At 43.2% G+C, this 1,153,433-nt stretch overlaps 8 protein-coding genes, 1 long non-coding RNA gene and 2 other non-coding genes across 22 annotated transcripts; 4 read left to right on the top strand and 7 right to left on the bottom strand.

The window, feature by feature from the left end:
* Positions 1–213,943: 213,943 nt before the first annotated feature.
* Positions 213,944–260,844, bottom strand: MN1 (MN1 proto-oncogene, transcriptional regulator). The gene is made up of 2 exons (XM_059894826.1): positions 255,904–260,844; positions 213,944–216,867 (listed from the first exon to the last, which is right to left on the bottom strand). Exons 1-2 carry the CDS (start codon positions 259,661–259,663, stop codon positions 216,686–216,688), a joined length of 3,942 nt encoding a protein of 1,313 aa, XP_059750809.1. The 5' UTR covers positions 259,664–260,844; the 3' UTR covers positions 213,944–216,685.
* A 44,140-nt stretch (positions 260,845–304,984) lies between these two features.
* On the bottom strand, positions 304,985–366,614 carry PITPNB (phosphatidylinositol transfer protein beta). Of its 2 annotated transcripts, XM_059894479.1 has the most exons (12): positions 366,510–366,614; positions 361,809–361,839; positions 358,870–359,015; positions 348,692–348,783; positions 348,017–348,024; positions 347,417–347,491; positions 345,744–345,827; positions 326,766–326,843; positions 313,544–313,654; positions 311,615–311,737; positions 308,143–308,228; positions 304,985–306,961 (listed from the first exon to the last, which is right to left on the bottom strand). In XM_059894479.1, the coding sequence occupies exons 1-11, from the start codon at positions 366,527–366,529 to the stop codon at positions 308,181–308,183; spliced, it is 816 nt and encodes a 271-aa protein (XP_059750462.1). In that variant the 5' UTR covers positions 366,530–366,614; the 3' UTR covers positions 304,985–306,961; positions 308,143–308,180. The 2 variants fall into 2 exon arrangements, with proteins under 2 accessions (XP_059750462.1, XP_059750461.1); XM_059894478.1 differs by lacking the exon at positions 308,143–308,228.
* Positions 355,378–355,499, bottom strand: LOC132348279 (small nucleolar RNA U109). The gene has a single exon (XR_009497407.1). It is a non-coding gene; the product is annotated as a small nucleolar RNA U109 (small nucleolar RNA).
* Positions 366,615–366,718: 104 nt separating the features above from the next.
* On the top strand, positions 366,719–423,457 carry LOC132347988 (uncharacterized). 2 transcript variants are annotated; one of them, XR_009497326.1, is made up of 3 exons: positions 366,719–366,860; positions 416,728–416,851; positions 419,808–423,457. It is a non-coding gene; the product is annotated as an uncharacterized LOC132347988 (long non-coding RNA). The 2 variants fall into 2 exon arrangements; XR_009497327.1 differs by lacking the exon at positions 419,808–423,457 and adding an exon at positions 417,973–418,132.
* On the bottom strand, positions 416,352–819,179 carry TTC28 (tetratricopeptide repeat domain 28). The gene is made up of 22 exons (XM_059895062.1): positions 818,391–819,179; positions 706,307–706,454; positions 699,024–699,296; positions 697,984–698,114; positions 585,462–585,969; positions 522,328–523,669; positions 520,540–521,063; positions 516,836–516,945; positions 514,982–515,111; positions 512,633–512,851; positions 510,500–510,665; positions 457,873–458,013; positions 446,720–446,864; positions 436,596–436,775; positions 434,212–434,932; positions 431,741–431,865; positions 429,220–429,451; positions 428,539–428,615; positions 426,993–427,016; positions 426,288–426,417; positions 423,040–423,147; positions 416,352–421,802 (listed from the first exon to the last, which is right to left on the bottom strand). The coding sequence occupies exons 1-22, from the start codon at positions 818,415–818,417 to the stop codon at positions 420,175–420,177; spliced, it is 7,089 nt and encodes a 2,362-aa protein (XP_059751045.1). The 5' UTR covers positions 818,418–819,179; the 3' UTR covers positions 416,352–420,174.
* A 115,988-nt stretch (positions 819,180–935,167) lies between these two features.
* On the top strand, positions 935,168–935,239 carry TRNAQ-CUG (transfer RNA glutamine (anticodon CUG)). The gene has a single exon. It is a non-coding gene; the product is annotated as a tRNA-Gln (tRNA).
* Positions 935,240–1,002,217: 66,978 nt separating this feature from the next.
* Positions 1,002,218–1,043,788, bottom strand: CHEK2 (checkpoint kinase 2). 4 transcript variants are annotated; one of them, XM_059894791.1, is made up of 18 exons: positions 1,043,733–1,043,788; positions 1,042,700–1,042,884; positions 1,042,424–1,042,463; positions 1,041,409–1,041,736; positions 1,032,002–1,032,126; positions 1,031,736–1,031,883; positions 1,029,216–1,029,306; positions 1,026,466–1,026,574; positions 1,023,811–1,023,864; positions 1,019,545–1,019,577; positions 1,017,840–1,017,901; positions 1,016,211–1,016,310; positions 1,014,345–1,014,431; positions 1,013,397–1,013,560; positions 1,013,055–1,013,170; positions 1,011,940–1,012,025; positions 1,005,387–1,005,467; positions 1,002,218–1,004,563 (listed from the first exon to the last, which is right to left on the bottom strand). In XM_059894791.1, the coding sequence occupies exons 4-18, from the start codon at positions 1,041,728–1,041,730 to the stop codon at positions 1,004,474–1,004,476; spliced, it is 1,668 nt and encodes a 555-aa protein (XP_059750774.1). In that variant the 5' UTR covers positions 1,041,731–1,041,736; positions 1,042,424–1,042,463; positions 1,042,700–1,042,884; positions 1,043,733–1,043,788; the 3' UTR covers positions 1,002,218–1,004,473. The 4 variants fall into 4 exon arrangements, with proteins under 4 accessions (XP_059750774.1, XP_059750773.1, XP_059750775.1 ...); XM_059894790.1 differs by lacking the exon at positions 1,042,424–1,042,463; XM_059894792.1 differs by lacking the exons at positions 1,019,545–1,019,577; positions 1,042,424–1,042,463.
* Positions 1,043,789–1,043,981: 193 nt separating this feature from the next.
* HSCB (HscB mitochondrial iron-sulfur cluster cochaperone) lies at positions 1,043,982–1,079,888 on the top strand. 6 transcript variants are annotated; one of them, XM_059895271.1, is made up of 7 exons: positions 1,043,982–1,044,288; positions 1,045,392–1,045,488; positions 1,045,839–1,045,928; positions 1,046,562–1,046,706; positions 1,049,836–1,049,883; positions 1,077,718–1,077,760; positions 1,079,852–1,079,888. In XM_059895271.1, the coding sequence occupies exons 1-7, from the start codon at positions 1,044,053–1,044,055 to the stop codon at positions 1,079,853–1,079,855; spliced, it is 663 nt and encodes a 220-aa protein (XP_059751254.1). In that variant the 5' UTR covers positions 1,043,982–1,044,052; the 3' UTR covers positions 1,079,856–1,079,888. The 6 variants fall into 6 exon arrangements, with proteins under 6 accessions (XP_059751254.1, XP_059751251.1, XP_059751253.1 ...); XM_059895268.1 differs by lacking the exon at positions 1,079,852–1,079,888 and adding an exon at positions 1,077,848–1,077,929; XM_059895270.1 differs by lacking the exons at positions 1,077,718–1,077,760; positions 1,079,852–1,079,888 and adding an exon at positions 1,072,117–1,073,389.
* CCDC117 (coiled-coil domain containing 117) lies at positions 1,079,859–1,094,420 on the top strand. 2 transcript variants are annotated; one of them, XM_059895266.1, is made up of 5 exons: positions 1,079,859–1,079,914; positions 1,082,296–1,082,346; positions 1,088,418–1,088,642; positions 1,089,113–1,089,250; positions 1,091,529–1,094,420. In XM_059895266.1, exons 1-5 carry the CDS (start codon positions 1,079,859–1,079,861, stop codon positions 1,091,764–1,091,766), a joined length of 708 nt encoding a protein of 235 aa, XP_059751249.1. In that variant the 3' UTR covers positions 1,091,767–1,094,420. The 2 variants fall into 2 exon arrangements, with proteins under 2 accessions (XP_059751249.1, XP_059751247.1); XM_059895264.1 differs by lacking the exon at positions 1,079,859–1,079,914 and adding an exon at positions 1,081,304–1,081,616.
* A 2,325-nt stretch (positions 1,094,421–1,096,745) lies between these two features.
* On the bottom strand, positions 1,096,746–1,101,583 carry XBP1 (X-box binding protein 1). The gene is given in 6 exon segments (XM_059895263.1): positions 1,096,746–1,097,891; positions 1,098,198–1,098,305; positions 1,098,308–1,098,343; positions 1,099,174–1,099,302; positions 1,100,107–1,100,203; positions 1,101,287–1,101,583. Coding segments are annotated over 6 exon segments (1,182 nt in total). The 5' UTR covers positions 1,101,541–1,101,583; the 3' UTR covers positions 1,096,746–1,097,333.
* Positions 1,101,584–1,106,257: 4,674 nt separating this feature from the next.
* On the bottom strand, positions 1,106,258–1,106,703 carry LOC132347889 (thioredoxin domain-containing protein 17-like). The gene has a single exon (XM_059894812.1). The coding sequence runs from the start codon at positions 1,106,701–1,106,703 to the stop codon at positions 1,106,332–1,106,334; it is 372 nt and encodes a 123-aa protein (XP_059750795.1). The 3' UTR covers positions 1,106,258–1,106,331.
* Between the last annotated feature and the right edge of the window lie 46,730 nt (positions 1,106,704–1,153,433).

The raw sequence follows: 1,153,433 nt of genomic DNA, 5'->3' as shown, positions 1-1,153,433 counted from the left end.
GGCATCCTGGAACGTGGGCAGTTCTGACAGTCTAAGGCTCTCCTCAGACCCAGCAGGGCACAGTGGGGACCCAGAGCATCGGAGAGAGTCCACACTGGGGTCTGCAGGGTCCATCCCCTCGGCGTGGGGACGCAGAGAGGCCAGCGGCAGAGAAAGTTTCTTCCAGATGAGTGGGGAGGTTGATGCAGAGACAGGAGGGGAGAGGAGACAGAAACACGGAAGGAAAGATACCCAGGGACAGACATAGGATGGGGAGAGAGACAGAGATAGTGAGGAAGACAGAGACACAGGGGAAGAGAGAAGTGTTGAGGGAAAGAGAGAGAGACAGAGGCAGGGACAGAGAGGGAGAGATGCCGGTAGAAACCTGCAGACGGGAGAGAGAGGAGAGACAGAAAGAGGAGAGGGCAGAAGAGGTGGGAGAGAGGGAATGGCATGGAGGGGGATGGATGGGGAGGGACACATATCATGTGGGACAAAGGACAGCAAGAGGGAGGCAGAGACACCAAGGCACGGAGACAAAGGAGGAAGACAAGGACACCCAGGGATGGAAAAACAGGGAGACAGAGACCCCGAAACCGAGAGAGACCAGGGAGAAGCCAGTGTGACTCAGAGGCAGGCGAGGATCCACAGGTCACCGGGCGAGAGGGGAGACGGCAAGAAGAGGCTGTGGGGTGGGGGCTTGCGGACACCCCATCCCTGCCGTCACCCTCACTGCTCCTTCCTGCACAAACACCCACTTGGTTAGCCAAACAAACCTGGGCGGAGTCTCAGCTGCATCTCTTTCGTGCGGCAACTGTTGCCATGTGGAGAGAGAGACACCCCCATCTAAATATCCCACATCCCCCTCCTCCCCTGGATCCTGCACTCGGCACCCTCAGTTGGAGAGGGGATGGAGGCCGGGACGGGGTGCAGAACACCTGCCTCCCCCAAGTCTAGAAAAATAAGTGTGCCTCTGCCTCTTTCTTTTTTTGTTCTTCCCTTTTCCCCTCCTCCTATCACGGCCAACCCCACCACACGTCCCAGGCAATTTTTAATTTTTCTTTTAAAGAAAACAAGTCTTTCAAGACAGAGGTGACCCCGGCGGTGATAAGTGGGAAGGTTCACCTGGGAGAGTGTTATCAGCTCTCCGTGGCTTCCCGGGCCTCAGATTTCTCATTTCGATGAGGAGCCCGGGGAAATTGGATGCAACACAAGAGTTCCTCCTCTGATGAGCTTCTTGGAGCCAGGCCTGCAAGGGCAACGCTGAGCCTCTCTCAGAGGTTGGGGGATGCGGGGAAGCGGGGTGGGCTGGAGGGGCCCTGGGGCTAGTGCGGAAGGGCTTTCTGGAGTGACTTTCTCTTCCGGCTCCCTCTCTTTCTATACCATTCTGCCTGGCCTCCCTCTTCCCTGCTGTTTCAGCCAAGGGGACCTTCCTGGGTCAGTCAGGAGGAGATGCCCACGAGGCCAGCTCGGCAGCCAGAACAATCCCCATGGTGGATGCAGAGGGGACGCCCCCAACACACCTCCTCTGTCCTTCTTTCGACAGCTCATCTGCGTGTCGGCAAACCTGGGCTGTGAAGGGTCCGAGAGTAAACACTTTCAGCTTTGCCACCCACAGGGCCTCCATCACCGCTCTCAACCCCGTCCTTGTAGCAGCCGTAGACAATACATAAATGAATATGTGACTGTGTCCCTAAAAAACTTTATTTACAAAAGCAGGCAGCGGGCGGGATTTGGCCACTGGACCATAGTCTGCCAACCCCTGATCTAAGCTAAAGCCTCGCTACTCAAAGTGCCCGTCCCCGGACCTGCAACTTAGGCGTCCCCTTGTTAGAAATGCAGAAGCTCAGGCACCACCCCAGACCTGCTGCATTTAATAAATACCCCGGCAAAGTCTGGGAAGCACTGGTCTGCATACATACAGGGACAACTTGCTCTCTTGCATTTGAGGCCCCCATGCCTTGTGACAGGCGAGGAAACCGAGGTTCAAAGCCAGGTCAGTTGCCCAAGGACATGGCCTAAGGGCAGCAGAGTCAGGATTTGCACCCAAGTTCAGAGCCTACACTCTTGACCTCCAAGGACAGAAGGGACCCAGGTGTGGCTTCTCCCATCTGCCTGAGGGACAGTGCAGCGACCCCGCTGCTTGTCCTGCTCTCCATCTGTCAGCAGCTTCTCTGCTTGGAGAGGCTGGTCAGCCTGTTGTCCACTGGTCTGGTTTCCTGGAAGGCAAGGCCACCCGGGGAGGCGGGGGGAGGCCCGGGGCATCTGGCCCAGCACTCTCTGGCCAGGCACCGTGGCTCCCACACCTGTCCTGCCCTCTCTCCAGCCCCCGCACTTCCCCACTCCCCAGTTCTCCATGCCCCTTCCCTTCTTTTCCACCCTCAGGTCCCCTCTCTGAGAAGGTACAGATGTGCATTGACTCAGTGCTTGGAGAACGAACGTGTGGTTCAAGCTGCTGACAAGGGACCCACTCCGTGTCATGCCATGTCCTCCGTCTAGTTGGATACGGGACTCTTGACCCATTATCGGACCTCCCCGAGCACCCACTGTGTGCCAGGCTCTAGGCTGGAAGTAGACATGAACAAGAGCTTCTGTCCACCCCCAAGGAGCGGAGAGCCTGGTGGGAGAGGCAGATGTGCATCCAAGTGGCCGTGATGGGGGGCAGAGAGGGGTCAGTGCTAAATCAGAAAGCTGTGGACCTGGGACTGGCTGCTGGGAGACTGGCCCAACATCATCGACCCACTGTGAGCCAGGCAAAGGACCCACTGTGGGGTCAGTGTGACAGGCTGGGAAAACATCAGCATATGAAGGGCCTTGAATGAAAGACTGCAGGTCTTGGCATTGACCAGGCACCATGTGGTCTTGAATCTGGGCCCTGCCTCTGTACAATCTTGGGTCATATTAAGTGCTTCAATAAACAATACTGCTGTTATTGTCATTATTATTATTACAATATTGTCATTGTTGTTGACAGTATTTTTCTGCAAGACTGTTCACTTCAAGATAAGTAGACTTTCCCATGTTTCTGCCAATGATGAGCAGCCCATATCCCCTTATCCTAGAAGAGAAAACCAGATAAGAGAAATTACCTTTTCCCTATTTTATCCATTAGGATTAAGACTGACTGAGAGAGAAGTCAAATAACAGTGGCTTCAACAAGATAGAAGGTTATTTCTCACTGACATAACAGAAGTCCAGAGGGAGACTCCCCCGTATATGGAACTTTTTCCTCACAGTCCAATATGGCTGCATGAGTGTCAGCCATCATGTCAACCTTCCAGTCAGCAGTAAGTTGGCAAGGAGGAAGAAGAGGCAAAGGGGTGCCCACTCACTGTGTTTTTTAAAGTTTTCCTTGAAACTCTTTCCACATCACTCTGCTTATATCTCATTCACCAAAATTTAGTCACAAGTGAGGTTGAGAAATATAGTCTTTATTTTGGGAGGCCACACACCCAGCCAAAAATTACAAGTTCCTTTAGTAAGAGGGAGCAAACTCATTCAGTGTAGGTGACTCATAGCTTCTGCTGCCCTTGTTATTGGTGGGGGGGGGGGTCTCTCAAGGCAGCCTGGAACCCACCTACTGGAGGATTATCTTTGGAGGGTCCCAGACCTGGTAAAAAGGGACATGTCCATTCGGGTGGCATTTTGCAGCATGCCAGGCATCCTCGTGTTGTGAAGTAGAATATGAGAAAGTCCAGGGTCGGAGGGGAGAACCTCCCCAAGGTCACCCAGCTGGCCACGGACAGGGCTAGGTTGGGGATTCTTGGACGCCAACCTCTGACCACTTTCCAATAAAGCTCACACTGAGCTGTTGTGAATATGTTCATTCCCTTTCTGTCTTGGCTCTGAGAGGCAGAGATGGAAAGAGAGAGATACACACACATACACATACATAGAGAAAGACAGATACCGTCTCTGTCTCTGTCTCTCTCTTTCTCCTTTCCCCCTCCCTTCCTGAAAAACAATTCAGAACTTCCATTTACCAAAGCTCCCCCTTCCCAACCAAGATGCTCCCGATAAGCCCGGGCACCCCTGCCTCCTGGCTCCCCAAATAGGAACCTCCCAAGTCTGCAGATCCCCTCCGGGGGCAGCCGTGTAGTTAAAGAGGGAGCTGGGCACAGGGCTAGGGCTCTGCTGGGAGGAGCTGGAGCTCGGTGTCTCTGGGCTTTGCGGAGCCTGTCCGCGCCTGCCCTGAACACCTGGTGTCACACTGCCCTTCCCGCAGCCATCAGGGCCTGCAGAGGCAGATGTGTTGAGGACTCCAGCCTGGGGAGAGGGGCGGGTGGTTCCTGCAGACAGACATCACTGAACCTTGGCCATGGCCCGGCAAGTGTGCCCTGACTGTGTCCCATCTCGCTGGTGGGGAACTGGGGTTTAGGGGCTACCGTGCTCGAAACAAAGCCTCCCTGAGAGAAAGAGGCAAAGACAGGATTCAAACCGGGTGGCTCCAGAGTTCCAGCCCTTAACTGTGCCCTCACGGCCCCATCCAAGCCCCATCCCAGGGAGGTTCTGGGTCCTCAAATCCATACTGACCTCAGGTCCCAGCAAAGGCCCAGGTGATCCAGACACAAGTTGTAGAGGGAAGGAGTTTTCACACGCGAATCCACAGGTACGCACACAGACGCATGCACATGGACACAACGAAGCATGGGCGTGCACAGACGCACGCACATACACAGGCACGAGCATGCACACACGTGCATGCACACACATGCTCGCACATGCACACATGGGCACAGGCCCCATGTTCCAAGCAGGGACACCGTCTCTCTGACCCCAGTATGGGGGAGGGGACAGTCTCCAGACACTCCTTTCTGTGGCCTCACACTGGAGACTCAGCCAAGGGTGGAGAAAGCAAAGAGCCCAGAGCTGAGGTCAGTCCCCAAGATCTCAATCCCTGATCCAACCCCAACGCTTCAGGCCCCCACGTGGGGTCTCTGGGAGTACTTGGAGTCATCCAGCTCAGCCTCCTCCTTGCAGAAACTTCTCCCAAGTCCAGCCTATGAGCTTGAATGCCCCCAGGGGCAGGGAGCTCATGACATTCCTGGGCACCCACCCCAGTGCCAGGCAGCTCATGACAAGGGAAGGATCCTTGCTTGCCAGCCACGTGACTCGAAGAGAGCCCCTTTATCTCTCTGTGTCTCAGTTTACAAACACGAATGGGGTCTCAGTGCCCACCACCAACCTGGTCTCTGCCACCACGAGGCTTAAACGCCATCAGGCACGTATAGCTCTTCCCCAAGGAGGCGGGGGAAGTAAGAGAGAGAGTAATTATTCTTCATTGCAGCCAGCAGGTCCTTCCCCGTCTGGAGCACGGTGTCCCCACCGTGGAGAGGGGAGATGCAGAGGACCCATGGAGCTCCGGGGGCCTCTCCGCTTGGAGGGAGCGTGCCGTGTCCTGGGAGCCACCCTGTTTCCACCCACAAGGGTCTCCAGCTCTCACAAGGCCCAGCCAGACTCCTGCAGGTGAATGGTCATTGGTCAGGGGCCCGCGGGACCTTGACTTCTCAGGGAGAGTTGGGATGGGTGGTCACTGGGGCCTCACCTCTATGGGCTGGCTGCCAGCACGCATGAGCAAGGGCACCCAGGAATGTGGCAGAGACAAGACTGGGGCAGGAACACAAGCATTGCCGTTGGCTCCTGTGTTATGGCCGGCAAGACTCCATTCTGCCCTGGGCCTCAGTTTCCCCAATTCTCATCCAATGGAGAGGAGCACGCCTACCCCAGCAGGCTGCTGTGAGGGTTCAATCCACAAGTAGGTGCCTATCCTCAAAACAATAGGTATTCAACTGTGTGATTATTAGTCGCAACCAAACTATTCTACAGACAGGAAAGCGGAGGCCCAGAGAGGGCAGGTCATTGGCACAAGGTCACACAGCATGCAAGACCTAGCCCATGTCATCCATCTCAACCCCCATTCGAGGAAAGGAAAGAACCTGCTCCATGGGCATGGAGAGCCTTAGCATGGGAACACCCCATTTCTGTCCTTCAACAACAGACGCCAAGCCCACCGGGCATTGAATTAACTCCTCCTTTTGCAAATGATCCCCGACAGAAAACTCCTCCAGAGACAAGGGAAAATATTTCCCTCAAACCTATTTACTTTTCAAATTTCAGTTGCCATAACAACTCGGCACAACTATTTATGTGAAATCTTCGCCTTCCAAGTCTTGTCGAGCACCACGCTCTGCAGAGAGTTCAACTCGGCCCTTTCAATAACAACACATTTTTTCAATCAATTTGGGTCTGGGATTTTTTTTCTCTATAAACACATAAAGTATGTTGTGCAAAACTTTTAAAAGCTAACAGGGAAATGCCGCGTTTTATAGATCCATTCTTCTCTGATCGCCCCCAATAGATCCTTTCTGAAGCATGATACTGACAGAAAGGACAGACCAGCTTGGGTTTTTTTTTAGAAAACGTCTTTGAATTGTTTCCACTCCTGGTCATCCGCAGAGCACCTGGAGTCGGCGGGGATTCTGGTGAAGATCCCTGAGCCCCGGCTACAGCCCAGGCCCTGCCCCTAATAGACTGTATGTCCTTGGAAAAGTCAGCGCAGGTCTCTGGCCTGGAAAGGGGCACATTTGGTCGAGCTGGGCCCCTGCCCAAAACCGGGGGTGGAGGATCTCCCTGGCAGGCACCCTGTGTCTGAGGCATCCTGCAAATGTCCTGAGATGATGACAGCCACAGGTTTGCATTTTCCGAAACAATCCCAGCTTCAGATTTTCTGTTCCAGGCTCCTTGTGAGCCTTTGTACAAGCTGTTCCTTTTGCCTGGAATTTCCCCTTTGTCAACCTGTCAAGTTGACATGAAGGGGCCCGCGCTTTGGTGTAATGCTCTGCTGTGGCTGTCTTGAAATTCTTAAGTATTTTTGAACAAGAGGCCCGGCATTTTCATTTTGCAACTGGCCCCTTGGATTCCATAGCAATTCCATTCGGTCTTTATTCTAGTACATTGTGGGTATCAAATCATTTAATCCTGGACAACTCTTTAAAGCAGTCATTGCTGTGATGCCTGTTTTACAGATGAGGAAACTGAGTCCCAAGAGGTCAGAGGTCTAAGATCATCATCATCCCCCCAGGTCCCAATACGAGCTATTATGCATTAGGCGCTATTCCAAGCACTTTTCCTGTGTTACCTCACCTAATCCTCGTGACAGCTCTGTGAGATGGAAACTATTATGATCCCCATTTTCCAGAGGCACAGAGAGGTTAGGTAACGTGCTCAACATCACACAGCAAGCAAGTGGAAAAGCCATGCTTTCCTATGAGGCCCATTGGATCTCTCCCCTACACGCCAGCAGCAACTTCCTTAACAGGTCCTGGGCCCTGGGCTTACCCCTTCCAGCCCATCCTCAGGATAGTAACCAGAGCCATCCATCTCCCATAACCTGACCTTCCATCATGCCACTTTTTGGTTGCAAATCTTCCCATGCTCCGAGGGATCTCAAGAAACATCTAACCTCCTTAGCCTGACCATTGAGACCCTCAGTGATATGACCTCTGCTGACCTCCACAGCCTCAGTGTCCCCTGCAGCTCTTGTGCTCCTGCCCTCCAGATTGTCTGCAGTTAGACCTCTGCACACATCAGGCTGCTTCTTGAATTATCAAGTTAGGGACCACTGGTTTCCTACACAGAGCCTGACACACAGGCACTCTAGAAAATTTTGCTGGACTGAAGCGACCTGTCTAGGTGGAGCCCATCAGGATAGAGCCCAGACCATGTAGGGCCTCATACTTGACACTCCCAGAGCCAGGGATGGCTTCACCCGCGGAGCTCTTCACCCACAGAGCCAGGAAGCTAACTCCTCAATGCCCCCCAATCCAGCTCCCTCTCTCTGTCCCCTGCCAGCCCTCCGGCAAGGGCCACCATTATCGCTTACACAGATGCCTGCCCCCCTTGCCCCCCATTTCTCTGCCTCCAGGCATGCCCCTTCTAGTCAGTTCTCCAAACTCCAGCTGGAGAAACATTTTTAAATCACAGGTAGAACCATTTCATTCTCTGCTTTACACCCAGCATTCTCAAAATGAAATCTGAAAAGCTAACGGGGCTGAGAGACTTCCGTACCTGCCCCTGCTGACCTCACAGGCCACGTGTCCACACCCCCAGCCACCCCAGGCCACACGCAGCCACTTCAGGCCTCTGGCTTCATAAGCCATTCCTCCTGGCTTGGCTGCCCCAACCCTGGTTTCTCCGTTTTGCCGCAGCTGAACGGTTTTTCTTCTGGAAGCTTTCCCTAACCATTCCTCCTCCCTTCAAAGCAAAGTCAGGCTCCTCCCGGGCTCCTGCCGCCCTCTGTCCTTCCCCATCAAGATATGTGTCACATTATTACAAGCACTGGTCTGCATGTCTGTCCCCTGTCCCCACATTGAAGGTGAGCTTCCTGAGAGCAGAGGCCATATTTTGTTCCTCAATGTACCTTCCACGCTTGGAACATAGAATGTGCTCAATAAATAGATGGATAGATGATGGATGGGTAGATGGGCGGATGAATGGATGGATAGAATGGTGGTTAGATGGATGAGTGGGTGGATGGTTGGATGGATGGTATGATGAATGGAATGATGGGTGAGTGAATAGATGCATGGATGGAAGGATGAATGGAATGGTGGATGGGTGGCTGGATGGATGGGAGGGTGGATGAATGGATGGATGGCATGGTGGTGGATGAGTGGATGGATGGAATGGTAGATAGATGGATGGGTAGATGAATGGATAAATGGAATGATGGATGAATGGAAGGACGGGATGGTGAATAGATGGGTGGACAAATGTGCAGACAGATGAAAGAAAACCCCAGAAACCATCTTTTAATAGTTAATACTTGGATGGTAAGGTACTCAAAGTTCTGAGCACATAGTAGGCCGGCAATAAATGTTTGGTAAGGTACTCAAAGTTCTGAGCACATAGTAGGCCGGCAATAAATGTTTATTGAATTGATGGTTAAATGAATGTCCGAGGGCAGCTGGTCATCATCCCGCCATAAGCACCTGTTTTTCCTCTTATTTATTCCATTCTCTCCTACCTCCATCCTCAACCTCCCAGCCTCCCGTTGCTTCCAGCAGTTGTCACATGACCCACAGTGGCCAAGCTCCCCAGATCCATGCCTGCACATTAATTATTGAGTGATATAATCCAAATTTATCTAATGAATTAATAATAGGCCATAGGGGTATTTTAATAATGAAATATTTGGAGTAATGTTTTGATAATTGCAGCAGGCTTTCATAATTACAGCACGACCATGGAAATAAAATCAAAATCAATTAGGTGGTATGAAATGACACCCCAGGAGCACCGCCTCAGAGCTTTAATGGGTAGACCTACCAGGATGAGGAAGATCAGTTTATCTCTGAGCCAGCTGAGGCCTGGGGTCAAGGCCTTTGCAGGGTGCTTGAGCTGGGGAGGGATTCCAGGAAGGACAAGGGAAGAAACATCATTGAAATACATCAGATGTTTGAGTCACAAAGTGCCTTAAAGGCCAACAGAACAAGCATCTGCTTTTACAGATGAAAAGACCAACGCTCAGAGAGGAACCCTGACTCACCAAGGCAGCCTCAAAATAGAGAGCCTGGACTGCATCTCCAGACTCCTAGTCCAGTGCTCTCTTGGCCCTGGACCACACGCCCTCCCTCTTCTGCCATGACACAGCCCTCAGTGGTTTGTCTGAGCCCTGGCCATGCCTCCAGTCTCAACCCCTGTGACTCCCCAAACCACGTAATGTTCATGAACTTCAGCTTCTTCACACCTCTCTGCCTTTGCCTGTGCTGTGCCCTCTGGCCAGGGTGCCTTCCCTTCCCACACCCAACGTCTACGTGTGCCTGGCAAAGTGCTCCCGGCAGGGGTGACTCCCTTCCTCCTGCCCTCAAGAGCCCCCACTACATGGTGATTGCTCATCTGTTTCCTCTGAAAAGACTGGGAGCTCCTTTAAGCCAAGGGCAAGTTCATTGTGTCTCCCTGGGATGTTAACACAGGGGCCTAACAAAGAGTAAATGCATAATATAGGTTTATTCAAAGCCAGATGGTGGCCAGGAAGGGGGAAGAGAGACACGAAAGAAGGGAAATAAACAAGGAAAGTTTGTTCTGCAGTTATTTCCAGAATGTGTTTAGCCAAGGCCACCAAAAGGACATTTGGGCTTAAAAGCGCTAGTTTAAGGACATCTCACTGGATATTTAAGCAACAATAAAATTAGATACATGAGAGCAAGAGAAATCTTTTCAGGAGGACAAAGAATGCTAATGATGGCAGATTGGTATTCTAAACCACCACCCTCCCCCTCAATCCTCCCCCCCCACCACACACACAGTCAAGAAGCCTGGGCTATTGACCCTGAGGTCCTTCTCTAAGATGTGTCCTCAAGAAGCCACTTGAACTTGCTGCAGACACTGCCCAAAGCGGGTCTCCGGGCAGAGCTGACAAGCGGCAGCTGGGGCTGGAACGGGTGTGACTATGATCTGTTTCTTCAGATGCCCTGCTGATCCCACCGCCGGTAACCATGGAGCCCAGTTTGAACTGCAGGTGCCAGCCAGGTTTGACCATCTTTGTCATTTATGAACCAACAGTCAGGTCTGGGGGAGGAGGAGTTCGGCAACATTAAAGCACCACCACCTCCCACCCCCTTCCCTGCCCCATTTCCAAGCAGGATCTATTGACTCAAGCTCTGAGCTTTATTCTGAGAGGCACCATAGCACTGCCATTAAAAACACAGTCTCTGGAGCCAGACTTTTAGGGTTCAAACTTCAGCACGGCCACTTATGAGCTGTGTGACCTTGGGTGAGTCTCTTAGCCTCTCTGTTGCTTAGGGTCACTATGGGGAGTAATGAGCTGATTTACCTAAATGCTAGATTAGGGGAAGTCTCTGTTCTTACCTTCTCTGTTAAAAGCACCTTGATCTGCAATACCCTCCCTGACTCTCAATGTGGATTGGATGGTACTGGCCCCACCCACCAGTGCAAGGACTTGGGCACATCCCCCATAACTAGCCAATCAGCAGAGTCCATTCCTCTGGCTACAAGGATTGGTCTGGATCAAGCCCTTGACTCAAGCCCACCAATAAGAACTAAGGAGGCTCTTCATCAGGGAATATTAGCTAGTATGGCTGTTATGGAATTGTGACAAAAGTTGACTCTCCAAGTTGAGCCTCTCTAGAGGACGGGAAAGGCAAGGGAACTAAGAAGTTTGGGACACCAGTGCCCTTCACCCCTGTTCTCCCCAGCAGGGCCGGGTTAGGAGCCCCCTCTCCTGGCCCTACAGGCCCTCGCTAGCTCCAGTTCTAACATGAAGTAAAACAAGTGATTCTGAGCACGGGCCTTGAGCCTGGCAGGCCTGGTTCAAATGCTGATCCCAACCCTCCTTTCCTAGATGTGGGACCCTCATCTCTCACCCCTCAGTTTCTTCACCTGGAAAATGGAGATGACCAAGAACCCTGACCCTGGGAAGGTCCTGGGATTTCAGTGAAGTCAGGTGTTGTCCAGGGCCCGGCACAAAGGAGGGTCTCGGGCAGCGATGCTGGTCGTTACTAACATGCGCATCCTGCCTTCTCTTGCAACTGGCTGTTACACATCTGTCTGCTGCCAGACTGGGCTCCTAAGGCAGGGCCAGTGTGGACGATCACTGCACCCTCAGCATCCCGTGTGAGGCCAGGGATGGAGGGGAAAGGGATGAGTGAAGGGACAGAGGGAGGGAAGGAGGAAGGGAGGGAGAAAGAGGAAAAGCACATGTGTCTTTATGACACTGAAAGCCCAGCTGCTCCAGAATCAAAGAGTATCTAGAATGGGAGACAGAAGACCAGTCTAAAGCCCTTTACTCTGCAGAGACAGAGCCCAGAGAGAGGTGGTGACTTCCCCAGGGTCACACAGCAGAGCCTGGCTGAATAGGCCCCAGCCAAGAGCGGCCCCCCCACAACTCCTGCAGCCAGCCTCCAGCTCCCCGACATCCCGCCTCCTGTTTCCCCCAGCCCCCTCCCCCTCCCCTCTCCCCATCAGGCCAATCCCAACACGCAGCGCCTCTTCCTGTCTGGAGAAGACACCGCCCCCAAGCCAGGTGCTGCCCTCAGGTGCCTCGTTCCCCAAATGGACTGGGCCCCAGAAAATATCCTGGGGCCTCCAGGCTCGAAGGAGCAAGGTGACTCAGAGCCAGGTAGGGGGAAGCTCAGGGAGAAAGAGGCCGGAGGCGCTGGGGGAGAGAGTTCTTTGTAAGTGAGTCAGGCAAACAAGCTTCTCTCCAGATAATATCAAGAATCTCTTGGCCTGAACTCAAGTATGCAGGACACAAATGTTAGTTTCCTGTAATTGAACTTGCAGGACCGAAGCCACACTAGCTAGGTTCTGATCGCACCTGCCATGTAACTCACATCATGGGGTGACTATGGCACACAGCCTCCGGCTTCACTTCTTTTCTGGCTGCCCTACCTGGGAAGCCTCTGTCTAGTTTGGGGTGGGGTGGGGGGCAGGTCACGGGTCACCAGTTCTTCCCAAACCAATTGCTTGTATCTGAGGTTCTGACTTTTGAAGTTATCATTCCCTCCTCCAGGTGATAAACGCAGAATGCTTCCCTCCCATGATGGCCTGATGCAGGGAAAGAGAGGGGTTACAGGAATGCTAGAGGAAAAGCTTTGGGTCTTGTTTCAAAGGAGCATCCCCCTTTCCTGCCTGTCTAGTGTGTGCTGCCCCAGAAGCACACCTCCGACAAGCACAGCAGTGCAAAGGATGTAAGAGGGTCGGGAGTGAAGCGAGGAAGGGAAAGTTTCATTATCTAGCAAGATTCTGCTGTGAGCGACTGGGGCTCCATCCCGCTGGGAACCTCTGGGAGACCTGTGGACTGTGCCTGGGAGTGTCTCACCCAAGGAGGGATGGAGCTGGGGTATATATCCTCCATCTCCCATGGGGCCTGCCATTGGCCAAAGGGTACTCCCCTGGTACATTAATCCCTGTCACTTCATCAGGGAAGGATTGGCATTTGGAAAATGTGGGGTGGGCCTGCATGGGGATGGTGAGAGCCAAGGGTAATGGGTGAGAACCGATGGTGTCTGCTACACTCACACAACTAAGAATAATAGCCCCTGGCCTGTCCACAGAGCTTTATCATTTGCACAGTACTCACCTGTAAATCCCAGCATCACCTGCAGACATCGGTACCACCGCCATGTTACAAATGAGGGAGTTGAGGCCTGGACCAGGGAAATGCCTCACTGATAAGAGGCCAAAAGGGGGCCACAAATCTAGGTATTTGGCCTCTAACCCCAAGAGAACCAGCTCTAGAGTTGGCCCAGGCCCTGGGTTCAAACCCTGGTCCACCTCTCTTGGCTTCATGATGCTGAGCTGAGCTGTAGACTTCACTTCCCTTTCACCTCCGTTTCATCATCTGCGAAGTGGGGACAAGATCAGCCCCCCTCACAAAGCCAGTGTGAAGATCCACCAAGGGAACGTGTGCAGAAGGCCTGTGGACCGGACCCAGCACACAGTAGGTGCTCGGTAGTCATTTCTCTCAGGGCCCCTTTTTGGCCTCATCTGCTTCCCGCCGAGTCACTCAGGGGTTGTGGGCCAGGCCACGGTTAGTTCAGCGAACACTTACAGAGCCCCTGAGGTTGTGTTGTTCTCCTGAGGCCGCTTGTGAACAAGACAGCCTGGGACTCCGCCCGCGAGGGAGGCAGGCGGGTAAAGAGAGAATTCAGTAACACGCGGAAGGCTACACCCGCTGTATGGGAGGCTGGGGAAGGCCCAGGGAGGGTCAGGAAGCGTGGAGCGGGCTGGGGAGGAGTGAGCTCACAGCAAAGGCCAGGCCGCCGGGTCTGGAGGTAGGCTGGGGTGGGAGCAGCGTGGAAGTCTGAAAGCTAGAGGTGGCAGGATCAGATTTTTAAACCCCCTCCGCTGCTACATGGATGCTGATCGGAGCTGACCAAGGAGGACCAGCTCTTAACAGAGATGAGCAAACATGGCGGCCCGGCCTGGGTAGGTGGTGGGCAGGTGGGCAGAGGGGCTGTAGTGCCAGGGCTGGGTGGGTCCTTGGGGAGGCAGGGAGGGCAGTCAAGAGGCTTCAAAGACAGCCTTCATTTGGGAGCCTGAGCCCAGCTCGTCGCAGGACCTCGGCTGACCCTGCCTGGGCTGTCCCAAGACCCAAAGCACCACCCCCGTGGGACCCCCACCCCTGCCTGCCCCTCAGGGCTGTGACTGTGGCCCACGGGCCCGTCCACCTCCCTCAGCTCCATAGTCACTAACTTGCTTGGGTCCCACGCATTTCTCCCGTCATCAGACCTGCAGACAACCCCCTCCAGGATGAGCTCTGAGACCCAGCTCCTGATGAGAGAAATCAGAGTCCAGCAGAGTAAACAGAGCCAGGCAATGAACCCCTGCCTGGTAAAAATGTAGATAAGTGATGGTGGGGAGGACCTTTTTTTGGAGATGCACCCACTCAGCCCCCAGGCTCTCTAGCAGGCGCCTAGATCGATTTATCCATTGTCTGATTGTCAGAGGGATCTCCCCACTGGCTGTGCCTTCTCTCTCTCTCGAAATCCATAAAAGAGGGGATATAGGTATACGCATAGCTGATGCACTTCGCTGTACAGTAGAAACTATACGCATAGCTGATGCACTTCACTGTACAGTAGAAACTAACACAAAATTGTAAAGCAACTATACTCCAATAAAAATTTATTTAAAAATAAAGGAGCAAAAAAATAAAAATAAAAAAACAAGGAACTTTGAATTCCTAACCAGTTTGGAGGCTTCTCAGCAGACCAACAGGAGACCCATTGAGTGTGCAGGGATCCTTAAGTCAGAAAGTGGCTCCAGCAAAGAAAAACACATTGAGAGGTTGTTCCAAAAAGCACATCCTCACAGCAGGAGCATTCAAATTAACCTTAGCTGCTATTCTTGCTTGCGTTGCGTTGTTTTGCTTTGCTTTGGTTTTTTGCAGCTTGAACAAGGGGTCCAGAATGGAAGGCAAGGGGGGTTCCTTCACTTGCAGAACTTTTCCTGGGATGAGTGGATCTTCCAGGGATGAGATTCCTCCCCTGCCAGACACCACGTGGAGGCAAGGGCATTGCTGGGAGGCCGGATGTCCTGCTGACCCGTGACCTGATCCTGATATGAGTATGATGGAGGCACCTGTCATGTGCCTGGAGCAAAGTCCAGGAAGGCGGGCTGGAGGGTCAGAGCCTGGAATGAACCACCAAGCTCCTGGAGCGATGGAGAAGGAGGAGAGGAGGGAAAAAGCTGGTGCAGGGCATAAACTGAGGCCCAAGGAGGTTGGGTGACAGCCAGGAATTCAGGTTACCCGATTCTCACCTTTTCCCTCCCATTCCTTCTTTCTTGTTGTACTCATTCATTCATTTATTTTGTAGTAGTCGATACACTATCATGGTCCATAATTCAAAAGGTACAAAAGGATATACACTGAAGAGTCTGTCAGTACAGTTATCCCTCAGTATTTGCAGGGCATTGATTGGTTCCAGACTCCCATGGGTACCAAAATCCACAGACGCTCGAGTTCCTTATATAAAATGGCGGCAGTATTTGCCTATAACATATGCACATTGTAGTCACCTCTAGATTTCTTATGATACCTAACACCATGTCAGTGCTATGGAAATAGCTGTAAAGACAATGTAAATGCTGCATGAATAGTTGCCTTCGAACGGCAAATTCAAGTTTTGCTTTTTGGAGCTTGCTGGAATTTTTTTCCTGAATATTTTCCATCCTAGGTTACTTGAACCTGCAGGCGGATGCAGACCCCGCGTACACGTCAGGGGAATTGTATGGGAAGTGAGTTATATCTCAATAAAGCCGCTGAAAAAAGAAAAAGTCTCCCTCCTCTTATGCCCTGGATGCTGGTACCACTCTGTTTTCCTGGAGGCAAGCCCATGACCTATTCTTTCCTGCTCCGTCCATTCCTTCTTTAGACTTTGGGTGGATCTGGGGTAAAAGAAAATTGATGCTGCCGAAATAAAAGCAATGAATCTCTCTCTCTCGCTCTCTCTCTCTCTCCTCCCTCTCCCCCCATCCTGACATGTAACAAGCACCTACTATGTGCAACCGTTCTAACATCCATCATCTGTTTCAAACTTCACCACCATTTACTGAAGCAGCGATATTTAGTTCCACTTGCCAGGTGAGGAGGGAAGTTGAGCAGAGATTTCCCTATTCTGGACATTACATATAAAGAGAATAATAGAATATGTGGTCTTTTGTGTCTGGCTTCTTTCACTTAGCACCATGTTTTCAAGGTTCATCCATGTTGTAGCATGTGTCAGTGCTGTGTTCCTTTTCATGGCTGAATAATATTCCGTTGGTGTGGCTGGACCCCCATTTGGGTTATCTATTTCTCTGTTGATGGGCATAGGGGTTGTTTCTACCTTTTGGCTGTGCTGTTGTGAATAATGCTGCTATGAGCATTCATTTGCAATTTTCCGTGTGGACATATGTTTTCATCTCTCTTGGGTGGGTGCCTGGGAATGGAATTGCTGGATCATATGGTAACTCCAGGTGTCATTGTTTGAGAAACTGCTGAACTCTTTTCCTAAGCAGCTGCACCTTTTTTGCATTCCCCAAACTTTCAGAGGTACCATTTCTTGAGGCAGGGGCTCACACAAATCATCTCACTGAATCTCCACCACAAACTGTGGAGGAGGTGGACAGGACTTTCGCCCCATCTTCCAGATGAGGAAACTGAGGCTTGGAGAGGTGGATCCACTGGCCCAGGTCACCCCGCCTGTGTCCAGGATTCCAGCTAACTGGCTGGCCCTAACCAAGCCACCAAGGAGTAATGTTTTGGAGGCTGACTTGAGAAATGGGGGTGGAGGAGATTCCAACTCCGAGGGGACCCTCCCCCAGGTCTGCCAGGTGATCCTGGAGAGCATTTACCCTGGGGCTCAGCCGGCTAAGAGGGAAAGCCCTCGGGGGCTGTAACTGAAGAGGCCAGTCTTGGGGCTCTGCTGGGGCAGGTGGAAAAGCACAAAGGGTTCTTTGTCCTGCCCCATTGTTCAGACTCCCAGCCGGCCTCGCTGCTCCCCTCGGACCACCAAGGGACGCACTGGGTCTGCAGAGCAGCTGGGGTGTCTCAAGTTCTCCAGGGGGCCCCCTGGGATGGGCCCGAAGATTCATTAGGGGCTTGGGATATATTGGAGGATTAGTAGATACTCAGTGTATGGGAAACCACCGCCCTGATTTTTTTCAGTTGTCTTCTGCCCTTGATGTAAAGTTCCCAGACACACACTAACACAGAAAACGAAATAGCCCCAAGGACGTGGATACTCGGCCTCCCACCCTGAGCCCACAGCCATGTCCATACCTCTTGTGTATCTTTCCAGAAAGTTGTCCTTGCTTGTAGACAAAAGCATATGCGTGTGTGTGCGTGTGTGTGTACATGCTGGGTTTTTTTTCATATCCACCTCATTTTTTTTCCGCTGCACTTTGCACTGGGAGATCATTCCATCCCCCCAAGAACAGCGTCTTCCTTCTTCTCAGTGACTGTGGTACTCCATCTACAGAAGCAGTATCCTTTATTCATTGAGTCTGCATTTAAGTTTTCCCAATCTTTCCGCTACTCCAGCTGACCTGAATGTCTTACACACGGACATTTGCACACAAGTGTGAGAACGTCCTGTGCACCTGTGAGATGGGCCATTGTTTTGCTCCCCCGTGGGGTGGCCCCATCACACCCTCCCCAGCATGGCGTGGGAGCGCCTGTGTGCCCAGCAGCCTGCCAGCACAGGACAGCGTCAGCCCTTTTGTTCTTCTTCACTTTTTCCGTATAAAAGAGCACACCCATCATCAGAGTCTGGCTCAGTGGATTTTCACAAAGTCAACACCGCTTATAACCAATGCCCAGACCAAGACCTAGAACATTCCCAGCCCCGTAAGCCTGTTTATTGTGCCCCTCTCAATATCACCCTGATCCTTGGTCAGCCCTTTCTGCTCGTTAAAATCCCCCTCCCCTATCCAACCTGCTTCGTCCACACTGGCCATGCCAGTGTCACCCCAAGCATAATCCAGAAAACTTAAAAACAAAAGAGGCTTTTTTTTTTTAAGGAAAAGTAAATTGGTAAGAACAAAGGTCAGCCAAATCCAGTTCACAGCCCTTTTTCGCATGGTCCACAGGCTTAAAATTATAACCATTGTTAACCATTTTTAAATGGTTGTAAAAAACTAACAGAAGAATAATTCGTGGCACATAAACATTTTAGCAAATTCGAACTCCAGCATCCATACATAAAACTTTATTGGAAGGGAGGCATGTCCTTCATGTGTGGATTGTCCCTGATCGCTTTCTGGTTACAACAGCTGAGTAGAGGAGTTGCTACAGGGACCTGTGCTCTCAAGGCTGAAACTATTTGCTGTCTGGTCCTTTGCAGAAAATGTTTGCCAATCCCTAACCAAAGCATCAACACTCGTTAGGTAAGGAAGGGACCTAGACACTGTCCCGTTCAGGGGCTGGAACTGCAATGGGATCCCAAGTCATATGCCTCCAAGGCCCCCTGGGGGAGGTGCGGGGGCTGCAGCAGGAGCCCAGGTAGAAGATGCTGCAGCCTGGACTCGGGCAAGGCAGCAAGGATGGAGAAGAGAAAATGAACTTGAACAAGTCTGGGGGTTACACCAGCAGCCGTGATGGCTGAGGGATGTGCAGGCAGAAGGAGGGGAGGAGAGGAAGATACAGGAACTATATGGGAGAAGCACTTACTAGCCTCCAGCACCCCACTAATCATGTGATCCTGTGCATGGTGCAAGTGTCCAGAATGCATATAACCAAGGGAAGGAATTGAGGGAAAAGAAGCAATATTGTTGATTGCAGGAGGTGTGTATGAGGGGAGAGAAGACCCCGCATGACTGACAGGGGTGGTTATTTCTGTTTGGCCCTACAGGAGAAGCACCCAGGACATTTGAGAATCACCTGGCCCAGCTGTCTATCCAACTGAACAGAGAGTTGTTGCGTTAACATTGAACAGTGGCAATGGGATGTTTCCAGAGGTTTCTCCTGGCTTGGGGGTGGAGAGGGTGCACACAGGCTCCAGACTCAAAAGCCTGCAGGAGACTTCTGGCTGCACGACTCAGGAACCTTGGGTGAGTCTCTTCATCCCTCACAGCCTCAGTTTTCCCTTCTGTAAAATGGGACCATAATCTTGACCTTGTAGAAGTACCACGAAGATTAAAGGAGATGTTTGTGTGTGAGATGCCCACCAATAGGAGCCACGGCCCAAATGCCAGCCCCTCTGTGGGCTTCTGAAAAGTCTCTCTAGATCGGCAGCCAGGAGTTCTACTATTTTGTTGATTTGAAGAACTTTTCCCCAGAGGGTGATTCTGTGGGAACAGAGGGAGGCATTCCAGGGTTGGGGAGACACCACTTGTGACTCTGAGTGATGCCACCTCCAAGTCTTATTGTCATAAAGAAAGTTATTCAAACACAATCAATTAGGCACCCATATTAGCATATTTTTCATTGTAATACAGCCGCAAAGAGGAGATTCTAGAGGCTGTTTATTGCTGTTCTGAGCTAATATTTGTTAAAGTGATTAATATGTTTTTCAAACATCTGTGACAGGCGTGGCAGGCGTTATTTATCTCCACTGGCTGGAGCCTGAAAGGGTGCAGGGTGGGAGTCCTCAGAGAGGGGCACCAGGTAGGGGTCTCGGGGGGCCGCTGAGGACAATGTCCACCTCTCCTTCCCTGCTCGGGCCTCACCCCTTCCATTGTCCCCTGCCCCCACCCCCCAACCCCGCCTTGAACTTCCTGGTCTACTGACCATTCCCATCAGCATTCAAGGGCATCTCTCACTGTAACAAGTAAAGACCCTGGAACGCCTTCTCCACCAGCTCCTCTGACCTTCCCCCCCAACTCTTTTGCCATCTTCCTCCTTCTCTCCAAAGCCAAACACTTCCGAAGAACCCTTCACCCTCCCTACTTCCTTTATTAAACTTCCAGTCCCTGCTTTTAAAAAAATCATTCTGAAATACGAAAAGCATACAGAACCTTCTAGAACAGCACCATCCGAAAGAACTTTCTGCAGTAATGAAAATGTTCTCTATCTGCACCGTCCATATGGGAACCACTAGCCACATCTGGCTATCAAGCACTTGAAATGTGGCTAGTGCGACGGAGCAATTTATTTAAAATGAAATTTTAAATTTTATTTACTTTTAATAAACATATTTACATTGAAGTCCCCATATTTGGCGAGAGGCAACCGCATGGAACCACTCAGCTCTAGAGAGTCACATAATGAAAGCTACATACCCATCGCCCATCAGCTTTATCAAATATCTACATTTGGTCATATCTGCTTCCGATTTTTTTTAAGTAATTAGATGTTATGGATTTGTTTCCCCCTTTTCTCTAGTGAGTTAATCAACTGTCTTGAATATTTATGTCTCAGTATTTATCCTTCCCGTTCATGTTCTTATGCTTTTACTATATATGGATCCACTACATTGCAATAGTTTTCACATTTTAATACTTTATATACACAGTAACCTATTCTATGCATCATTCTGCAACTTGCTTGTTTTGTTTTCCAAATCGGCATAGCAATGGTTTTCACCAATGTATAGTATCCCACTGTACAAGCATCCTGCTATTTGGTTCTCATCTTAAGGGGCATGTTGCTAACAACGCTGTAATGAACATTTTGGGACACATCCCTTCGGGCAACAGGCTAATGTTTCTAGAGAATATTCACCAAGAAGCAATAGTTCGGTCAAGTTACAAAGGTTTAACTTGACTAGATACTCCCAGATAGCCCTCCAACCTGCTTGTGCCAACTCACACTCCCACCAGCAGCAGAGGAGAGGCCCTGCTTCCCTGCAGGCTCATTGACACTTGGCATTCTCAAGTTTTAAAATTTCTGTTAAGCAGATGGGTGGTATCTTGTGGTTCTTTCCATTTGTATTTCCTGATTACTGCTGAGGTGAAACATCTTTCATGACTCAGTCACTTGGGTTTTCTCATTTGAGAACTGTCTGATTGTACCCATTGCCTATTTTTCTACTGGGTGGTTGGTGTAATTCTTGTTGATTTGCAAGAGCTCTTTACATATTATGGATTCAATCCTCTCTCAGTTATATGTGCTCAGATACCTTTTTCTAGTTTTTGTCTTCTCTGTTAACTTATTTATGAAGACTCTGATTGAAAAGAAGTTTTTAATTTTAAGATAGTCAAATGTATCCATCTCTTTCTTTGGGGCGTAAGTTTTTTGTGCTATGATTAAGAAATCTCCCCCTACCCCAGGGTTTTACAGATGGTTTGTATTTCCATCTGGAATTTAATTTTTTTTTTTCCTTTTTGTATTTAGATCTTTACTGCATCTTGAATTCATTTGTTTGTGTGTATGTGTGCTATGTAGTTTGGAATCCAAAGTAATTCTGTTTATATTAATTGTCTACACTGCATAATAAAGTTACATACAAAATTGATTGTTTAAAAAAACACACATTTATTATCTCACAGTTTCTGTGGGTCAGCAGTCTGGGCACAGCTTAGCAAGAGCTTCTACTTAGAGTCTGTCCCAATGTTATAGTCAAGGAGTTGGCTGGGGCTGAGTTCTCATCAGAGGCTTAACTGGGGAAGGATCCACTTTCAAACTCCTCAGGTTATTGACAGAGTTCATTTCTTTGCAGCTGTAGGATTCATGGCAGCTTGTCTCTTCAAAGCCAGCAATGGAAAGAAAGAGAGAGGGTGGGAGAGAGAGAGAAGAGTTTAGGAGAGAGAGAGGGGGACTGCCAGCAAGACAGTCTTATATAATGTAAGGTGATCAAGAGAATGACATCCCATCCCCTTTGCCATATTCTATTGGTTAGAAGTAAGTTGCTGGTCCTGCCCACACTCAAGAGGAGCGGGCTGCACAAAGGCCTGAAAATCAGGAGGTGGGATCAAGGCACCACCTGAAAGACTGTCTGCATATTTTGCATATTGGCCATCATTTTCCAGTATTCTTTTTTAAAGACTTTATATCTTTAGAGCAATTTAGTTTCAAGCAAAACTTAGAGGAAAGTACAGAGATTTCTCATAAGTATCGCCCCCACATGCATAGCCTCCCCCATTATCAACATCCCCCACCAGAGTGGGACATTTGTTACAATTGATGAAACTACATTGACACATCATTATCTACCAAGGTCCATAGTTTACACTCTAGCTCACTCTTGGTGTTGTACATTCTATTTGTTTGGACAAATGTGTAATGATATGTATCCATCATTATGGTATCATACAGAGTACTTCCACTGCCCTGAAAATCCTCTGTGCTCTGCCTGTTCATCCCTCCCTCCTCCAATTCCTGGCAACCGCTGATCTTTTTACTGTCTCCATAGTTTTGCTTTTTCCAGAATGTCATATAGTTGGAATCATACAGTATGTAGCTTTTTCAGATTGGCTTCTTTCACTTAGTCATATGCATTTAAGGTTCCTCCATGTCTTTTCGTGGTTTGATAGCTCATTTCTTTTTAGTGCTGGATAATATCCACCAGTATTCTTTTGTAGATGGCCCAACCTCTTCTCCACTGACCGGTAATGCTTTCTCCATCACGGATGAATTTTCCGTAGGTGCAGAAGTCCGTTTCTGGTCTCTTTTTATTATTGTTGTTGCTTTAGTGGGCTTCCTGCTCCTACCATCCCTCTGAATATGCTCTAGTTTGGGGTCACCAATGTTGTTGAATTGTACTGGGTCTTTCCAGACCTCACCCCACTAGACCCCTCAGAGGTATTGGGTACCATGGACATTTCTTTCCCTCTTGAATCATTCTTCCCAGGCTTAAGGTGCCTTGTCATGGGTCTCCTATGCCAGCTGTCCCTCCTACCTGACACGGGGGTCCTGGAGTCATTCACCCTTTGTTCACTCTCTCAGTAATCTCATCTGCTCGTGGAATTAAATGCCATCTTCGTGCTAAGGGGCTCAGTCCCAGGCTGGTGCTTCCTGGAACTCCACGTCTGTGTAGCCAGTGGCCTGTTAAACTCCACCTGGCAGATTCGTGGCCATCTCAGACAACATACCGCCCAGGATTGGGGCTTGATTCCACCACCCCCGACTTCCCTGGTGGTCCAGTGGTTAAGACTCGGAGCTTCCACTGCAGGGGGCACGGGTTCGATCCCTGGTCGGGGAACAAAGATCCCACATGCCTTGCAGTGCAGCCAAAAAAAAGAAAAAGACATATTGATTCCACCGCCCCCCACAAAAGGCCCCCATCCCTCATCTGCCTCTAGCAAGAGGTGGGTCCTCCATCCCCTCCTGCGGTCATCTCATCCTGGGTCTGACCACCTCCCTCCATCTTCCCAGCTGCCAGCCTGCCCGAGCCACTGTCACCTCCCTCGTGAGTGCCTTCAGTAGCCTCTCAGCTTCCACGCCTGCCCTCTGCAGTCAATTCTCCACACGGCGGTCAGAGCAATATTTTCAAAAACATAAATCATCTCACATCATCTCCCCACTTAAAATCCTTTCCAGAGCTTCCCACTGCTCTTGGAATGGGATCCAGATTCCTCAACATGCCCTCAATCAATAGTGGGCTGTCACCTCCTCTCCGACCCCATCCATCACCACCTGCCCCCACCCCAATCTCATCCCCCCTCACCCCACCCCTGCTGGACAATGGAGGTGATCTGATTATTTCTCTAAGGGGGAGATTTTGGGGGTGGTCCAAGGGGTCTGGAGGGAGAGGTGTCAAATTTCCCCTCTGAGTGGCAGGACCTGGGCAGGGCCACGTACCCCAAGGAGGTCAGGTTAAGCGGCACTATTTACTTTAGCCCTCTCCAAAGTATGTTTTGGTGGTGGGAGAGAGTTATGAATAAGCTCTTAATTCCAGGGAGGGCGTGGGTCAGCTCTCCGACAGCGGCGTTTATTGACGTTCAAGTCTGCTCCTTTGCCCAGCGCCCCAAGACTGAGGGGTCTGTCTGTGGCAGGGCTGGTGGCCCCAGCTCACCTGGACAGGGGCAGGCCTACCTGTCAGCTCTCTCCATAGTGGCACCAGGGTCTCAGTTTTTCTACCAGGACTAAGCATCTGGGGTCCCAGGGAGTAAGCATCTGGGAAAACTGTCATGAGCAAGGAGTGACCCACAACCCCTGCCCAGGAGGGAGAGCCCAAAACCCAGTGCCACCCGAAGAACCAGGTGGGTGGGAGGTCAATGGGGCTGTTTGAAGATCTGTCACCTGGTCAGACTGTTTGTGTTTTCACTGGGCTGATGGAATCCTCGGGGCCAGAGAGGGAGCGAGTCAGGCTCGTAGGCCCGCTGGCTGTGTGGCTTGAGGCCAGTAGGTTTCCCTGCTGGTCCTCAGTTTCCCCATCTGTTTCATTGCCTTTCTGTTCTCTGGACAGGGATGCAAGCACGGTTGACGGCATCCTGCAGCCCCATGGAGGATGGTGGCACTTTCTAAGAGGAATATTTGGGAATGCAAATCAAAAGTTCAGAGAGAACAATTTATATGGCATTCTTAAAATGAGGAAACTACAGCGTTGGAGGACAGATGAGTGGTTGCCTGGGGACGGGGAGAAGGTCAGGATGGGCCCGACCCTAAAGAGGTCACACAAAGGAGCTTCCCCACGGGTGGAGCAGTGCTTCATCTTGACCATGGGGGGTGGGGGTGGGGGGCTGGGTATCCATACGTGACAGCAAGTTGCATAGAACTCCACGCACAGGTTCACGTACAAACTGATGAAAACACAGTAAGGTCCTGTGGTCTAGTTAAAAGCTTGTACCAAGGTCAATTTCCTGATTTTGATTTCGTGCTCCAGCTCTGTAAGATGTCCCCACTGGGGGAAGCTGGGGGAAGGGCCCACAGGACTCTCTGTATTATTTTCACAACTTCTCATTTCAAAATTAAGAGTTTCAAGAAAAAGTTCAGAGAGGTCACGGATGTGCCCAGGGCCACACAGCAAATTGAGAAAGAAGCTAGAGTTAATACCCAGGTGTCCTGATAGTCAGGTTCTTAATCATCTTCCCTAGAACAACAGGCATTCAGCAAAATAAAAATAGGTGAGTCATAGTGACGGCAGCATGAGAGGGGAACTAGAGGAAGTGGTGATGATCGTAGTAGTGACCACGGTAGCAGCTTCCATTTATCGAGGCCTGACCCCAGGCCAGGCATCTTGCAGGCAGCCTTACATACATGACTCCTGCTCTCACCATGGCCGTCCAAGGTCACGCTAACCAGGCTGAAACTTGAACCCAGTGCCCAGCATCAGCCCCTCGGGCCCGTCCACTCTCCAAGTGAGGTCCTGGCTGACATAAAGGACAGCGGGAAGACCGATGACCCTGTCTGGGATCCTGAGCTGTCCAGGGGCGGCTTTGGCACTGAGTGGTCCCGCCCACCTCACCTTCACCCACGAGCCATCCTGATGGAGGTCAAGGGCCAGGACAAGGAGGCGTCCAAATAAATAAACGAGCCAGTAGCCATGTGATGTTGCTGCTACGAGGCTGTGGATGCAGGAGGACTCGCTGGCTGGGGAGCCCCGGGTCCTAGTCAGCCATGTGCCACCATGGGCTGGGCGCCTGGGATGAGCACAGCCCTCTCTGGCCTCAGTTTTCATCTCAGGAAGTTCTGGAGGAACTTCCCGCTCAGATCCCACATCTTCTCCGGGTGGGGATGTTTCCAGCTCCCCAGACGGCCTGACCCATCCACGTGGGTGTGGCTAGGATGACCCCCTCCTGCCGGGCGGGGCCCTGTATTCGTGTCTTGTAGCTGCTGTAACAAACTGCGTGGCTTACGATAACAAGAACTTATTCCCTCACAGTTCTGGAGGCCGGAAATCTGAAATCAAGGGGTTGTCAGGGCAGCGATCCCCTCACAGCCTCTAGGGGACCATGCCTCCTGGCCTCTTCCAGCTTCTGGTGGCTCCAGGCATTCCTTGGCTCCAACCTCTGCCTCCGTCTCCACGTGGCCTCCTCTTCTCGGTCTCTCCTCCAGTGTCCTTTATAAGGACATTTGTCATTGGATTTAGGGACCAGCCAGGTAATCCAGGATGATCTCATCTCAAGATCCTTAATTTAATTGCATCTGCAAAGACTCCTTTTCCAGATAAGGACACGTTCACAGGTTCCGTAGGTTAGGCTGTGGACATATCTTTTGGGAGATTCTTCAACCCACTATAGACACTCTGCATCAATCATGCCTGAGCCTAGGAGAGACCATGAGACCCTCCTGCTTCAACCCCAGAGGCCTCCCCACCCTGACCTGGCCTCCTGTGCCCCCTTGTGCCCTCAGCTCCTCCCACAGGGCCTTTGCACAGGCTGTTTCTTCAGCCTGGGACTCTCCCTCCCCCACTTGTCACAGATTCCTGCCTGATCTCCTCTCTGCTCAGATGCAGCTTCCTTGGAGATGCTCCTCCAAGCTCCCATGTTGGGCCAAACTCCAGCTACAAATCCTTATAAGACCCAGAACTTCTCCCTTGTAGACTCATCACGGTTGTAATTTTAGCTTCACTCGTGGGATTCTTTGATTTGTGTCTGGCAGGTGGGCTGACGTCTCCATCAGGTGCAGGAGGCACAGTGCCTAGGGCCACAACTACATTTACAGGCCCATAAACATGCTCTCTTTTAAAATCAGAAGAAAAATATGAAGATAATCCAGCCTGGAAAACAACACAGTTGGAAAGTGTACTTTTTTTCTGCTTGTTACTGGGGAAGCGGCCCATGAAGGCAAAGCCCCCCGGGCCCACAAAAGTCATCCTGCAGCTCTGTGAGCGAGGCCCATACTCCCATTGTTGGCACATCCCATGCACATAGTAGGTGCTCATTAAGTGTCCAAAAGGAGACGGGAGCACGAGAGGGTCCCGACACATCGGAGAGGGTGGGCTCAGAGACCTGGTTTCAAAACCCTATTTTCGTCCTCAGTTGCTCTTGGCCTGGGACAGGTCGCCTCCCTTGTGGACTGGTTTCCCATCTCTAAAATGAGAATAACCACACTTACCCCTCGACTTCTCACGCTCATTCGCTAGGCTCAAGAGAGACGTGCGTTTGTGTCAGAGCCTGGCGTGGCGGCTGGCTGCATGAGCCTGGGTCATCGCTGGGATTTATCGAGTGCTGACAATGTACCCGGTGCCGTGTTCGGCTGTCACCACATCCTCTCCTGTAATGGATGCTCTGTGCCCCCTTTTTACAATGAGAGACCGAGGCTCAGAGAAGGGAAGTACCCATGAGCAGCCGCTCGGCTGGACAGCGGTCACGCACCCGGGCACAGGTCACTCCGCTGGCGAGCGCACACTGAGTCAGATCCAGCAAGCGCTGGGCTGGGACTCGGAGGTCTGGTCTCACTGCAGAGAATGGGCTCCAGCAGCAGCATGGAGAACGAGACGGGCTTCCTTGGGGCCTGGCTGGCGGTAGGTCCCCTGGAAACCACAAACATCCATTCCCCACTTCTGAAGGGCAGTAGATGGTGGGGGGTGGGGGGGGGATGAGTGTACTTGCCCTCTTCAAAAAACATCCATTTTGAAATATGTATCTAGATCTTGGCTTTTGCTATAAGCAGTGGTAACATGTGTGTAATACAGTCTACAGAAAAACGGGAAACTTGAATTGGCTTTGGAGAGAGGAGAGGGGAAAACAGCTCTCTCCAGCAAAAAAGCAGCACGGGGAAGGTCTAGTAGAGGCAGGTATGCAGCTCAAGGAAAGAGAGAGGAGGCCGAGTTGACGTCACCCCAAAATGCGCCCAAAGCCCTGATTCATTCTCTGCACTGGGCTGGCCACACAGTGGTCAGGGGAGGCAGCGAGGAAACCAGGCAGTGTTACCACAAACCCAGACTCATCCCAGCTCTGCTCCTTACTTGCTGTGTGGCCTCAGGCAAGCCACTTCTCTCTCTGAGCCTTGGTTTCCTCATCTTTGAAGTGGGGTCAGTGTTGGACCTCCCTTTCTATGTCACTGGGAAGAGTGAATGAGGCCCTAGATGGACACGTGCTCAGTCAGAGGCCCAGCGTATGCCAAGGGACCAGTAAGAGGCAGGTTGTTGATCTGTTTTAATGAAAAGGCAAAGCTCTTTACCACCTGTCTTCACCCAGCTCTGTGGACAGTTAGACATTCTGGTCTATGATGGGAATGGACATATCAGAAGGGGCTCAGGAGGGTAATGTAGGAGTTTATAAAAAGGATGTCCAGTACTATGAGGAAAATAAGAGGGAGATTGGAGTGACTCGGGCATTGAGGACAGGAGGAACCGTAGCTGGGGTGTCAGGAAAGCCTTGAACTGAGATCTGAGTGATGAGAAGGAGCCCGCCTAAGGGCAGCATGATCCAGCAGAGAGAACAGCTGGGTCAAAGGCCCCAAGGTAAGAAGGAGCTGGGTGTTTCCAAGGAATAGAAGGGAAGCCAGTGTGGCTGCAGCACAGTGGACAGGACCGGTGAGGACTGAGGTTAGAGAGTCATCCAGAGGCTGGGTCATGAGGGCCTTACAGGTTGGCGTAGGGTGGGTTCTGTTCCACGTCAAGGGGGGTTATTGGAGAGATCAGGCAGCCTGAGATCTATATTAAAAGCTTTTTGGTCCTAATGGTTTGGAAGGTAGCAGAGTGGAAGCTGGGAGACCAGTGAGAAGGCTGATGCCATAATGAAGGTGACAAATGAAGGTGTCTGGAAGTTGGGGGAAGAGCAGATTCCAGAGACTTGATGGAGGGACCTGGGATAGGATGTGCTGGTGGGCGGTGGTCCACTTGCCTACCATGTATAACAAACCACTCAAACCTTAGGGGCTTAAAACAGCAACCCTTTTATTGTTCATGACTGTGGGTCAGAAGTCCAGGCAGGCTCAGTGGGGACAGCTCGTCTCTGCTCCACGTGGTGTCTCAGGGGCCCACTTGTACAGCTGCATTCAGCCGGGAGCTGGGCTGGGCTGGAAGGTCGGTCCCCCAAAACTCCACCCACACGTCTGAGGCTTTGGGGCTGGTTGTTGGCTGGAGCATCTCGGTCCCCACTAGGTGGTATGTCTCTCCAGCAGGATAGCCTGGGCTACCTTCCATGGCAGCTCAGGGCAGCACAAGAGTGAAGGTGGAAACTGCTAGGCCTCTTGAGGCCCAAGCCAGAACCCACACAGAGCCACTTCCACCACATTCTATTGGCCAAAGGGAGTCACAGGGCTGAATCCAACATCCAGGGTAGGGAAACAGATCCCACCTACTAATGGGAGGAACAGCATGCATGGACAGGCAGGGAGGAATCTGTGGCGGCCCTACGTGCCAAAGACTAGCAAGATGGGATGTGGATGGATGGGAGAACTCAGGACAACTCCTAGGAGTTCGGCTGAGCTGCTGGGAAGACGGTAGTGCCATTAATCAAGATAAGGAAGATTGAGGGAGAAGAAGACTAATGGCAGGGAAGAGAGTCAAGAGTTCTGCTTGGGCTCTGCTGATACTGAGCTGCCAGGTGGCCACCTGGCCATCCAACCTAACAAACAGGGCTGCATGTAGAAGGGGAGGGAGCGCCTTCTGTTAGCTCCTTCTATGTGCAATGATGCTGAGAGTTAGGGATGATTAGCCCCATTTTAGAGATGAAAGAGTCTGAGGTTCAGAGAGGTGAAGTGTTTTGCTCACGGTCACCCAGCAATTTGGTCTCAGATTTGGAATTCGAATCTTGGTTAAGAAACAGGAAGCATTTTATCTTACTCCCGTTGCTCCCCATGGACCCAAGGGGCTGGATGGGAGAGCTGCCCTTCTATTACAGATGAAAACAATAACCTAGTCTTTGTTTAGGTCTTGCCATGCACCAGGCATTGCTAAGTTGTCATCCCAACAGCCAACCCTATAGAGTGGGTACTCTTATTGTCTGCGTTTTACAAAGGAGGGAACTAGGGTTCAGAGAGGGGAAGTGACTGCCCAAGGTCACACAGCAGTCATGCCTCAGAGATAGAACTAGAACCCAGGCTTGCCTGATCCCAAAGCCCAACTTTCAACTATTCACCTTGGCCTTCTACCATCTTTGACACAATCATACTCTCATTCTGGACTCATAATGTAGCCACTCCAAGGACCTTGACCCAAGAATCTACACCAGGGGTTGGCACACCACAGCCCACCATGGGCCAAAAACAGCCCGCCACCAGTTTTTGAAAATAAAGTTTTATTGGAACACAGCCACCCTCATTCTATTACATATTGTCTGTGACTCCTTCTGTGTTGTAGTGGCAGAGTTGAGTAGTATAGAGACTGCAAAACCTAACATTACAGATAAAAGTCTGCTGAGCCCTGATCTGGAGTTAAGGATGGTTGGATCCTGGCTTCTCATTATTGAAATTAGGAGAATGATGCCCAAAGGAGGGGATCCCCTTTGCTGAGGCCACACAGTGGCAGAGCAGAGATAAGATCAGAGGCCTCATGACTCAGCCCCTTACTTATTTACCCCAAGAAACAGTGCTGAGATGTGGGCCCAGGACAGGTGTGAACTGGTGGGAAGGCAAGGGCAGCTGATGCAGACTCCTTTCCTGTTGAAGAAACGTCTCATCTAGTCAAGGGGAAAAACCCAGCCATCTCGGCTGCTCTGACTTTTCAATCCAGCTGGTTTCAGGCAACTCTCCCACCCTGTTCCTTCCTCTCCAGCTCCAAGCCTCCTTCCAAGGCTTCCGCACATTCTAGAAAATGTAGCCCCTGACCTTCTAAGTCACCAGGCCCCTCCAGCCCCCAAGGGAGCGCCAACTCGGCAGACAATGAAAAGTCGATGAGAAACCCAATCTGGGCTATCAGGTGGGCAGCTCGGCCAAGGGAGGGCCTCTCTCTCCCCCAGATGGGCCGGATCCCTTTCCCTCTCCCAGACAGCGCATTCCGAGCACCAGTTGGATCCTCCCAGCCGAAAAGAAGAGTCCTTCAAACGTTGCAGGGGTTCCGAAGACTTTTTTTTTTAAAGTAACCCCCCAAACAGTGGCTTTTCAAGCCACACACAGACTGAATCAAGCTCCATTTGTTTCCAGAAGGCCGAGGGGCAGTGGTTTGGAAAAAAGAACCTTCTCTGAAACTCACGGGGAGGCGAAGCCGGGGTCAGAGGGCACATTCCGATTGCTAAGATGCATTGACAAGGGCCCAGGCCCCCCTCGGCCCTGCCCAGAGACCTGAGGAAGGGGAGGGGGCTGCTGCGGGGGTGAGGGGAGGGCTCAGGGGCCTCAGAAACGTTCCCCCGAGTGGGCCACAAAGAGTCGAAGGGTGAGCCCTCCTCCCTTGCTGGCCCCCCACCTCCTGCAGATATGCCGAAAAAGAATCCCCAGGTCTGGAGGGAGCAGAGCAGGGAAGTTTAGCCATGAAATTTTTTTTTTTTCTTAATGGTTGGTTTAGTGAGTTGAGTTTTGCCCCCAAATTTTCAGCTCGGAGAAGTGATGAACCAGGGTAAAAGCTGGAAATTTTTCTTGCCATTTGCAACAGGGGAGCAGATGTGGACTGGGAGGTCTTGGTATGAGTCCAGGCTTGGCCATTGAGGGCTGGGTGACCTTGGACAGCTGTCTATACCTCTCTGGGCCTATTTCCTCGGTGTCAACTCAGATCTGGTCCCTGGGTGTGGACCATCCACTAAGATGGTGACAAAGGGTGAGGACACAATTGTGTGGTGACTGGCACACACAGAGCAGGTGCTCTGAGATGGTGAAGGTGGAGATGGGGCGACCGAGGGGCCAGGGGTGGGCAGAGGAGGCCACAGTGGAGGCAGGGAAGCACCCAGGCCTGGAAGGAAGGGTTCACCTTGCGCCATGGAATGGCTCCAATGGAAAGAAACTCAGAGAGCGGTTTGTTGAACTACCCTTCCCAGAGGGGAAACTGAGGTCTGGGGCACACATGGCACATCGGTGAATGAACCCCTGGCATCACCTTATACCCAAGCTGCGGTGTTCTGGACTCACCTTGTCCAGGTGGCACTTTGGCCACATGCCTTGTTCCAGCCCTTTAAATCCTTTCACTACAGAAAAAAAGAGGGGGGTGCCTAAAAAATTAAGAAATGAGGAAAGAAAGGTTGCCTTTCTCCCTACAGAGGATAAGCATTCACAGCCCATGGGTTCTGGCCTCAGCTGGGGCTAGCGGGATGCGTGGGAAGTATCGCAGAAGATGGTAGCCCACGATGCAAGGTGAATTCGCAGGGGTGCAACTGCAGGGTCACGCCAGGTGGGGGCGGCCAGCGAAGCCTCAGCCCCTCATACTCCATAGGCAGCAAATCCCGACAAGCGAGTGTGCAGGGGGCCAAGGGGACAGAACACTGGGGAGAGGATGTGAGAGGCACTTCCTGTGTGTTGGGTCGTCTACCTGCTTGGGGCAATTTCATCATCCTAATAACCCTCCAGAAAGGCTATTGATGCCGTGCCTTCCAGACCCAGGCTCTCGAACACTCTGCGATGGAGGCCACTTTCACCTTGATGAGTCATTTTCCCCATCAGCCTGTCCCAGGGGTCTACTGACAGTGCCAATTCCCCAGGAACAGCGCTGAGCTGGCAAAAGCAACTACAATTTTCTCCCCCCCCCCCCCCGTTTGGGAGACACCTGTGTCCAGGTCTCCTCCTGCTTCCTGCCTCACATAGAACCAGGTGACGCAGGACTGTCCCCAACAATTAGATGTTTGAAACTCATCTCTACTGACAAATACTCAAGAAGCAAGCTCATGTGCTTGAGGGGAAAATAGGACAGTGGCTTCTCCCAGGACTTGAGACCCCACAGGACAAATGTACCATCTTATTTCCTCCAGCGAAATTCTCAAGGTTGGAAATGATGGAAAGACCCGCAGAGGTCAGCCCTGGCCTGTGGCTCTTTCCTCGTATCATGGCACGTGTGTTATCTCTGCCCCTGCACAGCGCCCGGGGCCTGGCCTGGCTCACTAACCATGGGTGCCCCCTTCCAGTGCTTTTAGGGGAAGGCTGTACCGCCAGCCACCCCTCAGGGTCCTTGGACTCACTGCCCCTCCCTGACCCCCAGTGAACTTGTGTTCCTGATCAAGCCAACCCACCTACTCCTGGACCGATGCAACTGCCTCAGTTCCTACCTGTGTGTCCACCATCCCACCTGGAGCTCCTCCCACCAGGAGTTGTTGCTTTGCCAATGCTCTGGACTGCTCCTTCCTTGGCAGTTTCCCCACCAGCCACTTCTGGGACTCTGTCAGTGGGAACCATCACAGTTCCACACGTTGGGCTGGTGGGAGGATCCCAGGGCTGTGAAGTGGACCCTGCTCCTGGGTGGCTCTGGGGATCAGCACTGTGGAAAGGGTCCCCAGGACATTCTAATGCTGGCAGAGCACCACGGGGAGAGTGGAGGTAATACGCTGAAAAACAGTCTCGTGCACGTGCAAATGAGCGGCAAAGCCCATCGTAGCCTGATCCACAGCCTTTCATGGTTTGCAACATGCTTTCCCTTCCTTCATGAGAGCTCCCTGGCTCTACCAAGCAGCCTCCCAAGGCAGGGAAGACAGGGATTCTTATCCCCACTCAGCAGATGAGGATCCTGAGGTCAGAGAGGACCAGGACTCAGCTGAGAAGGGCGCTGGGCAGGAGGCAGAGGCAGCTGGTGGAAGCCCTGACTCAGGGGAGCAAGTCCTGGATCTGCTACAGATTAGCTGTGGGACATTCAGCAAGTGGCTTAACTTCTCTGTGCCTCGGTTTCCTCATCTGTCAAATGGGGATAATAAGTTCCTACCTCCTGCCGCTATTGTAAGGATTAAATGAGTCGATAAACATAAAGCACTTAGGGTCTGGCACATGGAAAGCAGGACTACTATTTCCTATCATCATCAACATCATCATCATCACCATCATCATCATCACCATCCCAGCCACCCACCCAACCAGCAATGGGACCTCGGGTAAGTCCCCTTTCCTCTCTGGGCCTCAGTTTCCCCACTGGCACAATGATCCTTGATGTTCTCTAGCAGCTCTGTGTGTCTACTGTTTCTGCTTCCATACCCAAAGCACAGACCAGAAAGGGAGTACAAAGTGGAGTTCACAGAATCCCACAGAAGCCCACGTCTTCTTTTCTGGGCCTTGGTTTCCCCACCTGCCAGGTGAGGAGTTGGGACAAGTAACTGCTGGAGAAGCACAGAGCCCAGGCCTTGCACTACAACCTCACCAGGGTCCCAGACACTTTGTGGAGCTCTGGGGGAAACTGAGTCACTGGCCTCGACTGCCCCTCTGTGGCGTCCCGGTCCCAAGGCCAGGGCGGGGTGCAAGAGGTTAACCGCCCACAGGCCAGGTGAAGGGAGCCCCGTGTGCCGCCTCCAGACCCCAGTTTCAACCGCCAGAGCCCCGAGGAGAAGAGCTCCCGTGTTTGCATTGACGGCTGGGCCAGACAGTGGGAGGAACCGATGCTCGGCAGGACCTGGAAAAGTCGGCTCATCCCGCAGCCGGGCCAGGCTAGCCTCCTCGCTGGGGTCCCTGCTCCGCCACCCGCCGCCCCATTACCTAAGACCCACACAGGGCGTGATCGCATGGCCCGGAGTGAGGGGCGCAGCCGCAGCCAGCCCAGACACGGTGGCCATTCATGGAGCCGCCCCCATCCCGGCTCCGATGCAGCCCTGTGCACTCAGAGGCATGGGTGCCGGGCTCGGAGGACACCTGATGAGGGTGAGGGGCAGGGCAAACCCTGCCAGTGCCCCCCAGAGCTCCTGGCCCAGGAGGAAATGTGCTGTCATAGTGGGTGTGAGGAACAGGGTGAGTTAGGAGCAGGGAGAGCTGCCCCCCCCTCACCTGAGCCCCTGGAAAGGGGGCTTCACCGAGGGCCCGGGGGTGGGGGGCAGGAGGCTGAGCCCATTCGGGAGCTTATCCAGCTTTGGGGAGCATCACGGTTGGCTGCAGAGCCAAAGGGACATGTGACCTGGCTGTTGAAGGACAGAGAGGAGCTGATCCATCAGACAAAGAGGAAGGTCCTCCAGGTGGAGGGAACCACGTGCGCAAAGGCATGGCCATGGGAGGCCTTACCTGGGGCATCACTTTTTTTGAGTGGGAGGAAGGTGGGGTGGGGGGAGTTTTCCTGCAGGGTACTGGGATCTGAGCAGCAGACTTGGGGTCAGGCCTGCTGGAGGTGAACCTCTGCTCCCCCCTCGCCGTCCGTGAGACCTCAGGCAAGCCAGTCAGCCTTGCCTCAGTTTCTGCATCTGTAAAATGGGCACAATCAGCAGGTTGCAGAAAAGATGGACTGTTCCTGACTCACAGTGAGCCCTCATGAACGCTCAGGCCTCCCTCCTGTGAAATTCTGGGTCTCCATCCTGGCACCGAGTGGGGGTTAGGAGACCGGGCTCTAGTCCTGCCCCATGGAGCCACACCTGAGGCCTCTCTGGCCCTCGGTTTCTCATCTCTGAGATGGGATTGTTCCCTCGCCCTTTATCATCCTCACTGATAAGCCTGGGATGGGAAATCAGAAGATGCTTTGCCAGTAAATGAATTTCTATTATGACTGGGGCCCAAACTGGGGCTCTGGGTTGGAACCAGCCTGGGTTCAAGTCCTCACAGCAAGTAGCTTTGCCTCTCTGTGCCCCAGTTTTCTCATCTGTAAGATCAAAGCCATTGCAGCATCTGTCCCACCAGGTTGTGTTGTGGGTTAAATGAACTGGACCAGAACTGGCCTACAGGTCTCCTCAGCCCATAGACCACTGGGCCCCAACCCCGGAGGGTTGTTCAGTGATACTGATGTGGCTGGTCCAGGACCCACACTTTGAAAACCACCAGTCTTATGCATGTAAAGGCCAAACATAATGCTGAGGACATGGTACATTTCTCTCCAAATTATAGCTCTGGTCATGCTACTAAAAAATAATAATAGTAATAATCGTCCTTTTTCAGTTATAACTTCTGGCCATGCAGACCCTGGAATTTGACCCAAACCCTTGTGCCCAGGCCGAGGCCCCCAGGTCAGCAGGGGCAGCCCCTGACCTTCCCAGAACTCCCCCGACCTGGCCTGCTATCACTCCAGCTCTGACCTCTCAGGCAAGAAGGAGGTAAAACAATTAGCTGCTGGGGAGATGTGAGCTGGTCTCAGGCCCCATCCCCTCCCACCCGCCTGCCCTCAACTCCCCCTCAACCCCCTATCACCCCACAGCCCAAAGACCTCTGAAAAGAAATCCTTTTTATCTCTCTTTCCCTTTGTCCTGCCCAGGGTGGGGCTGTCCCTGGAGCCATCTTCTATCCCCGGACAGGCTCAGAGCCCATCCCTCCTTTCCCTAGGAAATGTGCCAACCAATTAGGAGATTCAGACATTCATACTCCACTCCAGGGTGAAGACCAGCTTGCTGGCTGCACGTGACATCCTGGGCCACAGGTAACAAACTCAGAAAGCTTAGGGCCAAACAAGGAAGGGAAATGCATAAAGAGAACAGAATGCAAGACAGTAGGGAGTAGTGGTGACTACGGTCAACTGTAGAGTACCAGCCCTGCCTGTCGGGAGCTATTGCCATGCGGGTATGTGCACTCAGAATGCTCACTTCTTCTTAGTCCTTTGAGAGAAGTTGGAATTGCAGAATTTTTTTTAAAAAAAGTAAGAGCTGCTGACCTTCCAAACCCTACATGAGCCAAATGAAAAATATCTGAGGGCTGGATCTGGCCAGAAAGGCCATAGTTCATGACCCTATTCCAAGCTAGTGTTTCCTGCAGACCAGGAATCCACAAAATGATCCCTGATTAAAGGGTTCCCTGGTTCCCTGGTCAATATTGCTGGGCAACAAGTCATTCTTAATCCCCTCTGGGAGTCCCAGTGTGCATTAGCATATTAAAGGCTCTGAAAAGGTCTGCAGGAAATAGACCTGATTAACTTTGTGAGGCCCAGGAGAGCATTAACGCTCCACAGGGCCTGTCCTGAGACATAGCCCCTCCTAGAGCTGGGGCTTCTGCAATGTGCTCACCATTTCAAAGGTTCATGGGCCCCTGGGGTCCATCTGAGCCCTGAGTTAGGAAACTTCTTCTTTCATCTGCTGGCCCAACAATAGTTATGGAGACTGTTCTGGACCAGGCGTGGTGTGACCTCCAGGGACACAATGGTGACGTGATAGACGTGTGTCCCTGCCCTGCCTCGTGAGCCCACACCTAATGGCCCCTTTGTCCAGGTTTGCTCCTGCCAGCAACTCCAGCCTTCCCATCACACAGCATTCATGCACATATAAAGCCTTTGTCAGCCAAAAAGCAGGGGCTGATGGAAAAGCCATCAAGACCTTGTTCTAGCCTAGGGCTGCTGTGGACACACTATGATACATCTGGACAACATTTAATCAACAGTACTGACTGAGCACCTACTAAGTCCAGGCAGTGAGCTCAGTGCCAGGGGCACAGCTGCAAATAAGAGAGACCTCAAGACTTGGCCCCTGCCGTCATAAGGCCTGCAGTACAGAGAAGGAGATAGAGAGGAAAAAACAAAGGAAGATGGGGAGACAGTGGGGAGGGAAAAAATAAAATAATTCCAAGAAAATGTTTCAAGTTTCACAAAAGATATAAACGAGACTGAAAGAGAGAATGTAATGAGCTGGGAAACCTAATTTGATGGGGTGGTCAAGGGAAGTCTCTCTAAGGAGTTGGTATTTATACTGAGACTTAAAGGGTGGGAACAAGAGAACCACAAGAAAGTTTTCCAGGTGGAGGGCACTGCCTGGGCAAAGCCTCTGAGGCAGGGCAGAGCAATAATCACAGAGAGGAATGGCATAAGATGAGATTGGGAGGTCAGAAGGGCTCAAATCCTGTAGTGGCTGTGGGCTGTATCAGCTAGCTATGGCTGCATAACACACAAGCCCCTAACTTGGTGCTGTATAAGAAGTACCATCTATTATTATAGCTCACACTCTGGGGGTCAGCTGGGGACTGGGAGGTGCTCTGCTCTACATTGAACTTGGTTGAGTCGCTCGAGCTGGAAAAACCTTGCTCCTCATGCCCCTAATCCTCCTCCTTAGACCTGGAGGGCTAGCCTGGCTATGACCTTCTCACAGTGATGGCGGGAGCATAAGAGAGCAAGTGGCAGCTGCAACGCTTCTTGGGGCTTGGACTTGGAACTGACATGCTGTTACTTCTGCTTCATTCTATTGACCAAAGCAAGTCACCTTTCACGGCCACCTTTGTGGAGGGGAGGGGGGGGGAATGACATCTCACCAATAGTGGGAAGACACAGCATGAGAGAAAGGTGGTGGCTGGGATGAGGATGGTGACCACCATGAGATGGAGAAAAGTAGACGAAGTCCAGAGCCATTTAAGGGCAGAATCAATAGGAATGTTGCTGATGGATTGGATGTAAGGAGTAAGGAAAAGGGTAGAATCAAGTTTGGCTTCTGAATTTCTCCCACAGCGATGGGGTAGATGGGGTAGACTATGGGAGGCAGGAAAGGCTAGTCACGGGGCCTCACCCCAGCCTGCTCTGGTCCCCGGCTTCCTCGTCTGCACCAGGAGAGGTCAGCGGAGCCCGCCAGCCAGCCCCACCCCAGCCAGAGCCCAAGCTTCCCGCGCCCGTGTACAGTGAAGATCAGACGGCCCCGCTGTGATATACGACCCCCATAGCTCACAGCCAGGCTGCCGCTGGGATGATGTGTCGTTACCATCCATCACCTCCTGACGGGCACCCAGCGCCAGAATTCGGCAGCTGCCCTTCACCAGGACACTTAATTATAAAGGCCTGAATTTTTCCCCTGCCGGCCGAGGGAAATAAAGGCTTTGTTTACCAACTGCAAGTTGGGAGGCTCCCAGGGGAGAGCCGATATATCAGAGCGGCCTGGCAGAGGCAGTGCGAATCCTGCGACCCGGTGGGAGGGCCGGAGGCTTCTGGGGAGCTGTCACCTCGACCCCCACTGCCCCCCCAGCCCTGCTCTCCGGTTCTTCATGGGAATATTGATCCCAGAATTTCTATGTCCTCTCACCTGTGCTGCGTGTGAATTTGCTCAAAACCAACACAGTGCAATGTTCTGGGCCCCACTTCTGGGCTTGCCAGCCTCTCCAAAAGCCCTCGAAATCTTGGGGGTAGGGAGAGGGTACAGCAGGACATCGAAGACAACATTCAACGTCACTGCTCACAAGGATGTGAGTGCATCTGGCCTACTTCCCAAAGTGTGGTCCCCGGACCAGAAGCCTCAGCCTCTAAATGCACATTGTCAGGCTTCATCCCTGACCTAATGAAGCAGCAATTCATTCCGGGGGGCTGATCCAGCAGTCTGTGTTTTAACAAGCTCTCCAGGGGATTCCGATACACACCCGTTTGAGGACCACTGACTAGGTCACTCCCACCCTTCCTTTTTGCCTCTGGGCTGTCAAGTTTCTAGAGAAGGGGGCTTGGCTTGCCCCATATGACCCTGAAAGTGGGGACAGTGGGGACACTGGAGCTAGGCTTCCACACACCCCAGATCCCTGTGTGCAGCCCCAGGCTAATGGTTGAGCCTTTCTGAGGCTCTGTTTTCTCTTCTGTAAAATGGAGGTAAGGATGCTAAACTTGTCATCTGTAGTCAAGGTTAAATGAGGAAAACCCCTGCCAACCCGGAGATGCTGGGTGAAGGTAAGCCCCTCCCTGGATCTTCCCACACCCGGGGCATGGCCACTCCCTCGCACACTCACAGAGGGGGCCTCCCCAGTGTTCCTGGAACCCACCTGCTGCAGGAAGGTGATCAGTCCTCCAGGGGACAGCGTCTGGAGCCCTAGCCTTCTTGCCTCCCAGCCCTCCACACACACAGGGTCTTTGCAGCCTTTCTTCACATCAACACCAGAGCCAGGACTTGAACCCAGGTCCTTCTGGCTCCCTGACCTCTGGGGTTCTTTCTACCAAAGGGTTGAAGCTGGAGAAGAATAGATCTCCTCCAGGGAGAAGGAAGGTTGTTCCCCATCCTGTCAGACCCTGGAACAGGTGCAGCGGGAGAAAGATGCAGGGGAAAGCTGAATTTGGTCCTTGCCAGGTGATCAGCCCAAGAAATGTCTTCCTCCAGATCTGATCTCCTCAGTGGAGACATCTTGTCAGAGCGGATCAGGGAGGACTCTGCAAGCACCCAGGCCCAACCCAGCAGGGCTGAGCTTTTTGCACTGACATGGACCCCCTAACACACACACAAACACACACACACACACACACACACACACCCTCCTGACTGTCCCCCGCCTCATTCAGTCCCCGCCTCAGGGGACTGTGGGGCCTGCCCCGAGGGAAGGAGGTGGTTTGTGGCTGAGGGACAGAGGGTGTTCATCAGCCCACGGGGTTGCCAGCCACTCCACAGCACCGTAAAGTAACATGTGGAGAAACCAAGTCACGGGGCCTGAAAGACATCCAGCAAGATGGGTGTGGATCACGGCCTCCTGGCCTCCAGTCTGCACTCCACAACCCACTGGCTGTGTGTTTCTGAGCGAGTCATTTTACTCCTCTAAGCAGTGGAGTCTTTGTCTGCAACATGAGAATGATGACATTCCCCCACCGGGTTGATCCAAACCAGACCAGAATGGGGATGACCAACAACGACAGATTCCAACCCTAATATTTGATGTGGGTCCCTGGTCGCATTTCAGGAATGTGGCTTGTTAGCGATCCATATGTCTCTCTGTTCTCCTTTCAAAGAAATTTTCTTTTGGCCACACCACGCAGCTTGAGGGATTTTAATTCCCCGACCAGAGATTGAACCTGGGCCACCGCAGTGAAAGCGCAGAGTCCTAACCACTGGACCACCAGGGAATTCCCTAAAAGAAAAATTTAACTAACTATTCCATTGTCTTTGGATTCTCCCAGAGGCAGGCCTCGAGATGAGTAGTTTACTTGGTACATGCACGGTAACCCTTGCTGACGAGCAGAAGAATGAGTGAGAGAAGAAGGCAGCTCTAAAGGATGTGTTATCACAGGCAGGCACCACCATGGGCTCCATCCCACTGGGGAGCATTGGAGATTCTATAGACACACACCTCAGCGGTATCTTACCTAAAAAGGGAGGGAGCTGGGGTATTGATACACCAGCTCCTATCTGTTAGTGGTTGAGGGCTTCCCAGGAAGGGGGGTTATTAATTGCCAGCCCCTTCTTGCTTGTCCCTTGAGAGGGCAGAGCAAACTCTGGTGGCCAGACAAACCCTCAGACAAAGAGCTTTTGGTGCTGGACATTGGATGTGGCTGGTGTGCCCAGAAACACTTAGTGCCAAGGGATACAGGTGGGGCCCCAACAATACAAGTCACACACTCCTTCCTTCTCCACGTGGACAAACGCTTTATCTATTTCAAGACCCAGCTCAGAGTACAGCTTCCTCTGGGAAACCTTCTCCAAATACCCAAGGAGAACTGGAATGCGCCTTCTTGCAGCAACTTTGTCTTTCTACCATGAGCCTTGCTTTCATTCATTTGCTAGGTGTTTCTTCAAATGCATCTGGGTACCAGGCACTGCTCGGGCCTCTGATCACACTGCACTATAACCCTCCTAGACTTGCCTCTGAGCACTAGACCATGAGTTCTCTGTAGGCGGGGCTGGGTCAGATTCATGTCGGCATCCCCAGCAACGAGCACGTAGTAAACACTCAGTAAGTGTTGGCCGATCTGAACTTCAAGGGAAAAGCAAATCTGATGCTACATGAAAAGCACCTGGCTTGGTACAAAACCTGCTGAAAGAAAAGTTCTGAAGGAATAGCAATTAATGTGTGGGTACAAGCTGCGTGAGTCCCTCTGCAACACATCACCACCCCAATCTGTACCCGCCTCGCCCCAGGCGCTCCAAATGACAGAGTCTGGATCCCCTTGGGAGCCCCCAGCACAGGAGCCATCTAAAATTAGACCTGCCCTGTGGGCGCTTAAAATTAGAAGGACTTTGCATTCCAAGATGCCAACAGGTGCCAAGCAACAGTTCATGGACCAAAATAAATCAGTGGCGCACTGGGACTTAAAATTAGATGAAGCCTCTGGGTTCAAACTGCTGTCAGCATCGGGCAAGTTGTCTTCAATAAAGGATTGAGAGGAGGTAGTCCAAACCCCTCAGTGTCTGAACTCTGGAGTCTAAGGGAATCCACATGTACTGAAAATCTACTTGTTGCCAAGTCTGTGCCAACAGCCTGGCTTGAATTTTGCAGCTGATATACACAGTGGTGCTGGGAAACAGCACTATCCTTGTTACTATGCCACCTGGCAAATGACACCACAGAGCTTCATTCCAGGGACTTGTTCAAAGGCACCCAGATGACAGAGCAGGGCTTGAGCCTCTGCTTCTCCCTGGCTGCTCCTCGTTTGTTTCAGGGAGCCAGATCACCCTCACCCATTTCTGGGAGGATCCCCACCTGCCAACCCTATACTACTCCCTAAGTAGCCTTTGTTTGGGTCATGTGACCTGCCCCTGGCCACACTGATTGGGTAAATCGATGGCATCCACCCTAGAGTGAACCACTCATTGGCTGCTCAGGGACTTATGGGGTCTGGCTGGGAAGGATGAACTGGACCCTTCAGGTGTCTCCTAGGAGAATGTGCACTGAGCAAGTTTCCTAAGAGGAAAGGATGCAATAGACCCTACTGAGATGAGAGAGGAATGGGCAGCACGCAATGACTTCGGCTGATGTTAGGGACCAGTGGGACATGTCGCACTGCATCCTTAACTCATCCCTAGGAATTTCACCCCCTTTCACAGACGAAAGTAATTGCGTTTGGAGAGGTCACCAGGTGACCCCAGAGATAAAGACGAGGTCTGGGTTCCAAAGTCTTCCAGCTTAGGGGGTGCCCATTCGCATGTGAGCGTGTGTCAAGAGTGGGTGTGTGTGTGCACAAGGATGTGAGTGTCAGCCAGGGGGGAGGCCACGGGGAGGACTGGGGATTCAGAGCAGGTGTGGCCCTCAATGCAGCTGCAGTGGGCACCCCACCCCTCTGGGAACCTCTACACGTTTCTTCTGTTTTCCAACAACAGGGCCAACTGGGCTCAACAGGAAATGCTGTTTGCTGCCTGGGCACCCTGGCCTGGCAGCTCTGCCCTCACCAGCTACTGGCCTGCCCTACTGAACAAAATAATCAGTTTTTGGAAACAGCCCCCTCGACTCTCAAATCCTGGATCATCCACAGAATGACCCTGAGCCAACTCTAACCTCCTTGAACCTCAGTTTCTCCATCAATAAAGTCAGAGAAATCATGGCTCCTTTTTTTATAGATTGTTCCTAAGAAATAAACATGTGAAGTCATTGTTCAGTAATTGTTGGTTTCTTTGAATATCCTAAGATAAACTTTGTACGAGGGATCCAGTAAGGCTGGGTTCCACTTTTTCACTCAGCCACAGACCCTCTGCATGACTTCTGGAAAGTCCCTTGTCCTCTGCGGACCATAGTTGTTCCCAGTTCTATAATAGAAGGGTAGCCCCAGTTCAGTCATTCATTCCTACTATATACTATTGGGTCCTGCGCTCAACATGGTAGGTGCATGGAAGAAGAGGCATGTGGCTGACTCCTTTCTTTCTTGGGAGGTTGCAAGAATCTAAAGAGAAAAGGGGTCTACCTCGAGTGTTCCTGAGGTCTGTTTGTCAACTGGCTCATTGAATCCAGAGCACACAAGTGTGTGCACATCTGCACGGGCCTGTGTAGACACGCAGGACACACACCCACCAGAAGACAGGGTTTGACAGGCCCAGAGACGATGTCTTGCGGAAAAGGATTAATTTGAGAGAAAGCAGGAAGCAACCCCGAATGTTCAAGCCTCCCTCAACAGCCCCATTCTTTTTCCACACTCTATGAAAATGAGATCGGACGGCGGAGGGCAGGGAGGCGTGTAATGCTCTGGCTATTTCCTGCCGTCCTTCCCAGTGCCCCAGAGGCCCAGACCGAGTGTAGTTATCTCCTCCCTGGCTGGGAGGGGGCTAGTTCAGAGCCAAAACCACCAAGATATGGGGAAGAAGCATGAAGAACGATACAAACAAGCCAGGCTCATGACTCCAGGCCAACAGGAACAGAGCCAGAAGCTCTCCCCAGCCCCAGCCCTGATCCAAATGCTGACTGGTCCCCCAGCTATTGGCCTCAGAGGTGATGGGGGTCCAGCTTTGGGATCTGAGCCCTGCTTCTTGAGTGAGACTGATGGGGGAGCTTGTGTGGGAACCTGAGGAGAAGCAGGAGACGGGTGCATTGTTCTCTCTCTATCTCTATCTCTCTCTCTCTTCTCTTGGGTGTCTCCAGCTCCGCCATGTAAGAGTCTCAGAATCTACATTTATACCTGTGTCTCAGCATCTCTCATTACCTCCATCATGTCTGTCTCACTTCCCTGTCCGTGTGTGTGTGTGTGTGTGTGTGTGTGTGTGTGCGTCCCCAGAATCTATCTTTGGGAGTCAGAATTTCTCTCTCCCAAACAAGTAGGGGTAAACTGCCAGGATAGCTGGAAAATCCAACCCTACAAAAAAAAACTTGCTATGAAACACAAATTCAGATGAGACCCCCTCTTCTACCACATTGACAAAAATAAAAAGATCAACAATATCCTTCATTCAGGATATTATAGTAAGGGGAGAGCAAACAAGCACTCTCAGAAACTGTTGATGAGAGTAAAAACCGGTATTATTTTTTTGGTGGGTCATTTGGCAATATCTATAGAAATGTTAAATGCACACACCCACTGACCCAGCAAGCAATGTGCACAAAGATGTATGAGGATGTACAAGGCTACGATAGCATTGTTTAAGTACCATTGTTTGTAATATAAAAAATTGGAAATAATCGACAAATTATTTAATGAGGACTGGTCAAATAAGCCAAGGTGTAGCCATGCTGTGGAAGTTGTGGAATATTATGCAGATATTAAAAAGAGTGAGCTCTATTTATGAGTCAGGGCAGGGAAAGATGTCCATAAAACAAACAAAGCTACATGATATATTAGTTGGCATAGGTCAGGCTATGCTGCAATAACAAATATGCCCCAGAACTTCAGGGGCTTAATACAAAAAAGGTTCATTTCTTGCTCATACAAAGTCTGATGTAAGTTCAGTCCTTCTCCAGGGTAGCCACCCTCCATGCAGTGACTCAGGGATCCAGGCTGAGTCCACCGTGGGGCTCTACTCTCTCAATATTGGCCCCGTGATCACTACAGCAGGAATGGGCATAAAGGGCTCACACCCCCTGTAGCACACATCGCCCATTGGCTGCAGGTCACATGCTCTGCCTAACTGCAAGGAAATTGGGGGAGTATGTAGATATTAGGTGAATATTAAAGGCTCTGTCAAATATAATGATTACACGTAAAGTACAGTCTCATGTATGTGAAAAAGCTAAACCATGCTGGGGAGTGTGGGCGATAGATGAAAACACTTTTAAAAAGATCTGGGGACACATAGTTTTTCAGGGCAGGAGCCCGCTGTGTCCCCCTTTGCCTGGCAAAGCAATAAAGCTATTCTTTTCTACTTAAAAAAAAAAAAAAAGATCTGGAAGGACATATCAAGGTATTGAATGAATTGATCTCTTGAGAGGGGAATAGAATTGGAATTAATGGGCTGGGGCATGATGGTCCCAATTTTACTCCATGTTCATTCATATTGATTGATGCCAAAACAGCAGAAGCCTGGAGAGGCAGAGAAATGGAGCCCTTGTGACCCCATTTGAACATCTGGATCAATCCATTCCTGAAGCTTATGCCAATTACTGCTGCCAGTATTTTTTTATTCCCCACTCCCCGTTCTTTTGTTTTTTTAATTTTTAAAATTTGTTTTGGTTTGTTTTGCTTGAGCCTCTTAGAGGATGGGTTTTTCATCTGGACTGCTAGATTCCAATGCTCACCCTCTTAACCTACCTATAAGGTACCCTGTCCTGGGCACTGGAGTCAGAAGGGAACTTAGGTATTGTTTGATCCAAACCTTTTCATTTCACAAATGAGGAGACCAAGATCTGAGGAAGTCAGGTGACTCATCTGAGGTCACAGAGAAGCCCACCTTGCATTGCTGTCTATACACCCCAGATATTTCCACAAAGCCCCCCACGTTTACCTAACCTTGGTCCCTTGCGTGGCTCTGGGGCCCTGCAGATGTCAGCGTCACTTCTGATTTTTAGCACGTGATGACTAAGGCCCACCCTGGTACCCTTGGCTGTGAACTATGTCCTGAACCATTTGTTGTCAATAGCAGTCCAAGCGCTGACACCGAAGCCTGACTTAGTTCGTGTTTCTTTTTATTGAGTGTGGAGTCTAATATCATCCTCCCTCCCTGGCCTTCCAGTGGATTTGTTCCAGTGGGAGAGAAAGGCAGAGAGTTGCCACTGACCCACTGCAAGAATTAGAGGCGCCCCACAACCCAAGTGTCCCGTCACTCAAGGCCTCCAAGCCTCAGGTCCCGCCCCCGTAAAACGGCAGTAATCATAGCACCCGCCTCATAGGGTGTTGTCAGAATTAGAAGAAGTTTCACGTGTGAGAGTTAAGTGTGCAGTGGTATGAATGCCACTGGGTAAACGCCAATGAGCATCTTCCTCATCCTCACTCGATGGGGCCCAGCCTGCTGGGGAGTAAGACTTTGCGACTGAGATGTAGGAGACATGCATGTTGGTCCCGGCTGTTTCACTCATTCCTCTGAGCCCTAGAAAAGTCCCCTCCATGCTGAGCCCCAGTTTCCCCAATCACAAAGTAAACCAACATTCTCTAAGGACCTTCCTGCCCTAATAACTGGATTGTCAGCTGGAGGAACAGCATTTAGCCGATTGCTCTGAGTCCCTGCACACCTGCTGGGTACCAGGTCTGCGCCAAGGTCCCTCCATCCATTAGCTCACCAGCTCTAGTGGGGTGGGTACTGTCGCCCCAATTTTCAGAGAAGGAAAGTGAGGCCAAAGAGACCCAGGAAGTCTCGCTTTGCCATCCTGCCCCAAGGTTCCTTGACACGTTCCTAAGCGAGCGTATTAGACTCTATTCCAAGTTGCAGTAGGCTCTTCAAGATGCCTTCTGTTTCCTTGGATTGAGAGTCGCCCCCCACTTCCTGGTGGGGAACCCCCAAGTCCAGAGATCTTGATGGCCTTGCCCAAAGCCATAGGTGAGGAGCACAGAACGGGAGTCCAGGGCGCCTGACTCCCGAGAAAAGATCCTTTCCCCCAGACCACGTCGTTTCTTTTGGATTAAGAGAGCCCTTCTTGGCTCTCTCCAGCAGCAAAGCCGTCAGAGCTGTTTTCAGAGGCAAGGAAAACTTTATGATTTTTGAGATCAGGAGGTGGGAAGAACTTGACTATGAAATCCAGTCTCTCTTGAGCTTCGATAACTACCAGTGGTGACCTTGAGAATCACCCAAACTGAAGAAGAAAAGGAGTCTGGAGTTGCCCTTCAGCCAGAGGCCCTTCTGTGTGATGACTCAGTCAACAAACTTTGACTCCACCCAACCCCTCGAAGAGCTGCTAAGAGGTCCCAGGGGCACCAGGAAGAACCCAAAATGGGTGGTGCAGCTGTAGGAGTTACTAACCATCTAGCCCATCCCAGGCTCAAGCTCTTGGCTTGGCCACAAGATAGTGGGGCTGAACGGCAGCAACTTTCTGGGCCTCTGCTTGCTCATCCGTGAAATGGGGATGACAGGACCTAGCACATAACAGCCACTCAGTAAATATTAGCTCTTGGCATTACAGCCCTGGGGCCTCGGTCACCTCCTTTCAGTCTATTAATAAAAAAATAAAATGTAAAATGTGGATAGAAACAAAATGACAGCCTTTGAAGGGTCTCCCAAGGAAGACATCTGAGAGGTGGCTGCTGGGGTCGCCCTCTCTCTTAGGGTGTCCAGGGGTGGAGGGTCCCCCTTCCTGCACTCCTCCAAGCCCTTAGAGTCTGTGTTGCAATTTTTCTAGCTCAAAAGATTCACTGCAGAGGATGAACTCTGGCCAAGTGTGGACAAAAGACACTTGTGAGTGGTGGCTCAACCCCAACAGAAGGGAGACGGGAGATGGGGGTGAGGACCCATCCCCTCTGGGCCTCCAGCTGGACCCACGGCCACACCCCGGACTGGAGAAGGGGGTGGATTTTTTAAACCAGCCCCTGATGCCCAAGAGACATGAGTGTGAATTCTGGCTCAGCCACTTACGGAGTGACCGAGGGCAAGTCCCTGCCACTCTCCAAGCCTCAGTTTCCCCATCCCGTGGAGGGCGTGGTGCAGGCTAGGGGAGGAAACGAGTGTGACTATGTGTCGGTGAGTGTGCACAGCACGGGCAGAGAGCTGAGTGGGTGTGACGATCTGAGCAGGCGTGAGGGCCAGAGCAGGACCGGGGTGAGGCCGGCGAGGTGCCCAGGGCACAAGGTTTAAGGAGGCGCCTAGTCCCAGCCCTGGCGGGGGTCCTTGTTGCCATCATACCAACACCCCTTGGATTACCAGGTATGAAAAATGAGCCGGAGCCTCCCGGCCTGGCCACCACCTGCCAGCAGCCAGCCCTCTCCATCTCCATCCAGCCTTGGGCGCCCCCCCAGGCAGGAAGGAGTTAACTGGAGGCCCTTCCAAAGCAAACAGGGCTCAGAGCTGCAGCCAGCCCCGAACTCAAAACACATGGGGACCCCGCGCCCCTCCTCCCTCCCTCCCCTCCCCCAAAGCTGCCTTTGTGTAGCTTCCCTTCCCCTGCCCCTTCACCCTTGCCCCTGGCCATCAAGTCCTAGGGACTCTGCCTCCTCTGTTCCCCCTTCCCTCCCCCCATCCTGGTCGTCCCCAGTCTGTTCCCGCTGAGGGTGGCGGTACCAGGGCCACCAGCTGACCTGCTCCCTGTGCTTCCTGGACACTCTCAGCCTCCCCAGGCCCAGGCCCCCACCTGCCGGGGGCGCACTCACCATGGACTCTGCTCCACCCCTCTGCTGTCGGAGCATCTCTCTCTGCGGTCATCTTTGCAGCCTCCGTTGACTCTGAGAGTGGAGGTGCCTTAAAATGCACACATCAAACTATCCATGTACCCCCCCCCCTCCCCCGCCCAGGGGGAATCTGGCAAGAGCTGGGCTGACAGCAGCTGAGACGGGGTCTGCACCTCCTCGCTGGGCAACTGCAGCCCCTTCCTGGGACTGCGGTCCTCCTGGAAAGTGGAGTCTTGAATGCCCGGCCTTCCTAGGGGTCTCTGTGAGGATGGAGGGAGACCTGGGGTGGGCAGGGACGGCCTGCAGGGGTCTTAGCATCTTGGTGTCTCTATTTTCAAGGTTTTTTGCTCAGGTGACACTCTCCAAGAGGGAGACTCTAGCTCTTAGAATCCCTGCCCCTCTAAAACAAGGTACTGATGATGATCTTTTAGTAACAGTGATCATATGAATATTTTATTGATCCACACTTGCACTCCAGTCCTTGGCTGAGCCCTTCCTAATCATTATTTTATTAATCTACATGACAACTCTGAAAGGCGGGTAATACTCTCCCCCATTTTACAGATGAGGAAACTGAGGTTCGGAGAAGTTTATAAATGTGCCCAATTGCGTTTCTCTTTAAAGAAGAGAAAGAGGACTCAAAAGTCCAGCTTTCTCTCTACTACCCTCATCAGTTATTAGTTGCCAAAAACAAACCAACAAAATCCTTTTCTAGGGGTTAGAGAAGCTTCCAGTGTGCACCAAGGAGAGGGTGACCTGCAGGTACCGAGGTCAGGGCTGACAGCCCACACAGGTAACCACGGGGGTCAGAGTCATTCATTTCCTTATTCATAAAAGTGTTTTAATAACTGATCTGTGCCTGGGTTGCTTTAGACTGACTGTGCACAAGGCAACGTGTCACCCTCACAGCCACCGGTAAGGTAGATCGACCTGCCCATTTTACAGATGAGGAAGCTGAGGCCTAGATCAGGGAAGGAACTTGCTTGAGGTCGCAAGGTGGTTATCTGAACCCAGAAGGAGCCCTCAGTTCCCTGACTCCCAGGCTGGGATCCCATAGTTCAGCAGAGACTGTCAACGTCTATATCCCCTGCAAAGTCTCGTTACAACACGGACTGCTGGGTCCGCCCTCAGAGTTTCTGAGTCAGAAGGTCTAAGTGAACCCAAGAAATGGCATTTCTAACAAGTTCCCAGGTGAAGCTGATGTTGCTGTCTCAGGGACCCTGCTCTGAGAGTAAGTGACTGGAATGACAGCCTGTCAGGCATTTTGAGGAGTTCAAAAGGAGAGATTTGGGGTAGGGATGGCGGTACCCCCCAAATCATTCCACATAAGTCATTCCACATAGCCAGTTGCAAACAGGTCCTCCCATTTTGCAGCTGGGAACACTGAAGTTCAGAGAGGGAATGAATGTGCCAGGCCCAAGGTGACATGGCTGAGGCTATGACTAGGCCCCCAGGAAAAGATGGCTGCCTGATTGCTGGGCTCAGTGCAAAATGCAAATGCAGGACTCCTTGTTTGAAAATGTATTAAGAATTTCAAGACAGCAACAGCAGAGCATGAAACAAAGTGTGGGGCCCTTCGGAGCATGGGGTTCTGGGTAAGAGCAGAGGTCCGATGCCATGGACTGGCCTGTCCCCAGGTCTCCTGGCTGCACCCTATACTGAGTCCCCAGCTGAGAGTCTGCAGACACAATGGGGGTCACAGGATGCACCCCAGATCCTGGCCGCAGCTGCCTTCCCAGGGAGCAGCCCGCGCCATCCATCCACCAGGTGAAAAGACCCCAAGGTAGCCGCCTGGACTGGATTTCAGTTTGTTTTCTTTAGGTGGAGAGACACCGCGGGAAGCCGACCTGGAGGAAATCCAACCCCTGAAGAATTTGGCCTGTCCCGCCCCGGCTCCCATGGGCCCCCCAGGCTCCTCCCCTTCCGCCCTCCCCCAAGTCTGCATCTTATTCTTGAGCATTTTAAGAAAGCTTTGTGAGCCGGGGGTTGGGGGGGGTTGGGTGGTGGAAGGGCCAGCTAGGCAAAAAAGGGGAGAAAATTATTTTATAAGTCACTGACCAAGGAGATGTAGCCCTGAGGAATCACTGAAGAATGGAGCGGTTTTTATAGAAAGAAAGGAGGGTTGAGCGATGCTTTCCTAATCCCCAGCACGGCACAGTCTGGCTTGGCATCATTCAAAGTCATGGGGGGAGGGAGGAAAGGAGCAAAGGCCTCCCAGGAGAGGAGACCCTCCCCACTGCCTTCCTGGCCCCCACCTGGTCCCCAGCTGCCACCAGGCCTCCTCCCCGCACAGGAGACACCTTTGCAGCCCAGATTCGGGTGACAGGGAGAATGTTCCAGGCTATGTATGGGCTGGGGCCTTGAATGAAGCCGCCACATCTCAGATTTCCAGGGGAGGGTGTATAGAGATGCCACCTTCTTTCCAGGGACTGCGAAGGGATGGGACAAAAGCCAGCTACAAGACAAGACCCCCAGCAGCATCTCCTTTGTGTCACCAGGCCACGTGTGTGTGTGTCTGATGTGTGTGTAGGTTCATGACGACGGTCCATTGACCATGGTTATCTGGGGAAGGGGTGGGAGAGAGGGTGATTTTTGTTTTTGGCACTAAACCCTCCCAACAGCTTGAATTTGTCTAAAGATACGTATGTTCTGGACCTTTATGTTAAATTGTTAAAATATTGTCCATTAACCGATGAATGGATAAACGGAGTGCCATACATTCATTCAGTGGAACATTATTCAGCCATAAAAAGGAGCAAAGTGCTGACACATGCTACAACACGGAGAAACCTGCAAAACATGATGCTGAGTGAAAGAAGCCAGAAGCAAAAGGCCGCATGTTGTACGATTCCACTGATATGAAATAACAAAAATAGGTAAATCCATAGAGACAGAAAGCAGACTGGTGGTTGCCAGGGGCTGGGTGGGGAGGGAGAATGAGGAGTTTAATCTCCAGACTGTTTCATGGGTGCAGGGTTTATTTTTAGGGTGATAACAATGTTTTGGAACTAGATAGAGGTGGTGGCTGTACAACACTGTGAATGTACTAAATGCCACCGAAGTGTTCACTTTAAAATGGTGAGTTTTATGGTATGTAAATTTCACTTCAACTTAAAAAAAAATTGAACATGAAAGCGGATCCTTGGTGCACCCCTTGGGGGGCTGCTCGGCGGGATCTAATGAAGCTGGACAGAAAGCGGCACGTGGGCCCCAGAGACCCACAGGAGGTTGCTGGCAGCGGGCTCTTCTTAATAACCCCAAACCAGAAACTACCCAGACGCCCATCAGTAATGGATGGAGCACAGACTCTGCAAGATTCGCAGAATGGAAAACTCCCCAGCCGTGAAATGAACAAACTACCAATAACCACAACCACAGGGGTGAATCTCAAAGATGCAGTGTGAGCAAAAGAAACCAAGGCATAAACAACACGCACGACTCCGCTCCGGTGAAGTCCAAGAACAAGGAACCTTAGAAGTCAAGATACCGGTTGCACCTGCTGAAGGCGGGGAGCGACTAGGAAGGGAGAAAAGTTCTCACAGGTGGAGGGGTTTTGAGTGTCCCCTGCAGCCAGGCAACATGGCAAGCACTCTCTGTGCATTGAATCTGCAAATGTTTTTATACCCGTTTCACGGATGAGGAAACTGGGGCTCAGAGGGCTGAAGTCTTGTGCTCGAGGTCAAGCAAGGAGCTAAGTGGCAGGTTGAGGTTTGGATGCAGTTGTGCTCGGTTCTGGGGACTTAAACACTACAGGGACTGGAAGATTTATAACAGCCTTCAGATGGGACTCGGACCCTGGGTCTTTCTGAAACCAAAGCTCCGTGCTCTTAACCCCCAACTTCTAAGTTCAGGTGTATATAATAGTTAGCACATAGCAGGAGTTCAATCCATGTTGGTTATTCCTATCAATAACAGTGGTAGGACTTCTGTAGCAAGAGGTATAGGCAAAGGACAGCCCAGTCTCATGATCAGTGGTGGGTTCAGCAGCGTACAGTCAGTCTAGGGACAGAGGCCCATGGCCTGAGAGATGGCAGGCCAAGGTGGGTTCCATACACCAGAGCCCAGACCCCTGGCGCCTGTCTTCCCAGAGCCCCCAGTCTCTCTTTTCTTAGGTCTTCTTGACCAACTGGACCAACATGCACAGGCCACTCCAGGCCTGGGTCAGAAGGAGGCAGAGCGTGCATTTAGAGAGCCCTGCACGGAGCAGCTGTGGGGCTGGGACCAGTGCAGTGTGCTCTGAGCTACTCCACCATGAAATGTGCATTGAAAATACCTCCCGATCAATCAGAGGCCAGAGGTCAGTCTTCAGGGACAATGTGCATTCCCTGGATGCTCAGACGTCCCTAGCAATTTCACAAATGAAAATTGAGAACGCCTTGATTACCTCTCCTGGGACAGACAGGAAAGGGCTGCCCTGTGTGCCCTTCCAAGGCAAGTTTCTCAGGCTGATGCTGGCAATCTCAGGCATGAAAGAGCTGGAGATTGCCTCAATCTCCAATGCCCCCATTCTACAGGTGGGGACCCTGAGGCCCAGAGGGGGAAATGGACTTACCCAAGGTCAAAGGGTGAGAATTGGAGGCAGAGTCAGGATTCAAAACGATGTTCCTTGACTCCCAGGCTAGTTCTCTCTTGGCCAAAGTTCTCACTGTCCTACCTAGAGGGTCTTTGAGTCATTCATTTCACATTCACTGAATACCAACTATATACCAGGCTCCATGCTAGAAGCCAGGAAGACAGCAGTGAGCAAGCCCAGGCATGGTCCCTGCCTTCGGGGAGCTAATAGTCCAGGGTGATGGAGTTTCCAGCTGGTCACCTCAGTAAGCACACTCTCAGTCTTGGAAATTCAGTCACCTCAGCTTCATACACATTTATGGGGCCCTTCCTACATGCCCAGCACAGTCCCCAAAGTGGGGAATGCAAAGATGAAGAAGACACAGTTCAGGATCCTAGAAAATCCAATCCATTGGATACTGCCTGTACATCAATAATTATGAATTGATGAAAATGAGTAATGGCTGTTAAAACAGAGTCAGTGCGCCAGAGCCTGGGGAGGTTAACAAGGGTGTCTTGGAAAATGTGGCCTTTGATGTGGGTCTTGAGACCATGAGGATTTGGGTAGGGAGGTGATGTGGGGGAGAAGGCATTCTAAGTGGGAGAACTGGTTATAAGCAGAGGTGCAGAGGTGGGACCATTAACATTCTGTTAAAGAAATAGCAAATGGCCTCTCTGGTTGGAGCTATAGATAGTAGCTGGGGTAGTAACTTGGGGTCATGTCATAGGAGTTCAAATGAGAAGATTATTCTTTATTGTTTGGTACAAGGGGAAAATGGTTGAAATTTGGGTTCCTCACCCTTACTCCAGACTTGTGAAGTCAAAATGCTTGTTCCCCCAAAGATAAAACTTGGAGTTACCATGTGATGCAGCAATTCTGCTCCTAGGTATATACCCAAAAGAACTGAAAGTAGGGACTCGAGCAGATACTTGTACACCATTGTTCACAGCAGCACTATTCATGATAACCAAAAAGTGGAAACAACCCAAATACTCATCCACAGATGAATTGATAAACAATATGTGGTCTATCCGTACAATGGAATATTATTCAGCCACGAAAAGGAATGAAGCACTGATATAACGGATAAACTTTGAAAACATTATGCTAAGTGAAAGAAGCTAAACACAGGGAATTCTGGGGCGGTCCAGTGGTTAGGACTCAGCGCTTTCACTACCGTGGACCGGGGTTCAATCCCTGGTCGGAGAACTAAGATCCCACAAGCTGCGTGGCACAGCAAAAAAAAGAAAGAAAGAAAGAAAAAAGCTAGACACAAAAGGTCACTTATTGCATGATTCCATTTCTAGGAAATGTCCAAAATGGGCAAATCCATAGAGACAGAGAGTAGATTAGTGGTTGCCAGCGGCTGGCGTGGAGGCAGGGGATTGGGGCTGATGGTTAAAGGGCGCAGGGTATCTCTGGAGGTACTTCAATAAAGCTGTTACAGGAAATGCCTAGGACTTAGAGCCCGGACATCTGCATTTGAAAAAGCAGCCTAGGTGATCCTTTAGAGATGATGGGCACCACTGAGGGTACAGGGCCAGGGGAATGACACCATGTAAGACATGTTTCCAGAAGGTGGATCTGGCAGAAGGAAGAAAACCAATGAGCATCTCAGAGCAACTGGATTGCCAGCACAAAGGAATCTGACCTATACACTCACAAAGTTTCTCTTTGGCCTGCTCTTAGGGAAATGGCTTCCAATGCCTTCGTGATCCACCCTGATTATCTAAGCCCCTTTTGGAGGACCCCTATATCCTTTGCTCTCCTGTCAAAGCCCCCACTTTCCACATTCTTCCGGCAAGCACTGGGGAAGCCCCTCCTTGCTAACACGGCCACAGGGACAGGAACACCCATAGTCATCTCTGCTGGACAGGACGTGTCATGTCAACCTCACCCAAAGGGTCTCATTTCAACCCCCCTCTTCTGGTTAAAACCTCCAGTCTTAGGTTCCCCCCAAATCTGACCTCATTGGCTCCCCGGCTAAATCCACACTGCATTCTGGCTGATCTCTCAATTCCCCACCCCTAAATTCCTTCCTCTCTTGGGGGTTGGGTTGGCAGGAGCACACATCAGGGGCCACCCAGAGCCTCTCCTGAAATTGCAAGGCTGAGTCAGGTTGGGGCGACCCTGGGCACCCCACTCCCCGAGCCTGCCCTGCTCCCACATGACTATCCAAGTTAGGGCCTCTCTGCTAAGAAGTGATAGTGGTCCCCACCTCTGCGGGTCAGGAAGACCTTGTATGGCCCCATTGCATCACTTCCCAGGAATCAGCCTTCCTGAGTTGTTCTAGAATGTGCTTGCAGGAAGGGTCCCACTTCTGAGCACATCCTTACACAGGCACAGAACCTTACAATTTGCACACCACTCATGACCTCACCTCTCTTGGCCTCAGTTTTCCTCTTCTATAAAATGGGGGCAATCATAGTACTTACCTCATAAAACACTTAGTGCACGAACAGGCGCCGTTCTAGTGGGGGGCGGGGGGAATGCAAACAATACAAATGATAAATAAATATCAGAGTTTGGCAGGAAGGGGGCGTGAAGGGGCATCTGGGGATGGTTACAGGGATGTGTTTGGTTTGCCAAAGTGCGCCAAGCTATGTTGAAGGTGGGGACACTTTTCTAAATGCAGATGACAATTACACTCCAATAAGTTTGAAAAAAATACATTAGAGGTTAGGAACTGATAGGTGATATATTTTAAAAACAAAGAGCTAAGGGACAGCGAGTGCCAGGGTGGGTGGTGCAGGCTGCGATTTTAAATGGGGGTGGTGGAGAGGTCTCCAGGATAAGGTGACATGCCAGCAAAGACGTGAGGCAGGTGTGGGAACTAGCCTTTTGATTACCTGGGGGAGAGCGTTCCAGGCTGAGGGCAGGGCCAGTGCAGAGGCCAGCAGGCAGAAGGCAGCGAGGGGAAGCTATTGATTTATTGATAGCGCGGTTTCTTCGTTTTCCTCTTTGCTTTTCACATCAACAGCATGAAGGAGCAGAAAGATATGCCCCCTTTTTATAAGCAGGAGACTGAGGCCCAAAGAGGGGAGGGCCTTGCAGTGATGTCACTCAGCAACTGATGGGCAGAGGCTGGACTCGGGGGCGGGTCATCTTACTCCATTCCTTCCAGCTGGTGAGGTGGGCAGGGAGCAGCTAGCAGCACCCCCAATCTCAGGGCACAGCAAAGGAGGGCTCCCCTGTCGCCCCCACCACCACCTGCCCCAGGTGTTCTTCCTGGAGCCTCCCAGGAGAGTGCCCGTCTCCACAAGCCCCGCCCCCACCGCAGGCCCCGCCCCCACCCCCAGGCCGCACCCCCCAGACCAGCCTGTGATCTCACTGCTGCTCTTGCCAAAGCAGCTGAAATCTTTCAGGTCTTGGCTCGGGTCTGCTGGGGAGGCTGGAGGTGGGGGCGGCGCTGGGGAAGGGGATGGGGAGAAACAAAGCCTTCCTCCTTAGAGACAGTTTGTTCTCCCAATGGCTTGTTGAAAATGTGAGGCTTTCACGCTTCGGGCTCAGAAAGGAAAGAGGGGAGACAGCGGAAACGTTACTCTTGGACATCTGCGTCCCCAGAAGGAGGTGGTGCGGCAGGACGCGCACCTCCTGCGCCCTGCGGAGTCTGTGGGCAGCAGCGGCGGGAGCTGGGCGTCAGAGGGGACCCCAATCGTGTTGCATTCATGGCTACACCATGAACTTCCCGCAGGCGACTCTGCCACTCTGAGCCTCAGTTTCCTCATCTGTAAAATGGACATGATAATAGTTCCTTCGTGGTGGGATAACCAGGACAGTTAGTGAAATCACTCAAGCACTTAGCACAGAGCCAGGAACAAGTCCGTGCTCCATATATGCAACTTATAGTAATTATTTATGTACATGAGGTTATCGTTGTTGCAGTGATGCTTTGAGTTTAGGATGATCCAAATCAGGAGTTAGTCCCAGGGGGTTATATGGCTTGTCCAAGGTCTCACAGGGCCAGCTACATGATTTGGGGGACTCAGTGCAAAATGAAATGCAAGGCCCTGCGTTCAAAAATGATCAAGAATAGCAAGATGGCAACAGTGGAGCATTAAACCACGTGTAAGGCCCTCCTGCACGTGGGGCCTCATGTGGTTCTACAGGTATGAATACACCGGCATGTGGAGACATTTGCGTCCAAGATCAAGGTCTCAAAGAGCTGGAGTCTGGCCCCAGAGCGGGTCTCCACCACAATCACCTCTCTTCCTAACTCCTTCTCGGCCCACCTCTTCTCTATGCACCCAGGGCACCCAAAAGTCACTCCTTTGACTCTTTCCAGAGCCCAGTGGCAAACATATTCTCGTGGGTGGCAGAAGGGGGCTGCAGCTGAGAGCAGGCTCACAGTTCCTGGACGCTGGCTGTGGCGAGGGTAAGTTGGGACACCACAGCTAATGTGTGGCAGATCACATCCGCTCAATAGATGCTCACGGTGATGACCAGGCTCGTGTCACCTCTGAGTCAGGGAGGGCTCTGTGGCATGCATTCCACTGGACAGAGGGGACAGAGGGGCCAGGGGAAGCCCAGGAGGGTTGAGGTCAAGTCAGAACACTCACAGCAGGGTCAGAGCTGAGTCTGCCCTCCCCCAACCCCGCCCCCGGGATCCTGAGTCACCCACTGGCCCATCCTTCCCTCTCTCCATACCTTTCCAAGGTCAGGGACTTGATCCGTCTTGCTCAATGTTTTAGCCTCCATGCCTGGTAGAGTGCAAGCCATCAGTAGGAACTAGTTGAATGAATGAATAAATGAATGAATGAATGAATGAATGAGCCACTGTGGCAACAGACTCTAGGGTGCCCCCCCCCAGGATCCTCACCTTCTGATATTTATGCTCCTGCATAGTCCCCTCCCCTGGAGTGTGAGTGGGACCCATAATTTGCTTCTCACTCATAAAATACAGCAAAGTTGATGGGATGTATAGGGTTACCTACGTAAAATATAGCACCCGTCTTGCCGGAATCTCCAGGTCACAGACTGGCTTTGGATAAGCAAGCTGCCGTGGTGTAGGCTACCTATGTTGGGAGGCCCACAGGGCAAGGGACTGTGGATGGTGTCTAGGAGCTGAAGGTGACCTCTGACCAACAACAAAAAGCTGAAGCCCTCAGTCCCACAGCCAGGAGGAAATGTATTCTGCCCCCAGCCTGAGTGATCTTGGAGGCAGATCTCTCCCCAGTCGATCCTCAGATGAGACCACAGCCAAAGTCTGACACTTTGGTGGCAGCTTTCTGAGACCCTTAGCCGAGGACTCAACTAAGCCATGTCGGGACTCCTGACTCACAGGAACCGTGAAACACACAGAGGAGCTGTGACTTGCCCAGTGTCTCACAGCTGGAAAGGGGCCGAGCCAGGATTGGAACCAAGTCCTCTTGCCTCCAGAGTCTTTTCTCTGAAATGCTACACCCAGGAGACTGGCTACCTAATTTGTGGGGCCCAGTGCCAAGTGAAAAGGCAGAGGCCCTTGTTCAAAATTTGTGTATTTCAAGTCAGTGACAGTAGAGTATTAAACTGAACACAGGGCGCTCTGTGATAGCATAAGTCACATACCCATGAAGCTGGCCCTGGCTACACAGGTGATGTTAGCTGCCATTACTCTTATTACAATTTCCTGCTCCTATGTGCCTGGAAACTTCAAGTCAGGGAACAACAAAACAACTGAATTCTGGAGTTGCAAGAAACTTGGTGATGCCGTAATTACAGAACAGTCCCCATGCCCTCAGATCCTTGCTAGATCAGGACCCAGAGGATCGGAAAGAATACAAAATAGGTTGGCAAATACAGAGTGTTGGAGCTGGAAAAGGTCATTAAAGCAACCCATTTTACAGATGTGGAAGCTGAGCCTCAGAAAGTGGGAGTAGCTTTCCTGGTACCCGGGACCCCTGGGTCCCCCTTCACTCCTGAAGACAGTTCTCTGGGTCCCAGGCTCTTCCCGTTCAGCTGACAGGCCTCCCGACTTCCTCTGCCTCTAGTTCCCTGGGGCGATTCTTCATTCCGTTGTCCTCCTCGAGGGCCCCTCTTCTCCCAAGCTGTGCGCCTCTCTTAGCTCGGTGCCCCAGGAGAACGGTACCAGCAGCTGCTTAACTCCAATGATAGCTTCTTTAGAAAGAACAAAAGGGGAGAGGAGATGGAGGCAAACGTTGCCACTCTAAGGAGGCCCTCATCAGCCTGTTAAGAGTGAGGAGTTTGGTTTTTGTTAATATTTTTTTCTGCATGGCGTGCTGCAAATAAGAACATTCAGAGAGCAAATTGGTGGTGTATTTATTGCTGTTGGCTCTTCAGCAGCACTAAGCCAGTCATAACAGAGAGGCCACTTGACGTACAAGCTCAATTCCGCCTGGTTAAAGAGATCAGGGCTCCGCTCGGGGGCTGGGTTTCGTCAAGTCAGCGCAGAACGCAACCCCAGAACACCCAAGCTAGTGGCATAACAGGATTGAGCCTTCCGTACGCTCCCCACATCCCTGTGGGATGCTCGGGGCAGGCACTGAGCCCCATAGCTTCCATTGCCCACCAGGCACCGACCCAGGCCCAGCAAGCTCTCGTGCCTCCCCTGCCCAGCCAAGCTGTGCTCTCAGTGCTGCCACATGCTGCCAGCTACCTGACTGGGGCCGCATGAAGGCTCAGAGAGGGGCTGTAACTTGCTGAGAGTCCCCAGATGAGAAGGGCCCGAGCGAGGGATCTGAACCAAGTCCAGAGTCCTTCCTCTTAATTGCTACACCCAAGGCTGCCTTCCTAATTGCGAAGCCCAGTGCAGGGTCCCTTGTAAGTCAGGCACCAGAAGGATAGGGGTGCATCTTTGAGCAGAAGATTGGACAGACAAGATATCAAGGGGGCCACCTGGGTTCAAATCCCAGCGCTGTCGTTCCTGGCTGGGTGGTCTTGGGCAAGTGGCTTATCCTCTCCATCCATACCTCTATTTCTTCATCTATCAAATGCGTAAAATAATGAGTACCTACCTCGTAGGATTATTATGAGAATTAAACTGAGTTAATACACAGGAAGCCCTTAAGATGGTCCCCGATCCATAGTAAGAGCTAAACGAGCATGGACCGTATCATGATCGGGAAGGTCACAGGTCTGGAACCTGCAGCCTGGACTCCGCATCTCGAGTGAACTCGGGTGGGTCGCTTCAGCCCTGTATTCCGTATCTGTACTCAAATGTGGGGAACCCCTCATGCCTATGTTCAGGGGGCTGCAAGGGTTCCCCAGAGTGGGGAACGTGAATGGGTTTTGGAAGCAGCTCTGCACAGATGCTGTTACTGTGACCCCGACTTGGGGCCTCTTCGGAAACAGTGTCATACACTGCTGGTGAGAGTGTGAACTGTCTTCACCATTTGGAAAACAATTTGGCGATATGGCAGCAAGGGAAAGATGCACATACCCTCTGACCCAGCAATTCCACTCCTAGAAATACACCCGAGAAGTATCCTGGCCCTTGTGCTCCAGGAGAAGCACACACACATGCTCAGAGCAACGCTGGTCAAGAGAGCTCCAAACACCCAACTCAGAAAAAGAGATCAGAGTTGTGGTTACCAGAGGCGGGCGTGAGGGGAGGAGGAATCAGAGGACGGTGTAAACTTCCGGTTGTAAGATAAATAAGTACTAGGGATGTAATGTACAACAGGATGGCTAGAGTTACCACTACTGTGTGGTAAGTAAGAAAGTTAAGAGAGTAAGTAACTCCTAAGAGTTCTCATTTTAAGAAGGATTATTTTTTCTTTTTATTGTATTTATATGATGATGGATGTTAACAAAACCTCTTGTGGTAATCATTCACAATAGTTGTAAATCAGACCATCCTGCTGTGCACCTTAAACTTATACAGTGATGGGTGTCAGTTATTTCTCAATAAAAAATGAAAAAAAAATTTTAATAAAATTTTCCTTTTTAAAATTTTTATTGGAGTATAGTTGATTTACAATGTTGTGTTAGTTTCAGGGGTACAGCAAAGTGAATCAATTATACATATACATATATCTACTCTTTTTTAGATTCTTTTCCCATATAGGTCATAACAGAGTATTGAGTAGAGTTCCCTGTGCTATACAGTAGGTCCTTATTAGTTATCTATTGTATATACAGTAGTGTGTATATGTCAATCCCAATCTCCCAATTTATCCCTCCCCCCTTCCCTGCTCTGGTAGCCATAAGTTTGTTTTCTACATCTGTTACTCTATTTCTGTTTTGTAAATAAATTCATTCGTACCATTTTTTAGATTCCACATATAAGTGATATCATAAATTATTTTTTTTTAAAAAAAGAGACCTTGAAGTCAGAAGCCACCCCGACTTGGACGCCCATGGACAGGAGAACAGACGAACCAATCGTGAGATAGTGGAGGGAGAGACTGCACCCAGCACTAAAAAGGAACGCATCACATTATTAAGGGGTAACGCCACAGAGTTCTTTGGTGGCGACAGAGCAGTCTTATACCCCTGGTTGTTATGGTGATCATTCAGATCTACACAAAATTTCACAGAACCATACACAAGAGGGGAAAAAATAAAAAAGCACTTATAAAAACTGGCGACCTGGGGATAAGGCCTGTCCCTGAGTTAGGAGTATCGTAGCAACGTCAGTTTCCTGGTTTTGATCATTGTACTGAATATGAACTGACCACTGGGGGAAGCTGGAGGAAGGGTACACGGGGACTCTCTGTATTATTTTTCCTCCTTCTTGTGAGTGTTCAACTATTTCGAAATAAAACCTTAAAATGATTAATGAATGAATCACAGCACAGGCAACGGCATGAAGGACTCTCAAAAACAGAATGAGGAAAGAAGAAAGTACTCAGTACGATTCCATTTACATTGAGTTTTAAAAGGGCCACCCCTACCATATATTATTTCAGAATCTTCCACGTGTTGTAAGTCACTAGCTAAGCAAAGAGTCACACCTGAATGCAGAAGAGGGGCTCACCTGGGCAGCAGGTAGGGGACGTGAATGGGGACGGGTCCACAGGCCCTGGCAGCACGGGTAGCATTCCATTTCTCAAGCTCAGTGGTTAGGAGGCTGTGTGTTTTGCTTTATATTGTCGTAGGCCGACGTTATACATTTTATGTGCGTTAAAATATCTCGGTAAAAATAAATTTTTTAAAAAGAGTTTGATTATTGGGGTCAGGAAGGCCTGGGTCCAGTGCTAGCTTTGACCCTCAGCAGCCCAGAGTGACCTTGGCCAAGTCACCTCACCTCCTGGAGCCTCCTGAAACCCCATAGTGTTCGGGGGAAGCTTAAAATCAGATATGTGTCTGCTGGCTTAGCACGGCCCTGGAGCGTAGTAAGGCATTAAATGGCCACTCAAGTACAGCTCCGGCAACTCCAATTCGATTCCAAACCCCCAGGTCTCCAAGGGGTCTTCCACGTGGAGCCTGATGGGCAGAAAGACAGATAACCCTGGGTGCCTTTCCTGGGGAAATGCCCTCCTGGTGATCCCGGTGTCTGGGCCTCTCTTTTCCATGGGGACTGGGCAAGGCCTGCGGTGACCATTTCATCCAATTACATGGCCCTGTGATGACCCCACCCGTGTCTCTGAAGTTTTATGCTGGGAGAGGGGACGTGCATGCTCTCTCAATACCACCCTTCCCCAGCTTGTCTCTTCCACCCAGAAGGAGGAGGCACCCTGAGTTGCTTAGATTTGGAGCAGAGGCTGAGCCAGGTTTGCTAGTGGGCAGGGTCACTGGGACCCTCTTCTCTATTTCCCTTCCTCATGGAAGGGTCGGGGTCTCGTCCTGAATGGAAACAGCCAAGCTGCCTTGTTTTCTCTCTCTTCCCTAATTTACCCACGTAGATGCAGACCTTGTTGGCTTTCTCTCGTGTGCCTTCCTCCTTCACAGCAAACTAGAGCAAGGCCAGCTTCAGCATTTGACTTGGTCGGGCAATGAGCCCCTTAGACCCTACACGCAGATCCTGTGCCCCAGCCTAGTTGGATCAAACCTCACTAACAACCGTATGAAATTCACCTTCCAGTCTCCCTCTTCCCATCCATCTCTCCTTTAAAAATCTTGTCATATTTATTGCATTGTACAATTTAATTCTACTCCTCAGAAGGGCAGACTTGGTTCTGTGTTGACTGAAAGCCCAAACACCAACTAAGGCAAGCTCGACCACTGTTCACCTCTCTTCACCTGCTCTTACCACATGGTCAGAGGCTCAGTTATGAAACATTACTTCCATTTAGAATAATCCTCCATCTTTTTTTCCCCTCCTGCTTCCAGCTCTCTAAATATGTGTGAATAGAAAATGTAAATACATGTAAATATAATTCTGTGGTCATTTGTGTTCAAGATTTAGAATTTCCTCCTAGAGGGAAAAGGCCGGAAAGGAAAGGCTTGTAAGCACAGGCTGTGCTTCATTAAGAAGCGTGTTTGGGGTGGCGATCACTTTTCTCTAACCTAGACGAGCCGGCTGGAAGCTGACCTCGGTACATCCTGAAATTTCATCAACTCCTTTTCCCCCCCAGAGAGACCCCTCCCCCACCAAAACATAGCCCCTTCCTTCCTGCTTCCCCAAGGACCTCCAGGGGTCACAGGGACTGAGTGAAATACGCTCCTCTGCTCCCATCCGCGGGGCTCCGAGCTTCCAGACGGCTTTAGATGCCTGGCAGTCCGCCCGCCCGGTACGTGATGGGGCCCTAGGTCACAAACAGCGGGGCTGAGGCCTGATGCTGAGCCACTGCCTGAATGGACAGAAAGGAATCCTTGTCCTCATTTCAGCAACAGACACACTCTGCATCGTGAGCAAAACTGTTTCAGAATGTTAACAAACAGGATATCAATAATAACGCTGATCAGCGTACCAGCTCTATATGCCTGCTCACTATCTCCAATAAAGCTGGAAACCATGACAACTATTATTGGGTGTTTATTAGATGCTAACATTTTATAAACATTTGGGTATCCAATTCTCACAGCTGTCCTATTGAAGGAGGGTGGATTACTGCCCCATTTTATGGATGAGGAAACTGAGGCTCGGAAGAGATGGGCTCCCTCATCCGAGGACACCCACATGGTACAGGGTGGTGCCTGGCATCGTACCTGGGGCTACACCTTTCTCTCTATTCCGAACATTCACCGCAGCGTGATGTCAAAATGATGTTTCTTCCTGGATTTAGCTCAACAAGAAGGCACCCCCAGAGCTGGAGCCTGTGGTGGGTGACCCAGGGACTCCCACCTGCCCTCCCAGCCCCCGGCGTCCTCATAAAATTCCAAGATTCCCAGTCAAGGTTCATCCCAGCAGAGCCCTGTTACAAAGCCGTTGACTGCCAAACCCCCAGCATATGGGTCAGCCCAGCCCTTATAATATCAGAAATATGGAAACTAACTTGCAGATTCTCCCCTCTGCAGTGCCCCCCCGTCACTGACCTTGGGGCTGGCAGGGTACCCCCAACACCCGGCTTTGTGCAGACATTCAGGGCCGCCATGATGGTTTCTATTCTGGGCGGGCCCTGCAGGAGGCAGAACCTTCTGATGCTCTCGACTTAACCTCTCGGCCAGAGTCGGCCAGCCTTCAGGGCACTGGGCTGCTGGTGGAGGGTCCGTTCAACCTGAGCGGCAAAGCCCCCTTCAGCTGGCGGGACATCAAAACCCACACAAAATGCTTCCATGTGGTGCCAGCCCTCGGCCTGTGTCCTTCACGTCGGATTAATCCCCGGGCTGCTCGGACAGACATGTCCTCCCAACTCCGCTTTCATGTTTGCCCACAATTTCAATGTCATCACACAAAATCAAGGCTAATTGTGAACAGACATCCCCCACCCCCCTGCCCTGCCTCCCCTCCCCCCTTCGCCTTCCCCGTCCACATCTGGATCCCACAACCTCTCCGGGGGCCTCGGAGACCTGCTTAGGCTGCGAACTCTTAGAATCTAACTTGATCCCCCCTCCTTCCCTTCTTCAACCTCCTAAATATAGATATTGGAAAGTTCTTTTCTTTCCTTTGCCATTGACTTGGTCATTTTCTGAGACTACCCTATGAATTCTCCACTTCTCTCTAAGTGAACAGCCATGCTCTGGCAAAGCCAAGGGAAACCCATCTTCAGCTCAACCAGAAAAATCTACCCCCTCTGCCTGCCGGTCACATCCCACTCCCCTGACCCCCAATGCATTTTGCATGTGCGGGAGCCCGTCATGATGCACTAATACACTCCCCCGCCCTTACCCCTCCCTGTGCCCATGCATAAGTGACACGTTGCCCACAGCAAAGGGGCATTTCCGGCTTGACAGGGCTCCCCAGGCCGAGGGAAGGAATTTGGCATAGAAGAAACAAAGGTGTTTGCCATCCTTGGAGAATCCCAGAGGAAGGAAATGTCTTTGATGTTTGCAGGTGACTTCTTTGGATGGGGATCTAGGGCGAGAGAATCTCCAGATTCTGAGAGCAACTCAGAGGTGGGGGGAGGTGCCCCCAAGCACCCAGGGTTCCATGGGGTGGAAAGATCCCTGGGGACAGAAAGGTGGGGGGAAGGGGGTTCCAAGCACTGGTCAGGGTCAGCTGTGTGTGGCCAGGACCCCCAGGGCAATCCAAAGAGGAGATCCATGGTTGTAGTGACATCTATCCTCTCTACTCAAAAAAATCAGAGTTTCAGAGTCTGAAGTGGGCTCCGAGACCACCTGGGTGTCCATTGTGCAGAGGAGAAAGCTGAGGCCCAGAGAGAAGAGAAGGGCTTGCCCAAGGTTGGAGAACGGGGTGGTCCTTCGGACCCAGGAGGGTCTTTGCTTGATGTTGCTTTTGGGAAAAGATGGCGATGAGCACCACTGGTGGCTGGTACTGGATACTGGGGCTCCCAGAGAAGGCAGCCCACCCTGGACAAGTCCAAGAGGAGACACAAAGAATCTGAGTTTGGATCTGTGCTCGGCAAACACCATTCAAGCACGGGGCTGATGGCCCAGAGCTGGGTCTGCAGGCCCAGGCAACACGTGCACTAAGATTTAGCAGAAGAGCAGGGCAAAGGGAAGGAACGCAGGCTCCAGAACCAGATCCCCTGGGCTCAACCCCACCTGCTTGACACGCTCGCCCACCGTGTGGCTGTGAGCAGCAACCTAACCTCTGTGGGACAGAGTACGTTTCCACCACCATCACAGCACCAGCCCCATCCTGCAAACCAAGTGTCTAACTCAAAGTAACCCATTTAGCTCTAGTGCAATCCTGGGCTATCATCGTCCCATTTCCCAGATGCAGAAACTGAGGCTCTGGTGTACATAAGGACACACAAGAAGTCAGGATTCCAACGAAAAACCCAAAGTGTAGCTTATTTTATACAACAGTTTGTACCTCTTACTCCCCTACCCCTATACTGCCCCTCCCCCCCCTTCCCTCTCCCCACTGGTAACCACTAGTTTGTTCTCTATATTTGTGAGTCTGCTTCTTTTTTGCTATATTCAGTACTTTGTATTTTTTAGTTTCCACAATAACTATAACTGGAGTATAAGCTTTAAAAATTGTGAATCACTATATTGTACACCTGTAACTTATATAATATTGTACATCAACTATACTTCAATAAAAAAACGTAGTTATAAACCAAAAAAACCCAAAGTGATAATGTAAATGAATAGGATGACGTGAATCATTTAATAAACCAATGGATTAATAAACAGGGGGGTGCATGATTGGATGGATGGATGATGAATATACATTTGCCCTTCTCCCAGGCTGTAAGGCACATTTTGCTTTTTCCTCTTTGGGTGAAACTCGGTGCTCATGGTGGAGAAGTATTTCCACTTCTTTTTCAAGGACCGCAGAAGGGAATTTAAACTCACACTCTCCCCTGTCGCCCGCATCTGCCAAGAATAAGGCTGAAGCTGCTCGGACAAATGAAATTCTGACAAAGTATGTCACAGGCTTGATGCCTCTGTCACTGACGGGAAGAGACGCACATTTGAATGCGGGAGAAGTGCCCCAAGCTTTCAAATGACAATTGTGCAGTTCCCTCCAACTGTCCCTCTGACCTTCTGCCGGCACCGGCACCGAAAGGCTCTCTCCTGTAAACATCTCCCAAATAGTTTATCTTAATAAAAGCGCCTGTAACGGAGACAGAGTTCACTTGAAATGGTTTCCTCGCCGTTTGTCTTGTCGGCCAATTGCTGGGCAATGGCTAGAGTCAATACTGCCTGTGCCTGGTGGGGTCCTGCAGGATTCACGTCCCCGGGACAAGGTAGCATGACGCTGTGTAATGAAGCTCTGAGGAGCCCAGCTGGATGATTTCAGCTGGTGCTGGACTTGACCTCAGCGCCCACACCCTAACTTCTTTTCCCTGGGGTTCAACAGCAGAAGGGGGCCAACTAGATGACCACTTTACAGATGCAGAAGCTGAGGCACAGAAAGAGGAAACAGGAGACTGTGCTCACCTAGCAAATTGTCTGGAGGCCCGGAAACTGTGTTTTCCTTTCCTGAGCACGCATGCCATCGCAAGCTGGTGGCTTGGCGCTGCAGATGCAAAGTTCAATAAACTGCAGCAAGAACCCCCCAGGGCTCCCTACAACCAGTAAGCAGAAAGAGTAAGGGCTTTGGGGACAGAAAGATCTGGGTTCAAATTCCATATTGGCTGCCTCCTGGTTGGAGGGCATTGCTTAACTGTTCTGAGTCTCAATAAGAAAAGTCATAGTATTTCACAGGAAAGTTTTGAGGGTCAGATGGCTTTGCATGGGGATATAAAGGCCTCGCACAGTGCCTGCGCAGAGGAGGCCCCACCAAGTGTAAATTCCCTCCCCCGATTCCTAATCCGGCGTCTTTTCACCCAAACCCCTCTGCCTCCCTGTTTTGTCCAGGCCTGAGCCTGCCTGCTGCCCGACCCCGAACCTTGCAGATGTGGCAAACGAGGAAAGCATTAGGATCACTGGCGATTGTCTGCGCGGCCGTGTTTATGTTTGCAATAAAAGCAAGCAGGTGCTGGCAATTTAACTAATCAGGTACCATCCTGGCCCCAGACGCCCGCCGTCGCTCCTCACTGTGGGCTAATCTCTGCTTGGCCTTCCCCGAGCCTGCAATTAGCCTGGCCCCCCGGCCCTGCACATGGCTCAGATTACCGCCACAGGATGGATGAATGGACAAACGGACAGACCCTCAGTAGTCCAAGACCGGCAGCGTGGAGCTGAGACCTTCTCAGACCCACGTCAACAGTGACATCAAAACAGGCCTCTTTCTTTCTCTGGATCCGTCTTTTGGGCTCAAGCCTGCTAAAGAGATGGGCTCTGTCTGGGGTTTGCACGGGGGCAGATGAGCAAATTCTAGAAGCTGTACAGTCCCCAGGTCCTCAGACAAAACCAACTCTGGGTGAGGCTATGTCCCCAGAATTCAGCTTGATCAGCTTGGGCCTACAGAATCTGACAGAATGATCTTGAAACCCACAGCCCTTAGCACAGTACCAGGCACACCATCCAGGGACAGAAGTTCATCGTCCTGCTTGCCCGACCCTGCATATATTCCCTGTATGACCCCAGACACACCTTATCAGCCAGTCTGGGCCTCAGTTTCCTTATCTGTCTAATGGGTGGATTCGACTAGAGGAGGATTTCTTAACCTCAGCGCTATGGACCTTTGGGGCTGGATCTTTCTTTGTGGTGCGGCCAACCTGGGCATCACAGAATGTTTAGCAGCATCCCAGGCCTCTACCTACGAGATGCCAGTGGCAAGAACCGCAAATGTCTCCAGACATCGCCAAATGTCCCCTGGGTGGTGGTCGACATCCCCCCAGTTAAGACCACTGCAATAGAGCAGGGTCTGTTCTCCACCCTGGCTGCATCTCAGAATATCTGGGGGACTTGGACAGGGAATGATGCCTTGCTTCCCTCCTCCAAGGGATGCAGCTGATTTGGGGTGGCCCTGGGCATCTGGGCTGTATTTTTTCAAGTTCCCAGGGTGGTTCTAATGATCGGGTAGGTTTGAGACCAGCACGTAGGGCTAAAAGAGCATGAAACTCCCCCTTTTCTGGGCAGAGTGTTCCTCACAGAAGCTCAGCCAGGCCTTCTGCGGCCCCCGAGTCCAGCCCCACATCGCTCTCTGCATTGCAGGCCTCTTGGGACCACCCAGAACTACCCATCCCACCTCATGTGTGGCTCTTTTATGTTTCTTAGCAGACATTATTTAACCAATTCCGAGTTGACCAGAATCCAATAAAATGCAGGCCCTACAACACTTTCACAGCTAATTGGTTTGACTGGTACATTGTAAACGTGTGAAGCGACTTCAGTGAGGGACAGCAGGGACCTCGTTAACCTTTCCATGGGACTCAGCTCATTTGTGTGTCTCTCACAAGGTCCATCCCGCCCCTGGGGGGCATTTCTCCTTGGCCATAAAGGGGACTCCAGAGCTGCCGGCTCCCCTCCTGCATAGGGCGCCCCAGGACCACGGCCTCCTGGGTTCCGATCTTGTCCTCCTGAGGTGACGTCCCACAGGCCTTCCTGACCCGGCCCCACGCCCCTCCCTCTGCCTCCTCGCTGCTCCCCCTCCTGCCATCTGTCCAGCTCCTCCGGGGTCCAGGCTGTCCCTTGAACAGTCAGCTTCTCTCCCTTCTTGTAACCTCACCCATGTTGTTCACTTGGCTTAGAAATCTGTTCCCAGCACCTCTGCCAGCCTAATGGCCCTCCATCCCTCAGACTGCAGCTCAAACACCAGTTCCCTGGGAAAGCTGTCCCTGTCACTGACTCAGTGCCAGCAATCCCCTGCAGAGGCTTGTCACCATCCGTAATTAGGGAAGTTGATCTGGGTAACTCTGTCTCTCTGAATTCACCCAGGGGCCCCTGGAGGGCAGGCAAAGGTCTGCCTGGTCAACCTGCCGTGGAGGAAGGTCACTGCGCCAGGCCAGGGGCTGGGCACCGGGGCAGAGAGCCAGGGAGCTCCAGCCTGTGAGCTCAGGGACTCCCATCGCATGCGGGGTCGAATGAGCCCACGGTTGGCGCCAGGGAGCATCGTGGCTGAAAGTCCACTTTGCATGCGGGTCCCAACCTGGCTGCTTCCTGAAAACGTGTGGAAGCAACCCACACCGTGTCTACTAGCAGTGGATTCATTCTGGGAGTCAAAATGCTGCAGTGATGGTGGAGGCCATGTGAGCGTTAAAACCAAGAGGCGAACCCCTGTGGGCCGCTGTGGGATACTGGCTGGCTTGGGCCTGCTTCCACCTAAGGACCTGGAAGACGATTTGAAAAGTGTAGGCAGTTGTCCTTTTGAATATTAATCTTTTATTTTCTGCAAAAGGAATTCAGGCACATAGGTTTAAAAAAATCTAATGGCACTAAAAGGCTTTTTAGCCAAAACAGTGATCCCTGCCCCGGATCTGCTCACTCCCCACACTGCTCCCTGGAGGCAGCTACTCTCAACATTTTTTGCTGTTTCTTATCTCAGTATTTCTGAATACTGTGTATATTACACGTCTTGCTATTTCAATTTTAACTGTATAAAAATATTATATATACCTATTTTTTTCTTTTTAAGGAGAGGCTTTACAGTCCAACAAACATTGTGTTCGATGCCCCACTCCAATGCTTCCTTGCTGTGTGGTCCTGGGCTGGTTTCTTGAGCTCTCTGAGCCTCAGTTTCCTCAGCTGTAAAATGGGGAGAAGAACGCCTATCTGGTTCGGTGGCTGGGATTTAAAACAGGATGATGGTGTAAACCTGGCACTCCAGGAGTGTATGATAAACTGCAGCAGCAGTTCACATTCACGTCTCAGATCCCACATGAGTCATGGGGCCTGCTTCCTGCACTCACCCCTTAGAAAACTAGGAGCTCCATGTCTGGCACATTGAAGGCCTGAAAATGACAGTTCCCTTTCCCGATGCTCTCAAAGTACCAGAGAGGAGAGGGAGGCAGAAAGGTCTCCTCCCCAGACCCCAATTCACTTGACAAATGTCTGCCTTTGACCTTGTCCTGAGCTTGCCCGAGCCCAGTTCAGAGGGCCCCTCCTCCAGGAAGATGCCCATGATCCCCAGACGTCTTCCACCTCCACAGCCTTGAGGACCCTCCAGCGAGGGCATCGATCACCCTTGTCAGATGCAAGTTGTCCCATCCAGATCTGGTTTCACCCCAGAATCATAAGTCCTTAAATACAGAGACCTCTACTATTCCCTCCTACTCGGGTCCCTTCAACAGAGCAAGCACACAGTAGGGCAGCAGCCAGAGGATGAACGTCCCATGTGGGATCCATGTGGGGCCAAATGCCTCTTCTGATATAGCCGGTCAGAACTCTGGCCACTTCTTTTTTCTATGTCTGCATTCCCTCTTTGGCCAGCCAAGTGTTTATTGAGCACCTACTATGTGCCTGGTCCTCTCCTGGGGGCTGGGGACAAAGCAGTCATTTATTCGTTCATTCAGACACAAACATTTATTAAGCACCTACTATGTGCCGGACAGCATGGTTGCAATTGTTGCAGTGCAGACAAGGTTCCTGCCTTCTCAAAGATGCCTTCAATCACATCTATGAAAGAAGGTCATGTGCTGGCACCAGGCACAGAGTGGGAGCTCGGGATACAATTGCTGAATTGAATAGAAAGTCCTATTTCTACCTTGTGCAAATTATATCCACATGAACTGCTCATGAGTTTTCATTGAGAGCCAACTGGTGCACGGGCCCTGGACACGTATGATCCATGAGATAGGTACCCGCCTCCCCATTTTACAGGGAGGAAACCGAGCCTCAAGAAGCTGAATTATCCAAGGTGACCCAGGTAGAAATGAGACACAAAGTCAAGTCACTCTGAGTCTAGGTTCCTCCCTGCACGTCAGTTGTGACTCTTTTCTTTCTCTAGATTTTACTTTCTGTTTTGGGAAGTTGCTATCAACTTCCTGGTTGCCCAGGGGAGTAAAACTCCTAGGTGATTGGGTGGATTCTTGGGTGAAGAGGATTTGGAGTTTTTGCCAGAAAAGTGAATCAGAGACTATGACAAGGCAACACCTAGGTCTCCCCACAATTACAGGGACCATCCTGGAAAAGGAGACCAAGCATGTGGGATGGAAGTGAGTTCGAATAGAACAGACTGCTCTGTGTGGAAGTGAGTACCCTGTCATGAGAGGTATCCAAGCATTTGTTGAGGACTGCAGAGTGGAATTCCAGCAATATGAATTGAACTAACAGAAACAACTACATTTATTAATTATAATAAATTATATTGATTATATAACATCTAGCCAAGAAGGCATTATTATCTATCATTGACAAACAGGGAAACTGAGGCTCAGAGAGGCCGAGTTTCTTAGCAAATTGCCAAGCTCCCAGCCCTGCTTGTCTGTCTCTAAAACCATGCTCTAAACATTCAGTGTAACGTGACCCATGAAGTCTCTACCTGCCCTTAATGTTTGTGGTTACCTGCTTACTGTGGTGTGGGGGAAGGGAGACTCAAGTTCAAGGTGGGTTGAATGGAAGGCATCTAAGAGGTCTATCTGGCTGGACCACAGGGCCTTTGCAGAACCATGGCAGGAACTGGAAATCGTAGACCCCAAGGGGCCATGAACCACAGAAAAAAATCAGTTCAATTCAGGCCCTGAAGGTTTCCCCTGCCCCTAGCTGAGTTCCTAGGGAGGGATGCGGTGATCGAGCTCCCCATCCAGACAGGAGGGGCCTCTTGGGGGCATTGGCCTCCCTGTTCAGCTGGCCTAACGTTTTCTATTTAAATGCAAATTTTGACTTTTCACTTGGCAGCTAGCAAAAGTTTTTTGCACTGGAATGAGGGTCACGATAATAATTTATCCACTGGCCTTTTTCTAACAATTATTATTTGTTCAAGGGAGAGGGCGGAGGCCTGGGCGACTGGGGGAAGGGGCTCATTGCCAGCACACCGGGTGGCCTGCAGGTGTCAGGGGCAGAGGCTGAAGCTCTCTCCCTGGGGCACCAGAGGGAAGATGCAAGCAGAAGCAGCCCGCCCTGGGGACCCCAGCCCCTGGGGCATGCAGAAAGGGAACTGGTATTTACTCAGCCCTGAGCCCTGGGTTGAGGCCTGAGTAAGCCTGAGGACTTCTTGATAAGCAAAGGTTGGTTTCAGGGAGCTCCCAGTCTGATGATGGGGACAGAAAAGGAAATAGACCATTGCAATACAGGGTGCCACAAACTTGGCACTGAGGCTGGGGCCCAGTTGAGGCTAATGAGCCAGCTGGAAGGTCTGGGAAGGCTTCCTGGAGGAGGTGACAGCTGTTCATAGTGTTAAGATGATGAGGGGTCAGCCAGACTATTTTCATATTCTGCTGGGGAGAGTGTCCGTTGGTATCCTCTATGGGGGATAATTAGATCAAATCTATCAATATCATAAACTGGCACTTTCAGATCTAAGAATTTATGCTGGACAGTTTCTCCTACATGCACACATAGATGTATACGGTTATTCAAAGAAGTATTTAGGTAACAGCAAAATAGTGGAAACAACCTAGATGCCCATCAGTAGGGGACTAGATACATAGATGATGATGATGATGCAGTCACACTGTGGAATACTATGCAGCTGTATAAAACGAACACAGACGCTCTTTGTTTACTAACATGGAAGATCTCCAAGTTATGGGGAGTGAAGAAAGACTCATTGAGTATAGCAGATTTTGTGGAAAAGGCAGCAGGTAGATAAGCTTTTTAAGTATTTTCTTACATTTGCATAAAATGTCTCTGAAAGGACTTGTGCAAATTGAACACAAGGTTTGCCTTGGAGGAGGGGCCTTGGAGGCACGAGGACCGCAGTGGGAGGGAGATTTACAGCATGTGCCTTTCTGTACCTTGATGAATTTTGATCCATCTGAATGTGACACTGATTCAAAAATGGAATGTTAAAAAAGGAGGAGACTGACCAGGCTGTCAGAAAGACAGCAAGAGTCCCGGGGGAAAGGATAACAAGTGCAAAGGCTGTGCTTGCTCTCTGGGGTGACGGAGGACATGCTGTGGCCCGGAAGGCAGCTGGGGAGGGCAGGGGTGAGGCAGGAGAGGGAGGTGGGCTCACTGGGGTGAGTGCTGATCAGCCATGCTCTGGAGTCTATCCTTGTCCTGAAAACAATAAAGGGCCACTGGAGGGTTTTACACCCAGAAGGGACAGCCGGGTTTGCGGTTTGGAAAGCTCACTTTGGAGAAAGGATTTGGAGGGGGCAGGAGGAGGCAGGGAGGCCAGTGTGGAGGCTGCTATAGGCAGGAACACACTCACTGCATTTAAACCCTTATCATACACACCCATTTTATAGATGAGGAAATTGAGGCAAGAGAAGGTAAGTGAGTTGCCCAAGGTCACATAGCCTGTCTGGGGCAGAGCCAGGATCAGAAACCAGTCTGTCCCATACCACACCCGGTGGTCTTGCACTCGCTCAGGAGTAAGCCCTTTGCTGGGAGGTGGCAGTGACCTTGGCTCTGGGCATTTCTCTGTGGGTCCCTGAGCACCCCCTGCCCTCATCTCTGGATGGAGAGAACTGTGCCTTCTTGGCTGATGTCACCGAGTTGTTGTGACCAGCAAAGGACCAATGGCAGGGAAAGGGCTTTATAAACTGTAAAGTGCTGTGCCCTAGGGTCAGCCTCCTCTCTTTTGAATGTACCCTTCTTCCTCCAGTGATTTCAGAACAGGAGCCACATTAGGGAGGGTGTCGCATCCACCCTGAGTCAGTGGCTCTCCCCAGCCCTCGACCAGACACCCCCTGCAGCTTCCAGATGACGCCCTTCAGGGTGCCCCAGCCAAGCCCACACCTAGTCCAGCAGAGGCTGAGGCCGGCATGTTCGGTCTTTGTTCAGGTTCCCAAGAAAGCAGTCCCTGAGACAAGGATTGAGGGCAGGGAGTTATTGGGAAGGGGTCCCAGAAAAGAGTGACGAGGGAGCAGAGAGTGAGACAGGGATGGAGGGACAGCCAGGAAAGGAGGTGATGTTGGGGATCACTGTGTGGGTGCCTGGGGCTCCGTCTCACTGGGGACCTTCCAGGAACCACATAAAACATGCCTCAGGACTGTCCCTCCAAAGCACGGGAGCCTGGGACACTTATCCACCATCCCTGTTCCCTACTGATGGCATCCCGCAGTGTCAGGCAGACAAGGCAGCAATGCCGGAGCTCAGGTGAGGTGCCAGCATCATGCAAGGAACTGTCCACACAGCTGTCCTGAAACCAGAGGTGGGCCAAGGGCATGTGACACCAAGCACATGTGACCCCGCCCACCTGCTTCACTGGGCAGTCCTTCCTCCTGTTACAACCTTCCCTTGTATGCCCCATGGCATGCCAACCCCCTTCTCCCAGTTACCTGGACTCAACTGCAAGGTGGGGGACAACGAGGAGAAATCACCCGATGAAGGAAAAACTTAAACATATGCCAGAAACAACTATTCCCAGTGTAGAAAAGCAATGGGCTAAAAGGCGGACCCTCCTCCACAATGGGGGTGGGGTTTGGAGCGGGTTAATCAAGGTGGGTCTGGCCCTTTACCACCAGCCTCTGGGGTGGGCTATACATGTTCGTCTCCTTGTTCTTCCACCGTCCACTCCTCTTCAAACACCAGGAGCATCTACTGTGTCCAATGTGATTAAGTCCCTGCCCATCTCTCACCTACATCCCATTCCACCTTCTTTTTTTGCCTTCACATTGCCCACCTCAGAGCCTTTGTACTTGCTGTTCCCTCTTCCTGGAATTCTCTTCCCGCAGCTTTTCTCACCACTGCTACTTTCTCATATTTTGGGTCTCAGATGAAATGTTACTCAGAGGGACCTTTTGCATCAGTTAGCTACTGCTGCATAACAAAACATCTCAAAACGTCATGGCTTCAAACAGCAAACGTTTGTTTAGCTCACAAATCTGCAGGTTGCATGGGCAGTTCTACTGATCTGAGCAATGATCACTGCATTTGAGGTCAGTTGGCAGATCAGCTGGGTTCTGCCTGGTCTAGGTTGACCTTGACTGAGATGGCTCGTCTCTGTTCCACCTGACTTTCATCTTCCAGCAGGAGAGGCTGGGATCATTCTCAAGGTGGTGGCAGGGTTCCAAGAGAGGAAGCAAAAATGTGCAATTTCCCTGGAGGTCTCAGGTTGGATCGCTTACACCACATCCTTCTGGCCAAATCAAGTCCCATGGTCAAGCCCAGATTCCAGGGGTAAGAAATAGATGCCTCTCTTAAAGGAGTGAGCTGCAAAGGTGCATTGCAAGGGGGAATGGCTACAGGGAGCAGTGAAAGGCTGGGCACATTTTTGCAATCAACCTTCCCCACCCCCTTCTCCACTGTATCTAGGGAAACACCCTCAAAGAGTGTCACTTCACCTATGTGGTTTCCCATGCCACACTTATTCCAATGTACTATTATCTTATTTATTTAGTTGTTAATTTGTTCTTGTCTGTGTCCCCCATGAGAATGTAAACTCCTGAGGGTCAGGCACAGTGATTGACACATAGTGGGAATTGGAAAAACACTGCCCTGACCCCATTTCACCCAGCACCCACACCTCTCCCCACCCTGGGCTGAACAAAATAAGCCAGATCCATACAAGCTTGGGGTGAGGGAGGGGGTGCTGTACCAGCCCAGACAGTCTCTCTAGAAAGCAGGGGTACAGGGCTTAGCCCAGCCTGGACCACTCCGCCCAGAGCCCCCGACGCCCGAGAGTGTAGCAAATCCTCCCCCCATTCTTGAGGGCCCCTCTGAGGAGCCTGTGTCTCGCCTCATAATTGCATCTGAATGCAAATAGCTCTGCCAGTGTGAATGTATTAAAATACAGGTCGTCAGCTATCACCGCGGAGGGAAGGGGAGGGGATGGGGTGGTGTGGAACCCGAAACACAAATGACTGTCTGGATGATCACTCCATCCCTAGGAGGCCGGGGGTGGGCACCTCACTGTGTACCAGGAGGGTTTCTTGCTTAGCTCCCCGAAGACGATCACCCCTGGGGCTGAGCTCATCCTGGCTGTGAAGCTGAGGCCCCAGGAAAAGGCAGCACCTACCTTCAAAATGATGAAGGCGGTACCTTTCAAAGGGGGTTACCTGCCAGGTGGGGCTGATTGGGGGGGTAGATAAAAGAAGGCAGGACACTGAATCCCAATGGGCCACGATGTGGGGGTGCTTGCTCACCAACTCAAACAGCTCATTGATTCTTTCATCCATTTGACATTCCCTGGGCACCTACTCAAACTTATCACTGTGGTTAAGTCCTTCCTTAAAAAGTTTCTTTACCATCTGGCTCCTGCTTCCCTTGCCTCATCAGTGCCCTCGCCTGTCTCCTGACAGCACAGCGTTTCATTTAGGCCTTCACTATTGTTGCCTCCTCCAGGAAGTCCTCCCTGACTGCTCCCTTGACAATAGCACCACCCATAACTCCTCCCCCTGCTCTGTATTTCTTCATTGACCCTGACATCACCATTTAAATTAAGTTGCTTTTTGTTTCCTCTATCTCTCCATTAAAAATGTCAGCTCCATGCCCGTCATTTTCTTAGCTGAGTCCCATACGTTTGTACATGGCCTGGCACATGACAATAGGTGTTTGTCGAGTGACTGAATGAGTGATCAAGATGAGCAGTGGCTGTTACTTGTCATCACTGCCCAGCACATGCTGGTTTTCAGAAAAGAGGGGGAAAGGATGCAATAACCCTGTGGTTCTGAATCAGGAGGTTGGTGGATGCAAGTCCTGGGATGACGTCCCCACTGCCAGTGGGAGGCCACCTGGGAGTCCATCTGGGGACACCATGACAACCAGGTGGACACCATCCCTGCACTCTGGGCCAGCATGGGAAGCAGATGATGATGGAGTGAACAAATATATGATATAACATGAAGTGGTGACACCTGCTGAGGAGAAAAGTAAAGCTGGAGAAGGGGTTAGACAGTGTTGCAGGCACCGGCAGTGTCAGGGAAGGAGGGGGTGTTTCGGCAGGAGCCCGGATGGAGAGAGGGGCCGCCCTGTGGGGACCAGAGGGACCGGTGTCCCAGGCAGAGGGAACAGCCCACCCAGAGGGAACACGGTTGGCATGTCCGAGAAGCAGCAAGAGTTCCGGGGTGGCAGAATGGAGCAAACGGTACGGGGGCAGGCAGGAGATGCTATCACAGGGGCTGGCTTATGATGGGGTCTCCATGGTGGAAGCCATTGGAAAGTGCAGAGCAGACCCAGGGGATCCGACAAACAGATTCAAGGCTGCGCTCTGCTCTGTGAAGAGGAAAAGCTGAAGGGTCCCGGGGGAAAGCAGAGACCTCGGCGAACGGGCCACCGCAGGAGCCGGATGAGAGGGGTGATGGCGGAGAGCAGGCGGGCTCGGATATTTTAAAGGCAGAGTTGTCGGGACTCGTCGAAGAACTGGGTGTGGGGTGGAGGGAAGGAGAGGATTCCAGGGTGACCCCAGGGTGTGGGGCCTGAGTGCTGGGTGTGGCACGTGGGGGACAAAACAGGCCTGGCCGGTGTACACCTGGTTTTCAGTCTGGGCAAGTAGGCTGGCCGGTGGGCAGGTACAGGTCCCTTGAACCCATGTGGCCCACCCCTACATCACCATAACATCCTCACCAAGTTGTCACCTGGCTTCCTCTTGCAGCCCTGCAGTGGGGGAGCTCACCACCCAGCCAGGGAGCAGGTTTCCTTGTCACAAACGTATCCCTTCTTAAACTCCTCTCTGTTTTCCTGAGCACCACCCGCCCCGCAACCTTCATCTAGCACAGCACCCCCTTGGAATTCTAGAATCCATGAAAGAAAACAAGAAAGGAAAAGAGAGAGGGAGGCAGGAGGCATGGGGACAGGCCAGGGACATGGTTTGCAAAACCTCACTTTCTCCTGTCTTTGTCTGCTCAGGCTGCCCTAACAAAATACCATAGACCAGGAGGTTTAAACAACAGGATTTTATTTTCTTCCAGTTCTGGAGGCTGGAAGTCCGAGATCAGGGTGCCAACATGGTCGGGTTCTGGTGAGGGCTCTCTTCCTGGTTTGCACACGGCCACCTTCTCATTGTGTCCTGGTGTGGTGGAGGAACGGGTGGCGGTGAGGGAGGCAGGGAAGAGCGCTTTCTGGGGCCTCTTTTAAGGGCACTAATCCCATCAGACCACAGCCCTGCCCTCCTGACTTAATCACCTCTCAAAGGCCCCAAATAACACCACACTGGAGCTTAAGTCTTCAGCATATGAATTTGGGAGGGGTGGGGGACATGAACATTCAATCTATAACATCCTGCCAGCAGCTCCACTACAACAATGTCACCACCCCCAAGGGACAGTCTAGGCGACAGTGGCTCAGAGAAGTGAACAGACTTGCCCAGAGCCTGCAGGAAGTGCATGGAAGAATCAAGATTCAAAACCAGGTCGGGGCCCCACCTTTAGCCCAGTCTTAGCATCCCACGTGGCCTCTGAACAGAACCGACTAGGGAAATTCCTCTGTCCAGCCTCCTGCATCCCAGCAGGCACGATGATGGCAAAACCCAGTCCATTGGTGTGAAGATGGGACTGGATGGTTCTCAGGCTCCTCTGCCTTGGGAGCACCTGGAAAAAACAATTTGGGGCAAACGGTCTCCCCAGAGTCAGCAGGGTCCACCCTGACCTTTTCTGACACCTGACCCAGCTCAGGCAAAATCCCTGGTTTGCCAATCTCTGTTCCAGCTGGGATCTCCCTGCCTGGGGACGTTGTTTGCCTTGTCCATGCCAGACTCCAGCACCCATCACAGCCCTCGGCACTCAGCAGATGCTCAATTAATGTTTCGGTGCATGTCTGAATCCCAGGGTCAAGTCATGACCTGGTCTGTTGCCTCCTCCCTAGTAAGGAGAAAAGATCATCAAGCTCCCATTTTTTTAAAAATAATAATAAAAATCCATCCATCTATCCCAGGGTTTCGGTAGCAGGGGCCGAGAGACCGGGCAGGTGAGCCAAGTTGTGGCGGGACAGGCCGCCCGCATCAGCCCCACTGTGAGCCACTGATAAGAGGGGCTCAGCGGCCCAATCCAGACGGCTTGTCCATCAGCCTATTAAACACCATTCTTACAAGTTTTTTTTCCTTCTCCCTTTTCATTAATACGCAGGGTGAATAGAACATTGAATAAAAATCAGCCCTTTCCGCACAATTGCAGGATTGAAAGGTAACTGTCAACAGAAGGATTTGGGTGACAAAGGGACCGGTTTCGGCGCTTAGCAAATGATTTTCGGCTTGTCATTTCAATGGTCTGTGTTTTTCAGAGATTGTGGGGTGGGTTTTTCTCTTTTTTTCTTTTTTCTTTCTTTTTTTTTGAATAGTATTTATTACCATGCTTTAAAAAAAATGTTGTGTTCTCTTTGCAGCCGCCTTGCCTTCACAGATGCTGTTTCCCCGCTTCACAGGTCTTCTGGATGCTACTTTCTCCAAAACTAAAATAAGACACACAACGGATCTGGGAGACCAAGGATAGGAGAAGGCGTTTTGTGGGGAGCGGCTAGTGTGCAGGTGGGGAACAGAGGACAAGGGGCCGGGCGGAGGGAGGAGGGTACCGTCGGGGACTTCAATGCTGATCTGGGGCTCGGCCCGGCCAGCTCTGGCCTCAGACCTCACTGGTGGCCACCTTTCTCTCTCAGGGTGGAGATTAGTGACTCGCCCTTAGTCCTCTGTTCCTCTGGGGAGTCAATGTCCAGCAGCCCCCTTGCTGGCCAGACCCCACCATCGTACTCAGAGCAGCTTACAAGGGCTCCAGTGCTGTAAAGATTATGAGTCACATGCTGTGGTCCGACGGCCATCCAGCAAAGTTCTGCTATGACAACTCATCCCTTTAGACACCTTGACCTCAGCTCTCCAAATAGGTAAAAATACAGACAGGATATATCACTGAAAGCACACACCATCAGGTAGAATATCAGAATAGTGCCTTCCACACCTCCCAGTAAAAGTAAGCATCCTTTTAAAGCACTTCTTTAAGAGGATGTGACCAGGAATCAGGATGAAGCCTGAGGGGTCCAGCTGTAGCTGGGCAAGTCTGTTTCAATCCCTGGGCCTCCGTTTTTCTCATCTGTGAAATGGGCCAGTGGGACCCAATAGAGGCTCAAAACTTTTTTTTAAACCCCAGAGCAAGAGATCATTAGCCATTAGGAAAATGCAAATTCAAACCACAATGAGATATCACCACTCACCTCTCTGAATGGCTAAAATAAAAAACAGCAACACCACCAAATAACAGTGAGGACGAGGAGAAACTGGATCTCTCATACGTGGCTGGTGGAAAAGTCAAATGGGGAAAACAGACTGGCAGTTTCTTCCAAAAGTAAAGACTACGCCATACAACCCAGCAGTAGCTCCCCTGGGCATTGATTCCAGAGAAATGAAGACTCAATTCTCACCAACAACCTACATGAATGTTTATAGCAGCTTCATTCCTGATAGTCCCAAACTGGAAACAACCCAGATGTCCTTCTACAGGTGAAAGAATCAACAAATTGTGGTACGTCCACACCGTGGAATACTACACAGCAGTGATAAGGAAAGAACTATGGAGACACACAACCTGGATGAATCTCTAGAGGGGTCTGTCAAGTCAAAAAAGCAAATCCCCGGGACTTCCCTGGTGGTGCAGTGGTAAAGAATCCGCCTTCCAATGCAGGGGACATGGGTTCAATCCTTGGTTGGGGAACTAAGATCCCACATGCCGCAGGGCGACTAACCCTGCGTGTCACAACTACTGAGCTCATGTGCCTCAACTAGAGAGGAGCCCGCGTGCCTCAACGAAGATCCTGCATGCCACAACGAAGACCCAACGCAGCCATAAAAAAAATTAATTAAAAAAAATAAATAAAATACACAGCAATTAAAAAAAGAAAAAAGCAAATCCCAAAAAGTTACATCCTGTAGGATTCCTTTCAGATGCCATGGTTAAGCTGGTAAAATTATAGAAATGGAGAAGAGATGAGTGCCTGCCAGGGGCTAAGGAGGAAGTGGGGGCGGGAGGGAAGTGGGTGTGGCCATAAAGGGGCGACAGGAAGTATCCTCTGGGTGACGGAAATGTTCTGTATCCTGACCGTCAATGTCAGTATCTGAGTTGTGACGTTGCCCTAGAGCTTTGCAGGATGTCACCATCGGGGGAAAATGGATAAAGGGGACATGGTATCTCTCTGCATTATTTCATACAACTACATGTGAATCTTCAGTGACCTCCAAATAAAAAGTTTAATTAAAAAATAAAGATTAAAAGTCACAGAGCCCATTTTACAAATAGGATGTTCTGCAGCCCAAGATGTATGTCGGGTGGACGTGGAGATGCTCTGGTTGGATCGGGGTCCTGGCCTGCAGCCTCCCTTCTGTCTTCCAGGGCATCCACAGTTTGAAAACCCATCAGTCGTAGGACCCCCCCAAGGTATCCCCAGCTCTGGAATCCGCAGGTCATAGGAGGTGTCATTGATGGGCATGCCAGCCTCGGGTTCTTATACCTCACCAGTTTTGGCCCCGGAAGCCCCTTCGTCCCTTTGGCTGTTGTGGCGACTCACCTTCTGGGCCCTGCAAGGGCTCCAGGCTGGAAGGGAGTGGACGAGACATGCGAGGCCCAGGCAGGGGTCACAGCACGGTCCTGGAGCGCTGGGCTCCCTGCCGCTCCCCCACCGCCCACCTCACGAGGGGGCTGTGCTGAGCCCGGCAGAGTGTGGGACCTCCCAGAACAGGGGCAGGAGGAGTGCCCACCGCGCTGGGAGTCAGTACCTGTCTCCTCCCCTGGCTCACTGCACGACTGGATAAGGGTGCGTCCCTTCTCTTGGGCCTCCTGCATCATCGTCTATACCTGAGAACACGCTGAGTCCCATCACCAGTGTTTACTGAGCACTGCTTCTGTGTGGGCGCTGTTCCAGGTGCCGGCAGGGCCGCGTGAACATGACAGGCTCAGCTCACTCTCCAGTGGAGAAGTTGGGTGTTAAACCAATAAACAAGTAAAGGAGCAAATCTCACAATAAAACAAGGTGATGGAGGTAGAGGGAGTGATTGTCAGTGGGGGGGTCAGGGGCGGGTGTTCTCTGTGGAGGGGAGGTTTGAGCAGGAGACAGTCATAGGAAGGTCCAGGGTAAGGACTTTCCAGGGGCCAGGAGAGCACATGCAAAGGCCCTGAGATCCATGCAAGCTCTGCATGTTTCTGGAACAGAGACAAGGAGAGTGTCTCTGGGACGGTGGAGGTGAGGGCAGCATTGCAGGACCTGAGGGGTCTGGGGGCCAAGGGTGGGGAGGAATCCAGTTTTCCTTCTCAGGGCAGGGGGTAGGCATTGGAGGGGCTGAGCTCATGAATGCTTTGAAAGGATCATTGTCTGCAATGCAAAGACTCTAAGAAGGCATGGACAGGATGAGACGTCCCAGGCGAGGTTGAGCAGATCCCATGACATGTGAGGTGTTGTTAACACACACGACCTCTCACCAGACCCTGCCCAGCTCAGGCTTGCCAGCCCATTGGTTCAGCCCAGCTGATGCCAATGGCCTGGACCCTCCAGGTGTCCTGAGGACAGTCATGACAGCAGCCCCTCGGGGGTATCCCCAGTGGTCATGGCCCAGCCTCTGAGTAGAGTTAGGGCTCATCTTCCTGGATTTGGGGTCCCTCCCCCATGGAGGGCTCAGAGCCTCCTGACATGCTGCCAGCTCCCGGTAGGGCCACCTCTGCCATCCCCCTACACTTCCCCGCCATGCTCTGCACCATACAGACTGGCACTACGACTGCAATCCCAGGTCATCTCTGAGACAGGCTGCATATTATTAGTACCAGAAAGTCAAGTGCTGTGATTCATGGGCCTCAGGAAGAACTGGCTCCACGTCCCACGCGTGTTGACAGGTAGAATGGAACCACAGGCTGGCGAAGAGTTTGCCTGTTGGTTTCTGGGGTGGAAGAGAACTTCTGCCAGCCTCTCCCCACCCCACTCCTCACACATCCCGTCTTCCAGACGGAGCTTCTGCTGCCCAGCCCCGGCCCCCATGCTGGGTGGGAGACACCCCCTTGCCTCCTGCCTCTTGCTGGCAAGCTTAGACTAGAGCCCCCAGTGTGGTCCAGTCGTGGTGACTGATGGTCAGACCTGGGATGCTGTGGGCCTGGGAACATCCCTAAGTTCCCTTCTGTTCCCCGGGACATCACTCCTAATGATTAGAATGGTTATTGCCTGCCACGTGCGTTAATTAACATTGGAGGAATAGAAGGATGGATGGATGGATGGGAAGAAGAGAGGGAGGGATGGAGGAAGGGAAGAAGGAAGGGAGGACAAGTAGATGGATAAATGAATGACTAGATAAGGGGATGGATGGATGGATTCTTTCAGAGCCAAACAAACTCAGATTGAAATTCTTATTCCTCCACGAACTTATCCGTGTGATTTGCTCAAGTTACTTTCTGGCTTTGAGCCTCAGTTTCCTCAGCTGTAACCTGGGGGTGGTGATGCTTAGCTTGCTGTGAGTCCTAAGAAAATCATGCATATAAAGGGACTGGTCCAGCTTTCATCACGCTGTTCTCAGAGTCTCCTGGAGGTGGCTCATCTCACACATAGTAGGTCCTCAGGAAGCTTTGGGAAGGGGGGTTCACTTTTAGGCCTAAGATCCCCTGGCTCTCTTTGGGGCTCTGAAAGCACTTTCCTCAGTGGACTCGGGGGAATTTCTGATGTTGACTCCCACTGGGGGGGTGAGGGAAGCCGGGCTAAGGCACGGCCCCTGCTCACCTGAGGGTAAGGCAGACACCTGCCCCAAGTCTTGTCCTTCTCAGGAGTCCAAAGGCCTGGGGGGTCCCAGCCCAGCACACATCTACTAGCGGACATCCCCGCAGATGGGACCCAAGGAAGGAAGAGAAGCAGCAGCCCTCTTCCTCCATCCTCCACTCCAGGAATTAGAGAAGGGAAACTGCAGGAGCAGAAATAGATCCATGCACTGACCTCTAGGGGACCAGGCACAAGCCCCCAGCCACCCCAACCACAGTGAAGGGGATATTTGGGAATCTGGGGAATTTTCCAAGCAATTTTCAAACCCACTCTGCTTGGGTAAAATTTAGGAAATTTTCCAGGGCTGGATATCACCTAGAGAGGGGCCCTGCTTGGATAAGACCATGCTAGTGGTCATGTGAGTGAGCTGGGTAGATGAAAAGAAAGGCATGGAATCATTGTTCTCAGCTTTTCACCTGCTCTTAGCAGGCTGTCAGGGGCTCTGCTAGAGAGACTGCCACATTCCAGGCTGAAGCTGCCCCATTCCAAACTCCCCAAAGGTTGCTCTATGAATGGTCCCAGCTCCTCCTAGCCACCCCTTCCTTCCTTCCAGAATAAAGCAGCAGAGGATTCTCTTCTCCCCACAGATGCATCCTCTAACAGGGGCCCTGGAAAAAGCTCTCAGAGTAATTGAATAATCCCGACAAGTGTGAACAGCAGTGAAGGAGGCATATGGAGGAGGAACCCAAGGTGAAATTTATTTCTGTCAACTGGTGGTCTATTTCCCTGATACTATTTCCTTGTATACAGATAAGGAGTTATCTTAAATGACCATGTCTTTTTCAATTTGTACTTAACAGTCAATCCCATTTTCCTTATATGATACTATCTCAGCTGGATGAAAAATGCATTCAATAATCCCTAAGGATCTTCATATATCAATATCAAATGGTCTGAAATTGACCTGTTATAAAATCCAGTCCTTCAAGCTAGCTAGAGACTAAATCAAAAAGAAGCAAATTTTAGCGCTCACAGTGTTTTGCGTAAGCCAACTGCTCCAGCACGGAAGCTCACGTTTCCCAAGGCTTTAATGAGAACAAATTCTCAACATCCATTAAAAACCAAAAAACCACCTGAAAGAAGTATCTGGATTTTTGATACAACTGCCTGATGAACGGGGCTTCTCAGACAGATGGGCCTGGCAGGAATACTAAGGAGCAGAGAGGGGTTAACAAGATCCATCCAACAAAAGTTCTTAGGAACCTGAGGTTTGTGGCCCAAGAATGTCATGGACTCCACAGGGGAGGAGCTTGGGCTCAGGAGAGAAGGGTCAGACACACACCTCACGAAATTGTCTGTTCATGTGCCTTGATCCCTTCTCAGCACTAAATATGTGATAGGCATCCTTGCAAAGTTCCTCTGATGCCTAAATAAGAGTCACTGCTCACAGCTCTTCACCTGCTCTTAGCAAGTCATCAGGAGCTCTGCTAGGGAAAGCAAGTTTCCTCCTGGCTTCTAAAGTCTCCCAGATTCAGCCCATTAGTAGTTGAAATAAAAGAAATTTTTATATTCTATCTTATGGAATACTCAGAATACTCAGATGGAAAAAGTGAGGCTCAGGGCAGAAAAGGGACTTGTCCAGGGCCACATACGTAGTAGCAGAGATAGGGTTCAAGCTCAGATGCTCCTAACCCAGAGATTATACCCTTAACCATTGTACATTTTACCCCAGTAGGTGCTTAATTCACATTTGCCACTTAGAGGAGGGGGAGGGAAGGAAAAGAGGAGAAGGATGGTGATACAAATGATGCTACAAAGGGTCTGGGCTCTTTGGAGTCAGAGAGAGGAAGGTGAGGTCCCTGTGATTGCGGCAATCAGGGCAGGCTTCCTGGGAGAGGTGGGTTAACCAGTGCACAAAAGGGGGAAGATGGCGGAGTGGATTCTGTTTGACAGCCTTATGAGATACCTTTGCTACCAACTAGGAAATATGTGGGATCTGTAGGAAACCAGGATGGAGAAGACACAGGTTCTGTCTTCAAGGAGGTCCAGGTCAGGACTGAGGTCACTACAGAGGGAGGAGAATGACAACCTCCAATTTAGATTATCCCTTCTATGAAAGGGGGGCGGGCAGGAGAATCCGACAAGCCTGGTCCAAATTCCAGTGTAATCAAGTCGGTGACCTTCGGCAACAGACTTTACTTCTCCGAACCTCTCATGCTGGTATTTAGAAAGTGGGACAATAAAACCAACCCTGGGTGGTTACAAGCATGAAAACTGTGTCAAGAATTCCCCCCTACCCAGCAATCTCACTACTGGGCATATACGCAGAGAAAAACATAATTCAAAAAGACGCATGCACCCCAATGTTCTTTGCAGCACTATTTACAATAGCCAGGTCATGGAAGCAACCTAAATGCCCATTGACAGACAAATGGATAAAGAAGATGTGGTATGTATATACAATGGAATATTACTCAGCTGTAAAAAGGAACGAAATTGGGTCATTTGTAGAGACGTGGATGGACCTAGAGACTGTCATACAGAGTGAAGTAAGTCAGAAAGAGAAAAACAAATATCATATATTAACGCATATATGTGGAATCTAGAACCAGTTTGCAAGGCAGAAATAGAGACACAGATGTAGAGAACAAACATATGGACACCAAGGGGGGAAAGCAGGGCGGGGGCGTGGGGGGAGTGTTGGGATGAACTGAGAAATTGGGATTGACATATATACACTAATATGTATAAAATAGATAACTAATAAGAACCTGCTGTATAAAAATTAATTAATTAAATTTTAAAAAAAAAGAATTCCCAGCACATCATAGGTGCTCACAAAATATTGGCTCCTTTTCCATCCTGGGTGGAAAGTCAGCTCTGTGAGGTCAGGGATGGCATCTGCATTGTTCACTGTTGGGTCCTCAGTGCCAGAGACAATAGTGCTCAGTAAATATTTGTCTAATGGATAGATAGATGACGGACAGATGGATATAGAGAGTACCAAGCTCTGGACATCAGGTCAGGGACTAAATGTTCTGCAGCCCTGTCCCCTTCCCAGGGGAAACATCATCCTGCTCTTTCAACCAGGGAATCAAGAGCCAGGAGTCATTGCTCCCCAGCCCCAGACCCTCTCCCTGCTCCTTCTGGATCTTTGACCATAAAGGGACCAGGATGCCATAAATCCCCACGTGGATCCCCAAAGTGTATGAGTGTATGTATGGGTGGATCCCGCTAACATTAAATCTGAGAAATTAAAAGAACAGCCAGATAGCAAATCTAAACACAACCCTAGCCAATCCCGGAGAGTTTGATAAGCCAAACTCCTGTCAGGGGTGGGGTGGTATGTGCAGTGGGGGCCACCCCCAAAAAACCTTCATTCAATAAATATCCTCTGAGTTAATAAGAAGTGCGGCCAACCTAGTAGCGTCACTGTGTACCCAGCACTTGGTGAGCACTTTGTAGGCATCCACTTACCCAGGCACCACAGCAACCCACGCTGGCAGAGGCTGCTCTTCCTTACCACCCATTAGGGGAAACAGAGGCACAGGGGGTTAAGGAGCCTTCTGAGGAGACGTAGATGTAAGACAAAATTCAGCCCCCACGGAGTCTGCCATCCAGCTAAATGGGCATTGGCTACAATTCCACAAATGTTGGTGTATTGTGGTATATTCCTGTATCCATCACAGATGCTTTGGTGGAGATGCCTATGAAGTTGCTGGAGCACAAGCAAGGAAGGCATCCTGGAGGAGGTGGCATCTAAGGTCTAGTCGTATTCAATAGTAATGGCCACATTTCCTGGAAATTTCCCAGGAAATGGGTAAAATGATACTACTTTACCTGTGAATATATTTGAGCCAAAGGATAATTGAGCTCTTTAACCTCTAACCATAACACCCTCCAGAAGCTTCCCATCAGACTCAGAATACAATCCAAACTCTGTAGCCTGTGTGTGGTCAGGCCCCTGATCATCCCATGCTCTCTGCCCTTCACCCACTCCACTCCAGCCACACTGACCTTCTGCCCATGCCTTGAATACTCTTAGATCTTGTCTGACCCAGGATCTTTGTACGTGCTGTTCTCCCGGCTTGGAATGGCTTTTCTCCACTTTTCACGTAACCAGCCTTCTCTCTTCTTTGGATCTTAAACTGAAAGTCCTGTCCTCAGAGAGTTCTTCCCTGACCAGCCCTCCAACATAAAGTAGCTGTCCCCTCACTCTCCATCTCAGCCCCTTGTTTTTTCCCTCAGGGACACTTATAACTTGCAGATATTTTACTCATTTGTCTCCTGGCTTGTTTGATCCGTCTCCCCCACTGGACTGTGGATTCCGTGGGAGCAGGTATAACCTCTGTCTCAGCCACGTGCTGTATCCCCAGCCACCATCATACAGCAGGTGCTCAATACGATTTGTCAAATGAATGAATGGATGAGTGAAACAATGGCTTCCAAATTTGAAAGACTGGTATCAGGCAGAGGAATCAAACATCAGACATCCCTTGTGTGGCTCTAAAAGACTGAGCCAGAAAAAATGAGGGGGGTAGACACAGTATTGTTACAAGGGTGATCTAGCCTATGAGAGAGTCAGAGATGGCTTCCTGGAGACCAGGAGTGTGCTGGGTCAAGGAAATAGCAGGCACGGAGTCTTTTCTCCACACCATGTGTTTATCAGAGTGGCCCTGGAAACACCCACATCAGTATCTCTGGGAAGTGGAAACATATTAAAAATACAGATACCTGGGCCACCCTCCCAGCAGGCTGAATCAGAATCTCTGGGGCTGGGGCCTGGGCATCTGTATTCTCACCAGCTATTATAGGAGATTCTGAGCACATCAGAGTTTTCGGAATGCTACATGTCTCAAAGTCAGCCAGAAATTCAGAGCCAAACTGAGCCAAGAAGCAAGTCACTTCCAACAACCTGGTGTTCTGGCATCTCTCGCTCCCAGGTCTCTCTACTCTTGAGCATCAGTGCATCTCAGGACAGCCCTTCCTCCCTCAGGCCAGTAACTCCCCACTTCCTGAGGAGACCCTGACAACCCTGACCTGTTTGGTTCAAACAGACTTGGGCTGCTCCCAGGTCTCCACACGCTGAGCCCCAGGAACTTGCTAGATCAGGGAGAAAGATCTGCAAACACGATACAAACATCACTCATCCTGTTTGGTGGCGGGAGAGCTTTTCTTTTTAAAGAGGGTGAAAAAAATCTATGATGATTGACTGCATTTTTGCATCTTCCAGCCATTTGTTGCCATGAGATATAGACATTTGCCTGTCAACAAAAACGCCATCAGTTTTACAAACACACTTATTCCACTGGCTTCGGGGAGGGGGGAGTGTTTTGATTGGCTTCACTTGTTGAGCGTCTGTGCACTGTTCTGCCCCGACCAGATGCAAGATAGAATCAGGCTGCCCCAAGTTTTCTCTTCCCAGCAAATCTCCATCCCTTCAGACCAGCAGAATCTGACCAACCTAGGTAGTGGGTCCATGAGAAATGGGTGGGATCAGTAAACCAGGCCCAGAATTGTACTGGATCATCTCCAAGCCTTGCATGAGTCACTTTCCTTCTCTAAGCCTCAATTTCCTCCTCTGTAAAATGGGAATCAGCCCCCAACATTCACTGTGAAGATTAAATGAGATCATTTATGTAAAGGAGGTAGTGCTGTGTGGTAGCCAGCCTCCAAGAAGGCCCCCAATAATCCTTGGCTTCTGCTACCATGCCTTTGTGTAGTTCCTTCCCACATGGAAGCGAGCTAGCCGGTGTGACCAAGAGAACATGGTGGGCACGATGATGTGTGGCTTCTGAGGCTAGGTCATAAAAGCCATCATAGTTCTTGCATCACTCCTGGGGGAAGCCAACCACCATATTGTAAGGATGTTCAAGCGGCCCTGAGGATAGACCCATGTGGAGACCAGAGGTACTGAAGCCCCTGCCCACCGGCCAGCCACGAGTGAGCCACCTTGGAGTTAGACTTTCCAGTCCCAGTCAAGACCTGAGAGATGACAGCCTCAAACGTCTGACTGCAACAGCAAGAGAAATCCTGAGCCAGAAACACCTAACTCAGCAGCTCCCACATTCCTGATCCACAGAAACTATGAAAGATAATAAATAATTATTATGGTTTTAAGTTACTGAATCTTGGGGGTGATTTATTACACAGCAATAGGTAACTGATACACACAGTAACTGGCATGCATATATTATATATATACGGAAAGATAAATATTGCCAATACTTATTGCTTCCTGTACACCAGACATGCTGCTTAGTAATTTACATATATTTACATATCTCATTCCATCCTCACCCCACACCTGTGAGGTAGACTCCAGCATGAAGCTTGTTTTAGAGACAAGGCTCAGAGAGACAGAACAGCTTGCCCAAGATCACACAGCCTGAAAGTGGCAGAGCCAGGGTTTGAACCCAGGCGTCTCTGACTCTAGAACAAAATTCTTAATCAAATCTTCATCATCATCTCACATTCCAGAGAGCAATACGAATTGTCATTATGATCACTATTATTGACTTTTGAAGAGGTGTTTTTTCCCCGTTGGGAAACTAAGAGAAAAAACAAATTATCTTTGAGCCCCCCCCATCCCAGTCCTCCATGGCAAATGGGACAAATCCCAGACTCCCCTGTCCTCAGAACATAAAGTCAGGTGGCCTCAGGTGACCGTTTGGAGGAGGCACAGAGATGGGTGGAGAGTCCCAGGGCCCTCCCCCGGCCCCCCAGTAGGGACAGTCCAGTCTGCTGCCGGCACGGCCTGCCTGCCAGGGCTGCAGGGGTTAAAGAGAACCGCGCGGCTGCAAGAAAATCTCTCCAATGGTGTTAGAGCAGGGGAAAAAGGCAAAATGATTGTAAATTCCGCCAGGGGAATTCTGCCATGAATCCGGCTCACCTTTCGTGGACCCCCCTGCCGCCCCCCGCCCCGCCTGAGAGGATAACTGACCTTTGGAGGGAAATAATGAAAAGAAGAAATTCCTTGGAGAAAATAATGTGTCCGGGCCCCAGTAATGAGATCGGCTCCTTTTATGTTGCCATGGTGACGGCAGTCCTTTTATAATACAAAATACATGAATGGGTGCGGACAGGGGCAGCCTCGCCAACCGAGGGGGGGCCCCTGGGCGGTGGGGGTGTTGGGTTAGCCTCTTGCAGGCTGTGGTCTGGGGGTCGGGCCACGGCTGGGGTCAGGGGCCACCGTGCCTCATTTCCCTGGAGAAGCAGGCCTGGCTCCGGGGGTCTTCTCAGGCTGGGGGCCTGGGGGGCGACATCAGCCTCCAGGGCTGCAGGAAGTGATGAGGGGGTAGCCAAGGCTCTGGCATATTAATAATATTGACAATAAGCCCCCTTTCCTCTGCGTGTGTTTCTCTAGGACAAGGTTTCTCTGTCCCTGCCTATGAGGGAGGAGACTGTAGCTCCATTGTACGGATCAGGAAACTGAGGCTCGGACAGGTGAAGCAGCTTGCTCAAAGTGACGCAATAGGGATTCCAGCCCAGGTATGGCCAGGGCCACAGTTCGGGGTTAAGACTGTGGACTCTGGGTGTCGGCTGTGAGGGGGCACAAGGGAACTTTCCAGGGTGTTGGGGATGTGCTATGTTTTGTCACGGGCAGCGTATGGATGTAAAAATGCATCAAGCTCTTGCTTAAAGTTTGCGCATTTGATAGTTTGTAAGTTAAACCTTAATTTTTAAAACGTGTTTGTTGGGGGCAGGGGGGCATGCACATCTCACACAACACGAAGGTGAAGTGTGGGCTCTCTGCTGTCAGCTAGACGGAAACTCAGACCCCAGCCGTAGCCCCACCTTCCTCCTCTGGTGCCCCATCCTTACCTGTAAAATGAGGCAATAACGTGCCCACCTCCTATGGTGTCGAAAGATGTTACACACAGGATGGACTTAGCTCATGACCTGGGATATAAGGAAAGCCTGAAAGTGCTGCTAAGTGTTTTCACTCTTCTGCTGTGTTTTCCATGTTATGATGACAATCACGACAGGAAGAACAGGTGGGGTCAGGAGACTTCCAGAGAAAGAACAGGAAGAGAGGAGGAAAGGGGAAAGGGAAAGGATAGGGAAGAAGAGAAAGAAAAAAAATGCAGGAAGGGGAAGAGGAAAAAGTTAGGTAAGAGGAGAAGAGGCAGTGGGGCAGGGGGTGCAGAGCTGGGAGTCTAGAAGAACTGTTCACTCTTGTGCTGTGTGGTCTTGGGAAAAGTGCTGTCCCTCTCTGAGCTGTGGCTTCCTCGTCTGTGAAAGGATTATCAGGGAGGCCCAGGGTACACAGAGTAGGTGTGCAGGCTGCTGAAGGAGGAGGGAGGGAGAAGAGGAAGAGCCAGGGGGCCACACTCCTCAGAGTGTAAGTTTACCCCCTGCCCCACTGCCCCAACCCTGGCCACAGCTGCCACTGTCTGTCTATACCTCATCCTTGAAAACCGGGTCTGAGCTGTCACCAGCCATGGGAACCAGAGTTCAATTCCAGCAGGGACCCTCTGAGGGAAACACAGTGACAGCCCTTAAAATAACAGCCTGGTCAGCTTTTTATAGGTCTGTCTGAGCCTGAGCGAGTTGTACAGGGAACAATTACCGGGATCCTTGTCTGAGAAGAGATATTAGGAGAGGCAAGTGTGGTGTCTGCGGAGGACCTGAGGTCTGTTGTAGAGGGAAGGCCTGGAGGACAGCATCACACATCACCCAGTGGGCTGGCCTTCAGTCAGAGCCAAGTTGTGGGGCAGCCCGCCCCAGGCTCTGACCTGGCTGCTTGCCTCTGAATGAAGCTGGGCTACCTTAGTGCATCCCTTTGTCTCTCTGGAACACGGCCTTAACATCCAAGAGCCAAGAGCTTCCTGTGCCAGAGTCTCTGAGCACCGCACATCTGTTATTTCTATTGTCTTGTGAAATGTGGTCATCCCCACCTTACAGATGAGAAAACCAAGGATCAGAGAGATCAGGTGATGTGCCCCAGGTCACCCAGCCGGTGAGAGGCTTGACAGGGATTTGGGCTCACCTCTGCCTCACTCAGGAGCCCACAGTCCCGAGACTGTGATATTCTGCCTCCCAGGTGCCTCCTTGTGAGGAGGGGGCCAGTCTCGCACACGGCACACAGTCCTGTCTGTACGCAGCTCTGTGGCCTTTGTGTCCTTGCCCTTGAAATCCCCACACTGGATGGGAGAGCCTAGGGTGAAATGGGGAGAAGCAGATGTTATATCAAGGGTGTTAATATTGGGGCCAATTGAACGTTTCTGGGAGAAATTCCATCTTGCTGGTAAGTAATCCCTGAGAAAAATATCTTGGGGCAGAAAGGAAATGTCAGAAGAAGCCTGCTAGTGAGAAGACAGAACAATCTTTTCATTCCTGTATTCTATTACATGTTGCCGCTGCAGGAGCTGGTTACTTTAAATATAAAAAGTTATCCAGCCGAGATTTGCAGGACCCGGTTTCTGAGCCCAATCTTGCCACTTGCCTGGCAGCACGATCACGGGCCTCACTTTTGCCATCTGCAAATTGGGAACTAGGAGATCTTTGGGATTCCTTTCCTTTCTAAGTGTCAACAGTCCCCATAACACCCTTGTGTGGCCAAGCTGGCCGTGCTGTCCCCATTGCACGAATGTGGAAACTGAGGCTCAGAGAAAGCAGAGGGTCAGCCCCAAGTCCCACAGCGGCTTCAAGCTGGACTCAGCCTTAGGGATCCTACCTGGAGAACAAAGCTTAGTCCCCTGGTCTTTGGTCCCTGCATGGTGAGAGCCTGGTGACCTTGCAGGGCAATGGGTCCCTTGTGGGTGCCTGGGTCCTCTAAACCTGGGGCTGGATGTGGTGTCACAGAGACATATGGGGGTCGTCTGGCAGCCCCCTCAGCCTCTGGGTCTCTGAGACATCCTGGGGCGTTGTGCACATCTGGCTGGCTGGCGGGAGCCACAGCAAACATCTGGGGGAGAGAAGGAGGAAGGGGCGGAAGGAAGCTGACGCTCCCAGGGTCTGAGGGACAGAGTCCTGGCCCTGATCCAGTGAGTCAGGTGAGCACTTTGGTTTCAGGTCTCGGAATGTGTGTATGAGTTAGTGCAAGTGTGAACATGTGTGCACATGTGTGCATGTGTCTGTGTACGTGCATGTACTGTGTCCGTGTGATTTTGTGTGTGTACAAGTGGGTGCGTGTGTGTCCAGGTGTGCATAATGGTGACTTAGAGGTAAAGACCGGGCTCAAAAACCAGCTCCACCGCTTCCTGGCTGTGTGACCCCAGGCCAGTTGCTACACCTCTCTGAGCCTCTACATCTGAGATGGTGGGCAACTGATGTAAACAACTACCTCCTCCAGCTCGTGACATTTGTTGAGTTAATGCACAAAGACCGATTAACACCAGCCCACTGCAAAAGCTGCATAACTGGCCACAATTATTCCTCTTTTTTTCCTGCCTGCTGTGTCTCCCGGTTGCTCGTGGGCTTGCCTGCCGCCCCCCTGTAAATTCAGGAACCGCCTGCCACAGGAATGCCGTATTTCTATCATCTCCCAGACAGCATTAGCCTTTTCAGAGCAGTTTCCCTTTGGCTCGCGGCCAGGTTTAAGAGTTTTACGAAAATTCCCAAGACCTTTTGCCGTCTCGACTTGAGAAGACAGGGCTGCTGGGGCCAGGGAGAAAACGCGAGGCTACCGAAGGCAGGAAACAAGCCACATTCCTGGTCCCAAGGAGGTACGGCTAGGCTGGCGGGAGGCTCCGAAAGGCCGAGACATTCTTCTCCGAGTTAAAAATATGCAGCACGTCAGCCGAGGCACAGGCCTCTGTGAACTAAATCCATTCCGGAAAGCAGCAAGGTACAGCAGCATCTACGCTTCAGCCTGAGAAGCGAAGGAGGTGGGTCGGCTCCAAACCCCCAGCTGGCCTGTGTCCACAGTATCAGCACCCCAGGCAGCAGCAGCCCTTCTACTGGGTCCACGTATCCTCAGCCACTCTCTCTGCAGCACGACACCCATATCTGGGGTTCAAATCCCAGCTCCACTCCTTCCTTGCTGTGTGTCCTCTGAAGAGTTGCTTTACCTCTCTGAGCTCCAGTTCCCTTAAATTTATTATTATTGTTTGTTTAAAGTTCTTCTTTTTTGGCTGTACCACATGGCTTGCAGCATCTTAGTTCCCCAACCAGGGATCGAACCTGTCCTCGGCATTGAAAGCGCGGAGTCCTAACCACTGGACCGCCAGGGACGTCCCTCCCTTAACTTTAAAATGGGACCGATAGATAATCAACAAGGACCTACTGTATAGCACAGGGAACTCTGCTCAATATTCTGTAATAACCTAAATGGGAAAAGAATTTGAAAAAGAATAGATACATGTATATGTATAACTGAATCTCTTTGCTGTACACCTGAAACTAACACAGTATTGTAAATCAACTATAATCCAATATAAAATAAAAAAACTTTTTTTAAATGGGACCAAGAATGCACGCCTCCGAGGATGAACAGGGATGGTGTCTGTGAAGCTTGGCCCGCTCTCATTTCAGAGTTAGTCAGGGCCCACCCCTGGGGGAGCTTTGCCGCTCCTGATGCACACCTGTTTGAGTAGGGGATGCCCCCGGACCCGGGAGGCAGGAGGCCTGAGCTGTGCTGGCTGTGTGGCTTTGGGCAAATCACTGACCTTCTCTGTGCCTCTCTCCATGCAATAAGATAGTTGAACTGGATCAGCAAGTCCCAAAATGAGCTTTAAACATTGCAGTGTCCAAGACATGGTGGTAGGTGACACATAGGCAAAAAACAAAAACAAAAACAAAACCTTTTACTTTTATTTTTTGGTAATTCTCAAATATTTGTTTTAATATGTCTTAAAAATATCACCACTTTTGTCCTGGGAAGTCATGGAACTTGCTGCTAAGGCTGAGGCTAACATCTTCTTTAAGTGACTTAATGTGAAGTTGATTTGAAACATGACATCGGATAAACAGTGGAGCAAGAAAACATCAGGGTGGTCCAGGAAGGACCAAGGTTGGGGGTCACACTCCCCAGATAGCCCGCAGAGGAGCTCAGTTCAAATCCTGGCTTCTTCCTTTCCCAGCTTCAAATTCAGGAGCGAGTCACGGTGCCTCTGAGCCTCAGTTTGCCCCGCAGTGTGGGCCCCAGTGGGCACCAGGCGTGGGTGTGCCCCCATGTGTACTGGGTGTGTGCTCAAGAGCTCACATGCCTGTGTGCTGCAGCGGGTACCACGCATGCGTGTACCCAAGTGGGTACCGCACACGAGTGGGCCCCAGGGTGGATAGTGTGTGTGAGCCTGAACGTGTACCGTGCACATGTGTGAACGGGGGGGGTTACTTGGGTGGGTGTGGAGGTCTTTGAACAATCTCTGATAAGGTTTTATGCTCACCACCCCCGAGAGCTCCCATCACATGTAGAAGAAAATCTGAACTCCACACCTGAGCCGCAGGACCCACTCTGTCCTACCACCTCCCCTCTCCTCACGACCTGTGTCCTCGAGGTCCTCTCTTCTGGAACATTCTGTCCCCCACCCCCCAATCTTCCCATGACCAGCTCCTTCTCATCCTTCACGATTTTAATAAGGCCTTGTATTGGGGGGAGTGTGTCTCCCTGATCTACTCCCCATCTAATGATAACCCCTCCCCCCCCACACTGTCACAGACCTTCACCACCACACCCCTGGTTATTTCCACCATGGCCCTTCCCCCATATGAACGATTTTGTTCCGTGTGCTTTGTTTTAGATCCTTTGAAGGGTTTGCCTCCCCGCCTTAGACTGGACGTTCCAGGAGGCCCTCATCTGCCTTTCTCAGAGATGAGAAGAGGCGCATAGCATGACCTGCTCAAAATACAGTCACTGGGCTGAACTGGATTGAGAGTGTGGGTGTGTGTGGGTGTGTGTGTTTAGGGCAGATCGCGTGCTCCCGTGCTGGTGTCTATGTCCTGTGTCTGTGTCCATCTCGACCCAGAGATAGCCCGTGTATCTGAGAGAGTGAGTGTGTGTATCAGGGAAGGATGCCCCGGAACTAAATCCACTGGCCGGAGTCCAGGAGGTGCCTCCTCGCCCCCACCCCGTGCAGGTTCCCTGGTTCCATCAGGGAACTGTGTGCAGAACCCCCAGGTGCAGGGGGAGAAAGGCACCCACCATGGCTGGGCCCCCATACCCTGGCCTGGACTCATTTTCCCTTCCGTGCTCCCTCCCAGGTGGGTCTCACGAGTCATCCCCAACTTACAGAGGAGAACCCAGGGCTCCCTAGGGGAAGCCGTGCCCCCAGGGACTCACAGCTAGCAAGTGGGAGTCAGGATCCAAAACTAGGCCCTGGGGTCTGAGCCCCCAGGGTCCTACTGCCCAGGCCAGAGTCTTCCAAGGAGATGAGGGGAGGTCCAGGGAGAGAACTTCCCCCTCTCCAGCCCCCACCCGGCGCTTGGCGGCCCATCCCCACTCGTGACCACAGCACCGACACAGAGACAGGAGCAACAGCTGGTTGCTCAGCAACACCCCGATCCAGATGTAGGAGAGGCGGTCTCTCCCAAAATACCCACCCTGTGAAGTCAGAAACCCTCCCAGCATAAACAGAACGCGCTGCTCGCTGCTGGGAAGGGGCTCACTCGACTCCGCCCGCGGTCCACCTGCCCCTCTGAGCTCGCGAAGCCATTCACCTGCGTAGAAACCATTACTCCTGTGGCTCTAAGCAGAGGACAGGAGCCCGAGGAAAGGGGACCAGGGAGAGGCAAGTTCTGATAGGATGCGGGCCTGGCGAGATGATTCTGAATCCTGCCTGCTCAGCCTCTTTCCTAGCCAGCCCCGACCCCTGCCTTTGCCTCCATGGAAGAATTTTCTAGATCCCCGCCTGTGTCCAGTCTGCCCCATTCCGGTTCATGCTGCCCACCTGAGATTTCATCTTCCCTAAAATCACTGATCTGATGGGAAACCGAGGCCCAGAGAAGGGATGTGACCTATCTAAAGCTAAACAGTGAATTTTTAGTAAAGTTGGGAGGTGTTCGGGCCTCGTAAATCTCTCTGTCTCACTGAAGGTGGGAGAGGGGATGCAGGGTCCAGGAGGAAGAGGGGCTTTAGAAGGACAAGGCCTCTGGGAGGCCAGCCCCACTTCAGACACAGGGTAACGTGATGGACGGCAGAGGAATGACAGGGATCTGAGGGATCTCAGGGAATAAGTGTGCCCATCAGTCACTATAGATGCCCAGCCTTCTGCCAGGAATCAAAAAGGAAACCTCTAGAGTGGGAGTGTCAGGGCAGGCACGGTGGGCTCTGTCCCCTCATCAGAGGGGACTTCCTTATCACCCAGGCCAGTCCAGTTTCCCTCAGAGAGGCAAAAGCTTTGTCATATTCAGGTTGACACAGAGAGGGTCCAGACACTCTGGGGCGGAGCATCTCCACGGGGAGGATTAAGGCACAGCTGATGGGGAGAGCCTGGGTTTTTACTCCACCCTACACAGCCAGGAGGAAGATCTCCGGCTGGTACTAGAGGGAAAACCCCAGAGCTCTGGTGGGCTCAGGGGTCTTGCAAACACCCACATTAATGGGTTTCCACCCAAGAGACCCGCCCAGACAGCAGACAGAAGCAGCTGCTGGGTCCAAAGAGCGTGGAAAGGGCCAAAAGTCGGTGGGCTCAGAGTGGGGCCCAGATCCAGCGTTGCCCCAGCAACCCCAGACAATAGCCTCATAAACAGGACAGGCCCAGGAGGAAGCAGGCCGGGAGGGGGCCCTGCTGGGGGGGGGCCGGGGGGGGCCCTGGCAGAACCTGACAAGTTTGAGGAGCCAGAAGCCAGTGTGACGCTGAGAGTGAGGAAGCCTGAACACAAATGGGCTCAGAGCCATCAGGCTTGGGGCAATTCCGTGGGAGGGGATCCTGGCCAGGGTCCAGTCAGCAATGCCAGACACCCAGAGCTGGGAGGGGCCTTAAAAGTCCCTTGGTCAAACCCTTTCACTGGTGCCAGGAGCCATGTCAATGCTTTGTCTAGAATCTCCTTGCATGCCTCCAATGACAGGGACCTCACTCCCCATTTCAGGTGCAGACAAATCTGTTGAATATTGAGCTTCATCAGCTCCATCCATCCATCCCTTGGACCACACTGAACAAAGGCTAAAAAATGTTCAGGTCCCCTTTTCTTAAAAATAAATTTATTTATTTTATTTATTTATTTTTGGTTGCATTGAGTCTTTGTTGCTGCGCACAGGCTTTTCTCTAGTTGCGGTGAGCGGGGGCTACTCTTCGTTACGGTGCGCGGGCTTCTTATTGCGGTGGCTTCTCTTGTTGCAGAGCACGGGCTCTAGGCGCACAGTCTTCAGTAGTTGTGGCATGCAGGCTCAGTAGTTGTGGCTCGCGGGCTCAGTAGTTGTGGCTCGCGGGCTCTAGAGTGCAGACTCAGTAGTTGTGGCTCATGGGCTCAGTTGCTCCGTGGCATGTGGGATCTTCCCAGACCAGGGCTTGAACCCGTGTCCCCTGCACTGGCAGGCGGATTCTTAACCACTGCGCCACCAGGGACGCCCTCAGGTTCCATCTTGAATGGAGCTGAGGTGAAATACAGGAGAGCGTTCCTGCCTCAGTGTGTAAGCCCAAGTTCCCAGGCTGGGCTGGTTCAGGAAAGAGTATTTACGCAGGGCAGCCAATAGCAGTCAGAGAAGCAATGCTTGGGTGTCGAGACCAAGGTAAGACCAGGAGAAAAGCACAAAAGCAAGAGATAAGGTCAGAGGTCAGAATGATGGGAGCAGGTAGAGGCAAGGATGGGTGAGTGCATGGTCCAGGAGAAAGGCAAGGAGTAGAGTGGGGTGTCGTGGTCTTATTGTTATGTCCTGTAGGACCTTAGTAGGGGTGACTCTGAGGGCTTCACAGAGCCAGATTCGAAACCCTGCAGGGTGGGTGACAATGGCCCTCCGTGGGTTAGGTCAGGGATAACAATATTTCGCAGTCCCCCACAGCATCCTTGCAAGGGCAGATACAAACCCAGTTTGCAGATGGGGACAATGAGGCTAGGAAGTATCCGAGGCAAAAGTAGAACATGGGTCTTCTCATTCCACAGCCACCCTCCCCCCATTACATACCTCTAGAGGGCAGAGGAGATAGGAAGAGGCTGGAGCTTCCTGGCCCTTTGGGGACCATCTCTTGGGGCTGCTAAATAGGTGGGCTGAGCCAGAATGTGAAGGGTAGGAGTCCAAACTTACTCCTGCAGAGGTGGGACTCCACTGGGGGCAGGTCTTAGGAAGGTAGCAAAGAGCAGTGGAGAAAAGCAGTGGCTGAGGCTTGCTCAGCTCCTCACTTCCTCACTGTGTGACCTCAGAGCAGTGACCCAACCTCTCTGAGCCCCCGTCTCCTCATCTGTGACACAGCAGTAATGAGTAGCTGCCCGTGGGGTTGTTGTGGATGTGATGAGATGTGTGTAAGTGTTTGCACACAGTAAGTGCTCAATAAATAAATGTAGGTTATCACATCTTGAGAAGAGGCATCTCTCCAGCCTCTCATTCTGCAGCTGGGTCCTCCACCAGGAGCCTCATCTCTGACCCTCAGCAGCCCTCCCTCTGCCATGGGCACAGGGGTCCAGTGAATCTCAAGCCAGCACCAGCAGGGCAAGGTGAACCAAATCCCTCTGGCCATAACCGCTATGACTGCTCACCAGTTCTCTTCTCAGGGACACATTTTCCCAGCTCCCTGCCAGCAGCCTGTCCTGCTGCCATTTCCTCAGTGTGAGGAGAGGAGCTGATAATTTACTAATTTTTTAAATTTGTTCACACTCAGGGCTGAAGAAAGATGGAAGCCCCAGAAATCATGGCTTGCTCTCATTCATCCATCCATCCATCCATCCGTCTATCCATCGTTCCACCCATCCTCCCATCTACTCACCTTTCCATTCACCCTCCTATCCACTTATCTCTCACCCTTTCACCCACCCACCCATCCACCTCCCCATCTACCCACCATCCACCCACCCCTCCTTTCTTAACCAGTGTTCATTGAGCACCTCTTCTGTGTGTCCCACTACTGAAAGATCCACAGCTGAACAAGACAGACCAGGCTCTACCCTCATGGAGTTCACAATCTGGCAGATATCAATCAAATAATCAATTGAATCAGTGTATCTCGCCTCTAACCCATTCCCCCCTCTAAATCCAGAGAGAACCTGGGAAAACCCAAATCCCTGCCCCCCCCCCCACTAGACTGGGGAGAAAATACCCTCTCAGTCATCCCTGCCAAAAATGTAAAGTGTTACAGCCTTTTAGAAAAGCAATCGTGCTACATTCCTGAAAATGTAAAAACTACCTTAGGGCCCAGCAAATCCCCCTCCTGGGAGTCTGTCCCACGGAAGCAAATGCACAGCACTTAAGGCCGTGTGCTTGAGAATGTCTCCTGCAGCATAGTTTGTGGTGGCAAAAAATCAGACAGGCAAAACCAAACAAATGCCCTTCAGTCAGGGAATGGTGAGGGCACGAGGGTGCGTCTGTGCCACAGAATATTACACAGCCCTCGGCAAGAGGGAGCAAAGCCAACTCCAGAGATGACCAGGAGACTTTTTGAGCGAGCAAAGCGAGGTGGAGAAAAGTGTTTGCAATACGATCCTGTTGCTGTAAAAGGAAATCAATCACAAAACCTCACATGTGTATTTGCACGTGTCCGATTATGATGGTGGGAGCACTGGGGACAGGTATGACAGTTGAGGGGGAGGGATTAAGACTAGGTTGTTAACTTGGGTGACCTGGTTGGGAGGAGGAGAGGGGGAAGCCAAAGAAAAATAAAAAATGAAATAAAACTGTCAGCGCTAAAGAAACGCCTACACGACAGGACATTCATGCAGGTATATAAAATTACACACGTGGGTAACGTATAAAGGAATTAAACACAAAGATTGAAGAGACAGAAAACTCTAATCTGATGGTGACCCCCCCCCTCCTCTGGCCTCCTCACCGCCTGCAATGTGATGGTTTCTTGACCACGCCCAGATTCTGCCGAACTCCAGGCCTTCCTCGTGCTGTTCTCTCTGCCCGGGATGCCCTTTCCTGCAGCTACACCACAACGTGGCCTCTTTTCGAGGATCCTCAAGAGATGCTTCTCGAGCCTTGTCAAGGCCACGCTAGTGAGCGCCTACGGTTGACCAGCCATAGGGTGGGCTTTGAGAGGGGACTTGCAGGCTTGGTCCCCACACGGCCCCGGCTCTGCTTTTCTCTGCTCCACTGAGCGTTGTTTTCGCCAAGTGTCATCACCTCCATCCAAGTCTGAGTCCCCTTCTAGACTCTCAGCCGCGTTTGATTCATACCATTTTACCGAAACAGAAACTGAGGTTCAGAGTGGCAGGATAACAGGCCCAGGATCACACGGATGGGGAGGCAGGATTTGAATCCAAGACCCTGACCCTTAGGCCTGGCCTCCTTCCTGGGGAGCCGCTCTGGCTTCTCCTTGGAGGAAGAGGACAAGTTGTGAATTTGGTTTATGCAAAGCCGTCTGAGGGTTGGTGTTGCCCATCTCAGGTGGTTCCTTGCTCAGACACATGCTCTGGAGTTTGGGGCTGGGGGTTGAAGCAGCCATCAGAGGCCCCAGACATGGTCGGGACCCCTCCCTCGTGCTTCCCAGCCAGGAGATGCCCTCCCCCCGCCCCCAGCCTGTGGCCATCACTCGCTCACCTAATATTTACCTGCCTCATTAAACACTCTCTTTCCAGCACCCTCCTGGCCTCCCTGCCTCCCAAGCTGAAAAAGTGCAAACATCGTTGCCTTCAGGGCAGGTCCATAAATCACCCGGGTTTGGCAGGAACACTACTGTGTCCGTGTCACCTCTGGCTGGGAGGCAGAGGGCAGGCCCTGCCAGGTTTCAACCATATGCTCCTGTGCCTGGGCTCTGCCTGGCTATTGACACCAGAAGTTTCCCGCGAGCTTGGGGATAGAGGTTGCCTCAACAAAGCCTTATCATTAGGAACCTCGGCAAAACGGGCAGGCTCAGGGGCTGTAAGCCACTGTAGGGTATCGTGGTCCACCAAGATCTCCAAGTGGGTGAGTCCCAGCCCAGAGAGGGGGAGAGCCTTGCCTGAGGCCACACAGCAACCTGACCAAAGCAATTCCCCAGTAACGCAGCAGATGGCCACCTCAAAAACAAAAATCATCACCACCATCATCATCATCATCACCATCATCACAACCACAGACCATCCTGGGGCCCTTGCTAAGCCCCCACGTGGTGCTATTACACGAGCTTCCTTAGAACCTAACACACTTGGGCTATCTTCCCATTTCTGCCTCCCCCAAGTACCCCTCCTAACTATTTATTTTATTCATCTTTTTAAAAAAATTACCTTGTTTTTTTCAACTTCAGCCTCATCTGAAGCAACAACATCCATGAAACCACTGGTAAGATGTGCTCATTAGATTTGTGTCCAATATATATGAAAACGAATACATAAATATGAAAAATAGAAACTTCACTCATCTCCTGTCCTGCTTGCCGGTGAAATGCAGACCATCCTCTGGCAAACGCTGCATCCTTTTGTTTAATCTTCACAATGACACTTTGTGGTTGGTAGACTGCCCATTTCACAGATGAGGCAAACTGAGGCTTGGAGGTAAACAAGGGCTTGGTTAACTGGCCCAGGAGAGGCAGAGCCAGGATTCAGATTAGGGCTTGTGTGAATCCAAGGGTAGGCTCAAAGCCCATCCCTCGGCTGCTTCTAGAAGTCAAACATGCCAGGAGGCTTTTAAATCTACTCAGTAACCATGGATTATTGGAGGTGAAAGCAATCACCCCATCAGCCTTGCTCCCATTTTACAGATACAGAAACTGAGGCCTTGGTGGGCAGATCACCCATCCACAGGCAGGCCCTGCCTCTCAGCCTCCTCCCCAACCCCCCACAACCCCATGGGGTCTTCCCCAGGCTGTTTCTCCTCCTTGCACCATGCCTGATGCCTACCTTTTGCTTCCTGTGCTATCTGTTTTGCTTCCTGAGACATTTGTCATATTCTGAGATATGACAGGGGGACAGAATTCCTGGAACAGTCATGTCACCCCTTTGGAGTCTTACAGTCCCAGCCTCGGCACGGGCTGCCCCTCCTCCTGGGGTGCTCCTCACCCCAAACTCACCCATGGCCGCTCAACCTAAACGCCCTTGCTCTGCAAGCTCCCCTGACCACCCCCTCCAGGTGGGACGCCCCGTTTTTCTCTTTCGTCCCAGCGTTTCTCTTTATGTTTTCACTTTATCGCCATCTAGCACAATTTGGAATCAGGATTGCACTGGTGAGTTGATCTGATTAATGTCTCCCCCAGAACCAGGAGCTCCAGGAGGATAAGAGCCCTGTCTGCCCCATGCCCTGCTGTTTGCCAGCTCCAGGCACCGTCAGCCCTGAATAAATATTTGTTGCATGAATGAATGTATGAATATATTGCCTCGAGGACTAGGACCCTTGTAAGTCTTACTGTACTCAGCACCCAACAGTGTATGACGCATAGGAATTCCATGAGGGTCTGTAGAGAAAGTGGAAAAGAGAGAGGGAAGGAGGGGAAGGGAGGGGAGAAAAAAAAGAGAGAGAGAATGAACCCTCATATTTTAAAATAGGCTGAAGCCCAGAGAGGGAAAGAGATTTGCCCCAGGTCACACAGCAAGGCAGCAACCAAGTCGCCAGGTATCAGTCTCTCAACACAGTCCCATCTGTCCGCCCGCTCTCCCATCTTCTGCGCACACATCAGGACAGCCTGCACCAGCCTTGCACTGGGAGATGGGGAGACACCGTGGCCGGCAGCCGGCCAGAAGCCAGATAATGCAAGCCCAGGCCTTCCAAGTCTCCCTCCCCTGAGCGACGCAGTCCCAGTTGGAAAGCCGTCTGGGAAATCGGCCCTCTTGTCACAGACAATTGAATTTCAACCAATTTATCTGTCAGGACAGCACTCACAGACCCAAATCCTGGAGCTTGTGACTGTAGTCAAAATACACCCCTGACGCCCTCCCCATATGAATTATGGGCCAATGTCACAGGCAAGAGGCTCCCGCTGACCTGCTTCCCTCTCTTTGCAGATAGGGAGGCTGCAGGCCGTGGCCAAGAGGGTCTTAACTCACTGTGGACGATCCCTGTCCAGCAGCTGGAGGGCTGGTCACTGGGGTGACACCTGGCTGGTCCCTGCTCAGGGGGCAAACATGCCTGCCAGGGCTCAGATCCAGAGTGCCCCCCCCAAAAGGTGCCATGGCCCCAGGACCCCTAGCATCTAGACAGATTGAAGGGAGCTGGGGGTTGGGTGTGGATGGAACCTGTCAGGAAATGAAGGCTACCCAGGGCCCCTGTGGCCAGCTGGCTGGGGAGGGGGCCGCAGCGTCTGCCTCAGGGTTGGTGCATTTGAAGGGGCTTGTGGCGGGTCAACCGGTGTGTGGCTGAGGAGGTGAAGCAGCCATTGGTTTCTGTGTCTGCCTTTCTTCACTTCATGCATTCATTCACTCAGTCATTTATCTCTTCCCCCACCCCCCACCCCTGAGGGATGCAGCAAAGACTCAAACACTGGAGTCCAGCAGGCTCAGCTCCCTGCTGTCAGGTGACCTCGGTCCTATCACCTCACCTCTCCGTGCCTCGACTTGCTTATCTGTAAAATGGGATAATAGATTTTTCTGGAGTTGGTGGGGACCTTTAATGAGTCAGTGAAGGCATTGAGTTTAGCACAAGGCCCGGCATGAAGCAGCTGTGTCAGCCATTATTGTTATCATTAATTCTATAATTCAGTGCTGGAAAAAGAGCACAGTCCTGAGAGTAAGAAATACATCACTAATCCCTTATTAAGTGTTTAACTGGGTAAGTCATTACTGCACACCAGGCACTGGAGACTGATGGGGAGAGACAGGCAAATAAACGGGTGCCTGTAGGCATGCATAGAGGGGGGGGATGTATTCATGGAGGAGCTTCTTGAGGAGAGGACTCCTAGGCTGGGTTTTGCAGAGTGAGTAGGAGTTTTCCAGAGAGATGTAAGGGAAAGGCATTTGAGACAGTGGGAACAGCATGGTTAAAACCCTGGAGGCCTGAAAGGGAACGATGAATAGTTCCAGATAGCTGGAGTGCAGTGCGGTACATATGGGGCCAGAGAGGAAGGAACTGATCAGGCCTAAAGAACAAAGCTGAGAAGCAGTGACACCAGCCAGACTCACGGCTCCTGGCGATCCAGCCACTGGTCCTAAGAGCCACCATTTCCTCAGCCCTATCATGTGCCAGGGTCTTTATCGATGCTACCTTCCTCCACCACTCTGAGAGCTGGCTCTCATGTCACCCTTCAGACAGATGGGAACACTGAGGCCCAGAGAGTTCCATATCTACCCAAAGCCACATAGCTAGGATGGGAAAGAGCCAGGATTCGAACATAGTTCCCTGTATTTTCTCATTCAGCTTCCTCTGCACCTGCAGGCCTGGGCTGGGGCAGTGTACGTGGCATCAAATTGTGCATGTGTGTGAGTGTGTACACGTAGTAGAGGAGCATGTGTGTGTGCAAATATATGCATGTGCCCCCATGAGTGTGTGTGAGCAGCCTGCAATGTGGACACGTGTGTGAGGGGTCCTGGTGCATGTGTGTGTACATGTCAGTGTGCCTGCTGTGTACATTTGCGGGTGTTTGTACAAACGTCACGTGGACTAAGGCTGGTGGTGCACGGTCATAAACGGATGACTGGGTGCATCCCTGTGTATGTGTGTGGGGGCGTGTGTGCACACGTAGGCATGACCGTGACGGGTGCACGTGTGTGTGCACCATAGCTGGGTATGAGCATGAGCTCACGTGTATGTGACAGTGCATCCCTCCACGTGTGTCCACATGCGGGCACGCCTGCGGTGTGTGCACGTGTGTGCAGTCATGAACGTGTGCTGTGGAGGGGACCTGCCCATGTGCGCATCGCCATCCCGGGGCAGCCTCGGCCGCAATCCCCAGAGGCCAAAAACCTGGGCCTCCCCTTTCCTTTCAACGCCTCTCAAGCAAAGGGCCGGGCTCCATCAATACTAGGAGGACTGGACTATGTTCAGGTAGTGATTTTCATATAAAAAAACGACAGCCTCATCAATCAGGCCGAAGCCGAGGTCATCACAGCCTCAGGATTAAACACACACAGGGGCTTGTTTTGGCATCAATCACACGCGTTTGATTTGGGCCAGGCTGGGTGAGGGCAGGTTATGTAAGAGCAGCCCAAGCTGGTCACTCTCATCACCGCCCATGTCAGGCCTGGGGCAGGAGTCCTGCTCGGCAGGTCCCTGAGGGGCATGTGCTGGGGGGCTAGTGAAGCGGGGGTCAACAGTTGACCAGAGGCCCGAGGAAGGCAGAAACTAAGGGAGGGAGAGACTCACCCCCCAGCCCTGCTGCTCCCTGCTGCGTGTCTTTGGGCGGGTCATTTGACTTCTCTGAGCCTTAGTCTGTGGGGATACTGGTCTCACTTCACTGGGATGTTAATGAGATTAGATGAGATCACGCAGCAAGGGCCTGACTCTGCACAGGGCACAGAGTAGGAGCGCAGCCCATGTTCCCTGTTCTTGTTGCTCTGGAAACCAGCTCAGATCTGGGGGGGAGAGCCCCACCCTGGGGAGGGGACCTGCCTGGCCCAGCTCACTTTGTCTGAACCAACACTGCATCCCTGGAAGCCACAGCTTCATAAACGTACTGCCTCCTAAGGCTTTTGTCTGGATTCAGTAAGATCATCCATGAGAAGCACTTGCCACGCGCACAGCGCCCAGAGAGTGCCCAGCTGCTATTGTTTCATCATCATCATCATCATCATCCTATCTGTTGCTTATGGATGTAATTCCATTTGCTCTTCCTGTGAATTTAGTGCCAGCCTTTCCCACCCTTTTCCCCTCTTCCCTCTGTCTCCGCCTCTCTCCCCATCTTATTGGTGGCTTGCACCTTCTGGAGCCCCACTAGGCAAGACGCAGGGTCTGGGAGCAAATGTTGACTGAGGTCCCTTGGAGGCGCTGGCCACAGTGGCATTCATACTCTCAGACCTCAAGCTGCACTTGGAGTGGGGACCCACAAAGGACAGGGGTTGGCGGGGGCAGTGGGAAGGGGGTTCCTTCTGAACCAACCAAACAACACCCATCATCATGGGAAACCGGGAGCTGGAGCTCTCAGGCCCTGGAGGAAGCAAGAGGGCAGCTCGAAAGGCTGCCCCACATTCAGATTCCAACCTGCCCTCTCTGAGACTCAGTTTCCTCATCTGTAAAATGGGGCTGGCACTAGTACTCGGTCACAGCACTGGTTGTAAGTCACCTTGCGTGTTTGTGCCCATTGGGGAAGGGGTGGTCTATTGATCATCTGCCACACACACCCCACCTCCCAAGCCCACAGGGCCTCAAATGCCAACTTGCAGATTTGGACAGTGCCTCCTGGTGAGCTTGGAGCTCCGTCATGGAGACATGTGGCCAGAGCTAAAGGCAGAATGTGTTTGGCTTTGCCTGGTACCCAGACCACACTGCCCATGGTGCCCTGCAAGTTCATTGTTTTTTTTTTAATGTAGTAATTTTTCCCCGACAACCCCATATCCCTGCCTCACAGCCTCTCTGCATTAGAAGCTGCACTTTGGTGAAGGTGAACATGTGAAAGGCACCTGGGCGCTTGTAACTCTGCAGCCCCCTCTGGTTGATAATACAGACCAGGAGGCTCAAATGGCCGAGGCAGCCAGGACTGGGCCTCCACCTCTTCTTGTCAAGCCCCATGCCCTCCGCCCCCTCCCAGGCTGGGGTCCTCAGGGAGCTGCAGCTCACTGCTCCCCATCTCTCACCCGCAGTGGGTTCCTCACTCCCCTTTCTCCTAACACAGAGCCCCCGTATGTTCCCTCTCCAGCTTCTATCTTTCCCTTTTGCTTTGGACCTGGAGCCTCAAGGCCGTTTGGCAAACGGTTTTGCTGCTGCTTCTCGAACTCTCTCAACTGGGGTTGCCATGCCACGACTCCGTTTCTCTCTCCTCCTCTTCCTCTCTCCTCACCTCTGCGTGTCATCGCTCCCTTTCCCTCACTCTTCCCCTCTCCCAGATTCCCAGCCAGGCCTCCCCAAATCCAAGGCGGTCCCATCCCAGACAGCCCTGGGTTCGAATCCCACCTACTCCTCTTCCCGGGGATAGACCTTACTTAGGCAAATGACTTCATCTCTCTGGGCCTCCTTCTCTCTAAACTCAGGATATTAAAAGTCTCTACCTTTTCCAATTGTTGAGAGAATTTCAAGAGAAAGTGTGCATGAGCCATTTAGCTGTGTACCTGCGCACAGCAGGTGTGCAATACATATTTATGGCTGTGGTTGTGGCTGCTGGTTCTCCTGCCTTTATTATTGTTACTATTATTATTACTATTAATCTCAGGCAAGTATTATTATTACTATTACCCTCAGGCAAGTATTATTATTACTATTACCCTTAGGCAAGAAAAAGCTGGGAAGGGTGATCTGGGAAGGTGGAACAGTGAGGGTAAAAGCCCCAAAAGGTAATATAACATGGCTCATATGGTGGATTTGGGGGAAGAGACCATTTAGGCCCCTCAAAACTTGTAAGAATTATCAAAGTCCACAATGTGATGGGGAAAGATTGGTTTCTCCTGGGAAGCCGGGCAACATCCCTGTAAATCACCCCTGGCCAAATGGAACCAGCGGAGTTGGGAATTCCTTCTCAATTTCCACCAAGCAGCCTCCCAGGCCTCCCTCTTCAAAATAGAGCCCAGATTCCAGGGCTGGGAATGGTGAGGCCCAGCCAGCTCTGGAATGCAGGAAGTGGGGACCTGGGACCCCTCCTTGCCTCCTGCTTCAGACAGAAGGACAAGAAGTCTGGGGCACAGGCACCCGGGAGGACCAATTTCCCTTCCATAGGCTGCCCCATTCCCAGCCACCGGCCCCCAGTGGGCCCTGCTTCTCTCCTGCTCAGGAACGTACCACGGCCTGCCAACCACAGTCCAACTCTTCATGCTGACACTCGAGGCCCTTCCCAGGGGGCTTCCCTTTGCTTTTCCACCTCAGTCCCTCAAGCCTCCTCCCTCTCACAAATCTCCTACTTTAGCCACATCAGATTCTCCAGTCTTCCCCAAATGCCTTCCCGTCTTTACACCTCCAGGCCACCTGCATGGGCTGTTCCTTCTGCCTAGAATCCCATTCTTCCCCCTACCCTCTGGAGAACTCTTACTAATCCTTCAAGATCCACTCCAAATGGTGCCTTCTCAGTGAAGTTGACGCAGGGTCAGCCTCCTTCCTCTGCATGTGCCCTCACCTAATTCATTCACCTCTGGACACACACCTATGGTATCACCCATGGAGACACAGGATATCGCAGCTAAAAGGGCCCTTAGTAGTTAGCTAGTCCTAGTTCTGCTTTTTAGCAGTAGAATCCTTCATTCAAACAAAATTTTTAAATGGAATTCCAAAGTATAAAATGGATAAACATAGCTCGGCCCCAGTCGAAGTGGGATGAGAGACCACATTAGTTGGGACTCTTTGGGTAGTAAGTTACAGAAGCTCAACTCAAAACTGCTGAAGCAAAAACAAGAAATGTATACGCTCATATAACTGAAAAGTCCCAAGACATCAGGTATGGCTGGATCCAGGAGTTGAAAGGATTACACTGGGAATCTGTTTTGTATTTTGGTTCTACTTTCCTTTGCATTGGCTTCATTCTCAGACAGGCTTTTCCTCAAATCATGACCAAGATGGCCCCCAAAGCTCTAGTCTCCCATCCCCCTGGTTCAGCCACCCCAAAGGAAAAAGAGTCTCATTCTGAAGTTCCAGCAAACGTACCAGGAAAAAAGTTCATTGTCTCTGATTGGCGAGATTTGAGCCATGTGGTTGCTCCAAACCAATCACTGTAGCCAGGTCAGTATGCTGCTCTCACTGGCCAATCCTGGGTCACTGGCTGCCCTCTCAAGCCAGGTGTTCGTTAACCTCTTCAGAACTGTATGAACTGATGACAAAGAGGGAAGAGAGATTGTCCAAGGTAAAATCAGGGTGCTAGCATCCCCAAAAGGAATATGGACAGGCTCTCCCAAAATGACACCCACTCCACTGAAACAGCATCCTTTCTCATCCATCTGCCTTTTTTATAGCTCCCAAGACATGTTCTGAAGCCCTAGGGCTTCTGCAGGACATGATTTGAAAACCACATATCTAATATCATTTTATAGAAAAAAAACATTGTAGGCCCAGAGAGGGAAAGTGGCTTCCCAAAAGTCACACAGCACTCTCCATCATGACATTCCCAATTCCTTGAAAGTGCCTATGCTTCCTTGATGAGTCTCTTCCCCACTGGGTCTGTAGCATCTCCATTACCAAGTTTGGCTGAAAGGATTTGTCAGTTGTCGGCTTGCTTGTCTAACTAAATTAATGCTTTACATTTCTCCTCCAGTTTGCAAACTTTTAAAAAATTAATCCCATCATTTCAACAAGTGTAACAACTAAATTATCATCTTTACATGATTAAGGAGCCTGCCGCGTCTTCTCTTGGCAAACACTGCATGCACATAATTTCACTAAATGTAATAAACCAACCATAGAACTATTAATTTTGCCATGGTATTCATAACAATTAGAAACGCATGAACCTTAAAATGATAAAAACTGAATGGAATACTGAAATTGCAGGAAATCCCCAATCCTCCCTCTGCAGGCTGAAGACGATGTCACGAGATGCAGATTAGGGTCGAGAGACAGAAATTGAATGTCATTTGCCTCTTAGCTCCATTACAACACATCCAGAATGAGACAGGCCAGGGTGGGAGCATCTGGCTAAATCGATGAAGCATTCCTCATAATCTAGACATCTATGAGGAACAACATATCAGGAAAAGTCCCTGCTTTTTCAGAGCTTTAATAATCTCTAAGAGTGTCCAGTCCTGGAATAGCTAATACATGGCAAAGGTACCATCACCTCACTTCCCACACCCCTGGCAGACATTATTCATTGATCACAGCACTCTTTCCTGCCAAGTCTAGACAGCTGGTAATCTCAACACAGCACTCCAAGGCAGGCATTACCAATCAATCACAAGATGATCTTAATTTAGTCCAATCTCAAGAGTTTACAGGAAGAGAAACTAGGCTGCAGAAAGGGAAATGACTTGGTCAAAGTCAAATAGAGATTCAGGGTAGAGTCTAAGATAGAAGCTGAGATGCTGTGGCTTTATTGCTATAGGTCAGGAGGCTGAGCCCTCACTGACAAACTGCTCCTCTTTCAACCTCCTAAAGAGAAAGTTCTCCCTATAGACCACTAGTGGATCAAATATCCCATCATCCCCTCTCCTCCCACAATTTTATCAAATTTACACTAACCCTTTTCTTTCCTGCATTATTGGTGGAACTTTCCTAGAGAACAATTTGGCAGCTGGTGTTTCAAAAGGTTCAAACATCAAATAAGCTCTTGCTTGAAATTCCTAGAATTTATCCCAAGAACTTAGACAAATGCCCCAAAAGCATGTTCACCATGGTATTGTTTTAAATGGAATAAAATTGAAAATAACCTAATAATTTAAATTACTATTTTAAAAACATTTAAAATGAGATATTTGTTAACACTAAAGATAATCACAGTATGTTTGTAGTGAGAAATGCAGCTTTTCAAACAGCATATATCGGTTGGTGTCATTTCTATAAAGAATGAACAGCAACAGACGTATACATATCCAGGGTTGCCTTACACAGTTGCCCAGATTGTACACTGGACAATTACAGTCACTCAGAACACAATATTAATGTTGCCCGCTGGAGTTGGGCAATGCCACATCCCTGCACATAGCTTAAAAAATATGACAGGTTACTTACCAAAATGGTAATAGTGGCTATTGGGGAGGGGAGATATTTAATCTTTGTTGTGGTTTTCTAGTATTTCTATAATGAACATGGCTCACTTGTGTAAAATGTATAAAATAATAACCCTTTCATAGCACTTTCTGGCTTGTGATCCACTTATGAATTATCCTGGCTTGTTTCATTACATATCCTGGCTTACTTTGGGGGGTGTGTGGATGTGTGTTTATTTTGCAATATTAAATAAGCATTGATGGAGGACCCATGAGGCCCAGGCATTGTGCTAAGGATGCAATCTCAGCTTTCTTGAATTTCAAATCTGATGGGAGGGGCAGACATCAAGCAAATGCCTGCAAATCACTGTAGGCCAGAGCCAGGGTGGTGGGGTGGGGTAGAGCTCCCTGCCCTGGTGTGCAGGGCCAAAGGCATCCTTGGAGGGGAGTGTTCTGTAAGGTATATCACAGGGCCTCCTTGCCTCCCCACTAGACCAAGCACCTGAGGGCACACACTGTGCCTTGTCAACATTCTTAGACCACAGAACCCAGAAGCCCAGACACACTCCAGTAGAAGCTGGGGCCAGCCAGCTTCTAACATGAACCCGCAGGTGGAACACTGAGCCCAGGGCCTGGGACTCTCCATAACTCTCAGTTTCATACCACAGAGCTTTGAAACCAGCAGACCTGCCTGGGTGCGAATCCAGACAACAACTGAATCTCAGTTTCCTCATCTGTGAATTGGGGAGAATCACAGGTTCCTAACTCCTGAGGATTCAATGAAGTGAAACAGGCAATGTGTAGTGAATGCAGGGCCTGGAGGAACTGTTCCATGGATGGTAGCTTTTATTATTGATTGTTACTATTATTATATCAGGGCCTCAGCTCATGAAAGGACCAGACACCAGCCCCACCCCACCCTTCGGGACAGGACTAGAAGGGGGTGAGAAGGAAAGCGCTTTCGCAACCTGTCTGTGGACAGAGGGCGGGGCAGCTGCTGGCAGGAGATGTGACCTAGATATTTCCAAGGTTCACCTCCCTTTGCATCCCCTTCCTACCCATCCAGTTTCCAAGTGTTTGGCCCCAGACATTTTTCCCCGTACACAGCAGCTCGTTTCCTCTGAGGAAATTGCCGTCTGTGCATCTGTGACCCCCACCCTTCAAGTAAAATTGAGGTGATCTGAACAGGTCTGCGAATTGGCGCTTCCCTCCCTGGCCCCAGATGCTTCTTTGTCAGCCAAGAACCTCCCGTTTCCCTACTCAGAATGTATGGCAAGGCCGGTCCCAAATGAAAGGAGCTGGACTCAGAGTCGGGAGTCCGGCTTTCCACCCAGCTCTGCTGTAAGACCACGGCAGGTCCTCCCATCTCTGAGTCTGCCTTTCTGATACTGCACTGGTCTTGGCTTCAGACAACCTCAGTGTTGGATACCTCCCTCCTCCCGGCCTGGAGCAATTTCCTTTTCAGGCCCCCATGCCTTTGCACAGGCTGCCACACCTTCCAAAGAATGCCTTCCCCAGGCAAGTTTCCCTGCCCTGTCCCCCAAACAAGATTATGCCCACCTTTGCCTGAGAATCTCCCCTGAACAATACACTCCCAGAGGATGAGCCCCACTTTATCCCTGGCCCCTAAGACCGTCCTTGCACAGGTGGGCCCCGCCACACCCCAGCCTGGATCTCCAGACCCCTGGGAACTACCACGTGCCTGGGCAAGCCCCCCCGTGCCTGAGACCGCCTCTTCTGAGGATTTGGTTGACCAGCAGGCTGGAGTCATTCCATCCTTCAGTGAACACGCACCCAGTCCGAGTGTTGGGCTAAAGTGTGTGGTAGGTACCAGGGGTGCAGAATCGAGTAAAGCCCAGCCTAGTCTCCAAGGAGCTCCCAGCCTGGGGCAGGAGGACAGGAAAGCAGATCTTTCCAATATATCATGGCTTCCAGGCAGAAAGGGCAGCGTGGTCAGGTAGAGGTACAAGAAAGAAGAGTGGGAGATTGAAGGAGGTTTGGTCATGAGGGTGGGACTCAGGTGAGTGACGGGGGCTGTGGAAGAGAGACGGGGCCAGTGGGTGGGCGAGGTCCACACCCCAGAGCTCCTGAGAAACCAGCGGAAGGATGTGAAGCAGGGAGTGAGCTGCATTTTGGAGAGACACCTCGGGCTGTCGTGCGGAAGACGGACCGGGGAGGCCAGTGCAGCCGTCACAGAGAGAGAAGAGGGGGGCCTCGAGGGGCTGGTGGCCTTGGGGTGTGGAGACGCAGATGGATTCGAGAGACTCGGAAGGTAGATGCTCCAGGCCTCGGGGATAGCTGTTAGAGTCTGGGGGGGAGGGGAAGGAAGGAGTCCAGGGGGACTCCAGGACCCTCTATTCATGAGACAAACAGCGACCACAGAGATGAAGGAGGGAAGGGGAGGGCACGGTGGGTTCAGTATGGAATGTGTTGAATTCAAGACATCAACTGTCTACAGCTAAACACATCAGATGCTCCAGAACAAACACGAAGAAGCTGACAGTCATGTTGATCAGATGACTCAGTACATGAAGGCCCGCAGAACGGGCATATGCAGCAGGAAAGTGGAACAGGGTTACATGCAGATTCTGGAATCCGGTGCCTCTAAACCCCCAAGATTGGCCAGGATGCCCTCTCAACCAGAGACCTCTGCTAACCAGAAGACCACATTCTGGGCACAGGGGCCTGGGAACCAGGAGACCTGGGCCTGTGTTGGGCTGATTGTGTCACCTTGAGCAAGTCCCTTTAGCTCTCTGAGCTTCCTGGGGTTGCTATGAGGATCAGAAATAAAACGGTGTGTGTGTGAGAGGGAAAAAAAGGAAACTTTCTCAGGGGGATCATGGAAAATGCCGGGCGACTCATGCTTGGTATTCTCATCAGTTTTATCAATGACCCCCTAGGTGCCAGGGCTGTGCCCACCCAGCCGGGGTTGCAGCCCTGCCGCCCCCGGTGCCCCAGCATCCTTGGCTCCGCTCCACGAAGAACCTTCTCCAGCCTCCCCAATGACGACGCTCCCCAGAGATGCCCGAGCCTCCATTTCTGAGGAATTGGAGGAAAATCAGTGCGAACAATGTAGTCAAAACAGTGTCGGCAGGCGTCAAGCCGGCCAGAGTGAACATTACCGGGGACTCAATCGTGCTCCTTATCTGGCAGTTTGTTCTCAAAAGGGAGCTCTAGCCTCGCTGCGAACCCAATAAGTCTTTCAGTTTGACTCGAAACCTCACATTTTTCCTCTTTAGAAAATGTCACCAACATTCCTCTGTTTCATTACTCTTGGTTGCCGAGGCTCTGGCCGCAGGGAAATTGCTAGCGGAGGGAGGGTGTCTGCACCCACTGTCATGGCTGGATCTGGCCCCAGCTGGCAGGCCTGCCTCTGCTGGACATGGCCTTCTTTACCCTGACTGTGACCCTTCCCGGGCTGGCACCCCCTACCCAGCTGTAGAGCCCTAGAGCCCGGAATCTGTCCTACTCCCATCTCCCCATGGTAAGCCCAGCCAAAGCCCCCCAGAGTCCTCTGCCTTCAGGCCAGTGGACATCAGCTGCCCCTCTGCCAGGCGCTGACCATGTCTTGCCAAATCTATCTGTCTCTCTCCATCTTTGCCTTTTATGTCTCCATCTCTGCCTCTTTTTTCATTCATCGCCCCACTTGTGTGTTCAACAAATATACGTTGAGCACCTACTATTTGCCAGACATTTTCCAGAAGCTGAGGATACCACAGTAAGTCAAGGTCCCTGTGCTCTTGAGACAGGTAGTAAGCAAGGAAGCAAATACATATATGCAGTAGATTATATTTTCCAAAGGTGGCCACACAATCTCTCCTGTCTACTCAAGAGGTGGAGCCATCATCCCTTCTCCTTGAAACTGGGCAGGGCTTTGTGACAGCCTGACCAACAGAGCAGGGCTGAAGTGTCGCTCTGTTACTTCCAAGGCTGGGTCGTAGCAACATCATGCACTTCCACCGAGCTCTTTGGGGATACTCATCTTGGAGCCCAGCCTCCATGCTATAAGGAAGCCCAAGCAGTTCGTGGAGGCGCCCACATGGAGGGGAAGAGAAGTCCCCAGACAACGGCCATCTGGTCAGCCAGATGAGAGAGCTATCTTGGACGTGAATTTCCCAGTCTCCTATCCAACTGTTGTAGCCCACACCACACAGAGCAGAGAGGAGTCGTTTCTGCTGAGTCCTTCCCAATTGACAGACTCCTGAGTCAAATAAATGATTGCTGCTGTTTTAAACTACTAAGTTATGGGGTAGTTTGTTACACAGCTACAGATAACTAAAACGGCCTATGAAATAATAAGGAGTGAGGGGTAATGATGAGTGCTAGAAAGAAAAATCAAGCCAAGTGAGGAGAAAAGGAGAGTCAACGTGAGGAGCAGGGGGAGGTGAAGCATGGCAGAGATGAGCCTCCCACCCAGCCCCGCCTGGTCCCAGTGGCCAAGATGTGTCCACCAACCCCATGGACATGCCGGGGACATGTCTGCTAAGGAAGGAGGAGCCTTACAAATAGTCTCACTCCCAGAATGCAAATTCCAACCACAGGCCCCCAGCCTCTGCTTGCATACTTCCAGAGATGGAGAGATCACTCCCTAGCCAGGCAGCCCTGCTGGGACAGGCTGTGAGGACGAGCTTCCTTCCACTGAGGAAGGCCTGCCTCCCTGCACCGCCCTCTGGGGACTTGGGAACACAAGACAGGGCCATGGGTCCCCCTGACCACCTCTAGCTCCGGCCACATCCATGGTGGTCCCTAGAGAAAAAGACCACTGGGACCCTATGAGCGTGTTCAGGAAGGGATCAAGTCACAGCCAGGGAGGACGTCTGTCATCACACGGGGGTGGAGGTAACGGAGGACACGTGGCAGGAGTGTATGCAGAATAGGACTCCTGAGCCTCAATCACCACACCCCTGAAACTGTAGCAAAATCATGCCCACATGGTCACAAGCTCTTCTGAAGGAACAGTCCACCAAGGGGGTCCTGACCTCCACCCCACCCCCAAATGTGAACAACCCCCGAAATAAAAGTTTTGGGATCACAAAGACCTGAGTTTGAGTCCCTTCTAAGTGACACACATTTACTGTGTGACCTCAGGCAAGTCACTGCCCCTCTCTGAGCAGTCAATGTCAAATCAAGGAGCATGTATTTGTGGCCTCCAGCAGCTTTTCCAAACTCCAAACTGGTTTGTGTGCCTCCAGCATGATTTCTGCCCTCTCCATCCTTCCTCTCTGTGGTGATCTACTTAGTATTCTTCTCTAAATTGACCTCCTTCTTTTGCTGAAATAAACTTACTTTTAAAGAAACTTTTAATCACCACCTTAAATGGGAAATCAACATTAGATGCCATAAATAAAAAGGAACCCTAAAAATGAAGAAAAAACAATGCCACTATGTTAGAGACAAACACTCTTGCCCTCCCGGCCCCCCAAGACTTTTCAATTAGCAAACCTTAGAAAGAAGTGTTAAAGACACATTAGCACCCAGGAGAGATGATCCCTGGTATTACCGGAAGGTTGAAGGGAGCCACTTTCTCACGGCTGGTTTGGGAAGCAGCTGCATCCCTCCTGGCCCCGGGCAGGTGGTCCAGCCCTCAGGAAGCTCTGAGGTCCTGACCTACAGTGACCGAGGCAGGGAGAAGGTTATCTAAGGGGTCCCAATAATGGCTTTTTGTCCAAGCCCCCCACTGAACGGTCAGGGCAGGGGCAGGAGGTCCCCAAACTGCAGAAATCAAGAATGGCTTTTTGGGGACAGTGGCAATGTGTCACCCTATGACCGCCATAGGCCTCAGAGGCACTGCCCACCAGCCAGCATGGCTGCAGCCCAGCCCCAGGAGAGCATGTGGGCAGTGGAGGTTTGGGGGAGGGGCAAGCCTCTGGGACCCAGTGGGGCTGCTGCATCCTTTGCTGCGTGAACCTGGCAAGCACCACCCCTCGCCCACCCTCCACACAGGCACACCCTGGGCCTTGGTTTTTCTAGCTCCTTTGTTAACAGGTTGTGTGTCCCTTATCCTTCTTTGAGTCTCAGGTTTTTCCCTCCATTTCCCTTCTGTACAGAACCAACTTATCCACCAGGCATGGTAGTCACAGAATCTAGGGCCCATGACAGTTTTAGGGGCTTTGAAAATGTTTTCATTTCTTTTAAAATCTCAAGGGAAAAAAAAAAGAACTTTCTGAAGATCATGTTTTAATGTCTAAAATTAATATTTTCATCTTTATACCAACTGTCATAAAATATAATGTTTAATATTTTTTAATGGAGAAAGAGGCCCACAGAAGCCATAATGTGGCCTCCGTAGAATGGGGAAGAACAAAAGCACCTGTGTGAAAAGACTTTGGGCCGAGACCTGGCACCTGGTATGTATCCAACAAACCCTTTTATTGTTCTTCTCGTCGGTGTGGTTCTTAGAGGGATGAGCACTGGTATAGAAGACAGGAAGCGGGAACTGTTCTGGGCTCTGTCCCCTTCTGTGTGACCTTTGGAAGCCGTCCCCTGGCTGGCCTCAGTTTCCCCAGCTGTTCAGTGAGGGTCCTGGAGTCAGGCATCCTCTTCCGACTCATTCTCTGCCTTTCTGCCTGGGGAAGCAAGAAGCCCCACCCACGGGAGACAGACCAGCTGGCAGCAGCGGGACAGCCCACTCTTCAAAATCATCTCGTCCCCTAGTCGAGTAAATATTACAGTTTCAGACAATAATTGTGGCTTCTCTTTTTTTTGTTTATTTTTTTAATTCCTGGATATTTGACTTGGCCGGGGCCTGGCTCCCTGTGTTTTCACTTGGCCATCTCTGATTCACTCTCTCAGCACCAGAGTTCCCTGTAGGGATGGGCCAAACGTCTTCCAGGGGGCTGGCAGGCACAGTGTGGGCCCCAGCAAAACTCCTGATGGAGTTTGCAGAGTGTAACCACGGTACCGCTTCGTGAGCACCCACTCTGTGCCTGATGCTGTTCCAGGCCCTGGGACTCTGCTGCAAAGATCAGAGGCATCTCTGGGGAGCTTCCTCCGCTCGCTCACGGGGCAGAGGGTAAGGCAGATACAGAACAAGGAAAGCACGTGGGGTGGGGGTGGGGATCATGAGGACAGGCCAGGGGAAGGGGAGGGGGAGGAAATTCCTAAGAAGACAAGTTCAGATGAGTCAGCAAAGGTCCCCACTAAAAGTAAGTGATGTTTAAACATCATGGACACATGGATAGCTGTCAACTAGGAGGAGAGGGAGGGAAGGGCACCCTAGGCAGGTACAACAGAATGTGCGAATATTAAGGTGCTTTCCAGCCCAGTGAGGGAGGTCATCCCCATTCTCCAGGTGAGGAAACTGAGGCTCAGAGAGGTCACATAGCTGGTAATTGGCAGAGGCACCACTTGAACCCAGGGCTGCCTGTTTCCAAAGCTGGTCTGTAACCACTAGGGTATACTATTCCCCTCCCCCCAACAGCCTCCATCCTTCCAACATCCCCATCCTCTGCTGGCCTCGCTGGAGGAAAAGGTCAGAACCCACATCACCTACTGGGATTAGTTTTGGGGTCTCCAGAGAGGCCATTACCTCTGTGTAAAAGTAACTGCCAGTTCCTCAAATGCCACCATCAGAGCCATGAGGCCCATCGCCTACAAAATGTGACGCCCCCTGCCCAAGGGGTCCAGTGGCCTAGTGCTTTCCAGGTGGGAAAACTGAGGCTCAGTCCACTGAAGGCTTTGCCCAAGGTCAGCCAGTGCCAGGGGGACAGAGACATGCGGTTCCCAGGCTAGGCCCCTGAGCCCCAGCCCTGGTCGTGGGCAGAACACCCCTTCCCCAGTTCCTCAGCTCGGGCCCCAGCCCCCTCCCTTCCCCCAGGACAATAGAGCCTTTCACAACCAGACAAAGGGAAAAAGTTTAAAAGGCGAGAATTTCGTTTCCACCAAGGCGAAGGGGGTGGGGCAGGGGAAGCGAGGAGCCGGGCCTGGGGAGGAGCTGCGGCCGCCTCAGAAACAGACCGGTGTGTATTTATTCATGTCTGACACAACACAATTTGATTTTCCACATAAAAGATCAAATAATATTTCAGTTACAGTTAATTACACACCCCAAAAGCACATCAAAGGACGGTCCGCGTCAGCCCAGCCCTTGCTTCACCGCGCCGCGTGCGCCCAGATTTCACGCCCGGCTTCGAGGCGTCTGCAGCACTTCGAGGCGTCTGCAGCACGGAAGCTCCGCGGTTCACGGCCACATGGGCCTTTGAGGCTTGGCTGGGGTCGCCAAGGTGCCTCCTGGGCCCTCAGGCCCCTCGCTGGGCTCTCCGGACTGTCCCATTCCCAATTGATGCCTGGTCTCCCCACCAAAATAGTAGCCCTGGTGGCAGTGTTTCACAGGGCCAACTTTCCTGCAGAAGAGAATCACCCACGGTGACACCACCTCTCCCCCTGCAGGCGGGGAAGGGAGCAAGGTGGGCACCATTATCCCCATGGTGAGAGCTTGCTGGGAGCAGTGCCTGGGGGGTGGGGTGCAGAGACCAGGGCTGGGAGCCCCAAGAGGAGGGGGACCTAGATCTGCTCAGATGGCAGCTCTGCCAGAAGAAGGGAAGACCCCCAAATGCAGGGCCTTCTCCCCCGACCCCAGACCCTGAAAGAGCCCTGGGCCTGGAGCTGGAAGCAGGGTCTCGCCGGGCCAGCCACTTCCCCTCTGTCAGCCTGTTTCCCTTCTGCGGGCTCAGGACCACTACAGGAGGCTCAGAGGACACAGCCTCGCGGGGGAAGTTTCCCAGCTGTGGGCACTGGGGGGACAGGGGTGAGAACGGCTGGCAGGGGCAGAGGGAAGGCAGGAACTATTCTGGGCCCCTCTCCCCCCGCACCCATGCACCCAGGCTCAGACGGCAAACGACCATCCTGTTTGCCAGGCAAAGATGTTTCCTGTGCTGGCTGCAGCCAGGCTGAACCTGCCCGGTGCCCACCGCAAGCTCTTCCCAGAAGCCTCTGCTTTTTGGCCACCTTGGAACGAGCCCCGGACACCCCACCTGGCTCCCACTGCACCCCTCAACCACCCCATCCCACCAGCCTCAGTTCCCTAGTGCCCAAACAAGAGTCAGAATACCCAGACCTCACAAGGCTGAGACGATCAATAAATTAGATCAACCAAGTAAGGCCAGGCACGTGGTAGGTTCATGCTTCAGATCAGTGGCTTGACTGTAAGATACTTCTTACATTTTCTGGCACACAGCAAGCCTCAGACAAAAGGGTGTATTAGAGCAATTGTGGATGACGATAGCCCCATTGCTGTATTTACCCTCCCATCCTCAGCACTCAGCAAGCTATTCTGTGAACAGAGGGTGCCTTAGGGGGTGTGTGCTGACCTTTTACCTTGTCACAATTTGTTTGTTTCCTTGAGGGCAGGGCTGTGTTTCATTTACCTTTGTGCCTTGCATATATGCAAATATTCACAAATATTTATTGAATGGATGGTGGATGGAAGGATGGATGGATGGATGGATGGATGGATGGATGGATAGGAGAGTAGATGGATAGGTAGTTGGAGAGAAGAATGGGTGGATGAGTGAATGGATGAGTGGATAAATAAAAAGAAACCAAGGGTGAAAAAATACTTTTTGGCTGTAGGACTCAGGAGTCCTACATTCACATTTGCCACCTCAACTTCATCTACTGTGTAGCCTTAGTCAGTGAGGTCATCCTCTCTGAGCCTGTTTCCTCATTCGTCAAATGAGCCTGGTGACTCTGCCCTGACAGTTCCCTGGGAGGTCTGGAAGATTTCTCATGAGGCTGGTGGAAATTACTTCCTAAACTGTAAAGTGCTCTGCCCTGGGCAGGTGGTGGCCAATCCTGAGTCTCTTAGGGTGGCAGGCAGAGAGGATGAGCCCTGAGGTGGGGCAGCCTGGCAGGTGATGGAGGCATTGAGGGCTGATACGCTGGCGGGCTCTAATACCCCGTGGCTGCCCTGATGGGCCGAAGCTCTTGCTCTAGTAAAATTTTATGGCCTCTGAGAGCAGGCAGAGAGTTGCCAGCAGCAGTTCGCTGGAAATTTATGGCTGGCCTCCTCCCTCCTAGCCTGCCCTTCCTCAGCCCAACTCTCACCAAAACTCAGGTCCCACAGAGACCTGAGCCCTTCAGTGGGGCAGGGGAAGAGGGGCTGAATTAAGAGAGGCTAAAACATTGTGGTTAAAGGCAGGGTGGATGTGAGCTGAAAGACCTGGATCTGAGAAGCATTTACTTGGCAAGATTGTGCAAAAGAGCATCACGCTTTACATGAGGTTACAAACTGCCTGTTATCTAAGGTCCCTTTGGGGAAAACAGGAATGTGGCCACAGCAGCTGCAATTGTCTCTTGTAGCCCCCAAACACATCTTTTCCCTCCCACCACAGGGCCTTTGCACGTGCTGTTTCCTCTGCGGGGTGGGGGGGGGGGGGGGAGGAACCTTCTCCCCAAACGATTTGCATAGTTAGCCAGGATGCACATGTAGAGCTGACACATGTAGCCACGTGTGCACGATGCATACGTGAATGAGTGGATTCCTGAAGCCTGTGTCCATGGCACACATGTGGGCATGTCTCATGTACAGGAAAATCTGGGAGCCTGGGGCTGGGGTGGTGGCAATGCATACATGTGTTGCAAGGGCTGGGTATGGCCCCAGGTGGGATGGGAAAAGGGGAAGATCTTCCATTTCTGGGGGCTGACAGGTCCCCAGCACTGCATAGTTTATTTGTGCATTAGCCCGTTAACCCGACATGGCGGCGGGGGTGGGGGTGGGGGGGCGGGTACTTGTATTATCTACATTTCATAGAGGCAGAAACCTAGGCATCCAAGATCTCGCCGGGGAATTTGAACCCTGACCCTAGAGGGGCTATAAGAATCCCCATCCAAAGCTGGGCTGGCGAGGGGCGAGTCCTGCAGGGGCTCCAACCCCCCACCCCCACCCCAGGCACTGCAAGTGCGGAGGATGCACCTCGAGCAAGCAGGGAGTGGAGGGACCCCCGGGGACCAGGCTGACAGTCGGGTGGGGAGCCGGGGAGAGAGAAGGACCAGCGAACTAAGAGAGCTCGGGAGGGCGGCGGGCCGGACTGGAGGGCGGCCCTGCCCCGGGCCTGCCCCACCGCCCAGCGCCCCGTTGGCTTCCGAGGGTGGCGCTCTGGTGGCGCGAGGCCGGCATGGTCAGCAGCCGTCAGGCTGATTTACTGGCGCTCCCCGCCCGCCGCGCGCCGGCAATCAGCCGCTGCCGCCAGATCTATTATTGATGAACTTTCCGAGCCCCGCTAATTAACTGCGCGCACCCACGGCGTGGCGGCTGAAATACGGGCCTGGATGCTCCAGCCAATGTCACGGGCGCCGTGCCCCCTGGATGCGTCCAAGAGCGGAGGGTGGACAGGGGGCCGCCCAGAGGAATCTCAGCTGGCTCAGACCCAGCCCCTCCCTGCCCCAGAGGCCCGCCAGGCTCGAGCCAGGACCGCCCCCCCCTCCCCAACCCCAGCAACCTGCTGTGTGACCTGGGGCATGACGCTTAATCTCTCTGATCCTCAGGCTCAGATCACCTACAACATGCAGCAGGGGACTGGACCTGAGAGCTCTTCAAATGGAAGGGGTATTATTATTCCTGTTAGTCGTGTGAAAAAAAAAAAAAAAGACTGAAAGCACAGTACAGTAGTTAAGGTCACGAATTTGGAGCCACAGAGACCTGGGTTCAAATCCTGACTCTGCTGCTTCCCAGCTGTGTGACCTTGAGCAAGTTCCTTCCTTCTCTGAGTCTCAGTTTCTGCATCTGTAAAATGGGTGGCAGCAGTCCCTGCCTGTGGTTTTTGAAGGTGTTAATAAGTTAAGGATTGTGTGGCAGCTAGTACACAGATGAGTAGACAGTAGGTGCTCAGTCATGCTGCCATGCTCCCTTCCCTCTGTCTTGAAAAACAGGCACATCTGGCCTCCTGCCAATGACAGCCGCTCCGGGGCTCCCAGCTCCCCCTCCTCCCTCTTGAAAACACCTGTGCAGACCCCCTTTCTGGCCTCGTGGAATGAAAATTATGTAAAGAGGCCCACACTTCTCCCTTGCAGACAAAGACTGAAAAATAAAAATTCCAAACTGTCCCAGGAGGCAGCTGGAGGTTCAGGAAAGACCCTAGCCAAGACTCCTCCCCCAGGGCATGAGGGCTGGTCCTCCGGGATCCCAGTTCATCCTCACAGTTGGTGGAGATTCAGGCAGAGGTCCCAGGTAGGTATCCCCATTTGCCAGAAGAGAACACTGAGACTCTGAGGAGCCAGTCTGGCCCCCTAGACCCAGAATTGCCCCCTAGAGTGTGATGTAAGGATGCCGAGGGGTCACAGGAGTGACCAGAAGGGACCAGAAACGTGCTTAGCTCCTTCCTGGAGACCAGAAGGTTGTGGCCAGGAAAGCAGATGCCACAGAGTGGGCTGGGGGCTGTTCACAGACATCGAGACAAACGCCATTGAACGTCGGGGTGCCACAAGCCTCGTGGTTCTCTTCCGAGTCTCCTGATATGGCACGGAAAGCCCCACCTGGGGGCTGCTGAGTCTTAAACATCCAACAGAGGAAGTTGTCAACCTGGGCCCTCAGAACAAGCCACCACTGCCAGCTAGCCTGAAATGCACTTGCATTTCTAAGTCAGTAGTTAGTTTTCCTTTATGGCGAATTGTCAATTCAAAATAGTGATCGAAAGTTTCGAATTGAAATGAAAAGGATATCCCTTTAAATACATAGTAAGTAAGAAACAGTCCAGATGAGGTGCAGAGAAGGGCAATGTTGGGAAGGAGGGATGGCAGTTGGGAAGCGTGTTTTTTCTCAGCTCAACAGATGGGTAGCTTTGGGGCCTCCCCTTCCCCCAGGAGGGCGCCCACACGGGCCATTCACCAGCCTTCAGCTAACATTTAGTAGGTACCCACCACGTGCCCGGTGCTGGGCTGGTGGCTTGCAATACAGACATGGCCCTGCCCTCTGGAGCTTATGGTCCATCAGGGAAACCAGTACATCAGATCCTCATGGATGGTAATGAATGTCCTGAGGACCCAAAGTTGTGCTAGAGAAATCAAAGGATGGGTGGGGGATGGATGGGGGGATGGACAGGAAGCCTTGCCATACTTAAGCGGGACCCAAGGGACGAGACGGTGCAGGCTTCGTTGAGAGCAAAGGGCACAGCAGATACAAAGGCCCTGAGGCAGGAAAAGGCCATCCCTGCCCCTTGGAAGAATTGAAGAGGGAAAGGGGTGGGGCAGTGGGAGATGAGGTTAGGCAGACCTTGAAGGTTCTGGGGAAGATTTGGGGTTTTGTTCTGGGTACAATGGGGAGCCACTGGGTTGTTTTTATTTTGTTTTGTTTTTCTTAATCAGGAGAGTGACTTGCTCCAGTTTGAATTTTAAGCAGACCCCCCACCTCCAGCCACTGTTTGGATGGTGGACGGAAGCGGTCACCATGGAGGAGGGGAGATCAAGATGAGGGGGCTTCAACTGGGCTGGTGAAAGCAGGTACAGGAAAGGGGTCAGATCTGAGGGTTATACTGGAAGAAGGAGCAGCGGGACCGAGTGATTTGTGTGCCGTTAACAGATATTTATGAAGCACCTACTATGTGCCAGACCCCAGGCTGGGCACCAGGGAAACACTGAATGACACTGAGAAGGAATCCTGTCCTCGTGGGGCTGACTGTCCAGGGGGGGCCCACGTCACAGATACACCCACATCTGTGAGTGCCACATGCACGCACTTGCACACACCTACACAACTCACTCTCGCCCTCTCCCGGGCCCACGTGCACACACACATACACATGCCTCAGGCACCCGCATGCACACGCCTGGCCCCGATCACATTTGCACACGCGCACACACGCACATATTCATCAGCTTCGCTTATAAAAATAGCCTCGGTGATTACACTTCATCGGGCTGACGTTGCCAGGGAATAATTGAGATCCCCTCGCTCCTGCTTTACCAGGTGATTCATTGAGAATGCACTTCGCCCTCGCCTCAGCCCCGCTGAACGCTGCGAGCACTAAGAATACTTTCTTTTATTGTAACGAGTGACATTTGAATTCATTTTCCTGCCCATTATGTGCCGAGACGGCGGAGACTGAGCGGTTATTACCTGCCCGCCATTATGTAACGTGACAGAAATCCTCCACGGCTCACTGCTGTCGGATGCCTCTGGGGCCCCCGACCCGCGGGTCTCCTGGATAAGAGGCGACAGCATCGTTATGTGAGCTAGGTCCCCACGCGGCCACGGAATCGCCACATGGCTTTGGGCGAGTCACTTTGTTGCTCAGGGTCTCAGTTTCCTCATCTGCTCAAAGAGGGTGAAAGGGATGAGCTAGATGACCTTTGAAGGACTTTTCAACCCTCCTGCATGTGATCTAGGGTTCGGACGAGGAGCTTGGTCTCCTCCTAAGCGTCCTGTCTTTAGGGGGTGAGGGTTGTCTTTGCCAAGGTTGAGAGAGTAAATCCTCCCCCATGAGACTCCCCTCAGTCCCTGGGGGTTCCCTGGAGCCCCTCCAGCGCCCCTGGGGTGTGTGGATGGGAGGAAGCAGAGAGGGTTTTCAGGCTCCCTCCCCTCCCCAGACAGGGCAGCCCTGCGTGTCTGATCTCTGGGATCCCGGAAGATTTTGCTTGAACCACAGTATCAATGCTAAATAGAAAATATCAGAATAACAACCAAGCCAGGCAGAATAGAAGGAGAGGGGAGAGCAGGAAAGGAGACCAGTGTTTCTCCAAGGAAGCGCAGTGCAGTCACAGCTGGTGTTTCAATGCATCAGGGATGAACTTCCCGGTTCCTGAAGAGAAATCAGTAGTTTTCTTCCATCATACAGGCGTCACTCCAAGAATACAGGCTCTGGCACTGCGGAAACTTGACAGGCAGGTTGGGGGGCTGCCTCTTTCCCCATCCCTGGGGGTCAGAAGGGGGCCCAGCGCTGGGAGGGAAGGGTAAAGGGGGCCACTTGAACCCTGGCTGGAGGGGTGGGCGTCATCCGGAGCACACTGGCTGAGCCCGGGACCTACGGCCCCACTGTGGGCCCAGAACTCCGGGGACCGCTGGGCGATGCCTGCGGGGTACCCAGGTATCCCTCCCGCGGCCTATGGCTACGTGGGCACATCTCTCCGCGGTTCTTCCTGAGGGCAGCCGGGCATTCTGGGCCCGGCCACACGCACAGAGGTGACCTTCAGGCTTCCTCAAGTGCATCCCCAGCCCCAAATCACGCTCTTCCCGTTCCATCACCGCGCTTGGGCCTCAACGCAAATTGTCACACTGTAGTAATAAATGAGTTCGTCCTCTGTGACCCTGTCACCGAGGACCCACAGGCTCATTGAGGGTCGTCATGAAGCCACGGTATGGGCACTGGAAGGCCTGGGAGGTTTTCCGGGGCCCCGTCCCGTTAGAAACAGGTGCTGGTTTCTAACATTGTTGTGAATCGTCCAAATGGCTGTCAAGGATTTCCTACGAAGGCCCGGTGATGGGACCCACAGGCAGTCCAGTGAAACCTGAGTTTGACAAGACACCACTGCAATTTCGACCTTAGTATATTCAAATCCCACGATGGGAGAGAAATGTACAGAAAAAGAAAAGAATAAAAAGGCAATGACAGGGATTTTTCCTACTTCTTAACAATTTCTAGTGTGTCTGGTGTAGTTGATTTTACCCACAAATGGAGAAAGCCGCCTTCATCTGGGATGGGGTCAGGGTGTACTTCCCTCTCTCCCTCACCCCCTACCCCCCCCCCCCCCCCGCCTACAAAGACTTCCCCCCTCCCCTCCCCTTTGTGCCCTGATGTCTGAAAATCCTTTAACCAATATTGTTTGTTTGTTTACAAAGCGCCATAGGTCATTATCAGGTCTAACGCCCCCAGCCCCACCCCACTCCCCATCCCTCCTACCCCCTGAGCATCTTCTCCTGTGGGTCCTGGGGGGGCCCCTGAGGACATCAGGGGACTTTGCCCCAGTCCCAGCCTTTGGGGAAGCAGGGTTTGGCAGCAGAGAGAAGCTGTGCAGGCCAGGACCACGTGGATCCTGAATGCTCCATCCACATGGGGGTGGCCGGGCTCCTTAATACTCAGGGTCCAGAATTTCCACAGTGAAACAGGAGAAGATCTCCTGCTATGTCATGGATTAAAATTCCAGATTTGACATCTTGGTCATGGAGCTTTGAATTGACGGTTAAAGCATAACCCAGAGCTGGATGGTAAGAACCTGGGGCTCCTGGCACTTGAAACCACATGTTCTCAAGGAGTTGTGATCTCTGAGTTTTGGAAGATGTGAGCTCTTCAAATTGGAGAACTTTGAATCTAGGCAGTAGAGACCCTTCATCAAAAGGGTTGGAGGGCTGCCTCGTCATCATCCTATATGTGATTTCATAGTTTCACCAAGAAATAACGTGTGTTATTTCTTCTATCAGATGTAATACATTTATTGAATAAATTTTAGAAAATACTTATAACTGTAAAGTCATGAAGGAAAACCACCTAAAATCAGCAAGTCTGGAAATCACCAAGCTTATCATTTTATTACCTTTAAACTTTTTCTCCATACACACATTATGCATCTTTACACAAAATGGGATAACATGGATAATTTGACAACAGTAAAATGATCTTTCCATGTTGTTAAGCATTCATTCATGCACTCTCCTCTGACAAATTATTGAGCATTTACTGTATATCAGGCACTGTCCTAGATCCTGGAGATATAACAGTTTAAAAACGAATGGATGAACTAAAGCCTTTCCCCCATGCAGTTGACATTCTTCTGTTACATCCTGTTAACCAGTGGGCTGGTCATATGATATTCCATTGTGGGGATGTAGCATTATTCATTTAACCAATCCCCCGTGGTTGGGGATGTAGCATTATTCATTTAACCAATCCCCTGTGGTTGGGCAGTTAGGTTGCTTCTTCTCAACGTTTGCTGAGATGAACATGCTTTTATAGCTGAATCTTTATGAAACACTGTGATCATTAATTTCTTAAAGATGGAGCCCTAAAAGTGGAAGGGCTGAGCAGAGAGATAAATAGATAGATATTTATATACAATGCTTTGGATGTCTACTTCCAAATTGCCCTCCAAAATAAATTGTATCAATGTGGACTTTCCCTAACAAAGGAGGAGGGGACATGGTGGGACTGGGAGGAGAAAGTTAAGGAATTTCTTAGTCTTAAGAAGCAAAAGTATGTGATTGTTCCCAAGACGTTGAAAGCATGGGTTAAAGGCCGTTTTCTATGAGACAGGAGGCAGGGAGACAAGTGAAGGATGAGGAAACCCCGTCAATGCAACAGGGACAATTTCTTTCTCGCAGACGCCTTTGGAGATCCAAAGTCACTTGTGTGTTTCCAGAACACAACCCCATGCTCTCCAAAATGTGCTCAGCTCAGAAGGATATCTATATATATCTTCCACGTCATATATAGTCAGGGATACCAAGTCTCAGAAAGATAAATTATGCGAAAAGAGATTTTTCATCCCAATTTTTGAAACGTCTTTGACAGTTCCCTCTCTGACTTCCTGACCTGTATCACATGGGATGCGGACCCAGAGGCCCACCCATCGCAGGACAGGGACAGGTCCTGGGGAAGATGCCAGGGAGTGCTTCCTTCCTCCGTGATGCTGTTTTCTTCAAGGCAATGTGATTTCAAAGTACATTTGGTAGGAGCCTCATACATGGGAAATTGGTATCGGTTGTCAAAAAATAAAAGTAACCATAAAAATGAGCCCAGTAGCAACGTGTGACTAAGTTCCAGCCAGCTGCCTCTGCCTGCCACCTCTGGACTGCCGCCTGGTCCCTCTTGGTTCAAAAGGAAGATGAGCAAGTGTCAGGGAGGTGTGAAAGCTACCGCAGAACCCAATTCAGATGCTTGCTTCCACAGCAAGTCAGGACCAAACAGGAATTTCCAAAGGGAATACATTTCTTACTGGGGTTTGATGTTCCTCATTGCCATGTCCAATGTGCCATTTAACAGCCAACCTTGTCTCACCGGCAGCATATGTCCCTTGCCCTGAAATAAATACAGGCAGACCTCGTTTTATTGCGCTTTGCAGACAATGGTGTTTTTTTGGGCGGTGGGGGGGGGGGCGGGGAAGGTTATTTTTAAATTTTTTTTTGCAAACTGAAGGCTTGTGGCAACCCTGGGTCGAGTGACACCGTATTTCCAACAGTATTTGTTCACGTTGTGTCTCTGTGTCACATTCTGGTAATTTCCACAATATTTCAAACTTTTTCATGATCATTATATTTGTTATGTGATTGGCGATCTTTGCTGTGACTGTCGCAAAAGGATTGCAACTCACTGAAGGCTCAGGTGACGGTTGGCATTTTTTAGCAATAAAGTATTTTTTTAAATTAAGGTATGTACATTTTTTTAGACATAATGCTGTTGCACACTTAATAGACAATAGTATAGTGTAAACATAACTTTTATATGCTCTGGGAAACCAAAAATTTCATGTGACATGCTCTATTGCAATATTTGCTTTTTTGTGATGGTCTAGAACTGAACCCGCGATATCTCCAAGGTAAGCTTATGTGAGGGTATCAGTGCTTCAAGGGGAGTTTCTTCTATGTCCCACCCTGTTCCAAGCACTTCACTTCTATTAGCTTAATTCCCCATTTTGCAGATGACAAAACTGAGGCTCAGAGAGATTAGATGATTTGCCTGAGGTCACACTGTGTGCAAAGCAGGAATGAGATTTGAACCCACCCAGGCAGTGTGGTGTCAGAGTCCTCACTTATGATCACTAGATCATTCTTCCTTCCTGGTGAGTGGGGAGCAGGGGGTTTGGGGTCCATCCAGAAGTCCTGGGTCCCATTCCCTCCCCAACACCTTCTAGCTGAGTGGCCCTGAGTAAGTCCCTTTCCTGCTCCTAGCCTTAGTTTTTCCGTCTGGGAACCAGGGTAACACCTGCCACGGGTGCATGGTGGGTGGAAGGCCTCTGGGCTCTGCAGCCCTGAGAGGGTTAGGGAGGGAGGGCTCTCATCAAACCCATCAGGGAGGGGAGAGAGAGGCCGGCCTGGAAGGAAGGGGTCTAGGCCTGCAGGTCTAGAACATGGCTGGCTTGTTTTCTGCCTCTGAGTGGCTCTCAAAGAGGAACACTGGGCATGAGATGAGCACAGCTGCCCCTCATCAGAGTGAGAGCCCCACCCCCTGGGACCACCTGGCAGGGTCCACAGTCACCTGATGCCCACATACAGGTCATTAGGTACATCCCAGAGCTGTGCCCTTCGGTCTAATATAGGAGGTCCTCTTCTTTTTTGATCCTGACAACCTTGCACCCTAGAGGTTTCGCATACCCTCTGAGCTCTCCCCTCCCGCCCCCGACCAACAGCAAAAGGGAGCATTGGGTCTACGAGAACAGACGGGGCTGATCAGGAGGCCCAGGGTCCAGTCCAGGGCCTGGCAACCTCACACTGTGCCACCTTCAGCAAATCCTCTCGGAGCTCAGTTTCCTCATCTGTGAAATGGGAACAACCCAGGGTCGATTGCCTACTGGGTGCCTCCCACCTTTGGGCCTGTGATTGCATTCGATTTTATCCTCAGAAGGGCCCTGGGAGGTGGAGGTGTCCCACAGAAGGTGACTCAGTTACTCAAGGTCACACAGCCGGGAAATGGCAGAGTTAGGGGTCCCTCAAGACCCCAGTACCCATGCTTTTCGGAGGTGCTCTGAGTTAGGGCCCAGCTCATTCCCCAGCGAGGCAGGTCTGCTACCTTGCTCCCTCCCAGCATCTGAAGATGCTTCCGGCTTGGGCTGAGCAAGGTGCTGGGGAAGGAGGTTGTGGCTGGGTCCTCAGAACCCACTGAGGTTTTACAATAAAACAGCCCAGGGAGACATCTGGCTGCTCTGCCCTGGATAAACCTCACATCAACCCCCTGTGGAAAGGAGGACCATCTCCATTCCACAGATGAGAAAACAGAGGCCCAGAGATTTTAAGCAACTCACCCAAGACCACTGTATTGTTTCCTGTTGCTGCTGTAACATAGCACCACCCATTTAGGCTGAGAAAAACGCAAATGTATTATCTTACCGTTCTAGAGGTCAGCATCCCAAAATGAGCTTCATGATGCTAAAATCAAGGTGCCAGCAGGGCTGCATTCTTCCTGGACATTTTAGGAGAGGACTGGTTTCCTTACCTTGTCCAGCTTCTACAGGTCTCCTGTATTCCTTGGCTCATGGTTCATTCCTGCATCTGCAAAGCTCATCACTCTGACCTCTGCTGCTCTCATGATATCCCCTTCTCTGTCTGACCCTCCCCCCTTCCTCTGGTAAGGACCCTCGTGATGACATTGGGCCCACCCAGATAATCCAGGATAATCTCCCGTCTCAAGATCCTTAACTTCACGGCCTCTTTTGCCATGTAAGGTAGCATGTTACAGTTTCCAGGGATTAAGACATGGATGTCTGTGGCGGGAGGGGGTGGGGGGGTGGGGCGGGGGGGGGCACTATTCTGCCTTCCACAGCCACACAGGAAGAAAGTACCCAAACCAGTCTGAACCCAAGCCTGACTGGCTCCAAAGTTTGTTTCCGCTCCTCCCAGACTCCACAAGTCCCTTAAGAATGGTAGACAGTGCTGTCAGATAAAATACAAAATAAATACATTTTGTAGTATAAGTATATCCCCAACATTGTACGGGATATACTTATACTACGTTTTATTTCCTGTTTATCTGAAATTCAAATTTCACTGGGCATCCAGTGTGTTTTTATTTACTAAATCTGACAACCCTAAAAGCCAAAAACTATCTCAGGAAGAAAAGAAGCACCTGTATGGGAAGATCTGGGTCTAAGTCTTAGTTCCAGCCAGAGACTCCTTCATTTCCCTTCTCTGAGCCTCAGTTTGTCCATCTGTAAAGTGGGGATGTAATGGTAACTCCCCCACCCCCACAAACAGATGGCATGGATAGCACAAAGGAGAGAGTGTTTGCACACTGCAGAGACCTGTGCCCACCCGAGGAGCCTGCTCTACCACCAGCCCCCCCACCACCAATCCACTGGGCAGGGAGAAGAGGTTATTCCCAAGGCCCAGCCCAGATGGGGCTTAAACTCCAGTCAGACAGGAGCCAATTTCCCCAGCTCATTATCCCAAACCAAATTAGGAGCAGCCTGGGCTGCGCCACTCCTGGCTTAATTGGGGCTCACAGACGCCCTTGCCCCCTGCCTTCTTTCTTTTCCCACTCCCCTGTCCCCAGCCGGGCCGTGCCTTGAGGGAGCCAGAGGTGCCCAGGCCCTGCCACCTGGGCCCTCGCAGACACCCCGGTGTAATCAATTAGAGCCAGGCCAGGCCGAGCGCATAATGGGGCACCGCTGGGCAGCTGGGCCCCGCATTGATCCCAGCCCCTGGTGACCCCCAGGGAGGCAACGCAGCCCAGACAGCCCCGCAGATGGCGGTCTCCAGGGTCCTCTGCCCTCAGCCCAACCCAGGGCTGGCTGGTGGATGGATAGACAGGCCTCTGCTCCTGGTGGACCCCGGATGAGCCTGGGAGGCTGGACTTTGGTGTTTGATCCCCCAAAAGAATCAGAAATATTCAGGAAATACTGTCCTGCTGCGGTCCAAGTATCCCCCCAACTGGAGCATCTTTCATCCCTCCAAGCCCCCGGATGCCCCCTGTGGCCCCTATTCTGACCAGGCCCGGCCCCCCCAGGGGAGCCACGGCAGAGGCTCTGAATGCAGCCGGGCAGAGGCAGCCGGGAGCTTTCTTTGAAGAATCCTCTCCCGGGGCCTCCCCGGCTCCCTTCCCATCACAAAGATTGGTCAGACTGGCAGGGGGCATGGGGGAGGGGGCCGGCGGTGGCCACCGGACTCCCATCTGGGGACCATGAGGAGGCCTGGGTGGGGGGGGGGCCTCTGCCTCGGTTGCCACCATGGATGCTGCCTGAGTCCCCACCCAACTCCCGTTGCCCCAGGAAGGAGGGATGGAAGCTTTGGAACCGGAGAGGGGTGTGGAGACTCAGGGAGGTGACAGGGGCCTCCTGCATATGTGGGGACTGGGGGTAAGGCCGTGGGCGGAGATTGCATGGGGTTCAGGGTTACGCTGCCTGAACTTCTTATACTACGTTTTATTTCCTGTTTATCTGCAATTCAAATTTCTCTGCATCTGGATTACACTGTTATCCCCCATGAGGACACATAGTAGGTATTAAGAACTATTTGCAGAATGGGGGTCATGTGGGGTGTGTGTTGCTGAGCCCCTGTGAATGGGCCTGTAAGGGAGTGTGTGTGTGTGTGTGTGTGTGTATGTGTGAGAGAGAGAGAGGGTATGTATGCGAGTGTAGTGACTATGTATGAGAGTATGTGATTGTGTGTGTGTGTATTTGCGTGTCCATGTGGCATTGTTTTCTTCCTCTGGGCGACCGTGTGTATCTAAGAAAAGACCTGAGGGCTTTGCTTCCTGCCTGGGAGACTCCAGGCCCTGGAACACCCCAGCCGCCCGCTGTGGGAGCTTCCCTGCCCAAGTGCGGGTGAAATACAAATTTGGAAAGACAAAGTGATATAAAAAGAATAAAATAAAAATCACCTCTAGTGACACCACTTAGAAATGTGCCTGAGCGGAAGTGCTCACCTCACAGCCCTATGGGGCAGTTACTGACAAGAGCCCATTTTACAAATGAGCAGCGTGAGGCTGGGAGAAGCCAGGGGTCAGGGCTGAGGTGCCAAGTGGGGGTGCCGAGACCAGATAAAAGCAGGCATTGAGGAGAACGCTGCCCTGCAAACAGAAAGGAACTTAGGTTTCCCTTTGGGGCTGAATTTTTTAAGTCACATGACCAGTGCAACAATGTTTGTGGAATTGAATTGAACCCAACCCAAGAAACTCTAGCAGGCTTTAAGTCTCACACCTGCCACCAACCAGCTGTGTGACCTTGGGCAAGCTCCTCACCCTCTCTGGTCTGTTTCCCCTCAGCACCAATTCTTCCAAAAGCTTAGATCTCAGGGAGGATCCATTCCATTCTCCTTCCTGATACAGGACTCACCCCCTTTCCCCTAATAACCAGTGAGAGATCTGCCCAACTGCTGCTTACACTCCTCCCCAGATGGGGAGCTCACTCCCTCCAAAAGCACCATGTTGCACGGTTGGTCAGTTGAGCCACACAGGAAGGGCATATGGACTCAGAAGCCAGACTGCCTGGGTTCTAGACTTGCCTCACATCATAGCAGCTGTGCCTTACTAACCTAGCAGTGCCTCAGTTTTCCCATCTGTAAGATGGGGATATTTAATTCACAGGACTTTAGATTACAAGAGGTCCACTCTGCCTCAGTAGCTGCCTTTAATGCTACGTGAAATGCTGTGCAGCCTTCCTGCACCGACGCCCCCAAAAAAGGAAGCATTGGAACCAAAGAAGGATGGCATGGGGATGAATAGTGCCGGGCACAGAGCGAGTGTCATCAAAGTGCTCATTACTATTATCACTCATAGAACCCTTCCCGGTGTTCAGATGCATCCTCCTCCTTGTCACTTCCACTTACTAGTCCTCAAGCAGGAATGATCTCACCCACTTGACAGATGAGGAAATTGAGGCCAGAGGGAGAAAGCTACTGGCCCAGGTCACCCCTTGGCATCCTGAGCAGCAGGGTTGCCGCCCCTCTAGGGGCTGGTCCTGCACCGTGTCCATCCGTCCTTGCCTGTCTGAGGCTGAGCAGGTGTGGGCTGGGAAGCCAGAGGTGGGGGGGCGGGGGCCGAAGCCCCACTCCCCGGCCAGGGACACGGTGCCGGGCGAGTGGGTTACAGTCCAGCCACCGGGCGCAGGCTGGCTAATTGCCGACGCGCGGCCGCTGCCCTGGACCATGACACAGGCCCCTGACAGACGTGATTTATGAGGGTCCTCGGCAAAGCGGAACCCACTCAATTGCCTATTACCTCACTTAGCAGACACCTTGTCACCGCCAGAGAGCCGGGTGTTAAAAATACAAACCAGGCGGCCGGCAGGCCCTGCGCACCGGCCCTCCACCTGCTCTGAGTCAGATAACCGCCCCCCCACCAACCCCCACTGGCCATGAGGCCTGCTGATCTCCAGCCAGGCTGCGGTTTGGGAGAAGATGATGAGGCCGGATTCGAGATGTGGATGTCATCGGGCATCAGCGTCTGGGTGGGGAGCAGGACAGCCAGAGCAGGGACAGAGCTTGAATTTAGCGTCTGTGGGCCCAGCCTCCTCATTGCAGGGACCGTGGCTGACCCAGACACCTGTGTTGTTGTCAGGGACAGAGAGGCCCTGAGTCAGAACCTGCCTCTACCTCCTACTGGCTCTCTGACCTCAAGAGACTCCCTTAGCCTCTCTGGGCCTCAGTTGCCTCATCTGTAAAATGGGTTATCCAGAGGATTAAATGAGTTAATACACAAAGTGCAATTAGGAGAGTGTCTGGCACATTGCAGACGCCCAGGAGTATGGTCACTGTAATATTCTTTTTCTCCTCCTCCCAAGCACTCAGCAATGGGCCGGGCACTCGTGGGTTCTAATCAATCAATATACCATCATCATCGTCATTATCATCATCATCATCATCATCACCACCATCAGCAGCAGCAGCAGCAGCACCACCAACATCACTCAGGAAGATGGGTCAGGCCGTTCCTGGTAGTGGGAGCTGCTCATCTTGACGATGACATTAACCCCTGACATTCACACGGGTTTGTAAAGCTACCAAGAGCTCACCCTGATGCTGTCCCTCTTCCTCCTCCTGGTCCTGAGGGGACATGGAAGCCCAGAATTCTCTCCAGCATGGCTTTGAGGCCGTACTCAGCAAACTCGCCCACTGCTTCTCCACCCCTTGCTGTGTGACTTCTGCCAGTTTGGTCCCTCTCTGAGCTCTGGGAGGGGTCAGCTCGGCTTCTGGGGGTGTCAGTGCAGCCCCAAGTCAAGGAACCACTGCTCAGTGGACAAATGGCCTGAGGTCCTGGGCTGGTGGCCGGCATTCCCAGACCTGACAGGACCTATCAAAGTCCCTGCCCCAGAGCCACACCTGCTTCCGTCATGACTCACCTACCTCCCTGGGGCCCCAGCCCAGGTCCCTCAGCCACACTGGGGTTTAGAACCAACATAAAAAGAAGCCACAGTTGAGGTTTTTCAACAAGGTCATATTTTCATTCAGCAAATATTCCAGCTGAGATAGAGGCAACAAGTGTTCTGCCTCAAGGAGCTCACACATCAAGCAGGAAGATAGTGGCTTCAATTGGAACGGGGGGCTTTGCAGGGACAGACAGGGATACTCACAGCAGAGGCACTAAAGCCATGATGTGAAGGAGGAGAAGGAAAAAGGGGAATTAGCTAGGGGAAGGGGGTCTCAGGTAGGAGAAACAGCACATACAAAGGCTTGGGGGCTGGAGAAAGTGCCAAGAACTCAGGGCAACAAGACTGGAGCAAATCGAAAGAAGGGGAAGGTGGCAAGAGAGGGCAGCATTTTCCAAAACTTCCCACATTAGAAGGCAAAGCCAGGGAAGGATTCAGTCATGTGGGTCCTTCATTCATTCACCTTCTTGGTCATCCAACAGTTACTGCTTACCTACTCCCTGCCAGGCCTTTTTGGGAGCTGGGGAGAGGGAGACAAACAAGGGATCACATGAGACAGGTGAGGGAAGCCCAGAGGTCATGGGCAGAGCCAGTGTGGAAGGCATCAGGGAAGACTGCCCGGAGGAGGGGGCCCCAAGCTATCTAGAAAACGCCTCCTCGTGCCTCTAAACTGAGCTCAGGTGTCAAGGGCAATATCGGTCCCAAAGTTCTCCCTGCTGTCAAGGGCAAGGAAAGTCCAGAATTCTCTGGTAAGCTGGATGTTCACTCATTCATTCTTTCTCCCAAGCAGAATGACAGGCAGAGGAAACTCAGACCCAGCCCTGTGCTCAGAAGCCCCCAGTGCCGCTGGGAGGGAGACAGGTGAGAATAAACAAATGCAAATCGGTGTCAAGGGTGATAGAAGGTGGACACCCAATACTAACTGGCAGAAGAATCACTTGGGAGCCTTGAAGCAAAAAGACTGCCAGGCCCGGCCTCAAGCCGCTGACTCTGCGTCTTGGGATCAGGGCAGGGAATCTGGATCCTAAAAACCCACACTGGTTGGAGAGGGCTCAGCCTGGCACCAGCCTGCCGACTGTCATTTCAGAATCCGGCCGTGCCAGCAGCACTGAGCCCCTGAGTGGCTGGGCTGATCGGGTGGCAGCCAGGACTGGCTCCTGCTGACTTCAGGTCTTATTTTAGCCTCTGGTGTGTCCCCGGGAGGCCCGATGGGAGGAGACTGAGTATTTTATAAGGGGGATTTGCACGGGTATTTTCAGTTCCAATGGAGGGTCAGGTTGGCCCTAGCCAGCCGGCCCTGCAAGAGGAGAAGCCAGGTGCTGAAATAGAATATGACCCACCGCCCTTCACCCACCCTGGAGAAGCTGGTTCCCCTGGGCCCTGGGCTGGGGGTTTGCAGTGAGAGATGGGCCGGAGAAGCCCATGTGGGCTGCGTCAGACCTGTCACCTGGTGGTTCCAAATAGCTTGCGACTCCATGGTCGCAAAAGAATGGCCAGGCAGGTGGCATCGTCCCCTTTGCACAGGTGCAGAAACTGAGGCTTGGAGAGGCCAAGGCCAGTGTCATAGGCCAACTCAACCCCAAGTCCTTGTGACAATGAACTAGACTTTTGCTTAAAAGGCAGCCTCAGTGTCTAACAAACACCATGCCCAGCTGGTGATTAATAATACTTGTGACAGCCAGCACTTACATGGCCTTGTACTAAGCACTGAATACATTTTATTACTACCTCATTTTCATCCTCATGACCACCTACAAAGCAGATACTAATAGGGTGCCCATTTCATAGCTGAAATAAAGCCGCCACCCAACTTGGGAGTCAGGCGGAGGGTCTGTGGAGCCCTGAGTTCCCAATGACCCTTTCCCTCCCCAGACCACCTCCCCAAACCCTCCCAGCCCTAATTCCTGCTCTGACGGGCCCCTGAGGCAGAGGGCAGCAAGGGGGTTAACAAGATACAAGAGGCACAGCGTCCTCCAGGCTTGGTTATACCTGCCAGGTGGAAGCCGGCAGTCTAGGGTTGATAGGCAAAGCCGGAAGCCTGGGTTCAAATTCTAGCTCTGCCCTAGCCTAGCTGTGGTTCCTTAGAAAGGTCTCCGGCCTTTCTGAGCCTCAGTTTCCCCTTCTGAGAAGTGGGAGCATGTCTTCCCACCCAGTCTACCTCCCAGCATGGAGCATTGGGTCAAGTGAGCAGGAAAATGTTTCCCTGCCTACAGACCAGGAGGGGCTGGGAGATGCCCGAGGCCCCCCTGCTGGGCAGGGACCAAATGGGCCTTTACGAATCATACACCACTGTCAGAGTGACCATTAAGCGGGAGCCAAGGACCAGTGAGGGGCAAGTTAGCAGTGCCGAGAGGCAGTAGGCAAGAGCTTTTCTGACCCCCGGGCTGGCTGTTCTCAACAACAGAAGTGGGGGAAGCACAGGCGCTGGAGTTTAATCCAGGCTCCTGCTAACCAGCTGGGTGACCCTGGGCTCATTACTAAAGCTTTCTGAACTCTCTTTTCTCCTCCTGGAAATGCAGACAATCATAGCAGGCTTGTCATGAGTACCCAGTGAGGCAGGGAGTGTGGAGTTGCCTTTTTACAGGGGAGGCACCAGAAACTCTGGTGGAGTTAAGGGACTTGCCCGAGATCACAGTGAGTTCCCGATGCCCCTACCCGGCCCACGGGTCTGAGGAGGGAGGGTCAGGGAACATGGGGATCCGGGAAGGGCCCCCAGGAGCCTGGGCATTGGAAATTGCAGGATTGGCATTTGCAGGAATAGCCCAGAAATGCACTCCGGGTGGAGGAGGCAGGCAAAGCGAAGGCCCGGAGGCTGGGCAGCAGGGAGCACGCGTGGAGAACAGCAAGGCATTTGGATGGCTGGAGCTCAGGATGAGCGAAGGTCTGCAAATAGGTGTGTGGAAGGTGGCTTTTCATCCGTGCACGTGTGTGTGTGTGCACGTGAGCGTGAGCGTGTTTTTTCTGCCGTGGATCCCCCGTTAACGTGCCCGGTATTTGTTTGCTCAGTTCCGGCTCTCCCGAGCCCCCTGCTGCTTCCTTGCTCCCCGTTTGCCAGTCCGCTCTCTCTCCCTCTCACGGGGGCTCCATGGGTCACTGAAACTGAAACAAGCCCCTGCTCTGATCGTTAAACCAGATGCCCAGGCCCCACCCCGCCTGGGCCCCATCCCAGGTCAGAAGGAGCGATGGAGCTGCTGGCGAGGCCTCGCCCCAGCAGCATCGGACCATGGGGGGCCTCGGTTCCCAGAGGGACAGGGCCAGACGAGGGGAAACCCAATCCCTGACACATGGAGATCATTTGCAGAAGGAACAAAGTCCACGACCAGCTCCAAACGGACGCAGTGGGGAGGGAAGGGGGGACTGGCTGGGGAGCACGGGGGCCAATGGGAGAGGAGCCGAGGCAAGCTCTGGCTGGTGCCAGACCAGGCTCCAAGGCTGGGAGACCCGGGCCAGGCTCCCACCCTCTCTGGGCCTGCAGGTCCCCCTCTCAGATATGGTGAGGACCAAGAGAGACATCACAGCCATACCCGACCCTGTGCCCAGCACACAGCCAGCCTCAGCAAACGGAGTTGATATGTAGATGAGGCAACTGAGGCCCAGAGAGGCTGTGTGACTTGCCAAAGGAGTCAGCGACACAGTGAGTCGGCGTAGGACCAGGACTGGAATCTCTCAGAAGGCTCTGGGGAAATGATATCTCCACAAGGAGGGGTCAGAGGCGGGTGGCCACCATTTGCCAGACTGGACACGGAGTGGCCTTTGTCTCCCCAAGGGCAGCTTCCCCTTCTACTCATTTCACTCGGAGCCTGAGGACCCCCAGAGTGGCTCCCACCCATTTTGTTTTGTTTTTAATTCGCATATGACACAATTTACCCATTTGAAGCGTAAACTCAAAGGGTTTTGGTATATTATATAATGCAACTTTTTAAATTGTGGTAAAATATATATAACATAAAGTTTGCCATTTTAAACAGTTTTAAGTGGACAATTCAGTAGCATTAAGTACATTCATAATGTCATAATCTTGTGCAACCATCCCCACTATTTTCAAAAATTTTTCATCACCCCAAACAGAAACTCTGTACCCATCAAGCAATGACCCCCCCCCCACCATTCCCTCATCCCCGCAACCCCTGTTAACCTCTTTTCTACTTTCTGTCTCTATGAATGTGCCTATATAAGTGGAATCACACAATATTTGTCCTTTTGTGTCTGGCTTCTTTCACTTTGGGTTTTCAAAATTCATCCACATTGTAACACGTGTCAGTATTTCATTCCTTTTTAAGGCTGAATAATACTCCATTGGATGGATAGACCACATTTTGTTATTTTCATCTGCGATGGGCACTTGGGCTGTTTCCACCTTTTGGCTGCTATGAATAATGCTGCTGTGAACATGGGTGAGCAAGTATCTGCTGGAGTCCCTGCTTACAAGTCCTTCGGGTGAGTGAGTGCCTAGGAGTGGAATTGCTGGGTCACAGGGTGACTCTATGTTAGCTTTTTTGAGGACCCGCTGAGCTGCGGCTGCACCAGGAGCCTGTGGCCCCCTGGCTCGGAGCCCAGCCCGTGAGAAGATGTAGGGACCGTGTAGGGACCGTGTCCCAGCACTGGTCACCTCTCACCTGAACCTTCCCGGGAGACTCCTTGCCGCCCCGCCTCTGCCTCAGCTCCTCCAGCCTGGGGAGATCATCTCCAAACTCTCAGGCTCCAGGCTGAGCCCGACATGGCCCCCCATCGCTCTCTGGATAAAACTCTCAGGCATGGTGCCCTCCATGGCGCCCTCCTGACTCCAGGCTGGGTGGGGGTCCCCCCAAGGTCCCACTGCTGCTCTGTCCACCCACCACAGCACTTATCTCGTGCACTGGGCTTTCTACCAACTCACCTGTCCCCCTGATTGGTGGAGAGCTCCTCGAGGTTGGAGACCGTGCCTAATGTATGTCTCCTCGTGCTCCTGAATATAGGAGGTGCTCAGTAAATAAGTGTATTTCATAGATGAAGACATGGGGCTCAGAGAAGGAAATTAACCCCCCTGAGGACACAGAGCAGGGAAGCGAGGGTAACCTGAAACAGGTTACCTTCCAACTCAAGAAGACGGTGGGTGTCAAGTGCCCGGCACATAACTGGTGTTCAGAACGTATTAAGTGCCAGTTCCTTCCCGCCCCTTGCCTTGGGGAGCCTATACGAACCTGCGTCCAGCCCAAGCCCTACCTCTAACTCGCTATGTGACCTCGAGCAGGGCTGTTGCCCTCCCTAGGCCTCAGTTTCCCATCTGCGATCTGGGGGCTGGAATTTGAGGCTCCTCCAGCGAGCCACCACCCCCCACCTCTGAGCGGATTCCTAGCAGCTCAGCTGGACCCCTCAGCCGGCCCCTCCTGCCCACAGGTAATTAGAGGAACTCAGTGGGGGTCGAGGGCAGGGGGAAGCCCCAGCAGGCAGCTCCTTCCTCAGAAAAGGGCCCCTCAACGCTGCCCGCCCAGCCCCTGCTGTGAGAACAAAAGGCCTTGTGGACGTTCAAAGCAAGGCACCGGGCGGGAGGCCAGCGTGGGCGGCCGCAGAGATGGCCACGGGGCTCGTGGCGGGGATGGCCGGCAACTGGAAGCTGTCCCCATCCATCAGTCAGCGGTGACAGCTCCCGGGGCCCTGCGGCCCCCTGCAGCCCAGCCAGCTGACCATCCCGGCTACAGCGGGCCCTCCCTCTCCCGCCGGGTGGCTCCAGCCTGATGACCTGAATAATGGAGCTGCCTTGAGCATCCAGCCACAGTGACAGACACCTCTCTGATCCAGGCCTCTCACACTCTGCCACTGAGGGTTACTTTCTCTGCCACAGCCCTGGCCACTGGCCCCCAATGTGGAGAGAGAGATGTGACATTCTGATGGGGCCATGGAGCCTGGGGCAGTGTGCCCATGGGCCTGGGTGTCCAGGAGATGACCAGAGCTTGGCCTTGCTTGCTGCCAACCTTCTGTGTGACCCTGGGCAAGTCCTGGTGCCTCTCTGGGCCTCGGTTTCCCCTTTTGTGAAATGAAGGTGTCACATCCCCGCTCCAATGTCTGCATTCTGTGACGCTCAAGTGTCCGGGGAGACAAGTAAAGGCAAGGGTGACGTGAGCCAGGCGACCTGGTTTCAGATCTCGCCTCTGCTTGCCCTTGATGTGTGACCCCAGGCAAGTTACTCAATGCCTGTGAGCCACTTCTCCTTCTCACCTGTAAAATGAAGACTATCCCCTCACTTCAAGAGATAACTCTGAAGCTGAAATGAGATCATAGCCGTAAAGCACTCAGCACAGGGCCTGGCATGGAACTTACAGACACAGACCATCAACCACATGACTAGTTAATTATTGTGCCGTGAATGCTGGGAAGGAAAAAGAGTAAAGGGTCCAGGAAAGGTACTGAGAGGCAGGGTTGGAGATAAGGCTGGAAGAGCATTCTGGGCCGAAGGAACAGCTGGTGCAAATGCTCAGAGTTAGGACCAAGATGGGCAGTGTTTGAGGGATATGATGGAGGCTACTCTGGATGGAGGGGAGAGATAGAGGGAGGGGGACCAGGCAGTTTCGAGGGTCTGGGTTTGCTGGGTGGCCTTGGGGAAACTGCCTGACCTCTCTGGTCTCCACAGCTGTGTCTGTCACACAAGCTCCATGCTGGGATCTGCCTCATGGAGTACGAGGAGGAAAAGGAGGTGATGGGCTACAGTGCTTGGAACAGCCCTGAATGAACTAAGCACTCAGGACCTGGAAGCTATTTTGTATCATCGTCATCCTCGCCATTGTGCAGCACATTGAGTAGTTTGACAGATATTATTGGCTTTCTGTCACCAGGTGCTTATCTTTTAGAGAACACTGGAGGCCAGGGGTGTCGATGGGTACAAGATAGTTCCTACAGCTTGGGTGGTAAGAGAAAAAAAAAATTGGAAACAACCTAAATGTCCATCAGCAGGAGGACGACTCAATGAGTAATGACATATTCATACTGTGCACGAGTCTATCGCAGTGACAGCGTGTCAACTGGAGCGTCACGTATCAACAAGGATCAGTCTCAAACGAGGATGTCGAGCCAAAAAAGCAATCATGGAAAACACATATGGGATGCTTGCATGTATAGAAAGTTTTAAAACATGCCAAGCCGTGCCATAGACCATGTGTGGATACACACGTAGGTGGTGGAAATGAAGACCGGGTGGAGGGAGTGATAGAAACCAGCTCAGGAGAGTGGTTCTCCTGGGGGCACTGGCCACCCCAAGGCTCCCTTTCTGTTTCCTCTGCTTTAGTTTTATTATTATCTGACATATTATGTATTTTAACCTTTTTTGTTTATCATTAGTGTTCCTTACAGGAATGTAAGCTCCATGAGGTTAGGGATCTTGTCCTGATTAGGTCTGTGCTGTGTCCCCAGAGCCTAGAATGGTGCCTGGAATAGAGTAGGATCTCGGTAAATACGTATTGAATGGGAAGGAGGGAGGGAGGGGAAGAGGGAGGGAGGGAGGGAGGAAAGAAAAGATTCTTGAGAGGGAATAAATTAGCATTGCAGAGAGAAACACAAGGCCTCCCTTATGCAAAAGAAAACACCAGAACCCCAGGTGAAACCAGAGGGTGGCTTGAGAAAACGGAGAAAGACCACTCCCTCTATCACTTCTGCCCCGGAGGGTCCCCGCTGCCCCACCTCATGACTCAGGGACCACCAAGCACCTGACACCCTCCCTGGAGCTGGGACGGGACCCTGTGGTACGAGGGCAGCCCTTGCTCCCATCTATTGGAAAAGAAGGCAGGACACGGGGTCCATGAGGCCACGGGGAGTCCGCCTGCCTGGTATGAAAGAGGTTCGTCATCTCTGAGTCAGGGTAGCCCAAGAAATACAAACGCAGTGAGACTGGGCCCAGAACAACCGTGTTCTTTACCATCATGATCTCCCCCGGTGGCCTGAGGTCAAGGTCCCCCACCCAACGTAGACCCACCAAGTCAGACACCCTCTGCCCGCAAACCCAGGTCCTCTGGGTTCCCCCCTCCCACAATTTTTCCCAGGCACTTTTCTTCAACCCTAGTCCCCGTCTCTCCCGGACCCTGCAGCAGCCTCAGGGCTCATTCCCCTAGGACCACTCTGACCACTCCCAACCCTCTCTTACAGCTGATCAGGCCCCTCTCTTGGCCCTGCCTCCACAGCCCCCATGACCCTGGGGCTGCGGTCTGTGCCACAGCCTGAGGCCCTGCCTCCCACTTCCCATAGTCACCCCCCAGCACCCCCCCCCCCCGGCTGCTGCAGTTGCTTCCTCAGAGGTCCCTTCCCTCTTTGCACACACTGTTACCTTCACTCCTTTTCCCCTCCCCCTCCCCCTTTGCAACCCCCAGCCACCAACCCCGGACGTTTCCTCCTTCTCCTTCAATAACTCAGCTTATATGTAAGTCTTCACACCACCACCACCACCAGGAAGCCTTCCTAGACTTCCCGGGCTAGGTCAGGTTTCTCCTGGGGGCTCTCCCAACACCCTGGGTTTCCTGAGACAAAGCCTGTTGCACTCGGAAATGTGAGCTGCAGGGGGGCAGGAACCATGTTCTGTTCATAACTGTATCCCCAGTGCTGGGCCCAGGGCGGGCACTGGTTACATACCTGTTGAAGGAATGAATGAATGAAAACACCACACCCGTCACACCTGGATTTAAGTCCCAGGATCCTTTGGAAGGTCCAGACACAGGTATTCAAAGCCGTCTGAACTCAAGGCCTCCGGGGGTCTGCACGGCCCACAGCCCCTTCTTGCAGGGAATAAAGATGTAGGAATTTTATCGCCTATTCCGAGCACTTGTCGGTCCCCACCTGTAATTCCCCCGCCAAGTAAAGTGAGCATGATATAGCTGATAAAACTGCATTCAAATTCCCCTCAGCCCGATTTCCCTACAGGAAAATGGTGGAACCCTAAATCTTGATGGGCATGAAATATAGCCGGGGGTTGGGTGAGAGCTGCTGTGCTGGGAGGAACCAGGGAGGGGAGAGCTGCAGGCTCATAAATTGCCCGGAGCTGCTGCCCTAGAGGCTCAGCCCAGAGGAGGCTTCCTGAGCGGCTCCCACGGTGGCGGGGAGGTGGATCCTCCCCCAAGCAGCCTGGAACACTGTCCAGATCAGCCTGGAACATTCAGGGGGAGGAATTACTAACCCTTTTAAGCCTTCATCCCCCCTGAAGCACCTACTTGAATTAATCCCTACAACAGCCCCAGGAGGAAAGTGCGTTCAACATGCCCCTGTTTCCAGATGGGGAAACTGAGGCTCAGAGAGGTCCGATGACGTGCCCCATGTCACACAGCTAATTGGTGCAGAAGAGGCAGACTGAGGCCAGGCCTGAGGATTTCAGTGGTATGGGGAGGGGATGTTTAAATAATAGCTTTTTCTTTTTCACCCTCTTTATATCCTTACAACTTCCTGTCTTTGGCAGCTCTAACACATGCCCACCCCTCTTCACAGCAAAGGGAGTGCAGACCTTGTGAGATCTCAAAGAGGCAGGGAACACCATCAAGGCAGGTTTCTCATAACAGCGTTTTCTTTCCATTGTGTTTATTTTTGAAGACACCTTCTGCTGACGGCCACTGATACTGATTTTCTGTTATGTTCAGCAATATAAAGCTTCCTTTTAAAAATCTCTTTGTGTGCTTGAAGTGAGTGACTTAAAGAAAATATTAGGTAAATAATACAGGTGGTAATGAGTCATCCCCCAAATCCACAGACATTACCTCTTCTTCTATCATAGGTCAGTGTGATGTCATTGCCTCTGCCCTGAGGCAGAAGGCAGGAATTTTTGCCTGCTTAGTTCATAGATTTATCCCAAGTGGCCTAGAACAGTGCTTGGCACATAGTAGGTGCTCAATAAATATATGTGAAATGAAGACGGTGGAGATACAGGAGTGGGGTATTGAAAACTTGTGGAGCCAGCCCCTTTCTCTGCGATTCTAAAATCCTCCGATCCAGATATTCTATTGTTGTCCAAGATTCAACAGACCTTGATTCTGGAGTCCTAGGGTGCTGGGAACCCAGGATTTGACTCTGTGGTTCTCCAATGCCATCGTTCTCCATTCCTAAGGCCCTCTGCGGCTCAGATGTGTACATGGTTGCTCTAAGACCCTAAGAACGTGGCTGTAATCGTGTGATGCTTGCTATGAGGCAGCCAGGACCAAGACTGCAGAAGCAGGTCCTCTGGCTGATGCTGAGAGAGCGAGGGGGAGGGAGGGAGGGGGGGAGTAGGAGAGAGGAGAAGGAGGAGGAGGAGGAGGGAGGGGGAGGGGAAGAGGAGGGGGGCAGACACGCAGAGAGAAAGAGGAAGAGGAAAAAGCAGAGAGACAGAAAGACAGAGGATAGGAGTTGGAAAGACAGAGCAGAGAACTGAGGGAAGAGAGAGAGAGCAGAGAGAAGGGAGTGAGGGGGAGACAGAAAGGAGAAAAAGAGAGGTGGGGAGATCCAGAGAAAGAGAGAGAGGCCCCCACCTCCACACACACCTGGCCCCTCATGAACCCGCCCTTCCTGCCCTTCCCCAGGGCGAGGGCACAGGCTGCGCTAGCCCACCCCTCCCTGCCAGCTGTGGGTCCTCCCTCTCCTCCCGCAGGCGTGGTGATGTGTGACCTTGCCCTCTAGGAACGAGCTTGCTGAAGGAAGCAGCGGCGGAACCCCAACAAGCACACGCACTGGGGAAGGGGGATATTCCTGTTTTCCAAATGCAGGTGCTGCTGCCAGCGCTTCTGAGAGGGATGCTGCCTGAGCCCTTCCTCTGAGCCAGGCACGCCACGGGCACCACGCAGACATCAGCTCCTGTGACCCTCACAGCAGCCCCATAAGGTAGGTATGTCGGTTCCATTCTAAAGAAAAGAGAACTGAGGTGCAACAAGATTCTACATCTTGGTCAGGTCAGTAAACAGAGCTTACTAAGGATTGGATGAATGGATGAGTGGGTGGATGGTTGGATGGATGGATGGACAGGTAGATGGGTGGACGGATGGATAGAAGGATGGGTAGATGGATAAGTGAGTGGGTGGACGGAGGGGAGGGAAGGAGAGAGAGAGGGTCGTTTAATGGGTGACTACAGGACAAACAGCACATCCTCATGAAGGGTGCCTCTGCCCTTTTCCAGAATCTTCCAGTCATCTACCACCTTCTTCATCCCGATCCTGTCTAAGACACGTCCCTATAAAGTAATACCAAGATAATGACTGCAAGAAAGAACTGTAAGGAAATAAGAACAAAGCTTCAAATACTGGTGAGACCTGCCAGACAAGAGGAAACCAGCCCTGAGAACATAAAGAAGAATGAACAGCTTAAGCAAAGGCCTGAAGTGGGAGCCTAGTGGAACTGGGCGTATTTAAGGAGCAGAACTGAGACCCGTGAGGCTGAAGCCTTGCAAGTAAGGAGGAGAAGTCATCCCGGGTGGAGTTTGCACTGGGTTTGAAGCCACGGGTTTCGGACAGAGGAGTGACCTGACCACTGACACGGTGCCTGGCTCACCGTTGCTCCCAGGGGAGAAGGGGCAGGGATGGGAGTGAGAGACAGAGCAAGGCGAGAAAGGGCGGTGAGGCTGGGGGGGCGTGGGCAGAGGGTGGGCTTGGGCACATTTGGAGGTGGAATTGTCAGATCTTGGAGATGGGTGGCCTGTGGAGAGTGGGCCAGTGCAGGAAGCAAGGGTGACGCTCGGGCTTCTGGATTTCAGCTTTGAGATCACGGTGGGAACATAGATCGAGCTGGAGAAGCCTGTCTGAGATTTTAGGTGGGATGTCAAGTGCTCTCCTGTTTATCCATCCATAGAGACACGCTCATGGAGCACCTACTATGTGCCTGGCCATGCACTGGACTCACAAAGAATGTACCAACTTCCCCACCTCCCAGCCACCCAGCACAGCATGTACCCAACTGGGCTCCCACCAGCTCACCAAATCCCCTGGGAGTGACAGGGCCAAGTGTCCAGGGGTGTCAGATTCTCCCCCTCCTCCCCCCGAGACCAGCTGGCCCGATGTCCACGGCACTGGGCCTCCCAGGGAGCAGGCGGGCTCCTCGAGCGGCCAGTGCCTCTGGGTGCTAATCCCTCCCCCTCCTCCTCCTGGACAGGCACACAGGGCACTTACACAATGGTGGCCCAAGTCACCCCCAGGGTCCGTGCCCTCACAGTGGAGACAAGAGCTACCAGCTGGCCCTCACCAGCTGTGTGACCTTGGGCGGGCCACATTCCAGAAATTATCACCCCTAGAAGGTGTCATCTGTTGACCCCCATTCACACGGCACCTTCTGTGTGCCAAGCTCTGTGGGAACAAAAAAGACCCCTTTTTTTGGTCCCCCACCAACACCCTACCCAGCAACAGATTAATCAATGGAGATTTCTAGAGCTAGGGCTTCTGGAGAAACTCAAGAGAAGCTGTAGTTCATCACAGATCACAGACACCCTCTCCTCCATCTCACTTTTCACGCCATCCTCAGGACAACCAGGGAGACGTGGGGAAATGGAGGTCCATGGAGCTGAAATGTCCTTCCCAAGTTGCATAGGTATCATGCCAGCATCGTACAACTTCTAGCGAAGTGCCCATGTCTTGGCATCAGCTTTATCTGACCAAAAGAGAGGCAAGTGGCCACGTGGCCTGGAGGCTCTTGGACAGAGAGGAATGACTAAGAAATGGGATGTGTTCCAGGAGGTGTCCGACAGGCACTTGCGGGTCTCTTGCTCCTCTGACCCCCATCCTGACCATTCGAATCCTATCCCTTCCAAAAAGGTTCTGAGAGGTCCCCAGATCCCACACGGGAGCCAGGTTGGAAAGATGAATCTGTCAGAGTTACACAAGGCTTTGCCTGTTGCTAAATTTAAAACTGCAATGTGAACCTCAGGACAGAGTAAAAACACTTGGGGGAAAAACTGGGGCCTAATGGAGAGCTTCAGACACCTCCCCAGGCCCTCTGAGTACGGCAGAGGGAGGTAGTTCCCAGGTGGACCCAGAGAGAGGCTCCCAAAGCCAGCCTTGCAGATAGCAGGAGAGTTACCAGCCTGCTTTGCAAGCCTGCCCTGGTCGCGTGAGATGCTCTCTGTTCTCTGGTTCCTGCCTGGAGGGCATTGTTCCTGATTCCAATATGGAAGGAGAGAGAGAGAAAGACCCTCCATACTGGCCCTTGAGGCAAATATTAATACTTTTTGCAGAAGGAGCAAGTTATTTTTCCCTACAAACACCTCCACACAAATTAAGGTATTAAGTTCATGAATACGGATATGAAACGTTCGGAGCAAGCACACATCCATACCTTACAAATGTCTCTTGTCTACTGGGTTTGAACTACTCATCGTGAATGTGCATTTCACATGGGTGCACACAAGTACATAAAATATGAGCGTGTGTGTCTGCACATGTGTGTATAACACATGGCACGCCCACATGGCACGTGTGAACATGCAAGTGAGATGAGCACAACACATGTACTCGCATAAAATTCTGGACCCAATTTGCTGCACACGTGCGCACAGACACACACACTCCATCATCACCATAAGTAACTCATGTAGAGAGCTATGAGCCAAATACCATTCTCCATAGTTGTATATATGTTACTCATTCTATTCTCACAAGGTTAAGTACTATTATCATCCCCATTTTACAGAGGACACAACTGAGGCTCAGAGAAGGTAAGTGGCTTGCTAGAACTCACACATCTGGCGATTAGCGGAGTTGAGATTTGAACCCAGGCAAGCTGGCAGCAGAATCCATGTTTGTAACCACCATGGAGATACAAGGGCCCTTGCACATACATCAACACACACAGACATACACTGAGCATGTTTCTTCAGCTTGTGGGATAGACACACATACACACACACACACACACAAACACGCACACACACACACACGCACACACACACACACACACACTGAAATCAAATGTGTGAGAACAGGAGGGAGAAAGGCCCTAAGGTGTGCAGACCACAGGGCCTTTGCACCACATTCACTCATCCAGGAACCTGAAGGAGGAAGGAAATTTAGGGGTGTAGTGAGAAATGAGGGGCAGACAGTTTTAGAGGCAGGGTCAGGATCAGGGCTTGGGGGAATCACAAGGTCAGGGACAAACATTTGTGACCTTCCCCCACCCACAAGGCACTCAAACTTCTTGCCCACCGAGCCCCAGGCCTTCCCTGCCTAAACAAAGGCTCCTCTGGGCAAGGCCCCCCTTGCTGAGAGAGGGAAACCCCAGGCCCCTGTCCCTTGGCACTGCCAGGGTACAACCCACTCCCAGTAACGCACTGCAGGAGGGTCCAGTGGCTGCTCTGTGGGCAGGGAGGTGGCTGGGGTCCTTGCCTGTGAGGAGGGGAACGGGAGGGAAAATGGTAAAAGTCCTCTAGGAGATGAGAGCTTTGCCTGCAGAAAGCACAGGCTGAGGCCTTGGTTTGGACCTCCGTGTCCTTGTTTGTAAACTGGAGATCGTACTAAAACATGGACCACACCATGCTTAGGAGAATAAAGTGAGCAAACACCGGTACAAGGCTTGGCCCAGTGGTAAGTTCTCACCTATATACACTATTAACATTCATATTATTTTCATCACCACCATCATTACCATAATTGTCATCACTATATACCTTGCCTCTTGACCTAAAGGGAGCCAGCCCTTGGAGGGAGAAAACCAAGGTGCAGAGAGGGGAAGGGGCAAGGCAGAGGGGAGCGGGCAGCGGCCAGCCCCACAGCAGAGCCTCCTCAGCCCCTGCACTTCCTGGGTTCTGCAGCAGGAGAAAACGCAGGAGCAGGAGCTGGGGGGCTGTTACATGCCGGCAGAATCCACACGCTGGTGTGAGGCTGCCATTTCTCGGATGGGGAAACAGAGGCACGAGCCTCACAGTCACCTGCACAGGATGCCAGAGTCAAGTAAACAAGGAGGCTGGCAAGTCTAGCATCTCCTGCTCCAGCCAGTCGCCAGGCCCTGTGCCCCACTGCCTGCTGCCCCCTGGGTTCCAGCTCCAAACAGTGCCATTTTCTTCCTGCTACCCAGATGGTGCCCATCTCTTTGTCTTGAGGGGTTTTCTCCCTTTTCTTTTTTCTCAGCTTTCTTCCCCCCCCCCTCCCACAATTCGAAGGATGAAGGAACAACTCCCTGGATGGCATGTGAAAACAAAAGTGGCTGCTGTCAGCCAGCCCTGCGGCCGGCGGCTGCGCCACCCAGAGCTGGGGGATATGGAAATAAGCTGATGGGTATGCAAATGAGGCTCCTGGGTGTTTTGCATGGAAGCAGCCTGGGCGGGGCCAAGATGGAGCAGGTGGGAGTGGCTGCTGGGAAGCCCTCCTGGGGGCCCTTCCCCCAGGTACCAGGCTTCTGCAGACCAGCCTCCCCCAGGGAAGGTTTCCCTCACTGCCCCGGCCTCTGCAGCGCAAGATACCTGGACAGCTGTTGGGGTTTAATCATTTCTATTTGTGTAAATAGAATTAATTTTCTGTTTGTTATCTTATGGTGCAACACTCGGCTAGTTGGATTTTTTTTTTTAATCAAATTTGGAGTGTAAGTTTGGGATGACTTAACAAGATATTCCTGTGTGACAACTGAGTTAAGAGAGAGTACCATAGTAAGGTGCCGTGGATGAAAGATGTCAAGGTGTCCCATCCGAGCCCTGGGCTGAGTCCCAAGAGCAGGCTTTTTAATGCTGTGGTTCAGGGTGAGTGTGTCAGGGCTGAAGAACCCTCCCCAGCAGTGCCAGGGTGGGATGGAGGACAGGTGGGATGGAGGAGAGGTGGGTAGAAGGCAGGATGGGGCAGAAGGATGGGTGGATAGGTGGAGGGAAGAAGGAAAGGAAAAGTAGAAAGGAGGGAAAGAGGGAGGATAATAGATGTATGCATGGATAATGGACGGATGGGTGGATGGTTGGATGGATGGATGAGTGGATGGATAGATGGATGGAAGAATGAAATGATGGAAGGATGGGTGGGTGGAAGGAAAGAAGGAAAAGAGGAAAGAAGGAAGGGGAAAGGGGAATGGAAGGTGTACTAGTCAGCTTGGGCTGCCATGACAAAATACTATAGACTGGGAGGCTTAAACAACAGAAATGTATTTCCTCACCGTTCTGGAATCTAGAAGTCTAAGATCAAGGTTCCAACCAATTCAGTTTCTGGTGAGCCCTTCCTTCGTGGCTTGTAGATACCTGCCTCCTCACTGTGGCTTCACAGGACCTTTCCTCTGTGCATGCCTGGACAGAGAGAGAGAGAGAGAGCTCTCTGGGGTCTCATCTTATAAGGACACCAATCCTATTGAATCAGGGCTCCATCCTTAGGATCTCATTTAACCTTCCTTAGAGACCCCATCTGCAAACACAGCCATACTGGGGCTTAGATCTTCAATGTATGGATTTGGGAGGATACAAACATTCAGTCCACAGGTAGATGGGTGGATGGATTGGTGGATGGGGAAGCTTAACATCCTTCCCTTATTCCTCCATTTATCCAGCAAGCCCTCCTGAAGCGTCTGCACTGAGGGTCAGTCTGGGTACTGGGGTTATAAAGTGGAAGGAGGCAGGCATGGTCCCCACCTTCACAAATCTCACAGAATAGCTGGACTCTCCCTCAGCAGAGGGTCTAGCAGAGAAGAGCCAGGCTTCAGGATCTGACATGACTTGAGGCTGTCACCTTTACTGGCTGAGTGGCCTTGGGCTAGGACACCTTGTGGTTCACAGCGTTCAGAGGAAAGCATATATTATGGAGCTACCAATTTAGGAAGGTCACACTTCATCCCCACGTCTGGTCGCCACTGCAGACAGACCCACCGTGTGGTCCTGGACACAGTCCCTCTCTGGGCTTCTGTTTCCTCCTCTATTAAATGAGGAGCTGGACCATGTCTGGGTCCTTCCAGCTCCCTAAATTTCTCTTCCTCTTGCCATGTTCCCTTTACCTCGGGGGAACTCAGCAGAAAATCTAGAAATTTTATTAGCCCACTATTTGACGTAGCCCAGGATCATAGTACCATGCTTATGTCACAGCTGTCAGCCAACACCAAATCTGGCCACCATCGTGGCAGCCATTATCAAATATGGCCATCATCACTGAGACTACCATCACCATCATCCGAGGGTCCTTGTAGTAGGCTCAGAGGTCCTTGCTCCCTCCCCACACCTCCAGTGAGGGCTCCTGAGCTCACAGCCTGCTCACAATGCTTCACAAGTAAAATGTGAACACAAACTCACCCTGCCAGCACCATAGGCAGGGCGTCCTGGTTGTCACATTGCCAGGCCTCTGGTAACCCATTTGAAAATCAGTCTTCCCCAACTTTCTGCAAGGCGACCCATCCAAGAGAGCAAGGGAGCACTGGACAGGGAGTCAGGCACCCCGAGAGACAGGCCCAGCTCTGCGGCAGGGCTACACGCGATCCCCACCCCGTGCCCCAGTGCTCCCTCTAACCCCAGCTGTGCAGCCCGGGCACACCACACTAGACCCTGGGGTTCATTTTCATCATCGGTTCAAGGGCTACAGATCTTTTGAAGATCCACTGAGGCAACATCAAACAAGTTCCAGAGATTAACTGGGGGTGGGGTTAGAAGCCCCTAAGCTGAGCAGTGCCTCATCTCTGACTCGGAGATGCCAATCTTAATTCCGAGAGTGTAAGACTCTGGGGCCTAAATTTCCGTCCTCTCTGCTAAATTCTTACTTCATCCAAAACCGTTTCTCAGGAGTTGAAGCAGAGAGAAGGGCAGTTTCTGGTGAACCTCCTGGTCGTCTCAGCCCCCTTCAGCACCCCCCAGACCCCCAGAGGCCAAGCGGCACCCTGGCCCTCCTCCAATGGTTGAGGCAGGCAGTGAGGCTGCAAAGGCCCAGGAGGCACAGGGAGGTGAGGAAACAGGTGACAGATCATTAGTTAGGCCTGCAGTGGGCAGAGAAAGGAGGCCCGGTGGCTGATCCCTCTTACTGCCTCAGGCCGGGGGAGGGTGGGAACAGAATGGGGCTGGAGAGAAGCCTGTTCTGCCCACCTGTGTTTCTGCCCCTCAAGATTTGGCCGCACCAGGATCCCCACCCTGAGAAATCTCAGACACGCACCACCAAGGTGATGGGGACAGGGAGCCTGCCTAGTGATCAGAAGGTGAAGAAATCAATAATAATACCACTGTTATTATTATATTAGCTAATGTAATCATGGCCAAGATGTAGTAAGGCTCACTTTGGATTCAGACAGCTCTGGGTTCAAACACAGTCCTGCTATTTAATGACCTTGAGGGCCTCTTTGCCCCGTGAGCCTCAGTTTTCTCATCTGTGAAATGGGTATAGAGATCACTCCCAATGGTGAGATGTGTTGAGACATTCCCACAGGCCCAGCAGCAGCCTGGAGAACACTGCTTCATTTGCCTTTCAGAACAACCCAAGGAGGCTGGTTCCCACTTGGTTATTCCCACTTCAACACAAGGGGCCTGAGTGGTGAGACAGGAAATAACGTGCCCAGGATCACACAGGGCAAAGCTGGAATTCAAACTTGGGTCCGCCTGACTCTGAGTCCCAGCTGGTTACCACCACATCCCCACCCATCTACCAAGCACCCCACTGGGTCCCAAGCAGAGCATATAGCACAGACCTTGGAGACAGAGATCCAGGAGTCCCAGAACTGGGCTCCGCTGGGTGGCTTTGGGGAGGTTCCTCAGCATCTCTGGGTCTCCTCTGCCTCGTTCGTAAAATAGAAGAACGCGTTGTGCGTTGCAGGTTGGGTGCGAGGGTTAGGTAATTCACACGGAACCACCCCGTTCACACTTGGCAAAGAACTGGCTTTCCCTCCGGCTCCTCATCTCTGCCCGCAGGCCCACCTCCCTCTGCCCACCATCCCAGTCCCCACTCCCTGGACCACTCCATCAGCCCACAGCGAAAGCCGCTGCCAAAACAACAGAACCCCATTCTCCCAGCAGCGGGTACCTCTTATCTACGGAGCGCTCACGACGTGTGCAGCCCTCACCTCACGTTAACCTGGGATGGCCTCAGGACAACCAATCCCCACCTTACTGACAGGGACGGAAACGCCAGCTGGGTCCACAGGACTCGCCACATACCTGGCGATGTGACCCAGGCCTGCCACCCACACACGCCACGTGGCCTCCGTGACTGACAGCTGCTGACATTTTAGTGACCCTCCACATCAGGCAGAGGAAGATGGGAACTGGCCCTTAGAGAAAGTGCCACTGAGACCCCATTTTCTGGCATTGGGAACCGAGGCCTCCAGATGCTCAAAGACATTTGTTGAGCTCTGTTTCTGTGTCAGGCGCTGGGGATCAGTAAAACTGAAACACGGGAGGAGCCTTATTTTCAAGGTCACATGTGGGGGGAGTAGGGACAGTCCAGGCTGCCTTAGCCTCCAGCCAGGATGAACAAGGCGTGTAGGCAGCCAGAATGCAGCTGCTCCAATCTCACCTCCTCCCCTTCCCAGGAGTGGATGGACACATGTTTCTTCCTTTGTCTCCGTCTCTGCCCAACCTGTATGCCATCAATCCCCCTGCCAGCCACGGGACAGCCCAGCCACCTCCTGTCTCTGGATGTGCCCGGTGAAGACAGTTATACTTCTGGGTGTAATTACTGCCCAGCCGTCTCCACTGGCTTCTTCAAATGGATTTCCCAGTGATTTAAGATCTTGTTCCTATTCTATCAATAAATGAAGTTCTCAGGCCCACATTTCCACGCAAGCAGTCCTGAGCCTCTGGAAGGCGAAAAAATATCTCATCGCTAAAATGCAATGTCTCATCGAACAGGATTCTGTGACTTACAGTTCTCTCCTCTTCGCTGCACTTGAATATTAAATGTTGTATTAATAGCTCACTCTTAATTATCCATGAGTAATGTACTACGGCTCAGAAATTAATGAAGGGAAGGACCCAAACGAGAATATTTCCCATTCCTCTGGGTGCCGCAGGGCGGATGGGAGGGGAGATATTTGCATATGATTTGCATAAGCTGCAGTGGGTTTGGTGGTCCTGGCTGGGAGGGTGATAGGAAGACGTGGGCTCAAATGTTGGGGACTGTGCTGTGGACTCAGTCACTTTCCAGCACTTTCCAAAGAGAGAATTCACTTCTCTCACTCCCACCTCCCAACTTTTACCCATATCATCCCCCTGCCAGGAATGCCCCACCCACATACCTCAATCAATAGGACAGAAACTATCACAATAGCTACTATTTGAGGCCAATTCGTCTCTCAGACACATATACAAATGTATTTATATACCTAACACGCATGTACAAATGCAAATGTCCATGCACACATATTCACACACACACACACACACACACACACATTTGCTACCATTAAAAACAAAGTTCAGAAAACAAATCCGGCGGTTCCTCAAAAAGTTAAACCTAGATTTACCATATGACCCAGCAATTCCTCTCTTGGGCATCTACCCAAGAGAAATGAAAACACATGAACACAGAAAAATGTACACAAATGTTCATGGTAGCATTACTCATAATAGTCAAAAGGTGGAAACAATCCAAATGTCCATCAACAAATGAATAGTAAACAAAATGTGGTGTGTATTCATACAATGGAATATTATTCAGCCACAAAGAGGAATGACGTCCTGATGCATGCTACGATTTAGATGAACCAGGAAAACCTTATGCTGAGTAAAAGAAACCAGTCACAGAAGATCGTGTTGTATGGTTTCGTTTATATGAAATGTCCAGAATAGGCAAATCTATAGAGACAAAGTAGATTAGTGGTTGCCGGGGGCTGGGGGATGAAGGAATGGAGGGGGTGGGGAGAGCTAGGGGTACAGGGTTTCTTTCTGAGGTGATGAAAATGTTCTAAAATTCATTGTGGTAATAATTGTACAGTTCTTGAATATGCTAAAAACAACTGAATTGAGCACTTCAAATGGGTGAACTGTATGGTATGTGAATCATATCTCAACAAAGAAGTTACAATAAAAACACCCATATATTTATACCCTGTTCTATCTAGGACTTGGCATACGCTGTTCCCATTGGTGGGAACACCCTTCCCCATCTCCCTTCCTCTGACCAGTGGTGTCATCCCCCTGGGGGCTTAGAAGCAGAGCCTAGGGTGGGGCACGTGGGTCTGTGGAGACCTGTCAAGCAGGCCAGCTGCACCCCTGCTGGGCTGTGTGATCCTGGACAAGTGATTTCGTGGCCTCGCAGATCTGTTGAGTCTGAGCGTGTGGGGCAAGGGTGAGCTGGTGAGAGGAAGGCACTTGGTCCAGGCTCTGGCCTCAACTGGGTGCCCAGTGAGCAGTGGTCATCAGGCCTCCTCCTGCCCTGACACCGAGGTCAGAGGGTGACTGGGAGGCTGAGCAAAGCAGGGTACAGCCAGCCCGGCTCTGGGTGATGCCCGGAAGCGGGGGTGACACCGGGGCCTTGCAAAGCAGGCAGGCCTTTGGCCAGGCCGGGGAGGGGATTTGCTGTTCCCATCCCCCTGCAGTGGGGGGTAGGCGGTCCCCCACTCCCACAGGTGCAAGGGGCCCTTGGCCTGTGGCCCAGCTGATGGACCCACCCACTGTGGACTCCTCCCACGCCAGGGATGCCAGAGGTGTGGGAGTAGAGGAGCGGCCCTGCCCCGGGAGGCTAGACGGACAGGGCCATGGCGGACTGCCAGCCACGGCCCCACAGCAGTCAGTGACCTTTCAGAACTTGGATCCGGTCACATCCCTCCCCTGCTTAAACCCTCTGCTCACCTCTGACAGCGGCCTGTGTGTCCTGGCCCTGCCCGGCAATCTGACCCCGTCTCCTCCGCCCCAGCCCTTGCCCTCGCTCAGCCAAGCCATCCTCCAGGCCGTCTCCCTTGCTGGTCCCTCCGGCCTTCTCACTCCTCCCATCCCTTCTGCCCCAGCTCAGAGGTCGCCTCCCAGAGAGACCATCTCTCCCGCCACTCCGTCTTCTCCACCTCACTCTGTCTTCAGCTCCCATCCCTCCAATCGCAAACTGCAACTGTTCAATCCTTTGCCTGATAACCAGGATTTTGCAGCTGCCCTCGTGGAACGGAAGCTTCAGGAGAGCAGAGACTGAGTATGGTTCACTGCTGATCCCGCAAGACCCAGCCCAGTTCCTGGCATACAGATGGTGCCCACTAATGATTATCCAATGAACGTGCGAGGCAGGCAGCCTGGGTTCCAGCCCCGGGGCTGCTCCTGATTTGTTGGGAGACATTGAACAAGTCACACCTCCTTTCTAGATGACAGGTCTGGCCTTTTTGAAGTAGAGGAATTCTCTTTTATGATCAAAATTTTGGGTGACCCTGCAATATCTAAAGCAACCCAGACACAGTTGCTCAGAGGGGAGGGTCTGGGACCCCAGGTGCCCAGTCCCTCCTTTGCCATCCTTCCCTGCAAAACTGTGGGGCTCCTCGGACCCCAGGGACTGGTCATCTTCCATCAGGGATCCCCACACTTGGAACAGCCCAGTGCTGTGTTTATATCCACATGGACTTCTATCAACGTGACATAAAACTAGCAGGGTACCAGATTGCACCTCCAGGATGAGGCCAGCTGTGTAAAGAGAAATATGGGGGGTGCCAAACACACCCAAACGCCAACCTTGATTATTCTGATGGTAGAAATATGGGGGAGGGGTTCTTCTCCTTCATACTTTGATCAATTTTCAAATTTTCCACAATGAATAGTTCTTTGTTCATCAGAGATAAAAGATTATTTAAAGAAAAAACTCTAAAAATCATCTGAGAATGCAGGGCTAGATAATTTCTCAGGGTTCCTTCAGGTCTAGAAAAGGCAGTGAGGAGCTTGAACGAAAGAAGGCAGGAAGGACCCTGGTCTTTTTTTGAAACAGACGAAGCGCAGATGGGGAAATTTCAGGGAGTACAGCAGCCTGGTGGGGCAGACACCAATATGTGTTCCTTTATCATTTCTCATTCAAGGTCCACAGAACCCTCCCCTCATCTTGGCCACAGGCTTCTGGTTTCATTCATTCATTCATTCACTCATTCTCTCCCTTAACTCACATGCACTGAGCTCCTCCTGACCTTAATGTTACCATCTGAGAAATGGGTATAGTCCTAGAACCCATCTCTATGGTTCATTGTGAGAACTAAAGGAGTCTCCAGATGGATGCCAGGTACCTGGCACTGAAGAAACTCAAAATACACATGTTAATATGAAGAAGATGAAAAAGAGACACATAGCTTCACCATCAGGGACAAACCCAGACAACATTTTGGTTTAGTTCCTTCCAGATATGTTTTCTCTGCACAGGTTTATAGAGATAGAGATATACAATGAAGTTTTACAATTGGGATCATGTGATAGTTCTATTTTGTAATCTGATTCTTTCTTTCATTTAACAGCCTGGACATTGTAACGCCAAATTCTCTTTGAAACCTGATTTCCATGGCTGAACTGTATTTCAGCATATAGCCATATCCTAACATATTCAAGCAATATTAGTAAAAATTAATGAACAACAAGAAATAGTAAATAAACAGCAAATAAGCAACCATGGTGTCTTTTGTGTTGGTCTTTTAGTTTGTTTCTACTTGTTCAATATAAACAATGCTGCAGTGGGCATTCTTGTTGATAAATCTTTGTCCGCAAAAAAGCAATGTTTTAGGATCTCCAAAGAAACGAATCCCCAAAGCTGAGACCATAAATAAGCTTCCCTGAGTGTTGTTGTCCTCATGATATGCTAATAGAGAAGCCGACCAACACTTTAGGGGCATTTCTTGAGTGGCAAGTGTTATTTGACCCAGTCATTGAGTCTCCACAATAACCTGTGAGATGGGTATTCTTACCCCCATTTTCCAGATTAGGAAACTGAGGCCCCAAAATTATAATATCACCTTGCACTTGTAAAGCCTTTTCATGTTTAGTTACTTTAATGGATATGCAAAATGTTAGCTAACTGCTCCCCTGCCAGTTACATGTGATTACGCCTATTTACCCTCACGGTTACCCATCGCCAACATTGGGTATTATGATTTGTGTCAGTTAGCTATTTCCGTGTAACAAACCACCACAAAACTCAATGGCTCAAAACATAAGCATTTCTTATTGCTTCTGTGTGTACAGGTCAGTTAGGCAGTTCTACCAGGCTCGCTTCTGCACCACTGGTTGGCTTTATTGGCTTTGAAGGGGCGTTCTCATGTGTCTGGAGCTTGGCTCTGCACCACATCGTCCCTCATCCTCCAGCAGCCTCACCCAGGCTTGTTCACAGGGTGTCAGCAGGATTCCAAGAGAGCAAGCAGAAGCTGCAAGGCCTCTTGAGGCCTGGGCTCAGAACAGGCATAGCATCACATCTGCCACATTCTATTGACCAAAACAAGTCACATGACTGAGCCTGATACCAAGAGTGGGAAATAGACTCTATCTCTTGATGGGAAGAACTGCAAACCTCATTGCAAAGGGAATAGAAACAGGGAGGGCCAGAGAATTGAGAACATTTTTGTGACCAATTTATCGTATATTTTTTTAATCATTTAAATTGTTTTAAATTTTTACCAATTTTGTAACTTTAAAAAAATTTGTTTTAATGTGTATTTTTGGATCACCTATTACTGAAATCGCCCTTTTTTCCTCCCATCTGCTTATTGGCCATTGGTCACTTGATTCCTTGCACCCAAACACTAGTCTTTACATCCGCCCTGACCACGGTCCCCTTGGAAGTCCTGCTCGTGCCCCTTCTGGAAGCCGGCCGTCAACCCCACACATCAACTCCTCCTTCCCATAATGAATAGCCCAGGAGCCTGCAGGAGAGAGAGCCATGCCCAACCCCCGGCCGCACTCCCCACTGGGCAAGCCCCGTGATGACACCATCCATCACTGTCACCCTCGGTGGCTGGGCGCCCCAGGCCCAGCCAAGGAGGGGAGGAAATGCCGCCCACAGCTCAGTGGAGCCCTTAATGATTACGTCAAGTGGCAAGCCATTTATTAGTCTCCTTAGTGGCCAAAAAAAATAAGACCTGAGAAGCCAGCAAGAACATTGGGGGACTGTGGTTTAATTTTTTATGACCGCGTCAAGCCTCAAACACTGAGGGGGATACAGGCCTTGCTGGTGGGGGGTGGCGGGCAGGCGTTCTGGGCTCTAAGCCTGTCTCTGCCTATAGACTGTGGGCACAGAGAATTTGTGTATCCTGTCCAAGGTCACACAGCTCCTAGGCCAGGTCTGCGTCTGTGTTAACAGCCCCCGTGTTTTACAGTAAACTGCCTCAGACCCTTTTTTGGAGTTTGGCGGGTGGAAATCAGCTGAGTAGACACAGGTGGGGAGAAATATAGGGTGCTCTGGAATGGGTGACAATACCAGGCTGTAGTCCCCGCCATGTCATTCCCCGGAGCCTCACTTTTTCTCATTTGTGAAATGGGCTCGACCAGAGTTCGCTTTATGGACATGTGGTCTCTGCGGTCAGAAGGGCTCCACACCGGCTTCCACATTTTGCTGTTGCCTTCTCGATATTTGTAATAATTTTATCTTTGAACCTGTGTTTTGTAAATGAAGTCTGGTGGGATAATGGAGGGTGAACAGAGGACACAGGCAGAAAAAAGGGAAGGTTTTATATTTTAGTACCTTTATGGGGACGACTCCTGCTTTTTGAATAGGGAGCCCTGCATTTTTATTTTCCACTGGGCCCCGCAAATTGCAAATTACGTAGCCAGCCCTGGGTAAGACGACCCCTCCCAGGCTTCGCCTGGCACCTACAAAGCTCCCTGCTCCAGATCCTCCTTCCCGGCTTGGCTCTCCACCTCCATTGGGACCTGGGGGTGGCATCCCCGAAGATGCCCCTCTTCCTCCTGCCACATCCAGATGAGCACCAAGTCCTTCCCTTCCTCCACCTTCCCTTCCCTGCCGCTGCCTCTGCTCCAGCCCAGTCCCCCAGTATCGCCCCCCTGGATTGTTTCCACCTGACCTCCCCCAACCCCACACACTCGCCTGCCAGGGGCAAATCAAACAACAAGACCCCTTCCCCGGTTCCCCAGGCTTCCCGACTGGACCACCACCTCCCACTCTGGGCTCCAGACGTTCCCCACTAACCACTGGCTGGCAGTTCCCAAGTTCCCAAGTCTTGTATTCCCCACACCCTCTTAACAACTCGTGTTTATTGAGCATCTACTGTGTACCAGTTCTCATGGATTATCTAAGCACCTTACATGGATTATCTCATTGTCATCCCATGATATAAGCACCATGAATATCTTCAAATTACAGGTGAAGAAACAGAGGCACAGAGCAATTCATCCACTTGCTTTAGGTCACACAGCAAGTGGCAGAGCCAGGATTTGACCCCACAGATCAGCTCCAACACCCACACCCTTAACCATTATAGGACTTCTCCCCTGTACCTTAGTATAAGCCAAGCCTTCCTCCAGGAATGCCCTCCTGAAAGACTTAAGCTGCCCCCAAATATTTGCCAGATTGGTGAGTGAGTAAATGATTTTGCCCCTTTCTTGCTGTGTGGCTTTGGGTAAGTCACTGCTCGTCTCTGGGCTTCGATTTCCTCCCACATCCAAAGAGGGTGAGCTCAGACCCACTCACTGAGCAAAACTGAAGCTTCAGATTCACTGGGATTGGCCACAGCTGCTGGGAGGAAGCTAGACAGAGGTAGCTGCCCCTGGGGCCAAGGTTATATCTGGGCCATGACTAAGCGTGCTCAGCCCTGCCCCATCTGTCTGTCCACGTCCGTCACTGTGGGGAGGGGGTGGAGGGCCGTGTCCCTGAGCTCCAGCCCCACATGACACCTCCTCCCAAGAGGGTAGAGCTGGGCGGCTCACCCTGCCTGCTTCTCCATTCCACTGTCCCACTGCATGACTGCAGCCCCTCCAAGGCTCACATCCTTCCTTCCTGGGCAGGAAGAGCCAGGAGGAGCCCTGGGCTGATCCCAGCTCCCCCTCGGCCGTGACCTTGAGAAAATCCTCTGTGCAGCCAGCAAGCAGATATCCATTGTCCCGCTAATCCTGCTACCTGGTGCCAGGACTCTGTTCACATCATCTCCTTGAACTTTCCCCACAAGCCTGGGACGTGTGTCCTCATATTAGATCCATGTCACAGAGTGGGAAACTGAGACATGCTGAGGGGTTGGGACCAGCCGGAGGTCAGACAGAGGCTGTGGCTGGAACCACTGGGCTTTCCTGCCCACCTTGTGCAGGCACTGGGGGCAGTGGTGACCCAGGGCAGACGCAGCGCCCACCACCCTCATGAGGCTCCTAGGAGCCAGTGCACTCCGTGCAAGTGACACCTGTCACTCTTCCTCGCCAAGGCAAAGGGCCTGCCTCAGACCCAGCCCCTTGCAGATGGAGACAGACAGGTGCCCATCTCCCTGCCCGACCACCCATGGCAAACACCTGACTTCTTCCCCCTTTCAAGGTCAAGCTGTGTGACCTTGGGCAAGTCACTCTACTTCTCTGGGCTGCCCTTTTCGCCTTCATCAACAGGCCTTACAGATGCAATCAACCACATGGCTCATCTGGGTGGAGCCTCAAAACAATCCATAGAGGTTGGTGGGTGATTCCCATTATCCAGATGTGGAAACTGAGGCTCAGAGAAAAGGAAGCTACTTGCCCAAGGTCAGGAAGTACATTAAGGGCGCAGCAGAGGATGTGGGTGTCCACAGGGCATAGGTGCTTCCTGCCCAGAGCTGAGGCCAGGGCCAGCCAGAAGGGAGGGACAGTAACCCTTTCCTGGCCGTGCTCCTCCCTCCCACCATCCTCCCCCTCCCCCTTCCTGAGGCCTCCAAACAAAGCTGCCTTTATCCAGACTGTAGCTGCATTCCTCAGTGACACATGAGGACAAAGGCGGGGGCCACCGGCAGTGGCAGGAAAGCCCTACCGCCCCAAACCAGTTTGCAGCCTTCCCACGCCCTGCCCCCACCCGCAGGGCCTCCCCGGGGCCTCCAGCCCAGCCCAGGGGAGGTCTGGGAGGAAGCCTGTCCGGGCCTCGGGCCTTGCCTGCCCCCATTGGGGCTGGGCTGTTCATCCTGGTGAGGAGGTGGGCTCACGCAGCTGAGGCCTGGGTCCCTCCACAAGTCTCCTCCTCTCTGGGCCTCTGTTTCCTGGTCTGTAAAATGAGGGTGGATGTCTGGGAGGGCTCAGTGAGATAATGCATACAGGGAAGGTGATTATTGTTGTTATTACTGGTTTCCCATCTGCAGCCATTTCTGAGCTGGTTTCCGTCCACTCTCAGAGCTTTGCACATGCCGTTCCCTTCCACTCCTCCCCTGCTTAACTCCCACAGGTGTTTCCCTAAACAACCCCTCCTCCAGGCAGCCTGCCCTGACAGCCACCACCCCCAGCTGATCTAGGGGCCTCCTAGGGGCTCCCGCATGCCCTGTGTGTCCCCATCACAGCCCCCAACGCCCTAAATTATCTTATCTATGGACCTACTGTCACCCCCCACCAGGCTCAGAGTCCCTTAAGGGCAAAACCACAGCTGTTTTGCTCCCTGCTGCATCCCCCAGAGCCTGGCACGGGCCTGGCCTAGCCCTGCCAGTGCTTGGGAGGTAGATGGGTGTGTGTGGTGGATGGATGGGTTGACGGATGGATGGATGGATGAATAGGTAGATGAGTGCGTGGGTGGATGAGTGGATGGATACGTAGTTGAGTGGATGGACGGACGGGTGCGTGGATGGATGTGTGGGTGAAGTCACAGGTGAATGTGCAGGACCCTCTTTTCTGGAACGGAAGGAAGGAAGTAAAGTAGTGGGGTGAGGACCCTGGGTGGGAAGGAAGGGCAGGGATGGTTCTCTCTCCAGCCCACCAGAGGATTGTGGCAGGTGGGGGTGGGCGGGTTCTCTGAAGCCAGAGCTGGCCCCTTAATCCCACCCCATCTCCATTTTGCCCTGCCAGTAGCAGAGGCTGAGGCTGCAGGGTTTCCATGAAAATAAGAAGTGCAGCAACCCCTCCCATTCCACCCCCAACCCTGGTGCAGCTCTACCAGGAGAATGAGCTCCATTCTGCCAGACAGAGCCTTCCAACCAGATCTGTACAATTTGGGACCCAGACATTGCTAATGACCCACTCACCTCATCTCCTCATTCCTTCTTGGAGCACCTTCTATGTATCAGGCAAGATAGAAAGATAGAACTGAGTCCAGTTCCCCAAGGAACTCACAACCTGGGTGGGCCTTCGAGAACAAGCCTTTGAGATGATCCAGCCAGACCAGAGAGGGACAAATATTCACCCAAGGTCACACAGCAGGGTACTGCAAAGTGAGAATGAGGACCCAAGGTTCTAGACTCCTGGCCCGGTGCTCCTTTCTCTACAGCACAGGTCCAGGTGGGGAGAGAGGCTGGGTAATAGAGACCAAGAGAGATGGAGATGGAGCGGGACGAGAGAGGAAGAAATTCTGAGCTCCTACTGCGTGCCAGGCTGGTGCCAGGCATTTCTCTCCCATCCAGGGTGTTGGGACACCCCCCCCCCCCCAAACAGTCACCCCTGGAGGCTGGCTTTATCATCCGCATTTAGTAGACAAGGAAGCTGAGGCACTGCAGGAGGGGTGGGACTGGATTCAAGCCCAAGTCTGCTGGGTTTCAGAGCCTGGTCTTTTAACAACCAAAGGTTGCCCGTGGATTATTTCACATAGAAAACAAAGGCACTGGCGCTGCAAGCACCTGGCTCATAATAGGTGCTTAATACACAGTGGTTAAAAGAAGGGAGGAAGAAGGGAGGGAGAGAAGGCTGCCCAAGTGCTGCTCGCAGTGTAGGGTGGAGGGAAGCATCTCACACAGGACAAGTCCAGGGCTGCCTCGATGCAGGAGCACGGGGTGTCCTCCCTGGGCTCCCAGAGTGACCACCTTTGAGTGTGAGCAGCCCCACCTGGTCCACCACGCCCAGCCAGCCCCGGCCTTGGGGTCAAGGTCCCCCAGTCAGCAACCCCCAGCCCCGGGACAATCTTCAGCCTGGTTCCAGCTTGGATGGGCGGCTCCGGGGAAGCCGGTGGCCTTTTAGCTGGACATAAAGGCTGTGTCTAAAAACAAACAAACGACTTCCGGAGCAGAGGGCAGGGAAGCGGTTCCAGTGGGGTGTTTGGGCAGCACGTCGGCCATTCAGTCAGACCCGCTGGGCTGTGAGGGAAACGGCAGAGAATCAATCATGGGCCATGTGTGTTTGCTAAAGGACGTGTGTGGCTGTGACAGCAGCAGAAGCCCCCGGGGAGGCCCCCCGGGGACACGTGTCCACCACCTGGGCTCCCATGGCCGCTTAGCCCCAGAGGCTGAGGCTGCTGAAATACAGATTCCCAGGCCCTGGACCACAGCCCTGCTACCAAATTGCCCGAGTTGCAGCCTGGGACGCTGTAGTTTCTTTGAGGGTCTCCCAGACACTTCCGGTGAGCAGCCACACTTGGGAGCCCCTGGGTCCACCAGCAGTCGTTGGGACCACCCAATCTCCGGCCAGGTTTGGGTTGCTCTATGGGGTCAGAAAGGAATGCTGGGGCTGAGGAGAAAGCCTTTGTGCTGGAGAAGCTGCCCCCTCCCTGCCCCGACCCTGAAGCCGTAAGCACGTTGCCTGAACCCAGGATTCCATCTTGCGGAAGCGTGGCCTCTGTCTTCATTCCAGGCAATCCCTCCTCCCAGACCCGGCCATCACAGTCCTCTTCTGCAGCCCTGGAACCCACCCCTGTCCCGTGCCACAAAAAGAAACCCACGGGACCAAGCCACCCACTGCGCAGATGGGGAGATGGGTGGGAAACGGAACACTGGTCCAGAACCACCCAGAAAGTCTATGGCAGCCCTTACAACCTGGGTCGTGGGTGGTTTTATCTCGCAGAGGGCAGCTTAGAACCCCAGACTCTCAAAGTGGCAGAGGGCACCCATTTTATTCAAGTCCACGCCTCCCGCCATTTACAGATGAGGACACCGAGACCCAGAAAGACGTGACTTGCCTGGAATCACATTAAGACCACGATTCAGGTTTTTTGACACAACCTTGATGCTCCGGATGGTGTAGGGGGCATTGGAGTTAGAGGTGAAGAGGAGTCGGTTAATCAAGAGTTAAGTCCTTCATATGCTTGGCCTTGAATCATACGAAAATTGTTAAATTTAATTGTTAAATTGAATTAAGTTCTATTTGGTTAAGGTCAACCTAACTAAACACATTGGCTGCCCCCCTCCCAAGGGGGGAGGTTTATAGGATGAGGGATTCCCCACACCCCTGGCTTTGAGGTGTGTCTTCCCCAAGCCGAGACCTCACCTCCCCTCCCATCCCACACGTCCCTCTGGGTGTGAGCACCGACAGCTCTAGCTCCTGTGACAGTCACAAACTTCTACTTCATCTGGAGTCTGACAGGAGAAATCGTAATATCTCAACATGGAAGGAAACGCTGGCTGCACTGGATTTATCGGGAGATGGCAGTTGACTATACGTGAATTTCCCCTTACACGCCTGTCCTCCGCATAAGATGCGATCCCATTGGTTTACTGGCAATTAGAAAAGAAACAAGAGAACCGGCATTTTTTTATCTCTACCAAGGGATAGCCTATATGCATAGAAATGCACACGTCGTAAGTATACAGCTCAACAAAGGTTCACCAAGTGGACATACCCAGATAACCAGCCCCTGGAAGTCCCCCCACATCTTCTCCTAGTCACTTTCCCTCAAGGGTAAGCACTATCCTGACTTACCTCATCATAGATTACTTTCCCCTATTTCTGCACTTTTTGTAGAAATGGAATCATACAGTACACACTCTTCTTTGTTGAGCTTCTTTTGCTCTGCAAGGTATCTGAGATCCATCCATGTCCTGCGGAGCGGCAGTTCATTCATTCTCTATGCTGTATGTTATTCCATTGTGCAACTGTACCACAATGCATCCATTTTACTCTTGATGATCAATGAGCTATTGCTGTGTAACAAAGCATCCCAATGCTTAGTGCCTTAAAACAACAGCCATTTACTTAGCACATGCTTCTGCTAGTTGATTTGGATTGGGATCGGCTGGGTGGTTCTTCTGGGCTGGGCTGGGCTGGGCTGATCGCAGCTGGGCTTGCTCATGTGTCTGCCACCTGCAGCTGGGGCTGGAGGGTCTAGGATGATGTCAACTGGGAAAGCTTATCTCTGCTCCACCCGTCTCTCATCCTCCAGCCGGCTAGTCTGGACTTCTCACATGGTGACCACAGAGCAAGGAGAAGTGTGTAAGGGCTCTGGAAGTCTGGCCTTGGAAGAAGCACACATCATTTCTGCCACATTCTATTGGCCACAACAATAGATTCAAGGGGAGAAGAAATAGACTCTGCCTCTTAATGAGATGGGCTGTAAAGAATTGGAGCTCTTTTGCAATCTACCAAGATGGGCATTTGGTAATTTCCAGTTTTCAGCCAAAGTAAATAATTCTGTTGTGAACATTTTAGTGTATGTCATCTGATGACAATGAGATTCATTTCTATTGGGGATTTTCTTAGGGAGTGGAGTTGCTGGGTTATCGAGAATGCTTTCACTCAGCCTACATAACTATTTGCCAGGATGAACAGAAGCTGCTATGAGATTTATCTTAAGGAAATCCCCCAGAGGGGCATGTGCACATTCTGAAGCCCCTCCCACCTCCAGACAAGCCCCTCCTTCATGCAAGAACTGCCCTGTCACCCTCTGTACTCCATTGAATAGTGCCCCCCCTTCTCAAAATTCATGTCCACCCAGAACCTCAGAATGCAACTCTATTCGGACATAGGGTCTTTGCATAACCACGTTAAGATGAAGCTCTTATTTGGTGATCAGTGTCCTGAGAAGAGAAAGGCGGGGAGCATTTGGATACAGAGGCAGTGACACACCAGGAGAATGCATGTTGAAGAAGGAAGCAGAGATTGGAGTGATGGGTCTATAAGCCAAGGAACAGCAAGGTTGATGGAAACCACCGGAAGCTAAAAGAAACAAGGAAGCATTCTCCGCTAGAGCCTTCAGAGGGAGCACAGCCCAGTGGGCACCTTGATTTCAAACTTCTAGCCTCCAGAACTGTAAGAGAATAAATTTATGTTGTTTTATGGTACTTCGTTACAGCAGCCTTGGGAAACCATCTTCTTCCTGCTCTGTCTTCTGGTCCAGAGCAGGAGCAAAGGACAAGTTCCCTTTTGCCCCTTGTACTTGACCTTTTCATGCTGCTTGGTCCCCAGGGTCACACGTGTAAGCACGTTACTCAAGATTTATCCCAAAGCACGCCCAGGGCGCAGGCTCCATGCAAACACTTGCTGCTGGTTTGCTGTGATTTACTCACAGATTATGCTCTGATGGGGGGGGAGTGCAGCTGACGAGCCTCTCTCATATATCAAAAAGGAAATCCTGAAGACATCCCTATAAACGCAGCGGGGAGGAGAACCTGCCGACGCCATAAAGTTACACGATGTGGTGGAGTCAGATGGGCCATCTGCTTTGCTCCCCAATCCAGATGCTCGCAGCGGAGTGGCTTGCTTCCGAGACTCCGTGCACACCCCGGACACGCCGTTCTCCCGTCTTCTCTCTGCGCTATCGGCAGCAGGGCAGACCACAGGAGGAGCACATCAGGGCATGGAGTGGATCTGAATTATAAAGCAGAGCATGTTCAAACCTTGGCCACGCCACTGCTGTGCCATGAATCCTGGGCTTGTGTCATGCATTCTCTGAGTTTCAGCCATCCTGTCTACAAAATGAGAGTGCTCCCCAAGTTCACAGGGTTGAGGGGAAACTTGAATGAGAAAGTGTCCTGCCTGGCTCAGTACATGGCAACACCTCCCCCGCACTCCTTACTGCTAGATGGCATTACCAGGACTCCTGGTTGCAAGTAACAGAAACCCAACTCATTGTAGCTTAAGAAAAACGCAAATAAGAACAATAATTTGTTTTCTCACATGTATCTGAAAAATTCCTGAAACTACAACTTCAGGTATGGCTGGATCCAGGGTGTCAACAATGCCAACAAGAAATTTCCTGTCTCTCTTTTTTCATTTCTTTTTTCTTTATTTTCCAAGTTTATTGAGATATAATTGACATATAACATTGTGTAAGTTGCTGCCTGTCTCTTTCAAGTCAACTTTCCTCCTGATTGACTTTGTTCTCAAGCAGGCTCCCTTTGGGGTAGCTAAGCAAACCCAGCAGAAGAGAGAAGATCTCTCCAGTAGACCCTGGACTGACATGAGAAAATTCTGATTAGCAACAAGGATATTAGGAGGTGGGAACAAATGCCCAGACTCATGTAACAGGATATTTGTGAGATATTCACCACTGCTTTTTCACCCTAGTCAATCTTTGCATCCTCTCAAAAGAAAATGTGCTCATCTACAGGCCCATGCCTTCTGCTTACTAGATGAGGTTCCCATTGTCCTCCATGGGGTACTATCTCATGTCCCTCTGCCCCCAGCCCAGTTGCTGCCCTTTCTTCTGGGATGACAATAATCACCTTTGCCTGAACAATCTTCTACATTGTCTATTATAGTCAGAATTTTGTGCCCTGGGTCCTTTAAGACTTAGACTACTGAAGCTCAGAAGCCAGATTCTAGCAACTTAAGACAGACTTTTGAAATCAAAAAGCCACAAACTTAACTCTTTTTTATTCTTCTTTGTTGTTACATCCATCCCAGGGCATAAAATGTCCTGTGGCTGCCTGAAATGGAGGAAGGATGGGTGGGGAGCAAAGGAGACATTCGTTAATGTATTGAAGCATCACCCTGACACCCTCAGAGCACAGTTCCCACACAGAGCTGGGGCTCACTCTGAGCCAAACTGCCTGACCACAGTCTCCTCTCAGGGAGGAGACCCCACCCCATCCCAGCTCACCTGGGTCTCTCTCTCTGCCCTCCAGTCAGTGGAAATACCTTTTCCTCCACGATGCCCTCCTTGGTTTGCCCAAGTGAGAATGATTCCTCTATTTCCTTCCTTCTCCATGCTTTAAGCAACCTGGCATTTACAATGTAGTGTTATAGTATGATAATAATACGTCATACGAGATCTGAATATATCTCACTTCTCCTAAAGACCCTGAGCTACTTGCCAGCAAGGGCCTGTTTTATTCTCCTTTGTGTCCCTGACACCTGGAACCCAGTAGCCACCCTGCTCCCATAAGACAGAGGGAGTGACTTCCTTATTTACACCCAGAGCCACTGAGTGAAAGTGAAAGTCCCCAGGAAGCAACTTGAGGAAAGACTTTGAACCATCAGAACTGTGCAGAGATGCAGTGGCCTGCCTCGTTAAAGGGTGAGCTCGCTGTCACTGGAGACAGACAAGCAAAGGCAGCCTGGCAGAGACACTCGAGAAAGGATTCAAGTATCAGATGGTCAGTAGGTTACCTAGAGTCTGAGCAGGAGAATTGGACAGCCGAATGAATGAATGAAGGAAGGAAGGAAGGAAGGAAGGAATGAAGGAAGTGATCTTTCACGTATCTTCCAGTTTAAGATCTCTCATAAAATTCCAAGTCCTGCTGGTCCAGGGAATCTGTCTGTTCTGTTTCATCCATACTGCCGGAATGACAGAAGGCCAGGACTCCGGGCTGAAATGTGCAGCCCAAGGAACAGACAGACAGAGCTTCTGGGGCCTCCTGGCCCTAGGTCAAGGCAACCCCAAAGATCTGGGCTTTCCCAAGAGGTGCTTACAAGGAGCAGCTCTCTTCCCTGCAGAGCAAGGGAGAACTGAATCTATTTGCTGGGGATGACCCCATACTAGGCTCCACCTGGAATCCAGAAGGCCTGGGGATTTGGGGGGCAGCCCTGGGGGTCCCTCCAGGGCCCCCAAGGAGTTTAGCCCCAAAGGCATCAGGAAGCATTTGAAAGCCTTCCCTGTGCTAGTTACTTTCTGCAGGAGTCAGTCCAGGGAAGTGTTTGGAGGAGTGCCTGGTACACAGTAAGCGTTAAATAAATGTTTGCAGGCGTTACCTTTGTCACCTTTGTCACCCTTCACGGTGACTCCATGCATCTGCTCATCCCTCTAACATCTATTACACGCCACTGCCCTGCACGATAATGAACAAGAGAGAGCCACGTGGAGAGTTACAACAGACATCAACCTTGCCGGGTGGAGCTTCCAGTCTGGAGGGAGACCGACGTCACCCAGGAAAGGCACCAACAGAAGAAATAATGCCAAGTCGTATGTGCTACATAGAAGGTGCCAGAGCTACTAGAGAGAGCCCGGGGGCTTGATCTGGCCTGTGGAGGGGGAGAGTCCGGAAAACACCCTCTGCCTCTTTCTCTCTGATTTCTCAGTCTGCTCTGGGGTGCACTTTCAGGGCGGAGGTTCCCCTAGATGAACCCTTCATCCTGGTGAGTATCCAGGAGCAGACTGAAGCTGGCATTTCCAGCCTATTCCAGCGCCCACGGGCTGGTCCTCCCCTCCCCCGGGCTGCTGCAGCCACTCTGCAGTGGCGGGACTTGCTGAACTGGGAGAAGTCACCCCAGAGGGGTCCAGTGGCCGCAGGTCAGCGTGCAGAGTAGAAAGCAAGGCTGGTCTTGGCGCTTCCTGGACCTGTAGCCCAAGATGGAATTGCCCAGTCCCCGGGCCACCCGAGGAAGTGTCACGACCCCTGTGTGTGTCTCGCTGTGCACACCAGTAGCTGAATTTCTTCCTTGTGTACCTCTGTGTGCATATCACGTGGCTGTCTCAACTAGTTGGGGCCCTGGGTTCCCTAAAACCTCTCTCTCACTATTCACTGGTGCTCTGTGGATCTTTCTGCACAATTGGTTGACTATCACATTAACCTTGATTTTGTAAAGGCCTTAGAATGAATGAGGGGCAGGCATCTGGAAGGGTTGATCCGAGGGCTGAGAAGGGGGATCTCATAAACCTGGCATTTTTGAGACCCCCGAAGGAAACCCCATGGAATAGGCCAAAAGTGGCAAATCTCTCACCTCCATCGGCTGCTTATCGCATTGAAAGTCGTCTGGCTGTGTGCTCAATTGTTAGGGGATAGAACTAATGGAATTTTTCCATAAAATTCTGGAAAAAAGGCTATCAGTGACTTTGCCTAAACATGGTCTGCTCAGGGATTTAATAATACAGTTTAGCTCTCTGGCAATAAAATCCTCACCTTTATCTAACATACGAGCTTATTGCTCAATTTTCACACATTTGAATTTCATATCATGCACACACATCGGTAACATAAAACTGGGGTGTTGGAGGGAGCTGTGTCCTCAGCACAGGGCCTCCCCCAGGGCTTGCACAAGGGCTACCAAAAGCCCAGGGACCCTGGAAGTCTGGGAGGAGCTGGAATTGGGACCAGGGCCCAGCCACCAGCCCCCAGAAAAGTCTCCTCAGGGAGAAGACCACCGGATCTGGAGGCCCTGAGTCCACCCCCAGGAACACAGGCCAGCCAGCCTCTACCCGCTGTCTGCATCCAGCCCCAGGAGCAGGTGCCGGGGGCATCTGTCCCTCCATGAGCCCCCAGAGGAATGAGGGAAGGGGTGGAGTATGTAAGGAGCCTGTGCGTCTTCCTCGGGAGGCCAAGGGCACCCGGGACGTGGAAATTAAAAAGGGGGAGGGGAGGCCCAGCATATTAACCTCCTTAATCTTTCATTTCTGACACAGATTGTGGTCCCTCATTTCAAAGAATTTCAAGCTAATGTCTGGAGGGCAGAAAAATCTATTTCCCAATATGCGGCGGCAGCTTTTTCACCAATCGACTGCCCTTCCTGGTACAATCAGCCGAGCATTGATTTTTTTTTTTCTTTTTTTTTTTCCTTTCTCTCTCTCTCTCTCTCTCTCTCTCTCTCTCTCTCTTAATCCTAGAGTATCATCCAAAAATCTGTCAATACAAACAATATCTTTGGAGAAAATACCAGAAGTCCCAGGCTGCTTCTCCATTAACCCCAAAGATGCTGACCTGAGATCGTGACACCCAACTTCCAGGACACCCAACTCTGGGGACACATTTGTGTCCCTTCTCAGAATGTTAGTCTCTCTGAGGATGTGTGGATGTTGGAATCTTTAGTTTCCCTGGGTTGGACCCTTTAGCCCTGGAGCTGCAAGAGGAGATTTCAATGTAAATTAATTTGCATTAGATAAAAAAAATACAGTTTCTCAGTCAAATGAATTACATCTCAAGAGCTCAAAAGCCACATGTGGCTCGTGGCTACCATATTGGATAGCATGGGCCTAGAATATTCCTAGAAAGTTCTGCTTTAGAATGGGTTTCAACACACTTTTTCTCTACAGAATCAGATATTTTTGACTTTGTGGACCATACAGCCTCTATTGTAGCCACTCACCTCTGCAGTTGCAGCACAAAAGCAGCCGTGGACAATATGTAAACAGATGGTTGTGCCGCATTTCAATAAAACTTTATTTACGAAAACAGGCAGTGGGCCGCAGTCGGCCCACAGGCCAGACTTTGCTGATTCCTGCTTTAGCGGCTTCTTCAGAAAACTTAAGGATCTCAGAAAGTTAGAAAAATTTAGAACACTAGAAAGGGGCACGTAGGAGCTGTCAGGGGCTGGAAATATTTCTTATCTTGATTCGGGTGGTGGTTATACAGGGGAAACGTAATCTTTGTGCATTTTATCGTGCACAAATTGTGTCTCACTTTTAAAAAATCTTTAGAATGTTAGACTGTCTTAGGGAGATAGGATGCCTTGGGGATATGAGGCAGGACTTGGAGCCAGAACCCCTGGGGGTAGGTTTGTGTGTGGTGGGGGGTATGGGGCTGGGCACGGAGGTCTCTGGTACCCCAAGTCCCACTTTGGCCAGAGCGACTCCCATCTTCTGTATTTGCATATTGGGTTTCTGAGTAAGAATGTGGCTGTGGAAGGTCCAGCTGCTTTTCAAGAATTTGGTAACTTCTGCCTTTTGGTCTTGGAGTCAGAGTATTTTAGCTCAAAACAAGCAGCAGAGTAGAGGGCTAAAAGCACAGACTCTGGAGCCAGAAGAAGGGTTTGAATCCCAGCTCCAGCTGTGTGACTTTGGGGCAGTCACTTCCCCTCTCTGTGCCTCAGTTTCCTCCTCTGTAAAATGGTTTAGTGATAGGACCCGAATTGCATGTTGCTACAAGAATAAAATGCATTCATGTTTGAACAGCACTTTGAACTGTGCTAAACATCTCATGTTTGCTAAAGAAAAAGGATGTTGGAGTCTGTCTAGGACCACCTCCTCATTCCTCAAAGATTCCCTTAACAATCTTTACTCATGGAGATGCCAGACCTTGAGAAAGGGGAGTCCTGGGCAAGTCATAACAAACACCCCTCTCTCCTTACTCCCAGGTCCCACCCGTTTCTCACCTTCCACCTGCCCCACCACACAGGTCCCTGGAGCCAGTCCCGACAAAGATCAGCAGCTCAGCAGGACACTGAGCCCTCAGCAAGGCACTCAACCGGCCCTGCTCTAGGAGCTGCCAATGTCCGATGTCCCCTGGTTGAGCTGGAGAAAGGACAGGTCACCCTGTCCCTGACCTGGACCTGGCTGCCTTCAGCATCCCTGCACCTGCCCGACTCCCCCTCCCAGGACTGGATCCTGCTCCCTGTTCCCTCACAGCTGGAAGAGGCCCCACTCCAGGGCACGCAGGTGGCCTGAGGCTCTGTCCCTGCAGACGTTCACCTGCCTGTCCATCCTGGTGGCTTCTTGCCCCTGAGGATCCTTCACCCTCAGTCAGTCACTCACTTAATAACTATTTATAGAACACCTACTATGTGCCAATTTGGCTCCCCAAGCCCACAGGGAAGAAGAGAAACACAGTCTGCCCTCATGGAGCTCCCATCTAGTGGGGGAGACAAGAAATAAACAAGTAGAGATCATTTCACCTGGAGATCAGTTCAGAGAAGAAAATAATCTGGGCAGATTGGGAATGGATGTGGTCAGGGAAGGCTTCCTGGAGGAGGTGATAACGACACAGACACCCAATGTGAGGAGCATTCCAGGCAGAAGGAAAAGCACATGAGAACAGTCAGGGCCCTCAGCACGCTTCTTTCCTGCCTGCTCAGCTGAAACTCTGCTTTGATCTGCAAATGAGCTACTAGCTACCATTCATAGACAGAGCCTGGTGGTTACCCTCTGAGGGCTACAGCTGCAGCGTTCTGGGTTCAAATACTGCTTCAATCACCTCGCAGCTGAGTGATCTCAGACAAGGCCCCTCCCGGGCCAGGCCACAGTTTCCTCAGCGGAAAATGGAGAGGCTCCTGCATCAGCCAGGGGCTTATAGTGAGGGTCAGACTGAGGGTGGAAAGGGCTTAGCACAGTGCCTGCCACAGAGTGACTGCTCAGCCAACATGAGCCAAGACAGAAAATCCGTCACCCCTGACGCCAGGCAAGGCCTAATTATAAATGCCCAGAGGTCACTTTTCAGCCCCTTGTGAGTCAGGACCAGGGCCAAGGAAGCTTGGGCCACCCACCCAAGGGAGGTTCTCCCTCCGGTCACATGGTCTCTGCTCACAGGCTGGCCCACTCCCATTTGTTCCCAGCTCTGCAGGACCTGGACCACAAGAGGCAGCACCAGGCAGCTGACGGGGCAAGGGACAAGGAGCCCGGCAGGAGGGGAGTGACTCAGTTTCCCTGTCTGCTAAGTGGCACCGTCAACGGAGCCTACCTCCCAGAGCTAAATGAGGATTCAGGGGTCTAGCACCTAGGAAGGGCTCTGTCAACCTCCACAGCCCACAGCTATGCACACAAACATGAACGCCGTTGTCATTTGGATAAGTTTTCCCTTGAGGCTTTCTTTTCTTTAATTCAGCAAATAGATGCCGAGCCTCTTGGTGTGTGTCTGGCTCCGGGTTAAGTGCTGGATGGACAAAAATGCCCACGACAGCCACCCAGGGGTTTACAGAGCCGATGAAGAGGGTCAGCAGGGTTGCGGGGTCATGTTTAACCTGCTCAAAAAACAAACTAGAGGTTCCGGAATGAACAAGCTTTTTTCTTTGTTCTTCTGCTGGTTTGTTTGTTCAGCCTCATAGGAGCCAGGCCTTGTCCATCAAGCCTTGGTGTCTGAAATCTGCTGGGAGGTGGTGGAGAGTCCCCTTCCCCAGCCCCAAGTATGGGACCCTCTGCGTGACCCTGGCCTCCAAGATGACCGGATTCAACTCGAGATCTGAGTTCAAGTCCTGGGTCTTCCCCTGCCCCTCTGTGATACCCTGGGCAAGGCATGTAGCCATGCTGTGCCCCAGTTTTCTCGTCTGTGACATAGGTGATGGCACTAATAAAAATGATCCGTCGGGGCTATTTAGGGGGTAGTTGTGCTCAGTGTCCTGCAGGCTCCAGTGGGAATCAATGGTCTCATTACTGTCTGTCTAGGGGATGATGGTGATTCCAGCTCCAACATCATCCCGGCTCAAGGAGGGGAGACACACCCCTACACAGCCCCCAGTTCCAACCCACTGGATGACTTTGGGCAGGACTATCCCACTCTCAGGCCATTTCCAGGTCACTCTCTGGAAATGAGGGTGCTGGACTAAGTCGAGGTGACCACCAAGGAGTTTTGCTCTCTTTCCATACCATAGAGTTGTTGCTGGGAAGTGGCTGGTCAGGCTGGGACTACATTTCCCAGCACCCCTGGCATATAGGTAGGGTCATGTGACTAGCTCTGGCCAATAGACGGTGAGAGGAAGTGGCGTGCATCGCTTCAGGACTGATGTAGTTAACAAGTGGGTGTGTCTCCCCAACCTTTCTTCCCCATCTGCCAGCTGAATGGGGTGGACTCCAAGCCACATGCTGAAGATGGTAGAGCCACAAGATAGAAAGAGCCTGGGTGCCTGAATCACTGCATGCTGAGGGCCACCCACAGCAGTGGGCTGTGACATTAGCAAGAAATCAACTTTTATTGTGTTAAACTACGGAGGCATCGATTTTATCCCTTAATGAAGCCAGCATTGCCTTAACTATTACATATACATTACACGTATATTTTTTCAGCTGTATATGCATTGTCTGCTTTAATACTCAGCAAACTTTTAAACTTAATTTGTGCCAAGTCTGGAACAATCTGGGCTAAGTCCTTTGCACATATTTTCTTCTTTGTCTTAACCACAATTCTATAAGGTGGACTCACAGGGTTATTATTATTCCCACTTTATAGATGAGGAAACTGAGACTCAGAAACATTCAGAAGCCTGCCAGGGTCATCAGCTAATAAATAGAAGTATCTGGATTAGAACCCAGAATTTACATTCTTGGTTGCTACACTCCTCGCCCCCCCCCCCACCCCCAGAGAACACAATAAGGTAGCTATTACAAGCCCTGATTTACAGGTAAGGACACCGAGTCTCACAGGAGGTCCATAACTTGGCCATGGTCACAGAACTAGTAAGAAGCAGTGACTGGCTTAGAACCCAGAGTTGTCTGGCTCCCAACCTAGTGTGCTTGCCTTACCCACACTGCTGCCTCGGTTGCCCTCTCCAGCAGGCATTTAAGCCCTGACCCCATTTTCACTCACCAGCATTACCGTGCCATGGCTGAAGGTAAACTTGGCAACCACAGAGCCTGTTATGATGCTAAATAAATTTTTCTCTTGGCAGCCTTGGCACTTATTAAGCACCTGAGAGGCTGTTAGTGCCTCGTGCTGTCCAAAACATTCTTAATTATTGCCTAATGAAGATATCTTTCATTGTAGAAAAAAAATAAGACAGATGAGAAGGGGAAATGTTCGTGCATGCAACTTTCGGATCCTTCATTGTGCATTTCCCCTAAGTCATCACATCCCCTGGATCTCGGTCAGGGAAGTGGGTAAAGAAAAGAAGATGGAGGGAAACTGTCGCTGAAAGAGGCTTTGCTTTCCCCCAGCAATGCGACTTCCTGGACTTGATCTGGAGGTAAACCGGAATGAGTGAATGGTGAAGATGGACTTACATGGCTTCTGGTCACAGTAGTGTTGGTCATAACGAAAAACTGAAAACATCTGAATTGCCCACTGACAGGACATGGATTAAATAAACTCTGGTGCATCCATGCAAGGGAGTCCTATGCAGCTATTAAAAAGAATGACCTGGAGTGCTTTGGGCTGATATGGAACAATCTGCAGAAAAAGCAAGATGCAGAACAATAAACTTCTTATGTTCCCACTTGGGTAAAAACAAAAGGACATTTGTTATCATTCCTAGCATCGAGGGCTTAATATACCACATTTATTGCTTCACTTAACCCTTTCAGGAATCCTATGATGTAGGAACTTTTACCATCCACAGATTGGGGATGATGATATCGTGGCAAACCAGGCAGAATCAAATGCTAAACCTCCCCAGAGAGTACCAGACACACCCTCAGCCACAGCACCCAGGATTTCCGCAGATACAGCCATGCCAAAGATGAGCTCGCAATCCCAAATTATAAACCGTATGAGAAAGCAAACCACCCCACAAATGCCTGGCAAGACACAGGAGGAACTGACGGTAGTTGTTGCCTTTGAAGAGCAGTAATGAACGGATAAAGTGGAGCCAGGCTGTGGCTTTTCACTTAATACACACCTAAGGCAGGTTGAGTTTCTTAAAGTAATGAGTTTATACTGCTTTCCTCTTTCCATTTTAAAATAAGAGATACCTGAGTTGAAAAGAAAAAAAAGGAAGGAATGCAGGAGAGTGATGGGGAAAGAGGGAGGGAGAGCAGCTAGCTTTTTGTGCCCCCATCCCCCCTCCAAGACTGCTCCCCAACTCTACCCTTGCCAGCTGTGGCTGTGACCTCTGGTTTTAGTGATGCTTCATAGGATAGGGCCGGGAACCTTCCTATTTGCCAATGATGTTTTCATACACAGTGATCAACCACTTTATCTAAAATCCATACTTAGGGTCCATGCCCCCAGATTGCCTCCAACAAAAGGGAAGCCCTTTTTAACTCCTCTGCTGGCATCAATCCATCACCAAGCTCCTTCTTTCTACCTCTGAAATATTCCTCAAGCCCCACCACCTTTCTCCTTCCCTCCTCTGTCCAGAAACCATCTCAGGCCTTGCTGAGAACACGGTTCTCCCAGCTCTTCTGCTGACCCCACTAGCCCATCCTCCAACCAGCAGCCGGAGGGATCTTCCCAAGACACAAATCAGATTACCCCCTGCTTGAATTGTTCCATCGGTTTCCCTCTTGCTCAGAATAAACTACAAGTCCCTGGGTGACCTTGTCCCCACTGGCCAGTCCTATGTCATCACCTGCTCTGCCCCTTCTACCCACCTCCACTCTGCTCCATTTACCCTGGCCTCGTGTCAGGTCTACAATGACATCAGCTCAGGCCACATGAACAGAGGCACGTTCACTGCCCAGTCACCTTTCCCTACGAGGAATCTCCTTTTCATCTTCTAGATTCAGCCTAAATGCCCTTGCCCTTGGAAGGCCTCCCTGCACCCACCTACAGGTGCTATGGGTGCCTGTGATAAATAGAATAAAACGGCCCCCAGAGATGTCTGTGTTCTAATCCCCAGAGACTGGGAATATGTGACCTTACCTGGCAATAGGTTCTTTTTTATTTTATTTTATTTATTTATTTTTGGCTGCGTTGCGTCTTCATTGCTGCACGCAGGCTTTCTCTAGCTGCAGCGAGCGGGGGCTACTCTTCGTTGCAGTGCGCGGGCTTCTCATTGCGGTAGCTTCTCGTTGCGGAGCACGGGCTCTAGGCACACAGGCTTCAGTAGTTGTGGCACGCAGGCTCAGTAGTTGTGGCTTGCAGGCTCTAGAGCACAGAGCTCAGTAGTTGTGGCGCATGGGCTTATCTGCTCTGAGGCATGTGGGCTCTTCCCGGACCAGGGCTGGAACCCGTGTCCCCTGCATCGGCAGGCGGATTCTAAACCACTGAGCCACCAGGGAAGCCCTGGCAATAGGTTCTTTGCAGATGTGATTAAGACAAGGATCTTGAGATGGGAGGATAATCCTGGATTATCTGAGTGGTTCAACGTCATCACACGGTCCTTATTAGAGGAAGACAGGAGGGTCAGAATCAAAAAAGGTGATGTGATGACAGATGGAGGATGGGGCCATGAGCCAAGGAATGCAGGTAGCTTCTAAAGTAGAAAAGGCAAAGACATGGATTCTCTCCCTGGAGCTTCCAGGAGAAACCATCTCTATTGTTAAAAACAAGACACCAGACCCAAAATGAAATCTCTGATGCTAAGCCCCGTATCACCAAACCTAGATTAACGTGATTACAGTTTCAGCTCTACCAGAAATGGAATCTTAAACCAGTCAATCAGGAATCACCTGATCAGCACTAGTTAGGTTATCTGCCTGATAGACTCCATCCCCTGAAGGAAGGTAAGCTTGCAATAACCAACTTGCTTTTTTGTCCAGGACAACTTCTTTGTTCCTGCTCCTTTCTACCTAGAAACATCTTCTATTCACAGCTCTGCAAAGCTCCCAGAAGCTGCCCGATTCATGAATCACTGAATAAAGCCAATAAGATCTTTACAATTTTACTCAGTTGAACTTTGTTCCTTAACACTGCTGACATCTTGATTTTAGAACTTCTGACCTCCAGAACTATAAGGGGATAAATGAGTGTTATTTCAAGCCACTAAGTTCATGAGAATTTGTTACAGCAGCAACAGGAAACAAATACAGTGCCCCCCTGTATTCCTCAGACCTGACCCTCTCCGTATTCTCCAGGGACATCCAGCTGCCAATCCCAGCATCACTTATCTGAGGGTTTTCCAGACCTGCAGAAGGCACACCGGAAGTGCTGGGAAACTAACGTGTCTGGGAGCTGGTATATAAACACCCCAACTCCCTCTCCCTGAAGGGGGCACACCTCTGAGGGGCATGTTCTCCATGCCCCCCATGGGTCCCCCCGTGCTGGAGCTTCACTTGCCCATATGGTAACTGGCTCAACTCACCCACCTTATATGAGCTGCCTTCCCCTCCCTGCCTCACTGCCTCATTCCTCTTTATGTGCTCTCTAAAATCATCTCTCAAAGAAATCACTTGCCCAAACCAAACCAAGTCCCTTCCTGCCCCATTTTCTCTCTCATCACCCCCTCCTCTGCCCTCCCAGCGCCTAACACAACTGTAATCCCGTGTCTTCCGGCTGGGAACGTCAGCCCCATGGAGACAAGGCTGTGCCCCTCTCCTCTACCATGTGTCACTGGAGCCTGGCACAGGGCCTGGCGTGCTGGGAACCCTGGATAAATGTTTGTCGAGTGGCTGACAATAAATCAGCTTTTTAGATAAAGCAGAGCATCCTCCGGAAAGCACAAGGCACTCACACTGCCAACAGCCTCCCAACTAGTCCTTGGGGGCTGCTTTAATGGAGCCCAAGTCCCTGCTACAATTAGCGGCCTCCATTTGCATGCAAATAACGGAGAGGCCAAAATACTCCAGGGAGTTTGTTCTCCTAAATGGATTAAATGTGCCCCCTGCAACTAGTACCTGTTAGTACAGACCAGGCTTCCTGACCTCTGTGGCTAGCACTAAGCCACCCGCGCAGGGTCACCAACTCCTGATGAGGGGCTCCAAGGCTCCCAGAAAGATCTCTCCTCTCAGCCAAACTCCTTGGCCTGCCCTCCAGGGCTTTTCATGGCTTTGCACCTGCTGAGCTTGCATGCCTCGACTTCCATGTCCCAACTTCCCCTCCTCATTCCAGCCTCACCAGACCAGTCAACGGTTCCCCTTTATCCTCTGCACCTTTGCACATACTGATCCCTCTGCCTGCAACATCATTCCTCTCTTTCTGACCCTGGAAAATTTATGCTCAATACCTAGCTAAAATGTCTCCTCCTCCAGGCAGTCCCTCTGTCCTGAGTCTGTCTCTGGTTCCAGCCTGTCATTCTGGGTCCACCTCTCTCATTGGCCTGGGAGGTTCTTGAGGGTGGGGACTGTGTCTGACACCCTCATGGTCGGCCAGCACCCAGTACCGGGAAGTCCTTTGGAGCCTCACACTTTAAAGTCCTGAGCCTCAGTTTCCTCAACTGGAGAATGGGATCATCATGCAAACTTCTCAGCACCGTGGGGAGAAGGAAATGAACGATGCACGTGAAGCCCCCCATGGAAGATGCACAGGGCAGGAGAAGCCACTGGTTACCCCTCACCGCGGCCTGGGAGGCCGAGCAGGGCTAGACCCCACCTGGGGTAGGGGTGAAGGTGACACCTGTGTGTATCAGACTCCTGCTGGGAAAAAAGGCAGCAAGTACAAGTGCAGACCATTTACTCCTCCGGGACACCTTCCTCTTCCGTCCTCCCCATGACCCTGCCGAGCCGTCCCTGCCAGGTTAACACTCGCTGGCCTCATACCACACCGGTCAAGAGACCAAAAGGAGAACTTGTCCCCAACCCGGGGCCAGCTGTCCTCACAGACATCACAAGGCTGGGCACAGGTGAAAACTGAGCCCAAGAGTCACTGAGGCTCATGCCTCCTGCCCGAGGCCTGGCCAAGACCGAGACAGAAGCAGGGAGGGCACCCCCAGTTCCCGAGGGCCTCCTGGAGCCACGAGCTTCCCAAACGCCAGCCCAGTGAGGTGTGTACCCTTAGCATCCCCACTCTACAGATGGGGAAACCAAGGCTGAGTGTCGAGTGATGTGCCTAAGCTTTCACTGATAGCAAGTGAGGGAGTCAGAATGTGAGCCCGTGTCTGTAGGACATCCCAACCCTCCCTGCTTCCTGAACTTGGCAGTTTCTGCCGGTGGTGTTTTCAGCCAGGGAACACCCTCCCCCAACCCCACGTTCGCACTTTTGTTCTGTGTGTACAGCCAGGAGGCCTGGGAGGAATGGCAAATAAAGACGTGGGTTCTCACTCAAGGCCCCTGGGGAACGTCTGTCTCCACCAAGGGTCCGAGGGCTCCTCCTCTCAGGACCCCAGCTGAGCTGCCCCTGTAACTCACAAGCGGAGGGGACTTGTGCCAGAGGTTGAGCCCCACCTGACCCAGCTGCTGCCTGGGGAGGGTCAGGATGAGGCCCAAATCTACCCTCCCACCCATGACCTGCATTTATTGAGTACCTACTGCGGTTGCCGCCCAGGGCATGACTTTCTGTCACTTCCTTGTATGTGCCCTTCATGATCCCACCTCCCAGACTTTGCACTCACACATCCTCCCTCATCCTCTCAGCGCACATCCATTGATCCTTAGGACAGAACAGGGCAGAAGATGGACACAGTCCTTGCTCTATCATCACATGGAGGAGGCAGACAATACACAGGTAAGCGACCCAATCGCTAAATAAGTAAAGGTTGGGTGAGGCATGGGAGAAGTGACCTGGGCACCGTGTAGAGAGCACAGCTTGTGGGGAAGTCAGGGAGGGCTGCCTGGAGGAGGAGGCCCCCGCGTTGTGAGCTCAGAAATGAGAAGGAGCTGCCATGCAAAGGTCTGGGGGAGGAGCATGGGTGAGAGGAATAGAGTGAAAGAAGGATTTGCCCAGCCCCTGCTCCATCAAGGTCATTCTTGGTGTCTGCCTGGCTCTCCACTATGTGACCGTACCATCCTTCAGCTGCTGGTCTCATATTGCAAAGCCCTTCATAGTTTACAAGGCATGTTCCTACTCAGGACCTTTTTAGCTCCTCACATCTGCCCTGAGGAGCATAGATGAGGAAACTGATGCTCAGAGAGGAAAATGTCAGCCAAGGTCACACAGCCAGGTGTCCCCCTCCTGGTCCAAGCCCCTGCCCCTCTCCACCTGCCTCTCCACCTTCTCCAGAGGGCAATGGCTGGAGGACCCTTGCCCGCACCCCTCCCAAGCCCATCAGCCTCCCGGGAGGGAAGGCGGTTCTGCACCAGCCCATATATAACCCACTCCACGCGCCTTCTCTGCATTAATAAATGGGGAACCAAAGGGTTATAAATCCTGGGGCTGCCAATGTCCCTGGGACCAGCTCTTTCTCTGGCCACGCACTAGTACTTTTTACAACCCATTAATTAGTCCCTCTAATAAAGTTTGACAAAATGATAACTTGCCCATAAAAAGTGTTGTAATAAATACATTTTCCCTAACTTTCAGCCATTCGAGCATGGCCACCTCATAAACCCTCCGCCATGGTTCACTGCCTTATTGTCTCTCTATATTTCTCCATCACCATGGAAGTTCAGGACCTGGGGCCTCATGGACCCCGGATAGACCTGAGCCTGACTACGGGTCCCTGGCATCTCCAGGGAGACAGTCATGGGCAACCCCTCCCCTGCTCCCAGACCTGCAGTAGCTCCCACCGCCCAGGACAACGGTCCCCAAACTCCAGTCCTGCCTTCCTGAGTCCTGCCTCATCCACGGGGCACCTGAAGGAACAGTGTCTGGACATTATTTTTTCTTCAAATCGACTCCCTTATATAAATCTATTTTTCAAGAAAACTTTATATCATCATTAGAGAAAACTGGAAAAGCAGAATAACAGACCCTTAAGAGGAAATAAAGATAAATCCAATGAAACAAAAGGATGTCGCTAAGTCCCAGGCAACTAGTACTGCTGTTTGCTTCACATGCTGAGCCGGGGACCTGCCTGCTCTCTCTCTGAGGTAAGTGGGGGTCAGCCAGAGCTAGAGAGGAGCCGGGCACACATGGGTATCTCGTGGAGACGTTCTCCTTGGTGTAGACAGAGGGTCTGAAAGAGGATTTCAGGCACAACCACTTTCTCCCTCGGAAAACCTCTGTGGTTGAACCCTGTATGCCGCCCAAGAAGGGTTTCACAGCTGGGGTGGTACCCAGGTGGGCCTGGGGGTGGGAGGGGCTGGAGACCCATCTGGAATCCCCAGGTGTATCGCCAGCCCACCGTGTTTCAGATCAGTAACATGAGACAGGGTTCTTCACCTTTTACAGAAAGTGGAGAGAACAGTCATCATTCATATGACAGAGTAAGAACCCCAAGGTGTGGTTTGTGGGGTGCAGGCTGGAGGAGTATCAACGTTCACTCTCAACCCCCTGAAATCATTTGTCCCTTCCCTCCTTCCCATGGAGGAGAATTTAGAACTACTCCTAAGCTTGCCATCAGATCAGCACTGACCCCTGACCTGCCTGGGGTCCCCAGATTCCAGGCCCAGGATCTCTTAGACCTCCCACCCCCCACCCCACACCATCCTGGCAGCAGGACCGGGTCACCATCTGCCTCCGGGCACCTGGCAATTCTCGCTCCTGTCACCTAAGGTGAGGATTTGGATGTAGGGTTGCTATTCTTCATCTGTTCCGGCACCTGACGCTGCACGGAGGAGGGGCCCAGTCAGTGTTGCCTGAATGAGTGACTGAGGGACAATTGGGACGTCTGGTGATGGGTCATCCCCATTTCACAGATGAGCAAAGCAAGGCCCAAGAGGAGGAACGATGGGCCCAGGACCCCAGTGAGTCTGGAGCAGAGCAGATACTGAAGCTGCCCCTGCCCCTGCCCGGTGCTGCTTCTCCTGTGGCCACAAAAACCACCAGGACATTTTGGCTCCAATCACTGCCCACATCTTGGGACCCAGCCCCCTTGAGCCCACCTGGACAGGCAGAGGCTTCCTACTTCCGTGCAACCTCAGAAATTTGCAAATCCACCAAACCAGCACTGCTCATTTTTAAACTACACTTGCTGACACAGAGAGCCCAGGCTCAGGCCCAGGTCCTCACCCATCACAACAATGGCCTTGAGTTCTGTGAGCCACGTTGATGGCGGGCGCCCTGCCCATGCCTGCTCCAGTGCCCCAGGCGGGCACTGCCCATTTGTCACTGCTGAGCCTCTCAATAATCCTTCCCAGATGGGGTGACTCTGCCCATTTAACAGGTAGACAAACTAAGGATCCAAGAGGTGAAGGCACAGACCCAGCCCCAAGCACGTTTGTCCTCACCCCTAAAGGGTAATCATCGGGGTTGGCCCTGTTCTGAGGCTGTTGCACAAGAAGCATGATTTGTCTGCCACCCAGTGCCTAAAATCCCACCATTATTCTCACCCATTTGGTATAAAGCAACGTATTGCCTGAAAGCCTCCTTGGCATAGCAGCAAGGGAGTCTAGTACAGTAGAAAGAACCTTGGATTAGGAATTAAAAGAACCAGGTTCTAGTGGCAGTTTTTCTATCAACTCTGATCTCGGCTGAGTCTATCCCGCCACCTACCCTGACCTCAGTATTCCAGGAGTAGAAACAGGGGAGGGGGTTGGACGAGAGCATGGTTTCCCACTGAGATGATTTTAGGGAGCTGTGTGGACCCAGCATTAAGAATTACCTAATGAAAATATTGTCTCCTTTCTGATCACTTCCCAGATTTCTAACAAGAAGAAAGTTTCAGTTTGGTGCTAATGTGTCTTTAACACCTCCCCTTTGGCTACCTCTCTTTTTAACAAAAACCCAGCAGGGCTGAGCGCGCTCTGCGGACTGCAACGCCTGGCTGGATTCTCAGAGAATCGCTCTGCTCTGTTTTCATTGCATTTTGGTTTAAGGGTGCCCTCTATTTAGGGCAAGTGAAACACACTTCCCGTTTACTACAGCAGTATAAAATGTCTTTTGTAAATACACTCCTTTGAGTTGAAAGAATGAATTGACATAAAGAAAAGCATTGAATAAATGGGAGCGTTGGTGGATGTGAAATCGGGGAGACTAGCAAAATGGCAGATGAGTGTGGATGTGGGGGAGACCCCGGCCCAGGGGCTCTGTTTGGGGCACATGGGGGCAGCCGCTACCTGGCCAGCTAGTCATGAGCAAGCCCTCGCGTGACAGTTTATAGAAGCCCAAGCACGGCTGTGGTTGATGCCTCCCACGCCTAGTGACCCCACTTTATAGGCCCTCGTCCACAGCCACATCCTGTAAGCACCCAGCTGTCAACCACAGGCTGTGATGGGCATTTTGCAGCCATCATTGAACTGTGCCTTACTCCTAGCCTGGGAAGGGGGCAGGACATGAACCCCACCTGCCAGACGAGGAAACTGAGGCTCAGAGAGGCTGAGGGACTTGCCCAAAGTCATACTGCCATGTATTAGTGTCCTGTGGCTGCTCTAACAAGTGACCACAAACTTGGTGGCTGGAGACAGCAGACCTCACTTCCCGCACACTTCTGGAAGCCAGAAGTCTGAAATCAAGGTGTCAGCAGGCCCACAGGCTCTAGGGGGAAACTGTTTCTTGCCTCGTCTCGTTTCTGGTGGCTCCAGGGCTCCTTGGCTTGTGGCTGCATCACCCCAATCTCTGCTTCCATCTTCCCGTGGCCTCCTCCTCTGTGCTACTTCTTCTTCTGAGGACACTTGTCATTGGATTTAGGGCCCACCCGAATCCAAGTTGATCGCATCTGGAAATGCTTAACATAATTACATCTACGAAGACTCTTTTTCCAAATAGTGCCATTCACTGGTTCCAAGGGCATCTTCTGGAGGGACTGCCATTCGATCCACTATAAGTGGGATCAGGATTGATGCCTAGAATGAAGCCTCCTGGTTCCCTCCACTACACACACACACACACCCCCCAGAGTCTCCCTCCCCTGCCCATGCCATCACGGGCTGCCTGTCCCGCCACCCTCATGCCCAGGGACAGGGGGCTCCGGGGGCAGCGGGGCCCAGCTCTCAGGCCAGCCTGGCCCCGCACGGGCCCGTGTGCCTGTTTAATTAGGACAGAAGACTGAACTCTGCTCATTTGTACCGGCATCAGCCCACCCACCTGCCTGGGGACCCACCTCTTTGAGGAAATTTATGGCCATAATTTAGCGGGGAAATTCTGGCTACCGGCACCTGAGCTCTGACAATCACCCAGGCACATTAAACCCACCCGCCGATGCCCCTTGATGCCAGAGCCACCCTTACAGAGCCTGTAAAACAGGGGGTGGCAGAGAATGGGGGCCCTCGTGGGAGCCACTGAGCCCCCAGGACTGCAGAGGCCTGGGTTTCCTCCCAGTGCTGCCTAGCTGGGTGAGCTGTGGTGGGTCCTGTGCCCATGCTGGGTGCCAGTGGCCTGGTGGCACCGAGTGGTGGGGGGTGTTGCATGGAGTAGCAGCGGCAGCATCTCGGAGATGCTTAGAGATGCAGGAGCTCAGGGCCCCGCCCTGAAGGCAGGCCTGCGTGAGCACAGTCACGTTTGAGAAGCACCAGCAGAAAGCACAGGTCAGAGCACAGCCCACGCAAGCCCAAAGCACCCATGAATCCGGACACCTCCACGGCCCCCCCCAGCTCATAGCCCCGGCCACACGCGTGTGCCCTCCCCCGCACACAGAGACACACCACACTGCTCCCCACCTGGTGCACACATGCCCCATTTCACACATGCCCACCCATGTGCACTCCAGGCTGCCCACGCACAACACACACACACACATGCGCCTGTGCACAACCCGTGCCCCACGTCCAAATGTCTCCCTGATGATGGAATTTCAGGCAACCGAGGAAGACGGTCTGAAGCTCCATTCACATGCATTTGTTCATTCAGCAAATGTGTACTAGCCAATGACCAGATGCCAGGCACACACCGGGTGCCCGTGTGCGGAACTGAATGTGGAGATGAGGAAGGAGTCCCTGGCCTCACTCATGGTCCCAATGTGTCTGATTGACGCAATAACAGGTGGACATGCACAGTGATGGGGGGAGGGGAAAGGGAGGGGGAAGGAAGAGAAGAGGGGGGAGGGGAGAAGGAAGGGAGGGGGAGGGGGTAATCAACCCAGCCTGTGGGGAGAACGTGGACCAGAGAGACTTTCCAGAAAAAGACACCAGAGCCGGATCTCAATGAATAAGTAGGAATGTCCTTGGCAGACAAAGTGAGGAAGAGCATTCCTGGCAGAGGGAACAGCAGGAGTGAAGGCCTGGAGGCATAAGTAGATGGCTCAGTGTAGGCAAAGGTGCGGGCTGTGTGCCATGCCCTGATGGGAGTCAGCCTCCCAAATAAGACTCGAGCCCTCCCATCCTCTCCACCCTCTGCCACCACCCTAGCCACGTCACCCCCGCCTCTCCCTTGGACCCCAGCAGCAGCCCCTCTTGAGCTCTTTGCTGGACTCTAGTCTCACTCCCTCCAGACCCACTCATCTCCGTCGCAGAGGCAGGGAAATTCCTAACATGCAGATCTGATCATATCACCCTCTGCATAAGCTCTGCCTTGGTTGCCCAGTGCCCTCAGACTAAAGACCAAACTTTCCAGGCCCCTCAAGTTCTGGCCTGGTTTTGTATTCAGTTGCATCTGCCATGCTATTTCCACCTTCCACAGAGCACACCTTGTACGTGCTGTTCCTTCTGCTTGAGAGGCCCTCTCCCAACCCCTTTCTAGAGAGGTCGAACTCCTACTCATCCTGCAAAACCCATGCTGGCAAAGGTCTCCTCATCCACAACACCTTCCCTGACCTTTCAGCCTAAGAAATGCTTGGGAAAGGAGAAGTAATTAAGCCTTGGGGTCAGATCTTTAGTTGTTTCTCAGCAATTCAGACTCCAGGACAAGACAGGGATAGGAACGGGCAAGAGATTTAAGGTTCAAATACATGCACGAGGTGACTCCAAAACTTCTTGCAGTTTTTCTTTCTTCTTTATTTTTAAATTAGAGATTCATGTCTCAGAGGTTAAGAAGCTCAAAACATTTTCGGTGATAACCTTTCTCAGTGCCATTAAGACTGCCACACTGATTTGACTTTTTATTTCCTCAGACCTGAGCTTTTAAAAAGCTTAGGACAAATGAAATCCTATTTCACGAAGAAGATAAATATACAAAAGCCACTGCCCTGTGGCACTGACTAGATTGAGGACAGAGGTAAATAATAATAGGTAAATAACAGCAATAATGATAACACAGGCTACAGTCTCCTTGAAGGGGTGTTGTGGACAAGGTCTCTGACCACAAGAGAGGTTACTCAGATCCTCATAAAACAACCTCAAACCACTGAGGCAGGAGGCCACAAGCTGAACTGGGATGTGGGGAGATTCCAGAGGCTGCTGGAGGGGGCTGTGGCAATCTAGGAGGACTTCTTGGAGGAGGGAAGCCTCTCCTCCCCTACCTCAGTGACCTCCACTCCCTCCTATGACAACAGACAGGCCTTCTGTCTGCCCAGCTGGGGCCTGGGCCTGGGTTTGCTGGCTCCTGACCCACGTAAACCGCCCTCTGCAGCTAGTTCCAGTCTCCTGCGCTTGATCGAGGCAAAGATGAACTCAGAAGTGAAGTCCCAAATTAGGTTGTTTGGAATTCCTAACGAAGGCAATTAACGGATCCCAAACACTGTTAATTATGTTTCCCATGGCCAGTGTACACAGAGGCTGATTGATCTGCCCAACACTGCCAATTATGGAGGTATCAAGACTCCTGTGGGGGCTCCGAGCAAGGCTTCAAGCAGACCCACCAGCCTGCCTTTGGGGTGTGGCAACAGCAGGGTCAAGCTGGCCAGAGCTGGACACTCAGACCCAGAGAGCAGGAGACCGTGAGACCATGTCACTTGAGAGGGAGCAAATGTCCTGATTTCTGTGTGATCTACTGTGTGTGAGCATTAGAGTGTGCATGTGAGATGTGTGTGTGCAGGATACGTGACTGCAGGTTCACGTGTGCAAGTGTGTGCACGGGCATGACTGGAGGGATCTTTGAGGGCGTGAGTGTATGTGTCTGTGTCTGAGGACTAGACGTCACTGTGAGTGTGGGTGCGTGTAGGTGTGCAGACCAGGCTGAGCGTGGGAATGTGTGTGATATGTGTGCGTGTGAGTGTGAGGCCCAACCAGGGGCTCACAGACTACTGGGAGAGACAATGTTCGTGGAGTGTTTCAAAAGAGAGATGCATGGAGTGATGAGAGTGTGTATCTACTTTCTTAACTCTTCCTACTTAAAGAAAGTTCTTCCCACTTTCTTTATCTCCATAGCCCAGAGGCAAAGAACAAACTTCCCCCTGGAGAAACGAGCACAGAAAAGGGGACGTTTTTAAAATCAACTTATTGGATGAATGAATGGGCCTTGGACATCCAATCCATGGATATCACTCAGGCCCCAAACTGCCAATCCCATGCCCGTGGCAGACATCACTAATCAATCCCAGCATGCTTTGCCATGGAGCATTGATTTGGTTTCTGTATTCTCAAGTCAACACCCCAGGTAGCCACCTCCAATCAATATCGACACAGAAGAAGAAATGAGATTTAGTTGAACCTACCTATTTTGCAGATGAGGAAATAGAAACAAAAGAAAGTCCCGTGAGAAGTCCATATGGACCAGCTGGTGCCCTTTGGCTGCCTGATTCACCCAGCCTCTCCAGAAGCTCCAGAAAAGCCCTTGTCTAGCTGGACAGGCAGGGATGCCAGAGGGGAGCACAGCTGGGCAGCTGGTGTGAGCTCGTTGCAGCACTGCCCTGCCCGTCCACGCTGTGATCGCTGCTCTGGCGAAGTCCCTTCTGTTTTCCGTTGCCTGCTCCCCACAGCTGCTCTTTTGAAAGCCCTGCATGGGAAGCTGTTGATGTGTCTCTCTGTTCCCTTTTCAAACCATTGTCCTCTCATTGGCTCCAGCCGTGTTCTTCTCTTGGCCGCTTAATTAACAGTATTATTAATGCCAAGAGGAAAGAGTCACCCAGCTCCTTTCTCATAGCAACTCATGCCTGTGAGTACGAGCTGCAGGCAGACAGGAAACAGGGGCTGATGCCAAGAGATGCTCCCCTCCCTGCCTCTGGGGCCCTTCATTTGCCAATGCCCAGCTGGACCACTTGGCCCCACCTCCCAGGGGCAGCCATCGAGGGTCAGGGAGGAGATGGTTTGCAGCAAATCTGTCTAGAGGTGCCCAGCCTGGTTGATAAACCCTGCTCTGAGCAACGGGAGCAAGTTAAATCTTTGGGGAGAGGGGTTAGGGCCCCATCTCTGGGATGGGCTCAGAACCCAACAGTCATGCCTTCTACTTGTAGAGAAGAAGCAGAAGTAGATGGAAAACATGCACAGTAGTTGTGTGACCTTGGGCCAATCCACCACTGTCTCTGTGCTCAATTTCTCCCGCGTAAAAAGTGTTTCCTACGCACGTGGTCCTGAGCTAAGCCCCCTATGTGCATTATTATGTCACCTATTCCTTGTTCCAGTAATCTACTGCTACATAACAGATCACCCCAAAACTCAGTGTCTTAAAGCAATAACAATCATTTTCTTTGCTCATGAACCTGTAATTTGTGCAGGGCTCAACAGGTATAGTTCACCTCTGCTCCACACAGCATCAGCTGAGACAACTCAACTACGGGGTGGAGGATCAACTTCCAAAAGGGTTCACTCACATGGCTGGGAGGTTGGTCCTAGCTGTTGGCTGGAAGCTCAGCTGGGAGGTCTCCACTCTTCTCTCCAGGCTGCTTGGGCTTCCTCACAACATGGTGGATGGGTTCTAAGGATAAACATCCCAAAAAAAACAGGCACAAGTATCGATAAATGGCATTTTTATGGCCTAGCCTTGGAAATCATAGCATCACCTCCACTGTACTCCAGCCGTGTTCTGGAGGCTGAGGCAATCACAAATGCCCATCCAGGTCAAGGGCAGGGGACTTAGACTCCACCTCTTGCTGAGGGACTGGCGAGGTTCTCCAAGGACATGAGGGATGGGAAATAGTGTTGTGATCATCTCTGGAAGATACGGTCTGTCACATCCTTCCAAACAGTTGTGAGGTAGGTAGGATTCTTATTCCCATTTTACAGATGAGGAAAAATGAGGTTCAGAGAAGTTAAGTAATTTGCCCAAAGTCACACAGCTAAGTGAGCTAGCAAAGATTTGAACATATGCAGCCTGACTTGAAAACTTAGGTTTTCAATCATTTTATTTTTCTTTTTAGCTGCAAAATGTTTCTTTCTAATAAAATCTTCTGGGGAAAGATCTGTGAAAGGGGGAGGGGGGAGGCAGTGAGGGGGGAGAGCTGTGATCACATTTGGTCTTTAGGAGGAGTCCTCTGGCCATGGTGTGGGTGATGGATTTGGGGAGAGGGTGTGGCTGGACTGGAGGGGGTTTGGTCATCCTGGGGCTGAAAAGGACAGCACCATCAGCCCTTGGTGCTCAGTGGAGGCCAGGACTCCGGTTAGAGGATGGAGTGGAGGGTCCCTTGTCCTTAGGAAACTCCAACAAGACAGCCCCATGGATAGAAGAGATGTGAGGAAGAGCGGGTGACTCATCAGAGCCCCACTCCAGGCTGCCAGTCGGGCTGCTCTGACGTCAGCCTGAGGCCTCTGTCCGCCCGATCGTCACTTCCCAGGATGCCTGGGGTGCTCCTTACATGGTGGCTTTGACGTGAACACGTTTCAACTATAAAAAGAGGGGTTTAAAAATAGCCACCTTGTCACAAGGTGTAGGGAAGAGAGACACCCCCTCCCCACCCACAGGAGTGAGGTGGAAAGTCACCATCACGTGGCAGAGCTGTGCCCGTCACTGCCGCCCCCTCCTCGCCACCCAGAGCTGCATCGAGGCAACTTTGCGGAGATTTACTGAAGCCCTGAGCTTGGGAATCTTCCTGCTGCTTTAGGCAAGTCATCCTGGGGATCAGTGATATGACGCCTGCCAGCTTCTTTCTCTCTTCTCTCAGGACTCAGCGAGGCTGAAAAGAAATGCCTGCAGTCATCAAGGGGCCAGCTGGTATCCAGGGGAGCCTGGGGGGTGGGGGGTAGCGCTCATAGCCTGGCTCTGAACACCAGTGCACCTGGGTTCAAGTCCTCTCCCTCTCCCTGCCTTGCTAGGTGATCTTGCACAAGTGATTTGACCTCTCTGGGCCTTGGTTTTCACATCTGTAAAATGGGTCCCATAACACAAGGAGACCAGAGAGGCATTGGCAGAGGGGGGAGGGGAATGTGGAGGCATCTAGAAGGTTGGAACTGGAATTCCCCACATCCATCATGCGGGTCCAACCAGACCCTACTTCCCATCAAGATACTCGGCAAAAAGCATGACCCATGGGGACAGCCTGAGCACCTTCATGCTGCTTGATTAATATTCTATCTAGTGAAATAAACAATACAATTACTCAACTCCTGCAAACTCCACTCTGAGTGGGGTGGACAGGCAGGACAGGCCTTCTGAGTCAAACCTGCTATTAATTAAGGCACTTAAGCACAGCTCTAGAAACCTGTGTCATACCTTCTCAGCTGTTGAAAGGGTGGGTGTGTGAGAGGGGATGAAGATGGTGTCTCGTGATCCTTCATCATGGCGCCCACAAAGAAGGCACAGCCAGAGATGGCCTAAGAAAGATATTCTCCCCTTCTCCCCCACTGTTACTGCTTGTTCTCTTGGTCCCAATAAATCCATGTAACAAAAGAATGACAACCTCTGTGGCATCCAATGCTTGGCTGGGTTTCCTCTCTGGTCTGGAGCTCAGCTGGCTGTTGGCTGATCTAGTCTGGCCTCGGTGACTCAGTTCTGTTCCACGTGACTTTCATTCTGCAGAAGGCTAGCCCAGGCTTACTCTCATGGCAGCTGGGCAGGGGTGTGAGAAAGAGTAAAACCAGCAAACCCTCTTTAAACCCAGCTTGGAACTGGGTTTAAAATGGGCATAGTCCCATTTTTAGCACATTCTATTGGCTAACACAAGTCACACGGCCAAACCCAGATTCAAGGGATGGGAAGAGACTCCGCCTCTTGACGGAAGAAGATGCAAAGCCACATCAGAAAGAGGCATTGATAGAGGAAGGGGCCTGGATAAAGAATTAAGGTCTTTTTCAATCAATCTAACACCACCAGCCACCCCAGTATAGAATTTATGTGCACCATCTTGGAATAGCACAGGCATTCCGAGTCTGCCATTTTCACACCATGTGACATTTGGTAAGTTGCCAGCCTCACTAAGCCTCTTTTCCTCATCTGCAAAATGGGGATAAAAATGGGATCTACCTCAGGAGGTCATCATGAGAGCTAAAAGACATTGTATTTGAAGTGATGGCCACACAGTATGTGCTCAGTAAATCTCTGCTCACCGTCATCAACACCACCCTCACAGACCAGTAACAAGAGGGTTGAAAACTTGACCTGAGTTTGAATTCTGGCTCTGCCACTTGCCAGCTGTGTAAACTTGGGTGAGTCCCTTAACCCCTATGCATCTCTATTTCCTTATCTGTAAAGTGGAGATGTTAATAAATACTACCTCCAAGGGCAGGGTATAATGCAATAAAATATTCCAGCTAGAGGCTTAGTTCAGTGGCTGGTACAGCACTGAGCTCTTGGCAAATAGGAGTGATTATGATCATTAATATCTGTAAATAGGAATATTAATACTTATCTCAGAGAGCGGCTCTGTGGAACAATGAGGGTAATGAACCATGGAGACACCTTGGAAGCCAGGAAAAGCTTGCATTTATCAACACTGTTTTAGTTTTATGAGACAGAAACACAAGTCCAATTAGCTTAAGCAAGGCAAAAGATGTTCTTGGCTCTTGTCACCAAAAATTCTGTGAGGAGGACAGGTGTGAGGCAGGCCTCCAGGATGCCAACCTCACCTGGACATTTCCTTTGTCTTCATCTGCTTCTTTCTTCGCTGGTCACCTTCTTTCTTTCAGACCAAACTCTCCACAGAGCAGGGGACATCTCCCTCTATGGAGGGAAAGGAGTTGCCTTCACCCAGCCCAAGAGCAGAAATCCCAGGGAAGGCTCTGATTGGCCCAGTGTACGTCACATGCCCATCTTTAGACCAGTCACTGCAGTCAGAGAGTGGGATATTATGATTGGCAGCCCCCATCAAAAGCACGTGTTAAGAAGAGGGGGAACAGACGCCTGGAAGGAAAAGGAAGTTGGATAAAACCAGAATACTTGCTTTGGCTATGCTTGATACTCCCCAGTTCTGCCTGCCCCATTTCACAGAGAGAGTCCCTTAAGTTTAAACAAGGTCAAGGGACACACTCAGTTCACACAACTGGAAAAGAAAACCTCACTCCCGACACAATGTGATACTGTGTTTCCCAGAGGGAAGAGTCTCTCATGTCTGAGCAGCCCTGCTCAGCACCTCACCCAGCCTGGCTGAATTCCCCTGCCTCTTGGTCCCTGTCCATGTGTCCCTGGCACATTCACAGGATGAGCCGTGGCGTTTGGTTCCTCATGCCTGGACTGGTTGCCATAGCCCAGTGCTGCCGGCCATTCTGCTGAGTCTTGGAGTTGTCAAACATCTCAGAAGCAATTGCCCACATATTTTGGGTCCAGCCAAGGCCGCCTGCTTTTGTCCAGCATCATTTGCTGTATATTCCAAGAGAAATTGGATCCACATGGACCAAATTCCTCTACACTCATCTCACATGGGCAAGGTTTTGGCACAAAAGAACTAAGGACTATGGAAAGGCTTCTTCTCCTTCCCTGGGGACCAGAGCACAGGCTCCAAAGCCAAAAGGATGACAAGCTCCCAGCCAAAGGTGCAGTCAATGCCTTCAAAGCCTAAACTCATAGGGTCAGAGAAGGACAAAGGCCACAGATGAGGGAAACTTGTTATCTCGGTGCCCTGGGCTGGGGGAAGGCTAGGGCACAGCCTCTCCGACCTGCTGCCTGGAAGCAGGAGGCGTGGAGTCCAGAGCTCAGTGCTCACTTGTTAGGCCAGCCTGGCACCCCACCCCCACTCTGCCATTCTTTAGCTAGCTGGCCATGGGCAAGCCTCAGTTTCCTCATCTGAAAAATGGGGATAAAAATGATGTCAATCCCATACAATAGTGGTTTAATAATATCAATGAAATGAGGAATATAAAAGTCAATGTCAGTTGATAGTAGTGTTTATGCTATTAACACCACCATCATCACCACCATAACCAACACCATAATCACCACCATCAACATCATTACCATCATCACCATCATAATCATCATAATCACCAGCACCACCAGCCCTATCACCACCACATTATCATCACCATCTCATCATGACCATTATTGTCACCATATCATTACCATCATCAACACTATCTTCATCACCGTTACCACTAGGCAAAGCCTACTTGTCAGGCCAGCTCTGGTATCTTCTTCCCCAAAGCCACCATCCTCCTCCAAGTCAATATCATCGTTAGACTGCCTACCTACCTCCAGTCTCACTCTGTCCAAAACCCTTGCTCCTGCCCAAAGCCCTTCCCCAACTCCCATCACCCATAGAATAAATCCCAGACCCTTTTGTATACGGTACTGGGGCCCTTCCCCCTCGAGACCCTTCCCACTTTTGTCACATCAAATAGTACCCCTCTCTCCCAAATATGCCACACCTCCCCAGGCCTCCAGGTCTATACCCCAGGTGTTCCCTCCACCCAGAATGCTTCTCCCTGTTCCCTGGCAAACTCCCAGTGACCTTTCTGGGATCAGCTCAGATGGTTCCTTCTTAACCAAACTGCCACTAAATTCCAGCCAGACAGCACTGTCTGCAGAAGCCTCTGGGCTTCTTTGTTAAAAAGGGAGATGAGTAAGAGGTGGAGAGAGATGTTAAAGACACATTAGCACCCACAGGAGTCTTTCCCTCATGTCATGGAACTGGGAAGAAATAGCCGTCTCACTAGGGAATTCCAAATGCTTCATCACGTGTCCCACTGAGGGGACTGCACCCCACCCTTCAAGACACAGTGGCAGCTGTGACGTGCCCCACAGGTGCTTCATGCAGGACTCTATCTCCCCAACATCCTCTCTGAGCAGAGCCAGTCCCACACTTTTAGGAGTTTCGCCTTTTTTACGGCTGAAGTTACATCATTTACCCTTCTCTGAAGCAGACATTCCTAGTTTAAATCCCGACTCCGCCCTTTCCCGTCTATTTGAAGGACCTAGTTTCCTCAACTATACAAGGGTTGGTTGTAGCAAAGGACCTCAGGGAACCCTTCCTGTCCTGAGCAGGGAGATACAGGCTGTGAAGCTGGCAGACCTATTTTTCACCTGGCAGAGTTGCCCACCCTTAACATGAGAATAGGCGTTTCCCTGCCAGTTTGCTGGAAGCAGCACGCTTTGACCTGTGTGGACAGCGGCCTCCACCCTGTGCCCAGCTCTCGTGGAGACTGAACAGTGCTTTTTGAACACGGAGCGTGGCACGGGGGGAGCCTCCACAAACACTAGCTGTGCATGACTCACGCACGGCTCTTATCCCCTTCTGCTCCAAGAGTGCAGTTGCCTTGGGCAGGAGAAGGGATTGGAGAGCGAGCCCAGTAAGGCTAGACGCCCAGAGGGGCCACACCCGATGCCCACTAGCTCCCCTGATGCTCCTTTAAAGCTGTAGCCTTCGTGACAGAGCATTTGGCTGGAACCGTAAAAAATAAATGATTTCAGAGAAAATGCAAATGACACAGGAAAATGAGCTGCAGATGGTGCCTGCCTCCCAAAAGAGTGCCTCCCTGGCCCTCTCTCGGGTCCTACATCAGCACCCCTCATGCCCCCCCTCAATCCAGCTGACCCACTGTGCCCCTCAGGAGGTGCCCTGAGGGGGCAGCCAAGTGGGGAGGGCCCAGCTGCCTTCCTGAGCAGAAGAGAGGAGGGAGGGGGCAGAGCTGCCTATCACCTACCTGCTGGCCACCTCCTAGTGTCAGGCCCTGCTCTGGGGACACCAGGAGGATTTAATCTGATCGCTCTGCTCCAGGAGGGAAGCAGAGACCCCAAAACCTCAGTGCCTCAGGGGACGACTCTATGTGAGGCTTGCCCATCTCATGGGCTCATCTCCAACCACCGTTTCTTCTCTCCTTCCACTCTCACTGCACTGGCCTCCTTGCTGTTCTTGCACACATCAAGCACTTCCTGCCTCAGGGCCTTTGCACTTGCCAGTTCCTGGGCCTGAAAGGCACTTTCAAATCTCACCTCTTCAAAAGAACTTCTCTGATCACCTAGAGTAATCCCAACCTAACATTCTTTATTAAAGCACACAGTTTATGTCCTTCATACCTGTTTTCACAACTAGTAACAATGTATTGGTTTGTGCTTACTTCCTACTTGGCAGAACCAGGTGAGTTTATTCAACAGTGTTTCTCTAGGACCTGGCACCATGCCTGGAACATAGGGGAACTCAAATATTTGCGGGAGGGAGAAGTGGAATGTTCCCTGCTTGGGGGCTTAAAGACACAAAGAAAAGGCCATTTGAGCAGGGTTCTGAAGAATGAGTAGGAGTTCAACAGGTGGAGGGGAAAGAGGTAAGGAGGCAAAAAGGGCAGGGAGATGGGAGCACGCAGGCCTGTGACAGTGTGGCCTGGTGGTTCCAGGCCCACAGGGGAGCATCAAATGGCCTGGGCTTAAACCCAGTTCCCCCATTCACAATGACTTTGGGGGAGTCACTTCAGCTCTCTGAGCTCAGATTTCTCATCTCTAAGATGACGGGGTTCGGAGGATCTGGGGAGAAGACACACAGGCTTGGCCCAGCGCTTAACACACTGTCAGCTGGATAAGCAAAGTCACTGGTATTTTCGTGCAGGGACTCAGTGGAGGAACTTCTAGGCCCCAGGCCTGGGAAGGAAGGAAGGAAGAAAGGAAGAAAGGGAGGGAGGGAGGGAGGGAAGAGGGAAGGAAGGAAAAAAGGAAAGAAAGAGAGAGAAAGAGAGAAGAAAGAAAGAAAGGAAGAAAGAAAGAATGGGAAAAAAAGAGAGATCTGCCACATCTAGGCCATGAGCCAGGGCTGTCAGGGATCCTTCAGCTCTGTACAAAGAGCCAAGTTCCAAGGAGAAATCTTGGCTGGAGGCCTGGCCCAAGAATTGTCTGGGTGGGGGATGGGATTTAGAGTCACGTGACCCCTGAGGCTCTCCTTTGGGGTCTCTGGCTCAAACCTCTGTCTCTGCCTACACCTCTCCTCCTCAAGGTTCTAGGCTTTGGCAGTTTTCCCCTGAAACCCTTGCTAACCCCTAAGCCTTTGCCCGGGCCATGCCCTCTTCCTGAAATGCCCTTTCTTTAGCTGTTGAAACGCTCAGCAAATTCGCAGCAGGTCCCCGATGACACCTCAGTCAGATGCTGTCATTAATGTCCCAAGCTCTGGCCACTTATCAAGGGGTGATCAGAGTTGTGGCCTCTGGTTTCAGGGTCTGGACAGGGTCTGGACTACACAGTGTCTCCAGGCTTGGAAGAAGGGCCCTGTCCCCAAATGGGAAGCTCCTCAGGGCTAGGATCAGGTCAGTCTTGCCCGGCACATAGTAAATAGTCAGCCAACATAATGAATAAATAAGCAAGGGTTTGAACTGCAGAAGGCAGGAAGATTATTGTCCTCTGTAAACTCAGTCCCACTTCTGTTCCTCACCCGCACCCGTCCCCATGAGGCAAATCCAATCCAATCATGAGGATGCTGAGGTACAGAGAGGTCCTAGTTTGGCTATCTATGACCTCATCCGGGTCCCTTCCCCTCTCAGGGCCTCAGTTTCCCCATCTGCAAGGGAAGCAGTGCCCCTGGAACAGGGCCAGCTTCACAAGCATGTGACGTGTACAGTCTACACACCCCACGCTCATCAGGGCCCCACACTTGGTTTAATGTTTTGCTGTCGCCGTCTTAAAATTCTTAATAGTTTTATCTGCAAACGTGTTTTGTTAAGTGAAGTCCCATGGGACAAAGGAGCATGTGTGCAAGCAGATGAGATACATATAATGCATGTCCGCTGCTGTTTCTTGTTGCTCGGTACCCGTGTAGCTTTCACGATGCTCTGTGAGGACAGAACTTGGACAGACACCCCTTACATAATGGGAATTCAGTGAGAGGCAAATCAAGTACAAGGTAAGCAGTTTACATCTAAGATTGAGTAAGTGCAGGTGCTGCCAGCCCGGAGATACCTCCCTTTCCACCAAACTTACCTCAAATACAGAAGAAGGCACTAAGAAACACAGACAGCCAAGGAACACAGTGGTATCCTTTCCAATTTGTGTTTACTGATGCCAAAAATGATGGCAAAGGAAAGAGAGAGTAACCCACAATTCCTCTTCCTTTCAGTAAGCCTCTCTCCAAAGGGAGAGTCTTGGTAGAATGTGCGTGTATCAAGAAGTGAAATAAAAACAGTTGAGTTCCAAAAAAAAAAAAACAGTTGAGTTCGTTTTCAGCAGCATTTCCACAGTTCTGGTTAAAACAAAGTACACATGCATGTACCAACTACAAATACAAATTGTGTAATTTTGATGATTCCACACATGAACTAAATGCTCTTATATTTGTTCTTTGAACTGGCATTGCACAATATAAAGATGAGTGGTGAAATTCATGCTAATAATTCACAAGTTTAATTTTTCTTCACTTAGACCCACATTAAATAACAAATAAAAAACACTGGAAGTTGAGGGAGTCGCCACGGAAGAAAGGGAGAAGCTCTGTATGTTAGTGCCTTTTTTTGTGTTTTTTTTTCCTGCCTTTTGAACAAGGGGCCCACATTTTTATTCTGCACTGTGCCCCCCAAATTATGTAGCCAACCTATCCTGAATGGTCAAGAAGCCAGCCCAGCTGTGTCTGAGCTCATGGTCCACAGCCCTTGGTCCTCTATCCCCATCCCAAGCTGGCCTGGCCACCCACTCTCCTCCCCACTACAAAGGGTCAGCTGTCACCAGGACCGAGCAGCTGGGGGTGGGAGGTGCTCTCAACCTGAGGTTCACCACATGGCCCAGAAGTCAGCATTTCAGACCCCACAACCAGAGGATCAGGTCAGAGCATCTGGACGGGGACCCGGGCCTCTGTGGCCTCTTATATGTCCCTCTGCCCTCGGTCCAAGTGGTACAGCTGCTCACTGAAGGGGGAAACCCTGCTCCAAACCCCAGAGACAAAAGCCACTTTGTTTCAGAGTTTGAGCTGCTGCAGGCCTAAAGCATCCTGCTCAGTAATTCAGTTTTCTGGAAGCCCTTCAAAGGAATCATTGAGCCCATTTTACAGCTGAGAAAACTGAGGCCCCAGAGGCAGCCTCTCCTGCCTAAGGTCACACAGCCAGCAGGAGGTCCAACAGGACTCAAACCCAAGCCCATCCAACACCCCAACATCCACACAGCACTCCTCCAGCCCCAAGTGGGGCCGGACTCTGGGGGCCACAGACCACTCAGGCCCTGCCTTGCCTGCCATGAAGTCACTTCATGGCAGGCCTGTCCCCTCATCTTCAAGCTGACCATGACCATGGGGTCCACTTCAGAAGCCCATCACTATCCCATCCCCACGTCCACCTTTAACATGATACAAGGAAAAGATTCTAAGAAAATGTGAGTGTTCGGTGTGCATAACGCTGGCTTCCTCATCCGTAAACAAGGTGTGATGACCCCACAAACCTGCAGGTACCTGTAGACGCAGGCATAGCCATCACTCCCCCAGACCCCAGTGTGAGCTCCATGGGGCAGGGGTCTGCTCTGTTCCCTACTGGGTCCTCCAGACTTGAAGCAGTGTCTGGCACACAGCAGATGCTCAAATATTTGCAGAATGAATGAATAAATGAATGAGTGAATGAATTACAGCAATAAAAGATCACATTCCGTTATATGCAATCCTGAAATCCAAAAGGGCTCTAAAAACAGAAAGTTCTTGTCAAATTCTCATGCCTGGAGGTCCCACTAATCCCACTAATGAGACTATTCCGATGGTTTCTAACATTTGACTGCAGCTCCCCAGGCGTGTCACTGAGCATGTGATATAGGTCCTACTTTACCCAAATTTTCTAAGTTCTCCCAAATTCTAGATTTGGAAGCGTAGCTGGTGCCAGGAGTTCCACGCAAGATGGTAGGCTCAGTATCCATACCAACAATACTCAACCCCTTACATTATGAATATAACAGCTACAGGTAATAAGCAGCCACTGTGGGCTCTCAGCACCCCCCAGCCACCCCATCTCACAGATGGGTAAATCGATGCTCCCAGAGGCAAGGTCTTCAAGGTCCTGCAGAGTTTGTGTGGCAAAAGCAGCTTTGTCAGCGGCTCTGCCCTCCCCCTCCTCTCCCCCTCTGCCTGGCCTTGGTGCCTCAGTGAGCCCCTTGTCCTCGAGGGGCTCAGAACTCTTGAGGGTTCCTCCCTGGGACAAAGGCTGCTTGGGGCGGCTGGCGGGGCTCCGGAGGCACAGCCAGTAAGAATGTGCTCCCACGGGTGAGATTCCCGTGGGGTCAGGCTCCCCCAACATGGCAGGAGGGGCTGTGATGATGGGACCAAGGCTGCAGCCACAGTGCTTGGTGACACTGATCCGCAGTCCCTGCGGCACCCCAGCCCCCCACTCCAGCCCCCATCCCACCGGCCAGATCTGCAAGGCTCCAGCCCCAAGAGGAGGGAGTTCCCACCTCCCACAGGAAGGCAGGAGGGGAGGCTGCCAGAGCCAGAGCCAGAGCAAGGGGAGGCATGGAAATCAGGAGCCTCCTCCTCCCCAGCCTCTTCTCCTCACCTCCTTAGCCAACAGCAGCCAAAAGGATGGGAGATTTGACTAGGACCTGGCCTGGGCAGGGAATAGAGAGAGCACTGATCCAGTGATTACTGCATGCAGGGCACGGAGCAGGGCAGACAGAGCAAAAAAGACCTGACGCCTTAAACCTGAAAGACCCAGATTGGGCCTGTGCTCTGTCACTGGCAGGCTGTGTGCCCTCAGGTAAGTGGCTACACCTCTCCGAGCTTCGTTGTTATCACCCATTAGGGGCTGGCCAATCCTGGCCCTACGCTGAGCATGATTGGGCCCCAAGATGGGGAGCTTGGCCCAGGTGACCTTGGCCAAGTGGCTTCACCTCTCTGTGTCTCAGCTTCCTTCTCTGGAAAATGGGGCTCATAATAGAGCCGGCCTCCTATGCTGTTATTATAACTCATCAGTGGAAGTAAAATGCTTCGATCAAGCCCTTGCACATAGCATCACATGAGTGCTTCCTATTATTGTTCATTATCACTACCTCCATTTTGCAAAGGGAGAAACCAAGACACACAATGGTTAATTCCACCACCAAGAGCAGCTGACATGTACCGGATGCTTGCTCAGAGCAGCCCTGTGCAAAGCCCTCTTACTGCATTTAATCCTTGCATCTCTATGCAATAGGTGCTAAAATCAGCCCCATTTTGCAGATGAGGAAACTGAGGCTCAGAGAGCAGCCGTCAGCCAGGGAGCAAGATTTAGAGCTGATGGGCTGTCTGCCACCCAGCCCCTCCCTTCTCCTCGTTACCTCCCACATCATAGAATGAGGCTAACACCCCTATCTGAACAACTAAGGGGACAATGCCAGACCTGGGTTCCAGTTCCTCCTGGGTCCCCTAGAAAAACCCTCCCTAGAAAAACAAGGTAGTCATAGGACCTTGCAGGAAGGGGAAGGTTATTCCTGCTTGCTCAAATCCCTATAAAAAGTACAAATAGAAGAAGAGCCCCATCACCCCCACAGCCAGCCCCAAGCTCGGAGCTCTGAGCTTCCCAAATGTGCATCCAGCCAGCCACTCACCTCCTGGGCGACCTCAGCCTGCAGACTGCAGGTCCCTAAACTTCACTTTCCCCATCTGTAAACTAGGAAGGATTCCGAGACCACCTCTCATGGCTACCTGAGCATTGAATGTGCTGGGCGAGCACCTAGGCAGCACTTGGAATACCACGGACGATCAATAACCCTTGGCTGGACAGGTTCTGATAACGGACAAGGGTGTTCCCCCAACTCCCACTGGAGTTCACCATTTTCACCTTTCCCCCTTTCTCTTTTTCTCTCAGGGAAGCCTTGCTTTGGGAGGTTCTGAGGCAGGTACTTGCTTAAGCCTATTTTTCAGATGGGGAAACTAAGGCCCGGAGAGGGGAACCTTGGCTGGTTAGAGGGGAATTCAGCACAGGCTTCCTCGCACCATCTGTTCAAACCACACCTCGTGCACCCTGCTGGACCAGGGCCTTCTGACGGCTGCAGAGCAACAGGCAGAATTGTGGATGGGGAGTCAGGCAGGCCTGGGTTAGAATCCCAGAAAATGGGGACAAGAAGCCTGGGCTTATGGTTGATGCTTGGGAAGTCCCCGGGCATGTGCTCAGTGAACGGCAGTCAGTATCAGCAGCAGCGGCAGCATTATTCGCAATTCCCTCCCCATCCCTGCAAGCCAGAAATTGTACTGAAACCCCAAACCATCAATACCTAAAGCTGAGCTCCCGGCTCAAGTCAGGGAGCACCACAGCCATTCCCTGGAACCTCCGGGGGTCCCCTTCCCTGCATTCCCAGACCCTGGTGCTGTCCCCTTGGGCCTGGCAGCCTCTGCACACGCAGATCTCTGTATCACTTCCATCGGCAAAATAAAGTGTGTTGAACGGCTGATAACCAGTGAGGGTTGAGTGGAGCCAGAGACTCAAGAGACCCTGGGACACAGGTCAGGCCCAGGTAATAAGGTAGCAAGTGGGGTCAGAATCAAAACTCTGGAATCCCAGGAGAGAACGGTGAGAAAAAGAGGATGTTTATTTCAGTTATTGTCTTTTAATGCACCAGAGGAAGAGATTCAGAGGACGGGGACTAGTTTCTGAAAGCCCCTTGCTATTCTGCCTCTCTACAAACTCTCAGCCCATCAGAACATTACCATCCTGGCCACCTCACTCTTCCTCCAATGTGCCAGAGATACTCCCACCACAGGGCCTTTGCACGTGCTGTTCCCTCTGTCCTGATATCTACTTGGCTCGCTCCCCGACTTTCTTTGTCTCTTCCCCTGGCCTTCTTCAGGGAAGAAGCAATCCTAAGCAATCCCTTGTCACCCTCTATCTCCTTCTCCTTCCTCTATCTTCTCCTGCCTCATAACAGGATTCACTCATCACCTGTTGTGGGTTTTGTGAGCACAGCCGTGAGTGGCCCCAGGAGTGTACATCAGCCAGAGTCAGAGTCTGAACAATCAGCTCCCACCCCCAGACACAAGCCCCATTCTCCACCTATTAACCCAACAGCAGCCAAAGGCGAGGAGGGCTTCGAGCAAAAAAGAGGGAACCACCAACAGCGCCTTTCATTCGACCCATATCTAGTGTGGTTCTACTGTGTGCCAGGCCCTGTGCTGGCTGCTGCAGATACTGAGGTGAACAGAACAAACTTCCTCCTGTGTGGAGCTGCCCTGCCCTCCAGTTAGCTTGGGCCCAGGTCTTGGGACAAGGGACAGTTAGTGGCAGGAGGCAGGGAGGCAGGGTATTTGGTTCTGGCTCTGTTGTTGACCTGCTGCACGACCTTGAACTGGACATTCTGAGCCTCCGTTTCTTTGCGTATAAAATAGAGAGACTGAGCAATGTTTCTGGGAAGCCTGGGGCAGGATGGCACATGAGGTGCTCAAATGCAGCCTTGAGCAATCCCCAACCTCACAGTGATGAAGTCACTCCTTTCTCAACTCTCTCCAAGCCTTTCCATTGGTGCAAGGAGGATGTCTCCACTCATGGCTGCTCAGTCTCTAACATCTTTCTCAGATGAGTTGACCTCATTTTCAAAAAAAAAAACAAGTTCTCAGGCCAGGGGCCTTCATCAGGCAACAGTGACATTGTCATGTTTTCAAAGTGTTTAGTTTAGAATTATGGTAGGACACACTGATCCCTTTCTTCTAGACTCCCTCTCTTGTCCATTCTTCAGAGAAAGCTTACCAAAATTCCCATGTGACCCCAGCTTAACATTTATCCATGTGGCAAAAGAGGGGCAACTAAATCAATAGAACAGAGGGTCTAAAAATAACCCCCCACATATACAGTCAAATGATTTTCAGCAAGGGTGCCAAAACAGTCTAATGGAGGAATGGAAAATCTGTTCAACCAATGATGCTGGGACAATTGGATATTCTGGAAATACAGAACTCTTACCTTTGCCTCATGCCATATGCAAACCTCAATCAAAATGTATCATAGAGGGACTTCCCTAGTGGTCCAGTGGCTGGGGCTCCTCGCTGCCAATGCAGGGGGCTTGGGTTCAATCCCTGGTCGGGGAACTAGATCCTACATGCCGCAACTAGGAGTTCGCATGCAGCAGCTGAGAAGCCGGTATGCCACGACTAAAAATATCCCGCACCCAGCAGCAAAGATCCTGCATGCCGCAACTAAGACCCGGCGCAGCCAAATAAATAAATAAATATTTTTTAAAAAATGTATCATAGAAAGCTCAACGTGAAAGCTAAATGTAAAACCATAAAGCTACTAGAAGAAAGCAGGACCCCAGGGAAGACACAAATGGCTCTCACCATAAAAGAAACTTGATAAAATGGACTTTGTGGAACTTGGGAAATTTTAAAACGTTTGCACTTCAGAAGACACTACGAGAAAAACCACAGACTGGGAGAAAATATTTGCAACACACAGAGAAGGGGCTTGTATCCAGAATATATAAAGAACTTTTAGAATTCAATAACAAAAAGACAAGCCATGGAATAAATAATTGGGCAAAGGATTTAAACAGGCATCTCACCAAAAAAGATATACAGAGAGCAAATAAACACATGAAAGTACATGAAACATCATTAGGGAAATAAAAATTACAACCACAATGAGATATCACTACACACACACGCTAGACTGACTAAGTTAAAAAGATATAAAGTAGCAAGTGTCGGCAAGGATGTTACAAGGAACTGGAGCTCTCAGATGCTGCCAGTGGGAATGCAAAGTGGCACAACCACTTTGAAAAATGGTTTGACAGTTTCTTAAGAAGGAAAACATGCACCTCCTATATGACCCAGCCAAAAAGTTGTACACAAATCTTCATAGTAGTTTTATTCCTAGTAACCCAAAACTGAAACCACTGACATGCATATCAACAGGTGAATGAATAAACAGACTGTGTTATACCCATACAATTAAATATTACTCAGCAATAAAAAGGAATAAACTACTGACTCATGCAACCTCAAAAGCATTATACAGAGTGAAAGAAATCAGACCCCTAAGAGTGCAGGCTGTTTGATTCTATTTACAGGACATTCAAGATTAAAGAACAGGCAAAACGAAGCAACGGTGATAGAAATCCGATCCATTGTTACTTTAGGGGTAGGTTGGTGACTGGAAAGGAGCAGGAGGGAACTTTCTGGGAAGTGTGTCACAGTGTATAATATTGATAGAGCTTTGGGTTACACAGGTGTAGACACGTGAGAACACATCAGATTATACACTTAGGATCTGTGCATTTCTCTGTACATAAATTATGCCTCAATTTTTTTAAATGTGAAAAAGGGGGAGTGGGGAACTCTGGTTAAGTAAACAAACCGAAATCTCCTTCCAAGTTGTAAAATGGTGTAGCTGCTGTAGCCAACAGTGTGACAGGTCCTCAAAAAGTTAAACACAGAGTTTCTGTATGACCAGGTAATACTGCTCCTAGGGAGATACCCAAGAGAATTGAAAAAGTACATCCACACAAAAACTTGTATGTGAATGTTCATAGCAGCACTTCCTACAACAGCCAAAAAGTAAAGACAACCCTAATTACCGTCAACTGGTGAATGGATAAACAAAATGCGGTATATTCATACAATGGAATATTATTTAGCCATAGAAAGCTGTGAACCTTGAAAATATTATGCTAAGTAAAAGTAGTCTGATAAAAAGGCCACATACTGTATGATTCCACTTATACGAAATGTCCAGAATAGGCAAAGCCATAGAGACAGAAAGTAAATTAGTGGTTGCCAGGGGCTACCTAGGGTAATTGGGATTGACTGCAAATGGGTATGGGGCTTCTCTTTGGGGTGATAAGAATGTGCTAGAATTGGACAGCAATGATGGTTGCATGACATTGTGAATATACTAGAAGCTACTGAATTATACAGGTTAAAATCATTAAAATGGTGAGTTTTGTGTTATGCAAATTTTTATCTCAACAAAAAATTTTTTCCAAGGTTCCTGGGACACCTCATCAGACTATATTATAATTGCCATATTAGGGTCTTATCCCCATCCAATGATACTTTGTTATAAATGCAGAATTGGGTATTTGCTCCCAATCACTTCCGGGTCAGGTCAGCCCAGTCTGATGACAAAAGTTTGGCATCTCTCACACCTTCTTTCTCCTTTACAGTGCAATTGTGGTGTCCCAAGTGGGGTCCTTCCTACTAATTCCCTCGTCAGTTAGGGAAATCATGTTTTACTCTGGTCTTGGGATCCGTTTCCAATCTTTTTAAAAAGAAAGTGGAATGGGGTATCTTTTTTGTACCACCTCCCAGCTCTGGAAGGGCTGAGGGCCACCTTCCACCTGACTGCTCCTTCATCATCCCCTGTGAGACAGCCCCTCAGCCTTCTGGAATCGTCACCGCTTGGTGGAGGAGGCAACCATTCCTCCAACCTGCAAGATGCACCAGCCTGAAGGTGGAGTCCCACCCTGCCCTCCCCAGGGCCAACACACACCCCAGTGTTGCAGCCCCATGCATGTCACATGATTCCCCCCGCCAACAGTACACCAGTCCGTGGTCCTTTTGGTTCACGAACCCTCTGAGACATGAATCCCTTCACTCATTCATCCATTCATTTCACACCAACCTGAAGGTTCCCAAATGCCCACCCCCAGTGGTCATCATTCTGTCACTTTTCTTCCCTTACTTGGGTACTGAACACCGTCACATACCACTGTCACTTTGAGCGGAGACCTTTAAAGGTTGAAGAGATTTTTAAGCTCCTCCAAATTACAGTGAATATAGAGGCCATGTCCTTAAAACTTTACATTCTAACAAATAAGCTGTTGCATATACTGTTGACCCTTGAACAACGAGGGGTTTTGGGGTGCTGACCTGCCCTTAGCCGAAAATCCACATATAATTTACAGTCGGTTTTCCTTATATGTGGTTCCTCCATATCTGCGGCTCTGCATCCATGGATTCAACCAGTTCTGATCGTGTACTACTATAGTGTTTACTATTGAAAAAATCTGCATATAAGTGGACCCATGCACTTCAAACTCACATTGTTCCTGGGTCAACTGTATAAAGAAAACTTCAGGAACTTCCCTGGTGGTCCAGTGGCTAAGGCTCTGCGCTCCCAATGCAGGGGGCCCAGGTTCAATCCCTGGTCAGGGAACTAGATCCCACATGCTGTATCTAAGAGTTCGCATGGTGCAACTAAGAACCCATGTGCCACAACTAAGATCCGGCGAAGCCAAAATAAATAAATAATATTTTAGAAAAAGAAAACTTTAGAAACTGAAGGGAAGAAATTCAACAAAATTTCTGCCAAATTAGGGTCCATTGTATGTTCGGATGAATAAGGTGAACTCCTGTTCATCCTTCAAAATCCTACCTGGGCATGACCTGCTGGAGGAAGACTTACCTATGCCTCCTACATGGGGTTCATGGATCTCTCAGAGTGACATTCATCCCTTGTACCACCGTGGGTTACTGGGCATATAGCCCTCGCAGTTACCTGTCAATTTACTCGTCTTGTTTATCTCCTCCCCACCACAGTTCCCCCTCTGTAGACTAAGGCTCTGCAATGACCTCAAGTCTGAGTCTACAGTTGCCAGAGTGAAGCCGCTGCCCAAAGAGTGGCCCATAGGACAGCCAGAGCTTTTGCAGGGCCTGTGAGCTAGCGCTCATAGTAACCTTCAAGCTAGATGTGATTTGCTCCATTGTAGAGACAAGGAAACGGAGATGGGTTAAACCACTTGCCCATAGCCCACGGCTGTAAGCCGAGGAAGCAGCATCCGACACCGAACAACAGCCCACCTCCAAACCACTGTCAGCTGTGCCGTGAGCTGATCATGGCGTGATGTTAACAGTTTATGCATATGGAGCCCTCCCACGGGCTGTGTCCACACAAACCGTCTCCTATAATGACTCCATGAGTTACTCATTTCACAGATGAGGAAAAGCAGGAACTGAGAAGCTACGAAACTTGCAAGAGGTAACAAAGCTTACTGGGATCTGAATGCCGGGACCCAAAAGAATAACCATCACACAGCACAGCCACCTGGATGGCTTTCCACCCCCTGCCCCTCCCCTCCCTCCTGCACCAGTGGTTCTCAGCCCCAGGGGTCATGCCCCGCACAGGACATTGGGCAATGTCTGGAGACATTTGGGGTTGTCACAAGGGAGGGGGGAGGAGAAGAGATGTTACTGGCATCTAGTGGGTGGAGACCAGGGACGCTGCCAAACATCCTACAGTGTACGAGACAGCGGCCCCTCCCCCACCACAAAGAATTATGCAGCCCAAAGGTCAATAGTGCAAACTAGAGAAATTCTGAGATGACCCAATTTAGAACCGCATCAACACACACGTGCATACGCGCACGCACACACACACACACACACTACAGCACATCCAGACCCCCATGGAATTTGAAGAGACCCATGGAAAAAGGGGAGGGGGTGGAGAAAAAATGAAGCAAGCCCCGCCCACAAATGTACCACAGTCACCATTAACGTCATATTTATTGTTATTTAGCTGCTCAGGAAAACATATACAGGTATATACAATATGCATGAATACAGAAGACTGCACTTTACATATTTTTTTTAAAAAAGAAAGAAAAAAATAACACTCAATTTCATGAGCTATTGTCACAGTCTTCCAACCAAGCATTTCAGAAATGAATTTCTTTTAAGAGTCAAAAAGATTACAGGATTGCCTAACACACAGCAGAGTTAAGTTTTCATATTTTACATGTGCAATAACGTTTTCATATTCTTTCCCGAAGAGTTTTGCTATGCAGTACCGATTACCAGTGTTTGTGGAGTCTCGTGGGTTGGGTGTGTTTTTAATCTGCTTTTATTCTCTCCATTAAACCAAATTTAATGAAATAACATCCTTTTGCTTAAGGCTATTTTTAAAGCTGTTCAATTCTGGGGTCGTGGGGAGCGAGAAAGTTTAAAACTTCAGGGGTTTCCGAGGTTGCTAGGACCATGAGATGATGGCCATGAGCTGATGGACTCAACACAGGGAAAGTCAAAGACAGAAGTCAAGACACTTGGCTCCCCGGCCTTAAGCAATTAAGGAGAAATCATGCCTGTTTAAGAAATAAAAGGATGAAGCTCTCAAACAGCTGTACGTTGTGGAATCAGAGGGGGCGTGGAGTTTCGCTCAGACTATGGCTGGCTCTCCTGCAGCCCGTGGCGGGTCGGGGGGAGCTTTTCCTCCCCTTTTCTCTCCTTTGGTGGCAGAACCCGGGGCTGAGTCAGCTCCCACTTTCTTCTCACTGATCAGTTCACACCACCTGCTTCTGCCTGCCCTCTGCGGGGGCCGGGGCCAACCCTGGTCAGACTGCCCGTGCAAGAACCTCGGACAGCCCAGACTCAGACCCGAGCCAAAAAAGCCGGCCCAAGGAAAGACAGGAGGGGGGAATGGAAAGAGACAGATTTTTCTGTACGCTCTTCTCCCTTTGCTGAAAAGTTCTTTGAAATAAACAACGTGGGTGTTGTACGGTGAGCCCAAAGCCTTCAGGTCACTTGCTAAAAAAAGCCGGGTCTGCAAACTCTGGGGGCGTGGGGCGGGGGGAGGATGGAGGGGGCGCAAGGCTCAAAATGGCACATTTAGCAAGATGCTTGTTCACAGAAACTGAAATCGACTACAAGAGTTACTGATTTGGGTGAAGTGATATCAGTCACTTCTTGTCTGGCCCACCCTGGAATCTGGGTGCCTCCCACCACCCCCATGAGTCACACAAGCCCTTGGGAGTCATCAACAGCACCCAAAGGTGCCCACCCCTGCCAACACTGGGCCTCCACTGACCACCGCCCTGGGAGGACCAGGTGACAGGCCTCAGCTGGGTCCAGGAGCCCTGCTCTCTGCTGCCCTGCTCGCCCAGCTGCTCCCTCACCTCTGCTCAAAGAAGTTATCCCTTCATGAGATGCACGGGACGTGGCTCTGGTTTTGCAACAGGCTGAGATTAAATCAAAAGGGGGAGGGAGGATTCCTGGGTTTAAAAAAAGGCCCAAGAATCAAAGTCACTAGTTCCAGTGCCTTTCTCCCTCCTCTAGCCCTCAGGAGTCTGCAAACCTCTGCAGAGGATACACACAGGCTTGGAGGAAGGGGGCTTGGTAGGCAGAGCCTGGGGGCTCCTTCACTCAACAAGCCCCTCGAAAAGTGCTGGCGAAAGCCTGGTCCTTCCCAGGGATGGGGGGCTGCCCAGGTTGGAGATGGAACGGGAGAAGTGTGGGAGATAACCCAGTCCTGTTCCTTCTTCTTCCCCCAGTGCCTGGCTGGGAACAGATGTCAGGAAAGGTCAGGGCTAAGAATTGATCCTTCAACTCCAGCACCCAAGACCCAGCCGACATGGCCGTAGCAGAGCCGGGAGCCTGCAGCCTCTAGAGGCTCTGCAAGCTGGACAGGCACCATCCCCACGCGGACGAGGGCTGCTCGGCACAGCGTGAAAATTCAGAGCCTGGGCGTTCGTGCAGAGGCCCAGAAAAGGAGAGAAAACACCACTGTTGAACATTCCGACTCCTTCCCACAGAGCGGACTGGATACGTCATCACCTCCATGGCAGTGAAAGGCAGCTTCCAGCAGAAGAGAGAACGGAGCTGAAGGCTGAGGGTGTGTTTGTGGGAACGAAAATATATATCTCTATTTTCTTAGGGAACAGACAAAACAAAATCCCAGGCGGAATACCTAAGGGGGGCATTAATTGTTTGGCTCCTGCCTGACTGATGACAGTTGGGTGTCAATATATAATATTGTGATGACAATTTGACTCTCACCCGGCAATATTCCAGAACTACTATTCTCCAGGATTTCCATTTTAATAAGCAGTGAACAAAGCAAAAAGGAAAAAAAAAAAAAAAAAAAAAACAGGCAGTGGGGAGGGAGGTGGGGAGGAGCAAGATTAAAAGAGAATAAAAAAGGAAAGCAACTCTTGTCTTATTATGAAATAACAATACTTGGACATACAGCAGCACGAAAATAAAACAAGGAAAGAGGTCATCTAAAAAACGTATGCCAAGATTACAGAAAAATGGGAATTATCTAGCAGGAAAAAGGCTTCAGCAAAAGTTTGCTAACTGCAGAAGGGTTAACACTGGTAACATACCGTGGCAGACAAATTTCTTTTTTAAAAAAATTTTTTGAGGTTTTTTTTTTTCCCTTTAAATTAACCCTTTCCGGTCCATATGCCACTAAGCAGGTACCAACCTAGAAAAAAAATCATCCACTCAGCAATAGTGGCCCTTTCAAATTAACAGGGCGGGTAGGGGTGGGGTCAGGTGGAGGGGGGGGAGGAGAGAAAAGGGGGAGGGAAGGGCCTGGTTGGGGAGGGGGTATTTCTCGTCAATTCAAGTTAGGGCGGCCACGAATGTCCCGAATCTGTTGGAAATGTCGGAGTGCAGGGACCGCCAGGTGGGCACGGAGGCTCGGGCCTTGGCATCGCCCACGTCGTCTGTGCAGTGGACAGACAGGCACTGCAAGTGGCTGCCGGGCTGGGTTGCCGAGGCCTTGTTCGGAGGGAGGTCGTGGGCTGCAGAGAAAGGAGGAAGAGAGGACGTTAGCTGTGTGCTTGACTCTGCAGGAGGCCCTAATGGGGGTAAAGTGGCAGAAGCAGAAGAGAGGCCATGTCCAGGCCCTCTTTTCATGCCTAAAGATGGTCTAAGGAGATCTAAAGATGTTTGGTTTGAGTCCTCCTGCCGTCATCTCTGACTTGGGCTGTGAGACCTTAGCTAAGGGAAGACCTTCTGTTGGGTCTGTTTTTCCCCTCCCCCTTGGGAAATAGGAGAGTTAGGCCAGATAAACTCAGGGTTTGCCCATCTCTGATGGACTAGAGTTCCCAAAAGATTAACTGGACCTGAAGTAAGTTGGGAAGGCTTCCTGGAGGAGACACATCCAAACTGGGCACTGAAGGATGTGTAGGAGTTCATCAGATGCAGTGAAACGGAGGAGGGGAGGATTGTCCAGGTCTCGAATACAGCCCATTCTCTTGTCATCCTCCAGACAGACATTTGCTAAGGGCCTGCTATGTGCTGGTAACTTCCTTACACAGTGCCAAACTGCTCAGAGCCACAGAGACTAAGAGTGTGGACTCCCCAACCGCACCAGTGCCCTTTGCCCCTCCCCAGCTGCTGCATGAAAGGACTTTAGGTGATAAGGGTGAGGGGGTCTATTCCTCTCCTACACCCTCAATGAAAATCCCCTCAATTTCCTTCTCATTCAGTCACACAGCACCAGAAACAGCACAGACCATAGTAATGTTTGGATTAGACTCACTTGACAGGAAAGAAATTTGACAACCATTCACACCTTAGCACGAATTATATTAGAAGAGAACAAGGAATTGGGAGTCCTGAGGCAGGGAAGGAATGGAGCAGTCATTTCAGAGGACTTCTAATTTACTGCTGCCCAGTGACCAATAGTTCTGTTCTGAGGCCTACTGAATCATGATTATTCTCATTATTCCTTTTTCAGGGCCTGACTCTCAGAGAGGCAAGGTGACCTGCCCAAGTTCACACAGCCAGGATGGGACAGAGCTGGGTTTCAAGATGGGCTGATGGTGAACTTCTGACTCAGCAGAAGTGAGAAAAGCTGGACTTGGGGGTGGGGACCCAGCTCCAGCCGAGGGAGCACACCCAGATACTGAACTCCACGACCGGCCCGCCCTCCTCAGCACACTGTGCAGGCCCAGCCAGGGCCCGGTGCCAAGCAGGAGTCACCCCGCCCATCCCGCCCTCTGGGATCCGCCTTGAGGCTTCCCCCAAGAGCTGAGCCATGGCCTGCAGAGAAAATCCTCTCAGAGGGATGGGCCCAGGCAACCAAGGCCAGGCGTGACTAACTGGGTTTGGGGTCCCCACCCTGGAGCCCCAGAGACACCCAGCTTTGGGACCTGCATTCTTGGGAGGAGCTGGGGCTGGGAGGGAAGATTCTCTCCTTTGCCTCTTCCTTCCTTCATTCAATTAATAAGCTGAGTCCCTCCTGTGTGCCAGGCGTGGTGTAAGCCTGCAGATTCCAGCAGGAAACAAGGCACTGTCTTCCTCTCCTCCTGCATCTGACGGTGAAGCTGGGAGACAGTATCGTAGCACAGTCATCTTAGAGGCACAGACCGCGGCTTAAATCCGAGCCCCACCACTGTGTGGATGGGATCCAACACTTTCCCTCTCTGAGCCTCAGTTCTATTCACTGGCAAAGTGGGGGTGAGGCTGTCTCCCTTGGGGTCTTGTAACGGATGTCCTGGCATACAGAGACATCCCCAGACACGGCTGCTGGGACTGTCATTCATGTCTGAGGTAGGGGAGGGGAGTCAGGAGGTGAGGGGTCCTTGCAACCATCTAGAAGCCTCCAAGCCTTGTCCCTTCCTTGAGATTGGCCAGCTGGGCATGTTCCTGCCCATAAAACTGGAGTCTTTGTACCCACTTCATGGACGGGGAAGCTGAGGTTCTGAGCCTGAGGTTCCAAAGTTGGTTAGAGGTGGTGGAGCTGCGATGCTGTGACCCCAGCTAGCTAGAGATACCAGACTCAGGGTCCCCTCACCCACAGTGGGCCCTGGATTCCAGCCATGCTGATGCACAGCCCTCACACCTCTGCTCCTGAGCCCACGCTTGCCTTGCTCCCAGGAACACCCTGCTGCTCAATACCTGCAAAAGGAATTTTGTTCTGAACATTGTGAGATCTAGATTGGGGGAAGGGGTAGCATCTGTCAGAGAGAGAGAGAGAGAGACAGAGAAATTCTGAAAGGAGTTCCTTATTTCACTTTACACACATTATTTCAAGGAGCCAACGCAGCAATGCTTGTGCCCATTTTACAGGTAGGAAACCGAGGCCCCTTGCCAAAGTTTGCAACAGCTAAACAAAGACAAGACCCACACGTGAGCTCCTGACACCCGGCTCCCTTGCTCTGTGGCTGAAGCACCAAGAAGGTAGACACAGGAGGACTAGGGCTCTCATGGGAGCTGGGTTTGCTCAGCAGTGGTTGCAGACTGCTCCAAATGGCCAAATTTCCTAAAGATGTTTTATTCCCGAGTTACAGACGACTCAAACGCATGCCGTGCGCCAAAACCACAGACAGCTGCTCTTCTTACTCGGGGTGGATTTAATGAGGGCGTCGCAGGCACACAGTTGAACACTTCCGTGTATTATCTAATTCCCTCCCCCAGCAAGCCCGGCAGCTGGGTGACCCTTCTCCCCACTGCAGAGGGGGCACCTGGGGCTCAGAGAGGGTGAGGGCCTTGCCCCACATCACAGAGCATGGGCACAGGATTCCCCAGCCTCTGCCTGGAACAAACAAGCGAGTCTGGTATCCATGGGGAATGCTTTTAGGAGAGAATATGACTCTTCAGTTCTTGACAACCCAAGCATGACCAAACTCATCCTCCCGCAGGATTCATTCCAGCTGGGGGGACCCAACACACCCTAGGACTGCGGCTCCCCTGGGCTGCCGAGTGGCTGCCGATAAATCAGCCCCACGGGAGCCGCCTCAAGTCAGGGCCTGCCCCGGCCTGGCCCAGGAGAGGCCCTCCGTCCCCGCTCCTCAGGGCAGCAGGCATGCCGGCCCCCACACCGGGACCCAGAGATAAAACCGCCCCCTCGCCCAGCTCCCAGGGCTGGGGAGACCCTGGAGTTACTCAGCGCCCGGCACTGGCAGACACCGCAGAACCTGATGGGTGTTGTCCTGTTTTCCACTGTTGGCTGTCAGTCTCCCCTGTCAGACTGTGGCTGTGTGGGGGAGGGGCAGGTTTGGCCTGTTCAGCTCAGCTGGGGCCTGTGCATTGACTGTGAAGGGCCGCTCAGCCCTATTTGACAGATGGGAAGACTGAGACCCCAAGGGACAGGGAGCTGCCCAGGGGTCACCCGAGGCCAGGTCACCAGCTTTGGGACCGGCCCTCTCCTGTTAGCCCAGGATTCCCCACAGGTCAGGCCGAGATGGAATCCCGGGTCCCCCAACCTCGGCAGCTGGCCCCCATTTCCTCATCTGTAACTTAGGGATGGTGATTCCCATGGGCCTGGCTCAAGGCAGCTGGAGGAGACCATACAAGAGAAAGAGCCGATGATGCCCTGCCTGTGGGTGGTCAGTTCCTGAGGCAGGGGTGACATTGACTCAAAATGTATAACCATGAGGTGCCTCACCCCGGGCAGCACAGGGGCTGAGATGAGAGGCTTCCGGTTCACAGGACAGGGTGGCATGCCTGCACAGCAAGGAAGGACCATGGGGCGGTTTCTAAGGTCGTCCCCCTATTGGCCAGAACAGACCACCTGAGTCCCCACGCACAGGGGCGGGGCCTGGAGCTGGGATGCCTCGCTCTTCCTCCCCCCAAAGTCTCTCCCCGCCCTTTCTCCACGTGCACAAGGCCTGGCTGATCCATCCAGCCCCTTCCCAGAACCCCCTCGCTGATCGCTGCAGACCTGGTATCAAGCTATCCAGGTACCGGCTGCTTTGGGCTCACCCTGCCGCCAACATGAGACCACATCAGATTTTGTCTTCAGTGCTTCCCCATCCACAAAGGGGATAGTAAATTCCACAAAGGAAAGGAAAGAACCTTGAGCCAGTGCCCAAAAAGTGACTGCGTGAATGACGGATGGAATTCCACTCCTCCTACGGGTTCCACAATGATCATGCCTACCGTTTGGGGAGCACGGACTTTCGTGCATCACTTCAGCTCTCAGAACCTCAGTCCTAGGAAATGGGGGAAATAATAGGACTGGCCGTCATGGAGGCAGTTACGAGGATTAAGTGAAATGATCCATGTAAAGTGCTTCGCACACAGCGCACTCCCACCGGCACCGGGAGGACTGCCTTGTGCTGTTGTCGACCAGCCTGCACGGACCAGCGGGGCTGGGACGACTGGCTGGAGTGCTAACTGGGACGGCTGAGTGACCCTTTGGCTGGCCACGGCTGAGGTAAAGGGAGAAGGGAAAAGACATGCATGTCTTTACCTGGGGACATCTCATTGTTAATTTCACTTCTGGAGGTGCCATCCATGGAGGGGGCTGAGTTTTTTTTTTTAAAGTCAGCAAAACAGGCCTTGTCACTGCCTTGCTCTGCACTCAGTATCCCCGGGAATGGGTTCCAGTTTGGGTGGGCCACGTGCTCAGGCATCCTCAGCTCCAGGGGGGGAGGGGGTGGGGGTAGCTGCCCCACCCCCCGCCCCAGTAGCTGAAGTGCTGCCTTGACGGTACCCACAGCCACCACTCTGTCCTCAAACCCTCAGAAAGGGGGCTTCTGCCGGGCCACCTCCTGTCCCTCTGCCCCCCAGAGGGAAGGCCAGATTATGGGGGTCAAAGGTGGGCTCCAAGTTGCACCCAGGTCAGGGGCTCCCTGGGTGCTAATCCAGGGTATAACCTAAGCAAGGTGTTAACCTGGGCTGTAAAATGGGAACCTACTTCACAGGCTTGGAGGACGATGAAGTGAGATCACATGTGTGAAAACTTCAGCACATGATGAGCCCTCAGAAGAGGTTAGCTGCTCTTAGGATTATTATAGTTACTATACTTTAACAGCCCAGGGCTTCGGAGGCAGGCAGAGCTAATACTGCCGCGCACCCGCCTTGTGTGTGGGGCAGTTTCTTCGTTTCCTTGGGTGCCAGGGGCCTGCCCCACCCCCTGCCCTCCGAGGCTGGGGGGCCCCCCCGGGGTGCGATCCCAGGCAGAGAGGCAAATTAGAATTCCATGCGTATTTTTAACCTGAAGCTTATGTAAGGAGCAGTGTGGGCCCCAGAACACAATAGCGAATGACTCTCGCCGGCTCACCCTCGCCAGATTCCGACAAAGGGAAATGTATTTTGGTTTTTCCTTTATTTGGACCTGGCAGGGGGTGTGGGGGGGGAAGACGCTGGTGTCTGTGACAGCTGCCACTCAGCTGGGGGCTGGGCCACTGGGCCCGGAAGCAGAGGCAGGCCGGCCGGCCTGGAAGCCGCAGGACTGAGCCACCTGTTCTCGGCACCTGTGTCCTGCAGCCCGGGAGTCCCTTAGGGCCCCCAGACACATCCATGTCCCCCCAGACGCTCCCATCTCCAAGAAAGGCCGGGCCATCACACCCAGGCTAGCTCTGGGCATCACTCTTCCCCAAACCTAGAGTCAAGCACCAGGGAGGGAAGAGCCTGCCTCCAAAATTCATCCACTGCTCTCCCGCCCCGTTGCCCCTACCCTGGTCCAGGCCCCCACTCCTGCCTGCAGCGACAACCTTGCTGCTCTCTCTGCTTCTACGCTGACCCACACACCCATCTTCCCCTGTGAGCCGGGTGAGAAACTCTGAAGCACCAACCAGAGCAGGCCCCTCTCCTGCTTAAAACTTCCATGGCTCCCCAGTGCCCCCAAGATAAAGTCTCCAGCTTCCCATGACCTGGCCTGCTTCCATCTTGGGCCTCCAGCCTCACCTCTCAGCTGTACCGTCTCTCGAAGAAGTCCTGACCCTTCCCACCTCCACCCCTCTGCTCCTGATGTTTCTTCCGCCTAGCACACACTTCTCACCTCTGCCGACTCCTACCATCTACCTGGCTGTCAGCCTCATGGTGATGTTTCTCCAACACCCCCCGCTTGCAAATGGCACCCCACCACCAGCGACCGCCTCACTGGCTACAGGGAAGCGCTGACACATCTCCCCGGGCAGAGGGGGGAATCCTGAGTTCCGAGCCCCTTAGCAACAGGCCACCAAAGATGGAAAACATCATGGGGAGACTTTGGAGTCAGATGACCAAAGTCTGTAACTCGGTCCCTGGCACTTTTCCCAGCAGGGCGACCTTGGGCAAGTCACTTTTCCTCCTTGAGACTCAGCTTCTTTCTCTACGAAATAGGATAAGGTCAGCACCCGGGTCCTCACCGAGTTCTGGCAGGTTCTATCAGGTAAAGGCCACAAGCAATCAGAGCAGGAGTAGAGAGTCTCGTCGGTGGTTAACAAAGATCAAGGCTTTTTTAAGGCAACACAAAGGCCCATCTCCAAGAACCCGCCCCTGGGGATGTGGGGGACCCAAGCCTAGCGGAACTGGTCCCCATCCCCCAACTGGAATCCTTCTGCAGAGCCTCACAACCCCAAGGAGGACCCCGCCTTGGCTGCCTGTCCACGTTCAGTCCCTGGGTCGTGTCCCCTCCTTCGGAGAGCTAGACGGGGTCTGGGGGACTCAGCGACTCTAAGCCAGATGTCAGGTGGCACAAAGATGGTCTATAATGCCATCAACTGTGCAGGAAGACGGCACACCCAAATTCCCACCCCTCTCCTTCCCCATACCCGGCAGCTTTGGGATGTTCAGAAACCTGGATGTTCAGAAATCCTACCTCCTCCCTCTGAGTCTCAACTCTGCCCTTCACCAGCTCCATGACCTTGGGCAAGCTCAGCTTGCTGAGCCTCAGTTTCCCCACCTGTAGAAGGGGATAACATTCCCACCAGTAAAGATCAGACAAGCCTGGCCTGGATGGAGACCCTGAGAGCAGACACGCCCATGGGGCTCCCCGAGGTCTCTCTGGCCCTGGCATGCAGTAGGCACCTGATAGGATTTGTGAAATATGTGAACAAAGACTCACATTCTCATCCCAGCTCTCCACCGGCTTGCTGTGTGACCTTGGGTAAGTCACTCCCCCTCTCCAGGCCTATCTGGTCCTCTCAGAAATGAATGGTGGTGAGTAGATGTACAAGCCCCCTGAATCTTTCTATCCCTTTGGGGTGATCAGATTTTACATTCAAAGAAGGCAGGAGGCTAAGGCAGGTGCCGTCCCCAAACAAGGGACAGTAAGATACACTGACCTCAGGCTCCCTATGGGGCCGGGCCTCGGCCGATCTCACTGGACCAACCCAACACCCAGGGAAAGAGGGCATTTTACAGGGGAGGAAACCGAGGTTCAGAGAGGGGACGTCACTGGCTCACAGTCACACAGCCGGCCTGTGGCAGAGCCAGGGTCACTCCCAGGTCTGTCTGATGCCAAAGTCACAGGAAAAAGTAAAATGTCGCAGCCAGACGGCAGGTACACCCTGTCCCTCCTCCTCTCTCCGGCTCTCTCGTTCCCACCCCCCTCTCCTTCTTGCTCAGTCTCTCTTTCTCCTGTTCTCTCCCTCCCTCTTTATCTTTTTCTCTCTTCCTCCCCCTCCCCCTCCCTCCCTCCCACCCTCTCTCTCTGGATCAACACTCCTGCTTTTGGGGAAAGGGCCCTAAAGCACACAGATGGGATGAGAAGGACCCCGGGTGACACAGCAGCCAAGGACACAACCCGAGGCCCCATTCAGTGCTTTCTCCATGGACGCTGCCCGAGCATTTCCACATTGGCCCCATCAGATGGGGGGCAGCACACAGCACACATGGGGGCTCCTGAGGGGCTGGTAGGGCCCCCACCAACGATCGGGAGGCCCCATGAGGGTGAGGAAGGGGCCTCGCTCCAGCCGCTGGGGTAGCTCAGCCTGGGGAGAGGTTCAGCCAGGCCCCTGAAAGCCTTCGGAAATTAATTGGAGTTGACTTGGCTGAGGGCAGCTGTCATTTAGATTGAGAACTGGCTGAGGGCTCCACTGAGGCGAAGCAGCAAGGGCATCACCAGGACCAGGCTGCTGAGAGCTGGGGGCCGGCCCGGGACTGGGGCGGGGGCCTGAATTCCAGGGATCCTCCCCAGCCCCAAAGGAGGAGGCACTGGGGTGGTGTTTGAAGACCAGAGCCCAAGGATGGACGGGGCAGGTCCCTCTCCCTGGCCTGAGTGCCTCCATCAGGCTCCTTCTCCTGGCGCCTGCGGCCACGTGGCCAATGACCTGTGACAGATGCAGCCCTGTGCACCCCCCGGGCCACTCCCCGCCTGCCTGCTGCCGAGACATGACAGGCTGGGGGGCCGTGAGCCGACCCCTCAGCCTGCACCTTCCTTCTGACAGTGTCCACAGGGGTGCATCAAGGGTACTTGTGCAGGGGGAGCTCTGCACCACGCGTCCAGAGCACCAGGCTTCAGGATTGGCTTTGGGGATGTTAACTCCTCCCAGCCTCAGTTTTCTCACCCATGAAATAGGGCTGGAGACAGTATTATTCTCATAGGGCTGTTGGGAAGATTCCAGTGATAATGCAAGCAAAGCGCTAAACACACTGCCAGGCACCAAGGCTGCCCAAGAAATAGTAGCTGCTATTAGTATTTCTAGTATGATTATTATATTGCAGATTCTCTCCAGCCCAGTCTCCAGCAGAGCCCTTCCCACTCTGTTTTCTTGCCTTCTCACCCACAATTCACCCCCATGACATTGGGCCCAGTGCTGTGTGGCCCTGGGCAGGACACTGTCCCTCTCTGAGCCCCAGTATCCTACCTGTACACTGGGGGTAACTTTACACCAGGGCCAACCCCTCACCGAGCTCCCCACTCTGCCTGGTGTGCGGTAAGCCATTCAACCATTATCTTTATAAAACAAGACAAATATACACATGTATTTCTATAGGATTAGAACCGCATTCCTTTCATCCCATTGGAAAAAAAAAATAGATTCAGTGACAAGTCTGAATTTCAAAAAGTAAGTTTTCGAAGCACTGATGCTTTGGGTGGCGGTTCTTGGGGGCATCTGCCCTGGTCACCCATCCACTGGGCTGTGGAAGCTTTGTGCTCTTTCCATGGTAGGTCGGCAAGGAGGCAAGTGGCCTGTAGGCCCAGGTAACTTCCCATAGCGCCACTGCGTCTCGAGGAAGGGCTCTGCGTGGGGGTCAGTCATGGGATAGTCATGCACTTTGGAGACAGAAGCTTAGGTTCAAATGCCAACCCTGTCACTGCCGGGCTATGTGACCCATGATCAGCTGCTTTTGACTCCCCAAGTCTCCATTCCTTTACCTAAAAAGTGAGTTTGGTCATTGCTGCCTTGCAGAGAGGCGGATGAAATGCCTGGTGTCCAGGGGATGCTCAATATCCAGTTACCATAATCATTTCCCCAAACCCGGGCCTGGGGCAGCCTGTAAGAGGGAGTCCTCGAGACGGTGATAACAGCTAAAGCATCACAAGCAAACACGTGCTCCCAGCTGTGTGCTGGGCGCTGGGCTCAGAGAGCCCCCAGCCTGGTGGAGAGACGTTCTGATAAACACGGAACTGCAGAACAGAGACAATCCCTGTCGGAGCAAAGTGGACCCCGGGGACGGGTGGGGATCCGGGAAAACTTTGTAGAGGAGAGGACACGCGAGGGGGACTTAAGGATGAGTATAAAGCTCTGCATCAAGAGAAGCGAGAGGGGGCGCTCCAAGCCCTGCTGTGACTGTTTCAGAAGAGCAAGAGGCCAGCCCAGGGACCCTGATTTAGGGCCTGGGGGACCCAGAGGAAGAGGAGGCAGCAAAGCTCAAATGGAGTCAGTCATGGAGGACTGGAAGCGTTTGGCTTTGTTCCTGCAAAGAGGAGACAAGAAGGTTTTCGAGCAGGGGAGGGGCATCAGGAATCTGTCAGAATTAACAAGAGGCTTGCACCTTATCCATTCCGGCCCTGGCATAGGACACCCGACGTAGAAACACACCCCCTTATTGGGGACAAGGTCCCTTGCTCCCCAACTCTAAGCAAGTGGGAGGATTGGATTGCAGCCCCATGCGAATGGTACTCTGAGAGAGCTCTGGTCCAGCTGGACCTGCCATTCCTCCGTGGCAGCTTCTGAGTCAGACGCCTGTAACCCACGTCTCCAAGAAACCCAGGTTGGGTCCTAATCCCAGCCCTGCCACGTCTCAGCTGGTGGCCCAAAAGACTCCACCTCTCTGTGCCTCCACGTCCCCTCCGCACAACGGATGAGATCATCATGCCCTGTGCTTTTACATCAGTGAATCCTCTCTGAGGATACAGGTGGGGAAATTGGGGCACAGAGGGGGCAGAATTGCATCCCAGGTCATCTATTGATGAGCAGAAGGGTTGAGGGCAAGTCACTTGATCCCTCTCCGTCTCAGTTTCCCTACCTGTGAAATAAGACCATACACCAACTGGGCAGTGCTGCTGGGAGATCGACATTTGATAGAATTAACCAACAGACAAGAACTAATTAGCACCTATCACGTGTTTGTTCTTTTAAACTCACTCCTTCCTCACCATAACTCTGGAGGGCAGCTTCTGTTCTCTTGGCCCCATTTCACAGACGAAGAGCCAGCCAGGGTCAGCACACTACAGCCCACGGGGTATGTCCAGCCCACTGTCTGTCTTTATAAATAAAGTTTTATTGGAACACAGCTATGCTCAAATGTTTACATTTTGTCTATGGCTGCTTTCATGCTACAGTGGCAGAGCTGAGTCATTGTGACAGAGGTTGTATAACCCACAAACCTTAAATATTTACTATCAGGCCCTTTCCAGAGAAAGTTTGCCAACCCCTGAACCTGAGGCTTAGAGAGGTGATATCACTTGTCCAAGTTCACACAAGTAGGAAGGAGCAGCCAGGCACCCAGTAGGTGCTCAATACATGCTCCTGAGAAAGGTGTTTGTATGTAAACAACTCTGATCTGTGAGGACTTGCATGGTGACGCTTCGGGAATCAGAAATGTCCTCCCCGTTCATGTGGCCCTGGTCTTCCTTCTCTGGCTATAGTGGAAACCGTCCTGCCTTCCTACTTAAAAATTAATAAAACAGTAAAATGCTGCTTGTAGGGGAGAGGGGTTATTGTGAAAAAAAACATTTTTTTTTTAATCATTCTAAAGCACGTCCATAAATGCAATGAAAGAGGAGAAAGGTGAGCTCTCTGAGGAAATGCGAGTCGCCCACATCAGGCGGGAGGAGATGGGCAGCCAGCCAGCACTCACAGCCCCGGAGTATCCCCTCTCAGCTCAGCCTCGACTCAGGGAAGGACAGAGTGATGCGCAAAGTGGACGGTGAGAGGCCAGGCAGGCAGAGAGTCCACCCCGGGGCTGGGCCAGGACCTTCTCACTGGCTGATCTCATTTATCCCCTCAACAGCCCCATGAGGACCAAGGTCACACAGCTAGAAAGTGGAGAGCTGGAATCTAAACCCAGGTCTGTGTGAGTCCAGAGTCTGTATTCTTTTAACCACCCCATGGCATCTGCTTGGCCTGGGAAGGGAGACGGGTGGAGCAGTAGAAGCTGGTCTGGGCTTGGAAGAAGCTGGTTGGTCACTCCCATCCAAACAACAGGGACCAAAGTTCCTGGGGCGCCCGGCCTGGCACACCCACCCAGGGGTTCCAATAGGTCCGGACTTGGGCTTTCTGGGTTAGAGGTGTGTCTGCCAAAAACAAACCCCAACCTGCTTTCCCTCCACCCTAGGCTCTCCTCCCCTACTCCAGGAAGACAAGCACCAGCCCTACCTGAAGCTGGCTGTGTGACTTCAGGTGCATCGCTTGCCCTCTCTGGGCTGCCACTGTGTCAGGAGTCCCGGCTGCCAGGCCTGTAACTCTATGACCTAAAGAAGCCACCCAAGGGACTTCCCTGGTGGCACAGTGGTTAAGAATCCGCCTGCCAATGCAGGGGACACAGGTTCGATCCCTGGTCTGGGAAGATCCCACATGCCACAGAGCAACTAAGCCCGTGCACCACAACTACTGAGCCTGTGCTCTAGAGCCACAACTACTGAGCCCCCGTGTCACAACTACTGAAGACCGTGCGCCTAGAGCCCGTGCTCCGCAACAAGAGAAGCCACCGCAGTGAGAAGCCCGCGCACCACAACACAGAGTAGCCCCCGCTCCCTGCAACTAGAGAAAGCCCACACACAGCAATCAAGACCCAACGCAGCCAGAGATTAATTAATTAACTAATTAAAAAAAAAAAAAGAAGCCACCCAAGTATATGTTCCCCATCCTAAATTATGCTATAGACTGATGGGAAACGCTAGCTAACCTCTACCTTGGAACGGCGGAGGGGACTGGCTCGGCCCTGTGTGTTCCTACTGGGCGTGCAACGCACACAGTGTGTCTCTGGGGTCGACCTGGAAGGCAGGGGCCATGGCATTCCTTCCAGACAGGGAGTGTGGGAAGAGGCAGGCACAAGGGTGGGGGTCAGGTGACCAAGCCGACCCCAGTCTCGCCTTCTGTCACGTTTTCCCAGGGCCAGACACATTTTGCAACACCCGCACCCCACCTCTTGGAAGGATTTTCTGGATTTGGCCTATGTCTCAGGTATGGAGAAGCAGGATTAAGACTCAGTGCCTCTCCTCCCATGGCAGAGGTCACAGACCCTTGTCCCTGTGATCTTCTGAGGAAAGCAGAACTGGATCTTAGGAAGACTGGGCTGGCTGGCGCTGTACACTGGGGAAACTGAGGCCACAGAGGGTTAAGTTGGGGGAACAAGTGTGACCAAATCAGAGGATTCTGGCCTGCCTGCTGAAGCCAGCACTCAGTTGTCTCCTCATTCAGAAGGTTTCACAGTGGAGTTTGCAGTACGCTGTCACCAAGTGGTGGCAACACTACTCTTGCCAGCTCTCCCCTGTCCTGGACCACTACTGTCACTTCTTCCTTCACCTAGCTAACAATTCCACTTTCTCCTTACTCAGGGGGGTCTCTCCAAGCCCCTCAGTGGGCTCCAATGCCCACCAGGCTATAACATCTGGTGCTAACCCCAACTTCTCATAATTGTCCTGTTCTGTGCTACTGCCTCTAGAAGGTGAGTTCCGTGAAATCAGGAGGCTTGTCTCTCCTATTCACCACTGTGGCCCTGGCACCTGGCACATAGAAGTCTCTCAACCAATATGTGCTGACTGTACCAGTTCCTGGGGGCAGGAACAAACCCTAAAGAATCATTAAAATAAGGAAGATTCAAACCACACCACCTGGGCCTCCAGACAGACCTAAATAGGAGCTTTTCAAGGCTTCCTGGGTGCCAATGAAGCAAGACTTCATTAGGAGGTTTGCCCACTGCCCCTGCCCAAAATCTACTGAGGAGGGCCACCCCCTCCAGACTATCCAGAAATGGAGGAACTGCAGCCACTTACTCTCCAGATCCCCAACCCAGCCAACAGATTTCCTTCAAAGTCTGGAGGTTAGAATTCTCCCTTTTTATTTTAGACCCCACCAGTGTGCGAGGAAGGCACAAGAAGCAGGTGCCTTTAATGGAGAGAAAAAAGCGAAGGGTCGGCTGACAAATGGCAACAATTTCCTCCTGCTGGAGGACGATGACACAGGGAGTCCCGACCACCACCCTCGCGCGGCCACCCTTCCTGCCTATGGACCCTGAGCCTGGACCTGCTGGGATAACCTCTGAGATGAGCTTTAAGTTGACACCAGGCATGGGAATCAGTTAAATTACCCTCCAGGGAAAGGAACCACACCCCAGACACCATTTTACACGTTTCTTGCATATCACTGCATTGGATCCTCTTGTTAATCTTTGGAGGGCGGAGCTGTTATTCCTTTTTTTTTTTTCAGTGTTTGCCCTTGGGTTTTGTTTGGCTCATTGTGTGTACACACGTTATTCCTTTTTAAAGGATGTAGAAACAGGTTCAGAGAGGCAGGGTGACTTGCCCAACATCACACAGCTAGGGAGTGACCAAGGCAGGATGAAGCCAAGTCAGTTTCCAAAGGCTTTCTACTTTTGCCCCACACCAGAAAGAGAGGGAGAGGGAGGAAGGAAGAGAGAAGGGAAGGAAAGAGTAAAAAATGATTCTCCCTCTCCTAAAGGCCATCACCTGGCCTTCCCTCTTGGCCCATCCACTCTGTGTCTGGAAACACCTGCCTGTTTCCTGGGGTACCACAGGATGAGGAGATGCTGGCCTCCATGTCATGACCTGACGGGGGGATCTGATCCAGACCAGGCCTTGCTCACTGCAGGGTCTGAGTCCTGGGGAACCAGGCCCCCTGGGGAGGCGAGCGGAGCAGAAGGGAAAAGCATTTATCGTCCTGTGCAGAGCTCACCCACCTGAGCGACGCTCTTGCAGAGGTGGTTTCCAGCTGCCTGGGGGCAGGTGGCTGCTGCTCAGCAACAGGCTTTCACGCAGCGACCCATCCAGAGTCCATGGCACGCTGGGGGTGTAACAAGCTGATGATCTTGGGGGCCGCTACGAATTCAGGGGCTCTGGGAGTCAAGAAGCAGGCTGTCCAGTATGGTAGCCACTAGCCACATTAATTGTTTTCAATTTAAATAAAATTTAAACATCAATTCCTCATTCACAACTAACCACATTTCAAGTGTCTGACAGCTGTCTGTGGCTAGCGGTTACCGTACTGGGCAGTGCAGATATAGGACATCTCCGTCACTGCAGAAGGTTCTATTGGACAGCGCTGGTCCAGAATTATAATCTACAAAGTCTCTCCCAATCTGCGTCAGCGGCTGCCGTGACTACTAGTTTTCTTACAAAAGGAAAGCCCTATCATCTTTCAGATAGGAAGCTTCCATAGATTGAGGTAAATTGGGGCCGGAAGGAGTCACAAGGGTCATGTTTTCCAGGATCATCAACCACCTGGGACTCACACCGAAACTTATTTCCTCTTGAGCTCACGGCAGACATTGCTCATCAGCCTTGGCACTCCCTCCCATGTAACCCAGATACAGCCTCAGAGTCTTTCTCAACACAATGCTCTAGGCAGCCAGAACTAATCCATCCAGATTAGCACTTGACATTGAATCTGTAAATCTGACCTAGTCCAATCACAGAGAGGAAGAAAGTGAGGCCCAGTGAAATAAAGTGACTTCCCTGAGGTCAGACGATGGGTCAAGGTCAGGCTAGGATTAAAACCCACATCTCCTGCTTCTTGTTCTCCCCTTCACATCTCCCCCATGAAAGCTCTGGATAGTCCAAGTTCACAATCCTCAAAAAAGAGGCCAGGAAATGCAGTGACTAAAGACTAAGAAGAGTGATGGTAATATTAGCAACAATAGTGACGATGCCAGGTTCTTGATCATCTGCTCTGTGGCTGACCCCAAGCCTCACTTCTCAGCAGTACCTTCCATTATTCTCATGACAGCCTATAAGGTACACATCACTATTCCCGTTTTCCAGATGATGAGTAAAGGGAGATTGGAAGATCTACAGGGACCCGCCCAGGGTCACATCATCACTAATTGACAATCATAATCTGATATTGATAACTGACATTCAGAGCACTCAGCACTGATCAGGCACAGTTCCATAGTCCTCACTCCAACCCAAGACAATCACTGGTCTCATCTTACAAGACACTCCCCCAAGTCCTCTCTGGCCAGCACAGCAGATGAATCCCACAATCCCCCACATTAATTCATGGAATGATCAAAATTGCCCCCATTTTACAGATGAGAAAAACTGAGGTTCAGAGAAAGAAGGTGTTTTGGCCAAAGTCCCAGAGCTGGAAAGTGGTGTTGCTGGGCTTTGAACCCTGGGGAGCAAACACTAAACCTTGGATTCCGTTTCTGGAGGTCGACTATTGGGATCTTCCAGAGAGGTTTGCGGGACAGGACGCATGTAGGGCCATCTGCTGGAAAAACCAAGCCCGGTACTGCTTGCTGAGTCTCCTCAGATATAAAATATGGGGAAAGGGGCTGTTTGTGTCCTCCTGCTCAGGCCTTCCCAGCACTCTCTACCTTGGGGAGAAATCACCAGTGCGGGTTTAAGTCCTGGTGTCAAGGACCTTCGGGGGCAGCTCACACCCAGCCACCAACAAGCCCAGCACCTGGCCCAGCAGGCGCCAACTCAGCCTGTTCTCACCCCAATGCTTCACCACCTCTTGGTATAGAAATTGCCCAAGACGAATTGTAAGTAATATTTAATTTTATCAAGGATAATTACATGAAATTAATTCAGCTTTACCTGGAAGCACTTTGTTATCATTTGCTTTCCGAGGGAGCTGGGGTGAGTACTGAGGCCCCCCAGGAGCAACCACGGGAGGGGAGAAGGGAGAGGCTGCTGAGATTGGGACTGAACAAGCAACAGGCATCACAAAGTAATTGAGTGAAGATAACGGCTAGCACTTCAGTGAGTGCCAACTGTATGCTTGTGTGAAATGCTCCTCGTATGATGTCACTTTAACTCAGGGCAATCCTGTAGGTGGGCATGTTAGAACACACCCCCCATGCCCTCCATTTACAGAGGAGGCCACTGGATCCCAAAGGAATAGGAACAGACATCTATGTGCCACCAAGGAGAAAGCCTGGTTGAAGACTCTGGTTGAAGCCCTGCCTGGCCATTTCCTAGCGGTATGATCTTGGACAAGCCAGCTTGGGCCTCAGTTTCCTCATCTGTCAAATGGGAATAAGGACAGTAAACTGCCCCAGTGGTTTTGAAGAGTCAATAAGATAGTGCAGACGACACACTTAACACAAGGGGCGCTCAGCAAATGCTCAAAGGATGCGCACTTTCATCATCGTCATCATCCAGCAGCGCTGCATGCAGGCTGGGGCCTCCTGCCTCCACGGGCCCCCGTTTGAGGCTGGGTTGGGGGAGGATCAGGAGAAGAATCTGAAGAAAGCCTAGCTTTCTCAGCCTCCCCACGGAGGCCTCACACACAGAACCTCTGAGCCAAGAAGTACAAATGAGGCCCCGAACAGGCTGGGAAACCCAGGCCACCCCTCCCCAGGCTCCAGCCCCCAACCCGGCCCTCCAGGAGCCCCCATTTGGGGGCACAGGCTCCCCCCGGCACCAAGAAGAAAAGGGGGCCCCCTCTCCCACAGCTGCTATCGTTGCCAGCCTCCCCGAGGCCCAAGGGGGGTCTGGAGCTGCTCTGAAAGGGCGCCGGGCGCCGGGGGTTCATTCAGCTGTTTTCGGGTGGCTCCAATGAGTTCATTTTACCGCGGCGGAATATTAAACAGCTCCTGGGGAAACAGATGCTGGGCTTTGGCTTCAGAGGGAGGGAGGAAGGGAGGCCACAGGCCGGCAAGGAGAGAATTCAAGTTCCGCTTCAGGCGGCTCCAAAGACCTTTCCAGACTCAGCTCAGCCTGAGTCGTCACGCTGACCGGTGCCTGGGGACCAAGTGCAGGGCATCGTGTGGGAGGCCAGGCTGACACTTTGAATGCCTCACTTCACTTAGGCCTCACAACCACCCTAGGAAATAGGTGCTCTACTATGCCCACTTCACAGATGAGAAAACTGAGGCACAGGGTAGCAAAATGACTCATTCAAGGCCACACAACAAAAGAGGGCACCAAGATTCAAACTCAGGCCCCAAAACATCATCTTGGTCCTTTTATCTACATAACTATCACTCACCACCCTCAAGGTACCCTCTCAGGGGCACATACCGAGCAAACGGACCCCTGGACAGTTGTGGAGCTGCTGGGTGCTGTGCCTCCCCTTTGCTCAGATTTCCCTCCACTCTGCAGAGAACGATCCCACTTCCTATTATTCTAATAATCCCTGACATCTAAGCAGCTTTCTTGGAGGCTGCCGAACACGTCTGGGTGTATCACTTCCTCTAAGCTTCATAGCAGCTTCCCCATTCCAGACAGGGAAACTGAGGCCCAGCCAGCAGGGTGGATCACAAAGCCGCTGCCCAATTAAAGGCAAAGTGATGAAGCAACCCTCCTCTGCTCCCCCTGCAGACTCAAGGTCCAGATTCATCCCACTGCCCACCAAGGAAGTTGGCATTTCCTCCTCACCACGGGAGCACAGAGAGGTGAGGTGACTTGCCCAGAGCCACAGAGCTGGGTTCCAAGGTCAACCCCTAGAACTGGGCTGGGTCAGAGCCCCCCACTCCCAACTCTCACTGGCTCCTGGCTATCCAAAGAGGTGCTGATCATAACATGGGGCTTCTTCCCTTTGGGACTTCATCAGTGCCTACATTTTTTTCCCTCCATGATTAGGAATAAATAATGATAATAACAACAAGTAACATGTATTGAAGTTTACCAGGTACAAATCACTGATCATAAGGCTTAATGTGTATGAATGGGTATAGCCCCCCCTACAGAACCCCGCGAGGTCGACACTGCCATCATCCTCACTTCACAGATGAGGAACCGAGGCTCGGGGATCAACACCATATGGTCTCGCTGTTGCCCTTGGGCAACTCCATGGGTGATGGAGACCAAGTGGTCTCGAGGCACGAGCTCTGTACTGCTTTTCCTGTTTCCATGGACTGTCAGTGTCCCCATGCTTAGGGGCAGCCTGGCCCAATGGGCAGAAAGATGGGTGTTGGGGGGGGCAGATCCGGCTACACCACCTGCTGGCCACACCCACAAGCAGGTCCTTTTCCTCTCTGCACCTCACCCTTCTCATCTGTAAAATGGGTCAACAGAAGTAGCTGCTTCATGGTGGGGTGAGGATGCCATGGGTGGCTCAGAGGAGGCACTGGCACAAGCTTGGCTCTCAAACTGGCCCCCCTGCCCTTTCAATGGCTGCAGAGTGATTAAGGAGTCCAAACTCCATCCTTGAGTCAGGCTTCTCCTTTTACTGGACCCTCGAGGTTTGCGGGGGCGGGGGGGCCTCCAGTAAATAGGAATCAAAGGTTCAGAACAAGAAGAGCTGGGCCCCAATCCCAGCCCCACCTGTGATCAGCTGGGAGACTCAGTGTGTCACCACACCTCCTGGGCCTCAGTTTTCCCATCTGTGAAGTAGGATGCCTCCTGGGATGCTGACGGGGTTAGAGCAGTGAATGTGGGAGTCACACTGTGACTCCCCTTCCCCCCAACACCACGGGAGTAGTTTTCAGCCCGAAAAAGAAGTCTCGGTGACAAAGCCCCCTGACTCTAGCGAAAAGGAGTAGGAGGAAGTGCCCCGAACCCACAGGCGGCGGCTGGGCTCCAAAGGGTTAAGCTCGGCTCTGATTTCTCCCGAATGGCAAAGACAGCAGCTGAGGCTGCCCCCCTGCTCCCCGCTGCCTGAAGCCTGACCCCTGACATTTCCACTCCCAGCCGCACTTGTATTTAAAAAAGGGAAGGAAAAAAATTTAACCATCCACACAGACAAACAGTTTGGGTAGAAGGAGGGGGGTGGCAAGGAAGGAGGGGGAATGCTGCAGATTTCCTTTAACTGAGTTCAGTTCACCCAAAAAAAATTTTTTTAAAGAAAGACCTAGAAGGGAGGCAGAAGAGGGAACAGAAGAATGAAAAGGTGGCAGACAAGTTCTCTGGAATCACCGGGTACCACTACATTTTCTGATTAATTAACCCTGAAAGGGGCCTCTCTCCCAGCCCTTCCTGGGGGAGGTTCTGGCTGGAAGAGCCCCGTTTTCAGAGCGGGGCAGCCTCTCTGGGGGGGATTCACTTAGAGGTCCCGGGGGAGCTCAATCCCCTCTCGAGGCCACGCTGCAGTTAAAGCCAAGGATGATAAGGAATTTATCAAATGAGATTTACACAGGGAAACCCTAATTAAGAGGTTAGTCTCCAGTTTAATTGCCTTCAAACCTAGGCAGGCAGGCCCAGGCAGATGGATTTTCAGTCTGACCTCATTAAAAATTAATAATAACCAAACAGAATACAGAGGAAAATCTGAAGTCCACAATGTGGCTAACAAGTAGAGGGGGGCAGGGGGTATGAAGGGCTGGGGACTGGCCTGACCCAGAATCCGCTGGCGTGTGCCCCCTGGGCTGGCCTCAGACCCTGAGCTTGTGGTCCTTCTCTCTCCTCTCTTGAAATCTGGTAGTTCTGGGCTCTCCGCTCCTTGAAGCCTTTTCTCCCCCAGCCCCTGCTCCCCTTGAAGCTGGCACGCCGAATATAAATTGGAAGCATGCATCTAACCCCAACCCCAGGCGGACGCCACATACCAGACAAAACGACTACAGGCCTTGGTCATCTGGGGTTAAGAATGGTTTTTGTTTTGGGCAGGGAATGTGGAGAAGCCCAAAGGAACTGGCCCGGACAATTGTTCCAGGAATGAAAGGCAGAGAAGGAAAAAGAAGGAGGAGGGGGGAGACAGCAGAGAGGGAGATGGGGCAAACACCTGGGGAACCACAGCTGGAGATGTTTTTCTGTCCCTCGGGGAATGGCCTGCAAAGTTTTTGCACCAGTCTTTAAAACACAAGGGGAACATGGATGTACCCCACTCTGGGCAGATAGGATTTTGCTCCTTATATGTACCCTTTTCACTGCCCCCCGCCCCAGCTTTGTTTGATTAAACTATAAATTAACGCTTGAGGCAGAGAATCAGAAGAGATTTCTTTCCAAGAGCAAAATCTAGGAAAAAATCTCCAGCAAACGGACTTGCTCACTGTCACATGGATCTGGGGAGAAACACAAGCAAGAAGCAAAGTCCTACAGGGTACGGGTCACTTCTGTCCCACGTTGTTGACCCAGGCCAATGACAAAGTAGCAGGTCAGAGTCATGGGTGCTTCCTCCCAGCCAGGCACAGTTTTGAAGGGTGACTCATGGTTTGTCTCATAACTGCCCATGGAGAACACATCACCATCCACACACAGTGAGATTAAAATGCTTTACATGTTATTAGCATTGCTGCTGTGATTTTTCGAAGTTTCCTAACATTAGCAAGGGACTGATTTTCCAAACCTTACACAAACAGAGATGCTAAGAAGTGGGTATGCGGGGCCAGGGTATTGAAAACTCTAAGGGGCTTCAGAAAATGCACGATTTTTATCTCAAAGCTGTTTCTCACTGACTTGCATTCTAAAACATCTAGCCTGCTGTCTGGGGAATTTCTGCCAGCTGCAGTGGCCACCATTGCTACCATCCATGGCACCCAAGATCACCCTCCAAAACTCTGCAGGCAGATTTCCCAGGGCTCACAGGAAAGGAGCGACGGTGTCAAGGGGCCCCCGCTCCCCCACTTTCTGCAGTGTGCCACCTCTTCCCCTTGCAGGTTCTCAATTCCTCCTGCCCAGGAGGTGGAAAGCATCTTACTTACGCCAGGGTTTAGTGACCACTGTGATGTGCCAGACACTGGACTGCTTCTCACTATTTCCCCTGATCCTCACCAAGACCCTGTTTAACCCAAAAAACAGATGAGGAGACTGAGGCCCAGGGCGGGCAGTGAAGGGATCGATGCAGGGAGAGGCAGGGCTGCTACAGCTGCAGCACTGACTTCCTGCGCTGTCCTCCTCCCCAAGGCCTGGGATGCAAAAGCCAGTTCCAATGGCCAGTGGGCAGGTGACTAACGGAGGACATTCCGGCCCCCTCTCACAGCCCAGCAGGGTCAGTCAGGCCCTGATGTCTGTAACAAGCCTTGGCTGGGACAGGAGCTGTGTCCTGGGCCCCTGGGTCTCGGGCAAGCAGAGCCCATGGAAGGGAGGGGCTGGTGAGGACCAGTGTTGGGGATGGAGAGAGGGGGCAAGTGAAGTGGGGATGAGGAATTCCGATGCCCATGGCTCCCTCCCTTTCCTCCTCACCCCTGCAGAGACGGGGGCTGGGACCCTTGACCCTGGACCAGCTCCTCTGGAGGAAGCCCCCACCATCCCTGCTAGGTCTCAGGAGAATTCGGGTGGCACTGACCCCCAGCCCTGGGACCGCATAAGGATGCACCCCAACCGCTGACAAAGCCCCTTCCTTCATTCATCCAATCACTGGGCATCTACTGGCCATGGAGCCAATGCCAGGTCCTGGGGGAAAAATGCTGCTTCGTCTTCATTTTCCACACACACATCAGAGCCCCCTGACATCCTGGCTAACGGGCCCGCCCCAGACCCTCTCTCCTTACACTGGCCAATTTCCTGTGGATCATTAATGCAACTGTCCTTTTCCTCTATATATTTACTGGGTAATTCCCTCTCTCAACAGGCGTGGCGTCTGTTTTGTTCACAGCACCGATTCCAGCACGGTGCAGGGTGCAGAGAAAGAACGTGACAGATACACAGGCAGATGCTCCCTGCTCACGGGGCTCTGACTGCTGGGGATACCAGAACTGACCCGCTGGACAGGCACACTGAGGCTCAGCAAGGTTGCACAGCCTCGGCCCAATCACACCAAGCCACCTCCTGGCCCCCCGGCCTGGGGCTCTGACTGCTGCCCCGTCACCCACGGGGAACAGATGGTGAAGATTTGGATAATCAGTGACATGACTGACAGTTGTCAGGAGGAGGGTGTGCGAGACTGGGAGTTGGTCTTTGGTTTGGTTTTGGTGTTTTGTGGGTTTTTTTGCCAGTCTCTGTTTTTATTTTTTATTTATTTTTTTATTGAAGTATAGTTGATTTGCAATATTGTGTTAGTTTCAGGTGTGGAGCAAAGTGATTATTTCGAGCTTCTGTCGGTGAGAGATCAGCTTCTCAGCTCATCCTTAGTGGTTCTGAGCACGGGCTCCCAAGTCAGGCCCAGGTGTGAATCCGCCCTCTGTTCCCCACTTCCCAGTTGGGTGACCTCAGGCAGGTCACCTTCCCTCTCTGAGCCTCAGTTTTCTCAACTATAAAATGGGGCTTGGTGTGATTGGCACTCAGTGACTGCAGCCTGTTACGATTCCTTTGCAACTCAGAGAGCCAGGGAGGAAAGCAAACGAAAACCCTCCAGAAGGTGGACGCCAGGCCCGGGTCACCCGGAGGCTCAGTCCGGCGGGTCCTGTGCCTTCCTGTCCGGTGACCTCTGTCGGGCCTGGAGAACAATGCCTGGGAAAAGAAGGAAACAGTCTCCCTGCGCTAGGACATGAACCATGCCCTGCCCAGATCAGGGGGAGGACAGACATCCCGCACGACCCCCACCTGCGGCAGGCTGAGTGCTCCCCTGGGGCCTGAGTGCCCTGTCCTTGGGGAGGGTGGGGACATGCCCTACCCTAACCTGTGGCCCAGCCCGGGTGCTGCCAAACTACTGGAAGAGAGTTTCTGCCTCCTCAGAAGGGGCCAGGCAGGAAGGAAGAGAAGGGAAACACATTTCTGAGCTACTCTGGGCTCAGATGCAACCACCATTAATCACACATCTACTATGTGCCGTGAGGTTCCATCCCTCTTGTGCCCAAGGCCCTCCCCTGCCCCCCCCCATCATACTTAGAATCAAACCCACCCTCCTGACTTGAGTGTGATGACAAGCCCTGAGTGGTCCGGCCCCTCCTGCTTGGACAGGCTCTCCCCCCCCCACGCAACCCCTTCCTGTTCCTGGAACTTGCCAGCTCAGTCCTGCCTCAGGGCTCCTGCTCTCCCCTTGTCTGGAACACCCTTCCTGCAGAGCTGGACCAGACTGGCTCCAGGGTGTGGGAACCTATTGTTAAATATTCAGGAATTCTGCAAGCCGGCTGACAGCTGACATTACAGCTTGACATGGGCCATGGTGGGAGTATTTACACCACGGGAATCGGCAAATGCTCTAAGCCGAACTTTCCCCCTCCCTGGAGAGCCAGTTGTTGAACGGCTACCAGCACACCACTGGCTGAGTCCTCATCGTTCAGGGCTCAGCTTAACCATCACCACCTCACAGAGGCCTCCCTGGTGGCCCTGTTTAGAACCTCTCGTGCCCGTCTCCTTCTGATTCTCTGTTGGCAGCCCTGCCCACCCTGTGACATCTTCTTGTTTGTTGTTTGTCTGTCGGTCTGTCCCCTCCCCTAGAATGTAAGCTCCGTGAGGGCAGGAGCTTTTGTCTCTCTGGTTCCCCACTGCATCTCGGCACCTAGAACAGCATTGCCACACAGTAAGTGCTTGATACGCGTTTGTTGAATGAATAAATATGCCGGGCATTTTGCATTCAGACTTAGCATTACTACCATGCTTTCAGTATTATTTTGAGCCTCACCTCAATCTCTCACTGTAGTCCAGGGATTCTCAGCCTTAGGCACTTTTGGCATTTGGGGCTGGATAATTCTTTGTCGGGGAGGAGGTGGAGTGAGGACGGCCCCCGTGTGCTGTAGGATGTTTAGCAGCAACCCTGGACTCTCCCCTAATGCCAGCAGTGCCCTCCTTCCCTGCAGCTGTGGCGACCAAAAATGTCTCTAGACACTGGCAAGCATCCTCTGGGAGGTTACATCACCCCAGGGTAAGGACCACGGCCAGGGCCCTCAGGGAGCGGTGTTACTCTCCCCAGTTTGCCACTGAAGACACTGAGGCTGGGAGAGGTGCTGGGACATGGCCGAGGGTCCCCTGTGGGAACAAAGAATGACTCCCCTCCAGCTGATTCCAAAGCCCTTGCTCTCACCAACCTACCCTGCTGCTTGCTGCCCCTAGGGCACAGGGCTCAGCAACCCTCTGAGAGGGGCACAGGGATTACACCTGTGTTGTGGGTCCTGTAACCTGTGATTCACCTGCCCAAGGTCACACAGCACCCAAGTAGCAGAGCTGGGATTCGAACCCAGGCCCATGTGACAGCTAAGCCCTCCCACCCTCACCTGGAGCAGGGACCTCGCTCACTCACTCCCTGGCGCATTCTCTCTCTCTCTCCCTCTCTTTCTCTCGTGCTTGCTCTCTTCCTGTTTAGCCCGAGCCTGCCAGGTTCCTGAAGCCCCACCTGAGGTGCCAGACACGGGGGTCTAACTTCTTTATTGCCAGCTCCCAGATTGTTTATGGCTGGCACAGGCTCCTATCAAAGTGCTCGCGGGCCGTGGGTCAGCTCATTTCACAGATTCCTTCCACGAGAAGGCTGATCCTTCCTTACGTGTATCAGAAAACTGTTCCTTCAGAGCCTAGGAGAGCTGTCAAGTGAAAGAAAAATACCAGAGCATTGCCATCCCACCGCCAGAGACCCGGGCCTCACCATGGCTGCCCGCATCAGGCTGGGGCCAGCTGACCGAGGTCCGCACGCGGTCTGACTGCCCCCCACAAGGACAGGGTCTGACAGTGAGGCCTCAGACAGCTGCTGCAGGGGCAGCAGGTTCCAGCCCAGCCCTGCCCTAGGCCGTGTAACATGTACTGAGCATGGCCCCGGGCGCCGGGCCCCGTGCTAAGGGCCTGATGTACAGACTGGCGTGGTTCCCCTCCAGCCGGCACGACTCCATAGCCCAGGACAAGTCACATGGCCTCTCTGCTATTCATTTCCTCGCCCCTAAGACGGGACAAACACTAGCAGCGACACCATCTTGCACTTCGAAGGGTCATATGACACTACAAATGAAACACCGGGCATACAGCAGGAGGTTAATAAAAGCTGGTGCTGGCACAGTGCTTCCTCATTGTTGGGCAGTCTTCTGAGCATCTACTCAGGCATATATTAACTCACCGAATCCTCCCCCACCACCCCGCCACCCACGAGGTATGAACTATTATCCTCTTTCCCTGATGAGGAAATGGAAGCACAGAGAAGTTCAGTAGCCTACCCGAGGTCACACAGCTAGGAAGTGGAGTTGCTTGGGTTTGAACCCAAGTAATCTACCAGAGCCTGTGCTCTTAACTACATCATTATAATCATCCTATTTAGTCCTATTTAGCTAAAATCATCCCATTTAGTCTTCATAATACTTCCATGAGATATGCACTATTTTTTTTTTTTTTTTCCTTTTTTCAATTTTATGAGGAAACCAAGCTGGGAGCACTGAAGAGGTGATAGTCACATAGCTCAGAAGAGTCAAAGAGCCAGGCCTGAAATCTAGACCACCCATCTGGCAGGATCTGGTGCTACTGTGGCTTCCCCAAGGTCAAGAATCATCTCCTATACAACCTATACCTCCTGTAGCTCTGAAAGAGGAAGGGGAACAGTGCTGCTGTCATCAGGAATGTGTGTCCTACATTGGTGCTTCCTACAAAAGGTTTGGAAACTTCTGGTTTAAGAAGACCTGGACCCTGGTTTGCACAGGCTCAGCAAAATCAGATCCTAGCTCCCAGGTGAGGGGTCAAGAGGCAGTAAGGCAAGGTCAAGGCTGAAGTTCAGCTATAGTGCAATCCTTGCTGTGCAGCTGTGCTGTGTGACCTTGGCTGAGTTGCTTGCCCTCTCTGGGCCTTGGATCTCTCAGCTGGAAAACGTTGAGGAAAAGGGGCACAAAAATGAGAGAAGTTTTTTTCCCATTCTATAATTTTGCCTAAACGTTCACCTTCATGCTATTTCAATAGTGAAAATTACAAGCATATTTTCCAGGATATCCACCTACCGTGACACTGCAGCTTCACCCTCCGTCACGTATGGACATCTCAGTTGCCAACACAAATCTACCCAGTATCTCCACATACGCACACCCTGGCAGGAAAAATTGGGTCAGCAGACAGTGGCCCATGGCAGCCGGCAAAATAAGCTCTCAAAGACTTTCCACAGCAATGCTGCCGCAAAGATCTGCTGGAATGCACAAAGTAGGCCTTCTAAGAAGTTCTGAATTTCCACTCCTCCCAAAATGGCCACAGAGGCCCTGGCAGAGAGCTGACCCACAGAACTGCCCCTTGGTGGGTGCTCTGGGGCTAAAAGCATCCTCTTACACAGCTGTCACATAAAGGGGAGCAGTCAGTGAGCACGCAGGCTTCCTCTGAAGCAATGAAAAAGCAGGGGAGAAAGGGACGCACCAAGAGGATGATGGGGAATTCCCTGGGGCAAGAGAGGTGAGCCTCCTACGCAGGAAGATGAGGGGTTGAGGGGCACCAAACACAGACAGTTCAAATTTCAAGACCAGTTTCTCTATTTGTGGAAACCATCAAACCCTCCCAAACCCACCCCAGGAAGAAGGACGAGAAAAACCAAAATGTGGGCGAACCCAGCCCCTCTCCCTGTTCTCAGCCTTAACTTAACATGGACAGGGAAGAGACAGAATCACCATTCCATCCTTCTGCAGGATCTAACTTCAAAAATCTTGCGCACAGAGTAGGGAGGGAAGGGGCCTACTGAAAACCGGGACACTAGTTTTTGCAGGCTTAAAAACAGATCAATTTTACTCTAAAGTTTAAAATGAAACATGTTCCTGTTTGGGAAAAGAATTTCATTAGGAGGAAAATATAATATAAAAATACCCATTTAGAAAGAATATGCTATTAATTCTTAGCACTCTATGCAGAAGGGAAAATTGCATTTTTATCTAAATGGTTTTTCTGCATAAGCCATTTACAATATTCTTTGCCTCTCTATAATAGGCCCTACTACCATTAGTAGTGGGACGACCAGGCTGAGGGCTGAAATCACCCTCAGACACATTTAATACATAACCCCTGAAAATCTATTCCAACAGGGACCTCAGCAAACAGGCCCGGCATTCCTTTTTTTAAGGAAGAAATAAATATTGCTGAGGGGGTTGGGAGTGGTGTGCTGATGGGAGAGGAAGGGACGAGATGGTTTAAGTTAAAAGCAAGCGCTCTGGGTCCCTTTAGCCAGCTTTCAAATTGCAACCGATTTTTGGCTGCATGATTGCAACCATTTGACTGCCTGCGTGTGTATCCACCCCGAACACACACACACACACACACACACACACACACACACACACACTCACTCACGGGTTTCCATCAAACAAGCAAACAAGGAAAGGATGAAATTCAGGATATGAAAACAAACTATTTTTAAACACTAAAGCAAACACACCAAGATAGCAATACTGCTATTTTCCCATTAAACTAAGTTTCTCTCAATTTGAAAAGTGAGAATAATCTAAACAATACTCCCAAACAAACTGCAGGGAGCTTGGGTGTTGCGGCCTCCAACGGCTTTAACAATGGAAAAATCCCCTCCGTAGAGAAGCAAAAACACAGGCGGGGATGGGGCCGGGCGGTTTTGCCACGTCCTTGCCACGTCCCACCAAACGGGTTCCCCCAACAGTAGCACATGCCTGAATGCCCAGTGGTCTCCAACTTCAAAATGCAATACTTTTTCTTTTTTCCAAAAAGTTGTTTTTTGTTTTTGTTTTTTTAAAAAAAGTCTTCCAGCTCTTTCTCTCTTGGATTTCCAAAATAACTACTTACTTAATACCAAATGTCAGGGAGCTAAATTAATTCATTAAGGAAATGCAAGGGCTGTGATGGACACCGAGCGTGGGGCCCCTCGGTGTGATTTCGCTGCCATGAGCCAGAACGCCTTGGGCCACTCTCTTCCGGCAAAGCTCAGTCCATAAATTCTCCCTTTCAAACCAGGAGCCCAGAAATGTCATAATTATAGCTGATACAGGTAACAGGTGTGCCCCTCTGTTCCTCCCACCTCGCCACCTCCTTCCAGACAAGCTGCTGGAAGATTTAGTGGTCTAGCCAGGGGTGTCGTAATTACCGGAAACGATTCTGGTTTTAAGGGTTAGATAAAGACCCTCTCCAAATTTAAGGCCAGACCGATGTCCATTAGACTTTAACGGGCCCACATAAAAAAAGAAATTGTATCCTCATCTCTCCAAATGCCTGTTTTCCCAGCGCCTCAAGTTCATTTCAGGCTGGCTCAGCGCCGAAAATACTCCTGTCCAGCCCTCGCTCTGCAAAGGCAAGGACTCAGTAGAAACTGATGTTGAAGGAATTAAGCAACTGGGGAGGGGAGGGTGGCTCAGGAAACCCATTTGCTCTAGAATTGTTAAGCCAAAATCTGTCTTTTAAAAAATAATAATAAAAGTGGAATTTTAACCCTTCATCCAGAGACAGAGAGACAGGAAGGCTGTAGGGAGCCCAGGAAGAAAGGGAGGGGGTGTACCCAGAGATGCCTGGCTAAAGAGCTCACACCATCAAGAATGACACACTCTCCCCTTCTGAGACTCGGTGTTCGGAAAGGCCAAAGCTGCGGGCTGTTTTGCTCTGGTTTTCTTTTTCCCAGCTTTCGAGACTTACGCATACTTTTTCTTCCTTCTTTGGAAGTCAAACCACGCGTTTCTTTAAAAGTTACACACACACACACACACACACACACACACACACACACGCACAAACACCCAGCACCACTGTTTGTCAAGAAGCAGCATGGACGGTGCCCCAGAGAGGTTTAAGATTCTTTACTCTTCTCCACGTCTGTGCTCAGCTCCCAGTCAATTAAGAATTAATGCTTGAAAACTTTCCGGGGACCAAGACACCAGAAGGAAGCCGATGTTCTTTGGCCGTCTCCAAGGCTCTGGGGGGCTGAGTTTGTTGGATTGGGCTTTTCCTCCCTCCTCCCAGACAAGTGATGCTTGGAGGGGCCTCGCCCTCCCTTCCTGTCCTGAGGAAGTGGTGGGAACCTCAACTGGGGGCCTTTATTCCGTGACGGCCAAGGGGGCCCATTAGTGCACACGGTCACACACACACACATACACACACACACTTCTAATCCCGGCAAAATGCTTCACACACACTGAGCACAAAATAAATGCTTATTAACTAAACTGACCCCAAATAGTGAAATGTACAAGTAAATTAATCACGCCTCTCCTGGAGGCCTAACAGGATTACAAATTCGGCAAAAATTGACCACACGGAGATCAATAAGCTTCTACTTAAAACTGAACAGGGCCAAAACTTCGCATGAGCTGCTTCTTGGGGAAAAAATTAATTTATTTTTTCATTTCTTATTAAGACTTCTCAGGCCTGCGTGTGTTCATGTGTGTGTGCGCGCTCATGTGTATACTCGAGTAGGGGTGCGCATGCCTGCATGCACAAGCAGAAACCGGCAAAAGGCATCCAGAGCTTTATGCCCAGACAATTTAGAAATAGTCACGGCATAAGGATCGTGAAATTGCTCCTGTTTAAAAAAGCCAAATTTTGGTCCACAGCCTCCCTTCCCTCAAATACTAAACCACCACCAAAAGTTACATCGCAGGAGATGAAAATGGTCAATTTGCTTTGAGCCAATTAGGCCTGCTGATGGCTGGACCGTGGGTCCCCTGAAGGGGAGGAAAGTGAACCTCTAATTCATCCAGCTCCTTTCCACACTTGGCTTATCTCGAGTCAGGGAAATCTTCCTCTTGCTGAATTTGTCGTTTACTTGCCTTCCCTTTTTGCCCACCATTCAGAAAATGGAAAAAAATGTATGTATTGTGTGGGAGGGCACTGCTTGCATTTTAAGACAGTGGGACCTGCCTGCAAGGTCTGTAATAGGCAAGATTATCCCTAAAGAGGCTCAGTGCTGGGAGAGAAGCATCAGTGGTCACTTTATGGGGTCACCAGGGAAAAGGTCACTCCTTTTTCCCACCCCCATCGTCCCTCTTTTATGGAAAGATCTGGGTGCATCTGTGAAACTTGATGCTTCCGCAGCAGGCCTCGTGGGACCAGCTTCTCTGAAGGAGAAGTTAGCCACAGCCACATTATGAGGCTTGATCCACCCAGGGCCCATCTGGGTCTTCATCCCCGCGCCCCACACCCCAGCCCCACATGGCTAGCTTGGCCACTAACTACACAGAAAGGGGCTCTGACAGCTAAGAGACCCATGACGTGGTCATCAGCCCTAGGCTGGGTTCCCCACATCTATTTCCCCCATATATCTGCGGTCACGTGGAAGCCCCAGGCCCAGCAGGGAGAGTTGAGCCAAGAACTTTCTTTCCTTTATGATGGCCAACACCAGCCCCCAAGCAATTTCCTCACCCCCAGCCTCGCCCGGGAGGTGTTATTAAAAATGACTTCCACACTTACAAATTATTTTCCACTCCTAAACCCCGTGTCAGTAAATAACATTTCGACTCATAGGGACACACTTCTCCCCTCTCCAACCATCCCTTGATCACCTGCCCCCACCCCAGGAGAAAATAAACTGCACCCCCATCTCCATCCAGTCTTCCTAACTGGGGCTGTTTCTCTCTCTGCCTTTCGGCTCAGAGGAAAGGACAGAGTGTCCACATCAGGACTCAGGACCTTGAATTTCAAGGACTTTTCCAACAGCCCATGCGGTCAGGGTAGAACCCGCTTACTTCCCAGTGAACTCTCAACCAAGCCTGGCTTTCTCTGGAAGGCTGAGCTCTGGGGATTTCAAAGCAGGCTATGTTTTCTGCCGACTTCCCCAGCCCTTCTCTGATCATAAGATGGTCCCTCAGAAGTATTTTATTCCTGGTGGTCGTTGCCAATCACTCAACAATACTTGTGTTCCCAGATCCAAGGGCATCTGAAAAACACTGCTTCATGGTAACTTTAAAGGGTCATATCTTTTCCACATCTCACCCTGCCCTGGATGATTGGATGAACAGGGGGCAGGGTGTGTGTGTGTGTGTGTTGTGTACAAGTGCGTGTGCATGTGTGTGTGTGTGTGTGTGTCTCCTCTCATTGCAGGAGCTCCCAAATACGACCAGGAGCACCACCAATGGGGCTCTCAAATTGGGGGCAGACAGATTCCTCCAGTCATACCAGGCAAAGCCAGCTGTGCCAGAAAGGCGCAAGCCCACCCCATTCCAGTGAAAGTGTTGACCCAAGCTCTGAGAGCAAATGAAACCTTCGTGCCCAAACACTCTTTAAATTATCATCAGCAATTAGAAGGGAAAACTTATCTTAAGTCCTCAGATTGCATCTCCGGGCCACTTAGTTCTCAGAAGACGGTCTGCTGGAAGAGGGAGCAGGGTGGGGTAAGGCCCAGAAGGGTCTCAGCACCCAAGTTAGTCCGCATCTCCTCTGAAGGCATGACAATGTCATCTATTTCTGAGTCACCCTGGAGGGGGGGTTTGACACATGCAGGATAAAAACAAGAGCTGGTTCCCTCCAACTTTCCAAAGACCATCCGCGTCAGTGGGCCCCAAAGATGCCTTCACAGAAGGGTCTCCTTGTTTTCCTAAATCATTTTCCGACACACCTGATTCACTTAAACTGAACACTAGCAGAGGTAAGTCATACTGAGACCCAGAAAATCAGTGATCTCTCCTAAGAATCGGAATCCCAGGGCCAATCGTTCCATGAAGAGTCCAAGATCTTCCCCAGAGATGTCAAAGACAGGAAGAAGACAGAGCCTTTGGGTCACACAATCCATCCTACCAGCTACAGAGGAAGTGGGGCAAGCTGAGTTCGCTGGACCCCTGAGCTTTAATGATCAGAACATAAAAACCTGCTTTCCCCCTACCATGTGAGTTTGTGCTGGGATGTTTATTGGACGTTCCCCCTCTTTGGGGAAAAGTCTATCCCACATAAGATGTTCCTTCTGGGACATTCAGAGAGCCAATTTGTTATCATGAATGCGCTAAGACCTCCAAACTGTTAAATTCAATTGCCGTTATGTTTAAAGGGCATTTGGGTCCTTATGATGATGCATAAATCGTGAAAGGATCAGCACACGACCACTATAAAGTTCTCCCTCTGATCCTGCTTGGTGAGGATGCGGAGGTGATGAAAACCTACCAGCTTTCTCAGCCAAGAAGGAAAATGAGAATTTGGGATGCTGGGGCTATGACGGACCCCCCAGTAGTAGGTATCAGGGATGCCAGTTCGAAGTGGTCTTGCGGGGCCAAAACTTGAAGCTATCGGGCCCAGAAAGAGCCCCTTGGATTTCACGATGCTGGGAAGCCTCTCCGCCACTCCACACCCCGTGTCCTTTCTGGGCAAACACCATGTTGTGAGCAGACCCTCCACTTGCTTCCCAAACCTCAGAGGCCGCTGATTAAAATGCAAGCCAGCAAACAAAGCAGGCCTCGGAGTCCTGCAATAATTACCCCCCGTGAGAATGATGGCTCTCAAACGCCCCTCCTCGTTCAAGTATATTAAACTTAACTCTGCTTTTCCATCCCGATCACAAAATAAGCTGGGGGTTCTGGGCCCCTGAAGTGCACATCCATGGCGTAGCTTCTTACCCACACCCTAAAGTCACTGATGGCCCCGTGAGGCTGCGTGTGGATGTGTGTTGTCGTGTCACTGGAAGATGGCAGAAAATGATCAGGGCTGCCTCGGCACTGGGCGACCCAACCAGCAAAACGTGATGTGCCAGGGTCCCAGAGCCATCTCTTCCTTCCGGTCCCATTCATGAGTTGAGGAGACCATCGGCTGAGCTGCTGTGCACCAGGACACAGAGGGTCCCTGAAGGCAAAGCTGTGACTAATTCAGAAGCCCACCGTCCTCTCCGCCAAGTCGTTGGTACCAAATGATTACAATAAAGGAGAGGCATTTCCATAAATGAGAAGCAGCGCCCGCTTCCCACAACTGGGAGGGGGCGTGGGGGAGGGGTGGGTGGGCACCAATTCAAAGATTCCTCTCCCGGCTGGAGAGTGGTGTTAGCTGAACTCAGACAGAGAGACACCTCCACGCGCAAAACTCAGCAAGAGGCGACGTACGTCTGCTACCGAAATACTCCAGATCAAAGTCACCCCCAGCCCAGGAGGCCCGGGAGGCCGAGATTTCATAATTAGGATCTCCAAAATCCTCCTCTATTTTTAGGACTTGCGCTCATTCAGTCCTTTACAGAATCAGAACCTGTCAGCTAAGGCCAAAGAGACTGAAGGTTTAGTTTCTCTCCCTGCCACCGCGCGCCCCCCAACTCTGCTTTCAGAAAGCAGATTAACGGTAAACTAAAGGAGTAGCTGGATGATTTGATGGAAATACACTTGGCCATGCATATGTATATGTGCGTACGCTGGGGTGGGGTGAGGGGTTTGGGGGGGGGCTCCTTCCCACGCTGAATTGCATGGGCCCTGCTCTCCTCCTGTGGGCTGCAGATAGACCCAGACCGGACATCGCACCTCAACCACACTCTTTCAAGCCAGCCCCCAGACCACTTTGCTGGGCTCCAGGGTGTACCAGAAGGCAAGGAAACTTGAAAATTTTCCCCCAAATGTCTCTCTTCTCAATCATGCACTCACGTATGTATCAACATGTCTGCCACTAGCAATCAAAACCCACACTCAAATCTGTCCACCCAAGACACGCCTAAAAATAGACATCATCCTAAAACAAACACATCGCTGGGCAAGTCAAAATCTGACTTGAGTCAAAACGATGGAGCTGGGTTATTCCAGCCCTTCCAGACTGAAGACTTGGGTGGAACAAGCAGAGGGGCATCGAGGGAAGAATATAAGGTGCACCCACTAGTTACAGGGGACACCCCCCCAATAGATTCAGGTCCCCTCTGGCACAAGAGGTTTGGTGTTTTTATATTGCAGTGTGCTTGGGAGGCCTACTTGCCCTTACACACTCCCCGGACATTTGATCCTATTACATAAAGCTATAGACTTTTAATCTCTAAAATTAACCAAACCGAGGCAAATACAGTACTCCTAACTAGAAATATTTATCTCCTAAATGCTTTCGGCAAAGCAGATCATTCCCTGGGCAAAGAACACGACCCAAGGTTATTGTCACTCAAGTGGACAGAAAGGTGATTTTGCTAAAGCTTCCAGCATGGAGTGAGTTCAGGAGATCCTGTGAAATCCCAAGGATACACTCAAGTTTGCCCTTCCAGAGTGGGAAGAATTTCCCTCCTCTAGTTTCACCTGGTCCTCCTGGACTGTTTATTAAAGATGTATATTTTATATCAGCAGAGAGTATCAAGTAACTTCTTGGCAAGGGCAGCCGTATTTTCAGGACCTATTAAGATTTTTTTTGGAAATTTAAATACCTCTGTCAGGCAAACAAAATCATATCAGGAATCACAGAATTTCATTCTAGAAGGAGAAATTAGATTAACCAACCCTCACTCCTTTCCTAGAAATCTCAATAAGATAGAAGTACATTGCAACAGTCTCTTACTTCTGGTCTGAAGGGGCCTCACAAGAAATCTAAATGAATTTAGATTTAAATTAAGAAAGCTAAAGAAAGCTATCCTGAGAAAATGCCTTCAATCTACAAATATTGTATAGATATATATATAGGAGAATATATAAGTATATATTACATATTAGAAGGCAGAGGCTATTTAAAATCAAAACAGCCAGAAAAATCCAGTGGCAGAAACCATAAGTTCAACACCAATAAGCTTCAGGTCCTTAGAAATCCTTGTCCTTTATTAATATTTAGTAGAAATGTATAATTGCAAATGTGTGCTAGGTGGGGATTTTATGTCAGGATGCGGGCAAAGAAGACAGGTTTATTACAACCATGAAATATTGAACAAGCACCAAAGAAGAGTAGTAGTATGTCCCGGACTAGCCAGGGAGCAGGCAGGCCCAGACCGTCAGCTGCACAAAGGGGGCTCTTATGTGTTTACATTACCCCTGATTAACACCTGCGAAGTTTTGGGTTACATCTTCCGGATGCTGCAAAAGTCACATGAAGGCATGCAACCCGTGCTGGGTGATTTTTGGGGGAAACAGGAGTGAGAGGCTCCTTGCCTTCCCAAAACCACTTTGAGGGAGCCTTAAAAATTCTCTCCACGGTGTAAGGAGTGAGGGAAATGACTCAGAAAAACAGCACTAGGAGCCCTCCCGCTCTTACCCCAAGCCTGCCCCATGTCTAAGGAAATTCAATGTGCAAATCCTGTCTGACTAGTATTTCTTAGCACTGCTTACTGTGTTCCGACTGGAACACTGAGAGAAGCATGAAATTCCAAAAATTTCTCCCGCATCACTGTAAAAATATCATACCTCCAAAAACGGCAGAATTGCATGCAAAAGTGTATACGGAGACCTCTCCCGTTTCACTGTGTGTGAGAGCGTTTCTAGACATCTCCGGATTTCAAGATAGAGAACAACCAACGGAATAGAAGTTTGGCAATGGTAAACTTATTATGGGAATACAGTTAATTCAAGTTTTGAAAATTGTAAGGGGCCGGGGGTGGGGGCGGGGGACATACTTTTTTAGGCTTAATATCCTTTATCTACAAACTATCATTATTTCTCCTTCTCTGTTTTGAAATTCCTCCATAGCCACACAGCTATTACAAAGATAGGTGGATGATTTTGCAAACTAATTTCAAATTTATGTGATCCTCACTGATTTAATAGATGTCTGAATAGGCCCAAACTCAGGCTGGTTTTTTGGTTGTTGTGTTTTTTTTTCCCTTTGCACAACCTCACCCTTCCCCCACCCCAACTTTGTGCAAACAGAATCTCATGATGAGACGTAGAGCTTTATGATATAAGAGTTGTTTGGCGGGTTAAGAAGTCAGAGGAAGCATAATTTGGAAAGGCTTACTTTCCTGGTTAAAAAAAAATCATCATCACATGTGATTCTGGCCTAGACTTTGTGAGAAGTGTTACTTGCCAGTAGACTTCCCTCCCCTCCAAAGGACATCTAAACCCCATAAGACAATCCGGGCACGTCCCAGTGGCTACACAGCTTGTGCAGTTCTAAAGACTTATTCGTTCTCTCCAACCTGAGCACGATCATTTTGTTAAAGACCGACTAGTATTTTGTCATCGGAGCGAAGAATTTCAGAAACAGTGTTAATATTTAATCACATTAGTACTGGCGTGTTTTATGGCGTGACAAAATAAAATATCATTACAAAATTGGGCTTTGCCTGAAAGGCGGGGGCAGGCGGTCAAAGAAAGTGCTCGCTGGGGCTGGAACCTGGAAAAGGTATATTCAAAGCTGCTTCATGGCTGATGGGCCCCTGGGCATGTGTTTATGGAAAAGCAGGACGCTTTCCTTTCAATTCTTTTTTTCTCAATTCTATTTCAAAGTGGTGCACTTCACTCTGATTTTCAGCCAGGGCACTCGGGGGCCCGTTGAAGGCTCTGTGTACCTATTTATACAATATGTGCAGATGGAGCTGCAGGGTGTTATCATAATGAAAAGTTTAATCATCCTTATTTACTACCAGTAAGGGAGCAGGAATCATATGCAGATACCTTATAAAGCCTTAACTAGCAGCCCCAAGGCTGTAGAAGCTGCGAGTGACCTCAATTCGGGGCTTTATCTAGGAAACTGTCCTTCCCACATCACAGAGTGGAAAACAAAGGAGGTCAAGTGGGTGTCCCTGCCGAGGCTTCTAAGGCGGCCAGCCCCAAAGCGGGTCCCTGGAGGAAGTTTCCGTCTCCCGTATGCAGGGGAGGTCTGAGTTTAGTATACAGGGGAAATCAACCCCAAAGTGACTAGCATCTGTTTCCAAAAAAATATTTTCCTTCGTCTGACTGTGATAATGAAACAAACAAAACAAAACATTTCTTTAATGACATTTCTTCATTCACAGTCTGCATTTTTTTTCTGCAAAGGAACATTAGTCCGACTGGGAAGGGAACAGTGCAACACCTTAAAAAAAATCTCGTTAAAACCACCCAATTCCTCTGCACCTAAGGCCCTTCAAAAAACTTGCAGGCAAAGCGCTACTGGTTTTTCTTTATTAATTCTCTAAATCGTGGGGTTTTTTTTCTTTTTAACTCTTCTCACCCTATTTTGGCCAATGTGGTCTTAATTACTGTGGGGGCGGGGGGGGGGAGGGGGGAATGGGAGAAGGGGGAGGGGGAGGGGCAGCCAGACCAAGCCAGGTAGAAGTGACAGGGGCTGGGATTTGTGCTACCCAGTTATCGATTGGCAGGCCCGAGATGTTGTGTACAAGAAAATAAAAGAGAAGGGGGGCAGAGCAAACAGGATGCTGGGTCCAACTCCATTTTAAAAAGGAGGGAGGGGGGAAAAAAGGGAGAGGCAGCAGAGGGTCCCAAACTAACCAATTTATGGCCTTGCCTGGGAGAAGCCTGGAGAATGCTGATGCTGGCCGCAGCGTCTGCTGTGCATGCTAAACACCCAGCTTCAAATGAGAGAGCGGCGTCCCGGGCTGGGCAGTAGGCGAACAAAGAGAAAAGCAGCAAGGCCGCATTCATGAATTAGAAAACCCAAGCGGGAAAGCTACGCGGGACAGGCGGGCGTGAAAGCCCGGAGTTCTGAGCCACCCAACTCCTGCCGCACTTCCCCTCCCCCTCCTCCCACCCCCATCCCCTTCTCCTAAAACCTACTCACCTTAAACCCTGGGTCAAGAGATGGCAAGATGCAGGATGTGGACTAGGAAAACTAAGGCAGAGGAAAAGAACCTTAAGAGAAGGTGAGGATGGGGGGTGTATTTTTTTAAGACACGGTTAAATCGCCAGCTACTGACTCCATGGTAATACTCAGCCTGGTGAAACCAAGGAAATTCAGTGAGTATTTAAAAGAAAAAGGTAGGAATTGTGGGGGGGGGGGGCGGTGAGGTAGGAAATGATGTTACGTAAAAAGGCCCCATTAAAAAATAAAATGGATAACTACCGTAGCCCAGTCATCTTTAGGTTAAAAAAAAAAACTATTATTATTTTAACGGCAATGGTGGTCCATTTACTGACCCCCACCCCACCCACCTTAAAGGCCTCCAGGCCTGGTGGGGAAAGAGTGCTTAGAATGCAAAGGAGAACTGGGACCGGACATCTGTCACCAAAGCCAGGCGAGATACTGACAAACGCGGGTCCTTTGTGTCTTAAGAATATATATCCATATCCCCATACACAAATGATGCCCTAGCCGATTGGTCTGGTCTCTGCCAAGTAGACCCCACTCCAGCCCCGGCCCCCCCATCAAATGTCAAGGAGGTGCTCTCTGAAGACTGCCTGCCTCCTACCATCACAACAAGTCTCCAGTTTTTCAATGAAACTCTAACAGTTAAGAAGAGACAAAACAGTTATTCATTAGGAACAAAGGTCAAATTAGGCGTTGCCTCTGAATGATGCTGCAGACACCAGAACTGGTAACTTTTTTTCCCAAAGATGCTGGCACACAGAAGGGAACTCAAGCTGTAGGTTGGCTGACTAGGAAAAGATGGGGAGGCATTAACACAACTTCCCAGGTGTCCTACCAGGAAGTGGGGGGTGGGGGTGGGGGTGGGGGGGGGGTGGCACGCAACTCCTGAAAAGTGGAACGAGCCTGAATGTTGAAGGTGAGGAGGGGGTCTGAGTGTGAAAGGGAAGGGGCCTAGTGCTCTGGGCACCCAGCAACTCAGCTAAAACTTGAGGGGGTGGGACTCTACAATAATCCCCAAAGGGCTGCCACCTATGTTGTTACCACCCTCTGGAACCAGAATCTACCTGGCAGCACCTGGGGGGAGGGAAGGGGTCTGCCCACAGAGCCCTTGGTGTAACCAAAGGAAGGGTACCCAGCTCTGAGCTGGGCATTAGGAAGGCCCTGCGCCCTCCCGACCCCAAGGGACCCTCCCCTTTCATGGAGCCTTCAAGGCAGAAGCTAAGGCCTGCACTGGGGGTGGGGCGGGTATCCGCCAGGTGAGAAGGGAACAGGGAATGAGTGCATATACCTTCTTTGCTGTTGGGGTTCTGGGGTTTGGCCTTCTCCCAGGGTGCCAGCGTCTTGTCCTCGTCTGCGCCGTCCACCAAAGCCTTGTCGGCCGGCAGGTACCAGGTGGCGCTGTGCTCTGCCATCAGCGAGTCCAGATCGATGGTGCTCATGGCGCTCTTGACGGCCTCGGAGCAGCAGCTGCCCAGCTCGCTGTCACCATTCTGCGCACCAGAAGCCCCCACAGCACACTCACCCTTCTTGCCACCCTTGAGCCCCAGGGGCTGGTCCTCAGAGATGCTGAACTGCTGCCTCTGCAGCTGGATCTGTGCCTGGAGGATCTCCAGGGGGTGGATCTCGTCAGGCGGCGGTGCACCGCTGCTGCTCGTTGGGGTCCGGACCTGCTCCAGGCCCGGCGTGCCGGGATGGCCCGTGCCCCCGCCGCCGTAGCTATCGGGGGTGGAGGTAGAGGTAGACAAGATGCCCAGGCCAAGAGGGGCTGGGGGCGCCTTCGGTCCATGTTCCCCGGCGCCCAACCCGCGGGGAGGGAGTTTGGGCGAGCCTGTCACCAGAGGGCTCCTACTGGCTTTGGCCAGGGCTGGGGGGTTGTCGGAGCTGGATGACACCTCGTCCTCGTTGGCGTAGCTCGTGCTCACCTCGTCCGAGGCGAACTCGCCCGCGTGCGGGGAACTACCGTCCGACTTCGCCCCACCGTCCAGGGACGCCATGAGGTCCGGCTGGTCCCCCAGGAGCAACTCGGCCCCCTTCCCCCACGAAGGCGACGTGAGCGCCTTCTCATGAGGCGTAGGCGCCCCGCGTGCCTCGCCTGTGGAGCTTCCCCCGACGGCTGCGCCTGGCGCCTGCTGTTGCCCTGGGCTCACCCCAGGCGCGCCCCCGCTGTCCGGCGCTGCCGAGTACTTGTCGAAGAAGGTCCCGGGGCTCACGTGACCACTGTCCCTTTTTCTGCGACCCCGGCCCCGGCCACCGCCCCCGGGAACCGGCTTGCCGTCGTTCCCCGACGTTGATTCCAGGGTGTAGTTGGGGGAGAGGCTGGTGCCATCCCCCTGGGCGGGCGGATTGGGCGGCCCAGAGGCTTTGGAGCCGCTGCTACTGGTCCCCGACTGGCCTCCGGGCCCTGGGGCCCCAGGAGCAGTCCCTCCTGGGAAGTAATCCGAGCCCGGGTTGCTGGCCATGGCCGCGCCGTCGGTCTCGTTCTGGCTCAGTTTCCTCTTGCCCTCGGGCGGGTTCTTCTTGTTGAAGGTAACGTTGAGGTTGGGGGCCCCGAGGCTGGCGATCATGTTCTGGCAGGCGGTGGAGAGTGCAGCCAGGCAACTCTGGCCGAACAGGTTGTCCTTGGAGCTGGGCTTGTTGAAGGAGCCCAGCGAGAGCGCGCCCAGCTTACTGGCCGAGGTGCGCTGGCTGGGCTGGAAATCAGGCTGCGGCGGGTATGCGCCCCCGCCGCCGCCGCCGCCAGTGCTGCCGCCGCCCCCGCCCGCGCTCGGGGGCGAGTTCACGCCTGGGCCGCTGTGCGGCGTGGCCTGCCGGTTCGCTGCGCCGAACGGGAAGCCAGGCTGGCCCCCGAGCGCGGGCGCTGTGAAATCGGGCGGCTGGGGCCGGCGCTCGGAGGGAGCGCTGGGCAGCCCCACCCCAGCCCCGGGCGACTGCAGCTGCCCCAGGCTGGCCAGGCTGCCCCCGAACTGCAGGCCAGGGGAGGGCAGCGCGGGCACGTGGCCCTCTCCGGGCATCCTCAGCGGCTCCTGCAGAGAGCCCCGGAACAGCACCCCCGAGCCACCGGGCGGAGGGGGCGGCGCCAGTCCGGGGTCGTGCGGGCCGCAGTCAGCGGGCAGGCCTGAACCTCCCATCCTGCGGGGCAGCAAGTCACCCGGCGGCGGGTGCGGACCTGGGAACCACGCACTCTCCTGCGCCAAGTGCTGAGCCTGCTGCTCGAACGTGCCCAGGCGCCCGGCGCCCGCGCCGCCGCTTTCGCGCTCAAAGTTCGGCTGGGCCAAGCCGCCCACTGGGCCGCTGTGCACCAGGCCGCCCTGGCCCACGTCCCCGGGGTGGCCTAGCTGGGCCAGGTTGGGCTGGCGCAGCCGCTGCTGCTGGTTCCGCGACGCCATCTGCTTGATCATGAGGGCCGCGTTTTGGCGCTGCTGCTGCTGTTGCTGCTGCTGCTGCTGCTGCTGCTGCTGCTGTTGCTGCTGCTGCTGCTGCTGTTGCAGGGACTGGTGGTCCGGGGCCGGATGCTGCAGGGGTGGCCCCGAGGGGAAGCTGTCGGGCACAGGCGGCGTGAACTCGCCGGGTAGGCCGGAATAGGCGGAGGGCGAGAGGTGGTTGTCCAGAGCGCCGTTGTGCATGCTGCCGTTCCACGAAGCGCAGCGATCCACTCCCGCGCTGCCCGGGAAGTCAAAGCGCGGCCTCTTGGCCACATTCATGTACGGGGGTACGTCGAAATGCTGCAGCCGCTGGTTGGGCGTCTGCTGCGGAGGAGGGTGCTGCATGTTGAATACAGGCTCGGAATAAGGGTGCATGCTCCGGTTCTCCAGCCGGTGGATGGGGTACTCGAACTGCGCGTGTTGGCTGGGCAGCATGGGGCCCCCGTCCTGCAGGCCGCCGCTGGGCGTGCCCGCCTCGCCCTGCTGGGGACGCGGGAGCGCAGGCGGACACGAATTTTGCCGGACCAGAAGCCCAGGCGGCGGCGGCGGCGGCGGCGGCTGTTGCTGCTGCGGAGGCGGCGGCGGCGGCTGCTGCGGGGGCTGCTGCGGCGGCGGCGGCGGCGGGGCCTGCTGGGGAGGCTGCATTAACGGGTGTCTGGAGCCTACTGCAGGCTCCAGACCCACGGGCATCTTGCGGGTCCCGCCGAACCTCTCGAAGAACACTCCGTGCTGCTGCTGCTGCTGTTGCTGCTGCTGGGCGTGCATTTTGGACAAGCCCACCATGGCTGCAGCTCTAGGCATGGCCGAGGCACCCGGGAAAGAGCCCCCGGGAACCTGACGACCCGCTGCATAATGAGGCAGCTGCCCCTCAGAATCAGAGGGGGAAAACATGTCGAAATGTCCCGAGGGCGGCTCGCCCGGGTAATTGTATTCCAGCGAGTCGACGGCTCCTTGGTTCGCCACCCTCCGGGGCTCCAGACTGTGGGAATCGGAGCCACTGGAGGCGGGCAGGCCATGGAAGGAGGCGGCTCGGTTAGGGCTCTGGTCCAGCGGCAAGCATGGGGCAGGCACGGCGTGGCCTGAGGCGCCCGAACTGTGGAAGTCCGGGAGGTTCCCAGGTCGCTGCGGGCCGAAGCTCTCCGGCCCCTGGCTCTCCGCCAGGTGATCATAACCCTCGGCGAAGGGCGGCTGGCTGCCCAGGCCGCCGGCCGCGCCGCCGTAGCCGAGCAGACGACCCCCGTGCAGGCACGAGGCCCCAGGATCCGACCCGCCGAAGTTGCCCCCGAAGTGGGGGTGATGCTGGTGGGGGTGGTGGCCTCCCGGGTGGCCGTGGTGCGGCTGTTGGCCTCCAAAGAATCCGTGCACCGGCTGCGCCTGCAGCCCCCCCGCGTGCAACTCCGAGTGGCCACGCGCGTGAAAGCCGTAAGGCTCCATGTTCATGCCCAAGATCGGGGGTTCGCCCAGCCCGCTCATGGCAGGGTCCACGGGGCCAGGGGGTCCCCCCGCGTGGAAAGCCGGGGCCTTAAAGTGGGCGTTCATGCTTAGTCCGGCCTCGTTAAAGTTCCTCTCGCCCTGGCCAGCGTTCCTGCTGTTGATCTGGGGCTCGAATTGGTCCAGCCCAAACATACTTGGCGGGGGGCGGGGAGATCAATAGGGCATGACAGCCTGGTCTCCGCGGCGCGCCTCCGGCCAGCTAGCTACTCGTTCCGGCCCTGGGTTGGGCGCTCCGGGACGCTCAGCAGCGCGGGGGCGCAGCGCGCACCGCCACCTCGCCTGGCTTGTGAAGGCTGGGGGTTATCAGCTCCTCTCCCGAAGCTCTCGCTCTGCCCGACGCGGGCCTCTCACATCTTGCGGCGCCGCGGGGCCTCCAGGAGCCGTGTTGGGGGGCCCATGCCCCGGGACGTTAGCACAGCCGCGGGTGGGTTTGCGGGGAGGGGACGGAGCTGCGGGTGACTGAAGGCAAAAAGTTAAGTGGGGGGAAGGAGGCGGGAAGGAGGGAGGGAAAGCAGAGCAATCACCTTCTTAAGTCCGATCGGTTTGGGTGGGGAGCCCCTGGACGCTGCCTGAAGCCTCCCGGAGTCCGTGGCGGAGCTGCTAAGGGGCCAAGCAGGGAGACCCTTCAAAGCCGTGGCTGGCGCCGGGGCAAAGACCGAGCGGTCCCTCCCCCCTCCCCCCGGAGTCCCCGCGCTCCGCAGCCCGAGCCTCAGCCAAGCAGAATCCGCTCGCACAGTCCCCGTCGGCCCGAGCAAGCGGCTACTGCTTCTTCAGCGGGTCGGAGGACTGGAGGCTCCGCTCGGCATCACCGGTGCCGGTCCCAGAGCCGAGAGCTCAGCGGGGCTGAGGAGGCGGCGGGCGCCCGGGGTTGAAACCGAGGGTTGGTGGAAGGCGCGGCTCCCCTGTTCCGCGGCGGGTGCGCTGCACCCCGGCGCGCCGCTTCGCGGCCACGTCCGCCGCCTGACGCTTCTGTCCTCCGCTGTTAGGTCTCTGAGTTCGCAGGGATCTCCGCGCCCCGTTCCAGGCGCGGGCGGGCAGCAAGACGAGGGGTTGGGTCGCTCCAAGGCTAGGGTTCCCTGCCTCCGCGCCGAGGAGCTTCGCAAGTCGCCCTCGGACCCAGGGAGGGGGGCGTACGCGGGTTGGGGGCCACGCTGGGCTAGCAGGCTAAGGCTTTCCGGCTGCGCTCTTGGAGCCCGGAATGGGAGGGGGGCGGGGGCAGCTCTGGGGGGTCCGCGCACCCCTCTCCTGGCTGGCGGGGGGGGCTCTGCGTGGGGCGTTCCGAGGGTCTCGGCTCCCCTCTCTGTGTCTGCCTCTCGCCCAGAGCCTGGAGAAGCAGCAACAAGTTTTGCATTTCAGCAATCAATTTCAGCCATTACATTTGCACCAATCAGCGCAGCCCGAGCTCCGGGCCTGGGGCGGGGCTCGCTCTTAAGGTGGTCCTGGGTGCTGACTGCTGAGGCCCCCACCACGAACCCGCACTTCGCCAGCTCGGGGGTCCCCAGCGCCGGTCAGCCTCGAGGTCCGGTGCCAGTGCGCTGCGGGCGCACCCTGGCCTCCCCGCGCATCGGTCTGGAGAGGGCGCAGGCAGAGAATGGCGGGAGCTTGGCTTTGTTCACCCCCCTTCCCATTCACCACAGTTCCCAACTCCCCACCCCCAACTTAAGTGAGACCTGCGGTGTGAGTAGGGGGCGGGGAGGTGGGCGGTAAGCGGTGCGGGGCGCTCAGACAATGGGGTCGCCAGGCAAACATCCTGGACTCACCGCGGAAAGTCGCCAAGTGTCGACTGCGCTTCAGCTGGAGCGAACCCTCGGCTCTCCACCGCTTGTCTGATTACTTGTCGAACCCAAGTTAGCCGGCCCTCGGATTTTCCTGGAGGTGAAAGCAGACGGGGAACCCCGAAGTTAGGGATCGCCTCCCTCACTGGGGCGCGCACAATTGTTTCCTATCCCCACTGTCTAGGGTTCCCGGTTCTCAGTGGCCGGCTTCCGCCCGGAGGAACCATAACCACTGGGCCACTTTATGGGGGGCATATCGGAGGATCCCGGCGCCAGAGTGGCGAGATAGTTAGGAGCCCCGAGAAGACCAGCGCGCAGAGGGCCACACTGGCCGGCCGGAGCATCCTAGTTCAGGCACCCCGGTCAAGGCCCAGGCCCTCTTGGAGCGCGAGGTTGGCCTCCTTAAGAGATCAATTAAACTGAAGAGCCCAAAGAATGGAATTGGGTTGTGATACTAAAATCAATAGGAGTAATTTAATATCTGCCCTGCTCTTTATGAAATATTTATCCCAATAATCTTAGTTAAAATGTTTAGATCGTCCTGATCCCCACTGAGGCTGCAATCTATCTTGCAATTAGAAGTTGGGAGTTAAGAGGTGATGGAGAGTAGAGGAAGTATTTATTCTCTGTGCCTGCCTGTGTGTATTTTCCTCCCTAAAGCGTTTGTACGGGAGGAAGGGGGAGCAGGCTTTTAATTTTCCTTGCCATAAAATAGCACGAGGCGATTTTGCTAGCCGACCAGCATTCTTAGGAGAAGGGGAGAAAAAGGAACTTTCTTTGAAGTGCCCCTGATATCGCTATTAAATCTAAATAAAATTAAGCATGGTGTATAAAAATGCCTTTTCCCCCCAACAAAAGAAAGTGTTTATCGCCCAAGACTGTCTAGCGTTTGCTAAATTGCGCATGAAATCTGAAATGAAATAAACGTTATAATAAAACCAACCCCTGAGCCCTTTTTATTTAAAAACCTCAGATTGCACTTCACCGTCACGGGGCGGGGAGTTAAAAAGTTACCAAGACAAGCCTGCGGATTCATTGCTCCCCAGAGTTACCGCTGGGAAGGCAGACGCTGGGTGTTCCAGAACCGAAAATGCCAGGAAAATGGGCTCAATTTAGAGAGAGGGGAGGAAGAAGGAGGGTCTTCAGGGACTCCGGGAGAAAATAACACCCCCCCTCGATAAGAATAAAAATAAAAGCAAACAATAAAAACCTGCAACTTTAAAACTCAGAGAGCAGAAGCAAGCTCAGATGCAAGGCCCTTCGTGGGACCTCCCTGTTGTGGATGTCTACAGATATTTTTTTTCCTTTTTGAAATTAAAAATGAAAATTACCCCCACCAAAAATTAGGTCCATAAATAAGTATCCGGGAAGAAGTATTTGTACAGGGAGGTGGAGTTTTAAAAGGATTTTTCTGCAGGATCAGGTTGTTGGTCTGTGATTAAATATTGATTTTGTGTAATTAGTTTTCATGTGAACTATCCTCTTGCTGATAGCTTAGAGGTTTCAGAACTAGAAAAGAAATGGAATTGGACATGGAAATTATTACTTAGCAAAGTGACAGGGAAGTGAGAGCCGAAGAAAAGACTGAGGCTTGGCTGATTTCGGCACAAAGAAATAAAGGGCGTGGGTAAGCCTCCAATGACCTCCCCACCCCCACCCTGGGGCCCCAGGCCAGAGCAGGGGAGACCCAGAGCCTCCTGGGCAGAAAGGAGACCAGTAGAAGGAATGGCTGCCAGAAGGAGGACCCTGCATGGGCAAAGACCTATACAAAACCCATGACATCTGGTCACATACCTGGTCCAGAGTGGTGAGTTCTGGGTTCTGGGTGCCTCAGGAGGCACCGTTTAAGGGCTTTATGTCTCTGTGTGTCTGGAGAGAACAGGGACAGTTGGGGCCTGTCTGGAGCCCTGGGTGGGCCAGGGCGGTGGGAAGAATGACCCGCAGACCTGCAGGTCTGGGGAGACCCCGGTTGGGGTGTGCTCTTGGCTGAGGCATGACTTCACACGGGGCTGGGAGAGGGTCCCCTGAACACCTGGGCAGGTTTCCTGTGGAATAATTCTGTGCGTTCCAGGGAGGGGGTTGTGGGAGTACTTTTCTGGGGCTGTTTCCAAGAGTTAAGTCTACAAGGTGTGTGAGTGTCTGAAAGCAGAGTGTGTTTGGGCCCGGCTGTGTTTCTGTTCAGAATGTGTGTCTGGGTCACCTTTCCTTAACACTAAAGAATGTTGTGCGGGTGTGTGGCTTGTGCCTGCATTTGTGTCTTGGCCCGTGTGCCGGTGCAGGGCACCTGCGCGTGTTTGTGTCCATGCCTGTGTGTGCCCACATTCCTGTGTCTCTGGGTGCCTCCGTGAGCGTCCCTGTCTGCCCCCCAGCTCCATGCTCCTCTCTGTGGATGCCTCTGTGTTTGTACCTGTGTGTGCGTGGCTGCCTCACACCTTGCGTGCCTGCATCTCTGCTCACGTGTGTCTGTTTTCTCTGCGAGTGTGAGAGGCCGTGCCCCTGCCTGTGCCCATCTGTGCCTGTGGACGTGCTGGCGTGTGCGCCTCCATGGTGTGGGCGCCCCTGCGTGTGCCTGTGTGTGTATTCTGCCTGCACCGACCCGCAGCTTCTTTGAAACAGACACATTGCCCCCTAGCGCTCAGACACATTCAAAGTTCCCGCCCGCCGGTGCAGAGCCTGGAGCAACAGGAGCAGCAGGGGTTCCAACCCGGGGGCCTTTCCCTCCTCTTCCCCTTCCTTCAGCCTTTCCCTCGAGGGGCGCTGAGTGTGCTGGCACCAGTCAGAAGGGGCCTCCCGGGCAAGGAAAGGAGGAGACACAGCTGGACTGGGGCCCCAGAGCTGAAGAGGGATGCTCCCAGCTGGTGACAAGTGGGGAGCTGCCCGGAATGGCCCCAGGAGCTCCAGTCCCAAAGGGGACAGCAACTCGTGAGCCCCCAACTCCACAAAAAAACACAAAACAACACACACTCAACACCCTTTCCTCAGTAGGCACACAGCCTTCACACTTGCCCATCAGGCCCCCAAAACCAATACAGGCACACGCACTCACAAACACACCCACACCTCCATAGTGGACAGATCAGCGCACTGGCTGAAGCCTCCCTCTGTGTAGGGCCCGGTGCTTTACATCCAGGGTCCCATTTCATCCTCGTAGCAACCCTTCAAAGTTGGGACTCTGAACCCATTTTACAGATGAGGACATGGAACCTCAGACTGGTCAAATGGCTTTCCCAAAGTCAAAGAGTGGCAGAGCTGGGATTCCAAACCCATCTGCCGGACTCTGACCCCTGGCTCTTAACCACCACCTGTTCTACCTGAATGTACTAGTTCAGGTAAAGCGATTAGCACAGTACGGGGAACATGGTAAGTGCCAAGAAATGTTAGCTACTTTTGTCACTATTGCCATTATGATCATCATTAATATTATTGTGATGATGATTAGTACTATTCTCTGGGTGTCTCTCTACCACACCAATGTGAGAAATTAGTGCACGTGCGCGCGTGCGTGTGCGCGTACACACACACACACACACACACACACTTTTGTTCTCAGCCCTCTCCCCACTAACCCCCATCCCCTTTAGAGCTTGGAAACTCACAGGACTCACAGCAGACCTAGTCTCTCTTGCAGGCAGAGTCCCCAGGAGGCCTGGAAGGGAACCGGCTTCCGCTGACACCTCTCTCTCCTGAGTCAGTGGTGGAAAGCATGTGAGCTTTGGCATTGCACACCCAGATTCAGATCTTGGCTTCACCACTTCTGGATCTGTGTGACCTTGGACAAAATACTTTCCTCTTCTGAGCCTCAGTTTCCCCTGCTGGGAAGGGGAATCATAACCAGTTCATATGGAGCGTAAGGATTGGAGACAAGGTTTTAAATGTGGCACAGAGCGTGGCAGATGGCGGGCATTCATTAGATGGTAGCCTCTTATTACCATTAGTATCATTATTATTTCTTCTGTGTTTGGATCCAGGGAGGTGGAAAGCAGAACAAGGATGCCAGAGAAACTGGGTTTATTTAACAAATCAGCCTTGCCTCACCAGCCAGTCTTTGAGAGAAGGAATGACTCTCTTAGGTGGTCACCTCAAACTCTCCCACCCCCGACTGTGCTGGCGTAAATGGGTGCAGGCCCAGCATCTGTTCAGGGAGCATCCAGGGCTGAAGGCTTTGGGGAAGGTCCAGCTATGGCCAGGATAGAGGATATGGTAGCTGGCTAGAGGTGAGAAGGGATGAGACCTTCATGTAGCCGCAGGCTGCCCGTTGCTAAGCAACAGCATCCCCTCCCTCTCTCTATGCATGATGCCTGATATCTTTTGGGGTCTCTTCTCCATTGAATAAATATATATTGAATGCCTACTGAATGTCAGGGTTCAGCCTAGGAACTTGGGGAAAAAGTAGAAGATCCAGTCCCAGCCAGATCAAAGGAAACCTCGTATTCTATGCAAAAGAGACTACATTACACACTATAAGGTATAAAATAACTGTCCTAGGAGAGATGGATAATTGAGAAGTGTTCCCAGAGGTGGGTTTTGAAGGTAGAATAGGAGTTTAACAACCCAACCAGGGTCAAAGGACTTCCCAAGCAGAGGAATCAGATTAGAAGGAGTGTGGGAAGTTTCAGGCAGCACTTTGTTTAGAGTAGGACAAGGGAGGGGCAGGGTCTGAAGCTCAAGAGGTCAACAGGAACCAAGATCAGGAGGACCACAAAGGCACATGGGGCATTTTGGACATGGTTCTGGGGAGCCAGCTATGAAAGGGTTTTAAGCAAAGCCAAGTGACATAATCAGAGGTGAGTTTAAAAAGGATCTCAGGATCTCCCTTTTCTTTGCCTTTCAAGGTGACCCCAGAAGCCATCTTCACTGGTTTCCCGGAAAACAAGGCCTGGGAGAGGGAAAGTCCCAAGTTTGTCCCCAAGCAGCCAGCACAGATCAAGGCAATACCTGCTGGCTCTCCCACCCCAGGGCTGCTTGCACAGACAAGGGTCCCCTCCTGCCTCGGGGACGACAGATGCTGCTTCCTGCTGAGTAGGACTTCCCACCCTCAGCTGGGGGAGGCCAAGGGGCATTTCCAAGAGAGACATTCTAGGTTCAAAGCCCAGTTCTGCCACACCCTGACCACATGATCCTGGGCAAGCCCTGGACGGGAGCTCCATTTTCTGGATCTACAGTAATACCTGTGTCCCAGGGTGTCCGGAAGGCTAAAAGTGTGGGAAAGCACCCAGCCTACGCTCTATAACATGTATCATATACAATAGATATTCTCACAGTATATTATATAGTCTATTATTATATTATATAGCTACACTGTGAGGTGGGTTCTGTTAGTTTTCCCATTTTACAAAGGAGGAAGCTGAAGCACAGAGAGGTGAAGGGATTTGGCCCCGGTCATCCAGCAAGTGAAAGGCAGAGTGGGACTCACACCAGGCCCAGTGTGACCCCACCATCAGCCTGCAAACCAGTCCACAGTCTAAACAACTTGGGCCCAGGTCTGAGTCCCAGAGTCGGGGGCTAGGGAGGGGCATGGGAAGGGCCTAAGAAACGCCCCCTCCTCTGCCCCAGGAGATGCCCAACCTGGGGAGGGATACCCCTCCTCTGTTTCTTCCTGTACCTCCCTGCTTCCCAGAGGCCCCCGGGGCCTGACACAGAGTTTCAATACAAGGGAGCCACTGACCTTCCCCTTGAACAATAGCTGGACAAGAAGTGGCTGTTTCCCAGCTCACCTGGCCGGGTAGGGCCACCTGCACAGGACAAGAGCTCTGGCCACCATAAGGCATTTCGACTTCCCAGGGAACCAGACACACAGGGGCCTGCTTCCAGCATCAAGCCCTCCCTGACAACCTAGCCTTCCCTCAGACACACTCCCTTTCCAGGATCTAGCTCAGAGCCAGCATGGACATCCAAACTGCAGGGCAACATGCTTAGCTGTGACCTGGAGGATCAGAAACAGGACCACTGCCTGGAAGTATGAATAGCAACCGTGATAAGAGCTGCCCCTTATCTGAGCACAGAAGCTCTCCCAGACCTCGTTTAATCTTGAAAGCACTCCCAGGAGGACAGAGTCTCCGTTTTCCTTGGGAACTTGCTGGAGGCCACAGGGCTTGTCCATGGCAGGACCCAGTCTCAAACCCGGGTCCATAGGATCCTGAGGCGATTCAGCGGACCTCTCCATCTATGAGGATTTCTCTTCCCCAGATGGCATCCAGCTATGAGCTTCTATTTTCCATTCTCTAAGCGGAGTGCACTGAACCCAGGCCCCGGTCCCAAAATAACTCAAACCAGCCCCACGAGCTGGAACTGAGGCCCCTGGCGACTCCAGAGCCCAGTCCAGCCTCCCCTTGAAAAAGTTCCCATTCAGCAAAAAAAAAAAAAAAAAAACAACAGGCATCGTACATAAAGCATCACGCACCACACAATTAGTCAGAAAATGGGAAGTTCGGGAGGGTTCATAATTATTCAACAAATCTATTTAGCTTGATCCCCCCAACCCCTACGTTTTCTCTCCCTGCAGCAATCAGCAATGTGAGCTCATTACCACCGAGAATCTAGCTGGCAAACCAGCTTCATAAACGGAACCAAACAAGCATACATGATGGGAAAACTTTGGACCAGCCAGTCATTAGCCAAAGCTTTTCAAGTCACGTCTCTATTGCTCCCACATCCCCACCCCTCCCCTGCTGGGGAAGGCTGCTGCACGCGGTGTCTCCATGGGGCTGGGACGGGGTCTGGGAGAATCACCCCCAAGGCAAGGGGATGGTCACCCAGACTTGGTCCCGCAGCGCCCGGGGCCAAGGACTTGTCTCCCAGAAGGGACGCCCTCTGTGTATCAGCAGCAGCCGCAGCTGCAAGGGTGGCCAGGTAGGTCCCTGTTTGCTCAGCGCTGTCCCATCCCTCTTTGCTTTCCATCACAGAGGGGCAGGCTGGTGTGGCTCAGAGCATCACACAGATCTGAGATCTGTGACCTTAAACAGGTCATTCCCTTCCCTGTGCCTCAGTTTCCTCATCTGGAAAAGCAGTTGTCAAAGGGCACTTGTGAGGATAGATTAAGTGTCACAGTTTCGCATTTCCCCTAGGAGGTAAGTGGAGGGGTTATAAGGACGCGGAGGTGTCCTCTATAGGGCTTCCTGGAAGTGTGAACCCCCGTGTAGGAAATGCACCCCCTCCTCCAGTGACTCACAGTAAGAGGGAAGCGGTCTCCAGTCTTGACGGTGTGCTGGGCTCCATGCTGAGTCCTTGCCATAAGGTTATTTCTAATTCCCAGAGCAACCTTACAACAGGGTCCTATGCGTGTGCCCATTTTGCAGAAGGGAATGTAGAGGAATGCACACCGCTTTGGGAAAGAGCGTGGGGAGAGTTCCTCCGAAACCAAAGCCCACAGCTGTCGCCCAAAGGGCCCCGGCAGCAATCAAACAGGACTCCCCAGGGAAGCCTCAGACTCCCCCCACCCCAACCCCCGACCCTGGCACTGAGGCTGTGAAGCGGACCCGGGACCAGTGGGCTTTGAATGCCCTTCCCACTCTGATGAGGAAATAGAGCCCAGAGAGAGTAAGTAATGTGCTTATTTGAGTCAGATCCTTGGAAAGGTTCACAAATTCTCACTGTTTGGCCCTTGACAGTACGAACAGATCTTCTTCTGAACGTTGTTTTGCGTGTAACCAGGAGGACAGTACCGCCTAGGAGTGAATGGGGTCAACCTCAAGCTCAGCCGCTTATAGTGGCTTATACTGGCTTTCCCTCTCAGAGCCTCAGTTTCCCCATTTGTCCAATGGGGAGAATGATAGTTCCTAGGGTTGTCAGGGAGGGGGGACCCAGCAGAGAGAGCACTTAGCACACAGTTAACACTCAATAAACAGCAGTGCTACTGCACGGAGCGAGGCCCCTGCAGGGCGGGCCAGCTCCCACAGGGCGGCCCTGAGATGGATTGACGAGGTGCCTGTGTCACACTTTTGCTCCCTCTCAGACCCTGGCTGTGCGGTCCCGAGGCTCCCAGCTTGCATCCAGAGGCCTCGGAATGCCAACACGCTGCCAGCTCCGAGGAGGGGCAGCGCTCCGGCGACCCCACCCTGGGTTCTCCAGGCTAGGCCCCAGCTGTGCGAGGCCCAGCCTCCCCTGGCTGCCGCCTCCCCAGCTGAGGCCCAGCAGCCTCTGACATTTGCCACCGGGCCACCTGGTGAGCTCCGGGTGGGTTCCAGGCGCCAGCTGCCCCCCCACCCCCACCTCTGGCTCGGATGAGCTCATCTGGGTTTGGTAACTTCCAAAGCGGCCAGGAATGTTTGCTCAAATGTTCCAGGCCCAGCGAGCAGAAGAGCAAAACTCTGCCCTCCGCCCCCCTCGAACACGCAGAAAGCAATCTGCTATAACTCAGACAGGCTGGCTTCACCAGGCCCGGGAGATGAATGCGGCATTTTGGAATCTATATCACCCCAAAGGAAAATGCGTCTTAAATCACAGGGAGCCGGGAGAGTACAGGGGCGGGAGGTGCAGGGACCCAGTGATGTTCCAAATGTGGGGCCGTGAGGGAGAGATTGCTACCGGGCACCAGACCTCCTCCCACCATTGGTCACGGCCGCCCCTCCTTTAGAGGAGTCTCAGGTGGAGGGACGGGGGCCTGGAGGTGCTTGTCCAACGTGGACACTCACCGGGGGTGTGTGGACCCGCACACACATCCATACACACACACACTCACATGCACACGCATGGGCACACTAATCCTATCCCTCCGCAGGTCCTGTTGGAATCCCTCTGGGCTCCATCCCTGCTCTGGTCCTGGCCACTACCCTCCCCACCTGGACAAGAGCCAGGACCTAAATCTGATCAAATCCAGTCACACTTGTCCCTCCTCTGGCTCCACCTACATCGTTAAAACACGCCAGTGGATCCCATCATTTGGGAATAAAGATCAAATTCCTTGCCACAGTCTGCGAGGCCCTCCGTGCCCAGCCCTGGAGACCTCGCTGTGCCCACCCCAGTCTCCCCAGTGGAGTCACACTGGCCCTTACTCTGTCCTTCTTTCTTTCCCCCTTCACAGGACTTTGCAGGTGCTGTGCCCAAGGCTGGAGAGCTCCTTCCTGCCCACGCCCCCTTTGCCCAGGTAAGAAGGCACAGCCATCCCTCTGTTCAGCTGCCACGTCCTTCGGGAAATCTTCCCAGCCACTCCTGCCAATCAGCTGACTTTGGGATGCTTTCCCAGCCTGAGGAGCAGGGAGTGTGGCATCCACTAAGTGGCATTACCTCTTGGGATCCTTTAATGGATCTCTGTCCGCCCCACTCAAGAGCGGGCGCCCGGTTGGGCAGGGACTCTGCCTGTTTCTGGGTCCCTGCTGTTTGCTGGTACCATATAGGTACTCCATAGGCATTTGCTGAATGAATGAATGAATGAATGAATGAAATGAGACACTTTCTCTGGGCCAGACAGAGAAAGTGACAAGGTTAGGTCCAGAGCAGCATATCTAAGACTTATTAGGTCAAACCCAACAGATTTGCCGGCCAAGAAGGGCCCTTACATTCCAGTTTTCCCTGTTCAGCCCCATTCCCTCTGTGGCCTTTTTCTCTGGTCTCACTGTTATTTTCCCTTCCAGGTCCAATAAACTCCTATTCACCCTGCAAGGGCCCACTCAGTGCTTGTCAAACTGCAGGTTGTGACCAATCCATAGATTAAAAATCATTTAGGGAGTGTGGTATATACATACAATGGAATATTAACCATAAAAAGAAGTGAAATTCTGGTACATGCTACAACATGGAAATACCTTGAAAACATTATGCTAAGTGAAATAAGCCAGACACAAAAGGACAAATATTGTGTGATTCTGCTTACATGAGGTAATTAGAATCAGCAAACTTGTAGACAGAAAGCAGAACAGAGATTACCAGGGGCTGGAGGAAGGGGGCAATGGAGAGTTATTGTTTAATGGGGACAGAGTTTCTGTTTGGAACGATGAAAAATTTCTAGAAATGGACAGTGGTGATAGCTGCACAACATTGTTAATGTACTTAATGCCACTGAACTGCACGCTTGAAAATGGTTCAAATAGTAAATTTTATGTTATATATATTTTACCACAATAAAAAAACCCCATTAAGCTAGCCAAGTAAGTACACAAGTAAGAATTATCTGGTGAAACTTTTCTTTCGTGTGTGTGTTAGTGTGTTTGTGTAAAATATATTTCCGACGTAGGGTCAAGGTCAAATAATTTTGAAAAACATTGCACTCAGGGGTCACGGATCGTCAGAAGCCTGCCCTGACCTCGGGCAGAGTGACGTTCTGCCCCCTCTGTTCCCAGGCCCCTTTGTGCTGGCTCTCAGCACTCGGCAAGCTTCCCCTTGTGATCTAATCTCACGTTTATCTGTTGGTCACCAGAACTGGACCACAGGCTCATCAGGGCCAAAGACTGTGTCTCATTCCTCTCTGTGCCCTCGAGATACCAAGTTCAGTGCCTGGCACATAGTAGGTACTCAGCGTTTTTTAGAAATGATCAGGGAGTAGGTGAGTACAGCAGTCCCAGCTTCGGATTCACCGTGATGCTAAGTCCCAGCTCTGCCACTGATATGCTGTGTGAGCTCAGACGAGTCACTTCACCTCTCTGGGCCTCCATTTCCCATTAATAATAATAATAATAATAATAATATTACCTACTATATTTTATTGAGCACCTACTATATGCAAGGCTAAGTGTTTTATAAACATTGACTCATTCATTCAACAAATGCTTGAGCACCTACTACAGGCAGCCCTGGAGATTAAAAGGTGAGCAAGACAAGTAGGTCTTTGATCTTTATCTTTATGGAGCTTTATCTTAGCAAATCCTCCCAGCACCCATTATACAGACAAGAAAACTGAGGCCAGGAATTTTTGTCTGACTCTGAGCCCGGCCTCTTTGCTGCCTCCCATCGCCCTATCAGGGTCATGTGGTCACAGCCCCAGGACTAAAGAAGAATCAATTTCTTCCTCATCCCACAAAGGCTTCATGAGCCCTACTGTGTGTCAGACCAGCCCTGCGCTGGCTGGGGAGATAAACACATGAACGGTCACTGATGCCTTTATGGGGGAAGCTCTGGGCCTGCAGGCACACGGAGGAGACCCTGGAGGGGAAAGGGGGTCAGGGCAGGCCCCCTGGAGAAGGTGACACCCAAGCAGAGTGCTGTAGGAGAAGCAGGAAGGGCATTCCAGGCAGAGGAACAGCAAGCCAACCGGGAGGAGCCCCAGATAGTTCCCTGTTTCCTGCTTGGAGGGCTGGATGGCAAAGCTGGTCCTCGCTCTAGTTTGCGTGTGTGTGTGTGTGTGTGTGTGTGTGTGTGTGTGTGTGTGTCCTGGATGCACTGGCTGGTGGGGAGGCAGGAAGAAGCAGAGAAGAGGTAAGGGGAGGGATGGCGGCAGAGTGGAGGAGTGGAGGGAACTCAGCTGGAGGGGAGGCAGGGAGGCACCAGCCCCGCCTGGCCCCAGGGAACTCAGAATCTTCATTCAAGACACCCCCTGGCTGAATGAAAGAGCAGGAGAGATCCCTTCCATAGCCACGGCTTCTTTCCCTTGAGAGGGTCGGACAAAGTCTTAACACATAGAGACCACCCCTGAGCCAGACACCATGCAAACTGGGTTCTAGCAAGCCCCTGCTGTTGGGAAAACTGAGGCCAAGAGATGGGAGGAGACAAGGTTAGGACTCCTACAAAAGGCAGTTCACTTCAACGGACTTTAATTGAACACCTACTATGTGCCGGGCACAAGGAATACGATGAGTTCAAACAGGCGTGGTTCCAGCCTTCAAGGGGCCCACGGTCCAGAGGGAAACAGGTATTAATGTGACAATGAGAAGAACAGCAGAGCATTACAGCGAGGTCAGGGCCTTGAAGGCTCTGGAGGGAAACTGGACAATAAGAGCCCACAACAAAAGACACTGACTAAACCTGGGGCACAGGGTGAACAAATAAGAGTTAACCAGGTTAGAGAGAGACAGAGACAGAGAGAGAAAGGGAAACAGTGCTCCTGGCAGAGAAAATGGCATACGCAAAGGTCCTGAGGCAGGAAGCAGCATGCGAAGCTCAAGAAATGATCAGAGGGGCCAGAGATGATGACAGGGTCCAGGCCTGCAGGACTCATTGACCAAAGGCAGCCTTTGAAGATTAAGGGGCAGTGATATCTATTCATTTATTCATTCATTCATTCAACAAATCAATATGCATTCAGCATCTACTGTGGGCCCCTCTTTGCCCAGCTCAGTTCTAGGCTCTGGAGATACAATGCTGAATAAAATTGACAAGGACCCAGCACTCACAGAGCTGACCCTCTCGAGACAAGATTTGTGATATCACATAAGCCTTTCTTTCCCTCCTTCCTTCCCTTCCTTGCTCTTCTCTCCCTCCTTCCTCCCTCCCCCCCTTCCTTCCTTCCTTCCTTTCTCCCCTCCTTCCTTCCTTCCTCCCCTCCTTCCTTCCTTCCTCCCCTCCTTCCTTCCTTCCTTCCCTCCTTCCTTCCTTCCCTTTTCTTAACTTAAGCCATCCTTTCCCACCAATCTCAACGTTCTTATGTCATATCACCAGCTGGAGAAAAATCATCTTTAAGCAGCTGAACAAGATGGGTGGTGACCCCGTGTGTTAGTGTCCTAGACCTGCCATAACAGAGTACCATAAACTAGGTGGCTTCAAACAGCAGAAAGTTATTCTCTCACAGTTCTAGAGGAAAGCAGTCCAAAATCAAGGTGTTGGCAGGGCCATGCTCTCTCCGAAGGTTCTAGGGGAGGCCACTTCCCTGCCTTGTCCAGCTTCTGGTGGCTCCCAGAAACCCTTGACATTCCTGGGCTTGTAGACACGGCACTTCAGTCTCTGCCTCTATCTTCATGTGGCATTCTCCTTGTGTGTCTCTGTATTCAAATTTCCCTCTCCTTATAAGGACGCCACTCATATTGGCTGCAGGGCCCAGCCTAATCTAGTATGACTACATTTTAACTTGATGACATCTGCTAAGACCCTGTTTCCAAATAAGGTCACATTCACAGGCTCTGGGTGGACATGAATTTGGGGGGTACACTATTCGAATCAGTACACTCTGGTTCTTTTAAATAAACTAGAACGTTTTCCAGCGACACCAGCTTTTTTTCTGATACACACTGGAAAAAGCCCACAGATAAAAATTTCATGCAATTGTGTCCAGGTTCAGCATGTGTTATTCAATTAGGTGTTAAAATATCTTTTGTCGAGTAACATCACAAAGCATTTCATTTCAGTCACAGTCAATCTGCATTTCACCTCATACAACATTTAATAGGTTTGACCCCCAATTAATAAATTTTTTTTAAAAAAAATCTAACTGCAGACTGGTTAGGTTTGAGCAGCCTACACATTTATCATTCACTCAAGGCAGAGGTAAAGTTTGATCGTGATTCACCTCATTATGGGATACAGTTCCCAAAATATATAGTTACAAACTATTTCATAAATAGTTGTTTTATACTTATAATCTTATAGTATTATAGGAAATGTTTTATAATATTTACTATAATATGTATAATCCATTTGTTATTTTGATCAATTGTATGCTAATAATTACTAAAATAACTACAATGGTAACTCAAGACAGAAAAAAATACTGTAACTCTTAGAGCTTTACAGTCACAGAAAATGAGACAAATATTAAAACTTTAAAAAAAATCTGTGTGCAATACTTTGGCCTGGAGAGGACGAGGGCTGGGTCTGAGTGGTGACAATAATATTTCTATAGCACGTGGCATGGGCTAAAAGAGCCGGCTGAGACCCCACTCACCTTTCTGGATCCTTCTCATGCTTGGGCCAAGACATGGCACAGTGAGAAAGATGCAGGACTTCCAGGGATCACCAGCAACTCAGAAACCACTCCCCACCTGGGCAAGAACCAGATCTCCTGACCCCTGATTGTGAAATTCTTTAGACCCAGAAAATCAGAACCCCCTTCCTGCAACCCCCAGAAGGAGAAATGTCAGCACAACTCCTGCAACCAAAGACAACCGCCCAAGAAGTACTTGAAGTCCTGCAGAATCTAATTTTGACCTGGAGGTGACCAGAGCTCGGGGATTAGTTCTGCACACACGTGGAGAAGCCAGGGTTGGAAGAGTCAGAAGGGGCTGCTCTCCCTTGCACATCTCACTGCAGACGTGTCTCCACTGCACCCTGGACATCTGGAGAAACATGAATTCCCCAGGCACAGATGTTTGGGTATCTCCTGGCAGCCTGAGGCATAGTGAAGGCAGCTGATGAGTATGATTCACCTTGCCCCATGGAAATATATTTCAGTAACAGCAGACCCTTCACCTTGGTTTGATGGGCTCCCTCCAGACCTCTCTGGGGTCCTCATTGTTAAGACAGGTTCCTGACAGGACCCCACGCTCACCCTGACCTTGGACCATTGGGGGATCCATGTAGAGGGCTTGACACAAGCCCGGGGGGTGGGGAGGGGACACAATGCAAACCCCTTTCCAAGGCCACTGTAGGGGGCATGTGGAAGACAGGCCAGGACTGCCAGAAAACCACAGGCCAGCCCCTGTACATCCAGCAAGCCTGGAATCCTCCCAGGACCTCTACTTTCTCACCTGTAAAATGGAGCTGCAGAAATCCTATCCTTCCAGAGTCACTGTGAGAGTCACATTTTTAAAAATGGGGGTGAAATTCCCATAACATGAAATTAACCATTTTAAAGAAAACAATTCAGTAGCAATTAGTACATTCACAATGTTGTGCAACCACCACTTCTATCAAGTTCCAAATGTTTCCATCACCTCAAAAGGGAATCCTGTATCCATATTACTCCTTATTCCTTCTCCCCCCACCCTTCCCCAGCCTCTGGCAACCACTAGTCTTCATTCTATCTCTCTGAATTTGCCTATTCTGGGCGTTTCTTGTAAATGGAATCATTCAATATATGACCTTTGTGCCAGGCTTCTTTCCCTTCGTATAATGTTTTTGAGGTTCATCCATGTTGCAGCCTGGGTCAGTACTTCTTTCCTTTTCATGGCTGAATAGTAGTCCATTGCACAGATAGACCACGTTTGTATATCCATTCCTCCACTGATGGACACTTGGATTATTTCTACCTTTTGGTTATTGTGAAGGGTGCTGCTATGAACACAAATGTACATAAAGTTGCTGCTTTTTGAAGCAATCTGCTATGTGCCAGGCATGGTACTGGGCTCTGGAAAAGCAACAGGGAATAAGCTGGAAACATATCTGCTCCCTTGAGCTCTTTGCAACACAGCGTGGGATGAAGTGTGTGAATTATAAAGTGGATTACCTGCTGGGCAGTTCCTCTTTTGGTTCTCCAGCTCCTGGCACAAAGTAGGAGCTCAACAAATATTAGTTGAATGAATGAGTGAATGAATGAATGGATGGATGGATGAACCAATGTCTTTGTCTTGTTCATTACTGGATCGCCAGTGCCTGGAACCGGGGCTACGTGTAGTAGGTACTCAACATACAATTGCTAAATGATTGGACCTGAAACACGATGCCTGGTCCCACAGAGGCGCTCAGAGCTTTGTGCTCAGAACCAAACACAAATTCCAGCTGTGCCATTCACATGTTGGGTGACCTTGGCCAAGTCCTTCGCCAGCTCCTCATCTAGAAAGCAGGGATGAAGCTAGTGCTCCTTTCCCAGGCTGCTGATGGATCACCAAGGCCGGGACACACTAGGGAAGGGGGTTGTCAACCCCTGCAGGTTTAAGGCCCTGCCGTGTCACGTGGCTGGTTGCCCTTCTTACCCCAACAAAAGGCCCAATTTAATCCAGCCGCCATCACTGCTGTGGCAGCTGGGGCACAATGCAGCAGGTTTGTGGCCGGCATCTGCCGATCAGGTTTCGAGTAATATCCCCGCCAGGCTGCCCAGCCCAGCAGACAAAGGTCTCTTTGTTGCAAATATATTTTTTTAAATCCCTAAAGATATTAGCAGTGCTGGGGAGCTCACACTGCAAGCTGGTTCAGAAATTGTTTAAGGAACATGTTTCAAATTTGGGGGTGATTGTTTAAATGGAATCTGCCCTGTGCTTTCTTATCAGGAACAAGATTAGCTCAGGGCAGACTTGGCCCTTGGACCTGGGCTGGGAAATCTCAGTGGCGAACTAATCCTAACAGCCATCATAACAACAAAGCCAGCTGTGATTTACAGAGCCCTGGACAGGTGCCAGCCCGCCTACGCTTGTTACTTCCAATTCTCAGAAGTTCCTCAGTTACTTCCAATCTTCAGATTTAGACTTATGCTACCATTCTGTGGATGGGAAAACTGAGGTTTAGGGAAGTCTTGGCCCAAGTGACAGAGCCAGGCTTGAACTGGGTCTGTTGGATCTTCTAAACTGCTTCCCGTGTTCCCACTTCATGCTGTTGATGGTCACAGACATAAAGTACATCCCCACCTCTGAGCTTTGTCTCACTGGTCACCCAGGAGGACATCTGATGGCCACTTGACCCCATACGCACCTTATTCCTTCAAGTCCACACAGGAGCACCTCCCTCAAACCTCTCCTGCCAACTGGTCTCACCTCCTCTGAAGCAACTCCACTGGTTCCAGACCATGCCTACCCTTGAGTTTTTAATAAATGACAGTGACAGTTCTTCAGGGCTGTGTGGTAGGCTAAAGCATGCAGACGTTTCCATACACCTCAGCGTCGGGAGAGCACTTGGGTGAGGTACTTGGACCTGGATCAGAAACACCAGCTTTACCTAGATTTTCACAAGCTGTGTGACCGAGGGCAATTTAAAAGTGAATTCACTTCCTCTATAGTTAAACTTAGAATCACCTTATGACCCAGCAATTCCACTCTTAGGTAGACACCCAAGAGAATTGAAAACAAGTGTTTCAACAAAACTTGGACATGAATGTTCACAGCAGCATTATTCATAATAGCCAAAAGGTAGAAACAAAGTAATGCCCATCAGTAGAAGAATGGATAAGCAAAATGTGGTCCATTCATATAATGGAATATTATTAAGCAATAAAAAAGAATGAAATACTGTTACAAGCTACAATATAGATGAACTTTGAAAACATTATGCTAAGTGAAAAAGCCAGACACAAAACGTCACATATTATATGATTCCATCCATATGAAATGTTCAGAACAGGCAAATCCATAGAAACAGAAAACAGATTAATGATGGGCTCGTGCTCGGAGGAGAGGGGGATAGGGAGTGACTACTCATGGGTACAGGGTTCCCTTTTGGGATGATGAAGACATTCTGGAAATAAATAGAGGTGGTGTTTGTACACCATTGTGAATGTACTACATGCCACTGAATCATTCACTTTATAACAGTTTAAATGGTGAATTTTATGTTATGTGAATTTTACTATTTTTTAAAAATTTACTTACTGTCTCTGTGCCTGTTTCCCTTACTTTCACACACTATTGTGAGGATCCAGGAAGATCACATATTTAAAGAACTTGACGCCAAGCGAATGGCAGCAGGTCTTTTATTTTACTTTAATTCTCAAAACCGCTCTTTGGTTCCCTTTATAGAGCAGGGAGCCAATATTCAGGGGTGAGGTGGCTCAGCCAGTCACACGATTGGGCAGGGGCTGTGGCAGACCCCGAACGCTGCTCTGTCTGGACCTCAGCAGTGTCCACCCTGTCATGGTTGCATCTCTGGAAAAGAGGACGTTCCGATTAAAATTTGCCATCAACTCCCCACTCTTTGCTGGGGACGTTGCCACTGATTGATCTTTTTAGTGCGAAGTCAAACCAGGACTTGAGAACCTGTGTGCAGTCTGGCCCTCGCTTCTGACTTTCCTCATCGGATCAGGGCTCTGTGCATCGCAAGCATGTGAGAAGACTCTCCACGTTTATGTACTGAGAGCTCACTCTGTGCCTGTATCAGCTGGGGTCCAGCAGGAGCTGAGAGTGGTGGGGGGATGTGATAGGTTTAATAGGAGGCCATTTGTAGGAGCAAGGGCCAGGGAACAGGCCTGCAGAGGAAGTGTGTGCACCAAGCACTTCACACACACAGATGCATGCACACGCACGTGTGTACACACACACACACATACACACACACACACACGCTCGCCAGGAGGACCCAGGGGACAACACATGGAGGCCCCTCTCATTCTCTTAAAACTGGCGAGGATCCTCTCACTCAGACTACGAGCTGGTGTGGACACAGGCCATAATTTAAACTTTACCCATGATAAGCTTTGGACCAGTCCCTTCCCTTCTCAGAGCTTCGGTCTCTCCCTCTTTATAAAAGGAGGTGAGTTTGGGTGACATAGAAAGCTCTCTCCAGCTTACAGGTCATTGCAATGCTGTCCCCTCTGCCTGGAATTCTCCTGCCATTCCTCTCCCCTAGCTGATGCCTCTCCCTCACCTGTCCCAGCTCACCTGGATGCCACCTCCTAGTTGAAGGCCCAATATTACACAGCTCAGTGCTTCCTCAGGGGACGCATCATATTCACGTGCTTCCCAGATGGTTCATGAGGATGAAGGACCCATCTGCCTAGGGAGCTGCTGCAGCCTCAGCCCCAACCGCAGTGGCTGGAATTTAACCGACATCTGCAAACATTTATTGACCTTCAATGGTGCACCCAACCTCTGGTGGCTCAACTTGAACCTGTAGGTTTCTTGATAAGTTTAACATAGTTACCCATATGGCCCAGCAATTCCATGCCTAGGAATATACCCAAAAGAATTGAAAACAGGTGTTCCAACAAAAATGTGTACATGAATGTTCATAGCAGCATTATTCACAATTGCCAAAAGTGGAAACTACCAATGTCCATCAACAGATGAATGCATAAACAAAACATGGTCTATCCATCCAGTGGAATATTATTCAGCCATGAAAGGAATGGAATACTAGTACATGCATGCTACAACAAGGATGAACTTGAAATCATTATGCTATTGAAAGAAGTCAGTCACAAAGACCACATATTGTATGACTCCATTTATATGAAATGTCCAGAAGAGGCAAATCTATACAGAAAGTAGATTAGTGGTTGCCAGGAGCCGGGAGAAGGGGAATAAGGGAGTGGCTGTTAGTGGGTATAGGATTTCCTTTTGATGTGAAAATGTTCTAGAACTAGTTAGAGGTGATGGTTGCATAACATTGTAAATGTAATTAATGCCAATGAATCATTCACTTTAAAATGGTTAAAATGATTATTTTATGTTATGTGTATTTTACCACTCACACACACACACGTGCACACACACACACACACACACACCTGTATGTCAGTCTCCTTTCAGGCAAGAGGTGACCTGAGAGAACAAGGAAAAGAGCATCAGAAGACATAGGTCCCAGCTAAGCTCTGTCCAACCTGCTGGGCGCCCTTGGGCAAGTCAGTGCACTTCTCTGAGCATCTTTGTTCTCTTCTGTGCATCAGGCCTGTTGCCCTTGGCCCTGCAGATCTCACAGGCTCAGGGCAAGCTCATGCAGGAGACCATATTGTTCAAAAAATTCATATCATGACAATGAGAGCAAACAGGAATAGAACCCTTGGGCTCCACGCTAACATTGCTCAAGCTTCCCTCCTTTTTCCAAAGGGCCCTACTTCACTTTGTTCTCACAAAATCCCTGGAAAGAAGGCAGGCCAGGGCTGACGGGTGTTCTCCAAGCACAACATGCCAGCGCATCCACCCTGGCCAGCTTTCCAGAGCACACCCCATGGGTGTACCGAGGGGGGCCTTCAGATGCCTGCCTGTGCTGGTAGGTGCCCACCCGTCTCACTGGCACTGTGTCTTGGCAAGTAAGGGCATGAAGTAGCAGCAGGCACACCAGCCTCAGGCCCCCTGCTGGCTCTGCATGTTCTTTCCCACCCCCAGGCCTTTGCATATGCTGTTCCCTCTGCCTGGAGCTCTCTTCCACAGTATTAGTTTCCTGTTGCTGCTGTAATGAATTACTACAAACTTAACGGCTTAAACCAATACAAATGGTTTCAGTTATGGCGGTTAGAAGTCTTTCCAGTTCTGGAGGTTAGGGTCTCCCTGGGCTAAAATTAAGATGTATCTTTCTGGAGGCTCTAGGAGAGATTCTGGTTTACTACCTCTTTGAGCTTCTAGAAGCTGCTGCATTCCTTGGCTCATGGCCTTCTTCTTCCATCTTCAAAGCCAGCAGGACTGTACCTCTCCAAGCATTCTTCCATAGTAACATCTCCCTCTGAACAGAGTCGGGAAGGGTTCCCTGCTTTGAAGGGCTCATACGATTACATTGGCCCAGCTAATCCAGGATAATCCCCCCATCTACAGATCCCGAATCTTAATCCCATCTGCAAAGACCCTTTTGCCATGCAAGGAAATGCAGTCACAGGGTATAGGGATTAGGATGTGGACTTCTTGGGAGGCTGTTATTCTGTCTTCCACAAGCACCTCCTCTTACCTTAACTAACTCCTACTTATTCAGTGATTCAATGCATAGATTTTGTGTGCCTACAGTGTCCCAGGCACTGTGCTGGGGAAACAGCAGTGACTAGGACAAACGCAACCTCTGCTGTCATGGATCTCTTCGACTGGCAGGTCTCAGCATAGACAATCACCACCTCCAAGAAGCCTTCCCTGACTGTCCCGACTTCTCCTTTGGGCTCTCCTGGCCCCCTGTGTCACCCCCATCTCAATACCATCATCTTGTAAAGTGACTGGCCCATCTCCTCAACTAGGTTCCTTAAGGACAGGGAGTGTGTTTCATTCACCTGCATCTCATCAGGGCCCCCATCTAGCTCATAGTGAACACTCGGGAAACATTGGTTGAATGGGTGAACTTGGGTTCCATCCCAACTCCACTGCTTCTGGCCACCTGACCATGGGCAATCCCTTTCCTTCTCTGAGCCCAGTGTCACCAGCTCTAAAGTGGGTATATTCAGCAGCACCTGGCTTCAGAGTTTCTTGCAAGAATTAAGCCAGGCAAAGTCCATAATGCACATAGTAGGTGTTCAACCGAACAGCAGTTCTTTTATCTCTTTGACCTATTTCATGGAGGCAGATTCTGAGTTAAGCAACCCTTTGGGGTTGATTCCAGGCCTCAGATTTCTCCATCAAAGATGTAGGTTTTAGGAGCATTCTTCATAGGCCCAGCTGTCCAAACCACACAGTGTGGCTACAGGTGTCACCTTCCCGAACACAGCTTCCTCCTATGGAAACACCACATGCCCCCTTGGGAGGACTGGTTAGAAAACTGGAGCTGTCTTGGTTGGATATTCAGCAAGAAAGCAACATGAAAGATGAGAACGTATCTATTTGCACACAGTAGGTGCTTCCATCCAGGATCAGGCAGTGGTGAAAGTCTGGACTTTGGAGTCAGGTAGAACTGGATTCAAATCACTGCTCTCCAGTAATCAATATACTGACCTTGGATAAGTCCCTTCCACTTATCTGAACTTGATTTTTCTCCAGCAAGATGGGGATAAGAAGAGGACCTGTGTGTGAGGAAGAAATAAGATAAGGAACGGAAGCACGGGGCACACAGTAAGGACCAGATCATTGCGAGTACAATGGTCAGAGAAAAAACCCATCACCGTTGAGGAACCGGCCAGGAGACAGGGCCCCTGGAAATTACACAAGGTTGGTCTCTGATTTCCTGTAACTTGGAGACTCCTACTCAACTCCTAACTTTGGAAAATATTCTCTTAGCATTTGCAATTCTTGATCTGAGACCAACACTGAAATTATTGCAGCCCTTTTTTTTCTTCTTCTTCTTCTCTTCTCCTTTTGACAGCTTGAGCAAAAGGAGCTGTTTTCGTATTTCAGAGGGGAAAAACACACACACACACACACCCCAAACAGCATCATTTTGCAGGACAAAATATCCCCTGTGCTCCAGAGCAGGCAGCCCAGGCCCCTCTCCACTGGCCTCACAAACACTTACTGTCACTGGTGGTTATGTAAGCGCGGTTTGGGCCTGCGAGTTTGGACGTGGCCTTGGGTTTTAAAAGGAGGCAGAGGAGTTTGGGTGAGGAGACGTTTGGCTCAAGATAAGTCCAGGAACTCAACCCAGAAAAAAAAATCCCCAAGACTCTAATGGAGGGAATATTTAGATGTATAGTTTGGAGCATCAAGAACTCAGAAAAATTATGCCAGAGTTTGGCCAACGTGACTTTCTCAGCCCCATCATGCACGTGGGTGAGGCTCAGAGGCCAAGGGAATGAGGGGTTGGGGGAAGGTTATAATGTGGCCCCTTCAGGGGGATAAAGGGCAACATGCAGACCACATCACTCCTGGAAGGAAAACACCAATTCTTAATATTTTCAAAAACTGTGCTTTTGTTCACTGAGTTTCCAGCCCTTTCACTGGGGCCCCAGATTCAATGATTCCTACTGGCCAGTGGGACCAATGCAGGCAAGCAAGATATTTGATCTGGGGAGAAGAAAGCAAGAGATGTAGGGCGCCCAAATCCTCCCGATTTGCCCGAAACCTTCCCAGTTTTAAAACTAAAAGCCTCGGGCTTCCCTGGTGGCGCAGTGGTTGAGAGTCTGCCTGCCAATGCAGGGGACACGGGTTCGAGCCCTGGTCTGGGAAGATCCCACATGCCGCGGAGCAACCAAGCCCGTGAGCCACAACTGCTGAGCCTGAGCGTCTGGAGCCTGTGCCCCGCAACAAGTGAGGCCGCGATAGTGAGAGGCCCGTGCACCGCGATGAAGAGTGGCCCCCGCTTGCCGCAACTAGAGAAAGCCCTCGCACAGAAACGAAGACCCAACACAGCCAAAAATAAATAAATAAATAAATAAAAAATTCTCCTAGATCTTGTTCACCTCCCAGTTTAAAAAAAAAAAAACTAAAAGCCTCACATTCAAGGAAACCCCTCAGTCCAGGGTAGATGGGGGCAGTTGGTCACCCTACAAAAGAGAGTAATAATGACAACCATCGTAACCGTTATAGAGCATCTGCTAAGTGTCCCTTGTCATACTAGGGTTTATATAAATACTGTCACACTTCGTTTCCCCAGCTACATTTAAATGTCGATTATGCTCATTCTACAGACCAGGCAACCGGGAGTCAGAGGGGGAAGTCAAACAGCAGGGGAGCAGAAGACCACTGGGGGCCCCAACCCGGTAGTTGGGGACCTGCATTTATAACACACACTCCCAGTGATTCTATGAGCAAGTAATTTCAATGTGCAAAACTCAGCCAAGCTCTGCTGGGAATGGCCTCGGAACTGAGCGTGGAAAGGCAAGTTCAGTGGGGACAGGCATTTGAGCTGAGGGAATAGCACGCGGACGCGCACAGAGTTGCTGGCGGCTGGCGAGTGTGTAGCCGCATATAATCCCCTCGAGGGACAGAGCAGGAGAGGAGGCTGCTGTTGACAAAGCCAGGTCTGGGGGGCTGGAACGCCAGGCTACGGAACTTTTAATTCATCCTGAGGGCAACTGGGGAGCTGTGGGAGGGTTTAAAGAGTAATGACAAGGTCAAATTTGTACTTTTGTAACCCACCCTCCCAAGTGGGTCCCCAACAAGGGTCCTTCTGCCCAGTGTCGTTTGAGCCAATAGAATGTGGCGGAGTTCAGTTCAGAAGCAAAGGAAAGCTTTATTCTTTGATCAAAGAATGGAGAGATGTGAGCTTGAGCTCTACGCTCCAGGGTCTCCCCAGCAGGCTCCCCGCCCCAGTGGGCGGGGCTGCTTTATAGGGTCAGCGGCGAGGGGGCGGAGTTCTGCACAGCTGTGCTGCTCACGCTCCAGATCGCCGTGCCGGGTGCAGCGTCTCTGCACACAGCCCGCCACCGCCATCTTGAATTGAGTGTCGCGTGCAGCGCTTCGGCGCACTGCCTGCCGAGCTGACGTGTCCGCGCAGCCATTTTGCGCCAGGAATTCTGGTCTGAAGTGCCCGGTGTGAGGCCTCTGCACGCGGTCCCCTGTGAGCGAGCGAAACTAGACTGACCACAGAGAAAAAGGAGATAAAAGGTTAGACTTTATTATACCCAGATTCCATTTTTATTTCCCAGGAACTGTTGGTGGGCTTTGCCGGTGACTAGCCCCTCCTCTGCCTTTTTCCTGCTCCTCATTCTCCAGGGGCGCTGAGGGTGCAGGTCCGTCTTCTGTGACTGCTTCCTGCCGAGCGCGGGCCTCGTGGTGACCGGGTGGAGGAGCAGAACTGCTTCCCTGGCCGCCTTGAGATGTGTTTGGTGTTCACCCGTCCTCGGCCCTGACTGTCCGCATCCCTCAGCAACCCACGGTGGCTAGAGTGTTACTGAAAGAGATGAGCCCCAGTTCTGGGCCTGTGGGGTGGCACGTGCATCCCGGGAGTCTGTGTAAACATTTAAGATCTTCCGTGTCCTGAGCTGTGGGGAGGGCTGTCAGCTCAGCCTTTTTGGGCAGAAGTCCCTGGGGGAGGCTTCGTGCCTCTATGACTTGGGTCTGGGCGGTCACTGCGTGTCCCACCAGCCTTTTCCCTTCTCTCCGTCTGTGCATCGTTCCCCTTCTCTCTTGAATATAAAGGTCAAGGGGTTTAGCTAAATCTGGAAGGGTCAGGGTGGGGCCTGAAGTACAGTAATTGCTTTTTTGACTCTTGAAAGGCCCCTTTGCATTCTGAATTCATTCAAAAGGGTCATCATCCTTTCCTTTCAACGTTTCATTTGGAGGCCTAGGTATTAGATCGTAGTTAGGGATCCAGATGTGGCAATACCCAGCCATCCCCAGGAAACCCCTAAGCTGCAAATTACTTCTTTCCTGGGGTAGGCTTCTCTGACCTTCTGTGAGAATGAAACCTAGGTAGGTCACCCTAGTTTGTGACATTTGAGCCTTTTGCTTGGACACCTTATATCCTTTATCAGCTAGGTGGCTCAGGGTGGTTACAGTATTTTATCAGAGGCCTCCGTGGTGGGGCTGGTGATCAGAATGTTGTCTGCATGTTGGAGGAGGGTTCCCTCCTCCAGCTGTAGATCTTTTAGGTCTTTAGCTGAAATTTCCCCAAAGATAGTGGGGAAATTTCTGAGCCATTGGGGCAGGGCTGTCCAGCAGTATTGTTGTTCGTGCTGTGTGTTTGGGTCCTGCCACTCAAAAGCAAAAATGCCTTGTGACTCTGGGGCTAACAGAATACAGAAGAAGGCATCTTTTAAATCTAATACAGAACATCAGGTCCTGGAGGATGGTAGAGTGACTGGCAAGGTGTAGGGATTCGAGACCACCAGATGTGTATCATTGGTGGCTTCACTGGCTGCCCTGAGGTCCTGTGCCATCCAGTATTCCCCACTGGATTTTTTTTTTCTTTTGGTCGCACTGCATGTCATGCAGGACTTAGTTCACCGACCAGGGATCAAACCCACGCCCCCTGCAGTGGAAGCACGAGTCTTAACCACCAGACTGCCAGGGAAGTCCCCCCACTGGGTTTCTTTACGGGGAGAATGGGGGTAAAGGCTGATTCTCCTGGTCTAATAAGGCCCTGGTCTGTTAAGGTCTAATAAGGTCAATTAGGCCCTGTATGACGGGGCAATGCCCAAGAAGGCCACCTGACAGAGAGGGTACTGTTTTCTATTGGCTGTGTACGTTCCGGTTTTAGACGGACTATCACAGGACTGGCTCCTGCAACTCGTCCCACCCGTTCCTGAGCCCAGCCTTCGGGATTTACTCCACGGAGGTCGACTTGCTCTGTCCGGGGAGGTTTGTCCTCAGCTATTAACATTGTCATGTGTGCCCACTGTCTAGGGGACGCCAGTCTCCAGTTTGCCTCCCAGTAGGTGGACGGCAACTCCCTATTTGTGTAAGATATCCCTTCCTAGCAGGGGTATAGGGCATTCGGGGACGGATAGGGAGGAATGGAGTGCGTTCATCCAGTTTGTGTTCTAATGGCTCTGTGAATGCTTGTTCTTGGGCCTTCCCACATACCCCCATAATTTTACAACTCTTGTGACCGAGTTTGCCTGATCTGGTGTTCAGAACCAAGAATAGACCATGAAGGGAAGGAGCGAAGTAGCCCAGCCTTGGGCTGGAACCCACCGGATTATCATTCCCCTATGCCTGAAGTGGAAACAGAGAGGTGAAGTGACTGGCGAAAGGTCACACAGCAACCCAAGGTCTCCAGACTTTGTTCAGACAACTGTTAAGGCCAGCAGTCCACCTTGTGGGCCCTGCAGGGTAAGAGTTATGCACACTCCTTGAAAACAGCCTAGAGAAGCTGCCCATGGACTCTTAGAAGTTTAAGAAGTATTTCTAAAAGCTGCCCTCCTGCACACCCAGTCTCAATATCCAATCATTCTGCAGGCATATATTAAAAGGGCGGGAGCCTCAAGAAATCTCTGGTCTAGAGTCAGGATTGAACGGGTCCTGGAAGCCCCCAGGACAAATCACTTCCTGTGTGAGGCATGAAGAAAGGGCTGCAGGTCATGGAGCTGGGGTCCATGAAGCATGTGATACCACAGTGAACCGTCACCAGGGCACAATTCATTCCGACTTGCAGAGCTGTGTCTGCCTGGAGCGGCGGCTTCGCCGCATGAGCAGGGGAATAAATAGCCCTGAGCAACACAGCACAGCACATGCTGCGAGGTCTCTGTCCTTTACCTTTCTGTCTCCTTCCCAGGCTATGAGTTCCAGGAAGGCGGGGGTCATGTTGCCTTTGTCCTCAGCACCTAACACAGGCCTGGCACACTGTGAGGCCTGACAAATAGTTGTTAGATCAATGAATGGCTGCCTCAGTTGTCTTGCACACCCCAAGGCACTGGAGGCTCACTGCCACCAAGATGGTCTGTCCCTTTGTTGAACAGCCCTGCTGGAAATGCTGTCCTTGATACCACCCCACTCCAAATGGCAAAATGACAGAGCAAGACCCAGGGATCTCCCAGTTTGAAATTCATCCTCAGGAGAGAATTTAAAAGTGGCAAAAACAAATTTATCCATATGAAGATGTTCATTCTAGTGTTGTCTACCATGGTGGAAATCTAGGAGCAGTCTGAACACCTCACAGGTGGCAAAGATTGTAGGTATGTGTATATTTGTGTATACATTGTGTGGATGTGTATATGTGAGTGTTTGTGCTTTAGTTACTCCTGAGTCAACTATAATGGACAATTAAGCAACGATTAAAAATGCAAACCGCAAGAACCGTGTAGAAATGTGGGGAATTGTGATCTAACAGAAGGTTAGGAAAAGCAAAATGCATGCTATGCCTGCAGCCACATAAGCCAAGTGTGTGCAGACAGGACGGAGTGGGAACTTGCAAGGAAGGAAATAGCTGTGGGGTCAGAATGGCAGCACCTTGGGTTGTTTTTAAAGTTTCTTTCCAGTTTTATTCCCTCATCCTACAGATACTATTATTCCCATTTTAGGGATGAGGAAACTGAGGCTCAGGGAGGTGAAACCATTTGCATGTGGTGGCTGCTGGGACGAACCAGGGATTTGGCTCTGAGCCCCTTTGTGATCCTATCCGCTGTCCCCACCTGGCCTGCAACTTCCGCAGCCCTCCTGGGACCTGAAGACAAAACTCTTGCCTCCAGGGCCTTCTCTCCTCCTCCTAGACTGTTCCTGCGCCCTCACTGTCCCTGCTAAGACTTGGCCTCAAGTCCCCCATCGCAGACCAAGAGGGAGCAATGGCCGGAGAAGCCCCCATGACAGATAAGAATTGCCTGAAAAATATCCACATGGCCACAGCCTGACTTTTGTGTGAGTCTCGGAACAAAGGCCCCTGTGCCCACCGGGGCGGCACTGCCAGTCGGGCAAACAGAGCGATGTGTCACAGCCGCCCGGCGTGGCCATCTGCTCTTTAGAGCGCAATTAAATCTGACCCAGCAATTATGACTTCCCGGTAGGCGACGGCCTCATAACCACAGCGCGCGCATCCCCAGGCTTCAGGCTCCAGGCTCTGCAGAGAATTCTAGAGCGTCACACGCTGGGTGAAAAGCCCCTTCTTTTAAGGCAAGTGGAAGAAGTAACTTGTGTCTACAGACAGAGCTGGCTGTGCTAGACCAGGCTCTCATGTTAACTTATTTACTCTTCCTGAGATCTCATTAAGGTACATTTCTTTCTCCCTGTTTCACAGACAAGGAGCATGAAGGATGCTTGTCTGGCCCTGAATATGCCCCTGTCCTCCAGCCCAGGCAAGCAAACACAACTGTCTTCCCTCCCCTACCCCAGCCCCAAATTCTTTGCTTCTGAGTCACTCCTTCAGGAGTTTTCTTTAGACACAAGCCCTGTTTTCAGACATTCACTCAACAAACATTTATTGAGCGTTGACTATATGCCAGAATCTGTGCCTGGAGGAAGGGAAGGTGTCATGAGCAAAAAAGACACAGCGCCTGCCCTCATGGAGCTTATAGACCAAAGAGAGAGGCAACATTCAACAGCGCAGGAAGCTATATAGTCTGAACAATGAAAGGAGGGGTACACGATACCATGAGAATGTGGGGGTCATGAAGGGCTTCTCCAAGGAAGTGCCACACGGGCTAAGAGCTGAAGGCAGGTAACAAAGCAAAGAAGTTGGGGTGGGGGACAGTATTCCATGCGGCAGAAACAGCATGTGCAAAGGCCCTGTGGTGAGACCCAAAAAGGTCAATGTGACAGGAGCACAGATGTGTCCAGGGAATAAGATAAATGTTGATAAACTCCTGACGCAAGTGATTCCAGCTAACATTTGCCCTGTGGCCAACACACGCTGACTCTGAGCTGCTTGCACAAAATCTCTAAATCCTCCCAGTGCTTCCATGGTGAGGGTGTTTCCCTAAAACTGGTAGTTGACTGAGGGGGTGTCACACTGTGCCTGGCTCTGTGTGAAGCACTTTGCACACATTATTTCAATGAGTCTGTGATCTGTGAAACAGGGACCTTTACTACACCCATCGTAGAGATGACCAAAAGTGAGGCTCCGGCAGGGCGTGTGACCCTTCCAAGGTCACAGAGCTTGGAAGCTGCAGAGCTGGGGTCTGAATCCCGGTGGGCTTGGCTCCAAGTCCAGGGCGGTTTCTACAGTATCATAGTTGCACCAGCTTCAAAATGTTTGTTGGCTGAAGCCAGCCCCGCCCCTGTGCACAGACACGGGTGAGGGATTCATGTTTGGCTCCACGTCTGTTTGCTGCTGTGGCTTTATCTGCAGCTTCTGCAGATCCATGGGCTGAGCAACCTCCAGCTGATGAACTAGGTGCTCTCTCGGTGGCCAGTGCCATCTCGCTGTTGTTATCTCAGGGCCTGGCCCCCCCTCACATTATCACTTGATTTCTCCGACACCGCCCCTCCCCTCCCCCAACCTTAGCGGGCATCTAGGCACACTCATTCTGGGTTCCCCTAAAAGCAGGCCCCAAGGAAAGGACTTGGAGGCAAGCACTTTGATTGGCAGGTGATACAGGAAGTAGAATGGGGAGCAAGGAAGTGAGAGAGGGGAGAGCCATTGAGGATGCATTCAGGAGTGGGTTTCCACTGTGGGCAACTGGGGCACATTCCTGTTGGGACCTCTGGGAGAGTGTGTTGCCCCCACCCACCTGGGTTGCCCCACCCACCTGAGGGATGAGAGAGTTGGGGTATTTATCCCCCAAAGCCCATCCTGCTATGGCTGAAGGCTGTTTCTGGGGTGGGTGTTTACTCTCCAGGGCTTCTAGCCAGCCTGCCCACTCATCTGGCCAGAGAGCACAGAGGCTGTCTGCAGGTGACCTCCAGGGTGGGCCGGGAGACATGGCTGGGGCATCGATTACAGGAAGTTTGTCCATCCATGCAGTCTGGCAGGCAGCAAACCTTTCTTGAGGCCCCAGGTGCCTGGTGGTGCTAAGCTCTGAACAGAGACAGCCTGGAAGGGTAGAACAAATAAGCACCTACTGTGCATCAGCTGAAAACTTAAATCCATAATCTTTTTAAAAACCATGTCACCAGATTTTGCATCCTCTCCTCACTGGCTGTGGAACCTAGGGCATGGGAATCACCCTTGAAACCTCGGTCTTTCCATCCACAAAATGGGCGTGAAATCAGTGTTCGTTTCAGAAAGTTGTTGAGAGGATAAAACTGCAAAGTTCTTAGAAATGGTACCTGGCATGGAGTAAGCATTCTATAGACGGTAGTGATTCTTGTATTTTTCTCTTCTTATCACCATATGTCACAAATCTAAGACACCACATCCCAATTTTAGAGATATTAAAATGCGAGAGAGAAAAAAAGAACTTTTTAGAATTGATGGAATACGGCATAATTCCTGTTGCCCAGATTGAGGCGTGGAGGCTTGGGGCAGGGATGTAATTTGCCTGTTTTTCCCCCTGTGTTCCCTGCTTCTTGCCCGGGGACAGGGTCCTCACCAGGTCATTCTGGTGTCAGGTTCGGTCAGACTTTGCTGTTAATGCCATGTTGCAAGAGGAGACTCAGCCCTTTTTGAGCCATGGATTAACTTATTTTACTGCGTGTCAAAGAGAAGCAGAAGTCGGGAGCAATTATGCTGATGGAGGCCCCACCCACCCAACACCCTCCTCCCAGCCTCTGCCAAGATGACTCAGCCCAAATTATCCTGCTAATTGTATCAACCTGTGTGGACTCCCAGCTGAGGCCCTCCTTCCCCCAAACACACATTACTGGATCCTGGAGGGCTGCAGGCAGGTGGAGAGAGCCCCTCTCTCTGAAATGGACTTTGGACTTTCAGGCCCTTCCACCATTCCTCATAAACCCAGTTCCCACTGCCCTCCCTCCTCTGCATGCATGCCCTGTTGTTGATGACATTTTTGAAATTTCCTGCTTGGAATGGAGAATCTCTTTCTTTGGGCATCCCTGTTTCTCTACCCCTGGCCTTGCCCTATGCTTGTTGACCTGCCTGGGGAAGGAGAGGTATTGAATTTGAAGTCCCATGAGAAAAGGAACTATCTTGCTTTGACATCTGAATCCCACCCAGCCGAGTTTATGGCACAGAGAAGCTCTTTAAGACAAGTGGGTTGAATAAAAGAGAAGAAAGGAAAAAGAACCAAAGAAGAACTTTGGTCATGGAAGAGAAAAGAAATCTGCCAAGGAAGGGGATGCTATGGCTGAATCAAACTCCTGTAGTGAGAATAAGCAGACAGCAAAACAAAATGGGTACAACAGCAAGAACAAGCAGACATACCAATGTTCCATGCAAATCAAGGGATCAATAGAATCTCACAGGGAGAGAGGAGAATGCACTAAGTGGTGGATTTTCACGTTTAGGGTTCAATAAAGGATCTTTTGTTGGCTGAGAAAATGCTCCTAGTATATTGGTTTTATGAAGGCAGGAGTCCCATGCATTGAACAGATATTTATTAAAGACCCACTGAGAAGGCAGACTGAGGCTCCAGGGACCCAGGCCCAGGCTGTGCCACCATAGGCTGGGAGATGCTAGGAGCCTGATTTACTTATTTTTAATTGGCAGATGCACAGGGATGAACTGATTCCCTCAAGGACACTCATCTGTGAGCAGCTCAATATCATCAGTCTAGACAGACCCTCCCCCCCAGTCTGTTCCCCTCCTTGCTACCATAGACATGGGCATAACATATTTAATGTAATTTCAAACTTCCAGGATGCTTGCCACCCCTTTATGGACATTGCCTTGGGTAGGTGGTTTTAAAATGAACGTAAGTTATATCATCCTCTGTGGTTCATTTGCAATTTTCTTTGTCAATATAAATTTTCAAGGTTCATCCTTGCCCACTCCTTTTAGCTACTATATAATACTCCATTTTATGAACATCCCTTATTTTATCTGTGCATTCTCCCACAATGTAAGTTATTTCTAACCCTACCCTACCAGACACCTCATTTTCTTTTATGAAAATGAGGTGCCACAGATGACTTCCAAGTTTCCATAAACTGGCTGCCTAAAATGCAGAACTCACCCCCAGGAAGTTCACAGTTGGAAAAGTCATGATTTGTACATACAAACAAGGGATTTCACTACTTGGCTGAACTGGGCGCCAAATATATGTCTTAATTTTCATCTCTGTTTTTGGCCCCTCTCACCCTGAGGATGCTTTGCAGAGCGCCTGGCACTCCTGAGTGAGGCCAGTGAGTGATCTGGCATGCGGGGTGGGGGTGGCAGGGGAGGGGGGAGGGGGGAGTGGGGTGCAGCTCCACTGATTCCGTAAGGGGGCCCAGTCTCGTCCATCAATAGCAGCCCGGGCTGGGCAGCTTCCTGCCCCAGACCAGCAGGACGCACCTCACGTCACGCAGCAGGAATCCTCTCGCTCTTATTTATGTTGGCTGCAAAATCCAGGAAATCGCCACTGGATATATAGCCCAGTGTCTCAGGATTAAATCCTGTTAGCATGAATCTCATTCCCCAGTATTCCCCTGTGATCCAGACCGTGAGGCCCACCCGATGGTGCATCCAGGTTGTTGTTACGGGGAAAAAGAAAGAAACCAGAGCCCACGTCGGGGAAGCTCAGAATCAGATCTATGGCCTGGTGGAAACACTGCCATATGCTTAATTGTACTCCAATTACACAGAATCCTCCAGAATCGCTGCTCTGGGGTGGAGAGACGCTAATGGCCATCATTACATTTGGACAGCCCCGTTCAGTTATGCTGTGATCTTTGCATCTACCATGTGGTTCACTGAGAGTCACCCGCTTCTTCTAACATGGGAGAAACGCCAGAGTTACTCATTTGCAAATGCTTACTGAGCACCTAGTACAGACCACGCCAGCTTCCAGGCACGGAGGGCAGCACGAAATTGGCTCTCATGGAACTTCTAGTCCAGTGGGAAGAGACAAGCAGTGCACACACACAGCACACACCATGCGGGTAGTGATAAGTGCTATGAAGGATAGAGAGCCATGACAGATGGGGGGGAGGGCTGTTTTGTATAAGGTGGCCTGGGAAGGCCCTCCTGGACATTAGAGCATCTGAGTGAGGCAGGAGAGGGAACTGGGAGGGGCTCTGGTGGAAGTGTTCCAGACGGTGGGAGCAGCCAGTGCAAAGGCCCTGGAGGTGACTTGCCTGGTGTTTTGGAGAACTGGCCAGCAGGAGGCCAGTGTGGCTGGAGCGGAATGAGGGAGAGAAGGAGCAGGAGCCGGTAGGGACAGAGAGGGCTCTAGCGGGTCACTGTCGGTTACGCAGGGGCACTCTGAGCAGAGGGGGTACAACTTGTTTGATACTTAAAAGAACCACTCTGGCTTCTCTATGGGAAGAGAAAGGGCCAGTTAGGAAGGTCTTGAGCAACAATCCAGGGAGAGAAGATGGTGGCTGGGCTGGGTTACGGTCGTTGTGGGTGTGGTGGGAAGGGTCGGATTCTGGATGCGTGTTCAAGGTGGAGCCCATAGAAACCGATGCGGGGATGTGGGATGGGAGAGGCGCACTTGACCCGGTCGGCGGGGACGTGGGGGGCTGGGAGGGGGGAGATGGAGGGGGGTGTGGAGGCACATCTCCTGCTCAGCTGTGCCCCAGGCTCCCTCCACTGCAGCCTGTCACTGGGCTTTGCTTTATCCACTTGGACAAGCATGCTGACAGCCACCAAGTCCATGGGTTCAAGCCAGTGGGCGTGACCCATTAAGGTGATCCCTGGGCTCCCTTTTACCTTCGCAGACTCCACTCGTGTGCACTCCCTCTTACCAACGGGATTATCATGAACAGGGTTTGGGACTAGGACCCTGGGTCAACCTCAGTATTTTCACAGACACAAAACCCATACAAATAATCCTTTATCTTGCACCCACTTTAAAGCCATAACCAGAGAAGAGTCTTTCCATCTTTATTGAAAAGACAAGGAAACTAAATTAGGAAGCAGCAGGATCTGCTGCCCAAGGCAACAGGGCAACTCAGTTAAGCTGGGGGTTGCACTCAGGTGATGGGGAGACGGCCATCACCTGGCTGAGCCCTGTCCAGGCTGAGGGATGAAGGACTGTGATGCTGGGATCCTTCCAGGGCCAGACACTGGCTCCCACTCCTTCGCCTCAGCTCAGCCTGTTTTCCGGGCTCCCTGATCCCCACTGCCCAGCCTGGAGACCTCACACTTGAGTCCGTCTTCATGCACAGCTGTGATTATTTGAGGAGCTGCAGACTTTAAACATTTGAAAGCACTAAGGGATGCTAGGCTTTGATAATCAGGTACAAGGCATATGGCCTCTTGTTCTCTCTGCCTGCAGAAGCTCCCATGACAGTTAAGGAAGAAAACAATTCTGTCTTAGGACGTTCACGGTTCCAGTCCATTCCATTTTAGAATTTCTTAGATCTAATTGCTTATTTGTTCCATCTTGGAACGTTCAAGGTTTTCACTCCCTTAAAAAAATATCCTAGATCCAGTTCCTGCCCTACTAGAATTTCCTTGATCTAATTTCTAATCGAGTCCACCCTAGAACTTTGGAAAAGTACGTGGGAAACAGGTCTGGGTCACTTTCCCCAGCATGGATGTTTGCTTGTATCCAATTATTTCTTCCGTCGGTCTGTTCTGAGTGTCGACTGTGAGCCAGACACAGAGCTGGGAACTGAAGGCAAAAGCGAACTGGGCTGAACGCTTCCCTTGAGGATCTCACAGTGAGGGAATCAAACACTCTACCAAAGAAAGTGATGAGGGTATCGTGTGCTACATTCATGCAAAGTGAGAGAACATGGGCCCTGAGGGTACCTGTGGTTCCAAGCTCCTCAGAATCACCCATGGGAACTGATCAAAACTAGATCCCTAGGCCTGAGCCCTCAGAGGTTCTCATTCTGGGGTCTGGGGTAGGGCCCAAGTAGGGTGACCAACCGTCCTGGTTTGCCCAGATCTGGTGGGGTTTTCCAGGACACAGGACTTCCAGTGCTAAAACTAGGATAGTCCTGAGCAAACTGGGACAGTTTCTCTCCCTCAATCCAGGTGTGTGCATTTTTAACATCCTCTGGTAATTCAAATGTAGGTGGTTCCCAGGGACCTGGGCGGGTAGAGAGAGGAGGCTCTGAGTCCCAGTCTTCCCCAGGGTAGGTGGGGAAACATGGCTGGGCTGGGAAGTCCAGGGTGAGTTTGCAAGGGCAAGGTTGGCTGGGGCGGGGGGGGGGGGGGGGGGGTTGTGCGTAATCCCGGCAGATCAGGCAGTCAAGACTCCCGGGAGTGGAAACACAATTGAGATTTAAGCCCCCGAATCTGCTGACCTAGATCTCTTTCAGAGCATCCCATCCCCCGGTGTGGCAGGCCAGTGTGGGCAGAAATAAAAGTAAAAACGGATTGATTAACCCAACCGGGTGGAGATGTCCAAGCTTGTTGATAACCACTAGGCCAAACTTCCCGACAGCCCCCAGCTGGGCACAGCTGAGCTACGGCTTCCGTGAGCGGCAGGATATTTGGAATCAAGGCTCAACCTTGAAGAAGTATTAATGAAAATGTCACAGGCACTAAAGTCAAAGCAGATGTGAAGCCGGCTACATGGGCAGACGTAGCTGATAAGAAACAGCCCAGGAGAGAACAAAACCTCTTGAGATTAGGTCACGGGCAGACCAGAAAAAAAAAAAAAAAAATGACATCAGGGGTCCCCCATGAAAACTCAGAGGAACACTGTCGCTCCTGTGGACAAGCCGACATTTTTTGTGCTGCTGCGTTATATACTGACATCCCGACAGGGCAGCATTTGGAGGCTTCCACATCAGCAAATAAATATTACGTCTCCATCTTCAGCTAAGCAGAGCTGTGGTGCATTCCTATTACTTCATGTGGATTAACCATCTGGAAGTTGAATCAAGCCACAGAGTAAAGAATGGGATCCAATTTTGCATTCACCAAAATAAGCCGTACTAGTCTCAATTTATGGCAGATGGTTATGCAGTCTCAGCGGGCCAAAAAATCTCTCTGCAAAAGAATAAAGTTTATGCCAATTACTGTAATAGGAACCAGCACAACAACTGTGTGGGTTGACTAAGATCGCAGATATCGCTGTACAGCTCATAAACCGCAGGGGGCCACGGGAACGATGGGGACCCAGTTAATTCATTAAGATAACGCGAGAGAAATGAGGAGCAGAGTTTAGTCATAAAACAGAAATATTTCCTCGCAAGTGATGGGAGGGGAGCGAGGTGGGGTGGCTCTTACTGGGATGTGGCCTCGGCTGGGCTGCAGGCAAGGTCAGGGGAATGGTTAACAGGTAATGATGGAGAGAGACTGCCTGCTGCTTGGTGGGAAAGGCGTGGGAGGAGAGGGGTTAAATTTGGGGCTTCTCGGCTCCATTCATTCGAAACAGATCTGTGGAGTGTGGATGACTCCGTGGCAGGCCCTGAGTCTACGGTGGCGAGTGCCGCTAGTGCTCCTGGTACCCGCCTTTATGGCGCTCCCGGCTTGCCTGAGATGGCAGCACCCAGTAGGGACGCTGGCCTATTCGGGAGGTCAGGGGAGGCATCTTGGAGGATGGGGCCCCTGGGCTGAGGTTGAAGGATGGACAGCGGAGGGAAGGGGGCTCCAGGCCTAGAGGGCACCGTGGGCTTTGGTCTCAGAACCTGGAATGAGGCACATGTGGCTGAAGCCTGGAGGTGAGGGTGAGGATGGAGAGGGTTCCGGGCCAACACACAGTGAGGAGGTTGGTCTCTGTTCTGGAAGCAAAGATGGAATGACCTGACCCACCTGCTTTGGGAGAGAGGCCTTGGCTGCAGGAAGTGCAGCCTCTTTTTAGCTGAGGACAGCTTCTTGACCTATGGGAAGTGTGAGAACTTCCTGTTCCCCAGGAGGGTGTCAGGGTGAACCTGTGAGCTGGAGCAGAGGAGGCCTGGGTGGAGAAGGGATTTGCTCCGTCCTTGATGAGCCATCCCACCTGAGGAAAGCACTTCCAGGCCCTCCTGGCCAACACCTCCTCGGGCTGGAGAGAGGGAGGCAGTTGGTTTGGAGAACATCAGGCTACAAAACAAGTCTGTTTCCTATACAATTTGGGTTCAGTTTATTTGTTTTTAAATGAAAGCTGCTGGCTTCAAGAATCTTGACATTTGGGGCTAAAAATAAGGTGACCAATGGTCTTAATTTGTCCAGGACTGTCTTGGTTATAGCACCCAAGGTTCAGCCTCCCAGGAAACCCCTCCATCCTGGGCGAACCAGGATGGCTGGTCACCCTAGCTGATTAGTAGACCAACCCAGGGGCAAATCCAGTGCTGGAGAGATTTTCACACACTACTTACACATTTGTGTCTCCTGGCCACATTCCATGTTGGTATTATTACCCCAACCTTCACTGGCAGGACAGTGAGGCTCAAAGGGGCCAAGACTTATTTGCTGGCCCGTTGCTCAGTAAGTGGACGTGGCAGGCTTGGAATGCAGGCGGCGGATGGCAAAGCCCCCATGTCCAGCGGGGCCTCTCCGGGAGAGTCAGTGGCAGTGACCATTAGTAAACCCGATGGCAGTGGTTATGGTTGCCGACCTCCACATTCTCTGATGGGTTGACAAGGAAGGGATGGAGCTCTTTGCAAGCAACAGTAATCCCACTGTTCCTCTCCTGGCCAGAGGACTCTTCCATACTCACTCTCAGGCCTGAGCAAACACAGGGGCCGCATCTCAGCCTGGTGGCCCAGAGCCAGAGCTGGGCCAGGCTGTCCCCAGTCTCCGATGGAGCCTCCCCACCCCATGGGTGGCGAGCAGGATGGAGAGGGCCAACTAGGGGAGTGAATTCCGGGGCAAATGAGAGAAGCCCCTGCCTAAGGCCTGGCACTAGCATATGTGGGGAGCTCGCCAGCCGGAATGCAGGCACTGACCTCAGTCACACAAGTGGAAAATCTGAGCCTGTTGGGTTGGGAGGGGCCAGGAGGAATCGTGAAATCCCCCCCGACGGCTTTCTGGCACGCACCTAGGAAGAGGAGTGAGCTCATGGGCCACCAGATGCTGAACTGAAAATTCTTATCCCCAGTGATAGAAGGCACGACTGGGCATTCACATATGGGGAAGTGCTCTCAGGGTCTCGTGCGTTACAAAAATAGTTTCAAGGAAGAGTCTCTTGTAAAGTGAAATACTGAGGACAATTCTTGGAGGAAAAAACTACCCACAAGCCCGCAAAGCTAACAAAACAACCCTGGTGGCTCCCCTCCAGGTAGTCACAGGCCTCGAGATTTCCTGCAGCTGAAGAGTGATTGCAGTTCTTCTGATTTCTCACCTCAGTGGAACAGACGTTGTGTTTCTACATACATCAGAATCATCACTAAACCTTTCCCCCCAAGGAGTTTGAGGGGACTTACCTAGCAGTCGTGGACACAGGAGAACCACAAACCCTCAAATTTCATAGCACCGTCACAGAATTCAAGTATGAGGGGTGGCAAGGGGGACTGGGTGGGTGGGGGTGGAGTGATGCCAGGAAGCCTGCCTAAAGAGGTTGCCTCAGTTGCACATAAAATGCAACATGGGAGTTTCCTGACACCAAGACTGAGGGGGAAATTCAACACTGTTGAGGAACTTTTTTTGGCTCTGAGCTCTGGGAAGAATCGGTCATGGAATTTTGCTCCTAAGTGGTGTTTCAGAACAAGAGTGTCCTCAGAATTTTCATCGTGATGGCTGCTCCTTATGTTGGCCTTGGTATATGCCACAGGCATGGAAACTTGCAGCTCTCAAACACAGGGAGACGGGATGATGGGCAGTGGTTGTGCGTGACTCTGGAGTGGTCCCTGGATTATAACCCTGGCTCCACTGCTTTCTGTAATAATACCTAGCAAAACTACACTTACCTGCGGCTCAGTTTCCTCATCTGTAAAAAGGGGTGATAACAGCACCTACTTCATAGGGTGGTAGTGAAGATTAAAGGAGGCCATTTACATGTTGTGCTTATTAGAACAATGCCTGACATACACTACTAAGTGTTGGCTGCTTTGGCCGAAAGAATCTAAAGTAGAGCTCGGAAAACTAGGGCCCTGGGGCTAAATCCAGCCCACCACCTGTTTGTGTAAATAAAGTGTTATTGGAACACAACCCCACCCATTCATTTACACAACATCTGAGGCTGCTTTTTTTTTTTTTAATTAATTAATTTATTTATTTTTGGATGTGTTGGGTCTTCGTTTCTGTGCGAGGGCTTTCTCTAGTTGCGGCGAGCGGGGGCCACTCTTCATCAAGGTGCGCGGGCCTCACTATCGCGGCTTCTCTTGCCGCGGAGCACAGGCTCCAGACACGCAGGCTCAGTAATTGTGGTTCACAGGCCTAGTTGCTCCGCGGCATGTGGGATCTTCCCAGACCAGGGCTCGAACCTGTGTCCCCTGCAGTGGCAGGCAGACTCTCAACCACTGCGCCACCAGGGAAGCCCCTGAGGCTGCTTTTAAGCTACAAAGACAGAGTTGAGTAGCTGCAACAGAAACTGTATGGCCCACAAAGCCCCAAATATTTACTATATGGCCCTTTATAGAAAAAGTTTGCCACCCTCTGATCTAAATGAACGAATGGCTGTTCTGGGCTTGATCCTAAGCCTCCCTCCAGACTTACTTGAGAGAAGTCTCAGCCTACACAGTGTCTCTCTGGGAACATTTTTGGAGTGATGGCTACAGAACACCCTGGATGGGAAGCGCTCACAGCACCTCTTGGCAGGCTGCGTTGTTTCAGGCCTTCCCGGGCCATGGGAAAGTAGAGGCAGCTCTGAGAGAACATGCCATCAGTATTCCAGGCTGCAGGGAGCCGGCGTGCAACGGGATGCCCAGAGGCGAGGCTTTTGTTTAGCACATACATTAATAAACACCGTAAGCCACTCCTCCGTTCCACTTCATGAAGCTCCCTCAGTCTGGAGTGCAAGGCAATTCTGCTATCGGCTGATTAGCAGGTGGTGTCAGAATATATAAGGGATCAATGAGGCAGAGACATGTCACGGTGCTTTACTGCTTCTCAGAAATCCAAGGAGTAAACAGATTTGACCCAAAGTTGAGTGTCACTGACTCAGGGAAACTCCGGGCTGCTTTTCTAGGCAAAGGCCTAACCTCACCATGCCCAGTCAGGAGCGACAGAGCCGAGCTCAGGTTAACACGTTGGCAATGGTATCTAAGGAGCCAAATTTTTTTTTTTTTTTTAAAGAAAGCTGCGTTTTATAGCTACTTTATTTATTTATTTATTTATTTTTGGCTGTGTTGGGTCTTCGGTTCATGCAAGGGCTTTCTCTAGTTGAGGCAAGCGGGGGCCACTCTTCATCGCGGTGCGGGGACCGCTCTTCATCGCGGTGCGCGGGCCTTTCACTATCGCGGCCCCTCCCGTTGCGGGGCACAGGCTCCAGACGCGCAGGCTCAGTAGTTGTGGCTCACGGGCCCAGCCACTCCGTGGCATGTGGGATCTTCCCAGACCAGGGCTCGAACCCGTGTCCCCTGCATTAGCAGGCAGATTCTCAACCACTGCGCCACCAGGGAAGCCCAGGAGCCAAATTTTAATTGTGGAAAATGTATAGGGCATCTGTGAGCTTTCCCATGAGAATAGCATTTTAGTTTAACAGCCACAGATGGTATTTTCTGGACAACAGACATACAGCGATATAAAATATGCCAATCGAGAAGAGTTTGGCTAACCAGCCTTATCTTCATTGTATTTTATACATCAGCAGCTTTTGTTAGCACACCACAGCTCTACCCTTCAACCTCCGGCTGGTATTGGCTGGGAATCAGATGGAAACAGCAGCAACTGTCTTCCTAAGCTTAGAGCCTTTCTAGGGACAGCATCCATGCCGGGGCAGCAGAAATCTGCTCAGTCCCTTTCACCCATCCAACGGCCATGGGGTGGATGAACATCACTGGCTGCACTTTACAAACAGCAGAATGAGGCTCTCACTGGTCACTGGCCTTGACTGCACTGGTCTTTTGGGCCTCACGGAGCCATGCAGGGGTTCAAGCAGGGGTGTAGCACCATCAGGGGCGTTCCAGAAAGTCACCTCTGGCAGAGACTGATTACGGCTTTCCATGCTCTAGACCAGGTCTTGGCAACTACGGCCTCACCAGCCAAATCTGGCCCACTGCCTGTTTGTGTAAATAAAGTTTTATCGGAACAGACACACTTACTTTACATATTGTCTACGGCCGTTTTTGCATTGCAAGGGCAGAGTTGAATAGCTGTGACAGACCATGTGGTCTATAAAGCCTAACATATTTACTGTGTTTGCAGACCCCTGCCCTAGATAAGAGGACAACTCATCGGAGCATGGCTTGGACCAGGATATTCAAGAGGAGCAGGATTTCACAAGCGTTTGGGGGCACTTTTAAGTCTTGGTGACCAGCTAGGATTTCTAGCTTGGGTAGCACAGCCAGTGACACAGTTAACTGATGGGAGAAAGAAGTACATTTAGGGGAAAGAGGAAAGACTTTAGAGTTTGGTCTTAGACTCCTTCAGTTTGAAGAGTCTACCAAAGCTCCTGTTAATGTCTGGAAAGCGAGGAGGGAATGCGGACCTGGAGCTCCCTCGTCTGTTCTCTCAACGTACTTAGTACTCTGAGCTACCAGAACTGCTACCTCCTGCTGCAGCTGGCTGTCAGGATTTGATTCTCTGAGGGCAGAAATCTGATCTTACTGATTTTTTCGTCATACTCCCCTCCACTCTAACCCCAGGACTCAAAGGGGGTCTTGCACAGCATAGGCAGGAATCTGTTGTGGGCAAAAGGAGCAGTTTCAGAGTCAAACTTTCCATCGGGAGAGGTGATTCTGGGGTACAACTGTGTGACTCCTGCCCATGAGGAGTTCCTGAGCTCACTTGGGAAGCAAAACATACAGATGTATTAACCAAGGCAGCAGAGTCTGTAAGAGCCCAGTGAGGGGTGTAGACTGCTAGAGGTCACTCCAGGTTAAGGAAGGCTGCACTGGGCTTTGAAGAATGGGCAGGAGTCTGATTACTTGGAGAGAAGGTCTTCTCGATGATCTTCCAGGAGTAGGAATTCTCTAAGCTCTCTTCCTGGCCTTTGAAAACAGGGCACACTGAACCCAAGCCATAGAAAGGCAACTGGTGGGCAACGGATATTTTTAAAGGCTCCCCCCATGATTCTAAGTGGAGCCAAAGTTGAGAACCTCTGGTTGACACATGCTGAATTTTTTTCAAACCAGTAGCCCTAGCATAACAGAACACTCAAAATTTTCTACTTTCCCTAATCCAATCTGGTTTAAGAACTGGTTTTGAAGGGATCGCTGTTGTTTAGTATTTCCAAGTCAGAAAACATAACCCCAAGTGATGTTGGCAGGGTTCCTAGGAAGCACGCCCTATAGATGCTCCAGGATCAGCGGGACAATCTTTAACCTATCCCCCCGCACCTTCTCTCCCTCCCTCCCTCCAATCACGTGAAGTCCCAAACTCTAAAGCTGACAGTGAGGGCAACATTGAAAAACATCAAATTTTGGACTCACTGAACTCTACCTCCTAACATTCAGTGGCTCTCAATGGTATCAGGTGTGAGGGTCTAACAACAGTCAGAACATTCTCCTTCCAAATCGTCAGGAACAGGGAATTCTATGCCGACCTCTTGTCAACTTGACTGCTGAGGGGAAATGGACAAAACAACTGTTAATAAATGTCTCTTACTTCCTCAGAGACAAGATCTGAGGGGGAGGTTGGGCTGTGAAACTTTACAGCTTAGCGAGTTGAAAAGGGGAGAGAAAAGTGAGCTATTTAAAAGCCAGGTGTTAGGTCCACAGTGATTTTTAGATCAACCAGGAGGCAGTTTGGTAAATGGATAGAATGGGAGGGGAGAAATCACACTGAAGAGGACACAACATACGCTAGAGGATACAGTGCCTCAGCTGACCCTGAACACTATAGGGCCCCAGGGCCCCAGTGACAGAAAAGGAGTCCAAGACTCGGCAAGGGGCCAGGAGGGGGGCTCCAAGGGTCCCCACTACCAAGCTGCCTTTGGCCTGGACTTTTGCTTTCTCATCTGTACGATGTGGATGACGCCTTAAGATCTCTCCACCAATTCTCTACTGTCAAACGACTACTTATCAGACTGAGCTGTCATCTACCTATTAACACGTCTGTCTCCCACCCTGGACTCTGCACTGCTGCTCACTCTGGCACCTCCAGGGGACCTGAGTACTGGGTGTGGAAGAGCTCACACTGCTGAATGCACGAATGACAGACGGTCCATGTGAATGCAAACACTACCTCTGAAATAAAACACTAAGAAAATCACCTCAGAAAGCAAACACAAGAACACCGTGGAAATACAACATTTTATTAAATCCATCCAGATACCTGGCCATCTCTCTGAAGGTTGAACCGCTCTAGAATGTAAGTTGGCACCACAAGAAAATAGTTGTTACGTGTCCAAAACCGGAAGATTGGAAGTGACCAAGTCCTAAAAGAGGAGATGTAAAACATGGCCCCAAACCAAAAAGCCACGATCTTGAAATGAGCAGAATCTAACAGCAAAATGCTTACTGAGTACTTTAAAAAATACTATGGATTTTCCTTATTTTTCCCCTTTAAGAATAATTTTTTAGGGCTTCCCTGGTGGCGCAGTGGTTGAGAATCCGCCTGCTAATGCAGGGGACACGGGTTCGAGCCCTGGTCTGGGAAGATCCCACATGCCACGGAGCAGCTGGGCCCGTGAGCCACAACTACTGAGCCTGCGCGTCTGGAGCCTGTGCCCCGCGACGGGAGGGGCCGCGATAGTGAAAGGCCCGCGCACCGCGATGAAGAGCGGTCCCCGCACCGCGATGAAGAGTGGCCCCCACTTGCCTCAACTAGAGAAAGCCCTTGCATGAACCGAAGACCCAACACAGCCAAAAATAAAATAAAATAAATAAATAAAAAAAAAGTAGAAAAAAAAAAAGAATAATTTTTTAAAAACCCCTGAGACTAATATATAATCCTTCTTTACTGCTCAGATTTTAAAGACAAATTAAAAAAAATTTTTTTTCCCAGAGTGGGTAGTGCTGCAAATTAGAGAATTCTTGAAAAAACAGCAGAGAAGTGGTCCACAGTGTTCTAAACCAGACGTGGCATCAGGGAAACAACCACTCAAGCACACAAGTGGCATTTTGTGATCAAATTTATTTTTTGTTTAAATTTCATTTACTTTGTTTTACTGTAATTTACACAAGAGACTGCCAAGTAAACTAGATATTTTACATTCACCACACATTCCCTCAAATCTCCACAGTTGTTAGAAAAACATTAAAATCCATGCGCTGGGCTCTCATTTCCATGTGCGCCTAAGCTCCCAATGATGCTACAGACGCCAACGAGAGTTAAGTTCATTAAAAGGAGAAGGCTAGACTCTTTATTTCACAAAATTAGCAATAATCTTCCTGGCATCACTTTGCAGACAATGATTATGCTTTGACAAAACCTATCTTACAACAGTGCCCAGAGAGTAAACATCAGTCTTGATCCTGAGTACACAGAGGACATGTGCGACGTGGGGTCTGCAGCCGAGGATAAAGGGTATCGCAGCGCAGGAGTGATCCTAACATCCTTGTCTAAGTCACTGTGATCACTTCAGTGGGGACACAGGTCGTGGGAAAACAAGGAGCAGGGAAGGCAGGACTGTCAGCAAATCAGATGACTAATGTGACACGACCACGTAGGGGCTTGTGTGCTGTAGGAGGGACGGGAGGTTAAAGAAGATGGTTTGTGACTTGAAGCCTTCAACAATATCCCTCTATTCAAGCTCCCAGGACTGACAGGAGAGAAACTGGATTTGGACAGAGAAAGATGATAAAAATCTTACCTAGCTATTGTTCCTTTCTTTAAAAAAAAAAGGAAAAAAGAAAGAAAAAAGGGGCAGCAGCTTCTAACCGGCATTTTCATGATGCTTTTTCAGAATATGTTCTAATGACGTCCTACTTCAGAGCACATCCCAACGGGTGGAACCGCGCTGGCCCCTGGCAGGGCCTCCTAACCATGTGCAGACAAGCCTCATGCTGCCTCTGAACCTCTTCTTATCTCAAAGGCAGCATCTCCCCCTTAAAGTATATTTCAACATGAAAAGAGCAAAATGTCATCACTATCTATATTCTACCGTGTAAGCTGTGAGGAATCTAGATCCTTTGCATAGTTTCCAAGTTGTAATTTCAGAAAACAGTCATTTCAGAAACAAGACTCCATGGAAGTGCTGTACGTCCAATTTTTCTAAACAGCCTACAATCCTATTAATTTCTTCATCAATTTCTTTCTTTGCCTAACAGAAGCCTGAAAATTGTATAGTGTTTGTTATAAATCACAGACTGTCATTTCCATTTTTGCTAGACTTGATGTAGAAAAATACTTGAAATTCAACATACAAAAATCCAATAAAAAATGGAATTTTTTTTAAAAGGATCTTTTCCTTGGGGCAAACAAGTAAAAACTGGTCGGTAACTCTACTACTTACTAATAGATATTATCCAGTTTGGCTGTATGATAATGAAAATCCAGAAATAAATGATTATAAATACATTCAGAGTTACATTCCAGATTCCTTGGAATACCAAAAGATTTCTAATAAATTTTTCTGTGGGAGTCTGTTGATTATGGCACTAAAATTAAAATTTGTAAGAGACTGATTTAAAAGAACAGAAAAGTAATAAAAGGCTATATATATATTGGTCCACAACTTGCCATTTATGAAACATACCAGCTAGTATTACACTGCAGTCAATTCGTCCATTAATGGTATTACTCTGATAATTATTAAAATCTGTTCCAGGTATATATATTGAAAATATTTTCTTTTGCATTCTTGCTGAAGATAGGTACAGTACTTTGGAGAAATTGTACTAATCCCTTCAGTATGTTTGTATGTACATATATACACAAGTGTGTGTATTTTGATCTGCAGCTCTACATGCGTTTTATATACAGCTACAGATAGGACACACATATATACACACGTGGTTGGGACCTGTGCCTGTGGGCACATAACCACAAGCACACGTCTGGGAAACGTCAACACTGCAAGACATGGTCAGATTCTTCTTCACTCATCACTGGCTGCACTTGTTCCCCTTACTTGACCTTGATTACGTAACTGTAAGGAAAGCGAGACAGTGCAATGTGTTAAAATACAGAGACGCAAAAAATGTTAGACCGCAGCTTGTCACAAACATTCTCTAGGAAAAAAATCCTCAGTGTAGCAAAACTTCTGGCAGACAATGCACCCCAACTACTGCATTTTAAACATTTAATCTCTTGATTCTGGTCTTAACTAAGGGCATAATATTTTGTTTCATCAGAGGGAAAATAAATTAGAAGCAGAAATAAATCACAGAAACTCAGAAGACCTTAATGAAAGTAATAATAAATTTAAAAAAAATTGTAAATGAACACTAAATTTTAAGAAAAGGGCTTTGGAGGAATCCTGGCAGAGTTCATCCATTCTTATTTGGTATTTTTCTTCAGGAGTGAACATTTCGTTTCTCCGGTGTTCAATAATTAAAGAGCAGGTAGCACGTGTCAGGGGGCAGCCAAGAAACAGTGGGGTAAGAAGTGTGTTCTGTCTTCTCATTTTTCTCAATAAACATCATAGCTCAATATTAATGAATGACGACAGTGTACTGCCGATTTTTGTTTTTCATCCTGGTTTTAATATGTGGGGTAGATTTTGAGGCTCTTTTTTTCCCCTCTAGGAAAATCTCTTATCTAGGCATATAAATCTGTGTGAAAGAAATAAGACCATCGAAATATTTTACACTGTAAACAAAAAGCAGTGTATTTACACATATTAAAGCTAAATGTAAAGATAACTGAAAAGTCAACATGAAGGGAGACTTCCTGATATTCAAAAAAATGTCAACTAAAATGAATTACTGAGATTGGCCCTTATGGCATGGGATGAAGGATCTCTGACTTTAAATGCTTTCACATATTTCCTTACTAACCACAAACGGTCCTAGTGAGAAATAGGTCAATTAACTGGCTATCGATGAAAACTCAGCTGGTTTCTAGGACAGTGCTGCATGATGAGTAAGTATACTTGGCAGCTGGATTCTAACCCGTAACATTTAGGATTACTAAATTCAGCCTCTTCCACAGATAGAATTCTTACAGAATAATAACTCAGGTGTTCACTGTCAATGTCTGAAATATATACCTCTTACATTCTAAAAATTAAACCATACTTAATATGTTGTCTCCACTCAGCAAGTTAACTACCCATTACCAAAAAGGTATTGGTTTTTAAACATTCTTTTTACCCAGGTCTTCACTTACACAGTTTGATATTGTCTCTGACCCTACAGGGGACTCATCTAGACATCAGCAGCCGACGTGCCTCGGACGGAACCCTTCTTACGCATCTAAACGTAAAATAAAATCATGAGCTGCTGAAATCACAGACTCTAAATTGGGTTAGTAAGCAAGGGGAGAAAAAAGATCTAGAAGAGATTGTGAAGTGACCGCTGCCTATTTACAAGCATATCCACATTAAAAATGAAGTTCCGAGGCCCTTCTAGTTACCTTAATCTAAAGTAAATCTTGCAAAAGGCTTTTCTTACCACAGCACAAAAAATGTATCTATTCTCGAATCTAGGAAACAAAAGCCTGCAGACTGATGATGTGAAATTATCAAAGATAGCCAGGGTAAATGAACTGTTCACTAATACAGTGTGAGAAAATGCCCCGATGGTCTGGTTCACCTTTTCATAGTCCCTGGACTAGACAGGAAGCCATGAGATGTGGCCACCTCTGGCTTCTGAGACCAGTGTCCCTCAAAGGAGTTCTTTACAGGAAGTTTATTAAAAAGAGGGAGGACAAAAGGAAGAACAAGCGAGCACAGTAACAATGTATAAGAAACAACGGACACAAGGACAGGCATCAGAAAGGACAGGCATTCACAACAACGGCCTAGAGACAATTCAATGAGAAAATTAAAAGAATGGACAGAAAAGAAACACATGTAATAAACACATTTCTGAAGCTCAACCCTTCCCCCCTCCCCCGACCCCTCCTGAAGGTCCAGTTGAGAACAGGCATAACGTTGCCGTAAGTACTCCTTCAGTTGCTGGGCCTAACCCCAGTATTCCTCTGCAGGATTACAGGCAGGGGCATTCCTCTCATGCCTAACCTCTCGAGATGCTACGCCTTCTCTCCAGGGCCAAAACCCATTTGAAAGAAATCCAATTCTTCAGATATTTGCGAATTAAGAAGAGAATTATATAACACATCAAATTCTATCATCAGGTGTCAGGGAAACAGGACCTCAAGAAAAGGGGAAATTCCTCCGTGGTGAAGAGGACTTGAAAACGTTAAGCCTCTTCAGGAGGCAGGTGTTTTCTGGGTAGGCATTCTGGCCTGTGGGCATGAGGCTGCCCAGACCGAGATGCTCACAAACCAACTGTGAGGACCCAGAGCAGCAACAATGTGATGTGGAATAAAGCGCTCCCCAACGACCTAGAACGAAGTAAATGGGACTTAACATTAAGATGATCAGCATTTAACCCTGCAGTTTGACTTGAAGTATTTTTGAAATATTTAACAAAGAAACTGCCATGGATTCCCAACCCTGAACCAATGACAGATTTCTACCAACTTTATGAGGGAATTTGTCAGTTTAAGCCATGTGGATACAATAATGATGCTTTCTAATAAACTGGGCTTCTGTGTAACACTTCTTACACCTTCTTTTCAAGTGCGATTCCCAACTCACAAGTAACAGATGTGCACGGAGAAGCAGCTGAGCCTAGCCTGCAGGCCCTCTGCCACAGGTGGCAGCCAGAGTCACCACCTCCTGTCAGAGCTCTCCTGTTGGCGCTGTGTTCAGGCACCTTAAGACTAAAAACTTGTGAGGGAAGTAAGCACTCCCCTGGGGGAAGACAAGGCCTCGGCCAAGTTCGGTCCGAGGGGTCCAGAGCCCAAACCAGGGAGGGCTCCACTCGTTACCCTTCAGCCATCACCACTCTTCCTGGTGCTATGGACGGGCCTTCAGCATAGAAATCAAAACCAAATGAAAGCCTCCTTCCTGAGAGTTCGAATCAATAAATATAAGTCCATTTTCTCTTTCTTCTTGGTGTTGGCAAATCGTTTTCTGGAGATGCCAAGGCTGTACCATAAGCTTAGTGAGAACGAGTGTGTAATCCTGCTGCTTTCTTTTTAATGTTCAGCTGACACCGGCTGCTCAGAGGGGTTGGAGGCAGAGGTGGCAGCTATTACTGGAGCCTGGAGCACCTGGAAGGAGCAAAACCAGGCAAGGCAGGAGGAAAGGGACTAAGACTGGGTGGTGGTGAGGGGTGCTTCTCAGAGAAGGGAACCTGACTCTTGAGAAAGGGAAGACAAAAGTGGGAGAGAGGCATTGGAAGGAAGGTAGCAAGTACCCACGACTTACTCTTGTCCGTTTAAATATTTTGCCTGGGGCCAGCCTAAAAATAAGGGTGTAAGGGATGGTCTTCCATGCTTGCCATCCTATCACCTTACTCCCAAGATCTAGAACTCAGAGCCATACTATTAGTATGAGAAATTGAGGTCAGAGAGGCCTCTATTGTCTGGCCTGCAAACCAAATCCCAATTTATAATGTTGTCACTATGGGAAAACATGTTCCAAATCTCAAAAACTGAACTTAAAAACTTTTGGAACAAAATCCATTCATAAGTTGGAGGCTGCTTAAAGTTTACTTTATGTATAAGATAAGGTTAAAACATTTTATTGCCTTATAAAGAAAATATGTCCTAGTCCTCTCAGAAGGTTTGTATAAAGCTAATTAGAAGCAGATCTGCTGTAATCACCAAAAGTAAGCAATTTTAAACACAGATTCTTTACAATGCTATGTGCCAGACAAATAGATTTCCTTCTGTGCCAAAGAACCTGATTTGTTGCCATTCTCCTGTGATTAAATGGAGTTCCTGCCTCACACACAGGCGTTCGTCAAACACTCGCGCCCGCCCACGGGGCTTCCCAAACTGGGACTGCTGGCAGGACTCTGGATGCCTGCATGGAAACCACAGCCTACCCTGGACATTCCTCGGGTTCACTTCCCCCGTGGGGCCTTACTTCCAACTGAAAAGAAGCACAGCCCAGAGCAAAAGCAAAACCAGACGCATGCAAGAGTAAGTCGGGGAAGAACCCACTCTGGGAGAAAGGGGGTGCTCTTGAGCTGCAGGGCCGGCGCTCTGGTGCAGGAGGAGCTGGGGTGGGCTTAACTTTGAGAAATGGCACACAGACCTCCAGCCCAAGGATCACCTGAATTTCTGCCTAAAGCTTGTAAGAAATAAGGAGACACTGCTAGTTGTGGGATGGGAGGAGGCACTTCTGCAATCAATGACAATACTACTAGCCTTATCTTATCTACAGAATAGGGAACTAGGACTTACTGTGCTAGCATTAATAACTTACTGCGATAACAAAATGACAAAGGCAACTTGGCCTGATAAAGTGAATGCCTAAAAGGACTGCGAACCAGGCACCAGCATGGACAACCAATGCATGAAAAAGAATACAAGACTGCTGAACATTTTACACGTAACAAATTCTGGATCAACAAAGTTCTAGTTTACTTTCACGAAAGATGCTCAACAAGAGAGAAATCGGAATAAAAGGATATTAGTGTCTAAGAAACTGGATTTTGATGAGGATATAGAGATTAAGAAATGGCTTTCAATAACACTTTTCCTAATTGTAAGTCTATACTTATTAAGCACACAGTTTTAGAAAGGGGAAATTAGAGAATTTCCCCAGAATGGGAAGTCTTACTGTTTCTAGTTCTTTCTGAGTTTCATCTTCCATTCTCCTAATGTCTTCCATTGTCAGATCAATCCACTTGTCAATCCAACAAAAAAGCTGGCGATGAAAGTTTGTAAATATCCTTTTTTCTTGCTTTTAAAACAAAGAAGAAAATGATTATAAGACGGCAAAACTCTAACATTAATAACATATTAACTTTATATGCCCCAGATAACCCATGAAATCTACATATTCTTGGTTTGAAAAGACCACTATTTCAATTAGTGAAAATCTTAATTCCATCCTATTAACATTTTGTAAAACAAAGTAAAAAGAAAAATCTCCCTTTGAAATGTGAAACAATCCTCCTTGCAAAGGTAGAATGATTTACCAGAAACTGAAAACAAATGTGGTGGGCATTCTGATCCAACACAAACTCCTGCTGGACCCGACTTACTTTTACCTTTTTCTAATGTCAGTGACTAAAGGTCAACTTGATTTCTTCTGCTATAAAACCATACACTGTCATTCTTAACTTCTCTGCAATTCAAAGAAATATGGTGAGGTAGAATACAACATGTACTTAAAGAAGAGAGTCCCAGGTTCTTTAGAATAAAATGTTTTATTAAGAATTCTTATATACTCTCCATTAATTTTTCTGCTCTATTGTTACTAGGTGTGTGTGTGTGTGTGTGTGTATATATATATATATATACACACACACACACATATATATATATTTAGTGGCTTTAACATATATAATTAGTGGTTTTAATTGCTGGATTATTTAAGTTTTACTACACTTTCCCAAGAAGCGAGAAAAGTGCAATGAACAGTGAATAGTACATTTGGACAATCGACTTAAATTTTTTTTTCCATGAACAGGATGGACTTCATCAATTACATGTGTACCTTCTATTTATCAGAACTGGATTGTTAATCTATTACTCTGATCCAAGAGGAAGAAAAGAAGCCAATATTTACAGAGTGCCTACTGTGGCCAACGGCAAGCAGGCCCAAGAATAATGAAAGTTTCCAGCACTTTAAGATCCTTTTTTTTTTTTTTAAACATCTTTATTGGAGTATAATTGCTTTACAATGTTGTGTTAGTTTCTGCTGTATAACAAAGTGAATCAGCTATGTGTATAAGATCCTTTTTTTAAAAAAATGTTAGAGCAGTTACAGTTTAAAAGTAGAAAAGTTACAGTGAAACTCAGATGCAACTAGTTGTGGGACGTTCAGAGATATAACAGGGGCCTCTATATAATGATAATGGAATGACCTATTCACCCTATAGGAAAATTACATACCAAAGAAACTTTCCATGTTCCTCACATGTTTACAACCATGTGTTTCTATGCAACTGCAATTCTCCCCTCTTTCTACATCAAAATACTTGTGTTACTTTCAGTTGAATAAAGAAGACATAAAAAAGTAATTAGAATTTGGATCCTCAGATTATGTCACCCTAGGTTCAGCGTAACTATTCTCAGTGAGGATCTCTGAAGAAGACATCCCACCAGAAGGTGGAAAGTGCACAGTGCACAGAAGGTGTGTGTCAGGAGAGACCTGTGTGCAGGGGCTATCAGCCGAGCTGGGACAGAGGAGCCCCAACATCAAGGCGTGGCCTCTCCCTCCAGCCAGTGCCAGGACCCCAGGTCCCCTTGGAGACATGCTGGATGTGGAAAGGGCTCTCTACAGAAGAGCTGGGCAAACCATCAGGAAAGCACTTTGCACCAAAAACCACTATGCTTTTCTCCAAAGAAAGCCCCTTAAAACCTCTGCTGGCACCTGTTTTTGCTGTTTGTAGGCAGAAAAAGGAGGGCAGAGAGGAATTACAGAGGGGCAATAATTTCACCTAAACGAGAAGGAAAAAGTGGCAAAAGAGAAAATATACCATTAATAGCTACTTCAACTCTTAACCTAAATGTAAGTCACCACCCTCTGAACAGACTTTACCTTCTGAATGAAGTTTTCTACTTTGCTTTGCAGTCCCCACCACTTGAATTTGATGGTCACCAGCTTATAGGCACACATCTGAGGACAGTCAGGGTTGCTTGCCAGCTCCTTCTGCATGAGGAAAATTGAAAATGGGCAATCGTGACTTAAAATTGACTGTTGGGTAACATCATCACAGACGTACATGAAGAAAATTACAATCTCATATGTGTTTAATTCAGGTATTTGGAAATTTGAAATCATTTTAGCAAAAGCAGCAGTATTCCCCTGCTGCAAACCCTCCTTCCACAGACCAAGTTACTTCCTGGCTCTACAATTTAATAGGCGCAGTGCTCCGCCTCAAATTACACTATTCATATTTCACATTAAACACCAAATTCAATTCACATCATATCAATAGTGAGCCTTTAATACGTAAAGGTTCTCATAACACCATTATCGCAATCCCACCGTGGATGTGGTGAGGTCTCATCCATTTTATTGAGCCTCAATAAAAAAACCATGAGGAAGATTAGTCGTCTTCTTGTCTTCAAACACTGGCAAGTGGAGGGGCACTGTTTTTTGTTTTTTTTTTTTAATTTATTTATTTTATTTATTTTTTATTTTTGGCTGCGTTGGGTCTTCATTGCTGCGCGGGCTTTCTCTAGTTGCAGTGAGCAGGGGCTACTCTTCACTGCGGTGCACAGGCTTCTCACTGCAGTGGCTCCTCTTGTTGCAGAGCACGGGCTCTAGGTGCGTGGGCTTCAGGAGTTGTGGCTCGCGGGCTCTAGAGCACAGGCTCAGTAGTTGTGGCACACAGGCTTAGTTGCTCCACAGCATGTGGGATCTTCCCGGACCAGGGCTCGAACCCGTGTCCCCTGCATTGGCAGGCAGATTCTTAAACCACTGCACCACCAGGGAAGTCTGGGGCACTGTTTATTAACTGAGGTATTTTTCAACCAAAAGGGGGGACCATGTAAAGGGATGTAGCAGCAAAAGTGATCTATAATTATCAAGTATTTGAAGGCAAATCCCATACATCCAGACTTTAACTTCCATAAATGATTACACCTCATAGTTTAAATGTAGTAGGGAATCAAATCAAGAGTTAGGGTAAAAAAGGAAAACTATTTAAAAAAAAAAAGAGCAAGGGAGAGAGATGGGGGACTATGTGGACAGATAAAATAAAATGTTCGCAATTTACTTTCATAAAAACATGAAAAAGCAATTAGAATTTGGATCCTCAAAACATGTCACCCCAGGCTCAGAGTATAAAAACTTACTCTGGATTTCTAGGTTCAGAATGAATGAATGAATGAATGAATGAATGAATGAATAAATAAATAGGTAGAGAGAAGGAGAGGAGGCAGAAGAGGGAGAAGAGGAGGGCAAAAACAAATACGGCAAAGTGCTAACAACTGTCCAATCTAGATGGACGTGTTTACTGTTCAATTCTTTCGGTTTTTATGGCTGCTTCTGAAATTTTTCATTATAAAAACCGGGTTGGGGGGGGATTGCAAGCTATAGTATTGCTGATGATTTCTGTGAAACTTAGTGCAGGCTACTGTCCTAGTAAGCACAATATACTAACATGTTTACTTGGGGGAGAGGGGTGAGTGGCGGGGGAGGGGTGAACCAGGAGCTCATCGCACACATCAGTGTCTTCACCATGGTCCCACTCAGCACCACTGTTCTCCCAAGGTGGTATATGTGGGAGACCGATCCGCTCCCGAGCTGACCGAGGAGAGAGCCTGGGACGGGCCCAGAGCAAAGGCAGCCATCGACCTGCCTCTGGAGCTCCCAGTTTATCACGGAAGGCAGGTATGGTTCAAAGAATCCCAGGTGGCAGAGGCGGACTGCAGGTATGGTCTAGGGAAAGAGCCATCCAGTAAACTCTCAGCCCCAGTTCTGGTGTAATTCCAAGATGAAAGCTATGTCTCAGGACTGTTGTAAAGACTAAATAAGGCAGAGTATGCTCCGTGCTTAGTTGGTGGGACTCGGAGCTTAATACAGATGAGTTCTCCCTCCCTTATTCTTTCATAGAGTTGTACCTACCACCTTGAATTTGCAAAACAATTTTAAAATAAAGTTTCTCAAAAGAGTAGAAAGTTACAGGGACCCTTTTTATAAAAACTAAATTACAGAGTGAAAAGATTAAGCAGCCTTTTACAAGCGTTCTTCCTTTTCACCACTGTTCTTAGCTTCACACAGCACTCAAATTGCAGTGCTGGCGTCAGTCACACTGTGTGCCACTATCACTTCTTGTCAGCTTGCACTCATACACACCCCCCACTTTCAGTAAGTTCGTTGTGTGTGAACAAATATTACTTCCATTCAGCCACACGTACATAAAATTTTAAAATGATGAACTTCTAGGTCTTATTCTAAAACCTCAAGATTATTCTTCATTTACACAATCATAGCAACCAGACCACATGTTTCCCCCAAACCCTCAATAATGTTCCAATGTCAAGTGAATTCTATGATACAATATATGAAAAAATTCTATTTTGGTGTTATTAATAGGACTCAAAGTTCTGTAGAGTCCTGCATGACTGATCAACTTTTCTCAGAAAATGTCTTCTGTAATAACATTTCATCTTCTGAATAATGACCTGGTACATGGATTAAATCAGTGAGGCAACACCACAAGCATTTAAATACAAACATTACATACAGCAAACTGTCCTTTTGTAGGTGAGTTCTATGTCAACAGAAGGACTTGGCTAGCTCAGCTCTAGTTTTCCAATTTCCTTCCCATTAAACAGAGTACCAGTGTGAAAATTCAGCATGGATGTGTACGTGTGCACATGTGCGCACACACACATACCCATACTTTATGAACAAGTTTAATTCAGCAAGTATTAAGTGGGCACCATTTACAATCCAATTTGTGCTAGGTGGTATTAGAGGACACACATGTGGCTGGTAGAGAGGAGAGTGACTATGTATAAAAATAATGATGAAACCACTATCCTTGTACCAACAATCCCTATCAGAAGGGACACACCTCTGCTGTGGACACTGTGGCCCCAGACTAAAATCACACATTTGTAACTCCCCCTCCCGTCCCTGACCTGCAGACCCAGCACTTAAGCTGGGCTCTGGTGTCTGTAAGAGCAGTCCACAGCCTTCCCCAAGATGTAGCGAGCTTCTCAGTACCCAGCCTTGTTGAAATAATGACAAGGTTGGTCTTTTACAGATCATTTTTTCAATAAGCAGTGAGCCAGAGTGGAGGTACTCTCTAATCCAATGAGTGTCACTGACATGAAACTTTCACATGAAATACAATTTAGGTGTATGTAGAATAAGGCACTTAAAACTGGGGGGTACACCTGCCAAACGGTAGTGCTAGACTCGGAGTAAGGGGACTTGGGTTGCAGTTCCCATTATGCAAAGTAACTTCCCATGTAACGTGGGCAGGATCCTTTACCTCCCCAGGCCTTACTTCTCTGTCAGGAGAAGCAAAGGCTGGGCTCCACTAGAGCTTTTCATCTTCCACTGACGTGCCACTAAAAGCAGGGGTGAAGAAGCTGAGTGTAAGGGTCGGGGTTGGCCCAGGGCTGCAGCGGGTAAGCTCATGTCCCTGACATTCAATGGCTTGTCTTACAACTTCCTATAATTTTGCATTTTATTCTATAATATGCTTAGGCTTAACAAAATATCCTCCTGCCCACCTACTCAGGCTGAAATTTCCTCTTGACTGAGAACCTCTGATGCACCACTGATTAGTCGTAAGATACCTTCCAGATGGAACATTCCAAGGTCCTATTAATTACGGGCTACTGAGAGCTTCGTTCTCAAACTCCAAATCATTGGACACCTTGTGCTAAATGAAAACCCTGGGTGTTTCTAAAACACCAACTCTTCAGAATTTCCCCACCATTTTATAAAAACAGCAGGATGAAGCATGGTTCTAATTAAAGAGTAAGCTAAATTTAATACACACATGCCTATACCAAACTGGGGCTCCAAGAACAAAGCACACACACGTGACTTCAATAATTACCCAAGTTTGTTTCTCACATTCTTTCTAGTGACTTTGGCAGGCTGCTCAAACCAATTAAAGTACTACTGGTAATTTACAAAGTAACACTGGTCTATAGCATTTAGTTTAAAAACTAAATGATGGGACAAACAAGAACCAGTTCTCCGAGCTATCTTCCATGGATCTAAAATGTACATTAAGTCTCAATTTGCTTTTTGTTTTCCATCCAATTTACAATTATTAAAAAAAAAAAAAAGTGCAGGGAAGAATATGTAAACCAATTAAAAAAATAAACAAGGGAACAAACAGCCTGCTGCCTTTATTTCTTGGCCTAATTCTCCACAGTATCAATACCCTAGTGTGAGGTACAGAAGGTGACTTACAGAAACATAATCTCAAAGATCCCCGGGAGAAAGATGAGAACATAGAAGCTATGTATTTTCATCAGCTACTATTATTAATACGTATGTGATATTTAAGGTCTCACCCAATTCTAAAAATGACTTATGCAATTCACCTCTTAATCTGTGCTATGGTCTTAAAACTAGTGACTAAATTAAGAAAATAGCTTTAAAAGTCTCTTTTGGGACTTCCCTGGTGGTGCAGTGGTTGAGAGTCTGCCTGCCAGAGCAGGAGACGCCGGTTCGATCCCTGGTCCAGGAGGATCCCACATGCCGCAGAGCAACTGAGCCCGTGCGCCACAACTACTAGGCCTGTGCTCTAGGGCCCACGAGCCACAACTACTGAGCCCGTGTGCTACAACTACTGAGCCCGTGTGCCACAACTACTGAAGCCCACGCGCCTAGAGCCCATGCTCCGCAACAAGAGAAGCCATCGCACTGAGAAGCCCGCGCACCGCAACAAAGAGTAGCCCCCACTCGCCACAACTGGAGAAAGCCCACGCACAGAAATGAAGACCCGACACAGCCATAAATAAATAAATAAACAAACAAACAAATAAAAGTCTCTTTAATGATGACACAGAAAATAGTAAACTTGACTACATGTGGTAAATAAAAGGTAAAAGAATCCTTTCGGCATAGTCTTTCTGGGGTGGGGTCTGACACTACGTAATTAAAAAGTTTTAAAGCTGCTCGTATCCTATATATACCATATACCCTTTAACCTGATAATTCCACTTTCAGAAATGTATTCCAATTCATCAGGTAAGAAAATAACACTGTAGATTTTTTCAGAACAGCAAAACCTTGGACTTACTAAACTCAACACCCACTGAAAGAGAGTTGGTGAAATACCTCATAGTTCTTCCAAGCAATCGGCTACTATGCATACAGCCATTAAAAACCATCTTTCCAAAGAATGTGAAGAAAAAAAAATCATAATACGAATATAAATAGGTATCTATGTATAATATAAACATCTACAGCAAAATAAACTATGTGAATTAAGAAATATAACAAATAGCGGTAATTAAATGCTGAGACTACAACTGACTTTTATTTTCAAAACTACATAAATATGTATTATTTTATATTATAATCAGAAAAAAAATTAACACGCTTGAAGAACAGACTCTAAAAAAGTTTTTGCCTTCAGCTGAGTATTTTAAGACAAAGATTTACTTCGCCCTAAATTATCTGGGTACTATTTTAAATCTTCATTTTTGACTATAAACAATCTAAATATTTTCCTGCTTCTTTTCTTTTTGATGTTTCATAAATCAAAGCTAAACAAAATCAAGCTAAAAGCTGAATTAAGATCTTTAATACGTAACTTTAGTTCAGCCCACATTTAATTTTTCCTCATCTTAAACTTCTAAAGCAAAAACAAGGTATACATGTAAAGTATTATCAGCTTCAGAGTTATCAGAAGTATCCCTGTGAAAAAATGTGTAACCTTTAAAAAAATGTGAAAAATCTCAATGGGACAAATATTTGCGACCCCACATTCAGAGCAGTGTTTTAGAATCCAGAGAACCCAAAGGAGTTTCAGCTTGTCTGCCCAGCCTTCAGGGGGCTCGCTGCTGGCGCAAAGCAAAGTTTCCTCTTTGGCCTTAAACAATACAAATGTTTTCTGATTCTTTCCTCCTCCATCATTTGAAAAAATAACCCCAAAGCAAATAAAGGCAAAATCTGAATTCAGATCATTCACACCTAATTCCAATCCAGCCCAAACCTAACACTTCCTAACCTAATGTAGCAGTAAATAAAATTATTCTGCTAATGAAAATACAAGTTTTATACAGATTATAGCATGAAAATTTAAAAAAAAATTGAAAATAAAAGGTAAAGAATGGTTGGTCACCAAAAGATAAGAATCAGAAGTTCTATAAAAAATAAATTCCATGATGTCCGCCCTTGACCTCTCTGGCAACGCTGATGACAGCGCTGGTGACTGATGCACTGAGCTCATCTCCTCCCCCCACTCCAAGCGTCAGTTCCAGTGGAAATAACAGATAAAATGCTTTGCTTCTCCCTGAAGCACCTACATATTAAAAGAGCCCCTTCCCCCAACCCCCTTTCCCTCCATTCTCCAGGAAAAAAAAAGTCCCAAGTGTCTGAAACTCACCCAATACCCTTATTTAATCCGTACTCTGTTTTCAAGAGAAATAAAAAAAAAATTATCAGCAAAAAAAATTAAAAAATTTAAAAAATAAAGTCATGGGCTAACAGAAGAACCCAAAATGATCACCCATCTCTACACGATTTAAATTTCATCTGTAATACTAGCTCGCTGTGAAAAGTTTCCAAAATTGTATTTAAATAGTTTGTGTAGTCACTGAATTCCTTACATTTCACTTTTCTAACTATAAATGAAACCCCTAAGCTCAAATCATGTTTTTAATTTAATGACACATATTAGGTTACTCTGAGGTATGTGGATGAGGCCTAAGGGAGAGTAATGTATACTGAAGCCACACAACATAACTAAACAAAACGCAGGGTGTTTAACTGGAATGGTGAGCAATCAGCCCATGCTCTCCACAAGAACTAGTTCCTTGTATCTGTGACAAACAAATACATACAAATGCAAAAGAGGGGGAAAAAAACCACCCAAAGGCATTCTGCAAACTCATTTCCTAAAAATGTAGTCCTCTCACAGCTTCATCCTACATGTCAACTGCACATACACTTTTTCCTATTTAAAATGTGTTGGGATAAAGACAGAAAAGGTATAAGCTACATCTAACCAGCGTTAATATTTTGCAAGGACACAGCAGTTTTTATAAGGCTCATGCTCCCTTCATAATTCAATTTTTCAATTTTAGGCAATCTGAACGCTCAATTTCAGCTGCTGATTTCGTCATGTTAAGTTTCCAACCCAGATTTCACTAAGAAAGTTAAAAATAAATGCACTGCTGGGGCTACTGCCAGTGCACCCATCAGTAAATATCAACACAAGACTACAGAATGTATGTGGAGTATGCGTACTGAAATTTCAAGCAAAGCCTGATGCTACAATTCACAGCCATTCCCTCAATTTGGTTTAGATTTTGGTAGCCATTTGGACAGACCAACACTGGACATTATATCCTCTGTAAGTACATGGCAAGTCCAACACTGATTTTTATTTTGTTTAAGATAGTTAACTTGAATTCAGCGAATACTTACTAAGTATCTGTAAGTATCTACTATGAGCAAACTCCGTGCTCAGCACTGCACATACCAAGTGAGCCGGACACAGAGCCTACGGCTGAGAGTTCGGAGAGTGACGGGGGGACGAGGAGGTGGGGGAAGGAAGGGAGTATGAACCCGTGAACCGCCACCCTGACGCAGGACACACCAAGTTCCATGAGCAGGTCATCAACAAAGGACTTGGAAGGGTTCAGGGCAGGAGATTCCTAACTGGTTGGGCAAATGCTAACTGTTAAATGGAAGAAGTAAATGTGGGATAAAGTTCAAAAGATTAAACTAATTGTAGGTTAAACTAATTTCACAAAAATAGACAGTAAAGCTTACTGCCTGTGAGAGAATGATCAGTCACATTTTCCATGTCTCCAAACTTAGTATTTTTGTAGCTCACACCCATTTTACTAATCAGAACTTTGACATGTGCTTCATGCTTGTGTCCAATTACTCCAGGAGTGACACCAAGTACAAGTGAAATCACAAATTCACGCTTCAAGTGAAACTCATGAAGAAAATTTTATGGCCCTGACAGTGTCAGGAAGACACTCCGCAAGAGGCCCATCCTGTCAAATTACTCCTCGAACCTGAGTAAGACATCCCATCCATCCACGCCTAGTCCTTCGGCTCTGCCTGAGAACAGAGGCATTCGGTACCCGAGATAAAGCTAGAACTAATCATGTACCACTCCTGGGGCACTTAGCTTCTGGAAGACACAGAACGGCTTTTTTGGTGTCCTCTTAGGAGTTGCATAATTGATACATACTAAGGGCAAAATGCCTATTTTTTATACTGAATTAAAAACCTAGTTGCCAAACCAAGTACTCAAAAAAAATGAGCCACATTCTAAGGTCTGCTTTAGTATATACATAAGCCACAGTGTGGTCAACTAGAAACTAATTATTAGGCCTCTTTATACCACCCACTATGCGGTTTCAAATGTGAGATTACAGGGAGGGAGCACATTTAAAATGCCTTCACATCCCTCCTGGACTCAGAGCCAGGTCTAGATGAAGACACAGGAGAGTGCCCTCAGCCCTCCTCCTCAGGCAGCTCAGTAAGAGACAGTGCTCATTAGCCTCTGGAGGACGAGGATGGATGATCTGGGCTGCTTTCCTGCCAGTCTCTACCTCAAAGAGATTTCCACAGAGGGGTTTCAAATTCTCCCTCATCCCCTACTTCCATTCTTCCCATCCCCAGCCAACAGAACCTTGTGGTATCTTTACTTTAGGCCACAGACAACCAAAACTGCCTTCTTTTCACAGGTGTGGGGGGAGAAGAGAAAGTCTTGGTAGCACAGCAGGATACAAATCAGCATCCCCATAATCCAGAGATGGCTGCCCTCCACCGGCTTGGAGAATCCAGAACGGCCTCCGCGGTAAGTCCAAAAGGAATCTAAAGCGTGACCGCGCAGGTGAACTGCACAACAAACTGCTCTGCAAGGCCAAGCTCCAACTGCCGGAGCTTTTGCGTAGAATCGAATTAACTGACATAGAAGACAAACTGCACGTGTCTTTATGATTAGAAAGAGAATATTTATATAAAGATATATAAAAAGATAATATAAAAGCCACCACAATTTCTGCATCAACTTCTTTACTCAACCTGATCCCCTAATACCCCAATGTTCAGACACCACTGAGTCTTCTGAAACACGTCAAGCACTGTAAGGCTCGGCAGACGCTTCGGCAAAGCCTCTTACAAAGACCTTTATAGGCCTAATTATTAACTGTCATATATATGTAGACATAGAGGCCGAAGTCTTCATGAGGCATCTGGATTAAATGAAGAAAAAAATGAGACCTTGCCATAATCTTCAAAAGTGTTGATTCAGTTGGTTAAAATGACAACTCCTCACCTCATCAGAGAAGGCAAACTGGAGAGCTAAAGGAATCCACATGCAAATGGATAAACCATTGGTATTGGCAGTCATACCAACATCACAACCCCCGAAACATAAAATGAACCAAAACATGGACACGTGCACACACACACACATGTGTGGTGCTACACAGAAGACATTTACATCCATGAGAAATGCACAATTTTGCCTTGAAGCAAAAAGCCTTATAGGTTATAAATCACTCTCCTATTACTATGCAGAGTCACTTAATCAAGTGTTGAACCCTAAATAACAAAATATAATTCACGTGCTCAGATTTTAAAAATTCTTTTTTTAGAGGGAGAATGAATACGTATACAACTAAGGTCTGCACCTCTGGGTCTGTAGTTTTAAAAAAATAAAAAAAGTATGTATCATACCATAAACTAAAAAAAAGTCTGTACTCCTAACACATACAGGTAATATGAAAATCTATTCCCTGGCAATCCCGTGATCCCCTGCTAGCAAAGGCTCTCTAAACTGTGTGGCCTCTGCTATATGGCTGACCCGAGTCAAGCACTCATTAAGCACTCATAACCACGAGGGGTAAGGACAGGTGAACCAGGACATGTTCGACAATCCCCAGGCACCAGAACCAAGGGAACCCTAGACACTAGACAAAGAAAAGGAATAACTGTGTCGTCAATAGGGTAGCATATTCACTGACCTCATTAACCCCAGGAGATGGTAAGAGGATTTTTATTTGCAAATACAAAAGCATGACAACAATGATAAAAGCTACCATTTATTGTGCACTTCCTCTCTGCTGGGATTATAACATTCATTATTTAGTCCTCACACAAACCTTCTGAGGCAGTTACTAATATCATTTCCATTTCAGAGGTGTGGAAACCGAGGTTGAGAGTTAGGGTTAAGTTATTTAAGTCACAACTTGTGATAGATTCACGACGGGTTTTTAATGGATCTCCCTTAGTGCCACTGTCACCTAACAGATTCCCTGACCACTGGAAATGTATGACAGGTATTAAGAGAAGTATCAAATTCTGGAAAGTACCATGAATAAGAGAGCCACACAACTGCCATGATGCAGGAGGGCAAAACGGTGCAGATTGGTGAGCCGGGGTCTCTGGATTAAGAGCCAGAATCTGCTATGTCTCCATGCCTTACACATCTCTGTGACTAGCACTGAATCAGGTGCTACAGAAATGGCAGACGCTTCTCCTGTAACTATTATCCATGTTTCTCTGGCCAAGTTTCTAATCTATAAAGTGAAGCAGCTGTATTTACCCCACAGGAAGGTTGTGAAGATTAAATACAACATTGTATAATGCCTGGCACCAAAAAAAAGCTTCTTTTCCCTCATCCAGTCTGGTGCAGACAAGCAGTAAATACTGCAATGATTCAGAAGGAAAATATCACTGTGGGATAAGTAAGGGGAAGTTTCAAAGCGATCACGGGGTGTGCACTTAGCTGTGACTACCCTTTGGAATGTGTGCTGGTAAGGTGAGTCTCCGCTGAGGGGCATGGAAGGCCTCTGGAGCGGCAGAGAGACCACCAGGCAGCACTCAGACTGGAGCATTCTTCTATACGATCCTGGGCGACTGGGTCCAGAACAGGGTTTCTTCCTTTTTGCCTTAAGTACCATGTATTTCTTCCCTATTCTCGTATTTCAGAAGTATAGAAACCTTCAACTATTATCCTTCCCTGGTGCTCCCTTTGGTGCCAGGCAAATAGGGCCTGCTGAACAGCTGCAGGAGATGCTCATAAGAGCAAGTCAGTCCACAGGTTCCTGTTTTTCTGTATGTTGTATCATCAGCTAGTCAATCCTTCTTACTCTTTAGTTTCTATCTCAGCAGTAAGCGATGCTTTTAAGGCCCGTGTTAAATCTCAGAGAAAGACTTCTCCTCTGACTTACTCTTGACTACCTGAGTTATTTCTGAGATCACAGTAACTCACTGAAATTCAGTTAAACAGTAACCCAACTTATGAGAGTAGCTGCACCTACCATCTTTTGGCTCAAGTCAACAACCAACAGGCAAATAGGTAGAATGGTATCACTACCAGCCAGCACTCTCCCTGAGAAATAAGCTATTGTTTAACCCCCTCACCACACACACACACACACACACACAAAATGGGGCAATAATTTGCTATACTGCAACCTGAAAAAATGCAAAATTTCACAATTTCTAAAAACAAAACCTATTCTAGAATTTTAAGTAACCATTAATGGATAATAAAAAACAAAGCAATGTTAGTTAAAAAGGTAAAAATCATAAATAAAAAAGCAGTAAAAATCATATTCCAAGTTCCTAAAGGTTGGAAATCAGGTAAAAGTCATAGTGTCAAACTACCTTTGCTGCCTGTTATAAAACTGGTTAGGAGGTCCTACAGGAAAGATGTGCACCCAGACACAATAGCCCACTACATAATATAGCATCACCTTTTCAAGCTCATACCTGAAAAATTGACAATTTGAAGAAAATTCAATATTTAATCCACCTCCAAGTCTCAACTTCATGGCCCTCTATTCCCTGAAAAGTATCATCAGCTAAAGAGCTGGTACTTATTGGGGCCAGAAGGCCTTTGAGAAGATATGGCAACCTTAGAAGCAGACACCTGTCTGCTCTAGCACAGCACTCTCTTTTAAGGCCAGTGTTAAATCTCAGAGAAAGGCTTCTCCTCTGACTCAGGGTGAGTTCTAAAGTTCACAGTGAGAAATCTTGAAAGGGGTGGGGAATTTTTTTTTTTTAAAATCCATGAGAGTAAATTTAGAACATGCATACTGAATTCGTTCTTTAATTTTTTTTTTAAGTGACATATATCACTTTCCGGGTATTAAAAGTCTCTAGTCATGGCCATTAAACTGAGAGAATCTTGAACCAAACTCTATCCAGAGAGCAAATATGAAAATAATTATGAATCATTTCTTATAGAAGAAAGTCAGACTCATTCTTCATTTTAATTGATGTGCAAGACAGTCCAAAATAGTCCAACACCCATGGAGAACCACTCACTGGGTTCTTCTTGTGGGGCTGTTACAGTAATCCCCTATCTGCAAGCAAAAACTAGCACCTAGACATCATTTATCAATGACCTGTGACTGGCTTCAGCATAAACAGATTGGTTACCAAGTAAAACCCTGTTGGCAGAAAATCTGCTCTGGGCATGTTTAGGTTTTTATGCTCCTCTTCTCCTGTCAAATTAGCTGTAATAACTTGCCATCAACACATTAAGCCTTCTCTAAGGGGCTGTCATTTAGTTTAGCGGATGTCTTTAAAATCCATTATATTTCTATAGCAATTTAAATTATTACCTTAACATTGCTTTTCTTACTTCCATGAATAAAGTAAGGATGTGCTTTTTATTAGAAAACAACTACTTGCCATCAAAATTGTTCTCTGGTGCCCTGCTTTCCAAAATATAACTATTAAAAGGCCAGGAACATGAGACCAGGGAAGGGGAACTTGTTCAGTTTTTACTAAGACTAAATTTAAACTATCAACCTTCATTTAACATGGATTTTTGTACTGCTTCAAGTCTCAAAAGAGAACATTACAATCCCCAAAGACTAGATCACTTGTCTCTTTTAAGAGTTATCAGAATAGCATTATGCTGAAAGTGACAGCCTGGCTCTGTTCTGTTTGTTAATGCAGCGCAGACTTGCTGGCCAACTGCAACTGGCTGTGAGTCCTTATCGCAAATAAAACTATTTTTGTGCCATTTCTGTTTTTCACTTCAACGTCACCAGCTCTTCCAGACTCAGGACCTGTCAAGTGTTCTGTTGCCAAGACTCTGCCTGTCAGAAAGGTCAGCATCCAGTACCTTCCAGTTGGGTCCCAAAGGGCCTCTCTTGGTTTTGACTGACTGGAATAACGCTGGGTCTTCATCAGCTTTGTAGTCCTGCAAAGGAAAACAAAGTCAGAAGCAGAGAAGAAAACCAGAGAAAATTCTTTAACCTTGCCAGAACAGCCCTTTGCAGCTACTAAACACATGACAGAAACTGACGGGGCTTACTGTGCTTTGCATAAATGCAGGAAAATGCTTCTATATGATATTAAGTTCTCAGTTTGGTTCTCTTTGCTTTAAGCTTTTACCTTGTAGCAAAACAACTACATAATAAAAAGTAATAAAAGTCCTGACTAACAGTCCACCATGACTGGTTGCTGGATAGCTATCTCTTAAGAAATCTTCTGAAACTTTTCAACAGTTTCAGCATTTTGATATACATATAATCACACTCAAGAAATAAAGCCGACCCATACCAGTTTCCACAACACCCACAGATGAAGACACTGGACTCTAACGCCTGCTGGAGAGCAACTGCCATGCATGACGGGAAACACCGAGCAGAACCACGGACGCTGTGGCATCCCCTTGAGCTCTGCCACGGCTGGGTCTGCGGTGGGTGCCTCAGTTAGGAGGCCAGCCACTCCAAAGCCTTGTTCGTGGAGAGCCATGGGTACACAGGCAAACCTTAGGGACTACACTCATGTCAGCCCTGCACTGCCAAGTGAGGTGAGCGAGGGCTTTACGACTCCACATGGGACTCAGTTATAGCATGCCATAGGGAACAGCCCTAAAATCTAGGTTTTATAGGAGGTTTTGGTGTGTAAATTGTTTCCCTTAATATCCTCTTTCTGATAGAATGGAAAACATGACAGGAGTAAACCTTTTTAATCCTATCTGCTTTACAAAAGTTCTTTTGTCATTACACACATACATACACACAATCTACAGATAGAAATAAAAAACTACTTTTGAAGAGCTAACATCCAGATTTAAAAAAAGAAGTGAGTTGTAACAGTAACAGTGAACAGAAGTCAGTTGAAAATACTACAGAAGGAGAGCCCCTTTCTTCTTGAGCAGAATTTTTAAACCAGGGGTCCTTCACAGCATTTATGGAGGGACCACATACTTTGAGAAAAATGCCCAGACAAGTCAATATGAAAAAAATCATTGTTTTAGAGATAGGGGCAGTGCAAGCACTGAACACATGCCAAAGCATAATACAAACTTTCAAAATCAAAGAAAACACGCTGAGAAGCAGCCAATCAAGACTCAACAGTTATTCAGTAAATGCATATGACGTTAATAACTCCTAAAGAGAAAGTTATAATTAAATTACGTGAGGAAGGAGAAAAGTGAGGTTCCGGTAGACAACAAAACTTTAAAGAAAGATAATTGGGCAAATATGTGACCTTGAACTCCTAACCTCTGTCTTCTAAGAAGCTACAAAAAGGCCCCCCAGAGGGCTAAGACAATTACACAGGCAAACTTGGCTGGCCATGCTGGGCCTTACTGCTAAAACAAGCAACATGGCGCAGCTACAGGCACGAGGTCAGTCAGCACTGTCCAGGAATGACAAACTGGGATGAGCCAACTGCAGGGAGTCAGACAATGGGAGTTACTTGGTGTGTCCGGGCACATCAGCAGAAAGTTCAATTACTGTCAGCTAACATGAATTCTTAAATTCCAATTTAGAACCGCACCCTAAAAATTAACAACTTCACTGCTGACTGAGAAAAGAATCAACTGTACAGGTGGTCTCAAGACCTGGATTCACAGTGAGAAATCAGCTGTCCTACTAACAAATACTTGTAACCCCATAACACATTTTCTTCTAGGTCAGAGGCTTGGAAACCCAGAGATAAGCTCGGTTTCCTCCAAAACTGAAAATATTTAACATTATATCAAATAATCACTTTTGACATCATCTCCCTCGATTCCAGGTCTATTTATTGAACAGCCATCACAGAAAAGGTGCATTACATATGCACCATGCAGTGCACAGGATGCTAAGCTAAGAGGTAGTCTAAGGGATCTGAGGACACAAGGAGAGCCAACACCTGGTTCTGGCTCCTAGAAAATCAGTCTAGCTGGGAGCAAAGCAAGAGAGACAAAGAAAAGGTAATCGAAACCCCAGAGACTACATGTTGACTGCCAACAGAGAATGGAGAGGAGAATTACAGACAGAATTGAAACCAACTGACACCAGCCAAGGAAATGTATTTTTAAAATGAGTTTTAACATCATGTTTAAAAGTAGAAAAATCTTACTTCTAAAGAACACTGTGTTAAAATTTTTTATGATAAAATTTTAATTATCTGAATAATGCCCAGAGGTCTGACCACTGTTTAACATTTAACAGTTCATCTCATTTGAAGGAAAAATACTTCCTTTTTTCTTTTTTACTAACTGGGGTGTGACCTTACTGTGGGCATGATGCTCAAGTTTTTGTTTTTTACAAAATCGAAGATATTATGGAGCCTGGCATGAGGTGAATAGTAAACACCACATTTCCTGAATCTAAGAGGCTGCCAGTTACAGGATGCTCCATTATTTTATGTACCATTAAGAAGGAAAACACTAAGCCCATAAAACATGCCACAACTGGAAGACAAATCTGATGAAATAGAGACTGCAGAACTGTCTCTGAGGATGCTAAACTCACCAGCTCCAAGAGAAAGAAAAAACAAAATCCACAAAACGAAGTGTACACAAGTATCAGTAGGGCTGACAGTATACAATAAGGGTAGTACATAAACCAAGGCAGAACTTATTTAAGAAAAGCGAGCTTGGTCTAAAAATTGTATCAGCATAAATTATTTTCATGTAGAGGTAAACTAATTAAGGGGTGACTCACCCCAGGAGGTGGGTCTAAGCATGATTACAGCACCAGTGAATGTGAAAGTGTAAGCGGTTGGATTAGATGGACTTTTGGACAACACTCCTTTCTCCTTCCTAACCCCACCCAGCTCCATACCAGGGCGACACCTTAAGGGATTTTCAATACCTATCTGCCATAGATTAATTAACTGAAGAATGTGGAATAACACTTTAAAAGTTCTCCACTCTGGACCTAATATACCGATCCTGAAAGTTTATTTCCAAGCCTTCATTATTAGTGCTAGTCACTGGATAACTTTTCTGAACTATGGATTCACAAAATTATAGAGGTGAACTGTACCTTGAAGACCACCCAAGTCGCTTCAATTCACAAATGAGGAAACCACAGTCCAGCAAGAAGGTGGCATGGCTCACCTACCTGAGGACTTGAACACAAGCCTTCTTACCCTCTGTCCTGGGCTCATTCTAGTCCAGCACACAGGAGGACAGCAGAAGTGTGTCCACAAAAGCCAGATAAGCAAAACACATTTCAAAACCACCAAGAAGCAGCAGCACCAGAGGTACCAAAGTGGATTTTCCTATAAGGCATGCGTGTGTGCATATAAAATATCACACATACACATATATACATATATCTCCAAAGCTAAGTCTTCCCTCTCTGCTTTTTTCTCTTGAATACAAAGCAGCAAACATTAAGGAAACACTGAAAATGCAACAAAACCCAATTATTAACAATAGCACCTTAACCTTGACAGATGAGGATAATGCATCTTGTCAAAACCTAGGAATTTTTTTGTGCTTTTTAATGTTAGTTTGAATACGTAAATGTTTAATCAGTTGAATTAAGTAGCAAGATATTAAAAAGCAGGAAGCAGGTGTGGTTTTAACAACCTCAGTTTTGTATCTCTATAACAAACATTTAATTTTTTGAACAGTATCTTTTTTGCTACAATTTTATTGTTGGGTAGCTAGTTTGGTCTTTCTGTATATGAAAACCGGCCGATTTATATCCGTATCACAATGAACAAATATATTCCTTCATGTATGACAGTTTCAGCATACAGAATGCAACCTCCGCTACCAATTATAGCTGCAAATGAGCAATAGTGTGGAATGAGACAGCCTGCTGGCTTTGTTAGTATTCTGTCTCCTTTGGGATCCCGTGGGGAAAGGGGAGGCTCTGATGAAGAGAAGCCCTTGGCTCATGGTTTATTGTGCTTGCCACCAGCTGCAGACTTCTCATCTCATTAGTTCTTTTAGAATACTGTGGGTGAAGACAGCTGTAGCCTACTTGAGTCTTCAGCTCCTGGGTATTCTGAAGGCTGAATTTGCTATGCACTTTCTGTAATCCTTGGGAAAAAAAAGAAAGCAAATTCACTAGGCCAAGGAAATGTATTTTTAAAATGAGTTTTAAAATCATGTTTAAAAGTAGAAAAATCTTATTGCTAAGGTGCACTGTGTTTAAAAATTTTTATGATCAAATTTTAATTGTCTGTATAATGCCCAGAGGCCTGGCCAGGATAAGGAAGTGTTTAGTAAAACCATCATTATCAAGTTAGGTGTAATGTCCCCAGACACTGCTTGCTCCACCAATGCTAGCGCCTGAACAACAGAAAAACACAATGGTATCAGCATAAGGTAGATTCAGATAAGTGTTAATACAGCTCTATTTAATTGAAAACTCTTATTTAAGTAAAAAAGGCAAGTCAAGACACCCTTTGGAGAACAAATAAAATAAAATATGGTAAATAAATGGATTACTGAGCCTCCATGCTAGAGCCACAGAATACATTAATTAAATTCTTATAAATAACTGTTTTCTGTCACTGGAATACGAAAGTTGTGCTACCTCTTGGATACATCTGTTACTCACTACAGTTCTCAACAGAAACCAGATTCATTCTGAAGACAAAGGATATTAGTTTTATGAATCTTTTAGCATAGTGGCTGTCCCCCAAAATGCAAGTAAAAAATCTGTGCTGAGCCAACCCAATGTCCTCGAGCCAGACTGAACTCATGATTATAAATGGGGGAGTGAGCAGGTGATGGGGGCAGGCTGGTAAGAGCTTCTTAACAGCTTGTGGAAAAATCGAGATGAGCTCCAGATACCAGAAACTGCTTAAAGAACCATGCCTGGGTTACCACAGGTGAGGTTACAGTAAACTAAGGAAAGGAAAAGAGTGCCCAATCCACATGCATTAGCAACTCCTTGACACCTGCTCTCCCCAAAGAGAAACAATTCTACAGGGTAAACAAAAACTTGAGAGAGATATTAATGCCTTCCTTTAGCACAAGATGATTAATTAGGTGTCTATTCAAATAGCTCAAAGATAATCATTAAGTTTAAAATGCACAGGTATTGCAGCTCAACTTAGCAAAGCTCATTTCTTCTAATCACATCCTAAAAGTAAAGACCAGGATGGGGGAAAGAGCTGAATTAAATATGTAGCTAAACAACAAACATCATTTATTAGCACTGCCCTGTATTTTCCAGTACTGTGGCACTTAGAAAAAAGGAGTTCCCAGATCCTATCACCATTGACCCAGTGCATAGCTAACTGGAGCTGAGAAAACTCAGGTCAGACTCTAAAAGGGAAGCCCATTTAAAAAAAAAAAAAAAAAGTTTGCATTAAATTTTGCAAGTAACAGAGGTGTAAAGAGAAAACATTTACTAACTTGTTTAAGAAACTCATTTCAACAGTTATTTTCAAATAAGCAGTTTTCTTTCCTATTTTTAATCACATCTCCCCAGTGACTCCTCACCCTTTCAGGTTCCCATAGAGTACCATTAATGTAGTATAAGTAAATCTCATTAATTCAGGTCCTACCACCTTGGAATTCATAATAATTCGGAAGGGGCTAGACTGAAGTTTATCTTTGCATGATCTATGAAAAAAAGATTTGCTACACAAATTAATAGAGTAACAAGATCTCAGGAGGGCTGTTTAAACAGTTCAGAAGTGTTTTAGAGCAATTCAGAAGCATTCATTTGCATATAATTATTATGCTAATTACAAATCATTCTTATCTATTCATTAAAGCAGATTCCCAAAGGACCACTAATTGTCAATAACTTGTTGGCCTAGTTTCTGTTACTGAATGTACCTCAGAGGAACAAAACTGCATTAAAAAATATTCTCTAATTCAACCCTCTCATTAATCCTTACTGGCTTTCCACCAATGAATCCTTAAAGCTGAATTTTTAAACAACTGCCCTGAGAACTGAGAAATGCAGTCAAACCTACACACCCAAACAGAACACTTTCTTGTAATCTTTTCAATCTCATAGAGACGCTGCACAGAGACCTGGGGTGGGCGAGCTTGGTGGACAGGGGAGGGAGACAGACGCTGTCAACAGAGCTCTGTGCTGAAAGGTGGCCACAGCCTAGAGCACTGCTGGGCTAGAGCACAGCTAGAGTAATCGCCTCCTCCATTCTTTCTCATCTTGTCCGAATCAGAGCCAGAGCCTGCCAACACTGTCATGTTTATGAAGGCAGACCCCCAAAGCCTTTGGAAGGTTGCAAATTGACAGAGAAAGAGCAAAAAACTCAGAATTTTAGTTACGAAAAGAAGTTACAACCAAAAGCCTGATGTGACAGACTCCATCTCCTACAACCTGGCAGGGAAACTAAATAGTTGGGCTCCAGAGGCTGGCTGGGTTCCTGGAGACCCCAGGGCTGGCGGGTACTCCCCAGCCCTCCTCTCAGGGGTCAGTAGGCTACTGGTTTGGATAAGCCTGTGTTTCATACACAAATATACAATATATTTGTTACTGTTACATTATATTTATTATTATATGTTTATATAGTATAGCATTTAAAAATGAAGACATTTTAAACTCTTAAAACCAATGAAGTAAGTTTCAACATACCAACAAGTCAGTTTTATTAAAGATGATTGTTAAATATATATTTTAAAATTAAACCGCGTATGCCTAAAACATAAACAATATGTTTAGGAAAGTTTTGCTTAACATAAATGCATTTATTTCCTTAAATGACAGTAGATCACAGAACATATTACATCAAATTCCTTAAACTAAAATGGGAATGTCCTTTTGAAAATGCACAGGGTGAGCCCTCTCCAGTAAAATGTCCATTTTGGTTCATGATCTGGGCTTCAGGCACAGCTGCATCTAAATCCCAGGACCCCATTAATTCCATTAGCACCAATTTAACAAACACTAAATGGGAAATAATTGCAGAAAAAATTTTAACTTTTTTTTTTTTTTTTATAGCAAGAGCAAAATCTGATAAGCAGCATCATTCTTGCTACCATTTTAGGAAAACTTACTTACGTTCCAGGCACACACTTTCTCCTAGTTAACCCTCACAACCTTGGAACAAAGTTACTACCATTGCCACTGGGGGTGAGGAAGTGAAGTTCCTTGCCCAAGTTCACGGTGGCTGAGCAGAGCCGGGACTCAGATGCTGCTCTGTGGACACCCAGGCACCATGAAACGTTACTGCAAAAATGTGACGTGATTTACACTTCATCACTTGATAAGACTCAAGTACCCTAAGGGATGTTTACTCCCACTCAGTCTAGAGAACCTCTCCTTGAGGGCTTTACACTGCTGAAAAGGGCTTTTCAGCCCTTAAATAGACTTTAAAAACTTGATTTGGAGCTGTTTATGCTAATTTCTTTAAAAATATCTGCCTTTAGCTGCTCAAAAAAAACCCATTTTCTAACTCTTACCAGACAATTTCTCCCCCCTAGGAACTACTTCACACCTGACCACCTCCACCACCCTCCCTGCTTTTTTTTTACTTTGAAATCATGGAAGAGATTAGAAGTAAACACCAATAACAGGTTCTAGTGGAAAAAGTATTTTCTGCAACATAAGCTCGTACACACAGAGTTTTCAGAGAAATTTTAAAATTCTTGCTAAGATTTAAGCAAGCATGAAATAAGCAATGTGCTCTTTTCCCACAAGAGGGCACTGCCATCCAACTATGCCTTCAAATACACAGGACATTCTCTAAATCCACCACTGGATGCAAATCTAAGTGTTCCAGAGTACTTGACCATGTAAGGCAGCCGAATAAAGTGGGAAACATTTTCACATTTCTTTTTAATAAGAACCATGCTTACATTTATTTATATCTTCTTTGAGAATGGAGAAAAGAAAAAACCCTCTGTAACTCACTATAAAAAGGATCTTGACAATGATTTGCTTCACAGCACAGCGAAGGGAGATAAGATAAGCCTTTGACAAGTGACGTTTCTTAAGCAAAAGCAAAACCACCACTACCTCAAAACCTGTACTTGAGTTGTTCTGTTTTTTTTCCCAGAGGTCAAGGAGGCTCTACTACAAGTCAGGAGCTGGATCACAGCTCTCACCTCTTTATGATGCACACACTTTAATAAAGAGCTTTTGGAGCTCTTGCACATATATCGGGGATAAGTTACACCCTTTCAAGATAGAAATGAGTGTCTAGGTTCATTCTAGTGGCAGAAGGGAGAGGTACTCTACTGGGTTGAGTGTCTGCTCATGCCAAGGAGACCTGAAGCATCTGGCAACCACAGGCTCCTCGCACTTGCTGGAGCCCAGCTACAGACTTCCAATAAACAAAGGCTCTCTTCACGGCTGAAGAATGGGGCAGCCACAGCTCTGGGAGGCAGAAAGCCCTTCTTAGGAAGTGAGAGGCCAACAGCTGGAACAAAAGTAACATCTAAGATGCAGGCACTTTGTGAAAGCTGTGAGCAGGAATGAACTGGAGTGACGGTCAGCGCTGACCATTTAGGCTTATCAGCTACCAATGGTTAATTCCGAAGTCTATTAGATTGACCCCAAAAGTGTCACTTTTGTGGCTCAAAAGCTGACAAATATTAACAATTTCATATGGTCTGATCAAATATTTAACTTTTTCCAGCCGAATTTCATCATGTTTCTGATTTTAAAGAGAAAAAATTTTAATCTTATAAAGATTACTTAGAAAGCATATTTTATGATTCTTACATTTCTTTAAAATTATGAAGTTTTTTTTTTAAAGGCAGTGCAATAAAGCATATGTTGCCAAGACTATCTACTCAAATGTGTAACATCTGGGTACTGTCTCGCAGAATGTCTGATCAAAAGAAAAGATATGCCCGAATCCTTCCTAGAGCACAAGAAACAAGCACTGTTTAAAAGTGTGACCAAAACTTACATGCCTACATAAATTAAACCAAGTTTCATCAGCTTTCCATGGCTGACATTTAGGAAAAAGTATGTTTAAAATGAGCAGTAACTTTAAAACAATACATACTCATGGTTTAAGACAATTATAAAGTGCCAGATTGTTCAATACTCAAATAATGGAATGGTGTTCAAAGTGAAAACAGCTAAATGGGTGGAAAAGGCAAGTCTTACATGTTCATTTCCAAAGACAACCAAGATTTCAGAAAATCAGATACAGCTTAGCATACTTCTGCTCTCAACTAAAATGGGCCCACCAAAACATATCCACCAAACAAATGGATCATAACCGGAGAACAAATGGTCAGTGCTGGAAAGAACAAGCAAAAAGCACAAACTTTAAAAGCCAATTCATTTTCCTGGAGACCACCATCACCACGGGACTCCTACAAGCGGCTTGGATGAGCCCAACAATCCCATTACTGCCTTTGGATAGACAATTAAATGGTGGGGGCTCTTCAGTTAGTAAAGTACTAAACTCCAAATCTCCCATCTAGCCAGCCTTTGAACCCGGACTTTGCAGGCACCCTGGAGCCCAGCACTGGTCTCTATCAGTTGTGAGAACAAAAGCTCTTTGGTGGAGGGCATTTGACACCACCAGACTACACAATCAGAAAATAGGAACTCCAAGTCACTTAGAAACACTTCAACATGTTCACTGATTAAGAATCTTGCAGGCTCTTCCGACAGATACAATTATTACTTTATCTGGAAAAATATTTACCACGCCAACACAGAGCAAATAGCAAGTTCCAATAAATGTTTGCTAAATGAATATAAAAATATATGAGTGGTGCTCACTGTAAGTACCCACACCAAAAGACATCTTAGGGTCTCCAATCCTTTTATTCTGTTGTATGTATGCAAATTTCCAAATATGCCAGAGTTTAGCAGTTATGGATGGAGGTAACAAAGGCCACCGACGAAAGCTGCTATTTCAGGGGGCAAGAGAAGATGGATGGAAGAGCCAGCACTTGCTTGTTTTAACTAAATTGGGAATGCTCTTAATCAACATAATGCAAAGGAAGGAACAGCATACAGTGAGATATTCTAGAAAAATAAGTCAGCAGCCCTGCTTTTGAGTCCACTGGTAACATGGCTTGCGGGAAAGTTACAGCACTTCCCTGAGCTGAAACTCCTAAACAGTAAAATTAGCGACTGGTGTGAATGTTTTGGGACCATGGCCTCCAATTGAGATTCCTTCTGCTTCCAAAATCCTAGAAGGAGAGTGCCCCCTCTACAATGTTGACCAGTAACAGCGTACTAGAGCACTTCCCAAGGGTGAGCAGAAATCACCTAGAGAGCTGGACAGAGACAGCCCAGGGCCTGGAAGGTTCTGACCTGGGAGGAGGAGAATTTACATCTCTAACAAGCTGCCCAAGGGCAGACCTTGCTTAAAAGAAAAGCGTTTTGGCCAGAGTCCTAGCTAAGGTTCTGAGGGGCAAGCTTAGGAGTTAGCCACAACGTTCCCCAGAGGGCCTCAGGGGCCCTAAAAAGAAGCTTGTAACCTCTAAAGAACGGTCAGAGAACTGGACCAGTGGGCAGATCCAGCCACAACTGAGATCCACACATGTACGGCCTTCTGGCCGTGGTGGGGGTGTTCTCCAAAGGAGCCCAAACAAGTGGGGAAACTACGTAGGCTGGAATGGAGCAGAGGGGTTCCAGGCCCCGTGAGGGAGTGAACTTTATCAGCAGCCCTGGCCTCTCACCTGGGAGTTCCTGTGTCCCCTGGGGTAGCAAGGAAAGAAGCAGGACTAGTGAGTGGAACCACACTTTGCTCCAGGAGCTCCTGCTGAAAAAGCTGCTCAGGAGAAGTTTTCTACTGGAAGGAGATGGCACAGAGCCATCTGGAGTCCAACAGCGGCGACCCAAGGACCACAGCCCAGGGAGGGAAGTTTGGCTACTGGGGGCAGGCATCAGGGCTGAGGGCATAGAGCTCTGAGTCCAGAGTGTGAGACACCTCCTCGCCACCACTTCCCAGGGGGGACAATCGCAAATGTGGAGAAAAAAAAAAGGACTTGGGGTAAACACGACATGGCAACCAAGGCAATTATACTCATGAGCATGTAAGGATAACAACCTGAGAGTAACAAATGGGGCAGAGGGGGGTTAAAAAGGACAGAAGAAGGAAGAGATATGTATGAAATCTGAGCTTTATCTTAAGAGCACAAGCTTCCTGGGTCACTCACAATGAAAGTGCCCCTCTGAGCTCTTTGAGGAGTCTCCACTAAGGACCTGATCCATCAGACCACACCTTGCACATCCTTTCTGTGACCCAGAAACAATATGGCATGTGAGTTTCTAGCTTGTGTGTCTTCCTTTTAGGAATACCATCTTCAGTGAAACAACACTAAGGTTAAAAAACTGGGCAACTCTTGGCTTTGAAATGCCTCATTTGGGAAAAATCTTTCACCTTTAATTAATACACCCTAAGATGATGAAAAAGGGAAAAAATTATTCTTTCTTTAAACCTGCTGCATTTTAATTTGGCATAGATCTATATTTTTCAACTGTATCTCCCAAACTTTTATGCCATTAATATTTGCTTATTACTGACATCTAAAAAGCAGATGTTCAGCTTTATCAATTTTAGACCTGTGAGCCTTAAAATTTTGAATTGAACATTTATTTCCACGAAAAAAAATTATAAATTATAAAAATAAAGTCCCATAGCATGTACTTCAGAGGAAGCATAGACTACAGAGGAAGGGTGATACAATTCTTTCCTGGTTACACATAAATACCTAAAATGTGGTTCCAATTTCTTTTTCTTTTCTTTTCTTTTTTTAAAATTGTGCTCATTTTCTTTCAAATTACTTCCAAAAACGAAGGTCTCTCTGATGTTAATCGTGTGTACACTTCGGCTTACACTTTAAAGATTCTTCCTCTCCTGGGAAGTGACTTTTGTATACAAATCATGGAAAGCTACTTAGACAAAGTGCTGGAGATGATTAAAAGGGGCCAGATTCAAATTCATACCTTAAAAAAAAGCAGAAGCAGATGTCAACTGACTCATTTGTGTATATTTTGGAAATGAGTTGAAGATATGCATGTGCATTTCATCAGGACATTTAAAGAATTCTCAACTTTTTATTGTGGTTATGTATCAACAATGACTTTAGGAATTAAAAATACTTTAAAACTTGTATTCTGGTGTTTTACGCTGGACACCTTGACTCCTCCTTACAATCTGATCTAACTGAAACACTTTTTAATCTGACAGAAAGGCATCTGCTTATTCAGAAAGGACAGTTTTTAGAACTGAAGGCACGTCACATATACTTCATGATCCAGAATTAGTAAAGAAGGAGCTAAAGTAGCATTTGTCCATTTAATATTTGAACAATAAAAACTTCATTTCCTCCAAACTGTCTCCCCATTGCCCTGCTTTTTTTTCACACCACAGAGGAAAAAATCTGCAAATTCTCTTTGACTGATCAAACCTTTACTGAAGAGCTCTCTGCATGTCAGGCATTGAGCATCTTGTTAGGTCCTAGAAACAGAGATGATCAGTACAGTCCAGGCCCCCAAGGGGCACCCAATTTACTGAGGAAGGCTTTTCAAGAGTGATATCTGGGTTATATTTGAAATGGGGGAGGGGCAAGAAGCTGAGGGGATGGAGGAGATGTGGGGGCAGGGGGTGTGTTCTGATGGAACGTGATGTGCTCAGTGGCTGCTGCAATTACAAGCAGAAGGAGCCTTCCCTCTAAAAGGATTTAACATCTTAATACTTCACTCCAATGCCTCTTTCCACTAAAACAAGAAATCTGTTTTGCATGGTAGCCAAAAGAAATTGGGTGGGGACATTTAAGCAGAAATCTCAGACTGCTCAGCTTGTTTCATTAGGCAGTGCTGTTATCTTCTAGAAAATACCAGAGAATGGTGGCTATAGTAACAGTCCTATGCAGATTTCCCATAAGTCATCAAGGAAAAAACCAAATAACCCATAAATTTAAATGTATATATGATTTCTGTAGCAAATTACTCTGTGACTCTGCATCACACTGACAGTTTTTACAACTCCTTGTTCCTAGAGTTATTTTGACAATGTCATCCTTCGATTATGTAAATATGTCAAAGCATCCACCCAAGTATTCAGTTACACTGTGGGTCTAATCACATCCCTTCTATGCATGGTAAAGTACAGTGCATAAGCATGACCAAAACCCAGCAAGTCTACAAGGAGAGCAACCCAGCAGAGAGAGTTAAACGCTAGAAGCAGTCAACAGTTACTCTCAACTAGAATAACGTTCAGGGCTGTGTTTGTATTAAATCCAGCTGCAGTGACAGAAACCCCCCACCAGGTGGAGTAAAAAGATTCAAGCTTCACTTCCAACTTCCTGGTTTCTTAACTCCCAACCTTTTCACATTTGTCCTGATTTGGGAGAGCTGGCTACTTATCCTCTCAAAATTACTAACCGACTGTTTTTACTTCTTTTAAAGCAAGTAGTATGCAGGACAGAAATTCAACCATTTAAGACGTTTTAAGAAAATTTAGCTCATTCAAGTAAAACCAGAGTTCATTAAAAACAAAATAAAAACCAAGGAATTAAGTCAGACTGAGACTAAAACCTCCAGGAGTTAAGGTGCCAGGCTGAGCATGGAGAGATGACTACACCTTCAGGTCTCCCTACTGAAAATCCACCTTGTTGGCCCATGCACAGTTACCAAGCTCCCAATTCTAGTATCACTTTAATCCTTAAAGAGCAAGCTTTAGGTACTAAAGGTTGGCCACTGGTATGGCAGACGTATCCTAAGATGACCCTTTTCTGCCACTGAGTCACAATCTTGTGTAATCTCCTCCCCTGAGAACAGGTGGAAGCTGTGACTTGCTTCTAACCAAGAGACTGTGGCAAAGGTGATGGGCTGTCATTTCTTTGATTAGGTTACATTACACGGCAACTCAATTTGTGGTGATCTGTCATGTAGCAACAGAAAACTGAACACTGAGTGAGGACATCCCCTCACCCCAGTCCACTGGGCATGTCTCTGCCAGACCCTGACTCTTCTACTCCATCTAATCTAGCTGCTCCCATTTGCTGAAGAATCACTGTCACCACCATCTTATACACATTTCTTGACCTCTATACGTAAGCAAGCAAATACATGCATATAGATATTATCTTTTTCTCTCTACATTATCTTGGAAAGGATACCCTATCAGTACAAAAAGACTCACTCCCTTCTGGTGACTACACTGACCTCCACCATACGGGTGGAACCACGTTTTTCATCAGTTCCCCATCGATGGAGAAACATTTAAGACTTCAGACTGTTTCCTTATAAAAATCTTATGCTTATACATTTGGTACTTCACATTGAGTAGGACCAATTCCTAGAAGTGGAATTTTGCTGGGGCAAAAGGCACGTGCATTTGCAATTCTGCAACAGAGGTTGTGTGACTTACACGCCCACAGGGAATGTATGTGAGTGCCTGATTCCTTACCCCTGGCCAACCCAGGTGTTACAGGTTAGTTTCTTCATTGCCCTCAAGCTCATCAGGTTCATTTGACACCTATTCACAAGTCGCCACTCTGTGAAGAGTTCTGTGTTCCTGAACACAGAACAAGACAGCAAAGAAATGAACAAGAGCTGAAACTCAGCAGAGGGGAAGACTGATGCCAAGGAAAGTGAAATCCCCCAGAGGCAGATCCTGCAGGACACACAGGCTTTGGACAGAGAGGAAGGTTCCCAGAAGGGAGGCCAGAACAAGCAGTGTGACATGGCCAGTGGCAGACCAGCTTGAGGAGAGGAAGACAGTGCTCAAGTGGCAGCTTGAAAAGGGACAAAGCAGACAGGGCCTCTGCTCGGAAGGAGTCGAGCCAGTGGAAAGAATACTGGACTGAGTTAGAATTTCCACTTCAGGCATCAGCTCAATGACCTTGAGAAAAACGCAGTTTATCTGGCCTTAGTTTCCTTACTTGTACAACAGGACCTCCCTGTTTAGCCCTGAAACCAAACTATGTGTAGCTGCAGAACTGTGTTCAAAGTAAATCGTATGGTGAAGACTAGTGTGAGACATGCAGAACTGTGCTGGGAGAGGGGCAGAGGGAACTTCCCAGCCCCATGCTCTAGGCACTTGTCCTAACAACCAGAGTGGTTTCCAAGAAACTTAGGGTTCTGGAAAGCACAGTTTGAAAGCACTGAGGCCTAGGTAGCTAAGGTTCCCTTCAACTCTATTATTCCAACCTCTCCCTCAGTGTTGGATAACACACCTGTACCTCTGCTTCTATTCTGCTTGCCTGCAATTCACTCATTCATTCAACATGCATTCACCGAGTACCTATTACAACCCAGGCACTGTTCTAGGAGCTGGAGAGGCAAGGGTTAACAGTACAAAGATTCTTCCCCGTGGGGTTCAATTTCTATTTAGAAGGGAGAGAGAAAAACATGTACAATACATCAGAGCAACCCGGGTGAGAGGGAAAACTGTAATGAGAGTGGGGGTAGACCGCTCCACCCATCAAAACACTACTCGTCATCATATTATGACTCTTCCTCAGTCTTTTCAGACCTCTGTCCTCACAGATCATTTCTTTTCTCTGAAATCCTGATGCACTCTGGACCAAGCATACACCTCCACCATTTGTAACTATTTCACTGTACGGGGTTTGTCTCACCCAGAGTGTAAGCCTCTTGAGGGTACTGTACCAATCTTGAGGAGCTCCCAGGGGCTATGCCAGCAGCACAGGCTGAGCCCCACGATATGAGTTGACTGCTATGACAACTTGGCCATTTCAGAAATGCAAGTGCGTTCTTAAAGCCTCCTTTGACACCATGGGCTATAATTTCCAAGGAACATAAAAGTGCAGAATCAAAGGAACAAATTAATTCAACAGAAAACCACACTGGATCTGGCAAGAAGTAAGGAATGCCAGGTGGTCCAGGTGTTTGCAATAGAAGGTAATTCTGATGCAAACATTAACTAGTGGAGGCCAAGCAGATGGGGGGTGGAATCTGAAGGGAGAGTGTGGGGCAACCGTCTGTGCCAGCAGAGGGGACAGAGGAGGCTGTGCAGAAGGCAGAGGCAGAGCCCGAGCCCCATGACTCCCCCTGCTCCACCCACCTCAGCCTTCACAGGCCCCCAGGCAGCTCCGTGCTCTGCTCCTCACCCCAAGCCCCGAACTGTCAAGGGCACCCTCACCTCCCACCACACAGAGTTCCCCTCTCCCCTTTTATAGCAGAAAATATGCATGTCAAGGTTTTTTCTTTCTTTCTTTTTTTAATGTCAAAAGGTCTGAGAATCCCTACACGATATCATTTGTACTTGTAGTTTCCACAACTGAGAAAACACACAAAAAGCTGCTGTGACACACGTGTTCACAGTAGCACTATTTACAATCGCCAAAAGGTGGAAACAACCCAAATGTACACCAACAGAATAATGCATAAACAGAACATGGTGTTCATACACTGGACTATTCTTCATGCATAAAAAAGAATGACAAAATGACACATGCTACAAGGTGGATGAACCTTGAAAACATTATACCAAAGTAAAAGAAGCCACAAACAGAATGCCAGATATTGCTATGATTCCATCTATATAAAATATCCCAAACAGGTAAAACCATAGGGGCAGAAAACACTTAGTGGTAGCCAAAGGTTGGGAGGAGGGAGCAGTGAGGAGTGATGGGTACAGGGTGTCCTTTCGGGGAGGTGAGAATGTTCTAGAACTAGATGGTTGTGATGGTTGTACAACACTGCGAATGTATTAAACGCCACTGAGCTGCACATTTAAAATGTTTGAAGTGGTAAATTTAATGTGTATTTTATTACAATAAAGGTACTGTGAATTCAGTAAACTTTAAAATTAACTAATCTTTAAAGTGTAACTTGGAAAACAGGAGCTATGAACGGTGAAAAACAAAACCACACATACATATGTGAACACTTATTCACTCTCCAAACAATGCTTGGTGTACAGATTCTCAGAACTCCTGCTAAGAATAATGACAATAATGGCAAACATTTATTAAAGTAGGCACTGCTCTAAGTGCTCAAATTTAATCCTGTGAGATAATTAGCCCCATTTTTCACAAGATAAAACAGGGAGAGAGGTTAAGTAACTAAATAGCCAGTAGGAAGCAAGACCTCAGAATTTGAATCTGAAGCGCATCTAGTTTCAGAATGTATGTTCTCAGTGACAGCGCCATGGACTCAACAATGCAGGCCCCTCTGATCTGGGCCCAATCCATTCTCTCCCACTATCTATCCTCCCCAACATCCTTCCAAAAAGAGTGCCACCTGCTGAGCCTCTGCACTGTGGTGCCTTCCAGCCAGAGCCCCCGTGGCAATGCTGCTATCGTGCATCCCAGGCCAGCAGTGCCTTCCCTCCTCTCTGGAGGTGAGGCTGGGGTGGAAGGAAGAGAATGAGGGCCTCCAGGGCTCTTGCACAATTGGCCTGAACTGTTCTTTCCCCTTGCACTCTTGCCTGCAAACATTGTTTGGGAGCCCATTTTAGCCTGAGGACAGGAACAAAGAACTACTCTTGTACCCCCGGCAAAACCAAAGGTGCCTTGTGCTCTGCTGGAGAACAAGGTGGAATGCAAACCTCTGAGCCACAAGACTGGACCGTTTTGCTTGGCCAGCACAACTTAGTCAAACACCCGCAATACGATCCGAGTGCCTTCACCCAATCCTGGTGGGCAGCACTGATGTTCCAGGCATCTGAGCTACCCTGACCTAGCCGTTAGTGACCCACTCCCAGTGATGTCACCCTATCACCACTCTTTAACATACATGAACTCATGGCTGGAAGAGATACCAAGAGAGATAAAGGGGCCAAACAGACACCTGAATATTGTTTTTAAAACAGAATATACATTCATTTCTAAGGATAAAAAAGTCCAATATAACGTCAGAGGTGGAAATATCACTAAAACTGAAATAACTTCAAATCACAGCATGACTAAAATTTAAGAATTTCTATGACAAGAGTCCCTTATCAGTGCTCACACTTCTTATCGGGGAGGGGGCCCTAAACAGAACAGGACCTGGCCTAGCAGAGGGTCACTGCTGGCAGTCCCAACCCCAGTGATTTCTGAAAAAAGGTCGAACCTTTGTTTTTGAAAGCTTACCTTTCAATTTCAATGGCAAAACCAGACATTTATTATTTGGGTTATCTCTGTTCAGTTTACAACACTGCTCAAGTTCAGGGAATAAGCACAAAAATGAAATGGAAAGGGATCCTAACTGAATGTGCCGTGCTTTGCCATGACAAACCAAGGGGTGCCACTCTTACTGCAAAGCTTTAGTTCTCTAGACTAGCAGGAAGAGGGCCACTGGTTATTTTAGCACGTAAAAAATCCACAACTGTACCCCACACACTATAAGAACTGAGTTAACATTTATAAACTGGGGCAAAGTAATAACAAGGGTCTTAATTGCTGGGGTTGGGGGGAGGGGGGCAGTGATTGGTGAGGAGTAAGGGTCCTTACTTTTTGGGAAAACATTTTTTTTAAATTAAGTCAAAAGTCTAGAGTACAAATAATTACATCTAGTAAGACTCAAAAGAGAAAGCTACACAACTGTTAGACTGGGATATTCTACCATCAACCATTTCCCACAAATGACAACTTTAGCCCTGAATTACTGAAAATTTGTATGTAAATTAAATTTTTGCTTTCTTAATCAGACTTTAAACGTATAAGGGACCCATGGTATTTAAAGAAGCTCAAGAGAAAATTCTTTTGTAAAATAATGTTATTTTTTTCCCCCCCAATGAAAACAAACTCCTATGTATATCCTGGGTATACTGGGATTTCTCAGAGGGATCACCTGTGCAAAGGTGAAATCTGCACAAAAAAACAAATCACCTTCTCTCTTATTCTCTGATCTCTTTCGCTGCTCTGATCTCTTTTTGGACCCAGACCTAAGTTCCAGGCTTATGTCAGTGTAGAAAGGTAGGTCATAACAGAAAAAAAATAGAACAATTTTTAGATGTAAAAGGCAACAGGTTAAAACGTCATCGAGTTGTACATCATACTTACTGCTGGTTCAACTTGACTTCGATCAGCAATATCTATGTGGACAATTTCAACAGTTTTCCATGTGTTCGGATCTAAACCGTGTACCTATATATGACAAAGAGAAAGGAAACAAAGCAAACTGTTAGGCAAAACTACTACACTTACATACATAATCTTTTATCTTTAGACTCTCGGAGTACATTATGAGGAATAAAAAAAATCCAAATTGCTATTTCATTAAATTAGTTGTCTGAAGGCTGGAGGGATCTCAAAATCGTTTACCTCTGTAACCCCAAATAATAAGTGGGGACGGGGGAGGGGGAGAGGGAAGAGGATAATGCCAAATTAACAGAAATCTGTCACCATTATTTTCTGGTAGCCCTTAGAGATGATTTATACAAAAAATGTACCTGACCTATGTTTAACCCAAATGGTACATGACAAAGTCCTTGTAACCTCTAAGTCCTAGACAAACAGAAGGTGACACTATAATTACATTTTAAGAGGCTGCACTGTATGGTCTAAATCCTCTCCTGTATTTGATTATCCTAAAGCTATTCAGTTTCAGTAGGATGTCAATTCCTCTATACCTCATATGTTGTTCAATCATTTATTTCTGAAACTCCATCTACGAACCCATAAAGAACTGTTTAAAAACTGCCAAAGATACGCCCATGTGAAAACTAAAAATGGCAAATTAAATCATACAGGCTAAAGCATACCAAAATACCTCATTTCGACTCTAAATTTTAGAGCTACTGTTAAAAAAAAAAAACAAAACATGAAAAGTCAAGTGATCATCTCGAAGAAAAACTCAAGTCAAATACTACAAATTATCATTAAAGTTCTACTGATTGGCACCAGTAACATTAAAGCACAGGAAGAAAAGAATCTACCACAATTACCATAAACTTACTTTCCCATAACAGCCTATCGTAAGGTTGGAACGGTAGTTCTCAAACTGGAATGCCCACCAGAAAATAGACTGCTGGACCCCATTTCCCGAGATTCTGATTCAGTGGGTATGCAGTGAGGCCTGAGCACCTGCATTTCTAACAAGTTCCCAGATGCTGCTGCTGGTCCAGAGACCACACCTTTGAGAACCACTGGGCCAGGGCATCAACCTATACCAGATGCCCTCCCAAGTTCCCTGCTAAACCTTACCAAGTTAATGAGTCTTAACTGATTTTTTGGTAATTTACTTTAGGGATAAATGTGCACCAATTTGTAAAAGGCAGGAGCTTGTCAACATTTCTGTAAATCAGTCAGAGTACCTTCTCCCTCCCGCCTTTTGGCCATTTCTCTGAAATCAACCCATATTCCAGCAAAATGGAATGGAGGTGAAAATTAAAGCAATCAATTTTGCTACGAAGAGCAGCTCTGGCAAATACAGAGATGAAAAGATGGAAAAAATTATCTGTGAATTTTTATCTATGCTCTCCCTCTCCCAGGTAAAGAGAGTTGCTGATAAAAACAGCAACCTCACCAAAGTCCACTCACACACCAGGGCAAGGGACTGACAAGGAGGCCCATTTGTTTCTGGCTGCGTGCTTGCCTCACCGCAATCTGACACACCCCCGGGTGTGGCCAGGTGCCCATCTAAGGCAGGTGGCATCACTTTGGTGATGACAAAATGACTACAGTATTCCCATTTCCAGGGCCTTCTACACTGAAAGCCCAGAGTCAAAACTTACATTTTCTAATGTTCCCAAGTCTGGTTTGTGCCATGTTTCAATTTTAATGAAGAAATCATCTTTCATATATTCATTCTGCAGAAAACACAACAGCAAAATGATAGTGATCTTTCACTGGTTCTTGGGGCTCATGTCTGCAGGAGCTTTCCCCAGCACAAGTATCCATGCTTTGACTCTATAGGAAGACTGACATAGGAACACTGATCCTCAAGTGACAAAGAATCATGAGCTGCCTACTTTTACAGACTTGTCAGGCAAACCAATTGCTGCATGCTTTTAAATAATGTAAACAACCCTGCTTGTCATGCAGCACACAGGGCTAATATTAAAGAAGCTGTGAGGTTTGGCGAGTGAATCTGGCATTCAAAGGAAGTAGCAGAAGCAAAATAAAGTGAATAGGGAGATTTTTGAGGCAAGGCTGGAAAGAGCCCCTTAACAACGGAGCACGAGGTGGAGAGTGAGCTGGTGCCAGGAGCATCGAGGAGGAGCCGTGCAGCAGTGGGCAGTTTTAAGAAAAAAGCAAGAAACAGTTGAAAATATTACTATGTAAAGCAAAGTTTAAAGATGAAGAGTATGTGACACAAAAATAGTTTTACTCACCGTTACAACTGAGGCATAACGAACAGGTAGGCGACAAAAGGGAGAAAATGTCAGAATATTAATCGGAGCCAAAATAGTCTGTCACAATATTTAATGTCACAAAGATTAAACTACCTGCCAACACAGAACATTTGGTTTATATCTGCAAAACACAACTTCTAAACAGTGATACTATAGGATACTTTAGATTGTGGAATCAATAATCTAATTTTAAAACAATGGTAAAAGAATAATGTCACAAAAGCAAAACATCATTTATAAGGCGAGCTTAGCAAACAAGAGGAAACGTGCAAGGAGTCTGTGCGTCACAGCCCCCTCTACTGTGCGGCAATACAAGTAAAGTACTGCTGAAACCACAGCAAATGACACTGTGCATGAGAATGACCTTTCTTTAAGGTTTCTGTATTCCTTTTATTTGCTCCCCCGTGGAGCCTGCTTGGTCAATGGAGGACCTCAAGGTGCCTGTCATCTGGGAATGAACACGTGTCCCTCACTAGGGCCTGCGGGCGGGAGCCAGCGCAGCTGCTTCTCTGCCACAGTGAGTGCAGTGACTCCCCGAGAACCCAAAGAAGGCCTTGCTTCGTGTCACCCTTCTCTAAGGCACGGGCACCACAGTCCCTTTCCTCATTAGCCGCAGGGTAGAAGGGTGAAACGGTTTCTGGGAACCAGACTTACTTGTTCTACAGTAGGGGTATGCGTTCCAGGCTTTCTCGTGAAACACCAAGGAGCCCTCGGGAGCAATCATCCTCACGAATGCAGGGACTTTGCTTTGAGGAGAGAAATACTGGGTATATTTTCAACAGCACCATTAATTCTTTGTTGGCTGCTATCAGACTGCTTCAAAGAGTACTCAAATATAAAATTATTGTAAAAACAATGAAATGATTAAGAATGTGTTTAACCAAACAGAGGGTTGTTTTTTAAAATAGAAGCAATTCTTTCTTATGGCTTTTGCCCTACTCCCCTAATATGAGATCTAAGGGTTAACTGAAGCTATTCAACCTGCACATAATACAACACAGAAGTTCTCTCCTGCAGTTTAGACTACACCACATTGTTTCTTAATGCAGTATATAGTCGCCAAAGATGACGACTCTGAATAAAAGTCCTTTAATACATTTTACAGAATAAACTTAAAGAAAATGATAATGTGAAGGATCCATGTAGAGAGTAAGATATTCAAATATGTTCAAGTATAAAATTTTGTAGACTTGGGAAATGAATGTTAATTGCTGCCTCAAGTATGGTCAGAGTAGACTGGTTAAGTATGTAATTAATACATGATAAGTTTCTGCAAATTCATGAGATAATCAGGAAAGATTCCAACAGACAAATGGGCAAAGGACATCCACAGACATACCACAAACAGAAAACACAACTGGTTAACAAACAGGGAAAATCAGTTTTATCAGTCTTCAAAGCAGTGCAAATGAAATGACCATTTTACTGATTGGTACCTACGGTACAGAAAGCAGTTTTACATGCACAGGCTTTCCACAGGTTGGATTCAAATCCCAACATCACCACTTAGAAGCTGTGTGACCTGGGGCATATTACTTGGCGCTCTTCCTCCTGTGTTGAACGGAGTTCATACTATCTACTCTGCAGGGTTATTGAGAGGATTCCATCAGATAGTATCTGTAATGTGTTTAGCAATGGCGCAGTGCAATGAGAGCTCACTAAATGGTGGTTATTGCTTTTTAATTATAATTTGACATGCAGCTGGGTGCTTTCACATGCCTTTCTTCACTTTAATCCCTCAATAACACTATGAGTTAAGCATTAATTCATTATTTCATGTAACCATTTAAGTGGCTGAATAACTGTATGTCAAAATGATATCCTCCAACTTGAAGCCCTGCGTATATTTTTTCCATCAGAGCTGCTTTCTGACAACTTTCAAGCACAACTTAATTTCCTAAACTAAGAGAAAGAACAAACTAAAGATACATGAGACCCAGAGAGGACTGCTAGCCCCATAGTAAGATTGAGCAGTTGACCAAAGATATTCCTATGTTGAATTTTGGAGACTAAGCAAGGTAGATGGAATGAACCCCACACCAGCCAGAGAGCTGCGCAGCTACAGTAGTGTGGACAGTCCTTTCCTTGCCTCTGCTGTACCAAGAACGGTACAGTTTAGGAATTCCCTACAGTTTAACTCACCTGATTTAATATGCATCTTAAAAAAATGCCATAACTATTAAATGCCTTGTTTACAGACAGATGAAATAAATGTATTCCAACCAAAAAAAAAACAAACAAAAAAAGACAGGATACATGAAAATAATATCACATTAAAAGTCAAGGAATCTCTAAGCAGTCCAAATTATTTCTTCCATTGCTAAAAAACTGGAACCAAAACTCCTTTAAATGTAGGAGAGGTCTAATCAGGGTATAACATAATACATATGGGGAATTTTTTATAATACTAGCTACAAGATTACCTGTCATCTGAGAGAATGACAAACAGATTATATCAGTGGTTCACTTGGTCAACTTAGAAAAAGGCAGGAGAAAAATAGCTGTGTACCAGCTCAGAAACATACTCTTAACTATTCTATTTATTCCTATAGTGCCCAATATTCTAAAAACCTTAATATTCATCAAGTTTTAAAATTTGCTGACACAAACAAGAAAATTGGCAGTCAGTTACTGAAGGCCAGCATGAGCCAAATCTGTAAGGAAGTTTTAGTATTTCATCATCTTGCTTCCAAATGCCTATTGTCTTATTTCCAGCATGCTTTTTCTACCATGCGAATTCCAATTCATTTTATGTTTTGACTTAGTTAAAAACAACCAAACCTTTGAGCTAGTTTTGTTTCAAATTTACTGGTTTTTTACGTTTAACATGAGAACATTAACATACATCTCTCCTCAATGAATCTGACTAAATTTAGGGAAAATGTATAAATGGAGAAAATAAAACTGAATTTCACTTCTACTTTAAAGGAGAGGAATTTTCATTAATGGCAACTTTAATATATTCCTAACAAGGCAGGTCAAGTGTGCCATTCGTACACAACTGAAAGCATATACCTTGTTTTCCACCTCAGTATCACTTAGGAAGTCGCTTTAGTAACATGCAGGAAACTCTGTTTTGGAAGCTTAGAGTCTCAGAAAAGGGACAAATATTAACCAAATTAGCAAAATAGAGCTAGACCTTCAAAAACAAACAAATTAAAAAGGACATTCCTCCTCTTATTCCCCCAAACTAGTCACAAAATGTTGTCCTCTCATGATAAACCAACATTCATGATAGTGCTTACCTCAAGGTAAACACATCTCGGTTTCAGAGTTTAAGAGTTAGCCATACTATAATGTCCAGATGCACAAAGGTACTTTGCCAATACACAGCCCTTCCCCTACCCCATCTCTGAATACAAAATAAGAATATTTAACTTCAGGGTAAAATTCAACTGAAGTGTTTTATCAGTTGTGTTATCAATATTAAGATCTAACCTCAATATACCAATGGTTGTGAACCTGTCTGTTGTGCAGTAAGACAACTTCGTCATAGTTGCAGAAGAAAACAAAGGGCTTATATGATTTAAAAGATACATAATAAATGACCATTGTGTACACTGAACTTCTGATGTAGGAGCTTTTTTAAAAAATCTTGTTCCTGAGATAAATAATACTTGGGAAATCATTTCAAACTGCACTTTTTCCAATGAAATGTTTACATCTTCTTGTAGACAAAACGAACAAAACTGTTCAAAGTTCCATTTTTCCATCCTTCTCCATCCTACTGTGGATAAACATCAAAATGTAGAAAAACACAGGGAAGAATGTGAAGACTACATTAATTGCCATAAATAAAGTAATCTTTCATTTTATAATCAACTAAAATATACCTTAAAGACACTGGAGACCTCATTCATTCATTCACTCAAGTATTTACTGCCTGTCCATTTTGCCAGGGACCATGTACATAATGGTGTACAAATAGGGACAATTCTTACCCAGAGCTCACCTTTCAGGGAGGGAAACAGAAAACAGGCCAGCAAACAACAAACGACAATGAAAATTACCTTTCCTGAAGGCTATGAGTTTTAAGGAACATGGCAGGGGGCAAGTGAGTACCTGCGGCAAGGGTGCTCAGAAAGGCCTCCCTGAGGAAGTGACACTACAGTGGCGACTGGAGGGTGCAGAGGGCCAGCTACATGAAGAGACAGCGAACACCAGAGCAGGCAGAGGGACCAAAGGTCCTAAGATAGCAAAAGATCTGGTCTGCTTGGGCCACTCGGGAGGCCTCCAGCACGGCGAGACTGTAGTGAACAAAGAACAAAGGAATACAAGACAAGGATGATGAGGTGGCAGGGTGCACACAGATCACATGGGGCTCCTCTCACAGGCCTAAGAGTTTGGATTTTATTCTTTGTATGATGGGAAGCGACTGAAGGCTCTAAGGAGGGGAATGACACAACGTGATTTAAGTTTTAATATCATTCTGGCTTTGTGTGGAAAATTAAATGGAGTGGGCAAGAATGGACGGCAGCAAAAGTTAACTAAAAATGGATTAAAGAGCTAAATGAAAGAGCTGAACGTATAAAATTCTTAGAAAAAAACATAAATTGAATGTCAAAATTAGAAGCTTTTTAAGCCTCAAAGGATATAAGAAAATGAAAAGACAACTCACAAATGGGGGAAAAATACTGCAAATCATGTGTCTGATAGGAGACTAGTATCCGGAATATACGAAGAACTCTTACAATAAAAAACCAACCCAATTTAAAAATGGGTAAAAGATTTGAACAGATATTTCTCCAAAGATCTACAAATGATCAATAAGCATATGAGAAGATGCTCAACATCATTAATCAGCAGGGAAATGCAAATCAAAACTACAATGAGATACTACCTCATGCCCATTAGTATGGCTGCCATTAAAAAAAAAAATTCCAAAAATAACAAGTGTTGGCAGTGATGTGGAGAAAATGGAGCCTTCATACACTGTTGTTGGGAATGTAAGATGGTACAATCACTTTGGAAAACTGTCTGGCACTTCTTCAAAAAGTGAGGAGTTACCGTATGCAATTCCAATTGTAGGTACATGTACATGTGTATGTACATACCCAAGAGAAATGAAAACATATGTTCACAGAGAAACTTGTATACAAATGTTCATAGCAGCATTATTTATAACAGTCAAAAGAATGAACAGCAAGAGATGAATTCAGGGAGGCAACCGGAGAAATCTGAGAGACATGGAGCTTGCGTTAACGCAATGGTGCTAGAGATGGAAGAAAGGGAGAGATTGAAGGGGGAAAAAATTAAAAACTGACTTAAAATTCCCCAATTTGTGGGAAAGGAATAAAATAGCCAGACACAAATTGAATAACTTCTGGAAGGTATAACAAGACTCTAAAATTCAAGAGAATTATAAAAAACAAAAGGAGAAAGAAGTATTTTTCACAGAATAAAAGGAAAGTAGGAATGAGAAATGAAATATAACATAAAGAAGAAACTACATTGGAAAATGTCTGACATTCTTCTGAAATAGGATCACTCCTGATGTAGAAAACTTTGAACTATGCAAATCTTAAGACTCAGGCCTATATACAGAGAAAAAAAGTTATGTGTTGACAGCTAATTCTCGACTGAAGAACGAATTACTCTATTTGGCTGATATTTATTAATTTCTTACTTACTATACTTACTCAGTGATGCTCATATCTCTGTGAAACATCATATGTAATCAACCTTTGCATTCTCAGATGATTTAAACTTCTCATTTTTAAACACGAACATAACTTAAGTTCCTGGCAAATGACTCTTGTTGCTTACAAAAATGAGCTCTTAACTTGAACCACATGAAACTTTTAAACAATGATTTTCAATAAAACTTCTGCTTCAACCTTTGAGGAACGAGGCCATTTTGGAGCTGGTAAAGCTTTATGAATTCTCCATCATCCAGGACTGACTGAAGTTGGCTAGATTAGAATGCTTATGGGGAATAAAAAACAGTAATGCTGATTTTCCCCAAGAAGGAAGAGAAAACAATAGCAAAAGGATTGGTCAATGTGTCTGTATGATGTCTCAGCACAGCTGCAAGTTTTTCTCTGAAATACCATCTTAAAAGCTGCACCACATTTCCTTGACCAGCTTCAGAATTCTTCAACCAATAAATTCTGTCTCCCCTCCCCACCATCCACTATTAAGTGTATATTAAACAACCTTAGGAAACGTCCTCAAACTTTTTTGGCAAACAGGGTAAACAACAAGACAAATATGTATGCGTACAGAAATACCTGATTAGGTGTCAAATGGAGAAGTGACAAAAAGTGATGGTGTTTAGGGAAGAAAGATCAATATGAATGAAAGTAGTCAAGGAATGCACGGGACAGATCTGAGCTGCGCTCAGGACACCAAGCAGGTTATGAGCGACCTGACAGAGGCAGAACAGGTCACTTCTAGAGGACAATAAAGAGACGGGCTTGCTTAGAGCCAAGGGTTTTTACTTTGGACAGAGTTATAACAATTGGAGATACATGGGTAATCTTGAGTAAGTACCTTGTTAAGTTCAACTTTATTTTGGATAAAGACTGGAGACTTTAAAGACTTAGGAGAAAATGGGGTGCGGTGAAATCCATAGTCTTGGAAGAAATTTCTCTGTAAACTCGTTTGGAGTTCACTTTAGGAAATGGAAAATTTCCTCCCACAGGGCTCAGCAGTAAAGAGAGCGATAGAGGAGCCACAATGCCTCCTGGGTTCCTGGGCTATCTCTGCTACCAAACAGCAGTGACGTATCAGCCAGCTACTGAAATCTTAGTCACTGGACCTAGTTTCCTCACTAGCAAAGGCTGACATGGAGAATGAATGAGCTCCCACCTAGAGCACTTACAGTGACCAGTACACAGGAAGTACTAGATCCTCTGCTTGGAATCACAATGGGTTAACACTCACTATAAGTTATCAAAGGAAATGGAAAGAATATCATCCCATAAGAGGACTATTACCTGAGACTCAGGGAAACCAGACATTTGAAATGTCCCTTGTGATGATCACTAAATTTTGTATTTATTTTATTTATTTTTTTTTTAATAGGGAGCATTTTCTTTTTTCAAATTTTTTTTTTATTTATGGCTGTGTTGGGTCTTCGTTTCTGTGCGAGGGCTCTCTCCAGCTGCGGCAAGTGGGGGCCACTCTTCATCGCGGTGCACGGGCCTCTCACTATCGCCGGCCTCTCCCGTTGCGGAGCACAGGCTCCAGACGTGCAGGCTCAGCAATTGTGGCTCACGGGCCCAGTCGCTCCGCGGCACGTGGGATCCTCCCAGACCAGGACTCGAACCCGTGTGCCCTGCATTGGCAGGCAGATTCTCAACCACTGCGCCACCAGGGAAGCCCTATTTATTTTATTTTTATGCAGGAAAAATATACTACTCCTCAACCTCTACTGTAAGGCTGGTAGCCCTGAGAACTCCTTCTTTAATGTAGCATGTTATGGATGTGTTAAATTTTGAATTTTTTAATACTTCACCAAGATTGTTTCTCAATCTTCTGGCTGAGATTAAGTGTGTATATCTTACCATGAAGTGTTTTTTGCTGAAATGGGAAAGCATACTGACCAGGGAATTCAGAGACCTCGATAACACTGGGTAAAGCAGACCTCAGAATTCAAGTGTCCCAAATGTAAAGTAAGGTGCTGGCAGCCTCAGCCAACCAACTTACCCAACAAGGTTTGCCAAGTTTGCAAGCCTATCTATCGATGCTATACAGTGACAGTGCACAGAGCACTATAGGTTTCCCAATGGAATAAATCCTGGAAAAGGGAACATATATTTCTGGACACAAATTTAACTTCCTCAGGGAGAGAGTTCTAAAACTCTCTAGGGACTGTGGGTATGTCTTCAGCATGCTGAACGGACGCCCTTGCAGGACACTGAAGTCTGATGGGGCTGTACCGCCAGCCCTGGGCCATGACTGTGGTCTTTCCTCCACAGGAAGGCCTGAGCACTTGCTGCTAAATGATTCTTTACCCTTCCATAACAGTTATCCTGGGGCTACTGTGCTTTCAGTATGACACTGATAACTTGAGTGTGGACGTGTGATTGCCCTTGCTCCATGACCTCCCCCACAGGACCACAGTGACAGTGGGTCCCTGTTTTGTCTTTATTAACGGACAGCTTTTTATTGTTTTTCATTACCACCAGAGTGGCTATTATCTGCCACACTGTCTGAGATCCATTACTGCCACCTTTCCTTCTTCCCTTTCCTGTCTCATGCCTCTCCAGGCTTCCATCCAGAACTGCCATCTCGGTGTGACAAGGCCAGCCTTCTATGAGCATCAAATAGTCCTCACCATCTGATCAGACCCCATCTCACCCTTCTCATGGGGCACCTGTGCTCATCAGCCCAGGCCCTTGAGACTGTGACTTGTGACCAAAAGAGCATGGGATTAGAAATCAGAGAATCCAAGCTCAGTCTCCATCCCACCACTTACTAGCTGTGTGACTTCGAGTAAATATGAAACTTAGTGTCTTCTTATGTATAATGTGTATACTGCCCATGTCTCAGGACTGCAATGAGGACTAAAGGAGTGCATGAAAGGGTGAAACCAAAGGGTACTGTGGAATGATTTCAGCTCCTTCAAGGAATGAAGAAGCAGCTCCAGAAGCCATACTGTGCTGGGAGGCTGGCCTCCAGAGCCAAGGTTTTCCTTTATTTAATCGCCTGAAAGGAATTCCGAACCTCATCCCAATAATCCCTCCAGAATAATAATATCTCTTGCACTAACCATATTTATACAGCCCTCTTGAACTTAACAGATCCTTTATGTATGGCTGGAGTGTCACCTAAATCAGATATTTCAAAATTAATATTTATCATTCTTTACTTTCTCATTAAACAAAAATACAGAAGAGTAAAATAAATTTAAATCACCCATAACTCCACCACCAAGGGAAAAACATTCTTAACATTTTAATGCATCTCTTTCTAGGCGTTTTTCTGATTGATTTTTAAAATTATATACAACATATTATTTATGTCCAAATTTAGCAACTGGTCTTTTCCATGTAATAATATATCAAACATTTTCTCAATATTCCAACTCTTAGTTTTCAAAGAAAGGATATTTTGAATCTATTTCAAGTTTATATGGACATCATAGACCAAAAGAAAATTTTATATATCAAATTTTTTGGTTTATTTTAGATGCTCCAGAGAGTCAGAGAGTTGAATGTTTATAATAAAGGGAGTTTTTATATATTGGTAAAATTCAATTAATGAGTAAATGTAAAATGCTAGAAAAGTAAGCTGAGTAAGCTGAGTAAACATAAGTAAATTCAATACTACAAATATTATATAGGTTATACCATCTAGAATGCTAAAATTCTCTCAAATGGCACATTTTTAGATATGCTTAAGGTGCTAACAAATTAACAGAAACCATGAATAACACAGTCTTTATGGATAATTGATTAATCAAAGTTATTGCCTTCATTCAAACCTGCATCAGAAACAAAGAAATGCTGTGTTCTAAGCGAAAATAAAAGTAAAATTTAAGGTTCTACGAAGTGATGACCCACTTTATATTCATGTGTCATTATAAATGAAGCAATAGCCCCAAACTGAGAAAACATGAAAAATACTAATCATCACAGCTTATCTGCAACTTTAAAAAGCTCTATAAAACCCTGGCATTAATCAACATGAAGAGAAGAAAGCCAAGAGCAGAGCAGATTCCCTCTTCCTTTTATAAACTGGGGACACTACTGACAAAAAAAGACTCTTAAAAACCATTACTGATCTTTCGCCCTTGGATAAATATTGGTATGCATTTTCTATTTTAAAATATTTATGCCAAAGACAGAGATTAGACTACCAAACTTAGGAGAAGGTGCAAAAGAACTTCTGCAAACAAAAGAGATAAAAACAATGAACAAAGGATTTGAAGGGTCAAGTCACACAGGAAGTTCAAAAGGCCAAATTAATATGAAAAGACATTCAACTTCACTAATAAAGAAATGCAAATTTAAACAAGGGGCTATTTTTTGTGTATCAAATTGGCAAAAATTAAAAAGATAGAAAAATATGGGAAAACGAATGTTCTCAAACTCTTGGAAGGCAATCTGGCAATCATATCAAAATTTTAAAAGAGCATGGACTTCCAGCAATCCTACCGTAATGAATTTCTCCTAGAGAAATAGTAACCTAAGGCATAAAGACTTACAGAAATACTATCTGTAACAGACAAAAAGGAAAATACCTAAAACGCCTAAATCAACTTACCATTTAGAGAATGGTTAAGTAAACTATGCTTATGTCCACATCAAGAAATTTTACTCAGCTTTAAAAAGAATGGAAAGGGCATTAAATAATAACAACATGAAAGGATGCTCGTGATATATCACTGCATGAAAATTAATGCAAAGTGCATAGCCATATGTATGGTATGATCCCATTTGCTGTGGGAAACAATAAATGATACAAGTGACATATTTCTATGTTTTTTAAAAACTTATTTGAATATGTATACAAAATGATCTGTAAGCATAAACTCTAGGCTGTTTCTAGTTTCTCTCTGGAGTTATGGGTATGTGATGACGTGAGATGGGGACTAAGTTTTTAATTTATAATCTTCTGTTTGAATTTTTTAATAAGCAGACAGATCACTTTATAATTTAAAAATAACTAATAAAGGGGGAGAAACACTCTCAAAAAATTAAAATGCAACATATTAGCACGATGAAAAAAAAATTTTAGGGGGGGGTCACATTAAAATTTTTTTAAAGCACCTCATCACATCTACTAGTGAGTTAGGTAGTTAAATACTGAATAAGTAGGCTGGGTAGTTAAAGCGTGATTGTTTAATATGATGACTAAGCACCAAATGTGAACACCCTGCTTACCTCTTCAGGTGATAAATTTTGTGTGTATACTGTCCCTTTTCTCCATCTTTTTCATAAGGTTCATTCTTTAAGACTTCAATTCCTTCTCCACCGCCAGTCTCATTCTTACTGGCTTCTGCAACAGAGTAAAGCTGCCCAACCTGATACTGAAATATCAAAGAGTACAGAATTTCAATAAGTCAGCATAAATGCAGAAACTTCCTGTGCTAAAATCTTATTGTAGATATAGAAAAGCACATCCAAACCATTTAGCACATATGTTCTATATGAAAACATGACTCAAATCATAAATCAATATGTTTAGAGAGACAAACACCAGATGATCATACAGCTTCAAGAAACTGTAATATTTTACAAGATTTCCATTATTTAAGGAAACTGTTGGTTATAAATATTCTGGTGCTTTAACATATACTACCCACTTATCAAGACATCTTGACACTTGTTTCAGTTTTTTGAATAATAAATACACATTTCTATTTTCCAAAGCATTTTCATATCTATTATACCTCACTTAGTTTCACAAACTTCTAAAGAAGGTATGGAAGGAACATAATTGTTACTTCGCCAAATAAGAAAGCTGAGCAATCAGAATACCATTCTCAATAATGAGGAGGGATATAGAGTGTAACAATAAAAGCCTGCAAGTACAAAGAACCATTACAGTCTAAATTTTAGTAGACCTCTGGGGTGTTCTTTTCCATGCTTATGTATATGACATGGCTGATTTGGCCCTTGCCCACCTAAACAGAAACAGTACTGGGTATCCAGGGTGAGAACAGTTAATTGTGAAGTTCTCCAGTAAACAGAAACTGTTTTTAAAGTATTTATAAATATCTAAGTATTACCATAAAAGGCAAGAAATTGATGATAGTGGTTTCTATTTCATTTTAAAGTGAATGAGAATTCTCAGTGGCCTTCACCAATCCCTGTGGGTGGGCAGTATTGTTCTATGCCAATCTGGAGTTTCTAATAGTTCCAACAAATGATAAAAAGCAAAGTTCTTGTGTTCTAATTTGTTCTAGTGACTCAATCATGGCATTATCTCCAGTCTCTACAAATTTGGCTAAATTTCTTCCTTCCAATGAAGACAGCCTGAAGAAAGGTTTTTGTCTTTTTTAAGCATATTTTCAAAGAAAAGCTACGTCTCAAAAGTAATAATTCAAAACTAACATTTTATTTGAGGAATAAAAAAACAGGGGTGGTTGTAAGCTCAGTAAATATTCATATCTAAAAAGCCCATGGGAATATGGTGCTATCTTGCAAGTTAATTTACTTATACACACACACACACACACACACACACACACACACACACACACACTCAATTTGGAAAGGTTTCTTAAAGGTATCAAAAAAGTTTTTGTAGAGATTTTAGACTGCAGAAAGGGCTGTCTTTTTTCTTTTGGTTTTCACGATACAACACCAGGGTTAGTCCAGTAATGCTACAATCCTTATGTCCTTCAAAATATACTTCTCAACACTGTGATATTTTGAAAACATGATTAAAATGCCTCTAGGCCAGAGGGTAAATTTGATCTTGGTCAGGAACAGAGTAACAAAAACTTACACAGAAACAACAACAGTATCCAAAAATATGATATTAATGGACTGATATTTCGCCACATGCTACTAGGCTTTCATTCTCATTTTTAAGAATAACTTAAAGACAAGAGGCATGTTTATTAAGTCCAAATATAACAAAAAGCTGAGATTATTCTGGGTGACAATACCAAGACTCAGAAACTAGCTGAAACCAAAAGAAAAATTTAACAGAAACAAATGTCAATTTCCACATTCAAGTTCAAACAACTGTACAAGTAAAGAATAGGGGTGCCTGGCTTGTCTCGAGTGTTCTAATTCACTTTAATACAGAAACCTCAGGCGCTACTGAGGTACATGCGGCTATGTTCAAGTCTACATGAAACAGTGACAGACAGCTACTCCTTTTCAGTTCCTGCATTTTATTTTTGTTCTGTCTGCCTTCTGTCAGCTGTCACATCTTAGGTTATCAGTTTGTTTTGTCCCACTTCCAATTCACTGCTTCTAATCGAGTGTCAGCTCTAGGAAAACCAGATAACCTAGGAGTGCAAGCTGTGAGCAAGTTATAGAAGGACCCAAAGGCCTTTATGGGTTTTCCTACACGTATCTTGATTTCTCAGAAGCCATCTCTGCTTTTATCCTCATTCCTGGCTATACTACAGAGAGCTACAACTGCAGAACATGCAAGTTCTGAATAGGTGATGCATTTCTGTACCATGCAGATCAAGGGAGACAATGATCTCTCACGGATCTGTGGTCAGACTGTGTTGGGAACACTTGTTCAGTTGAGAGTAACAACTACAGCACGTGCAGTGAGCGGTGAGACGAGCTGGTGAGAAAGTCTGGAGATCACATTATATTAGGCCAAATGAATGTGCTGGGAATGTTTAACCTTGTGACCTCACGCAGAGAAGATGGAACAAAAGGGCCAGGAGGAGGAGAGAGAATTGCCAAAAAATACCCTGAAAGGTCACCATGTGCAAGACAGAACAGGCTTACTTCACTTTGCTCAAGTGGAAGGAACTGTAAACAGCAGGCAAACTTTATAGGAAAGCAGATTTTGGTTTAAAGTAACGACAAATGTTTAAAATATGCAACAGTAAAAGGCTGCTTCTCCAAGCAGCAAGTGACTTAACCCTAAAGTGCCTAAATTGAGGCTGGAACCTTCTTTCTCTGGAATACTGTAGACAGAATTCCTGCACCGGACAGGAAGTTAATCTACATTCTGAGACCCTTCCAAAACAAGGCAGTGTTAACAAAAATTCATTTACAATTAATTATCTCTAACACATCATAATTCACTCTGTCACATAAACTGCAAAGTAAAGGTAAATGAATACAATGAAAATATGTCTTTAGATTAGCGTATCAAAATAAACTATGCAAGCAAGACTTACCTCCTGAACCGAACATGGCAAAACCACACGGCTAAAAAGACAAAAGGATAGCAAATATGTTACACATGAAATAGCTGGCTTTAAAACACAGGTCTCCACGATTAAAGAGTTTTCACTTTAAATCCAATGATAGCTTAGTACAAGATGTTGTTTATGGAAGAGGGTCTTTGCAATGACTACAGCTCTAAATAAGAGTTTTTAAATGGGGGAAATAAAACTACCCATTCCTGGCTCGCAACAATCACTTGCATTTAGCATCCTCATTATACCAGGACCCCAAAAACGCAGTTGTAGAGATTCTTGTGAGGAGTAAAGGAACAAGAGAAAACTCATCACTGAACATTGCAGGGTACAGGATATATTATTTGTAGACTGCCTGGTCAGGTTGCCCTTGTGAAACTTTTAGTATGGTTTCATTCTCCATCTATATATTATGCATTTTGTTTTTATGATCTTTCTCCCAGAATGCATGTCTTGAATCTCACGAATGAATGCCTCCAAAAATTGTTCCCCACTACCCAATTATTCCTCAATTTTATTGAGAAAAACAAGTAAAAGGTCCTTTAGACTTAGTAAGAAAAAACTTTACCATGGAAAATACATTGAACTTTATAAATATAACCCCTTTTCAATATAAGGTTTCTGTGTTTGATCTTGTCCAAGAGTTTGTTACTGTACATACAAAAGGACCAGTATAGAGGCATAATGCTCCTAAAGATGAATTCGAAAAAAGAAGTCTATGATGAATTATTTTATATATCAGGATATTGCATTTTATCTCCAGATTTTTACAGGGAAGTACCCTCACACTTATTTCCACAATAAGCTCTGAAAACCAAGGCCATCCCTGAATATCAAATGTCTCATGATAATAGCTGGTGTCCAAGATAGCAACTTCTTTTTTTTGGCCTGGTCATTCTCAGACTTTTCCCTCCTAACCATCAAGCTACCATAGCAGTGCCATTTAAAATCTTATTTTAACTCTTCCTACTGTGAGGAGAGAAAAAAAAATATCATGGCATTCACTTCAATTTTCATTTTACAGAAAATTCCCAGTAGTTTTCCTCATTCCAACTTCTCTTCAGCTCACTTTTCACCTATTTCTCTCTCCTTAGTCTCCTCAAACAACGATGCTTGAAAGCCCACATCACCTTAATCTCCAACACGTGTAAAACACGTCTCCTGTTACTCCCTCCTCCTTGACTACTGGGGGTCACTCATCACTCTGTCTTTCTGATAATGGTCATCTAAAGACAACGAACATTCTCAAAGTCACAATGGTTACTAATTTTTATTCTCATCAAGAATAAACTTGTTATACAAAATCCTTCCATACCTAATCATTTTAGCTGTCTCCTCAGGGTACACACTAACTTGCTGTCTCAGTAACAGAAAATGAACTAGGGTGGAGGCAGGAGGAAGACTATGATACAGGCTGGGAGCATATTTTGGGAGGTACAGACAAAGATACAGTTTGGGAGCATATTTTCAGGGTCTGCAATACAATGGTAAGAAATCTATTAAATTTATTAGACAACAAGGAATCCTGGAAGGTTGTTCCAAAAGGTAAGTGACATAGCTACAGCTAACCTGAAGACGTCATCTGTAGGTGGTTAAAAACATTGAGAAGCAGGAAGGTGGGGAAAAACCATCTTTTGAGAGGCAGGGCAAGGATGTACAAAGGTCCAAATGAGGTTGCTGGGATGCAGAGGAAATGGAAGGAAAGAACAGAAAGGAAACAGTTAAAGACTTCCCTAAAGTTTCACAAAACCAAAGAATCACTGCTGAGTAATTTTAACAACTACTCACTAGTAGGAAGATCCCTATTTTTATATACTAACACTTTCAGGGAAACTTACTTCACAAAGTGAAAATGACTGATAAAGACATTGTGAATGAATGATGAGTCAAGTAACTTCTTCAAGATTTGCTTAAGAAAAAGTAAAAGAGAAAAGAAACAGGCTTTGATTTTGTATTATTATTCTAAAAGCAGTATTCAACTTTTAGAGCAATTTGAAATTTTTCAAACTTCTCTGAAAATCCTTCTAAAATAATTTTCCAGATCGAACTACAAATAGTTCTTTAAAACCAGGACTTCTACACTAATGGCAATTTCAGCTATTGCTTAAGCAACAACCTGAAGGGAACTCCCCAACCTGAGAAAGGTATTTCTAACCTTTTAATTCATGTCAAAAATAGATGGCATTTTTTAAGACAACAAACATCTGCCAAAGTATATTACAGTTTACCAACATCTTCACAAAGGAATGACCTATTCATTGCTCCTGACCAAAAACAATTTTAGAAAGTTGACGTGTGAGTAGGAAGAATCATTTTTTTTTTTAGACAACACTGAGTTCTTACAGTGTGCTAGACTAGATGCTGTGCGGGATACCGGTAATACTTAAATAAAGTAAGAAACAGCCTCTGACCTCAAAAAGTCTAGGAGGAAAATGGGAATTCCCTAGCGGCCCAGTGGTTAGGATTGCGTGCTTTTACTCCCAAGGGCCCAGGTTCAATCCCTGGTTGGGGAACTAAGATCCCACAAGCCACGCCTCAGCCAAAAAAAAAAAAAAAAAAGTCTAGGAGGAATAAAAAGTCTAGGGGAGACATACATGAAGAGTGAACATCAAGAAATGTAATTGTATAACTCCTCCAGAAAAAATATTACACCTTGAACACATTTCAACACTTGTTACCTTGGTACATTAAAATTTTTATAAAGAAAGTAATGATTCACAAAAAGCATAGCATGCAAATTCCCAATGAGAATTTCTTTCCATGATTTAGCCTGATACTACTCACATAACTGTCAAAGGGATCTACTGAACGCTTAATTCACATTTTAGGAGGGAGGAGATAACGAAGAAAAATGACTAGATCTATGACCTAAAATCAGTTCTGCAACACACTTGCTATGTGACTTGGGCCAAGTCAATTTCCTCCTGTCTTATTTCCTCCAGAAGTCTTAATACCTGCCACTTATCAGTTACAAAAACTTCAGAGTAATAAATGAGATAACACTTGCATGATACATTGTACAAACGACTTGGATGAAAAATTTTATAAAGCCAAAGTTCAATACTATAAGCTTTAACTGAAAATGTGTCTTTTCTCAGGATCCCTGTCACTGAATAAAGTTATAATTTTTCATTAATTTATTTAACAAATATTTATTGAACACTTACTATGTGCTGGAGACTATTCTAAGAGCTGAGGATGTGAGAGTGAGCAAAACAGATTCGTGGAGTTTACATGCAGTGAGAGAACACATCTAGTAAAATAGAAAAAATAATTATTGTGTTGCATGTTAGTGGTGATAACTGCTAATGGAGAACAATAAAGCAGGGAAGGCAAACACCAAATTGGGGGGGGGGAGCTGCAATTAGATCTTCAGAGAGGGATTCCCTAAGGTGATATTTAAGCAAAGACCTGAAAGGAGGTGAGTTAGTGAGATGAGGGAAGAGCTCTTCATGCAGAGGGAACAGCAAGCAGAAAGGCCCTGAACTGAACTTTCCCTGGAGTAGTGGAGGAACAGCAAGAAAACTCGTGAGCTTGGAATGGGCAAGGGAAGGGCAGTAACTGAAATCACAGCACAAAATAGTGTTAAGACCTCCTAGGCTATAGTAAAGGCATTGGCTTTTATTCTCAGTGAGATGTGAGATAAGGAGTCTAAAGGATTTTAAGCAGAGAAGCGACACGAGTGACTTTTTAAAAGAAGTTTGAGAACTAACACTAAAAATAAGCTGTCCGGAGTTAGCTAAATTAAGCCAAGAATTTTAAGAGTTTAAAATCAAAAGAGCATTTGAAAAACCCAAGAACGGGCCACACTCGAAATCCCTAGTTGCCCAAGAGATGCTGACAACACGAACCAGCTGTGACAGCTGAACATTCCCTACCAACCAGATTTCCTGTGATATTCACAATCCCTGCCGGTAGGAAATGCCGTAACTTTTCAACAAAACCACTTCGCCGGTCTGATGCACCTGGAAACCCTTTTATATGACCAACCACATGTTAACGCCTCATCTAAACCCTAGGAAGTACACGGAGGCCAGAGTGTCACCCCATCTTAAAGATGTAGAAACTGAGACTCAGAGCAGAAAGATGGCTCTCCCGTGAAGGGAGAGCTTCACTGCCCAGTGAAGGGCATGTTTTCCGGACTCCCGACTCCAGCATGATCTTCAGGGCACCTACGTCCCACCTCCAGCCCCGACACCAGGGCTACCTTTACCTGGCAAGCCCACCTCCCGCGGGTTACAGACAGGCTCCACTCCGGACGAAAAATCACAGACCCACCGCGTCTCCCCCACCCTCGGGCTTCGGCTGGGTCCCACCCGAGAGCCTGGGGATGGGCCCAGGTTCAGACTGGGGTGAGGGGGTTAGGGAGAGAAGGCGGGTCCCAGCGGAAACTCCCGGCCGCGCCTTCCTGAGCCACGCGCTGCGGCCGAGACCCTGCCGCCTCCGCCCCTGGGTGGGGAGAGAGCAGCACTGTTACCACGACAACGCCAGGGGGGCCTGGGGGCGCGCCGCGGAGGGGCCTCGAGCGGGCCGGGGGCGCGAGCCGGCGGAGGGGGCGCGCGCAGGGAGCGGCCGGCCCGAGGCTCGCTCCTTCTTAGGAATATTCCGCCACTTCTCAATCAATGAATCTCCCACCACCGCCGTCCCGGAACCTCGCTCACGCCCACCGATCCTACTCACAATTCTTTAATCAGCACCATCTTCCCGGAACCCCTTCACAGCTGCCGCCACTATCTCTACCACCGCCGCCGCCGCCGCTACCGCCTCTCACGGCGTCTGCGCGGCCCCGCCCCCTGCCTCCCGGGCCGCTGCGGCGCCTGCGCGTCCACACCCTTCCGCCACGACCCGTCACGTCAGCGCGCGAGAGTAGCTGGCCCCGCCCCAGTTCCGCGCCCCACCCTGGACTCGCGCGGCTTTCACTGCGGCTGTGCGGGCTCGGTGCCCGCTAAGCGCGCGCTCGGTCGAGTCGCGTCGGCGATTTCTCCGTTCAGTCAAGTTCTCTCGAGGCGGCTGTGCAGTCTACGCTCTCTGGTGAGTTTTCCAGTCGGTTCCCTCGAAGTCGTTTTCTGGTGACCAGAGCTAAACTTTCTCTCACAACTCTTGAGAAGGAGGCCCGCCTTCTTCACAGACCCCTCACTTCAGAAGTCCGTGTTAAAGACTCGAGACGGGTCGGAGAGGGGTTGGAGGGGTGGGCGGCTCGCGCGCCGGTTCCACGAGCCCAGAACCAAGCCGCGTACAGCTGTGACTGCACGAGTTCCCAACGCCCACACCCCCTGCCCCCGAATCCAGAATCCCCCCGTGGCTGTGACCCGACCGCAGGGGCGTCCGACCCTCCCGACTAGCCCCCCGGGGGGAAAGGGGGTGCGCGCCCTTAGGTCCCGGAAAGGGGGCCTGTTGTGGGGAGACGCTAGCGGGTCCCGGTGAAGGCCCCACACGACCCGGGCGCCAGCCTGAAAGCCAGGAGGTGGCCTTTAGGAGGAGTTGTAGCGCAGGGTCACTCGCTTGCTCTGTGCTAGTCTCAGGTCTAGGCCCTGGGATACACCTGGAAGCAAAATAGACACGGTCCGTGCCCTCACTTGGAAACAACTAAGAATTTGGCGTAGTGGTAAGTGCTCTTCCATGAATACGATAACACAGGGTAGAGGCGAAGGCAGAGTAATCAAGGAAAGGACTCTACGGAGGCCACGGTTGAGCCTGATGTTGTAAATAGCCCAGCCTGTGAAGATGGGGGAGGCATCCCAATTAGAGGAAAATAGACCGAGAGGCTGAAATACGCTTAGAGTAGTAGTTGAGGAGCAGGTGGAGGCCAGGTGTGGCTAGGACGTCTTAAGTGTGTGTGTGGGGGGGGGGGGCGGAATAAGCTGGGACTAAGCAACTAGGCCATAGTGAAGAGTTTGCGTTGTATGCTAAGAACCATGAGAAGTTGTTGAAAGGTTATTAAAGGAATTTTAAAAATCATTAGAACACTTCTACATAAATTTATATGGAATACACCCAGTGGAGTTAGGGCTGCCTCCAAAAAAAGTAATAGTAGTGAAATATTTGTCTAAAGCTGGAAACTTTTCCTAAGGCAGTCCCTGGGATCCTCTGAGTTTCTTTGTTGTGTGAAGCACTATGCTAGTTATTGTGATGGTGAAGATTCAAGGAAACATGTGCTCTTACTTTCAGGGAGCTTAGAAACTGGGAGTAGCTTCTGTTGATTGGGAATCTGTTGTATGCCAAGTACTGTGTTAGGTAATGGAGATGTTTTATCTCATTTCACCCTTAGAACAACATTATGAGATAAGTGTTTTAGCATGCTTTAGAAAGGGGGAAAAGTGTTCAGAGAGCCAAGTTAAGTGACATTTGCAGAAATCACTCAGCTAGCTTGTTTACAGAACCAGGTTTCAAACCTAGGTTTTAAAAACTTGAAAATCTGGTCTTTCCAGGACACTGACTTTTTTCTAGATAAAAATAAATAAAAAGTTGAGGCATGTAGACAGTATTTAGGACAAATAATTATTCTTAATTATGGGAAGAAGGAGGTTATGGTCAAAACATAGAAGATACTTAAAAGGTAAGAATAGACAATCTACAGATTTGAATACTATACCAATGAATATGAGCACTGGAAGATGGTTTTTTTAAGGTCCAAGGAGGTAATATTAGTTGCCAAACTTATAAGTAGTCATTTTAGTAGTTTCTCCCCAGGTGTTATGCAGGCTGAAGATATAAATAGCTTTAAAAACGTGAATAAAGTTGTGGTTGACATGCTTAATTAGTCATTAAGAAAAGTTAGAACGTTGCAGAACATTTCTGTAACTTTTGAAGTCTTCCCACAAGTGTTCACTAATTCCATTCTGTGCGTAGTACAGGTGCTGCTCATAGTAACACTCATACGTTTGTAAAGTAAATGAAGAGATAGTGTGCTGGGTGGAGCATAACTCTGAACTGGTATACAGCATGGACATTGTCTCCGTTCCCCATCTAAAGATTCATAGTAAAACACTCAATTGAAAACCACAAGATACGGACTTCCCTGGTGGCGCAGTGGTTAAGAACCCGCCTGCCGATGCAAGGGACAGGGGTTCGAGCACTGGTCCGGGAAGATCCCACATGCCGCGGAGCAACTAAGCCCGTGCACCGCAACTACTGAGCCTGTGCTCTAGAGCCCACGAGCCACAACTACTGAAGCCCACGCCTAGAGCATGTGCTCCACAACAAGAGAAGCCACTGCAATGCGAAGCCCAGGCACCACAACGAAGAGTAGCCCCCACTCGCCGCAACTAGAGAAAGCCCACGCGCAGCAACGAAGACCCGGTGCAGCCAAAAATAAATTAATTTTAAAAAAAAAAGGTAAAGAAATTAGCCAGTTTAGGTGTATATATTTGTGGGCAACAAAAGATACTAATTCAGAATTAACTAGGTTGATAGAAAGTATGAAATCTGTATACCTAAATACCTGTACATCTGCTTAAGAGATAAAAAAGGCAGAATGAGGGAATATTGAAGAAGACTAGAGAGTAGGAAAGACGAACCATCACCCCAAAATGACAAAGAAGGAAATATAAAGAAAAAGATTATGGCACATGAAAAAAAATAAGCTAATGGATTGTGTGGCATTTTCTTGTTTTAAAACTAAAGATGTTTGATCTTATGCATTTTTGCAAATACGGACATACGATGGGATATAACTTACTAGTAATTGTTTCCGGATGTGGAAAATATCCACCCTGTTTTTTAAGCCTGATGTCTGTTGTCCCTTGTTCTAACTTTCATCCTTCAGCAAAGGTAACCTTTACACACAAGATGTCCAATCGAATTTAATTCTACAAGCCTCATATAACCATCAGTCTCATTACTTCTCGTATACAGTTTGGAACAGAGCTCGTTAGAGTAAGAATGATGGTAGATTTTACTGAGGCAAACCAAAAGATTTCTGAACACAAGCAATGTTTGGAACATTTATGCACCAGTTGATAAAGTACAACTCTGGTCAAAGAAATTTGGATGGTCCTTCAAATACTATAAGTGAATATGGCCTGTTTTTTGCCCCTAAGGAGACATTCTTAACCTGGATCCAAAGACCTTTTCGTGGGTGTTCCCAGGGAATTTGTGAACCACTGAAATTATATACATAATTTCATGTCTATGCACATTTTTCTAGGGGAGATGTCTATAGCTTTTATTTGCCTTGCTTACTCTGCAATTTGCCATCCTGTTTTCTTTATCTTCTCCCCATTCCAGAATTATCTTGATTGAGATACTTTGATGAAAACCAGAAATATTTCCAAGAATGCATTAATACTGTCAAACATTAGGGCATAGGTCATAATATTGTACTGCTGTGGGAGAGACAGGATTGGACCTTGCAGTGGAAAGCCCTTGGCCTGAATCCTGGCTCTGCCACTAGCTGGCTCTGTACCTAAAGAGCTACTAATATCTACAACATAGATTTATTGTGAGGAATAAAAGTATGAAGCGTCTCTTACACGTTACCTGATATGTATTAGGTGTTCGGTGAATGGGTGAATGGGTATCATTTTAAAACTTACAGCTTTCAGAGAGCAGAACTGTGATTTAAATTAAGATATAATTAAGTTCCTCCCCTCTCCATCCCTAGGGGTAACTAATGCATGAATAGGAATGCGTATATTGATATATGTACATACATTCATATATATATTGATATATGGCTGTAATTTACTCTTTCACCTGCAGTGTATAGTGTAGATTTCTGTTCTTCTCTATTGCACCAACATTTGGTATTGTCAGAGTTTTTTGTTTTTACCACTTTATTGGTTTAAAAATGCTGTCTCACTCACTTTGTATTTTTCTACAGGGAGAGGATCTTTTCATGTTTACTGGCCATGTTCTTATTCTTTGCTCATTTTCCTGTTGGTTTTGATTTTTCTTTTTGATTTGTAGAAATATACTATAGTCACTTTGGACTCGAAGTTCCATGTTGATTGTGTGCACTTTATATATTTTCTTTCCATATGTGGATTGTTGTATCACTTTGTTTACAGCAAGATTTCTCAACCTCTGCAGTATTGACATTTTGGGTCAGATAATTCTTGGTTGTGAAGACTGTTGTGTACATTGTAGAATGTGCAGCAGCATCCCTGACCTCTATCCACTAGATGCCAGTAGCACCACTCCAGTCATGGTGATCCAAAATGTCTCCAGACATTGCCCATTGTCCCCTGGGAGCAAAATTGCCCCTGGTTGAGAACCACTGGTTTATAGTGACTCTTGTGCAGAGTTATTTATCTTTAAGAAAACTTTATTCCACTAACATTTTTTGGGTTTATATTATACGGCAGGTCCTAAGTGTTTCATTTGACCTAATGCTAACCTTAGCCCATTTACTAATCATAGCACATAGAAAATAGATACTACTATTATCCCTGTTTTATAAAGGAGAAATCTTGCTTATGTCTTCTAATGTAGAGGAGATGTTAATCAACTTTACTGAGCTATAATTTACAGACAATAAAATGTATCCATTTTAAGTGTACAGTTTGAAGTGTTTTGTCAAATATATATACTTCCGGTGATCCTTACCAAAAACAAGATATGTGACATTTCCATCGTTCTAAAAGGTTTCCCTGGGGACTTCCCTGGTGGTCCAGTGGTAAAGAATCCACCTTCCAATGCAGGGGACTTGGGTTTGATCCCTGGTCAGGGAAGTAAGATCCCACATGCCGCGGGGTAACTAAGCCCGCACGCCACAACTACTGAGCTCACATGCCTCAACTAGAGAGAGAAAACCTGCACACAACTAGAGAGAAGCCCATGCACTGCAATGAAGAGCCTGTGGGCCATAATGAAAGATCCCGTGTGCCAAAACTAAGACCTGACGCAGCCAAAAAATAAAAAATTAAGATAAAATAAAAGGTTTCCTTGTGCCCCTTTCCATTCGGTTCCCCCACACTCCCAGCCCCAGGCATGCGCATAACTGCTTTCCATGACTCTAAATTAGACTTGCCTTTTCTAGAGTTTCATATCATTGCATGATATACAATTGACCCTTGAACAACGCAAGTTTGATCTGCGCGGGTCCATTTATACACAGATTTCTTTCAGTAGTAAATACGGTATGATCCTTGGTTGGTTGAATACACAGATGCGGAAATTCAGATATGCCAACTGTGGGACTTGAGCAGCCTCAGATTTTGTTATTCGCAGCCAGTCCTGGAACCAGTTCCCCGTGGATACGGAGAAATGACTGTACTATGTCCTTTTTTGTTTCTGGCTTCTTACACTCAGCGTGTTTTTGAGATTCGTTAATGTTGTGTGAAGTTCATTCCTTTTTGTTGCTGAGTGATTCTCCTTTGTATGGATATATCAGATTTTGTTTATCCGTTTACTTGGTGATAGACTTTTGAGTTCTTCCCAGCATTTGGCCATTATAAGTAAAGCTACTATGAATGTTTGTGTGGAAGTCTTTCTGTAGATATGTTTTCATTTCTCTTGGGAAAATTTCTCTTGAATTATGAGGGAAGTAGACATTTAACTCTAGGAGAAACTGCCAAGTAGATTTCCAAAGTGGTTGTGCCATTTTACATTCCCACCAGCAATGTATGAGAGTCCAGTTGCTTCACATCCCCTTCAAAACATTTTAGCCATTCTAGTGGATATGTTGTAATATCTCACTGTAGTTTAATTTGCATTCTCCTGAAGACTAATGATGTTGAGCAGTTTTTCATGTGCTTATTGGTCGTTTGTACATCATTTGTGAAGTGTCTGTTCAAATCTTTTGACCATTTTAAAATTGGTTTTCTTTTTATTATTGAGTCATAACAGTTCTTTATATATTCTAGATATAAGTTCTTTCTCAGAGGTATTTGTTGTGAATATTCTCTCTCAGCAGCTTACCTTTTCACTTTCTTGATGGTATACTTCAAATAGCAGAAGTTTTAAATTCTAGGAAGTCTAAGTTATTTTTTCTTTTATGATTCATGCTTTTTGTGTCCTACCTAAGAAATCTCTGCTTACCCCAAAGTCACAAAAATTTTATTTTATAATGTTTTCTTCTAGAAGTTTTAAAGTTTTACCTTTTACATTTAGGTCTGCATTCTATTTCAAATAAGTTTTTTTTCCTCTTTTTTTATTGTAAAATATACATAATTTATCTTCTAAACCATCTTTAATTTTTAATTTCATAATGTTGTGAATCCATCTCCATAGCTCTTTTCACCTTGTAAAACTGAAACTCTCTGCCCATTAAACAATAACTCTCCATTCCCCCTCTCCCCAGCCCCTGGCAACCACCATTCTACTTTCTGTTTATATGATTTTGACTACTGTAAATATTATATAAGTGGACTCATTCAGTCTTATCTTTTTGTAACTGGCTTATTTCACTTAGCATAATATCCTGAAGGTTCATATTGTAGCATGTGTCAGAATTTCCTTCCGTTTTAAGGCTGAATGATATTCCATTATATGTATATACACGTTTTCCTTATTCATTCATTGATGGACACGTGGGTTGCTTTTACCTTTTGGCTATTGAGAATACAGGCATACCTCTGAGATAATGCAGCTTTGGTTCCCAACCACCGCAGTATAAAGCGAATATCACAATAAATCAAGCCAAATGAATTTTTTGGTTTCCCAGTGGATTTAAAAGTTAAACACTATACTATAGTCTATTAAGTGTACAATAACATTATGTCTAAAAACATGTACACACCTTAATTTAAAAATACTTTATTGATAAAAAATGCTAACCATCACCTGAACCTTGAGTTTTAATCTTTTTGCTGGTGGAGGGTCTTGCCTCGATGTTGACGGCTGCTGACTGATAAGGGTGGCGGTTGCTGAAGGCTGGGCTGGCTGTGGCGATTTCTTAAAACGACAGTGAAGTTTGCCACAATTGACTCCTTCTTTCACAAATGATTTGTCTGTAGCAGGCAATGCTATTTGGTAGCATTTTACCCACGTTAGAACTTCTTTTAAAATTGGAGTCATCTTCTCAAACCCTGCTGCTGTTTTATCAACTAAATTCACATAGTATTCTAAATCCTTTGCTGTCATTTCAATAATCTTCATAGCATCTTTGCTAGGTGTAGATTCTGTCTCAAGAAACCACTTTCTTTGCTCATCCATAAGAAGCAGCTCCTCATTCATTAAAGTTTTATCATGAGATTGCAGCAATTCAGTCACATCTTCAGGCTCCACTTCTATTTCTCTTGCTATTTCTACCACATCTGCAGTTACTTCCTCCAGTGAAGTCTTGAACCCCTCAAAACTCATCCATGAAGTTTAGAATCAACTTCTTCCAAACCCCTGTTAATACTGATATTTTGACCTCTTCCTCTGAATCACAAATATTCTTAGTGGCATCTAGAATGCTGAATCTTTTCCAGAGGTTTTCAGTTGACTTTGCCCAGATCCATCAGAAGAATCACTATCTATGGCACGTATAGCCTTAAGAAATGTATTTCTTAAATAGTAAGACTTGAAAATTGAAATGACTCCTTGATTCATGGGCTGCAGAGTGGATGTTGTGTTAGCAGGCATGATCGCAACATTAATCTCATTGTATATCTCCATCAGAGCTCCTGGGTGACCAGGTGCATTGTCAATGAGCAGTAATATTTTGAAAGGAATCTTTTTTTTTTCTGAGCAGTAGGTCTCAGTAAACCATGTTGTAAACAGATGTGCTGTCATCCAGGCTTTGTTGCTTTGTTTATAGAGCACAGGCAGAGTTGATTTAGCATAATTTTTAAGAGTCCTAGGATTTTTGGAAGGGTAAACGAGCATTGCCTTCAACTTCAAGTCACCAGTTGTGTTAGCCCATAACAAGGGAGTCAGCCTGTCTTTTGAAGCTTTGAAGTCAGGCATTGACTTCTGCTCTCTAGCTATGAAAGTCCTAGAGGTGATAAAGATATTCCAGAGTTTTAAAGTTTCACATTTTACATTTGGGGCTTTAATCTACCCGGGCTTAGTTTTTGTGTATGGTGTGAGGTGTTGAGATCCTGTTTTTTTTCTCCCCCCCCCCCCACCCCCGCCCCACACACATGGATAACAAATAATCTTAGCATCACTTATTGAAAGAAATGTTTGTTATTGTTGAAGTGGATGTTTGATTTTCCCCATTTCATACTTCATAGCAGAATGTGGCTATAGCAGAGTTTTCCCCAGTTTATTTCTTTGGAGGGAATATTTTATTTTATTTTTAAATTTATTTATTTATTTATTTTTTGGCTGTGTTGGGTCTTCGTTTCTGTGCGAGGGCTTTCTCTAGTTGTGGCAAGCGGGGGCCACTCTTCATCGCGGTGCGCGGGCCTCTCACTATCGCGGCCTCTCTTGTTGCGGAGCACAGGCTCCAGACGCAAAGGCTCAGTGGTGGCTCACGGCCTAGTTGCTCCGCAGCATGTGGGATCTTCCCAGACCAGGGCTCGAACCCGTGTCCCCTGCATTAGCAGGCAGAGTCTCAACCACTGCGCCACCAGGGAAGCCCCTTGGAGGGAATATTTTAAAGCAAATCAAAGACATATAATTTCTCCTACAAGTGTTATTGTTTCCCATGTCCTTTCAACCTTTATGTTTTAAGCGTGGCTCTTGTTAACAGATTGTATGTTTGTTTAACATTTTTTCTGATTTTTTAGAGTTCTGATATCTTGTCTTTTAATGTAAGTGTCCATTTCATTCATTGTGAATTTATTTCTACAATTTTAGGTTCATCTCACTGTTTGTATTCCTTTTATTCCTCCTTGTCATCTTTTGGGTTGAAGGAATTTTCTTATTCAGTTTTGCTCCTTTTCTCCATTTTGTTCATCTATTTTTGGGGAACTTATATGCTTTTGTCTATTTCAGTTATTATTCTAGCTTTTATAACATACATGTAAAGTATAAAAATAAGCAGTATTTTTACTCTCATTAATAGTACAAGGAGCTTAGAATAGTCTAACTTTGAATACAAGTTTGAACAATACACTGGATTTTATATTGGTCCCATTCTATTTTTCTCTTACAAATCAAACATTTTTTGTACCACTTTATACAATCAGTATTTTATTTAGATTTGCCCATATTTTAATCAGTATATCTGCTCATCATTCCCTTTCACATCTCAGCCCTTCCATCTTAGATAATTTTACTTTCGCCTGAAATTTGTCTTCTAAAATTTACCTTAATAAGGGTCTATCAGTGGCAAATGATATTTTCTTGGTCTGAAAATGTCTATATTTTGTCTTCATTCATAAAACACACTTTGATAGAGAATTCTAGGCTGAGATATGTTTTTTCTTGGCATATTTGAGATACTATTGCCCTGTCTTCTAGCTTTCATTGTTGAAGTAAAGAAATTAGTCATCTAATTCCTGGTCCTTTGTAGGTGATACATCTTTCCTTTCCAGCTTTTTAAGAAAAGGTTTATTGAAATATAACATGCATACAGAAAAGTGCAAAAAATCATAAATATATTGCTTGGTGGATTTTCAATAATAAAAACACTCACAAAACCACACCCAGGAATATAAAGACAGCATTACCAGAACCACAGAGGTCTCCCTTTGTAGCCCATTCCAGTATTTACTATCTAAAAATGATCACTGTCTCACCTTATATCATGATAGGTTAGTTTTTTCTTATTTTGAACTTTTACGTAAGTGGAATAATAGGCTTTCTTTTGTGTCTGGCTGCTTTTACTCAGCACTATGTGAAATTCTTCCACAACAGTTTGGTTCATTCTCATAGAATATTCCATGTTACTGTTACTAGTCATTTGAGTTCTTTCCAGTTGTTGACTGTTATGAATAGTGACACTAATCTTTTAGTGACATTTATACTAACTTCTATTGTGTATATACTTAGATGTGAAAATGCTTGTAGTAGGAAACTGCCTAATAGTTTTCAAAAGTGGTTATGTCATTTTATGTTCCCACCAGAAGTATATGAGGGTTCTGATTGTGCCATAAACTCATCAGCTTTGTTGTTCTCAATCTTGTGGCTTTAATTTGAATTTCTTTGATGCCTAATGTGCTTGTTGGCCATTCATATATCTTCATTTGTGAAATATCTGTTCAAATCTTTTACCCAGTTTTTAAATTGAGATGTAATTGACATATAACATTAAATTAGTTTCAGGTGTAAAATAATGACTCGATATATGTATATATTGCAAAATGATCACCACAATAAGTCTAGCTAACATCCATCACCGTAGTTACAAATTTTTTTCTTGTGGTGAGAACTTTTAAGATTTACTCTCTTAGCAACTTCCAAATATGCAATACAGTATTATTAACTATGGTCCCCATGCTGTACATTATATCCCCATGACTTATTTATTTTATAACTGGAAGTTTGTACCTTTTGACCCCCTTCACCCGTTTTGTGTAACCCTACACCCCCAACCCCCCAACCCCTGCCTCTGGCGATCACCAAACTCTTCTCTGTATTTATGAGCTCAGTTTGTTTGTTTATTTAAGATTCTACATATAAGTGAGATTATGCTGTATTTGGCTTTCTCTGTCTGACTTATTTTACTTAGCATAATGCCCTCAAGGTCCATCCATGTTGTCCCACGTGGCCAGATTTCTTTCTTTTTATGGCTGAATGATATTCCATTTTTAAAAATTTAAATATGTGTATGGCATTTTCTTTATCCATTCATCCATTGATGGACACTTAGGTTGCTGCCGTGTCTTGGCTGTTAGTCTAAACAATGCTACAGTGAACATGCGGGTGTATATATCTTTTCAAATTAGTGTTTTCATTTTCTTCAGATAAATACCCAGAAGTGGAATGGCTGGATGATATGGTAGTTCTATTTTTAATTTTTTGAGGAACTTCCATACTGTTTTCTACAGTGGCTGCACCGATTTATATTCCCATCAACAGTGCACTAGAGTTCCCTTTTCTTCACATCCTTACCAACACTTATTTCTTGTCTTTTTGATGGCAGCCATTCTAACAGGTGTGAGGTGATCTCTCATTGTGCTTTTGATTTGCATTTCCCTGATGATTAGTGATATTGAGCACCTTTTCATGGTATGTTGGCCATCTGTATATCTTCTTTGGAAAAATGTCTATTCAGATCCTCTGCCCATTTTTTAACTGGATTGCTTATGTTTTTTTGCTGTTGAGTTCATGAGTTCTTCATATATTTTGGATATTAACCCCTTACCAGATGTATGATTTGCAAATATTTTCTCCCATTTAGTAGATTGCCTTTTCAATTTGTTCATGGTTTCCATTGCTGTGCAGAAGCTATTAAGTTTGATGTAGTCCCCCTTGTTTATTTTTGTTCTTGATGCCTTTGCTTTTGGTGTCAGATTCAAAAAGATCATTGCCAAGACTCATGTCAAGGAGCTTACTGCCTGTGTTTTTCTTCTAGGAGTTTTAAGGTTTCAGGTCTTATGTTCAAGTTTTAATCCATTATTTTACCCATTTTTTAAATTGGATTATTTTTGTCTTGAGTTGTAAGTTGTTTTTTAAAAAATATATTCTGGATATGGGCTCTTTGATATATGTATAATTTACTTAATATATTGTTTACTAAATGGTGGGGTCTTTTTAAGGAACAGAATTTTAAGTTTTAAATTCAGTTTATCAGTTTTTTAAATCTTAGAGTTCCTGCTTTTAGAGTCCGATCTTAAGAAGTCTTTTCCTACCCCAAAGTTGCAAAGATTTTTCTCTTACATTTTCTTCTTAGAAGGTTTGGTCTTGCATCCTTTTCAAGTAAGTTTTTGTCTGTGGTGTGAAGTAAGGGTTGAGTAAGGGTTGACATTCATTTTTTTATACAGTCGCGTATTCAGGTGTTCCAGAATATATGTTACCCAATAACAGTTTTGATTTTTGTAAGTTTGTTGTAAATCTTGAAATCAATCTCCCATCTTTGTTCTTTTTTCAAATTATTTTGGCCATCAATTTCTATATAAATTTTAGAAAGAGCTTGCCAATTTCTGTGAACACAAACCTGCTGGGCTTTTGAGTGGGGTTGGATTGATTAATCAGTTTGGGGAGAACTGACATCTTAACAATACAGTTGATCCTTGAACAACACATGGGTTTGGGGCCCCAGTCCTCTGCACAGTTGAAAATCCACATACAACTCATAGTTGGCCCTCCAACTACATGGTTCCTTCAGCTGTGCAGTCCCTCTGTATTTGTGGTTCCACATCCACAGATTCAACCAACCAGGGTATTGTGTAGTAATGTAGTATTTACTGTTGGAAAAAATATACGTATAAGTGAACAGCACAGTTCAAATCCATGTTGTTTAACTGTATTGAGGTTTCCAATCCATGAACATAGTTTATCTCCAGTTTTTCTTAAGTCCTCTTTAATAATTCTCTGCAGTGTTTTATACTTTTCAGTGTAAAGGTTAGAAACATGTTTTATTAAATTTATCCTAAGTATTTTATGTTTTGGGATGCTGTCGTTATTTTTTAAATTTCAATTTCCAGTTATTAATATGTACATACATATTATGGTTGTTACATGTTCCTGGTGAATTGAACCTGTTATTGTTATGGAATGTTGCTCTATGTCTTTGGTAATATATTTTATCTTGAAGTCTACATTATTTGATATTCATGTAGACACTCCATTCATCTCTTTCACACTTTTTAATTTTTTAATGGTATGTCTTTTCTTCGATTTACATTCTACATATTTGTGTCTTTTATTTAAAGTGTATCCCTCACAGACAGCATCTAGCTGAGTCTTTTTAATCCATTTTGACAACCTCTGCCTTTTGGAATGTTTAATCCACTAAAAATTAATGTAATTTTTGATATGGTTGTTGTTTATTTCCTTATTTTTTGTTCTTCTGTTTCTGCTTAACTATTCTCCTTTGTATTTTTAAAAGTGGTTACTCTAGGAATTAAAATATATAACCTTATTTTTTTTATAATCTACTTAGAGTTAAAATTTATGTACCACAGCATATAAAGTATAAGAATCAGCCAGATAGGTTCATTTAATCCATTTCTTTGTAAAGGTCTGTTTCCATCTGGTATCCTTTGCCTTCTGCCTAATGACTTCCTTTAGCATTTCTTATAATGCAGATCTGCTGACAATGAAATTTCTTAGTTTTCTTTCATCTAAAATCCTCTATTTCACCTTAACTCTTTTTTTTTGGCTGCCTTGGGTCTTTGCTGCGCGCGGGCTTTCTCTAGTTGTGGTGAGTGGGGGCTACTCTTCGTTGCGGTGCACGGGGTTCTCATTACGATGGCTTCTCTTTGTTGCGGAGCAGGGTCTCTAGGTGCACGGGCTCAGTAGTTGTGGCTTACGGTAGTTGCTCCACGGCATGTGGGATCTTCCCGGACCAGCGCTTGAACCCATGTCCCCTGCATTGGCAGGTGGATTCTTAACCACTGCGCCACCAGGGAAGTCCCTCACCTTGAGATATTTTTACTGGATATAGAATTCTGGATTAATTATTTTTTATTCTTTTGGAACTTTAAAGATGTCGATCCATTGTTTCTTCTGGGCTTTATTGTTTCTGATGAGAAGTAAGCAGACATTTTGAATCATTCATTATTCCTTGCATGTAATGTGTTTTTTTCTTTTGGCTGCTTCAAGATTATTCTCATTAATTTTGATTCTCATCATTTTGATTATGGCTGTGCCTAGGCATATTTTTCTTTGTGTTTGTTGGGGTTTGCTGAGCTTGCAAGTTTATATCTTGCATATTTAGTCAGTTTATGGCCATTATTCATTCCTTCAGGTATTTTTTCTTTTGTATTTTCTCTCCTCCTAGGAATCCAGTTACATACATGTTATACTTTTTCATGTTGTCCCACAGGTCCCTGAGGCTCTGGGTTTTTTAAAATACTTTTTCTCTCTAAATATTGTCTAATCTCTGTTGATGTCTCTGCAAGTTTCATATATCCTCCTGTTATCTTCATCTGCCGTTCGCTCATCCAGTGAAGTTTTTTGTTTCAGGTATTGTAAATTTCAAATCTAAAAAGTCCAATTTATTCCTTTTATATAGTTCTTACTTCTCTGCTGAGTTTTTATCTTTCCATTCCTTACAAGCATATTCTCCTTGATGTCCTTGAACGTCGGTGTCATAGCTGCTTTAAATTCCTTGTATGTAAAGTTCACCGTATGGGGTCCTCTCAGGGTCAGTTTCCATTGAATCTCTCTGAGTATGGTTCACATTTTCCTGTTTCTGTTTATGTGGAGTACATTTGGATTGCATCCTAGACATTGTGAATGATATATTGTAACGACTTTGGATTCTGTTATGTTCCTCCTAAGAGTACTGATTTTTTCTTTTTAAAAAACCAGACCATTAGGTTGGCTGAACTGAAACAGGAAACTCATCTCCTCCACAGTGGGCAGCAGGTGAAATTTTTCTTTAGTTCTTTTAACCTTTTAGGGCCACTTGGAGTCTGCTTTTCACATATGTGCTTCAGGGGTTAGCTAGAGATTTGGGCACTGTTTATAAACACTTTGGGGATACGTGTTTTTTGCTCCCTCCTTTGTAGCATTTTCCTCCTTAGGAAATGGCATTTTCCATTTGCCCTGAAATCTTTCCTCTGAGACAAGAAAGTAAGACTATAGAGTTTTTTATCTGAGCCTCTTGGCATGGCATGGATTGGGTCCTGCCCAGCTAGAAAATGGAAAGCTCAACCCTCCACTACAGAATCTTTCTGCTTCTGATTGCTCTCCAGTGCTTTTAGGGAGTTGTTGGTGTTTTGTTTTGTTTCTGTCCAGAATTTATAGTTGTTATATGTAGAATTGTTATTCCAATAAGAGTTGCTCAGCCATGATTAGAAGCAAAGTCTCTGGGCTGTTTGTAATGCATGAGCCTTATAGATGCTCATCTGAGGAGAGCAGTAAGCCTTCATGAGTACCTATTTTAAGACATGAGTTACATGACAGGCAGACATAACATTAGCCGTGACTTTACTCCAGAGTTTGGCTGTTAGATTTGGGAGTAGTAACTGAACCAGGAACCCTTTATTAGAGTTAGTTAGATCAGGTCAAAGTATTCCTCCAAACTGTATGTATTGAGAACACTGCAAACTTACAGGGCAAGTAGTTTCAACAAGTGTCTAATTTCATATTCATATAGAGCCCAGTAAGGCAAAAGCTCATTTCATGTGGTCAGTAAATGTTAAATCACTCTGATAAACAGCTGCAGTCCTTATAAAATGATTCAAAAATAATATATAATATAGAGTTGTGATGGATTGGAGTGTGCCCAAGGAAAAGAAAATTACCTACAATATTAGTAAGTTCAAGAAACATAACCATCTGTGGCTTGATGGAGGGGGGGGTGTAACATAAAGATGCATGATGCCATTTGTAAAACTAATTTCTCTTTCCATTTAACCTCTTGTTGCCTAAGAAAATGCAGCTAGTAATTAAGATACCATTTTGGTCTTGCTTGTAAATGCTGTTGCCTTCATTAAATTTCACACTTGTGAAAAGGAGCTATTAAGAGACAGCCTAAGGTAACACTTTTTGAATAGCTAACTTTGTTAAAAATACTTTTCCAAATTTCTTACAATAAAATGTAATTGCATTTTCTGTTTTCACTCATGTGGAATCTTCTCACATGTTATCTGTTAGAGATAAGACTTGGTGATAGAGGGAATATTCTGTTAAGCCCAAGTAGTACAGTGACTTCGGAGTTCTCCTTTCCTTGCCATTTGTAATAAATAAAGTTTTCTGGTTTCTCTAATTTTTCTTAAAATTCACTTCTCATAAGGTTTAGCTGGTGGCAGGGGAGAGATTCCAGAATATATACTATTTTGAAAGTGTCAAATTTTAAAAGATTTGTTATTGAATTAAAGTGGTTAGGAAGCAATCAGTAAATAATCATTGAGTCTGTATTGAAATACTAGAGTACCTTGATAGCACACCTGTAAAGTTCAAAACAAACAAAACAGGGTGGGGGAAGAAGAAAAGAAGGAAAAAAATCTATATAGTCTTTTTATTGTTGATAGTAATACAATCATGGACAATGGAAACATGTTCTACCTTATAAAAATGGGTACATAGTAAAGTTGTTGCTGTTGTGTATATGAACAGTGAACTTCTTGTATGACATGTCTTTGTTGTTTCACGTGTTATGATTTTTTCCATTGGAATTCTTAAGTCTTCACCTCTGTGACTGGTCTATCATGAGTATAGTTTAATAGATGAAAATGTTTTTAGATTAAACATTAGTATAACCCTCCAGCATTCCTGTATCAGGTTACCTGAAGACAGATCTTAATTCAAATGTCTTTATTAGTATCTCTGTCACATAGGAGAAACAGAGAGTGCTTCTTTCTCTCCACTCATTTTAAGTACATGTCTTGTTTTTAAAAAGTGACCGTAGTAACATGCTCACTTCTGAAGTTCTTTCTCCAAACAGATACTGATATGAGCATTCTCCTCTGTTGGCATTAATTTTAACCTCAAAAGACCATCTTGAAGAAAAGATGTCTAGTTTTATCTTTTAGGTTTATTTTGTCCTGTACTTCTTTCTAGGATTATCAATAGAATGTGCTGTTAGTGTGGATGAATTTTGTGATGTGAATACTTGCTACAGAGAACAAGACCAAAACTCTAAACCTACTTTGAACTCAAATGTAACATGCTTTTGAATCCAACAATTTTTGATCTAGTTTGAAATCAAATTACTAGGTTGTACAGTTGAAAGTGTTTTCTTCAGGTTAATACACAAAAATCTATAACCTTTATGTATATACAGTAACCACCTAGAAGATACACTGGAATAGAAATTCCCATTTTCAGTAGCAACAAAAAGAAATACTTAAGAATGAAGTTAATGCAAAAGTTTAAAAGCTATATGAAGATAACTTTAAGACATTCCTAAAATATACAAATGTGGACTTGAACAAATTGAAAGATATTCTGTATTATTGAAAAGGATGTTTCAGTATCACAAAGTTGTCACTTTCTCCCCATGTTAAAAAATAAACACAGTCCCAATAAAAAACTCAAGTTTTCTTCGTCAGGACACAGATTAATTATAAAATTTATATGGAAAAATAAACAAACAGGCATAGTCAGGAAATCCCTGAAAGAGAAGAGCAATAAGTTGCGTGTGGCTAGCCCCACCAAATATTGAAACATACTATGACTATAAAGCCTCTACAATTAGAAGAGAGTGGTGTGGTAATACCATAGACAAATCAATGGAACAGAATAGAAACTCCAAAACTAGACTTTCATACTTAAGGAGATTTGGTGTGTGGATATCACCATCTCAAATCACTATGGAAAAGATGCATTTTTTAATAAGTAGTGTTGCGATCATCGGATAGCACTTTGGAAAAAAATAATATTTGATCTAAACCTCATACTGCACACCAAAATACATTCAGGTGGGTCAGAGATAAAACAGTTGAACATTGAACAACATTGGTTTGAATTGCAGTTGGTTGAATCCATAGATGGGTAACTGCCAATAGGGAGGGCCAGCTGTAAAGTTACATGCAGGTTTTCGACTGCAGAGAGGGCCAGCACCCTTAACCCCCTCCTCACTGCCCCCACCCCCCGCGCCACATTCAAGGGTCAACTGTAATGTAAGAAATGAAACCATACAAGAGCTAGAAGAAAAAAATGGATGAATTCCTTTATAACTTGGTAGTGTCAAAAGCCTTTCAGACTCTGACTCGATGACTACATAAAAATAGCATTTGCATACCAAAAATACTATCAAATCAATGGCAAACTGGGAAATAGTATTTGCAAACTCTGTCACAAGGGGCTAATCTTAATATACGAGGAGCTCTCAAAAAATGAGAGATCAGAAACCCAATAAAACACTAGGCAGAAACTTGAACGTTCCAGTTCATAGGAAGGAATGTCTGATGGCATTTGAACATATTTAAAGATGCTCAAACCCACTCATAATAAGTGAAGTTCAAATTAAAACCACTATGATATGATACAGTGAAGTACTACTCAGCAATAAAAAAGAACAGACTGTTGATACCAAAATTATGCTATGTGAAAGATGCCAGACACAAAGGCTTCATACAGTGATTTCATTTATATGACGTTCTGGAAAAGGCAAAACTGTAGGGACAGAAATGAGATATGTAGTGGTCAGGGGGGTAGGGGTGGTGGAATGGGACATGAGGGAACAGTTCAGAGTGATGAAAATGTCCTATACTTTGGTTGTAGTGTTACACGAATGTATGTTCGTCAAAACTCATCAGACTGTAACCTAACAAAGGTGGGTGTTATTTTGTGTAAATTATACCTCAACAAACCTGAATTTGAAAACAATCAAATAAAAACCACACTATGGTATCATTTCTTACCAGTTTATTAAAAAACTCTAAAAGTTTTACTGTTGGAGATGCTGTGGAGAAACAGGCATTCTCATGCCTAGCTGGTGGTAGTGCAAAATGGTACATCCTTTATGTAGGGGAGTTGGTAACATCTAACAAAATCACATGTGCTTATCCATTGGCCTGGCGGTTCCATTTCCAGGAGTCTACTTTCTTGCTGCATAGGTCCTATCTCATCAAATGATAAAGAGACTGCTGTTGTTAGTTGCTTGTGTATGCTATGGAGATTTTATTTAATGTATATATATGCAAGTAGACATTAACATTTTCCCCCTTGCACACAGATTTCTGCCTCATTTACACACTGTTCCATACTTTATTTTCTTCACCTAAGATATCTCAGAGATCTTTATATATTAGTACATAAAGGAGAGCCTATTTGTAGGGTTTGGGGGTTTTGTTTTAAAAAAAAGTTTATTAACAGCTTCAGAATATATTCCATTGGGTATGTAATTTATTATGTAACTACTCTCCTTCTGATAGACATTAAGGTGTCTTTTTTTTTTAATACTGTCTTGATATTACAATGCTGCAAGGCAAAACCATTTCACATGTTTGCAATATATTTGTAGGATAAATTCCAAGAATTAGAATTGCTAGGTAAAATGAAAGGTACATGTTTAATTTTGAAGAGTATTAACAAGTTGCCATCAGTAGGGATCATACCAATTTTCACTGTTATCACTGATGTATGAGAATGACTATTTCCCCTCAGCCATGCCAGCAGAATTTGCTCCCAAGTCTTTGGATTTATCGTATTTTAGTTTTAGCCTTTGGTTGGTTTTCTATTAAGTTGCCGATCTTATACATTAGAGAGATTAAATCTTTTGTGATATGAGTTACAGATATTTTCCCCACTTTGTCAGTTGTGCTTTGACTTTGCTTTTGGTGGGATTTTTTTTTTTTCATATATAGAAGTTTCTTATTTTTATGACGTTAAATTTCTTTCATAGTTTGTGGATTTTTTTTTTTTGAGACCACATGCTTTTTTTATTTTTTAAGGAGGGGAAATTGGGTAATTAAATTTATTTCTAGTTTGCTTTGATTTATTTTTTCCTTTTGGTTTTATTGAGTTGTAATTGACATACAGCACTGTATAACTTTACAGCATAATGACTTACATATATTGTAAAGTGATGACCACAGTAAGTTTAGCTAACTTCCATCGTGTATAGATACCAAAAAAAAAGAAAAAAAAATTTTTTTCTTGTAATGAAAACTTTTAGGATCTTCTCTTTTAGCAACTTGCAAATACATCATACAGCAATGTTAATTATATCATCATGTAATACTTTACATCCCCAGTAGTTAGTTATCTTATAACTGGAAGTTTGTACCTTTTGACCACCTTCATCCAGTACCCCTACCCGCTACCCTTCACTTCTGGTAACCACAAATCTGATCTCTTTTTCTATGGGTTTGGCATTTTTGTTCTGGGTTTTTGGGAGTTTGTTTTGTTTTTTAGATTCCATACGTAAGTGATATCATACAGTGCTTGTCTTTCTCTGACTTGTTTCACTTAGCTTAATGCCCTTGAGGTCCATCCATGTTGTCATAAATGGCAGGATTTCCCTATTTTTATGGCTGAATAATCCACTGTATATATCTATACCACATTTTCTTTATCCATTCATCTGTAGATGGACGCTTAGTTTGTTTCCGTGTCTTGGCTATTGTAAATAATGCTGCAGTGAACATGGAGGTGCAGATATCTCTTCAACATAGTGATTTCATTTCCTTTGGATACATACCCAGAAGTGGAATTGCTGGATCATGTGGCAGTTCTAGTTTTAATTTTTTGAGGAATCTCTATACTGTTTTCCGTAGTGGCTGCACCAATTTACATTCCCACCAGCAGTACACAAGGGTTCCTTTTTCCTATATTCTCACCAGGACTTGTTATCTCTCATCTTTTTGATGATAGTCATTCTAACAGCTGTGAAGTAATACCTCATTGTGGTTTTGACTTGTATTTCCCTAATTATTAGTGATGTTGAGCACCTTTTCATGTACGTGTTGGACATTTGAACATCATCTTTGGGAAAATGTCTATTCAAGTCCTTTGCCCCTGGGAATTCCCTGGCGGTCCAGTGGTTAGGACTAACTGCTAGGGCCTGGGTTTGATCCCTGGTCAGGGAACTAAGATCCCACAAGCCATGCAGCGTGGCCAGAAAAAGAAAAATCATTTGCCCACTTAAAAAAATCTGATTATTTGTTTTTCTGTTATTAAGTTGTATAAATTCTTTATATATTTTGGGTATTAACCCCTTATCAGATACATGGTTTGCAAATATTTTCTCCCATTCCGTAGGTTGTCTTTTCATTTTGTTCATCATTTCTTTTGCTGTGCAGAAGCTTTTTAGTCCCATGTATTTATTTTTTATTTTGTTCCTTGTGCTTTAGGTGTCATATCTAAAATACTGTTGCTCAGACCCACATCAAGCTTTTTTCCTATGATTTCTTCTGGGAGTTTTATGGTTTCAGGTCTTACATTTAATTAAGTCTTTCATCCATTTTGAATTAATTTTTGTGAGTGGTTTCAGATAGGGGTTTAGTTTCATTCTTTTACATGTAAATATCCATTTTTCCCAGCCCCATTTAGTGAAGAGACACTCTTTTCTCCATTGAGTTTTCTTGGCTCCCTTGTCAAACGTTAGCTGGCATTATATGCATGGGTTTCTTTCTAGTCTCTCGATTCTGCTCCACTGGTCTATGTCTGTTTTTATGTCAGTACTGTACTGTTTTGACTACTGTAGCTTTATAACATAGCTTAAAATCAGGAATTGTGATGCCTCCTGCCTTTTTCTTCTTTCTCAGGATTGCTTTGGCCCTTTGGGGTCTTTTGTGGTTTCATATAGATTTTAGGATTGCTTTTTCTACTCCTTTAAAAAATGCCATTGCAATCTTGATAGTGATTGGATTGAATCTAGATGGCTTTGGGTAGTATGGACATTTAAGAATATTAATTCTTCCAATCCATGAACACAGGATATCTTTCCATTTATTTTTGTCAGTTTGTGGATTTTGAGTTCAGTTAAAAAGGCCTTTCTTAGTCTAAAGTTATTAAAGAACTTTGCCATATTTCCTTCTAGTGTTGTTTTTCATTTTTTACATTTTACTATTTGATTCATATGGAATATACCCTGGTGTATAGTGTTCTTGTTTTTTTAAATAGTGAGTTATCCTAACAGTTTATTGAACAACCTATTTTCCTCCTAGTGATTTGAGATATCACCTTTACCACATATTAGCTTTTCAAGTGTTAGTCTATTTCTATTCTTTCTATTTTGCTTCATTGACCTTCCTGTTACATGCTAGAACCACACTTATTGAGGCTTTTACTATTTTGTATGGCTTGTCCTGTTATTCACTTATTTGTTTTAAAAAAAAAATATATATATATATATATATTTTTTTTTTCCCCCCCTTCAGAGATTTTCTACCTTTTATATTTCCAAATGAACTTTAAAGTCATCCTATCTAGTTGAACAGCAACAAAGCTCTCCAAAACAAAACTCAGTACTAACCAGAAGCTTATTTTTTTAGATGTATTTTCTTCCTAAACAACACATAGCATACCATACACTTTGAATACTGGAATTTTTGGCTTTACATTTGAAGGATTAAAATACTCAAAATAACATTAAATAAAGCAGCAGTAGCTATAATAAATTGCTACTGTATCATAGTGGTGTCTCACAGCATCTATAAAAGCATTCACAATTATATTCACTAAGTTGCTTTTAGCAATTAGCAATGTCTCTCTCCTTGAGTATAACTGTTTACTTCTCTGACTAGCCTGCATGTGTTCTCATGAAGCAAAGTTTCTTGTCATAAACATCCTTAAGTATTGGCTTGATACTGTGATACAACTTTTAATCTCCTATTCCTGTTTTGTTCCTCTATCCCTTGTCATACCACTTACTTAGATCAAACTGCATCCTTTAAAACACAGTTTATAGGTATTTTGAAAATCCAAAAGAATCAACTCAAAAAATACAGAAACATAGCCAGATATAAGCAGATTTTTTAAAACTTAGTAGTTTTTTCTGTATATCAGAACTAACAGTTTAGAAACTATAATGGGAGAAAGACCTCATTTGCAGTAGCAACAGAACTATAAACTATCTAGGATTAATAAGTTTAACAAGAAATATGCAGAGATCTATTTGAAGAAAATTGTAAAATTTTAATAAAGAAAATAAAAAACATTTGAATAGATGGAGAAACATACTTGAATGGGAAAACAGTATTGTAACACTTTCCTAAATAACATTTATACTTAATGCAATTCCAACAAAAATGACAACAGAATCATTTGGAAGTTGAAGAGTTTATTTTAAGAATAAAACAGGATTTTTTACTTTAATAAGTTTATTTTAAAGTTCATCTAGAAGAAGAGAGCATGGAAAATTTTGAAGAAGCATGAGAAAGATTTTCTCTATAAATATTAGAATGCACTATAGAGCTGCAGTACTTTAAATAGTGCGAATATCTGGCAGAAACAGATTGGATTTTTTTAAAAAGAAGAAACCACTAAAGTACCAGAAGCAAATGGGGGGTTTTTCCAACCATCTTATTATGAGAAATTTCAAAATTCAGAAAAGTTGGAAGATTTTTAAAGCAAACACTTATATACTCAGCACTTAGATTTTTAGTGTTTCTGCTGTGTCACTTACCTATCCATCTATTCATCCCTCAATCAATCTAATTTTTTTATTCATTTCAAAGTGAACTTCAGATATCAGTATTCCACCTAAATATTTCAGCACATACAGTTGACCCTTGAGCAACTTGGGGGTTAAGGGTGCAGACCCTCCAGGCAGTCCAAAGTCCACATATAACTTTTATAGCCTGCCCTCCTTGGTTCCTTATCTGCAGATTCAGCCAACCATGCATTGTATAGTACTGTATTTATCATTGTGAGAAATCCACATATAAATGGACCTGCACACTTCAAACCTGTGTTGTTCAAGGGTCACTGTATATTATTAACTACAGTTCAAGAAAATGTGGCTTGCACATTTATAATTTTGGAATTGGGTCTACCCTTGGAAGCATATCATAAAATTTAAAATTTTAAAGGAAAAAACCAGCTATATTAATAAAGAAATGGAAGTTAATAAAATGCAATCAGATTGCCAAAGATTAAGATTCAAAACATGGACAAAACCCAATCTGATCACAAGATGGGGAGCCAAGCAGCCTCAAGTGTTGTTTGTAAGAGTATGAATGAATTCAGCTTCTTTGAATAGCAGTTTGGTTACATATATCTACATATAAAATATGTAAAACCTTTGACCTAGTAATCTCACTTAAATTTATTTCAAAGAAACAAATACACTAGGTTTTCTTAGCATTAGTTATGAGTGAAAATTGGAAATCCAAATATAAAATAGGGAACTCATAAAGTTAGTTATGGTCACGTATACTGTAGGGTCTATGTATCCATTAATAATGATAATGGTGAGTCATAGAAAAAAAATAGAAAATTGGCAGATGTAAATCCAGCCATGTGTAATTACATTAAATATGAATGGAGGGACTTCCCTGGTGGTCCAGTGGTTAATACCCTGCGCTTCCAGTGCAGGGGGTGTGGGTTTGATCCCTGGTCGGGGAACTAAGATCCCACTTGCTGTGTGGCACGGCCAAAACTTTTTAAAAAATAAATAAATAAATGTGAATGGAGTAAATATTCCAACCTAAGACAAGGTTTGTCAAACTGCAAGATCCAAAATATATGCTATCTACAAGAGCCTTTAAATTCAAAAACACAAATATGTTGAATACAAAAGGATAGAAAAGGTTACACAATGCAAACAACTGTAAAAGAGCTGGAGGAATTGTATTAATATCAAGCAAAATGGACTTTTTAAAATACTACTAGAAACAAAAGTAACATTTCATAATGATAGAAGAGCCAAAAATTCAGAAAGATTTAAAAATTATAAATACACCTAACAACAGAGTCCTGAAATATATGAAGCAAAAACATAAAATTCAAAGGAAAAAGAGACAATTCAACAGAGTTGTAGCATTCAATACTCTTCTCTTAGTAATTGGTAGGGAAACTAGACAATGTCATCAAGGATGTAGAAAACTTGAGCAGCATTATCAACTAATTTGATCTAACTGAAATAGATCTCTCCACCCAACAATGGTAGAATACACATTCTTATATAGTGCATATGGAGCACTATTATTAACAAATTTTTCAGGATTGAAATTACTCAAATTATATACTTCAGTGCAAGAGAATTATATTTGAAATCAACAACAAATTATTATCTTCAATCACAACAGAATTAACAGTAGAAGGAAACTTGGGGAATCCCTGAATACTTGAATATCAATATACTTTTAAGTGATCCATGAGTCAAAGAAGAAATAACAAGGAATATTACAGATTACTTGAACTGAGTATGAATATACAACATTAAAAATGTATGGATGCAGCAAAAACTGCTTAGAAAGTTATCGCTTTAAACACCTTGGTAAAAAAGAAAGATCCATAAGTAATAACCTAAGCTTCCACCTGAAGTTAGGAACAGAGGATTAAATAAAGCTCATGTAAGGAAGGAAATAATTCAGAACAGAAGTCAGTGAAACAGAAAACAAAATCAAAAGAAGGGACTTCCCTGGTGGTCCAGTGGTTAAGAATCCGCCTTGCAATGCAGGGGACGCCAGTTCCATCCCTGGTCCGGGAACTAAGATCCCACATGCCGCGGGGCAACTAAGCCCGTGTGCACAACCAGAGAGCCCATGTGCCGCAACTACAGAGTCCACGTTCTCTGGAGCCCATGCGCCACAACTAGAGAGAATCCTGCACATGCACCACAATGAAGTGAAGAGCCCGTGCGCCACAATGAAAGATCCTGTGTGCTGCAACTAAGACCCGATGCAGCCAAAAAATAAATATTTTTTTAAAATAAAAGAAAATCAATGAAACCAAATAATAGTTCTCTGACAAGATTTTAAATATTGTCTTTTGCTATACTAACCAAGAAAAAAGAAGATACAAATTACCAAAATTGAGGCTGAAAAGGGGACATGATTATAAACCCACATAAACTGAAAGAATTGTAAGGGAATATTATGAACTTCTTTAAGTTCATAATAGACATTAGATAACTTAGATATCAGAAAAGACAACTTAGATGAAATAGACAAATTCGTAGGAAAACACAAATTACCAAAACTAAGAAGAAGTAGTAACTCTGAAAATATATATATATATTTAAGAAATTGAATTAGTACTTAAATATCTTTCAGCAAAGAAAAGCTCCAGTTCAGATGACATTACTGATGAATTCTACCAAACACTTAGAGAAGAATTAATACCAATTCTTCACAAACTTTTCCCCAAAAATAGAAGGGAACACTTCACAACTTATTCTTTGAGGCCATTGCTACCCTAATACCAAAACCAGACATACATTACCAAAAAAGAAAACTATAGACCAACATCTCAAATACAAATGCAAAAATCCTCAACAAAATGCTAGCAAACCAAAGCCTGCAATATATATGAAGTATTAAACACCAAAAACAAGTGAGATTTATCACAGGAATGCAAGGTTGGTTTTAACATCCCAAAATCAATTCTTATAGTACTCCATATTAATAGAATACAGGACAATAACACATGATCACTTCAGTAGATGCAGAAAAGGCATTGGACAAAAGTCAGCATAACTCGATGATAAAAAATCACTCAACAAACTAGGAATAGAAGGGAACTTCCTCTGTGGTAAAGGACATTTTAGAAAAACTAGCATCATACTTAATGAGAGAGAGACTGAATGATTTCTCCCTAAGATCATGAGCAAGACAAGAATGTCTGTTTCTCCCCACTTCTGTTCAATAGTGTACTGGAGATTGTAGCCAGGACAGTTAGCAAGAGAAGGAAATAAAAGACATCCAGATTGGACACGAAGGAGAAAACCATCTCTCTTTGCAGATGTCATGGTCTTGAATATAGAAAATCTTAAGGAATATACTAAAAAAACTATTAGAACTTAATAATCAAGTTCAACAAGACTACAGGATACAAGACCAGTATTCAGAAATCATTTGTATTTCTATTCACTTGCAGTGAACAAACCAGAAATGAAATTAAGAACATAATTCCATTTATAGTAGCATTGAAAAGAGTAAAATACTAAGGAATAATTTTTTAAAATTTTATTTATTTTTGGCTGCATTGGGTCTTTGTTGCTGCATGTGGGCTTTCTCTAGTTGCGGCGAGCAGGCTTCTCATTGCAGTGGCTTCTTGTTGCACAGCACAGGCTCTAGGTGCACAGGCTTCAGTAGTTGTGGCGCATGGCCTTCAGTAGTTGTAGCTCACAGGCTCTAGAGTGCAGGCTCAGTAGTTGTGGTGCGTGGGCTTAGTTGCTCCGCGGCTAGGAATAAATTTAACCAAAAAAGTGCAAATTATATTGTATTAACCTGCTAGGAGTACTGTAACAAAGTACCACAAACTGGGTGGATTAAAAAACAAAATTTATTGTCTTATAGTTCTGGTGGCTAGAAGTCCAAAATCAGGGTTTCAGCAGGGTTGGTTCCTTCTCAGGGCTGTGACGGAGAATGTATTCCGTGCCACTCTCCTAACTTGTGGTGGTTTGCTAGTAACCTTTGGCCTTCCTGGCTTCTGCTGCAGCACCCTGATCACATGGTGTTCTCCCTGTGAGTGTGTGTCTGTCTCTGTGTCCAAATTTTCTTTTTTTATAAAGACACCAGTCATACTGAATTAGTGCCCACCCTAATGATCTCATCTTAACTCATCTCCATTTCCAAATAAGATCATATTTCCAGGTACTGGGGGTTAGGATTTCAACATCCTTTGCAGGGGACACAATTCAACCCATAACACTTACACTCTGAAAGTACAAAACATAGAAGTTAAGGAAGATTTAGATATATGGGAAGACATTCCATGTTCATGGGTCAGAAGACTTAGTATTTTTGAGATGGCAATACTATGTAAATTGATCTACAAATTCAGTCAGTCCTTATCAAAATCTCAACTGGCTTCTACACAAAGATTGACAGACTGGTCCAAAATTCATATGGAAATACAAGGGACCCAAAATAGCCAAAACAATCTTGAAAAAGAACAGTGTTGAGGAGACTCGTATCCTGACTTCGAAACTTACTACAAAGCTATAGTAATCAAGCAGTGTATTACTAGCAAAAGGGTAGGCATGTTGACTGTGAGACGTATATATATATTGGTTTCTGCCCTCCGTTCCTGGCACAGAGCTCCCAAAATCCTTGTAATTTTCTATATGATAAGAGCCTAGGAACATCTTTTGTTGTAATATTTGGTCTTTGACCCCAGTTCCTGACAAAGGGCTTCTGAAACTCTTGGTTGATAGGAGTGTCTTTTGTTCTAATGAGGCAACTCTGGGTGGGCTCCTGGATGAGAGCTGGTTGCCAGAGAGACCAAGCCATCATTAGAAGCTTGGAATTTTCAGCTCCATTCACCATTCTCTTGAGAAAGGAGAAAGGCTAAAAATGGATTTAATGCTTACATGAGGAAGCTCCCATAAAATCCCAATAGTATGGGGTTCAGAGAGCTTCCAGGTTGTGAAACACAACCATCCAGAAGGGTGATGTGCCCCAACTCCACAGAGACAGAAGCTCCTACACTTGGGACCCTCTTATACCTGGCCCTATGTAGCTCTTCATCTGGCTGTTCATCCATATCATCTGTACTCTTTACCATGTTGTTTAATGAACTGGTAAACATGAGTAAGTGTTTCCCTGAGTTCTGTGAGCCCATCTAATGAATTAATCGAACCTGAGGAGGGGATTGTTGGAACCTCCCATCTGTAGTCTGTCTGTCAGAAGCCCAGGTGATAACCTGAGCTTGAGACTGGTGTCTGAAGTTGGGGTGGGAGGTGCAGCCTGGAGCCCTTACATGTGGGATCTGATGCTGTCTATGGGTAGATAGTGTCAGAACTGAATTAATTTGTGGAATACCCAGCTGGTGTTGGAGATTTGCTTGTTGTTTTGGAGGAAAAAACCCACACTTTTGGTGACCGGAAGTACCAGAAGTGAAGTGTTCTGTGTGAATAGTAAAGGAGACTCACAGGAGAGAAACACAGTAGGGAAGAACTGGGTTTTTCCCTACACAGGAAGGAAAAAACTGAGGTTTTCCATTATATAAACCAATGGAATATGATTGAGAGTCCGGAAGTAAACTCACACATATGTGGTCAACTGATTTTTGACAAGGTTGCCAAAACAAGGATGCAAAAGAATAGATTTGGACCCCCTATTATATACAAAAATTAACTGAAAATGGATTAAAGACCTAAATATTAGCTAAAACTATCAAACTCTTAGAAGAAAACATAGGCATCAAATCATTGTGACCTTGGATTAAGCAACAGTTTCTTAAGATATGGTACCAGAAGCACAGGTAACAAAAGAAAAAACGAATACAGCAGGTGCTTCCAAAGACACCATCAAGAAAGTGAACAGCAACCTACAGAATTGGAGAAACTACAGGCAGACCTCATTTCATTGCACGTTGCTTTATTGAGTTTCGCAGGTACTGCATTTTTTATAATTGAGGGTTTGTTGCAACCCTGTCAAGCAAGTCTGTCAGCACCATTTTGCCAACAGCATTTGCTCACTTCAATTCTCTGTGTCACGTTTTGTAATTCTTGAAATTTTTCAGACTTCTTCATCATTATATTTGTTATGACGATCTGTGATGTTTGATATTACTATTGCCAAAAGATTATGACACACTGAAGGCTCAGATGATGGTTGGCATTTTTTAGCAATAAAGTATTTTTAACTAGGGTATGAACATTGTTTTTAAAGACATAATGCTATTGCACACTTAACAGACTACAGTAAACATAACTTTCATATGCCCCGGGAAACCAAAACATTTGTGTGACTTGCTTTCTTGCAGTGTTTGCTTTATTTTGATGGTCTGGAACTGAACCTGCAATATCTCCAAGGTATACCTGTATTTGTAAATTATATTTGAAAACAGGTTTCTATCTAGAATATATAAAGCATTCCTACAACTCAATAATAAAAAGACAACCCACATAAAAAATGGGCAAAGGATCCCAATAGACATTTCTCCAAGGGATACACAAATGTCAATAAGCATATGAAAATATGCTCCACATCATCAGCCATCAGGGAAATGCAAATCAAAACCACAGTGCCACTTCATACCCACTAGGACGGCCACAATCAAAATGACAGATAATAGCAAGTGGTGGTGAAGATGTGGAGAAATGGGAAACCTCATATACTGCTGCTGGGAATGTAGAATGGTGCAGCCACTTTGCTGCTTCATGTGAACTATGGAAACTGGGCCAGTGAATCCAGAGTGCTTCTCAAGTTAAGAAATTTAGAATATCCTGGATGTTTCTGTAAGTCATACTGAATGTTCTTGTTGGCAAATTATTCTATGATATAATGCTCTGAGAAGGGAATTCTAAGCTTATTTGGAAAATAAAAGTCGGGAAATGTTTATCTGTTAACCATATTTTAATCCTGATTAATTAAAATGTTTACTTTCATGATATTATTTAAAGGTTCAGCTTAATTTTCAGAAAATGGGAAGTGGAGATACTATTCACTGACATTTGCCCTTTAAAAACACTTTTTAATATAAGATTAGCAAGATATTAGAGCTGTGGTAATTGGATGTCTTTCAGGGAAATAAACCATTAAAGTTTATGAGTCACGTTAACAGAAAGCCTTGTCAGTTCCACCGTTTCCCTTTATCAGTTCATTCTACAATAAACGTAAAATCCTCTGCCTAGAGTTCGGAGCACAGCAAGGGAGAGAGGAAAAAGCCAGAACAGAAAATCCAGAAAGTAGTAAGTAGTAAATGTTCAGTAACCTTATGATCCTCAAGCTCATGACAAGATGTCCAGTGCTTAGTGCACTGCTGGGACCAGCAGAATTTGGCTGTGGTGAGACTCCTTCTCAGTGGCTTAGTAACTCATCTGTGGTCTCAGAGATTCAGGGATTCCCCAGATATGTTTTCTGGAAGGCGTCTCAAAGCCTTTTTAGTCATTCAAAAAAAAAAAAAAAAGATGAAAGCAAGCAACAGCATCATTAAGGGCTTTGGCCCTTCGTGTGGAAGGAGTCACTTGATCGTTCCTAGGTTCCTGGGCAGCTGGTGGAAGCCTCAAGAAGGAGCACAGTGTGGGACTCAGGCCAAGTCTCTGAGCACAGAGATTGGATGCCACTTGTCGCTAACAGAGATTCAGAGAAGAGTGCCACCGCAGCAACATGGATGGACCTAGAGATTATCATACTAAGCGAGTAAGTCAGAAAGAGAAAGGCAAATACCATATGATATCATTTATATGTGGAATCTAAAATACGACACAAATGAACATATCTATGAAACAAACAGACTCACAAGAAACAGACTTGTGGTTGCCGTGGGGGAGGGTTGGATTGGGAATTTGGGATTAGCAGATGCAAACTAGTATATAGAGAATGGATAAACAGCAAGGTTCTACTGTATAGCACAGGGAACCATAGTCAGTATCCTGTGATAAACCATAATGGAAAAGAATATGAAAAAATATGTGTGTAACTGAATCACTTTGCTGCACAACAGAAATTAACACAACATTGTAAATCAACTACACTTCAATTAAAAAAAAAAAAAAAGAGTGCCATGCTGTGCTTGCTGCTCCGTACCATCCCTACTTGGAGGAGACCTTGGGAGGAGGCTGTGTGAATGATCACAGACAACAAAACCCTCGTGTGTGTGTAATTCACTTATTTTCTTCCTCTGCCCTCCTCATTACTTGACTCTTATTTTTGGTTTTATGGATTCTGTGCTTTTATTTAGAGCTTCTCAAAACCTTTTTGGAAGTTGAAGAATATGTATGTATTTCTTAACGCATTGTTGTAATAAGAATATACAAACTGATATACATAAAAACAGGTTCTTCATGATTTATGGAAAGCATTATGCAAATAGTATTGCATGTGGGTTTTCTTTCAAAAGAATTCTTTGATTACAGATTTTCAAAGAAAAAATGTCATTGTTTGCAACTTATTCTTCAAAAAGAATATGCTAAATGCCAGATGCTCTTTTGTGGCCAGGAAGATGTATCAAAAACATATCCTTCTGTAGAAACCTCAGCATCCTTCTGTGAATTCTAGAAGTTTGAAAAGTCACATACACAATTCTGTATATGTCAGGATCTGGGTAAGAATAGGGGACAGAGGGCTGGGAATTGGGATGATCTCAGAAAGCAATCTGGCATCTACTCAATCAGTTGTGAAGTCACTGGCATCTTTAGAATCCTGTACACAGAACCACTTTTACTGATTTTTAAAACAAATAAAATCAAAGTAACCATTCTTTGGCCTCCATAGCCAGCCTAAAGGAATTTTTCATTTCTCCAGCAGTTGTTTTTACTCAAAGACTAGGAAAAAAAACAGCTCTACCCTGTAACCTCTGATAGAAAACTTTATACGCCAAAATGTTCTCTTATCTTTTATACTCATCTGATGTGTGTGCATGACTCCTGAGTAAAAATACAATTCTTGGTTGGTAGGCTAATTTTTTTTATGAAGTTGGATATATACAGCTGTCTTACTAGTCGGTGCTGGATGGCCGTCCCACTCAGGCTTTCAAGATGTATTAGAGCTTTATCAGTTACTGAAATCTGGACTAATTATAAACTTGGTCAGGTTCTAGATGAAGTTGATGACCTTGCTACACTGTCAGAATCAGCTAAATTATCAGGAAATTATCATCTGATATCACCTGCACAGAACTTCTTTATGAGTACGTTTTTCAGAAAACTGGGGGTATGCTAAAATAAAACATATTTTGGTTTTTATTTTAACCACTTTGGATGAAAATTTTTCAACTTAAATTAGTAACATTTTTTAATATAAAAGTTTCAGACTTAAAGAATGGTAAATAGAATAACAATGAAAACCCATGTGTCTACCATCTGTCCTAGGAAATAAAACATTATAAATATAATTGAAACTGCTGGTATATTCCTCCCAGATTATATTGTCTCCATTATAATTCCCATGCATAGCTGTAATAGATTAATTTTACTCATTATTGTTGATGGGTTTTATCTCTGTTGGTGTGTGTAGCCCTAGTTCATTCTTTTTATTTATATATATATATATATATATATATAATTTATTTAGTTTATTTATTTTTGGCTGTGTTGGGTCTCCGTTGCTGTGCGGGCTTTTCTCTAGTTGTGGAGAGCGGGGGCTACTCTTCATTGCGTTGTGCAGGCTCCTTGAGGTGGCTTTTCTTGTTGGAGAGCACGGGCTCTAGGCGTGTGGGCTTCAGTAGTTGTGGCACACGGGCTCAGTAGTTGTGGGTCGCAGGCTCTAGAGTGCAGGCTCAGTAGTTGTGGTGCACGGGCTTGTTGCCCCGCAGCATGTCGGATCTTCCTGGACCAGGGCTCAAACCTGTGTCCCCTGCATTGGCAGGCGGATTCTTAACCACTGTGCCATCAGGGAAGTCCTAGTTCATTCTTTTTCATTGCTCTACTTCATCATTTTCTTCTTGGTGGGTATTTAAGTTGCTTTTAACATTTTACTATAATAACACCATGATGGACCTTCCAATAGGTCTATTCTTGTACACATGTATAAGTTTCTCTAGAATAGGTATTTAGGAGTTCAATTGCTGAGTCATAGAGTAGAAATATCTTTCATAGTTATCAAGTTACTTTCTAAAATGTTTATGCAGTTCACAAGCCAGTTGTAGAATGTCTTTCAGTTTGAGTTTCTCTGATGTTTCCTTATGATTAGATTCAGGCTGTACATCTTTGGCAGGAGTATCACAGAAGTAATGCTCTACATCCAATGAGGACCTTTATAAAATGGCACATGATTCCAAATTGTCCCATTTCTGATGATGTTTATTTTGTTCACTCCATTAAAATGATGTCTCCTAAGCTTCTTTATGTAAAGTCATTCTTTTTCCTCTTTGTAATTGGTAAATATTTTATGGAAAAGTATTTTGAAACAATGTAAAACATTCCGTTCTCCACATCCAGGTCAAGCCATGATGGAATAACAGCATCCAGACTTACCACTACAGCTTAATAACAAAAAATCTGACAGAATATGGGAAACAGTAGTTTCTTGACATTGGATCCTAGGCCATGTGGATGTTGATCCCTCAGATGAGGTGAGCCCCATGACTGCCCCAGCTTGGTGCCCGGAGAGAGTTTCCAGGCCTTATCACAGGGAAGGGGAACTTATATAAGCTCAAAGGTCTCGTGAGTGAGGCTGAGGATTTGGGGAGGTCGACATGGCTGGAATTCACAGGACAGAGTATCAGAGAGCAGAGAGCAGCAGGGAGAGAGCTCTGGAGATCTGCAAAGTATTCTCCTCGAGTCTTCAGCACCTTTGTGAGTCTGGGGATAGAACCACCATAATGAACAGAAAGGACAGTTTGTGGAGCTCACAGGGTTGGAAATACAGTGGTCCCCCCTTATCCGCGGTTTTGCTTTCTGTGGTTTCGTTTACCCACAGTCAACTGTAGTCTGAAAATATGAAATGAAAATTGTAGAAATAATAAGTTTTAAATTGCCTTGCTCTTCTGAGTAGTGTGATGAATCTCACTCCATCCTGACCAGGACGTGAGTCATCCCTTTGGCATATCCACACTGTATATGCTACCTGCCTATTAGTCACTTAGTAGCCCTCTTGGTTATTAGATCGACTATCGCAGTATCGCAGTGCTTGTGTTCAGGTAACCCCTATTTTACTTAGTAATGGCCCTATTGACCTTTAAAGAAATTATTGACAGGAGACCTAGGAAAAAACATAGTGTATGTAGGGTTCGGTACTTTCCTTGGTTTCAGGCATCCACTGGGGGTCTTGGAATGTATCCCCCTCAGATAAGGGAGGACTACTGGAGTTCATGTTCCCAATAGCCAGGATGGAGAAATCTCATAATACATGGCATTGGATTGTTCTCAGAAGGTGATCACCTCAGTGGTGGAACTGAATTTGAATTAGCCTTGGACTACAGGCTGCTCTGGTCCTAACCTAACAAAGCTCAAAAGCAACCCCCAAAGGATCAGACTGTTTCCAAGTAACTTAACCATGTCCCAGGACAAAGTGTAAAACATTTTAAAGGAATACCACCCCCCCACCAAAAAAATCCAACACCCAACAATGTAAATGTTTCAGCATCAAACCAATAATTAGGGGATGCAAGTAGGAAAATATGACCCTTAATGAGGAGAAAATGCATTCAAAACTGACAAGAAATGGCACAGGTGGTGGAATTAAAGAAACATGGACATTAAAACAGCACTTACAAGTGTACATCATATATTCCAGAAGGTAGAGGAGAGCATGATGCAGAGTGACGTGGAAAATCTTTAAAAAAAAAAATTCTACGGATGGAAACTGTCTCATGTCTCATCAAATTTTCAATTTATTCATTTATTTATATCAGTATGGACTCTTGGTTTCCTATTTTATTCAATGGATTATACATTGTTACTAGTACTATTTATTTTGATATTCAAGTTGAACCTGACTTGGCCAGTGGGAGCCCATTCAGGTTGTCATCTGTGTGCTTTTGACATGTCCCAAACATTTTTTGAGAGCTTTTTACCTTTCAGATGCACAAGGTGTTCCAGCCCTGGAATCAGGCATTTTCCAAAGAGCCCTGGTTCCTTTTAATGAAGAATGGTATTTAGAAGCCACAATCTGAGTGTTTGGTATTTTCATTCCTACTGGGGTGTTGCTGCTGCCAGGTCCCCCCAAGTTGGAGCTAGGGAATATATATATTTATCAATTGATGAATCAACAAATTGTAAACAGTTTACACCAGTACCTCCAATTCCAGTCCAACACCATGTAAGGTTCATTCTAGTTTTCTGTATTTGTAACTCCTTCTCCATCAGTGAGAAACCTGACTCCCATTATCCTTAATACATTTGTGTATTTGATCAGTCCCACTGCTACCACCGACCTGGGTGGATGCTCCCCTCACCCACTCAGGCCCCAGCACCCAACATGGGGCTGTCGTCACCACCACTCCTTCACGCGGGCATCTCCTCCCCAGCCTGTGCTCTGACACCCTGCGCTGCCTTCCGCATCCTGATGAGACTGTTATCCCTCCTCCCCCGCCCCGCCCCGCCCCGGGCCACCACGCTCCTCCTATGTGGATACCTACGTTGCTCAGAACCACCCCAGGATTTTGTTCTGAATGTGAGGGAAAAGAGGAGGGAGAGAGCTTAAGATGCTTTTTGATGCAGAGAAGTTAATTTCCCTTATGGTTTATGTTTTTTGTGAAGAAATCTTTTCTTCGAAATGATAATATTCTTCTATAAAGCTTTTATTAAAAAGTTATTTTTCACATTTAAGGCTTTAATTCACCTGGAATTGATTTTTGTGTATGTAAGTAGTAGGGATCCAGGTTTTTTTTTTTTTCTTTTGAAATAGGCATTTCTTATGAAATGGGTCCAAACAATCTTTAATGAATAGTTCATATTTTGATCTATAAGCTACTGTTGATCTATGAACTATCAATGAAACTGATCTGCAGTTTCATTTCTGTAAATGCCGAGTTTCAATATATGCATGAGTCTAATACTGAGCTTTCTCTTTCTTTAGTCTAAATGTTTATTTCTGTGCTAATCATTACCACTCTGTCTTATTTACCATAACTTTTCAATCAGCCAGGGTCCATTCAGGAGAACAGCCACTCCAAGTATTCAAGCAAGACCGGATTTAGTGTGGAGAATTGGGTGCTTAGTGAAACAGTGGCGGGACTGGAGGACTGAAGGTGCAGGAAGTGACTGACTGCTACCTCAGGTTCGCCACTAACTTTCAGGGAGTCAGGAAGGTGCAGAAACCACGGAAAATCTCTGGAAATAATCAGTTGTCACCAGTACTGGTGATTTACAAAAAACACCTGAAGGATGCTGCAAAATCTCACATCTGCTAAAGTTTATCACGCATCTGCCCATCCTTAACAAAGGAGCAAAAATATTCTTCTGCTTCTCTTTTGCCCTCAGGTTTTATGAGTGCCTTTCATTGGGAATCTAACCAGAAACCTGCTGGCAGGGCCCAGGGAAATGTAGCTTCTGGACATCCAGCCCTGTGAGTTGGAGGAGGGGCGTGAGGGTATGAATTGCCGCAGGTGTTCTGGCCTAGATTCTTGTTAGACTCACTACATCTAGAACAATCCTCCCTTCGCTGCACACACACACACCCTTTCGTTATCAGGACTTCTCTGAGTCCTTTGCATTGCTATATGAACTTTGAGATGATCTTGCTAAATGTTATGAAAAGCTCAGGATTTTAATTTGAACTTATACCTAATTTTCAGACTAATTTTGGGATAGTTGACTCTTTATGATATTTGGGCTTCCTGTCCATGAATATGATCCATCTTTCTTTTTAATGTCTTTAAAGCTTTATGTCCTTCTACGTGAAGGTCTTTTTTTTTTTTAATTAATTAATTTATTTTTGGCTGTGTTGGGGCTTCGTTTCTGTGTGAGGGCTTTCTCTAGTTGCGGCAAGCGGGGGCCACTCTTCATCGCGGTGCGCGGGCCTCTCACTATCGTGGCCTCTCTTGTTGCGGAGCACAGGCTCCAGACGTGCAGGCTCAGTAGTTGTGGCTCACGGGCCTAGTTGCTCCGCGGCATGTGGGATCTTCCCAGACCAGGGCTCGAACCCGTGTCCCCTGCATTAGCAGGCAGATTCTCAACCACTGCGCCACCAGGGAAGCCCCTATGTGAAAGTCTTTTGTCTCTTTCATTATATTTAGTAATTAAACACACTCAGTAAAAAAAATGTGTGCTATTTAGGTGGTGGCGGTATACGTAGCTGTAAACAAAACAAAAAGTACCTATCTTAATGGATCTTACACAAACTAACTATTAATATATTACATTTGATAGTAAGGACTGTGAATAAAACTAAAGTTGGAGTAATGGGGATAGAACATGATTGCAAATAAAATAATACAATAATACAGAGACTGCCTCTGAGGGGTGAGCGAGCAGGAAGCTGAACGGGGCCAGTGAGGAAGCCGTGTGGACATCAGAGAGAGCAGCACGTGTCAGGGCCTGAGGCACGAGCATGTTTGGCACATCCAGGCAGCAACAAGAAGGCCTCTGTGGCTGGAGTGAGCAGGGAGCACAGTGGTGGGGTCAGATCACGGAGGGCTTCACGGGCATTAGAAGAGCTTTGGCTTTGAAGGCTTTGGTGCAGACACGTAAGGTGAGCCAATGTATGTTTTAAAATGGTTGCTGTGGCTGCCGTATGGAGAACAGACTGAAGGGAAGAAGGGTGGGAGCAGGAGAGACCAGGGAGGAGACCTGACGGGCCAGTCAGCAGGTGGCAGAGGTGAGAGAGCCAACAAGTTTGCGATGGATTATATGAGGCGCTTGAGAGAAAGGAGGAAGGTGAGCATGGCTTCCCGAGTATTGTCCTGAACAGCTGGATAGAATTGCCATTCTACTGAGATGTGGAAGACTTCAGAGGAAAGAAGACTGGGGAGAAAAATTAGGTTGGTGGTTTTTTAACTTTATAGATATTGATGTATAACACACACACAGAAGAGTACACAGATTGTACTTGTACAGCATGATGGGTTTTTACCAAGTGAACCCATCCAGGTAAGCAAGTCCCAGTCTTCCACCACAGAGTAAACAATATCCTAACTTCTAACAGCATCAGTTTGTTTTGCTAGTTTTTGAACTTTATATAAATGGAAACATATGGTATATATTCTGTCTGGCTTCTTTTGCTCAACATTCTATTTGAAATATTCATGTTGTTACACATGGTTGCCATAGAGTTTTCCATTGTCTGATACACCATCATCAATTTATTCGTTCTATAGTTGATAGTCCAGTTTATCAACTTTTTATATCCTGTGTAAGAAACATTTGCCTACCTTAAGGTTATGGAGGTAAAGTCTTGTGTTTTATTCTAAATATTTTCCCTAGATTTTTGCCTTTTAGTTTTGTGTAGTCCACCAAAACTTGATTTTTGTGTATGGTATGTGGAGGTCAAGACTGATTTTTAAAAATATGTATATCCAATCGAACCAGCTCCATTTATTGAAATTTATTCTTTCTCCACTGTACTGTAGTGTCGTCTTTGTCATAAATCAGGTGTGTGTGTGTTTCTAGACTTTCTATTGTGTTTGATTCATCTGTTTGTCTAACCTTGCACCAATCCCATTCTGTCTTTATTGTAGCTTTATAATAGAGCTTAATTTCTGGCAGTGGAACTTCTCAAGCTTTGTTCTTTTTCTAGACTCCCTTGAATATTCTTGGCTCCTTTGCATTTCCATATAAAACTTAGAATCAGCTTATTTCTACCCACCGCCTCTTCAAAAAACCCTTCTGAAGCTTTTATGTAATTTACACATAATAAGATGTGTAAATTTTAAGGGTACAATTCGATGAGTTTTGACAAATGTATACACTCACATAATCGACACTCCAGTCAAGATATAGGACCAGTTCCATCACCCTAGGAAGTTCCATCATGTTTCTTTCCAGTTAATCCCCTTTTCTTCCCAGAGGCAACCTCTCTTTTGATTTCTATCACCATAAATTCGTTTTGACTGTTCTAGGACTTTATATAAATGGGATCATAAAGTATGAATTCGTTTGTATTTGACGTCTATTGCTCAACTCATTGTTTCTGATATTGGCTCCCGTTGCTGCCTGTATCCTTCATTCCTTCTTACTGTAGCACAGTGTCCATTGTATGACGATACCACAGTTCCTTATCCAGCCACCTGCTGACAGCCATTTGGGCTTCCCCATTTGGGGGCTCCTATGAATAAAGCAACTATGAACATTCTTGTATGAGTCTCTTTGTGGGCATCTGTTCTCATTTCTCACAGGCAAATACTTAGACATAGGATTGGGTGGCTGTATATTAAGTTTTATGAGAAATTGCTGAACAGTTTTCCAAAATAGTTGTATCATTTTACACTCCTACTAACAAGGTGTGAGAGTTCTAGTGGTTCTGTATATGCACCAACACTTGGTGTGGTCAGTCTCTAGCCATTCTAAAGGTGGGAATTATTTTTTTCATTGTGATTTTAATTTGCATTCCCAGATGACTAATGATTCTGAGCACATTTTCATGTGCTTATTGATCATTTGTATATTTTCCTTCGTGAAGTTTCTGTTCATATCTTTCATCTTTATTGTTTGATGTTTTATTGTTGGTTGCCGGTGATATAGATATCCAGATACAGGTCGTCTGTCAGGTAAAGTTACCATGAAAAATTATCATGAATATTTTCTTCTAGGCTGTGCTTGCCTTTTCATTTTCTTAGTGATATCTTATGAAGAGCAAAAGGTTTTAATTTTGATAGATTACAATTAATTTTTCTTTTGTAGTTGGTGCTTTTTGTGTCTTAAGAAATCTTTGCCTGACTTAGGGTCAAAGAGGTATTTTCCTATGAATGAAGCTTTATAACTTCACCTTTTATGTCTAGGTTTATGATCCATTTTGAATTACTTTTTGAGTATGATTTGAGGTAGTCCTTGAGGTTTTATTTTTCTAAATGAAATGTAGTTTTAATGCCATATGTTGAAAATACTGTTCTTTCCCCTACTAAATTACCTTGGCACCCTTTATTGAAAATCAGTTAGCCATCTACATCTGGGCCCTTTTCTCTCTATATATATTTCTGGACTCTCCTCTGTCTACTACTTGTTTATATGCCAAAACTACATAGTCTTATTTACTATAACTTCAAAGTAAATTTTGAAGGCAACTTCTTTTTCAAGTTTGTTTTGACTCTTCTAGATTCTTTGCATTTCCAAATAAATTTTAAATTTAACTTGTCAGTTTCTAATAAAAAGTCTGCTAAGGCTTTTTCCTGTTAATATTTTCATTACAATTGTGTTGTCTCTATAGATAAGTCTCGGGAGGATTGACATCTTAACAGTATTCAGTGTTCCATTCATCAACATCTGTCTCAACTTACGGCTTCTTTAATTTTTGTCAGCAGTGTTTTCTCGTTTTTAATATAGAAATCTTACTTGCCCTTTGTTAAATTTATCCCTAAGTATTTTTTTATCAGCTTTATTGAGGTGTAGTCTACATATTATGAACTATAACCATCTTGACTATAGAGATCAATGTGTTTTAATCAATTTGTGTTTATTGACCTAATGGTAAACAGAATGGGTTTTAATTTTGTTTTCTAGTGTTTGTTGCTAGTATATAGAAATACAATTGTATTTACATTTGGTTGTGATGTCACTTACTTAAAATTCTTTGTTCTTGAAGAGTTCATAGCCTCCTTTTTCTCTATATTATTGGCTTAAGAGACCAGTCCCGACCACTATATGTACAAATAAATTAAAATAAAAATTCATATCCTTGGTCACACTGACTGTGTTTTGGCTGCTCAGTAGCCACATGTGCCTAGTGGCTGCTGGATGGGACAGCCCAGCTCTTCATCATTGCAGAAAGTTGTATCAAAAAGCACTGTGTGGAGTGATGGGGTGGCCCCACCTTGGGAGTTACCTCACTGTTTACTGATGGTGTTGTATAACCCGTTCTAACAATCTCTGTATTTACAGTAAATTGAAAGTTACATACCTATATTTAAAAGCTTAATTAAATGCAGATTACACTTTTATTTCAGGTCTACCTCATATGTGATGCTATGTGGTTTGTACTGCATTGCAGAGAACTAAGAATTGACCACTAGATTTTGCAACATTTTGGATGTAGCTCCTGATCTTGTGTTGGGGACAAAAGCGTGATTTGAGGGGGTGGTTTAAGAGAGAAGAGGAAGAGTGGAAGTGGTGACACTGAGTATAGAGCAGTCGCTTTGTTCTGAAAGAAGCGGAGAAATGGCATGTTTGCAGGACAGGGATATGGGGCCACATGGGAGAGATCACAGCACGTTAATGTGCTGATAGGAATGATTCACCTGAGAGAAAAAATCATTGCGGGAGAGAGAGGGAGGATTATTGACACGCTGTCCTTCAGCGGACAACCAAGAGCGGGTCTAGCAAGTGGAGGTGTAGGCCGTGGAGAGGGGCCCAGGTGGCTCCACCTGCAGTGATGGGAGGGCAGGCTGAGCGTAAGCCACAGGAAGGGACGTGGGGCTTCCCTTCTGATTGATTCTATTTTTTTTTTTTTACATCCAAGCATCCAAGATCATAGAAGCCCCTCACTGGATGGCCTTAGACTTGCGTGTTCTTCCATTTCATGTGTGTTTCTTATTCCTTTGCTGTCGTTTCTGTCTTCAGTTTGCCTCCTCTACAGCCTTCCTTCCTGCTCTACTTCTGACTTGCTTCTTTTATACCATATGTTCAAACATCCACAACTCAGGCCATTAAATCGAAAAGAAAAAAAAGTCCCATTTAAGTTAACCCAAGTGGGAAGTAACTGAACATTGAAGTGGAGAGCAGCCTGGAACTTAGCTACTTCAGGGACTTTGTCTCCCTCAAGGTGCCTTTGCATCTGCTCTTTTTTCCTTTCTCCACTGCTGGCTTCCTCTGCTCACTCAGTTTTTGCACCTTTGCAACTCTGGCCTGCACATGGCCATGCTGGCCACTGACCTCAGTTTACATCACTACCTTTGGCTTTGGCTTCAGCTGCAGAGACCTGATCTAGACCTGGATTGAATTCATGAGGAAAGGAATCTGGTCGCAGGGGTTTTTCCTAAGGTTCTGACCTCACACGGGATTGGTGGCCCTGCTCAGGACTCATCAGCTGCAGCGGGAGAGTAGAGTCCTTCCACATAGAACACCTCTGCCTCCATATGCTGTCTCATCCCTCAGGCTGAGCCAAGGCAGTTCTTAGCAGGGGCACTGGGTGGGGAGGCACAGTGATTGGCATTTTCATTCATCAAGCTGTTTGGACTATTTGTAATACAGGAGAGAACAGAATCTAATTAAGTAAAGTGCACAAAGTTTATTTTATGGACTTTTTAACATCTGTTTTAACTTTCTGCTTGTTTATTTTTTATTGGCTACATTCTATTGATTTATCACAACAAACCCTCAGCAAATATTTGTAGAATGAATGACTTTCGAAATGTTAGGTAAGAACTGCCTCTTTTTTCTTAATTACATTGCAATTTTATTTTATATTTGCATTTTTGGTTCAAAAAGAAAATGGCTACAACTTCAGAAAGCTCTGGGGGCTTCCCTGGTGTCGCAGTGGTTAAGAATCCGCCTGGCAGTGCAGGGGACACGGGTTTGAGCCCTGGTCCCGGAAGATCCCACATGCTGCGGAGCAACTAAGCCCGTGCACCACAACTACTGAGTCTGTGCTCTACAGCCCACAAGCCACAACTACTGAGCCCGCATGCCACACCTACTGAAGCCTGCGCACCCAGAACCCATGCTCTGCAACAAGAGAAGCCACTGCAATGAGAAACCCACCCACCGCAACGAAGAGTAGCCCCTGCTCGACGCAACCAGATAAAGCCCGCGCACAGCAACGAAGACCCAATGCAGCCAAAGATAAATAAATAAAATAAATTTATTTAAATTAAAAAAAAAAGAAAGCTCTGTATATGGAAAAAAAAAGTCAGACTTTTGGCAGAATGCTGCCAGACAGATCAGAATTCAAACTCATTTACCTGTCCCAATTAACTAAAAGGGCAGACTTTGAGCCCTGCTATTGGGATTTAAAGTTATTTTAGAATTTTAGAACTTCTTATTTAATATAAATGTATTGAGAATGTTTATATATTTAAGAACACTATTGTTCCCTTAAGCCCAAATGCACAATTGCTACAAATCTAATAAATATCTTGAGATTGGATGCAAATTCATTTGGGAGGCAAAATGTTTCCTTAATGCCAACATGTCCCTTTAATGTATTTGGATCCGGATTTTTCGGCCTTATTTGCTGGAGTGGATGCAGCATTAGTCTGTTAGTTCCCTGTTTGCCATTATTTAGTATTAGAGGCTGTTAAGCATGCATACTCATTGGGAAAGTTGAAGAAAGGCTTTAAATTGAAAAAGGTACCAAGCTGTGGTCCTTGTCCAGACATCCTGAGGTTAAAAACAACAAAACAAAGTGACTATAAATAAAGCATGAGAATACTAATATTAAAAAGCATCACAGGGCTTCCCTCGTGGCGCAGTGGTTGAGAATCTGCCTGCCAATGCAGGGGACACGGGTTCGAGCCCTGGACCGGGAAGATCCCACATGCCGCGGAGCAACTGGGCCCGTGAGCCACACCTGCTGAGCCTGTGCGTCTGAAGCCTGTGCTCTGCAACGGGAGAGGCCGCAACAGTGAGGGGCCAGCGCACAGTGATGAAGAGTGGCCCCCGCTCGCCGCAACTAGAGAAAGCCCTCACACAGAAACGAAGACCCAACACAGCCAAAAATAAATAAATAAAATTAAAAAAAAAAATCATCACAGTAGCTAAGAACAGTCTTGGTAGTATCTGTCTTTCGTATTAGCTGTCAGTCAAGGTCCCCAGCACATAACTAGATCTTCACTAAGGGCCATTCTCTCCTTCAGGGAAGCATCTAACAAAGCATGTATTCCATAACTGAACATGCAAATTCTCGAACATTAACAGATAACATAAATTATATTTCCTAAGGTAATAAACACCACACGATTGTGCTCAAAAATCTTTACATGGTGCTGTGTTAATCTTGCGTCCTTAGATGTACGCTATAGATTATTGTATTAAAGTCAATTTCTACTTTAACATTAATAGCAGGGTATAGTTCTCAACGTTGTTTCTTAAGAAATGATAGAACTGCTTGGAATTTCCCTTACATTTGCATACATATTTCATTGTTCTTATACTAGGAGTGTAATAGATTTGCTTCTTGTCTAATTACAGTGTAAACTGTAGAATTCAGCACTCCAGTTCTCAGGGTGGTAATGTGCTCTGTAGTTTCATGTTGATTGGTTTTCGTTATATGAATGTATTTATAGATGCTCCTTAGGGCCGGAGCTCTGGCCCTTAAGAATACCATGTGCGTGTTCATCAGCAAAGACAAGCACCAGTGACTAATAGATAGATCCACTTTCAACCTATGTTTTCCTAGTTTTAAAAACACAAGGATTTAATTGCCAGTGTTTTATTTCGGATTTTTATGTCTAGATTCATAAATGAAACGGGCCTATCCTTTTCTTATACTATCTATTGATCTTAGAATTAAGAATACCATCATGGAGTGATTTTAGTATCTTTTATTTTTATATTTTCTTAAACAATTTGAAAATACAGAGTATCGCTGGTCCCTGAAAGTTTGGTGAAATCCATGTAAAACCATCTGGGCCTGTATTTTTTGGAGAGTTGGATAAAGGACAAGGAGTTAGGATTACCATTTTAATTTTATGGGCTTTGGTTTTTTTAAGTTTTCTTTTCCTTCTTGCACCAGAGCTTTAAATAGTTTTTCTAAAAGTTTATATAATCTAATTTATTGTTGTATAGTTGCTAATAACATTTTTCACTCATTCTTAAATTCCTTATGAAATAGTTTTGTATGTGTGAACAAGGAGTTGTATGCTACAGTTCTTTGCAGTTGAAGTCACTTGCTTACCACTCCTGATTCTAGTTCCATTGCTTCCCTCCCCCAGAGTGGCACCATGCCTGCATCTGAGGTCCATCATTCCCTGTATTTTGGGATTCCTCAACTACATATGTATGCCTAAAACATACTAGGTATTATTTTGCATTTTCACATATATTGGCATAAACGTATTCATAGTATTTTCTTATTAATTTTTGCTGCATCTTTAGCTGTAACCATTTAGCCTTTGCTCTTTGTCTCAAATACACACACGTGTGCACACACGCATACGATCAGCCTTCCCAGCAATTGGTGTATTTTTTTCTTTTTGGCAGACTTTACCCTTGATCTTCTGTACTATCTTTTTTTAAATTAATTTCTGACTCTTGTTATTCCCTCCCTTCTTTTCTCTCTGGGTTTTTCCTTCTCTCTGGGTTTCTCTCGTTATTCCTTTGCTAACTTCTTGGATCAGTCACCTAGCTCAGTGGCATCATTCTTTATGCACTTGTACCACAGCACTGGCTATTTAGGATGGCATCCCTCCTCATTGCTTGGGGCTTAAACAGTTACATGTTTAAAATTAACCTTGAAAGTAAACATTTAGGGCTATAATTTTTTTCTTTAAAATGCCACTTTAACTGCATCCCACTAATTTTTATGAAATTTTAAGTTAATTTTATTATTAAGCTATTATATAATTTATATATTTCCTGAAAGTGGCATGTAAGCAGAAATAAAAATATATATTTTTTACTTAATCAGGTGAAAATGAGATTGTTTGTAGTCTGTCGTGGAAACTTCTGGTCTTGAGTAGAACAAATAAGAAACACCTCTGTCATTAGTAAAAGTAAACCCCAGAAACTCCCTAGGTGGCACTGGAGGCATCTATCTGTTCAGATACATAGTATTTTCCAATTTCTATTATGAATTCCTCTATGGTTCATATGTTATTTAATGCATTTTAAAATATCTAAGTGGTTGGCAACTTTTCCATTATCTTCTTGTTATTGATGCCTAACTGAATTGTATTCTCATTAGGTTGGTGGCAATGATATTGATTGCTAGAGGCCAGAACATGGTCTGTTTTTCATAAAATATTTTGTGTGTGCTTATGAAAAATGTTGATTCACTATCAGAAACTAGGTTCTCTCCAAGTCATAAGCCTGTTTGCTGATTGTTTAAACCCACCATATATACTTTCTAAATGTCTACTTAATCCATCAGGTACTGAGAGTAAAGGGTAATATCTCCCGTTATAGTAGTGTAGTTTTCCAAACTTGTAGTTCTGCCAATTTTTACTTTATGAATTTTGAGGCTATAATGTTAGCTGCATACAAATTTAGAATTTTGCCTTTCTACTAAGTTTTTTTTAACATTAGAAAATGGAACTTCTCACATGAAAAGATGCTCAACATCACTAATAATTAGAGAAATGCAAATCAAAACTACAACGAGGTATCACCTCACACCAGTTAGAATGGGCATCATCAGAAAATCTACAAACAACAAATGCTGGAGAGGGTGTGGAGAAAAGGGAACCCTCTTGCACTGTTGGTGGGAATGTAAATGGATACAGCCACTATGGAGAACAATATGGAGGTTCCTTAAAAAACTAAAAATAGAATTACCATATGACCCAGCAATCCCACTACTGGGCATATACCCAGAGAAAACCGTAATTCAAAAAGACACATGCACCCGAATGTTCATTGCAACACTATTTACAATAGCCAGGTCATGGAAGCAACCTAAATGCCCATCAACAGACGAATGGATAGAGAAGTTGTGGTACATATATACAATGGAATATTACTCAGCCATAAAAAGGAACGAAATTGAGTCATTTGTTGAGACGTGGATGGATCTAGAGACTGTCATACAGAGTGAAGTAAGTCAGAAAGAGAAAAACAAATATTGTATATTAACGCATGTATGTGGAACCTAGAAAAATGGTACAGATGAGCCGGTTTGCAGGGCAGAAGTTGAGACACAGATGTAGAGAACAGACATACGGACACCAAGGGGGGAAAACTGCGGTAGGGTGGGGATGGTGGTGTGCTGAATTGGGCGATTGGGATTGACATGTATACACTGATGTGTATAAAATTGATGACTAATAAGAACCTGCAGTATAAAAAAACAAACAAACAAAACAACTAATACTAAACTTTCATTGGGTTATTTGTATGGAAATATGTTAATATAAATGTTTCAGACATTACATGAAATTTCTAAAAATCTTATATGTTCTAGTATAATGTTATAAGTCATAATCCTAGTTATTACTTTAAAATGTATATCTCAGAAATAACTAATTTTGTCAACTGCATTATTATGAACTTTCATCAAATCTTTAACCGTGGTCATTTTTAAGTCTTTTGTCATTTACAGACAGTTCTGGGTGTACTCTGATGCTTTTATAAATATGTTCCTATAAAAGGGTTTCATCTTCAGGAAATTCATGGAAAAGACTCTGACAAGTACAGGTTTTTGGTAACTGACTGTACTGCTGAACTGAATGAATAAGCATTTTCAGAACTCTAATGAAAAACTGATGAACTCATAAAAGTGCTAACAAAAGATCAAGATGAAAAAAAAAATTAATTACATGGGACTGAGTGAACTGATGAGGATGAGTATAATTTTTGTGACTTTCTGTTTGAATTAAAAAAAAAAAAATCCCACAAGGACTCAGAGGCAAAGAATATACAAATCAATTTTCATTGCAAAGTAAAGGAGCTGTTACAGTGGAGGATTACTGGACTGAATGTCAATATTATGACATAGCATGAGTGTGTTTCATGTTTGGTAATTGCAATCATTGTTGCTTTTGTTGTGGTCATCCATGTACAATGCTTGGTGTCAGTCTATTTATCTCTTGTAAAAATAAAATACAGTGTGTGTGTGAAAAAAAAAAGTTTAATGTCAACTTAAAATAGCTTTTTATGTTATATTCTTAGATATTAAAGTATTTTGGCCCTTTGTTTAAAAAAAAATTTTGCCACTTAATTACATAAATTTTTCACTGATAATAAACTCTTCTGAATGGTTAAAAAACATGTAAAAAAATTTAAAAATTAAAAAAAATAAGGGACACACTAAAAAAAAAAAAGAAAATGGATCTTCTTTGTTTTTATTAGTGCCTTTTACTTTAACATCTATTTTACTGATTCTTTACTGTCAGTCATTTGGGGCCCTTATGCTTTGGTAGTTGGGTTTTTTCTTTTCAAACAGCATTTTTTTTTTAAAGAACATGTGGCATGTTGCCATCATCTGTCAGCCTCCTTTTTGTTTTGTTTTGTTTTTTAATTTATTTATTTATTTTTGGCTGTGTTGGGTCTTCGTTTCTGTGTGAGGGCTTTCTCTAGTTGTGGCGAGTGGGGGCCGCTCTTCATCGCCGTGCGCGGGCCTCTCACTGTCGCGGCCTCTCTTGTTGTGGAGCACAGGCTCCAGACGTGCAGGCTCAGTAGTTGTGGCTCACGGGCCCAGCTGCTCCGCGGCATGTGGGATCTTCCCAGACCAGGGCTTGAACCCGTGTCCCCTGCATTGGCAGGCAGATTCTCAACCACTGCGCCACCAGGGAAGCCCAAGCCTCCTTTTTAATTGTTTAGTTCACTTACATTTTTAATGATTACTGATTATCACTGATTTTAAAAATTTATTTCATCTTTCTTTTCTCCTCCTTTTAAAATGGTTTTTGTTGTTCCCTCTTTTTTCTTTTCTTTTAAATCAACTAAGTTTTTTAAAATTTATTTCTCCTCCACTAGTTTGGTATAATCCTCTATTTCTATTTTTTGTGTGTGGTTATGCATACTTAACTTACTGTCTCTAAAAATCTACTTTTCTCTTCCCAAACAAATAACACTTTAACTTCCTTGTTTTACATATTATTGTCCAGTATTTTAATTTTTTATTGCTACCCAAATGAGACATTACTTTTTATATAATCAATACTTGTTTTGATTTTTTTTCACATTCACCTAATTCTGTGTTCATTATTTCTTCATGCATCTCAGACTTTCACAGGTAGGACTGTTTTCCTTTCTGAAATACAGTTGTCCTTTGAACAACGTCTGGGCTGGGGCACCAAGCCTTTGCACAGTAAAAATCTGCATATAATACATAGTCTGCGCTTCTTATACGTGTTTCCTCACAGCTCCTCCATATCCGTGGCTCCACATCTGCATTCAACCAACTGTGAATCGTTTAACATTGTAGTATTTACTACTGAAAAAAATCCACATATACGTGGACCCACACACTTCAAACCTGTGTTGTTTGAGGGTCAGCTGTACTTCCTTTGGAAGTTTCTTTTAGATACAGGGATCTAGTGGTAACGAACTCTGTTCGTCTACAACCGTAGAATTTTCTGTCCTGCAACACAGAAGATCAGAAGCATTTAGCCATCTAAACCACTACCACCAACCTGGTACCCAGGCCTTGGGGCCAGATGAGCTGCGTGCAGGTCCGCTCTGCTGTGCGCTTTCTCTGGCTCTGCTCCTGGCAAACGTGAGGCTACAGTGTGTTTATAAGGATAAACTCCAGACAGAAATACATGCTTATTAATGACACATGACCACTTTGTGTACTGCAAAGAAACCTAGGAAGTGTGGAACATGCATAGAAAGTGATTCAGATACAGCACTTAAAACCAAGGGAACTCATGCTTTAATAGACACTGAAATCACAAAGGAAGGCCAAGTGCCTTAGCAATCTCAATAAAAATATGAAGTTCTTTTTACATGGTAAATTTCATAATATAAAAAGTTTAATGCCATCTGGAAACTGTAATTTACAAAAAAAAAAGTTCACATAGGCCAAAGATGGCTAACACTGCATACAAGGGGCATGAGTGCCAAGTGGGGAAGGCATCTGAGGAGGGGAGATGTGACCACGTGTGTCCTTACATGGAACATCTTTGAAGGGTCTGGCACAGACAAGGGCCCAGTTCACAAAGCACATGTACAATTCTTTTAGGTAAAACAATAAAATATGTGATGAAAATTATACATTTGTCACATTCTGCCTACTTACTAAATGCAAACCAGATTATTGTGTGGCATTTTTTCCAGCCTGAACTGAAACTAACGAAGTGACTGTTCTCCTTGTGGTGGGGGTGGTGGCAGGACAGGCACTGAGCTGGGGACTTGCCGAGGTGACCGCGCACCGGGATTCACCGGGACAGACAAGCACAGTGAGGACAGCGTGTGCAGCAGCGCGTGGACCAGGGACTGTTTCAAGTGGATGGAGGTGAGAACTTCTTCATTTTACTATACACCAATACCAAAACGCATCAAAATGTAAGCTTGAGTAGCTAATTTTGTCTTGGTTTATTGACTTAGTTAAAGATCACTGAAGTAGTTGCGTGGTTCACTGGTGAGAAGATAGATTCGACTACCTTGCTTTGTGGTCATACCAAGGTTTCTAGGAGAGGGAGATTTTATTGCTTGTATTTGGTGTATTTGCATCTGATAGAGTAGAGTAGGGGCAGGGATTCCAGTTTCCTGAGCTGAAAAAGAAATAATATCCAATGCTGTCTGCATACAGTGAGGAAAAATATTTTTGTAAATTTCACCCACACCCATCGACTCCTTCCAAGTGGGGCAAAGAGCCGGAGGACTATGCAGGGGTCATTCGCGTCCATCCACATGGCTCAGGTTCCCACGCATTCCTATCAGTTTTATCCACAGCCTGACACTCACTTTCCCTAGATTGTAGAAACAAAACATTATGCTAATTGTTTTCTGTCATCTATAGCAGGAGCCAGCAAACTTTTTCTTAAAACACTAGATATTTTAGTTCTTGTGGACCAAGAGGTAAAATCAAAAATATTATGTAGGTACTTATTTATATAAATATTTTAAAATGTAAAATCCATTCCTAGCTCATGGCTGTAAAAATCCAGGCCTCTGACCAGATTTAGATTTAGCCTGTGGGTCATCATTTGCCAACCCCTGATCTGTACAAAGAATTTGCAAATTATACAATCTCACATAATTTTTAAGTGCATACTGTTTTCAAGGTAGACTGAAAAATTCACCTTGATTTTACATCCATTTCACTTGTATAGAAAACACCAAGACTGACTGTAAACATAAAGAAGTGGCGACTCTACAGTGATTTTTAGATTGGTCCTATTATTTCATCATCTTTGCTTTTCTTCATTGAAACTTATATCTAGGACCAAAAAAATATCATATATTCCATTTGGCTTTTCAACATGAAACCTACAACAACAAATGTATTTAGGACTAAAACCAGGTTAGGGTCCACGAGTCCTCCTCGCTGGCTTGGTAACCACGGGGAAGCGGTCTGGGTGGTGGAGGGTGTGCGCTAGAGGGAGGCCTACAGGGTTGTGCCCTTGTCCTCAGGGATGGAGCAGAGACCCGGCCTTTCCTCCAGGGCTACTTGGCACTTGGGAAAGAGGCTGAGAGTTGCTGAGAAAGGAACAGCCCAACTATCTATATGTGGATTCAGAAATTTACTTTGAGGTTTATTTCTTGTTGTTGAGGACCTGATTTTGCTATCTAAATGCACAGTGCTATAAACTTGGCTTTCATTTGCTACACTGGTACTGTTACTACCATTTATAAAAGATATAAAGACAACCTTATAGCTGCTTGCTTCTTTATAAAGTATTTCTCTTCCAGTGTTGGGATCAGGGTTAGAATGGGACATTCTTTCTTTTGCTTTTGTCAACATGGCTGTTGGGTTAAACACAAAAAGCTTCTATGACATAGCTCAGGAGAGTAAGACAAATTGAATAAATATCTCTTCCTCTTTTCAGAGTACAGTGAGGAACAGGGCAAGTGGTCAGTGTATGTTTATAAAGTGAGATCCTATCCAGGGTTAAAAACTCTCCCTGGAGGTCTTGATGTTAGTGTCCCTCCTGCCAGGCCCCTCCTGTCCACTCCTTGTGTGGCTCGTGTCCTGGGACAAGAGGCTGCCCACCGTTGTATGATGGACCCTCACAGTGAGGGTGGTAGGATTTCAATTTTAGAATTACCTAAAAGAGGCTTATGTCAATTCTCCAACTAAACAGTACTAACATGATTTTCAGCACTTCTTTTCTTTATTTAAATATGTTAATAGTTACCCCTACCTAGACTGTTCTTTTGTCTTGTCCCAGCTGGCAACAGTATCAGTGAACTGTCATAGCTATAGGAAAAGTCCCTCTTTTTTTTTTTTTTTTCTATGACAACACTTTTAGGAATATCTCTTTCCCTGTTCAGCAATAATTCAGATGTATACCCCAGCAGAAGGTCCCCTGCTTCTGAGGCTGTGGACATTAAAGTCTTCTGTGGGGGGGAGGGGATTTGTCCTTTGGACCACAGGAGCAAGGGGCGCTGGTCACACTAAGATGAGGGTCCAGATGCAGCTCACAGATGTGAGGTGCTGGGATTGTGGGAACCTGGTGACAGATTTAGACAGAAGGGGTTTTAGAAGCCTGGCGTTGGGAAAAGATAATAAAATTAAGCAGGTAATAAAGGGAATAAGAGCTGGAAGGCTAGATTCTGGTTAAATCTAGTTAGCCATGGAATTTTTCTTTTGCTTTTTTGTTTGTTTTTTGGTTTTGTTTTTTTTTTTTTTTTTTGCTTATAAGGAAACAATAATTTCAAACTCCCCCCTCCAAACTTGATAATTACTTATTGATGACTATTCAGATTTTGATATTTTAAAAAACTTTTTGAGCTTTTAAAAATAATAGCTATAAATGCAAAGTACTATTGATAATAAAACCAAGTTGTTTATCCACGTACAAAAAAGGTCAGTAATGTTTTAAAAGCACAAAGTTGCATTTTTAAAATCACAATTGCATAGTTCTAAAATGCCTGGATAAGAGTTACATAAATTTTTTTAAGAAAATTCAAGTTTGGTTGACAGTGGGGCCCCAGGGACATTTGTAGCCCTCAAAGAGCAGAGTTCAGGAAGTGAATTATTGCCTTGTTACTCTGATGTTACAATATCATGAGACCAAAACTGCTACAATTTAATTACAAATCATTGGCATTTTTAAAACCAGTATCCTGTTTTTTGGCTACTGTAACACTTTCATGTAGAACTCAACTTAGAGAGATTTTATATACCCTACCCCCAACCAGCACCTGAAAGCCTTAAAAAAGCTCTGTTTGTATTTCTTTGTATAAAAGGTACTGCATATATACCTCTTAGCAAAATATGTGCTCCCTTTCTCTCCCCACCCCAGAACCATGACCATTTTTGTACAAAAATCCTGTTGAAGAATCACATCAAAGATGAGAAGCAGGGAGTTCCAAGGTAAACATTTGGTGACGTGTAGAAAATTCCATGAGCCTCCTGTACCAACTCCACAGAAGTCCTGGCTTTTGGTGAATCTGGCCCAGAGTCCCAGAGGGGCTACCAGTGTGTGTGTGTGTGTGTGTGTGTGTGTGTGTGTGTGTGTGTGTGTGTGGCGTCTGGGAGTGGTGGCGCCCGCGCCGCGAGAGCACACCCATGCTGGGGTGGCCGCACTCGGGAGCAGGCCAAGTGAGTGCGGAGAGCTGGGCTGTGGGCCGCTGTGCTCCAAGTCGGTGTTGGTGGGTATAAAAGATGTTTTAGCATTTAGAGGAAGGAAAAAATCTTCCTGGGGACAGAAACTTGTAGCCGTTTCCAGAAGGAAGTCTCAAAGGGCGCGTGGGCACCGTGGCAGGAGGGCCGGCGGGCAGCGGCAGTGTGCTCAATGAGGTGGTCTCCGTATGCCAGTGTCCGTTGGGAGGGGCTTTTGGGGGCGTTTCTCCACATTGCTGCAAAGACAGCTCCTTAAGTTCTAGCTTGTCTGCTCCTTCCTCCTTCTTGTTGTGCCGAGGTGACAAGTTTAATAGACTGAGGACATCTCTCTTGGAAGTCATCGTTCCAGGGGTCCCCCGGAATATTTTCATTGGTCCCGTGGAATGCTGGGGTGTGCTCTGCCAAAACATCTTCAGGTTGTGTACAGCCTGCACCTTCTCGTCGATGGCTGCCATCTTCAGCTTGTCTATGTCAGGAGCGTCAGCTGGACTCGAGCGAGCGGAGCCAGCTGAGGAATAGGAGAGAGCTGGGGACGGTGCACTTCCAGCAGGAGACTGGTGGCCTGAGCTCGGGGACATGTTCCTTGGTGATTTGGAAATGTGAGCACTGTAAGGAGAGCTGGGATACTTCAGCTTAAAGAGAGGCTGGTCGGTCAGGGAAGTCTGGGAGTCGGAGCCGGGCGACGGCCGGCCACTGTGCTGGCTCGGGCTGTCTTTGATGGACGCCTCTGAGGTGGTGGGGCTGCTGTATCCTGAACTCACCTTGGGTAGGGAAGAGCTTCTGGCTGGGGGCTTTGGTTTGATAGTAACTGGCGACAGCTGGCTCTTCTGGTGGGAGAGGGCAGGCCTGCTGAACGCACTTGTTTCTGATGCTCTGAAGACAGCAGCGCTGTTGGGCACGGAAATGCCATCTTCAGGATTAGTGCCCTTACCTTGACCACCGCCCCTCTGAAGACGTTCCACCGCAATGAGATGGCTTTGTGTCTCCTCTAGAATCTTCTGGGCCAACTCTTGTGGATCAAGCTTTGGGTTGCTTTCTTCTTGGGATTTCACGGTACTATCTGTTTCTGTGCTAGACTGGTCTGATTCTCCCGTATCTGAACTTGCTAGTTTTCCAACCTTCTGGAAGGGTGAGTTTGGGCTGGGAATCAGAGTCATTTTAACTGGAGAGTTTGGAGTGCTTATGCTCCCCTTGGAGCTTACCGAAACTTTCACACCGCCAGCTGCCCCGACTCGGGACTGTTTGTGATCTGGTGAGAAGCGAGTCTTTCTGTTTTCTTGGTAGGCCGCCAAAGGCTCAGTGCTGATGATGGAAAACCCTTCATATTCTTCTTCGTCTTTGCTGTCTGCAGGGCGGGTCGGGGGGGACAGCTGGCTCCGAGGCAGGGTGGATCGCTGTGGGAAGGCGTTCTTGGACCGGTCATAGTCCTGCCTTCCTCGAGGACCTCCGCCCTCTGACCCACCCTCAGGCTTGGAGACAAAGCTCATTGAGGAGGCGATGGAGCTCAGACTGTACACAGAGATGGCGTCTGAGGCTATGCTCTCTGCACCGGTGGGAGAGAAAGGAGGGTGCTGGTAGCCCAAGGGCAGAGCATTGGAGACAGACTGGGCTGAGGCCAGAGACTCCAGGGAGGACGAGCTGTCAAGGCTGAGGCGCTTGGGCAGCTCAGTGGAATCTAAGACAAAACATAGGCGCCCAGAGGACAGTTAGAATTCTGTACGGTTTTGATTTTTCTTTCACAAGCATCCTTATATGCATAGAAGCTAGCAAAGCATTATGCAAGTGTTACTTATACACAACTTGAATTCATCTTATAAGCCTGAAAAACACAGTCCTGTTGGAAAAAGTAAATCTTACACTGGGGACAAAAACACCCCGAGAGCGCGCACAGCCCCGCACGCTGCGGACCCCACCATGCGCCCATCTCCACTCTGCTCCCTATCTCATGGGACTCCATGGCGGCCTCCTGCTCTGAATGGGGGGACGATCTGTGATGCCCCCTGTCCTAAACCCTCACCCGCCATCCCTTCCAGCTCCGGCCCCATCGCTCCACATCCCAGCGACCTCCTCGGAGTCACTTACACTCCTCTCCGCACGGCCTCTCCTCCCAGCTGCTCTTAACCCACTCCAGTCAGGCTTTCGTCCTCCCCAGTTCATGTAAAGGTTAACAGTGGCCACCAAATCTGGTAGTCTACACAGTCAATCACACCCGACCCTCGTGGACTGATCCTTCCCAGGCCCCTCCTTATCTCTGTGACCTTTGACCCCAGGAGTGCCCACAGGACACAGTCCTCTTCCCCTCGGACCTGTGTGCACATTTATGTCTCCACACTGGACTCGTCTAACCAGCTGCCTATGAAGGTGTCCAAGAGGGAACTCAGACCCATCCCATTCCTTCTGCCACTTTCAAGGTCTCAGCAAAGGCAGCCCCATTCTGGCAGCTGTTCCAAAGAACAGGATATCACCTCTGGCCCTCTCTCTCTGAGCACATTCATCAGCAGGCCCTGTTGGTTGCCTTCAAGCCTTGGCCACCATCCGAGCCAGCATTTAGCCTCACTTGGCCTCTTGAGAATGGCAGGCAGGCTTGCCCCAGGGTCTGAAAAGTGCCTCGCAGGCCCAGCTCTGGGCACCACTGCTCCCTCATCACCTCTGCTGCGATGCCACCCTCACTTCCTTAGTCCCTTAATTTGCACGTTTTCTGCAGAGCACATGGTGGCACCTCATCTAACATATACTACATGTATGCTCATCGTAAGTTGAGTTCCACGAGAGCAGGGAGTTTGTTTACTTGAACATTCCCTAACACACAAAAAAGGTTCGTTCCCTTAATTCTTCCTCTTCCCAAACCATAATCAGGGTCATGCCCGTGGCTCCTGGGGGCCACTTGGGGTGGCGCCACACGGAGCTCTTACCGAAGAGTGCGAGCAGGGCTTGGAGCGCAAAGTGCATGGTCCGTCGGTTGGCTTGTTTCCCGGTTTTCAGGATTACTTCCTCCTGACCAACCTCACAGAGATCAAAACCTATAGAAACAAAGAATATAAACACCTGCTTCCTTAGGGAAGATTCCATGTCCTAAAAAGGATTAGGGCTCCTCATACAGTCCCAGGGGAACCCCTGCAGACCCCTCAGGAAGCCCCGCCTGGGCCCCCCACCTGCACATCAATCAATCATGTGAACGTCAAGTCACGTGAACCAACGGGGGCCAGCTCTGCGACCATCACACCTGCTCAGCATGGCTCCCCCTTGCTGTGTGTGGACCTCTGTCCCTTCGTAGAGCGCTGAACTGCATTCTCCAGAGGGGAGGGTGGGAATTAGTAAGGCTCATTAACACTTGTCTTCATTCTTTTGCAGAAGAACAGTCCACTTAAAGAATACTGTCCAGGACAGACACTGGCCACTCCGTTCGGCATTGGGTCCAATATTTAAAGCTAGTGCAGGGGAAGGTAGAAGCTTCTCAAGGGCAAGGACAGTGTCTCCACGTGTGGTCAGTGTCTGCCACAAGGGCTCTGAGATGAGCTCTCTCTGATGCTACAGAATCTGCTGTATTGGCTGAACTGCCCTGCAGGAACTGCACTCCTCTCTGCCAGAGCCCGAGGGGCTGCTCCTGAGTCTAACGGTTCTAATGAGACACAGAGCTGGCACAACAAAGGGCAGGAGCCTCCTGAGCAGGAGGCTGCCTAACGAGCTGTTGCCACAGCACTTAGACTCATCAGGGGCCATTACAGAGGCAGCCAGCACGTCTCCCGGGAAGAGTGTAGGAGGAAGAAGCCAAACAAGACACCACAGCCAGTGCTGCGGCCATAGGCGGTGCCACCGAGCAAGGAGTTAGGGCCTGGGAGCCTCAGCATGGAACGTCTTCACTCACCTCCTCAGCGGATCACTGAGCTCCGCCTGAAACAGTGCAGACAGTCGGTGCCGGCAGGCAGGGGGCAGGCCCTGTGATCCCAGGCCCTTCCCCTCCTCTGACCTCACAGTGTTCCCACAGTAGGGACCCATGATACCTGATACATGACGGCAAGCATTCGCCAAAGGAGAAATCTGTCTCTGCCTTTTTTTATTCTTGTAACTCTGATATTGGTTCTGACACTATCATTCCTCTGGGAATTAGATTCAGTAGAGTAGCCACTCAGCATTTGGGTTGCTATGGGACATTTTCCTCTCTGAACTCAAAAATAAACAGTCCCTGAAAACAACAGGAAGGTCTCAGAGAACTCAGCACTTTGAAAACGAATATCTAATAATATAAATGTAACATTTTTAGTTAGAAAACTCTACTTTATCAAAGTAATTTGAACTGGTTGCTCTAATAGAACTGAGTCGTCTAAATAAACCACAGCTCTGTGATGGGTGTGACGGTGCCAAGGGCTGGAGGGGGCGCTTCTCCCCAGTCTCAGTCCAGAGGATTTAAAAATCAGAAGTATGTGCACCCAACTCACCCCTTGAGTGAGTATCACTGGGGTTTGCAAAGTACAGAGACGTAGAGGAGCATCAACGAAAGTCACCCAGGATCCCAACACCAGAGCGAGCCAGTGACACACCTGGCAAAGGGGCATCAGAAACAGCCTGTCCACAGGGGAGGAGGGCTGGCTCCGTCACACCCGCACTCGAAGGGGGACTGAGGCCCTGCTTGAGGACAAGAGCTTTTCCTTTATACAGAAGGGCCTTGGCTTCGTTCTTGCCTCACCCTGCAGCCTGTCACAAAGATGAAGAGACCCATCCTGGGTGTGGACCTGGCCTTTCTCACCCTTGCTCCATCTGCTCCTGATTTATCTATTCAGATATAAATTTACTATGTTTACACCAAGAAGCCTATGTTTTAAGTCCACAGAAAACAAGCGAATAGTACAAATCATAAAGGACATCAAAGCATCTACTCACAGGGGATTTGGAGCCCCTGCGGGGCTGTGTGGCTTTCCCCCTTTACCTTCAAAAACAAATGGAGCCCGCCCTAAGCTGAGTTGGGCAGGGAAAGGTCATCTACAAATGGGCTAGCAAAGATGGCCCAATACTGAATATCCAGGCCTCCCAAGCAGAAGAGAAGTTCCTTAAAAAGGAATCTCTGCCCTGCCATGTTTGATGGCTGGTCCCTGTACCAGTGAATCCAAGCCATGTCAACCTCCAAAGACACCCCACTCCATCAGGTTAAAAACCAAGGGCCTTCCACTGGCCTCAAATCCCCAGGATCTACCCCATCCTCTGTCTGTCTCATCCGCCCCCGTGTCCCCTGCACCTTGCCCAGGCTCATCGACCCTCTTCCCTCGGCCTGGATCTTTTCATCCACAGGCTCTGGGCCTGCCAGCCTCTCTGCCTCCACCCCTCCAGCACATTACTGTGACCCCGATGCTTTTGTCTGTCATGGTGCTTCCTCACCTTCTGAGGTGCTCCCCTTAGATTAGGTCTTTCTATGTCTGTCTGTCTCCCCCTCTAGCATGAAAACTCTGGTAAGAGGGCAGGGCTTTTTGTCCTTTGCTCACTGCTGCATCCCCAGTGCCTAGAACATTGCCCGACATAGAACAGGTGTTGAAAAACAAACAAAAAAACATGTGGAGTGAATGGCTCTCCTGCAAGTCACACAGGCACTTAAGTGGGGCAGGAGGAGAGCAGCTTAGCCTCTCAAGGTGTTTTATCAACAAATGTACCTGTGGTAAGAAAGTAGCGATATTGTTGGGAGCTGCCTCAGTTGCGTTACAATGATGTTTGTTGAAAAAGGAAGAGTGTTCTGGATTGAAAGAGGATCCTGGAATACACAGTTCTAGGTCCCCGTGGTCAATCAAAGGTGGTTTCAATTGTATTTTTTTCTGCCAAGTTCCAGTAGCCAGTGATAGGGACCAATATTGAAATCATTATTTTATGACTTGACTTTATTTTCTTTAATCATGGGCTGACTCCCAACAATACTTGAATCTAACAGATTAATCTTAATGCAATGACTACAAATGGGAGAGAGGAAATCATAATGTAGGGAGAGTGGCACAAAGCTGGAAGGCCATTTGGAAATTGTGCTAAAGCACTAGAGTCTTTGCGTTAGCTATTTTTAAGTAATAAACTAAGAAAACACTAAGACCCCTCAGAGTCTATTAACTTTACCCAATAGAAATGAGAAAAATAGGTTTTTAAAAAACAGAATGAAGCCAATGAAGTCAAGGATGCTCTGTCCTACCTAGAGCCGCCAGGAATTCGTGACATCCCGGGAGCCGCCACAGCTGGACACTGATGGAGACCTGAATGGGGGCTGATGCGAAGTCCTGTTCCTTCTCGCCGGCCTGCAGCTGGACCAGCACCTGGTGGAGCTGAGCGGGGAGAGCGTCAGCGTCCGCTGCATCTGGGCCCCAGGGATTTGTCCCCAAGTTTCTCTTGTGTCACCTGTCATTATCATCGCTAATGACCTTACACGTGGGTAGCATCTGAAATTCTCTTTACGGTGCCTCCATGCCTACTGTCCTGCTGTCCTCTCTGTGGGAGCTCGAGGGCCAGCCCCCAGGCAGGGTTTCTGCTTCCAGCCTCTTCCCTCGCACACTGGCCACGGGGCTATGAGTGCGGGAGGGGACTTGGGGCCTAGAGGAGGGGTGGGGTCTCCCAGACACAACCTGCTGAGTGTGTGAACTCCACCCGGGGCCTCGTGTGGTTTCACAGTGTGTTGTCCTGCCCCTGCTGTTCTGAGGGAACTTGAAAGGTCAAATCAAGAGCACAAGAAGGGTGGAGCAGGAAAGGGGAGCCAGAGCGGAGACGGGGCAGACCACCTGAGCCAGCGGCACTGCCCCCCCAGCCTGAGCGCGTGTTGGCGAGACAGCAGTGCCAGGGGGACCTCGGGGTGGGCGGGTTGAGGGGCTCACCTGACAACAGTGCTACTCAGAGTGGTACTCACCATTCCAACCATATTTTTAACAGCCTTCGGCCAGCAGATTATAAGAAGAAGAAAGAAAAAGAGAGAAAGAAGAGAATTTAGACTTAAGCACAGGTAGTTACGCAACACAAGCTGATCACTGCTGTAGGAAGCACCACACCGGGCCCGCGGCTCTGACCCGGAGGGGAGAGGAGTGAGAGTCAGCAGGGACACACAGGAGAACGCACAGCCACGCCCAGGCCAGACACGCTGGGGGTGGGGGTGGGGGGCCAGGGTCGGCCAGGCCCTGCCCTTCCTCGCCAGGAGATGGGGAGGGGCACACTGGGCACGGATAGGCCACTCTGTAGAGCAAAGTCCACTCTGGTTCCAGAGTGACTCAGAAATGCCTACCATCCCCCAGCCACTGGTGGCGGCCCAGGACGCTTCCCTGTGGAGGTCCCTGTGCTGCCACCAAAGGCTAGAAATTAAGCTATTGGCTGTTTGGATGCTCAGCCTGGCCCTGTAAATGTAACTCTAGCTTTTTCTTTTTGTAGAGCACAGGCTTGTAGCCCTCCTGGGTTCAGGATGTTTAAGTGTCTTCCTGATTCTATTCAACAAGCAGGTCTAACACACTTATTACAAAATGAGCAGAAACTCAGTGAAGGGGCCAGATCAGTGAGCTACATTCCAAATCTAGGCTGAAAACCACCCCAGGTAGGGGGAGGCTCCAGGAACCAATCAGATTTGCAGAGGTTAACCCTAGATGGAGCAGCTTTATTTCTACATAGAAACAGTTCTGCTAAAATGAAATCTGCTGATATCTAATAACGTGTATTTTTCAAATTATTACACTCTAAGGTGACCAGAGAAAACTGCTCTGTGCTCTTTCGGGGTTGCTACGCTGTCACCCCAGTGCTCGTTCCAGACCCTCACTGGCCAGTAGGAAGATCAGAAGCTCTTAGGCCAAGTTGGGAAGGGACTACATGATGCTAAGGGTTAGAATCCTCCAATTCTCTGAATTAGATCTACATTCTTCTAAAAGAAAGCACTTTTTGAAAACCTGCTAAGCAGTATCTTTCATGAGACTTGACTTCGTGTTCACCACTGTGCCTCAGTGGTGGTTTTGTTTCAGGCAAGGGTCATACTTTGATCTAAGAATAAGTACTGGAGCACCTGTAGCCACCCTGACGGGATGGCCCTACACCTGCTGGCTTGGGTAAGGTGGCTGCAACACTTGTCAATCAGCAGAAACAGTTGGTGGTTAGGGATGATAAGGTGCAGGAGACCACTGAATGGAGAGTTCAGGAAATGCCCTGAGACTACAGGTGACTGGGGCCCCTTAAGCATCCTCTGAGGCCCTTGGGACTCAGTGCCCAGGGAGGACACTGGGAGAACTTGCTCCTCTGTGCCTGCACCTGCCGGAGAGGGCAGTTCTACTCCCAGCCCTTGCCTTTTCCTTCTCATTACAAAAGCTGAAAAAAAGCAGTGAGGCTGCATCACGTGCAGGTTCCTATTTGGGGCCAAATCACTGTCTTTCCAACCCGGCACAGTCCTCAGACCTGGGCTCAGCTGCACTGGCTCAACTCACCCGGCTGATGAGCTGCTCGCCCGTCTCTGAGGCAGTGATGAGCTTGCAGAGGGCTTGGAGGGCAGGGTTGGGCAGACCTAAAGCAAGGAGGGGGCAGGCGTTATCCGGAGGGGCCTCTGCACCCGCAGTCCTGCACCTTCCGAGGGGAACGCACCCACAACACTCAGCTTTGGTGGCATTTTCAAAAGCTCGAGACAGCCAGACGTGTGTATCCGTGTCTGACTTGTCTGTGAGAAGGGCAGATGGAGGCAGGGCCAGTCCTGACCCTGCTGTGTCCTCCAGGCGTACGGTCACATGCCACGACCCCAACTAGTCGCTCAGGCAGCATCACCCCCTTCGAGTGAAGCACAAAGGGCAGCCCTGAGCATCTGTGCCCCGCGTCACCCTGGGGTCAGCCACACAGCTCTGTCAGATCCGAAGCTGCTGATTAAATGTTAATAGCAGCTACTGTTTGCGCAGCAAGACCTCATGTCATCCCAGGAAGGGGCAGAGCTGGGGCAGAGGATGTGTTGCCATCAGATGGAAACACCAGGTCAGGAGCGCTCCTTTCCCCCAGAGCAGGAGGAGTCTGTGTCTGGGACTCCTCAGCACTTCTCAGGAGACCCTCGCTCCTCCCCATCTGAGACCCGGCAGGGACCACGGCCACCCACTACCCTGCTCGAGCTGTCAGCCAAGGCTCACCCAGCAGGGACTGGATGGTGCTGCTGCACTGCTGGAGTCGGTCGCCTGGGTCGGAGGTTGGGAAGAAGACAGCTGCTGGCAGGCCGCTGGCGGGGGGGTCCAGCCGGAAGCCCACAGCGGTGAGGAGGGCCTGCCAGCCAGGGATGCCGCCCACTTTGTTCTCCACGCTCTGCTGGGAGGTGTACATGGCGTTGCGCTGCCCGTTCTGAATGCGCTGCAGGGACTTCTCCACCTGCAGGGGAGCGGGGAGTGAGGTGCCGCTCTGCGTGGGGTGGGCGGGGGGGGGGGGATACCCTGTTTTCTCTCCAAGTGGCTTTGGGGGAACACAAAGCCCGTGTGGGAAGCTCTGCAGGGCTGGCAGCTGCCACCAGGCACCCAGGCCTGAGGACCACACTCTGCAGCAGCGGCCAGTGTCTTGCAAGGGAGGGGCTGCTACCGTGAGAGCCGAGGGCTGGAGACGTGGAGGAGTCCTGTCCCTTCCCTAACCCAGCTCCGGGCTGTCCTCCACAGACACTCAAGTGACTTGTCTGAAAACCAATCTCTGGCCAGGGACCTGCCCCAAACCCTGCAATGGCTGCGCCCCATCACTAGGATGAACCCTCAGGCCTTCAGGACCCCCCCTCACTGCCCGTGCACCTCACACACACCAAGCAGTGCCCACCGTGGGGCCTTCGTCCCCCAGGCCTTCGACTCCTCCTCCATCCTTCAGCGCTGACCTCTGGAACCTGTGTCCACCTGCACACGGGCCCCTTCCACCTTCCAGGGCCTAAATCAGTGCTGCCAGGTAACTGCCACCTTAACTCTCCCAGGGAGCGTCCACAGCACCTGCAACAGCCGCAGGCCTTCCCTCGGCAGTTTTTCTAAGGGAAACCTCAGTCCATCTGAGATGTCACCTGCTCTGGGGCACGTGTGCCGTCACTGGAGGGGAAGGAGAGTTGTCCAGGATGTCACTTGAGACTTTTCTTAGAGTAAAACCCTGGGATGCCGGGGGCTGACATCAGAGGCAAGAGGAAACGCACGTTCCCGGGCAGGGCAGACAGGCAGCCAGCTGGCTGTCCCCTGGGCTAGAAGGGCCCTAGAGACACTGTCCAGTGGGTAGTTAGAAGGAGGAAAAGACTGGTGAACTTGACCCATGGCGCCTACACTCACCCCAGAAGATGAAGCCAAGAAAAAAGAGAAAACCCTTAGATGTACTCGAGGGGCCTCAAGGCCGAATGGGAGCGGAGAGGCCTGGCTCTTGCTCCACGGCCTGGCCTGGGAGGAGAAAGCAAATGGGCTACAGCAAGGAAGGAGGGCACCCCTCGGGGTGAGAGGGACCTGACAAGGGTCCTAGTGCTGAGCAACATAAAGGCTCCATGCAGCTTCCAGGCACAGGTTAAAATCAGTTGAGAAAGTCTTCCCCCAATTTCTCAAAGCACAAGAGCACGTCCACCCGGTGGCAGGCAGCGTGGGCTTCCTTGCATCTGGCCCAAGAGCTGTCAGAGGTTTCAGGCTCCAGCATTCTTGTTCATACACTGATTTCTGTCAGGCCTGAAAAAACCTCCTTCAGGCAGACCTGAGCTTAGGAAATGTCCGTGACTGATCCCTCACTGGAGTCCACACAGAGCTGATGCCCAGCCCCATGGGCTGTGTTTCCCTGGCCAAGGGAACATGCCCACCTAGAAGCCGGCCCCAGCCCACTGCCAGGACCCGTGGAGAAGCCTTCACTGGGTCCTTCCTCCTGAGCACAGGCAGGGCCTTGTGTGCACCTCTAAGCTGCGAGGTGGCCACGGGGTGGCTGTTTGCCTTGGGTTTGGAAAGAGCTCGGCTGCGGCGTGGGCTGTCCCCCACCTCCCCCCTGCCTCACGGGGTCTGGGCTGGGGCTGCACTGGTCTTTCTGGCACAGAACTCCAAGGAAGCTAAGAATTCTAAATTATTTGAAACTGCCTTCCAGGTTATCAAGGTGGAAGGGTGGAACAAGTTTTATGTCACTGTTTCCCAGCTTGATTTATAACCTTTCAATTCTGTAGAAAATGGCATGGGGCCTCTGTGTTCTCACCAGGGCCCCGCCAAGAGTAGGGTTGGGCTTGGACTCTTCCAATTGAGTTTAGGGAACGGCCAGTGTCCTTTGATTATAAAATACCAGTTCTCAGCTACTGGGACCCTATTGTGTGACAGCTACTCACCTTTTCTCTAACCCTCACGATAACCTTGAAAAGGTAAAGTTTTATCCCCCCTTCTACTCGAGGAAGTTGAGGCTCAGAGAGCAAGGTCACTTGCCCAAAGCCATGGGGCGGAAGCGGCTGTGGTCAGGCTCTGCTCCAGGGCCCCCCTTGGCCAACCCCCCCAGGGTCTGGGCGAGGATGGCTGCAGCCACCATCCGAGAATGGTGTGACACTGCACACTGTGCCCACCGCGCAGACGTCTGGGGACAATGTCCCCTCCACCTGCTCAAGCCCCCCGGTGCTGTGGGACCCCTCCAGCCTCGCCCTGCTCCTCCTGCATCTCCGGCCGCCTCCCGCGAGGGCCCTGCGCCCCTTACCAGGTGCAGCAGCACTCGCAGGGCATCCCGCGCCCGCTCTGGGTGCTGGAGGATCTCGGTGAGGGCCTGGCCGATGAGCGAGGAGGGACTGTTGAGCTTCACATCGCTCCCGATGAGCAAGAACCCTGTGGGGAGCCCAGAAAGCACCTCAGAACTGCCCTCACCCAGCCCAGCTGGTCTCTACAGCTCATTTGTGCCAGAGAGAGAGAGGCCTGCCAAGAACAGCTGCTCCATGGGCTGGACCGGGACGGCTAACTCACTGGGGCACTTTGATACTCTTTTGCTGGGTGAGCTGCTCAGGAAAGCTGCTGAGGTAACTGCGCAGTGAGCGAGGCAGGAAAAGGCTGTGTGGCCCCCAGGGCCCCTCCCTGGCTTGGCCACCATCCTGAGGAATGATCTGCCTTGTTTTCCCTGAAATTAACCTGTGTTGGTCTGGAATGTGCCCAGGGATGGAGGGCCGGGTGTGCCTGACTCCTTGGGGCCACCAGACAAGGGGACAGGAGGAGGTATCCCCCAGTTTTAAGATGAGCAAATGGAGCTTAGGCTGGGGAGGAAGGAGCCACACGTCTGCCTGGATCCCGTCCCCCTTCCTCTTCCCCAGCACCCACTTCCATAAGCAGGGCCTGGGGGAGGTACAGCGGAGCAGCCTCCCCCAGCAACTTTAGGACCAACCTGCCCCAAGTAATGGAGGGGAAGGGTTTTCTGAGAATGAATGTGCCAAGGCTGTTTTTAAGGGTAACAGGGCAGCATCATTAAACACCATTTCCCACAGAACAGAGTTGGCTTTTCTATTGTCTGTCACTGAAACTAAACAATGACAAAAATACCACGTCCGTAAGCACACTGGGAAGATGTGGGGTGGGGTTGGGAGGCCCTGTCAAGAATAAATGGCCAAGCACAGGGGCTGGGTCCCCACAAACCCTGCAGTACATTCTGCGGGACCACGTGGGGCTCAGAGCCCCTTCTGACTGCTGAGAACAGATATAAACAGACACCATGTGCTGAGAACAATCATGGAAACCACGGGCATGATCGCCTCTGATTTCCGCATCTCCTGGCAGAGGAAGTCTGGCAACATGGCCAGGCCCAAACCCGCAGGGCCTGTCTGCCCCCTGCCTTGCAGAGGGAGGGCCCAGCCGTGAGCTGAGGGCTGCCAGAGAGGAGGCCTGCTGGACCAACTGAATGTTTCTCTTCAGCCACGTGAGGAAACAGGATAGATTCTGCTTTGAATGTTGAATACCTTTTTGAACAAGACCACAGCTATGGTATGTTTGTGAAGTAAACACGTTCCACTCCTCAACAACATGGCTCACCCACCCGGCACCAGCCCTTGGCCGTGGGCAACTCAGCGCCACGCCCAGGGCGGCCCCCGCGGGCTCCTGTTTGCTGGCCACTGGGCCCGGGACACCACGGCCCCACTTCAGCGCTCACCCGCCTTTGGGGGACAACACCAGCAACCTCAGCTCACGTCAACTGGCTTTACTTTGAGGGGAAGAGTAAGGTGAAAGCCATTTTGTTCCCAACTTCTAAACATATAAATGAATGGTATATTTTTTTGCCATTAAAACAATAAAACGTACATGTTTGAAAATAGTATTTTTGGTGTTCCTCTGCTTCTCAAGGTTTAAGACACTCATTGTGGCATTGGTGGGATTGTCGTCTGCTCTGGAGGTCCTGGGGAGGTGTAGGGGCCAATTCAGAGAGACCACCACAAACTGAAGGATCATGAAGTGTGTCAGCAAAACAGCCCTGCCGCATGAGAGGCCTGGGTCTGGGTTTGGACTCTGTCTCAGCCTGTCGGGGAGGGTCTCCCGCATGGGAGGGTCCACAGCAGGTCGCAGGTCATTGCATAGAGCTGAGCGGCAGACCAGATGTCAAAGGGAACGTGCTCCCTCCACCCCCAGGCCCTCATGCCCCTCACAGGGCCCTGCGGTGGGACCACTGGGCACACACGCCGCCGGCCCCTCACGCATCACAAGACGTTCAACCCACTCCTCAGATTGTCTCAAATGTGGACAGGGAGATGCCAGCACTACCACCATCATCCCCTTGGTACCACTGAGGACACTGAGCTTCAGAGAGGGTAAGGAACCTGTCTCAGGTCACACAGCCTGATGTGGAGCTGGACCAAACCCAAGTCCTCCAATGACCAAATCTCAGGTCTCTCTAAACACACTGACTGCTCTTTCCTACAGTCTGGGATTTCACACGAGGGCCGTAAAATGGGTCACCCAGTGCACACGACATCAGGAGGGCTTGACACGCACCCTGACGGCAGAATGTTCTGACGCTCCTGCTCACAAGGCCACTCTAATGCCACAGTGAGGAGAGACTGACGTGGCTCGGCCAGCGAGGCCCCCTCCCTGAGCCTCTCTGCACTGTCCTTCCCCAGCACCCCCCCTGCCCCCGTCCTCACCCCCCACCGCCCTGACTGCGCCCCCAGGCCCTCTGACAGGCACCCGAGCCCCTACCTGCCCAGTTGGAGGGGTGTGAGAAGGCCTTGCTGCTCTGCACCACCTTCATGGCCTCGCCCAGGGCCGCGCTGGCCTTCAGGCCATTCAGCAGGGACGAGTACAAGGCGTGCAGGAACATCTTGGAAGCAGCCACGGGCACAGGCCACAGAGACACGAGGACACACTGTGCGCCGGCCGCCAGGAAGGCCCGCGTCAGCGCGATGACCCCGTCGGCTGTGACCTTGCTGTTGGACTCCTGGGAGGAGCCGAGGACCACCAGCTTCACAGGCAGCCGCAGGTCCAGGACGTCGGCGGCCGTGAGCAGCAGCTCCTGCAGCGGCGGGCAGTCTGAGATGCTCTCGCCATCGCTGGTGTCATCCTGCACCCGCAGGGACTCAGGGATGGTGTAGGGGTGGCCGAAGGAGCTCTTGCTGCCAGCGGGGGTGCCTTCCACACTGGGCGTGAGGACCAAGGCCGACAGTTTCCAAGAGATGTGGGTGGCAAAGTGGACGCACTCGGCCTGGGTCAGGGCGCTCATGACCCGCTCTTTGGTGGCCACGCTGCCCACCAGCGGCTGGCAGCCCAGCAGCTCGGACACCATGTAGGCCTCCTCCTCGGCTGACGGCATCGGGCCCCACAGCCACCTGTCCATCACCGCCGATGGGAGCTTGGGGTTGCCGACCACAGCCGCCATGGACGTGGAGCTGGAGTAGGCGGGAGGGTTCTTCCGCAGGTGAGACTGGAGGGGAGGGAAGACAGCGGGCCACCCATTAGGGCTTCTCTGGGGCAGGCAGATGCCAGCTCTCCAGCAGGGCTGCATCCAGCGTGGCTCCACCTGTTCTCCTGATAACCTTGTTCACTCTACTTTTCAAGACCTTTTTGACACAGGTGCATGTCTGACTGAGAATCACACCTGCTGGTGACAAGCTCTTGAAAACAATGAGACCAGATGGATGGCAGGAAGACCCCTTGCCGTTTGTCAAGCTGGAGGGGGGTGGGACAGGGCGTGCAGGAGGCGAGGGTGTGCAGGGCAGGATCACCGGCCCTACATCTCCCTCCCACAGGCTCCCCTGTGAGCCCCTCAATCAGGGGGAACCCACTGCTGATGCAACAGGGGCTCGGAGGGGTGATTTTGTTTAAACTTGCAAAAAGCAAGTCACAGGGGAGACAGGGCCAAATTAAGTCCTTTAGAGGCACTACAACTGAAAAGATGAAAAACATCACTGAATTATAAAATCATTATAAAGAAGCCCAACAAAGTTCTGATTTTCCCCCACGATGCCTTCTGATGTTTTTTGGGGAAAACATCATGCATCAAATTATTTCAAAATAATTTTTTGGTGTTTCCACCCGGTGATGCCTTAAACTGGGAAAGAGAAATATGCCTCTCGGGTGCCTGTCGGGAGACGGGACTCTTCCACTCTCTGGTTCATCTCTGCCTCCCAGGGTGCCCTGGCAGCCGGAGAGGTGAGTTGGCCCTCCGTGCCAGACGGCACACAGCTGGCTCACGGATGGGATTCACAGTCAACCATGGACATGACGAAAACTTGGAGAAAAATCATTTCTTTCACCTTGAACTGATTCTGTCCCATGAGAAGTACAATTCAGCAACAAAAACAGTCATAACTAAGATCTCCAAAACCCGTGAGGCAGAAACTGACCCACCTGGAACCATGCCAGTGACCAAGGTCAACAGAGGCTGAGGCAGGTCCCGTGGGGGCCACCCACGCCCAGGCCTGGGGCAGGAGTGTCGGGGCAGGAGGGAGCCCGGGTCTCAGGGTATCTGGGCGAGTTTAGAGAAGGGAAGAGGGCTCAGGGCTGGCTCCGAAGGCCCTCTAGGTAGGTGGGCAGGGCCAGGGGTGGCTGTGGGCTAAGCCCTGACCTGTAGTGGGCCACTGTCACCCGCTTGAGTCCACAGAGTTCATCCCACACTGATTTTTGCCAAATGAGACCCAAGTCCTGAAAGCCACCCATTTGTTTTCGGTTCTTTGTTGGCCTGTGGGGCCCTTGCCCACTTGACGCTAATCCCATCTGTCTGCCCTCCCTGCCTGCGGCCCTTCTGCTGGGCACACTCGGCGCCCACTCAGCGGTCAGCTTGGCGGGTGAGCGCGGCCCCCAGGGGGTGACCCGCTTCCTCAGACAGGCGGCACAGCCTCCAGCCTGACTCAGTGCTGGGAGTAGCTCCCAACACTGGTGTCACAGCAAAGCAACGCAGAGAGAAATGACACACATGGTGGCCTCCTGAGGTGGCAAAGGGTTCGGGAGGCTGTCCCCCTGCCTTCGGACGGATCTGCTCCAAAGTGACCCCACCAGCCGCAAACTAGAGAGTCCACACCTCCTCTTGCGGTCACCAGCCCAGCCAGAGGGACGGCGCCCCAAACACCCAGGCGGGCCTGACTTACCTTGGCCTGAGGACCGAGGGAGCGGATGGAAGGGACGGCGATGAGGGCGAAGCGCTCGTACAGGTACTCATTGGAGGAGCTTCCCTTCAGGAGGGCGAACGGGATGAGGTAGAGCTCCCCCTCCAGAACCAGGACCAGCTGCCGGTGCCGGCCCACAGGGCCGCTGGAGTGCATCAGGCCCTGTGGGGTGAGCGGAGCGGCTGACACACCCAGCGGGGGTACGCCTTGGGAGGACCAGGCACCCCCGCCCCCAGGGGGTCCGCTCAGGGAGTGGGGGTGATGGGGCGGGGCTCCCTCCCACCTGCCTCACAGGCGCCACCCGAGGAGGAGGGTAGAGGAGCAGGGCCAGGAGGGAGACTGTGGTCACCCGTCACGGAGGGTGTCCCACAAAGACAAGGATCAGCCCGGGTCATCCAGATGTTTCTACAGAAGGCAGGGGATTCATGCAAAGGGCAGCTGTCCCAGAAAGCACTCAGTGAGTCACGGTGCACCCGAAGGACCAGGGCAGGAGATGCTGCGTTGGCACAGGGACCCTACGGGCAGTGTAGGAATGACCCTGTCACACAGGCAGTGAGGTCTCAACCAAAGTGGGACGTGCTGTCCATTTCAGTGGACAGGAGGCGAGAGAACTGACGTGCAGACAGAAGCTTTGGGAACCAGGATGACATCCCCGGAGGAGAAGGGTTCCGGATTCCAGGACCTCAAGTCACCTCAGGCCTCTGTGTCCCTCCCCCCAGGACAGGGTGGCCCCATGGCCCCGGGCTCTGCAGGGGCTGTCCCCACTCGCTCCCCCGGTGCTGGCAGGGAATCTGACACTGATGGGACCCCCATCACTCCCGAAAGGCCCAGGCGGGGACCTGAGGGAAGGGTGAGTGCATGCGGACGCAGAGCAGACAGGCACCCCTCACGCTCCAGCAGAATTGCTCATGGAGACTAAGGCCAGATGAATCTGGATAACGCAAGTGGCAATGACTGTGAAAACCAGACTAGACACAGGCTAGGAGTGAATAAAGAGATGAAGCGGCCACAGGAGCCTGCGGGGAGAACGTGCAGGGCCCACAGACCGCGGGCACCAGGTGCCAGGTGCTGGGTGGCCCTGAGCCCTGGGGTGCTGGCTCGGGGGAGGGTCACAGCCGGGTCCCCCCCCCCATCCCTCTGTTGCCCAAGCCGCCACGCTCTGGAGGAGCGAGTGTCCATGGCCGCACTGCTGTGGGCTCTGGGCTGAGGGTGCAGAGGGCATTCAGCTAACCCAAAGGGACATGCGCCTGGTGGGACATTCTGTCTGTACAAACCCCCTGTGGCTTTTTTTCTTTTTTTAAAATTCTAGATGCATCTAAAGAAAGTGGAAGTAAAAATTATTAGGCCAAATGTTTCTTTTTTTCTTTAAGAGCTACTTTCCAAGAAAAGGTAAAAGTATCGCCGTACAACCCAGGAGAGAAGAAGTAGGGTGTGCCCAGTGACCACTCCAGGGGTCAACTCCTGGGCTCCGTGTCCCCACCGTGGGCCACACCGAGGTCCCTGCCTGGCCTGGCACAGGGAGGACGCTCTGGAAGGCCCTCTGGAGGGCAGATTGCTGGCTGCTGCAGTACACCCAGAGGACCTGGGGGCCGGGCCGGAGCAGCTGGGCTGTTGGTACCCTGACCTCGGGGATGGGTCAGCAGCCGTGACAGTGACAACTGCTCGCTGCCCAGCCAGAGCACTGCCGCCCGGCACATGGGCAATGGGGGGGGCTCAGGCCACCTGCCATGGGCAGGACCAGACCCATCCTCGCCTGATCCGGGGTCACCAGGCATCACTGGACGGGGTGGCAGCCCCACCCCTGCAGACCTTGCCTGGACTCCACCTGCCAGGGCCCCAACCCTGATAAGTCTCTGTCAGGTGTCATTCCACAGGTCACGGGCTTCACGGGGACACAGCACTCTCAGACAAGTCCCCAGTCACGACAGCACCTGTCACATGAAGTGAAGGTAGTTGAGGGGTGCTGGGCCAGGTAAGAGACTGGACCCTGCTTAGAGAAAAGGTCCACAGGCAGCGTGCCTTTGAAGGGACTCTGCTAACTCTGCCCACAAGGCCGTCTTGTCTGAGGCACAAGCCTCAAGAGGGTGATGCCACATCCTGGGAGGAGCTCGGGTGTCTTCTCCGACGACTGACTTCTGATCTCTCCACCAGCCACTAGTGTCTACGGTGGGTGACGGGGCGGCGGGGAGCCACGTCAGTTCAGGACTCAGTCCCTGCTCGAGAGCTCACGATGATGCAATGTCTCAGAAAATAAAATGTGCACAAGAAACCACTACTGAGTGAGACCACGGAAGTGTAAAACGCCAGCCCCAGAGGGTGGGACACGATGCTGGGCCCCCCCGGCTGCTGCTCTGCACGTGAGGGTGGGGAGGCCCCAACTGGCCAGACGAGGCCCATGGGGCACACGGAGGGCAAGGCTGGAGAGGGACTCGGGAGCCAGATGGTGGAGGCCTGAGGCTGAGCGGGAGTGTGGCTCTCGCAGACTGTGGGGACCTGCGTCCTCTGCTGCGGAACCTCTGATGAAGCCTTGAAAGGCAGCCTGCACCAACGAGACGGGCTGCACGTGGTAATTCAGACGAGGAAACGCAGCGGAGAGAAGGGGACAGGACTTGCCAGGACTTGGTGAAGAGTGGCCTTAGCAGCGAGGAGAGGGAAACGCCTCTGAAACTCTAGCCTGGGAGCTTGCGAGCCCGTCTCTGAACCGTGTACCCGCATTCATAGGTCCAGGTCCTCCCGGGACAGCACCTCGCGGCATGTACTGGCCTGGCATGCGCAGCCCTGGGCGAGGGCTCCAAATGGAACCCCTGTCCAGCAGAGGGGAAGGAGGTGGGTGGCGGCAGACGGGCAGCTCCGGTTAAAGGCAGCGGGAACGCTGACCGAACATGTTGGAACAGGGGCCCTGGAAGCTGTCCTCTGCATCCTGCCTCCAGGACACACGAGCGTCACCCTGGCACGGAAGGATCAGCCAAAAGCCAACGTGAACTTAAACACGGAGAGCACAGTGATGTCTCTATGCAAGCTACACCTCGTCTGTTAAGACGGAAAAGGAGAGAGGATTCAAGGAAGCGCTATTCTGCGCCTCTGTCTGTCAGTCTGGGAAGGGCTCGCTGGCTTCTGAAGCCCTGGGTTTGAAGGACAAAAGGGCTCTGTATCGGCCCCACACCCGCCACGAGCACAGTCCAGCAAATGTCAGCAACGACTCCGACTCTCTGACCCCTGCAGTTTCTAGAAATGTGTCTTCTGAAGTAGAAAACACCAGGCCAAGTGCCCTAAAATCTGGTTACTCCCCCAGGAAGGAAGCGTCCCTTCGCTCTCACCAGGGCCGTGACCCTGCCTGTCGCAGCAAACACAACTGGAGGGCTCGCGGCGCCAGGCCGGCCGGGCTGGAGGGGAGGCGGGCAGTGAGAGGACGAAAACAGGCGAAGCCCAGGCTTTGCAGAGGAGAGGGGGCTCCTCTCCACAGGGGGCTCTGGGCGGCTGTTATCAGCTCCCACCTCAGCTCCCAATGCCCTGTCCACACCTGCTCTTCACACGCTGCTTCCTGCAGCCAGTTCTCCCGAGCGAAACGTGCTGCCCTGAGGCGGGCGTGTGTGTGTGTGCGCGTGCGTGCGCACGTACTGAATGCAGCCCCGCTGTGGCCCCGCCGGCGGTGGCTCCTGGCCCCTCCCGCCCGCACTCGGGGGTGGCCCGGCTCTGGCCTGACCAGGGAACAGCCCGCTCCCGGGGAGTGGGTGGAGGGGGAACCACACCTCATCAGTGTCCGTCCTTCCTGGGTTTCGCTCCCTCAGCCCAGGAGAACCACACAGTCTCCTGTATCTCACAGTTACCCCTTCACCACAGGGAACAGTCTTGATACTAATCTCCCCTGGTTAACCTACCTGTGCTTTCTAGCTCCTGACGAGACCCAGACCCTCTGTTGAGCGGGGTTTGGAAGGTTGGAAAGCCTTGCCCAGTGACCAGGAAGGGAAGGCACATTCCGGGAGAGGCCTTCGCCACGGGGTCTGGGCCCGCGTGCTGGGTCGGGAGCTCTGGGGGACCCGGAACTGCTAGATGATGGGGTGTGTGGTTAGGGGAGAGGTGGAGGGGGTTCTGAGAACATCGACAAGACTCTCACCTCCCTGCCCCTCAGTTCCCGAACCCACAGGACAGCACTGACGCCACGACCTCACAGGCAGCGTGTGGGGCTCTAGGCGGGCCCTCAGCACACACTGGTCAAACGTGAATTCTCAACTGCCTTCAGGTGCTTTAAATAAGAGGAACACAGGTCCTATTATTCATACTATTCTTTCCTGCTGGGTCTCGATCATTTTTCTAGTACAACTCATTCCCTTTCCCTCCTGTGTTTGTAAGCACGGCCAAAACACATAAATGGCCTCTTTGGAGCGTCCAGCTCCACATGGAACCCGGGGACTCAGGGATACCGCCATCACCACGGTCCTCCTCACCTGCACGTCTCCACCACCATCATCCACAGCTCTTCACTGAGTATCCACCACACCTGACACCTGCGAAACCCACCGCCAAGCAGTTACCCTGACGTCCAATTTCCGAGTCGGCAGTTCCCCCAGGCAACCCCCACGGGTCCCAAGTGTTTGCCTGGGTGGTGAACTCTGATTCGATCACCATTTTGGTCAACGGGATCTCCCATATACACTCATGGTGACCGGGGGGTGCTGAACCGTTTGGAAAGCACCGATATCAAACGTGATGTTGCATGCGTCCTAACTTTGGCTTAAGCACTACGTGCTCTGTGCACAGCACCAGGGTTCAGAGGAGCAGCCTGTAGCCTCCATATGCGGGGAGTTCCGTTTTCACGGAAGGACAGGAGGCCTCTCAGAGCCTCACAGCATAACAGGCCAGAGAATGAACACCCCTGATCACCACAGGGGGGCGCAAGAAAATTCCTGGGTCCATGAACTTTCCGGCAGATTAGATTTGGGATGAAATGGACTTCACTGTGTACAACAAGGATTCCAGAAGCAAAGAACTGACTGCTAGGAATCTGGATACCCCAGAACCATGTACAGGGCTTAGGATTTTTTCCTGACTTATATATTTGATTGAGCGAATTGATCAAACAGAACTTTTTAAGGTAGAGAAACCTTTTATGTGACGCTTCTGAGAAATCTTGGTGTCATGGATGGTTGTATCAGTCTCAGTAAATATCAAAGCTGTTCAGAAAAAAACCCTGAAACCATGACTAAAAGCTACCAGGATTGTAGACACTGTATTCCAACCAGAAATGCAAAAGTCCAAATTCGACCCACTCAACTGTCCTCTCTGAACAACAAAAAACAAACCACTGGTTTGCCTGGAGATTCTGAGAAGGGGCAAACCAGAGGAATCTGGCTACAGGAGATGCATGACCAGTGGCCAACCAGAGCCAGAGGGGCCTGCCGGCCACCCAGGGTCCAGTCTCAGCCAAGTCAGCCCAGAGGTCTGCTCACGCACAGGGGCCTCTCTGTGGCCGAACTGGTGAAAACGAGCCCACACGCCCTCAGTGGAAGGTGTGCCTTGGCTCCCCCAGAACCTACTGGGGTCAGGCTGAGACGGGGGCAGTTGAACATCAGCTCGAATCGACCCAAGGGGCCCTGACCCAGGTGAGAACACCGCTTGCCTGGCAGGAGCTCGCTGATTGGTCTGGTGCTCTCACTACTGCTTCAGCAGTCCAGACAGCTTGTGAGTCGTTGCCTCCGTTTTTCCTTCTCCTAATCAGCTGTGGTGACACTTGCGGTCCTTGGGTGACATCTGTCCTCATGTGAATGTTACCACAGAGTCCCAATCAGAAATCAGACAGCCTGGCGGTGCCCATCTCGCGGGCCTTGTCCCCCCTCCACACTCCGGAGTCAAGGTCGGACTGTTGTGTGACAAGCCTTCGAAGACGACCTCCAAAGCCTCCAGTCTATTTACAAACCAGGCACCTGACCAGTCGGTCTCATCTCCCGGGTAAAGGATAAGCTAGGTTATCACATCGCTTTACAAGAGTCCCTTTCCCCCAGAGCAGACATCACAGTCACGACCCTGCCAAAGCCAAGCTCTTCTCCTGGCCAAGCCCCAGAGCCAGACCCTTACCTCGAGTTTCTCAGAGGAGAGGTCCTGGGCCATCCTGGAGCTCTGGTGTCTAGGAGGGCAGTTTACCAACCTAACCGATGTGAACGGCAAGTTTTAAGTCAGTTTCTGGGGTCCTGAACCAGATAACTCCGCTTAGCCTGGAGGCTTCTTTAGTCAAGAGCAGAGGTGGACGAGGGGGACTGCTCCTGACCAGAGTCGTTCACTCCTCCTACCTGTCTTATCATCTTGGCTTTGACGACTGTAAACTTAGGAAACAGGGAATTTAAATAAACGGAAATAACGATAAGGATGAGAGAGACTATAACTAGAACAAGCCCAGGGACTTGTTAAATCACATTTAAAGAGTGATCTGAGCAAACCCTAGGGAATTTTAGACTCTACATCTGGGTCCTTAATGCTAGCAGCTTCTGGCTCTGGACGAAGCCCCGTCCGCAAACTGAGGGGTAATTCGGGGTCTGTGCTTCACATGGAGCAGCCCTGGGGGCGCGTGAATCTGCGTGTCCCTGTGGCGAGTCTAGGCTCGGGCACGAGTGACTACCCTTCACTCGACGGTGATGAAGAACGAATGCCACGGACCCAAACCGGGTCCCGGTCCCTCTCACACTAGCACGTGCCACTTTTCTTTGGTGACATTTTCTCCTTTGGGTCTGAGACAGGATTTGACTTAATGTTTGATGATGGCTCATGTGCAGATGGAACGGGGCCTCCTCAGTGATAACTGGACATGCTCACCCGTCCTGACAGCAAAGGACAGCGTGCTTCCAGGAAAGAGCCACAGCAGTGTTTCCCTTCAGCTAAATTAAATCAAGTCCTGGTGCAAGCCTGCGGTAAAATATTATTCTGTTCCACTTTTCATACCGTCTGACCTAGTCCCTTAGCAACAGGACTGCGGCTAAACAAAGGCAGTTGTTCAAATAATTATACGTCCCATGTGAAGAGGCTAATCGTTTTAGTCTTGAAGTGTCAGTAATTCATAATCTTGGACTTTCGGTTTTGATTTGTATTTGCATTGAAAATGTGGAGAAGGCCTGGCTCTGTCTGGCAGCTGACAGCGGCGGGAGCGGCGGACGGTGCCGTGTCGCCCTCTAGTGGCCTCCGGAGCAGGGCGGGAACCAGCAGTCGTCCACCTCCTCCACCGGGCAGTGCGCTGAGCAGGAGCATGGTCCATGAGCGCCATACCCGGCAAACCGCCCCCGCCCCCACTCTCCTCCGTGCCTGGTGTGCGCCCGGCTGTGCCTGGCACGTGTCAAGAAACACGTGAATGAGGGGATGAAATGCGGAGGGAAGGAACTCCTGATTAGATCCCAGCTCTTCGGTGAAGTGGTTTTACTGAACCGCAGTGAGTCCCATTAGTCAGCCAAGGAAAAGCTCTTGCCCTGATCATTTACTTTAACGACCTCTGAAAGGTTTTACTCCACATCTCTTTTGAGGCAGCCTAACTCCTTCACTGTGTTCAAACTCCTCAGTCACAAAAGGACTAAATATCAGGAACTAAATGCTCTCAAACTAAATGCCTCACTTCAAGACGAGACGCACCCCTGAGGGTCACACCTGTTCACACGTGCCATTCCCGAGCACAGAGGGGCTGCCGCAGCCTCAGGACGCCGGCACGCACGTCGGGGGGCCGGGGTTTCCTTCCTTAGTCAACTGTATAAAGACATGACTTCGATCACTGTTCTAACTCGTTTGGGGCTCGAGTCCATAAATCTTCCCCTTCCCGGCACCCCTGGAGGAGCACAGATGTCCAGACACAAGCAACCACTAATCCCACTGGCATGTTTATATTCTTTAAGTCATAGGGGAAAGTCCTCAGAGAGAAAAACTGTCTAAAAAACACAGGGCAGAGTTTATAAACTCACGGGACCCCTTCAAGGATGACTCGGGGCTGTAGCAGCCTCTCCCCCCCGGTGGAAACGCTGCAATGGATGGAGGGAGGGGTTGCCTCTCTCCGCCCCCAGCCTCTTCCCGCTGCTCTCCACCCCGAGGATTTCTGTCTTTCATACAAGGGAAGAGCCCCTTCTCTGGCCAAAAGGGGAGGGGTCAACCAGCGAAACAAACAACGCTCAGGTGTGAGTCCCCTGCAGGCACGTCACTGGACTTGGGACCTACCCAGAAGTAAGCCAGAACCAGCACCGGGCTGGTTGACAGGGTCGGGGGCTCACAGACTCAAAGCTGCTCCAGGGCAGGCCCAGCCCCTTCCTTCTGCTCGATAACCTCTTGGAAAGCTCCCAGCGGCCACAGAAGACCCATTAGCTGACTTCTGCCTCGGGTCTTCTGCTTTGTATCCAGACTAGACCTAAATACCAAATGCAGCTTTGGACCACGTACCATCTATAAACTTTACTGAGTGCCAACATGCACCAGGCCCCGTGCCAGCTGCTAGGGACACAGAGATGGCTCTGCTCGGTGACATCGTCCTCAATTTCTAATGAGGACACAGGTACTCAAGGAGGGGTACCAGCTTGGCCAAGGTCACCTAGCCAGGAAAAGGCAGTGCTAGACACGAGTCCAGCCTTCCAGCTCCTAGAGGCTCTGTGCTTCCCTCCACCCCCGTGTCCCTGAGTGAGGGAAGTCCAGAGGGCACCACCAGGCAGTGCAGCCTCCTGAAAAATATCAGGCAAGTTGACACACATCCTGGGAAGGCCAGGCCAGGAGATGCACTGGCATTTCCTGAGGGTGAAGGGATCACTGTCAAGGTGAGGACACCTTGAGGATGCACCTCACCTCTGTCAGTTGGCAAAAGTGGAAGAGAGCTGCTGATGGGCCACTCCAACACCTGTGAGACGACTCTCCCACCTGGCTGTGGGGAGCTGCTAGGAGGGACACACAGGCTGGCTCCCTGAGGCCCCGTCAATCCCCACCCTCCCCAGCTGAGAGCTGGGCCCTCCAGGAGCACAGCCTCCACTTGCTGCAGGTACCTGGACTTTCCTAGGGGCCTGTAATGAACTGGATGTTTGTGTCCCCCCCAAATTTATATGTTCATGCCCTAGGCCCCCAGTGTGATGGTATTTGGAGGTGGGACCTTGGGGAGATAATTCAGTTTAGATGAGGTCATGAGGGCAGGACCTCCATGATGGGATTAGTGTCCTTAGAAGAAGAAGAAACCTGAGTGTGCTCGCTCTCCCTGTCTCTCTGTCTCTGTCTTTCTCTCCATCACGTGAGGACACGTGCGAAAGTAGCTGTTTTCAAGCCAGGAAGAGGTCTCCCACCAAGAATCTGGGACTTCCAGCCTCCAGAACTGTGAGAAATAAATGTCGGTTGTTTAAGCCCCAGTCGGCAGCATTTTGTTACAGCAGCCAGAGCTGACTAATACACAGTCGCGTACAAAAGCATCTGATGGGCTCACCATTCAGATTCACAAGATCCCTGAGCCCTTTGGCAGCCCTCCCCTCACACCCTCCCACCAGTTACATAGCCACATCTGGATTGAAAAGTGATGTGCAGAGACTAGGGCCACAGAAACCTGTCAGTAGCCGCGCTCAACCTTCTCGAGAAATCACAAGTGCAAGGGCGTCTCTGCCGCTGGACCCTGTGGTGGAGTGAGTCCTGACAAGGGCAGAGGCCAAGGGTCTGTTCTCACCAGGAAGCAGCCCTGGGCTTGAAGCTGCTCAGGCGAGACCCTCAGATGAGCAGTGGGCGGGGCAGCGCTGACTGCTGAGGAGATGGAGGAGATGCGTGCAGCCCTGCACCCCCAGGCCTCCCCAAGTCTGACGAGCAAGGTGGGAAGGAGCAGCGTCTCATCTGCACCTGAGGTCACGGAGGCCAAACTGACCAGCCGGCCAGTAAGGAGCCGGGCTGGGACCTGAACCCGGATCTGCCCACTTGGAGCTCAGGGCCTATCCACTAACCAGCAGCCAACCCAGCACACATGCCCACTTGGGCTTCCGGACGCTGACTGAGAAGTTGGTCGGAGAAGCCCCATGTCTGGAAAACCTCTTCTGTCTCAGGAGCCTGTTTTTTGTCTGGGGGGTGCAGAGGTGCTGAGCGGGAAGTGATGTGTCCTGACGCCAAGGAGCCGTGGGCCGGGCACTTACCCCTTCCATGGGTGCCACGAGCAGGTCGTACAGAGCGCGGAGCGGCGGCCTGGCGAACGAGCTCTGCCTCCTGGGAAGAGAGGAGGTCCCGTCCTTGACGGGCGACGTGGTGTTGCCGACCAGGCTGGTCGTGCTCTGGCAGCTCCTGGGGAGAGAAGGACGGGGGTGACGTCAGGCACAGGCTCCGTTCCTGTTCCTGGAGGAGGCAGCGGGGAGGCCACCCAGCAGGACGCGCCGGCCTCCCTCCCTGTGGCCTCGCCCCCTCCCCCTCAGGTACTGTTCACAGCACAGTGAGCACTGACAGACACCACAGGGCGGCCCAGCTGCGCACAACAGCTTACACGGCTGTGGAGTTCTTCTGCATAATCAAATGTCCTGAAGTGCTCTTCAAAGGATTTAATTACATCCTTGTGTGGAGCGACTGGGCAGGCAGACATGAGGACCATGAGAATCGGGGCAGCCACCAAACTGCTCGGAAGACGGTGCCCCAAGACCAACTAATGTCCAGGGTGCTGGCCTGGTTGGGGCCAACGAGGATCCTGTTGGCCCCAACCTGGGCTCAGGTCAGCCTCCGGCCCCCACCGGAGCCCCAGCACAGCCCGAGGCCCCTCATGGGGGGGTGGTCAGCTCAGGCGCAGCTGCAGGTATTGTTTTCCTTTTTAATTTATGTTCCAAAGTTTCCAGGCAAAATTTTATTAGTACAGGTGGTATTTTCAACCCCAAGGACCCCAAGTTTCACACTCCCAACACAGGCCGACAACATTCATTGAGTCACTGATGCATTGAGAAAATGTTTCCTGAGCACTGGCTACCTGCCAGGCACTGACGCAGGCCCTGGGGACCAACAGAGGACAAACGGCACAGGTGAGCAGAAGAGACGGCAGGTAGGGAAACAAACCCATCTCCACTGCAAGGACCAGGCTGCCCCACGAGTCTTTCTGAACCCGCCCCTCGGCGTGGCTAGCGTGGCCCCAGCACAGCCTCTGGTGGCGGCCCCCACATGACTACTGGACAGTCAGTGGGCTCTCAGCCTTGATCCAGACACCGTGCTCAGTTCTGGAGTTTCTGCTATGCACTCAAGGACCTTAAGGCAGAGACCAGGTCTCACACCAGACACGTGGCCAAGTAAGTACTCTGGGCGGCTGGCAGTGGCAGCTCTGTGGTTATTACCTAAGGAAAAGCAGAACACGGCTTTCCCTCCTGGGCCAGGCCAGGATCCATGACCATCTAGAGAAATGATCTGAAAGATGCGTTTGCGTTTTTGAGGCATGGCTTCTGTCCCTGGCCTTCCCCCACCCTTTGTGGTGTTCTCAGCAGTGTCCCACTTCTAAATCCTAGGGTCATGCCAAGCCAGGCTGTGAGCACCCTCAGCCCCTACCCTGCTCCTGCAAGAGAAGAAAGAGGAGAGGGCTCGGAGGGCCTGCGAGCCTGCTCACGGCCGCTCCTACATCACCCTCACTCAGAAAGCATGTAATTACAAGCGACTGGGGCTGTGGCATGTCTTTGCCATCAGAGCCAGTGAAGCACAGATAACCCTGCAGTGACACTCAGAGGCTCACTTAATTCCCTGGAATACACGGCAAAGAGCATTGCTCCCCTGAAGGAGCGAGCACCAAACTGCCCTCCAGAGATGTGCTGGAGTGACGCGCAGTGTCTGTCACGGCACCGTGTGCTCTTACACACGGCCTGTGTGCACTCGCAGCCTGGGGAGCCCGGGGTGCCAGCAGAACAGCACGGGGGGGTGGCAGGACTGCAGCACCCTGCCCCACACACCCCTCACTTCACTCTTTAGACATGTGTCTCCTGGACTGTGGGCTTGTTACCCCACTTGAGGCACCTGAGTCTGATTAATCTGGCCACAGACATCCAGGGAGTGCCATGTTCCCAGACAACGGTGTGGCCACAAGTCCTAACAGTGACCGATGGGGCGCTCCACAAACCCCAAGGCCCTAAACTAAATAGCTCCTACTGGAGAAAGAGACCCAGTTCCACATCCCGAGCTCCCCTGGTACAAGGAGACCAGCATGACCAAGCTGCACAGGGAAGGCAGGAGGGGGTGGGGAGCTGTGCGATGGACAGACCTGTGGGCACGGGTCCCAGCCTGGGGCAAGTCTCTCGCCCTCTGGGCCTCACTTTTTGCATCTGCAAAAAGGGAAAATGCTGCAGAGAGTGTCAGATAGGGGAGGATGACTGCAAAGCATCCAGAACCTGAAAGGTGTTGGGAGTCTCAGCTGATGGGACAATGAGTGAGAAGCCCTGGGCAGGAGGGTGGAAGTGGGCGGGGTTGCCTTTCTATTGAACCCATGAAGTGCCAGAGGCATCTAAAGGGGCCCAACAATGCTAACCCACTCCACACGCATCACTACCCCACGATGTGCCAGGCACGTGGGTCCACATAGGGGCTGACCCATGGGTCCCGGCACTAGGCTGTATGTAGAGAAGGGAAGAGCGCCAGCAGGGGTCCGGGGCATAAGACCCTGACTAGCTGCTGGTCAGGCAGAGCCAAGGGAGGGCTTTCTGGGAGAGGACCATTTGCTGTGGGCACAGGGGGCGATCTGGAGTTAGACTTCCTGTGGACAAGGAGGGGGAAGGCCATTCCAAGCCCAGGGACAGCGCAGAGGGAGGCACCAGTGTTGGGAATGGAGCACTGGGGTGCTTGGGGCAGAGTGTTGGGGGCAAATGTATGGAGGGTGGGGCTGCGGGCTGGAGAGGTGAGGCGGCAGGGCGGCTGGCCTCTGGGCTCGCGCTGCCGAGGCCGGCCCACCCCCTTCAGCACCAGGCCTGCCTGAACAGGAAGCTCCTCCCCCAGGCCGATTCCTTGCAGGGCTCATCAGAGGAAGGCTCTGCGGTCTTCACCCTTCCCTGAAGGCCTCCTGCTGGTCTCCAGGGCTGGGACCAGGCTGGGACTCAGCGCCCTCACTCCCGGCCAGTTCAGGTGGGAAGCCAGTCGATGTCCTTGGTCAGGGCTGGTAAACACACGGCCGGTCGCGGCACGTGTTGCTTGGCGGAGGTTTCCAGGGACACTCTCTCTGGGCATCTGTACGCTTCCGGGGGCTGGGGGCGGGGGCCGGGTCTCAGGCTAGGACCCACCAGGGTCACAGTAGCGAGCAGTGGTTTCCTCACCTCCACAGAGCTGCCTTGGACAGACTGCAATCAACAAGCTCCCTGTGTGTGTTGCTTCTGTTTTTGCTACAACATTCACAGTGACCTACAGCGGCTCTCACAGGGGTGCGCCTGCCCGGAGATCTGCACAAAGATGCACCATATTTCAGAGGAGCCGAGCGGTCAAGCTCCTTCCCTGGGCTGGGGGGACGTTCCCGGACAACAGAGCTGCCGCCGTGTGACTCTGCCAAGGCATGTCACTTCTCTGCTCCCCACTTTTCCTTGATTGTAAGACAAAAGGGTAGACTAAATGCCTTGCAGGTCTCTTCTAGTTTTAAAAAATTAAAAATCTACTCACTCTAGGAAGCCATCAAAACTGCGGTGTCTCTTTTAACCGCTCTGCTGGCCACAGCCCTAGAGCCCTCCCTGAGCTTGCCCGTGTCGGTGGCAGGGCGTGAGCACAGCCCTCCGGCGCTGCAATCTGTCTGGAAAGTCGGCGTCGCCAATGCACGTCCCTGTGGTCGGGATTCAGAGTCACAGCCAAGCGGCCGCGGTCCCCTGGGCTCTGAGCCCCGGGCCGGAGTGGTTGACAGGTGTGAGCGGATGTGTGGGATGGTCCGCTCCCTGCTGTCCTCCTTCCTGGCATTGTCGCCACGGCCCAGTGCATCCATCACACTGCGGAAGCACGGCCGCGGGGTGGGGCCTCGGTGATGGCACTGCTCTGATTTCTGCGGGCCCTTTCAGCCTGGCTGACTTCTCTCTGCCTGGGCAATCTGGAGGCAGATGAGAGGATGGTGCTTTGACAGGGTGGAAACGTTTCCCCGTGGCAAGAGGGTGAGCCGCAGGAAGGGCTGGGCCCCTATTCAGGCTCCTGCCAAGCCTGCCACACCCACATCTCGCTCTCAGGACCCTAGGAGGTGGGGAGGTTCCTCTTCTACAGATCAGAGAGGCCAAGAGCCTGGAAGAGGCTGCCGGCCAGGGCAGGGTCAGGCCTCCCAACTGCCTGGGAGGGAGGGGTTTTATTGTGTCCTCCCAGCCTTCAGGACACACTGAGCAACCTGCACTTGCCTCCGATCGCTGCCCTCCCCGCTGCTGGGTCCACAAAGGTAACGTTGACAGCGGGCAGCCTCTCCCAGATTTCGTGGGAGCAGGAAGGAGGGCCGGGCTCCCGGGACTCCCAGCTGCTCCACCACGCGGCTCCAGCAGGGGGCGCTGGCTCGCTTTCCTTGAGGCCTTCATTTATTGCCAGGGACCCCATCGGGCTAATTGACAGTCCAGCTCTCAGCAGAGAGGATTTTCTCACACCACATCGTGGTCTTTACCAGCTCATTCCTCAGATGATGTTTATTAATCTACTTCTGGAGAAATATTCGTTTTCTCTGCGGCTCAGCCATCTGTGTGGTAATGGGAAACGGAGGGACTGAGCACGCATCCAGGGGGACAGCAGGCAGGCAGGCAAGGGGGGAGCCGCCTGGTCTCTGCACCAGCAGGATGCAGAGCTACGAGGTGATATGTGGAACGCTCCCGGGCAGGGCAGAGGCATCGGGGTAGTTTATGTCTCCGGAATGATGACAAAAGCCAGGCGGTCTGGGTAGCACTTGCGGCTCATGAATCTCCCTGCAGGAATGAAGAGAGCTATTCCCCAGGCAGGGGGATTTATAACTGCCTGGGCCTGCAGAAGACCCTGTGCGCTGGGACTCGCTCGGGCTCACACACTGACGCACCCCACGCCACGGCCCCGACTGGGGCGGGCGTGCGCCTACCAGGCATCCGGGAGGCCGTGGGACACCTGGGGGATGTGCGCTTGGAAGGCTCGGCCCGAACTGCCACACTCAGCACAAGCTGGTTGCCCTGGCTTCCCGTCAGGGCTCTGCTGAAGAGGGGAGTGAGGTCACGTGCAGAGTTACTGTGGGGGGGGACCCACCCGGGGGGGACCCACCCCGGGGGGACCCACCCCCCACCCCAACACACACACTGGTTTCTCAGCTTTCACAGTCAAAGAAGGAGAGCGAGGTGAGCAGCGGAAATGGGGGAGCAGGGGCTCAGCACCCCTCAGGTGAGACTAAGGGAGGGGCCCCACCCAGGCTGAAGACCCCAGGGATGGTGGCAGCCAGCCTGGCCCAGAGATCCCACCCCTCCCGCCTGTCTCTCGGCGCAGAGGGAGGAGCCCAAACCTAAGCTTGGTGCATCCCAGAGATTCGCAAGGACTTCCCAGGGCTCCGCACGCACTTCCACCCAGAGGCGGGACTGGAACAGGCCTCCCTTGTCTGAGGAGGGGCAGGGACCGGGCAGAATACAGGGGAGCAGCGAGGAAAGGGGCGTTGCATGAAAGCATGACAGGCGAGCTGACCGAGGAGCCAGCTTTGCTCTTCCAGGTGCTGAGAAGCAGGGATGCCTGCCTCGCAGGCTTCCCCCCTGCGCCTTGGAGGGTCTTCTCCTTTCCCACCTTTCCCGTGTCCTCCCCTCTGTGCTCAATTCCCCGCCAGGCACTCGGGTCCTTCCCATCTGACAGGGCTGCAGAGTGAGCTGAGCCAGGAGCACTCACCCAGGGCACGTCTGGCATCTTTAGGGCAACTGGAGGGAGAGGACAGGAGAGAACCATGGGACAGGGGGCCTCTCCTGGGGTGGGCCAGGCCGGGCTGACCCGTGGCCATCACTGGAATCCTCCCACCAGGCAGGTCTCACCCGCACCCCCCGCACCTCCACTGTCACAGCTGAGTAAACAGAGACTCTAGGTTAAGCATCTCACCTAAGGCCCAGGTCATGGGCAGGGCCCCGTTGGCAATGCAGTCAGGCAACAGGAGGCTGGGGAGCCCAAGGCCCAGCGCTGCCACAGCCTCAGGCCCTGAACCCTCGTCTGGAGTGCCCCGTCACCCAGGATGGCAGACGCTGCACTGAGCACTGTACTCCAGGCCGTGTGTGCACAGGGCGCACCCAGGTCAGGCTGTCCGGGGCCAGGAGAAGGAGGAGGCCTCCTGCCACAGTGCTGAGCTCGTTCTAGGTGCGGCCGCTTTGCTCAGGCGCCTGGCTCCTCACCTTCTCTGAGGTCTTTATCACATGTTTTCACTTTCCAGTGGCCAGTTCAGGAGGCTTCCTGTCTGTGCTCACAGCAGCAGGGTCCTGGGCCTGGGGGGGTCCTGCCTCCACTCCTCCAGAGCCCCCCACCTTTCTCAGGGGGGCCTCCTGCCTCACAGCCGAGGAGCTGGGAGCAGCCCTGGCAGACAGAGCCGAGCTCCTGTTCCATGGGCACCTGCTGCCTGTGAAACCACTTGGGTTCCCTCCTCCCCACCCCCAGCCCTGACCTGGATGCTCCAAAATCCCCTCCGGGCCTCTGAAGTGCATCTTCTGAGGGAACAGGGGCTGGCTGGCCTGAGATTTGAACAAGTACCTGGGTTTTAAGGTACCAGTGGAAAGATAAATTGGCAAATCCATTATATTCAAGCAGCCAGAGATGCCTCAATTCAATTAAAAAAAAAGGACTCTGATAGCATTCAGTGACTCTCCGCCATGAACATCCTCACGTGAAGGGCTGTCTCCTCGGGGAGATGAAGGCTGTCAAGTGCTGCATTTTAAGTACTGATTCAATAAGCTGTCGGTGCTTTCTGCCTGCTCACCTACCTAATCACCAAGCACCTGGCTCACTGGTCTGGTCCCTCCTCGGGAGGTGGGCTCAGGCAGAGACCCCTGCTCTTCCAGCGACGCCAACTCCTCTCAAGCCCAGGGATGAATCTGGGCTGCACGAGGCTTCTCTTCTCTTGCTCTTGGGCTCTCCTGGGAATGGTGGTCAAGGGCTGTGACACACGTACCACCAAGGGGCCTGGGACTGCCCTCCTGCAGAAACCACAGCCGCTGCCCACTCTGCTCTTTGCTGCAATGTGCATGAGGCTCCATGGCCAAGCCTGGGGATGGTCGCCTTGGAAAAACCTGATGCCCAGGCCAGCCTTGCACAGGCTTTGCCTGCTGACCCCATTCAGGGCCCAAGCTGGGCAGTCATGGGGGGACGGGCTTATTATGTGCTCAGGGATGGAGAGAAGAGGACCCTGTGTGTGGTGGCCTGCCCAGCTGATGCTAACACAGAAACCCCCTTTCCAAAGGGCCTTGCACCCATGGGTGATTTGTGGGTCCAAGCCTGTCCCCCCCACAAACCTGTGAAGTCTCACTCACTCATTTATAAAGAACCCCAGAGCTGTATTAGTCAGTGCTGTCCAAAGACAGAATGCACCGCCTCAGGAGGTGGTGAGCTCCCTCTCACTGGAGGAGTTCAAGCAAAGGCTGAGTGATCATCTGGCAGGAGCATTAGATGGGTGGGGATCTGGGAGCTAGAGCACTGTCTTGGGAGATGGCCAGACACAGATCCTAATGCTAGCTCTGTCGCTGAGCCCATGTGACCCGCCCATTGGGAAGGCACGCCTCTGTGCCACACTAGGCGTGGGCACCCAGACCACACCAGGGTGGCCCCTCTCTTTGGTCTCTTCTCTCCTGCCCAGTCACGGGAGGCTGGTCCCACAGGATGGTGGTGCCTCCTTCTCTTCCTGCAGGACCCCCAGTCTTGGTCACTGACTCTCTTGGAGGACCCCGACCAGGCCAAGGAGGCTCACTTGCCGATCCGCCCACCCGGTCTTCTTTTGGGGGTGTGTGTGGCCGGGGTGCTAGCTGGAGGCTGCAAAGCTGAGGGAGGGCTCTGGCCCCCTCTCTAGAATGGGGAGCCCTGACACTTCGTTGCCCTCTGCTTTGGCTCTAGCCACTGATGTCTGGGCAACAGGAAAGCCCCTTTCTGCACCATATCACACATACTGCCATAAAGTGAAAAAGTAAAGACCTAGCACGCATGTTGCGCCAGTGGTGGCAACAGAAGTCAGAACATTTCTCTGGGATTCCGGTCCTAATGGATTCTGGCTGGGCGCACCTGCAATGCCAAGGCACAGCCCTAGGACCCAGAATCCGGGTGCAGCTGAAAGCCTGTCCTGTTCCTCTTCCTCTTTTCTGCAGCAAATGCGATCTGCTGACTGCCCCTAGGTTCAGACACACATACACACACACACACACCCATATACACGTACTGGCCTTCCAGCCCTCAGCATAACTTCCCAAGCCTTCTGCAGGATGAGGGGTAGAGCCCTCTCTGGGGGCTGCTGCTTTGCCCAGTGGGGGCCCCCAGGGTCAGGTGCTAAACGAGAGAAGACTGCTCATTTCCTCACTAGCAGTGCCTGCCCTGGGCTCGACATGCAACTGTGTTTTCTGCCAAAGTGCACAGGCAAGAAGAAAAATAGTGGTTGTGCAGACCTCAAGAACAAAGACCAAGCTAGCTGTGCAGTGGGGAGAGAGAGAGAGAGAGAAAGAGGGGGAGAGAGAGAATTCTAAGGCCAAGTCTCACTTGACTTGCCTCTGCTGCAGCAGCCTCATTGCCAAACCAGTCCAGCAAACTGCCTGGAACAAAAGAGCCAAGCAGCCCATGAATCACGGGGCTGGAGGGCCCTGCAGAGGGGAGCTGGTGCTGCTACACACACGGCTGCTTCCACTTCACCTCTGTGGGCTCCAGGGACAAGCGCTCTGCCGTCCCAGCCAGTGACAAACCAGCCCACCTCCTGGTCACGAAGGGGCAGCAAGAAAGGCCTGCCTGGGACCCCACGCAGGGCAGGGCAGCACACAGGCCGGCAGGGCAGCTGGGAGGTGGGACCTGAAACCCAGCTTTGCACCTGCTGTGGGGGCAGGTCTCCACCCTCCCAGCCCGTGCGTGCCCCTCAGCTGCGAGACTCGAGGATAGGCTGGAAGTTTGCAAGGGCCCACACCATCTTAACCGACAAGGATACCTTGGCCTCTGTGGGTCACTTGGAAGGATGGAGGCCAGAGACCCCTCTTCCTGGGCTTGTCGGGAAACAGCAGAGAGCACACAGCATGGCAACTGTCTTAGGCCTTTGGCTCCCTGCACTGAAGCTGAAAGAATGCAGCCTGTTTCCCCTCATCCGATCTGCCCTCAGAAGTCTCTAGAAGGTCAGGATTGGAAGGGTGTGCAGAGACCACTTCTAACCCTTTGTTTTCCTGAGGGCAGGCCTGAGGCTTCGAGCAGGTCAGGCCCTGATGAGGGAGCTGGGCACAGAGGAGCCAGGCAGCGAGCCCCAGGCTCCCGTGCTGCAGGCCTTGCTGCCCCCTCCCAGCCTCAGGGCTGGCCCAGTCCTCAGCCTGGCCCTGGGCACAGACCGCATTGTTTAAACGAACCAATGAACTAATCCATGGTACTGTGCTCACTGGACCTACCTCAGAGCTGCTCAGAAAGACAACAAACATTTTCCCAAAGCAAGCAACTCCATGATCCAAAATTCACACCACCTACCATCCAGGGGTGATAAGCTAGGATCCCAGGTACATCTGGTTTGACCCCTTTCTTGCCTTAGCACCGGAGGCCCTGGAGGAGGGGCTCCTGGCCACAGGCATGCCTGTGATCAGGCTGGCCATGGATGCCTGACGGCCTGCCGCTGGCTCTCTCTCTCTTGCGAGCAAAGGACATGAAGTGGGACAGGAAGAAAAAGGGCGGGTGAGGCTGCAACCCAAGGTGGTGAACACCTGTTCCACAGGTACATACAAATTTCACCCCTTCGAAAGTTTGTCCGCCCACATTATCATAAGAATCCAAGTTTAGCACTGTCCTTCACACCTAAAACAGTAGAAAGTCACCACGAGTACACGTGCATTAGGAAGCCTGTCATGTGTTGCTCATACATTAGCTCCTCAATTCTCATGTTAAGGGAACCCTGAAAAGTAGGAAGCTTGTTCCCACTTCAGCAACGAGGAAACAGGCTGACAGTGGTGAAGTCGCCTGCCTAGGGTCCCACAGCTGGCACGCGGCAAGGCCAGACCTGAGCCCCAAGCTCTTCGCGCCCTAGTTCACAACCATGGATCACAGCACCAGGCAGAGTCGAGAATCACCTGCCTCAGAGGCCGAGAAGCAGCAGCAGAGGGCGGAGCCGGGCCCGACCCGCCTCCTCGCGCCTGGCCCTGTCCCTCCACAAAATTAAAGCCATGAGGGACACCTGCAAAGGGGGCAGGGCTGAAGAGGAAGCTGGGGGTGAACCAGACTGAGGTCCTGGCGTCCTTTCAGCCAAGTTGCCACTTCCTACAGCCCCAGCTCCTGGCTCCCGTCCCACTCGGCTCGCCCCTGGGAAAGTAAACACACGTTTGTCACCGTGACAGCACAATAATGAGAGGAAACCAGGGCCTGGAGTAGGAGCAGACGGGGCACACAATGCCCCCCACACAGGGCAGCCCGGCAGAGGCTGCCTCCACCCAGAGCACAGTCACTCCCTCCTGTGTGCCTGGCTCAACCTGCTGCCCTTCAAAGGCAGGGACCTCAGAGAGTCTGGGATGTCCTTCTGGAAAGTTCTCTCCAAATGTGACTCCCAGGTTGTTGCCAGGCAACCAAATGACAGCGGGACAGGTGCCCCTCAACCCCAACTGCCTGCTCCTGTTTATTTGGACGCAGCTCGGCTGTCACCCCCGGTGAAAAGGTGCAGGGGTGTGCTGGTTGGCAATTTCAACCCTGACCCATCTCGACGCCGCTGAGGTCTATCTGGTCAAGTAACGGGGAGATGGGGCCTGGGTCTGGACGGGCTCTCCCTCCAGCAATGCTGGCATCCACTCTTTCGGGCCTCCCTCAGTCTCAGGCCAGGAAGGTCAACACAGGGGCCTGGCCGTGAGTTACTGGCAAAAGCTGGCGAAGAAGTATGTGAAGTCACTCTGTGTGGCTTCTGCCTGGTGTCTGGGAAATCAGCTCCAAGGTCACGGGAAGAAGCGGCCGACCGTCCCCTGGGCCTCCCGTCCCAGCCAAGGCGGACTGTCACATCAAGCCTGCTACCGCTTCCTCCCCCTCACCCGGAGGGGCTGCTGTGACGCCCAGGCCCCGGGGAGCGGGGGCCCGGGAGTACCACGCTCGCTCCTGCAGACTCACATCCCAGCCAGAAGCCCAAGCAGCCAGAAGGAGCATCCCCCGAAAGCACGCTATCCACGCTGCCGGGCGCCCTGCCTGGCACCAGCCCAGGAGGCAGGACCACACATACCTGTTAAAGAGGTTGTTGCGGCGAACCATCCGAAGAAAGCCAGTGGGGTCGGTGACCGAGTTGAGCCTGTTGTTCATCTCCTCAAACTGCTGGTCCATGATGTCTCCGGCTTCACTCTCTGTCTCACTGCTGGCACAGGCCCTGTGGGGAAATGGCAGAGAAAGGGCGCTGAGCGCTGCTGCAAGCCTGCTCCGAGGCCCCGTCAGTCCAGCACCCAGCACGGCCCAGCGCGGCACCTCCTGAGTCTCCTCCTGCTCCCCACGTCCCACGTCCCCCTCCTGCTCCCCGCAGCCTGCACCCTGCCCGCTCGTGTCGCACTCCGCTGGCTGCGTCCCCTGTGAACCCGCTGCAGGAAAGGGCTGGGCCGGCACCCAGGCTGCACTCCCTGCATCCAGTGTGTGCCCGACACAGACCGGGTGCTCAACCACCATTTGCTGAACGAATGGCACCATTTGCTGTGTCCTGACTGCCAGCCGGCTGCTCCGCCAGCGCAGAGCTTGGGTGAGTGTGCTGTGTGGCAGGAGCCCCAGTCCATTCCAGCCCAGAACCAGTAATTAAGCACCTACCTGTGCCAGGCACCATGCCAGGTGGGGGCACACGCAGCCCCCAAAGGCATTTTTCCAGACGAGGAGACAAACATGCACACGAGTGGTTGCAATGCCAGGCAGAGGGGGACTTCGAAATGTAGGCTTGAGAAACGTTGCTGACTGGAGCCCATTTCCAAGCTCAGCATGAGGGTGTTATAATTTTTGAATTAATAAATTCATATTTCCTCTGTGACAGACTGTAAAAGAACATCTCACAATGGATTTTAAATAAATAGAAGTACCCAGGAGTGCCCTGATTCATCAGTATGATTAAAATAACCAAGGGCATATTAAATGTAAAAGCTGTGTCCTATGGCCCTGTGAGGCCAAGACAGACGTGATGACATGGTCACGAAGGTGGCCGAGGGGGCGCTGGCCTCCCCTGGTCCTCACCGGGTCCAAGTCCACCGAGGCTGAGGCTCAGCGAGGGCAGACCTCTATGTGGAGCCCCGTCTTCCTTCAGCATCCTGATTACATCCAGACTTTGGGGAAATGCTGAGTGATGTCTGGCCCACAGATGACACCCAACCCACATGGCAACTTTGATTAAAGCCTCCTGCTGCCTAAGGAGCAGAGGGGAAGAGTGGAGAGTGCCAGGGCACTGGAGGCAGAGGACAGACTCACAGACCAGGCATGTAAGCCACTCACATGCTGGAGAAGTGGGATCTGGAAAGGAACAGACTTCCTGCTGCCCAGAGGGAAAAGGCTCGGCGCATTGAGATTTGGGTTTAAGGTGAGCATGGCCTGCTTCAAATGGCTAGGCTGGTGAGCCCGTGGCATCAGAATTACAGGACAGAGAAGGGGAATGACCCCCTCACTGGTTCGTCACAGAGCCAAATGAGACGCAGTGTGTGAAGCTGCTTAGTAAACCTGAAGGCTCTAAGTGAACGTCAGCCCTGGTGAGATGTCCATTTTATGTGTCAACTTGACTGGGCCCAGGGGGGCCCAGACATTTGGTGAAACGTTATCCTAGGTGTGGCTATGAGGGCGTTTCTGAGAGATTAACATTGGAACCTGTAGACTGAGGAAAGCAAACTGCTCTCCCCATGTGGGTGGGCCCCATTCAATCCACTGAGGGCCTGAATAGAACAAAAAGGGGGAGTAAGAGAGCACTCCCTGCCTGCCTACCTGCCTTTGAGCTGGGACACGGGTCTCCTCCCCCTTCAGATGTGGACAGATTGGAACTTACATCACCGGCTCTCCTGCGTGTCCAGCTCGCCCATGACAGATCTGGGACTTCTCAGCCTTCATTACGGTGTGAGCCAATTCCTCACAATAAACTTCCATGCATGTGTCTGTGTGTGTGTGCGCGCACGTGCCCTATCTGTTCCTCTGGAGAACCTGGCATCAGGCACCAGATTCCGACTCAGCAGTGCTCCTTGCAGAAGGTCACGCAAACGTCCCATCACTGGGAGAGGACCCCAGGGGCCGGAGCCCCAGAGAAGTGTCAGGACTGGGGCGGTCTTCAAGGACGGCAGAGAGGTACGATTTCTGAGCCAGCTGCTCTCCTTCATTCCAGAACCACACCAATGGCTGGTAAAGGCATTAGCCTGCCTTTCTTCCCAGCCACACAATCTGGACATGACCCTTCAAACCCAGCACAGTGCCCAGCATACAGCAGGTACGCAAAGAGGAACTGCTGAACGAATGCCTATACTGGAGAGCATTTTACAACATGCAAAGTATTTTTACACAGATTTAATCCTATCTGTCCAACAAGCCTGTGAGGCAGTTCTCGTCATCTCCACTTTATTTCTGAGGAGACTGAGGTCTGGAGAAGCTGAGGAACTTGGCCAAGGAGCACTAAGTGGTAGAGCCAGACCTGACCTCCCCGCCCCTCCCCCTCTAAGGCTCTAAGTGTCTCACACATTCCAAGTCTCTTTCTGCTGGGGTTTGACTAGGGGAGGGAGGGGATGAATACAGGAAACAGGAACCAGGAAACTTCCGAGCACCTAAACAAATCACCATGGCTTCCATCCTGTTGGAGAGCAGGAGCGAGGTTTTATTCCTCTCGCCACCCCACGGGCGTCAGTCGACAGGGTGAGCAGCTGAAGGCTTAAAATGCTCCCTTGGGAGCTGAGGGCCCTTCACAGAGACCCTGGTAAATATCACTCAACAAGCTCTTCTGTCCAGGGACACATTTATCATCTGAACGCGACGGCCTGCTTGGAGCTGAGAAATCTGCCTGTCATTCGGTGCTTTGCAAAGGCGAGAAGAATTGGCTGGAACCGGTATCGGCCTCCATTATCTTGCAGCTCCGCTCGCCCGTGTTGTCAGCCCTCAGGATCTCATACTTAATGGGGTTGTTTCCTATTTCCTGACCCTTCAAAGTATTAACACTGAAGGGAAAAACAAACAGGCGATGTCACAGATAAGGGAATCTCCCATTTACAAAACAAGCCTCATCTATACAGCAGGGATACCGAGTGTCTTGCCATCAACGGTCGCCATATCACAATCACAGCCCCCTCATTTCTCTGAGAGACTTTCTAGAGATGGCATATCAGTTAGTCTGATGCCATTCACTTTGATCCAGCAAGGATTACTGAGCAGGACCTACGTGCAAGAACCACAAAGGCCAAACAGAAGAGAGTCTCACTACGCCTGCCTTCAAGGCACATACCATCCTGTATGACTAGTGACTACTGGCTAAGGTGGGTTAAGAAGGAGGCAGGAGGGTATCAGCCTATAGCAAAGAGAGGGAGGGCATAAGAGCTTTCCTGGAATTAGCTGCATCTGAGCGGCATCTGAAGGATACAACTATGACAGGTAGAGGCTGGGGTGGTGGCTGGGAGTGGGGGGATGGAACAGTATGAGGAGATGTGGAGATAAGACAGTGTGGGGACTCTCTGGGGCCCAGGGAATAACCCAGGTGAGCTGGAGCAGAGGGAAAGAGTGGCAGAGAGGAAGGAGAGAGTGGCGGAAGGCCTTGAACTTGGAAGGCAGTAGAGAGCTGTCAGTCCAGGCCTCTAAGCAGGGGGTAGTGGGCTCAGGGCTGCTGTCTGAGAGACAGTCAACTGGCCCAGACTGGAGAATGCCGATTACACGGGAAGGAGAAAGTCAGGTGGCTATTACAAGCACCTACTCAGAAGCAGCCCTGAAGGCCCGGGGTCGAGCCCAGTGGGGACTGTTGGTCCCTCACACCTACTAGAAACCCCATTCTCAGGAGTTACTATTGTGTTAATACATTAATGTGCCCTGGGTCTCAACACGCCAGGTGAGGCAAGCTTTCCACAAGCCCTCGGGCTCTGAGGTCTGGGAAGCGGCTCCCTCCTCTGCCTCGAGCTCCCATCCCCTGTCTCCCTACACAAATGGACAAGGCTGGCTGTAAACCCACCTTCCTGGTTCCTCCTCATTCTTTGCTCTCTATTGTCACAAACAATGGTTCTGCTTGTCCTGTGGTTGGGCTGGCTATCTCATTAGTCTAGACCTGTGAACTAGGGTGGCAAGGCTGAGAGTGAGAAAGTGAGAACTAACAGGAGAAACATTGCCAAACAGAGAACTTATCTTCCTGAAACTCATTGAAGGGAAAGGGTAAAAGACAACTAGCAGTTAATTTATGGCAGATAGAGAAACTGAAAGTAGAAGCTAGTCTTCAGTGGAAGAGGAAGGGGTTCAGTTTGGACATGCTAAAAGTGCAGACAGGACACTGAGTTGGTGATGCCAAGTATGCAGATACTGATCCAATTATTTAGATGGTCTTCCTTCCAGAAGGGCTGGAGACTATTAGAAATCCAAGTCTGGTGCTGAGGAGAGAGGTTGGGACCAACTGTTTGATATCTCATTCATTTATTCACTTAATAAATGTTATTAAGAATTTGTTATAAATATCCTGCTATACCACGTTCTGGTTCTAGGTAAAATGGAGTAAAAACACATTCCACCCCACCTTTCCAACTGAATACAACTATAAATTCTTGATGGGCTGCACAGAACAGGATATCTGAGGAATGTGAAAAGTAAACAATATCAGGCAAATGAGTGAAGAAGACCAGAATTCAAAGTGCCACCAAATCAGTACTAAGATTCACATTCTTTGTCCCTGTGAAATCCATCAGACAGATCTCTCTGAAACCCCCAGATGTAGAAGCAGGAATCAGTGTGAACAGAGACCTCCAGGAGAAGCCCTCTGTTTCTGGCTCAGAGACACTACAGAAAATCTCCCATTTTTCTTATTCTTTCATTTCTGTTCTCATGTTCCAGGCCACAGACAAATCCTGTCAGTTGACCTACTCTAAAATAATTGCTAATGGAAGTCATTCAGATAGAAGGGAAATGACACCAGAAAGAACTAGGAACATCAGCAAAGAAGGGAGAGTAACAGAAATATCAAATGTCTGAGTAGATATAATAGACTATTCTTCTCCTAACACTGTCTGCTGGAGTTTTATTTATTTATTTTTATTTATATATTTTTTAATAAATTTAGTTTTATTTTTTATTTATTTATTTTTGGCTGTGTTGGGTCTTCGTTGCTGTGCGCAGGCTTTCTCTAGTTGTGGTGAGCAGGGACTGCTCTTCATTGCGGTGCATGGGCTTTTCACTGCGGTGTTTTCTCTTGTTGCGGAGCATGGGCTCTAGGCACATGGGCTTCAGTAGTTGTGGTACGCGGGCTTCAGTAGTTGTGGCTTGCGGGCTCTAGAGTGCAGGCTCAGTAGTTGTGGTGCACGGGCTTAGCTGCTCCGCGGCATGTGGGGTCTTCCCAGACCAGGGATCAAACCCATGTCCCCCGCATTGGCAGGCAGATTCTTAACCACTGCACCACCAGGGAAGTCCCTGGAGTTTTAATGTAGGTAGATGTAGTATGTAAGACAAATACAAGATGGGGCGGGGTGCTGGTAAAGATTCCCATATGGTGATAAGACTTTTATATTTCTCTTGAATTAATAAAGTATCAATAGTAAGTAAACTGCAGACTATAAAAAGTATATATATATTATAATCTCTAGAACAACTATTTAAAAAGCTATAAAAAGAAACATAGTCAAAGACACAAGAGATAAATTAAGGGACTTCAAAAAAAAAGTTCAAATAACCCAAAATAAGGCAGGAAAGGGGAAACAGAGGAATGAAAAACAGAGACTCAAATGAAAAACAAATATTAATATGACATACATAAATCCACACATATCAATAATTACATTAAAAGTAAATGGTCTAAATACAGAGACTGACAGAATGGAATTTAAAAACACAATCTAATTAAATGCTTTTACAAGAAATTCTCTTCAAATATGATACAGGAAGGTTTAAAGTAAAAGGATACAAAAAGATATATCATGCAAATAGTATTCAAAACAAAGCTGGAGTGGTTACGTTAATATCAAAGTAGATGTCAAAGCAAAGAAAATTACCAGGGATAAAGAGGGACATTACACAATGATAAGAGGGCCAATTCACCAGGAACATAAAATGGTTCTCAATGTGTATTCACCTATCAGCAGAGCTTCAAAATACATGATGTAAAAACTGACAGAACTGAAAAGAGAGGTGGATAAATTGACAGAGATTTTAATACTCCTTTCTTAGTAGTTGACAGAACTGGTAGACAGAAAATCAACAAGATACGGAAGAACTGAACAATACCATCAACCAACTGAATATAATTGAAATTTAGAGAAAACTCCACCCAACAAAAGTACAACACATATTCTTGTCAAATGCATGGAGAATATTCCTTAGAATAGACCATACCTTGGGTCATAAAACAACCTTAACAAATTTTAAATAATGCAAAATATGCCCTCTGCCCACCATGGAATTAGATTTGAAAGCAAAAAAAAGAAAGTTAACAGGAAAATCTCCAAACGCTTGGAAACTAAACAACACACTTCTAAATTACTGTCAAAGAAGAAGCCTTAAGAGAAACTAGGAAAATATTTTGAACTGAACAAAACTGAAAATACAACATAAATTTGTGGGACATAGATAAAGCCTTAGAGATAAGTAAATAGCATTAAATGCTTATATTAAAAAAGAAAGGGCTGCAATAACAAGAAGGTGGGGGTAGCAATACTCATATCAGACAAAACAGACTTTAAAACAAAGGCCATAAAGAAAGATAAAGAAAGACACTATATAATGACAAAAGGATCAATACAAGAAGGTGACATTACACTCATTAACATAAAGGCACCCAATATAGGAGCACCTAAATACATAAAATGAATACTAACAGACATAAAGGGAGAAACTGATGGGAATACAATAACAGTAGGAGACTTCAACACCCCACTGACATCAATGGACAGACCTTTCAGACAGAAAATCAATAAGGCAACAGAGATCCTAAATGACACAATAGAACAGTTAGACTTAATTGATATTTTCAGGACATTACATCCAAAGGCACAGAATATACATTCTTTTCAAGCGTACATGGAACATTCTCTAGGGTATACCACATACTAGAACACAAAACAAGCCTCAACAAATTTAAGAGGATAGAAATTATTTCAAGCATCTTTTGTGACCACAACGGCATGAAACTAGAGATCAACCACAGAGAGAAAAACAAGAAAAAAATGATTACATGGAGACTAAAAAACATGCTACTAAAAAACCAGTGGGTGAAGGATGAAATCAAAGAGGAAATTAAAAAATACCTCAAGACAATAAACACACAACCATACAAAATCTATGGGATGCAGCAAAAACATCGTAAGAGGGAAGTCCATAGTGATACAGGCCTTCCTCAAAAAAACAGAAAAATCTCAAATAACCTAACCTACCACCTAAAAGAATTAGAAAAAGAAGAAACAAAACCTAACGTCAGCAGAAGAAAAGAAATAATAAAGAGAGGAAATAAATAAAATAGAGATAAAAATAACAATAGAAAAATCAATAAAACCAAGATCTGGTTTTTTGAAAGGACAGACAAAATTGACAAACCTCTGGCCAGGCTCACCAAGAAGAAAAGAGAGAGGACCCAAATAAACAAAATAAGAAATGAAAAAGGATAAATAACCAATACCACAGAAATACAAAGAAGCATAAAAACAATTATATGAACAATTATATGCCAACAATTTGGACAATCTAAAAGAAATGGACAAGTTTCTAGAAACATACAGCCCACCAAAAGTGAATCAAGAAGAAATAGATAATTTGAACTGACCAATCACTAGAAGTGAAATAGAATCTGTAATAAAAAAAAAAAAAAAAAAAAAACCTCCCTGCAAACAAAAGTTCAGGACCAGATGGCTTCACTGGGGAATTCTGCCAAACATACAAAGAACTTATACCAATCCTTCTCAAACTCTTCCAAAAGACTGAAGAGGAGGGAACATTCCCAAAGTCATTCTATGAAGCCAACAATCACCCTGATACCAAAACCAGACAAAGACACTACCAAAAAAGAAAGTTATAGGCCAATATCTTTGTATAGATGCAAAAATCCACAACAAAATATTAGCAAAACAAATCCAACAACACACAAAATGGATCATAACCATGATCAAGTTGGATTCATTCCAAGGTCACAAGGAAGGTTCAACATATGCAAATGAATGTGATACACCACAATAACAAAAGACAAAAACCACATGATTATCTCAATAGATGCAGAAAAAGCATTTGATAAAATGCTTCATCCATTCATGATAAAAACTCTCACCAAAGTGGGTATAGAGGGAGCTTATCTCAACATGATAAAAGCTATTTATGACAAACCCAGAGCCAACATAACACTCAATGGTGAAAAGCTGAAAGCCTTCCCACTAAAATCGGGAACAAGACAAGGATGCCCACTATCACCACTTCTATTCAACACAGTATTCTGGAAGTCCCAGCTACAGCAATCAGACAAGAAAAAGAAATAAAAGGCATCCAAATTGGAAGGGAAGAGGTAAAATTGTCATTATATGCAGATGACATGATACTCTAGATAGAAAACCCTAAAGACTCCACACAAAAACTATTAAAACTGATAAATGAATTCAGCAAGGTAGAAGGATACGATATTAACATACAGAAATCTACTGCATTTCTCTACACTAACAATGAAATATCAGAAAGAGAAAGTTAAAAAAAAATCCCTTTTAAAATCCCATTAAAAAAATACCTGGAATAAACCTGACCAAGGAGGTAAAAGATTTATATGATGAGAACTATAAAACATTGATAAAGGAAATTGAAGATGATTCAAAGAAATGGAAAGACATCCCACGATCTTGGAGTGGAAGAATTAATATTGTTAAAATGGCCATACTACCCAAAGCAATTTAAGATTTAATGTGATCCCTATCAAATTATCCCATGGAATTTTTCACAGAACTAGAACAAACAATCCTAAAATTTATATGGAACAACTAAAGACCCAGAATTGCCAAAGCAATTCTGAGGAAAAAGAACAAAGCTGGAGGCATAACCCTCCCAGACTTCAGACAATACTACAAAGCTACAGTAATCAAAACAGCGTGGTATTGGCACAAAAACAGACATATAGATCAATGGAACAGAATAGACCACACATGGTCAGTTAATCTTTAACAAAGGAGGTAAACATATACAATGGAGAAAAGATAGTTTCTTTAGCAAGTGGTGTTGGGAAAGCTGGACAGCTGCATGTAAATCAATGAAGTTAGAACTCTCCCTCACACCATACACAAAAATAAACTCAAAATGGCTTAAAGACTTAAAGACATGACATCATAAAACTCCTAGAAGAGAACATAAGCAAAACCTTCTCTGACATAAATTGTAGTAATGTTTTCTTAGGTCAGTCTCCCAAGGCAAAAGAAATAAAAACAAAAATAAACAAATGAGACCCAATAAAACTTATAAGCTTTTGCACAGAAAAGGAAACCACAAACAAAAGGAAAAGACAACCTACGAACTGGGAGAAAATATTTGCAAATGATGCGACCAACAAGGGCTTAATTTCCAAAATATACAAACAGCTCATACAGCTCAATATCAAAACAAAAAAACAACCCAATCAAAAAATGAGCAGAAGACCTAAATAGACATTTCTCCAAAGAAAACACACAGATGGCCAAGAGGCACAAGAAAAGACACTCAACATCACTAATTATTAGAGAAATGCAAACCACAACTACAATGAGGAATCACCTTACACTGGTCAGCAACAACCTTCATCAAAAAGTCTACAAAGAATAAATCCTGGAAAGGATTTGGAGAAAAGGGAACACTCCTACACTGTTGGTGGGAATGTAAATTGGTGCAGCCACTATGGAGAACAGTATGGAAGTTCCTTAAAAAACTAAAAATAGAGTTACCATATGATCCAACAATCCCACTCCTGGGCATATATCCAGAAAAGATGAAAACTCTAATTCAAAAAGAAACATGCATCTCAATGTTCATAGCAGCACTATTTACAATAGCCAAGACATGGAAGTACCTAAATATCCATTGACAGAGGGATGGATAAAGAAGATGTGGGGTGTGTGTGTGTGTGTGTGTGTGTGTGTGTGTGTGTGTATGTATATACATATGTGTATATATGTGTATATATATACATACATACACATATATACACACACACAATGGAATATTACTCAGCCATAAATAAGAATGAAATAATGCCATTTGCAGCAACATGGATGGACCTAGACATTATCATACTAAGTGAAGTAAGTCAGACAGAGAAAGACAAATATCATATGATATCACTTGTATGTGGCATCTAAAAAAATGATATAAATGGACTTATTTACAAAACAGAAACAGTCTCACAGACATAGAAAACAAACTTATGGTTACCAAAGGGGAAAGGGGGGAGGGATAAATTAGGAGGTGGGATTAAAAGATACACACTACTGTATATAAAATGAACAGTGAGGCCCTACTGTATGGCACAGGAAACTATATTCAATATCTTGTAATAACTATAATGGAAAAGAATATGCAAAAGGATATACATATAACTGAACCACTTTGCTATACACTTGAAACTAACACAACATTGTAAATCAACAATACTTCAATTTAAAAAAAAGATAAAAAGGGCTGATATTAATAACTAAGCTTCCACTTTAATAAACTAGAAAAAAATAGAGTAAAATAAACCAAAACAAACAGAGGCAGTAAAATAATAGAGCAGGGATCAATGAAATTGAAAAGAGTAAAACAATATCTTTTTTAAAAAATGATAAAGCAAAAAGTTGGTTCTGTGAAAAAAATTTTAAAAATCAATAAAATCTCTATCCAGGCAGACCAAGAGGAGAAAAGGCAAAATTTATCAATATTGGGAATGAAAGAGGAAATGTAACTATTGACCCCACAGAAATTAAAGGGATAAAAAAGGAATACTACAAACAACTCTACACATATGGATTCAACAACTTAGATAAAATGGATCAATTACTCACAAACCACAAACTACTAAAACTCATCCAAAATGAAATAGATAACCTGAATAGCCCTATAACTACTAAAGAATTATATTCATAGTTGAAAACCATCCAAACTAGGAATCTCCAGGTCCAGATGGTTTCAATGGCAAATTCTACTAAACATTTAAAGAAGAAATAATACCAATTCTACACAATCTCTTCCAGGAACCTGAAGAAAGAACACTTCCCAACTCATTTTATGAGGCTTATATTACCCTGATACCAAAAGCAGACGAAGATAATATGGGGAAAAAACCCCTGCAGACCAATATTCCACAGATCAAATGCAAACAGACATAACAAACAAAAAGTATTATACACCACAGTCAAAGGGGAGTATGGTTATTCCAGGAATGTAAAGTTTGTTCAATATTTGAAAAATCAATCAATATAATCCACCATATTAACAGACTAAAGAAAAAAAATACATGTTTAAATCATTTGATGCAGAAAAGCATTTGACAAAATCTAACACCAATTCATAATGAAAACTTACAAACTAAGAATAAAAGAGAACTTCATCAACCTGATACAGAGCAGCTACAACAAGCCTACGGCTGATACCATCCTTTATGATGAAAGACTGAATGCTCACCTTGGGAACAAGGTAAGGATGTCAGCTCACACCATTCATATTCAACACAGTCCTGGCAGTCTTAGCCAGTGCAAAAAGGCAACAGAAGGAAATAAAAGAGTAAACAGATTGGAAAGGAAGAAAAGAATCTACTTACAGAAGACATTACTGTCTATGTAGAAAAGACTCTATACAAAAAGACTCCTAAAACCACTGAGTTTCACAAGGTTGTGGGATACAATATCAACACAAAAAACTCAGCATTTCTATATACTAGCAACAAACAATTACAAAATGAAATTTTTAAATGGTTCCATTTATAATAGCTCCAAAAATAAAATACTTAGGTGTAAATCTAACAAAACATGTATATGGTATGTATGCTGAAAACTACAAAATGTGATGAAAGAAATCAAAAAAAGATTTAAATAAATGAAAAGACATACCATGTTCATGGATTTTAAGACTCAACATAATAATGACAGCAGTTTTTCCCAAATTGATCTATAAGTTTAACATAATTCCAGTCAAAATATCAAGCCATTTATGTTGCTGTAGAGAAGCTGATTCTAAAATTTATATGAAAAGGCAAATGAACTAGAGCAGGGAAAGCAATTTTAAAGAAGTAGAATAAAGTTGGAGGAATGACAGTGCCAGATTTTAAGACTTGTTATAAAGCTACAGTAACAAAGATAGTGTGGTATTGGTAAAAGGATAGAAATATAGATCAATGAAACAGAATAGCGTCCAAAAATAGACCCATCTGAATATGGACAATTAACTTTAGACAAAGGTGCAAAGACAGCTTAGCAGAGGAAGTCTTTTCAATAAATGGTTTGGGAACAACTGGACATCCACATACAAAAAAATGAACCTTCTAAAAATGAACCTCAGACTAAATCTTACACACTATACAAAAACTAAGTCAAAATGAATCACAGATCTAAATATAACAATGTAAAACTATAAAACTCTTAGAAGAAAATATAGGAGAAAATTTTTGTGACCTGGGGTTAGTGACATATTTCTTAGATTCATTTCACCAAAAGCATGATCCAGAAAGAAAATATTGATAAAACTGATATCATAAAAATTAAGAACTTTTGCTCTGTGAAATACACTGTTAAGAGAAGAAAAAGACAAGCTATGGACTGAGAGAAAATATTTGTAAACCACATATCTGTCAGAGGACTTATATCTATAATATATAAAATATCTAGAATATATAAAGAACTTTTAAACTCAACAAGAAAACATACAGCTCAATTTGAAAAATGGGCAAAAGACTTGAACAGTCACTTCGCCAAAGAAAATATAAGGATGGCAAATAAACACATGAAGAAATGTTCAATATTATTTTGCCATTAGAGAAATGAAAATTAAAAGATGTCACTACACATCTATTTGAATGGCTCATATTTTAAAATGCTGACAATATCAGGTGCTGGTGAGACAGATCAACTGGAACCCTCATATACTGCTGGTGGGGATGCAGAATGGTATAGTCATTCTCAAAAATACTTTTCAGTTTCTTATAAAATGAAATACATATTTACCATATGACCCAGCAATTCCACTCCTGAAGAAATGAATTTATTTACCCTATTTACCCTAAAGAAATGGAAACTTAGGTTACATAAAAACCTGTCAATGAATATTTATAGCAGTTCTAGTCATAACTACCCCAAACGAGAACCAACCCAAAGTTTCTTCAGCAAGTGAATGGATAAGCAAACTGTGGTACCTTCATACAATGGTCGCCAGGGGTTAGGGGTAGAGGGAGGTATAGGATATGACTATAAAAAGACAGAGTTATTTGGGTTATGGAACTTTTCTGTATCCTGATCATGGTAGTGGTCACACAAATCTATACATGTATTAAAACGCATAGAACTGACACCAGAAGAATAAAATTTACCGTGTGCCAGTTATCCATTTATTGCCTCTGTGCTCCAAATTCACTCTGCATTGCCTGCTCTGAGATAATGGACCACAGCCCTTTAAATATTTTTTCCTTTGCCAGTGGGCACAGTTCTGAGCATTGTCAGTAGGCAGCTCTGGAGAGACAGGCAGGAGGAAGGGGTTCTGCCCTCCTGGTTCTGCTGTGCTTGTTCGGCGGGCTCCTGGTGGGCAGGTGCCTTCTCCAGCGTCCAGTGCCTGCAGCTCGGGTGGTTTCCCCACAACCCCCGTTCTGCAGTGCACGGCAGCCAGCAGCCTCCAGTGGCCATCAACTTGCCCTGGTGACCACCCCTAGGGTGGTTCTGTAGTGGACTGAGACACCTCCCTGTGAACAGCTTCCCATAGCACCCTAGACAGCATATTTCCAGCAAATTCTGAGGGTGGATTTCCAGCAAGTTCCACTGGTGTGGCACCACAGCAACTTCTCTGCCACTGAGTGAGCCATGGCAGTGCCTCTCCAACAAGGTCCTCAGCCCTCGATGGGGGTGGGTTGGGTTGGGGCCTTCCTCCTCGGGTACTCAATCTCAGGGGTAGTGACTGCTCCTTACACCTGCTATTCCTGTATTCTTTACAATACTTTTACTACCCAATCCCTTTTCATTCTAATCTCTGTTAGAGCATCTATCTATCTATGTTCAAATTACTGGGTGGTTTCTTGTTCTTGTTTTGATCCTGACTGATACATACCATATGTTAATTAAAAAACATATACTAAATCCTGCTATTACCAAATCCTGAGAGGAATTCAGTTAAGCAAGATAAACTTTGGTGCCACTCATTCATCCATCTGGCCATCAGGTCAACCAACCCTCAAAACCATTCATTGTGCAACCAGTGTGTGCCAAGCCCTTAGCTGGGGCTGGGATCACTCCAAATGAAGACAGCCTCTATCCTTGACAAACTAATCTCTGCAACACAAAAAATAAATTATTACATAGTGCGGTGTACGTGTATAGAGATAGATTAAATGAAGTATCAGCAGGGGATGAGACAGAGAGAGAGAGAGAGAGAAAGAGAGAGGGGCCAAATATGAGAATATGAACGGATAAACAGCTAGTGGTTGTGCACAGAGAGCCCCTGGAGCACTTGGACACATGGCCTGGTTTTGGTCACCCTTCTGATGGCCATGATCTGAAACAGAAGGAAAGGCAGAGAAGCGCCGGCTTTGCAGACAAAAAAGGTGGTCACAGTTCAGCAAAGGGGAGACCAGAGGCCTGGAAGGAGAGAAAGGATGTGGGCTGGGTGGCAAGGTGGGAGAAGAGGAGACGGGAGGCTGCACAGAACTGGGAAGCTGGGGCTGCACTGAACGCCTTTCTCCCTGTTCTGCCCACATTCCAGTCCTGTTGGCCCAGCTCTGGACCCTTGGCCTGCCTGCCTGTCCTGCCCCCTGGGCCTGACACTATCTCCCCACCCCTGTGGCTCTCTAGGCCAAAGGATTCTGGCTCAGACTTGCCTCCCTGGCCCTTTCCTGGACCCTCGACGGAGGTAGAGTTCTCTGTTCTTGCTCCAAGCCCCTGACTTAGCATTTACCCAGCAGCCAGAGTCCTGGCTGGACCTCGCCCCCAGCTCCCTGCATAGGGTCGGGCGGGAGGTTGAGGTTTAGATCATTTTGGTCATGGAGAACAGTGAGGACAAAGGTTAAAGTCAGTACAAGCTGGCCTAGGTGCAGGACGGTGGCACGGGTCCTGGTGAGGGGCTGAGAAGGGAGCTGGGGAGTCCAGCAGATGGGCAGTGGCTTCTCCATGGCACCCACCTGCTCTGCCAGCATCTGCTCCTGGGACCCTGTGAGACCAGCGCCCCCTCCTCTGGGGAATATAAATCATGCTGTCACAGAGGCAAGCTCCAAAATGCTGTTCACATGCAGCTTTCCCCAGAGACGGAAACGGCCCATGAATCAACCGCCACAGAGCCGTGCCAGAGCTGTCCTACTCTCGGGGACAGGGCTTGGCTAGAGGCTCCAGAGAGGATTTTCATTTGCAAGCATGGCCTCCTGATCTCTCCAAGTACACGCTCTCTGTCATCCCTCTGACAGTTGTGACTGAAGCTCTACACAAGCACACTTTATGTTTCAACGACCCTTTGCTAACTCATTCCTTCTTCGCCCCCCCACCCTGTCTCTAGGCTTCTTTTGCACTGATAACCAGTTACTTGCCAAAGACCAACATTTGCAACCCTGAAGCTAGAACAATGGGTGAGAATCCCCATCTTCAGTTTTGGGCGCACAGGTCAGTGAGGCGGCTCCTGTGTCACTAGTCCCATGTCTGACGGAATCAGCTCAAGGGCAGGAAATGCCCCTTCTTTCAAAACAAAGACCTCTTTATAACTGAAAAAACTTGAGGAGGCAAGAGTTAGTTCATTTGCTGCCACTGTGTGTAATCATTTTGGGCTTCCTGATAACGAGGCCAGGTCTGACTGTGCCGGCACCCTGCGTTACAGGAGTCCAGAACTAGGTGGCAGAGAATGTCTTGGAGATATGAAAAGATGCACAGAAGACAGGTACCATGGGCATTTACTGGGCTTTGCACAGCCAGTCAGCCAACAGCTGAAAAGACCAGAAGCTGAAAATCCCAGAAGCCACTTAGCAAGAGTCTCAGAAACTAAAGACATGCGACTTTGGGAACTCGAGATTTCGGAGACCTTTTGAAATTTTCCCATGTGAATTACTTGCTAGTCCCTGTCTGTTTTTTCGTAGTGATTATAAGTGAAACTTAAGATGAAAAGAGCCTGGGGCTTACTTTTAGGGACAGCAAGGAAAGGAGGAGCTGGAGAAGAAGCGTCCTACTCCGTCGTGTCTCATATAGAAGAACCAAAGAAACAGAGATGCTGATGTGAGGCTTTAAAGCAGGAAAACAGGCTATAACTTCAGGATGGGAGGAGGTGGTGGTGTAGTAGACAACTTTGGGGCATCTGCCCTTGCCCTGGTCATAACAATTCTACTTCTAGAAATTGCCTCCCTGATCCATAGGGCCACAGAGGAGAGTTCCTAGCACCAAGTTTATACCTGATGATGCCCACTGCTGACTGGACCAGAGATGGACGTCTGCTCTAAGCGAGCCAATCAGATGCCTTTCCCGAGAATTTGTGTGTTGGAATTCAGGGAAAGCTGAGGGTGACTTCCTGTGGCTGTGAGCACAGCAGCTGCTTAGGGTGGCCCTTTTCTCACTCTGGGACTAGAAGCAAGGAGCAAAGCGGAGGGTCTGCAGCAGGGGGTGCACAAGGAAGTGGTTGAGCAGTGATGGGAACCAGCTGCCCTGTGCAGCCCAGGGCTCCCCACAGCTTTCCTCTCCTATCCTAAGCTTGCCCTTGGGTTTCACGGGACTCCTCGCCCCCATAACATTATAAATCCCCCTTTTTGGTTTAAGCAAACTTCTGAGAGGATTGTTTTTGGGGGACAGGAAGAGGAGGATTGAGAGGTGTCCTTGGAGACCTATGTGGCCTTACTGCAGAGAGCCAGTGCCACAGCTGCCCAAGTTGCCCTGGCATCATTCCACATTGTGGGGCACACAGAAGATAGGCCAGCAAGAGTTCAGTGGGTAGGAAGAGTGTGAGCTGCACACCAGAGAAAGATGTGCCAGAATCACCCGGGAGGGCAGGAGCAAGGTGAAGGCTATTCTCAGAAAACCCTTCCCAGTGAGGCCACTCATATCATGTACCATACTTCACAACCAGAGGGAATTCGTACAGCAACAGCAGACTCTGAGGTTAAATCCACTGGTTCAAGTCCACACTACTGGTGTCTGCCCCCCTCCCGCCTCCCCCCACCCCACCACAGCATTCACTGTCAGCGCTGCCCAGGGGTATTGCTGTTTCTTATCAGAAAGTCAAAGTCACTGTCACCTACTCATCTCGCTGGAAATGCTTATATTAGGATGAAACTAGGTTTAATTCCTTGCTCCTCTACTTGACTCTAGAAATTACTTTTCTTTGTATCATCTCAAGATGGTAATCCACACTATTATCTAACAGTTAGTATTTACAGAACAAACCTTCTGTTGGTCTGAAGACAAATGATTATATTCACCTTCCAGGAATCTACACACACACACACACACACACACACACACACACACACACACACACAATCAGTAAGTTCTGATATGTGCTATGGTTGTTAAAGTGATATTAAAAGTCCTCTTCCGAAATGCCTTCTTAAAGTGATCATTTGAATTAAAAACAAAAAAGCCTCCTGCCTTTGGGATCCAGAACAGTTTTAACTCAGAAGCACTTTGTGAATACCCTGAGTATATCACGGCCTGGAATTATCTAGTCTGTACTTAAGAGGAGGAACATGGGTTTTTTCCTAGCTTTTCTTCCTTCAGTAAACACAGTGATCAAACAAATGAGAAGGTTTCACTTCCACTACTAGCTCAATAGCCTCTGTGCAAGAGGATGGAAAGACTGTAATCAATTGGAAGGTCCCATTACTTGGTCTCTCATTTTTGAAATCTCTGCTGAGAAAGTGTTGGCAATGGAGAGCTCTCCTGACAATGCAACTCCAGAACCCTCTCCACTGTCGATTTGGCTTCATCACATCAGTAAAGACCCTTTCAGCCAACACAGACACTGTGTGCTGTAGTGGAAAGAGCCAAGGCCCAGCACTGGGGAGACCCAGGCTTGACTCCCCCTCTCCTGCTCACCACCTGTAACCCAGGGTAAGCAAGCCTCTCTTCTAAAGTGGGGATAATGATGGGACTGCTGAAATGATGGAACCAGCAGGCAATGGACGCTTTTCTCTTCCCAATTCTGCCAATACATGTGTGCCCTGCATGAGAAGGAGACACACATTCACAAGCCCAGGTACATCCAGGAAAGAAAGTCATCCTGACCACACAGAATTGCTTTGAGCACCAAAAGAGAGCATAGGTGAAGCCCTTTGTAAAAGGCAGGCTGTACAGTTAAAAGTTATCACTGTGTTGTACTACAAGCACGTAATAGGATTTTTAGCCATACCAATATGTGCTTTCCTTGGTAAAAGTGCCAAAAACTAGGGAAAAAATAGTATGGTAGCAATCTTGTTTACTTTCTTTTAACTCTAGAAGTAAAATATACTTGAGGTAAATATTTAAATTGGTTTAAAAGGAAACCAAGTGAGGATGAAAAAGCCCCTCTATCCCCCCACCAAGTGAACACTGCTCCTATCGTGTGGGCAGAGAAGCCTGTAGGATAGCCGCGTGCGCACGCGTGCGTGCGTGCGTGTGTGTAGGGAACAGAATGTCAGAAAGAGACCTTTTTAACTGAGGTGCCTGTTAACGTCACCACTGAGGGGCGGGCGCTCTGCCTCAGCTCCCCATGTGCGGATGCCCACAGGAAATGGCTCTGAGAACCTGTCCTAGGACTCTTGGGTACCCAGCAAGATCAAGGGTCAAAGAGGGCCCAGAGAGAAGGGGGTAAGGAGACTCGTGAACAGATTCTTTGGTGAGAGCTCCCCCCACACAGTGAGTCCCCATCACACCCTCTTGGGCAAGGAGTGAAGGGTGCCTCTCCCACCTCGAGCCTGGTGGGGGTGTTTTCAGGGGGTACCACTCACAGAGCCTGGAAATGTGCACCTGAAGCTGGGAGAGAGACTGGAGGGCCAGGAGCCCAACTCTTGCTGGGGGAGGGGGAGTCTCACTGTCCCACTCTTGCCGCTGCCCGGCTGGGGAGGGACCAGCCGGCAATGCTAGAGTTGGCTGGGGTCAGGCCCACTTGTGGTCCACAGGGAGGGGACAGCGGACATGACTCATCTCAGCTTCTGTCCAACAAGGCCACCTGGAGGCCCGAGGAAGTGCAGCACCGGCTGCCAAGGGCTGAGAAGGTATCTCAGGGAGCATGCATGAGAAAGATGGAGGACTAGAGGTACATCCACGTGGGTCCAGCAAGCTGCAGGGCAACTCCAAAGAGCCTTCAAAGGGCCCACAAAGAGCAAGATTCCACTTTAACCATGCGTCAAACGCAACATTCCCAAAGCCTCCTACCGAGCAGGAACAGTCTCCTTACCTGCCCTCCCGCCACCCCTTGCGACAGCAGTGAGAACGGTGGATGGAGGCCTGTCCCTCACCCTCAGCAGCCTTCCAGCCCAAGGCAGGCCCAGGCGAGTGTCTCCTAGGCCATAGTGGGACCAACCCTGGCTGCTACAGATGACCGCATTCAGGTTAGCGGCCAGTGGAATTTAAATGGGCTCCTAATTTACTTGATAACAAGAGTGTATCCTGGGCTTTCTTCTCTTCTGGCCCAGGAAACCATCTTGCCCTTAGCCATGGAGGAAGGAAAGCATCCTTATCCTCTTCCTGGATTCTTTCCTAAAGTCAAGCTTTTGCTCAAAATTGAGGAGAGAACTGCCCTGCTCCTTCCCACTCATCACGATGGGGCCCGGCACTCAGAGCCCCTGTGCCACAAGCCTCAGGGCGGCAGCCACTCTATCTAGGCGGGAGATGTTTTCTGCCAGGAAAATCCACAAACGAATGGGCTCCTGCTCTCTGAGCAGTGAAGTAAGGGAGCTAAAGTGTCAAAAACACATAGTCCCGGACAGGGTGCGCTCGTTCTCCCAGATATTGTGAGGGCCTGCACGGTGCAAGATGCCAAAAGACCCCACAAAGTGTAAGAGTCTGTGGCCTCAGGACCCCCCAGCCTAGGGGCGGGGAGCCGAAACGCAGACAGACTTGACTCTACCACAGCCAGGAGCTGCGAAGTCTCCAGGGCAGGGGGACTGGGGGCTGCAGCGCGGGGGAGTAGTCGAGGAAGATCCTTTCCATCCCCTCAGAGGCAGCGGCACTTGAGACGCATGGAGGAAAGATCCAGGGCTGGGGCAGGTGGGGATGACAGAGTGGAGTATCTGGCGGGGAGGACACAGCTAAAGTAAAAGGATAAAAATGGCGTTAAGGAAAAATGCATAACCATTGTCAGACTAATCTTCCTAAAACCAGCACCCTGATTCAGCATTAAGTGTGTGAGTGCCACAGATGCTGTCCCAGGAGACGGGGTGCAGACGCGGGCTGTTCAAGGTCACTGTCATCTGGCGCTTGTCCGCCTTTCGGGTCTCTCCTCCCACCACCGCCTGAGACAAGCCTGCTCCATCCAGACCAGGGAGCGCTCCAGTCACGCCCACACCGAGCAGCATGCTGCCTCTCGGCTTTGCTGCAGCCGTGCCCTCGGCCTGGACTCCCCTCCACACCAACCCCGACCTGCCTCCACACGTGGAAACCACATTTTTCTCTCAAAGCCAGCTCAGATGCCTTCTCCTCTAGAAAGCTTCCCCCGAACACCTCTCCATCCCCTGCACATTTCTTGGTGGACAACTCCTAAGGTCCAGACAAAGGAGCCTTGCAGCCAGCTCATCTGCACCCCGCGTTGGACAGACAGGGGTGGAGGTGCGGCCCTTTCTCACATGTCTCCGGCCCTCACAAGGCCTAGCACAGGGCAGAGCTCAGGTCCTGGGAGACACATCTCAGCACCAGCACTGCACCACCAACACCGCGGAGAAATGCTTTACTGCAAAACCCACCCACAGGTTAGCCTCAGTCCCCTCCCAGGAGAACCGCACCAGTCACTGGAAAAGCAAAACATGCACCTTTAAGTAAACAGTGCCTACAGCAACTGTAAAGTGCCTTTCTTCCATTTCCTTCCTTGAATCTTGAACTTTCTTTATGTGAGGTGACAAAGAAAGGCGGAATTGCTACAGAAAGGATTTTTTTAAAGCATGGTTGGGTTTGGGGCCAGAATTCTGGAGCACCAGAGGACCCTGTGCCCTTGGAGGCTGGTCCCAAATCCCCGGCATTTTCTATAACAGGGTGTGGCTATTCTTTTCCCACCCTGGTTGGAGACTAAGGGCTCACGATAGCCCTGCTTCACTTTGTCACGGAGCATGTGAGGGTGTCCACACGTGTGGTGGTGAGGGCACGAGATGAGTGTGTGTGTCACTGTGAGAAGTGAGCGTGTCAAGTGAGAGCTGTACATGTGAGGGGTGTGTGTTGTGAGGGTAGGTGAGGGTGTGTGCAGACAAAGCCTTCTTTCAGGGGAGTGGCTCTAGGCCCTTCCCCAGGCATCTGAAATAAGGTACCCATTCTCATCCGTAGAGTCCCCCAATTCCCAGTCCAAAGGGCAGCAGAGCTAGGACATGTTCTTAGTAACAGCAGAAGGCAGTAACTGAGCCCCAGGGCCCTGATGCTGAGAGGGAGACTCAGAGGAGTGTAGGCACCTTTCCTAGGCCCCATCAGGAATAAGCAGCAGAACTGGACCCAGGAGCCAGGGGGGTGCGAATTCAGGCCTGTGCCTTCCCACGCCACCATCTCTGCCTCCACGGGCTCGGAAGCTGCCTGATCCAAGGAACATCCAAGGCAACTGGGGACTGCGGAGCCCAAAGTCCACAGAGGTGGTTCCATTACCTCAGCCCTCTCAGCAGCAGCCCTTCCCATATGCTCTGCGTGCCTTTTAATTTCATTCGATCCTATGTTCTTGCGGAAAACACAGGCTATTATAACTGAAAATGGTTTTCGAAGATTACCGTGAGGTCCATTTCCCTTGTCCACTAAGAGCCAAGAAGGTCTGTGGGAGGAACATTTGCATCCATGACGAACACCCTACATATTATCTAGGATCATGTATATGTGGAGGGATTGACAGCAGGAAGCTGAAGTGTGGAGTGTGGGCGTTCCTTTACCAGCTGTTAATGAGAGACCTGCCCGAGTTGGTCTTTAAAGATTTTCGTTTCCTACAACTGCACTAATACAAATTATATTAAAAAGCCAAATGAGTCCTTTAACAAATGAAAAAGAGATGAGGGTTTAGGATAATGAGAATATTATAGCAAAGCTCCTAATGTGTCTGCTTGTAATGGGAGCCCTGCAGCTAGACCTGCATGTGATGCTGTAAGAAAGCCCCTCAGAGTTGTGACAAATGCAACCAGCCCTAATATGTCATAATGGAAATGCATATTCCAATGCAACATAGTCTCCTTAACGAGGAAAACGGGAGGGGCTGCATGGTAGTTTTATTTATAATCCTCTAAATCTAGGTAAATTGCATGCATTTGAAATTTCTATACAAATTATGTCACCAAGAACTACCAAACCGAGTCTGTTTAATAGGTCTGGGTAAAGAGACCAGTGGACAGAGAAGGTCAAGGAGTGGCTAAGCACTGGGCAAAGGCCGTGGGAGGGGAGTTCTTTTTCATGTGGGGCACAGTCCCTTAAAGCTTCTAAAATCACTCCCTATTCCTGAGATCTTTTGTTATGACATTTAATTAAAACAGAGAAACGAGTTGAGGGGGAATGTGACTCCTATGCTTCTAGGAGGAATGGTGAAAGGTCTCTGATTTCCCCGACTTCTGTGATGATTTCTGAATAGTCATAGTTATGTTTGTTATTGCTAAACTGAACTTTGGGTGGAAACAGTTCCCTGTTCACTGGCAGTGTTTGTTTCCTGAGGAGAAACACTGGTTTTCTGAAACAAGTCAAAGTGATACAGGATTTTCCTTTGTTAATATCAAAGTCTTTGGCCTGGGGGTGGGGGAGAACTTGTTCCCTCTCTCTTTCTCTCTCAGCAAAGCATACTTCCTTCTCTCTCTAATTGGATTTTCTAAAAGGATCCCTTTCCCCTCCTCTATTCCAGATGCTTGCGGTAGAGCACTGTACAAAAAGCCACTGGCTGGTGTTGTTCTTGTCTTTTTCTGCCACATTAACCCGGCAGGGGGTTTAACAGCTCGAGATTTTGAAAAGCTGTTGTCAAGTCGTGAAAGCCCCCAAATGCAACTTAAATGGTTATTAGCTGGTGGGAAACGTCTCCTGCATTCTAATACCTCCATTTAAATAACAATAATAAATAAATAATAACAATAAGAGTAAACTCCATGCCTTCGCAGCCATGATTATACCCTACCACCCACAGTCCATGGCTAATTCACAAAGGGCCTGGGGGTGAGGGTGCAGTTTTGGCTGGCTGGACACTCCTGATTTTGCAGCCAGCCAGCAGGGGTCGCCCAAGCCATTTAACAGCTAACTCAAGCGTCCATGACACCATGGATAATTCCTTTAAACAATCCAAGGCATAGACAAAAGAGCCAAGGGGGTTCCTTGCTCTATTAAAAGCCCTGAAACACATGTATTTGCCAAATGGAAAGGTGCAGAATTAATTGGAAAAGAGATGAAATTTGTATTCTTTAGCAACCTTGGGGGTTTTGTAATTAATAAATATTTGTAAAGCCTTTGACAAATATGAAGTACCATATATGTGCTAAACAAAACAAGCTTTTGTGAGCATCAGAATATACCTGTGGTACATTCCATATTAGATCAAAAGACACAAAAGTTAAGAATAAGAGAAATGATAACAGTGCCATATAGTGTCCCTTTATCACGTGCCAGGTATTTTCCCTATGTTATTGCTTTCGTCATGATGATCTATCAAGGAAGATATTATTATTATGACCATTTCATAGGCTTTTGTCAAAAGCCCCTGAAAGCTCTGTGAGATTCGGTCACTTGCCCCAGGAAGTCCAGCCAGTAAGTAGAAGAGCCCAGATTCAAACTGGGCTTTACATCCAACTCTTCCCAACTCCCAAACTGGTGTTCTTTCTACAGCCCTCTTGTATAGCCACCATAACAAAATGTATGAATTCCTTATGCCAGGAATTCTCTAAAGGAAAACCTATCACAGAAAAAGAAAAAAAGGACCAGCCATTTTTAGAATAATTAATGAAGTACAAATTGTATAAGTAATACGAAAAAAAAAGAACTGAGTTGGCTATGGGGCTTCTAAAATAATGTCTCAAGTGGTTTTATTTCATTACGTATATTCAATACTCTATAAACTGTCTACAGATGTGAAAATTATAGTAAATATGTTCTGCAGTCTTAATTGCTAAACGATTACAAAGTAACTAAAACAAGAGGTGGCATGCTGCCCTGTGGTTTTATTCTTCTCTTTCCAGAGAGCAGCGAAATCATAAAGTCTTCTCTGACACAACAGGTTTCTATGGTTACACGAGACATACATATATTATATGTCCTGTGCGACGTGAAAGGGCCAGGCAGGCACGCTGTGTGTGCGGCAGACCCCCAGAGGGAGAGCACTCATGTAGATGGCACTCCACAGCTAGCTAAATATTTGTTTCCAGGTTTACAACAGGGTAGGAGCAGGAATAAAAGCTGGTGGTGCTAGAGAGACTATCTACAGAGCTTGGTGGATGTATAGGCATGTTGGTCACAAAGAAACGCAAAGAATGAAATGGCTTCTGCTGTGTCAGGCATGAGAACCAGGCCTTAGTGAGCCGTGGGAGGCAGAGGCTTTATCCACCGCCCCTCTGGATGAGGGTAGCCTATCTTCTCCCACAGGGCATCTGCGCAGAATCTACATGGATCCAAATTATTCTGCTGGTGGTCTGCTTTTCTTTTTTCTTTTTTTTTTTTTTTTAACTTAAAGAAGCATAACTCGATAGTGGCTGCTGAGAAACCAAATAAGAAAAGTCATTTCCATTCAAGATAGGATAGGGTTGAGAACTGCCACCTCTGAATCCAGTATTTACTATGTGTATCATGAAAAGTGACAAACTGCAATAACCTCCATCATTAAGACTGAGGATGGAATACTGGAAAATCCAAATTCAAAGACCAAGGATAATAACAGCTTAGATTTCTCCAGAGCTATTTTTATTGCATAAATTGTGAAGCAATGTTAAATGGAGAAATGCTGTTGCCCATTAAGCGGAATCCCTAAGACCGTGAACTATGGTCTCTCCCCGCTTAACCCTGAAGTGTTTCACAGATCACCTGCTCTCGACTGTACATACTCCAAGGGGCCCTGGAATCCAGGAAAGCAGTTACTGGGGTAGCTATGTTTCTTTTTTATTTTTTAGTGATGAGAAAAGAAAGGGAAGGATAGGCAAAAAATCCCTAGGCCAAAAAGAGGCAAGCTCTTCTGGAGAGACAGTTTTTACCTGAAGAAAGTGCTCATTGGTACCTTTTGGAGAAAAAAGTAATGCCTCTTGGTGAACAGTTTTGCTTTTAAGGTTTTTAGAATACATTAAACAATTCTTTTAAATGTAAATGTAACCTGATGCTTGTTAGCCAGAGGAAGGCTTATACAAACCCCAGTTAAAGGGGATGATCTGAGTTAGGAAAATAGCATATGGACCCCTTTAGGAGAAGAAGGGGGCACGTATGCTGGGTATCTGGCCCTCCCAGAGAGAAAGTAAGGAGGCTGGTCTTCCAGGATCCAGAAATGTGGCAAAGGCAGGAATGGAGAAGGAATGATGAGATGGACCAGAGGGAAGGCTCTGGTGATCCCAGGATGGGCCCACATGCAGCAGAGCACTTGCTGAAACGAGGCCTCCTAATGAGTAGCTTGGATTGATTTGAAGACAAGGAAACATCAGGCTGAGGCTGTGCTAAAGGTCCCTCCTGGGTTTTGGGCCATTTCAGCTGGCTTCCATCTACTCCAAACACAATGCAAAACCAACACTTCCAGGCTGAAATATAGGGTTCCAAATGGGTTATTTGGATTTCATTTAAAAATCAGGGTTTGAGCCTGTCTTTGGCCCAAATAAAAGGAGGAGGAGGTCAGAACCAAATCAAGGATGAGATAAGGCTGTTACAAAGGACAGAGTAGAGAGGGTAATGGTTTCCAACCAGTCCACTAGCCATCTTGACCCCTTTAAGTCACGTGATAATCCTTATGAGCAGCCGGCACCCCACTGTGGGCTCCCCTCCAGCACATATCTACTGCCATCACCAATCCCCAGCTCATGTCACTCTACATCCTTGGAATGTTCCTCCCTGTCTTTAGACAACTTACATCTCTCCCCACCGAAAAATTCTGCTTAATATTTACCTCCTCCATGAAGGCACTCCCACTGACTAATCCCAATTGGCTTTAGACTCTTTCATCTAAATTTAGTGTTCAAGGGTTTGATTACATAAAATCTAAGATCAGTTCCAGCTCTAAAATGTTATCCATAGTTTAACAGAATAGCTGAAAAAACAGCCATAGTGCTCTTTTACCATAGTAAAGAGAGGGTCGCTGTCTTTGAGTCCAGTGGGGTTTCTGGAGTGCTATCCTGCAGCAGATCTGGGCTGGGCTCATACAATTGCATCAGTGTGTTTGGAGAAGTTCAGTAAGTCTGACGGTGGGTAAAAGCAATGATAAATCAATGTGCTTACCAGACAGCGCTGAGTTAAAAGAGCAGTGGAAAAAAGGTAATGTCTATTCTTTCATACATTCAACAAACATTTGCTGAGCCCCTTCCATGTGGAGACAAAATAGGGAGTAATACAGACACTGTCCCTGCCTTTCTAGTCAGGGAGAGACACACAAGTGACTACACAACAACAGTACTGGGTAACAACTGAGCAGAGGGACACTCAAAACTACACTCTGAGTCCTCAAGAAACTATGGAATGATTAGTGAAGAGATAAGATAGACATACAGAGAGCAACTCTACACGTGTGAGACAAAATGGGATTGAAAGGAATGGTCTGCAAGTGCCAGTGGTCTTTGGAAAACAGGAAAAAGAGGCATGGTGCTGTAGACTTAGAGAAGGTAAGCCCCTTGAAGGACACCGCGGATTTAGATGAGAGGAAAGAAAAGCAAAGGATGATAGACCTTTGCTGCGTGTCTACCATAGATTAGGGGCTGTGCTAGGAACTTCCTGGATACTCTCATTTTGAGGCTCACAACAACTCTGTGAAGTAGAGATCATAATCCCCATTTTACAGATGTGAAAAGTGAGTCTAAAGAATGTTAAACAACTTGTCTAAAATGGCATAGTTAGTAAGCAGTGAGGCCAAGATTTGACTAAGTTTAATGCTTTTCCATCTACCCATCCACCCTCTCTCCCTCTTTCCCCATCATCACCATTTACCCGTGCAAATCCTGCCTATCCAACACCCGTCACTTACCCCGTCATCCCTAGACCCCACTCATATTCCTTTTCCCATTGGCAACTGTTCTAATGTGTTTGTTGTATATCATTTTGCCTGAATTTCTTCCCCCAAATCTGGATGTAGGTATTTTAATCATGTTAATAATATTGTATTATATACTTCCTCCTCTTTCTCATTTTTCCACTCTATTTTTAAGATCCATATGTCCATGCTGCACTTCTACATTTTCCCAAAGTTTCATTATGAAAGAATTAAACATATAGAAAAGTTGAAAGAATTTTATAGTGAATACCCAAATACTTACTGCCTAGATGATTCTATCACTAACATTTTAGTAAAATTGCTTGATCACATACCTATTCAACGACTTTTCTCTCTTTCCATTCATCAATTCATTTTGTATTTTGGATGCAATTCAAAATAAATTTACAGACTTCAATTAAAGTTCCCCTCAATACTTCAGAAGGCATATTATTAGCTAGAGTACAATTATTTGTTTACAGTTTTTAATGTGAAATTTATAAATAGTAAAGAAATAAAAACAATTACATGAAATGAACTACACAAATCTTCATTATGGATTCAGTGAGTTCTGACAAAGGCACGCACTTGTGTTCAAAAACCCGATCAAGATACAGAACACTACTTTCACCCTAGAAAGTTTCTTCATGATTCTTCCTAGTCAATCTTTGCCCTCCCCACCCCAGAGGCAGCTGCTGTTCTGATTTTTTTCCACCATAGGTTAATTAAGCCTGTTCTACAACTTCATATAAATAGAATAATATATATACTCTCTCTCTCTATATATATATACTCTTCTGTATAAGGTTCTTTTCACTTAGAGTATTTCTGAGATTCATCCATGCTGTTATTTGTACTTGCAGTTTGTTACTTTTTATTGCTGGGTACCATTCCATTGTATGACTTACAGCACAGTTTGCTTAATCGTTCTCCTATGGACAGACACCGAAACTGTTTCTAGTTTGGAGATATTATAAATAAAGCTGCTAATAATATTCACGTAGAATTCTCTTTGTGAACATATATTTTCATTTCTCTTGGGTAAATATCTAGGAGTGAAATTGCTGGCTCATAGGGTAGGTATATGTTTAGTTTCGTAAAAACTGTTAGAACTTTTTCCAGAGTGATTATACAGTTACAGTAGCTCCAATAATACATGAGTGTTCCTGTTGCTCTATATCCTCACCAACATTTGTGTTGTCAGTCTTTTAAATTTTATCCATTTTGGTGGGAATGTAGTGCTATCTTCTTGTGATTTAAACTACATTTCCTCAAAAACTAATGATGTTAAAAAAAAGTTTTTTTGATGTGCACATTGCCATTCATATAACTTTTTGCGTGTAAAATTGTGGGTTTTTTCTTAAGTATTTAATAGAATTAATCAGTGAAACCATCCGAGCTTTAAGTGAGTTTGTTGTTGTCATTAAACAGTTTTTTATTGAATTAAATTTCACTAATAGATGTAGGTCTAGTCATATTTTGTTTCACCTACTGTTGGTTTTCATAAAATGCATTTTTCAATGAATTTTTCCATTTCATCTTAGTTGCAGAATTAATTGGTATGAAGTTGTTCCTAATCTTCTCTTATCCTTTTAGTGTCCATAAGATCTGCAGCAACAATGCTTCTTTCAGCTCTTACATCCATAATCCATGTTCTCTCTCTTCTTAGCCAGTCTCACCAGAGGTTTCTGCACTGTTTGCTCTTCTCAAAGAAGCAAGTTTTAGTTTTGTGAACCTTTCTATATCATTTTCATGCTTTCTCCTTTCACTGATTCTGCTTTTATCCTTGTTATTTCCTTCTTTCTACTGTGCTCTTCTTTTTCTAGCTTCTTTAGGTGTAAACATAGGTCACTGCTTTTACATTTCTCTTTTTCTAATATAAACATTTAAAGCTATAAATTTCCCTCCATGTATGTTTAGCTACATATTGTAAATTTTGATATATTTATTTTCATTATTATTTATTAGAAATATTTTTAAATTTCCTTTTTGTTTTCTTCTCTGACCTATAAATTATTCAGAAGTGTGTTTAATTTCCAAATATCTGAGGTCAGAACACATACTCTATATAATATTTCAATCATCTTTTAATTTGCCGAGATTTGTTTTAAGTCTACCTCGTTGAATGTGCCATAGGCACTTGAAAAGAATATGTACAGGCAGACCTTGGAGATATTACAGGTTCAATTCCAGACCACCGGAATAAAGCAAATATCTCAATAAAGTGACTCACATAAATGTTTTGGTTTCCCAGTGCATATAAAAGTTATGTTTACACTACACTGTAGTCTATTAAGTGTGCAATAGCATTATATCTAAACAACGTACATACCTTAGTTAAAAAATACTTTATTGCTAAAAAATACCAACCATTGTCTGAGCCTTCAGTGAGTGGTAACCTTTTTGCTGGTGGAGGGTCTTGCCTCGACATTGATGGCTGCTGACTGATCAGGGTGGTGGTTATTGAAAGTTGGGATGGCCATGGCAACTACTTAAAATAAGACAACGCTTCAAAACAATTATAATAGTGACATCAAACATCACAGATTACCACAACAAACAGTAATGAAAAAGTGTGAAATACTGCTGAGAATTACCAAAATGTGACATAGAGACACAAAGTGAGCAAATGCTGTTGGAAAAATGACGACAATAGACGTGCTCAATGCAGGGTTGCCACAAACCTTCAGTTTGTAAAAAATACAGTATCTGTGAAGTGCAATAAAGCAAAATGCAATAAAATAAGGCACGTCTATATTCTTCAGTTTGGGGATGCAGTGTTCTACAAATATAATTAAGTCAAGATGATTGGTGTTTTTGTATCATCTATGGTTTTTTTGGTTTTTGTTTTTTTCTAATTGTTCTAGCAATAAAAAGGGGTGTTAAAATTGCCAAATACAATTGCAGAAATGTCTGTTTCTCCCTTTAATTCTGTTAAATTTTGCTTCATGTAATTTGAAACTTTGTCATTATGATTATGATTACATTTATGATTTTTATGTATTTTGGGTCAATTGATCCTTTTATCATTAAGAAATATCCCTCTTTATCTTTGGTAATACTCTGTCCTGAAGTCTATTTTACCTGATTGAAGGCACTTCATCCTTCTTTATGTTTACTTTTTGCATGGTATATCTTTTTCCATGCATTTACTTTCAATCTATTTATAAATAGCAGATATTTCGGTTCTGCTTTTTTAAAAATCCATTTGACAATGTCCTTTAATTGGCGCATTTAATTCCTTAATATTTAATGAAAGTACTAATATGTTGGATTTAAACCTAGCATTTTATTATTTTCTGTTTGTCCCCTGTGGGTTTTTTTCTGCCTTTCCACCTGAATGTTTTCTAGAATTCCATTTTAATCTATATTGGCTTTTTACTCTGACATCATTTGTCATGTACAGTGGTTGTGTGGGGATTAGAACATGTATCCTTAACTTTTCAAAGTATCACACAACTCGTCCATCGAACACCACCTCCAACTTTCACTGTATAATTGTGATATGTATAGCAGCTATATTCATTATGAACACCATAGGACAATATGATTTTTTTGTTTATTTTATATAGCCTTATGCACTTTTTTAAAAATAAGGGAAAACTAGGTCTTGTTTTTACCCATTTATTTTCCATTTCTGACATTCTTCTTTCTTCCTGAAGATCCAAGTTTCCACCCAACATTAACCTTTCAACTGGAAGAGCTTCTTTTAGTACTTCCTATAGTACAGGTCTTCTGATTATCAATATTCAACTTTTTAAAAAAATCTGAAAACATATTTATTTTGCCTTAATTCTTGAAATACTTCTTTTGCTGTTCCTAACATTCTGGATCAATGATTTCTTCCTTCAGTATTTTAAAGGTGTCATTCCAATGTCTTCTGCCCTCCATCCTTTTGTATGAGAAATCCACATCACTCAAATCACTGTTCCCTTCCATGCAATGTGTTGACTTGCTCTAGCTACTTTCAGAATTTTCTCTATCTTATTTACAAAAGTAAATATCTTATTTATTTTGCTTGGGGTTCTCTGAGATTCTTGAATTTTTAAATGTATGTCTTTCACCAAATTTGGGAATGTTTTTCTTCAAATTTTTTTTTTTTTTTATAAGAAGCACTGGTGGGCACTAAGGAGGCTTGGTTTCCTTTTTATTTATTTATTTATTTATTTATTTATTTATTTATTTATTTATTTATTTATGGCTGTGTTGGGTCTTCGTTTCTGTGCGAGGGCTTTCTCTAGTTGCGGCAAGTGGGAGCCACTCTTCATCGCGGTGCGCGGGCCTCTCACTATCGCGGCCTCTCTTGTTGCGGAGCACAGGCTCCAGACGCGCAGGCTCAGTAATTGTGGCTCACGGGCCTAGCTGCTCCGCGGCATGTGGGATCTTCCCAGACCAGGGCTCTAACCCGTGTCCCCTGCAGTGGCAGGCAGACTCTCAACCACTGCGCCACCAGGGAAGCCCTCAAATATTTTTTCTACCTCATTCTCTCTCTCTCCTTTTTTTCTTGGACCCTAATTACAGGCATGTTAGATCTTTTGGTATTATTCCACAGATCTGTGAGGCTCTATTCTTTTTTTTCTCCAATCTTTTTTTATCTTTCTTTTCTTAGGATTAGATACTTTCTATTGATCTATCTCCAAGTTCAATCTTTCCTTTGTCAAACTCCAATCTGTTGTTAAGCCCATCCAGTGAGTTTTAAAGTTTAGATATTATATTTTTCAGTTTTAGAATTTCCATTGTATTCTTTTAAGTTTCTCACTCTCTGCTAAATTATATTTCTATATTTTATTTTATATATTTTGCTTTATATGTAATTTGAAATATACTCGATATATTTTTATATATTTTATATATTTAAATATAATATTATTCTTATATTTTCATTCACTGTGAGCATAGTTTATTTAACATTATAAATGCTTTGAAATCTTTGCTAATTCCAACATCTGAGTCAGCTCAGGGTTGACATCAGTTGACTATCTTTTCTCTTAAAACTGAGTTATATTTTCCTGGTTCTTTGTATGTCAAAATTTTTTTCAGTGTATCCAGGGTGTTGTGAAAGCTATGTTGTGAATTCTGTTACATTCCTCTAAAGAGTGTTGATTTTATTTTTTTAAAAGCAGACAATTCACTTGATTGGATTCAAATGAAAAATTCTGTCTCTTGAGTGGCAGTTCAAATCTCAGTTCAGTTCTTCTATCTTTAGTCAGAATCTGTCCTGTGCATTTGCAGTTCAGGGGTCAGCCAGAGATGGGGCAGAGATTATACACAGGCTGTAGTTGCCCTGGGTACTGTCATCCGGTTCTTCAGACCAGAAGGGTGTCATGTTTTACTGGAGTTCTAAATGCCAAATGTGGCTGCTGACTGTGGTCTGACCTTATGCTAAAAGCCATACACATGGGCCTCCCTTTCTTCCAAGTTATGACTCCTCTCCAGAATCTGTTTGCCTCTGTTCACTCTCAGTACCTTCAGGTACTTGGTATTTTCCTTCCCCACAATTTTAGTTGCTATTTGTGGGAGGAGCTTATTTTACCATACTGGCAGTGGAACCACTGCAACTGCAGTATCCCCTGCTGCACTCAATGCCACGGCGCACTCCCACTGCACTTTCCCAACCCTCTACAGTGATGGACGCTCAGGCTGACTCCAACTCCCCATCGACACAAACGACACAGTCCAGGGCCCTTTCTCCCATATGTCTCTGTGGTGGGAAGGTGTCTGGACGGAGATACCTTCACATCCTGCATGTGAATCTGGTACGTGAGAAGGAGAAGACAAGACTAGCACAGCTGTGAGGAGGCTGAGTAAGAGCTGGAGTGGGGACCCATGCAGGAATGGGTCTCTGCAGCCTCCATCGGGGGAGCAGCAGGATAGCCACGGTTCAGGAGGGATCTTGTGCCGACAGAGAGTTTGTTGTCCTGGATTGCACAGAGACTGGGTGCAATTTTTTGGTGTCCTTTTTTCCGCACACATTTGACAGGATATGAACCAGGAGAAGCATGGTTGGCAGGGTTGGAAATGGAGGTGAAAGGACAGACATGGGCTTATTACTTTTCCTGTGGACAAGGGAGGGGTATAGTAGCAACGGCCGCTTTAAATTTAGTTTGCAAGGCTGCTTCTCAGAAGACTGGAGATGAAGGAGTGGAAGGAATGTACTAGAACTCCATGTCTGCGGGTTTGGTGTCTTGGGAGGCTCATGGTATCACTGACACACAAATCAGAGGGAAAGCGATGACTTCAGTCTTGGATGGAGTCTCTAAATAACCTCCCGGGCCCCTCTAACTTCAAACCTCTCTGATTCCATGTTTCCGAGTGTGGTTTTATGATCATGTTATGTTCTGAAGCTCATTTGTGTTACTTCTATGCCTTCAACTTGATGGTAACATCCTGAAAGCAGGAAGCAAGCTTTTACTTCTTTAATATTCTATGGTATTTTAAACTAGAGCTTGACACTTGAATTTTTATCATTTTTTTTAATCATCTTTTAATAACTGCTAATAATCAAGACCCATGTTCATTTGCTGGATCTTTAAATAAATAAAATATCTGGGGCTTCCCTGGCGGTGCAGTGGTTAAGAATCTTCCTGCCAGTTCAGGGGACACGGGTTCGAGCTCTGGTCCAGGAAGATCCCACGTGTCCCAGAGCAACTAAGCCCGTGTGCCACAACTACTGAGCCTGTGCTCTAGAGCCCGCGAGCCACAACTACTGAAGCCCGCATGCCTAGAGTCCGCGCACCACAACGAAGAGAAGCCCCTGCTCGCCGCAACTAGAGAAAGCCCGCGCGCAGCAATGAAGACCCAATGCAGCCAAAAATAAAATAAATTAAAAATTAAAAATTAAAAAAATAAATAAATAAGTAAAAATCTGTATTATGGAGATAATAATCATTTCTGCTCTGGCCACCCAATCTGGGGACACAGCACTTCATGGCAGAAGTAGACACAAAATTGATTTGAATTCCAGTTCTACCACTTTCAAGTTGTATAACCACTGGCAGTTTACTTCATCTCTCTGTGTCTCAGTTTCCTCAACTGTAAAATGGGTGAATACCAGGCATTAAATATATGGCAATAAATGGCATACATAAGGCACCCAGCATAACGCTAAAACAGAGGAGGGCTCAGAGACTAGTTACAATGAAATAGTTTTCTTAGTATAGGTCTTTAATAACCCTTCACAATATTGCTTGTTCCAATATTTTATTGAAAGCAAGAGACAAAGTATTTCTAAAATCACAACAGATTCCATTACAACTCAAAATATACAGTAATGGAGAATCCATGCCCCTAAAATCAGGCTTGCAACACAGGACAGAAGTATAAACACAAGGGGAATCATCTCTAATCTAATTCTGCCACTGATCAGCTATAAGACACAATGAAAGGCACTTACTTTCTCTTCACCTAAGTTTTGTGAACTGTAAAATGGGAATAATAATACCTGCTCTTATCTATTTTCTAGATTGTAATAAGGGTAAAATGAGACGGAATAAAAATATTTCACTGCTATAAAATGTCATGTAAAATTAATATTTTATTGTTAAACAGGCCTAATTACACCCCTCTCCCAAATAACTTCATATACTTTCAATATCAGCTCTATGTTCAGAATGAAGGTTGCAAAGTAGTTTTACCACACCTATGGTCAAACACTATCACTGCCCTCAAGAAGCAAGAGACAGGGACTTCCCTGGTGGTCCAGTGGTTAAGACTCCACGCTCCCAATGCAGGGGGCCCGGGTTCGATCCCTGGTCAGGGAGCTAGATCCCACATGCATGCCACAACTAAGAGTCTGCATGCCGCAACTAAGACCTGGCGCAGCCAAATAAATAAATAAATATTTAAAATAAATAAATAAATAAAACAAATTCATGCTTAAAGAAAAAATAAGAAGCAGCAAGAGACAGGCGTATCAAAAGTAAATGGGTGAGATTTTCTCTGGGAAGGTACCTGGGAAACTGGAACACTGGCAACTCTGAGGAGGAGACTTAGGTCGTAAGAAAAAGAGATGGGAGGGAGACTGTTCACCATTTTCTCTTTTGAACGCTAGAATTTTGTACCAAGTACTAGTTATTCAAAAACTAAAATAAAAATGTAAATGGTGAATAGGAGATGCATTTAAGAGAGCTATCAATGCATCAGTGCATCATTTTGATACATTACACACAGGAATGTGTGGCCTTCCCTATCGCATCCAGAAACCAACAACGCCTCTGGTATTCCAGCCAGGCCACCCCCCTCGCACGGCGTCTTGGCAGCAGCTGCTAAACCTCACGAGGCCAGCCAGGACGGACTCTGACCACACTGGGTATTTCCTTTCAGTGATTACGGACACACGTTCTCTTCCCAAAGTGGCATATGCAAGGGTAATTATACTTCCCACCAAGATGAGATTCTTCCAAAGAAGGAAGTGAAAACCCGTGGATGCCGAAGAAAGTACTGGTTCCTCTGTCGCAGTACACAGTCTACATACTTAGCCCTCCACTGACTTAGCATATGCTCCGAGGTCACTGAGAATCTGTGACCAAGGCGAGCTGACATTTTTTCCAGACTGCTCTGCCATATAACATTATTCTTCTTCATAAAATTATCAGGCCAACAAGGGTCAGGCATGCTAACTGTGATCATTTTTCATTTAAGAAAACACCTTATAAGGCCAAAATGATTTAAGAAAACATGTTTTCTACGGTTAAACTGAGGACGAATGAGCTCCTTTGACAGCTGTGCTACTGCAGTGTTTAAAGACAGCTCAAGCCTCACAGCCTCGTCTGCCCTTCAGAAAAAGGAGACGATTTCTTCCTACCGTCTTCTTTTTTTATTTATTTTTACTGACACCATGACAAAAGTATTCAATTTTAATTCTAATAGAGAATAGGGTAAAAAGAGCATTTGATACCATTTCATATTGCAGGCTGTCACGGAGTCAGGCCCTGGCCCTGGGTTTAAAGAGAAGGGATTTTGGTTTGGACTATGCACAGCTAAAACCTTGCTTGTCCCCTGAACATTTACCCAAGATAGGCTATTTTCTGCCAACACAATCAAAGACATTACCAGGAAATGTACATATTTTATACTTGACTTACTCTTACGGCATTTGCTGGACCAAATCAGAATATTAATTTTCTGGTTTTCTCTAGAACTAGAAACTGGGGCTTCTCCCTTGTATGTACAATATTTCTAGGTTGAAGGAAGATGCTCAACATGACTTTTTAACTGTCCAGGAGGTTTTCAAATGGTTCTCTTTTCCCCTAAAATAACAGACCATGTAGAATATTTAACCCAAGAGCCTCAGAGAGAACAGGGCAAAATGATCTTGAGTTTTCCTTGGACAATTTGGACCATGTGCCTTTCTCAAATGCAAACCTCCTGCCCTGGCTTTGGAGTGACACCACCCTCCATGGCCACACAGCATCTGGCCCCTTCACACCTCTCCAGCCTGTTTCTAGGGGTGTTTAGGTCAAAGTTCTCCCTGTACTCGATACTTCAACTGTGCTGCCCTCCTTGCTTCTCCCTGCATGTGGCAGCTGCCCTACATCCCAAGCCTCAGCTTGTGCTGCACACTCCACCTGGGTTTCACACTGCCTTGCCGGCCTGGCAAAAACTCACTGCATCTCCAATGCAGCTCAAGCAGCACCTCCTCCAGGAAGCCTCTCCTGACTTAGCCCTCCTGGAGGCACAAGTGGCTCCTGTGACCTCTGTGTGCCTCTCCCGCTTCTCTCATAAGTGACAGTGGCAACTACATGAAGGCTTCTTATGTGCCCAGCTCTCTCCTGCTGTTTTTCAGGCATTATCATTTCATTGTTACAAAAACTCCATGAGATTAAATTGCTTGCCAAAGATCATGCAGCTATAAGTGGCAGAATCCAAACAGGGCATATTTGTTTATCGTCTCTCTCCTTTTAGACTGAGAGCTCCTTACTGCAGGAAATCTATTGGTTTCATCTCTGCAACCCCAATACACAGCAGACAACCAGACACATAGTATACATTTGACAAATGTTTGCTGAATGAATGAATGTCTCAATAATTGGATTTCTCACAAATTAGAGTGACTGCATTGTCTCTTGTAATATGAAATACTGAAAGTTCCAACTTCAAGAAAATAAAAGACTTGAAAATTTGGGGGCAGGTAAACTTGGTGTCCACCAGAAGATGAATGACCTTTGTGAAACTTTCATCTGTGCTTTCGAGTGTCTCTATTCATGACACCCACAAACCTACTGGCCTGTGAACTCCTAAGGACAGGAAACGTGTCTTTTCTCTGAATTCTTGGGGCCCAGTATAGTAACTGGCATTATAGGGATACTAAGCAAATAGCTGTTGAACAAATAAATGGATAAAAAATTTCAAACTCTATTTGAAAGGCTAAATTACTCAGAAAAAATGCTTCTAAAACTGTCCACACTATATTAATTGCAAACCCTTCAGAGCTGTTCTTTTAACTAGAGTTGCATCACACTAAGTGACATCTCCTTCCTTCCTTCCTTCCTTCTTTCCTTCCTTCCTTCCTTCCTCCCTCCCTTCCTTCCTTCCTTCCTTCCTCCCGGCCATGCCACACGGATTGCAGGATCTTAGTTACCTGACCAGGGATCAAACCCATGTCCCCGGCAGTGGAAGCACAGAGTCCTAACCACTGGACCGCCAGGGAATTCCCTGCTGCCTGTTTCTTATCCCACTTTGTTTTCTGTTTGTTTGGTTTTTGTTGTTGTTGTTGTTGTTTTGGCCACACCTCACGGCATGTGGGATCTTAGTTCCCCAACCAGGGATCGAACCCATGCCCCCTGCATTGGAAGCACAGAGTCTTAACCACTGGACTGCCAGGGAAGTCCCTCTTATCCCACTTTGATTTAAGTGGCTTCAGATTTATCCTGGAACCCACATGCCCAAGCCATGTAGAAGTTAAGTAGATCAGTTTATTCATATACTATTGACTTAAATTTAGCTCATCTGAAAGCTTAGTGTTACACAGAAAATAATTCAGAACTTCATTATTACAGCTCAAATTCCATCTCTATAAATACTGTTACAAACCCCAGGCAATGCCCATCTGTCTCAAACACAGGAAAACTTCTATTACAATCAGAGACTTTGCATGAGCCTTGGCAAATCTAACAAAAGCTTATCCACGGTAAATACTTGCCTCTTGAGAGAGACAAATGGCTCTGTTGGAAAGAGCAATAGACTGGAACCTGGAGGCCTGGGTTCAAGTTCCGACTTTATCCTTTAGCTTTGTGACCTTGGATAAGTCAGTCTTTGAGGCTCAACTTCCTTGTCCCAAAAAGAGGTATCCTAATAGCTGTCCTTCCTATCTCCAAGGGCTACTGTAAAGATTAACTGAAGAATATATGTGAAGATGCCTGGTAGATGTTATACAAAGTCCACCTATAGAAGAGGTGGTATTATTATTGTTAGAGCTGATACCTCCTTCCATTCTGGGCTTGTGCACACTTACTTCTCTCCTCTCCTCTAGTCCCTGTGGACAAAGGGTTTAAACCTCTGAAGTCTCTATTTCCTTATAACTGTTTCTTTCTTTCAAATGAAGTCAAATATACAACAGATGCAAGTCTGTTTCAAGGTTGAGCTAAAATCACCAAAGCAATTATTTAGGGAGAGTTCAGGGAATTGTACGTAAGATTAAACAATCACTTTAATGTTTGAATGGAAACTAGGTAAATTCTCAAGGACTGCTGAATTACTTCTTTCATGATATGGCTTGATATGTACTCTTTTCATTTTAAGAAATACCTTGGGTAATGAAGGATTTATTTTTTGAAAATATTCTTTAAGCCAAAGGACTTTTATTTCTCAGTGAGAAACCATTCTCCTTGCTTTCAAATTCACCTTAGTAAGATTGTTTAGATGCTGTGTTGGATTGCACTGTGACAGAATATTTCTCTACTTTTTCATCTTGTATATTTTTCTACATTTCTCTCTGCTCCATTTTACTGCTGAGACCGATGAGACTGGAGAATACCCAGTACTTGGAGACTCAATGCAAGTTTTCAAAAGGGGAGGAGACAAGTGTACCAAAATCTCCAAAGGGACAGCAGAAGTCTGGAAAGGCAGTGAATGGGTCATTTTCTGTCTCTTTTTCTCATCCTCAAACAAAATCATCTGAAAACACAATTCTAGAGCCCCAGGAGGTATAGCACTCTGATTTTGAGAAACCCTTTCTAAGGCCCACATCTGAGTTCCAATTCTACCATTTAACTAGCTGTGAACCCCCGACAATTCCTTGAATGGCTCTGAGTTTCTTTAGGCTTTCTGCTATGTAAAATGGGACCACAATCACCACCTCAGAGGATGTCGCAAACACCTAGCAAAGTATGTATGCCTGTGTCTGGCACATGGCTGCTATCAGCCGCAGAGGCCATGTCTCTCTTCTTTCCCAAAAGAAGCAAGCTGAGCGGTTCTAATAGGGAGTCAGAGTTAAAACATGAGCATTAACTTGGCATAACAGAGCACTCAGCAAGGCATCGTATGCATCCTGGCTTGTTAATATTATTTAGCAGTGTAAGATGAAATCAAAGTTGCATGCATATACTGAAAAATCCTACCTGCCATGGGAAACTGAAACAATTCGTATTTTACAGGACGTGGATTCTCTTGCCTATTTGACTCATTTTCAAAGATAAGTTAGACAAATAGCTTTTTTCTCCTTGTAAATGTCTTCCAACTATAATTCTCTATCCTTCTAAACTTAGCCATTTCCAACATTCAAAAACACTGTAATCCAAAGTCCTTACTCACTGTAAACTCTGTTGAGTTTTTCTCTCCAGGATTTAAAAGTCAACATTGAACTAAAGTAGGAGGAAGCAGACAAGAAGAAAAATAATAATAAAGCATTAGCTTATGCTTGATTGAAAGAAAGTTTGTATACACACACACATACACACACACAGTCCCCCCCCTGCCTTTTTTTTTTTTTTCTCATTTCACTCTAGTATTAAGTCCAGTTTGCTCAATCTGTGTCCTTCTTTGGAAATTTTTTTTTCTCGTGCGTAGCCAGATCAATTCCAGCATTGATGGGAAACTTTCCTAACTTCAGCATTAACATAACTATGGATTGACAGTGTTTATATGGGAGAAAAAAAAGGTAGGTCCATTTCATTTAGTCATTCAATGACTATTTCCTGAGAGCTGACCATGTTCCAGGTACTGTACCGATGGTAGATCAGACAACCCAATCCCTCCACTCCATGGACTTCTAGTCTGGTGAGAGAGAGAGACATTACAAAATGAACTCCATACAATAAATAATACTGTGATTAGGACAGCCAAGAATGAAACCTACAAGGCGCTGGGATAGAAGGAAACAGTAGAAACCCACAACGCTAAAACTACACAGACCTAACAAACAGCTTTTTTGGAAACCCCAAAGAGCTGTCTTAGTTCTCTACAGGGATGTGGCACCCAAGTCTGGAGTGGCTAGCTAAAGGAAAGGAAATCAATGTTGTATATCACTCGGGTCTTTCCATTTAATCTTCTCAAGAAAGGCCGTCTCCAACCTTGAGGTGCTAATCAATACATGACACATACAGTGTCAACCTCATCAGTCTAAATTAGCAAATGTATATATTAACTTATAGTGAGATCTTAAAGTTATCCCATGGCTCTATCATTTCATGGATGGGATGTGTCAATCCAACTTCTAGTTTTAGGTGGAAGCATCCACTGTTGCTTGATCCACCTGTGAGGCTGGAGATGAGGACACAGAAAATGAACTGAAGCCCATATCAGCGACAGGCTCGCAGGAGGCCCTGGAGCGGAGGCAGGGAGGGGACGAGGGCAGGACAGCTACAGGCCAACTCCGGAGACGGGAAGGGACCCGGTCCCTCCAAAAAGCAGGAAGCTCCTATGAGGGCTGCCAGAAAATGAAGTGTTATTTCCTGATGTCTCTAACTAGCAGGGGGATGAGCAGCACACACAGGAGTAAAGTTAAAGACTAGTTTACGATGATAACTTTGTCTCCATCAGACAGTATGCTTTTGGAAGTGACAGGTCCTTAAATCAATTCTGCCACTCCCTGTTTATTAACAGTGACTCCTCACTGCATTAGCATAAGTCTATCAAAAGCCAGCAAAGAACATCTCATTACTTTTGAAGCCTTAACTAGTTTAATGTGTTACTGAGACTCAGATGAGTTTCATGTGCTGGCCTAGGGGCCAAGTTTTGTAATGTGGCTGTTAGTTCAAAGTCTGCACTAATTATCTGATCTGGGTAAGTCCACCTCTTTTGAGTGTTGAGGGTAATATTGTGCTTTCACAGTACTTCACAGGGGTAGAAGTGGGAAGAAAGGGGCTAGAGCAACATGAGAAGTAACTATGAAACATGCTCTCACTTGTGTCATGCTTTGCTACATTGATGATGCCACACTGACCTTACGTTAAGGATGCTATACTGAGCATGTGCTCAGGGGAAGCAGTCCTCCCAGCCCCCAGCAGTTTGTTCTCTCCCTCCTTTACTCATCCACTCATCCAGGGAACATTCATTGAGGGCCTCTTAGGTACCAGGCACTGTTAAGAGCTGGACTGTAGAGATAAGACACGATCACTTGACACGATCACTATTCAGGGACATCACCACTGGGACTGAGCCAATTTGTCCTATTTAATTCTAGTTACCCAACAAGTATACATCAGAGTTCTATGTACTATGTGCCCAGACTTTTCTAAATCCTGGTTGAGAGTAGAGAAAAGGGGAAAGCCCCAGCAGGTATCCCCTACCTTGTCCTCTCCCCTTAATACTTTCCCCCACTTTGGCTTCTACCCACCTGTGTAAGCAAATCCTGCCTTCAATGTGTGCTTAAGACTTCCAGGAAAAGCAATGCCCCGGGGGAAAGAACTCCAGGGGATCCCACACTGGCAGAAGAAGACAGTAAATGCAAATTCAGGGGACTGTGCATGGTGTGGAGGTGGTGGGGGACAAACCTGGCCCCTGTGGGAACAGAGGGTTGACTCCAGGAGCTGGAGTGGGACGAGCCGTATGGAACAATGGGGCCTGATGACCAACTCATCTCAGAGACTCCTTGGCCACCAGCATTCTCTGTAGGCTATGATGTGTGCAGGAGCAGTCAGATGACAGTGGAGCTTTTGGAAAACTTCTCAGTCAGCAGAGGGCCAGGAGAACTGAAGGAGGAGGAGGAGGCAGGAGGCAGGAGGCAGGAGGCAGGAGGCAGGAGGCAGGAGGCAGGAGGCAGGAGGCAGAGAGCCAGGCTGGTAACGTGGACATGTTCTTATAAGAGCCTGGCCCAGAGCAGAAGAGAAGAAAGGGGGATTCTAGAAGCAAATGGGTAAGATCAGAGCTAGTGACAGATTACATAAACAGCAATGAAGGAGAGGGAAATTTAAGGACACATGATTCAAAGGCCTCAAAACTAAGGAATTTGGGGGGAAAAGATGGAGACTTTAAAATAAATAGGAAAAACTGGAAATAAAGGTGAAGCAGATTGGGGTGCTACCTGAGAAAAGGTATGCCTTTGGATATGCTGAGCCTGAGGTGATTTCCAGGGGACCTGCTTGTATACAGGGGGAAGGTCAAGCCTAGAAATCAAGTGAGACACTGGGCCAGGCATGCACATCTGTGTCCGTGAGGAAGACTACATTTCCAAGGGAAAGCCCAATAACCAAGTGTGAGCGAGGGGAAATGCCCACAGTTTCAGAGCAAGAGGAAGATGAGAAGCCATCAGAGGCGACGGAGGAGCACTTGCACACCTGGGTGTGCGTTGTGTTCAGAAGGGAGAGAGAGAAGCAGAAAGCGGTCCACATCAGATGCTGAAGGGAACAGGAGCATGAAGCCTGAGCGAACATCATCCCCGTCTCTCCCCAATCCCCAGTGGCGGTGGGAGTGGGAGGCTGGGCTACTGTTCAGCGCACAGTCACTTCGGGAGAGACTCCCGTCCCATTGCTGTCGCGCTTGGTACGTGACTTGCTTTAGCCAATGGAACAGGAGTGAGCGGCGAGCAGGACTTTAAATGTGCCTGATTGTTTCGCTTGGTCTCTTGTGATCCTGACTTCTGCTCTGAGAAGAGTGTTGTCTGGTCACGACCAGTCACAGAAAGATGAGACACAGGGACCTAAGCCCAACAGGCTGCCTAAAGCAGAACCACCCCAGTTGACCTGCAGACCCAGAGCAAGGAATACATGTTTGCAGTATAAGTCTCTGAAATTTTGAGGTGCTACATGGCATTACTAGAGGAAAACCTCACCAGCACAGTGTGAGTTGTGGGTCTGACACAGTAAAATGTGCTCCTTTAAGGAAGGCACCTCTCCAGGGCCTCCTTACCACTGTGCTCAAATGATAGAAGTACAAAGGGATGAAAACAATACCTATTATAGCCAGTTCAAAGAGGAACGTGGTGGCTATACTGAGGCTATTTTCCCAAAGCAAGATAAGTCAAGAGTTATATATTAAATGTCTTAAATATTGATTGTTAGATAAAGCTGCACAGAATCAATCAGAAAGAAAAGGCCAGGGAATTTCACTGGGGCAAAGGGCAGGATATACAAAGTCAGAGATATTGAGATTTGATTAGTTCAAAGAATTTTTATAAAATTGGTTACGGCAACAGCCAGCCAAGGTTGATGTGGACCTGAGGGGAAGCAGTGACTGGATTGGTCAGTGGATTCACCCCACCCCTTCTCCCCCAGCCCTTGTTCTAACAGAAATGTCGTTCCAAGCTTTGGGACCATGAACAAAGGATCTGGGGCAAGACATAAAAGAAGTGTCTGGTGTCCAACAGTGCCCCTGCCAGGGCTCCATGACACCCACCAGAGTGGCCCCTGCCCTGTGGCCCAGGTGCCGAAGTGTCAGCCCCTGGCCCAGGGAAGCCCAGGTCATTCACAGTTCCAGGCCCGGGGGCCCCACACTTGCTCAATGACAGGCACAAACGGTTTTCCCTGTATCACCACTGTCTGCTTTTTGTCTTCAGGCTGATTCTACCATTTACCAGATTATCCCTCCCATGAATAATGGGAAAACTCATATCTAGCAATTTCAAGAACTCTGCTTTTAAAAAGTGCATGAGAAATACAAAAGGGGATTCAACTTAGGCTATTTCAGAGGTCATACAGAAAGACCAGCTACACTTATCCTTCTCGCTAAGCTGCTGAATTACACTAAGAAGCTTACCAGAGCCTTCTGTACTCATTTTGTACTCAGCTCTTTGGAAGGAATCCAAATTCAGGAATCAGGGGCATAAGACCAGAGTCTACAGAGAGTTCCACTCATTTCTGCAGCTGTGTCTCTTCAAGTGCTCTAATCCCTAACCTGGCATCATCTTTTTTTTCCCCTCAAACAGATACAGCTGAGCCTGAGTGAGTCACCTCAGAGATAAGGCCTGCCCTTTGGAACTGAGCTGTGTCACAAGAAAACAGGACATAAGAGATTCAGCCAGGCAAACCCACCCTGTCAGGAAGGGAGCTGGACTTGGTATCTTACAAGAAAGAGGTGGGCCTCTGGAGGCAGCAGCTGAGCGGCTGTGATGCAGAGACTACAATTCCTGCAGCAAAAGATGGGGGCCCTCCTCTTGCAACGACCACTCATCACCTGAAGGCCTTGGCCCTTTCCCTCCTCCATGCCCTTGCTGGGTGAGGAACTGCCTCTGCCTGTGATGGCTTCTCTCGCTCTTCAGGGCCCAGCTCAAATGTCACCTCCCAGGAAACCTCTTGAACTACTGCCTTGCCCCCAAGTAGGCAGATCGAGGCATGGCCTTCTTTTTTAGACCTTTACCATAGCATTTCGCACATGGTGGATTGATAATTTACACATCTGTTGCATGTTCCACACTGTGAGCTACTGTAAGGCCAAGAATTCCTGCCATTATTCATGCATATATTTCCAGGCTCAGGACCAGCTCTGGCACAGACTGACTACATGCTCATAAAATATTTTCAAAATGGCACTGCCCTAATTTAGAATGCAATTGGAAACTCTTTGTTTTAAAGGACAAAATAAATGCCCCAAAATATTATATCCACTTTTATTCCACAGAATTCTGAAAAGAAATTTGGGGTAAAAAAAAAAAATTTGATTTGTAAAATAAAACCTTACTAGTTTGGATTAATTGGGAGGTCAGCCTTGATTAGCAATTTGCCAGAATTAGAAAATATTGTGAATATAGTGGGGGTTTTTTATGAATTTATTTATTTTTACTGCATTGGGTCTTCGTTGCTGCACTTGAGCTTTCTCTAGTTGCGGCGAGCGGGGGCTACTCTTTGTTGCGGTGCACAGGCTTCTCATTGCGGTGGCTCCTCTTGTTGCGGAGCACGGGCTCTAAGGTGTGCGGGCTTCAGTAGTTCTGGTTCGTAGGCTCTAAAGCGCAGGCTCAGTAGTTGTGGCGCACAGACTTAGTTGCTCCGCGGCATGTGGGATTTTCCCGGACCAGGGCTCAAACCCTTGTCCCCTGCATTGGCTGGCGGATTCTTAACCACTGCGCCACCAGGGAAGTCCCGTAAATACAGTTTTAAACTTTCAAAGGCCCACTGTAATTTAAAATAAGCCAACGATGTAGCAATGACCAGTGCTTGGGTACTTGCTTAAAAGAACAGATACAAATAATTTAAATCAGTTTATCAAGTATCCATTTACATCGACTAAATGTGTCCTAGTTGCAATCTTGCTTTTGCAATTCATTTGTTTAAAAAACCCCGTTTTTTTTTTTTTCCTCTTTTAGTGGAGATGGGGGGTGGGAAATCTCTTTGGAACTGAATTAATCATAATCTTTGGTTCATCATTGATCCATGAACAGCCTGTTTTCATGTATTTATTGAGTAATTTTAATAATGTAATAGTACTCACAAACCCACCAGCCGAAACAAAAACCAGAGAATAACTTACATCTAATCATTTGTTGCCTCCCCCAGAGCCCATCCTCCCCTTCCCAGACTGAGGCAAGTGCCATCCCAAATCCCATGGCCATCATTCCCTACCTGTCCTTTCCACACAAGTTTTATTGCATCTAGCTATATTCCTAAAAGTATATTTTTATTTTAGTTGTTTTAACTCTATCAAAAGGATGTCATCCTATAGGTAGTATTTGGGGACCTACTTTTTCACTTAACATTATACTTCTAAGATTTAGGCACATTTTGGGGTTCACTATGGCTCATCTCTTTTGTCTGCTGCCTAATATTCCACTTGGGGACTAACTGCTCATCCATTCTCTCACTGATGGCATGTGGGGGTTTCCAGGACTTTGCTACTGTTTACAGTGAAGCTCTGAAAATTCTTGCTCATGTACAAGATCCTCTCTTGGATTTTATACCTAAGGTGTGTACCTGGGTCAAAGGGTATGCAAATACACAGCTCAGAAGGTGATGCCAAACCATCTTCCAATGCAAAATGCCAATTTACTTTCTTCCCAGCCACATATAATATACCCTGTGGACCCACATCTCCTCCAACACTTGGGTTTGACAGACTTGTTAACAGTTGCCCTGTGTTATCAGGCTAGAACCAACTGGAGTCATCAGCATTTACGAATTCGTGCAATCTAAATTAATACGTGTTTTGAAATAAGAAAATACATTTGATTATAAAAATAACTTTCACTGTAGAAAATTTAGCAATATAGAAAAGCACCAAAAGAAAAAAATCGTTAACAGCTATAATTTATCAAGGTTTCATATTCATTTACAATGAAGGAATATTTACCCTATTATCAGGGCAGTCTACAATTGCAATTTATTTAGAACCCCCAAGGAAGCACACCTTTCAGACCAGACCTACCACTGAACACAGCCCTGTTAGTGTTCTAACCAGTCAGCTTAGCTTCCCCAAAGTGCCACTGTGCTGTCCCAGGTGCCCAGGAAGCAGCAAGACTCTGGCTAAATATCAGAATTAAAAGCTGAAGATGTGCTTTGAAATTCATAACACCTCCCTTATGGGAGGTGCATATTCTATACGGTGGTTTCAATCTATGCTCTTTTGATCTGGGAAGAAGGGACTGGAAGTTCTTATTAAACACTTAATAAAAGCAGTTCTTTTATTTTAAATCCATTTTCAGAAAGTCCCTTGTAGCACTGTACTTCCTTTTAGCAGCAAGATGCCATTAAGGACAGCAAAAATGGTCTGCAGAATAACAAGGATATCATGGCCAGACTGTGGGTAATTGAATGAAGGTGTTCCCCCAGGCACCGAGACTCAATTTCTAGGGGCACATTGCGTACTTTACGTCTACAAGAAAAAGAGAATCAGTGAGCCAGCCCAGCATAAGCACAGAGTCTTCTCACAGCACACCTTCTGGTGACTGAATTTCAAATTCACTCATGTCTCACTGTGGGCCAGGCACTGTGTTAGACAGTGAGAATTCAGAGAGAAGGACACTGCGCCTGCTCTCCAGGGCATCACCATCTGCTTGGGAAGACACACAAATCAGGTGATTATGAAACAAGGAAGAATGAAATAATTGCTATTGTTAGCGACCACAGAGAACAGCAAAGACTGATTTAGACTTACAGGGACTGGGTGGTCCTGATAGAAACACTGTGAGATTTGAACAGGAATCTGAAGGGAGATTAGACTATGTACAGGAAAAGTAGGACAGTTCTGGGAGAAAGGAGAAGTACTTCATTCACAGAATCAGTTGGTTGTTCACACAAACTTTTAATAAACATCTACTATGTTGCAGGGCTGCCTGAGGGCCTGGGTGTGAAGAGGTGAATAAACCTGACAGTGGAGCTTCTGAAAGGTCTTTTTGAGGAGTTATCATTTAAGTAGGAACTTGAAGGATGAGAAGGAACCAGCCATACCAAGAGCAGTGGGCAGAACTTTACAGAGAGAAGGAAGGGCATGTGCAAAACTTTAACATGGGAAAGCCCTTGATTTACCCTAGGCAGTGAATGGAGGCTGGGGTGGCCACAGGGAGATGCCAAAATGAAGAACTAGAGGTGTCACTCAAGGGGCAGACAGAAGCCAGATCACATGGGCTTACAGGCCAGTGTGAGGAATGTGAGCTGTAGTCTGAAGACCATCAGAACGTTTGAAGGGATAAAATATGATGGGGGAGCTCTGGGATGGGTGGGAAATAAAGGAAACATAGTTCCAATACATCTATGAAAGGTCACTCTGACCGAAGGGGACTGGAAGGCCGTGAGAGGGAGAGGCAGCAGGAAGGGCAGAGGGGAGGCAGCAGCAGTGGTTCAGGGAGAACTTTGACCCAAAAACCCCTAGAAACAGGCTGGAGAGGTTCGAAGGGGCCAGATGCTGTATGGCCATGGAGGGTGGTGTCACCCCACAGCCAAGGGCAGGAGGTTTGCATTTGAGAAAGACACATGGTCCAAACTGTCTAAGGAGAACTCAAGATCTGCTTATGTGGTGCATTAGAGTGACTGATTTGGGGGAGAAATAGTTGGCCTTTAGATATATTAGACTAGAGATGTCTGGAAGATACCGAGACAGCTTTGGTTAGTGAGCAGCTGCAGCTACAGATCCAGAGGTTAGACATGCCTGAGCTAGAGTGGAGGGGGGAGTCACAGGGTACATTTAGAGAACAGAGAGGAAGGTGTGGTGGTTGGAGCATGGCGCTCACAAAGAGGCAAGAACAGAAAAGAAACCCAGATCGCCCTCCTACAACTAGATCGTGGTGTCAGGCTCCAAAACTTGGATTTTATTCTCTGTAAATTGAAATTACAGAAAGGTTTCTTTTTTCCTCTTTGAATTGCAGAATTGTTTATACATGGCTATCTATTTCTGACTTTAAAAATAATATATGTTCATTGTTAAAAAACTGAAAATAAGGACAAGTACAAAGAATAAAATACCAAGCATCTATAATTCCATCATCCACCTGTAATTACCCCTAACACTATGGGCTATTTCCTTCCAAGGACTTTTTCTTACTTTTCATATCAGTATTTTGTATATATTACAAAACTTGAATTATACTATATACAATAATTCTAATCTTATTTTTTCACTTACTATTTTGTCACAAATATTTGACTATGTGCTTAAAAATTCTCTGTAAACATGATTTTAATTGCAACCTAATATTATATTGATATAAATAATATTATATTGATATAAAATAATTTGACATTCAATAATTATGGATATTTCAGTTGTTTTTTTCTATAATATATAGAACTATTATAAATATTCCTATGTATACATCTTTACTCCATTTCTAAAATGAGAATTTTGGGGTTGAAGGGCCCATTTTTAAGATTTCTCACACTATTGGCAAATTATTTTTAGAAAGGCGAAACCAATTTATACCCCTAGAGTATGAGACTGTTCACTGCATCCACACTTTAAAAATATTTACTAATTTTATAGATGAAAAATAATTTAGCTGTCATTGAAATGTTTTCTTGAAACTGAGGCAGAAACCAGTCTCACAAAAAACTCCACTTTAGTGAATTCAAACCATGCCACTAAAGTATTCAGTTTTAATATCATAATCAAGAACTTGAGTTTAAGTTCACAAAAGATGAAACAATTTTAATAAGACTAGTCCAAAGCAACAGAAAAGACCTCACTTCTGCCTTTCAAACTGGGGATCGAAGCTACCGAGGGCAGCCCCCCAAATTCATCCTGAGCATCTAGCCACCCAACATCCTAGAGACCCCTGAGGACTCATCCCAACTTGTGAGCTTTCTGTACAAGGTGGAGGGGAAAAGATTAAGGTGGGGAACAGGAGCAAGTTACAGCGCTTCCTCTCTCCCTGCCATTGAAGAAGAGCTGAACTATAACCCAAAAGTCATTTTTTTAATTCAAAAGGCACCAGGAAGCAAACTTAGTCAACCTCCAATATCATATAAAAGAAATGCTGAGGCACAAGTGTTTGGAGTGAAACCATGGTGTCCAACAGGAGGGGTGCTGGGAAGAGTCAAAGGGTAACCCCCTTCCTTCTCATGATGAATTTTAACCTAGGTACACGGAAATTGGGATCAAGAGAAATCTGTGTTTTTGCACAGACTGAGCCCTCTCAGTGGTTTGTGTGCACTGCAATGCCCTGGCTGTGGCCACCACACCGCAGTAAGGGAGAAGCGCACCTCTACACGGGCAGGGTTTCAGATGGCAGGTGTTGCACACCCGGGTCCCTTCACAATTTCATCTCAGTTCAAGCTCTGGACTGTGGCCTTACAAGCTTGAAAACCTGCTGTCGTTAATGTGCTCAAAGAGGCTTTGCCTCTTGGGAGCTCATTTTCATTAACCAAGGTCGCAGAGTGGTACAAACCAGAATGCCAGTTTGTTAGGTATTTATATCTGCAAGTATATGTCATGAGAAACCAAATGATAACCAGAAAGCGGAGGCCTGAACAAGGGAAGGGAGGGGGACAGCCTGAGAGGTCTCCTCCTGCAGACCTTGCACATCCTGCCTGGGGTGGCCTTCATTTAGTTTATTTCTCATCATCCTTCTGAGCTCAGTTCAAAAACCCCTCCTCAAGGAAGCCTCCCCAGCTCCCAGTATAGGTTTCCCCACCCCTGCTTATACATTTTCACTACGCCCCGCGTTTACATTTAAATACTTAAAACGATTTTCATTACAAGACTGTATATACTCTGTGTCTACTTTCTTTCAGTTCCCTGAGAGCAGGAGCTATTCCTGCCTCATTCATCACTCTTTCCCCCATCTCTAGTAGACACAGCACATAGCAGGCACTCAAATATTTGTAGAAGGGAGGGAAGGCAGGAAGGATGAGAGCATAATGACAGCAAAGTCCACCACAAGAACAGCCTTCCAATGGGACTGGGAGTGCCTTAGCCAGATTCTCTCCCCCTTTTCACAGTGTCAGAAATGGGCACTGCTAAAGTCTGCCCTGCTTTTGCTCCCTTTTTTTGTGTTTCTACTGCTGGCCATCCCCTCCCCTCTAACACTCGCTTTGGATATGCAATACCTTTGATCAGGTTACAGATTAGTCAGACTAGCCTAAGCGCCTTTCTGTCTGCTGAAGCAGTTCTGTGTACCCCTGGCCTAACCTATTTTATGGTCATTTATAATTAAATCTCAGGGAGTAGCCTTACTTTCCAAGTTCGTGGGGTTCCCACACTGTGAAGCCCCTGTGATCACCACACCATTACCCAGTGTTAAGGACAGGGATGCTCCAGGACGCACGGCAGCCGTGGGAGAAATAGGACAACAGTGTGTGCATGTGGCTGACGCCTGTTCATGCTTCATAAAAACAGAAGCTAGAGATGACATTCTTACACGCTTTGGCTATTGTCTCAAGTATGATATTAATTTTGATAATTAAAAGCAGAACAAGCACCGGCCCGGGAGTCTGGGTGAGATCTAGATTGTTTTGATTCCAGCTCTGACACTAACTCGCTGTCGGCAAGTCCCATTTCGGTGCCGAATAAGGAGTTGGCCTAGATGACCACCAGAGCCCCTTCTGGCCTTGACATTCCATTATCGAATGGTTACTTTTCATCTAAGAGCTTGTCTCAGACTTCATAAACACCCAAAGATCAATCCAGCTGCTGGCAATGACTATCACACACTCGGGGAGTCTGAGTTAAGCATCTCTAAAGAAATCACAGCGATATCTTAGGATTTTCATGATTACAAAAGAAATCATTCAAGAGAAAAGCAGATGTCCTTGGGACCTGACACCAGTTCACACAGCAGATTTTCTGACACGGATCTTCTCAACATTTGTTAATCACAGGATGGGGGACTGAGACGCCTGGGAAGTCTGGCTATGACCCAGCTCTAAGGGGCTCTCTTCTTTCCATTTTCCCAGAAGCAGGGTCCTTGTGGAAATTATTTTCTATATATAAAATAGCCAATCACGATAAGACATTTCCATGAGTATATAACTTTTACAATATTTGCAAAAAAGCACTTTTCCTCCCCACCCTCGATATTGGGAGTTCAACTTCCTTCACCTCAGCCCCTCAACAAACAGATCCTGTCAATGGTAATACAGTCTCAAACAGGCGTTCAGCTATAGTACAAACAAACTCATCATGAATCTGTTTATAACCAAAAAAGCATCTCAATTTTAATTAGCTAATATGTTAAATTCGAAGTCGTGTTTATGTTTAAACATTCTACAAATCCATCTTAGAAAATGGGCATGTCTGATAAGGCCCTTCCCTGTCTGAAAGGAAATTACCAAAAATAATAAAGACATCCTGCTAAGGGGTTTGCACTCCAGAGACACGTATTTGTTTCTGCTGCAGCAACTGTGAATAGACTGAGCACAATGTGTGAATTCCAGAAGATTTCTTCCATTAGCTCAAGTAGGACGTTTACAAAAGAGAAAACAAACGAAAACCCCTGAGATCATATCTGAAGGTGGGATTGGGAGCACCGCACTACTTGCCTTGAGTAATAAGATTCCACACCCAGGGCCTCCCGGACGCTGGCGATGTGCTGCTCTAGGGCCGAGCTGGTGGCTGTCGGAAGGGCTGCGCTGCTGCCAGCCTGGAAGTCACTGGAGTTTTCCACTGTGTTGTCTCCCAGGTAGTGTTCGTGAAACTTCAGAATCCCTGAAACAAGACAGGCACAGGCACAGCCAACATTATACACGATTGGGGTGGGGGAAGGGAAGGCGGAGGACAGTGGGCAGCAAGGTCGATGCTATGTGACCTCTTTGACAAGCATGCTGTCCTCCAAACCATGTGAGGAAATCCTGAAATCCGAGGTCTCAAGAGGGCTTTCAGAAGTCTGGTCAGTACGCTTTTTACAGCTTTCACCAGAAGGTTTGGTGCTTGGAAACAGGGAATTCAAGACAGGGCTTTTGATTTTGACGATATATATTCAGAAGCTCCTGGAATGATGATTAGTTCACATCAGTTCACATATTTCAAAACAGATGCTTCTCAGAAGCACCAAACAGGGAAAGTTTCCTTTCAGGAATAGTGCATGAGCATGCCAAGGTGTATTCTCCCCAGAAACTGAACTCCTGACAAAAAATATAGCTAGCCAAATGGAAACTGTGTTACTCAAAGACCTTTCGTTTCACAAAAGCAAATCAAAATAAATATGTAGTGTAAAGGCCAGATAAAAACATTTTAAACCATCTTTAAATAAGACCAACTAGTCAATGGTCATTAATGGATTAAAGGAGCAAAAAATGATGGCTGTATGAAACTGAGGCAATACGCAGCGGTTTTCTAGCAATAAACACAGGACATATTCTCAAATGGTGATGAGGTGTGTCAGCCCTGGAAAACGCTGGTCCTCTCTGATTGGATTAAAGCCCTGGTGAAAGCTTCAGAGTCTCATTAAGAGCAAAGAGAAACGGAAAGAGAAACAATAGGAACCTCATTATACATGGCTCATTGTTACAGGTATTTGGATATACCACCTGTCAAATTATGTTCCCAAAACATAACAACCACCGAGAGAATGAGCTCAATGCCTCCATCATCAGCTGTGTCCTCCTGAGCATCAGGGCCCTCCAGGGGCTGGGATACACAGGGATTCATCCCACTGTGCACGACGCTCACCAAGTCACCATGAACACCACAACTTAAAACCTTCAGCATAAAAAGGTCAGAGGCAAGAATGTTCTTTATGGAAAGCCCATAAAAAACATGGAATTAAGGGTAAAATTATAAAAAGTGAGGCTGAAGCATAGTACAGGCATTCTCAGAATGTAATCAGAACCCAGGAAGCATCTCAGAGCTGTCATCCAGCCATCATTTCCTTTTTAAATCAAAGGGACAGAAACGTAATCAAGAAAATCTTTTCAGTTCTCCTTGGCAGTTGAACTTTTTGAAATTGGCTTACAGATATTCAAGAAGCCCATTCTTCAAGATTCCCAATTATAAGATCCACTTCCCCAGTCAATAAACTCTAATTGGATCTGGTGTGTCTCCAACGTGGTAAAACCATCAGCATTTTGTTATGCAAAAAATATGGCCCTAACAGCTAATTAGTGGTTCTGTATTTAGTGAAACTGTTAAAGCCTGAACATTTAATCCTGATTTAATCAAAGGGGATTTTTACTTCTGAAATAGATTTACAAATGAACTGGTTAAAAATGGGTTTTGCTAAACTCAGAAATTTCAAGCATAAGACTTCATTTATATACTGTGATAGAGTTGCCATTATCATTTTAGTCTCTTTAACTGTACCATGACAAAGGGTCACAATTATTAAATCATATCTAGAAAGAACTCATTCGGACTTATTACTTTATTAGCTAATGAACAACAGCTGCTTAAAAACAGGGCTGCTGGTGAAATTAATCCTCCTGCTCTTCGTCTTCCTTGATAAATGCTTCCACATTCACCAGCGAGGAGCCGTGATTTCTTGGGGGAATGAGAAAGCTGGGCTGTCTTATTAATTGAATGCCCCACTACGGACTACCCACCGTGGCGGAAGATTTGCTGAAAGCCGACATTAGCTCCTTCATCTGATCTATGGTAATGCACCTCGCCCACCTCTATTCATTAGACTTTCACAACCTAGTGTCTTAATTGCCCTGTTCCCACAGAAAGAGACTTACCTGCCCCAGGAGCAAGCAGCCAGCTGTACAGGTAGCCCGCAGCCAGGGAATAGTAAAGCACTAGTCCCCTCTGGCCATTAACCATCTCTAAGATCTGATCAATAGTGACTGGGGAGTAGGGGTCGGAGTCCTGCTGTCCTGTCTGCCGTTCTACCAGGAGATCTGCAAACGCCCTTGTCCGTCCTCTTTCTGCCACGGCCAGGGCTTCATCATGATGGCCTAGGAGACAAAGGGATAGGCTGGGAGTCCACGGGGAGTATGCTTATCAGAGAGGGCCATCAGGTACAGAGACCCCGGGCAGGCAGAAACCCCACTGCCTCTCCACGCCAACGTGTGGCAGACTGTCAGTGAGACTGTTTCAAATTCAACCCCCTGCCTCAGATGACGGGTGCAGTGACCACTCTACTCAAACCCCACATTTTCAGATTCCACACCACCGTAAGCCACCAGGCTTCCCTGTCTGGCAGCCACACCACAGGAAAGCTGACTGTTCAGAGCATCCATCCTCAGCCCTGCCCACTCTCCCTCCACATCCTGAGTTACTCCCCGGCCTCCTGGCTTCTGACCCCATTCACTTGGCTCTTTGGACCTGATGTTCTGCACTCTGGTTACCCTCTCACTTCCCTGCTCAGCTTGGATTCTGATTTGGCCTTGGCAGATAAGCCCTCTAAGACATGGCTCTTGACCATCTTTCTACTTCTCCTCGATGCAGCCCCTCTGTGCATCACATTGCCCAGCCCTGTTTCCACATTTCCCACCAAATTATACCTCTGTGCCCTCACACATGCTGGTCCATCTGCTCTGTGTGCCTTTCCCCTGTTCACTGAAAACAGGGAATCCTGATAGCTGTCCTGCCTATCTCAAAGACTAAACGAGGCCCTATATGTGGAGGTGGCTGGTAGGCATTATTCAAAGCACAGTATATATAACAAGTGACATTATAATCACTAGAGCTGATACCTCATTCCATTCTGGGCTCCCACACACTTGCTTCTCACCTCTTCTCATTCCCATGGGCAAAGGGTTCAAATCTCTGAGGTCTCAAATTCTTTGAAATTGCTTCTCTCTTTCAAGCTTTTCCTTAGTCTTTCAATCCAACCTCTAATCCCACTTCATCTAAGAAACTAGTCTGTAATCTAGTTTAAAAGCTAATGCTCAAATATGAGAGCACAAAAGATAAAGCAACATCCTTTCAAGTTAGGATTATTAGAAGGAACACAATGCAAAGGATCTGCTTGCATCATAAATATACAAGTGGAAGAGTTGCTAGAACTAAGGTCCAAAGAGAGAGCAGGCAGAGGCAGGAGACCAGATGCCGCGGCCCCACAGCACTTCAAGGATGCCCTGCTTCCGACAGTCTGAGTATCAGTAGAAAGCAGGGATTTATATGTGTGTATGCAAATGTCTTCTTTTACCCTATTAAGTTATTAACTGGAACAGCAGGGACGATTTCTGTACACATTGGAAAATTGGCCCCAAAGTGCTAGACAGACTTAACACTGTGATTATAGTAGATAATAAACTGTAATCGCAGGCAATGAGCACAGTTAATAGATACATTTTTCAAGGGGAAGTTTGAGTATTCATACCCATGAAGCAAAGGACAGGTGATTGATAAGGCCTCAACATCCAACTTCAAAGACATTGTTAATTCCAATGAATACCTCCTTAACCCAAGTTCTGGGCTGGGGAAAATGGTCTGCAGAGATGGACAGGCCTGAGGAAAGGCAGAGGACGGGGTGGCTGGAATAGGGTGGCTGAAACAGCTAAGGCCCAGGTAAGGGAAGGTGGATGCTGGCCCAGTGCAATGCAGCCCACAGGCCTGGGAGCATTGTCACTGACTATGTCACAGCCTTGGGGTCAGACAGTACAAACATTTATTAGACAGCAACATTAAAAGATGTGTGGCAGTAAAATAGGGAAGAGACCAGTGTCTTCTCAGGTACCTGCCCCCAGGCACTAATGGGCAGAGGGAACCTGGTGGGAGCACCTGCTTCAAGCATCCCTGTCTCCAGGACACCTTCTCTGGCTCTTGGGTCTGCCTGCCAAGCCACTTTGTTCCCACAGCACACAAGTCCCTTTTACTCTAGTGCCAGTCACACCCTCCTGGGCTCCCGACTTCTGTCTCCTGATAGGCTAAGAGCTTCTAGAGGTCAGGAACCGGCACTTCTTGACTGGCACACGACACATACAAATATTCGTTGCTTGAATGAACGAATGTTCAATTGCTGCGTTGTGGTTGTGGCTTCAGTCTGCCGTGACAACAAATCATATTTCATCACAGCACTCACTAAACGACTCAGACACAGGGGTGCACGCACACAAGGTAGGAACCCCCGCTGCTCTCACCGAGGCTGACGAGCACTCGCTGCAAGGCCTGGTAGGAGGATGTCTGCAGGTCAAAGAGGGAGAGCTTGTAGTCCGTGCTCAGCTGCACCTCGTGTCGGATCGTTTCAAACAAGGCTGATGCTCTATAGAGCTGCAAGGAGGGGAAAAGAACGTTATCTGTTTTCCAGAAACCACTGTCTAGCTGTTCACCGACTAGAGACAATTTTTGCTCACATCTTGGTACACAACAGAAAAATTGTTTTAAAAGGTTTGAAAGGATGAATCTTTATTTCCAGGTAGGTCTTTGTGGACCTGAAAAGGCATCAATTAGATCCTACTCAGTAAATTATAGTTTGTGTCATCAGTTTTTGACAGACAAGGGGATCTAAAGGACAGGGGTTATGGACTCATAGTCTGAAACTTGTGGAAAAAAATCAGCTATGAACGCAATCAAGTGCTGATTTTGATTAAAACAAACGAAAAGCCTCTCCTCTTGTCATCAAGCAACTGTAATGCACCACCCCAACGCCTCACAGTGCGGAAGGGCTGGAACTGGAGCAGGTGAGGGCGAGCCAGGCTGGAGACGCCTGAGGCTGGGGGAACCCCTGACGGCAGCCGCGCTCTCAGGAGGAGGAGGAGGGCTTCTTGCAGGCAGTTCAGCTGAACCAGATGCTGCTCTGCACAGCAGCGCTCCAGGGAGCCACGGCCACTCACAGGGACACCCGGGGACCAGACACACGACACTCCTAAGGAGACACTGTCCTGCTGCTCTAAGTGGACCACAAGGCCAATGGGACAAGGCATTTCTCTGATATTTATAGGTGGAAACAGTATCAAATTTTAAATTCATGCAAATTTAAAGAATAGAATTCTAAGACTAAGGGACTTAGACTAGGAGAGAGGAATGTATTCCCAACCCTGCCACTAATTTGCTGGGTGACTTTTGGTAAGATTCGGAACCTCAGTTTTTTTCTCTGTAAAGGGATGGTTATCACTCTACCTCACAGGGTTATTTAGGAATAAATCCAGACAGTGAAAGTACTCTGAAAACTATAAATCACTATATCAATACAAACTTTAATTCTGAAACCAGAAAACTAGAGAATTAATTCTTTAAACTGTAAAACGTCATAACATCCCAGGATGCTGTGGCACAAGCTCAAGCATATCATGTCCTCACTCCCTGTGAGCACCTACGACAGGAGCCTGGGTTCACCAATCCTTGGCCCCCTTTGCTAGCGCAGTGCCCTCCACAGCAAGTGCTGCCTAAGCAGTTGAGTGTGTAATTTTAGATGCCATCTCACAATTCCTCCAACCTGACAGAGGAACCCATAATTCCAGGGATCTTTCTAATTTGCAGAGCCAGCACAGAGCAGGCTTCTCTTCAACTATTTGTGTGTATGCAGAAACATGAACTGTGTGTGTGTGTGTGTGTGTGTGTGTGTGTGTGTGTGTGTGTGTGTGAGAGAGAGAGAGAGAGAGAGAGAGGGAGGGAGGGAGAGGAAGAGGGAAGAGAAGCATCTAGTGATATAACTAGAAACCTACAAAGACAGTAAATCCAATAATTATGAATTCTTGGATTACTTACTTCTGTCATAAAATGTATATAATTTCATATTAAGGTTTAATGAGGAACGGTAGCACATAATACAAGAATTCCAAAGAAATTATTGAGAAATCTATCATACAAGTGAGTAAGAGTCTTTACTATGGTTCAACACTTCTGGGCTAACACAGGCTGGAAATCTTGTATGTCAAACCCAAGAGCACAGGTCAACACCTTCTGGCAAATGTCATCACTACTAGGATAGTAATCCCAAGGTCTTCCATGCTTCTGGAAACAAAATCCACTCGGGACAGGGTTCTCCTGCTCACCTGATGTTGGGCTTCCTCCAGGTTCCCACTCGCCCAAAGGGAGAGGCCAAGACCATGGCGAATTTTGGCTTCATCTTCTCTTCGGCCCAGCTGCTCTGCTAACCTTAAACCTGAATTCAGATAGAGAAATTTTGAGGACACATAAAAGACAATTCCATCCTGCCAAGGAGTTCTGGAGGGTAACTCTGCCTCAGGTGTATATAAAGAGTGTTAGCAACACAGCGAGTTAAAATGCAGGACAAGAGCAGAATCAGCCAAGGCAGAGTAAGCATTCTTTTCAAATTCTGTGCTGGTAGTGACCTTTCCAGGTCACTCCAAGTTGCCCCAGCAAGAGCTCAGGTGATGGCTATCAGCAGGAGACAGGTTTGCAGGGCAGGCAGAAACACTGAAACAAATGGAACCTAACTGGCAGCCCTCCCAGCTGTGAAATCCCTGGCTTTGCAAATGAAAACTCCTGGCCTGTAAGTTTACCTAACCCAATTCTCTGGCTGGCAAAAGTCTTTCTTGAAAGTTCCATAGTCAAGTACAGAAGCCCAGCTAATACTCTTTCCTATCCCATGTGTACAGCATCCAATCAGTGTTGACGAGAGACACATCAGATGTCCTCCTGGAAGCAGAATGCTCACATCGCCTGACCCTGCCTTCTGTTACCGATGCCACTGAGGCATTTCGCATCCAATCTGCCCTTCCTTTACGGCTGAGACTTTGATGTGCCTCAGCGGGGTTTCAGAACAAGAGCTATTATGAGTTGAAAGCTTTAAATGAGATTGTTCTCATTCTAATGGCCTTCAGATAGGCACCTGCAGTTTGGGTCACTTACCCACAGCAAGCTTCTGGATTTCAGGACACCAGCAACCTCCAGGGCTTTGTGGGAGTCAAATCTGAAGGCAACCATTTATTGTATTGGCCACTAAGCAGTTCTCAGCAACACTTTGCCCTCATTATCCTGCTCTCTGTACATAGGAGTTAGCTTGTGCCGAGACAGCAGGAAGGCTCCCACACTACAACTGCACACACAAAGGAAGGACTTCTTCTTTCTAATCTAATTCAGGGTGAATGGGAGCCTGTCTCTGAGCGTGCTGGGCCCACACAATTTCAGACTTTCGAAAAGGAATTGAGTCAGTTGAGAGGCTAATAAAAGTGACACTCGGGTTCAAACTCATAAAATATCATGCATCTCAAAATGCACATAACTCAGAAAACTTAGAAACAGCATTTTAAATTTAAATCATGTCATGGGGTAACAAAAACAATATGTATTTGCAAATTATTCACATTTTAAAATACTTCATAGAGTAGGAACAGAAATAAAAGAAATGGTTCTTGGGTGAAAACCAGGAGGAGACCGGTTGTTTTAACTTTCAACAAGCTAACCATATTCATTCAGCAATATAGCTCTCCCTGCTAGGCCTGGGCCTCTGAGTTGGAAGTAAAAGTCATTGAGGCAGCTCCTCCAGAAGGTATGTTCTGTGCAAGGAGGGACTTGACTTTGCTCCCTGCTGGATCCCCAGCATGTAGGACACTCCCTGGTCCACAGTCAGAAGTTCAACAATGAAGAGCTAAAAGCCCACTGGACAGACATGGTATCTGTCCTTCTCCAGTTTCTACCTGCTTCTGCCTCTTAGGAATCTGACCCACCCATCCAGCCCTCCTGGAGCCTAGTTTGCCAGAAACTAGTTACATAACTCCAGGTAAGTCACTAAATTACTCCAGCCTCCCTTTCTTCATTTGCAAAAAGAAAAAAAGCTGGATGAGACCAGTGGTTTTAATCACGGGTAACCACACAAATCACGTGGAGAGCTTGTTGCAAAGGCTCTGACCAGGCCTGCCTGTGAGATTCTATTGCATGTGGGCAGGGGCATGCTAGTCCACAGCCCTGTCTGAAAGCCAGGAGGGAGAGAGAGTACTGAAGTGGTTTCCAACTGAACTGTCCCCTCGCTTCAAGAGGCTGCAGACCCAACTCAGAGCACTCAGAAAGGGCCTTCCAGGTGTCCTGCACCTGGAACAACTCATGCGAAGAGGCATCTGGTCAGGTCCACGAGGTACACCAGGCTCTCTGGTAGAGCACATCCACGAAAAAGACACTGTGGAGATGGCGCGATAAGAATTTAGATCTCTGCAAGACTTAAAATTACAACAATAAAAATAGAGTTTTCCATAAATATAGAATTATGTTACAATATCTCAGGCAAAGCAGCTGCTTCATGGAAGTAATATTTCAGGAAGTACCAAAGAACACAGTTGAAAGGTTGTCATACGCTGGGTCTGAATTTAATAGTTTTCACATATTCAATTGAAAATCGCCCCCAGTCTGTTAGAATTTTACCAGTCTAGTTTCAGGAAACCAAAAGCCACCTCTCATATTTAATGCATTGAGGCAGAGCTCCCACTGAGTGGGAGCCAAATCATGTCTGGGAAGTGGCTTCTAGCCTCTCAGTAATCTCTCAGCCTGCAAGCCAGAGCAAGCCTGGTCTGTGCAGAGGACCACAGCGACCATCAGCCCCTGGCCCATTCTCCACCTCATGTGCTGCTTCCCTCTCTCCCGGCTTCCAGCTGGGGATCAGAAGTAATCGTGGACATGACGGCCCCAGCCCTGCTCTGTTCTTGGGAGGTTGAAAGAACTGCATACAAGGTCTTGTGTGGTTCCTGAGGTCAGGAAACCTGGGCTGAGCCCCATGCCACCACTGACTGACCGCATGGTCAGGATCAAGCCACTGTAGTCTCTGAGCCTCAGGTCACTTAGCTGCCAATGGGAATAAAAAGATACAACTCTCATGGTTACCATGAGAATGAAATCCAATTAGATAAACTATATATGCCAAAAAATTTTGGAAACTATAAATGACAGTTTTTGCTTGAAATCAGCAACCATTTCCTTTTACTAGTGAGCCAAGAACACCGTATCTGCTGTTTTTCCCTCCCAGGATGACAGGATGCCATGTGCCCGTGTGAGAGGAAGTGCTTTCCAAAGGAGGTTCCAAAGGGGTGGAGGGTAAACGCACTGCCGTGGGGCTCCTGCTTGGCAAGGAAGGAAGCGTCCAAGGCCTGACTGTGCGCAGGTGACTGCATGGAGCCTGCCAGAGAGGAGAGGGGGTGGGGGGAGGGGGTGAAAAAGAGGTGAGGGAGGGAAGCAGTCACTTTCTGGGCCTGCCTGAAATAAGCCTACTGTGGCACCAGCCCAGCACCGTGGGTAACCAGCACTGGGAAACCTGGCTGATGGCTTGAGCGACCCTCAGACAGGTGCTTCTGGATTAGACCCCGGCTGCCACATTGAAATGGACTTCTACACAGCTTTGATACAGCTTATTTTCTAAAGGGACAATGGGCCCGGAACAGCTGTGCATTTTTCCTCTGATTCAGGCCCTTAACTTGTACAATATTAGATCTAACTTGACCTTGTGGAGAAATGTGTTTTTCACTCAGTAGAGGACTCTGAAAAGCAAGGAGGGTGTCAGCTCCTTGGACAGCTGGCAAGCAGAGCGAGACAAGCTGGGTAATGCATCCTGGACAGTGGAAAGCCTTTGTATTACTAAGGAATGCCCAGTGGGGGACACCATGGTTTTGGAATTGAACTGATGATGTGGCCTCTGAGATCCTCACTCCAAGCAGAGGTGGCCACTCACACCGTGCACATTTCCTTCTGAGCAGACTGTGAGCTCAGTCTCAGAGTAGACCGAGCAGCCGCGACAGACCTTTTCACTTACCTTCCTGCAAGTACATGACTGCCTGGGAATAGTTCTGCAAAGCATGATGGGTCCTTCCAAGGCTACTATAAGACACCGTCTTGGCCACCAAGTCGTTCATCTGTGCAGCGATGCTCAAGTGCTGTTCTTGATAGACCACGGCCCTCTCAAAGGTGCCCAGGGACTCGTAGGTCAGGCCCAGGTTCCCATAGGCCCGGCCCTGGCACGTGGGGTTGTTGGTTTCCTCTGCTATCTGCAGATCCAGCTGGTGGTACTGCAGGGCTGTATCGTATTCCCCCATCTGCTGGTAAACGCCCCCCAGGCCACAGGCGGCATCACTTTCCAGAGCTCGGTCTTTCATCTCTCTAGCAATGTTCAGCTGGCGTTCAAGGCAGGAAATGGCTTGTTCGTAATTCCCTAATTGGCTGTGCAGACTTCCCAGCTCTCCATAGGCCTGGGCTTTATTAAAGGCCTCCCCGAGCTCATGGGCAACCACGAGCCTCTTTTCAAAGCACACAAGGGCTTGCTGCAAGCTCCCCATTGCCCTGTGGGGGATGTAGACAGAAAAGCAATGATATTATTTTGTGCAGGTGCAGACATGCTAAAGCCCCTGAGAAAATGAAAAGCATTTGTCACTGTCACTTACTATAGAAGCTCTTAACTCCTCTTCTAGCTAAAATCTATCATGTGCCCTTAGAGTGAGATGCAGGGGAATTTCATAATCTGGAAAGCAATTCAAAAGTCATCCCTTAGTGACCTTCCCAAGAGCTTGAGATTCAGTGGGATATATACCCCAGAGGAAACATAAAATATATTAATAGGCACAATGATAGCAAGTGAACTGTTTGGTTCTTTGGGCCTCCCAATTTCCACTACTGCTTAGACTATGTTTTTGAAATCACTTTACAATGGCTATAAATCTTTCACCCTTAGCTTCTCAGAGCACTCTGTGGGTGATGATTTAGTCTGACCCTTGCCCTTCCTCCACTCCAGGAGCCCTAATCCCCTGCCTATCTGGAGAGGCCGTATATTCTGCAGACACAGACACCTTCTTGGGTTGCCCACGTTCAGAAGGAAAGCACCACCTTGGCCAACAGTGTATCTTTTTGTGCTGCTAAGAGACGACAAGATAAGAGTGAGAGAGCATGGATTCTGGCGGCAGACGAAACCAGTTGTGTAGGACACACGAATTCCTTTTCCTGAGCTTCAGTTTCTGGATGCTAATAAATCCCACATCCCATAGCAGATGATAATAAATGTAGACTAATACAGGATTGCTATAAATATTAAGCAAGACATCTATGCAAGGTGGCTAGCATGACAGTATATGTTTATTCACTCCCACTATTATGAGGTGGCTTTCCCTAAAAGCAACAAAATGGGGTCCAAGTAATTGGTGGGTATAGGTGTTATATTAATGAACACATCCATATAATGTGAGGGGCATTCAGAAAATATAAGTTAGATCGATTCATTCATCTTTCCCATTCCTATTATCTCTTTTATTCTGCTCATTATGATGTAGTCAAAAAGGTAGTGCATTTGGAGTCAGAGAGCCCTGGGTTTAACTCTCAGCTGTCCCTTTTAAGCTGTGTAATCTTGGACATAAACTCTGGGCCTTAGTTTCTTCCTATATAAGGGTAAAAATATACCCTGCTAATTTCACAGAATTATTGGAGGAACAAAATGAGGTATGCATGGAAATGATTTGTAGTCAGTAAGCTGCCATGCAGACATTAAGTGGTCATTACTTTCACAACTGCTCTTTGTGCAGGTTTATCAACCACATTTGTCCTCTGTCATTTTTACCTGTGTCCATTTCCCAGGCCTCGGTAAGCCTTGGCTTGGTCTTGCATGCGATTTAGACTCTGGGCAACAGATAAATATTGTTCATAGTACTTTATAGCTTCCTCATAGTCACCCAGGGCCTCGTAGCAATCCCCCAGGTTGCCATAGGCCCGGCCCCTGTCGAGCACAGACTCGTTTCCACTCAGCTGCTGCAGCATGGCCAGCTGCTGCTCGAAGTAGCCGATGGCTTCTTCCATCACATTCATGTTCATCTTTGTGATGCCCATGTTGCCATAGACCTGAGCTTCTAGACTCGGATCTTTCAGCTTCTGCCCTAGATCTAGCTGCTCTTCATAACACTTGAATGCCATCGTGTATTTCCCAAGGGCCATGTAGACGGCTGCCAGGTGCCCATGAGCTCTGCACTCTCCCGGCAAGTCGCTCAGCTCCTGATATACCTCCAGTTCCTGCGTGTGATAACCCAAGGCCTTGTCGTGTTTCTGGATCATTCGGTATGCAGTGCCCAGGGCTGCATATGCACTGGCCTCCAGTCTTCTGTCCTTTACATGGTGAGCCAAGCCCAGCTGCTGCTCATAGAATTTTATTGCACCACTGATATCTTTTTTACAGATGAATATATCGCCCAGGTTCCCCAGGGCTCGAAATTTAGCCTGGGAATTATTCAGGGACTGGGCTAGGGACAGTAGGTACTTCTGACACTCTTCGGCTTTGTTAAAATTCAGCAGAGCCTTGAATGCTAAGCCCAAGTTGCAGTAGGCTTTTGCTTGGCTCAATTTGTCATGAAGGTCTTTGGCCAGGGCCAGATCCTGCTCATAGTACTTCACCGCCTCCTGGTAATTTCCAAGGCAGTAATGGGCATAGCCAAGATTGTGGCAGACCTTCCCTTCTCCTTCCATGTCTTGAAGCTCGGGAGCAAGCCGGAGGTACTGTTCGTAATAGGGGGCGGCCTGGACGTACTCCCCTCGAGAGCAGTGGAAGTTGCCCAGGTTGCTGAGGGCCCGGGCCTCGCTCTGGATGTCACGCAGCTCCCGAGCAATGTTCAGGTGGTTCTGATAGTGCTGCAGGGCCCGGTCGTGGGCACCCAGGGCCTGGTAGGCCACAGCAAGGTTCCCGTGTGTGGATGCCTGCGAGGCACGGTCATTCACTTCCATGGAGATCTGCAGCTCCTGCCGGTGGTACTTGACAGCCTGGTCGTACATGCCCAGAGCGTTGTAGGCATTGCCCATATTCCCGTAGGCACGGCCCTGGGCGGCGTAATCACTCAGCTCCTGGGCGATGCACAGGTGGGTCTTGTGGAGTTTCAGTGCAGTATCATAATCACCTTTCATCTGGTGTATGATTCCTGAGAAAGAGAATAAAACAATAGAAAAGGGTTGAAATGACTGATTAGCAATTTAGAAAAAATGTAATTTGCAACTTGATTTATACTCAAATACAATCCAGATGAATTAAAGAATTTAAAATAACAGAAGGTAGAATTAAATATTTATCAGCTCTCCAGAGGGGGGATAGCTTTCTAAGCTTCAAAGCAACAGGAAAAAAAAAAAAAACTGACAGATTTGGTTACAAAAATAATAAGTTTTATACTATAAATATATATCTAAAATTAAAAGGCAAACACAATACTGGAAAATATATGAATTATACAAAAAAAATTCAATAGCTATCATGTATAAAGATTTCACTTGTTTCATTTTTTTAAAAAATCAAGACCCCAATTTACTGAAATAGGCAAAAATAGTAAAAGTGAGCAGACAACTCACATCCAAGGAAATACAAAGAGTAACCACAGGGGAAAATGTTAATTTCTTTTAATAATCAAAGAAATGCAAAATAAAGCAACCCTGAAGTACCATTTTACTTCTACTAAATTAGCAAACAAAAAATTTAAACAATACCCTATACTGATGAGGTGGCCCTGAAGCTGGTAAACACATCAACTGCTGGACACAAACGGGAACAGCCTTTGGAGGAGCAGCATGGCAAGAACCACACAATGGTGCTGCTCAGACCCTGCAACCCTGCTCAGGGGAATGTCTTCTAAGGCAATCATACGACAAATGCAAAAGCTGTATGCATAACAATCTTCACTGCACCATTACAGATTAGTGGAAAATCAGAAACATCTTCAATGGCAAACACTTGGAGATTATATAAGTACATTTTGGTATATCAACTCAATAGGGGATTATGCAGTCATTAAAAAGATAATTATGAAGTCTATGCAGAAAAATGGGGAAAAAAGAGTTCTTGCAATAATGTTAAGTGGAAAAAGCAGAAAACAATGCTGCACGCTCCCTGACAATGACTAGGAAAATGAATGTGCGCAAATGGACAAGACCTCGAGGGTATTATGCAAAAATAAAAACAGTTGCCTTGTTAGGTGAGAGGATTTGAATGATTTTTGTTCCAGAATTTCTTGTAATTCTGCTATCTAGCTTTTACAGTCAACAATAAGTGCACTTCAGACAGCCCTCATAAACTATGCTATAGCTGCTAAGCTAAGCTGTTGTTTTTACAAGCAGTTCAAAATGAGATATGTCATAAATATCATAAATATAAAGTAGTTCCAAAAGAGGGATATAATAAAAGTAACTTGGGAAGCGCCTTTAAGGACAGCCCGGTTCATTTCAGTTGGGGCTGGGATGGGGAGGCACAGAAAAGGCGGAGGGATCTAGTATGCAAACACGTTTCTCTTTGCCCTTGGTTTTGAACATGCTTTTCTGTGCATCAGCGTGTGAAATTTGCACTGGTGACCAAAACCTGCAGAAGTATAAGAACTCAAAAACACCAAGATGGGTTGCTAAAATGTCTGAACTGAAACTAGAGGCACTGAGAAAGCAAGCTATCGAAATCCAGCCTCTGTAATTTGCTTATCTCTACACCTTTCATTCCTTCCTTCCTTCATTCATTTACTTACACACTGACCCAACAAATATTAACTGAATTATTTATTGTGTACTAAGCCTTGTGGAGGGCAGCACACAGGGAGAGGAATGAAGACACGTGTCTGCCCTCAGAAAGCACACAGGGTCATAAGGGAGACAGTCATGAAACAAATAACGTCAATACACACAATAAAAGCTGAAGTGAGCGGGGTGTGGGAGGGAGAGGAGCATGCCAGGGCCACTCCTCTGGTCCTGACTTCCTCCCCTGCCTGCAGTGGAGGTCTGCCCTGCCCCAGGAGTCGTGCTGAGCTCTGGGTCCAGCCATCTGTATGACAGTAACTGGATTTAGGCCACTGGATAAATCATTTAGCCTCTTTGAGCTTTTTTTAGTTCATCTATAAATTGAGGAAAATAATAATCTTGATACCAACCTTAGAGGATAGTAGTGAGGATCAAATGAAATAATGTATGTCCAAGTGCATTGTAAACTATAAACTATAAAGTGAAATTCAAATATTAGTTACTGAAATTACTATATGCTTCTAGGGAAGGGAATTCTCGAGGTGGCAGAGATTAAACCAACTATGGTAATTCTTCTGTGTATTTTCTTTTATGAGTGAAATATTTCATAGTTTAAAATAAGCAAATCATGGTACTCTATATGACGGAATAACATGGTGCCATTAAAAATGGTGAAGTAAAAAAAAAAAAAGATGAAATAGAAGTTTATATACTGACATGGGAAAAATTATAATATATTAAGGGGTTACATGGGCACAAACAGTACACTTAATAAAAACATTAATAGGATGTATGTATATACATACATGTTTACACTTATATACATACAGCATACATTTTTTAAAAAGGTAACAGTAGTAATCTTTGAGTGGTGAAATTTTCCTTATCTGTATTTTAAATGGTTTTTCTATGATGAATGCACAACCCTTGGTAAAAAATTACTCAAATTTTTGAAACTCTGCTCTAATTAGAGCAACATTCCTGAGGAGTGGAGATGTCACTGGCGTCCTAGCTGGAAAGGTCAGGTTTTCAGAGCCTGTCTCAAGGTTAGAAACTCTAAGGTGCCAAAAGGCACTACCTTAGCATCACCTGAAGGAAGCCTTAGTGACAGAAACATTTCAGTTCTGAAGACCTGAATGTGGCCTGTATCCCTAAACGGCTTTTATCTAAAGAAAAAACTTGTAGGTTTCAAATTTCCAAGTATCCTTAGAGGAAATGAATCATTTATTCCCTCTCTCCTCAGCTTCTGCATAAGGAGAAATAAGGGGCAAAATACCTGACCTGCCATGAGTGCACAGTCATGAACAGAGCCAGAGCTGGGGAGGGCAGCAGGAATCCCCACACATCCCTCTGAACACTTTCCCCGCAGCAATGCCTTTACATTGATTTTCTTCCCACAGCTTTTGGATTTCACTGCAATGATTTTTAAGCCAATATGATCACTGATTGGTTGCTAAGGCGGTGTTAAGAGGAAGCAAGCAGTGTGGGACCTTCAGAGAAGGAAACTGAGGAAGCTCAGGTTTTTTGTATGCACCCTACTGCTAAAGAAACAGGTCACCTGGCTAGCACCCCATCCTCCCCACTTGTGCCCCATCCTATAGGAAGCTGCCTAAGTATCTGGAAGGCACACTATAGTGGAAAAGGCACAGAACTTTAAGTCAGAAGTCCTGTTTTACAAGCCTGGCTCCCACCTCATTCAGCGGAGTATCTTTGAGACACTAAGTTTCTGTCTCAGAGCCTTTGTTTTCTTTTCTTTTTTTTTTTTTAATTGAAAACTTTTTGGTGTTTTTGGTTTTCTTATTAATAAGGCCAGGTTATAATCATCTCAAAGAAATGGTATGAGAAACACAGTAGTGTATATCAATAGGCTTGCTAACTATCACATGCTTCCTAAACACAGTATGAACGGTATTCAGAGAGTGAGCGTTCAAAGGAAAAGTAATTCCATTTCTCTTGCTCTCAGGGCCTCAAGAGTCTGGCTAGTTAATAGGGAGCAGTTGGGATGATAATGGCTACCCAGGGTTCAATGATTTGTGAAAGAAACTGCCTGCTGGTTACGGCAAAATGATCTGACCCCCAGCCAGCTTGCCCACACACTCCCTTTCGCCCCCGCCTTCCCCCTCAGCTGACACTTCCAAGGGTCTCTAGAGAAGCATAGGAAGATTCTCAAAACAAAGACTTCCAGACACAGGCAAGGGTAGAGGAGATGGGCCGGCTGAGGTGGGAATTTTTTCTTCTGCCCTGTGTCTGCTCTGTCCCAGCCGCTGCCAGCCTGGAGAATTCTGAACGGAACATTACACACTCTTGGCAGCTCTTCTCTTTGTTGAGGCAACATAAAAGCGGCCCTGAGAGCTGCCAGCAGAGTGACTGCGCATGCTGAGGAGATAATCTGCAGATCCTCCTTCCCTTTCGAGACCACAGCTTGATTTTCCAGGGCTGTCACTCAGATGAAGACTTACAGAGGGCCTGTCAGAGGGCATGCTAGGTGACACGTGATGCAGGGAGGGGAATTAAATGAAGATTAGTGGGGCAGAAGATCCTTACAAAGCCCAGTTCTCACAGGGCATGTAGAGAAATGACACATGCTTATGGATTTATACATCCATCCCCACAATAAACCTCCACCTATGCATCAGGAATGGTCACTGCCATAGGAATAATAAGAGCTACTGCCATAGGAATAATAAGAGCTACTGCAAAGACCTGTTGTGAGGGCCAAGGAGTCATGCTTATGAGAAGCTAGCACAAGTGCCTGGGACATAGTAAGTGCTCAATACATTTTGCCTCTATTGTTAACCATTACCAGCAAAGATCAAGGGAGGTGTGAACAGGACAAGCCTAACAGAACTCTACTGAAACTAGAATAGTTAGCATCTTAGCAGTGAATTCTGGCAGCCTTTTCTCTTGCAAATTCTCTAAAAGTAGGGCCTCATTGTACTTCTACAAAGGATGTGTGCATTCTTCTCATTTACTGAAAATATTATTTTGATTATTAATAGTACACGATCCAAATGGGGCTTTAAGAGCTCATCTATTCTTTCCCACTGCTTTCAAACAGGTTGAGTTTGGCTACATTCTAGCCAAATCACCAGCTATTCTCAAAGGAAATATCAAGATTTGGGAACTGGAAGAGCCCTCCTAACTTTGTAAATGACGTGACCCTGGCCCAGTGAGAGGAAGTGAGTTAGCAACAGAGCAAAGAGAAGGACTCTCGACCCACAGACCTTCAGCTGTACCAGCCCACCTGCTTTCAAGATAAGCAGAAGACATAAAAGGAACTGTATTTAGTCTCACTAGGTGTGACACAGGACCGTAGCTATACTTTAAAAGCTTCTCATCTGCTAGGAATACATATGGAATTATTTACAGATGAAACAACATGGTGTCTACTATTTGCTTTAAAAATACTCCAGGGGCTTCCCTGGTGGCGCAGTGGTTGAGAATCTGCCTGCCAATGCAGGGGACACGGGTCCGAGCCCTGGTCTGGGAGGATCCCACATGCCACAGAGCAACTAGGCCCGTGAGCCACAACTACTGAGCCTGCGCGTCTGGAGCCTGTGCTCCGCAACAAGAGAGGCCGCGATAGTGAGAGGCCCACGCACCGTGATGAAGAGTGGCCCCCGCTTGCCACAACTAGAGAAAGCCCTCGAACAGAAACGAAGACCCAACACAGCCAAAAATAAATAAATAAATAAATAAAAATTTAAAATAATACAGACATACACTTTAAAAAAAAAATACTCCAGCAGAGGGGAAAAGTAAGTATATGTTTGTGTTTATGAAAATAGATGAAATAATATTAGCAAAATGTTGATAATTGGGTATTGTCGTATGGGGATTCATTATACTATTTTCTCTGTGTGTATATGTACGTGTCTGAAAATTTCCATAATAAAAAGTTAAATCAAATAATTGTGATAGGCAGAGAGGTCTGTAGCTCCTTTTGGATCAGGAAACTCCCTCATAAGTAAGTCCCAATATGGACATTTAAGTTTACTTTTCGTCTTCGGGACCTCAGTAGAAAAAAAGAAACCAGCTGGTCACCAGCCTCTACAGCTATACCAGCCTCCATACATATCCTTCTCCAGGCTGGGAAGAGGACATGTGTAGACAGAACAACACAGCGCTTTGTCCCATTGCCCTGATTTGTTTATCGTCATGATATTTAGTTTGTCTTTAATTTCAAATCATCTTAAAGATAGGGTGATACTTTGTCTATCAAAGAGGCAGAGTGGGAAGGGATGGTAAAAACAGCTGAGAAAACCTGCTCCACAGAATATTCTGCAGCACTGCATATTCTCAGCTGCTTCTCCCAATCCTCCCCCTCCCCAGAAGGGGCCCCAGTTTCTCCTGGGGACCCATTATTCCAACTCCAGACATCTCTAGGTTCCCTGGACCCTCTCTCTCCCTCTCAAGTTTCCACATAAGAGTTCTCTACAGTGTACTTAAAATATCTCAAAGCTTGGGGTGGGGAGGAGGGGACAGATCTGGTTAGTAAACAAATGTCTACAAAGGTACAAAAGCATAGTGCTCTGTGTTATAAATACAACCAACTGGATGTCTTAACTAACTCATTTTCAGGTGACTATTTATGTTCCCGGAGACAAGTCCCCATTATTTTTGCCAGTGGAAGACAGCAAAGGTATAGATATTTTTAAATGTCAGATCATTCCAAAATTGCTTATCATATGATTTCAGCTACAAGCATTTTCCTGGTAGGTAAGCTTTTCCTGAGAACCTGTGCCTGGCTCTCTACTTGATGATCTCATTCACTCCTCAAAACAATCTTGCAAGGTCAATATAGGGTTCAAGAACTTAATCAGGCCCATATGGCTCTAAGTGGCAGGACTGATACAGGAGCCTGGTTCTTCTGACTCAGGAGTCCATGCTATTTCACTTGCTCCCCTTCTGTAGTGAAGCTGGCATGCCTTCTAGTGAAAGGTGGTCATGATTTTATACCCACTTCTTCTTTATTAACATTAGTATACTGTTGTGGCAAACCAACCCTCTGGCAGCTATGTAAAAACAGACCGATGGGCTGGCTAAATTTGTTTCTAGAGCAGAGAGGTATACATTAGAGACCAGAAAACCCTAAGAGACTCTGGAATGTAGGGGGAGGCGGCAGATGTAATTGTCGGTGTGGGCATCACCTCCGGAGAACTCTTGGGCCATCATCTGTCTCTTCTACCCTCATTTATCTTAATTACATCTGTCTACTTTTTCTACCAAACCCACCAGGCTCTTCCTGTTCCTTCAAAGGGTAAGTGAAGTTAAGAGCCTGTTATCTTCTTTTGCTTCAACAGCAATTTAGGATGTCTTCAGTGACATTGAGAGTACAGTGGCACTTCTGTCCCAGATCCCAACTGCCCTTCCCTTCTGTCTCAATCCTGAGGAGGTGGCTATAATAAAGCCGAGGAAATCCTTGCACGTGCCACCTCTCCCTCCCACAAACACGTTTCACTGGAAACTACCTGTCCTACCACCCCCCAGCTTTACTGAGGTATAATTGACAAATAAAATTATATATATTTAATGTGTACAATGTGACTTGATATACATATACATTGTGAAATGATTACCACAATCAAGTCAATTAACACATCCATCACCTTTTTGTGGTGAGAATGCTTAAGATCTACTCTCTTACAATACAGCATTATTATTATTATTATTATTATTATTTTTATTTTTTTGGCTGTGTTGGCTCTTCGTTGCTGTGTGCGGGCTCTCTCTAGTTGTGGCGAGCAGGGGCTGCTCTTCATGGCGGTGCGCGGGCTTCTCATCGTCGTGGCTTCTCTTGTTGCGGAGCACGGGCTCTAGGGCACGTGGGCTTCAGTAGTTGTGGCACGTGAGCTCAGTAGTTGTGGCTCGCGGGCTCTAGAGCTCAGGCTCAGTAGTTGTGGCGCACGGGCTTAGGTGCTCCGTGGCATGTGGGATCTTCCCAGACCAGGGCTCGAACCCGTGTCCCCTGCATTGGCAGGCGGATTCGTAACCAGTGCGCCACCAGGGAAGCACCCACAATACAGCATTATTAACTATAGTCACCATGCTGTACATTAGATCCCTAGAACTTATTCATCTTATAACCAAACTTAATAAAATGCAGTCGAAATAGAAATAGAGAGGCACTAGCTGCTCCATCCCCAGCCCTCAAGGCTTCCCTTAGGCTGAACAGAGACAGAGGCAGCTCCTCTGTAGTCCCCTCCTGCCACCGCCCCAAAGGCCTGGGCTGAGTGAAGGCGACAAGAAGCCAGCCTGGAGCCACTGGAGCTCACAAATACTTCACTGCCTTCATACATGGCCCCACTTCCTACCTTCCCCCGGATAGTTAAAAACCAAGACTGCAGGTGAACAGCTCAGTAATTCCCTGGGCCTGTACGGCTGTAAATCCTGAGGCAGTGGGGAAGATTAATTGTGCCATGAAGTAAGGGAAGTAATAATTAAACCTATTAAAAAGAAGGTGGCTGCAGAGGGGGCTCTGGAGATGGATGATGAGGTAGGAAGTGCTAGGCACAGTCATCCCTAACGGCTGTGACCAGGCCACTGTGAGGGAACTTGGTGCGAAGCCCAGAGCAGAGTGAAAAATATGCTGGGCCTGCCTGGCCAAGCCTGGCCATTAGTCACTGTTTGGAAAAGGCAAAGTATGCCTGGTTTTCATTCTGGTTCACAATAAGAGGTGGGAGGCACCCTCATAAGTTAACAATGCTGAGAATGTTACAGGGAGTTAGTTTCAATATGAAACAAACATTTCTTTTGTTTCAAGCCCTGGGGTAGAATCACTGAAATGCAGAGATAGCCGCTTCTGCTCCTCCCTTGAGCTGAGCCTCTAGAAACTGGACAGGTCCCACCTCCCTGGAGCACCTTCTGAGGGTTCCTCTGGCCTGCAGTGTAAAGAATAAGCCAATTAAAACGGCATTTACGAGCTTTCCGGATCCAGGTCCAGCCCAGCCATCCCTGCCCCGTGCCCCCTGCGCTGTGCCAGCCACGAAGCAGCCCCCTTGCCCTGTTGCTCACTCCCACGCTGCCTTGGATGCCTGACTTTCTCATCCCACTCGCTTGGCTTGGCCTGCCTTTCTCCCCCTTCTGAGATGGACTTTACTAATGCTCACTGTTCTCTGGTTCTCTTCTCCATCCAGGTATCTATTTTCCCACTCATTAGAAGTTAGGCATGGCCAAGTGACTTGCTTTGCCCCATGAAATGTGAGTAGAAGTGATAGGTTACTTCCAGACAGAGCATTGAAGGGCTGGACTACAATATTCCACACTCTCCTCCCCTGCCCCACTGACTGTGGAAGCTGTATGTTCCAGACGGCGCCGCTGTAGGGAGATGGAGTCACGGCAGGCCTGGATTAGTGAGTTGCCCCAGAGGGCTACGTGAACCTGTGGTAGGCTGTGCATGAACACAACACTTTGTTGTTCTGGGCCGCTAAGACTTGTGGGCTGTTGTTACTGCACCAGACCCTAACACATCCTTATGGATGTGCCTTCCAATATCAATACTCCAAGCCTTGTCATAACATACAATTTCAAACTGTCCTAAAAACTCTGAGTCAGAAGAGAGATACCTATTAATAGACATTTATTTCATGAGTGGTTTTGGGGTCATCCACACCTCTGGATGTTCTAAATTCTAGCCCTGGATCAAGTGAGACCACTAAAATCTATAAACTTGAACCAAATTACCTTAGATTCACACAGAATAGGCTTAAGTGAATTGAGGTCTAATCTTAATGCCCTAATTAGTTGATTTGTTTTTGATTCAAGTTTGACAGTAGAAAAAGCGCACTGAAATCTATTATAATCTGTGCTGTTAAAATTTTTTGACAGGTATAAATTTTGTTACCAAATTCCCTTATATAAAACCTCTCTTGAGAGATTTCTTTCAGAATTCTGTTTTCCTTCCTCTGTGGAATTCTATGCTCCTGTCTTTTCGGTAATGAGAATTATGTGTTTCTGTTTTTGCTTTTGGTCACCAGGAAGCTCTGACTCGAATATGAAACTGTTTAACAACTAAATATTTTAGCCTTTTGGGCTTCATGTTTAGGCTCTTTTCTTTAATCTTGGTTTCCTACTTTTATTTGTATTTCCTTGATTTTCTATTTCTAGTGTATCATCATTTGATAAGTTAAGTAAAATCCTTTATGGATGAAACAAGTTATAAACAAAGAAGCAATCAAAAACCCCTTCCACATCTGCTGTATGCTCAGCTGACTTTACCTCAGTAATCTGCCTACCCCCCTAGCCTGTCACTTCTTGACTTTGCTGCAATTTGTTTCATTGGTCTTGTTCTACCAGCTTTAATAACCCAGAAATGCCAGTTACTTAGAGACAGTATTTTATGATGGAAAGACATTGCAACCAGAATTAGAGGTTCCCTATTCTTGGTTCTACCACTTCACTGTTTCCTGCTCTTAGGAAAGTTACTACTTCTCCTGGCCTCAAGTTTTCATCTATCTCAGATGGCTATTATGAAGATCAAATAAACCAGTGAATACCAAGGTGTGATACTCCATTTTCTAGGGTATCAGTATTATTCTAAACAGCTCAGTTACCATAACGCTTGATATTATAAATAAAAAAATCAAAATATGCCACTCCCTCTAACATTATTTTACTATAGAATATAATTCACTTTGCCTTAAGATGCCGTCATATTTCCAAAGCGAGTACACCAAAGGGAACTTGATACCAGGTCATATCATCTAAGGAGAGTGCAAAATCAAGGGCTCTGAGAATATTAGGGCCAAGCTCTGCATGTGATGAGAGAAACGGAGCCCATTTCCTTAAGGGTCTCAGTGTGTGCATGTGGGAGAGGAGGCCCCCCAAGGGCATCTGGAAATGTAGAGGGGTAATTTGGGTTGTCAGAATATCTGGGGGCCCACCATGGCAGGCTGTGGGTGAGGCCAGGGGTACCAAACAGCCTGCACCATGTGGGTAAGTCCTGCACAATGAAGAACCATTGCATCCCCAAATGCCAAGAGACTACTACATTGAGAAACACTGGATGCTGAGGTGATTTTATACCCTGGCACTCATTAATAATCTGAAAAAAACAACTTCACTTCTGTACTGTCATATAGTTGAAGCTGTTAAAATAAATCAGCAAAACTAATAAATTAGGAAGTCTTTTGGCTGGTATCCAATAATTTAAGCAAAAGACTAAGAAACTGGAAACCCTAATTTTAAAATCTGGTGTACTGACTGATCCCCTTTACCAGTTTCTTACCTGTGAAATATAATTCACTGAGAATATAAATCAAAAGATACCATATATGGGCTTCCTCCCAATTTCATTATGATAATTAACAAGGAAGAGGGGAACCTTTCCCTAAATAATGAAAATAGTAGTAGCAGTAATAATGACAATAATATACAAAATTCTCCTTGGTGATCTCATTCAATACTATGACAACAAGAACCAATTATGTGACTCCCAAATATACAGTTCCAGCTCAGAGTTCTCTCCTAAACATTAGTCTCATAAATCTAACTGCCTAATGGATACACTTCAGATAACCTAAAACTCAGTTTCCAAAAATGTTCACTGAATTATTGAACAGAATTAAATCTAACATTTTATGGCACTTGTCAGTTTGCAAAGTCTTCAGGCCTCCATTATCTTATCTGACTCCAGGACAAAGGCAGGGTAGCTGGGCCTGCTTTTGAAGACACTCACAAAGGCCACATGGTCACTAAGTTATACAGCTAGGACCTGAGCTCAGGCCCACAGCCTCCCAACCCAGCACTTTTCCCCTGGATTACTTCGGCCCCTCTGAAAGTCTGAGGCAGCAACTGCTACAGAATTCAACTGTACAGTCTGCAGTGAGGACAAAGCCCATCTCCTGAGGCCACATCATTCCGTCAGCCCAGAGAGGACGAGAGGATGGCATGGTCTGCCCAGACCAACAGGAAGCCCTGGAGACGAACAGGGAAGGGGAGGAGGAGCAGAAGAGCTGGCCAAAAGAACAGCTCTTCAAAATGACTTCACTTTGCAAATTCAATTGCAAAGACAGATGGATTTTCCAGCAAGGCTGGAGAGCAAATTATGAAATCTGCTTTCCCAAGGCAATCGGGTCTGAAAAGCTTCATTTTAAAAATTCACACTGGATAGAAAACTCAAACTCTATGATTGTGTGAAGTGTTCTAGCTAGATTAAGCATAATGCTATCAAAACAAGTGATTCATATAGTCTGCTCATTTTTCTCTTAGAACATGGGCTTTTGGTTAGGGCAATTTCAAAAACATGGAATGGGATTGAAATTGTGAATCCGTTTACTGCTTTCAGTTTTTCTTCCCTTTCTGTTTAATTGAGAGGAATTTACTTAGGAAATGAGAGGCTCCTGAGGCTGGCTCACTCATGCACATCACAGAAGATTTAAAAGTGTATTCCTCTTGTGAACCACTTTCAATGTGAAACCGCATTTACCTCCTTTATTCAAGGTGTAAACTCACAGGATCAGAGAAATCTGTAGAAATCACCTAAACTTGGGCTTCCCAAAACATCTGTTGGTTCTTGACACACCTCAACCCTGCTACATCAGGAAGGGGTGGGTCCTTGTCTGTCTATCCTGCCAGACCAGTCCCCTGTCCGTCTACACTCCTATCTCCAGCCAACCACTTCTTCCATGTACATATAAATAGAGGAACCACTCAATCTCTCCCCATCTATCACACACAGAAACACTAATGCAGAATACTACTGCTGTCGAGACTCAGAGCAGACAACTTTAATGCTTTTATGGCTTTCTTTTTGTCCTTTTGGCATGCATATTTTTACATAATTTAGATTCTATAATCAAAATTGAACATAATAATCTCAAAAATATTTTTCAATTATAAAAATAATACACGTTAAAAAAATGTTTCTAGCAGACCACAAAGTTTGGCTCACCAAACATTCATTTTCACTTCCTCCTCCTCCCTTGCTGCCTCTGAATATGGAGCTGGAAAGCTAAATATTCACTTTCCCAGCCTTCTTTGCAGTCAGGGTTGGTTAAGTGACACTACTGTGGTCAGTAGACAAAAGCAGAAGTCTGCTGGCATTTTAGAGAAAGTTTTTGCTTTTCTGATAAACGGATACAGAAGCAGCTGGCTCGGCATCCCTTGCTTCTCCTGATTTGAACAGGTCATGATGCTTGGAGCTTTAGTAGCCACTGTGTAACCATGAGGCATAAGAGACTAGCGTGAGAATTGCAGAGTAACAGTCCCTGTTACCCTTAGCCTCTGAACCAACATCAGGTGCCTCACACTTGCTGTTTTATGAGAAGAATAAGTCCTCATTTGTTTAAGCCATTGTAAATCAGATTTCCTCTTTTTTAGCCAATGGATTATTGTTACTATATTCAATGTAGAAAATATGAAACACAGAAAAACTCTTTATTTATTTATGTATGTATGTATCTATCTACCTACCTATCTATCTCACTTCATGACTGTCTGAGATAATCATTGCTAACATTTTAGTACAGTTCCTGACAATCTGTTTTTGTGTTGGTGTAGACTGTTTCATTTATATTGTTGAGATCATACTATATGTACTGATTTTTAAACATAATTAAAACAAAACCAGGTTCTTAAAGGAAAATAATAATAAAAGAATTTTGATGTTGGATATCTGCCATTAGGTCTATGCTCTAAATTAGGTCATTCAATATGGGTTTAAAGGATGTAGACAACCATTTCTCAAGTTTCCTGGCAATGAAAATAGTTATTATGTTGTTCTCTACAGCTCTGCTTTGTAGAATAAAAACTGTTCTTAAGTTCAGTAACTCTTCTGATAGTGTTTTAACAATGCAAAAATAAGCCATTCTTAGGAAGTGCTGGGACAGAACTACATCAGTTATAGCTTTCGGGGGTATCACACTGGACAAGAGGTTTCATTTGAAATGGGGGGTAAAGGATGTGGCAAAAGAAACAAATTTTCTGGTGTTGGTCAGGAGCCAAAGGGCAGTTGGCAGGTTCATGACAAGTTCAAACTTCTCTTGGCAACAGAAGCCACCTCACAATACATTAGTCAACTGAAATGTGGGAGCAAGATGAGAAGAAGACCCCTCAGAGCCCTGTACTAACACTTCCTAATTCTTGTCTTCGTTTCTTGGTTCTTCTCTTCTATATCCTGATAGAGCTCGCTCTCTACTTCACTGATTCAGCTTCCCCCACTCAGTTCTACTTTTATTTGCAGATTTTACATTTTTAGGTTCCCTGTGCTTCTTCCTTCTATCACCCATCTTCTTTTTCATCTGATCCTTTTTTCCATATTAACCTGCTTTCTTCTTCTAGTTTTCTACTCCTGTCTCATGTCTTTTTGCATCTACTAAGGATGCCAAACTCGTGTAAACTTTTCTCCTAGTTCCTATGGTAAACAATATTTAAATGTCTGCTTACCTTCTGAGAATGACTGTTGCCTCTCCCTTATTTTGTAGCAATTTTTCATTTATCTCTATTTTTTCCTGTTTAGTCTTCAAATGAAGCAAGCTGTATCTAATATTTACTCATAAATAGAGTACAGAGTTTGTGCTCCAGTGGGATTTGGCCTCATCCTCCATGTGCTTGGGCTCTAGCCAAATCCCGGTCCCAGATCTATTATTAGATGACAGAATGATGATGTACATAATGCCTCACTCAATTCCCAGTGTATAATAATATTCATTTTAATAGTGAAAATTATTGAGGACTTACTATGTGCCAGGCACTATTTTAGACATTTTACATGTGTCAGTGTGATTCTCACAAGAGCATATGATTTAAGTACTATAATTATCCTCACGTTCCAGACGAGTCACAGAGAGGCTAAGGAACTTGCCCAAGGTCATATGACTAGAAAGTAGCAACCTGGTATTTGAACCCAGGCAGCCTGATTCTAGAGTTCAAGCTCTTAGCCAGTATATTTGATAGCATTTAATGGCATCTGGGCAATAAACCAAGGCTTCTGTGAGCAAGATACAGGTAGAGAAGGTGGGATTTGGGGAGGCACTATCTATGCCTGGTGACTTCTAAATCATCTCTAGATCACTTACCTGAGGCTTTCACTTCATCAGCTTGGGATGGAAGTGGCGGGGGGGTAACTCTTTAGGACAAAGTCCCATAGGTTCCCCAATACTGAAAACATGGATTCTAAACTGGGTAAATTCTAAACTGCTTAACCAACCTCATCTTCCATGTCTCACCAGTCTGAACCCTCCACTCCAGCTAGCTCTCTTCTGTGCTCTTCAAAGGAATAAATTGAATACACTGCACACCCTAGAGAAATAATAACAGTGGCAATTACAGTGACTGAGTGTTACACAGATATCGCCTCCAAAAAGCTCACCGTGCTCTCATCTCTCTCTCCCCTTTATCTTTATAGCATTACTCGGGGCGGGGGGGATGCAAAGTTATTAATCATTCATTTTCCAGATGGAGAAACTGAAGTACAAAGAAGGGGAGCATCCTACCCAAAGTCAGACAGCTGGTTACTGTTAGTATGAACCTGGTTCCTATCTCATCTCCTTAGGATGAGGTCCTGTGAGGCCTCCAGAGTAAAAAATAATTTATTCATCTCTGTTGGCTGGGACATAATTTGCTAAAATGCCATTATCACTCGTTCAGCAAACATTTACCGCAGTGCCATAGTGGGCACTGGGGATGAGAGACGATGATCACAGGTTCCTGCTCAGGACCTGGTGGGGGAGGCACGATCACAACATGAGGTAACAGGTGTAGGAACGGAGGCACCGCAAACAACACACAAAGCCCCCTAGCCACTAGGTGCTCACTCGAACGACCACTGATGCTGCCAAAGGCTCTGCTACATGGGGGAAAAAGAGAATAAAGAATGATTTTACACCTTGAACTCTGGTAACAGAAAACAGTACAGATCAATACTATGTAGGCTTTACAGCAAGAGGATTCATATTTCTTTTTATGATGTGCTTATCTGTAATAGTTCCTAAAGGTCTGTTTGAAAAAAAGGATTATCACCAATCATTAATAAAACAGGTTAATTTGCTTAACAATGACTTTAAAAAAATGATTAATGAAATTTATTCAGTATAAAAATATGTACATAATTCACACATGCTTTAAACATACCCATCAATTAAATTACAAAAATGTTGCACAGCTCATTACAAAAAACTGGGTAAGAGACAAAAGGATAAGTTTTCTATTATGAGGCATCTGCATAAATTAGGTGAAAAAAAAAAAGCCACACTGGGAGCTTAGAGACTGCACATACCCATCTACAATCCTTAGAGGAACCGAGGAAATGGAAATTAGAAAGCAGCAAAGTCACTATATTCTTTATCACTGAAAGACATCGTACCCCAGAGGTAAAAAGCAACAGACGAAACAAGAGAGAATACTTTGGTCCTAGAGAGGATTGGAGAGGAGTGGAGAGAGAGAATGAGTTTGGCTCTCTGTCCGAGCAGGTGTGGAATGACTGAGTGCAGCACGGAGGGGTTCCTCCGTTCAGTCTGAAGTAATGAACATCCCATCCTGATAACAGTTCCTAACTACATGGTGCCAGGGGTTGCCAGTGAAGGACAAGCATGGTTCCCCAAAAAGAGAACTGGCATTTCTTTAATATAATGAAATAATCTAATCATGAAATTGTTTAATTATTGGGCTGGACCCTGGACATACCATTCAGATTCATCAAAATCACAAATGTAACCATAGTTGGGCTTGACCATGGAGAACTATGGGTTTCCACTGTTTCTAGCCCATTTGGGGCAGCACTTCCTGTCTCTCATGGCATTTGAGGTCAATCCATGTCCCACGTTCCTCTTCAAGTCCCACACTCTACAGCAGTTCACCTGAACAGGTGACTCCAGCAGTCAGAGTGACTAAGTAGGTCTGTTGGCCTGAAGAGTCACACACTAGTCTACACTGTGTAAATTTAGACTGAAAAAGGAAAGGTTCTATGCCTTACCCTTCTAGTGGGAAAGGCTGCCATTATGTAAATATAGGGTCATGGCAAAGTAACAAAAGTAATCAAGAGTAATTTTGTGTTTTCTGAACCTTGCTTTGGAAACAGCTGTGTCCCATAAGACACTAAAAGATGTCGTGAGACTCATGTGTCTTCTGTGGTCAAGTGAGTGTGAAACATACAGGACTTCTCAAAGCTTTTCATATGCTAACATGCAGGATAAATTTTCTGGAGAGACATCTAGTATCCCAAATTATTTGATTACAGAAAGACAGCCTTATCTACATCTCCTGGAAGAGGGGTTCTATAGAACAGTTTGTGATCTTGCCAATTTTTAAAATATTGTAATAAAGTTAAACACTTATTGTTTAGATTGATTCTTAAAAGGTTTCATAAAACTATAATCATTACAAAGTTAAGCCCGATTAAAAACATTAGTTACCAACAGGAGGAACCAGTGGGTCACCAGGCCTGGGAGACACAGGAAACTCTTCTCTAGGCTAGCTTGGGAAACACTCTCTGTCAAGGGTTGAAATCAGCGTTTTGCTAAAATTTTGATATATGAGAGCATTTACAACTGAGGGTCTCTAATGCATACTGCATTATTTCACTGCATGCAAAGATAAAGCATAAGGAATACAGCATTATACTTAGCCCGAGGTGGAGCTTTTAGGTACCTTTTAAAGTAAGAAAATGGTAGCAATAAACCACCAACTTCCCCAACCCCTGCTCCCCCAAAAACAACAAAGATGTTTCCTCGACGTTTCTCTAGTTGCACACTGTCCAATGCAGTGGCCACATGTGGCTACTGAGCACTTGAAACGTGGCTAGTCCAAATTGAGATGTGCTGTAATATAAAACACACCCAGGATTTCAATTTTCATATTGATTAATGTCATTAATTTTCATATTGATTATATGTTAAATGATAGTATGTTTTATGTAGTGAGTTAAGCAAAATATGTTAATAAATTTATTTTCACCTTTTTTACCTTTTAAAATGTGGCCACTAGAAAAATTTAAATTACATATGTGGCTTACATTATCTTTCTAGTGGACAGTGCTGTCCTGGCCCATTTGTCTACCCTTCAAGACGGTGAGCTCCGTGAAGCAAATGACTGTACCTTCTTCATTTCTGGAGCCCTGGGACTTAGCTCAATGTTTGGCTCACATCAGAGACTCCAAAAGTCTTTGTTGAACTAACTCGAATTGCAGCTCCAGCAAATAGCTTACTTTCTCTGAACCTCAGTTTGCTCACCTGAGAAACAGGGTAAGGTGAGGATTCAATGAAATACTTATGTAAGGCAAACAGCCAACTTCTGTTGCCAAACCATGGAGCTGGATTCTAATTCTGGTATCTATTTTCAACACTTCTGTGGCTAATAATGAGATCCACTTGCAGACCTAAACACGATTTTAAGTAAGTGGTGGTTGGAGATGAGGGCCAGGCTGTGTGAGGAGTAAGAAAAGGGAACTTTGCAATCATCACAAAGATTAGAAAAGATGCTTACTCTGCCTTTAGACATTTAGCGAGATCTAGATGGCCCTAATCAACTTCTCTCTCCCTGAACACAATGAGGTTATTGCACGTAACAATGCATCAAATGCTTTAGGTATTTATACCACCACTCCAGTATTCTTGGTGCTGGCAATCTAAAAGTCTACCCAGGCAACAAGTGAACCAAGGCAGGTGAGCTATTCCCAGTGGAGGTCCTGTCAACAGTGCCACATAGAGAGACATTTAGCCAGTCTGTAAACTAGTGGGTCTCAACCTTGGGGAACACGTTAGACTCTTAGAGGGAGCTTTTAAAAATCCCAATGCCAAGCCCAGACCCCAGACCAATTAAATCAGAATCTCTAAGGTGGGGTTGCTATGGTCTGCATGTTTCTAACCCCACAGAATTCCTATGCTAATTCCCAAAGGTGATGGTACTGGTAGGTGGAGCCTTTGGGAGGTGATTAGGTCATGCAAGTGAAACCCTCATGAATGAGATTAGTGCCCTTATAAAAGAAGCTCCAGAGGGATTCCTAACCTCTTCTGCCATGACCCAGAAGAGGGTCACCCAACCTCACCCAACCATGCTGACACCCTCACCTCAGACTTCCCGACTCCAGAACTGTGAGCAATAAATTTCTGCTGTCTATAAGCCATGCAGTCTGTGGTATTTTGTTACGGCAGCCCAAACACACTAAGACAGTGGGCATCAGCACTGTGTGATGCTCCCCAGGCAATTCTAAAACCAGCCAAGGCTGAAGTCCACTGTGATAATCTCTTTCTCATTCTAGCATGTTCTTAAATGAGGAAAAAGCAGAGGCTCTGAGATCAGGGGGCTCTAGCATTTCCTGGCTGTGTGATTTTTTTTCTTTCTTTTTTTTTAAGTTTTATTTTTACTTATTTATTTATTTAATTTGTTTATTATTTTTGGCTGCGTTAGGTCTTCATTGCTGCGCGGGCTTTCTCTAGTTGCAGCGAACGGGGGGGCTACTCTTCCTTATGGTGTGCGGGCTTCTCATTGCAGTGGCTTCTCTTGTTGCAGAGCACGGGCTCTAGGCACACAGGCTTCAGTAGTTGTGGTACATGGGCTCAGTAGTTGTGGCTCGTGGGCTCTACAGCACAGCCTCAGTAGTTGTGGCGCATAGGCTTAGTTCCTCCACGGCATGTGGGATCTTCCTGGACCAGGGCTCAAACCCATATCCCCTGAATTGGCAGGCAGATTCCTAACCACTGCGCCACCAGGGAAGCCCTGGCTGTGTGATCTTGGGAGAGTTATTTACTTATCTTCAGGAGCTTCATTTTCTTCAGCTGTCAAATGGAGCTAATAATACCTCCCTCGTGGGTGTGATGAGGATGAAATGAATATGATCACCTGTGCAGAGTGACTGGTGTGCACTGGGGGCTTAAGGAACCACAGTTGCGATCACTGTCATTATTCCCTCACCTCAAGGGAAATGATTCCTGTGTGTGGTCAGGTCAGTATCACTTTCTCCTGTGTTCATGCTATGCTGGCAGGGGAGATGATGCACATAAAAGTACTTTGCAGACCAAGGTTTCTCAAACCTTAATGTGCATAAGAATCACTGGGGACCTTGTTACCATACAGAAGCTTATTTCCTAGGTCTGAGGTAGGGCTGAGAGTCCTCATTTCTAATAAGTCCCAGGAGATGAGACGCTACTCATTCATGGGACACAGTTTGAGTACCTGGACTATAAATGGTAAAGCTCTTCACCGAAGTAAAGCGCTAATAGTACTTCCTTAACTTACCTTTGGGAAGTATCACCATATTACCTACTCTCTTCAATCTTCAAATGTTTTTATTTTGAGAGACTTTATAGCAAGTTTAATGCCTATAAAGGAACCAGTATACTTAGAGATCCTATATGAAAAACTTGAAGGTTTAAGCTCATTGTTTTTCACCTTATGGTTCTATTCCCTCCATTAGTCACCATCTGATTGAACTTAATAAACACACATCTGAATCACAAGTGTGAAAAACACACTTACCCTCCTTATTTCTCCCTTTGCTTGCTCCTGAAGAGTCAGAAGATTCATTACAACCTCCAAGGTGCTTTGGGCTTCTTCTACCACTTTGGTAAAATAACAATAAACTCTTTGATGTTTCAGAAACTTCTCTAGCTTTATCATAATGATGGTGGTATTTCTCAATGTCAACAGTTTCATTTGAGCATAATAATCTTAGTCCTGCATGTGCTCTATCTGAATGATAATGGAATTTTTGTTTTATACATATGTATCCAGCTTTACATATAAATATGTCCTCAAAAAATTGAGCATGAGAAACTTCTAGGTGAATCAAACCATATATTAGATGCAGAAAAGTAGCTGGCTATTTAAGGTTTCTATGAAAGATAATTCTGAAAACCACCTTTGAAAGTCTACTTTGTCTTTTGGAAAATCTGGATTTCCATTTTTTCACATAAGTGGATTAAATCACCTCAATTAGTGATCACCTCTACAGTGGTTCCTCCAGCCATATGGATTCTGGGTATTGGGGTTTTGTTTTTTGCTTGTTTTCTCTTGGCTTAGCCATGAATCTGTTGTGTGATCTCAGGTTAGTCAATAAATCTCCCCAAACATAAGTCCTCTTATCAGTGAAAAATATTCTCTTTCTTATAAAGTGAAGGAATTAGACTGAATAATATTTTATAAAAAGCCTTTCCAGTTCTAACATCCCATAGTTCTAAGATGCTTTTAATGGTAGGATACGCCAATATTCTGATTTTCTAACATGACTCTGACAATGTTTGGCAGCACCCCACTGACAGCTTTATTTGGGTCACAAGCCAAGTGCACCAAGGGCAAAGGATGCCTCAAACTCTTCAGCAAATACAAGTGCAATAGACTATAGAATATACCAGTGGCTCTTGAAAATGGCTCCAAGTGCTTCTGGAAGTCAAGGAGGCTGAAGAACTAGAAGAGTTCACCAGTTCTGGCATCCAGACTCGGCATTTTGAAATTGCAGAAGCAAAAAATCAGTTAAATTTCTTGATAATCAAGCTTTTGATAAGAGCAAAAAGACTTTGTTCTCAATCCTGGCTCTGACCTTAACTGACTCTGTGATCTTTTTTTTTTTTAATAGCTTTTACTTTGAAATAATTACACTTTTCCCATTCTCCATTGACTGATATAATCATGTGATTTTTCTTCTTGAGCCTGTTAATGTGATGGCTTACACTGACTGATTTTCAACTATTGAGCAAGTTTTGCATTCTCCGTGTAAACTCCTCGTCATGCTATATAATTCTTTTTATATGTTGCTGAATTCTAATGGCTGATATTTCGTTAAGAATTTTTCATCTGTATTCATCACCTATATATGTATGTATATATGTATATAATTCTTTTAAATGTCTTTGCCTGGTTTTGGTATCAGGATAATACTGGCTTCAGAGAATGAGTTAGGAAGTGTTTCCTCCTCTTCCATTTTCTGGAAGAGATTGCAGAATTCATGTTAATGCTTCTTTAAATTTTTGGTAGAGTTCTCCAGTGAAACCATCTAGCCTTGGAGATTTCTTTGAGAGGAGGTTTTCAATGAAGAATTCAATTTCCTTAGTAGTTAGGACTTGGTAGTTAGACTATTCAAATTATCTAGTACACATTGGGTAAGCTGTGCTGGTTTGTACTTTTCAAGGAATTAGTCCATTTTATGTAAGTTGTCAAATTATGGGTGTGAAGTTGCTCGTAGTATTTCCTTATCCTTTTGATATTTGCAGGATCTATTATGATATTCCCTGTTTTATGCCTAATAATAGTAATCTGTGTCTTCTATTTTTCTTTGTCAGTGTTGCTACAGGTTTTCCAATTTTACTGATCTTTTCAAAGAACCAGCTTAGTTTTATTGATTTCTCTATTGTTTTTTCTGTTTTCAATTTCACTGATTTCTGCTTTTACATTTATTATTTCCTTCCTTTGGCTTGCTTTAGGTTTATTTTGCCTTTCTTTTTCCAGTTTCTTCAGGGGGGAGCTTAGATTATTGATTTGAGATTTTTCCTCTTGGCTAACATAAATATTTAGTGCTATAAATTTCCCTCTCAGCACTACTTTAGTTGATTCCAACAAATTATATGTTGCATTTTCATTTTCATTCAGTTTAATGTACTTTTTCATTTTCCTTAAGACTTTCTTTTTAACCCATTTATCATTTAAAAGTGTGTTTAGTTTCCAAGTGCTTGAAGATCTTCTACCTATCTTTCTGTTATTGATTTCTAGTTTGATTCCATTATGGTCAGAGAATATACTGTGATATCAACTGTTTTACATTTGCTGAGGTTAATACATAACACGGGATACATATGGTCTGGTTGCTTTCAAGATTTTTTTCTTTGTCTTTCATTTTCCGAAGTTCGACTAGGATGTGTCTTGGTGTAGATTTCTTTGGGTTTTTCCTATAGAGTTTGCTCAGCTTCTTGAATCTGTAGGTTTATACTTCTTGTCAGTTTCAAGAAATTTTCAGCCATTATTTCTTCATATTCATTTTTAGCCCCTCTCCCCTCTTTCCAGGACTCAAATGACATAAATGTTGGATCTTTTGTTATAGTTCCACATGTCTTCAAGGTTCTGTTCATTATTTTTTTCCAGTCTCTTTTCTCTCTGTTGCTCAGATTGGATAATTTCTATTGTTCTATCTTCAAGTTCATTGATTTTTTTCCTTTGTCCTCTCCATTCCGCTGTTGAGCCCATCTGTTGAGATTTTTATTTCAGTTGCTGTATTTTTCAGTTCTAAATTTCTATCTGGTTCTACTTTATACCTTCTATTTCCTTGCTGATGCTTTTCATTTTTTCCATTTGTTTCAAAACCGTTCATAATTGCTCACTGAAGCACTTTTGTGATGTCTGCTTTAAAAATCTTTGTTAGATAATTCTAACATCTGTGCCATCATGATGTTACTGTCTATTATCCTTTCTCATTAAGTTTGAGATCTTCCTGGTTCTTGATATGATGAGTGAGTTTCAACTGAAACCTGGTCTTTTTAGATATTATAAGATTCTGGACCTTATTTTAATCTTGTGTTTTAGCGGGTCTCCTCTGACATCACTCTGGTGGGTGAAGGGGGCGGTACCACCTTTTCACTGCGAGGTGGGGGAAGAAGTCCAGTTTTCTCCACTTAGCCTTCTGAGGGAACGCACTACCAGGTAACTTATTACCTTGTCATTCTTTGGACCCTGAGGTCCCTAGCTGGTCTACCTTCTCTCTACCTTTCTGAGCGTTCTTATGTTTGTTTTACATATAATGTTCAGGATTTTTTAGTTGTACTTGAGGGGATGGAGGAGGCATTTCTTGTTTGCAGGGTGGGGTGAAAGTTCAGGCCTCCACCTATATCACCCTGGCTGGGAGGGGTAGGGTCATCTCATTATTGCTCCCCACACGGCCTCCCACTGACACCATGGAGGGGGTGGCCTTGTTACTACTGAGAGATGGTGAAAGTCCTGACTCTCCAATAAGCCTTCAGAGAGGAGATGAGAGAGGTGCCTCATTACCGCTGGTAGAAGCTCAGGCTCATCATGTGTTCCTCACTGACATGGGGTAGGAGTGGGTGGACAGCGGCCTTATTACTACTGATTGATGATGAAAATCTTGACTCTCCACTATCTCTCCTCAGACCCCACCTCAAGAAGGAGAGGGAGGAATGCATTGTTACTACCAGGTGGAGGTGGAGGTCTAGGCTCCCCACATGGTTTCTGCTGTTACAGAGATGGGAGGTGGGGGAGATTAAAGTTTCACCTGGCAGGGATGAAAGTTCTGGCTCCTCACTTGGCCTTCTCTGGCACTACCCCAGCAGGTGCGTTGAGATGCCTTGTTACAGCCTGGCAAGGGTGAAAGTTTAGGCTCTCCAGTCAGCCTTTCCTGGTGGGGGAGGAGCCTCAATTCTTTCTGTGGTGTTTTACTGGAGTAGAGCAGATTGTCTAAAAGTTTTCTGTCTTGGTAGACTGATCCTTCAGCTAGAGAGGCTTTTCTTGGGGCTTTTTTTTTTTTTTTTTTTCTTTTTAATGCACTCATGGCAGTTCCAGGTTGATGGCTTCTCCAATGTCCAGTCTGGGGTATATGAAGCAAAATGTGACGCAGGGAACTCACCATTATGTTGTTTCTTGGGTCCTGAGGTTCCCTAGCTCATCTGCTTTTTTCTCTCTACCTTTCTGAGTCTTATGTTTGTTTTATATATAATGTTTAGAGTTCTTAGTTGTACACAGAGGGAGAAATAGGGAAAGTATGTCTATTCCATTCCCTTAAAAGCAGAAGTTGGTGATGCAATCTTGAGTGAGTCATTTCACCTCGTTAATAAGGAATTAATGTGCCAGTGCTTAACCAATGGAAAGGACTCAGTAAATGATGGTTAAAGTAATTCAAATGAAATTGAAATGTCTTAAAATAAGGACACAGTTTCATTCATGCTTTGGAGTGAAGAGAAACTAAGAGTGAATCAGGTCATGTGTGTGTGTTTGATTTCCGAACAAAAAAAAACTATAATATTTTTAAAACTTACCATTTAAAACTAAGACAATGCTTATTCACATTATAAAAGTATTCTTTACAAAATAAGCAGAGTGGTTTATGAAATCCATTAATGAACTAAATTTCAAAAAATTTTACCCTCCCAATGGTTTATGTCCAGTTTTTGCTAAGCAGAGTTGTTGAGAAGTAAAACCCCAGGGCTAAGAGGAGCTCTGGAAGCCAAGTGAAGGTGCAATCTGGGAAAGGGTGTCAGGGGTGCAGACAGGGAGGGGAGCTCAAGTAAACAAAGTACAAGGCAAGGTGGACAGATCTGACATTTAGAAGATCACTGAGACTTCAGCAAAAGAAATTTAAAACAGTGGTAGGGGAAGAAACCAGATTTAGGGTGTTGAGAAGTAAATGGGAGTTGAGGAAGAAGAACCCGAGAGGAAGAGGAATAAAGAGATGAAGCCAAGTTTGAAAGTGAAGGGGAGGAACTATGGACATTTACATCCTGATATCACTACTGTAATTGTTACTATATTAGAGTCATTTCCAAAGAAAGATCAAGAAGACTTAAAACAGAATGGACATATGGAACAAATACAAAGAAGAAATAATTCCAAAATTGATTACTCTTTTAACTATATCAAAGACTGATCTGAATATACTATTAAGTAGTACTTATTCTAAAACTATCTTGGTAAAGGGCCAGTTTGGGGATTCTTTGCTTTTTACAATCTATTGCAAACTAATACTATTATAAAATGCAATAAAATATCATAGCAATGTCCAATTGCTATAAAGGTTTCAAAACGCTTACCCTCGCTTTCTTTCCTTATCTTCTTGTGCACAGGGAATAGACAGTTCACGGACTGGCACTGGCTCAGCTTGCAGCAGTGCTGCTCTCTAAGGCTGGACTCAGGCTTCACAGACCTCAGATTCAAAACCTGACATCTCAGCCAAGCTCCAGATGTCCAGGGAAATGTCTAACATGAGGGCAATCCATTTCTGTGCCCCTGCTTGTATTAATCAGGGTAGGCTAGGCTATGCTGTCACAAAGAACATTCTTGTCTCAGAGGTTTACCACATGTGTTTCTTGCTCACTCTGCATGTCTAAGGTGAGTCAGCAGGAGGCTCTATTCTGCACACCCACCACCCCAGTGGCTGAGGCAGAAAAACAGACACTGAAGAACTCCGTGTGTGCTTTCCACCGCCTCACATTTTATTGGCTAGAAGTAGTAACACCTGTATGTCAAGGAAGCTGGGAAACTTCAGCACACCGCTTTAACCATAAGCAACACAGAGGAAGGTCTGTTGAAGTTCTACTGTAAATCAACTGGTGGAGAACTACTTCTCTCTTCCTCTCATTCCTCCAATGTACTGGGCAAAGAGATTTGGAAAGGGACGGTGACTCTTACTTAACCAGTATTCTCTTGATTATGCTGGCTTTTTGCCCAAGACTGGCTACTGATGCTGCCTTTATGAAGGCATCGAAATGCTGCCCTCGTTTGTAAGGGTCTTGTACAAGTTCTCTGGAGCTCTGTGGGGAGATCTACCCACTGTGCAATTCCCTGATGTGGGAACCCTCTTTTGGATCCCATCCACAGAGTTACACTCCAGAGCTTTGTGCTGCTAGGGTCTGCTCATCCAGAGGTAGCCCTGTTGGGAGGGATTCTGGAGAACTGTCTCAAACCAACTTCTTTACTGCTTGGTCCATGGGAAACTAGTGTGTGCTTGACTTTCCAAACATGGGAATGCAGTTCTCCACTACTGGCCCCTCTCTCCATCTTTCTCCTCTTTCTTTCAGGAAGGTACAGAGAGCAGACCAGCAAGTTCATTATGTAGTCAGACATGTGTCTGCAGAATGTGACTCCCATTTCTGCAGGTACCTCAAGCACTGTGAGTAGTTTTCTTGGAGGCCCCTTCTTGGTTTGGAGGTTAAATACCCACTTCTGTCCACTGGGAGGTTAAGTTTGAGCATCCTCACAATATGGCAGCTGACTTCCCCCAGAGTGAGTGGTCCAAGAGGGAGAGAGTCAAGCAGAAGTTGTATTCTTTTTATAACTTTGCCTCAGAAGTCCTATAGCATCACTTCTGTCATATTCTATTATTTAGAAGGGAGTTATTAAGTCTGGCCCACATTCAAGGGAAGGCAAATTAGGCTCTACTTTTTGAATGGAGAAGTGTTAATGAATTTGTGGACATATTTTAAACCACAACTCTCCTTAAAAACTTTCCAACTCAGTCTGTGGAATGAACTATAGCATCAACCAGCCAGAGTCTGAATCAAACAAATGTCTGACACAGAAATCATTACAATCTCAAGATACTGTCAAAAGCTGTTAGAACTCTTTGTTTTTATAAATAAGGTGGAGAGGGATGTACTGCTAGATTCTTGGGAAATGAGATCCAAAACTCTTCAAATGCTCCAATAAATCTCTTTCTGCACAAATTTTTAAAAACACTGAACGAATGTTTATAAAGTATTTGCACAAGGGAAGCTTTAATAACTAATAAAAGAGCTGAAGGTATGATATTCTGTATCTTTCCTCCTATCCAGTACCACCATCAAGATGCCTACTCTGGCAGAAGCCCATCTCTCCATCTGCATGGGTGATCAAAGAAGAAAACAACCCAGGAACACACTGCTATTTAGAACTGTAATGACACTGATTTGGTCAAAGCAGCTCTGGCTTTAATAGTTTGGGAAAATCCTGAGGCTTATCAAGGCCTAACAACCTTCCCAGAGATAACCCCACAAGCAGGATATGAGCAACCCTATGCCCCTCTGACTCCACAGCCTGAACTCTTAATCACTAGGTGGCATTGTCTCTCCTTAACACCAAAACATAACTCAATATTCAGGAAAGATCTGAGGTGGCTTCTATTCCATTAAAAGGAAATCAATATCGTTGAACTGAACTCAAAGATACGAACAAAAATAGAGGATAGTTCAAATGAACAAAGAATAACAATGACCACTACTTCTCAAAATACAGATACTTAAAAAGACAAACATGAGCATGAATCATGAGGCTGCAATGTTTCCTGTCTGTTAACTATTAGGATTATAGAACAACTGCTTTCGTCCTGAGTTTGGGGGGTGGGGTGGGGTGCAAAAGGGGATGGGGTGGAGTTGAGGGGACTGAGGGAGATGCAGTGTTAACCTGCTACTAAAACAAGCACATTTAATGAATGCCTTCTGAGGGTCACACATACACAATCCACAGGCTCAAAAGGCCTGGTGCCAGGCCTTCAAGGAGCTCATAGCCTACATGGGAGGACAGACATGGAAAGAAATAAGAACACCACGCTGTGATACAAGAAACACCAGAAAACAAAACATGGTTCTGTGAAATGAGCAACTGCCTCCAGTCCCCAGCCAGCTCCGTTTCTGTGGTACATTCACAAATCAAGGAGATGGTAAGGAGAATAAACCCACAGTAACAAGGATAGGATGCCCTTAATCACTGCTCTTGTTTCAATTAGAGACATTTTAATCAGGACTTCTTTTAGGAACCGTGAGCACCAGATGAACAATTTTAAAATATGAAACTGTCAAAAATTAAAGGGCTTTCTGTTGCAGGAAGGAGATTAAGGCAAGTAAGCCTGATATGAGGAAGGAAAATACTACAGAAACCTGTTTGCCCAGGCATTAAAAGCACCAGACTCTCACACTGCTTGGCCTCAAACCAGCTCTGTGCTGTAAATCCCTCAACTCCTCTGAGCTGTGGTTTTGTTTTGCTTTCCTAACATTAAGGGGACTGGATTATACAATCACTACAGTCCCTCTCTAGCTCTAAAATCTGGGATCCTAGTGTTCCAAGGAAAGCCTCTTTCCCCTCTCAGGTGCCATCTCCCCTGCAAGGTTCTCATTGGCTTCAGGCCTTGAGCCGAACCTCTTTTCTCTCCTGTCCCGACTTACCTCCCACACACGACCAGGATCATAGCACCAGCCGTAACCTCCCAGATGACTTCTTAGAAGGATCTGCCACATGGCAGCAGCTCCCATGTTAAGGAGGGTGGTCCTTCCCTGCACGGTGGCCCAGGGGAAGCTTTCTCATAAGCTTCAATCTGTGTGTAGTCCTGACTTCTGGGTGATCTTGGACGTGTGAATTCCCCACCCACCAGGGCAAGAGGGTCTGCCCTCTCTGCAGGGTTGTTAATGGGGACAAAATGAAGTGATTCATAAAGCACTGTACAAATACAGAGTATTACAATGATGACCATGACGACTGAATGCTCTGAGTTCAGGGGCTCCTCCAGCCGGAAGTCTTGCCAGGACAGAACTGTGTGCTTTATTGCTCCCTGTGAGGAAACCTGATGTAAAACAGACACAGCCTTGAGGCTGATGTACCTCTGAATCTCTCCCCAGAGCAGCTAGTGGCTCTAGAACTAATAAGGTCCCAGCGGATTCTTTCTCTAAAGAAGCTTTTAATGTTACTGTGAACTGACAGTAATGCTGTCCACATCAATCCCATTATCACAGTCTCCGGAACATACCACATTAGAACTCCAAGTGTAGAACTTTTCTGTCACTTCCCACTTAGGTCAACATTCATGCCACCCACTGTCCCATGTAGAGTTCTAAGAAGTTAAGATCTCTATCCTGTTAAAACTGACTTCTGGATTCCCCCAGAAGAGTTTTATGGGACTGTGCACATTTAATGTAGTTAAAGTACCCATGGGCCTGGACTTTCCAGAAATGGCCAATTTCATGCAATCTTCTTCTCAATAAAGGCAAAGATTAATTACATGTATAACTAAGTATAATTAATTTTTCTAGCTCCTTTGGATATTTATTCATGTAAATAAATTCATAAATCAGATTTAAATATTTTTTCAGATCAGATTCTTGAGCCTTGAATTTTTACTTGGAAAATATGATTACTGTAGATATTGTAAACTCTGGGTTAACCTGCATGGTCAGAGAATATAAAGCTGTATTCAATTTTTAACTGCAAAAGAAGAAGAGGAGGAGAAGGAGGAGGAGGATAAAGAATATCAACAAACACCAAATACATTCATGCAAGCAAGAAGATGAAACTAACTCAGAGAGGTCCGACAGCGAGTAAGTTATAATGATGGAATTCAAACCCAAGTTTGGCTCACTCTGCTTCATTCATTCAAGTTCACTCTGCTTCATTCACCACCTAAAATATCCCAGCAGGCACCCTGACTCCCTCCTTCCTCTCCATCCATTCGCTGTCCTTTTCTGTCCTCCTTCCCCAGCTTTATTTTCCTGCACAGTACTTATTTGCCTGTTTAAAAATATGTCTCCTGTACTAGAACGTAAGCTAAGCAGGGTTTTTTTTTGTTGTATTCACTGCTTTATCTCCAGTGCCTAGAACAGTGCTGGAGACATGGTGCTGACTAAATATTAAATAAACAAAAGAATAAAATATCCTAAGTGCATGTGTTTTTCATCACATCTCACTGGAGAGTATAGTAAGAAAGCAGACATGTACATACGTACATACATATACATTCTACTTCATAATTCTGTCCATGATCTGGGTGGTATGGTCACAGAGTAAAGGTTCAGATTGGTTGTGGAGAAAACTCATCAATCTTTTTACCAAGAGAAAAGAGCAGCTGTGTCCTAGAAGTTGGAGGACACCCTTACATCTGTAGCAGCACGTTCTTGCCCACACTACATTTATGTCCTTTGTTACAAGAATTAATATACAGTACTCTTTTCATGAAGAGTCCAAAAATTTGGTAAGATGATTTTTATCTTATTTTTCCATACGAAGAACAATTTAACACCAAACACACCTCCCAGATCCTTCATACAGTTAATTCCACAACCACTAAACTTATTCTGACTCACCAACAAAAGCCACATCAACATGGGAACAAGGGATTCATTTATTACACCAAAACAGTCTCTTCAGAACTTCTGAAGTAACTGCAATTTTTGGTCATTTAAATAATTTTGTATTTAATGTAGGCTCTATTTCCAGATCTTTCTGAAATAGTTGGAAGATATACCTAATAAAAATACATTTCAACAAAAAGGAATTAAGTAGATTATGGAGCTCTTGGGTCATCACCCTGGGAAGGTAAGACTTTAAAAAGGAAGTGATGCTTCCAAGGGAACATCATTAGGGCACATACCTACTTTATTCAGGCAAAATGAGTGTCCAATAAATGTTGATTCACCAATCATGTATACCTTTCACACAAGAGATACCCTGAGATCTAAATCACATACCCAACATTCAGCAATGTGGCCTAGAACCAAGGGGTGAACCATGGGGGGAGGGAGATATGCTCTTCTTCCTGATACCTGTAAGCAGAACACTGCTGCGCAGACCCATTTGGTGTTTTTATAATTACCCAAACTCTCTTCTTTTGTCAAAATTCATTCGCAGTAACAGCTTGAGCAATGTAGCAATCGTGCTCTGAAATGACTTGTACACCACAGACACAAATATTTGGGCCAAGAATGTGGAATCCATTGCTGTCACATTCCATTATTTCTGGTGGAGCAATTCACTAACATTTTGGAATCTAGATCATAAATTATGCAGAGCCTCAGCAAAAGAGCTGAGGACACAAACTGCTGTAATAAAATTCCTGTTACTGGAGCCATAAAAACAGAACAAAAGAAAGGCAAAGAAGAAAAATCAGGGTTGGACTTTTCTGACATTTCTTGTCCGCCATTGTTAATGCTTTCACAAAATGAAAATGTAACATTCGGGAAACCATCAGACAAGCCAAAAATGATATGATGGGCATACCGTCATTTATAAACACCACCACCACTATGAGATTCCCCAGAATAAAGTGAGCTTTGTGAAGAAAGCTTGAATATTGACATAAATTAAAGTGCCTAAACGTACAACAGAGCCATCTGTACATTTTTCATGATTCTCAAGAGGTGTGAAATGTCCTTCAATCACAGCAGCCAGGCAATGGTCGAATTTTCTGTTGAGATATATTATAAAATATCAGAGGGAAAGAGCTCTGAATTGCCAGGTCATTTCTCCTCTCTGTGGAAACTGAGGTAATGGCAGAGCCAGAACTAAAACCCCATCTCTTGACTCCCAACCCACTGAGTTTCATCTTGCAGAATGATGCCTTAAGCATGGTAGGTGTTCAAAAATTATTTGACGGGCAGACGGATGAAAGAATGGTGCATAGGTGGGTAAATGGATGAATGAATGAAATAAAAAACCATCCTCTATGGGTCAATGTCAAAGAGAACATACCATTGAAATACTTTAGAAATAAAATAAAGAACTGAAAAGCGAGTTGGATCATGCTTAGCAACCATTCACAATGTGACTCCAAGAATTCTTTCTTTTCAAGTATAACTTGAGAGCACTGACATATGTATGTATGCGTACATATGTATGTATATGTGTGTATACTCCAAAAGGAGTAATGAGCATGAGAACAAACATAGGCAAACATGTTTCTTAAGCAGGACTGCTATTATTGGGCAATATTTAGTATGACTCCCTTCTTCAAGGTGCACCATAAATGAGGGAGAACAGAGGAGGTGAAGGGGGAAAGGTCCCAGCACAGATGGATGAAAAGTCAGGCATGTACTTTTTGAGCACAGTACTGCTTCTGCAATTATTACAAACATATTTAGAAGAAAACAAAATGCTTTTCAAGATAGAAGGTCTAAAATGTTAAAACAGGAAAAGGGGGCTCAGTACAAGTTAAAACCATATAAGGGAAGAAAGTTGTTTTTTCACCCGGATAGGAGGAAATTTTTCTTCTAGCAAATCCCAGGGCGCAAAAGAAACTAGCTCCAATCATCTGTCTAGGTTAGGAATCTTCAAGTTTTCTACAAAGAAGAACTGCTTTAAATTTCCCCAGAGCCTTAACATCACTCAGAGGAGGAGGGAAAAGGAGTACAGAAGAAAGAAGGAAAACAGCCTAGCGGTGCCATTAGTGCCCTGAGGCGTGGGAAGTCTCAGCGCAGTACCAGACACGATTTCTGAGCCTGTACTGTGTGCCAGGCACAGTACAAAGCGCTCACATACATCGTCTCATTTAATCTTCACAAGAACTCTACCCCCACCCCGGAGATTCTACTCTTAACTCCATGTTTCAGATGAAGAAATTGAAGTCTGAAGAGCTTATATAACTTTCCCAAAGCCACACAGTTCATAAATGGCAGAGCTATGATTCAAACCCAGTCCGGTCTGACACCAAGGCTCAGGTTTTTCTGTCTCCTGGCTGCCACAGTCTCCCTCCCCTCTGAGAATCCCAGAAAGCCATGGCTTTACCAGCCTTAATACATGGTTTGGAAATCTACCAGGTATACCTTCAAGTTCTTTCAAGACTATGATCTGAGATTGCTGGTCAGAGTTTCAAAAATCTGGGTTTACCATTACAAAACAACTGGCAGTTGTTGTCTTTCTTTGGTAAAAACCTTCTGGAAAGCCAAAAATTGCTGTGCTATGGTCATTCCTTACCCAAGTCTGTATTTTAACATCCAGCTAACTGAGATGAGCGGAGACATCTGTAAGCTGATTTTAAAAGAGACAAATCTCTTTGGAGCATAAAAACAGCGGAACCATTTACTGAGTGCTTGCTATGTGCTAAGCACTGCTCATCAATTCACGCAGCATCAAAGCCTAACAAGCAGAGCACTAAGCCCTAGGAATACAAATGCATCAGAGGGGGAGCCTGCAGCTTCTCCAGGGGCCTGCAGCTTGCAGGAAGCCAACCACGCAGAGCAGTGAGAAGTGCGCCCCCTGCCTGTCAGGCACAGAGCACTGCAAGGGTGCCAAAGAGCACCCATGTGGATCCTGGAAGCCTCCTTAGAGGCAGGGTCTCCTCACAACACCTCAGGATGGAACCTGAGGGTCAGAAAGTTTAAGTAATGCAAAGGGGCACAGCTCTGAGGTGGGCTGTGCTCAGGTTCGCCTCGCTTCAGAGCCTTGCTCTTCGCATCACTTGCTGTGGCCTCACAGGAAAATATGCTCCTTCAGGCTTCTGTCACAGGATTACCTTTATCTTACAGGGCAAACACTAAACAAAAACCTACACTAACTTCTAGGTTCTCAGTAGAGTCATATTGACATGACTCTTATTTAGTACCTAACAGTCATCAAAGCATTTTCATGTTCACGTTCACATTTTGAGCCTAATAACCATCTTGTAAAGAACAAAGATATTATATGGTGCTCTTCTTTGCATGTGAGAAAACTGAGGCCCAGGAAGGGGAAGCAACTTGCACAAGTTAAGGTTCAGAGCTCAGTCTGGGGCCCTTGAATGTCTAACTCCCAGTCCAGCCAATCTCCAAGCCACAGAACATTAGCTTATCATACCTGCTTGAGTTTTTCCTTTCTTGGTATCCCAAACTGCTTGCCTTACTCCAAAGATCAGTGAACAGTGTGGCAGATTTAGAATCTGGGGTCAGGTCTCTGTAGTCAATGTTTTGGTTTGGATGTTTTTTTAATGGGTCTCTTTCATTTGAAATGTTTCTTATCAGAAAAACGTCAGGCAGGGATATCGGAGAGTTTGTCAGCAAGAGATGAAAAGACCAGAAGTAGGAGTGATGTCACCAAGATGGCAGAGTTGGAAACCCCAGCCTCCGTCCCTTACAAAGATCAATAGAGAGCTATCCACGAACAAAAACAGCTCTGGAGGAGCTCTGGAGTCCACTTAAGAAATTTCAGCAACATACTGGAACAAAAAAATTTGAGAATAATCACACAAAAAGTGAAGGAAGAACAGCTTTAACTTGCCTGCATCATCCCACTCCCCAAGCCAGCATTGCTCAGTACCAAAAGGGAACCCTCCAGCTAGCAAGAGTTCCTTTTGTTGAGAAAGGAAGAGTGGAGTGAGCATCTAGCTTCCCCAGCACCACATGAAGGATCTGCTTCCATTTCACTCCACCCAGAGACCAGCAAAAGCTTAGATGTACAGAGAAGACTAGGAACAAGGAAGAAAAGCAGGGGCTACCAGTATCCACCATGCAGCAGGAGCATCTGCGCTTCCTAGTGACCTGCTCTGTAGACAACCCCAGCGCTTTTACCACGGAGGAGACCAATGACCAGCGCAGCTGCCATGGACCATCTGTGGATTTCACTGGCTTTCACCCCACAGGTATTCATGTTTGCTGATGCCAGCCACCTGAGTGCCTCCCTACTTCTTCACCAGAGCCCAGGAACTGCACAGGAAGCCAGCCCCAGCCTCTGCAGCTGTGCTAGTGCAAGAAGCCAGCCTAGACCCCTGCAGCTGACACCCACCACCATGCACATGCTCAGGGCTAGCCCCTCCAGCCATCCATCTGCACACCCCCAACCCAACCCTCATCCATGGTCTCTACTGTTGTGCACACAACCAGAGGGAGACTGTGCAGCCATGAGAGAACATGCCAAATTGTAAATGGATTAAAGTTTCCAATCAAAAGGCACAGACTGGTTGAATGGGTGAAAAAACAAGACCAATTCTATGCTGCCTACAAGAGACTCACTTTAGCTTTAAGGACACATACAGGCTTAAAGTGAAGGAATCAAAAAGATATTCCATGCAAATGGAAACCAAAAGAGAGAAGTGGTAGCTTATATCAGACAAAACAGACTTTACGTGAAAAACTGTAACAAGAGACAAAGAAGATCATTATTTAATGATAAAGGGGTCACTTCATCAAGAGGATGTAACAATTGTAAATATATATGCACTGAACATAGGAGCACCTAAATATATTTAGCACATACTAACAGATCTGAAGACAATACGATAAAAGTAATGGACTTCAACACTCCACTGTCAACAATGGATAGGTCATCTAGACTAGAAATCAATAAAGAAACACTGGACTTAAATAGCACTTTAGATCAAATGAACTTAACAGACATATATAGAACATTCCACCCAATAGCAGCAGAAAACACACTCTTTTCAAGCACAAATGGAACATTCTTCACAATGGATCATGTGTTAGGTCACAAAAAAAGTCTCAGCAAATTTTAAAAGACTGAAATTATACCAAGAACCTTTTCTGACCACAACAGTAAGAAACTAGAAATCAATAACAGGAGGAAAACTAGAAAATACATAAATATGCAGAAATTAAAACACACACTCCTGACCAACCAATTGGTCAAAGAGGAAACTAAAAGGGAAATCAAAAAATATACTGAAACAAATGAAAATGCAAACACAACATACCAAAACCTACAGAACACGGCAAAAGCAGTTCTAAGAGGGAAGTTTATAGTGATAAGCACCCACATTAAGAAAAAAGAAAGATCTCAAATAAACAAGCTAACTTTATACCTCAAGGAACTAGAACAACAAGAACAAACTAAGCCCAAAGTGAAGAAGGAAGAAGATAGCAAAGATCAGAGTAAAAATAAATAGACAACAGAAAAACAACAGAAAAGATCAGTGAAACTAATAGTTGGTTTTCTGAAAATATAAAGAAAATTGACAAACTTTTAGCTAGATTTATCAAGGGAAAAAAAAGGGAGCAGATCCAGATAAATAAAACTGTAAATAAAAAGGAGACATCCTAACTGATATGACAGAAATACAAAGGATTTTAAGCAGTTACTATGAACAAAAACCATGAGACACTGATGCAATAAATCGAAGAAAACACAAATAAATGTAAAGATATCACATGCTCATGGACTGGAAGAATTAATATTGTTAAAATGTCCATACTACCCAAAGCCATCTATAGAGTCAATGTAATCCCTATCAAAATTCAAATGGCATTCTTCACAGAAATAGAAAAAAAACCCTAAAATTCATATGGAACTACACACACACCAAAAAACCCAAATAGCAAAGAAATTTTGAGAAAGAACAAAGCTGGAGGCACCACATGGTCTGAGTGCAAACTATATTACAAAGCTATAGTAATCAAAACAGTATGGTACTGGCATAAAAAGCAGACATATAGACCAACAGAACAAAATCAAGAGCCACAAATTAAACCCACACATACATGGTCAACTAATATTTGACAAGGAAACCAAGAAAACTCAATGGGGAAGTAATGACAGTCTCTTCAATAAATGGTGCTGGGAAAACTGGATATCTGCACACAGAAAAATAAAATTGGACTGCTATCTTACACTATTCACAACAAATTAAGTGGAAATGGATTAAGGATTTAAACATAAGATCTGAAACCATAAAACTCCTAGAAGAAAACAGAGAGAAAAAGCTCCTTGACATCAGTCTTGGCAATGATTTCTTGGGTATGACACCAAAAGCATAAACAAGAAAAGCAAAAGCTAACAAGTGGTACTACCTCAACCTGAAAAGCTTATACACAGCAAATGAAATAATCAACAAAATGAAAAGGCAACCTAAGGAATGAGAGAAAATATCTGCAAACCCTATATCTGACAAGAGGTTAACATCCAAAATGTATAAGTAACTCATATAATTCAATAGCAAAGAAACAATCTGATTAAAAAATAATCAAGAGGGCTTCCCTGGTGGCGCAGTGGTTGAGGGCCCACCTGCCAATGCAGGGGTCGCGGGTTCAAGCCCTGGTCCGGGAGGATCCCACATGCCACGGGCAGCTGGGCCCGTGCACCACGGCTGCTGAGCCTGCGCTCTGGAGCCCATGAGCTGCAGCTGCTGAGCCCGCGTGCTACAATTGCTGAAGCCTGCACGCCTGGAGCCCGTGCTCCGCTACAGGGGAGGCCACTGTGGTGAGAGGCCCACGCATCGTGGCAAGGAGTGGCCCCCGCTCGCCGCAGCTGGAGAGGGCCCATGAGCAGCAACGAAGACCCAACACAGACAAAAATAAATAAATAAAATAAATAAACTTATAAAAAAAATAATAATAATCAAGAGGATTTGAATGGACATTTTTCCAAAGATGACAATTAAATGGCCAACAAGTACATGAAAAGGTGTTCAACATCACTAATCATCAGGTAAATGTAAATTAAAACCACAATGAGATGTCATTTCACACCTTAGTTAGAATGGCTATCATCAAAAAAACAAGAGATAACAAGTGTTGGTGAGGATGAGGAGAAAAGTGAACCCTGGTGCACTGTTGGTAGGAAGGCAAATTGGTGCAGGTACTGTGGAAAACAAATGGAGGTTCCTCAAAAATTAGAAGTAGAACTACCATATAATGCAGCAATCCCACTTCTGGGTATTTATCTGAAGATGAAATCACTATCTCAGAGAGGTATCTGTTCCCATGTTCATTGCAGCATTACTCACAATAGCCAAGACACAGAAACAACCTAAGTGTCCATCAGTGGATAAATGGATTTTTAAAATGTGTTTTACATACATACAATGGAATGTTACTCAGTTATTAAAAAAAGAAGGAAATCCTGCCATTGTGACAACATGGATGGACCATGAGGGCATTATGCCAAGTGAAATATCATACAGAAAAAGACAAATACTATATAATCTCACTAGCAGGTACAGTCTAAACACTTGAGACTCACAGAAACAGCATACTGATGGCTACCAGTGGCTGAAGAGTGGGGGACATGGGGAGATGTTGGTCAAAGGGTACATAACTTTCTTCAAGATCTACTTTGTTCCAATATAGTAACCCACTGTCACCAAGGACATGTGGCCTTGTCCCCAGGTCTAATTGCTTCTCTCAAGGAGTAGCTGTGTCAGGTTAGGCTGACTCCACTCACCTCCTGGAGTTTTTGTAAAAATTGTCTCTGTCTCATGAGCTTAGAAATTCAAGAGACATCTTTACTGTCACTTCAAGGCTGGATTAACGGTGGCACCAATGGTGGTGCAGCTAGCTACACCACCACTTGCCTTTATCAATTTCTTTGATGTGTGCCAGGATGTGATGAGCTTGGGATGGCTTAGACATCATTATTGTAGCCAGAAATTGTCCAGTTGTATATGGTCAGGTTAAATAGGATGGTGGGAAGAACATACAGGTGTGTGTGAGAGAGAATGGCAAATGTAGAGCAGGAAGGAGGGTTTTCACTCCAAAACAATATTAGGATCTTAATGCTTGCTTCAGGCTCTATTCCCTAGAGAACCTTGTCTAACACAAGGGATTTATTTAAAATAATACTAGCTCATATCTCAAAATGAACCTATGTTGTGTCTGGCCCTGAATCAAGCCCTTTCACTGGATTATTTAATACAAACCTCCCAATAGTCCAATAAAATGGCATTATCTTGCAGATGAGGTAACCATCACTCAGAGAAGTTTGATAACTTCTTTAAGATCACACAGTAAGTAGGATGCTTTATTTTAGGAGCATGCTGTTATTCTAACCCACTTTATATAGAATTACCTGGAGAACTTGCTTCCCATAGCACCACAATATTAATGACTTGGACATGCAATGCCTGTATTATTCATGCAAAAAGGATTCTAACCAAGCAATTAAAGACAGAATACTTAATTGAAAAGGTTGAGAAGGTTTTGTCTGAATGAGGAGCTTATTAAAAATGTGTTTAAATATAAAAAAAAAAAGGTACATAACTTTAAGTTATAAGATGAATAAGTTCAGGGGATCTAATGCACAGCATGATGACTAAAGTTAAATACTGTATTGTATACTTGAAACTTGCTATGAGAGTAGGGCTTTAATGATCTCATTACAACAACAACAAAACGGTAATTATGTGAGGTGGAGGGTGTGTTAACTAACCTTATTGTGGTAAAACATTTTGCAATATATATGTGTATCAAATAATCACACTGTACATCTTAAACCTACACAATGTTAAATATCAGTTATATCTCAATAAAGCTGGGGGAAAAAAGAGATGAAGAGATCAAATAACAACATGTATTGCTGGCCCCAGATAACCACCTTCAACTTTCAATAGATCAGAATATTCTGAAGGGTAAGAAATGCTACATATTTCAGTAGCATTTTCACCTTTCTCTTAGCATCTTCCCACACATGATATAAAACTATGATGATGAAAAGGATGAAAACATTTTTGAGTGTTTACTATGTGTCAGGAATTGTTCTAAGGGCTTTACACATATTAACTCACTCAATCCTCACAGCCATCTTGGGAGACTGGTGCTATAATTATGCCCATTTCACAGACGAAGAAACTGAGGCAGAGAGCAACTAAGCACCTTGTCCAAGGTCACAAAGCCAGTAAGTGGCATAGCTGGCATCTCAAGCCAGGCCATCTGATTTCAGCAGTAAGGCTCTTTACAAGTACACCAGATATAGGGTGACTCTATATCCTATATCCTGCTGGTGCTTGGGACTGTCCCAGTGATAAATTCTATAGTCACCCTAGCTATACAACACTGTAAAAGCCATAACATTGGCAGTGAAGGGGAGCCATTTGTGAGTGGGGCTTCTTACTGATCAAAATGGAGAGAAATCAGCTTATGAGCTGAGTGGTTTATATGTCACCAGGATAAAGAAAAAGAACAGTCCAACAGGATTCTTATGCAGAATGCCATAGCCCTGAAGGACAGAAGGGGAGTAGAGGAGAAAGATCATAAAGGTGTTCACCGAAAGATTTAGCGCATAGGTGCTTCTTATTCACTTTGTCACACACAAAGTAGTATGAGTTCTTCACTAATGACAAAGAGAATGTCTTTCTCCATCAGGCATTTAAGAAGTACCAGGAGCTGTCAAGGCAGACATGCCAGCTCACCGGATGGTGCCACGAACTGGAGAATACCATCTGTTTTGTTAAGGTTGACAGTCTGAAATTTCTGGTTAAACTCCAGATCTCCTTGTTGTGAAGGGCTTGATAACTTTTAGTCCATTACCTTCTGCTTACTGAGTCACAGAGCATATTATATCTCCCTCCAGAGCACTCCAACAGCTGGGCCATGTTATAAGCTGTCTTTGTCTTATTCGATATTAAATAATGGATTTGATAGGACCTTCCTTTTGAATCAGGGAAACTCAATTACAGAATTGCTGTTGTTTCAAGTAAGTGGCCAACTCTGACATTTTGGCTCAAGAACACAAATCTGTTACTTTTTTGCCACTGGGGCTGTTCTGATGAGGACTTGCTTTACAAGTGCATTGGACACATAACAAAGCATTTACTTCACTTTTTAATTGCTCTTGGAAACATTCTAAATGGCACCAATGCAATTTTTACTTGAAAATGAAAGTGTTTGCTTCCCAGAGTAACTTAACTCTTCAAAGGAAGGCAGAAAAGACCACTTTCTGAAATCCCTTGAAAACTGAGAGCCCGTCTGTATTCAGGAGCTAACGAAGCTGTTTGAAAGTCAAGTGGGGACAGGCTGAGTCAGCAATACCAACTAAAAAGTCGCATTTCGGCTTTAATCCAATTCAACAAATGCATTTTCTGCTGTGTCAGAGACAGCCTTAAGAAGAATTTCTGGAACAACATGCTGAAAATTGTTCCCGATGAAAGCTACTTTTTGAAGGCACCATGAAATTACTAATTATGCTGAAGAGAGTCTTAAACATTTGAGCCTCTTGTGTTTTTCATGCTGGGAAAGAGGGGTGAGTTCAGGTTGTGGTCTATGAGCAGCCACATGTCTGCCTGGCATCGGTCTGAAGGTGTGCCTGTGTGCGCCCAGCATGAAGTGCGGATGAGTGAATGAGTATGAAAAGAAGCTGTGAGTGGACTTTCCTGGTGGCGCAGTGGTTAAGAATCCGCCTGCCAATGCAGGGGACACAAGTTCGATCCCTGGTCCAGGAAGATCCCACATGCCGTGGAGCAACTAAACCTGTGTGCCACAACTACTGAGCCTGCGCTCTAGAGCCCACGAGCCACAACTAGGGAGCCCATGCACCACAACTACTGAAGCCCGCGCGCCTAGAGCCCATGCTCCACAACAAGAGAAGCCACCACAATGAGAAGCCTGCGCACCGCAACGAAGAGTAGCCCCTGCTCGCCACAACTGGAGAAGGCCTGCGTGCAGCAACGAAGACCCAACGCAGCCATAAATAAATTAATTAATTAAAAAAAAAAGAAGCTGTGAAAAATGCTCATTTCCAGTTTTTTTCCAGTTACAATGTCAAACTGTCCTAGCCACTTCAAAATGCAAGAGCTTCAGCTCTTTCCTAAATAATTGTAGCCACTCTCTTTAGAGAGGCAGGCAGCATGACATAGTATAAGAACACAGACTTTAGAGCCAGAGAGCTCTGGGCTCAAACCCCACACACTTGCTGTGGGACCTTTGACAAGTTAACCTCTCTGTTCTTTAGGTTTTTTATTTCTAAATGGGAATAATAAGCTCAATCTTTCTGAATTTTTAAATGAAACAATGAAACTGCAGAGGAAGCTACCCCAAGTATAGTGTTAGCACACTGGAGGCATTCCAAAAAGTGAAATGACTTTTATTATTATCATGACTTTTATGCCAGTTCAAAGGTGTGTTGGAGAGATCACAAAGGCCTTTCATATATTCTCTAGGGAAACTGTAATTTGAATACGTAAAAAGTGAAACTAGTATCAGTTTCCTAAGACTAGATAATAAATGCAGAGGACAATAAACTGCTAAGTTTATGCACTTAAAAGAAGAGAGAGTGTGATATCTTAGTGATTTTCTTGTCTAGAAGTAATAAATATTACGGTTCTTCAAACCTGCACAAAAGGCCTCATTTTAGCCACGCTTTGTAAACTTCTTAGATAAAGATCCAAAAAGGTTAATATATTATTTAGTTTGCCTGCTACTCAGACTGTCTCATTTAGCTATAGGGCAAAGAACTACGTAAAAGAAAGAGAACTATCTGCTCAATTCGGTATCCCTACTACCTGTAAGGAGTAAAATTAAAATGGTATCATAAAACCTAATCACCACCTGCTGGTTTAACTATTTCTCAAGCTGATTACATTTTTGGTTCATTTAAAAGCCTTTAGGACTCACATTCCAGCTTCCACATACATCATTTTTCCATGAAACTCCAGGTGTTAGTTCCTGGCATTTCCCACAGGGCTTGGCTCTTGTCGCCCTTCGTCTACTCAAGATACATGTACGGCGTGGCCACTTATCAGCCACTAGGAAATAAGGCCACAAAAAAGCAAAGAAACATATTCTGTCCATTCTTGTCATTTATGATCTAGTTGGTAAACAATTATGATACTTAATAAGTGCCATATACAAAATGTTAGGGAACACAGATGAACACTAAATTTCCTGGAAGAGCCTGAGAGGCTTAAGAGTAATGTGACATTTGACTGAAGTATGGACAAATAAGCAAGACTTCAAAGGCTTGACAGAAGGAGAAAGATTACTCAGAGCAGAAGAAATGGCATGAGGAAAGGCATGGAGGAGTGACAGAGCGCAAAGGTTTGGAGAACAGTGAGAGTAAGGGGTGAGGGGGCCGAAAACGGCGTTAGTAACATAAATTGGGACCAGTTCCTTAGAGAAGTTTTCTGACACCCCCACCTCAATTAAAATTACACCCAATGTAATAATTTCTGAAATCACTACGTACTTCTTCTCCTTTAAGCACTTAAATTTGTCTACCACACAGCCACTGGCAATAGTTTTTGGCACATAGTAGGCGCTCAATAAATACTTTTTGAATGTTCAGCGTTGTTGAAAAATATATATGCCAGGTGTAAATGGAAAACCTCAGTTTCTTCCATCCTGTGTAGGGAAAAACCCAGTTCCTCCCTACTGTGTCCCCCCTCTGAGACTCCTTTACTACTCACACAGAACACTTCACTTCCAACATTTCTGGTTACCAAGTATGATGGGAGGGGGGGTTTCCCCACAACAACAAGAGAGTCTCAGACACCAGCTGGATGTCCTACAATTCGACTCAATTCTGACCCTGTCTACCCAGAGCTGGCATCAGATCCCACAGGTACGGGCTCAGTCTCGTAAGACCAGCCCCCAACCCCTACTTCAGATGCCAGTCCCAAGCTCTGTGCTTCTGGCCAACTGGCCATAGATTGGAGGTTCCCACAATCTCCTCCTCAGGTTTGATTAACTTGCTAGAGCAGCTCATAGAACTCAGGGAAACAGTACTTACAAATACCAGTTTATTAAAGGACATGATAAAGGATATAGATGAACAGCCAGATGAAGAGATACATAGGGAGAGGCTTGGGAGGATCCTGAGTGCAGGAGCTTTTCCATAGGAGTCTCTGTGGTGTTGGGGTGCATCACGCTTCTGGTGTGGATGTGTTCCCCAACCTGAAAGCTCTTTGAACCCCCTACTGTTGGGATTTTATAGGCTTTTTCATGGAGGCATGATCAATTATTAACTCCATTTCCAGCCCCTCTCCTATCTCTGGAGGATGGGGAGGGCAGGACTGAAAATTCCAAGCTTCTAATCATGGCTTGGTCTTTCTGCTCCCACGTAGGAGCCCACCCAGAGTTGCCTCATTAGAACAAAAGAGGCTCTTAGCGCTCTTATCCCTTAGGAAATTACAAGGGTTTTAGGTGCTCTGTGCCAGGAACTGGGGGCAGAGACCAATATACGTATTTTCTATTGTCTCACACCAGACCAAGGATTTTGGACTTCATCCTGAAGGTAATGGGGAACCACTGCAGGGTTTTAAGCATATAAATGATTGAGTATAGATAAGATCGAGCACTTGGGGTTTTGAGAAGGTTACCTTGGAAGCCATGTGGAAAATGAACTGAAGGAGAAGCTGGGAGACCAGTATGGCGGGATCTGTTGCAATGATCCAGGCAAGAGGTGATGGAAGGCTGAAAACACAGCTGGGCAGATACAACAGAACTTGTTTGGAGAGGCAGAATTCTCAGGACTTTTGACCAACTAGACCTGGGCTACGAGGGAAGGAGGCAGGGGTCCCAGGCTAACTTTGAGATTTCTAGGTGGGGCACTGAGTTTGTGCTGCCATTCTCAGAAATAGGGAATAGACAACATGAAACCACAGACTTAGAGAGAGGCCTATTTGGAGCAGATGAAGCTGTCTAGGAAGCAGGAATAGAAAGACATCTCAGATGGAAGTAAGGTCTGGGTTTGGGGAATTGGTGTATGGTGGTGAAAGCCGTGGGCATGGATAGGATCAAGAAAGGCATACCATTCCAATTCTACTCCGCCCCCAGAATGCAATATGTTTTTAAAAGTAAACCTTTAATTAAAGTATAATATATAGTCAGAAAGGTATAAAATTTTAAGCATACAATTCAACAGATTTTCAAAAGTGAGCACAGCCATGCAACTACCACCCAGATCAAGAAGTAGAACATTATCAGAATCCCTGCAATGAATTTACCATCAGAGGCATTTACTGCCAATACTGTATTGGTGGCTTAGAGACCTAGAATCATTACCTGTAACAATAAGCTGTCTTTAAACAGAACTCACCATGAAGAAGAACAACAGAGGTGATCTGAATGTCTAAGAGACCTGGTTCTAATGTTCTACTTTTTCCACTGTTATTTGATTTTCTCAAAAAATTAGTCAAAAGTAAATTCCTCCAGAGTCACCTCAAAACAGATGGTTTCCTTAAAGAATGAACATGAGACTAAAAGCACAGCCAAATGATTCCAGAAGAAAGACCCCCCCCCAAAGCTCATTGCAGTCACGTGGCATAGGTCCAATATGAAGCGTCCAGCACAGATGGCAGGACCCAGGGTCACATCTGCACCCACCATTGTTGGCAAAGCAAATGGCTACACAGGAGCTGCTACAGATGGAAAGACTTAGGGACGGGCAGGTGTGGGAGGTGCCAGTGCCAGGTATGGGTGGCAGGAGCCAAAGACTAACATCATTGCGAGGCTCCCCTGCTCACTGCATGGTGCCAGGCAGCGCTGCTCACAGGAAACAGCCACACAAGAAGGGCTGAAGGTAGAGTGAATGCCAAAGTGGCAATACCCCCAGAAGGCCCACCTAAGTCTGGGAAAACGGAATGGTGTTCGGAAATCAACATTCTCCAAAGTGATCCCTCAAATGTTCCCTTCTGAAGTCCTAACAGAAGTGTTATCAATGCTCAGGACTGGGCTGCCTAATGGGAAATGCCCCCATGGGGGCCTTCTGACTCATACACCTATTCAGCCTCACATGTTCATAATCATTTGTGTAAAGAAGAAAAAACCTCCAAGCACTAATTAGAAAGACAGAGCTGTTGTATTTTCCTCCTGATCACCTTATCTTCTTTATTCAGTTCTTGAAGACTCAGCTATTAAAAGAAATTAAGTAATTCATCAAGCCCATTTCAATTACCTGCTGCTGATAATATCAGATTACAATTAGCATCTACAAATGAACCAAGCACCAACTGCCAAGCTGAAACATAAGCTAATTTACTGCTAGACTCTGCCTGCTGGAGACAGAACTCTGGGACCTGGCAGTAAGCATGCACTTCATTATTCCAACAACAGTTTTGCAGCGTCTCCTGCAACCATCCAAAGTGCAGCTCTGACCAAGATTTACTGCTCCGTCTGCCGCTGCTCACGTTTACAGACGCGCTGTATCTGTAAGCAAATCACAGCTCCTTTTAAATAGCAATGTCTAGACAAGCAGGGTGACAAATCTTGACCTAAAGGAGAGAATAAATATTATTAATATTTATTAGGTACTGATAGGTGTGGGGCACAGCACAGGATGTGCATGTCACAACCGTAATGAGGGTCTGAATCATTTTCTGTGAGTCCTCTGGTGCTTGATCAGAAAAATCTCCTGCTTTGGTTGATGCTCTCCATTTTTCATTTCTCCTTTCAAACAGGGAAAGTACATTCTTGTTACTTTCTTTTAGATGTCTAGAAAAATCTGTTTCAAGCTCTGGGACACATTTTTCCCCTTTTCATGACCCGAACAGGAACTGCTTTGAAAGAAAAGCAGAGGTGTGTGGTTTGGCTTTCTGTATTGTGGACATTATTGGACTTTGACAATCTGTGTAGTCTCGTCTATGCTTCTCAAGCAGAAGAACTAACAGTTCAGTAAATGTGTGGGGTTCAGAGGGGGCCTGTGGGCTGTTGTAGAAGAGAGCACACAGACCAGGGTTTGGATCTTGCCTCTGCTGCTTATAAACTGTATGATTCTGGGCCAGTACTTTTACTTCTGTGCCTACCACATAGGTTTGTAATGGGGATGAAATGAAATAATATATGCACAGTATCTAGCTCAGTGCAAGTAATCAACAGAAAATAGATTCTCTAGGAGAAGAAGAGAAAGGGCTGTTCCATCCTGACAGGGCCTGTACTTCTCTGGTAGCACTGGCTGTCTTGTACATGGGCACAAGCAGGGACCACTGTTGCAAGGTGTCCTAGAGCCCTTCCAGTGGTGTTTCTTCTTTCTCATCTTCCTGTATATGGAGGGTGGGGGTGGGTGCAGAAGAAACATCTTTGGCTTTTAGCCCTAGGCTGAGTAATCTCAGCACGGCTCCCACTGGAATCTACCATTCTAGTGGGAATGTTTCCTCATGGCAGGATCTGTGGACATGGAATCAGAGACCTGAAGTCTAGCCTCAACTCTGCCTCTACAACCCTGGGTGAGTTACAGACATTCGTTAATCTCTGGATCCTCGTCAGTGAAAAGGAATAATAATAATTTAACTCATAGCACACTTGTTTGCTATTAGAAAGGCAAACAAGTACTGTAAGACACAAATATAATGGAACTGCATTGTTGAAGCAAGAATTTCTATGTGAGGTCTCACGGACCCTTCAACATCTTGAATGGTTATTCTGAACATGGTTCCATAATCACACTGTGGATTTTCAAAGTAAAACACCCAATTAGTGTAAATTAAATACTACCTACAATTATTATTAACATTTTACTCGTAAAGCTAGACCTCTCTCCACCTAAAGAAAACCCAACATATAAAAAGAAAACCCAACATATAAAAATTGAAATGTGAAAAACAGGCAAAAGAGAGTGACTGCCATATTACAGAATATTTTTCTCTTACAAAAGAAATTTATTATAAGATTTTTTCAGGATACTGTGTTTTATATGTGTTCACAGTATTTACTGAATATTTAATTCATAAAATGTAATCAGGAATACTATATAATCAAGGTGCAATGTGTGTTTGTTATGTATACAACATGTAATATTGTTCCACCTTTCCTTGGGAATTCAAATTTTTCTGATTTAGATCGCCAGAATTTAATTTTTAAATATAATTTTTATAAAAGTTACTTAGGTGATGTTTCTTAAATCCTAGAATTAGAACAGCTGAGAGTCACCATTTCTGGTGACTATCATTTTGCTGCACTATAAATAAGAGGAATGATGTGTACCCACCAGAGTTGCTACCGAACATTTACTTCAACACATGACTACCAGGTTGGTTTGAAAATATGGAAAAAAAAAAGCCAAGCATATTTTATGAGATCTTAATACATCTTTTATGCTACAGGTCTCTTGAAATTAAATGGGTCAAGATTTTTTTAACCTACCTGGGCTGTGATTTTCTCATATGTAAAATTAATTAATACTCTTGACCTCATAGGTTTGTGGAGATGATTAAATATGAAAATGAATATAAATATGTGACACAGAGCAGGTCTCAATATATGCTTGTTAAATGAAAAACCATAAGCTCCATGGGGACGGGAACTATGTCAGTCTTATTCATAAAATATAGCACAGTGCCTATCACATAACTAATGTTCAATAAATATTTGTTGAGCAAATGAATAAGTGAACAAATGAATTAATGAACACTAGTCCCACACTGCTATATTTAAAATACATAACCAACAAGGACCTACTGTATAGAACAAGGAACTCTGCTAAATATTTTGTAATAACCTAAATGGGAAAAGAACTTGAAAAAGAATAGATACATGAATATGTATAACTGAATCACTTTGCTGTACACCTGGAACTAACACAACATTGTTAATCAACTGTACTCCAATATAAAATAAAATAATTAAAAAAAACACTAGTCCCATTTCGCTTTCTTTCCCAAAAAAAGCTACTTTGTAGATAGCAAATGTCTTTTTGACTAAAAAGGTACAGATATTTTAAATTTTTGAATTATTTTCCATAGATAGATTATTAGATATTTCACCCTAGGCCTTGGTGGGAAGCACTTTCCATCTCTCATGTTTGACCCAATACTAGAAACAGAACAGCTCTTATACTGCTGTACATGGGAAGTGGCTCCTACAATGTATTCACTTTTGTATGTATTCCAGGAGCATGGTGGCAAGCTAAGTGGTCACCATCATCCAGAAAGAGAAAGAAAGAAAAGGAAGGGAGGGAGGGAGGGAGGAAGAAAGGGAAAGAGAGGGAGAAAGAAAGTGAGAGAGAGAGAGTGCAAGAGAGCAAGTAGGAAAGAAAGAAGGAGGGAGAGAGGGAGGGAAGGAAGGAAGGGAGGGAGGAAGGAAGGGAGAAAGGAAGGGAGGGAGGGAGGAAGGAAGGAAGCGGCCACCCTTCTAATTATCTCCCATCTCATTTTCTTAATTACAGTTTATCTCAAAGTAAAATGAGAGGCATTTCTGTCTGCCTCCCCAGTGAATGAGAAGATCTGGGATGATCAGAGCGAGAGCACTTTAACTGAGGCTTTACTCTAGTGACCTACTTTGCAGCCTAACTGAGATTTGACTCCAAACTGCCTAAATTAGAACCATAAAGAAGGCTACCAAAAAACCAGAGGCTACAGAAATACTGTCATGCAACTACAGTTGTTTTGAGCATAAAAGAAAAGATGGACATTTTCCAAGCCAAAATTTACATTAGCATTATTTTCACAAGTAAGACATACTTAGAAAACACCTAGGCTATTCTTTGTTGTTCATAAGAAATCTAAAGAGTCTAAATCATTTCTACTTGTTTTATTTTAAAGCATCTAAAAGGTGGATAATAAATATTGGTATATGCTGACCACCAAAGGATAAAGATTTCTCATCATCTCTACCTTCTCTTTTTCTCCATCTCCATAAGTTCTATCCACTACCCCTCAGATGTGCACAGAAAGCTTCTAATGTCAAAAAACCTTTAGTGACTCAAATCTCATTCTCCCTGCCTTCTCTGATTTAAGTGATAAACCCTCCACATCCTGAAGCTCTCTTCTCCCTGAACTCTACCTGGGTCACCTCCACCCTCTGTGATCCTGACTCAGTCTCCCTGACTGGCTTTCCTCCCTTATCTCATAGATATCATTAGGATGATGCCATCTTAATACTTGTTTCCAATTCTATTTGCTCATGTTACATTGAGAGAAACACATACTTGGCATGTATAAAACAAACTTGCCACGTTTGATAAAGAACTACTTTGGGGAAGTTCCTCCTCTCAGCTTTCCTGTTTCTTTCCAAAGGCACCACTGTTCTTCCAATCACTGTGGCACAACATCTTGGCATAAGCTTTGACTCATTCAATCTAACCATATAAACACTGAGTACTCACTGTGTCTAAGGGGTTATACTCAGAGATACAGAGACTGTGGAGTAGAATAGTGTTTATACTTCTGTTGAGTTTTAATCCAGTGGAGGTAACTATACAAGTACACCAATAACCATATTTTATGATTGAATAGAAATAGAATAAGAGAAATTTTAAAAGTGGACTCAGGTCTCAGACAAGGTAAAGAACTTGTTATCAAGAGAGGCTTCAAGAAGTGAATAGTTTAAAAAAAAAAAAAAAGAAGTGAATAGTACTTGGAATAATCCTAAAAAGATGGGTAAACTTTAGATAAGCAAGACAGGGACAGAGAAGTTCTAAGTAGAAGAAATAGCTTGAGAAAATATATTAAAGCAAGAAGTATAGCCAGTGTGGCTAAATTAGGGAAGATGGAAAAACACAGTTTTAGGTAAAGAGTATGTACAGAGGAGTAGTAGAATTAAAGAATGGAAATCGTGATAGTCCCCATTTTAAGGTATAGTTTAGGAAGGTCAGTCTACTATTGGTGTGTGGGATGGAGGAGGCATGGGAGGGAGGGAATGGTAGCAAGGAAAACCCAACTAGTTGGTTATTGCAACAGACTGGGCAATAAGGAAGGAGCAAGGGAAGGAAAAAACCTTAATGAGAATACTTACTTGACAACTGTTAGATTGAGTGTCAACTGAAAAAAAGGGGGATGGGGTAAGAAATCTATGATGACTTTAGATTTCTAAGTCAGGATTGTATAACAGGCTGAATGATCCTCCTGCTCCCCCACCCCCAATCTCTGCATTCTAATCCCAGGAACCTGTGAATGTTACTTTACATGACAAAGGGGATTTTGGAGGTGTGATTAAACTGTGGATCTTGGGAAGATTATTCTGGATTACTCAAGTGGGTTTGATGTAATCACAACAGTCTTTTATTTTTAAGAGGGATACAAGAGGAGTTAGGACAGAAGAGAAGGCAATGTGATGACTCAGAAGCAGAGACTGGAGTGATGCACTCTGGAGTTGGAGGAAGAGGCCACAAGCCAAGGAATACAGGCAGCCATTAGAAGGTGATTCTCCCCTAGAGCCAAGAAACCAGGCTTGTTGACATTGACCTTAGCCTGGTGAAATTGATTTCAGACTCCTGATCTCCAGAACTGTAAGAGAAAACATTTGTGCTATTTGAAGCCACTAAGTTCATGGCAATTTGTTACAGCAGCAATAGTGAATTAATAGAGATAACTAGAAGAATGGGCCTGTCATCAACAGAATAAGGAAAGCTAGGAGAAGCAGTTAATTTAGGAAAAAGATATTTCACACTTGAACTCACAAACTTGTTCTGATCAGCATGAAAATCAGACGAAGCATCTACTAGGCATATGAAAATATGAAAATGTGAAAATGACCTCAGGCAGCAGGTGAGAGCTGGTGAATATAGATTTAGAAACAATGGACATTGAAGCAGTAGTTGAAGGTATAGTGGTAAAAATGATAAAGAGAGAGATACAAAGAAAGAACGGGAAAGAATCAAGGAACAAAATACAAGAACTCCCACATTTAACAAGTGGCAATACAATGGAAAAGAGCCATTAAATATAATGTAGGGAAACTGAATAATGACACAGAGGGAAGCCTAAGAGGGAAGGCGGAATAAAAAAAGCAGGTGGCAGAAAAGCACATATATTATGATCCAAGTTTTTAAAAAAGGAACAATCTGTACACACGTGTATATTTACATATATGATTATACTATCATGTGTTTATGTGCATAGTAAAAAGGTCTGGAAAGAGTCTAACCAAATTGTTAACAGTACTTAACTCTGAAGAGTGGGACATGGGAAGGTATGCCAGGGGGTGGACCGGGGTGGACCTCCTTTTTCTACTTTATACACTTTCATACCATAAGAATTTTTACCAAAGTAAGTACTGTTTTTGTAACTTTTAAAATTGTTCATTTTTTTAAAAGAAGGATAAGAAAAGCCAATGAAGATGGTACAGAAAGAGCAGCCAAGAACAAAATCAGGACGGTGGTGCTTCACAGAAACTAGAGGAGGAGAGAATTTCAAGGAAAACTTAGTAAAGGCTGCCAAATGTTGCATACTGATTAGGGAAATTTAGAACTGTCAAGAGATCTCTCAACTGAGCCATCTGGAGATCACTGTTGATCTTTTTCAGGGGACAAAAGGTGCAAATCAAATTGCAATGGGTTAAACATGGATAGGAGGAATTCCACTTCCAGTAATGGAGGAGTACCTCCTTTCAGAGCCACCCTCCTATAGATAACAACTATAAAGTCTGACAGGCGGCAGGGCAGGAGGGCTGGCATGGAGGGGGCAGGAGGCCAGCATGCAGGAAGCAGAGGGAGGAATTTATCTAAAAACACTGGAGTGCAACCAAAAGCAGTGAGAAACTGTAGAGAGGCTGGAGTTGACTCTTTGCAGAAGGGAAAGGCATTGGGTAAGTTTCCCATTTTTGAAATGCCAGAGGACATGGTGGGGGGGCAGGGACCAGAGGGCAAACCCCATTAGTGCCGTGTGGTGAGGTTAAAACTCGGGTAGAAACACACCATCTTTCTGGCTTGAAGAACCAAAGGAAAAATCCCAGAGAGAGCCACAGTGGAGAGCCTTGGATTTGTAATTCGACACAAATCTCTGTTTAACTCATGAAATATGCATGTGCAAGGCCAAATCTAAGCAAGCTGAAAGACCTGAACAGAGATCTCAGCTGCTGCCCAACACAGGGAAGACAGAATTTGGAGCTTGAATTAAGTCAAGTTAACTGGTAAAACAACTACAACAAAAATCAATACTATTAACAGAAATATATCAGAATCCAAAGTCTCTATAAAGTATCACTGACAATGTTGGATATAATCCCTTTTCAAAGAGTACATTAAAATGTGACTAACAACTCAAAACAAAAGGCAATCAATGCACAACTCTGTGACTATACTACAAACCACTGAATTACACACCTTAAATGTATAAATAGTATACTATGGAATTATATCTCAATCAAGCTGTTAAAAAAATAACAACAACATCAACAACAGGCAATCAATAGGGTCTAACTCTGAGATGACCCTATTGATTATTGGAATTAGCAGACAAGGTTTTATAATCTTTTGTAATAACTAGGGCCAGTTATGTAAAAGAAAATACACATGTAATGAATAAACACATAAATCTTAGCAGGAAAACTGAAATGTTAATTAAAAGAACCAAATGGAAATTCTAGAGCTAAAAATATATATCTAAATTTTAAAATGCACCAATGCAGTAAAGAATTAACCTTGCCCAGAGAGGTCCAGCCTTTGCCCCTGGCTCTGGGAGATAATCTCGAAGCCCTTAGAATGCCCAGCCTAAGAGTCATTGTTTACCTGAGGGTGTTGGCCATGCCAGAGAGTCCATGCTAACAGTATGATTTACAGTGGGGGCTTTCAGCTCAACCTCCAGAGGGGCAGGAAACTAAGATCACTCATGCACATGGTCAACCATATCTCTGTGACCAAGATCCAATAAAAACTTTGGAAAAGAAAGCTCAAGGGAGTCTCTGTGCATACTGTCACATATTGCTGCTTGGAGGAGTTAGCACCATACATGACACAACTGGAAGCTTTGTGCTTACAATTCTCCTGAACTCTAACCATGTGCCTCTTCCCTTGGCTGATTTTATTCTTCTTTCTCTAATTGCTTTAGGTGCAAGGTTAGGTTGTTTATTCGAGATGTTTCCTGTTTTTTGATGTAGGCTTGTATTGCTATAAACTTCCCTCTTAGAACTGCTTTTCCTGCATCCCATAGGTTTTGGGTCGTCATGTCTCCATTGTCATTTGTTTCTAGGTATTTTTTGATTTCCCCTTTGATTTCTTCAGTGATCACTTCGTTATTAAGTAGTGTATTGTGTAGCCTCCATGTGTTTGTATTTTTTACAGATCTTTTCCTGTAATTGATATCTAGTCTCATAGCGTTGTGGTTGGAAAAGATACTTGATACGATTTCAATTTTCTTAAATTTACCAAGGCTTGATTTGTGACCCAAGATATGATCTATCCTGGAGAATGTTCCATGAGCACTTGAGAAAAATGTGTATTCTGTTGTTTTTGGGTGGAATGTCCTATAAATATCAATTAAGTCCATCTTGTTTAATGTATCATTTAAAGCTTGTGTTTCCTTATTTATTTTCATTTTGGATGATCTGTCCATTGGTGAAAGTGGGGTGTTAAAGTCCCCTACTATGATTGTGTTGCTGTCGATTTCCCCTTTTATGGCTGTTAGCATTTGCCTTATGTATTGAGGTGCTCCTATGTTGGGTGCATAAATATTTACAATTGTTATACCTTCTACTTGGATGGATCCCTTGATCATTATATAGAGTCCTTCTTTGTCTCTTGTAATAGTCTTTATTTTAAAGTCTATTTTGTCTGATATGAGAATTGCTACTCCAGCTTTCTTTTGATTTCCATTTGCATGGAATATCTTTTTCCATCCCCTCACTTTCAGTCTGTATGTGTCCCTAGGTCTGAAGTGGGTCTCTTGTAGACAGCATATATATGGGTCTTGTTTTTGTATCCATTCAGCCAGTCTGTGTCTTTTGGTGGGAGCATTTAATCCATTTACATTTAAGGTAATTATCGATATGTATGTTCCTATTCCCATTTTCTTAAATATTTTGTGTTTGTTATTGTAGGTGTTTTCCTTCTCTTGTGTTTCCTGCCTAGAGAAGTTCCTTTAGCATTTGTTGTAAAGCTGGTTTGGTGGTGCTGAACACTCTCAGCTTTTGCTTGTCTGTAAAGGTTTTAATATCTCCATCAAATCTGAATGAGATCCTTGCTGGGCAGAGTAATCTTGGTTGTAGGTTTTTCTCCTTCATCACTTTAAGTATATCCTGCCACTCCCTTCTGGCTTGCAGAGTTTCTGCTGAAAGATCAGCTGTTAACCTTATGGGGATTCCCTTGTGTGTTATTTGTTGTTTATCCCTTGCTGCTTTTAATATGTTTTCTTTATATTTAGTTTTTGATAGTTTGATTAATGTGTGTCTTGGCGTGTTTCTCCTTGGATTTATCCTGTTATGGGACTCTCTGTGCTTCCAGGACATGATTAATTATTTCCTTTCCCATATTAGAGAAGTTTTCAACTATAATCTCTTCAAATATTTTCTCAGTCTCTTTCTTTTTCTCTTCTTCTTCTGGGACCCCTATAATTTGAATGTTGGTGCATTTAATGTTGTCCCAGAGGTCTCTGAGACTGTCCTCAGTTCTTTTCATTCTTTTTTCTTTATTCTGCTCTGCAGTAGTTATTTCCACCATTTTATCTTCCAGGTCACTTACCCATTCTTCTGCCTCAGTTATTCTGCTATTGATCCCTTCTAGAGTATTTTTAATTTCATTTATTGTGTTTTTCATCGTTGCTTGGTTCCTCTTTAGTTCTTCTACGTCCTTGTTAAATGTTTCTTGCATTTTGTCTATTCTATTTCCAAGATTTTGGATCATCTTTACTATCATTATTCTGAATTCTTTTTCAGGTAGACTGCCTATTTCCTCTTCATTTGTTAGGTCTGGTGTGTTTTGACCCTGCTCCTTCATCTGCTGTGTGTTTTTCTGTCATCTCATTTTGCTTATCTTACTGTGTTTGGGGTCTCCTTTTCACAGGCTGCAGGCTCGTAGTTCCTGTTGTTTTTGGTATCTGTCCCCAGTGGCTAAGGTTGGTTCAGTGGGTTGTGTAGGCTTGCTGGTGGAGGGGACTAGTGCCTGTGTTCTGGTGGATGAGGCTGGATCTTGTCTTTCTGGTGGGCACATCCATGTCTGGTGGTGTGTTTTAGGGTGTCTGTGGCCTTATTATGATTTTAGGCAGCCTCTCAGCTAATGGATGGGGCTGTGTTCCTGTCTTGCTAGTTGTTTGGCATAGGGTGTCCAGCACTGTAGCTTGCTGGTCGTTGAGTGAAGCTGGGTCTTGATGTTGAGATGGAGATCTCTGAGAGATTTTCGCTGTTTGGTATTACATGGAGCTGGGAGGTCTCTTGTGGACCAGTGTCCTGAAGTTGGCTCTCCCACCTCAGAGGCACAGCCCTGATGCCTGGCTGGAGCACCAAGAGCCTTTCATCCACACGGCTCAGAATAAAAGGGAGAAAAAATAGAAAGAGAGAAAGAAAGAGGATAAAATAAAATAAAATAAAATAAAGCTATTATAATAAAAAATAAGAAAAAATTAAGAAAAAATTTATTAAGAAAATTTTTTTTAATTTTTAAAAATAAATTTATTAACTTTTTATAATAAAAAATAAGAAAAAAAATTAAGAAAAAATTTATTAAGAAAAAAATTTTTAATTTTTTAAAATAAAAATTAAGAAAAAAATTATTAAGAAAAAATTTATTAAGAAAAAAAATTTTTTAAGTAAAAAAAAAAAACAGACAGACCAACCCCTAGGACAAATGGTGAAAGCAAAGCTATACAGACAAAATCTCACCCAGAAGCATACACATATACACTCACAAAAAAAGGAAAAGGGGAAAAATTAATATACCCTGCTCCCAAAGTCCACCTCCTGAATTTGGGATGATTCGTTGTCTATTCAGGTTTTCAACAGATGCAGGTACATCAAGTTGTTTGTGGAGCTTTAATCCGCTGCTTCTGAGGCTGCTGGGAGAAATTTCCCTTTCTCTTCTTTGTTTGTACAGCTCTCGGGGTTCAGCTTTGGATTTGGACCCGCCTCTGGGTGTAGGTCGCCTGAGGGCGTGTGTTCTTCGCTCACACAGGACGGGGTAAAAGGAGCAGCTTCTTCGGGGGCTCTGGCTCACTCAGGCCGCGGGGAGGGAGGGGTATGGATGCGGGGCGAGCCTGCGGCGGCAGAGGCCAGCATGACGTTGCAGCAGCCTGAGGCGCGCCGTGCGTTCTCCCGGGGAAGTTGTCCCTGGATCACGGGAGCCTGGCAGTGGCGGGCTGCACAGGCTCCCGGGAGGGGAGGTGTGGAGAGTGACCTGTGCTCACACACAGGCTTCTTGGTGGCGGCAGCAGCAGCCTTAGCATCTCATGCCCGTCTCTGGGGTCCGCACTGATAGCCGCGGCTCGTGCCCGTCTCTGGAGCTTGTTTAGGCGGCACTCTGAATCCCCTCTCCTCGCACACCGCGAAACAAAGAGGCAAGAAAAAGTCTCTTGCCTCTTCGGCAGGTGCAGACTTTTTCCCGGACTCCCTCCCGGCTAGCTGTGGTGCGCTAACCCCTTCAGGTTGTGTTCATGCTGCCAACCCCAGTCCTCTCCCTGTGATCTGACCGAAGCCCGAGCCTCAGCTCCCAGCCCCCGCCCGCCCCGGCGGGTGAGCAGACAAGCCTCTCGGGCTGGTGAGTGCTGCTTGGCGCCGATCCTCTGTGCGGGAATCTCTCCACTTTGCCCTCCGCACCCCTGTGGCTGCGCTCTCCTCCGTGGCTCCGAAGCTTCCCCCCTCTGCCACCCGCAGTCTCCGCCCACGAAGGGGCTTCCTAGTGTGTGGAAACCTTTCCTCCTTCACAGCTCCCTCCCACTGGTGCAGGTCCCGTCCCTATTCTTTTGTCTCTGTTATTTCTTTTTTCTTTTGCCCTACCCAAGTACGTGGGGAGTTTCTTGCCTTTTGGGAGGTCTGACGTCTTCTGCCAGCGTTCAGTGGGTATTCTGTAGGAGCAGTTCCACGTGTAGATGTATTTCTAATGTATCTGTGGGAAGGAAGGTGATCTCCACGTCTTACTCTTCCGCCATCTTGCCCAGACCCCCCTTGGTTGATTATAATCCGTATGCTTTCACTGTAATAAACCATAACCATGAGTATAACAATAACTTTCAGTGAATTCTGTGAGTCCTCCTAGTTACTGAACCTGAGGGTGACCCTTGCTTGCTGTTGATGTCAGAAGTGAGAGTAGTCTTGGGGAATCCCAAACTCTGCATCACTAGATAGGTTTAACAGAAGATTGGAGATGACAGAAGAGTTAGTGAACTTGAAGAAAGATTAACAGAAATGTTCAAATCTGAAGAATACAGAGAAAAAAAATTAAAAACATGAACAGAGCCTCAGCAATATATAGGACAAAATCAAAAGGCCCAAAGTAATTCAGAGACATAAATAGAGGAGAGAGGGAGTGAACAAAAAGAAGTATTTTTAAAATAATAGGTAAAAATTCCCTAAATTCAGGCAAAGATATATATGTGCTGATTCAAAAGCTCAAAGAACCATAGGAAGGAAAAAATACAAAGAAAGCCACATTTAGGCATATCATAAACTGCTGAAAACCGTATTTAGAAGAAATCTTGTGAACTGTCAAGAAAAAATTAGCATACACCATACAGATTATTAATTCCACTGACTTCTTATCAGAAATAATGGGGGCCGAAAGACTACTTTAAGCCACTGAAAGATAAAAAAAAAATCTACCAACCCAGAATTCTGTATCTAGCAAAAAATATCCTTCAAGAATGAGGTGAAATAAACACATTTTAAAGTAAACAAAATGAAGAGAATTCATCACTAGCAGACCTGCATTACAAGAAATGCTACATGAAGTTCTTTAGGCTGAAGGGAAATAATACCAGGTGGAAACTCATATCTTCAAGAGTGAATGCAATTACAAGAAATGATAAATAAGTGGATAAACAGAAAACATTATTTTTCCTCTTATTTAAAATGGTAATATAAAATAGAACAACTAACATTGTACTGTGGAGTTTAAAAAGAATATAGGTGTAGTAATAAATGTGACAACTACAGCATAAAGTACAGGGAGTGGGGAGTAAGTGGACCTACAAGGTCATAATGTACTTATATTTTACAGGAAGTGGTACAATGGTAGCTCAAAGTAAACCATGAAAAGTTAAGGATATATAATGCCATCCTTAGAGCAACCATTAAAAAATAATGCAAAGATAGAGCTAAAAAGCAAATAGACAAGTAAAAATAAAATCTACAAGATTAAATTAACCCATAGACAGCAGGAAAGGAAGAACAGAGAACAAAATATAAATGGGACAAACAGAAAACCAACAGTAAAATAACAGACCTAAATCCAACAAAACCAATAATTACATTAACTGTTAAATGATGAAATGCTCTAATTAAAAGGCCATAATTGTGAAAATCAATAAAGAAGCAATACCTAGCTAGATGTTATCTGCAGTTAACAAACTAAAGACACCGAGAAATAGAAAGTAAAGACAGAAAAAAAATGGAAAACACAAAAAGTAAGCATAAGAAGGTAGGAGTGGATATATTCGTATCAGATCAAGTAGTTCAAGAAAAAAAGACATGATCAATGATAAAAAGGGACATTTCATAATGATAAAAGGGCCAATCTGTCAGAAAGACAAAAACGATCATAAATGAATATTTGCCCAAAGAGAAAGCTTCAAAGTACATGAAGCCATGTTTCACAGAATTAAATGGAAAAACAGACAAGTCCACACTAACAGTTGTAGATTTTAACAACTTCCTTCTTAGCAACTGACAAAATATAAACAAAGAAATCAAAAAAGACAAAGATGATCTGAACAACACCATCAACTACCTAGACCTAAACAACATCTGTAGAGACACCTATTGCAATCCTACAAAGTATGTTCTCTGACTGCAATAGAACTAGAATTTGATAACAATAAAGTTCCTAGGAAAATCCCAAATGTTTTAAATTAAACAGCACTTCTAAACAACACAGGGGTTAAAGGGAAATCACAAACAATTTTAGAAAATATTTTAAACCCAGTGAAGGTAAAAACATAATACATCAAAAATTATTAGATGCAGCTAAAGCAGTGTTTAGAGGAAATTTTATATTTTTTAATGCTTGTATTGGAAATTTTAAAAGTCTAAAATCAATGACCTAAGTTTCAACCTTGAGAGGCTAGAAAGAGGACCCAAAGAAAGCGGCAGGAAGAAAATGATAAAAATGAGACCAGAAAAATGAAATTAAAAAATAGATAAGCGTGCTTTCCTGGTGGCACAGTGGTTAAGAATCCGCCTGCCAATGCAGGGGACACTGGTTCGAGCCCTGGTCCGGGAAGATCCCACGTGCCATGGAGCAACTAAGCCCGTGCGCCACAACAACTGAGCCTGTGCTCTAGAGCCCGTGAGCCACAACTACTGAAGCCCACGTGCCTAGAGCCCGTGCTCCGCAACAAGAGAAGCCACCATCAATTAAGACACAACGCAGCCAAAAAATAAAATAAATAAAATAAATAAATTAAAAAAAAAAAGACAAGCAATAGAAAAAACTTAACAAAAGCAAAAGTTGGTTCTTTAAAAAGATCAAGAAAATTGATAAATCTCTAGCTAGAATGATCCAGAAAAGGGGGAGGGAGTTAGTACAGGTACAAAACACAAACTACCAATAACAGAAATGAAAGAGGACATATCACTATATATCTTACAAGCATTAAAAAGAAAATAAGTAAGTATTATAAACAACGTTATGCCAATAAATTCAACAATTTAGATGAAATGAACGAAGTCTTTGGAAAATAAATACAACTAATCAAAATGATAGATTTCTGACACAAAATGATAGAGAAAATATGAATTATCCAATACGCACAGCCTTCTACACTCCAGGTTTCAAGCCCTCCAACCTATCCTATGTGCCACTGCTTGACTTGTCTTCCTTAAATATCTAGTCAATGTTCTCACGTCTACATTTCAAAACCTTCAGGAGTTCCTGTTCACTAACAATTCCTTGCCTAGTTTTCATAATAATCTTCTACCATCCTCTAGCACATTCCTGAAGGCTAATCATGCCATTATCCCTCAGATATGCCAACCTATGGCATCAAATTCTTCTTTCACATACCCCTTGTCATCAATGCCATCCCATTTCTGGCCAAATCTCAGCTATTCTTCAAGGTCCACCTGGGCGTCATCTCCTCCAAGAAGCTTTCCAGACTATTCCCAGCCCTCAGGGCCTCCCTTCTGGGAATTTCATGGCAACACAACATCATTAACACTGTTGTCCTGTGTATTAATCTTATTTTCCCAACTAAATTATAAGCTCTTTGAGGGCAAGGATTTTTTTTCAAACTTCTCTATCACGTAAGGCAATTATTCCAGGATTCAGCACATAGTAATGATTCAATAAATACTTGAAATCTGTTGAATGAATATATCATACCAAGAACTTATTTCTATGGTTTTTATCAGGCTCTCTAGATTCTCATTCTGATCTCAATACCATCTTTAGCATCATCTCCAGGGATTTGCCAGACTTTTTCTAACAACCATATTCACGAAACATATGGTTACAATAAGCGGAGGTAGAGGGGAGGGAGAAGTAGTGCTAAAATTATATAAAGAGAAATAGGGTTTTGTAGGTCACAAAAGAAAAGGGGACCGACTTTTACAGTGCATTGCCACTAATATCTGCTAAGCATACACTAATACGAATAAGGTCACCGTCTCCTTGTCCTCTCCCCACCCTGAGTCCCTGTGGACATAACAAACCATGGGCTCCAGGCACACGGATGAGTTCCGCTTATACTTCTGAACACATCTGTTCCTTTCATTCATTATGTACCAACATCTGTTTGGGTACCAAGAAAAGATAACAATATCTTCTAAAAAGTAGCCAGTTACTAATACTTACCGCCTCTTACCATTCCATATAAATTCCCCCAAATCTATAAATATCTTAACTGTAACCAAGTACTATCAAAACATAGACTGCAAATCTATCTTATTTAAATTTTTCAAAAAATAATTTTACATTTACACTATAACTATCAACATCATTTGTGAATACACATACATTGAGGGGAAAAAATACATTTCCTTTGGGGTTAAAGTCACCAAGTAAAGAACTCCCTCTACACTAAAATCCTCTCAAATTCCCTTCCATTGATGACTTCCTAGCAAGCTTCCCTTTCATTTAAACCAAACATAGCTTTGTCTCTTCATTTCATCCCCCTTCTCTCTAATTAGATAAATCTGGTCGCTCTTCTCTCTAGACAGATTAAAAGGTTGGGGTGTTTTGTTTTTCCAGTATTTCAGAGTTCTAATCCTCAGAGCACTGTGATGACAGAAAGGATCCTGTGATTTAGAGCAGGCAGGCTCCAAGAAAATATATCTGAAGGAAATATAAAACACACACAATGAGGAGATTCTTTTGAATATAAACACACAGATTCCTGTAAAAGATAGTGGGTTACTCCAGCTATTTCCAGCCCTTGGCCCTGACCCGGGGTCCCGCAAGCAATCCTGTCCTTACCCAGATTGGAGGACGCTCGCCCCTCTGCAGCCCGGTCCTTGAGATCCTCAGCGATGCCCAGCTGCTGCTCATGGTACTGTTTAGCCCTCTCCAAATCCTGCATGCACCTGGCAGCATGGCCCAGGCCAGCATAGGCCCGCATCTCAATGGCCTTCTCCATCAACTCCTGAGCCAGCTCCAGCACGTAGTTGTGGTAAGACATGGCCTTGTCAAAGTTCCTCCTGTAGTGGTAGGCACTGCCCAGATTGCTGTAGGCGCGGGCCTCTTCTCGCTTGTTGCCCAGGTCCTTGGCTATCTTCAGATGCTGCTCATGGCACTGCACAGCATTCTCAAAATCACCCATGGCAATATACACAGCTCCCATGTTGCCGAGTTCTCGGGCTTCAGAAAGCTCATCTTTGGATTGCTTGGCGAGAAGAACACACTGTTTGTGACTGGCCAGTGCATTGGGGTAGTCTCCAATGGCTGTGTACACGTGGCCCAGACTGCTCAGGGCTGATGAAGCTGCCTGGAGAGAAAAGATAAGGCAGAGAAAAGAAAGCACATCAGAAAATGGCTTTGGTTTGTTTCAGCAGATAAAATGTTAGAGAGTTTGCCCATAACCATCCAATCCTATTTCTAATGGTGTTTCTACCAGTGGTCCTCAGACCTATGCAGAACTGAAAAAGCGCACATCCAAACAGCAAGTTCCTAATAAAAGACAATGGCAATTTAATCAGTAACATTCAATACTGAATCTCATAGAAACAGGTTGTGTGCCATATAACCTTCATCTTAGTTTAAAGAGTTGACATTTCTAATATTGTGATATTATATCTCTGTTAATAGCTATTAACCTCTGCAGTATAAGAAAATGTTGAAGAAAATCAAAATTAATTATTACATGTAATATAGCATGGGAAATTCATAGGAGAAATCCATGCTAGGCTCTTTGCACCCTGGGCATTTCTCAATTCTTGTCTTCTCCCAAAGCAAATGGATACATTAACGGCAAGGGAGATTTTTAGATTGATGATTGATAATTTTGTGACCCAGGACCCACTGGAGGGTCCTGTTCTCTTATCTTTGTTACCTCAATGTGACTTCATCAGTACTGGTTACTGTGGAGGGCTTAGATTAGATGAGCCCCAGAGGAAAATAACAGGGGAGTTACAACTACATTTCTGAATGGGGTAGTCCCCACGGGGCCTCACCACCCCTTTTTAGGCTCACATTGCTCTTCGAGCTTTGCTTTTCTTGCCTAGAGGCTCTCTCTTCTGACCCCAGCCTCTGTGCAGAAAGATGCTATCTTCCTAGTCCCCTCACACTGCTTGCCACTCAAGTAGTTCTTGTCTAAAGAAAAGAACATGAGCCCTTTTTGTCTTAAAGGTTTTAATGAAAATGACTCTATATTGGCATAGTGAACCAAAGGGAAACAAAAATAACAAAGGAGATGTTACACGGGTTCTAGAATCTTACGAAGTGCAGATAGTCTTAGATTCTCGTCTTTAGTTTCTAACTCCTTTGCAGAGACATAAAAGGGAGTTACACCGAGCTCTCCTGCGCTTCTTTTCATTGAACAACTTGCCTATCCTTCCCTTCCTTCACACCGTGCCTACAGCTAGAGCCACGTAGCCCCCTTTCTTCATGATGCTCCCTCTTCGTACCATGAATATGTGATCCTGGCAGAACAAAGGGTAAACTCTGTCACAAGTAGGCAAGTGATCTTCACCAGGGCCTCCAGGCTAGGGAATAACAACAAGGGAAGGCCGTCCCACCTGGAGTAAGGGTATTTCTTTATCAGATGTGTTCTATGTGCACTTCAGAACACTTTTATTAATATTTCATAGTTGTGAGTGATTTGCTACCCTATTTCTTTGCCTGCAAAATAGCAGTTTTGATCAAAATGACTGAGACTGACCATCTTTACAATGCTTGCAAATTGTGTATCTGCAAAAGGTTCCATATAGTTTTAAGTTGCTTTTATCATTTCACAGATGTTCCAACAAAAAGCTTGAGGAAAATAGAGAGGAAATAAACACTTAGAAATGTACTTTTGGGTTTGTTTTTTTTTTTTTTCCTGAGTGGTGGAGAGCAGAAACAATTCCATGAAAATCACAATCCTGTAGCAATGTGATTCTGGCAGACGCAGCAATGATGTCACCCAAGAGCATGCCACTTGGACGTGTACTGGCCTCAGGTTCCTACTTCGGGAACCTCTTCAGGATCAGGGGTTAAGACTTCTTGTTGGCACAGTGCACATAGGCCTTTCTACTCCTCACAACTCCCCTCCCCACACCCGACAATCTCCTTTCCTCCTTTGCTGCAGGACGGGGGACTCAGTCTCTTTCCTTTCCTTCTGTAATTGGCCCTCCCCTCCTTACTCTCTGAGGTCCTTCTGTGCCCAAGCCAGGCTAGAGAGCAGGACACAGTCCACAAACCCTCCCACCTGCAAATCTTTGTTGCCCTCAAAGTAGAACACATGGCTCTTTCACTATGGACCTAGTGTGACTTAGAATCAGACACCCTTGGTTCAAAACTGCACTGCTGTTTACTAGCCCTGGGACCTTCAGAAACTTAACTTCTCTGAGCCTTGGTTTTCCAGACAGACGTTTCTACGTCCCAGGAACTGTTTTCAAACTTAGCCGTGAGCCTCTGTCAAATGTGTAAACCATAAATAATTCACTAGATAATTCCAAATAGTAGATCTGGTTGGAGGCAAGGAGCCCTTGAACACTGCAGGGAAGAGATGAATAAGGCCTGGGGCAGGCCCAGCACCCCAGGCATCACTGTTCTTAGAAACCTGTGGTATGTGGCAACTCCAAATGACAGCCCAAGGAGCTTCTGCTTCTGGTTCTTCATTTCTGTAAATGCCAGGGAGACACAGGAGCTCATTTGCTGAAGCTCTCCCAAACATAAGGAGAGGGAGTATTGGGGCATTTCCCCTCTAGGGCTGTGAGGAAAGAGGGAAGGACTACTGCATTAGCTCTTCCCTGGCACCTTCCAGTTACAGGCAGCGCTATCAGGCTGCAGGTGTCCTGGAAACCAGCAACTCTAGAAAGGTCAATATAGTTTATGAAGCACACATCATAGCCTCTGAAACTAGAAAGGCAGCTTGATGTAGTATAAGAATGGAATAGAATTTAGAGTCAGAGGCCCTGGCTGTGTAACCCTGATAAGTCAATTCACTTCTTCACCTGTATTTTCTTTATATGTAAACCGTTCTGATAATGACAGCGTATGTACTTTCCAAGGTTAGGATGGGACCATATGAAGCAGTGCAAGTGAGTGTCCTGAGTAAACTGTAAAGTTCTCTGTAAATGCATCACTAAGGTGTGGATGGATGTTTTATGACTGCAGGCCGGCTGGGCTGAGCTCTGTTACCAAGCAGAAGCTAGTAACAGCACCAAAAACATCAGTCATTACAACCAAACATCTATATTCCTATCAGTTGCCACAGGAAATTTAGTCCAGTGTTTTACAGCTGCTGGGCAAATAACATGTGATGATATTTATCAGCTAAGTGAATTACAAATTAATCACTTGTCTTTGTTCCTGTTCCTGTGGAATAAGCTTAGATCTGAAACATGGTTTCAGGCTGTTAAGGAGAATCTGAAGACCCACTATCTACAGGGAAACACAGGCCCCACCTCAAGCAGATGCTGCACTTGCCACTAAGGTTCACACTGCCTTTGTATATTAATCTCTTTGAGATTTTTGTGCTAGAATAGCAGCAGCTGCTTCCCACAGTGGAAACATTTTGGAACATCTGTATTTGAATACCAAAATGAACACAAACAGTTATGCTAACAAACTCTCTGGTTGGAATAAGACAATACTTTTCTCTTTTTACAAGATATAAATTACTCATGTTCTTGCCAAAGCATGATTTCCAGCTGCAGACTTAGCACACAGGAGTCATTACCCCTTGCTCTGTGACCCAAATATTTGCAGAAGAACTGCACCTGACGAGTCAGTTTCGTGGGACATGGAGCTAGAGAAGGAAATTTGCTCATATTTTTTCAAACCACCTTTAAGGACTTTCAGTTTGAGACATGAAATAGAGAAAGTTTAAACTACCCAAAAGGGCTTCCCTGGTGGCGCAGTGGTTGAGAATCTGCCTGCCAATGCAGGGGACACGGGTTCGAGCCCTGGTCTGGGAAGATCCCACATGCCGCGGAGCGGCTGGGCCCGTGAGCCACAATTGCTGAGCCTGCGCGTCTGGGGCCTTTGCTCCGCAGCAAGAGAGGCCACGATGGTGAGAGGCCCGCGCACCGCGATGAAGAGTGGCCCTCACTTGCCGCAGCTAGAGAAAGCCCTCGCACAGAAACAAAGACCCAACACAGCCATAAATAAATAAATAAATAAATAATTTAAAAACAAACAAACAAAAAAAATAAACTACCCAAAAAACCACACTGATGATACTACCATTAAACATTATTTTGCAGAATTAAACGTGTTCCTCACAACTAGCATGTTTTTCCCTTTATTGTACGTATTTTCATAAGGGTTATATTTTGTGGGATGATTAAATGCACATATAGAGAATATCTGATATAACTGCTGATTGACTAATTGCATGTAGTTTTAAGAAAAGGGGAAATGCACCCACAGCTAGTACCAGAAATACAGTTTTTCATCTTCACTGTCCAAATCCACATGCACCTTGTATTCCTTGCCAGTTCAGTGCCCACGAACCCAAGGTACTGGGTTAACCACCTGCAGCCCAAGAGGCAGAGGGATGTAGAAGAATAGGGGCAGACTCTGGAATCAGGCATGCATGGGTTCAAAGGACAAACTGTGTGATACTACACAAGTTATGCAACATCTCTGAGCCTCAGTTTCCTCATCTGTAAATGGGAATATTAATATCTCACAGTGCTCTGATAAGTACTACATAAGATAGAACTTGTAAAGAGCCCATTTCAAGGCTCACAGAAGATGCTCAAAAATTTTAGACTTTCATTTCTCTTCCTACCCTAACTTAGCTTTATTCCTTTCAAAGATGTGGTAGAAGATGACCAGAAAATAGAACATGATGTTATATGTCACCACAACTAAAAAAACAACACAAGAAGCGTGCCCCACTGATGGCAGGAAGGGTCATTATTTTCATACGCTAAAGCATATTACTCGTATTACTCTTCTGCAAGTGCAGACATAAGAAAATTCACCCTTTACTCCGGGGCATTTTGGAATCATTGGTATATCCAACACATAATGTTGGTAAAAGCACTTTAAGTGGTCAAAGCTTACATGGATATCAGAGTGTTTTGGGGTCTGTTGGTTGGTTCATTTGTTCATTCATTCATGTACTCAAGAAAATTCTCTAGACACAAACAGAGTCAACTAATTTTTGACAAAGGAACAAAGGTAATTATGGAGAAAGGACAGCCTTTTCAAAAAATGGTGCTGGACATATATATGGAATCTAAGGAAAAAAAAAAAAAAAGGCCATGAAGAACGTAGTGGCAAGACGGGAATAAAGACACAGACCTACTAGAGAATGGACTTGAGGATATAGGGAGGGGGAGGGGTGAGATGTGACAGGGTGAGAGAGTGTCATGGACATATATACACTACCAAATGTAAAATAGATAGCTAGTGGGAAGCAGCCGCATAGCACAGGGAGATCAGCTCGGTGCTTTGTGACCACCTAGAGGGGTGGGATGGGGAGGGTGGGAGGGAGGGAGATGCAAGAGGGAAGAGATATGGGAACATATGTATATGTATAACTGATTCACTTTGTTATAAAGCAGAAACTAACACACCATTGTAAAGCAATTATACTTCAATAAAGATGTTTTTTAAAAAGAAATGGTGCTGGAACAACTGGACATCCACATGCAAAGAAAGTGAATCTAGACACAGACTTTACACTTTTCATACAAATTGACTCAAAATGGATCATAGACCTAAATGTAAAATGCAAAACTATAAAACTCCTAGAAGATAAGAGAAATTCTAGGGGACCTAGGGTTTGGAAATGAATTTTTAGATAAAACACCAAAGGCATGACCCATGAAAGAAAAAATTGCTAAGTTGGACTTCATTAAAATTAAAAACTGTGCTCTGCAAGAGATACCATGAAGAGAATGAAAAGACAAGCTACAGACTGGGAGAAGATATTTGCAAAATACGTATCTGACAAAGGACTTGTATCCAAAATATACAAAAACAAAAAACAAAAAAACTTAAAACTCAACAAGAAAACAACCCAATTTTAAAATGGACAAAAGACCTGAACAGATACCTCACCAGAGAAGATACAGTTTTCCCCCAGCATCTGTGAGGGATTGGTTCCAGGAACCCCCACAGATACCAAAATCTGCGAATGCTCAAGTCCCTTATGTAAAATGGCATGGTATTTGCATATAACCTATGCACATCATCCCATATTCTTTAAATCATCTCTAGATGACTTATAATGCCTAATGCAATGTAAATACAATGTGAATAGTTGCTGGTACATGGCAAATTCAAGTTTTGCTTTTTGGAACCTTCTGGAATTTTTTCAAATATTTTTGATACGTGGTTTGTTGAATCTGTGGATGCAGAACCCATAAATATGGAGGGCCAACTGTATATAGGTGGCAAAGAAGCATATGAAAAGATGTTCCACATCATATGTCATCAGGGAATTGCAAGTTAAAACAACAATGAGATACCACTACACATCTATCAGAATGGTGAAAATCCAAGACAACTGACAATATCAAATCCTGGTGAAGATGTGGAGCAATAGGAACTCTCATTCATTGCTAATGGGAATGCAAAATGGGACAGCCACTTTGGAAGATGGTTGGGTAGTTTCCTACAAACATACTCATAGCATATGATCCAGCAATCATGCTCCTGCGTATTCACCTTAATGAAATGAACACTTAACGTCCACACAAAAACCTGCACGTGAATGTTTGTAACACCTTTATTCATAATTGTTAAAAACTGGAAGCAACCAAGATGTCTTTCAATAGGTGAACGAATAAATAAAATTTGATACATCCTTACAATAGAATATTATTCAGCACTAAAAGGAAATGATTTACCAAGGCACAAAGAGATATGAAGGAAACTTTAAATGTATATTCTTTAATGAAAGAATCCAGTCTTAAAAGACTACACACTGTATGATCTCAACTACATGACACTCTGGAGAAGGCAAAACTATAGAGAAAGCAAAAAGATCAGTGGTTTCAGCAGGAGAAAATGATAGATCACAGGGGATTTTTAGGGCAGTGAAACTATTCTGCATGACACTATAATCATGGATACAGGGCATCATACATTTGTCAAAACCCATAGGCTGTACAACACGAATAGTGAACCCTAGTGTAAACTATGAACTTTAGTTAACAATATTATATCAATATTGGTTTGTCAATTGTAACAAATGTACCACACTGATACAAGATGTTACCAAGAGGGGAAACTGAATGAGGAAGAGAAAGGGAATGTGGGAACTCTCTGTACTAGCTGCTCAATTTTCTGTAAATCTAAAACTGCTCTAAAAATGACATCTATTAGTTAAAAATTAATAAATAAATTGGAGTTTTCCTCGTTGGGGGAGTGGGTAATTCTAGGAAATGGAAACAGCACAAGCAAAGGCATGAAGTATGACAGAGTGTGTAATGATTAGAGACCAAGAAGCTGGTTAGACCTGGGAGTGGGGATAGTGGCTGGAGGGGAGTCTGGAAAGGCAGGTTTGGATGAATTCTGTCTGTCCATCAGTTTGTAAAATCTAACGCATTTTCCATGTATGTTGTTTCATTTAATCATTAATAACAATCCTTTTAATTGTGTGTTGTTATTATTAAATCCATTTGTGAGATAACGCTAGACTCAAAGAGATAAAATGACATGCCTAAGAATACACAATTGATAGCACTGATGGCAACGCCAGGGTTCAGGTCCACAGACATCAGACTCTAGCTCTCGTGCTCATTTAACTACATACAGTTTATCCTCTATTGAAGAATTTACAATCCACCCAGGGAGCAATAACAGCCACAGGTTTAAGCAGGGGACTGAAAAGATCAGATTTATACTTTCATGTATTTCCATGAAGTAGCTGAAAAGGAGGGAGATTGGTAGTAACGACAACAACAAAATGCTTAACTAAAATAACAACTAATTAGAATACAGTAAGATCAATGTTAAGCACTAATGATATTAGGGTAGGCTTTAGGGATATTCACAAATATGCTGGCATCTCTGTTTCGAAGTAGGTAAGACTGCACATCACTGACTGCATGAAGTCAGGTGTGAGTGGCTACGTGACCTTCTTTGGCCAACAAATGTGATCACATCCATGTAAAGCTTTAAGAACCAGTGCGTACTTCACCACATTTTCTCTTCTCTTTGCTACACACTGCTCCATCAAAATTGAAATTTAAGTGACAATCATAGCAATGTGGGCCCTGGCTGACCTGTAATGAATACACAGCGGGCACAAGAAATAAGCCACTAAGATTTGGGAATTTACTAGTATTGCAGCATAACCTGGCCTAGCCCGACCAGTACAATACTGAGCATAAATTAATAATTTTCATGCTCCAGTCACTATAGTTACCGTTAACACTATCTAGTGGTTCAATTATTTGAATTACCATAGGTTTCTGGGTGATGAAATTTTAGTCATTTTGATAGAAAAACTAAATTTGAGGAGAATTAGGTACTAAAAACAGAAACTTAGCTAATCTTTAAAAATCTGTATTAACCCAGATACAAGGGTCTACCTGGTAGTAATTTACCCACATTGCAGATCTATTTAGCAGGAATCAATAGCCACCCAAATACAAACCTGTAGAAACAGAAGACTGAATCATGTTCTGTGAGGTCTATACACTTCCTACAGTCTTAAATAACATTCACTCCCTATTTAATGAGTGTACTATAGCCTGAAAAATCTACCCTTAGTCAGCAACTGAGTTGATAAAGTAATTCTGTATAAAAAGTTAAATGATAGTCATGAATGTCTAGAGTTGCTTACTCAATAGCCACACAAAAACAACTGTACAAAAATAATCAAAAAAATGTGTAATCTATATTGTTGAGGACGTTGTCCATGATACCACCTGATGTCATCTTTATAAGGACCAGTGGAAAAATTTCTTTCAGATTTCAATGCAACTGCTATGGTTTTATCTTAAGAAAAATGTGAATCATATAAGCGGTCATGTTTACCTTTTTGTTTGAGTCACCAGGAAGCTTATGATTTAATACAGAGCCTCCTTTTAACAGCCAGATAGAATCCCATAATATGTACAAACTCTACCCTCGCTTCAGCATATGATATGATCCTAATCCTCTCATTACTCTGATTTCTTCCCTTTTATGTTTTGTTTCCTGGTCCCACAAATCCTTCTTGGATTACAATAGAGAAAAAACAAATCAGCAAAACAAAAACAAAGAACAGTTAAATGTTAAGGCTCTTGGTAGGGAGAAAGCTTCCTGAAATGGGATCTCTAAGAATTGTGAACTCACAGCCACAGCCTGAAGAAGACATTTAAATACCACATAAACAGGGAAATTTTTAATTACATGGTCTTTAGTAGTCTTCAATCATTTCATGCTGTACATGCTCAATAACTGGTGTTGGGTTTATGATAATCAGTCTAACCAGTTTGTCCCAATTCCTAAACTTAGCGTTGGAGGAATATTCTGCAGTTGTTACTAAAAAGTAAGACAGTGATTTGTGTACATCTGAATTCTTTCTACCATATTACTATACCATAGTTGGAATAGTTGGTTTGACTCTATTACTATGAGCTTAGAGAGCAGTTAGTGACAGTTATAGCTTCTCCATAGGTAACCTGTCAGCTTTTCCTAATACTGTGGGGCCAGAGGAGCTTTCACAATAATTATTTTTATCAAAACTATATTAGGGTTGGAAGAATAATACAATGTCAGAAAGATCTATTACCTAGACCTAAGAGTTGCTATCACAGGTCATAAATTACTTATAATGCCCAGCATTAATACAGCAATGTTTTCAAACCAAGAATTTGTAAATGTCCTTTGCAGATGCAAATTAACAGATTAATAAGGAAACAAGCTTTCTTGTTTGAGAAGCTGGGATGACAGATTAGCTATTAAGAGCAATTTATAGGTCATAAGATATGAAAGTTGGCAAGAAACACTACCTCTGCTGGCTCTATAAATAGTAAAACTGCATTTAGCTTCCCAAAGGTATCCTGTTAGACATTTTAATTATACCATAAAAACTGCCAGAATTTATAATGAATTCATTTTTTTTTAAACTTGATGCTCCATGTAAACTTGATTCAATACAACAGGCATCTGTGCTATGTGCTGTAACTGCCAAGTTGCAGCCAATGCAAGAGTGTGTGCTACTTCCTCATGAAGGACTGCAAATGATGAGGTTGATGATGAACGACAGAGGAAAGAAATGTTCCTCCCTAACATCTCTTCCAGGTTACTTAAGGATTCTCCTCCCTCCTCTACATCTTAACACCTTCCACTGAAGCCATATGCTATCCCTCTAGAGAGATTTTTATAAAGAATTCCATTCTACATAGCTCTTTGGCCACAAGATGATGACCAAGTAATAATCCTAGAGTCGTGGTAGTCCTATTAGGGAGTTGAGTTTGATTGGGGATAAATTCTCTCACTCACTTGAAATAATCAATTAAGATGATTTTTGGAAAGTTATTTCCCACTCTCAGTTTCACCTACATCTTCAGTTTTATCTGGGGGAGTGATAGGCAGATAACTTAGTTTCAAATTAGTTTTTTACGACATAACTCACTCAAGTTTCTTATGCAATAATTTGACCTGGGTTAAGAGACATTCTACCATAGTGCTGTTTTAGTCCAGTCAAAACTATTCCATTCCACACTTGCCAGCCAACCTGAATTTTAGTAGACTATAAAACATCGTTTCGTAGGGAGTTGGAATGTAGTCAATCACCCTTTGAAGACCGAATCATAAAATCTGGCTTTGGCTGAGCAGGATATAATGGAGAAATGTGGAGAGAAAGAAAGATGGAAAACACATATGTGTTCAAGTGTAAATACAAGAGGCAGAAGAGACATTTCTTGGAAGGAAGAAAACCCAAGAAAAGGACAGCTTATTTGCTAGGACAAGCAGATAACAATTTCAACAAGAAATCTTTTAACTGGATGGAAAGGAGTCCTCAAGGATCCGGGAAAGATGTTAGGAAATTAAGAAACAACTGAGAACTTCTGCTACCATCCAGGAAGGAATATCATTATGGCCCTCCCACTTTAAAGAACAGGCCCTAATGCAGGCTGAGGCCTTCTGAAATTCATGGCTTCTAACTGTTCAGGAATAAATGGTCCACAATCTCAGCTCTCTGTACTTTCGCTCAGCCTGGCAGATTCAACTTCTATCCCTGTTGGATGATTCCAAACTCAGATTTCAGAATAAGAGACAGAGGATTTTAGAGCTGGAAGAGGCCTTATAGATCACCTAATTACATTGGTTTTCAAACTTTGTTTAAATCAAATTAAAAATACAGGGCTTCCCTGGTGGCGCAGTGGTTAAGAATCTGCCTGCCAATGCAGAGGACACGGGTTCGAGCCCTGGTCCAGGAAGATCCCACATGCCGAGGAGCAACTAAGCCCGTGCGCCACAACTACTGAAGCCCGCGCGCCTAGAGCCCGTGCTCTGCAACAAGAGAAGCCACCTAATGAGAAGCCCGCACACCGCAACGAAGAGTAGCCTCCGCTCACGGCAACTAGAGAAAAGCCCGCGGGCAGCAACAAAGACCCAACACAGCCAAAAATTAAAAAAATAAATTTATTTAAAAGAATATATTAAAAATACATGTGATTTATGTGATTAAAAGTGTTGCTGTTTAGGTTACTTAGACTAGGATGCACTTTTCTCCCCAGTACCCTTGGGAGCATCTATGGCACCCTGCAGGTTTGAAAACCACTTACCAATGTTACTTCTCAATGTCTTTAGATATAGAAACTAAGACCAAGAGATGTCAAGTACCTTGGCAGCAGGTCAACCTGCTAATGACCAGCAAAGGCAGGACTAGAGCCCAAATCTTCAGGCCCCCAGCTGGTACCCTCCTCACTGTGCTTTGCCCAGATTCCATCACACCATCTCACAGTCACCTCAAACTCAAGCCCTCACTGCCTTTCCTAAGTCTGTCTTGTGATTTCCATGATTAATGAAAGAAGTGAACGTTATCACTATTTCTTCCAACAACTAGTTAAAAGCTCAGTGTTATCATTGACTTTTTCCTTTCTTTTGGCCCTCATATTCAGCAGCCACCCAAGACCAGCTTTACTAGACTTGTGAAATTATAATTACACTAGTTTTTATTTAATAATCTTCACTTTAATGCCAATTATTTATATAAGAGAACCACTTAGAATTAATTTCTGACAGTGTTATTTTAAATAATAAATATTATCTTTAAAGTTATGTGACGATGTTAACAGATGAGGTTTGTAATATATTTTAAATACATACTGCTCTTCCCTCTAAAATCCAAGCCAGCTATTTAGTGACAAATTCAGTGGCAAACTTTAATAACTTCAGTAAAACTTTAGTAACTTTTCTAACAGCGACTGATTCTGTCTCCTGAATAATAATGAACTTGGTAATTCCAGGGTAATACAGCGACTAGAACTGTCTAGGTGTAAAACCTGTCTCTGCTGGCCATTTTCCTGACTCTTTGTCCTCGTTTCCTTACATATAAAGTGGAGGTAATGATATCTATCTCTTGGGATGGTTATAAGCATATACTTAAAGAGCTTAGAATTGTGCCTGGCACATTACAAGTATTCAGTTACTGCTAGCTGTTATTATAGATGCTAAATACCAATAAAATTGACTAAGTTAAGTAATTTTAAAGTCATATATTTACATTCATTTAACCTGTTTTGCACATTTATTTAAAATTTAAATGTACTAAATTAGTGCCTGCCTTCCTCTCTCTCATTATATTAATTTAAAAACCTGAAAATGTCATTTCCCTTGTGTGACATTTGTCATTGTTCCTTTGGCACAGAAATTATTTGGGCATGCAAGCACATAAACATTCCTTTTTGGGAATCCCCAAAGAAAGAAGACATCACACCAAGATCTAAAAAAGGAACACAATAAGTTCACTGAAGAAAAACTAAAATTTTAATTAAGATCCTAAATTACACTTTAAAATATTAGCTTATTATAAAAATATCCAAACTGATAGGTTTGGATTAAATACAGGTTACACTGATAGATAAAATTTTTAATTACAACTGTGACCAAATTCTTCATCCTATTAGTTATTAAATGTGTTTTTCAGTGGTATGCTTGTTTTGGATAAAAGTAAATATCAGAAAATGTACTAAAGTGTTAAAGGAACTATGTTCTAAAGCAAAAAGACATGATTCATATATTTTCTGTTTAAAGCAATAAGAAAAGATACAGGATATGGGTGAAGGGAAGAGGAACACAGCATGCGATAGGTCAGACTGGGTATTCTTGAAGCCAAGAGTTGTCTTATTCATCTCTGAAACTTCAGAGTCTATCATAATGCCTGGCACATAGCAGACACTCAGCAAACACTTGAAGAACAAACCAAACTGACAGTCATGGGACTTTCAGTCTGCACAAGGATATAAAAGAAGAAAACTCCATCCTCCAAGGTAAGAATGCCAGAATGAATGTGCGGTACCAATACCTCAACCTCTAGTTCTATTTAAGCAAAATTCTGATGCACTAAAACTTTCCTACAGCTCTAAGAATAGGAGGTCCATAGACATAGGTGTTTCTCAGCTGCCACTTTGGTGTCTGTATACCCAGAACTCACAGTCCTTCATCTCTGTCCTTGTCCTTCTAACTGCTGCTGCTCATCTAATCAGTCACATTCATGCTAAGTCTTATGAAATCTTCTCCCTTTTACCTTTAAATTGTTCACATGAGACATGAAATGATTAAACAGGAGCAACTATTATTTTTATTATAATACTGTTTTTCCTAAGAATGATAATAATGGTACCCCCAATTGGAGTCTAGGGAATTTACTCTGGGAGCCATTGAAATATTTCTTAGAAAAAATATATCATAATAATAAGTATGATTATTATTCATTGAGAGCCAGGCAACCCACATTTCATCAAATCAAAGTTGCCATCAATTTAAGAAGCACTTTACAATATGTACCACAAATAAAGGGACCAAAATGTTACAATTAAACAATGAGAACACGTTTTCCTATTGACTGTAAAATCATCCTAGAGATTATCATACTAAGCAAAGTAAGTCAGAAAGAGAAAGACAAATACCACATGATATCACTTATATGCTATCTAAAATACAACACAAATGAACATATCTACAGAACAGAAACAGACTCACAGATACAGAGAACAGACTTGTGGTTGTCAAGGAGAGTGGGGAAGGGAAGGATTGGGAGTTTGGGATTAGCAGATGCAAACTATTATATATAGGATGAATAAACAACAAGGTCTTACTGTATAGCACAGGAAACTATATTCAATATCCTGTGATAAACCATAATGGAAAAGAATATGAAAAAGCATATATATATGTATAACTGAGTCACTTTGCTATACAGCAGAAATTAACAACATAAGTCAACCATACCTCAATAAAATTAAAAAAAAAATTTTTTAAATCATCCTGATTTCAGACATACTAAAACATGAAAAAATGTGTATTTCAGAGTCAATAAATTATGATATATATCAGGTGCCTTATTTACATCATCCCAAATCCCCACCAGACCTCTCAGAGGTAGGAATTTTTACCTTTATTTTGCAGATAAGGAAACAGACCACATTAAGCAATTGCTCCAAAGTCAAGGTAACTAATAAAATGACAAGGTTGGGGTTTAAACGTAGGCCTACCTGACTGCAAATCTGAATATTTCCATCATATGGCACTTCCTCCTCCAGAAATCTCAGACAAAAAAATGAGGAAAACAGCAAGAGCACTTGCTCTGAAAGGGACTAGTTATTATTGCTGTTCACAATTAGGTGCTTAGAACAGCTTAGCAGGCAGGTGTTTCTAATTTGCAATATTTAATAAAAATGGCTATTGTCAAATTCTATCACAAACTGGATACAGACTCAGAATTTTTCCAGAACCAAAGGAAAAAATAACCTGCAACAATTAGCCAACATTGCTGTTTTCTGAGTAAAATAATGTTTTACTCTCTACCTCCTAGATATAAAAACTACCTTTGGATGGCTTCAAGTTTGCCAACCAACCTTTGAGTCTCAAAAGAGATGTATTTTATTTGATTAATATTATCCTCAGGATTATATATAAATGCTGAGATATGAAATGAAAAGTTTAGGAATGTGCCAAGTCTAGGACTGGTTAATGTGTCTGGCATGCCTGAAAAATCCCAGAAAGCTGCTCCCAAATGTCTGCAATTACAGACATTCGAAAGATGTGTTATGATTCAGGTTTAAGTTTATTCCATTTAGGGACAGAGATGGTTTTCAACAGTGGTATTGGGCTATGAGTTCAGGCAGGACCGTTTAAATGTGCCTTAGTAATAATGTATGTGTGCTGGGAGGAAGAAAGAATTAGCCCAACTTTTCGAATGGCAGGGTCTATTTCCAGAAGGTTCCATTCAAAGTATTATGGTATTAAATAGAGACCGCTGTAAGTTGTATAGTTTTATGGAAACCTCAGAAGCCTCTTTCTGAAAAAATCTGGGATTAGAATGGATTGGTTTACCTTGCTCATAGTAAATGGTGAAAGGGGAGGTGATGATTCGGTCACCGTTAAAGAGAAAAAGCAGTGGGAAGGAGAAGATGAAGTGGTGAGTGATGACACTTCTGTCGATGCCCCCTTCCAGATGGGGGTGGAATACAGCCTTTTCCTGCTCTGGCTTCTGCCCAAGAAAGTAGCAGCACATTTTCCCCAAAATAAAGCACATGTTGTATCATATTTTATTACACCTAAAGCTTATTTTACCTAATTTTTATAGTTCAGAAGAAGAGGAAATGAAGGAGAAAACAGGAGGATAAATAAAGTTTTGCTTTCCAAGTTCTAAGGTTACTCTATTGGTAGTCACTTCATTCTGTGCTTACTTATGTGCCTGGAATCTAAGAAAACTAGATAGAAATGTGGAATAGAGGGAGTCATTAAGTGAGAGTAAGGGTTAAGATTAACCTCTTGTGTATAGAAGGGATGCAAAATAAAGAATGGAAAGAAGTGGAAAAATGCCAGTACTAAAACATTAATCTACCAGAAATAGTTTTTCATAAATGTGAAAGTGCGACAACTTGAATTTAATTTAAAAGAAGCACAAAGCCTTGATTCGCATACAGTGAGTTGTCAAAAACACAGAACTTGGATTTTTTAAACCTAATTTTTAGTGTAACAAAATTAAACTTGCTGAACCGGTGATAAAAGGCAAAGGCCACTATCCACAACCATTCTAGGCTTCAGTCAGGGATTTACCCGTCTTTTACAGCAGCATCCAGATGTGCCCAAGTGAGTTACATTTCCCCCTGGGATGCTTCCCCTAACATCTTCTCTCTAACAAGATAAATAGTGGTCTTCACACTTCTCATGGGTGCCATCAGAGGCAAAAAACAGAATAGTGCTTTAAACATGTGTTGGGTACTTGAGAGCAATGTGGTGATTAAGTCAGCTGGGGGCATCAAGGATGTGCTTCAGGGGGTTGGTAATAAGAGTCTGGGAGATATATTCATCATTGGATACTTAATAAAATCCTCCATATAACAATGCCTGCTGGGAATTCTAAGTAACTTGAGCATACTGTGAATAACCGCTGCATTCAAAGGAGACTGGCCTCATCCAATGGCAGAATCTAGAATGGCATTGTAGGCACTTTGCTTCCAGAGACATCAAGAAAATGAATGCTTTGCAAAATTAACAAAGAAGAGTTAAAATTTATTTACTCACTCATTCATTCAACAAACATTTGAGAGCCTACTGTGTCCTAGGCCCTGAGAAGATAAAGACAAATGAGACAAGGCATCTGCTGCAAAGTCACTCCCAGCCTGGGAGACAGACTGGGAAAAGTAGATGCAAGAGACCTCTGGGTGACTAGGACACATAGAAATCCCCAAGTTTCTCAGCTTCTGTCAGAAATCTCAGTAAAACAACAGTGAAAGAATAAAAAAACCCTGCAAACCCATAAAAACAAAAAGATTGAGAAAGATGCCAGCAGAAGACAGATATCCACCAAATTCTGGAGGATGGAAAGCAGATGGATGCGTGGTAACTGATTTAGTAGGACAGGGAAAACGGAAACTAAACTGCTTGCAAGGAGGAGCGCCAAGTCCAGCTGCAGAAGGCTGGAAAGAAGCAGGAGTTGCGCACGGAGGCTTCTGAAGTTCAGGGGAAGGGATGCAGGGTTGAAACAGAGGATGGGATATAAATTTATATAAGAAGCAATGAGAGCCTAGAACTGCTCCCCCAATCTGGCAAAAGATGGAAGCCTACTTTCTGCAGATGTTTAGAGATGAAGATAGAAGTGAAACGCTATACTAAACAAACGGGGAGATCAGTAAAAATCTGCATTCTGAATGGAGAGAGTCTCCTCACCCGGCACCCCTCTCCACATTACAAGTCCCTTTGCTCTGCTCAGTTTCTGCTAAGCTGGCAGCTACATGTATATCTTCTGGCAGCGGACTGGAAGTTTCTGGGGAAATTGGTCCAAAGAAAAGATGTGCACATACTAACATGAGGGGATTCCCCAAATTAAAAAAAAAAAATCTCTGTCTTTTCAACTTGCATTGAAGACCCACCCAACCATACGGAGGCTCTCGTCAGTTCTTAGTGCCTCACTCCTAATGTGGGCAGCTGGCCAAAGATTACCAGACACTTGAGGAAATCTCTAACATGAAAGACAATAACCAAAACAAACAAACAAATTAAGAGGGAAGAGATACAATTAGAGGATGAAAAAAAAAACCTTTCAAAATAATATCTTCAGGGACATAAATTAACAAACTGCAGCCATGAACACAAAGTACCACACAGAGGAACATTCAGAGAGAAGGCTTCAAAATTTTAAATGACAGCAGAAAATAAGTGATGAAGTAGAACAAACTGAAGAAGAATATTACATCACAGGAAGTAGGATTTGAAACAATAACAAAGAAACAGAAAAGAGGGAGAAGGAGAGATAATCCAATTAGAGGATCAACCCAAGAAGCCTAACATCTGACTAATAAAGCTCTAGCCCTGGAGAACAAAGAAAAAGGACAGGAATAAACAGTCAAAAAAAATTTTTTTAAGAAAATTTCCCAGGGGACTTCCCTGGTGGTGCAGTGGATAAGAACTAGACCCCACATGCATGCTGCAACTAAGAGTTCGCATGCTGCAACTAAGGAGCCCATGAGCTGCAACTAAGGAGCCCTCCTGCCGCAACTAAGACCTAGTGCAACCAAATAAATAAATATTAAAAAAGAAAGAAAGAAAATTTCCCAGAAATTTTACACATGAGACCTAGATAATGAAAAGGAAGGAAAAAAGCCCACTATGAACAGGAAATATTCCAAAGAAAAAAAATCTGCTAGGCTCCCCTGGTGGCACAGTGGTTGAGAATCTGCCTGCCAATGCAGGGGACACGGGTTCGAGCCCTGGTCTGGGAAGATCCCACATGCCGCGGAGCGACTAGGCCCGTGAGCCACAATTGCTGAGCCTGCGCGTCTGGAGCCTGTGCTCTGCAACAAGAGAGGCCGTGAGAGTGAGAGGCCCGCGCACCGCGATGAAGAGTGGCCCCCACTTGCCGCAACTAGAGAAAGCCCTCGCACAGAAACAAAGACCCAACACAGCCATAAATAAATAAATAAATAAAATTTTTAAAAAATTTGCTAATAAACAAATAATTAGGAATCAGAGTAGCACTGGGCTTTTCAACAGCAATTGAAAGCTAAAAGACAATGGATCAAATACTGTCAAAATTCTGCGAGAATATCATTCTAATCTAGAATTCTATTCCTAGCCAAACTATCAGTCAAGGTTGAGAGCAGAATTAAAGAATTTTGAGACACTTAAAGTCTCAAAAACTTTACCGATCATGCATCTTTTCCCAGGGAGCTAATGAGGGTGTGCTCCAGTAACATATGGGTATAAACCAAAAAAGAAGATGCAATCTAGGAAACAAAGGCTACAAGACAGGAAAGAGGCAAAGGGAATTCTCAGAATCACAGGGGAGGGCAGCTGTGCAGGGGCCTACAGAACAACGGGTTAAGTTTGGAGCAGTACAGAAAGGCCTGCAAGAAGGATTTCTCCAGAAAAAAATAAAAGGTTTAGATTATCTGATATGTTTGGCACTCTAGAAAGGAGTTTTCTAGTTTAGTTGGAAAGTCTTATGTTAGTGACTGGCACACAGAAAAGCAAGCAAAACCATAGCAACAACAAAAACTAAAGAAGTAATTAATTCTGATTTTGCAATAGGGAAAGATCACTGGGCAGTGTGAAGAATGGACTGTGGCAGGGGAGATAGGTTAGGAGTTGAGTGACAAAGTGTGGAAGAAGTTACAGGGCTTGAACCAGAGCAACAGTAGTAGGGATAAAGGGGAGGCCAATTTAAGGGAATGGAGAGCTAGGAGGGTAACTCCTGATGCAAGTTCAATCTGTAACCTTAACCACACAGTCTTGCTGATGAAGAGCTGAGGCAAAAAGAGAATTTTAAAGGAAAAAAAAAAAAAGGGAGCATCATCATAATCAGTTAATTAACTGGGTGGAATACTAAGCATTGCTTTTCTCATTAAGATGCCTAAGTAGTTTCAAGAGGACTCAACAAATCTAGCTACTACTAGACCATTGTGCTGGCCCTTCATAAGCAACAGGATTAGGAAGGTATTGTTATTCCCCATTTTACTAATGAGGCCTGGAGAGGTGAAGTAATGCACCCATGGTCACCCAGCTGAAAAGTGTCAAAGGATTCAAACCCAAGCCAGCTGTCCCCACAACCTAGTCTCTTAACTGCAGGGTTCATTCTAATAACTACTTAATATAATAATTATCACCTCCTGAGTACTCTGTGTCAGGCTCTGGGCTAAATATTTTACATGTGTTAACACATTTAATCTTCAGAACAATCTTATGAGATAGATACTAGTATCATCCCCATTTCACAGGTGAGAGATAAAGTGATCTGCCGAAGGCCATCTAATTAGTAAGTGCTAGGATTCAAGCCCAGTCACTCCAGCTTATTAAGAATGAGCTGCACTATAGGGTGCTGCCTCCTGTGCCACTGGACCATATCACCTTCTCTGAAGTTACCTTGATTCCTCTAAATCTCCTTCTTTCCCTAGATCCAGTAATGGGCAATGATGGGCAAATCTTACTGAGGTATGTATGTCTAATGTAGCACATGGTGGCCTGGCGGCCAGCAAACATGCTTTATTTGGTTCACGCAGTGTTTTTTTGTTTCTCTTTTAATTAGGAAATCTCATACAAAAATCCAGGTTTTCAACTTCCCTAGGGGAAAAAATAAAACAACAAACCCAGATCTGACAACACCAACCCATATTCTCTCTCACACAGGAAAAACCACCTAACTGAGTAATGGCTGTCCCTGTCAGATACTGCGTGTATGCGTTTTCAAGTTCTCCATAGATTCCACCACTCCCCACATCAAGCACACTGCATTCATTTGCAGTACTGCCTGGCTCCCTTGGGCATCTGCCTTTTGAGACCCCTGTTCTTACGTCAGACCTTTCACACCCTGGGCCTCTTTATCTCACACCTGTGTTGCTTTAACAGCCTCTTAACAGGTCATCCAGCCTCTAGCCCCTCCATCTACTACTCCATTAATTTCCCTAAAGTGTAGCTCTGATTATGCCATCCTTTGCTTAAAAACCTTTGATGACTTCCCAGTGCCTACTAATCCAAACACTAGGGTTGGCAAGTAATGATTTTCACAATTGTGATGCCAACCTTCTTTATTACTATTATCTCCCTCCTAACAACCCAGACCTCCTGGCATATTTGTTGCTCTCTAAACATCCACCTCATTTCCTGCTTCTAGGCCATGGTCCATATTTGTGTTAAATTTTTAATGATAAGAAATATTTAAATGCAAGTTTATTTTTTCAAATTATGCTACAGGCTTCTTTAAAACTCCTGGTTTATAAGATCAATGGAGAAATAAAGGATTATCAAGTAAATGGAGATGGAACAATTGGTTAAAAATATACAATTTTTAAAAATCAGATAGATTAAAAAAGGTTAAACATAAAAAATAAAACACAAAAAACTAGGAGATATAGGAGATTACTTAATCTCTGAATGGGAAGGGCTTTCTAAGCCTAGAAACAATAGAAATCCCAAAGAATAAAATCAAAAGATATGACTTAATAAAAAATTTAAATTTATTTATGTCACAAACATCATAAAGGAAATTAAATAGCAAAAAAAATCCTGAAAAAAATATCTGTCACAAATAAGGGATGAAAGAACATATAATTTACCAAAAAAAGTGAAAAAAAAATCAAACATGAAAAATTCATCTTCATTAGTAATTAAGGGAACACAAAAGAAAAGATTCAACTTCAACATTCACAAAGCAAAGAGTAAAAACATAATTTAAAAAAAACTCACTGTATTGGTGAAAATGAAGTGAGGAGGGTACTTTAGGGCACTGTTGTAGGAATATAAACTGGTGAAGCCTTTCTGAAAAGCAACCTGACAGAACAAATCAAAAGCCCTAAAAATGTTCTTTGACACAATAATTTTTCTTCCAGACTCAAGACCAGGAATTTTCAACTTTGGCACTATTGATATTTGGAGCTGCATAATTCTTTGCTGCGGGGGTCTGTCCTGTGCACTGGAGGATGTTTAGCAGCATCTGGGACCTCCAACCATTAGATAACTCTTAACAACTCTCTCCCACTCCACCCTTTGGGAAGGATACACACCAATTGGACAAAAGTGTTACTTTAGAAAAAAAGGGGGGAGGAATAAAAGGTACATTCATTTTACCTGTAATATTTTTTAAATTTACCATGAGAATCTACCCATGTATTTTTTTTTTCGTGCCTACTTGCTTTTTAAAATTTTTTAATTTTCTTATTTTTTTATACAGCATGTTCTTATTAGTCATCAATTTTATACACATCAGTGTATACATGTCAATCCCAATCTCCCAATTCATCACACCACCACCACCACTACCCCCGCCGACACTTTCCCCCTTTGGTGTCCATACGTTTGTTCTCTACATCTGTGTCTCAATTTCTGCCCTGCAAACCGGTTCATCTGTACCATTTTTCTAGGTTCCACACATATGCGTTAATATACGATATTTGTTTTTCTCTTTCTGACTTAACTTCACTCTGTATAACACTCTCTAGATCCATCCACATCTCTACAAATGACCCAATTTCGTTCCTTTTCCTGGCTGAGTAATATTCCATTGTATATATGTACCACAACTTCTTTATCCATTCGTCTGTTGATGGGCATTTAGGTTGCTTCCATGACCTGGCTATTGTAAATAGTGCTGCAATGAACATTCGGGTGCATGTGTCTTTTTGAATTATGGTTTTCTCTGGGTATATGCCCAGTAGTGGGATTGATGGGTCACATGGTAATTCTATTTTTAGTTTTTTAAGGAACCTCCATACTGTTCTCCATAGTGGCTGTTATCAGTTTACATTCCCACCAACAGTGCAAGAGGGTTCCCTTTTCTCCACACCCTCTCCAGCATTTGTTGTTTGTAGATTTTCTGATGATGCCCATTCTAACTGGTGTGAGGTGATACTTCACTGCAGTTTTGATTTGCATTTCTCTAATAATTAGTGATGTTGAGCAGCTTTTCATGTGCTTCTTGGCCATCTGTGTGTCTTCTTTGGAGAAGTGTCTATTTAGGTCTTCTGCCCATTGTTGGATTGGGTTGTTTGTTTCTTTAATATTGAGCTGAATGAGCTGTTTATATATTTTGGAGATTAATCCTTTGTCTGTTGATTCGTTTGCAAATATTTTCTCCCATTCTGAGGGTTGTCTTTTCGTCTTGTTTATGGTTTCCTCTGCTGTGCAAAAGCTTTGAAGTTTCATTAGGTCCCATTTGTTTATTTTTGTTTTTATTTCCATTACTCTAGAAGGTGGATCAAAAAAGATCTTGCTGTGATTTATGTCAAAGAGTGTTCTTCCTATGTTTTCCTGTAAGAGTTTTATAGTGTACGGTCTTACATTTAGGTCTCTAATCCATTTTGAGTTTATTTTTGTGTATGGTGTTAGGGAGTGTTCTAATTTTATTGTTTTACATGTAGCTGTCCAGTTTTCCCAGCACCACTTATTGAAGAGACTGTCTTTTCTCCATTGTATATCCTTGCCTCCTTTGTCATAGATTAGTTGACCATAGGTGCGTGGGTTTATCTCTGGGCTTTCTATCTTGTTCCATCAATCTATATTTCTGTTTTTGTGCCAGTACCATATTGTCTTGATTACTGTAGCTTTGTAGTATAGTCTGAAGTCAGGGAGTCTGATTCCTCCAGCTCCGTTTTTTTCCCTCAAGACTGCTTTTGCTATTCCGGGTCTTTTACCCATGTATATTTACATACTTTTTTTTTTTTAATTTCAGAAATAAAATATACAAACATATTAACAGTAATTATCTTTGAGTCATGAAACTGGATGACATTTGTTATTTCTGTATAATTTATCTAAAAATACTGATTTAAAATTTTTTTAAATAACATTAACCTTATTTTTGAAGAAAAGAACAAAGACTGAAAAAGCTATTAAAATGTTAATAGTGCTTTCAGATGGGAAAAGAGATGACATGCCATTTTTGTTTGCCTTTTGACCATTGCTTTCTAAATTTTCTACCACAGCATACACTAATTTACAATTCAAAAGAGTTTTGCTTTTTAAAAATCCTAGTCTTAGCTCTATTCCAGGAGGGCTAAGGCTAGCACCCGGGTCTGCTGAGAGCCAGTGCTCATGGAAGACTCTGTTTGCTAAGGTTTGAGGCAGTCACCATTGCCATGGGGCTGGTCCTGGCAGAGGGTAAGCCCAACCCAGCCCCATATTCCAGCCTCATTGTATGGGGGTGCTGTTTTCCTGCCCTGTGTCTCAATCCTGGCTGCCTAAGCCCGGGACACTCAAGTGCTTCCTTCCTTTCCCCTCTTCCTCCCACTGGGAGGCCTCTGGGCCTCCCTTTGTTCCTTGGGCCCTGAAGCCCCACCCATAGTATTGAGAAAGGTGGCCCCTGATGGAGTGAAGGGAAAGGCCCTTCAACCCCAAGCCTTGTCTGGATCCCCATCCTCTCTAGTATCCGCAGGATTTTTCTACCTGCCCCCAGAGCTGAGGCTCACGTGAGCCTCTGTGCCCAGGGTCCAGAGGGGAGCCTCCAGCCAGCAGTTCCCTGTCCTCATCAGCCACAGGATGGTTCTCACTGCCTGGCCCTCCAACCCTGCCACCTCCAGCTCATCTGCCCCCGACCTACCTGTCACTTTCTCCCAGGGGGAGAGAGTGCTGCTCTGAGGTTCTGGGCAGTAGGCTGGGCCTGGCCCCAGAACCAGCGCAGCTCTTGCCTACTCCTTCACTTTTGTAAGGCCAACCCTTTCACCAGAATAGTATTAACTCCTGGTTCTTTGTACTACTGGTCCAGCTGCCTTGGGATCCTTTTCTACATTAATAAAGAAATGAGTCAAAAAATAAATAAATAAATAAAATAAAAATCCTAGTCTTATTAACTCTGAGTTAAAAAGAACAGTACCGGGCTTCCCTGGTGGCCCAGTGGTTGAGAATCTGCCTGCCAATGCAGGGGACACAGGTTCGAGCCCTGGTCTGGGAAGATCCCACATGCCGCGGAGCAACTGGGCCCGTGAGCCACAACTACTGAGCCTGCGTGTCTGGAGCCTGTGCTCCGCAACAAGAGAGGCCGCGATAGTGAGAGGCCCGCGCACCGCGATGAAGAGTGGCCACCGCTCGCCGCAACCAGAGAAAGCCCTCGCACAGAAACGAAGACACGACACACCCAAAAAAATAAATAAATAAAAATAAAAAAAAAAAAAAAAAAAAAAAAAAGAACAGTACCAAAAGAATAAATTAGAACCAAATGGGGTCAGAGATAGTGTGATATATGGCTCCTCTTTACAAGGCAGTTCAAAATCCTGGCCTCCGAGATCAGACACCATGGTTGGGAAAGAACTGTTTAGAACTGGGTTTAAAATTGCAAGGCTAGGAAGATAGCTCCTCTGAGAGCTTAAGAACCATGGGAAGGCAGTTAGGGCCCTGAATGGGGAACAAACAAACGGGTGTGGTGCAGTCTCGAACATGCCATCTCCAACCTAGCAACTAAAGAGCAATATAAACAGAGAGACTAGTTAGAAGGCTGGAAATGGCCTGGTAGGAAAAAGACTGCAAACTCTGCTGAGATAAGCAGCTGATAATAGGTTCTCAGAGACTTATTCTACTTGATTTACAAGTATAAAGTCATATTGTGTGTTACTATGCAAATAATTTTTGGTTGTTTTTATTTTTAAAAAGCACAATTATATTTCTTGGAAAATCTCTATCTTCTGGCTTATCTACTTATGAAGAAAAAATGGTACTCACTCAGCATCCACTATGTGCCAGGCAGCTGACACATGTTGGCTTACTTGAAACTCAGAACACACTAGGGTTGGATGGTGTTATCTCACTTCAAAGGTTGGAAAATTGAGGATCAGTCAGGTCATTTAACCAAGAGCACACAGTGAGTAAAGTATAGGAGCAGCACTTGATCAATCTCAAAATTAATTCATTCAAACAACCAAAGCAATATTTTTGAGCACCTATTACCTGTTAGCTAGGGCCGGGGATACAACAATGACTGTGATAAACTCTGCTCTCATGAAGAGTGCGAGGCTAGTGTACAGCACAGACTTCACACGAGAAATTACAACGCAGTGTTTGATGAAGACTGGGGAAGTGTAGGAGATGAGGTGAAACAGCAGAACTCAACCTCGGGCAGTGATCAGTGGAGGCCTCCCAGAGAAGCAGATTTAAAATGAAGCCTGGGCCAACAGGTATATGAAAAGGTACTCAACATCACTAATCATCAGGGAAACATAATTCAAAAGCACAGTGAGATATCACCCTCACCTGCTAGAATGGCTTTTATCAAAATGACAAGAAACAACAAGTGTTGTCAAGGATGTGGAGAAAAGGGAAACCTGGTGCATTGTTGGTAGAAATGTAATTTGGTGCAGCCACTATGGAAAACAGTATAGAGATTTCTCAAAAATTTAAAAATAGAACTACCATGTGATCCAGCAATTCTACTTCTGAGTATTTATCTGAAGAAAAATAAAACACTAACTCGAAAAGATACACACACCCCCATGTTCATTGCAGCACAAGGCCAAGACATGGAAGCAATCTAAATGTCCAATGATGGATGAATGGATAAAGCAGATAGATATAGACATAGATATAGATATAGACATAGATACTCATATATATCTCAGCCATAAACAAGAATGAAATCTTGCCATCTGGAACAACATGGATGGACCTTGAGGGACATTATGCTAAGTGAAATAAGTGACCTCAGTTATACATGGAATCTAAAACAAAACAAAAACAAAAACACAACCAAGCTCACAGATACAGAGAACAGACTGGCAGTTGCCAGAAGCAGGGGTAGGCGTAGGGATGGGGACAAAAACAGTGAAGGGGGGGTCAAAAGGTACAAACTTCTAGTTATAATATGAATAAGTCATAGGGATGTAATGTACAGCATGGTGACTGTAGTTAATAACACTGTATTGTATTGCATATTTGAAAGTTTGCTAAGAGTGATCTTAAAAGTTTGCATCACTAGAAAAAAATTTTTCTATGTATGGTGACAGATCTGAACTAGACTTATTGTGATGATCATTTCACACTGTATACAAATATCAAATCATCATGTTGTACACGTGAAATTCATGTATTTGTTATATGTCAATTATACCTTGATTTTTAAAAGGGAGAAAAAAAAGAAGCCTGAAAGACGTGTGAGAATTAGAAAGGTGAAGTGGGGCAAGGTGCAGAGGGAGAAGGACAACAAGCAAGAGGCAAAAAGAGAGCATGAAGCTTTCAAGTTACTGAAGAAAACTCAGTATGGTTGAGTCATGCAGTGCGACTGAGAGTTGTGAGAAAGAAGATGAGAGAGGATGACAGGGACAGCAGGGAGCACCCAACAGGCTAAAATAAGCAAGGCCCAATTTGGGTTTCTGAAAGATGTGACTATAAGGAAGCAAAAAACTTGGGAGGGGAGCCAGCGTGGACACAGAATTATCAGTTAAGTGGCTGTTCAGAGAGTCCAGATGAGAGATGAATGTAGCCAGAACAGGGGTGATGGCCCTGGGATTAGAGAAGTGAGGAGACGTGAGGAACACTCAGCACATAGAACTTAACGGAATTAGTATTTGTATAGAGCTTCAGAGGCCAAATGAAATAACCTTCTCTGAGTGCACATTATGTACGCAACTCTTCACACGTCTTCTCTAGCCCATGACAATCCTATGAGGTAGTGTTTTCCTCACTTCACAGAAGAGGCAGAGGCTCAGACAGATTTCATAACTTGTCCTCAGTCTCATGGTTGACAAGTGGCAGGGCTGGGATTCAGACCTTAGTCAGTCTGACTTCATAAAGCCCCAGCTCTTTTCAAAATACCGTACTGCATCTGAATAGATTCAGAAACTTTAATCTCCTGCTTTTATTCAATAGTTTAAAAACAAGAGAAACAAGGATAGGAAAAAGAATTTTCTTTGCATCATCATTCTGTACCTTAGATTTATAACGCTATAAAGATGTCAAACTAGCAGGGACCTTTGTCATCAGAGGACCATAGAGTTTTATAGCTGTCCTAGAGGGGCTTCCAAGGTGCCTGCATTGTCTAGCTCTTCTGTCCTTCCAATGCAAGGGCCACCAAAGCTTTGTGTCGTAATTTAGGACTGGTTTTCTTTCTGTTTTTAGTTTTTTGAAATTTTCAAACAGAGAAAAGTAATATAATGAATACCTATGATTCAACTTTAACAAATCTTAATGGTCTCCCATATTTGCCTCAGGCTTTTTTCTTCTCTTTTTTATGGAAAATAAATATTACAGATGCAGTTTACCCCTTTCTTCCCTTTCCAGAGTAACCATTATCCTGAGTCTGGTGTTTACCACTCCCATGCATATTTGATACAATTACTGTGTACTATGAATCCACAACAATTGTTAGCATTTTTGTATGTTTTCAAATTTTATAGAAATGGTAATATACTGCATACATCATTCTGTAGATTTTATTATCTACATGTATTTGCATTATTTGTATTTTTTGGTAGAAGTCAACATGGTAAAGTGAGGCAAGCATGGTCTCTGGGAGAGCCAGGTAGACACTATGGCTTTTTCACTTAAGCCCTCAGGCAAGTTACTGAACCTTCCAGAGCTCCAGCTTCTTGATTTGTAAAATGGAGATAAAGAGCTACCTTGCAAGGCTATTGGGAGGTATAAGATAATACCTATCTTTAGGCCTGGCACCAAGCAGATATTCAATAAATGTTAGCCATTATTTGCCACAATAAAATAGTATACACTCAATAAATAGGAGCTATTTTTATTGTAACCTGTAAAAGTTCTTTATATTTGTTTGAGAATCCTAAGCCTTGAATGGCCCCAAGGTCCCCAGTGTCTGACTGTGCTCGTGTAACAGGAGGTGTGATAATTTCCAGGTCAAGTCTCTGTGAATTTTTACGTAGTCCCCTATCCAGCTGGGCTTGGCTTGTTTATTTTAATGGTAGAATTAAACTGCTAATTCTTTGATCTCTACCAAATGCCATTCCATATGACTGTGTATAACTTGCAGAAGTCTTTTAAAGCCTAATCCTGCCCCCCAGCCCCAGCCCCAACCCCTTCACCTCTCCCGTGGACAAACCCATCCCACTACAATTCTGTGTTATCCATAAATTTAATGAGCATTCATTCATCTGTGTTTTCAATAAAGATGCTAAACATGGGCTCAGGACTGACACCAGCAGAAGCATGGTGGTGCTTATATAATCTCGGCTTCACCTGTCACAAGAAGATTGATATTGTGCCTTCAAAAGCTCTTCTGATTATGTTATTGCTCCATTTTTAAAGAAAAAAGAAAAATACGTTTATTCATTGCCTTATTTTTTTTTTTAATTTTATGAGCACTTTTAATTTATTTATTTATTTATTTTTGGCTGTGTTGGGTCTTCGTTTCTGTGCAAGGGCTTTCCCTAGTTGTGGCAAGCGGGGGCCACTCTTCATCACGGTGCGCGGGCCTCTCATTGTCGCGGCCTCTCGTTGCGGAGCACAGGCTCCAGACACGCAGGCTCAGTAGTTGTGGCTCACGGGCCTAGTTACTCCGCGGCATGTGGGATCTTCCCAGACTAGGGCTCGAACCCGTGTCCCCTGCATTAGCAGGCAGATTCTCAACCACTGCGCCACCAGGGAAGCCCCACTGCCTTATTTTTAATACCTCAGTCTGACTTATGCTTAACCTCTGCTGGTCAAAACTTCACCCATTCTTCATGATTCCTCTCAACTACCAACTCCTTCACAAAATCCATCCTGACTCCCCCCCTGCCCCAAAGGGGTAATCTCTCTCTCTCTTCTGAATCCAGAGCCTGCGCCTGTTGCACAGAGCTCAGCACGTACTTAGCCCTATGCAGCACTGATTAAACTGCAAGCTTCTCCAGGGAAAGACATCCTACTTCTCTCACAGGAGTTAGAAGACCTTGTTAAGAAGGTACTGACTGGAACTCAATAACTATTAGGACTTGGTACACTGTGATGGGACAGCAGCCAATATGCAAACGATAACCACCACTGAGTGCAGGCAACCTGCTGATTCTGATGTCCACATGGATTCAATCTCCCTGTCTAAAGGTTATTAGTAATAGCTAAAATCAGGAACCTCTGCCATGCCTGGTCCTTTATATGCATCAATTCTATTCTTATATTAATCCTGTAAGAGAAGTGGAATTGTCCCCATTTTCCAGACTGCAGTGAACTATAATTGAAATCCAGGTCTGTCTAACTCTGAAGCCCATGTTCTTCCCACTTCGAGTGTCCAACATTATAAACACTAGTCTGACTCTCATGGCTCTGCAAACCGGCTACTCTGCCACACATAACTGAGCTTGAGGCAAGGAACACAATGAATAAGTCAGTTGGGATGCTCTCAGACACAGCCAAACAGTAATTCATAAAAAACACACTTACTCTTTCCCAAGATTCCTAAGCCTTTGGTCCTTCCATCCCCCAGAGAAAATCCCAATATCCATTCAGGATATTAATTATGATAAAAAATTATTAAATACTCATAAATGCTAGACACTACAGGGAACACTAGAAAAACACTGCTATATATCGTCACTCCTATTTGAAGAAAATTGTGTCTAAATGATGAGGACTCCTGGTAGCAGTAAACACTACTTTATTACTTGCATTTTCCCCACCCTTCTCTTAAAACTGTGTATTATTTATTCTCTCGGATTTCAGACAAAAGGCCAAAAACTAAAACGTGTTCCAGTAAAATACGATCTTAGTGGAGAGCATACCACCAACTCACTATCAGCCTTATCTCCATCATAAGGGTCCTTGTGAAATACTACCTACAGTGTTTTCATGTTTCTTTGCTCCTTCTTAGACTGAAACAGGAAAAAGAAGGGCTTAAACCTTTTATATGAATACAGTGAAGATGAAAAGATGCTCTTTTACGTTAATGCTAGAATCACCCCACCCCCACCCACACACACACACACAGAGAGGGAAATGACTCTATTCAACCTAATTTATTTCTCCATAGTAGATCTGGATATTTTTTCCTTATAAATATCCTCAAATTTCAAGACTCATTTTTTCTCAGAACTTCTGTTCAAGGTGGTATAGCACAGTAATTAAAACATGTGACAAAACCAAAAAAGATCATGTGCACCTTGAAACCCAGACTAGAATTTACACCTGATGATAATTCTGCCCAGCTGCCCCACACTTCAGGGTCAAGTTGATATTAAATTTTAATAAAATGAAACTTCCATCTAGTGGTTTTCTAAGGACTGAGGGAATTGAGATTAACATAGGAAAATATCAGACAGATGAATGATTCACCTATTTGGCTGGTATGAATTAAATGAGAATTTTCAATGATGAAGATGTTAAATGAGTAACAGAATAAAACATTTGGTGGGGTAAATATATTCAAATTAAACATCTGAGAACATCTGAAATGAAGGTATGATTTCCTGTATCAGGGAAGGAGCCCACATAAGCCCAAATCTTCTTCCTTTCCCCATGCATGAATTCCTTTAACAAGCCACAAAATCATTTATTTCACCATTAGAGATCAGGCTTAAATGGACATAACCCCTTGGAAAAAGGAGCACCTTGATTTTCATGAAATAACACTGATTTATTTCCACCCCACCCCCCACCCCACAACACACTGATTCATGCTGAGGTTTAAGTATCTGATGAGTACAAGAGGGTTACCGTAGACTGTCTGCACAAACCTCTAAATAGCCATGGGATGTCAAAAAAGAGGGGAACATTACTAGAAATTGGGAAAGGGAGAGGTTAGAGTACAAGGATCTGAAGCAAAACATTTAAAATTCCACCTAGGTCCCCTGGAAGCCAGCTTGCAAAATCTACTCCCGATTTTTCTAATTATGCATTGGGTCAGCTGTGAATGCTCTGCAGTAACTGCTAATTAAAATACAAAAGCCCATGATCACGGACTGGTAAGTGATGGTAAATGCATGCATTTACAAAAGATGGGAGAAACCTAAGAAGATTTTGGTTAATAAATGCTCTAGCCACCTCGGGTTCCTTTGTATAAAATATTGGCTCACTGCAGGCTCTGACTCAAGTTATGGTCATACAGCACCTCCAGATCTTTTGTTGTTTAATTCTTCGGAGAATTCACAAAATGTGTCCATTTTCTAATCATCTTTCAACGTTAATCACATTAGATGCTAATTACAGTGTTTGTGCTAGCCCAAGCAGCAGTTAAGTGCCCAGAGTTAGTAAAGACAACCTAGTCTATCATATTGCTCAGAGGTTAGGCCAAAAGGGAAAATTTAGCCAACTCTGCTGAAGCACAAATCTGGTTAACATGTCCCTTGCAGAAGATGAGCTCTGATTAGTATTTTCTCTGTTAAATCATTTAAGACCTGAGAGCTGCATTTTGCCTTAAATAGCACTAGGGCTTCATAAACAAAAGAGATGGGTCCTCTTACCAGGGGTTTGAAAAATCATTGAATGTTGGCTATGGGGAAGCCAGAAAAAAGAAAACTGACACATTTCTACCCCGGGAGCCACACTACATTCTAGTTGCCATCCTCATCAGTACTTTACTCAGCACTATTGCAAGAAACAGGCACTCAAAAGTAATTTAAGTGCAACTGACTCACGTTGTTACAGATAATGGGGGAAGTCTCCACTCTAGGGGGAGCGGGGGGGGGGGGGGACAAGGACGAGGAAAAGGACAAATTCATTCTAATATTTCGACACTGGATTAATATAAAATGTTATTAGGAAGGTAAACATGGGACAATCCTCCAAATGTAAATGTAAATGTTTAGACTGTCCAGGTTGGGATTATCTATTACGAACGTTATCTACAAGTTGAATATAGTACCCTTAAGAAGAAAATTCTGAGTGCAAATAACTAACAAGTCACTAAGCCCTTTGAAGAGGATGCCACTTGATTTTGTGGAGGCCAAGTAGCTGTAAAAGGGGCACAGTATATGGGCCTTCAATAAGTAATTTACTGCTGTGACATAGTACAATCATTATGGGTTAATTCATCCTGAAAATCACTGTAGCATTCCACTAGAGGAACACAAAAACGCTGACCCTGAAACACTATCCTTGACTACATGGTACACTGAAAAGGGCAAAAGGCCACACCTTTGGAATCAGATAGATGTGGAAATGAATCTAGACTCTACTACTTATATGACCTTCCGTAAGTTATTTATACCTCTGATCTCAGTTTATTCAGGATATAAGGTCAATAATACCTGCCCTTGTAGATTCTTGACAATGTAAACTCCTAGCAGAGCACTTAGAACACAGTAGGTGTCCAGAAGAAAAAGATTTTTCTAAGCTCAGCATTAGAACCATAAATATCAACATCAAAGTGTGGGCTTCAGAGACACTGGAAAGCTGAAGGCAGAGACATGATTCAGGGACACATAGGAATGTTCTCTATTTTCTCTCCATCAAGAATGAGTTGGCCTTGCTCACACTAAGCCTGATGGAGGATCCAGGAGAGCACTACCTTTGTAAAGATGTACTTAAAGTACACATACTCTACATGTAAGCTCTTCTGGAACAGTGATGAAACCCTCAAAATAAAAAGATGTGACTCATCAAGTTGTATACATTAAATATATAGAGTTTTGTGTGTGTCAATCATGCCTTAATAAAGTGGTTTAAAATAAATACATAAAATATGGTATTTCAAAAAAAAGATTGTAGAGTAGGACACACTCAACCTGGCAGAACTTGACTTGCGCAGGGATTGTCTTAGGAAGCTGTGTGCCCTGTAGGCAACCAATGGGCGGCAAGAACACTACGGTGCACCTATGACTGCTCTGCATGGCCACCTGCTCCCACGAGTCCTAGACACATGAATAAATCTAGAATTTGCAGTAGGTATGTGGCTGTGTGTATGTGGAGTCTCTTCCCTTCATTCTGTAACCTGCCTAAAATGCTGCAAGGTGCTTAAATAAATAAAGGACACATGGACTTCCCAAGAAGTGCCCACTGATATCCACGAATCCTAATCTCTTAGTAAGTAAAGGCAAAGTAACTTAGCATTAGTCAAGCCTAATGGTGCTTTTCTGTGGTTCGCAGTATTCTCCTTCACCAGCCCTGGCCACAAAACTCCATACTACATTTGGTTCTTCATCCACATAATAATGTGACTAAAACAAAGAAATGGCAGAGATGCTGGAATTGCCATACACTTCCAGGGTGGGTCAGTGAAAAGGGCACCACACTAGAGGAATCAGAAGTACCAATTTCAAGTCTCAGCTTAATCAGTACAGTCTCTAATGCTTTTGTGCCACAGCCAGAAAACAACGGAATTCAAAGATTCTGGAAATCTAGGAATAAAAATAGCCACACCCCCACATATGACCTTTATGACCTCCCCTAGCTTACCAGGCACAGTTACAGTCCACACTTACACAGAGGTAACTTGTCTTTTTCTACATAAACTAATATCCTATGAATTCAAGTTACAACAATCCATGGTCTTCTAAAATATGGTATTTTGACCTCTAACCAAATATATATATTTCAAACCTTAAAAGATGCAAAAAGGCTGCAGTCAACACCTGGAACTAACTCAAAGAACTGACAGACCTGAAACCAATTTCAGCCTCTGAGAAAAGGTCTGTCGGAAAATTGTGTGCTCAGATTTGAGACTGAAGATACTTATCCTCTACATACTAGAGGGTCAATCTCCAATCATTCAGAAGAGCAATTGCTCATTAGAATCATCTGGGACCTGCCAAGGAAAATTATGTGCTTTGTAGCCACTGACTCAAAACAGATCAGTTGAATTAAAAGGTTTCTCAGACGCACAGCCTTGTAAAACAGGCTTAGCATATACACCAAGAGACCACGGCTCTCATAGTTTCATATTTTCATACCAAGTGATCTAGAGATGAGACTTCTCTGTACTTCAGTCCCCTTAGCTATAAAAAAGGAGACTGGATCAGATGGTCACGTGGTGCCTTCTGACACTGCAATCCAGTACTTGGCCCACTCATGAGGGTCACCACTGTGCTACCATTTTCCACACTACAAAAGGAAGGCAGAGGGTCCAGTGACGGATCACAGTAATCGGGCTTTACTGTGAAAAATAATGCCTCCCCTGCCCTTTTTGTTCCTTGTTTCCTAATTTGGCAGTTAATTTTCTTCCCCACAATAGTGGCCTCACTCTGGAATTTATCTCTAAGGAAATAAAAGCAAGCCCATCTCAAGCTGACAAATCTCTAAAGTGATTTTGAAGCGTGCACACCTGTGTGAGGATAGGTCTGTGGGTGTGGGTATGTTGGGGTTGGGTCAGAAGACTAGGACGCTAGTGATCATGTGCAAAAAGAGGATGAAACCATCTTCTCCACTTATCTTAGGGATACTATAAGAATCAAGTGAAAGAAGTACAGAAAAAGATTTGTTAGGCATAGTGCAAGCATGAGGCATGTTTTTATTAACTTTTCTTACTCTTATATACAACAGGTACCTTGAAATCAGAGAGAAAAAAGCCAGACTTGCACAGAGTACAGGCTCATTAAATTGTAACTGGCTACAAACTTAAATACCAGAGAACACTGTGAATGAAAAGCATCATACAATAGACAATCTTTGTTTAGCCCTTACTATACAGCAGACCCTGTGGGCTGAGAACCACACGCCTGGGTAACTGCTGCATCCTCAGCACCCGGCACAGCAACGGAGACAGAGAGAGGCACTCGACGTTGGCAGAGTGAAGGAGCTGCTGAAGAGATGAGAGTGCAGTCTGAACACCGGGCACACAACAAGCACAGTAATTATCAGAGCTGATGAGAAAGAAGTTCACATGGGCCGGGCACAAAGGCGGGAGTGATCAGTCAAGCTGGACGGGGTTCACTGAGTGGGGGTGGGGTGGAGAGAAAGTCAGAAAAGCCTCAGGAGAGGAGGTGAGCTTGGACTGAGTGTTCAGTGCACAAACTCACTCGTAAGTGTAACTATCCTTTAACCACAAGGTGTTTGGAGTGAGACACGTGGTAACACGTGAGTTGTGTGTTGTGAAGTGGGGTACAGTAAGGTATAGATGTGTTTATATCATCTTTGCTATGTGTAATCCTACGGTGCTGAATATATATGCCTTATATGGCCTCGTTTACAAAGTTAAAAAAACAAGGCAAGAGGTAGTTACCGAGGAAGAAAAGATATTGGCAGCTTCTACCAAGGTCCAGCAACACCACAGTTGTTACTGATCCTGAGGTCCACTAAAGATGTTAATGACAGCAAATATTATTTTCAAGAATAAGCTTCATGTGATGAAAACTCAAGTTTGGAGAAAATATTAAATACCCTCAGATACAGGCAAGAGATTTGCTGTAGTCAGTTCTAGCATATTCATTAGGTGTCATTAAATGGTCCAGGTCGGAGAACTCATTGCTCCTAATAGCTGAGTGTTAATGACTACACAAGATATACATCATCCTGAAGCTGTGGTCCCAAGAATCACTCTACGATACAGGAAAGATGGAAGGGGAGGAGTTAACAACCCCAATTTATATTGCTTTCAGACTGCAAGGCTAAGGAATTATTTCAATGGCAAGTTTGATTGCAACCTACATAAACTGGTCAGTAAAACAGTCTACAGTTTTGCACCATTAAAACTAGTGTAACTTGCCAGAAAAATCTACAAATGACCTAACAATAAATTCACACATGAGTATAAAATGAGTTTTACCACATACCTATTTATATCAGTTCAGCCAAGTCATGTCTAATTTATGAATTCCATTCAATTAAAAGGAACTGTGGTGATGGAGGAAAGTGGTAATTGTATATAATCTATCAAGGTGAATAGTTGAAATCAAGGTGAAACAGGCTCAACACCATTAGTGACAGGACTATGCATCTTTAAAGTGCCTATAACATTTCACTTTAGTTTCAGAATAGACATGTAGGTACAGGAAACAGTATAAAGCATCAGTTCTAAAAAACACGTTTTGGTCTCAGGACCCCTTTGTACTCTTGACAAGTACAACACTAAAGAGCTTTTGTGTGTGTGGATTTTATATTTCAATATTTATTATATGAGAAATTAAAACTATGAAAAATTTTAAATATTTACTAACCATAAGTATAAACCCATTACAGGTTTAATATAAATAACACATTTTTATGAAAACTAACTAGATCCTCTAAAACAACAACAAAATAATGAAAAGAGTGGTATCACTGTGTATTTTTTAAAATCTTTAATACATGCTTAACGGAAGACAGCTGGATTTTCATATTTGTTTCTGTATTTAATCTGTGGTAATATGTTGTTTGGATTGAAATATATGAATAAAATCCAGCCTCACACATATATGTAATTGGAAGAGGGATAATTGTAGATATTACTCTTTAATACTGTACCAAAACTTGACAAGTGATATTTTTTAAAGGTTAGCTACAATGTGGAATCTGAGACTACATCAACAAAGTTTTTGTACTCTGTTCTGTTAAAATACATTGGTCTATCTTGCACTTTGAATGGACCTTTCACCTACTCATGACTTTGTACCATCATGCATTGGTTATTTGAAAATATTGTTCACTCAGTCTTCAGATCTTCCAAATGTTGACACAATTCATTATACAATATCGAACACTCACCACCAATCTCATCAGAAAAATCTTTAAGTATTGGGAAATCGTCAAGCTCACAGTTACAGTGGTGAATACAAGTTTTCCAAAATTCTAACTTTTCCTTGAAGCCTTGAATTGAAAATAAATACTGTTTTCCTTGAGGCAATAGGCTCATTCAGTTTTTTTTTTCCACTCATTCATTTTTGATAAAACCTCTCCATATATTCAAGTCTGGGTGACCACAGTTTTTTTGTCAGTTATTCTTTTAAGTAAAAAATGTGCTCCATGAAAAAAAACAGCCACTCAGCCCACAAATCAAACAACTGCACACGTACTTTTCTTTGAGACAGCCACAGTACTTTGGTTGGTATGCAGCAGAGTTGATTTAAAAATACCACCTATTTGGTCACACAGAATATTAAAAAGACATGTACTCAAGGGTTGAGACTCAATAAAATTAATGTTTTTTATTGCTTCACTGAGGATATTCTTAAGTGAAACTGGCTTTTTTTCCTTTTAACTGCAAGTTTATGGCAGTGAAGAATATAATGACTTCTAGTAGTTTGGTGCTACTGCCCAGATTCATGCTAAGATGCCAGCAGTTTTTCCACCATTGCTTTTGTACCACTGGTGCAAAAAACATCAGCATGATTTAAAAATAAAACAACCCACAAATAACATTTTAGTATTAATATGAAACTAATTTTGACCTCATGAAGTCCCTGAAAAGATTTCAGGGACCCCAGGAGTCCATGTACCAAACTTCGAAAACTGCTGGTGTATAGGAAAGACAGCTCTGAAGGCATGAGGATTAAAGTTCTGTCTCTGAGACAGAACTAGCTGTGTGCTCTTGGGCACATAACTTATCTGGCCTTAGTTTGCTCACTTAACAAAATGAAGATTGAAAAGAAAAAAAAAAAACCCCTCAACTTATAGACCTGCTGTGAAGATCATATGAGATGTGAAACAAGTAGCAAAGTACTCAGTAGTTGTTTACAAAATATTCTTTTTTAACTCTCTTTCCCCCACATGAAATGGAGATTAGCCTATTTTCAAATATATTCAAAAGCCAGGAGAGGTTAAATGATTGAAGATCAGAAGAACTAAAATAAATGGAAAAATTACTATGAGAATGATGCATAAATAACAGATCTAATACTGTTATGAAACTGATTTTTAAATGCCTTGGACAAATGTTTATATTTTCTAGTAGTAAGCATTTGTGAACTGCCTCAATTTCAAGCGACGGTACTCACCCTGAACCACTTATTACTGCTTCAGACACTACTGACACCTTCCCCAACACACTCAAGAAAATCTTTTAAGAATTCAGTTTTTTCTTTGCTCTCTGCTACACACAAGGTTACACTCAATATAATCTCCATGATTTTATAGTTTTCCTACCCCAGCTGCTGGATCCCATCTGGTGTCCTTTATCTAGGACACCTGTTTCAGGAATGAGACAATTAAGGTGATGAACCATTTCCTCGCAGAAAATTAAAATTTCCCATTTCCTTAGGAATGTTAGTAGGAGAGAGAAAAATGTTTACTAAAGCACAATTACACATCTAATTACCAGATATCAAGTATTTAACTAGAACAGACATTCTACTGGCTGTATCTTGTTTTGCTCCACTGAGACATTGTATTAGTTATCTATTGCTGTGTAACAAAATTACCACAGACTTAGTAGCTTAAAAACAACACACATTTATTATTTCACGGTTCTTTGAGTCAGGAGTCCCAGGCACTGCTTAGCTGGGTCTTCTGCAAGGGTGTCGACCAGGCCTGGGTTCTCATTTGGAGGCTCAGGAAGGGAAGAATCTGCTTCCCCTCCCCTCATGTGGTTGTAGGGAGTGCAGACTGCCTTCAGCTCCTCAAGCCACCTGCAGTTCTTTACCACATGGAGTTCTCCAACATGGCTATTTGCTTCCACATAGCCAGCAAGGAAGAGACTCCAGCATGACAGATGCTACAGTCTTGTATAACATAACCATGTACACATGATCATGTATATTCTGGCACCACTGAAATATTCTATTGGTTAGAAGCAAGTCACAGGTCCTGCCCACATTCAAGGGGTGGGGATCTTACAAGGGCATGAATATCAGGAAGCAGGGGTCAGGGGAATCATGGCGACCACCTTAAGAGTATGTTTACCATAGACATATTGCAGCATACTACGTGGCTAGAGCGGAATAAGAAGTTGGGAAGAGCCAAGATTCGGGTGAGAAGAACCAATGAGTTTAATGAGCTTGACAGTTATGGAAAAGGAGGGGTACAGGCTTATTACCAATATAAATTTATGTCCATAGAGATGCAACAAATCCAGACAAGAGCTGAGATAATACTAATATACAAGAAGGTCTGAGTTGGTGAGTTGGATACCACTGTAAGAGTAACAGGTGCTCACAATAAGCAAGTGACAATGGTGTGGGCTCTGGGAAAGTGTCAGTTGGAACAGCTGGGAATATGGAAAGAAGAATCTAGGCTTGAGGAGGATGACTGGTAAGACAGATGCAGTGTCTGGGCTCTAGTTGAGGAGGCAAAAGCGTGAAACAAGCTCTAGCTCTGGGAATCAGAGAGCTGAGTAAGAAACCAAACAAAAGCCCAGTCACAAGGACCTGGTGAACAAGAATACAGTGAGGTTCCAGTTACAGAGCTCAGGGAGCTAGGGAGCTAGGGAGTTAGGGAGCATCTGGGCACACCACAGTTTAGGGCAGCAAGACTAACTGTAGATCCCACTGGCTAATAACCCAAAGCTACCTTAGCTCCAGAGACTGACTTAGGGACTGACTAGGGAGGCTGAAGTTTAAGGTATTGGTGTTGGGAGCTTAGCAAGAGAAGACAGGAACTGGCTTTGATGGTTCTCCATCACTTACGACACTGGGTGGGGTCTGAATCCACAGTATAGTATGAACACCACCATAATCCAGCCTCAGTCTGCCCATCTATGTTGACACTCCTTAGATTGAAACTACTGGACTGGCCTGCCATGCTGTGAACCTGGCATGAACCTGCATGCCTCTGAGACTCATCCTCTGTTTACCCTGCCTGGAGTGCCCTATCCCCTCCATCTCCATCTGGAAAATTCCTACTTGTCTTTCAGGACCTAGTTCAAATGTTACTTTCTCTGTGAAATGTGCCCACTGTCCAGGCCACTCTTGCAGCACTTACCCAGTTTGATTCTTTACTCAGTGTGTCTTTACCCTACAATGCTATGGGTATGAGAGGGAAAAGGTCACATCTAACCATTCCACTTTGTATCCTTGCCACCTGGAATAGTGGTGGGGCTTGCATGGTTACTCAATAAAAATTATTGAAACAACAAATCCAGGAAGCAATTAAATCACTCTTTATTGATCTTGCCTTAGGAGCCTAATTTTGTTCCCCCACCCTCACTGACACCCTTCTCAGCCCTTTGCTACACACCCACTTCTTGCAGTATTGACGGGAGCTCTGTGTATATGTCTGGGTTCACGTAACTGCTGCTCTTTAATGAGCATTAATGCAGCTGAAGCCTGACAGAGAGGGCTGAAAAAACAGCACTAAATCTTTTATGGACAAACTGCAAATCTGCATGCACAGTCAGACATTTCCCTTGTTGACCCTGAGCTCTGATCACCAGATGTGAGAGGTAAAGCAGAACACAACACCCACATGTTTTCAAAAGAGAGTAAATCCCAAGTGTAGTTCACGGCTGCCACTGTGGGCAACCCAGAAAGTCCACATGACCTGAAGGTGATTCTAAGTCCCTCTCCCTCTGCTGACAAGAAAAACATAAGTCTTGGCACTTGGTATCTTTAGTGTCTGAAGCTCAGTAAAAGTATTTCCTCTTCAAAATTCATTCTGCATGTGAGAATGGCTTCCTTCTGCCCTTGCATGTGAGACTTTAATGACTAAACCTAATGTACAAGCACAAAGCTGGATCACAGACACAGTCATGACTATTTCTAAGGCCGGCTATTGAGTTCGGCACTAAATAATGTTCAGAAGCTGTCTGCCTTCTACTGGGCAACAGAGAAAAGGGTTATTCATCATCATCAGACATGCAGAACAGCATCAGTCAATTCTTTTCTGTGCTGAAAGATTTTAAGTTGAAATGAATCTTTCAAATCTGATTGTTAATGCTCAAGATGACCCCAACAGGGAGTGGCTGGGAACAAGGCCTCAGCTAATTTGCATGATGCCTTTTAGGCCTCTTAATACAGACATTAAACCCTGGAAATGGGAACAAATTATGCACACATCTGATCATTTTATTTTAAAATATGCACAGATCCATGTTTTAAAATGGCCCTTTGGCCTATGACAATGAAAGAACTTCATTCATGATGAGGGACAAGCATTAGATATGCAGAGAAAAAAAGAACTAATTTGCTTAATATGTCCTTAGAGTTGGCCTTGTGGAGAGAATGTGTCCAGGAACTGGACGGCCCTTCTGTCAAGATACCCTCAGCATAACAGTGAACACAGTAGGTGAATCCTATGCAGGGCGTCAGCTAGAGCCAGCATCTCACGTACCGCTGTGGCTTGTCTGCTTGCTCTTCAGTCCTTCCTTCCATTCCACTAATATTCATCGAAAGCTTACTCAATGCTATTACTACGATAGACTCCTTCCTCCAAGAATAGAATTTTTATAGTAGCATAAGTAAGAAATTAAAGACGTAAAAAAGGAAGTTTTAAACCACATGAGGTGAAGGTGACAAAGTCCCTTTGGAAAGCATACTTGGCTTACTTCTCCAAAAAAAGAAATCGAAATTGCAAAAATATTTACTTCCACTGTTCATTGTTAAAAGTTTAAGGAAAGCTATTAAAATGATTCTGGCTTTTATAATCCATTTCCATGAGCTTCAAACATCTGTGCATTAGAACTTAATTATTTGAACTGGATTTGATCTGTTTTTACATCTCCACAGTTGGCCACAGCAGTGGAACTTCCTGAATGATTAGAGCTTGAACTTCCCAAAGAGATTTCTCTGAAAAGATCTCACTGTTAAATGACAAGAGGTATTTTATAGAAAATAAATACAATTAAACAAGTGGCTAAGTTCAAGATTTAATGTGTACATGATATCTATGTGAATAAACATTTTACCACTATACCAGAAAAATGAAAAGAAATGGCTTTCTAAATTAATGCAGTAAAGTGTACAAGAATGTCACAAAGGTTAACATTATCAAGAAATAAAAATTCACCCAAATCCTGATATTAAACCTACCCTTTCACATGGCCTTTGGCTTTTGGAGAGCAAATCCCATCAGACCGACTAATGTTTATGCAGATATTTATAGTTTATAAAACACTTTACCTGTTATTTCTTTTAAGCCTCTATTGCAATGGTTCTTAACCAGGGGGACGCTCCCCCCAACCCCAGGGCACATCTGGCAATGTCTGGAAACATGTTTGGTTGTCACAACTGGAGTAGGGGTGGGCAGAGGTCAAGGGTGCTGATAAACATCCTACAAGGCACAGGAAAGCCCCCCACCGCAGATAATGATCCAGCCCCATATGTCAATGCAGAGATGGAGAAATCCTGCTCTAAGCAGTGCTGAGCTTTAAAGTGCATGTGTATCACTTGAGGTCATGTCAAAATGCAGTGTCTACGGCAGGCCCTGAGATTCTGCATTTCTCTCTGCTCCCAGGTGATGCTGATGGCTGATCAAAGGAGTATCAAGGTTCTGTAGATCACATGTAGTATTCAGTGTGCCTATCTTATGCAGCCCTTCTCAAGAACCTGCTCTCAAAGCCCATAGTGAGTGGGCTACGTGACTCCAGCCTTCCAGCCGTGGTTCTTATACCTCAACGGACCCCAGAACCCAGATGAGCAGTCAGATGACCTAGGAATTTGTTATCAGGCCTCAAGGACTCTAGAGAGTTTCTGCTGAAAGCTAGGAGCTAGCAATCAATTCTGGGAGCCAGACACTAAGGCAGAGCTAGGTTTCAGGATGGCTTTGTGTCTGGTCCATGTGCACAGAGAAACAGAAGGTTCTGAACTAGGGAGGGAAGGCAGGAGAGGAAGAAGGGAGGGTGGGAGTGAAGGATATGCCTGATGAGAGGCAAATATGAGTGACCTCACCCTGGTTCCAGTCCCTCCTGAGGCTCCAGCTGAACTTCCTGCTCCAGAATTCATTAGATACCTCTACATCCTGGGATTACATTCCTTTTTTTTTGCTTAAACTAATTTAAAGAGGTGTCTTCACTTAAAACAATTGATTCCTGACTAAAGTGTGTTCACAATGACTGTCCTCAACACTGTAGTATTAACTATGGCTCAGAGGTTAACAAACTTACCCAGTGTCAGTAAGAACCAGTAAATGGCAAAGCACAAATTCTTTGCCTCCAAACCCCCAGCTCCTTAAACTACATAGTCTGCCCTTTAATGGTCCCATAATAAAACTCGAAACTATGCCACATCTCACAGAAAAACAATAGTGACTCAAATTTTCATTCCATGATTCCAAGTTACTCCTTCTTGCTTCCACCTGGAGGAATGTCTCCAATTGACTTTTCAAATTGAGATAAACTAACTTTTCTGCCATGGACAGACAATAACATGAATATGAAGGAAAAGTATAACAATGATCTGAGGAAGAGTAGAATTGCACAGATAATTCAAAATAACATGCAATTTATTTACTTAGGTAATTGACATAAAATAAATAGCATATATTTGAAGTAGAACTTGATAAGCTCTGATATCAACACCTGTGAAACCATCGCCACAGACAATACACTGAACATATCCCATCATCCCCAAAAGTCTCCTCCTGCCCCTTGGTAATCCCTATTCTTTTGCCCCTCCCCACTTGCCCCTATTCCTAGGCAACTACTGATTTGCTTTCTATGCCTAAAGATTTCCAGAGTTTTATATAGGTGAAATCATATAGAGGGAGGTTCTTTTATTCAACATACTTATTGAGACTCATCCATGTTGTTGCATGTATAAATAGTTTGTTCCTTTTTTATTAGCGAGAAGCATTCCATTGTTTGGATATAACCACAATTTGTTTATCCATTCACGTGTTAATGGACATTTGGTTGTTTCCAGTTCTTTTGGCTATTACAGATAAAGCTGCTATGAATATTCATGTACAAGACTTCGTGTGAACATGTGCTTTTCTTTTCTCTAGAGGAAATACCTCAGAGTTATATGGTTGGGTCGTATGGTAGGTATGTGTTTAACTTTTTAGGAAACTGCCAAACTGTTTTTGAAAGAGGTGGTACAATTTCCAATTCTCAGCAGCAGCATATACAAGTTCCAGTTCTTCCACATCCTCATCAAAACTTGGCATAGTCAGACTTTTTAATTTTAGCCATTCTAATAGGTATGTAGGGTTTTAATGTGCATTTCCCTAAAAACTATTAATGTTGAACATCTTTTCATGTTGTTTTTGCTATTTGTTGCCATTATTTGATCAAGTGTTCAACTCTTGCCAATTTTTAAATTGTTGTTTGTTTCTTTTTATTCTCTCAACAGTGTCTTTCAAAGAGCAGAAGTTTTTATTTTGATGAAGTCCAATTTATAGATTTTATTTCTTTAGTAAATACAGGGCTATCCAGGTCATCTATTTATTAAGTGAGCTTTAGTAGTTTTTATCTTTCAAGAAATTTGTCCATTCCATCTTTGTTGTCAGAATTATTGGGATAAATAGGCATAAATCATAATATCCCCTTATTAATTTTTTAATATTTGTAGCGATATCTGCTCTTTCATTCCTGATACTAGTAATTTGTGTCTTTTTTCTCTCCTAATTAGTCTGGCTAGAGTATCAATTTTACTGATTTTCTCAAAGTACCAGCCTTGAGGTTTATTGATCTTCTGGGGTTTTTTTTTTCAATTTCATTGATTTCTGATCTTTATTATTTCCTTTCTTCTGCTTACTTTCAGTTTAATTTGCTCTTCTTTTTCTAGTTTCTTTTTTTTTTTTAATAGAAACATTTTTTTTAATGATATTCTTGTCTGCTTACATTCTTTTTATTTATGTATATATGTATGTATGTATGGCTGTGTTGGGTCTTCGTTTCCGTGCGAGGGCCCTCTCCAGCTGTGGCAAGTGGGGGCCACTCTTCATCGCGGTGCGCGGGCCTCTCACCATCGCGGCCTCTCGTTGCCGAGCACAGGCTCCAGACGCGCAGGCTCAGTAATTGTGGCTCACGGGCTGAGTTGCTCCGTGGCATGTGGGATCCTCCCAGACCAGGGCTCGAACCCGCGTCCCCTGCACCAGCAGGCAGATTCTCAACCACTGCGCCACCAGGGAAGCCCCTTTTTCTAGTTTCTTAAGGTAAAAGCTAAAGTCATTGATTTGAGACCCTTCTCCTTTTAATAATATAGCTACTAATGCCATGAATGTCCCCCAAAAAGTGCTGCTTTAGCAGCATCCTACAAACTTTGATATGTTGTGTTTTCATTCAGTTCAAAATACTTGGTAATTTCTATTTTGAATTCTTTTTGATTCATGTGTCTGAAAGGATAAATGACTAACCCAGGGACATGGAGTGAAGAAGCAGAGCAGCTGGAATTTGAATCCAAACCTACCGAATTCCAAAGCCCATGTCCTTAATCACTATGTAGTTACCCAACATGGCAAACCTTTTCATGCCTCCATATCTTCATACATGGGCTATTTCTGCCGTAACACTCTTCCTTTACCTAACTTCTAATTGGCTTTCAAACTCACTTCAATCACTACCTATCTAGGAATAACAGTGAAATAAAAATTTTAAAAATAAATAAATAAACAGAATGAATGCTAATATTTGTTGAGGGGTACTAAATTCCAGATAATATACATATTTAAGCCTTACAACAACCCTGTATGATCAATAGTAGAATTTCAATCTTAATTCTGAAGAAATGTCCAAGGTCATAAACTGGTAAATGGATAAGTGGTGGAGGTGAGATTTAAACATTTTCTAGCCCCAAATACTACTGGGAAGTTTGGAAAGGCCAAGGAGGATGGTGCCTAACCAAAGACATGCATTAGAACTCCCTAAAGCTTTTCAAAAATACACATGCTCAAACCAGTTTCATTTCCATATATTAATAATGAACAATACAAAAAGGAAATCAAGAAAATAATTCCATTTACAATAACATCAAAAGAACAAAAATAACTTTTAAAATAGTAAATATAAATTGAATAAATAAATAAATTTAACCAAGGGACAAAAGACACAAACATTGAAAACTTTAAAATATTACTGAAGGAAATTAAAGAAGACATAAATAAATGGAACGACATCCCATGTTCATGGGTTGGAAGACATAATATTGTTAAGATGATAATATTACCCAAAATGATCTGCAGATTCAATGCAATTCTTATCAAAACCTCAATGGCACTTTTGCAGAAAGGGAAAAATTCATCCTAGAATTCATATGGAATCTCAAGGGGCCCTAAATAGCCAAATAATCTTGAAAAAGAAAAACAAAGGTGGAGAATGAATGCTTCCTAATTTCAAAACTTACTAGAAAAACACAATAATCAAAATATTGTGGTACTGGCATAAAGACAGATATATAGACCAATAGAATAGAACAGAGAGCCCCAGAATAAATCCTCACATATATGGTCAATTGATTTTCCATCACAGTGCCAAAACCATTCAATGGGAGAAATGACAGTCTTTTCAACAAACAGTGCTGGGAAACTGGATATCTACATGCAAAAGAATGATTTGGACCCTTACGTTACACCATATATAAAAATTCACTCAAAACTGATCAAAGACCTAAATGTAAGAACTAAAACTATAAAATTCTTAGAAGAAAACATAGGGGGAAATCTTCATGACCCTGGATTTGGCGGTTGTTTCTTAAGTATAACACCAAAAGCACAAGCAATAAAAGAAAAAAAATAGAGAAATTGAACTTCATCAATATTTAAAACTTTTGTGCAAAGAACACTATCAAGAGAGTGAAAAGACAATTCCCAGAATGGGAGAAAATATTTGCAAGTCATATACCTGATGAGGGATTGATATCAGAAGATATAAAGAACTATAACTAACTCAACAACAAAAAATAAAGAACCCAATCCAAAAATAGCTAAAGGACTTGAACAGACGGTTCTTCAAAGAAAATATACAAATGGTCAACAAGCACATGAAAAGATGCTCAACATCACTAACCATTAGGGAAGTGCAAATCAAAATCATGATGAGATACCACTTCATACTCTTTAGGATGTTATTACATGTAAGAAAGGGAGGGAGGGAGGGAGGAAGGAAGGAGAGAAGGAAATAAGTGTTGGTGAAGATGTAAAGAAATTAGGACCCTTGTGTACTGCTGGTGGGAATGTAATAGTGCAGCAGCTGTGGAAACCAGTCTGGCAGTTCTTCAAAAATTAAACACAGAATTACCATATGATCCAGCAATTCTACTTCTAGGTATATACTCAAAAGAACTGAAAGCAGGGACTTGAACAGATATTTGTATAGCCATGTTCATAGCAGCATTATTTACAACAGCCAAAAGGCAGAAGCAACCCAAGTGTTCATCACAGATGAATGGATAAACAAAATGTGGTAAATACACATACAATGAAAAATTATTCACACTTAAAAAGGACGGAAATTCTGATACATGCTACTACATGGATGAATCTTGATGACAGTATGCTGTGTGAAATAAGCTAGACACAAAAAGACACATATTATATGATCCCCTTATAAGAGATATCTAGAGGAGCCAAATTCATAGAGAAAGAAAGTATAATAATGGTCACCAGGGGCTGGAGGAGTGATGGAGAAGGGAATGGGGAGTTAGTGTTTTAAGGGCACAGAGTTTAAGTTCAGAAGATGAAAAAGTTCTGGAGATGGATGGTGGTGATGGTTGCACAACAATGAGAAGAAACTTAATGCCACTGAACTGTACACTTAAAAATGGTTAAACTGGTCAATTTTATGTTATGCTTTACCACAATAAAAAATAAATTTTAAAAAGTACACATGCTCAGACTACACCCCAGATTTGAGGAGAGTCACTCTAAGACAGTGAAGATCCCCTCTACTGGTAGGAACCATTTTAAAATTTTTATCTAAATCAATAAATGGAATATAAATATTTCCCAGATGGTTTAAAAATAAAAACAACCCCCAATAAGATAATAAAGTTAGTTTCAAAGGAAAAGATAGCTAATCTTGTATCTCTTCCATAGAATATCTACTGCCTTTAAAAATCTCACAAAGAACAAATAAGTTCTCCATTTGGCTTTAAAATACAAATCAAAACAATTAGGTCAGGCTAACTAAAATAAAGGAGGGACCATGTGGATCAAGAAGATAATTAACTTTTAACAGCTATCATAAAGAACTACTATCAACTGTTCCCAGCAAAAGCCAACTCCAAAACTATTAAATTCAACCTGGCAGCCCTATTCTAATATAGACATATAAAATATGGAACCAACTAGCTTATTTAAATACTCCAGATTCAACTAATTTCACTATTTCCATTTTCCCCTAACCACTTATTTGTGATTGTATAATTAAAGTCAAGCAGTCCTCAGAACAATGTTATAGGTTAGCAGGGTGGTTAGGCAATAAGCAGGTTCCTAAGGGCTGCTAGTCATAAAAGTTTATTCCCCACCAATCCCTTCAATTCTACAACCATATGAATCAGGAGTTAAGATTGATCATCCAGGGTGGACAGAAATAACTCTGAAGCCTCATTCTGAGTTCTCTGGGTTAGACACAGCATAACATCTCAAAAATGTCCTCTTCTACCAGATATAGATGACAGTGTTTTCCCTGCTCAATGAGAGGATTTTGAAAATTACAGTTCCATAAAACATTTTGAAATGCTTAAATTCTTCTTGAAGAAAAATCTAAAGGAAAAATTCTATTCCTAATGACTGCCTCATGATGTGGTAATAAAAAGGATGCACACATACAATGTGTCTGGGCTCCAGACGGAATATTCAAATAGTGGGAACCTGTTCTCCAGCCCGGTCACCAGCTGACAGACACCAGTTGGAAAGGAAAGAATGGAAAAAGCCATTGTGGCAGTAGCCTGCATCCTGCAACAGCAGATTCTGACTGGCATCACTTCTACTGTGAAAGGTAAAAGAACTTGACAAAGAAAAATGCAGGCTCTTTTTCTACTTGCAATGGTCACAGCAGCCCAAGTGGCAGTATGATGTACAAGAGTCAAAGAGTGAAAGCAAATATCCGTAACCATGGAAAGGCCCCTTCTAGCTAAGCTGAGACAAAATTTCATGTGGATAGGCAGCAGTACGCATAGAGCTCTGTTGGCTGTAAAAGGCTTATTGATCCTGCTGAAGTGTTCTGCAGGTTATTAAATCTAACTCAAGAGATCCAGACAAGACTTATTACTATCCATTCAGAGGTGACTGCAACATAAGACTGCACCTTCACAGCAGGGGGAAGTTTTTTGTCTTTTCATTGTCCAGAAAAGAAAACAACCCTCTTATTCTCAAGTGATACCTGGACACCACAGGAGATTCTTCAAAGGAGATTCTTCCACAGCATTTCCTTCACACGCCATGACAGATTCATCCAGAAGCTTTTACTGTATTACAGAGAGAGGCTAGGAGGGGTTCAGAGAAAACAGGATATTTTCCCTTGGAAGTATACCCTATAGTGTGCCAGCTGGAAAGGGCCTGAAAATTAAGTCAAGTGTGAGTTGAACAAAAATTTTTTCTTTATGGGCAGGAGAAGCTTCCCATAACTGTAAACTACTGAGCTCTCATTCATTCCAATCCCAGGATTCTACTCCTCCTTAGCCAAGGGGAATGACCTAATGCGAAGTCTAACTGGAATTATGCAATTCTTTGTGTGAGTTTTAGGCAAAAATGTTTAAGTAAGAGAGACATGTGTGCCTACATGGGAAGTGTGTACTGGTACAAATGTATCAAGTATTTTACAGGTATGAATTATAATAAATATTAACATTGGTGACCCTTCTATTTGCATATATTTAGGTATATTCTGAAGTTAATATCTCTAGCTTTCCTTTCAACAACCTATTCATGCCACAAATGCTGTCTACAGACCTAGCACATATGTTACTGCACTAGAGACAGAGGCAGGAGGGTGAGGGGCAGGGAGGAGAATGAGCAGATGAATTAAACCTGGTCTTTGCACTTGATGAACCAACAGTCTACAGAAGGAGATATATATTGGGTTGGCCAAAAAGTTCGTTCGGATTTTCCTAAACTCTTACGGAAAAACCCAAATGAATTTTTTGGCCAACCCAATAAAACAGACGGCTATATAATATGATAAGCGCTTTAATACAGGAGCTAAGGAAACTCAAAGAGAAGATCATAACACCTCAGTCTGGGTTTTGAACAGGAGACAGGAGAATGAGCCTAGAGTCCTATTTCTAAATTTTAGTTCTAAATCCCTGCAGAGGTCAAAATGCACAGCTTGTATCTAACTCTTCTAACTCCTCCTAGAATCACAAGATAAACCCAATACAAGAGGGGCTGGTATCTGCAGATCACAGCTGGGAACAGCTCTGGGTTCTGTTTGTTTTACAAGTCCTATGGGGGGTCATGGAATGTTAGCAGTTTACACATGTCTGATGGGGAGAGGCTGTGCAAGAGCCATCAGGAACTCAGCTCTAACAGACCAGGCCTGGCCATGAGGAAAGTCCATGAAAATACATGTCTGGAAGGAAGATATTTGTTGTTCCAAGGATTCAAAGAAGTCAAACATCAGGTCATTTACCCCTCTAATCATACATTAATTCCAGCCTTGATAATAGCAAAGCGGCAATGGAAAATGGTTTGTTTATATGAAACTTAAAGTATCAATCAATGGCTTGAAAACTTAAGGGACATTTTCTTTCTGATTGGATATAAGGCTTAAATACTTATTCCGGACTTACACACCTAGGGGCTTCAGTGGTGCATAATGTCTGAGAAAGAATCCAGCAGAGAATTAGGGGCCATGGATTATTTTTTAAAGTATTAACCTATAACCATGTAGGTCAGGTATTGGTTTTCTTATATCAGACAAGACAATGACGGGGCATGCCAGCCCACAAGTCCTTTCTAAGGTAAACTGCTTCTTCATCCCAGCCCCTGCTGAGAGCCACAGCTGGCCATGTTGAGTACCACAGTATTTCAACCACCCCTCATAGCTGATTGAATCAGGTGTGGGAATCTGACTGAAAGACAGCCAATCAGTTGGATGACCAATGACCTGTTTTGTGGTCTGGAATGAAAAAAAGAGCACCAACCAATCAGATCAATCCACTTTCAGGAAATTAAACTAATAAATATTAAGAGAATTAGGCAGTTAAAAGTGAAACTAAAACTGAGAGAATGCATAAAAAGAGAAGCCTCATGAGGCAGCCTTGGGGGCATGGGTGCTCATGGCAAGGCCAAATGATGACAGATTCTCAAAGAGCAGCAAAGATCTAGAGAGAACACAGAAGACATTAATTGACCCGTCAGATAGAGAAAGTTGGTGGTCCTAACTGGAGTGTCCATTCCAGGGTAAATGTATCCTCATAATAAATCCCCTTTCACTTAATGTGTTTTTCACAGATTTCTGCGTCTTGAAACAAAAAAGATCCGAGTACAGTTTTCATTTTACAAATGAAGAAACTGAGACTTAATGTAATTAAATTATTGGTTAAGTGGTAGAGCTAGGACTGATTCCTGTATGTGGCTCAAGACAGAAAAGTAGCATAAACAGATAAAATAATTTGACTAATATCTTTTGCAAATTTATGGCTGTTTTTTCTTTCTTTTACTTAAGGTTCCTTTCATGACATTACATAGTTTAGTTTCTTAAAATTACCATTTTAATTTTGATTTGTATTTCCTTTTATTGCTTTATATTTATTATAATACAATATTATTTGAGCATTTAAATTCTGGATTTTTTCAGTGATAATTTTGGAGAAAATTAAGTACACTGGTAGAAAGAACAGTTGCAAGTGCTCCTCATCAATTTATATTTGAATTTTAGACAATTTTTCTCATACTTTATGATTTTTAAATTACAACATATATATCACATAATTATGCTCAGATTTCAATTAATTTACCTTCATTATAAGATTTCTCTACACCTCACAAAATGCACACATTTTTAATTAACGCATTATTTATACACTTCTAAAATATTACCATATTATTTAATACATGAATATTTGTCCATTATACAACTAGTAAAATAGTGGAAAATAAAATAACAAAAAACAACCCAGGGGTTAATTCCCTTGTTGAACATATGTATTCCAAGTATCGTTCAGACATTAAAAATGCACCAGCAATACATCACACCACTCAAAGCCATGTGTGTTATTTGTTACAAGAGCACAAGGAGCCATAACTAACGTGCATTCTACAGCCTCATACATCACTGGCTAAATGACAATGGAAGAATTTGCTAAAATTGTTAGGGAAAGGGAATTCACTAGGATCTCAAATTCCATTTTCTATTATGCTAGCTTCATCTTCTAACCTATAGACTATATAGAATTAGAGGCTGAGATCCCCTGAAGTGTTTATCCATACATAGTGAAACAAGGGGGTGAATAAAACCCTTGAACTCTAAGAGACATGCTAAGAAAACACCAAAAATACATAATTTACTTCTATATTAGAACTGCAATGCTGAATTGTTCCTGTGGGGTTGTGAACTTACAGGTAATAAGCCCTTAAAATATACTCACTGATAGACAATCAGCCAATGATTACCTCCCAACTTGAGTCGTGATCTTTTACATTATCTCCAAGGAAGGTGCTCTTATGTATTACAAGTGCTTCCTCTCTGAGGCTTTTTTGATACACAGTATTATAAGGTTTAGTCATATAATATTAGAAAAGGAAAGACTGTTTGAAGTGTTTAATCTAGCCCACTCATACAGCAGATGGGAAATCAAAGCCCAAAGAGATGAAACAACTTTCCCAGAGTCAAAGCTACTCCCAGTCCCCATATTACTTTCTCTTCATCCAGGCTTTACTGCTCTTCCATTTATTCTCATTAGATCCTCATTCGTTTTTTGATTGTGTGGGGTTTTTTCCCTGTTCTAAAATAGGCAAGACCAAGAGACCAGGGAAGGAAGTAACATTTGGCCTAGCGTTTGATGTCTGGTCTTCGTTCAACTCTGAATAGGAAAGAAGCTTCACCCCAGCTGAAACTCCACAGTAATCACTGGCAAAGTTAATCAGTCTCTAAATCTCAAATTTCTCCTTTCCATTAACAAGTCCTAATATTCAAGGTGAAACACTGATCTAAGTGAGAGTTTAACTAAAGTAAGATAAGAGTAGTGTTCAAATATGGGCTTTCAAACTTATAAAGGAAGACTAGCCCTATCAGATATGAAAACATACTAAAAGTCTCTAGGATAAAACAATGTGGTATTGGTACCTGAACAATGAACAATGGAACAGAGTACAAAGTCCAGAACCAATGCAGTACATAAGGAAACAGGATAATGGTAGCATCTCAAGACAGTGAGACAGAGATGGACTTTTAATAAATGTTGATGGGGAAAACTGAATAGCCTTGGGAAAATGATAAAATGAGATCCAGACCTCCGACCATAGACAAGAATAAACTCAAAATGGATCATAGATAAAAATAATATAAAAACTGCAACCATGTGATTGTTCTATTGTTACCTTGGTTAGGTCTGGAACTACATTTCCTGGATTCCTGTTCCTTATGTGGTTTCAGGTTAGAGGAGGCCAAAAGAGGAACTTATGGGAAATTTGGGGGGATGAAAGTGAGCAGCAGCTACTACTCTCTGAGAGTCTTCATGATCTGACATGACGGTGAACAGAGAGGCGCCTAGTGTGTTCAAGCTTGTCTTCCTCCTCTGCTCCATACCCAGGTTTTCTTCCTAACTGCTGGTCTTGCTGACCAACAGCAGTCCCCCAGGTCCTTCCCCAGAGGCCTGGCAGTAGACAGAGGCAACAGCTTCCCCACAGACCCCTCCATGAATTCCCCCTTCACAGTCCGATGTCAGTAGCCGGACACGCTCAGCTTCTTAGATTCCTCCACGAGCTCCAACTAGTCCACCTGTGCCAGTGCTTCAGGAGGACAGAGTGTGACTTTTCCACTCATCCTCCAAACCCCCTTCTTGACCTTCATTTCCTTAGCTACTCCCACGTTTGTGTAGTTCTAATTCCTATATTAACTCCTTTATCCCCTAACACTCACTGTGGATTTGCTTGCATGACTGATATAACTACCAGTCTTGGAAGCAGAATTCCAAGGTAATAGAATGAAAGGGAATCTAGAATTAGTTCTCTGATCTAACTATGCTCAAAGGCATTAGTGACCTTTTTGCCAGTTTTGAATGGGATACTGAGTGTATGGTATATAGAGGCAAAATAGATTATAAAAGTATTACCTGGAATCACCTGAAGTCAAGTGCCAATAAAGCGGAAGACTTTGGGTGACCAAGAAGCTGCTGCCATGGTAGATATTAGCGGAAACAGAGTATAAAGACTGTAGGTTTGGTTGCTCCTAAAGATGGTAGAGAACTTGAAGGAAGAAAATTATGAGCTCAGCACTTTAAATTTCCAGCCCAAAGTCAGGGGAAGGAACCAGAAAGCTTCTATGACCGTCCTGAAAGAAATCCTTTTCTAAAGCCAGGTTTAAGATTTCTGAAAACTAATTACAACATAGACTGAGAAGGAATGCGACCCTGAAAAATAGAATGAAGACATACAGGCATATTCTGATAAACTGAGGACCTCAAATTGCAACGGTTAGTCTTCCTTTGCCTGATAACCTATAGTGAACAGCCTCTCCTGAAGCAATTGCCTTGAAGAAGATGCTAATCTTGAGACCGGACCCCAGCACCATCACCACTCTTTGCTTCTAGACTAGGGTTTCTCAGTCGTGGCACTACTGACATTTGTTGGGTAGGAATGTCCTATGCACTGTGGGATGCCTAGCAGCATGCCTGGCTTCCATCCACTAGATTCCAGTAGCCCGCACTCCCAGTTGTGACAACCAAAAATGTCTCCAGACATGGCCAAAACTGCCTCCAGTTGAGAACAACTGTTCTAGGCCAATAACTAGTCTCAAGTCCTGGCAGCTCCAGGGGGTCAGGTACAAAAGTGTGACATGTGGAGGTAGCAAACACCAGTAGAATTATAAGGTTTTACAATTCCTATCAACAGAAACCTGAGGACTATATGTAAGAAATGATCTTATGGGTGTTAAGATGAAAGGAATGGGTCTAGCAACTTGGACGATTGAGACTAAAACCTGGAATTTTCGTCTCTCATTTGTTCCTTTTTCCCCTTTTTATCCTGCCTTCTTCTGGGTCAAGTGAGCAGTTTTTAGAATTTTATTTAATCTCTTCTATTGGCTTATTACTGTCTCTCTTTCTTTTTTCCTCCTCCCTTCCCCTCCTCTCCCCTCCCCTCCCCTTCTCTCTCTCTCTCTCTCTCTCTCTCTCTCTCTCTCTCTCTCTCAGTGGCTGCTCTCACAGCCCTCTTTGACTGGGATTCTACGGCAGATTTAAGCCCAGATGCCCTAAGGCATCCACTGTATGTCATGATTTTACTCTTCTCCTATGCATTGTAGAATGGTACTAACTACATTTCATCCTTAGGAGAACTGAGATAACAGTCACTCAAATAATTTTCTGTGTTCTGATGTTGAGACGAGGAACTCCAGTTGAGAAAGGCTACTGGGTCTACACTATACATCTTTAACTTATCAGGGTCCACCTTTAAATATTACACTGCTTCATGAATAATGTGAGAACTCTACAAGAGTACACTTTCATTTCCCCCTCTTGTCCTTTGAGCTATTATTATAATACATTTTACTTCAACATGTTATAAGTCCCACAATACACTCCTATTATTTCTGCTTTACACAACTATCTTTTAAGTAAATGAAAAAATGATGGGGAAAAGTCATTTCTATTTATCTGCATATTTGCATGTTAAGCTCTCTTCTTTCCTTTGTGTAGATTTGAGTTTCTCTCTGGTATCATTTTCTTTCCACCTGAAAAACTTCCTTTAACACTTCTCTAGTACAAGTCTGCTGGCAACAATTTTTCTCAGCTTTTGTTTGTCTGAAGATGTCTTTATTGCATCTTCATTTTTGAAGTGTATTATTGCTACATATAGAATTCTAGGGTGACTGTTTTTTTTTTTAACACTTCAGAGATGTCATTCTATTGCTTTTTTGGCTTGTACTGTTTCTGACGAGAAGTCAGCAATCATTCTTATCTTTGTTCCTCTGTATGTAATGTCTTTCTTCTCTGGCTGCTCTTCAGTCACTCTCTTTATCATCTGTTTTCAACAGTCTGATTATGGTATGCATTGGTGTGGTTTACTTTGTGTTTATCCTGTATGGATGGGATTCATTGAGCTTCTTGGTATAATTTTCACACTATTAGGAAATTCCTTAGTCTTTATTTCTTCAATATTCGTATGCCCTATTCTGGGAATTCAATTACACATATGATAGACCACTTGACATGTCCAATACACCACTGAGGCTCTATTCATTTTCCTTAGGCTTTTTTCCTTTTCTTCAGTTTGGATGGATTCTACTGCTCCATCTTTAGAGTTTTTTTTTAATCTTTTCTTCAGCTGTGTCTAATCTGTTATTAAGCCCATCCAGTAATTCTTCATTCTCAGTATTGTATTTTTCCAATTTAGAAGTTTCATTTGGTTCTTTCTGATGTCTTCATTTCTCTTTTCATTTTATCAAATGTTTTCTTTTAAATCCTTGAAAATATTTACAACACCTGTTTTAAAGTACCTGTCTGTTAATTCCATCATCTGCATCACTTATTTGCAGATCAATTTATTTTGAGACTTTTTAAGTTTGTTAGTTGAAATAATATGTCTGGATATATATGTATCCTTGTTATGATTTCTATTCTAAATGACTTTTTACATTAATCAATCAATTACTGGTACTGACTGGGTTAGATAAGTTTCAACTTTATTTACCATCTATGACAAATAGCCTGTAAAAGGTAGAAGTAATAATAAGCAGATTCATTTTAGATAACATGCTAAAATTGAACAAACATCAGATTGAGTAACCACGTCCTAACACAGTGCTTCTCAAACTGTGGTTTATACATCAGTCCTGATCTGCAAACTGTTTGTTACTGGTGTGCACTGACACATGTACAGAAATTGAGAGTATTTAGAAATATTTTTATCAATTTGACAGAGTAATATTATGCCTAGGTAATCTAATAATTTAAAAATTGGGGCTTGTATCTTTTATAAAAATTTTATTTCATTGTTTTCTGTTTTGTTTTTGCTTTTTTTTTTTTTTAGGAGGGTTGTATTTTACAAATGTGTCAATTTGTGATAAGTTAGAAATTTAAGACTAATGCTTACCCACAGAGAGTTTGAAAAGTACTGCCCTAATACAGTGTAAGCTTTTTTGCTCCTATCATGACTGTAGACTACAGAGCTAGATAAGGAAAGATCTGAGCCAGCAGGGAAATTCTTAAGAGTTTTAGGCTTAAGTTACAGGGAATGGGGAACAGATATCCACTGTACACCCAGCTCACTGCTTTAGTGACTTCACAAGCTCTGTGGGGTGGGTGGGGGCCAGATAAAATGAGAGTGTCCTCTGGCACAGAAAAGACAAGCAAGCTACGATAAAGGTGAACAGGAGTAAGGAGGTGGGTGGTGAGACAAGGATAGAGGAGTAAATGCAGAATAGCTTTTCCCCCAAATCCCCTGAACTATTCAATTCAGTCAACAAATATTTATTGAGCACCTATTATGTGACAGGCACTTCTAGAGGTGCTGGAGATATAGAATGTACAACATAAACAGAAATCTTTGCCCTCATAGAGCTTATATTCTAGAGGTGAGATTTCAGAGATGTTAAAGTGTGAAATATAATATATAAGCAATAAACATGGCAATAAGTTAGACAGTGCTAAGTTCTGAGGGGAAAATAAAGCAGGGCCGGTAGATAGGCAGGATTGGGGTAGGTTTGAGTAAAAACCTGGAGGAGGTGAAAGAGTGAGCTAAGTGGGTACCTGGGAGAAGAGCAAAGGGAAAGCACAGAGGCGAGATGGAGACCAGCTTTACCAGGCAGAATGGTTTCACAGGGACCATGTGGGTTCCACTCAAATAAATCTCTTCCAACCACCGGGTCTACAGTTACCCTTTGCCTCCTTTCAAGTACAGGGGAAAGATTTTACTGAGAAACAGCTTACCTTGATTTTCTAATCAAAAGGTAGGCAAAGAATGATTTTGCTATAGAGAGGAATAAAGCTCATGTAAACACACCACTACACCTAAATCAGTGAACAGACAGATAAGTGCTACTGAATGACTTAACTGATTGCAAGATTGTCCTCTTACTAGTAGGGTATAAAGAAGGCAAATGAAAATCTGAAAAAGCTTCAAAAGAGAAACCTAAAGCTCCACATTTTCTTTTCCCCACGTACTAAATACATGCTCTGAATTCTCAACACCTCTGCTTCCAGGGGCTCTTGATACATTATTCAATGTTTTTAATTCATGACAAATTACATCTAAATTTCCTCGCTCATGTTCATTTATGGGACATTTTTATCTTGTCATCTTTTTTCATGTACTGTGCAAGCAAGAAGAGAACATCCAGCACAACATACCCTTCAGAAACAAGCTAATGGCACAATTTGGTGTCAATTTCACAGCTCAGTGAAGTGAAAGTGATCTAGCTGGCCATCCACATACACCTAGGAGGAGGTCTACTGAGAGTACCCAGCCTTGATGTTGCTTGTGTCATGCCTACAAGCAAGATAAGTTCAAGTGGAGACATTATGTATTAAGAGAGAAAGCAGTTATCATTCAGATGCCCTTAGAGCTCACTAGAACAGAACGTAGAGAGAGAAAGCAAGCCAGACCTTTCATTTTTATATTGTGGAAAGCTGTTTTTTAGAAGTCATGCTTATATTCACAAATGGCAGGGAACAGTAGCTTCCCTTTGGGGTTTTGATAACATTTAGAAGCAGAAATTTTCTTTAACAGAAGCATGAGAACTGAAAAACTATTTTAACAGTTTTCCATGCTTCATGATGGGAAAAAATCATAGACTTCCAGCTATATTTAATACAAAACCAAAATGCAGTAGAAAGATTATGTAGCTCCTATTATTAACAGCAATACCAATACGATTTTTTGCTAGCACACTGTAATGACTCCATTTCACCCTTAGTCCACTTTTGCAAAGTAAAGGGGTACAATTAATGATTTTCCCTGTTTTGTAGATAAGGAAGCTGAATCTGAGGTGACAGTTAATAAATGTAAAAAAGTCAAAACTTAAACTCTGGATTTTAGAGGGGAATTAGACTAGACGGTCTCTAAGGCTCTCTTCCAGTCTTTAACATTCTGTGATTCTGTGAGGAGCTAATCTTGCCACTCTTCATATATAATATATTATATTGCTACTTACTTGTTTCATGTGACAGTATTTCATATCCCACACAGACCCTAGCATAGCTGCATATGGTAATGATCACAGTGACCGAGTATTTGGCGTTTTATGTGTATACATTATCTCACTGAATCCTCACACTAACCCGATGACATAGGAACTATCTCCACTTTCAAATGAGAAAACTAATGCTCACAGAAGTTAAGCCACAGGCCAATCACAATCTAGTAAGTGGTGGAGTTCTGCTTTCACCCCAGGTCTTGGACTTTGAAACTCCTGTTATTCCCATTGTGCTATGTGGCCTCTTGAAAAAATGACAAGTAGAAGGAAGACCAAATATAGCAAACTAGTAAAAATATAAGACAATAAAAGGTGGGGATGCACTATCCTTCAGTGAAAACCATTTTTAAGCTGTTGTGCATACCTGCCAGCACCTGGCTAGGAAGAAGATGCACTTCTTGAAAGTAAACAGCATGCAAGCACACACGGAAGCAGTGAGAAACTCGACTAGACCCTTGGCTGAGGACAAGATCTGTTCCAACCTGGGCAGCCATGACAAATAAGATGGGGAAACAAGAGCATTAGGATACCAGGCACTCTTTCTAAGATACTACTTTTCTCCTAAGTGTAAACAAGGTGATGCGGCTGCTAGGTGCCTGCTAGGACCGCCAGAGACAACACCCAAAAAATATTGTCTCTAGTGACAATACCCACGAAGGAAAACAGATTGTACCATTTGTATATCTGGGCTCCTCAATCATGGAAAATTGAGGGAGTCACACTGCCGGCCAGTTCTTCAATGTGAACTTTCTCATCGTGTGGGTGTGTAAGGCCCTGGGATAAGGAGCATAATGAGAATCATATGTGACTGTGCCTGAGTGACGCTCAGAGCCGCTTACCAAGCAGTTCAAGTCAGTTCAAGAATCACTAGTGGCTGCCTCTGCACTGCTCAAGGCACCGGATTGGGCACCTGAGGGCAGGCAAGAGAACAAATACCAGCCAGACTTCAGGCTGCCCACACCATGAGACAGAGACAGAAACATTATTTCAATACCGTGAGATAAGAGCTACCCATGACAGATGGCATCTCACCATTCTCTGAGCACACAGAGCAGGTGCAAACCCAGACTGGGGGAAGAGAAATAGGGAAGGCTTGCTGGGGGAGGCGATATCTGACCTGAGTCTCATAAAATGAGAATGTTTCATGTTGACAAAGAAGGCAGAGAAAGACTTTTTCAACAAAAGGAACAAAGAAGCAGAGGTCAAGGAAAGGCCAAAAATTGTATGATATATATGGAGAGCTAACAGAATTCTGCCTCCTAGAGGTAATGGAAGAGGATGAGGCTACAGAGAAGGCAGAGCCCAGTCTTGAATGACTTTGACTATCATGAGTCACTGAAGATTTAAGCAAGGTAGACACATAATCAGATTTGTATTTTAAATACCTTCTCCTCAAGAAGCAGCTAGTAAAACGCTTCTTCTTCACAAATGAATCTGTGAATTGCTAAGAAATAATATCCTTGTATGATAAACATTCTAAAAGAACTAAGTCACACTGTTTGTTGCTTAGTTGTAGCAGGGCCTGAGTGCCAGTCAGTATCAGTAAGTGGCCTATGATAAATGACCCATTCAACTCTGCAGTAAGGCTGGGGACAGAGAGGGGTCTGAAGTGACCCTAATGGAAACAGCATGTGTTCTTGTATTTGTATTCACTGAACACACCACATGTGGTGCCCACACATGGCTGAAAACTCCAGGAAACCTTAGAGCCCCCATCTATCTCCCTGACAGTTCTCATTGTAGCCAGCCTGGAAACCAGGGGCCAGGCTGGGGGTGGAATTTACTTTAATCTCTTCAACTTTCTCAGGTTCTTATTTGCCATGGAAAAATGAGAGTTAATTCCAGAGGTGCTCTTTAATTAAGGAGAACATTAGAATTTAAGACAGAACACAGTTCTCAACACTCAACCATCAAAATATTGTGAAGGTAACCAATACACACCCTACTGTATGCACTACCCAAATAAAGAGGGTTGTTTTTAGTTCAATAGTTAGTAAAAAGGAGGAAAGACTTGGAATATGATCCCACTTTTCTGGTTGCAGCTCTGTCCTTCATAGTAGACACCCACTGAAGCCACACTAGAGTTAGCTCTCCACTGATGTTTACTTGGGAAGAGAGAAAGGATGCTACCTGAAGTGCCCTATAAACCTATAGGGGCCTTCCATGGCGCCAAGAATTAGAGGTCCATAATCTGATTTCAAATCAAAATTTTCTTGCAGGTTTGTTTTCTGTTTCCATGAGGGCTTAATTATTCACTAGTTTAGCTTTTCTAACTTTTCCATATAATAAGACAAACTAAAACTTAAAGCAGTATGGGGTATTCAGCAAAGGGAGAAAATGCAGAACTAGGAAAATTTTTCCTTTTATTCCAGCTTTACCATGTGAGTAAATATGTCCTTCCAACCATAATGAACATGTTAATTAATAATAGGTAGGACTCATAGAAATAACATTAATTCTTTAATCCCCCAAATTCATCAATTTGCACTGTTACATAATTCTTTATATAGCCTGATAATTTATTCCCAGAAAAAAAAACCACAGTAAGAAGACAAACTAAGTACCATAACTGGTGAAGGCAGAATAACACAGAGGTTGAGAGTACAGTTTTTGAAATGAGACAAACCCAGGTTTCAAATCCCAAGTCTGCCACTTGGGAGTTCTAACCCTGAGTTTTCTCATTTGTAAAATGAGGACAAGAACAGTACCTGCCCCACTGGGTAGCTATAAGGATTAAATAAGTGAATGTATAGAACATTTTTACTTCAGTATCTGGCACACAGAAAATGCTCAATATATGTAAGCTCTAATTATCTTTATCATCGTTACTTCTCAAAGGGTAGCAAGGTGACTCAGCATCCCTGCAGATCTTAGGAGGAGGTAGAACAAAATCTCCCACAGGTAATTTTTTTTAAAGTACAGCTTTAAAATTAATTTTGAATTATGTAGGTAGTACATGAAGACATTATTCTTTGCCAGAGATAATTTAAGTGAATTCCTACTTGGAGTCAGAGGGATGAATGAGATAATGTCTTGCAATCTCTAGTAGCTCTAGGAACTGACGAATTTCCCAAGGACAAGGGTAAAGGGCAGCACCTCCACCAGGACTTGTAATGTCACTGGGACTCAGCCAAGCTTCACGTCCCCTGTGGCAGGGCTACATGCCCTCCATGGCGGCCTTGAGCTCTCACTGAGACGGGCAGGCCCTTAATGGTAAACACATTGTCCAGCAAAATGAGAGGATGGTTGTGTTTCCAGCTCAGGAAACTTAATAAAAATTCTTTATCTATTTTATTGAAAACTCAGTTCTGAGACATTACCTCAGAGGTCAGACCTGAAGACCAGCCACTCACTTGCTATTTCATGTTGAGACCAATTCACTGTGCCTCCAAGCAGCATCTCTGAGGTTTCACTCCTCTTGTTGTGATTAAAATGAAGACTCTCAGACACTTAAATATAACATTTCAATTAACACTCAACTAAGAAGTTAATTCTACACATAAGAGAGGTGTCTTAATGTAAGTAACTGACAATTTGAGGTCCTGGAAGACAGTTGTGCAAATTCATAAACCATTTTCAATATTTCAAAAGCCTCTAGGAAACTGTAAACTGCAATCTAAAATGTCACGTTTCCTCGCTGTGCCTGGAATACCATCAGCATAGTCACAATATTACTCATACTGATCACGTCAGTGTGAGGTTTTTCCTTTTAATGTCCTAGAGGATATAAACAGAAAACACTTTCAGGCATCCTTTGGTTTATTTATCCTTTTGCTATATTTCAAAATTCAAAACTCTACTTCACTCTTAAGATTTCAAGTTTACTTTTCTTATTATTCTCTCTATATCAACACTTAAAAAATTTTTTTTGTTTTCTATAACATCACTTTTAAAGAGAGACTATTATAATGTTAACTTATACTCACTTAAGTGCATTAAACTACCTTTATAAATTTAACATATTCAGTTCTCTTAAGTTCTCTAGTCACCTGACTGACAAACAAGCCCTTTCAAAGAGTATAGGTAATGCTTATAAATAAATGTTCAAATATGATAATTCTTGGGCTCTCTAAAATATTCCAATATAGTTTATAAACTTAGAGTTCTAACTCAAGATCATAAGTCTAATCAATTACTTAAATATATTAAGAACACAGGCTGACCCATTGATCTAATAGGCCAAATTCTCTTAAACTTTAAAGTACATATTGCCTAACACAAAAATATTAATACTTGGGTTTGAATCACCTCTATATTTCAATATATAATTCTGAAAAGATGCTTACATCTAAGGAAATGATTATGCCATCACGAACAAAATAGAGAGTTATCTTTGGAAGCAATTTTGGGTGTTAAGTTAGCTAGGTACGGGTGCATGGCAACTGGGAGACTGGCTGGGATGCAAGTTTACAGACGCAGATATCAGGGAATTATTCTCAGAACCTGATGGGAAGGTGGGCCCCTTTTTGCAGTTGGCACATAACATGTTACAGAAGCTAAAGAGGGAGGTAGTCATCTACCCCGGGGGCCCAGGGCTTGAGTTACATCATTATCTAATTTTCAAGTCATCATCTAGGTGGCTGTGCCCTTGACAGGAAAATGGACTCTGGGTATCACAAGACAACATGTGACTCAATGGTCACAGCTTTTAAGAAACATGGCCATGACAGGTTTTGATTGGCATTAATTTTAAAATGAGAGAGTGAACTCATTATTATTTAATATTCAGTTTGTTTGAAAGTCCAACTTTTAAAATATGGGGGACTAGAAGGAGTCACAGATGGAAAACATATCAGACCCTTTAGTAAGGAGAAGTTTGGCAGCTACTGGTTTAGAAAAAAGGTTGGCAAAATCCTGCCCACCACATATTTTTGTAAATAAAGTTTTACCGGAACACAGCCATACCTATTTATTTACTCTCTATGGCTGTTTTCATGCCACAATAGCATTGTAGTGGTCTGGCCAAGAGAAAAAAAAAAAACTGAAGTATTTACCATTTGGCCCTTTACCAAAAAAGTTTGCCAACACCAGGGTTAGCGGAATAGCCACAGAACTGGAAATGAGAGAGCTGGACTCCATACCTAACTCTGACACTGTTGGGAGAAACAAAAGTACAATACGTATGAATTACTAATAAAATGTAAGTGATTCACAAATATATGGTGGCATATGATTAGTAATTAATTGAGCAGTCTTAACCAATTTATTTAACCTGTTTTTAGCTGTGTTTCCCAGCCTAATGTAAGGAATAGTAATATTTACTCTAATCCATGATAAGAAAACATGAGAAAATACAGACTTTGAAACACTAAAAGGGCTATGAAATAGGGTAGTCCCATTCCACTATCCATTAAAAAAGTATCTTGAGAGGGGATATATGTATACGTACAGCTGATTCACTTTGCTGTACAGCAGAAACTAACACAACATTGTAAAGCAACTATACTCCAATAACAATTAATGAAAAATAAAATTAAAAAAAAGAAATGCTTAGCTTCTTGAAAAGTACTTAAAGCTGAGTTCAATTGACTTTTCTTTTTTGTGTATTTAATAATGTACATTTTCCTTAGTATTGAAAGTTTTTAAAATAAATTTTTAGATGGAAAAAAAAGTATCCTGAAGCTGAATCAATTAATTTCTCCCCTCTCTCTTTCTCTCAGTATTCCATATTCCATGTGATTAAAAGCAAAACAAACACACACCAAGACCACGAGCATTTTTCCTAGACCCCCAACACAACTGGTTATTAGCCATGTCAGCTAGCTGTTCTTCACTCAGTTACTAATTTTTTTTCAGAAGAGGAAATTAAATTGGATTATATGCAATAAGGACACAATTCAGAAATAGCCACAGAATGATTCAGTATCATAATCTGTGCACGTGAGAGGGCTACACGGTAACATGCTACATCTCTCTTTCCAGAACAGCCCTGGGCCAGTATGGAGTAATTTCATTTCTGTATTTTGCTCCAACTCATTTGACGGGCAATTCCAACAGATTTTCAACAACTCCTGTCCCATTATCCAGGAGTAGTGACAGTCATTGGCTAACATCAGCTACAACTCCCTACAAAAACAGAACTCCAGAATTCACTGTGAAAAACGAGATGATGAAGTCTCCCAATCATCATTTTTAACCTGCCACACCTGCTATTCTGTAGTTCAACTACAGAAATGTACTGAGTTGAGAATGGCTGCAAGATCAAAAAAAAGGAGGGGTGGAGGCAGATGATGGTATATATTTCTACAAAACTGAAGCCAGATAGTTAAGTTCTAACTGCCATGACTAAGCCCATAAATGCAAATGATGTTGTCTCATCTTCCTACCAGCATTTATCTAATTGAAACAACTGAAACCAGAGAGAAACTATTCATTTGCAATAAGTTGGACGCTCGGATCTTTTTTTTCTCATTTCACACTGCCAGGTTCATCTTCATTGGCACTGCTGAAGTCTTTAAAGGTGTGGACATTAGGGGAAAGACTCAGGTTTGTGTTCAAAGGTCACAAAATACCTGGCACCATCCTCTGGCAGAACCTGACTGACTGTGGGGACAGGTGTGATGGTAGTTAACCCACCCGGCAAGCCTAGGTCAATGTTCTGTCCCTCTGCTTCTACCCCAACAGGAGTTATTAGTTACATGGTTCAGCTACTGGTTTTAGAAACACGTTGACTGATTCATCACCAGCTGTAGCAAGCCAAAGAACAGCATAATGTGGGCATAAAGATACCCAAATATACACCCTTCTTGTTAAATGCTGAGACAGGATTTGAGTACTCCAGTGCTCACTCACTCAGCAGCTATAGTTTGTTGTTTTCTGAAAAAGTCACACCACTTTAAAGACACCTACAAAAAGTTTACATAGATATTTCAGAAAATGGACTGAAAAACAAAATACTACAAGAAAATTATAAGTACTCTTGAGAGAGAGTATATATTTCTGGGAAATTTTCTAAATATAAAGAAAAGGCCACCACATAAAATAACATACCTATATAATCAAATGATTATTTAAAGGAATACATTTCAATAATGTAAAGGAAACAACTGTTTAGACTTCCAAACAATTTTAAGTAAATTTATGTTTTGCATATCTAAAACTCAGAGAAATAGTTATAGTATGGCATTTTCTGGCACTTATTTTCATCATGGATTGAATCTTCAAGAGAGATTTTATTCACATTCCAAAAAACTGAATCTGCAAATTACCTAAATCACCAATAAGTAACAAAAGAATGTCATTGCAATGCAATGACTTATTGCTCTCTAACATCATATTATATGTTATATATTTATTTGTTCACTATCTCTCACATGTGAATAAAAACTCCATGGGACAGGGACTTTGCTGTCTTAGTCACAACTGTGACTTCAGTACGTAGCACACAGTACTGGGCACATAGTAAGTATCCAATACATACTTGTTGTATGAACAAATGAATGACTAATGAGGAGCTTAACCATGTATGGTAGTAGCGATAGAGAGAATACTGATTTTTAAAATATTTAGGAGCAAAAAGAGCAATTCCTGGTATCTAACTAGACAGTGGTTGAAAGAGAGGAGGCCTGATTTCCTGTTTGAATGACCAGGAAAAAGGGGATGTCAGTAAGTGACATCAGGAATTCATGGAGAAAATGAGTTCTGAGAGGTAAGTAATGAGTCCAGGTTTAGATAAGCTTAGTTTGGGGCACCTAAATGCATGTCAGTGAGCCTCTGAATATACAAGGGAAGGATAGGGTAAGGTTGGAAATATAGTTTGGTAATAGTTATAATCATAAAAATATATGGGATCATACAAAGAGAGAATGTGGAGAAGAACACAGTGAAAAATAAACTTGAAGAACATCAACATTTGGTGAGTGGGAAAAGCCCAGGAAAGTGAAGAAATACCAACAAGTACTGAAAGAATCAGAAAAGTCAAGGAAGAAGAACATTTCAAAAAGAGTGCTTATTCAGGAATACTGAACGTGCAGAAAAAGTCTGGTAAGACAAGAGGCTGAAAAGTAACCTGAGATTTGATAAAATGGAAGTCAATCGGTAACCACTGAAAAAAGGTTGAGTATATAAGGGAAAGAAAAGATGTACTGGAATGGTTGAAGAGTGACTGAAGCCTAGTGTAGCCCTCCTTCCATTAGAACACATAGAAATGTCAGATATAATAACATGTTAAAGTCCCCCAGGTGCAAGAAACAGAGGAAACGCAAAACCAAAATATCAAGTATAGGAGCAAATACATTGGTGGCCCAGGGTCCATCTGATGAGGAATAATACCGAATGGGTTGGAGGAACCTGGTCTTAGGTTCACAGAAGGCAGAGAACCAGAACTGATACTCTTGTATAAAGCAAGGACTCTGAAAAGGCCTTCTCCCTTCGATGAAAAGGGGACTAAAAAACTATCCTTGGAAGACATAAGGAACCTAGTCATCTGTCTTCTATACAGAAACACTGTATCAACCTAAGAAATTAAAACCCCAGACCCGTGGTATACACAGCTGTGGAGTATGAATTTAAATCTCACAAATTGTATAGAATCTCAAAACAAGAAATCAACACTGAGAACAAGTCCTAGACCAGGGAAACCTGAGTTTCTTCAGCAGAAGCAAATGCAAAGCCAATCTGTAGGAACACTTCTGCAATCACTCCCAATAAAGATGATCTTGCAATTTGAGAAAAGCACGGATCACACAAGAAAGTCATTTACCAAGAGGGAGTCACAAGACACAATCAACTGAGAATTAGCACCCCTGAAAAGTGACATAACATAACTGTGGTTGTCATTAGTGCTGATACCAAATATTTCCAGCCCTTTGCCTCCAGGACATATAAGGTTGCACCTCTTGGCCAACCTGCAAGTAACATGTGTCACTTCCAGTGTGAGACCCTCTTCTCACTCTGATATGACAACTGGAGATGCTCAAGATGGTGGCTGATCTCTCAGTCTGGGTCTCTGAGTGACTACAATGAGCAGAGACTCTCTAATGACCTGCAAAGAACATACAGCATAAACAAAACATGCACCTGAGTTGTTGTAAACCACTGAGATTTTTTGGTTTGTTGTTATTGTAGGATAACCTAGCCTGTACTGTCTGAAATGAAAATAATTTAGAAAAGCTAATAAAATAAATAATTTAACATGATCAAAGAGGGTTTTTTTTAAAAAAGGAAGAATGACTAAAAAGTCAGGAAGTGTTGGTACCAAGTGTAGATTATGTTTTTGAGAAATGTGTCTCACGTTGGTGGTAAAAAAAATAGCATAGTAGCTAAAAAAGAACACAAGGTCAAGGGAATTTTTTTCCTAAGATAGGAGAGACCTGAAGATATTCATAGGGCTAATGGTGAAGAGAAAGAGGTTAACATAAGGGATAAAGACAGAAAGGAAGAACTATATATCGTTTATTCACCTCACCTAAGCTCTTTAAGCAAATCTTACAGGAAGTCTTAGCTAATTTTTACCACCATTGTCCTTACAGAAATCCTACTTCCTTTCTTCATACTAATTAAATCCTACTTCCTTTCTTTATACTTCTTCTTCCTTTGAAGAAGACGGCCCCCAAATTTTCCCCATAGAATAAAATAATTGTCCTCTATACTCTTATTTTAGTCCTCCCATTTTCTACCTTCCTTAGTAGAAACCAACATACTATAAATTAACACACTATAGTTGGAACTGGTCGGTGCCCTAAAGTAGTGGACGTTACTTAGCAATGCCCTTGTAATCGGTCTCTCAGACAGAACTCTCAACTTTTGGTGCATAATTTGCATCAAATGTGAACAAAGGCTGAAAGTATGAACAAAGGTTTACTGTGCACAGGTCAAACAATGGAATTTCATGTTATAAGGGAAGTTCTGGTTCTATGATTACACCCAACCTATTAGATAGGATCTTCACAGTTATATTTTCAGCATTTTATATATGTTCTTTAGCCTTAATCTTTTCCTTCCTTTACCAGGACACATCAGATAAAGTCAAACTGAGGATAAAGATATACTATTTCGAGCAGGGCCAATAGTTTTCCATCTTTATCTCAACTGTATTAGTTTATGAGACCTACATATCTTTTTGTTAATATTAGCACTTTTATATTTCAATTTCCCACTCATTTTTATAAAATAAGGGCAATATGCAATAAAACATACAAATAATTACACGAACTCATGCACAACAAAGATGGCAATAGGAGAAAACATTTGCAATGTCTAAAACTGGCAAGTGACCTGAGCTCTAGAGCACAGCAGGGCGGCAAACCCAATACCACCACCACCAACAGCAAAATGTCTAACAACTTACAGAAGAGGGAACTTAAAGGCAAACAAGAACGTAAGCAGATGCTCGAATCGGCTAATAATGAAGGAAATGCAAATTAAAACAATGAGGAAGCATGTTACAGTTTTTAGACCAACAAAAATTAGAATGTTGAAGAATGCCAAGTGCTAATGGAGATGTAGGACACAGGAATACATATGTGGAGATAAATACTGATACAGCCACTCCAGGGAAGAATCTGGCAGTTTTTGGTTAAATCTAGTATATGTATATTCTACTACCTCACACTTTCACCGCTGAGTATATATTCCAAAGAAATTCTCATCAGGTCCAGAAGGGAACAAATCCAAAGGTGATCTTCAAAGCACTGCTGTGTTGGTGGGAAGCTGAAGACATTCTGGTGTCCATTACGGGAGGCTCAACTGGTAAAATGTGGTGGATGTGCACATATCACAGATAGGCAATAGCTCTTTAGAAGCAATTTATTATTGCTGTAATTGTAATTTTTCTGTTTAGCTAACTGTCTTTTTCTCTGGACTGTGAGCTCTTCAAAGGCAGGGACTAAATTTTGTTCATCTTTGTATTGAAGTCATCATACACTGTTCCTAGCCTATAATAGGTGTTCATTAAATATTTAATGAATGAATAAAAATGGATTTAATAAAACTTTTAAGATGCAAAAACAAACAGTGTATAAATGTCTCAGAATACAATTTTCACTTCTACATAAAACAACAATGTGACAGTAACTGCAATAATGGTGGTGATTTAACATTTTGGGTTTTCAAATTTTTTTTCCAGTTTGGACTCAGAGTACCACAGATAACAAAGTAATTGATGTTAGTTCAGAAATACTTAGGTATGTCACAAAACTATGAGAAATGGCTCTATCTCTAGGATATAAGACAAATGCTAGAAAAATCTAGGCTAGGCTGTTGCAGATATCCTCAGATCAAGTCACATTTCTAAGAAAAAATGTGTTGCATGTTCAATGCATGGAGCATCAAATATGAAAAGACAGCTCAATGGGTCTGCATCATGATTTTTTTAAAAAAAGAATCAGCTAGCCACCTTTATGTATGATGTCTAGAATCTACTAAGAGCAGCTATAATGGAAATGTCAGATGAAAGTACTTCACTATTTGCCTTTAAAAAGGTTGTGCTGCATTTTAAAGACACTTAGATATTTGGCATCAAAAACTGTGGTGACAGGTCACATGATTTCTCTCAGAAGAAATCACGAGGAGAGGGGAAAAGGGCACAAGGAGACAACCGTCTGGTAGTAGAGGCAGAAAGTCAGTTTTCAGCCCCAAACCCTCTACTCCTGAGGTTTTCTTCTACTCACAACAAATCAACTGTCAATGCATTTATTAGAAAAATGTCTTCCCACAATTCCGGTATTTTCAGGTAATGCTGTGTTCTCTTGGATGAATGCTTCAGAGAAAAGACAGGAACAGATGTGGAAGATGTAATAATTTATTAGGAATTAGCAGAGCTTGTGCTTTGTTCAGGGCAATCACATGTCCCAAAGCATAATCTCATGGGACATAAACATACTTCTAGATAATTCTCCTTTTACGAAGCAGGAGTGGAAGAAGTGGAAAACTAGTAGTTGTGATTTTGTACTACAACATGTTGCATTAAAGGGGACAAATTTTAGACTAACTCTCGAGGACACTACTGTATTCATTCTTTTTAGCTAATGAAACAGAAGTGGTATATTTTACCTATCTGGAAAACAGTGAGGTTAAAAGTTTTTCATTTGTATCTTTTTGATAAATATATGATAGCAGAAAGGAATCCCAACAGCTAAAAAATAAAAGCTCTATTTCTTGGGGGCAAGAACTAGAATTATCATTATAGTCCTAAATCTCCAACTTAGCCTTCTATTATTTTTTAAAAGACCAAAAAGGAATTCATTTTTAATATGAATTTGGGGAACAAAGGTGAAATTATCAAAATCCAGAAACCAAATGAACAAGCTTTGCAAAAACAACAACAACAAAATCAGTCACTGGAAAAACAGTATCCCCCAAATGAATCTGTTCTTTCTATAACTTGTTTGGCATGATTTGGCATCCTGTAAATATGTACTTAAAGAATGACAGGCCAGTGTTTCCCAGACTCAGGACCACTCTAGACTCAGGGCTCACCGTCAAGCTGCGCCAGAGGGCTGCCTGTCCTTTCAGGTGACACTGGCTGTAATTACAGGAGAGCCTAGCATACTAAGATGAGCACCATCACCTACTCCTATTTCAGGAGCATCATTCCTATTTCCTCCTATTCCCCTTCTCATCCTTGGTGCTGAGAAGGATATTGTCACCACATTCATGGTACAACATCATAATATGACTCAAATATGACTCATTTCCTTATACAGGGACTTTGTAGAGGGGGTCCTTCTGCTCCGCTTGTGCCTCTGCTCAGCCCACTTGGGATGGAGGTGGTAAAAATCTGTACCTTTCTTCCTAGCCTCAGGAATACCACCCTAATCTAGACGCTTGATTTCTCCCAAGGACAATTAGCTCATTCAACAAATAATTATTTTTCAACAAATAATTATTCAACAAATAATTATTGCATATCTACCTTGTGTGAAGCAGTATTTTAGATGTTGGGGATACAACAGAGAACAAAATACACAAAAAATTCTGTCGTTATGGAACAACGTTCTAGTAGAAGGAAACAGATAACAAAAAATTAAATAAGGCAATGATGTAGTTAGTAAGGTAGAAGACATAATGTGCTATGGAGAAAAACAGAGAAGGAAGGGGGGGTAGGGAATACCTGCGTTGGACAGGATGATCTGAGCAGGCCTCATTGAGGAGGTTCAGCGTGCCTAGAGCAGGGCAAGGAGAGCCAAGAGAGGAGGTTCGAGAAGAACAGAAGATCAGGCCTTGAAGAGTCTTGGAGGCCACTCTAAGAATCCTGGCTTTCATTCCATGTGAGATGGGAACCTATTTCAGTGGTTTTGAGCATCAAACAGACAAACTCTGTCTGTCTGTTAGTAGGTGTTCCACTAAAAAGAATTCAAATAAATTTGAGTCACGCTCCCTACTTAATAAACCCTCTCTAATTAATCCCTTTATGATTAACAAAGTACGTTAGCACATTTAAAGGTCTGAGAACTCCTGCAGAAAGACTCCTACTAACCTTACTTTTTAACCTTGGATATCACACACCTACTATGCCCATACAATTCTTTGATTATTCAAATATCTTACAGAATACAGTTAAGAATACAGGAAATACTGGGGTAGATCATTTTTAAGGTCCTTTGAGATGTAATATTCTAAGATTTTTTAATCAGAAACATTTTAATAGAAGTTTCCTAACTAAACTGATATTACACAGGGTCAAGAAAATTGGCTATGAAAAACAGATGAAATAACTTGGGGCTTTAGATGTCTATCCTTTTTCTCTCTCTTGCTACAGTGAAATAATAACAAAGAGAAGGGAATCATGAATACTCGGAATCAAAATCAGGGCTAAAATCTCCCTCAACATACTGTGATACTAGGCAAAATCAAAGTTAAAGTCATCAGTTCAAGCAGAGACCCCCTCAGTGGCTCTCGTCTGTCACATAAGTGTAGTTTTACAGCTTGAACTATTACAACTAACACAATCCTGAAGCCATTTATATCTGACACAAATGTTTATCTCAGCTACTGACTTTGTAAATTAAACTTTATGCAAACAATAGTTCTGAGCCACTAAACTAGAAAAATAGAGTTTTCCACACTGCAGCAAGGCTAAATTAAAGTTACATTTTTCAAAGCAATACATTCATTTTGCAATTTATTTCTTTGATCTTCTCTTATTCACATCATAGTATCTCAAATGTCTCATATATCCACAATATCACTTAGTCACTAAAACGTAATATAAACTAACAGCCTAATTCTATAGCTTCATATCTGATACAATTAACTATGAGCTTTATATATATATATAAATATAAAGCTCATATATATAAAGCTTTATATATATATAAAATCAGTCTTAATGAAGGGACCTAGACTGACAGATCTAGGCATAGGACCTCTACTTGCTAAGGATCCCAAGGAGTAACGTATTATACACAGATAACTCAGTTAAGCTCTAAGGCAGAGATTGGCCAAATATTAGCCTAAGGGGTCTAACTTTTCTCTCCTAAGGGCAAGCAAAGATGACAAATATGTTATCCCACAAGCCCCAGTGGCAATGAAGAACCAGGGCTTTTCTCATGGGGAAGGGTAGTTCATAAGACTTGAGAATGACTACCAGAAGTCAGCCCCTCATGAGATAAAGAGAGGTGCAATATGGTTGACAAGTGAGCATATTAGATGCAGGGTGGAAGCCAAGTTACAGAACCTAAATAAGGGGTGAGAGGCAAGGGTTGGTCAGGAATTAGGACTGGCAAAGACAAGGAAGAGGAGGGCAGACAAGCAGAGAAGGTGGTCTGGAAGAATTCCAGAATAAGGGTTAAGATATGCAAAGTGGTTCCTAAGGAAGCCGCAGGATAGATTTTCATGGTGAATCTTTATGTTGGGTGTTGAATAAGATGAATAAGAGATAAATGAGACAGTTTCTGGCATCAAGAGATAAACAACAATAATAATGGCTAACATCTATTACATCCTTACTATGTCCTATGCATGATGTTAATGTGTTATGTGCATTTAATCTCTTTAATAGCCCCATGAAGTATTTTCTGTTTTTATCCCCATTCTACAGATGAGTAAGCAAAGGTTTAGAGAGTGGTTGAGCAGCTAACTCGAATTTTTTAAAGACAATAAGGCTCTACTCATACAACTCAATAGCAAAGAAAACCAAACAATCTAATTCAAAAATGGGCAGAAATGTCTATTCAGATAGACATTTTTCCAAAGAAAACATACAGATGGCCAACAGGTACATGAAAAGATGCTCAACGTCTCTAATCATCAGGGAAATACAAGTCAAAACCTCCATGATATATCACCTCACACCTGTTAGAATACCTGTTATCAAAAAGACAAGAAACAACAGGTGTTGGCGAGGATGTGGAGAAAAGGGAACCCTTGTGCACTATTGGTGGGAATGTAAGTTGGTACAGCCACTGGGGAAAACAGCATGGAGGTTCCTCAAAAAATTAAAAATAGACCTTATGATCCAGCAATTCCACTGCTGGATATTTATCCAAAGAAAATGAAAACACTAATTCATGTTTACTGCAGCATTACTTACAATAGTCAAGACACGGAAGCAACCTGAGCGTCATCAATGGATGACTGGATGAAGAATATGTGATACACACACACACTAGAATATTATTCTGCCATTAAAAAGGAATGAAATCTTGCTATTTGCAACATGGATAGAACTTGAGAGCATTATGCTACGTGAAATAAGTCAGAAAAACGAAAAGCATATACCGTTTTATCTCACTTATATGTGGAACCAAAAATAAATAAATAAAAGCCAAAGCAAAACAAACAAACAAACAAACAAAAACCCAAGCTCATAGATACAGAGAACAGATTGGTGGTTGCCAGGGATGGTGGCAGGCGGATGGGCAAATGGTACAAACTTCCAGTTATACAATAAATAGGTCATGGGGATGTAAAGCACAGCATAGCAATTATAGTTAATAACACCGTATTGAATATTTGAACATTGCTGAGAGAATGTCTTCAAAGTTATCATCACAAGAAAAAAAATTTGTAACTATGTATAGTGACTAGACTTATTGTGGTGATCATTTCTCAATATACAGAAATATCAAATCATCATGTTGCACACCTGAAACTAATATATGTCAATTATACCTCAATAAAATATTTTTAAATTATAAAACTCTATTACATTTGTGCTTTGCATATTACATTATATACAATAGTCCAAAATAAGTATCTCATACCTAGTGACACAAAAATGAATAGCAACCAAAAAAACCAGCAATATGTACATTATTTTTTCTTTAATAATAAACATTCATTTCTGAACTGGTACAATTTCACAACATACAGATGCAGTCTGCCTTTTATTTCATGTAATCATTCTACTTTCCTATATCTACACTATTCAATAGGTTCCTATGTCAATTCTGATATACACGTGAAGCAAAACAGACAAAAGAATGTAGTGCTGTGTATTCTTAATGGGGTGATGTTGACAGATCAGTGAAGCTGGGATGTATAATGTTCTTTCATTAAACCTTCCTCAGAGTCTACCTGGCAAGAGATGACATTGACGCAGCATTTAGGGAAGGCTAACCAGAGAGGATGAGCCTTGATCTAAGGTTTGATCTCAGGACAAAGAGAGTAGGAGACTAGTCAGGCTAGAGGATAGGCTCCACACAGAGTAGCAGTAAATTAAAGTGGAAAGGCAAGTAGGAGCTGGACCAGGAAGGGCCAGAACTAAGGAGTTTAAACTTTGATTTGTGGGCTATGGTGAGTCACTGGTGGATGTGACACAAGGGAATGCTATGTTTAGATTTGCACTTTGAAATTCTGCTCTGAAGTCTTTGGGAGGATGGGTCAAAAGGAGGGAGAAGGGAGGGAGAAAGACCAACTCAGAGATTGTTGTCCTTTCCATCATTTGTGGAACAACACGGAACATAAATTAAGGGAAAGATAATGAGGGTCTGCATGATGGCCTCCTGGAAAGGAGAAGAAAGGATATTTAAAAGAGATACATATATATCTCATTTATCACATATGATACATATGAACACGTGTGCATGCGTGCGCACATGTGTGTGTGTATGTGAGCTTAGACAGGGCCTGAGGACTGTCTTGGCTGTGGAGAATGTGAGAGGCTAGTATGACCGCCGGGTTCCTGCACTGGGCATCAGGGGAGCCAGGAGAATCAGAGAGACCACGTGGGAGGGAGAGGAGCTGAAGAGCTTGGGTTGAGACCCGATGCGCTGAAGGTGTCTGTAACACACGCTGGTACAGCTGTACGGAATGAAGCCTGAAATATGGATTTGAAGTTTAAGAGCAAGGTCTAGGATGAAGATGTGATTCTAGTGATTTCTGAGTGATTCCTCATTTTCCCTCACAGATGACAGTACTGAATATTAGGTTAAATCATATGAAACTACCAGTATTCTATTTTTTTGATCTACTAAAATGGCAATTTCAATAAGATAATCTATTTTATCCATGAGCTCTTTGGAAATATGACAACATGCGAATATACAGTATTTGTAAAATAGAATCTGCAATAGATGTTTCACAAATAGCCTGGAAGAAATAAAGCAATTAACATACACTTATGTATCCTCTGCCCATTGTTTGTTTAAATGTGATTTTGAGAAATTATCATTATTAGCAACTTGCACAAAACATAATTAATGGAACTGTAAGACTGATGGATTGCTCAACTGTAATTTCAAGCAAGTGTGTTTTGTAGGGTCATGCATACCATGTATACATCCCGTAATTTTTCTGCTTATGTGAAGAAATAGTAACTATGCATAGCTTTTCGAATGGCTTATCAGTGCTCACTAATTTACTCCCTCCCAATCAGTCTCTGTGGAAGGAAGAAATGAGAAGAGGTGGGTACCAGATCACCTGCTGCAATACTTCCTCAAATAAGGCACCTCAGTTTCCACATATGTAAAGCAAAGATGATATTCTGTAATTTTGTGGCTTATTGTAAGGATTAGAAGAGATACTGCATGTACCCCATGGGACATAAGAAAGGCTTAGTAAATGGTAGCTGTTGTTATTATGTCACAGATTTGCGAAATGACCAGCAGTACTACTCAAAAATCATCTCCTATACCAGGTTGCTGATGAGTGACCTATACCAACTTACCTATACACTTAAAATTCTTGGGCAAGACAAATATTAGAGAGAGTAATGTTGAAAAATTGAAAGTCATTTGGCCAGGATAACATAGTAAATGACACAAAGACTCAGAAAAACCACGCAGTAACCACTGAATCATAAATACCTTAGAGTAGAAGAAAACGGCCTTTAAAAGTTATCTCATCAACATTCTTTCAACAGCACCCAGATAGGAGTGAGAAAGCCCAAGTATTTCAGGGATAGCAATAATTATTAGAGTTATTAAAAGGGTTCTTCTAAATGGAAAAAAATGTGAAAGTGCCGGATAAACTGATTCTATTCACCTTTTGTCCCGTTCTTCCTTCTTAAGACATGGACAGTAAGTTAACGGGAATCATATTGAAAACAATACATATTAAGGAATTTGTAACCTGGGTATATCATTTTCAGATAATTAAGCCACCACACTGTGGTAGAGTGATTGCACTGATAGTCCCAATTCTTCACTCCTCTCATTGAGGTCGTGGTAACCACTCAAGGCTCAGTCAAGTTCGCTTGCTTAGACCAATAAAATGTGCAAATGTGATTCAAGCAGAAGCTTGACAAGAACTTGCTGCTCTGTCTTTATCATAAGAGCATGCCCAGGGTGACCCTCTGGAGAATGAGACACATGGAACAGAGCCTGCCCTGTATGGTGGTCCCAGGGGATGTCTCAGATATGTGAGAAAGGCAGGGCAAGGTCAGGGAAGCTGCCTAGCCAGCGTCCTGCTGATTTCAGCTGATTGCAGACATATAAGTTAGCCCTGCTGAGCCTAGCTCTGATCAGAGATATATAAGCAAAAATAAATGTGTATTGTTTTAAACCACTGAGGTTTTGTGGTTGTTTGTCATAAGGCATTTCTGTAGCAACAGAAAACTGATATACATGATTATTAATCATGTGAAAATTGTTTACTCACTAACTCTATAAAAGCCCGGACTCCACCAGAATGACTACATAACAGCATCTCAACTATGACATGCGTTGTGTGTGTTTGAACGAGGGTCTGTGAAATCACTTTTCTTCAGGTGTTTGTAAACCGTTAGATTTTAACAGAGTTTCATCAAACATGGGACCTTTCCTATTATACTACTTTAAAACTCAAAATCAGAAGGCATCAATGATACTGAGTTGCTAAGATTATATCCATTTGAAAAAATCTTGTTTAATAGTTGACTTCCTAGGTGCATGTAGGGGAGTAGCAGGTTACTGTACTAAACCCTGGGCTAAATGCCTACAGTATCTTTCCTATTTCCAATTTCTGTGATTTCTCGTTCTATACCTTGATAGAACCCAGTTGCCTAACTATACAGAAACACTAGTTTCTAGCGAGAAGAAAAAGCAGCTGGATTTCTATTCCTATTTCCTGGGAAGTCTTCTCCAGTATTCCAGAGCCTAATCTTCGCGTATCAATCTAGAAGAAACTTTATAAGCTGGGAAATCCATTGCTTTTAATAGCCACACAGGACATTAAAACAGCCAGGTGCCAGGGTAAATCACACTTAGCAAATGGGAATAAAGCAAGCCAAAATATCTGTTTCTAAAATTTGGTAGAAGGACCCAAGACATTGCTTTCTTGTGATCCTTTACCTATGTCCAATTCCTTCTGTAACCAAGAGAAATAAAGTAGAACAAGAAGAAAACATGAATGTCTGAGAGTCATAATACTGAATGTGCTAAGACAAATAAAATATTTTGAGTTCTTCAGAGAAGATCATAGTAATTAACCTAGTACTATTAATCCTATTGTTCGATGACCACACAGGAATTAAACCTGCAGAACTTAATCAGAAGTGGGCATTCTTCTGACATAATAAAACCAATAACACGAATTAGTTTTTCTAAATTCAAATGTCTTTGCTCAAGATTTCAGTAACTGTTTTTCGAATCTCTCTAAAATGATTCATTTCCCACATTTCTAAGTAATAGTACAGGACAGAGATCAAGTCCTTTGAGACTAGAGCTGGTCAGCTGCAGTGAAATCCTTTTACTGACATTTTCAAAGTTCAATATCAGATATTTTATCCTATTTAAAACTAAAGGGCATGTCAAAGCCTAGTGTGCCATCAAGAATGAGCTAACGGGGCTTCCCTGGTGGCACAGTGGTTGAGAGTCCGCCTGCCAATGCAGGGGACACGGGTTCGATCCCTGGTCTGGGAAGATCCCACATGCCGTGGAGCAACTGGGCCCGTGAGCCACAGCTACTGAACCTGCGCGTCTGGAGCCTGTGCTCCGCAATACGAGAGGCCGCGATAATGAGAGGCCCGCGCACCGCGATGAAGAGTGGTCCCCGCTTGCCGCAACTGGAGAAAGTCCTCGCACAGAAACGAAGACCCAACACAGCCATAAATAAATAAATTAATTAATTAATTTTAAAAAAAATGAGCTAACGGGTTCTTTTTTGGTCATTCAGACTGGAGATGCATATTCTATACACTCAAGAGATTAAAAGCAAATGGAGGGACTTCCCTGGAGGTCCAATGGTTAAGCCTTCACCTTCCAATGCAGGGGGTACGGGTTCGATCCCTGGTAGGGGAGCTAAGATCCTACATGCCTCAAGGCCAAAAAACCAAAACATAAAACAGAAGCAACACTGTAACAAATTTAATAAAGACTTTAAAAAAATGGTCCACATAAAAAAAGAAAAAATCTTTAAAAGCAAATGGAGTATATGAACCAGATTAATGGTCTGGTCCCTGCAGCCCTAGGGGAGAGTTTACTTAAGATGAAAGCTCTGGATGCAGAACCAACTTTTTACATCTAACCAAGGTTCTCACTCGAATGGCCCCCATAATAGTATTAGTACTGAAATCCTCCAGCTTATTCTTTCCAAGGCTGCTAGAAACAAGAACATTGCAGAAAAACCTCACCCATATTACTGCCTGCAGTGGGTACAGGAAAGGAGTGCTACAAGTTCAACAGCAGAGACAGGGTGGGGCATATGCCAACAGAAGTCCTTTTAAAACAATGATTCATGAGGTTAGGGAAAAATCTTTTCATCCAGGTCACTGAAACGCATCTTTGAAGGCAGATTTACTTCAAGACTCATCTGTGTTAATGATATATGTGGGAACGAAAGCCAACTGCCACGGTAATGCATATTTAGTAGCAAGAACCATTGAACCAGAGCAGGCTCTGTGACATATTAGTTTGAAAATATCTGATTCTAAGAGAGAATCAGTTTTCCTTTCAAGTGGTAATGAGAATTCCAGATCTTCTACAAATATGCATTTAATGGGAAATGCAATGATCCTCACCATACCTTTATGTCTAATTCCCCTTTACAGATTACTTTTTTCCCCTTTACAAATTAATGAAGAGCTAGTTTTTTGTTGGTGGTGGTGGTGTTCCTTAACTAGACATCTAGTTTCTTAGATGTTAGCTCTTAGATACCCTTCACTGAATCAGTCTTTTTGAGAAAAGCAGTAATATTACTTCTTCAAAGTTATTTAATTTCTACTTCTCTATTTTGGCGAAAAAGAGTAACACATTTATTATGACAATCTATTTTTTCTGATCCATTTTCTATTACTTAAAGAAAAAAACCTTTTACACTTATGATCATGAAGAAAAGACACTCTATCTTAATAAAATGCCTAATACAGGTCTCAGCGTGCTGGCCAGTGAATGCTTGAAAACTGCCAACACCCAGCAGCCTTCTGGCAGCGCTGGGCCTTCTAAAAGCTGTTCTCTGGCAATAGTCTTTCACGCAAGCACTAATTTTATTATAGCTAGTTTATGATTTTCCCTCATTTCCCTGCTATTTTTAAACGTGGGGCTGTAATAGGAGGCGGCTAGAGGCCCAGGAGATGAAGGAACTATTACACACGGGCCTCTGTGGTATCAGTGGCCTTTGGAAGCTAAGGATTCAAATACAATGTCAAAGAGTATTTGAACACAGGGTCCCTCATGGGAACTATGCCCAACGAGAAACACATTGCTTTGCTCTCTGCATTTTCCTTTTAATTTCTGCTTTCAAGTCCTTGTGGTCTCTCAACACTCTTCTCAGTTTTGTTCTTTAAAGTTATTTTTGTACATTGCTCATTCTAGCCAGACCTATTTAGCTACTTTTAACAACACTGTCTTGAGGGATGGGTTTTTGACATTTTGCATAATGTACCAATAGTGATTTCTGTAACACAACAAAACAACATATGACGTAAACAAGACCTTACATGAAGAAATACCAAATTTACTTCATGTCATTCTACATGTAACTTTGGGATGCGAGCTTTCAGGAAGACTGGCTCTGAATTTATGCTAATCAGAAAAAAAGTCTGAAGAAGTAGAGTGGTTTTCAAGGATGGTTTACTGGGAAAAAGGAAGATATTTATGAAATGGTTGGGGGGGAGAACCATGTGTTTTTCTTAGAAACATACTTTTAATAACTGGGATAAGCAGAGCTCTCACATAGGAAAGTGACAATCAAATGCCCTGGACCCAAACTGTATCATCCCAATCAATTTCTTTAATCAAAAAAAGGGAAAAAAGCCCAAGATATAGCCCAAGCTGCACATTTATAAATACCAAAGCACCCTGACTTTCAGTTGAAAGAAAACACAGGTGGAAGAGCAGGGACTGATCGATGATAAGAACACTGAGTTGGGAGTCAGAGGGGCTGCAGACTAGTTCCACATCTACTTCTAATCAGACCCACAGACAACCCATGCACCTTGGTTCTCATCTATAAAATGAGAAGAGTGCAATAGATTATCTCCCTTAGTCCTTTCCACCTCTAAAATTCCATGTATCTAGAATTCTAACAGGTCCCTCCCAGGCCTAGATACAAATGAATCACTGGTTTACTTCCTGTTGCTTACCTGAACTATCTTCATTATTCCTTTAATTCTTGTGAAAAAAACCAAGAGGCAAAAGACAAAAAGAGACACATTAGGGAAGCATCTGAATCCTAAAACTACATTAAAAAAAGAGCAAATATTAGAAACGTTACTCTTCAGGTTTACATTTATTCCAAAACAAAATAGAGAGAGATGAGAAAACTCATAAGCACACAGAAGTATGGCTCTGGCAATACTATTAAATAGTAATAATCTCTGGATCAGACATTGCCTAACAAATGTACTTTGTATGGAGAAGCTTAAAGCCCAAAGCAACACTAGAATTCTTTTTCAGACTGTCATCAAGTACAGATAACATTCTGTCATTAAAAACAAAACACTTTAAAATAGCTTTTATATGTACAGAGGTCAAACGCTAAGCAGAATTTATTCCCCATGATGTCCTTTTCTATTTACCTATTTCCATTACCTGTGTTTCACTTTCCCTAACATAAAAACTAAAAGGCAAACAGATATGCAATCCAGATGCTACCTTATACATCCTGGTACAGCATGAGAAAGCAGGTGATCAAGTTATGTTGCCATAAAGCCACTGACAATGGCTCCTCTATGGAATCCGTAAACCAGAACAAACTCTAGCCAGAGTCAACTCCATTCATTCTACAGTGTATACTCTGAACTTACAAATAAGTTTATCCTTTGTAAGAGAAGCTAGCAACTTGACTGATAAATAAGATTAAGATTATTCAAACATTCTAAAAGTAAACTGCAGAAGTCCAAAACAATATTCTTTGGTTTAGCACCCTTTGACTGTATGTGATTCCATAGTCATATATACCTTATTCTTCTCTGGCATAACCTCTGAGCTGAGCTATTGTAGTTAATAAATACTCCTCTATAGCATGATAGATGGGCATAATCTGGTAATGTTCTTTATGAATTATCCATTTTAGATTGGAAAACAATTCATTTTACAAACTAACAAAAAGGGAAAAGATAACTTTAGAGTCTTAAATGTGGGTGTATTAAGTAGCCCAGATAGGGCTTCATGGATGTGCCTGCAATTTGACAATGTTATCACAACTTCAAAATGTAAGCTCTTTTCTCATAATATGAAGTCCATCAGAGCACTATCATCACTCAACCACATCAAGGTTGAGCTGATTTTATAGAATGCTGGTTAGACATGGTTTATGACCTCAGTAAGTGAGTACAAGACACAAACACTATATTACCAGTGATGCAGTGTAAAACTCAATGGACTAGAAGTTGGGAGTCCTTGAAATGAGAACAGCTATTAATGGGCTGTGTGTCCTTGGGTAGGTCTCTCTGACTCAGGGCCCTCACTATCTCAGCTATAAAATGAGAACAAGTTATTCTTTAAGATTCTTGTTTGGATCATCTCAATAGATGCAGAGAAAGCTTTTGACAAAATTCAACACCCATTTATGACAAAAACTCTCCAGAAAGTAGGCATAGAGGGAACCTACCTCAACATAATAAAGGCCATATATGACAAACCCACAGCCAACATCATCCTCAATGGTGAAAAACTGAAACCATTTCCACTAAGATCAGGAACAAGACAAGGTTGCCCACTCTCACCACTATTATTCAACAATCTATAGGTTCAGTGCAATCCTCATCAAACTACCAATGGCATTTTTCACAGAACTAGAACAAAAAATTGCACAATTTGTATGGAAACACAAAAGACCCCGAATAGCCAAAACAATCTTGAGAAAGAAAAACGGAGCTGGAGGAATCAGGCTCCTGGACTTCAGACTATCCTACAAAGCTACAGTAATCAAGACAGTATGGTACAGGCACAAAAACAGAAATATAGATCAATGGAACAGGATAGAAAGCCCAGAGATAAACCCACACACACACAGTCACCTTATCTTTGATAAAGGAGGCAAGAATATACAATGGAGAAAAGACAGCCTCTTCAATAATTGATGCTGGGAAAACTGGACAGCTACATGTAAAAGAATGAAATTAGAACACTCCCTAATACCATACACAAAAATAAACTCAAAAGGGATTAAAGACCTAAATGTAAGGCCAGACACTATCAAACTCTTAGAGGAAAACATAGGCAGAACACTCTATGACATAAATCACAGCAAGATCCTTTTTGACCCAGCTCCTAGAGAAATGGAAATAAAAACAAAAATAAACAAATGGGACCTAAGGAAACTTAAAAGCTTTTGCACAGCAAAGGAAACCATAAACAAGACCAAAAGACAACCCTCAGAATGGGAGAAAATATTTGCAAATGAAGCAACTGACAAAGGATTAATCTCCAAAATTTACAAGCAGCTCATGCAGCTCAATACCAAAAAAACAAACAACCCAATACAAAAATGGGCAGAAGACCTAAATAGACATTTCTCCAAAGAAGATATACAGATTGCCAACAAACACATGAAAGAATGCTCAACATCATTAATCATTAGAGAAATGCAAATCAAAACTACAATGTGATATCATCTCACACTGGTCAGAATGGCCATCATCAAAAAATCTGCAAACAATAAATGCTGGAGAGGGTGTGGAGAAAAGGGAACCCTCATACACTGTTGGTGGGAATGTAAATTGATACAGCCACTATGGAGAACAGTATGGAGGTTCCTTAAAAAACTAAAAACAGAACTACCATACGACCCAGCAATCCCACTACTGGGCATATACCCTGAGAAAACCATAATTCGAAAAGAGTCATGTAGCACAATGTTCACTGTAGCTCTATTTACAATAGCCAGGATATGGAAGCAACCTAAGTGTCCATCAACAGATGAATGGATAAAGAAGATGTGGCACATATATACAATGGAATATTACTCAGCCATAAAAAGAAACGAAATTGAGTTATTTGTAGTGAGGTGGATGGACCTAGAGTCTGTCATACAGAGTGAAGTAAGTCAGAAAGAGAAAAACAAATACCTTATGCTAACACATATATATGGAATCTTAAAAAAAAAAAAAAAAGGACATGAAGAACCTGTGGGCAAGACGGGAATAAAGATGCAGACCTACTAGAGAAGGGACTTGAGGATACGGGGAGGGGGAAGGGTAAGCTGGGACAAAGTGAGAGAGTGGTAGTGTATATATGGACATATGATAGCTAGTGGGAAGCAGTCGCATAGCACAGGGAGATCAGCTTGATGCTTTGTGACCAGCTAGAAGGGTGGGATAGGGAGGGTGGGAGGGAGGGAGACGCAAGAGGGAAGAGATATGGGGATATATGTATATGTATAACTGATTCACTTTGTTATAAAGCAGAAACTAACACACATTGTAAAGCAATTATACTCTAATAAAAATGTAAAAAAAAAAAAAAAAAGATTCTTGTTTGATCCAAAAGTTGTGATTCTAAATAAATAACCATCAGGAATCTAAACGTTCATTAGTAAAAAGCATATAATAAACTACTCCTAGTCATGACAGACTAGTTTGTAGCAGAAGAATTCATTTGCCAAGAAGAATTCGGAAAAAAATGGATTAAAAAAAAATCCATTTAAGGGCACTAGAGTGGTATCAAGGCATTCAAGATTTGAGACTAAAATCCTGGGCAAAAGGAGACTCACTGAAGTGAACATGACATTCTCTGGAGAAAATTTCCAATTTGAAAGAGTCATGGGCAGAAAGTTGAGAGGTCAAGCATAAAGTGGTCACTATGAAGCACAAAAAAGTAGCAGAGCTTTCAGTAATCACATGGGACTAGGGAGATAAAACATAAAGTTAAGGACTACCAAGGAAGTCAGGATATGGCCAATATTACAGAAAAGCGAGCCCAAGAGTCTGAGCCATCTTTATCCTTAAGATAGTCACTATTTTATAACTACCACACACCCCAAGGAAGAGAAGTAAAAAATAATTGCAATAAACCATGTTAATGGCATTCCCATGGTACTGGTAAGATAAAAATTGAAGTTCGGAGCCCACAACAGCTGGGGCCTGGTAAAGTACCTCAGGCTTAAAGTTGGGACAGTGGAAGGACTAAAGCCTAGGAGGAAAATTGAACCAGAAATTGATCTGATTAAACCCCAGCTCGGAAATATCTCATTCTTGCCTAGATTAAAATGATCTACTCCTGCTCTACATGCCAACAAGATATTAAGAAAAATTCTACCTAGAGGAACATAACAACACTGAGATCTCAATATTTTCATACACAATGGTGAGCAGTCAGTAAAAAGCTGAGCCAGGCACAATATAAATAGGACCAAGAGAAAAAACAGAAAAAGAGAAACAAACCCACAAATTATTAGACATGGAATTTAAAATAATTGTGCTTTATATGTTCAAGAAAAAAATGATAAGATGAAGAATTTCAACAGAACTGGAATCTATAAAAAATAATCAGGGCTTCCCTGGTGGCGCAGTGGTTGAGAGTCTGCCTGCCAATGCAGGGGACACGGGTTCGGGCCCCGGTCTGGGAAGATCCCGCATGCCACAGAGCAACTGGGCTCGTGAGCCACGGCTACTGAGCCTGCGCGTCTGCAGCCTGTGCTCCGCAGCAGGAGAGGCCGCGATGGTGAGAGGCCTGCGCACCGCGATGAAGAGTGGCCCCCGCTCGCCGCAACTAGAGAAAGCCCTCGCACAGAAACGAAGACCCAACACAGCTAAAAATAAATAAATAAATAAACTTATTAAAAAAATAATCAAATTGATATTCCAGAAAAATAACTGAAATTACAAATGTAATATACAGGCTTAACAGCAAGTCAGACATAGCTAAAGAGAAAATATTTATGATCATGAATATAGCATAGTAAAAAATATCTAGGCTGAAACACACAGAGATAAAAACTTCCCAAAGATGGAAAATACAGTATAAAGCATAAGAGACAAATGGAACATTATGAAAAGGTGTAAGTTATATGCAATTGGACTCCTAGCAGGAGGACAGAAAAACATGGGGTGGAAGCAATACTTGAAGAGATGATAGCTGAGAATGTTTCAACACTGATAAAAGCATCAAGCCACAAATTTAAGAAGCCCTGCGAACTTCATACAGGATAAATACAAAGCAAACCACATCTAGGCAACTTCATAGTAAAAGTGATAAAAACCAAGACAAAAAGAAAAAGTAAGAAGAGGGAGAAAAAAAAGACATCTTCAAAGAATCAACAGTAACGCTGAGACAGACTTTTCAATACAAAAAATGGAAATAACCAAAATGAAGTGTATATATTCATATAATAGAATACTATATAAAAGTGAGAATACATAATAGTACTGCTATAGGTATCAACAATAACGAATCTAACAAACATTATATTCAGCAGCAGAAGCCAAGTACAAAGGATATATTTTATGAATCCATTTGTACAAAGTTCAAAAAGAAGAAAAACTAACCCACACTATTATAAGTCAGAATAGTGGTTATGCTTTGGAGTGGGAGACAAGAACCAGACTACTGGGTTGCTGGTAACATTCTAGTTCCTCATCTGGGTAGAGGTTAGATAGGTATGTTCACTTTGTGAAAATTCATTTAAAAAAATGATTTGTGTACTTCTCTGTGTGCATGCTATACTTCAATACAAGTTTATTTAAACAATACACACATTAATGTATAACAGCAGTCCTTGAATTGCAAATTCTTTTCACAAATGATTCATATACAACTTCTTTCCTCCTTTCCTCCTTTTTACTCACTGCTTAATGTATCTTCAAACTACCCCATTCTTTGGGTTCAAAAGACTCTCAGGAATGAGACAGTCTTAAAAATAGGAACTTCAGCTTATAATCCATCTATAGATTATGAAGTGACTAAGGTATTAATGGCCAGGCTGGGAACTTGATTGCAAAAGACATCTGTTTCTATGAGGAACCAATTTTAAAGATAAGCCAAACAAAAAGAATTTAAGAGAAGAGGGAAAGAATTGTTTATTAAGAGTAACAAAAGGGACAGAGAAAAAGAGAGAGGGAGAGAGAGAGGGAATGGATTGCAGGAAGAGATTCTAGTAAGGAGCATTACGAAATGAGCAATTTGATAAGGTGGTTCAATAAAATACAGTAACTTAAACTTCACAGTAAGGGGTCCATTTGTGATAGATTTGAACATTTATCGATCACTAGAAGAACAAGAACTTTAAAACAGGATAGACTATTTAGGCTGCATTACATAAGTTTTATAAGAAATTCTACATTTCTAGAGGAAGTTTCAGAAAATCCATCAATCTGGTATAAACGCTTTAGCAAAGCCCTTCCCCACTTCATGCATATTTCACTTGGAACAAAGAGAGGGCCCTTAAAGTAAATTCCTGCCACCACCATGAGTTTGCCTAAAACAATAAAATCATTATGTGTTTTGTGAGACAGACTATTAATAAAGCAATCTTACTGTTTTGGCAGTTCTTTTTTTCTAGTCATTTTCTTACAGGATCTCATATGCAGTAAAAGTGGCTTTATAACTGAACAATGTTAGGAACCAGAAACCCAGTACAAGCTTTACAGGTATTGAATATTCTTCCACTCCGGTAATTTAGAAAAGGAAACTCTTTATCAGACTCTGCTAAACCTTGGGAATAGTCACTGATAGAAATATTCATAATTGACCTTATAATTGTTCTTACATGAAAATTCTCTTTTCTTCCTCTCTTTTATGAAAGAAAGCACTCCAGCTGCTTTTCTGGAGAGTAAAGGTATTCTGCAGTAGAGCAAAGTAATAGGTTTTTAACCTACTGTGGAAGAAGAGGAAGCTTAAAAAGTTTTTTTTTCAAACTATGTTGTCTACCACTCCACTCTCCTATGATGCTGAGATGGTGAAAACATCAAATCAGTAGATGGAGTATAAAGGGGGAGCTGGTAGGTTTGATTTAGAGATGCTGGCCAAGTCATTCTTTTTTTTTTTCTCTGGCTGTGTTGGGTCTTTGTTGCTGCGCGCGGGCTTTCTCTAGTTGCAGTGAGTGGGGGCTGCTCTTCGTTGCGGTGCGCGGGCTTCTCATTGCGGTGGCTTCTCTTGTTGCGGAGCACGGGCTCTAGGTGCACAGGCTTCAGTAGTTGCAGCATGCAGGCTCAGTAGCTGCAGCACATGGGCCCCAGAGCACGCGGGCTTCAGTAGTTGCGGCACATGGGCTCAGTAGTTGTGGCTCGCGGGCTCTAGAGCGCAGGCTCAGTAGCTGTGGTGCACGGGCGTTGTTGCTCCGCGGCATGTGGGATCTTCCCAGACCAGGGCTCGAATCCATGTCCCCTGGATTGGCAGATGGATTCTTAACCACTGCGCCACCAGGGAAGTCCCAGTTATAAGATTTGATTAGATAAATAGGTAGAGTTATGATACTGTCAAGTATACATAGTAACTAGAATTACTCTAATAGCTTTCACGGCTAGAGGAGGAAGATGAAGATGATGAGGATGGTTGCAGCGACTCCTGCGGCTTACCAACTGACCGCACACTTTATGCTAAACACTGTGCTAAACATTTTATTGCCTATTATCCCTATTTTAGGGATGAGGATATTGAGGCTTAAAGAAATGTAAGTTACTTACTCAAGGTCACATAACCAGATAAGTGTCACAGTGAGAACTCAACCAAAGTCTATTTGATCTTAATCATATTCTGCTCACAAATTCCGATCAGCATAATCAATTCCTTATATGCCTAACATTTCTGGAGAATTTGGGAATGCTTATTGATCTTCAAGATTTATTCATTCTGTAATATTTTAACCTCTTGGTTTGCCTAGAAAACCTCCTAAAAGATAGTTAAAAGTAAAACTTTAGGCTTAACCAATTATAAATTCTAAATAGAAACAGTTTAACTAATTAGTGAAGTGTTATCAGAGACTAAAATGGTAAAAAATTTAAAAGATTCTTAGAACTCTCAACCTCTATCTTCCAGGAAAGGCCCAAAGATGTGCTGTAACACACCTCCAGAAACCAGTGGACACCTGGCTAGTCTGCAGAAAAATGTGGATTAAGGAATAAAAGCGATAAGCAATTCAACGGTGATTTCTTTGGGATGTGATTTCTCTGTAGAAAAGGAGAACTTTGAGATTCATATGTGTTTTATGGTAATTAAAGAAAAGTGCTTTTATTCAGGGGGAATAAAAGATTCTGATTACTGCTTTGAAAACCAACTTTTTTTTTTCCCAACAGTGAACTAAAATTGAAAAATAAGAAAGGATTCCTAATTTGGATCATCTGTAGCAATGGATGGGAAGGGCATTGTACTTACAATCTACTTTCATCAGATTTTAATTGTTCTAACCCACAATAACATAAAATTAAACAAATTTCAGTGATGTCCTTACAAAATTAAAATGGACTGTAGGAAATTATGGTTTTTGTTGTTGTTTTTGTTTTGGAAATTATCTTTTTAAAAACTGGACACACAGGATAAATTTCATTTCAGCAAGGATTAATGATTTGTACCAAAATTCTATTCCAAATAGCTAGCAGAACATATTTCATATTGTCTTCCAAACCCATGATTCTATCTCTTACTAGCTGTGTGGCCTAAAGAAAAAGCACCCATACTCTTTAAGCCTTCATTTTCTCATCTAAAAAACAGAAATAATATCACTAATTTGCTTCAGTTTCTGAAGTTTCCATGGTCCCTAGAATAGATAAATCCAAAGTTAAAAATCAAGGAAGTGAAAGTTAATCCAGCAGCTATTCTGTCAGGACAGCTCGCCACCATCATACTGGAATGACAGCGTCTTAGCATTACACATGGTCATCAGTACCTTCAGGAACAGCAGCACTCACACTCCTCTCCGTCCTCGGATGATGCTGCAGTCTCCAATATGTCACATTCTACCTGGCTCTGAGTCTTTTAGTTTTGACTCTTTAGGCTCGTATCTCTCAGCTCTTGGTTCAGTTCACAGTCCCTCACGTGGGGAGCACACGCATAATCAAGCAAAAGACTTTTGGTATAGCCCAGGGAGCCTGTCTCTCTGAGAAATTACTGAACTATATACCAAACGATACAAAAATCCATTCTTGAAATCCAAAAAAATGCTCTGGGGTTTTGTGACAATGAAGTAATGTATAAGAAAATAAGAAATGTATTTGTAGGGCTTCCCTGGTGGCGCAGTGGTTGAGAATCTGCCTGCCAGTGCAGAGGACACGGGTTCGAGCCCTGGTCTGGGAAGATCCCACATGCCGCGGAGCAACTGGGCCCGTGAGCCACAATTACTGAGCCTGCGTGTCTGGAGCCTGTGCTCCGCAACAAGAGAGGCCGCGATAGTGAGAGGCCCGCGCACGGCGATGAAGAGTGGCCCCCACTTAACGCAACTAGAGAAAGCCCTCACGCAGAAGCGAAAACCCAACACAGCCAAAAATAAATAAATAAATAAAATTTAAAAAAAAAAAGAAATGTATTTGTAAATGGTAAACATTAACCACATACATATAATAATGAATTAGTTATCACTGATAATCATGATTTCAAATGACTAGGACTCTGTTAACATTCTACATATTGCATCATTATAGAGAAAATACTTGACAAATTTAGGATCTTTAGAAGTAAAGTGCCACATAATGACAAGAAAAAAAAACTATTCCTAAATATAACAACCTTAAGCAACTCACTGTTGATCTTGGGGCAAGTCACTTCATTTCTATAAGCTTCTTATTCCTTAGGATAAAAAGAGAGGGCTAGATCCGGTGATTTTTATTAAATTGCATAAAGTACTTTTTCCATGGGACCTACATCTTACTCCCTTTCCCAACCTATCACCTTTTTGCAAGGAAGAGGTGGCTCCTCACAGACAGTTTTATAAGAAAAGGCCACTGGCCATGCAATCAAGGTGAGCACTCCCACCCTCACTGAGGCAGAGATGATGAGATTGCCACTCCCTCCTTCCGCTTAGACCATCCAAAGTGCCCTAGAAGGCTAATGTGTAATTCATTGGTTTCTGACATTTAGTTGAAACTGGTCTCACCCATATATGAATATTTTGCTGTGATGGTATTCCAGGACACACTGTGCATGTATAGCCAGGAAGGAAAGGGTAGGTGTGGTGTGATTATTTTTCTTGGCATTGGGGGTGGGGTGGGTAGAGACAGGGGCATCCAGTGAAATTTATTCCACATGGGTCAGCTCCTACCAAGAGGTCTGATCACTGGAATTACTGCTCATCCCTCTTTCATCACCAAATCCTCTGTTTTTTCTAACATTTTTATGGTAAAAAATTACAAAGACACAGAAAACTTGAAAGAATTATACAATGAATAGCTACATATTCACATTAGGATTCTGCAATTACTAATATTTTATTAAATATGACTTTGCTAAATGTGCTTTATCACGTATCTATACATCTTTTCATCAATCCATTTTTGGATACAATTTAAAGTAAGTTTCAAACCTTAGTATACCTTCCCCCAATACCACGGCATGTATGTCACTAACTAGAGTTCAATATTTACTTTTCTATTAAAAATTTACACATAGTGAAATGCATAATTTTTAAGTGTTACCATCTGATGAGTCTGACAAATGCGTACATCTAGGTAACCCAAACATACATTAAGAGAGAAAACATTCCCATCATCCTAGAAAGTCCATTCATAGCCTTTTCCAGTCAATCCTACCCTCACTTCTGCTCCCAAAGGCAACCATTGATCTGTTTTCACCACAGATTAGTTTTGCTGTCCTAAAACTTGTTGCTAATAGAATCATAAAATATCAATATCTTCTCTTTTGTGTTTGACTTCTTTCACACAATCTTATGTTTTTTAGATTCGTTCATTTTGCTGTATGTATTTTACAACTATACAGCAGTTTATATATCCATTCTTCCACCGAAGAACACCTGGGCTATTCTCAGATTCTTCTATTATGAATAAAAATGCTATAAAAATTCTTATACAAGTCATTTTGTGGACTTATGTTTTCAATTCTCTGAGGTAAATTCCTAGGAGTGGACTTGCTGGACCACAGGGCCAGTGTATGTTTCCATTCTAAAGAAACTGCAAGACATTTTTCTAAAGTGGTTGTACTGTTTCACATTTCCAACAACAACATATGAGAATCAAACATATACATCCATGTATGCCATGCATCTTACAATTTAATGTTATAATTTTGCTTTAAATAGACATATACATAGAAAAGAAATAGAGTCATCCCTTGGTATCTGCAAGGGATTGGTTCCAGGACCCCCGTGGATACCAAAATCTGCAATGCTCAAGTCCCTTATATAAAACATAAATCAATCCAGGTTGGTTGACCCTGAAGATGCAGAACCCACACAGATAAGGAGGGCCAACCGTATGAGGAAAAAACGTAAAAGTAGTCTTTTATACTTATCAACATATGTATTATTTCTGGTGCTGTTCCTCTTTTCCTGAAGATCTGAGTTTCCACTGGATATCATTTTTCCATCAGCCTGAAAATCTTCCCAAAGCATTTCTTATAGTACAGATCTGTTGATAATTTTCTCGGTTTTCACTTACCTGAAAATATATTTTAGTTTCATTCTTAAAACATATTTTTGCTGGTTACGGAATTCTGGGTAGACAGTGTTTTGTTTTGTTTTTTAAATTTTATTTATTTATTTATTTTTGGCTGCATTGGGTCTTCGTTGCTGAACGCAGGCTTTCTCTAGTTGAGGTGAGCAGGGGCTACTCTTCGTTGTGGTGCGTGGGCTTCTCATTGTGGGGGCTTCTCTTGCTGTGGAGCACAGGCTCTAGGCGTGTGGGCTTCAGCAGTTGCAGCACGCAGGCTCAGTAGTTGTGCCTCACGGGCTCTAGAGCACAGGCTCAGTAGTTGGGACGCACGGGCTTACTTGCTCCGCAGCATGTGGGATCTTCCCGGACCAGGGCTCGAACCCATGTCCCCTGCATTGGCAGGCGGATTCTTAACCACTGCACCACCAGGGAAGCGCCGGTAGACAGTGTTTTGAGTTTTGTTTTTTTTTTTCTTTCAGCATTTTGAAAATTCTGTTCCACTGTCTTCTCCATTCCATTACTTCTCATAAGAAATCAGCCATCATTTGTACTGTTGCTCCTTCTCTTTCTAATATGTCATTTATCCTGGTTACTTTCAAGATTTTCCCTTTATAATTGGTTTACAGCAGTTTGACCATAAAGTGCGTAGGTATGGTTTCCTTTGTATTTATTTCCTTGAGCTTAGCTGGATTTTTAGAATCTGCAATTTTATTTATTTATTTTTACTAAATTTAGGGAGATTTTAGCCACTATTTCTACAAATATTCTTTTTTTCCATTATTTTCTTTATCTTGTCTTTCTGCAACACATTTAATTACACATATTGTCCCACAAGACACTAAGGCTCAGTTAATTCTTTTCAACCTATTTTCTCTGATTTTCAGGTTATATAATTTCTATTGACCTGTCTACAAGCTCATGCCTCTTTCTCTGTCATCTCTAATATTCTCCAATTTCTGCCACTTTTGGTCACTCTCCAGTACCTTCACATAGTTGTTTGTTTTACAGTTTGCTTAGAGTTTATAATTGTTATGTGTAGCTGAGCTGATATAAGCTACTTTGCCATTATTAGAAACTGAAACTTCCTTCTTTCCCTGTGTATCTACAAAGAATACAGGTGATTCTACTATAATTAGCAAGTAGTATGGAAAAAAGAAGGTGTTCTATGATTCACACTGATGTACTTTTTGTCTTCTGATTAAAGACTAGAGCCACAAGAGACTCTAATAACACTACTCAGTAGAACTTTCTGAGATAATAGATTTTTTTCTGTGTTGTCCAATATGGTAACCACTTGGCACACAGACTACTGGGCACTTAAAATGTGGTTATTGTGTTAGGGAAACTGATTTTTTTTTTACTTTATTTAATTCTAATTAATTTAAAATAACCACATGAGGCTAATGGCTACTGCATTGGGCAATATGACTCTAAAGATCATCTGATGTGGTCTTTCTGTTTACAGATGATGAACCAGCAACTAAGAGTTTCCAGAAGAGGCCTGCCCATGATACATGGCTGCTAGTGGCAAAACCAGGATTCCAATTTAGATCTCCCAATTCCTAGTCTGAAGCTCCTGCTACTCTGTAGAGGAAGAGAATGCAAAATGCTATGGCTGCAAGAGGACAACCAAAAATATAATAGGTGAGTGATGATAAATTAGACCTTGAAAAAATATAGCTGGAAAAAATGGAACAGTGAGAGCAGAATGATTTGCAAACATATCATACATTACACATACATACACACATATTCACTGGGTGTGCTCATTTCTTTTAAGGTAATAACTGTTTTGTTAGTAGGAGAAAAAGAGCTTTTTATAACTCATTACAAGCCCAAAAGGTCTGACTCAGACAATTTATACAAAGTACAAAGAGCACAATCAAGAAGTTGATGTCCCACCTCCATTCTTCACCAAGTGTCCACTTTCCAAGTCCTACAGTCTTCAGTGACTTGAAGAGTTACAGCTTAACACTTATTTGTTTCTCAAAAGCCTGTAAGACACACACCACTGGAAAGGTTGCCAAGCATTCCCCTCCTGAACTTAATACTCCCTATGAGGATACGGCTCTCTGCTAAAATGGAATGCTTTTTACCTTTTAACCACTCTCCTATACTACTGGAAGTAAAATAATTACCTCACTACATTCTTTCTCTCTGTCTCTGTCTCTGTCTTTCACACACACATACCCCACAAACCTTTGTGTGGATTTCATACTAGCACTACTAATATACAAATATACATGGTGTAGAAAAATGTCTGCAAAAAGATCCAAGATAAACAGCATTGTTTTTGGAGAAAGTGCTGTGGTCAGGATGATGTCATAAAAAATCAACTAATCAATTTCCTGTACCACATCCTGAAGGAAATCCAGAAGGCTCAATTTTCTCACAGTCCAGTAGTCTTTCTGGGGGGACACTAATTGTTCCTGTGAACCCACAGGTGGTAAATTGATAATGATTATTATCTACCTTAAATCTTCAAAATCACAAAGAGTGAAATTTCATTGTAAAAGATCTTTAATGTGGGAGGCATTATGAAAATACAAAAAGTATCCTTATTAAATGTGAATTTCAGATTTTAGTTACTGACAGCAAAGAAAAGAAAAAATGAGTAAACTTAGTTGGTATTTACTATTGGACTTCAAAACGCTTCCTCTCCAGATCTGAGTAAAACAAAGACCACCATTCACAAGAGCCAAGGAGAGATCACTCTTTACCTACTATACACCCTCAGTGCTTTTCCTCCAGGCAACAAGCACTCACCAACACTGGGCTGGCACACCGCAGGACACCTGCCAGATTTGAGCTCCCTGAGGGCATGAACAATGGCATATTTAGCTGTATACCCAAAGGCATTATAGCACCTGGCACAAAGTAAGTGCCCAGTAAGCATGTGTTGAATGAATGAATGAATGAGATTATCAATATAAATAAGCTATTCTCCTTTCCCTCCAGAAGCTGCCAGTTAAAAATGGGGAGAAGACCACCATTACAAACAAATAATCAATAAGCACCATAACTGAGGTATCACTAAGAGCTGTGATTTGCCAAACGATTTGAAAAAAATCTAAAGATTAATAAGAAGTGCTTCTGGCTTTAGAACAGCCTTTGTGGTGAGCAATTTGGGAAAAACTTTTAATTTAAAATATGTATAACACCTGTTGACCCAGCAATTCCACTTGTTACACACTACTCTCGTCCTAAATGTATACAGACAGACTTGTAAAAGGTCTTTTCTCCTGCAACCATGTTTATAAAAGGAAAAAAAAAAACCTCCCTGAACATTCCATCAGCAGACAAAGGGCACATCCATAATACATATCACTACACAGAAGTTCAAAAGAACGTGGTTGATCTGTATGTGCTACCGTGAAAAGAGGTTCAACACTATTAAGTGAAAAAACATTTGGAAAACGTTATCATATTCCTACCTATGAAAAACAAAACCATAATAGAAAATGGACTGGGGGCTTCCCTGGTGGCGCAGTGGTTAAGAATCCACCTGCCAATGCAGGGGACACGGGTTCGAGCACTGGTCTGGAAAGATCCCACATGCCATGGATCAACCAAGCCCACACGCCACAACTACTGAGCCTGCACTCTAGAGCACGCAAGCCACAACTACTGAAGCTCGCACGCCACAACTACTGAAGCCCACGCGCCTAGAGCCCATGCTCCGGAACAAGAGAAGCCACTGCAATGAGAAGCCCATGCACTGCAACGAAGAGTAGCCCCCACTCGCCGCAACTAGAGAAAGCCCACGTGCAGCAACAAAGACCCAACACAGCCAAAAATAATAAATAAAATAAATAAATTTATTTTAAAAAAGAAAGAAAATGGGCTAGAGCCATGCTATCTAATACAAACATAATAATTTAAACTTTTTAGTAACCACAGAAAAATGTAAAAGAAAAGTGAAATTAACATATTTTATTTAACTCAGTGTATCCAAAATATTATCACTATGTTGCCATCAATATGCAAACTAAGTAATGAAATATTTTACATTCTTTTTTTCATCCTAAGTCTTCAAAGTCCAGTGTGGATTTTACACGTATGGCACATCTCAATTAAAACTACACACATTTTAAATGCTCAACAGTCACATGTAGCAGTGGCTACCAAAGTGGACAGTGTAGGTCTAGAAGGATACACTTCAAACTGGTAACAGTGGTCACTTCTGGAAAGGATTGTGTTTAATCTTTTACATCAATAACTAACTCATATATTACTTACATAATGGTAAAAACACAACAGTAAAAAACCAAGCAGTATGGGAATATAGATGGCTGAGCAAATATACCTATTCCAAGAGTTACTGAATATCTAGGTAGAGCAGGGGGGACCAGGGAAAAATAAAATTTAACAATATTATTTACAATAACACACCCATGTGTACACATGTACACACACACACACACACAAAACCTAAGGATAAAACTAACGGAAAATATGCAATAGTTCTACATTGAAAACTATAAAACATTGCTGGAAGAGATTTTACAAGGCCTAATAAATGGAGAAATATACCATGTTCATGGACTATGAAATTCAAATATATTTATAGATTCAAAGCTATCCCAATCAAAATTCCAGCAGGGTGTCTGAGTGAAGGGAGGGGGAACTATAAGCTAATTCTAAGACATATATATGCTTTATATATTTATATAAATATATACTTGCATATACATGAATGTAAAGAAACTGGAATAGCCAAAACAATTTTGAAGAAGAACAAAGCTACAAGAATTTCTAGAGTCATTAAAAAGCTACATAATTAAGCAATATGCTCTTGTCATAAAGATAGACAAACAGATCAACAGCACACATCACCTTGTTTCTGACAAAAGTGGCACACAGTGCAATCTTGTGAATATATGGTGCTGGGTCAACAGGGTATTCACATGAGGGAAAAACTGAATTTTAATACCTGCCCCAAACCAAACACAAAAGTAAATTCCAGGTGGCAGCAGAGCTAAATGCAAAAGGTAAACAATAAAGCCTCATAGGAAAATATCTTCATGACCTTGGGATACATAAACATTTTCTTAAACAGGACACAAAAGGCACTAACCATTAAAGAAAGGAATGGTAAACCGGCCTTCACCAACATTGGTATGATATTGGGTAGAAAAGATAGAAATTGAGAAAGAGAGCTTTTTTTTTTTTTTTAACATCTTTATTGGAGTATAATTGCCTTACAATGGTGTGCTGGTTTCTGCTTTATAACAAAGTGAATCAGCTATACATATACATATATCCCTACATCTCCTCCCACTTGCGTCTCCCTCCCATCCTCCCTATTCCACCCCTCTAGGTGGTCACAAAGCACCCAGCTGATCTCCCCGTGCTATGTGGCTGCTTCCCACTAGCTATCTATTTTACATTTGGTAGTGTATATATGTCCATGCCACTCTTTCACTTTGTCCCAGCTTACCCTTCCCCCTCCCCGTGTCCTCAAGTCCATTAGAAAGAGAGCTTTAGTGAGCAGAGACAATTCAAACAAACCTGGATAAGAAAAACACTGCTGAGGAGTCCAAGATAAGGTCTTCTATGCAGAGGGACCATAATAAGTAAAGATACAGAGGATAAAGTATAAGGCACGTTTAACAAAGTATGGCAAGTAGACTTGTATGAACAGATTATAAGGTGTTTGACACGCAAAGCGGCTGAAGAAAAGTAATAGGAAAAGGTTATGAAGGGGTTTGGACTTTATCTTAAAGGAAACAAAAATCTGTCAAAGGCTTTTAAGCAGGAAAATTACACGATCAGAACTAAAGTTCAGAAGGGTAACTCAAAGAGCTCTGTAGGTGACGGATTGGATACATAAGAAACTAGAATCAGGGCAGAGTTAAAACAGATTTCACAAATTAGAATATTTACATACTCCAGTGTGACAAGAGGTATGCAAAGCTCCTAACAAACAGCGTTTTTTCGAAGAGTATCCAGTTTACTTGAATATCTGGGGGAAAACAATTTTACACTACAATAAACACTGATGTTATACAGGCATATGCAACATTCATCATTTAAATGATGATGACAATGATAATGCCAATAATAATGCTTTCTTGAATCTTTATGTCTCAGGCATTGTTTAAAGCAAGCCCTTTATATAAACTAACTCACTTAATTCTCACAACAATAAGCAAGAAGGTACTATTAGAATAACTTCTATCTAACTACAATATAGTTATTCACTCAGACACTTGGAATTTCTATATACCTTTTTACTTTTTATTTATTTTTTTATTAAGGCTTAACAATCCCTTATATTGCTGATGATAAAACTTGGTACAACTACTTTGGAAAACTGGTAAAAATCTAATGAATCTAAACATATGTATGACCAAACATTTAACAGATATAAGTGCTGATGTTTACCAAAAGATATATATGTTTATAGCAGCTTTTTCAAAACAGCCAAAAATCGGAAACAACTCACATGTCCATCACACTTAGAAAAGTTATATAATTTTCAGGGTGAGAGTAATATGTGGCCAAGCCAGAGTTCAAGCCCAAGTCTGTCTAATATCTAAGTTCACACTCTCAGCCACTACACTACACCTGAAAGAAATTATATTCCTATGGCAGTGGCTTCAGGCTATGCTCATAGATCCAGGTAGTAGACACGCTCTCTTCTTTGCTTGGAGGAGAGTGTTAAAAAGTATAGAAAGTTCTGAGAGGAGGCTACTGCAACAGTCCAGACAAAAGATGATATGGCAGAAGGAAGGAGGCAGAAAAGAGATTTCTTTTATAGAAAGAAGAGAACCCAGTAACAAATCAAACATGCGAGTGAGATGGCTTGGGCAACAGGACAAATGGTGAATGCAGAAGTAGGCAGAGATTGAGGGCTAAGTCAGGCATATTAAATTGAAGACGGGTGTCCAGGAGGCATTTGGATAAAGAAATATGAAGCTCAGGAGAGAAATCAGACTGATAAAAAAAACTTCAGATTCATCAGCATATGTGCATATCAGATTCCCTGAATAGAGAATAAAATTTCTAAAACAATATAATTAGTGTATTCTTCTGACAATTAATATTAACTCACAGGAAGGTCTCTGTGGCCATCTGAAATTAATTTTGAAACTGTTAAAGCAGTTAGAAGGTTAGTTAGAATGAAAAATCCTGTGGCGAAGGCATCACCTCCACTATTAAGTATCTGAGAATAATTGTACAAAAGAAAAACATTTTGCTTTTTAAGGTAAGTGGCCAAAGTGGTTTCAGGCTGCTATCTTGCTACTTGGGAAAATCTTAAAATGTATTATAGCAAAGATGTAAGAGGCAGAAAGATGCAGCTTGGTTTTCTCACCAATCATAGCATTCATAGTGGTTAATTTTTGCTTCAAAAGGCAGCTTCCTGTATTTTATTTCAATGCCAAAATAATGCAGAAGGAAAACCAAGATAAAATTTGAGGTCACAGATACAATGTAAGAGTAGAATAATCATTAAAAAGTACATCCTCTGAACTTTTTATACTCAAAGGGTATGACTGCTTTGGGGGAGAGTTCTCAAAGTTCTAACCAGTACAATAATTAAGAGAAAAAAAGTAGGGGTATAACACAAGGAAAGAAATGCACAAAATTATCATTATTTGCAGAAAGTCTGCATTACAAAAAAATCCAAGGGAATCAACAAAAAATACTGAGCCATAATGACAATTTTCACATAGTCAATTACAAAACGTGCAAAGTAAACACCCTCCCTCTTTGCCATCAATAACTAATTTTCAGAAAAGACACAATGGAAAAAATATCCCATTTCCAACAATATATATTAAATATCTAGGGAAAAACCTCCCCAAAAGTATAGATCAGCAAGGGGAATAAAGAGTAAATGAAAGAACAGACCAGGCTCTTTAAATAGAAGATCAACTATTGAAACAACATCAATTTATCCATAATTAACAAGTAAATTTAATACACTTCCAGTATATACCACAATGGGAGAGTCTCCAAAATTTGGCAAAATGAGTTAAAAATTCATTTGATGGGGGACAGAGAGACAAGAATATCCTAGACATTAAAAATAATAATAATGGTATGGGACTTGTAGCAGATGTAAAATATATTATAGAGCAACAAAAATTAAAACTATACATTAGAACACAAATTGCCCAACTGCTCAGTAGAATGATACAGCAATGCCCAGAATCAGATCAATACAAAATAACCAATATTGCAATAGAAAAACATATTTTGAGTATTCAAGATCTTTATAAAAGAAATTTTTAAAAATAGTAAACCCAGTAGTGACCAAAGAAATGCAAATTAAAACAATAAGATATCATTTTTTAAAATATCAAACTGACTTTTTAGTTTTAACAGTAATGCCTAGTGTTAGCTAGTGCAAGGAAATGAAAGCTTTTATACACTGCTCGTAGAACTGAAAACAGATACAGCCCTTCTGAGAGCAATTTAGCAATAAATATCAGAAGGCTTAATGTGTTTTTTTCTAAGCAAGCCCACTTCTAATACATTAACCAAAAGAAATGATGAGAGATATGTTCAAAGATTTATCTATAAAGATGTTTTTCCAGATTTTATAATACCAAAAATTTTGAAACAAACTAAATGTATAACAGTAGGGGGAAAGATTAAATAAATTATGATAAAGCCAAAAGACCTTCAGTAGAACATTTAATAAAATGAAGAAATGTTTAAAAATAAGTGGAAGACAGGACAAGATGGCATACTATCAAGACGCGGAATTCGCATCTCCTCACAACTAGGGCACCTACCAGGTACCGGTGGAGGACCACAGACACCTAAGGGGATGGGAGGAACCCCCAGCAACTGGGTAGGACATGGGGTGTGGGGGGAGTGAATCGGGAGGAGAAGTGGAGAGAGGAAGGGACTGGTGCCCCTGAGGGGCAGCTGGGGGACGGGAAGGGATCCCACCCCCGAAAGGGGGAAACTGGGAACCATTGGGAGGGCAGAGGATCAAAGGGGAGCCGTGGCCAGGTTTCCCCTGCCCACTTAGACCCCCAGGAACCTGTTGAGTTCCCAGACCTGATCCTCTGCCCACCGAGGCCCCCTCCAGCCCGCACGGGTCCTGAGGGAGTGGGAAGGAGGGCAGGGGGAGCAAAAGTAAAGGCTGGACCAGGACTGGCATGACTGTGAGGGGTGGCTGGGGTAGGGAAGAAGTCCCTACACCCAGCAGGACCCACCCACGGTTAGGGGTCCAGTGGTGATGGGGGAGATGGTGAGGGAGGGGTGAGAAGGAACAGAAGGGAATGGGCCAGTGCTTTCCCTGTCCACTTAGGCACCGGGAAGCCTGTTGGGCTCCCAGGCCTAATCCTCTGCCCTCGGAGCCTCCCTCCTGCCTCAAAGAACCCAAGCCCCGCACCTACACCCCCACCCAGCTCCCTGTCTCCATACTCGGAGACCCCCTCCAATGAGCTGGGCCTAAATTCCACCCACACACCCTCACTCAGGGCCCTACCTCCAAACTCCCAAACTCCACACTCCAGAAGCCCTCCTTTCCACATGCTGCCTCTCCCCTTCTGCGCAGGTCCTAAGCAGAGGCCCCGCCCAGACTTGAACGTCACCCCGCCTACGCCCCGTCCCACCCTAAACCCCACCCATGCCTAAGTTCTACCCCTCACCTAACCTCCGCCCTCACAGCCAAGGCTTTTTTTCTTTTTTCCTCTTTTAGATTGGGGTTCTGTTTTACCTTGTTGATTCACTGTTGTTGATTCTTTTATATTTTTATTTTTCCTAATCTTTTATTTTTCTAATTTTATTTTATTCTTTATACTTTGTTAGTGATCTCTCCTTTTGGCTTGTCCCCCCCCCCCTTTTTTTCTTTTTTTTGTTGTGGTTTTCTTTTACTTTGTTGCAGTTGTTTCAATTATAGTTTTATTTTACCTAACATATTTTTTATCTTTCTAATTTTATTTTGTTTTCTATTCTTCGATATTGTGCTGCTCCTTTTTTTCTTTCTTTCTTCCTTTTTTTTTTTTTTTTTTTTATTGTGCTACAAAGCTTGCAGGATCTTGGTTCCCAGGCTGGAGGTCGGGCCTGAGATCCTGTGGTGGGAGCTCCGAGTCCAAACCCCTGGACTAACAGAGAACCTCAGACCCCAGGGAATATCAGTCGGAGTGAGGCCTCCTGGAGGTCCTCATCTCAGCACCAAGACCCAGCTCTATCCAACTGCCTGCAAATTCCAGTGCTGGATGTCTCAGGTCAAACAACCAGTAAGACAGGAATACAGCACCACCCATCAAAAAAAAAAAAAAAAAAGAAACGACAAAAAAAATATGTTACAAAAGAAGGAGCGAGGTAAAAACCTACATAAACCTACCTAAAAGATCAAATAAATGAAGATGAAATAGGCAACCTACCTGAAAAAGAATTCAGACTAATTACAGTAAAGATGATCCAAAATCTCAGAAACAGAATGGAGAAAATACAAGAAACATTTAACAAGGATCTAGAAGAACTAAAGAGCAAACAAACAGTGATGAACAACACAATTACTGGAACTAAAAATACTCCAGAAGGAATCAATAATGGAATAACTGAGGCAGAAGAACAGATAAGTGAGCTGGAAGATAAAATGGTGGAAATAACTGCCAGGGAGCAGAATAAAGAAAAAAGAACGAAAAGAATTGAGGACTGTCTCAGAGACCTCTGGGACAACATTAAACACACCAACATTCGAATTATAGGGGTCCCAGAAGAAGAAGAGAAATAGAAAGGGACTGAGAAAATATCTAAAGAAATTATAGTTGAAAACTTCCCCAATATGGGAAAGGAACTAGTCAATCAAGTCCAGGAAGCACAGAGAGTCCCATACAGGATAAATCCAAGGAGAAGCATGACAAGACACATATTAATCAAACTATCAAAAATTAAATACAAAGAAAAAATATTAAAAGCAGCAAGGGAAAAGCAACAAATAGCATACAATGGAATCCCCATAAGGTTAACAGCTGATCTTTCAGCAGAAACTCTGCAAGCCAGAAGGGAGTGGGAGGATATATTTAAAGTGATGAAAGGGAAAAACCTACAACCAAGATTACTCTACCCAGCAAGGATCTCATTCAACGGAGAAATTAAAACTTTTACAGATAAGCAAAAGTTAAGAGAATTCAGCACCACCAAACCAGCTTTACAACAAATGCTAAAGTAACTTCTCTAGGCAGGAAACACAACAGAAGGGAAAGACCTACAAAACCAAACCCAAAACAATTAAGAAAATGGTAATAGGAACATACATATTGATAATTACCTTAAATGTAAATGGATTAAATGCTCCAACCAAAAGACACAGACTGGCTGAAGGGATACAAAAACAAGACTCATATATATGCTGTCTACAAGGGACCCACTTCAGACCTAGGGACACATACAGACTGAAAGGGAGGGGATGGAAAAAGATATTCCGTGCAAATGGAAACCAGAAGAAAGCTGGAGCAGCATTTCTCATATCAGACAAAATAGACTTTAAAATAAAGACTATTACAAGAGATAAAGAAGGACGCTACATAATGATCAAGGGATCAATCCAAGAAGAAGATATAACAATTGTAAATATTTATGCACCCAACATAGGAGCACCTCAGTACATAAGGTAAATGCTAACAGCCATAAAAGGGGAAATCGAGAGTAACACAATCATAGTAGAGGACTTTAACACCCCACTTTCACCAATGGACAGATCATTCAAAATGAAAATAAATAAGGAAACACAAGCTTTAAATGACACATCAGACCGGATGGATTTAATTGATATTTATAGGACATTCCATCCAAAAACAACAGAATACACTTTCTTCTCCAGTTCTCATGGAACATTCTCCAGGATAGATCATATCTTGGGTCACAAATCAAGCCTTAGTGAATTTAAGAAAACTGAAATCATATCAGGTATCTTTTCCGACCACAACGCTATGAGACTAGATATCAATTACAGGAAAAAATCTGTAAAAAATACAAACACATGGAGGCTAAACAATACACTACTAAATAACCAAGAGATCACTGAAGAAATCAAAGAGGAAATAAAAAAATACCTAGAAACAAATGACAATGAAAACATGACGGCCCAAAACCTACATGATGCAGCAAAAGCAGTTCTAAGAGGGAAGTTTATAGCAACACAATCCTACCTCAAGAAACAAGAAAAGTCTCAAATAAACAACCTAACCTTACACCTAAAGCAATTAGAGAAAGAAGAACAAAAAAACCCCAAAGTTAGCAGAAGGAAACAAATCATAAAGATCAGATCAGAAATAAATGAAAAAGAAATGAAGGAAACAATAGCAAAGATCAATAAAACTAAAAGCTGGTTCTTTGAGAAGATAAACAAAACTGATAAACCATTAGCCAGACTCATCAAGAAAAAAAGGGAGAAGACTCAAATCAATAGAATTAGAAATGAAAAAAGAGAAGTAACCACTGACACTGCAGAAATACAAACGATCATGAGAGATTACTACAAGCAACTCTATGCCAATAAAATGGACAACCTGGAAGAAATGGACAGATTCTTAGAAATGCACAACCTGCCGAGACTGAACCAGGAAGAAATAGAAAATATGAACAGACCAATCACAAGCACTGAAATTGAAACTGTGATTAAAAATCTTCCAACAAACAAAAGCCCAAGACCAGATGGCTTCACAGGTGAATTCTATCAAACATTTAGAGAAGAGCTTACACCTATCCTTCCCAAACTCTTCCAAAATATAGCAGAGGGAGGAACACTCCCAAACTCATTCTACGAGGCCACCATCACCCTGATACCAAAACCAGACAAAGATGTCACAAAGAAAGAAAACTACAGGCCAATATCACTGATGAACATAGATGCAAATATCCTCAACAAAATACTATCACACAGAATCCAACAGCACATTAAAAGGATCATACACCATGATCAAGTGGGGTTTATCTCAGGAATGCAAGAATTCTTCAATATACACAAACCAATCAATATGAAACACCATATTAACAAAGGGAAAGATAAAAACCATATGATAATCTCAATAGATGCAGAAAAAGCTTTCGACAAAATTCAACACCCATTTATGATAAAAACTCTCCAGAAAGTAGGCATAGAGGGAACCTACCTCAACATAATAAAGGCCATATATGACAAACCCACAGCCAACATCATTCTCAATGGTGAAAAACTGAAACCATTTCCTCTAAGAGCAGGAACAAGACAAGGTTGCCCACTCTCACCACTATTATTCAACATAGTTTTGGAAGTTTTAGCCACGGCAATCAGAGAAGAAAAAGAAATAAAAGGAATCCAAATCGGAAAAGGAGTAAAACTGTCACTGTTTACAGATGACATGATACTATACATACAGAATGCTAAAGATACTACCAGAAAACTACTAGAGCTAATCAATGAATTTGGTAAAGTAGCAGGATACAAAATTAATGCAGAGAAATCTCTTGCACTCCTATACACTAATGATGAAAAATCTGAAAGAGAAATTAAGGAAACACTCCCATTTACCATTGCAACAAAATGAATAAAATACCTAGGAATAAACCTACCTAAGGAGACAAAAGACCTGTATGCAGAAAACTGTAAGACACTGAGGAAAGAAATTAAAGATGATACCAACAGATGGAGAGATATACTATGTTCTTGGGTTGGAAGAATCAACATTGTGAAAATGACTATACTATCCAAAGCAATCTACAGATTCAATGCAATCCCTATCAAACTACCAATGGCATTTTTCACAGAACTAGAACAAAAAATTGCACAACTTGTATGGAAACACAAAAGACCCCAAATAGCCAAAACAATCTTGAGAAAGTAAAACGGAGCTGGAGGAATCAGGCTCCCGGACTTCAGACTATCCTACAAAGCTACAGTAATCAAGACAGTATGGTACAGGCACAAAAACAGAAATATAGATCAATGGAACAGGATAGAAAGCCCAGAGATAAACCCACACACACATAGTCACCTTATCTTTGATAAAGGAGGCAAGAATATACAATGGAGAAAAGACAGCCTCTTCAATAATTGATGCTGGGGAAACTGGACAGCTACATGTAAAAGAATGAAATGAGAACACTCCCTAACACCATACACAAAAATAAACTCAAAATGAATTAGAGACCTAAATATAAGACTGGACACTATAAAACTCTTAGAGGAAAACATAGGCAGAACACTCTATGACATAAATCACAGCAAGATCCTTTTTGACCCAGCTCCTAGAGAAATGGAAATAAAAACAAAAATAAACAAATGGGACCTAAGGAAACTTAAAAGCTTTTGCACAGCAAAGGAAACCACAAACAAGACCAAAAGACAACCCTCAGAATGGGAGAAAATATTTGCAAATGAAGCAACTGACAAAGGATTAATCTCCAAAATATACAAGCAGCTCATGCAGCTCAATATCAAAAAACTAAGCAACCCAGTCCAAAAATGGGCAGATGACCTAAATAGACATTTCTCCAAAGAAGATATACACATTGCCAACAAGCACATGAAAGAATGCTCAACATCATTAATCATTAGAGAAATGCAAACCAAAACTACAATGAGATATCATCTCACACTGGTCAGAATGGCCATCATCAAAAAATCTACAAACAAGAAATGCTGGAGAGGGTGTGGAGAAAAGGGAACCCTCTTGCACTGTTGGTGGGAATGTAAATTGATACAGTCACTATGGAGAACAGTATGGAGGTTCCTTAAAAAACTAAAAATAGAACTACCATACAACCCAGCAATCCCACTACTGGGCATATACCCTGAGAAAACCATAATTCAAAAAGAGTCATGTACCAAAATGTTCATTGCAGCTCTATTTACAATAGCCAGGACATGGAAGCAACCTAAGTATCCATCGACAGATGAATGGATAAAGAAGATGTGGCACATATATACAATGGAATATTACTCAGCCATAAAAAGAAACGAAATTGAGTTATTTGTAGTGAGGTGGATGGACCTAGAGTCTGTCATACAGAGTGAAGTAAGTCAGAAAGAGAAAAACAAATACCGTATGCTAACACATATATATGGAACCTAAAAAAAAAAAAAAAGAAAAGAAAATGGTTCGAAGAACCTAGGGGCAAGACGGGAATAAAGATGCAGACCTACTAGAGAATGGACTTGAGGATACGGGGAGGGGGAAGGGTAAGCTGGGACAAAGTGAGAGAGTGGCATGGACATATATAAACTACCAAACGTAAAATAGATAGCTAGTGGGAAGCAGCCACATAGCACAGGGAGATCAGCTCGGTGCTTTGTGACCACCTAGAAGGGTGGGATAGGGAGGGTGGGAGGGAGGGAGATGCAAGAGGGAAGAGATATGGGGACATATGTATATGTATAACTGATTCACTTTGTTATAAAGCAGAAACTGACACACCATTGTAAAGCAATTATACTCTAATAAAAATGTTAAAAAATAAAAAAAATTTAAAAAAATTAAAATCTACAAACAATAAATGCTGGAGAAGGTGTGGAGAAAAGGGAATCCTCTTGCACTGTTGGTGGGAATGTAAATTGATACAGTCACTATGGAAAATAGTGTGGAGGTTCCTTAAAAAACTAGAAATAGAACTACCATACGACCCAGCAATCCAACTATTGGGCATATGCCCTGAGAAAACCATAATTCAAAAAGAGTCATGTCCCACAATGTTCATTGCAGCACTATTTACAATAGCCAAGACATGGAAGCAACCTAAGTGTCCATCGACAGATGAATGGATAAAGAAGATGTGGCACATATATACAATGGAATATTACTCAGCCATAAAAAGAAACGAAATTGAGTTATTTGTAGTGAGGTGGATGGACCTAGAGTCTGTCATACAGAGTGAAGTAAGTCAGAAAGAGATAAACAAATACCATATGCTAACACATATATATGGAATTTAAAAAAAAAAAAAAAAGGTGAACCTAGGGGCAGGACAGGAATAAAGACACAGACATAGAGAATGGACTTGAGGACACGGGGAGGGGGAAGGGTAAGCTGGGACGAAGTGAGAGAGTAGCACTGACGTACATACACTACCAAAAGTAAAATAGATAGCTAGTGGGAAGCAGCTGCATGGCACAGGGAGATCAGCTTGGTGCTTTGCGACCACCTAGAAGGGTGGGATAAGGAGGGTGGGAGGGAGATGCAAGAGGGAGGGGATATGGGGATATACATATGCATATAGCTGATTCACTTTCTTATACAGCAGAAACTAACACAATACTCTAAAGCAATTATACTCCAATAAAGATGTTAAAAAAAAAATAAGTTGAAAATATTAATGAAAAAACAAGTTAAAACAGTATATAATAGGATTTCAATTCTTGTGTGAATACATATGAACAATTATAACTGCATATATGATCAAAAGATTATACCCAAAATATTAATAGGATGGTAAGCTTACAGTTGGTTATTTTCATGTATTTCTTATGTAATTAGATAAAACTAATAAATATCACCTTTTAAAAAAACCATGGGGACTTCCCTGGTGGCGCAGTGGTTAAGAATCCACCTGCCGATGCAGGGGACGCAGGTTCAAGCCCTGGACCTGGAAGATCCCACATGCCACGGGGCAACTGGGCCAGTGCACCACAACTACTGAGCCCACGTGCCACACTGCTGAAGCCTGTGCACCTAGAGCCCATGCGCCACAACAAGAGAAGTCACCGCAATGAGAAGCCCGAGCACCGCAATGAAGAGTAGTCCCCACTTGCTGCAGCTAGAGAAAGCCTGCGTGCAGCTAGAGAAAGCCTGCATGCCGCAACGAAGACCCAACGCAGCAAAAATAAATAAATAAAGTTCAAAACTCAATTTAAAAAAAACCCAAGAATCTGTGACTATATATATAATATATATAATAGGATGGTGGAAAATATCTGTTTTTTGCTAAAGGAATAAACTATCTTATCACTCAGCAAAACATGACTTATCTGCTGACCAGGTTTTAGAACCCCATATGGCAATTTCTGCATCTCACTTGGGGGCCAGCTTGATTTCTACCTGTTTCACAAAGCTTCCTCAGCTCTATATCAGTCTCTGTTTCCTCTGGATTTCCAGAATCTTGGCAGCGATTGAGTGTTCTCCTTTTTAATACCTATCACAACCCTATGTCCCTAATTAAAAGTCTTTCTAGCTTATCCAGTAATCGAGCTAATATATACACCTCAAAGGTTAGGAAAATGGGGTATAAATTCAGCTCTTGACATATTTATAGCTATATGTCCCTACACTAAATGGCTCTATCTAGATACTGATGCTGTTTTAGTTCTTAAACCTGGCTCTCACTTCTTAATGCCATCAGTATATCTGCCTCTAGAAATCTGAGCCCTCTTTTCATTCTCTTAACATCAAGAAATCAGATAATCTGGCTTATAAGAAATGTTTGTAAACTAAGAGTAAATAGGTAAAGAGAAAAGTGTTTAGGCAACTCTCTTGAGAAGAAAATTGCCCCAAATTCACCGCCCTTGGAGCTTTCAAAGGCTTTTTTCTGATACCCATGGATGAGAGAGACTTTCTAGGAGTCCAGCTTTCCCAAGGGGAGATTCCAGCATGCCACTGAAGTAAAGGTTTTTTTCTTTCCCAATTCCTTTCTAGTGCCTGACTGTGTTCTAGAGACATGAAGATGCTGGGTCATTTAAATAATATAGTTAATCTCCATAACGTCCTACAGTGACATTCTGAGATGTAAATGTAACTAAACATATTTCCCAACACATAGATTAATTCATAAATTTACTGTTGCCTCTGCTATTAACTTCATTCTTATTTATAATATTATATTACTACTACCATTTATGGAATTCCAGGTACCATGCTAGGTACATGTATTATTTATAATCCTATCACAACTGTGTATGGAATAAACAGAATCATCATTTTCTGAATAAGATGTAAGAGGCAAAGAGAAGTTAAATAATAACTTCCCCAAGATCCCCGAGCCAGGAAGAACTGAAGCAGGGATTCAAATCTGGGTCTGTCTCCTACCAAACCCCACCCTCTTTCCACTCTGCAGGCACCATCAAGTTGCATCTACTGGATATCAAGTTTCTGAGAATATTTCATTTCATTTATCTAGAAAAGACTAGGATGGTATTTCTCTATCATTACGATTCAGGTCTGTCAGTGAGACTTAACATGCTTCTACCACCAGAGTTAAAAATCCACCAAAGAAACAATGTGAAGGATTCACAGCAATAATACTCCATCTCAGATAAAGCATAATGTGTGCTTCTTTAATTTAATGAATATGTCATAATGATATAGCTTTTTGCTAATTTTACATATATCCATAGCACATTTGAAGAGAATAAGAACAATGTATCTGACCAAGCTGTTAGATCCTGAGGTCAGAGACCATGTCTCATTTACCTCTATATCCCCAAGTCCTGTATGTGATAGATGTTCAACACCTCATTGTTGATGAAAGTTAGAAGCAATGATTATCAACTCCTGAAAGTAATATTTTAAGATACCTAGAACATTTTGAGCAGCAAAAAAAGACCCCATGTTTCAAAAAAACTGGTTTTGATCTGCAGGTAAACTTCCTACCTCTCGATCCTTGAGTTTCATGGCAAGCACCAACTGATGCCTGTGGTTAGTGAGAGCCTCCCGGTAATTTCCTTTGGAGAAGAATGCAGAGCCCAGATTCCCATGAGCTCGGCATTCTCCTGTCTGGTCACCTGAATTGGGTTTAAAAAAAAAAAAAAGATAAAATTTATCTAAGTTACAGCATTATTTATAATATATAATGGCCATCTTACTTCAAGAGGCACAGATTTACTAGCTAAGATTTCACTTGCCTTCTTTTCTTCTTCTAAAAGACTCTATGTGGGAAGTTATGTGGGAAGTTATGGTCCTAGAAGTTAAATCTCTGGACAACTGTTATTGATGTTATAACATACAACTGCAGTCAGGGACATAAGTGTTCTGGAAATGAGAGGTCATTGCTTTGTTTCTGAACAACCATCAGCTTGTTGGTTCAGTCACTTTACTCCACACCTACCATAATATGTTGCTTCTTTACAAGTATGCTGATGGCAGGCTCACCATCTCTCTTCTCTTACTGCAGTCCTGCAAGTCCTTGAATAATCACTGTGATGATTATCATAAACCACATTTTTTTTAAAATGAGGCAACAGCAGCACAGAGATTAGGCAACTTGCCGAAGGTCACACAGCTAGTTAAGTGGCAGAGCCAGGATTCTAAACTCAGCAGTCTGGCTCCATAGTCCACGGTCTCAACCACTGCGCTGCACTGTTTCCTCCAACAAAATGACGGTGCATTCTAATGCAGGCACAAACGAAAATTAAGGTGAAAGATTCACCCACAAATCTATCATTTGAGATAGTAAATCTGTGAGCCCGTATCTCTGAGGAGGCAATGAATATGTTAATCCATATCTTTTGGCCTTTTGGGAGCTTGATACCTTGTTAAATGAAAAGTCCTAAAGACCTAAGTACTCTAAAACTAAGAATGTTCCCGAGGTACAATCACTTTTCATTGCACATATTACTCCCATTCACGTCAGGTTAATCAGCTTTCTTCAATTCCTTTCTGTACTGAAATAAAGGAGAAAAGCATAACTCTACCTAAGGTCTTGGCTACATCCAAGTCCTGCTGCATGTATCCAGTGCTCTTCTCTGTGTTTCCGAGAGACCAGTAAGCACTGCTCAGCGCAGAGAAAACGGAACCTCTTAGTTTGAGGCTGCAGGTGCCAATCTTCAGAGCGGCTTCTAAGACAACCACAGAGGCCCCATGATGGCCAGCTGTCAGGAGTTCTTGCCCAACCACAGACACGACCACAAAGGGACTCTTGTCCAGTTTCATTTTCTGAAGCTGTTGATAAGTGGGCTCGAGGGAGTCTGAAGAAAAACAAAAGAAAATAAGAGAATGTAGGATTATACACAAAACAATCTTTTCCAATACGCTCTAGAAACAAATGTTTATCATACCTTTTTATGGCCTGTTTCAGGTACAAACTCTTCAACCTTTCGATCTAGCACCACCCTCACTGTCCACTCATTCATACGACTGGGTAACACCAATGTCTTTCCAGTAATTTCCTTACATCACTTTCACATGCATACGCCACACTCGTCCTCTCTTCTGGTCTTTCTTTGATCAGGACCCACCATTTTCCCTGAATGGTTCTCCCTTCTCTGACCTCCTGCCCTCTCAAAATATCACAGGCACATCACTCAAGTCCCACCCCTACTGTATACAGGCAGACCTCAGAGATGCTGTGGGTCTGCTTCCAGACCACTGCAACAGAGCAAATATCACAATAAAGCAAATCACATGAAATTTTTGGTTTCCGTGCATATCAAGAAGAAAAAAGAAATCGTCTGAGTTTACTAAGGTAAGATGAAAGACAAAATTAATGTTTATCTCATTTTATTTTCATGTTATGGAAAGGACACAGATTAGGGGTCAGGAAGCCACAGGGAGATTCTTTCCTTTTGAAGCTAGGTTTCAAAGTGGATGACCTCTAAGCTCCTTCTTCCTCCTCTTTTTTTTTTTTAAAAAGACTGTAGCAGAGCTAATGACTATAACCTTACAATGAGGTAGCACTTGTAACACTTTTGTTGTTAACTTTCCTGAAAAACTGTTTCACATTAGTTGTTCCACTGTGCCTATGTGAAAAAAAAAACTATTGAAAGGTTGGTCTCTTTAAACTGTGAATCTCTCAGCCAACAGTACTGCATTAAAATGTAATTTTTACAATTTATGACTTCAAATCTCCACTTGCCACTAAGGAGCGCTCATCTGAATCAACATTACCACGGAAACCTCGAAACCTACTGGTGCCTAAAGCATTTTTCCCTTCAATCAGATCACTAAACAGAGAACAAAGAACATTTTTACACCTGTCAAGATGCAAGCAGTACACAGTACCAGTAAACGCTTGCTAACCAATAGGGTTAAATACAGGCACAAGAACCCAGGAATTGCTAGAACAGGAAAAGAACAATGTCATACTGAAATAACTGTGAGCAGAATTTTGGTGGTACCCACTGATGGATTTGGCAGCCAGTGATGATCACACATTAGCATCCCACTGGCCAATTAGCAGAAGCAAAAATAACAGAATTTTAGGGCTGAAAAGACCTTGAAAACACCCTTATTTTATTTATTTATTAAATTTATTTATTTTTATTTATTTATTTTTTTGGCTGTGTTGGGTCTTCGTTGCTGTGCGTGGGCTTTCTCTAGTTGTAGCGAGTGGGGGCTACTCTTTGTTGTGGTGTGAGGGTTTCTCACTGCGGTGGCTTCTCTTGTTGCGGAGCACAGGCTCTAGGCGTGCGGGCTTCAGTAGTTGTGGTGCGTGGGCTCAGTAGTTGTGGCTCACGGGCTCTAGAGCGCAGGCTCAGTAGTTGTAGCGCACGGGCTTAGTTGCTCCGCGGCATGTGGGATCTTCCCGGACCAGGGCTCGAACCCGTGTCCCCTGCATTGGCAGGCGTATTCTTTTTTTTTTTTTAAAAGACATCTCATTATATATTTTTATTTTATTTATTTTATTTATTTACTTTTGGCTGTGTTGGGTCTTCGTTGCTGCACGCAGGCTTTCTCTAGTTGCAGTGAGCGGGGGCTACTCTTCGTTGCAGTGCGCAGGCTTCTCATTGCGGTGGCTTCTCTTGTTGCAGAGCACGGGCTCTAGGTGTGTGGGCTTCAGTAGTTGTGGCACGCGGGCTCAGTGGTTGTGTCATGGGCTCTAGAGCACAGGCTCAGTAGTTGTGGCGCACGGGCTTAGTTGCTCCGCGGCATGTGGGATCTTCCCGGACCAGGGATCGAACCCGTGTCCCCTGCAGTGGCAGGCGGATTCTCAACCACTGCGCCACCAGGGAAGTCCCCTGCAGGCGTATTCTTAACCACTGCGCCACCAGGGAAGCCCAACACCATTATTTTAGAAATGAAGAATCTGAGTATTTAAGTACTGAGTATTCACGCAAGGTCAGATAGCTTGGGACAAAGCCAAGACAAGAACCTATTGCATGGATCTAAGTCCAGGCTCTCTGATACCATACTAGGCAAAATTCTTGTTCACACAAGAAGTCAATTCCGGCTGATTTTAAGCAGAGAAGAAATGCACTGAGTGGCTACTGAGTGGCCCTTGCACAGAAACGAAGACCCAACACAGCCAAAAACAAATAAATAAATAAAGGGTGGAAAACCAGGCCTCCAGACCCACAGTCAAAATCATGTCACAAAAGCTTCCTGGTGAAGGCAACATCACCACTGCAAGTAAACACAGGACACTGCAGCTTGTAATTCTGCCTCCACCACTACTAAATGTCACCCTTGGAAAACAGATGTCACTATTGCCACCTGCCACCACTGGAACAAATTCTGTATATCCTTTCTTCTTTCAGCCTTTAGCTCCTAATTCAAAGGTGGAGTCTCAGTTGCAAAGGAGGATGACAAAGTTAGGATCTGATGTTTTCAACTTTTATAGTGGAAGGCAAGGAGGCAGAAGTAAAAGACAGGGAGTTCCCAAAACACAGGAAGAGTGTTCAGACACAGATGGCACAAAATGACTGATGGCCAGCAAAGATTCTACTTTTCAGCTGGTGATTTTTTTAACCATTGCAACCACGGCTAAGTTCAAAAAAAGAGTCATCCAATAGAGCCTCTAAAGCTACACAATAGTAGAAAGAAGAGAGAACATTGCCACAGTTAGAGGACCAAGGGAAACACCTGGAAGATTTTCAAAAGAAAAGGAAATCTTCATTTGTACAAATTTTTACTAAATAAAAATGAAACGGAAGGATTAAGAGGTAAAAGATCAAATTTCCATTTGTAGTATATAGGGAAGAGACTATACATATAAAAAAGATAAATTATAATGCAAGCTCAAATACTGTATATGTTATGAGTTTGGAAAAGGGAGTGATTATCAAGGGTAATCAGAAAGCTTCATAAAAACAGAACCTGATTTCTTAAAGAAAGGGTAGGACTTAGACAAGTCTTTGTACTTTTTTCTGTGAGTAGAGGGTATTTTAGGCAGAAGGTTTGTCCTAAACAAAGGTGCATGGAATGAAAGATAGGTACATGGAATGAAAACGAATGATGAACAGGGCAGCTTGAATGGCCCAGAGAATATTTATGGGGAAGGAAGCTGATGTGGAATAACACAGAAAATACTGAGCTAAGGATAAAGAGACCTGGATTTCAAAGCCACATAACCTCAGTTTCCTCACTTTGTCAAATGTATCACAATTATGATTGTGGTGATGGTTACATAAATCTATACACATTATAGATAAGTATATGTCAATATTAAATACATATGTGTATATACATGTAAATGCATCTATGTTTGCATCTATGCATGTGTAAAGATATATACACAAAAAGTCCATTTCACTTGACATAAATTAAAAAAAATTTAATGTCAAACTTCTCTGCTTTGGGCTGTAATTACGTCTCATTTGTCCATACTCACTAATCAGAAGGTCTGGTTAGCAGTTGTACACTCATTTGATAAATAAAAGTGGTAAGATAAGTTTTTTTTTAATGTATAAAAACTGTATAGGGCTTCCCTGGTGGCGCAGTGGTTAGGAATCCACCTGCCAATGCAGGGGACACGGGTTCAAGCCCTGGTTGGAGAACTAAGATCCCCGCATGCCACAGGGCAACTAAGCCCATGCGCCGCAACTACTGAGCCCGGGCACTCTGGAGACCGTGTACCACAACTAGAGAGAATCCCATGCGCCCCAACTAGAGAGAATCCCATGCGCCCCAACTAGAGAAGCCTGCATGCTGCAACGAAGAGCCTGCATGCCACAACGAATACCCTGTGTGCCACAACTAAGACCCAATGCAGCCAAATAAATAAATATTTTAAAAAACAATATTAGGAGGTACTTATTATCACACCCCTTTTACAGATAAGAACTGAGGTGCAGAGAAAGGAAGCAACCTTGCTCAGTCAGGGGGATAGCAAATGGCAGTACTGGAATTAGAGTCCAACCCTTGGGGGAAAAGTCAGGTTTTTTTTAACATAACATTTCAGAAACAGGCCCTCTGTGCAAAGTGACTGCCACTTAAAAGAGAATCAGAGGGAAAGAGTTACCAAGGGTGGACAATCAGGTAAATAAAAGGTGAGCCCCAATTTGACTCTGAGAGAAAAGCTTATACATTCAAGCCATTTTCCACCAGTACTTCATAAAATCAGCTTCCTGGATCCTCTGAAGCTGGTAGAAACACCACGACAGGTGATAGCCCATAAATGTAATAGTCTTTAGATTACCAAATTAACAAGAGGAGAGAAAATATACACAAGAGAACCCTCAGCAAGAAGCAGCCCTAGCGTCTTTAGAGGAACAAATAAAGGTAAACACAATCTCACTTTGTAATTACATTATTAAATCTGCGGTTGGCAGTAGTACTATGCTACACCATCCAAATTTACATAAACATTTATAAGATACAATGAACTGAAATTGCTGAAAGACTATCTAAAAGGGAGAAATGGAAAATAGTAGAAGGATAATTTGAGGGTCATGAAAGAGTCTCATTTTATATTAATACTTATTTGTACATTTACATAAATGATTTAAGGGAAATACATTACATATAGTGATGTAAATATATCTACAGGAAAAGTAGATTATCTGATATCTGGTTGGTGAGCATGAATGAAACCACAAAAGTAAAGTAAAAAAGACTTAATGCAGTTAGCAATATAGGCAACAACAATATTTTAAAAATCAATAAGTTCCAAAGTGGATTAATATATTTATTTGGGAACAAGAGTATATTACTGTAGATTAGCCCTATCTTTAAAGAAAATCTTGAAACGTCCCCAAAAGGCCAAACCACAGGAACTCTGTGCACATCGTGGGAGCTTTGTTTGCTTACAGAAGCACTGGACGAGGGAGCTTCCCTATTGCATTTCAGAATTTCAAAACAAAAACAACTGACACAACAGATCAGACCTACATGTAAAGTGTCCTGGACTGCACAGTTATGCAACAATGGCAGAAACTGAGAACGCTGCAGGAGGCTAAAATAAACAGTGGGTAAAAAATGGGCATCAAATGATGACAGATTTTGTGAATTATAACCATATGACAAAAAGAGAGGTCATTAAGATGTTAAATGATGCACAGAACAACACTGTGCAAAGCAACAGTCTTTCTATAAAATGTTGATGAGAAAGGCCCACCTGGAATAGCTACAGTGGTAAAGACAATAACAAAAATAAATAAGTTAAATTGCTTTAAGGAAAGAGAAGAAAATATTAAAGCGCTCCAGGCACCTGTAAGATGCAGCTTTCTCCAGGGTCGCTTTAGGTCACTCAGTATAAGACGGGAAAGAACATGGCACAGAAAACCCGAAGGCTGACAGAAGCACTGAGCTATTTCTTGCAGTGCAGAGAAGATTTTCTTATATTTATCTAAACAAATTGCTTCAAAGGCAAAATGGTAAGTATGATTCTGCTGATCTCAACACATTCACTCCAGTATACTAAGGCAGCAGCAGAAATACCTCAGAATAAAGAAGGGATATCTTCATGAACTAAATAAAAAATGTTCCATGTAAATTACTTGCAGAGGGATATAGGGAGAGAATGAGAAAATACTAGAAAAATGGAAAGGAGAGACAGATTGATTTTTTTTGTTGTCCATTCCCCCTCCCTCCCCAAGTCATGGAGCTCCAAAGTACATCTGCTCTAAGTCAGAGTTTATTAACAGCAGGTCCCCCGGTGGGAGAAGCCATTAGGTTCCTGCAGCAAAGACTCAGCTTTGTATGGGGTTATAAAATCGCATGAAGAGAGGCTTCCTTTCCACTTTTTTTCTAGAACATGAAATCTTCGCTTTCAGGAAAGTATTTTTTTATAGTTATGAATTGCTCAGAGGCCATACGAGTATCATTTAGTTAATCAAACTTTTACTTAGCACATATTTTGAGCCAAGTACCATACTAGCCTGTATATTAAAATTATCTAATGCTGCAAACATTTTCAAAACTAAATAAATTACCTAATGATACTGCCACCAAAATTTTTAGGTTAATTCAAAAACGTACCATTTCAGAAACAAAAATAGAGTTCTGCTTGACGTACCTAATTAGTGTGGAACGTCATTAGCTGTCTACTATTTGCCATCAACCTGCCTTAGTGTCTCCATCACTCTGCAAAGATGACAACTGGTGTACACTTTCAACCCAATCTTCCCAAGAACTCCTTCCTCAAAAATCAATGTTTCTCAAAGGGAAGCCAATCTGATTTGACCCTTAGAACTCCTCCAACCTCCACAGTACTATTTTCAATCTACTGTTGTCCCAGAATACCAATTGGTATAATTCAAAAGTAGTATAGGAGAAAACCATGTATCTACCATGTTTCTCTCTCTTTCAAGTCAACATAATCTTTTAATGCTCCTCTGAAAAATGTTAGACATAGCCTACAGTTAGATCCATATTTCCTCTCATGAAATGTTTAATGTCGTCTCTTATCTGTTTATTTCTAGATAGCATATTGGTCCAACTGAGCAGATCAACTTACTAGTAGAGGTGTTTTGGTTTAGAGGTACAAAATCTTAGAACTACAAAAAACATAGGGATTCCTTATGTAACCCTAAAATCCAGAGAAGTTGATTCATTTACCCAGTTATACACTTAGTTAACAAAAAATTCAAAAATATAATCTAGGTCCACAAACTTCCAGGCCAGTGGCCTTACCACCATCCCATTGTGCCTCATTAATGTCACCTATTGACAGTGATTCCTGGTCTTCCTTGGTCTAAAATATCCAATCTTAGCTAATTTCATAACCTATCCATTCTCAATGCCTGAGTCTAAAGTCTTCAAAGGCTAGAAATGTTCTAATGTAAATTAGTGTTGGACCAAATACTTTCATCATATTTACCTCTCATGGGAGATTTCATGGCTGCTTCTACCATCCCCACCAGAAGCTGGAGACTCTTGGGGTCCTGAGCCAGCCCAGATGCAAAGGCTGCCAGGGCATCGGCATGACGTCCAAGGTACTGGAGGGCAACACCCTGTCGGAAGTATGCCTGGAAATAAAGAAAAGATAATGCATGTTTTACTTATACACAATGCTCCACCAAGGCTGATGAGGATTCTTGATTAGAACAACAGGTCGGCAGAACTAAAATTGAGGTGGTCCTGGTTCAAAAACCTAGCAAAGTGTTTATAATCATGATTTCTCTGAACATCATAAAATGTAAGCATACTTCTTTCAGGCAAATAACGTTTAAAACTTTCATTATTTTCCCTTCTAGAACACATTGATTTTATCACATTGTTTGGTATTTATTCACATAGTACTTTTACTTTTTTTTGGTGATTTTTAAAATCTTTTATCCCAACTTTAATAGCATAAGCTCCTCAAGGACAGGGGTTTGGAGATTTCTTTACATCTCACCAAAGTATCTGGTATAGCGCAAGACAAATGAGAGATATTCAAATTCCATTTATTTTATACTTCTCCTCATTAATTAAAGAGATAAATCAATATGTGATTAGTATAAAGATAACTGTAATAATGAGTAACACAACATGGTTACATTTAATGTGGTGTTTCAGACATAATATTTTAAAACTATTATTAACAATACGTGGGCTTTCCTGGTGGCGCAGTGGTTGAGAGTCTGCCTGCCAATGCAGGGGACACGGGTTCGAGCCCTGATCTGGGAAGATCCCACATGCCGCGGAGCAACTAGGCCCGTGAGCCACAACTACTGAGCCTGCACGTCTGGAGCCTGTGCTCCGCAACAAGAGAGGCCGCGACAGTGAGAGGCCTGCGCACCGCGATGAAGAGTGGCCCCCGCTCGCCGCAACTAGAGAAAGTCCTTGCACAGCAACGAAGACCCAACACAGCCAAAAAAAATAAAATAAATAAATTTTAAAAATATGTGTGCTTTGCTTAGAAACAGAATAAGATTGCTGTCCTTTGTATTGTTTAATTGGATTGGTTTAAAAAACTAGTATTATCAACTGTGAATATAAGGAAAAAACCCTCCTTCCAGCTAATTGCAGAAAGGGCCAGAAAATTAATAAAATATTTAAACTTCAGAATGATCTTAAGAATGTGTAGTTTGTTTTTGAACACAGAGTAAAAACAAGTAAATGATCAATGTGTTACCAGTATTTAACCAGCAAAGGACCTTGTACCTGATTAAATAACACATAAAACTGACATATTAATGCATTCATTGCTTATATGACATCTGCTTCTAAAATACTTGGCCTCCTATTTAGCTTAAATACTTTTACAATACTCTATGTTTGTAACATAAATGTAACTTTTTCAGTCCAGTGTACTTTGTAATTGTAACAAATTGTATTCATGGAATATAAATGAAGTTTCAAACAACTACTCAATAAAGTTAATACATAATTTTATAATTTTATATTATGCACACATACAGAGTGAAAGAGAGCACCTTTCATGTTTATAAAACATATTTACTTATTTCATTTTTATAACTACACTTTGAGGTAATGTAAGATAGGCAATACTATTCAGTGTTTCTATTAAGGAACAATCCATAAACAGAATGAATGCTCAAATTATTATGGGCTATTCAGACTTCTATTAGTTTAAACTACTAGCAGCTGTTAAAACTCAGACTCCAGTAAGACAATAACCTGTAAATGCACTTTCATTACTAATTCATAAGATCACTTCCTTTCACTGGACTCAGCCACTTTTTAATCTTTAATGTCTTTATATACATTTTTCACCACCCTTTTCATTTCACATTTTAGGTGATTTCTATAATCCAAGAGGTAATATGTACCACATTCCAACTAAAATTAACTATAGTTTACATAATTCTATAAATTCTATATTAAAGCTAAACTTAAAAAATGTATTTCTATATGTGTGTGTGTGTATATATATATATATACACCAAATATCTGTAAACTCTATTATTTATGGAGAGAGACAAAATGTGTCTGTAGTAATGATTTCAGGTACATATTTTAAGAACCACAAAAATCTACTGTGGTAATCATTTCACAGTATATGTAAGTCAAATCATTATGCTGTACACCTGAAACTAATACAGTGCTGTAAGTCAATTAAATCTCAATAAAACTGGAGGAAAAACACAAAATTTAAATTAGTCTCAATGAATTTTGATAATTTCTTGCATGTTTAAAGCAAAGCATTATCGTTCATTACTTCACTGAGAGAATAACTGATTTTTCCATCTGCCAAATGAAATCACCGAAAAGTATGACATCCACTCCCCATGTATCCACTCCCTAGTAGGTAGGCAAAGTTCAGCATTAATGGCAAGTTATGGTGTCAAATACACAAAGGAGTTAAAGAAGGGCATGCATGTTTTGTTTTCTTAGGACACTCATAAATTAGATGAAAAAAGGTATGACTGGATCATGCTGCCCATAGTCTCGGCTTCCTTTCTTCAGAAGATTTTGAAAAGAGATATAGGTGAGAAGGTTCCAAGGTCTCCCTTGATCCTCCCTTATGTCCTTCCAGAATCCCCAGCACAACTTTATAAGATTTTCTCAGTTAAAAGCTTAGAGTTGCATTCTTGTCAAGATAGCATAATGAGTCAAGCTCTGACATATCCCTGCACCTAATTTACAAAGTGGGGCTCTCACAACTTACTCCCATGCAATATTAATTGCATGTATGAATAGCTGTTGAATAAAAATTAGTTATCTATACTTCTGTGAGAGATATGCCACTATGGAGTTCAAGTTGATGATGATAAAACCTAGATTATGGGTTACTGTGATAGAATAAAAAGAATTCAGCACAGTGCCTGACATAGAGTAAATACTTAATAAAGTGAGCTATTTTGATTATTAGTTAATGAGAACATAATCATAACAAGAAAACATAATTATAGACTAAGAGAATATAAGGAGAGTCCAATAAATATTGAAAATATTTCATTATTCAATATAATATTATCCAATTCCTATCACTGCTTTATTCACTCCTCCCCCTTGCCCCATATAAGACTGCTGGCAACTGGGAAATTCACAGCTGTAAGGCTCCCAGACAAAATCTGAACCACCCGACTAAAAGAAATTGGTACTAACAGGTCTTGGGAGATGTAGCAGCCACCCAGAGGATTCTCCTCCAGCCTCTTCCAAAGCAAAGTTCAAGAAGTGCTGAGTTTCACAGCTGTTTACTATAACTTCAAGAAGATTGATGTGACCTAATTTTTCTCTTACTATCACAGGTTTCATAGGAAGCAGCGTCATCTGAGAAAGGGGCAAATTTGGGTCACTTAGGACTGAGGAGAGGCAGTATATGTGCAGCACACCAAGGAAAAGTGGGGCCTATGAAGAAACGTTGAACACTTGGTGCCCAGCCAAGATAACATACCCCCTGCCTCAGCACTCCCCATGCATATACCCACATTCTGGTCACTGGTTATGTAGCAGATGGAGAAGGGAAGGCAATATGGACCGACTATTGAGAGCACCTAAACCCTGAGAACAATGGTTTTAACCTGAAGCTTTAGCCAAGAAGAAAGACTTAGGGTTAAGACTCTGAGCTTCCAATGCAAGGGGCACGGGTTCGATCCCTGGTTGGGGAACTAAGATTCCACATACCACGCAACTAAGATGCCACATGCCATGCAGGGCAGCCAAAGGAAAAAAAAAAAAGACTTATAGGGAGCTAGTTAATACACTGGACTAAAGGGGGAATGCCTAGATTTTAAAGTGTTGCAGAGTCATTCATATATTTTTTTGTTGTTCACCACAAAGAACTTTCAGTGTTTATTCCACACATGCTACTTAATCTCACAAAAAACAGAAATACAAGTAGGTTACAAGTATAAGTTTTCATTCCTTCCATCCTGCCTTCAATTAACATTCTCTAAAAATCTACAGCACCAGTCACTGTGATGTGTACCACAGGGCTTGTTACCCTCAAGTGCTCACAGTCTAGAGGGGAAGAATATAAAAAGCTATAAACGTCTTGACTGCTACCTACAGTAACTGTTTACTAATAGTTAGGGTTTGTAACATGTTAGCAGAAATAAAAATGTAACTAATCACCAAAGTATTTATGCCCTTTTGTTAAAATTGTTAGTATTTGGTCTTTAATAAGTGGACATTCTTCTCATCTCAGAGAGTTTGCTATAGACTAAATGTTTGTGTCCCTACAAAATTAATATGTTGAAACCTAATCCCCAGTGTGATGGTATTTGGAGATAGGGCTTTTGGGAGGTGATTAGGTAATGAGAGTGGAGCCCTCACGAGTGGGATTAGTGCCCTTATAAAAGTGACTCCAGAGAGCTCCCTCTTCCCTTCTACCACATGAGAACAGGCACAGCAAGAAGACAGCCATCTATTCACCAGGAAGTGGGCCCTCACCAGACACCAAATCTGCCATCACCTTGATCTTGGACTTCCCAGCCTCCAGAACTGTGAAAAATAAATGTTACTTAAGCCACCCAGTCTACGGTATTTTGCTATTGCAGTCCAAACAGACTACGACACGGTTAAAGTAAAAACACTCAAAGACTAAACATGGGAAACAGTAAGCCATTCACCCTTTAAGTACCCCTGGAAGCAATGAAGGACCTTTAAGTCTTTTCTTTCAACATTTTATTACTGGGTTCACAATTCTAAGTCATCACTGAACCCAATAATAACCTAAACTTCATACTCTCCCATGGCTCAAATGAGTAATGAGGTAAATACCTATGCTCATAGGTACACATGTATATTTATAACATAAAATATAGAACAAATGTATATAATATGTAATGATATATAAAATTAAGGACTTCCTTGGTGGCACAGAGGTTAAGAATCCGCCTGTCAATGCAGGGGACACGTGTTCCAGTCCTGGTCCAGGAAGATCCCACATGCCATGGAGCAACTAAGCCTGTGCGCCACAACTACTGAGGCTGTGCTCTAGAGCCCGCGAGCCACAACTACTGAGCCTGCGTGCCACAACTACTGAAGCCTGCGTGCCTAGAGCCCGTGCTCCGCAACAAGAGAAGCCACCGCAATCAGAAGCCTGCGCACCGCAACGAAGAGTAACCCCCGCTCGCCACAACTAGAGAAAGCTCATGCACAGCAACAAAGACCCAAAGCAGCCAAAAATAAATTAATTTTTTAAAAAATTAAGTGTTTACTTATATGTACAATACAATCTATTACTTAGTTCAAGTGCTCCCAAATATTCTGCCTTTGATTTAATCTGTACTTTGTTATACTTTAATGTTCCTAACCTGTCTTTCACTGTTTGAATTTGAACTTTTTTACATCTTCTGAAGAATAAATATCTCTAACTATAACCTGCTAGCCAATCCAATCATACCACCTGCTACCACATCATCATCTTTGTCAACAATGTTTGTAAATTACATAACTATTTTACTGACTTTTCCCTTATTATTTTATTTAAAAATGAGTAGAGATTGGGAAAATAGAAATGCTGATTCTAGTTTTTAAAAAGCAGCAGCATTAATCTATAATTTAACCACAACTGGGTCAAAAATGAAAATGATTACAAGGTGCCAAAAGCAGAAAAGCTTTAACATCACTGGATGAACACAGAACAGCTAACTATGCTCATTTTTGATGGAAAAGATAAAATTAGAGGATATATATATTAAAAAATGATTCTTAAAAGGAAAGATATGATTTGAGATTTTATTTTTCAGTTCTCTAGGAATTAACACTCCCCATTCACTGAACATGTCAATCTCTTGTTTAAGATTTGTGTATTTGATATTCCACATATTTGACTTTCATATACTTTTTCAGGAATGCATTATACAGGAAAATAAGACTGCTTGTATTACTTAAAACATATCCATCGTACAAGTAAAATGTACATAAACACATATTACCCACTATAAAATTTATAACATATTACAAATTATACATTATGTCACATTAAAATATGACATATAAAAATGAAGGGACAGAACCCATGTCCTCAGTAAGTTTCCACTGTCTCGCATGAAATAGGCACCTATATGGATACATAAGCACAAATTATTTTTGTAATATATTTTGTTATGTATGTTCATTTAGAACAAGGGAGAAATTAATAGAACTTTCTACAATGATGGAACTGTTCTTTGTACTGTCTAATAACATTAGCCTCTGGCCAGCCACATGTGGCCATTGAGCACTTGAAATATGGCTAGTGTGACCAAGAAACTAAATTTTAAATTCCCTTTCATTTTAATTAATTAAATTTAAATAGCCACAACTGGCTAGTAGCTACTGTATTGGACAGTGCAGCTCTAGAGTTTGGTCTTCCTTTAACAACAAACTTCCAAACACAAAGTGAAAGGGTATATACTAAACAAATAAAAATAATTACTACAAAAGCTTTGAACTGAAGCTATGTGACTTACTCCCAGGGCAGCTGTTGCAGAAGAGAAAGGACTCATAAGGCTGACATTAGAATCCTATCCCAGTTGCTTTTTAGCTGTGTGCCTTTAGCCAAGGCACTTAACTTCACCCAAATTCATGTGCCATTTCCACTTACAGAGAGGATGATAAGGATGACCTCAAAGGGTTGTAACAATGATTGCTACCTGATACCACGTATGATATATGAAGAGTGGGTACATTTTAAAAAATTGAAGTGAATTTCTCACTATTCACTCTCAGTTTGGCACTTGCTATTTAATCAGGTGGCTGATCTACTTTACCAGCTTGCAGAATAGAAATTACTTTTGGTAAAGTGGGTGAGGGGCTGACAAAAATTAGGCATAAAACAAAAATTAATGATCTTAATGATAACCTTCAGTCATTAAGGAAATAGTTAACTTATGTTTGGCAACTTCCGTTTCAAAAGCCTATAAAGTAGGTAATACGTTTAAGGGAAATTTTAAATCAAAATTGCTTTTAAAAATGTTTACACTTTTGGGGACTTCCCTGGCAGTCCAGTGGTTAAGACTTCACCTTCCAATGCAGGGGCTGCGGGTTCGATCCCAGGTCGGGGAGCTAAGATCCCACATGCCTCAGGGCCAACAAAACCAAAACATAAAACAGAAGCACTATTGTAACAAATACAATAAAGACTTTAAAAAATGGTCCACATCAAAAAAATCTTTAAAAAAAATGTTTACACTTTTGGCAGTTGATTGGGTAGGCTTCAATTATCTAGTAAATTTGTTATTTGGGAAAAACATCATATGCAGGTTAAATAAAGTCCTTTGGCCTAGGTGGAAAAGAAGAAAGAAGTGGCAAAAATAGATGACCAAAAATCTATCTGTAGAAACATGAAAAAGTCCTTCCTCTCAGAGACTTTACCCTGATCACCGATTATTAGAATTACTACAAGGTGTTCTGAGGCCCAAGCCTGACACCTATTTTAGAATTAACAAGAGCCCAGTCTTACCATATCAGTCTTGCCTCTATAAATTATCATAACTTTTAGTGCACAGATGTTTTATTTTCCAAAACCCTTTCTAGCTATCATTTGTTGAACCTCTACTCTGTTAGCTGTTTTCCGTAGTTTATCACTAACTGTTTTCCATAGTTTATCACTAACTGTTTTCCATAGTTTATCACTAACGCTCACAATATTCTGCAAGAAGCTCTTATGACAACTATTACACAAAAGAGGGTTATGAAACTTGCCCCTGCTGCCAAAAACTCTTTCCACTATCCCACACTACCTCTTTGATAAAAGAATTAATGGTGTGCAATTAACCTCTAAATCAAGCTTTTTGTTTGGGAATTCTTATACTTGCAAAATTCAACCTATGGAGGCAGAAATGAAGGAAAATCAGAAATGACACAGAAAATTTATGAACATGAATATTTAATCTCTATTCCATTAGCAACCGTTGATTGTAGAACAATTTTTAATGAATTGAATGGAAGGAAAATTCATTTCATTAACCTTTCATATAAATGTATTATTATTGAACTAAACAGACCACTGTACTTGCAACTCAGTTCGATGTTAATTAGATTACAAGCATGAGGCTTTAAATCAAAGAGAAACAAAAGGAGCCATCAGCAAGCTTCTCAGCCAACACTTGTTTGTTTGCTGGCTAAAATGGATTTTCACCTGCAATACAATTTGCTATGTTTCTTTTATTTTCTGACATTTTCAAGTGGATTTTCTTTTGCTTCTATTTGCTGATACTTTATATTAAAAATAAAAATAAATAAAACCTTGAGAATCAGCAAAGAACACATTCTTCATGTAGCAATGTTTTACCTGCTCAGCTGGGAGTAATCATTCCTATCTCTCCAGAAAACTATGCTTCTATTTTTTACTAGTCTGTCTTATTGTATGCTGAAAGTACATGCAAGAGATTGAAGGCTATTTTAGAAAACACCATTATTTAGTTTGCAACCCAGAGTCAGAGGCCCAAATGGCCTAAACGTAATGTTCTAACCAAATTTGCAGCTGCAAATTGTTTTTCTCTTCAACATGGCTTTTGGTACATTGAATATCAATTTCTAAAAAAAATCTGCTCTCAATCATAATTGTTTCATATCATATCAACTTTTTTCCCCAAAATTAGTTTTAAACTAATTATATCAAAAGTGTTAAAGTAACAAGTTTATGGGAAAATCATATTTTGAAAAGAAACCAGAAATCTGATAAGCAGTTAAAGATGAAATGACAACCAGGAGTTAAATAACTAAGTAGGTGTCAATTTCTAGCACTGGAGGAATTCCCAGTGTTAAAGTTTATGTCAAATTATAAGATGTGTCTACCATCATCTGGAGTTTCCCTTTTAAGCTTTAAAAGTAAACAACGAAAGAAGTTTGAAGTCCCCTAGAGTAATGGTTCTGAACTGCCCATATCTTGTGCCTTCACTCCACGGGTGTCGCACAGGAGGAGTGTAAAGTCATGCCAAGAAGAAAACCAGGGAATTTTCTGAACAATCGTCAAGAAATCATCTGGCTTCAGCATGAGTTCTGTGCCCATGCCCTACCAACCCTCCCTCTACCCCAGAACACAGAGCATGTGTGCCTTCACACATATAGACTGATCCTGGGGAAAGTGCTAAAACCAGAAGCAAAATGGAAAAAAAAATAATGGTAGGCAGAGAGAATTACGAAAAACACTGACGCCAACAATGTGGGAATTAAAGGATTCACTAACTATTGAAAAAAACACTTGGTATCTCACCTACCATAATGTAACTCTACCCTAACCATGCTAGATTAATCGGAATCCACTTCCACCAGAAAGCAGTCTATTAAAAATTATTGCCATAAGTGCTGTATATTAGGATACAGCAGTTCTACATAAGGCTTCCCTGAGCAGATGAAATACCACCATTAGTGGCTCACTCCCTGATCTTTCTGATCTGATAGCTGATAGTTGATAACTCTTGCTTTTCTCATCAAATTATAATTCAAATGGGAGTCCACAGCATTATACCATGGAGAAGGTCAAAGTCATACAATAACATAACATATCTCCTGAAACGTCAAATCTATTTGAAGTTTCTGGGAGAGAATCTTTTCAATTAATAAACTTTGTTTTTAGAGCAGTTCTAGATTCACCACAAAACTGAGTGAAAAGTACAGAGAACTCCCATATAACCACTGTTCTGACACATGCATAACTTCCTGCACCACAGTGGTACTTTCTTATAATCAATGGAGAATTATTTTTACATGAAAATTATAGAAGAAAATAAAAGAGTTCACACAATTTTTAAAAACATAAATAAATACCCATCTCCATTCCATCTATAGCCCCAATCCTTGGAATAGTACCTCTCTTCTGACTTTTTAGGTATTTGGGAAAGCAAAGTTTCAGAAGTGCTGCCTAAACCACTGATAGCCTTTACCTTTGTCAATTGCTAGCTCACACAAAGAGTCTCCAGAAAAGAATATGTATTGGGGAGAGGGACATGACAGGGTGACATGAGCAAGTGGTAAAAGCAGGGCTGAAAGGCAAGAATATATGCCCAAAAAAACTTACACAAATATTTCACACATGCTTTTCTAAACAATAAACTTCACAGTCTTCCTCTTTCCCCTTCCTATATTAGGTAATCTTTCTACACTGGCACATGTGTTAAGGTGCCACACATCAAAATGAAAAACAAGAAAAAGGAGAATGTCTGCCCCTCAATACCTACCAGCACAAAAACATAACAATACACTTTATATCTTTTCAAAAGAGAAGGGGTTCCATTTCTAGGCAAGACAGAGTAAGCATCCAATCTCTCCCACTGAATACAACCACATCCTGGAAAGACTTCATGGAAGAGCTCTCTGTAAATGGTAGCAGATGAATTGAGGAAGGAGAGCAGAATTCAAAGCAGTACCAAATCAGCAGTGGGTTTTCTGTTGGTCTGTTTATTCTTCCCATCTGGTATCACCCATCTTGGATTCAAAAGCAGCTCAAAATGAGGAAGTACTCATTGGTGCAAACAGAAAGCTCTCCAAGTAAAGTCCTCTTCTTCTGGTCAGAGAAGCAAAAAAGAGAACTCCCAAGGGTCAGAAAGAGTGGAGAAATCACATTTTTAAAATCCTCTTTCCATTCTTTCCCAGTCCACACCCCAGGCAAACCAACAGTGCCAAGGACAGTAACAGCAGTAGCTGCTGGGCAGGCATATAAAATTCTGAGGAAGAGGGCCCTCATCACAGGAGCTGTGGTCCCCAGAGTTCAGGGTGAGTCCTAATGCTTTTTTTTCTCTCTCTCTCTGCCCTCTCACTACTTGATGCCTCATAAAGGCATGATTATAGGACATGCATGGCAGAGCAGGGAAACTAAAGCCCTAGTTTTGGCTAGAGGATGGGAAGGGAGCAGGGCAGCCAGAGAGCTGGAAAGTGTTGGGGAATTTTTGAAAAGACATAGGAGGGAGCTTATGAGAGATCCCATAAAGAGGTGTTTGGATCTGACCTTAAATAGCATACCAAGGCTTTAAGAACTAAACTACAGAACAGACTACCACCTGGTTCTCAAACCGGCCATGGGGTGGTGCATACAAAAGAAAGGTCCCAGTAGAACTATAAAAACTCTGAAAACTTAACGGACTTTGGAACCAAAGTCCACAAAACATGGGCTAAGACTTATAGCCTGAACCTAACCAGGTAAATTGTCTATTAAAACAAACTATATTCTTCTTAAAATGTAAACAAGATGCAATGAATAATACCAAAGCATTCAGGATATAAGCAAAATTACTTGGCCTATGAAGAACCAAAAAAATCTCTACTCACAAGGAAATAAGGCAATAAACAGATGCCAACTCTGAAATGATGCAGAAATTAAAATAATCAGGCAACTATTATATCCATGCTGCAAGAAGGGCAAATAGTCTTGTGAAAAATGGAAAGACAGACATTCCCAGCAAAGAAATAAAAGATATAAAGAAAAACCAAATAAAAATTTTTAAACATAAAAATACAATAACTAAAGTGAAATATTTAGGAATGGGCTCAATAGCAGAACTTTGATTACAGAGAAAAGAATCAGTGAATTTAAAGATAGACCAAAAGAAATTACCCAATCTGAACAACAGAGAGAAAAATAATTGAAAACCAAAAATATTCAGAGCCTCAGGAATATGTTGGGCAATAACAAAAGCTTTAATATTCATGTCATTGGTATCCCAGTAGGAGACGATAAGAAATGTGGAGCAGGAAAAAAAAAAACTTGAAGAAATGATTTAAAATTTCCCACAATATGTGAGACACAAACCTTCAGATTCAAAGTCGGCAAACCCCAAATAGGATTAACCCAAAGAAATCCATGCCTAGAAGCATCATAATCAAAATACTGAAAACTAAAAGCAAAGAAAAACATCTTGAAAGCAGTCCGAGAAAAATGCCATATTATTTGCAGGGAAATAACATTTCAAATGACTGCAGACTTCTCATCAGAAACCATGGAGGCCAGAAAGCAGCAGAAAGACATTTTTTAAAGGGCTGAAAGAAAAGAAATGTAAACCTGGAATTCTATAATACTTCAGGAAAACATCCTCCAAGAATGATGCTGAAATACAAAGAACTATGAAAACTTAAGAGTTAAAAAACAAAGGGGCTTCCCTGGTGGCACAGCGGTTAAGAATCTGCCTGCCAATGCAGGGGACACAAGTTCAGTCTCTGGTCCACGAAGATTGCACATGCCGCAGAGCAACTAAGCCCGTGCACCACAACTACCGAGCCTGCGCTCTAGAGCCCAGGCTGAGCCCACATGCCACAAACACTGAAGCCCGTGTGCCTAGAGCCAATGCTCTGCAACAAGACAAGCCACCGCAATGAGAAGCCCGTGCACAGTAACGAAGATCCAATGCAGCCAAAAATAAATAAAACAAATAAATTTTAAAAATAAAAAACAAAGAACCCAATAAAAATGGGCAACAGATTTGAACAGACACTTCAGCAGAGAGGATATTCTGATGGCAAATAAGCACAAGAAAAAGATGTTCAACATCATTAGCCATCAGCCAACATTAGTCAAGAAAATGCAAAGTAAACCACTATATACCTATCTGAACAGCAGACAAACAAAACAAAGACAATACCAAGTGCTGGTGAAGATACAGAGCAACTAGAATTCTCATACACTGTTGGTATAATGCAAATGTCTGGAAAATAGTTTTTCGGTTTCTTATAAAGTAAAATACAGATTTACTATATAATCCAGCAATCCTACTTCTAGGTGTTTATCCTAGAGAAATAACAGACGTTCACACAAAACCTGTACATGAATGTTTACCACTGTTCTATTCATAATTTCCCCAAACTGGGAACAATCCAAATATCCTTCAAACGGATGAACAGATAACTCTTTTATTTTTCAGGTCTGATTTTTATTACTAGCATTTCACCCATTTGCCAACTACTCCAGACAGGGTCAAAGTACAACCCAAATAAAGTCAAGGGATAAATCTATTAAGATCAATTCAGGGTTGTGAGTCATGTGGATGATTTAAAAATTTTAAAGGTGTTTTTAAAAGTAAAATGATGCTTTGGGCATCTCAATGAGAAGCATGCACAAACACACACAGACAATACACACTGCAAACCCTATAATGAAACAAAAAGAATACTTAAAAATGAAATGCACTTTGTATAAAACAAACAACAAAACTACCATGGAAGTAGAGTTATTTATACAAACATTATAGTTACATAAATTATTATTTAAAGTAAAGCCAAAAATATGAAGTTATGAGATTAAATATAAAAAATGGATAGTAATATGTACAGTTAATCTCATTATTCACAGATTCTATATTTGTGAATTCAACTACTTACTAAAATTTATTTGTAACCCTAAAATCAATACTCCTGGTGCTTTCATGTTCATTCAAGGACAAGTGCAGAGCAGAAAAAATTTGAGTCACCCAATCCACATGTTCCTAAAACAAGGTGACACTTTGTCTTCTTACTTCAGCTGTCATAAGTAAACAAGTATCCTTTTCACTGGTGTTTTCAGTTTTAAATGGTCCCCAAGTGTAGTGCTAGAGTGTTCCTAAGTACAAACCTGTTATGTTCCTTAGAGAGAAAATATATGTGTTAGATAAGCTTTGTTCAGGAATGATTTACAGTGCTGCTGGCCATGAGTTCAATGTTAATGAATCAACAATATATATTAACTCAGGTATATTTAAACAGAAGCACACATAAAACAAAGTTATGTGTTGATCAGTTGACAAAAATGTTGTGACCAGAGACTTGCAGGAACCTAACCCCGTATTTCCCGTAGGAGCAATGGTTCAGTATTTGCTAACTCAGTATTTGCTCAACTTATAGAACATAACCACCTTGAATAACCAGAACTGATTGTTAATTTTAATTCGAGGAAAAGGAAACCATTTTCCCCTTGGCTGTGACACCCAGTGAAGTGGCAAATGTGCAAGAGCTCTACTGTTCTTTGCTCTCTCCTGGAGCTCTAGGGCAGGAAGCAGAGAAAGAATGGATACCTACACCTATAAGTAGAGGTACAATACTAACAATAACCATAATAGCTACTATTCATTAAGTGCCTCCTAATTTACCAACACTCTTCCAGGTGCTTTACATTCATTCACTCATTCTTTAAACAAATATTTGCACGATTAGCTCCATGCCAGGCCCTGTGCCAATGAAACACAACGGAGAGAAGACAGACACTGTCTCTGCACTTCTAAAGCTCATATCTAGTGCAAGAGTAAACAAATACACAGTGAAAAAATAAAATAAGTTGTGAAAGTACAATAAAGAAACAAAACATGTAGAGTAATAAAGAATAACTGGTGGGGGAGACATACGTTATTTTAAAACATACCCAGAAAAGGTACCATTTAAGCTGAGAGTTAAGGATGGTAAGAAGCCAACCAAGGAAAGAGCACTGCAGGAAGGGGTGCAAAGGCCTGAGACTAGAAAGAGTGTAGTATGCTCATGGAATTCAAAGAACCCCACCTCAGTGGGAAAGAATGGCATGAGATGAGTCATTTAGTTCCCATAATGACTTTGGAAAGTAGGCATTATCAACCTATTTTTAAAATGAAGAACTTGAAGAGTTCAGAGAAGTACAGAAACTTGCTCAAGTTGCACAGCTCGTGGGCAAAAATTCAATCAGGATGGATTGATGCCAAAATCCATGCTCTTTCACTTACATCATGCTGCCTCCCACTTTCTTCCTGCTATCCTATGACTCACCCCCAAAGATTCTCCTGTCTCACTAAGGTAGATATATTTATATACCTTAAAGAAAAATAACTAAGTCACAGAAATGTAATAAATAGGACTTGATGTCAACAAGTGCAGTTGATATATGCTCTTTGTCTGTGTACATCCTGGGACCTTATGCACTTCTAAATAGTCACATCCTACTGCTGACACATGTTCAGTAATTACGTTATTATCCTCATTACATCTCTGCAACCCCTTGATGCCAGTGCTTTCTCTCAATCATGAGCTAATCTAGCTTTCCCCTATGAGACATGAAAAGAAAATGGCTTTTATTTTTATAGACAGAAAAACTAAGGTAAAGAAAGGTTAAAGTTCACAATGTCTTCCTCTTAGCACATCACAGTTACCCTAAACTGGCAGTTCTGTTTTGAACATAGTATTTACAGAGATTTAATCCTGAAAGGGTCTATGCCAGGGATTCAGGTTTCCCATTTTCCTTCTTTGTTTTTGTTTTCTTAGGTAGTTATTTATGTGACTGTCCTCCTAACTAAATGGACCAATCTGGGCATAAACCATTTTCTCATTTTCTCTGCTTATAGAAGGGAATGGTTTATTTCAGCACTGCAGATAACATCTTGAGGTCTCAGGAGGATGACAAATTGAAACAGTCTCTTTCTTGCCTAACATTTCTTACCCAAGAGTCAAGTGATGATGTTAAGGAACAAATTTCTCTTCTCCTGACAATTTGTACTTATTGTCTTAATAGCCCTGCTAAGATTCAATGAATTTCAGTTTGCTTAGAGCCTACTTAGTGCCTGCCAACAAGCACAGGATGCTTTCATTCATCTGTGTAACAGTCCTATTGGTGAGGCATTCCTATAAAATTATGGCAGCAATCCCAAAACAGAAACAGCAGAAATAGGGTAAATGAATTATCTTTCAAAAGAGCCATCAGAATAGCACAGCAGTTCTTACATAACTGGAAAACTTAATAAATTATTTTGATTGAGAAATATTCAAAAATTTTATTGAGGTGTAATATCAATGTGCAAAAAATTACCTGTTCAGTGGTATTATCTGTATTTTACAAAATCATGTGAAAACAAGCACAACAACTGAATACAACTGCATAACTCTACTAATAAATCTATGTCTTGGTAATCATGCACAAAGAATAACATTCACAGACAACTGATGCCTCAATTGGCTAAACAGTTCCAGATTAATGCCATTCTTTGACCTGTTAGATTCTTCTTGCACATAATTCTGGTGTGCTATTTGACAGGTACCTTTGGTGCAGCAATGGTGTGATTCGCACCTCTTCCAAAGATCACAAATTGCTAACATTGTACCCTCTATCCTTTAAGCTCTCTTTCTATAAAACTTTTAAATTGAAACATTATTTTCTAGTATTATTTGTTGACAAGTTTTAAACTGCAGAGTCAAAATGATTTCATATTTTTAATTAAATTCATCTTTGGCATTTTTCTGTAACTTTAACCTTTCATCAATAACATATTCTCTAACTACCATGTATCATGTATTCAGTGCTACAGAGATATATAAGAAGAGATAATTAATCTCAGCTTTCAGAAAACATATAATCAACTTGGGAACATATGTAAAAGCTGCACATTAAATAATTAAAAAATTGTTTCAAAGTAACATATGAACAAGTGCATATAAAATTGAATATGGATCCTCCCCAATTTACAGAGGAATTGTTTTCTAAAAGTTCATTTTCAAGCCAGTTGTTCAGAATGTTTTAAGCATCTTTCCATTAAAAAAAAATTATCCTGTAAAGGGTAGTTATATTATCCAGCCAGTTCACAATGACCTACTTCATAGAAAATGCCACTGGATTACAAGACCAGCAATATTACGGAAAGGAAAAGAAATGGAACTGATATTCATTAGTATGCGACAAGCACTTCCACACAAGTAATGTTATTTAGTCTGAATAATCCTGCAAGGTAGATTATTATGTCTTCCTTTAAAGATAAGGACCCTGAGGCTGATAAAGGTTAAGTAACTTGCCCAAGGGAATAGCTTGTAAATGACAGAACAGATTCAAACCCAGAACTGCCTGGCTCTGAAGCCAGGACTCCATTCCTACAACATGCAGCTTCCCTTTAAAACAGCATTTATAAGGGAACACTTTTTCCATGTTCCAAATGGGAATGTCAGAAATATATTTCACAACCCAAAAGCTCCTGAAGTGCAGAAACAATGACTTTTCATCTTTGTATCTCCAATGTGGTGTTTCACACAGAGTAGTTACCCAATGATTACTGAATGAATGAATGAACAAACAAACAAATAACAATTAACAGAAAATGAGTTCTTCAAAAGCAGGGGTTATATTTTTATTCATATCTAAATACATATAGCCTACCATAGACATATAATCTACCCATCAATAAATATTTATTAGTAAAGAATTCCATCCTGCTAGCACACCTCTCATTCTGCTTTTCCTAAATTTGTAATCCTGACCGCTTCCAAATTCATTCCTTGAACTCAATGTCTTTCAAAATCTCAGTTCTCTCCTCCTTCCTTTCCTTAGACACTGAAATCCAGAAGACTAAATCTGTATTTACATCTTTTATGGGCTCAGCAAGCTCCCTAGCCAGGACAGATACGAATTTAACCTAGTAAGCTTTACCCATAATGCTCTTGGACCTCGGAGTTTGAAAAAGATGCACTGCCCCTTGGGGAGAAATTATCCAAACCAGTATCAATGAAGTGGATTTATTTTGTCCAGAGGAAATGCAAATGAACTTAGTTGCATCAAGTTCCTGAAAGTACACTTCTTAAGCAAATTAAGAAACCCATTTCAAGTTGTTTGAAAGGAATCTTGGCTGACACTTGCAAATGAGTCTTCTACAGAGAAGTAGCTCTGATTCCACAGTTTTTCATTTCATATGGTCTTAGAGATGAATATTCAGATCCCACATCAACATTTAATGAAATGAAAAAAAAAAAACAACATTTAATGAAATGGATAGAATCCCAAAGGCTTAAAAACTAGGTTCCACTTCATAATCTGTCATTCTCTCTACCTTCTTTCAGGATACATTAATTTTTTAAGAAGTTCTTTTAACTAGCTTCTAAGATACATTTTTAACCACTACAAGTTCAAAAATGATGTACAAAGCCCCTAATTTAATTGGTATCTTATGTAAAGAATCCTTATTAATTATAAAATTGTGACTATATAAAAATATAGAAGTGATAGAAATAAAGGTTCTGAATTTCTCACATTAAAAGTCCTTGAAAAAAAAGACAAATCATTTTCTTAAGCTCCCAGAGAGTACACTTAATATCCTATACCAACCATGTTGATTATTTTCAAAATTATCCTGAATATTATTAATGGCAAATGTTAAACTACCAAATATCTTGTACTATTGATAAGTTCTCTCTGATGACATGGCTCAGCAATTTCAGTATATACACTGTGAAACAAGAGAACCAGAAGTACTTTCAAGAAAGAACAACAAAATCTTCATTCCCTTCAGCAATTGGCTCAGAGCAATGAAACAGAAATACGTGTTTTTAAAACATACTTTATATCCACATTTAAATGCCTAATTAATCCTACTAATTAAATGCAGCCACTAACCACTTTCTTTGCAAGATCTCTTTTTTATTTCCATAAACTCTGGAATTTAATGGAAATCATTGTGTCATTATGGCCAGGGTAATAAATGCCTATTGGTCAATAAGCTCTGAACCTAAACAGGCAGTTAACTAATTCAGTCGGAAATAAGACCAATAGTTCTAATGGCCTCTAATTTCACTGCAAGAGTCCAGTCTTATGAACTATAGATGGTTTTCATGAGCTCTTCCTACAGCAGAGAACAGCAATTTAAATGTAAAAGACATGCATTTGAAATTCAAGTGCTTACACTGATTTCATTTGCCAGTGAGACCACAGACCAGAAGAGGTCCTTCCAGAAGAAATATTTAAGTGCAGTAAGTAGAGCCAATGCAAACAAAAATAAAACGATTTTAAATTACAAGAGGTCAATTTAGTCTATTTGAAAATCATTCAAATTTTCTTTTATTTCAAACAATCTGAATAATTTTTTTTAAACTGGACAAAAGTAACAACTGTACAAACACCTTGTAATAAAAACAAAAAGGGAGGCTTAGAAAAAGTTGATCTCTTCCTGCTGTCTTACTCATCCTCCCCTGAAAGTGAAGGCTTCTAGATTTCAACATAAATAGATATAACAGTATATAGATATCAGTATACTTGAAATAAAATAGTTTGGAGACATTAGTATCCACTCAAAACCTGATCTTTTCAGCTGTTTGTCTCACACTGCAACAGCAGAGAAAGCATTTCAAGCGATGAAGTAAGAATGTCCCTCCGTCCTATACCAGGGGGTGTCTTCCATATGAAAATGAACTAGGTTATGTTCACTGTTCTGCTAGCATTCAATTCTGACCTGATCATTTTGTGCCTCTATCCACACTGCTATAGTAGCTACACTTATACTTAACAGGAAAATCTCTTAAATTACACAACTGGGCTCCTTATTCCTATGACATTTAATTTAAAAAGCATTTACATGCCAAATTTTAAAAAATCCTTATACTTATTCATCACTTACTTTGTCAATTATGGTGAAAGAAGTTAAAGTTCTTTGGCCTAATTTTATACCAAACTTCTGACAAACCTAGAGAAAACAAATCACTGTATTTTCTAGCCTCTTGTTCAATCATAATCACATTTAGCCTAATCTTCCTGATTGCACACTAATTAAGACAGTGATAATATATGGTAGTGAACTAGAACACTAGACAGGTAGTAAAGAAACCTTGGGCTGGTACTAGCTTTGTAAATGACCAGTTATATGAATTTCAATTACTTTCCCTCTCCCAGCCTCAATTCCATCATTTCTAAAGTGAGGGGTTGGGTTAAATGATCTCTTAAGGGTCTTTAGAACTGTGCAACATCCTAAAATCCTGTTCTATGAAATGTGATCTTCTTTAATTATTTATAGAGCGGTTAACTGCTGAGGTGTCCTAAATTTCTCCTTAATACTTCCACATTCACTATCATTTGGAATCTTGTGATTACCATACTTGGTTTCATTTCAATGTCTCCTTTTTCGAACATTTTTTTCCAAAAAAGAAAACCTAACATAAGAGTCCTGGATAAGATATCTGTCACCACCATACTTCCCCCAAGGCAGGGCAAGCTTTCCCTTTTAACAAAAACACTTGCAATTGGCAAGAAGGGTGTGAGCCAGTCTATTTCTTTCCATGTGTTAATGAACCACCTATTGCCAAATGGAACTCTTTCCTTAATTCCAGACCAGTAAACACCATTTTCTGATGATGTAAAATGACAAAGTACTAATTAGAAGGAATCTAATATGAAGTCACAATTCTCATTAATTGGAAGTTATTAGAGTAATTATTAACAAGTCATATTATCATTAGACCAAAGAAAATGACAAAATTGATTTATGCATTCAAGAGTCTCTAATAAACAGGGTCTACAATCAAGGTCCTCTATAAAATTACCAGAGTAGAGAAATTAACATTTTACAGGTTTAATGAATGCTCTGAAAATATCACATTTTTTATTGTCCAGATGTCGTTTTCCAGCGTTAAATATAGCCTGAAATATTGAATTAAACTAGATGACTAGGAAGAGAAAATACTCTAAAGTCTCCAAAGAGTACAACCTGTAGCATCTTCAAGAGGCTAAAACAATCCTAATGACGACTAATGCCCTGAGGATCCCAAGAAGCATCTAACTCTAAGGTCAAAAGAGTACTGCCTTTGTTCAGCTCCCTAATTAAGATGAATTGAAGATAAACGCAAACAAAAATTGTGGGCATTTGGAGACCAATACATCAAAACAATAGAGGAAGAAAAAAAAAGCTGCTCAATTAATTGCAAAGTCATAACAACATGAGTAAATTTCATGTTTCTTTTGGAATTTGTCAGACTTCCTGATTCTTTCCTTATGGGTTTTTGCAATTTTGAACTAGCTCAGATTATATCATAAACACGTTTTAACATTAGTGAATTTTGGTATGTATTTGTACTCTGAACATACTTCAAAACTCTGTAATAGGGCTTCCCTGGTGGCGCAGTGGTTAAGAATCCGCCTGCCAATGCAGGGGACACGGGTTCAATCCCTGGTCCGGGAAGATCCCACATGCCACGGAGCAACTAAGCCCGTGTGCCACAACTACTGAGCATGCGCTCTAGAGCCCACAACTACTGAGCCCACGTGCCACAACTACTGAAGCCCGTGAGCCTAGAGCCTGTGCTCCGCAACAAGAGAAGCCACCGCAGTGAGAAGCCTGCACACCACAAGGAAGAGTAGCCCCTGCTCAACACAACTAGAGAAAGCCCGCGTGCAGCAACAAAGACCCAAGGAAGCCAGAAATAAATAAATAAAATAAATAAATTTATAAAAAAACAAAAACCAAAAAAAACTCTAATAAAAAGTTACTGATCCGAGGAATTCCCTCGTTGTCCAGTGGTTAGGACTCTGTGCTTCCACTGCAGTGGACACGGGTTCGATCCCTGGTCGGGGAATTAAGATTCCGCAAGCCGCATGGTGCAGCCAAAAAAAAAAAAAAAAAAAAAAGTTACTGATATTTGGTTTATAAAAGCTAAAATTGTTTCTTGTGTTAAATTCCCTAATTGCTACATATGGTCTAGGTTAGAGAACTATGTTCTCAGAGCATAATTAACATGCTAACGTGATGGTGCAATAAAAAGTTAATATTACTAAAAAATTATTTTACAGTTAATTTCATAATTTAAACTCAAAATTTTTATGCTAATATATTAATCACATTAGTAATCAAGTAAAAACATATTTCACAACTAAAAGGTAGAATAAATAAATTTCAAATGTTTCTTTCAAAAAAATTTAAACTACATTTATCTTATTTGTTTGTTTGGTTGGTTGGTTTTTTTGGCCTTACCAGGTGGCTTCTGAGATCTTAGTTCCTCAGCCAGGGATTGAACCTGCGCACTTGGCAGTGAATATGCAGAGTCTCAACCACTGGACTGCCAGGGAATTCCCTACATTTATCTTATTTTAAAGATTTAGGGACTTCCCTGGTGGCGCAGTGGTTAAGAATCCGCCTGCCAATGCAGGGGACACGGGTTCAAGCCCTGGTCCGGGAAGATCCCACGTGCCATGGAGCAACTAAGCCCGTGAGCTACAACTACTGGGCCTGCGCTCTAGAGCCCACGAGCCACAACTACTGAGCCCGCGTGCCACAACTACTGAAGTGTGTGTGCCTAGAGCCTGTGCTCCGCAACAAGAGAAGCCACCGCAATGAGAAGCCCACGCACCGCAACGAAGAGTAGCCCCTGCTCGCCACAACCAGAGAAAGCCCACATGCAGCAATGAAGAACCAACACAGCCAAAAATAAATAAATAAATAAATAAATAAATTTTTAAAAAAAGACCCAATGCAGCCAAAAATAAAAAGATAAATTTATTTTAAAAATGATTTATATTATTCTAATTAAAGAATATATGTTCATTCCAGAAAATTTAGGAAAAATAAAAAGCATAACAAAAGTTTAGCTCATCCTTTAATCTCATTACCAAGAGATCATCACTTTCATTTTAGCTTACATATTGCCAATATTTTTCTATTCAAACGTATATTATTTTACAAAATTTGGAATTTCTCTAATTTTTTATGTTGGTTTAAATTGGTTTAAAATAGTCATTTGGTTATATAAACTTCACAGATAAAAGTGGACAAAGCAAGATGAAATTAATTTATAAGACACTTATGATTTTATATATGTATGATACATGCAAAAAAGTACGTGTAAAATTATATGTACATGCATATATGTGTAAAAGCATGTGTTAAGAACATATCTTTCATACAGATCCAATCAAATTTGTATATCAGAGCTGAAGGCATACCACAATTTTATCAGATAAATGTATCCATGCAGCATGTCTAATTTGTAGAACAAACTGTTGATCCTATTATAACTATATAATGGAAACTAACCAGATAAGAGAAACTAGAATAGCTTAAAGTATAAAGTATTTTTCAAATGAATGTGAGAAATTAACATATACATACTCAGACCTAAACTACAAATTTTATTAGACCCATGAGAGGAAATTCCAAAAACCTTTTAATTCACATCAGCCTCTGCTACTAGAGAACCAGGCTAATTCTCACCAAAAAAAAGAAAGTTAAGCAAAAGAAATATTTCCACTGTGACAACATTTAATTGGTGGCAAAGGGAACATACATACACATGTAAACATAATGAAAAAGTACACCTTATGAATGATGCATATTAAACTTACAGATTTACTTAATAGTAAGAACCATCTCCAAAATGTATAATCCACCAAGTTGTTTAAATATAGAATAAAATACAATAGAGATTAGACAGAAAATCCTGGATGGGGAAAATCACGTGTGTCTTTAAAAGTTTCTGATACAGAGGAGTAACACTGTCCTAAATCTAATTCAAGAATTCCAAAGGATTACTTTTATCGAGCACAGGTTTAAGTCCTTTTTGTGAGACTTGTAGAACGTGGCACTGGAGATGAATATAAGTTAATTTGGAACATGTGCAACCATCTATAAACATCTATTGGAGTCTGTTTGCAGCAACATTTTCACTGAGTTATGTATTCTGCACACCAGTACAGCTGCTCTATAGCTTTCAAATGCTGATATAAAACTAGCTTCTACCTATTTAAACAATTGCATGAACAGTAAAAACTTGGATTAACCCAGTGTTCTGGTATTTTTAATTTCCTTGGGAGCATACAGAAAGGACAAAGAAAAGAATTCTTTATTTCAACATTAAGTATATGCTATTGCTTATACATGAACATAACCACGTATGTATATATCCCCGATTACCCTTTAGCAGTATTATAAAATTCAATAGAAACAAATAGCATTTACTATTTTAAAACAGCCTTAGTCATTCTACTAGTCATTTGGCTTCTGCTCTATGTCTATGAAAAAGTGTGCTAACCATCACCAATCCTGTGATCACTGGTCCAGAAATCTAGTGTGGTGTCTTGCAACACAAGTCAGAAATTAGACTACATTTAAAACAAGTGCCTTCAAGCTGAGTCTTAAAGAACAGCCACTGACCAGAGAGAATAATGAAACATTCACTACCTGAAGCAACATTACCAAGAAAAGAACAGCAAATTCAACCATGCTTCCTTTAAAATAATCTCAACTCAAAATTTCTTCAGCTTTCCTTCCTGATTAAAAAAATCAGATATTAAGGTCTTTTTGAAATAGGCTTAAGAATTAACATACAACAAATACCTTGTTGCTAGTATTAAATCGTGACACCACCTGCCAAACCAAAGAATCTGAAAGCATTAAGGAAACTGTAGGACTGAGTCTCTAACATGTTAAAAGATTTGGAATGTTTAAAGAAAACATAACTGAAAATAATAAATCCATTCTTCTGATTGGTATTATTAGCGATGAGAATTATTACAATTAACAACCACAAAGGCACTCCACTTATGCCCTATTCTCAAAGTTATTTTATAATCATCCTAATTCTATAATCTGCATGAAATGAGATATAGCCCACTGGGATAGGGACGTTTCCCAAAGGGGTGAGAAAATGAGTCTCTCTGACCTTAATTAGAAGGAGAAAGGGAGGGTTTTTTCTCTCCTTTCATCTCCAAAGGAGCTGGAAAGGCCCTGGCCCCACATGAAACCAGAGGTTGAATTCTTTTATGAATAAGGAGTGGAAGGGGAAGTAGAAGAACATGGGGATACCTTTACATATAGGACACTTGACATAAATCAATGCTCTCAACCACCCTAAACCATAAGAATTACCAATTCATTTTTCCAGTGAGGGAGAGGAGCCTCTGAGAGGCTGAGCAGCTGCCCCCATGTCACACACACTCAAGCAGTTCAATTGGGATCCAAACTCAGATCTAACTTCAAAGGCCCTGCTCTATCCATGGAAGTATGCTGCTGCCCTGACTGAAGTTTTACTCAGCACAGTTTAGTCATAATACCTTTCTCTACTGAAATAAGTAACTTTAATCAGCTGGTCTTAATATCACAGGAACTGAAATTAAAACAAACAAACACAACAACCACAAATATTTGGAACCACAAAGGGATATGTCATATTACAGCCAATAAAGTGCTGGTTTAACAGAACTTCCAAAGCTAGACCCCTGAAAAAAAAAACTCACAGGTAGGGGAAAAAAATAACTGCTGCCAAAATGCTAATAATCACCCCCTGAAGATCCTCACACAGCACGTGGGACTACTGAGTCCTCAAGTCCTGAACCATCTCCTTTCCCAGCCCTCCTGCCCTCCCATTTCCCTCAGCCTCACTCGTCTCAGAGAGCTACGGTCACTGAATTAGCTGAGGTGCCTGCAATGACCTTTTATGGATCTGCCTGCCTGAGTTTGCTCACAGAGCCCAAGGCAAAGCAACTTTGAGAGTTTGGCGAAGAAACTCTAAATTTTAGTTGTTTTTATTTTTAAGAGAAAACATCATCACAAAAACATTAATGCTCCGGGTACATAAACAAGAAAAATTTCTTATGAAGCTCACTCTTCTTTTTCAAAGACTTTTACCGCATAAATATTAGAACTTAAAACCCAGAAAGGCATATTATATTGGTTTTTCAAAGATAACAATGAATTATAAAATTACAGGGCTTGAAGGGATCTTAAGTAGTTACACAGACCATCATCTTCGCTTCAAACAAAATTTATTGAAGCATTTTAAATAACAGGGAATTTATTCAATGTTAAAACCTTCTCTCAGAAAAAAAAGTCAGCATTCACAGGCAAATTATTTCATATAACTAATGTGAAACACTCATTTTCCCTTATAAACTTGTGAGTTCTTATTAAATCTTCAGGGTGGGAGTTGGTGGTAGGGATGGTTTGTGTGAAAGAAAGGAAAACAAACATTAAATGTCAGGCACTATCCTGGATACCTTTCATATATGGTATCATTTCATCTCCACAACAATCTGTGAAATAGGTACTATTAGCCCATTTTACTAGCAGATATTAAAGTTCAGAAGGGTAAATAAAATGTCCAAGGCCAGAAGGTAATAGGTGGCAGATTTGGGACATTACCTCAGGTTTGCCTAACTAACTATCCTCCTGTCAGTTCATAGTTCATCATCCTTTATGCCAGAGATTACCAACCTCGTTAAAGTGGTTGTGCATTGCTTTCACTCTAATGTGTCAGACTGGATCAGGGACAGCAACTTGAATAGCTGGAGATGAAGACATGTGCTGGCCAACAGCTCTTATTTGAAACACTGGGTCTACTTTATGATCATTGGAAACTTCTAAAAGCCAGGAGGGCCACACCAACTCCAAACTCTCAACAGAGTTTGAGAACAAGAGATCCAAGCTGGCTGAAAATGGGCCACAGACTATGGGGGAAAGATCCAAAAGCTACCACCTGCTAGGGCAGGTGGCCGACAGTAGCCCTTGCGAGTGACAAGGAGTGGGACTTGTTGAAATAAATATCCATGAAAACTGCTTAATAGCCATCCTCAGTATACACTCCACAGATCGACAATCTCTGTAACATACAGGACTTTTTACATACAGACAATGCAGATAATATAGAGGAAGGGGAGCAGGGAGAGAATAGGGTAAAAATAAGTGCCCATCCCGTTGTTCCAGGAGATGGGGTAGGAGCTGCGGGAGAGCACTGGACAAGCACACTGCATAGCACAGCAAGAAAGAAATCAACTTAAATCTAAAGGAAAAAAACACAAAAATAAAAACAAAAAAATTAAGCAAGCAAAAAATTCAAAAAACATCCAGTGATATGATTAGGGTAGAAACAAACTAAAGATTTTAAAGGAAAAGCTCTTGAAAAATCACTTTTCTCCTCAGTACATGCTCCTTCTACTTACCACTCTTCTTCATTTACATGCACTCCAATCGATTTCATATTTCATCCCTAGAGTTTCGTAACAGAGTCTCACCACAGGCAGCTTGAGAAGCAATGATCAATATATTACTCAGCAACAATATACATGCATAGAACACCTAATGCCCCAGATCATCAAATTTACTCCTAACCCATTTGGGGCAGGTGAGGCCCACTAGGAAGGGCAGTGGGAAGAACAGCACCTATGCAATCTCACACATTGTGAGAGAGAGAGACTTAAAGCAATGGGGTTTTGACATCTCCCTTCAGAACTATCAGATTGGCATCAACCAATCAAAACCAAAAGCAGGCTTGCCACTTGAGTCTGAAGCAAGCAGGAAAGAGCCAAACACATGCCTTTCCACGATTCCAAGTCAGTCTAGATAGAACCTGTACCTTGATTTCAGACAGTCCACCTAGTGCTTGAGGGCTGTGATAGGAGAAGATTCACCCTGGGTAATATCTATAGAAGAAAATAACCATTACACTCTTAGATACTAGAAACAACTGTAGAACTTATAGATGTGGTCTCAGGTTGTCAAAAAAATGTGAAAGCAGTAGATGAAACTCTAGCCCTTCCCCACATGCACAGTGGCCTCAATTCCTCCCATCTGCCTCCTGTCCTTGAAAGGTGGAATGTAGCTGAAGGGTCAAGGGAAAGAGATGATATTCAGCATTCCCTGGGGCTCCCAGAGGGTACCAGGTGTGGGCCTAGCCTCACAGTCCTCCAGAGGTTACCTGAGCCCAAGATAGAGCACAGAGATTTCCTAAAATCCTTGGAATTAGCTCTCACCTGAGGGGAAGTAAGCCTTCCCTGAAGCCTAGAACTAGAACAACTTCTCCATGTTTCAATCAGAACAGACAGACCTCCACAGGCGGTAGATATACCCAGTTGTTTGGGAGCTGACTTCCAAACATGTGGAGCTTTCATTCATGATCGAATGCTACTTAAGAGTTATAGACTTACTTCTAACCAATTGATGGCTTCTGATCCTGCTCAAGTGAACATGGAGAAACGAAATGTCAGCCTCTTTAAACATGCCAACTGGAAATCAAAGTGAAACGCTGAAGGAGAAGTGACAGCTCAGTGTTTCTAGTATAAATTCCCTGGTGTTCACTCTTAAAAGAATCGTCCCAGTCCTTTCCTGTTTGACATTTCCTTCCTCGCTCAAGCTAAAGTGGGGCCTGTGTATAATCACTGATGAACTAAATGCCCACACGACCACCTCAGGTGACACACACAGTGCTCTGACACAAAAAACAAAATCAATAATCTGCTGCTCTATGTCACATGGAAATCCTGACTGCTGTCAGCAGACAGGAGGAGGCTTGGGGGTTGCAGTAGAGACAATTAGAGCCCTTGGAAAAGCAGAGCAGAAAGTAATGAAACCTCCCCAAGTTCATCAGTTACACACACACACACAAACACGCACATGTGCGCACATAAAATGAAAAGGCCATGTAGCCAGAGGTCATATTTTTCCAGCCTGCTAAATTAAAGTGACTGAAAAGCTCTGTAATTACATAGAAACAGATGAAATTGTTATCTTAACTGAATTGTAAATGCACTTTAAATGTCATAAGTTTTGATGCAATTTAATATTTTAAATGGACATTGCTCCATATAGTCACTGATTGTATACCAAGCAGGTGGGGATATAAGCCATGTCCATTACCATGACTGAACAAAAGCTCATCCATCTGCCTGAGTAGTACAAAAAGATACTACAGAGAAAGCAAAGAACAAACCCTCTCTGACTGGAGTTACAGAAAAGAGCACTGGAAAGGAGCCAAGAGGCCCGAGTTCCAGCCTCAGCTCTGCCACAGTCACAACCTCTCTGGGCCTCAGTTTCCTTGTCTGTGAAACAGAGAAAAATAATCCCTGACATACTCATGTCACAAGTTACTGTGAGGATAAAATAAGATCAAATAAGTAAAAATGTTCTGTAAACAGTTAGATACAAATGTAAACAATCATTATAATTTATGCCATTATGTATTTGGGGCAAAATATGAAAACAAATCATTACTTACTGTAGCCCAGAAAAGATTTGAATTAACTTTCCACTAACCAGTTGGTTTAAAAAAAAAAAAAAGTGGATGAATGACACATTCTCAGTGCATTACTATTAACCCCGTAGAGTGCTCAACACTTCTAAAAAAATTAACTCAACATTATGTTACAATGAAGATGGGACAATAGTCTTCATGTACAAAACACAGACATACCTGTCTAGTATGTACCTAGGAGGGGAAAGAGTAAATAAATGTACTGCTTTTCATATCTAACTCATTAGCAGAGAGTGACATAAGCACTGCAGAAAAACAGATCCATTATCTCTCACCTTTCTTGGTCCCTTCCTACACACATCGTATATAAAATAGCAACTAAAGAAGACCATAAGAGCAGTACTAAAGTGGCAAGTTTAAACATTAACTGCATTCCAGATAAAGTACAATTTTCTCAAAACTATATCAACTTATTTTTCTATTATACATTTTGTGTATCTAGCAGATTCACTAGCAATTTTAGGACTCAAATGTATTGTGTGTATGATTAATGTTCTTAAGAAAATCTTTATTTCAGTTTCTAGTCTTTTTAAAGTACTAATAGTTTTTAGTTATCTGTTCATCAAAAAAAAGAGGGTTTTTTTCCGTGCTTAATGTGTTTTGCTCAAACTCTCCAAAAATTTTCTTTGGAGTTAATCACAAGAATGGAAAGTTTTAGCTTTGATGGGATATTTTTTGAGGTCTGGATTAGGTTAAACTAGAAGATACTTCACACTTTGAGCTGTACAGGACTCCATGGATGGAACTGTATTTCTACAATCATTCTCTCTTGTTATCACAGGCTCCACCAGAATGCTAAGGCAATCCGACACACACACACACACACACACACACACACACACACACACATGAATCTCTGAGTTAGTGGGAAGCCATCACAGCAATGCTATCAGAAACAAAGAGGGCTGGAGTTAATGCACTGATAGTGGAGAAACAGAAAATGATTCAAGGAGTATTTAGGAGACCCCCTTGCTCAATTTTAAATCTTAATGCACCACACTATGCACATATAGGAAACAGATAATTTTGCATAGTACATAAAGGTTGAGAATTACTGTTAAAATCCTCAAGAAACATTTCTCCAGAGGTGTCAGGAAAGGACAGGCAACACTGCACAAAGAGAGTGTCTAACAACCTGTGTTCTGCAAACAAAAGAGCTCACTCTCACAACAAACAGATTCCATTTTATATGTGTAGAGAAAGGATTGTTTGTCCACTTAAAAAGAAAAATACTACCAAAACAGAAAGAAGAACATCATGTCTTAATATAGTCTTCCATCGTTTCAGCCTTGGGCTCACTTGATCTGAAGAATTCCATATATGCTTTGAGAGGTGAAAAGCCTTTGTGAATAATTGAAGACAAAATAATGAAACCCTAGAACGTCAGAGACATAATATAGTTTTGTAGAATTCATCATGGAGCTTTTAAATTCCCAAATACTACATGCTGAATAATTTATTCCTGTGTCAATATGGGGCCAGCAGATGTTCATTCAGAGCCAATATTAACCCTCCTCAAGCTGAAAAAGCAGGAAAACAGGCTCTGTCTGAGATGGAAGGAGGCACTTAGTTTAAGTGAGATTATCTTGGTATTTATGAGAAAATTAAAGCAGCTTTAGAAGTCAAGAAAAAACACACTACTTAGTTGGCAATCTTTTATCAAAGTCTGCTTAGAAAGATAAGGAGCTGAATTTCATGAAAAAACACAAATGGTTGAAACAGGGGGAGCTGATAACACTGCTCTCTCCTTTCAAAAGGGTCCCTGGGGACTTTTCACTGATTCTGTTTTAGTGGCTTATTGATATTTACCTTCCTCTTTGGATCACTAATTCTTGATGCAATTTTGAACTCTACTGTGTTTTAGTTTCTGGGTATTCTCCCCTCTACGGCTCACCTCTAATTCTGTTCACTTTTTTTAAAAAGAGAATAAGGCAGAAGAAAATTGAAAAATTAAGCAACAGGGAAGTTTAAAGTTTCACCAATGGGCTATTAAACTTCAAAACTGGAAACCAATGCCTTAGATTTCATTCATTCATTCACTCATTCAACACCTAGTTACTGAGAACCATCTCTGTACAAAGTATTATGTCAGGGCTAAAAAAAGATGAGATGTTTAACCAAATGTTCTAAAGATATATTAAACAGGGGAATATACATGTACATGTCTAGATATCTGCAGAGGCTTCCAGTCAATATTGTGAAAATGGTGTACTAGGCCTCTGCAGAAAGAGACAGCTCTTGATCTGAAAACACACAATGGGTAGAATATATGAAAATAGTTTTAGGCTACATGTCTGAGCTCATATCCAAGGAAGGGAAATCCCTCAACTGCTAGAAGCAAAAAGGAAATAAAGACAGAATAATGAGCAGGAGGTGAAGCCAATAAAGCTCCCAGGAAAAGTAATAGAATCAGCCACTGGAGGCGCGCCCTGATGCCACCTCAGTGAGAGGTGCCCAGGTTGCAGCTTCACGCGTGCTGCTCGGTGGACACGAACTACCTGAATAAAATCAAGAATCGCCAAGGTCTATGCATGAAATAGAGACTAGGAAAAAACTCTACCTACCAACCAGAATGGTGATGTAGATGGGACCACCTGCACCACAAGAGTTAGGCATAATTCAACAGACTAAAACATTTTAAAACAATTATTTTTAAAATGTTAAAAGAGATAAAGACAGGAAGAGAATAAGGGTGTTTTTTTTTTTAAAAAGGACAGTATAGAAAATGATCAGGCAGATCTGAAAAAGAATCAAATAGAAACTCTAGAAATAAAAGAGGAGGTAGACCTGATGTAGGGGGTGTAGGACCTCAACAGGTGGTCTGAACAATACACCGCTGATAATTAGAGACTAGGAATATTAACTCAAGGAAATAATCCAAAATTCAGGACAGACAAGGAGATAAATACAGGAAAAAGAGGTTGATAAAAAGAAGATAGAATAAGATAGTTCAAAATACACCTAAGAAGGATCCCAGAAGAGAATAGAGAGAAAAATGAAAGACATAATTGAAAAACAGTATCTAGAACAGACCTTATTTTACAATGAGAAAATCGCAGCCCAGAATTGTCTTCAATCATACAGCATGTTAGAGGAAAAGCTGGCAGCACACAGATCACTAGCTGATCACTCTTTCGTTATCAAACATCTTTCCAAATGGAGAACCCCATTTTAAAAAAAAATACATCAGCCTGAAATTTCTTTTAGTTGTTAAACTATTTGAGTATTTAAGCGTATCATAGTGCTAAAATCCTTGTATGTTACTACAACTGTTTTTCAATACAACCCTATTATTATTTTCATTTTACAGGTAAGAAAACTGAGGCTCAAAGAGGAGTAACTTGCCCAAAATCATACAGGTGGTGAATGGCAGACCCAGGATTCAAATAAATGTATGTCTGATTCCAAAAAGCATACTTTTTTTTTAAATTGAAGTGTAGTTGATTTATAATGTTGGTTAGTTTCTGGTATACAGTGAAGTGATTCAGTTATGTGTGTGTGTGTGTGTGTGTGTGTGTGTGTGTGTGTATTCTTATATACACGTAAATCTTCATATTCTTTTCCATTATGGTTTATCACAGGATATTGAACATAGCACCCTGTGCTGTACAGTAGGACCTTGTTGTTTATCTATTTTATATATATAGTATTTTGTATCTGCTAATCCCGAACTCCTAATTTATCCCTCCCCCACACCCTTTCCCCTTTGGTAACCATAAATTTGTTTTCTATGTCTGTGAGTCTGTTTCTGTTTGTATATTTTAGATTCCACAAATAAGTGATATCATATGATATTTGTCTTTCTCTGTCTGACTTATAATCTCTAGGTCCATCCATGTTGCTGCAAAGGGCATTATTTCATTCTTTTTTATGGCTAAGTAATATTCCATTGTATACAGATACCACATCTTCTTTATCCATTCATCTGTTGATGGACATTTAGGTTGCTTCCATGTCTTGGCTACTGTAAATAGTGCTGCTATGAACACTGGGGTGCATATATCCAAAAGGCATACTCTTAATGACTATATAACAATGCTTCTACAGTGATATAGCTTTAAAATAATACGGCATCCCTAAAATTTACATTCAAAGATCAATTTAATTACATCACGGTCTCACTGTACACTTGTAGTATGATCTTTAAAAAATACAGTCAGCTCTCTATATCCATGGGTTTTGTTATCTACAGATTCAACCAACTACAAGTGGAAAATATATATTTTTTTAAATTCCAGAAAGTTCCAAAAAGCAAAATTTGAATTTGTCATGCACTGGCTACTATTTATATAGCATTTCCATTGTATTTAGGATTATAAGTAATCTAGAGATGATTTAAAGGATATGGGAGGATGTGTGTAAGTTATATGCAAATACTATGCCATTTCATATAAAGGACTTCAGCATCCTCAGATTTTGGTAATCTGTGAGGGATCCCAGAACCAATCCCCCCAGATACCAAGGGACGACTGTACTATGAATCAATTTAATATATTGTGTATTGCCTTATATGTTGACAACTATGGGAAGCCTTAAGGATTTTATTTTTTGGAATACTCACAAACTATTTCAATCTGCTATTTTTAACATTTAAATTAATGACTATATTAAAAGCAGATAGAACAAAAACCTATCCTAGGGCTTCCCTGGTGGCTCAGTGGTTAAGAATCCGCCTGCCAAGGCAGGGCACATGGGTTCAAGCCCTGGTCCAGGAAGATCCCACATGCTGCAAAGCAACTAAGCCTGTGCACCACAACTACTGAGCTTGCGCTCTAGAGCCCGCGCGCCACAGCTACTGAGCCCACATGCCACAACTACCAAAGCCTGCACACCACAACTACTGAAGTCCGCACACCTAGAGCCGGTGCTCCACAACAAGAGAAGCCACGGCAATGAGAAGCCCATGCACCTCAATGAAGATTAGCCCCCACTCGCTGCAACTAAAGAAAGCCCATGCACAGCAAAGACCCAATGCAGCCAAAACTAAAATAACTTAATTTATTAACTAAAAATAAAACCAAACCTATCCTAAAATTCATATGGAAATCTCAAGGAAGCCCAAATAATCAAAACAATTTTGAAAAAGAACAAAGTTCTAAGACCCATACCTCCTGATTTCAAAACTTACTACAAAGCTACAGTAATCAAAACAGTGTCATACTGGCAAAAAGACAAACACAGACCAGTGGAATACAATACAAAAGCCCAGAAATAAAGCTTCACATACATGGTCAATTAATTTTCAACAAGGGTGCCAAAATCATTCAATAAGAAAAGGACAGTCTTTTCAACAAATTGTGCTGGGAAAACTGGATATCCACATTCAAAAGAATGAAGCTGGATCCTTATCTTATACAATATACAAAAATTAACTCAAACTGGATCAAAGACCTAAACATAAGAGCTAAAAGTATCAAATTCTTTATTGTTTTTTTAAAGTATAAAATTAGTAAAAGAAAACATAAGGGAAGAGATTCGCGACACTGGATCTGACAATGTTTTCTTGGATATGACACTAAAAACACAGGCAACAAAAGAAAAAAAATAGACAAATTGGACTTCATCCAAACCAAACACTTTTATGTAACAAAGGACACTATCAAGAGAGTGAAAAGACAACCCACAGAATGGGAGAAAATATTTGCAATTCATATATCTGATAAGGGATTAATATCCAGAATATATAAAGAACTCCTATAATTCAACAACAAATATATATATATATACATATATATACGTATATATATGTGTATATATATATATATATATATATATATATATATATATATATATATATAGCAACAACAAATATATTTAAGAATATATATTAAAAATGGGCCAAGGACTTGAATAGACATTTCCCCAAAGAAAATATATACGTGACCAACAAGCACATGAGAAGATGTTCACATGCTTGTTAATTATTAGGAAAATCAAAACTTCAATGAGCTATCACTACATACCCATTAGGAAGGCTATTATCAAAAAATGGCAAGAAAAAAAATAGATGTTGGCAAAGATGTGGAGAACTTGGAACTCTGGTGCATTGCAAGTGGGAATATAAAATGGTGCAGCCACTGTGGAAAGCAGTTTCACAGTTCCTCAAAAAGTTAAATGTAGAATTCCCATATGATCAACCAATTCCACTTCTAAGTATATACCCAAAAAAACTGGAAAGCAGGGACTCAGACAGATACTTGTATGTCAATGTTCATAGCAGCATTATTCACAATATCCAACAGGTAGAAATAACCAAGTGTCCATCGACAGATGAATGGAGAAACAAAATGTGGCATATACATACAATGGAATATTATTCAGTCACATAGAGGAACAAAATTCTGATACATGCTACATTATAGCTGAACCATGAAAATATGCTGAATGAAATAAGCCAGATGCAAAAGAACAAATAATTTATGACTTCACTTATATTATGTACCTGGAATAGGCAAATTCATAAAGACAGAAAATAGCATAGAGGTTACTGGGGACTGGCGGTAACCTAAGAGGAATGGGGGGTTAGTATTTAATAGGTACTAAGTTTCTGTTTGGGGTGATCAAAGTTCTGGAACTGGAGAGTGGTGCTGTTTGTACAATTGTGAATGTTCTTAATGCCACTGAATTGTATACTTAAAAATGGTTAAAATGATAAATTTTATGATATGTATATTTTACAACAACAAATAAATGGAAATGGCATGTGACTCACAGTATGCCTCCTCCTAATGTTATTGATATATCCTAACATATCGTAAACATCTTTAAGAATAAAGAATACTCCTTTACTATCACAAATATGGGTATAAGTGTTTAAAAATACTGGATCCCTAAATCTCAAAATAACATGCAGTTGAAGAAAATAATAATTATTGCTCGTATTTATTGAGCACTTACAATGTGCTAGCCACCATTCTTGCAAGAACTTCATAACAACACATACAATATATCACATTGTATATTATTATTCTGACTTTACAGATAAGAAAAGGGGGAGCCACAGAGGCTAAAATCTATTTGCCATTACACAGAAAAATATTTTTAAAAATAAACTGGAGTTATTTTCTTTACAAAAGTACTTCCCCCTCTTTGGAAAAGGAATTATCACTGAAAGCTTTCTTTTAACAGAAATTTCATCCAACCTAACTAAAAATTCTTAATTGATTTTGCACATAATTTATGCAACCATCTCTATTGCATCAAGAAAGGTATAGCCACACAACACTTATCTTTTTTTAACCAGTAATTTTCTTTTTATTTAAATTTTCTTTTAAAATATAGGTGTTACTATATTTATCCATGTACATTTTGCCAAAAATTCTTTTTTTTTTTTAACATCTTTACAGGAGTATAATTGCTTTACAATGTTGTGTTAGTTTCTGCTGTATAACAAAGTGAATCAGCTGTATGTATACATATATCCCCATATCTCCTCTCTCTTGCGTCTCTCTCTCACCCTCCCTATCCTACCCCTCTAGGTGGTCACAAAGCACCGAGCTGATCTCCCTGTGCTATGCGGTTGCTTCCCACTAGCTATCTATTTTACATTTGGTAGTGTATATATGTCAATGCCACTCTCTCACTTCGTCCCAGTGAGATGAAGAGGGATGAGGAAGGAAACTAATATTTGTCAAGCATCAAATCATGTGCCAGACAATGTACTAAGCATATCTTATCTCATTTAATCCTCTCAACAACTTGTGAGGTAGGGATTACTATTCCCATTTTACAGGTAAGGAAACAAAAATATAATAATCTAAAATACTCCTATTCACTACTTTCAAATTCTGATAAATATTTTATTCAAGTAGGAGCCAATTAATTCCAGTTCCCTAGGAAGTCAAAGAATAGTGGTCACTGCCAGAAGCTATCCCAGATACCTGAAGGAGCCAATATGACAGCTGCCCCTAGCATACTGCATGACTGAGTATTCAAAAGCCCAACAGATCTCACACCCAAACACAGTGTGCAAGGGCAGAAGATCACCCTCTCGTACTACTGAGTCAAGAAAAACGGATTGTGTGGCCTTCTGCTCCAGCACCAGCCCGACAGCGGAAAAGACAGCCAAATATGGATGACCCTGAGCCACATTAAGGGGGCTCACACTGCCCTCTCTTACTTGGGTATAAAGAATAGAATCTAAGGCACCTTCTGTTGCTTTGGAACATGAAAACTTTTGAACGTCAAAAATGTATAGCAAAAACTATACAATAAATTTTTAGTAAATATTTTGGAAATGATTATATTTAACTTTTCCCTCTAGACTAACTTCATCTTATTAACACTTAAATATTCTCAGTTCTCTTTAAAAAACAGAAAACAAACAAAGAACACTTCCCTCTATTTTATCTCCCACCCCAGCTACCACTCTCTTCCCTATTCTTCAAAGCCAGTCTTTCAGACAACTTTGTTTCTGTTTCAGTTGCTATCAACACCCTCACCTTTGACTCACTCCTCCACACACTCCTATCTGGCTACTCCCTACTCCACACCTACTAAACTGCTCCTGTCAAAGTCACTCTTACCTACATCATGGGGATTTGAAGGTGCCCAGAGAAATCCCTAAGGGCTCTGAAGGGCAGAGTTTGAAAACTACTATACTTGGGTCTGGTTACACATTTTGTACAGCAGCTACATAATTTGTGGCGGCCAGTACAAAGTGAAAATGCGGGACCCCTTGTTTAAAAGCAGGAAAAAGAGCTTTTTCCTTTTTTTCCCCCCTGTGGTCTCTCTATATACAAGTTATGATGTTTATTTGCTACTTAATAGTGTACTCCCTAGGGCATGAGGATGTTTGTACGACAATGCAGATTCTCATAGGCACCCAGGAAACATCCACAACTTGGTGTGTAGGGTACACACCAAATCCCACTCCTCCTATGCCCATACCCAAGGCCCTGCCAAGGGTGGAGAATGGCATCAGTCTCTGGGCAGGGGAGGGGAAGTGGGCAGCTGAGAATTCGTCCCAGGGAAGTGATTAAGAAGTAGGAAAACGCTAGATCGTAGAAGCTCCATGCCCCCAGCATAGGTGCCATTGTCCCATCTGACTTCACTCACAAATTACAATTTCAAAGATACAGCTAGGCAGAATGTCAATATGATGACCATACAGCATTAAATTCCAAGCACAGGACCCCCTTCTGAGCATGATATTTTAGGTAACTACAATGATTGCAAACCCTGATCCTTGCTACACCACATAATAATCATAACAATACCACCTTACATCTGCATAACACATCATAGTCCACAAATAGTTCCAATTTAATTTTAACCCCACAATAAACCAATAGAAATGGATAAGTATCTCATTTTACAGACGAAAAAGTGACTCAGAAAGGTGAAATGCACTGCCCAAGGCACGGAAGAGCAGGTGTTAAACCCGCCTCCTAACTCCAAGTCCAGGATTCTTTCTAGTGTAACGTGCTTCCTAAGCAAAGGGTAGATGGGAAGGGACTAGAACAGTGACCATTTCTGTACATGAGCCACTGGTTTAGCCATTAGGTGGAAAGTAATTCTGCCAAACTTCTGTCAATTCCAGTCAGATTTTTAAAAACTTGATCTTTTACTCTCTAGAGTTCAATGGCTTTATATAAATATCTAGTCTAAAAAAAAAAAAAAAGTAAAAGCAACAGGTGTAAAGTTAGCTTGTACCCCATCCAATATGCACCTTGAGACCAAGCCACTGTGAGACACAATACACTTTCACTATAGGAGAGCTGATTCCTTGATTTCATTGGGAGAAAGTTCATCAAAATGCCAGACAGTAACAACAGAGATAATGGGGAAGCACGTAGCTAGGAGATACCAATATCAAGGAGGGAGCTAGTTTCTTCAACCTGACTCTTCCTTACCCACATTCCACATACTTTATATAATTCAATCTTTCCAGATAGTGAAATTGTTGTTAAACTTCCTCATGTTAATGTTAAGGATAATACTTTATTTTGAGACTTGAACTCTCAATTTCCTAATTCAGTTACTCAAAATTCTCCCCTGAAAACAAGAAGAGAGCATTTTTTGTGATTGAGCTAATATGCATTTGTTACAACCATTGGCAGTGTGGACCCTTCACACTGGCCGATCACCCAGAAAATATCCAAGGAAAAACAAGTGCAACTGAATGTTAGATCCAAATAGCACAATCTCTCAGCTCACTAGAGCAGAATCTCTCTCTAATACACTGGTCACAGGCTATATTGCTAGCTCTTTTTATCCTATCTTTAGGTAGAAAAGCTATAATTTAAACTGACAGCATTACTTGTCATGAAGTCTGTGGGTTTACAATTTCTAAATGTCAGTTTGAACTTCGGACTAGTTCCTTAGAGCACTACTGTTTGTTTCTAAATGAGGCAACTTGTCAGCTCTGCATACATAAAAGCAGTTAATCAGCAATTTGCAGTGCAACACAAGAGGGATCAGCTGGTATGCTAATAGTGAGCCCACAAAGCACCTCCAATTAGGAAAGAAAGCCTTGTCCTAAGCCAATAATATCCTCATGTATCACAAAATTCATTCTACTACTCAATAGATGAAACATTTCATGCCAAGGAACTTATTATCTTGAAGTAATTGTCTGCCTCCAGCCTGATGTACACATGTTCCCATGGGCCTATAATGGAGGAGCTGCAGGAAGTAAGGACCACTGTGATTCCTGACCCTCTTCTCACTTGTGGCTTCTTTTCAGTTCCCAGTGGGTTCTTATTCTTCACTCCCTCCTTTTTACTATTCTGCTGTCCCCTTTTCTATGTGGCCTTCACATCTCCTGTCTTCAGCTCTCTAAGTAAAATGGGATGGGATCTTACCCGAGAATTACCCTGTTTCCTCTAACCTTTTAGAAAAACTACTGAACTATATAACAAAATCAATTCCAAAGAGAGGAATAATGATAACTCTAACAATCAGATTATTTCATTAATAAGAACACTCCCCCCCAAAAAAATAAGAACACCTGCTTCAAGGGTAAAAACACTTTGGCATAATTTTAACTACTAATAGGTTTGAGCCTATGGACTGAATTCTAGAATATGGATTGGAATGACTAAAATTAAATAGTAAGTAAAGGAAATATATCTAAAAGACTTCTTAAAATCTTTCCCATTATCCCTAGTGGCTATCTTAGGTGTTATATCAGGAAAATATCAGGAAAAAAAATGTTTGACTGTAGTCATGTACCTCACCCATTTAAACAACCTTTGTGGACTTCCCTGGTGGTGCAGTGGTTAAGAATCTGCCTGCCAGTGCAGGGGACACGGGTTTGAGCCCTGGTCCAGGAAGATCCCAAATGCCCTGCGGAGCAGCTAAGCCTGTGCGCCACAACTACTGAAGCCCGCACACCTAGAGCCCGCGAGCCACAAGAGAAGCCACCATCATGAGAAGCCCATGCGCTGCAACCAAGAGTAGCCCCCGCTTGCCACAACTAGAGAAAGCCCGCGTGCAGCAACGACAACCCAACGCAGCCAAAAAATAAATAAGAAATAAAAATAAATAAATTAAAAAAATTTTTAAATAAAATAAACAACTTTTGTGTAGCTCTCAAATCAGATTTTGAATTGATCAGGCAAATCTGGTTTAGTGATTGGGTGTAGTAAAAGAGCTACCCAGCCAAAATCCAATAATCCATTTTACCTCATATGAGACACATTTTATTGGAGTTAGAGAATAAGTGCTTCTGCGTATGCTACAGTTTTTCGTAGTGGCTAAGACTTCTGGGAGGGAAATCCTTTCTGGATCCAGTGGCATTCACCTGCCTGTCAAGTAACAGGTATGGGCAGATTCCAAGAAACAGAACCTGGTTCATGGTAGGCCCATGTGCCACCTGCCAACTGTCAAGCAGATGCACGTTGGTAATCAGAGAAGCTCTGTTTATGGATCAGAATAGGCTAGCCTACTGGGCACCATTCAGCACAGAGGGAAATTCTGAGACACTGGAGTGCCCTCTTACTAATGTTAGGTTTCAATGTCTCTTTATGAAATAATTTAGCCTGGGGGTATGAGACTGACAAGGCCAGGGCAAAGAGCTCTGATCTGCATGTGCTCAGGCTGCCCCCATTCCGAGCAATACACAGAATATTATATGGTATACCTTGAGATCATCTACTTTAAACCCTCTCTCCCTCCATTTACAGAAATGAAAAGTAAGGCCCAGAAGCCATTTGCCCAAGATGACACAGAGATAACAGAGTAAGGTCTGATTCTAAAACATCTGATGCTTAGACCAAAACTTTTACTTCTCTTCTTCCCTCCCTTCTTCTCCTCCTCCCTCTCTCACTCTCTTTTCCTCTCTTCCTCCTTCCTCTCCCTATCATCACCATCTTGAAGCAGCCAATATCTTCAAACAAAATCTTAACCAGAAGTCCAATATACAAAACACATTAAAAAGGGCCTGCTTAGATGCAGACAGAGAAGGGAGACAGAGTGTATGTGCTAGAATCCTCCTTGCTTAAATGAGCCTGCAGCCTCCTCTGGGATCCTGGGCAGAACCCTGTGAATAATGTGCCTGAGATCAGGCAAACTTTTTCCTTAGTAACTTGCAACAAAGCTAGTTTCAAACACTAATTAGGATTGTGTTATTTTTACATAAAATTAATATTTTCTGAAACACTGGTAAAATATACATCGGAGTGGCAGTTATTTTCTTGTGTTTGGGTTTTTTTTTTTAAGACATCGACATTAAATCTGAAACTGAGAAACATTAATTTTCTTTCAATACCATCAGCACACACGAACAACCATCTGATGTGATAGATTTATTTAGGTGATATTTAAAATTAGGAAATAAAGTCATGAGATGATTGATAGTAATGAAACATACGTGTCATTCCTAAAAGCTACCAGGAAAAAGGCACATGAACCTGACAACACAGAAGCAAGCTTTGGGAAACTTCAGCATAAGACATACATGAGATTACCACGTGCAAACACAAGACATCCATCTTATTCCCTTGGGTGACTCTTTTCATTAGTGCTAATGGGCTCAGGGCCTCTGTTTAGAGGCTGTTTCTACAGATGCTAGAACACAAATCTTGTTCTCTCTGGTGAAGTCCATTCTCATAAACAAGAAAAAAAATGAAATCTATGTGTTGAAATCGACATATGTACACATGCATATTTGTCTGTGTATTACTTCTGATCACTTTTCCCTTTAACTTGAATTTATTAGTCATTAGAAATCCTGCCAAACATTACTGAGTAATATAATGTAAAATTAGTACCAAAATCAGATCCCACGGGCATTTTTAATTAAATCCCTTTCATCAGGATTAAGAATTTTAAAAAACTGTGTAAAAAGTAGTAGTATTGAAAGTCATTCACCACAAGCGACTTAAAAGCAATAATACAAAACATGGCACATATCAATCATGTTTATTAAACACCAATTTGCACATGGTTCAGTGCTAAATAATATATAAAACTGAAAAAAAATATATATAAAACTGAACCCAAAAGGAAAGGCATGTGCCCCAAATCAAGCAGCTTCTGATTCAACAACTTCTTTCCTCTTCCTTTATGTATATATATGTGGAAAGTACCATTCTCAACATACCTTTCCTGATTTTTATCTTCTGTTATTTTCTTCTGTCACTTACTAACTGCATTTAACTGTATAAAGAAACTATGCCAAATTTCAACCAAGAAGTCTGTTGATAAAGAAACCCATGGAAAAATATGCAGTTCTAAGATTTCCTATAGCCCACTTGATATTCTGCCCACAAAGGCAAATGAAATCTAAACACCATGTATTTTCTTCTCAATGAATTTTTCTCTTAAAATATTCACTCCTAATTTCCTCTCTCCTCTCTCAATCACCCATTCTTTTAACATTTTCTTACTTAGTGAGTTCTGCCCACTGGGATACAAAGATGAATTAGTCATGATCCTGGTCCCTGTCTTCTTAGGAGCTCACAGTCTGTTAGAAAAGACAGAAATGCATGCAGACAATCAAAATAGAAAGTAATAACTGCTCAGTAGAGGTCTATCTACATTGCTTTGGTGATACAAAGGAGGGAGGAGTTAACTTAGGAAATAAGAGGTTTCTCAGAGGTGGCATTTGGATGGATTTAACAAAGGAGTTGATACTTCACTAGGGAAAGGATAACTCAGGCAGAGGGAAGAGCTTGTGAAAAAGCACAGAGACCAGAAAGCCAATGACACAGTCAAGGAGCAATTTCACACAGTAAAACAGGGGTAGATGGGAAGACACCAGTTATGGCAGGAGATGAACAAGCATAAATTGGGCATGATTATTAAAAGTCTCATTTATTTTCCAAAGAGTTTTGTCTTTATCTGCTCTTTTGTTTTCATAGTGCTAAACAACACAGCAGAAAAGTGGAAGGGAACAATCCACTGGTTTTAGACAAAGGCACAAAAGCAATGCACTAGAGAAAAGAGGGTGCTAGAACAACTGTATATACATGTGCAAAAAAAAAAGAATATGGATCCATACCTCACACTATATACAACAATCAATTAAAAATCAACCATAGCCCAAAGTATAACATCTAAAACTAAAAAATATCTAGAAGAAAACATAGGAGAAATCTTTATGACTTGGGTACTCCCAAAGATTTCTTATATATGACACCAAAAGCACAATCTATAAAATAAAAAAATTTAAAAATGCATTTCAGGGCTTCCCTGGTGGCGCAGTGGTTAAGAATCCACCTGCCAATGCAGGAGACACGGGTTCGAGGCCTGGTCCGGGAAGATCCCACATGCTGCGGAGCAACTAAGCCTGGGTGCCACAACTACTAAGCCTGCGAGCCACAACTGCTGAGCCTGCGTGCCTAGAGCCCGTGCTCCACAGGAGAAGCCATCACAATGAGAAGCCTGAGCACTGCAACGAAGAGTAGCCCCCACTCGCCACAACTAGAGAAAGCCCGTGTGCAGCAACAAAGACCCAATACAACCAAAAATAAAAAATAAAATTTAAAAAATAAAAAAGTGCATTTCATCAAAATTAAAAACTGCTGCTCCTCAAAAGACAATTAGGTGAATAAAAAGATAAGCCAGAGACTGAGAGAAAATCTTTGCAAAGCATATACGTGATAAAGGACTTATGTTCAGGGCAAGAAGAGCTCTCAAAATTCAACAATAAGAAAACAAACAACCCAATGGGAAAAAAATGCTAAAAGATTTAGACACCTGACCAAAGAAGATATATGAATGGCAAATAAGCACATGAAAAGATGTTCAACATCATTAGTCATTACAGAAATTCAAATTAAAACCATAATGAGATACCACTACACACCTATTAAAATGACTAAATTAAAAAGATTGACCATACATACCAAGTATTGGCAAGGATGTGGAGAAACTAGAATTCTCGTAAACTGACAGTGGGAATGTAAAATGATACAACTATTTTTTAAAACAGTTTGGCAGTTTCTTAAAAAGTTAAACATACACCTACCATATGATTCAGCCACTCCGCTCCTAGATATTTACCCAAGAGGAAATAAAATATATATCCATACAAAGATTTATATACAAATTCTTATAGCAATCTTATGTATAACAGCCAGAAACTGGAAACAATCCAAATTCACATCAACATGTGAATAAGTAAATACATTGTGGTATATCCGTACAATGGAATACCACTCCACAATAAAAAGTAATGAACTACTGATATAGCAACAACATGGATAAAATTCAAAATAATTATGAATACTTATGCTGAGTGACAGAAGCTAGACACAAAACAGTACACACTATATGACTGCATTTATATAAAAATCTAGAAAATGAAAAGTAATTTACAGAAAGGATACTGGTTGTTGCCTGGGGAAGGCATTGCTAGGAGGAACTACAAAGGGCACACAGAAGGAAACTTTCAGGCATGGTGAATATGTTCACTATCTTGATTGTGATGATGGTTTCATGGACGTATACACACGTCAACCCTATCAAATTGTACACTTTATATATATGTGTAGTTTATTGAATGTCAATATCTCAGTAAAGCTGTTTTTAAAAAGTACTGAGTATATTCAATCATTAACAATCATTTCATTTCTACCCTGCTTTCATACTTTCTTTGCAAGAGAACTGAATATGTGAGACAGTACAACAAAGGCACTAATAAGGTTTGCGTTTTCTGGTAGTTTTCCATATTTGTGACAAAGTTACATATGATAAAGTGAATAAAGTAGACAAGGATAGAGTACACAAGTTGGTAGAGATCAAACTTTTTAGGCACCTCCATAAGAAATCTGGTATCTATAAAGTAGCTGCTTTTCCTTATTTTGTTTCCCTTAAACTACCCAAACAATTTATTTAGTTCCTTATTTTTCCCATGACTGCAAAAAATTAGTGATACACAGTAGTCTTATTTTTTAATTTTTTGACTATAATGATGAAAAACTACAAAGAATGTTTCCAACCTGGCATGGTAATAGGAGGCTTCAATATTACTGTGAAATCACATTTGAATGTGTATACTAAAACATGTAAATGCTCTGTCTAGGAAGATGAGTGTTTAAACTGATAAAACAGTTGGTGGTACTGAAAGAACGTTCAAAAACATTTTAAAAACTGGGAAGACAAACATTTTTAAAATCTATTTCAAGAGTTTATAAAAATATACCAACAAAATAAATACCTTTCAATACTCTGGCTTTCTCCTCTACGTGCCCTGAAAAAAAAAAAGTTCTAAAAAAGATAACTATTAAACAATTCTAGAAGGGAAAGAAATCCAGCAGTCCAGAATGAGGTCATATCCTGGCTAAGGTGCATACACTTGAAGTTACTTTCTCAAACTACAATAGTATGGTAAGCCAATGTACTTTAGATCTGAATCAAGGACTTAAAAGGATGTCTGGCTTTTCAAAGAGTCACTAAGAGTATCCACTGCTTTTTGTCTGTCTTAAACCACTTTTGAGACAAACAAAAACAAAAACATCAGCTCTTTTCTTAAAAGTTTAGATATGAAAAGCTAATAATAGAGTAGTACTATACTCTAAAGAGTGCGATGATCAGGGACTAGAAATGAACCAAGGTGACTGGCAAGATATCTGGCCCCATTATCAGGGCCGGGGTATTAGTTCTCAGGGGTAGCTTTCTCTGAGTGGACAGTGCAAGAGAGACTCACCAGGCTAGGGAACTCTCATATTGTGAACACAAAAGGGCGACATATAAGGGCAGCAGACTGAAGCTCTTGCTTATAAATGTATTAAACAGTTGTTGGATTTTGTTGTTGTTGTTTTGTTTTTACCACAAAACTGTCTCATTCGAGGGATAAGGTCTCACAGCACCGTATGGGACTCTGATGGGCCACAAATAAAACTGGGCTTGTAAACCTCTAGAAAGATAGTTTATAGGAAGATCCAAGTTGTATCATGAAGGTATGTCAACTACAGAAATATTTGAAAAAGGTTATCCACTGTGTGATCAGTTGTAACAAGTACTATAATTAGATTAGCAACAAATCACTCAAAAGATTGAATACTAAAATAGAAAGAATCCTTTCTTCCTACAGTCCATATACAGGCTCTTCAAAGAGTCATGCTTAATTTAAAGTATATTTCATCAGCTTTAAAAAAAATGTCAACCTGACCAACTAGCACATATCCTTTTCTTGAGTGTAATAAAGATTTGCGGAAATAAAATGTACAGAACAAGCTGATTTTGGCTTTTAGGATTTATACAGAACCCCCTCTCCCTAAAGTATTTATAAGGCATAGTGAAAATTATTATTTGTAAAAAGTTTAAAGGATAGATGCTAAAATATATATATACCTAAGATTAACAGGAATATACAGTAAGCATGAGAAGAAATCATAGATGTGCTTCATTTTACATTAAAGCTCGCTTCTATTTATAAATCAAAATGTACCCTTTCTGTGCTGATTATTCTGTTTGTCTTCCCCCTCCCCACTTAACCATACCTGCCCTTGTCTGGTCCCTCTGCACCAGGAGGCCAACCTCTATGGAAAACTATGGCTCCCTCTCCCCTTGGCTTCGGGTTGGGCTCAGCCAATGGGAGGCACTGGCAAGAAATCAGAATGCAAGAGAAGAGAGGTATCAAAGTATTTATTCCTGATCCCTCTCCCAAGACCCCTCAGCTTTCTCACTCTACCTCAGTGCAGTTGTTTTCAGTGGCTTCATCCCTCTGCAGCTACAGCTTCTACCTCATAGCTCTTCTTCAACAATAGCAGCTCTCATCAGGCTTTAATAACACTGTTCCTTCCTTTTCTACTTCTGGACTAGGGGAGGTGGTGACAGCTTCCCAGGGGTGCTAATCCCAGATATCTCACTATCATTTTCCAGTTTCCTTAACCCTCCCCAAACCTATGTAAATAGTGTCCTCATTAAATTCTCTTCAGTGAACCCCTGACTTTCTACATACTGCATGTCTTTAAAGCAAGGCAGTCCTGTTTTGAGGGATAAATGAACATTTTACATAAAGACTATGCTACATCTTGGCCAATCTTATATTCCCCACCTATCTGAACCTTCATTGTGATACAAGTGACTGCACACACCAATCTGCATTATCACATTTACAATTATATATTTATCCAAAGGTTTCCTGGGGAAAAATCAAATATCTTATCTCAGAAAATAAGCATCTATGGCTTCTTGGTAATTAAATAATTTAATAGAAAACATATCATCTGTGAAACTTTAAGATGCTGAATCCGAGGAATATTCAAACTAGTGCTAGTATATGAGTGGTGCATCTAATAAGTATACAGACTGTTTATAGAAGAAAAGCTCAGATACATAAGGAACTCAGCTTTTCAGGGCCCTACTCATTCTACTTTACATCATCATTTCTTCTCCACCAAAACCAAAAGAAAATACAATGGGTGTTTCCAAAATCCATGGTATCTTCTAAGATAGTTATTAATTCTACTTCTGTCCAGTGACAATAAGTACAGAGTATCCAGAGCACTGAAAAGTAAAAGGCACTCACTGGGCTTTTTTGGCTTTAGATTAACTAGTATTAAATTTTATATCTGTATATTGATAGCTCCAGGTACCTCCAAAATACAAACTATACCCAATATGTTAGCCCAGGCAAACCTACTGCTTGTAGGTTTCCGTTGTAATTAGATAATATGTTCTAAAATAAATAAAAATGATTTTGGCTTATATTACCCTTTACCTACATTAGTAGAGATAATTGAGAGATGAATGCAATATATTGATTAATCTTCAAATTAAACCCAGAACATATCAAGTCTAGCCCCATTCTACAGAAAATGAAATTTATATTATGATATGGAAGTGATCCAATCAAGAATTTAAACAAACTACCAGCCAATATTTGAAATGTTGTTTACCTAATGATTTTAAAAATCACAGAATGTAATAGCTAAAAGGAGGCTTGGAGACCATCAGTTAAACTCTTATTTTACAGATGAGGAACTTAATGCCCAAGGTTTAAGTAACTAGTTCAAAATTACTAGCTAGTTGGTCTGAACCCTATCAGGACTTGAACTTGGGGGCAAGAAGATATATGGCTATAAGAAGTATGACTCCTTGAAGGGGAGTGCTTAAATTAGGGGGAGAAATTCCGCTTATCAGCTAAGATTGCTGGATTCTGAATTACCAGTGTAAGCTTTCTGTAATGATTAAGCCAGTTTGGGGAATTTGTGTGCTTTTCTAATACTTTTAAGGGAACCATGATCACCCGTAGAAGGATGTCTCAGAATCCAGAGTCTTGATGCTGAATAAAAATTCAGACTCCCCATGCACCCTTGCCATTGTTCCTTATCTCTGAGAACAGGGAGAAAGGTTTGGCTTAGACTCAAAGTGGGAAATACATTATCAACATCATTAAATACTGGTCAACATTCTTCACTGAGAATCTCTGTTCCCTAAATTATAACTCTCTGAGTGGTGTGTGTGCCTGTGTGTGTGTGTGTGTGTGTGTGTGTGTGTGTGTGACAGAGAGAGAAATAGGGAGTGAGAGAAAGGGTAGGTTAAAAGAGAAGATAAGCAGAGAAGCAGGCTGTCACAGAGAGGAAATAAAAAAGGGGAAAGCAGAGGAGAAAGCAGAGAGAAGCAGAGAAAGAGACAGAAAGGCAGAGATACACAGAGAAGGTAAAACAGAAACAGTGAGAAACAGAAGCAGAGAGAGAGAGAGAGACAGAGATGCAGAGACACACAGATCAAGAAAGACAGAGAAAAGGAGGAGAGTAAGATAGTGAAGCCACACTATAAACCCTTGTTAGACAATGCTGTCCTTAGCCCAGAAGCTTTAGCACCGCCTGAGAACTGGTTAGAAGGCAGGAACTCAGGTCTTGTCCCAGGATCCACTAAATCAGAATCTGTATTTTTAAGACTATCCCAGGTAATTCAGGCGCTATGACAGTTAACTCTATTTACTCAAGGTCATTTTAACTGTCTCCCTGTAAGAATACTAAAGTATCGGCAAAAACCATGAAATAAATGTTAAAGGTGCTTTTTGTTTTGTTTTGTTTTGTTTTGTTTCTGAAAGCAAACATGGAGGAACACAGACATTTTTCAAAATAAGGACTATTTTTCAAAAGAAACACTTGGAAATGTCCATCATTTGAAATATCCTGCCTCCTTTCTTTGTTTTAAATTCCATGTAGGTTACTTTGAGCTTATTGCTTTGATCAGATTTAGCTGTAAGTAATTATATTTAGTCATAGACATTTGATCTATAAATGGAATCTACTAAAGGAATTATCATAACTTCCATGAAATTGGCAAATAGCAGCTCCATTTAATGTGATTCTGAAAAGAAAATGCAATAAATTTACCTACATAGAAGATATCTGCCTTCAAAATTAAAATCTTTCAAGAGTACAGTTACACATCTATGTTTTAAAGAAAGAATTACCATTTAACAGTGTCACAAATATGGATTAATTACTCAGTAGTCACTCTCATATTGAGGAAGTAATGGGTAAAAAAATGTTTTTCTTTTCATAGATATCATGCAAATAATATCTATAGATTGAATGCTGTCACTAAGCAAAATAAAAAGAGTTAAGACTCCTCAGGATCCTTGCCCTGAAAGAATATAAACTCCATTGTTGATGACACAGTATGTAAATCTAGACACAAGTAAAATGTTTCACTAGGAAGCGACATGAATAGTGCAAAAAATACTTAAACAGTTGTTCTCCCATCACTGATATAGTCGTGGTTCTGTAATTTACTAGATGTTTGGCCTTAAGTTCACTGCTTATCTTCTCTGAGTCTCAGGTTCTTCCTTGGAAAACAGAGACAAAGATTCAAGCATCAAATAAGATAATGTACGTGAATACATTCTATTAACTATAAGGTGATATACAAATATTATTAAGTAAGTTGTATATTAAAAAGAGTAGGCCACTAAAAATAAATCATGGCCTAGAAAGTTGGGAGTTAGGTGGGTTATTTCAGTTTTAGATCTCTGGTGTGAACTTTACTACTAGTAAAGTTAACAGTCACCATTTATTAAGTCCTAACTCTGTGACAGGCACTGTGCTAAAGGCCTTTATATATATTAACTTATTTAATTCTTCCAACAACCATATGAAATATGTGATATTGCCCCATTTTACAAATGAGGCAACTGAGGATTAGGCAGGCAGAATAACTTTGCTGCAGATTAGTAAAAAGGGAAGCAAGGATTTCAATTCAAGTCTGACGCTATAGACTATACTCCTAATCACTATACTATTCTGACTTTGAAAAAAAAAAATGGTTTCAGAGAAAGTTACTATTTTCTATAATGATTAGAGTATTAAGAATGACATTTTAGGCCTGGTAAAAATAAATAAATACAGGAGGGAACAGGAGGGGAGGGCAGGGGAAGAGGAGGGAGAAAACCACTTTTACTATAGCTCTTGCTTTCTTTTTTTTTTTAAACATTATTTATTTATTTATTTATTTATTTATTTTTGGCTGCGTTGGGTCTTCGTTGCTGTGCGCAGGCTTTCTCTAGCTGTGGCGAGCAGGGGCTACTCTTCGTTGCAGTACACGGGCTTCTCATTGCAGTGGCTTCTCCTGCTGTGGAGCACGGGCTCTAGGCACGCAGGCTTCAGTAGTTGTGGCTCACAGGCTCTAGAGCGCAGGCTCAGTAGTTGTGGCTCACGGGCTTAGTTGCTCCGCAGCATGTGGGATCTTCGTGGACCAGGGCTCAAACCCGTGTCCCCTGCATTTGCAGGCAGATTCTTTTTTTTGTTTTGTTTTGTTTTTTTTAACATCTTTATTGGAGTATAATTGCTTTACAATCGTGTGTTAGTTTCTGCTTCATAACAAAGTAAATCAGCTATACATATATCCCCATATCTCCTCCCTCTTGCGTCTCCCTCCCACCCTCCCTACCTCACCTCTCTAGGTGGTCACAAAGCACCGAGCTGATCTCCCTGTGCTATGCGGCTGCTTCCCACTAGTTATCTATTTTACATTTGGTAGTATATATAAGTCCATGCCACTCTCTCACTTCGTCCCAGCTTACCCTTCCTGACCCCGTGTCCTCAAGTCCATTCTCTACGTCTGTGTCTTTATTCCTGTCCTGTCCCTAGGTTCTTCAGAACCTTTTTTTTTTAGATTCCATATGTATGTGTTAGCATACGGTATTTGTTTTTCTCTTTCTGACTTACTTCATTCTGTATGACAGACTCTAGGTCCATCCACCTCACTACAAATAACTCAATTTTGTTTCTTTTTATGGCTGAGTAATATTCCATATTATATATGTGCCACATCTTCTTTATCCATTCATCTGTCCATGGACACTTAGGTTGCTTCCATGTCCTGGCTACTGTAAATAGATCTGCGATGAACATTGTGGTACATGACTCTTTTTGAATTATGGTTTTCTCAGGGTATATGCCCAGTACTGGGATTGCTGGGTAGTATGGTAGTGGCAGGTGGATTCTTAACCACTGTGCCACCAGGGAAGTCCCAGCTCTTGCTTTTTAATACTCTGACTTGTATGTCAGAGAAAGTGAGTCAGAATAAAAAGGACTGGCTCGTGATCTTAGTTTCCCAGACTAGCACAAGCCATTCTCTCCCTTTTTTGGTGCCAATAATAACAACAACTAACATTTACTGAGCATTTACTATGTGCCAGGAACTGTTCTAAGAGCTTTATGTGTATTATCTATTCAATTCTCACAAATCCATAAATATTATCTACATTTTATAGATGAGTAAACTAGAACATAAGGAGATTAAATAACTTGGCTCAAATTCTGCCTCCAGGCAAAATGGAGTAACAGGGACAAGACTTATTTATCTAATTACTTAAACAACTAAAAAACTGGGGAGAAATATACAGGAAATAACAGTTTTCAGACATTGGGCAAGAGGCAGCAAAGGACAATGATCCCTGAAAAAGGTCTAAAAAAGAGGTAAACCCTATGAGTGCCCAAGCTCACTGCATAGAGAGTTTTAAGCTGCAGCTCTGGGAAGGGGAACCCAAGAAAAGCACAGAAATCTCCCTTAGTTGAGACGACAGAGTGGGAAGCTCAAGGAGGCTGTGATAGGTAGAATTCACAGGGCAGAATACTGGAGAGGAGAGAGCTACACAGAGAGAAAAGAGGGGCCCCCCAGCCCAAGCCTTCACCTGAGAACGGGGTAGTGCAGCTATGTGAGAAAACTATCCAAGGCTGGGGGAAGAATCACCAGAAAAGAAGCAGGTGGAACACTCTTAGAACTCACACAGGGCCAGGAATAGCCTTCTCATGAGCCAGAGTGAAAAAGCCTCACAATACACAGGACATGAAGTATTCTAAAGGGCACTGCGCCTCAGTAGTCGGGCAAAATTTGCCTAGACTAAAGGCTGCTCTGTCCCACCTAACAAATGTTAAAAGAGAGCCTCAGAAAGATCAAACCATTTCCAAAATAATTTAATAGCAACAAAGCTCCACAACAAAGTTCAAAAATATTCTGTAAATACAAGAGTGCCTAGCATTCAACAAAGTAAAATTCACCATGTCTGACATCCAATCAAAAATTATCAGGCAAGCAAATAAGCAGGAAAATACAATCCAAAATGAGGAGAAGAATAATTCAATAGAAACCAAACCAGAAATGACACAGATAAGTAGACAAGGATATTCAAAGAGTTATTATAACAATGTTCTATATGTTCAAGAAAATAGAGGAAAACATGGTCATGTTAAGTAGAGACCTGAAAAATATATTTTTTAAGATATGTATCAGAGGTATAGAGATAAGACCATAATGTTTCAAACTTAAAAATGCAGAGAATGTGACTAACATCAAATTAGAAATTAAAGAAAAGATTAGTAAATTTGAATATATACCAACTGAAATAACTAAAAATGAAACAGTGTTTCAACAGAACATAAGTGAGCTGTGTACAACTTCAAGCAGCCTAATTTATGTGTAATAGGAGTCTCTAAAGGAGAAGAGAAAGAGGAAAGGGCAGAAAAAAAAAAATCTCCTTATTTAAGGAAATAAGAACTAAAATATGTCCAGGTTTAATAAAAACCATTATTTTTAAAATAAAAACTATTTAATAAAAACTACAACAAGGTACATCATAATCAATGTTCTTAAGCACATTAATAAAGAAAAAAAATCTTATAAGCATCCAGAGAAAATAAAGATTTTATACAAGAACAAAGCTAAGAATTACAGTGGACTTCTCACTGGAAATCATACAGGAGAGACAAGTGAAGCAACATCTTTACATCTATGAAAGAAATCTCTAGACTTAGTAAAAATATCTTTCAAATAGCATAGCAAAAAACAAACATTTTCAGACATATAAGAGCTGAAATGGAAAACAATATGGTGGTTCCTCAAAAAATTAAAAATAGAATTACCATAGCACCTAGCAATTCCACTTCTAGGTATATACCCAAAAAAACTAAAAGCAGGGACTCAAATAGAGATTTGTACATCAGTGTTCATAGCAGCATTATTCACAATAGCCAAAAGGTATAAACAACCCAAGTTTCTACCAAGAGATGAATAGATAAACAAAACATGATATATACAAACAATGGAATATTATTTGCCTTAAAAAGAAACTCTGATACACAAATACACAGGTTCATGCTACAACAAAAGATAAACCTTGAGGACATTCTGCTAAGTGAAATAAACCTGTCACAAAAAGATAAATACAGTATGATTCTACTTATATGAGGTACCTAGAGTAGTCAAATTATAGAGACAGAAAGTAGGATAGTAGTTGGCAAGGAATGGGGGGAAAGCAGGAATGAAGAGTTGTTTAATGGCTATAGAGTTTCAGTTTTTGCAAGATGAAAAGAGTGCTGGTGATTGGTTGCATGACAATGTGAATGCACTTAACACTACAGAACTGTACAGTTAAAAATGGTTAAGATGGTAAATTTTATGTTATGTGTATTTTTACCACAATAAAAAATAAATAAAATAAAAAGTTTTTTTAAGCTGAAAGAATTCATCAGCAGCTGACCTGCACTACCAAAAAAAAAAAAAAAAAAAAAAAAAGCTAAAGGAAAGACTGATAAAGACAAGGAAGACAAGTCACATATCAGTCCACTTATGGAGATACAACAGTTAAGTGCAATGTGGGATCCTGGATAATATCCTAGAGCAGAACAAGGGCATTAGGGAAAAACTGGTAAAATCTGTATGGGCTGTAGTTTAGTTAATATTATTGTACCTATGTTAATTTATTAGTTTTGATAATTATGCTATACTTATTCAAAATGTTAACATTAAAGGAAGCTATGGGAAGGGTATATATAGGAACTCTCTGTTCTGTTTTTGCAACTTTTCTGTAAGTCTAAAATTATTTTAAAATAAAAAAATTTTAAAAAGGAAGAAGAAAGCATGCTTAGCATACCACCTTCAACAAGAGTTAAAAGTTCCCGTTAATATAGGTGAATAAAGTTCAAAGTGAGCACATTTTAGATCAACTTAGAGGAGAGAGAGGCAATTTTGTTTTGTCTGTTTATTTTTAAACACGAGTATAGGGGAGAATAAGGTCAACAAACACTGCTGGAACAGCATAAAAATCATGGTCTATATATAACAATAAAAAATGCCTCCTTACCAAAGTTGTGATACCTGTGACAGTAAAACGAATTCCAAAATTAACCCAACAAATGTGGGGATCTAGGTTCATAAGAAATGTAGGAGGAGCCAAGAGAAAGGAAGAGGATTTTAGGATTGGTTTGCGTAATTCTGTGTGCTGTATGAAATCCAATCACTTATAATCAATCCCTTATGCTAAAGAATAAAAATTTATTGGTTAAATTTCCATAAGAAGACGGATGTATTCCCCCTACTGTTCCTGTCCATGAGATCCACGTATCAATTCTCAACCTTCTTACCCACTTCAATCTGGAGAGGCAGTTTTATGGAGTAGAAACAGCATGAAACTGAAACCAGTATTTATTGATCAGCTGTACCAGGTACTGTTCTAAATACTTTACACATGGATTATCTGATAATCCATTTAATCCTCACAACAAGCCTGAGAAAAATGTACTATTATCCCCATTTTTACAGATGAGTCCTCCAGCCCTGGCTTTTTTACTATGTCACTGGGAAAGTTTACCTTGAATCACAACTTCTCTGGGCCCTCAGAGATCAATACCTGTTAAATGTCGCTGCTAGCATTTGTTTCATGCCTGCCTTACCTCTCCTACTCTGAATTCCTACAAGGTGGGACAGTATTCACCTTGGTATTAGGCATATACGTGCACAAGATTTGCAGTTGCTGAAAGAAAGAATGTTAGGTGAGAAGACTGAACTAACTAGAAAAATGAACCACTAGAGTTTCCTACAGCTCTGCCATCACATTCTTCAAAGAAAAAGCATCAGAGGAAGGAATAGACTAGGGATGAGGAATTTGGGATCTGGTCCCAACTCCACCACTGATTGGCTATGTGGTCTTAGGCAACTCACAAACCTCTCTCTATCTAAGATTCCAAACCAATGCAATAGAAACTATAATATTTGACCTTTCTGATTCAGCATATTGCTATGAGGAATGAATGAGCCTACCTTAGAGGCTTATTGTAAACCTAAAAGAGATAAAATATGTAAAGCTCCTGGTACAAGATCAGTGCCCAATGATATCAGTTCCCTCCCTTCCAACACAAGGATTCAAGGATGGAGCTGACTTATTAGTAGATGGTGCCTTCCTGTCTGCTGCATTTTAGTAACCTGGCATTTTCACTCTGATGATATTTTTTTGTGGTATCCTACAAATGTTGGTATAGAGTGTGATTCATCATGTAAACTAAAATCACTGCTTGCAAGTAAATGCAAACTGCAAATTACAGAGAGAACAGAGGTTTAAAAATGTACTTAAAAATAATAAAAACTCAAGTGAAGTCACTTAATCCAATATTTTATTGGAAATTGGACCACCTCCAATTCTCTTAAGGGTACCACAGTTTGGTAACAGATGTTAATACTGTTCTTCTGCCAAAGAAAACTGCAAGATTTAAGGACTATTTTTTCCTTTAAAAAATTATATTTATATTTCAAAACATATACCTCTGATACCTTAACAGATTAGATTAAAAACTAAGTATCCCTTCGATCTCCATGCTACTCTGAGATATATTTGACGTGTACTGGCAGGAGGCACTGGAAGAAAAAGGTTCTATTTGTTATTTGGCTAAAGAATAAAATGGACACCAGTAGATAGCCAGCCTGACATTCAGATTTACAGCCAAAAGGTAAGCATTGTAGAAGCAGCCCAGACCCAAGAAGAACTTAATTATTCTATTGTAACTAGCAACATGAGCCTTATTAAGGGATGGGCACAGTAGTCATGAAGCAACGTGATTGCTGGTACAATCCAAGCTATCAAAAGGAATAAAGTAAACTACCATCCAAACCAACCAAATGTCAGATTAAAGTAAATTCTCTGCAATTTCCCTCAAGATACAAATATGAACATCCTAATCCACAGTATCAGAGTAGCAATTATGACAACTACACCAAGGCATTTTATTACTCTCTACTAGACTTGGCAAGAGCTCTGAGCTGCTTTCATCATCAGTTGAGCATTCCCTGAACCCCAAGGCTGTTTCTGACATAAATGAGGCGCAGCAAATGATATTCACCTTGTGTCATCTTCGAAGTATAGATAACAGAGTAGATTTGATTCTTTGACAGGATTATCTATGGACCTGACCTTTGGTAACTTGTTCCTAAGTTCATCAGCTATCCAACACAAGTAAATGAGCAAATGAACAGGAGAGCTAGAATACACAACGTTAGACCAAACCCATACCACTGTGCAAATACCTCCAACTTAAAGTCTTAATTCCTTAATCAAAGTAATATGAGAATTAAACTACACCAAATAGATATACAAGTGGCTATAGTAAATGGCTACATTAATATCAGATGAAGTAGACTTCAAAACAAAGAGATAAAGAGTACATTTCATAATTACAAAAGGGTAAATTCATCAGAAGGACATTACTGTATCATCATAAATGTGTATGCACCTAATTAACAGAACTTCAAAACACAGGAAACTATCTATTCTTTCTGTCACTAGTTCATCTTCCACTTTCTTGAATCCTCTCCGCCAAAACTTCTCTAAGCAAGATCAGTGATCTTCATGCTGTCAAATCCATTGATCAATTCTCATTTTATCTTACTTAACCTACCACTTCCTCACCCTTGAAACATTTTTCTGTTTTGGACTCAAGGGCTCCATTCCCTCTCCATTCTTCTAAAATCTACCATCTTTCCAGTTAGGAAATGCATTAGAGACAAGAGATTGGATGCAGAAAGAGCAGTTGTAATCATTCATCCATTGGCCATTTCTTCTTGGTTTCCTTTCCTGGTTTCTGACTCTATCTTCTTTTCTAAATATTCTAGTTCCCAATATGTACTTGGTTTTGACTTCTTCTCTATTATGTCTATTGCTTTATTTATGCTCTTTCTTTGATGAAAATGATATTGTTGAGTTTGAGACACTTTCCTTTGCCCACACTGGTGATGTGTTTATCCTAAACTGTCCACATCCCCTTACCTACCTCCATTTACAGTTTGTGATTTTAGGGTAACTGACCATAGTTAAAACCTACAAATCTCAAATTTATAACTGTACTGAATTCCAAACGTGTACTCAAATCTCCACTTAGATGTCTAATAGGAGTCAAAAACCGAAATCTTAATTCCAACCTCCCTTCCCCTCAAACCTCCTTTATCTATATTCTTCCCCTTTCTCAATAAATGGCTCTGGCCAAATAACTTGGCTCCATTCTTTCTCTCATACCTCTGATCCAATCCTTGAGGAAGTCCAGTTAGTTCTACTTTCAAAAAAGATCCAGAACCTGACCACTACGTACCACTCTACCACTACCACCTTGGGCCAAGCCTCCCAATTGGTCTCATGGCCCTTAAGCCCACATAGCCTATTCTCCACACAGCAACTAGGATGACCCTTTTGAGCATTAGTCTGAACATGTCATTACTTTGCTCAAAACCCTCTGATTTCCTCCCATTAGAATAAAATCCTAACTCCTTACCATGGCCTTCAAATCTTACATGATCTGCGCTCCCCTCAACAACCTCTTTGACCTCATCTTCTACCATTATGCTATTCATTCCCTCCAGCCAAATTGTTTTCCTTCCTATTCTGTGAGTACAGCAAGCACATTTCCTACTGTGGGTCTTTACCCTTGATGGTCCCCCTGCTTGGACTACTCTTTTTTTATTCCCAGAAACCACATGGCTTTTCCCCTTACTTCTTCCAAGTCTCATACATCACTTCTTAAGAAATGCCTTTCTATTCCACTCAAGATAAAACTGCATCCCATCCCCATGTATTTATGCATTGTTTCCCTCTAGAATATAAACTCTGTGAAAGCAGGGCCTTTGTTTTGTTCAGTGCTGAATCCCCACTGCCTAAATCAGTATCAGGCATATGGTAGATGTGCTTTAAATATTTGGTGACCATATGAATATATTCTCTCAGTTAAATGAGTATCTTCAATACTTTCTCTCCCTTATTACCCTCATCCCATTAGTCTCTAAGTTCTTTCAAATCTATGTCCATTACACTTCTTCACATCCCTCCATTTCCATTACCAATGCTAGTTCAGCCCCCTTCATCTATCTTCTGCAACAGGCTTACCAGTGCTCTTTCTGCATCCAATCTCTTGTCTAACGCACTTCATAAGTGGAAAGATTACGGACTTTAAAAATTAGACAGGTATAGACTTTCCTTGAGCAGTCAATTACCAGCTATGTGACCTTGAACAAAACATTTGAAATTTTCAGGGTTTCAGTTTGCTTATTTGTAAATGGAGATAATAAAACCTACTTTAAAAAAATTTTACTTTATTTTTTTAAACAATGTTAGGTTCACACCAAGATTGAGCAGAAGGTACAGAGAGTGCCCACATACTCCCTCCATACATAATACCTACTTTTCAGAACTATTATGAGGAGTAAATAAAGTAAGAATATAAAGCAAGCAATGTTAGTAGCAATGTACATAGCAGGCACTCAACTATTATGAGGGTTTTTTTTCCTTTGCAAACTCTGATCATGTATTCCCTGGCTCAAAACTTTAACTGGCTTACCACTATATACAGATAAATCAAATTCTTCAGTCTGGTATCCAAAGACTTCCACAACTTGGCTCCAACCTAGTTTTCCAGCTTTATCTTTTGCTAAACACCACCATCCACTAGCCCCCCACGCAAATTTTACTCCACCCACAACTCTACTCGCTACTTCTGATCACATTCAGCATTTTCCTACATCTGTTCTTTGCCCCATCTCTGCCAAAAATACTTTTTTCTCCTCCAGTATGTCTGCCAAACCTGAGATCCTTCTAAGCTCAGCTCAAATCCCATTTTTTATAAGAAGACATCCACAGTTTTACCAGTTGGCATTTATTTCTCTTTCTCCTATACTTTCATGTTATTTTGTTTATGCCTCTTTTCCTACTCTCTCTTGATGAGCAGGGACCACATTTTATTCAGCAATTAGCACAGTGCTGTGCAATACTTGGCATTCAGAAAAACTCTGTTGAATTCAATTGAACATATTGACTACAAAATCACAAGTTACTCAACATTAGAGGAGAAAACTAAAGATCCATCCCTAGAATATTTATCTTTGAATGAGTACTGAGTCAGATATAAGTATTCTTTCTATACTATGACTCCATGAAGTATTCTACTTTGAGAACTTTTTTTAAAAATGCCTTGGAGTAAAAAGGAAGAAGGGAAGAAGTACGAGGAAGGAGAACACTAAATATCTAAGAGCTATAGAATCTTAAGAATTGTATAACTCCTCAGCAGCATGAAGTTAAATGCTTTTATTTAGCTTAAGCCAGAAAGTTAGTTAGAATAAGAAACTAAAATCAATTTGCCATAAACTGTCCCTGACCATCTCTCTCTGAAGAGCTCTTTTCCCATCTCTAAGTTCCTAGAGCAATTATATTAACATTAATCATCTGATAATCATATCCTGCATTTTGTTACTATTGCAGTATTTCCTTGAGCCATTTTTAAATCTTTCATCATTTAACTTTATTTCTCATATTCTCAACTAGATGATCAATTCAATGGAGGTAAAGTTCATATCTTGCACTTTTACAGTCTGTTCTGCTACAACACATTTCCACAACACCACTTAGCTCATGTCAATAGAGCATGGAAGTCGTATTGGTTCATATGTGATTTTTTTCTTAGGCAAGAAGAGCTGGAATAGTAGAATAGAATTATAACCTTCAGAAGGAAAAGTAAAATGGCTTCAGAGAGTCTGCTACACAGACAAGGCCCTTTGCTCTACTTAAGGAAAATGAAAAGTGAATGCCTGTATACAGGCTAAGAGAGGCATAATTTCTGGTTCTCATCTCAGGGCAAGTCTTACTTCCTTCTGTGCTCCTTAATGGCAAGCCCATTGGCTCAGGGCTCCACTTTGAAATGCATTATCTCACATTTCTGGAAGTCAGCATTTTTTTAGTGCATTTTTAATATCTATGGCAACTTCCACCCATGCTGAGCTACCAGCCTGGGCTGTCCAAGCTACTGTTTTTTTGGTTCCATGGTTCAAAGTTGCATACATTTTGAGTAGTCTACATCTAGCCCTATTTTTCTCATCATCCCTATTATTTTTATATATATACACAAACACATTGCATATATATCATGCTATAGTAAAATGCATGATTATCCCAAGTCATTAGCACATTACCTTGAACATAACACTTAAAGGTTATTGCATTTAATTCTGAAAACAACTAGTAAAAACACTGTATTTTGCCATTGTTCACATGATCTTAAATCTAAAATCCATTTTCTGTGATTCCTAAACCCCCAGTCCCAACAAGGAGTCCTTCCCTGCTAAGGTATCTATTCATCACACGCAAATCACTACTGAAATTAAACCACTTCTGTTAATATAAGATTCAACTTATTGTTATAAAAAGATCTAACCTGTAACACCATCAGTATGACTCTCAAACCCCAATAAGCAATGTGATCTCTCTGCTTGGTGATGCTAAACTTCTGGACACAATGAATGGAAAAGCGGAGACAAACAGGCTCAGTTTTCTATTCACTTTCACAGCTGCTTGGGCTACTGTCCAATCTCCATAATGAGGGTGGGCTCTTGCTTTGTTTTTATGAAACCGATAGCATGTAGAACACACAGCATTTCAATAGTGCAGCCTTCAGGATATTATATTGTCCCCAGTTGCTTGATATTTTGTCTCTCTCCTCCTCAGAATAGTCAGAAACACATTGGAGCTGTAATAGTAACTATGACTCCTACTGAACCAGCTTAAATGGTCTACTTATTGTCAACAAGATGAATAATCAACATATCATTTTAAGTGAAAGCCTCCACACTTTGATCTTTAAGACTTGAGTTTCAATTAAAAAACTTGGAGATCAGAAGTATATTGTACTATATCCCCAATCAGGCCTGAGGACGCTCCTTTAACCCAATTTAGAGATGTGCACATATATGTGCATATCTTCAAGGATACAGCAACGTGATTTGTTTTTAACACACACAAATATCTGCCATACATAATTTAGAGAGAGAGAGAGAGAGGAAATCTTCCCTCCTTCCTTCCTTCCTTCCTTCACTCCTTTCCTTTTTCTTCTTGAAGGAGGCGGGTGTGGTGCCAGAAAACATTTTCCTTTATAAAACAGCAACAATCCCAATGTTCACTGTTAGTGTGTATTTATATAAACCCTGTGTAAACAACCCCCATGTCCTTGTAGGGCTATTTCATCCCTGACATATGCTGCTCAACCAAATTATTTACATTACAAAATATATTCAAACAAAAGCAACATTTTTAAACACCATGCAACCAAGGCCTAACCACCATTTGGATATGAACTGTGGCTTATCTTTCATCAAAGCAGGCAAAATCAGGAAAGGCACTAATAAATTTCATACTTCTCAGAATCTGAAAAATATTCACAACTATGGCTAATACAGACAAACAAGAAACCACTTGCAAGTTACGCTTTTAGGTCCTAAATCCTAGAATTCTAAAATATCAACTTGAAGGTACTTTAAAGATCAGATATTCCAACCACTTCATTTTCACATGAGAAAATTAAATCTCATAGCGAGGTAGTGACCAGTATAAAGTCACAACGCTAGAATCCCAGGTCCACTGATTCTTGAGTGCCGTAATGCCTCTTCTCACAGAAAACAATGATTTTAAAACAGATTTTGAAATAAATTGAAGCACTGGTAAAATATTATTGATAGGAACCTTTGGCAAGCTTCTGAAATATATATGCTAATTCAGCAACTGTACTTGGTTAACTCTCTATTTTCTTCTTATAAATTTTTCCGTATCTGTTAACACCAATATGACATTCCCCTGAAACTCCAAACAATTTTGGCAGCCTTTTCCATCTATTGGGATGTGCTCAGAAAATATATGCTACATTAAATATTTATTGAAGTAGAATCACTAGTGAGGCAAATTCATTGGGAAAACAACAAATTAATAGTAACACTTAGTAAGCATTTAAGTGCCAGGCACTATAATAATTGCTTTACATTTATAACCTAATTTAAGCCTTACTGGCCCTAGGAGGTGGGCATTACTAATATCACCATTTTATAGATGAAGAAACTGAAGCACAGAGATGAAATAGCCAGGATTCACTATCAACTAGTAAACTGCAGAACAGATGTTCTAGCTTCTGAGCCCATGCTCTTAGCCACTATACTTACAGGGCCTCTCTAAAAGGAAATCATACATTTCAAAAGAAAACAGATTTTTTTTTTTGATTAGCTGAAAGTTGAAAGATTAACTAGACTATATTATTTCATAGAATGATAAAATTTCTTTCACTTTAAACACAAAGAAACTGATACTCAGAGAGGTTAAGTGATTTGTCTAAGGTCACACAGCTGTTTGGTGGTAGAACCTATTCGTCATTACAGTCTAATATTATTCCTCATTGCCCTCCTATGCTAATACACAAGCTAGAGAATGTACTATTTAAAGTAGCAATACTAGGTATCAGATAAATAGTCTAAAAGGAAAACCTGACTTTGGGGAAGTAGAATTTCTAAAGAGCGACACATCAAAGAAAAAGTATGTGTGTAATTTGGTGATTACATGTTCCACAAACAGGCAGAAGAGATTTCACTAGTTCAAAGAAAGCCAAAGGTTACATTCTCCCTTAGAAAATAAGAGATATTTTGCTAGTATTGATTGTCCCTAACTGAATGAACATGGCCCAAACTGAGGCCCGACAGTAAAAGCAGTCCACTGTCTGGCTGTTTCCACTTGGCCACGTAGCTCAACTTGTAGGGCTGTAATTCTGAGTTATCAGTTTGTGGATGCAAGTGTTAAACAAAGCCTACAGCAGCCGCCCAGATCATTTCCTCCTCCCCCCCTTTTTTAATGAAGCCACAAATTCAGTGGAGTCTGGAGATTTAAATTCTAATCATTTTCCCTTTGCCCTTTAACATCAATGCTCCCAAGGGAAACTTTACTTCCAAGCATTACTATTCTAGGCCCCTGAATCAATAACCCACAGCTCTAAAAGGCAAGAATGCCAAGTAAATGCTGTTTTCTCTCTCTCCCTCCCCATCCCAATTAAAGAAAATGAAATCTGTAAGGCTGTGGAAGAGCCTCCAATAGACATACTATCATAATAAAAACCACTCAGAACATCTCAAACCGGACTAAAAATGCTGCATTCTACTTGCACACAGCAGCCATGAGATAATCCAGCTGACTATGTTTAGGAAGAATGCTTCTCAAAATAGAGCACCTAAATCTGATTGCCTTTTTGTCCCTGCTCCCCATCCATACCCACCAGAAGCACCAAACACTCACCTTGTTCCTGACACAGTATGAGATCTACCAGTATGCAGCTGGGTCTCTGCATTATTGATACCACTTTGCACAAAGGATATTGGCTGTGCAGCAAACCAATCCAATATTAAGAATAAAAATAATTTTAAATTTCAGTTTAATGAATATTTATTGACTATCTTTAATATCCCAAACATTGAGTTATATGCTGGGAACAAAGTAAAGGAAAAATATCCAGTCCCTGGTTCCAATAATCTTACTGTCTAGTAAGGCAAAGAGACAAGTGGGCAAACAAAAATCTAACAAAAAAATCCCTTACAGTTCTATAACCCTTCATAACTTTACAAAAGTTTGTATAAAACTTTTGCATCCTTTATAGCTCACTGATCCCTACAACAGTCCTGAGGTACGTAAGACTGTCCTAACTACTCCTCTTAACAGATGAAAGCACAAATTCAGAGTACAAAATTGCTATGAATAAAAGGCAAGAGGAATAACACACCACAAAGCTAGTGCCAAAGAAAGTATATTTAATGAAACCACAAATACTGTTGCATCATGATTATATGAGAGAGCCCAGTCTGGCAGTGAACAGCTCCAACAGCAAAACAGCACTGAAAGAGTGATGACGTAAGTAGTATACCAACCAAAGATGCTTTTACAGGTGCCAGGATCACATGGTACTCTAATTCTAACTCTACTGAACTGCTACTGATTTGTTTAGTGCTGTTTTGAGATTTTATTCCCTTCAATTATATCACAAAATGCCATTTAAAAATATGCCACAAATATATAAATTTTTAAAAAATGTTGCACAAATTTAAAAAGATGAGGAACATTGACCTAAGAACACAGAGGGGATAAGTGGTGGTATAAAATCAAGTTTTTGATCTCTCATTCAGTGCTCTTTTCACTATTCTCAGACAGTACCAAGGAAGTCCAGGTCACACGAATTTCCCCTTGGAAAAGACTCCTTTAATAATCCAGAAGGCTTTCAGTCCAGGATCCCTGCATACATCCCAAGTCTCAGCCTCAAAATTCATCCCTAGGATCCCACACACCCTCAGAATTTGTAAACCAGGCCTTAACATCTTTTTTTAAATTGAAGTACAGTTGATTTACAATGTGTTAATTTCTGCTGTACAGCAAAGTGACTCAGTTATACATATATACATGCTTTTTAATATTCTTTTCCATTATGGTTTATCCCAGGAGATTGGATATAGTTCCCTGTGCTATATAGTAGGAGCTTGCTGTTTATCTACTCTAAATGTAATAGTTTGCATCTACCAACCCCAAACTTCCAGTCCATCCCTCCCCATCTCCCCTTCCCCCTTGGCAACCACCAGTTCTCTATGTCTGTGAGTCTGTTTCTGTTTTGTAGATAGGTTCATTTGTGCCATATTTTAGATTCCAAATATAAGTGATCTCATATGGTATTTGTTCTTCTCTGACTTGTTTCACTTAGTATGATAATCTCTAGTTGCATCCATGTTGCTGCAAATGGCATTATTTCATTCTTTCTTATGGCTGAGTAGTATTCCACTGTGTGTATGTACCACATCTTTTTTATCCATTCATCTGTCGATGGACATTAAGGTTGTTTCCCTGTCTTGGCTATTGTGAATAGTGCTGCTATGAACATAGGGATGCATGTAACATTTTTAATTATAGGTTTGTCCAGATATATCAGGCCTTAACATCTTAAAGGCACCTAGACCAGACTGGACACCCTGAGAGCCCAGTTTAGACCCAGCTGCCCCAAGACTAAATGGCTCCAGAAACATGGGTATTGTCAGGTGCAGTGTAAACCTTGTCAGGCCAGAACAATAGCCCCCAACCCATTCCAAACCAAAGAGGATCTGGCAAGTACCTAAAATGGTCACCCTGAGGACTGTGGAGTTCAGTGGTTACACTGGCCCCACATGAGTGCTCAGAAGAGGTGGTGAGAGGGGGCGAAGAGAGAGAAAATATGGGGGAGGGGGAAGGAAAACATGGGAACAAGAACTTTAAGTGTGGGATGGACATTACAAATGTGCTCCCCCTTCAGTCAGCCTCTCATAGTATGAACCCTTGGCCACGCTGAGGGTGGTTCTAGTGTTTACAGCATTACTTTTCCCTAAACATCATGGCCCATAAACACAAGCTGAGTTGGGGCTCAACCAAAGAAATGTTGCTTTGTTCTAACACTGGAGGAAAAATCTGCTGTATTAAACTTACTAATTTCTAACATGGAATTTTTAAAGAGATTTTTCAAGGTAATTTTGATTATTCCATTTTTCACTTTAGGTACTGACTTTGGAACCTACTGCCCAAGTAAGGTGTAGGGAGGCAGCTTTATAATATTTTTCTCAGGGCAAACATGACTTCCCTACCCCTGCGTATCTCCAGCTTTTTGCCATTATTCCTTCTTCTAATTTCCAGTTTATTATTTCTATATCCTTCTTCCTACTCCAACCTAGAAAAATAGGACTACAATAACTGGTTCAAATAGAATGTGATTCTTTTAAGCTTAAATATGGACTAAAGAAACCAAAACAGTTTTTATTATTTCTAACTTTAGTGACTTGGCAATGAAAATTCATTGCATTGCTGATGATCCTAATATATGATGCACTTCAACTCTACCAGACTTTTTCATTTTCCAGCCAACTGTCTCCTGTCAGTCTTTGTTTGAAATTTCTTAACTCCTGGGGATTTCTGCCAAACTCTTAATACCATGAACTCTGCATTATCTCTGTAAAATTTAAATCCCAGGCTGGCTTCCCCAGCCACCCAGCTCATTTCTGAGCTCTTCCCACTACAATCTGTGTACAATCTGAGAATAGAAACTAATTTTATTATCACTGTGAAACATAATGAGGAAGGTAAATTTCTCATAATCACACAAGTTGATAAATTTATCTTAAATACTATCAGTTAAAAGATAAGTTTGTTATTCTGATGTTTTGTATTATCAAAGTCACTAGATTTAAGCCTTCAAGGCACCCCAGTCCCTTGTCTTGCCTTGCCTGGGCCCACACCGATAGTCATCCTCATCCACTACCAAAAGGAGACGCTACAAGATATTCCTCTTCAATAGCCACTTTTGAAGACAACCTTCTATTATAACAGCAGAAGCACATGCATTGCAGAAATCAGAAAATAAAGATGAGCAAAAATTTTCTAAATAAACATTTCACATTTCCATCATTCAGAGATCAGCCCTTTTAACATCTTGAGCTAAACCCTGTTAGGTCTTTCCCCTTGCCCCATATACATATTCATACATGTTTTCACCAAAAGAACATTATATTCTACACATTCTTCTGCATCCTGCTTTTTAAAGCCTTTGCCTTTCCATTTCAATAAGTTTTCATCTTATCTAATATCCAAACCAAATTCAGATATCCCAGATGACCCCAGCTGGTTTGTCTCAATTAGTATCAAATCTAGAATCATCATCAACAAATTTTTACTCTAAGCTATCTCTTCCAAGCCTGGTATGACCTGCCTTCTTCCCTTTGCAAATCTGCACAGCTCAAGTCCTTCTGTTCAATATCTCAAAACGTGCTCCTCCTCTAAGCCCCATTACATGTATAGTTGTATATAGTAGTAATAGTAGCACCAGCAGCAGTAGAAACAATACCACCACCTTTCACCTGGAAACATTTCCTTATCATACACATAAAAAGCTTAATGCAAAGCAAAATCTTTGAGTTAGTAAGCAGCTCATCCTCAACCTGGAAAAAAACAGAACCTTCGAGTTAGAGACCATATTACCCAGACTGATCAAGAAGATCTAAATGAATTTGTGACTTAATACATAAATATTGGCTAGAATACTTAGGATAGACCAGATGGTAACAGCAGTAGTGCCAACTCCTCAGGCCACTTATTAATATATTTCTAGTATTACTCTTTCAGCCTTCTATATTCTAAACAAGTATGTGTACATAAGAAATCCAACAAGATCCAATTTAGTTTCTTCAACTCTTAGACTCTGAAACATTTTTAAAAATACACATACTCATCAAACACTGAAAAGGCATAAGTTTTGTTCTTATTTCAAATTAATGTTTCAGCTTCTTTAATTCTCATTTATATTTGGGTTGAGAAAGAAGATAGGAGTAGTAAGGGCAGGAAAAGGGGGGGATCAGGGAGGTATGATAAAAAGATAACACAGGATACTTTACAGTCTAAAAATGAAGCAGAAAGAAACACTGCCAGAGGGCCAGAAAGAAAGAGAAACAAAGGGGAAATTCAAAGGCATATTATAGCCAGTCAGGGAACCAATGAGAGAGAAGCAAATATACAATGGCTGAACTGGCCTTTCCATTAGAGGTATCTCCTTAGATTAGCAGTAACAGGGTTACTGCTCACTAAGTGATTATCCGAGACCAAAATAAAAATAAAAACCAAAGCTTTTAAATGTGCTTAAAAGAAATTCAGAGAAGTCAGATTCAGAAATACATGGGTACTCCTCATTCATTCCCAACTGTTTGTTGAAAGCACTATGCTGAACAATAAGCATGCACATGTCACACATCCCTAATGTCAAGATAATTATTCCCAAATTAATGTTGTCTCTATACCAGCATATCAATAGGATTTTTAAATCATAAAATGTACTTAAGAGGAAGAAGAAGAACAAGAAAAGGAGTGGGGAGGGGGAGAGAGTGGAGGGAGGGCGAGAAGGAAGAGGAGCAAAAGGAAGAACAGAAAGAAGAGGATGACAAACCACCACCGACAACAACTTATCACTTTACCCAGCTCAAATAATATTCTCAATGGGCTAAAGTCTCCTAATGAAGATCAAAGTTATCCATTATCAAATTAAACCATTAGACTCACAGCAGAACATAGACATAATCAACTAATTTAGAGATACATGATGCCAAACCTAAATATCAACTTGATGGAGAAGATCTGTGCATTTAACTCACAGCTGCTATGTTTCAGACACAGGATTTTTTAATTGACCCTTTTTTTTAGATAAAAGCCAGGATCTCCCAACCATCTGCTTACTGGTTAAGTTCCCCTACCCTTAGTCCAAATTTAAAGTCTAATTTCAGTACTAATTACACTTATATATGGGTTCCCAAAGAGTACATCTATCTATAAATGCTGGTACACCAAAGACTGAAGTCTTCTAACCCTTGAAATGGTAAGAACAGCAAACACAATACCACCACTTTATGCAAGCTTGTCAGAGGAAGCACTGGCCTGGTAGGCTTAGGGGAACATCTGTTTCCAGTGGCAGCAGTAGACGGATGAAGGAGAAAAATAAGTTCCTGGTGTCTGCATTGAATAATGCCTAATGCAGTGACAGGACACACAGGGCTCACAAGCATTGTCTTTTTTTTTTTTTTTTTTTTAATTTTTGGCTGCATTGGGTCTTTGTGGCTGCGCTCAGGCTTTCTCTAGTTGCGGCAAGCGGGGGCTACTCTTTGTAGCAGGGTGCGGGCCTCTCATTGTGGTGGCTTCTCTTGTTACTGAGCATGGGCTCTAGGCGCGCGGGCTTCAGTAGTTGTGGCACCCAGGCTCAGTAGTTGTGGCTCGCGGGCTCTAGAGCGCAGGCTCAGTACTTGTGGCACTCGGGCTTAGTTACTTTGCGGCATGTAGGATCTTCCCGGACCAGGGATTGAACCCGTGTCCCCTGCATTGGCAGGCGGATTCCTAACCACTGCTCCACCAGGGAAGCCCCACACTGTCATATTTAAAGCATAGAAAATCAGTTCCTTAAAAATCCTGTGGTGGCACATGCAAAAATAAGAGCTGTTAATACTTTCCTTTACCTGAAATTACCACAGAGTGTTAGTTAAGTAACTCACTCTCTAACTCATTCTGATCATCACATGTTGTTAGCTTGTGATCTTTGAAAACATGTTGAAAGCTCTGCTTTCTGGGCTTCAATGCCTTAGAAGTTTTGGCACTACTTCTTCGTAGGCCTGTCTGTAATTTTTGTTTTTTCATCTTAAAGCACACAACTACAGGAATTGTGCACCACACCTGTGTCAGACAGATCCAGGTTCAAATCCCAGATCACTACTTACTAATTTCGTGGTCGTCAGCAAGTTACTGACCCAGTTTTAGACTCAGTCTCCTTCCCTGTAAAACAGTCATTCTAAAACCCTCCTGCAGTATTGTTAGGATGTGAAGGAGGCAACGATGTCAGCACAGTGCCGAACTCACAGGAGGCGCGAAGTAAATAGTAGCTATTATTAGCATTAGCGTTGACAACTTTTCTCCTGTTTGTCTATGCCTCTGCTTTACCTCCATCTGCGAAACTGGAAAAGAATTTCAAAAGTTTTATCTCCATCATGCTCTTACAACCAAGATTTTCAGATTTTCTTTTTATTGTAAGTCTAATTATTCTGTGGTCACAGACTAGTAAGAGTCTATACAATCTATACAATCTCCCAGTCTCCAGAAGGCAATTTAACCTATGGAAGTAGTCAATCTCAAACGTTACAGACATTGTGCTTTTATATCTTTTAACTGTACATCAATCTGTTCGTTAAGTAAACGAAGAGACATACACAGAAGTTAACCAACAGGCTCTTGACAAACTTATGGAACCTAACACGGAATACAGTCACTGCTCTTTCCTACCGGCAGTCACCTATTGCTACTGGGATTACATCCCCAACATGACTACTACTAGGCTGACACATGGAAGAAAACTGGCCCAAAACATTTTGTTTTAGCCACAGGCTATTAGGTTATGAACAAAGCTGTTACCTCCCTATAATATTAGAGATACTAAGGTCTAAAAGGGGACATGGAAGTGAATGGGCAGATGGATTCCACAATTCAACTCATTAAGTGGGCAACTGCCCTGATCCCTGTTAAATATGATTCGGGGTCTAAGGTCAAAGCCTGGCTAACATTTGTTCATGTTACCTCCTGTTTTAAGCCCTTTGTACAGATACTATCCTAAGTCAGCGAGCTCCATGAAGGCCCATTTTGCCTTTCCTCCAGCTACCATACCCAAGTGCTTCAGGAGAAGCATTAAATCAAAGCCAATCAAAGCTGTCTCTTGACTCTAAATAGCATCCTATCTCACAAAGGCCCCATTTCTTCTGCTTCACATATAACAAGGTTGTGAGAGGCTATAGGAGAGCCTTAGACAGGTTTTGCTTGGCTTCTTGCCATCACAGGTAAACAGTTTTGTGTGGTTCAAAAGAGTGACGGGTCTCATTTTGTCATGAAAAACATCTCTGCAGCCATTCACACTGTAAGTCTGAGGAGGTCCGCCAGAACTGGGGAGATAGACAAATTTTTTTAAGTAAAGAAACATCTGCCCCAAAACCTGAAGTAATAAGCTTCCATCTTCATGTGACTGTGACTTGACTTTTGATCTCTTTGTTTCTACAATGACAGGCTCCAGAAGCAAAGGACACAAAACCACTAACAAAAAGACATTCTGAATATTAATAAGATGGGAAAAAAAGTGAATATATGCTTTGTTTTAAGACATACACACAAAAAGGAATGATGTTGGCAGATGTGAACCACTGTTCTCCTACACACACTTATCCTCTCCAAGGCACTGGCCCGCCTGTCAGCCCGTCCTGTGTCTCCTCTGCTGCTTCTCACTCACAGCCTGCATGCTAGCACCCAACCTCCAGGTTCCTCCCTCTCTCCAGTCATTCTATCACCTCTCTCCCACCCACCCTTGATTTTCTTTCTCACTATCTTCTCAGGTGTCCCTACATGACTTCTTACTAGGAGCATTAACAATGGCATTATCATTAGCTGCCCAAATTGTAATGTTTGTTTTATGAGAATTATCTAGGAGGGCAGAGCTTTAAGGAAGATAAGGTCTGGGGAGTAAGATGATAATGATCACCACCAAGGGGCAGAAAACTATCAGACAGCAGTGGTACTATTTGTTTTCGGAGTCATACAGGGCTGGGAATGATCAATGACTAATGGAAGCAGGGCTTGATCAAATATTTTATTTTCTAATACCTCCTCAGATGCATGGTGAGTTTCTTCTGTTTGCCCATAAGTTTACCATTTAACAGTGTGTGTTGTTAAGACAGGAGACTTTAGTGATAGCTCTGAGCTCTGTACAATTAATGAAGAATTCTGTTTTCATACAGCGTTTTCTTGAAGAAGGCTCATACACTTGTTATTCAGTCTGCAAGACTGTTGATTCTGCTAAGAGGATCATATGTCAGTTTCTTCTCATATAAAATTCGGCATGCAAAAGTTTCTTAATGATTTTGATTAGTGTTTTTGAGATTTAAAAATAAAAACATCCTTACGTACCTAAGAACAGTTTGTAAGTCCCTTTGCAAGACCTGGAATATGATTATGTAAAAGAGATTAAAGTCAATGGGAAAACGTTATTTCTTTCTATTGGTCATTCACTCAACAAATGTTACCGAGTAAATCACAATGTGCAAGCCATTGCTGTAGGCTCCATGGAAGACAAGAGAGTCGTCAGTCATAGAGCCTGCCTTTAAAGAGAAGCATTTGTAAAACGTGTGTATATAAACAGCTACAGCAGAAAGTAGAAAGTACCATAAGAAGAATATAGATAAAGCACTCTGGGAGTTCAGAGAAGGAAGAGATCAATTTCAGTTAACAGACTCATGGAAAAGACAGTGGTAGTGGCACAGTTCAGACAGAGGCTCTTTCACCATATATTAGCATGTCAATTTCTGTGAACTTCTCTGGGTAGCAAAATCTCCAAGATTTGGTATTACATCTGTTGTTAGTATTCCTATCTATAACATTTCTCCAAGTCACCTCTTCCATTCATCGAAATGAAAATATAAGAAAAAAACACAAGGATTTAAACTCTTAAATTACAATGAAACTGGTAAAGGGACTGGAATACAAACATAATTCACTCGGCTAAGCCTCATGCCCTTTGTATTTGTTAGCAATAATCCCATAGCAACTAGAAAACACACTTATCTTATTAACGACACTGGAATTATTTTAATTAGTTATCTCCACATGCACCAACTGTTATAAATCAGACTGTTTTGAAACAGTTGTTAATGACTTAACACGGCAAACGTTTTCCTGAATTTCAGGAGGAAATCTATGATTGAGACAGATGGAGAAGAGCCTGTCCCTGCTGTGTAGCAGAGGAACAGCCTTGTGGGCCTAGAAACGCATTTTCCACTGGGATTCAGCGAAACAAGCCTAGAGACACCCAGAAAGACAATCAGAAACTTTGGTAACATCTGCTACATTAAAAGTTCAAAACTGGCACTAGCAAACATCTAATAATGAAGAAATGCTTCATCTCAGAAACAAGTCTCTAAATTTCAAAGTCTCAGAACACCTAATAAGAACATCAGGAGTCCAAGGTCTAAGCCCAGCCTTCTGGTTAACCTGGATGAGTGTGCTCTCTACCTCTACTAGACCCTTCCCTCAGACAGGAAACAGGACTCATAATGGAGTTCTATCCTATGCTTCACATTCTGTTGGAAATGAGGTTGTTTTCAGTTTATTATTAATTCATGGAAATGCTTTAAACCTTGGAAAAGGCTGTTAGCAAAATTTACAGAAATATATACAGGGCCCTCTGAGGAGGTACATGCCCTAGAAATTCTAACTATGTTAAAGAGGTATGTATGTGGCCTGCCTGAAGCAAGATGGAAATGTGTTAGAAAGCAACAACTAAAAAGGAATATATTTTATGCTTTAGCAGCTGGATAAGTACTATCCTTTGTGGTACTTCATAGGTGAGTCTCTACCTTTCTACTGAAAGCAAATACGTCAAAAAATGGCATATTAAATTCCTTTAACTTATTTTCTGGCCTAAGCAGGAAGAAAAGTAATAGAGTTCTCTTCCAGCCAGTCTAGTCTTTTTCTAGACCTGGGACAAAGATACATCTGGAGAAAGGAAGAGGGAGGAAAGCAAACACAAGCATAATAATGCTTATTTCCAAGGTTTATGGTACTCTGTACCTCGTATTTCTCCAAGGGTGTGATGAACGAAGGTTTTTCTCTCTGGCATGCCCAGGCTCCCTGGGCTCCAAGGTTTGGGAATATGAAAGAATTGCTATGTGTGTTCTCTCTCTCCCTCTCTCTCCCTCTCTCTCCCTCTCTCTCTCTCCCTCTCTCTCTCTCTCTCTCACACACACACACACACACACACACACACTCAGTGTTTTATACAAGGTTTTGCTATTTGGACAAGACAGAAGGTCTTTTGATTATAAGGCAGAGGGTCAAGGTAGGTGTGGCTTATAATCCATTTAACTGCTTCACTGATTAAGTTTTTCAGAGCTCTCATCTTATTTTACAAGAAAGAAAAAACTCACAGTTGTTACCAGGTACAATAACATTTTTAGTCTAGGTATTTTTGTGGTATAATATGCATTGTGATTTGCACATATAATGAATACAAGGACTGAATCACCCTGGTGAAAAATGTCTTATCTCCTCTATTTTTCTACTTCTCACACAGCCAATCACTTCTATTGGTGCTTAATGACCAAAGGGCCAGTCTTCTGACTCTGGCACATTGCCAAGTACACAAGGAAATGAATGCTACAGAGTCAACATCCTCTCTAAGGGATGTGAATTGGATAGAGAAGTTAAGGCCATAGGGTGTCAATTAACTCTTAAAATGACAAGTAGAGGTACAGCTGATTCTGCTTAGTAATAGTATTCCAGAAAAGCTGTTTGTGAATTTTTAGTAATCTCACTTATATTTTAATTTCTCATAATTTGGTTACATTATGGAAGAATTACTGTAAACTAAGCTATAGTTTCTGTTTTCCCTGTTTTGTAAACACATTTTTATAGGATAGACTTAATAAGACGCTAGGAAGCAGACTTCCTAAAAGTTGAAAGGATGGAAGAAAATAATAAAAAATAAAGGAAGTTTCTAAAACATCACCATTGCATGTGGCAAACACACAACTTTCCAGTTCCACTGAATTGTTTTAGCTCCTCGGGAAGAACAAGGAGATTGGATCAGGTGTCTTCTAAGGTCCCTTCCACCTAGAAGATTCCATGATTCTCAAAAGTAATGTTTCATTTCATAATACAATCATCAAACACTATGAGGAAAAAGTCCCAACTTTTATTTTAAAAGCTCAGTTTTAAAGCCAGTACTTTTCTACGTCTGCCCTGCAATGACCATAGGCCACCAACATGTGTTGGAAATTAACCTGCAATTAAAATAAGCTTTGCAAGAGACTCCTGAACTATCACCTCAAACTCCTGAAAGAGAAGGTGAACAAGAGAACTGCTGCTCATGTAGAGCAGAACATACAGTTACTAGTCACTTAAGAACCAAGCAACAGAGTATTTCTTGCATAGAATTTCTTCAGATCATGTTTCATTATTCATTAAACTTGGAGCCGAATCCTTTCTGAGCTACCGCAGGGTAAAGGAATCAGTTCCAAGCTTCCAGCTGCAATTTATGACTCTTATCCTTGCTTCCTTGTCCTCCTTGCAATGTTATACAATATCCGCCTTCAAGATGTGGGAGTTTCACTCCACCCTTCTCCTGCTGTGAAAAATTGGTGATAATCATGGGAAGAAAAATAACAATTGTTAGAAAATATGGTTCTAAACTTAAAACTAAAGAAGAGGTCACTCTCATAATCATGCCTATTGTCTACTGACTCCTATATTATTAAAGAGCTGAGAATGTGGAACACGGCTAATGTGGAACATGGCTAATTCCTCTTCCACATGATAATCCTTCAAATACTTGAGGACAATATTATATGCCCCTTCCTACTACTAAAGATATCCATTTCCTTCTACCATTCCTCATCTGAAATCGTTGAAAAGCCACACTGTCATCCAGTCTCGGCTGTGGTGGCTAAACTGAGCATACTACAGTTTATCTTCATCTTAAATTACATCTGCCTTATCATAAACATGCTAAATAATGAATAAAAATAAATTATAGAACTCTAGAAAACATTTCATTGTGAGAAGGAACATGGATTGATTGTATTTCTGTGAGAGAAGAGGCAATTGTGACTTCTAAGCCCAGACCTTAGTAATTAATAGATGAGCTCTGGGATCCAGAAAGAGTTCACTGAAAAAGAGAGTAGTCTAGTAGGTTCGGAGGAGCCCACGAGAGGCTAAAGCAGAATGAGGATAACACAACTGGTATTTACTGAGATACAAACAAGAAAGCATTTAACAGAAGAGTTTAGGATACATTTGTGAGGATAAAAAGATAAGATGCCTAGAAAGAGAGAAAAATGGTAATTTAGTGAACTAGCAAATAAAGTGAATATATAGGGTAGAATTCTTTCTTTTTCAATCTTTTCAAAAGAAAATAATTCTATTTTTAATGATGTAACTTCAATATACAACTTTTTCATTAACAATTTTCCTTACCTTGGATGGAATTAAAACAAAACACAAAGACAACCCAAACAACTGTTTCTAAAACAGTAATTTGGGTATGCTACGGATAAGACTTCATTTTTACTCAATTCCTTTATTTTCAAGTTTGTTATTTTAAAAAGTGATGAACTAAATTCTTTTGTCTACAGGTAAATTTTTTAAAACTCTAATGAAAACTTGTTCAGAACACATTTTTTTTTAACAGATTCAGCAAAACTCCAGCTCAAACCCTTCTAACTGATTTTAGATAATATTATATTTTTATGATGTTTTGTCACCCTTAAAAATTTCTCTCAAGTCCAGCTGCAGGGTCAATGACAGCCACACTTGCAGATCCTAACTATGTGGAGCCAGGAAAAGCAACTGCAGAGTTATTCAATTCTTTACAGAAGGCACCTCTACCACATTTCAGCCATGTTTATCATATTTAGTCATCTAAAAGCAAGCTTCTTCCAAAAGTCCATTACAAAAACATAGTCTTGGAAAAGATTTTTGGTTCAAAAGATCATTCTTATCCATCTGGAGAACCTCAAAAAGTGGTTCTGTGGCAGAAATTGAGATGTGCTGTAAGTGTGAAACACACATCAGATTTTGAACTTAATATAAAAAAAGGAAAAACATCACGTTAATAAATTTTGTACTGATTACACATTAAAATGATAATATTTGATAATATTAAATAAAATATATTATTAAAATTTTTTTAAAGTGGTTCCGCAAAAAAAAAAAAAAAAGTGTCCTTCCTGCAAGAGTTCATCAGAAAGCAGTGCTATAAGATAGCACCATGTACCTTGACAACTAAATGAGAACTACAACCTCTCCAAAAAGCACAGGATTAAATGATGCCTGCAAGAAAATACTACTTTCACAAGAACAGTTACAATGTCAGTTTAATGGCCTTCACTATTGATGATCTCCTCAGTTCCAAAGGCAGTGAAAGTAGTGCCTTAAAAATAGAATAGTTCTGGGCTTCCCTGGTGGCGCAGTGGTTGAGAATCTGCCTGCTGGTGCAGGGGACGCGGGTTCGAGCCCTGGTCTGGGAAGATCCCACATGCTGCGGAGCAACTAGGCCCGTGAGCCACAACTGCTGAGCCTGCGCGTCTGGAGCCTGTGCTCCGCAACAAGAGAGGCCGTGATAGTGAGAGGCCCGTACACCGCGATGAAGAGTGGCCCCCGCTTGCCGCAACTAGAGAAAGCCCTCGCACAGAAACGAAGATGCAACACAACCAAAAATAAATAAATAAATAAATAAAATTAAAAAAAAAAATAGAATAGTTCTAACCACTGTAGGAACTACAACTACTACAACTAGAGCTAGGTAGCAGTATACAAATAGAAACACATGTAACACCTGAATCATCTGTTTTCCTCACAAGAGATATGAGAAACAACCAAAACCAAAGTTTCCTGTCTGAGATCTGGCAAACAGAATCATAACACACAAGTCTCCAGAATTCTGCTCTCCAAAAGTTCTAGACCCTGCTGGAGTTTCCTAAAACAAAGACCCCACATCAATGTTATTTCAAAATAATCAAATATTTTGAAGCACTGTAATTTCAGAGCAATAAGAATAGTACAATCACATAAATTATGAGAAGAGCGTAGTAAGGCCAAGTTCTACAAGCAGGTTGACAAGTCACTGAACCTTATACCCTGTTCCAGTTGGAGAGGGAAGCTAGGACTTCAAAAGTTTCCCCAAATACATGCCTTGATAAAGGACACAAGATCTGTCTTTCAGACATCTGAAGATCTGTCACGTAGAAGATGAATGAAGGCTGTGCCAGATGGTCAGATTCAACATCTTAGTCCAGCTTTGTTACCCCTTGATTAGAAATATTAGCGCCTCAGTAGTTAGCAGGTCTTCCTGCTACCCCTTCTCCACAGGTGCTTCTTTCCAGTTCATCTTCTACCACGCAGCCATAAGGAGACAGAGAGAGAAAAGGTGATCATGGTTCTCTACCAAGTTTGGAAAACATTTCTTGTATGTTCACTGGCTCCTAAACAAAACCAAAGCTCCTCATCTTGGCATACAGAGCCTTCACAATATGACCCAGTCTCTCTTTCCTGCCTTGCTTCCTTATAACTTTCCACCAAACTCATGAAGAACCAGCCACAGTGATCTTCTCCACCTACCAGGTTTGCCAGGTGTGTTCACAGTTCTGTGCCAGAATACCCTTCCCCCATCCTTCCGCCACCTGACAAAATTTTACTCCATTTTTAGTGCCAACTCTGCTCTCAGAGTTAAAGTTTCTTACTCTACTGCTCTTCTGTTCATTTCAGTTTTAGCACGTAGTGTGTTTCTCTATAATACTTCCTCTGTATTTGGGAATGGTGATGCTTGGTGACAGAATGGGCAGGGAATGGGGCAGGTGGGCTGCAAGCAGACAGGAATGCAAAATAGTTGCAGGCAAACTTTCTCCATTTAAAATATTTATCTAAACCCTTGGTTGTCAGCTTTTAAAAAAATCATCTCACTTGCTGCATTATTTAGATCACTAACGCCTGGGAGCACATTCAGGTAGGCTTCTATAAAGAATTTGGGCACCAACATGCTTAACGACTCCTTTAAGATCAGACTATTTCTAGGCATCTGATGTATTATTGAAAATCAATGTGAAATGGATTTTATTTTCATGAAATAGTGAAAGATAAAAGCTTAAATGCTACAATGAACTCTGGTACTTATACTGATACCAGAAGCAGCCTGGAAGGCAGCCACAGGGGTTAAAAGAATCAATTTTGTTATAGGAAAACTTATTTTAAATGTATAATGCAGGAGGAATGCTTTATACTTCAAAATACCTTGTCAAAATTATTTAGAATCCTAAAGAAACAAATCCACACTTTTAGAAATTTTCAATTAAGATTGAGGGTTCAAAAAAAACTGGGCAACTTCTCCCCACCATTCCCATGAGCTGTGGTCTATATCTCTTATGATAATACTGACAGCAGAATAAAAGAAGGAGGACTATTTGATTTGGGTTGTTCAAAAGCAAAGTACAATGACAGCCAAATGACATAAAAACCAACAGAGAGGTGGAAGGCTATGTTATCTTTAAGCTTTGAAGGGGATATTATAAACAATGAGGAAAAAGATAAACTACTGACTAATTCAAACTCAGAAACAATTCTCTAATTCACTATGAAACCTAGAAACATGTCAAAGCTTAGATGATCTTAAATATTCTTATTTTTACCTATTTCTGTCTGTCAATCATTAATATGTCACATCATCATCTAATTTTGTTTGCTGTGCAGCACATCTGAATGGAACCTTAATTTCTCTTCCATGTAAAATAAGTACACAAGAGAAAAAAGGCTGTACTCTGGCTTGATCTCCTGTGGTTAGAATTCACACCAGGAAATGACCTTTCAGAAACAAACACCCTGCACAGATGCAGCATAGCTCTCTAGAGAGCAGCAGTAAATCTGAAGTTGATCAGACTGTCACTGGGGAGTGCCTGCAGGAAGGAATATTTGAAACATCTGGGATACTAACTGCAACCCTCTAAAATAATGTAAGGTGATGGAGAATGTGAGGCGAGCCCAATGTGTTATGTTCTTAGGAGCTGGCTCTTGTCACACTAAGATATCTGAAGATATTGAGAAGTCGGTTCTGAGTTGAAAACTGCAGCAGTTGGCCTATGGTGGGAAAAGCATTCTCCCTGAAGACAAACCACCCAGAGGCATGTGCTTCAGAGATGCAAGGGCAATGTAGACAATCAGGATGAAACAGGAACAAGTGTCTCAAAAGTGAAGATTGTCTGTCCAAATATTTATATTAGTGGGTGGGAAGGGGGAAGAATTGGAGAGAAGGATGGGCAGGACGGGGATGTCAGTCAGTCCCTGAGGGAGGGAAAGTGAATATGCAATGATCTAAGCACCAAAAGTGGAGCAAAATTCTGCTAATTGTCCAGTAAACACACATTCTGTATAGTTCAATTTCCAATTCTGTATAGAAACTTCAAGAAATATTTTCCTTTGAAATAAATGGAGTAAAAAGCAATAATCAATACAATACTTACAACTTTTAAAAAACATGTAATCAGGTTGGACAGATTTGACCAATTTACTTTTAATATTTTAATTGCATAATTTGTTGAATTATGGCAAAACCAATGATCTAAAACTGCATTCTAGTAAAATATCTGAGACAGGGTCTCAGAGTCTAATTCACAAGCTTAATTAAAATTGGCCTAATATGAGCACTACCAGATGGATTGCAAAGTGGCTCTGAGATGGAGAAAAACGATAAAGGAAAATATGTCAAATGGGAGGAGGGTCTGCTGCATGTGCCAGGGTTAGTATTGGGTCTGAGTTTAATTAACACATTCCTTAAATGACAAGAGAAAAATAAGATAATATCAGATAAATGAAATTCCCTTGAGGTAAATAAGAGAAAATTTAATTGAAGAAACAATTATAGAAAAGTGGAGACTATTCTTTGGAGGCATGCAGATAAGCAATTATAATTTTTATTAGAAAAAAATATATATGGTACAGATTTAAGGGAAAAATCTATCATTTTACTGAATCAGAATTGAAACATATGTTCAATGTGACTCTAGAACTATGGTGAAATCACATTTGGAAATTAATAAAAAGAAGTTTAAATAAAGATTTTCTTATAATAGACCATATCAACCAAAAAGTAAATATGATTTGAAACTCCCTTTTACAGAAATGATAATAATGTATTGCTTTACAGTTTCCCAAATGTTTTCACATATATTATGCTGTGAGATCCTCATAACAGCCCTCTGAGACAGGCAAGGTTCCTTATCCAATTTTACAGATAAGCAGCCTGAGGCTCTGAATTGGTATAAAATGTGCCTATGATCATACAGCTAGGACACAGAAGAAATGCCAGCAAACCTCAATTTGCTGACTTCTATTCCAATGAAAGGAAAGGGATCACATCACTGGAAGAAAAGCTTATGCTACTATAGTCGTAAATCTTCCTTCAGTGCTTTATCAGGCACTTCAGCCTCTAAACTGGGCAAAATCCAAATAATGATGTAACTTATTAAAAGGGCCAAAATAATTTTTAGAAAATATTTAAACACCAAATGCATATATTTTCTATATTTTGCAACCTTCAAAAAAGTTTAAGAATGTTAAAGAGTTCCAACATTTCAAGATTAAAATTTGAATTTTCCTAAATATCTACCTATCTATGAAAGAAGACTATAAAAATTGCCTGATTTTTCTTTATGCAAGTATACAGAACTCGAAAAAATACACTGGAGAAGCCAATATCAATGGTTATAAAGAATATATTCTCCATCTCTGGTTCCATTGATTTCAGTGTATTAGATCACAATATTCTATGGATTGATTAGTTGTTTTTTCTCTGCACTTTGAAAGATTTCCTCTTAGCAAAAATATTTATTAATTGAGAGGATACTAGAGGAAAATATCATACTGGTGCAGTCACAATTCCCTATAGAATTCTGAACAGTCTCACAGGCGCTGCCCCTCCAGGTATCAATCTGAAGTGATGGAAATTACTTGAACATCATGTGGTCATTACATACTGAATACAATTCCCCCCAACCTCCACACCCAAATAACTTTTACTTTGCTGGAGACAAACCAGAGGAAGATTTGTCAGGCTGTAAAAAGGAACTTGTTGCTGTTGTTGTTGTAATATTCCTAGAATATTCTTCTCTTAGGTCCATCAGTCTTAGTGCTTCAATAAAACATGACAAGTTAGGGTGAGCTCCAGAATGGCTTGGCTCAAGTTTCATCACTCCAAGGTTTTAAGTTACCCCTACCATTGCTCACGAGCCATTTGGGAAAGCACAGCACACAACACTGAAACAAAAGAGATAGTAACATGCTCTGCAAAGGAGCTGGGGACACTTCAACCAAACAGGAAGACTGCAGTGAAAGGAAAGATTTAGAACTCCTATGATAAAACTTCATTACATTCATTCAATCAACAAATATTCACTGAGTACTTTCTCTCTATATAAAGAACACATTCACAGAAAATGGCACATCCATAGCACAGGCATAATATTAATAACTTTCCATAAAGCAATTTTTCTTTTTTTTTTTTTTTTTTTCACACACACACACTGTATTTTATTTTTACAAGAGATAAATCGACTGACACCAAGCATTGTACATGGATGACCACAACAAAAGCAACAATGATAAAGCAATTTTTCAAAAGAGTTTCTTTTAACATAGTCATTTTTTTCCCCAGTTTGGAAAAAATTCAGAAAAAGACACTTACTTGTGCAGTTCCAATAAGGACTACCTTATGTTGACATGGACCTTAGGAAAAAGAATGAAATCACTGTGTTCTATGTTGGAAAGAAATTCTAAAAAGGCAGACGACATATGGCTGACTTAGATGACTCAGGAGTTTACAAGATTTAGATTCTGTCTACCTACCAAACACTGTGGTAGACATGTTCACATAGTTTTATTACCGAAGCATATGCACATGCATTTTCATTACATTAGTAAATTACAATACCCCAAGTCAAGCTTCCTGACAGAAAAATGGCACTACATTTGATTACTAGTCTACATATCAGGCCAAGCTATGGAAACCCTAGTAGCTCTGAGCCTGAAACCTCAAGCCCTCTCACGACATAGATGCGGACAGTTGGTATGAGTCTTAAGCCAGGAATTACTGTGGCTTTGAAAATATTAGCTATCTCTTGCTCTGAGTGGTACTACGCCATGGTTTCTCTAAAATACGATCAACTTCTTACAGTACTCCCAACACACTAAAATACAGATAGATCTTTATACAGACATTTTGTCTGACTGTGACTAAGAAAACCCAGCTTTAAACAGCACACAAGCATAATCTACAATGGAGGCAATCTCTCAAGACTTGAGCAAAGTAGAATTAAAAGGGAAAACCTTGAGAAGACAGTAATTGGGCCATTGGAGTCTCTTCTCACTAATTATCCCAGAGTGGCCATTAGCTATGTAACCAAGGAGGAAAGTGTGTCAGACTTCAGCAAAGCTGTGTCTTCAGCATCTTATGGAATGCACCCTAAAGCCACTGTGTAATTAACTGCCAGGAAAATGCTGAGCGAGTAGAATAAAGAAGCTATAACAAATCAAATATACTGCACAGTTCAACCCCCAATGACAGCAGTTGAACTGCTTAGAACTTCAAAATACTCATCAGCATACATTCCCTGTTCAGAATCTCCAGAAAACAGATTTTTGATTAAGAAGCAAAAATACATGCTACAAAAGAGGCTTAAAATTATAGAAATCCTCAGCAATATGACTCACTTTATCTAGCTGCCCTTCATAATGTTACAGGAACACAGCTATCAGTGGTGCTCAAAACATGGGCCACAAGGAACCCGTAGGGCTTTTCCAAAAATCTAAGAGCATGAAACACTGTGGTCAAACACAGAACAGACCAAAAAAAAAAAAAAAAAAGGTGAGTTTCTTGAATTTATTGGGGGTACTCTCCATTAAGATTTTTTAGTACATTCATCTATTCAACAAATATTTATTGAGCACCTAAGTGCCTATAGCTAACAATAAACTCCAACCTCACTTGAACATTGAAATTTCAAGGATCAAATAACTAAGCATAGACTGAAACATGCCCATTTGTTTTATTTTGATTTGGGAACACAGGAATGAGAGGAGGAAGGCTGCATGTTCTGTGAGCAATGAAAGCTCATAAAGAAGCTTATCTTCCAAACCTGGCAGGGCAGAATCACAGAGAACTTAAAATCAGAATTTTGAACCCTACCCAACATTTACTGAGACAGACTCTAGAAGCAGAGTCCAGAAACATATAGTTTTTAAGACTCCTAGGCCTAGATAATTATGATGATTGGCCAGGTTTAGGAATCACCAGTGAATACTGTGTCTCTCTTGAGAATCTAAATAACCCCTATTAAACATTGAATCATAACCAAGAGTTCTATAGAACTATCTGAAGCCATAATTTCTCATTGTATCACCATCTCCTTCTTTCAAACTCACTACTTGACAAAAAAAGAATATCATTGTTTTAAAATACTTTCCTGGGGCCTGGGGACTTCCCTGCTGGTGCAGTGGTTAAAAATCCGCCTGCCAATGCAGGGGACACGGGTTCGAGCCCTGGTCTGGGAAGATCCCACATGCCACGGAGCAACTAAGCCTGTGAGCCACAACTACTGAGCCTGCGCTCTACAGCCCTTGAGCCACAACTAGTAAGCGCGCGTGCCACAGCTACTGAAACCCACACATCTGGAGTCCGTGCTCCACAACAAAGGAAGCCAGCACAATAAGAAGCCCACGCACCACAACGAAGAGTAGCCCCTGCTCGCAGCAGCTAGAGAAAGCCTGCATGCAGCAACAAAGACCCAACGCAGCCATAAATAAATAAACAAACAAATAGATAGATAAAGAAATAAATAAATAAAATACTTTCCTGGGACTTCCCTGGAGGTCCAGTGGGTAAGACTCCGTGCTCCCAATGCAGGGGACCCAGGTTCGATCCCTGGTTGGAGAACTAGATCCCACATGCATGCCACAACTAAGAGTCTGCATGCTGCAACTAAGAATGTGCATGCCGCAACTGAGTGTGCATGCCACAACTAAGAGTCCACATGCCACAACTGAAAAAAAGATCCCACATGCTGCAACAAAGATCCCACGTGCCACAACTAAGACCCAGCGCAGCCTAAATAAATAAACAAAATAAATATTAAAAAAAAATACTTTCCCATATCTACTTGTTGAAATTCTACAGATTATTCAAATTAAATTAAATTTACAAATTAAAATGCAATTTCTTCCAGTAACTCTTCTCTGATCCCTCAGCAGGAATTGTTCCCTCCCCTGTGTTTCACAGCACTTTATGATATGTTTCTTTTTTTTAATATAAATTTAATTATTTATTTATTTATTTATTTTTGGCTGCACTGGGTCTTTGTTGATGCACGCAGCTTTCTCTAGTTGCGGCAAGCAGGCGCTACTGTTCGTTAGGGTGATCGGGCTTCTCACTGCAGTGGCTTCCCTTGTTGCCGAGCACGGACTCCAGATGCGTGGGCTTCAATAGTTGTGGCACCCGGGCTCACTAGTTGTGGCTCACGGGCTGTAGAGCGCAGGCTCAGCAGTTGTGGCGCACGGGCTTAGCTGCTCCGCAGCATGTGGGATCTTCCTGAACCAGGGCTTGAACCCGTGTCCCGTGCATTGGCAGGCAGATTCTTAACCACTGCGCCACCAGGGAAGTCCTACAATATGTTTCTTATATTCTGCCTGCATTACAATATGTTGCTTACACTGGTCACCCTAACAAGAAGTTAATCTCTTTAACAGATGGAACCTCACCTACTGCATCTCTGTATCTATTCCAGCATCTAATTCCTTGCTCAGTGCATGTTCCATACATATTTGTTTAATTGAACTAAACTTATAAACTAGAAGAGAACTTGTCTTTTCTTTCTGTCTGGGGGCATTATTAAGAAACACTGCTGATTCAGGACTCTTGTTGAAAACATGATGTTAAACAGCAAATCAACAGTCTAAATAAGAAAACCACCACCTTCTAGGCATGGTATGTCAGCATTCTGGTTAAACCAGAGCACTCAATGAAAGGCAAACTGACCATGACAAAGAAATTGTTTATTTCACTTTAAATCAAATCTCAAAGTTATACTCTAAATGTAAGATTGTAGTTTTTCTGTTTCACTTCTTTCAAGTATTAGAAATATCCAGATAGCTTAGAATGCTATTTTCCCAATTGCAGCTCTAAATGAGACTAAGACTCAGTGTATTTTCAAGAAAAAGGGCTACAGATGATTATAAGTAAAAGGAAATACCCCCAAATCCCAATTACAGGATATCAATTTAAGATTTATAAGAAGTCAAGTAACCAAGTTACCAATCTTATCATGAAAGGCTGATTTATTTTGTATTAGGCAAGTTTGATTGTAAAAAGTTACATCTTTGATTCTTTGGCAGCTGCTACTGGTGTTTGTACAGCGCTTGTCATCACCCCAGATGACTGCTGATTGACAGGACTAATAGATTTTGTTTTAATTGTAAAAGAAGACAGATGAAAGCTTTTGGCCAGATGACTAACTGCTCATCTTGAGTAATAAACTTGCCTATTTCTCTCCCTCCATATTAAATATCTATTTTTAATTCACTATTAACTAATCAAGTAGGGCTGCAGTAAAAAAAAAAAAAAAAAGGAAGGATATAATATAAAAGTTCAAGCGTATCTCTTTGAAAAAATATGTTTCTCCTTCTAACTTTGATACCAATTAGAAATTACTAAATAGAAACAACCAGGTGAAAGTTAAGTACTTTCCTGGTAATTTCTCTTCTCTGCAGTTACAATAATTCTCAAAATTACACTTAAAAATATAGAAAGATTGAGAGGGAGAGCGTGCATGTGCCTTAACTCTCTGAACTTCTTTTTTTCTCCCTAAGCACCTGAAAGAAAGCAACTTTAATTCTGTTTCTACAACCACAAAACCAAGAAAGTCAACATTTTTAACACAATTTTAGCTGAGATACACCTGGAAAAGAAAGTAGATGTCTTCCTTCTTTTTGCTATATTTTATATTAATTGATATATATTCAAATCTATAATGCCACATTTTATCCAAAAGCTATATATCATATTTGTGACTGACCTAATAAAAAAAATTCTTTACCACTAAAATGGTGTAAGTACAGAGAGACCTTACTCTGCTATAGAGTTGCACGTGACCTGTAGAGGCTAGTGCTTTGCTAACCAATAACCAGATGTTCAAGAAAGAGCCACAACATTTCTGGTTTACCTGACAAAGCAATCTATAAAGATGCTCTATGGCCTCAAACTGTGCTCCCATGTATTTTCAAAGTATTTCTTCTTACTTTCTTCCTTCCTTTTGTCCTATATCCACTAACTATAGAAAAGGAATTGGCATATCCTATCCTGTTCCATCCTTATATGCACACATCCAAAAGCATGCTTAACATACATTGTCTTTCAAAATTAAACAAATAAAACTTCAACCCTAGAAAACTAATTTGTCTCAATCTAGGAAAAAATAAGTAGTAGAGTGAGATCTTTACAAATAAGCATAACATCAAAAGAAATAGGAACAAAAAAAAAAAACAACCTTGTATCATATTTCTCTGCTGACTAATGAGTTAGGAATGGTTTTTTTCCATCTATATTAGCAATAATTATTAATTTATGGCTGATTATCTGCTTAAAGAAGAAATAACACAAGAAATGATGAAATTATATAATTGTTTAACGCATTTATCAAAATGCCTACAGTTACTATTTCAAATCAAGATGAGTTATAATAAATGCCTAGTCAAGGAAAAAAAGAGCAAGAAATGTTGTCTAATATAAGCTTTAAACAGATTTGATGGGGATGTTATGGTCTTCAGTTGTATTTCTCTTTAAAAATTCCAATGATTATTTTTAAGAGGAAGGGAGTAAATGAACATAAGTATCTGTTAAGTCAGCAAAGCAGAAAATGTTATACTCAACACTGTAATAGTAACAATGCAATGCTCAAAAACATGAAGAGCAAGCTGTCTACCTCTCACTTTATACGTGAATGATGTCCCTGCTAAATGACTTTGATGAGCAATAAGGGGTTCTATATATAAAAGGGCAAACGTATGGATGGGTTTCAGAGGTTAGTGGTCAAAAGCCTTTTTTGGAGTCACATAACTCACACTACAACCACTGATCCTCACATCTTTTCACTTGTGATTTAAAACCTTAAATATATCTAAATTCTATGTAGTCTGCACCTTTTGCCATTCAATGATATTAAATAAGTTATATTTTATTCAGGCCTCAGTAAGAAGCATTTCAAAAGTCAGAGAGAAAAGCCCTTATTTCATAAACACTAAAAGTCAAATTTTTACTTTAAAAATCAATTATATATTTTTAAAAATGTATTGATAACATTATTAACAATTCCCATCAATGGATAATACAAATTGCCATTTTCTTATTTCCAGTCACCTACTTCTTCACTCAAAATACTGAAAGCATAGTTCAGTATTTTTCATGAAGAAATACAGATATTACAAACCATGTATCTGATAAGAAAAAGATTCCAGATTAACAGTCAAGAACTTAAAAACTACTATAGGTCCCTGACATTCCTAAAGATCTCTGGATCACTCTAACACCCCAAATTTGCAAAAGATACTATAGCATATACCTTCCCCCACAAAATTCACTAAAATATGACTGAAATTTTTAGGTGACCCTTTTCAGACCCTTGATGGTTCTATAAATAATGGACTAAAGTAATTTGTGATACCATTAAAATAAATTCTGCCATGTAAATAAACTAAAGTCCATTAAGTTACATCATTACAGTAGCTGCATTAACCTTACCTGTCTGTACAAAACCAGAGTAGTGCTTCCAAGGGCTGATGACGGCCACTCTACCACCAAATAGCACATAGGCCGTCATGATAAAGAGAAGGATGGCAGTGGATACTGTATAGCAGGGAGAAGTCCGTTTACACTAGCAGTAATCCAAACGTGGGTATATTTATAAAGTGGCTGAATACAAGGTTGCTGGGTAGCCAGCTACGCTCACTCACTAGCTAAGCAATTCACAGGTGGCACATGGGCCACTGTGTGCTTTATCAAGATCACAAATTTCTATTATCACTCTCTGGGATCACTAGAACAATTTAAATCTTAAATCTTAATACATCTGGAAATGCCAGGTGCTTTGGCATACTTATGTATAATTAACCTTATGAAATAACTTGAAAAAATACCTAATAAAATAACTGCACATAAAAAGATGCAATGAAAGGTTGTCCTTTCACAAGAAAATTAGGCTCTAAGTAATTACCTGCACCTCACACTTTACATTCCCAAAATAAACAAATAAATAAGTAAATAAATAAATGTGTCCTACTGTTCAACATCTTCCTGCCTTTGCCTGTGGTGATGGCCTGCCTGAAGCAAAACCCTCTCACCTCCCTCAAGTGTGGGGAACCTTCTCTATTTCCCTCACACTCCTTTCTCAGTGAACCCATGATCCGTAGTACATACTTCCATTAGAATACTCAGAACAATGTATTATAATTGAATATTAATATATGCCTCCCAACTACACCCTGGCAAGGATCATGCCTTTTTTAGGCTGTTTTGAAGTATAATTGCTTTACCCAAGCCATAGTATAAGTCTGATAGCAATTTCCTTTTATTATAGTCCCAGGTAAAAGCATCTCATACCCAATTCTGTGTTTGTGTCTTAGCTGTTTCTAGTAAAGTTCTTTCTTACCACTTGGCTTTGCTAGGAGGTGATTTCTCACCTCTGGCCTTTACCATACCAGACTATAACCACATTTAGTCAAACATTTATATCTTTGCTAATTTCCAGTTAGCCCCTATCCACATGTTCCCCTTTCACAAACCTCCTGGATTAGATCAGTAAGGAATGGCTGCTGGCAGCTGTATTCCGTTCAATTTTGCTACCACTAAAGCATGTGAATATTTCATTGTTTAGGCATTGCAGAGACTCTTAGCAAACATTTACTCTGGGTTCTTGGATTAGAAGAACATTTGTGGTAGGCAAAAGGTAAATAATAAACCACAATGCTACTCAACCAGTGACCTAAAAGCCTTTTGACATCTGACTCTATTGCTTACTAAATCATTGTGCATATAAACAAAGATTCAACCCTTTGTTGCTACTACCATTTATATTTCTAAAACACAGTTCCTTCAGTTATTTGGTTTATTTAAAATAAGCTAAAGTAAGGCACAGTAGTTCAGTGGCTTGCAAACTAACATAAAAAGTATCAGAATATGAATTCATCTGTTACTGACTGACTACATACAGCTGGATGCATCATAATATAAGCTGTCAGGGCTTCCCTGGTGGCGCAGTGGTTAAGAATCCGCCTGCCCATACAGGGGACATGGGTTCAAGCCCTGGTCCAAGGAAGATCCCACATGCCGCAGAGCAACTAAGCCCGTGCGCCACAACTACTGAGCCTGTGCTCTAGAGCCTGCGAGCCACAACTACTGAGCCCGCATGCCTCAACTACTGAAGCCCAAACGCCTAGAGCCCATGATCCGCAACAAGAGAAGTCACCGCAATGAGAAGTCCGCGCACCACAACGAAGAGTAGCCCCCACTCGCCGCAACTAGAGAAAGCCCACGCACAGCAATGAAGACCCAACACAAACAAAAATAATTTTAAAAATAAAAATAAATAAATTTATATAAAAAAATAAGTTGTCAGAACGCTAGTTTCCTCCAATATAAGTCTATTATACAAATTTCAACTATAATGAAGCAATACCCATGAATCTTCAGTTCCGTGTGTCAGAAACAAAAACAAATTCAATATACTCAAAGGCACTTGCTGAATGCCTTGTACAGTCAAGCACTATGCTGGGCACATGGGAGAGAATGAGTAAGAGCCATCACTGCTCTTTAGGGGTTTAAGATCTAGTAGGACAAACCGATATAAACAAGCAATAGCAATGAACAATTAGCTCACTGAAGATACAACTGAAAATAGATCATCAGTCCCTTTCTGATATGTTGTAAGGCTGATATAAGGTGTGCAACAAACACATGCTGAACAAATGAACTAATCAATCAATCAAACTGTAATAATTGCTCTAATAAGGGTAAAACAGTAAAAAAAAAAAAAAAGAAAGAAAGAAAGAAAGAAAAGAAAAAGGGATTAATTCCAACTTAGTGGGTCTCAGAGAGCCTCACGGAGAGGAAGGCTTGAATTAGGTTTTGAAGAATGAGCTCCATTTGGGCAAGTTGAGATGAGGTGGGGTACTCTGGGGACAGAGTAAGGGAAACTCTTCCTCGCTAAAACAACAGAGCCTAACAATATCTCCTCCATCTCACTTTCCCCTGGGGTCCATTCACTTTGATAGTGACTGTCACCATCTTACTGGCACCAAGAGATGTGTTGCTTCCCTCATCAAACTTCAACAGGCACTTGGCAAACATTTGTTCAGTGAAAGACCCAACTACTGGAAGTAGAGAAAAACAATAATAGAACTTTCCTTTGATTCTCTTCAGTTACAGCTGATGACATTTTCAAAAAGACGCAAAATGCCAAGGTTAAAAAAACTAAGCAGAGAATATCATTAATTAATTATTTAACTAATTCAATTAAATAAAAATTCTGACTTACACAGTCAGCTTTCCAAATCTATCTTAATATAGTCAGGTGGTTTGCCCCAGGAGTTGGATCAGGTCATTCTAATTCCTAAAATAGCTACATTCTAACCCCAAAGGTTCCCTGCAACTTCCCAAGTTTCTTACTTTCTACTTCCTAAGGTTGCTTTGATGTAAAGGGACCACTTGGTGATGCACCATGCAGGAGCTAACTGGAATATTTTGACAAGGCTTAGGGCACACTCCTCCCACTAGACTCCTGTTCTTATCTAAGCTATCTGGGAAGACTAAGGTGAACAGACTCAATGACTCTCTCTGACCTCCCCTTAACCAAGTTCAGGAATGGCCTTTCATCCCATTAGAGCTCCAAAAGAATGATAGCACTCCATCAAAAAAAGTAACCAAACAATTGAACAATTCATACCTTCATTCATGACTTAAAGACAGTCTACTACAGTTCCCACTATCACAGGCAGCATCGCAGAGATTCTTTTCCTACCACCTCAAACTTATTGGCCCTTAAAAAGTCAGGAAGGGAAAATGTTTTTTCCCAATTGTTAAATTCACCAAGGGAACTACACCCTCTTATCTAACTTTATATTGTTAAAATTTTTAGTCCTTTAATAATAAAGTGAAACCCTCATAATGTTTTTCAAGAAAAACAGTAGGGAAATGTTTTAAGCACTGTAAAAAATTAAATGTGGGAAAAATAGTTTGGCACTTAGCAATATGTTCATATCTCTGGGGAAATGTTAAATCCAAGAACCTGATAAGTGGATTTTACTACAACACATTTTAATGACACTTTCTAACTTTTACAAGTTTTCTTTTTACCTTCCTGCTGCTACCAGTATTTTTCTCACATCTCTATCCCTATAGTCGTCTCATTTTATTTCCTTCTCTTGCCTTTTCTTCTATTTCCTTCTAATTAATTTCAGCCATAAGAAGAAAAGAATATTTCCATATTGACTATGTGTATGAATTCTTATACCTAATCCAAAACAAAGATATGTTGAGAAAGCAGTTCCCAACACATATATTTTCATGTTATTAAAAAAGAGGCCACATTTGGGAAATATTTGGTTGAATAAAGGTAAAGAAGTCTCTCTTCTCCACTCCATTCTTATTTTTTTAATTATAGGACTACTCAGAACCCTCACAATATGCCAAAGGAGATACTGTGTACACCTCTTCTAAATTTATTTAACCACAGAATTTTTTCATCCTCAGTGAATCCAGTAGAATGTACTTTAAGAACTGTTTTCCTAAATTAAAAAAAAATTAAGGAAAAAATTTAATATGGGTATAATACATTCAAAAGGTGTGTATATTAAAGTTTCGGGGAAAAAAGAGGACATTATGCCACAAGGCAATAAAAAAAGGGGGGGTGACTACAGGTAGCACTCATTTTATTAAGATCCAACTGTGAAAACTAATCTAATTAGAGGTGAATATGTAGGAAATGCATTAATCTTCCAAAAGTATTTAAGAGGAAATCAAGCTATGAACAACAATATTACAACATGGAAGTAATAAATGAAATAGGAATGCGGAACTCCTTTAAAATTAGTTTCCTTTAGTTACTTTTAAAAATCACTGTAATAAAAATGACAGGATAAGTGGTGAGACAATCTATACTACAGAAAATACATGGTGGTTATTAACCTAGACAACTTCCACACATAGTTCAATGCTTAGCTCACATCACCTCACCTTCCTTCTTTCTCCTGCTTTTCAATGTTCCCATAGCACCCTATAAGTGGTACTACTGTTAACATATTGTATTGAAATAATTTATTTTCTCATCTGACTTCCTGCCTAGACTGTAAGCTCCTTGAGAATGGGGATATTATATCTGAATCTAACACTTCATAAATTATTAGAGTGCTTATAGTTAGTAACTTAATTGGTTCTCTCAAATTCACTAATTACTCACTTACTCAGCAAACATTCATAAGGATTAACTGAATATCCAAAATGTTGGTATAATGGAGTCACCATTAAGCATTACTCATTTTTCCTCCTCATGATATAAATAGCCAGCATCTGGCACATAGTAGGCCCTTAATAAATGCATATTGAAATCATTCAATCAATTAACCCAAGTCTGACCACAAGTTTAGGTCTTAGTAGAGGGGCAGGATAGTTCAAAATCTAAGAACAACTCTTTAATCGCTCATGAGTTTTGCATCTCAGAACTAGCTCTACCTGATCCTTCCTAAAAGCTGCTATATTCAAGCCTGGCTTCTGACTGCTGCTGAGTACTGCACCTGGCAATAGGAGAGACAGAAATTTCAGCACTAAGGCACCATTCTCAACTCCCTGCAGCCAAAAGAAATTCCTATACAAGGTAAAGAAATAGGTGCTAACTGAAAAACTCAGAATTTTTAAAGCCACCTCAACAGCTCTGAAGACCGAAATCACTTTTTTTGTAGACAATCACAGCCTAACAATGAGTTAATTTCCTATACTTAGCACTTTGTCACCTATGTAGACATATGTCCATCACTTCTTTTTCAATATTCTTTCCAATTAATTATATTCTAGTGTAAACTCATTCTTCCCACTCCAATATTCTCCCTGTCTTAACTACATACACGTTATCTTTCCCAGATGGTATAATTAAATACTTAAAAATAAAAAAGTAGTCAGAATTCTGTCTTCACAAAAATGCCCAAAGGTACAGCATTTCTTTTAAGCTACAGCAATTACCCATCAGCCTAAAGGTCATCTAAATTTTAAAATCTTCAGGGAGAAGCATGATCTAAATTTTAAAATCTTCAGGGAGAAGCATGACAGGAGAATGCTCCAAGGATGAGTTAAAGACTCTTTTCACCATACAGACTATGACTTCTTTGGAAGTTTATTCTCCTAGTAGTGATGTACTATTCTTTCACAACTTGCTTAGGATGGACATATAAGTTCTCTCCAACAAGGGCTCTGGAATGTGATTTTTTTAAAGTAAAGACTGCATTTAACAGAAATTCAAACAGAAATGTGAATTAAAGGGGTAATTTCAGATGTAGTGAAAAGCTGTAATGTCCATTCAAAGTAACGAAGGCACACAGCATTAATCTCCTAAAAAGATTCAAATGCTATGAGTAGAGCAATTCTATTCCTTGGTAGGAACAAATTAAGATGATTTCCCTTACAGAAATTGCCATAATTACAAGTAATTATCTTGTACTCTCTAAATTTACCACTATAGCACATTCTGCAAATATCATTCCCTTCAAATACTTTATTTGGAAATACAGGAGATTGTTGCTTTGTGAATTGTGCTACAGACCTCAAAATGATTGTTTAACAGTTCTACATAATATGTGTAGTAAAGAGATGACATTCTGAAGTTGGAAAGGCTTGAAATTCCAAATTTATGATATTCCTATCATCAGGTAACTAAGACTACCCAAAGGATTACAAACATGAGAATGGCAAACATTCAGAGATAAACTTGAGTCAAGTGTGACTTATGCATGAAACAATGAGGAGAATCATTCTGATATGCATAGGGCAATCATGAAAAACATGTAAACAGCTGCTGTAGTATTTATAAAAATCCTTGCAGAGCCAAATAAAATCCCATCATTTACAACCTACTCAGTTTTTCATTTCTCTTTAATAAGAAATTGTGAGAAAGACTAGTTACTCACCAAGCATTAGGAGGAGAATAAGCATGTGAAAACCTAATTCACCATCTTTGGGGCCAATTACTGTCTGGATTTCAGCTGGCATTTGAAGTTTATTCTCCAGCCAAACTGGGATTCCTTACCATGTTGTAAAAACATGCTCAGAGCTTGCCTTTCCCTCCATTATTCTCTCTGCCTAGAATGGTCTCCTCGTCTCCCTCTAGTAAGCCCACCAAGTCTAGCTGAAATGCCACCCCACCATGCAAACTCTCTTGGTCGACTAATTCCTACCCTGAACTCCAAACCCCTCCCTTTCTTCCACCAACTCAGCTGTGCCCTCTCCTTTTAGTCACTCTCTCTGGTGATACTTAACATATGCCACCTCACATTTCAGACATTTGTGCACTTGTCTTAACCTCCCTTCTAGAGGAAATGTATTTTATTCATATTTGCATCTCCAACAGCTTTAATAAATGCTTACTAATTTGATCATTTAAAAGAAATTTGATTTTTAATATTATTATTGAAATAGCCTCTAAAAGGGCTACAGTGTCCATTAAGAAATCATATATTTTTTAAACTCTGAATATCTGGTTCTATTTAATCAAAAATCGTACATTTTTATATTAGTGTTTAAAACTCATCCATGGTGATATTATAACCTCTGTGCATATCAATCTTCCCTAGTTTATTTGGTCAGTATAAATGTTAATTATATTTGCATATGTAATTACATATAGTCAATAACCTATAATTTTTTTTAACATCTTTATTAGAGTATAATTGCTTTACAATGGTGTGTCAGTTTCTGCTTTATAACAAAGTGAATCAGTTATACATATACATATGTCCCCATATCTCTTCCCTCTTGCATCTCCCTCCCTCCCACCCCCCCTATCCCACCCCTCTAGGTGGTCACAAAGCACCGAGCTGATCTCCCTGTGCTATACGGCTGCTTCCCACTAGCTATCTATTTTACGTTTGGTAGTGTATATATATGTCCATGCCACTCTCTCACTTTGTCCCAGCTTACCCTTCCCCCTCCCCATATCCTCAAGTCCATTCTCTAGTAGGTCTGCATCTTTATTCCCATCTTGCCTCTATCAATAACCTATAATTTAAGATCCTTCCTTTAGCTGGTATCTCTTAAAGTTAGAATTTTTAATTTAAATTTTAAACAAAAAGATAAAGAAATCTACTCACTTTCTCCACATTTTACCCTATTTTAATCAACTTCTAAATGTCAGCAGTATATTCTGTAGACTTATAATAATTTAAAAATTACCTTTAGGGATTTTACATTCTCATTCATTCTTAATCCAGAATGATGGAGTGCAACAATATATTATGAATTCACTTTTAACAATTAAGTCAGAGAATTCTGTTCAAATTAATACAGATGATTTACCCACAGTTACAGTTATACTAGAAACATTGGTTCCATAATAGCCCAGTTCTTCTAAATTGTTTGTTTCATGACCACTATAAATGCAATAGCATTTATATGGTTCATTAAAATTTCCTGAGAACCATAGCTATCATCAGAAATAATTAGAATCCTAACAAGTATATTCTGATAACTTTATTATCAGTGAGGTCTATTTCATATTTGTGTTAACCTACATAAACTGTTTGCTTTTCAGATAAGTTATTCTGTCTTTATTGATAGTGATCATTAATTTTTCTTCCCTTACTCTTGGTCCTTTTGTGTCACCTACTCCCACCTAGAGCTGGTCTTACCTTAAAATTACAAAGTACATGGAGTTTGTGGTCAGTGTCCTCTATTCCTACTCTCGGCCCTTTTGTGTCACCTACTCCCACCTAGAGCTGGTCTTACCTTAAAATTACAAAGTACATGGAGTTTGTGGTCAGTGTCCTCTATTTCTACTCTCGGCTATCTTTTTCTCCTGTCCCCCCAAATGCTACCCGTTAATGCTACTTCTTTTCTACTCAGGGTTCCCATCAAAGTGACCCCATCCTCCACCTCAAACTAGGCCTCTCAGTGACCAGGGACCTGATGTTTCATGAATCCCTCCCTACCAGCTATATCAAGAGGTTATGAGTATTTCTTTAATATTTCTTTTCATACTCACTATTTCAAGTTTCTCACTTCCATTCTCTCTGTTTTAAGTGCAACTGAATTTTCACTTTTTTATGGTGAAAGAAAGTACAACTTATTGTATTTATTATCAATTAAATGCATGTAATTACCACATGGAAAAAGAAATAAAGCATTATTAGGAACCCAAAAAAAAAAAAAAAAAAAAAAAAGAGGTTATAAGGATCCTGTTTCTGAATGTCTTGCTGGGTGACAGAGCAGCAAAGCTAACAGACAGCAAACAAATGCTACTGTCATATTTGCATTTTACTACAGACTTTTAAAGCATTGACACAAAAGAATTTTAGGAAAATAAGTCACAGAAAAGGTGTCTGAAAGCAAATAGATTCCTTGTGTCTTCAGAATATATCATCTATATAACTGTCTTTTTTTGAAAAACAAGCCCCACCCTAGATTCTGAATTCCTAGAGAAAAGATAGAAGCAGTACAGCCCAGTGGATATGGCCCTCTCCTTAGAGTACCCAGGTCTATCGCCAGCCTCTGAGTAGCTACATGATTCTGAGGGAGCCAGCTTACATTACTGGTACTCCACTTCCTAAGCTGTAAAATTAAATGCTCCTTAAAAGCTCCTCTCATTTCTAAAAAATGTTTTAGTCTCAGTATTATAAATGCTGACTAGCACAAGTCTATGCTAAAACAAAAAGGGTTGTTTAAAATTAATATTTATGTAGCTAAAGAGATAATGTTTTAGTTAATCAATATATAACTAATTAATATTTAAATAAACCCCACATTCCTTGGTCATTTCTTCTCATAGGCAATCAGCTATAATCCCTAAGATATACAAATCTACCCTTCACATAAACTACTAATACTAGGTTCCTTCTACAATAGTTGATTATTATGTGTATATATTTGAACAAGTTATTGAAAAAAAATGCCAAGCCACATACTAAAGCAAAGTCAGAAAAGGAAACACTGGAGTGGTATTTATCAAATCATTCAAAATGTTTTCAGTCCCTGTGACCAAGCACCCTCAAATGTATCTAACATTCAGTAATCAATAGCATAATAAATATCTCACTTATCAAAAGGTCATTTACTGGGCTTCCCTGGTGGTGCAGTGGTTAAGAATCCACCTGCCAATGCAGGGGACACACGTTCGAGCCCTGGTCCGTGAAGATCCCACGTGCCGCAGAGCAACTGACCCCAAGCGCCACAACTACTGAGCCTGCGCTCTATAGCCCACGAGCCACAACTACTGAGCCCGCGTGCCACAACTACTGAAACCCATATGCCTACAGCCCATCCTCTGAAGCAAGAGAAGTCACCGCAATTAGAAGCCCATGCACCGCAATGAAGAGTAGCCCCTGCTCCCCACAATTAGAGAAAGCCCACACCCAGCAATGAAGACCAAACACACCTAAAAATCAATAAATAAAATAAATTTATTTTTATACAGCAGGTTCTTATTAGTCATCAATTTTATACACATCAGTGTATACATGTCAATCCCAATCGCCCAATTCATCACACCATGATCCCACCTCCCCGCCACTTTCCCCCCTTGGTGTCCATACGTTTGTTCTCTATATCTGTGTCTCAAACTGGTTCATCTGTACCATTTTTCTAGGTTCCACATATATGTGTTAATATACGATATTTGTTTTTCTCTTTCTGACTTACTTCACTCTGTATGACAGTCTCTAGATCCATCCACGTCTCAACAAATGACCCAATTTCATTCCTTTTTATGGCTGAGTAATATTCCATTGTATATATGTACCACAACTTCTTTATCCATTCGTCTGTTGATGGGCATTTAGGTTGCTTCCATGACCTGGCTATTGTAAATAGTGTTGCAATGAACATTGGGGTGCATGTGTCTTTTTGAATTATGGTTTTCTCTGGGTATATGCCCAGTAGTAGGATTGCTGGATCTTATGGTAATTCTATTTTTAGTTTTTTAAGGAACCTCCATACTGTTCTCCATACTGGCTGTATCCATTTACATTCCCACCAACAGTGCAAGAGGGTTCCCTTTTCTCCACACCCTCTCCAGCATTTGTTGTTTGTAGATTTTCTGATGATGCCCATTCTAACTGGTGTGAGGTGATACCTCATTGTAGTTTTGATCTGCATTTCTCTAATAATTAGTGATGTTGAGCAGCTTTTCATGTGCTTCTTGGCCATCTGTATGTCTTCTTTGGAGAAGTGTCTATTTAGGTCTTCTGCCCATTTTTGGATTGGGTTGTTTGCTTTTTTAATATTGAGCTGCATGAGCTGTTTATATATTTTGGAGATTAATCCTTTGTCTGTTGATTCATTTGTAAATATTTTCTCCCATTCTGAGGGTTGTCTTTTTGTCTTGTTTATGGTTTCCTTTGCTGTGCAAAAGCTTTGAAGTTTCATTAGGTCTCATTTGTTTATTTTTGTTTTTATTTCCATTACTCTAGGAGGTGGATCAAAAAAGATCTTGCTGTGATTTATATCAAAGAGTGTTCTTCCTATGTTTTCCTCTAAGAGTTTTATAGTGTCCAGTCTTACATTTAGGTCTCTAATTCATTTTGAGTTTATTTTTGTGTACGGTGTTAGGGAGTGTTCTAATTTCATTCTTTTACATGTAGCTGTCCAGTTTTCCCAGCACCACTTATTGAAGAGACTGTCTTTTCTCCATTGTATATCTTTGCCTCCTTTGTCATAGATTAGTTGACCATAGCTGCGTGGGTTTATCTCTGGGCTTTCTATCTTGTTCCATTGATCTATGTTTCTGTTTTTGTGCCAGTACCATATTGTCTTGATTACTGTAGCTTTGTAGTATAGTCTGAAGTCAGGGAGTCTGATTCCTCCAGCTCCGTTTTTTTCCCTCGAGACTGCTTTGGCTATTCGGGGTCTTTTGTGTCTCCATACAAATTTTAAGATGATTTGTTCTACTTCTGTAAAAAATGCCACTGGTAATTTGATAGGGATTGCATTGAATCTGTAGATTGCTTTGGGTAGTACAGTCATTTTCACAATATTGATTTTTCCAATCCAAGAACATGGTATATCTCTCCGTCTGTTGGTATCATCTTTAATTTCTTTCATCAGTGTCTTATAGTTTTCTGCATACAGGTCTTTTGTCTCCCTAGGTAGGTTTATTCCTAGGTATTTTATTCTTTTTGTTGCAATGGTAAATGGGAGTGTTTCCATAATTTCTCTTTCAGATTTTTCATCATTAGTGTATAGGAAAGCAAGAGATTTCTGTGCATTAATTTTGTATCCTGAAACTTTACCAAATTCATTGATTAGCTCTAGTAGTTTTCTGGTGGCATTTTTAGGATTCTCTATGTATAGTATCATGTCATCTGCAAACAGTGACAGTTTTACTTCTTCTTTCCCAATTTGTATTCCTTTTATTTCTTTTTCTTCTCTGATTGCCGTGGCTAGGACTTCCAAAACTATGTTGAATAACAGTGGTGAGAGTGGACATCCTTGTCTCGTTCCTGATGTTACAGGAAATGCTTTCAGTTTTTCACCGTTGAGAATGATGTTTGCTGTGCGTTTGTTGTATATGGCCTTTATTATGTTGAGGTAGGTTCCCTCTATGCCCACTTTCTGGAGAGTTTTTATCATAAATGGGTGTTGAATTTTGTCAAAAGCTTTTCTGCATCTATTGAGATGATCATATGGTTTTTCTTCTTCAGTTTGTTAATATGGTGTATCACAATGATTGATTTGCGTATATTGAAGAATCCTTGCATCCCTGGGATAAATCCCACTTGATCATGGTGTATGATCCTTTTAATGTGTTGTTGGATTCTGTTTGCTAGTATTTTGTTGAGGATTTTTGTATCTATATTCATCAGTGATAATGGTCTGTAATTTTCTTTTTTTGTAGTATCTTTGTCTGGTTTTGGTATCAGGGTGATGGTGGCCTCATAAAATGAGTTTGGGAGTGTTCCTTCCTCTGCAATTTTTTGGAAGAGTTTGAGAAGGATGGGTGTTAGCTCTTCTCTAAATGTTTGATAGAATTCACCTGTGAAGCCATCTGGTCCTGGACTTTTGCTTGTTGGAAGATTTTTCATCACAGTTTCAATTTCATTACTTGTGATTGGTCTCTTCATATTTTCTATTTCTTCCTGGTTCAGTCTTGGAAGGTTATACCTTTCTAAGAATTTGTCCATTTCTTCCAGGTTGTCCACTTTATTGGCATAGAGTTGCTGGTAGTAGTCTCTTAGGATGCTTTGTATTTCTGCGGTGTCTGTTGTAACCTCTTTTTAATTTCTAATTTTATTCATTTGAGTCCTCTCCCTCTTTTTCTTGATGAGTCTGGCTAATGGTTTATTTTGTTTATCTTCTCAAAGAACCAGCCATTAGTTTTATTGTTCTTTGCTGTTGTTTTCTTTGTTTCTATTTCATTTATTTCTGCTCTGATCATTATGGTTTCTTTTTTCTGCTAACTTTGGGTTTTGTGTGTTCTTCTTTCTCTAGTTCCTTTAGGTGTAAGGTTAGATTGTTTATTTGAGATTTTTCTTGTTTCTTAAGGTTGGCTTGTATAGCTATAAACTTCCCTCTTAGAACTGCTTTTGCTGCATCCCATAGATATTGGATCGTCCTGTTTTTGTTGTCATTTGCCTCTAGGTGTTTTTTGATTTCCTCTTTGATTTCTTCAATAATCTCTTTGTTATTTAGTAATGTATTGCTTAGCCTCCATGTGTTTGTGGTTTTTATGTATTTTTCCCTGTAATTCATTTCTAATCTCATAGCATTGTGGTCAGAAAAGATGCTTGATATGATTTCAATTTTCTTAAATTTACTGAGGCTTGATTTGTGACCCAAGATTTGATCTATCCTGGAGAATGTTCCATGCACACTTGAGAAGAAAGTGTAATCTGCTGTTTTTGAATGGGATGTCCTATAAATATCAATTAAATCTATCTGGTCTATTGTGTCATTTAAAGCTTCTGCTTCCTTATTTATTTTCATTTTGGATGATCTGTCCATTGGTGTAAGTGAGGTGAAGTCCCCCACTATTATTGTTACTGTCGATTTCCTCTCTTATAGCTGTTAGCAGTTGCCTTATGTATTGAGGTGCTCCCATGTTGGGTACATATATATTAATAATTGCTATATCTTCTTCTTGGATTGATCCCTTGATCATTATGTAGCGTCCTTCCTTGTCTCTTGTAACATTATTATTTTAAAGTCTATTTTATCTGATATGAGTATTGCTACTCCAGCTTTCTTTTGATTTCCATTTGCATGGAATATCTTTTTCCATCTCCTCACTTTCAGTCTGTATGTGTCCCTAGGTCTGAAGTAGGTCTCTTGTAGACAGCATATATATGGGTCTTGCTTTTGTATCCATTCAGCAAGCCTGTGTCTTTTCATTGGAGCATTTAATCCATTCACATTTAAGGTAATTATCGATATGTATGTTCCTATGACCAGTTTCTTAATTGTTTTGGGTTTGTTTTTGTAGGTCCTTTTCTTCTCTTGTGTTTCCCACTTAGAGAAGTTCCTTTAGCATTTGTTTTAGAGCTGGTTTGGTGGTGCTGAATTCTCTTAGCTTTTGCTTGTCTGTAAAGCTTTTGATTTCTCCGTCGAATCTGAATGAGATCCTTGCCGGGTAGAGTAATCTTGGTTGTAGGTTCTTCCCTTTCATCACTTTAAGTATATAATGCCACTCCCTTCTGGCTTGTAGAGTTTCTGCTGAGAAATCAGCTGTTAACCTTACGGGTGTTCCCTTGTATGTTATTTGTCGTTTTTCCCTTGCTGCTTTCTATAATTTTTCTTTGTCTTTAATTTTTGTCAATTTGATTACTATGTGTCTCAGCATGTTTCTCCTTGGGTTTATCCTGTATGGGACTCTCTGCGCTTCCTAGACTTGGGTGGCTATTTCCTTTCCCACGTTAGGGAAGTTTTCGACTATAATCTCTTCAAATATTTTCTCTGGTCCTTTCTCTCTCTCTTCTCCTTCTGGGACCCCTATAATGCAAATGTTGTTGCGTTTAATGTTGTCCCAGAGGTCTCTTAGGCTGTCTTCATTTCTTTTCATTCTTTTTTCTTTATTCTGTCTGCAGCAGTGAATTCCACCATTCTGTCTTCCAGGTCACTTATCCGTTCTTCTGCCTCAGTTATTCTGCTATTGATTCCTTCTAGTGTAGTTTTCATTTCAGTTATTGTATTGTTCATCTCTGTTTGTTTGTTCTTTAATTATTCTAGGTCTTTGTTAAACATTTCTTGCATCTTCTCGATCTTTGCCTCCATTCTTTTTCCGAGGTCCTGGATCATCTTCACTATCATTATTCTGAATTCTTTTTCTGGAAGGTTGCCTATCTCCACTTCATTTAGTTGTTTTTCTGGGGTTTTATCTTGTTCCTTCATCTGGTACATAGCCCTGTGCCTTTTCATCTTGTCTTCCTGTGAATGTGGTTTTTGTTCCACAGGCTGCAGGATTGTAGTTCTTCTTGCTTCTGCTTTCTGCCCTCCAAAATAATTTTTTTTTAAAAAAAGGTCATTTATTAACCATCTTAAACATCTAAAACATAGCCTAAAACCAGAAAGTATTAAAAAAAAAACAAACCTCTGAGTAGTCAAAACAGAAAGTCACAGTTCATACTCTAAAGTTCATACACTCATAACAGAAACCCTCATTCATTCAGAGTCTACTTACTTTCATCTCAGTCACAAGCTAAGGCTCAGTTAGCTGCACTTCTCACCCACCACAGATAGGAAACAAATACATAAAACAGAATTGCAAGAATTAGGCACATGACAGCAGCATTACTTTGGACAACATGGAAAGAAAGGTAAAAACCACACAAAGACATCATAAAAGTATTTCTTTTTAAATAAAGTTATTTATTTATTTATTTTTGGCTGCATTGGTTCTTTGTTGCTGCACGCAGGCTTTCTCTAGTTGCAGCGAGCGGGGGCTACTCTTCATTGCAGTGTGTGGGCTTCTCATTGCGGTGGCTTCTCTTACTGCAGAGCACAGACCCTAGGCACGCAGGCTTCAGTAGTTGTGGCACGTGGGCTCAGTAGTTGTGGCTCACAGGCTCTAGAGCATGGGCTTAGTTGTGGCGCATGGGCTTAGTTGCCCTGCGGCATGTGGGATCTTCCGGACCAGGGATCAAACCCATGTCCCCTGCACTGGCAGGTGGATTCTTAACCACTACGCCACCAGGGAAATCCCAAAAATATTTTAGAAGACACAAAAAAACAATCTGGGGTCAGTCAGTATAGGAACAAATAATTCTACATTCCTTAAAAGCTCCTATAGTAGTGCTGCATTATGCCAAAGTAGAATAATTCATGTTTGTGATAATAATCCTGAGTAATCAGGAGAAGCTTAGTACCTTCTGTTTAAGAAGACAGAAAATGTGTTATATATTTTAGAAAATTTCACATTAAAAAATGGTTGAAATTTAACAAGGGCTGGCAGTTAATGAATTAAGTTTGAGTTAACAAGAAATTCACAAGAACACCACAGATAAATATTAGCATAGTGATTTTCCATAAAAACCATGGTGACTACAGAATATTAAAATTCATAACTAATCCCTCAAAACACATTTTAGTCTTAATTTCAATATTTATCACCACCATTCCTAACCCCCCCAATACTAATTGAACCAAAGTAAATTTCTAGTTTTGTAGGTAAAAGATGGTGAAACATCAGCAGTTTCACATGATTCAACCTAATATATTTACCAAAATTATTAACAATAAAGTAGTTTGCATTTATCTTTTATTTCTCCAGCCCACCCTCTGTTGGAAAAAAACTAATTATTAAGTAATAAAGACCCAAAGTCCACCAAAATGATCATGGGTCCACCATCACTCAGTATGACATTTTCTTTCTACTCCTCAAAAACATAATAATCTTATTTATTTATGCCTGAGAATCTCAACTCTGCAAACACGTTTCCAAAAATATCTGACAGATCTGGGCTTAAGCATTTCAGCTTTTCACAGATAACCACAATTTAACATAATCCTGAAAATGAGTGTGTACATTTCCATTATGTTCATTTATAAATATTTAAAATATAAAATATGCTTAACAATTAATTGTCAGAGCAATGATGTAATGAACCAGATAAATATAATGGACATTCAAAGTTTTAGTTATATAAAACAAGTTGGCATTCAGTTTGTTTTCAGATTCAAATATTGTATTTTGATTTTCCTTAAAACAAGGAACGCCTACATTGGACAAGTCAAAATAAGGAATCACTTATCAATTTTAAAATCCCAATTTCTTATCTATTGATAATAAATGTTGTTTTGTCAATATAGGACATAAGTTATCCCAGGATGTACAACAAAGTTTCCTTGAAGGTTTCTTCCTTCTCTACTCCCACTATTACCTTTCTAGGTTCAAGTCTATGTATATTGTGTATTTAGGAGAGTATATATCCAAACACAATGAGTTCCCGCAATAAGCTCCTGGCTCCCAACTCCACTTTGTCCTTATTCCAAATGGTAACTGCTCTCTAACTCAGAACTACCTCAAAAATCTGTGTTCCCACAAGCCTCAGTCTTCCAACTTGATGTAAATCCAAAATATTACCTCCCACAAAGTAAATAATGCTGGAAATATAAGTGCATTCATGAATGGACATTGGCTTACATAACCAGATGTAAGCTATAGAAATTTCAGTCCTTTGATAGTCCAAACTGAGAGACGTCTACCAGCAGAAAGCTTATGTACAGCTTTGACAACTGACACCAAGTTTATTTCAGGTACTTTTTCCAGAAATGTTAAGTTTATTACACAGAAGGTGTAAGCCAAAGGATACAATTTTATGTTTTTCCTTATGATATATGCTAAAAGAATAGAATACTCAAAATAACGAAGACAGAACACTCTAACAGAATAAATAACAAAGTGTGCTGAAAAAGGAATATAGTTAAAGGGCTCAATCATGTGAGAATACGCCTCTTAGCTACAAAAATCTAAAAGGGGGCACTAACAAGAAAGTACAGGACAAAAGCGTCATACATATCCTAAAAATGTCAGTTGAATGATATAATTTTTATAGCTTTCAATAAAACTGCATGGTTTTAGCACATCAATAAAAAGCAAAGTCTTAAAGCTGAGACATACATTGTTATTAATGATATAATGAATTCGCTGTGGAAGTTAAAGCTGACAAGGCTGGCTGGGATTTCAGGTTTTCTCTTGCTTCCGCTGTGATTTCCACAGCATGTCATCACTGTGACTGACCAGCAAAATGAAGGTGGCTGCTGGCGCCTTTTCTTGAAGTTGGGCCAATTCAACTCTGTAGCCTCTCACAATGGCAATGTTTACTGGCTAGCTCCTGAATAGTAAAGGTGCCAAATCAGATTTCCTCATCATTGACTTCTTTCACTTCGTATCAAGTCTATCAACTATTCCCAGCTTCTCAAATGTCCCTGGAAGTAGTTTTCTATAGATGATCATTCCCTACCAGTTTTACAAGATCCAAAATATTTCGGGCTGAAGGGAATAAAGATTTAACTCCAGTGGTTTACAACCATGGTATTGCTGCACTTGTATCTTGTGATCCAGCTGTGAGATGTATCACAAATAACTGTAACTTTTTCCCCCTTTTTTTCATTTGAGGTAAAGTTCATATAACATAAAATTAACCATTTTGAAGTGTACAATTCAGTTGCATTCAGCACATACACACTGTTGTGCAGCCATCACCTCATAACTGGGACTTTATTTTTAATAGGTAAGGAGTTAAGATTATCCCTTTAATGCATCACCCTGACTCATAGTCAATATGGTGTTCTGAGAGGGTAAGAAAAAGAGATAAACCTGCAAGTTAGGCATTTCCAATAACTGGCAAGTCAGAGAATCTTGCCAGCTGGTTGAAGATCACTGACCATCATAGTCCATAAATGCGTTGCATTTTTTCAAATATTCACTCTTTCAGTTCCTACTCTGTGCCTGTGCCCTCAACCTTACACTGATAGAGGCAGACATACTGACAGTTACAGTACAGAGCTATGACTATGACTCATACAAGTATGGTCAAAGGAGGGTGTGGCCAACTATACCCAGCACTTACATAGAAAGATTCACTAAGGAGGAGAAGATTGAGTTAGTTCTTAAGGTATGACCAGTGACAAAAGGAAGTGAGTTAAGAAGAGTATAAGAAGACATTCTAAGCAAAGGAAGAAGTATGTACAAATGCACAGAAGCCTGGTAAGCTGTGTCCAGCTAGATTACAGGGTACCATCATACTAACAGGAAAAGTGTAGTAAGCACATTTTATGTGCCAGACACTCCTTGTAAGCATTTTACATTATATCTTCAAAGTCACACCAAGAGCTAGGTGGCCACTCGTATTAAATAGATGAGACATCTGAAGTACAGAGAGGCTGAATAACTTGGCTATGCAGCTACTAAGAGGCTGTACTGGAATTCAAACCCAGGCAGTCTAGCTTCAGAGCCCATCCTCTTCATCACTATACTATATAACCTACACTACATTCTTCTGTTTTCGTCTCCTCTTTAATAAAATTAATCACTTAAGGCAAGATCTTTTATGATGGAAACTAAGTACACCACAGCACACTGAAGGTGAACGAATGACTGGCATGAACAATGAGAGGGCACCACTAAGAACCCCTTGTGGCCCCCAAACAAGGGAAGAGTGGCAAACTGTATTGAGAGTACAGCTTAATTTATTTCTTATTCTTTTAGATTAAAAAATACACAAAAACAGAAGTCCTCATACTTCCCCATAACCCAGTCATTTTCTTGCACACTCCCTAGCCCAAGGTGTGTTCACCCCACTTTGAAGACATCTACTAGACAATGGAGAGACATGGCAGAGTTTTAAGAAGGTGAATAAATACATGTGTTTCTTTAAACAATTACTCTAGAAGGAATAAGAAGGGAAAATTAGAGGAAAAAAGAGACAAGAAAAAGAAAAATCATTAGGATGCCATTTGCAATAGATCCAGCAAATGATAATGAGGCACTAAACTATAACAGTGGGGAGTCAGATGTGAAAGATTAAATGACATGCCCAAGGACACAAGTCATGGGAACTGCCAGAACCAAAACATGGGTCTCTAGATTGCACTGATCTGGGAATGGTATATAGATGGATCTGCAGAAAGACCTTTATCATGAAATTTCTAAGACTTCTCTTTAAAATTTTGTCCACAATGCTTATTTTTAAGTCTAATTTTATACTATAAACAAACTGTGGTCCAAAATGAATAATATAATAATATCAACTAGCACAACATTCAGGCAGGTAACTAAGTAGTTTAGTATAGCTATATTAAAATTTGAGACTTAGCTTTCTAATCCAGAAACAAAATGCTTTCTCATAGAAAAAGTTCAGGGATTTGAAATACACTCTTTTGTAAAAGCAATAAGCTATTCTGAGACACAAATTTACAGGACACAATCCTTATTAGTGAGCTTTGAAATAAATGAAGCTCTATCAGAGAAGTCATTTAAGAAGCCAGATTCACATTATATTAATGTGACAAGTAGAACAAGATAAATACATCATATGATTCTCAAATGACATAATTAATGTAGCTTATATGACATATTCCTATTAATGATCTTTTATTATGTGTGAACAGTAAAATAACATTAGATAAGGAATGAAAAAATCCAATCAGCAGCAGTTTTCCTGAAGGTTTTGACTGCAGTCTTATTTACACAGTGTTATCTGATACTAATCCTTGGATTTTAAAGAGCAAAAATCACTTCAGAATTGTAAACAAACGTGTTCCTATGAGATGAGCATTTTAATTACTATCATTTCTGCAAATACAAGATAAAAATAACGTGCTGCATGATAGCCTATTAATGTGAAAACATGGGAAAGTATATTTTGCCAGGCCAATAAGGTTATGTTAATAAAAGGATCATGACACTGGATCCGGAGCCTGGTAGTCTGTCTTAACAATGACTGCCAGGGAGCCTGTGTGGAAAGTGTAGCTGTCCCCTCCCTGAAGTTGTCTACAAAAGATTAGAAGTGAGTGCCAAAATATGCTGGTTTTCTTTAATAATCCACTACAGTCTAATACCTATGAGTCAACTGAAACATTCTGAACCTTTTTACATTTAAAGATCATACCACCCTAAAAATAAATACGAGTTTTACAAAGCAATAGTTCTTATTTACTGTTACATCAAATAAATATTTACTGAGCAACTATATTATCCCTGGCACCAAAAAAGAGGTGTGAAGCGTGGTTCCTGAACTCAAGGAGCTTTAAGAATAATTGAGAGGCTAAGATAAAAAAAGTTTACTATCAGTAAAGGACAATCAGCCTAAAAGGGCATAGATTCTAAATGCTCCAGGAATTCAGAGGTAGATAAAAATCACTGTTTCTTCAAGAAGGGGAGGGAAGAAGAGCATCTTGGTGGTAGTATCCAGAAATGAGGGAGCAAAGCTATGGCTAACTAAGCTCCTCACTGGTCCTGAGAGTGGAACATGATTAATCGTGTTCTGGTGGTTTCTTTGTGAAAAAGGTAGCAGACCCTAATTGAATACTCCAGAGCCCACATCTTGAATTTTAGTATTTAGTTAAACCCAGCAAATAAGCAGAGGAAAGAAGAGTAAAGAACTCCCCTTCAATCATGTACCCCAGCTGCATGCTCAGTTAGAAACAAAGAAACATAGAACCTATGGTCATTCTCTTACAGTGAGCCCAGAATTTACAAAAGCCAGCACTGGTAGTGGCTGACAGGGCACCATGATAGCAAGTTACCATCAATCCTAGCCATGAAGCCCAGCTATAGCAAATGATGCTTGGGGCAGCATTCTATGGATGATCTTCTTAGCTTTGTTAAAATCACATCAATGTAGTATCACTTTTCATCTGTGGTGTAAATGGTTTTTGTGAAACAGTTTGACAAAACACATGGCATGTGACTGTACCACTACAAATGTGTTAGCAGGCCCAGCCAGAAACCACAGCAATGATCTGATCATGTGAGTATTCTTGCAAGAGTAAAAAAATAAACCTAATCTTTGTAAAGACTTATTGGTGCCCTACAGGAGTTGAATATTCTTCCAAGGAAGCTTCCGTTTCCAACGTAGAAGAAGGAAGAATTGTTCTCAAGCCACCACCAAATAATCACACAGTACTTAATGGCTCAGCTTAATTTTTAATCTTCTATGAACTTTGCAGAATTATATCTGGATCCTTATAACATGATGATTTGGGATTATGAATGCAGTGAATAAACACAACCTTCTGGTATAGCAATTTAAGCATCACAGAGTGAGTAAATACTGCAGAGTGAATCCTAACACTTGAAACAGAATCTTCCAGAGTCCAGAAATCCACCTGACTGCCAAGAATAATACTTCCGTGGTTCAAGCAATACCAGTACCCAGAGGGGTTTCCTCAGACATAACCACATGAGTTACTGCATATTGGGTAAAATAGAAAAAACAGACATTTATGAATGTATAGTTTGCAGACATCTTAAAAGTACTCATAAATATGCAATTTACAAATATAGAAGAAATTGGGGGGAGGGCTCCAGGAATACACAGAATCTGTTTAAATTTCTTAATTATATGGTTTCTTCTATGGGTTTTCCTCATCTTAACTCTGATTTTTATGGGTGGTGGGGGGAGATGCATGGATCTCTTAACTAAAACACATGAAACCAGTATCATTGAAAGAAGCTCTATGAGAACTAATATATGAGAGATTCTGACTTCAGAATGCGATAGAAATGACTTCGTTTCAGATAGCAAATTAGATATCAAAGAAAACCTTTCAATTCACCAGGCTGTACTGAAGCAGGGTTTGTTAGATTTTCTAGCAATAAAACAAATGCACAATATCTTCTCATGCATTTCACACACGATTTCTATTTCAGCTCTGATGTAAAACATGGTATCACACATCATGCCACAAAGAAAGAGTCAGTTTAGCTAGTTCAAGTAAAACACCAGGCAGCTGCTAACAGAGACAGGTCATGGCTGGGGAGAGGCACAGCACGTTCAGTTCGCTGTTTTCCTTCAAAAGAATGTCAATAAAAAACACGGCCAAATGAGGTATTTGAAGTGGGGGAAAAAGTCCTGTGCTAAGCAGTGAACCACTGGGTTCACCTAACAGCGCCAGTCAGACAAGTTAGCAAAAGGGAGCCCTAGCCAAAGCTACAGCCGCCAACAACTTGAAGAAAGCTGTCTTTCTCCCTGAACGTCCTGGGGTAGCGACCAGTCCCACATTTAGAAACGTTATTTCTGGGACCAATAGCAATTTATTTTGATAGAACCACTGGATTTTTTTTTTTCTTGAGTTCTCAACAAAGGAGCCATATTAGGAAATAATCTCGCAAAACGCAAAGTGCCCCCTCCCCCTCTTCCCCACGATCGATGCACACACGCCCGTGCACGCTGCCACGCACAGACACACACCCGTGACAATGGTCGGCGCGTGCACTCGCGCGGGCCCACGCAGCCGCCCGGGAGCCCCGCGGGCAGAAGGCCCGGCCCCAGGAGCTCAGGCTGGAGGCCCCGCGGCCCCCGCTGCCCAGGAACCAGCTGCTGGGCGGTTGTGCTAGGGATGCTCGCCCCCCAGCGGGGCCCTGGAGAAGCGGCTGCCAGCGGCTCAGAGCCTATTAACCCCTTGGGGAAGTAGGTGCTACAACACCCACCTGCGGGGACACTGGAATGTGTCGGGAATACAACCCCAAATGGCTCCCCGTAGACGAGGCGCCACCGAGTCCTTAGACCCTGGCAGCTCTTGGCTGGCTCCTGCAAAGCTAATCGTGTGGCTGGCTCCACCGGGCTTCTAAGGCAAAGGGATGTTTCTGAGCTGTCACCCCTGAAGAGTCTGGGCATACCAAGAAGGAAAAACTTAAGAGGGCAATGGACGCAGATCAGACTTGGTAACCCGTCCCGAAGGGACTGGTGTAAGTCCCTAAAGGAACAGAGCTACTTGGACCTGCCCGTCCAGCAAACTACAGAAGGAGTGGAGGGACCCGAGGGCAACCGCCCCCTGTCACCCCTCCCTGGGTCGGGCATCAGGGCCCCGTCCCCACTCCGGGACACTTACCTTCTTCCGGGGCTGCCATTTCATCATATTTGTACAGCCGATACGTGGAACATCAAGATGCTGGCTGGGGGCTGGGGACAGATGCAGGGCAGCGGCGACTGCAAGTCATGCTGCCTCCCTCCCACCCCCTAATTCTTTCCCATATTCACTGCGAAGGGAAAGAGCGCAGGAGAGTCCAGTCTTTTCGCCTTCAGTTCAATGAAAAGTATCCCCAAACCACGAACACACTTCCCACGGGGCTAGGAAGTCCCAGCAGCAACCAGCATACTCCTGCCAGAGCGGAGCATTTTCCCCTCAGGCCAGCGCCAGCAAAAAGAGCCTGCGGCAGGGGGTCTCCAAGCCGGCTGCAAAGACCCTCCCTCAGAGAAGCAACGGAGAACGCAAGCTGCTGCACAAACCCAGCCGGGCTCCTGCCATCCAAACCCCTTTTGGCGAATTCTCCTCTTCTCAAAAAAAGATTAGACAAGCAATCAAACCCTCACGCGCAGCCTGGAGCAATTCCCAAAATTCTGGGTGTATTTCTCGTTTGTAAAATTTAGCAAAGAAAATTCCAAAGATCTGTAATCAGAGCTTCTTTACGCTGTTTTCTCTTCTTTCTTGGATAGCTTGGGGAAAGGATCTGCCCTTCCCGAAATGCCTACCTTCCCTGAACACTGTAAATAGGAAAACTTGGTTTGTGTGTTTAGATTTTTTTTTTTTTTTTTTTTTTTTAATTCCCAAGAACCTTAGTGGGGAAAGGCTGGAAGGAAATCCTGCAAGAACCCAACTCCACAGCTCAGTCTGCACTAATGACTTCCTTCCCTTCAGTGTGAGCACAGCCTGCCCAGCTCCAGCCACACAGAGCAAATGGTTTCTGGGTCTTAGTGCCACGACATCTGTTCCAAAGCAAAAAGTAAGCACACAGTTTCAGAGGCACCTAACAGCTCCCAAGGAATCAGAGCCAGAATAGACCTACGGAATCAGGAAACCATTTCAAAAGATCTAGATTTGTGAGTTATATCAAGAGAAAAAAGGAATAGAAAAGGTTTCTAGACCAAAAGGCTATATAATCTAAAAGTGTGACTTGAAGGAAAAAGATTTAAGATATCTGACAAAATAAAAATTTTAATCAAGAATAGACTCTGCTTCTCTAAATTTAGCACTAATTTTATTATTATAAAAAATATTGCTATTAAGATTGAGTTTCATTCAGCTTCTATAAAATGATTCCATCCTATTTAAGGAGACACATCTCCAAATACAATGTAATTCTATTATTTGTCATCCAACATGTCTAGTAATTCTTATCTCACCATGAGGCTACTTTGATAGCTGGGAATTAATGGGTAGTGTAAGCTACTAGAATACTAACTGATGAACATAATAATAGCAACTGATGTATCATCACTCCATTGTTTCAACAATATTTAACTTATTAATGTCAGAGTTCTATAATGCATTGGCAGGACTGGCTGATGTGGATGATTATAAGCAGATTGGACACTAACTATATCAGATATATTGTAAATGTCATTAAAATACCCAAAACAGTTAACTAAAACAAATTACTTTCGAGATTTTTTTCTAAGCCTAAGAGTCTGAAATTCAATGGTGAAATCATTGTCTTTTAAAAAATAATAATATTAACAAGTATAGTTAAGCCATGATATGCATCATAGCTACACACCAACCTTACCTCTCTGCTCAATAAAACTATTAAGTGCCTATGATTTAAGCACCTATTATTTGCCAGCACCTATTATTTGCCAGATAGATAAGGCTATCCCTGCTCTTGAAATTACATACTGCAGGCAGCAGTCACAAATAACATCAATACTCTGTATATGTCCTAACATATCCAAACCATTCTGCACAGCTTAACTTGGATATCCTACTAACATGGAAGTTCAATAAATTCCAAACCAAATTCATCAATCTACCCCCAAATCAGTTTCTCTTCCCAGCCTTCCTGTATCTGTCCATAGCACTGTTATTCTTCCAGGATCACAAACTAAAACCTTAATTAACATCATTCCTATGTCTCATCTATCACAAAGTCCTTTCACTTCTTTCTTAGACATTGCTTTCCAATTCCTACTGCTGATATCTGAGGCTGGAGCCTCACAAAAGAAACATATATTAAGTCCCAACTAGGTGCAAAACATCATGTAGGATAGAAAGGTATAAAACTAAGTCCCTACGCTAGAAAGACTAGTTACAAAGAAGTTAGGACAGAGCTGAAGACCTATAAGAGGACAATCAGACATTGCGTTGGTCAGTTAAACAAACGAATTACGTGGTAAGTAGCATTCCAGGAGATAGAAGGAGAAACCATTGTAAACAGGGATGGTCAAGGAAGGTGTCACAAAGGAATCTGAAGTAGAAATTCAGAGGAGATACAACTCATTCTAGAGCCAAAAGCCAAGGTCCTTACCACAGGCAGTAACGTTCTTCAGGATCTGGACCCGTCTAACTCTCAGAACTCATCTCTTACCCCTCTTCCACTCCCTTTCTCAGCCCCTGCCAGACTGGCCACCTCACTGTCCCTTGAATATATCAAGCATGTATGTGTTGCACCCTCTGCCTGAATCACCCTTTCACCAGATACCCTCTTGGATCCCTCCCTTAATTCCTTCAGTTCAAATATCATATTAGAAAGGCTGTCTCTCATCATTCCTTCTAAAATAATAGCACTATGACTGTTACCTTCTATCTTCCTTACCCTGCTACATTTACTTCATAGCCTTTATGACATATATTTTATTTATTTAATGTCTTATATCCCCAAGAATATAAATTCCAAGGGAGCAGGGACTTTACTCTGTATAATATCAACACCCAGTGAACAGTGCCTGATACAATAAGCAATCAATAAATATTTGTTGAATGAAATAATGAAAGAAAAAGAAAAGGGAGAATAGTGTGAGCAAAGGAGGCAAGCCTATACAAGATGTATTCAAGATACAAAATATATTGACTTGCCTAAAATATAAGGCTTAAGAATGAGAATGTTAGAGGCAGAAACTTTGTCTTGTTCAGCTTTGTAATCCTCAGTGCCAGCATAGTGCCTGGCACAGCAGACGTGCTCAATATTTATGGGATAAAAGAATGAAGGGAGGGTAGAGATTGAATGATGAATGAGGGAAATTCCATTCCATTCCATATAAAGTAAAAGATACTTTGGCAAGGTATGTTGGAACCAAATGGTAGGGAACACTGTAAGGCAAAGAAATTTGGACTTTATCCTGTAGGATGCAGGGCATTAAAGGTATTAACAATAGTCAAGAGGCATGACTGAAGCAATCTAACAAAATATTAACCATGATTTTATGAGGCTGTTTTGTATATAAACCTTTGGATTTTTAAATTATGTGCATAATTAAAATGCTTATAATGACCATTTGACAGATATGACAGATATCAAAACTGAAATTCACAGGAGTTAACTGACCCCTTCAATGCCACCCAGCAAGTCAATAGTAATGGAAGGACTAGAATCCAAGGCTTAAAAACCAACGCCTGAGTGATGGGGACAGGAACCTACAATTGCTTAGAGGTCAAGATAAAAGTTTCTATTTTTTACTCTGCCTCTAACTTGCTATACAACAAAAATTATCAGAAGGGCAATGCAGATGACATGAATAAATGAAACAGAGTCAGGTGTAAGATAAAAGGGAATTATAAGGATTGTAAATCTGGAGAAAGATAAATCATGTAAAAGAGGGAGTTGCTACATGCTACATAATGCTAGTCAATTGATGCCATACAGGAATATCAGTCCAACAGTGCCAGATCCTCTAAATTTTCATGAGAAGCTAAAATTTTCCTGATTTTAACTGTTTGCTCAAAAGTTTTAAAGCATCTTAACAGGCCAAACAAAACACGCCTGTAGGTCTAAATTCCATCTGCAAGTCATAATTTGTGACTGTTGATTTAACCACTCAAGGCTTCACTTTCCCATATGTAAATTAAGAGACCTACATGGTTCCTAATCTATGGGTGGTTTTTTGAGGGCATCTGTGAATCCATATGCATACCATGCATGGTATGTGGACTGAAGAGCAATCTCCCATGCTCAGATGTTGTTGGACTTAATAAATGACAAAGTTACTTAAACTGGGGGAGAGGGAGTCTGAGACAAGTGGACTGTAACAAGAAAGGAGACAGAGGAAATATTTATGTTTCGACATAATCTAAGACTTCAAAGTGAAGTTTTAAGCTGGTTTTCAATTTTTTAGGTATATTTCCTTTGGGTCACTTATTTATATGGCATTTCTTTCCCTGCTGACTGGTGAGTGTTTCAGCTTTCATTTAGTAGGTACCACTCGAAAGAAGACCATTACCTAAAAGCCTGTAAATATGAATACTATATTAAATCATCTTGCTTTTTTCTTTGTGCCTTTATTTATTTTGCTTAATCCAAACTGACTTGGTAATTATATCTGAAATATTTATAGAATTACTATTATACCAGTATACTTTCTCCCTTAGAAATTATTTATATAGAGGTACCAAGCTAACACAGCTCAAAATGTTGTAATTTAGCTTATTGTTTCAAAGATCCAATGTCAACAGTAAGAACGGTTTCTCAGATATGCAGCTACTAAAAGGCGTTTGTACCACTCCATTTATAAACATAGCACTTTGCAAATCACTTCCCTAAAGGGAGATACTGTAAAACAGTCTATTAAGGTAGTATTTTCCTCAATAACTACTTGTCTATTCAAATCTGAACAAAAGCAAGAAAGAGGAAATGAATGGAGAAAACACACCTTTTTTCATTGTTGTGAGTTTCTTCAAGATTTCCTAAGGAGTGATATGTCTGACACTGATCACAGGGTAAATGCCCAGAAAAGCTAGTTTCGTAGTTATTTACATTTATTGTGTTTTAGAATATTAAACTCAATGTGAAACAGTATTTGGAAAATATATTAATTTTCCCAAAGACCTCTAAATTATTTTCAAGTATCTAAAGAGATATTAGGAAATAAAGGGACAAAAGTAGAAGTATATTTGAGACCAAAAAATTTGGCCTCATTAGTGATATTTCACACAATTGGGTGCTTTCAGAATATTAAAGGCCTTGCTTTGCTAAAAAAAGAAAACTAAAATAACCTGTTGCATAAGAATTCTGCCACACTGCAAAGTAGATGTAGAACCATGCTCCCATTCCTTGGGAAGTAAACTGTTCTACAACATCCAGGGAAAATCACCTCTAACTTTATCCACCTCACTTCCTTCCACTATATCAGACAGTGTCAGACAGGCTGAAGCCCAATCCTGTAAATTCAACACATATTGACTGAGTACTCATTCTATACAAGGGACTGTACTAGGTACTGTGAGAGGAGACAAAAATAAATCAGATGATTTTTGCCCTTAAGGACAGAGCAGTCTTGTGAGGTTGAAGGAAAAGACAGGTACACAACTAATAAAAATAACAATAACAACAGCAGCTAACCCTACTGATCTTGCCATTCATCTGACTTTGAGAGCCCAAGTTCTTAGTGCAAGCTAAGTGCTAAAAGAATGAAATAATTAATGACATATTCTCTCATTAAGACCATGGGAGCCCTAAAGAGTAATTAATTCTGACTGTGGTAACAGAGAAAGGTTTTACAGGAGAGGTGGCACAGTATCCTTTCAACAAGCTGAGACAGTGTTTGGGGAGGAATGTGCCAGACTGAAGGAAAAGAGCATGAGCCAAAATATGGACGTATGAAAACATGGGCCACATTACCAAGTCATCTCACAGATCTGACACATATAACACAAGGCAAGGCATAGCGGACTTAAGGTTAGAGGGCTGTGAATGCTATTACCTTAACAATAATAATAATAACTATCATCTGTTGAGTATGTGCTAAGCATTGAAGTCTTTTATATATTTTTTTTATTCATTGATTCTTCCTAACACCTTTATGAGGAGGAACTATCATTATGCCCATTTTACAGAAGAGGAAATTAAGGCTAAAGGGTTAAGTAAATTCCCAAAGAATCATGGCTGGAAGAAAGGAAATTGGAGTCAGACTCCAAAGCCTTGTTATTAATTCCTGACTTAGAATACAATGATGAGCAGCACAGGGTTTTAATCAAGGCATTAGCAAATCTATTTGAGTTTTATGCTAACTCTGGAAGTACTGTGAAGGACAGGAAGAATATGAGAACACTAAAGACAGGAAGGCCAAATAAGTTTCTATTACAAAAGATCAATAAGGGATGAAGAGGTGTTGAATTAGGGCAGCATAAGTGGAAAAAGGCCCTTCTTGAGAGACATTTCACAAGTAGAACAGGTCCTAAGAACTTGTTACATGAAAGAGACAGAGAAGGAAGGATTTAAAGATGATCCCCAAATTTTTCATCATCTTTTAGAAAAAGAGATACCCTACTAACTAAAGTATGGATCACAGAAAGAACAGGTAGGTACTAAATTCAGTTTGAGACTTATAGGTCTGAGGTAGTGGTAAGAGATACACAGGAATGTAAAGTAGGTAGGTGGAGGGATTGTCTGGAGGTAAGGATATATATCTATGTCTACAGCTATAGCTATAAAGAGATTTGTGGGTCATTTACATAATGGTGACATGTATAAAGCTTTGGTGAAAAAAGAAAAAAATACAACATAATTCACTGCTCAGTTGGGATGGGTGGGAGACCTACCCAGTTTCCTGAGGCAGCAATTTTTATTTGGCTAATAATGCCTGGTTCAAACCTTAGATCCACCATATACTAGCTGTGTGACCCTGGATTAATTCATTTTTCTGTACCTCAATTTCCAACTCTGTAAAATGGAGATAATAATAGCAACTATCTAAGTATGGTTGTTGGGAGTATTAAACTATATATGTAATTATACACATATATAATATAACCTGTATATAATGCTATATGTTTAGCATTGTTGTTACTGTGGTTGTTTTACTATGCTAACCCTAGTTTTTTTCTCTTTCTTCATCATACCATGGATTTTGTGTTGATTATATATTAAGGGCCACAAGCTGCCAGAACTAATCTTCATGTGTTTCAGTGGTAAAATCATTTTTCTAATGGGATTTCTGTTCATAACAGAGCAACTGGGACCAGGCTTACTCTCCTGGCATAACTAGAAAACTGGATAAAATACAGGAAAAACACTGTTTTCGTACTGTTTCAGACAACAATATGCACACAGTACTATGAACCTTTAGAGAAGCAAAACAAATGAGGTAACCCCTATGATCACCCTGGATTTCTGCCTGGAGGCACTTTCCGGACCACAGAGCAGGAAGGGGATCCCAAGCAGAGCACAATGGTCGTGAGGAGACAGAGATCAGTTTGAGGAAGCCAATGAAGCTGGAACATTCCGGGTAGAGAAACGGAGAAAATGAACTCTAAGGGGGCTACATGGACAGGTGCTCCAGAGATCAACACAGGGGCTTCTTGAGTTCTGGTTGAATACAACATTGCCCAATGTAGGGCAAAACTCCACAAGGCTAAGTGAAGGGAAGCTGTAAGAACAATTGTCAGAACTCTCTAGGGCTGCAAGTCTTTCAAGTTCCAATAGCCAGAGTGGAGGGAATACCTGAGACATTCAGTAGAGACCTCAGAAATGTCATTTCTTAACAGAAGAGGTTAACTAAAGTATACTGTAAACTCACCCTAACAAACCTTAAAAACAAATCTTGAAAAAAGCACATTTAATCTACAAGTAACTTAACTATCTGGCAGAACAAAGTTCAATACTCTTTGAAGGAAGACAACAAAATCTAGCACTCACTGAAGAAGTCCAGCATTCAGTCATTTTCCAATGAAGCTTATTAAAGGACATGGGTACTAGCCTGGAAATACTTTATCTCTTTGGTAAGCAATTAATCTTTTTTTTTTTAATAAATTTTATTTTATGTATTTATTTATTTATTTTGGCTGTGTTGGGTCTTCATTGCTGCGCGTGGGCTTTCTCTAGTTGCAGCGAGCAGGGGCTACTCTTCGTTGCAGTGCACAGGCTTCTCATTGCGGTGGCTTCTCTTGTTGCGGAGCTCAGGCTCTAAGCATACGGGCTCAGTAGTTGTGGCTCGCGGGCTCTAGAGTGCAGGCTCAGTAGTTGTGGCGCACAGGCTTAGTTGCTCCGCGGCATGTGGTATCTTCCCGGAACAGGGCTCGAACCCATGTCCCCTGCATTGGCAGGCAGATTCTTAACCACTGCACCACCAGGGAAGTCCAAATCTTCCATCTTAAGAATACTATGACTGTGTTACAATTTTCTCATATAGATCAGATCAATGGACTATAATATTTTGGGCTACAATCTTGTTACTTCTCTCTACCAGGTAGCCAGCCATAGCTATAGGGCATGTGTAATTTTGCTGTTATATAATTTGTCAACCTGGGAGAAACTTCAGCATATGTTATCTTTAGTTAAAATTTAGAGAATTTATCTGGAGTAAATTCAGTGGTCAGATATTTGGGGCAGAATATACAGCTTTGGGTTTATTAACGTTCTTAAAGGAATCCTGGATGTGCAAGGGTAGTAATTACATGTGTGTTTTAATACGTTAAGGTTTACTTAATAAAGATGCTTGAACTGGGGGCTTATTTACTTGTGTGTTTTTAACCAAAAGAGGCTATATTTCTCTGGCTATGCTTAAAAGGAACACAGGGAAAGTAGATCTCTTTTCAATCCTATGGCAGGAAACAGGCTTTGAGAAAAGAGTCAGTAGAAAAAAAATATTACTCTTGAGGTCCATTTGGAGGCACTATACTGACTTGTTGCTATGAATCTATAAGCAACCAAATGGATCACACTCACCAAATGGACACCTGTTTATGGTTGTTGAACTGCCTGGTATCTTAACTCTCATCCTCTGTTTTGGGGGAATTCCCCATTATCTGAGTCTTGGTGGAATGTAGGAAATGTCTCTCATGACAGTAACCAAAGAGGTCAGATAATTACTTGATACCCACCACCCGATAGCTGGGATAAAAACATAATACCTCTGGCAAAGTTTTTTGCCAGAAGTTTGAAAGTGAAGCAAGTGACTCAAAGAATAATGACAGAGAATTTACTCTAGCAGGACCCACAGGAACACCGGTTGCTACGGTCATCAGTGCCATGGAGCTCATCACCATATACAACATCCAGCCGCAGTGGTGGTTCCAGCTCTGGCAACCAGGATACAGCAGTTACTGTGGGCCCATTATGGCTGAAATCCAGGTACCTTTTGATTAGAAGTCACAGTTGTTTTCTGTTACTTGCAACTAAGAACCGTGGCTGACTCACACAGACACATTCGATTTTGTTTATATTGGGACACAAGTTTTTCTTGCATGAATATATACGCATGAACAGATATGTATGTATGCTGGAGAGCTCCAAGGCACAGTCTTCTGCTCTCTTTTCTGCCTATAATTACTCCCTCAGATCTCAGCTAGTCCCAAGCGTCTAAATACCATCTCTTAATTGATGACACCCGTATTTATACCTCAAATTCCTACCTCTCTGAGCTCCAGACTTGTATAAATAACTGCCTATTCAACATCTTCACTAAGACATCTCAACAAAATTCTTGATTTTCCCCCAAGAATCTGGTCATTCTTCAGTCTTATTTTATCTCAATTAATGGCATTTCTATTCCTCCAGCAGCTCAGGCCAAAAACTTTAAACAGTTACCTCTGATTCCGCTCCTTTCCTCGCCCTCAACATCTAATCCAATACCAAGTCCTCAGCTCTCTACCTACAAATTCTAATTCATATCCTGCCACTTCACATCACCTCTACCCCTTCTTCTTTAGTCAGAGTTGTCACTAATATCAACTGGACTACTACAGTAGCTTCAGTTTGCTTCCTGTGATCCAGTCTCTCTGTGTAGCCAGGATGATCTTTCAATAACGTGAATCAGATCATGCAGTTCCCTGTCTGAAACCTGCTTAAGGCTTCCCTTTGCACAAAGAATAGAAATACAAAGCCTTTACCACGTCCTACAAGGCCCTCCCTACATCATCTAGCCTCTACCTTTCATCCTCATCTCTTACCATACTTTTTTTTTTTTTACATCTTTATTGGAGTATAATTGCTTTACAATGTTGTGTTGTGTTAATTTCTGCGGTATAACAAAGTGAATCAGCTATATGTATACAAATATCCCCATATCCCCTCCCTCTTAAGCCTCCCTCCCACCCTCCCTATTCCACCCCTCTAGGTGGTCACAAAGCACTGAGCTGATCTCCCTGTGCTATGCAGCTGCTTCCCACTAGCTATCTGTTTTACATTTGGTAGTGTATATATGTCAATGCTACTCTCTCACTTTGTCCCAGCTTCCCCTTCCACACCCTCCCATACTTTTCCTTAACTGTGCTGTGGCTAGACCTGTCTTCTTATGTTTCCTTCATGACCTTGGTAGTTGCAGTTATGTCTGCCTGGAAATCTCTTCCTCCAGAATAGATATTCCTTCTCAATATTCAAGTCTCTTTTCAAATAGTCCTCAGGGAAGTCCTCCTGAACAAAATCAACTACCCTCCCCAAACTGACTACATACTCTCTTACTTTGCTTTGTTTTCTTCAAGCCACATATTACAATTTGAAATTGCATTATTTACTCATTTGATCACTATGTCACCCAACAGAATGTAAGGTCTAGGGAGTGGTATCTGTATTGTTCACCACTGTAAGTCCAGTATTTAGAACAGGTCCCAGCACATATTAAGTACTCATTAAATATTCATTCAATGAATCAGTGAAATTAATGTTGGTTATATGATAAGAATACATAGAATTTCCTTTTGCAATAAAATTTTCAGCATGGCATTTATTCATTTACCAAAGGATACTTGTAAATACCTTCAGTTCTGAAAGATACACTCTCCCAAGTAACACCAGAAGGGGCTTTTCCCGTTAAATCAGTACTACACCCTGGCCTAAGTCTGAAGATGCTTAATAGAAAAAAATATAACCTTCTGAAAAATAAGCAATAATTATTCTGAAAAATAATTATTGCCCAATAATGTTTTTTATTTAAGAACTCCAGTGCTATCACTTTCTATTTTCATTTGTATTAAAGAGAATCTTATATTAACCCAAAAATGGGTGGATAAAATGATCTTTAAGATAGTTTAATAAATAAATTAAAAACACTTTGAAAACCTTAGATGAAGTACAAATCACTTGTCAAAAGTACAAACTCATTTGTCAAAACATGAAAATGAGAAAAGAGAAGACACAGAAATAACAGGCTCAGAGCTGCCAAACTGACAGGCTGTCTTAAGTGAGATAGTCAAAACATTCATATGCTGATTTTTAAAGTGCTGTCTATCCGGCCATCCATATAAAAACAAGAGAGGGCTTTTTCTTCCTATTTCAAAAGGATATGAATGGGTCAGATAGTGGACACTCTGATTACAAATTAAGCAATAGCAATTAAGATCATAAAGAATTTTCTGTTTATTCTGAATGCACATATAAGACAAAAACTAACTTGCATGGAAGGTAATTCAGAAGATCCAACCCCCACAGAAACACTCTTATCAATTATACCATCTAACACAATTATAGGCAGTCTTCTGCATGTAGAATAGAGTGCAACGGATGACTTTCCATGTTAGTAGCTGGGGTTAGCTATATGCTGTAAATGACAAAAGTTGAATAGCAAATAACTACCAAAATAGGGTTAAAGATTTAACCAAAATATACAAATACTATTTTAAATTATTTTCCTTTTTCATTTAGTATCTTAAAGGGTTTTCATGTTCACATTTCTACTAGGTATTCCTCCCTCTTGCAACACTAATAATTCTAAACAAAAGAGCATCTCCTTGAAATGTTCTGTTTACTCGGTTGATGAATCTATCATCAAATCAACACTTTCGTCTATCATCCCACCTGCTGGGATGAGGAATCCAGTCTAGCAAAATTACTGAAGTTTTGCTCAAATTTGCTGTGTTAAGAATGCTGGTGTTTCCAGAAAGTGGCGGGGAGCGGGGGGAGTGGTGGTGGGATGAAGTGGGAGATTGGGATTGACATATATACACTAATATGTATAAAATGGATAACCAATAAGAACCTGCTGTATAAAAAAATAAATAAAATAACATTCAAAAAAAAAGAATGCTGGTGTTTCCAGACTTGGATTCAGATGTTCTGCTGCTAAAAAAGAAAGTGACACATAATGTATGATTCCATTTATATGAAATGTCCAGAACCGGCAAAAAGTCGATTAGAGACAGAAAGTTGATTAGTGAGTGGTTGCCAGGGTCTGGGCAGTAGGAGAAAGGAAGAGTGGCTGCTAATGGGTACAGGGTTTCTTTGGCAAGAGATTAAAAGGATCTGGAATTGGACAGTGGTTGCACAATTTAGTGAATAAATGAAAAACCACTGAATTGTACACTTTAACAGGGTTAAATTTTATGATATGTGGAAAATATCACAATAAAGCTGTTATTTTTTTAAAAGGTGATCAGCTTTCCCCAATTCACAGAAAAATTAAGTTAATACATAATTCTCTCTACTTAAAACTTTTTCTCTCATAAATTTTTAAATCTTTGGCATGAGCTATCACTCATCTTCTAGCACCAGACAACAAAAATTAAAAATTAGCAAACTAATGTCAGTATGAAAAGTTGAGAAAACAGATCAACAACATTCTTGGTTAAATGGGTTATTTTATTCATGGACATGTGCTGATGATATTAATTTATTGTAAGTATGTACCACAAAACAATTTTCTGTAATTATCGTCTATAGAACATTTGAAAGATATAATAAAATGTCAATATTTTATAGCATTCCACTAAGAACACCATAGCTCTATATGGTGTCTTGTTTAGACACATTAGAGCCAATGAAACAGAACAAAGCTAGTAAGGCCAAATAAAGATGAAACTAATCTGTATCTTTATAACAACATATGCTAGCCTAATACGGTTCATCTATGACTACAAACTCTTAAAAAAAAAAAAAAAAAACTGTGCACAAACCTTTCTCAACTGCCCCCAAAAAGTAGGTGGAAAGGTTGTTTCTTATAATTCTCACCAACTTTAGCACCACCATTTCAAAGATAAAATTTTTAAATTTCAATCCTAAAACACAGTGACTATTCTGTGTCAGAATCAGTTCCAACTTAAGAAAAAGAAATCTTAAAAAAAAAAAAAAAAAAACCTCTGCTTCCTGAAGCAGTCAGATCGTAATGACAAGTAACAGTCACAATTTTCATATCTGCTAAGTGTAATGCTATTTATTTTACTGAACTCTCATTTTTTCTATATCTTAGTCAACTTACTTGGACTTTCTAGGTATAAAATATGTTTCCTGTAAGTATTTTTGTCTTAATTTTATATGAAACCCTGTTTAAACGTTTTACCTCAAAAAGCTTAGAGTACAATTCAAAATAATAATAAAATGCATTTAAATGGATAAGGAACCTGGGTCTGAGGATTGAGACACAGAAAGAGAGAGGAAGGATGAAAGGAAGGAAGAGAGGGATGGAGGGAGGGAAGAAAGGTAACAAATTCATCCAAAAAGAAATACAAAACCTAGTAGAGTTTAGCTTGAAGGTAGTATGGACTTCGTTCAAACTTATATCTAAAAACCACTCTGAAATGGGTGAGACAATCTGAAAAATTCCAGATGTGTCTAAGCCTGGTTTTCAATAAGTTTCTCAATAATCTCCCCAGAAATAGAAGTTCTAATACAAACCAGGATTTGGTAAAGACAGAAACATCAAAAGATATGTTCCTAAACAAGAGGCTTAATCTTTTTTTAAAAGTCAGTTTCTGAAAGGTAGTATTGAAATATTTACCCCAATAATAACAGTGTAGTCTTGTTTTATCAGATCATTAGCATATCATGCATTCCAGTAAAAAAGATCTCCTACCTGTAGGCGTGTGTGTGTGTGTGTGTGTGTGTGTGTGTGTGTGTTGTGTGTGTGTGCACGTGCACTAGGAGTGGCTTGGGAGTTTTTATATTCCTACTCTGAAGATCTTATTCTTTTTTTTCTAATAGAAAGCCTAAAGAAGGTGAGTGGAACCTGACACAAACTGCCTTGCCCTCCAACCTTTCTCTCAAAGTGCCACCTGCTTCCCTCTTCCAGGTCAGGTCGGTCCACCCATACTACAAGATCAGCTTCTGCTTTTTGCAAAAAAAGTATATATTAGCAAGCTCTTTTCTTTCTTGTTACTGCTGTTGTTGCATATTAACAATGCAATTATCTTGTGTACAATCTCCTAAATTGATGCCTTGGTACCTATTCCTTATCCAAGTTTTTTCTTCCTTGTCTCCAAATACCCAGAAACCTGAACCAAAGCCTGGCTCTTGCCCTCAAGAACAACTTGGTACCTGACTTATATACTATCTGACTCTGATCTTTTGTATGTATCTCCTATTCTGGATTGTCCCCTGCTCTCAAACAGCCCAGACTTGGTTGTAACTATCAGTTTCAAGGCTGTCCTTTCAGGAAATGTTGCTTGTCCTGTGGAGGAAGAATAGGGAGGTGGAAGAATATGTTCACTGAGAAAAAGGGTTAAATACCAACAAATTTTATGTTACGTATGTTTTACCACAATAAAAAAATTGAAAATAAAACAAAACAAATAACAGAAGTGAACCTCAGAATATATAGGAAAAGAGTAGCTCTTTGATGAGACCCTAAAAGGAGATACAACTAGGATTATCAGGATAAAAGTTGAATAAATGAAAGAAGCCAGGTCAGAGTTGAAATATGTTAACATGAAGGTTTTAGGATTAGGATGTTTGAGTCCAGAGATAAAGTCATGGGTAAATGTTGATTATGGTGAGATACTTTTTTGTTTAACTAGTTGTAATTATAAAGTTAAAATATATTACAGTAAAATGTGAACAGATAGAAGAGTATAAAATAAAAATTTTAACTCGTCCTCCCCATCCCTGAACTCTTGTATGCATATACAAACATTTTTTCCAACTCAAGTGAGATAATACTTTGCATATGGACCTACAGCTTGCTTTTCCACCCAAAAGAATATCTATGACATCTCATGAGCTACCTCCACTAATTCAAAATAGCTACAATTAGGGACTTCCCTGGTGGTCCAGTGGTTAAGACTCCGTGCTTCCAATGCAGGGGCACAGGTTCAATCCCTGGTCAGGGAACTAAGATCCTACATGCCATGTGGTGTGGCCAAAAAAATAAATAAATAAAACAAAATGGCTACATCATACTCAAAATACAATAATTTAATTGACCCATTGGTAGGATATGTTTATCTATGGTCTGCCTCTTCAGGAGTATCCGGCACACTTCAGTGCTTGTTCTTCATTTCAGCCTCCTTGCCTATTGTCATTATTTCATTTTCTATAGTTACCTTCCAACTGCCTAAAACTTTGTTAAAGATAGGATCTCTATCATTTCAACTTTATATCTCCAGTACCTGTAATGGTGCCTAGTACACAGTAATACTAAATACTTACTTTGTTGAATGAATGAATGAATGACCATCGACTTATCCAAAGAAAAGTGACTAATAAGTAGCAGAAATAGCATTATAATTCTCAATCTAGTTCTCCCTTTTGATTGGATCATATGGTTCTACTGAATCTATCTTTAAAACAAATAAACAAAACATCCTACTACCTACAATATCAAATCCAATTTTTCCCTTGGTTTTTGAGGTCCTCCATAATCTGGGACTACCCTCTCTCACCAACCCTATCCTCCCTGACTCTAAAATCAGGTCACCTGAGTCCATAACCAGTGGTCTCTTCTCTGTCTTTTCCACCAGTTATGCTTACCCCTACTCAGGTCATGGCTTAATCTGTTGCCCCGTTCTGGAACCCCCTCCCTTCTCATGTCCTGCCACCCCAATCACAGCCATCATTCACCATGCAGACTGTCTTAACATCTCTTCTCTAAACCCATGTTTTAATTATACTTCATGTATATATTTTGGTATTAGTTGTTCTCTGATTGTTGCATATTTGTTAGTATTTACTCTCCTGTTATATTTGAAGGGAGGGACTATATTTTAGCAATAATATAATAGCTACAATTTATTGAGAAATTGTGATAAATTGTGTTAACTGTTCAAAATACTCACTGCTCTACTCTACCTGGCCCATCTAAAAAGAATCCTTCCCTTTGAGATGAGTATAATTCTTGCTCCAGTGATGTCAGGCTTGGCCATATAAGTAGCTTTGGCCAACAGAATATGAGTAGAAGTGGCATATGCCACATCTGAATAGAATTTTAAGAGCTATCACATGATTCCATCATGCCTGTTTTCCTCTGTCATGAAACTGGCATGTCTCAGATATGGGGCTGAGTCCAGTCTAGGTCCTGGAAGAAAAAGTTGTGGAGCACGCCTACAGTTGACCTGCAACTAATGTGAATAAGCAATTCATGTTGAGTGAGAACTGAACCTTTGTACCTATAAGCCACTGAGATTTGGAGATTATTATCCCAGCATAATACAGCATAATAGCAAATAATATTCCTCTTCCTGCAGCTGCTTCCCCCACCCTTACCTTTCCAGTATACACAATAACATTAACAACATTAGAAATTCCAAGAAGTTACCTGGGGAGTCCTATGGCTTTCTCTACCCCTAGTCAAAGTGGAGCTGGGGGCTTCCAAGAAAATTAAGCACTGAGAGTACCTGTGGTAAGAGAATTTCATTCCCCATTTGGATAATCCAATCAGCTGTTCAGGCACATCAGAACACAGACCAATGGGCCTCACCAGGCCCAAGAATTTACATCTCTCACAAATTTCTAGGTGCTGCTGCTGCTGCTCTAGGGACTACACTCTAAGAACTACTAGGTTAAGCAATGAATAGTTGATCTGCCCCGATAATTTGAGAGAACTAGCAGAAAGGGGGCAACAATAGAATAGTTTAAACTCCCATTGTTTGGCATGGCAAAGATGCAAGAACTTCCAAAATTAGGTATCATAGAAGGTGGCTTGGGATATCTTGCCAAGATATCTTAGGTATCTTGGGATACCCTACCCAAGAGGACTGCCTGGAGGCGAGGGGATTCCGGTAGCAGGAGGCTTTAGATTATATCTCTAGAGATGGACACTGAGAGAGGTTGGAAGAGACAGAACTGGAACTTAGTCTCTCATATTAAGAAACTGTGATGGAGAAGTTCCTAAAGTGTCCTTCAAAATACTCATACATGTGCTTCCATAAGAGAACTAGCATTTGTACACCTGCCAACGGTGACCAGAGAAACTGCAACAATCAACAGTGAGTGAGCTACAAGTGCACCAGTAAAGTGAGAGACATTAAACTCTCCATTTCCTTCCTTCTAATACACTGGAAGAGCTAGATATCCAGAAGAGATGGGGAAAAAAATTTCATGATGAAGCCTGGGCCACTGGCTCTGGAGAAAGGGGAAGGGAAGAACTTTAAACTGGAAATACTACTGGAGTTTTAAATTGGAATTTTTTAAATACCCCAAAGCACACAGAAAGTTATGGAACTGGGAATCTGCCCAGAAAGAGGGATTTGACAGAACGTGGCTGAAGGAAGTGATTATAGGAAAATAAAGCCATGTCATGGATGTAGCCCCATAAGCCAGATGCTAATTTACCATATCAGCACCTTTGTTTTCCTGATTATGTGCATATCTTTTATAATCTGTTGATGATGCTTACTTTTCAATTTTCTTTAGGAAAGATTTTTCCTATCTATGAAAAAAGACTAAATTTGTGTATGATAAGATTTTATTGATCTTCATTTGCTCACTTCAAAAGGGAAAAAAATCCTCAGGCTTGTATATTCCTTACAACAGAATTTAAAATGAAACATCCTCTTTCTCTTTCAGTATCAGGACTTATTCTTTATCTCTCCTTTTTCTACGACCTCTAAGTTCCTCCTGTTATCACTTCATGTTCAACACTGGAAGAGATGATACTTACCTGGTGATCCCTCCCAGGATTTTTACATCTACCTAACTGAACTACAGCATTCTTCACTGCTTTAATATCCTCTTCCAGAACAGAAGGAAGCAATATCACTTGGAAGCCATTTATATTAAGCCAAATTTCAACTCACAAAAGAATTTGAAATGACCTGATATTGTAGTCTTTTATAGACTTCACACCAGATGCTTTCCATTTTATAGACTCCCCCAAATTTCTTACTGCTACTCTGTGCCTCTGTGTCCAATGATCATATATAATCAGCAGAACTATAAAACATCATAGATTTACATTTCTGGTTACTGACTTAGGTTTACAAACTTTGGTTTCTCTCATTTGGGAGAAAAATTTTTCTTCAGCTGTCTTACTGAAACACAATCATTAGGGTGAATTCTACATGTAGGAAAATTACAGGAATACAATAGGTCAGAGATAAATAATGAGAAGAAAACCAGAAGCTAACTTTTAATTTTCAAAAATATATATCTAAATTCTAGAAATGGTCAATTATCCAAGTTTATAATAGGCACAAAATAAGTCTTCTCTTGGGATGATTATGTTAGACAGGGTTAGATTTAGCTCCAGGTAGTAGATAACTCAAAATAACAGTGGCTTACCTAAGAGAGAAGTTTAATCTTCTCCTATATAAACAAAGTCCAGAGATCAGAAGTTCACGGCTGATATATTATGTCCACTATCATCAAGAATCCATTCCCCTATCTTGCCTCCCCCAATCTTTAATACATGGCTTTCACTACAGTTCAAATAGCTACTTAAGCACCAGCCATCATATCTACATCCCAGCCATCAGTAAGGAGAAAGCAAGAAAAGCACATCTCTCCCTATAAAGATGTCCTAGAAATTGTACTAGACACTTCTGATTACATCCCACAGGCCAGAATTTAGTTTCATGAATACACACTAGCTATGACGTTGAGTAGTCTTTATTCTGAGTGGCCAAAGGTCCAGTTAATAACGGCAGAGTTTATTCCATTTAATAACGGAAAAAAAAAAAAAAAAGGAAGTGAATACTGGGGAAGAGCTAGCAATTTCTGCCTCAGTGATGATCACATTTTGTTGTTTCTGAGCACCAGGACTTAAGACCTCAGGCAAGTCAATTTCATTTTCTCAATCAAAAGTCTCCCAACTCTTGGCATGAAGAATATCAACTAGAAAAATATAAAGCATACAAACTTTCAGTTATAATATGAGTAAGTTCTGGGATCTAATGTACATCATGGTGATTATAGTTAATAATACTGTATTATATAATTGAAGGTTGCTAAGAGAGTAAATCTTAAATATTCTCATCACAAGAAAAAAAAAACGGTAATCATGTGACCTATGGTGGTAATCATTTTGCAGTATATGTGTTTACATAATGTTATATGTCAATTATACCTCAATAAAGCTGGGGGAAAAAAAAGAAAGAAAAATACCAGAATGTACAGGGTTATATTGAGAATGCCAAGAGATTCTTAACTTAGACACAGCAGTAAATTTCCCAAGGATTTTAAATAGCATTTGAGCAATGGAAGGAAATAAAACAATGCTGATTTGATGCTCTCTGTTTCTTCTTTCCCCTGAGATCTTTCCGCCATGTTGCAGGTACAGACATCAAAAAATTCCACTGTAAAGCATCAATGGTATATAAAAGATGGCATACCAAACAAAAGTAATAAATCTAAAGAAATCATACAGAGTACAGAGTACCAAGAATGTGAAATGTGATTTGGCACTAAGACTAGCAAAGAGCAGCACAGTGTGTGATTAATCCTGCATGGCCACATTTACATCTCTAATTTGCTCATATAAATGCATTAAGCCAGATGGTTTTAGAGACTAGCACTCTGTATATACTCGTGGGTCAGCACCCACATCTTCTGTACTTTACGGGTGCCCAGGCTTTGGCAGGACCCACCCCTCACCCTTCATTAGTTTCCTAGCATAACCCCTTTATTCTTATTTTTCCCCACTTCCCATAATCAGCATTCTCACATCCAATATCCACCTATGCCAACATCTGCTGTAACCTTGCTAAGTAATATATTAGGAGGATGTGAAGAGGCAACTATTACTTTAACTTAGAACACATTAGGAAGACAATTTTGAAAATGGGCATTTTATTCCGTTTGTGAAAAATTAACACCCCCTACCAAAAATGAGACTTACATATTTTACTAGTATAAATCCCATTCCATCTTTTAAAGAAAAATCCACACTAATATCTGACATTGTCAAAAATTCAATAAAAATTATAAAACCAAAGCTTTATTTGTTAAATTCTAATACTGATTTTCAAGTATTATAATAACTCTATACTTATTGATCTGTTGGCATCTAGTTCCAACCAGACACATCATGTGAGTCTATTCAGTAAGGCAGCTGTGGTAGCAATTTGTTTCTAGACTAACAATATACTGTTGAATACGGTCATTTTCTTATACCTCAAGTGCCAGCAATTAATGGATTCTCAATTGGTTTTCAGTATGGAACTGTCGTGTTAGGAACTATACATGACAAGTGGATATAAAATAAAGATGCGCCTTAAGCATTCACAAGCTTAGAATTTTTGTTATATCCTAAAATGAAAGAAATCTGAAAGAGCTCAGAAAAGACCTGTTTATTTTAGAGAAATAAGGGACAAAGTAAGAATGTTACGAAAATATGATGGTGTGTCCAAAAGGAAAATATCCTCAAAGATGTGAGCATGATTGGGGGGTGGGGCAGGGTGGGGGGCAACAGACACAATCCTCTCAGAGAAGAAGCTGAATCCCCATGGCAAATCTGCAGCTGCTCTACAAATGGTGGGAGCAGTTAAGGTGGGGTGGGGGGGTATCTTCAGGTTCACAATGCAACAAGGAGAGGCCCGGGGTGCAATCCCAAGACCCACAGTATCTACCTATTTGAGTCATGGGAAAAGCTATTTGAAATCAGCAATCTCAGGGGAAATATAAATAGTAAAGACACACAACTATCTAAATCTCTGTCTATGGGTCCTATCTCTCCTCCAACTTTGGATTATCATTTCTTTCTTCCTCTACTTCTTTTATACATATAAGAGTTTACCTCTTATGCTATGTTGAGGGTCACAATTGCAGGCCTGTCTCTCATTTGGCTTTGAGAGCAAAGGGATAAAACTCACTAAGAAATCTATTATTTCTTGTTAGAATTCATCCTTCTTGGTACAGTCAAAGCACTCCAATTACGATTTTCAAGAACATGCAATTATTCTGTCTTTAGTTATAATTTAATTAACAACCTCAATTTAGGTACCCTACTTATCCTTCTTTCTCTGAGAACTGCGCCTTATCAATAGGATTGAGAGTCTGAAGCTGTGTTTGTTCTGCACCCCCTGGCCATAGGAAGCTGGACCAGTGTTGGACATCTGACCAAGTCAGGGCTTCAAACTACCTTGTAGGAATCTGGAATCAATACTCAATTCTATTACCTACTATCCTATTAGTCTGGCCTACTATCCTATTAGTCTATCCTATTCCTGGCCTATCCTAATCATCTGGACGATTCTCCTGTGAACTCAGGACCTAAGGCTGCCATTGTGGGTTAGATATGCTTGGTACCTGGCAGGCCAAAACAGAGAAGGTGGTCTTCAGAAAATATAGAGCAGCATGAACAGCTGCAGATAGAGCAGGAGTGATTAGAGACTGGTAAACTAAATAATAGCTCCCAAAGATATCCAGGGCCTAATCCATGGAACTTGTGAAAATTATGTTATATGGCAAAAAGTACTTTGCAGATGTGATCAAGTTAAGGATCTTGAGCTGGAGAGAGTACCCTGGTTTATCCAGGTAGGCCCTAAATATAATTACAAGTGCCCTTATAAGAGAGAGGCAGAGGGAGATTTTTCTACAGAAGAAGAAGGCCGTGTGACAACTGAAGAAAGATGTCATGCTGCTTTGAAGATGGAGGAAAGGGATGTGAGCCAGGAATACAAGAAATATAGCTCTAGAAGATGGAAAAGGCAAGGAAACAGATTCTCTCCTAAGCCTCCAGAGGAAACACGGCCCTGACAACACCTTGATTTGAGCCCAGTGAAAGTGTTTTTGGACTTCTGAGCCTCCACACTTTTTTTTTTAATTGGGGTATAGTTGTTTTACAATGTTGTGTTAGTTTCTACTGTACAGCGAAGTGAAATAGCATTCCCTGTGCTATACAGCATGTTCTTATTAGTTATCTATTTTATACATATTAGTGTATATATGTTAATCCCAATCTCCCAATTCATCCCACCCCCTCTTTCCCCCCTTGGTGTCCATATGTTTGTTCTCTACATCTGTGTCTCTATTTCTGCCTTGCAAACTGGTTCATCTGTACCATTTTTCTAGATTCCACATATATGCGTTAATATACGATATTTGTTTTCCTCTTTCTGACTTACTTCACTCTGTATGACAGTCTCTAGGTCCATTCACGTCTCTACAAATGACCCAATTTCGTTCCTTTTATGGCTGAGTAATATTCCATTGTATATATGTACCACATCTTCTTTATCCATTCGTCTGTCGATGGGCATTTAGGTTGCTTCCACGACCTGGCTATTGTAAATAGTGCTGCAATGAACATTGGGGTGCATGTGTCTTTCTGAATTATGGTTTTCTCTGGGTATCTGCCCAGTAGTGGGATCGCTGGGTCATATGGTAGTTCTATTTTTAGTTTTTTAAGGAACCTCCATACTTTTCTCCATAGTGGCTGTATCAGTTTACATTCCCACCAACAGTGCAAGAGGGTTCCCTTTGAGCCCCCACACTTTAAGAGAATAAATTTATTGTTTAAGCCACTAAGTGTGTGGTAATTTGTTACAGCAGCCACAGGAAATTAATACAGAGACCATGTGGCCCTAGACAAAGAGTCTGGGAAAATGGATGCCTGAGTTCTAACTGCTTCCTATTTTATTCCTTCAAGTGGCCTAGACGGCACATCTTGCCATTAGGTTCCACAAAACACCAGTGTTTCACTACAATGAAACCAGTGTTTCACTACAATGAAACAACATTTTGCTTAAGCCAACCAGAGGCTTAGTTAAGATGTAAAGTAAAGTATAAGAAGCTATGCAGTATAATTTGAAAAGAGCCATAATGCACGGTCTCCAGATAAAAATGTATTTGCCACAAGGTCGAAAACAGTGTCCCAAATCTCCACCCCAGTAGTCACTCTTGTAGCTTTAGGTATTATCTCCAAAATGCCTTGCTTTAAAATGAAACTCTCTTTTTACCTGAAAGTGGAATTCCCCAATATAATTGCATCAACTGAACACATCAACGTGGATTTGTCAACAAAATAATGTAACAAAGTTTATATTTGGCCCTAAAGAAATAGGACAAAGAAAAGTTACGTTTGCAAGAAGGAACTTGTAAAAGGCTGGAAAGTAAAGCAGCATCTAAAAAGGCAAAATTCAGTAAGGTGGCTGTGATACAATAAGAAATATACATTTGGTCTTTGTCTTTGGTCCCTGGCACAAAGTTCCTAAAACCCTTGGTATCTCTGCAGTGGTGAGAGTGTCTTTGGGAGGCGAAAATTCTACCTATGAACCTCCAATGCCTCCCAAAGAGTGTCTTTTGTATGCTAATGAGATGACTGTTCGCTGGGCCCTGGTCTTCAGAAAGACCAAGATGTGAGTAGAGGGTTAGAGCTTTCAGCCCCACCCTCTGACCTCTAGGGAGGGGAAAAGCACTGGAGGTTGAGTTAATCACCAGGGGCAGATGATTTAATCAAACATGCCTACCTAATGAAACCTCCATAAAAACGCTAAATGGTAAGGTTCTGAGAGCTTCTGGGTTGGTGAATACACTGAGGTACTGTAAGGGTGGCACACCCAGAGAGTGCCCCTGGGAAGCACTGTGCCCCTCCCACCATATCTTGCCCAATGCATTTCTTCCATAAACTGTTTCCCTGAGTTGTGTGAGCTGTTATAGCAAATTATCAAACCTGAGGAAGGGTCATGGAATCCCTGATTTATAGTCAGTTAGTCAGAAGTACAGTGGCAAACCAGGACTTGCAAGTGGTGTCTGAGGTGACTTTTGTGAAACTGAGCCCTTAACCTTGTGGGGTCTACACTAACTCCAGGCAGTTAGTTCAGAAATGAAATGAATTGTTGGACCCTCAGTTGGTGTCTGGATAATCAGAGAACTGGTTGTCAGTGTGGGAAAAACTTACACACTAGCAATGAAAAAGGTTTTAGCAAGTAGAGAACAGCGTAAGAGAAGTGGGTACCTAGAGAAGGTTAGACGCAAAAGCTGGAGATGATATGAGCAGATTTTCCCCACATTTCAGCCTAAGGCCTACAGATTTAGAAGATCAACAGAGAAACCAAAATGTGCTTCAGAAATGAAACCTATTTTAAAAGCTCAGTACAGAAATTATACTATCCCAACATGAATCACTAAATTTCAGTAGAATGAGAGAAGCAGTTTTCCATTTTCAACAATGAGAAACAATCCTTTCATTTTTCAAAGCTTGGAAAGTTGTACTTCTGTGAATAATTATTAGTCTATCAGTCTGTATTTACCTTTTTAATGGTATGTATGAATAGCTCTTTCTCCTAAAAGTGTTATCTTTCCTTGCAGTACCTTTATGGGATAGGTCTTTGTAGTGCTGAAATTCCTAGTATTCAATCTTCAACTCACATGAAAAGAACGATGTCATTAGAAACTGTTTGATTAGTGATGCAGAAAAACAAAATCCTAACATAACAGAAACCTAATCTAGGTTGAAATGCTACAGCTAAAAATCATGGGAAATAAAGATATACTTACCTAGAAAGGAGTCGCTGACAAAAGAAAAGACCTGGGGGAGAAAATACATGCTTAACATAAATTGGGAAGATATTGTATCATTTAGTGAAGAAAAAGCAGAATTCCTGAACAACAGATAACTAACGTGCTCATTTATCTCCTGGAAACAACAGGGAGCATGGAAGGTCAGAACAGGGGAGCAATCACCCAAACAGGATTATTCATGAACTCTAAATGCTTGTCACTAATTACAAATTACCTAGTAATACTGTGAAATGATCAAATAGGTTAATACAGGATTTGAATTAATCTTCCTGGGTTTAAGATTTTCCTCTAATCCACTGAACCTTAGAATCAGTGAAGTGTGATTTCTGTGTTCTGAGAAAGAACATTGGGAACATTAACATAATATTCCAATCTCTTGCCAGGCTAGTCTCAGATACAACTCTTTTGCTAGGGTAAAAACTTAATGCTTCGTGTTCTGATCTCTATTAGGATCTACCTTTTAAAGAAAGGTCCATTTGAAGTCACAGAGCCTCTTTGAGCCTCTGGAGGGCAGTGACTGTGCTCAAAGCATCTTTGAGTCTTCAGTGCTTAATAATTGATATGTTTGATAAATGAATGACACAAGTTAATATCTAAAACCTTTCTTCAAAGATTCTGCTTTTCCTATATACATAATTAAAGCCCCAAATACAATACCATACTCTAACCAACTAAGAAACATTTATATCTATCATTCCTTTATTAATTTATATCAATATCATATCTACCATTCATGTTCCAATTCTCCACCCTGGATTATTTCCTTCCTGATGTCCCTATCACTCTTTGTTTTTTTTTGTTTTTTTTTAGTGCAATGACATTTCTTAGGTTAAATGGCTACTATTCTCTTTATATAGAATAATGGTAAAGACTGACTTGTATAGTTTATTCTTTTATCAGTGGGGGTTATGAGCCTCAAGTAGTGAAGAAATAATCCTTACAGGGGATAGGAGGTCAAAAGGAGAGGACAGAAAAAGTGCATTCTATTACTTATCTTGGGTGGTTGTTTCACAGGTGTTTGCTTGGTGATAAATTATACACCTTGTTTTGTACACTTTGTGTTTGTAGACTACCACATTTTAACAAAAAGAAAATGTGTGTGTGTGTAACCCCAAATATATAAAAAGAGAAACTGCAACCACGAAATAAGAACAGGTTACTTAAAAAACACACACACTACAGAGGATCAAAAAGAACTCTTAGAAATTAAATATACAATAAAAATTAAGGACTCACTAGGAGGACAGTAATACGATAAAACCTAGGAAAGTCTCTCCACAAATATAATGAAAAGGAAAAAAAATTGAAAGCAAGAGAGAAAAGATAAGGGAAAAAATTACCAGTCCAGAAGTGCCAATATCTGCATAACAAACATTCCAGCAAAGGAGAGTAAAGAAAACAGGGGGAGGAAATCATCAAAGAAATGATTCAAGAAAATTCCAAAGGATATTAATTTGGAGATTGACAAAGCCCACCAAATACCCAATGCAATGGATGAAAATATACTCACATCAAGGCATCACATCAGAAATTTCAGAACACTCAATATCTTATAAGCTTGAGAGAAAGGAAGATATTAAAGAGTCAAGAAGAAAGGATTTAGAATCAGAATGTCTTTAGACTTCTCAACAGAAACACCCTATTTAAGCTAGCTTGGGTGAGTGTCTAATCCTTGCAAAAGAATGGCAAAAGAGCCTTAGCTAAAACATTACTAATCTCATTGTGCTTGGGGAAAGCATAACCAAAAAATAAAAAGAGAAAGTGACCCATAATTATTCCTATAAACATAAAACATTTCTTTACATTATAATGAAATAAAAATGAAAAGGTGGGACTTCCCTGGTGGTCCAGTGGCTAAGACTCCGTGCTCCCAATGTAGGGGGTCCAGGTTCGATCCCTGGTCAGGGAACTAGACCGCCACATGCCACAACTAAGAGTTCACATGCCGCAGCTAAAGACCCGCATGCTGCAACTAAGACCGGGCACAGCCAAACAAATAAATAAATAATTTTTTTTTTTTAATGAAAAGGAATACAGGCTGAAAGTACTAAAATCAATTCACTTAATAAATGTCAAAAATATTCTTACTATGGACTGAATTCATATATTGAAGTCCTAACTCCCAGCACCTCAGAATGTGACTGTATTTGGAGACAGAATCTTTAAAGAGGTAATTAAGCTAAAATGAGGTCATATGGGTGGGCCCTTATCCAATATGACTAGTGTTCGTTTGTTTGTTTGTTTGTTTGTTTATTTATTTGTTGGCTGCGTTGGGTCTGCGTTGCTGCATGTGGGCTTTCCCTAGCTGCAGTGACCGGTGCGCAGGGTTCTCACTGCAGTGGCTTCTCTTGTTGCAGAGCATGGGCTCTAGGCGCACAGGCTTCAGTAGTTGTGGCTCACGGGCTCTACAGCGCAGGCTCAGAAGTTGTGGCGCACGGGCTTAGTTGCTCCACAGCATGTGGGATCTTCCTGGACCAGGGCTCGAACCCACGTCCCCTGCATTGGCAGGTGGATTCTTAACCACTGCCACCAGGGAAGTCCATGACTAGTGTTCTTGTAAGAGGAGATTAGAACACAGATACCAGACACCCACAGAGTAAAGGCCATGTGAAGACAGAAGGAGAAGACCGCCATTTACAAGCCGAGAGAAGTCTCAGAAGAAATCAATCCTACTGGCACCTTGATCTTGGATTTCTACCCTCCAGAACAGCGAGAAAATAAATTTCTGTTGTTTAAGCCATTCAGTCTATGATACTTTGTTATGGCAGCCCTAGCTAGTTAATACTCCTAATACTCTGCTAAAATAATTACTACTAGGTAAACATGGTGGATTAAACATAAGCATTTAGGTCTCCTCTCTTCTAAAATTCCACTAAAATGACATTAAAAGGATTTTATAAATGGCATAAACTCACAATGGAAATAAAAGATCAGAAGATGAGGCAAAAACAGCAAAGTTTTAAAAGCTAGAAAGCAGATGGACAAGTGGTAACAGACTTGACAGAACCGAAACTTAAGCCACTGAGAAAAGCCAATTTATACTGCAGAATCTCTATCAAGCTCAGGAAGTAGCAGAACCATGTACCTCTGGAAGCTGAGATGAAGACAAGCTAGAAAGCAAAAGATAGGTTGAAAGTCTATTTAAGAAGCAGTTACATTTCCAGATGACTGCTCCTCTCTCTTCTGGCAGAAGCCTGGATAAAGGAAAACAGAGATCTCTGGGCTGAGAGATAACAGGCATGGTTGGAGGGTTCCATACTAAAAATATGTGGCTGAATTATAGGCTTATATGTTTGGCTCTCAGAACACTGACAGGCAGCCAAACATAAATCCTCAGACAGAAAAATGGAAGAGCTGGTGCTGGAGAATCTGACTACACGCAAGAAGGGGGAAAAAGACCCAAAGGAATTCTATCTAGTCAGATCACCATGTGATGAAAAGCACAGTCAGTCTCACCCTTGCTTAGAGAGCTTCCATTAAGTTTTATTGTACCTCAGTCTTAAATCTAAGCAGAAAAATAAGGATGGTAGACATTTTTGAGAAAATCATCTCATATAAAAAGCAGACACCAAAACAAACAGAAAGTAACTTGGAGAAATTAAAGAATATGCGCATAGATGAAATTTCCAAAAAGTTACCATTAATACCCTTAAAGATAATAAGAGAAAATATTGCTTGAATGAAACAAGAATAGGATGTACTTAAAAAAGAACATTCAGGAGGAAAATGGACATATATACCCACTACAACATGAACTGACCCTGAAAAGATTATGCTAAGTGAAAAATACGGGAAATAAAAATTCACATGTTATATGATTCCACTTACATGATAATGTCCACAATAGGCAAATCCATAGAAGCAGAAAGCAGATTAGTGGTTGCCAGGGGTTGGGGAGTAAGGGGAATAGAGACTGACTCATGGGTAGGGGTTTCTTTTGGAATAATGAAAATGTTCTGAAATTAGAAAGCGACAATGGTTGCACAACCTAGTGAGTAAACTAAAAACCACTGCATTATACATTTTTTAAATGGTGGATTTTATGGTATGTGAATTACATCTCAATTTTTTAAAAAGGAATTTTTGAAATTAAAAATATGATAACAGAAATGAAATACTCAATAGAAGATTTGAAAGGTAAGGTAGAGGAGATGTCCCAGAAAGTACAGCAAAATGAAAAAATAATGAAATTAGGAGGAAAATAAAAAGCAAGAAAATTAAATGGCAGGCCCATGAGGTTCAAAATCCCAGTAACAGAAATTCTAGGAAGAGAGAATAGAAAGAACTAGAAAGAGGTAAACTGTCAAACTACATGTCTGTAAGTTCTGTAAAAATTTACCTGAACACAGAGAATCAAAACAGATCCACATTAAGGCATTTTGTTGTAAAACCGCAGAATGCTGGGGATAAAGAAAAGATCTTACAAGCTTCTAAGGAGAGAGAGGAAAAAAAAACAGCTTTCAAACAAAGAATCAGGAATCAGAATAGTACTGGACTTTGCAGTTGCAACAATGAAAACTAGATAGCAAAGAATCAATGCCTTAAGAATTCTGAGGGAAAATAATTTCTAAACTAGAACTAAATTAATTGTGAGAGTAAAATATATCTCTTGTGCTCCCTTTCTTAGGAAGGTACTGAAGAGCATGCTCTACCAAAATGAGAGAATAAACCAAAAAAGATGATGGGACCCAGGGAAAAGAAGATCCAAAAAGGTAAGAAGCAAATACATTCCCCAAATGATGATAAAGGGAAATCCTTTGACAACAGCTATGCAGCAGAGATAAAGTAAGAAAGGGAGGAGAGAGCAGGAGACAGGGGCTTAAATTGCAAAGTAAAATACTATTTTGGGGGGTTGGCTCTTATACATGTATAGAATCAGGCTAAGTTAATCAATCCATCAATAAAGGTTTATTCTTATTTATATTCCAAGTGATAACATAAATGCTGTAATAAAGGAGATGCCACTCAGACACTAAATGAATTAATAAATTATGAATTAATGCTATAAATGTACTTTAAATACATTGTTTCCACATTTCTAAATGCCGATTTAATGGAAATTTGGACCTACACACTGAAGTATGAATGGGGAATCACTAACCTAAGAACCATAGTGTTCAGGATGGGTTGCCAAGCCTGTCCACTCCTGTCAAATACAGTATCCCCTTCCAAGTAAAAGGCATGAACTAGTTTTTTCCTGCAATAGTTGCAACAAATTCTGATTTGAATGAAATCAGTTCTTCCCTTGCCTCATTATAATCTATTCTTCTACACAAAAGCCAGAGTACTTGTTTAATTTGTATGATCATTTAAATGTTTGATATACCAAGAGCTATACTGACAATTATATTTTAGTTATAAAGCAATCCAAGACCAGAACATTGCCAATAATTTGCACCTACCTCCACCATTCCATCTACCTCCCTCTACCTCCCTCCTGCCTGAGGAAATATCTTACTGCTGTATTTATCATTTCCTTGCCTTTTTTGGCACAGTTTTATCACATCATGCCTGAACAAAATATTATTTAGTTTTGCTTGTTTATTAACTTTACCAATGATGCATATAATTGTAGTTCATTCACTTTCCCTAATGTATAATACTGTAATGTGTGACTATGCACAATTTATCCTTTATCCTGTCAAAGGACACTTGAGTAGTTTCCTGTCTCTTTGCTATTGTAAACAGTGTTACTCACAAAATTCTAATGCACAGCTCCTAGTACACTTGTATAAGAGTTTCTCTACCTAGGAGTTGTAGAGTATGAAGTTTAAACTTTCAAAATATTGCCAAACGGTTTTAAAAATCAGTTATACCAGTTAATATTCGCACTAGCAAGGTATAACAGTTCCTCATGATAATCATCCCCTGCAAAATTGTGTTAAATGGCACTTCTATCAATCTAGTAGGTGAACACAGTATCTCACTGTGGTCTTAATTTGCATTTCCTTGATTGTAATGAGGTGGTACAATGTTGAAAAGCAGTTTGACAGTTTCTTATAAAATTGAAATATACTAAACCATATGATTCAGCAATTCCACTTTTAAGTATCTGTTCAAGAAAAATGAAAATATGTTCACAAAAAGACTTGTTTGTATACAAATGTTCATAGCAACTTTATTCATAATAATCAGAAAGCTGGAAACAACTCAAATGTCCATCAACTGGTAAATAAATAAACTGTGGTATAATCAAACCATTACATATCACATAGCAATAAAAATAAATGAATTTGCTAATGCTTGAAACAACATAGATGATTGCACAGTACAGACATTATGCTGAGTGAAAGGAGACAGATACAAAAGTATGATATTAGTATGATTCCACTGATACGAAGTTCTGGAACAGGTACAACTAATCTATGATAATAGAAATCAGATCAGTGGTCGCTAGAATGGAAAAGAGATTGACAGCAAAGCTGCAAGAGGGCACTTGTTGCAGTAATGGAAATGTTTGATACCTTGATTGGGGTAGTGATTACATGAGTGTACACATTTGTCAAAACTCATCTGTGTATTTTACTGCATGTAAATGTAACTTGGACTTACCAAAAACAAGATAAAACATAAATCGGGCTTCCCTGGTGGCGCAGTGGTTGGGAGTCTGCCTGCCGATGCAGGGGACACGGGTTCGAGCCCTGGTCTGGGAAGATCCCACATGCCGCGGAGCAACTGGGCCCGTGAGCCACAGCTGCTGAGCCTGCGCGTCTGGAGCCTGTGCTCGGCAACAAGAGGGGCCGCAATAGTGAGAGGCCCACGCACCGCGATGAAGAGTGGCCCCCACTTGCCGCAACTGGAGAAGGCCCGCACGCAGCAGCGCAGACCCAATGCAGCCAAAAATAAATAAATTAATTAAAAATAAATAAATAAATAAATAAATATGTAGCTTCTTAAGATTTAATTTAAAAAAAAAAAAAAAACATAAATCTATCATGTCATTCCCCAGCTCCAAACCCAACATGGCTGCCCAAGGCACTGAATGAATTAGCCTATACCCTCCAAACCTTGCCTATCATTCAATCCCCCATTACTACATTCCAGTCACATTGGCCTTCTCAATATTTATTAGAAATTCCCAAATTTCTTTTAAAAAATAAAATACAAGGTAAAAAAGTAAAGGAGGAAGAATCTAGAAACAGTAACTAATCATAATGTGTGAGCTTTATTTGGATTCTAATTCAAACAAAATGCAAGAGAAAATCATTTACAGCATTTGCGTTGGATTGATTGCATCAATGAACTCGATGAATGGCTTTCCTGAATTCACTCCACTTTGTCCTGAATCTTTGTAGTCCCCTCCCACTCTGACTTGCTTTGACCAATGGAATGGTAGCAAAGGTGAGGCAAGCAGAAGCTTGAAAAGCACTCATTCATTCTCACCTGCTCTCTTGCACAATTGGGCTTTGCTCTTACTTCTCTGCTTTCACCATGAAAACATGCCCAAGATTGCTTACTGGAGGAAAAAACATGTGGAGCAGAATCAAGATGGTCCAGTCCAGGCCCTAAATATGTGAAAAAGCCCAACCAAGATCAACAAAATCACCTACATCACCCACAGCTAACCACAGGTACATGAGTGAGTCCCTCCACGCCCAGCTTAGCACACAGAAACACCCAGCTGTTCCACAGACTCTATGTTTGCTCTTGTAACCTCTGAGGTTTTGTGGTTGTTTGGTATACTGCATAATTGTGACAAGAGAAAACTGATAAAGCATTTTCAGACAACTGGAAGTTCAACACTGACTAGATATTTTATGATATTAAGGAACCACTGTTACTTTTTTTCTAGTTATGATAATAATATTCTGGCCATATTGTTTAAAAGAGTCCTTATATTTTATACACACACTGAAATATTCTTAGATAAAATAATATGATGTCAAAATAATATGAAGGTGAGGTGGGATGGGAAGGCCTATCTTGCTCAGTTCTGACTTCCCAGCCTCTAGAACACAGCTGGCTCATTGTAGGTGCTTAAAGAAAGAAATCAAACCACAGCTGACTGAACCAAGTTTCAAATGCACAAGTTAAGGCAATGAATATAGACTAAGTACAAGGGAGAAGAAACACCTCTCAGGTATCCTCACAGAACTACAACCAAAAGGGGTACTCAATGCAGAGTGGCAAGCTGACCCAATTAAACTGTCTGTCCTGAAAATACAAACGGTAGATGGAATGAGGAGAGCCACTTTGGCTTAGGTTGTTAACTACTAGCAGGCTGGTTTCTCCATAACAACCCTTGCATTTCCACTGTTTGCATCAGGTGTGAGTACAACCCCATTACAGTAACTTTCAGTGTTATGCACATATATCCTCAAAATAAATTCTCATTCAAAAGGTAATAAGTATTTCTTTTCTTTGGGACCATAAAGACTTATCTAATCACAAGACAATGACAAATCTGACCTTAATATGATCTTACACTAGTCACTGCTGTTGCACCTAAGACAATTTCTATTCTAGTGGGCTGCTCTGATTTACCCATTTGGAATAAAACCTCTAATGACTTAAGTATTAGAGGTGACGAATCATAATTAATTAATAAACATTTTCAAAGGACAATAGGTAACAGATGATAATCAGAACCTCAAAGCTTAAAATGAGAAGTGTGTAAATTCTCACTGACACCAACCTCAAAATAATCATCTTTGTTCTCTCTCCCCATTCTCCCCACCCCTACATCCAACACCCCAGTCTCTTCATCTTTGCCATTCTGCCATCCATTCTCAATTTATCTCTTTCATTCCCTTTCTTTTTTCCTCCACACCCATTTCAATCCCTTTTCTTATCCCCTCTTTCTTCCCTTCCCCTCCAAGCTTCCATTAAAATGAACTCATTCACATTTTTAAAATATTTATTAAATAATATATAAGAAATGAAAAATAAAACTATAAAAAGATATCGTTTTTACCTATCAGACTGAGCATCTCCTTCCTGAGGGAGAGAAAAAGGCAAACAGCAAGCTCACATTACAGAAGATGAGGCAAAGCCAAATGGGGGTTATCAATATGCAGATTTTACAAGTCTCCAGATGTGAACTGTCAGTCACAATGATTACCACAGCAATCTCACAAAAGCTATATATGAGAAACAAGAGTGCTGCTACAAGCATTCATTCTAAAAGCATTTGTTTAATGAGTTGGGGAAATTTTTGCAAACATATCCAACAATTTTCTTTCTCTTGTTTTTCAGATACTTGTTTCTCTTGTAACTAAGCTATACATAGATCCTAAAGGTTTATGCCAGCAATCTTGCCATAAAACTAAAGTTTTACACTTGTGACCTCACCATCAACTTTCTGGCAATAATATCAGGTCACAGACTCTACAGAAAGACAGAAATATACACTCAGTAGAAATCTTGATATGTTCAGAAAATTAATTAGTATTTGGCATGCTTTTTAAAAAGCCTTTCATTCTGGTTCTGTCAAAAGCAGTCTGGCACATTTCTCTAGCATACTAACAATCTGATGATTGGTAAACCAATGTTTTATTTAGGTCCTTTCTACAGTTCTTCAGTGTTGCATTTGCATACATACGTAAGAGCCAAGTCAAAAGCTGAGGCTCTAGATGAGGAAAGGGCATTTCATTTACAGATTAGCATCCTTTAATGCTTTTTTATGCTTTTAAGACTGCTTCCTATCAAATCAGACAACAGTAAGAAAGCAAACCAAGAACAAGAAAGTGCAGTCAAGTGTTCACAACTGCAAAAAAGAGAAGTTACCTTGCAAATTTTCTTATTGTATTTTCAAAATCACTAATTTAAAAGAATAATCACCCCTGACCACATGTCAGATCCTACTTTTTTAAAGGGATTTACATACCAAAGAGATAGGTTGATCATCCTCATTCTATAAAAGGATAAAATGAGTATTATTAAGGTTAAATGGTTTCTCCAAGGTCACACAGTCAGCAAATAGCAGAGAAGGGATGCACGTTCAGGTCTGATTCTAAAATCCTATACCCTTAACCACTATGCTACTCTTACTTTATTCTTTGTTATATATTGCATTACATCTGTAAAATTTACTCAACATAAAAATCTAGCTATATCAAGACACGTACTTTTGCAAGAATGAAATGTTTCTAACTTGTATTTCTGTCATTTATATGACAGGTGACATGCACAGAAATTTTGGTTGTTCTTTATTAATTTCCATAGAAACGCAGTTGTAATCTACATTTAAGAATAACCCTGGGCTTATTGCTTGGATAGTCCCCCATTTTGAGAGATGCCTATAATAGAGAAACTATTGCTAATAATTAAACATGGAAATACGAAACAAACAAGAGAACATGAGTAAATTAAGAAAAAAAAGCACTTTATGATTATAGAACATACATAAAAGGCTATACTTTAGTATGGAAAACACCAAGTCTGAACACTTGGTTATAATTTACAATAATCCAAATTAATCTAGATTCTGATTAGCAAAATGCAGACATGTGCATGTGACAGACAATCATTGTGGAGCCCAACAAAGCTACAGAGTGAAACCAGGTGAAAAGATGTGAATAGGAAATTTGTTCTATTTTGAAGAAGGGCAAGATTTTCTAACTGCTGGGGTAAAATGACTGAAGTCAAATGTTGAGACAGAATTTGGATTAATTTCTTGGTGCTGTTCTCCTTCATTCCCTTAGGACGAAAGATCATGTCACTCAACAGTGATACTTCCAGCCAATTAAAGAATGGGTTTGGGTTGCACCTCCAAGCTGGAAAGATTTCAGCTGTAATACAGGGTCCACAACAAGGGTAAAGTAAGGAAGAATAGGTAAAATGAGCTCTGTCACACAGGCAGTCAGTCTGATGGGAAGGAAAGAGCCGAAGAATTAGCATTTCTGAACTTGACAAGTGAACGTCACAGTCACACAGACTCTATATGCACCAGCAATTGTATTCTGCTCTGTCCCTTATATTACATCAGGTTTTAGGAACTATTTCTAGGTGTGCTCCATGTCAATCAAGGATTTTCCTTCTCCCATATGAACCAAAAACTTCTGTAGATTTTTAGCCTAATCGTTGCTTGTTCCCACTCTCCCATTTTGCTCAGATCACAGGGCTAGTGATTGGCAGTCTTATTCACAATACCCTACAGAGCAGGCACTCAAAACAAACTGACCACCTTCATTATTCAGCAAGTAAGCAAGCATTTTTAAAATTAATCTATTGAGGTGAAATTCACATAACATAAAATTAACCATTTAAAGTGAATAATTCAGTGGCATTTAGTACATTCACAATGCTATGCAACCCCACCACTGCTCCAAAACACTTCCATCACTCCAAAGTAAAACTCCATCCCCATTAAGCAGTTTCTCCCCATTTCCCCCTCTCCTTCAGCCCCTGGAAACCATCAACCTGTATTCTGTCTCTATGGATTTATCTGTTCCGGACGTTTCACGTAAGTGGAATCATGCAATATGTGACATTTTGTGTCTAGCTTTTTTCACTTAGCATATGCTTTTAAGGTTCATCCATGTTGTAGTATGTATCACATATTCATTTCTTTTTATGGTTGAATAATATTTTATTGTACATATATACCACAATGTGTTTATCCATTCACTCATTGACAGACACTTCCACCTATTGGCTAATATGAATAGTGCTGCTATGAATATGTGTGTACCTGTATTTATTTGAGTGCTTGTTTTAAATTCTTTTGGGTATATACCTAGGAATTAAATTGCAAGATCATACGGTAATTCTACATTTAACTTTTTGAAAAACTGCCGAACTGCTTCCCACAGCCAAGCAAGCATTGCTGAGCACCAACCATGCATTAAAGTCCCCGATCTCATGAAGTTTACATTCTAGTGAGAAAAAAATAAGTAAACAAGTTAATCACTAATTTTATTACACAGGTAAATATATATACATATAAGTGTCATGTCAGATGGTGGTAAGTGATATGAAAAAATTAAGCAGAGTAGGGTACAGAGAGTTATGGGAGGGTACTATTTTATATAGGATGGTCAGGAAAAGCCTCTCTGATGTAAACAACATGAAATGAGATCATTAAATATTTTTAGAATATCTCAATAGTCAGTGAAACATTATTTATTTTTTAAGAAACATTATTTCTTATATTACATTTTTCCAAAGTAATACTTTCATCTTTTTGGCTTGAATAATGTTCCCTTTGTGATTTTTTTCTGAATGTTAATTCAGACTAGTAACTTTATGTAAAGATTCTTGCTATTTATTTTGTACAACACAAAATAAAACCCACCTGGTGAATTTTGTTGATCACCAGAATGCCCTATGGTGACAAACCTACATTTCTGATATCATCACAGTTAGAGGTAATCATCAAATAAAATGTTGTGGAATGTCAGAACTCTATAGTAATTTCAAACCATTAATTTCCCAAAAGAATGTAACTAGCAAATTATGAATAACTCAGATAAAGTATTAAATCCCAAATGTGGGGAAAATACACTTGGCTAAGGGTTAGGAACCCCCAGTTCTACTTCCTGCTTTACTACCTTGGCTAAGTCAGTTACCTCCTCTGTATCTCAATTTTCAAAAAGGGCAGTGGGGGTAGGGGGACAAGAGATGATGTCTAAGGTCCCTTCCAGTCTAAAGTTTAAGAAATACATTTGAATAGTACATCTGGAAGCCTCTAAGAGGGAGCTAAAGGATCCCAAACATAGCTGTGCCTTGGCTGTCTTCAGTCAATTTAGTTGAGTGAAAAAATGGCTATCCATATCCGACCTAGAGAATAGCCCCAGTTTAAACAGATGAATTGAGAAATCAGAAGTTTACAGCCCAAAACAAGGATCACCGTCCAAATTGCTAAGGAATTCTAGGATCAACATAATATATACTGAAGGGTAGTAATATACAGAAAGAATTATAAGTAATATACAGAAAGAATTATAAGCTTCTGTGTACTAATATACAGAAAGAATTATATTCAGCACAGAATATCATAAAGCTGTCTTCTGAATGCCTAGTACATGCCTGGTATAGTTAGGCAAAATATATATAATATATATCATCATATACATGTATATGAACATATATAGAAATACATATCTAATATGCATAAGCATCCTCACTCTCATTTTACACATGAGAAACTAAGACTTAGATCAAGTAAATGTTAACAATCACACAGATAGACGTAGTAAAAAAAAGTGGGATTCTGATCCAGACAGGACTGAATGACTCCAATTCCGCTATCATAGTGAAAGACCTTAACAATATGACTGAAGATACCATTCTTCACTTAAGTTCTTAATATTTTATTTATATTAATAAACCTAGGATGTAAACAAAACCCAAAATCCTAGCTAAAATCAAATCAACTTTCTTAAGTTTCTTTATCTAAAAGTTGCTTCCGTTATTTCTACATTCTAAATTCAAAACTACCTTTCAACTACTTAATCGACTTTTCTTTTTTTCACAGACAACATATCTTTTAGAACAAAATTCTCCATAACATATTTTCTACCTACACTCTCTCCCCAGGTGATTTCATTCAGTCCTATCATCTACATGCTATGACTCCCAAATTATATCTTGAGCCTTAACCTCTCCATTGAGGTGCAGACTCTCAGATCCAATGGCCTCCAAAATGTTTCCAGTTAGATGTTTCAGAGCATCTCAACTTGAATAAAGACAAGACATAATTTTATCTTTTCCTTGCCATATCTGTTCATTTTCTAATCTTCCTATTGCAATAAATAGCACCTCTATCCAACTGATCACTCAAGGCTAAAACTTAGGATTCATCCTTGATTCTTTTTTTTTTTTTATAAATTTATTTATTTTTATTTTTGGCTGTGCTGGGTCTTTGTTGCTGCGTGCGGGCTTTCTCTAGTTGCGGCAAGCAGGGGCTACTCTTGTTGCAGTGCGCGGGTTTCTCATTGCGGTGGCTTCTCTTGTTGTGGAGCACAGGCTCTAGGCGCAGAGGCTTCAGTAGTTGTGGCCCGTGAGCTCAGCAGTTGTGGCTCGCAGGCTCTAGAGCGCAGGCTCAGTAGTTGTGGTGCACGGGCTTAGTTGCTCCACGGCATGTGGGATCTTCCCGGACCAGGGCTCGAACCCGTGTCCCCTGCATTGGCAGGCGGATTCTTAACCACTGCGCCACCAGGGAAGCCCCCATCCTTGATTCTTAACTTTCCCTCCTCCCCATATCCATCCTATCACCTAGTCCTATCAGCTCTACCACCAAAATATATTTAGAATCTGTCTTCTATTTTTTTTTTTTAACTATACAGCACTTTTTAAGGTTTTTTTGTAAAATTTTTATTGGGGTATAATTGATTTACAATGTTGTGTTAATTTCAGGTGTATAGTGAAGTGAATCCGTTATACATATACATATATCCACTCTTTCTTAGTAATTTTTTTTTTTTTTGGCCATACTGCGTGTCGTGTGGGATCTTAGTTCCCTGACCAGGGACCAAACCCATGCCCCCTGCAGTGGAAGCGCAGAATCTTAACCACTGGACCACCAGGGAAGTCCCTAGAATCTATCCTTGTCTCTTCTTCTCTACTGCTCACCACCATCACTCACTCAAACTATGCAACAAGAATCACCTCCTGGGCTTCCCTGGTGGCGCAGTGGTTGAGAATCTGCCTGCCAATGCAGGGGACACGGGTTCGAGCCCTGGTCTGGGAAGATCCCACATGCCGTGGAGCAACTAGGCCCGTGAGCCACAACTACTGAGCCTGTGCGTCTGGAGCTTGTGCTCCGCAACAAGAGAGGCCGCGACAGTGAGAGGCCCACGCACCGCGATGAAGAGTGGCCCCAACTCGCTGCAACTAGAGAAAGCCCTTGCACAGAAACTAAGACCTAACGCAGCCAAAAATAAATAAATAAATAAAATTAAATTAAAAAAAAAAAAAAAAAAGAATCACCTCCTACCTGTTCTCCCTTTCTGACTCCCTATAATCCACACAGTAGCCACAGTGACCTTTCCAAATCACTGATCAGATGATGGCACTTCCAGGCTTAAAACTCTTCAATGGCTTTCTACTGCACTTCAATAAAACCCAAATGTCTTGCCATGTCCTACTACAAAACCTCACGACCCCGTCTCTTACCACACTCCCTTACATCATTTCCTATCATAACTCTTCACTCTCTGTGCTCCAGCATGCTGCTCTTTCTGTACCTCAAGTACACTAAGTTCATTTCTGTCTCAGGGTCTTTGTATTTGTGGTTTTCCCCTATTAGGAAACTTTGTCCCCAAATCTTTATGAACCTAACTCCATCTTGTTATTCAGGTCTCAGTTTAAACGTTACCTCCACAGTGAGACCAAATCACTACCTCATCAAATAATTTATTTCTTTAGAGCATTATCACTATCTAGGATTATTTTTCTAGTGTATTTATCTAGCTTCCTCCCACAAAAACGTAAGTTCTTTGAGAGCAGAAATCTGGTTTGTTCTGTTTATTGTTGTATCCCAAGTACCTCAAAAAAAAAAATCCCTATTGCATAGCATGCACTTGATAAATATTTAATGAATAAATGAACAATATTGACACAACAGACATAGTATCAATATTTTTTTACAAGTCAAAATTATTGCCATACTACCCTATCAACTTGAAGGTAAAATCTGTCTAATTCATCTTTCCATCTCCAGAGAACTTATATAGCACCTTGTATTATTGTAGGTTCTCAAAAAAAAAGATTAAAATTAATGAAGGAAACTTTGTTCTAAAGTGTTTAAAATATACTTAATTATATACTTATACTTAATTATATATACTTATATTGATATTTATTGAGCATTTACTACGTACCAGGCCTTGTTCTAAATGCTTTATGAACGCCTAACAACTCTGTGAGATAAGAAATACCATTATTCACATTTTACAGATGTAGGATCTAAACAAAAAGAGCTTAAGTAACTTGCCCAATGTAATACAACTACTAAGTAGCAGAGCTGAAATCTGAACCTAGACATTCCTCCCCAAGACAAGTATTAGTATCAGCTAATTGAGGATTCTCAGAAAAAGCTTGCCATTTTATCTGTTTGAACTCATGACTCTTCAGAGAATTTGAGGTTCTACTAAATTTAAGTAAGCCAAAAGTTTATTTAGGTCACAGTTTTGAAATAATCATTACTTGATATTAGAACAGAGTAACCTTCCAGAATAGTTTTCTCTGCTATGAGGTCCAGAGCAATGCCAGAAGAATCTTTGAGCAATAAAAGAACTGTACAGCATAAACTTAATTCATAATCACTGGAGGAAGAAATTGGGTTTATAGCTTACTATTAAGTATATGATCCAATATGAAATTCAACAGGTACTGAAGAAATGTAAAAAATTCTTAAATGTTTGGCTAATATAAAAAAGTGATATGAAATATACTACTTCACAACAGGAATTGTGAAGGTTATGAGGTTAGTATGAGTTAGTATAAGGTTATGTTTTTTCATAATATATAATTCAACTTTGTAGAGACTGATAAGCAATATCCTTTTGTCCTTGCTCTTCAAAAGCTCGCTATAGTCATTACCCGTCACCCCCAAAGTTTTATTAAAAGTTTTATGATTCTAGCACTTGAGAATATCAAACTTTTTTACAAAAACAGGCAAACCCCATAGTTTGTCATTTTTAATATCTGGAGCTCCTCTGGTCCTTCCCTGGAAGCCTAAGGGGTAGACAACCTCAGCAATGTTCCCTATACACACGCCTTACGTCTGATTCTACGATTATTCTCTTCCCCTGCTCCCCAAGTCCTCTACCAAAGATCTACCCCATGGATATTAAACTCATGATAGACTGGGGCCAGAAAGGAAAACCCTCCATAACTCCAAGCCTAAAAGAACCTCGAATGATAAAATTATATAGATTTGTACCGAAATAATTCAATGAAAGTATATAATAAGAAGAGTAAGTAAGCAAAAGGTAAAGAGAAAAGAATAGCAGACAAACCTCACAACTATTCTCAGATATCTGAATACTCTTCTGGGTTATCTTAGAATCCTCAAACATGATTTATGTCTGATCTGTCTCCTCAGCTTGACACTAAGTACACCGAATAGCATAGCATCTGTAAATCTCCCTAATAAAAATATCTGTAAACTGCTCCCCCTAGAATGCTCCTCAAAGTCCAGTATATTTTTACTACCCTGTCAGTTTTCTGCCATGATATTATGACAGGGTTATTTCATTTTAAAGGTTACCATTCCTTCAACTGCCAGATATCAGCTATCACAGGAGCAAATAACGGAGTAGTATTTCTGTAATCTACATAGAGTCAACATTTTTTTTAAAGGTTGTGAGTGAATGAAATGTTCCAACAATTCTAAAACCCAGTCTGATGAGAAAATTAGAAAAGACTACCAAATCTTAGGAAAAATAAAATCCTTCCATTGTTAAACTAGTATCATATCATGACTGAATCAAGCCATTTCATTACATTTCATTTTTAGCTATATGGAAGTCAATATACTACATATATTATAAAATAATCTGAAAACCAAAATAATCTATAACAGTGACTTTTATATTGCCTTTATTTAATTTTAATATTAAAATACAAACTGCTATCTTAACATGAGGTATCTGCTTAACTCCTAATTAACTTCATTTCCATCCATTCTTCCCCATATCTTTTCTCATTTGGTTAGCTTTAAATATACTCATGCCAATTCTCCATGTCTCACCAGCATGACTAAAAATTTTTTATACAACATTGGTATGGGAAATGATTGATAACAATCTTATTTTTTTCAAACTGATTCCTTGCTGGGTCTGTGGGGTGGTAAAAATGTTAAAAGTGATTTAAAAGCTAGTTTTTCTGAAATCCTACTTTTTCAGATGAATATCAAAAGAGAAAGAAAATGAGCATGTAGTCATTTATCTTTAAAATGAGAAGTCCACACTGTGAACATAAAGAAAAATACAAAGAGACTGAGTAACAAGCTGCTCTAGCCATTTCCTGCAAAGGAATTACATTTGTGACTGTAACTATTAAAATTATAGAAAACAACTCCCTGTTCTTCAAAAACCACTAAAATATGGCTCCAAAATCATAAGTATTATTATTTTTAAAATGTAAAGGTTTTAAGAGCAAAATCGTGTTATTAATAAATTTAAGTAGTGAGCTGTAATGCTGGAAGACAACTGTGGTAAGATATACACAATACTAACCCATCTTGCCAAAAAAAAACAAAGAGTAATAAAGACAAGTATAAAAGAAAACTGATTAAATCACTTTAAAAGAGGGGTTGATGCTTTCGAAATTCTTTAGTATGGAATTTTCTTCCTATGGGATATTGTACAAATGTCTTTGTCTTGTCTAAAGTGTATTAAAATTACAAATACACTCGCATACTGAGGAAAATTGCTTTTACTTATCAGGTTGAAAGAAACAAGGAAGCCTTGGAAAAACAGATATTTCCAGGGAAGAAAAGTAAAGCAGGAAAGTGAAAGTATAATAAAAGGACTATAATCAGAGATATGGGAGGAAGACAAACTGCATTAATTAATTTTCTTTAAGAAATGAGACTAGCTGCACACTGAGATGAATTGTCTCATTTGCCAAGTGTCCCAAGTGGCAAAGTCAAACAAATAACTCTGTAATTCTTTATTAGTATTTCATCAAGTTTAACCATTTGAAGACTGCCAAAGTGGGGTAGGGAGAATCCTTCAAATCTCATGAGAATTACGACTAATCAACTTTTTTACGTGTAATTTTCAATATCTTCCTTTGTTGAAATAACCAAGTACCGAATGCAAATGGTATAAAAACAGAGCAAAACCAAATAAGATAAACAGCAGGAAGGGTATACTCTTCATGGGAGGCCATGCTGGACAGAGCAAAGCCTTTCAAATCCCTAAGAACTGGGTTTAAATTCTGACTCTTCCACTTCCTAGTTAAATGACTATGTCATTTATTTAATCTCTCGTCTCAATTTCCACAAATGTACAAAATGAAGGATACATCAGCTCTGCAGGAATGTTGTGAGATTAAAGATGGCTGTGGGGCTTCCCTGGTGGCGCAGTGGTTGGGACTCCGCCTGCCAATGCAGGCGACACGGGTTCGAGCCCTGGTCTGGGAGGAGCCCACATGCCGCGGAGCGGCTGGGCCCGTGAGCCACGATTGCTGAGCCTGCGCGTCTGGAGCCTGTGCTCCGCAACAAGAGAGGCCGCGGCAGTGAGAGGCCCGCGCACCGCGATGAAGAGCAGCCCCCGCTCGCCGCAACTGGAGAAAGCCCTGGCACAGAGGCGAAGACCCAGCACAGCCAAAAATAAATAAATAAATTAATTAATTAAAAAAAAAAAAAAAAAAGATGGCTGTGATTTAAATATCATATACATAAAGTAGCTAGCTCTTTCCTTAGTAAATGTCAATTCCTCCAATAAAGTACACAAGTCAGGCAAATATTTATTTAAACATTGGGATATACTGTTAAATGATCAAAGGTTTGAGTATACTGTGTGATCTTCTGAAGAGAGAGCCAAATGACCCTCACTCGACATTTAGTTAAGAAATTTAGTCTTCAATTCTTATGTATTGATACTTTCATACAGAGGTAAACTTATGGAAAGACTTGTTGTAAATTTCTTTTTCCTTTAGACATAAGCTTTTTCTTCCTCAGCCCCACTAAAAGATAGTTTTAAATCAAAGCCTAGATTTAACAGTACACGGGGCATTTTTTCCAAAATGAAAATAGCTTTATCATTTATGTCATTATAAAATTAATAAATTATCCTGATTTTTTAAAACTGGATATTACAAAAATATCATAAAGAATAAATTTTTGAGATCATTTGAAATCCTACCACCTAGAGATAATAGTGATTAAGATTATGACTGATAAACATACAAACATACCCCCATCTTAGACTTCTTTCTCTGTATAAATGTATATATAGGTTTTAATAAAAACTAAGAGAGTAACACCCTTTGAATAGGTTTTGGATGTCTTTTTTTTTTTTCTGGCCATACCGCGCGGCTTGTGGGATCTTAGCTCCCCAACCAGGGATGGAACCCAGGCTCCCTGCGGTGGAAGCTCGGAGTCCTAACCACTGGATCGCCAGGGAATTCCCTGGGTGTCTTTTATTAACTGTACAAAATCATAAGAATAACACTAAAATAAATAAAACTTCCACAATCCCAACACCTTAAATAATGTTTTTATTTTTGCCACTTCCATTTCGAATGCTTGTCCATATAAATATGTAATTAACATAATTATAATCATAAAAGGTACAATTTTATATTCTTTCTTTATCCATTGTAAGCATGTTCTATGTTGCTGCATGAAAAAACTTAAGTAGAATACAGCAAATGAGATAGTTTGTCATAAGAACTAATATCAAAGTACCCTTCTGATTGTGATTTATAAAGCCAATTCCTCATTCTTGCAAATGATCATTTTAATAACAAACATACCTAGCTTTATTTTTTAAGGTTTTATACTTTGTTGCTATGGAGATTAAATGCAATGGAGGTGAAAACTCTTGGTAAACCTGGATTATATGAATGTAACATATCATTACTATCAATCGAACATAGTAGGTTCTGAATGAACATTTCAAGTATATATGCTGTCTCTCGATATTTGTAGGAATTACTTTTCTAGGACTTTTTTGCTCCATGGCAAACAAGACTCTTCCTCTATTCTACAACTAGATCAGGATATGTTATAAAAAATACATTTTAATGTATTTCTGGGTTTGCAAGCAAGTAAGTAAGGGAAAGCTCTAAGGGGGAGAAAGGAAGAAGGAGCTGAAATAGAATAGGGGCCACAGAGGAACTAAACTTGGATGAACAGAATGAGAATCTCCTGCCTCAAAATTCAGCCCAGACTCTTGAATGATGCTAAACTGGTCCCAGATCTATAGAATCCTTGGCTTCAGACAGAAATAAATGCAAATTCTCCCTGAAATAAACAATCCCCAATTTAGCCCTAAGGATTCTCACAGATTAAGTTCAAATATGCACTAAGAATTTGTTTTTAAAAATCACTAAACCACTCAAGGAAATAAGCCACCATGAGTGAGAGTAAAAACAATATGACAGATTTAGACTTCCAAGTGTATTATTGCTTTTTATAAAAGAAAGCTATATTTTATCACTACATTAAAAGATATTTACCTTTCCACAAGGTCAGAATTCAAATGTTTTATTTCTGTGTCCTATGACACAACCATAACTATAAAGAATCTGAAGAACATATTCCTCCAAAATCTCACCTTGAAAGCACTGAAATCTCACCCTGAAATTTCATCCTTCATAAACTGAAGCTTGATTTTTAAAATAGCCATGAAATTAAAAACAAACAAACAAACAAAAAGAAACATTCATCTCTATCTTTTTGTTCTTAGCTGCCTAAGCAGGGATCAAGGGAAACAATAGCGCTTTTTTAATTTTTTTTTTTGAGTAATTAAGTCTACATTACAGTATGGTTAGTAAAGAAAGGCTAAGTTACACCACAGCAACACAACCTCCAAATCACTGAGGCTTTAAGTAAGAAGGTGTTTTTCCTGCCCTCCCTGCATGTCCACTGCTCTGCTCTTTACAGTCCTCACCCAGGAATACAGGCTGCAAGAGCTTCGATCGTGTAGAACAAGACAGATCACAAGATAGAAGAGAACATGGCACATGGCAAATTGTGAGCCTATCCCTTGACATTTACTTGGTCAGAGCAAGTCATATGACCATGCCTAAATTCAAGGGGTAGGGAAGTACCAGCCTACCACGTGCCTAGAATGAGGAGAACCAGAAATACTGAACAGCACTAAGGGACACCACATACAGTTATTTCAACTCACCTCCATTAGCAATATAAACAAAGAAATGCTGAACTGAATGCAGTTGAAAGTTTATGTAATAATTCCACTGCCAGGTTTCAGTGGAGAACAACAAGGTGGTCTCAGAGAAGCTTGGGTTTGACAACAGCCTCAGGCGTTCACTGTTTCAAGATCCTAGGCTCCCTTATCAATTGAGTAAATGCAGCAGTTATCCAGGGCTCTACACTTCCAAGTAATTTACCCCTCTAACTTAATGTTTCTCTAATCAGAGAAGAAAATGGTTGACATACCACAATAGACAGAAGTCAAATAAAAATCACCATTATATACTGTGCACTCAAAAGAAATTCCTCTGATATCACTAGCAATGCCTTTTTGCCTAAAACATAAAAGTCAACCATATAGTAGTTTAAGCCGCTTTTAGTCTAGAAGGTTTTTTTAAAGACATGGGCAATAAAACTGTCAAGCTTTTAAACTTTAGGAATGATCTATGAAATCCTCAGCCTTGTCATTTCTTCCTGTCCCCTTGCTTCTCTCCCTCCTATCTCTTTGTCTCTCTTTTTCTCCTCATTGAAGGTAAGTGATAAAAGATACTTTTAAGAGTTTCTCTTAAGGAGAGAACTGTCTTGGTTTAAGAAAATATCCTAATATGTAGATGGTTTGAAGAGGGTAAAGTCAAGATAGCCAAACTGTTGCTCATAAGAAGTTAATAGGTGGCTTCTAGTTAAAGATAACAGATTAAATATAAGTAGTTAGCACACACACACACAAAAGACTGTAAAACTAAAATGAGAGAGTTTGTCATAAATCCACAAGGAAAAAAAAAAAAAAGAACCAACCTGGAACAGAAAGAAAAAAAGAGCAACAAAAATTTGGAAGCTATAAAGTCAATGAACTAGTCGTAACAGACTAAGCATATCCAAGAAAGTTAAGCCAACAGTAGAGAAAGCTAAGAAATAACCAATCTACAACAATGAATCTCCCAAAGGCTTGGGAAGCAATAGCACCAGGTACTTCTGAAAAAAAAGATGTGGCGGTTGGTCTGAAAATAGAAGGACTGGGGAATTCCCTGGTGGTCCAGTGGTTAGGACTCCGTGCTTTCACTGCCAAGGGCCCGGGGAACTAAGATCCCACAAGCTGCACAGCATGGCCAAAAAAAGAAAAAAAGAAAAAGGAAGGACAGGCTGAAAATCTGTGTAAGAAGCCCTAGAATATAGACTGTGGTCTCTAAATATCATGTCCCCAAAAAGGAACAGAATTCCCTAGCGAAATGGCTGATTCCAGGTCTGAGACAGAAAATGTACAAAATGTGCCCAAAACATCTTGTCATTCCAAAAAATAAGATAGCTTTCAAAGATCATTGGAGTCATGTCAAAGGACTCAGAAGCCAACTTGAAGAGGCTGCAAGGCCCAGAGATTGGTCACTGACAAGGATAATAATGGCAACAGACTGACACACGTTGAGTCCACTTAAGTACAAGGGTTCATGATAATACTTAAAAAAAGAAAAAGAAAAAAAATTCACTGGTCTCCTTTGGAGGACATGAAGGAACCAATTCATAACTGTGAAAATAGGAAAATAAGAGAAAGAAACATTCATCCTGCTTTTCTATAGGAACCACATCACAGGTAACCAACTAACTGGTAAGTGAAAGACAGACTGCTTTATAGAAGTTTTCTAGCTAATAAATGCAGATGGAATAAAATTATTTAGAGTATCTTCATTTTGCAACCCCAAATTCATTTAAGGATCTAGGCAATGACCATCAGTGGCTGCTAACAACACAAAAAGAGAAAACAAGGCATTAGTGCCTCATGATAGACTTATGCAACAACACTTCTGAGGTAGTCTCCCCACCCCCAAAATTGCAATAGTGAGTCTGACAAAGCATCTAAATCCAACTCTAAGTTTTTAGGAAACAGAAGAGACACCATAACCACAGGGATACAATCAGCAAAGTCCAGACTGAAAAACTATATGACAATTGACTCTGTTTCTTCAACAAGTATTTGCCAGGGGAAGAGAAAACAAGAGAGCAAGAGAGCCAGAGTGATTGAGAGCAAGGGCATATACAAGAGAAAAAGAGAGTGAAAGTGAGAGAGAAAGAAACTAAGAGACTTAAGAGCAATATATGGATATTAATTTAGATCATGAGTCAAACAAACATGCTATGCGGTGGAAATAGGAATCATTACTGAAACGATGAGGGAAATCTGAACACTGATTAAACTATCTGTAAAGAGAAATGACTGTTTATTATTTATGTGTGATGATGGTATTGTGATTATGTTCCTTGTTTTTAAAAATGCCTTTTTCCTTTAGAGATATATATAGAAATATTTATGAATTAAATAATGATGTCTAGGACTGCTTCAAAATAACAGATAAAAAATGATTGGACATGAGTTAGTAACTATACATGCGAACTGTTCTCTCTCTTCTTGTATATGCTTGAAATATTCACAATGAAAAGTTTAAAAAGCAGTTAGATACTCCCCTACCCAGATACCTATTTTCAAACTATGTCATAACTACTCCCCCTATACCAGCAGAAGATGGCACAGATTTATCCTCTGGAGAGGTTAAAACACTTGGGTCTCTGATATAAAGGACACCAGGAACAGTTAAGTGTAGGATACTGCATGAAATGAGAATTACTTGAAAGTTTACTTGGTGAATGTTGAGATTCTTCTCTAACCTCCTTCTCCTACTTGACTTCAAAAGCACTGGAAGTCAGAAAAATACCCCTTGGGCCAGAAATTGAAATAGTCTTCACTACAGAACCTCACAAGCCCAAGATAAGAGACCTAAAGAGACTGACATCATGAGTTCCTCCTAGGGAAACAGCACAGCCACTCACCCTGTGGTGATGACTTGGGAGACTGAAGGAGAAACTGAGGGAGAAAATTTCAAAACTACCCTTTGAGAGATGAGAAAATACTGCATTTAAAAAACAAGAATGGATGCTAAAAAGAAAAGAGAGACTAATCAGAGAACAAAGGTCTTATAAAAAATAAGATAGAAATGAAAAAACTAAACAGAAGGGCTGGATGATAAAATTGAAGAAATACTGCAGAAAACAGATTAAGGAACAAGAGAGATGGAAAATGAGAGACACAAATATCAGAAGATAAGCTAATGAGATTTGATATCTGAATAAAAGTAGTTAAAAAAAGAGAACAGAGAAAACCATAAAAATGAAATCATTAACAAAATCATTCAAGGAAATTTGCCAGAATTAAAGTACATGGGTTTTTAGATTGGGAGTTATCCATCAAGTGTCCTGCACAGTTGATGAAAACAAATCCTCCCTAGACAACAATTAAGATTCTATACACTTCCTAAGAAAGTTTCCATATAAACAATCAAGGTTTTAAATTGCATCAGGATTCTCAACATCAAAAAGAGAAGAGGACAACGGCTAAATCAATTTCTTCAAAATTCAGAGGGGAAAATAATTCCCAGCCTAGAATACAATAACCAGTCAAACTATTCATCTCCTGTGAGAGTAAAATAAAGACATTTTCAGCAACGCATGCAAACTTTCAGCTATAAGATGAATAAGGTCTGAGGAGCTAATGTAAAACATACTGACTATAGTCAATAACACTGTATTATATAATTAAAATTTGCTAAGAGAGTAGAACTTAAGTGTTCTCACCAAAAATAAATAAATAAATATGTGAGGTGATGGATATGTTAATTAACTAGGTGGGGAAACTCCTTCCACAATGTATACATATGTCAAATCACCACCATGTACTTTAAATATCTTAGAAATTTATTTTTCAATATCTTGATAAAGCTGAAAAATAATAATATACCTTACTTCTAACACCTTTCCAAACAATACAAATAGGATGTATTGAATAAATATTTGTTCAATTGATGTGCTAACCCTTTGGAGAGCCTGCAAAAGTGAGAGAAGTCTCCAGGAAGGAACCATCACCACCTAAACCTAAAAGGCTGCCATGAGCTGTCTGGCATCTGCAGCATGTGTCTAATATCATCCATTCACATGTTCTGCTGTTAGAATTCCACTGTCAGTGTGTTTAAGATCATTTATTTTAATCATTACGTCCATATGGCTTTATCAAGCTTGCTCACAAAGTAGGAAGAATTCAAAGGTGATGTCAGATACATGTAATAACCTTTCAAAAATATTTTTCTTATAGAAGGATCCATTATTACAAAGAGAAAGTAATTACCAAATGGTAACAACAGAAGTAGTCTAATGTAGGTTCAATTCATCCTTAATATTCAGATTAGTTTTATCTTTTTGAATAATATAAAATCTTGCTAGGACACAGCTAATTACATTAAAGTCTACAACATGCAGAAACCTCAACATTTATAATAGACAATTCCTTATCACAGTAATCCCATAACTTTCATTAGCAGTAAAAATGTCTATTTGTTAGCATTAACAATCTTCTGCATTATTCCTGATAACGTGAGTTTCATAAAGCTGTACAAAGAATAAAGATTTAGTTAACAATTTCACAAAATGAGACAGGAGGAAGAGAGACTAGAACAGATCACTTGAGGCACTACACTCCATGGCTGGAATAAAAAAAACACATAATACTCTGTTATACTTGCCTTTAATTTGCTTGCAAACATGAAAAATGGGGTATCTTATTTGACTAAATTTCAGAGGCCAGAGGAATATTTCTTACTAGCATGAAATTTGAACATTTTGGAAAATATTCTTCCATCTATTTCTAGAGCTTTTGCAAAAACTCATAAAACATTTGTACAGCACCTACTACATGCCAAGCATTGTATTAGGCACTAGATATACCAAAAACAAGGAAAGAATGCACCTTAAACCTTACCTCACACCATACATAAAAGTTAACCCAAAGTTGATCACGGACCAGATGTAAAATCTAGAACTATAAAACATCTAGGAGAAAATATTCACAGTCTTTGAGTACACAAAGATTTCCTAGACATAACACAAAAAGCATGAATCATAAAAGAAATACATGATAAACCTGACTTTACCAAATTTAAAACTTGTTCTTTGAAAGATGCCATCAAAAAATCAAAAGGCAAGCTACAGACTAGGAGAAAACATTCTCATGCATATGCCTGATGAAGGACTTGTATCTAGCATAAATTTTTAAAATCTCAATAATAATAAGAAGCAACCCAATTAAAAATTGGGCAAAAAATCTGAACAGATATTTTACAAAAATAGATATACTAATGGCCAATAACCACAGAAAAAGATATATAACATTACAAATTCATCAGGGAAATGGAAGTTTAAAAACACAATAAGATACCATTACACATTCAAAAGAATAGATAAAATTAAAAAGAATGGCAATGGGTCAAAGGAGAAATCACAAGGAAAATTAGAAAATATCTTAAAACAAACAAAAATGAAAATACAACATACCAAAACTCATGGGATGTGGCGAAAGCAATGCTAAGAGGGAAGTTTGTAGTAATAAGTAAATTTAAAAAGAAGAAATATTTCAGATAAAAACCTAATTTACAACTCAAGGAACTAGAAAAAGATGAACACACTAAACCCAAAGAAGGAAGGAAATAATAAGGATTAGAGCAGAAATAAATGAAACAGAGAAAAGAAAAACAACAGAAAAATTCAACACAACTAAGAGCTGGATTTTTGAAAATATCAACAAAACTGAAAAACCTTTACATAGACTAAGAAAAAAAGAAGACTCAAATAACAAAAATCAGAAATGAAACAGGAGACACTACACCTGATGCAAGAGAAATAAAAAGATTATAAGAGATTACTATGAACAGTTATATGTCAACAAATTGGATAACCTAGAAAAATGGATACATTCCTAGAAACATACAACCTACTAAGACTGAATCACAAAGAAATAAAAAATCTGAACAGAACTATAACTAGTAAGGAGATTGAATTGGCAATCAAAAACCTCCCAACAAACAAAAACTTCACTAAAGAATTCTAACAAACATTTAAATAAGAGCTAACAGCAGTCCTCCTCCAACTCTTCTCAAAAATTGAAGAGAACACTTCCAAACTCATTTTATGAGGCCAGCATTACCCCGATACCAAAGCCAGACAAAGATACTAGAAGAAAATAAAACTACACACCAATTGATATAAAAATACTCAACAAAACAGTTGCAAACTAAATTCAACAGTACATTAAAAGAATTATACACCATGACCAAGTGGGAATTATCCCTGGAATACAAGCATGGTTCATCATATAAAATTATTCAATGTAATACAACACATTAACAGAATATAGGACAAAAACACATGATCATCTCAAGTGATGCAGAAAAAGCATTTGACAAAATTCAACACCTTTTCATGATAAAAACACTCAACAAACTAGGAACAGAAGGAAACTACCTCAACATAATGAAGTCTATATATGAAAAGCCCACAACTAACATCATATTCAGTGGTGAAAAATTAAAAGTTTTCCCTTAAGATCAAAAACAAGGCAAGGTCGCCCACTCTTACCACTTCTATTCAACATGGAACTTTAGGTCCTAGCCAGAGCAATGAGGCAAGAAAAAGAAATAAAAGGCATTCAAATTGGAAAGGAAGAAGTAAAATTATCTCTGTTCACAGATGATATAATCTTATACATAGAAAACCCTAAAGATTCCATAAACAAACACATTTTAGAACTAATAGATGAATTCGGCAAAGTTGCAGGATACAAAATCAACATATAAAAATCAACTAACAATGAAGAATCTGCAAACGAACTTAAGAAAACAAGCCCATTTAACTAAGTAAATTTAACCAAGAAGGCAAAAGATCTATATAATGAAAACTACAAAACATTGCTGAAAGAAATGTAAGATGACACAAATAAATGGAGAGACATCCTGTGTTCATGGACTGGAAGACCTAATATTGTTTAAATGTCCCTACTACCCAAAGCAATCTACAGATTCCATGCAATTTCTATCAAAATCCCAATAGCATCCTTTGCAGAAATAGAAAAAAAATCCTAAAATTCCTACGGAATCTTAAGGGACTACTAATTGCCAAAATAATCTTGAAAAAAAACAAAAGAGGCCCCACATTTGCTGATTTCAAGACATATTGCAAAGCTATAGTAATCAAAACAGTGAAGTAAAGCATTAAAACAAACACATAGACAAATGAAACAGAACAGAGAGACCAGGAATAAACCCTCATGAATATAACCAAATGATCTTTGACAGAGGTGTCAAGACCACAAAATTGGGAAAAGACAGTCTCTTCAACAAACGGTGGTGGGAAAACTGTATACCCAAATGCAAAAGAATGAAGCTGGACACTTACCTTACACCATATACAAAAATAACTCAGAATGGATTAAAGGGCTTCCCTGGTGGCGCAGTGGTTAAGAATCTACCTGCCAAAGCAGGGGACACGGGTTCGAGCCCTGGTCCGGGAAGATTCCACATGCCGCAGAGCAACTAAGCCCGTGTGCCACAACTACTGAGCCTGCACTCTAGAGCTTGCAAGCCACAACTACCAAAGCCCGCACACCACAACTACTAAAGCCCGCGCACCTAGAGCCCATGCTCTGCAACAAGAGAAGCCTGCGCACCACAATGAAGAGCAGCCCCCACTCGCCACAACTAGAGAAAGCCCGCACGCAGCAACGAAGAACCAAAGCCGCCAAAAAAAAAAAAAAACCAAAACAAAATCTAATAGCATGCATGGGAGGAAGTGTGTCACATATGTGAACAAAAAAAGAATTACCCAAGAATGATTATAGTATCATTATTCATAATAACTAAGACCTAGAAACAATCCAAATATCCAACAACAGGATGTAAAAGTAAATTGCTGTATATTCAGCAACAAAAGTGAACAAAGTACTGTTACACGTAACATAAGTCAATCTCGTAAACATATAGTGAAGCTAAAAGAGCCAAAACACACCAAAAGCTACCAAACAATACATATTGTTGGATTCCGTTTAAAGAAAGGTCAATATCTATTCTGCTAGATATCAGAATAGTGGTTACCTTTAGAGAAGAATGAGGTGGGTAAGGACTGGGAGGGAGCAAAAGGATGTGCTTCTAAAATGTTGGTAATGTTCCATTTCTTCAATCTGAGTGGTGGTTATATGAGTATGTTCACTCTTGATTCACATTCATGATTTTACACTTTTCTGTATGTATAGTATATGGAAACAAAATGGAGTTTTTTCATGTTAATGTGGTTCAGAACAAGAGAAGTGGCGGTAAGAATGGACAGGAGAAGATGGAATTTTTTTAATTGCAAATGCTGTATCTGATGTAATAAGGGATACAAAATAAATATAGGAGCAGGACATTACTTCAAAACACAAATAGCTTATATTTCACACTCCTATGTAGAAAGAAGCTTCACATTTTGAATCTCAGAATGTCTGTACTGCAGATCTGATAAAAGTCAGTTTGAAATATATGATATTTATTCCTATTCTACTTCTTAACAAGATCTCCTCCAAGAACAACTTTTACATACATTTGAAGAAATCCTATTTGTTGATCAAGATTTTTAAAAAATGAATTAGAACCTTACTGAGCAGTTCTTTCCCAAGTAAATTTTGAAACTTCATATTTTCACAATAATGCAAATAGATAAGCCAGGAGTCTTTTTTTTATGCTACTCTTTTTGCTTTTTTACATAATTTATGCAATGTTGGAAAATATACTTTTTAAAAATCATCACTTACCTATTCACTTTTTTATAACTATTCTCTTTTGATGTAATGAATTTTTTAACTGCCATTAAGTTTTGGGTTTTACAGTATGTTCTGATGCTTTAAGTTAAAGAGGTGATTGGTACTAGAAGCTTTCTCTAGTATCTATAAAAGCATTATGTTTTTTCACCAAATCTTTTAAGACTTACATAATTAATACAGTATTCTCATACATATTTCCCAAAGGGAACAGAATAGCATTACTATTTTTGGTGATGGTCTATAACTGAAGCCTTGAAAATTATCTGATAACAACCAGTTAAGAGATAATTGCTAGAATGGGAGAAAATATTTGCAAATGAATCAACAGACAAAGGATTAATCTCCAAAATATATAAACAGCTCATGCAGCTCAATATCAGAAAAACACAAACAATCCAATCAAGAAATGGGCAGAAGACCTAAATAGACATTTCTCCATTTCTCCAAAGAAGACATACAGATGGCCAAGAAGCACATGAAAAGATGCCCAACATCGCTAATTATTAGAGAAATGCAAATCAAAATCACAATGAGGGGCTTCCCTGGTGGCGCAGTGGTTGAGAGTCTGCCTGCTAATGCAGGGGACACGGGTTCGAGCCCTGGTCTGGGAGGATCCCACGTGCCGCGGAGCAACTGGGCCCGTGAGCCACAGCTACTGAGCCTGCGCGTCTGGAGCCTGTGCTCCGCAACAAGAGAGGCCGCGATAGTGAGAGGCCCGCGCACCGCAATGAAGAGTGGCCCCTGCTTGCCACAACTAGAGAAAGCCCTCGCACAGAAAACGAAGACCCAACACAGCCAAGAATAAATAAATTAATTAATTAAAAAAAAAAAAAAAAACCACAATGAGGTATCACCTCACACTGGTTAGAATGGGCATCATCAGAAAATCTACAAACAATAAATGCTGGAGAGGGTGTGGAGAAAAGGGAATGCTCTTGCACGTTGGTGGGAATGTAAATTGATACAGCCACTGTGGAGAACAGTATGGAGGTTTCTTTTTCTATTTTAAAAAACTAAAAACAGAATTACCATATGACCCAGCAATTCCACTACTGGGCATATATACCCAGAGAAAACCATAATTCAAAAAGACACACGCACCCCAAGGTTCACTGCAGCTCTGTTTACAATAGCTAGGTCATGGAAGCAACTTAAATGTCCATTGACAGATGAATGGATAAAGAAGATGTGGCACATATATATAATGGAATATTACTCAGCCATAAAAAGGAACGAAATTGGGTCACTTGTAGAGATGTAGATGCACCTAGAGACTGTCATACGGAGTGAAGCAAGTCAGAAAGAGAAAAACAAATATCGTATATTAACGCATATTTGTGGAATCTAGAAAAATGGTACAGATGAACCGGTTTGCAAGGCAGAAATAGAGACACAGATGTCGAGAACAAATGTATGGACACCAAGGGTGGAAAGCGGGGGGTGGGAGGTGGAGGTGGGATGAATTGGGAGATTGGGATTGACATATAAACACTAATATATATAAAATAGATAACTAAGAAGAATCTGCTGTATAGCACAGGGAACTCCACTTCACTGTACAGCAGAAACTAACACAACATTGTAAAACAACTATACCCCAATAAAAAAAAGAGAGATAATTGCTGTTTCTACACTGGAGCACCAATTATCTGTCTAATATGGCCAAACCCCTGTTATCCCTGCATCTGAGAGAGTTGCAGCTTGGAGAATGTTTATCTACTGACATCAATATCACTAAATATCACTTAGTGACTGGCAACACATTAAGAATTGTGCAAACCTCTTTCTAAATCATAAAGGAAAATGTACAGGTAGCACCCAAAAGTCCTTCTACGGAGCTTACCACAAAATTCTGATAATTAGGCTGTCGATGCAGAAATCTTGGATAATGCAGATCTTCTCCAATTTTTATAAACGTAAGAGGAAAGGGATTGATCCTTCAAACCAAGGATAAAAGCAAGCATATCCTAGCTTGGGTTATATATATTGTTAATAAAAATTGATCACATAATACCACAATACCCATAAAAGTCCATGGCCGGCTTTGGGCAGCATTTTTATTTTTGCATTCTTTAATTTAGATTGGACACTTGTATTTTTTCATATGGTTTCACACATTTCCTCATGGAAGGTAGTAGGTACTAAACAGTTTGTTGAGTTTTTCTGCTAAAAAGCATGAGATTTGGACCCTGACCCCTAACTACCTCACCAGACATTTTTTTCACACATTCTTTGTGCTCCAAACACACCTATAATTTCAGATTCTTCCCCTGCTCCTCCCACCTCCTCCCCTTTCTTCAGAATTCAGATGAAGTGTCTCCAGGGAATTCTGGACTAGGTCAGGTCTTCCTGTTGTTTGCTCTCATTTTACATGTACTCCACACCATTAATCACAATTGTAATTAAATAATTATCCTGTGATTGATTAGTTTAATATCTGGCTCTCCCTGGAGATGTAAGTGCCATGAGTTTTCACAACTTTATCCCCAGGGCCTTTAACAAGCAGAATCAAAATGAGTTTTTGTTGATAAATAAACGAGTTTGAACCGTAGCTGTACAACTTGCTAGGTAAATTTGAAAAGGTCACTTAATACCATTAAGCTTCAGTTATTATATCTATGAAACAATGATAATGAAAAGGCTACCTTACTGAGTTGTTGGGATTTACGGTGAACTCTAAACTTTAAAATGTTGTATAAAAATGTTAATTTATTATTATTCTCAGCAAGGATATTCCACATCATATTATAGCTAATGTTGTCTTTAGCTATATCTTAATAATCTTAGCTACGGTCTTCAAAAAATCATACAGATTATCAAGATGCTAATAAGTAATGGAACTATCTGACAAAAATTAATAAGTGGTCATTAGTTCCAGTCAGTAGCAGCCTATGACAGATTCCAAGCACTGATCTAACGATTGCCAGTTTCATAATAACTGTCCGTCTCACATGAAAGCTGGCAGGCCCACTGTAATTCATGCCTCAGAAAGAAGCATTTCCTATGGAGTCAGCCTCAGACGAACAAATACACCAGTTAAAGTGTGGATCAATAGTGGAAACATGAGCTTTTCCAATTCACTCACAACTATGCTTGAGTCAATAGACTCATGTAAATCAATAATTTGTTATTTTTGCTACATTTACAGACTTGCTCTTTAATATAAACCTGGCAATAAAACAACACACATTTCTTTTCCTGTGTTCTACAATGAATATGGTAAGGGAAAAAAATTATTTTCCCTCTCATCTGAGTAATAAATACAAATCAAATTGTTCATTAACCTCTTTCAGGTATCTCTGGTAACTGTCTTCATGAAAAGACTTTAAAAAAATATACGTATACAACTAAAAGCTAGATACACAAAGGGCAATTACTAATCATATGTAATTTTACATCTGGGTTATATGCTTCTCCTAGGTATTCCTGTAGTATCCTATATGTGTGTGTAAATATATATGTATACATGTGTGTATATGTGTACATATAAGTATGTATAAATATTCACCTCACATAAACATACATTATAAAGTACAATACATACACACACACACATATAGAATGTCAACCCTTGCTCTATTGTATTATAATTATGTAGTATTTATCTGTATCATCTCCTAGAAAGTGACCTCTTTGAAGGCATGGTCAATGTCTTTTATATCTCTATTATCCTCAGCACCTAGTAAAGTGTTTCAACATAATAAACATTCACTGAATGTTTGCTAAATGGAGTTTACACCTTCTCTCCATCATAATATTTTTCTGACACCTGATTCACAGTCAGTCTCTAGGGTTGTCCATTCCCAGCTCTGAAGGAAGACATACTCTTAATAAAAAATACTTTCCCCGATATAGTGTCTGTTGTTTCCTTCAAGAAAATACAGTGGAAGGGGGAAGGATGATGTAAAAGTGAAATAAAATTGTCTATGAGCTGATAATTTATGATTTTTTTAAATTAATTAATTTATTTATTTATTTATGGCTGTGTTGGGTCTTCGTTTCTGTGCGAGGGCTTTCTCTAGTTGCGGCGAGCAGGGGCCACTCTTCATCGCGGTGCGCGGGCCTCTCACCGTCGTGGCCTCTCTTGTTGTGGAGCACAGGCTCCAGACGCGCAGGCTCAGTAGTTGTGGCTCACGGGCCCCGGTGCCCCGCGGCATGCGGGATCTTCCCAGACCAAGGCTCGAACCCGTGTCCCCTGCATTGGCAGGCAGATTCTCAACCACTGTGCCACCAGGGAAGCCCACTGCACCACCAGGGAAGCCCTGAATTTTTGATATTGGTTCATTATACTATTCTTTCTACTTTTGTATATGTTTGAAAATTTCCATTATGAAACTTTTTTAACTGAAAAAAGTAATTTTCCATATGAATTTACGTACCATGCTTCTTTGAATATTTTTACCTGAAAATTTTTTAATAATCATACTCAGGACAACACAGTTAAGTAGTCGTTATTAACCAGCCCACACTTTGAATTTCTGATGTAAAGTCAGGAAGATATTAGTTCTTGCTTTTTACCTACAGCAGTCATGCTGATACAGAATGAAAAGAGCCAACATGACAGTTAATGTGTCAAGTGATAGCTTCAGCTACCTTACTATTTAATCCTACCCACTGCTTCCTTGGTTCAAATTTTAGGAGCTGAGAGAGAGCCCAGATAAGCTGGGACGAGCTTTCCGGAAAAAAGAAAAAAAAAAAAAAAATTATTTGAAATGGTATATTGACTTTTTCTAGTCCAAAAGGTAGCATTTCCTTTTAAAAACAAAAACTTAATTCTCATTAAAAATGAGATTTCTAAAAACATTTTAATGACATGAGAAAATCTCATGCTATATAAAGTAAAAATAGTCAAGAAAATGTTAATTTCAAAGGGTTTCCAAATTTTATAAAAATAAAAATATACATCCATATCTATATACACACATATATGTTCATGTATTTACGTATGTATACATACACAGGAAAAAATCTAGAAAGAAATATATCAAATATAAACAGAATTCTGTTATATATATATATAAAATATACATAATAGTTTTTATTTTATTATTTACTGTATGTTCTAATGCCCTATAATGGGCAAATATTGCTTTTTTTCTTTCAGTTTTATTGAGATATAACTGACATACAGCACTATATAAGTTTAAGGTGTACAGCATAATGATTTTGCTAGGGGAACCACTGACCAAAACCACCTGCCCTGGCCAGGCCTGATAGTAACCACTTGCATGAGTTATTTTACAACAGGAGGCCATCGTAAGGAACGCAGAACTAACAAGCTACCACCAACCGGAAGAATTCAGGAAAGGTCAAAAGGACAGAGGAGGTGCCAGTCCGTATGTCCTACCACCCTCCCAGAATCCTTCTCGCTGGAATCCATCTTGGCTGAGCGATGCACGCACCACCAGGAAGGACCCTGAGTCAAAATGATTGGCCAGAAACAACCCGGAAACTAACCCCATCACCATAAAACCCAAGACTGCAACCCACGTGGCGGAGCAGTTCTCCTGGGTTCCCTTACGCTGCTGCTCTCCCAGGTGCCCCTTCCCAATAAAGTCTCTTGCTTTATGAGCATGTGTGTCTCCTCGGACAATTCATTTCCAAATGTTAAGACAAGCGCCCACTCTCGGGCCCTGGAAGGGGTCTCCCTGCCTGCAACAATCTGACTTACACAGAACATGAAATGATTACCACAATAAGTTTAGTGAACATCCATCATCTCATATAGATACAAAATTAAAGAAACAGAAAAAAATGTTTTTTCCTTGTAATGAGAACTCAGGATTTACTCTCTTAACAACTTTCATACGTTACAGCAGTGTTAATTGTATTTATTATGTTGTATATTACATCCCTAGTGCTTATTTATAACTGGAAGTTTGTACCTTCTGACTACCTTCATCCAATTCCCCCACCCCCCACCCTTCTTTTATTTTTATATGATGTTAAAATCATACTGTTTATGAGGTGGTCTTTGTATATAATACAAAACAGTTTAAGATTTTAAGATAGCATATATTCAAGCTTAAGAAAAAAAACACTGGACTTTTACTAAGGACACTATTAATAAAATAACTGGGTACTTCACATTTTTTGCATCTCCGTGTATTCTTCTATCTTACAGATTGTAAATTCCCAATAGAAATCAATTGCCTTATTTATTTGACATATCCATTACTGACATATCCATATACTCTTAGAGCATAATGTCTTAAATAACAGTAATGAGAATAATTAAAGCACAACAACTATATCCTTTCTGATATATTAATAAGTGGAACAATGATCAGCAGTACGAATCTCTCAGATAACCCTGTTCTACCGGGAAAAAGAGAACAATTTGGCAAGTTAGCTAAATCAATTAATCATTTCCATCTGCTACAAACCATGCACACTAAAATACTCTCCCAGCTTTACTTAATGGAGAAAATGGAACTTTCATTTGGTGTTCATATCATATCAATAAAAAGAACATGCTGAATAAGGCCTTCCGAATGGACTACTTTGAGAGCCAACAAAAGGCCGGAAGCTGGAGAATTAAGAAGAGAAAACCTTATAGGGAGTATTCGGACTTGGCAGCTACTGGTGATTTGATCAGGCTCGGGACAGAACATTCTTGTTTTACTTTTCTGTATTTTCATAAAAATGATTTTTCCATTCCAACACTTACATATGCCTGTGCACGGCAGTGAGAATAGTATTCAGTGACTCTCGATACATATGGTATGCATTCAATGACATCATTCACGACTACATTTGCCAAGTCGAACCTCTCCTAAAGACCACCAAAACACAGCTTCACAGTCCCTGTGGGGCTAAGCGAGTAGTTCCAAAGCAACAGGTCGGTCCTGCAGAATGGAGAGGTTATTAATGTTTCATCCCATATATTCCATACCCTCCCTATCCCCTAATAAATAAAAACCTTTGTAATCTTGTAATGTATTCATCTTTTATTAACTCTTTCATTGTTGTTTTGCATAGTGAAGTGAATACACACTTGATGGCTCTTATTGCTACAGTACTCTGGCAGGTGTTGTTTACTGTCTTTTTATGCAACAGATTACAGAGTGAATTTTTATTATGAAGATAGATGAAAATTACTATGTGAGTTGTAAATCATAATTCATGTAACTGATATTTTTATTAATGATTATGAAATAACAATCAAAGCAGCTTTTTTATCAAAGAAAAGCTTTCAATAATATTGATTTTTCTAATTTAAACATCCCATTTAAAAATTTTTTAAAGGATTATATAATGGATTCATGATATTTCAAGACAGTTAAAAACCTCAATAATAATTTTCAAAGAGGTATTAAAGGCCCTGCTTAATTACTTTTCAAACCACTGAAAAAATTAGAGGAAAAAGCAACATTACTCACATAAAATTTTTTCCAGTGGTCTATGATATAACCACGTGTAAGTACAGTATAGGAAAACTAAAGTAAAAAGATATTGCTGAAAGATTTCAGGTGGGGTCTTGCTTCACAGCATGCTGGTTACCTGAGGTAGTTTAGCAAATAGCAGAGCTTTTAACACAAACTGTTCAGGGTTTTAAGGCAAATGTCAAGAAACGTAATCTCTGGGCAATGCAACCGAGTAAAGCACTCTTTTTTGAAAGGCCTCAGCATCTCTTTGTTTAGCTAGCATTTCTCACATGAGGCTGGGTTACAGGCTAACCACTATACATTGGGTCTGAAATACCATAAATTACAAAATAAGCCAGGTATTACATAACAAACTTATAATATCTTTTTATAAAAATGGATAGTAATATTTCCATTTACAAAAAATTTCAGTGAAATCATGTGATTTGCAAAAGAGATGTAACAAATTATTTACATTATTTGTTTTAATGTAAATAATAAACTAATATGGTGATGCTATGAGTTTTCAGAGGCATGAGCATTCCTACTAGATATTATACTTCTTAAGAACTGTGTAAGCATTTCAAAGCCAAAATCTATTTAGAAATGTATGACCCAAGGATGATTCTGAAAAATCAATGATTAAAGTGTAAAATCCATGCCATGCCATGCTCCAGGATAATAGAATAGTTTTCATATGTTATCAGTAATACTCACTACAACTCACTACTCAATAGCAAGTAGATAATACTCACTACAACCTATTTTATAGTTGAGGAACCTGGGCTCAGAGACGATAAATATCTTGCCCAGGGTTGCAGAGTTAGTAAGAAGCCGAGCTAGGTTTTCAAACCAAGTGTTACTAACTCTAAAGCCTCCCAGCTTTCCTCTATATGAAACTGACCACATTTAAAGAGACTTACTATAAAAGTATAAAGCTCAAATTCTCTAAGGACTAGTTAGCAGAGAAGACTGGGACTGGAACTATAGTTTCCATAATATGAAAGTAAACAGGATAAAAGCAGAATTTTCCAGCATTCTTTGACAGCCAAAAGTAATGATAAATCTATTAACTAAGATCAAAGACACATTCCAACTATTTGATTAAAATATATGTAATTCAAAACACTAAGCAAACTACTCCCCAACCCCCAATATTTACTGGACTCCTTGATACATTCCACTTCTAAAATTCTGCCATTCCATTTGTTATCCAGTGTTTGAGGAAAACAGTCCCCTAAAACCAAGAGATAAAACTGCCTTCCCAAAGGCAAAAATTGATGGGTCCTAAATATTAAAACAATCTAGTGTAAATAAGTGGCTAAAGAGTTTCTTCCAATCAGTTTTTGCCCAACATAAAACAGAGCATCATTAAAGACGTGGTATACCCAAGAAAATTATCAATCTAAAGTGAAAAAGATTTCCACAAAACATACTCAAGTACCTACCCTCCCCTCCACCTCAAAAAGGAATATAGACAGAGAACTCGAGGCAGAGACTAGGGGAGACAGAATCATAGCCAGTGAACTTCCAGCTGGGTCCAGCATACAAGCCAAGGGCAAGGCTATCTTTGTGGTAAGGAAACTCTTTTAAGCTCCTAAGCTACAGAATGTCTCAATCATCAGGCTTCCCAACAGCCAGGTTAACCTAAAGTCCCACAATTCATCCTGACTGAAAACATTTCATAAAGTCATTTAAATTTCTTAAAAATACTTGTTGAATACTTATTAGAGCAACATTCTGACTATTCTAATTAGGACTGCTTTCAACTCTTTACTTCCTCAACATTGCTTCAACACTTACTAATGTATTAAATGTGAATTCATACAAAGTGACTTGAGCAATTTTTCCCTTTTCTGAAGTTTTTCAGAAAAAGCATTTTTTCAAACATTTATTAAGCATCTATGACATATCTACTACAAATATTAGATATATTATGCTCAGCAATTTTTAGAAGATATCTTCAAATATTCCTGTCATTGGCTTTTTCTGGCTTCAGCATGGAGATTTCAGATTCATGAAAATGAAGACTGCCATAGGGTTTCAGTTGCATGGGCTTCAGCAAACTGAGATGTTAACTGGTTTATTTATAATAACAGATACCTGTTCTAAGATCACAGATGACAAATTTAAGTTTTTAAGAATTAGTATATGTGATTAAATAAGTATAAACACATACACACAAACAAACCAAACTTATGTTGAAGCAGCATGTCTGGCAGAATTCATCTATCAATTAGGAAGGAAGGAAGAAGGTCTCTAAATATTCAAGAATGATGTGCTTTATCCATTAGAGTCTTCTAGGCCCTCATTCAGGCCCTAAAAAATAAAAATGGTGGAAAAATTGAAGACCATACTATAGTCCATAGAAAAGAATATTTAGTTCTTCTTGTCCTAACTGTGTTAACTAACTGGCTGTGCATCTGGGCCAAAGCACTTAATTTCTCTGGACCTCAATTTCATTATGTACAAAATAAAGAAAAGCTACTTCAGCTACCCTCTAAAGTCCTAAGATGGTATTCTTATTTTTAAAGACATTTTTAACATCCTTGGTTACCTAGTTTTCTGAGCAATAGCAGATCAAAAATAGTCAATTACAGAGAGAAGAGGAAGGTATAACAAGAAGCAAACCATTGATAATGGCATAACTGGCACCTGACAAAGGAGGAGGTGACTGAAATATTTTAACAATCAGACCCAGGAACCCTCACAATAATCTGAGTCTGTTAGGAATAGAAGAAAACAGCTGTTCTAGCTATAGACTATTCAAGGGTCTTATTTCTATTATGGCACTTCAATTTGCTTTGGTCATTTTTCTGAACTAGATGATGAAGGAAAACAGATAAGACAGAAATAAAATTTATCACTTTCAAGTGCTGACAACGTAAGACACAAAACTATTTGTGAGCTTATGTTCTACTTAGAAAAAATTAAAGAGAAAGTGTATCCTTTGAGTATATCTGTAAGTTAGACACTACTTTACAGTTATAATAACCCTATTAGGCAATAAGACATATTTATTTACACAAGAAACAGTTTCTAGAGTTCCAAATGGATGTATGTGAAAAAAAACACCAGATATGGGGTCATATATTCTGGGTTTGAGACCTAATTCTACCCAAAAGCAGCACATGAAAGACAGAAGACAAGTCATAGTCTTTTCAAGCTCAACTCTTAATTGGAAAATGAAGAAGATAATAATAATACAAAAAATTGAAAGGATCAAATGAATTGAAATCTTTGAAAGTGTTTCACAATTATATAAAAGCCTTTCACAAACTAGTGTCTCACATACACATCTTACAAATCTCCATCTCCAAGGTTCGGAGTAATTCACATCAAAACTTTACCTTCTTACAGAGAATAACTGTAGATCAACTGCATAGATATGAATAAACTATAAAAGTTAGTGTAAAATAAAATAAGAGTTAGTGTTTCTCTGACCAACACTGCTTTGACCCACTCGTAAACAAAAGCAGGGAGATTATCCAGTTAGGTCAAATTACTGATTTCAGGTATGATGGAGTGGCAGACCAACTCTCCCATCAAAAATACTCCAAAATATCTAAATAATATATATTTTTAAACTGTTTAAAGGCATCAGAGAGAGCTGATAAAGGAACCAGCATAAGAGCAGCCAAGATTTCAGAGAGGAGAAAGGAACTGAGGTGAGCTGATATTCTACTGCCTCTCTTTCCCTGCGGGTATTGCTAATTCTGGGCAAAGGTCAAGAGGCTGAGAATCCATCCAGGCTTTCCTCTCCAGAGGAAAAGTTGCTTCTGGAAAACACAGAAACATGCAGAGCTTTTGCTTGTCTCCTGGGACTAGTAAAACAAAATTAGAAACTTGAGGGGCCAAGATCCCAGAGAGAAGAGGGAGGTAGAGAACTAAGCCTGACACAGAGCCAGCTTTCTCCTTAAGACATCTGCTAAATAGTGCAGGACAATAGCCTAAGCAGAAAGCCTTCAAAAAGCAGGAAAAAGTTTTCAGCAGTCTCAGAATGCTGAGGAGACAAGAATTAGAGCTCAGAACCCATGGGGAAAGAAGCCCTGATGAACACACAGAGCTCTTCATAGAAAGTTCTAGAAGGCTAGCCTCAACTCAATATCTCATTGGATTAAGATGATCAACCCCACTTTATGTGCCTACCTGAGGAAAGAAAGAACCTCTCCAAAAGAAAACATTCTCTGAAGACTCACCAATTTTTATATACAATGGCCACCTTTCTATCAAAATTTACCAGATATGCCAAGAAAGACAAGGCAGACAACCAAGAGAATCACAGGGAATTGAGAAAACAGGGTTAACAAATAAGAATTTTTAAAGTACCATAATTAACATGTTTTAAAAAATGAAGAAACAGATGGAAAATATTGAGAAAAAGATTGAGAATTTCAGCAGAGATTTAAAATATTAAAAATATAAAACAGAAAGAGTAGAACTGAAAAACAACTACTAAAATTAGAATTTAATAGATGAGTTTAACAGTAGATTACTGATGAATTAGAAAGCCAGCCAACAGAAAATTAATTGAAACAGGGACTTCCCTGGTGGTCCAGTGCTTAAGAATCCACCTTCCAACGCAAGGGATGTGGGTTCGATCTCTGATAGGGGAACTAAGATCCCACATGCCGCGGGGCAACTAAGCCCGTGTGCCACAACTTAGAGAGCCCGCACGCTGCAACTAGAGAAGCCCATGCCCTGCAACAAAAGATCCCGCATGCCACAATGAAGATCCCATGTGCCCCAACTAAGACCCAACGCAGCCAAATAATAATAAAATTAAATTTAAAGAAAAGAAATTGAAACAGAGCAAGAAAAAAAAATACTAAATAAAGAATGAAGTACTAATACATGCTATGATACAGATGAGCCTAAAAAACAATCTAAGAGAAAGAAGCCAGGCACAAAAGACCAGATATCGTATGATTCTATTTATATGAAATGTCCAGAATACGCAAAACCAAAGAGACAGAAAGAAGATGAGTAGCTGCCAGAACCTGGGAGGTTGAGGCGGGTAGGGAAAATACAGAGTGACTGCTAGTGGGTATAGGATTTCTTTTTGGAATGATAAAAATGTTCTGGATTTAGATAGTGGTGATCCATGCATAACTATACAAATATACTAAAAATCACTGATTTTAAAAAGGATATAGGGCTTCCCTGGTGGCGCAGTGGTTGAGCATCTGCCTGCCAATGCAGGGGACACGGGTTTGAGCCCTGGTCTGGGAAGATCCCACATGCCGCGGAGCAACTGGGCCCATGAGCCACAATTACTGAGCCTGCGCGTCTGAAGCCTGTGCTCCGCAACAAGAGAGGCTGCAATAGTGAGAGGCCCGCGCACCACAATGAAGAGTGGCCCCCGCTCGCCGCAACTAGAGAAAGCCCTCGCACAGAAACGAAGACCCAACACAGCCATAAATAAATAAATAAAATTTAAAAAAAAAAGGATATAATGGCATGTGAATTATATCTCAAGAAAGCTGTTATTGAAAAAAATGGAACAAAGCTCAATATATGACTTACAAGGGACACACTCTGAATAAAAAATACAGAAAGATCAAGAGTACAAGGATAGAAAAAGATACAACATGTAAACACAAACCAAAAGGCTGATATAACTACCTGAGTATCAGACTTTAACAAAAGTAATATCATTCAAGATAAAGAGAGATATTTCATAGTAATAATTTTTTTTTAAGATTTTTTTTTTTTTTTTTTGGCTACGTTGGGTCTTTGTTGCTGTGCACGGGCTTTCTCTAGTTGTGGCGAGTGGGGGCTACTCTTCATTGTGGCGCACGGGCTTCTCATTGCAGGGGCTTCTCTTGTTGTGGAGCACGGGCTCTAGGCATGTGGGCTTCAATAGCTGCAGCAGGCGGGCTCAGTAGTTGTGGCGCGCAGGCTCAGTAGTTGTGGCACACGGGCTTAGTTGCTCCGCAGCACGTGGGATCTTCCCAGAACAGGGCTTGAACCCGTGTCCCCTGCACTGGTAGGCGGATTCTTATCCACTGCGCCACCAGAGAAGTCCCCATAGTAATAATTTTAAAAGTTAATCCATCAAGAAGATATCACAATTCTATATCTATATATATCCATATGATAAACTGGGTTATTATTCAGCAAATATATATATCCTTGTTCATCTCACTGAAAGTAGTCTCTCCACTCTCTTTAATGTTGGCCGGGTTACTTGCATCAGCCAATGGACTGTCAGTGAGCATGACATGAGCAGAGGCCTTAAATGTATCTGCACAATTTGGACTGAGTCTTGTGCTCACTGATCTACTATAAGAGAATGACCCAGATAGCCTTACCCCATTAGCAGGAGCTACAAAACAATACCACATGAAGTAGAAATAAATTCAATCTGCAGCCTGAAGCAAACTACCCAGTCAACCACAGACCCATGAGCAAAAAATAGACGTTTATTGTTATATGCCACAGAGATTCCTGAGGTTGTTTGTTATGCAGCAAAAGTCAACTAACATAACACAATACTATATCAAAATATATAATGCAAAAAATTGACAAAACTAAAAGGGGAAAGTAGACAAATCCACAATTACAGTGGAAAACTTCATACACCTCTTTTAATGGCTGACAGAGCAAGCAGACAGAAAATCTACAAAAACACAGAGGAACTGAATATCCAGCTAGGTTTATTATAACAAGTTGGTATAACATCTCCTTGGTTAGTAATAAAATTGTAATCATTTTAACAGAAAAGATTGCAGCAGAAGGTATTACCTGTCATATTCTGATTGACAAGGCTAAAACTGAAGTACAAGTCCTACGTATAGTTGACTTATAGATTGAAGTTCAGCTTTAAAAAATGTGACCTTCAATGCCTCCTTCACAGGTTTGGGATAAAGTCATGTACAATGCTTAGGCATGTAAAATACTAAGTATCACCTCATTTTTCTGCTTCCCTTCAAAGCTATACTTCCCCCAAAATACTGTCCCCCAAATTTGGTTAAACCCCAACTTTCTCAAACCCTCTCTCCCCCCTCACTCTTCCTCTCATGCGAATATAGTATCTGGCAGCACCATTCCACTGAAACCACTTACCAAAGCCAACAATATTTCTCTATTGCCAAATGCAATGTTCACTTCTCTGAAATCATCTTATTCAACCTCTCACTTGCCTTTGACACATCTGACTGTCATCCTTCATTGAAACGATAGTCTTTCTCAGTTCCGATGACACTACACTCTCCTGCTTTTGCTCCTATTGCACTGGCAGCTTCCTCTCAGTCTCCTTTGCTGGCTCTTCAGCTCAGTCTCTAAATGCAGGTGTTATACAGGATTCAGTACCAAGCCCTATTCTCCTACTGAAACTACACATAATCCATAATAATCTCATCCTATCCCATAGCTTTAAATACAATTTATATGATTCCTATCTCCAGCCCTGACCTCTTCTCTGAGCTCCAGATTCAAATATCTGACTGCCTATTTGATATTTCCCTTGAGTCTATTAGAAATATCTCAAATTTAACATGTCCTAAACAGAACACTTGATTTCATCCCTCTCCTTCCTGAGTCTGTTCCTTCCCGACAGTTAATAAGGACAGAAACCTCAAAGTCATTTCTGCCTTCTTTTCTTTATACCACATTTCATTAGCAAGTCAGGTCAATGCCATCTCCAAAATTTATCTCCTACACCTACACTTCTTTCCATCTTCAATGCTACTACCAAAGTCCAAGCTATCACCACATTTCACTTAGACACTACAGTAGTCTTTTATCTCCTCATTTCCAATTCTGGCCCCCTTATAAGTTATTCTCCTCCCAGCTTCCAGAATGACTTTTTAAAAATGCAAACCAGGTCATGCCACTTTCCTAATTAAACCCATCAAATGGCTTCCTACTGCTCTTAAAATAAAGCTTCTATATGGTCTGGCCCCTGCCTACCTGCCCATTTTCAACTCCTACCACTCTGTCCCCAAGTGCTACACTGCATCATGGAGTCCCTCTGTTAGTGCAGAGAACAAATAGAATTTTTCTTACCTCAAAGCATTTGTGCTCCAGGTTCTTCACAAAGCTGGATGCTCCTTAGCTTCCAGGCCTCATGTTAAAAGTCGTCTTCTCAGAAATGTCTTTCCTAAACACCCTATCTATATTAGGTCTCTCCTGTTATTCTCTAATACTCCATGTATTTATCTCTTAGCATTTATCACAACTTATTTTATTTATTATCTATCTTCTCAACTAGTATGTAAATATGAAAAGTCTGTAATCACAGATTCTGTATCTATTTTTTCACTGTTGCATCACCAGTGCATAAAAGAATGTCAAAAATAAAGCAGGTACAATGTGAAGCTGATAAGTGCCATTAAAACGGGCCCAAAGACACAATCCCATTTACCAATGCATCAAAAAGAATAAAATACCTATGAATAAACCTACCAAAGGAGGCAAAAGACCTGTACTCCAAAAACTATAAGACCCTGATTAAAGAAATCGAAGATAACACAAACAAATGAAAAGATATACTGTGTTCCTGGATCAGAACAATCAATATTGTCAAAATGACTATACTACCCAAGGCAATCAACAGACTCAGTGCAAATCCTATCAAATTAACAATGGCATTTTCCACAGAAATAGAACAAAAAAATTTTTTAATTTGTATGGAAACACCAAAAACCCCGAATAGCCAAAGCAATATTGAGAAAGAAAAACAGAGCTGAAGGAATCAGGCTCCCTGACTTCAGACTATACTACAAAGCTACATTACTCAAAACAGTATGGTACTGGTACAAAAACAGAAATATAGATCAATGGAACAGGATAGAAAGCCCAGAAATAAACCCACACATATACAGTCAATTAATCAACAAAGGAGGCAAGAATATACAATGGAGCAAAGAGAGCCTCTTCAATAAGTGGTGCTGGGAAAACTGGACAGCTACAAGTAAAAGAATGAAATTAGAACATTCTCTAACACCATACACAAAAATAAACTCAAAATGAATTAAAGATCTAAATGTGAGACAAGATACTATAAAACTCCTACAGGAAAACATAGGCAGAACACTCTTTGACATAAATCTCAGCAATATCTTTTTGGATCTGTCTCCTAGAGTAATGGAAGCAAAACCAAAAATAAACAAATGGGACCTAATTAAACTTCAAAGCTTTTGCACAGCAAAGGAAACCATAAACAAAACAAAAAGACAGAATGGGAGTAAATATTTGCAAATGATGCAACTGACAAGGGATTAATCTCCAAAATATACTAACAGCTCATACGGCTCAATATCAAAAAAAACAAACAACCCAATCAAAAAATGGGCAGATCTAAAAAGACATTTCTCCAAAGACATACAGATGGCCAAAAGGCACATGAAAAGATGCTCAACATCACTAATTACTAGAGAAATGCAAATCAAAACTACAATGAGGTATTACCTCACACCAGTCAGAATGGCCAACATCAAAAAGTCTACAAATAATAAATGCTGGAGAAGGTGTGAAGAAAAAGGAACCCTCCTACACTGTTGATGGGAATGTAAATTGGTACAGCCACTATGGAGAACAGTATGGAGGTTCCTTAAAAAACTACAAATAGAGCTACCATATGATCCTGCAATCCCACTCCTGGGCATATATCCAGAGAAAAACATAATTTGAAAAGATACATGCACCCCAATGTTCATAGTAGCACTATTTACAATACCCAAGACATGGAAGCAACCTAAGTGTCCATTGACAGATGAATGGATAAAGAAGATATGGTATATATACACAATGGAATATTACTCAGCCATAAAAGGAATGAAATAATGTCATTTGCAGCAACATGGATAGACCTAGAGATTATCATACTAAGTGAAATAAGCCAGAGAGAGAAAGACAAATATCATATGATATTGCTTATATGTGGAATCTAAAAAAAAAGATACAAATGAACTTATTTACAAAACAGAAATAGACTCACAGACATAGAAAACAAACTTCTGGTTACCAAGGGGGCGAGAGGGAGGGATAAATTAGGAGTTTGGTATTAAAATATACACACTACTATATATAAAATAGATAACCAACAAAGACCTACTGTATAGCACAGGGAACTATACTCAATATCTTGTAAAAACCTATAATGGAAGAGAATGTAAAAAAAGAATATATATATGTATATGTATGCATATATATATGTATATGTATAACTGAATCACTTTGCTCTATACCTGAAACTAACACAACATTGTAAATCAACTATATTTTATTAAAATTTTTTTTAAATAATAAAAGAATAAATAAAATAAAAGGGGCCCAAAGATCCCTGTTCTCAGGTGTTTAGTATATTAATTTTAAAATAAATAATTCAGTTTAAGCTCATGGCTGATTTACACAGATCTTTTCTCACTAAAGCACTAATGAGGCTTGACAGTTCTAAAATCCAAATTCAGAAACACTGGGGTCTTCCCACTCTGTTTGCCAGGAGACCTTATAGTTGAATCTTGGTGTGTTTGCTCCCTTCCAACTCCATGCTATTAAAAGCCAAGTTATCTGTGTGCTTACTGTTACTAATAGAAAGTTTTCAGTAAAAAGGGTGTGAGCCTGTTTAAAAAGAAAACCTGCAGAGCCTGAAACAGCTGCCACCATCACTGGGACAGGATTGGCCTAACCTCTGAGGACACTCTTCCAGGTAGTACTGAGATCACCAATGCTCAGCCTGGGCAGTCACAGGGATCTACCCTTCGGGCACCTCAGTGAGGACAAACTTGCTCTAGTTCTGCTCTCTCAGGCTCTCAAAGGGAAGTCAGGGGTGGTGGGGACGAGGAAGGAAAGTCAGTATCTGAGAGGCTTCTATGTGCTCGGCACTTCACATATGTTGTCTCATTTAGCCTTGAAATGGCACAATCAGTCAGCTGTATCATTACACCCATTTTATAAACAAGGACACAGACCCTCAGAAAGATTGGGGGCTATATTCATGGTCACACAGGTAGCAGAGAAAACAGTAGAGCCATGGTTCAATGTCAAGCCTATTGTTTTGCTTCGTTTTTTTCAATTTTATTTATTTTTTTATACAGCAGGTTCTTATTAGTTATCCATTTTATACATATTAGTGTATATATGTCAATCCCAATCTCCCAATTCATCACAGCACCACCACCCTCCTCTGCCACTTTCGCCCCTTGGTCTCCATACGTCTGTTCTCTACATCTGTGTCTCAATTTCTGCCCTGCAAACTGGTTCATCTGTACCATTTTTCTAGGTTCCACATATATGCATTAATACATGATATTTGTTTTTCTCTTTCTGACTTACTTCACTCTGTATGACAGTCTCTAGATCCATCCACGTCTCTACAAATGACCCAATTTCATTCCTTTTTATGGCTAAGTAATATTCCATTGTATAGATGTACCACATCTTCTTTATCCATTTGTCTGTCGACGGGCATTTAGGTTGCCAAGCCTATTGTTAAAATGACCACATTCTTTTCAGAAAACCTAAAGGAAGCAAGAAAAAAGGGCAACCAGCCTGAATATGATCCAAGGCAAGTCCTGCATGAAACCTTTGCAACGGATCATCTATAAACTTCCAGCAGGCCCTCCATCTAATTTAGGCTTTATCCAAAAGGCAGAAACAACACTCTCTAAGGCAGTACTTTCCAAGCTGATATGGAAACTTCTTGGCAAAGAGGCAATGATGGCGAGGAAGCTCAAACCATTAAAAAAAATGGTGCATCTTCCTGTAGTATCAATTTTGCTCACTGTAAAGTAACCAGAATCGTCTGTTATTAAAACAAATACCAATATGTTATGAAGTAAAATACAAAATTCACATGAATCATTAGGTTTAAAAAAGAATTCACCCAGTCACAGCAGCCAGCTCGGACCAAACCTCCCAAGAAGTAATAAACTCTGTCTTTAGGGATACTTTTATAGAAAAATTTAAGAAGCATTTAGGCAATCTATCCTACCTTAAGACAATTTAGGTAAAGTGAGGAAAAAAGAACGATGGTTTTTAATTTTTTATTATTTTCTCATCAAAAAAAATAGAAAATTTAAAAGGCTGGCTGATAAATACAGCAAATTAGAAATCTAAGGAACAAGATAAAAGTATAAGTTTTTAAGCCAAACAAAATCACAAAGAACTGGACAAGTTGCCTTTAAGTGAAAGCAACTAAACACAAATTACATAGACGATCATATTAATAATTATTTAACAAGGAATGAGATAATGATGATCTTGCCCCTCCATTTTTCATTTGTTTCAGTTCCTTATAATTTACCAAAGCCCGAGGTCTGTTGTTTCAGGAGAAAGAGAATTAACTAGCCAAACATTATTTATATGGCAGTCTCCCTGTGCCTTTTGTAAACCACTATCAATAAAAACTTTTAAACCTGCAATACTATGTGGCAGGGAACTATGGAGACTAATCATAACTTATTATATCAGGACCTAGATTAAGATAAATCAACCTTTCTAGCTTCATTAGTAAGTCACTTCCCTAAAGGATCTGATTTAGGAAAATAAAAAGCTAATGATGCCATTATTTAATAGTTTTTTGTCCACTCTTATCAATCTATGCAGTCATTGTTGAGCACACGTTTTTACCATTCAAAATGCACCACAACAGTGGCAGCTATGAAGGTGAGAGTCTCAAGCTTAATAATAGCTGACCTTTTTTTTTTTTTTACATCTTTATTGGAGTATAATTGCTTTATAATGTTGTTAGTTTCTGATGTACAACAAAGTGAATCAGCTATATGTATACATATATCCCCATATCCCCTCCCTCTTGAGCCTCCCTCCCACCCTCCCTATCCCACCCCTCTAGGTTGTCACAAAGCATCGAGCTGATCTCCCTCAGCTGAATAGCTGACCTTTCATACAAAATTTTTCTCTGTATTAGTGAATTCTCTTCTTCCTTTTCAAAAATATAATTACTTCCCTTAGGCTTCCTCCTCACCACCAAAACATGCTCCTTCACTCAAAAAGCTTTCCCCTACCACCTGCCACACTGTCTGAAATCCCACACCACCAGTGAAGTTACTTCTTAATGGAAGCATGATTTTCAGAAAGACCATTTTACTAAGAAAACATAAAATTGGTGAGACCTTGTAAAGAACAAGAATAACTTTTCAAATACAAACATAGATCACTTACTGTGTGCTAGCACTGAGTTAAATATTATTCATTTTCAAATTTAACCCTCATAAGAAACCTATGAGATAAACGCTATTTCCATATTAGAGAGGTGAAAACTGAGGCTCAGAGAGATTAGGTTTATTTGTTCAAAGTCACATCTATAAATAGTAAAGCAGCAAACTGAAGCTAGATCTGCTTGACTCTAGGACCCAAAGAGCGAAAATCTTAAAAAGTAGGACCTAAAGAAATTCAACAGAAAACAAGTGTTTTTATGGTAATAACAATAATAAACAGTGGCAATACTAATGATTTTTGTAAAGTGCTTAATAAATTCCAAACAACTTTACATTATCTTATGCTGTCCCTCCTTTTCCTTCTTTTTCCCCACTTTTCCTCTGCCTTCTTAAAATATACATAAAGGCAAAACAGTACTTAGTAGGAAAACCTGGAAGGAGGAAAAATATGAAAAAACAGATTGTAAATAATTCACAATTTCATCAATATTTTCCGTTATTTAAAATTATTTTTAATAGAATCTCATTGAATTTTTAAAGTCACTTTCAAAGGGTGATGAATGAACATGAGTAAGTAATTTATCCTCAAAAAATTAATAGTAGCCAGTAAATATATGCAAAATGTTACCCTCACTAGAAATCAAAGAAATGCAAATTGAAAAGAAACCATTCTTTACCTCACAAAAATATGAAGTTTTTTTTTTTTTAATTATAACCTCCAGCATTGGCAAAGGCATGGTGAAATAAGCACTCTCATATGCTGCTGATGAAAACATAAATTAGTATAACCTTTTTGGAGGACAATTTGGAATTACATATTATTGGCCAGAAAAATCATAACACTCTTGAACCATGTAATTCTAATTCTGGGAATTTATACTAAGGAATAATCATAGGCAAAGATTCATGCAAGTATTATTTTAATGTGGAAAAATTGGAAACAATCTTGATGTCCCCAAATAAATCATAATAAAATTATAATATCTGTATATAATGAAACAGTATTTAATTATTCTAAGTCACATTTTCCAAAAGTTTCTATAGCCATGAAAAAGTGCTCAGGACACACCAGATGGAAAAAATGTTTATTGGACTTACTCCTGGGGGTTAAATTACTTGTAATGTATCTTTAAAATGATCTACAACTAAAATGTGCTATATTTTAAAAAATCTTTTAATCCTAAGTTTTGTTTTTATTAGTTATTCTCTAGTACAGATTTTTCAGGCAGAAACACATTCACATCTTTTTTAATGGATGACTAAAATTAGGGTCACTCTGGGGAATGGGGAAAAATATTTAAGCTTAGACAAGAGAATGCATTTTTTCTTTTATAAATAATTTTATTTGTTTAAATAGTCTGATTATCTATATTCCATGAGGTTTCCAATAAAGAGGACATAAATACTACAAATGGAGTCTGTGCAGGTGCCAGGAATATAACAAAGGATTCATTCTTGTATACTGAGTTTTAATTAAAGCCTCAAGGGAACATGAAAATAAATCTGAAAACCAACAAAATACATATTGAAGAAGACTAAACTGAACTATTAAAAACCTAAATGTATTTTTATTTAATAACTTCATAATACAATACTTACAAATATTTGTATAGCTTTTTAGATTGAAATAAATCCAATTTATTAAACACCTACTAACAACCTACTATGCTCCACGTCCTATAAGAATTCATCACAAAAATGAGACAGCATACCATTTTTGCACTTAAGAGACTAGAATTATAATGGACAAGTCAAAACACTAATTATAGAACATATGTTTGGCTTCCTATACTAACACTATGAACAAAGTTGTGTTTATGCTTACATCTTTAAGTGTGGGACGTGCACTGTGGAGTGGAACACATGCATTCAAATACTAGCTCTGCCATATGATCGCAGTAAAATGAGAACCTCTCTAAGCTTCAATATCCTTGATATGAAAAACTAGTAGAGATAATAACTACCTAGCTTTAAGGTTGAAATAAAATAACATATTACATTTGATATATAGTAAATGTTCAATGTATGTTAGATATAATTATTCTAACAATATCTTTCACAGCTTTAAGTTTTTCTTTCCACAATAAAAACGCAGGTTCTACTTCCAGTAATGGTAGAGTAACTTATATGGACCTTCTCAAAATAAACATTATAAACTGTGAACAAACTATACAAAATAACTATTAAAAGGAAGATAACAACTGAAATCAGACAGAAGATGGAAAGGAGTCAACCCTTGAGATAAGAGAACTGCAGCTGACAAGAATTTTTTATATATGGCTTTTCATCTGAGAGCATTCCCAGTCCACACAGCACAGGGCAGCTAGAACTCAAAGAGAAAGTCAGTCTTACTGGCCCGAAGGGTTAGAGGATGGAGTTGTCTCTTGGCTCCTAATTCACCCTTCAATACCTGTTCCGCAGTAATGAATGGAATTGTCCTTTACAGTCAACATACAGAGTTTTCTCAGTAGAGGGCACTAGAGGACCACTGCAAGAGGAAGGAGCTCTGATTTTTTCCTGGTTGGGGCAGAGAAGAGTGGTGTCAGTATGAGGACATCTGGCAGCACTCTGACCCCAGCCAGTGCTAAGAACGTGCAGTCCCTTAGCAAATTCACAGTCCTCAGCTCAGCCTGGTGATTACCTTCCTGCAGCCCTCTCGACACACATACTGCATGCCCCATGTCTCCTGCCCACACTGGTGCCTCAACTCCCTCTGCTTGCTCCTTCCCCTGGAGGTTTGTTTCCTAAAACCATCTCAACGCCACATGCCTACCTATGTGGACACCACGTACTCTAGGTCTCCTGCAAGCACTGGTGCCCCCACTTCCTCTGGATTCCCATCCTACTGGTCACCAGAGTGAGGTGACCAGTGTAAGGCTTGCCTGTGCCCAAGAGTTGCTTCCTGCTTGCCTAGAAACTACAGACCAGTTCTGGCCCAGGCAAACTGGAAACTTCGCTGCCATCCAATGGGCTATAGCTACACCTTCTCTAATAAGGTTTCCAGCCTTGGGGAAGGGACACCCTTCCAAGTTTGTCCTTTCTTGGATATTCTCCCTAAACTTTAGGATACTCTAGAGAGTCCCTTTAAATCTTACAGACACACTTTTATCATAGCTTAATAATTCTTTATACTAAACTTCCCTGTTTAAATTACTGTCTCCTGACTGGAACCAGAATGATACAGAATTATTACAGGGTGCGGCCCCAGGAAATAGACTCCTAAAGATGAGATTCTGGGATTGGTCTGTTTGGGCCCTGGGGTTTGAGGGAAGTATGAGCTTCTTGCCAATGTAAAAATGGGATGTTAATAACCCAGAGTATACAGTGGTGTCACAGCTAATCAAAACATCACCTGTGGTTGTTTGTAATAAAGTGCCAACTAAAGCAAGTGTCGAGACCTTCAAGATGGCGGAAGAGTAAGACGTGGAGATCACCTTCCTCCCCACAAATACATCAAAAATACATCTACATGTGAAACAACTCCTACAGAACACCTACTGAACGCTAGCAGAAGACCTCAGACTTCCCGAAAGGCAAGAAGCTCCCCAAGTACCTGGGTAGGGCAAAAGAAAAAAGAAAAACAGAGACAAAAGAATAGGGACGGTACCTGCACCTCTGGGAGGGAGCTGTGAAGGAGGAAAAGTTTCCACACACTAGCAAGCCCCTTCACTGGCACGGACAGGGGGTGGGCTGGGGGGAAGCTTCAGAGCCACAGAGGAGAGTGCAGCAACAGGGGTGCAGAGGGCAAAGCAGAGAGATTCCCGCACAGAGGATCGGTGCCGACAAGCACTCACCAGCCTGAGACGCTTGTCTGCTCACCAGCCAGGACAGGTGGGGGCCGAGAGCTGAGGCTCAGGCTTCGGAGGTCAGATCCCAGGGAGAGGACTGGGATTGGCCACGTGAAGACAGCCTGAAGGGGGCTAGTGAGCCACAACTGGCCAGAGGGAGTCAGGGAAAAAGTGTGGACCTGCCGAAGAGGCAAGAGACCATTGTATCAGGGTGCGTGATGAGAGGGGATTCCTGCTCCAAGTGCCCACAGAAGGCAGAGCACCGCCTAAGCAAGCTCCAGAGACGGGCGCAATCTGCGGCTGTCAGCTCGGACCCCAGAGATGGGCATGAAATACTAACGCTGCCAACACTGCCACCAAGAATCCTGTGTGCAAGCTCAGGTCACTACCCATACCCTCCCGGGAACCTGTGCAGCACGCCACTGCCAGGGCCCCGAGATCCAGGGACAACTTCTCCGGAAGAACACACGGCTTGCCTCAGGCTGTTGCAATGTCACGCTGGCCTCTGCCGCCGCAGGCTCGGCCCACATTCCAATTATGACTACTGTACCCCTCGTTCTCCCTAGCCTGAGTGAGCAAGAGAACCTTAATCAGCAGCTGCTTTAACCCCCTCCTGTCTGGTGGGGAACAGATGCCTAAGGTTGGCCTACACACAGAGGAGGGGCCAAAACCAAAGCTGAACCCCAGGAGCTGTGCAAACAAAGAAAAGAAAGGGAAATTTCTCCATGCAACCTCAGGAGCACCGGATTAAATCCCCACAATCAAACTGATGAACCCTGCATCTGTGGAACAGACAACAAATGATCCCAAAATTGAGGCAGTGGACTTCAGGGACAACTGTAGACTTGGGTTTTGCTTTCTGCGTCTGATTTCTTTCTGGTTTTTATGTTTATCTTAGTTTAGTTTTTAATGCTTGTTATCACTGAAGGATTGGTTTATTGGTTTGGTTGCTCTCACCTTTTTTTTTTAAATTTATTTCCTTTTTTATAAATTTTTTTTTTCTTTTTTCTCTTTTTCTGAGTGTGCATGTGTATGTTTCTTTGTGCGATTTTGTCTGTTTAGGTTTGCTTTTACCATTTGGTTTGGGGTTCTATCTGTTCGTTTTTTTTTTTTTTTTTAATCCTTTTTTTTCTTCCTTTTCTTCCAAGCTGTGTGGCTGGCAGGGTCCTGGTGCTCTGGCCGGGTGTCAGGCCTCAGCCTCCGAGGTGGGAGAGCTGAGTCCAGGACATTGGACCACCAGAGACCTCCTGGCCCCATGTAATAACAATCAGCGAGAGCTCTCCCAGAGATCCCCGTCTCAACACTAAGACCCAGCTCCATCCAATGGCCAGCAAGCTCCAGTGCTGGACACCCAATGCCAAACAACTAGAAAGACAGGAACACAACCCCACCCATTAGCAGACAGGCTGCCTAAAGTCACACTAAGTTCACAGACACCCGAAAACACACCACTGGACACGGCCCTGCCCACCAGAAGGACAAGATCCAGCCCCACCCACAAGAACACAGGCACCAGTCCCCTCCATCAGGAAGCCTACACAAGCCACTGAACCAACCTCACCCACTGGGGGCAGACACCAAAAACAATGGGAACTACGAACCTGCAGCCAGCGAAAAGGAGACCCCAAACACAGTAAGTTAAACAAAATAAGAAGACAGAGAAATATGCAGCAGATGAAAGAGCAAGGTAAAAACCCACCAGACCAAACAAATGAAGAGTAAATAGGCAGTCTACCTGAAAATGAATTCAGAGTAATGATAGTAAAGATGACGCAAAGTCTTGGAAATAGAATGGAGAAAATACAAGAAACGTTAAACAAGGACCTAGAAGAACTAAAGAGCAGACAATGATAAACAACACAATAAATGAAATTAAATATTCTCTAGAAGGAATCAATAGCAGAATAACTGAGGCAGAAGAACAGATAAGTGACCTGGAAGATAAAATAGTGGAAATAACTGCCGCAGAGCAGAATAAAGAAAAAGGAATGAAAAGAATTGAGGACAGTCTTAGAGACCTCTGGGACAACATTAAATGCACCAACATTCGAATAATAGGGATCCCAGAAGAAGAAGAGAAAAAGAAAGGGTCTGAGAAAATATCTGAAGAGATTATAGTTGAATCCTATAATCCTATAGTTGAAATCCACACAGGATTTCTTTCCCTAACATGGGAAAGAAAATAGTCAATCAAGTCCAGGAAGCACAGAGAGTTCCATACAGGATAAATCCAAGGAGAAACACACCAACACACATATTAATCAAACTATCAAAAATTAAATACAAAGAAAAAATATTAAAAGCAGCAAGGGAAAAGCAACAAATAACATACAAGGGAATTCCCATAAGGTTAACAGCTGATCTTTCAGCAGAAACTCTGCAAGCCAGAAGGGAGTGGCAAGACATACTTAAAGTGATGAAAGGGGAAAACCTACAACCAAGATTACTCTACCCAGCAAGGATCTCATTCAAATTTGATGGAGAAATTAAAACCTTTACAGACAAGGAAAAGTTAAGAGAATTCAGCACCACCAAACCAGCTTTATAACAAATGCTAAAGGAACTTCTCTAGGCAGGAAACACAAGAGACAGAAAAGACCTACATAAACAAACCCAAGAACAATTAAGAAAATGGTAATAGGAACATACATGTCGATAATTACCTTAAATGTAAATGGATTAAATGCTCCAACCAAAAGACACAGACTGGCTGAATGGATACAAGAAAACAAGACCCATATATATGCTGTCTACAAGAGACCCACTTCAGACCTAGGGACACTTATAGACTGAAAGGGAGGGGATAGAAAAAGATATTCCACGCAAATGGAAATTGAAAGAAAGCTGGAGTAGCAATTCTCATATCAGACAAAATAGACTTTAAAATAAAGACTATTACAAGAGACAAAGAAGGACACTACATAATGATCAAGGGATCAACCCAAGAAGAAGAGATAACAATTGTAAATATTTATGCACCCAACATAAGAGCACCTCAATACATAAGGCAAATGCTAACAGCCATAAAAGGGGAAATCGACAGTAACACAATAATAGTGGGGGACTTTAACACCCCACTTTCACCAATGGACAGATCATCCAAAATGAAAATAAGTAAGGAAACACAAGCTTTAAATGACACATCAGACCGGATGGACTTAATTGATATTTATAGGATATTCCATCCAAAAACAACAGAATACACTTTCTTCTCAAGTGCTCATGGAACATTCTCCAGGATAAATCATATCTTGGGTCACAAATCAAGCCTTGGTAAATTTAAGAAAATTGAAAACGTATCAAGTATCTTTTCTGACCACAACGCTGTGAGACTAGATACCAATTACAGGAAAATAAACTGTAAAAAAATACAAACACATGGAGGCTAAACAATACGCTACTAAATAACCAAGAGATCACAGAAGAAATCAAACAGGAAATCAAAAAATACCTAGAAACAAATGACAATGAAAACACGATGATCCAAAACCTATGGGATACAGCAAAAGCAGTTCTAAGAGGGAAGTTTATAGCAATACAATCCTACCTCAAGAAACAAGAAAAATCTCAAATAAACAACCTAACCTTACACCTAAAGCAATTAGAGAAGGAAGAACAAAAAAACCCAAAGTTAGCAGAAGGAAAGAAATCATAAAGATCAGATCAGGAATAAATAAAAAAGAAATGAAGGAAACAATAGCAAAGATCAATAAAACTAAAAGCTGGTTCTTTGAGAAGATAAACAAAATTGATAAACCATTAGCCAGACTCATCAAGAAAAAAAGGGAGAAAACTCAAATCACCAGAATTAGAAATGAAAAAGGAGAAGTAACAACTGACACTGCAGAAATACAAAGGATCATGAGAGATTACTACAAGCAACTCTATGCCAATAAAATGGACAACCTGGAAGAAATGGACAAATTCTTAGAAAAGTACAACCTTCCAAAACTGAACCAGGAAGAAACAGAAAGTATGAACAGACCAACCACAAGCAGTGAAACTGAAAGTGTGATTATACATCTTCCAACAAACAAAAGCCCAAGACCAGATGGCTTCACAGGTGAATTCTATCAAACATTTAGAGAAGAGCTTACACCTATCCTTCCCAAACTCTTCCAAAATATAGCAGAGGGAGGAACAATCCCAAACTCATTCTACGAGACCACCATCACCCTGCTACCAAAACCAGACAAAGATGTCACAGAAGAAAAGAAAACTACAGGCCAATATCACTGATGAACATAGATGTAAAAACTCTCAACAAAATACTATCAAACAGAATCCAACAGCACATTAAAAGGATCATATACCATGATCAAGTGGGGTTTATCCCAGGAATGCAAGGATTTTCAATATATGCAAACCAATCAATGTGATACACCATATTAACAAATTGAAGGATAGAAACCATATAATCATCTCAATAGATACAGGAAAAGCTTTCAACAAAATTCAACACCCATTTATGATTAAAAAAAACTCTCCAGAAAGTAGGCATAGAGGGAACCTACCCCAACATAATTAAGGCCATATATGACAAACCCACAGCCAACATCGTTCTCAATGGTGAGAAACTGAAACCATTTCCTCTAAGATCAGGAACAAGACAAGGTCGTCCACTCTCACCACTATTATTTAACAGAGTTTTGGAAGTTTTAGCCACGGCAATCAGAGAAGAAAAAGAAATAAAAGGTATCCAAATTGGAAAAGGAGAAGTAAAACTGTCACTGGTTGCAGATGACATAATACTATAAATAGAGAATCCTAAAGATGCTACCAGAAAACTACTAGAGCTAATCAATGAATCTGGTAAAGTAGCAGGATACAAAATTAATGCACAGAAATCTCTTGCATCCCTGTACACCAACAACGAAAAATCTGAAAGAGAAATTAAGGAAACACTCCCATCTACCACTGCAACAAAAAGAATATAATATCTCAGAATAAACCTACCTAAGGAAAGAAAAGACCTATACTCAGAAAACTGTAAGACACTGATGAAAGAAATTAAAGACAATACAAACAGATGTAGAGATATACCATGTTCTTGGATTGGAAGAATCAACATTGTGAAAATGACTATACTACCCAAAGCAATCTACAGATTCAATGCAATCCCTATCAAACTACCAATGGCATTTTTCACAGAACTAGAACAAAAATTTTTACAATTTATATGGTAACACAAAAGACCCAGAACAGCCAAAGCAATCTTGAGAAAGAAAAACAGAGCTGGAGGAATCAGTCTCCCTGACTTCAGACTATACTACAAAGCTACAGTAATCAAGACAATATGGTACTGGCACAAAAACAGAAATATAAATCAAAGGAAGAGGATAGAAAGCCCAGAGAGAAACCCATGCACATACGGTCACCTTATCTTTGATAAAGGAGGCAAAAATATACAGTGGAGAAAAGACAGCCTCTTCAATAAGTGGTGCTGGGAAAACTGGACAGCTACATGTAAAAGAATGAAATTAGAACACTCCCTAACACCATACACAAAAATAAACTCAAAATGGATTAAAGACCAAAATGTAAGGCCAGACACTGTAAAACCCTTAGAGGAAAACACAGGCAGAACACTCTATGACATAAATCACAGCAAGATCCTTTGTGACCCACCTCCTAGAAAAATGGAAATAAAAACAAAAATAAACAAATGGGACCTAATGAAACTTAAAAGCTTTTGCACAGCAAAGGAAACCATAAACAAGACGAAAAGACAACCCTCAGAATGGGAGAAAATATTTGCAAGCGAATCAACGGGTAAGGACTAATCTCCAAAATATAGAAGCTGCTCATGTAGCTTAATATCAAAAAAAACAAACAACCCAATCCAAAAATGGGCAGAAGACCTAATTATACATTTCTCCAAAGAAGATATACAGATTGCCAACAAACACATGAAAGGATGCTCAAGATCACTAATCATTAGAGAAATGCAAATCAAAACCACAATGAGGTATTACCTCACACCAGTCAGAATGGCTGTCATCAAAAAATCTACAAACAGGGCTTCCCTGGTGGCGCAGTGGTTGAGAATCTGCCTGCCAATGCGGGGGACACGGGTTCGAGCCCTGGTCTGGGAGGATCCCACATGCCGCGGAGCGACTAGGCCCGTGAGCCACAACTACTGAGCCTGCGCGTCTGGAGCCTGTGCTCCGCAACAAGAGAGGCTGCGACAGTGAGAGGCCCGCGCACCGCGATGAAGAGTGGCCCCCGCTTGCCGCAACTAGACGAAGCCCTCGCACAGAAACGAAGACCCAACACAGCCAAAATAAATAAATAAATAAATAATAATTAAAGGTGCTAATAATTAAAAAAAAAAAAAAATCTACAAACAATAAATGCTAGAGAGGGTGTGGAGAAAAGAGAATCCTCTTGCACTGTTGGTGGGAATGTAAATTGATACAGCCACTATGGAGAACAGTATGGAGGTTCCTTAAAAAACTAAAAATAGAACTACCATATGACCCAGCAATCCCACTACTGGGCACATACCCTGAGAAAACCATAATTCAAAAAGAGTCATGTACCACAATGTTCATTGCAGCACTATTTACAATAGCCAGGACACGGAAGCAACCTAAGTGTCCATCAACAGATGAATGGATAAAGAAGATGTGGCACATATATACAATGGACTATTACTCAGCCATAAAAAGAAACAAAATTGAGTTATTTGTAGTCAGGTGGATGGACCTAGAATCTGTCATACAGAGTGAAGTAAGTCAGAAAGAGAAAAATACCATATGCTAACACATATATATGGAATCTAAAAAAAGAAAAAAAAAATGGTTCTGATGAACCCAGGACAGGAATAAAGATGCAGATGTAGAGAATGGACTTGAGGACACAGGGAGAGGGAAGGGTAAGCTGGGACGAAGTGAGAGAGTAGCACTGAGATATATACACTGCCAAATGCAAAACAGATAGCTAGTGGGAAGCAGCTGCATAGCACAGGGAGATCAGCTCGGTGCTTTGTGACCCCCTAGAGGGGTAGAACAGGGAGGGTGGGAAGGAGACGCAAGAGGGAGGAGATATGGGAATATATGTATATGTATAGCTGATTCACTTTGTTATACAGCAGAAACTAACACAACATTGTAAAGCAATTAGATTCCAATAAAGATGTTAAAAAAAATAAAAATAAAATAAATAAATAAAGCAAGTGCCTAGGTGACTCAAGTGGCTGATGTACTTCACAAATTATGATGACATATATAAAGACTGTATTATGGGATGAATTCTTTTGACTACATTTCAGTGCTAACAGAGAAAAAGGACAAATTCAAGTCTGTTGACTCTCAGCCCAAGTCATGGTCTGAGATTCACAGAGCTTCCATGACAGCCCTAAAAGAATCTTTTATTCCATGTAGACACAGGGAAGATCTTGCTAAAAATCAAACACAAAATTTAATTGTATGGGTTACTGAATTACAACAACTGTTGAATTCATAGTCTCACCAAATTTCTCATGTGAACTTTAGGACACTGATTGAGAAAGAATGGGATACTGAAACTTGAAATAGGAAAGATTTCACGTAAGAAACAGTGAGACCAGAAGACAATGGAATATCTTTAAATGTTGAAAGAAAAAACTGCACATCTAGAATTCTATATCCAGTGAAATCATTCTTCAAAAATTAAGACAAAATAAACTTATTTTCAGAAAAATTAAAACAGAGAATTTATCATCTACAAGCCTTCCCTCTGAAAATTCTAAAAGAGGTTTTTCAAACTGAAGAGAATTAATACCAGATGAAACACATTTTGGGGAAAGAATGAAAAGCACAGGAAGTGATATATTTGTGAGTAAATGCAAAAAAAATATCTTCTCTTAATTTCTTAAAGGACACATGACTGTTTACAATAGCTTTTGTTTTTTTTAATGTTTAACTTTTTATTTTGAAATAATTTTAGACTTAAAGAAATGTTGCAAAAATAGTACTGAGATTTCCTGTGTATCCTGTATTCAGGACCCCCCAAACGTTTTATATAACTATAGTATAATTACCAAAATCAGGAAATTATCATTGGTGCAATACTATTAAGTAAATGATAGACCATTTTCTGTTCCAGGATTCAATCTAGGACCCCACTTTGCATATAATTGTAATGCTTCCTTAGTCTCCTCCAATCAGTACATGACTGTTTAAAGCAAATATTAAAGCACTGTATTGTGGGGTTGATAGTGTATGGTGCAATATATATGACAAAAATATCACCAAGGACAGGGAGGTGATAAACAGAACTACACTGTTGCAAGGTTCTTACTTTTTACGTGAATTGGTACCAGTAGATCTCAAGGACGCATATTGTAATTCCTAGAGTAGCATATTAAAAACTGCAAAGAAGTTAGCTAAAAAAGTCAATGTAGGAACTGAAATATTTAACGTTCATATATCATAATTCTGTAATATTTAACATGATGCAGAAATATTTTGATTCACATTATACTAGTGATTTTGCAAATCTATCAGTCTATTTCCAATGGAAATAAATTTAATTTGCTTTCCAATCTCTATAATATCAATCATGCTTTGATTTTTTTTTCATTTTTCAAACAGACTGCTTTAAAGAGAATAGTTTGAACGCTTGTCTAAAGTATGCATGGAAATGAAACTGAAATAAATAAATAAGCAAGGAAACACATAAATAAAAATGCCAGTAACATGAAATCAACACAAAATGGTAGAAACTTGAATTTTTTTTAAATCTCAGTAACTTAAAAGAACATAGCTATTTCCTTAAAATAATAAAATAGATATATGTATTTATAGAGATCTCAACCTAAAAACCAGCATCATATTTAATAAAGAAACTTTAGAAGTATTCCCACCAAAGTCAGGAAAAAGCCAAAAACATATTCACTATCACCATGATTACTTAGCATTGTTCTAAAACAGTTCATGCAGTTAGATAAGAGAATGAAAGTTTAAAAACTGGGAAGTTGAAGTAATATTTGCAAATAATATGGTTGCATTCCTAGAAAAACTTTTTTAAAGGCAACAAAATTAATATTAAAAATGATCTTCAAATATATAAGCAACAACTATTTCTTATAAAGGAAGAAATTATTCCATTTATAGGAACAACAAAAAAAAGATGACTGACTGACCTAAGAATCAAGTTATCAAGAAAAGTACAAGAGCTACATGATAAAATCTTTATAACTACTGAGAAACACTGACTAAATGTAATGACCTATCCTATCTTGGATAGAAAGACAATGCTATAAAGGCATCAGTTCTTTGATATACAATATTATTGTTTTATAAATGCAAGTCCCTAAAATTATCAACAAAAAATTTAAATTAGACACCTTGATCTTTAACAAAACACAAACATGCAAGTAAAACTGGAAAGATATTTGAAAAAAGGAGTAATGAGGGGGGGACTTCCCTGGTGGCACAGTGCAATGCAGGGGACACGGGTTTGATCCCTGGTCCAGGAAGATCCCACATGCCGCGGAGCAACTAAGCCCATGCACCACAACTACTGAGCCTGTGCTCTAGAGCCTGGGAGCCACAACTACTGAGCCCATGCACCTAGAGCCCATGCTCCACAACAAGAGAAGCCACGACAATGAGAAGCCCACGCACCGCAAGGAAGAGTAGCCCCCACTCGCCACAACTAGAGAAAGCCCACACGCAGCAATGAAGACCCAATGCAGCCAAAAATAAATAAATAAATAAAATTTTTTACAAATAGGTATAGGGTTTTCTTTTGAGGTGAAAATGTCTTGGAACAATAAGATAGAGGTGATGGCTGCATAACATTTAAAATGTACTAAATCCCACTGAACTGTTCACTTTAAAATTGTTAATTTTATATAGTGTTAATTTCACCTCCATCTTTAAGTGTAAAATATTTGAAATAAACAATTTTTTTAACAAAACCTAAGGTTGAACTCAGATTAATGTCGAAGAAACTACAAGATGCCACTTCAAAGAGTATTCCACAAATTTAATGGTCTATTCAGACTTAATCATTGTATCTGACAATTTGGTTTTACTTGAATAAAGGAAGTAACCATTAATTTATTAGTGTTTACATTCAAATGACATTAACATAATGCTTTATAGGCAATTGGTATATTTTTGTCTGAGAAAGTTTTCCACACTTTTTCCACCCCAACACTATGAACATCTGAATAATAGTACACAATGCATAAAGAATAGTGATTCGGGTTTCCCTGGTGGCGCAGTGGTTAAGAATCCACCTGCCAATGCAGGGGCACAAGTTCAAGCCCTGGTCCGGGAAGATCCCACATGCCGCAGAGCAACTAAGCCTGTGCGTCACAACTACTGAGCCTGCACTCTAGAGCCCGTGAGCCACAACTACTGAGCCCGCGTGCATGCCTAGAGCCGGTGCTCTGCAACAAGAGAAGCCACCGCAATGAGAAGGAGCCCATGCACCACAACGAAGAGTAGCCCCCGCTCGCTGCAACTAGAGAAAGCCGGCGCGCAGTAACGAAGACCCAACGCAGACAAAAATAATAAATAAATAAATAAATTTATTAAAAAAAAAAAGAATAGTGATTCACTGCAACAGAGATTTTCAAATGGCTAGTCATATCTACCTAATAAGGAATATGAGAATACCTCAAATAACATGTACAAATTTCAAAATATCCCATATCATTCTGATCCCTCTCTCCCCATACACATCTCACCTTGCCCCAACTCTGCTACCAATCTTGAGAACCACTGCTCTACAAATCATATATATTCCAATGCAAAAAACTAAAGTAGAAACAAGTGTGTTTAGGTACTATTTTGGGGTGAAGGTACCAGGAGGGAAGTGATCAATAGCCTTCATCAGACTCTCAAAGAAGAATATGACCCCCCCAATCAAAGATGAAGATCTCTGCTATATTCAATGAGGCTCATCCATATACAGAACAGTACTTAATATAATCCACAGCAGAGAACAACTATTACTCATTTCAGCTGGAAAGACAAGAGAAATCATATACCTGGGTAATACTTGGCTATGCTCTGTCTCCAGAAAAAGAAAATTAAGAACAATTTTAATCTACCGAAGTTTCCATACAAAATTAAATTTCTCCAAAATGTACCAAAGAAGGCAATTTATGATACCTGGCAGGAATATTAAAGAATTAATAAGATAGTGTGCTTGGAGTAGTAAGTCCTAAAAGTACTTGAACACTATCAAAAAGGATTCCTTGATTACACATTTGATACACTCTTAAAACATACTTAAATATTCACATAATCCATCTTTCAAAGAACTGGATCTGATCCAAGAGTTCCCAAATGAAAGGCAGCTATAATGGAATCTGCACATCCCAGCCAACTTCTGGAAATGCCATAAGAATATAAAAATCGCTCTTTACTGCTTACTAATTTCAAATTTTGTTTTGAGATTACATCTCACAAATCATGACTGAGAACGACTGATTCAGAGTTGGAAAAGTATATTTACTATTAAAGATGGAAAAAATTCAGAAGTGCTTAAATAATTTTAGAAGATGACAAAATTTCTCCTGCTATATAATGAAATGATTAGTTAATATAATTGCGATAATATTTTTGGATTTTCCCTTATTGGTAAATTTCTCCCTCTGTACCCCATTATGGCTCCAGTCAAGAGAGTTGGACAAATACTACTTTGGAAAAGAAAGGGCTATGAAATAAAGGACCTTCCAAACATTAGGAAGAAAAAGAAAGCCCACCCCTTCCTCTCCTACTATGTAAACAAGAGAAAAATCAAAAGCAGTGGGAGGTTTTTGCCTAGCTCCCCACATTAAACCCTAAGAGAAGACCATCATGCAGGATGGTCCTGGGGCAATACAGTCTGGTAAGAAGGAACAGCAGAGCCTTAACAGAGGAAAGTAGCAAGTAAATGAGCTTGATGCAATACTCCTGACTCCCCATGGCCTACATATAGAGAGAGGATCCAGAAGTTCCATAAGCTCCAGAAACATCACTCCCAAAGGACAAAAAAACCACCTCAGCAGTCAAATCAGTCCAGGACAAGATTGGAGAAACTATCCCCAGCAGATACCAGTGAAGACTGGTACAGAATTCCAAGATACTCTCTACCACTATCACAAAATCAACTAAGGACCACACTCAATAGCACTTAAACAGCATGCTGAGGCACAGCAAGCATAAAAGGATAGGGGGAGAGACTATCCGAAAGACTGAGCATATACCTAAGAGAAGCTGAATTACCTAATGAAACAGATGTTAACTGGCAAGTTTAAACTAATACTCTGCCCTCTCGTTGCCTATCACTACCTGATTGGGTAAGATGCTTATAAGAAATATTAGAGCTATCACAAAAAATAAAGAAGCTGTATTTTCTTTGAGCATCTGAATGCAGGATGAGATATTTTCAACCCAGCTACACTAACAATGCTTACTAATTTACTTTTTTCTCTTTTTTTCATTTCATTTTCCTTTGTTTCCATTTCATAAAAACAAATCAAGATTCAAAACTCTATCATAAATATCCTCAGGTAAGACACTACATCCGTGAAACAAGATAGGGTAGTTTAAAAAAAATGGAGGGAAGTTCTCAGAAATTAAAAATAGGATAGCAGAAACAAAAAGCTCAATGAAAGGACTGGAAGATAAAACAGAAAATATCCTACAAAGCAGAGCAAAAAGACAAAATCATAGAAATAAAAAAGACAAGAAAACCAGAGAGTCAATCTAGGAAATCCGATATCTGTAAAAGAGAAGTGTCAGAAAGAGAATTTTTTGAAAACATTAAGTGGGTCTAAATCAACAATAAAGAAAAGAGAATTCATGACATGAGCTTCCACACCGAAAGAGATCATCAAAGACCCAATATAGTATTCTTAAAATACATCACCAAGAAATTTCATAAAACTATGAATAAAAAAAAAATGCTGTAAAACTTCCATATGGAAAAACAGGTTTCACACAAGGATAAGGATTCAGAATGTCTTCTGATTAAGAAAGCCTGGTAGAAGGGCAACCCAGGTAGAAGACAATCAAAATCTGACAGAAAATTATTCTAACCTAGTATTCTACAACCAGTCAAAATATCAAGTGTAAGGCAGAAGAAAAAGGTATTTTTCAGACTTACACTGTCTCAAATAATTTACCTCCTATCCACTCTTTCTTAGGAAGCTACTAAAGAAAGTACACGACCAAAACAAGAAAATAAATGCAGAATGAAGAAGATACGTGACTGGGAACCAGGATTCAACACAAGCTACAGGCAAAGGGAATTTTCAGACTGATGATGAAGTGAGACTCCAGATGACAACTGTGTATGTGGGGGAAGAGCAACAAGTCCTAACCGAAACCAGTCAGAAGAGATGTCCTCCAGAAGATGAACAAACGTCATTAAGAAGGTGACTGACATAGCACAGGGAGATCAGCTCCGTGCTTTGTGATCACCCTGAGGGGTGTGATAGGGAGGGTGGGAGGGAGACGCAAGAGGGAGGAGACATGGGGATATACGTATATGTATAGCTGATTCACTTTGTTATAAAGCAGAAAGTAACACACCATTGTAAAGCAATTATACTCCAATAAAGATGTTTAAAAAAAAAAAAAAAGGTGACTGAATATTCAGTGTGCAACGAGAGGAGATTTAGAGAACTAGGGGCTATTTGGGAATGGAAAGGAAACAAGAAAGGAAATGTAATCACAGTATACCAAATGATTCAGCTGTGAATGGCCTTTTCAGAGTAACACTAACATAATCAATTCTAACCTACACAAATTTATGATATAATTATATTGGGAGAATAGGAGTACAAGAAGTGTGCATTTGTGCCAGAAAGGGACAAAAGAGTTAAATCCTCATCTTTCATTTCGGGAAGACAATAGATAATACTTTAAAATAAAGTAACAGCAAAAGTGGTGATGGTTGTACAACAGTGTGATTGTATTTAATGCCACTGCACTGTACCCTTAAAATTGGCTAAAATGGTAAATTTTATGTTATGTATATTTACCACAATAAAAAGGAAAAAAGGTAGAAACAAAAGGTAAATTACAAAACAAATTGCTAAGAGAAGTACTTTGTTGCCTCTAAAAGCACAGGAAGGGCTTCCCTGGTGGCACAGTGGTTAAGAATCCTCCTGCCAATGCAGGGGACACAGGTTCAATCCCTGGTCCAGGAAGATCCCACATGCCGCGGAGCAACTAAGCCGTGCTCCACAACTACCAAGCCTGAGCTCTAGAGACTGCGTGCCACAACTACTGAAGCCAGCGAGCCACAACTATTGAAGCCTGTGCACCTAGAGCTCATGCTCTGCAACAAGAGAAGTCCCCACGATAAGAAGCCCATGAGCAGCAACGAAGACCCAATGCAGCCAAAAATAAATAAATAAATTTATTAAAAAAAAAAAAAAAGAGCACAGGAAGCTAGATGGTTAAGGGAGGGTAAGGAGAGGCAAGGCACTGCAGGGGAGTATACGAATCCCTTGAGCCTTTAAAAGAGTTATATGGATAACTTTGATGAAAATGAAAGCTAAATTTTAAGAAGTAATCAGAAAATTTTAAAGCTTGCATATTTTTTTCTGTCTGTATGGATAAGATTTAGACTACTCTTTTCATTTGCTCTTAAAGTACAACATACAAAATGATATGCATGAACATGTGAGGAAAACATATGTCCTGAATAGGTCTACGCTCACAAGAATATGTTTATGCCTATTACTCAAAGCAAAGTTGTATGAGGCTACGTGTAATTTGGGGCAGTAGCCAAATTAAGCAAAACAAAACTGTGCAGAGTAAATCTCTAGCACCATCTCTTCCACCTGTCTGAAATTTCTATATCATAACTGAAGCCCTGGATATCTATTCTAATTGAGGGAAACAATATAGATAAATGAATTTAACATGAAATTACATAAATTCTCCCTTAGCAATTTAGATACCGCAAAATCAAAGTTTACAGTAATTCAGAAAAGACATTCTTTTTAAGAATATGTTTAAAAATTAAGGATTATGGGTTTCCCTGGTGGCGCAGTGGTTGAGAATCTGCCTGCTAATGCAGGGGACACGGGTTCGAGCCCTGGTCTGGGAAGATCCCACATGCCGCGGAGCAACTAGGCCCGTGAGCCACGATTGCTGAGCCTGCGCGTCTGGAGCCTGTGCTTCGCAACAAGAGAGGTCGCGATAGTGAGAGGCCCGCGCACCGCAATGAAGAGTGGCCCCCGCTTGCCACAACTAGAGAAAGCCCTCGCACAGAAACGAAGACCCAACACAGCCAAAAATAAATAAACAAATAAAATTTTTTTTAAAGCTGTATAATTACTATAAAAAAAAAAATTAAGGATTAATTTCCTGTGTTTTCAAATCAAGACTCAGCCATAGTTGTTTAAGTAGTTAAAACTGCATTGCAACTTATCCATGGCAAATAATTTAGATTGTGATAGCCAAGTAGTGGCAAAAATGTGGAGCAAAAAGGACTATCAAAATTTAGCCTGCTGGTGGCAGTGTACATTGGAACAAAACTTTGAAAAGCAATTTTGCATTATATAGTAATGGTGAAGACAAGTGTCCTCTGCAACCAGCAATTTAACTTCAACAGAAACTCTTTCATAAAGAATTGTTCACAGCAACATTCAGAATGTTTATGGCAGCATTGTTCATAATAGTTAAAACCTGTAAAAACAAATATAGAAATTACATAAATAGATTGTAGTATGCTTGTAGTAGTAGAATTTTATAAAGAAGTGAAAATGAACAAGCTATGGCTACATTCATCAAAATGGATAACTATTAAAATATCACATTGACCTAAAGAAGGAAGTCACAGAAGAATAATTACAAGATCACTCCACTTATGAAAATTTCAAAAACAAGCAAAACTAGATAATATATTGTTTAGGAATCTATATATAGATAGATGGCAAAACTGTAAAGAAAAGTAAGAGAATGATTTATTATAAAAACCAGAAGTGTTCACACTATTAGGAGAGTGAGATGTGCAGAGAAGAGCACACACGTGGCATCCAAGGTACTGGTAATGTTCTATTTCTTTTTGGGGTGGTTAGATAACTGTTCACTTTATAATTAGTCTTTAAAGTTATACATATTTTATGTATAGTTATATATATATTATGTATAGCTATGTAATATTTCATGTAAAGTTATATATTTTTTATGTATAGTTATATAAGATTTCACAAAAAGTAAAGAAAAATTATTTCTATAAAGAGAAAGACATTAAAACATCAGGAAGAGTAAGTGTATTGCAATTAATGTGAACCTATTGTAAATGATAACTTTTTCATTAATTATTTCATTTTACCTACTAGCACTTAACAGTGTGGTTCATAATGTGAACTGTACCTAAAAGTAACAGAATTTTACATTCCTTTATCACTTAGTCTTTTTTTTTTTTTTCTCTTTTGCTGCACTGGGTCTTCGTTGCTGCGCGTGGGCTTTCTCTAGTTATGGCAAGCGGGGGCTCCTCTTCGTTGCGGTGCACGGGCTTCTCATTGGGGTGGCTTCTCTTGTTGCAGAGCACGGGTCCTAGAGCATGCGGGCTTCACTAGTTGCAGCACACAGGCTCAGTAGTTGTGGCTCGCAGGCTCTAAAGTGCAGGCTCAGTAGTTGTGGCGCAGGGGCTTAGTTGCTCCACGGCATGTGGAATCTTCCTGGACTAAGGATCAAACCCGTGTCCCCCCATTGGCAGGCGGATTCTTTTTTTTTTTTTTTAATTTATTTATTATTTATTTTTTTGGCTGTGTTGGGTCTTCGTTTCTGCGCCAGGGCTTTCTCTAGTTGCAGCGAGCAGGGGCCACTCTTCATCACAGTGCGCGGGCCTCTCACTATCGCGGCCCCTCTTGTTGCAGAGCACAGGCTCCAGACGCGCAGGCTCAGTAGTTGTGGCTCACGGGCCTAGCTGCTCCGTGGCATGTGGGATCCTCCCAGACCAGGGCTCAAACCCGTGTCCCCTGCATTGGCAGGCAGACTCTCAACCACTGTGCCACCAGGGAAGCCCTGGCAGGCGGATTCTTAACCACTGCACCACGAGGGAAGTCCCTATTACTTCTTTTCAACTTTAATTAAATACTCGATTCAGTTCAACAACTACTGAGAACCTATTATGCACCAGGCATGGATTAAGCACTGGCAGTACCATAACAGAGAAGTCTCAGTTCACTGCACTGCCCTCAAACGGCATGGGGACACAGACATACAAACAGATAAATATTTTAATTAATATCTCTTTTTCCCTGATGATTAAAGCAACATATTCTCAGTATTTAAACCTTCTAAACTCTAGGAAAGTAAAAATGAGGTAATAAAATACACCTATTATTCCCACTACAAAATGTAACCACTCTTAACATTTTGTATATACTGTTGTAGCAGTCACTGTAATTGAATCCTTTTCATCATAGATCTTATCACACTTGCCAATGCCTGGGCCTGAAACCCAATTCTAGGCTGTGAGAAATAAGGCTGGGAACTTCCAGGAAAGATTTTCACACTGCTAAAGGAGTGATAGGGAAAGAGAGTTCCTCTTCACCCTGTGGAGGCTGTTGTGTCTGGAACTGTTGTGGGCAACTTGCAACACAGCACATTCCCTCATGTGGATGAACTGAAATATATAGACCACCTACCTAATATAGGACTTCTGGGTTGTTTTCAGTTTTTCATTATTTTTAAATAATGCTGTGATAGACATCTTTTTTGAAAAAAAACTTTGCCTGTACTTTATATTCTTTCTTTAAAAAATATATATATATAAATAGGCAAACATAATTTCAATGTATTGTGTGATAAAGACAGTGGTAAGGATACATACAGAGTAACAAGGAAACACAGAGAAGGGGCACTCTGTCCAAACTGGAGATAGTTTTTGACTTACTATTCCTTCTCTACCAAATAATAAGTAATGATATAGGCTGAAAGGATAACCACACCTTCCTATTTTTCTCTTACAGTGCTGTTACTTTTAGTATGATTCTTCTCCAAATCTTAAGCTACCACGCCACCTTTTTATTTTTTCCTCAGTGAATATTTTCACTTTTTATTACAGTTTTATTGAGATATAATTGACATACAACATTGTATAAGGTTAAGGTATAAACATAATGATTCTATATGTGTATATATTGCAAAATGATTATCACAATATGTTTAGTTGACATCCATCATCTCACATAGCTACAGTTTTTTTTCTTGTGATGAGAACTTTGAAGATCTACTCTTAGCAACTTTCAAATATACAATACAGTACTGTTAACAATAGTCACCATGCTGTTCACTAAATTTGCAGAACTTATTTATGTTATAACTGGAAGTCTGTACCTTTTGACCACCTTCACTCATTTCCCCACCCCCAGACCCCCACCTCTGGTAACCACCAATCTGTTCTCTGTTTAAGGTACCATGTCATCTTGCACTATCTCTTTACCTCTCTACAGAGATTCCCTTTACACTGTATTCAATTTATTTTTTCAGGAGTCTCATGAATTTACCTATCTGCTCAGAAATAATGTCATTTTTATACAAATTTCAAACATAGCTTTGTTTAATTAAGCATTTACTACAGACATTATAAAAATACTATTTACCAAATACCAGTAATGTACTGAACACTGTATAAAATCTAGAATTAAAAATTCTTCCTACTGAATATAGAATTGTAATTATTTTCACCTGACTCTACTACTCTGACAAATCTGCTATTCATTCCTAAAGTAATTTATAAAACATGTCATTTTGGGTCTTTAGGTATCAGTTATCTAACTTACTCTAAAAGCATTGCAAAGACTGCCTTAGGTAACTTAAGTCCCACAGGCTTCAAACTATATCCTCTTGGGGCTTCCCTGGTGGCGCAGTGGTTGAGAGTCTGCCTGCCAATGCAGGGGACACGGGTTCGAGCCCTGGTCTGGGAAGATCCCACATGCCGCAGGGCAACTGGGCCCGTGAGCCACAACTACTGAGCCTGCACATCTGGAGCCTGTGCTCCGCAACAAGAGAGGCCGCGACAGTGAGAGGCCCGCGCACCGCGATGAAGAGTGCCCCCCACTTGCCGCAGCTAGAGAAAGCCCTCGCACAGAAACGAAGACCCAACACAGCCATAAATTAATTAATTAATTAACTAATTTAAAAAAAAAAAAACTATATCCTCTTGGAATAAATGAAAATTAGCATTTCTTTAAATAAATTTTCTCATTCTATTGTCTGATTTTGCAACAGTGCTCTTCCTCAAAAATAATTAAGAAAACTATATTTATATGAAATAAATTTTACTTTAAAGAATTTATATCATCCCTTGAGATAACTAACATACCCTAGAATGTCACAAAATAGGACTATGGTAGTGAATTAAGAAACAGCAGTAAACTCCAAGGAATAAATATATAACATGTTATGATTTAGTGAAGAAAAGTCTAATAACTATTCCAAGTATTTAAGGAAACTAATAACCATGAGTAATTATCAAACACATACATACAATCTGTAATTTCAACAGGCAGGAGCAAGATACCACTCACAAATTAAATTATATGATTTTTATCTACGGATATCACTGTAAGAACATTCTTCCTTTTGTCACATGGCTACTTTCCTAGGTATCTATGTTACTTGCCATCATCTTATTAGTAGTTCGTACATCATAAACAACCCACTGGTGTATGTGGCCTCTCAAGTAACTGATATAAGGCCTAAAACAGAGTTATGGGCTTTATAAATTTTTGAAAGGGTGCATTATTTAGAATGCTTTGGCAAGCACAATGTTTTTATCTGAAAGTAATATTGAGTATTAAGTGGTGTCTTTTTTTTTTAACAAAGCAATATTATTGAAATAATTTTGTGGCCTACAAAGCAAATGTTCATATCTATAATTACTACCCATTTTTCTTAGCTAAGAATAGATGATTACTCTACAGATTTTTAGATTTATTTTATCTGAATATATCAGGATGATTACCTGACCAAGCTCTGTCCCAGTGTTGGGACTTAAAATGTCTTAAATATTTGCTACAACGCTAAGGGGCAATGCGAAGATCCCAGAAAACAGAGGAAAAAACTAACTGTTTCTTAGTGCTACCAAGAAGATACAGTAGAATTTAAAAGTTTCATGCTTAAGCAAAGAGCAGCCTTCAAAATTCACATAGATTATGCCTCACAGAGGATAAGTAAACTGAACTAAATGATCCAAGATGTTGAAAATGCTTTCATACTTCTTTCAAGGAAGACCAGGTTGGTAACAACACTATAAAAACAGTCTAACAGCTGCAACTGTGTATTACTTAAGGAGGACTAAGGTGAGATGCCATTTAATCACTTTTTAATATCAAAGTAGTAAATGTAAATGTGCAAATAAGAAAAGGAGATTGAAACCCATGAAATGGTATATGCCGAATTTCAGGATAACCCATCATGACTGGAGAACCAGTGAATCCAAAAAAATGCATTATAAAGTTTTACGTCTGAAAAATTGGAATGCAACTTTTTCACAAATTAAAGACAGATTGTAAAGGGAGGGTTACAGTTGGAAAGTTCCCTGCTCATCAAATTAAAAACAAGAGCTCTATTCATAAAAATAAAAAAAAAAATTAGAAAAAAAAACTTATGTGGTCAAGTCACATTCTTTGTTCTAAAGTTTTTATGCAACTAGGGGTGACCATTCTACTTGTGATTCATAAAGAAAAATGACCAGTATAACAGGGGCTCCTAGAGCATGTGAGTACATTCTAGGTGATATGTAAGTAGCCATTTAAGATACCATAGGAAAGGAGAAAACACACCCTTAATACTCGGAGGAAAGAGTGTGTTCACATGACCAACAGCTGGACTTGATTAAAAAGAAATACCAGGTTAGGTTCTGGTGGTTCTCCCATAGTTACATGACGACACAAATGAGAAATGCTACATTTCTCACAGCCTGTTGCCTAGTGATTTCAGTGCCTGCTTCTTTATCCACACTCACAATGCAACCACATCTCCTCCCTTTCTTCCTCTATAGCATTTCAGTATTCTCATTTTACAAAATCATTATTTAAAGGGACATAATGAGAAAACAGAGCAAGTATAAATAAAAAGTCAGTTTCACTTACAATTTGTGATTCATTTTCACTTTCACATGCATGATAAAATACAAACTAAACTTTCCTTATCAATAATTTCCTTATCAATATGTGTATAAAAATACTTTAAATAGATTAAATTGTGCTGGTACAGTAGAATTCCTGCCTTCTGAGGACTGAAAGTTAAAATGCTGGAGAAGAAGCAAGTAACAAATGTAACACATCTTTCCTCCTTAAAATTACCTTTGCAATACAGCAGAAGGTTAATGCCGAATGTAGTACTATGGAAACAACACGGTTTTATTGAACTGTGAACTAAAGAGTTACATTAAATACCCAGAATTCCCTGTGAAAATCTCTTTGTTTTTCTGCTTGTCAGCATCTGCATTTTACAGCTGCCTCCTTCAGTATGGACCCTGTCTTGCGGAAGTTCAGGAACTTAAAACATTAATATCCAGAAGCTTAAAAATCACAGCAATAATAACTTATTCAGATGGGAATAAAACAGTCACAGCATTCTTGACTATAGCCGAACAGAAAATACATCTAAAGACTGGAGATAACTATTTAAGAATATAAGGATAAATATATCTCTTCTGACTCGGCAAGAGCATTTATACTTGAGAAATTAATTTAAGCCAAAAAAGCAGATGGGTTAATAGCAGGTTTGAGGTATCATTTACCAAAATGTTAAAATCCCAAGAAAACGTTTCCCAATCACTTATTCTTTTCTCTTAATAATAAAAGCAAACACCACTTTTTTCTTCTGAGATAAATGCTTAACCTGATGCAAAAAGGATAATTTCCAGCAATATTCCATTTCTTTCTCTCAATCAATGAGATTGCTTTTACTCCTCATCCATAGTCCAACATAAAGACAGAAGCAGCTCCGGCCTTTCCTAGTGATCACTCCTGGTGATCTTTCAAAGTATTCCTCAATTCAAATGCAAATAAAAACTACAATGAGGTATCACCTCACACCTGTCAAAATGGCCATCATCAAAACATTTACAAACAATAAATGCTGGAGAGGGTGTGAAGAAAAGGAACCCTCCTACACTGTTGGTGAGAATGTAAATTGATACAGCCACTATGGAGAACAGTATGGAGGTTCCCTAAAAAACTAAAAATAGAACTATCATATGACCCAGCAATCCCACTACTGGGCATATACCCAGAGAAAACCATAATTCGAAAAGATACATGCACCCCAATGTTCACTGCAGCACTATTTACAATAGCCAGGACATGGAAGCAACCTAAATGTCCATCAATAGAGGAATGGATAAAGAAGATGTGGTACATATATACAATGAAATATTTCTCAGCCATAAAAAAGAACAAAATAATGCCATTTGCAGCAACATGGATGGACCTAGAGATTGTCATACTAAGTGAAGTAAGTCAGACACAGAAAGACAAACATCATATGATATCACTTATATGTGGAATCTTAAAAAAGGGTACAGGGGATTAACCAAGATGGCGGAGTAGAAGGACGTGCTCTCACTCCCTCTTGCGAGAGCACCAGAATCACAACTGGCTGCTGGACAATCATCAACAGGAAGACACTGGACTTCACCAAGGAGGATACCCCACGTCCAAGGACAGAGGAGAAGCCATAGTGAGACGGTAGGAAGGGCGCAATCAGAGTAAAATCAAATCCCATACCTGCTGGGTGGGTGACTCACAGACTGGCGAACACTTAAACCACAGAAGTCCACCCACTGGAGTGAAGGTTCTGAGCCCCACGTCAGGCTTCCCAACCTGGGGTTCCGGCAACGGGAGGAGGAATTCCTAGAGAATCAGACTTTGAAGCCTAGTGGGAATTGATTGCAGGACTTCGACAGGACTGGGGGAAACAGAGACCCCACTCTTGGAGCGCACACACAAAGTAGCGTGCGCATCGGGACCCAGGGGAAGGAGCAGTGACCCTGGGGGAGACTGAACCAGACCTACCTGCTGGTGTTGGGGGGTCTCCTGCAGAGGCAGGGGTTGGCTCTGTTTCACCGTGGGGACAAGGACACTGGCAGCAGAGGTTCTGGGAAGTTCTCCTTGGCGTGAGCCCTCCCAGAGTCTGCCATTAACCCCACCAAAGAGCCCAGGTAGGCTCCAGTGTTGGGTTGCCTCAGGCAAAACAATCAACAGGGAGGGAACCCAGCCCCACCTATCAACAGTTAAGTGGATTAAAGTTTTACGGAGCTCTGACCGCCACAGCAACAGTCAGCTCTACCCACCACCAGAGCCTCCCATCAAGCCTCTTAGATAGCCTCAACCACCAGAGGGCAGACAGCAGAAGCAAGAAAAACTACAATCCTGCAGCCTGTGGACCAAAAACCACAGTTACAGAAAGATAGACAAGATGAAAAGGCAGAGGGCTATATACCAGACGAAGGAACAAGTAAAAACCCCAGAAAAACAACTAAATGAAGTGGAGATAGGCAACCTTCCAGAAAAAGAATTCAGAATAGTGATAGTGAAGATGATCCAGGACCTCGGAATAAGAATGGAGGCAAAGATTGAGAAGATGCAAGAAATGATTAACAAAGACCTAGAAGAATTAAAGAACAAACAAACAGAGATGACCAATACAATAACTGAAATGAAAACTACACTAGAAGGAATCAATAGCAGAATAACTGAGGCAGAAGAATGGATAAGTGACCTGGAAGACAGAATGGTGGAATTCACTGCTGCAGAACAGAATAAAGAAAAAAGAATGAAAAGAAATGAAGACAGCCTAAGAGACCTCTGGGACAACATTAAACGCAACAACATTCGCATTATAGGGGTCCCAGAAGGAGAAAAGAGAGAGAAAGGACCATAGAAAATATTTGAAGAGATTATAGTCGAAAACTTCCCTAACATGGGAAAGGAAATAGCCACCCAAGTCCAGGAAGCGCAGAGAGTCCCATACAGGATAAACCCAAGAAGAAACACGCCGAGACACATAGTAATCAAAGTGGCAAAAATTAAAGACAAAGAAAAATTATTGAAAGCAGCAAGGGAAGAACGACAAATAACATACAAGGGAACTCCCATAAGGTTAACAGCTGATTTCTCAGCAGAAACTCTACAAGCCAGAAGGGAGTGGCATGATATACTTAAAGTGATGAAAGGGAAGAACCTACAACCAAGATTACTCTACCCGGCAAGGATCTCATTTAGATTTGATGGAGAAATCAGAAGCTTTACAGACAAGCAAAAGCTAAGAGAATTCAGCACCACCAAACCAGCTCTACAACAAATGCTAAAGGAACTTCTCTAAGTGGGAAACACAGAGAAGAAAAGGACCTACAAAAACAAACCCAAAACAATTGAGAAAATGGTCATAGGAACATACATATCGATAATTACCTTAAACGTGAATGGATTAAATGCTCCAACCAAAAGACACAGGCTTGCTGAATGGATAAAAAAGCAAGACCCATATATATGCTGTCTACAAGAGACCCACTTCAGACCTAGGGACACATACAGACTGAAAGTGAGGGGATGGAAAAAGACATTCCATGCAAATGGAAATCAAAAGAAAGCTGGAGTAGCTATACTCATATCAGATAAAATAGACTTTAAAATAAAGAATGTTACAAGAGACAAGGAAGGACACTACATAATGATCAAGGGATCAATCCAAGAAGAAGATATAACAATTATAAATATATATGCACCCAACATAGGAGCACCTCAATACATAAGGCAACTGCTAACAGCTATAAAAGAGGAAATTGACAGTAACACAATAATAGTGGGGGACTTTAACACCTCACTTACACCAATGGACAGATCATCCAAAATGAAAATAAATAAGGAAACAGAAGCTTTAAATGACACAATAGACCAGATAGATTTAATTGATATTTATAGGACATTCCATCCAAAAACAGCAGATTACACTTTCTTCTCAAGTGCGCACGGAACATTCTCTAGGATAGATCACATCTTGGGTCACAAATCAAGCCTCAGTAAATTTAAGAAAATTGAAATCATATCAAGCATCTTTTCTGACCACAACGCTATGAGATTAGAAATGAATTACAGGGAAAAAAACGTAAAAAAGACAAACACATGGAGGCTAAACAATACATTACTAAATAACCAAGAGATCACTGAAGAAATCAAAGAGAAAATCAAAAAATACCTAGAGACAAATGACAATGAAAACACGACGATCCAAAACCTATGGGATGCAGCAAAAGCAGTTCTAAGAGGGAAGTTTATAGCTATGCAAGCCTACCTAAAGAAACAAGAAAAATCTCAAGTAAACAATCTAACCTTACACCTAAAGAAACTAGAGAAAGAAGAACAAACAAAACCCAAAGTTAGCAGAAGGAAAGAAATCAAAGATCAGAGCAGAAATAAATGAAATAGAAACAAAGAAAACAATAGCAAAGATCAACAAAACTAAAAGCTGGTTCTTTGAGAAGATAAGCAAAATTGATAAGCCATTAGCCAGACTCATCAAGAAAAAGAGGGAGAGGACTCAAATCAATAAAATCAGAAATGAAAAAGGAGAAGTTACAACAGACACCGCAGAAATACAAGGCATCCTAAGAGATTACTACAAGCAACTTTATGCCAATAAAATGGACAACCTGGAAGAAATGGACAAATTCTTAGAAAGGTATAACCTTCCAAGACTGAACCAGGAAGAAACAGAAAATATGAACAGACCAATCACAAGTAATGAAATTGAAACTGTGATTAAAAATCTTCCAACAAACAAAAGTCCAGGACCAGATGGCTTCACAGGTGAATTCTATCAAACATTTAGAGAATAGCTAACACCTATCCTTCTCAAACTCTTCCAAAAAATTGCAGAGGAAGGAACACTCCCAAACTCATTCTATGAGGCCACCATCACCCTGATACCAAAACCAGACAAAGACACTACAAAAAAAGAAAATTACAGACCAATATCACTGATGAATATAGATGCAAAAATCCTCAACAAGATACTAGCAAACAGAATCCAACAACACATTAAAAGGATCATACACCATGATCAAGTGGGATTTATCCCAGGGATGCAAGGATTCTTCAATATACGCAAATCAATCAATGTGATACACCATATTAACAAACTGAAGATGAAAAACCATATGGTCATCTCAATAGATGCAGAAAAAGCTTCTGACAAAATTCAACACCCATTTATGATAAAAACTCTCCAGAAAGTGGGCATAGAGGGAACCTACCTCAACATAATAAAGGCCATATATGACAAACCCACAGCAAACATCATTCTCAATGGTGAAAAACTGAAAGCATTTCCTCTAAGATCAGGAACGAGACAAGGATGTCCACTCTCACCACTATTATTCAACATAGTTCTGGAAGTCCTAGCCACGGCAATCAGAGAAGAAAAAGAAATAAAAGGAATACAAATTGGAAAAGAAGAAGTAAAACTGTCACTGTTTGCAGATGACATGATACTGTACATAGAGAATCCAAAAAATGCCACCAGAAAACTGCTAGAGCTAATTAATGAATATGGTAAAGTTTCAGGATACAAAATTAATGCACAGAAATCTCTTGCACTCCTATACACTAATGATGAAAAATCTGAAAGAGAAATTAAGGAAACACTCCCATTTACCATTGCAACAAAAAGAAAAAAATACCTAGGAATAAACCTACCTAGGGAGACAAAAGACCTGTATGCGGAAAACTATAAGACACTGATGAAAGAAATTAAAGATGATACCAACAGATGGAGAGATATACCATGTTCTTGGATTGGAAGAATCAACATTGTGAAAATGACTATACTACCCAAAGCAATCTACAGATTCAATGCAATCCCTATCAAATTACCAATGGCATTTTTTATGGAGCTAGAACAAATCATCTTAAAATTTGTATGGAGACACAAAAGACCCCGAATAGCCAAAGCAGTCTTGAGGGAAAAAAACGGAGCTGGAGGAATCAGACTCCCTGACTTCACACTATACTACAAAGCTACAGTAATCAAGACAATATGGTACTGGCACAAAAACAGAAACATAGATCAATGGAACAAGATAGAAAGCCCAGAGATTAACCCACGCACCTATGGTCAACTAATCTATGACAAAGGAGGCAAAGATATAAAATGGAGAAAAGACAGTCTCTTCAATAAGTGGTGCTGGGAAAACTGGACAGCTACATGTAAAAGAATGAAATTAGAACACTCCCTAACACCGTACACAAAAATGAACTCAAAATGGATTCGAGACCTAAATGTAAGACCGGACACTATAAAACTCTTAGAGGAAAACATAGGAAGAACACTCTATGACATAAATCACAGCAAGATCTTTTTTGATCCACCTCCTAGAGTAATGGAAATAAAAACAAAAATAAACAAGTGGGACCTAATGAAACTTCAAAGCTTTTGCACAGCAAAGGAAACCATAAACAAGACGAAAAGACAACCCTCAGAATGGGAGAAAATATTTGCAAACGAATCAACGGACAAAGGATTAATCTCCAAAATATATAAACAGCTCATTCAGCTCAATATTAAAGAAACAAACACCCCAATCCAAAAATGGGCAGAAGACCTAAATAGACACTTCTCCAAAGAAGACATACAGACGGCCACGAAGCACATGAAAAGCTGCTCAACATCACTAATTATTAGAGAAATGCAGATCAAAACTACAATGAGGTATCACCTCACACCAGTTAGAATGGGCATCATCAGAAAATCTACAAACAACAAATGCTGGAGAGGGTGTGGAGAAAAGGGAACCCTCTTGCACTGTTGGTGGGAATGTAAATGGATACAGCCAGTATGGAGAACAGTATGGAGGTTCCTTAAAAAACTAAAAATAGAATTACCATAAGATCCAGCAATCCTACTACTGGGCATACACCCAGAGAAAACCATAATTCAAAAAGACACATGCACCCCAGTGTTCATTGCAACACTATTTACAATAGCCAGGTCATGGAAGCAACCTAAATGCCCATCAACAGACGAATGGATAAAGAAGTTGTGGTACATATATACAATGGAATATTACTCAGCCATAAAAGGGAACGAAATTGAGTCATTTGTTGAGACGTGGATGGATCTAGAGACTGTCATACAGAGTGAAGTAAGTCAGAAAGAGAAAAACAAATATCGTATATTAACGCATGTATGTGGAACCGAGAAAAATGGTACAGATGAGCCAGTTTGCAGGGCAGAAGTTGAGACACAGATGTAGAGAACGGACATATGGACACCAAGGGGGGAAAACTGCGGTGAGCTTGGGATGATGGTGTGCTGATTTGGGCGATTGGGATTGACATGTATACACTGATGTGTATAAAATTGATGCCTAATAAGAACATGCAGTATAAAAAAAACAAACAAACAAAACAACTAATACTAAACTTTCATTGGGTTATTTTTATGGAAATATGTTAATATAAATGTTTCAGACATTACATGAAATTTCTAAAAATCTTATATGTTCTGGTATAATGTTATAAGTCATAACCTAGTTATTACTTTAAAATGTATATCTCAGAAATAACTAATTTTCTTGTCAACTGCATTATTATGAACTTTCATCAAATCTTTAACTGTGGTCATTTTTAAGTCTTTTGTCATTTACAGACAGTTCTGGGTGTACTCTGATGCTTTTGCAAATATGTTCCTATAAAAGGGTTTCATCTTCAAGAAATTTATGGAAAAGACTCTGACAAGTACAGGATTCTGGTAACTGACTGTACTGCTGAACTGAATGAATAAGCATTTTCAGAACTCTAATGAAAAACTGATGAACTCATAAAAGTCCTAACAAAAGATCAAGATGAAAAAAAAATTAATTACATGGGACTGAGTGAACTGATGATGATGAGTATAATTTTTGTGACTTTCTGTCTGAACTAAAAAAAAAAAAATCCCACAAGGACTCAGAGGCAAAGAACATACAAATCAATTTTCACTGCAAAGTAAAGGAGCTGTTACAGTGGAGGATTACTGGACTGAATGTCAATATTATGACATAGTATGAGTGTGTTTCATGTTTGGTAATTGCAATCGTTGCTTTTGTTGTGGTCATCCATGTACAATGCTTGGTGTCAGTCTATTTATCTCTTGTAAAAATAAAATACAGTGTGTGTGTGTGTGTGTAAAAAAAAAAAAAAAAAAAGGGTACAGGGCTTCCCTGGTGGTGCAGTGGTTAAGAATCCGCCTCCCAATGCAGGGGACATGGGTTCGAGCCCTGGTCCAGGAAGATCCCACATGCCACGGAGCAACTAAGCCCATGCGCCACAACTACTGAGCCTGCGCTCTAGAGCCTGTGAGCCACAACTATTGAAGCCAGCACTCCTAGAGCCCGTGCCCCCCAACAAGAGAAGCCACCGCAAGGAGAAGCCCACGCACCGCAATGAAGAGTAGCCCCCACTCACCACAACTAGAGAAAGCCCGCACACAGCAACAAAGACCCAACTCAGCCAAAAATAAATAAACAAATTTATTTTTTAGAAAAAGGGTACAAATTAACTTACTTACAAAACACAAGTAGAGTCATGAATGTAGAAAACAAACTTATGGTTACCAGGGGATAAGGGGCTGGAGGGGAAGGATAAATTGGGAGATTGGGATTGACATATACACACTACCATAAATGAAACAGATAACTAATAAGAACCTGCTGTATAGCACAGGGAACTCTACTCAGTACTCTGCAATGGGTTATATGGGAAAAGAATCTAAAAAAAAAAAAAGAGTGGATATATGTATATGTATAACTGATTCACTTTGCTGTACACCTGACACTAACACAACATTGTAAATCAACTATACCCCAATAAAAATTTAAATAAATAAAGTATTCCTCATTTCAAGGCAGCTCCAGCTTCTCTCCAGGAGCCTTAACTCTTCCAGTTAACAATATGAGCGCTCTAGCATCATCACCTCTGCTTCCTTTACTCAACCCAGCTAGGTCTGGTACAATGCCAATCTGTCTCCCTTTTTTAAAATGTCTTGAATCTAGATCAGCACTGTCCAATAGAACTTTATGCGATAATGAGAATGTATCAATAATATGGTAGCTATTAGTCACATGTGGCTATTTAATACTTGAAATGTAGCTAGTGTAACAGAGGAATTAACTTTTTAAATTTTAGTCAACTGTAATTAACGAATTTTTTTAATCAAGGTATAGTTGACATACAATATTATATTAGTCTCAGGTGTACAACACAGTGATTTGGCATTTATATACATTACAAATTGATCATCACAATAAGTCTAGTTACCATCTGTCACCACACAAAGTTACTGCAATATTACTGACTATATTCCCTATGTTGTACACTACACCCCCATGACATTTATTTTATAACTGGAAGTTTGTACCTCTTGACCCTCTTCACCTATTTTTCCCAACACTGCAGGCCCCTCCCCTCTGGTGACCACCAGTTTGTTCTCTGCATCTATGAGTCTGTTTCTGTTTGGTTTTCTTTGTTCATTTGTTTTGTTTTTTAGATTCCACATTTAAGTGAAATTATACAGTATTTGTCTTTCTCTGTCTAACTTATTTCACTTAGCATAATATTCTCAAGGTCCATCCATGTTGTCCCACATGGCAAGATTTCATTCTTTTTATGACTAATATTCCATCGCATATATACACCACATCTTTTTTAACCATTCATCAATCGATGGACACTGAGTTGTTTCCATATCTTGGTTATTATAAATTATGTTGTAATCAACATATCATTTTCAATCCCCAGAGAAAGTTCCACCAGATTCCTGCCTCTCTAGCATACACCCTAAATTAGTCAATGAGTCTCCTTCTCATAGGACCCAGGCACTTTACAAGCTGCTGCGTCTGTGCTGGAACTCAGAGCAAGTGGGTTTATGCGCAAGCCCTTCAGGAATGAAGTCTCGGTTTCCCACAGCCTTATAGTTCTCTTGGATGAAAGCTCCACTGGTTTTCAAAGCCAGATGTTATGGGGACTTGTCCTCCCAGTGCAGGATCCCTAGGCTAGGGAGCCCGATATGGGGCTCAGACCCCTTGCTCCACAGAGGGCACCTCCATGGTTGTGATATTCCTCCTGCTTATGGGTCACCACACCAGTGGTGTGGGTACTGACTAGACCATGTCTCTACCCCTCTTACCCATCTCAACGTGGTCTTTTCTTTATATCTTTATATCTTTGGTTGCAGAAAATCTGTTCTGCAGAAACAGTTGTTCTATATGTAGTTGTAGTTTTGGGGTATCCATGGGACGAAGTGAGCTCAGGATCTTCCTACTCTGCTATCTTGATCCGGACCTAATTAAATTGATTTTAATTTTAAAGAGCCACATACGACTAGTAATCTACCATATTAGACAGTACAGATCTAGAACAAGAGTGCCTTTTTCCCTACCAGAAATGACTTACTTTACCATGCAAATGATGGAGAGCGACTAAAAGACTGAATTTACATTTTAGAAAGCTTTTTCTGGCTGCTTTAAGGGAGTATGATTTTAGGGGTTGGGAACAGAAAGCAAATGCTGAAGGTCTGAAAGGTGCTCATTCGATCCGGCAACTAGGAGATCACTGCTAATTTTAGACTGAGAAGTTACAGTAGAGTAGCAGAGTTGTAAACCTCACTGGAAAGAGAGCCTGCAAATACAAACCATTCTTTCAAGAAATATGGCTCTGAAAGAAGAAAGGAAGTGGGGGAAAAACATCATGAAGAACCCATCATGTGCTAGAATTTGAAAGAAGGAACTTCACATTGATTAGTCCATTTAACTTTACTTAATTCTCAAAACAAATTTGTAGTAAACCTCATCTCCATTTATAAAAAGCCTCAAAGGGGCTAAGTATCTTGCCTAGGGACACACTGGTGTGGCTAGGATTATAAAACTAGGGTCTTTTTCAGGCCAAAATTCATTCTCTTAAAGGTCAATACAGAACTGACAAGAGAAATGCAGGATTGAAGCAGGATCGGTGGAAACATTAAGCATGAGAGTGAAAGAGTAATTGATGAAGCAAGGCTCTGTAGGAGATAGGTAGAAATGGAACTCAGAGTCTAGGCAAGAGATATTAACCTTGGATGAGAAGAGGAAAAATCACCTCCTCTGAGATGCAAAGATAGAAATCAAGTGAGTGTGAATGTGTATATGTTTATAGTACAAGGGGCTTAGGAATGACAAAAACAGATGAAAATAAAACCTGATGATCTCTATTTTCCCTGTGAAGCAGAAGGCAAGACCTTCTGTGAGGAGATGAGAATAAAAGTTTAAAGATGATGGTTTAATCTAGCCATGATGGGAAGAAGCAGAGGAATGTATGTGAGACCAGAAAAGGTACTTCTCTTTTATCATCAGTCCTTTGATCTTTTTTTTTTAATTGAAGTATAGTTCATATACAATATTGTGTTAGTTTCAGGTGTACAGCAAAGTGATTCAGTTATACATATTTTTTTTCTGATTCTTTTCCATTATAGGTTATTATAAGATATTGAATATAGTTCCCTGTGTTATAAATCCTTGTTGTTTATTTTATATAATAGTAGTGTGTATCTGTTAATCCCATACTCTTAATTTATCCCTCCCCCCTCCTCTTTCCCCTTTGGTAAACATAAGTTTGTTTTCTATGTCTGTGAGTCTGTTTCTTTTATACATAAGTTCATTTGCTTTATTTTTTAGATTCCATACATAAGTGATATCATATCAGTCCTTTGATCTTGATGTTTAGCTAATATTGGGTAGCTGACACATTAAAAGCATATGTAGAAAGTTCTTAAACTAATGTTTTCTTACGTGCAATCAAAATTCTTTTGACACATAATTTTCAGCTATATTTTTTCCAAATTTTTATTGTAGTAAAATAATTTAACATAAAATTTACAATAGCTATATTTTTTCATAAATAATAGAAAGGTATGAGGCATCACCTTTCACTGAACTTGTCACAAATTAGGGGAAACTAAATGTGTTTGATAATTTTTCAATTAATGCTAAAACCATGCATTTGCTCCACAATTTGAATTTTTTATAAAGACCTTTCAGATCATTTATCTTAAATTCTGAACTGTAAAAGAATCCTCATAATTTAAACAAATATTTAAATATAAATACTTTTAAAATTTCTAACTATGAGTGATTTTCCCTAAAGTAGAAAAAATATACTTATATGTATATGATGTTATGATGTTATTAATAGTAAAATATAATTTAAAGTATGTATAAAGCTGTAAACTTCAGTAATAAAGCATTACACTTTCTGTCATTAATGACTAGAACTAATTTATCTTTAAATGTCAGTTAAGCTTGGGAATTCCCTGGTTGTCTAGTGGCTAGGATTCGCAGCTTTCAATGCCATGGCCCGGCTCAATCCCTGGTTGGGGAGCTGAGATCCCACAAGCTGCGCAGCACAACCAAAATTTAAGCTTGGCTATGATAGAAACAAAGTTTAAAATTTTAAAACATCATAAATAATTCCTGGCTTCCATTTAGGATGTAGAATGCTGAAGAGTTGCTTCCACTCTTACAACAAGGAAAAAATGGATAAGCTAAACAAATATAACTTTTCTGGAAACCGTTAGAGAGCTAAGGTTGTAGGATAACCAACTACTCTGAAATCTAAGGAAAGACAGATGCCTCCAAGGAGAAATAGGAGGTGAGCATTTGCTTACCTGGAGCAGATATCAGGTACTACACACCTGGTAGAAAAAAATCAGCTACAATTGTTTAAAAATTGCTAATAGCTCAGTGTGTGGGCTAGGAGTGTAGAACCCATGGGAGCCACAGAACAAGGGGAATTTGCACCCACTCACAGGTTCTTCTCTAGAGACCTTACCTGGTGCTGGGGAGGAAATGGGGAGCGGGGACAATGTGAGAAACCAAAGAAGGCCTCCCTTGTGGTGAAGGACCAGGGGAGGGAAGCAGCAGCTGCTCCAAGAAAAAGCCTGAAGCCCATCCAAACCCTTCTTCCTTACAGAACAAAAGCCATAAGGTGACTGAAGCTGGGAGAGGGAATCAGAAGAAGACCTGAGGTGGGGGAAAAGACAGCAAAATGTTCTAGGTCCAGACCATTTCCCACCTCTGAGGGGACTTGGGTCACGAACACCAAGAAGGCCCCAACACAGTAACTGCCTAAGGCTGAAGCTGAACCAGGACAGGAGAAAACAGCCCCTCCCTGGCCCCCAATACCAAGTTAAGAGACACTGAGTAACAAATAGTGGCAGATCTACTGTTGGGGGAAAGGCAAGAACATGAAAAGGACCCTCTCTGACATGCAGGTACAAAGGGAAGCTGAAGGTAGATCAGACTTTGAGAAAAAGTCTGGTAAACCAGCCCCCCAGCCAAGCACAAGGTAAACACTAAAGGAATTTGAAGCCTGTGGTAGACTGAGGATAATAACAGCAACGACAAAACCAAAACTCAGCTGAGCTTCTGACTAACCTGACATAACTCCTACAACAAAGGCCAAGCAAAAGAAGAGGCATGACCCTTTCCAGGCATAAATACTATTGACTCCAGTGTCTGCTGTTCTACACAACATGTCTGCTTTCAACCAAAACATGTAAAACTCACAAAGAACCAAGAAAAGATAACACACTGTCAAGAGACAATGCAATCAACAGAATCCACCCAGATATTAAATTAACACATAGGGAATTTAAAATTACTGTGATTAACTACTGGAAGTGACCTTTTTCAAAATGACAATAGTTGAAATGGAAAAGGCATAGCTTTATGTCTAGCTCCCCAACTTGATTCTTAGTTCCTTCAAGGAAAGAGCTAAGTTCATATCTCTTTGCTTCCCTAGCATCAAATACAAATACCAGCAGATCTGACAGTAGCACAATAGTACAAAAACATGAAATACCTTCTTGAACTTGAAGACCCTCAACCACCAGTAGCAGACAAGGCACTATAGATCAAACTCCATTCTATACCAGGGCTATAGAAAAAGTTTCCATTTTGGATGGACTTTTGCACCTTTACTCCTTTACAAATTGACTAGGAATGCCTAAACCCAGGGTATGTATGCTGCTCGTGGGACTCTTGAAAACCTGTTCATTCATATTTTGAAACTGCCTTTTGGTTAGTTATTCTCCTCCAAAGACTAGAATCCCTAAATAAATGATTTTTTTAAGTAACATCTCAAAAATAATTTATGAGATATATTTATATAATCTAGCTCGTTTTCAGATCCTAGAGAAAAAAACGATGCATCTTTCACTGAGCATCATCCTTAACTTCCATATATACTAGGCTCGAGCCTTCTTAGCTCTCATTTCTCTTTTACCACTTAAGGAAAATAAAGTGGCACTGAGATACTCTGAAATGAGTCCCTCCAATTCTTACCTCAGGCATTCCTAAGTCCTCTAGTTTATCCTCTAGTTTATCTAAATAACCTTGTTGTACATTCTCAGTGACACTTTCCCTGAAAGGGACTGTTGTACTTAAATCCAGTTTTATGAAATCTATGGGGCTTTCAGTAACTTCCCACAATTCTCACTATTTGAATTACAAAAATAACAAAGATCTTGAAAAGATTCCTATAACTTCCTATTTGATTTCATGAGCATCATGCAATTTCTAAGCCTTCTGGGAGGCCTCAGTAATCTTCTCCATGGAAAATTTAGAACAAATTTGCAAGAACTCCCAAAATCTCCAACAATGATGCAAAATATTTGCTTACGCAATGAATGAGCAGGATTGATGAACCTTTGCAAAACAATTATAGAAATTGTGATTTTTAAAAAATTTTTCAATTAAAGGACATTTATAGAATGCTATCAGCAACTTCCACACCCACTTAAACTAAACCCACTACTTCCAGGAATGATATTCACAAAGCATCTTCTGATATAATATATTGAATACATTTCCTGTATCTTGATCATGCTCAATGACAGCTGACCCAATAATGAGTTATATTACCGCCTGCAAGATGCCACACTCTTTTGTCTATTTCTTCATTGCTCATCACTCCTCCTCAATCTCCTTTTTGCTTGTTGTTTGCCTTCTCCCTGACCCTAAATGGTAGAACATCTCCAGACCCAGTCTTAGACATCTTCTCTTTTCTATCTCCCCTCGGTTATTCCATCCAGTATCATGGATTTAAATACAAATTTGTATTTCCAGTTCATATCTCTCTCTAAAATCCCAGGCTCATATGTTTAACTGCCTACTCAACTTTTCACATGGATATCTTTTAGGTATCTCAGACTCAACATGTCCAAAACTGAGCTCCTGATCTTCCCAATCCAACTCCAACCATAACCTTCTGCATCTCAGGTGACAGCAAATCTATCCTTCCAGTTACTCAGGCAAAATGCCTCCAAATTTTTAGAAAATACTGTTGGCACTACTTCAAAATATATCCAGAATCTGACTACTTCTCACTACCTCCACACTTCCACCCTTATTTCTCGCATAGATTACTTCAATGGCTTCCTAACGGGTCTCTTATTCCTACACCCCACAGTCAGAGTAATCCTCTTAAATAGTAAGTTAGATTATTACTTCTCTGCTCACATTTCATTTAGAAAAGCTAGAGTTCTTACAATAGCCTACAATGACCTACATGATCTGGTCCCCCTAATGTCCCATTAATTTCCTCTCTGCTCATTCCTCTCCAGCCATATGAAATTCCTTCTTTAGATGCACCAGGTACCTCCTGCCTAAGGGGCTTTGCTTTAGATGTTCCCTCTGCTTAGAGTACTCTTTCTCCAGATAACTTCATGGTTAACTTCCTCACTTCCTTAAACTCTTTGCTCAAATATTACGTTTTGCATAAAACCTACACTCACTCTCACCCTCTCACCAGCGCTACCTTTACTTTGCTTTTTTTCCCCTACAGAACTTATTACTTTCTAATGTACCATATATTGACTTTTATTATTGTTTATTTCTCTCCTGTCCCATTAGAAAGCTCCATCTCAGTTGATGACAATTTTTTCTCTTGGTTCACAGATGTATCCCAAGTTTCTACAACATTATCCAGCATAAAATAGATACCCAATTAATATTTGTTGAATGAAAGAAACAAAACTCATAAGCCAGTGGCCTGTTAGTGACTAAGGAATGATAAAAGACCACAACTACTAAGAGCCATGAGGCCCTATTCTTTTTGTTCAATCTAGCCTAACAAATAGATTATAAACCTACTGGCCCTGCAAATAATGACAAGTCTTGCAAATTATGGCTTCACGTTGTTCCTAAGAGCATAAAAACATGAATTTAATCAAAAAGGGACCTTATCCCATTGCAGATTTTTGGTCTATCTGTAGTATTGAGAGCAAACTCATTGTTTGCAGGTAAAACCAAGTTTAGAAGAATTATAAATTTAATTATACTTTAGAAAGTAGAATTAAAGTTCAAAGCTTCAAAGTGACTTTGAATTTGTGAAATGGTCCATAAAAAAAACAAAAACAAAACAAAACACCAAAAAAACAGGGAATTCCCTGGCAGTCCAGTGGTTAGGACTCGGCGCTCTGACTGCCGGGGCCCAGGTTCGATCCCTGGTTGGGGAACTAAGATCCCGCAAGCCATGTGATGTGGCCAAAAAACCAAACAAACAAACCAAGATGACCCTTAATAGGTAAAAATATTCTTAATAATAAAAAGTATACAATTTTAAGTAAGATTCACATAGAGCTCCACTGTTTACAAACTGTTTTCAGAAAAAAAACCTTATTTGATCCTTACATCGATCCTGAGAGATGTATTATCACCAATCCCATTTTACTGACGGGTAACTGAAGCTAACAGAAGTTAAAAGAATTTCCCAAGGAGACTTAGCTAATATGTAGATTCCTAGATTCAATTCCAGGTCCGTATATCTTTTTTAAAATTTTGAAATAATCACAGATTCACAGGAAGTTGCAAAAATAGTACAGAAGACTCATGTGCCCTTAACCAGGTTCCCTCCAATCGTGACATCTTATATAAGTATTATATGATATCAAATCCATGAATGTACTTTTTAATATAGTATTTGGGAATGATAATGGATCACAAATGATATGATTCAAAGATTTTTTTTAACTCAAGTGAAAATAATTTACATAAATAAGCTAAGAGGTAATTCCTAGGTATATACTATTTTGCTCTGATAATTATAGGAGTATTACATTCCATTTTGGGTATTTATACTTAATAACATAAACATTACAACAGAAAGGAATTTGAAGATATGATTAATGGTAAAGGAGGGCAAAGTTGATTTGATAAACTTTTCTTCATTTATGTGATTTGTTATTATGATGCTACAGACCAATTATAAAGACATCTCTGCTCTGGCTAATCCACAAAAACTCCTCTTGCATCTCACTAATGGCCATCCTTCAATTTCAAACCTGGTAGATTTCTTTTTCCTCCTCCTTATCATCCTCATGACAGTACTGTTTACAATTAACTGCTTAATTCTTATGGAAACTTTCTCCTTCATTGGCTTTTAGGACACTGCACTCCCTTGACGCTCCTTTTTTGTTGTCTTTTTGTTGTCTCTAATCTATTGCCTTTTATCAAAAACCTCAGACCCCTTTCGTAGAGTACAAGTAAGAATTACAGTCCCATTTGGGACACAGCAGTTTTCCCAGGTCAAAACTCTCATTGGCCATTGTCTGGGTAACTCAGCACAAACCATCCAGTCTTCCAAGACTCCTCTATATTTCTCAGAAACCCCTTCCCTATATCGATTTGGATTAGACTGTACTAGTGAAAGGAATGCATGTGAGATATGGAAAGAATAGAAGCCATTACATTACTTTTTGGAGTGGCTGGAGGCAGATGTTAGATTCATAGTAGCTTTGGGGCAAGTGATTGAGAATCATCTGCTTTATTGCTGCGGCCCAAGACATATGACAGAAGCATTCTCAAAGATGCTTGATGATTGCAGCAATTTCCTAATCAGCTTTTGAGAACCCTGAAGGTCTTCAGTGTCTACTTCCCTGACCTTCCTGCAGAAGCTTCCCTGACTTTCCAAAGTAACTTCCCTGACATTCACTCCCTCAGCTCTTCCAATATTCATGTAAGCCCTAATTCCCAGATTTAAACTCTTATTCCTAAGGTAAATGCCTTTATTTTCCTAAAGATATTAAATATCTTTAATATTATTTATATAATTTATTATTATTTAATATTATTAATATCTCTTAAATATTCCTAAGATATTTGCCTTATCAATCCCAAACTGTTAACAACCATAAAGAAATAGATTAGGTATAGATATACAGATATATTTATATATCTATCTATGTGTAGACAGATATATAGATATATAAAATTTTACTTTTTGTTGTGTGTATATTTATATGTAGATATAAATATAAAAGGAGAGATTTATATATCTATGAAATACCTGGGAAGGATACAAAACAACCTAGTAACAAGTTACCTTTGGAGAGGGAAACTGAATATCTAGAGGAAAGGAATGAAAGGAAAACTTATTTTTTACTGTATACCCTTTTGTACCTTCTTGAACTTCATACTATAAGCATGTATCACCTATTCAAAAATGAAGTAATTATTTAAAAGTTACCTACCCACATAATTATTGTTTTATGCCCCTAAGGGCCCCACGGACCCAGAGGTCTTTTCTGACTATGGTCATTTATTAGTTTTACTGTTCAAAGCTCTGAGCTGGAGGGAGTAGTAGAATAGGGAGAGGACAATGACTTCTCAGGAATGAGGTTTTGTACTCACAGGGGAAAGATCAACTACAGAGCCGTTGGTCAAAGCTTCTCAAGCTTGGAAGAAGAAATTTTCTCATTCATTCACTGGTATATTTAACAACCACCCTTGAAAGATACAAAGATAAAAACAAGAAGTCCCCAGTGCTATAATTAAGGCACAGATAAAGTGCTGGAAGTTGTGATGAGAGACATCTACGCTGTACCTAAAACTTTAAAGACAATATGAGTTTTAGAGACCATTTAGTCTCCAGCATTATTGTTTAATTATTAATAGCTAATCTCATCTCTCATCCCCAAGGAGAATTACAGCTTTTTAAAAAAATATTTATTTATTTATTTTATTTTTGGCTGCGTTGGGTCTTAGTTGCAGCACACAGGATCTCTGTTGCAACATGTGGGATCTTTCATTGAGGTGAGCAGGTTCTTCGTTGCAGCGTGGGGGCTTCTCTCGAGTTGTGGTTCACGTGCTCAGTAGTTGCAGCGCGGGCTTAGTTGCCCCACGGCATGTGGGATCTTAGTTCCCTGACCAGGGATCGAACTCATGTCCCCTGCACTGGAAGGCAGATTCGTAACCACTGGACCACCAGGGAAGTCCCAAATTATAGCTTTTTTTACCTTATTATGAGATAATTCCAACATTTAATAAACCCCGAAAGTAGGAGACTAGTCAGAAGTATAATTTGGGAATTTCAATAAATTGAAGATTTTAATCAGGGATTACATAAATTACCACAGTTTACTAGATCTTTTAACCTAAAATACACATTCTGAGGAATCTAGGAAAATGAAGCATTAGAGTATTTTCCCTAACTTCCAGTACCAAAGTCATTACCAACTGGTAGTATCTCTCTCCCAGAGAATTCAGGGTTTCTATGTGGCTTTTAGAAGAGAACAGGGGTTTTTTAAAGTTCTTTTTCAATTCTTGTAAATCACAATGGGGGAAAAATGTTCCTTACACTTATCTGTCAGTGAGCCCCAAACAACTAATCATTGTAATGAGAAGTCTTATTCTAGAGTTTCAAGTATTTTTAAAAGGATTTTCTCATGTTCTGGATTTCAGAAAACAAAGAGAACAAAAAGCAACCTAAGCAACATAAAGCTGTGCAGTTTTTAGTACAGATGATAGTAATGAGGGTGTAATTATCATAACTGTAAGCAGATGAAAGTTCAGACAATCAAGCTTTAGCCAAAGACTATATTTCTAGAACTAAACAACAGAACAGTACCTTATGTCACTGATCTATTTAAGCTACCCAAGTTGACAGCATGGCCTAAACTATTCATGTGCTGACTCTACATGTATTGGTGTAAGGGTAGAGTACCACAGGAGGAAGAGTAGGGGTTTCACAACTTCATATCTCCATAGAGAATGTAGAATCCCTTTTACACAGGCATTCCACATTTTAAAGTTAACACTGGGCTTCCCTGGTGGCACAGTGGTTAAGAATCCACCTGCCAATGCAGGAGACAAGGGTTCGAGCCTTGGTTCAGTAAGATCCCACATGCTGCGGAGCAACTAAGCTCATGCGCCACAACTACTGACCCTGCGTCCTAGAGCCCACGAGCCACAACTACTGAGCCTGTGTGCCACAACTACTGAAGCCCGCGCACCCAGAGCCCGTGCTCCGCAACAAGAGAAGCCACCACAATGAGAAGCCCGTGCACCACAACGAAGAGTAGCCACCACTCGCCACAACTAGAGAAAGCCCTCATGCAGCAGCAAAGACCCAACGCAGCCAAAAATAAATAAATTAAATAAATAAATAAAGTTAATACTAAACACTAAAATCAAGCTTCACACCTATTTTGAAATTAAGTTAAAATGCGGGACTTCCCTGGTGGCGCAGTGGTTAAGAATCCACCTGCCAATGCAGGGGACACGGCTTCGAGCCCTGGTCCGGGAAGATCCCACATGCCAGAGAGCAACTAAGCCCGTGTGCCACAACTACCGAGCCCGTGCTCTAGAGCCCGCGAGCCACAGCTACTGAAGCCCATGTGCCTAGAGCCCGTGCTCCGCAACAAGAGAAGCCACCACAATGAGAAGCCTGTGCACCACAACGAAGAGTAGCCCCCACTCAAAGCAACTAGAGAAAGCCCGCATGCAGCAACGAAGACCCAACACAGCCAAAAATAAATAAATAAATAAATTTTTTTTTTTTAAATGCTAGTTCTCATCAACTCCATGTAATTTCCAAAAATTAGTAATCAATGAAACAATGTGCCAAACCACCTTCAGAAAATATTATCTAGTCTTTCAGCATCCATATCTTTGTCACAGAGGAGTAAAACCAGTTTTAAGTGTCCATTGGTGCTTTCAGAAAGCTCTGTAACCAGTATTCCCAGCAGGATTTCCTAAAATTTCACTGATACAATGCATTGTGTAAAACAACTCCCAAATACCCTCTACAGCAGAAGACCTCTGTAAATGGCATCTTTCTGTTTCTGCACGAAGTATCTTTATTTAAAATATTTCAAGTTTACACAAATCCAGTATTCATGTACAACATTTGTTGAGCACTTACTACGTACCAGGCACTGCAGACCTGGAACATATACGTGAACAAGACAAAGTTCCCACCCTCAAGAAATTCACGGTCTAGGGATACAGAGAAGGCTAACAGTCAGTTATATACAGTGTTATCAGTCAATACTTAGGGTAGGGATAAGGATAGAGTATTATGGGAACACACATAGGGACCCCCAAGAAGAATCTATAAATGCCCAAATGCTCCACAGTTAAGAATCTTTTATATTTCCATACTTTATAAAACACTGTTGCTGGTGTTTAATATAAAAAACCCTTAAGGATAAGTGGGATGTAGGGGTAAAGCATTTAAAATAATATTCTTTTTGATGACTGCCATCCCTTATTTTGTGAAGATGAATGACCCTAATTCTCTGAAGTAGGACTCTTTAATTATATAATGAAACATGAAGCCCTCTAAGATCTGGAAAAAAAATTGCCATAAGTTGAGAATCACTGAAGCAGCAAGCCACTGTTAGAGGTTTAAGTATATCTTATCCCTTAGTACTTTAGGCTAGAGACAAAGGTTGAAATTCACTGACAAAATAAATTTAAAGTAAGATTCAATTTAAATTTAGAATTCCAATCAATTCATAACTTTTAGAGAAAATCTATAATATAGCATAGGATAGTATAATATAGTATAAAGTGAGGTACCCCTGTGTGTATAACAATCCCTAGATATCATTACACTTCAACTACTGAAAGAGATAGGATCCTCTCTTTAGGAAGGAAGAACTCTTAAACACAAGATAACACAATACTATGGGAAAATGAAAGTCAAAATATTTGTTGCAGCCTTCACTATCTGATCAATAAGAAGGGAAGTCTCTGCATGGTAAATCAAGTCACTAATCACTAACAGACTTGCACTGCTATTTAGCTTGCCTAAGCACACAATCTTCTTGGTATACTACTGCCTCCTGGAGGTTATAGTACATTACTACTCTTCTGAGAAAACTGGCATAAACAGAAAACACAGATATTATTTTCTACTAAAAACACAATACAAAAGTTTCATGTCAAATAACAAGTAGGCCTTTCCTAAATAATCTCTATTTTTAACTGTCATATTTATTTCTATCTGAATAATTGGGAACAAAGTACATAACAAAACTTATAGAAAGTGGTTGTTAATATGATTAAGAACATCAGGACTTATACAGCATTTTGCATTTTCAAACCACTTAGCCAACATTAAATGATTAATCTTTAGAACATTCTTGAGGTCAATATCACCACCATCTTTTTACAGAAAAGTAAACAGCAAGGTTAAGTATCAGAAATTGAAGAGCTCGTCAGTACTCTAATCAGCAAAGTGCCACAGAATGGATTAATGTAAAATATGAAGCATTAATACATTAATTCATCTCTAATACCCCATGACCTATCTCTAGGAGAAATTACTCTTTTAACTGTGGCCCCATAACATTTTATAGATACCTCTATTATAAGACTTAACACTTTTGTATTATGGTTATTGAATTGGCAGTCTCTGTAACTAAACTCAGTACCTCCACAGGACTTTGCAGTGTCTAGCACATAGCAAGACACAGCAATGAACCATTCAGGCATTTTCCAAGTATTAAAGTCAGGGGCTGTTCTGGACACAGGGGATTCAGCGGTGAAGAAGAAAGCCAAGCTCCCTACTCTCATGGAACATGCATTCTAGGAGGCAAAGGCAGATGACCAAAAAAAACAAAAACCAAAACAAGGTAGTAAGAAGAGCTATAGAGAAAATAAAAATAGGGCAATGTGACTACAGTTGGCTATGTAATTACAATAGATTAGGCAGTGATATTCAAGCTGGCATCTGAATATAAAAAATAACTAGCCATAACTATATGAGGAAAAGACAATTCCAGGTGGCAAATGCCAAAGTGGGCAAGAAACGGAAATATTCAAGGAACAGGAAAAAAAAAAAGACCGTGGTTAGAGCAGTGGGCCAATGAGTGGGTGATAAAATATGAAATCAGAGAGGTGGGCAGGGGCCAGATCAGGGCTTTCTTGGGCCACGATAAGAATTTTATTCTGAGTGAAACAGAAAATTCTTTAAGGCTCCGTAATATGTATTTGCCAATTTGAATTGCTGCATTTGTGTAGTTGGTAGCACTAAAGGAAAATTAATTCTGAGAAAGGAAAATTACTATGCTATTGGTTAGGGAGCCTTTCTGTTTTAATAAATTACTTTTTAGTGAAAAGTTATTTTATAATTAAATCTTCAGACTAAAGGATAAAACAGCAGTGTCTACTAACATGTTAACAGAAGTCAGAATAATGAGATTTTGACAATCATTATTGGAAGAAATTGAAGAGCTCCTGCATAAACCACTGTACATTATAGATGACTATACTAGGATCTTATGCTAATCACTTATTAATTTTGCAAAGCCTAAGATCTCCAAATAGCTCATGATGAGTGCCAGACAGACATCTGGAGAGGAGGTTCTGAGTGAAAGTATGGAAGTATCATTAAACATAATAAATCTCTTCTTACCAGAGAAACCAGAATGAAAAAAGTAATATCCATTTAGAAGAGAGAACACTTTCTCACCATGTTAACTGAACAAGATACAGCAATAGCCTAAAAATTAAGTGCACGTTTAAATTTCACCTGAGATGATATAGGTGCTGTAGAAGCCTCAAGGCTAATTCCAAGCTACAGCACCAAGATTCAGTTAAATTTAACCTCACAAATAGTCAATGCAGAGAAAATATTATCATTTGCACATTCTAGGTAGCAGGTTCCGGCACATTTGATATATTATACTTTATGTATTTTCTACCTTTTTAATGTGTTTTTATTTTTATGGTAAAAAAAAAAGTAACATAAAATCACCATCTTAGCTATTTTCAAGTGTACAGTTCAGTATTGTTAAATATATTCACACTGCTGTACAAGGGACCTCCAGAACTTTTTCATTTTGCAAAACTGACATTCTATACCCACTGAACAACTGCCTGTTTCCCCCTCCCCGTAACCCCTGGCAACCACCATTCAACTCTGTGTTTCAATATCACTTCCTGGTGTTTTTTACTTATAATATTACATTGTAATACTACACAAGCTCCTACAAAAGCAACTATGTATACAAGCTTTTGAGTTGGTATTTTAGTTGGTTTGCTTTTGTTTAAACACAATTTCATCCCTGTTTCCTAAACCAAAATGTGGATAGTAGAGGGCTAAGAATTGCCTCCAATATGTAGGCAAGAACACAGAAGTGACCAGGAATTACACTGTAATACACACTACACTATTTCCAATCCACCACTAACAAAATTATTATAGAGAAGTAAGGTTACTGGCCACTATACAATGTATTTATATGGAAAAATACATAGTACATAGGAAGAATGAACACTGGACTTAAAATAAAAAGACTTGAAGTTTGAGAATAGCCTAATGGACAATAATAAACTTCTCTTTTATTTTTATATTTTATCAGGAACTTCCACATACAACAATTCATTTAGTTAAGTCACAATCCCTCCGGATGTTTTCTTCTTCTGTAAAAGAGATAAAAATGCCTACCATGCTTACCTCATAAGGTTGAAACAAGGAAAAGAATGAAATAATAAATATAAACACAATTTGAAAGTTGTAAACACTTCTACACATATATAAACTGTCTAAAGATAAATCAAAAAATGTATCACTTGTAACCAAGAAATAGTCAACACAGTGCTATGTATGCAATTAATATTTACGAAATATTTGTCAAATAATTTATAGAGTGCCCTGAATATGAAGAGACAGCAAAATTTCCTCTATCCATTTGGTGCAAAGAAAATGAATTGTCTTAAATCTGCTAATGGTGAGGTCAAAATTAAAAGAAAATCAAAATACAAATCTAGAGACTGCATATAATAAGAACAAAAGGGGCAGGACTATAGGTGTGGTTATTCATGATACAGAACAGTGAGCCTTTAGAAAAATATACTCTGTGTAACTTTTTCCAAAAGTACTTTCTTTATGAATTGGTGATTTGGTAAATTGAACAACTATCAGTGGAATGCTTGTTCGATGAAAATTACAAAGGCACAACTGCAGGCAAGATTCTGTACAGGACAAATTAACACTAAAATCAAGAACACAAGTACTTCTCTGTGACATTATATAGTTACAGAACTATGTGGAATTTACATGAAGAATCCTATATCTCATTCTTCAAAAGGTAACTTGTATTAAATTTGAGAATATAATCAAGAAAGCTATATAAAGTCATTTATTTCCAGCTCTGAATTGTATGAGTTAGCCTATAATTGCCTATACAAATCAAACGTAAGAGGGTTTTATTATTATCTAGTAGGCAGGCAAGGCATTCTCAAATTCTGAACCTCTGGTAGCGAACCCTTTATAACCACCTTTTAAATTCCTCCCCCTTTTGAAAGGAATGCTTTGTTTATGACACTATTTGCTAAGCTTCTACAATCAGTTGGCACAGTGGCTCATAAACCTGCTCTGAAGTTGATCTGATTCTAATCGATCAACAAAATGAATCACAGTAATTCTGTCCATGACGAGTCCAGATAAAGGGGGGGGTTCCATGTCAATTAGAAAAAGGCTATAGTGTGAGATTTTAACATGATTATAAGTACCATGGGGTATAAAGGTCCTGCTTCAATTAAATACTGACCCAAAGATCAAAAGTCACTTATTCTCCAGGTGCCTTTGGAACCATAGCAACAAGCTGTCCTTCAGAATACAGCAAGGTGGCAATTATCCAACTAATTTCAAATCTTTCGGTCAATAAGTATCATCAGTTATGATACTTCCATTCTTCCTTTCAACAAATATTTATTGAAGGCCTACAATGTGCCAAGCACTTACTATCTTGATCACCCAATAGAGTCTACAACAGCCATAGAACCTTCATATAAAAATAATGGTATAATTAAATCTTCTTAGCCTTTTTTCTTTTTTTTGTCTGAGTTGGGTCTTTGTTGCTGGGTGTGGGCTTTCTCTAGTTGCGGCGAGCGGGGGCTACTCTTCGTTGTGGTGTGCGAGCTTCTCATTGCAGTGGCTTCTCTTGTTGGAGAGCACGAGCTCTAGGCGAGCCGGCTCCAGTAGCTGCGGCTCGCGGGCTCTAGAGCGCAGGCTCAGTAGTTGTAGCTCACAGGCTTAGTTGCTCCGTGGCATGTGGGATCTTCCCGGACCAGGGCTCAACCCGTGTCCCCTGCATTGGGAGGCGGATTCTTAACAACTGTGCCACCAAGGAAGCCCCTTCTTAGCCTTTTAAAAAATAATTTATGTTCAGAACCATATACTTCATAAATGCATTAACTAAATATAATAAAATTTGACGTGGAGTATGTGAAAGTAAATGTAGGGAACAGAACCAGGGAGACACTTAACATTCTTTCCTCTTCTAATAATGAGATTAGGTAATACGCATTGAATAGTTATCATTATACTTGAAAAATTTTAATCTCTTCAAAAAATGCACATATACCAACCCAACCCATCAAACTACTTAAAGTCAGAACAGTCTTAATTATAAATAAACACAAGAGGGCGCACAAGTCTGGGAAATTCATAAAACCAAAGGCAAGTCACATTTTGCTCAATCATCTACATAGGCACATGGATTTACAAAGGAGTCTTCATGCACGTACTAGAGGCCAATTGCAATGAAAATATTTCCCTTTCTCAATATACTCTCCAGAAATCAAATCACTGCTTCTCTTTGTAACACAAATTCCTTATCCAAATAGATTTTAAACTTACATTTTAATATTTTATCATTAAGAAAAAGTATGGGGACTTCTCTGGTGGTGCAGTGGTTAACAATTGCCTGCCAGGGACTTCCCTGGTGGTGCAGTGGTTAAGAATCCGCCTGCCAACGCAGGGGACACGGGTTCCAGCCCTGGTCTGGGAAGATCCCACATGCCGCGGAGCAACTAAGCCCATGTGCCACAACTACTGAGGCTGCACTCTAGAGCCCGCAAGTCACACTACTGAGCCCATGTGCCCCAACTACTGAAGCCCACATGCTTGGAGCCCATGCTCTGCAACAAGAGAAGCCACCGCAATGAGAAGCCCGCACACCGCAACAAAGAGTAGCCCCCGCTCGCCGCAACTAGAGAAAGCCCGCGTGCAGCAACAGAGACCCAATGCAGCCAAAATTAAATAAATTTTTTAAATAAATAAATTTTTTAAATAAATAAATAAAAGAAAAAGTATGACTTTTAATCACAAGTGTATGTCACCTTTTAATCTAACTTCTCCTTGGAAAACCTACTATTTAGAAGCTAGCCAACTCTTAAAATGCCTATTTTCAAATAACTTAAAGCTTCTCCATTTAATGATTAGAATCATAATAAACTTAGTTATAGGAAACAGACCTCCAACTTTTGGAAACTGATGCAAATTTATGTCATACTAATATCAGCTATTTAATTCTCGTGTAGTTAATATTCTGTCTATAACATTCTATTCCAAAATTGGTTGCAAGTCGCTCCCAAATAGACTATGATTTCATTAGTTCACTCCCTCATAAAATAATAAGTTACCATCTGAGAAGTTTCTGTATGTAAAGCAATCAGACTAAGATTACAGAGCCTATAGGCAGGAGCATAATCCAAAATAACTGCAGAGCACATTCAGCCTAACCTAAGATTCACAGCAGAATATACTCTATACACACACACACACACACACACACACACACACAAACACACAGTTCTAGGTATGTAACTCTATTCAGCTTTATATAGTCCTAATGCAGGCTGTGACACATGAAATTATTCTGAATGCCAGTAGTTTCATATGTTGCCTACGTCCTACACAGAAAAGGCACCTGAATATTACTTATCCCATACATATTACTATGTGAAGGAAATAAAAAAGAGAGATGAACTGGCTGCTAGGATCAAGAGAGTCAGGCAAAAAGCCCAGACCAGTAGCAGTGAGCTACAGGTTAGGTAGTATGGGCAAAGGCTGACAATCCAGAACAAAGGATAAGGATTATTTCAGCGATCAAAAGTCAGGGCACAAATCAAGGGAATAACAATCAGGAACCCAAGACTGGTCAGAATCCAGTCAATTAAATAAGTTAATTGTAATCCAAGCAGGTGGTACAGACCTGACACTACAGTTTATCTATCTGAACTAGACTCCTAATATACTTCTTGCCAGGTACTTGATCCTGAACCAGAAAGGAAAGGGCATCTATAAAAAATATTACTGGAGCCTCACTGAAATTTGAATACAGTCTGTGGATTGGATAGCAGTATTGCATCAATGTTAACGTCTTGATTTTAAGTGTTGTACTGTGGTTATATAGCAGGGTGTTCTCAATACATACTGAAGGATTTAGGGGTAATGGGACATCATGTCCACAATTCACTCTCAAATGGTTCAGAAAATAACAATAATAATTATAGGTAAAGAAAGAATTATAAGCCAAATATGGTAAAATGTTAACAACTGGGGGATCTAGATGAAGGACATATAGGAGCCCTTTGAACTAATATCACAACTTTTCTGCATGTTTCACATTATTTCAAAATTAAAAATATAAAACTATATAAGTAAATAAAATTTATAGATGCTTTGATAATGGAGTGTAGCATATTTTAAAAGAAATATCTGGGGGACTTCCTTGACAGTCCAGTGGTTAAGACTCTGCGCTTCCAGTGCGGGGGACACAGGTTCAATCCCTGGCCAGGGAGCTAGGATCCCACATGGAGCGCGGAACAGCCAAAAAAAAAAAAAAAAAAAAACCTCTAAACTAATAAACACGTCAAATTATTTTTAAATAAAAAGTAAAAAAACAAAAGAAATGAAATGTTTTGACAATAGAGTATAGTACATCTCAAAAAGCATCTACACTGATAAACACATGGAGCAATTCTAACCTCAATTCCTAAAAGCCTCACTGGACTTCAATTAACATGAAAAAATATTTTCCTCAAATTAATGAGACCATGCTCCTTCCAGAGAATTCAAATGAAGGTAATAATGTACACATTCTAGAGAGCAATCTCCAGGTAAAATATTTTTTACCTTTTAAAATATAAGTAAATAAAAATAAAAATAATGCTTTTAGTAACCTTCTTCAAAACTGAAACAGTTTAATCTCCTATAAGTGAAAAGAAAAATCACTAAATTTCATCAAAGACTAGCTTTACTCAATGACTTCCAGTGTTGCTATAGTAATACAAATGTAGAAAGAATTCCAATTCTGGTAGTAGTAATACTTCAATTTCCAAAAAAAAGATTCAGTTTTTACACATATTGGCCATCTACCAATCTTATCATTTAAAAAATTTTTTTGGAAAAACACTTCTTTGCCATTGTTTCTGGAGTTGCTTTCATAACTTCTAATCTGAAACGTTCCTTTGAGACTATTGGAAAATACTTTAATGAAATGACTGTGGAAACCCCTAGGATAGTTTTCTCTTTCCATTAACACAAAAAATGCTACCAACCTTTTATTACAGAACAAGACAAACAGAAATCTTTAGAAGTTGAATGACCTAATACATTTTGAACAATATCACCCACAAAGCATACATCTACAGTTTAATCAACTGTCAAGTATAAATGACAACGAAACTTTCACTTCATTTAAAACAATGCATTCACATTCCTTAGTGATAAATTCGTCCCATCTGGGAGCTGGAAGTGAAACTTGTTACTTATCATGTGTTTATAGCTTGGTCATTAGAACATTCTTGAAATGAATTATGACAAACAAACCTGAGACTTTAATAACTGAGCTCCTATTTCCTGAATTTCGTTTACAGCAAGACTTCCCTTCTTGCCACACTTCCTGAATCATTTCCTAAGGATAAAGCACCCATCTTAAATTACTTGGTTCTATCCCACAAAAGGCTGGTTTCCAAGGAGATGCTGTGGACTCTGCATTACTTCAGGCTCACATTTATGAGAAAAATTCCTCTCATTAAAAACTGTGATTTTCATAACAAATCAACAACAATAAAATAAAAACAATGTATAAATAAGTAAACAATGACCAATGAGCTTAAAACTCACTTCATCAACAAATATAAAAAGCTACCAATCAAATGGTGGCAACTAGAAAATATACTTTTGTTCGTCATCTTTGTAGTCTTTTCTGGAAAAACAAAGAAACAAGGACTACATTGTGCCCTCTTAGATGCACCCAAGAAAATACAGAAACCCTAAACCACTTTTACCTCATCTCTTACTACAGATTTTTATCTTCTTCTTAAATAAAAAATTAAAAATATTAAATTGGCATATTCATAATGTGGAATATTATATAGCTGTTAAAATAATTAGGTGTATTAACTGAGAAAAATAAACACATTACAAATCTAACATTTAAAAAGTATGTAGGTATATGTGTGTGAGCATATGTGTATGTGCATGTAGAGTTGTACATATATCACAAAATATCTCAAAAAATATTTAAATTGAATAAAAACAGTTAACTCTAGGACTGGAATGGGGGATGAGGAATGGAACGAGAGGAATATAATTTTTATTGTCTGAGATTTTTCCAAAAGTAATTTTGAGTTACTTTTGTAATAATAAAAAAATTGTGTGTGTGAATGTACAATTTATAGATTAATCCAAAACACCTGAAACATAGCTTCAAATGCATACAAATAGTAAGCCTGTCATAAAATCATGTGTTTTAAGACATATGAGTTTAGGCCTGCAGCACAGCTCACCTTCTGTCTGCCCACCCTGCCTCCTCCCCTCCCTTCCATAGAGTCTCTCCTGGGCCACTCTCTAATAAACATCTTGCACACAGGAAAAAAAAAAAGACGTATGAAATAATGGCCTATATTAATATAACAAGAAACCATTTATTCCCAAAGATAAATTGGTAATAACATTTGTTTTGGTAATCAATAACATTAAAAGAAGAAACAGCTGACTGTGATGGATTTCACTTATGGTAAAATATAGAGTCCACTTAAATTTAAAGGAAGTGTCATATTCTTGCATATGAAAAATCCCATTTCCTGATTATCATCCCAACTGTCTACCAAAAACTTCTGAATAACTAAAGTCTCACCTCCTTAAAAGCAAGAATAAAATTATGCAAAGAAATTATGTAAGGAAGACAGTCAACTTTATTGTAAATATTTATTGTGAATTTAATATTTGACTTGTAACTTTGATTTTAATGTCATGAGACAGAAGGCACAGATGTTAAGAAAACTGGAGTTAGATAAATAGAGTTTCTAATTCTGATTTTTTTTCTTACTCTCTGACTCTGGACAAACTGCTTAAATCTCTCTGAACCTCACCTTACCTATGAAATAAAGACAGCACCACCTATGATGATTGTTATGAGAATCAGTGATAGCCTTACAGTTATGACATTCAGTGAGTTTTTACAAAGCTTATCCCAAGTCCTTCAATTTCTTTCCATTCCCCACCAGAACTCTAGTCCAAGCTAGCATCATCACTGGTCTGCCTGCTTCTGCTTTCACCCTCCTACTTTCCATTTCTCTCACAGTGGTTTTTTATATTTTTCCATAAAGAAAATTATGAAGAAGCACTTCCAAAATAGCACAGTAAGGACCTCCAAAAATCTGCTTTTCCGTAAAAGCAGTGAGAACATTAGCAAAACTTTTCAAAATCAACTTTCTCAGAATTCTGGAAATTAACCAATGACTTGCAGCAGCCCAAGAAGTGTTTCTTCAAAAGAAACAGCTGAATCTCAAAGAACAACAAGTTTGTGGGGTTTTACCCTATACTATTTTTATCCCCTTCTCCCAGCTCTGTGGTAAATGTGAAAACCAAGCAGCCTCTCAAGCAAAATACTTGTGAAAACCAGAAGCTTAGGAGCCAATGGTGGGAGTAATAATGGTTTGGAGCTTTCCAAAGCACCCTATCCCCAGAAAAACACCACTATCTGACCTGTCTGGTAGCTTCTTAAGAAAGCTCCAGTCACAGGACTTCATTTGACCTGACTCAGAGATGGCTCAGTGCAAACAGCCCTCCCCTCAGGGCATGTGTCAAACAAAAGCAGTGGCAATTGCTGAACATCACAGCTGCCTGAAGCTGCAATACAAGTTGGGTAAACAAGAGGCTAAAGAAAAAACTTAGAACTATCTGGAGAATCAGATGTTCATAGGAGGCTTTGAAAAGCTCCAAAATATTCTTGGGAATCTAGGAATGTGCACAGCTCTGTGCATGCTCAAGAAAGAACTGAGAATGTACTACTCTCTCACGGCTGGCTGAACATGAGGTTTTACACAAGCAGGAAGTGAAGGCTAAGACAGAGTTGCAAGTTGCCAGAATGTTGAAAGTATGCCCCAACACAGAGAACTCTTCAACAAAGGCTGGGAGAATTATTGGTTCAAGGCATTTAAGGAATCTCTGTCCAATCAACAGCTGACCACTAAGCTAACCAAGCAGAAACTTCAGTGGCTACACATGACAAAGAATACAGACTTTAAAAAATTAGTCCAGGAAAGCCACTAATTCACAAAAGGCAGGAACAACAACAAACAGCAACAATAAACCCGGGGAGGGAGGACAACAAGGGAACTGATTTTTTTCAAAGTTGCTACAATATGTTACTTAAAATGTCCACTTTTCAACAAAAAATTATGAGATACCCAAAGAAACAGGTAAGTATGGCCCATACACTGCAAAATAAAAAGCAGGCAAGAGAATCTGAGGAAACCCAGATGTTGGACTTAGAAGACAAAGACTTTAAGTCACCTATTATAAACATGTTCAAAGTACTAAAGAAAACCATGTCTAAGGAATTAAAAAAAAAAAATCCTGAGTACAATGCCTCACCAAATAGAAAATATCAATAAAGAGGTAGAAATTGTTTCAAAAGACAATGGCATAGGGCTTCCTTGGTGGTGCAGTGGTTGAGAGTCTGCCTGCCAATGCAGGGGACACAGGTTTGATCCCTGGTCCGGGAAGATCCCATATGCTGCGGAGCGGCTGGGCCCGTGCGCCACAACTGCTGAGCCTGTGCTCTGGAGCCCGTGAACCACAACTGCTGAGGCCCGCGCACCTGGAGCCCGTGCTCCACGATGGGAGAGGCCGCCGCAGTGAGAAGCCCCACGCACCATGGCAAGGAGTGGCCCCCGCTCACCGCAACTAGAGACAGCCCGTGCACAGCAATGAAGACCCAATGCAGACAAAAATAAATAAATAAAATTAATAAATGTGTTAAAAAAAAAAGACAATGGCATAAAGCAATAATTATAAGATCATGCTGAAGGGCTTATAATGTATAAAGATGTAATTTGTATGACAATAATAGCACAAAGGAAAGAGAAAGGAATGAAGCTATATCACAGCAAAGTTTTGTATACTTTTGAAACTAAACTGATATAAATTCAAACTATATTATTTTAAATAAAAATGTTAATTATAATGCCTAGGAACCAAGAAAATAACTAAAAATATATACAGTAAAAACAACAACAACAACAATAACAGGGGAATGTAAATGGTATACTAGAAAATATTTAACATAAAAAAAAAGGAAGTAGTGTAGGAAGAGAAAAAGACATATAGAAAACATATGAAAGACACCGAAAAAGTCATATAGAAAACGTATAACAAAGAGGCAGGTGTAAATCCTAACTTATGAGCAGTTACATTAAATATAAATGGATTAGACACTACAATCAAAGGAGAGGGACTGGCAGAATAGTTGTTTTTTTTTTTTAAATAAAACCATGATGTAACTATATGCTGTCTACAAGACACTCACTTCAGTTTCAAAAACACAAATAGGTTGAAAGGAAAAGTAAGAAAAAATATATACCATATAAGCAGTAACCAAAATAGAAATGGTGTGGCTATATTAATATCAGACAAAATAGCTTTTAAGGCAAAAATTGTCACTACAGACAAAGGATATTTTTTAATGATAAAAGGATCAATCTTTCAGGAAGACATAAAATCATAAAAATATTAGCACCAAACAACAGAGCTCCCAAAATACATGACGCAGAACTGGTAGAACTGAAGGGAGAAATAGACAATTCAACAATTCAACTTCAATACATATTCTACTTCCAATGATGAATAGGACCATCCATCATATTAACAAGAAAAAAGAAGACTCGAACAACACTATAAACTAATTAGGTCTAATGCACATCTATAAAACACCCCACTCAACACAGCAGAATACACATTTTTCTCAAGTGCAGATGGAACATTCTTGAGGAAAGATATGCTAAGCCATAAAGCAAGCCTCAATAAATTTAAAATGACTGATATGACACAAAGTATGTTCTCCAACCACAATGGGATGAAATTTGAAATAAATAACAGAAGAAATTTTGGAAAGTCACAAATATGTAGAAATTAAACACGCTCATAACCTTTAACTAGACTGACCATAAATTAAATATGTTATCCATCTAGTTAAAATCTTCTGATCACATCCCATCATTCTTTGAATAAAACATTACAGCCCTACAAATGGCTTAAAAGGCCAAGGCCCTACGTGACCTGTCTCCTGGCCACAGCAACAACCTCATCTCCTACTATCTCCTCTTCACTCACTCATTCAATGTGCTCCACTGATCTTCATGCTATTTTCTTCAATTAGCCAAGTTCAAATTAGCTGTTTACTCTGCCCAGAATGCACTTTGCCCAGATCTTCACATTTAGTTCTTTCAGGTCTCATCTGAATCTCACCTCCTCCCATAAACTCTCCCATAGTTCTGTCATTCTCTTTTCTCAGTACTCTTTCCCTTTAGTCTAGTCTTTTTAAGTCTTCTGAGCACTTGTCACTTTCAATCATTTTCATATGCATTTATTACTCTATTTTCTGCTTCTCCCCACTAGAATGTTAGCCGTAACAGCCCTGTTCTTGGCTGAATCACTGAGGTTTAGAACAGTGCCTAGCGCATAGAAATGCTCAATAAATAATTTTATTTCTTGCTGAAGAAATGAATTGAAATTATAAAAAGCACACATACCCCAAAAGTGTATAACAAATGCATACTATCATCTATAAAAATGCAGCATTATTTTGTGCATTTCTGTTATTAAGCTCCAAGGCATTTAAAACACTTTTTTTACTTGTAATGACAAGTAAAAGGCAAATAAATTGCAATCTCAGACTCTGGTTTATACCACAGGAATCTGAAATTGAACAGTCTGCTCAACATTATATGGACATATTGTGTTAAAACTTGAAAGAGAATTCTGAACTCTTAAGATTCCTTAATTAATTAACTCCTTTGTCCAGGAAAGTAGTATAGTATACTGATTAAGGAAAAATTCTTCAGAATCAGACAGACCTGGGTGAAAATCTAACTCTTCTAGTTACTAACTGGATGTCCTGGACAAGTTATTTAACCTCTCACTGAGTATCAACATTTGCTTTTGCAAAGTTAGGATAATAATATGTACTTCATGAGCTTAATGTGGTATAAAATTGATATCACAAATAAAAGGATTCAAACAACATTTTGGTAAATAAGCATTCGATAAGAGCTATTATATTTTGTTACTATTATAATTTAGGTAAACCAAAATGAAACATGAGGCCATGATATTTCTTAATATTTTTTATTACATATAACTGTCATCAGGTATAATACCTGACAAATAAGGTATAATACTCTGTCATCAAGTATTATACCTGATGATAGGATTCTGTCATCAGGTATAATCAATGAATGAGAATATGAGAAGAGCTGTACAGAACGAGGAGGTATTTACGGTATGCTTTAAAATTAATGGGAAAGTCCCACTGTGAAACTTTTCCTTATATAGTGTTATACCACATGAAGACTATCATTCCTTTGGGTTTCTCTTCCTACAGTACCTTTGAAGAATAAAACTATTTCTATAACTCATAATTCACACTAAAATGATAGTAACTACTTCACAACTAACTTGTCTGAAAAAATGTGATTCAAGAAAATTCCAAAACAGAAAGATAAAGGGTAAGAAATCAAACTAAAGTATATACAACTAAAAAGGGATATGATATTTTAGGAATGAGGGTACATGAGGGTACGTGCATCATGATTAGCGACCAAACATCGTTTGTTTCAAAGTCTGTCAGCGACTGGTCACTGCACATCTGTTATTCAGCCCATACACAAGCAGCAAAGAGGTAGTTGTGTTGCCTCCTTATCTCCCAGTGATAAACCCCATGTGGACATTTTATAAAAATGAATTTTTGAAGAGAGAACTGACCAACAAAGATGAGTGTAGCAAAGAAATAAAAAGTGACAACACTGAAGGTAAAATTCAAATCAAATATAAAGGGAGCTATAGGAGAAAGAGCTGACTGTGGGAATGTTGACACACCCACTGTTCAAGGGATTCAGTCAGAAGAACTTAGTGACAATAAACTTAAGGACATAAATGAAGAAAGCAGTTCTGACAAAAAAGCTGAAAATGTTCCAGAGAAAGTGATGCTGGTAAAATTACTGGAATTATAGGAATTCTCGGAGATATTTCACAAAACTGAAAGTACAAAGATTAAAACATTAGAAGCTGATCCAAATTAGAAAGGCGTATGAGAGTTTGCCAAGGCATATTGTCATTGGCATTTGCTCACTCTGTATTGTGAATTACATGATGAGAAGAAGGCAGTAAGCACTGTTCAAATAACTCTGGATAAGCTTTTTATAGAAAAATAAAAAATAAATATAGTTTTAATATTTTCCATTCCTTATACACTTATAATCTACAATAAGAAAGTTTTTAATATTTTGACAAAAACCGGTAAAGGTCACAGAAGAATCAAAATTGTTACAATGATCACACTGCAAGATTTTTCAGCTTGCACAGTCGTTTCTATGGTACTGTGCTACCATGCAAAGCAAGGAGTGCCTGTATATGCTGTTTCCATTATACTATGCTATCTTGCTAAACATACAAAAGGTTTCAATGTGGGAGATTTGAAAGAAATGTTAGATTGCTTCCAGAACTGATTAAAAAGTAGACTAAAACTATTGAGGTCTTCAGCTAACAATAAAAAAGAACTTCTAAACATCAAGGTGGGGACTTCCCTGGTGGCACAATGGTTAAGAATCCACCTGCCAATGCAGGGGACACGGGTTCGATCCCTGGCCCGGGAAGATCCCACATGCCATGGAGCAACTAAGCCCATGCGCCACAACTATGAGCCCATGTGCCACAACTACTGAAGCCCGCGCGCCTAGAGCCCATGCTCCACAACAAGAGAAGCCACCACAATGAGAAGCCCACGCACCACAACGAAGAGTAGCCCCCACTTGCTGCAACTAGAGAAAGCCCACTCGCAGCAACAAAAACCCAACACATGGGGCTTCCCTGGTGGCGCAGTGGTTGAGAGTCTGCCCGCCAATGCGGGGGACACGGGTTCGAGCCCTGGTCTGGGAAGATCCCACATGCCGCGGAGCAACTAGGCCCGCAAGCCACAATTACTGAGCCTGCGCGTCCGGAGCCTGTGCTCCGTAACAAGAGAGGCCGCGGGGCTTCCCTGGTGGCGCAGTGGTTGAGAATCTGCCTGCCAATGCAGGGGACACGGGTTCGAGCCCTGGTCTGGGAAGATCCCACATGCCGCGGAGCAACTAGGCCCGTGAGCCACAACTACTGAGCCTGCGCGTCTGGAGCTTGTGCTCCGCAACAGGAGAGGCCGCGATAGTGAGAGGCCTGCGCACCGCGATGAAGAGTGGCCCCCACTTGCCACAACTAGAGAAAGCCCTCGCACAGAAACGAAGACCCAACACAGCCATAAATAAATAAAATTAATTAAAAAAAAAAAAAAAAAAAAAAGAGAGGCCGCGGTGGTGAGAGGCCCGCGCACCGCGATGAAGAGTGGCACCCGGTCTCCGCAACTGGAGAAGGCCCTCGCACAGAAACTAAGACCCAACACAGCCATAAATAAATAAATAAATAATTTAAAAAAAAAAAAAAAAAACCCAACACAGCCAAAAATTAATTAATTAATTAATTAATTTAAAATAAATAAATAAACATCAAGGTGATAAGTTTATGGTTTGTGACATCTGCATCCTTAGAAGTCTTCAAGAAAAAAACGCACAATTATGTGTCTCCTAATTTTCTCATTGATTTAAATACTGAGGTTTAAAAAAAAGTACACAGGAATATCAGGACTATAAAATAAATAAACAACAAACTTTCAAGGGATTTTCAAGCCAATTTAAGACTCAGATACATTCAAGTGACATGTTTATATAACAATATAAATAATTAAGTGAAGTTAGCAACAGACAACGAATGATATTCACAGAAGCTCAATGTAGCTTCCAGGAAAAAGTAAGAGTTGACCGCCATAAAAAAGAATGAAGTAATGCCATTTGCAGCAACCAAGGCTGGACCTAGAGATTACCATGTTAAGTGAAGTAAGTCAGACAGGGAAAGACAAATATCATATATCACTTACATGTGGAATCTAAAAAAATGACACAAATGAACTTACAAAACAGAAATAGACTCACAGACATAGAAAACAAACTTATGGTTACCAAAGGGGATAGCAGGGGGGAATGGGGGATAAATTAGGAGTTTGGGATTAACATATATATACTACTATATATAAAAGAGGTAAACAACAAGGATTTACTGTATAGCACAGGGAACTATACTCAATATCTTGTAGTAACCTATAATGGAAAAGAATCTGAAACAGAATATATGAATATCTATATATACATATGTGTGTATATAAATATAACTGAATCACTTTTCTGTACACTTGAAACTGACACAGCATTGTAAATTAACTATACTTAAATTTAAAAAAAAAAAAAAAAAAGTAAGAGTCTGGACCTATCCTATGTAGCCCAATAATAGTGGGAGCAGGGAAGAAAACTCCAGGCACAGAGCTTGACATAAACAAGAAGTAAGAAGAAAAAGGAAAAGACTGGACCAACAAGAGCAGGTTTATCAGCAGAGTAGCAAGAAAAAAATGGGGAAATGTGACCACTTGTGCAGAGTCTTGAATATCAGGCCAATTGGCAATATGAACAGAAAGTTTTTGATGAGAAACCTGTTACAATAAAAGCTTATCACAACAAAATAAGAATGAAACTATAAGAACCTAGACTATAATACTAACTATGGAAATAAACTGTATAAGATATATACGAAATATATTTTAAAAAGAATGCAGGGCTTCCCTGGTGGCGCAGTGGTTGAGAATCTGCCTGCCAATGCAGGGCACACGGGTTCGAGCCCTGGTCTGGGAAGATCCCACATGCCACGGAGCGGCTAGGCCCGTGAGCCACAACTACTGAGCCTGCGCGTCTGGAGCCTGTGCTCCGCAACAAGAGAGGCCGCGATAGTGAGAGGCCCGCGCACCGCGATGAAGAGTGGCCCCCGCTTGCCACAACTAGAGGAAGCCCTCGCACAGAAACGAAGACCCACCACAGCCATAAATTAATTAATTAATTAATTTAAAAAAAAAAAAAAAGAATGCAGAGGGGTTATTGACCAATTTGACAGAAAGAATTAAAAAGGAAAAAGAGATAAATAACCTAAATGTATGAGACCAGGTAACTAGGAACAATGACCCCAATGACAAAATTCAAAACATCAAGAAAGCCACCTTGTCCAAAGAAGCAAGATGAGTTTGTTGGGGGGATCCACTGACCATGAGGAACCTTAGATCACAGAAAAGATGTCACTTCTGCTTCCAGTAATGACTGAGCAAGATCCTAGTGGATCCACTCCCACATAGAAAACAACTATAAAATCTAGACATAATACAAAAAGAAGCTACCTGAAAGCACTGGAGAGTAACAAGAAGCAGGCAGATTCTGGAGGAAGAAAGCTGTGAAATGACTTTCCATTTTCAGGGTGCAGAGATGAGGTGCTGACTGCAGGTCAGCAGGGCAACAGGAGTGCTGTCTTTCTGGTCTGTGGAATCAGAATATTGAAGCACAGGAAATCATAGTCTTTGGCCAAGGAGGAAGGGGATTCCAGAAGGAAAAGAACCAGAAAAGGGATACACAAATTCTGTCTTCCAACATCTTTGGATAACCCTTGAATTAACATGTATGAAACAAATTCAAAGCAGTTCAACTAAAGACAAAATATCTGTACTGAAGCTGGAGCTTCAACTCAAGAAATAAAGTATGCAATTCTATTCTGACCGAGAGAATTACTGGCCAAACAACTTCAACAACCACAGAAAACAATGGAAAACTTTCTCAAGAAAAAAAATCAATTCAAAAAGTATTCACATAAACCAACAAATAGTCAGAAAAGAATAACAGAGGAACAAAAACAGAGAAGACAAACAAATAAAATGGTAGAGGCAAAATCAACAGCATTGATAATCATGCTAAATGTTAATGGACAAAGATCCAATTAAGAGACAGAGGCTTCCAAAACTGATTTAAAAAGCAAGACACAATTATATGCTGCCCAAAAGAGATGAATTTTAAATGTAAAGGCCCAGAGAGACTGAAAATATGTGGATAGAAAAAGATACATAATGCAAGAAGTAAGCAGAAGATGGCTAGAGTGGCTATATTATATCAGACAAAACAGATTTTAGGACAAAAATTAGTACCAGAGATAAAGAGGGACCTTGCATAATGATAAAAGGATCAATAAGACATAATAATAATAAAAGTGTATATGTTAATAATAGAGCTTCAAAAATCATGGAGCAAAATTTGACAATATTAAAGGGGAAAATCACCAATTCCAAAATCTTAATTGGAAGAAAAAGGAAAAGACTGGACCAACAAGAGCAGGTTTATCAGCAGAGTAGCAAGAAAAAAATGGGGAAATGTGACCACTTGTGCAGAGTCTTGAATATCAGGCCAATTGGCAATATGGAACAACAGAAAGCTTTTGATGAGAAAACTGTTACAATACATGTTTATTACGCCAAAATAAGAATGAAACTATTTATTTTATGAATAAAGTGAAACTATTTATCTTTATTTCAGCAATTGATGGAATAACTAGACAAATGTAAGTCAGCAAAGACAAAGAAGATATGAACAACACTATCAACCACCTTGACCAAGTTGATATCATAGACTTATACCTCACAACTGCAAAATACCCATTCTTTTCAATTGCTCATAGTAGGTTCACCAAGATAAATCATATGCTGGCCATGAAACAAGCCTCAGTAAATTGAAAAGCAGTAACATCATACCAAGTATGTTCTTTAACCACAATGGAACCAGGTTAGATATCAATAATAAGATAACTTTAAAAAAACCCCAAGTATTAGGAAATTAAGTAACGAACTTTAATAAACTCATGGATGAAAGAAGTAATCATAAGGAAAATTAGAAAATATTCTTAACTGAATGATAATGAAAACATAACATGTCAAAATTTGTGGGATACAGCAAAAGCAGTGATTGGAGAGAACATTTTAGCTTTAAATGATTACATTAAAAAAGAAGAAAGATTTAAAATCAATGGCCTAACCTCCCATCTCAGGAAATGAAAAGGAGAGCAAACTAAATGTAAAATAATTAGAAAGAAGAAAACAATAAAGAGCAGAAATTGATTAAAGAGAAAATGTACAACACTGAAAATCAATAAACCCAACAACTGATCGTCTAGAAATAAAATTGATAAACATCTGGGCAGACTAATGAGACAAAAGAGAGAAAATACAAATTAACAATAGCAAGAATGAAAGAAAGGACATCATTATAGATCCTACAGAAATGAAAAGGATAATAAAGGAATGTTATTAACAACTTCATGCCAATAAATCTGCAACCTAGATTAAATGTAAAAATTAACTGAAAGAAACAAAATACCAAAACTAATCTAACAATTAGAAAACTTGAATGGCCTCATATCAATCAAAGAAATTGAATTCATAATTAAAATCTTCCCACAAAGAAAAGTCCACGTAAAGATGACTTGACTGGTCAATTCTATCAAATACTTAAGGACAAAACAATGCCAATTCTACATAAATTTTTTTCAGAAAACACAAGAAGAGGGAACACTTCACAGCTCATTGTATGAGGCCAGTATCACTTTGATACCAAAACCAGCAAAGACATCATGAGAAAAGAAAACATAGATCAATATCCCTCATAAACACAGATGCAAAAATTCTTAACAAAATTACAGCAAATCAAATTTGACAATATATAAAAGTGATAATACATAATGACTAAGTGGTATGTATCCCATGAATGCAAGGTTGACTTAACATCCCAAAACAAAATCAATTTAATTTACCACATTAACACACTAAATGAGAAAAAATATGTATTATAATTTCAATAGATGAAGAAAAATTTTGACAAAATTCAACACTCAATTGTAATAGGAATTGAAGGGAATATCCTCCACCTGATTAAGGGCATCATCATCAACAATAAAAAGCTCACTACTTTTGCACTAAGATCAGGAATGAGTGAAGGAAGTTTGCTCTCACCATTTCTATGCATAATTGTAGTGGATATCCTAACCAGTACAATGAAGCAAGAAAAAGAAATAAAAGGCATATGCCAAAAAAAAAAAAAAAGGAAGAAGTAGAAATGTCATTACCTGCAGATGACATGATCATGTACAGAAAAGATCCTAAGGGATCTGTAAAAAGTCCTACTAGAACTTAAAAGAAAACTCAACAGGGTCACATGACACAAAGTAAAAAAATACATCTTTTTCTATAGACTAGCAATTAAAAATTAGAAAATGGGGCTTCCCTGGTGGCGCAGTGGTTGAGAATCTGCCTGCTAATGCAGGGGACACGGGTTCGAGCCCTGGTCTGGGAAGATCCCACATGCCGAGGAGCAGCTGGGCCCATGAGCCTCAATTACTGAGCCTGCGCGTCTGGAGCCTGTGCTCCGCAACAAGAGAGGCCGCGACAGTGAGAGGCCCGCGCACCGCGATGAAGAGTGGCCCCCACTTGCCACGACTAGAGAAAGCCCTCGCACAGAAACGAAGACCCAACACAGCCATAAATAAATAAATAAATTTAAAAAAAAAATTAGAAAATGAAAATTTTTAAATCCATTTATAATAGCATCAAAAAACAAAATACTTAGGAATAAATTTAATAAAAGATGTGCAAGACCTGAAAGCTACAAAAATTTGTAAAGGGAAATAAAAGAAAAACTAAATAAATGGAGAGATATACCATATTTATGGACTGGAATGTTGAGATAGCAATTCTCTCCAAATTAAAAATTCAGTGCAATCTCACTAGTTTCCTAGTAGGTTTTTTGAAGAAATTGATAAGTTGATTTTACATTTATATAAAAATGCAAAGACAGAAGAGCAAAAACAACCTAGAAAAAGAAGAATAAAGCTAGAACACTCACAGTATCTGATGTTGAAACTTAAAATAAAACTACAGTAATCAAAATAGCATGGTTTTGATAAAGATAGATAATAAATCAATGGAACAAAATAGAGAGTCCAGTAAATACCCCAATACTTTTATGATCAAATGGTTTGTGACAAAGGTGCCAAAGATAATTCAATGGGGAAAGGACAGTCTTTTCAACAAATGTTGCTGGAACATGGTTATCTATATGGAAAATAAATAAACCTTGACCCTTACTTCATACAATACCCCAAAATTAACTTGAAATGAATCACAGACTTAAAGGCAGAAACTATAAAAATCCTGGAAGAAAAGATAAGAAAAACTTTATAACTTTGAGTAAGACAAATATTTCTTAAACAGGACACAGAAAGAATGAACATATACAGACAACAGCTAAGAGGCAGTTGGAGATAAGGTATCATAATGGGACTGGGCTTATTCTTTTCTGCGGGTGGGGGGGCTCTCATAGTGCTTTTGCTCATACTTCTTTTGCAGCCCATATAACATCAAAATCATTCTTTCATTCAGACAAAATAAATGTGAATAAAAACTCTCCAACCAACCTCTGAAGCCCTTGCATCTTAATATAAAAAATTAACTTTTACAGAGAGAGAGAGAAATTGGAAGGTATGTTTTACCACATCAAACTAGACAACAATGACATTTCAGAGAAAGATTTCAGAAAGGATCATAATGAAAAAGTCAGTTAGAAAAGTCAAAATTAAAAGAAAAAGGAATTGATAAAAATTTACCAGGCATATTTTCATGACAGAGAGTATAAATGAACTTTCTTTTACATAATGAGTATATTCCCAGAAAAGTAAGTATAAAAGCAAGTTTTATAAAATGCAACTTTTTATGCAGTAGTAATTTCTTTATAAATTAATTTTATTATGAATCATATTATACAGAAAGACCCTTCATGATTTCAATAACAAACCCTAATTTATATTTTGTATAATTCTAAATGTTCCTAAGTTAGATTGCTTAAAGCCAAATATGGAGTTGAAATATTAATGCAAATTATAAATATACAATAAATTTACTTATCATAAGGGAAAAAAATCAGAGACTAAAACTTGAAATTATCAAAAAAGGTTGATTTTTCATCTATAATCATAAAAGTGCAACTTTTCAGCCATTTTCTGTGTAAAAATCACAAGAGGTTGACAAGAGAAAGTAGAAATGACATAGAAAAAGGAAAAAGGGCTTCCCTAGTGGCGCAGTGGTTGAGAGTCTTTCTGCTAATGCAGAGGACACGGGTTCGAGCCCTGGTCTGGGAAGATCCCACATGCCGCGGAGCAACTCGGCCCATGAGCCACAATTGCTGAGCCTGCGCATCTGGAGCCTGTGCTCCGCAACAAGAGAGGCCGCGATAGTGAGAGGCCCGCGCACCGCGATGAAGAGTGGCCCCCGCACCGCGATGAAGAGTGGCCCCCGCTTGCCACAACTAGAGAAAGCCCTCGCACAGAAACGAAGACCCAACAAAGCCATACATACATACATACATACATACATAAAAAGAATGTAAGCAGACAAGAATAGCATTAAAAAAATAGAAAAAAAAAAGAAAAAGGAAAAAGATAAAAGTTTATAGCTATTCACAAATATAAGAAGGACACAAGTTAAGTGGACCACAATAAAAAAGGAATGAAGATATCTGATCTGAAATTTAAGCTCTCTGTATTTATCAGGCTCATTACATCAATCACAGGCTTAAAAAAAAAAAAAGAAAGAAAGAAAGAAAGAAAGAAAGAAAAAGAGAAAACACAGGCCAAGCCTTGCTAGAATAATTTACTAATTTGAACATTTAATAAAAATGCACAATCATAGCTATTATACACCAAACACCAAGTATGTACAAGTAACATATTATCTCTAACTCTTAAATAACCTTACAAGATAGGTATTATCATCCCATTTATCTTAACCCCAGAGAGGTTAAGAGATTTATCCAAAACCATATTGTCATTAATAGAAGAGAAGGAATTTGAACCTAGGTCTGTCCTTTGAAAACAGCAATCTAACTCCCGAATGTTGGCATACAACAATTTTTTAAAACAGATTTTGTTTCATTTACAATGATTATACGTATAAGAGAAATCCTTTAGGGAATTACAGAATACTAAACAACTCATAAGGTAGCAGCAATACTAGAAATTCCACTGAATGAGGCCAAAAATACCTACCAGAATTAAGGTAGAAAGCTATGACTATGACATATTATTAAGACAGTAAGAATCTTTTTTAAACTTCTAGGAAATTTCCATTAACCTTTGTTAACCCAACAGAAAGCCAAAAATAGGATGAAATGGTTTTGTGGTTCAATTAAAAAAAAAATCTCAACACTTCAAGTCACATCTTAAGAAATCATTTCTAAAATAAACTGGGGGTTAGGAGGTGAAGAGGCACAATGAAAATAAAGTATATACAAAACAAAGATAACAACTCAAGACTTAAACTATTCAAGGGAAAATAGATAATTACAATGATTTATTAGGAAAAAAAAAGTTTCTCTGATTAAATACCATTCTGAAAATAAGCAGTCATTGACAGGGAATAAAATTATTTAAAATTGAAGGAAAGAAACACGATCATAATACTCCATCTAAAACATCTGTGCAAAAAAGAGGTGTCCAAAGCCTATAGAAATAACTAGAACGCATCCTATCAAGAAACTGAGTGAAAATAAAATTTACATCTCAAACATACAGGAAAAGAATTAAACTTAGACAAGGAAAGCATACTTCCAAAGCATAAAAAAAGGAAGCTATTCACTAGTGTACCAGCTCAATGAAGCCATTCCACATCTTGCTGAAGTACAGACTATTAAAAAATTAAAAACTGCACTCAGTCAATAAAAGTGTTACATTAAAATAAGAAATAAGCACAAAAGATTCCGTGAAAGTAAATGAAATTTCTACCTTTGGCCATTTGGGATTGAGAAGTCGGGCTTTGATTGCATCGTCCAGAGCCTTGTCATACTGCTGGATTTTCATATAGGCTGCAGATCTATTGCTGTATAAGATGCAGTTCTGAGGGTCAACAGCTAGGGCTTCATTGTACAGAACAATAGCTGTGTGGAAATCTCCATCATGACAGGCCTGATTACTCTGACGAACTTTCTCAACAAATTCAGCTTTGCTCAGCACTGGTCCATCAGGACTTCTCCGGCCAACAGCCTTAGCACCAAAGAGAGGAATCTACAAACAAAGAAACTTTGTGAGACAAAGTTTAGATAATCCAGAGAGGTTCCTTGTCTGAATTTCAAGAGAACATGGACATTCTTCATAGTCTGCTTTATATTATAGTTAACTTTTGTGCCGTGAAAGACAATAAACTTTCCAAGAAACAGCCAACATAGTACCTTACATACAAATGTATCACTATATATGTATGTGTGTTCATATATATACATATAGTTATAAACATACATATTTATACATGTATATATTTTTGATTGAGAGAATGAATGAATAAATGCAAAAACGTACTCAGGCTTTCCCTTGGCAATCTAAAGTTATACTAAGAAAAAAACCAAAAGGGACTTCCCTGGTGGCGCAGTGGTTAAGAATCTGCTTGCCGCAATGGTTAAGAATCCCCCTACCAAGGCAGGGGGCACAGGTTCAATCCCTGGTCCGGGAAGATCTCACATGTCACGGAGCAACTAAGCCCGTGCGCCACAAGTACTGAGCCTGTGCTCTAGAGCCCGTGAGCCACAGCTACTGAAGCCCACGTGCCTAGAGCCCGTGCTCCGCAATAAGAGAAGCCACCGCAATGAGAAGCCTGTGCATCGCAAAGATGCAACGAGAAGCCCCCGCTCGCCACAACTAGAGAAAGCCCGCACAGCAACGAAGACCCAACGCAGCCAAAATAAATAAAATAAAATTAATTAATTAATTAAAAATAAAATCTGCCTGCTAATGCTGGGGACACGGATTTGAGCCCTGGTCCAGGAAGATCCCACATGCCGCAGAGCAACTACTGAGCGCCACAATTACTGAGCCTGCGTTCTAGAGCCTGCGAGCCACAACTACTGAGCCCATGTGCCCCAACTACTGAAGCCCGCATGCTTAGAGCCCATGTTCCACAACATGAGAAGCCACCGCAATGAGAAGCCCATGCACCACAATGAAGAGTAGCCCCCGCTCGCCACAACTAGAGAAAGCCCGCACACAGCAACAAAGACCCAGTGCAGCCAAAAATAAATAAATAAATTTAGAAAAAAAGAAACAAACCAAAATACAAACCTATGCAGACAATATGATCTCAATTATGTGAAGATGGTTGCACTTAAGAAATTAATGAAAGGAACAAGATCAAAATATTAACTATGCTGAAGACCTAAATAGACGTTTCTCCAAAGAAGACATACAGATGGCCAAGAAGCACATGAAAAGCGGCTCAACATCACTAATTATTAGAGAAATGTAAATCAAAACTACAATGAGGTATCACTTCACACCAGTCAGAATGGGCTTCATCAGAAAATCTACAAACAGGGACTTCCCTGGTGGTGCAGTGGTTAAGAATCCACCTGCCAATGCAAGGGACAGAGGTTCGAGCCCGGTCAAGGAGGATCCCACATGCCGCGGAGCAACTAAGCCTGTGCTCCACAACTACTGAGCCTGTGCTCTAGAGCCCGCGAGCCACAACTACTGACCCCGCATGCCACAACCACTAAAGCCCACGCGCCTAGAGGCCATGCTCCTCAACAGGAGAAGCCACCGCAATGAGAAGCCCTCGCACCACAATGAAGAGTAGCCCCACTCGCCGCAACTGGAGAAGGCCCGTGCGCAGCAACAAAGACCCAACGCAGAAAAAAGTAAAATAAATTAATTAATTTTTTAAAAATCTACAGGGGCTTCCCTGGTGGCGCAGTGGTTGAGAATCTGCCTGCCAATGCAGGGGACACGGGTTCGAGCCCTGGTCTGGGAAGATCCCACATGCCACGGAGCAACTAGTGCCCGTGAGCCACAATTACTGAGCCTGCGCGTCTGGAGCCTGTGCTCCGCAACAAGAGAGGCCACGATAGTGAGAGGCCCGCGCACCGCGATGAAGAGTGGCCCCCACTCTCTGCAACTAGAGAAAGCCCTCGCACAGAAACGAAGACCCAACACAACCAAAAATAAATAAATAAATAAGCCTACACCTTAAAAAAAAAAAAAAATCTACAAACAATAAATGCTGGAGAGGGTGTGGAGAAAAGGGAACCCTCTTGCACTGTCGGTGGGAATGTAAATTGATACAGCCACTATGGAGAACAATATGGAGGTTCCTTAGAAAACTAAAAATAGAATTACCATATGACCCAGCAATCCCGCTACTGGGCATATACCCAGAGAAAACCATAATTCAAAAAGACACATGCACCCCAATGTTCACGGCAGCGCTACTTACAATAGCCAGGTCATGGAAGCAACCTAAATGCCATTGACAGATGAATGGATAAAAAAGATGTACATATATACAATGGAATATTACTCAGCCATAAAAAGGAACGAAATTGGGTCATTTGTAGAGATGTGGATGGACCTAGAGACTGTCATACAGACTGAAGTAAGTCAGAAAGAGAAAAACAAATATCATATATTAACGCATATTTGTGGAATCTAGAAAAATGGTACAGATGAACCTGTTTGCAAGGCAGAAATAGAGACAAAGACATAGAGAACAAACGCATGGACACCAAGGCAAGAAATGGGGGGTGGGATGAACTGGGAGATTGGGATTGACATGTATACTCTAATAGGTATAAAATAGATAACTAATGAGAACCTGCTATATAGCACAGGGAACTCTACTTAGTGCTCTGCGGTGACCTAAATGGGAAGGAAATCCAAAAAAGAGGGGATATATGTATACATATGGCTGATTCACTTTGCTGTACAGTAGAAACTAACACAACACTGTAAAACAACTATACCCCAATTAAAAAAATATATATATGTAAACTATGCTAAGTTATCTTTGGATATAAGATTGTGAGTTATTTTCTTAAAATTTTCTCTTACCCAAATGTTGGGCAATAAGCATACATAAGTTTTAAATTTTAAAAAAATAAAACTTTTTAAAAATAAATTTTCATGTACCAATGAATTTTTTTAGACTGGCAAATTTGCTAACTATAATTTTGCTACTACCATGGAATTTCAAAGACAAACATCAGTTTTTGGAGATTACCAAAAAGAAAAAAAATAATCTGCTGTAAATTGTATCTTGGCAATTTAAGACCTGTCTTTGATGTTGATTTTTCCAAATCACTAAGTTTTCTATGATTTTATAGCAGTGACTTTAAAATGAAAGGGAGTGAATGAGTCAAATGTTACTCATTTTTAAAACAGGAAAATTATAAACCGCATTAGAGTCCTGAGGATAGAAGCTTAAGACAGCAGTATCAAGAGAGACAGCTTGCAATTTCAAGCAGGCTTGCCCTAAGTGAAATTACAACAAAAAGTGTGATTTCCTTCCCGGTGTTTTCCTTTAAGACTCAGTCCAGTCCCTCTATTCAAAAGTGCATAATCTTTTTTTTCTTTTTTTTCTTTTTTCTTTTTTGGCTGCATTGGGTCTTTTTTGCTGCGCTCGATCTTTTTCTAGGTGCGGCAAGCGGAGGCTACTCTTTGTTGCGGTGCGCAGGCTTCTCATTGCGGTGGCTTCTCTTGTTGTGGAGCACGGGCTGCAGGTGCGCGGGCTTCAGTAGTTGTGGCACGCAGGCTCAGTAGTTGTGGCTCGTGGGCTCTAGAGCACAGGCTCAGTAGTTGTGGTGCACGGGCTTAGTTGCTCTGCAGCATGTGGGATCTTCCCGGACCAGGGCTCGAACCCATGTCCCCTGCATTGGCAGGCAGATTCTTAACCACTGCAAAACGTGGATAGATCTAATATGTGACACATCAATATGCACAGAAGTAATAGATTCCTCACAGAGGTATTTGCATTAAAAAGAGCAGACTTCACAGAGAGCAGGAAGAAGGCAGAGCTAATCTCTCACACAGGCAACCAGATTTTTTCCTCTGCTTATAGGGATATCATAGCCTAGATTTCCAGGACAATTTAAAATATCCTAGAAGTTTCAAATATCAGTGCCCAAGTTATATCCTTCAACTACCTCATACTAGAAGTAACCAATAATGTACTCTAGTTAGGGTTTTGTTTTTTGTTTTTTATTTTTAATTATGATCATGAAGCATATTGCTTGAAAGTGAATGGACTATGGAACATTTACCAAACAACCAGGATTTTCCTAAACAGCCTTGATGTTTATTTATTTCATCCACATCATCAAACTAATATGTAAGACAGTGACAATGTATAAGACTGATTTCATTTTGGAAAATACAGTCATCATGACTCTACTTAAAGGCAGTACTAGCCATAAGTCATAGAAACAAATTCTACATTTGAAAATTCAGGGGTACAACATAAAAATAGCAATAGCAGCCTTTAAAAGTAAAATCGTTAGGTTCACAGGTAGCCTAAAAGTGAAAAAGACATGATCCTACTATTACAGCATTCCCTGCTTCACAGGGTAATTTGGTTCAATGCCAAAACAGATAAGAATCAAATTAAGAAAAGAAAGAGTCTGCATTCTATTACCTCCATATACAGTAACACAAAGTAACATTTTCCAAAACACATTCCAAGGAACCCTAGGTCCTCAGGAGACTAGGATGAACAAAGTTAAATTAAGTTTCTTCTTTAGTGGAAGACCTCTAAGAGCTTCTATTTTGCACACTGTGAATCTGAGAGAAGAGATACCATACATTATGAGATCAAAGTATCTTTTTGGTGGAGTACCTAGCTGGACCAGAAAATGCTTGAAACACTGGTGTAAACTATTAAATATATGGCCTCTGAGAGCAAAGAAAAACGCCATGGAAAAGTCAATGCTAGTGCAGAAAGATTATAAATACTAGAGGAGAACTCCAACACCATCATCACCACCAAGTACCCACAAATTTAAGAGAAAATGCACTCTAGTTAAGTGTCCATAGAAGTACCTAATTTGTCAAAATATGCCTGTATCTACTCAGCTGGTTACAATGTGGTCCTTAGGAGGCTAAGAAATAGCCATTTTTGTGTATGGTTTTTAAAAAGGGATATAATTTGCCTAGTCCTTCTCTATCTTCTCGGCAATTGATAAACTTGGCAATACAGAGAGATTAAAAAAAGACTTGCATGTATTTCTCAGATTATATATATATAGTACTTGGAACAAGCAGCCATATTAAATTCATAGACTATTAGGGTGAATATACAGTACTACTTAAGGAGACAAAGAAAAATAAAATTCTGAAATACTCATTTAATTCCTCTGATATTCTTTCTTTCCACATATATTTCATATAGGTATAGTTTATGGATGTCAACGTACATTAACATTGTTTGATATTTTCTTCTGACCCTCTGACAAATTCATCTTAAAAGGCTAGGAGTGTCAATAACATATGGACCAGGGCTTCCCCGGTGGCACAGTGGTTAAGAATCCACCTGCCAATGCAGGGGACAAGGGTTCGAGCCCTGGTCCGGGAAGATCCCACATGTCACGGAGCAACTAAGCCCATGCACCACAACTACTGAGCCTGCGCTCTAGAGTCGGTGAGCCACAACTACTGAAGCCCGTGCGCCACAACTATTGAAGCCCGCGTGCCTAGAGCCCGTGCTCCGCAACAAGAGAAGCCACCGCAATGAGAAGCCCACGCACTGCAACAAAGAGTAGCCTCCGTTCGCCGCAACTAGAGAAAGCCCGCACACAGCAATGAAGACCCAATGCAGCCAAAAATAAATAAATAAATTTAAAAGAATAAATTATTTAAAAAAAGAAAAATATTTATCATCCTTTATATTAAAAAACTATAGGGGAATCAAAGAATTAACTGTTTAAGATAAGATAAAATTATAAAAGTACTAAAAGGAAACAGAATTTTTTACCATGTAAACTGAGGAAGGCATTTCTAAGTACAACATAAAACCTAAAAACATAATAGAAAACACTGATAAATCTGACAACATAAAAGTTTTAAATATCTGCATAGAAAAAATAATTTTTAATTAAGCAAAAAGATAAGTCACAAATCAGTAAAAAAAATAAATAAATAAAACTATTTGTAACACACGATAAAAACCTAATTTGCTTACTATATAAAAATCTCCTACAAATAAATCAGAAAAAAAATCTAGTGGAGGACTTTCCTGGTGGCACAATGGTTAAGAATCCGCCTGCCAATGCAGGGGACACTGATTGGAGCCCTGGTCTGGGAAGATCCCACATGCAACGGAGCAACTAAGCTCATGCGCCACAACTACTGAGCCTGTGCTCTAGAGCCCGCGAGCCACAACTACTGAGCCTGCGTGCCACAACTACCAAAGCCCACACACCTACAGCCCGTGCTCCACAACAAGAGAAGCCACCGCAATGAGAAGCCCGCGCACCATGACGAAGAGTAGCCCCCACTCACCGCAACTAGAGAAACCCTGCACATAGCAATGAAGACCCAACACAGCCATAAATAAATAAATAAATAAATAAATAAATAAATAAATAAATAAAACCTAGTGGAATAAATGAACAAAAAATATGCACAGACAGATCATGAGAAAGGAAATCTATATGGCTTTTAATCATATTTTTTAATGTGTGGTTTCTTTTATTTTAAAAGAAAATCAAACCTTGAAATATCATTTTTCACCTCTCATACTAATGGAAAAAAATTATCAGTACACTTTAATAAGGGAACAAAGAAAAAATTCCACCCATACATTGTTGGTGGAAGTGTAAGCTGATGTAATTATAGAACAATTTAGGAATACTTCTAAAAATGTAAAAGATACATACCCTTTGAATTCTAGAAATTTTTCCTACTTCTGGTAAATTAGCCTTCAGATACATTAACTTATGTAAACAAAGTTACATACACCAGGATATTCATAACAGCATCATTTGTATTAGCATGAGGTTAGAAATAACCACAATACTGGACAATAGGAAAATAGATAAATTAGTTTTAATAGATCCATATAATTGATACTATAAAGCCAGCCAAAAGAACGAGGTAGATTTTATATACTGATATGTAAAGTTAGAAAAAATCAAGATGCAGAACAGAGAGGTAGGATATGTTACCTTCTATGAAATAAGTGGGAGGAATAATGCATATACATGTACATACACTTGCATACTTAAATATATTATGGATTAATTATGCCAGAAACAATATAAAAACCAGTAGAGTAACTGTCTCAAAAGAGAGTTGTTTGAGGACTGGAAGGCAGAGGTGGTAGAGAGACCAACTTTTCAATTTTGTACTGTCTGATATTTTACTATATGCATATATTACCTATTTTTTTAAAACATGAAAAAAATCATTCTGAAAAGAGAGCATAGCTTACTTTTATATATCAGGGTATCCATATATGGTTGCAAAATCTGTTCACTTTCTAAGGGTATCTGCCTAAGAAGGTGAAAGGGAATTAAAAATCAGCCTTTGCACCCTGGCCCAGAACTACATAAGCCTAGAATGGAGGTACCATCTTCTTACAAAGTCACTCTCTACTCACCAAGCTATTCTTATGGCTAGGGAGTAGGCTCTTTCTTGAATTCACACAAAGGCCAAATATGGATAAGCTGCTATATATTAATTATGTATTTTTTTAAATAGATAAGACAAAATTCACTGGAGAATTGACCATATAATAAAAGAACTCAGTGTACATTCCAAAATATATGTAGAATATATAATCTATATTACATGATATATATGTATTATATATAAAATATATAATACATGAAGTTAAGAACTTTGTGGATGGGTTCGCAAGATTTGACCCACAAATGACAGAATAAACTGAAAGAAAAGTCCATAGAAAATACCCAAAATGAAATATACTCAAATAGAAAAAGGAAACGGGGAAAAATGATAGGTGCATAAGAGACAAGAGGAACATGCCAAAGAGGTCTAACACACATATAATTGGGATCCCAGAAGGAAAGAAAAGGGATTAGATGCAATATTTGAATACCTCATGACCAAGAATTTTCTAAAACTGATGAAAGACATCAACTCAGAATACTGAACCCACTGAACTTCATCCAACCTCAAGATATCACAAAGAAAACTAGACCAACACACATCACAGTCAAACCACTAAAAACCAAAAACAAAGAAAATGTTAAAGCAAACAAAGGAGAAGAAAAGACACATTACCTTCAAAGGGGCTACAAGCTGCAAACTCAACAGGAATGATGGAAGCTGAACTAGCAGCTAGCCTACAATTCTACACCCAGAGAAAATATTATTAAAAAATGAAGTGGAAATAGGATTGATCATACATTACTGGTGGAATTTAAAATGGTTCAGCCATTGTGGAAAACAGTTGGCAGGTCTTCAAAAAGTTAAACATAGAATTACCATATGACCCAGAAATTCCACTCCTGGGTATCTACCCAAACGAATTGAAAATGTATATCCACACAACAACATATACACAAATGTTCATAGCAGCATTATTCATAATGGCCAAAAAGTATAACAACACAAATATCCATCAAATGATGAGTAAATAAACAAAATGTGGCATAGCCACACAATGGAACCAAAAAAAGGAACAAAACACTAATACACATGAGAATATGGATGAACCTTTAAAACACTATGCTAAGTGAAAGAAGCCAGAAACAAATGGCCACATTTGTATGACTCCATTTATATTAAATGTCCATAGTAGGCAAATCCATAGAGGCAGAAAGCAAATTAGTGGTTGTCAAGGGCCAGAGATGGGGGAAATGGAACACCTAACAAGTACTGGATTTGTTTTTGGGGTGATGGAAATTTTCGGGATTAGACAGTGGTGATGGTTGTGAATATACTAAAATCCACTAAATTGTACAATTTTAAATGGTGAATTTTATGGTGTGTTAATTTTTTAAATGTAAAATAAATACTTGTTCAAACAAACAAACACTGAGGGAATTCATCAACATCAGGCCCACTCTAAAAGAAATACTAAAAGAAATACTGCAGGAAAACGATCTTAGACAGAAATATGGAAATGTAGAAAGGAAGGAATAATACTGGTAAAGGCAAATATATGAGTAAATATAAATGAACATCAGCTATACAAAATAGTAACTGTAATGTGAAGTTTAAGATACATATAAGACAGAGCCTGAACCAAGATGGCAGAGTAGAAGGACATGCTCTCACTCCCTCTTGTGAGAACACCAGAATCACAAGTAGCTGCTGGACAGTCATCAACAGGAAGACACTGGAAGTCACTAAAAAAGATACCCCACATCCAAAGAAAAAGGAGAAGCCACAATGAGACGGTAGGAGGGGCGCAATCACAGCCCTAGATACTGTTTTGATTCATAAAATATACATGTATTTAAAGGCAATAAGGGGCTTCCCTGGTGACACAGTGGTTAAGAATCCGCCTGCCAATGCAGGGGACACGGGTTCGAGCCCTGGTCCGGGAAGATGCCACATGCCACGGAGCAACTAAGCCCGTATGCCACAACTACTGAGCCCGTGTGCCACAACTACTGAAGCCTGCATGCCTAGAGCCTATGCTCCGCAACAAGAGAAGCCACCGCAATGAGAAGCCCATTGCACTACAAAGAAGAGTAGCCCCCGCTCGTCGCAACTAGAGAAAGTCCACGCGCAGCAACGAAGACCCAATGTAGCAAAAAATTAAAATAAATTTTTTTTTAATTAAAGTTAAAAAAAACAGTATCTATACATATTTGAAAAAAACAGAGGCATGTGTAAACAAGTTATTTTATTTACTCAGTCTACAGATGGTCTACATATGAATTGAACCATGACCTCCCTTAGAATCCACAAAACAGTAGGACGCAGTGATCTGGTAGGTTTCCTTGCTACAGAGAATAAAAGGTTATGCTGGTTAACCAATTCTGCTATCTGTTATCAGAAATAATGTCTTGATAGCAACTACTCTATTGTTTTTGCCAGACATCTTTCAAAATGTGGTAGGCTTGTACAAGCATACTTCGGTAACATTGCCGGTTCAGTTCCAGACCCCTGCAATAAATCAAATATCAGAACAAAGCGAGTCACATGAATTTTTTGGTTTCCTAGTGCATTTAGAAGTCATGTTTACACTAAACTGTAGTCTATAAAGTGTGTAATAGGATTATGTCCAAAAATATATCTATATATACCTTAATTTAAAAATACTTTATTGCTAAAAAAGGTAACCATTGTCTGAGCCTTCACTGAGTGGTAATCTTTTTGCTGGTGGAGGGTCTTGCCTCAATGTTGACGGCTACTGACTGATCAGGGTGGCAGTTGCTGAAGGCTGGGGTGGCCATGACAGTTTCTGAAAATAAGACCACAGTAAAGGTTGCCTCATTAATTGACTCTTCCTTTCACGAACCATTTCTCTGTAGCACACAGTGCTGTTTGATAGCGTTTTACCCACAGTAGAACTGTCAAAATTGGAGTCAATCCTTTCAAACCCTGCTGCTGCTTTATCAACTAAGTTCATGTAATATTCTAAATCCTTTGTCACTTTCAACAACCTTCACAGCTTCTTCACCAGGAGTAGATTCCATCTCAAGAAACCACTTTCTTCACTCATTTATAAGAAGCACTCCTCATCTGTTAAAGTTTTATCATGAGATTGCTACAATCCAGTCACACCTTCAGGAGCCACTTCTAATTCTAGTTCTCTTGCTGTTTCTACCACATCTGCAGTTACTTCCTCCACTGAAGTCTTGAACCCCTCAAAGTCATCCACGTGGGTTGGAAGCAACTTATTCTAAACTTCTTTTAATGTTGATATTTTGACCTATTCCCACGAATCATGAATGTTCTTAATGGCATCCAGAATGCTGAATCCTTTCCAGAATGTTTTTCAATTTACTTTGCCCAGATCCATCATTAGAATCACCATCTATGGTGACTACAGCCTTACGAAATGTATTTCTTAAATAATAAGACCTGAAAGTCGAAATTACTCCTTGATCCATGGGCTGCAAAATGATGTTGTGTTAGCATGCATGAAAACAACACTAATCTCATTGTATATCTCCATCAGGGTGCTTGGGTGAACAGGTGCACTGTCAATGAGCAGTAATATCTTGAAAGGAATCTTTTTTTCTGAGCAGTAGGTCTCAACAGTGGGCTTAAAATATTCAGTAAACCGTGTTGTCAACAGATGTGCTGCCATCCAGGCAGAGTAGATTTAGCATAATTCCTAAGGGCCCTAGGATTTCTTGAATAGTAAATAGCATTGGCTTCAACTTAAAGTCACTAGCTGCATTAGCCCCTAATAAGAGTCAGCCTGTCCTTTGAAGCTTTAAAGTCAGGCACTGACTTCTCTCTAGCTATGAAAGGCCTAGATGGCATCTTCTTCCAATAGAAGGCTGTTTCATCTACATTGAAAATCTACTGTTTAGTGTAGCCACATTCATTAATTATCTTAGCTAGATCTGGATAACTTGCAGAAGCTTCTACATCAGCACCTGCTGCTTCACCTTGCACTTTTATGTTATGGAGACAGCTTCTTTCCTTAAATTTCATGAGCCAACCTCTACTAGCTCAGACTTTACTTCTGCAGCTTCCTCATCTCTCTCAGCCTTCACAGAAGCAAAGAGAGTTAGGGCCTTACTCTGGATTAGGCTTTGGCTTAAGGGAATGCTGTGGCTAGCTTGATCTTCTATCCAGACCATTAAAACTTTCTTCATATCAGCAATAAGGCTGTTCAGCTTCCTGATCATTTGTGTATTCACTGGAGCAGCACTTTTAATTTCCTTCAAGAACTTTTCCTTTGCATTCACAACTTGGGCAACTGGCACAAGAGGCCTAGTTTTTAGCCTATCTCAGCTTTTGACATGCCTTCCTCACTAAGCTTAATCATTTCTAGCTTTCGATTTAAAGTGAAAGATTTGCAACTCTTCCTTTGATTTGACCACTTAGAGGCAACCGAAGGGTTTATTCATTGGCCTAATTTCAATACTGTTGTGTCTCAGGAAATAGGGAGGCCCAAGGAGACAGAGATAGACAGGAGAACGGCCCGTGAGTGGAGCAGTCAGGACACACACAACATTTATCATTTAAGTTCGACATCTTATGTGGGCGCAATTCGTGGTGCCCCAAAACAATCACAATACTAACATCAAAGATCACTGATCACAGATCACCATAACAAATATAAAATTAATGAAAAATTTTGAAGTATTGTGAGAATTACCAAAATGTGACACAGAGATACAAAGTGAGCAAATGCTATTGGAAAAAAATGCCACCGACAGACTTGCTCAATGCAGAATCGCCACAAACATTCAATTTGTAAAAAATGCAATATCTGCAAAGTGCAATAAAGTGAAGCACAGTAAAATGAGGTATGCCCATACTTTAGCCAATGACAAAACTGCCAATATTTATATTAAGAGTAGATGTGCTTAAATAACTCATGATTTTGAAATGTAGTGGAAGCAACATGGCTTTCTTACTTCCAGTGGAAATAAAATTTAAAATGGCCCCTATGTTCAGGAATTACTGGATGCAATACTTTTACCTACCACTTTAGCTATTATTAAGATTCCAGGGCATTCTAAACTTGACTCTCTGCAATTTAAGGGAAATCACCTTGCTAATATTTCCGCAAGGAAAGCTGCCCTTAAAGGAACCAACAATAGCCATACCTCTGTCATGGTTGAAAGGGATATTTCTCCAAATGATAACTTAGAAAAACTGGCTAGAGAAGCCCAACAATTGGCCTCAGAAAAAGAAAAACAAGACTAGAAACTCAACAACTGTTGACTTGATAAAAAGAGAAAGCTCTGGTTTGGACCAAATAACAACCAAGTCCTACCAGAGGCTCTAAAATTCCCAGTCCTCACCATTGTACATGCAATAAACCATTGGTCTACTGACAAAATGATAGCCTTTGTGAATCAGTATTGGTGAGAAAACATTAATAAGGCCACCAAAAGTGCCTACCTCACTTGTTCCATTTATCTGAAGTACAACCCAGGGAAGCCTGTTCGTACTGCTCTCAGACATTTTGAACTGCCTAATGGACCATTTGAGGTCTGGCAAACGGATTTCATACAACTTCCTCTGTCTCATGGATATAAATATGTTTTAGTTATGGTCTGTATGTTATCACACTGGACTGAAGGCTTCCCTGGCAGACAGGCTACTGCCTCCTTTATGGCTAAAAAGTCCTTTTGGAAAAAATTATCCCTACCTAGGGAACGCCTCTCAAACTTCATAGTGATCCAGGAACCCATTTAATGGCCAGGTACTTCAACAAGTCTGTGCAGTTTGGCCAGTTTTATAATACTTTCACTGTGCTTACCACACTCAATCCTCTGCTTTAGTCAAATGCACTAAGGGCTTTATTAAGACTCAACTGGAAAAATCTGTAGAGGCTCTTCAAATACCTTAGCCAAAAGCATTGCCATTGGTCCTTTTAAATCTTAGATCCACCCCTTTTGGAATTCATAAACTCTTACCTTTGAGATAGTCACAGGATGCCTAATGCCCTTGGCTCCTGGTTCTTTTGATGCACAACTGATAAAAGGAGAGATACTCCAATACTGCAAAGGTATAATTGCTTGTATTAAAAATACCCATGCTGGGCTTCCCTGGTGGCTCAGTGGTTGAGAATCCACCTGCCAATGCAGGGGACACGGGTTCGATCCCTGGTCCAGGAAGATCCCACATGCCATGGAGCAACTAAGCCCATGCGCCACAATTACTGAGCCTGCGCTCTAGAGCCGGTAGGCCACAATTACTGAGCCTGTGTGCCACAACTACTGACACCCACGTGCCTCGAACCCATGCTCCGCACCAAGAAAAGCCACCGCAATGGGAAGCCCACGCACCGCAACGAAGAGTAGCCCCCGCTCACAGCAACTATAGAAAGCCCACGTGCAGCAACGAAGATCCAATGCAGCCAAAAATAAATAAATAAAAAATAAATAAATTTATTTTTTAAAAAGTAGCATGTCATTAAATAAATAAATAAGTAAATAAATAAATAAAAATAAAAATTACCGTGCTTTGGTACAGCAATCTTTTCATAGTGCACTCTCGGGAGACAAAATACTTAAGCATCACACCTTGAAACCTGAAGATTTCATCTACTGGAAAAGACACCTCCAGAAGAGCTCTCTTCAACCTCACTGCAGAGGCCCCTATCAGGTACTGCTAACCAACCCTTATACCACCAAACTTCAAGGAATAGACTCTTGGATTCATGTGACACACCTAAAGAAAGCACCAAACCCTGAATGGACCTGCACCATCATCTGGTGATCTGAAAGTAAAGATTTCCTGGAATTGAAGCAGATGACATCTGATGAGACAGCTTTCCCAAGATATCTGGACCAAGCCTGTTGGAAGTTTGCCACCAAACCTTTGATGATAATATAGCACTTCAGATGATCTCCAGTGTCTGTGATCTTGATAACATATGGATTTTAGATTAAAAGTACCTGAAAGTTCTCCCTCCTAGCCCTCCTTGTTACTCAAATACGACATCATTAACTTTCCAATCTGTGCACTTTCCCTCCAACATGAGATACTACACCCAGGAAAGGTCCTTCCTGGCATTGAGGGACAAAAAGCCACTGATACTAGAAAACCTGACTCTTGATAAAAGATGCTTTCAGAGAAAGATCTTGATCAAAAGGGAGAAATGTTAAAAATTAATAAACAGAAACCTCAGTTAAATAGAGTTGGGAGACCAGAAAGGGGAGCTCCCAATACCCTGTAACAATAGCAGAGCCCAACAGGAAGAAGAAAGACTCCTCTTCTTTCCTGGCAAGGACACAACCACTGAAAAGTCATGGACTCCTTTACTACAGTCCTCCCAACATTCCTCTCTATAAAAGTGTTCTCCTTCCCCTGCCGTGCGTGCTCACCATGGATGCCCACCCCAAACTGCAATTCTCTGCTGATCCCAAATAAACCCATCTTTGCTGGAGAAATATCTGGCAGTCTATTTGTTTTAGGTCAAAAATAGTAATAACAACAACAAAACACACATACACACACACACATCTAGCATTTATTTAGCACTTACTACGTGCCTGGAAGTGTTTTAAATAATATATATGTATTAATTCATTTAATCCTGACAACAACCCTGTAAAATAAGCAACGGTAGCATTCTCACTTTATGGATGGGACAATAGGTACAGATCTCATGCTTTTGACACTACATATGCTACAATGCCATGATACACAACTCTCTAAATTTAAGGCAGCCTTTGAAATGCAACACTTAAACACAACTTGCTTACATGCTTTTTAAAGTTCATATCTGGACTTGCAGCTATAAGGGAAATAATTTTCTCACATATGGAGTGATTTTTTAAGACTCTTGGTTGAGAACATCTGACCTGACAACACACACAGGACAAAATGGGTAGAAAATCAGGCAATGAAATCATCTTCCACACTGCAAAATAAAACTACTACCTTCACTATTGTCCCATTCAGAAATCAAAAGTAAGGTAATTCATGGTAGGGATACACAATTTATTTTATAAATTATTGTTTCTATTTACTAAAGCTCAAAAATATCTTGGGCTGAGAATATAAAATTTAAGAGTCGGTTATCCTTAATAGTAAATACATGTCTTACATACAAACTTTGTATAAGTGGAAATTTAATAAAAGTAACTTTTATTTTCTGCAGTATTGTTAAACATGTGTTTTTAGTGTCATGATTTTTAAAAGCCAATGTTAAAATACTGCTGTATCTAAACTCACTATGAACAAAAAGTGATAAAATACACAAGAAACAAAACTTTTTTTAAATGTTTGAGCCAAATTGACACAAATTCACTTTCACAACTCCCTCTGTAAAATCAATCAAAATGCTATGACAATGGTGGGAAACCAAGCATATTTTGAAAAAAAATTAACTAGCAAACACATCGACTAATTCTATCTCTTCCAACTTCAACTAGAAATAAATATGTACTCTAAAGTAGAAGAGTAATCGTATTTCTCAATATCTGCCAATTTGTTTACAACTCATCTCACAAAGGATAAAAATTTTAAATCCTTCTCTAAATAGCTTTGAGTTCACAAATAGACATGACTTAAAACAAAGCAGTGTAGGGAATTCCCTGGTGGTCCAGTGGTTAGGACGCAGTGCTTTCACTGCCGGGACCGGGGTTCAATCCCTAGGTGGGGAACTGAGATCCCACAAGCTGTGCAGTGCAGCAAAAAAACAAACAAACCAAAAAAAAGCAGGTAAAACTGTCTCTAGACATTCAATTATCTCAATTCTTCCCTTCAAGAATAAGGAAAAGCTCAAAAATTGATATTATTTAAGTAAATACTTACATTTTACTCTCACAGTAAATTCAAATGAAGAATATATTTCTGGAATCCTTTTTTTTTTTTAAATAATCAAAAACTTCTTTCAGGAAACTAAAATTATACGTTAATTTCACAAACCTGACCTTGGGCTAAAATTCTGAATCAATAAATGACTTACAGTATTAATTTTGCTTTGTTTTTAGTTAACAACTTTTAATTTGCATTATAAAGACTGATTCCCTTCATCAATAAACAAGGAAGATACAAGCTATGATTTTATTTTATAATTCCTTTTATTTCAGAGATGCATATGAAATTAGAATCATTCCTTTACTATCTTAAAAATGATTATTTTTATATAGACTCATTTCATTTAATACTTTTCTTCATTATCTGGTTTAATTCCCATTATTCATCAAGAAACCTTTATGTCAGGTACTCCATTAAGCATTAGTTTAATAACAGCTTTATAACTTTAAATACTTAAAAATAAACTGCTTACACTGCAGTTAATTTTATCTTTTGATTGATAAAAAGTTGCAAGATAATAAAATGAAAGAATAAACTTAGTATCAAGTACTCATTCTTTGGCTCTAACATCATTATAAGGACTCAAATTCCAGAATACCGTGCCAACATAACCTTAAACCCCACAACGAAAACTAGATTTTAACAAAATATCCAGGGGAATTCCTATATTGCTGTTCTGCAACAAGTCTAACATTCAGTAGCAAAATTGATTACTATTTCCTTAATGATCATTCAAATCAAAGATAGTCTAGGGCAATGGTTAAGAACGTAGACTCCAGAGCCAAACTACTAAATTAGAATCCAGGGCAACTCAGCTTCCTAACTGTGGAGCTTGAGTAAGTTACTACTTAGTGACCTTGCTGTATCTCAGTTTCCTCATGTGTAAAACAGTGACAACGATAGTAACTACCTCATAAGATAGTTGTGAGGATTAAATGAGTTAATTTATGTAAAGGACTTAGAACAGTGCTTAACACATAGTAAGCACAACATGTTAGTGATAATAATCTGAAACCAACAGACCTTATACTTATGGAAGGAACACTGCCTACACACAGTACTCTATAATTTACATGGTTCTTCCAAATATACCTAACAAAAATTTTATTTTTTTATGAAATATATTTGGAATTTATGATCAATTTCCTAAACAATTTTTATAAATGGTTTTCATAAATCTTTGCGGAGATTAAGAAGCAATGAATTTGGGACTTCCTTGGTGGTACAGTGGTTAAGAATCCGCCTGCCAATGTAGGCAACACGGGTTCAAGCCCTGGTGTGGGAAGATCCCACATGCCACAGAGCAGCTAAAAGCCCATGCACCACAACTACTGAGCCCACGTGCTGCAACTACGGAGGCCCGCGCACCTGGAGCCCGTGCTCTACAACAACAGAAGCCACCACAATGAGAGGCCCATGCACCGCAACAGAGTGGCCCCCGCTCTCCGCAACTAGAGAGAGCCTGCGCACAGCAACAAAGACCAAACGCAGCCAAAAATAAAATAAAGAAAGAAAAAAGCAATGAATTTAAGAAGAGCATTATTTGACAGTGGAGCAACTTTCAAAAATCCGGTTTCTACATAAGCTAAAACCATAAAGATCCAAGACAGCACTCTACACAAAAACATTACATACAGAACAAAAGCATTTGTGACAGTGTTTTTAGTGCTTTTTTAGTACCCTCTCAGGAAATTGTGCAATCCCCTGTCAGATACTTTTCCCAAGGACAAGAAACTATACACAGGACCAAATGTCCAATAAAGGTGCCTGAATTCCAAAATCATATTAGCAGCATGCAAATTCCTGAGAGGGGAATGAGAATGACCAATTAACTCCAAAATAAAAGGTACTGTTTCAACCTAAGTGTTTGCCCTTATTAAATATATACTCTTCAGTATCTAACTGTACTAACAAAATTTCAGGAAACTAAGCTCTTAGTAAAAGATGGTCACAGGGTTAAGTCTTACGGAGTTGATGGCTTCCTCTGCTCTACAATTTGGCATAATATCTCATAAACACATGGAGGTTAACATGATTGCATTAAAAATGTCATCACGGGCTTCGCTGGTGGCACAGTGGCTGAGAATCCGCCTGCCAATGCGGGGGACGCAGGTTCAGGCCCTGGTCCAGAAGGATCCCACATGCCACGGAGCAGCTGGGCCCGTGCACCACAACTACTGAACCTGCACTCTGGAACCCACGAGCCACAACTGCTGAGGCCACGTACCACAACTGCTGGGGCCCACATGCCTGGAGCCCGTGCTCCACAACGGAAGAGGTCACCGCGATGTGAGGCCCACGCACCACAGGGAACAGTGGCCCCCACTCGCTGCAACTAGAGAAAGCCGCACACAGCAATGAAGAACCAACGCAGCCAAAAATAAATAAATTTATAAAAATGTTGTCACTTATAAACCTGTGTTTTCTGATAAGATTTTCATTGTTTTTGCTCTTACATTTAGATCTTTGATTTATTTTGAGTTAATTTTTGTGTATGGTGTGAGACAGGGGTCCAAATTCATCCTTTTGCATGTGGATATTCAGTTGTCTGTTGTCCAGCAACATTCACTGAAAAGACCATTCTTTCCCCCATTTAATGGTCCTCACACCATTGTTGAGAATCAGTTGGCCGTCAATGTGAGGATTTATTTCTGGACTCTCAATTCCATTGACCTGTGTTATTCTTAAGTTAGTACCACACTGTCTTGATTACTGTTGCTTTATAGTAGATTGTGAAATTGGGAAGTGTGAGACCTCTAAGTTTGTTCTTTTTCAAGATTGTCTTGGCTATTCTGGGTACCCTGCATTTCCATATGGATTTTAGGATCAGCTTGTCAATCTCTGCAAAAAAGGCAGATGGGATTTTGATAGGAATTGCACTTAACCTGTACATCATTTGGGGGAGTACTGCGATATTAACACTGTTAAGTCTTCTGGTCCATGAATATAGGATGTCAAGATTAGACTTATTATTTTAAAACTACATTCCTTAAACTGCCCAGTCCAACTGCTAAAATAAAACAACCAAGAAAAACACCTTCAGCCCCAAAGAACTGAATCCATTCCAGCTTTACTTGATGCTGCAGAGTTCAATCACAAAAGAAAGAAAAGTCACACAAGAGATCCCAATAATAATTTTTAGAATGTTTGTCCTTTAAATCTAATAATTACCCTCTTCTCTCATCTCCACTTGCTCCTACTTCTATTTATTTGGATGATTCTTTTCCAATATGTCTTTTCTTTTAATCTATTCTTACTTTCCCCTCCTCATCTTCAAAAACTATTTTTTCTTGCATCTATAATCTAAAAATGGTCACCAATGGCTTTCTATATGCATGATTTGGCAAAATATAAGTATCAAGGTTTCTGATTTTCCTTTTATGATGACTGACAGAGGGAAATAATAATCATAGTAAGTTTCATCTTCATCAAAGTGATGTTCTTTATGCAATTCTGGAAGTGCAGAGAAAACTGATAAGAAAAATTTCCTACCTTTTTCTGAACTAAGTCCACAGTAAGCTGAAACACTACTATGGCAATTTTTGAACTTCTACTATGGCAAACTTAGCCAGTGATAGCATGGAAATGCCAGATATATAATCATGAAAAGGAAAACCGTATACAATAAGATGCCTTCCATATTTAACAGTCACAGTTAAACTTTTTTTTCACTCTTGCAAAGCTACATCAGAGTCAGGTTTGCTGTGTTACTTAGACCACCTGCTATTTCTTAGCAATCCATTCTTTATCCACAACATAGTACCACATCCTCATTACAAACAGTTATTTGTCAGCTAGAATCTCAACAACTCACATTTCAGATTACTGCAATTTAACTTTACACTATTAATTATTAAATAATGCATGTTCTCCAGACTGAAATTTCCTCTCCTAGAGGTAATACAGCCATGAGATAAAAAGGGGTTTTTTGGTAGTGGTCACAGTAAGGGCAGTTACAGCCATACTATGACACCTGCTTCCCCCCTTCTACTGTTCTACTCTCTAGTTGCTGTTACTGCTTGTTCAAGCTCCCAATACTACTTTTTTTTTTTAATCAGTCATCAATTTTATACACATCAGCATATACATGTCAATCCCAATCGCCCAATTCAGCACACCACCATCCCCACCCCACCGCGGTTTTCCCCCCTTGGTGTCCATACGTTTGTTCTCTACATCTGTGTCTCAACTTCTGCCCTGCAAACCGGTTCATCTGTACCATTTTTCTCGGTTCCACATAGATGCGTTAATATACGATATTTGTTTTTCTCTTTCTGACTTACTTCACTCTGTATGACAGTCTCTAGATCCATCCACGTCTCAACAAATGACTCAATTTCGTTCCTTTTTATGGCTAATATTCCATTGTATATATGTACCACATCTTCTTTATCCATTCGTCTGTCAATGGGCATTTAGGTTGCTTCCATGACCTGGCTATTGTAAATAGTGCTGCAATGAACATTCGGGTGCATGTGTCTTTTTGAATTACGGTTTTCTCTGGGTATATGCCCAGTAGTGGGATTGCTGGGTCATATGGTAATTCTATTTTTAGTTTTTTAAGGAACCTCCATATTGTTCGCCATAGTGGCTGTATCAATTTACATTCCCACCAACAGCGCAAGAGGGGTTCCCTTTTCTCCACACCCTCTCCAGCATTTGTTGTTTGTAGATTTTCTGATGATGCCCATTCTAACTGGTGTGAGGTGATACCTCATTGTAGTTTTGATTTGCATTTCTCTAATAATTAGTGATGCTGAGAATATTATCATATGCTTCTCGGCCATCTGTATGTCTTCTTTGGAGAAATGTCTATTTAGGTCTTCTGCCCATTTTTGGATTGGGTTGTTTGTTTCTTTAATATTGAGCTGAATGAGCTGTTTATATATTTTGGAGATTAATCCTTTGTCCGTTGATTCGTTTGCAAATATTTTCTCCCATTCTGAGGGTTGTCTTTTCATCTTGTTTATGGTTTCCTTTGCTGTGCAAAAGCTTTGAAGTTTCATTAGGTCCCATTTGTTTATTTTTGTTTTTATTTCCATTACTCTAGGAGGTGGATCAAAAAAGTTCTTGCTGTGATTTATATCAAAGAGTGTTCTTCCTGTGTCTTCCTCTAAGAGTTTTATAGTGTCCGGTCTTACATTTAGGTCTCGAATCCATTTTGAGTTTATTTTTGTGTATGGTGCTAGGGAGTATTCTAATTTCATTCTTTTACATGTAGCTGTCCAGTTTTCCCAGCACCACTTATTGAAGAGACTGTCTTTTCTCCATTGTATATCTTTGCCTCCTTTGTCATAGATTAGTTGACCATAGCTGCGTGGGTTTATCTCTGGGCTTTCTATCTTGTTCCATTGATCTATGTTTCTGTTTTTGTGCCAGTACCATATTGTCTTGATTACTGTAGCTTTGTAGTATAGTCTGAAGTCAGGGAGTCTGATTCCTCCAGCTCCGTTTTTTTCCCTCGAGACTGCTTTGGCTATTCGGGGTCTTTTGTGTCTCCATACAAATTTTAAGATGATTTGTTCTACTTCCGTAAAAAATGCCACTGGTAATTTGATAGGGATTGCATTGAATCTGTAGATTGCTTTGGATAGTACAGTCATTTTCACAATATTGATTTTTCCAATCCAAGAACATGGTACATCTCTCCATTTGTTGGTATCATCTTTCATTTCTTTCATCAGTGTTTTATAGTTTTCTGCATACAGGTCTTTTGTCTCCCTAGGTAGGTTTATTCCTAGGTATTCTATTCTTTTTGTTGCAATGGTAAATGGGAGTGTTTCCATAATTTCTCTTTCAGATTTTTCATCATTAGTGTATAGGAATGCAAGAGATTTCTGTGCATTAATTTTGTATCCTGCAACTTTACCAAATTCATTGATTAGCTCTAGTAGTTTTCTGGTGGCATTTTTAGGATTCTCTATGTACAGTATCATGTCATCTGCAAACAGTGACAGTTTTACTTTTTCTTTTCCAATTTGTATTCCTTTTATTTCTTTTTCTTCTCTGATTGCCATGGCAAGGACTTCCAAAACTATGTTGAATAACAGTGGTGAGAGTGGACGTCCTTGTCTCGTTCCTGATGTTACAGTAAATGCTTTCAGTTTTTCACCGTTGAGAATGATGTTTGCTGTGCGTTTGTCGTATATGGCCTTTATTATGTTGAAGTAGGTTCCCTCTATGCCCACTTTCTGGAGAGTTTTTATCATAAATGGGTGTTGAATTTTGTCAAAAGCTTTTTCTGCATCTATTGAGATTATCATATGGTTTTTATTCTTCAATTTGTTTTTTGTTTTTTGTTTTTTTTAATTTATTTATTTTATTATTTTATTTTTAATTTTTTGGCTGAGTTGGGTCTTTGTTGCTGCACGCGGGCTTTTCTCTGGTTGCGGCGAGCGGGGGCTACTCTTTGTTGCGGTGCATGGGCTTCTCATTGTGGTGGCTTCTCTTGTTGCGGAGCATGGGCTCTAGGCACATGGGCTTCAGTAGTTGTGGCACGTGGGCTCAGTAGTTGTGGCTCATGGGCTCTAGAGTTCAGACTCAGTAGTTGTGGTGCACGGCCTTAGTTGCTCTACAGCATGTGGGATCTTCCCGGATCAGGTCTCGAACCCGTGTCCCCTGCATTGGCAGGCGGATTCTTAACCACTGTGCCACCAGGGAAGCCCTTCAATATGTCAATATGGTGTATCACATTGATTGATTTGCATATATTGAAGAATCCTTGCATCCCTGGGATAAATCCCACTTGATCATGGTGTATGATCCTTTTAATGCGTTGTTGGATTCTGTTTGATAGTATTTTGTTGAGGATTTTTGCATCTATATTCATCAGTGATATTGGTCTGTAATTTTCTTTTTTTGTAGTATCTTTGTCTTGTTTTGGTATCAGAGTGATGGTGGCCTCAGAAAATGAGTTTGGGAGTGTTCCTTCCTCTGCAATTTTTTGGAAGAGTTTGAGAAGGATGGGTGTTAGCTCTTCTCTAAATGTTTGATAGAATTCACCTGTGAAGCCATCTGGTCCTGGACTTTTGTTTGTTGGAAGATTTTTCATCACAGATTCAATTTCATTACTTGTGATTGGTCTGTTCATATTTTCTGTTTCTTCCTGGTTTAGTCTTGGAAGGTTATACCTTTCTAAGAATTTGTCCATTTCTTCCAGGTTGTCCATTTTATTGGCATAGAGTTGCTTGTAGTAGTCTCTTAGGATGCTTTGTATTTCTGCGGTGTCTGTTGTAACTTCTCCTTTTTCATTTCTAATTTTATTGATTTGAGTCCTCTCCCTCTTTTTCTTGATGAGTCTGGCTAATGGCTTATCAATTTTGCTTATCTTCTCAAAGAACCAGCTTTTAGTTTTATTGATCTTTGCTATTGTTTTCTTTGCTTCTATTTCATTTATTTCTGCTCTGATCTTTATGATTTCTTTCCTTCTGCTAACTTTGGGTTTTGTTTGTTCTTCTTTCTCTAGTTTCTTTAGGTGTAAGGTTAGATTGTTTACTTGAGATTTTTCTTGTTTCTTTAGGTAGGCTTGTATAGCTATAAACTTCCCTCTTAGAACTGCTGTTGCTGCATCCCATAGGTTTTGGATCGTCGTGTTTTCATTGTCATTTGTCTCTAGGTATTTTTTGATTCCCTCTTTGATTTCTTCAGTGATCTCTTGGTTATTTAGTAACGTATTGTTTAGCCTCCACTTGTTTGTGTTTTTTACGTTTTTTTCCCTGTAATTCATTTCTAGTCTCATAGCATTGTGGTCAGAAAAGATGCTTGATATGATTTCAATTTTTTTAAATTTACTGAGGCTTGATTTGTGACCCAAGATGTGATCTAATCTGGAGAATGTTCCATGTGCACTTGAGAAGAAAGTGTAATCTGCTGTTTTTGGATGGAATGTCCTATAAATATCAATTAAATCTATCTGGTCTATTGTGTCATTTAAAGCTTCTGTTTCCTTATTTATTTTCATTTTGGATGATCTGTCCATTGGTGTAAGTGAGGTGTTAAAGTCCTCCACTATTATTGTGTTACTGTCGATTTCCTCTTTTATAGCTGTTAGCAGTTGCCTTGTGTACTGAGGTGCTCCTATGTTGGGTGCATATATATTTATAACTGCTATATCTTCTTCTTGGATTGATCCCTTGATCATTATGTAGTGTCCTTCCTTGTCTCTTGTAACATTCTTTATTTTAAAGTCTATTTTATCTGATATGAGTATAGCTACTCCAGCTTTCTTTTGATTTCCATTTGCATGGAATGTCTTTTTCCATCCCCTCACTTTCAGTCTGTATGTGTCCCTAGGTCTGAAGTGGGTCTCTTGTAGACAGCATATATATGGGTCTTGTTTTTGTATCCATTCAGCAAGCCTGTATCTTTTGGTTGGAGCATTTAATCCATTCACGTTTAAGGTAATTATCGATATGTATGTTCCTATGACCATTTTCTCAATTGTTTTGGGTTTGTTTTTGTAGGTCCTTTTCTTCTCTTGTGTTTCCCACTTAGAGAAGTTCCTTTAGCATTTGTTGTAGAGCTGGTTTGGTGGTGCTGAATTCTCTTAGCTTTTGCTTGTCTGTAAAGCTTCTGATTTCTCCATCAAATCTAAATGAGATCCTTGCCGGGTAGAGTAATCTTGGTTGTAGGTTCTTCCCTTTCATCACTTTAAGTATATCATGCCACTCCCTTCTGGCTTGCAGAGTTTCTGCTGAGAAATCAGCTGTTAACGTTATGGGAGTTCCCTTGTATGTTATTTGTCGTTCTTCCCTTGCTGCTTTCAATAATTTTTCTTTGTCTTTAATTTGTGCCAATTTGATTATTATGTGTCTCGGCATGTTCCTCCTTGGGTTTATCCTGTATGGGACTCTCTGCGCTTCCTGGACTTGGGTGGCTATTTCCTTTCCCACGTTAGGGAAGTTTTCGACTATAATCTCTTCAAATATTTTCTCGGGTCCTTTCTCTCTTCTCCTTCTGGGACCCCTATAATGCGAATGTTGTTGCATTTAATGTTGTCCCAGAGGTCTCTTAGGCTGTCTTCATTTCTTTTCATTCTTTTTTCTTTAGTCTGTTCCGCAGCAGTGAATTCCACCATTCTGTCTTCCAGGTCACTTATCCGTTCTTCTGCCTCAGTTATTCTGCTATTGATTCCTTCTAGTGTAGTTTTCATTTCAGTTATTGTATTGGTCATCTCTGTTTGTTCTTTAATTCTTCTAGGTCTTTGTTAAACATTTCTTGCATCTTCTTGATCTTTGCCTCCATTCTTATTCCGAGGTCCTGGATCATCTTCACTATCATTATTCTGAATTCTTTTTCTGGAAGGTTGCCTATCTCCACTTCATTTAGTTGTTTTTCTGGGGTTTTATCTTGTTCCTTCATCTGGTATATAGCCCTCTGCCTTTTCATCTTGTCTATCTTTCTGTGAATGTGGTTTTTGTTCCACAGGCTGCAGGATTATAGTTTTTCTTGCTTCTGCTGTCTGCCCTCTGGTGGTTGAGGTTATCTAAGAGACTTGTTGGAAGGCTCTCTCCCAATACTACTTTTGATCTCTAGTAAAAGGTACTAGTCTCTGATCTCTAGTTAAAGAATAGAAAGATATTATAACTGCTTTCTGTTTCTCAATAGCAAGAAAATATTTTTTTTAATTAATTAATTTATTTATTTATTTATTATTTATGGCTGTGTTGGGTCTTCGTTTCTGTGCAAGGGCTTTCTCTAGTTGTGGCAAGCGGGGGCCACTCTTCATCGCGGTGCGCAGGCCTCTCACTATCGCGGCCTCTCTTGTTGCGGAGCACAGGCTCCAGACACGCAGGCTCAGTAATGGTGGCTCACGGGTCCAGCCGCTCTGCGGCATGTAGGATCTTCCCAGACCAGGGCCCGAACCCGTGTCCCCTGCATTAGCAGGCAGACTCTCAACCACTGCGCCACCAGGGAAGCCTGCAAGAAAATATTAACGATAAAACAAGCCTTAGGGGCTTCCCTGGTGGCGCAGTGGTTGAGAGTCTGCCTGCCAGTGCAGGAGACACGGGTTCAAGCCCTGGTCTGAGAGGATCCCACATGCCGCGGAGCAACTGGGCCCATGAGCCACAATTACTGAGCCTGCGCGTCTGGAGCCTGTGCTCCGCAACAAGAGAGGTCGCGATAATGAGAGGCCCGCGCACCGCGATGAAGAGTGGACCCCACTTGCCGCAGCTGGAGAAGGCCCTCGCACAGAAACGAAGACCCAACACAGCCATAAATAAATTTTAAAAATTAAACTTTAAAAAAAAAAAAAGGAGACCTGCTGCTACTAGATCTTGTTTAAAAAACAAACAAAAAAAAAGCCTTATATCGTAACATTAAGTAGACATTACCAGTGGTATAATCTAGCCAAAATATTTAACTTGTATCCATCAAGTCTTTTTATACAGCTTCTAGTTTACAGGAAATAAAGAAACAAGATAAATGGCACCACATGGAAGATACCAGACAAATCCAGAAGATAACTGCAGGACAACTGGTTTGGTCTCCCCAATGACTCAGAGTCATGAAAAAAGGGACCATGCTACATTAAAAGAAACTTAAGTGACATTAATTAAGGCATGATCCTGGATTAGCTACTGATTTTGACATAAGAGCTTCAAAGAACATTCTTAGGCAAATTTTTTTTTTAATAAATTTATTTATTTATTTTTGGCTGTGTTGGGTCTTCATTGCTGAGCACGGGCTTTCTTTTTTTTTTAATGTATTTATTTTATTTATTTATTTTTGGCTGCATTGGGTCTTCATTGCTGTGGGCTCTCTCTAGTTGTGGTGAGTGGGGGCTACTCTTCATTGCGGCGCGTGGGCTTCTCATTGCAGTGGCTTCCCTTGTTCTGGAGCACGGGCTCTAGAGCGCAGGCTCAGTAGTTGCGGCGCGCGGGCTCAGTAGTTGTGGCGCACGGGCTTAGTTGCTCCGCGGCACGTGGGATCTTCCCGGACCAGGGCTTGAACCCGTGTCCCTTGCATTGGCAGGCAGATTCTTAACCACTGTGCCACCAGGGAAGCCCTGAGCGCGGGCTTTCTTTAGTTGCGTCAAGCCAGGGCTACTCTTCATTGCGGTGCACGGGCTTCTCATTGCAGTGGCTTCTCTTGCTGTGGAGCACAGGCTCTGGGCGTGCAGGCTTCAGTAGTTGTGGCACGTGGGCTCAGTAGTTGTGGCATGCAGGCTCTAGAGCACAGGCTCAGTAGTTGTGGTACACAGGCTTAGTTGCTCCACGGCATGTGGGATCTTCCTGGACCAGGGCTCGAACCCGTGTCCCTTGCATTGGCAGGCGGATTCTTAAGCACTGCACCACCAAGGAAGCCCCATAGGCAAAATTTTTAATATTGTCTGAGAATTTATTAAGAGGAAAATTTACTTAAATGGAAAGTTGGTGGGGAGGAGGGTCACTGCCTGAAAAAAAAGTTTTCAAAACAGTATCTATATAATGTTCACCATACAATCCAGCAATCCCACTCCTAAATACTTACAAAATATATACATATGTGTGTCTGTCTGTATGACTTATGAAACACACAAAGACTTGTATGTGAATGTTCATAGTAGCTCTATTCACAATCACTAAAAACCAGAAAAAAACCCAAATGTTCATCAACTAGTAACTGAATAGCAAATTGCATGACACATACATTGCAGCAGTACTCAGTAATAAAAAGGAAAAGTCTTCTATAACTTTTACGGACTGTGATGGTGATTATACAACTATATATACTTGTCAGAACTCATAAAACTATACACTTAAAGTTGATAAATTTTATTTTTTTATAAATTATACCTAAATAAAGATGATTTTAAATATAATTAGAAGTAAAGACATTTTGTGCAGTCTTATTTTAGTTAAAATACCTATATACATTTGTGTGTATGTGTGCAAATATTTTTATACAGAAAGATGTACAGAAAAAGTTCCAGAAAGTTATGTATTAAGGTATTAATAGTAGTAATCACTGTATTAGTAATGTTACGGGGGGGGAGTATTTTTGCTTGTCTTATGTTTTCTAATTTTATACCATGCACACATGCACTTTTTGTAATAATAAAAGGCTGCATTTTTTGTTGTTTTTTTTTAATACAGACACTTTGATTTAAAATTTTCTTATAGGGACTTCCCTGGTGGCACAATGGTTAAGAATCCGCCTGCCAATGCAGGGGACACAGGTTCGAGCCCTGGTCCGGGAAGATCCCACACGTCTCGAAGCAACTAAGCCCGTGCCCCACAACTACTGAGTCTGTGCTCTAGAGCCCGCAAGCCACAGCTACTGAGCCCGCGTGCCACACTACTGAAGCCCACGCACCTAGAGCCCGTATCCGCAATGAGAAGCCACCACAATGAGAAGCCACCACAATGAGAAGCCACCACAATGAGAAGCCCGTGCTCCGCAACAAGAGAAGCCACTGCAACGAAAAGCCCGCGTACCACAATGAAGAGTAGCCCCCCGCACACCACAACTAGAGAGAAAGCCCGTGCGCAGCAACGAAGACCCAACACAGCCAAAAATTAATAAATAAATAAATAAATAAATATATTTTAAAATAAATATTAAAATTTTCTGATAGAAATGTCTGTGAGATCAATCTGTGGATCTGTGGGTTATGAATTTAATTATAATTGTGATTCTGAAGGTAAGTTTATATTATTTAAATAATATTTACAGTATAAACAATTATTTTCTTTGGTTCATAGTGAATACACATTCAATGAACATGATATGTTACAAGCATCATATCTGCATTATATTGTTGTCTCTGGTATCCTCCTGCACAAAATAGCAATCTACTCCAGCTACTGAAGAAGCACCAAAATAAAAAGAATACTATTAAATTTCAATTCAAACATCAGGCTTTGTCTCTAAGAGTTTTTTAAAAACAGCAATCATTTTATGGCTGAGTAATATTCCATTGTATATATGTGCCACATCTTCTTTATCCATTCATCTGTCGATGGACACTTAGGTTGCTTCCATGTCCTGGCTATTGTAAATAGTGCTGCAGTGAAGGTGGATGGACCTAGAGTCTGTCATACAGAGTGAAGTAAGTCAGAAAGGGAAAAACAAATACCGTATGCTAACACATATATATGGAATCTAAGAAAAAAAAAATGGTTCTGACGAACCTAGGGGCAGGACAGGAATAAAAACGCAGACGTAGAGAATGGACTTGAGGACACGGTGAGGGGGAAGGGAAAACTGGGATGAAGTGAGAGACTAACACTGATATACATACACTACCAAATGTAAAATAGATAGCTAGTGGGAAGCAGCTGCATCACACAGGGAGATCAGCTCAGTGCTGTGTGACCACCTAGAGGGGTGGGATAGAGAGGGTGGGAGGGAGATGCAAGAGGGAGGGGATATGGGGATATATGTATATATATAGCTGATTCACTTTGTTGTACAGCAGAAACTAACACAACATTGTAAAGCAATTAGACTCCAATAAAGATGTTAAAAAAAAAATAGCAATCATTCGAAAGAAGCAAGAATTGTAATCAACTTAGTGAAAAAATATTGCTTCTGCTTTTAGGAGAAATAAGTAGTAAAAGAACAGGACATTAATAAGAACTATGGGGTAAAAGCAAACAGCTTTCAGTTACACTTTTATTATTTTTAATAATACATACAAATACGTTGTCAAATATCGTATAGAGCAGCCTAGATTTTTACCAGCCTTTTATAATACAACTGTGTGGTGTGAGAGACTCTGTCTTTCACTGTTCCTCAAGCACTCACAGGGATTTCTTGGGTCACAGAAAAGTGACGGGGACAGGAAGAGGTTTGCGGTTTTTTTTTTTTTTTTGGTCTGAGGTTTTAGGTTTGTTTATTTTGGGGGGGAGGGATTTTTTTTTTTTTTTTTTTTTTTGGTGTGGCAGTTTTGTTTGCTTTGGGGCTTGCTTTTAAATAGAGTTAATTAGCAAAAGAAGATAAACAACAAAGTACCAAATCCCTACCACATGCAAGGCTTTGTTCTAAATATCTACCTACATTCTCTTTTACTTAACAATTCTTTGAGATGGATATTACTGTCTCACTATACATATAAGAACACTGGATATATAACACAAGATTTGTCAAAAACTCAACTAGTAAGCAGCAGAGCCAAAACTTAGAGATATGAACCTGGATTTGCATCCATACTTGAGCTTTCAAAGACCATTCTTCCTCACTATTTTCGAGGAAAGATCTGAAACAGAAAATTGGAACAGACTACCACTAAACGATGAAGCTAAAAGATATATCCAAAACTCAACTGTATTTTTTCTATACACTAACAATGAGCTAGTGATGAACAATGATGTGAAATGAAATGTTAAAAACAGTACCAGGTACAACAGAATCTAATAGAATAAATACTTACAGATAAATTTTTGGAAGAAGTGTAAGACTTGGGCCTGAAAACCATAAAACATCATTGAAAGGACAGATTAAACACAATCTCTATAAAAATCCCAGCTACTCTTGGGCAGAAATTGATAAGCTGATCCTAAAATCCATATGTAAGGGACCCAGAAAAGTCAAAACAGTTTTGAAAAAGAACAAAGTTATAGGACTTATACTTAATTTCAAAACCTATTACAAAGCTACTGTAACCAAATAGTGTTGTACTGGCATAAGGATAGACAATAGAATAAGATTGAGAATCCAGAAAAAAACCTAACACATATTCAGCTGATTTTTCAATAGGGTGCAAAGACCACCCAATGGGATAAGAACAGTCTTTTCAATATATAGTGCTGGGACAAGTGGATCACAATATGCAAAAGAATGAATGTGGACCACTGCCTTACACCATATGCAAAAATTAACGCAAAATGGATTGACGACCTAAATATAAGGACTAAAAACATAAAATTCTTAGAAGAAAGCATAGGGGTAAACCTTCATGACCTTGAATTTGGCAATGGATTCTTAGATATGACACCAAAAGCATGAGCAACAAAAGAACTTCATCACAATTAAAACTTTTTTTGCAACAAAGGACACTGTCAAAAAAGTTAAAACACAACCTACAGAACGGGAGAAAACATTTGCAAATCATATATCTAATTTAGTATGCAAAATATTTTTAAAACTCTGACAACTCAATAATAAAAAGACAAATAACCCAATCAAAAATTGGACCCCCCCAAAAATGGACAAAGGATTTGAAGAGAAATTTCTCCAAAGATATACAAGTGGCCAATAAGCACACACACAAGAATATACCCAACATCATTAGTCATCAAGGAAATGCAAATCAAAATTGCAATAAGATACCATTTAACACCTACTAGGATGGCTAAGTTAAAAAGACAAACCATGGGACTTCCCTGGTGACGCAGTGGTTAGGAATCTTCCTGCCAATGCAGGGGACAAGGGTTCGATCCCTAGTCCGGGAAGATCCCACATGCCGCAGAGCAACTAAGCCTGCGAGCCACAACTACTGAGCCCATGTGCCACAACTACTGAAGCCCGCACACCTAGAGCCAGTGCTCCACAACAAGAGAAGCCACTGCAATGAGAAGCCTGCGCACCCGCTCGCCACCACTAGAAAAAGCCAGTGGGCAACAATGAAGACCCAACACAGCCAAAAATAAATAAAATTAATTAAAAAAAAAAAAAAGACAAACCAATAACAAGTACTGGCAAGATTGTAAAACTCTCATACACTGCTGGTGGGAATGCAAAATGATGCAATGACTTAGGAAACAGTTTTTCAACTCTTCAAAAGGTTAAAATAGAGTTACCATATAACCCAGCAATTGGGATATGCCCAAGAGAAATGAAAACATACGTCCACACTAAAGCTTGTACACAAATGTTCATAGCAGCATCATTCATTATAACCAAAAAGTGGGGGGGAAAAAAACTATGTCTATCAATGCATGAAAAGATACAATGCGGTATACCTGTTCAATTAAGTATTATTCAGCAATAAATAAATGATACAGGTACAACATGGATAAACTTCAAAAACACTGTGATAAGTGAAAGAAGCCAGTCACAAAAAGACCACATATTGTAAGATTAATTATATCTCAACAAAGCTGGGGTTTTTTAAGACACTTTAAAAAAAAAAAAGTCATGGGGATGCACAGTATGGTGACTATAGTTAATAGCACTGTATTGTATATTTGATTGTTGCTAAAAGAGTAGGTCTTAAAAGCTCTAATCTCAAGAAAAAAATCTGTAACTAGGTATGGTAATGGATGTTAACTAGACTTATTGTGGTGATCACTCTGCAATATATATAAATATCAAATCATTATGTTGTACACCTGAAACTAATGTTACATGTCAATTATATTGATATCTTAATTAAAATAAGGAATTTTTAAAAAGACATGTGCATGAACTACAAAAATGAAATGCTGAGAGAAAACAAAGCACCTAATTTTCAATTTTTCTTCTTCACATGCATATTCCTAAAATTTTGTCTTCCTATACATTCATATTTTGTCCATGAACAACAAACTACTGAAATTAAATCAAGTATTGAAATTCAAAAAACATGAAAAAAACAGCCCCTGAAATATCAAATAACTTTCAAACAATTCTACTTTAGCATGACTCTGAACGAAACATAAATCTCAATTTCAAAATATCACATAAAAATTACAAATACTCAGAGGTTTAAGCGAATTGCCAACTTTTCTGAATAAACAGTAATTCAGGTTTGCTTTGATGAAAATGTAAATATTTACCTGCCTCAAAAGAACAAAATCCTATAAGCCTAGTGTTCCCAAATGATGAAAAGAAAGAAAAATGCAATTTTTTTATTCAGAATTTAGTTTCAGAATTAATATTAACCTAGTTAGGATTATACATAGTTGATGGTTTATACTGAGCAAGGTATACCCTGCTTTTGCCTTAAATATACTGAAAACAAGGCATTTATAAACAGTTACAAAAGTTAAGTTGGGACTGAGAAAAATCACATCATACAGTAAATGTGACGGAGATAATAACTTCAAAAAGCTCCTGAAAATACAAGAACTCCTATTTTGGAAACTCCCTAAGTCATTTAGTCTTTCTACAAATATTTACTGACCATCTACCATGTGGTAAGCACTGCGCCTGATACCAGGATGCCATGGTGAGCAATGAACAGATCAGGTCCCTGCTCGCAGGAAGCTTACACTAAAACAGTGCTTGTCAAATGTACCTCATCATAATCACGCAGGAGCTTGTTAAAAATTCAAAATCTGCTCCTCTGCTTTGGAGAGTCTGAGTCCGTGGGCCTGGGGTGAGTTGTGACGCCTGTATTTTATCAAGCGCTCCAGATTATTCCTATGCCCTGGCTGTTTGAGGAGCCCAATGCTCGGGGGCATCCCATCCCATCCAGCCGGAGCCACACCTCCGAAGTCCATTTCACTCAACTTCCTTCACCCTGACCGATAAATACCCCAAACACACCACCACGCTGAGATGGATGTAAAGCATTCCAAAATCACTCTGTGCTGAGACACCGACAGACTTGCTTCCTTCCGGGAACGGACAGCTCACTGCCTTAGATTCCACCTGGGGCTGTCTGCACCTGAGCCTCCCGGGGCTGCGCCGACACCTGTCTCCTAGCGGCTGCGGTCTACCTCTCCCGTGGGCCCGGCTCACGGGCAGCCACCGCCCGGCGGGGACGGAGGCAAGGGATTGGCACCGCGCGCGTTAGGCGCCGACTGCATACGGCCTCCCCGTGCGCGCACACACACTCCCGCGGAAACTGAGGCGGGCAGGCAACAGATCAGGTCCCGCTGCCGAGCAGCGCGAGGCAGGGCTCGAACCCAGACGATGGGGTGGGTTCCGCCTCGCGGGCGCTCGTCAGCCGCCGAGGCCCGGCCCGGCTCGCACCGACGGAGTTTCACAAAGAAAGTCTCCCGGCCCGCGCCCCTCACGAACTCACCGGAGGCGGCGCCGGCGGTGACTCGGGCTCCCGCCGCCTACGGCTCCGTGCCGGGGTCGACCCCGGGGTGGGCTCGAGCGCCGGCGGCGGCGACTGCTCCATCTCCGCGGGGCCCGGGCCGCGTCCGCCTCGAGCTAACGGTCCCGCCAGCTAGGAGCGCGCGCCGGCCCCGCGCGCCATGTTCCCGCCGTGCCGCGCGCCGCCGCGGCGACCCCCACACCCCCCAACACCCAACACCGCGCACGCGCGCATCGCCGCGCCCGCTCCCCGCGCGCCTCCGCGAGTCCCCCCGACCGCGCAAGTGCGCACTCGCCGCGCCCCCTCCCCGGGCGCCCCGCCTCGCGCCCTCCGGAGCCGGCCGCTGTTCCCAGCGTTGCGCCCACCCCCTCTGCAGCCGTCCGGCCGGGCCAGAGAGCTCGCCGTTCTGGGCTGGGTGCCGCCGCCTGCCACACTGCGGACGACGCCGGACCAGGGCCCTCGGCACTGCCCCTTTTGCTTCACCTACTTGGGCTTGAGGAGGTGGTCCAAGCCAAGAGGGAATTATCCCAAGAAGTCCCGGGGGAAGACGCCGCTAAGGTGATGAGAGCCCCATCGCGAAGGTGTGTGAGCACGTGCGCGAGCCTAAGTAGCACAGTTGATGTCCATGTCCCTGGAAAGCCAGACTCAATGGAGAATCTTAGTTCGAGTCCCACATCTCCACTCACCTTTGCCTGATTAAGGTCAGGTCTCCAGGAGCCTGTTTCTCCTTCATCGGGAACGTCCAGCAAGTTAGGAGGACTTGAAATAATCCAGATAAAATGTCAACACCGCGCCTAGTGCTCACCAAATGGTAATCCAGTGACAAGACATCTTAAGTAATTTTGTTTTATGGTCAAAAACCAAGGGCCCTTGAAAAGGGAAATCGGTTCAAGTCTCGCCTCCGGTTCTTGCAAACTGGGAAACCTTGAACAGGTCACTTGACACACCCAGAGAGCCTTGATCTCTAAATCTGCAAAGGGAGGAGCGGCAGTAATACCTCACAGGGTTGAGGTGAGCTTTCCGATGAGGCACACACCTCTCTGAGCACAATGCCTGGCACACACCAAGCTATCCAAGCTTCAGTGGTATAATTCCAGCCCTATCCTTCAAAGACTCCTAAAGTTTAGTGAAGGGGGCTCTGATCCCAAACCCTGTGGTATAATTATCTGGGAGGGGGTTCGCTCAACCTTGGGGCTGGAGGGACTTAGTTCCCACATCTTCACTTTCCATTCTCTGACCCAAACCTCTCTGGAAACCCTAAAGTTGGCACAAAAACAACAGCAGAGAATGTTTTCACTTGTAAAAAAAAAAAAAAAAGAGAAGAGTGCCTGAAGGTCTCTTGGAGTTTGTAAGTGGTTGAATTTATTAGTCTGGCCTTTTCCAGACACAAGTGACCAAAAATTTTTTAAACAAAAAAATTTTTTTTTAATTTAAAAAACTCAACCTGGAGTAAAACAATTAAGGGAATAATTGAAAAGTCCTGGGTGGTACCTCACTTAAGGCATAGCTGGATCCAGGTGCTCAAACGATAACCTCAGTGTTTCTACAATCTCTTAGCTCTGCTTCCCTCTGTGATGACTTCATTCTCATGCAGTTCTCTCCACATAGTGTCCTGGGCAGCTCCTAGCTCACACCTACCATGGTAGGGTGAATAATGGCTTCCAAAGATGTTCTCATCCTAATTCCCCAGAATTTATGAATATGTAACTTTACATATTCATAGCAGGAGCTGTTTCCCAGTAGTTCCAGCCAAAGTCTTGGGTTTTCTTTCACTGGACCCATTTGGGTCACGTGCACCTGCCTGAGCCAATCACAGCAAGATTGGCTAGATCTGACTATATGGAGCCCCTCTAGGAAGGGGGTGGGGTCAACCCTGCCAGAAGGACCTGGGGTGGGAGCAAGTGGGAGGAGGGATTCCCCTGCCCCAGAAAAAATAGGGCTGCAATTACCGTAAGAGGCATCAGGTTCAGGACAGTAACAAAGTACAGCTGTCTACTGCACCATCATCAAGGCACCGGAGGTCCACCACCAAGCAACATGCCTGTTCTTCAAAAGGGACTGGCAGTTACTTCAGTCACTGGGTGGTACCCCTCCACCTCTGCTCCCACCACCCACCCCAGGCCTGGCATTTCCCAAATCTGCTTTGTCAAAGGCATCTCAGTTATCCACCCATCTTGTGTGAACCCAAAAAAGGTAAACAGGTGATGTTACTTCCTTGCTCAAGAACTTTCTATGGCTCCCTCTGGCTATGTATGTGACCCTCCCACCTTTAATGATAGAAGCCGACACTGACAGATCCCCTACCAGGCACTTTAAATGAAACTTCCACCACTGAATCCTCAGAAATGCCGTATTAAGATGGTACTCTTATTGCACCCATTTTACAGATAAGGAAATAAAAGCTCAGCAATTAGAAGTAACTTGTCCAAAGCCAAAGGTCAGGAAGTTCAGAGAGCTCAGATTAGCACAATATTGCTCCCACTACTGATGTTGCCATCCCAGCTCCATTTGCTCATATTTCAAAATCCCGTGCCCACCTCCAGCTGGGTGGGCAGTGAGAGGAGCTCTACCAGAGGAGGAGCCTCTAGGGACCCCTTTGGCTTCTATAGCGTGCAGGGGCGGGTGGGGGGAAGGCAGACACCTAGGTACCATCTCCCCCTCCCTCTATGACTTCATGGGATAGGGAGAAAGAATTCCCCAAAAAGAAAACCGGAGTATAAGGTTAAGAAGAGGAGGTGGATGCTGGGTGTCCGCAGATCAGCAGCTGATGTCTCCCCATTAGTAATGAGTATATTAGTTTCCCCTGGCTGCTGTAACAAATTACCACAAATTGGGTGGCTTAAAATAACACATTTATTCTCTTAACTTTCCTAGGTCAGAAGTCTGAAATCAGTTTCACCTGGCTAAAGTCAAGGTGTAAAGTAAAAGGACTGGTTCCTTCAGGAGGCTCCAATGGAAGAATCCATTTCCTTGCTTTTTGTCTGTCAGCTTCTAGTGGCTGCCTGTAGTGGCTAGTGGCCTCTTCCTCTGTTTTGAAAGAGCACCACTCCATCTCTTCTGACTCTGACTCTTCCTGTGTCCCTCTTAAAAGGAACATTGTGATAACACTGGGCCCACCTTGATAAAACAGGATAGTCTTCCCATCTCGAGATCCTTCACTTAATCACATCCGCAAAGTCTCTTTTGCCATGTAAAGCCAAGTATTCATAAATTCTGGGGATTAGGATAAGAACATTTTTGGAGGCCATTATTCATCCTACCATGGTAGGTATAATCAGAGAGCTAATACAAAGTGCTCTGGAAACAGAGAAGGGCTTGCTGACTACCCCAAGAGAGAAAGATGCCCTAAGAAACCACAACCTTCACATTAAATATTCAAATGAGCTAAAACCCATCTAACTTGGCAATCTCAGCCTCATTCCTTTAAATAGGCAAACCACCTAAATCCCCATCTAGCCCTCAGCAACAGGCCAGCCAAGCCTCAGAATGCTTGCACACCCTTCTAATTTCCATTGCCAACCACCACCCTTCATTGCCTGGGGCAACAGCTGTGTGCCCCTCACCCTCCCCTGGCTGGCTCACCAGTGGCATCTGAACCAAGACACTCAACTCATGGCATAGTCAGCAAGCTACAATGTGGCCTAGCATCAGTCAGCCAAAGTTACAAAAGAAGCAAAATCAGTGGGTCAGAAAGAGACAAGAAGAGCCAGCCATTAGAACTGCCTGGGCTCCTGATGGCTCCCAGGCCCAGCCCTCTGTAAGGCTGAAACAGATCCCCTTTTCCATGAAGTAATTTGAATGGGCCTCTGTTCCTTGTCACCAAGATGTCCCAGCTTCCACAGATCATGGCGTTGTACCCATTCATCATGATTGAACATACTGGCATTCAAAATTTGGAAATCAGTCTCATGTGAGTTTTGTCAGTGTGAGTCAACATCCCTGAGTCTGACTGAATAAGGGAGGGAGGAGATGAGGAACATGAATTTGAGTCAGAAAGCCCTGGGTTGGGTCTCAGCTCCGCCACTTCCTAGCTGTGTGACACTGGGTAAGTCACCTTACTCCTTCAGCCTGGGTTCCTCACCTATAACATAAAGGTGATCAGAGGACCTAGCCCCCCCCTCCATAGAATCACTAGACAAGACCAACCTGGGGAGGCGCTTTACACAGGGCCTCCTTGGTCATCATTAGGTCAACATGACATGCCCACATGCCTTAGTTACATTTCCAAAATCCAAACAGCTCTGAAACTGGAGAGTCCTCCATAACTCTCGTGGCAGAAAAGATAGACCTGAAGTGACATGAAGCTATTTACAGTTTTCTCTATTCCTCTTACTGTGAATATTTGCTGCAGAAATATTAAAGTGTTTGGTTATAGGATTCAGCTGGGTATTACATATAAACACAGTTGATGTGCCTGGTCCTCTTCCTAAAATCAGGAAATTTTTAAATTTCACAACTTATCTGGCTCTGTGGTTTCAGGGATGATGAGGGGGAGAATGGGACTCTAAAACTGGCCCATGGGGGAATTCCCTGGCAGTCCAGTGGTTAGGACTCCACACTTCCACTGCAGGGGGTATGGGTTCGATCCCTGGTCAAGGAACTAAGATCCCGAAAGCCGCATGGCCAAAAAAATAAGAATGAAAAATAAAATTTAAAAAAATTAAAGTTAAAAAAAAATAAAACAAAACTGGCCCATAGTAGATGCACCAAGGTACCGACCGTCTTGTAAGGACTCTGGCCAGTCTCAACAAACCCCACCCTGACTCACTGTGCCGCGTCCCCTGCAACTTTAGAATTTGTATGCAGCTCACCCAGGGATACATCCTAAGAAACCTGCCTGGTTACAGCCAAGGTAGAGGCACCAGAGGAAAGGCACACAACTTCAAATATGCACACACTAAAGGCGTGTAATTAAGAGCTGATCAACAAGCAAAAGCACACAGCCCAGGTTCCATTACGTTTTGAATTGTGTATCAATGATTGTGGAAAAGCAACTGTTCCCATAATGAAAATACAAACTATGCAAAACAGATTTAAAGAACATGGCAGCAGGGTTCAAGAAAGTTCAATTCTTTCATGGTCAACCGGTGTTCACGAGACAGCAGCACACACAGCCAGGCGCTTTGTGGGGTCGGCATCCTCTGCTTCCCCTTCAAGAAGCCGCTTTCGACTTGTGGAAGGCTGAAAGTAAAGGAAAAGGGAGAGATGTTCAAAGAAAACCTCTGGCTTGGTTACAATTTATCAAAGTTTCCCTATATACTTCCAGTGAACTTGGAGCCTTTCATGTGAAACTTCTAGGACCAAGAATACTGGTTGTCCTCATTGACTCTGAATCCCCACCACACCCCTCCCAAACTCAGACACCCTTATTGGACTGACATTTCTCTCCCTTGGGGCTTCCAACCACTCAATGATATCTATTCAAAGTAAGCAGCATAACCAGCCTCCTCTTGGTTGTCTTCTAAATTAGGAAATGTAAAGGGACCACAATACCTCTCCCAGGGAGCCTCAAGTCTTGCTCTTTTGTGGGAAGACAATCTTTTTTGTGTCTTTTTTTCCCCATTTATAAAATTGCAAGGGAGCAGTAGGAAGAGGAGTGTTACGGAAAGAAGGCAGGACAGGAATGAACAGATATTAACTGATACCTACAAAGAACTTTAGAGGAATAAGATTATAATCAGAAATCATCAACCACTCCCCCAAATTTTAAATTTTTCAACAAGTTTAAATCTGAGCCTCTAATAAGTCTTCCAATCTTGCCTTACAGGAGACTTCCTGAATGACAACCCCTAGCTGTGCTTCTCTAATGCATTAAACATACTCTTCATTATTAAATCTTCTAAAGGTGCCAAAGCAGATCAAGCTGAAACAAAGTATCTACTACATTATTCCTTACCAAAAAAATGTTAAGCAATCGCTGCTGAAGAGACTACTCAAACTCCTTATCCTCCACTCATTGGCTCTTTAAACTTAGCCTACATTTAATGACCATGATCCAGAATACCTGGGTGGGAACCTGGGGCAGAGTCATCGACTTTTCTTCTTCAAAAAGCAAATTCTTAAATTTTCTCTTCATGTCCTCATCCTGTGAAGAAATGAAAAACATAAGTAGGCTGTGAATGAGGGAAAGAAAGCTCCTGAAAGGCAGGGCTAGGATGCCCCCGGAAACAGGGAAGTAGGCTAAGACGGGGAGGAATGTGGAGAAAAGGGAAAAGTCTACTCAGCAGTCGGTGCTCAGTCAACACTGGCTGAACCAAACCCATACGCTTAAGAGCTCCAGGTGAATGTCTACTACTAATAGACTGACTACAACATAATGAGCAACTGTCACCTTTCCATTATATAACTATGTAACAAAAGGATTGGTTGACTAAAATATACTTATGGAATTACATAATTTCATCTGTGAAAACAAGGGAGCAAAGAAATAGTTGCTTATCCAAACCTGTCATATAAATTTATTTTCATTATATGATCCTTGAAAATCTGTGGTAGAAAATGCGTTACACTATGTCACAAAGCCCCATCAAACTATTTCAAATGGTTTCAAGTGGTTTGACTAGTATAAGGTAGGACAGAATTATTAGATAAGACTTTGTAAACCGAAAGGTGATATACATATAATAAAAACAGAATTATTATCAATAGAATATAGCTGAAATATGATAAAATCTTCTGAAAGAGCATTTTTTTGGTTTTCACTATATTTTAATTTCATTAGCAAATAAATTTTATTTTGAAAAAAAAAAAAAGAGCTCCGGGTGGGTCAGAGAGAACCATAGACCTTAGTAGTCAATCTTTCAGAGTCAGCATCTCAGATCCTGAGAGATGGCGATCAGGAGGTCAGAGGCTGGGGTTGGCTCCATGCTGCTCCCCAGATCTTTCCAGGAGGTCCCCCCTCCCACTGCCAACAATGAGACCAGTTACCGGGGCCACCCTAACAAAGCAACCCTGCACCCTAGGAAAATTCACCCAGCAAGCACTGCACAAGTTGCCAGAAGGACTTCAAGCCCACAATATCCCAGAGCTAATCAGAAAAAAAAGTGAACAGGTGTTTCTTGCTGCTGGAGAGGGAAATGAGGGGTGGGGCAGGGTACTCAGAAAACTCCTGCCCACCTCCATGGATAATTACTTCTGCAGGGCTCACTTCTGCATCTGGGAGCCCTGAGAGGTGACAGCCCTCCCTACCTTCAGAAAGGTGAAACATCCATGACTAGGACTGTGGGCTTTGGGGCCAGCTGAAAGCTGAGCTCAGCCACTCACAAGTGGAATACAGACCCAGAGCAGCCCACTTCCAAATCCCCATGTACTTTTCCATCCAACCCCCGCTCCACTCCTCCCACTACACCAAGTGCACCATGGTGGGTGCGGAGAAAGGACCTAGGAGTGAAGGCCTTCAATATTCAGCAATTTGATGGATATAGAAAAATTGGTGCTCGAGGATGAATTCACCTGTTCTACATCTAGTAGCTAGAATCACCTGCTTCCATCACTCTGTTTATTGCATCACTCAGTGTAGCTCCCCACTGCCCAAGTGCCAAGTTCATCTGGATTCCACTCCACACTGTCCTCTAGGATCTCATTTCTCAGCAAGGCCACTCTCAAAGGTCCATCCCTTATTTCCTCCTACACCTGCTTACAGCCTCCGCCAGAAATGCCCTCTGTGCCTCCCTGCCCACCCACCTCACCCACCTTCCTCATTCACTCAGTGAACAGTTGAGGACCCTTAGATGCCAGGCACTGTAATAAGCACAGAGGCCTCCATATCAGAGGGACTCAATCAATGTTGAAAATGCTATTCCCCCGTTGCTGTGGCAACTGAATTGTGATTGTTATGGCTGAACTGTGTGAGTTATGACTGAATTGTGGCCCCCCGGACCCCATTTATATGTTGAAGCCAACCCCCAGAATTGTGACTGTATTTGGAGACAGGGCCTTCAAACGGATAATTAAGTTAAAATGAGGCTCTTAGCTTAAATATAAGACATGACACCATAAAACTCTAGAAGAGAATATAGGCAAAACATTCTCTGACATAAATCGTACCATTGTTTTCTTAGGTCAGTCTCCCAAGGCAATAGAAATAAAAGCAAAAATAAACAAATGGGACCTTATCAAACTTACAAGCTTTTGTACAGCAAAGGAAACCTCAAACAAAACCAAAGGACAACCTACAGACTGGGAGAAAATATTTGCAAATGATTCGAGCAACAAGGGCTTAATTTCCAAAATATATAAACAGCTCATACAGCTCAATAACAAAAAAAATCAAACAACCCAATCAAAAAATGGGCAGAAGACCTAAATAGACATTTCTCCAAAGAAGACATACAGATGGCCAACAGGCACATGAAAAGATGCTCAACATCGCTAATTATCAGAGAGATGCAAATCAAAATTACAATGAGGTACCACTTCACACTGGTCAAAATGGCCATCGTTAAAAAGTCCACAAATTAAAAATGCTGGAGAGGATTTGGAGAAAAGGGAACCCTCCTACACTGTTGGTAGGAATGTAAATTGGTGCAGCCACTATGGAAAAACAGTATGCAGGTTCCTCAAAAAACTAAAAATAGTTGCCATATGATCCAGCAATCCCACTCCTGGGCATATATCTGGACAAAACTATAATTCAAAAAGATACATGCACCCGTATATTCATAGCAGCACTATTTACAATAGCCAAACAACCTAAATGTCCATCGACAGATGAATGGATAAAGATGTGGTGCATATATACAATGGAATACTACTCAGCCATAAAAAAGAATGGAATAATGCCATTTGCAGCAACATGGATGGACCTAGAGATTATAGTAAGTGAAGTAAGTCAGAAAGAGAAAGACAAATACCGTATGATATCACTTATATGTGGAATCTAAAATATAACACAAATGAACTTATCTATGAAACAGAAACAGACTCACAGACATGAAGAACAGACTCGTGGTTGCCAAGGGGGAGTAGGGGTGGGAGAGGGAGGGACTGGGAATTTGGGATTAGCAGATGCAAACTATTATATGGAGAATGGATAAACAACAAGGTCCTACTGTATAGCACAGGGAACCATATTCAATATCCTGTGATAAACCATAATGGAAAATAATATGAAAAAGAATGTATACATATATATAACTGAATCACTTTGCTGTACAGCAGAAATTAACACTTTTTTTTAATATAAATTTATTTATTTATTTACTTTTGGCTGCATTGGGTCTTTGTTGCTGTGAGCGGGCTTTCTCTAGTTGCAGCAAGCGGAAGCTACTCTTCGTTGTGGTGAGTGGGCTTCTCATTGCAGTGGCTTCTGACGGAGCACGGGCTCTAGGCGCACGGGCTTCAGCAGTTGTGGCTCGTGGGCTCAGTAGTTGTGCTCGCAGGCTCTAGAGCACAGGCTCAGTAGTTGTGGTGCACGGGCTTAGTTGCTCCGTGGCATGCGGGATCTTCCCGGACCACGGCTCGAACCCGTGTCCCCTGCATTGGCAGGTGGATTCTTAACCACTGTGCCACCAGGGAAGCCCAACACAACACTGTAAATCAACCATACTTAAATATAATAAATTTTTTGTTTAAATTGGGCTCTTAGGGTGGGGCCCTAATCCATTATGGCTGATGTCCTCATAAGAAAAGAAGAAGACACCAGGGATGTGAGCACACAGAGAAAAGACCAAGTGAAGACACAGAGAGAAGGCAGCCACCTGCAGGGCAAGGAAAGAGCCCTCAGGAGAAACCAAACCTGCTGGCACTTTGAAATTGGACTTCCAGCCTCCAGAATTGTGTGAAAATAAATTTCTATTGTTTAAACCACCCAGTCAGTGGTACTCTGTTATGGCAGCCTGAGCAAAGTAATACTGCTTATGTCATCCCCAGGCCACCCTGCCCTTAGACACTCTCCACACCGGGTGAACTTGTGGGTAGCGGAAGCCCTGTGGGCAGTCCTCATCCTGGGGATCCTCCATACTCTGTGCCTACCCCTATTCCCACATGTATCTCACTGCTCTGTAGTCAGGGTTGGCCGCCACCTGGACTGTGTATCCACAGTGCCTAACAGTGCTTGACACATGAGCTCCTTACCTGTCCTCTGAAAGCATGAATGAATGCATGAAGAGATGAAACCATGCAGCCAAACAGAAATGACCACAAGCTTATTTAAGCCTGTATTTAAAACAAGTCATCAGTTGGGAGTTCCCTGGCGGTCAAGTGGTTAGGACTCGGTGCTTTCACTGCTGGGGCCCGGATTCAGTCCCCGGTTGGGGAACTAAGTTCCCACAAGCCACGGCACGGCCAAAAATAAAAATAAAAAAGAGTCATCGGTAAGCAGTAATCTGAAAAAGGAGATCATTACATACCACAGCTAGAATGTGTATCTGTAAATACCCTTCCTTTGAGATGTCTACAATCTATTCAAAAATACGACATTGTAATATGCCTCCAGGTTAAGCAGGAAAAAATCCTCTATTTCAAGAAGTAAACATGGACTTCCATGGTGGCAGCGTGGTTAGGAATCCGCCTGCCAGTGCAGGGGACATGGGTGCATGCCCTTGTCCGGGAAGATCCCACATGCCGCGGAGCAACTAAGCCCAGGCACCACAGCTACTAAGCCTGCACTCTAGAGCCCGCGAGCCACAACTACTGAGCCCGCATGCCACAACTACTGAAGCCCACATGCCTAGAGCCCGTGCTCTGCAACAAGAGAAGCCACCGCAATGAGAAGCCCTCGCACCGCAACGAAGAGTAGCCCCCTCTCGCCACGGCTAGAGAAAACCCATGCACAGCAACGAAGACTCAACGCAGCCAAAAATTAATTAATTAATTAATTAATTTAAAAAAAAAAAAGAAGTGAACATGAGGTCAAAGGTGGATATAAGGGATGCTCCCAAAATTGGACACTGTTAATAACAAAAAAGAGATCAGAACTCACATTCCAAACACTCAGTCCAGTGCCAGACCCATAAAACCATTTAGTTTCCTCAAAAACACTGAATTTTCCCAAAATGAAACCTAAACTGTCACCAGCAGGTGATTTATGTGGGCACTTGGCATCCTCGTCCTCACTGAATGTTCACTCCACCTTCTGCTGCAAAAATAAAATGTGAACAAAGGAGTATTTAAGTGAGACCCCTGTGGCAGGGTTGAATTTCACCTTTTCCTTAGTTGTTAACAATTTTGAGACAAAAAGTACAAGAAAAATAGGCTATGCTTGTTTGTACATTTTGGGCAGATGTAAACCCTGTTCCCAGGCCTAACTGGTAAGCTCTGTTTTCTTCAAGACTAACACAGCTCTGCTACCTCCATATCTGGCCCCCAAGAGTTTCCCTATTAAGGCACATGAAAAGAGCCAAGAGGAATGTTTTTCTTTTTCATCAAAATTAAGTCCCCACATGCAAAGGCACCCTTTATTTCCAAATTCCTTTTCTCCAGGGTCCTGCAGTTTCAAATCTGTGTGGTCTATTAAGTGCTAAATCATCTGACAGATTTTTTTCTGGAGGGACTGCTGTTTCCAGGGCAACATCCCAAACACATATATCTACTTTTTGTTTCTTGTAAGGATTTCTTGTTCTCAACCTGAGCTGGCCTGAGCAGAACTGTTCGGTGTGGAGGGTTGGAAGAGAGAAAGAACGAGGACAGTCTTCCCAGAGCCCCAGAAGCACAGTGCTGAGACTAGATGGCCCAAGGAGTTCCTGGACTAGAAATTCCCACAGTATGTGAGCCTCCGGCTCAAGCAACCTGGTTGAGTCCCCCATCCCCACAGGAAACAGAGACCAAATGAAAGTTAACAGAAAGGCGTATGGCTGTGCTGAAAGGAACTCCACTTAACAGAAGACCTGGCATCCATCAAAAAGCCTGCCCAAGGCCATAGTGAATTCTAAAACCAAAGACTACCCCACCAAAGCCACTAAGGACTTCCAACCCTGGCAGCTCGAATGAGATCAGTGCATAATCTAATGGCAGCCACAACCCCCAGCAGGGATACAGAGGAAATGCAGACTTGAAAGGCACAGGTGACAATCTGCTAACGGCATGCTTACTCACCATGAACGAGAAGTGGGACCCCTCATGCCCGATCACTTGGGCTTAAGAAATAGCCAGATTCTCCCCCAGCGAGGCTGCTCCCCTCCTCCCACCCCTGCTTCACTGATCTAAGGTTGAAGATGGCTGGAACACAGCCCATCCTGCCCGTCTGGGGTACGGTGTTTGAGGGAAGAGAAGGACATAGCTAGGGTGGAAGTTCGGGGCTAGAACAATCTCTCAAAGGAACACAATGGAACACAACTGAACCGCAGACTCAGGGAAGCCAGGTGGAACCAGGACAGGCCATAAAGTGAGCCTGTCTATCCAAGTCAAGTTGTAAAGGTTGCACACAAACACGAGACACACCCACACTCAGACCCATAGACAAACATACACATACCCACACACCTAAACCTCAGTCTTTAAAAACTGCATTAAACAGACCCAAAAAAGCAAATGTACGTTTTCAGCCTCTTCCCCATCTCTAAGGCACAGTTCAGGGCTGCCCGGGTATTTTAGGCTGGCAGGCACTGCCCCATACACACCTGAAGCCACGGGTGTCTTAAAGCTTCTTCTGTCGTAAAACGTGCCTTTGGATCCACTATCAGCAACTTCTTGACGAGGTCCAGAGCTAAAGCAGTAAGATAATTTGGCAAATCACAGTGAGAAGGATAAAGACATTAAATCAACAAAATTAGAGTGTGCCAGAATCACAGGCCAACATCCAGAAAGAGGAGAGAGGGGCTGAGGTCATTGTGATCAGTAGGCACGGTAGGCAGGGCCCCCTAATCCTCCCCACTCTGTATTTGTCCACGTGCTCTAGAACACCAGGAACGACCATGATGCTCCCCAACACTCCCTGCTCAGACATCACAACCTCTTAGCTCTCCGTCCCTACTCTCCTTGCTGGACTCAAGTTCAAACTAATTAAAGCTGAACTTCCCCCAGTTCTAAAACTCAGGATGTTCGGCCAACTCTCTCCAAGACCCACAGAGTGATGGTGAGAGTTCCTCGGCCAGTGAGAGCTCGCTCCTTGGAATCCCAGGCTTGGCAGAAACAAAGCTTGACAGCCAGCAACAAGTGGAGGCTGGCTGTATATTGCAATATTATTCCTTAGACACTGTGACACTTAGCACAATCATCTGTGGTACATTGTTTTAGTTTTCTACTTTTTCTTTTGAGAATTACAAAGTTACCCTTTTAAATTCTAAAATACAAAGTAATTACATTTAGCTCTTGCTGCGCTTACTACTAATTCAAAGGAGACCTTGTAACTAAAAAGTTACCCATTATTTTGCACACTTAAATAGATACCAGGCACAGTGAGCATATTACACTTAACCCTCACAAAACCCCTCAAGTAGGGGTTTATTGTGCTCCTTTTACAAATAAACGAAATGGAGACCCAGAGATGTTAAGTAACTTGCCTAAGGTCACACAGCTAGGAAGTAGCAGAGCCGGGACACGAGCCTACATCAGCCTGGCCCTGGAGCCCAAGTTCCTAATAATTTCCTTTGCCTCTCAAATGGTACAAAACTAACAACAGAAAATAAGAACAGGATTGACAGGAGAAAACATCACAGAATTTGAAAAGAAATTCCCACCATGGCACACACACATTTTAGCAAACCACAAATTCTTAACCCTTTCGTATCCATACCCTTCTCTGAGACCTCTGCCCAGACTTCAGGAATGAAGTTGTATTTTCCACTGGTGATCTGATCCTTCAATGACACGTGAGTCTTATGCTCAGAGAAAGGTGGATACCCACTAAGGCTTAATATTGGTAGAGAGAGAAAGGAAAAGAAATCAAGTGGCATTCTCAGTGGCATTCGTGGATATAACGATTTCTTTTTCAGCATCATGAAAAATTAGGTGTTACTTTAAATCGATGGTCAAAAAAAGTGACCTAAATTAAACACAAGCTCTCGACCTGGACACATTTCTGATTTCACCTAAATACCTCCAACCAGAGTCTGAAGAGATGAAAACTTTTTCTTACCAAATGAAAAGAATAACTCCTAAACTCCAGCAGTCCACAGCACGGTTATATCCAGCAGTCCCAAAAGAATTAAGAACCTCAGGAGCCAGGTAAGTGGGGGTACCACATAAGGTTCTCATCAGAGAGGTCTCCCCCAAAATCTTGGACTGCCCAAAATCAGTAATCTAAAGTAAGGACAAAAGGGAATCACTTTTAATGACGTCATAAAATAAAGAGTAACATAGTCTGCCAGTCCCAAAAGACATGCAGATTAGAACAGTTCCTATCCTATGGTTCATGCTGCCACTAATCTGGAATCTACACATTGATGCTTTGGTAAGGTAATTTTATACTCTGCAAGTTATTTAATTTTGCTTAAATGAAAATTCCTGAGCCAAGGAACTTTAAGGCCCAGGTTTTCTCAACTTAGATCTGGGCTTTCTGTAACCTTACAAAAGGCTTATAACCCTAAACAGACACTCTAGAATTCTAATTAGTTATTCCTGGTTCTCCTTAGACCCCAGTTTCTCAACCTTGGCTGCAAACTGGAATACCCGAGGAGCCTGGGGAAAATATTTACACCTGGGTGCCACCTACAGCAATTCTGAGGCGTAGCCTTGGTGTCATGGTTTGTTTTGTTTTTTTTTTTAAATCAACAGAGGATTCTAAAATGAAGCCAGGCTTGGGAAGTACTGTTTTAAACAGAGGAAGACAGGGGATGTGCTTCTCCCATCTAGACCCCTACTTCCTCCCTCTGAAGATGAAAGTGGCTTATACACAATGGAGCTCAATAAATGTTCATTACATCTGGATTGGAGCAATACCACTTGATCTCTAAAAGAACTGCTAAGAGTGGGAAGGTCAAGTTCTCTACCTTTTTATGCTCCCACTTTTTACTTGATGAATTTAAAAAGAGTTTCTGAACAGAAATCTACTGGAGTGGCCACATATAGAACATACATTTCTTACCTTTATAAGGCAGTCCTCTTTTTGAGATGAGAGTAGAACATTCTCTGGCTTTAAGTCCCGATGTATAATGCCATTTTCGTGAAGGTACTGCATAGAAAGACAGGCATGACCCTTAGATATATGGAGTAGGATGTGAGTAGAGAGACACACACACATACACACACACACACATTTTACAGTTGGATGAAACTGTAAGCCATGTTACTCACAACCATATTCCCCCAAATCATAGAAAACCACTGGATAAATGGATTAGTGTTTACAAATTTGTTTGCAAGAAACTCTTTAAAAAAGTAGAAAAATGGGGCTTCCCTGGTGGCGCAGTGGTTGAGAATCTGCCTGCTAATGCACGGAACACGGGCTCGAGCCCTGCTCTGGGAAGATCCCACATGCCGTGGAGCAACTGGGCCCGTGAGCCACGACTACTGAGCCTGCGCGTCTGGAGCCTGTGCTCCGCAACAAGAGAGGCCGCGATAGTGAGCGGCCCGCGCACCGCAATGAAGAGTGGCCCCCGCTCCCCACAACTAGAGAAAGCCCTCACACAGAAATGAAGACCCAACACAGCTAAAAATAAATAAATAAATAAATAAATTTAAAATTAAAAAAAAAAAAAAAAAAGTAGAAAAATGAAAAAGGCAACTTATGACAGTAGACATTTTACTTCACTCTTCAAGATAATAACTATCCCTTCACATTGGCAGAAACAGAAGATGTCAATTTCCATAATAAAAATGTAAATGGGTGATATAAAATATTATGAGACCATCTTAAACTATAAAAATTCCACCAAAATAGTATATTTGGTTATTCCATCCCTGAGAATATTTTTAAAGGGACTCTGTAAAGTACACATGTGTAGATTATCTGTTTGAACACCCAGATTTAACATGTTCCTTGATGCAAAGATTAGTCTTTGAAAACTATGGCTGAAATAGAATGGTGATATTTCTTTGTGTATTCATTTTTATATACTAAGTCATATTTCTTTAGGAAAAAAAAGTTTCCCACATCCACTGATCTGCACTCAATTCATCTTAATATTCTTGGTATAATATAAGGTTGGGAACAAACCATTAAGAGAGTAAAGCACTGGTTAGGTATTTATGGGCTTCAATTTTCTCTGGATATCCCTCTGGCCTAGAGGAAAAATCCTCCAAAACACCTCCACTCGGAAAGGGATCTGGTGAAGCCCCCAGGGTGGGCACCCAGGTAGACCAGCCCCTGGAAAATCTCCCTCAATCCTTGCTCAATGCAAGAGCTGCTCCCAATCACTGCGTTTCTTGCACACAGTAGGCTCTCAAGGGAAGAGGCCTTGGCAGGGAATCGCCACAACCAAATCTGGGTTAAGAAAGGGTGATGTTCTCTGAAGCATGCAGGGTGCCATCAGCTGTTCCTCCACCCAACACTTGCCCCGAATATTGAAGAGAAGGCAGAGCATGTGCCTGCCCGCGTGCCTGCTACAGTTAACAAGATGCTACATGTGCAAGGAACCCCTAGCACTGTGCCACGGGGGTGTGATCTGTCCTCATACCTGCCCAGTTCCCCCCTTGAGAGGTAAGGGGGATTTCTGCAAGGATCAGGCAGCAGTAGACATCCCTTCCCCTCCAGAAATACCTCCAAGCTAGAGAGAGGCCATGTGGGACTGTGTTTATTTCTTTAACTTCGTTTTTTTTACTCTCTTAAGCCTCACAGCAATAGTCTTCTCATCTGAGTCAAAGGGGTGGGATGTTTTTGCCAAGAATGGAACAACCCACACACACACTCTGCTCTCTGGGTTTTTATCCCCCGTCCCTCATCTTCTGCCTAACTCGGAGAGTAACACTTAAAAGAAAGTACACTGTCAAAAGCAGCAAGGGCTTCTCTTACCTGCACAGCCAGGAGCATCTGGTAAAAATAGAGTTTGCATGTAGCTTCTTTCAGGCGCTTATTTCCCACCACCCTATCAAACAGCTCTCCTCCTTCCATCCTGAAACACACAGGCAAATCAGGGGGTTCATTCCTGGAGGGAAACTCACTTGGAGGGAAGAGAATAACACAAACAAAGCAAACTCATTAAGACAAGCAAAGTGTTCATTCACTCTTGACTCCCATTTGTAAAGGAAGTGATGTAATAAGCCTCGTCCACAACAAAGATGTGCCCATTGGAAACTAAGGCAAGGAAAGATGGAGGAAGAGCACAGTGGGAATTGGAGACGCTTGGGGAGCTTTTAAAAAATCCGATGCAGTAGATCAGAGGTGGGACCCAGGAGTTTGCATTTTTATTGTGCACCCCAGGTGGTTCTGAGATTGGTGTAGAGGAGAAAGCAGGAACCTACAATCTGACAACTGGGGTCTGAACCCCAGCTCCACCACTTCCCAGCTGTGGGACTTTGGGCAAGTTACACAACCTCTCTGAGCTTGTTTCTACCTCCTCAAAAAATGGGGATAAAATCCCACCTACCTTGATGGCTGTTGCAAAAATTAAGAGATAACTGATGTAGGTAAAGCACCTGGCACAGTGGAGATGCTTGTTAAGATTATTCAATCCCTCTGCAATTCAGTTCTCATTTCTGTAAAGTGGACCTAAAAATAGTAACTCACCAGTAACTTGTAAGTAATCTGGATGACAGTTAGGAAAGTTAAATGAGTCAATCCCTGTGACGTGCTTAGAGCAGGACTTGGCTCATATTAACTGCTTAATTAGTATCAGTTACTGTTATTGTATTATTATTACTATTATTATTAAAATGTTTTAACTAGATCCAGTCAAATAACAACCTCCTACTTCATAGCAACAGATATTCCCTTAAGCACAAGGGCCGTCCAGTCTCCCCTAGTGCTATGACTGGGGCTGCTGTTTACTCTATAATCTTAATGGTAAGCCAGCATAGCCACTGTTTCCCGCAGGAGTAAACCCTTGTCTGTCTGCCATGACAGCCACTCCCAGAAACACTGCACATTTATGCAGAATGAACATCAAAACAGGCCTCTTCCAGGAATGAGACAGGAAATTATTTTAATCACACCAAATAAACCTGCAAGAACACCAGCACCTGAAAGATACTCAGGTGTCACCATGCAACCTGGTACTGTGATCGCAAGCAGCAAGGGCCACCCAGGCCGGTTATTTCAGAGTAATAACATGCACCTGTGTTTGAGCACCTAGTGTGCCAGGTGCTCTGCTGGGGGCTTTCCAGCCCTCACCGCATTTGAACCTTATGAATCTGTGCCTGGGGGTATCATTATTACCCCAATTTAACACAGGGAATACGAGACTCAGAGAGGTGAAGTAAACTAACCCATGGGTAGACAGTCAGTCACCAGCAGAGTAAGATTCAAACACAGGCCTCAGATCCACATGCCTTTGGACACACTAGAGGGATTTTAGAATTGATACTAACCCCCCACCACATACATACATTGAGGGTCCCCAGGATGCATAAATGCAAGCCAGCATTAGGCTCTTTGGTGGCTTATAAACTTTTAAATGGAAACAAAAAAAAGTATACTACTCACAATTCCAAAACAATATAATAATCTTCTGCATCAAAAAAGTCTTTAATCTTGATGATACAAGGCTAAAAGGGAAAAAAGAGGAAAAGTAGTGAGAAGCTCCCCAAGAGGAAAACCACAAGAGCAGAACTCAGGACATCCACCCAAGGGGTCAAGGAGGCCCAGACCAGGCCTCCGGCCCCCTGCCTCGGTACACTCTGAATTCCACGCACGGGGCAAGGCAGAACACAACATAGCTGGCTCCTGAGTGAGAAAATACAAGAAACTCTCCACCACACCAAGCTGGTAAGAGAGCAGTTCACGCTTTGTATACAAGGCTGGTGCCACAGAAGGGAGGCCAGTCTCCTCCCAGCCTTCCTCCTAGCCTTCCTCCTCACTGACCCCCGAGCACAGGGACTCAAGGACACCTAAGGAACCTGGGAGCCTAGCAGGTAGCATGAATAAAGGGAGCGGGCCAGGTGGGGAGCCCAGCCATGCTGCCAGACAGCAGGGCTATTCAGCTCCAAGCAACTGGCACCACAGGGGACCCCATGTGACAAGATCCTCCATTTTCCAAGAGAAGAGGGAAATTCCAGTTTCATACGAACTCTACAGCACATCTGTGGGGTGGAGGAGAGAGACACACACACACACCTTTGGCTCATAGTTTGTGACCTCTGATCAATGCTGGGTGCATTTGCTGAAGAACAACAGAGGACAGTATTGTACAGTTTAAAATGCATATTTAATAGCATGATTTTATACTTGGAAAACACACCTATTGTTTTAATAGTACAAATGACTGACAGTAAAGCTAATGGTAGGGGTAGAAAAACGATGTGGTGAGTATCTATTAGGGACATACACTCCCACCCAGCAGAGAAGAGGATTGTGGTTACGTCAGAATTAAAGGGAAGGGCTTCCCTGGTGGCGCAGTGGTTAAGAATCCACCTTCTCATGCAGGCGACATGGATTCAAGCCCTGGTCCGGGAAGATCCCACATTCCGTGGAGCAACTAAGCCCATGCGCCACAACTGCTGAGCCTGCGCTCTAGAGCCTGCGAACCACAACTACTGAAGCCCGTGCGCCTAGAGCCCATGCTCCTCAGAAAGAGAAGCCACCGCAATGAGAAGCCCGCGCACCGCAACGAAGAGTAGCCCCCACTCGCCACAACTAGAGAAAGCCCGCGCGCAGCAACGAAGACCCAACGTGGCCAAAAATAAATAAATAAATTTATATAAAAAAAAAGAAGAAGAATTAAGGAGAAGAGAGCTGTAAGATTTTTACTTATTTATTTATTTATTTTTGGCCACGACCTGCAGCATGTGGGATCTTAGTTCCCCGACCAGGGATCAAACCCGTGCCCCCTGCATTGGCAGCGCAGAGTCTTAACCACTGGACCGCCAGGGAAGTCCCATAAGACTTTTAGATTTTAGATTAAAAAGAATAGCAAAACCCGCCAGAGTGATCTTGCTACAAGGCAAATTTCATCACTTCCATCGCTGATTAAAATCCTCCAAGTAGGGACTTCCCTGGTGGTCCAGTGGTAAAGAATCCACCTTACAATGGCAGGGGACACAGGTTCGATCCCTGGTTGGGGAACTAAGATCTCACATACTGCGGGGCAACTAAGCCCGCACGTCCCAACTACTGAGCTCAAGCACCTCAACTAGAGAGCCTACGTGCCGCAAACTAGAGCCCATGCGCCGGAATGAAAGATCCCACATACCTCAGCGAAGATCCCGCGTGCCGCAACTAAGACCTGATGCAGCCAAACATAAATTAAATAAATAAATAATAAATAAATCTTAAAGAAAAAAATCCTCCAAGTGGTACCTCCCCATGATGAACTGTTAGACAGCGGTGAATGAATGCCCCACAGCCTCCCCAGCACGATGGACCTTAGAAATACAATGCCGAGTGGAAAAGGCAAGTCTCGACAGACTTCAAAGAGTATGAGGTAGATTTATTTGTATGGGCAAAGTTTTCGTTGTTAAATTAATGGTGAGTTCAAAGGTGTTCACTTTATTGGTTTGCTTTATAATTTACACTTATTTTACATGTGTCAAATATTATATAATTTTAAATTATTTAAAGGAAGGAAGGGAGAAGAGTGAGGAGGAGGGAAGGAAGGGAGGAAGACAAGAAAAAAGAAATCCTTTAGCCCCTTGCTGCCTAGAGGCTAAATTCCAACTTCTCAGCAGGGATTAGCAAGCCTTTCAAGACCCAGCCTCGTCCTGTCACCACCCACCACCCCAGCCTCATCTCCTGCGGCTAGTCCCAGACATCCTCCTTTCCAGGCCACAAAACTCCCGGCCCGCCTCAGATTCTCTCCCTGTGTCACACTTTTGCTCACACTACCCTCCAGGCCTGGTGATCCAGCCTTCTGGGCACACTTGGTTGGCCTCAGGCATCAAGCCCCAGCTCAAATGTCCCCCTTGGAATTGAGATCCACACTTCCTGCAGTGGCTCTAATCTCTGTTGTCCCACAAGGAAACTGACACCCACCACAAGTCTCCTTTCACCAGGCACTGCATGGGCTGAGTCAAGTCTTATTTATCTTTCTAAGACCAACACTCAGCAGAGCAGCTGGCACACAGGAGACACCCATATGCTGCCCAGATTAATACCATCAACATCAATAACAGACACACCACCCACTGAGGGTGAGCCCTGCCAGCCACATTTTGGTCATGGACTAAACAGCCATGGGGTCAGGCTGAGAGCAAACCATTTCCACCTCTCCTTACCTATGATCTTATCATAGTATACTTGGCTCTGCATGACCGTTTGTTATTGTCACAATAATGGAAACACTGAATATGCACTGTAGTATTACATTAAGAGGAACAGAAAGGAAAGGAGAGCTGAAATTCTCATATAACAGGAAGGCAAAGAGCTATTATCATTAATAAACCAAGAGAGAGCAGTTTATGTGTATTATGTAGAAATACAGAGGTAAATTCTTTAAAAATCACCCCGATGTTCATTGCAGCACTATTTACAATAGCCAGGACATGGAAGCAACCTAAATGTCCATCGACAGAGGAATGGATAAAGAAGATGTGGTACATATATATACAATGGAATATTACCCAGCCATAAAAAAGGAACGAAATAGTGCCATTTGCAGAGATGTGGATGGACCTAGAGACTGTCATACAGAGTGAAGTAAGTCAGAAAGAGAAACACAAATACCGTATAATATTGCTTATATGTGAAATCTAGAAAAATGGTACAGGTGAACTTATTTGCAAAACAGAAATAGACTCACAGATGTAGAGAACAAACTTATGGTTACCAAGGGGGGAAGGGGAGGGTGGGATGAATTGGGACTGACATACATACACTATTATGTATGACATAACTAATGAGAAACTACTGTAGAGCACAGGGAACTCTACTTAATGCTCTGTGGTGACCTAAATGGAAAGGAAATCTAAAAAAGAGTGGATATATGTATACGTATAACTGATTCACTTTGCTGCACAGCAGAAACTAACAACATTGTAAAGCAACTATACTTCAATAAAAATTAATTTTTAAAAAATTCTTTAAAGAAAAGCTGAAAGAGTTTTAAAATGCAGGGAGGGAGATGCATGTGATATTTTGATAAAATGAAAAGCAGAAGAAAAGACACACACATGGAAAAGGAATAGGAGATGAGAGGAAGGAATGCAAACTGCTTGGTCTGCTTGGCTTCATCACTGGCAGTGCCCTTCTGGGAATGGGTGGGGCTGGGAGCTGACAGAGCAAGAACAGGCCCCCACTAGACGGAGCCAGCACGGGCTGTCTCCAGTCCCCACTATCTCCAGGGCCATGGGCTGCAGCTGTCATAGCTGAAAGTCTCTCTCAGAAACCAGAAGCCACCAACCCAGACCCTCCACTTAGGTCCTACAGGGCAAAGGGTAGGGAATTACAGATCACTGTCATTCCCCTAGTGTGTTCCCTGTGCTGAAACCTTTAGGAGCACATCTCATTCAAGTCTCACACTGACCTTTGAGGTAAGTATCCTACTGTTTCCACTGTACAGATGAGGGAATAGAGGCTCTGCAAAGTGAAATGACATGCTCAGAGCAAGGATGGGAACCCAGGTCTGTCTTCCCACTAGACTGAAGCCACATAAGAGGAGGGATGACCAAGTCCATCTGTGCTCACTGCCCGGAGCCTAGAAAACAGGCTGGCACAACAAACATTTGACAATTGATAAATCAACACCGGACTCCAAAGGCCAGGGTCTACTGGACTCTGCTAGGCTCTACTCATTGTCCCAAAACATCAAAATGCACTCATGAGCCCATCTTTAATTCCCATGGGCTTCCAAGTGCCCCTGTAAATTGCCAACAAATACCCCAAACATTGTCCCCAAACATCAAAATGCACTCATGAGCCCATCTTTGTCCCCAAAGATGTCCCCAAACATCAAAATGCACTCATGAGCCCATCTTTAATTCCCAAGGGCTTCCAAGTGCCCCTGTAAATTGCCAACAAATACCTCCAAGGATCTTTTTTAGGGTTTTAAATTCCTCTCCTCTGCAGCAGACATTGGATTTGTATAAATGTTATGCTTGGGGATCTTCTGACATCAGAGAAAATTCTCTGAGGATTCTAAGTGTTTATCTTTGGGGGATGTTTGAAGCAACACCACCCCAGAAAATTAGAGGGCTCCTCTCTTTAACGAGATTCCAGATCCCATGGAAAAAGGAAGCGAATGCAGGGAAGAGGAAGAAGTTGCAAGGGCATTAGAAGAAAGTCAAGCAGGAAGGTCAGCCACTCACATTCTTATGGGTTTTCGGATCCACCACGAGTTCTAAAGGAACCTATTGAATTATTGTGTCCCTGTGATGTTGTTCTTAGTTTCTATTTGCTGTTAGGACGGTCTGAGCAGGTCAGAGCAGGGAGAAGAAACCTTTTGTTGTTTGGAGGTTAAGAACCAGAATCAGACAATCCTTAGCTGGACAGACTGGAGGTTTCATTTCAAGTTTAACTCCAGTGCCTACCTAGCTCAGGACTGCATGGGGGCCCATGAATTAATGACAAAACAGAAAGAATAAAAAGGAAGATGGGATCAGTCCCACTAGTCCAACTTTCTCTTCTCACATCTTTAGATTCTTTCCATTGAGACAAGGTCATCACTGCACAAAAAAGACAAGAACTATTTACACTCAATGAGGCCACAGGCACCGTTTAATCATCCAGGATGTTGTCATACTTACTGGATACTCTTGGATTTATTTGATTTATTCCAACTGAGGTGAATGGAAATCGGCACCATCAAGAGGTATTTAGAGGTGTGAAAATTTCAGGTATAATTAAACCAAATGTACCAAATGAGCATTGTCTCCACAAACATAATCAGTTGATCAAGCACCCATAAGACATTATATTTAGGAGACTTACTGTGTCTTTCGGTCCAGAACTAACTCAGTGGAAATATCACATAATTATTTAATCATAAAAATCTTTATAAAGTATTGTCTTTTCACGGGAAGGGGGAAGGGTAAGCTGGGATGAACTAAGAGAGTGGCATTGACATATATACACTACCAAATGTAAAACAGATAGCTAGTGGGAAGCAGCCGCATCACACAGGGAGATCAGCTCCATGCTTTGTGACCACCTAGAGGGGTGGGATAGGGAGGGTGGGAGGGAGATGCAACAGGGAGGGGATATGGGGATATATGTATATGTATAGCTGATTCACTTTGTTATACAGCAGTAACTAACACAACATTGTAAAACAATTATACTCCGATAAAGATGTTAAAAAAAAAAAAAAGTATTGTCCTTTCAAAATTTCAGGGTAAAGCTCTTCCCAGCTAAATGATAGCTAAACACATGTATGCATGCATACACACACGAACACACACGTACACACACACAATTAAGGAACCCAGGTTAATACTAGCTTTATTACACTGAAGTGCTTTGCACTCTCCCCATATTTTGACATAAATGAATTTAAGTATGGGTCATTTTTTACAGCAGTACTTACATGATTTAGTTTTTTCAAAATCTCTATTTCTGTTTCAACATTGAGTGCTGGATCCTTTGAAAAAAAAAATAACATTAGAGTTTATTAGTAATAATAATAACCAATATTCAGAAAATATTTACAGTTCAATTTAGCTGAGTAAAGGCTGCCTGGACTTCCCTGGTGGCGCAGTGGTTAAGAATCTGCCTGCTGGGGCTTCCCTGGTGGCACAGTGGTTAAGAATCCACCTGTCAATGCAGGGGACACAGCTTCGAGCCCTGGTCCGGGAAGATCCCACATGCTGCAGAGCAACTAAGCCCGTGCGCCACAACTACTGAGCCTGCACTCTAGAGCCCGAGAGCCACAACTACTGAAGCTCTCGTGCCTAGAGCCCGTGCTCTGCAACAAGAAAAGCCACCACAATGAGAAGCCCGCGCACCACAACGAAGAGTAGCCCCCACTCACCACAACTAGAGAAAGCCCGCGCACAGCAACAAAGACCCAATACAGCCAAAAATAAAAACAAATAAATAAATTTATTAAAAAAAAAAAAAAAAAGAATCTGCCTGCCAATGCAGGGGACATGGGTTCGAGCCCTGGTCCAGGAAGATCCCACATGCCACAGAGCAACTAAGCCCATGCGCCACAACTACTGAGCCTGTGTTCTAGAGCCCGTGAGCCACAACTACTGAGCCTGCATGCCACAACTACTGAAGCCCGCCTGCCTAGAGCCCATGCTCCTCAACAGGAGAAGCCATCGCAATGAGAAGCCCATGCACCACAACAAAGAGTAGCCCTCGCGCAGCAACGAAGACCCAACGTAGGCAAAACTTAATTAATTAATTAATTGATTAATTTAAAAAAAAAAAGGCTGCCTGAGTTCCAAAGTCAGCACTATTCATACAGAGAAATCAAGGTGCAGAGGTGGATGAATTACACAACTCACCTAAAATCACCCTACAAAATGCTTGGCAAATAGTAAGCATTCAATAATGACCAGGCTCTATGCCAAGCTCTTTATTTAGAAGGGTCATCTCACATAAGCCTCATAATCCAAGTGAACTGGGTTCTAAAAGTATCCCCGTTTCACAGATGGAACAACTGAGGCTCAGAGAAAGGAAGCCACTTGCTGCAGTTCCCACAGCCAGAAACAAAGTGTGTTTCCACTGTTCTCACACTGCCCTGGTAAGCTCTGCTTGTCTCATCGACTGTGGAATTGTTTACATTCATAAAAATGATACAACAAACAAAAACCACAGACAAGAAGGTATTCAATTAAAATGTGTAAAGAAAACGCCAAGTCACATTTCTAATAATAGAGCAGACCCAGGTTCCAATTTCAAGTACAAGCTGAGATATTTACTGAGACTCTAACGAGAGTAGGCTTCAGGGTAGCGAAGTTGCTCTCCGTTACAATTCCAAAAGGATGACTCGAGTTACTCAACCTCACGGGCTACACCCTCCACAAGCAAAGAGGATATAGAATTACATATTTATGTAAAATGGACTTCAGCGAAGAAACCCAGATGTTTAATTTTAAAAACCTGCCTCTTCCTGTAAGCCGGTAAACTTATTACCAAATCCGGGTGTACTCTGATGATGGAGAGGTCTAAAGAGTCCGATAGGATTTGAAAGATGAAATTAAGAAGTAAAATTGTGCTCCAAGTCATTAAGAATCTGGTAGGTTATTTTCTTCCCCCCAAAATGGGAAACAAATCCAGAATCACAGGGGAAAGATCTATAACAATGTGAACACTGAAAGGAAATTCCTCTCGCTGTGTGAGAATGGCATTGTCTAAGGAGAAAAAAAAAAGAAATTGATCTTTAAAGAATGTTAGAGTATAATAGCCAGAAACAGCTGGCCACAAAGGAAAACGTGATTAGAGGCTATGTTTTACATTACTTTGTTGGGTCATGTGTTGAAAGACAAATACACTTGGCCACTTCAGCAACGCATAAGCGTGTATTACAAAAAATGTAATAAAATGAATGGTTACCATATAAAGAGACTTTTAAAATAATTTAAGATTTTTAAAAATCTATAAACATGAAGGTATTCATTGCCACGTTATCAGGAAGAGCAAAGAATTAGAAATTACCTAAATGACCTAACTTATCTAAATGATCAACCAGAGAAATAGTTGAATAAATTATGATAAAATTGGTGAGACAGAGACTCGATCATCAAAAAGGATACATTAGGGAAAAGTACATGTACTAATGCTTATGTGAAAAAGCAAAATGCAAAATTGTATACACAATATGATCTCAACCATCTAGAAACAGAAATTCATAGGAACAAAGACTAGAAGGAAGGAGAAAACTGAAAACAGCTGTGGGGTTACAGTGGTGTGGATACGGCTGGATTTTTTTTTTTTTTCCTAATTTCCTTTCATTTATTGTAAAAACAGTCTTGTAACAACTTGGAAGGGGAAAAAAAAGCAAAAACAAGTTCCTGCTATGTGTATTATAATGTATAACCAAATATTTTTGGAACCAAATTATCTATAAGTAAGTGTTTAGATTAGTACAATATACTCAAAAATTTTCAATGTTCTTTGATACAAATTCTGAGCAATAAATCCTTCCTGACATTGAAAATCACCACCCTAAAATTATTTGGGGAAGGTAAGAAGTGTTAAGAATGACCAAACAACCACAAACAACGGTACTTACTGCCTCTCTCTCGGAGCCAATAGCAAACTTCCTTTTGCTGATGATCTTTATGGCCACTTTCTTACACGTCTTCCTCTCGAAAGCTAGCTTCACCTCACCACAGGCGCCACTACAGGGAAAAACACAGAAAGTGACTGACTGTCAAAATGTTTTTAATCCTGAGACCCACCACTCCTGAACTGGCCTCAACCACTTTGAGTTAAAGACAGCCCACTGTCTCTGTTTTCAGAAACCTCACCAGTGTAAAATGTCAAAGGCATAAGTGAATAGGGACCATCCAGCAACACTGACTCAGCTCCAAATGCCACTTTTTGAGCTGAGTGATATAGACTTAGGTCTTGCTGTCACCCCAGATTGTGAAACTCTCAGAAAGACACTAAGAACAAATCAGAGAGAAATGATTTATCCCAGGGGCCAGAGAAAGACCAAATACAACCAAGTCCAAGTTAAAAATGAGTGCCTGAAACAAGTAATAGTAAACAGCAACTGCAAATGAATTACTTTCACTGATCCATTTCTCTTATTTCTTATCCTGTCTTCAAAGGAAGCGCGTAAGCAGTTGATGCCATGAATTGCACCCGAAATAAAATCACAATACATAAGAAACCAAAAGTGCACCATGAATCTGCTTGCAGCAAGCTCTTGAAGATTTGCAATTAATTGGGATGCTAAAATGGAGGAGGACTGCTACCCAGGATGACACCCAGTACAGTTAATCAAGCATCAGTCACCCATTACCTGCCGCAAGTAGACTTTTCTAACCACTGTGGGTTGGGGGATGGGGTGAGGGCGTTGCCAAGACATCTTCTTTACTGTGTATTGTGTATATACATAACATAAAATTTGCCATTGTAATCATTTTTTTTGTCAATCCTATTAACATTTTATTATCAAAAATCGCATTTTATTTTTTTTGTTTTTGTTTTGTGGGTTTTTTTTTTTGCTTTATCTTAAAGATTTTTTTTTTTTATTGGCGTATAGTTGCTTTACATGCCATTATAATCATTTTAAAGTGTACAATTCAGTGGCATTAAGTACATCCACAATGTTGTGCAGCCATCACCTCTATCTAGTTCCGGAAATTTTTCATCAGCACAAATGGAAACCCCAAACCCATTAAGTGTTCACTCTCCTTTTTCCCTGCCCCCAGCCCCTGGCAACCTCTAATCTGCTCTCTCTCTATGGATTTGCCTGCTCAGAATATCTCGCATCAGTGGAATCATACACTGTGTGGTCTTTTGTGTCTGACTTCTTTCACTTGGAATGTTTTGAAGGTTCACCCATGCTGTAGCATGTATCAGTATTCCATTCCTTTTTATAGCTAAATAATAGCCCATTTTATGGATATATCACATTTTGTATATCCACTCTTTTGTTGATGGACACTTAGGTTGTTCCCACCTTTTCGCTACTGTGAATAGAGCTGCAGTGAACTGTTCGTGCACAAGTTTTTGTTGAACATCTGTTTTCAATCTGGGGGGTATATACCTAACAAGGGGAATTACTGCATCATATGGTAATTCTGTTTAACTTTTTGAGAAAACATCAAACTATTTCCCACAGTGGCTGCACCATTTTACATTCCCAACAGCAGTGCATAAGGGTGTCAATTTCTCCGCATCCTCACAAACACATGTCACTTTCCGTCTCTTTATTACGGCCATCCTAATGGGTGCGAAGCAGCATCTCATTGTGGTTTTGATTTGCACTTCCCTAATGACTAATGATGCTGAGTATCTTCTCAAGTGGTTTTTGGCCATTTCTATATCTTCTTTGGAGAAATGTCCTTTGCCCATTTTTAAATTGGGTTATCTTCTTGTTGTTGAATTGTAGAAGTTCTTTATTCTAAACACTAGATTCTTATCAGATATATCATTTGCAATATTTTCTCTCATTTTATGGCTTGTGTTTCACTCTCTTGATAGTGTCTTTTGAGGCAAAAGCTTTAAAATTTGACGAAGTCTAATTTTTCTATTTTTTCTTTTGTTGCTTGTGCTTTTGGTGCCATTTAAGAAACCACTGCTGGGACGTCCCTGGTGGCGCAGTGGTTAAGAATCCGCCTGCCAATGCAGAGGACACGGGTTCGAGCCCTGGTCTGGGAAGATCCCACATGCTGTGGAGCAACTAAGCCTGTGCGCCACAACTACTGAGCCTGCGCTCTAGAGCCCGTGAGCCACAACTACTGAGCCCGCATGCCACAACTACTGAAGCCCACACACCTAGAGCCCGTGCTCCTCAATAAGAGAAGCCACCGCAATGAGAAGCCCACACACCGCCGTGAAGAGTAGCCCCCGCTTGCCGCAACTAGAGAAAGCCCGCGTGCAATGCAACAACAAAGACCCAACGCAGTCAAAGATAAGATAAAATTAAAAAAAAAAAAAAAAAGAAATGCAGTAAATGTTTCCTTATGGAAGGTAATGAAAATGTTCTAAAACTGATTGTGGTAAAGGCTTCACAGCTCTGTGAATATACTAAAAACCACTGAACTGTATACTTTTAAATGGGTGAATTGTATGGTATGCAAGTTATATCTCAATAAAACTGCTTTTAAAAAGTTATCACCAATAAAATTTATAAAGAAAAACTGCTCAACTGATCATTATAAGTCAATAACATACCTATCACAAATAGGTACCCTACAAATGTTATGAATACATAACGAATGCCATAAAACCAGGAACAAAAAACTAACCAATGACAAATGTTTAGAAAGAAATTAAGTGCAAGTTCCATAAGAAAAAAAAAATTACCTTCCAAGAGTTTTTGACATGATGTATTCGTCTCTTAATTCCTTGGGATAAACTGACTGATCATCTACAGTCAGATCAAAAAACACGAAAACTAAGGAAAAAATGGCAGAAATAGGTCTCATTAATCCATTTGATAAAGAAAAGATAAATAGTCCTAACTTAGTAAACATATGGAATATAAGACAATCGTTCTTAATTCCATTTAACATCTAACCCCAAAGAAATCATTTAGCTAGGCTAATGCATGTCGTAAAACCCTTGAAAAATGATGATAGACAAGCTTCATTCCACAATGGAAACACACAGCATAATTCTCACTATAATGCAGGAAACTCATACATAAATGCTATTCTTATTCCTTGACCTCAGAACAGTTATCAACTGCACAGGCCCAGAACCAAAAGGCAATCAGTCTGAATCTAGAAAATATGTTCTAGGCAAGTAAATATCCAAAAAAAAAATCAGGCCAGAGGTCACCATACTAGTATTATCTTCTCTCAACCATTTCTACTTTTACCTAGCTGGTATTTTATAGTGCAAACCACCTTGAACTTACTTGTAAAATTAACTAAATAACACTTTCCCAAAAAATCCCCTTTATTTCTTCATTATTCGGCCTGTAACTCAGAAAAAGAAAAACAAAAAACCGCTTATTTCATAATTTAACCATCCATTGGGCCAAACCTGCAATCAGTTATCAAACATTCCAGTTCTACAAAGTGGTAAATTTTCAACTGCCTATAATATCTGGAAACAGTGAAATTTGTTAAGACCCCTGAGTTTCTCAGATTTCAGGTGATGGGTCTTGACCTCCCTGGAGTAACCTAGAGATCCAGTCTCTGGCACAAATCTGAACCAGCTCTGCATGCTTCAATCCAGGCTGGTCCCCAGAAGGCAGACAGCTGCCTAATGAATGAGACCTGCTGGCTACCTAGGATACAACCATTCCTCCCTGCTTATTGATATTGATGAACCTAGATGTTACAGTGACACCTGAGAATCAGGGAACTTGAGGGGCTCTGGAGATGTATTTTCCCAAGTGTCGATGTCTACTTCAGGGGCTGTAAACTCAGTTGCCTACACAAGCCAGGAAGGTCATGCACACAGGTAAGGCTGGAGTGAGTGTAAGATGTGGAGCAGTGGAGACTTGAACAGGAAAACATCATCCATCTAAAGGAGGCAGCCTCTACTTAGCACCTGCAAATCCTCGAATTAGGGATAATATGCTCAAGTATAGCCAGATATTCCATCTTTTCAAAGAAAACTGGATTTTCATATTAAAGCACAAATATCAGCAAAGGCCTAAAAAAAAGTCAATAGGCTGAATCAGTCTGCAGAGTACCAGTTTGATCAATTTCCATCACGGCCAGCTTCAGACCACATAACACCTTTGTTCAAATAAAAGGTGCCCTTCAGATAGAACAATTAGAAAAAGATGGCACACCACTTGTCAAGTAGAGGACAGGCCACACTTCAGCGACCAGTTGCCCACCTCAACCAGGTGATCACAAACAGCAAAAGCCTGTGCAGCTGTCCTGACTATAATTATCAGACAGGAAATAAAACAGTCAGAAAACAGGAGAAACTAAGGCAATCATAAAGTGTACTCCAGGATGTCCAGAATAGCCATAATTCTGAGATGCCAGTCTGAAGACTGGCTGCATGAGAATCACCTGGGCAGGATTTTTTAAGTCCCTGGAACTACTGGATCAGGATTTATGGGACAGTGCCTCTGGGAATCTATATTTTTAAGGTGTTATCCACACAAACACATACCATTCCAAGCTGCTCAACTCTCAGATAGTTTTGGGAAGTTCTGTGAGTTTTTTTTCAAATTAAAGAAACAAGAGTATTCCTCTTGTCCAAGATTTTAAAATCACTGTGAGCTATATTTAATTCTGGAGGTTGTTTTTATTTACACCGAATGACAACTATTCGTTTTAGATGTGATATTCATGAAGTTTTAGGAATAGATGCGTATAAAATACTACCCGATAATGATGATAAACATCTCTACTTTCAAAGGGTAACCATGTCATATTTAAGAAGGTGGAAGGTCTAAATTGAGATTGTTACAGAAAAATCCATAGCCTAATGCCAGGTTATATATAATAGTTCAATAAATATATGCAGAAATTAATGACAGAAAGGAATAAAGAAAGGGAAGAATAAGGAAGGAAGAGAAAAAGCAGGGGAAGGGATGAACTAATGGCCTAAAATAACAACTCATAGATAGCTAAGATTGATGTGATAAAAGTGAATCAATTAATGAATGATAACTAAGCAAAATGATAATTTAAAGCATATGGCTTTAAATAAAACTAATCAAACCAATTAAACCTTAGAAAATCTGTCTTGATAGAACTTTTGATTGTTAAAAAATGCAACTAGGATTGAGGTGAATCTTGAATACTAACCTACTTACTTTATGTACCTAACCATACTCTGCAAAGGACACAATGTCATTTTTCCTTTTACACAGAAGAAAAAATTCCAGTAACCAGAAGATAATAATATTACCTTTATTACTCCATACTGAAAGTGCAATTTCAGAATTGTTATTCAAAGGAAGGCGTCTTCCTTTCCCTACAAGCTCTCTATTTACAAAGGTTCCATTCCCACTGTGATCTTCTATGTATGCGATGTAAGAGCTTTTAGGACCCATTTCCTAAAATAGAAAACATTTTATTTCAGAGTTTTAATGGTGGGGCGTTTCAGTGGGGAGACAACTAAGAGTGATGTCTAGATGACCAGTTCTCCCAAATGTATGGATATTTGCCACCTACTCTGAAGATCCGAAAGTGCTTCTTGCTGTAAGTCCGGTATTTATCGGTTCTTTTCAGCAGGGGCTCATCAAAGCAGTATTCACAGTTTCTATCCCTCCCAAACCAGTAGCTGTCGTTAACACACTCTGTAACACAAAAGCACACCCCAGAGGGCTGTTGAATTTCATGTATCAAACACCTTTAAAAACTGCTCATAAAATCTGCTTGTAGGAAAACAGCCTAAGAAGGCAATCAAAATTATAGATTTGTCCATCAAGATTTTATAAGATTCAAAATCAGTGGGGAGAAAAAAACCAAATATTTCCAACGAGTTTAACAAATTATGGTTTATACATAGCCATGAAATGCTAAGCAGTCATTAAAATTCTCAAATAATTTTTAATGATTTGGAAAAATACTTATGATATAATAATAACTTCCTACTCATTACTCTCCTGAGGCTTCCCATCATACTTAGTATGAAATCTACACTCCACATGGCAGGCTAGATGCTCAGGATCTGGCCCTTGCGTCCCTCCCAGCTTCACCTTGTACCTCTCCCCTTGATCGCTACACTCAGCTCCACTGGCCTCCTTCCACTGCCCCAAATATGCTGGGTTCAACCTCCCTTGTGGCCTTTGAATTCTTCATTCCCAGTGATTTGAATGGCCATCTTGCCTTTTGTGTCTGCAAATTATCATCTTCCACTCAGCTTTCTGCATGCATAAGCACACTCCCAGCTCACCACCCACCCACAAGAGCCTGTTCTGTTTCCCTCTATAACTGAAAATTATCTTGATTATTTGTATATTGTCTCCTGGCATTCCCCTGTTAGAACAAATTCCAGAAGGGCAGCCTTGAGTCTCTTGTTTAAGAATACAGCTCCAGCACCTAGGACAATGCATATGGTAGGCAAGCAAAATGTTCATGGAAAGACAGACTAGGGAAAATATTAGCAACTCATGTCACAATCAAAGGACTATTTCCCTAATATCTATAAAGTTTCTACAAAGCAATAAGAAAAAGACAAACAATCCAGTAGAAAATAGGTAAAGGAAACAAAAAAATTTATAAGAGACAGAAATACAAATGGCTCAAACATATGAAAGATGGCCAAGCTAACTCAATACAAGAAATTCTGAAAACCATACATTAAGATTCCACGTTTCAACTTTCAGATTGACAAAAATCAAAATGTTTCATATTATACTGTGTTGGCAAGAGGTATGAAGAAGCAGGTATTCCCATACGTTTCCAGTGAGAATGTAATTTATACACCGTCTAGGGAGGATAATTTGGCAAGACCAAAATTACATATGTAGGGGCTTCCCTGGTGGGGAAGTGGTTGAGAGTCTGCCTGCCAATGCAGGGGACACAGGTTCGAGCCCTGCTCCAGGAAGATCCCACATGCCGCAGAGCAACTAAACCCGTGCACCGTAACTACTGAGCCTGCACTCTAGAGCCCGCCAGCCACAACTACTGAGCCCATGCGCCACAACTACTGAAGCCCACGCGCCTAGAGCCTGTGCTCCGCAACAAGAGAAGCCACCACAGTGGGAAGCCCGTGCACCACAACGAAGAGTAGCCCCCGCTCGCCGCAACTAGAGAAAGCCCGTGCACAGCAACGAAGAGCCAACACAGCCTAAATAAATAAATAAATAACTTTAAAAAAAATTACATATGCAACCACTTCACACCCATGAAGACGGCTTTAATTTTTTAAAAAAGGAAAATAATAAGTGTTGGCAAGGATGCAAAGAAATAGGAACCCTCATACATTGTTAGTGGGAATGTAAAATGGTACGCCTCTGTGGAAAATTTTGTGGTTCCTCAAAAAGTTAAACATAGGATTGCCTTATGACTCAGCAATTCCACTCCTTAGTATATACCCCAAAGAACTGAAAACATGTACCCAAACAAATCCTTGTACACAAGTGTTCATACCAGCACTAGTCACAATAGGCAAATGATGGAAACAAACCAAATGTCCTACAATGGATGAATGGATAAACAAATTGTGATATTTACATATAACGGACTATTTTTCACCCATAAAAAGGAATAAATGCTAAAACTCATACATGCTACAACATGGATGAACCTTGAAAACATTATGCTAAGTGAAAGAAGCCAGACACAAAATGCCACAGATTGTATGACTGTATTTATATGAAATATCCAGAATAGTTAAATCCATAGATATGAAATGCAGATTGGTGGTTGCCAGGGGCAGAGGAGAAAGGAATGGGGAGTAACTGCTTAATGGATATAAGGTTTCATTTTGGAGTAAAGGAAATGTTTCAGAACTGGATAGAAGTGGTGGTTGCACAATGTTGTGAATGTACTAAAGGTCACTGAACTGTTCACAGTAAAATCGTTAATTCTAGGGACTTCCCTGGTGGTGCAATGGTTAGGAATCTGCCTGCCAATGCAGGCGACATGGGTTCGATCCCTGGTCTGGGAAGATCCCACATGCCGCGGAGCAACCAAGCCCATGCGCCATAACTACTGAGCCTGTGCTCTAGAGCCCACAAGCCACAACTACTGAGCCCACGTGCCACAACTACTGAAGCCTGCACGCCACAACTACTGAAGCCTGTGCGCCTGGACCCTGCGCTCTGCAACAAGAGATGCCACTGCAATGAGAAGCCCGCGCACCGCAGCAAAAAGTAGCCCCCACTCGTCGCAACTAGAGAAAGCCCGCATGCAGCAACAAAGACCCAACGCGGCCATAAATAAATAAATAATTTTTAAAAATGGTTAATTTTATGTTATGTGAATTTCACCTCAGTTCCTTAAAGTTACATATGCACACACCCATTGGTCCAGAAATCCCACTTCTAGGAATTTATCCTACAGATAGAATCATATGTATTACGGAAGGACATAAGGACATATGTACAAGGTTATTCACTATAGCATTATTCCTTTTTTTTTTTATAAATTTATTTATTTATATATTTATTTATTTTTTGCTGCGTTGGGTCTTCATTGCTGCTCACGGTCTTTCTCTAGTTGTGGCGAGCGGGGGCTACTCTTCGTTGTGGTGTGCGGGCTTCCCACTGTGGTGGCTTCTCTTGTTGCGGAGCACGGGCTCTAGGCCTGCGGGCTTCAGCAGTTGTGGCTCATGGGCTCTAGAGCGCAGGCTTAGTTGCTCCGCGGCATGTGGGATCTTCCCGGACCAGGGATCGAACCCATGTCCCCTGCATTGGCAGGCGGATTCTTAACCACCGTGCCACCAGGGAAGACCTATAGCATTATTCTTATAGCAACAACTTTAATGTCCATTAGTAAGGGGCTAGTTCAATAAATTTATATATCTACAAAAGAAATGGGAATCTTTACATTCTGATAGAAGAATGTCTAAGATACATTGTTAAATATAAACAACAGGTTACAACCAGTGTGCTGTAAATTACAGTTGGTATAAATAATAAAGGGGGAAAAAAGAACACATAGACTTAGTTGCTTATATGTGCACCAAATAGTTCTGGAAGGATACATAAGAAATCAGCAATCCTGGGAAGTAGTTGGGGGAAAGACAGAAATTGGATGAAGGCCTTGCACTGTTTTGAATTTTGCACCTAATGCAAATATAACCTCTTCAAAAAGTTAAATTAATCGCTTAAAGAGTTCGCAGTCTGGTGGGGAGACAAACAGGGAAGCAACAACAATACAGCAGGTAGACTCTCCAGGGGAAGCACAGATGCAAGGCTCTGCCAACTCTGCCTGGGACTATCAAAAAGGCTTCATGAGGCAAGATAGGAAGGATAGATTGAACAGCCCTTTTGGAAGGCAACATGGCAGTACCCATTACAAGGTAAAGCCATGCCTACTCTATGATCCAGCAACTCAACACAGGCTCTACCCTAGAGAGACATTTGTCCAAATGACCAAGGAGACAAGGACATTCATTGCAGTCTTGCTTGCAGGAATAAAAACTGGCAACAACCTAAGCATCTATTAACAGGGAAAGGTATAAATGAACCATGGTATTTCTACTAGAAACCAGGAGCTTCTGGGACAGTTGAGAAGGAAAGGCATGGAGATTTCATCAGGACACCAACAGTCCAGGGATGATGGACAGAGAGTGGAAGGGGAGGCTGCCCATGGAAGAGCCTGCTCTGACCTTGGCTCATTAGAGGAGGCCTCAGGCAGATGTGTGGAGGAGGGCAGGGACAGAAAGGCAGGAGGCAAAGAGACCAAAAGTCTCAGTGAGGCAATTAGGAGTAAGAACCCTGGGAAGGATGGGCCCCTTCTCCTAGTAGTGAAGAATGGGGCACAGGTGAGATGGTGACAGGGGAGAGGAACATCACAAACAAGACAAGGATGTCTGCTCTTAAAACTTCCATTCCGTGTAAGAGGTTCAAGCCAGGACAATTAACGGAGGGAGGGACAGGGAGATGAAAAGCCAAGGCATCCATATTGGAAAGGAAGAAGCAGACCTATCTAATCCTATTCACAAATGACATAATCTTATATGTAGAAAATCCTAAGGAACCCACTAAAAAAGATTAGCCCAAATAAACAAGTTCAGCAACATTACAGGATACAGGATCAATAGTTAAAAACCACTTGTATTTCTACACACTAGCAATGGACAACCTAAAATGAAATTAAGAAAATAATTCCATTTACAATAGCATAAAAAGAATAAAATACTTGGGAATAAATTTAACAAAAGAAGTGCAAATCTTTTTTTTTTTTTTTAAACGCTCAGTGTATCTCTTTATTTATTTATTTATCAATTTTTTACCTTTAGCTGTGTTGGGCCCCCGCCACCGCACGCGGGCCCCCTCCAGCTGCGGCAAGCAGGGGCTTCTCACTGTGGTGGCCTCCCCTGCTGCGGAGCACAGACTCCAGGCGTGGGACCCCAGCAGTTGCGGCACACGGGCTCAGCAGACGTGGCCCGCAGGCTCCAGAGCGCAGGTTCAGCAGTTGTGGCACACGGGCCCAGCCGCTCCGCGGCATGTGGGATCCTCCCGGACCAGGGATCGAACTCGCACCCCCCCCACTGGCAGGCGGACTCCCAACCACTGCACCACCAGGGAAGCCCAGAAGTGCAAATCTTATACTTTAAAAACTACAAAACATTGTTGGAAAAAAATTTGAAAGACCTATGTAAATGTGCATGGATTGGAAGACTTAATGTTGTTAAGATGGCAAAACTCCCAAACTATACACAATTCCTATCAAAATCCCAGCTGCCTTCTTTGCAGAAATTAACAAGCTCAAACTAAAATTCCTATAAAAAAGCAAGGACCCGGAATAGCAAAACAATCTTGAAAATGAAGTACAAAGGGCTTACTTACATTTTGCAGTTTCAGAACTTACTACAGGACTTCCCTGGTGGCGCAGTGGTTAAGAATCCACCTGCCAATGCAGGGGACACAGGTTCAAGCCCTGATCCGGGAAGATCCCACATGCCGCGGAGCACTAAGCCCATGCGCCACAACTACTGAGCCTGCGCTCTAGAGCCCACGAGCCACAACTACTGAGCCCGCGAGCCACAGTTACTGAAGCCCACGTACCTAGAGCCTGTGCTCTGCAACAAGAGAAGCTACCACAATGAGAAGCGCGCGCACCACAATGAAGAGTAGCTCCCGGTCACTGCAACTAGAGAAAGCCCACGCACAACAACAAAGACCCAACACAGCCAAAAATAAATAAATAAATAAAATTTTTAAAACTTACTACAAAGCTATCATAATCAAGGCAGTGTAGTACTAGTGAAAGGTTAGACATACAGATCAATGGAAAAAAATTAAGAGACCGAAAATAAATCACATTTACAGTCAACTGATTTTCAACAAGGTGCCAACAAAATTCATAGGGGAAAAAATAGTCTTTTCAAATGGTGCTAGGACAAGTGGATATCTACATGTAAAATAATCTAGTTGGAACTTACCTCACACCATGTGCAAAAAGCAACTGAAAGAGAATCAAAGACTAATTGCAGGAACCAAAACTATAACACTCTAAGAAGAAAAAATAGTGATAAGGCTTTGTTACCTTGGGTTAAGCAATTCTGTCTAGATATGACCCCAAGGCACAAGAAACGAAAGAAAAAATATAAAAATTGGACACAATTAAAATTTAAAATGTGTGTGAATCAAAGAACATCATCAAGAAAATGAAAAGAAGTGAATGGGAGAAAATATTTGCAAAACACATATCTAGTAAGGGATTTATATCTACCATATAAAAAAGGACACTTACAACTCAATTAATAAGACAAACAATCCAATTTAAAAATGAGCAAAGATGGGGATATATGTATATGTATAGCTGATTCACTTTGTTATAAAGCAGAAACTAACACACTGTAAAGCAATTATACTCCAATAAAGACATTAAGAAAAAATAAAATAAAAATGAGCAAAGGATTTGAATAGACATTTCTCCAACTGCATAAAAATGACCAATAAGCACATGAAAAGATGTTTAACATCATTAGAGCCATCAGGGAAATGTAAAACAAAATCACAATGAGATACCACTTCACACCTACTATGATGATGGAAATCAAAAGACAGATATTAAGTGGTGGCGAAATGTGGAGAAATTAGAACCCTCATACATTAGTAGTGGGAATATGGAACAGTGCAGCTGCTGTGGAAAACAGTTTGGTGGTTTCTTAAAAAACTTAAACATGTTATCCAGCAATTCCACTCCTAGGCACTAAATACCCCCCAAAAAATTGAAAACAGAGACTCAAACAGATACTTGTCACAAATATTCATAGCAGCATTTTTCAAAATGGCCAAAAGGTCCAAATGTCCATCAACAGAAGAAGGGATAAAAAAATGTGATATATTTATACAATATTATTATTCAGATATATTATTCAGACATAAAAAGAAACAAAGGTCTGATACATGATACAACATGAACTTTGAAAATATTATGCTACATGAAAGAAGCCAGACACAAAAGGACAAATATTATGATTTCACTTAAACGAAGTATCTAGAATAGGTAAATTCAAAGACAGAGAAAATAGGTTAGAAATTACTAAAAGAACTCAATGGGGAAAGGATAATCTCTTCAATGAATGGTGCTGGGAAAACTGAATAACCACATGCAGAAGAATGAAATTGGACCCCTATCTTACACCACTCACAAAAATTAATTTGAAATCGATTAAGGACTTAAACAGAAGAAGTGAAACCGTAAAACTAGAAGAAAACAAATGGTAATTATGTGATGTGAAGGAGGTGTTAGCTAAGGCTATGGTGGAGATCATTTTGCAATATATAAGTGTATCAAACTGTACACCTTAAACTTACACAATGTTATATATGTCACTTATATATGTCTCAATAAAGCTAGGGGGGAAAAGAAATTACCAGAGGAAAAAATTTTGGAACTAGATAATGGTGATGGTTGTACAACACTGTGAAAGTACTAATGCCAATGGACTGCACACTTAACGGTTAAAATGGCAAAATTTTATGTTATATATATTTTATCACAATGAAAAGAAGTAAACATTAAAAAATACTAAGGAATAAAGTTTTTAAAGTGCAAGACTTGTACCCTGAAAACTACAAAACACTGTTGAAAGAAATTAAAGAAGACCTAAATAAATGAAAGCTACACCATGTTCACAGATTGGAAGACTTAATACAGTTAAGATGGGAATATTACTCTTATTGATCTACAGATTTAATCCCAGCTGCCTTCTTTGCAGGAAGTGACAAGCTTATCCTAAAATTCCTATGGAAAAGTAAAGAACCATAGTAGTCAAAATAATCTTGAAAAAGAACAAATCAGGACTCACTCTGGATTTCAAAATTTACTACAAAGCTACAGTAATCAAGATTTTGTGGTACTGGCATAAGGACAGACACACAGATCCATGGAACAGAACTGAAAGTCCGGAATTAAACCCTCACATTTATGGTCAAATGATCTTTAATGAGGGTGTCAAGACCATTCAAGAGGGAAAGAACAGTCTCTTCAAGAAATAGTGCTCGGGGGGCTTCCCTGGTGGCGCAATGGTTAAGAATCCGCCTGCCAATGCAGCGGACACGGGTTCGAACCCTAGCCCGGGAAGATCCCACATGCCGCGGAGCAACTAAGCCCGTGCACCACAACTACTGAGCCTGCGCTCTAGAGCCCGCGAGCCACAACTACTGAGCCCAAGTGCTACAGCTACTGAAGTCCTCACGCCTAGAGGCCATGCTCCGCAACAAGAGAAGCCACGGTGATGAGAAGCCCATGCACCGCAATGAAGAGTAGCCACCACTCGCCACAACTAGAGAAAGCCCACGTGCAGCAACGAAGACCCAATGCAGCCAAAAATAAATAAATTTATAAAAAAAAAAAAAGAAAGAAAGAAATAGTGCTCAGACAACTGAATGTTCCCATGCCAAAGGATGAATTTGGACAATACCTCATACCATGTACAAAAATCAACTCAAAAGGGATAAGAGCTAAAACTGTAAATTATTTAGAAGAAAAGATAGGTGTGAATCAATAACAAATAATAACAATAAAATATTATAGCTTCTCTTCATTGAGCAATTACTTTATGCTGGTCTCCCTAACAAGCTCTTTGTGTATGTAATCTTACGTTTAAAGGAGATACACCCAACTTTACCCTAACTCACCATTTCTGTGTCCCACTCACCATACATCAGCCCTAAGCCTAGCTTAAATGAGTAAAAATTAGCTTCAAATGCTTACTTCTAAATTTAAAGTTGTACGTATGAATATTGCTATATTATTTCTCCATTTTTTACTGTTTTTTTCAAGTCATCAAAGTTGCACATGACATAAAAGGAAAGGGTGAGTGACAAGGTACAAAATGGTACATTAGCCATTCATTTCTTTACATTATTATTTTCTATTCCATTAATGTCAAGTTCTTTTTTTTTTTTTTTTGTAATGAAGAGGTCATTTTAATTTGAGACAGAGGAAAAATGCTACTTAAAACATACCGAGAGCAAAGCCTTACTGTTGGAACCAGGTGTCAGAGAGGATGAGTATATTTAAACAGCAAGGTTGGCTATTTTGAGATAAAAATAAGTAACAGGGAGTCAACAAATAACCTTCCCCATTCCGAAACTGTAAAACTGATGCTCTGAAACTGCTGCACCACCAGCAGGAGTTAAGTGGTGAAGTTTCTGTGATTAGATGACAAATGTTTGCAAGCTTGCATGAATCCGCATTTTTCTAGGGAACAGATCCACAACCCTCTTCAGATGGACAACACATGACAGATGCCCAATTAATGTTTGTTGAAAGTATAAATGAAGGGGCTCTACAGCAAGTAAGAGCCAGTGCACAACCCAAAACTGCTTCCTTGGTTCCGTCTTTCATCACCTTCAAACTCCAGAATCATTCCAGGAGTGTCTTGAGCTGTCTGTTGCAACAACTTTCTATAACTGTTTTTCTGAACAAAATATTACAAAGGGTCTTACCAAGATTAGAGAATCCATCCTGAAGGGCCCATAATCGAGCCCAAGGGGCAGGGACAGGCTCCTCGGGTTCCTGGTCCTCGGGAATAGAATAGAGTTCCTGCGTGGACACTGTGTCTAAGGAGCTCAGCGTACCCGAGCTGGAGTGAGAGGACTGGCTGGACGTGGGCACCGTGCTGGTAGAGGAGCTGGACGTGCCCTGGGACTGTGAAGAGGAGCCGTGTGGCTGTGAGGAGGGACCGTGGGACTGCGAAAAGCCACCTTGGGACTGCGGGGAGGCACTGCCATGGGGCTGATGACACTCCACATCCGTCTCCCGAGACATCACCACCTCAAAAATAAGTGTCCAACAGTAAGGTGAATTTCAAGGAACAAGACATCATAAAGGTCAAGAGTGAAGGATGGGTATATTACAACAGCCAAAAAAAAAAAAAAAGATCCAGGATACGCATGCTCTGCAAAAATTAAAATTCTAACAGTTTAGACCTATCATTCTTCTGGGCTGAGCTTTTCATCACATCATTTTCACCTGGTAAGTTTTTGTGTGACAGCCACAACCACAGAGGACAGAAACAAAGAAATTACTTGAAGGCTGTAAATAAGTAAAAAGCAATGAAACTGAATTGGGGAGGGGGAGAGACTCATAACAGCTTACACTCATCCAATTTTTTAAAATTAAAAATGGGAGCTAAAATGTATTCATTAATACAATCAACACTACACAAACTTCATATGTATTTTTGAAAAGGAAAGAAAGGGAAGGGTCAGGTGGCTTGGCATAGACTAAGAAAAACTCTACAGAAATTCACTGCATCACCCCAGGGGTGGCTATGTTATACATAAAATGCCACTGATGCCCCCTCTCCCCCAAACCAGCTCCTGGAGGGTAGGACCCAAGTTCATTCTAGATTCCTTGACTCCAAACTAAGAGCTGGGCCACTTAATAAGGCAAAACACAAAGACTGCTCTAAACAACTCCACCTAGCCCTTTGTGATGCTAATTAACTATGGGGCTCACCTTTTCGGCATCCTAAATGGCCTCCCAGCCCAACAGAAGCCTGAAGAAAACCATGATGAGACACAGAAGACCATAACAGAGGTTCCCACCCCAGCTTTAAAATTAATTTGATGGACAGTTAAACTCCAATAACAGAACCTACAGTAAAGTCAAAGTAACTTTCAATCCCTAACTTTAAATCCCTAATTTGATTAAAAAAAAAAAAAAAAAGTGCTTTCTCTCCTGAATCCCACACTCAGGCTACCCCTCAAGGAGAATATAGTAAACATGACTCACACTGATTATTGCATTTACACAGCTTTCCAGATGCAAAGGTCCTTATGAGTTTTCCTGAAAGCACACCAGGGAGGTAGGTGTTGCCAGAGCTGGGTCCGCCACTTCAGGACCTGCTGCTCTAATACCACCTCAGCCGAGCTGTGTCCTCCTGCAGCTTCCTGAGCAAGACTCCTCTGCCCTGAAAACTGGCAAAAGACAGTGTGTCAAAAGGTAGCTGCTATCATCGCTCATGATAAGAGGATCCACCAGACCAGGACTACATTGGCCTCTGCCATGAGGAAAAAGTATAGTGGAGAGGTTATAAGCAAACAGATCTGGAGTCGAGTCAGATGTCTAAGTCAACTCTTTGCACGACCTTTACGTAGATCGCAACCTCTCTGAACCCAGAAATGTAGATAGAGCTTGCGAATCAAATGAGATGATGCATCAACGTTCCTCCCCCCACCCCTCGGTAATGCTTGATAATTGGGAATTCCAGGCCCAAAGAATCTGAAAGCAGGAAAAGGCCTTACAAGTGCAACACAATTTTTTTTTTCAAATAGAGAAACTGAGTCCCAAGGAAGACTGGTGCCCTCCTACCCTCCCCTTGCCACCCCATCCCCCACACTTCCTTAGGGACACTCGCAGAGCATCCTCCTACACAAGTCGGTGTGTTTCCAGTTCCTGCAGCACCTTGCAGCTAATAATGGGTTCTCAGTACGCATTTTTCAGATTGAACCTAAATATGGAAATAATTACTAACACCTATAAAACTCTCTACGGAGCAACTTCGCTCTCATTTTGAAGGGGACAACTTTGTTCTTTCTTATCCTTTACGTCTGGGCCAGTTTCAGCTTGAAAGTTACAAGGGAAGTGACCTTCACCTCGAAATTTATCTACAAAGAAGGAAGAGAGTCGGCCACGCATTCCTCTCCCCCTTCCCAAGCTCAAACACAGCACAAAACGGAAGCTCGGGAAATTCAGCTCGCAAAAAGACCCTGAGGACAGGATTCGAACCCCTCAATACCCAAGAGAAGTTCCCACTATGACTCACCGCGAGCCCACCTAGAACCGCACACTCAGAGCAGCCGTAGCCAGCGGAGTGGCGCTAAACCCGCTGATACAAACTCCACCCTCAGCCAATCAAAACACCCCTCCGCCCCCGCCGGACCAATGACAAACAGCGGATGTGGCGGCCCACTTAGCCTCAATGCTTTCTGGGAGTTGTAGTTTAAAACGCAGAACGGGACTCGGAATCCAGGTTCCCCCCGGGTAGTCCCGCCCCCTCAGCTTCCCGGCCAATCAGCAGCACGAGTATGGTCGATCACTTTCTCTCCCCCACAGGTGACCGCGGGGAGGCCGACCGCCGGCCAGATGTGGTGCGGAAGGACCAGGGCCTTGCTCCGGATGTCGGGGTTATGGCCGACAGGGGTGCTCGGGAGGAGACCGCTAAACTGCAGTGCTGCGTCACTGGCGGGAAGCAACTCCCCCCGGTGTTGGAATTGCGGCGGCCTAGGGGGCCCCTTGCGAGGGGACCGGTTCTTCTGCCCTCAGTGCCGCGCGCTGCAGCCACCAGACCCCACGCGAGACTACTTCAGCCTCATGGACTGGTACGGGAGGCCGTTTCGGGAAATGCGTCTGGGCGTGCGAGATGGAGGGCGGGTCAGGCTAAGGGAGGAGAAGGCGGGACCAGTTACTTGGGTGGGCGGAGCCCTAGAGAACAGGGGCTGGGGGTGGGGCCTGGGAGAAGGTGGGTGGGATGTGTCGGGAGAGGAAATCGAGGGGCCGGACTGAGCGGCGACGCTTTGGGGGCTGGAGACGAGAGTGGAGCGTGGAGTGGTGGGGCGAGGAGTGTGATTAGGGGAAATTGAGGTTTGGAGCCTGCAATGGAGGGAGACTTGAGGGGCGGGATCTGAGAGAAGGAAGTTCAGAGGTGAGGCCTGAGGGAAGGGTGCTTGCGCGGCCCTTGGAGGATGGAGACGTGAGGAATAGGTTCAGAACTTTTAAAGTTGGGTTGAGACTTTTAAGAAAGAAATACTGAGGTGTTATCCAAAATAAGAGAGTAAGAGCAAAGAAAAACTTAATGCTGTGGGCAGAGTCTAAGGCAAAAGTGAGAATTGGAAGGTCTGAGAAATAGTTGTTTTTTTTGTTTACCTCCGAAGGTCGAGGAGCTTGGAGAGGTGGTGAAGTTTGGGCGAAGCTAAACTGATGAGATAGGGCACGCTCTGGGAATAGAAAGCGAAGAGGATTCGATTAAGATAAAGTGAGAGGTAGAGATGAAGGGACCTGGGCCTTAGAAAAATAGAGTGGGATTCAGGAATGCCTCTTCCCCTTAACTCTGGGCTCTGGCCCCACCAGTCACTGAGCACTTATGAAGGGCTGCAGTAACACTACTCTTTACGTTGTTCAAGCATGCGAGTCTTCTTCCCACTTCAAGGCCTTTGCATGTTCCCTGTGCCTGAATGACTCTTTCCTGTGATCTTCGATTACTCCTCATCATCAGTCAGGTCTCAGCTCAAATGTCATCTCTTTGTCCACCACATCTACCATTCTCTGATCCTATTCTCTTTTCCTTTGCAGTACCTACCACTTTTTGAAATAGCTCTGTCTGTATGTTTATTGCGTCATCCCCCATGAGAACAGGAACCAGGCCCATACTATACAAATCTATAAACATTTGATGCATGAATTTCATCTCCTGATTTCCTTCCAGCAACCGCTCCTTCAGAGTTGACACTGCGAAGCTCCAGCATAGGTACCAGCAACTACAGCGTCTTATCCACCCAGATTTCTTCAGCCAGAGGTCTCAGGTAGCCTATTGGCCACCCATAATCACACCCAAACACGTGTGTACCCTGGGTGGGTGGCAGTGTCCTTATGGTTATGTGATTATCAGGGACAGAGCCGGACAACCAGCTTCACCCTGAGGCAGCCTGACCCCAGCCATCCAGACCCTGGACCTGTCTTACACTCAGAGCTTTTACCTGATTTCCCAGCAGAATTAGAACCCATCACTTGAAAATAAAAACAGCTTATCCCATACCAGTTCTCCTTTGACCACTTCCTTATGTGCTTGCCCATCAGTATTTTATGAAACAGTTTGTGAATGTAAGATGGCCTATTTGCGTGGTAATATGACTGTCTTCATTTCCACTTACAGACTGAAAAGGATTTCTCAGAGAAGCATTCGACCCTTGTTAATGATGCCTATGAGACCCTTCTGGCTCCCCTGAGCAGGGGACTATACCTTGTAAGGTGATTTTCCGACCCGTCTATCATGACATCCTGGTCCCATTGCTCTGTAGGACAGCTACTCCCCTGTGTTCAACAGAAGAGTGCTTGAGACCTGAGCTAATCTAGGGACCCAACGATAATTAACCTCAAAGATACTATTACATGAGTATAGTTTTCTCTGTGTATCTCTGTAAATCTTACTTGCCCAATTGCCTTTTTTTTTTTTTTTTTTTTTACCATTTTCTATAAATTTCAAGGATTAGATGGTACTGGCTTTTAGGGAAGAGTAATTTTTGTTTTGTTTTGTTTTTTTGTGGGGGAGAATTGAGCACCGTAGAATTTTAGGATTTAATAGAATTTTTACAAATACCTAATTCAACCTCCTTCCACTTTTTTCCCAAGTGGAAGAATGACTCCCCCAGGGTCACATAGTTCCAGGTAGCAGGGAGTGATCCCATCCCAGCACTCCTATCTCAGTCTAACTTTCCAGCACCCTACCCTCACACTTTCACTATTGGGACAGTTCAAGATTTCCCTGTGAGTGGCATTCTGTTCTGAACGGTGAGGAGGATATATGGTGAGGAGGTTTTATGACTCTGGCCATAGTTCCTTGAACTAAACTTATTTTCCCTGCTTTATGCCCCAATAGCTAAAGCTCTGTGGAGTAGAGATTCCCGAAGGGACAGATTATGAAGTGGACAGTCAGTTCCTCATGGAAATAATGGAAATCAATGAAAAACTTGCAGAAGCTCAAGGTGAAACTGCCATGAAAGAGATGGAATCTATTGTCAGAGGTAAAAGATAAAATACCACCTAATGCATTTTATTGCTGTTTTGAGTACATGTAGGGGTTAAGTGAAAAATGGTTATAAAGAGTACATATTGGCCTTCATAATGACTCAGGGAATTTTTTTTTTCTTGATTACGCTGAAACCCATTTTGTCTAGAGGTTAGACTTGCAAAATTCCTAATTCTCTGGAAGGCGGGCTTAAACCAAGAGTGTAATAGTATTTTGCAGATTGCTGTGCTCCTTCCCACCCATGACATCATTTGGATAATAATATTATCTCTGACAAGAAAAATAGACCTCAGAAGTTCATGGGAATGCCCAAGGTCACACAGCAGATATAGCAGAGCAAAGATTGAAACCTTGATCTTATGATCCCATATTGCTTTACTTTCCACTTTATTCCATAGTGTATCAGTCAGGGTTCTCCAGAGAAACAGAATCAGTAGTATATGTGTATGTGGAGAGAGAGAGAGAAATTTATTTTAAGGAATGGCTCATGTTATTATGAGAGCTAGCAAGTTCAAAATATGTAGATAGACTAGCAGGCTGGAAACTCAGGCAGGACTTCTATGTTAGTCATGAGGCAGAATCCCCTCCTCAGGAAACCTCAGTTTTTGCTTACTACCTTCAACTGATTGGATGAGGCCCACCCATGTTATGGAAGATAATCTCCTTAAAGTCAACTGACTGTAAATGTTAATCACATTTACAGAATACCTTCACAGCAACGTCTAGACTAGTGTTTGTCCAAACAATTGGGCACCACAGCCTAAACAAGATGGCACATAAAATTAACCATGCCATGTAGAAAAGGCTCCAGGTTTCTCATTCAAATTGTATGCAGATATGAACTTTCACAAATGTTATGGCATGCTTACTGTATCAGGCACTGTGCAGGACACTGAGGATACAGCAATGAACAAGAAAGACATGGCCTGGGCCTTCTTGGAGTTTATATATTCCAACTCAGTGTGTCCCAAATGGAAGTCATGAGCGTCTCTCTTCTGCTCCTCTGCTGATGTTCCCTTTCTAAGTGAATGACGCTCTGCGGTTGCACAAGTCCAAAACACTGAGGAGGTGTCCTTAACAACTTATTCTTCCTTACCCCCATAGACAGTCCATCACCAAGTCTTGAAAAGCTGACCTTCTAAATGTGTCTCAGATCCATCTATCCATTTTCACTGCCACCTCCCTGTCCCAAGCTACCATTCTCTCTCACCCGGACAACTGGAGTAACTCCACACTGGTCCGTCTCTACCTTCAATCTGATATATTCCTACACTGTCACATGTGTGAATTTTTTGAAACCCAAATCTAATCATATCACCCTTGGCCTTGCTTAAAAACTTCAAGTGGCTCCCCGCCCCGCGCCTCAGGTTAAAGAGACCTGCATGGCTTGGCCTCTGCTTCCTCCCATTTGCTCCTTCCACTCCAGCCACACGGGCTGCTTCCAGTTCTTCATCTGTACCTTGTACCTCCCTACCCAGGGCATTTGCGCATGCTGTTGCTCCTGCCCGAAACCCTCTTCTCCTCTACCCCATCTATTTAACTCTTCCTCCTTCAGATCTGGGGGCAATCATCACTTCCTCAAAGAATCTGCAGAGGACCTCTCTGTCTCTACCTTTTGGTCGTGGGTACCCCTCCTTTGTAGGCCTAATCACTGGTCTATGTGAGATTACTGGACCAATATCAGTCTCCCCTACTAGACCAGAAGTTCTACAGAGGCAGAAATTGTGTCTGCTTTTTGCTTCCCTCACATCCTTAGCACATGCAATAGTACTTGGAGTATAATAGGGACTCAGTAAGTATTTGTCAAGTGAGTGAATAAATAACAAATAAAGAAGTTAAAAGCAGTAAAATAGAAGTTGTGGTGGGGGAGCTGTCAGCTAGGGGTGTACCAGCAACATTAGGGTTGGGAAAAGAGAAACTCAGGATTTTTAGTCAGAAGGCCCAGCTGCACGGCTTTGGAAGGCAGAGGTTCATGAAGCTCTGGGTGAGGTGGACTTGGGTTCAGTCCCAACACTGCCACTGACTTTGTGTGTGACCTTCAGTAAAGTGACTTCACCCCTCTGAGCTTCAGTTTCCTCATCTGTAAAATGGAGATAATATTAGTACTGGTTGTTGCAACAATTAAGTTAAAGCATGTAAAACACTTGACACAGTGCCTGGCCCATGGTAAGTTCCCAGTCAATGGTGGGGGTTATTTCTAGCTCTATAGTTAACATCTGGTTTTGAGCAGGTCACTGACCTTCATTTAGAGTAATTCCTAAATTTCCTTTTACCTGCTAAGGCCCAGGTAATGTGAACGTTCAAGCGCATGAGCTAGATAGTTTTGGGGTCAGGACTTCAGAGGCTCCAGACTCCTAATCCAGTGTTCTTTTGTCAACACCACGTTGCCACCTGAGAAGCGAGTTTCCAACCACTGGACCAGAAGTCAGATGGCTTGGGGTCTGCTCTTAGCTCCTCCACTCACCAACCATGTGACCATATATGTTCTCCCAGTACCTGTCATTGCTTACCATGGGGATATAATGTATTTGAAAGTGCTTTGAAAGCAGGCACCATATAAATGATTGATACTGTTTGTATCTGGAAAAGGCACTTATCATACAATTTTCTAATGAGCAAACAATAAAAATGTGAGGTAGCTCCTCCTTTACTTCACCTGGCATCTTCTCTCTTAAGGTACAATATGATCGAAATGTTTCATTTTCCTGAGAGGCTGTATAATTTGCTAGTAGTTGCCTGGCACACTCTAATGCCCTGCTGATAGGCAAGTCCCGCTTGTTAATTTTCTCCTAGCTGAAATCTGGAAGACTCAGAGTGCTTGGTGGAGATAATCTAAGGAACTTCCTTGTCTTTTTTTTTTAATGCTTCTATAGCCATTTTATGAGCTTTGGTGGTTGCCCCTCAGACCTTTCATGGATAGAAAAACAGTGTAACTAGGATCAGCCAGAGCTGCACTAAACAGGAGCTGCCGTCATGGAACTGTAGAGACAGAGGTTATGAGGCCTTACCCTTGAATCCAAACTCCCTGCTATGTTGTGTTCACAACAACAAGATGACAAAGCGTTGTCTTCATATTATGAGTCTATTTAAATAGAAAAATTAAGATAATGTTTTTCTTTTTCAGCTAAACAGAAAGAATTGACTGACAATGTGAGCAGAGCTTTTGAAAGAGGTACTTCCTTCATTTCTTGACTTTATATGGAAAGAAACTGTAAGCACTGAGGTATAACCATCCATTCAATAAGTAGCTGTTATATGCCCATCCTATGACGGGTACATGGGAGCTATAAAATATAGATGAGTCTACATTTCTGCCTTCAAGGATTCAAAGTCTTGCTAGAGAAACAAGAGGTGTTCCAAAACCAGTGATATGCCCATTGAAGATTAGATGAGAGAAAGTGCTCCCATTCCCCTTTAGCAAGTAGAAGATAAGGTGAGGGATGTGGGCTGAAGCCAACACAGGCAGACTCTGAGGGCAAGGCTGCACAGTCAACATTTGGCAAAGCCCGCACACCCCTTTCTTCTGCAAAGCCCAGGAGGAGAATCCCATGGCCGAGCTGTGCCCAGATTGCAAATAGGGCGTGTTCATTCGTGTCCCCACTGCTCCTGGCTCTCAGGCTAAAGAGACTAGATCTATTTCTAGCTATTTTTAAGCAAGAACAGCCTTTCTTTCCATCCCTGACTTGTGCCACTCCTTAAATAAGAGATTAATAGCCCTTTGGCTTAGGGATCGTTTGACTACAGAAAGGAGAACGCAACTCATACTAGCCCAGATAAAAGGAGGTCAGCTCTAAGGAATCAGGGCTATCTCTCAGAATCCAAAGTCCCTGAGACGAGTATAGTATTGTGTGATAAGAGCTTTTCTAGAACAAGACCTGGGAACCAGAAAGCAGTCTGGAACCAAGACTGTCGTCCTGAACTTGGTGGCCTAGCTGGCCACTCCATCCTTCTCCCCACCGCTATACACCGGTTCCGTCTGCTTTCTTATTGGTGTACAGTGCTGCAAACTGGCCTTCTCCACTGGATGACTCCTCAGTCCTCCTTGGTCTATTACCTCATAAGAGCAGGGCCTTTTATCTGACTAGAGTCTTCTAGATCCAATCTAGATTCCTGGGAGGGGGGATTTGATTGCCCCAGTTTGAGTCAGATGTCCACTCCAGTCCGATCACTGAGGGCCAAGGAGATAAGCTTGCACAGTGTACTGCCTACTTTGCAGGGACTGTAGGAGTTTATTCTGAGAAGCAGGCAGAAGGTGGGGGGGGAGGGAGAGGTGTCTCTAAAAAGATGGAGAGGAATATAGATTAATAGCAGAAAAGACAGGAACCTGGCCCAATGTATCTGCCTGAAATCCATGTCCCCAGCCTACTGGTTAAGATGGTCAGATTATGTTCCACCAAGGCCCACCCCCAGTTCCTGTTATACCTTTGTGGGCTTTTATTTTTTTAATTATAAAATACAATTTCTTAAAGAATGAATAGTACATAAGTACAATTGGAAGACTAACAACAGAAGAAACACCCATGTCCCCACCACCCAGGTTAAGAAATAGAAAAAAGGTGCTCAACGTCACTAATCATTAGGGAAATGAAAATCAAAACCACAGCGAGATACCACCTCACACCTATAAAGATGGGTGCTATTAAAAAAAAAAGAAAATAGCAAATGTGGGCAAGGTTGTGGAGAAGTTGGGACCTTTGTGCACTGCTGGTGGGAATGTAAAATAGTGCACCCACTATGGAAAACAGTATGGCAGTTCCTCAAAAAATTAAAAATAGAATTACGGTGCAATCCAGTAATTCCACTTCTGGGTGTACACCTAAAGAATTGACAGCAGGAACTCAGAGAGATGCACTGTCACAGATAAACAAAGCCAGATACTAGTTAACGTGGTAAGGACAGATTTGAATCAGTAATAACTATGGCGATAGGGAAAAGAGTCCAGCGTGAACTGAACTCAATTTTGATTTGTACAGAGGTAACTGGGCATTTTAAAGGGAGAATGAGGGAGTAGGGCGGGGGTGCACAGGGGCTCAGTAGAATTGGGGAAGTGAAATATTACAAAAAGCGGGAAGAAGGAGTTGGTCCTATGAAACCCATCTGGGTTTGTTAATTGGCCCTTATGGAAGTTAGGCTCCCACCCTCCCACAGAGCCTGGAGACAGGGGCCCTATCATCAGGTGTTGACTGGAACGAACAGCAAGAAAGAGACAGAAGAGACCTCCTTTCCTCTGAACGACATAAGTCCATTTCTCACTCAGTCGTCTTCTGTTTATGAAGGACTAGCTGAGCCATCTGTTGAGGCCTGATAGTAGAGGATATTTGGGGGATGACGTGAGCAAATGTGCATTTAATGAGGAGCATCTCTATGGAAACGAAAAGGAAAACAAAGGTCAATGGCTGGAGCCGACTATAACCCCAGTTTCTGAGTCCAGAGAGCAGCCACCTGAGAAGACACTGACTGCTTAAGCGTCTTTAGGTGTTGGCATGAGGACAGCAGAGGCAATCTGACGCATCTCCTGGCTTGTAGTTTGAATGTTTGTGGTGATGGCAGAGACATCAGCATCACAGTCATGGTTATTCTGCAGAGCACAGCGTGGAAGGTGCGCGCTTTCTGAGTGGCCCGTGTACCAGCAGCTCCAGGCACAAAGGTTGCCCGTGATTTGTTGTGATGAGTTCTTTGAAGTTTCCATCAAGTCCTCCAGCTTCAGCTTGCAGGACTTTTCCAGATCCTGGAGGAAAGGGGCAGCTATAAGACAGCCTGAGTCCCACTGAGGATCTGGGCAGTCAGGTTTTAGTTCTTAGTGACAGTAAGTCAGGAGGGAGGGAGGAACATTGGAAACATTGGTTTGGAAAGTTGTAGCCAGATGTTGAAAGAAACTAGAAGAATTGAGGATTTGCTGAGGGCCGACATAATGTGTAAGGATCCAGTTCAGTTTACAAGTAGATAATAAAACCTCAAAGACAATGAACAGGACCGGATTCTGATAATTCGCAAGGTTGTGTTATTCTTTTCCACTGAAACATAAAATTTCTCTCAACAGTCACCCCCTCTTTTTAATCAAAGATAAAGTAGCATTGTTCTTGTTTACAAAATAAATTTAGTTTCATGAAATTTGGCCTGATTATTTATTAAGTGCATCAAGAATGGTAACTGACCATAAAGGCCTTTTTAAGTTTTCCTAATGGAACTTTTTACAGCAATAACTGGTTTCATTGCACTTTGCAGATACTGCATATTTTACAAATTGAAGGTTTGTAGCACTCCTGTCTTGTCAGATGATGGTTAGCATTTTTCAGCAATAAAATATTTTTAATTAAGGTATGTACACTGTTTCTTTAGACATAATGCTATTGTGCACTTAAGAGACTATAGTATAGTATCAATATTTATACACACTGGGAAACCAAAAAATGTGTGTGACTTGCTTTATTTCAACATTCACTTTGTTGCAGTGGTCTGGAACCCAGCCCCCAGTATCTCTGAGGTCTGCCTGTATGAGGAATCTCAGATTAGACTTGAAAAACCTCTCTGCTAGGAAGTCAAGCCAAGATTTCTCCATCAAAATTCTTCACCTGCATTACCTATAGATTCAGGTGAATTCCTCTCTTCCCAACGTCCCCCAAATATTCTAAGATTCATGGGCCTGCCGAGTGCCCTTAATCACCTGTAAGGCTGGGAACCCTGTAAACCAGGTACCAAGCCAGTTTTTGCAACAGGGCTTTGAAAGCATTATCTCTATAAAATCAACCTTATTTCCCTAAAATTGATGACTTTATGCATCATTTTCAAATATGACATTCCCGTCAAAGCCTTATTCTTAATTATGTCCTATCACAAAGAGGACAGATTCTTACTGAAGCTATGCAAATAACTATATTGCCGTGAAAACAAGAATACTTAATAATAGTTTCTAACTTTTTGAGGGATCAGGCAGGGAGAAGATGTTTTAATTTTGTTTACAAAAGTGTATAATTTACTAGATTGTTAATGAGTCATAGATAGCTTAAGAGAAAAGGAAAGGGGATTTCCTCATATCTAGAAAATAGAACATTTAAAGCCAGCAATAGTTCGAACAAAAAATATAAAAAATTATAATCAACTTATCAGTTTACTCAATCCTATGTAGTTAATTTTGTTCTGCTTGATCTTGGGTTAGCAGTTTCATGAACCCATCGGCCTTTTCATTAGCGTTTTGGAAATCCTGACTTAGTCAACTGGTTTGAACTCAGTAATGTAAGCAATGCCATCAGAAGCCTGTACCACAGAGTACCTCGTACAGTACCTGTTTATTGATCACAAGTACTCTGGCTTATAACTGGTTGCAAAAGCTTTTAGGAAAGCATCAGAGTAAGGTAACAACCATCCGTGGATAGCAAAAGACTTAAAATGGCCATAGTTAAAGATCTGATGAGAGGTTATTATAAAAATAACACAACTGAAAAGGCAATCTGGTTGTTTCTGTGACATACCACATTTTCAAATAATAACTGGGCGATAACATCTTACCAGGATATATCGTGGATAATGAGGGCATTGACAAATTCTAAGAACTTTATACAATTTCTGAAATAATAACATTTAACCCATATAAAAATAACCTAGGGAAGGTTAAGTATCTTTTCTTTGACACTGCTTCCATTGTAATTTAATATATCAAATAAACCTACTCAGTTTAACATCTCTCTTTTTACAAGGTGAGAGAACAAATCCTTTGAGGTTTTCCAGGGGACCTCTCAGAAACTTCAAAGTCAGTTCAAAGTCAAGAAGAATTTATTTAGAATTTGGTTTGGGGAAGTTGTCAAAAATGTTAAATGGTTTGAATATTTAATTAAATAGGATCATAGATCATTGTGAAACAACACTTAGTTATCAAACTGAAGTAATAATCAAAGATTTCAGGGACTTTCCTGGTGGAGCAGTGGTTGGGAATCCGCCTGCCAATGCAGGGGACACGGGTTCGTGCCCTGGTCCGGGAAGATCCCACGTGCCACGGAGCAGCTAAGCCCGTGAGCCACAACTACTGAAACCAGCATGCCTAGAGCCCCCACACCGCAACGAAGAGTAGCCCCTGCTCACCGCAACTAGAGAAAGCGTGCGCGGCAACGAAGACCCAATGCAGCCAAAACTTTAAAAAATTAAAAAAATAAAATTTCGAAGGGAAATATGAGGTAACATGGGAAAAAAAAAACCCTTAGCTCTTTTGACAGTGAGGAGGCTCGATTCTCTTACATAATCGAAGACATGATAAAGACAACATGAAGCACAGGAAATTATTTTGATAAGACAGAATATGTTTCCTAGGCGGATTACTCAAAAGGTAAAGAAAAACCTTTGACAATCTTTTATTAACAGCAGACCAGTAATCCAAGAAACTTTGTCATTTTGACAGAGAGAAAACCACTCTGGTTTTGTATTAGTACACTATTGATATTTAAGTTCATTTTTTTAAAAACACTTTATGTATAAATCCACTTAATATTAGCCAGCTTTGACCTTACAACATAAAATTCCTTTTCCACACACCTTCTACAGCTTTCTACATTCATTCAGGTTTTGTCTTATTCTTTCCCTCTTTCACGGTCTACTTTAGAACAAAATTACTCTTTTTAATCTTAACAAAAAACACATTTACATTCTTTACATGCTTTTCATGTAAAAACACATCCTACTTTTCTCCCATACTTTGTGTACAAAGTTGTTTTTCTTCACTCTTATCATTTCCAGTAGTTTTATTTTCATATACCAATTATAAATTTTAACCATTAGTACTTTATTTTACGGAGAAAACTAGGAGGTAGAAATTATGAGCTATTACATACCAGTATTCTGTAGCAGATTAGCAAGTTTTATGAATATACCACTTCATAATCTCTAGAGGCATATGCTTTTAAAAAAAATATTTATTTATTTATTTATTTAGACTGCACTGGGTCTTAGTTGCGGCACGTGGCATCTTAGTTGCAGCAGGCGGGCTTCTTAGTTGCGGCATGCAGACTTATTTGCAGCATTCGGACTTCCTAGTCGCAGCACTCAGCATTCTTGGTTGCAGCATGAAGACTCTTAGTTGTGGCATGCATGCAGGATCTAGTTCCCTGACCAGGGATCGAACCTGGGCCCCCAGCATTGAGAGCATGGAGTATTACCCACTGGACCACCAGGGAAGTCCCTAGAGGCATATGCTTTTTATAATACAATTTTTTTTAATGTGGCAAGACGAACATGTTTAAAAATAGACCCAAATATCTTTGTTCTCTCTGTACCATATAAAATAAGAAGCCGAAAGTATATAAATTTATGCTTAATACTGAATGTTTCAGCACTTTATCTTATTTAGAAATTATTTAGATATTTAATGAATATCTATTATTTAACTTAGAGTTAGCCCAAAGATTTTGGAAATGATTTTTAAACAATATATAAGACACAATTATCATTGAAATGAAGTTTGTCAGAATGATTTAATTTGAATAATATCAAATTTATCATTTTTATCATCTTAAACATCTAGTAAATGTTAGCTTATTTGACTAGTAAATGTAAGTAGAATAAAAAAGTATGCTTGCATTATATTTAATGTTAACAACTCTGAAGACATATCCATTTTATTAAACCAAGAACATCACACTAGTTTTGTTTACCAAAGATTTACCCAAATTACATGAAATTGAAAACATTTGAGTTGGTTCTTATATTTCTGGAAGTTTTAGGAAGATTTAATTTATGTAAGTACTCATTTCTCTCTAAGCAAATTAGGATAAGTTCCTTCAAAGGATTTTATAAATTAATTTCATAATACCATCAGAAGCTAGGGAAATATATGTTTATGTATATGTGTAGATACGTAAATATACAGACAGATGCAAATAGATCTTACAGTTTTCATTAAAAAATTCTGCCATAAGTCAGGCACAAATAAGATAATATAAAACTCACTTTATGTGAGGTGATGGATGTTAAGTAAACTTTTTGTGGTAATCATTTTGCAATATGTACACATATCAAATCATGTTATATACCTAAAACTAATATGACTTTATATCAATTATATCTCAGTAAAACTGGGAAATTAAACACAAAAATTTAAACTCTCTAGTTTATATGGGTAGTTCTCATTTTTGCTCTGTTTTATATATTTATCTGAATTGAGTTTCTGGCAGATGGAGCAAGTTTTAAAGGTTGCCTGCTCAATGTGAGTTGTAGAGGTTTTTTTAAGGTTTTTTTGGTTTGGTTGTTTGTTTTTTTGTTTTGGGGTTTTTTTTTTTTTGCCCTGATATATAATCTTATGGAGTCTGTGGGCTAAATATCTGTTTCCAGTTAGCTTTTTTTTTCTTTTCAGCTTCAGTTGGTTGCTTTTGGAGGTACCTGAGTCCCTTGCAAGCCCCTGATGGGGACAGGAGGCCCAAAATTCCAGTGCTTGTAAGGAGTTGGGGGGCGGGAGTGGGAAGGGAAAGGTCTGGTAGGATGGACAGAGGGACTGAGGAGGTAGGGGCTTGAAGGGGGACATATCAAAGGATGCGAGGGAGCGGAAGGGAAGATGGAAGGTGGTGAGAGGAGGGAGGAGGAGGCGAGAGGTCTTAAAGGAGCCAGTGTGGGGAATCTTAAGTTTCCCAAAGAAGCCAGAGAAGTTCCGATTTTTCCTAAGTACAGGTAGACCACGGAGATACTGCGGGTTTGGTTCCAGACCACCACAAGAAACTGAATATTGCAATAAAACAAGTCACATGCATTTTTTTTTATTTCCCTGCATATCAAAGTTATGTTGAGACTAATTGTAGTCTGTTAAATGTGCAGTAGCATTATGTCTAATAAAACCAATTAATTAAAAAATACTTTATTGCTAAAAATTGCTAACCATCCACTGAGCCTTCAGTGAGTCATAATCTTTTAGCCATGGCAACATCAAAGATCACTGATCACAGATCACTAGAACAAATATAATAATAATGAAAAAGTTTGAAAAATTGGGAGAATTACCAAAGTCTGACACAGGGACACGAAGTGAGCAAATGCTGTTGGGAAAATGTTATACATAGACTTGCTCGACGCAGGGTTGCCACAAACCTTCAATTTGTAAAAAACGCAGTATCTGCAAAGCATGATAAAACAAGATCTGCCTATAAAGTCACAGCAGCAAGAAAAGAGGTAGACCAAGCACCATGGTGGCATGCAGTCAGTAGAAGTTCAAGAAGGAGGTTTCAGAGGGCTGACAAGTTCCCATGGGAGGAGCAGGGTTAAATAGAACATAGAGGCCTCTCAAGGAGCCAGGAAAAAGAAAATATCCAGCCCGGGAGTCAATCCCCACTCAAAACGAGGAGCCAGAAAGAATTCCAGCCTGGAGCTACCTTTCAAAAGAAGGCTGGGACTCTATCCTTCTGAGAGGATACTCAGAATCGTGAGAATCCAAATCTGTCCTCACCGTGCTTCAACAGAGGTGTGTCTGCAGAATTTGAGCAGGAGTCAGACTCACCCCAGGTTCCCAAATGAGCAGGTGGGCTGGAGAGGAGACCAAGGTCTCTATGCTCACTGAAAGGTCCAACCGTCATGTCTGAGGGCCTGATGGTGTTTCCAATCTAGATCCAAGTCACGGCACCAGATTACTGTCAAAGATAAACAAAGCCAGACGTTAGTTAAAGTGCTAAGGACGGGTTCTAATCAGTAATAAGCATTGTAGTAGGGGAATAGTCCAGCATGAACTGAACTCAGCTTCGATGTGTGACTGGGCATTTTAAAGGTAGAATGAGGGAGTGGGGTGGGGGTGGGCAGCGCACAGGACCAAGGAAGTGAAAATTTACAAAAAGTGGGAAGCAGGAGTTGGACCATTTGAAACCCATCTGGGTTTGCTAACGGGCACTTCTTGAAGTTAGGTTCCTACCCTCCCACAGACCCTGGGAGACGGGCCCTAGCTTCAGGTGTAAACTGTGATAAATTCTTTTGGCAGCCCTGTGTTCTCAGGCAGGCATTTTAAGGTGGGGCTGGAATCATCCTAGGGATGCCGCCTTTGAGCTGTAAGTAACTATGTTATTGTTTGTTCAAGTCCCTATAGGCCAAGGTGGAGGGCTAGTCAAGAAGAGGGCTCAGAGGAGCCTGGCTAGAGTTTGGTGAAGGAGATAATTTTTGTCAGCACCAACGTTCATACAATTTTTCATAATAGCTAACAGGTGAAAGCAACCTAACTGTCCATCAGCTGATGAATGGATAAACAAAATGTGGTCTATCCATACAAGGGAATATTATACAGCCTTTAAAAGGAAGGAAATTCTGATGCATGCTACAACATGGATGAACCTTGAGGATATTATGCTAAGTGAAGTAAGCTAGTCACAAAAAGATAAACACTGTATGATTTCACTTACATGAGGTCCCTAGAGCAGTCAAATTCATAGAGACAGAAAGTAGAATGGTGGTTGCCAGGGACCAAAGGGAATGGGGAATAGCAAGTTATTGTTTCATACGTAGAGTTTCAGTTTTGTGAATGTACTTAATGTCACTGAGTTCTACACTTAAAAATGGTCACAATGGTAAATTTATGTCATGTATATTTTATCATAATTAAAAGAATATTTATAAATACAAAAAAATAATCAAATGAAATAAAGAAATAAACATGACTACTGCCTTCAAGCCCCTGGTAGGCCCTTTGTAATTGCATTCCCCTTCCATGGTAGCAACTAGTCTCCTGAATTTTTGTACTAACCATTCCCTTGCTTTTCTTGGTAGTTTTAACCATATATGAATATAACGGTGTATTATTTTATTACACATAAATCTAAGTCAGGGTTTCTCAACCTTGGCACTACCAACATTTTGGGCCAGATAATTCTTTGTTGTGGGGGGCTGTCCTGTACACTGTAGGCTGTTTGGCAGCACCTCTGGCCTCTGCCCACTAGATGTCAGTGCCACCTCCCCAGGGTGACAACCAAAAAACGTCTCCAGACATTGCCAAACATCCCCACAGGCGAGAAATCACCCGCAGTCAAGAACCACGGGTCTAAGGGCATCTTTCCAGAACCTGCGAGCCTCCTGGGGGCAGCTCTGTGTCGCAGCACCTGGCACAGAGAAAGCACCAGGTGCTTCCACATCCTCGTCAGGGTTAGACCACCGTGTATGATAGGGGAAAACTCTTAAAACACAACTTAGTTATTGGGTATTGTCCTGAAGAAGAAGCAGCTTCTCATTTAAAGTCTGAATCCTGTGAAGAAGCATGCTTTTGCTCCCTTTGGTTAAGCCCTTTATCCCCTGAACAATCCAGATGTTTTCTCTTTCTCAAATCTACTGAGTAATTGATCAGCCTTCCAGAGCCTGGGGCTCAGCTTTGATCCGGCTGCCTTGGATAATAGAGTGATTTTATTCTTGCTTGAAATGAAGCCACGCATTAATGTCTCTCTTTATTTCAGATGATTTTGAAAAAGCCAAGGAACTTTTAACAAAGATGAGATACTTTTCAAACGTTGAAGAAAAGATTAAGTTAAAGAAGATTCCCCTCTAATGGTTGCTAATTTTAAAGTTTTAAAAATAAAGTTCTTATCTATTTCTTTTCTGGACTCTGCTGATTCAGAGTAGAGGTGTTTCAACCGCTTTGACCATCTTTCTTTTCTTTCTTTCTTTTTTTTTGGCTATGTTGGGTCTTGTTGCTGTGCGCGGGCTTTCTCTAGTTGCGGTGAGCTGGGCCTACTCTTCGTTGGCGGTGCGCGGCCTTCTCATTGTCGTGGCTTCTCTCGTTGCGGAGCACAGGCTCTAGGCACGCAGGCTCAGTAGTTGTGGCTTGCGGGCTGTAGAGCTCAGGCTCAGTAGTTGTGGCACACAGGCTTAATTGCTCCGCGGCATGCAGGATCTTCCTGGGCCAGGGCTCGAACCCGTGTCCCTTGCATTGGCAGGCAGATTCTTAACCACTGCGCCACCAGGGAAGCCCGCTTTGACCATCTTAATTAAACCTGTGGCTCAAGCATTAGTGGGCTGCAAGGCTTGTCATGTCAGCAGAAGAACAGCCCAGCCAGGGTTTGAGTGGTCGGTTCTTCATGGGATACTTGATATACCATGTTCCTCATCTAGGCCTGTGGATGAGGAGGTGGAAGTAAGGCCAACTCGAGGCCCTCAAGGGGAGGGGAGTTTTTCTGCAAAGGGCCAGTAGTAAATATTTTGGACTTTGTGGGCCATACCGCCTCTGTTGCAAATAAACTCTGCCCTTGTGGCACATTATTTACTAAACAGGCAGTAGGCTAGATTTGACATGGGTTTGCCACCCTCTGCTGTAGAACCACATCTTCCTTCCAATGGCATGACGTTCACAAATAGACAGTCAGTCTTGTTAGTGTGTCCTTCAAGGAATTGTTTGGCAACCGTGCAAAGCTACCTAAGGGTCTCTTTGGTCTACACTTAAATACATAAATGCATTTTATCTACATGAAACATAGATAATATTATCAAGAATTAGTCTGGGAACTTCCCTGGTGGTCCAGTGGTTAAGAATCCACCCGCCAATGCAGGCGACACGGGTTCGATCCCTGGTCAGGGAACTAAGATCCCACAAGCCGCGGGGCAACTAAGCCCGCGTGCCGCAATGAAAGGTCCCGCGTACCTGCAACTAAGACCCGATGGCAGCCAAAAATAAAAGTTAGTTTTAAAAAGTTAGTAACTGTTTTAAAAAAAAATGAATTAGTCTGGTATTAAACACTAACCACATGTTCAGCTCCACCTTGATGAAGTGGAGCATTTTAAATTTATTCCTGAACAGCTGCTCTCCTGTCACCAGAAGCAGCTTCCCTTCCCTTTTTGGATCTTTGGAAATTCAGTTTAAGTTCTTGATACATTTCCAGAAGAAAAAAAAAATTTTTTAAGTCTCTGGATCAAGGAAGATTAAAATAGAAAATTCGGATGAAAAATTCTGAGAAACAGCATTCAAATTCTTAGAGAGAATTGCTTGTTTATAAGTGAAAAAATTCAGGGTTCTGAACCAAGGTTTAAGTACTACTCCTAGAGCTTTGCATCCTCCCTTGTCATTGTCTAAGAATTTATATCTTGTGAATCCTGATCCAGTTATACTCAGTTAACATTTCAGGATTTATGGATCTTCTGAAGGCTAATGAACCACAGCAGCTGTCTGGCTTAATGGTACTGGGGAATATCAGTACAATCTCCAGCCCCCTCACAATTTACAAGAAGAACGAGTTTCTTGTCTGAACACACACAGGGAGTCCTTTAAGTAAATAATTACAAAGCAAACAAATGTCCTGATTAGTTTGGGTGCTTCTGAAAAGAAGGAGAAAATGAAAGGAGTGTTTGAAATATGCCTGTAGACAATCTTCCATCCTTTGGAACAAAGATCAAAACCGAAACAATCTGACCACAAAAAAAATCAGATAAACAAATTTGCTTCAAACAATGTCTTTGGAGGAACTTCAAAGACACTTTCCCTTACCTGTTGCCATCAGCTGGAAAGGCCACTGGACCTCCCAGCAAACCATTTCTTTTTTTTTTTCTTTTTTTTTGGCCGCACAGCACGGCATGTGGGATCTTAGTTGCTAGACCAGGGATCGAACCCATGCCCCCTGCATTGGAAGCACGGAATCTTAACCACCGGACCGCCAAGGAAGTCCTGAGCAAACATTTCTGATTGGGGGAATAAATTTAAAAGACTTTATTTCTGAGACATGGCTTCTGAGTCAGTGGAATTACTTATTTTTCCCCTCTCTTCCAAATTCTTTCCCTTTTAGTCTAAACTCCAAGTTTAGGTGGACTTCTAAATCCAGGAACCCTTTCAAGTGTTCCCTGACAAAGCACTATGGGAGGGATGCTTCTAGACCTCTGAAAGGTTAGCAGCCCTATTTGGGTTAAAGTTTCTGACTGAGTGAAGGAAATTAAGCACCCACCTCCTAACCCCACATCGTTCTTCATATGGCATCAGAGCAAGTCAGAAGTTTTGACTAATTTGTGACTGCTCCAGTGTCAGATAGGCCTGGTGTTTTGGACTGAATGTGTCCCCCCCAAAATTCGTATGTTGACTCCCTAACCTCCTGTGTGGCTGTATTTGGAGATGGTGCCTCTAGGGAAGTAATTAAGGATAAATGAGGTTGTAAAGGTGAAGCCCTGGTTTTATAGATTAGTGTCCTTATAAGAAAAACACCCTTGCTCAGTCTTCCCACACTCATGCACCAGGGAAAGGCCCTTTGAGAAAGCCAGGGAGACGCCTACCATCTACAAACCAGGAAGAGACTCCTCAACGGATAGTGAAACTGACTCTGATAGCACCTTGATCTTGGACTTCCAGCCTCCAGACTGTGAGAAAATTAATTTCTGTCGTTTAAGACACCCAATCTGTGATATTTTGTTACGGCAGCCTGAGCAGACTAATACACCTGGGTTTTTTTGTTTATTTGTTTGTTTAATTTATTTATTTTATTTTTGGTTGCATTGGGTTTTTGTTGCTGCACGCGGGCTTTTCTCTGGTTGCAGTGAGCGGGGGCTACTCTTCGTTGTGGTGCGCGGGCTTCTCATTGCAGTGGCTTCTCGTTGCGGAGCACGGGCTCTAGGTGTGTGGGCTTCAGTAATTGTGGCACGTGGGCTTCAGTAGTTGTGGCACGCGGGCTTCAGTAGTTGTGGCACGCGGGCTCCGTAGTTGTGGCGCATGGGCTTAGTTGCTCCGCGGCATGTGGGATATTCCTGGACCAGGGCTCAAACCTGTGTCCCCTGCATTGGCAGGCGGACTCTTAACCACTGCACCACCAGGGAAGCCCCTACACCTGGTTTTGAATTACAGCTCTGCCACTAATTTGCTGTAAGTCCGTGATTGTGCTAAGCTTCATTTCCTCATCTTTAAAATGGTGATAATAATAATAGTACCACACTCACAGGGTCATTGTGAAGATTAAATGGAATAAATTATGCAAATTGTTTAGCCCAGTGCATGGCACGTAAGCACTCAAATGTGAGTTTTTAAATGGTAATGACTACTTTTGTTTTTATTTTGGCAACAAAGTCATGCCTTTCACTGCAGAGTAAATATCCTCCTTTCAACAAAGGTTCAAGCACCTACTTTGTGTAACAGAATGCTGTAACCTGAGAGAGTAACACAGAACAGTGAGATGCTTCCTGTCTATTTGGGGAGAAGACTTTTACACCAATAACCAAAACAATGATAAAAGTTCCCATTTGCTGTGCACTAACTGTGTGCCAGGCACTATGGGCAGTACTTTGCATGATTCCATCAAATTAAACCCAATTCCACCCATTTTACAGATGAAGAAACAAGGTCCCAGAAGGTAAGAGAGTCAAGAGCAGGGATTCAAACCCAGGCCTGTCTGCAAAGCCTCTGCTCTTAGGGAGTCTGAACCGGCCAAGATTAAGTACCAGCCAAGGGACTAAACAATCTTTACAAGAGGGGCCATTTACCAGGGCCTGCTCCATGCCAAGCCAAAGCAGTATTTGATCCAAGTCTCTGTTTCCAAAGTTTGCACATACAGCTTCACTGGGCACAGGGAAAGATCACTCCCAGGTGTGGTAACCAGGGAAGAAGTCTTCAGGGAAGAGGGGAAGTGGCATCCAGACAAGCAGAGAGAGACTGTGTCAGGTGTCCCCAAGACCACCCCTAGTTTCAACGACTCAAGGGGAGAACCCACAGGACTCGGTACATAGTCCTACTCATGGCTATGAATTATTACAGCAAAAGGATACAAAGTTAAATCAACAAAGAGAAAAGGCACGTGGGGTGAAGTCTGACGGAAACCAGGCACAGGCTTCCAAGGCTCCTTTCCCTAGTGCAATCACAGAGAACACCCTTAATTCCCCGGCAGCAAGTTGTGACAACACGTGTGAAAATGCTGTCTGCAAGGGAAGCTTGTTAGAAACTCAGTACCCAGAGTTTTTCTTTGGTGCTGGTCACATAAGCACTCTTTGTCTAGCATGTGCCAAAATTCCAGACTCCAAGAAAGAAAACAGGTATTCAGCATAAATTACATTGTTTGTACAAACAATTTAGGCAGAGTGAGCCACTCTTATCAGTTCTGGAAATAGGGAAACCCTCCCCAAATCCAAGTTCCCAGACACCAGCCAAGGGCCAACCTTGTAAGCAGGACTTTATAAGGATGTGCAATCTTGGGGCTGCTGGGTTAACTCTTTTCTGCACAGAAGTCAAGGGGCGGTCCTGTCACAGTTGAGGGAATTATATAACAAGTAATCTATAATCAGAGAGGAAAGCACCTCCGTTGCAAAAGGGCTTTTTCCTGTCTCCGTGGCCTCCACCAGGCAGAGAGAAAGATGCTGCTGAGTGGACAAAGCAGTCATGCCACGTAGTGTGCTCAGCAGCAAGTGACAAATAGCTGCAGCAGACTCAGACCTAAAGCTTTGCTTTGACAAAGAATTCCTTTGGTTCTGTCACTTTTGATAACATGTTGGATATATCAGATGTGGCCAGATGAAAAAACAAAGAGAAGACACCATCTTTTCCTTTCTAGGTATCAGTGTTGGGAGGCAAGAGAGACTCAGCAGAGTTCAGAGGGGTGAGGGCTCCAGGGAGGAAACACACACGGGTGACGGTGGCGGAAGTGGCTGCTATCAGAGAGGGGTGAGGTCTTTGAAGAATTGCGAGCACACGCCCTATCTCAAAGCTGGGGAGGAGGCGGGAGATGCTACTCAACCCTGGTAATTGCTGCCATGGCGAGATTCAGACGTGGTGTTGACAATCTCTGGATTGTTTCAAGAGAAGCTGGAACTGGGATTTTAATAGGAAATTTCCCTGGGGCTGCCCATGGAAACACCAAGCAAGAAAGAGCTAAGTCAGCTGGGGAAAGGAGAGAGGTGAGAAAGGGCTGCAGAGGAAGTAATAGGAGAGCAGTAGGGTAAAAAATGAGACAGTTCACCCAGGGAACCAAGGAAGGAAGAATTTCGGTTACAAATTATATTTGTGATACTGCAGATTTCAGAGAATCAGACAGAATTGGTTTTTGTATCTGGTAGTTCCTCTTACTCACTGTATGACCTTGAGCAGTTAAGTTCTCTAGGTTTCATTTTTCTCATCTGTAAGACAAGGATAACCATAGCACCAACCTCAATCATGACGAAGTAGAGATATGACATCAGGAGGGAAGAGAATATAAAATAATGCACACAAAGTGCTCAGCACAAGGCCTGGCACTACACTCAGCAAATATTAGTGGGAAGCATAGAATGAGATGGGGGCAGAGAGGAGGGGTCCCTAACCTTGACCAGTGAGCTAAATCTTGAAGGATTAGAGAGGCATTTGCATTTTCAAGTAGGTTAGCAGGAGAAATGGCATGCATGCAAGTAAAGAAGAATCTTACTGCAACAGGGTGAGGGTGGGAGTGGGGAAGGGGTAGAGATGCTATTGAGAAGGAGGCAGCCAGAGCAGGAGGAGCAGTGTAGACATTGGAGTAAAGGAGACCCATCTGGGGACTTCGGTAGAGTTGAGAGCTGATGTTTCCTGAACAAAGGCAGCATTATGGTAAGGGGACAGTAAGTGGACAGATTCAACAGCATTCTAGGAGATGGGACCATTAGGACTTGGCTGCTAATAGGGCTATGATGAGTGCTGAGTTAAGGGGACTCAAGTGTCTGGTGTGAGCACTGGGAGGATGGAGAGGCCTTGACCCAGGAAGAGGGGCTGCAGCTTGCGGTGGGGGGGCGCTGAGCTCCACTTGGACAGGTTGTATTTGTGACCTTGGAACTTCCTGTAGATGTTCGATAGGCAACTGGAGGATGGCTTGCAGCTGAGGAAGACTGTCTGGGCAGGAGACACAGATCTGGTGGGTGGCATTTAATAAGCATGTTACACTCCGCTTCTCACTGAATCCTCAAATGGGCCCGTTCAGGCAAGAACTATCATCCCCATTTCATGGATGGAGAAACTAAGGCTTTGAAGAGCAGAGTAGCTCTTCCAAGTTCACATAGTAATAGTTTGGGGGAAAATCAAACTCGGGTCGCTAACTTCAGAAAATGGGCAGCTGGTACACAGTGTAGGTTTGGGAAGATGAAAAAGTTCTGAAGGTGGATGGTGGTGATGGTTGCACAACACGAATGTGCTTAATGCCACTGAATTGTGCACTTAAAATTGTACACTTAAAAAGGGTCAAAAGGGTAAATTTTATGTTATATATATTTTACCACAATAAAAAAAAAAGAAAGAAGGAAAATGTGGTCTTGACCACCAATTATATTGCAAGTGTTGGCTGAGGAGCCATCATTTCTCTCTATGCTGTTTTTATAATGTTTGCTTTCATCCCTATGATAATATTTTCTATTTTGTCTGGCTTCCTTAGTTTCAAATTCTCAGAGGAGAGGAAACCTCACTATAACACCTATGAATCTCTTAGTCACAAGAGTTACCAAATTCCCTAGGAAATTTGGTATATATTAGGTATACATATATATATTAGAAAAAAATAGCACATACCAGTAACAAGCAAGGTAGTTTGTAACACACATTGACCTAAGCCAACTCGGTCATGCATAACTATAGGGTTCCTTTCAGTAAGTGTCAGAAACCACCAAGACTATGAGATAGGTGAGGTTGGCTATTCCCCCACTACCTTTCTACTGGGTTTGTTTTTTTAAAAAGTTGCATTGAGATATATATACCATGAAGCTCACCCATGCAAAGTGTATGTACAATTCAATGGTTTTTAGCCTATTTACAGAGCTGTGCAACCATCACCAGGATCTAATTTTATTTTTTTTAATTTATTTACTTATTTATTTATTTTTGCCTACACTGGGTCTTTGTTGCTGTGCGTGGGCTTTCTCTAGTTGCGGCAGGCGGGGGCTACTCTTCGCTGCGGTGTGCTGGCTTCTCATTGCAGTGGCTTCTCTTGTTGTGGAGCACGGGCTCTAGGTGTGAGGGCTTCAGTGGTTGTGGCATGCGGGCTCAGTAGTTGTGGCTCACGGGCTCTAGAGCGCAGGCTCAGTAGTTGTGGCACATGGGCTTAGTTGCTCCTCGGCATGTGGGATCTTCCCGGACCAGGGCTCAAACCCGTGTCCCCTGCATTGGCAGGCGGATTCTTAACCACTGTGCCACCAGGGAAGTCCAGGATCTAATTTTAGAACATTTTTGTCATCTCAAAAAGGAATTTATACCTTTCCCAACCCACCTCCCCTTCCCCTCCCCACCGCCTGCCCTAGGCAAATAATAATCTATATATTTGCCTAGTCTGGACATTTCACATAATGGATAAATGGTCTTTTGTGACTGACTTCTTTCACTTAGCATAAATGTACACGTTTTTGTGTGGGCATATATTTTATTTTTCTTGAGCATATGCCTAGGAGTGGAATTTTGTATGGTAACCCTGTGTTTAATCTGTTGAGGAACTGCCAAACTGTTTTCCAAAGTGGTTGTACCATTTACAATCTCACCAGCAGTGTATGAAGGTTCCAATTTCTCCACACTGTTGTAAACACTTGTTATTGTCTGTCTTTTTAATTTTAGCCATCCTGGTAGGTATAAAGTGGTACCTCATCTTGATTTGCATTTCTGACTAATGTTGTTGAACATATTTTCATGTACTTACTAGCCATTTGTAAATCTTTTTTGAAGAAATGTCAATTCACATCCTTTGCCCATTTTAAAACTGGGTTGTCTTTTTATTTGTTTATTTATTTATTTATTGGCTGCGTCAGGTCTTAGTTGTGACACGCAGGCTCTTCGTTGTTGTGCGCGGGCTTCTCTCTAGTTGTGGCGCGCGGGCTTAGTTGCCCCGTGGCATGTGGGATCTTAGTTCCCCAACCAGGGGTCGAACTGGCGTCCCCTGCATTTCAAGGTGGATTCTTAACTGCTGGACTACCAGGGAAGTCCCTGGGTTGTCTTTTTATTGCTGAGTTGTAAGAATTTTTTTTATGTGTTCTGCATACAAGTCCCTTATTGGATATATGACTTGCAAATATTTTCTCCCATTTTGTGAGCCATCTTTTCACTTTCTTGATGATATCCTTTGAACCACATTTCTTTTTAATTTTGATGAAGCCCAACTTATAAATCTTTTCTTATCCTTTTGGTGTCATATCTAAGAAGCCATTACCTAACCCAAGATCACAAATATTTACTTCTAAATGTTTTCCTCCATTTTGAGTTAATTTTTATGTATGATGTGAAGCAGGGGTCCAACCTCGCTCTTGCAAGTGACTATCCAGTTGTCCCCAAATCATTGTTGAACAGTCCATCCCCCCCACATTGAATTGTCTTGGCACCCTTGTTGAAAATTAACTGATCATAAATGTAGTACATTTCTGCATTCTGAATACTATTCTGTAGATCCATATGTCTATCCTTATACCAGTACCCCACTGTTTTGAAATTGGAAAGTGTGTTGAGAAGCTGGAGCCGGTGTATTAAATTAAGAATATGCAGATTATGACCTGCTGAATAAGGGGGCTCAAACCACCCACTTGGGATCCCCAGGTGGTTCCCTCAGCATCCGAGCTCCCACTTTGGGGAAGTGAAACCCATGGGGTGATTTTGATTAAAGGCAAAGTTTCAATATACCCACACAAAGGAAGTAAAGTCACAAGAATTTTTACTTATAGATCCCAGAAAGGGAGGTGGTTTACAGTGAGCTGGGGGAAAGGCAGTCCTCCATCCCAGGTCAGGAGTAAGCAGGAGATAGAGAGCAGGGTAGTAAGCACCTATTACTTATTAGGTAGTTGGGGCGGAGGTGACTAACTTTTTACAGGCTTAACTCTCAAGTGGTTACTTTAAGAGGTGCCCTGGGAAAAGCAAAGTGGGAACTTAACAGCGGGGATGCTAAACTCAAGTCCTTATCTAGATGTTCAGACTCTGGATGTGAGCAGGGTTATCACATTGTAAAATGCCTGGGCACCAGCTCAGAACTCTGTGTGTTTTTCTCATCGCAGAAGAGAGGTTGAATGCACCAACTTTGTTCTTCTTTATTAAGATCATTTGGCTTTCTGGGTCCCTTGCTGTTCTGACACCAGTGCAATACTGCAGTGTAATTCTGACACTAACCACCTACAGTTAGCATCAGACTCCACAAGTTTAAGGGCACAGGATTAGGTCAAACAAGATTTCCCTTATTTCAGATGCCAGCATCACATAGGGTCCTCAGGTCACCTATACTTATGACAGACCAGCTACAAATCCAGGAGGTTCCCGTGACACCTCTTTGGTTCAATAATTCACTAGAATGATTCACAGAACTGAGGGAAAAGTTATGTTTATGATGACAGTTGCATTGTTAGGGATACAAATGAAGTGACACATAGTACAAGGTACGGTAGGGTCCTGAGTGCAGAGTTTCCATGCCCTCTCCCCATGGATTCAGGGTGTTTCACCCTCCCAGTATATCACTGTGTTCACCAATCAGAAAGCTCCAATGAGCTTCGGTGTCCAGAGTTTTTATTGGGGTTTTATTGTGCAAATATTATTGATTGAACCACTGGGCGTGTGGTTGGATTCAATCTTCAGTCTCCCTCCTCTCCCTGGGGCTGCGCTGGTCCAAAGCCACAATCCTCTAATCACGTGGGTGGTCTGTTTGGTGACCAGCCCCCATCTGGAGTCACCTCATTCATTAGCATAAACTCAGGAGTGATCTGAGGAGCTCATGAATAACACACACACCTATCACTCAAGAAATTCCGAGGGTTTAGAATCTCCCTCCAGGAACCAGAGACAAAGACCAAATTCTTTTCTTTTAATTATTAATTAATTAATTACTTTTGGCTGCGTTGGGTCTTTGTTACTGCATGTCGTGGGCTTTCTCTAGTTGCAGCGAGTGGGGGCTACTCTTCGTTGCAGTGCGCAAGCTTCTCATTGCAGTGGTTTCTCTGTTGCGGAGCACAGGCTCTAGGTGCGCGGGCTTCAGTCGTTGTGGCACGCAGGCTCCGTAGCTGTGGCTCGCATGCTCTAGAGCGCAGGCTCAGTAGTTGTGGCGCACGGGCTTAGTTGCTCCGCAGCATGTGGGATCTTCCTGGACCAGTGCTCAAACCCATGTCCCCTGCACTGGCAGACAGATTCTTAACCACTGCGCCACCAGGGAAGTCCTAAGTATTTTTCTATATCATCTGAATAGTCAAAATTTATAACAGGGTTGAAACTATGTTAAGTAATTGCATGTGGCTGATCATAATACTCCATCTAAAACATCTGTGCAAAAAAGAGATGTCCAAAACCTATAAAATAACTAGAACGCATCCTATCAAGAAACTGAGTAAAAATAAAATTTATATCTGAAACATGCAGGAAAAGAATTAAACTTAGACAAGGAAAGCATACTTCCAAAGCATAAAAAAAGGAAGCTATTCACTAGTGTACCAGCTCAATGAAGCCATTCCACATCTTGCTGAAGTACAGACTATTAAAAAATTAATAACTGCACTCAGTCAATAAAGTGTTACATTAAAATAAGAAATCAGCACAAAAGATTCCGTGAAAGTAAATGAAATTTCTACCTTTGGCCATTTGGGATTGAGAAGTCGGGCTTTGATTGCATCGTCCAGTGCCTTGTCATACTGCTGGATTTTCATATAGGCTGCAGATCTATTGCTGTATATGATGCAGTTCTGAGGGTCAACAGCTAGGGCTTCATTGTACAGAACAATAGCTGTGTGGAAATCTCCATCATAACAGGCCTGATTACTCTGACGAACTTTCTCAACAAATTCAGCTTTGCTCAGCACTAGTCCATCAGGACTTCTCCGGCTAACAGTCTTAGCACCAAAGAGAGGAATCTACAAACAAAGAAACTTTGTGAGACAAAGTTTAGATAATCCAGAGAGGTTCCTTGTCTGAATTACAAGAGAACATGGACATTCTTCATAGTCTGCTTTATATTATAGATAACTTTTGTGCCGTGAAAGACAATAAACTTTCCAAGAAGCAGCCAACATAGTACCTTACATACAAATGTATCACTATATATGTATGTGTGTTCACATATATACATATAGTTATAAACATACATATTTATACATGTATATTTTGATTGAGAGAATGAATGAATAAATGCAAAAATGTACTCAGGCTTTTCCTTGGCAATTTAAAGTTATACTAAGAAAAAAAGCAAAAGGGACTTCCCTGGTGGCGCAGTGGTTAAGAATCTGCTTGCCGCAGTGGTTAAGAATCCCCCTGCCAAGGCAGGGGACACGGGTTCAATCCCTGGTCCAGGAAGATCCCACATGCCATGGAGCAACTAAGCCCATGCGCCACAAGTTCTGAGCCTGTGCTCTAGAGCCCGTGAGCCACAGCTACTGAAGCCCACGTGCCTAGAACCCGTGCTCTGCAAAAAGAGAAGCCACTGCAATGAGAAGCCCGTGAACTGCAATGATGCAATGAGAAGCCCCTGCTTGCCACAACTAGAGAAAGCCCACGCAGTAACAAAGAACTAATGCAGCCAAAAAAAAAAAAATTAATTAATTAATTAAAAATAAAATCTGCCTGCTAATACAGGGGACACGGATTTGAGCCCTGGTCCAGGAAGATCCCACATGCCGCGGAGCAACTACTGAGCGCCACAACTACTGAGCCTGCGTTCTAGAGCCCGCAAGCCACAACTACTGAGCCTGCGTTCTAGAGCCCACGAACCACAACTACTGAGCCCGTGTACCACAACTGCTGAAGCTCGCTCGCCTAGAGCCCAGCTCTGCAACAAGAGAAGCCACTGCAATGAGAAGCCCGTGCACCACAACAAAGAGTAGCCCCCGCTCGCCACAACTAGAGGAAGCCCATGCACAGCAACGAAGATCCAACGCAGCCAAAAATAAATAAATAAATTTAGAAAAAACAAAACAAACCAAAATACAAACCTGTGCAGACAATATGATCTCAATTATGTGAAGATGGTTGCACTTAAGAAATTAATGAAAGGAACAAGATCAAAATATTAACTATGCTGAAGACCTAAATAGACGTTTCTCCAAAGAAGACATACAGATGGCCAAGAGGCACATGAAAAGATGCTCAACATCACTAATTATTAGAGAAATGCAAGTCAAAACTACAATGAGATAGCACCTCACACCGGTCAGAATAGCCATCATCAAAAAATCTACAAACAGGGACTTCCCTGGTGACGCAGTGGTTAAGGATCCACCTGCCAATGCAGGGGACACGGGTTCGAGCCCTGGTCCGGGAAGATCCCACATGCCGTGGACCAACAAAGCCTGTGTGCCACAACTACTGAGCCTGTGCTCTACAGCCTGAGAGCCACAATTACTGAGCCCGCATGCCTAGAGCCCGTGCTCTGCAACAAGAGAAGCCACTGCAGTGAACATCCCGTGCACCACAGCGAAGAGTAGCCCCCACTCACTGCAACCAGAGAAAAGCCCGTGTGCAGCAATGAAGACCCAACGCAGCCAAAAATAAAATAAATTTTTTAAAAAATCTATCTACCTGCAGACCTGCCAGATTTCCCAGAGCAGAGTGCCTCATTCCGGATCTCTGCCCTGAACTCCTTTCAGAGTGTGCTGAAAGTCAGCTCTTGCAGTGGCTAATGACCTAATCCTTATAAAGCCAGATGGTGAGTGACATTCTTTAGTTAGTATTTGATTTAGGCATCAAGGTAACACTGGCCTCTTATAATGGATTGGGAAAATTTCCCTCCTCTTCTATTTGCTGGAAGAGTTTGTAAAGGATTGCTGTTAATTTTTCTTTAAATATTCAGTAGATTTCACTGGTGAAGCCATGTGGACCTGGTCTTTTCTTTGTAGGAAGATTGTTAATTACTAATTCAGTCTCTTATTATAGGTCTATTCAAAATTTCTATTTCTTCTCAAATCAGTTTTAATTTGTCTTTCTATGAATTTATCCATTTCATATAAATTATCTAATTTGTTGGCATACATTTGTTTATGATTTTCCCTTATAATTCCCTCTTTCATTCCTAATTTTAGTAATTTGAGTCTTTGCTTTCTGTTTCTTGATCCATCTAGCTAAAGGTTTGTCAGTTTGTCAGTTGTGTTAGTCTTCTCAAAGAATCAACTTTTAGTTTCCTTGATTTCTCTCTTTTTTTCTACTCTTTATTTCATTTATTTCTGCTCTAATCTTTATTATTTCCTCCCTTCTCCTTGCTTTGTATTTAGTTTACTCTTCCTTTTTCTAGTTTCTTAAGGTGGAAGTGTTTATAGCTAAATTTCCCTTAGGCATTGCTTTTACTGAATCCCATAAGTCTTGGTATGTTGTATTTTTGTTTTCATTCATCTCAAAGCATTTCCCAGTTTCCCCTGGGATTTCTTTTTCACCCTTTGGTTCTACTAGGTTTTTTGGGTTTTGTTTTCTTTTTCTACTAGGTTTTTTAAATAAATTTATTTATTTTATTTATTTATTATTTTTGGCTGTGTTGGGTCTTTGTTGCTACGTGTGGGCTTTCTCTAGTTGCAGCGAGTGGGGCTTATCTTGTTGCAGCGAGTGGGGCTTCTCTTGTTGCGGAGCACAGGCTCTAGGGCACGCAGGCTTCAGTAGTTGTGGTGAGAGGGCTTCCGTAGTTGTGGCTCGCAGGCCCTAGAGCACAGGCTCAGTAGTTGTGGCACACGGGCTTAGTTGCTCTACGGCATGTGGGATCTTCCCAGACCAGGGCTTGAACCCGTGTTCCCCGCACTGTGCCACCAGGGAAGCCCTCTACTAGGTTTTAATGAAAGCAAGTTTCACAAAAAATTCTTCCTTCAGTAAGGACATTTAGCAAGCAGGCACAAAATAGTGATACGACTTATTCTAGAATCTCCAAGTCCCAGCTCTGTTCCTCTTTGTTTCTCCAAAATTCATTACACAAAAGGTTCATCTGAGGCAAATGAAAAAGTATTCCAGTGGCAGGGTATGACCAAGAACCCTCCCCACCAGTATGGAGCACAGGACTAGTTAAGAATCAAACCAAGAATGCTATCTTGAGTACAAGAGGGTGAAGGGCTCACTAGATTTTTATACCTTATTAATGCCAGGATGAAGACACCCCCAAAGTAATTCCAATTAGTCCACATCTTAAACACCACTCATCTTATCAATGAAAAACTAATTTCAAGGGCTTCCCTGGTGGCGCAGTGGTTGAGAGTCTGCCTGCCAATGCGGGGGACATGGGTTCGAGCCCTGGTCTGGGAAGATCCCACATGCCGCGGAGCAACTGGGCCCGTGAGCCACAATTACTGAGCCTGCGCGTCAGGAGCCTGCGCTCCGCAACAAGAGAGGCCGCGACAGTGAGAGGCCCGCGCACCGCGATGAAGAGTGGCCCCCGCTCGCCGCAACTGGAGAAAGCCCTCGCACAGAAACGAAGACCCAACACAGCCATAAATTAAATAAATAAATAAATAAACAATATGAGTTAGTCTAAACTATAAAAAATAAAATAAAATAAAGAACTCAAAGGACAGTCAGCTTCTTGATCAGCCATATTGAAATTTAAAAAAAAAAAAAACTAATTTCAAAATTGATAATGTTAAAGAGCAGAAATTCTAGAGTTCAGAAAAGTGAAAGACAGCTGAAGCACTTGTAAGAGTTGCCTTTGATTGAATCTCCTTGCCACCCAGGAGTGTGTATTGTGGTTAGGGAGGAGCATACCCGCCCTGGGGTGGACCAGTGCCAACACAAACATTCCATCGCTCAGTCTGTGGAGAAATAATAGAAAGAAAATTGTAGGTCGCATCACAGTGTAATGCATAGGAAAATATCTCTAGATAAAACTTTATAAATAAATTCAGTTTTATTTTTTTCAATACATATCAGAGCTGTGAGAACAACACATAATGAATAGCTAAGAATGAGTACGGGAGCTCCTCCATTGTTCCTCAGGACAATGTGGAAACAAGGCTGTTGCTTCATTGCCCAGACCTATTGCCCATTTATTCTGCCTGAGTCATGGGCACCAAGGAAACCAACTAAGGTCCTGGGCATTCTCATTGATGCTAACCCCAAAGAGCTGTGTGAAAATCCTTCATTTCCTACTTTCAAGCCTACCCCTGGCAGAATACATTCTCCAGAGAATGTACTCCAAGAGCTTCAAGTAGGCCCACTTGTCATTGCCTGCAATCTATAGTACCTCCCCTCTTATGCCTCCAAAAGCATCACAAACATCTGATATCCTGGATAGGTCGGTTTGGATGCAAAAGAAGGAAGTTGTTACCAGGGAGAAGGAAAAATGTATGCAAAAGTTTGGAGGTGAGAGAGAAGAAGCAAGAGGAAGTCAATAGAAAACTGAAGAAAATCCAAACTGCTGGATGCAGACATCAGGTGGGGATAGAGATAAAGCTCGGGAGGTGGGAAGGGGAGGGAACCTGAAGGAATGTGGAGTCTGGTAAGGAGGTTGGACCCCCTTAAGAGTAATAGGGAGTCATAGAAGGGTTTAGTGCAGGGGAGGAGCACATCAGGATTACATGGTGGACAAATATCTCTGTGGCTCACGGGTTGGAAGGCAAGAGTGGAGCAGGGAGACCAGCTAGGAGGCTCCAGTAGGGAAGAGAAAAACAGAGCCTCTGGAGTCATGGCGATACCAATATCCCAGTTCTTCTGCAAAATCCTAATTGCCTGCACGAGGAAGCTGCCAGCCACTGGGACTGTGCTTACCCGGCAGGTGGGAGTATCTGCCATTTCCTTCCTCTTCTGCTCCAGGCTCCCTTGTTGATGTCGACCCGAGAAGCCATGTGAAGAAACCTCATCACCACCATCAGTGCTCACCAGGACAATGCCAATGACCAGATGACCTATTAGTCAACAAATGATGAACAAGGGAAAAAGCAGACGGGAGGTCTAGACTAACGGAGACTCAAGAGACAGGCAAGGGCTTCCCTGGTGGCGCAGTGGTTAAGGATCCGCCTGCCAATGCAGGGGACACGGGTTCAAGCCCTGGTCTGGGAAGATACCACATGCCGCGGAACAACTAAGCCTGTGTGCCACAACTACTGAGGCTGCGCTCTACAGCCTGCGAGCCACAACTACTGAGCCCATGCACCACAACTACTGAAACCCGCACGCCTAGAGCCCATGCTGTGCAACGAGAAGCCACCGCAATGAGAAGCTTGCGCACCACAACGAAGAGTAGCCCCCGCTTGCCACAACTAGAGAAAGCCCGCGCGCAGTGACGAAGACCCAACGTAGCCAAAAAAATTAAATAAATAAATAAATAATTGTTTTAAAAGACCAGTAGGATATTAGAAATGAAAAAAAGAATTAAGAAAAAAAAAGAGACAGGCAAACCTAATGCGAGGTTGAATTGTGATGCCATCAAACCAATGGAAAAAAGACATGTGGGGACACTTGGAAAAATGTGAATACGGATGAGATGATTTTAAAGAACTATTATTAATTCTGTTTAGGTATGATAAAAGCACTGTGGTTATGTTCTGTTTTGTTTTAAATATTTGTTAGAGATAAATGTTAAAGCATTTACAGATAAAATACAATTCTGGGATTTTCTTTAAAATAATCATGAAAAATTCCCGTGCCCTAACACAGTGTTTCCTATTTACATATTGCATCCTTTTTTATCCTCATACGCACACATTTTTTTTCCATGCCTGTAGCCATAGTACACCAATTCTTTTATGATCTGAGAACAAATGCTGCTTTTGAGAAGGGGCTCCTCTATTTGGAATGTCATTGGCAACACCTGAACATACAGGTTTCACTCTGTCCTTGACAGCCAAGGTCGTTCTCCTTTTTTAAGCAGGAGCATTAATTCCTTAGGGATTGTGATGGTTAATTTTATGTATCAACTTGATTAGCCTAAGGGATGCCCCAATAGCTGGTAAAACATCATTTCTGAGTGTGCTTCTGAGGATGTTTCTGGAAGAGATTAGAATTTGAATTGGGGAACTGAGTATTGCAGATGGCCCTTCGATGTGGGTGGGCACCCGCCAATACACTGGGGGCTCTAATAGAAGAAAGAGGAGGAGGAAGGGCAAATTGGCTCTCTCTTTCTGCTTGAGCTGAGACATCCATCTTCTGCCCTTGGACGTCGGTCCTCCTGGTACTCAGGCTTTCGCACTCAGAGACTTACACCATCAACCCGCTGATTGGCAAGCCTTCAGACTCAGGCTGAATTACATCACTGGCTTTCTGGTTTTCTAGTTGCAGATGGCAGATGGTGGGACTTCCTGGCTTCCATAACCAAGTAAGTCAATTCCTGTAATAGTTCTCCTCTTATATATATATCCCAGGTTATATCCCTGTATATCCTGTAGTTTCTGTTTCTCTGCAGAACCCTGACTAATGCAAGGATCTTCCCTCAAATATGCATTTGAGGATCCTCAGCAGGAAAAAAAAAAGTTTCTATTTGCTTGTGGAAAGTGGTAATGATATTCCTGGTTTTGGAATCAGTCAGATCTTTCTAGAACCATCATTACTAACTGTGAGACCTTGAGATTGGTCCTTCACCTCACTGAATCTTAGCCTCTAATTTTGCAAAGTGGTGATATTAACACCATAGTACAGAGTTGTTGTGGAGCCGACATGAAATAGTGCCCTCAGCACAGTGCCTGGTACATAGTAAGTGTTCAATAAATGCATGCTGCTGGTGTCGTTTGCTTCTTTCAGCCTCTTGTTTTTAACCTCATCCGGGCTGATATAACAAATATCATAGACTGGGTGTTGTATAAACAACAGAAATTTATGCTCACAGTTCTGGAGGCTGGGAAGTCTGAGATAGAGGCGCCAGCAGATTCAGTGTCTGGTGACAACACATTCCTAGTTCATAGATGGCCATCTTTCTGCTGTGTCCTCACATGGTAGAGGGGGCAGGGGAGCTTCCTAGGGTCTCTTTATAAGGGCATTTGTGAGGGCTCCACCCTCATGACCTAATCACCTCCCAGAGGCCTAATACTATCTTAATACTATCACATTGGGGGTCAGGATTTCAACACATGAATTTGGGGGGACACAAACATTCAGTCCATTGTACCTCATCAATTGTTTATTTCAAAAACATTTATCCTTTATGGCCTAATAAATAGTACATATTCATTGGAAAAGAATAAAAACTTATATCCAGAAAGTGTAAGTTCTGGTATTGCCATCAACATTTTGGTTTGGTGTCTTTTCTTCCAGAGGGGATGAAGCCTAATATTTTTGTATGAACATCCTGACGAGGTTGTTTCTTGCTAAGCTCTAGTAACTAACGACTATTAATTATGTAGACAAATTACCCTGAGTTTGGTTTTGCTGTCTTTATATAGAGTCATATGAGTATCTGTGGTCTAGTTGCGATAGTGCAGAGCTCTTATGTGTGTATTGGACACTAGCACACAGTTACGTGAGTGTGCACATACACACAAATAAGAAAAAAGACTGGAAGGATGTTCATAACAATCATGCTTCTAATGGGATGGTATTAAGGCAATTTTTATTTGCTTCTCTAGCCTTTTATCACCACTTCAACTAATTTTTTACTAAGAACCTGTGTTAGTTTTAAAACCAGAAGACTTTTTTTTTTTTAATAAAAAGATAAATAAGGTTAGCCACCAGGAAAAAGGAGTCAAGAAGGGAACGTCTAAGTGTCTGTATGCCTCTGACCCACCAATCCTATGAGAGGTGAGCCAGAAGTCACCTCTAGGAGGCAGGCCTGGATTGTCACTGAAAAGAAGAGATGTTCTCAGTGGCCACTGTTAAGTTCCGTAGCCACTCTCCCCAAGCTAGTGTGGGAGACAGTGCACAATGATCCTGTTTTTTTCTTCCAGGAGTCCAAAGCTCCATGTAGTCTCTCTCAGACACATTATACTGAGGCTTTCACTGATTCCCCCAAAGCACTTTTTTCCAGGGAATTCAATGAGATGGAGCAAAGCCTAGAAGTTTAAGGCAGGATCTAGGGTCTCAGACCTGGGGCTGAACACTGGCTCCATCACTTACAGCTGAGGGAATTGGGAACCATAACCTGCCTCAATTTCCTTATCTGTAAAATGGGGGCATAAAAGCATCCAATTTAGCATTATTATGAGGAATACTTGACTTTATCTGGGTAAAGAGCACCTGCAAATAGGAAGTACCTAATAAATTATTAATTCTAATACATTGCTTGATAAGGGGCATGCAACTTAGTATAGAATTGTGAATTAAAGGATAAAAGAATGAATTTGGATAGACATTCAAGAAATATAATTAGGTGAAAAAGAAGTTTCAGAGTAATATATAGAGTAGGACTCCCTTTTATAAATGTATATTTGTATGTATATGTATATATAACATCATCTGGAAGGATTTTTTTTTTCAGGTGAGGAATGAGTTGGCCATTTGTAGAAGTGACCCAGGAGAATATCTTTTATATCCAGTTGAGGTAAGTAGGGTGTTACCTTAAGGAGGCAAAACTGCATTGTAAATGTCACTAAGAAAACTTAAACTGAATCAATCATATTACATTAGACAAAGGGGTCCATTTACTTTTTCCCATACTATCATGAAGGCAATGGAGATGGGGAAAAATGAAGAGAAATCTGGAGGCCTTTCACGAGCCCCATAGGACTTGCTAACTGATTAAATATGGGGGGGGGGACGGTGAACAAAAAAGAGGCATCAATGATGATGCTTAGGGTTTTGGTTAGAAAGAGAAAAGCATCTTCTGACAGCTGAAACTGGCCTGGTACTATCAGGTGGACCCTGGTGTTTCTTGTTAAACAATTTCACAGAACATCAACATCAAACAGGGGCTGAGATGTGACTTCTATGGATCAAGATAAAAGCAAGACCCCTTTGTAATCCTGTCTGTAATCCAATCCTAAACATTGTCCAAAGCACAAAAATGACCAAACATCTCCCATCCTGGCTAACGCAAGGACTGTTGCTTCTTTACCAACTGTAGGTTTAGGCTCCCTTCGTTCCCCCCACCTTCTAGAAAAGATTAGCTAAGATAACCATAGAATTATCTCTGCTTCCTGACAGTATTAAGTCCAGAGCAAAGCCCTGCTTCTTTGACCTGCTCCCAAATCCCACTATGACACACCGAAATCCTATAGGAAGCCTTTTCTAACACCCTCTTACTGAGACACTCCCTTACTGCAGTAAGTCAATAAATCCATCTTTGGTCAATTACAGGTGTGTTCTTGGTGGTCTTTGGCTGAAGGGCATTGACTTTGGTATAATAAGCAACTCAGACTAGATGATGGTGCCATTTCCTGAGATGGGAAAAATGATCGTGATCAGTGGTTGTGGTGGCAAATTCTGCTAGCCCTTTAGCAAGACTTTGTCTCTGGATGCCCCACATAGAGCCTGGAAGTCTTGCCAGTCCCTCTCACAAGAGCTCTGAGGTTTTCCCTGATCCTCCATGCTGTTCCCTCTAAGGCATCATCAACTTCATTTACATTAAAACACAGAAGGGATTAGTAGCTGATTTTTAACGTGTACTATGTGCCAAGAAGTGTCCTAAGGGCTCTAGATGTTTTAATCCATTTAATTCTCCCATCGGTCTTATGAACATAGGTACTACTGTTTTCAGGTTTTACTACTGAGAAAACTGAGGTACAGAGGTTCCATAACTTGCTGAGTGAGGATTCGAACCTAGATCATATTCTAGGTTGGCCAGGGCCATCCTCCAGTCCCGGAGACTCGGTCGGGCAGCCATCTTGTTTGTAGTCCTCAAGGACTTCAACTCCCGGCAACCCTCGCGTCAGCAGTTCTCCACACACAACAAATCCCGGCGTGCCCCGGGCGGCTTGGGGTGGAGGGTTCTAGAAGGCGTGACGTGGGGTCGGGAGCGGGCGCAGAAGCGGGCGCCTCTTGGCAGTCGCTGTGGCAGCCGCTGCCGGGTCTGGGGCCGCGGGCGGTCGGGGCCGCGGGCGCAGCCTCCTCATCTCCCCGGCCATGGCCGCGCTCGGCCGGCCCTTCAGCGGCCTCCCGCTGAGAGGCGGCTCGGACTTCCTACAGCCGCCACCGGCTTTCCCCGGCCGGGCCTTCCCGCCGGGGGCGGACGGCACCGAGCTGGCCCCGCGGTGGGAACCCCGCGCCGCCCCGAGCAGCCCGGGCGGGAGCGCGGCGCGCGGACGGTGAGGATCTCGGCGGGCGGCGGGCGGGCAGGCGCGGGCTAGTTGACCCTCCCCGCGACCTTCGGCGGGGACTTCTCAGCCCCAGGTTGCTGATGAGGATACTGAGCCCCACAGTCGGTTACCGTAAGTCGCCTGAGGTAGCAAAGCGCGGGGGTCCGGTTCGGACCCTGGCCCCGCTGCGTCCCGGGAAGTGAGGAGACGGTCCGAGCTCGCCCAGGGCCTGCGAGGAAGGGAGCCGGGTCGAGCCGGGTCGAGCCGGGCCTGGAGCTGCCCTGGGCACGCACTCGCCTCGCTCCCTCCAGACCGCGGCGGAGCCGCCGCTGCTGTTAACTTTCAGCGCCTCTCGGACACTGAGTTTTCTCATCCGCAACTTGGGACAGAAGTGGGTCCTCCTAGTGGGATCATAAAATAAAGTGCTTAGCCCGGTGCCTGCCCCGATACGTTTTCCCTACGGTGGTCCCCCTCAATTTATCTCCCCCGGTCTTGACCAAATGAGAAGTTTAGATTTCAGTCTCTATACCTGACTGAACTTGTGACCTGTATATCCATCCCACTCGGCAAGGAAGGGGACAGCTGGTGGGAATGGGGTGGGCAAGATTATCGGAGCCAGAAAGTGGATGCTGAACGCACCCGCTCCATAAATTTCTCAACTGACTGATTTTCTGGTTTGTTTCAACAGTGTTTCAGTTCACCATAGAAAGAAACACAAGCGAGAGGAGGAGGAGGATGAGTAAGTTTCAGGTGCCTTTTATTCATTTAATGGTCACTTAATTTAACCTATTTTATATCCATAGCTATTTGTTTTTAAGTGAAAGGGTGAAACAGGTGTCTGAAAGGAGGTCCAAGGAACTGATAACATGGGTTACGTTTTTAGAGAACGGAGCTGGGCAGGTCAGAGGGAAACTTGTCACTCTGTAAACAACTGTATAGCCAAGACATGGAAGCAACCTAAGTGACCATCAACAGATGAATGGATAAAGAAGATGTGGCACATATATACAATGGAGTATTACTCAGCCATAAAAAGAAACGAAATTGAGTTATTTGTAGTGAGGTTGGATGGACCTAGAGTCTGTCATACAGAGTGAAGTAAGTCAGAAAGAGAAAAACAAATACTGCATGCTAACACATATATGTGGAATCTAAAAAAAAAAAATGGTTCTGAAGAACCTAGGGGCAGGACAGTAATAAAGACCCAGACGTAGAGAATGGACTTGAGGACACAGGGAGGGGGAAGGGTAAGCTGGGACGAAGTGAGAGAGTGGCATGGACTTATATACACTACCAAATGTAAAATAGATAGCTAGTGGGAAGCAGCCGCATAGCACAGGGAGATCAGCTCAGTGCTTTGTGACCACCTAGAAGGATGGAATAGGGAGGGTGAGAGGGGATATGGGGATATATGTATACGTATAGCTGATTCACTTTGTTATACAGCAGAAACTAACACAACATTGTAAAACAATTATAGTCCAATAAAAATGTTTAAAAAAATGCATAAGCGATTTTAATGTTTGAACTTTGAGCCATGTGAATATTGTTATATGCACAAAATAAAAGAGTTCGCAGAAGGCTACATATTGAAAAGTCTTAAACTCCTTGCTCCCAGTTTTCCCCAGAGGTTACCCTTGTTGCCTGTTTCCTATGTCTCCTAAGGAAGATAATGTAAAAATTTACAAGTTTATAACTATATATTTCTGGTTTTTTACATTGTAAGTAAGATACTGTTCACACTGCAGCACATCGGATCTTTTCATTTTACTCTCCTGTAGCTTGTTGCATATGGGCACATAGAGTTCTACCTAATTTCTTTTTAAACAGGTGAGTGGAATTCTATTGTAAGGCTAGGTACAGATAATTAACCAGTCTCCTAGTGATGGATTTCTAAGTTAATTCTAATCTTTGTTATTACTAACAAATCTACCATGACCACCATTCTTTTTTTTTTTTTTAACATCTTTATTGGAGTCTAATTGCTTTACTATGGTGTGTTAGTTTCTGCTGTATAACAAAGTGAATCAGCTATACATACGTATACATACATCCCCATATCCCCTCCCTCTTGCATCTCCCTCCCACCCTCCTTATCCCACTCTCCCTATCCCACCCCTCTAGGTGGTCACAAAGCATGGAGCTGATCTCCCTGTGCGATGCAGCTGCTTCGCACTAGCTATTTATTTTACATTTGGTAGTGTATATATGTCAGTGCTACTCTCACTTCGTCCCAGCTTACCCTTCCCCCCTCCATGTCCTCAAGTCCATTCTCTATGTCTGCGTCTTTATTCCTGTCCTGTCCCTAGGTTCTTCAGAATTTTTTTTTTTTTTAGATTCCACATATATGTGTTAGCATGCAGTATTTGTTTTTCTCTTTCTGACTTACTTCACTCTGTATGACAGACTCTAGGTCCATCCACCTCACTACAAGTAACTCAATTTCGTTCCTTTCTATGGCTGAGTAATATTCCATTGTGTATATGTGCCACATCTTTATCCATTCATCTGTCGATGGACAATTAGGTTGCTTCCATGTCCTGGCTATTGTAAATAGTGCTGCAGTGAAATTGGACCACCATTCTTTTTAAGTTCTTTGTATATATTTGCAAGTAGGTAAATGGATTCCTAGATGGGAAATTGCTGGATCTTAAAGTATATGCATTTTGAATTTTGAAAAAAGTTGCCAATTTATACTCCTTTTACAGTGGGAATGCCTGTTTCTCCATCTTCTCATCAGAACTGTATTTTCAAACTTTTTGATCACCACTTAACTGATAGGTAAAAAATTGCATCTCATAGGCAGACAGTCTGAAAAAAAAAAAATGAGTAAAAGATTTCCCCAAAGGGGATATCCAAATGACCAACTAAATGAAAAGATTTTTGACCTCATCGGTCTTTAGAGAAATGCATATTAAAGGCACAATAAGATACTTCACCACCAGATACTGGAGGGTTCTGTAGCACCAGGAACTCTCAAACACTATGGATGAGTATGTAAATTGCTACAACACTTTGGGAAACAGTTTTGCATTATCGCATGAGTTGAAGGTGCACATACCCATTTACCCAGCAGTTTTCCTCTTGAGTATGTACATGTGCTCATCAGGAGACATGTACAAGAAAGTCCATAGCATCCTTGTTCATGATAGCTCAAAATTGGAATGTCCCTGAACAGTACAACGGATAAAGTAAATTTTTTGCTGAGTTCAATTCAGCAAAAAAAAAAACAAAAACAAAAAACCCACATCTATCAACCTAGATGTGTCTTATAGTATGAGCAAAAGAAACATCACAAGAATGTATATGTAGGGACTTCCCTGGTGGCGCAGTGGTTAAGAATCTGCCTGCCAAAGCAGGGAACACAGGTTCAAGCCCTGGTCCGGGAAGATCCCACATGCCGTGGAGCAACTAAGCCCGTGAGCCACAACTGCTGAGCCTGCACTCTAGAGCCTGTGAGCCACAATTACTGAAGCCCGCGCTTAGAGCCCGTGCTCCACAACAAGAGAAGCCACCACAGTGAGAAGCCCACGCACCCCAACGAAGAATAGCCCCCGCTCACCGCAACTAGAGAAAGCCTGCGTACAGCAACGAAGACCCAACGCCAAAAATAATAAATAAAATAAAATAAAATTTATAAAAAAAAAGAATGTATATGTATACAGTATAATTCCTTATATATAAGGTTCAAAACCAGGCAAAACTAAAAACTTGAAGATTGCATATCTACATACTTGATAATGTATTTTTTAAAAAATGAAGTGATTACCATAAAAGACAGTATTTACCTACAGGGAGGAGGGAGTAGAGTACCATTTTGGGATTCTGACAGCAGTCTATATCTTGAATATTTTCATGGATTTTTGTTTCATAATTATTAAATTGTATGTACTTTTATAAGTATAGGCATTTTATAATTAAAGAAATTAGATCCCTGTTTTAATTTGTATTTTGTAAATTATAGGCGATGTTGAACATCTTTTTTTTTAAGCCATCTGTGTTTCATTTTGTGTGAATTGTTCATGTTTCTGCATATTTTTTATTGGCTTATTGGTCTTTTTCTTGTTAATCTATAAGAAATTTTATTAAGGAAGCCAGTTTATTATATATGTTTTGTTTTCCCCAGATTTGTTGTTTGTCTTTCAACTTTGTGTATGATCTTTTTTTTTCCTTTTTTTGCCAGCAGAAACTTTGAATTTTCTCACCTGGTTGATACATAGACTAATGAGACAGTAGATTTGAAAGTTGTCTCAGTTTTAAAAAACTTCAGGGACGTCCCTGGCAGTCCAGTGGTTAAGCCTCTGCGCTTCCACTGCACGGGGCGTGGGTTTGATCCCTGGTTGGGGAACTAAAAATCCCGAATGCTGCGGCGTATGGCCAAAAATTTTTTTAAATAAATAAATAATAAAATAAAATTTAAAAACTCTGGACCAGACAATATTTATGTTCTTTATTGCCTTGGGATTGCTGTGGATACACAGGGACCTCTTTGCTTTTATCTTTTGGGGTTCCCTATAGGAGATTATTGAATAAAGGATTCCAGTGTCATAAATAAAAAGTTTGAAGTGTACAAACAATTGGCTTTAAAAGTTAAATAGCCATCTTTAATATACACATGGAGAGATTGAGGCCCTGGGGCTGGACGGTTGGATGTCAAATACCCAGAAGTGTGCTGCCCGCCTGCCACTTCCATAGCTCTTATCAGAACTTTAAAGTCTTTTATATCCCATTTTCTTTGGGACTTAATCATCATTGATCTCTAATTATTTGCAAAGTGGACCTAGAGGCATGAAATAATTTAGCCCAAATTATGTTGGAGATCAGAGATCAGAACCCAGCTCTGATACTCAGTTGCATTTAAAGATATATTTTTTTAAATATTTATTTATTTATTTAGGCTGCTCCAGGTCTTCGTTGTGGCATACAGGATTTTTTAGTTGCAGCATTTGAACTCTTAGTTGCTGCATGCATGCGGGATCTAGTTTCCCCACTAGGGATGGAACCCAGGCCCCCTGCATTGGGAGCATGGAGTCTTACCCACTGGACCAGCAGGGAAGTCCCTCAGCTGTATTTAATAGTTGAATTGTTAGATATGCTAGGAAATTACCTGTTCCTTCTAGATTTATTCTGCTTTTTCTTACATGACTTTTTTTTTTTTTTTTTGGCTGTGTTGAGTCTTTGTTGCTGCACGCGGGCTTTCTCTGGTTGCAGCGAGTGGGGGCTACTCTTTGTTGCGGTGCAGTGGCTTCTCATTGCGGAGCACAGGCTCTAGGCATGCGGGCTTAGTAGTTGTGGCATGCGGGCTCAGTAGTTGCGGCTCATGGGCTCTAGAGCACAGGCTCAGTAGTTGCGGCGCACAGGCTTAGTTGCTCTGTGGCATGTGGGATCTTCCTGGGCCGGGCTCAAACCCATGTCCCCTGCATTGGTAGGTGGATTCTTAAGCACTGAGCCACCAGGGAAGTCCAACATGACTTCTTATGTCTATAACTTTTTCTTCTGCTTTCAAAAACGTCACATACTTTATCCAAATATTACAGAAATGTTTGATTTATGGATAGACATTCTTAATACTATCTTATGAATTAAAAATATTTATAAACTAAACATCTCATTTAATAGTTGATTCCATTCAAAAATCTAGGTTCAAGAGAGCATTATTACTTGTCAGATTTTATATTGCCAGAGACTTGAATGTTGATTTTCATAGTCTTCACATGAAATAGAAATTTCTCTCTATAAAATACATGCTTCTTCCTTTGACTCTTAGTTTAGAATCAGAAGTTCTGGTAGCCATTAATGAATTTTTTGGTTGTAGAACTGTGTTCTGGTCTTGAGATTGTGCTTGGTGATGCCCAGGCAATAATGTACTTTTGGTCTAAATACTCAAATAGAGCAGGGCTGGTTGTCTATTTAACTTGCTTCAGGACAGCTCTCAGCTAAACACCAGGCATGTCATAGTGCTTGCAGATACTAGTTCGTGGTAAGAGCTTGAACAGTTGAATTTCCCTAACAAGGCAGGAGGTTTTAGTGAGAATGGCATAGAGGTAGGATTCAGGGTCTGTCTCTGGGGTCTGGTACCCAAAATATCAATACAACTCACCTTACATGACACTTTGGAGGGGGCACTTTAGTTTTCTAGGTCCTTGTTTCCACATGTGCAAAACAAAGCAATTGGATTTGATGAACTCTAAGGTCTCAAGGAAATACAAAATTTCTAGGAAGTGAAGATAGTTTATGTTGCAAGGCAGGAGAAAAGTGCGCCCCATTATTAGTCAGGGACCCATAGAGCAAATGACAGCCTCTGCCATTTTTGGAGAGAACCAAAAAATCAGCAATACCATTTGCACCTGTAGTACTTGCTGCAGACCTGATGAAGCATATATTTTTGCCCTAAGGGAATATAGGATGCCTGCAGATTACCTCCTCATATGCCCAGTGTAATGGAGCAGCAGCAGTATGAAAAAATATGGCTGGCACTGAATTGCTACTTAGTGATTTTTGTATTCTTTACCTCCCACTTGACCTTTCCAGAGCTGAATAAGTAACGACTTTAAATTCCCACATCGAACACTTCTAATCTGGAAAGGCAAAAATCTTGCAGTTGCAACCTAATTTGACAAATGTCGGTAAGGGAAACATCTCAGGGAGGCTGTGAGAGTGACAGAAAAGAAAATGTGTGATTTTCCATCTTGTAATCACACACTGTCAAAAATTAGAGTTTTTTCGTAGAAGAATTTGACTAGAGATGGGGATGATACACATTTCATTTATATTAGCCAGGATTTTCATTGATTTTTTTTTTTTTTTCAGTTGTCCAGTAAGAAAGAAAAGGCTAACTGAAGCAGGGCTCTGTGCTGGTCCTAATGACTGGATTCTTTGTGCACATCAGGATATAGAGGGTCATGGAGTAAATCCGTGCACTAGTGGCCTTTCTGCACCTGGCATGTTAGATGTTATTTGTGAAGAGATGGATCAGACAACGGGAGAACCACAGTGTGAAGTTGCCCGAAGGAGGCTTCAGGAAATTGAGGACAGGTAAATGGGCAGCATATATTTAGCTGCTTATTATTGTTCCTATGTAACATCTCTACTCTTTCAAGTTAGTCTAATTCATCATTTGGTGATTCCTTGATCCTCAACGTATCAGACTATAAAAATCAGGAAGTTCAAAGTATACACTTTAAATGTTAAAGTAAGCTCTTCTCATAGAACTGTACTTAATATTTTCACTTACTATCTCTGAATATTTTTCGTATGAGGGTTTTTAGGGACACATTCTTCAAATTTGATTGCCTCTAATGTAAAACATTTTGATTAAATGTTGAACAACTCTTTTGTGTATACTTCTTTCTCTCAGGTATAGTCTCATATTTTACTTGATATTTTGCTGTAGCACCTGTTGCGTTTATCCTTTTTTTATTTTTAAAATTTTGTCCAATTAATAGAATATATAATAGCTTAACTAAATAATTTTTCTATCTTCCTTCGCTTCTGTCTTTATTTAGAATAATTGACGAAGATGAAGAAGTTGAAGCTGACAGAAATATTAACCATCTCCCCAGCCTTGTCCTTTCTGATACCATGAAAACAGGTTTGAAGAGGGAATTTGATGAAGTCTTTACAAAGAAAATGATTGAGTCCATGTAAGTTTTGGTTTCTGGTTTCCATTCAATTATGATCTTGGAGGGAAAACCCAGTCTCTAGACACTTCCGGATCGCCAACCAAGTGAAAGCACAGTGCATTTTGTATTTAGCCCAGGTTGGAGACCTTTTCTTATTAGTTCATTGGGGTGAGCAAAATGCTATGCAAGCAGGAGTTGGCTGCCTTGTGTACTCAGCCCTGGGTTGTTTTGAAGTCCTAAAATGCACTAATGGTCTAATATTTGGAAATGGGAGGATTGGCAAGAAAGAACCCATTGTCATATGTATATGTATAGCTGATTCACTTTGTTATACAGCAGAAACTAACACACCATTGTAGAGCAATTATACTCCAATAAAGAAGTTAAAAAAAAAGAACCCATTCTCTCAAATTCCTATGATAGGATGTAGGAACCACATTTCAAAAGTACCTTTTACCTGGCTCTCTCAGTTATCTAGGACCACTATTAGGACCTAGGAAACAAAAGTCTCCCAGCAGTCAAAAAAGTTATCACAAAGGCCACAATCCACAGCTCATATTCTTACCTCATAGTGTGTAGCCCCTCAGGCCTTTAGCTCTAAGAGCCATTTTGCACTTAGTTTAGACCCAGTTTGATCAGCTCAGTTATCTGGTTTCCTCGATCATCAGAGTAGAAACACACAAACAGCAGAACAGACAAACTCATAGTAGTGAATAGTGACAGTACAGTGTGAGAACAGGAGAAGCAACTGGAAAGCAAACATAAGAACCTGAAAAGCAAAGCAGCCTGGAGCCCATTTACATAAGAACTAATGATAGCCCTGTAATTCTTGTAGTCCTTGAGCTTAGATGATCTCAAGTGGTCATTACCGACTCTGTAAAGTACAGTTGTCTCTTAATATCCATGGGGGGATTGGTTCCAGGACCCCCTGTGGATACTAAAATCCAAGGATGCTCAGTTCCCTTATATAAAATGGTCTGGGGGCTTCCCTGGTGGTGCAGTGGTTAGGAATCCGCCTGCCGATGCACGGGACACGGGTTCGAGCTCTGGTCTGGGAAGATCCCACATGCCGCGGAGCAACTAAGCCTTTGTGCCACAACTACTGAGCCTGCGCGCTAGAGCCCGTGAGCCACACCTGCTGAGCCCACATGCCGTAGCTGCTGAGGCCTGCGCGCCTAGAGCCCGTGCTCTACAACAAGAGAAGCCACTGCAATGGGGAGCCCACGCACTGCAACGAAGAGTAGCCCCCACTCGCCACAACTAGAGAAAACCTGCACACAGCAATGAAGACCCAACACAGCCAAAAATAAGTAAATTAATTAATTAATTAATTAAAAAAATAAAATGGTCTGAATCAAAAACCCACAGATATGGAGGGCCAACTGTAGTAGGCAAGTTATAAAGTGCCGTTTAGGAGTTGCCTAGAAAAGACTTCAGATAGACTTGGTACTCAGTGAGCGTAAGTGTCAGATATCTGAAAAATTCTCCTAGGATACCAGTCCCACTGATGTCAGGTAGATGAGGCAGTGTTGTCTTTAGACACAGTGGGTTCCACTGCTGCTCGATGTTAGCTCACAAGGGTTTTGTATAAGCCTCCTAGCTTGAGCTTATAATTCTGACTACCCAGCCCTTAGGATAGGTAAATAGTTTAGCCAAGAGTAAGCAGGTCACATTGCCCTCCAGCCTAAAACATAGCACTTTCTGCTCTTGGTAGTTTTCCAGAAGCTAGCCTTGTGTGTGTGGGTGTGGGTGTTCTTCATTGTTTGTGTTTTATTTTTCCTTACTTGCCCTTGGGTCCCAGAAACCATCAAACCATCACTAGATGGAGAGGGCGGCGAGGGGGTGGGGGTAAGCACAGACAGTGGCTTACTGCAAAAAGCATTATGTTTCATAGCTGTACTAAGCAAAAGGCATACTGAGATATTTTTAGTGTGTTTGGCCAGTGTTTCTTTTTCATTTATAATGGTTTAGTACAAGATAGTAGCTCACATCTGCTAATATTAACCACAATTTAAGAAAAAACTATAATAAATTAAATCAAGGGCCTCTGTTCTTCATGTTGAATGTTTATATTCTAATCACAGCATCAGTACAACCAGTTGGTTTGCTTAAAAATGCATGCAGAACTGTAAAATATAATGTACTTGAGTGGCCTTTGTAAAGATCAATTTGGATTGTCATAAATCTATTTAATCCCATCAGTTTTTAGATGTTAGGTAGCAAACATTAGTTTTTCAATGTATGTCTTTTATTTTCATGTTATAAAATTATTGATAAAAATCTGTATTTTATGTCTTAGGAGCCGTCCTTCCATGGAGCTTGTGCTCTGGAAACCTCTCCCTGAACTCCTTTCTGATAAGCCAAAGCCGTCATCTAATGCTAAGAACTACACAGGAGAGAGCCAAACTAAGCATGCAGCTGCTGGCACTGCCTTCCCTCACAGAACTGAACTGTTCTTGGAACCTCGGCAAACAGGGTTGCCTGTTTACACTGGTTTGGAGACAGCTGCTTGCACAGAAGAAGAGATGGAACTCTAGACACCAGTTTCTACACTAAAGTCAAATTTTAGAAGGCTTATGTGTTCAGTCATGAGCCTGCTTGTACAGTATAGGGACTTGAAAGTTTTGAAACGGGTGTAATATCTCCACCTGTGATTTGGGGTGGGACTCTCATTTTGGGTAGCCATTTCTTGAATTCAACTTTTGCCATGGAAACTTGTCTCAAGAGAAAAGCAGTTTTCTAGGGGTCTTATTAAAGGAATAAGTGCATTCTGCTAAGTCAAGTATAGAAGCTATATGTGTAAGCATGACTTTTAAGTCATCTGTCACATTGTCTATATCATTCAGATACTTGAGTTGAAAAAGATGCATTAAAGTAGGATGCTCTCCTACTACGTGTACTTTGACAGTTGAGCCACAACTTCATCTGTAGATATGAGCTCTGTTTACAGTGGTGACTATATATGATTGGGGAGAAGGAGTAAGGAGGCGGTAGCTTAAGCCTATGCTGGGGAAATTAACAGAGGCTCTGAAACCTGTATATTAGTTGTCAATTCAGTGTAGCTATATTGATTAAATAGCCAGTAGTGTTGTGGCTCCCCTCTTTGCCTCTGAAAATGCAATGAAAAATACAAAGAAAAGGTTTTTCCTTTGAGGCTTTTTTGCCTTGTGCTACTGTTGCTCCTTGGTTTTCCTTGCATAATTGATAAGCCCAGCTATCCAGTAATGTTTACAGCTTAATTAACTTTGAGTGATAGTTTAAAAGGTTGTGAGGTAAACCATGTGCTAATTGGCTCTGGGAGAAGCATCCCTCAGGTAATCCTGGGGCAGTGCTGTATCAGCTAAGCCCACCATATAACTTCTGTAGTTAAAAAAAAAAAGTTGTGCCTGTATAAGCAAGTTGAGTTTTTTAATGTTAATTTAGAAAACAGTGACTGAATAATTCGCTGAGCACATATGGGCAAGTGACATTGAGATTTACTGAAATAGCCAATTTGCCTATTGTTTCGACTATGGTGCAGTAAGCCTAAAAGTTAGTAGAGAATAGCTTCCTGCTAGCAGGAAATCTTCATCTTGAGGACCTTACCCAGGCTCAAGGCATCCTCTGAGGGTAACCAGGATTGAAGTTTTTTATTTCTCAGGAAGAGCTCTTCTGTGTGGCAAGGACTCAGTAGTACGAAGTAAAATGACAATTCCTTTAGTGCTACAGAATATCCACTATAACTTATTGAGTGTAATACGAGCTCTTTTATCAGACAATGGGAGACCACCCCAGTTATTTCTGTTTTGTTTTCTGGGTTTCTTTTGCCTTTGTTGGAATCAGATACCTTGTGTAGAAAACATGGTTTATGCCAAGTAGAGGTGACTTTAGGAGGCAGCTCCCGGGCAATTTTGAAACCCATGCCGAAGTCCCTCCCCTTTTTACAGATGGCATAGAAGTCACAAGTCTGTTAACTGGACTGTTTCTTCTCCTGCCTGTTGTTCCTGCTTTCTCTATTTCTGTCTGGATAGTCAGGAAAAGATTTAATGTTTAATATTTAAACAAAATATTTAATGTCTACACAGTAAAATTATTCAAACTTCAAACCAGTATTGAAACCAGTTGGAAACCAGCTAATAGTTTCTTAATCTCAGATTTAGAGATGAATGTAAACTGTATTCTGTTGAAATGTGCAAGTGTTTGATTCATGCCGTTTAAAAAACTCCTGCCTCTCGGTCATTGTTAATGGGACCAACTTGTAAAGTTTGTAGCCTTAAAGAAACCTCCATGCGTTTGTTCTGCTACAGCTCAAAAACATGAAGTGACTGCCTGGAATTTGGAGTTAGTCCCAGTGTTCAGGTGAAGGAGAGGTGACAGCTTTCCAAAGAAGGACCCAAGCACACTAACACTGTCTTCTATAGGGATTGTTGGGCAGGCCTGGGATCCAGGTCTGTACAGTGAACAGGAGGAAAGAAGAGCTCTGAAACAAGGCTCTGATACCACGGGTATATGTAGGAGAGAACTAATAAGATTCTGTTAATTAAGATCCAAGCAGAACTTGTTTCAGGAGTCATTTTACCTGACATGATCATTATTTCTGCAGGAAACATGGACGTTCAATGCTCCTTTTTAAACTTTATCCTGCATATGTTTGTACAAAAATCGTCTTCTTCATCCTTGTGGTGCTTACTCATCTGAGCCGTCTCCACAGTCCCCATGCCTCTGCTTTGTTTTTCTTTTGTAGAGTAAGGCTTTTGCTTTTGCCTTAAGGTTTCCCTAGGGAATTAACAGGTCTTTTCATTTTGTACAGCTTTTGCAGCATGGATCAAACATTGGCTTACTATGCTAATGTGTGAAGAGAAAAAATTATCTAAAGCAGGTGAGCTTTAATGAACAAATGTGTATTTTCTCTGAGTTTGATTAGGGTATGTGTGGTTTTCTATTTCATATGAAGAAAGTTAAGTGCGGTTCTCACAGATATTAAATAAAAACTGCTACTCATTCTTGAAAAGGTGCAAATGTAAAATTTAAAAAATGAGTGGAAGCTAGAACCATGAGAAAAATGTTCACCAGTGGGTTCATTAATTATTTTGGATCTGGAACCTTGGTTTTGTTTTTTAATAGTGATAAGAATGGTGGAGTACTTGGAAAGTTGTGAAAGATGCTGTTTTACTTTAAAATGAGAATCTGGTGTTTTTGTATTTTGTTTTCAATAAAACTTCTTAAATGTTTTGGACTATTTGAGATATTGTATTCCTGCACTTAAGTAAATGAAATCAAGTTTGGGACCTTTAAAAATAGGGAGTAGGAAAATTCCTCTTGATGTTCAGTTACATGGTCATTCCTTTCTTGAGTTGACAGGTCACTGGGTGGCAGTATTGCGTGCATATTTACAACCATTAGTTGATAAATGTGGATCCCTGATTTGTGGGCAGGCAGACTTTGAGTTACGGCTACAGAAACTCAGGATATTGGGGGTTTTTAACCAAAATTTGGAAATCACAGCTAGAAGTTATCTATTTTTATAGATTTGGAAACTAAGCCTAAGTAGATAGTGACAATTTAGTATAATAATCCAATTCACCAGGTCCAGGGTTCCTACTTGACCAGTGGTCTTTTTACAGCAATACCTAACATGTTTAGGTTTCATTGAAATAATCTACAATAAAGTATGGTTCAGGCAGTGTAACTTTAAACTCCTTGAGGGAATATAGTTTTGTATGTATCAGTTTGGTTCAAACATTCTACTAGTGGCATTTGAGAGATGAGCTACATGCAGTTATAATATGGTGTTAGACTATAGCTCCAGCAAGACAGGATGTTGTCTTTCAGCAACTGGTTAGTGGGTAAACAAGCCAGTCTTCCTGTCCCTTAATTAACTTTAGAAGTCAGAAGGTAAAGATTTAATCTTAGAAGATTATGATCTGATGCCATGAAATATTCTTGGAGTAGGCAGTATTAACTACCTCTGCCTACAGTTCTGTCCCTACTTTGCCTGCTCCAGTAGCACACATAGTAGAAAAGCAGAGAAGCACACGTTGGTGTCACAAGGCCCAGGGAAATGGTGTACAGGTATCTGTCACCTGCTTCTTTGAGTTATGGACAACCTTCTGCATTTAATAGAAATCTTGCTTTGGTTTTGCAGAGAAAGATGTTTTTATTTCTAACCATTCCATTTAGTGTTTCAGTATGAAGATAGGATATCCTGAGTGTTTAGTAATTTTCACCCATCTGTGCAGGAAATGAAAATTCAATCTACACAGGTTGTGTCCTGTTATTCCTGTTGTACAGCTGTCTCTTTCATGTGATGTCATTGAATGTAAATTACTTGAGCCCCCGTCTTCAGATGCTTATTCTATAATGTTGAAAGCTAAAATGTATCTGTAATTACATCTGCCTACACAATCCCTAAATAGATTCTCAGCACTTAAATTTTCAGTTCTACAAAATCTGGTGATCAGGTTTTTAATTGTGGGGCAGCTGGAGGATTGTTCTTACACTTACAAAACAGAAACTCAGAGATTAAGCAAGTTTGCATTGCCAAGTAGTAGGATTGGGCTCTGGTTTCAGCAACCAGGGACCTTAGGCTCTCTTGCCCACTAGTATGCTTGTGGACACGCCCCCAATCACACCAAAGGCATTTCCTTGTACTTGGCTGGAGCCATAGCCTGCTTTGCCTTGCTGCTGGGGATTCTAAGAATCCCACCTCGTTTGGTCTGCTCACTCACTCTGACCTCCCCAGAGGTAGTCAGTAAATACTGGCATAGAATCCTGGCACGGGTAAAATAATTTCTATAAATTAGGGGACTCCTTTAATATCTTGTAAGTGGATTCTCAAGGAAAAGATGCACCTTGGATGATGAGTTTATCAAGTCTGTAGTTTGGGGGTTGTAACAGATTCATTCTTTTGTGAAACATGTCCTAGAGTGTATATAATTCTGTAAGAGATTAAAACCCTTCCAAAGTGGATTAGGAGATAACAGTTAACTTTTGAGTGCTTGGGACGGTGCCTGGCATATACTAAGTGCTTATAATGCATCATCTCTTTGAATCCTCTAGCAGCCTTTAGAGATACTATTATACCCCTTTACAGATGAGGAAATAAGTGGTAATTTATGCCCAGGGTTACCCAGCTGAACTGGTGGCAGAGTTGAACCCAGGGAGTTTGAGTCTAGAAAATGCTCTTAATCTCTATAGTAATAGCAAAAGTATTGATATTTAATGGCATGTCCTTCTCTAACATGTTAATAGCAAAAGTTGTTAAGTGTTCTAGCTCTGCCATTTACTAGCTGTAATGTTGGTCAGTTAGGCTGAAGAAACTGTCTCAAATATAGTAACTGGTCAGAGTGTATTACTTCAGGCAGCCAGGAATTGAAGCAGGCGGTAATTAAGGGGGGAAAGCCTTCAGTCACTTTAAAAAGTGGCATGCTCACTGAAGTGGGATAAATCACTACCACGGCAAACAGTGAAAACCAAGAGAGAATAACAACAGTAAGACTTGAGGTTCAAGAAGGAATCAAAGAACAAAGACAATGCATTGTACTTTTTAACTGCACAGGTAGTTTTAAATAAATGGAGAAAGCACCTTCCAAAAGTTACACTAGCAGGGAAAGATTCCATCAAGCATTTACATAGTAAATTTCTATTTTACAAAAGATTCTTGATCTTTACTTGAACTGTACATGATAAGGGAAAAGGAGCCCCCTCAAATAGGTGTTCTCTCTGCTTGCAGAAGCAAACTAAGGGACCTAAGATCGGAGGCAAGCCTGGGATGCCAAGATGGGTAAAGGGAAATGATAAAGGGCCATTCGTTAATTCCATGTCTAAGACACTTTTCTAGTGATGCTTATGTAAATACTTTAGGGCAAACCACTGCCCTTAAGATAAAGGTACAACCTCAGAATCTGTAATTCTGGATTATAGTAATGTATCTGTGTACCCTGGACTGCTGAATGTCAAAAGACAATACTTGGGGGTGACCTATGAGGTTTGAACAAATACTTTAGAGGAATTCTCTAGGACCATACACCCTCTACTTTGGCTTTTTGAATGAAGCACAGGCTTCTGTGCCATATCCTCCAGCAGTGTAATAGTCAAGAAAAGGGCATCAGTATTGGATCACTCCTTAGACACTAATCAGCTGGGGAAAGAGTTCACTGGCAAAAGTGTCCTCCCAAGAATGGTCTACACCAAGCAGAGAGGACATGTCACTCAAGGGAGAAGGGGAACCCTCATAGCTACAGTCACTATAAGCATCCAGTAGGCAGGAAGATGGCTTCAGGCAGTGGCTGGTTGAAAGCAGATCTGAGATACCCAGCTCTGGAATGAAGTCATCTTCTACAAGTTCTTCCTTCACTGAGACAGTGAATTCAGGGTGATCCTTCTCTGAGGGACTGGAAGGTGCTTCCTCAATTTTCACTACCACATTAGCTTGGCTCTCTGTCTCAGAGGGTATCTCTAAGACTAGGGGCTTTGTATATACGTGGTCAAAATGAATCAGTTCATTAATGGCTTCCAGCTTGGCTGATGACGTCCCCAGGGATGGAGAGGGGGGTGTGGGTAAGGAGCTGGGTCCTTCTGGGTCGACTTCTGGGAGCTGCTCCAGGCTGGTAGACTCTGGGGAAGGACATCTGAAGAACATAACTGGGTCCAAGTTGAACAAAATGCCCAACAGGATATCAGACTGTGAAAGGAAAAATTAAATGGAGTTCAACTATTAGAATGCACTGAGAATCTACCTTAGTGCTAGGTTCCATAATGTAAATTAATCATTAGGCTATAGGATGACCTCCAGGACCCACCAGACCCATTTATCTATACTCCACTCCATGTCCTAAACCACCTGGAAATAGGAAGGTAGTTAATGTTCACCTCCAACTCAACCAAAACTACCTTCTCTGCCCTCATCTGTCTGGTTAGGGATGTCAGGCATCAAACAAATGGAATTAAATAGTTATACACCTCTTTAGTAAACCTGAATAAGCCCTACCTCAGAGTCTGAAGAGTCAACACCGTCAGAATCCATGGGGAGATGTTCTGGAGGGGTGACAACTGGGCCTGCACCTGCTGCAGAGGTGCACGTAGTCTGAGTGCTGCGGACTCAGCAGACCCGGCCACCAGCCTCGCTCCATTCCCCTGGGAAGAAAGACCAAAGTGAATGAACAGCTCCAATAGCTGAGAGTCCCCAGGGAAATACTTGCCAGGAAGCTGTGATTCTTGACTTTCAAGAAAGCTAGAAAACTATTCTTTAGAGCTGAAATCTTTCCCTTAAACCTTTGTTATTTCCATTTTCTTGAGCCCTCCTCAAGAAGAGATAAGAAAAGGAAGGTAAGACTAACTTCATTGTGATTTTCTGTACAATGAAACATTTTTCTTCCCCAAGCAAAGATTCAGGCAGGACCGATATTCTTAAATAATATCTTACTTATATTCTCAATAAGAATAAAGTAATAAATAAAGTAATAAGTAATAAAGTTCTATAGTGAATTTAGGCCCAGAATCTTTTTGGATAGTAATTTTTTAAAAAGTTTGTCCTGAACATTATCTTCTGAGTAGAACTGCCCTACTGTCAACCGTAGACCACTTAAGTGTTATCACTGAATTTGCCATGATTCGTAAATTAAAACCCATACATCACTCTTCTATCAGAAAGGTGTCACTATCATAATGAATCCCTTCTCAGTCATATTCATCAAAGAACCACTATAATTTTAGTAGCATTCAAAGTTAGGTTTGACTGGCTCTCTTATCCTGGTTCTCCTTAATGTTGGCATGGTAGATATATCTTGTCGACTACTGGCATTTGTTAGTAGTTGCTCTTGGAGAGTCATCTAACTTATTTTAATTATTAGGACCTGATACTATTCACTACACTCTTGAAAAATGAATAAGTATCATTAAAGAAAGAGGTCATGTCACTTAAAACCAGTTCTCACATACGGCACCAAATAAAGGACATGACTTACTTTGGTCTCTGCCTCCTCTTCAGTCACTAGGGCATCCATCCCCAAGCGCTGTCTCAATTCCTGGTTCTCAACTACGAGGCCATGAGTTTTCTCTCGTAAAAGCTGATTTTCTAGCAAAAGTTTTTGGTTCTGGAAGAAAGTTCAGAAGAGGCTATTAAGACATCTAATTCTTTCACTTAAGAATCCACCTGACAGCATTTCACTACAATAGGTTTCCTTTCCTTCTCCCGGGTCTTTTGGAAAACTCTATGCTTATGAAGTTGTTCACAGTGGGTATTAGAAGGCAAGGTTATAATTACAAAAAAAAAGTTATTTAGGAAGTGCTATCTCATGGGGTCACATATAACACAATGCCCCCAACTACTAACAGAGACTTCAGCAAAGAGTGACTTGTGGCTTTAATTTAGATATGATGTTTAAAAAAATCCTATCTTGAACTGGCGGGTGATAACAAAAGTGGTAGTGGTGGACTGTAAAATCAACATGTTAAAAAAAAAGAACAACACAAATAATCCTTATGTATTCAAGATGTGTAACTGGCAACAATTTAAGTTTAGGTAACAAGTAGACCCTAGAAGGGGAAGGGAACAGTTAGTGGACTTTTGGATAAGCCAGAAAAGGTCTCAAGTTTAAGCAATGATTTCCTACCTGCTTTTACTAATTTTTTAGTACTAACTGATAAAACATTGTTGAAATGTTGTAATTCACCAGCTTTGAGATAGAGCTAGCACCAAATGCCAAGAGGGTCAATCACTTCTGCTCTCATCAAGGTTCACCACTTAACCAACTACCTATCTACCCTAACTTAGATTAACTAAAAGTTTAACTTTTCATTATATGTCCAATTGTATTCTAAAGGAGACGAAGCAACCATTAACCAAGGAAAGATATACAATGGATAAAAGATACGAGTTTGGCCTTAAGTATTTTTACCTCTTCTTCCAAATCTACCACTTGTTGCTCCAGCTCACTCATTCGAGCTTTCTTTCGGTCTCTGGCAGTCTGAGCTGCTACTCTGTTTTTCAGTTTCCTGAGAACAGAAAGAGACATACCACACTGAGTCATCTCAAACCTTATTTATATCTTTATTTGAAAACTTGGCCACCTGGTGCTTTCATTTTAATTTACAGTACAAGGTAGACTAATGGTAAAATACACTTCAAGGTTCTCCCCTCAAGAAAACAAAACCAAAAAAAAAAAAAAAAAATCAGCCTTCTGTGGATCTAGCTTGAAGACCTATTTTATTCTCCCCCATACTGAGTCATCCACCTTCGTCTCATCCCTGGCCACAGCACAGAGGCTAGACACAAATATTATTCACCTTGCATCACAAGATATTTCCTCCTCCCCTTTCTACTCCCCCGTTGCTTCCTGACTCCAATCCCCTTAAACAGGATCCAACCTGGACTGATTAAATCTAGTAAAGGCTGCAATAGCGCTAAGACATAAATCCTCCCTCCCTAAACCCAACTCAAAAGAGGGAGAGGCTGATGCGACTTTCGCCCTGGTGCTGAAAGCCTAGGCCCGTGTCTACTCCAGGAGGCACTTCATAAATCACAAAAAGCACAATGATCATAAGAGAACTAACATTTACGGAGGACTAAGTACTAGGCATTTCTCAATCTCCCCAGCAGCCTGATGAAGTAGATACCATTTTAAGGATGCAGAGGCTGAGTTTGACTCGGGAGCCTTACAGCGCTCCCAGCCCCCTTCAACAGCTGACATTTCAGTTCCGTGCGTCTCCAAAAAAGTAGGTTAACCAATTGGCTTCATGTCACAGCCCAAGTTCAGAAAAGCTGACCACGGGTCTGTGGTCACAGCTAGAGGGCCTGGAACCCAGGTACCCTTATACCCAGCTCTGGTTATCTCTAATGAGATAGAAAAGAAGTAAATAAAAAAGGCCTGCGCAGCTCTGGACTCCACCCAGCGCGGTGGATCTGCCAGTCCAGACTTCCTGCCCCGCCCCGCGCCACGCTGGCACCGGACTGGCCCGGCCACCAACGCCTGAGCGCTGCGGGCGGTCAGCGCGGCCCCAGGTCCCTGTCTCGCCTTCGGATTCGGTCCCAGACCCCAGGCCCTCGCCCTCCGGCTCCGCGCCTCGACCCTCGCCCACCTCCGCAGCGCCTTCTCCTCGGGGCTCAGGTGCGTGAGGCGCTGTCGTTTGCGCGCCTGGGGCGGCCCCCCGCTCGCCGCCTCCGGGCTGGCCCCTCGCTGGCCCGGCAACATGATCGGCAGAGCCCGGCCTGCCGGGGCTCCGGCGGCGGCGGCGGCGGCGGCGGCGGTGGTGGTGGTGGCGGGCTGGCCGGACAGAAGCAGAACTTTGGGTGCCCCGGCGGCCGGGCTCTGCGCGGCTGCCACCACCACCATGGCCGGAGCGTGTCTACCCGAGTGCGCGCCCCCGCCGCCCAGCGGGCCGGTTCCGCCGCGCCCAGCCTTTCTACGATCGTGGCCCTCCTCGATTGGCCAGCGCCGAGTGACGCAGGCCTATTTCGGCGCCCATTGGTCCGGCCGATCCGGAGGGGGTGGGGCCAGGGCGTCCAGTGTGGCGGCTGCGGTGCCGGGGATTTTTCGCCGGGGTGGCCGGTAGGCGTAGCTCGGCGCTGGGTTAGGGCACCGGAGGGCCAGGTCTGGGGAAGTCCCGTGCTCGTGAGGAAGGGTCCGGAGCCAGGCGGAGTTTCCTCAATAAATGGAATTTCCCCCCTAGGCTGACGCAGAGTTTAATTCCAAACTGAGAGATTTCCAGACCAATTTTTACGGAGACTAACAGATTTTTTCCCGCCCCTGGCAGAATTGTATCTTGTGCGCCACTTAGGGCCCGGAGCTGAGCAGAAAATCGAAAGACCAGCGCGAATCGGGGCTTGGGTTAGAGAAAAGCCTGCAAAGAAATTCCGCGAAATAAGTCTTTAGGGAATGAGATCGCGCGTTTTAAAACTAGGTTTAACTCATAGTGAAGGCTTAATAAACCTTAGGTGGTGTTCTCTCAGAGTGGCGGGAATACGTGTAATTTCATTTTTCTTTGCATCTCTAAACTTTCTGCTATGAGCATACATTATTATTATTATTATTATTATTATTATTATTATTATTATTATTATTATTATGAAAAGAAAAAATGTCACGTATAAGACATGAGGGGAGGTTCAGGGCTCTTGCCCTCCTGTTGCGGCCCAAAGGGGCGGGGGGCGGGGGGCTTGTGAAAGAGGGGCCTCCGAACGGTAGCTAGGGACCAGTTTAGACACAGGAATATTAAAATGGAGAAACCCGAGGAAACACCCCACACGGGCATTTTCACTTTTTTGAAGCAAATTACAAAATGTTAAGTCCCCTAGAATTACAAAGCAATACTTTCTTTAATAAGTAGTTACTGCTTCCTCTATGCTCAGCACTGTTCTAGGTTCTAGGGATGCAGAGATGAGTAAATCTCGTAGCTGGTGTTTGGAAGATATGCAAAAAGTGAAAAGGTAGAACGCTTCCAGGTAAGGTAATTCTTCGGTGTTACTAAGTCAGGTTAGCCCTTCAATTATATTTTGGTGGAAGAAAACAGTATGGGAAGAAGGAATGAATGAAAGCAGTTCAGTCTTTAGATATATAGGCCCTTTTAAGGGCGTAGTTTCCGTCATTCCCAGGACTAGACTGTGAGCCTCCTAGTATTTTCTTCCTCCAAATTGGCAGAGTGAAATCAATGACTTTATTTAAACTGAGCTGGCCCAGCTCAGGCCGTCCTGAACACAGGCTGCTTCTGTGGACTGGGAAAGACATGGGGGCTAATCAGAGACCAGGACAAAACAGCCTGCCTTCTTTTTAACTCCCATCAACCTTGAGCTAGCTGGGTCCTAAAGTGCCTGCAGGGGTGAGAGACTCACTCCTGGCCCTGGGACCTTTGGGGAGAATTCTTCAGAATACCTTCTGGTTGAGACCTACTCGTTCCTGTTAAAGGACCTTGGAAAGCTGTAAGAGGTTCTGAGAAAAGTCATGTAATTGTCATGCAGTCTTTTATTTAAGTTAATATTTGTGAATGCCAAAAGAACGTCTGGCACTGTGTAAGAAATCTCAGGGAAACTAGAAGAAATTTAAATCATTTAGACATAAAAAGAAAATGCATGAGGCCTCTATTAGTCCATCATGGTGTAAATGAGTAACCATAAGGAGAAGGTACAAGATGCTGGGGCAGAGGCGAAAAAGCCAGTGGATTGCATTTTAGTCTTGGTTAATTGGGTAGAAATGGAATGTTGAAATTGACTCCCACAGCTTTGTTTTCAAGGCTTTCATCTTTTTGATAAACATGTTAAATCATACTCAAAAACAGTAATTGGACCCAGTGCAGATTGCTGTCCGTGGAATCATGAACACTCGTGTCCAAACCTTTGAACAGTTTTATATCCTCTCTGTAACATTTCTCTGATAATTCTTGCATCAGATGCCAGTAATATTTTAAAACAGTTACTAGGCACTTGTGATAAGAGCTATAAAATATATAAAATACAAAGTTCTTAGTCTTTGTGAAATGCAAGAAACAGTAGAGCATTAAGTCTAAATAAGTAAAAGAACTACACCAAACCCAGTAGCAATCTGAAACTAAAATTCAAGAACTGCTCTCTAATACGGTAGCCACTGACCACAGGTGGCTATTGATTCTTTTTCCCACCTGTCTTTTTCACAGTCTCCATTCTAGCACTCTTCACTCACATCACTCACACTTAATCTTCCCAAGGTGCACTGCCCTGAGGTAGAAAAATCTCTGGGGCTCCGAACAAATAGACTAGTCAAGCTATTAGTGATGAGATTGAAAAACGAAATGACCCTCATCACTGAGTATCAATCCCTTTCCAACTCCATTGGTTCTAATTCTTTGTTTTCAACAAAATTGATGGAAGACAAGATTGAGTTGTCAGCTGAGACTTGAATACAATAATTTTTAATAATAGGTCATTATGTGACTTGGCTTCTAACTTGAAAGATGTTCAAACAATTGAAGGACATCGTTATAACAAAATGCCTTCCTTCCCCATCCACTTAGTTATATGAACAACGTTTTAGGGGACTTTTTTTAATTAAAAAAAAGGAATAAAATTAATTCTGAATCCTGCCTCACTATAGCAATAAGTATTATTAATCCACTGATACATGACGCAAAGATACATTTCCAATATCATTTTACTCTCTATGTTTAATAATTATCAAAATTTGGAATATTTGTTGTTTTGATAAACTTTGTAAAATTTGTACTGATTTTAATTGTTATGATAGCTCCATGTAGAATAATTTTTTATGGTTTGAAGAAAGCTTTAAAATATTTAAATGTGTATATTTTTACGCAAGGTAGCCTATTAGGTAATCAATAGTAGACTTTTAAACATAAAACTATATTACATTGAGATAAAAGTCTGTAAGGAAAGTAGAATGGAAATATAACTTAAAAAGGAAAGAGAAATAAGGTAAGTTTTCTGGTTCTTAATAAAGAGCTTGTTGATTTTTTTTTAACTTTTGATTTTGATATAATTTCAAACTTACAGAAAAGATGCAAGAATTGTACAAAGAGTTCCGGCAGACTCTTCACCCAGACAGTTTTTTTTTTTTGGCTGCGTTGGGTCTTCGTTGCTGCGCGTGGGCTTTCTCTAGTTGGCGGTGAGCGGGGGCTGCTCATCATTGCAGTGCGTGGGCTTCTCATTGAGGTGGCGTCTCTCGTTGTGGAGCACGCGCTCTAGGCACGCAGGCTTCAGTAGTTGTGGCGCCCGGGCTTAGTTGCTCTGCGGCATGTGGGACCTTCCCAGACCAGGGCTTGAACACGTGTCCCCTGCATTGGCAGGCGGATTCTTAACCACTGCCACCAGGGAAGCCCACCCAGACTTTTTACTCAGACTCACCAGTTAACTTTTTACTGTGTTTGCCTTATCAGTCTCTCTATGTATGTGTGTGTATCTCATATATGTATATATATATATTCACTGTGTATCTCATATATATATATATTTTCACAATTTTTTTCTGAACTATTTATGAATAAGTTTCAGTTATGATGCCCCATTACTCCTAAATACTTCAGCATGTGTTTCCTAAAACCAAGGCATATTCTCCTCATAGCGGCAGTGCAACCATCAAAATCAGGAAATTAGCATATGTAGAGATACAGTATCACTATCTAATCCCCAAACTCCATTCAAATTTCTCTGATTCTTCTAATAATGTCCTTTAAGGGAACCCTCCTACACTGTTGGTGGGAATTTAAATTGGTATGGCCACTATGAAGAACAGTGTGGAGGTTCCTTAAAAAAGTAAAAATAGAGCTACCATATGATTCTGTAATCCAACTCCTGGACATATATTTGGAAAAGATGAAAACTCTAATTCAAAAAGATACATGCACCCCGATGTTCATAGCAACACTATTTACAATAGCCAAGGCATGGAAGCAACCTGAATGTTCATCGACATTTGAATAGATAAAGATGTGGTATATATATACATATACAATGGAATATTACTCAGCCATAAAAAAGAATGAAATATTGCCATTTGCAGCAATATGGATGGACATAGAGAATATTATATTAAGTGAAGTAAGTCAGAGAAAGACAAATATTATATGCTATCACATATATGCAGAATCTAAAAAATAATACAAATGAATTTATTTACAAAACAGAAACAGACTCACAGACATAGAAAACAAACTTATGGTTACCAAAGGGAAGGGCAGGGGAGGGATAAATTAGGAGTATGGGATTAACAGATGCACACTACAATGTATAAAATAGACAACAAGGATTTACTGTATAGCATAGGGAGCTATATTCAATATCTTATAATAACCTACAAGGGAAAAGAATCTGAATATATATATATAACTAAATCACTTTGCTATACACCTGAAACTAACACAATGTTGTAAATCAACTATAGTTCAATATAAATAAATAAATAAATACACAAATACTGTCCTTTAAAGTACAGGATCTGTTCCAAAATCGAGCATTGCATATGGTGATTATAATGCTTTTTAGTGTCCTTCAACTGGGAACAGTTCCTCAGTCCTTTCACGTCTTTTTTTTTTTATCATCATTTATTTACTTATTGCTAACATGAATTCAAAGCGAGTATGCAGATTCTTTTATTCTAGAGCAAATCAGGAAATAAAGACACAATTGCCATCATCAAATCTTAATCTTCAGAGAACAACATCCCCACGAGGTCGGCCTGAAGACACTCAGATTCTACCAGTTTTTGAGGTGTTCCATACTTAAGTAGTGTAGGCACTGCAGTTAATTCCAACTTTTTCCTGAAGTCATTATTTGGATCTTTCCAATAAGGTTTTACTCCTACTTGGCAGTAGATAAACACCCATCCTTCACCAACATGCTTCAGCCCCTCTCGTACAACTGGTTCAGCCTGCACGCAGTCGGGGCACCAGCTTTTGCCTTCGGTGTCCTTAAAACCAGAAAAATAGGCGAAAATGGTCTTGCCACTGTGCTGCTCCACCACCTGTGTGAATTCCTCGTAGCCAGACATGCTCACCTCTTCAGAGCGGACCATTGAGAGAGCGTGCCATCGGAACACTGGAGGTGTCTTGGGTTCTGCCACCGCCGGGAGAGGCTCCATGCGGGGTGGGGCCTCATGTCTTGTCTTTTTTTTTTTTTAATAAATTTATTTATTTATTTACTTATTTTTGGCTGTGTTGGGTCTTCGTTGCTGTGCGCAGGCTTCAGTAGTTGTGGCACGTGGGCTCAGTAGTTGTGGCTCATGGGCTCTAGAGCACAGGCTCAGTAGTTGTGGCGCACGGGCTTAGTTGCTCTGCAGCATGTGGCATCTTCCCAGACCAGGGCTTGAACCCGTGTCCCCTGCATTGGCAGGCAGATTCTTAACCACTGCGCCACCAGGAAAGCCTGCCTCATGTCTTTTCTGATGTTGACCTCTTTGAAATGTATGGGTCAATTATTTTGTAGAATGACCCTCAGTGTGGGTTTGTCTGATGTGACTTCATGATTAATGTGTTTTGGGCAGGAATACCACACAGTGATGCTGTTTTCTTCTCGGTGCATCATATCAGGAGGCAGGAGATGTCAATTTGTCCCATAACCAGTGATATTAACTTTTACCAATTGGTTAAGATGCTGTCTCCTAAAGTTAATTAGTAGCTTTTGTACTTATTAATAATACCTATTTTGTAGAAGGATATTTAAAGATATCTACCTATCCTGTTCCTCATTATATCTTCACTCACAGTTCTAGGATCCATTGACGATTCTTGCCTAAATTAATTCTTACCATAGTGATTTCCAAATAGTGATTTCCTAATTCTATCATTCCTTCTGCATTTATTCCTTGGAATTCTACTGTGAGGTAGAACTTTCCCTTCTTATTTATTTAGTTATTCATATCGATATCAACTCACAGAGTGCTATTTTACTCAGTGGGTTTAAAAAAATCTATTACTACATTATTTATTTTGATTCTTAAATTGTCTCAGACTTGACCAGTGGGAGACCATTGGTCTCCATTTTTAATGACCTCCATTTTTAATTTTGGTAAAATATACATAACATAAAATTTACCAATAACCATTTTTAGGCATACAACTCAGTGGCATTAAGTACATTCACATTGTTGTACAACCAGCACCACTGTCCATCTCCAGAACCTTCTCATCATCCCAAGCAGAAACTCTGTACCCATTAAACAATAACTCTCCACTCCCCCATCCTCCCAGCCTCTAGTTACCTTTGTTCTACTTTCTGTCTCTATGAATTTGCCTATTCTAGGTACCTTGTGTAAGTGGAGTCATACAGTACTTGTCCCTCTGTGTCTGATTTATTTCACATAATATAATAGCTTCAAGGTTATCCATGTTGTAGCATGTATGAGAGCCTCTTCCTGACGTGTGTCCTTTCTGGCATGTCCCAATCATTCTTTGACCACTTACTTATTTTCTGGTAGAACAAGATATTCCAGACTCATCTATTCTTTCCCAGGCCCAGCCCTTGAATGGGCCATTTCTCCAAGGAGGTCTGGCTCCTTTTCATGGAGAATAATATTTAGTGACAAAGATCTGTGCACTACGTGCGCTCATTGCTACTGGGGTGTCATTGCTTCTAGGTTGTCTCAGTGGATAGAACTAGGAAATAATATTTGTATATGTATGTGTATACATACCCACATAAAAAGATATAGAAATATTTAGATGTTTGTATGTCTATACCTATTTTTATATTGATCTATCTTATGTATTAAAAACTCATGAGTGCACACCAATAACTCCAACTCCAATTCAACACCAAAGAGTTTGTTCTAGCCCTCCCTCTTTTCATGATTTTAACTCTGTTCTCTGACAATAAGGAAACAGATGCCTATTAAATTCTCATGTATACAAATGTATGTAATTAATCTATTGGCAATGGCTGGTTGAATCCTTGGCCCCAGAATATGCAAACCCCCTCACCCCAGTCAGCTATTCTTGGCCAAATCCTTGACTCATATTTCCAAATGTGTGATGATGGATGGCAAATAACTGTGGTATTTCGATTCCATTGAACACAGCTAAAAGAGTGATACAAAAGTTTTACTTTAAAATGTCAATACTCCCAGTTGCATTAGAAATGGCATCCATTGCAACTAATATTTAAGCTTATCATGAGAAATTTTAGATGTTTAAAATGTGGGGTGTATTTAAAATGTGGTATCTAGTTTTACTAAATTATTTTAGGGACCATGTGAACAAAAAAGTTATAAGACCATTGTAGCAGAAGAATAGAACCAAACTGTTTGGAGAGAGAAACAAAGGACAAGAGTGAGCCAGTGAGCCAGTGAGAGACAGAGAACAACAATCATTCCAAAAAATATAAGAAAAGAGGAAAACACAAGAAACATGGTAAGGAGAAAACATGAAATAACATGGTAGGAATATGTCCAAATATATAAATAATCAAAAATAAATATGAATGGATTATATTCCCTTCGTAAAAGAAGGAGGCTCTGGTTTAAGTGAAAAATCCAAATTCCAGCTATATGCTGTTTATAGGAAATACACATAAAACAAAACAGCATAAGAATGGAAAATGGCTCACCAGGCAAATGTATACAGAAAACAAGCATATGGAGCAACATTTGTATCAGACAAAATAGAATTTAAGACAAAAACATTTAAAAAGAACAAAGCAGGGTGTTTCATGTTGATTAAAGGTACAAGTTATGAGTCATACATTTTATAAACATAGTAGCATAATTTTGAAATGTATAAAACAAAAACTGAAAATAAATGGTGAAAATGACAGATCCACAATCACAGTGGGAGACGAATACACCTCGCTCAGAATCAACCAATAGAGCAGACAGGAAAGATGTGAATAGCACAATTAACAAATATGATCTCACAGAGAACTTTCCTCTCCACCAGGAACATGTGAAACGTTCACAACATTTGATGTCATTTTCCTCTTGCAGAGTGAGATTGATCTGTGTTTCAGGGTTGAGAAATGGAATTGTTTCCAAGTTTTAGCTTTTATGAATAAACCTGCTGTGAGCACTTGCGTACAAACCTTTGTGTGAAACAAATCTTTGTATTTTCATTTCTCTTGGGCAAATATTCAATACCCAGTGGGGAAACTGCGGGATCACGAGGTAGGTGTATGTTTAACATTTTTAGAAACTGCCAGCTTCCCAAAGTGGTTTTATCATTCGACATTTCCACCAGCAACACAAGGCGTTCTTAGACTACTATAACAGATTGTTATTTAACTCTTTCATTGTTACCCAACTTTTCATTTGTTTACGTTGTTATGTTTTTTTCCAACTGGATTTAGAAAAGCTCATTAGAAACAGAAGCATGGGTTATACTTCTTTGTGTTTAGTATAGTGCTGAGTACACATTAGACATTCAATAAATATATTTTTAAATGATTATTAAACTGTTAGGTTGTCTGCAATATGCTTTAAAAGACAGAACATATTTTAAATTACTCTGGCAGACTGCTACATAATACCATTTTCTTGAAAGCAGAATTCAACACAAGGTTGGTCTATCTTGGACTTATTACTAAAGCCTGAAATGTGCTCATTTTAAGGCACTAAGGCAGTATTTCTAGTTACTTACATGGTGTCTATTCTACTTTTCTTTCTTATTAAAAATAATAATAATAATTTTTGTTCAGGGTGCCTAGCTGAAAACACTCAGCTTCCAGATTCCCTTGAAATTATGAGTAGCTGTGGAATAAAGTTCAGGCCAATGTATAAGTGGAAGTTCTAGGCAGAGAGAATTCCAGGAAAGCTTGTTAAATGGAGAAGACTCTACTGGGATGCCTTTCACCTTTTTCCTGTTGCCCCTTTCCCCCAGGCAATGCTTCTTCTTGCCTAGAATGCTGATGAAAGTTCAAAATGTTGAGACAGTTCAGCAGCCATCCTGCAAGCATGAGGAAGGAAGCCACAAGCTAAGGATGTCAGAGGGGAAAGACAGAAGGAGTCTGGGTTCCTGATGGCATCATGGAGTGACCGTCTAGCCCTGACCTATCTCTAGACTGCCCACTTCCAGATCCCAAGTTACGTGACAAATAGAAATATCATGGTGGCTGGGTTTTTATTACATGCCATACAACACAATCCTCAGTTTTACAGGCACTTACCATACTGCCCTAAGTTAGATTTTCCAAATACCGTCTTTGTTTTTCCATGAACAGGCTACTAGTATGGCTGAGGAACTAGTATGCTCAAGTATGGCATCAGGAAGTAGGTGGATCCCAAGGACATAATTTTTATCACTGGCACTTTCTTCTGACACCAGGAAAAGATATGAGTCATTTAGCATTAGAATCACTATTTTGTGGCCAGAAAAATTGAGGTTCAAAGGGACAAAATAATCATCTTAAGGCTGTAGATTACTTTTCCAGCTTATCTATCTGTCCCATACTTCTGTCCTACCGTTTTCCTGGAATGCCCTTTTCCTCTCTCTGTTTACACCATAGTTTCTCAACCTCAGCATTACTGACATTTGGGGCTGGACAATTCTTTGTTGCGGGGTGAGGGCTGTCCTGTGCATTGTAAATTTTACTAGCACCGAGGTCCTACTCACAAGATGCCAGGAGCACCCCCCACTCTTCCCAGTTATGACAACCAAAACTGTCTCTGGACATTGCCAAATATCCCTGAGAGCCAAGACCTCCCCCAGCTGAGATCCACTGCTCTCAACTGTGTCAAACATCACCCTACTGTGCACCTGCACAGACTTCCAGCAACACACCTGTGATACTTGGCAGTACAATCCACCTGTCTGGATCTCCACATTAGACTGTGAGCTCCCAGAAGGCAGGGACTGCATCTGGCTCATCTTTGTAATCCCCCTGCTCATCTACTACACAGATTTTTAAATGGTCCAGGAGAAGAATGGGAATAGATTTCAGGAATCCTGGCTCCTTGATGCCATGATTTTGACACTCACTCTTAAAAACCCCTGTGTCCTGTGCCTTTGCTTGGTGTCATATTTTACAGGCTCCCACGCTGTAGTCAAGAGGCAGATTCTAGCAGGAAAGCGCTACGTTGCTCATTGTTCTAAACACAAGTTAAATGAAAATGGAAAGCAAGAATTGTAAGACAACTTTTCATATTCTCACAAGGAGAAATGAAAAACCCTTAAATGATTGGGGAAAGAGCAAAGGTCTATATATACTATTTTTGTTTCCTTAATGGAATCGAAGTTGCATCTTAATCTTGCAAAAAGTGCTATGTACACCCCTCACCCAGTTCCGATTTCCCCTGATGTTGTCCTTTTACACAACCATGGTACATTTGTCACAACTAAGAAACCGACCTGGATGCACAGGGATTCAGTACCCTCGAGAGTTGGATGAAGTCGTTTGGTTTGCTAGGATTAGTGATTCTAGCGCTTTTAATTTCATGACTGTGTTTTTAAAGGCGGACGTTTTTGAACCGTTTAAGTAACGTTGAGACGCCAAATGTGTGGGCAGGAAATCCTCCTGGTGGTATTGGCGGATGTTTCCTTCAATCCTGCGGCTGCCCACCCCTTTCTGGAGAAGAGTTGCAACACTTCTTGAAGTTCGTTTGTGTGTATTAGGGTTCTAAGAAATTCAGTACTCCTTTGGCTTCCACAAAATGCTGCAGTTCGTTTGCTCGGTAAATTAAACAGAGCCTAAAAGGGCACAACAACAAAAGGAAAAGGTTCGTTTGAAAAGTGAAAAGATATTGCACGCTCTCTTTTGCACTTGGCATTGACCCAGAGCAGTAAATGGCTCAACATTTGGTTTTGTCTCCTTAAAGAAAGCACAAACTCTCCATTGTCGGTACCTTTATTGACACCAAGGTTCAAAGGTGGCAAGAGAAGCAAGTTTTATCTTACTTGAAAGAAGTTTAAGCACTGTAGGCCCCATTAGTACTAAGAGAATAAACATCAGTTCACTGGTTTTGAACTTTTTTTAATAAACTTTTTTTTTTTTTGGTGTAATTCTAGATTGACAGAAAAGTTGCAAGGCCGGTACAGAGAATTCCCATATGTTACCAACCCCCAACCTGGTTCTAGTTTCCCCTAACGTTATCAGTCTGCACCACCATTGGTACATTTGTCAAAACTCAGAAACCAACACTGACACAGTGCTATTAACTAAACTCTAGACTTTATTTGGATTTCAACAGTTTCCCTCTTAAAGTCTGTTTTCTGTTCCAGGATCCTGCCTTGGTTTTGATTACTTAGCTTCTGTATGGAACATCTATTTTTGCAAAATGTTTCATGACTAATTTCAGTCAATGGTATTTGTTTGAAGTGCTGGATTTACTCAAGTGCAACCTTCCCAGACACATACGTACCCTGAGGCTCTGACTCCAAAATAACAGCAACTGAATCCCTCCCCCACTGGTGAGGTGGCCTTGCCTTTAGGTGATGCTATGAGGTTTTTCATGACCTGACTTGTAGGAGACTAGATTTCCTGAGAATGGCCCAGGGACTCTCAACATAAAAAAAAAAAAAAAAAAATCCTCTCTTTTATTTATAGCTGACTTTGTACATGTGATATTCCTGTGGGGAAAGACAGCAAGCTGTACATATTCTGTTGTCTCATAAACTTTTTTTTTTTTTCATGAAAACATCCAGGATTTATGTGATTCCAAGAGTCAGCTGGGTAAAATATAGATGAAACTCTGGTTTGGTGAATAAAGGAGATACAAGAAGAGAAAAGCTTTGGGAGCGGAGGAGTAGAATTATGATTGCCTCCGAGAATATTGGGAGAGAGACCATCCATCTTCCATTTCCAGACACTGTAAGAACAGTCCTTACAACCTGGGTGCTGGGAGCCTGGGCTTGTGACACAGATGGATGGACATCAGGCAGGTTTTCGGCTCTAACATGCACTAGTTAGGGAAACTTGGACAAGTTACTTAACCCCTCTGAGCCTCAGTTTCCCTGTCAGAAAAATGAGAATCAAGAGTTGACCAAGATAATACATTAAACACAGTTCATGACACAGAGAAAGCACACCATGCGTGTTAAGAATTATTGTTACCGAGGGCCATCCACCTTAATGCCAAGTACCATCCCCACAATCTTCCTAGTTTCCCATTAATCTCATCCTTTCGTCTGTCTTTTGGTACTTGGCAGCCAGGAAGTTTGACAGGTCCCAGAAGGTTAAGTAGAACAATGGTGGGTCCAAATCTTTAAAATATGTCTGAGTATAAAATTTGATCACTGGTCACAAGCAGGGACAGGGTCCATGAAGCAGGAGATGTGTCATAGCAATGGACACCAGGTGAGTTTTCGCCAGCTGCTCCCTCCCCCAACCAGAGAACAAAATGCGTGGACTGGACCTGGCCATGGGCTGCTGATGACCGGCTCTGTCAGTGTGACCTAGGACAACATTCCCAGCAGAGGGCAGCAAACATTTCCTGGGTACACAGACCCCTGACCTCCGGTGAGATTCTGGGGCAGGGTCTGGATGACGCCATCCCTGGGGGTGGGGGGCTTGTGCGAGCTGCTCTGCACAGAACAGGTGAGCCAGCCTGCAGGATCTGGGAAAGAAGAGGTTGGATCTCCAATTTAAAAAAGGAAACGGGCTTCCCTGGTGGCGCAGTGGTTGAGAATCTGCCTGCCAATGCAGGGGACACGGGTTCGAGCCCTGGTCTGGGAAAATCCCACGTGCCGCGGAGCAACTAGGCCTGTGAGCCACAATTGCTGAGCCTGCGTGTCTGGAGCCTGTGCTCCGCAACGAGAGGGGCCGCGATAGTGAGAGGCCCGCGCACCGCGATGAAGAGTGGCCCCCACTTGCCGCAACAAGAGAAAGCCCTCACACAGAAACAAAGACCCAATGCAGCCATAAATAAATAAATAAATAAATTAATTAAAAAAGGAAACGTTTTCTACTAAACACAATCATTTTCTGTTTGGAAATGAGTTGTAATTTCCAGCCTAGAGTTCCGGAATTACAGTTTATTATAGTCCTTAGCACCCTCAACGTGCTCCCAAAAGCCCTTGTCATGGTCTGTGCCAGAGGTGGGGGACCGACCACTAAACTTGAACAGGACGGTGGAGGTTAGCGCTTGGCTCTGCTGGGTGACCTGGAATAAACCATGAACCTCTTCAAGAGTTTTTTTTTTTTTTGAATGGTTCTGAAGAACCTAGGGGCAGGACAGGAATAAAGACCCAGATGTAGAGAATGGACTTGACACGGGGAGGGGGAAGTGTAAGCTGGGACGAAGTGAGAGAGTGGCATGGACTTATATACACTACCAAATGTAAAATAGATAGCCAGTGGGCAGCAGCCGCATAGCACAGGGAGATCAGCTCGGTGCTTTGTGACCACCTAGAGGGTGGGATAGGGAGGGTGGGAGGGAGACGCAAGAGGGAGGAGATATGGGGACATATGTATACATATAGCTGATTCACTTTGTTATACAGCAGAAACTAACACAACATTGTAAAGCAATTATACTCCAATAAAGATGTTAAAAAAAAAAGTTTTTTTTTTCATTGTTGTTTGTTTTACTAGAAAAGACAGGAGTGTGCATGAAAGTAACCTAGCAGAGTGCCTGGAACACAGGAAGGAGCTTCTTGCATTTAGTTCCAGGCTCCAGAGCAAAGGCAGCCCATCCCAGCCTGAGCCTCTTCACTTCACTTGGGAGGCCCTGCCTTGGTATCTGAAGGAGGATGACAGCAGCAGAGACAACCCCCTGTTTGAATTCCCCCTGCCCACAAATGGCCTCTTTGGCGCCCGGGAACAAAGTGCAGGTGACCAGAGTGCCCACCCACCGGCCTCAGATCCCCACCCAGGGCAGCACTGTCCAGGGACAGGTGCATCAACTGAAGGAACGAACACAGATTCTCCGACATCCCAAAGATACATACTGGGGGACAGGGGTCCTCTAGAGTCACTTTCCAGGTGACCAGGTGACTTTATAACTCGAAGGTGTGTGAGTCTGACTTTTTCTTACCTTCTGGAACAGAGAAAGGGGGTAAGAAGATAGCTGCCCTGGGTACAGCTTTGAATGGGAATAAACATTTCTCAATTGAGGTGTTTCATCAGTGTCTTGAAAAATCAAATTTGTTCAGGCTTGCAGGAAATGGATTGTCTAAGTGTCACTTTAAAAATTTGGCGGGGGGGAATTGAAAACAGTTTTCTAGAGGGACTCCTCTAATCTTGATCAGCAAATGTCCCCCATCCCTCCAGGAACCAGGACAAGAGCAAGGATAACAGTTTGTACTGACTTGAGGTTCTCCTGAAAATTTCCACCCTTTGCCTGTGCTCAAACATTTGCATTCAAGGATTTTTTAAAATTTATGTGTCCACGTGCAATAAACTGATATTTCCAGCATCATGATCAGAACCACAGCCAGAAAACCTTGATTTGGGGTCATTCATTCATCCCGAAATCTGTGCCACCTTTATCTTCTCTCGGGGAGCAGAATCTAGAAGAGGAGAAAGACAATAAGTAATTCTAATGTAGTATAACTGTAACCAGCCCTTAGGAGTGGTACCGAGGAGCGAGGACCTAACTCTGTAGGGCCATCAGGGAAGGCCTCATAGAGGAGGCAATGTTCGTGAGGGCCTTGAAGGATGAGTAGGAGTTTGCATAGGATTTAGCTTTACTTTTTCCCTTGCCGCTTCTCCCTGCTAGAGCTAGATGCCACCTGGACCCTGAGCTAGAATCTCAAGAAAGCAGTAATAGTTCACCTGGGGCTAAAAAAGACCTGAAACTAACACAACATATATGTATTCAACCTTTGACACCTGCTACTATTCCTGAGCCTAAGTGGATAAGAAGATCCTTCCGGATTTCTGTATACTTATTTCAACTCTCCTGGGACATCCTTTTTCCCTTTCCTACTCTCATCCTTAGCCTCCTTCAAGACTTCCTTGGTATTTTTGTTTTAACCAACAACTTTTCTTTAAAAATGGAGGCAGGAGTGAGAGAGAGAGAGAGAGAGAGAGAGAGAGAGAGAGAGAGAGAGGGAGAGGATTCCCTCCCATCCTCCCCACCTTTCCCTTGTTTGGCTTTAAATTCTGCACAGTCACTCTCTCCCTGGTTCCTTGCTGTGCTTCTCTCCTTAAAGGAGCCAGAAGGGACTTCTGGGTGTCTGAGCTTAGGCAGTGCTGTCACTCTCCCGAGCCCCAGGGACGGGTTATCTCTCGCGGTCAGGAACCCAGTGGGAACCCGGGGCCCTAGGACCAGAGGCCGTGCCCCGCACCCCTGCAGCTCTCCTCACTTTGTACAATGAGGTAGCTGACCTTCTCCATTTCATCTTGTTTTTTTTTCTCTGCACCCCACTTGGTTCGGCAACCACGAATCAACCCTGTTTCCTCCTTGGCATTTCTTACGTGTATCCCACTGAAATTAAAAACTCAAAAGGAAGAGGCCTCGTAGACCTTGAAACGTTCAGCTTGCTTTCTGGCCTTGGCCGCTGGCTTGACTGGTCCCACCTGCTCTCCTGGGAGAGTGGGCAGCTGACGAAATCCAGAGGCCTCGAAACCTCCCTTCCGGTTAAGTGCTCTTGTTTGCACATCCTGGTTCAAAAGCCGGAACCGCTGGTTGGAACTCAATCAGGGAGTAAAGTTACTGAATTAGTGGATCTGCTTCAAGCTTCAGGCAGTGGCCTTCCTGAGAAAGGCAGAATCTGCATGTTTCTTTCACAGATTGAAACCTCCCTTGTTTGTTTACTCTCTACTTCTAAAAGTTCTTGGAACGCTTTTCCAGGAAGAAGCCAGGTAATGGGAAATCGGGATAATAAAAACAGTAAGCCTTGTTTGTATCCTCCTTACTCCCTTTATTTTCAAAGGAACCAGCATGAGGATGTGTGAAATAAGTCAGTATTAGGAACATTAGCTAATGAGTACAGGACGTGAGCCGGGAACTGTGCAGAGCCCTTGGTATCTACTCTTTAATTTCTGTAAGGTAGGAATTGGCTCCATTTCTCAGAGGAGGAAGGTGAGGCTCTGAGGGGTTAAGCGCAAGGTCATGTGGTAGAACTGGAATTCAAACTTAGATCCCTGTGACTTCAGAGATTGTCCGGTTTCCTGGAGGTTGCACAGGCATGGAAAGAACCCAGGCCTGGCCTATTGCTTTTAGGACAAGATGCTTCTGAGGCAACCCCCACCTTCAGTGATTTGCATTGTATCTAAGAAACTGAAAACCCAAGTCAAGGTGTCTGAAACCAGCAAAAGAATATTCCTTTCGGTCCCTGTTCCCCTCCATCGTTGGGGGTATAGACTAGGTGACATTTACTGTGCAAACAGCAGACTGGGATCCAGGCAGAGCCAAACCTAGCTGAGTAAATAGCACCTGGAGGCCCAGGCAGGGCACGCAAGGTCCCCAGCGTGCCTTTTGAGAGGCAAACAGGAGAAGGGGTCTGTGGGCTGGGAGCCGGGAGCCCGGAGCGCTGGTTCTGGTGCTGCCACTTGTACTTCTCTGTCCCTCATCTGGAAGTGGAGGAAATCAACTCAATGATGTAGGAATCTGGCTGCAGGGGTCAGTTTGCCTTGGGCAGTGCGGCCTGGTGGGTAGGCCTGCGGAGGGTAGAATCCAGCTCCCTGGGTTCAAGTGTGACCTTCACCAATTACAAACTCTGTGACCCTAGACAAGTCCCTAACTTTTCAGAGCCTCTGTTTTCCTATTATTCATCCAAGAATACCAGCAGGACCCACCTTACAGGGTTATCAAGAAATCAGAGTCAGAATGCACAATAGAATTCTAGAATATTCCATCCTGGCTACAAGAGTTCTTTCCTTTGGCTTTTTGTTGTTGTTGGGGAAACTGAGATTCAATTCAAGCAAAAGTTAACAAACAAACAAAAAAAGAGTTAACCTCTTAGAGTTAAAGCTTAGTTCAGTGCTGGTATCTAGGAAACAGATGTTGGGAATTATTAGTGATTCCCTAATTCTGCAAATATTCACTGAATGCCTGGCACCTGCAGGGCTCTTTACTAGTTCTGTGGATGATATGAAGATATTAACACACGGACCTTTTCTCAAAGAACCCACTGTCCAGGAGGAGATGCGCCCAAATGGTTACGGCACAGAAGTAACAGCATCATGCAGAGGATAAGGAAGCTGCCCTGATGCTTCAGAAACTTCTCTGGAGGCCCAGACACAGCAAGACTCATGGGAGGATGTGTACTTTGTGGTCACCATAGCACGTTTTCAGTCCCGACGTGACACCGGTCAGCTGGATAATCTTGGACAATTTTCATAACTTCTCTGAATGATTTTCTCCTCTTATGATGGTTAGTTTTATGAGTCAATTTGGCTAAGTTATAATACCCAGTTAGTCTGTTAAACACTAATCTAGGTGTTGCTGTGAAGATATTTTGTAGACGTGATTAACATCTGCAATCAGGTAAAGGGGATCATCTGAGTGGGCCTCCTCCAATCACAGACAGGGCTTAGGAGCAAATCTGAAGTTACTCAGAAGAAGAAGAAATTCCTTCTCAGACAGCACTGGCTTCTGCCCAGTTTCCAGCCTGCCAGTCTACCCTGCAAACTTCAGACTTGCCAGCCTCACAACCACATAAGCCAATTCCTATACATATATGAATCTTTATCTATATACACACATGTATATGACTCATCCCTCCTCCTGGTCCTGTTTCTTTGGTAGGAGGCAAGCAGACACGCTTCTTCCCTTTCTCTTCCCTGACCCCCCCAGGACCCACTACCTCCTGCTCCTCTCAGTTTTCCCACATCTAGTCGTGAAACCACAGATCTTGGACCTGCAGGACCCCTAGGGACTGTGTAGTCCACCCTCCTCTGCATGTGGATGAAGACATTCAGATGGAGAAGACCTGTGATTTGTCCCAGGTCTGGTGACTAGCTCTGAAGGCTGCCCTGCAGGGTTGGGACAGGGATGAGACAAGTGAGACACTTGCCTCAGGTGCAAAATTCAAGACAAATTCAGTAATCAAGATAAAGAATACTTTAATGCAATATTTTTAAAAATCTAAATTGCTGCAGAAGAAATCTGTGATGAACAAAGTATTCCATTTTTTGTTACTATTTTTTAAAATGTTTTATACTGGAGTATCCTTGATTAACAACGTTGTGTTAGTTTCAGGTGTACAACAATGCTTTGGTTATACAAGTATTTTTTTTCAATTTCTTTTCCCATTTAGGTTATTACAGAATATCGAGCAGAGTTCCCTGTGCTATACAGTAGGTCCTTGTTGGTTATTTTAAATATAGCAGTGTGTACAGGTCAATCCCAGACTCCCATTCTATCCCTCCCCACACCCTTCCTCCTGGTAACCATGAGTTCGTTCTCTAAGTCTGTAAGTCTGTTTCGGATCAGTGTTGCTGCTTTTTCCTTGTGCTGCATGCTCTACTGAGGTTGGCACAGCACCGTTGCCCTGTGTCCACTGGGGTCTTTGTATTACACACGGCTCCCTGTGGTGCTGTCATTATCATGCGTGTGCTTTTCTTTGGCCACCGAGACCGCACAGAGGCGGCCAAGGGACTGAGGGGTTTTCGGGGATGCGGGACTTTCAGTGCTTAAATTGGAAGAGTCCCAGCAAACCAGGATGGTTGGTCGCCTATCAGAGAAAGAAGCAGGGACCAGATCTTATGCACTTTTGTGTCCCTGAGCCACTTGATTGCACTCAGTAATTTTTCTTGACTGAGTTTGCCCTTTCTGGCAGAGCGCTTGGCAGGCACTCAGCACATCCCTAATCCGTTTCATATCTGAGGCACAGAAAGGAAAAAGGGACTTGGCCAGGACCCACTGGCTAATCCCTGGTGTTCCAGTGCCCAGCCCGCCTGCCTCCTGAGTGTCCCCGGCCTGCTGCTGCTCACCAATGATCGTCCCCTGGGATTCCTGAGATATGGGTGTACCTAGTGTAACCAGTAAAGGCTTAATTGCCTAAAACCTGCCCAGGAGGCTGGTGCTCTTTATTTTTTTAAACAAGCACTAGATTTGGAAACTCTATGCCTAGACACAATGGTCCTTTTGCTTCTAGGATCAGTACCTCCTGCCTTCAGCCAACAGACTTAGTGTGAGTTTCGGCCACTCAAGATGGATGTTCTCTTGCTCTCTGTCCATCCCCCTGCCCTACCAGTCCCTGCTTCACTCACATGACTACCCAACCCTCTTCATTATAGGGCTTCATTAATCCCTGTTTATTGATGAGCCCACCTGATGTCAATTCCCCCTATAAAGGGCAGCCTCCTTCTCCTCCAAGTAAGGAAGATTACTGCCATGTCTTTCCTGCTGTCTGCTGTACATGGTGGCGGTATCGCTCCAGGACCCTTTGTGTAAGATCCTCTGTCCAATAAGCCATTGATGTCTCTGTTGCTGTCTCCAGGCTCTTTGGTCTCAAGGCTGGGCAACTACAAAGATCTCAGGCCTGCAAGGTGCAGCCCAACACCTGGGAATATTCCAGGTAGGTTGCTAACTAAGCAGCCTTGACTCTGTCACCTGAGTCAAGACCCCTGACTGCCTTGGGCCTGAGTTTCCTCAGTTACCAAATGAAAGCCTTGAACTTGCTATTCCAGGGGATAGCAGGGTACCTCTGTGACCATCAGTTTCCTCATCTGTGAAGTTGGCATCATGATACCTTTTAAGGTAATTGTGAGGATGAAGTGGGATGATGTATGGAAACCGCCTTGCACAGTCCCTTGTGGGAGGTCCTTTGTTTTCCTTCTCTCTAGTTCTGCTGAGTCTAAAGTACAGTGATTTTATGATTCCACTTTTACAATCAGTAGCACAGTTCATTTATTTCACTCCAAAATGTCTTATTGTTCACCTACTGTGTGCCAAGCATCATCTTAGATATTAGGTGCTAAGCACATGATGGTGAGCAAGAATCTGGTTAGAAAACGTCAAAATTATTCAGAAATCCCTTGCAAAGAAAGACCGAGCAAAAAGACCAACGGCAGAAAGCACCTAGAGGTCAGAAATCATCCCTGTGATAACCATTTTAGATTGAGTAGATGCTACTTAGCAGGTGGTCACAATTCTCCCAAGTGGCTGCTATTCTTGTATTTAAAACACCTGCTGCTGTTTCCAGGATGCTAACATTTACTTTGGTCTTTATGTCAATGCTTTTTGTACAGAGAGCCAGCTGTGGGGCTTTTCTGTTTCAACATTGTCCCTGAATTGTGCTTTGTTGATAAGAAAATAAACACCACTTGCTAAGATAGCACCGAGCAGCCTTTAAGACTGGTTGGAGCAGGAGCCTTCTGCTCAAGATGAAGAATAGTTTTCTCTTGCTGGTGTTAGGCATGTTGTCCTTCTTCGTGGCTTGATCATGTGGCTTAATTTTACTTTACCTAGTGTTGCTTCTGTCCTCCTGCTTTCCCTTCCTTGGAGCCCTTTTTAATAATTCCTCTCTACTTGTGGGATTTTACCAGACAGCTGAGGATTGATGAGCCATAAAAAGTAAAGGTTAGAGAGCAGATGAATGGTTGCCAGGTGCTGGGGGTGGGGAAGAACTGGAGGGTGAGTGCTTATTGGGGGCGGGGTCTCCTTTGGGGGAGTGATGAAACTGTTTTAGAACTTGATAGAGGTGGTGGTTTCACAACATTGTGAATGTACTAAATGCCATGAAACTGCACACTTTAAAATGATGACTTTTATGTTATGTGACTTTCACCTCAATCAAAAACAAAAAATGTTACGAAGCCAGATACAAAAGAATATGATCTGTATGAATCAATTTATCTGAAGTTTGGGAACAGGCTTGTCTCTGGTGATAGAAATCAGAACAGGGGTAGCCAGGGAGGAAAGGGCATGGCTGGAAAGAGGCACAGGGAACTTTCTGGAGTGATGGAAATTGTCTGCATCTTGTTTTGGGTAATTGTTACAGAGTATAAACAATTGTCCAAAAGTACTGCATTGTATGTTAAGATTTGTGCATTTTATTGATGTTAATTATACCTCATTAAAAATTTTTTTTAATTTTTAATTAAAAAAATGGAAAGGTGGGGAATTCCCTGGTGGTCCAGTGGTTAGGACGCCACGCTTTCACTGCCGAGGGGCCAGGTTCAATCCCTGGTCGGGGAACCAAGATCCCCTAAGCCGTGTGGTGCAGCTAAATAAAAAAAAAAGGCAGAGGCCCCAGCGATATTTTTTTTAACATTTATTTATTTTTAATTAATTAATTAATTAATTTTTGGCTGCATTGGGTCTTAGTTGCTGCGCACGGGCTTTCTCTAGTTGCGGCCAGTGGGGACCACTCTTCGTTTCGATGTGCGGGCTTCTCATCGCGGTGGCTTCTCTTCTTGTGGAGCACAGGCTGTAGGCACGCGGGCTCAGCAGTTATGGCACACAGGCTTAGTTGCTACGCGGCATGTGGAATCCTCCCAGACCAGGGCTCGATCCCATGTCCCCTGCATTGGCAGGCAGATTCCTAACCACTGCGCCACCAGGGAAGTCCTGGTCCCAGCAATATTTGATTTGACAAGTTTCCCTGGAGTCAATTCATCTATTTTTTTAAAATTAATTTTTATTGGAGTATAGTTGATTTACAATGTTGTGTTAGTTTCTGCTGTACCACAAAGTGAATCCGTTATTCATATACATATATCCACTCTTTTTTAGATTCTATTCCCATATAGGTCATTACAGAGTATTAAGTAGAGTTCCCTGTGCTATACAGTAGGAATTCATACATTTTTAAATGTTTTGCCCCGAAGAACTGTTTGCTGGTACTTCATTGCTTGTTTTATGAGTACAGTTTTTGGAGGGGAAGAGGTTGCATTATTATTATTAACTTGTGGGCATGTGGCTTTTGTACACACGTAATTTCATTTCGGAGAACTCTATGTGCTTTGAGCTAATGGAGCCGGGTCCTGAGCACAACAGTGGGTTTAGCCCTCTCTGGAGAGGGGCTTTGAAAAAGCGGTCACCTGGGGACTTCCCTGGTGGTCCAGTGGTTAAGACCAAGTGCTTCCAATGCAGGGGGCGCCGGTTCCATCCCTGGTTGGGGAACTAAGATCCCGCATGCCATGAGGCATGGCCAAAAGATAAAAAAAAAGAAAAGAAAAAGTGGTCACTAGCCTTGTTTTGTAGTCAGATGCTCTGGATTTGACCCTGCCTCATCTATCTGCCTCAGCCACTTGGTAGTTGTGTGATTTTGGGCAAGTTGCTTAATCTCTCAAGGCATGCCTTCCTCCTGGGGTAAAAGCAGGAATGATAACAGCCCCCCTAGCAGCACTGTCTTGAGGACTGAGCCAGCTGATCCCAGAGTCCAGCACAGGGAAAGGCGTCAGAAAGCATGGCTGTGTGAGTAGGATTGTCAGGTAAAATGTAGGACGTCCAGTTACATATGAATTTCAAATAAACAACAAATAATCTTTAGCATATCAGTGTTATGCACTGAATGTTTGTGTTTGCCCCTCCATCCCCCAAATTCACACATTGAAGCCCTAACCTGTATTTGGAAGAAGTAATTAAGGTTAAATGAGGTCAGATGGGTGGGGCCCTGATGCAATTAAGTCTGTGTACTTAGAAGAAACACCAGAAAGCTGCTCTCTGTTCTCTCCTCATCCTGTAAAGACACAGTGAGAAGGCTGCCATCTGCAAGCCAGGAAGAGAACTCTCACTAGAAAATGAATTAGCCAGAACCTTGATCTTGGACCCCAAGCCTCCAGAACTGTGAGAAAATCATTTTTGTTGTTTAAGCCCCCACATCTATGGTATTTCATTATGGCAGTCTAAGCTGACTAATACAAAGCATGTATCAAATATCGTACCGTTTATCTGAAATTCACATTATCCTGTATTTTCATTTGCTAAATCTGGCAATCCTATGTTTGAGGCATTATAGAAAGCCTTGTCATCATTAAGGGATAAAATGAAATGACATATCTGGTGAAAAATAAACAGATTCATTCTCTGAAAAGTTCACCTGTGGAGCTAAATTTAGACTCCGGGAAAACTGAGCCTCAGAGACCTTAGATTTGGGGACCCCGGCACAGCAGAGGATGGAAGTAAGACTGAACTAAGAACAAAAGGATTAATGGAAAGTCTTCAGAACAAATGGTTAGACTTCCAGGCCTCATTCTCTCTCCTAGTCCCAGACAGTTTATCCCAAAACAGGAGTTCGGAGGTTCTTCTCCAGAAAAACTGAATTGTCCCAGATAAATGACTTACACGCCCTGTCATTTTGGGAGCCCTCAAACGAAAAAGACGGGCTTTCCCTTGATCACGTTACAGGGAAAACCAAATGATTGACAAGCCCCACCCCCCAGCAAATACAGAACCTTGAATCAGGTTTCTAGTTCCTCCATGCTTTTCTTTTTTAAAAAATTTATTTATTTATTTATTTTTGGCTGCATTGGGTCTTCGTTGCTGCAGGCGGGCCTTCTTCAGTTGCGCTGACTTCGTTGCGGTGCACGGGCTTCTCATTGTGGTGGCTTCTCTTGTTGCGGAGCACAGGCTCCAGGCGTGCGGCCTTCAGTATTTGTGGCATGCAGACTCAGTAGCTGTGGGTCGTGGGCTCTAGAGCGCAGGCTCAGTAGTTGTGGCGCACGGGCTTCATTGCTCCGCAACATGTGGGATCCTCCCAGACCAGGGCTCGATCCCATGTCCCCTGCATTGGCAGGCGGGTTCTTAACCACTGCGCCACCAGGGAAGCCCAGTTCCTCCATTCTTAACTTTGAACTGATGGCCAAGGATCCGTAGACATTTGAGGAAATTCTTCACTATGAAAGCCTGAGAACAAAATAAAAAGAAAAAGGGACCTGAGAAAACAGAAGCAATGCAGGGGGTATGAGAAAACAAAACAACAACAGTAATAAACAAGTAAACCCAAACCTAGAGTCATTATCCTCAGAGAGGTAGGGAAAATATTGCCATCACTCCAGAACAGGATGCTATGAAAAAGGAACAAAATTTTCACACTACTATATATAAAATAAAAAAGGACCTACTGTATAGCACAGGGAACTGTATTCAATATCTTATAATAACGTATCATGGAAAAGAATCTGGAAAAGAATATATATAGATGTATAACTGAGTCACTTTGCTATACACCTGAAATAAACATAACATTGTAAATCAACTATACTTCAATTTTTAAGAAAAGGAACAAAATTTAAAAAGAGCTCTTGATATGAAGAAGTATGATAGCTAAAATTAAAAAACAACAACAAAAAACCCCAGAAAGTTTGTAAGGTAGAGACAAAGAAATGCCTGGGGGAGTAGAACAAAAAGACAAAGAGATGGACAATAGGAGAGAAAAAAGTATTCCCTATTGGTGGCTTAATCCAGGAGGTCCAATATCCAACTAATAGAAGTTCCAGTAAGAAAGAACAGAGAAAATGGAAATGAGGAAATTATTGAAGAAGTAATACAAAAAAAAAAAATTTTCCCCAAAGTATAGGCCATGAAGCTTTATCTTTAAAAGGGTTTTCTGGGCTTCCCTGGTGGCGCAGTGGTTGAGAGTCTGCCTGCCAATGCAGGGGACATGGGTTCGAGCCCTGGTCTGGGAAGATCCCACATGCCACAGAGCAGCTGGGCCCGTGAGCCACAATTACTGAGCCTGCGCGTCTGGAGCCTGTGCTCCGCAACAAGAGAGGCCGCGATAGTGAGAGGCCCGCGCACCGCGATGAAGAGTGGTCCCCACTTGCCGCAACTAGAGAAAGCCCTCACACAGAAACGAAGACTCAACACAGTCATAAATAAATAAATAAAAGAACGTGAATTTCTTTAAAAAAAAAAAAAAAAAAAAAATCCTTTAAAAAAAAAGGGTTTTCTGACTACCCAGCACAGAGAATGCAAAGAGCCACAGGAAGGCATTTTTACATTCAGAACACCATGGACAAAGAGAGAGTAGTACATTTCTAGAAAGAAAAACAATCAAATACAACAGACTGGAAATCATAATGGATAGAATTTCTCAACAGCAACATTCAAACCTTGAAGTCATGGGCAACGTCTTCAAATTTTGAGGAAAATTATTTTCAACTTTGACTTCACAACCCAGCCAAACCCACTAATCAAGTGTTAGGATGGAATAAAGAATTTCTTCAAACATTCCAGGACTCAAAAAATGTATCTTGTGGGAATTCCTGGCAGTCCAGTGGTTAGGACTCGGCGCTTTCACTGCTGTGGGCCTGGGTCGATCCCTGGTCAGGGAACTAAGATCCTGCAAGCCGTGTGGTGCGGCCAAAAAAAACCCAAAAGTATCCTGCCATCCCATAGAATGGGAGAAAATGTTTGAAAATCCTATATCTGATAAGGGACTTGTATTTAAAATATATAGTCTATTATAATTTAATAATAAAAAGACAAGCCATTAAAAATGGAAAAAGGATCTGAGTAGACATTTCTCTAAAGAAGATACACAAATGGCCAACAAGCACATGAAAAGATGTTCAACATCATTAGTCATTTAGGGAAATGGAAATCAAATCACAATGAGATATCACTTTATACCAACTAGGGTGGCTATAATTAAAAAGACAGAAAATAACAAGTGTTGATGAGAAGGTGGAGAAATTGGAATCAACTCTCACCCACTGCTGGTAGGAATGTTAAATGGTGCAGCTGCTTTGGAAAGCAGTCTGCAGGTTCCTCAAAATGTGAAACAGAGTTACCCTATGACCCAGCAATTCCACTCCTAGGTATATACCCAAGAGAAATGAAAACATGTCTATACAAAAACTTGTACACAAATTTTCATAGCAGCATTATTCATAAGAGCCAAAAAGTAGAGACAACTTATGCCCATCAACTGATGAGTAGATAAATAAAACGTAGTTTATCTCTACAATGGAATAATATTTGGTAATAAAAAGAGTTGAAAGCGGGGACTCAAGATACTTGCACATCATGTTCATAGCAGCATTATTCACAAATAGCAAAAAGGTGAGAGCAACCCAAGTGTCCATTGATGGATGAATGGATAAACAAAATGTGGTCTATACCTACAATGGAAAAGGAAGGAAATTGTGACACACGCTCTGACACGGATGAACCTGGAGGATGTTATGGCAAGTGAAATAAGCCAGTCACAAATGACATGAGGTCCCCATGAGTAATCAATTTCATAGAGAAAGTAGAACAATGAATGCCTGGGACTAGGGGGAGGGCAAATAGGAAGATGTTTAGTGCGTATAGCATTTCAGTTTTGCAAGATAAAAAAGAGTTTTGGAGACTGGATGCACAACACAATGTGAATGTACTTAACACTACAGAACTGTACCCTTAAATGGTTAAGATGGTAAATTTTATTATGTGTATTTTACCATAATTAAAGTTTTTAAATAAAGTGCTGATACATGCTACAACGTGGATGAATCGTGAAAACTTTATGCTAAGTGAAAGCAGCCAGTCACAAAGAACCATGTACTGTGTGATTCCATTTATATGAAATGTTCATAACAGGCAAATCCATAGAGGCAGAAAGTAGGTTTGTGGTTGCCCAGGGCTGGCGTGGTAGAATAGTGAGAGGGGTTGGGGGTAACAGCTAAAGGTATGGAGTTTCTTTTGGCATGGGGATGATTGTGGTGATGATTTCACAACTCTGAATATACTGAAAACCATTGAATTTTACACTTTAAATGGATTAATTATACGGTATGTAAATTTTATGTAAATTAAAGATGTCCATACATAAAGATGTCCACTGCATATGTTTAGGGCACTACAGGCCAGATGTGCTTCAGGAAAATAAGAACGTGTCCAAGAAAGAGGAAGTTATGAGATCCAGAAAATAAAGGACTCCCACGCAGGAGCGGGTGAAGAGAATCTGAGGAGGATGTTTGTACCACAGGCTAAGGAAGCAAACAGTCTACGTTGGAGCAGGAAGGCTCTAGATAGGAACAACAACAACAAAAATCCACAGAAGCATTTGGTTAAAAAATTTTTTAAAAAAGCAACAATTACATAGAAAAGTAAGAAAATGAAAAAAACAAGGTTGTTATCAAGTACAGGAAAAAAAAAAAAGTTCCGAAAAGAAAGGAAATCTAATCATCATAGACTATGCGTCTCAGCTGTGACTAATAATAACAATCATAATAACTCACACCACTAATAAAAATGGTGACATAAAATATACCAGAAGAATGAGGGGCAGTGGGGGGTGATGGTAAAAAGAGAATGAATTTCTCACCTGCAAGTCAATTAAGGAAGTCAAAATAGAACAACATAAGATTATTATTTACAGAAATGGAGATAAACCCATGACATAAACATGAAGTAATGGCAAAGAAGTTGCCTCTGAGGGGTAAGACTGGGGAGAGGGGAGAGGTAGGGTAGGCAACCTGGATTTTGTTGTAAGCCTTTTAAGTCTGCCTTGACTAAAAACAAAACAAGCTATATGCTCATGTTACTTAGAATGTAGTTTAAAAAGGGAAACCTAGAATTAGAATAATCAAATGGCATGCCTACTGAACACTTTTGCATGCCTATTTTCTATTCAGGAAAATGGGGGTTACTTTTAGAGCTCAGAGCACTGAGATGGGGGAGGGAGGGGAAAATGCAAGAATTGGAGGTGAGTTGCCCCACACAGGGGCACTCTCCTCCACCTCCAGCTGTGTCTAACTCCTGGGGCCAGCCTCATTTCTTGCTGCCCTTCTCCCTCTGAGGTTATGCATTCCAGGTGCCATACAGTCCCACCCCTCCACCCCCACCCCCGCCCCCAGAAAGTTCTTGCTCATCAATCCCTGTGTCTATGGGAATCTTCCCAGCACTGCATCCCAGACTCACTGGCTCAGTTTGCTTGCTCTCAGATGACCATCTTGGCTTCCTAGCTGACCTTGCCCAAAACCTACTTTTCTAAACATGACACTTGGGACTTTGCCTGCTTCTCCACATTTGGGGTTCAGACTCCAATTCCTGCATACACCCGACAGCTGCAGACCGACTACACCCAGCCCGGCTCCTGAAGGCCTGGCCTAGGGAGAATCCAGGATCCACCTGCATGACCAAGAGGGAAAGTCACCTCTAGAGAATCACCACAGCTCTCTGAAGTCTCAGACCCCTCACTGGTAACTTGGGAGAGATTGTTCGTGTTGTGAAGATTCAAGGTGTACAGCAATTCGAACCATGACCGGCACAGAGTGGGCCTAAGGAAATTATTAGCCAAAGAAACACTGAAGGAGAATTTCTAGCCAGGCCAAGAAACAGCAGCAGACAGCTGGCTTTGGTGAGGGCGTGGGCAGCGGGACAGAGCCAAGACGTCTGGAAGCGAGGCCAAGCTGAGCGAGGGTCTCAGATTTTAACAGTTCTTAAGAAAAAAACAAAACATACAGAACAACAGCTGTGTGCATAATTGGATGGTCTTCTACACCCATCCCCGGGGCTCTGATGCTGTTTGGCCACACCTAGAGACACCATCTTTAAGTGCAAAACAAAAGCCTATGTTCATCCAGGATTCCTCTTCCCTGTTCCCCTTCCTTCCATTTCAGAACATCCACAGCCCTGGGCAGGCCTGAGCTTTCTCATCAACCTCTCAGTTGTGCCTTGACCTGCAATGTGATAAAAGACTTCTTGCTTTACTTTCTCTAGAACCATCTCCACTGTTACCTTCCTGACACTCCTACTATTTAACAACTGAGTCAATATTTCCCTTGGGAAATTCCTACTGACTCTGAACTTCCTTGACTTTACGATTCTTTTATCAACATCTTTTCATTTCACTATTTTTTAAAAAGCCTCTAAATACGGTGTTCATGACTATATTGAAATTTCTCAGGTACTGTAGCTTGTTTATTTCAAGGGTCGCTGCTTGGAGGGCTGAGAATCCTTAAACCACATTAAGATATTTGACTTGGATCCGTTTTTCATGAGAAGCTAGTACTTTACTGATCCCAGACTTTCCAGTAGGTCAATTTTGCCAAGGAAGAATATTTGCTAAGGAACGACCATCTATTACCATCCCCCAAAGTAAGAAGGGAATGATCTCAGAATAGAGAATGGTCTTTTAAATTTAGTACATTAAACTTTTTGCAAAATGCCCCACATTGTGCATATTTTTCTCATTTCTCTGCTCTTTTTGTGGTTTGGCCACCAGGAACGCAGAGGCCAAGGTGGAGGGCGGTGACACCACAAAGAACTACAGGGCCATCTAGTGGCCATTTGTTCTCACTGTATGCGCAAGTGACAACTATTCCACAGCTCCCAACAAAGGTTAATTCCCCTCCAGGGTTTCTGGCATGAGAATCAACCTTGGTCATTTTGTGGAATTTCTGAAATTCATTTTAAAAACGTTCCTACAACCTTAGACTTAAAATTATTGCCTCAGAATAAATCTGAAGATTGCGTTTCCAGCCATTAAATGGTGATTCTGAGCACTGTTACCCAAGTCAGGCCTGGGTGAGTTTGCTGTCTGGGTGACTTTGGGCAAGTTACCCAAACTTTCTGACCCTCAGTTTCCTCTTACACAATGGAGTTAACAGTGGACAGGATTGTTCTGAAGACAAAGGAAAGTGTACATGTTGTGTATTTGCCACTGTTCCTGACAAGTAAACTTCTGCTATTAATTTGTTCAGTGCTTATAGAAAGACAGCATAGCCCAGGTAGTGACACAAATCCACCCAACAGGCTCAAGTATTGTAAAAGGCTCACTATGAAGAGCCCAAGCATTGTCTCAGAAATCCTTTACTTCCTCTCAATAATGTTTTATAGGTGTTGTTCGTTGTTTTTTGTTTGTCTTTTTTTTTTTATTTAATTTTTATTTTATATTGGGGTATAGTTGATTTACAATGTATTAGTTTCAGGTGTACAGCAAAGTGATTCAGTTATACATATACATATATCCATTCTTTTTCAGATTCTTTTCCCATATAGGTTATTACAGAAATATTGAGTAGAGTTCCCTGTGCTATACAGTAGGTCCTTGTTTATCTATTTTATATATAGTAGTGTATATATGTTGTTTGTCTTTGTAAAGAGATCATATACAGCTTTTTAATATTGATTTCTAGGTATTTTACTTTTGATGCCATTATACACGGTGCTTTTTTACATTTCATTTTATAATTGTTGCTTGTGTGTAGAAATGCATCTTTTATATCAACCTTGTATCTAGCAAACTTGCTAAATTAATGTCTTTATTTTAACAGTTTATGTTTAGATTCATTTGGGCTTTCTACATGCACAATCATGGGACTATTGAATACTGGTAGTTTTACTTCTGTCTGTCCATACCTTATGCCTTAATTATTGCCTCTCGAATGGACTAAAGGACCACGGTAAATATTTGTGACGAGAGCAGATACCTTGGTCTCCTTTCCCATCTCAGAAAGAGAGCTTTCAAAGTTACCATTAAGTATATTTGCTAAAGGTTTCCAGAGGGTCGGGTTTAATGGGATGTCTTCTGCTTTCTAGACCTTTCCAAATGGTGACTCCTATAGATAAGAGCTGAGATAATATACTTCCAACTCTTAACAGTGGTTCTCTCAGAATGGGGGAGAGGTTGTATAACATTACTTGCTAAGATATAAATTACTTTAGCATCTGAATAATTTACCATGAACCTAGATTTCTTTTGTCATCAGAAAAAATAAAGCCAAAGGACGATTTAATTAAACCAACGTAACATAACAAGCATCAAACAGTAAAATAGATCATTCTCAGACAAAGCTTTGTGAAGATATGTCCATGTACATATTTTTCACTATTCCTTTCCCATCAGCACATCCTCAGACTCTGCTTAGACTATTTCTTTCTAATTCACACTGAACTGCAGCGCGTAGGGAGATTTGGTCTCTGGGCTAGATGCTGTTGGTGCCCTGCCCACTGGTACAACCACTTCCTAGCTGCTCTGGGTGTTGGCTGCTAAAAGCTCATGGCTCCATCCTTCTCTGGAGGATTCTCTTAGCTAATGGGATCTGCCCTGCCAGGAGATGCCTGGGAGGTTACACACACGACTGGCCGGGGTGGCCCATGGCCAATGACTAACTAACAGGGTGGGATATAAAGCCCAGCTCCCTGGCCTCAAGGCGGGACAGACTCTCCAGTGTAATAAATACCCCCAGCTCCCTGTGGGATCAGGCTGTGGTTAGACCTCTCCTGAAAGCACACATTTTCTTGGCTTCCTCCCTGGCTCTGTCCTGCTTCTTTCACTTCCTTACAGGTTCCTCCCTAGGGTCCTTCCTCAATAAATCACTTGCACTAGAATCCCTGCCTGCTCCAGGCTCTGCTTCTAGGGAACCCAACCTAAGCCTCTGAGAGTGGGCTCCCTTTGTCCAGCGCCCACCTGAGCCATCTGTGACTTGGGGAGGGGGGGCGCGGAGTTAGGCAGCCAGGGAAGGGGGGGGTGATGCTGTGGTCGGAGCAGGGGTTACCCAGGAGGGGCAGCCATGGAGCACCAGGAGGAAACACGTGGGAGAGGGAAAGTGGGGGCTGATGCTAAATCTGCCTGACTAAACCCTGGATCTGTAACTGTGACCTTGGACTACTCTTCACTCTCTGCCCATGCTTTCTAGAGTTTTAAACTGCAACTTTTCTGAAAACCATAAAAGGTGTCTCCTTCATCAACGCAGCTTCTCAAGTGTTGGCTGTAAGTTCAGCGCCGAAGAGGGCGGCTGCTCCTGCGGCTGCTGAACTGGCCCACTTTGACTCAGGTGCCGGCCCAGCAGGTCGGCAGGGAAGGGATGGTGTTGAGACAACAGACTCTTTGTATGGAAAAAACCAGAATTGGCTCCCTCTGTCCCATCAGACCATAAATGAATTTCAGATGGATTAAAGCTCCAAAGGTGAAACACGACACTTTACAATTTTATTTTATTTTTTATAAATTTATTTATTTATTTTTGGCTCCGTTGGGTCTTCGTTGCTGCCCACGGGCTTCCTCTAGTTGCGGCGAGCAGGGGCTACTCTTCGATGCGGTGCGCGGGCTTCTCATTGTGGTGGCTTCTCTTGTTGCAGAGCACAGGCTCTAGGCGTGCAGGCTCAGTAGCTGTGGCGCATGGGCTTAGTTGCTCTGCGGCATGTGGGATCTTCCCGGACCAGGGCTCGAACCCGTGTCCCCTGCATTGGCAGGAGGATTCTTAACCACTGCGCCACCAGGGAAATCCCAAAACCTTAAAATTTTAGAAAAAATTTTAACAAATATATTTGGGATGTCAGAGTGGAATAGGATCTTTTAAATAAGATGCAAAAAGTGCAAACCATTAAAGAAAAGATTGTCAAATTTGACTGTATCAAAATTAAAAACATCTGCGTGACAAATTGCATTGTAAAGGGAAAAGTGACGGTGACCGTTTCTGACTTACTACATGCTTCGTGTTCACAGGGCTTCTGCCTGGAGAGGTATCTCACCCTTCAAGCCATTTCCTCCTCTGTAGTCTGTGACCGCCCATAACTAGGTGAGACTATGAGCTAGGCCAGACGCTCACCAGGTTCAAGGACTGGTGAGGCAGATGACTTGGACCAGCTGCCAAAGAGCTGCATGAAGGAGATAGTGAGATGGAAGGTACCCCCGGTCATGGATTTAGACCCCTAGTCCCTAGAGATGCACCCGAAATCCAGTGGCCTCAGCTTTCCTAGTGGGAGGAGGAATGTTACCCACCAGAGGGGTCTAGAACCCTGGTGGGGGGGCATTTGTCTCTTTTTATTCTGCAAGAGGGACCTAGGTTAGCCACTGTGCCATGAGCCTGATATTGGTAAGTTCAAAATTCCTTACAAAGTTCAAAATGCCCCAGTCACCGGTCACCTCTGCATTTTATTTCTCGCTGCCCTACTAAACCCACTTGAGGTTTCAATGCAGCAGGGCTAGCCTGGGCTACCACAGCCTATAGGTATTTAAAAATTGAATCGAAATTTTCAGTTACGGTGAAAGGAAGCTATCAAGCTCTCTTTAGCCCACAGTTCTCTGGGGTTGTTTTGTGCCTTTAAACCTGCCCTTGGAGCACCTGAGCAATCAGCTTAAGCTCTCTGCTTTCCATAGATCCCCTTTTCAAATATACTAGCCTTCAAGAAAAGGAGGTGGGATTTCCCTGGTGGTGCAGTGGTTAGGACTCTGCGCTCCCGGTGCGGGGTGGCGGGGGGCCCGGGTTTGATCCATGGTCAGGGAGCTGGATCCTGCATGCATGCCACGGCCGGGAGTTCGCATGCCACAACTAAGGAGCCCATGAGCCACAGCTAGGACCCGGCGCAACCAATTAAATAAAATAAATAAATATTTTTAAAAAAAGAAAAGGAGGTGACATCTTAAGGCAAGTGACTATGGTGACAACTTCACACCACTCTATGTTTGTTGCTAACTCTGATCATGATAACATATTTTTTTAAATAAACGTAATTTGTTAAGAACAGTTTTAGATATACCAAGAAAAATTGCAAAGATAGTACACAGAGTCCCCACACACCTGACACCCAGTTTTCTCCTATATTAACATCTTACATCAATGTGGTACATTTGTTACAATGAATGAACCCATAGCGATATGTTTTTATTAACTAAAGTCCATACTTTATCCAAATTTCCTTAGTTTTTACCTAATGTCCTTCTGCTCCAGGATTCCATCCGGAAGACCACATTATATTTAGTAATCATGTCTCCTTAGGCTGCTGTTGGCTGTGACAGTTTCTTGGACTTTCCTTGTTTTTGATGACCTTGACAGTTTTGAGGAGTCCTGGTCAGGTATAATTTTCTGACGATTAGACCAGAGTTATGAGTTTTTAGGAGGAAGACTCCAGAGGTACAGTGCCACTCTCATCACATCCAGTCCAGGGCACACACTTCCAACATGAGTCATCACTGTTGATGTTGACCTTGATCACCCTGCTGAGGTGGTGCATGTCATCTTTCTCCACATTTCTCAGTGGGGACGAGGGAGTAACAATTATTGAGGGTCAAGTATGTGCTGGGGCCGTTTTGTTTTTACCCCATTTAGTCATCAAAGCAACTCTGCGAAGTACTGTTGCCTCACTTGCCAACAGTAGGATGGCCAAGCTTAGCTGCCTGGGGGTGCGGAGCAAGCTGGCGTCTGGGGCTGGGGGCTTCTGGGGTGGGAAGAGTGTTCTTCCAAGATTCACCTAGCAGGGAACTCCACACACACAGAGGGGGGAAGGGACTCCTCCTCCACACTGGGTGGAGGGGAGAAGAGCCCAGGACATTCAGGACATGAGTTTGAACTTCAGACTTGGTTCTGCAGGCATCATGGGAGTAGGATTTTTGAGAAGTCCTTCAATCCAAAAATTTAACACATCGTATGGCGTCATGAAGATGCGTCGGTCAGCTCTTCTGCTTCAGGGAGCATCACTGACTGGCCGCCCAGGTGCTGCCCTCTGGGTCCAGCCTGCATTCACACCAACGCCTCCCAGCCAGTGACACAGCAAGTGGGGCTACTGGTGCACGCCCATTCCTAGGAGACTCGGGACACCTAAAACAGGCAGCATTGGCTCCAGGCCTCCCCGTTGGCCTGGCTGAAACTTTACTAGAACTGCATGGTCATCTGAGAGTCTTCTCAGCCAGCCCTCCTTCCGGCCCCTCCCTTTCACATGTTTGAGACCTGCGTGGAGGTCTAAAGACTCTCCTTTCCTTCTCTGTCTCCTCCCTTTTAACGTCCACAGCTGTTTCTCCCATAAATCTCTCCCACGTCTAAGCCTATCTCGCCATCTGCTTCTTGGAAAATGTGACAGACGCATCTGTATTTTGGGGACTTTTTGCAGTAGAAGCAGCCATTGTCCAGGATGTGGAAATCCTTTCCATTTTCTCAGCTTCACCAGAGAAACTGACAGTCACTGCCAGCAGGTAAGCAAACGTTTCAGAACCTGGTGGCCAAATCTAGACATGGTTGAGACGGCATGTTGAAAGCAACAAAGATTAAATGAAAATGTGAGTTGTGACTGGCTAAAGCCTAATAATAAATTAAGTTTGCCCAATATAAAAACCACTCCAGGGACTTCCCTGGTGGTCCAGTGGCTAAGACTCCATGCTCCCAATGCAGGGGGCCTGGGTTCGATCTCTGGTCAGGGAACTAGATCCCACATGGCGCAACTAAGAGTTCACATGCCGTAACAAAGATCCCTTGTGCTGCAACTAAGACCCAGCGAAGCCAAATAAATAAATATTTAAAAAAAACAAAAACAAAAAACACTCCAAGTGAGAGGGGCTATAGCAAAGGCAGAAAAATTCATTCAGGTCCTACAAAAAAGCTGCAAGTCGATAAGAAACATAGTTTCCTGAGGTTCTTACAGCGCTAGCTTTGCCTAAGTCCATCAGAGTCAAGGGCCAGGTAAAAAGCAAGATGCAAAAATAGATTAATTGGACAGCATCAAAATTTAAAACTTTTGTGTGTCAAAGGGCTTAATTTCCAAAATATACAAATAGCTCATTCAGCTCAATATCAAAAATACAAACAACCCAATCAAAAAGTGGGCAGAAGACCTAAATAGACATTTCTCCAAAGAAGACATACAGATGGCCAACAGGCACATGAAAAGATGCTCAATATCGCTAATTATTAGAGAAATGCAAATAAAAACTACAATGAGATATTGCCTCACATTAGTCAGAATGGCCACCATCAAAAATAATAAATGCTGGAGAGGGTGTGGAGAAAAGGGAACCCTCCTAAATTGTTGGTGGGAATGTAACCTGGCTCAGTCACTATGGACAACAGTATGGAGGTTCCTTAAAAAACTAAAATAGAGTTACCATATAATCTGGCAATTCCACTCCTGGGCAGAAAAGATGAAAACTCTAATTCAAAAAGATACATGCATCCCAATGTTCATAGCAGCACTATTTACAATAGCCAAGACATGGAAGCAACCTAAATGTCCATCAACAGATGAATAGATAAAGAAAATGTGGTACATATATACAATGGAATATTACTCAGCCATAAAAAGGATGAAATAATGCCATTTGCAGCAACATGGATGGACCTAGAGATTATCATACCAAGAAAAGTAAGTCAGACAGAGAAAGACAAATATCCTATGATTTTCCTTATATGTGGAATCTTAAAAAATAATACAAATGAATTTATTTACAAAACAAACAGACTCACAGACATAGAAAACAAACTTATGGTTACCAAAGGGGAAAGGAAGAGGAGGGATAAATTAGGGGTTTGGGATTAACAGATACACACGATTGTATATATAAAATAGATGAACAACAAAGACCTACTGTACAGCACAGGGAACTATACTCAGTATCTTGTAATAACCTATAATGGAAAAGAATCCGAAAAAGAATATATATATATATATATATATATATATATATATATATATATCTTATATATAAGATATATACATCAGAATATATATATGTGTGTATATATATATGTATATATATATATAAAACTGAATCACTTTGCTGTACACCTGAAACTAACACAACATTGTACATCAACTATGCTTCAATAAGGGGTCTCTGTTGGCATCGAGGAGCCGCAATACAAGCATTCGGCTGCCCAAATCTGGGCTTTCTGTTACATGAGAAGAATAAGGCCCCCATTTGGTTAAGCCACCATAAGCTGGGCTTTCTGTTATATGGAGCCAAACCAATTCCTAGTTTATTCAAGGCCTGAGAGAGCAAGATATGTTAAGCTGCGGAGCTAGAAGTGGTTCAGGGGACTGGAGAAAAGGGGCTGTAGAGATGATGGGGTTGGACACATGTGCAGGGACCAGATCACAAAGGGCCTTTGATGTTTTGCCTAGGGATTTGGGCTTTATCCCGGAGGCTTCTGTTCCTTAAACCTGGATAATGTATAAATGGACTTCTTTAAAAGGAAGATACTTCTTCCTGCCCTCTCCTTGCCATAGTATTCACTGCAAGTGCTTTTATGATAATGCAGAAATATAACACTAGCTGTACACTCCTCACAGAGCTATAAAACCAAATTTTCAAATAAAAATTACAGTTGTCAACAATCTAATGTGACAGATGATGTTGTTTTGTTTGTTTGTTTTTTTGCCCGCACCTCACACCAGGTAGGATCTTAGTTCCCCGACCAGGGATCGAACCCGTGCCCCCTGCAATGGAAGCACGGAGTCCTAACCACCGGACCACCAGGGAAGCCCCAGATGGTGTTGCTTTGCTCAACAAAGCTCATGCTGACTGCAGTGGTTCAGTTCTTTACATGTGACCTGCTTATAGTCCAGTGGGTCAGGCTGACGCTATTTTCCCACGACTTTTCTCTGAGTATCGACCCCACCTGGTCTTTGTAATGTGAGCTCTGGAGTCAGGCTGCCCGAGGTAGACCCGGGCTCCTACCACCTACTAGCTATGTGCTTTGGGCAAATGACTTCTCTTCTCTAAGTCATGGTTTTCTCAGGAATAAAATGGTGTGGTGATGACACCTATCTCATAGGGATAACAAAATGAAATAATTTGTGTAAGATGCTTAGAACAGTGTTTGTGTTAGTGACAGCAGAAGTGCTAGGAGGCAGAGGGGGAGGAAGGAAAGGAGGAAGAGATGAGGGCTCTGAAACCTTCCACTGTTCACCCTGCTGGGTTATCACCAGCCTTTGCTTGATGCAAGCATAAATTTTAAGCATTGAGTCCAACTCTTTTCTTTCCTTACTAGCCCATGACAATTAAAGCAGTGCTGTCTCATCTCCATGAGGATTAAACACAAACAAAAACTTGGGCATTGTGTTGCTCATTAACTCTGTTCACCTAAATTTCTGCCTCTCTGACTTCTGGCCACCTATGGACCAATGAGAGGTGAACTGAGCCAGAATATTTCATTGTTGGTGTGAGAACTTTCAGAGCTCTCTTCTCTGCTGTCATGACAACCAGCAACATTCAAAATGGGGGCTACTTTGGTATTATGCTGGCTTTTGAAGGGAGGTGGTGTGGAACAAAGCACCAGCCAACAGGTAATGAATATGTAGCATAAGATAGTAATAAAGATAGTAACTTTGTTACAAGACACTGAGGTTTGGAGTCTGTTTGTTACTGCAGCATAATCTAACCTATCCTGTCTAATCCAGGCACTGAATTTGAGTGGCAATGTTATAATATAAAGAGGTCATCTGGATGATCCAGAATACGTTTATATCAAGTTTTTTATATTATTAGAACAGAACACTAAAATGGTCATAAACATAAAAATACTGTGGTTATATAAGAAAATGTCCTTATTCTTAGGAGATGTATTTTGAAGTGTGTAGGAGTAAAATGTTTTCATATCTGTAACTTACTTTCAAATAGTTCAGCAAAAGTGGAACGGAAAGATAGGGAAGAAGGTTAATAATTTGTAATTCTAAATGAAAGCTATACAGACTGTTCTTGACACTCTTCTGTGGATTTGAGATTTAGAGAGAAAATTATCACAGACAGCTCAGGGAGCCCCAAGAATACATCATTAGCTCTTGGTTTCAGAAGCAGCTCTTATAAGTGGGGGACACTGAAGTATTTTCAGTAAAGAAGGGAAAGGATCAGATTTTTAGTCCAAAAGATCAGTCTGGCAGCAGTAGGTGAGCAACCTGCACCAGGTTTTGGCTGTGATGTAAGTCAGATTGACAGTGGGATGGGGAGGAGGCTGTGGATTTGGAACACCTGCAGGAAGCAGAGTGGACAAGGCTTGGTAACAGCTTGTAAGTGGTAAGTGGGGGATCAGTTGCCTCTCCAAAATTCAATTTAATTAATTACAATTAAGGAAAATTGAAAATTCAGTTCCTCAGCCACCCTTGTCCCATTTCAAGCCATACTTGGCTACTGGCATAGGACTGGACAGAGCAAATAGAGCACATATCCATCATCACAGATGTTCTCTTGGAATGTGCTGGTCTATACCTTTCCCACTTCATCATACTGCTTTCCCCACCCACTCTCAAATGAATCCGATGTTGTTCCCTGTTCTCTAGAAGCTCACAGACAACCAGATAGCCAAAGGATTTTAATACAATGTAGGACTGTGTTGAGATACAATAGAAAGATGTGGAGAGCTTTCTGTGGAACTTCAGAGAAGGAAGCAAGCATTTCTGGGAGAAAGTAGCATTAGTGGAAACTTGCTGATGACATGAAGGTGAGGAGAGGAGTATGGGGAGGCATGGCAACCTGATAGAGCAGGATCTTTGCCTGCTTGCGGGAGAGAAAGATTGAGGATGGCCTCTTGACTCTCTGTCAGCCTTCCCCCAATAGATCTATAGCTTCAGTATAATCCCAGTCAAAATCCCAGCAGGTGTGTGTGTGTGTAAATTGGTAAATTGATTGTAAAATTTATATGGAAATGCAAAAGACCTAGAATAACCAAGGTAATAGCAAAGAAGAACAAAGCTAGAAGACCTGCACTACCAGATATTGAGACCTTGTAAAAAGCTGCAGCCAATTAGACAATTTGGTACGGGTGCCAGGTGGGCCAACAAACAGTCCAACAGATGGAACACAGGGTCCAGAAACAGACCCTCACATAGTTCATCACCAGATTTATAACAAAGGTGACACTGCAGTGCAGGGGGGAAAGGATGGTATTTCAATAAATGATCTGGGTGGACTTGGTTTCTGTATGGAAGAAAATGAACCTTCACTCATACTTCATACCATGCACAAGAATTAATTAGGGATAATCACAGACTTCAACTTGAAACAAATCAAGCATCTAGAAAAAGATATAGAAGAATATTTCATAACCTTAGGATAGGCAAAGATTGCTTAAATAAGGCACAAAAAGCACTATTAATATAAAAGACTGATGAACTGGATATCATCAGAATTAAGGACTTTCATTCATCAAAAGACAACACTGAGGACTTCCCTGACGGTCCAGTGGTTAAGACTCCATGCTTTCACTGAAGGGCGCACAGGTTTGATCCCTAGTCGAGGAACTAAGATCCCGCATGCTGCATGGTGTGGCAAAAAAAAAGACAACACTGAGAGTGGGAAGGTAAGACACAGAGATGAAGAAGATATTTCTCATAGATATATATTGCAAAAGACTCATATCCAGAATATATAAAAAAACTCTTACAAATGAATAAGAAATGACAGGCAACCCACTTTTTTGTATGGGGTAAAATACACATAATATAAAATTCGTCATTGTAAATTTTAAAGTGTACAGTTCAGTGGCATTAAGGACATCTACAGTGTTGTGCAACCATCACCTCTATCTAATTCCAGAACTTTTCCATCACCTCAAATGCCCATTAAGCAGTCACTCCCTATTCCCCCCTCTCTCATCCTCTGGTAACCACTAATCTGCTTTCTGTCTCTATGGATTTGCCTTTTCTGGATATTGCATATAAACGGAATTATACAACATGAGGCCTTCGGGGTCTGGCTTCTTTCACTTGGCGTAATGTTTCCAAGGTTCATCTAGGTTGTGCTTCATTCCTTTTCTGGATGAATAATATTCCATTGTATGGTTGCACTACATTTAGTTTATCCTTCATCAGTTGATGGACACTTGGGTTGTTTCCACATTTTGACTATTGTTAATAGAGTTGCTATAAACATGCACATACAAGTTTTTGCACAAGTGTGGACGTATGTTTTCAGTTCTTTTGGGATATAACTGAGAGTTGAATTGCTGGGTCATATGGTGATTCTATGTTTAACTTTTTGAGGAACTGCCAAACTGTTTTCCACAGGAGCTACGCAATTAGACATTCCCACCAGCAATGTGTAAGGGTTCCAAATTCCCTGCATATTTATTATTATTATTATTATTATTATTATTATGTTCTAATGGCTATCCTAGTGGGTGTGAAATGGTACCTCATTGTGGTTTTGATTTGCATTTCCCTATTGACTAATGATGTTGAACACCTTTTCACATGCTTGTTGGACATTTACATATCTTCTTTGAAGAAATGTCTACACAAGTCCTTTGCTCATTTTTAAATGGGGTTGTTTGTATTTTTGTTGTTGAGTTGTAGGAATTCTTTATATATTCTGGATACTAGACCCTTATATGTAATTTGCACCTCCCCTTCTGTGGGTAAAAATCCAATTTTTTAAATGGGCAAAAGAATTGCACAGATATTTCACAGAAAAGAATATCAAAATGACCAATAAACTCATGAAAATTTGCTCACCGTCTTCATGAGAGAAATGTAAATTACAACCACAAAGGGTTAGCACAATATACTCACCAGAATGGCTAAAGTGAAAAAGACCGACATACCAAGTGTTGGTGAGGAACAATGGAATCCTCTCATTCTGTTGATACCGTGTTGATACCGGGAACATGTGTTGATACCGCTTTGAAAAAGTATTCGGCAGTAGTTACTAAACCTAAATATATGTATACTCCATGACCCAGCAATTCCATTCCTGGGCACATACCCAACAGAAGTGAGTGTTACATCTACCAAAGGACATGTTCAAGAATGTTCTCTGCAGCTTTATTCATAATGACCTCAAACCGGAAACAACCCAAATGTCCATCAACATAAGATTCCACTAGTATAAAGTTTAGAAACAGGCAAAATTAATCCACAATGATGGAAATCAGAATAATGGTTACCCGGGAATTCCCTGGTGGTCCAGTGGTTAGGACTTGGCGCTTTCACTGACAGGACGGTGTTCAATCCCTGGTCAGGGAACTAAGATCCTGCAAGCTGAGAGGCGCGGCCAAAAAAAAAAAAAAGTTACCCTTAGGTGGGTACTGACTTTCAGGGGCCACAAGTGAGTGTGTTTAGGTGTGGAAATTTCATATCTTTTTTAAAAATTTAAGTATAGTTGATTTATGGAAATGTTTCACGTCTTGATCTGGATGGATGTTCCATAAGTATGATATATGTACACTGGCACCATATCAGAAAGACTTTTCCTCACCACTTCAGTGGAAGTAGTATATTGCCTCCCCACATCCTGATACTGTGGCCCTATCTTATTTTTCTTCACAGTAATTATGACTACTCAACTGTCTTAGTCAGCTCGGGCTGCCATAACATAGTACCACAGACGGGGTGGCCTAAACAACAGACATTTGTTTTCTTGTATTTCTGGAGGCTGAGAAGTTCGAGATTCAAGGTTTGGGCTGATTCTGTTTCTGGGGAGAGTCCCCTTCCTGGCTGTGTGCTGCTGCCTTCCCACTGTGTGCTCACATGACCTCTTTGTGCATGAGGGGACAGAGAGCAAACAAGTGCTCTTTGGGGTCTCACCTTATGAGGACACTAATCCTACTGGATCAGGGCTCCACCCTTATGACCTCATTTAATCTTAATTAGTTCCTTATAGGTCCTCTCTCCAAAGTCATACTGGGGCTTAGAGCAAGATTAGGATTTGGGGTGGGGGGACACAAACATTCAGTCCATAACACCAACATGCCATGTATTTGGTTATTGACCTGTTTACCACCCATCTTTCCAAATTAGAATCTAGTCTCCCTGAAGGCAGGGACTCCATTTGGGTCAAATTGGCATCCCCAGAACCAATAACAGTGCCTGGTACAGAGGAAGAGCTCCATAAGTGTTTGTTGAGTGAATGAAAGAAGGAAGATGGGGTGGTGGTCACAGCAGCCCAGTGCTATTAAGCTCAGTGTCTGGAACATAGCACAACAGGTAGTAAGGCCACCATCATTGTCATTAATCCTCGGGGTACATCACCCAAAGTTCTTGCCTTCAAATAATTTGCATTCTAAAACAAGAAAAAATTTATGTGAATTTGTCTGTCTTATATCATGTTCTATATTGGGTTTTTGAGAAAATTATTTCTTGGATTATTGCTTTATGGTAGGCATCCAGAATATGGGAGTCCAAGTTTAGGAGTTGGTTCTAGTCCTGGCTTCACCATTAAGTTACCGTACGTCCTGATGATTTCCTTTCCCTCTGTGGACCTTGCCTTCCTCAACTTCCTCTCTAATCCAATAGGATTAGTGTCCTTATTAGACTTGAAATGAAGGATTTTGATTGAATTAAGATCTCTAAGGGCAGTGTTTTGCAGCTAGAAATTGTTACAACCCCCGTAGTGTGCTGTTCTTGTTTCTAGCACTAGGGGGCGGTCAGAACATTGGAACACATTCTGCTATTGCAGTTCGTGCTGTTAGATGCAGGGGTTGATGCAGAAAGATGATTGCTCTCTGCTTTGGTTCCCCTACCTCTTCTGAAACCTTAAGCTCACAAACCCGAACCTTCTACAGGGATGGCTGGAGACTCAGACTTCCATCAAAGGGAACAGGGCTGAATCGCCCATGAATCTTGGATCCATCACTTTTCTATCTGTCATGGATCACACATGTAGTTGGAGGGAAGGCATGTGGGTGATAAATGGGCTGTGAATGACAAATGGACAACCAGAAGGAGGAACACTAGGGTGTAGACAGATTTTGTTTGGAAGAGAAAACAGTTTAGCGATACTCTCTTGCTGTGATGTACCGATAAGACCAGCACATGATGGGAAGGTCCATTGAGGCCATGCATAGAGAAGAAGAGCCACAGCCTGAATGCAAGGAGAGCAGGTACGCAACTTTGCCCTTGACCTTCAGAACTTTGCTTGGAATTTTCACATCCAGGTACAGAATGTGGCTACATTTAGGCACAAATATCAGGTTCCTCTAAGGAAATTTGGAATTAACTAGGGTTTCATTCCTGAAAGACATGTCCATTGTATGATGTAGCCACCATCCATTTAAAAACGGATGCAAGTAAATGTGTTCTGTTAGTACTACTGGACTAGAAGTCAGAAGACCTGGGTTCTGTTCCTGGCCTCACTATTTATAAACCTAGTGACTAAACGTCTCAGAACCTCAGTCCCCCCACCTATAAAATGGGGATAATTATACCTACTTTTCCTATCTCAGGTTATGAAGGTCAAAGATCATATACCTGAAACTACATTGCAAAGGGCAAATACACCATACAAGTCCAAGGGAACGTGATATGAATTTTTGTAGGGACCCTTTTGGGGACATATTTATCATCCTTGGTTTTTTTTTTTTTTTTTTTTGTTCTTCTTTCTACTTTAAAAACATTTTTAAAAACTTTAATACAATTTTTAAAGGTTACTTTCCATTTACAGTTATTACAAAATATTGACTATATTCCTCATGTACAATATATCCTTGTAACCTGTCTTACACCCGATAGTTTGTACCTCCCATTCCCCACCCTCTCCCCACTTCCCTCTCCCCACTAGTAACCACTAGTTTGTTCTCTATATCTGTGAGTCTGCTTCTTTTCTGTTATATTCACTAGTTTGTTGTATTTTTTTAGATTCCACATATAAGTGATATCATACAGTATTTTTCTTTCTCTGACTTCTTTCACTTAGCATAATGCCCTTCAAGTCCATCCATGTTGCCACAAATGTCAAAATTTCATTCTTTTTTATGGTGAGACAATATTCCATTGTATACATATACCACATCAGCTTTATCCATTCATCTGTTGATGGACACTTAGGTCATATTTATCATCGTGGACTCAGTCAAGGAACGCCAGATTTCTGAGCTCTCATGCATTGTTGGCAGAAACAAAATCAGAGCAGCTCTCCAGAGATCTACTGGGCAACATGAATCAAAAGCCTTTTAAAAACGTGCATGTCACACACCCACTAGATTAAGATGTGTTAAGATGAAAAAGGCACACAATACCAAATGTTGGGGATGTGGAGCAGTTGGAACTCTCGCATGCTGCTGGCAGGAGTGATGACTGGGACAGCCACTTTGGAAAACTGTTTACTGAAGTTGGCAATATACACAAATTTTATGACCCAATAGTGCCACTCCTAGGTATTAACTCAACAGAAATGTGTGCATATGTGCACCAAAAGGCATGGACCAGAGTGTTCACAGCAGCACTCTTTGTAATAGCAGCAAACACTGAAAACTGCCCCGAAGCTCATCAACAGCAGAATGGATAAATAAACGGGTATATTTGCACAATGGGATTATATTCAGCAGTGAGAATGAAAGAACTAAAATTACTTACTGCAATAGGAGGAATCTTATAAATGTCATGTTGAATTAAAAGTGCCAACTCAAAAGACTATGTGCCATGTAATTCCATTTATATTAAGTTCAAAAACAGGCAAAACTCATTTGTGGTGATGAAAGTCAGGATACTGGTTACTCTTGGGGGAAGGTAGGTATTAAGAAGGCTTCTGGGGCTTCCCTGGTGGCGTAGTAGTTAAGACTCCGTCTGCTAATGCAGGGGACACGGGTTCCAGCCCTGGTCCGGGAAGATCCCACATGCCGCGGAGCAACTAAGCCCAGTGTGCCACAACTACTGAGCCTGTGCTCTAGAGCCCACGAGCCACAACTACTGAGCCCACGTGCCACAACTACTGAAGCCCGCGCACGTAGAGCCCGTGCTCTGCAACAAGAGTAGTCACCGCAATGAGAAGCCCCCGCACCGCAACAAAGAGTAGCCCCTGCTCGCTGCAACTAGAGAAAGCCCGTGCGCAGCAACGAAGACCCAATGCAGCCAAAAATAAAACAAATAAAATAAATAAATTTTAAAAAAATTACATTGCTCATATTTTTTTAAAAAAAGAAGGCTTCTGGGTGGGGCAGGATAATGTTTTGTTTCTTGATCTAGTAGCTGGTTACACAGATGTGTTCATTTTGTAAAAATTCATCAAGGTGCACGCTTATGATTTTTTGCACTTCTCTGCAAGTAGGTTAATCTTTGATAAAATAACGTGTATGCCCCCGACCCGGAAACGTTAAAGAGTTACATTTTTAAAATAAAATATTTATTAAGCAAATATTGGTGATAACTAGCTTAGATTCAACCCTGTGTCACTTTGCTATAGTGTCTTTTTTAAAAAAATACAGTCACTACAGTTTTCTTTTTATTAGAATTTAGTTGGTATATCTTTTTCCATCCTTTTATTATTATTTTTTAAATAGCTTAATACCAACTTTTTTTTTAAGATTTTTTTTTTTTTTTGGATGTGGACCATTTTTAAAGTCTTCATTGAATTTGTTACAATATTGCTTCTGTTTTTTTGGTGGGGAGGCATGTGGGATCCTAGCTCCCTGACCCAGGGATCGAACCTGCACCCCCTGCCTTGGAAGGTGAAGTCCCAACCACTAGACTGCCAGGGAAGTCCCCATCCTTTTACTTTTTTGGTGAATTTTTTTGGCCATGCAGGGATTGAACCCGTGCCACTGCAGCGGAAGTGCAGAGCCTTAACCACTGGACCACCAGGGAAGTCACAGTGAATTTTTTATTGTGATAAAATATACATAACATAAAACTTACCATTTTAATCATTTTCAAGTGTACAATTCAGTGGCATTAAGTATATTCACAATGTTGTACAACTATCATCACTATCCATTTCCAGAGAATTCTCACCATTCCAAACAAAAAATCTGAACCCATTAAACAATAATTTCCCCAGCCCCCAGTAACCACTATTATACTTTCTGTCTCTGTGAATTTGCCTATTCTAGATAGTTTATACAAGTGAAATAACATAATATTTGTCCTTTTGTGTCTGGCTTACTTCACTTAGCATGATGTTTTCAAGTTTATCCATGTAGCATGTAACAGAGTCTCCTTTCTTTTTAAGGCTGAATAGTATATGTACTCATCACATTTTGTTTGTCCATTCATCTATTGGACATTTGGGTTGTTTCCACCTTTTCATTATTGTGAATAATGCTGCTATGGATATTGGAATTCAAATCCCTGCTTTCAGTTCTTTCTGGTATATACCTAGAAGTGGAATTGCAGGATTATTTAGTAATTTATATTTAACTTTTTGAGGAACTGCCGAACTGTTTTCTATAGCAGCTGCACTATTTTCCATTCCCGCCAGCAATGCAGTGTTTCAATTTCTTTGCATCTTTGCCAACACTTGTTACTTTCTGTTTTTGTTTTTTAAATCATGGCCATCCTAGTGGCTGTGAAGTAGTATCTCACTGTGGTTTTGATTTGGATTTCCCTGATGGCTAAAGACATTGAGAATCGTTTCATGACCTTGTTGGCCATTTATCTATTTCTTTGGTATCATCTCTTTTAAAAGTATGTAATATTTGATGTGCCAAAATATATAAAGGATGATACAATAAACATCTGTGTTTCCACCACATGGCTCAAGAAATAAAACATCCTCCAAGCTGCAGGATTCCCTCTGCGTCCCTTCCCATTCACTTCTCCCCCACGTGAACCCTATCCCAAGCCTGATGTCTATTATTCCCGTGTATTTCTTTATAACTATATTACATCTATATGTATGCCCTACCAAAAGTAGTATTGTTTTGCATGTTTGTACAGCTTATTTAAATGAAATAAAAATGAAATCATGCAGTATGTCTTCACCTTTTTATTTAGCATTTATGAAACAACCAAGTTGAGGCATGTAGCTTAGTCCATTCACTTCCCCTGCTCTATGCTGTTTCATGGTGAATGAAACACATTTATCCATTCTTCTGTTAATAGTCATTTTCTCCCCAATTTTTTGCTATTACAAACAATGCTCTCTGAACATTTTGACTCACCTCCTTGTGTGCATGAGCACGACTTTTTGCAGATATATGCATGTAGGCGTGTGAGTGAGAGGTGGTTTGGGGCAACACATCTTTCGCTTTACCAGATACTATGAAATTACTCTCCAAACCCACCATGCCAACTTACACGCTCCCAGCAGTGTGAGTTTCTGTGGTTCCACATCATTACCAACACTTGGTATTGTCAGCCTTTTTAACTTTTGCCAACTGATGGCGTGAAATGGATCTCACCATGGTTTTAATTTGCGCTTCCTTTTTCATCAGTGAGTTTCTTCACACATTTATTGGCCGTTCACATTGCCTATTCTGTGGCTTGCCTGTGTGTTGTGCCCACTTTTCTATTGGATGCTTATCTTTATCCTATTTGTTCATAGATGCTCTTTAGGTCTTCCTGATACTGATGTTTTGTTGATTACGTATTGCAAAAATCTTCCCATCTGTGGTTTGTGTTTTCCCTTTTTAATGATGTTTTTTGTTGAACAGAAGATTTAAAGTTTAATTTGTCTCTCTTTTCCTTTATGGTGTGACTTGTTTAAGATATATTTTCCTACTCCAGAGTCAAAACAATATTTGCCTTTTGAAGTTTTGCTTTTTAAGTTGAGCAATTTAATCTTCTTGGAATTGATTTTTGGGGATGTTGTGATGCAGGGATTCCCTCCCCTCATTTTTCTATTTGGATAACAAGTTGTCTGTTCACCAGATGTTCAATAATCAATGACAATTGGCTAATGTCATTCCCCTACTTAAAACCCTTCCATGGTTCTCCATGCCATGAGGAGAGGCCCCAGTTTCCTTGCTTCAGTCTGCAAGATCTTGCACATACTCCCCCCCCAAAGTTCCCCCTTCACCTCTCACCATTCTGTGCTCCAGCCACATGGACCAGGCTCTCTATTACCTCGGGCCATCGCTGGTTTTGTTCTCATTACCTAGCATGTCCATATTCTTCTGGTCTCAGTTAATATTAGTTGTGGTGGGTTGAATGGTGCCCCCCCGCAAAAGATACATCCACCCAGAATCCGTAACTATGATCTTATTTGGAAAAAGTGTCTTTGCAAATGTAATAATGTTAAAGATCTCAAGACGAGATCATCCTGGATTACCTAGTAGACCCTAAATCCAATGCCAAGTGTCCTCATAAGAGACAGAAGACAAAAAGCCACACAGAGAGAAGAAGAAGGCTGTGTAAAGATGGAGGCAGAGTTGGAGTGAAGCAGCCACAAGCCCAGGAACTCAGGCAACCACCAGAAGCTGGGAGAGCCAAGGAAGGATCCTCTCCCAAGAGTCTTTGGAGGGAGCATAGTCCTGGGGACACCTTGATTTCAGACTTCTGGCCTCCAGAACTGTGAGAGACTATATTTCTGTTGTGGTAAGCCCCCAAGTTTGTGGGAATTTGTTCCGGCAGCCCTAGGAGACTCATACGGGTGGGTAGCTGGAGGGGGGGCCTGATGGATGGGGAGCCCAGGCTGGAGGGCTGGAGAAGATGAGGTGGGCAGCAGGATGCAGCCTGCCCAAACTCCCAGCCAGGAGGAAGTCCACTCCCTCACTTCTAGGAAGAGGGCACAGCGGCCAGGGAGAGGGTGTAAGTGACAGGGCGACAATGGAAGGAACCTTGGCTCCCAGTGTCCCCAGTGAAATGAATGAATCCACTCCAGACCCCTTGAGATACCTCACCTACAGAGGAGAGAGGCAGGAGGGACCCCAGGGAGGCCCAGGGAGCATGGGGCAGTGAGAGAGTGGACACTTCAGCCGCCACAGTGGGCCAGAGAGCTGCAGACGAGTCTCAAAGACAGGCTAAGGGCTAACCAGTGCACAGCTAATGGCAGAATAGGTAAGGTCCAGGGGGCAGCAGTGCAGAGGCGGATGCTTGCAGACTAAAGAACAATTCCAGGACGGGGCAGTGGGAGGCTCGCTGTGTCTTTGAGCTTCTTTGATCTCTGGGCCACTTTGGTGGAGACAGAGCCTTGGGCACCAACAGGGTCATGTCTGTTTAAACAAAATTAAACACTGGAGGTAAATCATTAACTCACTGAAGAAACAGACAGGAGCGTAGGCCACTCCAGCACAAGGACGTGAGAGCCGCCTGGATGTTAAGAAGTCCCACTTATCAGGAGAGGCTGCCACTCAAGGTTCCCACAGGCTGGTGGGAGCATTTGCTGAGCAACTTCTCTACAAAGGAGTCACAGTGCGGGTGCTGTGCGGACAGAGGCATGGACAGTCAGAATCTGCCCTCAGCTCAGAGCTGGGGGTACCAGAGCTCACAGCCATTGTGGGTATCCACGTGCCACCATGGGTATGCCATCACCGTGCCCTCCACGACCCTTCATGATCTCATCTAATCCTCATGCCGACCCTCTGAGGTAGGGTGAGGACTGCCCACATTTCACAGACCAGGAAAACCAAGCCCAGAGAGGGAGAGGACTTGGCCCAGTCACACAGCTTATCAGTGGTGGGGAAAACTACAGAGCTGGCTTTAGCAAAAAGGGGAATGAATTAAGGTTCAGGGTGTGTTTAGGACCTTAAGGGCAGCAAGCATAGCTGGGCCTCTTAAAAGACAGGTGCCAGGACCAGCAAAGCCATCAGGAGGCCAGGAGGCCACTGTCCCCTTCTCTCTCTTTTTCAGGGATTACATAGTCTCCCAACTCTACTTCTAACTGAACATTAATTTTATTCCTCCCTCTATTTTTGGGTTAAGAGCAGGGGTGATAGCATCAGAGCTGGGTCCAATCCTAGCCTCACCATTTATTACCTCTGTGACCTCAGGCACGCATGCCACTTCCCCACCACTAAGTGGGGTTGCTGTGCTTCCCATGGAGGTATCAAATGTGATAACACGTGCAAAGCCCTTGGCACAAAGCCTGGCACATAATAAATGCTCAACAAACAGGAGTTGCTCTTATGGTAGGAAACATGGTAGGAAACAGCCTCCCCAGCCCTCCCGGCTCCAACACTGCCCATCCACTCACTAGCACCTGGTCCTGACTTCTTCAGTCAGAGAACCAACTATCGCAAGGGAGGGTGCTTTTGTTCAAACACAGTCTCAAGTGAGTGTGGATTAACTTTAAGAAAAGTGGAGATGAGGGACTTCTGTGGTGGTCCAGTGGTTAGGAGTCTGCCTTCCAATGCAGAGGACGTGGGTTCGATCCCTGGTCGGGGAACTAAGATCCCACATGCCGTGGGTCAACTAAGCCTGCGTGCCACAACTACTGAGCCTGCGGGCTCTGGAGCCTGCGCCACAACTAGAGAGAAGCCCGTGCACTGTAACGAAGAACCTGCATGCTGCAACAAGCATCCCGCCTGCCACAACTAAGACCCGAAGCAGCCAAATAAATAGATAAATAATTTAAAAAAATAATAGTACTTTATAAAAAAAGAAAGAAAAGTGGAGATGAGAAGCTGAGCAGACTAGTCAAAAGGTTTCTATTACAGAAATTTCAACTGCAAGGTCTTGTGGTCAGAAAACTGGTTGGCCAACCTTTCCAGATCCCTCCATTGTGAACCCTTTGGGTGTGGAGGGAGGGCAATCAGGCCAAGGGAGTAGCAGGATGAAGGCTTAGAGGTGGTTGCTGACCTATAGGCTGTGGAAGGTGCAGAAGAGGCAGGAGGGATGGTTTGAATGTCAGGACTTTATTTTGGCATAGACTGAAGAGCCATTCATTCATTTAGCAAATATTTATCATGTGCCAACTGTACGTAAGGCATTTTGGCAGGAACTACCGCCTAAGTGAAAGGCATAGTCGTTGTCCTCAAGGAATTAAATGGTCCAGTAGGAGGAAACAGACACACAAATGGAGGAATGTTGTCAGTGTGATCGAAACTCTAAAAGGGATCTGCTTAAGGTGCCAGGAGAACAGGGGAGGAACACCTGTCCATGCACGGGTAGGGAGCCGGGGAAGGAGGAGGTGACTATGGCATCTAGTTTAGCTTTTGTGGGTTTTGCCTGCCCAGCATCCATTCCCCCTCCAGTCATCAGTCAATCTCAGTCCCTGTGGCTGGAAGGGACTGACCCTCTTCTCCAGCTCCAAAGAGCGCCTTGAGCCAGGCCTAGTCAATCAGCATAGTCCATCCATAGTGATTGGTTCACTGAGGTGTACGTAAACCAGCTCTGACCAATGAGAGTCAAGATATGACGGGGTGGAAACGAGAGTAAAGAAGCTCTGCCTTCCCTGGGAGTGTTGGCAACGTGGATGATGTGAGCCTGGAAGACAGGGGTTGCTGAGTAGAAACCGAGAAAAATGACGTCATAGAAGAAAGCAGAGCTGAGAGCTGGAGAAAGAAGGTGCTTGATAACATCCTTTGAGCCCCTGAACCCAGCTGTGTCTGAAACCAAAATTATCTCTGGACCTTGCGGTTATGTGAATCATTAAATCCACCCCCCCCCCCTTTTTTTTTTGCTTCAGGCTGTTCGAGTTGGATTTCTGTTATAAGAGAAAGGATTACGTTTAGTCTCTCTCCCATCCCAGACTTACAATTTTTTCCTTTATTCAAACAATTCTGAATAACAGTTTCTTCTGTACATTCCAGGGAAAA

This window comes from Balaenoptera ricei, chromosome 14 (assembly GCF_028023285.1).
Source record: "Balaenoptera ricei isolate mBalRic1 chromosome 14, mBalRic1.hap2, whole genome shotgun sequence".
NCBI classification, from domain to species: domain Eukaryota; kingdom Metazoa; phylum Chordata; class Mammalia; order Artiodactyla; family Balaenopteridae; genus Balaenoptera; species Balaenoptera ricei.
This window is presented reverse-complemented; position numbering and strand designations above follow the sequence as displayed.

Excerpts from the sequence above, each read along its gene's own strand:
- HSCB (XM_059895267.1), top strand. The coding sequence starts at position 1,044,053 with ATGTGGTGCGGAAGGACCAGGGCCTTGCTCCGGATGTCGGGGTTATGG. Across the intron at positions 1,046,707-1,049,835 it reads GATGGAATCTATTGTCAGAG|CTAAACAGAAAGAATTGACT; the intron begins GTAAAAGATAAA and ends TTTCTTTTTCAG. Across the intron at positions 1,049,884-1,060,105 it reads GAGCAGAGCTTTTGAAAGAG|ATGATTTTGAAAAAGCCAAG; the intron begins GTACTTCCTTCA and ends TCTTTATTTCAG.
- MN1 (XM_059894826.1), bottom strand. The coding sequence starts at position 259,663 with ATGTTTGGGCTGGACCAATTCGAGCCCCAGATCAACAGCAGGAACGCT. Across the intron at positions 216,868-255,903 it reads GAACCCCAACAGCAAAGAAG|CCCACGACCTCCCTCCGAAC; the intron begins GTATATGCACTC and ends CTTTCTCTGCAG.
- TTC28 (XM_059895062.1), bottom strand. The coding sequence starts at position 818,417 with ATGATGAAATGGCAGCCCCGGAAGAAG. Across the intron at positions 512,852-514,981 it reads GCGAGTGCTCGTCAGCCTCG|GCCATCATGATGAAGCCCTG; the intron begins GTGAGAGCAGCG and ends TTTGTCTCCTAG. Across the intron at positions 421,803-423,039 it reads AGCCCTGCTCGCACTCTTCG|ATTCCACTGAGCTGCCCAAG; the intron begins GTAAGAGCTCCG and ends GTTTTGTCTTAG.
- PITPNB (XM_059894478.1), bottom strand. The coding sequence starts at position 366,529 with ATGGTGCTGATTAAAGAATT. Across the intron at positions 359,016-361,808 it reads TGCCATGTTCGGTTCAGGAG|TATCAGGTTGGGCAGCTTTA; the intron begins GTAAGTCTTGCT and ends TTGATATTTCAG. Across the intron at positions 348,784-358,869 it reads AAAATTTATCACCTGAAGAG|CAAAGTCCCTGCATTCGTGA; the intron begins GTAAGCAGGGTG and ends CTCTCCTCAAAG.
- LOC132347889 (XM_059894812.1), bottom strand. The coding sequence starts at position 1,106,703 with ATGGTCCGCTCTGAAGAGGTGAGCATGTCTGGCTACGAGGAATTCACA.
- CCDC117 (XM_059895264.1), top strand. The coding sequence starts at position 1,081,435 with ATGGCCGCGCTCGGCCGGCCCTTCAGCGGCCTCCCGCTGAGAGGCGGC. Across the intron at positions 1,088,643-1,089,112 it reads CTTCAGGAAATTGAGGACAG|AATAATTGACGAAGATGAAG; the intron begins GTAAATGGGCAG and ends GTCTTTATTTAG. Across the intron at positions 1,089,251-1,091,528 it reads AAGAAAATGATTGAGTCCAT|GAGCCGTCCTTCCATGGAGC; the intron begins GTAAGTTTTGGT and ends TTTATGTCTTAG.
- CHEK2 (XM_059894791.1), bottom strand. The coding sequence starts at position 1,041,730 with ATGTCTCGGGAGACGGATGTGGAGTGTCATCAGCCCCATGGCAGTGCC. Across the intron at positions 1,023,865-1,026,465 it reads TTGGCTCCGAGAGAGAGGCA|GATCCAGCACTCAATGTTGA; the intron begins GTAAGTACCGTT and ends TTTTTTTCAAAG. Across the intron at positions 1,013,171-1,013,396 it reads GGAGTTATTCTTTTCATTTG|CCTTAGTGGGTATCCACCTT; the intron begins GTAAGAAAAAGT and ends ACCAATATTAAG.